General features: G+C 39.7%; 1 protein-coding gene across 2 annotated transcripts; it reads left to right on the forward strand.

Moving 5' to 3' along the window:
• Window positions 1-78,711: 78,711 nt before the first annotated feature.
• On the forward strand, window positions 78,712-875,668 carry CNTNAP5 (contactin associated protein family member 5). 2 transcript variants are annotated; one of them, XM_047084746.1, is made up of 24 exons: window positions 78,712-78,793; window positions 261,176-261,280; window positions 278,849-279,042; window positions 428,232-428,379; window positions 450,128-450,331; window positions 464,420-464,604; window positions 483,873-484,016; window positions 513,423-513,687; window positions 532,474-532,623; window positions 535,435-535,606; window positions 568,943-569,049; window positions 611,389-611,508; window positions 637,006-637,206; window positions 725,992-726,148; window positions 742,016-742,143; window positions 742,323-742,493; window positions 752,277-752,495; window positions 772,207-772,446; window positions 781,466-781,690; window positions 828,266-828,396; window positions 835,666-835,753; window positions 870,517-870,735; window positions 872,831-872,902; window positions 875,472-875,668. In XM_047084746.1, exons 1-24 carry the CDS (start codon window positions 78,712-78,714, stop codon window positions 875,666-875,668), a joined length of 3,924 nt encoding a protein of 1,307 aa, XP_046940702.1. The 2 variants fall into 2 exon arrangements, with proteins under 2 accessions (XP_046940702.1, XP_046940703.1); XM_047084747.1 differs by having other exon boundaries at window positions 483,873-484,013.
• The last annotated feature ends 277,765 nt before the right edge of the window (window positions 875,669-1,153,433 follow it).

The following is a 1,153,433-nucleotide window of genomic DNA, read 5'->3' on the forward strand; positions in this document are numbered from 1 at the left end:
AGGGGCAGAGAGAGAGGGAGACACAGAATCCGAAATAGACTCCAGGCTCTAAGCTGTCAGCACAGAGCCCAAACCCAAACCAGGTCTTGAACTCATGAACCATGAGATCATGACCTGAGCCGAAGTCAGATGCTTCACTGACTGAGACACCCCAAACTTATACATTATTCTAGTGAAAGAAGCCAGACACAAAAGCCACATATATAATTTCATATAAATGAATTGTCTAGAATAGGCGGATCTAAGAGACCACAATCAGACTAGTGGCCACCAGGTCTGGGGGAGGAGAGAATGAGGAGTAACTGCTAGCAGCTATGGGGCTCCACTTTTGGAAAAATAAAAACATTCTCAGCATTAAATACTGGTGCTGATGATGGTGAATATACTAGAAACTTAAAAAGTGCAAGAGCCATACATTTTAAGAGAGTGACTGCCATTAAATGTGGATTATATATCAATAAAAAAGATGCCAAATCTAAATGTGAAGTATGGGATTCCTGATCGGACCGTGGAGCAGGAATATAAACTGCAGACATTGAGACAATGGACCAAGCTTGAAATCGGCACGTTAGCCAATTGCATCAATATAAAATGTCCAGTTTTTGTGGTGATGTGGGGAGTTGCACTGAAGTACTTAGTGGGAAAGGGGTCCAATGATTGCTCTCTAATGATTCAGGAAGAGAGAATAATAAAATCGAATGGGACAAAAATGTCAGCAGTTGCTGAATCTGGGTGAAGGGCATAAAGAAATTGTTGGGTTTTTTCTTGATATTTCTATATAAGTTTAGATTTATTTCAAAATAAAAATGTTTACCATATTGTAAAAAAAAAGTGGGAGAAAAAGGGAAACATAAAAAGGAACACATAATTTATCTAGCAGCATATGGATAATGGTCCCTTCTGAAAAGAAGAGATATTGAATTCAATGATTCTTTGAGGTTGTTGGAAGCTTTCTTGGCCTGCTGTTAACAGGGAACTTATAACATGTCAGATTAGCTATTGAAAAAAAAATGTCCACTATGTTGTTGAAAAAAAAATGACAGGCGGAGGCGCCTGCGTGGCTCAGTCAGTTAAGTGTCTCACTTCAGCTCAGGTCATGATCTCACAGTCCGTGAGTTCGAGCCCCATGTTGGGCTCTGTGCTGACATCTCAGAGCCTGGAGCTTGGTTCAGATTATGTGTCTCTCTCTCTCTCTGCCCCTCCCCTGCTCATGTTCTGTTTCTCTGTGTCTCGAAAATAAATAAAAACATTAAAAAAAAGAAGAAGAAGAAGTAAAATGACATTGGGGGAGGGGCCAAGATGGTGGAGCAGTTTCGAAGGTTTTTTTGCCTCTCTCGTCCCTGAAATGTAGCTGGGTCAACACCAAGCCATCTTGCACACTTAGAAAAGTGATTTGAGGATTAACACAACAATCTGCACAACTTGAACCATAGAACTCAGCAGGTATGTGTGCGGAGAGGTGAACTGGAGGAGAAAGAAGCCATGGAGGGGAGGGACCTGTTTTTGCCTGAGGAGAGAGGATAGAGACAGAGGGGAGAGTACAGAAAAAGCACTCCCCCTGAAAGCAGCTGGAAAGAAGGAGAAAGAGTGGAAACACCCATAAAAGACTGAACAAGAAAGGGAGAAAGGAGAAAGGAGGAAGGAGAAAGGAGAGGGTTTCAACACGATCAAGATTCTAAAAAACAGGGGAGCACAGAGTCTGAAACTCCACAGCTTGATACCTCGCAGTACTCCGGTGAGAAAGGTGAATCCTCAGGAGCAGACAGCAAGGTCTGAGGGATCCTCAGGCCACATGGGGAGAGGTAGTTCCCCTTCTACGAGGACATGAGGTAGAGGCTGTGTGGCCTCCACACAGGCAAAGGTCCCAGAGGACCCTGGAGAGCAGCCACATTCACTGGTGTTGGAACAAGGACATTAAGGGTGAATCCTGGTGCCAGATGTGTGTTGTGATTTACCATAATCCCTTAAATGCTACTGCTATAAGATCCTGAAAACTTATTCTGGGGTGGGCTGGCACCCAGCCTCAGTCTCTGGGCATCTGCAACAAATATTCTTGGGGGTGGGCCAGCACCCAGCTATTGCTTGGTGAGACCCTTCCCCAGAGGGCTGAGCGGGTCAAAGTCTCAGGGCCCTCAGAAGTGAGGGGTTTGGAAACATAGCCCCTTCTGAGAAAAAACTCTACAGGGAAGTGTCTCCTGGCAGGCAGATGGCTTGGTCACAGTGTAGAAGCAGGTGGGGGACTGAAGCCAGAGACAAAGGAGGTGCTTGATTGCCAGTGGGCGAGAGCAGAGAGTTCTGATACTAGAGACAGCGTAGCTGGGTGATGCCATTTTCACCCTTCCCACGCATGGGCATACATGCCTACATGCACCACAATGATCCACCCCAGTAAACTAAGCAGTATCATCTAGTGGAGAATGAAGCCGATACAACAACCCTGGCCCAATGAGGCCAACTGCCCTCGAGAGGACCACCACAAATCAGCTTAGATTATGGACTATAGAGTGACTCATGGTTTAACTTCCAGGGGACACTGGATGCAATTTCAATTGTATTTCATTCTGTTTGCTGGTCCATCTATTAAATTTGTTTTTGTTTTTCTTTTCTTTTCTTATTCTTGAATACAGAAAGAAAAAAAAATTTAATTTCCGGTTTTATAAAAATGATTTTTCTTCATTTTTCTACTATATTTCTTACTTTTTGTAAATTTTTAAAATTCTATTTTACTTTCATCATTTTGTTTTATTCTATTTTACTATACTCAATTTTTTAAATGGTCAAATTTTTTCCTTCTTTTTCTTTTTTTTTTTCTTTTCTTTCCTTTTTTTCTCTATTCTATCAAGCTTCTTTCAACAACCAGACCAAAACACACCCAGGATCTAGCATTCTTTATTTGATCTTTGTGTGTTGTTTTAAATTTTTTTAATTTTTATTTGTTTTTTAAATTTCTTAAATTATTTTTCTTCCTTCAAAATGATGAAATGAAGGGATTCACCCCAAAAGAAAGAACGGGAAGAAATGACAGCCAGTACTTAATCAACATCGATATAAGCAAGATGTCTGAACCAGAATTTAGAACCACGATAATAAGAATACTATCTGGGGTTGAAAAAAGCATAGAATCCCTTCCTGCAGAGATAAAAGAAGTAAAATCTAGTCAGGATGAAAAAAAAATCCTATAACTGAACTGCAATCTTGAATAGATGCTATGGTGGCAAGGATGGATGAGGCAGAGCAGAGAATCAGCAATATAGAAGACAAACTTATGGAGAATAATGAAGCAGAAAAAAAGAGGGAAAGTAAGGCAAAAGAGGACGATATAAGAATTAGAGAACTCAGTGACTCACTAAAAAGGAATAACATCCAAATCATAGGAGTCCCAGAATATGAAGGGAGAGAAAAGCGTAGGTTTTTGTGAGCAAATCATATTGGAAAACTTTCCTAACCTGGAGAAGGATACAGTCATCAAAATCCAGGAAATACAGAGAACTCCCATTAGATTCAACAAAAACCGACCATCAACAAGGCACATCATAGTCAAATTCACGAAATACTTAGGCAAGGAAAGAATCATGAAAGCAGCAAGGGAGGAAAAAGTCCTTAACCTCTAAGGAAAGACAGATCACGTTCACAGCAGACCTATCCAAAGAAACTTGGCAGGCCAGAAAAGGAGCGGGAGGGTATATTCAATGTGCTGAATAAGAAAAATATGCAGCCAAGAATTCTTTATCCAGCAAGACTGCCATTCAAAAAAAGGGGAAAGATTTATGTGATCTGAAGAGAAAGCAGAGTATAAGGCTGTCATTCAAAATAGGAGAGATTAAAAATATTCCCAAACAAAAACTAAAAGAGCTTGTGACCACTAAACCATCCCTGCAAGAAATTTTAAGGGAGACTCCCTGAGGGGAGAAAAGGCTAAAGAAAAGAAAAAAATAAAAACAGAGAGAGAGAGAGAGACCAAAAGCGACAAAGACCAGAAAGAACCAGAAAACACCACCAGATACTCCAACTTTACAGGCAACATAATGGCAATAAATTCATATCTTTCAGTACTCACTCTAAATGTCAATGGCCTAAACACTCCAATGAAAAGACATAGCATAGGGGCGCCTGGGTGGTGCAGTCGGTTAAGCATCCGACTTCAGCCAGGTCATGATCTCGCGGTCCGGGAGTTCGAGCCCCGCGTCAGGCTCTGGGCTGATGGCTCAGAGCCTGGAGCCTGTTTCCGATTCTGTGTCTCCCTCTCTCTCTGCCCCTCCCCCATTCATGCTCTGTCTCTCTCTGTCCCAAAAATAAATAAACGTTGAAAAAAAAATTAAAAAAAAAAGACATAGCATAACAGAATGGATAAGAAAACAAGATCCATCTATATGCTGTTTACAAAGGACCCATTTTAGACTTAAATACATCTTCAGATTGAAAATAATGGGATGGAGAACCATGTATCATGCTAATGGTTACCAAAGGAAAGCTAGAGTAGCCATACTTTTATCAATCAAGATTTTAAAATAAAGATTGTAACAAGAGATGAAGAAAGGCATTATATCATAATTAAGCAGTCTATCCACCAAGAATATCTAACAATTGTAAACATTTATACTCCAAACATGAAAGTACCCAAATATATAAATCAATTCATCACAAACATACAGAAACTCATTGATTAATAATACCATAATAGTAGGGGACTTCAACACCCCGGTTACAACAATGGACAGATCATCTAAACAGAAAATCGACGAATAAACGATGGCTTTGAATGACACACTGAACTGGATGGACTTAACAGATATATTCGGAACATTTCTTCCTAAAGGAGCTAGAAAAAAACAATCCTAAAATGTGTATGGAAACACAAAGGACTCCGAATAGCCAAAGCAATCTTGAAAAAGAAAACCGAACCTGGAAGCAACACATTCCTGGACTTCAAGATGTATTACAAAGCTGTAATCATCAAGACAGTGTAGTATTGGCACAAAAGCAGACACTCAGATCCATGGTCAGAATAGAGAACCAAGAAATGGATCCACAAACGTAGGGCCAACTAACCTTTGACAGAGCAGGAAAGAATATCCAATGGAATAAAGACAGTCTCTTCAGCAAATGGTGCTAGGAAAACTCGACAGCGACATGCAGAAAAATGAACCTGGACCACTTTCTTATACCATACACAAAAATAAACTCAAAATGGATGGAAGACCTAAATGTAAGACAGGAAGCCATCAAAATTCAAGAGGAGAAACCAGGCAAAAACCTCTTTGATCTTGGCTATAGCTTCTTACTCAACATGTCTCCAGAGGCAAGGGAAACAAAAGTAAAAATGAACTATTGGGACCTCATCAAGATAAGAATCTCCTGCACAGCAAAGGAAACAATTAGCCAAACTGAAAGGCAACTGACAGAATGGGAGACGATATTTGCAAATGACGTATCAGATAAAGGGTTAGTATCCAAAATCTATAAAGAACTTATCAAACTCAAAACTCAAAAACCAAATAATCCAGTGAAGAAATGGGCAAAAGACATGAATAGACACTTCTCTAAAGAAGACATCCAAATGGCAAACAGACACATGAAAAAATGCTCAACATCACTCATCACCAGGGAAATACAAATCAAAACCAAAATGAGATACCACCTTGCCCCAGTCAGAATGGCTAAAATGAACAACTCAGGCAACAACAGATGTTGGTGAGGATGCGGAGAGAGAGGATCTCTTCTGCACTTTTGGTGGAAATGCAAACTGGTGCAGCCACTCTGGAGAACACTATTGAGGTTCCTCAAAAAGTTAAAAATAGAACTTCCCTACAACCCAGGAATTGCACCACTAAGTATTTATCCAAGGGATACAGATGCGCTGTTTCAAAGGGGCACATGCACCCCAACGTTTATAGCAGTGCTATCGCCCAAATACTTCGGCAGATGAATGAATAAAGAAGATGTGGTATGTATATACGATGCAGTATTACTCGGCAATCAAAAAGAATGAAATCTTGCCATTTGCAACTATGTGTATGGAACTAGAGGGTATTATACTAAGCAAAATTAGTCAGAGAAAGACAAATATCATATGACTTCATTCATATGAGGAATTTAAGATACAAAATAGATGAACATAAGGGAAAAGAAACAAAAATAATATTTTAAAAAGGAGGGGGACAAAACATAAGAGACTCATAAATATGGAGAACAAACAGTGTTGCTGGAGGGGTTGTAATTGGGGGGATGGGCTAAGTGGGTAAGGGGCATTAAGGAAGACACTTGTTGGGATGAGCACTGGGTGTTATACATAGGGGATGAATCACTGGAATCTACTCTTGTAATCATTCATTATTGCACTATATGCTAACTAACTAACTTGGATGTAAGTTGAAAAATAAATAAACAAAAATTAATAAATAAATAAACAATCTCAACAAGAGTAAAAAAACAGGAAAGAAAAATTTTTTTAAATGACATTTATCTGATGGACTTAAAGTTAATTTTACTATTGGGGCATCTAGGTGGCTCAGTTGCTTAAGCATCCAATTTGGGGTCAAGTCATGATCTCAACAGTTTGTTGGTTCGAGCCCAGGGTCAGGCTCTGTGCTGACAGCTTAGAAGACTCTAAGCTTTGGATTCTGTGTCTCCCACTCTCTCTGCCCCTCCCCTGCATTCACACTCTGTCTCTCTCAATCTCTCAAAACTAAATAAAAAATGTTAAAAAAAATAAAGTTAATTTCACTATCAATATTTGAATTGTTTACATTAGTGAAGTTTATAAAAGATGAATGATAATTTTGTGATTCAAGTGAACTTCAATCAAAATTCAAAAGAAATGAAAAGAATTATGGATTGATAAAATATCATGAATAAATATAGATACGGAGATTATATTTACATTTCCTGACTTTGCTTCCTTTTACTCATTAGTAGTGTTTCTAAATCACCAAACATTAATATTTTATTTTCCAGCCTCAGTTTTTTTGCCTGCCTCTATGAATTATTGCATTATTGTTCACATCACTTTAAATTTGAATTTTTCACTGCTAGATTATCGTTGATATCCTGAATGTGAGTTTGTATTAAAGCCAAGAAAAAAAGTGCAGATGATTAAAATAGTTCATTTCTTTTTTTTTTTTTCTCAACGTTTTTATTTATTTTTGGGACAGAGAGAGACAGAGCACGAACGGGGGAGGGGCAGAGAGAGAGGGAGACACAGAACCAGAAACAGGCTCCAGGCTCCGAGCCATCAGCCCAGAGCCCGACGCGGGGCTCGAACTCACAGACCGCGAGATCGTGACCTGGCTGAAGTCGGACGCTTAACCGACTGCGTCACCCAGGCGCCCCTAAAACAGTTCATTTCTATCTACCCTCAGATGAAAATAAAAGCGAACTATCACTTTCTCCCCATTAGCTATCCCAAGATTCCTCTTCCACCGAGAAATGTCTGATGTCAGGGAAGTGGACTGACCCTGAAAGATAGGAGGGAGTGTTGCCCATTCCTGCCCAGCCCTTTGAGGTCACCAGGTGGAGTATCTATCTGGTAACATGATGGGGAGGCCTCTGTCACCTCATTCCCTCGTAGCTTTTACCTACCCTGCATACCTTGGCCTTCCCTGCTTTCCATTCTCCTCATTTCTTCCCCATCCTCTTGCTTCTGAACTTGTTTCTCCCCAAAAGCTTTAGAAGACCCCTAATAGCTCACCTTATATGCTTATAATACTTCAGGAATTGAGGTAAACATATCATTTCATCCTCACAAACATTATCTCAATTTATTCTCAGAAAAATAGGGTGAAACAAATGGGTTTCCAGATCTGGCAAGGTGGAGTAGTCCCAATCCTCACTGGTCTTGCCCTGTACGACGAAAAAGCTCTGCACATAAAGCAACAAACAAGCATGGGAAGTGTCTGAAAGGTAAGAAGAAGAAAGAAAGCATGTGGCTTTGAGACCAGAGGACTCGAGGGACAGCATGGCAGGGGGCTCTCTGAGTTTCTTCTGCCCCGTAGTGGCATGCAATCCTGACCCACCAACAAGTACAAACCAAAAAAGCTCCACGATAGCCTGCTTTCTCTCAAATGGCCAAAACAGGACAGCCCAGAATTAGGAGATGTTTTCTGGTAAATACTTTCTACTCCAACTAAATACCAGCAGAAAAACCAGGATGCTGCCCTCCCTCTCCACTGTGAATTCATTGGGACCTTGCAAGAAGCTGATGGTTCTTCTTCCACCTCACCTCTCCTCTCCTCCCCCTTCTCCCATCCTCCCAGGCAGGCAGGGTGTTTCTCAGATGACCTCCATTCAATTTAAAGTTCCTGAAAAAAGAAATCTTCAGGCCCAGATTGTTTCTCTGGAGAATTTTACCAAACGTTTAAAGAGAAAATAATATTTATACAATTACTTCTAGAAAACAGAAGAGGAGAAAACATGCCCCAAGTTACTTTTATGAGGCTAGTATTATTTTCATACCAAAACCAGACTGAGACAAAACAAAAAGAAAAAAAAAGCCTAAGATAATATCTCTCAGGAACCTAGATGCAGAAGTTTTCAATAAAATATACCAAATCCAATCCAGCCATGGCCACATAAAATTATATAACATTTCCAAGCACAATTTATTCAGTTATGAACAGTTATGCTAAAGCGATTTAACATTCAAATACCAATCTCCATAATCTACCATATACATGAACAGACTAGAGAAATCATATGTTGATATCAATTGATATAGAAGTAGTATTTTACAAAATCCAAAACCTTTTCATGTGAAAACTTTTACCAAGATGGACATAGATGGGAGCTTCTTCAGCTTAATAAATAGCATCTACAAAACCCTTTATAACCCACATTGTACTTAATAATGGAAGACTGAGCACTTTCCCTCTAAATTTGGCAACATGGCAAAGATCCACTCTCCCCATTCTTACTCAACGAAGTCTGGAAGTTCTAGCCCCTGCAATGAGATAAGAAAGAAAGGGGAAAAAAAATATGCAGACTAGAAATAAGTACATAAAACTGCCCCTATCTGCAGATGGTACAATTGTCTATTAAAAATCCAAAGGAGGGGGCGCCTGGGTGGCGCAGTGGGTTAAGCGACCTACTTCAGCCAGGTCACGATCTCGTGGTCTGTGAGTTCGAGCCCCGCGTCAGGCTGATGGCTCAGAGCCTGGAGCCTGTTTCCGATTCTGTGTCTCCCTCTCTCTCTGCCCCTCCCCCGTTCATGCTCTGTCTCTCTCTGTCCCAAAAATAAATAAACGTTCAAAAAAAAAAAAAAATCCAAAGGAGGGTCACCTGGGTGGCTCAGTCAGTTAAACGTCTGACTTCAGCTCAGATCATGATCTCGTGACTGGTGAGTTCGAGCCCCATGTCAGGGTCTGTGCTAACAGCTCAGAGCCTGGAGCCTGCTCAGCTTCTGTGTCTCTGTCTCTCTCCTGCTCGTGCTCTGTCTCTTTTTCAAAAATTAATAATCATGAAAAAAATTTAAAAATCCAAAGGAAACTAACAAACAAAACCCTGGAACAAAAACCCTGGAAGTGGGGCGCCTGGGTGGTGCAGCCGGTTAAGCGTCCGACTTCAGCCAGGTCACGATCTCGCGGTCCGTGAGTTCGAGCCCCGCGTCAGGCTCTGGGCTGATGGCTCGGAGCCTGGAGCCTGTTTCCGATTCTGTGTCTCCCTCTCTCTCTGCCCCTCCCCCGTTCATGCTCTGTCTCTCTCTGTCCGAAAAATAAATAAACGTTGAAAAAAAAAAATTAAAAAAAAAACCCTGGAAGTAATGAGTCGTTCAGCAAGGCCATAGGATACATGACCAACACACAGAAAGTAGTCACATTTCTATATACTAACAATGAACATGAAAACAAAAATTAATCACACAATACCATTTGTAATTGCTGCATAGCAAATTAAATATATAGTCATAAACTTAATAAAATATGTATAGAATATGTATGCTAAAAATCAGAAACTGCTGACAGGGAAAAAAAAAGTACATCTAAATAAACATGACCAAGATTCAATTATTTCCAAACTGATCATTATATTTAATGGAATTCTTATCAAAACCCCAGCAAGCATTTTGCAAAGATAAGCTCACAATAAAATTTACATGGAAAGGCGTACATCCTAAAATAGCTCAAACAGACTTAAAGAAAAATATAGTGGTAAGAATCACTTTATTAATATAAGGCCTGATATGTAAGTACAGATATATATCAAGTCAGCGGGTTGGTGGAAGAATGGAAAACACATAGATCAACGAAACAAAACAAGATAACCCAGGAGCAGACCCACACAAAAAGGCCAAGATGATTTGTTGTCAAAATGAAACAACAAAACAGAAACAAGAACAAAACAAAACTAACAAAACACAATTCAATGGAGGAGAACCTTTTTGGCAAATGGTACTGGAGCAGTTGGGCATCCATAAGCAAAATTTTTAAAAAGAACCTCAAATGAAACTTCACATTGTGCAAATAATTAACTCAAAATGTATCCTAAATTTAAATGTAAAGTAGAAAACCATAAAACTCTTAGAAAAAAAAAAAAAGAACTAGACAAATACTTAGGATCCAGAATTTTGGCAAAGACTTCTTAGACTTGACACCAGAAACATGACCCATAAAAGTAAGAATTGAGCAACTGTAACTCATCAAACTTAAATATATTTGTTCTATAAAAGATCCTATTAACGGTGGGGGGGGGGGGAAGAAAGGGAAGCTACAGAATGGGCTAAACTATTTGCAAATCACGTATCTGACAAAGGGCTTTTGTCTAACATGTAAAGAATTTTTAATACTGAACAGTATAGAAATAATCCAATCAGAAAATGGGCAAAAGATATGAATAGGTATTTCACCAAAGAATATATATAAATATAAAATAAGCACATGAAAAATATTCAACATCATCAATCGTGGAAATGTAAATGAACATCACAATAAATTTTCACTACACATTTTTCACAAAAGCTGAAATTAAAAATCATTCAATACCAAGAAGATACAGGAAAACTGGATCGTTCATACATTATTGGTGGGATTATACACTGGTACAGTGATTCTGAAAACCAGTTTGTTGGTGTCTTATAAAACTGATTATGCAACCACCATAGGACCCAATTGCATAGATGGGCCTTTATCCCCAAGAAATGAAAACTTAGGTTCACCTAAAAGCCTGTCCACAATTATTCAAAGCAGATCCACTCACAATTGCCCAGAACAGAAGATGATACAGACATTATTTAATGGGTGATTGGTGAACTATCCTTGAGGCTCAACCACATCAGGGAGTACTACTCAGTAACAAACTTTTGATGCACACACCTACTTGGATAAATCTCTAGGTAACTTTCTGTGTAGGGGAAAAAAGCCAATCCCAAAAGGTTATGTATCATATGACTCATTTATAGAACATTCTTGAAATTAAAAATTAGTAGCTGCTAGGGTTCAGGGACCAGAAGACAGAGGTGGGAAGAAGACTGATATAATGTTAAAAAAGCAATGGGAAAAATCCTCATAGCAATGGATCTGTTCTCTATCTTGACTGGAACAATGTCAATATTCCAGTTGTGATATTTTGCTACAGTGTTGCACCATGGTACCATGAGAGGAAACTTGGTGTGTTAGTTTTCTAGGGCTGCTGTAACAAAATACCACAGACTTGATGACTTAAATAAACAACAGAAATTTATTTCCTTTCAGTACTGGAGGCTAAAAGTCTGAGATTAAGATGTCATTAGGTGTGGTTTCACCGAGGAACCTTCTTGCTCCTTGGCTTGCAGATCGCCACCTTCTCCCCGTTGGTTCACATGGTCTTTCCTCTATGTCTTTGCCCTAATGTCCTCTTCTTATGAGGACACTGGTCAGACAGGATTCCGGCCCACCCTATTGATCTCATTTTACCTTCGTTACCTATTTAACAATGCTATCTCCAAAACAGACACATTTTTGAGATACTGAGGGTTAGGGCTGCGACATTTGCATTCTGAGTGACACAACCAATCCTATAACACTGGGTAAAGGATACATGTATGTTTATGAATTATTTCTTGTATTACTCCTTATGACTACATGTAAATTTATAATTATCTCAAAATAAATAGTATTTTTTTAATAATGTGAATCACTATTATGCCTCATTGTATTCAGAAAATAACTGGAGCCCAGAGCATTACAGTTACATTGAAGTTACAGGCACCGCAAGGTAGCAACAGGCTATAATTAATTTATTCCTTTGGTTGAGCCTTTAATAGGTATCTAAAATATACCTATTATGCCAGGTGATATTCTTGCTTTTTAAGATATAGAGATGAGTGGGGCACCTGGGTGGCTCAGGCAGTTGAGAATTTGACCTTGGGTCAGGTCATGATCTCGTGGCTTGTGGGTTCAAGCCCTGGGTCAGGCTTTGTGTTCACAGCAAGTAGCCTGGAGCCTGCTTTGGATTTTCTGTCTCCCACTCTCTACCCCTCCCTCACTTATTCTCTCCACCCCCCCCAAAAAAAAACATTTAAATTTAGTAAAAAAAAAAAAAAGTTACAGAGATGACTAAGATCTGAGTAGCTGTGATGGTTAATTTCATGTGTCAACTGGAGTGGGCTGTGGCATGCCCAGATATTTGGCCATATGTTGTTCTAGATGCTATTGCTCTTAGATATGTGTGAAGGTGTTTTTAGAGGAGATTAACATTTAACTTAGTAGACGGAATAAATCAGATTGCCCTAATGTGGGTGGTCCTCACCCAAGCAGTTGAAGGCCCGAATTTAAAAAAAAAAAAAAAAAATCTGATCCTCTCCCAAGTAAGAATGAATTCTTCTTGCCTGCTTGACGTCAAACTGGTATATCTCCGGTTTTGTTTTGTTTTGTTTGTTTTGTTTTGTTTGTTTTTGCCTTTGGACGCAAACTGAAACATGGACTCTTTCTGGGTCTGGACCAGGTGCCTTCAGACCAGAACTGCACCATCAGATTTCCTGGGCCCCTAGCTTTCCTATCCACCCTGCAGATATTAGGACTCCCCAGCCTCCACAATTGTGAATCAATTCCTTATACTAAATCTTCTTACACACACACACACACACACACACACACACACACACATCTTCTATTGGTTCTGTTTTCCTGCAGGATCCTGACTCGTCACTAATTCAGGAGCTGTAATATTCTCTTCACATGGAAGATGTTCCCACCCTCAGTTCTCCAGGGGCCACCCCTTCATCCCTATCTTGTTTGAACGCATCTAGGCAATGGAGTGCTGTAAGTTTCCCATTGAAGTTGACTCTGATGGGGCACCTGGCTGGCTCAATCATTTAAGCATCCGACTTCGGCTCAGGTCATGATCTCACGGTTCGTGGGTTCGAGCCCAGCATCGGGCTCTGTGCTGACAGCTCAGAGCCTGAAGCCTGCTTCGGATTCTCTGTCTCCCTCTCTCTCTGTTCCCCAACCCCCCCCCAACTCATGCTCTTTCTCTCTCTCTCTCAAACATAAAAAAAATAAACATAAAAAAATTAATTTAAAAAAGTTGGCTGCGAGTGGAACTGTGTGATGCTCTTAGAGGCTCTGAGCACCTGAGGCCCACCGTTCTCTTGGCCTTGACATGATTCCTAGAGTGTCCTACTTCCTGGCTGGAATGAATATTCCTGGAAGCATGTGATTCCAAGATAAATCCTCTCCAGTCAGAGCCTGGTTTGAATGAAGCATCCTGAGAGAACAGATACAGTGAGCATATTTATGCTATACCCTATCACCAATACTCAGAATAGCGTGTGTTTGGAAGTCATTCAATAGATAGAGAGATAAATAATAAAGAAATGATAGATATATGGATGGATGATAGATAGATAGATAGATACATAGGTACATAGATAGACAAAATGATTGATTGATAGGGTGATAGGTTCTATTTATATTTTGAATGAAAGAGTAAATCTCTGCTTTATATAAGCAAATTTATACCTGGGATGAGTTTGTGAGTCACATTAAGTCTTGTCTAGAAGTAGGTGGGTCCAAAAGAGATTGCAGGTGGGACACATGGACTTTCTGCCATAGACTATCCTATGATAGTGTTTTCCAAAGTGATCAATGATTGTACCCACATCCAAAGCCTTCCTTCTTTAGTCAGTGTTTTATGCTGGCTTTGAACACAGGACAGTTGTCAGCCTCAAACAATTTTGGTTCCATGTGGCATAACTGCCTTGACACTTATTAGATGCTATTTTTTTTTTATTAATTAAAGGTTTGCAGGGCACCTGGTGGCTCAGTCGGTTGAGCGTCCGACTTCGGCTCAGGTCATGATCTCACAGTTTGTGAGTTCGAGCCCCGCGTCATGCTCTGGGCTGACAGCTCGGAGCCTGGAGCCCACTTCAGTTTCTGTCTCTCTCTCTCTCTCTCTCTCTGCCCTTCCCTGCTCATTCTCTGTCTGTCTCTCTCTCTCTCAAAAATAAATAAACATTAAAAATTAAATTAAAAGTTTGTTCAAGTTAATTTTTCCAGAGGTGAGTTGTCAATATTCCCAGAAGTCCTACGAGGAACAAGTAGAAGAAGGGACAGGCACCCTGGTGGCACTACACCACGAAACCACATACCCTGGAGGGATATACAGACACGTACCATTTGAACAGCACACTACATCTTGCACAATGGGCTCCCATCTCCATTCCTCCATAACCATGGGGCACACCATACATCATCCCTATAACATTCTTCAACTAGGAGACGTGTTGACTTGCTTGCCGAGAGCTATGATTGCTCTCTTTGCTATTCCAGCACTGAAAGCAGAGTAGCAGGATTCTTTGATTGGACTGAGGTAACCAGTCTCTTTAATATACATTTAAGAAATCAAGCCCACAATCTCATTTAGAAATCTCCTGAGGCAGACAACTAGTCAAGCAGATGATTCTTGCTTTTTCCTTAGCAATCAAAATTGCCGTTGTTGCAAGGATTGCTTGCAACAGGATGAGAAAATATCGGTATTATTTTTGCCACGATGTTGCCGTATTATTAATAATCGCTTCCTGTGCTCTGAAGCTGGACCAGACATGGGTTGTTCTGAGAAGAACATGAAATGAGAGTGGGAAGGGGAGACTCTCATTTGTTTAGAAATTGTGACAGTCCAAGGGGCGCCTGGGTGGCTCAACTGGTTAAGCATCCGACTCTTGGGTTCATCCGGCTCACGTCATGATCTCCTGGCTCATGAGTTCAGGTTCCATGTTGGGCTCTGCACTGACAGCGTGGAGACTGCTTGGGATTTCTTTCTCCCTCTCTCTGGCCTTCCCCTTCTTTCTCTCTCTCTCAAAAAAATAAATAAAATTAAAAAAAAATACTGAGGCTGTCCAGGGTTGAGTCCATGAGTACTGGAGGAACAGACTAGAATTCAGAAAGCAGGAGTTGTTGTAACAGTAACTGGGGCAGCGGCAGCAGCAGCAGCAGGGGGGGGGGGGTATACATTAACAGTAACTGTGAGTCAGAGAGTGAAGATACTGTATCTTCATTTTTTTCTTCTGTCAAAAATCATTAACCCCTATCATCTCCTCCTACTTGTTTCCCGTGTTTAAATTTCACTGCCCTGGCCCCTAAACCCAATTCAAGTTACACACTCCCTCCCTGATATAGAAAAAAAAGTTAAAAAAAGAAGAATTGGCAAATTGTTTCAAACATGCAGTTACAGGAAATAATACAACAGGTGCATACCAGGCTGATGTGACACGTGTTTGCTTTTATTAATCATGCTTCCCATTCTTCTCTTAAAGAAACAGCAGTTGAAAGCCTCTAATTCTTGCAATTGACATCTGCCCATCCTCTCCAGGAATAGCAGGTTTCTGGAGCTGGTGTTACCATATCTCTATATGTTTAATGATTTTATTCCACATACAAGTTTTCACAATCACTACAGTATTGTTTGGTGTGTTTTGAAACACACAGTGGTGTTAATTTTTTCTACGCCACTCATCTGTATCTTCCTTTCTGTAATGTTTCAAATATGTTTTCAAAGATATTTCCATATCCATCCTGAAATGCTAGGATGTAACTCCCTGGAGGTCACTATTCAGAAATCTCTCTCACGACAGGAACTTGGGTCTTCCTAACGTGGCGTAAAAGACAAGGACGGGAATTATATAATTGAAATCTACCTCCTTGGCCTTGGGACAAAGAAAGTGTCGAAAAACATTTTGTAAACGGATACACGGTCTCCCTGTATCCCACTGATATGGTTAAGTCAAAGAGTAAATGAAGCAATGGAAGTGGAATTGCTTTAAAAGGCACAAAGTTCAGTGTAAAAAGGAGATCATGCTTATACTCATAGTGACCAAAATAATAATAATGTTGCTGAAATCATATATCCTTACTGCACTGTGTGAAGATTGCTCCCTGCTTTCTCATCGTCTTCAGCCACGCTCTCTGTGGTGCTACAAAAGTACATCCAGGACAAGAAGCATACCCACAACGATGCTTCATAGCTGCACTGCATATCACCCGTTGACATTATGATTGCAGGGACAATAACCTGGTAACGCTGGCACTATTTTCTTGTACTTTAAATTAAAAACAGTTGCCGGGCACCTGGGTGGCTCAGTTCGTTAAGCCTCTGACTCTTGATTTCTGCTCAGGTCACCATCTCAGGGTCTGTGAGTTTGAGCCCCGCATTGGACTCTGCACAGGCAAGGGCAGAGCCTGCTTGGGATTCTCTCTCTCTCCCTCCCTCTCTACTCCTCCTCTGCTCACTTTCAATTTCTCTTTGTCTCAAAATAATAAGGAAATGTTAAAATAAGTTAAAATAATTAAAAATAAATAAATAAAAACAGTGGTAGACATAATTCTGTTTAAGTAATAACGTGGAATGATAATTATTACCTCTCACTTATGATTGCTTATAAATCGTATGGTATTCTCATATAATTCTCATCAACTATGAAAAAAGAAAAAAAGGAAACAGTCACAAGTTGCACACTCCCTCCTGCTATGGACTCCTGAGAGCCCATATTTGCACTATCTGATTTTATAGCTGGACCATGTTTCGAGTGTTTGCAGTTTTGCGATCAACCGCTCTGCCAAGAACCTGTCTTCTCCTGGCAGACCCACCTCACTTTCCAGTGCTTACTTCTCACGCCGTGTGAGTTTTAATTTCATCTTGTCGTGATTATGGCTTCGGAATATGTGTTTCCCCTTCCCCGCAGCCCTTCTGCAAAGATCGTGCCTTCCTTGAAGTGGGTCCTTGTCTTCTCCTGGGCACCTCCCTCCCAGCTGACCCTAGAATCCGCTCCATGAAAAGTGTGCCAGTTCTACAGGTTTTGTCTCGCAGCTTCAAACCTGCAGTTTATACTCTGCCGTGTGATGCTGGGGCTGAGACTCAAAAGCACATTCCCACTTTGTCGGGTGCTTTCCGTGTGGCTCTGCCCCGTGGGGAGTGCAGAGGACCCGGGCCTTGCCCCACCTCTCCACTTCCTGTTCCTTTGAGGATCATACCAGCCTTGCTTCTTCACTTTGGTGGCTGTGGTTTACACTAGGAAGACTCACTTAATTCACTTTTTAGTATTTCCAGCATTTGCAAGACTAGTGTCACGGTGTCCCCTTAGATGCCCTCCTCAGAAGTCTCATCCCCAAGGGAACCTTCGGAGACACCGACCCCAGCCGACCCCATTCTTGGATATCTGAGTTTCAATACAGCTCCCGCTCCAGGTCTTAAATTTAAATAAGCCCAGCTTCATCTGCTTTGCACAGCCAGCCCCATGGTGGCAACTACCTCATCAAAATCTCAAAAGAGTTCTCTTCTCCAGTTTTAATCTTTATACCTAGTAATTATAAAGAATCAAGAGTCTGCAGTGTTTGAAAAAAGACATTGATTTTATCAAAGTTCTCCACAAGATATCAGCAAACCGAAGTTAGTAGCCTATAAAAAAGAATTATAAATCATGACTAAGTAGGAATGAAATATTGACTTAATGTCTAAAAAATCTATTAATATAATATACCATATCAATAGAATACAAAACAAAGACACGTGATCATTTCAATAGGTTTAGAAAAGTCATTCAACAAAATCCAGTATCTTTTTATGATTAAAACTCTCAAAATCCTAGAGGAAGAAAACATCCCTAACCTGGTTAAGGGTGTGTAGAAAAAAAAAAAAAAAAAAAAACAACGAAAATCATACTTAATGGTGAAAGACTGGCTTTTCCGAATAAGTTTAGAAATAAGACAAGGATGTCTGCACTTATCATTTCTATTCAACACAACCACTGTAGGTTTTAGACAAGCAAATTAGGCAATAAAAAGTACTTGAGAGGCATCTAGATTGAAAAAGAAGTAAAACTATCTCTATCTGCAGATGACAGAATCTTGTGTGAAGAAAATCCAAAAGCATCCACTAAGACATTATTAGAATTAATAGGTGAGTTCCATAAGGTTGCAGGACAAGGATACCAGTTTCTAGTTATGGAATAAACAAGTCAGTATAAATAAATAAGTACAGCATAAAGAATGTAGTTAATGGTATTGCAATAGCCTTGTGTGTGTGTGTGTGTGTGTGTGTGTGTAGTGTCGGATGATAGTACACGTGTGATGAGCACAACATAATATATATATAGTTGTTGAAACACTATATTATACACCTGAAACTAATGTAACATTATGTGTCCATATAATCAAATAAACATTAAAAAATTAATAAATATTTCAAGCCAAACATACAAAATATGCAGATCTAAATAAGTATTCCTCCGAAGATACACAAATGGTTAGGAAGTACACGGAAAGCTTGGCTTTATTTGTCACAGGTAGTAAGAAACAACTTCACACCCGCCACGATCAAACAGTGACGCGATGACAAGTATTGACAAGGATGTGGGGAAATAAAAACCCCCATTCACTGCTGTGGAAACACAAAATGTTGCAGCAACTTTTGCAAGTAGTTGGAAGTTCTTCAAACAACTAAATGCAGTTACCATGTGACCCAGCATGTTCACTCCTGGAGAACTCTACACCAAAGGGAGGGTCATATGTCTACACAAAACCTTTTACATGAAAGATTATACAGCAGCATAATGAATAATATCCAAAAGTTGGAAACAATTCAAATGTCTGCTGACGAATGAATGGATTTAAGAAATGTAGCCTGTCCACATGAAGGACTATTATTGGTCATGAAAAGAATGAAGTACTGGGGCACGTGGGTGGCTCAGTTGGTGAAGCATTGAACTTTGTCTTGGGTCATGATCTCACAGTTTGTGGGTTCGAGCCCCACATTGGGCTCTGTGCTACAGCTCAGAGCCTGGAGCCTGCTTAGGATTCTGTGTCTCCCTCTCTCTCTGTACCCCCTCCCCCGTCTCTCTCAAAGATAAATAAAAAACGTTAAAAAAATTATAAAAAGAATGAAATACTGATACATGAGCCTCAAAACACTATGCTAAATGAAAGAAGCAAGCCACAAAAGACCACATACTGTATGATTCCAGTTGCATGATATTCATATGAAATATGAAGTCTGTAGATAAAGAAAGCACGTGAGTGGTTTGTGGGACTACAAGGGCGTGAGATAAGGAAATCATAGCTAAAGTGCACGGGGTTTCTTTTGAGGTGTTGAAAATGTTCTGAAATCTGACCGTGGTGAGAGTTGAACATCTCTGTGGATATACGAAAATCATTGATTTGTACACTTTACGTGGATGCAATGCATGGCATGTGGATCACATCTTGGTAAAGTGCTTAAAATATTGGCTGTGATGGGAATTGAGCAGAGGCCTAAGCAAACACAGTTACCTTACACCATTGCACATTTGGTTAGCTTATGTGGTTAGTTGGAGCTTTGGAATTCAGATGGCCTTTGCAGTTCAGAAGACTCAGAAGGGGAACGTGTTGAGGGTCCTGGGAGGTGTCATTTGGATCCACGTAAGGGGTATTTGGTCTTGATGATTGCTAAGTAAGGGTAGAGGTTGGAGATTGAAGAACCTACCTTTTCAACCTGCCACACTTGACCCTGTTGATTGCATGGGCTCACTGGCTTGTATTGTGTGAAATGAGGGTCCCATGGTCCATTGACGTGGCCTTCAGAGACCCGCCTGACCAGGAGCTCTTTGCAGAAGCCTGACCAGAAGGCCCTACAAACTGCCAGAGGGCAGGCTGGCTGCTGTCCCTCATCTTTCCCTTCTATTCAGAAAACCACCACTCCTATCTCTGTGGTTACCTCCCTGTCAAGTTTTAATAGACTGGAGTATTTGTGAGGTCTTGTGCATTGAGTCTTACTTCCCCCTGGGAGTTAGATAAACAAAAATGTCCACTCTGCTTCTCTTCCCTATTTGTGTCTCCACTCCGCTGGACATTTCCATTAACTCTGACTTACAAGACATCAACTGCTTTGCTTCGGGCTTAAATTTTCCTGCAATTTCATAATATCTGGGCAGTGGCTCCATTCTGGAAACCTAACCAGTGCATAAAATGTACTCGGAGATGATTTAATCAAAGCAGTCTATGAGTGGGAGCCAGTGGGCCCGAAGGATGGGGACTTTGTCTTAATGATTACCTCTTCAGTCCTCAGGAGAATTACCGGCTCACGGCAGGCTTTGGATGCATGTATGATGAGCAGAGCTGACATATTATCAAAGGCTTGGAAAGAAGAGTAGGTCAGGTGTTTGGGGGCAAGTGAGTAAGTGTTGACAAGATGCTCACAGGTCACCTCCCAGCTGCATCATTACATGAATAAGTAAATCTGACTGTGGTATGCCTGGATATAATTACAAAACAATTCCCGGGCTAAACTTTGGTTGTGTTTACTTTTTTCTGAAACATTACAGTTACCTGCGACTGCAGGGATCCATACACGAGACATTTTACTTTGTGTTATTTCTGAATGTTAATTTCTTTTCCTATCGCAGAGTCTTAGATTGCCTAGCTATGGGCATTCTAAAAATCAATCCATCAATGAATAAAAATGCTGACATTTTTTTTTACCAAAATTGCTTTTATAATTAAAGGGTGTATGTTTTGTCTCAAATGCTTCCAAACAAAGGAAATAGCTTGGGGGGTAAACTGGGACAGGGGTTGCTTTTTCTCCACCAAATAAATTAGTATAAATGAGAAATTGATAAAGTAATCCATTAAAAGTCAACTCTAAAATTCCTAATGTTCCTTGTGACTATGAATCCAAAAGTTCACAGTCCATTTTCTCAGCTCATATAAGAAGGGCGATTGAAATTACCTCGTGTAAGCTGTGACCTGCCAGGTTTTATGACCCTGTGGCTGGACAGATAGGCTATGTAAATGGTTAGCAGTGCCTACTCCAGAATTAGACACATTTTGAGTGGAGTCCTGGATCCACTATTTACTAGCTGAATGAACTTGAGACGTTATCTTCCTTTTCTGGGTCTCAGGAACTTCATGTGTAAGATGAAAGGAAGAACAGAACCCTTAGTAGAAAGTGATCCTGTGAATTAAACAGAGAACAAATATAAAGCATTTAGCACAATCCCTGGCACATGCAAAGCATTCACAAAATGTCAGCTGTGTTTACTATCATTCCTTGGACGATGTCAAAAAGGGTAGTCAATGGAGTACATAATATGACCTGACTAATACAGGCTGTGAGAGCTGAAGGCATGAGTGAGCCTTTTGCCTGATCACCCTTATTTTGGTTTCAAAAATAATTTTGGTTATGAGACGTATTCATTTCACATGAAGCAAATTGCTCAAAAAACACACAAGTGCAGAGAAAATATATAGATAAAATTCTAGAGTCCCACAACTTGAAGAATGTAACTGCTAACACTTGGGCATATAACTTTTTTCAGCCTGTGTGTGTGTGTGTGTGTGTGTGTGTGTGTGTGTATGTGTGTGTTATAGTTTCATTTTGCTCTTTTTTTAAATTTACGACTTAACGGTTTTAGAGAACTTGTAGCTTTAGAACAGAATTGAGAGGAAGGTACAGGGATTTCCCATATACGCTTTGCCCCCACAAACGCCTCCCCTGTTATCAACATCACTTACCGGAGTAGCACGTTTGTTACAACTGCTGAACCTATCTTGAGACATTATAAGCTCCAAGCTCCATAGTTTACTTTAGGGTTCACTTTTGGTGTCGTATATTGTATGGGTTTGGACAAATGTATAATGTTATACATCCGTCATTACGGTGTCACGTAAAGTATTTGAACTGGTCTAGATATCCTCCATGCTCTGTATATTCATTCTCCTGTGTGGTCCCAACCCCTGGCAGACACTGGTCCTTTGTTTCTGTACTTTTATATTTTACAGAATATCATACAGTTGGAACCATACAGTATGTGGCCTTCTCATATTAGCTTCTTTCACTTCAAGTATGCATTTAATGTTTCTCCATGTCTTTGCATGGCTTGATAGCTCTTTTCTTCTTAGGGCTGAGTGATATTGCATTGTTTGAGTGAACCACAGTTTACCTATCTATGAAAGGATAGCTTGGTTGCTTCCGAGTTTGGGCAATTATTAATAAGGTTGCTATAAACACCCGTTTGTAGGTTTTTGTGCAGACATAAGTTTTCAACTCCATTAGGTAAACACCAAGGAGTGTGATTGCTAGATTGTGTGGTAAGTGTATTGAAACTTTCTACGAATGAAGATTCATTGCTTTTACCTCTTGGAAGTCCAGTCTTCTCACATTAAAATGTGGGTAGTATATGATTACAAGTTAAGGATTCATGGGGTATTTAAACGGAATAGTACACTTCAAAAATATAGTAAAATTGCTGACTCATAGGACTCTTCTAATAAATGACAGTAGTAATTATTATCCTGATTTAATGAATTATGCCCTGTCTCATCCATCAGCTGTCTCCTCCTCCCCTCCTAGGACATTTGTATTATATAATTAGTAACATCATGAGTACCTTTGCATGTGAGGCCTTTTTACAATTTGCACTTTTTCTTTAAAGCTGCAAGGTTTTTTTCAAAACTCTAATTCATAGTTTGCATGTGTTAAGCCATCATGTTATTGTCACAGTAGCAAAGACCAAACACATGTGTGGTTTTATTCTCATTGTCACGTAGCAAGTATGACATCACATACAGATGTGACAAAGTATAGCCAAAAATCCAGTCCTCTTGGCTTCCAGGTATCAGCTTATTCTATTAAACTCATTCTACATAACCATGGCACAAGGGAAGATGATTTTTCATACCTTCCTGTATGACTCACAGCAGCCAAAGTGATTTAGTCTGGGGAAAATGTATTCACACATGCACCCAAACATCTCAAACCCTTGTTAATGAATGAATAATGTAAACAGTTGCCACTTTCATTCAGACTCTAAATATCTTAAGCATTGAGATGCTAGGGAAAATGCATTACTACCAACAGTGAACCACCATTTCTGGTCTTGGTCACAGGATATGACATGTTTCCTTTGTTGTGTTACGGGGTCCACTAATAGCAGAAAATAAAAGTTTAAATTAAGTCAATGAAAAAATTGAAATTAAGACAATGAAGAAAAGTTAGAAAAGTTTTCAAAAGGCTGGAGACTCCCCCAGGACCAGAGACATGGAGTCAAGAAAAGGGGTCCACTGGGAGAAAAAAAAATCAGGTCCTGAAAAAAAGACTCAACCTTGAGATAAACTGGTCAGAGTGAGATATTTAATTAACAGTTCTCAGTGATGGGATTTTCTACAAGGCCACATGTTGACTAGTTGGTTATTGTCTTCTGGGAAAAAAAAGCCAACTTGGAATACCAAATTACATTCAAGAACTACGGAAGGAAGATTCCTGAGCGGGAGACCCCATCATATCCACTAATGTCCATTCTTCTCATGCTTAGGTTTTTTGCCACCAAGGGATACTTTTCTGTTTACCACTATTCAATTGAATTAAGTAATAAGCTTAGTTTAAAATGCAATTCTTATCAGAATGACCATAAAAATCATGTTACTCTCATAGCTGTAGCATTTCATCTGGACATGGGGCGGGATAAGGATGGCATTGACCGTAGTATCACAAAAAAACTGGTTATGTGTTTCATGCTGAATGAACATCACTTTTGTCAACCAACAAAATAAAAACACAATGATCATCCTCCCAAGATGGCTGCAAAAAATAAAATGTAACATATAAACATACCTTACGTACTGTACATATTTAAAAATATATTAACGTGCCAAGTAAATTCCTTTGGGGAAATTAAAAAAAGTGTTTTGCAAAACCTTAATAAAAAAATTGTTTTTCTACCTTGAAGCCAAATTGATTTCATTTAAAACTATGTTTGTCATGGTGATAATTATTATTATAAAATATCTGAATACATATTAGATGCACCCTAGGTACTAGGCATTGCTTTAAGTATTTCACATATATTAACACAGGTGGTGTTCACATCAACCCAACAACTCCAAGAGGTAGATAATAACTTGATCTTCATTTCTCAGTTGAGAAGGTCTTAGCACACATAGGTCAAATAACTTGCCCAATATCATATAGTTCTTGCTGGCAAATCAGAATTATAACTCAGGTGGTCAGACATTACAGTGTATCCTCTTACCCATATCACCATCTGTGTCAATCAGGATGGATTAAGTTACGTTTTAATAACAGCTCATCTCCAAATGTCAATGGATTGTTTCAAGGCATATAAAAATATATCTGGTCCACAACAGACTCATTCAAGGCCTCCACCATCTTGAAATGGTAGCCACAAAAATGAGAAGAAAGTGTGATAAATATTTAATGTCACCCAGAAGTGATGGATGTCACATCACCTCACATTTCATTGGCCAAATCAAGCCATATGGCATACTCAACTTCAGAGCAGTGGATTATACAAATGAACCATGGTAATAACTACAATACTGGTGAAGAACCCTACTGACTCCAAAACTAGGCATCAAACACACACGCATACACAAGCATACTTGTGTGCACATGTATGTATACACACAAACCTATTGCAAAGCAGCGTGTATATTATCTCAATGTCTAGAAGCAAACTGAAAATTTCAGTAGGTTCTTTCTCTTCTTTCTTTCTTTCTCTTCTTTCTTTCCTTCTTTCTTTCTTTCTTTCTTTCTTTCTTTCTTTCTTTCTTTCTTTTCTTTCTTCCTCTCTTTCCTCCTTCTTTTCTTTCTCTCTTTTAGAATTTGATCTTTATTGAGGATCATTTTGTGCTAGTTACTTTGAAACTATGTGGTAAACTACTAATACAGGATGCCTTTTTTTATTGTTTTAAATACAAATTTGGACATGTAACAGGTCAAATCCCTACAGTATGAAGTGGAATTACTCTGACATCAAACTCTGATATTCTAATTAGTCTGTGACCTTTTAGCTACATCTCACTAAGGGGCACTATAAATTACTTTGTCAACAGTTGGTCTACAGATATTCAAGGATATTAAAATAATCGATACATTTGTCTAATCTTCATTCACATGAGAATGTCAGTCTCATTTTTTTCTTGGTCATTTACATTTACATATATTTATACATAAGTCTCATTATGTATCATCTGAATGTAAACCAGGTATTAATTGCCTGGTAGCTTCAAGTTTCCATTCTGTCTTTTAACAGTTTTAAGGAGTGTCCCGCTGTAGACATACCAGCAAAAATTCAGCATACCATCAAATATTTCTGGAGATTTGGGATAGGAGTGAATAGTTACAATCCACCAGGGACCTTTTTACTCTAATTCTCTATCTTACATTTTTTTTCATCTTTCTTTTGTTTTACTTCCTAACGATAATGCTTTTAAATGCAAACATAGTTACTGACCCTTTTGTATAATCACTTGCAAATAACATGCATTAGCCTCCTTGGGCCACCATAACAAAATACCACAGACTGGGCAGCTTAAACAAAATGCATTTATTTTCTCATAGTTCTGAAGCCTGTAAGTCTAAGATCAAGGCCTTGTCAGGTTTGGTGTCTCCTGAGCCCTCCTTCCCTTGCTTGCCTTCTTATTGTATCCTCATATGGCATTTTCTCTGCGCAAGAACATTGCTGAGATCTCTTCCTCTTCTCATAAGGAAACCCCTCCCATTGATGAGGGCCCCACCGTAATGACCTCATTCAACCTCACTTACTACTTACAGGTGCTATCTCCAAATGCAGTCACACTGGGGGATAGGCCTTCAATACATATATTTTAGAGGGGACACAGTTCAGTTCATAACATATCACTACATAAGACTCATAACATCTCGCTACATAAGACATGTACAGAATAGTATAAGTATTCTATATTGGACAGAAAACATGATGAAAATAAAGAGTCACTACATTATGGCACAATCCAAAAACTATCTTGTTTTAATGTCACTGGATTATATTTAGTTTCTTTCTTTCTTTTTTTCTTTTTTTTTTTTGGCACTGTGTACACAGCTCATGAAATAAACAATATCGAAAACTAAAGCTTAGACATCAGTGTTCTAGAAAAATCTTCTGGCCATTCTTTCCCTTCAGAATTCCTTACTAGTTGCCTCCGTATGCACAGCCCTGCTATTCATCAGGGTCTCCTCCTCCCTGTCTCTCCTCAATCCAGCTGCCAGTCTTTCACTACCTCTGACCCTTCCCAAGCCCTGTATTCATCTCTGATGTGGAAACACTGAGCCCCTTCTGGCTTTCAGTGTCTCTACCAGATCTTATGCTAATGAATTTTCACCTTCCAGTCACTACAAGGCCTCTTAGAGCATTTCCCTAAACAAAGAACCAAATACTGAAGAAAGGACTTAGCTCCTGCCTTAGCAGAAAGAAGGGGATACAGTCAACTCTGATTTTCGATGGATCTTGAACAGTTAAAATGGTGGAGACAGTACCACTGAGGCTCAGGGCATTGTTTTAAAAATAACTTCAGAAACTCAGAGACACAAAGGAATATGTCGTATTGTGTAGAAATAAAAAGTTTCATTCCTAAGGCATATGGTTGACGCTGATAGTTTCTCTCCTATTTGCATATGTTGTGAGTATTGAATGACTTTTACAAACACTAATGGGTTGTGACCTGCAGATTGGAAAAGACTAACTCAAGAAAGTGAAATTAATTAACAAAAATCCAAGAACTACTCAGTGTTGGAGACAGAATTCCAACACTAGCTTGCCCAGATTGAAAGCCTGTGCAAGCGCTATTAAAAACATGAAAAGTTTAGGTCTTCTCCAGGGGATGAACAATGTATTCATGAATCTGCAGGAGTTCTCCACGGAAGCATTTCACAGAGAAGCAAAGAAAGAGTTTCCACCTTTTACCCAGAATTTCTCATGCCTGCCAGGGAGGGTGACTGACTTTTCCTTGAAATGGGAATGCAGGCTCGGTTAGGCAGTTCGCTTTGAAGATGTTTTCACAACTGCTGTTTTAAAGCATTTTTATAAAACTCAGTGCTGTCATTAGAACTGTGATCCTTGCGCAGAGGTGAGAACGTAGCTCATTAGGGCTCTGCGAGTTTTAATAAAAAGAGAAAGAAGTGCATGGTGTACTTAATGCAGTGAGTTTAATACCAGGATAAGTACCTATGGTGGATTTTTTTTTCCTCTCTCCATTAGGACTGCACCAATCTTGGATTAAGTACACACGCACACACACACTCACAACTACCTCACAGCCCCTAAGATATAAAATAGTTTATTCCCAATGCCCAAGAGCCAAGTGGAAAATATGTGACAAATATTCAACATTTGTTAAAGGGAATAAGGCAGAAGTAGACTAGAAGCCAAGACTTTAGGAGGAAAATATTTCTATTTAGAAATAGCTCCTCTGCTTTGCCCATACTTCTCAACTAAGAACTACTTCTAGGGCCTGGCCCCCACAGTGACAGAACAGGCATTCACTTTGGGAGATAGCGAGGACAGGGACTCCAGCTTCACCCACACATCTCCCACTGCCCCATCACTGAAGTATAAAGAGCCACCCCCTGGGGTAGACATCGACCCTGCAATGGTATGCAACTTAAATCCCAATGGGTGGTCTCCCTGGGACAGCAGACTCAGGCAACATGAACTCCATTTGGAAAGAAGGGGACAAAAGAAAGGACAGGGGTGAGGACATGATGGAAAACACGTATATATCATAATATTTTAAATGTGAACAATAGGCTTTTCTATTTTTCTTTTGTCCTTTCACAATAAAACAAGAGAGACTCAACAAGTCATGTCATAGGACTCCTCAAATGATGTTTGAAGTTACTCAATCACATCATCCCAAACCAACTGGCAAACTAGATGTGGTGAAGAACCCCCACTGTTTAAGAAAAATTTCAATCCTCGCAGATGGATCCTTGTGTACAATATAAGACAACCTGGAAAGCTTGTTAATTTCAATTTCTGTAAAATGTCTAAACACTTTTTTCTTTCTCTATTTATCTCATCTTGGGCTGTAATAAAAAGTTACAGCACTCGTGTAACGTATGTTTGAACACCTTCAGCATCACTGCAAAGATCATTCTGTCTTGAGACAAGGAGATTGCATTTCTGCACCTTGACAGAGTGAAGACAGTGTGTCAGGCATTCAGCTGGGTGAAGGAGATACAAAGGTGAGTAAGTCCGATTTGTGTGTGAAGGGGCTCTCAGCCCAGCCCAGAAATGTGAGGGCTTGGGGAAGGCTTCCAGAAGCTGTCTCAAGAAAAGAATAGGAACCAATCAGATATGATTGGGGGAAAAAAGACTGTTCTGAGCAGAACAAACAGCATAACTAAACATATGAAAATTTAAATCAGTACTTGCAAAGCTACAAGCAAATTTGGTGTATAGGAACTTAAAGCTATCTCTCTATTTCTCTCTCTCTCTCTCTCCATCTGATATAGACCATATTGGTCTCTATAGCTTCCACTCACTGATCCTAGCTTTACTTGTGAGGACCCATATCAATTAGGGACTTTATCATCACTATTGGCCAAAATAAAAGAGAGAAGGAGAAACAGAGGGAGAGAAAGAGAAGAAGAGAGAGGAGGAAAGAGAAGGGGGGGGCGGTAAGGCAGAGGGAGGGAGAGAGAGAGGAAGGAAAAAAGGAAGCAAGAAATCTCAAATTAAATAGGTCTAAAAAAGGAAAGTGAATGCTGTTAAATCTCACGGAAAAGGCAATATTTTCCATTCCTCAAATCTCCAGTCAATTTCTTATTGGTTTAATTAGCTTCATTTCCTTAATCTAACCATGCTACCAGAGCAATGTGGGATGTGCACACTATTGGAGCTTCATACGTTCTCCTCCTAGAACTGTCTCCAGTGAATCCCACCTAAATCACGTGGTTGCTAATTAGGAAAGAGCGAATTCCCTGAACAAAAATCAGGGTACATTCTGGAAAGAAGGAGAATGGATATGGGTCAGGGAGAAGTGAGGGACACAATAGGCCTCCCAGCATGTTCGAACTCCTTCTTACACATGGCAGGAATGCAAATCTTTCATGTACTTTTGAGCACTCCTTAGGGTTAAACTAACACAATGTCTTAATTTAAAAAAAATTTTTAATGATTATTCATTTATTTTTGAGAGATTGAGAGAGAGAGAGAGAGAGAGAGAACAAGGATGGGAAGGGCAGAGAGAAAGGGAGACACAGAATCCGAAGCAGGCTCCAGGCTCCGAGCTGTCAGCACAGAGCCTGATGCGGGGCTTGAACTCACGAACCATGAGACTATGACTTGAGCCAAAGCTGGACACTTAACTGCCTGAACTCCCAAGGCGCCCCTAATCCAATGTCTTTAAGTGTGCCCTACACTTCAGGTTCTCTCAACATCTTGGTGACCAGATTTAGGGAGATAAATGTACCAAAATATTTATTTTTTAGAAAAGGAGTAGTGGGAACTTTTCAGTGACTTCCCAGTGGCTCCTAGAACCACGTTCACAAGGTCTAAGGTGAACCCCTCCCCATGATAAGTCTTGCCTCCCCAAAACCCCTCCCCCATGATAAGTCTTGCCTCCAGATTCAGACTCTCCTCTGTCACAGCACAGACTATTGCCACCATTCTTCCTTGGCTGTCCAAGTCCAACTCCTCCCCTGCCATGGACCTTTGCCCACGTGCCTTTCTCTGCTTAAAACACACCCTACTCTGCCATTTGCCTAATCACCACGTGGCTTCACCTGCATCTCCCTGATCTTTGAGGTCTCAGATTCAATGTCCTCTCCTTAGAGAGAGAACTACCTCTCTCCTTCCAGTATAGGGTAAGTCTTTCTAGTATATGTTTCCACTGAACTCTCTCTCTCTTGCTTTCCTCTTCCATAAAATAATTGATAAGAATTGTAATTGGGGCACCTGTGTCAGTCAGTCAAGCAACCCTTGGTTTTGGCTCAGGTCATGATCTCACGGTTTTATGAGTTCAAGCCCTGCACTGGGCTCCGTGCTGGCTGTGCGAAGCCTGCTTAGGATTCTCCATCTCCTTCTGTCTCTGCGGCTCCCCCACACTTGCTGTCTCTGTCTTCTTCAAAATAAATAAATAAATAAACTTTAAAAAAAAATAATTGTAATTACATAATAATTGTGATATCTCTCTTCCTCCCTAGAATGAAAGCCCTTTGAAAATAGGAAACTTGTCTGTTTTGTCTTTCTAGATGTGGGGTAGTGTTTCTCCGTATCCACCGTGTAACAAATACTTGCAAATGAGTATGAGAATTTGCCAACTAATATTATTAAGGAGTATACTTTCCTGAGTACTTACTACATGATCGTTTAGAGACAAATACTATGAACAACAGAAGGCATAAAGAAGTTAAATGACTTATCTAGGGTGGCACATTAGCCGAGCTGGAATATGAATAGTAACTCTCAGTTAGTAATTCCAGTAAAAACCCAACACCATCAGAAAGCCAGAATTCCGGTTCTCTTTCCCCCAATCTGAACTTAAACCTCTCTGACTCTCACACTGCTCCAATGTACTTAACTCCTCCAGAGGCTTTGCTGGGAGAGGAAGGATGGGGTGTGGATCAGAACACTAGAAGCCCAAGTCCCAGAAAGTCTTGGCAATGAATTCACCTGTGGAAACAGTACTTCATGGTTACTTGACAGCTGGGAGCCTTGAATCTGGGGACAAAGTCCATGAGAAAGGCAGCTCCATAATCCTGTTTGGGGAGGAGAAAGACAGAGGAAGCAAGCTTCTGCAGTCTCTGGTGTTGATGGTGTAGACCACTAAAGGTATGGTGAGGTTCCAGTCCCTCAACAAGGCCCACCATCATCTTTGCCAGGTTCTACACTGAGGATTTCATATCATCCCTTGGATTAGGAGAGAACAGAGATTCTCTAAGATGGCCACTGGATCTCACTGGGAGAGAGAGCACTCATGCAGCCCTGCTAGCCCCCTAATGCCACAGATCAGACACCACTTTTGATTTTTTACATTTTATTTTATTATTATTTGTATGTTTATTTATTATTTTTTGAGAAAGATAGTGAGCAGGGGAGGGGAAGAGAGAAACAGGGACAGAGGATCTCAAGTGGTCTCTGTGCTGACAGAAGAGAGCCCAATGTGGGGCTTGAACTCACCAACCATGAAACGAAGTCAAGCGCTTGACTGACTGAACCACTCAGGCGCCCCTTGTTATTATTTTTTTCATCACGATAAGTTACTCTTTAATCCCCATTGCCTATTTCCCTCACCCCCCACCCACCTCCCCTCTGGTAACCACGAGTTTGTTCTCTAGAGTTAAGAGGGGAACTTCTTTATTTTATTGTTTTCTTTCTTTAAGTCCGTGGATTCTGCCGGAGACAACAGAGCATAAATATGTGCGGAGGAAATTTTGAAACGTCCTCTTGCCTGCAGGAAATATAACTTCTTAGAAAAGGAAATGGTTTTGTTTGGGAAAATACCTTGATAAGCTTTGGGGAGGAAAGGGGAAGCCGGAGGGTGTGAATGTTGGCAGGAAGCAAGTAAGCATGGGAAAAGTTCAAGGGGTCTGCTTCAGCACATTGGCAGACTGGATGCTCAGTGAGTGAGGGAAAGAGGCTGTGGAGACGCTGAGAGGGAAGCTTGTGTGCAAAGGTAGGAAAAGTAGGCATTTGGAAGCCAGGTTCCCTACAGAAAGAAGCAAGTAGGAAAAGGCAAGTGGAAGGTTGACCAAAGGAGATTTTATTTTTTTACCTTTTTAAAGATATTTTTAAATGTTTATTTATTTTGGGAGAGAGAGACAGAGAGAGAGAAAGAGAGAGAGAGAGAGAGAGAGAAAATCCCAGGCAGGCTCCACACTGTCAGTGCACAGCCCCAGTGGGGCTTGAACTCATGACTGTGAGATCATGACCTTAGCCAAACTCAAGACTCAGACCCTTAACCCCCTGAGCCACCCAAGAAGCCCCCCACGGGACATTTTAAACCAGAGGCAGCTTGACATTGAATTTGGAGAGTTTTGCACAGCTGTGGAGATATCTGTCCCCTCCTCCACGCTGCCTCACCTCGAGCCCAATAAAGTCTACAGCACACACGGGTGCCACACTTTATTTTTGTTGCATTTGTCTTTTATGTCCTGTCATTTTATCTTTTATAAAATATGGAGAGGGGGAGTACCTGCCTGGAGTGAGGCAGTGCAGGAAGAAGCAGCATGTACAAGAGAGTGAGACATAAAGAGATTACATTAGGAGGAAGTGGGGGAATTTGAGGCCCAGGAGTCTGTGATATGATGCCAGCTGGACTTCTAAGAAATTACGGAGAATTTAGACTTTGTCTGGCTTGGGATTGGTCTGTCTGATTCTACTTAGATGTCAAAGTACCAGGATACCCATAAGGACCTCTGTGTTACAAGTAAATTAAAATTAATGATGGTTTTATGCACTTTGCCGTTGATTTGCCCTACTTGTCTGCCCACACCAGAGATCAGTAGCCCACCAAAATCAGGTTCAGGGCTCAGAAGAGACACACTGTCTTTCACACTCTGATGTTCATGGGAAATGCTCATAACAATGAAAGCCTGCTAAGAATACAAGTGCCAGCTGAAGGATTCTCTGTCAATACGCTGATAATTGGTAACCATTTTTAGTCTAACACACATACAGGGCAGCACGGTTAGAGGAGGAGAGGCATAAACTTTGAACCTAAGTGTGTCTGCCCCAAGCTGCATTCATTGTTTACCAACTGTGTCTCCAGGTGATTAAAAATAAATTAAAAGAAAAAAATGAAAACCTTAAAAGTATCACTTGAATCACTCGCTTTGAAAAGAGAGATGTGTCTTAGTCACATCCACCAGCCCAAGAGGATCCGTATCCAGTAGGCCCTTCAGACATCCCAAGGGGTTGTTTTCTTGCCAACACAGAGTTAAACACAATGAGAAAGAAAAGCAACTTGCAAATCTTTCTTTTTTCTTTTTCTTTTGAGGAAAAAGGACGTTGGGAAATATATCCACTTCAACTTTTTTCTACTCCCCTCTACCTTCCATCCTTGTGACCAACTTGACAAAAGTTTATCATTGGCTGTTTGCATTGCTGGAAATAAGTGTTGTACCATGGAGCTTCAAGTTCTGTATTTTGGTAGTGAGAGGGAAGGAGGTAGGAAGGAAGGGAGGGAGGGGGGAGGAAAGGAGGACAGGGAAGGAGGTAGGAAGGAGGGAGGGAAGAAAGAAGGGAAGAAGGAAGGAGCAGAAAGATAATACTATGGGAGCACCTGGGTGGCTCAGCCAGTTAAGCATCTGACTTCAGCTCAGGTCATGATCCCATAGCTCATGAGCTCGAGCCCCACATCCAACTTTGTGGGCTCTGCAGTGACAGTTCAGAGACTGCCTGGGATTTTCTCTCCCTCTCTCTCTCTCTCTCTCTCTCTGCCCCTCCACTACCTGTGCTTTCTTTCTCTGTCTCAAAATAAATAAACTTAAAAAGAAATATAATACCACAGACAAAAATCCCTTTTAATGGTAGACACTCAAATTAGCAAGGGTGTGTTACAATGCCATTGTTTACTTACTATAAACACACAGATTTCTGAAAACATTCAGATTATTGAGAATTTTCTTACTCGACAAAGTTTGAAGCCTATCTAACTTCTGCTGTAAAAGCTTCTGACTGCTATGTTAAAGGGCAACTGATTCCAACCAAGACGCTTTCGTGATAGTGCTGGTTGTGGCTCAGAACAAGAGGCATAGACGTGTGGGCATGCTACAAAGTGACTGGCATCTGGATCTACCGTAAAGACAGAATCAACAGGATATCTGAGCACTGAATGTGGAGTTGAAGGAAAAGGAGGGGTGTGGACTCAGCAGAGAGGAGAAGCGAGGACTAAACTCCCTGTGCTCTTCTGAGGCATATGTAAGTCTTGATCCTTTGTTAACTGAGAACCCAAGGTTTAAAATTGAACACAAAGAAATCACAGAATATCACAGATGGAGCGGAACATCGAGATTGTGTGTGTCTGTGCTTCTTTATTCTGCAGATATAAAAAAGAGATCCCAGGGGCGCCTGGGTGGCGCAGTCGGTTAAGCGTCCGACTTCAGCCAGGTCACGATCTCGCGGTCCGTGAGTTCGAGCCCCGCGTCGGGCTCTGGGCTGATGGCTCAGAGCCTGGAGCCTGTTTCCCATTCTGTGTCTCCCTCTCTCTCTGCCCCTCCCCCGTTCATGCTCTGTCTCTCTCTGTCCCAAAAATAAATAAAATAAACGTTGAAAAAAAAAAATTAAAAAAAAAAAAAAAAAAAAGAGATCCCAGAGAGGGAACCCAATTTCCCAGAATTCCTCACGCTCGTTTCATTCCATTTTCACAAATGCAACCTTGTACGAAGTAGTGCATACACACAGTGACACACACAAATCATAAGGTACAGCTGGGCAATCACACAACATGCTCACACTCAACCAATCGGCACTGAGATCGAGAACATCAACAGTACCTGAAAAGTCCCCTCGGCCCGCCTCTCCCAGGTTTCTATCTTCCCTCCAAAGTAATAGGCAATTTTGCCTGCTTTGGAACTTAAAAATGTTAAATAAAAGCATACGGTATATCTTTTATTCAAAAGTACTTTCTTGAGATTCATGCATATTGTAAAGTGTGACTGTAGTTCATTTACTTTCACTGTAACAGTTTGCTCCATAAGTAGAAAATGTATTAATCCAGTTTACTTTTAACAGACATTTGAGCTGATCTCCCTCTCTCTCTCTCTCTCTCTCTCTCAGCTACTATGGTTAGTGTTGCTATAAATATTTTTGCATATGTTGGGGAACTATTTTATTCCTTACCTAGAGTTATGTGACATTATCAATTATAACTTCATCTCCCTTCCCATAACACAATGGCTTCACAAATACATTATTATTTGATGATCTGGCTTTAGCATATGATTCCCTAGGAAAGTTGGCATCAGCTACATTTTATGAAAACAAAATTTATGTCCTTCTCAAAGATGTGATTTCTGCCAACTCTCTTGTTCTTTTTTTTTTTTTTTTTAAATTTTTTTTTTTCAACGTTTATTTATTTTTGGGACAGAGAGAGACAGAGCATGAACGGGGGAGGGGCAGAGAGAGAAGGAGACACAGAATCGGAAACAGGCTCCAGGCTCTGAGCCATCAGCCCAGAGCCTGACGCGGGGCTCGAACTCACAGACCGCGAGATCGTGACCTGGCTGAAGTCGGACGCTTAACCGACTGCGCCACCCAGGCGCCCCCAACTCTCTTGTTCTTAAAGATTCTCTAAAAGGTGGCAGAATGCCGTCCTTACCTGAGGATAATCGACAGCTAAAGAGTGTTTTGACACATATAAGTCCTGTAATGAGTCATTTAGTTACTCAGGCATGGCTCTAAATTAAAACAAAACAAAAAACAAAACAAACAAAACAAAACAAAACAAAACAAACCATGGAAGAGTGTATGCTATTATTCCAAAGGGAGATGTTAGAAATAACAGGAATACAGAAATACAGAACAGAAATGATAGGAATAACAGTCATGTAATAACAATAATGAGGATGTGAGTTATAATTATCGAAGTCCGTAGCACGGTACAGTGGTTAATAGAATGGGAGCTCCTTGGTTAGACTCTTAACCTTCACTTTCTAGCTGTATGAACTTGTTCTACCTCAGTTTTATCATCTGTTGGATACAGAGAATAATAGCACCTATTTCAAAAGCAATTGATTAAATGAGATAACATGTGTGAAGGACCAAGAACTGTGTTCTAAATATGGAAAGCGTTAGACACATATTAAGAGCCACTGTTATCATTCTTCCCTAGCATGTACCTACATTATCTCTAAGTCCTTTCACAACCTCTAAAGATAGCTATAACTATCCCTAAACTTACATAATGTGCCTTTTTTTGGATGTCATATTTAATTTTGTGGTCTTTGTGGTTAATAAGGTTTCTTTTTTTTTAAAGTATCTTGTATCCTATGTCATTAATTTGCTTTTTGGAGAGCCTCCCTTTACTGGGCACTTTCCATTTGTGTTGTCTCCATGCATCAAGTGCAAATCTAGCTAGAATTTTCTTATAGCCTGCTTTACAGATTCAGTTATGAAGGCCAATATAGGTTAAATAACTTACCCAAGGCTTTACAGCTTATTAAGTAACCAAATTGGTGTCTTCTTTTCTGCCAGCGGTCTTTTGCTATTTCTTGCTGCCCCCTGTGGCTTAATGGAAAAATTAAGTCTTCCATGAATTTGACTATTGTGAGCTGGTCTTAATACTCTGAGTTAGTTGGATATTGATGTTCTAGATCCTCACTTTTGGACTGCAGCAACAAAAAGGGCTTGCCCAAATTATCAAGCCAAATTTTGATTTCCGATTTTGGTGATTTAAAATGTCATAACTAACAGAAAACAACAACAACAACAACAAAGGAATGCATATAATGCCATGGATATTCCCTTCTTTTCTGTGCAGGATTTTTAAGCTAGACTGAAGCTCATATCAGTTATAATTTAAAAATAGTTAATAGTAAACTAAGAGATTCTAATTCTGGTAAAGCTGAGTAAGTGAGACGTCAATGTGTCTCTCACTAAATGCAACCAGAATTCTGAACTGAACGTATCAAGAAACAATCTGAGGAATCCAAAAAATAAATAATAGCTGAAAGGTTATGGTAAAAAAAAAAAGATTTTTTGAGCAACTATTGAACTAATAGTAAGTTTCCCTTTTTATTTCCTTTCGCTTTTTCCTAGCCTGGAATCAAAGACCACATGCTACTTAGAGTCTGTATGTGGCCAGAAAGAACCTGAGAAGAATCTCTCTGTGCAAGACGTGGGACAGGGAGCATTTATAGGGCAGATAAAATAAGAGAAATCCCACTAACTTTTCATTGTTGTTCTCTCCCAAGCTGGTCCCTGGGCAATCGCACAGTGGCACGCAAGCAGAAGTAACCAGAAAGACACCTACAATTCCAAGACAAAAGTTATTGGTGGTCTGTCTAGAGACAGCCATAGCCACAGAAAGTTCATGACAGAATAAGAAGATTATGTCCAGGTTTTGCTTTCAGAAGGTCAGAACACAGATCCCCTGGTGCAAGGAAGTTTCAAGGAAATCAGAGACAACTCAAGAAGATGACCCCTTATAGTTGTGTATGAAGTCCTGAACTCCTCCTAAATCTGGGCATGACTCAATCTATCCAACACACCAAATAGTTTGGGAACTGAACTAAAGCACTGACCACTACTCAGGTCCTGGACTGGCCATTGAGTGGTCACATGGAAAAGACCTAAATAAAATTACTTTTATTTAAATTACTTTTATTTTCAGGTTCTGAAAACTGACCTGACATTGGCAATAGAGCCCTCAGGTATGTAAGTTGCTGAACATAACGTGGTCGATTGTCTACTAAAGCATAAAGATCAGGGCGCCTGGGTGGCTCAGTCAGTTAAGTGTGTGACTCATGGTTTTGGCTCAGGTCGTGATCTCAGTTTCATGAGTTCGAGCCCCTTGTGAGGCTCCATGCTGCCAGTGCAGAGCCTGCTTGGGATTCTCTCTCTCTCTCTCTCTCTCTCTCTCTCTCTCTTTCTCTCTCTCTCTCTCTCTCTCCCTCTTTCTCTCCTTCTGTTTCTGCCCCTCTCCTGCTCACGCCATCTCTCTTTCTCTCAAAATAAATGGATAAACTTAAAAAAAAAACATAAAGATCAACATTATCGTTAGGACTCTGAGACTCATAACATAGTACCCAAAACACACAGATGTGATGTGATCCTTAACTTCTCAACATATGACATCACAGGAAATCTGGATTCTTGCAAAAGGAAAAAAAATAAATAAATAACTAATGTTGACTCTGAGGTTACATAGATGTTGGAATTGTCAGGAAAAGACTTTGAAGCAGCCATTGTTAACATGATCTAAGAAGTAAGGTTGAGTGCTTTTGAAACAACTGAAAAGATCTAGGATCTCAGAATAAAAGGCAGAAAATAGAAAAAGAAACAAAATAGAAAATTTACAAATGAAAAACATAATAACACATATATATATATATAAAGTATTGGATAGACTCAGTAGCGGATGGGGATACCAGAAGAAATAATTTACTAATTTAAGGATACATCAACAGAAATTTACAAATATGAATAAAAGCGGTGGGGGGGGGGGAGGAGAATGAAAAAATTAACAGAGCCTCAGGGACCCATGAGATAAAACCAAAGATCTAGGGTTTATGCCATCAGAGTCCCAGAAACAGGGGATAAAAAGCAGGAAAGCAGGCTTGTAGAAAAAAAATTAAAACAATAATGTCTGAAATAAGATGACAAATATATAAATTAATTTTGTTTACTGTTTTTTTATTTATTTTTGAGACAGAGAGAGACACAGAATGAGCAGGGGAGGAGCAGAGAGAGAGGGAGACACAGAATCTGAAGCAGGCTCCAGGCTCTGAGCTGTCAGCACAGAGCCTGATGCAGGGCTCGAACTCACAACCTGTGAGATCAGGACCTGAGCCTAAGTCGATGCTTAACCAACTGAGCCACCCAGGTGCCCCACATACATAAATTAAAAGGTGCAAAAATGTCAGTGAATCTCAAGCAGGACAAATTCAAAAATATACATCATGAGACAGCTGAATACTTTTTAAATTTTTTTTTTCAACGTTTATTTATTTTTGGGACAGAGAGAGACAGAGCATGAACGGGGGAGGGGCAGAGAGAGAGGGAGACACAGAATCGGAAACAGGCTCCAGGCTCCGAGCCATCAGCCCAGAGCCTGACGCGGGGCTCGAACTCACGCACCGCAAGATCGTGACCTGGGTGAAGTCGGACGCTTAACCGACTGCGCCACCCAGGCGCCCCTGAATACTTTTTAAAGAAGTTTTAAAAAGATTTAAAAAGCTAAAGAAAAATAAAGCATTAATTATGGGGAAAAATAATTCAAATGGTTGTGGATATCTCAAAAAAAGCGAATAAGGTCTAAAAATAGTAAAAAAGCATTTAAAAAACTTTTATTAATGTTTATTTACGTTTAGAGAGACAGAGCATGAGAGGGGGAGGGGCAGAGAGAGAGGGGGACACAGAATCCAAAGCAGGTCCCAGGCTCCGAGCTGTCAGTACAGAGCCCGACACAGGGCTCAAACTCACAAACCACGAGATGGTGACCTGAGCCAAAGTCGGACGCTCAACTGACTGAGCCACTCAGGCACCAGGTAAAACAACATTTTTAAAGTAGTGAAAGGAAAGAGCTGTGAATCCAGATTCTAGATCTCTCAGAAAAATATCATTAAGGAATAAAGGGGTAATGAAGAAATTCTCCGATAAAAGAAGGGTGATAACGTTGGTCAGCAGCTGATCAGCCTTATAAGAAATGCTAAAGGAAATTGCTCAAGAAAAGGGAAATTGTACTAGATGGGAGCTTGGGCCTTCCAGACTGAAGGAAGAGCTACAGACATGTAAATGGTTGGTTGCATGCACAAAGAACTAGGGTTATCCTCTTACGTTCTGTAAAATTTATATGGCACTTGAAAGCAAAAATTACAATATTGTTGGCTATGTAGACATAATAGGAAAGGCAACTACAGCATACAAAGCAGAGGGCACAAAAACCTCTGTGCTGGTAAAGTTTTAACATTCCATCTACCCGTCACTTGAAGGAATAAACTATGAATTCAAAGTAGACTGTGAAACATGAAGTGTGTGTATTATAATCTTGAGAGCAACTGCTAAAAAGTAAGCAGAGAGAAAGTCAAACACCTAATAGGTTAAGAAGACATAGCAAATACTATTAAAATTATACAAAATTAGGGCACCTGGGTGGCTCCGTTGGTTAATCGTCCAACTCTTGATTTCAGCTCAGGTCATGATCTCACGGTTCATGGGATGGAGCTCTGTGTTGGGCTCTGTGCTGATAGCACGGAGCCTGCTTGGGATCCTCTCCCTCTCTTTATCCACCCCCCCCCTACTTCACCCCCACTCATGTACACTCTCTCTCTCTCTCTCTCTCTCTCTCTCTCTCAAAATAAACAAACTTAAAAAGATACAAAATACGATGTAAATGGAAACCACAGAAAAACAGACAGAGGAAACAAAGAAAAAGCAAATAATGACAGCATCCACTTAAATCTAAATATGTCAAATGTTGTGTTAAATATAAATGGTCTAAACGCCAAGTAATATGTCCTAGTGGATAAATAAAATGAGGAAATTATACCCTGTTTCCAAGAAATTCACTACCAATGTGAGAGTAAAATGATACACAATGTAAACACTAATAAAAAGGAAATAGAAATGATGGGAGATAATTTCCCTGGGTGTCTTGCAATCCAGGCACTGACTGACCTCTGTTACAAACTGTATTTTTCAGGATTTTTTCAATAGTCAATGGTCTTGGAAGTAAGCACTGTACCTTACTCTGAACCAAAAGGCAGGTTTATTGTAGCCAATTTTAAACTCTTTTAAAAAAATGTTTATTTATTTTTGAGAGGGAGAGAGAGTGTGTGTAAGGAGGAGAGAGGGGCAGAGAGAAAGGGGACAGAGGATCCCAAGCAGACTTTGCCCTGACAGCAAAGAGCCCTATTTGGGTCTTGAACTCACAAACCACAAGATCATGACCTGAGCCAAAATAGAATGGTTAACAAACTGAGGCACCAAGGTGAACTCCTGTTTTTTGTTTTTTTTTTTTTCAACTTTTTTTTTAATGTCTTCCAATTTTGAAATGAGAGTGTCTCCACTCAGACTTCCTCACCTTTACCCAACCTGCTGCTTATGCATGAGTCCCCTGGTTCCCCTCACGTTTCCCTGTGGGAATGGGGCCTTGGGAACCTGAATCTAATCCTCTGGATCCTGCTATTTCTGCGAGGCATAAATTGCCCTCGGGCTCTGACTCAATACCGTGTCCTCCATCAACAGTCACGGAACCGCGACAGGCTGTTAGCTTGCGAGTAAAATAAAGTCTCAGACTCTCTCAGCTCTTGACGTGGAGTGCCTACATTAGTATGAAACAAAGCATACTTCAGAACGAGAAAAATTGGGGATAAAGAGACATATATTACATAATGACAAAGCGCCTGTTCAGTAAGATCCGAAATGCCTAGATACGGAATAACAGAGCCTCAAAATACATGAAAAAGAACCCGTAAAACTAAAAAGGGAAAGTGGACAGGTGTGCAAGTATAGTTGCAAACACCAATATTCGTCTCTCATTAACTGTATATATTTATATATTATAGATATATAGACAGATAGATAGATACATAGATAAATAGGTTCATAGATAGATACAAACATATAAACTACTAGAAAAGATACATAAGAACCAGAGAACACCATCAACCATTTGGAATCTGACATTCATAGAACACTCCATATAACAGCGAAACACAAATTATTATCAAGTGTACATGGAACCTTACCAAAGATAAACCATATCCTGGGTTATAAAATATCTTTAGTACATTTAAAAGACTCAAAGTTGTACTTCCAAGTATACCGCCTGATTATAATAAAATTAAGCTGGAAACTAATAGCAGGAGGAGAAATGGAAAATCTCCAAATATTTGGAAGAAAAACAACACATGTCTCCATAATCCACCAGTCAGGAAGAGGAGTTGGGGCAGGGGGTGGGGGGTGGGGGATGTGACTGGAATTATAGAGCCTAAACAGATGATCAATTTTGTGGTACAGAAATGTAAACATTTATAACAAAAAAGGTTAGGTTAAGAACCATAGCCAGTGTAGACAAAAAGGCAAAAAATATATTCATCACTGACAAATTTACTTTTTAGCTGGTAGCTCTATCACTTTGTATGGACTTCCGAATCTCTATAGAGCACAGTATACAGACATCACCCCACTGGAAGTGGCCAAAGGAGCGATCTTCCAGTGCTATAATGCAGCTTTAACTGATTACAAGCAGACCCAAAGGCCTAAAGTAAATTGAAAATGACAATGTTAATCATCAAAATATCGGTGCACTGAATACACCTGTGAAAGCACCCATTACTCTCACTGCAGAGACCTTATTTATGTATAAAGTAATAAGAATGGAAGCACTGGAGAAAACAGAATACACTGCTTACTAGCTTCCGATCCCAAACTATTCTATAAAATCCGTGAGCCTTAGCTTCTTCATTTTAAAAATGGGGCTAATGGTAGTAACTATTTCACTGAGCTGTAGGAAAGAGAAAATTAAATCTGTATCAAACGGTTAGAACAGGGCCTGAAACAGTAAGAAGTCAATATGTGTTGGCTATTATGGTAAGCTGAATACTGCCTATCAAATATGTGCATCGCCCAATGTTAATCAAGGATATGCGACTTTTCATGGTAGAAGGGACTCTGCAGATGTGATTAGGGTAAGGATCTTGAGATTATCCTGAATTGCCAGGGTGGGCCCAGTGTAAGGGCAAGGGTCCTTTCTCGTAAATGAAAGAGGGAGGTCTGAGGGCCCGAGTCAGAGAGTTCAGAAGATGCTATGGTCTTCAATATGAAGTAAAGTGCAAGCACAAAGGAATGAATGAGGTGACCCCTGGAAGCTGGAAAAAGCAAGGGAATGGATTTTCCCCTGGAGACTCCAGAAGGAGCACCGCCCACTGACTCCTTGATTTTAGCCCAGCGAGACCCGTTTCAGACTTCTGAACATCAGTACTACAAAATAATAAATTTGAGTTGTGTTTAGCCACTGTCCATGGTGGTTTGTTGCAGCATCAATAGGGAAATCATATATTTATTTAAAGCAAAATAAGTTATTTCTCATTTCATTTCAATTTATACAACTGCTATTTTACCACTTTCCAAATACTCTTTCAAATCCTCTGTTATTTTTCTTGCAGAAAATAGACACTTTGAGATCATCCATAAAGGTGTTCTGCATGGTGATAGAAACTCAGACTTGGAGTTGACCAAACTTGGATTCAAATCCTGACTCCCAACACGTACCAGCCCTGTGACTTGAACATATTACCTGATTTTGGGTTCCTGTTTCCTTATAACCAACACAGGGATTAAACTCTTGTCAGTCCACAGGGCTGTTATGAAAAATAATTAAGATACTGTCACAGATCATTTAGTGCACACCCTTAATTAGTAGTCATTAATGAGAATTATTAATACTAATGCTTATCCAACACCCTCACTTTCTAGATGAGAAAACTGACCCCCAGAGAAGGCAGATGTCTTGCCCGAGGCACACAGCCATTTCCTGGTATGTGTCTTACAGCCCATAAGACAAGTGCAAGCTTCTCATAAAGTTGACTGTTTCTGAATATCTGTAATTTGTCTTATTTTTCCTTTAGGAAACTTTGAGGAGGCAAGCAGAGGTTGACACTAGTAGGTTGTGGATCCCCAATGTCCCCTTGTAGAAATCACTGTTCCGAGTTCTCATGGCAAATTCACATTTCTCTTTTCCAATCTCCTTTACCATATGACAAACGTTCTCTTCAAATTTCAATTCAAAAACAGCTCCAAGTAAAGCTGCCTCCTTTCCCCTTGTGAAAATAAAGGTCTCCTATTTTCTTTCCCTTCAAGTGTCTTCTTCTGAAGTAATGAGTCACGTGTCAAATGACAACATGATACTCTCCCAGGTATGAAATCATGCTTCCTTAGACCTTTTGTGCTGAAGAGGTGGTAGGAAGAACTGGGAGTGGGCCCAGTTGGACCAGGATTCGCTGCTGTTTGCCACCTGGTGGACACTTGCTATCACTGCAAAATAATTTCAAATCCTTGCTTTTAAAAGCATCTCTGATCAATAACCTTAACTCCTTGGTTATGTTTTCTGCCAGCGAGTAGAGATCTACTGATAGGAGGACAGTTATAAGTACATGTGATTATCTTTACTTTGGGAGAAAAAAAATCTATATTCAGTAAGTAATTAGTTGCCTGGCAGTTACAATTTCTTAGATGTTCTCAAAGAGACTCTAAATACTACCCAGTGGATCACTATCACTGAAATCTGCATTTCTTGTAACTTTAAATAAAAAATTTTTACCCATTGAGGGGCACCTGGGAGGCTCAGTTGGTTAGGCGGCTGACTTCGGCTCAGGTTATAATCTCACAGTTTGTGAGTTCGAGCCCCGCGTTGGGCTCTGTGCTGACAGCTCAGAGCCTGCAGCCCGCTTTGGATTCTGTGTCTCCCTCTCTCTCTCCCTCTCCCTTGCTCGCACTCTGTCTCTCTCTGTCTCAAAGGTAATAAACTTTAAAAAAAAATTTTAAATGTTACCTATTGATTTTTTTAAAATTATTTTATATCCTCCGGTAGAACCAGAGTGTTCAGAGTATAGATAGACATATAGATATAGATATAGATATAGATAGATATAGACACCAATCTCCTTAAAAAGCACAAACTAGCCCTGTCACCCTTGTCCAAGATCCTCTTTATACATCCATCCTCATTTTTCATCATTATTTTCAAACTTCATTACATGCATCCTCCATAGGTTCCAATAGCTAGAGTATACAATTCGTAATTGCCTACTATGGACTGAATGTTTGTAATTCCCCCAAAATTCATATCTCGAAACTTAATCCCTCATGTGATGGTATTTGGAAATGGGGTCTTTTCCATTTAATCACTATGGAGGCAATTAGGTAACAAGAGTAAAGTAATCACGAGGGGATTATTGCCCTCCTAAGAAGAGATAACCAAACAAGAGTGTTTGCTTCCTCTCTCAGCTGTCAGCCACATGAGACTACAGCAATGTGTCCATCTGCAAAGCAGGAGGAGGGCGCACACCAGGAGCCAAAACAGCCAGCACCTTGATCTTGGACTTCCCAGCCTTCAGAAATGTGAGAAATAAATGTCTGTTCCTTAACCCACCCAAGGGACAGTATCATGTGATAACAGCCCCAGCCAAGTAGGACGGTTTCTGTATTGAGCCATACTTTCCCATGCTTCTCTTCCTTTGCATGTCCTAGTTCCTCTTCATGGGTGACCTTTCCCCTGCTTGTTTTAATGCCACATCTTATTTAGTCCAATATATCTTTCAACATGTAATCACTAGGCAAAACTTAACGAGCTATTTTGCACATGCTTCCTCAGACGAAGTTTTCAAAATCCAATGTACAGTTTTACACTTACAGAACACTTTAATACAATTAAAAATGTAGTGTCGTAGTCACATCAGACACCTTTTAAATGCCCAATAGCCACATGGGGCCACATCAGACAGAACAGCTCTATATAATCTGGGACAGACGCACCTTGACATGGGCATCATTTAAACAAAGATGATAGCGTCGCCATATAGAAATTTGTCAAATTGGTTTCTGTGTCAAAAGAATGATCTTATTCGATTTAAGCATTTATTGGGTACCACAATCAATGGAGAGGGCCGACCAGAGTTGAGACAGTATCTTCTTCCTCTGTAAATCCCTTACTTTTATACCTAGCAAATTCCATGACTTTTTCCACTTAGTGGAAAAGATTTGAATCTTGCTTGTTTTGGAGGAAGCAGAAAGCAGCCGCTGGTCTCCCAGTCTGGTCGAGAGGGCACCCTCAGTGTGTCCACACATCTTTCATAGCAGTATGTTATCAGTGGATTCATTGCTCTGTGCTCTAATCGCCTGTTGGCTTGGCAGTTTTTCCCATGTGGTGGTGTTTTCCTTGAGGTGTAGACTAACTGCTCCTTCTCTGCATGCTCAGTGCCATAGCCACTCCTGGCACAGAGCTGTGTGCTAGTAACTGTTCAATGAAAGGATATCAATCCCTTTAATAGGCCTCAGTTAGGTAACAGTTACTAAAAAGTGTCCAAAAGGATGGGATTTGAACTCAAGTCAATGGGGAGAAAATACTGCTGCCTTAACCCCATCTGAAACTTTATTTTACTTATCATGTTTGTTGAAAATACACTTTTGAGACTTTATATATCATGAAGGTGTTTGTGCCACATCCCATTGAAATTCTAACCTCTTTGGAAAGGGGGGGGCTGCTTTTCAAGACATTAGTTATTGTTAAATGTGCTTATTGACAGTGACAGGCAGCTGGAGGTAAGTTCTTTGGGAGCAGAACAACATGGGGAGGAGGGACTCGAAAATACCATACAGAGAACAGAATATGAAAAAGCAAAAGTAGCAAAATAGTAGAAACAAGTATAACATCACAGCTTTGCTTATCAGTATATCTTCCTCCTGCTCGAGGACCTAAAATGGATTATTTTGTTAAAATACAGACATGGATTCCATTAAATCCGAATTGAAATCCGATTTCTTCCATTTCTGAGGTCTCTGAATGTGGGAAAGTTATTCATGCTCTCTGAGCTTCATCTTTCATAATGGAAAAAAGGGGGACACATTGTGTGCTTTGCAGGGTTGCTTTGGACTATGATACACACATGATGCATGCCTTACATGATGTTGGAGTCACAGCAGAAACTCAATAAATGGTACAGTATAAATCCCTTCTGCCCTGTGCTCAAGGCTGTTCATGATGTGCTCAGCAATCTATCTGATATTTTTTCCAACTTCTTGCCAACAATAGATGCTAACATCCATTCCTCGTGTGTTCTTCATGCATTTGACCACCCGAACTTTCCACATGCTATTCCTATATCAAATGTGTTGAGCAGATTACTCCCAAGCTTTCCAATAAACACACAATTGTGGGTGATTTTAGAGAAAGCATGTGGGTTGGGGTGTTCATTGCATTTTGAGGTGGAAAAGAAGGGGAACATTTCCTTGTTAATTGGGTTTTGGAACCCACACACTTTGCCAACTAAAATGTCTGGCTAATTATATGCACAGAAAGTTCAGAATATTCCACATTTATTGGGGGCCTTCTATGTATGAGGCTTAGAGCTGTTTTGCCCACCATCTCTGTCATTTCAGGGAGGAAAGTTAACAGTTAAAAATAGTTGTTTTTCTACAATCCCTTTCAATTTCACCTGATTTAAGTTCTGAATGCACTTAAACGGTATGTGCAGCCTCAGCACAGGGATATATCTACTGTCCAAAAGAAGTAGACTACATTCCAAGACTCTGACATCAACGCGCAGGAAGAAAATGTCCCCGAGGTTGAATTACAACTGCCGGATGTAAGGCTGAAGCATAGAGGTCCTGCAAGGGCCCTGCTTTTTTTATTAAGAAATCTGCTGATGGAGTTTGGTTTGGCCTGAGCTCGAGCTCGGCGCTCATAATATCCTGTTCCACCTCAAAATCAAATACAAGTCAATCAAAAATTATTTTAGGCCTGCACTCTGTGCAGTTGTTAGGAAGGCATGATGCAGGTGCAGTTGAATCTGACAATGTGTCCGCCAAGCTGCCCCCTTTCCCCCAGCTCGGCTGAAAGGGCAACTCCATGCACAACATCAACTTATCCGCATTTGGGGTATTCGTGTACTTGGGGTTGTCCACCACAATTATCAGCCTCCCAGGAGAGCCATGTGGTAACGTGGACACACTCTGTTCCATCACCTGTTATGTTTATTAAATCAATAGCCCACTAGCAAAACACGTTTCCTAACTTCCATAAGATTTTGGTTATTATTGCTATTAGAATAATACATTTTTTAGGATTTACTAAAAAACTTTCTAGCTTCTGAGTCAAACTTCTGACAAGTTTAACACACTTTATAAATATATTAAACAGCTGAGGAAATCATCACCTGGAGTTGCATCTCTGTCTCTCCCCCAATATACTGAGTTCATACAAAAGTACAAGAAAAATTCATTCCCCAAATTCCAATACATAAAGACACGTACTCACATGCACATGCGTGCACACCTATCCCCCCCACACATATTCAAATAGAAAGTATTTGAAAATCCTACATGTGGGATATTATGACAATATTGGATTCAGCTCTGAAAACTGTCCTGAGTCCCCTGTAGGAGTTTACGTGCTTTTCTAGTGCTTCCCTAGCATTCTTGCCTTTTTCTATCAAAAGCAAGACATTATATTTAATTATCATTTATTTTAGTGTAAATTTGCATGGGCTCCTGTGTTTTGAGAGCGTGGTTACGTTTTATTCACCTGAAGTCTCCCTAGGAAAATCACACAAGATTTGGCACACAGGTTGTGCCCAAGAAATAGAAGAAAAAAATCCAAGTGAAAAAATAAACTCAAGGTTGAATAAATGTAAGAGATGTTAACTGCGCACAAAATTTTGAGGATAAGGTAATCACCATGGGATAAAGTTAGAAAGGTCATATTAAGGAGGTGAGAATAGATTGGCTATTAAAGATTTGTGAGGAATTTATATTCATCCATTTTAAGTTTAAACGGCATTTTGAGTTCCATTTTTTAATTCTTCATTTATCCATATATTAAGTTTCTTTTCCATACCAAATCTCATAGTGAGTCCTAGGGTTACAGTAATGAATAAGGGAGACCCTTGAGGACAGGGATATGTCATCAAGGATGTACAAGCTAAAATTGTATCCGCTGGACAATGCCATATTAATTTAAATAGATTCCTATTTAAAAAAGCAAAGAAGAAAAAGTATTATCTCCAGTTGCTAGGGGAAAGCACTAAGACTCAGGGAGTTTAAGGGATACATCCTATACCCGAAGGAGGTGGATTTGGTATTGAAACCCAAGACCTTCCCACCCTGAGGTTGTTTATTGTTTCTACTGCTCCAGAGTCGTCCATAAACAGGAAGTTGCGGGTAGGTACAGAAAATGAACTAGAAGGCGGCGAGAAACACGCCCTTGCTATAATAAGGTGCACAGTAGTAGCACCACTTTTGTTTCGGGAGTGCTACATTAGGGATAGACTTATTGACCGCTCTGTGCAGCTCCCCCCTGAGCAGCCAATTTAGGCGCCAATGCAGTTAAAAATAGGCTCTCTAGACATTTTCCTTTGCTCTAGCTCCAGGAGCTGACCACATTACCTCTCCTCACCCCCAATTAGTTCTCAATACAAAAGCACTTTGGCCCCCAGCCATTTCTAGAACCAGGGAAGCAGACTTCAGACCCAGCTTGAGCATAATTCCAAAAACAAGACCATAAGGGGAATGATGTGGAGTGAAGAACGTGGGCCGGATGGAGAGAGGTCATCTGACAGCATCATCCACAGTTCATTTGCCATTAATAACAAGACAGCCTGCATTCCTGGGCCTGCTTCAACCTGCTAATAGGTACTCTCTGGGGACGGTCTCTTCCCTCCTCCTCCGGCTGAGTGGAGCCACTGCCAAAGTATCTATGGACTTAAACTATCGTGTGTAACAACAACGGGACCCTACAGCGTCGGAACATCTGGACACTCCTCTGTTCCAATGGAAGGGCTTCCTGGCCCTTCTTGTCTTCTGTATTCCTCACAAATGAGGGCATTTAATATGTCATCCTAATTCTCTTCTGTTTTCCATTTAAACACTCTCTTTATTAGAAGCACAAGCAATTGATTTAATTAAAAGGTTAATGCCAGAGCAATCTAATCTTCACTCCCCACCCTTCTCATCTGATTTATCTGGGGTTGTAGCATACATGAGAAATCACACAGAAGGAAAAGGGAAAAAGCATCAGGCTAGTTTTATAACTAGATAAATCAAAGGACAGCTGTGGAGGACTTAGTGTAGTGAACACTGCACTTTGAATGGAGATTTTTAGATATGTCACTCAGCGAGACTCTCATCACAAGGCATTTTGAGCAAGTTCGTTCCTTTTCTAGGGTTCAAGTTTCTGATTCATTAAATGAGCGGGGTTTTCCAAACTTGCCTAATTATGAGGATTATATAAGGTACTTGTCAAAAATAGATTTCCAGGACCCACGTGGGATGAACTAAATCTGAATCTTCAAAGAGGAAGAGGTCACCTAAGGTGTGACCTAATGGCCAGAAGAGTTCAGAACACTCTAGGCAAATGGGCCCTGCAGTCTTGTCTATCTCTGATACCTTGGCCACATCTGACTGTGATTCTAAGGTATCATTAGATTTGGGTTATAGATAGAAACAAAATCAAGGGTTCGGGTTTTTTTCCAAAGTTCCTTTGAAGGTGTTAAAGTACAACAGCCAGAAGGCGTACCCAGGGCATGATCAGCCCCATAAAAAATCAGAAGACAAACAAGTTTATTCGTATATCCTGCCCAAACTGCCCTTTAGATGTCCCCACTCTGTCTCAGTTGCTCTCCCCTCTTGCTGTTATTTGGCTCAAAGGTGGCTTCTGCTTTATATAGACTACCCATTGTGTCTGCTCCAGGGACTAGCACCCCGTTCTCCCAGCCATCTCTCCTTTTCTGTCTCCTACACAACTATTCTCAACTGTGTCTCACCAGACAGTATCTGCGAACCAATTAATATTTATGTGTTAATAACTAGTTTGGGCATAATGTATTTCCTCAGGCAGAGTATTTGCATTTTAACTAGATATATCACCTAAATTTGAAAGAATTATTCTCTGTTGGAATTTTGAGCAACGTGCACAATCTAGCGTAGAGATATTTGGGGCCAATGGGTTGCTTCTGACACACTAAATCACATCATATCATCATGGAAGAAAGTGCATTAATGGGGCTTTATTTTTTAATACTTTGATGTGTATGGAAGATTTAGCTACTAGGCTAAAAATCTCTCTGCCTCATCCACATGAAAAGGAATTTTGAAAATTTAATCAAAAATCCATTTAGCCCTTTCTGCTATTACCAACCTGGCTACTCTTTTCCCCCCATTAGAAGCATCCCTACACCTTAGCTTTTTACGACAATGAAGTCTGATTTTTCCGCAATGCAAATCTAAAGAATAAATTAGAACCTTGTGAAATATGTGCATCTTTGAAATGTTTAGAAAGGAAATATGATTGTAAGTGTCAAAACCACAGGTAGCCACATTTGAAAATGATGTGATGCACTTTTTTTTCTATAAAGCTGAATGGACACTCCTGATTTTTTAAACAATGTTTGCAACATCAAGACCAAATGCCTGAGGATTTTCCTGTGTGCAGAATAGAAAACAATTGGAAGATAACATTACTGGCAGAGACAAAACTTAAAGGAAAATATTGTCACCAGTATTCATCTTACAAAGTTCGCGTCAAACCTGACCAGGAAGGCCAAGCACAAGTATTTTAGTTTCTGTGAAGAAATGGACAATGGTTCAGTTGCCATTGTTCTAAACAGACTTCCTGGACTGGAATGATGGCCTGCCACCTTTAAGCTCTGAGTCCCTGGGCAAGCAGATTCATTCCCCTTGCCTTAGTTTCTTTATTTATAAAGCATTAAAATATTACCTATTCAGCAGGATTTCTGTGGAGAATAAATGAAATCATGCAAACAACAAGCTTAGAATACTGCTCTGGCACTCAGTTATCATGGAATGTTAGTGACAAGTGTTATCATCATTACCCAATAGGCTTTTTCCCCAGAGGGTTATTAACTGGGGCCAATCTTTGCAAATCCAAGCTCTTAATTCCTGTTTATCACTTCGGTCCCCATCATGACCAATGTCCTTATAACATGTTGAAAAATTAAGGAAGTCTCAAGAATCCTTTTCACCCTTATGACTTCAACTTGGCAGAATCTTGTCCTGAGCGATCTGCTCTAGAATTCTTTCTCCAGTCTCCACCCAGGCTAGAAGGATCCTTCCTGATCTTCCCTCACCAGTGCCCTGCAATGTGAGAAGAGATGCCCCAGTGGAAGAGCAAGAAAACTGTCTCCTTGTCAACTATAGCTTCCACCAATGAAGAGTGTGGTCCAACATATTCATTGGTGGTACATTTGTGACTTCCCTTCTCCATGTATCCATTTAACTTATCCCCCATTGATTTTTTTAATGTTTAATTACTTATTTTGAGACACACACACACAGAGAGAGAGTGAGCGAGCAATAAAGGGGTAGAGAGTGATGGAGAGAGAGAATCCCAAGCAGGCTCCACACTCAGTGTGGGTCCCAATGATGGGCTCAATCCCACGACCCTGGGGTCATGACCCAAGCCAATACCAAGAGTCAGACCCTTAACCAACTGAGTCACCCAGGCACCCCTATTTCCTATTGATTTTAATGTGAGTGAACTATGTATCACTTGAGAAGTCAATAACTACTTAGTAAGAGCCAACTTTGTGACAAGTACCATCCCGGGACTAAAGATTTATTGATGAAAAGGACAAATAGGATTCTTGATAGTCAAGAGACCAACAATATGTTTAAAAAAAAACCCTGATTATTAAACAATCAAAAATATGATAAGTGCCATGAGGAAAAAGTAGAGGTACTCTAAAATAGGAAGTTGGGGGGGGTGCCTGGGTGGCTCAGTCGGTTAAGCGGCTGACTTCAGCTCAGGTCATGATCTCACGATCCGGGAGTCCAAGCCCCGCGTCGAGCTCTGTGCTGACAGCTCAGAGCCTGGAGCCTGTTTCAGATTCTGTGTCTCCCTCTCTCTGACCCTCCCCTGTTCATGCTCTGTCTCTCTCTGTCTCAAAAATAAATAAACGTTAAAAAAAATTAAAAAAAATTAAAAAAATATAAAATAGGAAGTTGGGAAAAGGACGTATAAATTGGACATGTGAGAGATAAGTTTCAGTTGACAGGTTGAAATAAAGAGAAAAGGTATTCTATTCAGAAGAGAATGTTGTATAGGGAGGCCATGTGAAGGAGAACATAACAAGCAAAAGTGTGGTGCATGAAGGGAATGGAAGACAGAGCAAACAGAGAGAAGCAGAACCAGCTCATTTGTGGCCTGGGAGACTATGTTAAAGATTTGAATACTTCAGGAAAGCAATGGAAAATCACTGAAAAGTTTTTACGAGAGTAATTAAAAGTTCAGAATTGTTTTTAAGAGATCAGTCTGGCTGCAATATAGAGGTGTCTGGCTAGGGAACAAATAGATGTGAGTCTACTGAGGATGCTTCTTTAAGTAGACATGTAAACTATTATGGTGAGTCTCACTGAAGGGCTAGAAGAGGAGAGGAAAGCAAGACAATACTTTTTGGACATTTATAGGGATTAGAATTGATGAGATGTGTATGAGAAAGGAGATGTGTAGGGTATTCTGGAAAATTCAGGAAAAGTTGTTTTTTGTGTAGGCAACCCTGATGTAAGATAATTGGGACACGCTGAGTTTGAGGGTCTTAAGGATATCTCAGTAGAGATGTCAGGAAGATGGCTTAATATGAGGATCTGGAGTTCAGATGAGTGGTGTTGACTTTGGATATAATTTTCAGCAATGAAACCATGGGAGTATAAGAATTCACCTAGGGAAATTGTATCCAGTGAAAAAATGAAATAATCTAAAATTGAACCTTGAGGTACTGCAAACTTGAAAGACTCAAGGGAAGAAAATAAACTATAAAGGAGCTATGAGCAAAGCGGGAGACACTGAATAATCTGTAGATGTCAAGAGGAAAGAATACCTCACAACAAGGGAATGGTAGAGTGTGAAATGCTTGTGAGAGGTCAAGTGTGCTGGGGAGTAGCAACGTTCAATGGTTCTACCATCAGGGAGCATTGGTGATCATACCTCGAGCCATTCTGATGGCTTGACATAGTTGGCATGTGACTGGGATGTAACGATACCTAGATGGTAAATCTGGAGAATTCATCATGTTCTTCAGTGAAAGGGAGGAGAAAGAATGGGAAAGTTTGATGGAGAATGGAGGTCACGGTAATGTTATATGAGGTTGTACCTTGAAAGGCTGAAGGAAGATATCTAGTATAAAGGGAAAAGAAAGAGATTGATCCATGTCTCAGAATTCCTGAGAAAGCAAAATGAACTGAGAAGTGGAGGTATTGGTTTTAAGTTGGGGAAAAACATACCGTCAAATCCTTCAGCTTACCAGGAGAGGAGAATGTACAAATACAAGAAAGTCCTAGCAGAAGTTTTTCTTTCATTCCTTCCAGGCTTCCTACTGCGAGTTCCACTGTTGCAATTTGAACATATGTAGAGCATATGACTTGTCTGTTTGCTTCCTTAGTCTCTGAAACGAAGTAATCTGTGTCTAGAACTGGTGTAGAGACAGGTGCGTATCCCCCTGAGATCTCAGAGTTTGACTTTGGTGCCCTACCTAGATGTATTCTCAGTAGTTTCACTTAATGAAAGGTTAGAGTGTTCTCTTTTGGAAAACAGCAAACAAGAGAAAGAGTTTCTGAGAATAGCACTCTCTATTTCGTAATCCCTGTACTACATATTCTCTCTCAGAGCCAGGATAGGCTAGGGTTATGCTACCAAAACAACTATATCCATAGTTTATTTCTTGCTTTTGTTCCGTGTTTATTTCAGGCTGTAAGGGTGAAAGAAGTCGCAAGCTAACTAATGATCCACTGTCTTATCACTACACCATCTGAAAGCACAGCCTCCCAGTCTATGGGACAGGAGACAGAAAGCTGAAAATGTGTATGTCATTTTCTGAGTGTGTCAGTCCAGCCTGGAAACCTGTTATTTCCTCCCACAGTTATGGTGGTTTGAACAAGGCCCTTGGCCCTACCTAACTAGAAGGGGGCTTGGAATTTTGGGTGAACATCACCAACTTTGCCACAATCCTCCCCTCTTCTAGTCACTAAACATTTCTTTATATCTTTTTCCACACATATAACACACTTGACTCCTTACCAAATTAAACAACCCAAAGTCTCATCCATCCAGGACATTAAACTCAAAGTCTGGGATCTCAGTTTGATGTTCTATAGTTTCATAACTTGTTTTAGACTGGAGACCTATAAAGCAAAAATACAAATCATCTAAACCTCTATACTTAAATTATACTATGGACCAGAGACAAAGTAACCACCATAAGCACCTTTATCTCCTTCAGGAAAGGAAAGAAAGAGAGACAGGCATAGATCTAAAGAAACCTGAATTTTCATTGGATGAATATTGTGAATGTCTCCTGCTTTGGATCAGGGAACATTTTTTTGGCTGTACCTGATTCTGTGCCCAAAAACTCAAAGCCCTGAGTTTGACACTCTGGAGTGTTCTTGCTTTTCTCTTCTCATTCTTGGACACATCTGAAGTCAGTATTTAGAAATCTCTTGTCTTTCTTGAGAGCTATACAGCTCTCGGAGAAAGTTGAAAGATCTAAGAATTGCTCTGAGTCTCAAAGACTTTAAAACTTAGCTCAAGTTCCCAGTTTCCTAGCAATACAATTCTCTCAAAAAAATTAGTATGTTTCTTGTGTATTTAATATAGATTAAAGTCAATGTCTATATTTATTTATGAGCCCCCACTCCCCTTTCCATTTGAGGGGGGATCTCTTAATACTAAAATAGTTTATTTTAAAAGGTGTTGCTTTAATAATCCTTGCATTTGTCAGTTAATTCCATTTTTAGGAAAGATTTTACTATGGGGCATGTCTTCATCTTTGCCCTGTGGGATCTTTTTCATTTGGGAAGTTTTATCAGCAGGTGTGAATGCCATACCTACGTGATATTTGTCGAGAAGCTGAGTTTAAATTAATCCATGTCTTTCAAAGATTCCTCAATTTTATTTCTTAGTCTTTAGGGTCTCAAGGATATCTGCTCCTCCGATATTATAAGTATGAATTTCTGGAATCACTCTATTCTGTTTTATTTCTGCTTGACATCAGAACCATTCCTCCCGAGATGATGTTTTTCTTGTAATACCTTTCCAAATGCTCCCTGTAAACATTAGTTCCCCTCTGATATTTATTAGCTCGTATATGGATCATTAAAAATACCTCTTGACTTCTTTCCAGGCAACTAATCTCTCTTATTGTGATGCAGCTTCCATTTTCCTACCCGATTATGATCATGAAACCACAACTCTGATCCCATTTATTTTTTTAAGTATCTTCATATATAACAAGAAGAGTGTTTATGTAAGGGGTACACATTCTGTGCCAGACACGGTTTCATGTGTTGTCTCATGTAATCCTTGCAGCAATATGATAAATCATCACCCCATCCAACTTGTAAGTGTTTCAGACATAGAGAGGTTAAGCAACTTTTTCCATGTTAGATAATATTAACTGGCAGACCTAGCCTTGTGGTTATGGATTGTGTGGATTCCAAATCTCATCTCATTCCCTCCCACTCTTATCCCTGAAAGAGTTAAAATGATAGTGCAATCCATAAACTGCAAGCAATTAAGCCAGCTGGAGTCCAGTGAATGGTTCCGATTTTACACACTATAGATAAGGTCGGTCTGAATTAAAATGTCTGAGTCCCAGGGCACCTTGGTGTTCTTAAGAAATCACTGCAATTTAACACATCTTCTAGACATATTTAGAATGTCAAATTTTAGGCTTTTTTTTTTTTTTTGCTAGCTTTTTTTTTTCCACTTTCTCCTTAATAGAAATCTGGCAAGGATAAGTGTGGGTGAAATGAGGGAAACCTCTTTCAAGTGAAAAACTGCCAAGGACACCACACCTCAAACTACAACCTGGTGACCACATTATCAAAAAAGCCTTAATTTAAAGAACTAGTAGGAATCACACATAGGTATTTATTTTTTAATTTTTTTTAATGTAGCAATTTTGTCTTACTTTTTTTTCTCATTTCTTAATTCACACTGTGATACTTTTAGACTTTTTTTTTTTTTAAACAGGCAGTGCTGTTGTTTGGAACATTCAATTCACACTCTCTCTTTTCCAGTTCTTTCACACTTCCAGAAAAACATTGCTTAAAACTGCCATTATATGTCTTAGATCTTAATGTGCTCTACCTTGTCTTTTGAATTTTAATCTCTCAGTGACTATCTTTATGAAAAATAAATGGCCCCAAATAAAAATTACAAAATAATCAACCAATCTGGGCTCACTCACAGTGTCTGAAATACAGTACACACATGTGATGTTTATAAATGAAACCAAATAATACGAGCCATGATTTTCTCAGTGATCACATCATTGAGCCATTCAGCCTTTGTTTTGCAACTAACGAGAACTGGTCATTTCAGATTTAAAAGTTTTGTTCTGGATTAAAATAATAAAATTTATAGAAAACATGGAATATTCAATAAACCAGAAAAATCCCATCACCTGAAGAAAAACACTTCCAGTTTTTATGTTCATATATTTTATAGTACTGTTTATATATAACTGCACATATGATGCATATTGAGTTTCTTCTTAACAGTACAAAATGGCATTTCTAAGATCTTCACAAGTATCATTGATGAGTATCATATTCTAATTCATCATGCATTAATTTACTTAATCAATCTGCTATGGTTCTGCATTTATCTGTCCTTTATATTCTTGTGGGATATAAATGACTCTGCCATGGGTATCTTTCTAGTGTTACTTCTTTACAATTTGTCCCCAAAATTGGGATTACGGGGTCAAAGTTTACTGATGTTTTCAAGCCTTCGAGTACACATTGTGAGGGTGTTTTCCAAAACATTTGTACAATTTTAGGGTTTCAACAGTGAAAAACTGTTAGTCACTTCACTCTAGCAAACACTGAGATTGATTAGAAAATCTTTCATTGATAACTAGTTTATAGTGAGCATATCTGGTGTATTTAGCACTTTGTTAAGTGCTGGTATTTTTAAAATGCTTACACGTACAATATCTCATTCAGGAAGACTTGCAAAAAAAAAGATGGATAAGCTATTATTAGACTCTTGTGTAAGTGGAGCATTTGAGGCCAATTACAGTCAAATAAAATGCCTACGGTCACTCAATGGAGGAGCTGAGAGTCTAGGTCACATTCTGCAACCCGCAGGCTGGTCCTTTTCTTTCTATCCCATCTGGCCTTGTCTGAATGAGTCCCTCTGTGCACTCATGCAGACAGAGTGACACTTTCCTACAGCATGAGGACAGGTGCACGGCTTCCATTTAGCTACCATTTTTTTTTTTCTGTCAAACACATCCATTATGATGGGTCCCACTAAATCCTTTTAGATTATGTCTAGGGCCATATTGGTATAAAAGGCTGCTAAGAGCTGAGATCACTCTTTAAATTATTGGGCCATTTACAGAAAGAGAAAACTGAGGAAGACACATGTGCCAGATTCATTATCACCCAGTACACTGGTTCATGTTCATCACTGTCAGTAAACCTATTGTGTACGTGAAAGGAGTATAGCACAAATCCATGTGTGTGCCCTAGCGCCTGGCAGAAAGCCAATCCTACTCGTTTTCTCAGTTTCCCTCTCATATTCTTTCTTCTTTGGCCACACATTGTTATTCTGAGATCAGAAATATGCAATGAAATCTCACTTCTACCTCTCACTTTTCACAGCAGGCTACCTCATTTGCAGATTGATTTTATATCATTAGCCAGTGATAATTAGAATGCTAACATTTTAATTAATGTAGTCATCATCAGTTGTTTTCTTTTGCTCTATGATATCCATTGCTACATTTTGAACTTATTTTTTAGACCACTGATGGATATAACAACACTAAAGAAAATGTTCTAAAAGGAAAAATCTCACAATGTTTACTCTAGCACATCTATTTCAATGCTTGCTTATTCTATGTATTATTTGTCCATATGCATAATATGCATATATTTATTAAATTTTGAAGTTATGTTGTATGAATTTCCCTTCATATGTCATGCAATTTGGGGTCTATGTTTTATCCATAATTAAGGTTTGTAATGGTTGTGTGAAATTTCATTGTATGCATATACAAAGTTTGTTTGCTATACATCATATGGAATAGGGGGGTATTTATAATATTTTTTCACTCTTAAAAAGAAAGCTGTAATAAATATCCTTGTGCGTTTGTAGGATTCTAAATTGAGGAACACTTCCTCATATTAATTCTATATTGAGAAGAATCTCCCTAAGATCACTCCCAAAAAGTGACCTCAGAGGGCTACAAAGTGTATACATTTGGCAATTCTTGATGCATATATCACAATTACCTTCCCAGAGGACAGTGCTATTTCTATTGATTCTTTTTCTGACAAATTTTATTTAAATTCCAGTCAGTTAACACACAGTGTAATATTAGTTTCAGGTGTAGAATTTAGTGATTCAGCCTTCCCATACAACACCCAGTGTTCATCGCAACAGGTGCACTCCTTAATCTCCATCACCTATTTCACCCATTTCCCACCCACCATGACTCTGGTAACCACTAGTTTGTTCTCTATAGTTGAGTCTGCTTCTTGGTTTTCCTGTCTTTTATGCCCTATATTCATATGTTTTGTCAATTTTTTCATATGAGTGAAATCATATGGATTTGTGTTTCTCTATTTCACTTAGCATAATACTCTCTAGCTACATCCACATTATTGCAAATGGTAAGATGGCATTATTTTTTATGGCTGAGTAATATTCCAGTGTGTTAGAGTGTGTGTGTGTGTGTGTGTGTGTGTAGTCAATGGACAGAAATGAACCCACAACTGTAAGGTCAAATAATCTTTACAAAGCAGGAAAGAATATCCAATAGAAGAAAGGTAATGTCTTCAACAAGCAGTGTTGGGAAAACTGGACAGCAACATGCAAAAGAATGAAACCTGACCACTTTCTTATACCATACACAAAAACAAATTCAAAATAGATTAAGGCCTAGAACTGAGACAGGAAACCATTACAATCCCATAGGAGAACAGTTCTTTCTTGATATGTCTCCTGAGGCAAAGAAAACAAAAATAAATAAATAAACTATTGAGATTTCATCAAAATATTTCTACTGATTCTTATAAAGCTTTCTGAAGCTGTAGACCATGGTTAACCCATTTTACAGTAGATTTAATTAGATTTAATTTTTTTTTTAATTTTTACTTGTTTTTGAGAGAGAGACAAAGACAGAGTGTGAGCAGGGGTGGGGAAGAGGCACAGAGAAAGGGAGACACAGAACTTGAAGCAGGTTCCAGGCTCAGGGCTGTCAGTACACAGCCTGATTCAGGGCTCGAACTCACAAACTGTGAGAGCATGACCTGAGCCAAAGTCAGATGCTTAACTGATGGAGCCACCCAGGTGCCCCATAGTAGAGTTTTAAAGTTGTCAGCTATCTAACATAATAAGGAAAGCCTACTGAGATATGTACTAGAGGAACACAAGTCCCTGTGTTAGGGTATGGCTTGTAGCAGATGATTCCTCTCCTCAACAAGTTCTTAAGGCAGGAAAAGTTGATATTTGGTCTCTCTTTTCCAGTTCTAAATTTCTTTTTTTTTCAACGTTTTATTTATTTTTGAGACAGAGAGAGACAGAGCTTGAACGGGGGAGGGGCAGAGAGAGAGGGAGACACAGAATCGGAAACAGGCTCCAGGCTCCGAGCCATCAGCCCAGAGCCTGACGTGGGGCTCGAACTCCCGGACCGCGAGATCGTGACCTGGCTGAAGTCGGACGCTTAACCGACTGCGCCACCCAGGCGCCCCTCTCTTTTCCAGTTCTAAATGGCAGGGTGGGGAAGAATCAGACTAGACCGAAGCTTTAAGTCAGGTCAGAGCTTTCGAGAGGTCCCTGGTTGTCTCCTTCCCCACTTTCATTAGACTGATCCCCCAGGATATCGTGACTCATAAGAGAAAGCCATCTCAAACTATATGTTTTCCTAAACTCTCACACTCTGAGCACAATGAGACTGGAGAAAGCCTGATAAGTATATGAAGACTTCAAGGAACAATATACCCTCTTTCCATGAAGATGCTAGAATCTGGAGTAAACACCGAATCTTGCCAATTTGTTGACAACTATATACACAGTCCTTTATTTCCTAAGTGGGTTTTGAAGAAGAGATTTCTGTGGCTGTGTTTCCATTCACATATTTGTTTAAACATTCTTATATCCAGTCTATTTGGAATTCTGTAACATGTTAATTATCATGGAGTTTCGGGACAATAAGTGTTTGATTAGTCTTAGATAAAAGATCAAGTCCTAAGTCTTTTCAGGTCAAAAGAATGTTTTGTGAAAACTAGTAAGGGAAATCTCACTCAAATGGACTCAGGAAGCTAGAAGAGAAAGCTGGAAGAGATAGCAGTGCCACTCAATATCAATTATGAAAAGATTTTCATTTACAGATACCAACAGAAGAATCATCAACAGGAAATCAATCAATTGCTCCAACAGGATAAGATGTACATTGAATCTTCTACAAGAAATCCACTGATTCACTTGGTAAGAAACCATCATCTCTCTTAACTCTTGCTTTCCTCTGTGAACTTTCATTCAAAACAACCCTTCCCAACCTCCTCCTTTTTCTCCATAAAATAGCATTTCTTCCAGTGTCTGCTGGACATGCCTATGTTTTTACCTTGGCTTGCTTTTTGCAAATTGCAATTCTCTTTCATTCCCAGCAGGAGGAAAATTTTGCTGGTTAAATAACTCACTTGAGGTTAAAACGTGTTATGCAGTTAGAAAGAGTGAAAAGATCTGTAGTTGTTCTTTGGAGTTTAAAATTTCTTCAAAGAAGTGACTTGATTCTTTGCAAAATCATTTTCATATTTGGTCAGTGTCTCTAGTTCTGTTGCCTTGGGAATTTAAGAAGTTAGGGAAAACATAGTTGGAATTACTTTATTGTTTGAGTAGCTTGCTGAACTAGCCAAACATTGGTGACCCTGCTCCCTTCCAGGGTAAAACTACTTTAAGCACATTTGAAAGGGAGGAAACCAAAAATATGGTTACAGATAATTAAAAGTTAACACATTCAAAAAAAATTTTTTTTTCTATTTCTCTAGAAACTGCTGTTGGAATTTTGATAAGGATTGAATGGATTCCATATATTGCTTTCAGTAGTATGGACAATTTAACATTAAATCTTTCAATATATAAAAATAGGGTATCATACATTTGTTTGTGTTTTCTTTATTTTTATCAATGTTTTGTCAATTTCAGTATGTTAGTATTTTGCCTGCTTACTTAGGTTTATTTCTAAGTATTTTATTCTTTTTGGTGTTATTATAAATGAGGTTATTTTCCTAATTTTCTTTCCAGAAAACCCATTGTTAGTGTATAAAAAGGCAAATGATTTTTTTTTGTATTTTGGTTTGTAGCCTGCATCACTACTGAGTTCACTTACTAGTTCTAACCATGTTTTAAATTTTATTTATTTATGGAGTTTTCAGGGGTTTCGGTATATTAGACCATGTTATCTGCAAACAGGAACAATGTTATTTCTTTTGTTCTGACTTAAATGCTTTTTATTTGTTTTTCTTGCCTACTTGCTCTGGCTAGGACTCCCTGTATTACACTAAAAAGAAGTGATGAGAGTATGCATCCTTACCTGGTTCCAGATCTTAGAAGAAAAACTTTCAGTTTTTTCACTACTGAGTGTGATGTTAGCTGTGGGCTTTCAAATATGGTCTTTATTATGTTTAAGTAGTTTTCTTTTATTTTAGTTTTTGATGTTTTACATGGAAGAATGTTGAATTTCATCAATTTTTTGGCATCTATTTGGATAATCATGCTAGTTTTATCCTTTATTCTGTCAATGCAGTATATTGCGTGAATTGGTTTTTATATGTTGAAACATCTTTGCATCTCAGGGATAAATTCTACTTGGTCATGCTATGTGATCTTTTTATTGTGCTGTTGAATTCAGTTTCATAGTATTTGTTGAGGACTTTTTCATCTACGTTTATTAAGATATTGGCCTGTAGCTTTCTTTTCTTGTGAGGTCTTTGACTTTGGTGTCAGGTTAATACTAGCATCATAAGACAAGTTTGAAAGTGTTTTGTCTTCTTCAGTTTTCTGGAAGAATTTGAGAAAGATTGCTGTTAATGCTATTTAAATGTTTGATAGAATTTATCAGTAAAGCTATCTAGTCCTGGGCTTTTCTTTGTGTAAATTTTTTTAATACTGATTTAATCTCCTTACTAGTTATAGTACAATCTGTTTAAACTTTCTATTGCTTCAGAATTCCATCTGCTGGTTGAAGTTCCAATAATTTATTTATTTACTTTAAATGATCTAGTTTATTGGTATATTAGTGGTTATATTAGTCTCCTCTGATCCTTTTTATTTCTGTGGCATCAAATTTAATGTCTCCTCTTTCATTTCTGATTGCATTATTTCAGTTTTCTTTTTTATTTTTATCAGTCTAGCTAAAGGTTTACTAATTTTGTTTATCGTTTCCAAAAACCAGCTCAGTTTTATTGGTTTTTCTATTCTCTATTTTGTCTACTTCTTCCCTTTGCTCTCTATTTTTACTCTGAATTTTTTTAACTTCCTTTCTTCTACACTTTTAAAATTCACAGGGATCTTGAATAGCCAAATCAACTTGAGAAAGAACAAAACTGAAGGCATCACAATTTCTGATTTCATAATATATTACAAAACTAAAGTAATTAAAATATTATGATATAGTATGATACTGGCACAATGACAGACATACAGATCAACAGAGCAGAATAAAGAACGCAGAAGTAAGTCCACACATATATGGTAAACCGATTTTTGACAAGGATGCCAAGACTATACAATGGGGAAAAGATAAGTCTCTTCAACAAATGATGCTAAGAAAACTGGATATGCACAAGCAAAAGAAAGAAAGAAAGAAAGAAAGAAAGAAAGAAAGAAAGAAAGAAAGAAATTAGATCCTTATTTCACACCACACACAAATTCAAATCAAAATAAAGATCTAAATGTTAGACTCTCAGAAGAAACTGTAAAATTCTTATAAGAAAACATAGCGGAAAACCTTCATGACATTATCCTTAACAATAATTTCATGGATAGGACACCAAAATCACAGCCAACAAAAGCAAAAATAGATAAGTAGGACTAAATCAAGCAAAAGCTTCTGCATAGCAAAGGAAACACTCAACAGAGTTAAACGGCTTCCTGTAGAATGGAAGAAAAGATTTTTAACTGTATATCTAATAAAGAGTCAATTTCCAAAATTTATAAAAGAAATTCCTACATCTCAACAGCAAAAAAATGGGCTAAAGACATGAATAGACCTTTCTCCAAAGACATACAAATAGCCAATAGATATATGCTAAGATTCTCTGTCACTATTAATCACATTCAAATCAAAATCATAATGAGATATCATATCACACCTGTTAAGATGGCTATTATCAAAATCCCTCCAAAGACAATAATTTTGATGATGATAAAAGGATATTGGAATTCTTGTACCCTTTTAATGAAACTGTAAAATGGTATATGCTTCATGTAAAATTGTATGGAGATTCCTTAAGAACTTAAAATGGAGCTATCATATGATTTAGCAGTCCCACTTCTGAGTATTTGTCCAAAAGAACTGAAATCATGATCCTGAAGAAATATTAGTACTCATGTTAAAGTGCTATTCACAATAGCCAAGATGTGGCAATAAGCAAATGCCTATTGACAGATAAATGGATAAATACACACACACACACACACACACACACACACACACACTGGAATATTGTTTAGCATTTAAACAGAAAAGAAAATTCACAGTATGTAACAATATGGATGAACCTTGAGAACATTATGCTAAATAAAATAAGCCAGCCACAGAAGAACCAACTGCATGATTCCACTTCCATGAGGCATCTAAAATGGTCAAACTCAGGAGTGCCTGGGTGGCTCAGTCAGCTAAGCATCCAACTTCGGCTTAGGTCATGATCTCATGGTTCATGAGTTTGAGCCCCATGTCAGGCTCTGTGCTGACAGCTCAGAGCCTGGAACCTGCTTCAGATTCTGTGTCTCCCTCTCTCTCTGCTCCTCCCCTTCTTGCGCTCTATCTCCCTCAAAAATAAATAAACATTAAAATTAATTAATTAATTAATTAATTAAATGGTCAAACTCAGAATCAGACAGTAGAATGGTGTTTACTAGGATCTGGGAGGAGGGGAAAATGGGGAGCTTCTAATCAATGGGTATTAGGTTTCAGTTACACAAAATGAGTAACTTCTAGAGATCTTCTGTAGAACATTGTGTCTATGATTAAAAGCACTGTTTTGTGCACTTAAAATTTTATTAAGTTGGTAGATCTCATTTTGAGTGTTCTTACCACAATAAAATAGAATAAAATTTAACAAATTTTACAATATTATCAGGTCATGTATTCCTATATTCTAATAGAAGTATCTATAGTCTTTTCTAAGCCTAAAAGTAAAAATGGTCTACTTCGGATTACCAGTTTGCCTTCTGCATTCAAATCTCCCTTCTGAGTAATCTGAAATATAGACAACATTGACACATTTAACACTACATATACTATTTACTCTTCTCATTGCTTCTGTATTCATCCCAGGCACATAACATTTATTCTGGTTCAAATTTTCTCCAGCACATGGCAAACAGGCTCATGACTTTGGATCCTACTTTGGTTTTGCCTGAAATTCTGCTTTTGCTTTGCTTTTGCCTGAGATTCCTCCATTGCTCCCACAACAGACAAAGTTTTGCTCGTCAGCTCTGGATTCAAAAAAATCTATTTTGCTGAGTTTTCGGAAGGCAGAGTCCCTTTCTTCCTGTTCTGGCTTTTGCTGGTAAATTCATCATTTAGTATATATTTAGTGGTTGTGATGTCTGCCTTACTGTCCACACGTGGGAGTGTTCTGAGGGCCGAGAACATGGCGTAATTGTCTAATAGCTAGTTCAGCTCTCTCATGTTGACCTAGCCCCCAGGAGGTGATCAATATGTTTGTTGAATGTATAAACTCTAAATTGTTGGACTCCTCCTATCCACAGACCAAACCTCACAGTCAAAAGTTTAGAACTACATTAGTTATAGAACTACATCCTCAGGGCTGTAATGATACATCAAGAACATCAAACATGTCTATGGAAATTTCCCAAAAAGAAAATATGTGTCAGTGTCATGTTTTTATCACGGTCTCCAATGGTCTGGTGCTGTGCAGAATTAACTCACATAGGCAGAAATGGGTATAATTGCAAGCCATGATTGAAAGTCTTGAAAATAGACAGCAAACAGCCTGCCTTCCTAAATCCATCCACACGGGGAAACTTGGTCTTTTGTGAAATAAACCAAAGTTACGAAAAGTCTTTAATTTCCTTCTTGGTTACAACACATTATTAAGTGATGCTATCATCTTCCCCTGTTTCCCTCTAACACATTTGGTTGGGGCTGGCTTTATTTTCTGTTTAATAGCAGAAAAAAAAATGTCATTAAGGAGATATGCAAATGGTTCAAAGATGGTGAGCTGAAGTAATTAAAACCCTCCATATGAAAAGCTTGATCAAGATTAAATTGTATATATACTTTATTCACACATACCTTTTCCCCCAAATCAAATTTAATTTATCCAATCCTATAAACCTAAAGTTGCACACCAGCAATTCATAGACTCATGCTGCATCAAGTTCTCATTTTAATCCAATGAAAAATTGCCAGGAAACCGAGATGCGGATTTTGAAACCCATTAATCAGGTTTTTTGACAAATAAGAAGCAAAACAAAAGATGGAAATATCATTTTATATAGAATTCCAAGAATATAGTAAGAAACCAACTAAGGTTTCCTAAGAAACCAACTGAGGTTTCTCCATTCTCAATGCAGCTATGTACTAAATGCTTTCTGGGGTTGTAAAGGCAGGATGACTCTTTCCTAAACCAGGAAATAACATCATAGCAAGAAAAGATAGTTTCGTATTGGGAACTGGAGGTACAGAGTCAGTAAATTCTGAGCGATGGAATATCCTTGAGAAGCATTTGTCTAGTAAATTTAGCACCAAACTTTTGAACTTCAGCATCTATAAATCTAATCTTACCCAATCTCTAATCATTTTAGACCAAAATCACTGAGCTACAACTTTCTGCTTTTACTTTAAAATCGTCTTTAAATAAATTGCTTTCCATCTGTCTTTTTCCCATTATAAATTTTTAAGACAGACTTTATTATGCCAACTCATTTTGGCTGTATTGAAAACAAATTCTTTTTGAGGGTGAGGTATCATCATTCAGATTCTGAAACTTCCTATTAACGCTTCGGAACATAAGCCAGAGTCCACCAGACACAAATTGTCAGACAAATGTCAAACACAGAAAGTTTGCATTGGCCATATTCTAAGGTCTTTTTCCCCCAGGGGAATATGATCGTCTTTGATAAGTAGGATCTTGATATCCCTACGAAGCTTTGCTATGTGAGTGAAACCGAGTGGTCCCAAACAGGACTTGCTGGAAGTTAAATTGTCATATTTAATGGCACCAAACTATGAATAACAACCATTTCATGAGCGCTTCAAGTACTAAGCATTGCATTTCATTTGGGATTTTCACAACCACCTTGTCCTTTGGCACTATCCCATTTTTAAAAAAAAAAATTTCAATGTTTATTTTTGAGAAAGCGAGAGAGTGCACACACACGCACAAGCTGGGGAGGGACAGAGAAAGAGGGAGACAGAGGATCCAAAGCAGGTTCTGCAGTGATAGCAGATGTGGGGCTCGAACTCAAGATCACGAGATCGTGACCTGTGCTGAAGTCAGTTGCTTAACTGACTGAGCCACCCAGGCACCCTAACATTCTCCCATTTTACAGTTAAAAAGATTTTAAATAATTTGTCCTTTCTATCATATGCCTAACATGAGATGAAATCTTAATATATGTCCAACATCCTGAACACCAAATCTCAAACCCATACACTGTTATTTCTTTGAAAAGGTGGTAGACACATCTAAAGTGACAACAAATGTTCAAAGGAGGAGTACACATTATCTCCTTGCAAGGATAAATGCATCTATGAAAAGTGGCTTGACTGACATTTGAAACCAAAGAACTATAAAATATGAAACCACGAGTCACTTCCTTCCTTTAAAAAATTAATTAAAATTCCCTCCAATACCTTTTACTATCTCCTTTACCAGATAGCAAACCCTCAACAATTTTCCTATAGTCTGACCCTTAGCTAAATCACTTGTTTTTTTGGAGACCACTAGTAGTTCTGGTTGTCTTCACCCTGGGCGTTCTTCACTCAAACTCCTCAAACACACCCTTCTCCTCCCATCTCTCTTGGCTCAACACATAAGCTATGTTCTCTAGGAAACTCCGGGGCCACAAGAAGAGGTCAAGTCCTCTTCTAGGTGTGAGTCCCCACTGTGTTGGATTTGTTTCCCTTGGCATGTAATTCAATTGTAATTAGTTGTCAGACAGGGACAAAATATAGAACGTCCTCAACTCATTATGGGGGTATGTCCTAACCAACCGATGATAAGTTGAAAATATCGTAAGTAAAAAATGCATTTAATACATCTAACCTACATCATAGCTTAGCCCAGCTGAACTTATGCATGCTCAGAACTTACGCTTACATATATCAGCCTACAGTTGGGCCAAATCATCTAACGCAGAGACTGCTTTATAATAAAGTGTTGACTATCTCATATAATTTATTGGATACTGTAGTAAAGTAGGAAGTGGGATGGTGGTGTGGGTACAGAATGCATTGGTTATTTACCTTCATGATCTGTGGCTGACTAGGAGCTGTTGTTCACTGCCATTGCCCAACATCATGAGAAAGGATGTTACCACCTTATCCTCCCGGGGAAAAGATCCAAAATAAAAATGTGAAATATCATTTCTACTGAATATGTATCACTTTGGGATCATAATAAAGTAGAAGAAAATTGTAAATAGAACCATCTGAAGGCAGGAACTGTCTGTATATGAAATCATGAGTATCACGAGCTTTCACTGCTATTCTCTGCCTGACACTTTCTGGAACTTCCTTGTGTTGACCCAGGTGTTGGATGAGTCAATGAAATAGAGGAACTATAGAAGATGACAGCCACAGAAAGAAAGCGAAGAGAGAGAGAGAGTATGAATTATTAAGTAAATGGGGCAAAATGTTAAAAAAAATGCTAAAAGCAAAATGTATATAGGAGTTTTTTGCAATAATGCAAGGTTGTAAGTAAGCCACAATAAATACCAAAATGTAAGCATACATAAAAACATGCGGTCAATAAGCAACGGGAATTTATGGGAAGAAAATCAAAATTTCTCAATAATCTCCAAAGATCAAAAGAATAGGAACCAATGATATTTTATGTTATTATATTTTATATAATAAATAAAATTATATTTTATTTAGGGAAAGTGAAACATTGTGAAGATCCAAACTCAACTCATTTAACAGAAATATGTTTAACTCAATCTAATTAGCACCAATAAATCTACATATCCACCCCTCAAGGGATTCTTTTGTTAGTCAGCTTATCCCATGGTATCTGATATATCAAAGGGTCTTGATAAAAAAGAAAAAATCTGAATGGATGAATGAACAATATCATGTCCTCCAATGTATAGTACATCTATACCTTGAATTCTATTCTAGTGTTGCACTTTATAGACTATATCAGGGGTCAGTAAAGAGTCATCTAGTAAATAATTTAGGCTTTGCAGATCTTATAATTTCTGTGGAAACTTCTCAACTCTGCTACTGTAATGCAAAGACAGCCATAGATAACATGTAAACAAATTACTGTGGCTATATTTTAAAAGAGAGAAAGAAAGAAAGGAGACAGAAAGAAAGAAGAAAGAAAGAAAGAAAGAAAGAAAGAAAGAAAGAAAGAAGAGAAAGAAAGAAAGAGAAAAAGAGAAAGAGAAAGGAAGGAGAGAGGGAGCAGGAAGGGAGGAAAGAAGAAAGAATTTATTGTAGACCCTAACATTTATTTATAGACCAAAAATTTTTGTAGACACTGGAATTTGCATTTCTTTGCAGCCACTAAAAAATGTAAAACAAAAAAAAAATTCATAGTATGTGTACTGTTCAAACACAAACAGTAGACCTGATTTGACCTATGAGCTAGGGTTTCCCAAACACTTGCCTATATCATTTTTTTGCTTGTACGCCAATCCTTTCTTAAGTTGTATATAGCTTTAGAGCAGAGCAGGTACTATCTTTGTACCTCCACTATCTAGCTATACATTGTAGAGATTTTTTTTTAAATAGGATACCAAATAGAGATCTTATGTGCATTGAATCAAAACACATTCCACTTAAATGAATTAATGTAACTAACTTATTACAAACATCCGTATATTAATAATTTTGAATGGAGAATGTCTTAAGTCATACATACATATTAACTTAACCTTTAAAATAGTTTCTTTTATGATAAAACAGAGGAAAATTTGTATTTAACACATAGCAAGTTTCCCTGAAATTTGAAGGCATTTATCTTCATAACTGTGCCATAATTTCCTCAAAATCACAGTTATCCCTAATTAACTGAGTATGTGCAGTTCCTCATACAGGGCTAGACTAGAGAAGACACTTAGTAGATAGTGACTGATGTGACTTATAAAGAAAATAAAGATTAAAATGGAGCTATACAGAAAAAACACAGTCAAAATGTCTGTATCACTATACATATACGAAACCCTGAAAATATTTTTTTCTAAATTGCACAGCTTCAAATGATTACAAAACTCTAAGTTTTTCATTGAAAAAGAGATCTGGCATATTTATTTTTAATAAAAATAAAAATAATTAAGATCATGGATTTTATTCAATGTGTTTGATCATAAACTTCTATTATTATTCTTGGTCATGCATGATTTCTTAAAAGACATAATATCAGAGGTGTAAGGAAAAACTTAAAGTAAGTCATCAACAGATTTGGTTTTGTTCCTTTACCCTTTCTGGCATCCTCTCTCCAGGTTCCTCCAAATGAACAATAATTCAGCAACCTACGAAGTCCCCCACACTGCTGCTTCAGATCTGCTTGGGAATTTTTTCTTCCCACTAGTCAACACACCCCCTGCTGGCTCTAGGCTAACATTCACTCCACCTTATTAAAAACGCCAGTAAAAGGCAAATTATAGGCGTTTGCACCGTATTTTCGGTGCTGATTCAAATGGAAAAGGGACAAAAGGACAGAACTGCTAGGTATTAGGTTACATAATGAAATAATCCTTTGAAATCAGCTCTTTCTCCTTCCAAATAATTTATTTCCTGAAAAATACACCTTTGGAAAATGGTAAAAGGTTGTAGGGGAGCTTTCACCGTAGTGGTTACCGCGGATCTTATGTTCAGATGTCAGCCTGACTTACTTAAGCACCAGATATGCACATGGAACGGAAGAGATCATTGCTGCTCTTCATTAATTTTCTTCAACCAAGTTAGTAATAGCAAGTTGGCTTTAGAGACAGCTATTCCCTCAGAGACAGAAACACGGCAGCAGTAACCCTAAAGAATTTTTTTTAGTAGTAGAAACCAATTTGCCAGTCATCTCTGAGATCAAATGAGCAAGTTAAGTACACACACACATGCACACACACGCACACACACATACACACATATACACACACAGGATTCAGTAGATTTATTTCATTGCCGAGCATTTGTGGCACTAGCAATGGCATGATAAACCTAAACTCTGGAATTGGAATCTCCGCGTTTCTGCTTAATAGCTTTGTGCTTTGGGCAATGTTACTCAAATTTCACAAGTCTTGGTATCCTTATCTGCCAAATGTAGCTAATGATACTTCCCTTGGAATTTTGCCATGAATTCTAAAAGAGAAAACAAAGTCACAATGCCTACTCAGGGTGATATTTAATAAATGTTCTATACTTCTCCAGAGAACCTAACTAGGAGTGGTTTAAATAATACAGACGTTTATTGTTCCACAGAAGTAACTCAATATTGTAATTAATACCCATGACATGTCTCTGCTTTTTGCCATGTCATTGTCCTGGCCATTCCCTCATATTCCCAAGATGTCTACTGGAGTTACAAAACTCATGCCCTCATAAGATACTGACCATGCTGTGGGGAAAGCTGCAGGGACAACAGGATTTGTATTAACACTCCTCTCCCTTTCCGAGAAGACAATCTCTCCATCCCCCGGAGTCTTATTGGTCAGAACAGGGCCACAAGGCAAGAACCAGACACTCACTCTCAATGGGAAATATAATTGTAAAGGCTTTCTCAGGTCATGATTCCTTCACCAGACTGGATTGTTGTTTTTTGTTTTGTTTTGTTTTGTTTTTGTTTTTTTGTTTCTTTTGCAATCAAGGCAGAAGTTGGAAACATACATTTGCATACACTACTTCCCCATCTAGAAATTGTGAGGGGTGTAAGAACCTTGAAGACAGGACCAGATCGGCTCTTTTCTACGGCAACTATTTAACCAAAAGGAAATGATACATGTCTCGGCACATCATCCTTGCTCAATAAATTAATGTCAGTTGACTGAATTATTGTGTTGCCTTTGAATAATGAATTATGTATATTTCCCGTAGAATGGATGGTCTTTTCAGATATTTGCATGTATTTTTACTCTATGGATGAACTGGCAAATAAAATGCATGAGAAATCCAGTGGTTAGGGGCTGAATAAATTGTCTTTTTAAAAAAAATACATTTATTCATTTTTGAGAGACAGAGAGAGACAGAGCATGAGCAGAGGAGGGATGGGGAGAGAGAGACACAGAATCTGAAACAGGCTCCAGGTTCTGAACTGTCAGCACAGAGCCTGACGTGGGGCTCGAACCCACAAACTGCGAGATCATGACCTGAGACAAAGTTGGACATTTAAGCACTTGACCCACCCAGGCACCCCTAAATTGTCTTCTTTGAACTAGGGCATAATATTTATTTATTTTTTTTTTTAATTTTTTTTTCAACGTTTATTTATTTTTTGGGGGACAGAGAGAGACAGAGCATGAACGGGGGAGGGGCAGAGAGAGAGGGAGACACAGAATCGGAAACAGGCTCCAGGCTCTGGGCCATCAGCCCAGAGCCCGACGCGGGGCTGGAACTCACGGACCTCGAGATCGTGACCTGGCTGAAGTCGGACGCTTAACCGACTGCGCCACCCAGGCGCCCCAGGGGCATAATATTTAGAACTTTCCTATATAACAACAACAACAAACTTTTACATGTATGATTCTTTCTATTCACCATGCCCAAATACCAAAGCCAGAAATGATCACACTTCACAATTTACGGATGTAGAAGCTGAATCTCAAGAGTATTTACTCGAGGTCTCATATCTGGTAAGCTGCAAAGTCAAGGCTAATGCTTGGGGTTTCTGATCCTAAGCTCAGAATACTTTTCATTAAACTTGAAACAGGTTTGTCCTGAAACATGATATATATCACAAATGACTTCTGAGTGATTGTTGGCACCACTTCCCTCAGAAAGAGCCAGAAATAAGTAAAGAGGAGACATCCTCTTTGTGACATACGTTCTGGATGTGGCATGGCTGGAATTATACAAATATACTTATATAAATACATTCAAAATACTTTTGAATTCCTCTCAAAAACTAAATGCAAGTTTTTGAGAAATGTATGGCTAGGAAAAATGAACTATAAAGATAGTAACCTAAACTGCATTCCTATTGATTTTTTCATATAACTGATATCTTGATTTACAAGGTAAATAAGCATAAATGCCTTCAAAGGAGACTCTGAATTCTGGTGCAATGGATGAAGAGGGGTGAGGGGAGGCGATGGGTATACCTTTTAAAAAGTTGACAAGGCTTTTTTATATCTAATATTATTCATTCATCATTTTTTTTTACATTTTATTGACAGAGAGAGGCAGAGCATGAATGGGGAAGGGGGCAGAGGGAGAGAGAACCCCAAGAAGGCTCCACACTTAGCGCATAGCCTGATGTGGGGCTTAATCCCATGCCCTAGGGGTCATGACCTGAGTGAGTCAAAATCAAGTCAGATGCTCAACCGACTGACCCACGCAGGCGCCCCTCAAATATTTTTCAAAAGCCTCCATGTATGCTGAAGACTCTAAGTTGAATGTTAACTGATAAATTACTTCTGAGAAACTACTCAGAGTGAGGAAACCCTATGAAGAGAAACAATATAAAGGAATCGAAAAAGACTTCAAGAGAGATGCGTTAGCTGAATTTGGAGTGCAATGGTGAGCAAAAAGTAGCCAATTGGGAAGAAGCAGTCCACAGAAGGAAGAAACAGTAGTATCAACAGAACGACATGTACCAGCTGAACAAAAACATGTGTTTCAGGTGAAGGTATATAAAGGGTTTTTCTATTCATAGGAGATCGATGTAAGAAGATGGTTAGTTTTGATGTCAAGGATGAACACGGTGGTTACGAGATTGAGTTTGAGATGGAACAAGGAGACAGAAGTACCGGGGAGAGGCTCAAGTGAATTGTTGTCAACCTTTGGCTGAGGTCCATTTGCCTTAATGGAAAAGCCAGTTCTTCTGTAACAGTAGAATTCTGCCTTCATTACCCTAACATGTGACTTCCTGTGAGGGCAAATGCACCCGACCTAACCTGAATTCAATAACAAGCCTCATGGCAAAGAGTGACTCAAATCCATTTACCCCCAAAGAGACAACCACTTCCTTATACCAATTGCAAGTTTTCCTTCCCAGAGGAAGCAATCTTTGTCAACTTAAAAACACCTATAGCACTTATTATCTGGGCGATTTGGCACTTAAACATATGCTAATTTGTATTGTCATCTTAACTTTTTAAACATCTTACTCTCCCAAGTCATTTTTAGCTCCTCAAGAGCAGGAACTTTTTTTTTCTTGCCATTTCCTACACCCTACAGGTGTAGCATGTTACTGGCCACATGCTCTAAGGAGAAAATTTCAAAAACAAAAACAAAAAAAGAAAAAAATTTAAAACATTTTTTAAAAGAAGGATGAAAAGAAGAATATTAAATTAACTTTCTGCCACATCAATCTTTTTAAAAACTCTATTTTTAAAGATATGAGTGGCAGCAGAAATCATCCTGCCATCTTTACAACAAACCATGAATATGTGAAACTGAAATAATCCAAAAGTACTGAGACACACAACAGACTATGGTGACCAATGCAGACTCCTCTCTCGTACATGCCAGGTACCCATATGTCACAGTGAATTTTACCTATTAGCTCTATAAAGACAAAGGAAAAAAAGATGGATGGGTTTTCGTTTTAAGGTGTCCTGTCAGTTGGGGCCATTCATTCTGTGTGATCCTTCAGATGTCAGTATCTGTCTCCTCTTAGGATATCATCTGTAACATGGAGACAGTCAAACATAGCTGCTACATGCCTCACAGGAGAATTACAGAATCAAGGAGGCAAACCACCTGTTGAATATTCCAAGGCTAAGATGCCAGGGGATGAATGCTTCTTTCCCTTCCACTCTATTAAAAGGAAGGAAGTGGGAGGGCCCAAGGGAAAATCGAAGGGACATGAACACCGAATCCTGTCCACTTCATTTCTTTTTTAAGATTTCAGATATGCGTTTGTCTTGAGAAGATGTTCCGATTTATCCTTCTAAGATGCAGGCATCTGAGGGTTTCAGTGATCCATTTTTCCTCATTTCCTAGGAGCAATCAATCTGCTCTATCTATGCATCATTTTTAAGCTTCTACAAAGCAAGGTGTTCTGCAAGTATGAGTTCTATATCAAGCAACATGGGGGTTAAGGGACGATATTCAGCTTCCACTCCAGCATTTGAAAGGTGGATTTGTCAGACTAAAAGGTTGACGAAAGAATTTCAAAAGGTAAATATCAATCTGGCTGAGAACGGTTTTAACAGTGATTAATATTCTACAGCTAATAAAAACGTGTTGGCAAAATGCCCCCAGAAGATGGTATTGTTTACACTATTGTCTAAGAGGAACAGCTGTTTACCCCTGAAATGTTAACAAATCTTAGACAAATGTCTGCTGTTTCAGGCTCAAAGTTGCTCTGAGAACAGGTGTATTTGAGAGAGAGAGAGGAAAGCTACAACTGTAAATAGCGCTTTAAATTAGGTGCAATTTATATACTATACACTAGGATTGCATGTGAACATCTAAATGCAGAGTTCCAATATTTACTAATATCTAGAAGATTATTCGCAGTTTGGGGGCTTCCCGTAACAAATTGCCCTAGCTGCCTTTTAATATATATTTCAAGCACATTTTATTGACCCAGATAGATTCAGTTTTAAGTCACTGTAATAGGAAATGAAGCCCACATCTTTCATAATTAAAAGAAAATATTTATTTATGTAAATATTTTTTGGAGAGGTGTAGAAGATGGGATGATGTCGGGGAGCGTTAAACTCTGTGAACAAAAATCTGTACTCTCTGGGTATCATTTTCCCATTTGTAAAAAGAGAGGTCTTATGGAGCAAGGGGAAATCTCACCCACTGCTAGTGGGGGAAGACATGTGAATTGCTAACATCATTTTACAAAGCAATTGGAGATACCTGCTAAAGCTGAAGATAAGCATTTCATAAGATATGGAAATTCTACTCCTAAATACATATTTGAGAAAAAGTAAGAGACAGGTATGAGTGCATAGTTCACATTAGGAAAAAACAAACAAGCAAACCTGGAAATAGTCTGTAGGTTCATAAGCAGAACAATTAATGACTACGTTGTGGCTTATTTATAAAATGAAATATTATACAGCAGTTAAAATGAAAGAATTAGCACTACATATATCCAAGCAAAGAAATTGGAAAAATATAATGCCGAGTAAACTGCAAGGTGCAAAATGAAACAGTATGATACCATTTATATATTGATTAAAGGCAACCAAAGTGATACCATATATTGTTTAGGGATGTAAATATGTGTGGTAAATGTATAAAAACACAATGTATGAGAATGAGAATAAAAGTGTTTACCTTTAGATATGGTAGGAGATAACTGGGATTAGACAAGAATGCAATATAGAATATAAATGCAATTTAAGAATATAACTTAAATTATATTTGTACTATTTTATTGCTTCTAAAAACCGTCTGTTAAAGAACATACAAGGCTGGATAATGGTGACTATTATTTTCTACACTCTCCAGTATGATTAAATTACCTACATAGGTGTTTTTGAACCTGAAATGCTCAAAGGCCACAGATTGGGTGGCAGCACTTGGGACACTCAGTAGGAGAGGCAAGACCGATCAGCTTGACTTTGGGCACCAGCCCCCTCCTTACTCAGACCCCTGCCACCAGGGTAGCTTCTTGGATCACCTCAGCTTTGAAGTGTTGTGACTCACCATCTCCTGGAAATGGCCGTCCTTCCACAGGTAAAGCCTGTGCCGGAGAAGTCTTCCGGTTGCCCAAGAATCTAGTAGCTGGCACAGTTATTTTCAATTAGAAGCTCAGAGACAAGAGCATCATTGTAAGTTACACGTGAAAGGACCCCCAGAATTCTCTCCTCTCTATGAAAATAATGGTGTCACAAATCGAATTGTTATTCAACTCCCTTTAAGTATTCCGAAGATGTGAGCCGAGCTCTAACCAAAAACCACAAAGTTAACCTTAGGATTCATGCAGAAGCAGCCTAGATGCTGCTGCAGGAGGGAGGATGGGGAGGGAAGGGGAGACATCAACTTCCTCTGAAGTGACTCTACCCCTAACTTGATTGTAAGCTTCACATAGGAGAAATCGTTATGGTCCCTCATTTTGTTAAGGTTTGGCAGCTCTCTGACAGCTTCCAATAAAAACAAAATAAATTGATTTATGGTAAAGCAGGAGAGTCCCCAGATGCAAACCAGAAGCCAAAGACAGAACCAGGGTTTCTTATAAGCATCCAGGAAGAATAAGAACTACTCTTTACCTCCTTTGAAATTTAAATCCCTCAGCGGGGGTGGGGTGGGGTGGGGGGGATGGGGCGGGGGTGGGAGGCTCAGATCTCCAGTCTTCGGAGTCAACCGGGGCCCCCACCCTGACTCTCCCCATTACCACACCTAATTTGTGTCTCCCTCTCTCGGAGACCTAAAGCCCGGAACATCTTACAGTGGTCGCCCCAAGCTCCCTGCCAACAGCATGGAGGGTGTGTGTGTGTGTGTGTTTGTGTGTATGTGGCCGCCCTGAAAGTGCGAGCTGTGGCATCCCGGCGCGGGGGTCGCAGAGCAGGGGGCGCGGACCTGACATTAAGTCGCTACATCAAAAACCCCAACACCGCCCACACCCGTCGGCCTTCCTTAGTAGGAAGCAACCCCGGGGGAAATCCTTCAAAAATTCAAGTCTTCCCTCTCCCCTTAAAAAAGAAAAAGAAAGAAAGAAAGAGAGAGAGAGAGAGAGAGAGAGAGAGAGAGAGAGAGAGAAGAAAGAAAGAAAAGGAAAAGAAAAAAGAAAAAGAAAAAAGGCATGTCATTAGCTCCTTGCCAAGCTTTCCACGGGAAATTCGCTCTGGCCGCTGCGTTCTGTCTTGCAACTCCCTGCAGAATCCCTAGGGCAGCGGCGTTCTAGGAAAACCTGGGGGAAAGGTCAGCGCCTCTGCTCCCCCCGGGCGGGGGCGGGGCGGCAGGGTGCGGAGTGGAGGGGAGGGGAGGGGAGGGCGGTGAGCGCGCGCGGGAAAGGGGCCCGCGGCCCCCGGGGCAGCCGGAGCGCACGGCCGCCGCGCGGGGCCTGAAGGACCCGCCCAGGCCGCTCTCATAGGAGGGCGCGGGGCGGGCCTGGCCGGGGGCGGTGCCGTGCGCCCTGCTCGCCTATAAGGAGCGGCCGGCCCGGGTGCGGATCCCAGCGCCCGCGGCCGAGGTGCAGCGGCCGTGCGCCCGGCTCGCCGCCTGCTGTTGCAGCGGGGCTCGGCTTTGCGCCTTTAAGGAGGGGGAGCGGAGGGCGAGGAGGGCGAGGCGGGCGCGCACAGCGAGCGGCAGGTGCGGGCCCCGCAGCTCCAGCCGCAGCTTCAAGGCAGACCCCGCTGTGCTTTCGGTGGAGCTTCTGGACACGGGATGGAGTGAAGCAGCGAGTGGCTCTCCTTGGGGGGGCGGGAGGGGGCCAGGCGGCGCGCAGGAGAGAGGACGACAGGAGTGAGAGAGAGAGAGAGAAAGAGAGAGAGAGAGAGAGAAGGCGCAGCGGCAGCCGCGGCCGGCGCCTGCGAATTTGGGATCCGACTGGGAGGGACCGCTTCCTCGGGGGAAATGGATTCTGTACCACGGCTGACCAGCGTTCTCACTTTGCTGCTCTCCGGCTTGTGGCATGTAGGATTCACGGCGACAAATTGTGAGTACCAGGAGCTGGGAGCGGGTAGGTGAGGTGTGGAACGCGAGCGTGGGAGAAAGACACTCAAGTGTCCACGCGTGTTCAGTTGTGCCTGCCCCGAGCAGAGGGGAAGGGGGGCGGGGGTTGCTGATTGGTGTGGTTCCATCCCTCAAACCATCCCAAAAGTTAGCTCCGATGAGCCAGCCCCGCCGGGTTGCCTGCCCTTATCCCCGAATCGCAAAGTTCCGGGGAGAAGGGAGGGATCGCCTTCCTTTAGCCTCAAGCCAGCTCCGCGTTCTACGCCTGCCTGGTGTCTAAGCAGAGCTTTTCCTGAGAAGGGCCCCGGGTTCAGATCGTAGGCACCGAGGGCTGTGAGCTCCCCGAGATACAGATGCTCCCGGCCACCGCGCTGGCTGATAGCGGTGACAGTCTCCGAATGCGGCTGCCTGGGATTTGCAGTGTGCCCACTGCCTCACGAGACGCGGCTTTCAGCTCTCCCCCAGGCAGAAAGCTTCAGCTGGGGTATCTCGCAACCGAGAGGCACCGGTTTACTGGGATTGGGAGTTTTGGCCTAAGAGTCGTGGCCCAGTGTAGTCAAACCACAAGATCAATGGCTGCCCCTGTTCCAGAAGGAAGAGCTTTTGATGCACACTCCACCCCCAAAATCTTTGTGCCAAAGAACACATAATGAGTATGCACTAAGTGTACCCTCTGTCGTCCAAGCTCTAACCTCAGCAAGTGCAGGGCATTTAATTTAATAGGCAGGAAGGCTGGACACCTGGGGATCCGCCACCTGCACTGTGTATTTAAAGAACCCAGTTCGTCAAAGTTGAATAAATCGCTGGAGCCATCAGAGGTTCAAGCTCAATTGCTCAGCTGCCTCTCTAGGCAGAGAGAGGGAAGTTTTTCCAGCTTGGGAACTCCTAAATGAGAAAGAACGCAATTAAGCCATCTGTGTTGTTTCCAAAGATGGTTTATCAAGGTTCCTTGAGTTTCTGTGCTTGCTCCCCTCTCTGCTAACCCGTCCAGGAACCTCAGAATTGCTTAAGCACGTTGGGACATGACATCGCTGTTAGAGAAAGATGGGAAGACTACTTAGTACTTGTCAATCCCCCTATATCACTCCTCACCCTCTTAGGTCCAAGAGGACCTTGGGTAAGAGGTACTCAACCCAGTGTTGCATCTCAAGGGAGGACATTTAGACAAATGTTGTTTACTGGAAATGATCCAAAGCAGAGCCAGAGTCTCTATCTGTGATTGGAAGTTTTGGAGACTCAGAATCCATAGTTATAAGGTATATGCCTTATAAAGACACTATGAAAGTTTGTATTCTAAAGGAGGGCTAAAGAGGTCAGTCTCTCTAAAGGGAGGAAGGAGCCAGAGGGACTTAGTTTAGAAATCATTTCAGAGAATAGAAAGAAAATGGTTAGAATCTGATGTTTCTCTTTTCCCCCTCCTCCCTCTTTCCCCCCCTCCTCCCCCTCTTCCTCCTCTTCGTTCTCCTTTTTCTTCTTTTAAGTGAAATTGTTCCCATGGTGCTTTAGAAAAACATCTAAGTGGTTTAGTTAGAGGAAGTTAGACATGATGCTGAGTTAGCCTGTCTACCTCCTAAAACACTAGAGGTCAGTATTGTCCTAATGATGCAAAGGTGTAGCTGTGAAATGGCTCTTTTTCCTTTAGCACATTTACTTCTCTGGAAATTGTGAATATTTTGAAGATCCACAAAGGTGGGGTGAGGAATAAGGGCGAAAGATGTAGAACATACTCTGTAGGAATGTGGTTTGGGCTTCCTTATATAGCACCTTTTCTTAAGAGCAAAGGAAAAAAAATAAGTTGCAGAATGCCATTTTCTGTAAATTAATTGAATTATGGTTAATATGTTGTAATAATGCTCATGAAACCTACATGGCGTGGATTTAAAGCTCGTGCTTACTGATGCAGCAATAAAGCTAATTCTTAACATTGAAAATGGAACTTTGTGATAATGAGCTTTAGTATTTCATCAGGTGACAGTTTGATTTCCCTATTTCCAATCAACATTTCAATTGAGGGTACACTGCTTGCTAAATATTTGGGGGTCGGTGTTCTCAAAGAATGATACATGTTTTTTATCATGCCGAACAAAATGCGTTAATTCAATAGAATGGCAGCAGAAAATTGCCTCTCAAATCAGTGCATCTTGGTGGTCTTCAGAACCTGTGTTGCAGAACCTCTAAGGAAAAAAAAATTAACATTCCACAATTCTCCCAGACTTCAATTGTGCACACACTTTATCCATTAAATACAGGGCTTTGATTTACTATTTATCTACAATCCATTAGCAATTATATGCATATACTGAGGAAGATAAATCTCCTTTCTAATAGTCAGTTTGTGTAAGTATATAGGTTATTTGGAGAGTTTTTTTCAAGATTTTTTTATATTTTGAAGAAATATTTTCCCTCATTCATGACAGTAGCCCCCAAAATGGGGTATTTACCCAAGATGCTAAATGGTACCTAAGAATGCCTGTGAACTTTGTTCAAATAAAAACAACTTTTAATTGTTTACATTATTCTAATAATAATGTGTTGATATTACTAGTGTGTGTAGAATGAGTGTGTGTGTGTGTGTGTGTGTGTGTGTGTATGTTTAGTTTTCTCATAATCTGACCAAAACTTGGGTGTTCATCTGTAAGAGAGAAATGAATGCTTACCCAATTATAGATTTTATAAGTTTCTAATTACACAAAATTAAAATAAAGTCAGGTTAGAAGGCCAGCTACAGAATAGATATTAGGAATCTGTGCGGAGAACATAATTACCAACCAGTAATAAAAACTCTGGAAATTCCCCCATTCCAGATTTTCAGGATATTAAGTAGCTACAACATCTCCTTTGGGTTTACCCTGAGGGAGTTAGTTAATTTCGAATGTAGCTATGATAGACCAGCGTTAAATGAAAAACCATTTTACATATAATATCAACTCCTTTGACACAAGAAGAAACAATGTGACTTGCTGGTGTTCGAGTGAAAGTAGGAGTTTGAAATGCTGACGGGTTCTAGCCCTGGTTATGCCACAGCTAACAGGTCAGACGCCTGTCCGGTTATGCAACTTTCCCTGTACTCAGAGGCTTGGGTATAAAACAGCTATTGAGATGTGTTTCTTCTCCCAAACAGAACAGTAGCTCAATATTTTACTGAGAAGATTCTTCAAATATTAGGTATGTTGAAAGACTATTATAATAGAACTTGCACTCAGAAGATAAAAGCAATGCATGGGATACTCACAGGGTCACTTTTCGTTCTATTTTTAACAATCGTCAGATGTTATGTGATTATGACAGCCTTAATTTTGACCCAGTAAGTCACTTTGAATGATCCTCAAGCATCTTACCTGCTGGTGCTACATACCAGGTTCAAGGAGATAACAGCCTTGAGAAAGAAATAAACAACTCTTTATTCTCTGATGATGCCATTCATCACAGACGGAACTTCATCTAAAGTATCCTAGGACGTCACTCCTATTCATAAACATCTTCAAGTAAAGAGATGCGATATACTTTGAGTGATCTGAAGCTTCTGCGCAAACCCAGTCGATAGGTAAAATTATAAATAAACAAAGATCAGGCTGACTTTTTCCAGCAGGAGAGTGTTTGAGGTGTACTTTTGCGGCATTTACAGTCAGCAGAAGTAAAGGAAGCACTACAAGGGTGATTTGGAAGAGTCCTAAAGATTTTCCCAAGGTTGAACAGGCTAAGCTGATCTTTGACGACTCATGTGAACTCTCTTTCCCTTCAACCCTTAGAGCCCCCATCTCCAAACCAGATTCATATTTTCACCATTGGAAAATATACCTGAAAAACTACAAGAGGAATGTTCACACCAGGGTATTATGAGAAAATTGGTTTCCATTCGAATAACCTCACCCCAGCCCCTATTCTCATTCAAATGAATAACTCTCCTCTAAATTGACGTTTTCTTTCTTTTTCATTCCAGCTCTTCCCAATTGCCTTTTCTTTCTTAAGTAGGACCCCGTTTTCCTTTTCTACATCATTTTACTTTTCAGTGCCCCTTTGTTACAAAACAAAGCAATGTGATATCGTTTGAAATGTTCCCAAAAGCTTTCACTGGTGATCCAAAGCCCTGTAGCTTCTTTGCCAGAACTCTGCTGAAATATGGCTAGAATATAGGATGCTAATTATCCCTGCCAGTTAGGAAGATGGGGAGAGGGTCCATTTACCACAAAGATCATAATAGAGTCCTCGTTCACTCAATGAGACTTTGTCCTGAAGATTCTGTGTACTCACTTTGAGCCAGTAATAGCATTTTTAATACATTAGGGAAGCTGTCTTCATTCATCAGATCTCTGACACCTTCCGGCAGGTGTCCTTGTAGAGGTTATTGACTTATCCTAATGATCTTGGTGTATTAACTGAAGGAGTTGTATCGAATGATTATTAAGGTCCTATCTAGTCCTAATGTATTTTTGTCTTTAACTCCTGATGTTGCCTACTGGTCATTCCATTTGGATGCTTCTGTGATGGCCATGCTGAAAATTGTTAAGCAATTATATTTAGAATAACAACATAATAGGTTTTAATTCCTACTAACTACGGTGCACTTCGTATCTCTCACTTCATATGCTGTGTCCACATAATTTGGCAAGGTAGCATAGCTAGGTAGACTTTATTAAATCCAGTTTATAGATGAATGAATCTAAGGTTAATAGAAGTTAATAATTTTCCCAGGATCATAAAACTAAGCAATGAAAAAAAAAATCAGAATTTGGACCTGTGTCTATCTCCAAAGATCAGACTCTGCAAGCTATGAAATTAATTCCCGTGCATTCAGTTGGGGGCTGTATGTGAGTTGGCAAGTTGCCTTGGGATCCCTATGGTTAGGATAGTCTCCATAGCTCTATCCATAGTAAAGGGCAGGGAGGGAGCAGTTTCCACCACAGCCAACTCCTGAGTTATACACTACAAAAAAAAGAAAAGAAAGAAAGAAAGAAAATTGGAATCTAGATTTGATGCTAGATCCCAAACATCACAATGGTCAAATATAAGAGGCCTTATATCTGGATGAGCACCAGATGCTTTAGTTTTCTTTTAAGTTTCAATAAAAAACTGGATGGAGGAACAGCATAGCCTTGATGAAGACTTGTAAGCACGCGCGCACACACACACACACACACACACACACACACACACACACGCTTTCCCTCTACTGGGTCAAGTGCCCCTATGTATGACTTCTCATATTTCCATAACACTTCTGTTAATCCTTGTCTCTCCACATAGGTGCACGGTTCCCCAATTATCGTATTTCATTTGAATGTCTATATTCAGTACCTAAAACATTGGCTGAAGGAATGGATGAGAGAATCAGTGAATGGTTTCCAACTAAGAATTTGAACAAAAATTCTTCTATGGTCCTGTTGCTAGAGTCTTTTAAAATGTATTTGGCTTGTTTTTTTTTTTTTTTTTAACTGGCAAGTATTACTTATTATTGTTTTGGAAATGGTAAGAAGACCTGACCTCCGTACCGAGTTTGAGCTAATTTTATTAACTTGCTTTTGCAATTTTAATGAACATTTCCTATATAAGCTGGAAACATACAAATATATAGCCATAAAAATCTTTCTTCATAGCCCAGGGTTCATTATAAAAAGGAAAAGTTTGAATGCTACTTAACAGGATTTTAGTAGTAAGTTACTGGAAGGATTTTATCTTATTGCATACTGACCACATGACCCCCAAAACATTGTCCTGAGCCTCCAATGTCACCCCTCTAAGCTGTGCTTGGAAGAAGCTTAAAGTGTTAATAGTTCATATATATCACTCATTTGAAAAGCTTATTGAAGAAATGTGTCCCAACTGAAGGCTCTCTTTCCTAAACTCAGGTTTTTCTAGAAACCAGAGAAAGTAAGATGAATGAGAAAATATAGTCTATGATCTCAAGGAACTTTGCACACGGGCAGCCAGAAAAATAAATCTTTAATCACGTCAAAGTGATAAGTGCTAGAACAAAGATAAGCACAACGTGTAATGTGAGAGACGAAATGAACATCTCAAACTGACTGGGGCATCAAGGCAGGCTCTTGGAGGAAAGAGACTTAGAAGTTAAGACTTCAACAGAGTCAGATTTCACTCACTGGAGAAATGGGGTGGGGGGTTGGGGAGGTTATCACAAGCTGTTTGTATGAAGGCTTAAGAGTAAGGTTTATTTTTGGTGACTAATCGTGGGAGCAGGCTCTAGGCAAACGGACAGAAAAATTGAGAAATCGGTAAGCAGGGAGGGGAGCTCATCTTTGCCGTTGAAGCTGTGAAGCTTCATTGAAGGATTTTGTATATGTAATTCGATAATACAGAATTAGGTATTTTTTTTTTTTATCACTGTATGAAGCGTAGACTGGACTGGGCCAACACTAGTGGCAAGAAAACTAGGTAAGAGATGATCACGGTAACTCAGGTGATGATAAATATGAGCCCAAAGAAGGAATTTTCAGAATCTGCAGAGGTCACAAAGAACCAGAAAGCAAGCAATGGCCAAGCCCATTGAAAACATAGGGATATATGAACTAGTAAACTCGCAGAAGGCACAGATTTGTGGTTAAAATGTATTCTATAACTGCTTCCATTGTTTTTGACAAATGAGAGCTATAGATGCTAGAAAAGGTGCTCTGTTCTCTGAAATGAAGTTCTTCTCTGGGAATACCAAACGACCATATTCTCAGAGCAGTATATTTCATATTTGCATGACACTCTATAGCACATGCTGTCTGTATCCATCATTCTGATGCATCTTGTAGTCTGTAAATTACGCTGGATTTTGCCAGCAGAGTGAGAACTAGTCATTAAGGAATGTGTAATTAAACCTCAGTGTTTCTGTTCTTGATCCCCTTCTGGTAGGGGAGGGGGTAAACCAGAGATCATGGCTATGATCAGTGGCCGCTCTTTGGAAAGAGAAACAAAGGGAACTTGGGTGTGCCACCTTGATTTGCTATCATTGGTAATTGATTTGCTGGCATAAATTCCATGTCTCTACATTTCTAATTGCTTTTGTGCATATTCTTGGGGGTTGATTAATGCCATCTGTTCACTGGATCAGCTGAATTGATTGAGTTTTAAAGGATGACAACAGTAATGTTGAAGAGAGGGAAAAAAACGAAAGGGAAATGCCAGAACACACTCATGATGTATATTATTTTTAACTATCCACCTTTGGAAGCAGAAATATCCCTTTGAAGATGGTCCAAGGCAAATAGCAGTCTAAAGGAATTTGCCTAACAGACAGATGCTGGTAGGTGTTTGTCTAGGCCACTGTTTGCTGAATATACATGTTCACTTCTCTCCCCCTCCACCCCCTTGCCCCTTCCCTCTCTCCCTCCCTCTCACTTTCCCTTCCTCTGTTTCCCACTCCTCTCTGTCATGTGGCCATGCATTTTTGATATTACGATTGGCTCTTCCCTGAGCTCATGATTGTGTTAAGATGTGAGAAGGGGGGAGAAAAAAAAGTCTGTTATATTCTAGCATTTCCTTGTTATAAACTACGTGGGCACAGTCACCAAATGTGAAGCCTCCCATTAAGGCCTATTCTAAGGTCAGGCCTGACAGGGATCTGCCTCCCACAGGGCATTTGGGAAAGCCCACTTGATTCCAACACCCCCTACCCATCTGTCCCCAGACAGTTCTTCCGCCAACTCCATCAGTGCCCTGAATCTGTAAATACAGGAGAAAGCCTTTGAATGCACGGAAATAATCCTTAAGACACAAAGCCCCGCTGGAGAGAAAATATAGGGATGTATATCTATGCTGATCTATACTTCATGGGGAAGAACAGACTTTTTCCTGAAGAAAAGTTAATAGAAGAGATGGTGCTGGATAGCTGAAGAAGAGAATGTTCTGAGTGGGGGAGGGGCAAGGAATGGGAATGTTCAAGGTGTCTAAGAGAAGTGTTACCAACTTCCTGGTTTTGCCCAGGACCTGTCATATTCCAAGCAGGTAGGCAGTGAGGGAGATCGGGAGGGGTGTATATCATAGAGTTCTGGGTTGATTTAATTCTCACTCAGCGAACATTTCCTATGGATACTAACATGGACCTTGTAGAGTTAGTATGAGGATAACGTGAATTACTCTATACAAAATGCACATGATGTGGGAATTACTAGTTAAGCCTGTTATTATAATTACGAATGAACCTCAACATGGATTCTCTCAGGATCAGTTATAATACAAATCAGGGCGAAGATGTTTCCATTCTCAGGCAAAGGCAGAAGGGCTTACTCTCCCTTCATCTGGGTGAGCAGACAGCTGAGGGATTGGTAAGGCAAATAAAAACTTGTTCTCATGTTAACTCCAATGTCAAGGGGACTGTGGGGAGAATCGGTCTCCACCTGACAGAAACATGACTGTTGGGATTCCTCACATGTTTCCCGAGCTCCTTCAGGGTATGACCACAGCTTCAGGGCCATGGCCAGTGAACCTGCTCGCTGAAAAGCTCACAAAGAGAGCCTCATGGGAGAGTGGAACAGGGAGATCCATCTAGAAAAAAATGAGCACATCCCTTCCAGAAAAGTGAGCAGACCTTTACAGATAATATCAGCATTATGGGGGGAAGTGACCTTGATCAGACCTTGAGAAAAACTGGTAAACCAGGGCAGGAGTCATGTGAAGTATCCCCAGTGTCCAAAGCCCTCTGTTTATAGGAGGGTCGGGCAGGAGGTCAGGAGAAGCTTCCTCCCGTGCGCTGCTGAATCCTGTATGGGGTAGATAATAGTAGATATGCTCTTGTTAACATTAAGTTATAAAGTCAGGTGCTGGTACAATGATTGGTGAATCATAAATGCTTCTTCCATTTTCAAGTGAATTATTCATTCATTCATTCATTCATTCACTCATTTAAAAAATATTTATGAAACATCTGCTGTGCATTCATTTCTGTGTGCATTCCTAAAGCCTTTGGTTCACTGACTGTCTGTGGATGGGGGGTTAGGATTGCTGCCCATGTAGTGCCAGAAACAACAACAAAACAAAACATAACAGCAAAACATAACAGTGTTTCTTCAAAACAAGACTGTGGCACCTTGGCCTCCACTCTGTTCTTGACCAGTTTATTAAACAGCCTTTCCTGTTCCTAGATCACGTCTCTCTGCTTTCTTGTCTTCGGTGTCCTTCCCCTTGGCCCCAATTCACCTGCTTCTTAATGCTCCTTCCTTTTTGTCTCCCCTTGTCCCATCCCTCCCTTCCTTACGTTCTTCTACTCTTCTCTTCTTCCTTTCTCTGCTCCATCTCTATTGCTACCTTTTTTCATCCTGCCTTGTCTCAATCAACATTTAATAAATGGCTCGGTTTTGTGTTTTGTGGCCAATGCTAACACTTTTCAAACTTTTCCACTGAAGTGCCACTCACCAGAAAAGAAAGAAAGAAAGAAAGAAAGAAAGAAAGAAAGAAAGAAAGAGCCTGAAAACCCAGGGGATCCTTGATTCTGCCCCAAGTAGCCACTGAAGCATGTAATTTCTTGAATTTTTGTCTTAAGCTCTCAGACACATTTGCATTCTGTTCTGCATTATAGCCATGTTTATACTATGATGAAAAAAATATTTTCCCAAGATCGCCAATTAAAAATGGATGAGCAAAGTTGATTCACTTAACCCATGGCAGAGGGCCACATATGCCCAGAGGCACAGGCCTGAGCTTTCTGGCTCTTTCTTTCTCCCTACGTGTGCCTTCCAGGGCTCCTGTGTGGCGAACAACTTCTCTGTGTCTCCTGTCATTTGGAGCAAAAGCAACTTCATTTGCCATCAACTGCGACTGGTCTGTGAAATACACATTATGCTTAATCAATAATGGGAGGTGAGAAGGGCTTATCCATTCACAGGAGGAAAAGAAAGCCACAAGCCTGCTAAGTGAACGGAAATGGAGCTGTTTGGAGGGGCTGTGGGCAAGAAGTCTGTTGAGTCTCTTCCAGGTCCGCCTACACCCCTGCTGCAGTAACCTGGAGATGTGCAAGCACATGCGTGAGGTTTTACCCTTGAGTGAATGAGCTCTGCCAGGTTACAGGATTGGGGTCAGCAGGGCAGATTCTTTCTGATTGGAGACAGGCTGAGCTCACCAGGATATGAAAAGAGAGATTAATGCCTCTCATTCTACAACAATCAGGAACCTTTTGACACAATCAAAAGAAATGAAACCAGCAGATTGGAATGTTGGAACACTGGAGATTAGAGATAAAGTTAAGTCACATGTTCCGGAACACGTGTTCAGAAACCTCATCCGGTGCCCGGGGTGGTACCTGATGAGGTCTCCTTCTGTTTCTCCCCACAGTCCTATGGGACAGTCATTGTCTGCTCCATTGTAGGGTGAGGACGTGCTGGCTCGGATGGTCAGATTATTTACCCAAGATCCAATAGCTAGGAGGTGGTCACACTGGGATTATAGTGCACATTTCCCCAACTGCAAAGTCTGTACTTGTTTTCACTCTACTTGCTGTTTTCTCGAACCCAATGCCAAGGCTGAGCCATTCTTGAACTGGAGTTGATGTTCAGCCTTGCAGAGCCAGCCTTCTGTCTGACCCAGGGTGAGAAAACCCTTGTCAGGCTAGACCTACAGACTCCTCCCGGTGTCCAGGTTTACCTTTTCCTAACCTTACAGGCAATCCTTTCCCTACATCTAAAAGTCCTCGTGGCAAACACCTCCTGTGCCTCTAACCGTTTGTAAAAGTTGATTGCATTACTCATTAAAGCTTATGCCATCAACTGTCCACAGCCAGGCTCCGTGCTGTCACTACCAGCCCCATGGATTCCATGATCAGTGCCCACTGTTAGTGTCTGTTCAGTTTCAGCCTCCTTTGAGAACTTCCTCAGTCAGTGCAGTATTTCTTTTTCATCTACATCATACTGCACTGCTCCTGGGATTTGTTAGTTGGATGTTCTGGGGGTTTTATTATTGTTGGTTTGTTTCTGTTGTTCAACTTCGTGCTATTAAGAAAAACTGTATTTGTGATACTCAGGTCACAGGTTCAAATAAGGCAAAAATTGGATGGCCTTCAGATCTGTTCTGCTTCTTTGGGCTCTAGTGTTCATCCCACACACAGCTCAGAAGGTCCTTTCATCCAGTGGGTGTAGCTGGGAGGCTGTGTTTAATAAGTACATACGCAGTACCATCATTCTTTGCACAGACTGGGTGCAGTGATGAGCCCCTGCCCTGTTGTCCTTGTAGTGTCTCCTTGATGGAGGAGGTCCATGTGTGGACCTCCTTTTATCACAGCCTGCTGGAAAGCCAGGCCAGGTAATTTTCTGCTTTATTTTCCAACTGTCTGGTGCTTCTCCCTTCCATCTGGGCTGTTGCTTGGCTCTGTTGTGAGGTCTGTCTTTGTGTGTCTCCTTTGTCCTCTTTTTCAGCTATTTTCTTGTCTCAGTGGACCTTCTTGCTTGGGTTTAGAGAGGCTAAGTGACTCGTTTGATGGCCAGCACTCTCACGGTCTTGCCTCTTCTCCTCTATCTGTGACTGCTTCAGGAAAGGACACTGAGGCTTACATAGACACTGTGTTCTAGCTCTCAGAAAGAATCAGTGTTTCAAAGAATAAGACCTTAAATATTTAAAAAAAAATTTTTTTTCATTTATTTATTTTTGAGAGATAGAGTGAGACAAATTGATAGTAGAGGTGGGGAAGACAGAGAGGGAGACACAGAATCTGAAGCAGGCTCCAGGCTCCGAGCTGTCAGCGCAGAGCCTGAAGCGGGGCTCGAACCCACAAACCGTGAGATCATTACCTGAGCCGAAGTCGGACACTTAACCGACTGAGCCACCCAGGTGCCCCAGGCCTTAAATATTAAAATGTATTTCAAGAGCAGAAACTTTTGGCTTCCAAAATGAAATCTTACATCGAATTTCTGTATGTGAAAGAAATTGCAACGATTGCTGTTTGGGGGAAATAGGGAGAGGACCTATAGAATTCCACGGCTCAGTCTACTCTTCTCTTGCTGTTTCTTTGTAGAAGTACCCTGTGAAAACTTAGCCTTAATTGCAGGAATCTCTGAGCTTACAATTTTATGAAAAAGTGATTAGGCATAGGAGAGTGTTGAGGAAGGAGGAGAATGGCAGCCTCCATGGTGGCCAACATTTGCCGGTGTGCCAGCAGCAAGGCCACCCTAGGTGCCTAGCATCTGCGTCTGCTTGGAACAGTTGATGATTGCTATTAAGGTTATTAATTTTTTTAGTTTGTTTTTTAAAATGTTAATTTTATTTATTTTTGAGAGAGAGAGAGAGAGAGAGAGGGAGAGAAGGAAAGGGGCAGAGAGAGGGAGACACAGAATCCGATTCAGGCTCCAGGCTCTGAGCTGTCAGCACAGAGCCCAACGGGGGGCTCAAACCCACGAACCGTTGAGATCATGACCTGAGCCGAAGTCAGATGCTTGACTGACTGAGCCATCCAGGTGCCCCAAAGTTATTGACTATTTTAAATATTATCTCTGCCCAGGTGCCTATTGTTAATACTCTTTGAAAATCTATTTTTGTCCCGATGCAATTTTATATAAGTCTTAGGACAAGAAAAGCTTATTGGCATTTACAGAATGTAAAAGATAGTAGCTTATCCAGGATGTGTCCTTTTGTTTTGATCTCCTTAGTTAATATAGTTCTTATTATTTTAGAGAAATATTATCTTGTAAAGGCCCTTGAATTATCTACCTCCATCCCAGGTATTCCCTTTGGACCATCTCAAAAGAAGGGATTTCATGTTAGCATATGGTGACTAGCAAAATAACTACTTGATAGATTGAATTAAAGCATAGACAGCTTCCGTGAAACCCAAGTGCAGACAGCACCTGGATGAGGGACAGTATAGAAGCGAACCCCTGAATGTGGCAGTCAGTTCACCCATAACTGGGCGGACTGTGAATTGTAACCACAGGCTTGTGTTTGCTTATAATGCCGTGGATTAGGAAGTCACACTGACTCTAGACTTATGCTGTACTTGCTTAGGAAAATAAACCCCCTAGCAAACTCCAAATGTTCTTGCTCTGCATCCTTAATAGAAGTTAATATAATAAATAATTTAAGATAATATATATGCATCCATATATATATGTATATGTATAATATATTTGAGTTATTATTCATTTTCTTTTGTGGTTAATGTACCAGGTAGAGTTTTACATGTGTATACACTCTATGCAACTGCTTATTCTGGAAAATGTCAAAATTTATTATCCCCCAAGGTCAATATTGACTTGGGTGTCGCCTTTGTGAATATTTACCTCTGCAGATAATGAATTGAAAGGGGCATTTGGATGGAAATTAATATCTATTTATTTTCTGAAATCGAATATGTTTTGCCAGAAAGGTGGATAGATGCTGGGCAGAGGGGTGCAGACACCTCCCACTGTGGCTGCTCTGGTTCAAGGCGGTATTCAGTAAGCATCCTTTGCATCCTGATTTGATGTGGTTATTTTTTTTTATGGTTCTTTCACATGGTTCTTTTACCTAATAGACAGAATGCAGATCTTCAAATATATTCAGCTTGACATTTCAGTAACATAATCGGGAGATAATGATACGTGAGCATATGGATAAGTATACATGGGATTAATGAGCACCTTGGCCTTGGAATTTATGTAGGCCAAGATGCTGTTACCTGAGAAACTCAAAGCTCCTTCAACAATGATCTAATTAAATGAATAATACAGGAAGAGACATAAAATTGCAAAATGGCTCCTTTGGTTTTAAGGTATCGAGTCTTTGTCTTCAAATGCCCTATGGCATGTCGTGTGTTTTGGAGATGTGATATGTATGTCTGTGTAAGCCTGTGTGTGCGTGTGTGTGTGTGTGTGTGTGTGTGTGCATGCACCTGTGCAAGTAAAGTGCTTGCTTCCGTATTAACAAAAGTTAGCACCACATGTTTTGGCACCTTCTAATATACCAAACCAGGTTGAAATTCTCTCTAAAATTTGAGTATGCGGGATGCCTGGGTGGCTCAATCACTTAAGCATCTGATTTCAGTTCAGGTCATGATCTCACAGTTGGGGAGTTTGAGCCCTGCCTCAGGTGAGATCAAACCCCACTTTTGGTGAGCACAAGCCCTGCTTTGGGTGAGCCCTGCTTCTCTCTGTCTCTCTCCCTGTCTCTCTGTCTCTGCCCCTTGTGGAATTCTCTCTCTCTTTCTCTGCCCCTTGTCTTTGCCCCTCACTCACTTGTGCCCCCCCAATAAATAAACAAACAAACAAATAAATAAATAAATTGTGAGTCTGCAATAAAAATATTTCCTGCTGTTCTTGTCATCACTGTTTTAGCCATATGCATACACACACATACACACATTGAGTAATCTTCTGGGTTACAAAGAACTGATAAGACATTTAAATGAAAGTGTAATTGCGGCAGGTGCTGTGTGCTGTCATATAGGCATGGCATGTACATATGTTTCTCTGTACAAATATTCACATACATTGTGTTCCTGATTTTCTCCTTTATAAACAAGACGGATTAGTTTACCTGTCATGTCAGCACATCTTCTCCAGCCGTTAATGGCCTGATAAAAGATTTGGACTTAGGAAAGAATATCATAATTAAGCACACAGACTGTAGCTTAGTAGTCAAGGGAATAGACCACTGTGCAAATTCATTAGTGAAGTTAATCCAAAAAACATCAGAGCATGTGAAACAAAATCAATTTAAGGGGAGAATGTATAACTCTATTGATGTTCTCACCCTTGTTGATACATTGTTTGGGGTAAAGATTTCTATGTTTTCTGTATAAATATCAATTTTATTGGATAATTCAATGTGACTTATTGGGTTCCTATAGCTAAGTGTTTTGTGGCTTCTTTGGGAAAATGATGTCATTCTGCATATGGGGAAATAAAAACACCTCACTCGATGTCCAATGAAACTCCCATTTTACACACCTTCCAATTCTCATTCTAGATTAGAAACCAAAGCCAAGATGGCACCTCTGCTTTTGTTGTGCTAGAAAGACTTGATTCCTAGAAGAAGCCAAAGGCACTGGGAAGTTTCTTTGTCATTGTTTACATGTGCTTATGCATACATGTCTGTACAAGACACATATGTGCTCAGTGTCAATTAATTTAGTTTGTGCTTCTCTTAAAAAAAAAAAAAAAACCCTGATAGTACTAGATCAGGAGTTCTCAACTGGAAGTGAGTTTGCCTCAGGAAACATTTGTCAATGTCTGGAGATATTTTCAGTTGTCACCTCTGGAGGCTTGCTACTGTATCTTGTGGAGAGAGGAGCCAGGGATGTTAACTAAGCATGCAGCCATGCACAGAAATGCACCCCCCCAACAGAGAATCGGACAAGTATCTAGTCCAAATTATCACAGTAGCCAAAGTCTGAGAAACTCTAGTGAGATCTGTCAGTTATTTATGGACTATCATGTGTTAATTGAAAAAAACAACACACACGCACACACACACACACTAAACCTTTTTCTAACATCTAGTCCTATCGCAAGATCCTTAGAATAGAAGAAGAAATATCCTGGTCCTGATTTTGCCACTTACTGGCTGTATGACTGTGCTCATCATTCCATGTTTTTCCCAAGCAAGGTTGATGGTATCTGCCCTATCAGGTGTGAATAACAAATGAGAGAGGGAGTGTCTTTGGAGAAGCTGCACACATATATTTTTGATATACTGATATATATATATATATATACACACACATATATATATACACATATATATATGCATATAATATTTTTTATCAAAAATATTTTATTTTTTGGAGGAATAATGGTCTGGCTATACTGTCCTGGTAGACTAGACAAACAAAGGATAGCAGGGCGATGTAGGCACAATGTGAAGAGGGACCAAGGCGACACATCCTGGACTGGGAATTGAAAGGGAAATTTCACACTATTTTTCAGTTTTTCTAGTTACCTTGTAGTTCAACTTTCAGTCTTGAACATTATCTGGTCATGCCACTAGTCAGAGTGCCACGGTGCCCCCGTGCAGTAGTGAAAATCTGTTTCATAGCAAAGCATTTTCTAATTATTTATCTTTTTTTTTCTTCTTTTGATAGCCCCATGCACACACACACACACACACACACACACACACACACGTAAACATATATATATGTAAACATATGTAAACATGTATATACACACATATATATGTACACATATATGTTTACATATATGTATATATTTGGGAAGTTCTGGGAAGAAAGAAAATGTGCCAAAGTGGTCTATGACTGGTGCTTCCTGACATTCAGGAAAGGCCAGGAACCAGTCTATTCATATGACATTTTTCTACCTCATCTAACAAGTCATAGATTAGTTAGATAAGGATCCTGGCTTTGATTGCTTATCTACTCCAAGCCAATCTTCAATTTTTAAAAGCGGTTAAAGCAGAAATACAGTGTTTAATTTGTCTTCTCAATGGAAATGGGATGATTGGCCTTGGCCTCTACTGGATTTCTGCTTTTTGAAAAAGACAGGTTATAAAAGTCAGAAAGTGCAGAATTGGCAAAGAGACCTTTGAAGTTCCGTGATGAAGCCGTAACGTGTATAGCCCATGTAGATCTCCACATTCCCTAAAAGCATTCCAGAGAGTTGGCAGCTCCATCCTATTTTTTTTTAAGTTTATTTATTTATTTTGAGAGAGCGAGAGATAATGAGTGGGGGAGGGACAGAGGGAGAGAGAGAATCCCAGGCAGTCCCTGTGCTGTCAGCACAGAGCCTGATGCAGGGCTGGATCCCATGAACCGTGAGATCATGACCTGAGCTGAAATTGAGAGCTGGACACTCAATGGACTATGACCCCTGGGCATCCCTATCCTACATCTTATAAGCATAGAACTGTGACTTCACAAGATAGCTCACTTTCCTCCACAAAAAATAAAGTTCATAGGGCATCCTTTCTCCCTTTGTGCCCAAGCCTGCACCCATGCACCACCAGACCACTGACCTTAGCTCTGCTCACCGGGGCACCTCACGCCATGTGTCCTCCCTCATCATCATGATTTTTCTGCGAGTCCATCAGGGTAGCACCCCCACTTGTCTTGGTCTTCTTTTATTTTTCCTACAACATGGTTCCCCCTCCTTGCACTTCCCACCATCACGTTCCACTATTTTGTACACATTCTACTTTGTCAACGCTGTATTTAAAATATAGTGTCCACAGGCCACCGGGGCAGTTTAGTCGGTTAAGTGGTTGACTCTTGATTTCAGCTCAGGTCATGATCTCCCAGTTTGTGAGTTCGAGCCCTACGTCAGGCTCTGTGCTGACAGTGCAGAGGCTGCTTGGGATTCTCTCTCTCCTTCTCTCTCTCTCTGCCCCTCCCTTGCTCATGCTCACTCTCTCAAAATAAATAAATAAACATTAAAAAATTAATAAAATATAATGTCCAGAATAGAACACAGTCATTCCTCCAGACTTGTCTTACTGACCTGTGGGAGCCACAGTGTGGTGACCATAAGGAAAGCCTGGGTTGCAGGGGAGTTTCAGAAAGGTTTTCCAACAACATAAAGCTTTAAGTTGAAAATGAATCAAGCTAGAAAGCACCATATAGCTGTGTCGTGTAAAGGCCATTGGTGTCTTTTCTGCATTAACTTAATTAGCCCTCTGTTGATATAAATGGTTCTCTTCACTCTGTTCAAGGATGTCTTGCAAAAGTTTTTCTTGTTGGTTTCTCCTAAACCAAGTAAACTAGAAATTTTCATCTTACCTCTATCTTCAGAGATTTCCCCGATCCAGTCTTGGGCCTCTCTTCTGTAGTCTTCATTACTATTACTTTCCTCTGAACCCTTAAAGCTGGTACTATATATATATATATATATATATATATATATATACATATATATATATATACACTATATATATATTGTGTATATATACACTATATATATACACACAATATATATATATTGTATATACAATATGTACATTGTGTGTGTGTATATATATATATATATATATATAAAACATCTTTAAGCTCTTAATTATATACTGCCTTTTATCGGCCTCAGTTTTGTTTCTTTTCATCCAGAATATGTCTGGTTGCAATTTATCATAAGGAATCATAGTCTCTGTTTATAGTATTAGTAGCTATCATTATTGACTGCCTACTGTATACCAGGCTTGTCATTAACATGCATCACCACTAATTGGCCCCACAACCCTATATGGTTAATTTTTACCAAGCACTATATTCTTTCCACTGAGAAGAGAATTTTAGACCCTTGCTAGGAGCTGAGATTCTAACAGCTTTTTAATGTATAATTCCAGTTGACTGGAGGAAATCACATTTGTTTCCCAAAAAATTTTGGAGTACAGTTCCAAACTAGGAACTGATTTTAGCTCTTGGTGTAGACACACAGTCAACTTCTGAATGTAAACCATGGTCACTTTGATAGTGGCAGACAGAGTCCCACCAGCCTGGGGTTCTACCCTCCCAAAGCCATCTTTATGGAGATACCTGTATTGGTCCCTACTCAGGAGCACCCCCACTGTGTGATTTTACTCTTGTTTAAATTTTTCATAAAGCCCTATGGTTGTTCCTGTCTCCTGTACTGTCGTGATGATGGATGCTGTGAAATGATCACAACATGTTTGGGGACACGTATCATTCAGGGTGACCTCATCTCTGAACCCAAGCTTTTCAACTGTAGCTTTAGCATTATTGCCATCACAGAAGAAAGCAATGATAATAAGGAAAGACACACACTGCACACACACACACACACACTAATTGGTTCCTGGAGAACCAGTTTCATTCAAAGGTTAAGAAATGCACGTCATTTTGTTATTTAAGAAAATAGAAATGTTCTGGAGCAAGATATAAAATATCACGGAATTTTCAAATGAAACCTAAGATTTCAAACATGTCTCTGGCTTCAAAATGTGTATCCAGTCATGGTTTAAAGGCTCATTCTTCTCTGACTTATGGACTCCTCAGGAAAAAACTTGGTAAAGAATTTCTGAGTCCATTTCTGTGGGCATACGTTAAGCCTTTCGGCTTGTCCTCCAGTTGAAAATTTCTTTCTCAGGGCACCTGAGTGGCTCAGTCGGTTAAGCATCCAACTTAGGCCCTGGTCATGAGCTCAAGGTTTGTGGGTTCAAGCCCCCCATCAGGATAGGCACTCAGTGCAGAGCCTGCTTAGGATCTTCTGTCTTCCCCTCTCTCTGCCCCTCCCCTGCTCCTGTGCTCACTGTCTCCTCTCTCTCAAAAATAAATCAACATCAAAAAAAAATTATTTCTCTAAATCTTTTTTCCCCTTTAAGGCAGTTACTAGATTGTGTTACAACAGAATGATGTTATAGTTGTGTGTGTCTCATTTCTCATCACCCACTGATCAAAGGACACTGTGTGGCTAATGATAACATTAACTTAACTCACCTTTTAAATTCTAACACCAGTTTTTAAACATACCTCCGCTACTGGCTTTATGTGTAGGGGAAGAAAGTGGAATGAAAGGACATGACAGAAAGCCCATATCTCGCCCCAGCTTCCCACCCATCCTGACCTTCTCACAGAAAGTCCAGCCGGGACTGTGCATTAGCACTCTCCAGGATTTATATTTTGTGTTGAAGAGGTGCCCGTGACTCCCCTGAAATTGTGGATGGACTGCTGTGTCTGTGTATGCATCTGTGTGTTCTTGGATAAAGGGCTTATATTTCACCTGATTTCCAAAACATGTCCGTGACCCAGAAAAGACGAAGAGAGAAAGATTTTGAGAGCCTCATTACCCTGCGTGTCCTCAGGGAGGGGAGGAGGGGAAGGTCTTACTCCAGATGCCAGGGATTGTGAATTTTATCTGTGTGTGCATGAGTGAAGCATTCTTTCCCAGCTTTTGACAGGGTGGTTGTGAGCTCCTTGCCCCCCCCCACCTACCCCGTGTGTGAGGAGCCCCTCAATGAGGACAGCCATATAAAATCTAGAAGACAAAGACAAGAAAGAGAACCTCTGAGATTTGACAGTTTTGCCAGTGGCCAAATATGCACGTGGCAAACAAGTGGGAATTTATACAGATGAACATTTTTTATTACAAAGAAAGGAGATTTAAAAAACTTATTCAGAGCCTGTCCCTTTGTCTTTTCCAACCCCTCCCCTGCCATGCCTTCATAAAAGAGAAAAAGAAAGACAAGAACAGCTTAATGTCTAGAATTTGCAAGTCTCTGAATATCCGCCTGAAAACAGCTACCCCCCACTGAGAAATCACTGAACCTTAATCATTTTCCATGGCTTCAGAGGAAAGATGGCTGAGGTATCCATTTTTTCCTTCAAATGTCAGGTGCCCACAGCAATTAACTAATCACACTCCTACCAGGTCAAGTTACAGGGTGAGGTACATTTCATATTAGAAAAGGAGACAATTGGGTTGTTAAGGCTAAGGGAACTTTCTGGAGGGAGGGAAATGAAGAGAGGTATTTCACAATAGGCAAAAGCTCCCAGGGAGTGCCTTGACATCCCCTAAGTAATCTGTGCCTTGAGCCTCAGAAGCCAGGAAATGACAGTGAGTTTGGGCTGTAGCCCTTGGGCACACATTTTTATTAGGTTCATACTGGAATGCCCTCTAAAATCTCCAACATAAGAGATTTCTTTGATACTGAAATCTCCAAAATCCCTAAGACTAAGCGTGGGAGGGCCGCTCCTTCAAATCATCCTTCCTCAGTTATCTACCAGGGCCTAAGAATTGAGTGGTATTATGTGACAGCAATATTAAGAACACAGAGGACGAGGAAGGACTAACCTTTATGCGACACTTGGAGACCAGAAACAGTCTGCCATTTACATCTGTTAGCACACCATCTACATAATAACCCTGCATGCCAAGTGTATGTCGAATGCGAGTTTATAGATAAGGAAACAGAGGCACAGAGAGGTAAACTCACTTGTCTGAGGTCACGTAGCTGGGAAGAGGAAATGTCAGCTCAGGCTGTCCGGCTCCAGGGCCCCAAATCTTTGCGTCAGAGATGGGCTTTATGATCCTCATTTCACGAAGGAGAAAATGAAGGTAGGTCAGGTGAATAAGCTTGCCCAAGGTTTATCACTGGTTCACACAGAGCTTGGCTTTGACCTAGGTCTGTCTGATTATACATGCCTTTTCTGGTGCAACATTCCTTCATATAAACTGCTTCTTGCATATCATTATATTGGAGTTCGGCCCTAGGGGGCATGTTGGTCCCTACCTCTGGTACCTGAATGCAGTGAAGTAGAAAGTCTATGGCTCAGCTGGATTCTGTATAAGCCTGTCATATCACTCTGGAACCCCTGGGTCCCGTGTACATTCAAGTGCAGTCAATGCCTCTACTCTATGAGGTGTAAGATAGAAGCCTCTTATGCAGAATTGTGAAGTCTTCCACAAGCCGGCTGCTCTCCCTTTGCAGCCAATCTTGCCATGCACCGGGGGTGCATTTAGCAAGCACCTATTGTGAGCACTCAGTGAGTAGTAGTGGGAAAGAGCCTGCTCTGGTCTCATGACACTGTAAGGAAGACAAGATCATATGTCCTCTACGTGTCTAGGTGTAGAGGGGCTAATCCCCCCCCCCTGATAAAAGACAGATTCACTTCAAAAAAAAAAACAAACAAAAAAAAACAACCCTGGAAGTTGAATATCACCTGTATCTCAGGTACACGTGGGAGAGACCCAGGAGAACTGAGTAACTCCCTGAAATGGCCCAAGCCTTTGCCTTAAATACTTTGTTTAGCTAAAGACAAAAAAAAAAAAGTATTGGGGATGGGAGAGGCCAACTAGGGGGGATTGCCAGGAAAAGCACAGTAAACAGGAGTAAGAGGGCTGTGCAGATTTAAGTCTTTGCCATCTTCATTGAGAAGAGTTTCTAGGGGTTTATTCCTTCTCCTCTTCCTGGAACCTCCTCTTCCTGGAACAGAGGGAGACACCCTTACAAATGGAGATTTTCCTTCTAAATGTAATTGTCTCTTGCCAGAGGGTAACCTCTACCAGGTTTCCAGAGTTTCTCCTGTGTCTGCTGTTTCTTAAAGACACAGCTCAAGATCATCCATATGCCAAATAGACATATTTGGGGGTAGCGTGTTCTGCTCCCCTTAAACACATGGAGGTGAGGATCAGAGAGGCCCATGGAGCTGTTTCTGGTGCTCTCATTATTTTCATACTGTTCCCTGGCCTTGCCTATAGTACATGCGCACATACGGATCTCGATCACAGCCATCCCCAGGCCTGTGCAGAAACCTTCATTTCTCTTTGTTTCTCTGAGTCATTTATACATTCTTCTGTCTATGTTACTCGTTTTCCTGGCATACGTATCCCAGAAGCTAGAGCCAATGATTACCCATCTTTGTAGTAGTGATCATCTATTCCCATTGAACTTGGACATTGGGTAAGTAAAGACCTGCTTTAAAGTCAGACAAAACTGGGGTCAAATCCTAGCTCTACCTTGGAATGCCACCTTGGGAAGACCCTGTTAACCACCCTTTTCCCTATCAATAAAATGAGAATTCCTCTCCATCCCCCTCATATTTATTGGGCACGTTCCTTCCAGATACAATGCTCATATGTCATTTAGTGATTACTCTTTCCTTTTTCTCTGCATCTACTATGCTCAGTAATGAGTTTTATTGGTTCTTCCTAAGGTACCGAGAATTAAAGTCATGATACTCTTGTTTGCTTCTAATCTCTACTTAGAGGTTTGTTAGCTAGGTCGGGGCACAGGGGTCCCTGGGACATCTGGGGGGGGTGGGTAGACGTAAGCTTCCTTAAATTATTTGTAAAGTTATTTGCACCTACTTTTGAATTCATCACACTTTCTAGTGGGACAAGTTAAAAAATGGCAAGGTTTATTTGTGGTTTTTGATTTTAATGTTTAGTATTTTTGAAAGAGAGAGAGAGAGAGAGCAAACAAGGGAGAAGCAGAGAGAGAAGGGTACTGAGGATCATGACCTGAGCCCAAGTTGGATGCTTAACAGACTGAGCCACCCAGATGCCCCCAAGAATGGCACGGATAATAAGCCTTTCTCTGGTACCACCATGAGCCTCTAGGTTTGTCTTATCATTTCCTTTGAATGTCCTGCAGTGTCATAGAAGGAACATAGTAGAACATTTATTGTCACCAAGAAGCCCTCCTCTTCTTGCTTTTTGGAGTAAACAATGCCAAAGGTTCGAGAAGATAGGGTGCTTTATTTGCATCTCATGAGACAAGCAGAGGTGGTGTTAGTTCACGTATAAATCTTAAACCTAATGTTCAAAGAATGGCTCGTGTTTATTCTCAACCTGAACAGTCAAGAGTTTGGTGTGTAATATTTACCTTTCCATGTACAGAGCTGTGTGTTTCAAACCAGAATAAAATTGTCTGCTGTCTTTTCTGCTAGATAAAGCATAATAATATTTTAAAAAAATAACCAGCTTAGGGGTGCATCAAATCTGAGTTTAAATGTGGGCTCTGTTACATTCCCTAGTCTGGGATCTCCCTGAGCTGCTTCTGCAAGGTGGTAATGATATCTACCCTTTCTGATTAAGGAGCGAGTTAACGGGTCTCCCTTTTACGTTATACTTGAGGTAGGGTGTTGAACATTCAGTAGGTGCTCACCTAGTGAGAGATATTCTTGGCTTAAAGTCTGCAGGCTTAACCATAAGGCTGCACTACCTTGCTTTGCTAGATATTGTTAAAAACGACTGTGATTATTAAGAACACATCATTAGTGGGGCGCCTGGGTGGCGCAGTCGGTTAAGCGTCCGACTTCAGCCAGGTCACGATCTCGCGGTCCGTGAGTTCGAGCCCCGCGTCGGGCTCTGGGCTGATGGCTCAGAGCCTGGAGCCTGTTTCCGATTCTGTGTCTCCCTCTCTCTCTGCCCCTCCCCCGTTCATGCTCTGTCTCTCTCTGTCCCAAAAATAAATAAACGTTGAAAAAAAAAAAAAAAAAAAGAACACATCATTAGATTTTGTTAGCATGATCGTAGAAAGGAAGCTTGTTGGAGGCCACAGTAATAAACCTGTTTCTGGGTTTTCTGGGTCCGTCCTGACAAACTCCCTAGTGCACTTGGCCTTCTTCTATCTGCCCCTGCCTTTGTGCGTCTCTCTTCTGATGTGGGGCTTTTGACACACGGGTGAGAATGTTGAGCAGTTCGGGGCTGGGGCCCCGGTTCCTCTCAGATTTTCAGGCAGAGCTCTGGACTTTGATGAAGACTACTTTTGAATGAATTTCAATTTCTCTGAAACATCAATCTCTCAAAGTGTCTGCAGCCTTGGTTACACTTGGCACGCTCTTCTCGGGACCTGGCAAGTACTGAAATAAAATTTATAGGAGGAACCCACTCAGAGACACAATCTCTCTTCAAAGTGTGTTATTTCTGAATGAGATAGGCACCAGGAGAAAATCAACAGTGCTTAATCTTAGGCATGTGGGAAGTTCTCCTGGATGCAGCATGTTAAATGTCCCTGGTCAAAGCCTGAAAGAGAAGTGTGCACAAATGTTCAGTTAATCTAACATTACAGATCGCTGAGGTGGGATAGGGACTGATATAACGACATGTGACCAAGTGTTTCCAGGTGCCATTATAGTCTATGTGTACATCTCCAAGAGTTCGAGGCCTTAACAATTATAAAACCTAGTTTTCTTTCCATCTTCCCTCTTCTCAAAACGAACATGTGCACAAACACAGTCCTTGTAGATAAAAACGAAACGTCCCATTATCCCATTAGGCCCAAAGACGTGGTAGGAAGTTTAATTGTTACTGGGTAAAGATCGGATGCAAACCCCCTCCCTAGTAGAAGCTTTGGCCTTCTTCTGAAAGATCCTTCACTTTATTCCTCCAGAGTACTTGATACTGGATTTCGTTTACGTCTAAAGCAGTGTGTTAACAGCAAGGGCAACTCTAGGGTGATAACCAATTACCCAGAATATACTGAAAATCTTGTTGCTTCTAGTGCTGTGCTATACAGATCATGGACATTCTTTTTGGGTTCCTAGACTCCATTCCAACAGGTGGGTGAGGGTCCCTACACACAACACCAAGCAATTCTGAGACACCAGCAGGACATCCAAAAATTCAACACAGATCTGACACTTCCTCCTGGAGATAGCATCAGATCCCACAGCTTAAGGGTTCAGTCCTACAAGACTGCCCTCCATGGCCCTCATAGGCCAGTTGTAAGCTTCAGACTGTTACCTGTATTTCTGACTGATAGCTACAGATTGGCAGTCCCAATGGCCTCCTCCTCAAGTTTGATTAATTTACCAGAGTGGCTCACTGAACTCAGGGAAACACATACTTAGGTTTACCAGTTTATTAAAGGATTTGAATCAACAGTCACATGAAGAGATACATGGGGTGAGGTATGGGGAAAGGGCATGGAGCTCCCATACTTTGTGCAGGCATACTACTCTCCACAATATCCATGTGTTCACCCAACTGGAAGCTATCCAAGCCCAATCCTCCTGAGTTTTTATGGAGGTGTCCTTGTAGAGTCATGGTTGAGTGTCACTGGCCATTGGCTGATTCAACTTCCAGCCCCTCTCCCTTCCTTCGAGGTTGGAGAATTAGGACCAAAAGTTCCATCCCTCTAACCACATGGTTGATCCTCCTGGCAACCAGCCCCTGCCCCTGGGTGGGGTCCAGAAGTCACCTTCCCTACTAATAAAGCATACATTTCACCTTCATGGCTCTGAAATGTTTTCAAGGACCATGGATAAAAACCAAATTTATCTAAATGATCAAATATATATTTTGTATAAATCACTATATCACGGCATATTGTATGGGTCCTGATCTTAATGACCTTTCTGTTTCTTAAAGAAGCTAAGCCTAATTTTATCAATAAATTATATGCTTTCAAACAGGGAAGCAGGGGGTATTTAAAAGAGTATTGATTGGGGGATCATATAGATTTGAGGTTGATTTCCAACCCACATAATCTACATAAATGCTGCCAGCTCCAGTTTTTTTTTTTTCTTTTTCAAAATGTATGTAATAATGTCCATCTCACAGAGCCTTGGGAAAGGTCAAGTGAGACATCCAATTTACCTGCCTGACACATAGTAGTCACTCAGAAACTCTTGGACAGTTTTACTTTATTTTCTTTTCTTATGGCATTCATTTTGCAACAGAAGGTGGAACAAGGTTTCCTAGACTATCTGTGATGAAGGACCAGTTCCTTCCCCATCCCTCCCTCTGGCCCCATCCATCACAGATGAATCCTTTTGTAAAAACACAACAAAATGGATTATAGAAAAGTAGAATGAAGAAAATACCAAATATATAAAAGAGACAAGCCAAAGTTTTATAGTTAGATTCCACATGGATAAAACTATGCAGCCAGTTTGCTAAATAGGTGTCTAAATACTCACGGTGAAGTTCTGCACTAATCCCATCCTGCACTGGTGGCAGAGGGTCCCCGGGCCTGCCGTGGTCTACATGTTGGCCCGCAGATCACACTTGGAGTAGCACAAACTGCAAGACAGAGGTGTTGTCCTTAATGTGATTAAAAGTGGAAATCACTGAGTTATTCTGTTTGAAGCATTTACATCCTGCCAATATCTACAGAAACCAATTTTCATTTGCAAGTAATAAAAAACAAAACAAAACAAAAACTTGACCCAACGAAGTAACCATGCGTACGCAGATATCAAGGACAGAAGCAGGGAAATACTCAGTGGGCAGTCACCAGGCACAAGAAATGAAGGAATTAGGGGTGCCTGGGTGGCTCAGTCAGTTAAGTGTCTGACTCTTGGTTTCAGCTCAGGTTATGATCTCACAGTTCATGAGTTCGAGCCCCAGGTCAGGCTCTGCACTGTGGAAACCAAAGTTTCCATTCAGTGATTATGAATAATCCCTTTCCTTCCTGGTAGAGATCACCAGACCAGTGGTGTGAGCTTCCAACTCCTACCTCTTTCACTGCCTCTTCCACTTGAATTCAAATGATCTGAATGCATGTCGGTTCATGTCACTCCCCTTCCTGCAGCTTCAACACCCAGACGCCTGGTCCTGGCTGACCTCTCCGAACTCAGCTTTCCTCCCTAGCTCTGCACTAACCTTGCATTCAGTGTTCTAATTGTTCTGAACTCTTGGCAGTTCCCTGCCCCCACCTCACTCCTGCATTCCTTTGTGCCTTCTTTTTGTGCATGCTTTTTCCACTTGTAGCCTAGCATGGACCCCTCCTTGTCTGACTGACTTCTAGTTATCCTTTAAGAATAACTTCGGATGTCCTCCAGAATGTCTTCCCTTGACTGCCCCTCCCTCATTCTGAGCTAGATGTCCCTGCTCTGTGGGTCCCCACTTTTCTCTGCATACCTTGACCGCTGAACCGACCACATTATTCTGCAACCATCTGTTTGTCCTCATTTCTTATTCATAGGCAAATGCCCAATAAATGTTTGAGAAGTGACCATAACTGAGGTACCTGTCATGATAGACCTGCATACTGATCAGTCAAAAACCAAAATTTATAGCACAGATTTGGCTGAGGCAAAACAGAACCAAAGATCATCAGATTCACCCATCAGTTAAATATATAATCAAGGCAATCTCTGTATGCATCCCTTCTGTTTCTTTGCCCTGGTCCCCCTTTGATATAACTACATTTTTAAGTCCAGTTAATTGAGCACCATCAGCCACCAGGACAAAGGTCTCCACTTTGCAGTAGCAAAGAGCATGAGAGATGTTAGGCTTGGTTTAGAATACTGGACAGAGCACCCGGTTTTGACTGGAATTTTGGCCTTGCTACTTTCAAACTCAGCAGACTGTTGGCCTTTCTGATTCTGTATTTCCTCAATAGAAATACCACAGTGATAAGCTATGTCATAGGATTATTTTGAGAATTAAGTGGCATGATTTACATAAACACCTGGTACAGTATCAGGCATAAGAAGTGGTAGCCATTATGATTATAGGCAATGATTTATTTATATTCTGTTTAAAAGCTTGCTTTATGTTACTGTGCTATGTAATTTCTTACAGTCTAATATATTCCCAGAAACAAGTTTAGGAGGAATAAACTCTAGAAGGCCCATCCTAACATGCCTTTATTCTTCTTAAACCTTTCCCTAGAAATTATAACAAACATCTAATCTTAGGAAGTATTTCCTAGCCTTTCCCTAATGAAGATGTTGGAGAATCTGAGGTTTTCCAAACTGTGGCACTCACGCTGAGGAACAGGGATGAAACGAGATGAAGGCAAGAAATGATGCCAAATGGCTTGCGGGAAGAAAATGGCTTCATCTTGGCATCAGAGAGTGGTATCGATGAGACAGGGGTCACGGGTACAAATACAGCTACAGATGTTTCACCTAGCTTAGAGGACCACTAAAGAGGCAAGAGGGCTAGTAAAATTCCTCCATTTGTACATAAAAAAGAAACACGTACCCTTTGCCATCCATCTTCCATGAAACTGTGCTGCTGGCTTTTTGTCTGGATGCTTGGGTTAGTTTTCTTCTTAAGCTACATATCTGGGGGGGAGAAGGGATATGGGCATTTGGAAAGTGGGAAAGGCTTTTGGTTTTTCCGGTAATGCCATGGGGTAGAAATATTAAGCAAGGTTAAAAAATATTAAAGAAATCATAGTTGATGTGGTAGAAACATTATAGTTGATGCAGTAGGGTCCTTGGTCTCCTCAGACCCTGTTCTGCAGACACGAAGACAAGGGAAACTAGATCATGCCTCAAACAGAACAAGGGTCGCAGTGACTTTTCCAGTTACAACAGCTGGCAGTGGCACCATCCCACCTCCAATAGCCTGGCTGGAAGATGCTGGAAGCAAGACTCCTAAAAAAAGAAGGGGCAAAGAATACAAAAACATTAATTCAAAAGGATATATGCACCCCAATGTTTACTTCAGCAGTATTTACAATAGTCAAATTATGGAAACAAACCAAATGTCTATTCATAGGTAAATGGATATGAAGATGTGGGATGTGGTATGTATCATTCCTACATATATGTATATGTGTGTATATATATATATATATATATACACACACACATTTATATATATATATATGTATGTATGTGTGTGTGTATATATGTATATGTATATGTGTATGTATGTGTGTGTGTGTGTGTGTGTGTGTGTATATATATATAATGGAATATTACTCAGCCATAAAAAAGAATGAGATCTTGTCATCTACAACAGCATGGATGGATCTAGAGAGTATAATGCTGAGTTAAATAAGTCAGAGAAAGACAAATACCACATGATTTCACTTATATGTGGAATTTAAGAGACAAAACAAAGGAAGACAAAAAGAGTCAAACCAAAAACCAGACTCTTAAGTATAGAGAACAAAGTGGTGGTTTCCAGAGGGGAGGTGGGTAGCGGGATGGGTGAAATTGGTGGAGTACACTTGTGACGAGCACTTGAATAATGTATGAAATTGTCAAATCACTGTATTGTAAACCTGAAACTAATATAACACTGTATGTTACCTATGCTGGAATTAAAATTATAAAAGAAGAAGAAGAAGAGGAGGATAGAAAGCCCAAGGAGGGAAGGATGCACAAAACGAAGTTAAATGCCTTGGAATTTTATTGCTGCTCGAATCCCAGAATTATTGCAGTAGATCCCAGGCCCAGGCATCTTGGTGGTCCCTGACTATTCCTTATAGCTCTGAGGGCTATGGAGACTACATAACATACTTCACCAAATCCCTTTCTTTCTTTTGGTTCATTGATCAAGTTGCTTTCCCTCATCTAGGTGAAAGGAGCACTTGACATTTCTATTTTTCTTCCTACAACTGTCCCAGAACTTATTTTTTTTTTTATTTTCAGAAATCATTTCTGCCATTAGGACAAAGAGTAGTTCTTCTTGTATGCAAAAGGGCTCTCATTAGGAAGTGACTATTGATTGATGCTTTCCCACTAATTATGTACCTAAGAGAGTTTATAGACTGGAACCAAATATTGGGTGGGAGCATGGACTTGGAAGGCTGTCCTTCATACCTTTGTGATGTTGGCCCAAATGGACATAATCACTACCTATGTGAAGAATGGATATAGTGTATGTAAAGTCTCTTTCCAACTCAGACAAGGAGCCAGACAATTTTTTTTTCTCCTTTCCATGACATCGTGAGATACAGCTGAATACGAACACCTTTAAGCCTAAAGCAGGACACTTAGTGAAGCCAATGGTGATCTTCTGCTTTGGAAACACTTGACAAAGGATGAAGTCCAGCATCTTTAGCTAGACTGGAGATCTTTTCAGAAACTAAGAATCATCTGACTCTTTCTTAACATCCCCAACAGTGTCCCTCTCCTCCTCCTCATTTCCTTCAACACTTCCGTGTTAATTCGTAGCCTTTAGATAATGCTTTTCCACATTTTGTGGTCGCTCCTTCCTCTTGTATTGTTTTTTCTCCCTCCCCTCCACCAGTCCACATTCTGTTCAACTTTCACAGTTTACCTCAGGCCTCATCTTTTCATGAATCCTCCCTAGAGTGTCCTCATACAGCTATTCATAACCAGTGGTGTGTGATCCTTCTGGTGGAACACAGAGGTTGTCTAAAGTAGACATCAGGTTTCGCCAGAAGCTTCTGAGAGTTACCTGAGCATGGAAAGTGAGAGCATTCCAGATTCTTTGACCCCATTCTGAGCTGGACCATTTAAACTGCTTGGCCATGTTTCTACATGTCCTTGCTAACCCCCTACTCTATGTCCTCTAAAAGATTATTTGCATATTCATTTCATATTATTCCAGCTCCTATTTTATCATCAGGTCTCATTATTTTCAGCAAATGTCTCCTAAGTCAGTGAGAAAGTGGACATACAATTTGTGTCTCCCTGGGGAGACCTTCTTGAACTCTTCCTCCCTTCCCATCTAACAACACACGTATTTGTATCATTGATTCCTTCTCTTTCACCACTCAAATGTCTACAATCATGGCTCTGAATTCCACTCCCCCGTGACTGTAAAAATAAAACACTTCTGTGTCTCTCCTCCAACTTCATCTCCTTCCTGTCTCCTGGTTCCTTCCCTTCTGAATGGAAACATCTTTTTTTTCTTTCTTTATTTCTCAATTTTACATCCTTCGTCTCATGTTACTTTTCTTTTGTTTTCAGACATGAAGTTTTAAAAACAATCACTGACATGCAGTGCCTCTTGTCTATCCCCTGCTATCCACCCTTCCACTTACTGGGCATGAGTTTTCTGAAATTTCTTTCACTCAAGCTTCTAGGAAGGCAGCATGTGATCAAGAATGGGCTGCAGGCTTCCGGACAGAGCAGGGATTGAGGCTGAAGTCAATCTCCTCCTCTCACGGGCCATACGAACATGGGCAATTTATCAAGTCTCTTTTGTGGCTCAGCATCGTCCATAAAACTGAAGTGAGCCTCCTGCTATGTAGTCTTGGTGAGAAAAAAGATGATAACATCATCAAGTAGAACATAAAGGCTCTTGGACACTTTGAGTCTCTATGAATCTGACAACCCATGAGAATTTTCACACTACAGAAAGTCTGTCTCTTGGAATGCACTTTACTTTTGTCTTCAGTGATACTTCTTTCCTAATTTTCCTTTCTTTTTCTGGTTATTCCTTCCATATCCCCCACCCCACTCCCCCAGTTTTCTGTCTTCTATCAAGCACCACCTTCTCCAAAAGTCTGTGGATACCTTTGTTTTCCTTGATTGTTTTGTGTTCTTAACTCATCCAGACCCTCACTGTAGCTAGCACTAACAGCGTGACAGTTACTAGATGCTCATGTCCAATGCTGATCTCCTGAACTCGGTTACATGAACTGACATCACAATCTGGAAGGAGCACAGGCAAAGAACGCCCACTCTGAGCTCATCTCTTTCCCTAATCAAGCTCACACACTGTCCTGTCTTCCATCACTGCATAATAGCTCCAGTTTTCAGGAGTCATCCTTGAATCATTGCTTTTCCTTGTCCCCTACATAAATTAACGAGTGCATGTAGCACTTCTCACCTGGATTAAGGCAATAACCTACCAAGGAGTCACTCTGCCGCCTGTTTGCCTCATGTGTTTTGAGTGTCCAAACCAGTCTGCAATTTACTTTACCAGAATGGAACTTTAAGTGGATAAACATGGCCAGTTCTCCCAATTAAAAATTTTTCAGTAGTTCCTGCTCCACAGAGGATTGTGATGTTCGACGTACCAGAAGTAATACAGTCTGGAGAGATTGTTTATAATGCTAATTTCTAGACTTCAACTCAGCCTCTCTGAATCAGTATTTCCTGATATTTATGGTGATATTGATGCAGAGTAAAATTTGGAAACAACTCCAGAATAAAGACCAAATTCCACAGAATGTTATGCAAGACTTTGGATAATCTAGTTTCTGACCACCTCTCCACCCTCACTGTCAACCTCCTGGCCGTATCACTTGCATGTTCATCACACGGTCTGATCCTACATACCACTCTGACTTTGCATGAGGTCACAGTCCTGCCACTCCAGGCTCACCTTCCATACTTGTTCATCCTTCTAAGATGAGCTCACATCAATCATCTCCACCCTAGCAGGGCTTCCCAGAAACTCTCTGCTCACCACCTATTCAATCCGAGATAGAGGTCCATCTTCCATGCTCCCATAATCCAAGGCATCATTAGGTCACAATCCCTTTCCTTCTTGTGCTACCCCAAAGTCAAGGATATTTTTGGACATATCTCACTGTCATTATTTATTTGCCTGTTTTTCTCACCAGCCAGAAACTTCCTAGCCCTTAAAAAAGCTCCAGGACCTGTATTAGGTCCTAAAATATTATTTGTTAATTGGAAAATTCTGTCTCTTTAAATCACTGTGTCTACTGGCTGTCTCTAGCAGTCCTATGGGCTAAATCTTGTCTATCAGTGACATTCTGAAATTCAAGTAGTAACCTTGTGTGGAAGGTTTTCATCCTCCTGTCCAGTCCTGCTACTTCTAAGCAAGTGCTTTTGCAAGCTGCTTCCTGCTGATCCAATCTGCCAGGGATATTTAATTGGCCTTGTGCCTAGTCCCCTAGCATTCTGAAAAGTAATTTATTGTCCCACCTGGTGATGGAATTATTTCTTATTTCACAGGCATTTGTTTTTAAGTTATAGAAGTAAAATTATTATCAACAAGCAATATTATTGCCAACAGTGTTATTGAAACTTTGGTTACTAATGTGTTGTTTATGTGATAAGTCATGGAAATAAAATGTATTTTCAATAGTACTGATGCATTTTTTATTTATTATATTTATTCTATACTCTTACCTTAAGCAGTAAAAGTTGCCCTTAGCGGTGTTATTAACATTTTCAAAAACTAATGGACTCATTAGATTTGTTTGTTTGTGTTTTAAAGTCATAACTATAAAATGAATTCACTGTTTATTAAAATGATGTATATACATCACATTCCTGTGAGCAATAAATAAAATAATGGAAAGCGTCTAATCATATGGATGTTCTCAGAAAATTATGCTTTTGATTTTTCTCCCCAAAGGGAAGCTGTGCTGCACTTAAATGAGCAGAGCCTTTCAAATTAGACTAAGTTGGGGTCCTGGTCCTGTTAGCTATTAGCATGAGATTCAGATTTTCCTTCTATAACATGGAGATATTGATATGAAATTTGTAAGAATGTGGTAGGTAGTGGCAAAAATAACCTGGACTGCTTTACTGTGATACCTGGCGTATATCAGGCACTCAATAAATCCATTTCCTTTCTTTTTCTGTTTTCCATCATGGTAGGAGGCAGATTTGTTTTACACAGATCCATTAAGAAGGAGTTGAGAAGCCCCTATGTGCCTGTCTCTGGCATTTCTTTGTCAGCCTTGATTATCTTCTGTCTGACGTCATTGTCAAATTATTCAATCTACATGTGACTCTGGTCTCTCGACAAGATGAAAGTTCGTCAAGGACAAGAGCCTGTGAACGCCAACACAGGGTGTGCTCAGTAATAAAAATATCCGATGAATGCAAACAAAAAAAAAAAGCAGGAATAGCATTACATAAGGGAAGCAACATTATGCTTGAAAAATAATCCTCCTTCTCACAAACATGGTTTCCTTAAAATAATGAGGTTATAAATGAAGGTGCTTCAGATCTTTTCTGATTCTAATAGTAAGTGACTTGTAAGAGACTCTTTCCGTAGGTGACTGAGGGCCATAACCTCTAAAGCCTCAACACATATGTGTAGCTTAAGAAGAACTTTGTTTTACTGTGAGTAGGGTGGCCCCTTTACCTTTCCTGAACTTAAGCGCAGGGCAGAATTACAGGCTGAGAGATGCTGGTACCAGAAATCCCTCCACTATGAAGACATCTGTCATGATTAATCAGGCTCAGGAATTCTCAATAAGGAAAGCACGCATGAGTTTGTTTTGCTGTAAAGGCCTCCCTGGATCACATGCATTTGGGAGGCAGCTGGAGGTGGCAGCTTACCAGGGGAAGACAGATTGGGAAACCTATGAGATTATTCAGTTGCTCGTGGGAAACCCTTCCTGTAATCCACAGGCAAGCCTATTCTTACATCTGAGAAGCGGGGTTACCAAAAAGTCCTGTCAGGGGGCGCCTGGGTGGCTCAGTCGGTTAAGCGCCCGACTCTCGATCTCGGCTCAGATCATGATCTCAGGGTTCATGAGTTCGAGCCCTGCATCAGGCCAAGGGTGTTCAGGGGGCAGAGAGAAAAGCACAAATTTCAGCATTGGGCAGATTTTAGTTTGAATCCTGGCTCTGCCACCTCCTGGCGATTGGAGCTTCTGCAAGTTACGCGAATGTGGTTTTCACATCTGGATAATAGAAACAAGAAACCATACTTCACAGTTATTGTAAGGATGAAGCGTGATCAACTTCTTGCCCATGTGGTTGATAAAAAGCAAAGTCCTCATCCTCCCCATTCCCCCCTATTTCTAGGTAATTCGGTGATACGATTTCATAAATATTTAAAGGTGTTTTATTTTTTTCAAAATTATTTCCCTCTGTAATCTCACAGAGTAGCAGACATTTTCACCATGGTCATTTTGTTCCTGTGGTTAAAACAGAAGTTCCTTGTTAACATGCAACACTCCCCTCAGGGGAGAGATAACATATTATAACATAATGGGCATTAAATTCAGATAAACACTTTGGAGGCACCTACTATGTCTCATACACTATGTTTCTATAAATGGGCATCTGGACATCCAGTGGGCTCTTCAAAGCCTTGATCTCAGAGAAAGGAAAGTCTGGTGATAAGGGAAGTAAGGGCAGATTAGTAACATAGAGGATTCTCTAGGTGCCGACCTGAGTCAAGGCCCCCAAATCCAAAGAGACCTTGTTATCCAAGGGGTAATGAGATTTATCTTCCCTCACTGGAAGTCTTGCTGGTATGGAGGTCAGATGCTACCCTATATACCTCCAGATTGTGAGTTCATCAAGAACACGAAAAACACGAAAAACGTCCTTTTCATCTTTGTAGTGCCAGTGTCTAGAAGAGAGCCTGATACAATTCTCAATAAATATTTATCAAATTAGGTCAAAGTGAGACATCTGTATGGAAGACTCCAGCGGAGATCCAAGGACCTTTATTTACTTCAGAAAATGAAAATCCTAGCTGAGTGTAGTATTCCTCAGAGACTACAGCAATAGACTTTCATCTGAAATCCCATGGATGGTGTTTATCCACTCCTTTCATAGTCTGGCTTTCTCTGATATTATTATCACTGATGTTTCTCAATGCCAGGGGCTTAAGACCCACATTGTTCCTCTTGGAACTCAAGAGCTTTTAAATCTGAATCTCTCCTCCCTGGCCAACTTTGTTTGCCAGACTTTCTACTAGTCATTCTGGTGGCTTCATCTCCTGCTGGCTCTCATGTCCCCAGAGTTCAAGTCTGTCATGTCTTTCCTTTTCCCAAAATGGCCTTCTTCCCCTACCCCTGGCCCAGCCTCACCAGATCACCCCCACTCAGCTGCAACTGTTCTTGGAAGGCTCAGTACTTCCAAGGGAAAGCCTCCTTCTCACAGGGCACCCAACACAGCTGTCTTCTCTGTTCTCCTCCTGCACTTAACCGGCCCCATGCCATTTCACATTTTCTTAACTGATTGCTTCCCCAGTTGCTGTGTGTGCAGCAGCTGTACCTCTCCAAATAGATTAGAGAGAAGTAATGTGACTGTGGAACTGTGGAACTGTGGTGAGGAATAAGTGAGGCTACAAATGAGACAAAGATTAGCTCAATAAATGGGTTCTGAGCTTCCTCTTTCCCTTCACTCTTCACATAGAGTCTTAAAATAATCTAGATTTTGGAGATCGTTTATATCAACGTATGTCAAGCAATACGTTCCACAGCAGTGCTTTGCACGGTGTTTCACATCATAGAACACAAAATAAACATGTCAGTGTGGACCCTGAGGTAAAATCAAAAACAGCTCTTGGTTATAACCAACTGGCCAGAGACTTGGTCCATCCAGACCCTGCCTTTCTGCTCAGGAATTGAGAGAATCAATGCATTGGTCCCTCTGTGACCCATTGGTGGCGTACTGACCACCTGAGCACTTAGTGGCTGAGAGCAGTACCTCCCTGAGAAAGTACACCACTATTGAGAATGCTGGCTTTTACCTTAGGGTGAATGAGAGTTTTCTTCTCAGATCAATGAATCCTTGTTTTGACTTTCTAAAACAATTATAGAAATTAAGTTTAAACCCTTCCTCATCTGAAAAATATTTTTCACATGAAAAACAAATGAGTTCCTCCCAAGGTGCTCATTCCTTTATCCTACAGTTTGAAAGCCCACAGTGACCCCAGAATCCCACAGTTACTCCCACACCCCAGAATTACTCCAGAGCTCTACAGTTCCTCCACAATCCCACGGACACTCTACAGTCTCAACGGCTACTCCAGCCATACCCCATGAAATTCAATTTTCAGACCTCTCACATCCCTGGCCCATTCTCCTCTCAGTGTTTACCATGCCTACTGCTTTTCCATCTTATCAGATAGCAAATTTATTGATATAAGCAATTATTATAGCGTCCAGGAGTGTATTTGCCACTACAGTGACTTCTCTATGGTTTCCTAGAACTGTGTATACAGTGTAGGGGAATGACCAGCCTTCTATGTGAGTCCCTATCCAAGCATCACCTCATTGATAGGTGGGACCCCATTTTAATCAACTTTTTTCTCACTGGAGTACCTATTACTGTCTCTAGTACCTAGTAGATGCTCAACAAATGCTTTCCAAACACAACTGAAAGGCTTCTAATAGCATGTGACACAGCAAAAGACAGGGTGGTGGCCACAGATTTAGAGCTAGAAATGCAGAAAGCTCTACATTGTCTGTGTTTGAAATCCTAATGCTGAATCTGGACTAAGTGGAGTAGAATGCAATAAAAAAAAAAAAATAGAGGCCTCTTTCTTCTGTGGAGGTTTTTGTTTTTGTTTTTAAGAAACATACAGAAGATTCTTCTGGCACTTTTCCATGGGGGAGCCAGCATTCATATTTATATCCCCACATTGGCAGGAAGGTCTCTGGGAGGATGTATCACATTTACTCATTTGTGAATTCATCTAATTAATGACTAAAATGTGCTCTAATCTTAGTGATAAGAGATGCAAGTTGTTATGGGGGTTTTGTTTGTTTTGTTAAGCTTTTGTTTCTTTTTCTCAGTTCTACTGATTTTCTTCTATGGTTCTGTTCTGGAAAACAGATCAAGAGAAACTTGGGGCCAGTAGTATCTTTTTTTTAATTCCCCATAAAGCCTAGAAAAATGATACAGCCAAATCATGAGCTCAGAAGTACTAATTTATGAACCAGTAGAAATCACACCTCATAAAGGGCCATTTAACACTGCACTTGGAGCTAGAAGATTAAGTTATATTTTCCAGATCTGTCACATCCAGTTATGTCATGTTAGACTAGTTAGTGTGCACCTCCAAGCATAACTTTCCTCTTTCTTAAATGGGAACATTGATTTAGATGTTTCTAAGATTCCTTACAACATTGGTATTCTGATTCCAAATTCTCTAATTCTGATTTAAGTGATTCCAGAGGTATTTACTGAAACATTTATGCTTAGCAAAACCAGCCACAGAATAAGAAGTTTTGGTCCTTGTTCTTACTGAGGTATCATCTGGAAAGAGAAGTATAAAGTGCAAAAACATTAAATGAAAATGTTGAAAGCACTTAGACTCAGTATGACTTATAGCACTCAATATGTAATTCTCACATTCAGCAAATATTCTTTGAGTCCTTTTATATGCAAGGTGCTACAATAAGTGCTTGGAATACAAAGAAAAAAAAAGGCAAAGCCTTTGCCTAGAATAAAGTAATGCAAAGTTATACAAGTAATTGTTAATTTCAATATAAGCCACTTAAAATACAGCATTCATTATAAGTTTAAGATATAACAGGATTATAAAGGAGTAGGCTTTCAAGGTTGCTGCTATTGTATCCTGTAGGGTGTGATGGCTTCTTTTCAATAAAATGAACTAAATATTGAAAAAAAAATGCTTGTTTTCCATTGGCTTCAACTTAGTCTTATGCTCACTTCCAGCTATAATACAGACTTCAGTTGCATAAACCATGTGCCCAGAGGAAACTTAATAGGAATCTATTAGAGGATTAGTGGCTCACTTATGTATATGACTGATACAAAATGGTCTTAGCCTGGTTTGGGGGGTCCTGTGATTAACATCTGGCAGCTATGCAGTCTCCCAACAAATAAGAGTCTAGTGTCAGTTGGCTCTCCAGGGGAATTCTACCAAACATTTAAAGAAGAGTTAACACCTATTATTTTGAAGCTGTTCCAAAATATAGAAATGGAAGGAAAACATCCAAACTCATCCTATGAGACCAGCATTACTTTGATTCCAAAACCAGACAAAGACTCCACCAAAAAAGGAGGGCTACAGACAAATTTCCCTGATGAACATGGATGCAAAAATTCTCAACAAGATACTGGCAAACCAGGTCCAAGATACATTAAAAGAATTATTCACCATGATCAAGTGGGATTTATTCCTGGGCTGCAGGGCTGGTTCAATATCCACAAATCAATCAATGTGGATATATCACATTAATAAAAAGAAAGGATAAGAACTGCATAATTCTCTCAGTAGATGCAGAGAGAGCATTGGACAAAATACAGCATCCTTTCTTGATAAAAACGCTCAACAACATAGGGATGGAAGGATCATATCTCATGATCATAAAGGCCATGTAGGAAAGACCCACTGCTAATATCATCCTCAATAGGGAAAAACTGATGGCTTTCCCCCTTAAGGTCAGGAACACGACAGGAATGTCCACCCTCACCACTATTATTCAACATAGTGTTAGAAGTCCTAGCCTCAGCAGTCAGACAATACAAAGAAATAAAAGGCACCAAATGGGCAAGGAGGAAGTCAAACTTTCACTCTTTGCAGATGACATGATACTCTATATGGAAAATCCAAAATACTCCACCAAAAACTACTAAAACTGATCCATGAATTCAGCAAAGTTCATGCACCTGGATTGGAAGAACAAATATTGTTAAAATGTCTATACTATCAAAGCAATCTACATGTTCAATGCAATCCCTATCAAAATAACACCAGCATTCCTCACAGAGCTAGAACAAACAATCCTGAAATTTGTATGGAACTATAAAAGGCCCCAAATAGCCAAAGCAATCCTGAAAAAGAAAACCAAAGCAGGGGGCCTCACAATCCCGGACTTCAAGCTGTATCACAAAGCTGTCATCATCAAGACAGTATGGTGCTGGCACAAGAACAGACACATAGATCAATGGAACAGAATAGAGAACCCAGAAATGGACCCATAAACATATGGCCAACTTATCTTTGACAAAGTGGGAAAGAATGTTCAATGGAAAAAAAGACAGTCTTTTTAGCAAATAGTATTGGGAAAACTGGATAGTGACATGCAGAAGAATGAACCTGGGCCACTTACTTACACCACACACAAAAATAAACTCCAAATGGATGAAAGACCTAAATTTAATACAGGAAGCCATCAAAATCCTAGAGAAGAGAACAAAGGTCAAAGGTCAAAACTCTTTGACCTTGGCCGCAGCAACTTCTTACTTTACATGTTTCCAGAGGCAAGGGAAACAAAAGCAAAAATGAACTATTTGGACCTCATTAAGATGAAAAGCTTCTGCACAGTGAAGAAAACAATCAGCAAAACTAAAAGTTGATCGATGGAATGGGAGAAGATATTTGCAAATGACATATCAGATACAGGATTAACATCCAAAATGTATAAAGAACTTCTCTAACTCAACACACAAAACAACAAATAATCCAGTGAAGAAATGGGCAGAAGACATGAACAGACACTTTTCCAAAGAAGACATCTAGATGGCTCACAGATATGAAAAAAATCTCAACCTCACTCATCACCAGGGAAATACAAATCAAAACCACAATGAGATGCTACCTCACACCTGTCAGAATGGCTAAAATTAACTCAGACGACAACAGATGTTGGTGAGGATGCAGAGAAAGAGGAACGCTTTGCACTGCTGGTGGGAATGCAAAGTGGTGCAGCCACTCTGGAAGACAGTATGGAGTTTCCTCAAAAAAATTTGAGGTCCCCCTCCGCAAATTTTGAGATTTCTCAAAAAAAATCCTGTGACCCAGCAATTGCACTGCTAAGTGTTTATTCAAAGGATACAGGAGTGCTGATGTGAAGGGGCACATGCACTCTGATGTTTATAGAAGCACTATCAACAATAGCCAAAGTAGGGAAAGAGCTCAAATGTCTTATCGACTGATGAATGGATAAAGAAGATGTGGTAAATATATACAATGTAATATTACTCAGCAATCAAAAAGAATGGAGTCTCGCCGTTTTCAACAATGTGGCTCAAACTAGACTGTGTTATCCTAAGTGAAATAAATCAGAGGAAGACAAATATCACGTGATTTCATTCATATGTGGAATTTAAGATACAAAACATGAATCTAAGGTAAGGGAACCAAAAATAATATAAAAATAGGGAGACAAACCATCAAAGACTCTTAAATACAGAGAACAAACTGAGGGTTCCTGGCAGGGTGCTGGGTGGGAGAAAGGGCTAAAGGGGTGAGGAGCATTAAGGAGGACACTTGTTGGGATGAGCACTTGGTGTTATATGGAAGTGATGAATCACTAAATTCTATTCCTGAAATTATTGTTACACTATATGTTAACTAACTTGGATTTAAATTAAAAAAAATAATTTAATTTAAAAAATAAACAAAATCTGACAGCTATGGAACATTCACTGACTGAATATAATAGGGATAGAAGTGGGAGATGTGCAGAGGGGTGAGTCTGAGGATAGTATACCAGTGAGGGAGCTATAAAAATCATCAGGTCAAGAGATGAGAGCCTTTGTTAATATGAAAGCCATGAGGATAGGGAATAAGACCAAGTTGAGATTTTTATCCAAGAAAGAGTAAGACATAAATGGACCCAGAGAAATGTAGGTTGAGAAGAAGAAGGTATGGGGAATCCTTCACTTCCAAGCTTGATAGACCTCAAATCTCAAGAGAGAGTGATGGCTGTCCAAGTAGTATGATACCTCTGGGCATAGGACATTCCACCCTGGTTGAATAGTTTAAGGCAAACATAGCATTTCCATACAAGTGCTAGAGATTGTGTTCAGGGATGGGTGGGACCATTGCTCATTTGGGCCTATGAGATGCAAAGCACAATCTGCCGTATTTTCTGGAAAAGAGAACCTAGGCTCTTTCTCTTGGTGGAATGACAATGTTGTTGACCCCACTTCAAGGAAAGTATCTTATAAACACCTACAAAACCAGACTTAGGATGAAGTTGATGCTTCTAGAGGAAGGGAAGTATGGAAAGATGCCACCTATCTGATGATATAATGGAGAGGTTAAATCCATTAACCTTAATTGTTCTCCCTTTGAATTTCTGGATATCTAAGATAAAATCCATCTGCATTAAGTGCATCAGAATTGAGGTTTTTACTATTTAAAAAGAATAAGATTGATGCTTTGAAAGGGCCCTAAATTGGTAATAAAGGCCAAGAATTAAGATCATTATCTGATAAAGGTCTATAGTTGGAGGGTGAATATAATTCATTTTTTTAGGTATAGTAGGAAGGATCCAGGCAAGGATCCATAGGCATTCCTTTCCCTAATTCAACATGTCCACTCAATCACAAATCCTGTCAATTTTATGACCCTCTTATGTCTTACATACTTTGCCCAGGAGGTCAGCCCAGTCCTTTTCACACCAGGATCACTACTTGGCTGCAGGCTTCTTACTGGTCTCCTACATGCATCCATTTGTTTTTTTTAATTTTTTTTAACGTTTATTTATTTTTGAGACAGAGAGAGACGGAGCATGAACGGGGGAGGGGCAGAGAGAGAGGGAGACACAGAATCGGAAGCAGGCTCCAGGCTCTGAGCCATCAGCCCAGAGCCTGACGCGAGGCTCGAACTCACGGACCGCGAGATCATGACCTGAGCTGAAGTCGGACGCTTAACCGACTGAGCCACCCAGGTGCCCCCATGCATCCATTTGTAACTCCTCTGCTTTATTCTCTACCATAAAACTCTGGTATTATCATTTCCTGGCTTAAAGAACATTTTCAGGAGAACTTGGGTGGCTCAGCCGGTTGAGTGTGCAACTCTTGTTCTTAGCTCAGGTCATTATCTCCCAGTCATGGGATCGAGTCCCACATTGGGATTCTCTCTCTCTTTCCCTCTGTCCCTCCTCAGCTCATTCTCTACCCTACCTCTCTCTCTCTTTCAAAGAAAAAAAAAAAAAGAAAAAAAGAATATTTTGAGTGATACATCATTGCTCGTTGATAAAGTCAGAGCTCCTTAAAATAGCTCATGAAGATGTCAATAATCAGGTCTACCCATCCCACATAATTATTCATCATGACTCTGTCTCTATGACCAGATCGGGGATTCAGCCATTCTGAGTCTCTTTGAAATCCTACCAGTGCATGTGTGTCCTCACATGCCAATTGTCCTCAGACATGATTTTCACAGGAAAAGTCAGGAATGCCATGATGTCACATCAGTCTGACTCCTAACATTCTTTGGGCTTTGGCTACAATATCAGATCTTGTGAAAGTTCTCATCTAACCCCAGTTTAGACTGCTTCCTTCTGCTAGACATTCTCGTGATTCTGTATCCACTTTATCTCATTCTAGTGTAACTGGTTTTTATTTCTCTTCATTCTTGCAGGTTCTAGTCTGTCTTGTTCACCCATGTAATACCTAGTGCCCATCTAGAGTGACTACTCCACCCTTATTGAATCATGTGAATCAGGTGAATCATGTGACTCAGGCAGACAATCCTTTAGTAAGGCGGTCAGGTTAGGGAAGGCACAGACACTTATGACAAGTAAAAGTGTGTTTTGGCAAAAGAAGAACAACTAATTACTCAATATTCTGTCCTAAGAATTGAGCAAATGACAAGCATTAAAAAAAAAAAAAATACAGGACACCCTAGTGGTTCCCTGATGCCTACCCTGAATCATGCCATTACTCCTGGCCAGTTTCACTCCAATTGTCCAGCCTGATCCCTATGTGCTGCAGAGGTAATTATTCAACCTAATTATGTGGGTACTAAGGACAGGAGATCTGCCCACAGTCAGAGGTGAGCCCAGAGTGTCAATGTGGAAATGAATGAGTCACAGAGAGCTGGGGTCAGAAGCCAGCTTGACTAATTTCAAGCTCTGTTACTTTAGTCAAGTTTCTAAATCCCCCTAAGTGTCTGTTTCCACATCTTGAAAGTGGAAAAAAAAATTAATTCTTTAAGTAGTTGTACAAATGCCAACTTTGTATGCATAACAGAAACTATAATGCACTGAAAAATGAAACTTGTCATTATAATAACACAAAGGATCCAAATTTAGAACATTAGAAGAATGGCAATAGCAACCAACAGAAATAAGAATTCAAGTGCTGAGCAAAAGCCGCTTCGTCTCATGGTTGGTGTTCTCAGTTTAACATGGTTGAGCTACAATCCACAAACTAGATGACTCATAATCAAAGGTAAAAAAAAATCCAATTTAGTTCACAGTGTTGATGCTAATGTTAGTCTCCGTCTGGAGGTTTATCAGCTTAAAGTCCATCTGCTTTATAACACTAAAAAAGGACGATGTGTTCACAGTCTGATTTCAGTTTCAAATTGAGAAATACTTTCTGGAGCTCTGAACAGTGGATATGCTCTCGAGGTAGAATATCAAAGTAGCCGTTGCAACAGTTAGAGGAATGTCTCCCTTTTGCTGCCTCAGTGTTTCCATTTGGAAAACCTCCACTCAGCTACCATGGGAACTGTGGCGGCTGCATCTGTGACTGGGGGTGGGGGACCCCGCTGGTGGGTGGATGCAGCACGAGTGACAGTGTTTCTTTTCTTCCTATTTCTTGAAGGGGGTCATGGACAATAGCCACTCTAACAATGCTTGTTTTTAATCCCAATGGTTTCACTTCAGCTTTGAGAGGGAGATAAACCCAGTTGACGTTTGGAAAATTGTGACATTTTCTGAAATTTAAGGTAGACCTTTACTGTGATATTTCATCACAGTATTTCATTGAGATTAGGATTTTACTGTGATATTTCATCACAGTATTTCATTGAGATTAGGATATGTGTTTTTAGTCTAGTGATCAGTTTTTTTCTCTTTGAAAACTTATTAAATTAGTGATGTCCACTTTAATCAATGGCATCTGAGCATTGAATGAAATTGGCATATACTCTTCTGGGTGGCCAAAACCCCTGTCATTAGGAGAAAATAAGGTCCTTTCATTGTGCTCTGTGTCCTTGGAGGAGGAGGAGGCCTGTCACCTGGTCAGTGTCCCTAGATCCCACCTCTCTCTCACTTTTTCATCCTGAAAGGGTTTATAACTGGTACTGAACCAGTTTTTAATTAAGAAAAATGCTTTTATTGTTTTCTCATTAATAAAAAAAATCAGGACAGTGAGCCTGGGTGGCTCGCTTGGTTAAATGCCAGACTTTTGATCTCGGCTCAGGTCATGATCTCATGGTTCATGATTTCGAGCCCTGCGTCGGGCTCTACACTGATGGCATAGAGCCTGCTTGGGATTCTGTCTCTCTTTCTCTCTGCTCTTCACCTGCTTGTGCTTGCTCTCTCTCAAAATAAATAAATAAACTTAAAAAAAAAAAAACAACAGTACATTGGCAAACACAAACACAGAAGAAAATAAACACCAGAATCCCACCACCCAGAGAAAACTGTGCTCATGCCTTGGACCATATGCTTACTGAACATTTTTTATGCCCTGTTAAAATTATTTAATGGTACCTTTTTTTCTAATTTGAGAAAGAAAGAGAGCAAGGGAGAAGGGCAGAGTGAGAGGGAGAGAGAGAATCTCAAGCAGGCTGTACACTTTGCATAGAGACCAACACGGGGCCCGATCCCATGACCCAGGGATCATGAGCTGAGCCGAAATCAGGAGTCAGATGCTCAACAGACTCAGACACCCCAGACCAAGGTTGTTAATGTGCCCATATATGTGAGCATATTTCTAGTTCAACACATTTGCTTACAGTCTCATTTTAAATGGCCAAATAGTATTCCACTATGCAAATATGCTACCATTTGTACCCAACTTCCAGAATTTGAGCCATTACACTATGTTGTCACCGTTCTAGTCACTGGTTCCTGTAGATTATGCACACCTATAAGACAAGAGACTTTTCTTATTCGAATTTTTATTCTGGATGCCTTGCACTTGGAAGTACTCGATAAATGTTTTTGTATTTGAATTAACTCTACAAACAAAAAGGTACTTGGGATAGTACACAAAATCCAGGAAGATAACAATTTAGATTCTTATGGCTGCTGTAACAAATAAGCTTGAACTTGATTTTTTTTAAGCCTATTTATTTATTTTGAGAGCTAGAGCAGAGCATGAATGGGGGGGCGGGCAGAGAGAGAGAGAATTCCAAGCAGGCTCCGCACTGTCAGTGCAAGGAGACCAATGCCAGGCTGAAACCCACGAATGGTGAGCTCATGACCTGAGCCAAAACCAAGAGTCTGGTATTGAAACTACTGAGCCACCCAGGCTCCCCAGAATGAACTTGATTTCTTAAAGCTACAGAAATTTATTGTGTCCCAGTTCTGCAATCCAGAAGTCTGAAATTAGTATCACTTGGCTAAAAATGAGGTGTCAGCAGGGCAAGCTGCCCCCAGAGGCTCTAGGCGAGAATCTGTTTGTTATTTGTTTGTTTGGGTTTTTTTTTTCCTGCATTTTCCAGCTTCTGGAGACTGCCAGCTTTCCTTGGCTGTGGCTACACGTCTCCAGTCTCTGCCTCCGAAATCACACTGTCTCTGCCTCTTCTTTGTGTAAAATGTCCCTCTGCCTCCCTCTTATTAAGGATCAGTATGGTTGTGGGCGCCTGGGTGGCTCAGTCGGTTGAGTGTCCGACTTTGGCTCAGGTCATGATCTCACAGTTTGTGAGTTTGAGCCCCACGTCAGGCTCTGTGCTGATGCCTGCTTCAGATTCTGTGTCTCATTCTCTCTCTGCCCCTGCCCTGCTTGTGCTCTCTCTCTGTCTCTTGAAAAAAAAAAAATGTAAAAAAAAAAATTTAAAAAGGATCAGTATGGTTGCATTAGGTCCCATCCAGATAATCCAGGATAATGTCTCCATCTCAATACTGTTTACTTCATCACATCTGCAAGGACTCTTGTTTTTTTGGCTGTACAAGGAAAATTGACAGTTTCCAGAAATTAGGGCATGGATATCTTTTTTTCTTTTGGGGAGGATGTTTTGGTTTTTTGTTTGTTTGTTTATTTTTAGCTCACCACTAATAGTACATGTTTGGCCACAGCTTTTAATCATAGACTTTGCTTTTTTAGAAAAAAAATATTTGTTACATGCTGGTTATTGCCAGTAGTATTCTAAATGGTAATTCATTATGGTCAAAGCATGGTTTGCTCTCCACGTTACATAGTTTATCTCATTTACTCTTCACAGCAATGCAACTTGGCAAGTTGAAACTGTGCCAAGCAGACTCAGTGGCCAAGGGAGAGAAAGTACAGTTGTTCTGTAGCTTTTAAAAATTACCTCCAAAAAATACATAAGAAATAAAAATTACTTTCAAACCGTTGGAAACATTCTTATAGTTGGCTTTAAATGTATAGGGATATGAGAAAAATAGTCAAACTATTAATTCCTTGGTACCCTTTAATTTGAAATATTAGAACCATAGGAAAGCAGTGTGTTTCTTATTTCTTTGCAAAAAAAAAAACAACAACAAACAAAAAACAAAAAGCAAAACAACTTACCAAGAACAGCTGCAGGTGTTCTCGCCTTCTTACTGCACCACTCACAGCACAGAAGCATCCTTTGTACACCTTGGTGGATTGTCTCAGTTTAGATAAGGGCTTTTAACATTGTATTGTGTGTCCTTTCAATGTTGCAAAATATCTCTGAGGGCATCTCATTCATTCATTCATTCATTCATTCACTTATTTATTTATGGAAGTACAGTACAGGATGTTACATCAGGTGTAGGATAGAGTGATTCAACAAGTTTATGCCTTGTTCTGTGCTCTCCCCAAGTGCAGCTACCGTCTGTCAACATTCAAAGCTAGTAGGATATCATTGATTGTATCCCCTACTCTGTGCCTTTGGTGCCTGTGACTTACTCATGCCATAACCAGAAGCCTGTACCTCCCGCTCCCCCTGACCCATTTTTCCCATCCCCCGCCCCCCTCTCCTCTGGGAACCATCAATTTGTTCTCTGTATTTATGGCTCTGTTTCTGCTTTTTGTTTGTTTGCTTTTTATTTTTTTTTATTTTTAAAAAAATTTTAATGTTTTTATTTATTTTGGACACAGAGAGAGAGCATGAGCAGAGGAGGGTCAGAGAGAGGGGGAGACACAGAATCTGAAGCAGGCTCCAGTCTCTGAGCTGTCAGCACAGAGCCCGATGCACGGCTTGAACTCATGGAGTGTGAGATCATGACCTGAACCAAAGTTGGACGCTGAATCGACTGAGCCACCCAGGCGCCCCTGTTTGCTTGCTTTTTAGATTCCACACATATGTGAAATCCTATGGTGTTTTCTCTGACTTATTTCACTTAGCATAAGCCGCTGAGGTTCTCCTTAATGTGGCTTTTTCCATCATCATCTCTTCTTCTGAAACATCTTCATCTCCTTTATCGCAACCACTTTTCTCATTTATGTTGGTAAGTGTGCCTTCCCTAGAGTCCTCTGGCTTCATATCCCGTCTCTCAAAAGATGGAATGTCAGCCTTCCCAAGGTCAGCTCTTGGCTCTATGGTTCCATTCACATTCAAGTTGCGTTTCATTTCCAGTGTCACAGCTTTTCATTTCTTTAAATTTTTTTTTTTTTACATTTATTTTATTTATTTTTGAGAGATGGAGCACACGCGGGGGAGGCGCAGAGAGAGAGGGAGACACAGAATCGGAAGCAGGCTCCGAGCTGTCAGCACAGAGCCCGACCCGGGGCTCAAACTCACTAACCGGGAGATCATGACCTGAGCCGAAGTCGGGCGCTCAACCGACTGAGCCACCCAGGCACCCCACAACTTTTCATTTTTTTACTGCGCTTGCGTTTTTGTTGCCCAGTTCCCTCTTTCAATCATCCACGTTTGTCAGATACCTCTTTCCTTGTTTCACTGGGAACAAGGAAGCAACACAATCATATGCCTGGCTGTCTGTGTGTGAGCGAAATAACATGCCCAGTGACTTGAGAGGCACAATGCGATTGGCCACTGACCCTGCTGCCCATCTGTTCTGCGCACGTTAATGTTAGGACTCAGCTTTTGACTTTCTGTGATTACATACTATACTATAGTATTTCTGCACACATACTATACCATGGGAACTGAAATCTGAACCATATTGTTGGAAGATTTTGTTATTGACCCAAATGGTGGTAAGTCAAATGTGTGCAGGTCAGAAACATGCAAAGTAAGGACTGCCTCTACTCTGAAGCGGGGATATTATTTTACCCATTGCATGAAAGAACAAATTGAGCCAGAGTAGATTAAATCCAAGGTATGAAGTGGTGAAGCCAGAGTTAAAATCCAGGCAGCCTCACTCCATTCCACAAGTTTACCTTCCCACTTTTGGGCTTCAGCCTGAATCCCCTATCCATAGCCCTCTCAATAATCAAATAAATTCTGATTGCTAATCTTGTCATCTGTACTTTTTAGGGACAACAGTTCATTCTGCGTCTGCTCTAGTTTAGCAAGAACCCTTCCTTCTGAGACTATCAGAGCCTACAGCTCCTCCATTGTCCTGAGCAACTATGGAGTGTATATGACAGTGTCCACATTTGGTGGTTCCTCTTGTATCCTCAACCCCCTCACTATGTCCATTTGTTTGAGAACTTTAAGCTTGTCCTTTTTTTCTCCTCCTTCAGTTAACTGTACTGGACCCAATATCAACTCCCTTTCTGCCCTTGTTTCTTTTCCACAAACACCTTCCTGATGCCTTTGATGTTTTCCCCTCACTAATTCCCACCAGCAGAAGAGAAATATATGCAACCTTCTTTTCTTTCTGGGTAGTTCCTTTGCATTTTTCCATTTTCAGGAGAGTGTGCCAACCCTCATTCTATAAACAAGGGATGGAATAAGCCTGAGCGATTGGGTCTGGAAGGAACCAAAATGGTGCACAATTGCTGAAAAGACCAGGAGATAAAGCCATCTCTTCTGTTCAGAGAGCTGACATCTACTCTTTTCATGATGCCAACTTGACCACTGGCTGTTGTCTCTACTTACATTACCATTTTCCAGAAAGAATAACAAACTGAAGAGATGAGGGCTTAAAAAGGGGATTTTTTCTTGTTCCAAAGTGGTGATGCTGGAGTTGGAACCAACACGATATAGAAGAAACAGCTCCAGGTCTGAGATGCACAGGCCAGCTCCCTCATCCACCCATCTCTGTGGCTTAGGGAAAGGCTGAGCATTTCAGAACTTCCTCTAAAAAATAAAGAAAAGCTCAAACACTCATTATTAGTGTAAGTGAAAATTAAAAGACAGTTTATGTAAAGTGTCTGGCATATATGAGGTCAAGCAAAAGTCAAGTCTTACTATGAAGACTTGGAGGTTTGGGCCACAGTGGCATGTATAAATCATGCACAGTTTTTTCATTCATTCGTTTATTCATTTAGAAATTTTTTGTCATATCCCCCAATATCTGTGCTCCAATCATTTTTGTGAGCAAGATAATAGACCAATTTATTTTTTTCTTTTAAAATATTTTATTTTTTAAAATAGAATTTATTGTCAAATTGGTTTCCACATAACATCCAGTGCTCATCATAACAAGTGCCCTCCTCCCTGCCCCTAACCCACTTTCCCCTCTCCCCCACACCTCATCTACCCTTAGTTTGTTCTCAGTCCTTAAGAGTCTCTTATGGTTTGCCTCCCTCCCTCTCCCTCTCTGTAACTTTTTTTTTTTTACCCTTCCCCTCCCGCATGGTCTTATGTTTCTCAAGATCCACATATGAGTGAAAACATGGTATCTGTCTTTCTCTGCCTGGCTTATTTCACTTAGCATAATACCCTCCAGTTCCATCCACGTTGCTGCAAATGGCCAGATTTTATTCTTTCTCATTGCCAAGTAGTATTCCATTGTATATATAAACCACAACTTCTTTATCCATTTGTCAGTTGATGGACATTGAGGCTCTTTTCATAACTGGACTATTGTTTAAAGTGCTGCTATAAACATTGGGGTACAAGTTCCCCTATGCATCAGCACTCTTGTATCCCTTGGGTAGATTCCTAGCAGTGCTATTGCTGGGTCATAGGGTAGATCTATTTTTAATTTTTTGAGGAACCTCCACACTGTTTTCCAGAGCGGCTGCACCAGTTTGCATTCCTCCCAACAGTTCAAGAGGGTTCCCGTTTCTCCACATCCTCGACAGCATTTATAGTCTCCTGATTTATTCATTTTAGCCACTCTGACCGGCGTGAAGTGGTATCTCAGTGTGGTTTTGATTTGTATTTCCCTGATGAGGAGTGATGTTGAGCATCATTTCATATGTCTGTTGGCCATCTGGATGTCTTCTTTGGAAAAGTGTCTATTCATGTCTTCTGCTCATTTCTTCACTGGATTATTTGTTTTTCGGGTGTGGAGTTCGGTGCGTTCTTTATAGATTTTAGATACTAGCCCTTTATCTGATATGTAATTTGCAAATATCTTCCCATTCCATCAGTTGCCTTTTAGTTTTGTTGATGGTTTCTTTTGCAGTGTAGATGCTTTTTTATCTTGATGAGGTCCCAATACTTCATTTTTGTTTTTAATCTCCTTGCCTTTGGAGATGTGTCAAGTAAGACATTGCTGCAGCTAATAGACCAATTCATTAAGTATATCCTGGGTAGCATGCTTTCAAGTGAGTCTGAATACAGCCCTTTCAGTTTGACAGGTGTAGTCAGAAAACTTTAATCAGAATTATAAACTTTATTTGGAAGGAGGTCCTTGGCATTAGGTTGTCCTCCGAAACCAAACTGTTTGACATACCACAGATAATCTCCCAAAATTACACTCCAGCTCTAGTTTCCTGACATTTGTGTTGTCATAAATTAGTGGGAGACCTTGCTTGAGAATGCCTTGTGTACCTATAACCCGATAACAGTGTCTCATGAACACACATAGGCAAGGGTATGTAGACATAGGTTCTGGTCCCTAAAAATACTCACTGCAGGAACCCCCACCTTTCGTCACCCGGAGTCAGACCCAAAACCTTGCTTTGTCCTTATTCTTTCAGCTTTGTATCTGTGTTTAGTGTTGTCCCAAATGTCATCCTGCCTTGGGTTTGGACTGGTCCTTCTCATTCTGATTAAACAGATGGATAAAAAGAGATTTTAAAGCTCTGCTATCAGCTTTAGAGAAAGTAGGCAGAGTCAAGCCAGATTCTCTCTGGCTTGTACTATAACTTGGCTTGAATCAACCTTTTGGAGTGCGAGGTTGGCACTACTCTGAAAGGATTCAAACTGGAGCTGTAACTTCAGGGTATTTTGCCGTAAGCACAAGAATACAATGAAGGTATTTGGACATGGTTCTCCATTTCCTTACAAAGCCTATTGTAAGATTGCGTGGTGGGGGTGGGGAGGGTTAAAGGAGCAATGACAATGGTGTCAATTGTAGTATTTGTCGAGTTAGCTCAAGTAACATATGTTAACCCCAAAAATAAAATATTAGAAAACATAGAGAAAAAAATAAAAATGCTAAGCCAAACCTAGACTCTACCCATGAAAGGGTAACTACTTTTTAAATTATAATATATAGCTATCGAATTTTATTTTGTTTATGATCACATATACGTTTACTCTTGTAGATGTTATGTTTATAAACAAGATCATGGTCTCCTTATCAAACTTTAGCCTGTTATTTTTGTTGAACAATATGGTATGGATATCTTTCTACATCTGTAAACATATTTCATATTTTATGGGTTCCTAACAGTTTATTGCATATAGCCACATGGTTTCATTTGTATATATCTTATACCCTTCAGATAAACTCCTGAGGAAAAAAAATTCTGGATTAAATTCTATAATATTATTCTAAGCTGCAGAGGGTTATGGAGTGTCCTGGACTCAAATTTTAATTTACTTACTAGCATTAGGACATTCGTTCTTAGTTTCAAATTACTTTTGGGCTCAAACACTTTGATTTTACTTTCTGTACTGTGACAGTCTTCAACTAAGAACAATTTATATTTGATCGATGATTTGATATGTACTTGGTACTCCACTAGAGATAGAATATACTTCTGTTATGGAGTCCTCAAAACCACTGTTAAATCTCTTTGTTCCTCTTAATTCATGTTACACTGATGGTAGAGACTGAGACAAGACTTTGGGTGCAGGTAGTTTATTTGGGAGATGATCCCAGGAAGTATGAGTAAAAAGGTGGAGAGAGTAATACAGAAGAGAAGGTGAAGTCACCGTAAAGGGCAATGGCCTGGTAGCTTCTGTAGGCAGTGGGGACTCAATTCTGTGGGATCTCTGGGAAGGGTAGAGAATAGTTTTCTACTTTTCTGTTCTGAAAACCTAAAGTTAGGGATTACACTGGTTGAAGATTGCTTCCTTGGGCATTAATTCCTCCTAACATGTAGGAGATCCAAAACCTCTGGAAAAGACACAAGGCTGGGCTTGGAGATGAGACTCCCTCAGTGTAAGTCAGCTTAGATGAGTCTGTCCACTGTGGTTGTGGTTGATAAGTAGGATAAGGGTATATGATTTCCAGCAGCAAAACATCTGCTACATTATTTCAGAAGAACACCAAGATCTAAAGAGATTATTTGCCTGATTACTAGCCCTTAGATAGTAATTGGCAGATCCAGGCTTCAGTTTTCTTGGATCCAACACACATGTTCTTCCCATCATACCATATTGCTTCCATAAATGATAAGCACTTTATGTTCGTATGGAAGCTCCAAACACTCTGCTCTCTTTAGTAGCAACTTGGGCATACCGCAGTGGCTTGCCCTGTGCAACATTCATCACCCTCTCAGTCTCCTATAACCTCGGCACTTGGACATAGGCTCTTGATCCTTTTTTTTTTTTTCTTTTGCAACTCCTAATTTCCTACTTAGCAAGGATAGTGCACTGTGCATTTTATTTCAAGAAGTGGATTGCAATATATTGATGAGTTGTGAAATTAGTTTCATGGGCCTTGACTAGAATTTTAAAAATGAAATAGATGAGAAAAATATTGCATGGCTTCTATCACTTCAAAAGTGTTTCCATTGTGTGTGTGTGTGTGTGTGTGTGTGTGTGTGTGTGTGTTAGGTTTCCATGGAGAACTTATTTCATATAACATGTAACTTATCCTGGATAAGAAACTTTGGAAGTCATTACTTAGATGCTCAATGATGTTGAGACGCCTGCGGTCAATTCCCAGCATCACTACGCATTAGCTGGACATGTCTTAGTCTTTCTATTTGTAAATATTACCAACCTTAAGGGCTGTTGAGGAGAATAAATGGATTATTATATGTAAAATATCGAGAACAGTGTCTGGCACATTAAGACCAATAGGTAAATGTTGTTATTATTGCAGATGTTCAATCAATCCATAAAGTATATGTGCAATCTTTGTTCAGTATGGAACAAGGGAAATGAAAATCACCAATATTTTGAAGTGTTTGGACAGACTTATTATTGAGATAGAATTAAAATAAAAATTTCCTGCAATTTTCAATGTATTCTCTCTCCATTGTTCCTCACTGGCAAATGTTATAGCTGTATATACACAGGGTTTATTAATTTAAACCATGAATACCTTAAGAAAGTTATTGTAAACATTTTACATTAGTAAGCTAAACTCCTTTCAAATATATGTATTTTTCTGGTATCCTGGAGGATAAATAATCTGCCTAATATGTCCTATGCCATAAAGAGTCTTACAGTATAAACAAATAACTCTTAAATTGCCATAAGCTGAAACAGAATTATAGTTTCTAGCTCAGAAAGAACACTATAACCTGGGCTTCCTAACTGTAACCTTGAATGAGTGTAGATGTGCTCTGTTTTTGTAATCTACAGTAATCATTCCTGAATACAGTGCACATTCAATTCATCTGGGAGATTACTTAAAGTCATTTCCTAGGGCACCTGGGTGGCTCAGTCATTTAAGCATCTGACTCTTGATTTTAGCTAAGATCATGATCTTTGTGAGATTAAGCTCCGTGTCAGGCTCTGTGCTGATAGCTCAGAGCCTGCTTGGGATTCTCTGTCTCCCCCTCTCTCTGCCCCTCTTCTGCTCTCTCTCTCTCTGTCTCTCTCTCTCCCCCTCTCTCCCCAAAATAATAAATTAAAATAAATTAAAATAAATAAAATAAAAGCAGTTTCCCAATTGCACTGGACCAATTGTGTAGGAAACTAAGAGAGTCCCCAAATCCGTTGTGTAAAAACTGTTCCTAGAAAGTAACATTGGATCAAAAGATACACAATTTTGAGAATTGAATTTGCTGATTGCTCTTTCTAAGGTTGAAATAATGTCATTACAATTATTTTTACTACATCTGCCATGATTATACATTAAGCTGATTTCCATGGGTCCTCCAAAACCATCCTCAGAAAATCATGGATCCTAAGATCCTGAAATGTCAGGAAAGGTTCTAAGGGATCACTTTTTCCAGATTGTCAACTGTGGTAAGAACCCTTCTTCTTCCTTTTTTTTTTTTTTTATGTTTATGTATTTTTCAGACAGAGGGAAACAGAACCCGAGTCGGGGAGGGGCAGAGAGAGAGGGAGACACACAATCCAAAACAGGCTCCAGGCTCTGAGCTGTCAGCACAGAGCCCGACGCGGGGCTCAAATCCATGAAACGTGAGATCATGACCTGAGCCGAAGTCAGACACTCAACCGACTGAGCCACCCAAGCACCCCAGAACCCTTCTTCCAACATCTTCAATGCATTTTGTTAGATCTGACTGAAGACTTAAACTGATACATAGGCATTGGTCTCTAGTGAATACCCACAGGAGCCTTCATAAACAGTCTTCAAAATTGTCAGTCACTGGTACACTTATTTAATTATAGTTTTCTTTTTTAAAAAATGTACTCTCATGGGGCGCCTGGGTGGCGCAGTCGGTTAAGCGTCCGACTTCAGCCAGGTCACGATCTCGAGGTCCGTGAGTTCCAGCCCCGCGTCAGGCTCTGGGCTGATGGCTCAGAGCCTGGAGCCTGTTTCTGATTCTGTGTCTCCCTCTCTCTCTGCCCCTCCCCCGTTCATGCTCTGTCTCTCTCTGTCCCAAAAATAAATAAACGTTGAAAAAAAATGTACTCTTAAAACTAGACATGTTTTTAATAGAGAATGTATATATCCTATTATAAGTGAAATTTTGTATTACTAGATGTACTATTTTCATTTTTCTGATACATATACAAAGGAGAGCATAATAATTAACATGAAGTATGTTAGGTCAAATAATCTGTGTGAACCACCCTTTGGGAAACACATTTTATACGTAAGAAGAAATAAGCTCTTATTTTTATTGCCGAACAGCCCTTCAAATGCATGTACCTGTTCACATTTCTCCTCTCCAGGCTGAATTTCCATAACTTAACTACTCCTCATATGAAATGATTTCCTGACTGCTCTCCATTCTATCAACCTTTTTTAGATGCTCTATGGTTTGTCAAAATAGCTTTTAAAATGTGGAAGCTTCTGTAAGGTGTTAATTTATGACTTGTCTCCGGAAAATATAAGCATTCCACTATAGCTTCCTTTTCCTGTGCCGCAAACCAGAGGGACTCTCTTCCTCAAAGTGTAAAGGAATCAGTGGAATTTCTTACAGTTGCAGTGAGTTTCTTTTTGTGCTTCTCTGATAGGGGATTGCATTAGTAAATGTACTTCTTTCCAAGGAGGACAAGCATAAGGTAAATGTCCCACCCATCAAACATTTTAACTCACTTTTTTACATTCTGAGATGGCTATAGATTCACATGCAGTTGTAAGAAATAAAACAGAGAGATCCTATGTACCTTTTATCAGTTTATCACAATGGTAACATCTTGCAAAATGATACAACCTCACAATCAGGATAATGACATTAATACAATCAAAATATAGAAAATTTTTATCACCACAAGGATTCCTCATATCACCCTGTTCTAGTAAATTTCCTCCCAGCTTGAATTTCCCCTTACCTCCTGGCAACCGCTAAAACCTGCATTCCAGTAATTTATGTCATATCAGCCGTGGCATGTAAATGAAATCATACAGTATGCACATGTTGGGATTAGCTTTTATCAATAATTCTTCCTTTTTCATTGCTGGGTAGTTTTACATGGTATGGACACACCATAGTTTATTTATTTATTTTTTTACTATTCACCTGTGAAAGGAGAATTAGGTTATTTCTGGTTTGGGGCTATTTCAAATACAGATGATATAAAATTCATGTGTACATTTTTGTGTGAACATAATTTTTTAAAATTTATTTGAGATGAATATCCTGTACAGTTGATGGGCCATATGATAGTGACATATTTACTTTTCGAAAATACTGCCAAACTCTATTCCAGATGTCTTTATCATTTATGTTCCCACCAGCAACATATGAATGGTCCAATTTCTCCACATCCTTGAAAGCATTTGAGGTTGTCACTACTTTGTATTCTAGACATTCTGATAGCTTGATAGTGAGATCTCATTGCGGTTTTAAGCGACCTTCCCCTGCTGCCTAATGATGTTGAACATCTTTCATGTGCTTATTTGCCATTTGAACGTCTTGTTTGGTGAAATTTCTCTTTATGTCTTGCTCAATTGTAATTGGTTTACTCACAATTGACTTTTGAAAATTAGTGGTGTGTTCTAGATGCTATTCCTTTGTTGGATATGTGGTTTGAAAATATTTTCTCTTATTCAGTAATTTGCTTAAAAACCACAAATGGGTCATTTTTGTGGAGCAGAAGTTTTAAATTTGGATGAAGTCAAATTTATCTTTATGAATTATGCTTTTGACGTAAAGTCCAAGAACTCTTAGTCTTAAATTTTGATGATTTTCCACATTTTTCTAGAAGTTTTATAGTTTTCTGCTTACATTTAAATTTATTTATAAATAATTAAAGTGAATTTATTTATGATCTGCTTTGGGTTAATTTTTATATACCATCTGAGCATCTAATCAAGCTTAGTTTGTTTCATTTTGGTTTTTTTTTTTCTATGTCCAATTTCTCTAGCACTATTTGTTTCAAAAACAATCTTTTCTCCATTGAATTACTTTTGAGCCTTTGTCAAAAATCGTTTGGGCATATATGTATGGGTATATTTCTGAGTTCTTTTTTTTTTATTCCATTGATCTATAGGTTTATGCTTCCCTAATGTCATACAGTTTTCATTGCTATAACAAGTCTTGAAATTGACTAGACTGATTCCTCCCACTTTGTTCTTTCCTTTGTGTGTGTGTGTGTGTGTGTGTTCAAAATTGTTTTGGCTATTCTGATTTCTTTGCTGTTCTATATAAATTTTAGAATAATCTTGTCCATATGTTCCACCCCCCCAAAAAAAACTTAAAACTTGCTAGCAATTTAATAGGAATTTTGATATATATGTGTGTGTGTGTGTGTGTGTGTGTGTGTGTGTGTATAGCATAGCATATAAATAAATAAATTTGGGGAGATTTGACATCTGTGCTATGTTGAGTCTTTCAATCCATGAACACTGTATATCTGTCTCTCCATTCAATATAGACCTTTGATTCTTTCTTTCATTGTTGTTTTGTAGTTGTCAGCATAGAACTCTTGTCCGTGTTTTGGTAGATTCAGATGTAACTAATAATTTTTGAGTGATTGTTAATGGTATTGTATTTCTATTTTCATTTAAATTCGTGTGTTTATTGCTAGTATATAGAAATACCGCTGATATTTTTATGTTTATTCTGTAATCTCATTGAAATCAGTTATTAATGCTAAGAGTATTTTTTGTAGCTTCTTACCTTTTTGCACTGGCTATGATTTCCAGCATTATGTTGACCAAAATTAGTGAAAATAGACATTTTTGCTTTGTTTCCCATCTTCGGGTGAAATTATTCAGTTTTTCACCATTAGGTACCTTACCTGTAGATTTTTGTAGATGCTGTTTACAAAGCTGAGAAAGGTCCTTCTCTATTTTTATTTTCTGAGAGTTTTTATCATGACTGATAAATTTTATTAAATGCTTTTACTTCTTTGATTGATACTATTATGTGATTTTTCTTCTTTAGCCTATTAATATGTTAGTTTATCTTGTTTGATTTTCAAATATGTAACCAGCCTCACATCCCTGAGGGTCAAATGGAAAAACCCCAATGAATAATAGAGTACAGTTGTTTTGATATATCACTGAATCCTACTTGCAAATTTTTTCCTAAAGGTTTTTGCATTTGTAATCATGAGGAAAATATATCTAAATACACATATAACAACTGTTATGTAGGGACTTCATATAAATGTTCATGTATGTCCATATAAAGTTAATATAAAATGAATAGTGAAGAGTTCCTTTCTTCTATATTTTCCAGAAGAGATTGTATAAATTGATGTTGATTCATTTTTAATCCCTTGAAAACTTCTCATTGAAACTCTCTAGGTTTGAAGATTTCTTCTTCAGGGGAGTTTTAAAAATTATGAATTCACATTTCTTAATAGGTATAGGATTATCCAAATAAATTATCTCATTTTGTAGAGTTGTGGTAGTTTGTTTGTTTTTAGAAAGTGACCATTCTATAAAATTTCAAATTTATGTCATGGACGATTTAAAGAAGGTATTCCCTTATCTTTTTGATACCGGTAAGGATACCCAGGTTTGTTCCTGATACTGGTTCTTCTCTCCTTTTGTCAGTTTTGTTAGAGTGTTCTCAGCTTCATTGATCTTTTCAAAGACTTAGCTCTTTGCTTCATTGTTTTTCTCTATTTTTTTTTCAATTTCTTTGATTCCTGCTCTTTACTGTTGTTGGTAGTATTTATTTCCCTTTCTTTTTGTGCTTCCTTTACTCTATAAGTGCTTGAGTTTGGACCTTATATTATTGATTTGAACTCTTTTCTGAAGCATGTAGTTAGTCCTCTATATTTTCCTCTAAATCATATGCCATGAATTTCAAAACGTTGTATTTTTACTTTCACTCAGTTCAATATGTTTTTGATTGTCTTCAAAATGTCCTTTTTGACCTTATGGAATATTCTTTAGGACTATATTGTATAGCTTCCAAGTATTGGGTGATTCTCATATTTCTTTCTGTTATTGACAACTAGTTCTATTCCATTGTGGTCAGAAAACAAGCACTATTTGATTTTAGTTCTTTTAAATTTGTTGAGGTCTGCTTTATAACGCAGTATGTAGTCTATCTTGATGAGGCTTGAAAAGAATGTTTATTTGGCTGTTGTTGATTGATGGTGTTGTGGACTTCTATAACCTTGCTGATATTCTGTCTCATTGTTCTATGAGTTATTTAGACAATGGTGTTAAAGTCACCCACTATGACTGTGGGTTTGTCTATATCTCCTTTAGTTTTGATAGTATTTGCTTCACATATTTTTCAGTTCTGTTGTTTGTGGCATACGTTTTTATGATGCTATATTTTCTTGGTGCATTGACCATTTTATCATCATTTTATATCTTTCTCATGTTGCAGCACTTTTCTTTACTCCAAAGTGTACTTTATCTGATATTAATATAGGCCTTCCTGTTTTCCTTTCCTGATTAATATTTTCATGATATATCTTTATATTTCTCTTTATAAATATCTTATATTTACATATATATGTATATGTGTATATATATACATATAGAAAATGTATGTATATTTATATTTTCAACCTGACTATATTGCTATAGTTGTAGTAAGGTTTTGTAAACAGTTTGATGTTTGCTATAATATAGTTTGATGATGGTCTATAATCCACCCTAAGAATCTGTCTTTTAATTGGTGTATTTAAACCATTTATGTTTTATTTTAATATTAATATATTAGGGATTAACTTTTAATATTTTGTTTTCTGTGTGTTATCTCTGTTTTTCTCTTCTCTGTTTACTTTTCCATGTCTTCCTCTGGATTACTTGAACACTTTTTTAGAATTCAGTTGTGATTTATCTATAGTGCATTTGAATATATTTCTTTATATAGCTTTATTAGTGGTTGCTCTGGATATTATATTATACATAAGTAATTTATCAGAGTCTACTGGTGTTGTCATTTTATTTTACCAGAGTAAGTGAAACACAGAAATCTCACTTCCTTTTAAGTCCCTTTAGTTTCCTCAATTGGTAATATAATTATTTTAAATATTTCCTGCATATTTAGAACCACATCAGATAGTCTTATGATTTTTGCTTCAACTGTCAAAATTCAAACTAAGGTTCCCTACTCAACTTCCACTGACACCTGACTGGAGGGCCCCTCTTTACTGCTAGGTAGGAATAAGAACTCTGGCTCCCCAGGTGGATTCCACTGAAACTGTGGGTGGAAAACTGCTTCCTGCCACAGAGATAAATAATTTAGGTAACTGAGGAGGAGGAGAGCCCACTGAATTGATCCATAGTTTTGCTTACTGTGTTATTTTATTTCTCCCTAATGTTCCAGTGTTCCTTCTCTTATTTTCTTTCTGTTTAGAGATCATAGCCTAGCCATTCTTTTAGGGTAGGTCTACTGGTGACAAAATATCTTCATTTTCCTTTACTCTTGGTTCTTTATTTCCTCCTCCTTCTTGAAGCATATTTTTGCTGGGTTAAGAATTATGATTAGCAGTTCTTTTCTTAAGCATGTGAAAAATGTTGGGCCACTTATTTTCTGGCCTCTGTGGTTTCTGATGAATAAAATGCTATCACCTAAATTGTTTTTTCTTTATGGGTAAGGTGTCATTCTTCTCTGGCTCTTTCAATAATTTTTCTTTGTCTTTGGTTCTTGGAAGTTTAATTATGATATGTCTTGGTAGGGATTTCTTTGAGTCCATTCTATCTGAGGGTTACTCAGCTTTTTGAATCTGTAGATTTATGTCTTTTGTCATATTTGGGAATTTTTCATCTATTATTTCTTTGAGTTCTTTATCAGCCCTTCCTACTTTCTTCTCTTCTGATACTGTGATGACACAAGTGTTAAATGTTTATTATAGACTCTAGGTCACTGAAGCTCTTTTTTTTTTTTTTCTTTTTTGTCTGATTGGGTATATTTTACTGTTCTGTCTTCCAATTTTCTAATTCTTTCCTCTGTTTCTTTTCTTTTGCTGTTGAGGCTATCCAGTGAAATTTTTTATTTCAGTATTGAGTTGTTCAGATTTAATATTTTCATTTGGTTATTTTTCTCTCTTCCATTTATTTGTTGATAATTTTTTTTTTTTTTTGCTGAAGCCTTCTAAGTTTTCATTTGTTTTACATGTGTTCATTATTGATCACTGAAGTATTTTCATCATGGCTGCTTTTAAATATTTGCCAGATAATTCTGATATATAACATCTTGGTGTGGCATCTATTTTTTAAAAATTCATTTTAAGATCTTAGTTCTTGGTAAAATGAGTGATTTTCAATTTAAACTTAGATGTTTTTATATTATATTATATTATATCACTCTGGATCATTTTTAAATCTTCCATTTTAAGTGGCTTTTTGTGACACTTTCATCAATCAAAGAGAGGAGCACTGTCTCATGTGAATGGAGAAACCAAGGTTCCCTACTCAACTTCCACTGGCAGCAGACTGGAGGGCCCCTCCTTACTGCTAGGTGGGAGTCAAAATTCTGGCTCCCCGAGTGGTCTCCACTGAAACTGTGGGTGGAAAACTGCTTCCTGCCATGGGGATAAAAGTCTTAGTTCCCTACTTGGTCTTCTTTGATACCACCCGGTGCCTCATCACAGTCTGAAGAAGATTTAAGTATAGTTTTTTCATTTAGCCTTTGCATAGGGAGAAATGGGGCCATGGTTTTTTCCTGTGGTGTTTGGCCAGAGCAAAGCAGTTATTGTCTATAAATTTTCTGACTTGCTCAGCTGCTCTTTCCCTAGTCCTTTGCCTAAGAGAAACAACTTCTTTTGGGATGTTATTTTGTCTACCCCTATAGGCATTTCCAGGTGGCCAGCTTCTTCACCTCCATGTCTGAGATATGTGAGACAAAGAGAAATCTCAGGGCACTCACCACTGTGTCCTTCCTTTGGTCTTAGGTTTTGAGCTGGTCTTTTTTTTTTTTTCCTCTACAACTCTGAATCTTTGTAGGATTGTTTTAATTATAATGTCCAGAATTTTCCCTTGTACTTAGTGAGAGGAGTAGGGAAAAGTATGTCTCCTCCATCTTCTTAGAAGCTGAAGACCCTCAGTCTTTGTTAAGTACAAAAGGTGAAAACAAAAATTTGTTGGATACTATACCCCAAGTATTTGACTTTGTCTCATTTCATCTTTCCCCTACCCTTTTTGTGTTTTCCAAGTATTCAGGTTCCACAAAACTTAAGAACTCAGGTTCCACTGGCCTCCTTCAGTGCTCTAATGTCTTCAGAGTAGCAAAAGCTTTGTAAAGCAGTTTAGTAAAAATTGTTCCCAAGTGTTATAATAACTTTGTAAAGTCAGAGGAGGAATTTTTTATTATTTTTTTGTAAATTTGTGGAGCTAGTATGTTTTTAAGTTCATTTATTTATTTTGAGATGGAGAGAGAGAGAGAGAATGTGCAAGCAGGGGAGGGAAGAGAGAGAGGGAGAGAGAGAATCCCAAGCAGGCTCTGCACTGTCAGCCCATGAACCCACGAACTATGAGATCATGACGTGAGCAGAAAGCAAGAGCCGGGCTTAACTGACGGAGCCACCCAGGCACCCCAGCAGATGAGGAATTATTAATCAAAATGATATAATTTGAGAATAAAAACCCCAAAAGGTAATTTCATTTACCCAAAGGGGTAAATGTTTAGGTTCAAAATATAAGTTTCCTAATCTAGATCTGCTTGCTCCAGGGTGCACCTTCTGCTATAATAAAAAGACAATGAATTAATCCATTAATTCAATTATTGAATTGAGTACAGCTTAGTTGAGCTCAGCTCTAAGGAGATGATAGAGTGTTTACAAAGGCATTGGCTTCCTGGAATGTTCTGGCCCTGCCTTATTGCAGCCTTTGAGTCCATTCATGGTCATCCTTCCAATCTTAGCCTCTAGGCTATGAACCATTCTGAGAGTGACGTTTGCACACATACCATTATGACAGTCACCTCATACTGCTGTGACTCTATTTCTCACTAAGAGTGGGGTCGTTGAGAGAAAACCCAAACGTTTCATCTTTATAGTCCTAGCACCTATACTGTTCATTACGCGTTAGGGCCTGATGACACAATATTGAGTGAAAGTATGGATAAGGCAAACAAGGTATGAGCAGCCCAAACAATCATCTTGTATTTGTGAAAAAGTATTTCTTGATTATTTTATATCGTTAAAAATATCCTGCCTACACTAAAAAATAATTGGAGATGATTATAAAATTACACAAATAATCAGTCCCATCATGCTCTAATTGGTATCTAATATTTCTCTAAAAGTTACTTTTGATGAGAATATTTGTTTCCTTCCAATAACAATTTGAATAAGAAAACTTGCAAAGCACTGCCTGAGGGTAAATTTTCTCATAGGATTATATTGATTACATTGGGTTGAAGGTAAAGCCACTGATATCCCCCATCATCTAGTAGATTCTACTTAATCAATATCAAATATTTTATTTATTAGTTCCTGTATGTCCAACAAAATCCCAAAGGCTAGAGTAATGAAAGAAGAAATGTAACATGTGGTCCTTTCTTCCATGGTATTCATGCTGTAGTTGAAATACATAGTTTCTATTGATGAAAAAATGAAGGGGGTGGGGCAAGACTGGAAATAGCACTGGGTTTTGTAGAGTGTGTAATATAAACACAGTGGTAGCCTAAAAAGGAAGAATGCTTTAATTGCCTAGTATCTATTAGCCATGATTCATGGCACTTTAAATGTTAACCCTCAGAAAAAACCTTTGGAATGGATATGATCAGTCTCCTTTTATCCATATGAGAAATCGGAGACTTTGGGAAGCTGAATAACTCGCTTAATGCTATGTATTAACTGAAAACGTAGGATTCAAATGAGGTTTGAAATAAAATGTGTTCTCTCCAGAACACATCAAGCCATTGAGCTGAATAACCAGTGAGAGTGTAATGAATAATACGTGTTTTAGAAATTAAGAGGAGAAGAATGAGCAGGATAGGGAAGAGAAGGAGTCTGTGTGGAGGGAGTGTGGACATTAAGATGTGTAGGGTTTGGATGCATGGAGAAGAGAAGACAAGATGGAGGGCTGGCCAGGGGCACAGAGTTCCTCCTAACAGGGAAGACCAGACCTGGACAGAGATGCATGGGAAGTGAATGAGGCCTCCCCCGGGGTGGTCAGGTGATGAACAGAGGTCTGCAAGTTGGACGTGATGGGAGGAGAACTAGAAGGACATCGGGGACTTTTGATCAACAGACTAGTGTAATGATGGTATCATTCAGAGGCTAACCTTGCAGCTGGGGCAGAATGGATCAGAAAAAAGGCATAGTCCCAGGGAGGAAGAACAACTAGGGGCAGGGACAGTTTATCCAGGCCTAGATTCAGAGGGAAGGGAGGAATCGGTGCCAAGAAGGGTTGCCCCCCAGGTCTGGGTGAGGGACTGAATGTGAGGGGAGGATCGAAATGACTTGTGTAGCTCACACCTGCCTGGATGTCAGAGCAGGTGAAGCATGCGGTAGGGAAGAAGCCTGTTGTGATGTCACCACGTAGTAGTTTGTGATCTGGGGGTGTTATTACCATTCTGAACCTCTTTATGGGTTCTTTATCATTAAAATGAGAATGTAAGACCCACTCCACAGGGTTCCTACCAAAATTAAGTGAAATAAAATATGTAAAGCACCTGGCCCAGAACAGGCTGCCGACAACTGCAAGCTTATATCTTTGGATGGATGGTAGGGCCTGCCTTTCACAGGGAGAAGAAACACAGAAGAGTTGGCAGAAGATGAGTGTGACTTGGGAGCCCTGATACTTGTCTGTGGAGGGAGCCACCATATGTTTGTGGAGGGAGACACTTGATGTGGACCCTAAGGTAGGTCAGGGATCCTAAACATGAAGTCAGGTGACAGCCTCCGTGCCCTAAGATTCTCAGGTGAGAGCAGCATGGAGCTGTCTGTGCCGGTGATACTGCACATGGCTTCTGCTGAAAACCCAGTGTAGATCCAGTACATTCTACCCCAAATCCCCGGGGAATGTGGAGACTTATGTTTTGCGTGCCCATGGCTTCTGTGCCTTTTCTGCATCAATCTGGGCTGGGCTGGTGCCCTTTTGAAATTAAATGGATAATAGTCTCTATATTGCTTATGATGCCCTCTTATATTTTTTATCATATTATGCTTTCTGAACACCTCCTCCTTTTTTTTGTTTTTTGTTTTGTTTTTCTTCCCCACAATCTCTGGGCTTTATAATCATCCTATTGCAATGCTAGGCTATATTATACAGGGGAATAAACTAAGGTACAGCAAGGTGAAGGGATTTATTTGGGTTATAGAATTGTGGAGGAAACTGAGGACTTGAAGAAACTATAGGCATCAGATAGCCCAGGGGTTGGCAAACTCCATAAAGGGCCAGATAGTAAATACTCTAGGCTTCGTGGGCTATGTATCCTCACTGTTACCCATTCTCCTCCCCTTCCTCCTCCAGCTTCTCCTTCCTTTTCTTTTTTGTGGGGGAGGCAGAGGGGCAGAGAGAGAGGGAGAGAGAGAGACTACCAAGCAGGTTCTGCACTGTCAGCACAGAGCCCAACATGGGGCTTGAACCCATGAACCATGAGATCATGACCTGAGCCGAAATCAAGAGCTAGATGCCCAACTGACTGAGCCACCCAGGTGCCCCTCCTTCCTTTTCTTTAATAATTATTTTAAAAACTTAAAAAAAAATTAAAAGAATTCTTTGAAATCTTAAAAAAAATCATTCTAGCTTATAGGCTGTACAAATAGTGCATGAGCCAAATTTGGCCCCAAAGCTATAGTTTGCCAACTCTGAGCTAGTTGAAACATTTAATTTTATAGGTGAGGTGACAAAGAGACATACAGGTTTAGTGAGGTGTCCAGGGGTCACCTGGCTAGAGACTGACAGAGCTGGGCTAGACCCAAGGTCTCCTCATCAATATTTCCTTCTTACCATGGTTCAGTATCTTGGATACTTGCCAATTGTGGAAATAGTTACTTACGTATTTAAGGTCCAAGTAGGGCCACTTAAAGGGCCATTGGAGATTGGGACAACAGGCTTGTTTCTCCCCTCCTGTGCCTGTCCTCATTAATCATTTCTGTATATAATTATTCATTGCCTTAGTCCACAGAGTATTTGAAGTTGTATACAAAAGCACAAATAACCGACAATAATTAAAAAAAAATTGAAGCAATCACATGAGGCACAAAATAAAATAAGGAATAATAATGCCAAGAAAATGATTAGCAGTAGGTTGTAAATTTTGCCTTGAACGGCTAAGTACTTATTGCAGAGTGAGATTCATGTTAGTCACAAAAGCCTGTGTCCAAAAGATTAAAAAGTATCAGTTGTTGGTTGCAACACACATTTTCCTAGTTTTGAGATTTGAGAAGCAATTCCCCCAGGAGCTGCACATGAAGAGTACACTATGGGACAGAGTGACCCAGGCTGCCCAACTAAGCTGGATAGAACTGTAGGAACCTGGGGGGTTGCTCAGATTCTGGGGAACCCCATTTCTTTTGTCTCCAAGATTTGAGAGTAGGGATTCTCAGACTTTGACTAGCATTTTAAGAAGCCTGATTTCTAACCTCTTACCAGACATCAGTGTCAGACCTAACTTCTAGGTCTGACAGCTGCAGGGAATAGACCTCCCTGCCCTCTGACCTCTAGCCTCACTGTAGCTCTAAGGTTTGAGATAACGAGAAGAAGGAAAGTGGGGCAGGTGGTGGCCACAAGAGCATCCTCCCACCCCTCTGGCAGTGTGACCTAAGCCTGTCTCACTCTCCTTGTGGGCTGAAGACTCTAGGAGCCAGACCCCATCAGAAAGACCAGCTCCAAAGTGGAAGAAGAAGGATAATACAATCTGGGCCCCACCGAAGCCTTCCACATCAAAGCAATTCTTACATGGCAGAGGCTTCACTGCCACACATAGATTTCATGCAAATTACCAAACGCTCCGTACATAGTAGGTACATAATGTTACTGGATTTCTTGTCCACTCTGCCCTGATGTCCACCTCTTTCCAATGTGGCTGAGGATTTTCAATGCTTCAAGACAACATTTATGTAAGTTTTCACCTAGTCCAGTTGACGGTCCATCATCTTGCCGTCTGATGAGACGAAGGCCAGTCTTAGGTTGGTAGGACAACATGCACATCTGGAAGCATCTGAGCTCTTCCTCCTGAGTCTTTTCCATGAACACACACAGTCTCCTCCTCTTTCCCTGGCCTGCTTCCTCCTCAGGGGACATTGGCTTATTCCTTTCTTTGTTCTGCTTTCTCAAGCTAGGTGCATGCAAAATCCCTCATCCTAACCCAAGGTACTCACCATTTCAGAGCCTCTCTGTCCTCTGAGCTCTCATTTTCTAAGCACTGCTTTACCCCATCTGCTCCTTCTTGGAACCATAGTCCTTAATTTACCTTCCCCATCTGGGTGTCTTGCAGTTTCCCTAAGAGCTACACCTCAAGTTACACCGTGCAAACAGGCTGGGAATGATAATAGGGGATAGTCACTCCTTCGGTGCATATTTGGTGAGCACATTTAGGGGTCTGGGAATACAGTGGCAAACAAGATAGGAGCTAGTGATCAGCTTATAATTGTAGAGAGCACTATTCATTGAAGTATTTTCATGCTTGTACATTTAATTATCCCCCCTATTAAAGAAGGGGAGTAATGGGGATTTGACTTTAATTTACCGTCTCCACAACATACACTCACTTCTTTGGGTAGTCAGTATCCCTCTTTTCCCATTAAACACTGGTCCTCCAACAGTCTTTTGTGATATTCCGGGATATTCACAGTGTAACTTAATTTCCACACGTAGAATGGAGGGCATCATCTCTTGCCAACATAATCCTTGTCAGCAAGTGGGAAAAGGATTAGGGAAGGGAGGCCTTCCAGCACAGCAAAAATCCAGCTTATGTCAATGGCTGGATTTTACAAGATCTTCTTCATTTTGTTCATGTTTTTTATTTCATAATTATTACCACATAAGAGGCTGGTTTTTTTTGTTTTTTTTTTTTTTTTTTTTTTTTAATTGAGCGGACCATGGCCTGTGGAATTAGGCAAGCCTGTGGTGAAATCCGATTCTGGTGTATTCTTGCTATGTGGTTTCAGCAAGTACCTTGACCTTTCTCCTCCTCTATGGCCTTATCTGTGACATGAGAAATACGAATAGCTACCCTAATGCTTGTGGTAAGGAAAAGTAAATAGTCAAGCCTAGCATGGGATCACTGTTCAAGAAATGGTACCTATTATGATTACTCACTGTAGAATTCTGACTTGCATTTTGAGGGAGTGATGATTATTTAAGTGTCTGCAGCTCAGTACTGATTTGGTATCAGATGAATGCTTGATGATTCTCTGTAAATGCCTGAATATGAATGATTAGTCAGTAGATGTTCAGGTTAGTGGAGGAGAGGAAGGAATCTTTTCCTTCTAGGGGGAATGCACACCCATAGTCACGTTAAAAATGAAAGAACATTTGACATTGTAAAAGTCAAAGCCCCACAAAGCCACTGTTGGTATTTCATCTTGCGAAATGTCTAGTTTGGGCTTCATATTCTCACACTGTCTAATCTTTGTACTCTGGTATAAGATAAGGAAATAGCTCATGGGATATGGACCACAATAATAATTGCATTACATTTATATGCCAGCTCGATGGGGGTGAAAATAAAGATGTTTGTTTCAGCTCAGCATTATCGTACATGATTTGTATTACTGACATCACAGCTCCAACGTTTAAAACCAAGCTTGGAAATTTGCAGATGCCACTAAATTATGGGGAACAACAAATAATGAGGTGCAGTGCATTCTGATGGAGGAGAATTTTGCTCATTTGGGCACCTCAGGCTAGCAGAGAGCTAATGGATGGCAAATACAGTTTGGTGTAGATAAATGTTGAATAATGAGTTTTGAAACACAGACTAAAGAGAGGGAATGCCTCATGAATTAGAAGTGCTTCCATACAATGAATCAGAGAAGGCTGGTGAGTTATTAGAGGGGATGGTCTAAACTGAAAACTCTTAAGTGTTCACCCTTTGCAGAGAATAGCAGAAGTGGTCACCAGAAGGCCGCTTTGGGCAATCGGCATTTCACAGGGTGGAGGGAGCAGGGGCTTTGAGTCAGGCCTACGTGAATTTAATGTCTGCTCCGTCATTTTAAAAACTCACACGATTTGGGACAATTCTATTCATCTAGACAAACCCTATTTCCCTCTCTGAAAATAGGAATAGTGATATCTACCAAGGCTGTTGGTATGGTGTCAGTTTCACAGTGTGCAACGTGCCTCAGCTGAGGGGGCACATTGGTTATAGGATAGATTTGTACCTTTATTACAGCAGTGTTCTTGCAGATGGATCCAAAGCTTTATTTTCTTAATCAATATATTATAAAGCATTCCAAATAAATGGAGGCATGGGATGTTGACAAGGGCTGCTCTTTTTCTCCCCACCGTAGGAGGGAACTGATGGGAGCCCCAAAGATGACACAGTTCCAGGAACAAGGAGGTACACAGTGAGGGGCCAGTTTGGGAGTGAAATGTGGGCACAAGCTCTAGTGGGCACCCCTTTAGGATTGACATTGCCCACCAATAAGATGGTGGCCTCACCAGGGATTCACGTGGAACTATGGGATTTGACGGGGTAAATGAACCCATCAAGGGCCACGAGGCTAATCAGCCAGGTAGATACTGCCCTCCTCCTCCACAATCCTGTTGTTAAAATGCGTCAGTGCAATTGTCACATTAGCTGTCTGGTCTTTCCCTGATGTGTGAGCTGCTTGTAAGGATGAGGGCAGATCTCAGTGTCCCCGTTTCCACAGGAGAGTGCCTGAACATATTGGATACAGGGTTCCTTGTTTCCGAATGAGTCATGAATGAATCTCTCTTCTGCTGCCTTCCATCGAGGAGAAAATCATATTTTTAGGGTTTTTTTTAACTTGTCATTTGTTTTCACTTTCATGTGCATCTGTTTTTCCCTCTTTATTTTCAGTTTTCTCAGCATTTATTTACTGAATGCCCACTGAACGATAGTCATTGTGGTAAACATTTTTCAGTCTTTTTTATTTTTTTTTTATTAACCTTAAAACAAACTTATAAACACACCAGTCCCATTCTCCAGATGGAAAAATTGAGGCTTAGATAGGAAAATAGTAACTGCCCAAGGTTGCACAATGGGCAGAGATTCAAAGCTGAATCCACCCGTCCCCAAACTGCTCTCAAACCCTACACGTTAGGATCCTTCACAGTGCTTCTCTGAGCATTTTCCCACCCTGATCTCAAAAGTTACACTGGTATTTTCCTGTTAACATCAACCTACGTGTGATTGAAGTATTTGTACCTCATTTTCTTCTATTCCATTATATCACTCCCGTACATTCCCCCTATCCTGTGAGTCATTCGACTTTCACTAATTGTGTTTAGTTACCATTTGTGTTGAGATGAATATCCTACCTAGTTGGTCTTAATTTTGACCCATTTCATATCGACCCTTCAAAACACATTTGCCAAAAGAATGAAAAATAATTCCCTTTGGGCAAGAGTTATGCATGAGAAAACAGAGTTTGATTTCATCACTCTCCTGCAAAAACTTCCACTGGGTTCTTTTTACTGATTTCATCAATTCTGTTGCATGTTAATTGGGAACCATTCCTTTGGGGGTCTAGACACCATTTCCAAGCCTATTTCTTTCATGCTCCCTAACATAAATTCCTCCATGACCCTCACCTGTCTGTCTCCATGATTAGCCTATTCTTTTCAACCATAGGAAGCATGTACTATTCATTCCAATATGCTGTTTGGTGAACTGTATTCACTAGTCTGCATGAAATGTTTTCTTCTCTGTAACTCAAATAAGCCAGATCTTTTTATTTATCCACATTGTTTCTCTGGCTGGACTGTCATTACACTTCTCTGCTATCCAAACATGACCCATTACTACTAATAGCCAGAGCATATGAAGCATGTTCATCTATGTTATCTCACGCAATTCTCACAGTATCCCTCTGAGAAAAATATGATTAAGCCTTTTTATTTTTCAGATGAGACTTGTAGAAGCTAGGTGACTGGCCCAGGGATTGCCAAATGAATGAAGGCTCTTGTTGGCTTTCTGACACATTTATTCTGATTCTGAAGTCCACCTTTTATGATTCTTTCATGCTGCCTCACCTTGGCCCCATCTGCACCATGATACCTTTGCCTCTAACCATCTGCTCCTCTAGACTTCCGCGCCCCTTGATGATTAAGACAGGTGTCGTCTTCAGTCCACCAATATCGTGATTGCATGAACAACCAAAGAAGCAGACAAAGTAAAACAGCATGTGTGTTTTGCAAACACACATTAAAAACAAGTCCCCTCCTCTCCTATTTTCTCTCACTCTCACCTTTTAATCACGCCCCCCTTTTAAGACATTCTGGCAACGCCAGAGCCTGTCTTGTCTTACTGTGTGAGTGGCATCTAACACACACCACCTGGCAGGGGACGATCTGGTCCTTCCTCTCCCTTTTCTCTGTGTTTTACCTGAAGAAGAGGGGAGACAACATATCTCCAAATGTGGCAACTGGGGGAGGATCTGCACTTGAAGGCTTTAATAGAAGTTGAATTTACTGACTACTTACCATATGCTAGAGATGGTTCTAATGATATTCTGTGTATTGAGTCACTTAACCCCCACAGCAACTCCAAGAGGTGATGTACTATGTGTGCCCCATCTTCCAGATGAAGAAACTAAAGCACAAGTATTAAAAAAAAATTGTCCAGCGGCAAAGCTAGTGTGAGACTTGGAATACATAGCAAGACTGTTCTACCCCATAGTCTGGGCTCTATGACTCTGTGTTTAAGATAGGCTAGAATTGGGGCAAATAAAGCAAAGCAAAGCAAAACAAAACAAAACAACAACAACAACAACAGCAACAACAACAACAAAAACAAGCAAGATGTCAGCTTGAAGAATGGCGTAGAGCCCTAGACAAATGGACTTTATTCCTTTGGGAAAAGTCAGGGAGGGGTAGAAAGTGTCGGCAGCCCTATGGCAGCAAAGTCCCATGTGCAAGGAAATCAAGCTTGTGTAAGCAACATTGGTCTGAGGACATTCTGAGCCAACTGTCCCATTAGCAGCACTAATAATAATACCATCCACCATTCATTGACTAATTCCTATGACTCTCAATGTTTCCCTACTATCTGTGAATAAAGCCCCAGAGCCGTCTTGAGGCCCTCAAGAAGCTTCACAATTCAAGGCCTGCCCACTTTTTCAGACACCTCTCCCATCTTGTCCACCTTCATGCTGTAAGCTCTAATAGAAACACAGGGTTCCCCTGTACCCTAAAGTTTGAGGGCATGACTTATAGTCTTCTTTTGCCTGGAAAGACCTTCATGCTCTCTGTGCCTGAACAACTGAGCCTCAATTCAGCTATAATCCATTCCAGGATATCTCCTCTGGGCACGTAAGTTAAAGGTGAGATTTCTTTCTTCTGGCCTCTAGAGTACCAAATCCTCACATATGTATGGATCTTTACCTATTCTAAGGACCTCCTCAGTTTGTTTTATCTGTCATTAACCAAGTAGCAAGGCCCTTGAGAGCAAATCTGCCATATTCACTTTGGTGTCCTGGCATCTAGCACAGCACCTAGCACATGCAACATGTCACAGAAAGGGACGGAATTGTGTAGCAGACCCTAGTATAGTATCTTGAATCTACCTCTAATCACAACATGGCCTCATGAATTGGACATTACCAGGCTGACTTTACACATGAAGAAACTTAAGCTCAGAGAAATACAATAACGTATTCAAAATTGCATCCAATAGGCAATGCATATAATAAGGAAGTGAGAGACACAGAAAGGACCCAAGCATAGCGCTGTTCAGAGTCTGGCATTGGTTCCCAGGTCAGCACATGGCACCACACTGACCGTCTCCACACAAGTGAGGTGACGGTTGAAGTTTGGGAAACTGGGCAAAAGAACCAAAAATCATGACAGTGAATGGAGCTGACACACAGAATGAGAGGGCAGCTTTAGAAAGGAAATACCTTGGGCCTTCCCTTGTCCTCACCCACAGCTTAACTAGAAGGGGGCAGGCCCATAGAACTTGGCCACGCCTAAATTACAGTCATAAGGAGGTGAGAGAGCCCTGGGGTGGGTCACATTAATGATGTTCCTCATGAAAATGAAAATAATCACAGCTAGCATTTCTGATCACTTACTATGACATTGATGGTTTTAAATGCTTTACATGTTTGACAGTTCTCTTTCACAATGCAGGCACCGTCTTTATTTATTAAATGAGAAAACCAAGGGAAATTAAGTAATTTGCTGAAATTCATGCATGTGAAGTGAAAGAACCAGATTCCCAAACTCAGACTGTCTGACTTCAGATCTTAAACTCATGACTGGAATCCTACACTCTGTGATGAGGGTTGACCTCTAAGGAGGTGCTGACTCCAAGGTATGTCAGAATCCCAGACAAGGGCAGACAAAGGGTGATACAACCAGACAAAGCTGGATGTATTTGAGGTGGATTAGGAACAATTTGCACTGGGACTTTCTAGCATCTATTGCAACTTCCTTTTAACATGCACTTTACCCTGGGTGGGAGTAGGTGCTACAGAACAAATCCAGATAAGGCATTACTCTGATTGTAGAACAGGTGCCAAAGTTTAATTTGAAAGCTTATTTAATTCATCAATTCACTCACCCCTGTCCTTATAAACCCATGGACTGGAATGTGGGACTGTGCCAATACACCCCTAATATTTGAACCAAGACAGAAGTAGCACGTCAATGTTATTATCAACGTGGAGTACTTACATGACCACCTCACGCTGATCACTTCTTTGAGGCCTTTTAGCAAATGGAATTAGGTTGATTTTATTAGACATGTGCTTTGGCATGGATCAGTAGTCTGTCTCAAACCAAGCATACCTCCCTTATGACTTCTCTCTCTCACGAGCTAATGGGGTCCCTGGCAGCATATCCCTGTCAGACCACCACCAGCTCCAGAAGTGCTTACTTGTGTCTTCTTGGACCCACAGCACATGTTAAAGCCAACCATGACCTCCATGTAAACTGAACCCTTTCTAAAAACCGAGGCTTCCAGATCTTTGCCACCACCACCCAAGCCAGAATTAAATATCAAGGGAACAAAGTGCGCTGTACTTTTTAGAAGTCATCTTTGAGTTCACTTTTGCAAATATTAAAAACAATGCCACAGGCACAGAAACAAATCCAAATCTGCTGGGCGACTTTGCAATGAAATAAAAAGTAAGTAAACCTCTGCCTGAAACAAATGAAGAAAGTCCTGGCAAAAATTACTGAAGAATAAAATAGAGAGATTTTAATCATCCTCAGGGGATAATTATATCCTCGACTCTGGCTGAGTTGGCAGGTGACAAGAGCACAAGGCAGTCAGCGAAGCGACCAGGGTCTTCATCCTGAGTCTGTCCATTCACTGGATTCGGGGTTGCACCTCAGACAAGCCACTCGGACACTTTGGGGTCCAGTTACTCTACTGCTGCACAGAAATGGCTAACACCAACAGAAGTCACAGAAGTGGACCTGAAAGCCTGAGAAAGCAACTGTTCTGTCTCTGCCTCTCTATTCTCATGGTGTTCATTCAAATAGGGAACTCCTTGAACTCCTCCTTGACCTCCCCACTCCTTGGTGCCAAGATGGTGTCTTCTTCTGATGGGAGTTGATCTCTCCATTGGTGCTCTGGAAATGGGCTCTCATTCCCTTGGGGGAAATCTAGCCTGGGAAACTCACTGAACTTGTCTGAAATGCAGACTGACTATCTATGAATTAGGGTTTAGGGGCACCTGGGTAGCTCAGTCAGTTGAGCGTTCGACTCTTGATTTCAGCTTAGATCATGATTCCAGGGTCGTGGGATCAAGCCTGGCATCTGTGGAGCCTGCTTAAGATTCTCTCTCTCTCCCTCTGCCTCCCTCCACCCCCAGTCAAATAAAAAATAAAATTAAATTAAAATATTACCTACTTCACAACTCTGTTGTAATGATAAATGAGATAAATCAGGTAAGGCACTTGAAACAGTGACTGGCACGTTCAAAACTAACGATAAATGTTAGCTCATCTTAAATATGCATATATAATATAAATATACTATAATATATATACATATAATTTAACTATTATATGTTATTATTACTAAAGCATAATCTATGAGGTTTTTTTCCAGATTTCACCTGTAAGTGAGATCATACAGTATTTGTCTTTCTCTGTCCGACTTACTTCACTTCGCGTAGCTTGTTGTGGTAATCATTTTACGTGTGACGTCAAGTCATTGTGCTGTACACCTCAAAGTTTTACAGTGATATATATCAGTTACATCTCAATAAAACTGAAGAAAAACTTGAGTGAATCATAATAATAAATATTAAGTATATATATCTTCACTTCTTTGGACACTTATCCTCCTCTAGCTTCTAGCGACCTCATTTCTCGGCTTTCTGGGATAGCTGAACTTGTTGACCAGAGGCTCAGCATTGGCCATCTTCACGAATTTTTGTCTATTTTTTCAAAGAAAAACAAAAATATAATGAACCCCATGTAATTCTTCCTCATCTTTATCAATTATCCACTCATGTTTCATTTACCTCACCAATTTCCCATCTTCTACATCATTTTGAAGCAAATTACTGGCATACGTTATATAATCTGTCCCCAAATGCCTGTAGGTGCCTTCGAGAGGTTTATTGATTTTAGTTTTTGAGTTTCCATTGACTCCTCTACAAGGATACCTTTGTCCACTCCAGACATAGACGTGATGAACAGATTGGTGGACCTTTCTCAATTCTCTGGGGAATATTGCTTGACCACCTTTCTCAGGCATGTGACTTAGCCATTCTGTCTCAATTGCTCCCAATTTATTAAAAGTTTGGTTTCTGTTTTTAAGCAAGGTAGCTATGACTTCCACATTGTCCAATCTGATGGTAATTTTTCAGTACTAACTGTACTTGATTTTCTGAGGCCCTTGGATATTTTATGGTGAGATAAAGCTAAACTAATATTAGCATCTGAGATAAGTTAACCTGGCCTTGTTAACATTTACTTTTTAAATCTTTAAAATGGGGGAAAGTTATATTATAAAGCATCATGTAACATAATTCATGGCATATAGTAAGTACTTATATGAGAAGTACTAACTATATGAGAAGTAGGATTATTAATACATTATTATGTTTTATGTGTTGTGTAAGTAACATTATCAATACTACTTAATTGCCTATTTGCTTCCATGTTCCCTCACCCTCTTTGTTTACTTCCTACCCATCATAACTTCAAGTCATTCACAGCCACAGGTTTGTCAAGGTTGTTGTATTGGCATTTGAACCTGGACCTTATTTCCTGGTGTTCTATGAAGCTCATGGTCATTGCTTTAGTTCCCATGTCCAAGTATATGGCCTGTTTGGCCTACTTCCCCTTCATCTGCTGCCCGTGGGTACTTTTCCACATGAGTAATCTCACAAGCTCCCAAACTAGACATTTTCAAATAAAATTTGTCACCTTTCACCGCAAAACATTTCTCTATGAATCCTCTCTGTAGTAACATTACCGAGACATGCATGCAACATTATTTTTTGTTAGCAGAAGAGCCAGCTACAATTGGGGAATGGGGATAAGAGAAAAACATATAGCAATACCTTGGTTTGCGAGCATAATTCATTCCAGAAACATGCTTGTAATCCAAAGTGAATTTCAAGATCCATTGGCTCGGTTGTGATCACGTGGCATTCAGTGTTATGTACCACTCGTATTGTAAGACACCGTTCGTTTATCAAGTTAAAATGTACTAGAAATGTTTTCTCATCTTGTGGAACACTCGCACAACCAGGTAGCTGCAATCCAAGTCTTACTGTACTTGGATTTTCTTGCTCATGATCCTGTGCTCGTGAGCTCAGGTATTTCTACACTGTTTTTAATCCTTTGCCCTACCACACCAACCCTGCTTATTCTCCATTGTCACAGTCTATTGGTTTGGTTCCTCCCATAGACCCACAGCTCCTTCTCAGGGACTAAGTCCTTGGTCTTTGTAATCTCAGTGTCTAGCTCAGTGCCTGGCACACAGTTGTAAATTAATGCACATGTTTGATTATTTTTTTATATATTATTGTCTGAAGTTGAGACCCCAGGTGGGGAGACAATGGAGAAGTCTTGTATCTATTGCTTTTATAGCTACAAAAAGCACTCATGAATGCCTGGATTAATTGCACTTTCGAGGTTTAAGTCAAAAGAGATAGTTCTGGATGTATTTCATTTGGTTAAAAAAGTAACTACAAGTTTACTATCACCATCATCAACCTTCAGTGAAGGAAAAAAGAAAAAACTATATGTACCTACTCATTTGCTCCTTGATTCTCATAAAATTTATTAAATTGTATAGATTCAAACTCATCAAAGTACACATTAAATATGGTTTTTATGTATCAATTATACCTCCATAAAGCTGTTAAGAAATAAACAAAAGAATGAGAGATAAAAACTCCACTTTATATAGGAAAACCCATCAACTGCAGTGACAAATGTTCACGAAATTTCCTCTTCCTCCCAAAGAGATTTATGAACTCGAAGGAGAAATGAGATATGCATATAAATGACTATATGTGAATAGCGCCCTGCGTGGAACAAGAAGAGTGGCAGGAATTTTCAGGGAGCGGGCAGAGTATTGGACGTAGAAATCAGGGGCGGCTGGGCGAGTGTCTGTGAACTGGCTTTCAGCATCAGCAGGGATAGCAACGTGTAGAAATAGGCATGGTGGGAGTAAATGTGAGACTCCATGTGCAAGCAAATAAAATGAGAAAGCAGTGGATTCAAGGACACGATGTGTGTTTGCCAACAAGTGGGTATTTCGGTAACATTGAAGTAGAGGATCCATGTGGAGTGAGGTGGATGATGACTCTAGATGCTGAGGTTGCCCAGACTGTGGATGGTTTTGAGTACCACGTGGGGGACATGAAACTTGGAGGACTATGGGATATACACATCATGTTTGGGGAGAAGAGTGATAGATGTGGAATAAGAATACTGCATATGTATTTGCATGTGTATAAATGGTTAAATTAATCGTGGTGTTTTAGCTTTAGGAACCTGTATGTATCAAAATTCTCTACTGTATGGTAAACAGTTATCTAAGATCCGTTTAATGTTCCCCACCTCACCCCCAACACAGGCAGGGTACACTTCCGTTGTGTGTGGGTCGGGGGGTGGGACGGTCTGATCCTTGGTATAAATAAGAAAGATTTTAGAAGTTATATTCAGTTTCCCATGCCTGATACAAATTCCAGTCCATTATTTTCTCATACCAAAAAAAAAAAAATTTGCTCATCATACTGATGGCTTTACTTTGTTGGGAGTAGGGATGCTATTGTCCTTATTTTTATTTATTTTTGAAAAAATAATACAGTGTACATTTTTAGGAATGTATATAAAGATGGACAGGTGAAAGTCTCCTGACATACCTATCCTCCAGAAAACCAGGCCCCCTCCTTGAAAGCAACCCATTTCCAGTCTTTTGTGTATGGTTCAGAGATATTCTAAAAGTATCCAAACATATATAGATGTCTCCTCCCTATCTATCTACCTATTTATTTATCTATCCATCTATCTACATCTATCTACTTATTTTTAAGTAGGCTTCACGCCCAGTGCAGAGCCCAACGAGAGGTTCGAACTCACCACCCTGAGATCATGACCTGAGCTGAGATCTCAAATAGGATGTTTTACCAATTGAGCCACCCAGGAGCTTCTTTCCTCCCTTTGTAACACACACATGTTGGTATAAAGATGAATTGTTTTGCATCTTCCTTTTATTACTTAGCATACCTCTGTGATCCCTTCAGATCAGCACACATAGAACTTCTTCATTCTTTTCTAAGATGCAAAGTGTTACCTCGTGTAGGTATATTCTCATTTCTTTAACCAACCTGTCTTTCACCAATAGCCATTTAGATTGCATCTACTCATTGCCATTAAAGACAATGTTGCAGTAAATAACTCTGCACATTCCAGAGTTTGCAAATGTTTGAATACATGTATGAGAAATTTCTAGAAGTGGGGCTGTTGAGTCAAAACATATGAACACTTGTTATTTTTAGAGATAGCGCTGCATTGTCCTCTAGAGACTGTGTACTGATATATACACTCCCATCAGCAATTAAAAGAGTGGCTTTTTCCAAAAACTCTCATCAAAATAGTTTTATTAATCTTTGTGATGTATTCAAGTTTAATTAATGAAAAATGATATCTTGGTCTAATTAATTGGCATCTTCTGCCAGCTTTGCCTTATCTGGATCCTTTAAATTTCAGTATGTCTTTTGTTCATGATTGTCACTTTCTGGATATTCAGCATTTTTTAGTATTTATCATTCACTCTTAAACACAGGAGTTGTTTTAGCACATCGTCATTGCCTTGCTGTTGTTTTGGTTGCCAATTTCCCAGTGGTAGAGTTAATTGATTTTCTAGCTTTTATATTGATTCTAGTTTTGCCCTGCTGTGATCACAGAATATTGTCTGAATTATTTCTGTTTGAAAACATATTGAGAGTTTCTGAGGGGTCATTTATTGAGAATGTTCTATGGATCATCTGGAAAAAAATGTTTACTCACAGTTATCAGGTTACAGAGGTTAAAATAGATTACTATATCTGCTTTTTTGAAATTATATCACTTAAGGTATCTAGACACTTCTTTTTTCCACTTGATCTTTCATGGAATGAAAGAGGGGAATCATATTCCACTCTTAATTTGTTTCTATGTATTTTTCCACATGTCCCCATTTTTTTTTTTTCTGACCCATCCTCTTGTTAGAGGAAATAGGCTTACACAAAATGTGAGAGAGGCTGGGAAAGCAAAGGGCAGGAGGTGAGTAGAAAGGTCACAAGGTGCCCCCACAAGCCAGTCCTCCTGAAACACCAGTGCAGGGAACAGTGGGGAGGTTCAGACACCTCTGAGCAGCCATCACATTCAGCCGCTAAGGTGGGGCTGAAATGGGAGCTCATGGAGAACGGAAGTGGGCACCCTCAGGTAGTAAGCGCCTCTGTGTGTCCATAGCTAGCCTCTGGGGACACTTGGGACCACTGGTGGGCAACAGGGCTAGCAGTGGGGAAGAGCTGGACCTGGAGTGGGGGACAGTGAAGACAACTTGTACCATCTGTCTGTCTTTAAATCTAACCATGAAGACCTTCAGAGGACACATTCCAATCCACCTCCCAGATCCACATCAAGTGACACTCAAAGCCATCTAGGAAAGGGAAATCTGGATAAATAATTTCTTAGCATAACAAGGTTGGCTCAGTACAATCCAGCTCACTTTGCTCAAAATCTTATTTCTAAACTCTGAATTATTTGTGTGTCTCTCATACAGTATAAAATTGGGGTTTGCTTTTGTCCAATCTTGGAAGGTTTTTTTTTTTTTATAGGTGAGTTTAGCTATATAGATTTTGTTGCATGGCAGAAATGTTTTTTGTTAGTTCATCAAAAGTTTTCTGTATAATTTTATACCTTGTGGCTTTATAAAAAGATTTCTGCAAGTAGTCTATATGTTCTTGGCTTTGCTTTAGTGACTGTGTGTGTGTGTGTGTGCGCACGCTCACACGTGTGCAGAGGGGATGTTTATTTTGAATAATTCTGAAGGCTAATGTTTTTGCTCTAGTGGTTGACATTAGAGGAAAAATTTTCCTATATCCTTCATTGTCTCTTTCATTAAAGAAAGACCTGTGGGGGGCGCCTGGGTGGCTCAGTCAGTTAAGCGTCTGACTTCGGCTCAGGTTGTGATCTCGTGGTCTGTGAGTTCGAACCCCACATCAGGCTCTGTGCTGACAGCTCAGAGCCTGGAGCCTGTTTCAGATTCTGTGTGTCCCTCTCTCTGACCCTCCCCCGTTCGTGCTCTGTCTCTGTCTCAAAATTAAATAAACGTTAAAAAAATTTTAAAAAGAAAGACCTGTGGTTATGATCTGATTAAATTTATCTTTCCTCTAACTTGCACTTACCTGATCTTAGTTTTTTATGTGTTCTTTATCAGTGTTTATATTTACAACATTAAATATACTTATTCCCCCATTACTTGAAGTTTTAGTATTTAACAACAGTCTGACCTCCTAACCTTTCTCTTTTATACCATCTCTGTACTGTTGGTGTTTGTAACATAGTTTGCATTTCTGATACTATTGCTTCTCAAGCTTTGTTGTTAGGTCTCAGAAAAGAAGGGGAAATGCCTGCGTCACTCTGTCATATGCACATTTGAAGCATGTGGACAATTTTTAGTATGTTCAAAATAAATGCTTCCCAAATTTGATCCTTTAGATATTGAAAACAGTCTATCTGCCACACAGTCTGCTGCTTTTAGTCCCACACAAGTTTGTGGAAACCCCGCAGTGGTGAACCGCCTTTTCAGCACAGATATGATAGCAATTTCCTTATACATTTCAGAAACCAAAAAGTAATCAGAAAATGTGTTTTCCACGTTGAGGTCATAAAGCTCATGCACGTGCTTTAGAGACTCCCTCCGTCTCTCACTGCAGCCGGGGTCCTCTTTATGCACTCACAAGTCTAACAAACCAGGTTATTACCGAACCCCCATCACATTAAAAGCACATAATCAGAATTTTCGAGAACTGTGTTGAGTAAACCTTGCATCCTGACAGACAGCAAGGAGATCGCAGGAAACAAAGCAATATAAGGCCATCAGGACCGGCTTCATGAGTACGTGCCAGTGTGTTCACACAGAGCCCTGTGCCCACGAGACTCTCTACTTGGGCACCCTTGAAATTAATAACAATTTTACCTTTGAACTTGTGCTTTGTAAGGGATGTCCAGTGGGAAAAAGAAGCACCTGCAGGGCGCTTTAAACCTTGGCTCACAGATGGATTTTGAGCTGCCAACTTCCCCACCTGCTGACGTCCCAGGCTCCCCCTCCTGGCACCCACATAGGGATGGCTGTCACCCTCCTCTCATGGCAGGGACCTTGGCACACACATGGAGCGAGTCAGGAATAAACACACATTTCATGGTGTCTTGAGGCAGGACATGACAGAACTGGCCCTGTGCCAGGTGGGTAACATGAGGGCACGTTAGGCAGGTGACTTGGTGGAGGTGAACCTCTGACTCCCAATGCAGATACCAGCCATGTCCTGGAGCCCACGTTGTAATCCCACAGGGGTTGCCTACCTCCCATAAATTGGCGTGTAGGCCCTTGGGAAGAGACACTGGCTTTCCCACCGAGGCGGGGCCATGGCCATCTGTTGGGCAGCTGGCAGGAGGCGTAAACTGACAGCCGGTGAGCCCACAGCACCTGTGAGAGTCTGCACTCACTCAGCAAGTATACCTTTGCCCAGAAGAGTGTGACATTAAATAAAAAACATCACGACACATCAAAGACACTAGGAAGAAAAGAAAATATATGTGTTTGTATTTCAGCACTTTTAATGGCATTTTTTGGTCTGCGTTTTCTTCTGCGTTGTTATTGTTGTTTGTTTTGTTGTCAGAAAGGACCCAGAGTTTTATTTTGCAGTAGGCTTCTCAAAGCATCTAGTCAACCTGCCAGTAATTTAGGTGCAAGACAAACAGCTTTACTAATGGTTCTAACTTTTAGGGCTTAATTCCATGCACTTAAAATAAGTCCTCAAAAGTACGAGTGCAGGTTATACTTACAGAGAGGTAGGAATCAGCTTCCTATTGTTGGCCGGCTTTGGTAAACCCAGTCATTTGCAGGCTACCTCTCCAGTCTTTGATTGATTTGCTGTCAGCTCAGTGGAAGCATCTTGGATTCCTATCAGTGTTCTCTTCCCTTTAAGATACTTGTACCTATGCATGGATTTCCCCCTTGGAGCTAAGCACGTGGCTTCCTAGTTAGGAGTGGGACCATATAGTCAAGGATAAGCAGAATGCTGAATAGAGATTCCACTTGTCAAACTCTCTGGGGACTCTTACCATTGATAAATCCACACGCAGGTATCTGGCACGATGCTTGGCCCTGGGAGCAGAGAGGTTCAGACAGCAAAGAACTTTGTTGTGCTTTGCAACTTTGAATTGAACCTGTAGCCAAGCACATATGCACATTAATAAAAAACAAACAAACATAACACATTCATGATGCTGCCAAATGAGCAACGCCATCAAAGAGCGATGGGAAACAGAAGACTTTGTGTTGAATACCTGACATAGGTATGGCACGGTGCTAGCATTTTACATATGTGACCTCACTTGTTCCTTCTCCCCTTCCTGAGAGACAGCTACATGTGTTCTCATGTCACAGGCAATGCGACTGAGTCTCACGTAGCTTAGGTTGTTCCCCAGGGTCACGCAAGTGGTTGGCATGCGAAGGCAGATCTAGGTGACCTCAAAGCACTCTACTTAAAGGACGTCCTTCCCACGGACAACTGGCTTTATTTACTCGGTACATTTACCATTCAAAGAACCCTTCATCTATTACCTCATTTGATCTTCACAAAGCCCTTGATAGAGAGCTCACCACCAGAAAGGGGAGCCGAGGACAGAGAGGGGGTGAAGAACCCAAGTTCATTATCCATTCACACATGTGGCTCCTCTGATCTCCCATGATCTCTACTTGTCTGGTAAATGAATGGACTGAAAAATGACTGTATAATCAAAGTGCAATTTGTCCAGGGTGGTACTGTATGAATAATTTATGTAGCATAAATACTGCTGGATAGAGCACTTAACTAAACCCTTGATCAGATGCCTGTTATTATCTGGCTGGCAGACAATCAAAAAATGAAATGAAATTTGGGCAAATTCCATACACACTTGGGAAAGGCCACAGAGAGCAAAGGAAGAACAGGGAAAAAAAAAGGGGGAAGTGAATGTGGATTTCTGGGGCTGCTGGAAGCCCCTTATGAAAACAGGCGAAAGCGTAGCGGCATATCTTAGAGTGAAATTATGTGTAGTGACGGTGATTACAGAGAAACCAGAGGCTCCTTTCTGGCTATAATATGGGGGTTCGGTGTTTCCTCCATTTTCTGCCCTGTGGTGACTGACTCTGACATTGTCCATGGGCTCCACAGCACCTGTATGCTGATAAATAGGAAACTGTTACAGTGTATATTTGACAATTCATGGGACATAAAATTATTGATCTCTCTGAGACCCTCAAATGACTGTGCCCTCACCTTACGCTCCATGAGTGATGTGGATAACTGGCAACAGCCCTCATGAAGGGATTGCGAGATGCCTGAAACAAAACTCAGAAATACTGAGCATTCAAAACTCCGAAGCCCTGGACAGATGATGCATTGGCGGTGTCATAAAAATTTCTGTAACACCACATTGTCTTCTTTCTGGCCTTTGTCCCCATTAATCATAGAGTGGGTCTCCCTTCCAAGTAACAGCTTTCACTTCTGACTTTACAATTTCTCCAGACCCAGAGCTCTGAGTCACCAGCCTGTGTCTGTCCAGGGATTTTTTTCAGCACCGTGTGGCTCAGCACACCCACCGCTAAGGTGATGGTCAGGCCCTTCCCACCTTCGTCCCATCCCCAGAGACATCCTGGTGGGCATCGACACCTGCAGTGATTCATCCCTCACTGAACATCAGAGTCCCACCTACAGGAGTTGGCTGGAATCTTGTGCCACCATGAATATGACAGTAGTATCTGATGTATCTTCCCAGGGAAACTTAAACTTCTTGAGGTCTAACAGAGCACATGTCTTTTCCATTCAGTTTTTTTGTACATAAACCTGGCTTTCCTGGTTGTCAGGCTAAAAGAATGAACCAATGCCTGTCACTGGCTGGCTTCTTTAATATTCCCAAGGATTGCCTTCCAGTTCACTCACTTAGGTTTGTCACTCTTTGATATTATTTCCCCTAGTTCTCAAAGTCATTGATTTCCCATTCTAGCTCCTAATACTGCCTTAGATTTTCCTTGAGTTGATTCTCTACCTCGACATGATGTTTAGTTCGTATCCAGGGCTATGTCTCAAACATGAAACATTGATCTTCCTCTGATTAGAAGCCATAAAGTTCCATCTACGAGGTGTTCTGACCACCTGCCTTGCACGAAGGACCCATGTAAGCTGAGCCAGCTTCTCCTACTCCTCTTCAAGAGGGCAATTCAGTTAGATATCATCCTTCTTCACAAAATAAAAAAATTATGTGTTACAGAGTGATTACCTGTGTAGGTACCAAGCATATCAATGGAAAAAAGAAGTACCTTCAGCACCCAAAAAGACCTTAACTGGACCTCCATACCACCTCTACCCTCCCCCTAAAAGGCAACCACTGCCCATACTGTTGTAGTATCCATTTTCATAATTTTTTAAATAGTTTTACCTCTTCAGAAGACATCTCTAAACACCAAACATTTTTTTTTTAATTTTTTTTCCAACGTTTATTTATTTTTTTTGGGACAGAGAGAGACAGAGCATGAACGGGGGAGGGGCAGAGAGAGAGGGAGACACAGAATCGGAAACAGGCTCCAGGCTCTGAGCCATCAGCCCAGAGCCTGACGTGGGGCTCGAACTCACGGACCGCGAGATCGTGACCTGGCTGAAGTCGGACGCTTAACCGACTGCGCCACCCAGGCGCCCCAACACCAAACATTTTTAACACTATAAATAGAATTATTTAGTGTTCGACTTCTTTTGTTCAATATTATTTTCCTTTGAGATTCTTTCAAGTTGTTGTTTGTAACTGTAGTTCATTAATTTCCAATAGTAATTAGGGAAAGATACACTAAGCAAGATTCCATATACAACTGACAGAATGTCTACAAGTTTTAAAAAGCCCGATAATATCAGGTGCTATGTTGCTGATACGAATGTAAATACATACAGACACTCTGGAAACCAGTTTGCTGTTATGTACTAAAATTTGAGAGGTGTATACCCATGTCCCATGACTTAACAGTTCTACTCCTAGATATATATCCCCCCAGAAAGGCATGCACAATTTATATCAGGAAACATACACAAGAATGATCATAGTGGCATTATTCACAGTATCAAAAACTAGAAACACTCCAAATGAATCAAGAGTAAAAGATAAATTATTACATTCATACAATGAATTATAACATGTGAGAAATCTTTGAGTTTTAAAGCTTTGTTTTGTACTTTTCTGTACAGATGTTATATTTCTCACAGGCAAAAAGGCTAAACACACACACACACACACACACACACACACAGAAAAAAAAAAACTTCTTTATTTAACAAATTTAAATAGAAGGAACACTCTACACCTTCTTGCTGGGTAAATGAACTATTAGGTCTGTTCAAATATTCTGCCCATTTTTCTGTTGGACTATATATATATATATATGTATATATAGTGGGAATTCTATTTATATTCTAGATAGAAGCCCCTGGTCTGTCATGTGTTGCAAACATCTCCTCCCATCCTATTGTTTATTTGTTCACTCTTTTAATTAAGTTCAAACAGAAGTTCTTAATTTTAATGATCTTGTTTGGCAGTGTTTATCTTTATTTTGTCTCGTATCTTAAGAAATCATTAAGACATTCTATCATCTACAAGTTTTAATGTTTTACCTTTCACATTTATATCTGTCATCTGCTGGATTATATTTTTGTGGATGTTGTGATGTCACATTTTCTTTTATTTTTGCCAGTTGTCTCAGCACCATTGAGAAGACAGTTTGATGTCTCCATGGCTCTACCATGTGACCTTTGCAATAAATCAAGCATCTACATGTGCAGGTCTATTTCCAGGTTTCTGAGTCTATTCCACCATTCTATTTGTCTAACCTTGAGCCAAGATCACATTGTCCTAATTACCGTAGTTATAATAATTCATGACAGATGAGAGAACTCCCTCCTTATTCAAGAGTATCATTAGCTCTTCTTGTCTTTTGTTTTAAATTTCCATATAAATTTCAGAATCAACTTGTCAAGTTCCAAAACACAATGAGTTGCAATATTGGTCAGAATTACATTGAATCAATAGACCAGTTTGGGAGTAACTGACGTGTTCACATGAAGTCATGAGTTGATGGATTTGGTTTGTCTTTCATTCAAGTCTTATTGTTTGTATCTCCCAATAATAGAGTGTTCTACATATAAGATGTACTTCCTATTGATTTATTATTAGGTATTTTCTATTTTTGAGGTTGCTATAAATTGTATCTAATTTTCAAATATAATCTCCTATTTGTTGCCAGTATATGTATGTACATTTCTTTTAGTAAGTTGACTTTGAATCGTCCAGCCTTGCTAACTTCATCAATCCTAGTCATTCATCTATGGATTCTTTCATATTTTCTATGTATATAATTATAGCATACATGATTAATGGTGGCTATATATTTTCCTTTCTGATGTTAATATTTAAATCGTCCCTTTGCTTTCCTGCATTGGATAGGTCCTTTAGTACAGTGTTCTGCAGAAGTAAAGATGGTACATAATCTGTTCATTCCTCATCTCCAAATAATAGCTTTCAAAATTTCATCAGTAAATATGATGCCTGTTTAGATATGTTTGTAGATTCCTTTTATCAAAGATTTTCCTTTCATATATGCGATATTGTCTCTCTATGTATAACATATAATTATCAAATGCTTTTTCTTCATCTAAGATGATATTTTCAGTTTGAAAATATAATTAGCTATACTGATTTTCTTTTTTTTAATTGTATCTTTTTAAAATTTACATCCAAATTAGTTAGCATACACTGATGAATTTTCAAATATTAAACCAACCTTGCATTCTAAACTAAGTCCAAACTGATGAGAAGTATCTATATATAAATATACATTTATATATATAAAATGTAATGGCAGGATATTATGATAATAGTATATGATTATCATGGTATTATCATGTCATGACATATAAAATCAAAATTTCTATATATCCTTTTTAGACATTGCTAATTCAGTTTTTAATATATCTTAATGTTCTGTTGAAGCATGAAAAATATGCAAAAAATACAAAAATGCAATGAATCAGCACAGAATGGATCACAGAATCAACACTGCCATGTAATTAAGTTTGCTAATTTGTTTTGGATTTTACGAGGTTCATGAACACGTAGCAAGCTCTTAAACCATGGACACGAGTTACGATTTTCAAAAATCACTTCACTTAGGAATCTCAGACTTAAAGCCAGAGGGTTGGGATTAAAGATCTTGACATAAATATCACTGACACTCTCCTCAACTAAGAAGTAGCCAGGCTCTCACCTTCTGGATGGAAGTGAAAAGAGAGATACATTTTGAAAACAAAACAGAGTGAGATCGGGGCAGAACCACAGGGACTCCTTAAGGTAGGAAAGATCAAGGACTCTTAAGTCAGACAGGCGTGGGCTTCCCATATGTCGCACTGCTATTATTTACGAACTGTGTCACCTTGGACATTTTATTTGCCTTCTCTAAAATTCAGAGCCCTCACTGATACAGCCAAGAAATGATGACATTCTTTATGAGAGTCTCAAGGACTAAACTGCTCTAGTTTGTAAAACACAGTGTGTAGCACACAGTGGATGCTTGGTAATACTTAATTTCCCTCTCTCTGCATCTGCTTTCAGTTAACACAAATCCAAAACAATGAAGACAAATGTTAAATTATTTAAAGGCTGGTTTCCTTAGGTGTAAACAAAGAACTGACAAGAACGAAAATGGGGGAGAAGTTGTTTCCTGAAGGAAGGTTTAGACCAGACTGTATCTCAGATTGTGGTTCCTCCCTCTGCTTTTAGAACAGTGATAAAGTGGGCAGCAGGCCTTCAGACTAGAAAATGGTGAACAGGAGGCACTGCCTGGGAGGGTGTGAGTCCTCCCACCTAAGTCCCCACAGCATGAACACGTGAGCTGTGACTGTCCTCCGGGTATGCAGGAGGACAGGAGGTGACTTCTCTTCTGCCCAGGTATTGGCACAAAGGAATCTGAGAGAAGGGAAGGATCTGTGGCAGGGGCTGGGTGTCCTCAGTTTAGTTAAATGCATCCAGGCACTCAGTCCCCCGAGGTGAGCCTTGCTGTTTCTCTCCATTTTGGTGGCTCAGCACAGGCTTCCTGGCTGTGCACGGAGCACCCCACATACTTGGAGTTCCCCCAAGATGGTTGTGCTCTTCTTGAAGATGAACTCTTCCTTTCTCACATTAATTTCAATGTGTAGCCCAGAACTCCTAGATATTTGGGGCTGTTTCTATTACGAATTTTGCACTTGCTATTCATACCTTTCAAGTATCTGAGTTTCTGTTAACACTGCCTTAAGGAATGGCTACTCTTCCCACACCATCCTACTCGGTCGTTCACTTCAGGGTTGTCTACAGTTAGTCCCCCGTGGAACTCGGCTCCAAATTCAAGACAGCTTACTGCAACTCAACTGAAATCTCAGGTGAAAAAAGGCAGGCCAGGATGTGTAAGAAAATGAAACATGGCTGCGATTTTAAACACAAGTCTTTGGCCTGTTTTGCCAGAGTTTCCGTTTTGTTGCCCTTAAAACTCTAAGGGAGTTCATGGGGCGCCTGGGTGGCGCAGTCGGTTAAGCGTCCGACTTCAGACTTCAGCCAGGTCATGATCTCGCGGTCCGTGAGTTCGAGCCCCGCGTCAGGCTCTGGGCTGATGGCTCAGAGCCTGGAGCCTGTTTCCGATTCTGTGTCTCCCTCTCTCTCTGCCCCTCCCCCGTTCATGCTCTGTCTCTCTGTGTCCCAAAAATAAATAAACGTTGAAAAAAAAAATTAAAAAAAAAAAACTCTAAGGGAGTTCTTGAATTACTTTCTCCCCTTCCCGCTTCCCCAAAGAGAGCTACAGACCAATAGTGTCAACATGATTCTCAAAGTGTTACCTCAGTTTACCTTTTCCTTACTCCCTTTTGATTTCCAGGTTTGATTTTCAGAGGATGCAAACCAGGTCAACCATTTCAGTTGTCCTGGGCCAGAATTCTGAGACCTTCTCTGGCCGCTTTAAAGTTTCCCCTCCCCTCAAAACTTCCTCATTCCGCTTGCCCAGTTGATATATATATTTTTTTTATTACTAGTTAGCATACTATATATTTTATTTACGGAACTTGCCTCTTCTTGTCTCCCTTGCCAGAAGATAAACCCCACAGAGGCAGACATTTGACTCTATGTGTCCCCAAAGCCTAGAACAGTGCACAGCATTTATAGCATGTACTCAATAAAATTTGGTCAAGATGATTATCCCAATTTATAACAAATGCATTAAGTCTAAATTGTCGAGGATAGTTTGGGGTGAAGAGTCAGGTTGGAGGATGGGCGAAAGGAAAATTCAAACCATCTGTAATGAAGCGTACTAATTCAATGAGTACTTAACACAATACATTTTCTTTTTTTTTTTTAGTGTTTATTTTATTTATTTTGGAAGAGAAAGAGCGAGAGAGAGAGAGAGAGAGAGAGAGAGAGAGAGAGAGCAGTGTTGCAGGATTTCTTACCTCAAAACCCAGGGTTCCTTGTCTCACCACTTCGAAGAATGAAGAGGTGGACACAGAATGAGCAGTAGCCAAAAGTTTATTAGAGTAGAAGATCAGAAAGGAAGAATGCTAGGACAGCTCTCTTTACAGAGAGGAGACATTCGAAAGTGAACGCCCACGATAGGAGGCAGGGGTCCTTATTTTACAAGGTTCTGGTCAGCCCTCCCTCCCTTCCCCCTTGTTCCTTCTCAGGTTCTACCCTTTTTGGCTTGATAGCTCTAGGTACTGGTTGCCCATTCCTGATTGGTTGGTTTCCATTGTATGAGGGGTGGTCTCTGGCCATATCATTCGTTGTGGGTCATGTGGTTTATGGGCTACTACTTATTTTTAGTTAGGTCTTTCATCCAATTCCAGAGGGAAATCTGATGGGGAGTAGGTGGGGTCTGTTACATTCTTAAGAGGAACCTTATGCCTGCGGGGTTTGCTGTGGTCAGATGCTCCCTGCATTGTTCCAAAATATGTGTTTTTCCCCACCCAGGGACCTCAGGTCCTAACCTTTCTCTCTCTGCCTATTTTATCCCATTTTTTCCCCATTATACAAGCAGGCTCAACATGGGGCTTAAACTCACAAACTGAGATCATGACCTGAACCGACATCAAGAGTCGAACGCTTAACTGACTGGGCCACGCAGGCACCCCAACACCATGCATTTGCTAATCAAATGATACTCTCATCCTAAGCAGGACTTGTTCTGGAGACGTGAAGTTCCTTCTGTAATAGCAATTCCTTCAGGAACCCTTGCTGATCTACTCTCCTGTTCTGCATTCAAGCACAAATCTGACTAAATCACTGAGATCAGTAGTGCTCAAATGCAGATTCTGAGGCCCTGCTCCAGGGTGACCACATCAGAAAGACTCGGGGTTGGGATTCTGAGCAACAGGGGTTTTAGGGTCTCCAAAGGCTTCTGTTAGATGCTCAAGTTTGAGAACCATTGGTCTATGTCTTAAAAGAGAGAACACACTGTTTTATCTTAAAATCATTCTTTTTCTATTCTGAGATAAGATTTAAAAAAGGAAGACCTTGACAATGCAACATATTCATATGAATATGTATATGTGTACACACATCAAGTACACACACACTCACATAATCATGTAAAAGCCAAATGTACATCCTCCGATGTTTTGATAATTGAAGAGCCTTCCACGCCACAATACCTGCCTCAGGTTGTCATTTGTGTAAGCTACATGTCTTGGCATTCCACTTAGGAGAGTTGACGAGTTATTCTCAGACCTGTTCCTTCTAGGGGACACCTCTGTCACTAGGCTGATTGAAGGGATAGTAAAGAGGATGCAAAAATAATAAAGCTTATTTCCCAGTAAGGAAGTGACACGACAGTAAGCCAGTTTGCTTCCTAAATCATGGTGACCCAGTCTGCTTGGGGGAATTCCCTGCTTTCCAGAGAACAGGGGAAGAGTGTTTTGGAGGGGGATAAGGGTAGTGGAAGGACAACGAAAAATGGCTCTGTGAAAGAGCTCATACTTCTTCATCCAAGCTGCCTATTGCATGACTTGTGGAAACTTGGTATTGACACTTTGGGGAGATAAGTGAGGTGAGGAGAATTGACATCTGCTAAATGCCCACTATGGACCGACTGATTACACGTGCATCTTAATCTTCATAATGCCATACTGTCTAAAACTGCTTCTCCATTTTAGAGAAAGAAACCAACATGTAGAGAAGCCATATAATTTGTCCAGGGATCATAGATCCAGTAAATGGGGTCATTCATTAACAGTTACCATACACGTATTGTTGGACACTCTAAGGCAGTGATTCTCAAACTTGGAACCATGTCAGGGGCTTAAAAAATAATGATTGCTAGGGTCCACGCCAAGTTCCTGATTTAATTGTTCTGTGGGCCAATCTGGGCATGGGGATATTGAAATGCTCCCAGATCACTGGACTACACAGCAGCCAGTTTGAGAACCTCTGTTCTGCGGATAGAGTACCAGCTTTAGTGGATGTCAGAGTCTGATAAAAGTGACAGCTACGACAGTTATGATACAGGGCTACAAATGGTGTGTAATAATGATGGTGGTCTGAGGGTGCCTTGGGAGCACAGAATAGATGCTCCTCCATTAGGCCACTCATCACTGCCCAGAATCTAAGCAGACTTACAAAGCACAGAGAGACGAAGAAAGAGAAGGGACATCTGAGGCTGAAACAGAGTTAACGGTTGATGAAACAGAGTTAACATCAACTGGAGAGGGACGAGGGTGAGCTAGAGAGAAATGGAACATGAGGAAGTGACAGGAGGGGGGAAGGGGAAAAGCCAGGTCTGGGCAAGTACCTTTGAAGGACTTGAGGCGTAAGTGGTATCTTAAGAGATGGATAGAATATGAAGAGACTTTGAGGAAATGAGGTTAGACTTTGAGAAAACTAGAGTTATAGAGAGTTTAGGACTGTCTGATCTGACCAGCTCATTTTACACGTGAGGAAACTGGTGTGCAGAAAGGTTACTCAACCTGTCCCAAACCAACAACCAAATCGTGTCAGGAGCAGAACCACAATACAGATCTGGAGACTTCCAGGCAAGTTTCAATCACTGAAGTGCCATCAGGAGAAGTTACATTGAAGAAAGTAGAATGGTCATTGTGTGTCGGAGTCAGAATACTGGTTTAACATGGGAGAAAAGTAGCCACCAGATGAATAAAGACAAACATGTCGTTTATCGTGTTGTATGACCTCAGAAAAGTCTCTGGGCATGCATTCGCCCATCCCCTCATCTTGTTTCCAGAGATGTTCTTTTTTTAAGATAGTTGAATGTGGAAGGTCTATGTGTTCAATCTACTCGCTGTGTCTTTGGTGTGGTATAAGTGAGTAGATTTTGGAGTAGCCAAGTGATGTGAATTGATCGTAGTGCCATAGTGGTCTTGGGTTATTCTGGCCATCTTATGTGTTCCTAGTCGCGGCTACCTCGATCTTTCTGTCAGTGTTTCGTCACCTTGAAAGGGATGGAAGTTTTTGATATTAGTGCTCGCCCCAGGCCCCCCAGTCCCCTCCAGGCCCCCAGCCCCCCAGTCCCCCCAGTCCACACACACACACACACACACACACACACACACAGACAGGCATGTGCATACACCGATGGCCTTTGTTTTGAATTAAAAGAGTTTTTGTAAGCCTCCTGTGAGTGTCTTAACTCAGTCTGTATTAGGCACAGACTGACCATTATAAAGCACATTTCATCAATGCAAGACATTGATGAAGAAATGCAACACTTCCTCTCCAGCTGGTTTTCTAGCACATTTTTACATTTTCCTTCCCTGCTTCTCATACTCATTTTCATCCCAGAAATATTTCAGAGGCTTTCTCCCTTCTCTGTATTTTGGTTTCACTGAAGTCTGCACAGTCAACACAATTGCTGCTTATGTCTGGCTTCCAGGACTTTTATCATTTTGAGGAGAGTTGCAAAACCCAAAGCACGTGCCTTTGTGGTCAAATGCTGAATTAGGCTTTGAAAGGGTCTAGGCTTGGTAAAATTCTGGCATATTTTGAGTCATGAGAAGTACCACTGGAGATGAGCTAAGGAACTCATTGTCCCCACCCCCAACCTGCCCTGAACGATCCAGTGCACCTGCATTAGGACCTGAAGCTTTCCCAACCACTGCAACCCACGTGTTGATCTTTCCCTTATATGAACATCAGCTGAGTTTTATAGTGTGTACCAAACAATTTAGCACTTAGCGCTAATTAAATGAGGTTAAATAAAATCACTTCTGTAGAAGTGCCTGCTGTGAACTGTAGTAGACAGATGCATGGTCGTATTACCACCATTAATTAGATTAATTGCCTTTTGTAGGTTCATTTTTTTCTCCTCCACTCTTTTGTCAGCTTTCTACTGGAGGTTCTATGCCAGCTAATGCATGATGGAAAGAGATAAATAGCTGTGGATTTATTAAAGATGGAATTTCTTGGTGGGTCTGATCCATGGCTGCTTATAGAAGGAAGTGTCATTTCTTCCTGCCGCCATTTTCTCCTTGAAAATCCTCACCCATCCCTGCGAAGGGAACAATGCCAGCACTCTATCCAGCTATATTTAGACAGCCAGAAATGAAATAACGGTAACATGATTGATAACCTTAAGTCCAGGGAAATGATATTACTAATTAAATCGTGAAACATTAGGCAGGCTGTCAAGCACAGATATATTTAAAGCTGTAACAGCTCTTGCTTATTTTTAAAGTGTTTGCATATTGAGTGATTCGGGTGAAATTGTTTCTATTTATCAGACCAAGTATAAAGTGCTCATTTCCATGGTATCTGCAAGCATAACATGCAATCCAAGATAAATCTGGGTCCAAGAGAGCAATGCAGACAATCGGTCAGATTCTATGAATCAGAGCTACACTCAATTTTGGAATTAGAAAAATCTAAGACTTTACAACTTCTAGAATCAAAGTGTGGGTGAAGTAAGGTAGAAGGAAAAGATACAAGTAACCAAGCTACAATTTACCTAATGCATATGTTTTGCCAGGTTTATCCACACATTACTAACCTTACCAGTCCCATTTCACAGATGAGAAAACCCAAACACAGAGACATGAAAAGAAAGAAAAAGCAAACAATCTTCCCTGTATGGTGTAGCTAAGAAGGGGCAGATCACTCCTTGAACTCAGGGCTTTCTGAAGCCAACTTCGGGGTTCCTTCTGCGTGGTGACTTCTATTTCCTCTGAGGGATCTTCCTTCCATGCTTACTACCTTTATATCTAGTAAAACCCTTAAGCTAACATAAAACCCTGAAGACTAAGAAAAAATTCTCTCACATTAAAGAGTAGATGAAGGTATATTTCTTCTTCAGAGGTGGTCACATTTATAAATTAAATCCTTGTAAGGGATAAATCTCTAAAGCTACGGAGGAGTTAAGAATACTTGGTGGGCTCTGGGGTCAAGCAGATCTTTTGTCCCCCTGGCAGGTCAGACAGAGGATGGTGTGACCACTAACATACTACTCCTCAACTCGAGGAGTCCTCACCCCTTCTCTAGAATGGGGTAATGATACCCACTTTGATTGTGTTTAAGAAAATTGAATGGAGGGCACCTGGGTGGCTCAGTCAGTTGAGTGCCTGACTCTTGATGTCAGCTCAGGTCATGATCTTAAGGTCGTGGGATCGAGCCTCACACGGTGCATGGACCCTGCTTGGGATTGCTTCTCTCTCTCTCGATCTCTCTCTCTCTCTCTCTCTCTCTCTCTCTCTGTCTGTCTCAAAAATAAATAAATGAATAAATAAAATTTTAAAAAAGACTGAATGGAGATAATTGTAAGAGATCTACAAAATGCGAAAGGGAAGGGGAAAATGGAGAAAGGGTAGGACTTCCCAACATTTCCTAAATTGCATTCAGGTGAATGTTTGCTTATGCTCTATTGAAAGATGGCCTTCGATACTGCATAGTGTACAGATTTTGGCAAACATAATAAGCACATCCTGCTTCAGCACAAGGTATTAGATTGAGCATAATAAAATTGTGGTTTAAGATGAAAGGCCTGAAAATCATGTTAAATAGGATAAGGAAGCCTTAATTGAAGCTCCTGCATGATTGCTTTAAAATCTCTTTATCTTGGTTTGTTATTTTCCCTTCTGATCTGAGAGGGAAGGATGACCCCGGCTGACCTATCTTGCATTCACTGTAACAAGCTTTCAGTCACTGTTGCAAATGAGTAAACAGATACTGTTCCTAATTCCCAGTGCTGCAGAATCACAGTAAATTACATGCACCCAGGTAAAGAGAGGTCTTTTGGCATTAAATCCCAGCCTGGGACCTCATCGTCATTCCATATGGATTGGCAACTCGCCAAATTCAAGGCTATAAGCTATTGTTGTAATTAGACTTTGAAAACCTTCTTCTGATTTTCCCTTTTCTGTGACAAGGATTTGCTACTTAAAATTATAAATTGCAAATATATTGCCAGGGTCTGGATTTGATCATCTTTCATTTCCTCCCTAAGCTCCAAGAAATTGCTTTTGTTTTCAGGGTTGAATTTGGGTGGCTTTGAAGTGCTAATTCTGATATGAATTGAATAGGGGAGGGAACAAGAAGGCAGGGCGGACCCTTTTGTCCTTGTGCAGCAAGGGCTGTTTCCATGCTCAAGGCCACATCTTTGGCCCCAGCTTTGGCCCCAGCTGACTCAACCTCAACATCTACTGCATTGCTATTCAGTCTTCCACTCAGCCACCTGTCCCCTCCTTTCACCCAAGCTGATTGTTTCACGTGAAATGGTTGCCTTTTGGCCTATCCATGCAGTAACCATATACTTTTGAGTGTGAACAGTATACTTTTGACTTAATAATTATGCCTGAAAAAGATGCATAAATCAAGATCCATGTGGGCCAGCCAGGACATCTGGTCACCCCACCTATGCTAACCTCCCTTCCAGTGTTCTCTGACCCCTTCCAGCATTAATTGTGAGCCTCATTTCTTCTTGATGCTTAATCCTTTCATTTTATGTATGATTTTGTTTTTAAAATACTTTGACTATATATTTTATCTCACCAGCTAGGTTTCTAACTTCGGCATAGAGACACTGATCCTTTAGTGCCTAATAACGTATTATGGGATGGTCAGAGTAGACATTCAAACACTGAATGAATAAATCCACATTAATTAAAACTATTTGGATGGTTTCCTTTTTTTTTTTTTTTTTGTAAATGGGAAAAAAGAAAGGTGATGCTGATGTAATAGTACCAATCCCCAGAAGTATAAAAATGCCAAAAATAATGTTCCCATAAACAGTAGCAGCAGCTCCTTTTGAAGTTTGCTGTCTTTAGAAAAAATCTAAAAACTAGGGTACTGGTTGACCTGTTTTCCATTAATATGAGTGCTTGTGTTTTCATAAAGGGAGCACTGGCCTCAGGACATTACTTGACTTGGGTTATAGTCCTGGCTCTAAGGAATAGCTGTGTGGCCTTAAATGTGTTATTTCCAGCTGGTGAGGCCCCACTTCTCTAATCTCTTTATTGGGTTATTAGGCAGATCTTTTTTCTTTTTTCTTTCCTCCAATTCACAGCCATGCTCTGATGATGTATTTGACAATACGACCATTAGGATCACATCCTATATAGGAAGTGCTTTATTGTTCATCCTATATGGGATGTCAAAGAGTATTTCCCATACAGGACCGTTAAGTCCCCTCCACGATATTATGCCATAAGTATTACTAACGCCACTGACAGGTGAAGAAATGGAGACAAAGGGTTAAATAAGTTGGCCAAGTCTGTAAGTCAGTGTGTACTGAGGTCTGTACCTTCAGTCTCAGGCTCCTCGGACTCTGTAATCGGGAACTGAATTGTGTCATTGCCTCAGAAAACCCAACAATTTCCTGTTGGGTAAGTGATTGGGTGGTAATAGATTGGGAATTGATCGCAGGATTCATTTAGCTGCAGTGGCTCCATGCAGATTCAGTCCACATGTGTGTTGGTAGGTGATGCAGTTGGAAGACATTGCTTTTATTTCTCTGTTGAGGAGAGTGGGTGGTTTCTATGCAGCAACTAAATGAAAGACTTTTAGAGGGGAAACAAAAGCCCCAGTGGTATGTTATGAACACTCCTTTGCTTACATACTTTCCCTTTCCACTACACAAGATTCAGAAGGAGACTCCTTCCTTGTGAACCCCCCATTTTAGATAAGCAAGAGCAAGGGTATTTTCATTTAGCTTTCTGTTCTGACACTGCGCCTCGAGAATAAGCATGCAGGGTGCCTGGGTGGCTCGGTCTGTTAAGCATCCCACTTCAGCTCAGGTCATGATTTCAGTCTGTGAGTTCGAGCTCCATGTCGGGCTCTGTGCTGACAGCTCAGAGCCTAGAGCCTGCTTCGGATTCTGTGTCTCCCTTTCTCTCTGCGCCTTCCCTGCTCATGGTCTGTCTCTCTCTGTCTCAAAAATAAATAAAAACATTAAAAAAAGAAAGAATAAGCATGTCAGTGGGAATGCAAGCTGGTACGGCCACTCTAGAAAACAGTATGGAGGTTCCTCAAAAACCTAAAAATAGAACTACCCTGCGAACGAGCAATTGCACTACTAGGCATTTATCCAAAGGATACGGATATGCTGTTTCGAAGGGACACATGCACCCCCATGTTTATAGCAGCACTATCAACAGTAGCCAAAGTATGGGAAGAGCCTAAATATCCATCGACGGATGAATGGATAAGGAAGATGTGGTATATACACACACACACACACACACACACACACACACACACACACACACACAATGGAGTATTACTTGGCAATCAAAAAGAATGAAATCTTGCCATTTGCAACTACGTGGATGGAACTGGAGTGTATCATGCGAAGTAAAATTAGTCAGAGAAAGACAAAAATCATATGACTTCACTCATATGAGGACTTTAAGAGACAAAACAGATGAACATAAGGGACGGGAAACAAAAATAATATAAAAACAGGGAGGGGAAAAAACAGGAGAGATTCATAAATATGGAGAACAAACTGAGGGTTACTGGAGGGGGTGTGGGAGGGGGGATGGGCTAAATGGGTAAGGGGCACTAAGGAATCTACTCCCGAAATCATTGTTGCACTATATGCTAACTAATTTGGATGTACATTTTAAAAAATAAAAAAAATAAAACAAACAAAAAAAAAAGAATAAGCATGTCAGGGTTTTGCAGAAAGAATGGATGAAAACCAAGGGCCCGGTCCTCTCCAGGTAAGATGTCAAAGATGCATGGGCAGAAGTATCTCTGTGGTGTATTGAGTGTGATCACATTCTTCAGGGGACAAAAAAGGATTCCGTGGGGGTATCCTACCCTCCCTTGGCAGGATAAAGGAGAATATTTAAATGTACTATCCATGCTACACCATTAGGTTAAAAAGGAGCCCGTTCTCAGAACATACCTGAGCAGGAAAGGTGTCCACGCACCAGAAGGGCATTGAAACCTCCCCCGCAGCTATAGTCAGAGGTGATTCTGCCACCAGCTGGGGTCTCAGGGAACACAAAAGCAGGGAGGCAAAGCGAGAAAGACCCAGAACAGCAGCTGCCCTGCCTGGAGTCAGACAAGAAGGACTGGGAAAGTATCTGTGATCAACAGTCAGGACCCGAAGAAAGAGGCAGGCATCCAAACCGTAAAGAGGCCATACCCTGCACCTCAAGTGCGCCCTTGTTTAGGCTGCATCACAGTTGTCTTGTTCCTGAGCGGAGGGGCCTGGGTATTTGGGCACAAGCTATTGCTTCTCCTTTACAGATGGCTGACTGTAAGAGCCCACGACCTCTCAGGCAGTGCTCACTGTAATGAAGGGGCTCGCTCACTCTCCACAAATCCTTCTGTGGGCTTCAGGAAGTGCAGCGCTTATGGTTTGTGTTATTACAGTTAGATATTTGAATACAGTGAAGCATGCCCCGCGATTAGAGTGCAGGTTTTCTTGCATAGGTAAATATTCCCGATGGAATGTGGTCTCACTGTGACCTGCATTTATCTGGCCGCATTGCATAATATAGTTGCAAATGGGTCATGTGACTTTCCCATTCAGATAATTCTGTGAGATAAATAGAATCAACCTTATTGACCCCGTTTTATGGATCAGCGGCTTGGTTAATTATGATTGCTCCTGTTGATACCCAAATATTCAAGCCATGTGAACTTCAAGTCGTTGTGATAAAATAACGGTAGTGCTAAAATAACACCATTAACTAATATGGAATGAGCACTCAGTATGTGTCAGGCACTCGGCGAACAATCATCTCAATCTCTCACCTGTAAATTGGAGATATAATTATGGTCCCGTCCATTTCACAGCGTTGTTGAAGATTTAGAAGCAGTAATGCACGGCCAAGTGCGTTGGCATGTTAAATACCGCTCGGATTAAGTGTCCGTTTATCAGCCTGTCAGCTGTACGAACAGGCTCTTCTCCGTCGCTCACTGAATCACCCTCATCTGGAACTGCTGTCAACTACGCTTTTCTCAGGCACCTCTTCTTACAGTTCTCTCTTTAACTCCTTAATAATGATACCAGTGCAGCAATAATAATGAGAGAGATAATAATAGTGCATTTCTTTCCATTGTGGAAGCCTGTCTGGTTGACAAAGCATCTTATACATGTGATCTACAAAACATCCGTGTGAAGAGGACAGATCAGATAGCATCAGTCGCACTTTCCAGAAGAGGCAGCTGAGAGCGAGAAAGACTGGCTTTTCTAATTCACATCAGTAGCAAGGGGGAACTCACACCCGGAGTTTTGTCACCTTGCTTCACAGTTGCCTCTCCTTGAAGTGAGTGCTCCTCTCCCGAGTCCTTTTTGTCCGAAACAAAAGTTCTGGAAGAGTCCCTCCGCCTTCTTCAGACCTTCTTACATGAACAGCTACTGCCACGCTGCTCGCTGCCGCAGGTGATGTGAGCTCCCGTACCGTCTGGAGGAGGCTCTCCTACAATGAGCATTTCTTGTGTTATTTCTGTCTGGAGTACCTGGTCACACAGATGGGGATCCAGAGGTCACGCTGCTCTCTCTACAGGCAATGCTCTTACTGTCTTCCTCGATGGAAGATTCAGCTCAAGTGTGTCCACTCCTTTGCCATCACCCCTCATTAAGCACTGCTCTCTGGGCGTCCCTTTGGTACACAGCACCGACTTTCAGTGAAGCCCGGGCAATGCCTTCCTTCCCCCACGTAGTCACGAGTCGGTCCCACTGGGTACACAGTGGGGTCCTGGAGAGGCGGAAGCACACCTTGGGCCTCTCTCTGTGTCCATACGGTAACAAGAGAGATGCCAAACCCACCATCGAGTTGTGAATGAAAGGCTAGAAAAATAAACAAGCCAATACATAAAACCCATTGCCTCTGCTAAAGGACAAAGTGTCTGTTGCTGTGGTCAAGCCTCTGTGCTCTGCCGGAACCTGAAGTGCCCAAAACAGCCCCCTCTTTTGTCATGACTCTTCAGTTGCCATTCTTCCCCACAACATTACCAGCATAACGTGCTCATTCTTCCTATGTGTCGCCTGGACGCATTTTTAAGTGTACGTGGAGGCTAATTCTCTTTTACTCATTTGTAGAGACCAAAGGTGAGGTGTGAGAGTTTCACCTCCATGAATCGATGAATTTCTTTGGGGTTCACTCCATGGGGGGCCAAGAGTTCCCTAGCCTCCCCCTCATTCTCTTCCTGTAGTGAAAAGGAAAAAAAATAGGGCAATGGGACTGTCTCCATTAAAGGAAAAGAGAGGTGAGGCAATTAAAAATCACTCCCCAGACTAATTAGCACAATAGAAAAAAAAATGGGTAAGTTTTCCTTGATATTTATATTAATGAACTGGGGTTCCAGACAGTAACTCTGGGGTCTATTAATAAAAATTAGTTTGGAAACAACATTGCAGTGGGTTCTTTTATATGGCAGTCTCTTCTTTAGAAAGCTCGCTGTTAGTAAAATACCCCCAGCAAGGGGTCTGGCACAATGCTATTTCTATCTCGTAAAATCCATATTGTCTACTTCTAATCAATGAAACACACTAACTAATAAAACTCAATTGTGCATGGTCCTGGGGCCCGGAAATCATGTGGATAATTTAAACGAAAGACACAGAATTACAGATAATTGGCTGTGGCCAATATTTCTAATGAGCTGCCCCACCTAGTGTTTTAGATATACCTCTATTTCTCAGCAGTCTTTCAGAACTTGGCAACCAGAATTCCTCAACAGTCCCCCTGACCTGATCCCACCCTAAAACTTCATCCTTGTGGAAGACATGTTCTATCTACAGCAGAAAGATCATTGAGCTTCACGATCAGATACATGAGGCTTCACATTGTGATTCCATCTCGTCCCGGTGTGGGAGCTGGGATTTTATGCCAGCATCTCACCTTCTTCCTTTGTATAATTGGTATAAAAATATCTACTATAAGATTATTAGGAGAAAGGATTAAATTGAAAGGGGCAGGTACACCAGCCAGACTTGCTTAGCTCCATTTCCATTCCCATTGCTTCCCCTTTGAAGCAGAGAGGTCCTTCCTGGAAAGGCAGGAGGGGCCAGAAGTAAAAGCCTAAAAAATTCACAACATGCATAGATGTTCTATGCAGAAGCTAATGAGTGGCCAGGATTTTCACGTCTTCTGAAGCCTTATAATTACAATTTTCTCAGAATTTCTAGCTGCGGGAGAGCAGGGCATTTCCCAAGCCAGCGCTAGTTGAGGGCCAGGTGCGTATTCAGAAAACGAGATGAGTGCTGGTGGCTGATGGTTCAGCTTCCCATCAAAGCGCAGGCACATCCCTCTCTCTCTGCCCCTTGCCCGTTCATGCTCTGTCTCTCTCTGTCCCAAAAATAAATAAACGTTGAAAAGCGCAGGCACAGGGAAGAGGACGTGCCTGGGCCATCTTCTACCTCCCCAGGCCTCCTTTCCCTGTGTGAAGACACGTATGCTTGATGTTCTCCTTTCCTCTGGGTTTCTATCACACATGTCTACACTGGATCGGTAAGGAGGGGCTTGAAGAGCGATAAGAAGAAAATGAATGGAAACTCCAAGGGTCCTAAACTTAACACATACCTTGCAGATATCATGGGTTTCGTTCTGGAGCACCGAAATTAAGTGAATATTGAAATCAAGCAAGTCAGATGAATTTCTTTTTGGTTTCCCAGTGCAAAAGTTTTATTTATACTATAGTCTGTTAAGTGTCTAATAAGTTTATTAATTTATTAATTATTTGTATAAATACAATGTACACACCTTAATTAAGAAATGCTTTCTTGCTGAAAATGCTAACCATCGTCTGAGCTCTCGGTGAGTTGTAATCATGGATCACAGATCACAATAACAAGGATGATGATAATGAAAAAGTTAGATATGTTTCAAGAATTACCAAAATGTGGCATAGAGACACGAAGTGAGCAAATACTGTTGGAGAAATGGCCCTCCTAGATTTGTTTGATGAAAGATTGCCACAATCCTTCCATTTGTAAAAAAAACAAACAAAAAACCCCACAAAAAACCCCAAAAAACCCCACCAAAAACCACGCTACCTGTGAAGCACAGTTAAGTGCAGCACAATAAAACGAGGTGTGCCTGTATATCTGTCAAAGCAATGTCTGTTTCCCTGTGAAGCTGCCAATAAAAGTCCCTCTTCTGGAGACTTCAGGTGTGTGTCGCCATCTACCTATTTCCACTCCTGTTCCTTTCTCGACGCCTACAGTTCACCGCCATCTAGATCTGTATCTTTACCCACATCCATATGCACGCTACCATCTTTCTCACTACCAGAAATGAGGTGTGGAGACCCAGGTTTTCTTTGTTCATGTTGTTTTCTTTTGTTTCTAAATTGTTTATGCAAATGGTGATTCTTGTGTGTCTTCTGATTCGTGCTGCTTTTTGCCCTATAAACTTCATTTATTTTTATTTCATTCTCGAAAGCTAGGACAAGCACAGCCTCTTTCATAAAGATGTATTGATGGCCTTGATCTTTATTCATCGTGCAATTCTCTGAACTCCTGCATAATGTATTATTATGGCAGCCATGAACCCTAAATCTCTAAGAACTGACTCACATTAGATGAGAAGCGTTGAAATTGTGGCATTCAGATAATCTAGGGCATGTGGCCTTCATACTTGGAGACTCGGTAGCCCATTTTCAATTAAATATAGTCCGCCATTTTTTAAGGGTATAGTCGTATCATGTAAGCATCTGAGACTCTCAAGGACGGGGCCATGGCTGTTCCATCATGGATAGCTCCATAGCTCTCTCTAGCTGAATCAGAGAAGTCTTATAAATGTACCCAAGACTTCATGTTTTGAACTTTCCCACTGCTGCAGCCATAGGGTGACTGGAATGGGAAGAGGAACTGATAGTGGGGGTGGTGGGGAGTGAAACAACGTGTGCTAACCATAGGGCAAAGACATGTGCCTGCACAGGTATGTGTGTATGTTTGTGCTAGAAACCTACAGAATCAGGTTCATGCTGGAACTGGCTGGCTGGGAGCAGTGGACCTCTTCTATACATATCACTTAGATTGACTGTCAAGTCCTCTAGGACATGTCCCTTCACGAGGAAAGCTCTGGCCATCGCAAACAACATGCCTTTCTTCCAACATGCTCTATGCTCTTTGTCATTGTATATACCATAGTGTGTCCTTTGGGGATCTCCTATCCCAACTCCTTTAGGGACTTAGGCATAGCATTCTATATGGGGGGGTGACTCCTAATCTAGGCTGGATAAGATGTCCTTCCTCTAGGTTACCCCGTGTCACTTTTTTCATAAGCATGACTCATATTGTATTCTGTGTACACATTGGTCTTCTTCACCAGGCCATGAATCCCTCAAGGGTTGGATGGCTCTTTTCATCATCACATTCCACTGCTTAGAACAGATTCCCCCTCAACATTGACATCCCATCAGTGAATGGGATGAGGGATGAATGTGTGTGAATGAATGAATAAATACATGAATAAATAAAACCACCTATTACACTTTTATGATATTAGTTTTTCTCTGTTATTTTTTTTTTCAAATTTGCTCCTCCTGTTCATTTTAAGCAGATTTTATTTGTATGTAAATGAAAAAGAAAGGAAAGAAGGAAAAAGCTCAATTCTGGCTGGACCCACACATGGATTAATATAGAGAAAACCCACTGAAATCTATTGACCATGAATGGTAATCTAACATAAACTCTAAGCCCATTCACTAATTAGTAGCTTTAATAGCTTAGAACCAAATTACATGAGTGAACTCCAATTCTAGAGAAATTTTTCCTCAACACCCACGCATTGAACACACACACAAAATATTGCTCTTTTGGGTGCTTCAAGACAATAATAGGTGAAAATAAAACTAGTCTCTAACTTTAAGAGGCTTACCTTCTAGTAAGGAAAATTTGACTGGTATGCATATCAGTGTTTTGCCAGGTATAGAAACATTGTTGAAAGCTGTAGAGATCAAGATTAATTTGAACTTGCCATTGAAGAGATGGCAAAACAGGGAGAAATTGGTCACCATTCTGGGTTGAAGGAAATCACAGGATCCTGTCAATTAGAGGGTTCTGAGCCTGGAGCCCATAAACCAGAAAGTAAGCCAAGGGAATGCCCCGCCAAGGCCTTCTCTGTCCCACTTGATCCGTATTTGGAGACAATTCTGTTTTGCTGGATTTTGTGGAAAACTTCAGCAGTGAGCACAGATTTCCTCAATGAGAAAGAAAGAATTGAAAAAATGTTAGCTCAAAGAGAAATGTTAGAGATTATCCATTGCAGCTGAGGAAGCTTTGGGCCGAAAGCTGGAGGAGTGAAGACGAGAAGCCCCATCCCCCCTGTCGATGTCCGCATCTCATGGGAGCTTGTGATCAGTGTTGGATATAACCTAGGTACTGCCTAGAGACCAAATGTCTCTGTGCTCCCGTTCCTGTCACATCTTCATGTGTCCTTTCCTATATAACATCAAGCAAATGAGAGCACAGGGGTGAGCATATGCCAAGGTCTACTGGTTCTTAAAAACATCCGTGTCATGATTCCATATGGAGTGATTATCAAAGCTTTGTTTTCATTCAGGGTTCTTGAAACCACTCACCAGTACTCCTCTAGAGGATCTTGAGTTCTCAATGAGGTAGTATTGAAAGAACTTTTGGCCTGAAACCTATTTCATACCAAAGCCTAACTGACATGGCTTTCAAAGATAAGTAAGCATGCCATTTCATGAAGACCGTCAACTTTCTTTTTTTCACGTAAGGGTTTCTTCATGATTCGCCATGTTATCCCTCAACTGCCATCCATTGAAACTTCGGCTACTCTGGCATTGTTGGAGTGTCTGGGGCTGTAGATGGAGCCGGGTTCTACTCTCACAACCAAATTGAAGAAGTAGTCCCTGAGGTCGAAATAAAACCTATTTAATTTGATTATTGACAGAAGAATAAGTGGTGCTATTACTTCAGTCTAACCTCCTTAACAGGGCATATTCGAACCCACATGATTTGATTCTCTCCAGCTGCTTCCTTCCCCACAGCCTCTCTCTCTCTCAATCTCTGTCTCTCTCTCTCTCACACACAAAACAATCTGTGCGTCAGCCCTCTAGAATTACTCGTAAGTCTACAAGAAGCTATGCTCTGCCCACCACCACCAGCCTTTGCACAGCAAATGGTTCCTCTCCAGAACACTTTTTGCCTAACCCCAACTAGCCCTTCGGGACTGCACTAAGGTGCCATATGCCGAGATGTGCTCCTTGCTCTTTCACATCTATAGCTCTTCAGACTCCCCTTCTTTCTGGAAACAAATCTGTTATGGTAATTATTCATTTACTTATATTATTTTTTTTTCTTATAAGACCATAAGCCACACCTAGGTAAAGGCCATGCTTTTTATCTTTACTCCAGAAACCCTTGCATATTTCTAACACGCCAAATGGTGTAGAACAAAGAATTTAACATCAACATTTTCTATTTCTACACACCGCAACGCACATGCGTACTCCCCTCACACGCATGCACACATGCATGCACTGAGTCCAGAGGGCTGAAAAACGCCACCGAATGCCATCTATTCATCTTCATGCCATTGAACAAGGAATTGTTGCCCATTGAAACACACTGAAGGTAAGAGAAGTTCAAAGGATCTCCCGAAGTAGGTTCAGCCTCTGAAAAAGCAGTGGGGTGGTTTGTGCTGTGATACTGCCTTTCTTGGCATAGCCTTTTCCCAACTACCCTTCACCTCTTCAGAGGAAGAGAGATGAGGTCCCCGTGTTAACACTCAGAGATAGTGCCCTTGTCACATGAGGAAGGCTTCAATTTGCTCATGTTCTGTGTTCTCTTTAGAGTGGCAAAGGAGACTCTGGTCTATAATTATCTGCTTCCTTCAGTTTCTTGTTAGTACGTGTGGTTGCTGAATAGAGATAAGTCTATTTTTGAGAATTCTGTGCCCAATCATTGTTATTAATTATAGGGAGGATTTGATGGTTTTAAGTATATTTAATAGGATTTTGAGTTTTGGATGTCATGGGAAGAATGGAAATTTGATACATGTTGATAGTGACTGTAAATAGTACACAGCTGACCATAATTTCCATTTCTGGTGTGTTGAATAAATAACACCTTGCAGTTCTGCAGCAATTTTTACTTTAAAGGGCCCTTCATGAGAAATGTTTTATCTTCAGAATAACCCAGTTGGAGCAGTAGGGCAGAGGTCGTCCTACCCATTAACAAAGAGAAGGGGAAACCCAGGAGGAGACAGAAACAGGTTTTCAAAGCCAGGAATCTGGTGCCAGCTCTCCTGACACCTGGGCAGGTGTACTTTTCACTGGCAGCTGCCACATCGGTTGGATCCTTGTTGCTAAATGTCCAAATCCTGAATGTGCCAAAATCACTCCTACTGCTAAATTTTGTTCCAAAATGCATGCGCGCACACACACACACACACACACACACACACACACACAACCCGCCTCTCCTGATGTTTCCTGAAGGAGGGATAGGACTCAGGAACACCAGAAATTATTCAAGTCAAATTCAATTCCTTTCAAATATAATGAGCTCAACCCCCTAGCCCTTTCAGGTAGGAGTCCTTCTTCTAGAAAACTACTCTAAATAGGTAGAGACATGTGAGCATATTTTGATGTTCATCTCAGAATTATGAAAGCAAATATTTGAAAATGAAGTCCAACATTAGAAGAATACTTAAATAATTTATATTGTATCCACATGCCAGAATTGTATAAAGCTGTTAAAATGCATACTTCTCAAGAATATTTCACAAAGATGGGGAATGCTTTGTGACTTAACATTAAATAAATCAAGAATAAATAAAAATAAAATGATACATCACTAGTAAAGTCTCTTGTATCATAAACTTATGGATTATTTTTCATTTTCTTATTTCTTTGTTTTAGTTATAACATTAAAAACCTTATTTGAGTAATAAGAATGTAACAAATACTTTAAGTTCTATTTGTTCAAACAATAAACTAAATTAACGTATGCTTTCATTCATTGTGTTTTACGGAACCCCTTTTATGATATGATCAGACACTCATCTAAAGGGCTGGGGTGCACTGATCCCTGCCTTGTGGAACTCACATTTGGTGATTGGGATGTGGGCGGTGCACAAGTCAGATAACTGACAATAAACGTACCCAATAAAGGCCATGGCATGTCTTTATTTGACAAATATTTTATAAAGTACTCTCTGTCCCAGGTGCTACTAGTACCGAATAATCAGGTGATATGAAAACAAGAAAAAATACAGAGTTTTCCAGGGGAGGGAAAGTTGAAATTTAAAAAGGTGGTTATCAGTCCGGCTCATCAAGAGAGCGATGAAAGAAATGAGAGCCTGTAGCCAAAGCACAATCCTATATTTGAAGCTTTGGGAACAGGTTTGTTTTCAGAATGTTTTTAAACGTGGAGAAGTAGTTCAATGCATGTACTGTAAATTAGCTAGCATTCCAGTGAGGTCTAAGCAGTACTCTTAATCGAACCAGATAATATTTCTACAGGAAAACGTCTGAATATTCACACAAGGTGGAATCGATAAAATGTATGTTCTCCCACGTTAGTTCAGGTTAGGTTTCTTCCTCAGGTGAGCTATGGGAAAAAAGGTGGTTTAATCTCAGATTGTTTGGGATTCCAGAAATGCAGATAGGGGTTGTAAAATGAAAATACACAGAGTTTGTGTGAAATCATCCTTCATAGTTATTCCCATAAAAATGTACCATTTTGCTCCAGATGCCTTTCTGACAACAGTGCAGCCTTAGGGGTAGACTTGCCAATAGTTCAGATGTTAGTATATGGAGTGAGCTACTCTGCCTATGCTGATGGCTTAGCCCCCAGAGCACCAATGGGCCAGGCTTTGTCCCAGAGAGAATTCCTGCTTGGCAAAGAGGCTTGGGCTAGCTCACCCTCGACCTTTCTCTACCTTAAGAAGATCCCACTCCATCAAGGCATAAATATATTGCATCATCTCTCGACGCCTGTCTTCAACAGTGACCAGTCCAAAGGTAGTACACTGACACAGATGCCTGAAAGATGTGTGGTCAAACCCACCATTTGCATTTATGAACATGATCTTGGCACACGTAAAAGAGTCAGTAAATATGAGTTGAAGGAATGTTCGAGTAACTGAAGATGCCTGGATTCCACCCATGCTGCTCAAGCCTTGCCCCGCCCAGGGTGTCCCAGGTTAACTGCCTTATGTCTTCAAGGGTTATGAGCTACTTTATGACATCATTTGCTGTCTAAATCACTCCAGTAACCATGCTTTCCAAAATTTCCAGGACGGCGCATGATTTAAATATTCTCACTTAGTTTTGGTTTACATATCCCAAAAGCTAATTTAGAAAATATTTTACCGTGGAAATGCCATGAGGCAGGAACTTGTGTTGTTTTTGTTCCCTGTTATATTGCTGACTCCTAAAAAAGTAGGCATTACACACACACACACACACACACACACACACACACACACACACATATATATATATATATACACAGAATAAATGAATCTTATCAACAGTTTTTCTTGAACACATTGAATTCTTATAAAATTGTGGGCAAATATGACATTTTTAACTTTTGTTAGTCATATATATTGTTTTCTTGGAACCCTTTAAGGCTGTAAGTGTTCCATTAAATTCTTTATTTCCAGCCGGATCATCCAACCCCCTTCAGTCTGTCTGCTCATATCTCCTACTCCACTTCACCATTCTTCCAGTAATTACATTATTTTGAGTCCTTCTATATTACATTTAATTTTGATAAATGAGTAAGGAAAGAATGTGGCTGTTTAGACATTAAATTTTGATGCTTGTCATTACAAAGAAGACTTAAATGCAGGAAGGAGAGGAAATAGGAGTTTGTTATCATGCGATCCAAGGTAGTGCCTGTCACAGAGGAAACAAACCCAGAAGAATACTGACTTTATTCCAATGGTAGTGAAAATGGAGGTTGATATCACAAATGAGCCAGTTTTATGGTTGCATTATCCAGATATAGAGCTCTCATTTAGGTGTGTCACCAAGGAGAACAGCGTGATTTTCTGCATTCCTTCTCCATTCCTTCTCCAAATAGAAGGAAAAAAAATAAGCTAACAAAAAATACTAAACGCTTTTTAAGGTCCATTTGTGAGTTCTGAGAGCCGCACGGGATGGGTAGTGAGAATCCAAGGGAGAAATCATGGTGTCCAACCTGCCACACTCCTTCCCCTCCTGTGATCCTGACTGCAAAATGAAATCCTAGAGCTTGAACAGAATCAACAAGCACTGGACAACTTACATCTGGCCAGGCCACCTGTGCATCTTTTGTGGCTGCCAAAACAATCCCCTTGTCATCCTTGAGTGGCACAGAGACAGCCTGTTGGCCCACCCAGACCAGTCCTGCTGGCAATGAGAGAGTTCCAACTTCTGACTTTCGGGCAAGTGTTACTGCTGTTCAGTAACCTCTGTCTTTGCAGTTGAAAATCCGATCTTCTGTCTCTTGTGATTACCTCTGCATTATTCCAAAAGCTCTTGGGAGTGGTGGAGTGGGAAAGAAAGTCCTTCATTCTCTTTACTACTTAAAAAAATACTGTGGACAGTAAAGGGCTCAGCGCCCAATCAAAATATCTATTTTTTTTTTCCTACAAGGAACTGTGAAATTTATTTCCAGTTAAAAAAATACAACTAGAAAGTATATGTTTGCTATTATATCAGAACACAAAGTTTTTGGCATCTGTAATATTTGTCATTATGTTGAATAACTGAGACTTGAAATACGGTGACCCATAGTTCTAAATGTGCCCAATATGTGAGTATCTCAGCTTCAATTTACTAATTTTATGCATTCATTTACTGCCTTAGCCAGTGGAGGTTTTAGTTACCTGCCAGAGTTTCTGCTGGTAATTTATAAATTAGCTATAGATATGAATAATGAGAGCAAATACTCTAGATATCGGATCCTGGATATTGGGTAGTTGTTATTCAGTACCCTCCCCCTCCCTCCTGGAGAGCTCTCTGTCCTTCTTTTGACACATCCAAGTCTGTTCCTTTTTTTGATGCCTATTTAACACCTACTGCTTGGTCACTTGTTAAGCTCTGTGCTGGAGATACACAAGCGAGTAACAGAGAATCAGAGTGTGAGAAGTGTCCTGCAGGCAGCACATGGGGAGTTCCAAGTAGAGGACTTGACCTGGGATGGGAAGTCCTAGTTAAGATCCCAGAGTGGAGCAGAAAATGGACGTTTCCAAGAGGAGGAAGAGCACGTATCAAGAGCCATGGAAGAGAAAGCCTGCCATTGAAAGAACTCAGGGTGATAAATAGATCACTGGGTGCAGCATGGGGGCTAAATAGTCCATGACCCAGGGTGAGCCGGTCAGGAGCACACAATGGAAAGCCTTGTGGCTGATATCAGGGATTGAGGCTGTATCATACAAGCAGTGCCAAGCCATGGAAGGTTTCTAAACAGAGAAGTGACAGAAACACATTCACCCTCCTGTGTCCTCCAGGAACATCTTGCTTTACCTGCTCACGTGGTCACGGTCCCTCTCTGACCACCTTGCCGAGCACCTAAGACTTGCTCAGTGCCGCTAACCTTGCCAGGAGGACTTGGAAGTATAAGGAACCAGGTTTAAAAAATCTGTTCTGCCACTTACTGGTTGTGTGATTTCAGACATTGCATTACTAAGATGTTCTTCCTTAATTGGACCTCCTAATGGGCTACTAATTAAGTCTATGTTTCAACACTTTAAAAATGTTCTCCTCTGTTGTCGTTGTCGTATGAATTTCAATTAAATGTCTTAACTCACTGGCCTTAGGCCCTTAAGCGGATTGCCAAGATGAATTCATTTAAAACTATGTATATCTACATTTCAAGACTGCTGTGCCTGAAAGATAACACGGGACCTAACTTTATGAAGTTGTCTCATGTAGATGATGATGTCCCCTTGTCTCCGAAGCCTACATAATCTCTATCCTTTTGCCTATGTGGGCAAAGCTCACAGACCCACGAACCAAGAACAGCTACTGTTACTTTAGCGTGCACCTGCATTGCTTGTGTTTGCAACACAGGTACCTGTGCCCTCCGTCATAGAACGATGCATTAATTCTCTGGTGGACATCAGATACTTACTGTCATTAAGGACATTACAACTTTGTAAAGGGTAGGTGAGAAGATATGCGGGGCAGGGGAAATAAAGGCATAGGGCATCCGCTAAAAGCACGATAGCAGGTGCTTTCCGGGTGGTGATCCATTGAGTTATACTTGACCAACATGCATTGGCGGCTAATGCATTTTCTAGATGAAGACATGGAACCTGAGGGGTACAGCGACTTGCTGACTGTGCTCTGGCTTATACGAACCAATGCACACATAGGGCAGTTGTGAAGCAGGGCCTGTCTGCCGGTCCATGCTCCTGATGTGAGTGTTTCCCGGGAAGTGACACAACAGTAAAAAGTGGATACTGATTTGGCTATTGTTTACTGAATATATACTACATGTTCGGCACTGTGACTGCCTTACTGCATAGGTGGTAAGTTCTATTGTTGTCCAAATGTTGCGGATGAAAAAACTTGAGACCCTGCCATGTGAAACCAATAGCCCAAGGTCTAAGAATTGCTAAATGGAGGAGCTGGAATCATCGACCTGCCTTTTGCCAACTTCATTGTTCTTAACCAGTCCACTTAAGCACGATAATATAATCATTATATACATTGTATGGAATTAAAATTGATATATCACTCAGAGTTGATACCCGTTAATGAGGATAAGATGAGATTTTGTTGAAGGAGAGGGCAGCAGACACAGAACTAGTGGCTGGAGGGAATCCGGAAAGGCAGAGGGGAAAACGGAGAGCGTTCCAAGCAAGACAACATCACAAGGCATTCAGGGTGTTGGAGAGGAACGTGACAGATTTGAGGGGCATTGAAGAGAACAGACCAGGCAGAATCTAAATTTCGGTTTTGAAAAAAATAGCTGGTAATCCTATCCTATAATAGCATATACCCCTCTGCTTGGTAATCATATTTCATATTTCTCCTCTAGTTTCCTATTAAAAGAAAGTTGGGACTCAGAGACAGGCAAATGAAAATCATCCTCATTTATCAACTTTGGTTGCTATGGAAACTATTGGTGAGGCTCTGTACAAAATCCTGCAATCAAGGTCATCTAGACCATCCCTGGGGTTAATTCCTCTTAGAATATTCCAGGAGCGATTAGCCAACCTAAAACCACCCTTAGGCTGAGACTGGAAGTTGAGGTCAGGATTACTGACAGATTTATAAAGAGTTAACCCTTCCTGTCATAATGACATGATTTAAATAACTCATACCATCCATTGATTTTTCTGAAGAAGAAAGGATAATGACATTGATCAAAAAATAGAAGAAAATAGAAAACTAGAAAGAAATACAGAGACAAAATGCAGGGAGGCCATGTACAATAAATGCTGCTTAATAAATATTTAAAATGATAGTCTCTATCATTTAGAGAGGACACAGAATGCTGGTTTAGAATGTGACCCCTGGCATCAACCCATGCTGGACTCATCCCGATTTGGCTGCTTGAGAACTGAGTGCAATGCAGCAGCTAGGTAAATTCCAGAACCTTCCATCTCATCTGAATATTTGCAATATGGCCCTCCTTAGGTAGGAATTTTGCTCACTTGTTGGCTTTCCTCATTGTGGTGTGGGCTCCCCCAAGCCCGAGTGAGCCTAGTTTGGATTCCCCTGTAACAGACTCTGAGAAAGGTGTTCAGCCACAAGGAGTTTGTTTAGGAAAGGAAGGAACAGCTGTAGGGGGCCTGGAAGGGAGACAGAGAAGAGAAACAGGGTATCTCAAAATGAGTGTGGTCAGCTAATGGAGGTGGGGAGAGGTGGTCGGAACTTAACTCCACTGGAGACACTGAGGGGCAGTGTAGAACGCACACCTTAAATTTGTCCCTCTATAACATGAGTGGGTTCCCATCAGTCCTGGGTTGAGGAATAGTTCCAAGGAGCAATGGTGGTCTGGCACTTCTGTCCTGCCATGTGAAGGACAGAGGAGGTAAAGAGTCCTCCCATGGGAAGAGGAAGTCTTTGGATGATGAAAAGCAGGTGCTGCAGTGAGAAGTCTGGTGTGTTGAAGTGTTACAGGTGAGGGGTATGGGTGGGCACCTCTAACACTCACTACTCTCCCTACTTCAGAGCAATCAGCCCTCCAGGATTTTCTCCCTAAATATCTGTCAACAGAGTGATGGATAAGATGAATGCCTTCTCTAGCCTTGTGATTCTTTGGTTGCACAATGGAATCAGATGGGGAGCTTTTAAATAATCCTAATGGCTAGGCTCCACTGTGGACCCATTAAAACAGAATCTCCGGGATGAGGCCCGAGTATTGGAATATTTAATAGCCAGGACTGAGAACCACTGCTGTTGTTCAAGTAATGTGTGAATTCTTTCTGCAAAACCCTTGGCAGGTATCCCATATAGGCCTCTTTGTGAAATACTTCATAAGGAGGAACTTTGCTACTCTCAGAAGCAAATCATTCCCTTTTTTGATAGAACTAATTGTTCCATTATTTTTTATACTTATGTTGTCCCAAACTGGCCTCTGTACCTTCCTTCCATCAGTCATCCTAGCTCTCCACTTTGGAACAGTGCAAAATAAGTCTATTCCATTTTCTACATGACTGCCCTTTAGATATTCAAAGGCGGTGATAATGCCCCAACTTGACCTTCGTTTTACACTCTGAACACTCTTAGCTCCTTCAACAACTGCTATCCAACCTCCTCTAATCATATTTGAGTTCTCCAAGTAGCACTTTTATCCTTTGGAATTCTCAAAGGAACCCATGGTCTATGTCAGCACATGGGCATAAAAAGAGAATGAAGTGTGTTGAATGAAGTGTGTGTGTGTGTGCGCGTGTGTGTGTGTGTGTGTGTGTGCATGCATGTGTGTATAAAATGTTCTCAGTGATGGGTCCACTTAAAATATATCTACTTTAATTGGCTTATTAGGAAACAATAGGATTTTCACTCCTACTTTCCTATCTACCAGAATTTGCCTTTTCTAACCAGGATTACTTTTCTCCCTTGGTGAATTTGTTTGAACACCTCATTCCTCACATTGCTTTTCAGGATGATGTAGATAGATTTCCAACATACATAACAAGGTGGGGGAGAGGAGAAGGGTTTGCAGCGAGGTTTGTCATCAGTCCTTCGCACAAGTACTGAGTGAGCCACAGGATCCATGACCTCAAAAACAAATAAATAAATAAAATAAAAATAATAAATGTACCTCTGTGAGAAAGAGATTAAACGGCTGTGGTACTCCAGGGTAAACAATTGTTGGCTCAGTGACCGTATCTGCTACAAATTTGGAGCAAGTGTAGTGGGGCCTCCTCTGGACAGATGCAATGGAAAAAAAAAAAAAAAACTTCACTGCTCTGGAGACAGTGTGCATGCCTGGCCGCCCCCTCTAAGACACACAATAAAATGCCAGCGGGCTTTGGAAAGTGCTTCTAAAAGAAAGTTTGGGGAGAAGGTAGATTTGTGCCACTTAATGTAATATGTTCTCAGAAAACACAGACGAATAGAATTGACAGATGGCTGCAATCAGCAGTCTGGATCTGTAAATAGAATTAAGACTTGAAGACTCAAATGGCCAAGACTGAAAAGTGTCAACAGGTAGTTTGGTATACTGGCAAGCCCGAGGACAGATGGCAGGAGGATGGTAAAATCCCATGAGGACAAAAGGAGAGACTTGAATCAGAGAGACAGCACTGTGACCCCGGATCCACCACAGACCATCAGGATGACCTTCTGAGAAAGATCTTTGTTTTCCAAGCTGCAGTTTATGCATCTGTGAAAGGAAGGAAAGTAACTATCATTAGGTGAATGCCCAACCATGGTCCAACAATTACTGTAGGAATGGTAGGATCTTCTGTCTGTGTCAGGCCCAGGGTAGGACCCCGTGAATGTGAGCATTTTGTCTAATTCTGAAGAGTTCATAGACCTAGAAGCCCTGGCTGGGGCAAACCCTAGCCCCAAAATGCACCCAGTAGTGTGACCCAGGGAACTCTTTTATCATCTCTGTGCCTCAGCTCCCTCTTCTGGAAAATGAGATCATAGCACACCTATCTTGCAGGGTTATTGTGAGGACTGAACGGTCTAATATGTATGCAAAGCTTATGGAGCAGAGCCTGGTACATAATAAGCATGCAAAAGACTTAGCTAGTATTTAAGGATCTGTCCCCAACTGTTCCCATTAGTTAAAAAATCTTTGAGGCTTAGTTGTTCCACATGTAAAACAGAGAAGGGGCGTTAGAGTCACTGAAGATCCTGGCTCTTATTTTTGGTGACTATTTATTGCAGGACTTGGCAAGTTGCACTGGGAATACAGGTGCATGTCAGTCCTCATGGCTGGCTGCCTTCTCCCTAAGAGCAGAACCTTGGTCTTAACTTTCAATTCCAACAGGATAGACATTTGGTGGTTCTTCCTATTGATAAGGTGAATCTGAATAGCCCCTTGCAGGTGGGGAGCAAGTGTGTTTCTGGAGGTGTGTTGCATATGGCCAGCAGACCATATGTTGATGACTCAAGCAGCGAGCTGCCTTCAGTGACCCCCCCCCCCAGAACCTTCCATTTCACCCTCCCTGACAAGTCTCCTTTAGGTAAGAACTCATTAGTGGTCAATGTAGACCTGAGGAGAAAGTTTATGTGATGTGGCTTAGAGACACATACAGTTCATGGGTTTTACTGCCTGCTCTCCACAGTCCTGTCCCCTAACAGGAACAGCTGCCTTTAACATTGACAGTGCATTTGTGACATTGCGTGTCTCTTGGGATATAAAACTCACTTAAGGTAAAAAGTGTTGAACATTGTTGGTTGGTTGGTTTTTCCACTCAAATTCAAAAAAAAAAAAAAGATTTGCATGATAACTCACTTCATTAGTTGGAGTATTGGAGCTATTCTTCTTGACCAAAGGTTCACAAACTTTTTCTGAAGTGCCAAATGGTAAATATTGTAGGCACTGCAGGCCATATGGTTTCTGTCACAACGATTCACTCTGCTGTTGTAGCAGGAAGACTATAGGCAATATGTAAACGAATGAATATGCACTGTGTTCCAATAAAATTCTATTTACAAAAGTAAGCGGCAGGCCAGATTTGGCCTGCGGGTCATAGTTTGCCAACCTCCATACTTAGTCAGCGAAATGGTCAGTGTGAACATTTTGTCCCTGTTTTGTCACTAACCAACTGTGAGACCATTGAGAAGTCATTGACCTTCTCTGGGTCCCGGTTTTCCTCATCTGGAAAATGAAGGCACTGGACAAGGGGACCCATATATTTCTTTCTACACCTAATAGATGATGTTCTGTGATTCCAGTGTGACACTTCAAAGGCATAGCTGAAAACCTAGGAGACAAGGATAAAGAGGTTATGGTCGTCTTTTGAAAGCCAGCTGTCGCATCTGACCTCATTGTCAAATATCAGCAAACAACATAGCTGCCTATATGAAAGAATCAAGGATTCTAGGGAATGCACAAGGGATATCTGGAGGGATAAATACATTTTAAGAATGAGGATAGGAGAGGAAAGAAGAGTCAACCACCTATCCAGAGCTTCCCAAACACTAAACAATATTCTTGTCCTTCACGGATACTGATTATCTTGACAAATAGCCTATCACGCAGATACCGCTCTCCTGTCTGAAGAAGCTGAGATTATGCACAGTCAGGAAATTTACACTAAGTAAATGGCAGAGCTTTGAATCACATCTGCTAATTCCCATGTTTTTACCGTGTCGGACTTTACTAAGGCAATGGAGGAAAAGGCAGATATTGCCGCCAAGGGAGTGAAAAACCCTTAGCTAGGGTGAGCAGGGGAAGGCCAACTTTAGGGTCATTGAATTAATGGGCTGGGTCCCTCTCTTCTGCAACAATACATTCTGCAGTGGTAGATGTCACCTGCTTTAGTCCTCTTCTCTCTTTGGTTGCTCTCTTTGTTTTATTTTTCTTTTTTTTTCCTTTTTTTTTTTTTTAAGCTTGTGAGCAATGGACCATGGTACATAAGCAACAAACTATAAAAACTGGGCATGCAGGTGAGGAGAATCGTGGCATAATCAAATAAAACTTGCAACAGAGTTAATCTGACACGCACCTAATGATATACATAATGCAATTTTGAGGCATGGTAATTAGGTATAAATAGTGAGCTGTTGACATAAATGGCTGTAATTAGTATTGCTCCTGCACACGCAGGCCCCGTGTTCAATTTTGTATTTCTCACTTTGTTGGTTCTTTGAGATTTATAAATTATCATCATTGTTGACAGAGTTTAAAACTGGAGAAGGCGAGGCTTTGGGAATTTGTGGCCAAAAGGCCATATTTATTGGTTTTATTTTATGTGTTTGCTTATATTGTTTGTCTATATTATGCACTGCCAATTTCACAAAGGCTTTGTGGATTATCTGCAATCGCCATAGACAATGCAATAGGAAAATATACAAATTCAATGATAAACAAAAAAAAAAAAAAAAAAGAGCAGGATCAGAGGAAATGCCAGTGAGAAAAGGAAGTTTAGACCTTAAAAGAGGCTAAAAGTCGACTTTGTTTCTTCCGGCAATGGAGAGATGATAATAACTTTTGTGAACTGAGTGCCTAGTGCATCAATTTATTTCTAATTATCTTAACAACACTGTGAAGCAGATATTCTAATTCCAGTTTTGCATATAGGTCAGAGAGACAAAACTATATTTACTAAGTTCATTCAGCTAGTAAATTGATAGAGCTGAGATGAGAACATGGTTGGCATGAACTCAGACTCATAGTCCACTCTGCTGGGTTGGAGACCAGTTACCCGGGGGAGACAATGATGCGGGTGATGATGAGACTGAGATTTAGAGGAAATAAACTGCATCCAGAATAGTGAGGGAGCCAGAGAGGCCAGGAATAAGCTGCCTTGCAAGGTCAGTGTACACACACGCACTAATGAACCCCTCAGGAAGAGCCCGCTTGGAGACCACTAGGACTTCGCAAGTACTCATTGTTTATACAATGATTCATTGACCAGGGTGGATGTCAATAATTTCAAAAAAGTATCAAGCATGTGAGTGTCGATTCAATAGCATTATTTTATGCTCATTTTAGTTTGGACCCCTTCCTTACTTTAAAGAGACTTCCAAGGGCGCCTGGGTGGCTCAGTCAGTTAAATGTTCAGCTCTTGGTTTTGGCTCATGTCATGATGTCATGGTTTTTGAGTACAAGCCCCACGTTGAGCTCTGTGCTGACAGGGCAGAGCCTGCTTGGGATTCTCTCTCTCTCCCTCTCTCTGCCCCTCATCTGCTCATGTTCTTTTTCTCTCTCTCAAGATAAATAAATAAAACTTTAAAAATAAGTAAAGAGACAGCCATACCTCAAAAAAATTATTGAGATTTCTGTGCTTATTGCATACGTATGGAAAAACAAAAACTAAAGCAAATGGTAACTGCCCTGCCTTGAAAAGAGCTAATACTGCCATGGCCTATGACCCCCCTCAAATTAAAATACAAAAATCATTAAACGTATCTTGATAATTACATTTTGGAAATCTTTTCAAAATTCATCCATAGAATTGGGGCACCTGGGAGGCTCAGTCAGTTTAGCCTCTGACTCTTGATTTCGGCTCAGGTCATGTTCTCACAGTTTGTGAGATCAAGTCCCTCAATGGGGCTCTTTGCTGGCAGTGTGGAACCTGCTTTAGATTCTCTCTCTCCTTCTCTCTCTGCTCCTCCCCTGCTTGTGCAGGCTCTCTATCTGTCTCTCAGTCAGTAAATAAACCTAAAAAAATAAATAAAAGTTCATCCAAGGCATCTGGGTGGCTCAGTCGGTTAAGTGTCCAACTCTTGACTTCGGCTCAGATCATGGTCTTGTGGTCATGAGATCAAGCCCTGTGTCAGGCTCTGTGCTTAGGTGAGCCTGGAGTCTGTTTAAGATTTTTTTCTCTCTCCCTCTTCCCTCTCCCCACTCATGTTCTCTCTTTCTCTCTCTCTCTTTCTAAAATTAAAAAATAATAATAATAATCATCCATAGATTTAATACATGATTGTGGGTGATTGGAAAATGTCTCAAGGTGAGATTGCATTTAAACACATCCTTACTTATGTCTTCAGGTTTTAAGAGTTAAGAAAACAAAGCAAAAAAAAAGGGAAATGATTATTATAATTTTTTAAGTAGCAGGTGCATACATCATGTGCAGTCACTGTGAGGGTATAGCACTCCTCTCTGGAGTCACAGTGAAATCCTGTACCATTGGCTTGAATAGTCTTGGGCAGATTTTTTTACTCCTCTGGACACATAGTGCACTCTGTAAAAATACCTACAAGTAAAGTTTAAATAACATAGTGCACTTAAAGTTCACAGCACTGAGTCTGGCATATAATAACTGCTCAATATGTGTCAGCTCTTTTTATTCTAAATATCAAATGAAGGGAAGGATATGTCTATGTAGGTAGTAGGACACTGGAGTTGGGATATACATCATTAAAGATAACTTCTTTATTTTTTATTTTGTTTTTTCAACGTTTATTTATTTTTGGGACAGAGAGAGACAGAGCATGAACGGGGGAGGGCCAGAGAGAGAGGGAGACACAGAATCGGAAACAGGCTCCAGGCTCTGAGCCATTAGCCCAGAGCCCGACGCGGGGCTCGAACTCACGGACCGGGAGATCGTGACCTGGCTGAAGTCGGACGCTCAACCGACTGAGCCACCCAGGCGCCCCAAAGAGAACTTCTTGTAGGGTCACCTGGGTGGCTCAGTCCTTTAAGTGTTCAGCTCTTGACTTCGGCTCAGGTCATAATCTCATGGTTTGTGGGTTCGAGCCCTGCATAGGGCTCTGTGCTGACAGCGTGGAACCTGCTTGGGATTCTTTCTCTTCCTCTTTCTCTGCCCTCCCCACTTCCCATGCTCTCTCTCTCTCTCTCAAAACAAATAAAAAAAAAAAACTAAAAACAAAGAGAACTTTTTGTAGATATAATTTTACTTGCTCTTGATCCCCCTTCTTATAAAAGTATGATTTTTGAATGACAAGAAAAATGCTTAAACCCACACATTAAGAGTAGTTAGTCCACAATGTATATTTATTTTGTATGTCATTGGCATTCCTTAATTTAATATTTATAATGAAATTTTGAGGTTAGTCCTCTTTTAATTTGCATTTTACAAACAGTAAATCAAGACACCGATGGGCTAAGTGACTCACCAGATGGTAAATGTGGCAAGTCTGGGCTGTATGCTCACATGGGCCAACGTAGCTAGGTGGACCGCTGATTAGTTTTACTCAAGTTGTCCATAAGGTGGATGAAACCCTCATCACCGACTTGAGAATGTTGATGCCAGTGTTAAAATTGAAGAAACTTGACTCTCAGTGTTTATTCAAAATTGTTCTACCCTCATCCATACTTTGAAATGAAAGGAGGAAAGTAGAAATCAAAATGAAGGTAAGATAATTATCCCCCCTCCCTCCAGATTTTATCTAAAATTTAAAAAACAGAAAAATACTAATTGATCATATTTTGAAAACTCAGCTAGGAATTATTTGGTTGCCATATGACTATATGAATTAGTAATTATAATAGTCATAATCATAATAATCACAAATATGCCACAGAGTGTATTTCAAAGATGCTTCCTATGCATGCTGCCATAGTTTCTGCTTCTCTGCACATCTCCTCACATTGCTAAATATCAGCAACCTGGGAGAAATTCCAAAGATAGGGCACTTTGAAACCAAATTTTCTCCATATTACATGTTAGCTTTCAAAGTAGAAGATAAAAAATGGAGAGTTCAAGTTGCTAGTGAGAGTGGCCCTCCAAAACATTATTTAACTGACAGGTTCTTGAACTATTCCTGTGACCATTATACTTTCATAATTATGGGATTTTAAATCTGGGAATGGACCACAGAACTAATTTGATACCTCCTATCCTTTTATTTTAAAAGTGGGGAAACAGAAGCATAGAAATGAGAGCAAGGGGAGCTAATGGCAGAAGCAGATCAGAATGAACATACCATGACTGCCATGTTTGATATTTCAATCATACCACACCAGGCCCATTCCCCCACCTCAGGCTTCAAGGAAGACAGGTACATGTGGTTTCCAGGCCCAGGAAGCATAGCTAGGGAAGTAGTTACTCTGTTCATATCAAGCCATCATTACAGGAAAACGTCAGAAGGAAACTATCTTAGCTGTTTACCCACAGAAAGTTTTCGTTTATAGCAAATGTCAAGATGGGATCACGGTGCCTTGAGGAGTCAGGCATGGGAGTCTGCATCTTATTTGCATGAAGATACCTCAGGACAGAAATGCTGGCTGTCAGGGCTCATCATTCTACATAAACTTAAACAAGCAAACTCTATTTACCTTCCCTCTTAAAGGTCAATAAAATCAACATTGGCTTTGCTTAAAGCTCCCATTTTGAAATCAATGTGGTTTCCTCTCTTACATCTGTACTACAGAAAAGCCACCATCTCCTATGACAGCCTTCAAGATTATACACTTCTACCCATTCTTTTGCCTTTGTTTCTCATCTCATTTTCCAACTTAAGGAAAGAAGAGAAGAACATTCTTCTTCTTCCATAAAAAAACTCTTTTTTTTAACTCCAAGTTATTTTCTCTGCATGAGTCTGAAACATTCTCTCTAACATTTCCAGCTTAATAATTTTTATTCTCTGATCTAAGGTCTATGACTTGGTTCTTTACTGACTTAGCTGGAATTCACCAGGCATTTCTTTCTTACATCCGTGTTTGGCCATCGCATTTCTTTTCAGTGGATTTCAAACCATGACTGTGTTCCTTGTGTTTGGGCTCTGAAAACATCAACATGCATACCAGCTATTAGAGAATATACTTGGGTCCTTGAAGTCACTTAACCACACATAAAAAGATTTATGTAGTTCATACTTATTCAGACACCATTCTAAGTGCTTAGACACAACTGTGAACATGCCAATAACTTTGCCCTCATGGAACTTGCATTCCAGTGCAGGAGACAGGCATAAGCAAATAAAGAGATAATAGTATAATTTCAGATAGCTCTGTGTGATAAAAAGAGGACAAACTTAGTGCACAGATGCTATTTTAGATACTGATTTTTTTTTTTCAACGTTTTTTATTTATTTTTGGGACAGAGAGAGACAGAGCATGAACGGGGGAGGGGCAGAGAGAGAGGGAGACACAGAATCGGAAACAGGCTCCAGGCTCCGAGCCATCAGCCCAGAGCCTGACGCGGGGCTCGAACTCACGGACTGCGAGATCGTGACCTGGCTGAAGTCGGACGCTTAACCGACTGCGCCACCCAGGCGCCCCTAGATACTGATTTCTAATACAGCCTCCCTGAGGAAGTGATATTTGATAACTAAATTTGGGGAACATTGGGGCACCTGGGTGGCTCTGTCAGTTAAGTATCGAATGATGGTTCAGGTCATGATCTCTCAGTCCATGAGTTCAAGCCCCACGTCAGGTTCCCCACGTGCTGACAGCTCAGAGCCTGGAGCCTGCTTTGGATTCTGTGTCTCCCTCTCTCTCTGAACCTCCCCCCCCACCACCTCAGAAATGAATAAACATTAAAAAAAATTAAAGTGGGGGAACAAGGTTTGGAAGAAGAAAATGCTTCCCCGAAGAGGCATGAAACTAAGACACCCTTGGTTAATTGAAAGAACTGGGTGAATGTCCAGGTGATAAGAAAGGCAGAAAGGACACGTGGAGAGGAAGAAGAGGGCTAGGCAGGGACAGATGATAAAGGGCCACATACATCCCTGAAAGAATTTGGATTTTATTCTTAGTGAGAAGAGCAGCTTTTGGCAGCATCAGAGCAGGGCTTTAAATGACACAGTTCTGATGTTCTCAAACACACATAGGCAACACTGTGGAAGGGAGACCTTACTGGGGGAATGCCGGGCCACAGGTTTGTCCTAAGTTGCTGGCGACTGAGTGGACGGTGGGGGGGGGGGGGAGGGTAGTGAGCTTGTCCAGGAGAGGGCACGAGTAAGGGTGGACTGTACAGTGCGAGGTGTGGTGGAGCCAGACAAGATGGGGCTCGCCCCTGGGATTGCAATGCATGCCAATGCGGACTTAACTATCTACACACACTTGGACAAGAGCTTACTCTCAGCTGTGAAGGGTAGGGACTGTGGCCTATTCTGCAAGGATATTATAAGCCATCATGATAGAAGACAGACAGGGCATGTTGCTTGTTATTAATGTAAAAGGCATGTTCTTCTGAGTCAACGGACCAGGATTTGAATCTCAGTTTAACTAGTCACTTAGGCATTTGCTCAGTGCGTGATGATTTTTTTTTTTTTGCATTAGCTAAGGCTTTCCCCTCCCCTGAAATATGTGTAAAACGATATCCATCTCACACAGTTGTTTTGCGAATTAAAGCCACGTGTGTGGAAGCACCTAAGGCAGCGTGGATTCAATTTAGTAGCTGGCTGATTTGGGACTGGTTGCCTTAATTTCTCTTTCCTACAGTTTCTTCTTCTATTAAATGGAAAGGCCTGATAATGTTTGCAAAGATCAAATGAGAAAATACATCTACAGGGTTTGCCAGAATGTCTGGAATATAGTTCATGTGAAAAAATGCAAGATAATATAATAATTATCATCAGCACCTTTCTCTCACCCCCCACCCCTGCCCCATGTATATGAGACAAATTTTCATGGTAAAGATCTAGTGTAAGGATGGCTTTAGAGGCACAGCCTAATGTATGTCTGTAATCCTCTTTCTGTGCCTCTGCATCACTAAAACCTGAGAAGTGGCATAGCATAGGCTCAAGGACACTAGACAGAACCTGAAACTGTCCCTGTCGCTACCTACCTGCCCATGGAAGAGCCCCTTTCCATCTTAGTACCATTACACCTATTGGTGTCTTTCCTTCATTTATTCAACACACATGCAAGGGTCCATTCCGTTTCAGGGCACTAGACAATGAAAAAGATGCCAATAATAATAATAATAATAATCAAGAATATGTGATCTCTATCTTGGAAATACACACAGTTCAGAGCAGAAGTCCCAAAACTACTGACCCATGGGTGCCTCATGGATGGTCCATGCATAAAAAATGTTTTATTATCATTTCCATAATTTAAAGTCAGGAATGTTTCAATGTCTAAAGCCCTAGACTATTGACTTTTCCTTGTAAAAATATAAATATTTTACAACAATTATATGCAGAAGTATAGTAGCTGGGTCTTTGCACGAGGCATGGGCCCTTCGTTAAGACACAATCCCCAAACCCCCCAGTTACTTTTATATGCAGCTGCCTCACTCATCCATATTGCCTGATGGGTGTACAGGATTGTGAGTGTGAAACCTTGGTTGACTAGGAAAGAATATGGTCTAGACATGGAGACTCTCCAAATATCCAGGTCATAGAATTCATTCTTCCGGTTGAAACATGAATGTTAACAATCCAAACAAAAGTCTCCAAACAGCCAATTATTTGGGCTGTGATTTGCCTGCTTTGCTTCATCATCTATCGCTCCTATGGCTTAACATCTGTGAGTTTGTAAACAGGACGGGGATTGAATTACACAGACTGTTGTTTTGTTTAAAACTGATGTGCCATAATCCTGATTAAAGCATCATGTGGGAGATTTTATAAAAATAATTATATGCGGTTCTCATTAGAGCGAGTAAGAACCTAAATCACATTTAATGATCTAAAGCTTGGAACTAGTTACACTGACTTATCATGAGGTTTAAGGACAAGCAGCCCAAGGATGAAGAAATGGGCACTATTGCCTTGCATACTTGATCGCATCTTGGACAGGCAGACAGCCTAGACCAGTTGATATTGAAGTCTTGTCTGGCTTCATTAGCCATCATTTACCTAGTTATTGCCAGTTTTCCCTTTTCCCTTGCTCTCTTATTGGCTTCCATTTTTACTTATTTTAAATGGTGGTGGCAGCTCTTACTATTGTGCCCAGAACCCAAGCTAATTAACAGAAGCCAGCAAAAGAAAGAAATCTACCATTTCCAGCCCCTGGGGTTTCTTGCCAGTCAGTGTTTGCCACCAGGAGGAATACACGCGACAACTGGGATGTTCAAGAAGAATATTTACATCGACAAAGACTACACCATCGGGAGGAATGAGGGGATGTACAGAATCCAAGAAATTCCTAAGCTTGAGTTCTAGCCCACTCCCTTTGTCCTTTGACAAAACTTTCTCAGTTTCCTCTCCAAACCTTTCCCCAAGGTGGAGTGGGCAGGTCAAGTACTGCCCAGTTCCTATATCCTGTTCCTTTGCTTTTCTCATTTCAGTGTTATTGGCATACGACAGCGGTCTGTAACCAAGGAAGCAGGACAATGGCCCCTGGGAAGTTCAATTCTAAGCCTTTGGCTCCATGTGGTAGAATTCCAGTGGACATTTTTTATTCACCTTGTCTCTTGTATTTATGAAGATAAAAACTCTTCACTCTTCTCATTTTTTGTCCCATGATCTCCCTTAAATTCTCCAAATTAATACATTCTATTTTGTAAATTGTGTCATGTCTCTCTTTCACAATAAAAGATTGCTAATTAATACACAGAAACATCCTCTTAATTTCTCCTCCCACCCAAAGATTTACTTTTTTTTTAAGTTTGTTTGTTTATTTATTTATTTAGAGAACCAGCAGGAGTGGGGGGGTGCAGAGAGAGAGAAGCAGAGAGAATCCCAAACAGGCTCTGAGCTGTCAGTGCAGAGCCCAATGATGTGGGACTCAAACTCAGGAACTGGGAGGTCATGGCCTGAGCTGAAGTCAAGAATCGGATGCTTAACCAACTGGGCCACCCAAGCGCCCCCCAAAGATTTAATTTGAAGTGCAATTCTACAGTTTATGAAAACCATACACCATGTAGAAAATCCTGCTTCTCCTCCTCAAAAATAGTTTGACAGGTGCTTCCCCCTTAACATATTGCCGTATGTGACTGTGGAGTCACAATCAGGGAAATTGAAAAAGTTTCTCTTCCACTCCAGAGCCCATTTTTACTTGGAAGTTTCACTCTACTTATCACTTAGAGTTGTCAAGTTAAAAACAAAACAGTTATTTTAAAGGCTCTCACTTTTCTCAACGCTGTATAAAAATTCCTGAAAATTTTTTTTTCTCAGTTTTTTTTTTAAACAGGGTAAACACAAGGTAGGAAGTTTTATGTGGTGAAATGGGCTTCATGACCAGGCAGTCTTAGTAGGATTCTGAAAGCAATCACAGAATGGTGGAGAACAGATTGTGTCTTTACATCTCCTTTTAGGCTGGCTGCAGAGAGCCTGTCTAGCCTGGAGTTGTCAAGGGCAGCTGAGATGCTTCCACGCAGTGTCAGAGCCACTCTGCAGTGCAGGAGGACCAGCACCGGAGGATTGCCAGAGTCCAGGGAGGTCATATACACAGAGGACTCCTTGCCCCTTCTGTGTGCTGATTGCTGACATCAGAGATTTGTTGAAGGAAGAGAAGGAAAATCCCAAGTGGTGCAAGGCCAAAGCAGGCAGTCAAGACACAGCTATGGCAAAAAGAAGGAAAGGAGGGAGCAAGGAAAGAGGGAGGATATGTGTGGAGGAAAAGAGGAAAGAGGACCAGTGAGGAGGAGAAGATTAGAAGCATATTTTAATTCTCAGCCTTTTCTGGCTGTGTGACCTGGGGCGAGGCAGTTCCTTGATGTAAAAGAGGAAGAGGTGCCCTAAATTTATAAAAAGATCATTGGTTTCCTTCATCTCTCCCTGAGAAGTGTTCTCATTGTAAATTATTAATCATATCAAGGAGCAGAAAGCTGGGTTTTTTTTTTTTGGTTATTAAATTGTTATTGACTATATTCCGTGTGCTGTACTTTTCATTCCCATGACTTATTTATTTTATGCCTGGAGGTTTGTACCTCTTAATCCCTTTCACCCATTTTGCTGACGTCCCCCACCCACCCACTTCCTTCTGGCAGCCATCAAGTCATTCTCTGTATTCATGAGTCTGTTTCTGTTTGTTTGTTTTGTTGACCAGGGCTCCATGTTTACAGTGCACAAGATAGTATCCATGAGACTCTAATCGTTTCCTGACAGTTCATACAGAAACTAGGCAAAGAGTGTACACAGTCCCTGGGCTCTTGGAGAGCACGAGGACTGCTAAAACGTAGCTCTCAGTTTTCAAGATTTTCTCAATATAGGCTCTGTTTGTTTGGTAGTGGTCGTGACAAACATCAGCCTGTGAAAAACATAGCTCAGTTTCTTGGGCAGAAAGTCCTTTTCCTACTAAACTTTCAGGTTAGGGTCGAGACAGCCCGGAGTAAATCTGTCTGGATGTAGTAAAATCAAAGAATAAATTAGGAAACGTCTTGATTTTCTCAGATGTCTGCAAGAATATCCTGTGTGGAACTAGCATTGACCTGAACAGAGAGAAGAGCAGGCAAAGAAGCAGCCACTGGAGTTGTTTAGTATCACCTGTATTGTGGAAACATTATCATGGATCACCAGCTGTGTCAAATTCTCTATATGAAAAGATGGAGTATAAATAAATAAAAATAGCAATTGTTGTTATCATTACCATTTAGTGATGTGTATTTCTCACCCAAAACCCAGTTGAGCATTTGTATATTAGGAAAGACTGTGAATTGGGGATACAACCCAGTGCTTTGGTGTTGAGGCAAACTTTAAAAGATCAGTCCGTTAGACCTTCTCTACCACACAAATAGCGTACGTAACATGGCTGCCCTCCTCAGCAGAGTCCAAGGAAACCTCGTCTTCCCCAAATGTCCACCTTGGAATCAATAGGCCAGCTATTCCTATACCCAGCACTGCCTCCTTCTTTTCTTCTTGGTTTTCTTTGCCGTTTTATTTACATTTGTGTCTTCTTGAGGGCAGAGGCTGGATGTTATTGATTGCGCCCTTCACAGCCCTTACTCCGTGTGTGATATGGGAAGATAGCATGTGCAATGCTGAGGAGGAACTGAGGGCCTCTTTTCTTTCAGTTATCGGTTTTGGTGGTTGGGGGTCCTATGGCGCTGAGCTTTGGACTGGCACAGGGAAGGTAGAGATGCAGGTCACAGCCAAGTGCGAAGCAAGCATCCACTCACACAAAGGACGCATGAACATAACCAAAAAGAAGAGTCCAATGCATCCATTAGGGAAAATTAATTGTGAGGATGATGGAAAAGTGCCATCAAGACAAAGCTTCTCTTTGAAAGAAAACTTTACTGAGGGTGAAATTTCTCTAAAGACCCTTGGGTCATTAACAGAAACTGTGGAGACTTGACATTTGTTGTGAACTTTCAAAGAACACTGAAAAATATAGTTATTAATTTTCAGATAAATATTAACTAGTAATGCCGTGGTGCACTTTCAGCAAAACTCACTGGAAAACTTCGTTTCTAAGATCCAAGAACCCCGGCCCATTAGTGCCTCAACAATTTAAATATGGTGCCCAAATATTTCCATTTCCTTTTTATTTTTAAAGTGCAGACCAAGATGATGGTGTATTTAGAGCCCTTACTCAGACTTAGGCTCAGTATAATTCTGCAACAGATGTGAAGGGGAGGGAGTTGGGTGAAGGCTGTAGCCCCTGGTTCCAGGAGTCAGGGCCACTTGAGCTGAGGTCCAACGCTTGCCATATCACATAGATCTGGTTTGCTCTTTTCTTTATTGCAAAGATGGCTGGTAAAACCCCAGGCAGGAGTGGCACCAATGAAAGAATCTATCTATAGCCAAGGCCAAAATAACGCAACCGGACATTTAAGGGAGCCCAGTTATATCTTCACATTTTGGAGGGAAAAGAGGCAAGGTGGGAAACCAGGGCAGGCACAGGCACACTGCAAGTGACACAAGGCCTGAGGACAGAATAGAGAGAATAAAGAGAGGTAGGTGGCATATGGAGATAGTTGTGAAGAAATCTACTTGAGGACTTTACATATCTTAAATTTTTCATTTTTTTTTTCCAGAAAGGGTCGACTTCTGTTTCAGTCACTGACTTAACCTTTACTTTTCTCTCTGAGAATTACCTTGGGAGAAGCCCAGTAAGGGTTTGACTTGTCCATTTGGCATGATTTAGTACCTGAGTTAGCTTTTCAGAAATCTTGCCAATATTAGCATTGTGTGCAGACGCTTCTCAAATGAGTGGCGCCCTGGGACACCAGTGGAGATGGGACTATTAAATCACACAGCAGTGTCCTCTGTCACTCTGAAAGGCAGACAGTGGGGCAGCGGCTTTCCGATGCTGTCCTCTGGGTAAACTATGGGGTCTTGTTGTAGAGCATTTGGGGTGCACGGTGGTGAGGTGCCATGTGGCGAGCACGTAGCAGACATAGGGCAGGGTCACAGTCTGAGTGGCTCCCACTGGCCACTGTAAGCTGTGCCAGTGTCTCCCACTGCATGTGGATACCTGTGGGCTGAAGTGGACAAAGGGTTGGTAAGAAGACTGCAGGAGTGGGAACAAGGGAGGAAGTGCCCCTTGAGATAGGAGAGTACAGACGGACATAGTGGAAAGGCAGTGCTCACAGACCTCACGGCCTGCCCCTTCCAGCTGAGTGACCTTGAGTCAGTTACCCTGACCTCCCTGAACTTTAGTCCCTCACTCTTAAATAGGAAACTTGGCAGACCCATGTACTGCCCATTCTGACCCATTAGCCATGTTCTGACCCATTAGCCATTTGATGAGCCCCTTCTTTACTTTTTACCTCCTCTACCCCACCATCTAGGTGGACTTTTCCATTTCTAAGCTGCTGAATGCTGTAGTGTCAACCCCATATGGCTGTCACTCCGATGGAAAGAAAGCTATTGCTTTTTCAAAACAGGATAGAATTACAGCAGGGATATAAAATGTTGGCTTCCATCGAGTAATTTCAGATGTCGTGTTGGCTCCACTGCCTTCCACAAATGCTCTCTTTCCCTGCCCACTGGCCTAATGCTCCCTCTTCTCCTTGAACAAGGTTAGATGCATTGCATTTAATTCATGCTATTTATTGAACACACCAATTATGCCATTCCAATTTGCCAGGTGCAAAATATCCTTGCATAGTTTTGATCACAATGGGTGCTGCCATACAAGATCTCCATCACCCCCCAGCACGCAGCTAATTTGAGCTGTCCTTTAGATGTGAAAAAGGTGAAGGACTTATGACAACTTGGCTGGGCACCCACAGTCACCGAAAGGCAGAGAAATGGCGGTGTAGGCTGTCTGGCCTTAAATAGGCCCCACCAGAAATCTTGGGATCATTGCGCTAGCTAGAGCTGTCCTTGGAGGCCACGCGATACATACAGTTTCTGGTTTTATCTCAGACTCTTGACCTTCTCCTATTTCTGGTTTTGGAATTTATTGTTTCCCTGGAGTCGAGGCCTGTCTCCTAGAGCTAAGAACGAGGTGTCCTCACCGTGGTGGGCATTCAGGAGAGTAAAGGTCAAGCCGTTCCTGTACATGTGGTAAATGCTGAAACGGGCCTCTCTGAGGAAAAGGTCCAGAAAGGTTTTCTGTCAGCCAGACTTGGTGGAGGTTCATGTTCTTTATCAGCAAAGAGCAGCACGATGACTTCACCTACCTGCGTGCAAGACAGTCTCTGTTGGCCAATTTATCAGTTCATTTGTTGTTGTGTGCTTAGACCCTGGCCACAGCATTGACCATTGACGGCAAAATGCTTAATAACTGAGTAACTGATGATTAACAATCCTATGTACGTTTCACTATTAGGATTTGATTAAACATAGTTCACTTTTTTTTCTAAGCACTTGAAGTTTCTATATCCCAAGTGCTCATCTTAAAAACAAATTATCTAGAAGAGGGCTGCCTTTCCCTCTCAAAACAGCAGGGAAAATGGTAGGAATTCTTGAGTAAGGGGAAATATATACACAGTGAGATGGACATTATTATTGCTATTATTTTTATTATTAATTTGGAGTACATTGTTAAATAGCTACTAAAATGTTTTTATATTTTTCAGATTATAAAAGTAATATATGCTCAATTTAGAAAGTTTATAAATTACACAAAAAAATAGAAAACACACAACACCTATAATGGAACTGCTGAGCACTAATGCCTTAATATTTTGATTCCATGGCATTTATTTTCTCATTTTAAAAGTTCTCTCTCTCTCTCTCTCTCTCTCTCTCTCTCTCTGTGAGCCTTAGAATATGTGCTTGTATATGTATCACACAAATGGGAACTACATACATATATATATATGTGTGCATACACATGTGTGTTGATTAGAAGCCTACATATTTAAAATTTAGTAGACTGATTTTTTTATACTTTATCTTATCTTATGACCTCCTCCTCTGACATTAAATTGTCTTCCGAATTATGCTTTTAAGAAGTTTTTAACTCATAAAATCGAAAACTCACACACTTGAGTCCTTGAGGCTGAAAATTCTGTGTCCATAGGAGAGTTAGCTGTGTCTTTCCCATTCCGTTCCCAGAATCCCTCTCTTATCCAGGCTCTTCAATGTTCCCCCCATCCTTGGTCTAAAAGAATGACTGAATTTGCCAGCATGTGCTCTGCTGGACTTCAGCTCCCTAAAACACAACAGTCATTCAATGAGAGATAATACCCCTGGCTTCACACCTCATTATTGGGAGACATGAATTACTTTGTGTGGCTGAATCAAGGGAAGGAAATGCCACTTTCTGAGCCTAATGATGAAATAACTCAAAGTAGAAATCTTAGAGCTCTGAAGAAGACTTCCTCTCAGGGGTTCTGTGGCCTCAAAACCGGGCAACACTCCTCTCTAGGAGACAGACGACTGTCTAATTTCTTCAAGGAAGGCTGCTGAGTTCTCTATCAGAGTGTGATAAGAAAATAGAGGCTCTCAAGTCAGGTGGTTCTGGATTCACATCCTCCCTCTTACACTTGAAACATGCCTCTCTATACATGTCAATTCATCCTTTTTATGTGTCATTTTCCTCTAATGAAAAAAAAAGTGACAAAACCTGTATTCATTTTGGTGCTTGTGGGAAATAGATACATAAGGATATAAATAGGGCCTGGCATGTGGGCGTTATGTAATCAATGTTCATTCTGTGTGCATGCACACAAACACATTTCCCTTAGAACCTCATAGCAAGGAGATGTTTGGGGTAAGTACTGTAACGTCTCTGCAATGTTGGATTAAAAATCCTTCCTGCTTTCTACATCAAATTTTTTGTAATGACTTACTGTTCCCATTCTTCAGCATCCATTCTTGTCACATCTGGCTTATTGCATACAATTGAATCACTGCCTTAAATATTGTTTCCCTTTCAATTGAATCCATTATCTGTACAGAAATTAACACCCTCAACCAACCCAAGTCTTTGTTAGGCTATAAATCAATTTTTTTAAATTATTTCTTAGAGTCTAATTTCTTTCTTTTAAACATGACTCTTGCTTTCCACTGGACCTTCCCCGGATTCTTTTTTTCTTTCTTCCTTCCTTCCTTCCTTCCTTCCTTCCTTCCTTCCTTCCTTCCTTCCTTCTTCTTTCTTTCTTTCTTTCTTTCTTTCTTTCTTTCTTTCTTTCTTTCTTTCTTTCTTTCTTAATGTCTACTTTTGAGAGAGAGAGACAGAGTGTGAGCGGGGCAGGGCCACTCAAGAAGTGGGTCCCAGGCTCCATGCTGTCAGCACAGAGCCAAACACAGGGCTCGAACTCACAAACCGTGAGGTCATGACCTGAGCTGAAGTCGGATGCTCAACTGACTGATCCCCCCAGGTGCCCCATCTTCTTGATATTATCATGCAGTTGCTGACACTAGAATCTGGACTAGCACTCTAAGTAGAATCTTACCACAAAATGTAGGGCTTACCTGGTGTTTCCCCCATACTGAAATATCCTATAGTTATTCTTGACATCTTGTTTACTGTTATAGTTTTAGTGTTCCTTGAATAGTACCATATGGCTTGTGTTCCACTAAGACTACCAAGTCCACTCTGGTCTCAGTCCCTCAGAGGCAGTATTTATTCTCCACCTTAGGTTTGGAATGCTTTTGTTGTTGTGATTGTGGTGGTGATGATAGTTGTTTTTGTTTGTCTTAACCCCTGACGTTAAGGCAAACTTTTAAGATACCTACATTTTACTTTTTTAGACGCTTGATAGTTTGCTCATTATCATAGGATTGATATAATTTAGAAATAGATCTCAGAAGCGGTAGTTTGAATAAGAAAAAAAAAACAAGTATATATAGAAAAGCTCTCAGATTTTAGGGCTCGTCCAAGAAAGACTATGTCAAATTTAGTTCCTCACCCATCCCAGCCCCCTCTTACCCTTGCTCACACCTCTGACCAGGCTCACTCTAAACTTTAGTCAGATATTAGGAAGGTCTACACCACAAGATCAATTTTACTTAAGGGAATGAGCGCATTCTTTTATTTCTCTTCCTTTTTAAAGATCACAAAACAAAGATGTTAAAATCTTTCTTAGAGTGATTCCGTTACTGTCAGAGACTGCATTCTATAAACCCAGGAGTGATCAACATCCCAGATGAAGATACTTCCTGTAATTATATGAAATGTCAGTCTGCAAGTCACATGGAGGTGAAGGGGGAGTTTTATTTCAATTCACTCAATGACAGATGTCCTTCCAACTTCTAACTATTAAAATCCAAACCCTGTGGCTCTAGCAGAATTAATAGGATTTCGATGCATTCCTGATAGGTTTGACTTTTAGATTTCAACGGTTGGCCCCATGCCTGTGCTTGGCGCGGTTCATCTGCTCATTTCTGCTCCCCTAGGACAAGGCTATTTCAGAGTACACATTTCGTATTTCCATCACAACCAGTGAGGGCGTCTCTGAAAAATAAACCTGTGGTGCTTTTTTTTTTTTTGTTCTACCAATGTGATTTGGATGATTCCACAGTAAATAAAAGAGATGAAAAGACATGATTTCAGAAACATTAAGACTATAAATAAGGGGGGAAACGTTTGGCTTCTGGTGTCTTTTCCAACAATTAATTTCATGAAAGAGTATTCTCATCGTTTACAAACAATGCATGAAAATGCACAATGGTCTTTGACAGGACTTCACAGAGCCTGCAGAGCTGAGATGATTTCCATCACAGAAAATCAATTTCCTGTAAATGGTGAAGAAGCAAAGATTTTAGGCCAACATCAGATAGGATTCTCGAGAGTCTATTTTCTGCTTGTTTTCTGGAAGCGCTAAATGGAAATTTGAAATAGATATATTGTACCTTCATTTACTTTCTCTTTTTTTCTTTCCATCCTGTGCAATGATACCAAAGTTCATATTTTAGGTATATTTTTAGGCCTAGTTTTCTTCCACAAAGAATGCAGTACAATTACATACATGTTGGGTGTTCCCTGTTTGCAATCTAAACATAGGTGCCAGTGAGAGATGGAGAAGAGATAACGGTACAGGAAAAAGTCCCTGATACCACCTTCCCCCCACTCCCCATCCTCTGGTTGTCAGGAACCCAGGGCATAAATCTATACAAATTGAAAATAAAATGGGAGCTTTAGAAATATTTAGATAAGGTTAGGGGCGCCTGGGTGGCTCAGTCAGTTGGGCGTCCGACTTCAGCTTAGGTCATGATCTCACTGTTGGGGGTTCGAGCCCTGTGTCAAGCTCTGTGCTGTCAGCTCAGAGGCTGGAGCCTGCTTCGGATTCTGTGTCTCCCTCTCTCTCTGCCCCTCCCCCACTGGCACTCTGTCTCTCTCTCTCTCTTGAAGATAAATAAATGTTAAAAAAAAAATGGAAATATTTAGGTAAGGTTAAAATTGCCTATAAATTCCAGACGAGTTTTATTAGCACTCATTGTAACCAATTCCAACAACTGATAGAAATCATTTAAGAAATTAGGATACTGTTTGGTCACATGTTACATGAAAACTAATACTTGGTTAATGTTTCCATTTTCTGGGCTCTGGATCTCAGGAAATGAAAATCGCCCCCCTGTTAATTCAAGAGCTGCTGTGTAAGTAACAGGAAATGCCCTCCTCTGCCAGCTCATTTCCTCTTATTGTTCATTTTCAATGGGCCCCTAAGCTACATTTTTGTGCCACCCTCTCCCCTCACTTGCATTGAGCCTGGTAAAAGCCAGCAGCTTCCACTGAAAACAAGCTGGGTCAGAGACACCCAAGAGGACTATGAACTCCCCTTCTGTAAGAGAGAACGTGAAGGGCAGTTATAGAGAAGCTAGACATTTTCATCTAGCAAAGTCTAGTCATTTAGACAGATACGTTAAAGGAAAACAAAAACACATCTTTTCAAAACATTTCAATATAATTATACATATATATATATTTAATTTTTTTAATGTTTATTTTTGAGAAAGAGAGAGAGTGTGTGAATGGGAGAGGGACAGTGAGACAGGGAGACACAGACTCTGAAGCAGGCTCCAGGCTCTGAGCTGTGAGCACAGAGCCCGACGTGGGGCTCGAACTCATGAACCATGAGATCATGACCTGAGCCGAAGTCGGACGCTCAACCCACTGAGCCACCCAGGCACCCCAATATAATTTTATATTTGATGTCATTGAAATATTAATTTTATATTTCTTTTATTTATATTTTAAGTATAATTCTATATCTTTTTATAAAGCCCTTGATGTTTCTTTGGATATCCATAGCTTGCTTTGGCAGCTCAGTGACAAATTATTGAATGAATAAAGGTAAAGTATATAAGAATGTCTGTCATCCAGAGAGTGATTTTATTATATTTTGGAGTCAAAATTCCTTCCCTTGTACAGAATCAAGCTGTGGCAATATAGGATACAATTCAGCATGCTGAGCATGATGAAGATGTTCTAGGAATACATGTTACCTACAGGCAAATAAACCTACATCCACCTGTTACTTTTCCTTCATTCTTCAGTCATTTGTTTCGAGCCAGCTACCATCTATATGTCTCAATACGTTTTCATTCTATAAGCATTAGACCTCTGATCTCAGGCGCCTGGGTGGCCTCGTTGGTTAAGCGTCAGATTTTGGCTCAGGTCATGATCTCACAGTTCGTGAGTTCGAGCCCCGCATTGGTCTCTGTGCTGACAGCTTAGAGTCTGGAGCCTGTTTCAGATTCTGTGTCTCTCTCTCTCTCTCTCTCTCTCTCTCTCTCTCAAGAACAAACTTTTTAAAATATATTTAAAAAAAATGAACTCTTTTATCTAGCAAACAGATCAGGTGGAGAAAAGGAGCTGGACGGATTATGTGAAGATCATCCTGAAAGAAACAAGATGAGGCAGGGTTGTGGCCCTGGCTGTGTTTGCAACTACGTGTACTTGGGCAAGTTTTTTCATTTTATGTGTTCTATTCCTTTTTTGTGTAAGGAAAGGCATATATCTCCCGCCTGTGTCACATGTTTGTGTAAGAAGCAGCTAAGATTGTCAATGCATTCTGAGATATAGAAAGCGCTATATATTTATAAGATGGTATTATTTATACAGTGGTGTTAATAGTATTATTGGGTAGTAGACCTATATTAACAAACAGATTAGGATTTTCTCTTCCACACTTTCAATCTTGATCTCATCAGTAGCTGTTCTGGCTCTAAGATATTTTGAGATTCGAGGTTGGCTATGGGATAGACAGGCACATCGTGATTCTAAAAAGAAAGTCATTCAAAGAGCTAAGTACAGTTTTGACTTGACTTTAATGATCTATAATTTAGGGAAAGTGGATTCAAGATTATACCTTTCTAAGTGTGATTCCTTCCCAAGAGAATCAGGTTTGGGAACACACTTTTGGTCATTACATTTCCTCTCATTCTCCTATTGTGATAGAAAAGTAGGCACGTGTTTGCTCCTTATCTGCCAACGCAGTATTTATTTATAGGAGCACTGTTTGTCCTACTGGAAATCACTCTCATATTCTCCTCAAAGGAAATACAGAGAGGTAATCATCCCAAACACAGTTATGTATTCTTCGTTAAATGTAATGATTCGTGACATCATAGACAGTATCTCGTTTTGTTCTGAAAGTATTTCTAACAGGGAGATTAATTGTCCCAATTTTACAGATGAAGAAACTGAGACTCAAGAAGATAAAGTAACTTGTTGAGACTCACACAACTGTCAGGAACCTCAAACTGGACCCCAGGTTTCTTTGACTGCCGATCGCATACATCTTTGCTTCTGTTTTCTCTGGAAGCTGAAAGCTTGTACCAGTCAAAGCAAGCATGTTGACATTGACACAACAAAGTTCTGGAAACTACTTCATCACTGACAAATCCAGGAAATAATACTTTAGTCTCATCCCTCTGGTTCTTTAACCATGTGTTTTTACTTATGTATTTGCCAGTTACTTAAAATTGTGTCTACCAAAATTCTCTAATGTGTTTACACTTACCAAGAATCTGCCATTGCCTTCGCATTCTTGCCTTTAAGTCATTCTTTTTCTCTAGGGTATTACCTTTTCTCTCACCTCATCTTCTGCTTGTGTCTTGAGTACCAACAAAGAGCTTTGGCTGTGCTGTCTTCTCTCTTCCAGTCAGAGGCTTTCCGCCATTTTATTCCCTAGCGGCAAAATTATGTCACCTTTGCACTTCCAAATTTTCTATCTTTAAATTGTGCCTTTTTTTTTCACCATGAAAACTCTGCATATTGGATGTAGAAATTCTGTTATTCATTCTCCTAAGTAGCAAAGAAGTATCCAATCAATCCCTCAGCATGGAAAACATCCCACATTTTGCTTATTCATTTCTGTGACTTGAACTAGCCCTTCAATATTTGGGTTAGACATCACTTCTACCTGATACCTCACCAATGTCATCAGTATGATTTAGACTTTTCTTCTTTACAGCCATTTAGTTTCTGTATTCCTAGCACTGGACATAGTGATTGGCATTTTGTAAACATCTATTAATAAAAGAATAAGTGATCATTTGAATGAATGAATGAATGAATGAATGAGATATATGTCTATAAATGAGAGGTTGCTTTAAAATTCTCTATTTCTCCGATCCAATTTATAATGTCACCTCCTAAAAAACACATTGTCTGCTAATTATTTTATCGTAACCTTGAAACCCTTGAAAGATTTTCCTTCTTAACTATTTTCAATAAATGGTAAAAATGTCTATTTTCCTTTGAAATATGTTCAAGTCTTATGAAAAGTTGAAAATGAAATGTACATTCAATGTGTTGTAATCCAGTGGAATCAATTGATATTGAATTTATGTCACTGTGCTTCTGCTGGGTTGAATAGCTTCCTTTCAGAAACCATCATCCATTGCATTAATCAATCTAATCAAATAGTAACTCACACTCAATCCTTTCTCACTTGGCAAAGGTATAAAACCCAGTTAATGTATTTCGTTGCACCCCCCACATTGTCTATTTCTAATGTTTTTATGAAAGGTTGTAATGAGTTTGACTTAATTTATTCATGCATTCATTCAATACCCAGTTTGTGCGCGCGCGCGTGTGTGTGTGTGTGTGTGTGTGTGTGTGTAATGCACAAGGAACCTCTCAAGGGCAGGATAAAACATATGCCCCCTCGGATGTGTGCCATCGATGTGGGGAGGTGGATGATAAGGGGATAATTACAACAATGTGGAGTATTCCAGAGGAAACTACATATTTGCTAACGGTGAGAAGATGTTAGTAGGGTATGGAGAAGGAGGAGGTTGAGAAAGCATTTGAGGGAGAGAAAGCAGCCCATGAAAAACAAATAGGCAAGAATGACAGAGACGTATTTGGGACTGAAAATATATTGGCTGGATGAAAATGTTCCTTTCCCATGTTCCGGGAATTGCATATCTGAGAGAAGGGAAGACAATGAGACTGGAAATATATGCAGCAACTACTTCAAAGAGGCCATACGCCCTCCCCAGCATTTTGGTGGCAGAAGGGGGGAGGCTAAGTTAAATAGTGGGGCAGTGTGATCAGAATAGCACCGGGAAGCAGCACTCTCGTGGAGAGTCGTCAGATAAAATATGGTTAAATTCCTGATAATGAATAATTCTTTAGTAGAAGCATATTCTAAGTATTGTGTGGGAGTATACTAACAAGGTCTTCAATGCTGATCTGAAATTCAACTTTAGTGTTTTTTTATTTTTGAAAAACAGAGCATGAAAGCTGGGGAGGGGCAGAGAGAGAGGAGACAGAAGATCCGAAGCAGGCTCTGCTCTGTCAGTGCAGAGCCTGATGCAGGGCTCGAACGCACGAATAACGAGATCAAGTTCATAACCTGAGCTGAAGTCGGATGCTTAACTGACAGAGCGACCCAGGCACCCCTGAAATTCAACTTTAACTGGGTACCCTGTATTTTCATGTGTTCAATCTGACAACCTTACTCTGGTGGCAGCGTGGAGAATGAGTTAGTGAAGAAAAAACAAGGCAGAAAGGACAATTTGGAGGATAGGTTATTCAAAATTTCAGTTTACCCTTTGAGCCACAGTGGCGGTGGGAATGCATTGTGCTAGATTTCAGAATATGAGCCACCTTATGAGGGTTTCTGAGGCTCAGAGAGGCAACAGTTTGAAGAGAAGGTGGCCTTTATATCTTTAGACTTGATTCAGAAGCCTGTGGATTTTTGGAATGGATAACTTTATTGGGCAGGGTTCATACATGATAAACTGGGGAGAGGGCAGCATGTATGCATGTCTGCCCTGAAGAAGGAAGTGGCATAGATACTGTGATAATTAAACCCAGGGATACAAAGACCCAGTGTCCTTACCTTGGTCTCCAGGAGACACTCTCAAACATGCACCATATTGGTGTTCGAATGATGCTTTGAACTTTTTAATCTCCTATCGTACTCAGTATCTCACATCTACACCCCGTGGTCTCACAGACCGAGTCAGTTATTATTAACCCAAAGCCACAGATGAAGGAAATGCACACATGTAGAAGGACTCTATTTTAGCTCCCTTTGCTGTTCCAATTCCAGTTGAAATGCCACCTTTCCCACAAAAATTTTTATGGTTCACAGTTTACTCTCACTGCCACGTACAATGCCAGCATTATTTTTTAAATATTTTATTGTTTTAGAGTTTATTTATTTATTTTGAGAGAGAGAGAGAGGGCAGGGGAGGGGCAAAGAGAGAGGGCGGGAATCCAAAGCAGACTCCACACTCTCAGCACAGAGCCTGATGCGGGGCTCGGACTCATGAACCATGAGATTATGACCTGAGCCAAAATCTAGAATTTAATGCTTAACCAAATGAGCCACCCAGGCACCCCGAGATTTTATTTTTTAAATTAATCTCTACACCCAATGTAGGGCTCGACCTTACAACTCCAAGATCAAGAGTCACATGGTCTATCGACTAAGCCAGGAAGGTGCTGCCAACATCAACATTATTAAGTCCACCACAAGGCTGTTCTCTGAGACCTTATTTTTGATTTGATCTTAATCAGATTAATTTGATTTCATCTTAAACATTCATATTGCCAGCCACTAGACTGCATGCTGCCAAAATGCAAAGGCAAATTCTTGCATTTATGTGGAAACTTCCATAATATCTCAGTGAGCGTTGGGCATCTAAAAGACTCTTAGTAAATGTTGCATTATCAGACTAGCATTGGCACAGCCAGAAATAAAAGTTTCTGGATTTGCAGGCTGCTTCTTTTCTGGCTCATTCTCATACCTCTTTTGTGTTCCCTCATTTGTAGAACCAGGCAGAGCTACATTTGTGAGCAGAGCAAACACAGAAACTGTGGGTCACAATGCTATTCAGAAGACACTTCAGTGTCACCTGGGTGGCTCAGTCGGTTAAGCATCTGACTTTTGATTTCAACTCAGGTCACATGCTCTCACGGTTCAAGAGATTGAGCCCCGTATGGAGCTCTTCACTGACAGTGTGGAGCCTGCTTGGGATTCTCTCTCTTCCTCTCTCTTTGCCCTTCTCCTGCTCACTCACACGTGCTCTAAACAAACAAACAAACAAACAAATAAAAGATACTTTATTCATCCAATAGACTTAATGCAGGACTGGGTCTGAAATGCACTAAAGGAATAGTGTCTATAAACTGCATGGGGGTGGGGGGGTACAGTTTAGTGGAGTGACAGAAGTCTATACCTGGCACACACCTAGCCTCCTCTACCCTCCAAAGGTGGCTTGCTCCAATTCTGGGCTCCTTTCCACCCACACTAGAGGTGTGACTTCATTCCTCCTCCGACACTGCTCAGGTTCTAGAAGTGCTGAGCTGAGAAACAGAGTGAGTGTGAGCAGGGTCTCCTCGGCACCCTAAAGGGGTCCATCCACTGACTAGTTGATTCACCCCGAACTAAAGGGCGGTCACTTTACATCTATGAATATATTCAAGCATTCATTTTATTTGTTGGCATAAGGGAATATGTGTGTACACCTGTAAATAAAAAATGTACAAAATACATGTACTATATATTTTAAAAAAGAGTCATTTTCATCTGAAAGTGTCAATCAGAATTCCCTCGAAGACTTGTTAAAACAAACTTTCTGGATTGGCAGGGTTTCTGATTCAGATAGTCCAGGTGGGGTCTGAGAATTTGCAGTTTTAACAAGTTCCCAAGTGATACTGGTTATATTAATCCAGGACCACATTTTGAGATCCGTGGGTATGAAATATATAGTCTTATATTTTTTGTGCATGTGTCTTATACATGTTGGTTTACAGATAAATGCGTCTCTTCTGTAATTGTGTATTATGGTTAAAGAGAAATGAGCAGACATATGCTTATCTACGTATTTAAATTCACACACATATAAATATATACAAATAGTATGCATATTCATAAAGTTGTTTATATGTGAATATAAATGTATATAAATGCATATGCAAATTTATAAGCCCAAATATATAATTTTACGTCTTTGTATACGGGCACACACACAAATTCGTATATAGAAATATGGTTATAAGTACGTTTGTAGGTGATGTTTACACTGTGTATGTGCATATGTATGTTATCAATGTGTCTTTCCCTTTTACAACAAAACCCTTAGTCAGTCAAACATAAAACTTGGCATTTTATGTTCAACTCATGAGAAGCCCTGGTTAAGCGTTGCAACCTGAGACTGAGCTACCTTGATGCTCTTCATGTTAAACTTTCTGGGATGATCTTTTCAATGTCTCTGGAGTCTCTTGCACATTTGCCATATTTCACATACGAGAGTGGTGAATTAAACCAGCCGCATGTGCTTTCAGAACCACTATGGTCACCCTGTGAAGTCAAATCATTTCACTTTTTTTTTTTTTTTTTTTGCCTTCCTCTCAAGAGATCGTGCAATCTTTCCAGCATTTAAGTGGCAGACTTAATGAAAAAGAAGTACAAACTCAATGTGCTGTGTGCTCCTGGGTCATGTCTCCTCCTCCTGCTGACGGTGTCTGGTTTTGTCACAGGCAACTCTAGTCTCTAGAGGAGGAGGCAGTGAGAACCACGAGTGGGGAGACTGATGCTTAGGAGGGCAGAGGTAGAAGCAAAAGAAATGAAAGCACCAGGTTTACTGGATTTCATGGGACCCTCAGTATAATAGTAGCTTCTCTCCCCTCTACCACTACCCTCCCTGCTCTAAAGTCCTTCCAGCACTATGGAAGAGAGGAACAGATGATCTGGAAGAAGAAAAGAAAATGTAGAGGGAGGAGATTTCTCTGTGCTTCACGAAAGTGATCATGTTCTGCTTATATCTAATGACACCATATTGAAATAAATATTGTCCTTAATATAGAACGTTGTGAGCTGAGGTTCATAGTCTTTAAGTAGCATGCTCAAGGGCTCTCAACTAGAAACGGAAGAGCCAGAATTTGAACGAAGATCTGTCTGATTTCAAAGCATAGATCCAGGCATTTTGATGAGGGCTTTCCTAAAACAACTTGCAAGAGAGGCCCAGAAAATAACTCAGCATTCCTGGAAATTTATCAAACTACACTTGTCCTGATGGGAATGAGAGGAGCAGTAGGAGACCTAGTGGAATTGTGCATTTTTAAATAGGAAAATAAATCTGGGATATGAGGGATGGGCAGGCAAAGATATGTTGTGAGCTGCCATCAACAGCATTTATCAAATACAGCGTGGTGAGTTGGCCAACCTGGATCTCCTCTGGTGTGAAGCCTGAGGTTCACATGCTTTTATGGCCATAGCTTTTATCAGGGTGTTTGCCCTGTGGTAAATTCACCACGAACAATCATTGAATTAATTGCCCAATTTGAGTGGGCCTTGCTTAAAGGTAGTCTTTCCTGGCCTGTTCTCTAATGCCTGAAATTCTTTTAACAAGGGATAAGATTTTATTTCATGAAATGAGGTAATATAAATGTAAGTAATGCAGACGGAGAAAACGTTGACTCAGCACCTGAAAGTATAAATAATCAATGGAGGATCATCTTCTGAGATTATGGTTTATTAGAGAGGGGGAGAAGGTCACTGAATGTCCCATAAGGGAGTCAGAAGAGGAACAGAAATGACAAATCTAGTGGTATCGGGTAAAATGTTCTGATCTCACTAGTTTCTTGAGATCTGATCCTTTGGGGTGACTTTCAACAAAGAAAAGGTGAGGAGTGACTTTAGGAGCTGCGAGACCCTATGCACAGAAACTTTCCTGGCAGTCTGTCTATCCAGTGACATAACTCTCAGACTCTTCACTCGAGCAAAAAAGGGTATCTATCACTGGCCCCTGTAGAAACAAGAGATCCTGAAGGAGGGAAAACACTGGTAAAGAGGTTTATGAGTCGGCTGAAGCAGTACTTCCAATGAGGCTCAGGAAGTTTGGAAACAAAACCCTCTTAACAAAACCCACAGTGGATTCTCAAAATTAAATAAATTATTTGAAAGATCTGCCCTGCCCCCCACACACAGGAAGAGTAAAAAAGAAAGAGACAGAGAGACATAGGATTATTTCAACACCAGCCAGAATTAAAGAGTGGCATCTGCCATGCTTTCTGCCTTCTGCTGTCATGAAGAGAAAGATTAATCATGGCCTGAGGGATTTTACATCTGGATGCCTTAAAGTTTGGTCTAGATGATTGAATTCAAGACCATGTATAATAAGATTTCAGTATTTTGAAGATTAAGCCTTTCACGAGTTCTTCATATGTTTTCCTCCATCAAGCAAACCGAAATGAACCAAATATTTAGGAAATGCACATTATAATCATGCACACCCTCTTCATGATTAGGAATTGCCATTTTTAATTTTAATTCCTGTTATTCATACAAAAAATATTTGTTGAGCCCCTGTGTCGGGTACCCTTTTGGATGCTGGAGCTACAGCAGTAAACAAGGCACAAATCTCTGACCTTGCAGAACTTACACTCTAGTGGAGGAAAATAAACAAAATAAATCTGCAAAATATGTAATACTCTGAACACTTTATATTGTTGACAACTTTTATAAAGTCCTCTCCTGGGCCTTGTTCTCCAGGAGACATTGTTAACCTTGTGAGGAGTGGAGGCCATGCAAGCTGGAGTGGTCCTCACACATCTGCTCTGCAATTGCCTAGTCCCCAGACCCTAAACAGGTCATTGATATTCCTGAGCCTCAATTACTGCAGCTCCAGTATCATGGTTCTTATATTTACCTTGGAAGCTACTGTGAGTTTTATAGGAGAAAATATATGTGAAAGAATGTGAATATAACTGGTGATGAGGAGAGTCCTGGGTGATCTTTATTAACACACTTGTATCCACATAATTAACTCAGAATAACCAAGGAGAAAATTTCCTTTTAGCTAGAGAGACTGGTGTGTGTGTGTGTGTGTGTGTGTGTGTGTGTGTGTGTGCATGCTCACGTGTGTGTTTTGTCTTCTCTTGTTTTGTTTGTGTTTAGTGGACTGGCCAGAGGTTGATATCTTAAGAATTGGCAAGACGCTTGTCATTAGATTGCTAATAAATTCCAAACCACCTTATGGGGTCACAAGAGTGCTATTCTAAATATATAAGTGATAGTGAGTTCATCTAAAGGACATAGAGGGCGAAGGGACAGGAGGCTGTCCTCAGCACATGACCTATGAATGTCAGTGCTATAGAGTAAAACAGGCACCACCTCCATATTGGGCTTTCCATCTGCTTTTTGTGTCCCCTTTGAACGTGACTTTTTGTTTAATTTTTTTTTACATTTATTTATTTTTGAGAGAGAGTATGTGCACAACCGGGGCGGGCTGAGGCAGGGGGTGGTGGGAGCAGAGAGAGAAGGAGACACAGAATTCAAAGCAGGCTCCAGGCTCTGAGATGTCAGCACAGAGCCCAACGTGGGGCTCAAACTCATAAACCTGGAGATCATGACCTGAGCCAAAGTCAGACACTTAACTGACTGAGCCACCCAGGCACCCCTGAACATGACTTTTAACCTCTTCAAGGTTCTTAGAAAAAATATGGAGCACCTGGTGGCTCAGTCAGTTAAGCGTCTGACCCTTGATTTCAGCTCAGGTCATGATCTCAAGGTTCATGAGATTGAGCCCCGCATCGGGCTCCTTGTTGATGGCACAGAACCTGCTTGGGATTCTCTCAATCCCTCTCTCTCTGCCCCTCCCTGGCTCACTTGCTCCCTTCTTCGCTGTGTCTCTCTCTCTCAAATAAAAATAAACAAGTAAATAATTTAAAAAAAGAAAAAAATAGCAACTTGCCTATTTGTGGGACTTAGACTCAATGTGCCTCTCCAAAGAGAAAAGAAAAAAAAAAGATACAAAGGCTTCATACTTGAATTAAAAATTACAGCCTTCATATGTTTTGCTAGACCACTTTTCTTAAGTGCCCTTAAGGGTGAGCTTTCTCTCTCTTTATTCCATAATGTGTGTGTTATTTAAAGAATTTATTGCTTTGGTGATCTGCACAGGGATATGATATGAGCCACTATTAAACTAACAATTGGTAGCAATGATCTTTATGAGCAAACTTCAAGGGTAATTGGAGAAGAAGTCTAACAATACCTGTTTTATGAGTTAAACACAACAGTGGGTAGTAACCAACAAGGAAATCTCCATTAAGAAGGAGGAGAGGATGAGTGTAGTTTCAAATAACACACAATTGACAGACACCACATTTGGCCCAGTGGGACACTTATGGGATCAAGTACCCTAACCTTAAATCAGATATATAACATTCTTGCAAATAATCACTCCATAGTATATAAATTAGTAAAAAATGTGTGTAGCAAGAGAAAAAAAAATGTCTTGGGGCGCCTGGGTGGCTCAGTCGGTTAAGCGTCTGACTTCAGCCAGGTCATGATCTCGCGGTCCGTGAGTTCAAGCCCCGCGTCAGGCTCTGGGCTGATGGCTCAGAGCCTGGAGCCTGTTTCCGATTCTGTGTCTCCCTCTCTCTCTGCCCCTCCCCCATTCATGCTCTGTCTCTCTCTGTCTCAAAAATAAATAAACATTAAAAAAAATTAAAGGGGCGCCTGGGTGGCGCAGTCGGTTAAGCGTCCGACTTCAGCCAGGTCACGATCTCGCGGTCCGTGAGTTCGAGCCCCGCATCGGGCTCTGGGCTGATGGCTCGGAGCCTGGAGCTTGTTTCTGATTCTGTGTCTCCCTCTCTCTCTGCCCCTCCCCCGTTAATGCTCTGTCTCTCTCTGTCCCAAAAATAAATAAACATTGAAAAAAATTAAAAAAAATGTCTCAATGAAGGTACTTGCACACCGAGAACAGAGACATGACAATGGCAAGTGCTCACACAATATACACTTTGGTTTTCTTCTTTTTTTTTCAATATGCACTTTTTGAAGCTGCCTCTTCTTCATTAAAACAGAAATAAGGGTGTAACAATACATGCCCATCCCATTACTAAGATCATATGATATCTAACAATTAGTATCATTGTGAATAACATTATATATAAATATTGCATGCCTCTGTGTGTTTATATATGTGTGTCTGTGTATTTATTTATTTATGTAAATTACATGTCTGTGAGTGCTTTGTTCTAAGTATATTCTCCAGCTTTCCTCATTTATAATAACTATCGACTATGTGTCATTTCCCATGGCATCAATTTTTTAACCCTTCTCCTGAGTGGATGATACCACTCAAGGTGTTTATTTATTTTTTCCTGCAAAGGTAGATGCCTCTTCAACTATTGGATGACAGTGGTACAAGCTTGACTTCTTGTGACATATCTTATTTGAACTCAAAGAGCTGAATAGATACTTGTACTTTTTGCAGATTATGTTTTATTTTTATTGGTGGCTTTGGAGAAATAGCCATGTCTTTTGAGAACAAGCACCAAAACATAACTGGATTTTCTGACTAAAGGCTTGAAAATGACTCACAGTGATTCCTTTATTCTACCCATTTCCTTAGGCCAACAAATATGCATGACACAAGTTGTGTGTATATATGTGTGTGTGTGTGTGTGTGTGTGCGTGTGCGTGTGCGCGTGCGCGTGCGCGTGTGGCTTTTCTGGAATGTAGGGAAAACTTCAAAGGATAAGGATTTTATGAACTGCTTTTCTTGTGCATTTCAGAGTGTGTTCACCCTTTGGGTTTTTGAACCTCCATGTTCCCACATATGCTTCTTTCATTTAACAAGTTTTACTTGTATTTTTTTTGTCCTGCAAACAAACTTATAAAAATGCTTCCAGTTCTTGAAATTCTTGAAAGTGTTCTAGTTCATGATCAATTTCAGATCCATGGCATTGGCATTAATCAGTGTAGTAAAAATGATTAAAATATTTGTATCCCAGGGGAACCTGGGTGGCTCTGTTTTTTAAGTGTCTGACTCTTGATTTCAGCTCAAGTCATGATTTCATGGTTCATGGGATCAAGGCCCGTACTGGGCTCTGTGCTGACAGCGTGGAGCCTGCTTGGGATTCGTTCTCCTCCTCTCTGCCCCTCCCCACTCACACCTGTTCTCTCTCTCTTCCTCAAAATAAATAAGTAAACATTAAAAAAATGTATGTATCCAATGTCAGCAATCTCCAAATCTTCTCTACCTTACATCACCAACTTTTACCCACATCATACCAGCCCAAGTCAAACACTGCATGGTCTCAGCTTTAGTCTACTTCACATGATTTACACACTTACGAAGGTCAATAAATGCAACTATTCTGTGATTATTCTTCTATTTAGAATAACTAAGCTCACGTTAAGTTGACCTTTTAAGTTTAGTTGCCTTTCCAGTTTTGATGGACCAAATGTTCTGTTTTACCAAGAGAAAAATAGTAAAAACGAGGGCAATGTGGCTGATGTCACACAACGTGGCTTGTGTAGGACAAAGCAAGAAAGCAAATTCAGGTTTCCACTTTCTGGCTTTACTAGCCTTACACAGTTTTTTCTTGTTAATTTTTTTTTAACTTCATTACTAATAATTTGTTCTTTATTCCTCCTTTCTTAAAAAGTGGCATAAGCGTCCGAAAGAAAGTTGTATCCGTGTACTATTTATAAAAGCCATATTTTTTAGCAAATGTTGATGGCGACCGAAATAGAAGTCTCAGGGGAAATCTGGCTTAACAAGTTAGTAATGGGTAAGTGTATTTATTAATATGAAGGATAATTGTATTCAGACTGAAGAGCGGATACTCTCTGTTTGCTATGAAGTGTTTGGTGTTACGCGAATCTAGAGATTAGTCACTATTGAGAAACTAGAGTTTCTGGTCTTATTAAAATCTGGATAATTCGAGTCAGTATTCTTCATATTAACCACAGCTCAGAAAAATGGTTCTTTTGCCAAGGTTGCTTTTTCAAGTTAGAAGTGGTAATGAACATAGATTATGTACTGCTTTAAAGCGTCACTAACCAGATTCATAAAGGCAAAAAAAAAAAAATCCTATTCTTTTCTTTTACTTCATTCTATAACTAACAGCTCTGATTTTTTTTCCTGAAGCAAAATAAACAAGGAAGAAAGATTAATTATTAATTTACAAATTGACAGCTTTAGCTCACATCTTTTATTCAGAATAAAAAACTTTGATGTATCCAGATGTATAATGTAAGGTCATGTTTACTGTTAAATCAGTATATTTTTTTTTAATTTTTTTTCAACGTTTTTATTTATTTTTGGGACAGAGAGAGACAGAGCATGAACGGGCGAGGGGCAGAGAGAGAGGGAGACACAGAATCGGAAACAGGCTCCAGGCTCCGAGCCATCAGCCCAGAGCCCGACGCGGGGCTCGAACTCACGGACCGCAAGATCGTGACCTGGCTGAAGTCAGACGCTCAACCGTCTGCGCCATCCAGGCGCCCCTAAATCAGTATATTTTTATAGTCAAAACCAGACGCAGAACTTGTTCTATTTCTTAATACTCTAATACCGGAGTGTCCTGAAGAATAATTGTAACTCTCTATAAATAAAATTATCCAAGTCACATCCCACTTTTGAACCATTGTTGAGCTTTAAGAGACTTTATTTCTAGGTATGAATGTATGTATCTCTCTTACTTTGCTATATTGGAGCAGGAGTGACTCTTGTTTACAACTGAAATTATTTTTAAATAAGCGAAAGAGATGTGAAATCTCCCAGTTAGAGTTAACCCCTCATATGTATATGTGGAATAAGAAAACAAGAAAAAAAAATATTTGTAAGCATTGCAGTTTCCTTGGCTGTCCTAATATTTAAGGAAATATTATCTGAAGTTACTCCAAATGAGATTATGATATTGCTTGGAGGAGAGGTTTAGGTTGTCTTTGGGTCCACCACAGGATAGAACATACAAGATACTGGGTTTATGCCCTTTGAAGGGAACTACAAGGTGAACTAGGGGCCGAGCAAAAGGATGCAGATTTAACATTCATACATTAAGTCAACAAAGAGGCACTGAGTGTCCACACTACATGAAGTCTGTAGTGGAGAACAAGGCGAAGAAAATATAGATGCTACTTTCAAGGATTTCATCAAGAAGAGGAAAGATATAGACCAATAAATTTCCAAATATGGCAGTTGTAATAGGTTAGATGACACAATCATAAGGAAGAACCTTTAAAACAGACTGGCCTGACACTGAGAGTTTGAGCCCTTTTGGGTGGGGCAGTGGATGGAAGGAGGCCCCCCTTCAACAAGCACACAGAGGGTGGTTTGGGCATGCTCTGCCCCCTCCCCTGGTCTCCAGTTAACCTGCAATGTTGCCCCCTCCCTGCTGCTACCTTCTCTCCTGGGAAAGTGGTCGCAATTAAAGACTCTGAGCAAGCAATGCCCACTTGGGATATTGAGGAGATATTCAGGTGGAGAGCGTGGCTAGGATTTCCAGGAAGAAGAACAACTTTCCAAGGCCAGGGAGCCAGGAAAGAACTGGTCCACTCAGATAACTGAAAGTTATTTGATGTGACTGGGAAAACATGGGGTAAAAATGGAAAGATCAGGCCAAAGAGCTCAAGCAGTGCCATGGTTGATGCCATAATTGATACACCAAGGATTTGACCTTTTTTTTTTTTAAGCTGTGAGGAGCCATTGATGAATTTTAATGTGAGTTACATGAAAAGACACCAAGAATAAACTGCCAATTTTTCACACATTGAGATTACAAAACCTCTTTCTTTGGGATGCTTTAATGGGCTGCCATCTTTGGGTCACTTCGGTTTTGGACATTCTGGGCTTTGGTTGCTAAACTGTGATGGGGAATCTGTGATGTTCTTTCACTGCTATAAAAAATAGTTTAAGCATTGTCTAGAATACTTTCTACTGGCTCAGCATATCTACTCTCCACCCTTGCCCTGCTCTGGACCCCGGGGACTGAGCTCATCGGTTGGTCTTCTTTCCCTCTCACTTCTGCTGGATTCTGTCCCAGGAGACATGAGGAGGAGACACAAGTCTGGGGAGAGCAAGATCAGAATGTTTACTCCACAGTCCATTCCTGCCCCCTTCTACCATGCTGGCTACCTGTCCTTAGAGGAGTCCATCCCCCTTCCCCCTGTGTTCACTTCCCGCTACTCTTTGCAGATGTGCTTCTGGCCTGTCCATGTACACCTTCCACACTGTGCTCACCTCAGCCACTGTGGACCACCCATGACGCTCCATCCTTGTGGGTGGCTTTCTCATCACTCTTCCCACACTTGCAAGGACAGTCCCTTTGTTATATTCTCTTCCATGCATTTCCAAGTGCCATCTTCTTCCTGCCAACACCCAGACTGCATAGTGACGTCTAATAACATTTCAGATGTCTAAAACATCTGAAACAGCCTAAAACAACAGCAATTTATTGGCTCACAGTTCTGGAGGCTAAGAGTTCTAAATCCAGGTTTTGGCAATGCCCTGCTTCCTCTGAAGGCTCTAAGAGAGGATCTTTCCTTCTCTCTGCTAGTTTCTGGGAGCCTCAGGCCTTCCTTGGTTTGTGGAAATGTAATTCCAATCTCTGCCTCTGTCTTCACATGGCTCTGTGTCTCTGTGTCATTACGTGCATTTTTCCTATGTCTGAGTATCTATATGTCCCCTTTTTTAGAAAGACACCAGTCATATTGGATTAAGGCCCATCCTCCCTAATTACCTCATCTTGATGTGATTAAATTAAATTTGCAAAGATCCAGATCTGAATAAGGTTGCATTCACAGGTACTGAGGATTATATATATGTATTATGTATATGTATACATATACATATTATGTATATGCATATATCTGTATTATATATATATGTATATATATATGTATATGTATAGTGTGTGTGTGTATGTGTGTGTGGGGGACATAATTCAACCTATAACATACGCTTTTCTTATTTATTATGTGAATTGCTTATTGTCTATCTTCACAGGCCAAGAGTTCGTATTTTCTATAGTAGGGATCTTGACCTCCTTTGTTTCCTAATCGGAGTGTTTAAGTTCGCTGATCAAGTATCTAAGATTGTGTGGATACATAGGGGGCGCTCAACAGATATGTGTTGAATGAAGGGAAAGTCTGAATAACAGGCTGTTTTACAGGTAAATGTGAATGGAATTTTATGCAGCCTGGAAAAAGAAATATCTCTGAAGCTCTGGTTTGGCAACCTTAGGTTTTGAACAGCAAACACTTTGTTAAGATTTAAAAAAGACACCAAACCATGAGCCTTTCGGTGAGAAAGCAATACCTCACTGGACAGGTGGGGATCCACATTTTGTTCTCATGATTTATTTTCTGTATTTTACAACATGTTCATGAGATTTGAAATATTTATTTTTTAAGCCAATCCCTGTTACATCTTCTGAATATCAGACCTGGGATTTGACTCTACGGCAAAGGGTTGATGTGTACCTTGGGGAGTGGAGGAGACGAGAGGGCAGGTGCAAACCTCTCTGTGCAGGCTTTGGCAATAAAGGGACGTGAGGTGCAGCGGGACCTTGTGTGGCGCTGGCCTCACTGCTGTCCTCCAGCTCCAGGTCATAAGTGGCCTAATGGCGCTTAGCCCGGCACCTCTCTGCCCATAACTCGGTGCCTGTTGTGGCACGTGGATCCAAATCACCCGTCCCAGGACTGCGGGTGCATCCGGATCCCTTCGTGGGTTCCAGGGCCAGCTGTTGGAACGTCTCTTCGTTTCAAATTGCTGCCCAACCCCTCCCGCATTTTCTTCCCTTCTGGGCTCCTCAGGCTTTCCAGGACTTAATACATCAGCTTGCTCTTCACACTGTCCCTGGGTGATTCAGCCAGCTACAGAGGAGCAGGAGCAGGAGCAAACAGCTGTCATATATGTTAATGAATCCCAAATTGCACATAGTACAGATATAAACCAGGTCCCTCATGTACAGGCATGTCATGACTGTCCATATTCCAGTAGGGCCTGGATTCTCTAGTCTTTTTTTATTATTTATTTATTTATTTTTAAAAATTTTATTATTATTATTATTTTTTGAGACAGAGAGCAGGGGAGGGGCAGAGAAGGAGGGAGAAAAAGAATCCCAAGAAGCAGGCTCCCCACTGTTAGCACAGAGCCCAACACGGGGCTTGAACCCACAAACTGTGATAACACAACCGGAGCCAGAATCAGTTTGGATGCTTTACCAACTGAACCATGCGGGCGCCCCTGGATTCTCTAGTCTTGAACATGTGGTCATTTGACCAAGATGCATCCACTGGGCCTTCATACACTTCCTTTAGAGGCTGGCAAGTAATTTCAAATATTTGGGAGTAGCTCACATCAGTTACTAAACCAGTGAAAAAAATCTATCATTTGAAAGTAAAAACATATCCATGAAAACACTTAGAATAATTATTATACATTCATAAAAATTATATAATAATATATAATATGTAATATGCTACATATATAACATTATAGATAACAGTATACATAGTATAATGACATATATAATGCAAGTCTATATGGTTTTATATAACATATAATATTATTGGATTATAATGCTAATTCCATTATTTCATCATTAATCCTCCGAGAAAGGATTTCTTTTTGACATTAGACACACACAAAAATATTAGCAGGTGAATGCCAGGTGATAGAAGTTATTTGAAGTGTCCCAATTCAGTAAGGGATTGTTGTCAAAATACGTAAGGGTTCCTGCACACCAAAAATAACGCCTAAAAGGACAACCACTCCAGTAGAAATAGGCCAAATATAGATCATAGCCACTTTTAGAAGAAATAACTCAAAAAGCATAAAAAAAATCAGATGAAAAGCTCAATCTTTTAAAAACTCAGTAATGTAAATTTAACCCAAACGAGGCATTACTTAACATCTATCGCCCTGGCAAGAAGCAGACAGCAGAGCAAGGTCAAGGGTGGGAGTGGACAAGGTGGCAATGGCAGTGTGGGCTGCTGCAAATGTGCTGGGGAGCCAGCTGCTGTGGATGCCCACCCTACTATGACCCTGCATTCCTGCCCTGGGCGTGTGTCCCAGAGAAAGTTTCACTCAGGTCCATGGAGGCACGCTTATGAAAATCTTTGTTTTAGTGCTTTTTAGGATGTTAGGGAACATGTGGGAGGCTTGCAACCCTTGCTGCAAAAGTGGGTCGGTAGAATACGGTCAGTGAACACCCTAGAGCAGGGGTAAGTAAGCAAACTTGTTCTATAAAGGGCCTGGAGGTAAATATAGTGAAACCTTGGTTGGTGAGCATAATTTGTTCCAGAAACATCCTTGTAATCCAAAGTACTCGTGTATCAAGGCGAATTTCAAGACCATTGGCTCATTTGTGATCATGTGACAAATTTGCATCACATACTACTCATATTGCAAGACACCGCTCGTTTATCAAGTTAAAATTTATCAGAAATGTTTGCTTGTCTTGCGGAACACTCGCAGAACAAGTTACTTGCAATCCAAGGTTTTACTGTATTTTCAGCTTTGGGAGTCAGAGGGTCTCTCTGGCCATTGCTCAACACTGACAGTGCAACATGAAAACAGTCCTGTAGACATGACCCAAACGAATGGATATGGGTGTGCTCTAATGAAATGCCATTTACAAAAATACGCAATGGGTTGGATTTAGCCTGGACTACAGTTTGTCCATTCCTATCTGACTAAATCTGTTTATAAAATTTGTTTTAAATATATACACTTGGTAAAAAAAATAGCAAAAGTAAATATAATAAAAGATCCACATCAATCACATATGAATGACTCCTTGTGGGGAATGGAGAAAGGGATAAGGATGATATATAAAAGAATGAGAGGCGCACGGGTGGCTCAGTTGGTTAAGTGTCAGACTCTTGATTTTGGCTCAGGTCATGATCTCATTGTTCGTGAGATCGAGCCCCACATTGGGCTAAAAGCACAGAGCCTACCTGAGGGTCTCTGTCTCTTCCCCATTTGTGTGCGCACACACACACACTGTCTCTCAAAATAAAATAATCATTTTAATAAAAAGAATAAGAGACAAACCATAAGAGACTCTTGGATACTGAGAACAAACTGAGGGTTGATGGAGGGGGTGAGAAGGAGGGGAAAGTGGGTGATGGGCATTGAGGAGGGCACCTGTTGGGATGAGCCCTGGGTGTTTTATGGAAACCAATTTGACAATAAATTATATCAAAAAGAAGAAGAAAATAACTCAACAACAAGAACAACAACAAAGAATAAGAGGTGAACGAGTGATGAAAATTAATGTAGAAATAAGGAATATCATTAACTCAAGATTTTGTATTTACATGTAATTTCTGTTTTTCTAAACAAGGGAAAACAAGCTACAGTTTCGAACAAGGAACTTTGATTTCCTCACGACTTCAAGAACCGGGGTACTGCGTAAGTGCAGCTGAGTGCCCGTGGTGGGCTAACATGAAATGTGGGCTGGTGTGATGTTGTACCTAACTGCGGCAGGGAATCACGGCACTTCGTGCAAAGTCATTTTTAGTGCCTTTTTTTTTTTTTTTTAATAAATGGCACTAGATAAAAATAGCAGTTTTTTTTCCCCCTTGATCAGGAAATAATGATTTGAAAAATGCCCAAGGGGAGAAGAAAAGTGTCAAGCTGCATGTACAATGGCTTAAATCGTTCAAGATACTACCTCTGATAAAGAAGAAATAGGGCTCTGTCTTACAAGGAAACCCTGTCCATACAGGAGATGGAATGAAGGATTAACGTGCAACAATGGTTGAAAGCAAGGGATGGGAGTCAATTTGGGATTCATATCCTGGATCTTCCACATTCTAGCTGAATTACTTAACCTTTGTCAGTCTCTATTTCCCCATGTTAAGATAAAGATAACTTGAAGAATTATTTTGAGACTGAGAAGCTCATTTTTAAAAATAGGATGAGCACACAGGTATTCCTCTTCTCGTGGAAGATATATTAATGGTTTGTATGAGTAGTAACTCCTCATTTCTTTCTCCATGTTTCCATGCAAAGATTATATGCTCATTAACAGAGAGATGATCATTGCCACAAAAGTGTAGGGTATTTTCTGGAAGAACTACCAATGTATTGTCTTGAACCCCAAAGCATCTAAATAGAAAGCATCCTAGTTCCTGTAAAATACTCTTAAGGCATTTGCAAAAGAGATTAACTAAAAGAAAAGGCAATGCTAATGAACTCACTAACTAATTAGAAAATTAGCAAAATGCAAAGAAGCACACCATGATGGTGGAAGGTCACCCGGGGTCATACATGACTCCTCTGACTCAAAAATTATGTAACAAGATGCAGACTCTGTCCTCTGCTTTAGTCCTTTCCAGACTGCAAGACTTGGAGACAATGTTTGCTTTTCTTAAAGACTCAGCCACAGCCGATTGCCAGCGTCTTTTGGCACTGAGACAGGTAGTGACACACATCATCCACCAAGCCTCCAGTGAAATGATAGGTGGTTCGGATAAATAGGATTTATGCAAAGTCTCATGTTTCCCAATCAGTTCTAAATAATGTATATACTTTTGTTCTCACGTGAAATATTCATTTCGTCTCTAAAATTCTTTCTTATTAAATTGAGAGTTTATTAAAAGCAAGCTTGGAGATTATGTGCAAGGTGTGAATAATAAACAGTGAATACATATTCTTCATGCTCACCATCTCAATTCAGGGAAAATGACATAGTCATTGTGTGACATCGGCCTATGGGCCCCTCTCCAGTCTTTTTCTCTTTTCTTCCACCTTTGCAAATATTCCAGATCCTGAGAAGGGCTGTGTTTTTTGTTCCCTTGTCTTCCTGTAGGAAGATTTTACCACCTATAGTTCTATTTTTTAATTTTTGTGATTTCAAACTTCATATGAATAGATTAAATCACTGCATCTTCTTCCAGGACTTGACTCTTCACTCAATATCATTTTTGTTTGTTTGTTTGTTTCATAGATGTTTTTTGCGGGCAGCTTTAGTTTACTTTCCATGTGGAATGATTTTCCTTTGTGACAATACACAACAGTCTATCTATCCCTTCTGTTGTTAGCTGATATTTGTGTGGATTTCAGTCTTCTGCTGTGCCCTGATAAATATTTTTGCACATATCCTAATGCACTTGGAAAAACATTTGTTTAGAGTATGCACCGAGCAAGGGGATTTTGTCCTCATAAATTGTGCAGATCTTTAACTTGATTAATAATATCAAGTCATTGTCCAAAATGTACCAATTCACAAGCAACTTGTAGGCATTCTAATTGATATTTATCGTCATCAAAACTCATTGTCAAAAATTTTCTTTTGTCTCAAATGGAGGGTGTGAAATAGTATTTCATTTCCATTTTAATTTTCATTTCCATAAATATTAATGAATTCTTTTGTTAAATCTATGAGCTGTTTGAGTCTTTTTGTTTTTTAAAGATGCTTTTCAGATATATTTCATTGGACCATATGCCTTTTTAAAATTTATTTGTATGAATTATTTAGATATTCTGAATTCGAGTATTTTGTCAATTAGATGGCTGCCAAAACTACCTCCCAATCTGGGACTTATATTTTTACTGTTTTTATGGATTTTTCTTAATGAACAGAAGTTACTGATTTTTATATAGGGGAATTAATCCTTTATTTCCTTGATAATGTGAGTGTTCTCTGTTTTTAAAGAAAAGTTTTCTACCTCAAAGTCATAAAAACGTTCTTGTATACGGTTTTCTAAAATAGTTTTTTTAGTTTTGTCTCTTACATTTAAATCTTTAATCTGACTAGAACGTATTTTTTATGTGTGGAGTGAGAAGACATTTGTCCAATTTCATATATTTCCACATGAATAGTTTTCCAGGACCATGAATTGTAAAGTCTCTTCCTTCCCTACTGACACATAGAACCAATTCTGTAATAAATCAAGTCTCCATATATTTCAGGGGCTGTGTCAGCTTGATTGATTGATTGATTCTTGATTTACTTGTTTGTTTTTCCATCGGTAATATTCAATCTCATGTCAATACGCATCGTGCCTTAATTACTACACATTTTTAAATAATTCTTTATATATACGAAAGCATTTTCACTCATTTTATTTTTCTTATTTGGAAATATCTCAAGTCTTTAGCTCTCCTACATATCTGTTAGTATCAGCTTGTCAGAGTCGAGAGGAAGAAAGGAAGGACAAGAGAGACAGGAGGGAAAGAAATTCAGATATGACATTTGAATTGATGTTTCACTAGCTTTATAGATCTCTTTAGGGAATAGCACAATTGCCAGTTTTACAATACCAAGTCTTACTAATTTCTCTCTATTTACCTGGGTCTTTTAAAATGTCTTTCAAAAGGGTTTTATAATTTTCTCACTGTTCTATTAGATTTATTCCAAGCTGCTTGAGACTATCATAAACTTTGTTTTCAAAATCATATTTTCAATTATTTGCAGCTGGTGTGTATAAACACAATTGATTTTTGTACATTGATTTTATGTCTAGCAACTCGAACACTCTTAGTAATTCTAATAATTTTTATGCAGATTTTTGACAGTTTTCTTCTAACAATTTCTGCATAGACTGTTTATGGTTTTCTAAGAATACAGTCATATCACTGGCAGATGATAAGGGCTACTCTCCCTCTTTCTTAATGATCAAGAATTCTTTATCTTTTTCTCACCACGCTATGCTGTCTAGGCTCTGTGTAAAGTAAGAATTGTTCATCATGGGCATATCAGTCTTTTTTATGACCCTGGAGACATGCTTTCAGCAGTCGGCCACTAAGGATCATGTTTGCTCTATGTTCAGCATATATACCCTTCTATTTTAACTTGTTACAAGTTTTTGTCAAGAGTAGAGGTGGAGATATGTTTATTGGATATGGCTTTTGATATTTCCCATCTATGAACTAATCATATTATTTCTCTCCTTTTATACTTTAATTTGGGAAGTCATACTGAACAATTTTCTAGCATGAACAGTCTTGTCCTGTTGACTATTGCTAAGGCCTCTGTAAGATTCGTTCTATTCGATCAACTACCGGGCTCTTCTTAGAATTTGTTTGACGTGGCCATGCTGGTGATCTTTAACACATTCCTGGATCTGTTTAGGATTCTTGCCTCAGTGGTGATGAGAGTTGCCTAGAACGTTCTTTCACTGTCTTTGTTGAGTTTCAGTAGCTTCTGTTAGTGTCCAAGAATTCGTTGTAGGGTTACTTCCTCATTTATGCTCTGGACTGATTTATGGAAGGCTGCCATGGTTGTTTCTGTGAAAATTTGGTAGAATTTCTATTAAACTCCCTGGTGCACACACACACACACACACACACACACACATTTCTTCTTGGGAGACCACTAATTGTGTAACATTTGCCCAAGGTATTTCCCTTTAACTAGGTTTTCAAATTTACTGCCATAATGTTGTTTAGATTATCCTCTTAATAACTGGAAAATCCCTTCTGTGCCTTCATTACACCCTATTTTCAACTCCTAGCTTCATTCGGGGGCTGCAGACACTTCTGCCTGATCTTGAATTTCTTACCTGGGTCCTGAACCTCTTGTCCGTCCCGACTCTGTCCTCTTGTCCACACTCTGGCTGCTCCTGGTCTGCTTGTCTAACACCTAACTGCTGACTGAAACCTGGAGTCCCCACTGCTTGGCCACCGTCTCTTAAGGAGGTCCCTCCGTCCATCCTCTCCAGCAGGGCCCTCTTTGGGCTGAGTCTCCTCTGAGGCCCACAAACTCTCTGGAACCAGTCAATATGCAGTATCAACCCCTTTCTCAGAGTAATAGATTTCATCAGCAGTGTAGGGAGTGACCTGATGTGTTTCATTTTCTTCCTTTCTTGGACTTCTCCTTCATGAGTGCTGAGAGTGGACAGGCATAGCTTGGAAGGAAAACTCAGTCCAGGCTCCTATTCATTTTCCATGTTTCACTCCAATAGTGTGGAACCCTGAGGCTTATAGTGTGACCTCCCTATAGGTCACTCATCCCTGCTCCCCACCTCAGCCTGCACTACTCTGATTTCTCCTAGCGCTGGTGGTGGTATCTTCCTGGAAACGGTGGACCAATGCCCAGCCTCCCCTGCCCATCCTGGCGCGTGAGTCTTGAGTACCCAGGCAACACCTGGGGATGCCTTGTGGCTCCTTTCCTCAATCCAGGGCGTGAGTTTCCTCCCACAGATTTCAGAGCAGAGGCATTAAGTTCCAAGGCTGGAGCTGCTTCAGTCTTATCTCTTCTGTGTTCAGCTCCACTCTCTTGCTCATACTCACCAGGGAAATAGCTCTTGTTTTTTTAATGCTTATTCATTTTTTGAGAGAGAGAGAGAGAAAGAGCGAGCAAGGGGGGGACATCGAGGTGGGGGGGGCAGAGGATCTGAAACAGGCTCTGTGTTGACAACAGAGAGCCCAACGTGGGGTTCAAACCCACGAACAGTGAGATCATGACCTGAGCCGAAGTCAGACGCTTAACCGACTGAGCCACCCAGGAGCCCCAGAAGTGAGCTCTCCTTGAAGGGCATCTTTCTCCCTGTTCTTTTTAATGTTTCTATTTTCCCACAGGATGATCTTGCACTGAATGACTGAAATCATTCGACTTGTTAGGATTCTGCACTTCCAATGGCACCCTCCTCCTGTGTCCAGGATCCACCTAAATGGACTAAGGCTCTGTCCAATCTAGACCTTCCATCCCCACCATGCTGTCTTCTTGGAGCCCTCAATCAGAGTCCTGTCTTCCAGCCATGCCAGATGTCCCAAGCTCCTATAAACCCTCTCCGGTCACTTTTTACTTTCCCTCATGCTTATGTCGCCATTGCTTAGGTGTATACTTACTCAGGACACACTGACCACCTACAGTGTGCCCAAACTTGTGTTAAGCACTAGAGATGCATGGATAAAAAAGAAAGTTGGAGTCTTTGGTGTGGATTAAGCATGTGGCTTTGCGGACAGTCAAGTGCACAGTCACCTTTCATCCTGAGAGTAGCAGTGTGGGTGAGGACAGTGGAGAAGAGCAGCCTTGCAGGGAAAGGGGATTCACAGGAAGGATTTCTACATCAAATGAGGTCAGGGTGAGACCTGAAAGTGAGAGGAGCTGAATTGAAGAAGACAATAGACAGCAGGATAATCAGGTAGCATTACCGTCATGTTTATGGTGAGAAACTCAGTAATGACCAGGAAAAGATGCTTTAACTATGTAATGTGCAAATTAGCATCTACAATATGTGATAGACTCCTAAATATGTGATAGAGAGTGAGCAGCATAATTAAAACAAAAACAAAAACAAAAACAAAAAAACAAAAAACAAAACAAAAACCTGAGCAAAGAGTATAAGCAGTCAGTTCATTCAAGAGGAAATTTAAATGATTAATAGAATATTAAAGTGACAACCCTGGGGTGCCTGGATGGCTCAGTCAGTTAAGATCTGATTCTTTATTTCAGCTCAGGTCACAGTCTCATGGTTTGTGAGTTTAAGTCCCAGGTCGGGCTCTGCTCTGACAGTGCAGAACCTGCTTGGGATTCTCTCTCTCTCCCTCTCTCTCTGCTCCTCTCCTGCTTGTGGTCTCTCTCTCCCTCTCTCCCTCTCTCTCCACCTCCTCTCAAAATAAATAAATAAATATATTAAAAAAAAGGACAACACCTCCCCATAATCTGGCAAATATTGTTAACCTGCTATATTGCCAAAAACAAAACATCTACAACATGAAATATTGAGAGGTATAAGGAATAAATTAAAGCCATCTTATATTCTTATATTACTGGGAGTGGCTGTGTATTGGTACAATCAGTTTGAAAAAGAATGCGACAATTTTTTCTAAAAATGAAAATACATGTATATCATAGCCCAGAAACTTGACTTCTGGATACATTCACACATGCACACAGGGATGTTTATTGAAATGTTATTTGTATCACCAAAAAATAAAAAAATAAAAATGAAATAAAAACAACCTCAATTCAATAGGAAAGTGAATAACTAAAATACAGAATACTCACATGACCAAAAACAACAACAAAACTTTAAAAGAATGGGTTAGATTTAAATGTATGGGTAGGGAGAGAGCTAAAAATCAGTTTTTACTGGAAAAAAGAAGTTGCAGAATGATTTAACACCAACTTCCAGTTTTATAGAGTTATGTTTCATTCTGTTTTATAAAATTCCAAATGATCCTGGAATTTAGAAGTTTCTAAGAAAACTATGTCTTGAAAACTAACATTTCTTTTATTCTTTCCTTCCTTCCTTCCTTCCTTTTTCTTTCTTTCTTTCTTTCTTTCTTTCTTTCTTTCTTTCTTTCTTTCTTTTTCTCCTTCCTTCCTTCCTTATCTACCTTTCCTTCCTTCCTTCCTTCCTTCCTTCCTTCCTTCCTTCCTTCCTTCTATCCTTCCTCTCTTTCTTTCTCTCTTTCTTTCCTTCTTTCATTTGTTAGTTGGGGGAGCTGTGGTTGGGTACAGAGTTGGAGTCTGGTGAGTGATTTGCTGCAGGGAAATCATCAGCAGAGATTTGGGTTAAATATTCATTTACATTTTGGAATGCTTTGGCTCTTTCTCATAGCCATCATTTCAAAATGAATCACAAAAAATCATTTGTGTTACTACTTTTTATCTTCTTTTAAAAGCCAGAATATAAGCATAAAATTGTTTAATGTTATTTGCAGTGCTAAGGAAATCAAGAAACAGCTTTATCTAAAGTTTATGAGACTTGAAGAAGGAAAAAGAGGAGATAAAATTTTGATAAATTTTTGATAACTTTTGACCAAAGTTCAGAGATACTTGCCCAGTTCTATGTGAAATTTATCTTGGTCAATCTTTTAGTTTCCCTCTCTTCTGATGAATACATAGGTCCACATATTTCTTGAAACATCTTTCAGCCCATTCTCCCTCCAGAGAGGGCCTGATTGGATCTTTTTCATTAGTCATGGAAAAAAGAGTCTAGGCATATGCTTTCAAAGGGTCAGAAGCCTTTGGAAATGGGTGATGCGTTTCTCGTCCTTCTACATGACATCAGAATGCAAAACAGTGTCTGGTACTGGTCTAGTCGTCTTTAAAGATAATTATATTGGGATGACAAATCAAAATCTTCAGGGAGAAACTTCCAAAGCCCACTCTTAAGTATGTAAACTACTTATAAATGTAGCCAAGAAAAATACAAACATGATTAAAGTGTGCTGATTTATAATTATGAAGATGATATTAATCAATCAAATAATCAGGAGATATTCGACCATAATCGCCTTTTGAAAAAGAACAAGAATGAACAATTACTAAATCCTTGCAATAAATGAAGTCCATTACATGTTACCACATTTAATTTTCCTCCAAACAATCACAGTAAAAAAGGTTAATTATCTCATTTTATGTCAAAGAAAACAAAGGCTAGAAAGGTTAAATAAATTATTCAAGGGCTGCATCTAAAACCCTATTCCTTTTACATGATACAGTCTTCCCCATGGGGCTCAGTGTAATGCTGGAGTACAGAAGAATTTGTAGGTTTCCTCTTGAGGCTCAGCATCTCATTGGAGAGACAGTAACTATCATGTGTAGCAATGATGGGAGCCACCCATAGCCTGGTTCCAAAACAGGGAACAAGAATTCAATCAGGGTATTCAGGAATGGTGTTTGAAATTGACCCAGGAGATTAGGATTTCACCTACTTGAATCTGTTCTCAAATGTCTACAAGATAGGTTTACAGAAGCAGTATTTCAGAACACATTCCATACTCCATAATATCGTTTCATCTTAGGTATCAAAATTGGCAAAGAACTGTAGACTCTGCCCATTAGTCTCATCATGAATATTGTTTTGCTTTTCCTTTGCCTCCAAAAGTGTTTCCATAATTATGAAAAGAAACTTCTTGAAGTGGGTTGTAAAGATCTATGTTCTAACACAAAAAGGTCTGATTTGAATTCACATATTAGTATAATTATGTGTGCACCTTAAATTTCCAGAGATAGCTAATATGAAAACTATTAATACAATCATTTAAAACTTTCTAAAACCAAGGTAGCAGAATGCATTCTGTCATTTCATTAATGTCCCTAGGATTCTGGACTGAGTCTTCTCCCAATTTCCTATTCTCAATAGGACTGTTACAGTGATCACTCAAAATCGCTATTATGGCTATGCCGGATTGTGGGAGTGTCACCGAGGCCTCACGGAAGTGATTCAGTGGCCATCCTGAGAGCATTCAGAGGAAGGCCATGATTTTTACCTGCCAGTTCCATGTCAGTATCTCTTCAGTAGCGTAAAGCTAAAGAACAAAAACTGTCATGCAGGTCTGTGAGTGCGAACCTGCTGGTCAGGTGGGGCTGGACTTTAGAGGAAAGAAAAGAGCCAGCTTTAAAAGCAGAATTTGCATGCCAGCCTTCTGATCAGGCCAGAACACAGACATAGTCTGAGAGTCCACAAGCCAAGCTGTCTAGGAAGAGCCTCAAAATCCAGGGTAAACTCCTGTGGAAGTCAGAAAGTTCAGGACGGCAAGAGTACTTCCATCTGAGGTGTCACAGAAGACAAAAATTCTAAATTTCAAGAAAGTACAGCTGATTGTCTGCTGGCCCAGGAGCAGAGGCAGTAGAATGGACCTTGCTCTAAGTCAGAAATCACTCATTTTACCTCCTCTGTGTGCCCTGTTGGCTCTGTAGACCCAGGAGACATAATCATGTGTGTGCTCAGGATAACACTAAAGGCCAGGTAATGTAATCTCTGTGGAATTTCAGTAATGGACCTTTACCTACACTTGGTGATTTAGTTAATGTTTGGTTTGGATATCCTCTTATAGATATTGTAATAGCACTTGGCAGAGTGTATATAAAGAACACTTGTATTTTTTCTAAACATTCCAAGGGTGCAAGATTGGTCAAGAGTTTGAGCCTTTCTTCTGAGGTGCCTGGGTGGCTCAGTTGGTTAAGCGTCCGACTTTCAGCTCTGGTCATGATCTCATGGTCTGCAGGTTCAAGCCCCACATCGGGCTGTCTACTGTCAGTGTAGAGCCTCCTTCAGATCCTCTGTTTCGCTCTCTCTCTGCCCCTAATCCACTCTCGCATGCTCTCTCCCTTAAAAATAAATAAACATTTAAAAAAAGAGAGAGACAGAGAGAGAGATTGGTCAAGAGTTTGAGACAAACTGAACAGAATAGACTGAAGATTTCTCGGTCAACTTTGCAGGATGGTAATAAGATAGTTAATGCTAACAGGCACTGGACAGATCTAGGGCCAAGCCAAGCCTTGTGACCTTGGGCAAGTAACTTAAATACTCTGAAATTGTTTTCCTTATAAAACCAAGACAATAATGCCTCATTCATAATTAGTATTAGGAGGAGGCAATGAGGTAATTTATGTAAATCCCCTGTCACGGTTTACCATTGTCTGCATTCAGTACATGGTGTGTTCTCTTGTAATGCCAGCGGTTATAGCAACTGGAACAGTACACAGATGGCCTACATTGCAAGACACTTTGTGATAGGAAGGGAAACTCTGTCTATATAATTTTTCCATGCTGATAATCTTCCCTTCTACTTCTCTACCATTCCTTTCTCTTCCACTATGGGGCTAGACAGCTTTGCCAAGCTCTGTCTGTGTGTTAGATAGATCCCAGAGGCCCAAGTCAGCCAGTGGGGATGGTTACATGAAATAGCAAAGTGAGAAAAAGCTGCAAGACAGAGACCACCAGTGTCGCAGGGCTTTCCTGACCCAAGTGTAGTGTCAGAGATCTGGGAGCTTGATCTTGAATCAGGATCTGTTCCAGGGAGTACCCTAGGAGATCAAAAGCAAACGCCTGGACCATAACAGGCCACAGAAACCACGAGGATGCCGGAATGGGGTGATGTAGAATTCCAGTCAGGCTCCAACTCTTTTGAAGTCACAGCAGGAGCAATGACAACAAAATACTATCCAGTCGCCACATCAGTACATATTAAACATGAACAAATGCCTAGATTTTTTTCAACTTGTCAGTGTTCATATAGATTCAGTCCAAGTCTGTTTGGCAAATCTAGTATTGAGTATCAAATGGCATTCATTCACATTTTCCTGGTGCACTACATTTACTCCCCAATTAAAATTCCATTTAAACAAACCAGAATGCCTTCCTAACACATTGTACTGACTCCAAGGAACTAGACTCTGTGACCCACTTCATCAAAATGCACTTGAAAAATTCTGTCTGGAGCTCTCAGACCAATGCTATGCAGTAAAGGTTTTATTTTCTTCATTCTGCCTTTTCTCTTCCAAGGCTTGACTTATAACCACTTGAGATAGAGCTAAAGCTGACAGAGAAAGTGAAAATCCTCTGCCTTCTTGCCCGCAGGAAATGCTTGGCAGGAGATTTCCAGGCTGTGCTGTCATCAAAGCTAAACTTAACCTTGCTCAGGAAAAGAACCCTTCACTTTCAAACCAACTCCTTGTCAGACCCATTCAACTTGCCGAGTACAATGTTGGGGGAGAAAGGAAGGAAAAATAGCAATGAATGCATTTCAGTTTGAGGTTATTGAGTCTTGAAATGATGACTTCTCATGTTTTGCAATGACATTAAAGTTAAATGTCTTGGTTCATGGGTCCTTACCATTCCCTTCATCTCCATTAATCTTTGCTCACAGTTTTGAAATATACCACTTTCTGTCTTGAGCAATGAAATGAAATTTTCCCAGGGTTATAATTGCTTTCCAGTGTGTCTTTTCTCATGTTATTTGATTGCTAAAGATTTCCTCTAAAATGAGAGATATTTAGTGAACACAATACAATGCATTTTCCTGCTATTTTTAATCTGTTCATGCATAATTTGAAGGGTTGGGTATGGGGAAAATGGAAATTGAACTCATCTGACCGTGACAGATTTGCAAACTCTGAATACAACTCAAAACTTTATTGATGCTTTTGAATTACAGCACCAAGTACCTGGACATGTCCATAGAACATCTACAGCATTTTATGTCTTCATAGCTACAGCCAACATTTGCTTAAGAGTCACAATTGTAATTCAGGATTGAGCAAGGAGAGCATTTTACAAGGAAAAGTAGAACATGCTGAAGCATTTTGCCTGGAACAAGCTTTTTATTTTTAGCCTGTCCCCAAAAAAATCATTATCTAGAGGCCTGAAATGTCTCAAAAAATCATTATATTTGAGTGCCTGGAAGGTCATATCATAGAGTCGAGGATCAGATGATATTTGGTATCAAATGGGTAAGCTCTCTGGACCAGAAAAACAATTGGTAGAATGGATTGTCTGTTAGAATCTACCCCTTCCTTTGTCTTCTGATGAGTACACATTCTCCAGAGAATGTTTAACAAACGGCACACCATACTTTGGTTCAGTAAATTATATCCAGTATTTTTATTGAGTTATATAAAAGATAGCACTTCCAAAATTAGAATCTGATAATCTGAGGGGCTCAGAATAATTGATATCTGTGTGCATGTAGTAAATGAAGATCTCTCTATTTCTGCAGCTTGGGTATATTTTGTATGAGTGATGGTGTACAAAATGATGGCAAAGATGGAAGGGCCAGATTTGATACTTAGCTCTGAACTCTGCCTGGTTCCCTCTCTGCCAGCGAGAAAATTCTTTTTAGAAGAGAATAAACACATAAAGTAGAGCCATCCATCATCAGTTAAAGGGAACCAGCTGGTAAGTTGGGGACCACCAATGCCAGTTTATTGGCCATCCCTGCCTAATTCCCATCTTCAAATATTAAAAACTATGTCAAGAGAGGCCTAGTCATAAATTAAGGGGATGATCACTGGGAACTGGAAATTTTTTCACTTCAAAATGTTAGGATTCAAGTTTAGTGCATTCTCTAAACATTATTTCCTTACTCAAAAATCTATACGGGGACTTACTGGATAATTATAATGTTATAGTTACCATTGATTGAGCACTTTCTATGTTCCAAGCATTATTTTCTCTGTTGGCTGTTCATAATAATCCTAAATTTGTCACAGTCCCCCTGTTGAAAACAGGCATCACCATTGGCATTTTCCAGGGAGGGAAACTGCAGCCCAGAGAAGTTAATGGATTTCCCTAAATTTACCAAGTAAGTCAGTAGAACAACCAAATACACGAGCAGGGTGATGGAACCCACAGCAGTAATGTTTTCACTCTACTTGATACCTGAACACTCATTGGACTTACACAGTTAGGCTTCTGTCTGTATTTCCTGTTCTCTGAAACTTGCTTTCTTTGCCTGTATAATTGGGGTCGGGGAGATGCTTGAGGCTAGAATAAGTAATTTGGGGAGAATAGCTAATACCTGTGTGTCATTGATAACTATGCCCGTCACCTGTTAGGTGGCCACCATTATGGCTGTCCTACTTGCCTGAGACATGTTCTCCCTAAATATCCAATAAAGAAGGTATTTGGAAATCACACACATATAAAAATAGTAATGATGACCTCATCAAAATTCTCTTCAGGTACTCAGTTTTTCTTTCACTCCTTTATGTGACTTGGGTAAAGACTTTACTGTTGCCCAGACATTTCCCATTTTTGAAAGCTGTCTAGTTCCTACTCAGATTTTTAACCTGAATTTAAGACCGTCCTCCATGTATCTAAAATTCTACTTAACAAATAATTATTGAGCAACCGATGTTTGATCATCGCTGTGAAAGACAATGAAGATAGGAAGTAAGACATGGTCTCAGTTCCCAAAGAGCTTGATGTCTCATATGCAACAATATCATCAAAACAAAAACCCATCAGTGAGCTAGGTACTCCTACTGAAGTGGAATATAGGGTAAAATACACTCACAGGAAGAAACATTTCTATCTGATGAGATCCTGGCATGCTTCTGGGAGCATTTACATTCTGTGCAGGGAACAGGATTTGATGGGTGGGGAAGAGGAAGGTGATGTGGAGGGCATACAGGACATACTAAAATATGGAAGGGCACACAGGTGTGACACGGTGTGTCCAGAAAGCTGTCAAGAAATTGGCAATTCTGAGCACAGACTGACAAATAAGGAGTGCCAGAAGATAACATAACCAACAATCTGATTATGAATGGAAACAGAGAGGCAAGGAGCTAGAATTTTATTCTGAAATCACAGGACTACTATCTACCTCAGGTCAGCGTGATGTTGCTTTTTTACTGAATATAGTAGTCACTACTCACTTCTCTCTTTGGACAATTAAGAATGTATCACTTGATAACATTGTATGACTTTCCATGTGAGACATATATTCATATATATATGAAATATATGTTCATATATATATGACACTATTTATTACAGTTATCTAAAGGAAAGGAGAGGAGTGCTAACTCTCCTTTGGAAATCATTTTAACGTGGCCATTCGTCTCTGTTTTGCTTGATTTAAATTTGTTAATTTTAGAAACTGATTTGTGAGCTTATGTCTCTAGAATAACAAAATAGCCAAAAATCTTGATATTATTCTTTATTCTTACCTCCCTTTTAATTCACCAAGCAATGATGATTTTTATATAATATACCTCAATTCCCTTACCTGTGTCCAATGCAATTGCCATCATTTAAGTTCAGGCTCTTATTATCTCTTCTTTACTATTTCCATAGGTCTGGATTGGTTCTGTCTTTCACACTCACTGACTTCCCCTATCCTTACTCCATGCATGCACACACATATTTGTCCCATTCTCTATGCTGCAACTAGAATACACGTTCCAAAATACAAATTGGTGAGCCTCTCTCGTGCACAGCACGGTTCCTTGGCATTTCAAGCTTATGATCTCAAAACACAAATAGGGCAGTCCCTATTTTTTAAATATGTGTGTTTTTTTTTAACAAATCAAATATAAGGACTAGCAAGAAATCCAAATATTTTCTACAGCCTTATTCTTTGTAATGCATATGTGAGCAATACTTTATGTTCTTCTTAAGAATTCCCAGCATAATGGAACAGACAGCATGATGCCTGGCACTTTGTGCTTAAGAAATGTTATTGAATATAAGAAAAAAAAGCGGTGAAACTTAGAAAGTGTGCCGTGTTTGGTCTTGGAGGAAAAGTAATGCATAAACAGAATAGCTCTTGGTACAGAATTATCCTAAGAGCCCTGAAAGGCTGATAAAGAAACAGTGTTAAAACCATCTGGATGGGAAAAGTCTAAAATATATAATAAAGGGTACAAGAAATGTCATTTTTCAAATGCAGTGACTGGAACTGGAGATGAGGAACTTGAAACTAAGGAAGAAAGAATGGCAGCAAATGAAGGGAATTAACGTGTATCCAGTTATGTGCCAACCACTGGGTTAAATATTTTACATGAATTGTCTCTTTTTGTTCTCATAACAAGCCTATGTACACTTATTATCCCTATTATATATAGAGAAAACTGAGATTAAATAACATCCCAAAGGACATATAATTAGTAAGCTGCGGAGTCAGGATCTGAATTCAGACTGGGCTGGAATCCAGTGTCTGGGCTCTTTCCAAATATACTAGTCTCCAACTGGTCCAGAAAGAACACACACACACACACACACACACACACACACACAGCCACATTATGATCTTGAAAGACTACTGCTCTGTGTCTGTGCTGTCATTATTTTCTCATCTACAAAGATCAATAAAGATCAATATTTGTTCACATTATCAGTACATGTTTATCCCATCCACTCATAAATGGTTGGCGTTGACCTCATTGGGTTGTGCTGTCAGCCAGCTGGCCAGTTTCCAACACAAGCCTATCTTTTTTAATCAGGCATTTTTCCTCAATTCCAATGGGCAGACTGATGACACACAGAGATGTTAGTGTTTCCTTTAGAAACTCTGTGCCTATATCCATTAAAGATGAAGAGGGTTTTACAAATGTCTATGGATTCATTGATCTACACTTTAAAATCATGGTTTCTGGAGTAACTAGAATTTCCAGTGTAATTTAGAACTACTTGATGCAGGATCCTGAGCAGCTATTGGAAGTCTGGCTTCATTGTATTCAAAGAAAGAATAGATATCTACTGAAAAAAATACAGCTCTAGAAAAGACATTCTCAGCTCTGATGAATACTGAGTTGGCAGAAGCGCTATCTTTATAATTCGTCAGTTGTCTTCATTCCTTCATCTTAATATTCCACCCATAATTCTTTAAGCAATGCACTTTTAAAAGTAAAAAGACATCATCTGTACTTTTAGTTTTTTAAACCTGTGGTCTTATTTTTCTCATGTTCTCAATCTTCTTCATTCTATATATCCCATTCATTCCGTTTTTAGCCTTACTTAAAAACCTAATAAATTCCAAATCTGATTGACACTGTACTTTGCAATGATGTGTGCATGTGTGTGTTGTGTGTGTTGTAAGTAATGCTGATAGGTGCGTTCTGTGTAGAGTGTTGATAGGTGGGGATGGGAAGAAGGGAACAGGGGTGTATGGAAACAAAGTTGGATTTAGAAATTTTTTTAAATATGAAATTTATTTTCAAACTGGTTTCCATACAACACCCAGTGCTCATCCCAACAGGTGCCCTCCTCAATGCCCATCACCCACTTTCCCCTCCCTCCCACCTATCAACCCTCAGTTTATTCTCAGTTTTTAAGAGTCTCTTATGGTTTGGCTCCCTCCCTCTCTAACTTTTTTTCCTTCCCCTCCCCCATTGTCTTCTGTTAAGTTTCTCAGGATCCACATAAGAGTGAAAACATATGGTATCTGTCTTTCTCTGTATGACTTCTTTCACTTAGCATAACACTCTCCAGTTCCATCCACGTTGCTACAAAAGGCCATATTTCATTCTTTCTCATTGCCACGTAGTATTCCATTGTATATAGAAACCACAATTCCTTTATCCATCTATCAGTTGATGGACCTTTAGGCTCTTTCCATAATTTGGCTATTGTTGAAAGTGCTGCTATAAACATTGGGGTACAGGTGCCCCTATGCATCAGCACTCCTGTATCCCTTGGCACATCTCCAAAGGCAAGGGAATTAAAAGCAAAAATGAACTATTGAGACCTCATGAAGGTAAAAACTTCTGCACTGCAAAGGAAACAATCAACAAAACTAAAAGGCAGCCGATGGAATGGATTTAGAAATCTTTTAAAAAAATAGGTAAAATTTTATTTTTTCAAAGATTGACTTTCCTTTATCATTTCTTCTAAATCCCTCCAAAATCCTAGTCACCACTCAGCTTCTCACATTACAGAAATTTCCAATCCCTTTTACCTTTTTTACCCACCAAAGATTTCATGCCTTCTAGCTAATCCAGCTCCTCTATGAAGGAACATTCATAATCCTATAGGTTTAATAACTTTAGCATACTTGAGTTTAGGCAACCACCAGACTGATTCTTTTGGCTGTCGTGGTTCTTAGTCTCTGACTGAAGCTGATCTTAGCAACAGGCACTTTACTCCTGACTCTGCTGGTTGGACCTCAGCTTCTGATTCTTTTGACCAGCCCGCGACCCCATCAGTGGTACCCTGGCCTTACATTCAGCTGGAGCCTCTTATTTGCTCACAAATCTCTCTTTGTTCGTTCATCTTCATTCTGCCACCTCTGGAAGCCAAATTTAAGGCTGACATACCTAGTAGGACTTGGCGAGAGAAACATGTTGAAAATTGGTTTAGAAATGGCGATTGGATATAGATGGACACGAGCAGGAACCTGGGAAGACGGTTGCAAAAATTGTAACACGGTGTTCGTAAAACCCGAAATAGGATCAAGTAGAGGGCAAGCGAGAGAAAAATAAAAAAATAAAAGTGAGTATAAATCTGAGAAATCTTTCTTTCAACTGGTTTAATCAACAAATATTATTGAACATAGACATAGCCCCAGATACTAAATGGTAGAATAAAATAATATTCTCGGTCAACAAGATGTTTCCTATGGCTTACATTGGCCCTATGTCATAGACCTTACACATGAGGGACTCAGGAAACACTTGTTCAGTTACATTAAGTCATTGATAAATTATATTTAAAGTTAAAATAGAAAAATTAAACAGCCAGTTGTGAACTCAATATTCCTAACCTGAGAATCAAAATAATAATAATAATAATAATAATAATAAGCCATCAGTGGCGGTATGGGAGGGAAAGGAGTAATATAAGAGGAAAGCAACCTAAAAAAGCATATTTGCGGCATATTTTGAGTTTGAGCTAATTATGGGACATCCATATGGGGATGTTCTTGAAAATCCAAGAATGGCTAACCTCACACAAGACAGCCAAATGGAAGACTCCCCACTGCCAGTCTGAACGAAATTCCTGCTGTCATTTTAGGGACTGGAAGCCAATTTTCAGACTGACAATATGCAAAGAGTCACGCTGACCTTGGTTCAAAGCCCAGTATAGACATTGACCAGGGTGTGAAATGGACTAAAACCCGTGTAGCCTCCTCATCCATCCACCGCAAATGATGGTCTCCCTCTGGCTGGGCTGCAGTGACTGCTGACAACCCAGACAGACAGCTGCACCAGAGGTGCTGGGAGAATTATGGTGGCCACCGCTGCCCTGCTGTTATACATACTGGGTTTGATTATGATATCCTAGCAAGCCACTTATAAGTGAAGGACAGTATCTCCAAGTCAAATGTTACCTAAAATTTTAAGTAGAATTGTTTGTAAAGCTGAGAAAATATCCCAGAACCCTCTTGTGAATTCGTAGACAGGACTAGCTTCTCTTAGCCAGCTGCACCCCATCCGTCATCAATCACTATTGTAGGGCAGCAAGCGATGTGCCCAAGTCCACAGTGTTTGAGTGCTTTATAATTGCTTTAACTATCTTCAAAGCCTGGCAGACACTCTGATGTCTAGAATGTGCACAGTGAAAGCTTGTTAAGTGGACAAATGAACGATAACCCCCGCCATTTACAGTTGAGGAATCTGAAATACAGAAAAGGAAAATGAGCGCATGCTCACAGTGACGGTAAATGAGGGCCCAGGATTCCTGAATCCGAAGTCAAAGGTCTTTTGCCTGGAATTGTTCATAAACATAAGGAGCTGCTTTAAAAAACATACGGATTATCTTTCAACCCAAAGTAGATGCTTGGTTTCCTGAGCTCAGGCTCTGTGTCTTTGACTTTCATCTTTATCTTCCTACAGCAAAGAGCACAACCATGCATGTTCAGCACGTAATCAAAAGGCGGATCCTGCATTAAGTTGGAGATGGATGTTTAGAAGAAGGTTTAACCTTCTTTTCATGACTCATTCTAGAGAGCCATGTTTTTTGGTCCGCTCATTATGAAGTCATTTATCTCCTCGGATTTCATGGTGGAAAATGGAGATGGGGTCAGATTCAAGAGTAATATTAGAGTAGTTATTTTTGTTGTTTACTAAGTGAAATTATAGGTAACGAGGGGAAAAATAAATGAAGTTAAAAGAGTGAGTTGTCACTTCTAAGCACCGTTGTAGGCACTATACAAAATGCATGCTTTATGTCTTTTAAACAAAGTAGGCCATTAAGTGTGCAATGCTAAGAGGAATTTTATCTCACCTATAAATACAAGTGAATCTGTTAAGCTCCAAATCCCCACGTACAGACAATTTACTGTGGTAATCAAGATGATCCTCACAATTTAACTTTGGGCCATCTGTTACTCTATTGGTATTTTAATAATAATGAATAAAAATATACGTTGACAACAAAAAGTGTTACTTAAAGTAGAATAGTCTTAAAGAGTCAATGATAATTTCTAAAAAGGTGTGTAAATATCATATTTACTCAGAATTATCTTTTGTGCCTTTACCTTTTAATTAATGTGAGAGAAGACCTTTAGTATATAACTGTACATATATATTGAGGAACAAATTACCCCTACTTCTTCAGATTGACAGTATCAACTAAAATGCTTGACTTGAGGATCCACACAAATATTCATAAGGACACAAGTCACTTTTCTTTTTCTCTTCTTACACTTTTTTAAATTTTTAAAAAAATGTTAAAGTTTATTTATTTAAGAGAGAGTGAGGGGGGCAGAGAGAAAGAGAGAGTGAATCCTAAGCAGGCTCCATGCTGTCAGCACAGAGCCCAGTGCGGGGCTGGAACTCAAGAACTGTGAGATCATGACCTGAGTCAGTCAGGAGTCAGACCTTTAACTGACTGAGCCACCCAGGCACCCCTCTTCTTCTGTTTTTTTAAATCCTTCCTTTAATGTTTTCTTATCTTTTTTCTTTTTCTTTTTCTTTTTCTTTTTCTTTTTCTTTTTCTCTTTCTTTCTTTCTTTCTTTCTTTCTTTCTTTTTTTTTTTTTGGAGAAAGAGAGAGAAAAATGAATTGGAGTTGAGGGAAGGGCAAAGAGAGAGAGAGAGAGAATCTTTTTTTTTTCTTTTTGTTCTGATTCTTTATATTCTATGAAACTTTTTTTTTCAATATATGAAGTTTATTGTCAAATTGGTTTCCATACAACACCCAGTGCTCATCCCAAAAGGTGCCCGAGGGAGAGAGAATCTTAAGCAGGCTCCGTGTTCAGCACAGAGGTCTATGTGGGGCTCGATCTCATGACCCTGAGATCATGACCTGAGCCAAAATCAAGACTCCGATGCTTAACTGACTGAGCCACCCAGGCGCTCCATGTTTTCTTTACTTTTTGATGTTGAAGGAAGAAATAAGAAGGCAAGGAAAATAGGGAAGAAATTAAAAATATTTTGAAAGTTACAGGCTATTCTTTACTATTTTTCTGTTATCTAGGAGGTGGCAACTATGCCTTTCCTTTTGCACAAAGAAAGTTATTCATTAAAACAAAATGTTATGAAAAATAATATAACTAATGGTTATCAGGCTAAGGCAAAGGCAGCAGGAAACCCTGCCCTAGTGGTCGCCATCTGGGAGTGAGGAAACCTGAGTTTTGGTCCAAGCTAGTCAGTCCATCGATTAACTGAATAATCCTGAGCAGACTATAAACCTGAGGTTCTCATTGCTGAAGTGAAGGGCTTGAATTTCACAACTTCAGACGGGTCTTTGGGTTTTGCTACCCTCTTAGTCCATGAATGTATGTCTAAGTCATTTGCAAATAAGAATGAGGTTGTTCAACAGTTACACAATGCAAAGAGCTGTGTTGCTTTCCATCATACCCATAGAAGTGGATTTTTATCTGCCTGGGCATGGGGTAGGGTAAGAAGTGGCATTTCTATTATAAAGGAAAATATTAAAGATGGCAATGAAGTTATTTTTTGAGGAAAAAGGGAGAATTAATAAATCGCACGAGAGTATGGTTTTGCATTTTTAAGTAGCCTTTTAATTTCATCTCCTTTCCACACCAAATCTTTTAAAGACAAGCCCTATCCACAGTATTTTTAAGAGTATATTTTGAAAATACCCTACTACGCCAATGCATCCCTAAAGTGTGGAAAATGGTTTTCTGGTAAAATCATGATGGTCCATCTCAGGTTCTGTGTCCCCTTGAAAGCCTGACTTTGGTCCCTTGGTATGTTTTCCCCAAACTTCAAATGTCTCTCTCCCCACCTGAGTTTCTTCACTGTCTCCACTTTCCTTATGTAAATACAGACAAACATCCAGCTCGCTTTTGTAGGAACCGACTGCTCGATTTAGCGTTGTGGAGACATACTGTCAGAAGGCTGGGATGCGAGTGGTGTCTAAAATGTAATGACAACACAAGTTTGCTTATTTAGAGCCTGCAGAAATGGTGGAGCAAATGGCGCTTTGTTTCTTTCTTTCCCAGCCATGTGTTTGGTGTGATGTTGGCCCAGTCTCTGCAAGGCTGGCAATCCACAGAGGGGGCGGACTGCCCCATGCAATGTGTCCTCACTCTCCAGTGATTCCTCACCCCTTCACTTCCCCTCCATTTCATATTCTTCTTCTCATCTGGCCTTCCGTAAACCTCCAGGGCCAAAGAGCTACCAGTGACACCAATTCTTGAGCAGGTATTGTGACAGAGACAAGATCCCAGAAATAAAATTGTTGAAATGGTTGTTCTCAATGATAGCAAGTATTACAAACCATTCATACAGTGCTTCCTGTTTTCCTTCTGTGCTTTCTCCTTTAAAGGTGACTTTTCCCCATTTTTCTCATTCTGTTTAAAATGAGAAACAGAATGAGAAAAGAGATTTTCTCGTTTCTGAGAAATGAGACAGTCTTCTCTGCCAGAGAAGACTCTCTTGATTTTGCAGACAACGGAGACCCTGCTTAGTGCATTTGAATATATTACTTGGAATCACCAAGGCAAGAGAAGGAACCAATGTAGAGTGAGGAGCTCCTAGCTCTAGCTTTTCTGATGCTTTCCACTGTCCCAGACTGTCCCAAATCATGAATTAAAACATATATAAATTGTTCTCACTTATGCTAGATCCTTCTCTTCTGCTTTAAGAATAAGATGCATGTCTACAAATAATACACACTTTTGGACTTAGAATGGTTAGGTGGACAAATCTTAATTCCCAATGACCAGGGTTAATTTGATTAGAGGCCTGGTCTCAATTTAGGTGACATAGAGAAGACAGAGGGGACTACGTATTGGCTGGAGAAAAGAGGTCTTTATTCCTTTCTGATCTGAAAATTTCCCATTATTATCGCTATTAAGGGTAGAACAAAAGTTCAGCCGTGTTCTTTAAAGGCCACTATTGGGGCGCCTGGGTGGCTCAGTCGGTTAAGCGGCCGACTTCGGCCCAGGTCATGATTTCGCGGTCTGTGAGTTCGAGCCCCGCGTCGGGCTCTGTGCTGACATCTCAGAGCCTGGAGCCTGTTTCGGATTCTGTGTCTCCCTTTCTCTCTGACCCTCCCCCGTTCATGCTCTGTCTCTCTCTGTCTCAAAAATCAATAAACGTTAAAAAAAATAAAAAAATAAATAAATAAATAAGGGCCACTATTGCAATGAGCAGGGTCCATGACAAGAAGTTTCCTGAAGGTTCTCCTCTGAACCTATCCTTTGACACAGATTGTTTTTGATGGGTTTACTAATTCCCAAAGTGGAAACACTGACCCCACACAGTGAGATACAAGGAAGGTACAGTTCAGAAGAGGAAATGGCCGGTGGAAATGGCAGCTGTTTTCACAAGGCCAGTGAACTTTGGAAGCAAACCTCTCCCTGAGGCAAGCACCTTGTGAAAGGGGAGACTGCAAAGGCCTGGGGCAGACACAGCAGATCACTTACCTGGGTGTTTGTATAGTCGGGTCCCCATTTTAGTGGGTTGAGTGTAACCTTGGGTAAAATTCTCTTAAACTTCCTCGTAAGTTTTCCTTTTTTCTTTTTCTTTCTTTCTTTCTTTCTTTCTTTCTTTCTTTCTTTCTTCTTTCTTTCTTCTTTCTTTCTTTCTTTCTTTCTTTCTTTCTTTCTTTCTTTCTCTTTCTTTCCTTCATTGCTCAATAGTCTCTGAGATACTTGAGGTCTAACTCAATTTTACTGCACTCAATCCCTAGTGCCTATCCAAGGTCAAACATAAAGTATATCTTTATAAATATTTATTGGACTGAATTAAATTGCAATGATTAGGTCACTTCTGTTTCTACTTAGGGGAAACATAGGGTTAGGGGCACAATGCTCAAACATGTCATCGGTATATATTAAAAAAAATTCCTAAGAGGGGCACTTGGGTGGCTTAGTTGGTTGAGCATCCGACTTCAGCTCAGGTCACGATTTCACGGTTTGTGAGTTTGGCCTTGTGTTGGGCTCTGTGCTGATAGCTCAGAGCCTAGAGCCTGCTTCAGATTCTGTGTCTCCCTCTCTCTCTCTGCTCCTCCCCCTCTCATATTCTGTCTGTCTCTTTCTCTCTCAAAAAATAAACATTAAAATTGTTTTTTAATCCTAAGAACCTAATAAAAATGGTAACACGACTTCATACATGTTATATGTTTAAAGACTACGTAAATGCTATAATAAACATGGTACTTTATCTTTAGAAAATCTTCAATTTGCTTGTGGAAGTGGGTGTCAGAAGGGTTGTGAGCTATTAGAGAGTAGTGGGAGGAGTGTTATCTGAAATTGGAAGATGGTCGTAACTACAGATGCAGACAGGTGTGGCTCATAGCATAGCTGTGAAGTCCGATATTGTATGGTCTTTGACGTGGGTGTGTGTACAGGCGTGGTGTATTTCTGTGGGCTTCAGTTCCACTGATTCCAGTTTTCTGTATTCACCTAGTGTTTCCTGATGATGAAATAGGCATAAGCAAATGTGAGATTTGCATTATATTCAAATTGTCTCCTACTACATAAATAGTGTAAACGATCTGCGTTTCCATACAAATGTATTGGAAGTGTATATGCATCTCCCCTCACCTGCATTTTATGCCTGGAATAAACTAGCCGTGAGCTCTGCTTTCTATTAGCAGAATGACCATAACTGCAGAGGTGTCCTTGCTGTGATTTTTATGTCGTTCCTCTTTGGTGAGGATTTGGCTGTCTTTTGTGTTTGTCAAATACCTCAAAATATTTTTCAAACATTTGTGTTGGGGTAAAAAAAAAAACCCTCAAAATACACTTAGCCAGTGGATTTTTTAACACATTTAACAAACAAAAATTTAATCCTTATGTTTCTCATTAATGTTCCTGTGGTGAGATGAAATAGTCCTCTCTATGAATTTTCTGGATAAAGAAGCAGCCCCATATCCAATGTACATTTAAAAATTAAAAAAAAAAAATCAGACCAACTTTTCTTGAAAGCCCTTAGTACATCAAGTTTACCTTTAATCTGAATGATGTAAAATCATGGTTGAATGAGGTATGTCTACATTTCATGATGTCATTTTGCAATGTCCTGCAAAATCAACTGTGCACAAAATGAAAAATTGGAAAATCATTTTGTCCTGTTGTGTGAACTAGTCCCTCCCTTGCTTCCTTCCTTCTTTCCTTCCTTCCTTCTTTCTTCCCTCCCTGCTTCCCTCCCTCCCTTCCTTCACCATCCATTTCTTTCAACAAACCTTTACTGAAGGCCTATTATGTATCAGATTATTTGCAAAGTCCCACAAAGAGTGTACCATTTGGTGTAAGGTGCAAACAAATAAATGAATTATTACGGAACATTTACATGACCAGTTTGCTATGTGAAGAGCAGAATTGTCTGCATGAGATCGCATGGTTCATTTGGAGGAACATGTCTGTGTTGTCAAGACCACATCTCTGCCCATGACCCCACCCTGTTCTACATTTGAACAGCATCAAAGAAGCCTTAGAAAGCATACCTGTCTGTGCTGTTTCGAAGGGACACATGCACCCTCATGTTTATAGCAGCACTATCAACAATAGCCAAAGTATGGAAAGAGCCCTCGGTGGATGAATGGATAAAGAAGATGTGGTATACACTCACACACACACACACACACACACACATGATAGAGTATTACTCAGCAATCAAAAAGAATGAAATCTTGCCATTTGCAACTACGTGGATGGAACTGGAGGGTATTATGCTGAGTGAAATTAGTCAGAAAAAGACAAATATCATATATCTTTATTCATATGAGGACTTTAAGAGACAAAACATAAAGGGAAGGGAAACAAAAATAATATAAAAACAGGGAGGGGGACAAACTCATAAATACGGAGAACAAACTGAGGGTTATTGGAGGTGTTGTGGGAAGGGGGATGGGCTAAATGGGGAAAGGGCACTAAGGAATCTACTCCTGAAATCATTGTTGCACTTATATGCTAACTAATTTGGATGTAAATTTTTAAAAATGAAAAATAAAATTAAAAAAAATGAAAAAAAAAGCAAGCATACCTGTCACATTTGGGAAGGCTGGAGAAGCTGTTATTGAAGTGAATAGCAGATTCAAGATTGTACACGATTGGGGACTATTCTCGCTTACTTTACGCAATGAATTATTACAATTAGCCATTCATTTTCCAAAGATTTTCACACAACTGGGAGTGACACATTTTAAATCATTCTGTCTAGATACAACTATGGCAGGATCCCTTAGGGATTGAAGATGGGAAAATAGGTAAACAATTGTATCCCCTCTTCAACAGTCTTCCTCCTTCTAGAATAAGCTCAATAGCCATAACCTGAGGCTTTTCTCAAGTGAATGATTAAAGGAATGGGTGATTGTTAGACTCCTGAGTGAGACAAATCAGTGAGATTTCTGGCCACACCAGTTTCTAGTGTTGTGACCTTGGACAAACTGTTTAACATCTCTGAATATCAGTGTCTCCAACTGTAAAGGAATTTATACCAGTCTTTCAGGATTGTGAGGAATGAATGAAATAGCCCATGGAAACAATTGGTACTGGCTTTGTTCAGAGCATTGGTTAATTAATAATGGGGTTAATGCCATGATTCTTCCCTTTATGGGCTTTCTCTTGCTAATACAATTTGCTTTCTTTCTTTCCTATCATTATAGACAATTGTGATGACCCATTAGCATCCCTGCTCTCTCCAATGGCTTTTTCCAGTTCTTCAGACCTCGCTGGTACTCACAGCCCAGCTCAACTCAACCGAAGAGTTGGTGAGTAAGATGACTAAAACTCAAAAGGCAAATGCTAAATAAGCATGCTGTGGGGAAATGGAATAAAAGGACATTCCTATTCACTGGGATCATGTCCAAGAGCAGTGTTGAGAAGAAGAAAGGGAAAGGGGGTTACAATGGAATTAAGCCATGTTTCCTAGTGCATAATGGGTATTCAAAGTATGCTTGTTCTTGCCTCCCCAACTCACACTATTTTTCTCTGATTATCATGAGAGGCCTTTGTAAAAATAAGTTTTTAAAAAAATGCTTTATTTTCATATTTCATGTCTCTAACATGAATAGTTACCAACATACATTATTATTGTAGCATGTACACAATAAATGTGTGAAATCTACTAAGATTTTTCCTTCAAGAACTTAAATTTTAACAACAAAAAATGTTGCTAATTTTAAAAATATATAGTACTATGAAGTAAAAGTAAGAAAATACAATACAGAAAAGTAAGTAAGTAATAAAGTAAGTAAGAAAATGCAAGGCAAACCTACCAACTAGTACTTGTGGTTAAATGTTGGGTGTGTATCTTTACAATGTGTGATGGAAGTAAGAGCAGACACCCTTAACTGATCTCTTATGTGACGTGTCTTTAACAAATTATAATGTTGGATATCTAGATAGATCTGTTTTTAGTCAGAGTTGGATGTTGACTTTTATAATATGTATTTGAATTTGTTAATTTTTAAAAATTATTTAACATCTGGTTATCTTTGTATATTTACATATCTAGTGAATATTACAAACGTCTTCAAGTTGAGAAAAATAATTTATATGCAACTTCAAGAGGTACAGTGATCTGTTAGAGTTCATATTAATTATTCTTGACTGTATCTTCTCATCGATAATATGAGGCCCATCATATTAGTAAGTTTCCAGTGTTGGCCCATCTATACATTCTGGAACAGATTTTAATTGCTCATTGTGTTATGGATATCATTTTTAGGTGTATTTATTTATATATGAGAGAGGGTGACAGAGAGAGAGTGTGTGGGAGGGGCAGAGAGAGAGGGAGAGAGAGAATCCCAAGCAGGCTCCTCACTGTGAGCACGGAGCCTGATATAGGGCTCAAACTCACAAACCATGAGATCATGATCTGAGGCAAAACCAATAGTCAGGTGTTTAAACAACTGAGCCACCCAGGAGCCCCAAGGGTATCATTTTTATAAGTGCAGGATGATTTAACTGGTTGACATTTTAATTTATAGTTTTTAATCTTCATTAATGGTGAGAGTGCTGTGTAATTTTTGTTTGTGTATTTGATGTTTGTTTCGTACTACCTTTCACAAGTATTCTGTTATAATGGGATCCGTAATTTAAGTTAGCAATTTCTATGGCTTTGTTAAGAAAAGATTTTAAGAATGCTATTCTAAAGAGAAATAGAATGACCAATCAAAAACCCAACAGAAAAATATTAATAATTGTGTATTAACACTGCCTTTTTGCTGAACACTCTGTGCCAAGAATTTTGTAAAGCATTTCACCTATCAAGGAATTTCGTCTTCGGAAAGCTACCGTAAGATGCGTGTTATTACATTTTAACTTCAGATGGGGTTCCTGGGTCTCAGAAAAGTTGTATAACTTGCTTAAAATCACAGAATTTGGAAGGAGAAATGCTTTGATCAAATCTAAGACATCTGAACCCAAAGTTTTACTCCTCACCACCACGTGAGCAAACCGATTCACTAGGACAGGTTAAAGAGGGCTGTGTTAGAAAGAGACTTGGAAACTAATTGGCCAGGGTTCAAGTGCTGCCCACAGCATTTACTTGCAAGCCCTGTGAGTGTCTGAAAATTGCCTATCTGCTCTTGACTTCAGTTCTTTATCTGTAAAGTGGGCCAGTAATGCCTGCTTTGACACATGATGCTCAGACTGTGGCAAGCCTTGCATATTAAAAAAGATCCTTCTCGATGCAGGGTAGAGAGTCTGACCCGAGCAGGGAGGTCCACTTGGCAATTTCAGGAAGAAACCAGAGTTGGAAGATTTTAATTTGTACGCCAACAGGGCATCTGGAGCCAGAGTTCTCCCCAGTTTAACCCAGCTGTGAAGTGGCAGAAAGTCATTACTGCCTAGTAGCACCTCTGCAGTTTCCTGGGAACCTGTGAGTCTGGTCACAGGCCAGCTCATCCCCTGGTGGACGATATTGACAGAGCAGATGTCTCTGCTCCGATTTATTGTAATTATTCTGCTCACTGGGAAATCTGGGTGCAGGAGTCCAAGGATAGCACCGGCGTGTTCAGAGAGGACATTGACCTCTCTTTCTTCTTCCAGCTAGAGTCTAAATCAGGAAGGTCATGCAGGGGCGACAGTCTCAGAATGTTGAAATGCACTGGCCTTGTCCTCCAACAAACTTCCAGGCCTGGCAGCCTCCGGTTCACTCACTGGGTCCAACCACTGCCCTCAGGGGGAAGTCAACACAGCCTCAAGGAGAGAGTGGATCACTGGTTCCCATCCAAGAGCTGTGCATTTGAATCACCTAGATAGCTTTAGAAGTAGCAGTGCATGAGCTCGTAGTCCAGATACTCTGAATTAATTGTCTGGAGTGGGATCCAAGGGTGGATATTGATAAAATAAGTAAATACAAGCTTTCCAGGTGATTCTAAATTGCAAGACTTGCAACTACTAGGTTGAGTGAATTCATAAATCAAAAATCACTCTATTAATATTTATTGAGCACCTAATATGTGCTAGGCACTCTGTTAGAACCCTGGCACATAGTTGGTAAAAATAGTCACAAACCCTATTCATAAAGAGTTTACATGGTTAATTTAAATTAGCATATCATTAATAGCTAACATTTGTTAGTGATAATATTGATATTATTACTTTTATATATGTAATATAAATAATATGTATGTGTAAATATACATATATATAGTTGGATAGATAGAAAGTCAAATATATATGTATGGTTATGTATATATACACAAAGTCACATATAGAGAAAAGGTGATAAATACAGGGTTGGATATATATAAATATATATATCCATATATTAGGGTATATATACATATATAGTATATGTGTATATAGTATATATATGCACGCATACATAATACTTATACAGAATATATAAATATAGTGTAATTATAATAAAACATATTATATTCATATTAAGCACAGATTTTTTCATATGAGTTTTCTAAATATAAAATTTTTAAAGTTGAGAAAACTGTAATTTTTTATTTTGATTGGAAATATTAGTATAAAGCAGTGATTTATTTTTCACCTGTTACAAATAGACTTATATGCTGTCTGTCCACCGAAACAGCCTAGAAGTAATTATATATCTCTGTCTAATGAACACCTCTTTCTATATTTCTTCCTTTAAAACTTCCCTTTTATTTTAAAATAGGAAAGATATTCAGTATACCCCAAATAGTTATACAGATATACAGATATACATGGAGATTTCAAAGAACATCTTGGTTTTCATTTGAATTCTCCATGTAGTGTTTTAAACAGCAAGTTCCCTGGCAGATGGAAATCATTGCTACTCAGCACTGTCATGATCAGGTTTGGCTCCTTCCTAAGTGGTAGGGTTGGGTGTCTACCATCATACAACTAAATCTCATATCAGCAATCTACTTACTACTTACCAAGAGCCATCACTGTTCTAGGCCTTTAAGGTGCATCGCTACTACCCTCTACCCAGGTGTTATTATCTTGGTTTCATAGATTAAAAAAAATGCCATGGCACACAGTGGGGAAGAAAAAGAATATTAAAATAAATATGTTTAGGTAGACACAAAACTAGCTACTATCTTACAATACAATAAAATTGGGGGGTTGTATCTTCTCTACTGGAAAAATACTTATAAGTTAACATGTAACTTCTCAGTATCTAAGATCTAATAATCAATCAATGAATAACAAAACCAAATAACAGGCACATTCTAGAGAATTAAAGAATCATTGAGTGGTCCTGTTGAAAACTGCCCAGGATGATATTGAAAAGACATAGCATACTCTTTTTTGATTTCCAAGTTCTGGGTGATGTTTTTTCTTAACATACTCCATTTCTTCATCCCTGCCTTCATTTGTTCATTCACCTATCACAGTATTTCATGAATTCCTTCTACTCTACCCCATTCAGCCTTCTATCCATTTATCAGGAAACGTCCTGGTATGTCACCCAAGATAAAATACAAGGTGTAAAATTCTTGACCTCCATGAGACTATGTCTCCCTCGTATTGAGTGCGCTCAACCGTGTTCTTGTAGCTGTTCACTCTTGAGCTATTTCACAGAGGTGAACTTGGCTGCAAGTCCTGGGCACGATTTAAAACTGCTGCCTCCACTGGGATCACACACCTCTGGCGTACATTGAACATAGGTAATGAAGGACCACTTTACCTCTCATCTGGGCACAGAACTCAAGCGCACACAGTTTTCTGACCTATACACAGGAAGAAAGGATGCCCCACTGGTAACTTTGTCACGTTGGAAGCAGGGATCAACTCAAAAGTTGAAAAGAAGACTATAGAAAAGGCGTGCCGATGAGTGTCCTCACGCCCTAAGTAAAGCAAGTGTCATGAGTTCTGACTAGTGACTAGTGACAAACTAATATTTCTGAGAAAAAAACGCAGTCTTGGAAACAGCCTTTGCCCTTAGGTACCGCTGTGGGAGCCACATTCTGGGCAACCTGCAAAACTAACAGGGAGATTGGTTGGCTAATGCCCACCATAATAGCATTCATATTGTTATCTTATCTAGGGATGGGATTTGCCAAATCGAATTTGTGTTCTCTCCCTCCACAACATCCCTCAGCCCTTTTGTCATCCACCCACAAGGAAATAAAAATTAAAAAAGAAGAGAGACAGAACAAATTACTTTTAAAAAGAACACGACAAAATATATCAAACTGGGGGTCAGATCGCCATTAACTTAGGTTACCAAGTCAATCTATATAATTGTGGCTTAGGAGGGATCTGACTTTGTCAAATGGGATTTGTTTTGTGGCAAGAAAGCTTTTGATCTGGGCTTTAAAGTCAGCTGGGCTTTGAGAAGCACTAACTGTCAGCAGGAAGCCCAGAGCTGGTGGCGCTGTGTGAAGCCGCTGAACTGTGGGTTAGATGTGCTCCAAAGTGAGGGGAAGGTTTTAAGTTACTTTCTATGATTAAAAGGCAAATAACAACAGACATCTCTGGCCCCGGGAGAGGAAAGGTTTGTATTTTTCTTTCCCCGTCCCATTCCTTTCCCCATCCGCAGTTCTGCAAACCATTACGTTTGCCATTTGTTCCTTGAAATTTTAATCTCTCTTCCTCACTTGATATATTTTTGAGATGCTTGCCTGTGTAAGTTGAGATTGTGTGTTTCTAGCATGACAATTTTGTTGCCATGGAGAATCTGATTTTTTTTTATGTCAGGGCCTTTCCCAGCTTCCTGGGCTCACGGACCAATAAAGAGGCTCACAACCCTTGCCCCCATTTCGCCCAGAATCCTTGCACACTTTTTATTTTCCCCTTGGGCAACACTGGTTGCAAACAGCTGAGGACCCACAAAGGCCTCTGTGAGTTGGTTTTCAATCTGTTCTCACTGGTCCTTCCATGCAGAGAAGTGGATTCGGGACAATTCAGGGATCAGGGTTCTCACAATGAGCATCTTGGCTGTCTGGGGACTTGTTCCAGATAGCTAGGTGACAATCTGAAGATCCCGTTTCACAGGCAGCACTGCAGTGCCTGCCTGCAAATGACAGCACCAGTCTCCCATATGGATTGATGGAGCCAGACGTGATATGCGTATCATCTCATCTGTTTGAAAAGACAATGGGACGTACAGAGGTCTCAGTGTTTCCTCCTCTCCACTTGAAGGGTCCTTTCCTTATTTTCAGTACTTTTCCTTTCTTATGTCCTGTCCTAGCTGCCCCCCTCCCCGCCCCCCCGCCCCCAGCATGGCCAGCATCAAGTCCTGTGCTTCCTTTGTGAGTTTATGCTCTCCTCACTTCTCCAAGTGTGGGCTCTATGTGACAGTGCGGGCAGCACCTGGGAGCCTGTTAGAAATGCAGGATCTCAGTCTCTGTCCCCAAAACTTCTGATTAGAACCTGTGCTTTAGCAACAGTTGCATTCAGGCAGTCCAATTGTTGGGGATGCCCTATTCTAGAATATCCCTAGACTTCTGTTCCTTCAATTCTTAACCTCTGTGCCTTTTTCAATTCAGCATCTCAGAGGTGGCTGGAGAGTGGATGGGAGGAAATAAATCAAAGTTATCTAAGTTTTTATGAATATGAAACCACGCTCAAAACTAAGAAGTAGAAACTTAACCTCTATTTCTTGTCATTGTATCAGTATTCCAAGATAGTTGGTATCATTCACATTTGTTAAGGATGAGGAAGTGGACTCAGAGAGGTCAAGTCACTGACCTAAGGATACACAGCTAATTGTTGGTAGGACCTGGACTTGAATCTAATTCTGTCTACCCAAGTTTAACTAGTATCTTTATTCATATTGATCTGAGATACTAATCTGAGTAAAGGTGGTGCTGGTGTAATAGTCACCCCTTTAGGTCACTTTGGCATTTCAGGTGGTGTTGCCAGTGTTTTAACCACAAAAACTGGACTTTCAGGCGTCAAGAGAGAAAGAGAGATATGGACACCTGTGCCTCGTCGATGCCCCTGAAATCATACTGTGGCCTAGTAGGCCAGTGGGCAAAACTAACCTTGACCTACATATTTAAACAATGCCCTAGGCCTCTTCTCTGACTAGGATAGCAATAGATCATTGAGAGGTACAGAATAGAAATCTGCTGCTGTTTAATAGGAGCCTTGGGACCCTATCGCAAATGCAGACAAATCCAATGTGATGACCCTCTCTTTATTCAGCCAGGGTAACTGAAAAACACAATGATGTTAAGAGGGGAAGGGGGGATCATATGAAGACTTTTTCTCACCAATAATATAATACTTCTGAGATTATAAACATCAGCATTCGGCACAACAAAAGTGATAGATAAACCCATGCAATTGACACTTTACTCCTTCCTCTGATGGCTGGTCACTTCCTCTGAAATGCCAAGCTGAGATTATTTCTAAGCAGCACTCTGTAAAATGCTAGCTCAAGTAATCACTTATTTGATGCCACTCATACTTCACAAAGAGATAAGATCTTCAGTTTGTCAGTTCACTGCATTTAATTCGAAGCATTTTCACTTAAAAATACAGTAATGCAGTTACGGGCATGGCAATTAATAACAGATATTTGTCTAGTGGTTGACAGTTTACTACTGCATTTGCAATGAAGGTCACACCCAGGAGGAAATAATGTAATTGAATAGCATATTGTATGCTGGATACTTTTGCTTTGTCTAACCTGGAGTAGTTAGGTAGGAGCTACTCAATTCGTTTGTTTAAAATCCATCTTGCAATCTTTCACTTAAGACATTGTGGAAATGCCATTAAAAAATGAGCCAAGGATTATTGAATCTACCATATGGAGTGAAAATGATAACATATATCCAACTCCAAGAAAGAAGAAAATAGGAGTTAATATAAAAAAGTAGTTCATCCTTCTCCAGGACTCCCAGTGGGTGCCTCTTATCCTGTGGTGGCCCCTCCCCTGGGGACCCCTTCTGAATGTCTCACACCACCCTTCTCTTACTCAGACTTGTCTATGCAATCACTTATGTGTGTCCAGACTAAATTAAAAAAAAATTTTTTAATGTTTATTTATTATTGAGAAACAGAGAGAGACAGAGCATGAGCATGGGAGGGGCAGAGAGAAGGGGAGACACAGAATCTGAAGCAGGTTCCAGGCTCTGAGCTGTCAGCGCAGAGCCGGACCCGGGGCTAGAACTCAAAAATCAGGAGATTGTGAGATCTGAGGCCAAAGTCAGATGCTTAACCAACTGAGCCACCCAGGCGCCCCTGGACTTAATTTTTTAAATCAATGTACACATTTGCTAAAACCCCAGATTTTATAAGAGAATCCATGTCATTTGTTTTGCTAAGGACTTGCTTCTCATTAATCCCTTCCACAAAAATATCCAGAGCAATTGTTACTGTCTCTGGGATATCTTTGTTAGGGTAATTTTGTGTGTGAGTACAACAGAAAACTCACTAGTTTAAAAAAAAAAAAACTCAGTAGCATGAAAAATTATTAAATGGTGGAAACTCGGCACATGGAGATTGAGAGGTGTCCATACTGTTACTTCTTTTTTTCAATTTTATTTATTTATTTTGAGAGAGAGAGAGAGAGAGAGAGAGAGAGAGAACAAGTGGGGGGGCAGAGAGAGAGGGAGAGAGAGAATCCTAAGTGGGCTCTGTACTTCCCCCTGAGCCTGAGGTAGGGCTCAATCTCTGGGAGATCATGACCTGAGCTGAAGTCAAGAGTTGGACCCTTAACTGACTGAGCCACCCAGGCACCCCCATACTTCTTTTTCTTGAACAGCATGATAGTTACAAGGGTGTTCAATCTGTAATAGTTTATTAAGCTAAATATTTGGTTTGTGAGGCTTTCCTGTATCTGTGTTTTATTCTATATTTTTTTCAAAAAAAAAAAAAACACCAGGAATAAAAATAAAATTTATTACCCTACATCAAAGGAAGCCCTCAGTGAAGACAGGCTTCAGAGCTAGTGGATTAGTTCATCAATGCCATCCTCGGCGTCTACATCCTTCTCCAGCTAATATGCCTGCCCCACAGCTCAGCCAGACTTAATAGCATTCTGAGAAACAGAAATCACGGGCACCTATGGCTTGCTTTTAAGCCATCCAATTTGATTCCTCAGAACAGTGTCAGGATGAATGTCACCTCAGAACTTGTTTTAAAAAAAATGTAGCCTGTCTAGACTTATCCTAATCCCTGATCTTCTGGACCAGAAAGTCTGGCAGAGGGACCTAAGAACCCCTGTTTTTCCAAGCTCCCCAATTGTTATTGATGTGCTGAAGTTTGAGAACTATGGCGTAGAGCTAGGAGACTCTTCCTGGCCCCACAACTGCCCTACTACTCTGCTTTCACATCACCAGCAGTTTTTCTCTGTCCAATTAGCCATAATGTGGTCATGTGTCCACTCCTGGACCCAATCACAGTCAAAGGTGGTAGAATTACCTTGACTGGCTTTAGACTAGTAATCTGATCCAGAGTAAGAGAATAATTGACTCTATTTCTTCCCTCTCCTCTCTCTCTCCCTCTCTCTCTCTCTCTCTCTCTTTCTCTGTCTCTCTCTCTCTCTCTCAAGCTGTATCTCCTACCATTTTGGTGGGTTATACTGAACATCTTCCAGTCAAAAGAGTAACTTCCTAATCAAGGGAGGAACTGATGCCAGAGTTATTTTTTTGAGGCCCAAATGAAGCTTTTGAAATAACAATGAAACACACTTGTATTTAACCATTTTGTGGCCATAGTGGTTAAACCTACGAAGAGACAAATATTATCTTGATCCTTGATTCTTGGTAAAGTGGACACTTAACTATATTATTTTTGTAGAAGGAGAGAAATTACTTGCCCAAATTCATGGAGTCAAAAGTGATGCTTTCATCTCAAACACTGGCTTTCAAGACTAGGCACTGTCTTTCAAACAAAACTGTCCTAGGAAGCCAAAGTAAATGTAGAATGTGAGCTGTGCTAAAAAGTATGCTGCTCACGAGAGAAAAGTTTTAAGTGGCAATGCCAGCAAGATGAGATCTGCAGGTTTAAATGAGTTTTGATTCCTCTTCTCCATTTTCCCTTAAAAACTCTTGGGAGAGTCATTTTTTCTCTATCTGCCTAAAAACAGGGAGCGTGTCTTATCTTGCTGCTCAATCTTTTATACTGCTTTACTCATGGATGGAACTCAATAATTATATATCCATTAAATGAGGAATAAATAATCCACTCACAGCTCCCCAGGCCAGAGCAGCCGATGAGTGGAGTTAAACTGTATTGATTTGACAAATTAAATAGAACTCAGCCTCTACCATTTTATAAGAGAAATTCTAGAACAATGCTATCCAATAGAAATTTCTGCAAGGATGGACTATCCCTTAGCTGTGCCGTCTAACATGGTAGCCCCTAGCCACACATAGCTTTTGAAATGTGGCTATTTAAGAATTGAAACTTTAATTTAAGTTAAGCTAATTTACATGTAAACAGCTACATCTGGCTATTGGGTATCACATTGAACTGTATGACTGTAGGGTCTTTTCAAGTTTTATATACAAGAACTTCTCACATGGATGTTTTTCATGTGTATATGAATCAACCGTTGGCCTGCAAGGGGCATCAACGTGAGATATCCTCCTTGGGACCGAACTCCAAATTTTCCAAGCCCCAAATGCCTTCCTGCTGCTTTCCCTCACTTCTTGTGTAACTTCTGAACTGTGAAACGTGCAGCCAAATATACTTTTCCGATCCATGAGGACCTTAATGGCTCCACTGTCTCACAAAGGAAGTATTCACTGTAGGACATCACAGCTGAACTGTGGGAGTAATGAGCTTTAGAACCCTTCAGAGTAATAATACAGCTCTCTCCTAGAAACACAGGCACACAGGTATGTGACCAAGCACACTCACTGTAGCAAAGGCTGTTGACACCCACATCTCCTGGACTTTACCACTTTCAGAACAAGGACAACATCTTAGATGAGATGAGATGGGACTTCTTGTTCAAATGATTTCTGGGGGAGTGATTTCTGGAGACAGGCTGTGAGGGAAGACAGAGGGGAAAGCTAGTAGGAAATGTGGTCTCAACTGAGGTCTAGCTTCCTTCCAATGCCAAGAGGAAGTTCTGGGCCACCATAAATATCAGCCACGTCTTGAGACAATGGGATCGGCTTTTGGAACTTTGTATCTGTCCATCACTGGCTGAGATGAGAACCAGGAAGTGGTAGCTTCCCAGGCAAGAACACTTCTGTTTGGACAAGAGCAAATCTCTGGAGAAGGGGGCAGACAGTTCTAGTTGTCAGCCTGCACCCATAGCTGGGCGATGAATCCATCTACTAAGGAAGACCAGAGAGGAACCCTGAAGACATCCCCAGCATCACCACTTCCAACCCCAACATCTACACATTCTTTACTCTGCCCGAAGGGCTATCTTTCTGTGCTTTAAACACCACCCTGCCCACCCGCAGTTTCAATCAACACCTGACTGAGTTCGTGTATAAAAAACCTGTATATGGTAATGATCTGACAACAGAACCCTAAAGTGCATCCTGCACTGGTGAGATTAAGCTCCTCCACAGGAATGGCTGACTTGCAGATGTGCCACGGGTCAGCTCTCCTCCCTTCCCTGTCTCATCTGCATCCCTCTCACCCAGCTTCCTGGGGTCAGTTCCCAAATGAGCTACTTACACTCAAATCCATTCTTCATAATTGACTTCTGGTAAACCCAAACCAAGTCACACACGCAGAGTCACTGCTCCCAGCATGACTCTCGAGGCAGCCTCTATCATGAATGGGTCCGAATGGAACCCAGATTCTCCCTTGCCTTTCATGAGTGTCGTCTTATGATCACTTTTGGTCTTCTCTGCATATTGGCCTCAACAGGCCCACTCCACATTTTCCTACAAGTGTATCTGTTTTGAAACCTACAGGGTATTTGGTCAGGTTCCCACTTGCTTTTTCCCAAGAGGCTCCTTAGTCCCTAAATAAATGTCCCTAAATAGAAGTGTAGGAGGACCAACCTGCGACACCCAGGTCCTGCTCCACGTGCCCAGTAGCAGAAGGATGATGCCCAGTCTTCCCTCCAACACCCCCCCGACCCCAAGCCTCAGAAGTTACTTCCCAGGGATGCCTGGGTGACTCAGTCGGTTAAGCGACTGACTCTTGGTTTCTGCTCAGGTCATGATCTCACCGTTCATGGGCTCGAGCTCCACATTCTATCCCATGGTCTGATCTCTCTCTCTCCTTCTCTCTCTGCCCCTTCCTGGCTCACCCTCCATCTCTCAAAATAAATAAATAAACATTAACAAGAAGAAGAAGTCCCTGCCTAGCCACAAGTCCCATTCCAAACGAATGATAATGACGCTGTGCTTGCAGATGCAGGAGGCCCCCCCCGAGGGCTGTGGAGAAGTTTGCCAATGTTGTCATCACTCTTACCCATACTGAGTAATGTTAAATATTTATGAGACCATCTCTCTGCCTTATTCATTAGCATCACTGGGCAGTTTTGTCCCTGAAAACTCTTGAACCTTTGCTTACACAGGCACCGAATATTTAATAATGATGCAGCTAGTAATTCAAGCTAGCTTCCTACTCATTTGTGATGATGTGCTTGTGGTTTTTTAGGGCCTTGAGTAAATCTGGAGGAAAGCACCCGCATAAGAAACCTACTCCCTCTAGGGTTTATTTTGGGGATTTTGTTTTAAATGGCCATGTGCTTCAAATAGTTTAGGTGTGAAATGCCGTGTATGTGATTATTCTACCTCTTGTTGGTCTTGTACTAAAGGGACTCACTCTCCTTTTGAAAGATAGTTGTAAACTTTTGCTGAGCAGAGACCCATTTATAATCCATTTTGTGCCCATTTCTAATGTGTGACCTCAATCAACTCTCATTTCCTTTGCTGAGTTAAAAGTGCCAATAAGGGTAGAAACTGAGGAATTTCTGCCTTCTACCAGTTATTCTGTCTCATGCTCCAAGCTTCTCCTAGTGTGTAAAGTGGGGACTAAGTATCATGGTGTAAAAGGGCTGGGAAGGGAGCTGGCTGGGTGTCAGAAGACATGCCTCTTTGGTCTTACTTTAAACCTGTTTAGAATTCTCCATGAAGAAGAAGCATCGGTGAGACATCAGAACGTTGGGTCTCTCCCCACGATAAGCTGGTTGACTCTTTGAGTCTGTTTTATTCTCTCATAAATGGAAATTTAAAAATATATTGCTGATTGCTATGAGAATCAGGTGAGATGTTGAAAACGTGCAAAGAATTATGTTTCTAGTGATAATTGCTGTTTTGGAGAAGGAAAAGGAACAGGAGGGGGGTTCTCTGACCATCCTGTGGAGAGGCGGTGTCACTGAATAGTTAAGAGATTGGGCTCTGGGTCCTGGTTTTGTGAGTTGGAATCCCCTGTTCTGCCACTTACTAGTTGTGTAGTCATGTGATCTTGGAAAAGCTGTCCAACCTTTCTGGCCTCAGTGTGGCCACCTGTAAAATGGACATAATCATAATAATTAATATCTATGTTGCAGAGATAACTGTGAGGATGAATGAGTCCGTGTGTGCCAAGTGCACAGGGTGGTGCTGAGCACTGAGCAAAGGCCATCTGTTATCTAACAGTGGATATGAATGAACACTCCAAGGGCTTGCATAATGGGGGTGATGGGAAGGAACAATAGGCTTAACTGGGAGTGATAATAACTATTGATGCAAGAACAGAGATGGATATTTCCCAATTCACAAAGTTTCAGATTTCCTTGGCAATTTTAAGTCTCCATTTAACTACACCTCTGTGTCTGGTGTGAGGAATTGGGAGAGAAGGGTGCCCATCTTAAATCCAGAGGCAATTTCATGTGGTTATTTGTTATTGTTATTTTTGATCATCAAAAATAGCATATTAGATTTAAGCTATGTCGGTCTACTAAGTAGGTAAATAAAGCAAATCTCATCTGTAAAATATTAGAATGGAAACCATAGAAGCTGTCTCATCGAGTTTTTCACAAACCACTCAGCATGTCAGAAACACCTTTCTAAAAAACAAAACAACAACAACAACAACAAAAACAGATTCTCGGGTTAGGCGTCTGAATACATTATCAACGAGAAGGCCCAAGGATGTATATTATCATCTTTACAAGGCCTCAAGGTGTTTCTGATGATGTAACACCTCTGAGAATTTCTCATCCAGTCTAACCTCAGGAGCAGAACTGTGCCTTGAACCAGGTCTCCGGGCTTTTGGTCCATAATCTCCTTTTCCCATCCTGTCCCCAAAAGTCACATAATGCACAGGTAGAGTATGGGGGCTTGGGCTGTGCTAGGATTAAATTAAGATACAGCATCAAAATCATGCAGGATCTCGTATTTGAAAACAATTGGAAAATTCTAGGTGACATAAAAATGTAAAGTTACTTTTCCTTTAAAATCAAAATCTTCCTTGAAATGTGCATTAAAATCTCCTAAATTTCAACTGCAAGGATTGTGGGGATTGCGGTTAATAATCATCAATACCTTAGCCACAATTGCAGGCAGCTCTGCTTTAGTCAACACCTTTGACTTGCCAAACACAGGTATCTGTGTGTATGCTACACCCCCAATTTAGAGAATAATTCAGACACAGAAAGCTAGTGTGGGCTGGTGTGTCTTCAGAGTAACTGCAAATAGTATCTTCAGGGTTCTCTCATACATTTTGAAAACACATTTATTGTTTGGTGCAAGGAACAAAATGTTTGTCATAGCAACCATGGCAACCCCGGGTACTTGGCCTATTAGCTGTAATGCAGGAAACATCTTCAGCAGCAGGAAAAGAGTCCTTGGCAATTATCACCCAGATAGCATCCCTCTGTTTTAAGAGGGTCGGCTGAAGCTTCTGGGTTTGGAACATTTTTTAACTGTTTGTGCTAATGAAGGTGAACAGCAACAATTCCCTTTTGGTTAATTTAAGAGTGGCTTTGGCTCAGACAAAGTTGAAATGTTTTAGCGTTAACTGTCCCTCTTTTGTTTTGGTTTGGGTTTTGGTCAGTCTTCTGTGATTGGATGCTCTGCAAGTTGACAAGGAGAATTCCTTGTCATTTAAGGCTCTGCACCATCAGCACAGAGTCTGACGCGGGGCTCGAACTCATGAACCGTGAGATCATGACCTGAGCCGAAATCAAGAGTCAGATGCTTAACTGACTGAACCCCCCAGACACCCTTCTCTCTTCCGTCCTTAACATACATTCTTATCACGAGTATGATGATAATAATTAAAATAAATGAAGAAAAAAATCCTAAAGCATGACTAGGAAGTCTGGATAAAAGAGAAAATAGTTAAGGTTTGAGTATTTTGATTTTCAAACATAGTGATGGTCACCCAGCAAGTCACAAGTTCCATATTATACCAACAGCTGTCAAATTGTTGCATATATTCTTTATGCAATAAACCCCATAAATATGAATTATGTGAGTCTCAGTTTCTGTAAGAAAGATATGCTGATAAGAGAAAATATGTTACAGGCAAAAAGCATAAAAGGATGGAATCACTCATATTTTCATCACTCAGAAGAAATCACCATACAAATTCCTCTCCTATCACGTTTTAATACTGTTGAGATCATATAGTTTATACAGCTTTGCTTTTTTCACTTAAGAAGAAAGAGGCATCATGAAACGGACAGGAGGAGAAATTGAATGGAAATAACGAGCAGGTTCAGAATCACTTTAGACTTCTTTTGGAAATGTGAAAGATCTTCTTAAGCCTCCCTGTCAGTTGTGAGAAGTTGAAAGAAGGTCTGTACTGGGAACTGTGGACGTGTTCGTGAAGACAGAGCTGGTTGATAAAAATGTAGCTCTGGGTCTGGCATCTCAGAATCTCTGCTCAAATGCCTCCTGCTTATTTATTGATTTTCTGGGCTTTTAGAAACTTTTTTTTTCTTCTGCTACATATTAGCCTCAAAGAGCTATGATTAAACTCTGAGTGCCAGGTGTTCTAAACTTGCTGGATCTCAGTCTCCCTGACTATATTATGAGAATTGTGCTTTTATCTCACAGGGTATTATGTATGTATTTAAAGTAGGCTGAACTGCGATATCAAATAAATTCCAATGTGCTACCAATGTCTCAAACAGCATAGATGTTTAGTTCTTGTTCATATTACAATATAGGGCAGGCGTTTAAGTAGGCAGCTGCTTTCCTCCATGTGATGATACAGGAATCCAGGCTCTTTCCAAGCTGTCATTCTGCCATCAGCTAGGGCCTTGGTGCCAACTGGATCCGTCAGTAGAAAGGGAAAGCAAGTGGGGAAGAGATTTGTTGGCTTGCAAGTGGCACATCTTCGTAGTCACGTTTTTATTGGAGAGAACTATAGCCATGTATGTGGCTACAACTCTAATAGTGTAGAGAGCTGAAAAATGAAATTGAGCCTCACAACCACCACAGAAGAAGAGATAATGGATAGTAGGGAAGTGAGCCACATGTGCCACTGTATTCATGTCTTGCAAAATATATAATAAAATACATTCCACAGTAGATGCTGGGAATGTTCCTTCTCTTCCTGTTTCTGCATTTCAACGCTTAAGAGCAGTAGCTATTTGTTAGGAGAAAATCAACCCACAACCTGTAGGATGTGCCTGTGACCAAAGTAGGGCCCACCTCATGTCGTGTATCTCCTGTGTCTGCATGTCCGCGCCCATCGATGAGAGGCCGTCTGCACTGGGCAGCCAGGGCTCGGGAAAGTTCTCGGTTACCAAGGAGAAGTCCCATTGACTCCTTCCGAGATAGTGAGAAAGTAGACTGGGACATTACTAAAATGATTTTCAGTGACACAGGCTGAGCTCAAAAAGGAATTTATTGATTAAACCTTCTAAATTATAATTTTAACTAACTCCCCAACTCGATGCCCTGAGCAAGGTGCCTAACAGAGGTGTTGTTTTCATCTTGTTCCCACCCAAGGTGTATGCACTCTGCCATAGTTTCCACTCAGGATTCAGAAGGTCTGTGAACTCTCAGGTCAGTAAAAATGATTATTAACTTCTTTGTTCCTATGTGAAATGAAAATAGAAAACTGAGGCCACGGTCTTCCCACTAAGCAAGAGCTAATATTGATCTTCTGCAGAGTTCCAGGGTGTCAAATAATGAAATATTGGGCCCAAAGTCTTTTGTCACATGTAAGCATGTTCCTGTGTGTCAAGTACTCTGAATCCCAAGAAGATCCAGAAACACAGCCCACTCTGATGTCCTTCTGAGATTTTGCATATGATGTTCCCTTGGCCTGGCCGATCTCTCCAATGTTTCCTCTAGTTAACCTTGTTTGCCTGCAAAACGGTTATATTTGCTTCAGGTTTAAGCTCCACCATCCCTGTCTATAGGCCTTTCCAATCACCTAGCTAGGCGTCGTGTCCTCTGTGCTCCTGTTGTACCTTCTGTTTGCCTTTCATAAGGCTTCTTGTCATATCACATTGCATATTTTTGTCTGTGTGTCTTTGGTACCAAGAACGCCTCAGGTGCTCGGTGAACATCGGACAAACAGATGAGGCAGGAGTCAAAGACATAGTCCATGAACTTTCATCTTTGTCTCCACAGCAAAAGAAGGAAAGAAAGAAAAAAGAGGCTGGCCCATGGTAGGTGTAGAGAAAACACAGAGAGGGATGAAAGAATGAAGAAAAGAAGGAAGGAGATGACAATCAGGCGGAGGATAGGAAACATGTTACAAGGTTAAGGCAATAAGCAAATAAAAATAAATAAACAAAGCCAATTCTACTAGGAATCCAGAAAATGGAAAGTGTAATGACTGAGGAAAGACCAGAAGACTTATGGAAGGAACAGCATGGATTTGAGATGAATCTTGAAGCATGAGAGGGAGTAGAATGGAATAGAATGGAAATTGAGCCCAGTAAGGATGAGCAGGGCACGTTTGGGGGTAAAGACATGTCAGTGGAACACCATTTCATTTCTCTTTGAGAGCTGTAAGGTGTGGCCCTGTGAGATGTTACTACAACCCACTCTCTGATCTTCTTCCAGGAACTGGTGGTTGGTCCCCAGCAGATTCCAATGCTCAACAGTGGCTCCAGATGGACCTGGGAAACAGAGTGGAGATTACAGCAGTGGCCACGCAGGGCAGATATGGAAGCTCTGACTGGGTGACAAGTTACAGTCTGATGTTCAGTGACACAGGACGCAACTGGAAACAGTACAAGCAAGAAGACAGCATCTGGGTAGGACATCTTTTCTCTTCTGGTGAATAAAACTGAGATGTGGTAATGGTAACCAGTGAGCATTTCTATCATTTTCCTATACCCAGATTGTTGGTAGCTTAGGAACTATTGAGTACCCATTCAGAAATAATTAGACCGTATATGGGTCCTATCTCCAGCATAGCTCTCGTTCGAAGGGAAATTAGGATGTCTGTTGCAAAAGTTTAGTGTTTTCCTCCTCTTCTGGTAACTTGAGTAATTCACTGACTAGGCCTCAGTTCCTTCGTCCATAAAACCTGAAGGATGCTACAAGAGTCTGATTGTTAATGACAATGTATTGATTTATTGAGTAGTATTTACTCACTTGTTTATTATGTACCAGGCTCTTTGCACACTTTGTAGTGCCCCAACTAGCTCAGTTATGTAATTTGACCAATATTGCACAATTCGTAAATCTTGGCATTAGAATCTGTAATCAGGTCTCACATTGAAACCACTGTGCTCAACAGCCTCTATCAAGATTTGAAAGGAATGAAAATGTTTAAAAATACAAGGCAACTACAAACTGTAAACTCATTCTGTCTTTATAAACAATCAGCAGCTAGGAAGCGAAGGAGAGTTTTCTCCAAGTTGTGAAAAAGAACTTTCCTTCCCTACCGCAAGGCCCAACCTCTTGACCTTCTCCTGTTAGTGAAAGGCTGTCCCCAGACTGTTAGAAAGGGAGAGCACATAGCAAGAGGTATCTGGAGGAAGCTTCAGAAACTCATGCACTGGATAACAAAAAATGTATTCATTTGCGTTGCTTACAATTTAGGGAAAAACATCTCCAAATATTTATTTTTCTCCCAATGTGCATAAAATGTGATTTGAAAACTGATAGAATTATCTGTCTTTCTCATAATCTCCCTACATGTTTTTCCCGTGAAATTAATTCCAAGTTTGTTTTCAAACTGGTATTGGTCTACATTTGTCTGTGTTGGCCATGCTTTGTTGGAAAAAAAATTTTTTCCTATTTTATGTTTATTGCTTTTTGCTAACCTCCTACTAATCAATATTGCTAATTGAAAATAATAGTGAAATGAGGATTAAGATTAGTCATGAACAGATTGCATCTTGAGAATAGTATTATCATCTTTATTCTGGGTTGCCTATAATATTAGGTTGAATTATTTTCAGAAAGCATGTGTTTTCTTCATTTTAAAAATAGGCTTTTGGGGACTATTCTATTTTTTCACTCAATTTTGAAGCCCCTATACAATTTTACAGGTTTTTTTTTTTTTGCTTCCTTTTGTTTTGCTTTTAGTTCAAAAGGAGAAATAATCACACCTTCCATTTTGAGGAAGTTTTAAGGTTTTATGTTGACTTTAGAGGGACTAAGAGATGTGGGATTACTTATTTTCTTTGGCATGTTCAATCAGAACTGGTCGTTTCTCAGAATGAATTGGAGTGTTGAGTTATTTTTTGTCTAAATATTTTTATTAAAGTGTAATCGACATGCAGTATTATATTCATTTCACGTATACAACCTACAGTTCAACATTTGTGTACCTTGCAAAATGGTCACCATAATAAGTCTAGTTACTGTCTGCCACCATACAGCATTATTGTCCATATAATATTATAGTCTATATTCTCCAAGCCACACATTACATCCCCGTGACATCTTTATTTGATATCCAGATTATTTTACTTCTTGATCTTCTTCACCCATTTTGTCCATACCCCAAGCCCCTCCCTTTTGGCAACACCAATCTTTTCTCGGTACCTCTGAGTCTAGGTTTCGTTTGTTCTGTTTGTTTGCTTTGAGTTTTAGATTCTACATGTAAGTGAAATCATGTGGTATTTGTCTTTCTATGACTGATTCATACTACTTAGCATAACTCCCTCATGGTCTGTCCATGTTGTTGCAAATGGCAAGATTTCCTTCTTTTTTTATGGCTGAGTATTATTCGTGTGTGTGTGTGTGTGTGTGTGTGTGTGTGTGTGTGACAGCTTTATCCATTCATGCACTGATGGACACTTAAGTTGTTAGCATACGTTGGCTATTGTTTTTAAAATTTTTTTTTTCAACGTTTATTTATTTTTGGGACAGAGAGAGACAGAGCATGAACGGGGGAGGGGCAGAGAGAGAGGGAGTCACAGAGTCGGAAACAGGCTCCAGGCTCTGAGCCATCAGCCCGGAGCCCGACGCGGGGCTCGAACTCCCGGACCGCGAGATCGTGACCTGGCTGAAGTCGGACGCTTAACCGACTGCGCCACCCAGGCGCCCCGCATACGTTGGCTATTGTAAATAATGCTGCAGTGAACATACGGATGCGTGTCTTTTTTGAATTAGCATTTTCATCTTTTTCAGATAGATAGCCAGTTGTGGAATTACTGGATCATATGGTCCTTCGTTTTTTAAATTTTTTGAGGAACCTCCATGATATTTACTATAGTGGCTGCATCAGTTTGCATTCTCAACAACAGTGCATGAGAACTGCTTGTTCTCCACGTCCTCGCCAATACTTGTTATTTCTTGTCATTTTGACAATAACCATTCTGACAAGTGTAAAGTGATAGCTTATTGTGGTTTTGATTTTCATTTCCTTGATGATTAATGATGTTAAACATCTTTTCATGTACCTGTTGGCTGTCTGTATGTCTTCTTTGGAAAGATGTCCATTCAGATTTTATGCCCATGTTTCAATCAAATTATTTTTATTGTTGCTGCCACTGTTGTTGAGTTGTATGAGTTATTTATATATTTTGAATATTAGCCTGTTATCAGATATATGATTTCCAAATATCTTCTCCCGTTCGGTAGGTTGCCTCATGGTTTTGTTAATTGTTTTCTTTGCTATACAGAAGCTTTTCAGTTTAATGTCCTATGTATTTATTTTTGTTTTGTTGCTTTTGCCTTAGAGTCAGATCCAAAAAAATATACACACAACTGATTTCAAAGAGCTTATGTTCTATATTTTCTTCCAGGATTTTTATGGATTCAGGTATCTCATTCAAGTCTTTAATCAATTTTGAGTTAATTTTTGTGTATGCTGTAAGACAGTGGTCCAGTTTCCTTCCTTTGCCTGTAGCTGTCCAGTTTTCCCAGCACCATTTATTGAAGACATCATCATTTCTCCATTGTATGTTTTTGCTCCTTTGTCATAAATTAAGAGTCTCTATTTTGTTCCAATGATCTATGTGTCTGTTTTTATGCCAATACCATATTGTATTTTGATTACTATAAGTTGGTAGCCATGGTTTGAAATCAGGAAACATGATACCTACAGCTTTGGTCTTCTTTGTCAAGATTGTTTTGGATATTTGGAGTCCTTTGTGGTTCCATATAAATTTTAGAATTCTTTCTTCTACTTATATGAAAAATGTCATTGGAGTTTTGATAGGGATGGTGTTGAATCTGTAGATTGCTTTGGGAAGGATGGACATTTTAACAATAGTTATTTTTCTAATCCATAGCATGAAGTATCTTTCTATTTATTTCTGTCCTCAAAATCTTTCACTGGGGTCTTATAGTTTTAAATGTACAAATCTTTAATCTCCTATGTTAAATTTTTTACTAGGTATTTTATTCTTTTGGATGCAATTGTAAATTGGAGCTTTTTTTTTTTTTTCTCTTTCTGGTACTTTTACAGTGTGTAGAAACATGACAGATTTTTTCATATTGATTTTGTATTCTGTTACTTAACTGAATTCATTTTTAGTTCTAACAGGTATTTTTTTTCGTGGAGTCTTTAGGGTTTCTTATATATAGAATCAGGTAATTTGCAAATAGTGACCATTTTGCTTCCGCCTGTCCAACTTACACCTTTTATTTATTTTTCTTGTTTAATTGCTATGGCTCCAATTTGCAATACTATGTTGAATAAAAGTGGGGGGAGTGGACATCCTTGTCTTATTCCTCAGCTTAGAGGAAAAGGTTTCAGCTTTATACTGTTGAACATGGTATTACCTGTGGGTTTGTCACATATGACCTTGATTATGTCCAGGTACATTCCCACTATACCAGTTTTTTCAGAGTTTTTATCATAAGTTGATGTTGAATTTTATCAAATGCATTTTCTACATCTATTGAGATGATCATATGATTTCTATCTTTCACTTTTGTTAATGTGGTATATTATATTGATTGACTTGTAGTTGTTGAATCTTGTATCCCTGTAATAAATCCAGCTTGATAATGGTGTGTGATCCTTTTAATGTATTGTTAAATTTGGCTTGGTAACATTTTGTTGAAGATTTTTACATCTATGCTCATTGGGGATATTGGCCTATAATTTTCTTTTTTTTTTTTTAATTTTTTAAGGTTTATATATTTTTGAGAGAGAGAGAGAGAAGAGAGAGACAGAATACGAGCAGGGAAGGGGCAGAGAGAGAGGGAGACACAGAATCCAAAGTAGTCTCCAGGCTCCAAGCTGTCAGCACAGAGCCCAATGCAGGGCTCAAACCCACGAACTGTGAGATCGTCACCTGAGCCGAAGTCGGGCATTCAACTGACTGAGCCACCCAGGCGCCCCAGCCTACAATTTTCTTTTTTGTGTTGTCCTTGTCCAGTTTGGGTATAAGAGTAATGCTAGTTTCTTAAAATAAGTTTAGAAGCATTCCTTCCTATTTATATTTTTGGAAATTTAAGAGTAGGTATTAAATCTTTGAATGTTTGGTACAATTAACCAATGAAGCCATCTAGTTTGTTGGGAAATTTTTGATTACTGATTCAATCTCCATAATAGTAATTGGTCTATTCAGATTTTCTATTTCTCCATAATTCAGTCTTGGAAGATTCTAAGTTTCTAGGAATTAATCCATTTCTACTAGGTTGTCCAGTTTGTTGGCATGTAATTGTTCATAGTAGTCTTTTGCAATCCCTTTTATTTCTGTGGCATGAGTGGTAACTTCTCTTTCATTTCCGATTTTATTTGACCCCTCCCCCCTTTTTGGTGCTGAGTGTAGCTAAAGTTTTGTCAATTTCAGTTATCTTTTAATTTCATTGATCTTTTCTATTGGTATGTTTGTTTATTTGTTTGTTTTTCATTTTTATTTCACTTATTTCCACTCTGATCTTTATTATGTCCCTCTTTCTACTAATTTTGGGCTTTGTTTCTTCTTCTTTTTTTCTAGTTTCCTTTAGGTACAAAGTTAGGTACAAAGTTTATACCTTTAGGTACAAAGTTAGGTACAAAGTTCATTTGAGATTTCTTTGTTTCTTGAGGTAGGTCTGTCTTACTATGAATTTCCCTCTTAGAATTGCTGTTGCCTCATCCCATATGTTTTGGTATGTCATATTCCTGTTTTCATTTGCCTCCAAGTAGTTTTTTTCTCTTTTGATTTCCTCTATGATCCAGTAGTTGTTCACTAGCATGTTGTTTAACCTCCATGTATTTATAGTTTTTTCTAGTTTTTTTTTTCTAATAATTGATTCTTAGTTTCATACCCTTGTAGTCAGAAAACATGTTTGATATGATTTCAATTTTCTTGAATTTACTGAGATTTGTTTTGAGGCCTAAAATGTGACATACCCTGCAGAGTGTTCCATGAGCATTTAAGAAGAATGTGTATCCTGCTGCTTTTTGACTGGAATGTTCTATCTCTACCTGTTAAGTTAATTTGGTTTAATGTGCCAGTTAAGGCTAATGTTTCCTTATGGATTTCCTGTCCGGATACTCTATCCATTGATTTAAGTGAAGTGTTAAAAGTCCCCTACTGTTATTGTACTGTTGTCAATTTCTCCTTTTTAAGCCTATTAATATTTGCTTTGTATATTTTGGTGCTCCTATGCATGCTGCATAGATATTTATATCACATTTCTTCATTTGATCCTTTTATGTACAGCCCCTCTTATTTCTTTTATCACAGTCTTTGTTTTAAAGTCTATTTTGCCTGATTAAGTGTAGCTATACCAGCTTTCTTTTGCTTTCCACTTGCATGGAATGTTTTTTTGGTTTTTTTTCATCCCTTAGCTTTCGGTCAGTATTGCTTTGCCTCTGAAGTAAGTCTCTCATAGACGGTGTATAGAGGCATGAGGCTCACAGAAACGAATCCAAGCTCACATAATCAGGCACTGATAGTGCCGAAATATTAAATATTAAGATTTATTTCTAAATATAGGTTATTGCAAAACTGTACTTTCTATTTCTCCTTTACTATACTTGATTATTTTTTAAGCTTAACAAAATCGATTTACTCTTCTCACTTTCAATGTGAGTTTTAATGGACCCACTGTGTACAAATAATGTTAAGTCCTATTGCTTAATTCACATGTTGCTAAAGTATTGGTAAGAAGGCAGCAATAATATCAAACTGTGTTTGCGTAGGGTAGAGATGTTGCTCAAACTCTCCAGAACTATATCAGCCTTCAAGAATGTCCATCAGAGACTCAGTATTTTACCAAATACTTTACAGACATAGGCAAAATCTGACTTGTGGATAATATTCATTAGTATTTCCACCAAATTATGCTGCTGGATGTATAGATTACTTTAAGGATTTTTATTTGTTCATTTTACTTTTTATTTTAAATTTAAACTTAGAAGTAAGATTATAGATCCACCAAAATTAAGCCTGGTACACAAGGTGAGTGCAATGGGAAAACAAGAGATTTTTACAAAACTCTCCAAATTGTTTTATTCAACTTTTCATAAAAAGTCAACACCTAAAAACATCAATATCAAGTACTGAATTAATTAAGTATGGTGTATAATGGAAGTAAAGAATCTCTTGAAGGAGACTTTCACATGGTCTTTTGAAGATCTTCGATTTTCAGATGATATGCTTTTAAAATTGAGTTAGCAAACAATGCAACTTAGTACATGCCATGGATAGCATATCAATTTACCAGTACTTGAGACTTATTTTATTTTGCAAAGTTCGTTTCGGAATGGGGAGCCTGAAAATTTATCTGTCTACACAATGTACACTATCAAATATTCATGCCCTAAGAATTCAATTTGAAGACTTTCTGACCTGGTACTGAATGGAATGTTCATGAATGAGGCCACCAAGCAGCCGCTTAGAGATGAATCATGATTTATGAACAAGCCAGAGTTTCCCACTACATTAAATAATCAGGTGTGAAGGTCTCAGGGACAAACATAGCAACGATTTTAGAATCTTAGCAGATTTAAAATCTCTTCCTGGTTGGCTCATAGACATGCCAAAGAAATGCAAATATTAAGTTTCCTAACTCTGAGCAGCAACATTAGCCTAAGATTGGTAAAATAGATAAATATATTTGGAACAAAGGGACCTCTAATTAAATCCACACAGACCAGAATCCTGTTACCACCAGTCATTTTGAAAGATAGGTCTGTAGAAACACTCACTTTTTAAAATAGATACAGAAATTGCTGCTTCAGCTCTGGGTCCCTCTTGTATGTGTTCAAACCCTTAATAAATCTATCTGTGTTTCCCATGTACAGCATGCAAGTGTTCTAAATATGCATCCCCCTCTACATGCATTGACATTTTCCTTTATTTTCTGATGTTTATCACTCTGAAATTTCAAAGACAGCTACTGTGCTTGTGTTTTAATACATGGTGTCCTCTTTTTAAATCACTATCCACATGGCTCATGATTGTGAACAAGTCAATTAGGATTGTCTCCTGTTCTTACCTAAGACAGTTTTTCAATGTATTATAAAATTTTAGGCAAAATTTTACTTGTCTTGTCCTTGAGCTTTCTTTGCCCCTCCCCTCCCCCACATTTCTGGGTAGATCAGCAATGCCAAGTATATTAGGAATGGACACAAAAACTTTATAGGAAGATTCCAAAGTATGATCTGTTTTATTTCCTTTCTAATGGAGGTGTCATACCCATTCTGGCTACAGCAGCATATCGGGGTAACAGTTCCAGTCAATGGACTCACAAGTATTTAATAATTATTAGTACATTAGTACAGAGCATCAAGCGACTGCTAAGATCTTCAACTTTAAGTTGGGCTCCGCCAGTGCATGTTGAAAGGGCATTTCACTCATCTCAAAGTTAATTTCCATTGTCATAGCCCCCAGATTCCATCACCCTTTATCACATCATCCTTTATCATATGTAAAAAATGATATATATCACAAATCTGTTATCCTTTTATATCCAAGAACTTCAGTACCAGAAACCCACAGTCTATAAAAGACAAAGAAAAATCTACCTGAAGTCCCCAAAGTTATCTTACACCTGACCTGCAGGCCCCCCACTCAACCACTTTTAGTTTATAAATAAAATATCTTTTATTGAGACATATTGAATACATTATTTGCTTTTCCTGACCACTTTTACACATATATGAAAGTGTGCATACAAATTCTTTCTGTAATTCAATTATAAATCCCTCCTACTTAGAGATTTTAATGTCACGTATACACTTCAATAAGTTTTTCACTTACCCTACTGTGCTTTATTTATGAAGATGACAGAAAGTAAGAACTAGAAGCAATCTATAAGAATCCTGGAATTTCCAAATTTCTCTTTCTTCTAATTATTTGCCATTTTTTCCCTAAGTTTACTCCTCCCATTATCAATGTTAAAGCTATATTCATCTCTGTAGGTAAAGTTATTCTACTTGTCTTTTCCAAAGATAATCTAATGAGGCCCCCTCAGGTACTAGTTTTAGACAAGTATCTGTTATTGCTGGATTCGTCAACATTGACCACGAGGATATTAATGGTCTGTTTTACCTACATATTCTCTTACTTGTCTCTAATCTCCATTTAATTAGGCATTCACAATCAGCCTCTGCTTAATGTAGATCATGTATTTTAAGATGGTATCATTCTAATCATTCCTCTTGCCATAACATAGGAAGGTTTGCTCATGGGGGATGTAAGGGCCACAGTGATATGGACCACTGGGGGAAGACAAGAAGCTTAAAGAATTGAAGTCATTACTAAAGCAAGGGATTTTGCAGGGCTGGCACCTAAAAATGAAATAATCACAGGTTAGAATACATCCAAAGGGTTGTAGTGAATTGGGTTGATTCCTCTGGGGTCTATATTCCAGGAAGCCCAATGCAATGAAGGAGCTATTCTATCTGGCACTCAATATGAATAGTCCCTCGGCTAAGATTACCAAATATATTATCTAATACCTTCTAAATAATGTTAATGAATTTCTATTTTACAGGGGAAAAATGAAGTTTAGAAGGGCCAAGGAACCTAGTCCATATCACAGAAGTAACAAAGTGATGAACCAAGATACAAACCCAATTCTATGTGTCCATAAAGCCTAAGCACCTGAATCGCTTGATAACACCTTACTCAGTAGTTGATGACATAAGAATTAAGAGCCAGTATTCTCAGACAAAGGGCTGATGTAAACTGGGCTAGGATCAGGACACATTCTGGTCCAATGGGGAAGTAGCCCACTAGGCTAAACCAAAGTGGAAAATTCAAGTCCCATCTGGGCTAAAGCAGCATGGCGAGCCTTGTGGGAAAGCTTGGTGGCTATGGTGATGTCCAGGATGTAGCCCTAGCACATTACATCTTTGTCAACTAGTTTCAGATTCTTCCTACTGGTGGCTCTGAAGTCAGTGGTGTGCTCATAATTGTTTCAGAAAGAGGTTAGAACTAGCTCACTGGCCTAAGCCTTCTGTTGATGTTTCTATAAAACAGATCATCAGAACAAGAGCTGGGAGAGACTGATGTATACAAAGCCAAAATCTGTCTCCCTCGAGTGTTTACACATTGAACCTCAGTTGTTTGCTCATGCAATGTGGGCATGAAAATGTCTACCTCCTACTCTACAGAATGGTTTCTCAAATCTTTTATTTTTAAAAAATGTTTTAAGTTTATTGTGAGAAAGACAGAGACAGCACAAGTGGGGGAGGGACAGAAAGAGAGAGGGAGAGAGAGAATCTCAAGCAGGGTCCACACTGCCAGAGCAGAGCCCAACATGGGGCTCGAACTCATAAAACCATGAGATCATAACCTGAGCCAAACCCAAGAATCAGATGCTTAATTGACTGAACCACCCAGGCACCCCTCAAATATTTTAACAACAACTAGACTCTTTGATTCCTTTCTGTCATGGATGCAATTTTCATTCCAGTAGGCCTGCTCAGTGATGGCCAATAATCACGTGACAGATTCCATCTGCCTCATTAGCTCATCATTACCCACTGAAACTACTGTAAATTATTGATATTCAGGTTACAGTTTTCTTTTCTGAATATCATGTTGCCTCTTCCCAATATGTCAGGCATTTAGTTCTATATTGAAGAATCCTTTGGCCTGTATGATAAAGTGGTCTATGATTTCTTGTAGCTTTATGGCATCTGTCTTCATATAAAGCACTTGCATATGTTAGCCAACACTTTTCTCACACAGAGGTCAATAGAAACAATGGATTATACATTTAGGTCATCAGTTCCCTGATTTTATCCTTGAGTGACTTCCAAACTCTCTGGAAGATGGCTGTCTGATCTTCATGATTCATGCACATTTATTTTGCCAATTTGGTCTAGAATATGTTGAGTATTGATCAACTGTTTGATATAGTATTTTAAGCCTACCAATTTCAGAAAACAATTTGTGAGTGAGAATCTCATTACCATCCACATATATCTTTTAAATTCTCATTATACACCAGACAGTATGCTAGGTGTTGGGCATAAAAAGGGGTGTTCAGGTCTGATTAATCCCTTCCCTGAATGTGCAGAGCCATCAAGGGGAAGTAAATGACACTGCAACAGAGCATGTGTGTTTAAGTGGCACCGATGGCCGTCCAGGAGCAAGAAACTTCAAAAAGGTGTGCTGGTCAGTAGGGAGCGCAAGGGACATAGTTGAGTCAAAAGGGCAGGGGCTGTGTTCAAGTTACTCTGGCTTCCCAGCAACTACAGAATGCTGTGTGCCTAATACTAAGTCAACAACTGTAAGAAGGGAGGAAGAGGAAGTTGTATGAAGGGAGGAACACTCACGGGGGATAAGTGCTAGAAGCACAGTCTTAAAAGAAGTGGTATAAGATGCATCTGAGGTACGCAGAATTAATCAATTTAGATAGAATATTTCTCTGGTCAGTTCTACGAGATTAACCTGGCAAGCAGAGCTAGCTAGATATTATGGGCTCCTAGTACACACATACTTTCTTGAGCTACAGACCAAGAACATAAGTCATCATGTGTTTATAACTTTGTTTTGATTTTTTTGGTTGTTGTTAAATAATAAACACATATCATAAAATGCTATCAAATATATTTTTCAAGGTTTTGTTAATAGTTCTATCCTTGGTTCTTTCTCATACATATATACGTACAAGCTTTTAATGTATTTATTTTACAGTTGGCCATTAATAAAACTTCAGTATTACGCTAAGCAAAGGAAGTCAGTCAGAGCAAGACAAATATTGTAGGGTTTCACTCATGGGTGGAATTTAAGAAACACAACACTAAGGAGGGCACTAAGGAGGGCACTTGTTGGGATGAGCACTGGTTGTTATATGTAAGTGATGAATCACTGGGTTCTACTCCAGGAACCAACAGTACACTGTATGTTAACTAACTTGAACTTAAATAAATAAATTTTTTTAAAATTCAGTTAAGAAGTTAGCATGTTTAGAATTCTGCCTCTGATTGAATAAAGACCATCAGTGCAAAAGCCAGATATCACCACATAGCAGGCCAACAGAAGCAAAGAATGAAGGGAAATGCAGAGGCTTTTGATTACAGTAGAGTCTAGTTGCACCATCGCTTGCTTGTATGACTTTGGAAATGCCACTTCATCTTTTTGTAGTGATTCTCCCCATCCATGGCAGGCATATATCTAGAAACTTCCAGGCCCTTTGCATCTATTCCTCTACACTTCCCTGCTTGGACTCTTTGTGTTAATGGGCTTCCCTGTGGGTTGCAATGAGAAAGACATGGCAATCAAGTCTGAGTTTCAGTAGGGATCCGGCTCAGAATTGACAAGGTCCTCAAAGCTTGATATTCCCTGTGAATCATCCCCATGGTTTTATCCTGAGCACTTTCCACTGACCTTGGATTCTCTTATCACTAGATGAGGCTCTGCAGAAAAGGGAAGAAACAAGCGGCCAATCAGCATTGTGAAAGCAACAGCTGGGCTTTACCTCAGAATCAGCAGGCTTCCCTCCAGCCCTCTGGCTCCACATGTAGCCCTTGGAAGTTCCTCGTTGATGCCCATCTGTTTTCCTTTCTTAGTGTTAGAATTGGCTGAGATGTTTCAGAGAACTTCCCAACATGGGGTCTCGCCTCTTTAAGGAGTAAATACTTTCACACATTTACACATGTGGCATTTAAACACGTCACATGGACACGGAGTCAACACACAGTCTTCAGGATTAATATTCATGTGGACACTTGCTAGGGGAGAGCAGATGTTTGCGATCTCCTACAAACTGGTTGCATTTGTAGTGGGATAGGATCCAGCAGCTGATAATCAAAGGAAGGAGGAGGCTCTGGTTAAAATTAATTCTTCTAAATCCACTGCTTTTAAATTAATCTTATTGTTTAAGTCCTCAGTTCACAGGAAACTTGACTTTAATTGTATTTCTGATACATATAAACCAGTTAGGTTTTGGAGACATCCACCCTAGATTTGGAGAAATTGGAGTTAATATCCCAACTTTAACGTATAGCAAAGCATTAGATTTTTTATGTGAACATATTTCATTATTTTAGTGAAGTATAATGACCAAGAGGAAGAAATCCTATTAGGCACCTTTTGTTTATATAGTCCTTTTTAAAAAATGTTCATTTATGTATTTTTTGAGGGACGGTGAGAGAGAGAGAGAGAGAGAGAGAGAATGAGAATCCCAAGCGGGTTCCATGCTATCCTTGCAGAGCCTAATGAGGGATTTGATCTCACAAACCATGAGATCATGACCTAAGCTGGAATCAGGAGTCAGATGCTTAACCAACTGAGCCACCCAAGCACCGGCCATGTAGTCTTTAACTATCATGATTTTTTTTTCTTTCCTCCCCTTAGATTATACCCATCTTTGAAGTCTGACAGCTAGAAATTCCATGACTTTGATAAATGTTTTAGTACGTGCGAGGCTCAGTGTCCTCCTCTGCAAATTGGGTATATAAATGTGCTTACTTAATGTGGTCTGTTAAGGAGAGATTCTCAAAAAAAAAAATGTGCCTCAAAATGTGCCACATTGTTTATGACACAGATTGCTGGGCCCCACTTGCAGAGTTTCTAATTCAGTAAATCTGGGACGGAGCTGAAATTGCATTTGTAACAAAAATCCCAAGTAATGCAGGTGCTGTTGGGTAGGGGCCTCGCTTTGAGAAACACTCACTTTGAGAAACTGTCAATGGGTTAATATGTGTAAACTTTACACAGTACGAAATAAATAAAGGATAGATACAGTTGCTATCACTATTGAAGGTAGGTGTATGTGATGCACCTGGGTACCTGCTGCAGATACCCAGAGGAAACTAGCTTTCAGTTTTCATTCTTTTGAGCTTTGTACGCAAATGGAAAGCAATCTTAGTAAGTCAGCTTTTTTTTTTTTTCCAATAAACTAAATACTCAGTGGAGAAGGTAAGATCTCCTTGTGGTTGCAGGCAAAGATAGGTACCCACCCAGGCTCATTAAAAACAATTAGCTGAGAGTCCTGGTAGCAGACAGAAGAGGAGAGGAGGAACCTGGGGGAGTTACTGACGCCTAAAGAAGAGGGCTCTGGTCCAAAGTCTGAAGCCCCGAGTGCCTACTTGGCTGTAGTCAGATGGAAGGATTCCAGGCCTGGCAGGGACCTCCAGCAGGCTAAGAGACTCTCAAGCGTTCTTTAAAAAGTCCAAAAGAAAGCAAGCTTCATTAAGTTTATGATTACAATGATAGCAGGTGATAGTAAAGAGAAAAAAAGCATAATACAGTCAGCACAAGTTTCAATTCCTGTTAAGTATAATTTCTGGTTGAGTTTGCCTTCCTTTAATAGGAAAAAAGGAGAGAACACAAGTGAAATATGAGTGTGAGTGGGACTTGTGAGTGTGAGCGAACTTGTGTTTCGTGTCCCTGATTGATTGCAACTGTTCGTGGGGGGGGGGACCCCCCTTCCCACTGCTGAGTCACCAAAGGCATCGCTGTGGCTGTAGTAGCCATCTGGATTAGAGAAGGAGCTGAATGGTATCACTAAATTTGTCTAGATTCTAGATTTACAAGTAATTCTCCAATTTAGGGGCTTAAGAATTATTTGGAAATTAATTCACAAGTCTGTATAAAAAAAGAGCAATGTTTTTCTTTCTTTTTTTTTTTTTTTGTCTTGTTTTGTTTTTAAGTATTAGAAGTACAGAGAGAGCGTCCTTAAAAATCAGGCTTGAATTATTGTGGCCCGAATATCCTAGGTGCTCTGTTGTGTGGGAAAGGAGATGTACTTGGAAAAAAAAAAAAAAAATCTGTACCAAAGAATCATGGGCCTCTAACATCCTGTCTTATCTGATTGTAATTTAGGATATCAAGCATCTGTTAGGCACATTCTGCATGCAGTAAATTAAGGGGACTTAAAGAGTAGGAGATAGAAATCCCTAATCAAAGGTGAGATAAATGCACAGAAAGGTACACAATAGAAGGGTGTGCACAGATTGGCATGGACATGAGAGCATGAAGTTTCTGACTTGTCAGTAGGATAAGTGCTGTGAATTTTGATCTTGCAATGGCTCTTCCACAGTGTTGAACTATCTGTCCCTGTTTATGACACACTGCAATTATCTGCAGCCCAAGTCCCACTAATGGACTGTGAAACAAAGTGGAAGCAACCCATAAGGGCCCAGCAGATAGGCACGAACAGGTCAGTGCTCTGTTCTAAACAAGACAGCTGCCAGTGTGTGGGAGCTTCTGTGAACGGGAAGGAGTCTGAGCCAGGCGAGAACAGGGGGAGTGCTGTGTAGGCAGAGAGGTCCCAGGTATACCTGCTGCATTTACCCTGAGGGGCGGGTCCGCGGGTCCTTTCTGAAGTTTCTGTGTCCACACGCCCCCCCCCCCCCCCCCGCTCCGGGCCCCGCACTTTTCCCCACCCATCACCAATTTCTGTGAGGCGTCATGCTGTGTTTCAGACACTGCGTTTACATGTGTGTTACAGGCATGTGACAATTTAGGAGTGTATGTGCGCACACAGAGGCGGCGCCAAGCCATCGCTTGGGAGGGGCGTCCTGAGTCACCCGCAGAAACAGGTAATTTGAGGGAAGATCCCGTGCTTGCTGGCCACGCTCTGCTTGGACCCCCTCCCTCCATCCCCACCCCATGAAGCCGGCTGCCCCCCCCCCCCCACCGCTCATGTCCACCAATGAATAGCTGCTATTGCTGGGGGAGGTGGTGTGTGTACCTCGCTGCAGGAAGTCACAGGTGATGCCCAGGGCCTGTCTCTGAGACATCTCTGGGAGAGAAGGCGGCTCTGGACGCCCTTGAGCCCGGTTTCTGTTTCCTCGAACCTGTTCTACTGGGTCCTTGACACACCCTTCCCTCATTCCACGCTATGTGCTGGACTTCTCTTTTCGACATGGATTTGTCACTTGGTGAATAATTTCTGAAATGAATGACACCTCGATAAATGGCCTTGTGAGTGTTGTGCAGGGGCAAGCTAAGTCATCGTGTAAGAAAATGCAAAATCTTTCTTCTTATGACGTCGTAAACACGTTTCCGAAATAACTACAGGGGCGCCTGGGTGGCTCAGTCGGTTGAACATCTGACTTCTGCTCAGGTCATGATCTCAGTTTGTGAGTTTGGGCCCCACGTGCTGAGAGTTCAGAGCCTGGAGCCTGCTTCAGATTCTGTGTCTCCCTCTCTCTGTCCCCTCCCCCCGCTTGCGCTCTCTCTCTCTCAAAACTAAATAAACATTAAAAAAATATTTAAAAAGATGAAAATAGCTACACAGTTACAAAAACTTTCTCTCAAAACTAAATAAACATTTAAAAGATATTTAAAAAAAATGAAAATACACAGTTACAAAAACTTTCCAGGTCTTTAAGTGTGCAAAATCAGTAAGAATGCTTTGTAAGCCTCCCACCCCCACCCCCTGAAACTTGAAAACTTACAGATGATGTTATTTACATGTAGAGATATGAATGAAACTGCTGTTTTATGAGTGTGTTGCTATTATTTTAGCTAGAGTTGATAAATTGCATTGATATATATGTGTATGTTTATATGCATACATATTAATATTTAAAGATATATTGCACATATATATTTGTAGATTTAAATCATATGAATATATTTCTAGATTAAATATATGTGTGTACATTTATCTTTAAATAAACTTAGATAAATATATGTGTTGTATATACATCTGTATATGTATGTTACATATTATATATATAAATATATATATATATTTAAATATTAGCATGTATCACCTTGATTTCTCCATAATTATAAATTCTGGAGACTTTATGATTCTTCCAGATCTTTTACCTTTATGCCAGTTATTAGAAGATTTAGATGATTTTGCTTTATTTACTTTGTATTAAAACCTTTATGTTGGAATTAGATGTCGCAACAATAGCAACATATAAATTATGCCAAGTTACTGTAAAGTTTCATTGCTAATTGCCCAAGTCTTATTAAACTGCAAAAAAATGAAGGCATAGTACTTTAGTGACACGATGACCAAGCTGGACTCTACATTTTGTCATACAAGTTGCTATTAAATGAGAGGCACTATTAGATGGGATTGCAGATACAGATGCGGATATAATGATACAATATTTTTGGCCTGAAACCATCTTTTAAGCATATTAGAAACAATGGCGCTAGCAACACATACGGAGTGTGTACTGTGAGCCACACTCGTGCTGACAACTTTTTATAAACACTGCAAAGGAAAGATTATCCCTACTTAAAGATGAGACCATAGGGCTCATGAAGTTAATCATCAACCCAGCCTAATGTGTGTAGCAAAGCTGAGACTTGAAAAGGGGATATCTGTGCTCAAGGCTCATGTCCTTCCCTTCACATGACTCATTCACAACCAACAAAAGTACTACCTGCTTGTAACACAGACATGCCAGCTGCCTTAATTTAGAAAAGTAGCCAGCACTAATAATTCTTTGAAATAATCATAATTTCTGTATTTTTTCTACTCGGAATGACCCCCCGTTGAACGTGTTGCTCTATTGTTCAATGACTTATGTGATTTTTTTTATTGAAACCTGAAACCAAAAACATAAATTACTGTGTTTTGGAAATAATTGGGCACCACTTATCAGAGTTCCTACAGACTGGATATTAATAAAGAGAGTGCACTCTGAATTAATTGTCTTCCACTTGGAACTACATTTGCTTATCCAACACTAGTTACAATGCTGTCAGTAATCGAGACTGTACTCCATGGATTCAGCTAAGATGGTGATGGCAGCCAGCAGGTGGATTTTTATTTTATTTTATTTATTTTTAAAGTTGTAGTATAGTTGACACCCAATGTCACATTAGTCTCGTGTGTACGACATAGAGATTCGACATCTCTGTATGTGATGCTGTGCTCGCCACACATGTAGCCGCCCTCTGTCAGGGAAGGTGGATTTTTGATTCAAATTGGATCTGGATTATACTGTTTCATTTGAGTCTCTTTTGAGAGTACTTAAAAAAATTCTCTTCCACGAACAGATTTGGAACACGAACTTTGGATTTAGGCAGATCTGAGTAGGAATGCCTGCTACTTACTAACGTTGTCAACCCTGGGCAGCATTTTATGTCTCTGAGCCTTGAAGTTCGCATCTTTATAAGTTTATAAAACCTGCCTCTGAGTGGTGCAAGAACTCATTGAGTTATCAATCCGTGCAGATCCCCAGTGTCTCTGACATCTAAGAAGCAGTCAAATTAGCCATCTTTGAGTCCTTATTTGAAACGACTTTGGTTGTTTACCAAGACTGTGTCAGCCTTCCGAAAGGCACGTATTTTTCTTCAAATGTACGGTGATAAACGCAGACAAAATAGCCCTGTTTGTGTTCCCAGTATGTTTTCTAGGCCACTGGCATTTTCCAATCCCTAAGGCCACCTACAACATGCTAGGGGCCAAGAGAGGCACCTTGGAGGCTCTGAACAGTTGAGCGTTTCCCCTGTCGGCGGCTGTGCCTCTCAGCCTGGTCCCAGGGTGGATGAAGCGTCTGCCATTCTTGTGCATAGACACAGGTTACTAAGTCAGGACAGAAAGTGTAAGTGGGTCTAGAAACACGATAACCCACCTGGAGGGCCAGGGATTTAACACTGAGCAGATTTTTAGTCACTGACATTTTGTTTCATTCGGTTCCCAGGAAAATCATTTTGGCATCATTTCAAATTAAAAACTGGGGCCTTGGCTGAGGATGGCGTCTTATGATAGGCATCTTGCTGAAGGCCCAGAATCTCCAGGGCCATTCATCAACACCCAGTCCCGCAGTGCTACGTAATAGCAGAGCATTGTTTGTTCATTTCAGAATGGGCTGGCTAGCCAGTCAAAACGAGTCAGTCAGAATGCTTGACTTCCAGAAGCACAAGCTTGCTTTGCAATTTGTTCTACTACTGACATAGAGTCCTTAACCTTCTCCCACTAAATAAAAATATTGTCTAACATAGGGCACGTGGGTGGCTCAGTTGGTTAAGCAGCTGACTTCGGCTCAGGTCATGAGCTCGTGGTCTGTGAGTTGAAGCCCTGTGTCTGGCTCTGTGCTGACAGCTCAGAGCCTGGAGCCTGCTTGGGATTCTGTGCCTCCCTCTCTCTGCCCCTCCTCTTGCTCGTCTCTCTCTCTCTCTCTCTCAAAAGTAAATAAACATTTAAAAATTTTGAAAAATATTGTCTAACAAAGATTTCCATGTGAGCAAACATGTTACCCAAAGTCTCAAGTAGCAGCAAGTTCTGGACAAAGATGTAGACAAAGATAAGATATAAAGAAAGGAGGGAGGGAGACATTGTGGGAAGTAACAGATTCTGGACAGGGTATAGGAATAGGGGCTCAAGAAAGATCTGGATGGTGTTGAAGGCACCAAATTCAGAACCATCTCTCTCTGGTGAGACTTAAAGAAACTTTCAAAAGCGGGTACCAAGTAGAACAAACACAGGGTTTGGAATTAAGGAATCTATGCCTCCATGCTGTCCCTGTCCCTAATTGTCATAGGCATCTTCAGGGTCACTTAACTTCTCTGGTCCCCCAAGGGTGTATCTTATTCTAATGCATGTACCTTGTCTGGGCACTCAATAGGTGTTCAGTAAATGCTGGCTGTAATTACTATATCACTTTCAACAAGTATTAGCTGAGTAGGTATTGTGATGAGTCACAGGACTGGATTTTGGGAAAAAAATACATATAATAACTGCCCAGAAAATAAAGAAATGCCATCTGTTTGGCTGAAATGCAGGACTTGAGTTGGGCACATAGGAGAAAAGCCCGGGCAGTATATTGATACACCTCCTGGATTTTGTTCAGGTAAATTTCTTGTTTACACTTGCTCACACCCACATGTTTTAATTGTGTCACCTTTCGCTCTCAAAACTGTTTTGGTTTAGATGCTAAATTATATGGGCAATGTGCTTCTAGGGCCCATTAATTCAGTGCAAGCAAATTATAATTAACACAGAAAAAAGAAGACTAAGGGAATGTGGTATCTTTTGATCAGGTGTGACCAGAGAATGGGTAGTGATATTAACTGATGTTGATGATCCTTACGTCATGCTAATTTAGGAGATGGCCAGCAACATTTTCTTTAAGAGTTTAAAGTTAAAGCCTGATGAAAGAAATACCATAGATAACATTTTCGTTGTAAGCCTCCAGTGGTCTTAAAGTTCAAGGTCTTTAAGAATCTATATGACATCAGTGTGAGCAATAATGCAGCACGTATAGAAACCTAATTTCTTTTTTTTTTTGAAACAAGAAAACATTATTTTATTTTATCTCAATTTTGATGTTTAGAAACCCTAATTTCTAAGGGGTTCCTGCAGGATGCCTGTGAGGGTAATCAAGGATGGGGCTTACCTAACTGAATTAATTTTTACTAAGGACAAAATCAGCTTATTTGGGAGAAAGATGTCTAGCAGAATGCATATCAGCCTGTAAGAGACCGATACATTTGATTTTGAAGCTTCAGAGGAATCAAGGAGTGCCTGGGTGGCTCAGTCAGTTAAGAGTCCAGGTCTTGATTTCAGACTCAGGCCATGATCTCATTGTTTGTAGGTTCGAGCCCTGCACTGGGCTTTGTGCTGACAGCATAGAGTCTGCTTGGGATTCTCTGTCTCCTTCTCTCTCTGCTCCTCCCTGCTCACACTCTCTCATTCGCTCTCTCAAAAATAATAAAATGCAATCAACATTAAAACAAGTAGAAAAAAAATAGTAATAAAATAAAGTTTCAGAGGAATTAGGTCACTCTTCCATTCAGTGAAAGTGTATGTAGGGACTACAAGATTCAAGTATCTTCTTGTGGTCACTTTTTAACTTGCACACAGACTTGTAATGGGCTGAATGGCGCCACCCCAAATCTGCGTCCACCTGGAACCTCAGAATGTGGTCTTCTTTGTAAATAAGGTCTTTGTGGATGTAAATATTTATGGATCTTGAGGTGAGATCAGCCTGGAATTCAAGAGAGAACTGTAAATCCAATGACTGCTGTCCTTATAAAAAGAGGAGAGGACACCAGAAACACAGGGAAGGTCATATGAAGTTGAGGGTAGAGACTGGAGTCTTGCAGCTGCGAACCATGGAACACCAAGGATTGGCAGGACCTCCCCAGTAACTAGGAAGAGGCAAGAAAGGGATCTCCACTAGAGCTTTCAGGGAGAGCCCAGCCATGCTAACACTTTGATTTGGGGCTTCTGGCTTCCAGAACTATGAGACCATGATTTGATTTTGTTTTATGCCTCTCAGTTTGTGGGAATTTGTGTGGCAGCCCTGGAAAACTATTACGCTTCATGTATGAGATTGTGAAATGTGCTGTGACTCCACACATGTAACCCTGACCTTCTCTGCCCGAGCATGGACCCTATGCAGAGCGGCCCTGACTCACCTGACTCACCGACAGCACCTTGCTGTTGCACAATGCTGCCACTGGTCCCAAACAGCCATACTGGCTGTGCTCTATAATCCTTTCTGTCTTGAAGCATTTACTCATAGGAACACCATCATCTGTAATTCTTCCTCAGTCTCCCCTCCCCATGTCCCTTCAACACATACACCTTCACTTCTGGAAATTGTCTCTCATCTTCTGAGATCCAGTGTGAATATAATCTCAGACCCATGATGACACTTCTCCTGATTCAGTCACTTCGGAGAGAAGTGATCCCTTACACATCTGCATTCCCTTCCCACTTTCTTGGCCCACGTCTTAGGATGTGTAGTAAGTCTTCTGTACATTGTGTTGTAATCCCTTCTGGTGTGGCTTCATGTGGGATAGTCTTGTCCAAGGAATGAAACGGTGTGAGTTTGAAAGACAGAGTCCTGTCTGATTTGTATCTCCGTCTCTGGACTTTGCCTTGCACAAGTAAATGTTCAACAGCAACATGTTGACTATTTTGCCCTGGCTGCCTCATTCCAGAGTGATAAAACTGAGATGTTCTCTAAAATTACTTTTCCATCACTATAAATTTGACTTGAAAGCCATGCAATTGATGCATTTGCAAGGGATTATCTTTTGCCCATAGCTCATTAAGCCTGCGCTCAGAGAAACAGCCATCCTCAAGACCCCAAGTGAAAAAGTGGCCCGTGCAAATAGCCTGGCATAAGGACACATACCCACAACATCACTGCTCATGCAGTGACTCTGCTTGGTGGCTACAGATCTGGGGTGTGGGCGATGGATGAGTTAACTTGGAAAAGGCACCCAGAATTTGTCAGGGGGAATAAGAAGACACAGCACCTCATTAGTTTGTTCCCAGCAAACAGTTTTCAGGAATTAGCCACATAGTGATACTCCTAAAAAATGCTCTTTGTAAATGAACAGAACTGATATGACAGGCATTTCAAAACAGTAATCGTTGGATTAATGACACTGCTGAAGAACGAGGGCTCATTATACCTAATTTGGGAGATTGCGAATATGTTGCATAGATGAGTTACAAGGTGGCATTTGGGCAAATCGGCTGGACAAATGTGATATGACATGACAGTGCCCCTTTGGATGTTTTAGAGGTACATCCAAAGGGGCACAATTTTATTTGAAGAATATAGAATAATATTGCATATTTAAGTGTATGAGTTCAAACTGAGTTCGTAAGAAATTGGCCCTATGATGGATATACAATATTCCAGGAATATGTGATCACACTTAAAGGGACTCCACCAGATAAAAAGTCACATGTGGCAAAGAGGATTTCATGGCGGTTGCCTTCTGAGACTCACATATCTTCCTATAATAATGCAGTTATTCATCAGTGGCCATTTGACATTAAACAATATAAAGTGAGTTTTTTTTTTTTGGTTTTTATTTAAATTCCAGTTAGTTAACATACAGGGCAATATCAGTTTCAGATGTAGAATTTAGTGATTCCTCACTTCCGTACATCACTTGTGCCCATCACAACAAGTGCGCTCCTTCATCCCTGTCACCTGTTTCACCCATACCCGCTCCCACATCCCCTCTGGTAACCATCAGTTTTTTCTCCATAGTTAGAGTCTATTTCTTGGTCTGTCTCTCTCTGTTTCTTTTTTTCCCTTTCTCATCTGTTTTGTTTCCTAAGTTCCCCATCTGAGTGAAATCATATGGTATTTGTCTGATGGAATTAGTTTGCTTAGCCTCATACTCTCTAGCCCCATCCATGTCATTGCAAACGGCGAGACTCCATTCTTTGTTTGTTGTTGAGTAATATTCCATTATATGTATATATACCACATCTTCTTTATCCATCCATCAGGCAACAGATACTTGGGCTGTTTTCATAGTTTGGCTATTGTAGGTAATGCTGCCATAAACATCAGGATGCTTGTAACCTTGTGGACTAGTATTTTTTGTATCTTTGGCTAAAAACCTAGTAGTGCAATCACCGAATCATAGGGTAGTTCTATTTGTAACCTTTTGGAAACCCCCCATACTGTTTTCCAGAGTGGCTACAATGTAAAGTGATTTTAAATACATGTATCAATAACCAGTAATACTTCCAACAAGCATAGCTTCATATGCTCCATAATACAAAACAGGTTGGATGAGACAGGTAGATTCTTAAGAGTTTAAAAGGAAATGTTCATTCATCCATGAATAGAGAAAGAGCTACATGCTGAAATTAAAACACCACGCAATGAAAAACAGAATCTCTTGCCTGCAGATCTGACTCCAGGTAAATGTAATAGATATCATACATGCTTGTACACACACACACACACACACACACACACAGAAAAATGAATACAATTTTCACATCTTAAATAATGTTGACCAGTTAACAAGGTTTACTGAAGAATTATTCCCTTCCATTGTCATTTTACAATAGCTTAAAAGACAGTCTTATTTTTTATTCACATTTTCTGTGGGAATGCATCCCTTATTTTCTTTATCATTTAGTTTAGTATAATTTATATAAAAAGATATTTTAAAATAAAACTAGAATGGTCAAGGGACTCAATGTATCAGAAATTCCATTATGGCAACTTAAATTTTTTTAATGCTTATTTATTTATTTATTTTTGAGAGAGAGAGAGAGAGAGAGAGAGAGAGAGACAGAGAGACAGAGCATGTGTGGGGGAGGGGCAGAGAGAGAGAGACAGACAGAAACACAGAATCTGAAGCAGGCTCTGGGCTCTGAGCTGTCAGCACAGAGCCAGACGTGGGCCCCGAACTCGTGAACTGAGAGATCATGACCTGAGCTGAAATCAGACACGCAACATACTGAGCCGCTCAGGTGCCCCCCATTAGGTCAACTTAAACACAGAAATAGCTGTTCTGATGATGATACACATTGATGCAAAGATTCACAGTGGCCATATTTATTGGATAATTCAGTTAATCTAGTAACTGGAGAGGTAGTGAGCTTCCTGTGTTGGGGCTTATTTAAATACAGAGATCTCCAAAATACAGATATCCACCCAGCAGAATCAATCACATCCATATTTCCCTGCTACTGCCTCTTAACAAGGACAGACATATCACACATCATTCTTTTTTTTAAATTTTTTTTAACATTTTTTTCATTTTTGAGAGACAGAGAGAGACAGAGCATGAGCGGGGAAGGGGCAGAGAGAGAGGGAGACACAGAATCCGAAGCAGGCTCTAGGCTCTGAGCTGTCAGCACAGAGTCTGATGTGAGGCTCAAACTCAGGAACTGGGAGATCGTGACCTGAGCCGAAGTCGGAGGCTCAATCGACTGAGCCACCCAGGCGCCCCTCACACACTATTCTAATAACTGTTTTGTTTGTCTCTCTCCCCAGAAGAGAGTGAGCTTTGAGAGGCTGAGACATAGGTAAGAATAGCAGTAAAGGGTGATGGCAATGATAATAGTAGCAAGTAAGAACACCAGCAGCCATAGGTTCCTCATTTCCCCACCTCCCCTGCCCCTCCTGCCCCGGGCACACATCTGCCCCTTGCTTTCTGAGCTTGCAGCGTCCAGATCTGTGGCAATGTGGCTTTCTGCCCAGGACACGCTCCACCTGCCTACTGCCTGCTGCAGTGTTTGCCTTGTAACCAGGCCACTCTGTACTTGGGAGCTGCAGGCAGGATGCTATTTCTGCAGTGACATTTCCTTCTTTCTTGGCTGTCAAAAGCAGAGGCTGTTCAGGTACCAATCCTCATACTCTCGAATAAGAGAAAAATTGCTGTATACGTAGTTGGAAGGGTGTGGGTTGGAGGTTGGACCCAAGCAGGGTTTTCGTAACTGCAAGGGTCAAGGAAGTATGGGAAGATTGGATAAGTACAGCTCTCAGTTTCATTGTGATTGCTGTGGCTGTTTACTAGTTATTTACAAACCACCCATGTTAAGCAGAAGTAAGATAGGTGAAAATGTATATAATAGGAAAGAATTAGACGAAGCAATGAGGGAATCGTGGGGAAGAAGAGATAATGGCAGAAAAACAAAACAAACCGAATGTAAGGTTAATACAACAAATTAGAGTGAATACATAGCAGGATTCCCTATGATGGATATCATCTTTGCTAACACTGCCTTTGCGTATGAAATACAAACATCATTCTCCAAGTTGAAGAAATTAGGATAGAAATGTTAGCAATGTGTCCGCTGGTCCCCTTTTACTTCTATCCAACCAGGTAGATACCATGCAGGCCAGTGAAAAGAGAGGCATTTTGTTGTTGTTATTGTTGTTGTTTGTTTTATTTCAATTTGGTTTATAGAGCACAGCATGGGGTTTTACCCGAAAGCCTTCTGGGAAAAAGCAGCAAGTAGGAAGGTATCACCTGTCAGTGAGTGGCCTAGAGTGCCTGGGCCAGGAGCAAACAAGAGCTGGAGGACCATAACAGGACATGTGAGATAATGTCCTCCGTTGAGAAATTCCACCTGGATATATGCCCTCGTTCGTAAAATATACAGAACCTGAACCATATGTATTTATCTCATCCACCACTAGTTGATACATGCTCCACGGTCCCTGTGGCAAAATTCAAGGACCATCTCTTCCCCCGGCCAAAAATGTGATTGGTTTCATGATCAATGTGTCTCAGCGATCCTGACCAGTTTTTCAAAGGTCATACATGATTTGGAGGCTGCTTGCTTTCCACTGACACTCTTTTGGGTATGACAAGTGCTCCCAGAGTCCTACTGAAGGAGACCTGAAGGTGACGTCAGAAAGAGCATGGGGTATATGTCCACAAAGCCTTCGCTTTGAATCTCAGCACCCCGCCATCACCAGTGTCCTGTGCCCCTAGACCAGTTCTACCCAGACACTTCTACCCTGCCCAGTGTCCTCTTCTATGAAATGCAAATCACAGTGTTACATTACTGGGGGATTAGAGGTGATGTAGAAGAGGTATCTCTCACACAATAGGCGGCCAACAGATGGTTGATATTATTGGCTACTTTTGCTTTGTGCTAACCCATTTTGCCATATACAGGAAGAGAATCTTTTCAATCTCTAGATGCCAGAGTAGTGAAAACCAGCCTGACCTTGGGAACTCTCTGGATACTCAAACTAAACTATGGGTGTTGGTAAGAGACTTCTGAGTTGATTAACAAAATAAGTTCATTTACATCATGTAAATATTTGAATCTATTCTTGTATATGACTGCCTAACTTGGATTCTTCCTATAATACGATACATAAATGATCCTCCGGTTGACAGTCTTTGAGTAAACTAAGTGATGCCCAACTCTGCACACACACACACACACACATACACAAACCCTGATCACCAGGCCCAGTGATCAGTATCTGAATTAGATTCCAAGACACCAGAACTATAAATATTGATCCTTTCCGAGGCAACATGAATGTGAGCAGCCAGAGAATCAGTCCCAACAAGGTTCCATGGGGAAACTCTGGAATCAGATGTCTGAGAGATACAGGACCAACACCAAGGCTTAAAGCCCAGAACCAAGGCTGAATTTAAGTTGTCCAGTGGAGATCTCAGGTTCATGGAGAATGGAGTGAAACTAGATCTGGTCCAAGGTAGGAGGGTCCTAGATGATCACCTCCAACTACCCCTGGTGGTTTTATGAACTTACTCGACGTCCAGAGGCAGATCAGAGAATTACCAAACCAAAGGCTGCCCGACTCATTCCTGTTATTTTATTTGCAGGCATCACTGCACAGGAATCTCTCTATAGTACTGTTGTGTGAGTGTGTGCATAGCTAAATGTGCCTATGTGTTTCAGCGCATGTCTATATATTTGAGGATACGAGAATTCCTTTCAATGAGAGACACTACTCTGTGGTGAAAGCCACGTGGAGTGTCAGTAACACCGACCCTTGAGAGATCCCAGAGTCAGAGTTGCGACCCTAAGTGGTGCCGCGAGAGGATCTAGGAGGCCTCTGGCTCAAGGTGCTTGTGCTGGGAACATGTAAATTCATTGTATTGTTAATGCAAGTTTTCAGGCAGAGGCCATGATAAGTGCTTCCAGCCTCTCTCAGTTTGTGGAGTGATCGCCATCTTGCCCCCACCTCGTCACATTAAAGGCTGTGAAGAAAGCTCCCACTGTGTGCACTTTGCCATCTGGAATCCCTTAAGTGAGAACCGTGTCATTCCAGTGCTGCCCATCAATGCCTGTCTGCTTCATCTCTTAGTGTCAGTTTCACTTTCTGCGTCCAATAAGGTCCAAATGGATGGATGGCTATCTCCCCACACTCCAGTTTGGCTAATAATGGTTCGCTGGCTACGCTAATGTGGTCATTACCCCCCTCACGTTCATGGGGTGCAAATGGCCACTTTAACATCCATCGCTGCTGTCCTAATCCACCACCACCCTTCATACCAGCTGCTCTTAGAACCCAAGAAATCCTGTCTAAAAAGATGGCATCGTGCCCGTGCTTCCCACAAGCACTCAGAGATGAAAGAGAGGGTACTGAGGACAACATGCCTGAGAGAGATGATAGCAAGTTCGGGAAGAGAGGAGGCCCTCTGGCAAGGTTTTGAGATGCAGCAAATGAAACTAATTCATGAGTAAAGGATCCTGACACGAAATTGGAGCTGGCGGGTGCGTGTGTACAGTCTGGCTTATCTAGGTGACAGAGGGCCGCTTTGGGAGCCGGGGATCTGTCTTCTGCTCCAGGAGCTCTGGCTGGGCTACACAAAATTAATGGGCCTTCACATTTCCATTTGCGGCATGAGAATGGTAAAAAAAGAACGGATTCTGTCAGTCAGGATTTGGGTCAGTGCAAAGTCAAACAACCAAGCAGATGACCCAACAGCCACAGAGAAACAAACCACATAGTCTCAAATGTGGCCCTTGCTGACACCCTTCTTTCTGTGCCCATTACACTGCCCATGCTGATGGGTTCAACCTCTGGAGTCCCACCGTCAGGGGACAACCCTTATTAGTTATGTGACTTTGAACTGGTGCTTAATCTCTCCAAACCTTCGTTTCTTCATCCATAAAAAGAAACAAAGTAACTGACCTCATGAGACTGATGCGATTATTAAGTCTTATCTCCTGAGCCTGCTATGTGGTATCTGCTCAACCAATGGCTACAGATAGTACTTTTATTTTCAGAATCGGATGGACATTTGAGAAGTTTGAAATATTTTAAACTATGATATCCCAGCATCACCATGCCTGCTAACCAGTTAGAATTCCCTAGTCTACATGACTAGAAATGACCATTTAAACATAAAAACAAACAAACAAACAAACAAAAAACTGAATTGACCTGTTATTAAACTAGATGAAATCAACCACTTGGCATTTAAGGATACAATATCAATTTCTTTGCAGACTTCGGAAACTGATTTTGTTCCATTTGGCTCTGGGAGAGAGTTAAATTTCACCTTACCAAAAAAAAAAAAAAAAAAAAAAAGTTGGGCAACCCTAAGAATGATTTATGAATAGGTCTCTGATGCATAAAATCTCATTTTCTTCAGTGCATTTGTCAAAAGGTTTTCGGATGTGTGCCTTGTGTAGGACTTGGTTATTGTAATCCCCTCAGCCGCCCATGCAGGAGGCGTATTTTTACTGAAACTTTCTCTTGACAGGTCTTGGGATGATCATACTTGACTGATGTGTCGGTGTTCTTCCTTTAACTCCTGCACTATGAACTTTATAACAAGTTTTACTTCCCTACATATTAATGCTCGGGTCTTCATGTGCAGATGAACCCAAGCCATAAAACTCGGTTCCATCGGCCAATTAGGATTCATCTGACAGGCCACACTTTGTCTTTTGTGTGCTAACCCAGCAACGGTGAAAAGACAGCATCTTGTTTGCGTTTCCAAAGATACACCCCCACAGAATAGAAATTACATACGCTTTTTGCTGGCTTAAGCATAATATGGATTTATTATATGGGGAAGATGGATGAGAGATTTTTTTTTTTTAATGTGCGGTGCAGGCTTTAAAATTATTTACTGTCCTCATTATCATTAGGAAGCAGGCGTTATCTGATCTATCTCTCCAGCTTTTTATGGTGAAACTCTATTTTAAGATTCATAATTTTTAAGCATCACCTGTTCCTGCACAGAATATGTGCACACCGCGCTGGATGGAGTGGCGTCTGACGGATGTCCAATTGCTTTCACAAAAGCATATTTGGAAAGTTGAGAACGTGTTTTCTAACAGAATGCAAAAATTGGGTCCTCAGCAAAGCGGATGCCGCTCAGAAGAACGTTCGCAAAGGAATGGCTGCTGAATTTATGTAGTGTGAACACTGAAAGTAAAAATTCAAATCCTCACCTTTGGGGTCATGGTGATTAATTTCCATTCCAAATGTAACTCTTCTTATAGGCAAGAAATCCAGTAAATATTCCCCTGTGACCATCAGCCCCCTGAGCTGGTGGCAGAATTAATAAAGCTGTCGGGATTTCTTTGGAATATTGCACGTCTCCCTGTATGTCACTTAATTGTGAAGTATAAATATGCATATGGCGCTTCCAGGAAGACTAAATATATTAGTCTTTAGGGCTTCAGCGCCTGTTTCTGTACTCATTTATCAATTTTGATTAAATTAGGGGAGAGCATTTTGAAACAAAAAAATACATGAAAATTATGTAGTTTTCCTGGAGAATGGCTTGCATTGTTTTTCCAACCCTAGTGTCTGGGGAGAAATATATATTTTTCGAACACGCAGCTTTGGATAATATAAAATGTTCTGTATATGAGATTATGTTCACAGCTTGGGAGAATTGGGGGAAAATGCTCCTGGCAAGCAAACTGTGTTTAAGAAGAAAAAGTAGAATACCTAGGAGCAGAGGGAAAACGTAATGCAACTTAGTTTCTGGCACTTTAAAATAGGCAGCTTCTAATACTGCCTGGCAATCCAAGGGAGGCTTCTCAGGAAGATTCTGGGTCTGCGGTGGTGGGGAGGATGGTGTCTAGATGGAGGGGAAAACTTCTGTTTATGTCAAGATCGAGCCCAATTCTTCAAAGCAAATGAATCGTATTTAAAAGGAGATTGGCTTGTCTTTTACTGGGTGAGCTTGGAGCCCCACGTGCTGCCCCACACTAGTTGAATTACTCTTTCTTTTGATTGATAGATATGGGCACAGACAGGAGTAAGTCAGCATTTGGTGACTATCAATACTGTTTTCACTTTGAAACAGTCAAGAAAGAAGACAACCTTTTAAAAAGAATAACAAGACATGTATAAGTGGATATAACTGAGTTTTTAAAATTTTTTTAATGTTTATTAATTTATAAGAGAGAGAGAGAGTGCAAGCAGAGGAGGGGTAGAGAGAGAGACAGAGACAGAGACAGAGACAGAATCTGAAGCAGGCTCCAGCACAGAGCCCAGTGCGGGGCTCAAACTCACAAGCCATGAGATCACGACCTGAGCTGAAGTCAGACATTTAACTGACTGATTCACCTAGGTGCCTCTAATTGAATTTTTTAAAGGTTTATTTATTTTTGAGAGAGAGAGAGAGAGAGAGAGAGCGAGCGAGCAGGGGAGGAGCAGAGAGAGAGGGAGACAGAATCTGAAGCAGGCTCCAGACTCTGAGCTGTCAGCACAGAGCCCGAAGACGTGGAGCTCAAATTCATGAACTGTGAGATCATGACCTGAGCTCAAGTCGGATGCTTAACCAACTGAGCCACACAGGCGCCCCAGATATAATAGAATTTTATTAAAATCCAGGTATTGAAGTATTTTTTTGTTTTGATTTGTTTGCTTTGTGTTTTGTTTTTACTTCCAAGACTGAGTTTTAGTTTGGAATAGAAGATTAATAAATATTATTAACTGATCAGTTAATATATGTTCTGTGTTGTTATAAGTACTATAAAACTAACTTCAAGCACATTGTAGGTATTATTGTCCCATTTTATAGATGAAAGAATTGTGGTCCACAGCGATTAATCAATTGCCTTCAAGCCCTGCAGTGAGGCAATATTTTCCCTGACAATAATGTGGCCTGGGGCAAAATGATAAATGCTATCATGCTGTACCATATGTGTACATGTATGGAGGCTATAAATCATATCAACAAACTGTGAATTAACTTGTGCTCTCTCCTCCTCTGTTAACAAACATACTTTCAAAACAACATGGAAGTCTAGGTTCAAATCAGAACACGAGGTACACGGCACACTCTTCCCTTCCGACTGGGCACAGCTTCTATTTCCAGACTCTGATCGTGCTTCCCCCAATGCTCAGCTGACCCTTGCTCGTACCCACACTGGTCTTGTGGCCTGGCCCATCTTATTTGAGGAGGATGAGCCTGGGAGAGGCCTGTACAGACCCAGGAAGTGGGTTGGGGGCCACTTGATCAGGGAATTCTCAGATCCCATTACCTGAGAGAATGATGGTCTAGACTAGGATGGACACAGTGTGGGGGTGCGGGGGGTGGTGCAGTCCAGGCTCCTAGTGAGCTCACTGCCTGCACAGAGTCTGCATCTTCAGGGAGGAACCCCTGAAAAGGAACACCACAGCAGGTTCCCTAGAGACCATGGGACCTGGGACAGGGGGCCTGCCTACCTGGTCTAAAGGAGATTTTACAGCCTGGAAGTAGGGCTTGAAATGAATTGATTCAAACTAGGATCTTGTGACTTGGAAGCTGGTATCTTATCCATTCTACCTTGCTGACTTCCTAGTGCTTTAAATGAAGAAATACAAGATAAACATGTGAATCTGGCTATCTGACCATTTTGAGGACTCCTTTTCACATGAACAAAATAAAAAGATTTCAAGAGTCAGGCCTCAGTGCAAAGCCTTCATGTCCCCGTGTGCCCTTGAGAAGTGGCCAGGGTCCCTAAATCAGGGCCTTCATTAAACCCAGCTAGGTTTTTTTTTTTTTTTTTTTTTTTTTTTAGCGTCTTCTCGAATTGGGCCTTAGGTGCACCTCAGGACCACTTATCTGTTAGTAGTGCCTCAGATAAGATATTCAGGGCTCTGCAGATTTCCCAGCTGTGTTTCCAGTGAGCGATAGGAGCATCGGGATCCTTTGTGTCTGCAATCACTGGGAAAGAGAAGCCATGATAAGCACCAGGGAGAGGGATTTTTCTCGCCTGTAGTCTGAACACAGAAAGTGATAAGAGAGGAAGGCCTCTGCAGACTGACCCCAAAAGTGAATGCAAGCCAAACAAAAGGAAGCCCTGAATATAAGAAGATAAGACAGTTGCACAATTGGCAACTGGCTGTAGAATATCCATCCATTCAAGTCACAACCATATCCTACAGCATACATTGGGGAAAAAAAAAAAATATATATATATATATAATATATATATTTTATATATATATAAAATAAGAAAAAGTCTCAAGGTCTCCACTATTAACATAGGTCAGAATATCCAATCAGATTTAAAGAAAATAAGGCAAAAGCCTAAGTCCATTGGAAAATTGAAGGCATTGTTTGGTCAGATAGATAGCCTACTTACTCAAACCATGTCCATAGGTATTAATGAGGAGAAGGCAGTGCTGGACTACAGGAAGTACAATGGTCCTTACATTAAAAAATTTTTAAATATTGAATATGAATGTGAGTGAGGTGTCTCTGAATAACTTGTAAAAATGAGATGTTGAATCCTGCAGGAGGGAGCCTGATGGTGATACCCCATAACGACCATAAGCTGGGTGACAGGAACACCCCACTTTGTAAGACTGTGGTTTCCGTGAAAGGACAAAATCAGTGCTTTTAGTTCAGGGATTGGCCAGGTCTGGTGTGTGGGACGTCCCAGTCTTACCCCATATGTACTCAGTGACAGCCAGAGCACCTCTGTCCAGCAAGCGGAATATTTGAGTTCTGTGAGTCTTGAAAGAGGGGAATGAGAATGTCTGTTAACATGCATGGCTTGGCAACTTTTAAGTTTGTAAATCAAATGAGTTTGTGTCTTTTTAGACTGAGGCAAAATGTCACCGCATCAGAATTACCTATTAATGCACTGTGTCAAATACTCCTGTTCCATACAGTATTGAAGTGGCCAGATCAAAATACCAGAATCAAAATGTCAGACCTCCTTTTCCTCTAAGCATTTCTTTCACTGTTAAAATAGGCATTCTTACCACACTATATACCCGGTTTTTGGTTCCCCAGTTATGATCATCAATCCCAGAAAACAGAGCTTCTTGACTGCTGGATTATGGGAAAGAGGAGGCTATTTTTACATACAGCCACTGATTCTCAGCCCTTGGAGCTAGCGGACAGGGTCTGGGGAGAAGTCCAGTCCCAGTGAGTAAGCAACCTCATCCTACATGGTACAAACAAAATCATTGTGTGTTGTGATCTGAGAAGGATTGGGAGACAGGAACAGACAGTTCTAGGAAAAGGAGAGGTGAAATTGGGTTGAATAAATTAGAGAAAATATACAGAAGAGAGAGATTTTACATATGTAGACTTGCAAAGGGCACTGAATTTAAAATTAAAGAGGGAATGGGGTGAGTGGATTGCACCAGAGAAGAATAATAAGAGACACAATTGGAAAGATGCAATTAGAAAGTGGGAAGGGGGTGCCAGGGGGGCTCCGTCAGTTAAGCATCCCGCTCTTGGATTCCACTCACATCATGATCTCACTGTTTCCTAACTTTGAACCCCCACATCGGGCTCTGTGCTGACAGCGTGGAGCCTGCTTTGGGATTCTCTGTCTTCCTCACTCTCTGCCCCTTCCCCACTCACTCACTCTCTCTCAAAAATAAATAAATAAGCATTAAAAAAGAACACAGTGGGAAGGAACGAGTGGGGCTGACATTATGAAGGGGTGCTCTCAGGCTACCAGAAGAGCTGAGCCCAGTCCTGTGGTCTAAAGTGTCCGAAAGAGGGGTCTGGCAAGATGGCTAGAGGGAGAGGAGGTCTCAGGGCAAAGATGTGATGAAAATGGGGTTCAGGAAAATACACCCTTTAACTGTAGGCATACAGGAAAGATGGAAGAGAAGGAAATGGAGTCTGAAAAATCTGATAAGGGGGCCCTAAATCTATGCCTTTTCAGGTTTCATCTAAAATTTGGCATCACAAAGATACTAAAGCTGTATCTTCTATTCAATTGATTTTGTGTATTTAAAAAAAAATAGTTTTCCGCTTGAGAATTTCATCTTCGTTTTGTTTTTAGGTTTTAATTGCATGTGCCTGTGGCATAAACTAACTCGTCTTGTCCCTCCACATTTGAGACTTTGCTATAGATAGCTATCATCAAAAATTAAGCAGAGATCGAGCTTATTTCTAAGATATTTTTAGTTTTCCCAATCCCTGATCTGGACTTCCGGTTCTCGTTGATTTTCTCTAGTTCAGATAAGATGGATTGCTTTGGCTTATGAAGTGAGTACTTTCTCTAGCAATAAACTTTACTTTTAAATGTTATGAAAGTGGATTGAAATGGACTTTAATAGGAACTAGCTGTAGCATATATACACCAGACATTTTTATACAGAATGTGCTTATGGAAAGGGAATCTGAAGCCTGAAAACTTTCCAGAAACCATCTGCTCTATCCCCCACCACTTCAGGGGAGGATAGGGAAAAAAAAGAGAGAGATAGAGAGACAGCATGTTAAATCATAAAATTTTAGGGTAAAATAATGTATTTCTAGTTTTATCATTGCACAGAAGGGGAAGAAGAGGTGGGTGAATAAAATAAATTTTAATACAGCTTCCTTGCCATACATTAGCTGTAAGTTGATAATCAAATGGCTTAAGTTCTCTGAGTCTATCTCATCTGTGAAATTAGATAATGGTATCTACCTTACAAGACTGTTGGAATGATTAAAATAGCATGGCATATGTAAAACATCAGTTCTGAGGTAGGTGTTCAATAAATTATGACCAATACACTATAATTTTATTGCTATTATTTTTATAAGAATAAATTTGAAATATGACAGCAAAGATTCATACGTTTGAGAAGTAGAGAATTCAACACATGAATCTGTCTGTCCAAAGCATGAAACACTATCTCTAAGCTTCGGATGAGCAAATGCATGACCTTATAGGTCATGATCCTCATGATCCTTAGCTCTTGACCTTGTTCTCCAAAGGAAATGTTAAAACATACAAGGAGTGGTGATAGTCTAGATTCCGATACTTATTAGTTGTGTGTCCTTAAGAGAGTCTTTAATATTTTTCTAGCTAAGAGATCTGTAAATATTAAATATAATAATGTACAACATACCCAGTGTAATGGCTCTCACATATTGCAGTCTGTAAACATTAGTTCTGTATCTTTGCACCTCACCTGTAATGTTAAAATGCTACCAGACTTTCCTACTCTCCAGGGTTATTTGGTGCTCAGATCTAGCAATATATTATGGGTAAGTATATATACGTGAACTTAAAATTAAAAACAATTATCAGAGATTCGTGTCCTGATGTGGAACAATGGATTGGCAATGGATGCCCTGAGAAGTTGAAGAGAAAGATAGACTTCCAGATTTCCCCGTACTGAATAGACACTCTGCTTCCTCATTTAATCTATCAGTGTCTAGACTTCAGATATAAACACTTTTCTTAGCCCAATCATTGAAAGTGCTGCCCAGAACAACCCATATGTCTTTCCCACACACAGAATAGGTATACAATGTGCTTCCGTGTTGGATGCTATGTTGGCCTATGAGCCCTAAAGGACCAAATGAAATGCTCCCCACTACCGACTCCTGCCTGCCAGGCTGTGAACCCTGGTTCACCTTCCTTTGACCTGAGTTCAATGCAGTGATCTCACCAATGGACCCGAGAGGGAGACAAGTGGGGGTGCCACTGATAAAGTCTCCTTCATAATCTAAATGTGGGCCCTTTCTAATTCACTGCTTATGAAGATTAGCTCTGAAACAGACATTATTTATACCAATATTTTGGATGTTGACACAGAAGCCCCAAAAGTGTAAGTAACCTGACTGAAGTATACGTGGCAGAAGATATGGTGTCTGTGGACAGATCAGTGTGATTCCAGAGTATATAGACCTGTGCTGCCCCAAAGATAAGAACACAAGCTACCTATGCAATTTTAAATTCTCTAGTAGCTGCATTGAAAAAGCAAAATGAAGCAGTTGACGTTATTTTTAATTATATACTTTACTCAACCCAATATGCCCCAAATATTATTTCAATATATAATAATGTAAAATTATTAATCAGATCTTTTACTTCCATGCTAATGCAAAAAACGACTTAATAGTCCTTAAAACTCATTGTGTCTGTTACACCACCATGAGCACATCTTATTTTTGTTAAACTTCTTTTTTTAGATATGTCTGACATACAAAAAGTCGTACATATTTAATTATACAACTTGATGAGTTTGGAGATAAGTATACATTCATAAAACTATCACCATGACCTATGCCATAGCATATCCATCACCTCCAAAAGTTTCTTCCCACCCTCTATTTATTATTATTTTGGGTGGGGATAGAACACTCAACATAAACTCTGCTCTCAAAAAATTTTGAGTATCCAATACAGTATTATTAAGTAAGGCTCCATTGCTGTAGAGTAGACCTCTAGGAGTTATTTATCTTACATAACTGAAAATTTGGAACCTTTGACTAAGGCTCTCCTCAGCCCCTGGCAACCATCATTTTACTCTCTGCTTCTATGAGTTTGACTATTTAAAATGCCTCATGTAAGTAGTATCATATAGTATTTGTCATTCCGTGTCTGGCTGATTTCACAGCATAATGTCCTCCAGGTTCCTCCATGTTGTCACGAATAACATGATTTCTTTCTTTTTTAAGGCTCAGTAATATTGCCTTGTATGTGTATGTCACACTTCCTTTATCTGTTCATCTGTCAATGACATTTAGGTTGCTTCCTTGTCTTGTGAATAATGCTGAAATGAATATGAGAGTACAAGTATCTCTTTGAGATCCTGATTTCAATTCCTCTTTCCAGAAATTGGAATGCTGGATCACACTGTAGTTCTATTTTTCATTGTTTGACTAACGTCTACTATTGTTTTCCACAGTAGGTGCACCAGTTTATATTCCCACCAACAGTGTACACAGGTTCTGATTCCTCCACATCTTTGCCAACCCTTACTATATTGTGTGTTCATGTTTTCTATATCACACAACTTCCTCCTTTTTTCAAAGTTTGCCCTTAAGCACAAGATATACACCAGATTTATCCAAGTTTGGTGCAACATTGAGTCAATTCAGTGAATCAAAATTAGCCAGACTGTTTGCCTGAATGGGTTAATTGGCCAATCCAATAACAGATCAACACAGAATCCAACACCACAAATTTGGTTTTTCATTGGCTGAACAGAAAGTACAGTATCTCAGGGATAGAAGATGCTCATTGGCTGCCCTTTGGGACTCTTCACCTTTTTTCTAAGCCTCTATGCCCTCTTTTCCAACTCCAGGTTGGCTTAGGGGCCAATATTTATAAGTAAGGTAAAATGAGTCCTTTTTCTTTTGCCTCCCCTTATTTTATATTAGATGCCGATGATTGAAAACGAAGACTCCTTTACACAAGGTTATGCATTATTTTATTTTTCCCTATTACATCAACTGAGACACCCACAGTCTGTGTGGGGACAGGGTATGAGTATGTGGTCTTGTCCTGTGTACTCCCTCAGGGGATCATCCAGATTCCCACTAAAGCTGATGAATTATTCTGGGCTATCTGTGCATCTGAACTTGGGAAAGGCAAGATGTGAACAACAAAAACAGGAACGCTTACAAGAGGCCATTCAAAGGGCTTATCACGCATATTTTGTATTTTTGATAATAGCTATCCTAACTGGCATGAGGTGATAGCTTATTGTGGTTTTCATTTGTATTTCTGCTATGATTAGCAATGTCGAACGTCTTTTCATATACTTGCTGGCCATTTCTATGTCTTCTCTAGAAAAATGTCTATTCAGTGTATTTACCCACGTTTTAATCAGTTTGTTTTTTTGCAATTGAGCTGTGAAAGTTCCCTATATATTTTGAATATTAATCTTTTATTGGATATATGGTTTGCAAACATTATCTCCCTTTCTGTAGGTGGCCTTCTCGTTTTGCTGATTGTTTCCTTTGCTGTTTAGAAATTTTAAATTTGGTGTAGTCACACTTGTCCATTTTTTTTTTCTTTTGTTACCTGTGCTGTTAGTGTCTTATCCAAGAAATTGTCACCAAGACTAATTTCAAGAAGCTTTTCCCTTACATATTCTTCTAGGAATTTTATGGCTTCAGATCTTATGTTTAAATCTTTAATCCATTTTGAGTCAAAGTGATTGACAGATTCAATACAATCTCTATCAAAACCTCAATGTCATTTTTTACGGAATTTCTAAAAAGTTCTAAAATTCACATGGAACCATAAAAGACCCTGATTACCCGAAGCAATTCTGAACAAGAACAAAACTAGAGGCAACATACTTCCTGATTTCAAAATATATTACAAATCTTTAGCAATCAAAACAGTATGGTAATGGCATAAAAACAGACATATTAACAAATGGAGCAGAATAGAGAGCCCAGAAATAAACCCATGCATATACAGCCAACTGATTTTCAACAAGAGTGCCAAGAATACACAATGGGGAAAAGATAGTCTTTTCAATAGATGGTGTTGGGAAAACTGAATGTCTACATGCAAAAGAATAAAATTGGACTCTTATGCCATAGCCCAAGAGTTCATTTTAATTTAAACTAATATTATATCAATTGTTCAGTGGCCACATATGAAAAGGCCAGGTAGGTAATTTCGCTATTTTGTGCTACCTCTCTATCAGTCTTCCTTCTTTTGACACATTCTGCATAGAGCATCTACATTACAGTTTAATTTTCTGATACTTGTGGAGGCTTTAAAGGAACCAAAAGTGGAAGGAAAAATCTTCCTTCCTTGTATTTTCCTGTGGTATTGAGTTTCTAAATATCATTTTCAGAATATGCATCTTAACTACCATTGTCTTACATGCTCCGTCCTATCAGACAAAACGATATACCTGGTTATGAACTACAGACCCCAGCATGCTCACCTTGACCTAAGTTCCTACTTTCAGATAAAGCACGTAGGGATCACCAAACTGGGCCCAGATCCCACCTCATTATCTTCATGGCTCCACCATCTCCTGGCTGTTGATGACTCATATTGATATATTTGTTTATTTGAATTTCTGACCCATTGTTTGATCTTAATCCCTGGTCACTTTGTGGCTGCCTTTATTCTTGACCCACTGTTTCCCTTATTTTCTGAGACAAGCACCTCTCCACCACAGTTTCTCTAACATGGCATCAGACAACTTTCTTGACCCGTGGGACTATTCTTTAGTCTCGCCCATCAGCTGTAGTATTCTTGGCAATTGTTGCTTGCTCACCGGGCTTCATACCTCCACAGTCTGCATGAACTGTCATTTGAAGCCTTCCCCAGTGGCCTTTCAGGGACTCCTGCTTTGCACCTGGTTGTCAGGCTTTCTCCTCACTTGAATCCTCATGTGACTCTCAGTTGCTTTGCCAAGCTTTGCTGCCAGTGGATCTATCCAACGTCTGCCAAGTGGATGGGTTTTTTTGGTTGTTGTTTCTTTCCTCTTCGTTTCAAACACTATGAGTTTTCTCAGAAATAAGCTTAGCATCCTTATTCAGCAGACTTCACACTGAAACATTCTGTACTCCTGGGAAATATTTTAAGAGCCACAGAAGCCAAACGTATATGAGAACAACTTCTTAAGCAAGAGATTCCCAATGAATCTAGCGGGTGATAGAACACAGTTCTGAAGTACAGGAAGCTAGGAAGGAAAAAGGAAGGAAAACTAATATTACATGCCTGAGGGCAGCTTAAACGTGCTTCTGATATGAAATGGATTTAAAACGAAAGACCTCAACGGGCAAGTTTTTTCTTTTCTTTTTTCTGATTTTAACTTAAAGAAAGGTTTGTTGACTGATCCAATTAAACACCTAATCAAGAAAAAAAAAATGGATCAACCTATCTCCCAGTTGTGATGTATGAAAATATACCCCTCAATTTATTCAAATTATACCTACATCTAGTAAATTGCAAAATACAGATCCACCAAACTTTGTACATGTTTGGATAACACGTCCAATCCAAGGAGAGGACAGTTGGGCCCCAGCTTCCAATATTCCAAGTTCAGTTGTGATGAAAACTACATTCCCATTGAGGGAATCTAGAAATTTTAACGAAGTCTATAGTAGGGAATACTTAAACATGTGGCGCACTCTTTTCCCCCAAATTCACTCATGAGAAGGGTTTCGATACTATTCTTCTCTGGGTTGGTAAGGAAAAATCTTAATTGGGGAATTATGTTGGGTGCTATACGTGTAAAGAACAATGCAGATGAGCGAACATGCACCCAGGGGAAAACCAATAGGGCAGTGAGCACATTATAATCAAGTCACATGGAAAAGTTTGAAAAATGCTACAGATGTCCGGTCTAAAGACTACTGTTTTGGCAGGATTGAGAGGAGATGGCATGTAGCCCAGATGCTTGTGCCCAAGCACAAGAAGCCATAAATGAAGGAGGCTTAGGATACATCAGCCAGCCTGACCACCTCCTACAGGTGATGGTACAGGCACAAGATGGGGGAGTTCATGTTAATGACTTTGAAGGGCAGCTCCAACCTTGAGATTCTATCATCAAATATTCCTCTCCCACAACCACATGTGAGATACAAATGTTGTTTCATGAAGCACAACCATGAGCAGACTGCTTTTGACCATGCCAGTAAAGGGGATTCCTGCTAGTGAGGAGTTTGTGCTTTGACCTGGGGCTTGTTTTTCTATAAACAATCAGCAATGCAACATGGCTATGCAAGGCGGGGTTGGCCCCAGCACGTTTTCCTGGCCTCATCTCATTAGATGAAAGGTGGAAAACCAGGCCCTCTCTGGCCTTGGGCAAAGAAGCTTTTATTGATTGCACTTGTCATGAGGAATCTGCAGCCAAAGAGGAGAAACTGGAGGAGTCCTATAAACTGTTAACTCCTGGTCTTGCCTTGGCCATATATGCAAAATGGACACAATATACGGGAGCTATGCAGAAACCGAAATGGCCCATATCCCTATTTCTATCTCTAGGAAACCCCAATATTTATTTCCTTTGTAAGTGATTGGGTACAACCAGTCTTCATTAACTTTCAGCTGCAAAAGCTTTAGTACACCCCACTGTGTTAAAGTAAATATTAAGACAATCATCCATTATTATTATTATTATCACCATCATCAATAATGACCTTAGCACATCAGTTAGGAATAGGTTTATCTACTAGCAAGAATAGCTTTAATTGGATGGGGGAACACTGTGTATGTATGTGTTATTATTTGCTTGTTTTTGCAATCAGAGATCCCATGGCAAGCAAATCAGGGTTGGCAGAGCAAATGCCAAGTAACTAGTAAGTGCTTGAATCTGGATTCATGTCAGGTCAGGGCCCATGCATTTGCAGTCATCATTGTGTTGATATACAGAAGAGGTCAGCCTCGGGACATGTATCATCCCATGCCTGACTTTGTTACCCTCCTGCCAAGTGTCCCTATGTTTCCAGCAGATGGAACAGCAATGTTCTTATTGTGTTACACTGGCAGTGCTAATTCATCCTCTAGTGAATATTTGCAGCATCTTCACTAGATGTGATTAAAGCTAAGAAAGCTGAAGGCAATTTTAGGGCTGAGATGGCATATTTCATAAATACAGATGAAGGCAACGCTTAAGTTAGATGGGATAATAAGATCATTGGATTTGTACGAAATATCCAAGATCATCAAGTTTAATAGACCCAACGCTATATTTAACGAACGGCATTGAAAATAACAAGTTTATAATAAGGTATAAGCAGATTCTACTCATTTAATTAATTCTCACCAAAGGAATCGCAAATTATTTCCAAAAGAAAAATACTGAAAAAATGTAATTCAACAAAAAAGTAAGGCATTTATTTCACAGAGAAGTGATCCAAACAGACTTTTAAAAACATTTACCTTTGCATAATTATTCTTTATAGTAAACTTTATATGAAATTGACCAAATCTTAACACCCCAGATGGCCAATCATGTGTTTGTTTACCCGTCCACAATCAAAACAAAGCCCTAGATAAGCAATGACTTCAACATTTTCTACAAATGAGAAAGAATTTTGAACAAATAGGCCTCAAGTGGCTGATGTAGTATCTTTTCTGAGAGATGAAACCTACAAATTAAGATGATTTAGAATCCTGTCATTCCAAGCTATGACTTCTCATTGCAGAATAGTGACCTTTGATGAACGGCTCAAATTAGAGAGATATGTACCCATATTGAACTACGGTTGGTTTGTATCCCTTGACTTTACTGATGTTTTGAGTGAGTCTTTCTTCTCTCCTTCATGCAATCATTTTATTCTCTTCCTCTTTTAATTATGTTCCACGTCCGATATGAGGAAGTATATACCTCCTTAGAGAATGCTTCCACTGTAATTCACCGTGGGTCTTATTTATGCCTCAGGTTATGACATATGTAAAAGTTTATTTCTATTCCTTTCTTCAGTTTTATGTTTAATACTTACTAAACACTTGCTAGGTGTCAATAGTTTGGCGTCATTCTTCCTAGAGAATGAAAGAGATAGGTTTTGGAAGTGCCATTGTTTGCTGTCCTAAAGCCCAGATGGAACTAATCCTCGGTTGATCATATACAAGTGTTTGCAGGAATTGCCCTAGTTTATGCCTATTATCTGATCTTAACTATGTATGTTGGCTTTTTTTTTTTTTTTTCATCTTCAAGTGTTTCAGTTTGGAGGGTAAACTATATGTTGATTCTGGGTAAAACTATAGGAAATGTGGTTACGTAGGTAACCACATTAGCATGTATTCCTGTGTGTATAAGTAAAGAAACCTCAGATCGCCTGATTTGACACGCTAGTGCCACTGTTCACATATGGAAAAAAAAGAATAAAGTTGGAAGTATCACACTCTCTGATTTCAAACTTTTTTTACAAAGCTACAGTAATCAGAACAGTCTTGTATTGGCATAAAACAGACACGTAGATCAATATAACAGTATAGAGAACCCAGAAATACGTCTATGAATATATGATCAATTAATGGAAGACAAAGGAGTCAAGAATATATAATAGGAATAGGACAATGTCTTCAGTAACTGGTTCTGGGGAAACTGGACAGTCACATGCAAAACAGTGAAACTGGACCACTATCTTATACCATACACAAAAATTAACTCAAAATTAAGGTGCCTGGATGGCTCAGTTGGTTAAGCATCTGAGTCTTGGTTTTGGGTCAGGTCATGATTTCATGGTTCATGAGTTCTAGCCCCACATCAGGATCTGTGCTGCCAGTGCTGAGCCTGCTTGGGATTCTCTTTCTCTATCTATCTCTCCCTACCCCTCCCTGCCTCTCTCTGTCTCTCTCTCTCAAAATAACAAAAATAAACTTAAAAAAAATTAACTTGAAATGGATTAAAAACTAGAACATAAGACCTGAATCCATAAAACTCCTAGAAAAAAGCATAAGTGATAACCTCCTTGACATAGTTCTTGGCGATGACTTTATGAATCTGACACCAAAAGCAAAAAAGGGGGAATGCATTAAATTAAAAAGCTTTTAAACTAGGACAGCAAAGGAAACCATCAACAAAATAATTAAAAAAAAGCAACCTACTGAGTGGGAGATATACCGGATAAGATCCAAAGGATCTAAAAAAACTCACACATCTCAACAGCAAAAATCCAAACAATCCATTTCAAAAATGGGCAAAGGATCCAAATAGACATTTTTCCAAAGAAAACATACAGATGGTCAGCAGTAAGTGAAAAGATATTCAACATCACTAGTCATCAGGGAAACGCAAAACAATAACGACAATGAGATGTCACTTCAAACATGTCAGGATGGCTAGTAGCAAAAAGACAAGAAACATCAAATGTTGTTGAGGATGTGGAGAAAGAGAACGCTCATGCACTGTTGGTAAGAATGTAAATTAGTGCAGCCACTGTGGAAAACAGTACAGAGGTTCCTCCAAAACTAAAAATAGAACTGTCATAGGATCCACTTTCAGTATTTATCCAAAGAAAATGAAAATACCAATTCAAAAAAGGTATATGCACCTCCATGTTCATTACACCATTGTTTACGATAGTCAAGATATGGAAAAAGCCCAAGCATCCATTAATGAATGAAGGAATAAAGAAAATATGGAAGGGGCACCTGGGTGGCTCAGTCGATTAAGCGACTGACTTCGGGTCAGGTCATGATCTCACAGTTTGTGAGTTCAAGCCCTGCGTTGGGCTCTGTGCTGACAGCTCAGAGCCTGGAGCCTGCTTCGGATTCTGTGTCCCCCCTCTCTCTGCACCTCCCATGCTCATGCTGTGTCTCTGTCTCTCAATAATAAATAAACGTTAAAAAATTTTTAAAAAGCAGAAAATATGACATGAATGCACAATGGAATGTCAATCAGCCATTAAAAAAGAATGGAATTTGGCCATTTGCCACAACGTGGATGGAATTTGAGGGCATTATGCTAAGTGAAAGATGTCAGAGAAAGGCAAATACTATATGACCTCTTATCTGTGGAATCTAAAAAATAAAAGCTCATAGATACATGAAACAGACTGGTGGTTGTAGGAGGTAGGAGTTGGGAAGTCATGATTTGACAAGCTAGTGCCATAGTTCACATATGAAATCAAGCTTCAACACCTACCAGAAAACAAAGTAACCACCTAAAATGCTCTGCGTAGTGTTAGCTTATAGAAGAGAAGTAATAATAGCTAACATTTATTGACTATATATTATGTACCAGGCTGTGCTAAGGGCCCTCAACCACCGTCTAACCTTCAGGAACAATCCTACAGGGTGGGATTGTTTATTTCCAATTTCTTTGTGAGGACATTAAGGTTCTGATCAGTGAAGACAGGTGCCAATCATAACCTCACTGGAACCGAACTAGGGGATTTAAACAGTTCTGCTTACAAATTACACAAAGCCTGTTCCCACTTGGCTGTGATGTGAACAACGAGTTAGGACAGAGGGAGAGAGTCACAGCCACTGTATTTGATGAGTCTGTGTGGTTTTCCACTCTCTGCCGGCATCTGTTGGATTCAAGGACTCATCCTGTCATTCACTCTTACTACATGCACTCCAACCTCCTCACCTCTAACCCCCCAACCCCTGTATATGCACATTACTTATTTGTCACCAAAAAGGAATATGCATTTAAATTTTATCCCATGGCTTTCAGCCTTCTAACATTACCTTTCACTCAATATCCAAATGTATAGTTTAAACATCTATCTAGCATTTGCTTGTAGAAAATGTCACATTCCTCACCTTTATCAGAGACCTCCTATTGTGTGGGTTTCAAGACCTGATTGTTATCTTTAACTTCCAACTCTCTTTTTAAGGAAGAAATTTCTTTTTTCCCCCTGCTTCATTGAGATGTAATTGACATACATCAGTGTGTGTGTTTAAGGTATACAAATCGTTGACCTGATACACTTACATATTGCAAAACGATTACCATCATATTAGCTACCGACTCCATCATATCACATAATTACCATTTGTTTTTGAGTGGGGGTGAGAACATTTAAGATCTGCTCTTTTAATAACTTCCAAGTTTTTTAAATGGCCCAGCCACTTTCACTGTGATCACTGCTTGCTACGCGTGTGACACAACACCATATAAACCAGACTGTTTATTGCATAGCACGGATTTTTTTTAATGTTTTTTTGTTTTTTATTTTATATTTGAGAGAGAGAGAGAGAGAGAGCGAGCAGGGGAGGACCAGAGAGAGAGGAAAACACAGAATCTGAAACAGGCTCTAGGCTCCGAGCTGTCAGCACCGAGCCCGACGTGGGGCTCGAACTCAGGAGCAGTGAGATCATGACCTGAGCTGAAGTCGGACGCCCGACCAACTGAGCCACCCAAGCACCCCTGCATAGCACGGATTTTTACTGCACTTTGATCACAATGTAGGATGATGAAAGCATCGAAAAGACATGACACATCGAGGCCTGGATGTCACTCCCCCCATAATCATCAGCTGCTCTCCCACTTTAGGTCTTTAACAGGCCTCTCCCTTCAGAAGCCCCAGTGTCCCTGGAAAACGTCACATCTTCAAATCAAGCCCCTCCCGTTATTTGATCTTTTTTACATGGCCCTGGGTCCTAGGAAAAAACAACAACAACAACAACAACAACAACAACAACACATATTTGGATTTTAACCTGCAGTTATTAAACAGTTCTAAAGACAATAAACAAACTAAAATCTGTCTACAACAGAATAAACACTTCACTCCCCCCCCCCAGAAAAGAAAGGTGACTTTTCCTGTTATTGAACCCTGAAGGTTAACTTCCTTTGTCTAGACCCTCTCATAACTGAGCCATTTTCCTAAACAGATAAACAAGTTTTCTTTTTCTATTGCTCTAGAACAAGGAAATGCTGAAACCAGCTTTTACATTAGCAATTTTCTTCTAATGATATAAATAAAATATATTAATCACTAAAAATGTGTTTATTGACCACCTGCAATTCTCCAGCAATGTGGGGAAGATTACGGGCATAACAGCATAACATATGGATCTTCAAGGAGCTTTCAAGTCCGTTGAAGAGAACAAATCCTCAAAGAATAGATAGAAAGGAGAAAGAGGCTAGCTGTTTCTCCCACACTTCCTTCTCCTACCTAGTTAGGCAAAACTGGCTTGAAGATTAAAAGGAAAGCATCTATGGGAGGAGATATGCCCTTTAAACTTTAAGTAAGTTAATTGAAACTAATTCAATGTTTATTTATTGCCCCACCCCCTCATCCCTCAAGTAAGTGTTGACACCCAGAAATTGTGCAAAAAGTATTTTAAATTGCTAATTGGAGAAATACGTTATGGGGCACAAAGTAGAAAAGATAGACTGGTGAAAAATAATTTACCATGGAAAGAGTAAGGTGACTATCAAAAAGAGATACCGTTTTGTTTTGATTGCACACGGTAGTATTTAAAAGACTATCATCTCTATAAAGCTGGTGCCATCCTGTAGGTCAGCCCCAAGGAAGAGCCAGCTAATTGAGAGAACTTGGCAAATGTAGATTCTCCTGGGACCAATTAGATAAGAATAGGAGAAATGAGCTTTTTCTTTCACAAACTGGTTGCAGGATTGTTGCTGACCAAGTATGGAAGCCGGATGGGACCGTTTAAGCAAGAAAGTAAAAAGTGTCTTTTACAGTCTCTCCTTCCCCAGGCTCAGGTCAAAGACCTAGGACCTTCAGTAACTAACGCAGACACTTCCCTCATGGTGGCATGTAATTCCTCCCAGGTGTCCCCATGGCATCTGTCTGCAGGCAGGTTACACCTTTAGTCTCACATAAAAATGATACTCTTACCCTTCCGTCTTTTCTGAGGCTGAATCGTTACTTGACCATGTTTGAAATGCAAAGATTCAGAGCAGTGTGCTTTGAAGACAGAGATGTTTCAAAAGTTAAGCAAATCATATAAAGTAGAGATCCTAGGTAGAGGCCTCAGTATAGGCACTCAGTAAGCCCCAAACAAATTATTGGTGGTAAAACAGAGGGCTTTGGAATCAGGCACACTTGTGTGTGGATGCCAGCTTTTCAATAAACTGGCTGAGTGATTTCGGTCTAATGTCTAGCTTCTAGAAGCCTCAGTGTACTTACTTCTAAAATGGAAATAATAGTAGGTTCTGAGGTTTGCAATTGATGGGTATAGAGAACCAGGTGTTTAATAAGCTATGGTCATGTGGCTGAAATAAAAATGATAGAGCAACCAGGAGTTATTCTCCCTTCATTCATCATCGGAATTGTCTGTGATGGTTGGTGTATGTCATGCATGCCAAAGAGCATTCGCAGCCAGCCGTCTCTGACTGGTTCACGTCTCTCCAGCATATATATTCACGGCATCGAGCATCTCTCCTCGATGTTTCCCAGTTGGAGTTTTCTATTTATTCCTGCACATGGTTAAATTGTGTCTCCTTCCGGATTGTGTGTAAGCTCCTTAAAGGGTAAGTGCCGTTATGGTTTCATTACTTTAAAAAGGAGTGAGCATCCCCGCGGCACACCAAGATGCCTAGCTCACGTTTGACACATGCAGATTTTGATCAAATGAAATTTTATTTTATTTTTTATTTATTTTTTTATTTTTTTACATTTGTTTGTTTTTGATAGAGAGAGACAGAGCACAAGTGGGGGGAGGGGCAGTGAGAGAAGGAGACACAGAATCCGAAGCAGGCTTCAGGCTCCGAGCTGTCAGCACAGAGCCCGATGCGGGGCTTGAACTCACAAACCATGAGATCATGACCTGAGGTGAAGTCGGATGCTTAACCAACTGAGCCACCCAGATGTCCCGATCAAATGAAATTTTAAAACCTTGCCTTCCAGTTTCACAGGTGAGCAGACTAAGGCTCCAAAAGAATAATTTTCCTGAAGTAACTTAGGTTTTAAACGGAGAGCCTGTGATCCAGACCTAAAAGTGATTCTGAAGAATCCATATGTTTTCTAGGAAGGTAGACAATATTGCATTACGGTCTATTTTTTTTTTTTTTTTTTTTTTTTTTTACAGATGAGTAAACAGAACCTTAGAGGTTGTTAAATAATTTTCCCAGGCAGATGCCTACAGATTTGGGGGCTCAAACCCAGGCTGCCAATTAGATTCCTACAGTTCCTTCCCTGTAATCTGCTTCCTGTTCATGATGAAAACTATTCTTCAGATATTGCTAGAGCCTTCCTTAACTGCCCTCTCTGCTCGCTGTGCGGGATTTGCTTGGTCCAGGCAGGAGTGATTTTTTTTTTTTTTTTTAACTCCCAGTGACCTGGAGGAGTCAGTCCTTGCAGAGTCTTGGATTGGCAATGGTTGGGGAAGCAGGCTTCAGCTGCCTGCTGCTTGGTTTTTCTAGTTTTTGCTGGAGGGCATTTTCTCTGAATATCTTTGACAGGCGGCCAGATCTTTCTATTAGGTGAAAGTGAGCCTCAGAATCCACCACAGTGGAGTGTGGGAGGGTTATGCTGTCAGGAAGTTAAGTAGGAGAGGTTGCAAGAATTCACCAACTCAGGAGCAGGTGGTTGAGCCCTCTGCCCACAGGATTTGCTGAGGCCCGTACGTGAGTGTCACAGCTAGAATGATCCTGACAGGTATGCCTTTGGAGTCCAGTGTGGGCTCTGAGTGTCTTGAGCTCTTGTAAACCAGGCAGGGATGCGGGCTCAGTCAAGTACTTCAAACTCAACTTTTTCAGCCTGCCAAGTGAAATAAATTCAGGAAACAACAGGAAGGCTACTCTGTTCTGGCAATGTTAATTTTTGCTATGAACCTTTGGGTAGTCCACAAGTTCTCTGGGCATTTGCTGTGGGCTAACTCAGTACCTGTACTTAACCTCTGTTCCCAGTCTAGGATGGACCAGTGTTGCTGGAGTGGTAGAATTATCAAAATATTTCCTTTCCAGTTAGCAAAATACCAAAGCTATCCAAAAAGTCCCCATAACCTTGTTTCTACCCTGTCCCCTCTGCAGGAACCCCTAAGTGTTCCCTGATCCAGCCATGACTCATCTAGAAACTGGTTCCTATAGTGTGATAACTGGAGCCCTGGTGGGCAAAGATTTATTAAAAGTTTTTTAATATTGCCAAATTTATTGTCAAATTGGTTTCCATACAACACCCAGTGCTCACCCCAACAGGTGCCCTCCTCAATGCCCATCACCCACTTTCTCCTCCCTCCCACCCCCACCAACCCACAATTTATTCTGTTTTTAAGAGTCTCTTATGGTTTGCCTCCCTCCCTCTATAACTTTTTTCCCTCCTTCCCCTCCCTCATGGTCTCCTGTTAAGTTTCTCAGGATCCACATAACAGTGAAAACATATGGTATCTATCTTTCTCTGTATGACTTCTTTCACTAAGCATAACACTCTCCAGTTCCATCCACGTTGCTACAAAAGGCCATATTTCATTCTTTCTCATTGCCACGTAATATTCCATTGTGTATATAAACCACAATTTCTTTATCCACCCTTCGGTTGATGGACATTTAGGCTCTTTCCATAATTTGGCTATTGTTGAAAGTGCTGCTATAAACATTGGGGTACAAGTGCCCCTGTGCATCAACACTCCTGTATCCCTTGGGTAAATTCCTAGAAGTGCTCTTGCTCGGCCATAGGGTAGATCTATTTTTAATTTTTTGAAGAACGTCCACACTATTTTCCAGAGTGACTGCACCAGTTTGCTAAATGTTTTAAATACTACTGTGCTTTGAAATGGCTGTGACTTACCTAGTCTCTCTGCTAGACTTGCATTCTTGAGGGCAAGAATTGTACTTTGCTCCCTTGTTTTGCCCTAACACCCCACACAGGAGTTGGGAACATCCTGTATTTTCAAAAAAAAAAAAAAGAAAAGAAAAATGAAGACACTGTCAGAGAAGCTTTTGGTACAGTTTGCTATTTTAAAACAGGCTAGTGGTTCAAGTGTGAATATATACTCAATGGTGTGGCTGTGTTTTTTTCTTCCTCCAGGACCATGACTAGTTTCGGGCTGTAAGATCACAGGTGGTGTTCTCTTTGTTGCTCGCTACTCTCTGAATGCTCCTGTAATACTGGAGTCATGTAGTTCTACAAGAAGAGTTCCCCGGATAACTAGTTTTATGAACCGTGGCCACTTTGGCATCTCTCTGTCTCTCCTGGCACTCCTGGGAATATCCGGGACAGAGGATATGCTTTCTTTTCATAGAGTTATGTTAAATGAAAGGAACTCTACACTATGTAATATATACATTACCCAGTAGGAAACGAGGTTATACAGAGTCATTTAAAATTGCTGGCCGACTTTTATGTGACTTTCATCTCATCCATAGTGTTGGACTTTTGTTCTTTCTCGTCCTCATCAATGGAATCCTAGGCGCGTAACGCTTGTTAAAATCATGGCCAACGTTCCCAGTTCCCAGCACAGCACTAATTGCAGTGTGTTTGGTCATTTGGATGCCTTTCATCTGGAATAATAAAATATGTTGTTAATATTTTTATTTAGTGGACAAATAATGTTTTTAATTTAGTGAATACTTTTGTTGACGGATTTCCCACCATTCAGCAGGCCAATATATTGCCTTTTATTTTAACCGTAATACTCCAAACTAGGTATCCTTATCCTGGTTTTACCTAGGAGAAAACAAAAAAACAGAGTGATTAAATAACTTCCCCATCGGCCCTCCAGTTACTAATTGGTGGTTCTGGGATTCATCTCGAGTCTGCCTGGCTCCAGCCTGCAAACGCCTTTCCTCCTGGGAGTGCGTGTCTTTCATTTCCCACGGAGTCGTGCCTTCCCGAGGACAGCCTGATTCTCCGGACCAACTCAAACTCCACAGAGCCATCCTCACAGTCACAATCTGGAACAACGGGTGTCAGATCCTGGGAACCTTAGAATTAAAGAGGGAGCTGCAAAAATTAGACGCCCAGATGCCACTTCCAGATAGTCTGTCCGGAGGGGTCTGGAGTGGGCCTGAGCATCTGGATCTTTTTAAGTTTCTCGGCAACTGGAGGTGGGTGAGGGGATGGGCTAAATGGATGATGGGCATTAAGGAGGGCACTCTTCAGGATGGGCACTGGGTGTCATATGTAAGAGATGAATCACTGGGCTCTACTTCTGAAACCAAGACTAACTTGAATTTAAATTAAAAAAAATAATACAGGAAAAAAAGAGTAAACAAACAAACAAACAAAAATGTGTGGCAGAGTCTGAACCACTGTTCTAGGGCAGTGCCCCCCACCAAGGTTAGTGTGCATATGCACGCCTGGAGATTTGTTAAGGATGAACATGAATCTGGAGAACTGGCGTTGAGCCTGAGTTTCTACATTTCCAGAATGCCCTGTGACACCACTGCTGCTGGCCCAGCAGGTTGATAGCAAGGCCCCAGAATTTCATGGTTTCTCTGTCCAGCAGGCCTCATCTTTCTCTCCTCTTGGGAGAAATTCTCCTGCCAGGGCTTTGCAGTGAGTTCTCAGCTGCTGTCTTTCCACAGGCTTGGTAAGTTATGTGAAAGCTCTGGTTTTGACTGAAACAACCTGTTAGCCGATTGGATAGCGAGTGGTGAGTAATGAAGTCCGGGTCACAAGTTCAGTGCCCCAGTTCAATGCCCACAGGGATCAGTTAGCTTTTCTCCACTCCTAGCCACAGTCTCCAGGCCTGCGATCGTGCACATGTGTGTGATTAGCCCTGAGGGATAGATGCTTCATCCACCATGCACGAAACACTCCCCGGAAAAGCAGCCAGTGTATGAGTCCTCCTCACAAGGAAGTCAACAGCATCATCTGGAAGTAAGCATTCAACAATATTAGCTAAAACTGGGTGTTCACACATTCTAGACACTGTGCTAGACACTTTAGAATCTTCACAACATCTACTAGGCATGTAGTCTCTTGATCCCTACTTCAGAGATGAAGAGATTAGACTCATGGTTGTAATCTGATTGCACACACACACACACACACACACACACAGCAATCTGTAAGCAACCTGGAACTGCAAGGGCTCAGGCTGGTGTGCTACATGCCATAGAGTAGAAATTAGGGTAATACATTATTTCTAAATTTTAAGGCTAGAAACTTTAAAATTCATTCTTGATACTTTATATTGTCCCCTCAATTTATAATGAGCCACTGCCTCACTGTTTTGTTTTTAGAGGAGTATGAATCAGACTCTCCCTGTATTTAAAAAAAAAAAAAAAACTTATTAACTCTGTCATATTGGGAGTATATTACCTACATTCAAGATGGACAGCAAGAGTATTCACAGATTTAACTACCATAATAAAGGGCCTGGTTTTTCCGATATACCTGTCTTAGGCCTTTTTGATTTGTCCTAAACTTACAAGAAATACATCTAAGTCAGGAGCCTGGGGATTTCTCCATTCAAATTTAGGTTGGATTCCTATGTGTCTGATGAGTGGGGTCTGCTTTATTTTTGTCTGTTAAAGAATCACTAATGTGGACATGGGTGTTTTATTTTCAAGCATCAAATTCAAGAGGAAGCTGTATCTGTGTTGCTTCAGTGTGCAGAAATATACATCTTAGAAATTAATACTGAATATTGAATGCTAATAAGTGGGAAAAGAATTATGATTCCAGCAAGGTCTAAAGACTGTATGATTTAACACTAAAGCCAAATCGCTAAAAGCGGCTGATCCTACAGCTTTTTGGTTGTAATCACTTTTCCTGTGAAGCATGTCAGTTATACTGTTACTCTGAATGAAGCCAATCCATTAAGTCAACACATTTTTATTGACAACTGTGGAAACTGTCTTAAGCCTTAGGAATTGAAGCAGTCAGGCCTATGGCCTGCCCACATAGAGATTTTGTCCTTCCTGATCAATGAAAAATTTTATTTTTTTATTCTCAATTTTTTAATGTTTATTTATTTTTGACAGAGAGAGAGAGAGAGAGAGAGAGAGAGAGAGCGCGCACATGAGTGGGGGAGGGGCAGAGAGAGAAGGAGACACAGAATCTGAAACAGGCTCCAGGCTCTGAGCTGTTAGCACAGAGCCCGACATGGGGCTCGAACTCACTGACAGTGAGATCATGACCTGAGCCGAAGTCGTATGCTCAAACGACTGAGCCACCCAGGCGCCCCGAAAATTTTATTTTTTTATTGAAGATTTGTTTGCTATCCCTAGGGAGTCTTTTATCTTGCTTTAATGGAAGACTTATAAATTCTGATAAATACTTTGCTGTTGAGCTACTATTCCTCAGGGTGTTTCAGGTGATGATAAAAAATAAAACTCATAGGTCCCTACTATTTTAACTGAAATATCTCCCTCTCTCAAACTGAAATCCCTTTGGTGATTTTCCAACCCCTCCACCTGCTTTATTTCCTTATTGGTATTTTATCACTCTCTGAGATTATTTATTAGTGCCTTTAGACACCCTACCTATCTTTTCTGCACTGGATGTAAGCTCTGTGGCCACAGAAGTTTTTGTCTATAGTTTGGTGGTATGTCATTATAACCAGGAACATGACTCAGAAAATAGGAGACACTCAACAAATATTCCTTGGAAGGATGGGTGGATGAATGAAATGAATGAATGAATGAATATTGGGCATGGATTCAGTTCAAGAAATTCCTACACTGAATGAGAGGTTACTAAAGATGGCTTTTTAGGCTTCTACATCTAACCATAAGATTTGAGGATTTTATAATTCAGCTTCCCAATTACCATTATTAATAATCACTTATTGATCCTGTAGCATGCGATGGGGGTGGCTTTGTGGTTAATAATCCAAGGACACTGCAGTCATATCAAAATGGCATTCAGTATTGACATTCGTCTATAATTTTATGCTATGTTTCAGTATTTGAAGACTTTCATGTAAAACAACTTTTATCATCTTTTGTACCAACTGAAGACCATTTCACTTATTACAGACACCTTCCATTTTTGCCAGGGACCCAAAATTATTATGCATTGGATTGCTTTAATAAAGATTGTTTTCAGTCAAGTTGGCAACTAGGCTATTGCTAACAACAAGCTAGAGAAAGGAATGTATGACAAGTTTTCAGCTGTCTTCAGAGTAAGTGACAATAGGAATAAAATTGGTTCCCCACGTTTTAAGTGCATGGCCACTTAAAGGAGTAGGTTTAAAGAGTATGAGCAAGTATGAGTTTGTGTATACAAACTTGGCATTAGTCCCCATAATATGAAAACAATATATAATGCTTGAAGCATAAGCACATTGGTTTGGTTTTAGAAGAACTAAAAGAAAACAACACCCTTGCATTATTTAGCAATTACCATTATGAATGCCTACTATGTAGCTAGACAGTGGGCCAAGTGGGCCAGGCACTAAATATATTTATTATTTCTTTTAAAATTAACTATAGCTCTGAGAGGTAGATACATCATCACCATATCACAGATGAAACCGAGGGCCAGAGAGATTTAAAAAATAAATAAATTGTGAGAAATTGAATCCAGATTTTGAACAAGGTATGCTCACTGTACCATGGTCTTTGCATGCTGCAACACTGCCTCCTGTTGGTCTAGTCTGGAATTACATACACTAATTTATAACAAGCACACATATATGTAAAGATTATTATGCACAAAAGATTACGCATTATATATATTATGGTGGTAGGATTGTGAGTGATTGTTTACTAATTTCTATTTGTTGTTATAAATGTCTACAAAGAATATAAGTTAGTTTTTAAATTTGTGTTTAAAATATCCATTGGACTTTTTGGAGGGCATCTATAGATCTTTGGAGACTGATTTCAAAGGGGGCTAACCATGTTTACCCCAACTGTGTCTTGGGCTGCTGCAAGAAGCAGGGTATTAGCCTAGCGGACCACTGGTTAGCCTCGGCATCACATATTTGAAGATAAACTACTCATCAAGTTAAATCCAATGTGACTTCCACTTTTTAGCACTTCCTTTGTGACTTCCACTTTTCAATTCCTAATAGCATGCTATATTCAAATAGCATTGCACAGTTTAATGTGTTTTTCCCAGTGCGTTGAGTTTGGAAATCACTATATAAGTTATTACTACAATTATTTTCCACCTTCATCTGCCAAAGAGAGAGAAATCAATTCAGTCCACATCTTGACTGCAAGGCTGTTATAAAAGATCCATTGTCTGCACCTATTCTATACATGGATTTTTGAAATTGAAACCAGCAATGCACCATAAATTTCAGAAAAAGTGATCTTCAACTGCCAGGCAGATCCCAGGACTATTTGAAACATGATTTGGGGACTTGCATTTCAATTTCCATTACTCACAGGTCTTCACCTTTGCTGAGGCAGGTTCTAGGCTTAATGTTCTCACTCAATAGTTCTGTCATGTTCAGTAGGTCACTTGGTGTCTATCCCAGTTTCTAGTTGGATGAAATGGGAACTATTACACCTGCAGTTCATTCATCACATCTGCATTTTGGGATTGCCACTCACCATGGTGGTGTTAGAATAACCTGTGGGTTTCTCAAGGTACTGAAGAGCAGTTATCTAAGTCAGAATGGCCCCAATTTCTGGCTCCACAATTTACTCGCTTCAGGGATTGGTAAGCCCCTGCACCTCCCTAACCCTCAGTTTCCCTATCCTTAAAGTGAGAATGATTATGGGGTGCCTGGGTGGCTCAGTCGGTTGAGCGTCCGACTACGGGTCAGGTCATGATCTCGCAGTTTGTGAGTTCGAGCCCCGCGTCAGGCTCTGTGCTGACAGCTCAGAGCCTGGAGACTGCTTCAGATTCTGTGTCTCCTCTCTCTGCCCCTCCCATGCTCATGCTCTGTCTCTCTCTGTCTCTCAATAATAAATAAACGTTTAAAAAATATTTTTTTAAAGTGAGAATGATTATACACATGCCTCAGGGTCATTGTGAATAACAAATGAAATACTATGAGTAAAGAACTTGGCCCAATGACGGTCGCAGAATGATTTCTCCATGGACGACATAAGCAACTATCCAAAGACATACATGCAGGGGCATCTGGGTGGGTCAGTTAGTTAAGTCTCTGACTTCAGACAAGGTCATGATCTCATAGTTTGTGGGTTCAAGCCCCGCATTGGGCTCTGTGTTGACAGTGTGGAGCCTGGAGCCTGCTTCAGATTCTGTGTCTCCCTCTCTCTCTGCCCCTCCCCTTCTCATGCTCTGTCTCTTTCAAAAATAAATAAACATTAATTTTTTTTTGAAAAAGACATACATGCAAATAATTTTTAATGTAAGTTCTTGTGTTTAGGTTTTGCTCTTGTTTGGTTTTGTTGATTGATATGGTAAAAATGCCTACCTCTATGTGTATTATGTATTTACTATTGAAAATCGACAAGGAGAAAATCAAGCTGGGATCCATAATCCTATCACTGCTCCCAGCTGTCATTTTAAACTACTGTTAACATTTTGGTGGTTCTTTGTTTCATTTATATTAATTCTATAAGTATTTTCATAGATAGAGTCATATAAAAATATATAAGTTTTATCTTAATCTTGTTATTATAAATACTGGCAATTTTGGGGGGCACCTGGGTGGCTCAGTCGGTTAAGCGTCCGACTTCGGCTCAGGTTATGATCTCGCAGTCCATGAGTTCGAGCCCCGCCTCAGGCTCTGTGCTGACTGTTCAGAGCCTGGAGCCTGTTTCAGAGTCTGTGTCTCCCTCTCTCTCTGACCCTCCCCCGTTCATGCTCTGTCTCTCTCTGTCTCAAAAATAAATAAACGTTAAAAAAAAGAATTTAAAAAAAATAAATACTGGCAATTTTTAATCTATTTTCATTATATAAGTAATTATATATGTATATATATATTATTTATTTAGAATCTATAAATAGACAATTTAGAAAATTATAATTATTTATAATTCCATAGGCTAGGAATAGCCACTACTAACATTTTAAGAGCTTCTCTTCTGGTCTTTTTTAATATGCATATATTTATGTTAATATAAAATGCCAGCAATTAGAAGGCCTTCCATTACTTTTTAAGAAAGAAAAAAAAATGGTACCAAATCAACATTGACAGCGCTTTCTTATCACTAAAAACCTTTATTTTGCATGTCTTTAAATGGCCCTCTTAAATTATATAGGCAGAGGTTTTTATCATGGTATCATTCTTGTACATAAATAAAGAGAAAATAGAGGGGCACCTGGGTGGTTCAGTTGGTTAATCATCCAACTTTGGCTCAGGTCATGATCTCATGGTCCATGAGTTCGAGCCCCGTGTCGGGCTTTGTGCTGACAGCTCAGAGCCTGGAGCCTGCTTCGGATTCTGTGTTGCTCTCTCTCTCTGTCCCTCCCCCTCTCACATTCTCTCTCTTTCTCTCAAATCTAAATAAACAATAAAAAATAATAAAAATAACAATAATAATAAAAAGAAAATAGATACAAAATACAATTGATAAGACAGTCATAAAACTCCTGCACATTCAGAGTTTGTCTGTCTGGGTCATTACTGACACAGCCATGTCTGTGTCCAATACAACATCATCTTCTGTGCATTTTGTTCTTCCCTGTAAAGCAGCAGGCTCTCAACACCACTTTAAATAGCAATTAAACCCAATATTTTTAGTACCAACAATGCACATAACTCATGTAGTGACTAACTATGCCACTGCTCTGTTCAAATCTACACAATTGTTATGTGGCCAGCATAATTCCATGATGGCCAACCATGAGCCATTGATGGGGAGACAAGCCCCAATTTCAGGCAGGCTGCAGGTGAAAATGCACATCTGCCTTAGCACTAGGGATATTTTACCTAATATTTCTGTTACGGCTCTTTATTTAGTTTTATCTTTTTTTCTTTTTTTAAATTTCCATTCAATATTAAATTGGGAACATTTCCCAGTTTCTTTAAAACTCTTTTGACCATCATTTCTTTCAAATTATTCAACAAATGTAGAACCAAGGACCTTAGCTTTTGAGGCTTTTAGAAAATTACCACTATTGAAAACAAAACTAGCAAACAGGAATATATTAAAAATTCTCTCTACAAAAGCGAGGGAGGAATTGGACAAATTAAATGATGAACGCTGAAATGTGTACAAAATTTAATTTTAAATCTCTATAATTGCACGTTGGAATATCTTGACTTCTGGGAAGAATATTTTGATGAAGCGCCTATTTTTAATTAGATAAATTCATATTCTGTATCAGAAGGGAATGAAATTGAAAAAGCCTATGATTTCCCATAAATCTAAATCTTATGAAACATTCAAGAGAATCATAGTGGCAATTTATTTGACAAGTTTTGTTGTGTAAAATATCTATCAAAGAAAGATACAGTGAAAGGAGGCAAACACACTACATATATAAATTATTTGGGGGCAAATATATAAACATTTTTATACAAAGAAACATTGGGATTCAGAATATCCTCCATTTAGCAAGCTTGCTCTGCATATGTCAACCATTTATGATACATAAAATATAGTTATGAAGAGAACTATAGGCAATTTTAATTTTTTTTTTAATTTTTTTTCAACGTTTTTTATTTATTTTGGGACAGAGAGAGACAGAGCATGAACGGGGGAGGGGCAGAGAGAAAGGGAGACACAGAATCGGAAACAGGCTCCAGGCTCTGAGCCATCAGCCCAGAGCCTGACACGGGGCTTGAACTCACGGACCGCGAGATCGTGACCTGGCTGAAGTTGGACGCTTAACCGACTGCGCCACCCAGGCGCCCCTTTTTTTTTTTTAATTTTTTTTTTAATTTTTTAATATTATAATATGGCCATATTGAAAAAAGTAAATTTTTCCAAAATATGATAATGAGGTGGTATATGCATGTAATATATATATGTATGTAAGTGTATGTAAATATACTAGATAATTGTTATTTTTATTTGTTAGAAATAATTTAATTAGGAAAACCATTTATTTTCTTAATTTTATAAAGATTACCCATTATTATAGATTACATTTACCTATTATATTTTATATACCATGTTATATATTAAATTTTATTTTACACTGGTTTATTATTTAGTAAGGAAATATTTAATCATTTATTTTAGGGGTGCCTGGGTGGTTCAGGAGGTTGAGCATCCTACTCTTGATTTCGGCTCAGGTCATGATTTCAGAGTCGTGAGATCGAGCTCTGCCTTGGGCTCCACACTGAGCATTTATGATTCTCTCTCTCTCTCTCTCTCTCTCTGTCTCTCCATCTGACCCTCTACCCCATTCACACTCTTCTGCTTGCTCTAAAATAAAATATATATATATATATATATGTATTTTAAATAAATAATATATACTAAATAATAGACTTAATAAATATTAAATGATAATATTTTCAAATATTTTAAAATCTTCTTTACTTACACCAGAAATGAATCCCTCTTCTGATGTGTAATAAGGTCTTTAACCCTTCCCATTGTAAACCATGTAAGTGTTTCTATCCCTCCTATTGTACTGATTATTATACATATTAAATGGATATCTCTCCATCTGCAATCCTGATCATTTTGTTAGGATAGTTTCCACGTAATGGAATTTCTGATAATATGAACATTTTATATCTTATAATATTAACATCTTAAAATTAAATTGCATTAAAGTCTTTTGAAAGATTTAATATGTTCCCTGACTATTAAGAAATAATAGTGTAAAAACCTAATGCATAATTAAAAAAAAGAAATTATTTAAAATAGGCTTTAAATAACTACAAGAATATCAATAACACTTTGCAGAGAGATCATGTCAGGCAAATAATGTGAACAGTACTTGTGAAAACTATTTAAAATAATTATATTTGTTTTCAATCAATTATATTTTTAAATCCAAGGGACTCCTGTGTTGGACATTTACCATGCCCCAGGCATTATGCATAATGCTCTAGATACCCAGGTAAATAAGACACAGACTTTGTCGTTGAGGGATTCTTCTGATGGTGGCCAAAGTGCAAGCAATGTATATAATTACCTGGAACCCTTGCAGTTGTTCCCATAACTGTTCCTGTAACAGAGCACCTGAACGCCGTGAGCACAGGGGGTGGCCGCCCCTTCTGCTGAAGTGTGGGGGTGGCGACAGAGAGAGCATACACCAGGCAGAGTTCACAAGCAACAGAACAGAGGAGCTGAGTCTGGAAGGCTGAAGAGTTTGACAGCAAACGTGTAGAACAATGTGGACAGAGTCTTCCCGTAGGAAAAGTGTAGCGGGGCGGAGAAACTGATCTTTAGCATGCGTGAAGCTGAAAGAGAAGGGGGAGTGGAACACGGGAAGGGTGTCCGGGATAAAACTGGGCTAAGTCTTACCCATCTTTCTATGGGTGCTCCATAGAATTAAAATTCAAAGTTTATTTACTGATACCTTACTTCCTGTGTGCTGCATAGGATTCTAATCTGCAGAAACAGTGCTAGGAGAGGCACCTGGGTGGCTCAGCTAGTTAAGCTTCCGACTGGACATCAGCTCAAGTCATGATCTCACAGTTTGTGTGTTCGAGCCCCACATTGGACTCCATGCTGAAGGTGTGGAGCCTGCTTGGGATTCTCTCTCTCTCTCTCTCTCTCTCTCTCTCTCTCCCTCTCTCTCAAAATAAAAATTAAAAAAAATGTAATAATAATAAAGTTAAAAAAAAGAAACAGCGCTGGGCACAGCAGATAAGCACATAGGCAATAAATGACTACAATAATATGATAATTTAAAATAATGACAAGTTAACAAAAAAGGTAGAGTTTTAAAGATGTTTGGCTGCAGTTAGATGTGGAAATATTCTGGATGAAGAGGTCACAGAAGGCCTCTCTGAAAAGATGATATGTGTACTATAGCATAATGCTAATGAAGGGTTTAGCCTTCTTTAGTAGTACTGGAGGAAAACTAGTCCAGACAGTAGGAATAGCAAAATAACAAGTGCAAATGTCCTGGGGCAAGGGCAGACCTGGCATGTTTGAAGAACTGGGAGAAAGTGAGTGATTGAAGTTCAGGAGCAAAATAAGAATGAGAGAGGTAGAAGAGAATGTAGAGATAAAGAATAGAATGACTCTGGAACTTGGAGATCTTGGTGATGGGTTTGAATGTTATGCTAAGTGTTATGGGCAGCTACTGGAGTTTTCTAGAGTGAAAGAATGTGATTCTAAGAGCTTATTTATTTCCTTGTAATATAAAAGTTCACTCATACTTTTATTACTCTAATGTAGAGGGGAATATATGCCACATGTATGTGTCTCAAAGTAATGAATCTCTTGTTTATGTTTAATATTTGAAGACGTAGCTTTGTATAAAACTAGAGTAGAGCTTCAACATGGTTCTCGATTTTTGTTTTGAGTACCTATGAAGATCATTCTGGATGTTTTTTTTAATTGAGAAAAATATTATTCTCTCTCAAGTATTGAACTCTTGAGCTCATCCTGGGCAGAGGTGGGATGAATCACCTAAACGGACTAGTGTGGTGTAGAGAACACGGGCCCGCCATGCGAGGCCTCGGTTTCAGCCTGTAAACTTGAAGGTACAAGGGAGCCTTTCCGACAGTTTTTCTTTAAGTGTATTATTACTTCAGAAATGAGTTAATTTCCCCTCTGATTGTCCTTATGCCAGTGGTTACTACCATTTTGACTTTGATTGATTTTGCCTCAGCCTCTTTCAAGGAGGTAATCATCTGCACAAAATGAGCAATTAAAAGAATCCTGTAGGCGATTGAAAAGTAACGAAAATTTGTGGATACTCCTCTCCTAAGTAGCATATTATGTTTGTATATTCGAAAAAGAAAGTCTTAAAAAATAATTATACACCTTATATCACACCTTCTCTTCTATTAATGCTTTGGTCTATTTGCTTCCTGTCTTTTCATTATGAATGTTTTATATAACTTTATTCATATCATATAGGCTGCTATTCACATGAGTATAATGCCAGTGCACACTTTTTATGCTGTTTGTCAAAATAATTAATGCTGGGTTCCCACAACAGAAAAATACTCTTGAAATCTCAGTGGCTTGATGCTACAAAGACTTACTTCTTAAGTCACCTCACAAGTGATTGGGTGACGATCCGCCATCTTGTACCATTCCATTTAAAACAAACACCCTGTAAAGTTGCATGGTGGGGGGAAATGAGAGGGTACATGCACAGTAGTTCTTAATTGCCCAGAAATGAAAAAAAAAATTCTAACAGTCCACTGAGCTGATGTGGTTTCATGTCTAAGTACAATAGATGACATGTGGTGTTTGATGAGCACTATCTCTGTCAGCACCTACCTTTCAGACACTAAATATTTGCCCCCCTCTCATTCGCATACATTCCGACCTTGTATCTCACCACACACTGGACTTCTCATATGTTTCCTGAAGGAAGACATTTCATAGTCTCATTCGTTCACAGCATCTACTTCCAAGTCCTGATGTCTGGTAGTGTCTCCATAAAGTCTGTGTGTGTATGTGTGTGTGTGTGTGTGTGTGTGTGTGTGTGGCTTCTCTTGGTACAAAGATCTTCGATTTAAGAAAGAAGGAAAAAAAGAATATCATCTTTTACCATCACCAACACCATTCATAGTTTATACACACCTGTACATGCAGTGTGCGAAGATGGACCAGAAACAAAACAATCACAATAGACACTGCCACCCAGAGAGGAGAAAACTGGGGGAAATGACACAGAACACACGACGACACTGCCTCATGACCTTTCTGCACAATCCTGTTCAGTAAATGCTAAAAAGTCTTCCTACCCTGGAAGACAGAGGTTTGAGTTGCTCTCTCAAATGGCTCCTTTATGGATCATCTTCTGGACTCTTCAACTCCTCTCTAGAAGGTTCTTCCTTTCCCTGGCATCAGCAAAAATAAGCATCAAGGGATGTGCCCACTTTGGAGGCTATAAAGCTTTCTCATCTCACTTCCTGTTCTCAGAAAGTTGGAGCCACCAGGAAAATTTTAAGGGTCAAATACTAAAAGCCTTTTTTTGCTCCAAATCCATGATACGTTTATATGTTTACATTTATATTTGCCTCAAATACTAGAAAATTTTTGATCCATCTACTTCCCCTTAGTTCTGTGTGCTAATTATCATGCCTAAATTTCCTTCTGAAGTTTATATAATCTCTCAGAAACCCTATTCAAAGCCTTTCTCTCTCAACTCAATGGCAAATACCGACCTGGAAAAATACATGGGAAATGGTACATCCTTAATCTGACATTTGCCTTGATTTGTTTTATCTAACTAAGAGGTTTTGCTGGACCTTTGTTGCTCAAAATCCTTGGAAAACAAACAAACAAAAAAAAGAAACATTATTTTCTTTGTGTAACTAGGAGCACTCCTGTTTTTCCAATCAGGAGGGCCTCAAATTTCTGTAATTCCCCAAGTCCTTTTGTTTCTGCATGTGAACTAGCAAATTCTTTCCTGAGCCCTTCTCTTTCTTCTAAACCTGAACAAACGCAGCCAATACACACTTATATCCCCATCGCCAGGCTCTCCCCTTAATCCGTAAGTCCACTGTGTATGGTTGACCCTCCAAGTCAATGGTCTCACCCGATGTGTCACCACTGCCGATCATAGATCTCCACTGTTCCCACTTCCACTATCAGACTCTGCACTGTCCATCAGAAAAACACTAATCTTGGCCACCAACATTTAATCATTTACTTAGTCTTCTTTCTTTTTCTTCCCCCTATTTGTTTCTTATGCACACTCTTCACTTCAAGGTACTGATTTCTGTATGAGTCTAAGTGATTAATACTCACTCCTCACAAAAGGCAAACTTCTGACATCTCAATGTGAAATGCAGTGCTCTTTTCCTCACACTTCAGTTGGGTGTGAATGAAGCGGGCTTCCTTCACTGTATAGCTTTGCCATCTGTAATGATGGCCAACCCCTTGCTCCACATGTTACACATCGCTTTTGCTTGTGTCTATTTGCTCGAACTAGTTTGACGGCCCCAACATAAATTTGAGGATGGCTAGGGAATTTAGGGAAACGCACGTAACACTTGGTTAAGTGTCCACTGCATTGTTGTGAACCCGTCTATCTTTTTAAATTGCTTTCTCATGCGTGATTAAGTATGAATTTCAGGTCTCTCTTAGAAGTGAGGTGGGAAAGTCATGACTCAGTCCAGCTTACTGGATAAGAACTACTGTGTGGCTATAGACCTGCCTTTGCACTAGCTTTGTCCTCTTACGTTTAGCACTCACAGGAATCTGCTTTCCTAATCCTCCAAAGACTATATTGGGCCCAAACATGCCTACAATCGTGAAGGCATGTAATCACAAGAAAGGTAAGTCATTCCAATGAACAATGGTGAGTGGTAGGGGAACCCATACCAGATTTCCCTTACTGTGGGGGCTAGGAAGGGTCTCCTGGAGCAAGAGGCATTTAAGTAGATGTGCTGGGATGGGTAAGTGAGCCATCCGAGGGTAGGGGAGATGGAGAATGCTCCAGAGAAAGAGCAAGCAAAGAGGAAGAAGGAGCTTGAATCTTTGCTGTCATGAAAGAAGGTCAGCAGGGCTGCAAGCTGAATGCAGAGGAGACAGCGGTAGGAAGGGAAAATGGGCAGACAGCCCAAATGAAAGGTCTGGTAGGCTCTGTTAAGGACTTGAGAGTTTATCGAGGACAGAAGAGTTAAGCCAACCACTGTCAGGAGCCGTTCACCCCCTCTGCCTTCCTCCATCGCACTGCTGGCTGTGTTAACTTAGAAGCATGTTTGGCCTGAGGGCTGACAGCAGCTTTTCGGGACACAGGTTTTCCAGCTGGTTCTACAAAGGTAATCTGAGTGCCAAAGGACTTGACTCTCCTGCAGTTTTAACCTTGAAAAACTGGGCAGAAATGTACTTATCCATCAGGTTGAGTTACAGGAACTATATAACTCAGGCAGTCTATTCAAAACATGTTTCTGCTTTGGAGAGAAATGTACCTTCAAATATCTTTTACAGGGTATAAAAGTAAAAAAGTAAAAAAAAAAATGCATATTTAAAAAAAAAATAATGTTTATTTATTTTTGAGAGAGAGATAGAGAGAGAACAAGAGCAGGGGAAGGACAGAGACAGAGGGAGACACAGAATCCGAAGCAGGCTGCAAGTACCTGACTGTCAGCACAGAGCTCCATGCAGGGCTCAAACTCAAAGAACCGCGAGATCCTGACATGAGCCGAAGTCAGACATTTAACAAACTGAGCCACCCAGGCGACCCCCCCAACCCTTTCTTTTTTTCTTTTTTTTTTCTTTTTCTTTTTCTTTTGTTTTTAATGTGCTCCTCCAAAGAAGTTGCAGGATCTAAGGGCACATTGGTTTCTTTTCCAACTTGTGATTTAGCAATTATGTGATTAGGTATTGCATGTTTTACAAGGGCATCAGTGTTATTGCTGCTACTAAAGCTTTTGCTTTGATGATGGACTATATAACACTGGCAACTGATAGTCTCTGAATCTTTATTTTCTTTGCAGAGGCAGTGTGTAATCTCCCAAAACTGGACAGCTGTACTTGCGAAATAAAGTATTGTATCGATCACTCTCTTAAACTCTCATGCCTTTTGCAGTTGGTGAACACGTACTGCACTCTTCATTTTGCTCATATTCATCACACCCGATTCTTGTCTCTTCTGTCTTTCGACCCCCCAATATATGAAGGGAAATCATTAATGAAGAATTTAAGCATGATTTGGCATTATTGGCTTTCCTACTATAGTTCAATTTTGTTCATATTCTTTTGAAAAAATGATTTTTTTCATTTATTACATGTATTGTCCTATTGGACTAGAGTGCTCAGCTTGGCTTACGATCTTGGGTTCCACCTGACACTCGCCCACACACTATTCAGTGAAAACAAGAATGACACTCCCTCGTATCCCACTCGTTGTGAGTATTCAAAGGTCCCGTTCCCAAGAGCTTCTATTTGGACATTATTTTCCATTCCGTCCTTCCCCTTGGTGTGTTAAAAGGCCGACAGTGATAAGCCTGATTTTTGGTCTTGCTATTTTGTCTCTGATCTCTCTGGGGACTAATCTGCGTGTCCACCTTAAGTATGCCATTTCAGATTATTTGGGGGAAGACACCCACCAGAGGTGACTCCTCTGGAAAGGCAAAAACTTAGTGAAGTAGGACTATTTGCTCTTAAGGATGATGATGGTGGTGGTGGTGGTGGTTATGATGACAAAAAACATACTTTCTCTAGCTCTTTGCTCTGTTTTGCATTTGTGTGACCATTTCTCCATCTTTGGATTTGGCCTCTTCCCTCCATCAAAGAAGTTCTAAGCCTGAGTAAGCTAAGTATGGTGTAAGGAATACTTAGTTTAGAAGGCAATTAACTCAATATCAAATTCTTTTTTCCCCTTCATGTACTATCTCTTGTCTCCAGATCTCTGGCCAGGATCATGCCTTCCAGTGCTTGGAGCTTTTGCCTAAGAATTGAATTCTTTGTTGCTCATTTTCTGCATTCTCACTACGTACACTTGATCTTTGCCTACAGAAAGGTACAGGTATCAATGCACATCTTGTTTCTTCCTCAACAAATCTATCTTCTTATATTTGACTGCAGTTCACCATGAATTATGTTTTCCACCAGTTTTCCCAGTATTGTGGCAACACCCTCCCTCCCTCTCGTGAACATTTGGGCGGTCTGTTTTGTCACGTGGTTTAAGGCCTGCTTTATCATTTACCTGCATGTGGGGAAGAGGCAGGCGAAACCCAACATCACTTCCCTGAATTGACTCCAACGGGGCAGTGCCTGTTTGGACACACAGCTAGATGGTCTGGATGATATACATGTAAATGTATGTATTCGATCATGGCACAGATTTTCGAAATGGTGATTTTCAAAACTAGAAGGCTCCACCCTATAAACTCTCGTGCACATGTTTATAGCAGACAGATGAAGCAGCTGCTCGCCCATGACACCGTCACAGAAGTGTCTGACCCTTCCTGTGATGCCAAAAGTAGCTGCTTTTAACACCAATCAAGACAGGTGTTCAGCTTACAAATAAACGATTGCTAAAAATACTACCTCTGCCTGTGTCTATAAAACAGTGACACCTTAAAGTGAATTACAGCTTTCAGCTGGTCATGGCACTAACTGTATGAATTATCTGAATGAAAGGAAAACTATTGCAAGGCCGTCCTCTTTGGGCTTTATCGTCTTGATAGGATGAGGCGTGACCTAACTCACTCCGCCAGACCATCATCATCACCATATCATCATCGTCCTCTTCCTCTTAATTTTCCTCATAAGTTCTGTTGGTGCTGAGAACTATGCTACGGGCTGGGAATAAATGGTGAACAAGACAGACAGAAAGCCTAGTTTTATAAATTACATGTTCCAGCAACAGGGATAATTAAGGAAATAATAAAGCAAATAATTAGAAACATGAACAATTTTAATTGCTATGCTAAGAAGAAGTGTTTCATGGAGAGAGAATTCAGAACTTGAATACTTGACTGCAGCTCAAGTACCAAGAAAGGCTTCTCTGAAACAGTGCCATTTAACCGAAGATCCAACATATAAGAAGAAATAATGCTGGGGAGGAAAGCGGAATAGTCGATCCAGAGAGGGAACAGTCTGTGTGAAAACCTTGAACCAAGAGGATCTCATTAAAACTGCAGAAGTTAGGGGCATTTGGATGGTTCAGTCAGTTAAGCGTCTGACTCTTGGTTTGGGCTCAGGTCATGAACTCACGGTTCGTGAGCTCGAGCCCCACATCTGGCTCTGTACCAGCAGTGCTTGGAATTCTCTCTCTCTCTCTCTCTCTCTCTCTCTCTCTGTCTCTCTCCTGCTCTCTCTTCCTCTCTCCCTCTCTCAGAATAAATAATAACATAAATAAACTTAAAAAAATAAAATTACAGAAGTGAGAGGAGCTGGAGAGGAAGGGGCCAGATCCTTCAGGTTTCTGATGTCAATGAGAAGTTCTGAGAGAATTGGACAGCTATTACTAGACCTCTTTCCCATTTATAAATAACATTTTGGGGGCCCCTGGGTGGCTCAGTCAGTTAAGCGTCTGACTTTGGCTCTTGTCATGATCTCATGGTTCATGGGTTCAAGACTCGCATCAGGCTCTGTACTGACAGCTTAGAGCCTGGAGACTGCTTTGGATTCTGTGTCTCCCTCTCTCTCTCTCTGCCCCTCTCCCATTCACACTCTCTCTGTCTCTCCCAAAAATAAATAAACATTCAAAAATAAATTAATAAATCAATAAAAATAACATTCTGGGGGCACCTGGGCGGCTCAGTCACTTAAGCATCCGATTTTGGCTCAGGTCATGATCTCACAGGTCATGGAATGAGCCCTGGGTCAGACTCTGTGCTGACAGTTCAGAGCCTAGAGCCTGCCTTGGATTCTGTGTCTTCCTCTCTCTCTCTGCCCTTCCCCTCCTCAAGCTCTGTCTCTCTCCGTCTTCCATAAATGAATAAACGTTAAAAAAATAAAAAAAAAATAGCATTCTGGCTGCAGTGTGGAGAGTAAGGTGGAAGGAGGGAAGAGCAGTTATGAGCAAATAAGGGGGACATTTTTTAATCAGTCAAAAAGTGTTGGTAGCATCTTTTAGACCATACCTCTGATCGTGTCTAGCTTTCTGAGTTCCAAAAATATTCACGAGTCCTAGGTGTTTTCACGAAGATGACTTCAGTCACTCAGCCACTCATTCAGCCTTACTTTACTGTGCATTGACCCTGTATGAGGCACTTGGGTTCAGGGAAGAAATGCAAAACACCGGCCACCAAGGAGCACCATGGGAGAGGCAGGCATGTGAATGACCGTACGCCAGGTGCCATCACAGGAGCAGGCAGGAAAACAAGGGTCACATAGGAAAAGGCACCTAACCAGCTATTGATCCAGAGAGGATATGTCGTAGACGCAGAGAACTGAAGCAAGAATCAAAATTAGCCAGATACGTCTGGTGGGTATTGACTGTTGTCTGTAAGTTGTGAGTTTGGGACTTTGAAGAGTTGAACACAACAATCATCTTTGGGGACTTCAAGAAAAGAAGCACATCATGTTTTCGTCTGTATCCTTTATTGCTCTCACTAGTAATTACCTATATATGCCCTTGCTGAGGTTCCTGGATCTTGTTTTAATCTGGCCTCATTTTTCCCCGCCCAAACACACTTTCCACTCATTTTCACCTCTGCCTCTTTCTCACATTTGGCTCTGTCTCCTTAATACCTCTTATTAGTCAGAGAACAGGAGACTGCATTTGCTAGAACCTCAACCAGAATGGTGACTAGGAGAAGAATCATGACTGGTTTATGTAGATGATAATTGAAGACAAGACCAGTTCCAGGCAACCCTGGATCCAGAAATCAAATAGTCCAGAGACTGGAGTCTGGAGTCTGGAGACTTGGTCTCTCTTCCTCCCCAGGGGCTCTCATTTGTTCCCACTCTCTTACTCAAGGTCACTTTATCTAGCTCCGGTGTCTGCTGCACTCATGGGCAAAGCTTTCCGCAAGGAAACGAGTTAGCCATGCTCTTTCCCAAGGTGGCGGCCTAGCAATGTGTCCAACATGGGAGAGAGTCACCTTTTCTTTTCAAGTGGTTCTACCAAAGTCCAGAAGTGAGCCTGTATGGAAATTGGAGAATTAATGACTCTAGCCAAGAGTACCACCTATGTTGGCCAGCCAGATCTCAGCCATCCATACTGCATGCATGCGTCCCTGAAAAAGGAGGAGTGACATTTGCTGCACCCAGATTGAGTGGGTTAACAGTGGATGTGGTGCAGATTCTCCATGAGGGTGCTGATGTGTCAACATCAAAGTGGGGGGAAATGTGGATGACATCCACTACACTTCTCACAGAACACACCTGCTTACCCTGGAGTCCCAGTTTTACTAACTTGGTTTCGCATCAGTCTTTTCCTCCAATGGAAGCAGGGATGAAGAAACTTTCCTCATTGAGATCACCTACATTTGTTAACATCTACAATTCTTGATGGGCATTGTCTACTACTCTGATTTTTGGCCCTAGTCTTTTATCTTTGACCTGAAATCTGTAGGATTAAGGGCTTTTGTCTTCAATCCCAGCTACTACATTTTTCTTTTGGTTGTATTCTGAATAATACTATGGGATACTCTAGTCATCCCTGAAAAGAGCAATCATTGCCCTTTGGGACCATTCTGGAAAGAATAACTTTATATACCAGGAAACAGAGACTTGAAAGGTAGTTGAAATGTAGGAGGGCATGTAACTTGTGTCTTGGGCCAAAATGGCAAAAGTTGACGATAGCTAGGTGTCTGCTACAGGACAGCGGATGTTCCACTCGTATTTCCTAGGACTCCAGTGAGGAAGGGGAGACACTGGTAGGGGAAGCAAATTATGCCTTAGTAACCAGATCTCACGGTTTCTTGATACATATTGCTTTATTTCCCCATTGGTCCTCTATAGCTTTCACAGAGTCTTCTCTAAAACCTTTCTGGATGCTGGTTAGAAATGCAGAGTTTTAAACCTCAACTCAGGCCTACCAAATCAGAATCTGTAATATAGAACAGGGCTTACAGGTGATTTTACCCTTGGTTCCTGTTCTGCTTCCAAACCCTTTCTGCAGGCTCTGCCCTGCTTTCTAACATGATTCTTTATTACCTGCTCAGCTAATGACTGACTTTGTCATTTTCCATTTTCTTTGGCAAAAGTAGACAATGCCAATGCTGCTAACTAAAATCAAAACAGATGTGCTAAGAATCTCATTGACTATTTTATGTAACTACTTGAATTACCAGAAGGCTCAAACCAAATTCATGGAAAATTAAAGCATAGGAATCTTAAGCCAGAAACTGTTTAAACAGGCTTAAAAGGTTACTGCAGGAAAAGAACAGGATCAGTTTGTTTAAGTGATAAAATAAGAACTTAAGCTGAGTCAGGGAGAGAAAACCTGCCTCTTGATCTATAGATTTATCTCCTTAATGAAGTATTAGCTGTTTTACTATTCGGGGAATTAAAAATGACCTAACATATAAATATAAAAGCACCAAATTGGCAAACATCCCACATATTGTACTGAAAAAATCATTTTGTAGATTTGGAGGATTTGAAAACAGAGACTGTGAAGTAGGAAAAAACAACAACATATGTCTGTGAATGAGGCTGAGTTGGCTTCCAGTCCCCATGAGCCATACGCCTGCCTCAGCAAGTAACTTCGGTTCTCCGGCTTGGGCTCCTGATTTACAAAATTATCTATTTTATATAATAATAATAAATTATTAATAATGAATAATAATAAATCTATAAAGAGCTGTTGTACAGATTAAATGAGACTGTTTGGTCATAGAGCCCACCATAAGCTACAGATATTCAGTAAAGGGGAGTTGGGACTATTAGGAGAAAAAAGTGGTAGAGAAGTAATGGCAGGAGAAAGTCACTGCTTGGTGCTAGGGAACATTTGTCAGTCAACTTAAATTTTTTTTTAAAAGAAGGTCATCTCTATTTTCATACTTGAGACTTACAGATGACTTTTGGAGTAGGGAAGATAGATACTCTTCCAACTTAATAGATGCAGATGGAAAACAAGAAGCAATGAGATCAGACAACTCCTTAAGGCACCCTGCCCTTGTATGGGAGTCATGGCTGCATGACATCCGGGGCTTTTAACCAGAGTGGTGCTTCCCAGGCTTTAGCTACTCTGCATCAGGCATCCTTTGGGGCTATGTCCCCTGGCCTCTGCTCCTTGCCAACTGAGTTTCACACTAAGACAGTTGAGAGATGGAATGGAAATGGAGATCTACATAGAATCCAGAGTGTTGGTTCCATAAGCAGATGTTCTTTTCTATTCAACAGATTTATCCCAAGTATGTGCAACAGTGTCTCCCACATAGTGGGCATCAGCAATATTTGTAGGGATAATCACTAAGCATGTATTTTTATATTAAAAGGTGGGTAGCCTACAGAGTCAGCCTGTGTGTGTGTGTGTGTGTGTGTGTGTGTGCGCGCGCGTGTGCACACGTGCATGGATGCACACAAGCATGAGTGCTCTCCCACGCATGCTCACACAAGGGCATTTGTGATTGTGTGTCTGTGTGTTTTGGTGGGTGGGGAAGGACGGAGGAAGAAGTTGCCAAGTGATAAAGAAAACATGCAAATATGTGGCACTTCCTACTTAGAGGGTTCATAAACTCTTTCCCTTCTATTAATAATAACCTTTATCTTTACATCCCTTCAGAAGGAAAGGTCAAGATTGGCTAGAATCATAACTTACCATTATAATTTAATTCCCTTTCTTCCTCCGCTGCCCCCTTTACTGTACTCAACCCCTCCCTTAATGAGCCCTTGGAGAGAGTGAGAAAAGAAAACAGGCCTCATCAATTTCCCTAATGACCCTTTCAAAATGCCTTTTTGTTAAACTTTTTATTTTTAGATCTTTTCAAACAATGTTCATATTAGAGGGTTGTCAAAGGCCTCATGGGATTTATGGAAACTTTCATTAAGAAAAATAGGCAATGATTTCAAGGACAGTGTCAAATGTCATAAAAAGAGCTATTTTTAAAGTTATGGATAAGTAGACAAAGTTTCATTAAGTAGTTAACCGGATTCGCCTTGGGAGCTTGAGGGTGGCCATAGAACTCTATACTGCGACAGGCTTAGGTTTGAAGCCTGATACTTACTGGCCCCGGGGCCCTTGTGCAGGTGCCTAAATACTCTGAGGACAAAGTCATCTCCTTGAAAGTTCCTTCACTGTTTTTTTTTTTTTTTTTTTTTTAATTTTTGGATTAAAATGAGGCACCTTTTGTAGATAAAACTCGGTACATGTCCTGGTAGTTAGAAAGACATCCAACAACCTTTGAGTTCCTTCACTCTGATGATGTTTGAGAAACTCATGTCTTATTTGAGTTCTCCTCGAAATCTCTTCAGATGACCTTTTATTATTTTTTACCTCTTAGACTATATCTAATAAACTACCGTGCTTTGCTTTGTTTTGCTACCTGTAGGAATCAGCTCAGGCCACCATAACAAAATACCTTAGACTGGATGATTTAAATTTATTTCTCACTGTCCTGGAGCCTTGGAAATCCAAGATCAAGTTGTCATTCAGTTCTTGGTGAGGAATCTCCTCCTGGCTTGTAGACAGCTGCCTTCTTGACGCATACTCAGATGGTCTTTCTTTGGGGCATGTTGCTGAAGACAGAGTAAGATCTCTATTCCTTCCACTTTTTATAAGGTCATCAATCCTATCAGATTGAGATACCATCCTTATAACATCACCCAATTTCAATGACATCCTAAAAGCCTGATAGGACTTAAGGGATTAAGGCTTCAACATATGAATTTGGGGGGAACACAACTCATAAACCACAGCACCACCCAACTCCCAAACTGCAGTCCTCAGCTTCTCCAGTTTTCTAATGTCCCCACAGGAAGAAGTTGCACAAGTCACCTAATGGTAATGTGTACTCAATAAAATGGTAATGTGTATTCAATGCACAATGGTAATGTGTATTCAATAAAACTTTGTTAAGAACCTACTATCTGGTGGGCTCTACCCTAGGATCTGGGTTATCCTCATTAATAAGACATGCTCTCCATCTTATGAAATCTAATTGGAAAAAGGGATGCCTAAAAAATAGACACAACAGAAAATTACTGCTGTGATCATAGAAATAGGTTTATGGTAATGTGGTGTACAAAGAAGGGAACTCATTTATGGCTGAAAATGAAGATTCCATGGAGTCTTGTATTATTAGTAGACAAGGATGTGGAGAGAAAATGGAAGGCAAGAAGCAGCCTAGTATGAGGAAGACAATGAACAATCTGCAGACAATTTGGAGGGTCTAGTAGTGGGATTGGCAGTGGGTGACTCAGTGAACCATAAAACCCTCATTTCAGACAGGAACCGGTTTATAGAAAACTTTGTATGTCTTGCTGAAGAAGAACTCCTTTGTCCTTGAAGGCATTAAATACATTTTAACAATAAACTATGGTGCTTAAAATAAGAATTGGGTTGGAGATATGTGGAATTGGGACAAAAGTGGGCTTTGCAACTGAGTAAGAATATAGCATTATAATTGCTAGTGATCAGTCCTTTCATCAGGGGACTATTGAATGAGCCTGGGTTGGAAATGACAGTGAATCCGTTTGTACCACTGCATCAAGAAGCCATTTGTCACTGTTCCTCAATTAACCTTGTGCCATCATTGATACCTGAGTTACTTGGGTTTGTGCATTCAGTTCATACCAAAAATAGTCTAGTAGGAGATAATTATCTTCAATTATTATATGATTAATCACTAGTCAGGTGGCTGGGAAATGCTTTCAAGTTGTTTTATGGATCAGATCATTAAATATATTTGTAAGAGAAGAGGTAAAATGTCTAGGTTCTCCCTTACCACAATAAAAGTTTATTCAAGATGTAGTCCCTGAGTTTAATACCATTAGAATTCATTAGACATCATCAACCCCAGCCCTGATGCTGGGTTGGTACATGAGGCCAGAAGCCCACCCAAGAAAGGTATGAATAGTAACCAACAGACCTAATCAAGCTCTAAGGACTCTATTTATGTTTACACAATTGCCTAGAAACTCAAAATTCGACTTTTGCTCCTTATATCTTTCTTTCTCTATCTTCATATATTTATTTTTGTCTCTTCACTAGAAAGTACAAAATAAGTTTTGGCTCCTTTCTCACACTCTTTCAACCATTGACACTTGTTAAGAATTTGAGTTTATGGTATTGTCTGGATCATTGCACTCACGTCCATGCTACTAACTGGGGATACTGAATACACCCCAGGTGAGCCAGCCCCAGTAGAATAATTTGGAATCCAACAAAGCCGTGGGACAGGCAGGGAGAGAGGGATGGTGGTGGTTTAGGGTGCAGGGGATACCAGAAATTCTGTTCTCCCAGATGATTTCTGTTCTTCATTCAATTGCTAATGGTTTGCCTGGGACATCAAAATTTGTACTTCCAGATAAACTTAGTATTTCCTTCATTTTGTCATCTTTGGTGATGGAGCTAAATCACAGACTTCAATTGCTTTTCTTAATAACCCAAAACATACTATATTATATTCCTTGTCCTTCAAAGTAGACTTTGATTTGTTGCCCCAATGGATCCTTTCAGAAATACTGTGGATGGGTGATTTGCAGGAAAGCCAAGATGCTGTATATTTTCCAAGTACCAGATTCACAAAGAATAATGTGATAATGATGCCTTGTTTTCTCAAGCTTTCAGATGCGCAGTCCTGGAGCTGGCAGCATGCAATCTCTGACTACTTCATCTGAATTACTTAAATGGGGAATTTCTGTCTGCATTCTCTTACTGATTTTTGTGTTTCACAACCTGCAGTTTCCAAATCTTCAGGGGTAAAGAAGGCATAGCTCAACTTAGAAAGTGTCTTGCCAAAGCCCATAAGAACAGCCATTTCTCCATGATTTGCAGTGACTTGTTTGAATCTCCGTAGTAGGCCCTGAGAGACCCATATTTTGTCTTTGGGAGCAAGTGCAACATGGAGTTGATTCGTGATTTTAGCTGAGGAGCCACACTGAGGCACCAACTGACTGAATTATTTTCATGTGGATAATGTACTTGTGGGCCTCCAGCTTCTCCTAACCTGAACTCAGGATTCCCACTTTCATATTTTAAATTAACAACACCCGTGGGTTTATTTTTCCATTTATAAAAGTAATACGTACTCATCTTTAAAATATATAGAGTAGAAATTAAAATCTCTCGTAATCTGTTATTTGGGTGTTTTAATGACCACCCATGTATATATTTATCCATCCATCCATCCATTTATCCATCCATCTGTATATTCATTCATATCCAGATTCATTTAAGAATGTATTTAAGACAGCTTACTTTATATTATGAATATGTCCCCATCAGAGTATTGAAACGTACATCAAAAATAATGTCTCATATCTGTGACAATTTTGACTTTAAAAATATATAGAAAAAATATATATGTAAGAAAAGTTAGAGGGAAATGTATCTGAATGTGTATATAGTATATGTGTATGTGTGTCAGTGATGTGCCTAATGCATACAAATGGCAACTAAGCATTTCTGTTTGGTTGGTTGGTTTTGAACTCTGCTTTGCCTGTGCTATTCTTCCTCCAATTAGAGGAAAACTGGATTATGCAGAGTATATAATTTTAAAGGTGGAAAGTGAGCTCAGAGACCATCTGGCCCTGTGGTTTTCAAATCTCAAGGATTCCAAGCAGGTGCCTCAGGGCTTACCTTGGGCAACAGGGCTTCACCTCTATTGCACGGGGGTTTCCACTTCTGTTTTAAAAAATAGTGCTATCCCACAAAATAATGTATTTATTTATTTTTAATTTTTTTTAACGTTTATTTTTTCTGAGACAGAGAGAGACAGAGCATGAACGGGGGAGGGTCAGAGAGAGAGGGAGACACAGAATCTGAAACAGGCTCCAGGCTCTGAGCGGTCAGCACAGAGCCCGACGCGGGGCTCGAACTCATGGACTGCGAGATCATAACCTGAGCCGAAGTCGGACGCTTAACCGACTGAGCCACCCAAGCGCCCCACAAAATAATATATTTAAGTGTGTGTGTGTGTGTGTGTGTGTGTGTGTGTGTGTGTAAAGCTTTCTACTGCTTAAAAAAAAATCTTTGAAAACTGTTGATTTGGTCTAACTTCTTACTCTGGGGGGGGGGGTTATCTCTCCTGCAAGGGGCCTGTCAGCTGGCCATTTAGATGCTATCTCATCCCCCTCCCTCAGTGACTTCAGCTAAGCTTACAAATATAAAGGCTTTCTTCTGAAGGGGGGGCGTGATCGCTTTAAGAACAATCCGGCACCTCTTGCCAGTGATTGGTAGTTTGGGAATCCAGGTATATGTTTCCTCAGGGGTCAAATGTAGGAAACAACCAACCGTAGGAGAAGAATTTTATGAAGAGCTTTTGAGAAAAAAAGTTTCCTCATCTTTGACCAAACAAACAAATAAAACAGAAGCGGGGGGCCCTCTTCCTACCTTGCTGAAGTGAGGCCTGGAACAACTGTTGTGAAAACAGCCTGTGGAAGGAAGGGTTAGATACAGATGAAGGCAGAGCTCAGAAAACCACAGAGATGTGGAGACAGACCCCCCCAGCTGAATCACCCTGCCTCCCAACCTTCCCTCCCCCACTCTCAGTGCCCAACTGTTATGTTTTGTTGCCATATTGAACCAGGCCAGTGGGAGTTGGGTGTACATCTGCTGATATACAATGTGGTCCTCACTATGCCTGTAGACCAAAGGTTCCCAGGCAAGCTTAGAAACCTGCTGGGTGTTGCACCAGAGAGTGGGGCTGAATCCAGAGAACTCGCATATGATTCCAGGCAGAATCACCTTTTCTTCATGTGAGAGTTGCCTAATCAGTCTGTATCTCAATGATCCCATGAGAGAATTGATGGTAAATACCTACACAATACCTAAGTGACAGGGTTGCTAAAGGACTCACATTAAAGTGTGTAAAGTCTTGTGCAAAATGTGAGGTGGCATTCTCATGGCTGTGGTAACTGGACTGCTGCACCCTACAAATCATTTTTTATAAGGGCTGCCTGGACTGGGTTGTTTATTTTTTGGACGTTGAGTTTCATAAGTTCTTTATAGATTTTGGATACTAACCCTTTATCAGATATGTCATTTGCGAATGTCTTCTCCCATTCCACAGGGGAGGGGCAGAGAGAGGGGGAGAGAGAATCCCAGGCAGGCTCCACACTGTCAGTACAGAGCCCAATGTGGGGCTAGAACTCAGAAACTGTAAGATCATGACCCAAGCCAAAATCAAGAGTCAGGTGCTTAACCAACTGAGCCATCCAGGTGCCCCAGAAGAAGCTTTTTATCTTGATGAAGTCTCAGCAGTTCATGTTTGTGAGTGATGAACCACTGAATTCTAAACCTGAAGCCAAAATTGGCCTGTGTGTTAACTAAAATTAAAGATAATAAAATAAAAAACAAAACAAAGCCTGCCTGGATAGGTTCCTCTGTCTCCAACCTCGCAGTTAATAGAGTGATCTACATTACCTTTTTAAGAGGATTTTTAGAACACAGAACTGTGTCAAACAAATCTCAGCAATTAATCTTTAGAGCAGAAGAATAAACAGATATGTTTGTCTCCTTTTTCTGCTTGATCTAAAGAGAAGTTGGACCCTTATTAACATCTAAGAGAAAAATATAATTGTGAGAGAGAACAAGCACAGATACAAGCACAGGTGCCAATTTGGTGGTCATTGAAGTCACTGATTTAAAATACACACATGTGGGGCACCTGGGTGGCTCAGTCAGGTGAGCATCCAACTTTGGCTCAGGTCATGATCTCACGGTCTGTGAGTTCGAGCCCCGCGTCGGGCTCTGTGCTGACAGCTCAGAGCCTGCAGCCTGCTTCTGATTCTATGTCTCCTTCTCTCTGCCCCTCCTCTGTTCGTGTTCTCTCTCTCTCTCTCTCCCTCTCTCTCTCTCTCTCTCTCTCTCTCAAAAACAAATAACCACTTAAAAATTTTAGAAAAATAAAATACACACATGCATGTATATATTTAAATTCATACACACATGTTATATATACATCTTTATATTTGGAGGACATGCATGTGTGCCTGTGTGTGTTATATGCCTGTGTGTGTGTTACCTACTATGTACCAGAATCTGTGTGCGGGACATGAAACTGGGAGTATGGTAGAGACAGAGAAGCAGATAACAGATTTTATTTTTTTTTAATTGCAATATGTGTGGTAAATTCTAGAATGGAATGTGTGCAAGACTTCGTAGGAGACGTGACAATGAAAACTTGTCCACCAAGTGCTTCCCAGGAGGCACAGCCCTGCAGCAAGACAGGCAGAAAGAAAAGATAGTTCACCGGAGAAAGTTAAGCAGCAGACAGTGGTTGTAGTCGGTGAACGCGGTGGATGCAAGCGTACCATGTTCAGTACTGCTGGACCCCAGAGGTGCAGGGTGGAGGGTGGGCTGTTGACAAGGGCTAACTCACCAAGGCCTCTTTTGCTTTGAAGGAGTGCCACTATTTTTCTGTCAAAGTTACCATCTCAACCTTAAACAATGCTAAGCTAGAGATCACTGTTAAAATATGCCTTACGTTCAGAAAGCGTATATATTCATACCACCCATTTTTGTAAAGCCCTGAGCTAAAGGTCTGACTTACATAATCAGCAATTCCTCAAAGTGTGGATGAATCTGTCTTACATTCTGGGTACAATGCATAGACTTGCGATCGGGAAATAATGAGATAATTATATTACTTTATGCTCCACAGTCAGCCTTTATCATTTTTAAAGGATGTCTAAAATTCTATTAAGCTTAATTGTTGCAACTATTAATAACCCAAGGGAAGAGTTTGGAAAACAGCACTTACAGTTTTACTTTAGTGATTCGGCTCATGTCTGAGAATAAGGATCTTTATAAAATCCCAGGACAGGCTATTTTTGTAGTGTTTCAGCTTATTCCAGTGTGAATAGCTGGCCACAGAACCACTCTGTTCCCTAAGGCAGAAAACTAGGCATCTCTCCTTCACCTTCTTCCCTCAACCCTCACTTCCAACCGGATTGTCATTTCTATATCATAAGTATGTCACCCTCTCTTTCTCTCAAACCTGTTGCCATTACAAGAATTTCAGAATCCACTTACCGTCATGGTCCATCATGACTCAGCTCCCCATGAAGCTCTCCTGCTTCTCCTCTACCTGAGCAGAAATGATCACTCATATCTGAAACTCCCACGACAGTTTGGGGGCTGTTTTCCACTATATCCGACTTCCCTCCTGGACTGGATATGACCTGCCTTTGGAAAGCAAAGATGCATGGCTGTTCACTTTTTTATCCTTATACTTGGCTCTTGTCACACTCCTGACACAGAAAATGATCAGCCAGCACTTGTTGAGTGAGTGACAGAACATCTATAAATATTTTCTCGACTTGTGGTTTTATTCTTTAATTTCTGTGAATGGTTTTTCCCATTAATTACCATGCTCATTAATACATAAGGCCAACCAAAGCAGATGGCAATTCTTTGCTCTTGGGACTTTTAGGACGTTGATGTGGCAAATGGCAAAAATGTGTACAAACACCTAATTTTCAACATGACACCAACAAAATGAAGAGGTCTCATTGGTTCCCTGAGAAATGTATCAAAGACTCTTTCCTGTGGGGACTCTGCCTCCTGGTGACATGAAGGAAATGTAGAATCTAAATTGGGCAGGTCAAGATAGGTGAATGATCTCATATTTCCATTTAGACTTGTATATGTTTGTCTTTTGTCTTTATTTTGGTGATATTGTGTTTGGTGTGTATGGGTGTCTGTGTCTGTGTGTGCACGTGCGTGCATGTTTTGGCACAGACTCCTTAACAACAACAAACAACAACAACAACAACAAAAACAAACAAACAAAAAAAAAACAAACATAGCCAGGGCACCTGGGTGGTTCAGTGGGTTAAGCGTCCGACTTCAGCTCAGGTCATGATCTCACGGTTCATGGGTTCGAGCCCCGCGTCCGGCTCTGGGCAACAAGCTCAGAGCCTGGAGCCTGCTTCAGAGTCTGTGTCTCCCTCTCTCTCTGCCCCTCCCCTGCTCACTCTATCCCTCCCTCCTTCTCTCAAAAATGAATAAACTTTAAAAAAATAGTCATTTGTCTTTTCTCACTTTATCATCTCCCTCCCGTGCTTTCCTTCCATTTCCATTCCCTAGATCAACATTTCTCAGCCTCAACACTACTGACTTTTTCAGCCACATCATTCCTTGGTGGGGAGGGCTGCCCTGGGCATTATAGGATGTTTAGTGGCCCTCTGGCCTCTAACCACTAGATGCTCCCCTATACATTTCCCCCTCCAATCTGTGTCCACCAAAATTGTCTTCAGATGTTATCAAATGTCCCTGGGGTGCTGGGAGCTTGCCCTCAAGTGGAAACTTGATAGCCGATACTGAGGGTCCAATGGATATCCATCCTTTTATAACTAATTGAATCACCTTATGACCATATAATAAAGGACATGCATAGGAATTTTGGTTATTCCTTCTTTTATAAACCAAGATCCTATTATATCCCCTTCTCAGCTTCCTCTAAGCCCATAGGTAAGGCACCAAACTGCTCTTTTTTTAATGTCCATACAATCCTTCCATGGTATGGATATGTTACCATCTTTTTAGCCATCATCTCTCTGTGAACATCCCCTGGGTTCCTATTTAGGTGCAAACACACAATACTGCATTAAGTGCCTTTGCATTTACAGCCAGACCTGCTGCTGCTTCTATTTCTATGGCTTACCTTCCCTGGAGTGAGCTTTCTGCACCATTAAGTGTGTGTATGTTTAATGGAAATGGATGTTGATAGATTGATTTCCTACAAGGCTGAAACAATACGCATTCTCTCCAGCAATGTTGAGTGGACCCACCCTTCCTCCTGCCTGCCCACCAATCAGCACTAGCTGTCAAGGCTCTACTTTTTTCCTTTCTAATAGATCTAAAGAGCTGTCCCACTGTCACCATAATGTGCATTTTCCTGACTGGCTGCTATGTTGAAGAGCCGCTTTAATTGAGTATCTAACTGGAGTAGCATGACACCAGACACCTGCGGGGCCCCACGTCACTACTCCACTGCCCACCTCTAATTTCTAGAGCAGCTGCCCCGGACACTTCAGGGCAGACACCGACTCACCTCATCGCACATGCTTGAAGACAATGTTCTCAGTTATAAGTCTTCAGTCTTTTCATCAAATAAGGTTTCCCTGTACCCCAAATCATCATCATCGTCATCATCAAATACACGGGGATTTGGACACTTTGTGAAGCACCATTTGAGGAAGAAAAAAAAGCTTCACTCATAATTGAATTTTTTGAGTTTTTCTCATAGTTTATATTTGTGGGCATTTGTGTGTTGAGTGTGTGTGTGCCCTCCAAACACAAAACTGGACATGTGCTCACTGGTGGGCCATGCATTTCTAATGTCGCGTTAAGTATTCTCAGTTTTTAGGAATGTGCCACAATGGGCCACAAGATCACACATGAAATGGGTGACCGCAGGTTTTAGTTTAGGGGAAAACGGAATGCTCTGTGGGGGAGAATGGAGTCGCTATATTCTGGGACCCAGATGAGCAGTCAGTCTGGTGCTCTGTGGAGTCTTTAAAAACACCTACTATAATACGGTTCCAAAGAGGATGAACTGGAGAAAAAGCAGTGCAGCAAGACGGATGTAGGGACAATTCTGTGTGGGGGCTAAAAATTAAAGAAAGAATTAGAACTTGTTTTTCACTTTTATCATCCAACACAAGGGAAAAATATTAATTTCTCTTTGACTTTTTGAAAATATTTTTCCATTATAAAAGAACGTGTGCTCATTAGAGGAAATTTGAAAAATCATTTTTAATAGACACTGTGTTTTTCAAATTAGAGTGTGCTTGGAAGTTAGGGGAAATGCCTCCCGGACTCCGGTATTGTGTTGACTCTCAGCCCAGATGTTCAGTATGAGTTTGTTGTTGTCGTATTTAAGGTTTTTTTTTTTTTTTTAATTTGAGAGAGAGGGAGAGAGAAAGAGAGAGTGGGGTGAGGGCAAAGAGAGGAGAGAATCCCAAGCAGACTCTGTGCTACCACCGATGTGGGGCTCGATCCCGTGAACAATGAGATCATGACCGTGGTCAAAATCAAGAGTCGGACGCTCAACTGACTGAGCCATCCATGTGCCACCCAGTATGAGTTTTTATGTCTTCTTGACTTTCGGAATATAAACAAACAGGAACTTGGGGCACATTCTACTGGAGCCTCTTGAATTTCACACTTCAAATTTAAAAGCTAAATTTCTTATATTGTTTTCATAAGCTATTTTCCTGTTGACTTATTTTTCAAAACAAATCTCCAAAGACAACAAATTATTCTTATTTGACACATGATACATCTAGAATGTGCTAAGACCAGTGACATATGACACATACTAGTGATTTCCACCATTTCTAGCTCTGCCAGAAGTTAGTCACGTCTTTGACTAGCTAGTATTAGTCTGTTATAAGCTTGAGAGCTTACCATCTGTGTTAGTTAGGTTAATCTGAGAAATATCACTGTAGCCAATGACCAAGACAGGAAGGTGATAGAAAGGGGTTAATAGGCAAAGAGCAAAGGAATACAAGGGTAATAAAATGATTTGGACAACCCAGATTAGGACAAAGTGAATAATAATAATAATAATAATAATCATGAAAATCAGGACAATAAGTATGTGTGCAAAATGGCTATTTAATAGAGCTGGTTTGACCTTGTCTGGGGACTCTCAGCTGAAAAATGGACCGATAGGCATTTTATTAGCTGCTTTGTTTTGCAATAATAACCTCCTTGTGCAGTTGGAACTTTCTGTGTAAAAATGTTCCTGAAGTAGGTGCTCAGATGACAAAAGCATTACTTCCTCCAGGATAACAAAACCTTGCTGGTAGAACTGCAGTCCAGTTACATCCTTTTGCTGCCTCTTTAAAATTTTAGGCACTTGGGATGCCTGGGTAGCCCAGTAGGTTAAGCAGCTGACTCTTGACTTCAGCTCAGGTCATGATCCCAGGGTTCCCAAGTTTGAGCCCCACGTCTGGCTCTGTGCTTACAACACTGAGCCTGTTTGGGATTCTCTCTCTGCCTCTCTCTCTTTCAAAATAAGTGCATACATTAAATAAATAAATAAATAAATAAATAAGTAAAATTCCAGGCACTCAAAATTATGCTTTCAATAAACATTAACTGAACATCTGACATATGGCCAGGACTAGATAGTTCTTCCATACATAAAGTTACCACATATGCCCAGATGGGTCATAGACACCTTCCCAGGGGAGGCACTTGATCTGGGCACTGACGTTCCCATGGAAGTCAGGAACTTACAAAACAGATACCTTAGGCTCTTAATTCTTAGCACCTCTAGTTGTCTGAGTTGGTCTTAAGGCTATAAACAAGTCCTAAAACAGAACTTCACAGAATCAAGTCAGTACCTAATTTTATATGCAGATGTGAATAAGGTCTTAGAGTCCTATGAGTCATAAAATTCAATAATACATCTCTTGGGGCATCTGGATGGCTCAGTCGGTTGAGCTTCCCAGCTTTGATTCAGGTCATGATCTCATGGCGTGTGAGTTCGAGCCCTGCATCGGGCTCTGTGCTGATAGCTCAGAGCCTGGACCCTGCTTCGGATCCTGTGTCTCCCTCTCTCTCTGCCCCTCTCCCACTCACATTCTGTCTCTGTCTCTCTCTCAAAATAAATAAAAAACATTCAAAAAATTATAAGAAAAAAACAATACATCTCTTGCATCAACTAAACTATCCAAGGGAATCAAGCACAGCAAAACAGCCAGGGACAGGGATTCCATCTATAGGAGAAGATGGGCACATATGGGCCCAGACCCTGGGGGACAGAGGCACCAAGACCATGGTAGAGATGGGGGCATCATGTGTGTATAGATGTAACAGCGCTGCCACAGAATCCTCAGATCACAAGCAGAGGCAAGCTAAGTCAGGTCTGTCAACCCTGTCTCCTGGAGGGGGGGGGGGGGGGGCTCTGAGAATTAACTAAACAGTGCTTGTCAAAATGGCGGTAATAGCTTAGGTAGGGAGGCATTACATCATTCTTATATTACTTCATTAGACCTTCGATAACTCCTTCAATTACTCAAATTGAAAGTCAAAATAAAGGGGAAACATTATGGCCTTTGTGTATGTGTGTCTATGTGTATGTGAAAGAGGGAGATGGAGAACAGAGAGCTTTGAGGTGAGTTATAGGGGTAGAAAGAGAAGGAGAAGGTATTTGTGTTGGGATCTGGAGGTCCAATTTCGGAAAAGTACTAGATAGAATCTGGACCAAGAAAAAAAAAGACAGAGCCAGAAATGGATGCGCTAATTGACATTCATTAATCTGTTTGCCTTTTAATTTTTTTTTTAATTGATCATCTAATATGTGTCAAGCACTGTGACAGACAGTGAGGATAGAAGATGAACAAAACAAGCTATGGTCCAATTCTGGAGTTCCCAAAGCCAGAGTGTATGTAAGCTGCGTTGGCAATGGTTATGGAAGGTCTAGAAATTGAATTTCTAGGTCCATAGGTGTGTATGTTGGATCCAAATGGGTCTATGGAAAGTTAAAACAAAGTCAGAGAAAATTGGGCTGGAATGAAGATGGCAATAGAGAATGAGCAGATATGTGGCAAATGGAAGGCAGGACCCGGAGAGAATTCTTCAAGCGCTCATGTGTCCAGATAGTTCATTGGGTCCCCAAAGTTTGAGGGTAGGGGCAAAAGTTATAAGTCAATGTATATAACACATATAAAATGGGTTTACCCCTGGGGGTTTGAGAGTGAATGAGTTACTTCCTTTAAGGGGTGTGTAGTCCAATGAGTGAGGCAGTCCTGTCAACTGACAACCTTAAACCAACATGTTGTGTGTAACAGAAGCAAAAGCCTGTAAGAATGATTGCTGACCAGATACAGGGGGCAGGAAAGACGGCTTCCTGAAGACCTCAAGGGGGAAGAAAGGAGAAATTAGTTCTTCACAATGGACAGGGGGCCATTTGAAAAAATAAGTTCCCATCAGCTTCAAGGTTTTTGTGGTTCTATGACCTTAAAGGCAATTGACTATATCTTCTAGAAATCCTTTTGAGTGGGAATAACATAAACACACAGTACAAGAAATACTGTTTTATTACAGTTCTACTCAGGATAGTTTGAAAATGAATGGAAATAGAAACAGAACCATTCATTCAGTTTCAGAGTTTCCAGGAATGGGTCATGAGAAATTGAACCAGTATCATGACTAGTGATACGGAAGAAAAGAAGCAATTCGCTATCCCATGATGGAATCCTGCAAAACTTTATCTCATCAGTGATGTGTCTACGACACAGGGTGTCTCCATGCATTATTATTTTTTTTTTTCTTTTTGACCTGTAGTGCAACTGATTGGAAAGTATTAATCTTGGAGTCAAAAACTTTTGCTGCCTCCAAATCTGGCACTCATTAACATAATTGAAGACATTGATCAAGTCCCTTCTCCTGTCGAGCTTCTATTTCTCCATCTGTAAGATGAGAAAGGGAAATGAGAATATTTCCAAGCTTCCTTCCCAATTGAATATTTTATATTCTAACTATTCACATGTTGCAAATAAGGACGGAGATGCCTAAGTAGGGATCTGACTGCCTTAACTCAAATTTACTTAGAGTACTAGAAGAAACTGTAACTGGAAATCTTCCCTGGAAAGTGAGCTGCCCTGACTGGGCCCCCTTCCCCCTCATGTCTCTCTAAAGTGGGTGGGGCAGGTTCAGGGCTTCATACAGAGAGAATAAGCATGAGCCACACCAGCCAGAGGCTTAAGATTTAAGCACAGTCACTCTGGCTCCAACAATGAGAATTGCAAGGAATTTAAGGAGGATAAATGCAGATAACAAACAAGTAATAAATAGGATTAAATGTTTGCAGAATGTATCAGAGTGGAGTGCAGTCATGGGAGAGAGCCAAGAGAACATTAAGTTTAGACACAGGAGGGTAGGCAAGTAGGCGGGTAGGCGGAATGATGTTTCTTTGTAGAAGGCTCATCATGAAGAATTCATCCCTCCTGAGAGTGTGCATGGGGCTTAAAATTCCTGATAAGCTATGTGCATGGCCTGCACAAAATACGCTTCCTTCTTGAAGCAGTACTATAATTAGGAAGTTTTCAGTATGATTTTTAGAGCAATGAACTTGCTTTTCAGCCAAGAACTAGTGGTGAGTTTTTGCAAGCGTGTGTGCGTCCGTATGATGGCTGTGGGAAGAAACCCCTAAAGTAAAGCATCAAGTTTTTCCATACATGGCCAAGCTATGAGTACTAAGCATTTACTTGACAGAGAAGAGGCTGTGAACTGATCAGAATTATACTGTGTTAGAAAGGAAGTTTATTAAAACAATGAAACACAGAGGCTCTGGAAGCAGATTCCTTGGTTAAAAATCCCTGCTCTGAAATTTACTCTGAACTGTGACCTAAGCACAAGGTACTTAGCTTTTCTCTGCTTCCACCTTCCTCATGCATAACATGATTATTATAAAAATGTTTCACTCACAAGATGGTCCTGAGAATTAAGTGAGTATTCCATATTAAAACAAAACAAAACAGAACAAAACAAAACAAAACACGACCTTAGAGCAAGGCCTGTTTGTGTTCAAAACTGCTGAAAGTTTTCATGGAAAGAAAGTTTTCAAAACATATAAGATGCAGAGTTACAGGGAAAAGAAGGTGGGATTTTTTTTTTTCAGTTGGCTTAATTTCAGGTGCTACAATGTGTATGTTATATTTGAAGGACAAATAATGCTCTTATTTTTCTTATATCATGTATGAGACAAAGAAGTTCTGGGATTTGTTCCCTTTTGGAGTGGAAATTCCATGCGAGAACCTATAGTTTCTAAATGGCAGGTTTTGTATTGTTCTCTGTTTTTTAAAGCAGTAGTTTTGTGCTCATTCCCCCTCCCCCAGTGAGGCTGTGAGCTACTGGCTCATCTTGGATACTGCTTATAACATCTTACTTCTTTCTCTGAATTCCAGGAACTCATTCAAATCTTGGTCTTACCCCAGAGCTCTCTCCCCCAAATCTTCCTCTTTGTTCTTTAAATTAGTGACTTCTCCCTCCTCACCCTCCAGGAGTTTCCTTCCTTTTACTGTTCCTTTTAAATGCATATAAGCATTGTCCTCTTGCAAGATTTCACCTCAAAGAAATGCAAATGGCTGCAACTCTTCTCCTCACTGCAGAGGGTGAAGAGAAGACTCTAGTAAGCAGTATCACCAGACAATAAGATTTTTGCTGAATGGTTCTAATAGGACTGGCAGAGGCAAGTATTTCTATAACAGAAATATAAAAGGGAAGCTAGGGAGATGTAAAGGGAGAAATTTTTAATCTAGGTAATGTGAGAAGAAAAGCTTTCATGGAAAAAGTGCTGTTGAAACTGAACCCTGAGGACGGGCATGACTTGGTCTCATGGATGTGGTAGCAGGGAGACCCTCCCAGTGGGTAGAACATCATGAGCCAGAGAAGGGGTGGATGGCCCTAGGGGTTCTGTTGCCAGGAGAGCCAGTATCCTTTCTGTCTGAGACTTGTGATGCATGTGGGGGATCAAAGTCAGATAAAGCTGCAGAGAAGAGCATGATCGACTTGCTGGATGCTTTACATGGATTCCATACCCTCTGATCATGACACAGTGTTAAGTGGTAAATTGCACCTCCGTTTTACCTGAGGGGGATGACTGGAAGTTTGAAAATCATGCCAGAGATTGCTCAGTGAGAACATGGTAGACCTCTTTGGCTCCCTCCATCCTATGCTGAATGGCCAGAAATGTTTCAATAACAAGTTACAATAGATCTCTGACATTTTATAAGCAGGAGTGTAATGTGATTGAAGCTGTAAATGAAGATGAATCCTGTAGCAGTCTGTTGACCAGGTTGGAGAAGAGAAAGAGAAGAGGCGGGAGGCCAGTTGTGAAGAGTAATGCAGGCTTACAAGGAAAAGGCAACTTGGGCTGGAAATACCTGAATACCTGAATACCTGTGGGAAAGGAAAGTGGAGGTAACTGTGTGTAACACTGCAGAGTTACAAAGGTCTTTGGATCTAAGGCAGTGTGGTTTTTTGACTTTAAGCCATTGAAGGTTTTGTTGTAACTAGTAGAGTTTGAATGCACTTATCTCCTATAATATTTTAACTATGTCAGAATATATAGTTTAGTCACCTCCATTGTGGGGTCCTCAGGCAGGCTTCTAGGAAACCATTTCCTCTCTCTCAGAGTTTGCTCTATTACCATGACCCAAATAAAAACTCAGTGGAAACCGGGACAACATTGCAGCAAGCTCATTATCAGTTGCGTGGAGGTGCAGACCTACTGTCATTAGCATGGGGAAGGACAGATGCTAAAATCTGACTTCCCCAAAGAGGAATTACACAGCAAATTGAATAGCGGCTTAGAATTGAACAGAAGTGGAAAGAAGGGCTTATGAAAATGTCAGCATTCGTAAGTAAAATAATGTAGTGAATGTATTCACAATACAGATCTAACTCTGTCCATGCGTCCTTACATTGACATGATAACCATTATATTTCAAAGTGCTTTTCATATCCACCGTCCCATTTACTCATCACGGTAATTGGAATAGAGCAGAGGACAAAGTGAGGACCAAAACATCGAACGACTTTGCCATGAGGCAGCAAACTTTCTTCCTGCTTCACTATGGCCTCTTTTCCTTACTGAGTTCAGTGAAATGATCCTTTACCCTTCGAGTTCTAGCTTTTCCCCCTCCCACCCACATACATTTACCTAAAATTCCCATCAACCCGAAGTAGTTACTAAAATTGAGAAGTAACAATAAAGAAAATACCAACTGGCCTGACCTTGCCATACTCTGAAGACTACGGAACAGAAGACACGCTCCAGACACATGAATCTCTTGGTTTTAAATCAACACCTTGCCACACCAGTGGGTTGAGATCAATTCTAAATCGTACTGCAAATATTTTTCTATCATAATACTGTGTTGAAGTTTGTGAATGATTTACTTTTTAAAATAAACTAAGGTGCATTCAAGGTTATCTCAATAGTATCTCTAGAATAAATATTACTCACTTGCTTACTTGAATTCCAATGTATTTTCTTCGGTGGGGGAAAAAAAAAGCATGGCATTGTAGTGAACAAAATAGAGAAATACTTAAAACTCCAACACTGGGGAAGTAACTGTCACTTATGCCACAGTATGAATCTTGAAGTTCAAAAATCATCAGCAGGGGAGTGCGTGGGTGGCTCAGTCTGTTGAAAATCCGACTCTTGATTTCAGCTCAGGTCTGATCTTACAGTCATGGTATTGAGCTCCCGAGTTGGGCTCTGCTCTGAGTAAAGAACCTGGCTAAGATTCTCTCCCTCTCTCTCTCTCACTCGCTCTCTCATTCTCTCTTTCCCCTACCCCCTTCCCCTGCTCTCAGTCTCTTTCTATCTCTGTCAAAAAAAAACAAAAAAAAAACAAAAAAAAAACATCAGCAAGATTGTGAGCTGTGATTATTATGGTTTACTTTGGTTTCTTCTTCCTTTTAACCATAGATACATTTTTTTAGTCTGGAAGGAAGTAAATTGGAGGCTGAGAGGCAAATAATGTGTCAGTATTACACATGAGTACAAACACTACAAACATATCAATTAGCAACAACACAGCCCCTATGACTTCTACAGGAAATGCAAAGGGTTACATAGATGGACATTTTAAAAGTGCTAATTAATAACACTTTAAAATGCATAAATTCTACCGATTAGAATTTTAAAAATAAACTAAAAACAATTATTCTTTAAGACTTGCTCTCCTAATTAATATTAGATAAAGTGGAAAGCTAGGGAAGAATATCAAGACTTATTTTTAAGAAACTGAACTTATATTTTTTTTTTTAAATTTTTTTTTTCAACATTTATTTATTTTTGGGACAGAGAGAGACAGAGCATGAACGGGGGAGGGGCAGAGAGAGAGGGAGACACAGAATCGGAAACAGGCTCCAGGCTCTGAGCCATCAGCCCAGAGCCCGACGCGGGGCTCGAACTCACGGACCGCGAGATCGTGACCTGGCTGAAGTCGGACGCTTAACCGACTGCGCCACCCAGGCGCCCCTGAACTTATATTTTTTTATTAAATGACAAATCTTGAAGATATTTTATTAGTGATTTCAGTACATAGATGCTCATAAATAACTGAGTGTAGCATCACTAAAATCCAGTACAATAAGATAGTAAATCTGTGTTGTTTTAAGCCACTGAATTTGGGGTACTTTGTTACATCAGCAATAGGAAACTAATACGGTTGTCAAAGCTTGAATGCTTTCTTAATTTTTCTCAGCACAGCCTTTTGCTCTTTGGGGGGACAGCTGGTGGAGGATAAGGTGCAGCTTCTTTAAATGTTCCTTTTCTTGTGAAGGAGGAAGGTAAGGAGAACCTTCTTGGTGGCTGATGATTAAGGGCTGGTCACTGAGTCACAAGAGCCTCCCAGAGCAGGAGGTCAGGTCCAAGAGCACTTCTAGAAAAACAGACCAATGAAGGGAGGGCAGGGGAGGCTTAAGGAGTTGCACAGAAGAAAGCTGTGAAAGAGGGGCTGATTCCTTTGATCTCTATTCCCTGAATTAAGTATGTGTGCACTTTTGAGGTGAGCAGGTGAACAGGGATGGCCAGAGTCTGGCTTACCATTTGTATAACTTCGCAGTGGGGGTGCCTGCTACCCTCCTCTCTCACACTTCCCTTGTGTCACATGCCACTTAACCCAGGTTCTTCATCAGCTGCCAGTTTAAAATTAACATTGTAAATAATGTCCTTTGCTGCCATCTTCGGTATTTAGAAAGGAGAATACGTGAGCGTGTCTGTACGTTTACATCTACACCCCAACGGACACAAACAACTCACATACGTGTAATTTGCCCTCCCCCACCTTTAAAGTTTTTACCCATGACAGTTTACATGCTACTTCTCCTTAGCCCTTTACAGGATGGAAAATAGAGTGAAAAAGAAGTGCTGAACTGTGGCTTCAGAATTCATGGCCTATTCATCTTCCAAATATGTTCATCATCTAGCAGATTCTGATTGTTATACCCCTAAGGATTTGAAACTGTATTTAAATAGAAGTGTGTGTGTGTGTGTGTGTGTGTGTGTGTGTGTGTGAATACATGACACTTTAAAAAAATGTTTTTTTTAATGTTTATTCATATCTGAGAGAGAGAGAGAGAGAGCACAAGCAGGGGGTGGGGATGGGGGAGGGCTAGCAGAGAGGGAAACACAGAATCCGAATCCGAAGCAGGATCCAGGATCTGAGCTGTCAGCACAGAGCCCAACACAGGGCTCAAACTCACAAACCGTGAGATCGTGACCTGAGCTGAAGTCAGAAGCTCAACCGACTGGGCCACCCAGGCGCCCCCATGATACTTATTTTTTAATGGGAAATACATTTGTTATTAAGGCATTACTCACATAGAATAAAATTCGCCCCCTTAGAGCATATTATTCAGTGCATCTTAGCCTATTCACAGCCATCACCACTAATTTCAGAAATTTTCATCACGCAAAACACAACCCCGTTCCAATTTGCAGTCACTCTCTGTCCTTCTCCCTTTCTCATATAACTCATATTTCATTTTTTAGGAACTGCCAAACTGTTACTCCAATGACTTCACCACTTTGCATTCCCACCAATAGTGTAATTTCCCTACATCCTTGCACACACTTGCTATTGTCTGTTTTGTTTTTAGGTTTTTTGTTTGTTTGTTTGTTTTAGATTTTAGTCATCCCACTGGTGTAACTTAGAACATCATTGTGGTTTTGATTTGGATTTCTCTAATGACTATGCTGAGCCTCTTTTCATGTGCTTAATAGCCATTTGTATGTCTCCTTTGGAGAAAAGTCTATTCAAATTCTTTATGCATTTTTAAATTGAGTCCTTTGTCTTTTTACTGTTGAGTTTTAAGATTTTGTTATGAATTCTTGTACTGGACTCCTTTTAGATGCATGACTGCAAGTATTTTCTCCCATTCTATGGATTGTCTTTTCACTTTCTCATTGGCGATTTTTAACCCACACTTTAAAAAAAAATCATTAAAGTCTAATTTCTCTACTTTTTTTTTTCCTTTTTTTGTCACTTTTGTTTTTGGTGGCATGGCAAGAAATCATTGTCTACTCCATGGTCATGAAGATTTATGCCATGTCTTTTTCTGAGAGTTTTAGAATTTCAGCTCCTGCATTTAGGTCTTAGATCCATTTGATATACATTTTTAGAGATGGTATAAAGGAGGGACCTAAGTATTTTCCTCGTTTTAAAAAATTTTTATGTTTATTTATTGTTTTTGAGAGACAGAGAGAGCCAGAGCACAAGCAGGGGAGGGACAGAGAGAGAGGGAGACACAAAACTCCCAAGCAGGCTCCATGCGATCAGCACAGAGCCTGATGTGGGGCTTGAACCCAAGAACCATGAGATCATGACCTGAGCCAAAGTTGGATGCTTAACCTACTGAGCCACCCAGGCACCCCAATATTTTCTTCTGCATGTGGAATCCAGCTATCCCAGTGCCTTTTGGTGCAATGACTATTCTTTCTCCTTTGAATTGTCTCAGCATCTTTGTCAAAATTAGTGGAAAGGTTTATTACAGAACTGTTTTTTTTTTTTAAGTGTATTTACTTATTTTGAGAGAGACAGAGACAGAGACAGAGAGAGAGAGAATGCACATGTGTTAGTGGGGGAGGAGCAGAGAGAAGGAGAGAGAGAATCCCAAGCAGCCTTCGGGCTGTCAGCAGAAAGCCCTATTCGGGGCTCACTCTCACAAACCTGTGAGATCATAATCTGAGCTGAAATCCAGAGTTGGACGCTTAACTGACTGGGCCACCCAGGCACTCCTATCACAGGACTCTTAATTCTATTCCATTAGTCTGTATTTCTAACTGTATTCCAGGACCAGTAAACTGTCACGTTTACTACAACTTTGTCGTAATTTTGCAACTGAGAAGTATGAGTTTTCCAATTTTGTTTTCCTTTTTCATGATTGTTTTGACTATTCTGGGTTCTGGGCCTCTTGTATTTTATATGAATTTTAATATCAGCTTACCTACTTCTTCAAAAAAAGAAGTTCAAACTTGAGTAGAGGGATTGTATTGAATCTGTTGATCAACTCAGGAAGTATTACAACCTAACAATATTAATTATTTCAATCCATGAAAACAGTATTTCTTCCCACTTGTGTGGATTTTTTCTTTCAACAATGTTTTGTACTTTTCCGTACCAAATCTCATACTTCTGTTGGCATTTTTTTCTAATTATTTTTAGTTTTTTACTATATTGTAAATCATTTTCTCAATTTCCCTTGCAGATTTTTCATTGCTAATGTATGAAAATAAAATTGGAGTTTTGTATATTGATCTTGGATACTACGCTTGCTGAACTCATGCTCTTCAGGGCTTTCTACATATAAGTTCTTGTGAGCTGCAAATAGAGATGGTTTTACTTTGTTCTCTCCAACCTGGAAACGTTTGATTTCATTTTCTTACCTAATTGCGCTAATTAGGACCTAGAGTAAACACTGAATCAGAGTAAGGAGAGCGACGTCTTTATTTTGTTCCTAAACATAGGAGAAAAGCTCTCAGTCTATCGCTATTAGATATAATGTTCGTTATATTTTTAGTAGATGTTCTTTTTCAATTTGAGGACATATGAGAAATTTGTAAAGGGACTTTCTCATAATAAATCTTCCTTTTTAGTTATTAAAAAGCCATGGTTATTATATTAAATTTAGAAAATGCTAACACGTATTTTGAATCAGTCGTAAACATACCACCTAAACAAAACTGTCACTAACATTCACTCTGGCACACAACCAAGAGGAAAATACTAGACTTCAAGCTTTTGTTCCCTATTCTCCACTTTTGTAGATAATGTTATAACGAATGTAGTTGTGTAAGTTCCTTTTTTCCCATTATTCTGGATTACTTTCTGAAAGATTTCTAGAACTTGTGCTTTAAGATCAAAGGACATAAGTATTGCATGTGCTTCAATCTCTTATTCATCTCTCTTATCTATTTTCTATCATTTGCCTGTCATCTAGCCACCTCGCCATCTGTCATCTATGTATTAAGTATCTATCCGCATATATAATTTTCTTTATAGATCTATGTATGTAAATGCATATAAAATTTAAAATTTTTCTTCAGGAATTCTTGTTTCAATCCATACTCCTCTAAGATGTGCGTGTTTTCATTCTTTGGTAACCTGTAAACATTTGGTACTGCCTTTTCTTTTTTATTTTAACATTTGCTAATTTAACAAATAGAGATTGTATAGGATTGTTGCTTTGAGCTGGCATCTCATGTTTAAAATGTTACTTTGAATTATACATTTCGAATGTGTGAGCCATTTGGTTTTCTTCCTTTGTGAATTGTTCATGACCTTTACACATCTATTAGGTTGTTAATGCTTTCTCTTAAATTGTTTGATCCTTGTATACGGTAAAAGCACCAATCTTTTGGCTATCACACCTATTAAGAAGTCTGACTCTTTTTGAGTTACTAGAAATTATACTTTCAGGGGCTCCTGGCTGGCTCACTCAGTGGAGTGTGGTACTTGTGATCTTGGGGTTGTAAGTTTGAGCCCACATTGGGTGTAGAGATGACTTAAAAATAAAATCTTAAAAAAATGTGTACTTCCAACCAAGTAGCATTTCCTTCAAAATAGTCACTATGGGAAATTACACTTATTTCAATGTTGTTTCCATTTATTACAGCACCGTGAGATATTTTTATTCTGGAATGACCTTAAGATCTCTAATGCAAACCACAGAATTAACCCAGCCTTCTTTATTATTGTGAGTTCAATTCAGTGTCGCCAAATTGCTCATTCACATATTCCCCAGACTTGATTTTGAAATGACTTCTGGCTCTTTCTAAACTAACATCCACCTTGAAAGGATGAATCTTTGTTGCTATGGGTAGCATCAAAAGGATGAGCTCTTAGTTCTAACATAAATTGGTTAGAAAGAAGAAGAGTTATAAACTCATAAGCAAGCCTAGCAGTATCAGGAAAATTTAATCTCCACCCACTGTGACTACTTGGAATGCTAAAATATTCGTTATGTTTTCTTATACATTTAAATACCTATGTAAATACACGCAATTTATAGAAATACAAATGGTTTGTTCCTCTTTTAATCCCTCATCTCTTCTTGTCAGTTTTTACACCTCTACACTCATAAAATGCTTGTTGTTGTTGTTTTACATTTCTTCAACACGTTTACACAAAGCGATCAACCTTTTTCACAGCTCTTAAAAAATAAATTTCAACATCTAGTGTTTGTGAGGAGACATGACTTTAGTAACTTTAACAAAGAATAAGAAGGCGTGAAATTCTTTTTGCTACCTTATCTTTAATTTCTGAATCCCATTAATGAAAATTCATTGAGTATATATTACATATAAGATTCTATACATTCCTACCATATACACCTGTAACATTCCTGGGCCCCCAAAATAAACATAAAGAAGTCTTTGTGCATTCTAACAAAGTAGCTAGGACTGGTTACCTTGTAGCCCTGTCTTTCAAGGACTTCTCTTTCAGTGCTTTACCTGATATTTTAAAAATACAGACAAGCCAGGCTTTTCTGTGTCTCCCCAAAGAGGCTACTGCCCTGAATGAACATCATTAGAAATGTTTCCCTTTAAACTTTCCATTTTTCCAAATACTTCGACTTACACTGGCTTATACTTCTCTGTATCGTCCCTAGACTTCACCTTATCTGTACACCACAGATAATGCCTTTGATAGATACATTTCTCTAGAGAAGAGAACAAGTTTTCAACATCAAACCAAGAACTCATCCCTTTTGGGGGTTGGGGGACGTGTTTGCAGAAATGTCATAGAAAAGATGTTTCTTAACACCAAAGGTATTCTTTACATTTTTTCCCTAACACTTTGCAGATCCTTGAGAGTGTCCTGGTTTCAGAGATGATCCATTTCAAGGCAACCTTTTTCTTTCACCCCAGTGCAAGGGGAAAGTAAGACAGAGGTTGTTTTAGGCCAGTTCTTTCTGTTCTGTGGCTATATACTCTATCTTTACTTTAATGGTGGACACACCATTAGTCGTATTCACTTTCTGTGACAGGCAGGCCTGTCAACCTGGTAGCGCTCTCCTTGGTGTGATAGAAGCATCACGATCTCATCTCTAAACTCAGCTGTGGGCAGAGAGCCAATGGAACGTGCAAAGAGTGGGTTCAAATCAGTATGTTGGAAAGTCTCATCTGAATGAGTTTTCAAAGCAAAAAGTGCATGATGAAGTTGGGGGTTGGAGGGAGATAATAGGGAAAAAAAAGATTGAGGAAGCAGAAAGAATACGAAGAGGTACAAAAGAGCTGTCTTGGAGAATAAGGAAGATGCGTTTTCTCACATCTGTTGCATAATCTGGCCAGGTGTAGTTAAGGGATCTGGGAAAATTGTATAACAATTGGTAGTCCCAAAAAGTATTTTGCTTTGGAATTAAGAGAGACTGACATACATTCATCAAATGTCTATTATATTACTTAAAATTAATTTCAGTAACTCCATTACAGAAGCAAAGCAATAAATACGCAGCTCTAAAAGCTGATATTTACATGGAGGTGTAAATAGGTAAACAATTTAACATGGTAACTACAAAGGTAGAGCTAGTGTAGAAACACCGAGAAAGAATACTGAGCGTAATCTTGGGAGTAGGGGAAGCATTCCGAGAATACATAATACTGACCCATAATAGTAGGGTGAAGCTGCAATTCTGGAGGAAATTTCTGGACAGTGCCAGTGTATTTTTGCCTTGTGTTGTGCAAATAGGAAAGTTGCACAACAATTACCTGCTGTGGTGGCCTTTCCTCATTTCACCCAATCCATCGGAAATAAATATTGCTATCAAGATCCATTTTCCTCTGACACATGATGTTTTCTTATGGTCACTACTCTGAGAAGAAAATTATCAAGGGAGAAAGAAGGATATTAATATTAAGCAGGTATTATGTGTGCAGCACTGCCTTACCCATAGGGAGTCTTTATCACAGGACTATTCTCTCTACATGATTAGTACACCCTTCCACACATGATGAAGTGAGCCTCGCTTAGGTTAAACAGTTTACCAATGGTACATATAGAAGGCGAGGGCTGGAGCTCTTGGTGACTCCAGTGCCTTGGAAACAGAGAGATGCCTTGTCTGGAGGGAGAGCCACTGGTTGGGACATCTGCCACTAACCAGTTGCGCATTCTAAGGAAGGCACTTGGTTTCTCTGAGCTTTTGTAGCTGCTTTGTAAGGCACGGATATAAACCCAAAGGTGCAGTAAATATAGAGGGATAGTGAAAGTTTTGTGGAGTTTTCTGGCATCTCTAGTGAAAACTATGATTTGATAAGCACACTTATGAACAAAAATTTAGGCTCCAGGGCCTAAATATAGGTTACATTTCTCTGCTTATAAGACAAGAGAGAAATTTTTGGTGTTGCTTCCAAGTGTGAGTAGAGCCAGCAGGATAATTGAGAGCTGGAAATACATGAATTGACCCATCCTTCAAACAGCACAAATCTTTGGTGAAGTTATTAAACTCATAAAATACTTAGGTAAAGGTGTTTTTTTCTTTTCTTTCTTTCTTTCTTTCTTTCTTTCTTTCTTCTTATGATTTTTTTTTTTTTTTTGATAGGAAGGAAGACCAATAAAGTGGTCAAGTTTTAGGCCCAAATCAAGGTGGGGACGAACTGAAGCAAGATATGCAGGCATGGAACGTAGGGAAAGAGAAAAAGTATGGGGAAGAAATGAACCAGAAACTTAGATGGCCACAGAACTGGGGTTGGGCCACATTGAGCTGGGTCTTTAGCCGACATCTTTCAAAATACTATGAAAATCACAACAGGTGCAGACAGAAAGCATATTTTCTTTAACAAAAATTTTTTTCTTAATGTTTTTATTTATTTTTGAGACAGAGAGAGACAGAGCATGAGCAGAGGAGGGGCAGAGAGAGAGGGAAACACAGATTCTGAAACAAGCTCCAGGCTCTGAGCTGTCAGCACAGAGCCCCATGAGGGGCTCGAACTCAAAGACTGTGAGATCACGACCTGAGCCGAAGTCGGACACTCAACTGACTGAGCCACCCAGGCGCCTCAGGCTTATTTTCAATGTAAGGTGACCCTACTATGATAAATACAATGGGTTTGATGTGCTCTGCCTCATTCTTGGGACTTTAGGGTATTGATACGAATTTAAGATCAGCCTTTTATGCTGTCCCAACTTTTCACAAAAAGAAAAACCAAGAAATGGGCGCCTGGGTGGCTCAGTAGGTTAAGTGTCCAACTCTTGGTTTTGGCTCAGGTTGTGGTCTCACGATTCATGAGATAGAGCCCCAAGTCAGGCTCTGCACTGACAGTGTGGAGCCTGCTGGCGTGTCCTCAGGTTAGAAATGCAAAAGGCGTTTCAAACAGGAATCTAGGCAACTGCTCTATTGCAGGCCTGCTTCGAGACAATTGCAGTCTATGCCATCCTCTTCCACTATATCTCCATAGCAGACTGCCCTCAGATTCCTATATGAATTTCCCTATTGCCACAGAATCCAGAATAGAAGTAGTGACATCTGTGCAAGTTTAGAAGGAGAGAAAGAATCCAGAGGTGGACACTGATTATCAGGGAGTGGTAGTCTTTGAAACTTAAAAGTATTGACAGGGTTGGAGACAAGAATACTCGAGGGGCACCTGGGTGACTCCAGCTGGTTGAGCATCAGACTTCAGCTCAGGTCACGATTTCATGATTCGGGAGTTCGAGCGCCGCATCAGGCTTGTCGCTGTCAGTGCAAAGCCCTTTCAGATCCTCTGTCGCTGCAGAGCCTGCTTTGGATCCTCTGTACCTCCCTTTCCACCACCACCCCATCCCCTGCTCCTCCCCCAGTCATGCTCTCTCTCAAAAATAAATAAACATTAAAAATAAAAAAAAGAATACTCAGAACAAGGGATTTCAATTTCCTTTGTGCTTCTTTTTATCTCCATGCATCTGAGAGCCATATGTAAAGAGTGAGGACAGGTTGGATCACATTTCAGTTAAAAAGCGGTGCATTTGATAAAAGTCCATTGCAGACTGCAAGTTTGTTTAAAAGATGCAAATGATCATATGACACCCATGGGGCAGATGGAAATAATTACTTGGACAAGAACGATTCATAAAACTTCATAAAAACTCAACAGGATTCAAGAAGATATGTTTGCAACGAAACAAGGACATAAGTATGAATGAGAGGCATCAAGGTGAGATGAAATAAACACGTGTCAAATAAGAAAGGATTGAAAGGAAATTAAAAATGGCCACATAGGATTTATTGTCTTCTTCCCTGGAAGTGGTAAAGAACATAAATAACTCTGCAGATATTTAAAACATAGGTGAAGAGAAAAACAAACAAACAAAAGAAAGAAACTTGAAAAACTAGTCCAGAGCATGAGAGAATGCTTTTGGTTCTTTAGTAGTGTATAATAAGGACAACTCCTCAAAAGACAACGATAAAAATACCTTGTGAGAGGAAAGCTATTAGACCTACCATAACGAGGGAGAACCCACTTGGTCGGAGTCTCAGTAGTTCTTGGAAGAGGAAAGGCACAGAAGGATATTTTTGGAGGTCAAGAACCCGGGCTGAGTTACTTCAAGACTGGTCTCATAAGTTGGGCAATTGGTTAGTAGCAGGCAGTTTATACCAAATCCGTTTGGGTTGAAGGACACAGAGAACCAAGAACTCTGAAATGAGTCTTGATGAATGGACTGTTAGTCTTGACGAAATAACTATTTTAGTTGGTTGACAGTTTCATGTCAGGAGACAAGAGTTTTCCAGGGTAAATGGTAAGTCACTTTGGCTTTGTCTCTGTCCTGTTTAATACAGGGGCAAAAAATTAAGTTGGTTTTAGTCTTCAATGAGTAATCTAGATTGTCTTTCTATTTTTTCCCCTTTGTTCTTCTATCTTGAAAAAAGGGGCCAGATGTTGCCACATGTGGAGTTTTTGTGATTAATTTTGTGTGAATGTAGTCCTGCCCTTAGGTAACTACAATGGGATTGATCATCAATTTAGGAAGGTACATGTCCATTGTGTCAGAGATAACTCTTGTCCTATGCATGAGTTCTTTCTTCTGTAGGAAGAGTTCTCCCTAAATCAGGTCCATGTTCTGTACACTCCATATATATCATCTTTCTCCTCATCATTTTTTGTTCTTTTCTGTATAATTTGTTTTCTAAAAGAAGTGAGTGATAATTTCAAAACTTAAAAATAGACATTTAAATATATGTGTACAAAAAAGGATCAGAGGATAAATGTTCTAAAATCTTTACAAAGTCTGTTTTATTTTGGAAAATGGGCCAACTAGGTGAATTTTTTTAAAGTCTACTATTCTTACTTTCCACATCCCTTTAAGGAATAGGTATAATTTTGGCCATAGGTGGAAACCTCATTTTAATTTTATAAAGAAGCATAATAAAAGAGATACGCAAGCTTTCAAGCTCTCTTTTCCTACTCTTAACTTTTTCCAGTGTCCAATTAGTGTGTGAGAGAATGTGCTGGTGGAAATGAGTGGAACAGGTCTATGTGATAGCGGACAGCCCCACAGCAGGAACACGATTTCCGTCCCATTGAACCAACTTTTCCACAGCGGTTCTTTGTGCAGCATGAGCCATCTTCGGAAGAAAACCTATGAAAGTTGAGACACTTTCCATGCAGGTGAACCTAGAGGTTCCATCTGCATTGCCCTCTTGGGAAGTGAGGTTCTGGCTTTCGCTTTCAGGAGTGAGCTCAGTGTCACAGCAAGGCAGGATAACGTCTGTACAAATTTATGGCTTTTACAGCCAGGGTCCATTTCTATTTGTCCAACTTATGAGAGCTAAACATAGAGGTGAAGCTAGGCTATTTCTGTTTTTTCATTTTTTTTTAATTTTAGAGATAGAGAGAGAGAGGGAGGGAGGGAGCAAGTGCGAGCAGGCGAGAGGAGCAGAGGGAGAGAGAGAATCTCAAGCAAGTTCTACGCTCAGCGTGGAGTCTGACATGGGGCTCAATTCCGCGACTCTGGGATCACAACCTGAGCCAAAATCAAGAGTCAGTCACTCAACTGACTGAGCCACCCAGGCACACCAAAACTTAGATATTTCCAATTTGAATTTACTAGATATGATAAAGAAGCATGGATATCAAAGAGGCAGGAGGGCATTTCCATGGTTGGAAAGACCCACTCTGTGAGCTTCATTTTGCATTTGATGCACCCAATGTCAGCAAGGACAGATGTATTGCTAGGATAACATATCTGCCAATGAACTGGAAGTAACTTTAGCTTTCCCTCATGAATTTTAATTCATTTAATTTAACTTAATTTAATTTAATTCTGTGGGTGTTAAGGGTAGGTGATAAACAATGCTTATAGATGAAACATAAACACAATTTCCTCTCTCTAAGCCTTGGTAATATGGATAAATATATTATGACCAAATGACAGAATCAAGATTCTGTCACATGATCTGGAGACTATCTTTAGTAAAACCATTATAAAATATGATAAAATCATAACAAATTCTCTGAAGGTGTAAAAATGAAAGATAATATCTTGTTTCCATTAAAATATGTACTCACTCAATGATTTTAGCACTTTCTCTTTAGAAACATGCAGACAGATGTTGGTACATAGAAACCCAACACCTTAAATTTCACGAAGAAGAAACAGCTAAGTACTAAACAGTACCCTACGCCTACTAAGTACTGTTAGTTTCCAGAATCTTATCTCTGTTTAGTATCTCATGATAAATTCAACAAGTAGTTACAGCGTATTTTTATATCACTTGCTACTCTTCCAAAATCTAGACTTCTGTTCTGATTTCTTTAACCACTGTTTACCTCAGTTAGTCTTTGAGCTTCTCTACCATGGATGATAGCAGCGCATAAAGTCAAAAAGAAAGCTGTTGTCCATCGGGCTGTGAGGGAATAAACATGATAGCATGCTGGCCTGATACCTCTGCCTTCACCTGGCTGTCAATTTTAATTGTTTCAGCCCTCCAGGCCCAGCCTTAGATTTGACCTTATTAAAAGTGCATCTGTATCTCCTCCATTCAGCTCCCTCAGTGCACATTACACCTTACCATTTAGCAATGGATTTTATGGCGGACAAGTCACTGCCCTGTCAACAAGTAATGGACTACATTTGATTTACCTGTACATATCCAATCACTGTTCAATAAGTTTTTACGAACACACCTACTGTGTGTCAGTCAGGCTTTTTGTTGGAGTTCAAGATAGAGCAGAAAACAATCCAAGAATGTGGCTTATGGTAGGGTGAAAAAGACAGATGCTAAACAAATAATACACAAATAAGTTTTGCTGATTTCAGTTGTCTGCAGGGATTATGATTGTTTGTAATGTCTCACATTGATTCCCCTGTTGCTAGCTATCAATCAGGACATGTGCAGATGTAATTCCACTGTAAATCATATTTTGTCACTTCTTTCTTTATTGGCTCCCTGGACACCTCCCCCTTTGGGTTTTCCTCTTGTATCAGTAGTAGATCCTTATCATATTTGCTTATAAAATTTTTCTTTGCTGTCTGACTGGATCTCAACTATTCTTACATTCTCAAATGTGTATCTCCCAACAGATTCCCTCCCCTGACCTCTAGACCCATAAATCCACCTGCCTTCTCAATATCTCCCTTGTACCAACTCAGCACACCTAAAACAAAATGACTTCCTCTCCAAACTTGTTCCATCCCCAGTCTTTGAAATCTTAGTAGATGGCAACTCAATCTTTCCAACAGCCCCCCAAACCTTAGCTACGTCCCTACAACTCCTCTCTCTCTTTCTCACAGACACATCATAGCAATCCATCTTGTCTACCTTCAAAACCATCCCACTAACCTTCACCTCCCCATCACTACCCCATGCTCCCAGCCTCTGTCACCCTCCTTATCTCCCTGCAGTCTATTTTCCACCCAAAGGTTGGAGGCACCCCTTTATAGTTTGAGTCGGATTATGTCTCTCTTCTGCTCAATCTCAGGCAGCAGCTTCTGATTAAACTCAGAATAGTAAAAGACAAAGTCCTTGGACTGGCCTATAACGATGGATGTCATAATACACACAACTTCTTGAGCCCCCTCTGATCTTGTTCTTTTCCTCTAGCCACCTTCCTCCTGCTGGAACACACCAGGGCCTTTGCTCTGGCTGCTTCTTATTTCTGGATCACATCTCTGATAACATATGGCTCCCTCTCTACTCCTTTAAATCTTTGCTCAGATCTCACTCTTTCAACAAATGCTTCCATGATGGACATCCTTCATGCTGCTGAGTGCCTCCTTCACCTGTGCACTCTAGCTTTCCTTACTCTGCACATCTTTTTCTTTTGTCCATAGTACCTGTACCTTTCTATCATACTATTTCATATGCTCATGTTTCTGTCTGCCCCTCTGCTAGAACGTAAGCTCCACGAGGGCATAAATCTTTTTCTGATTTGTATGTTGCTATACCCCAAGTGTGGTGAAGAATATCTGGCACCGAGAACATTCAGTGAACAACAACAACAATAAAATGGACGAAAGAATCAATACATTTGGTGATTTTTATTTTTTTCTTACAGAGGAGGAAACTGGTGCTATAATTCTGGTTAATTTTCCTCACAATACTCTGAATTCAGACAGTGACTGCATTGGTAGAATGCAATAAATAAATAAATAAATAAATAGTACAAGAGGAGAGAAAGGAAATTAATGGGAGATAATATAGTAGAACTTTGGTTCGAAGAGTTGAGAGACACAGCAGTTATCTTCCTAAGGTCACCCTCATCACCCTCCTTTCCTCTCACATGGTCATGGCACATGGTAGACATGCAATAATTGTTTGCTGAACTGAACTGAAATTCTAGAAGAGATATCAATTAACCACGAACAATGACCACAAAGTTGATATAGCACTAGTTAATGGTTCTTGAATGGATTTTACCAAGAAATATCAGAAATCCTAAGAGATATTCCATACAATAGGAAGAATGTTAATGGGGAATCTGTGGGGAAACTATTCTGGGGAATCTTCACATGCTTTGCACTTCTCAGAAATGCGTGGTTCACATCAATAGGTTAGGTTTTAAGGACACATTTCTTTGCTACGATAAGGAAACTAATTTAGTGAAGTTTAGCTGATTACTTTCCAAATATCTTACACAACACTGGTGCCTTAGAAGGCATGGTGTTGGAAACATTGAAAACGATGATCTCGAATGGTCCCTTCCAATAGTAACACTATAGGGAAGTCGAACAAAAGCCAGGCTTTAAATCTGGAGACCTGAATTTAAGCTTCAGTTTTACTACTTCTTAGAAAAGCTTTCCTGGGAAAATCCTTCTACCTTGTGAGGCTCACTTTATCAATCTGAAACATGAGGTTGATAAAGGACATCTTCACCAAATGGTTGTGGGGATTTTACAGGCCAACTGACAGTCCTTGCCTTCTTCTTCCTTCTCCTCTTCCTTTCTTTCCTCCTCATCTCCATTAAACAGTTATTTCCTTTAGTCAAATGTATTAAATTAAAAAATTAAATCAAACACAATCTAATTCAATTCCAATCTACACTGAAATTGCTAGGGCAAGACTGACAGTAGTGGCCATCTGGCAGCATTCATAGGAAAAATAATGCTGGTGAGTATCTTGTATCACGATGTCTGCAGCCTCAGAAGAAGGAAACCAACCCTGGGCTGAAGCCCTGGTTACAGAAGAACTTTCTTTGAAGACAAGTAACAGCCTGAGCTTTGTACAATCTTACCTCTCAAGGTGTTTATTTTATTTTATTTTATTTTATTTTATTTTATTTTATTTTATTTTATTTTATTTTATTTTAAAATGTTCATTTGTTTTGAGAGAGAGGGCAGGAGATGGGGAGAGAGAGGGAGAGAATCACAAGCAGGCTCCACCCTGTCAGTGCAGAGTCTGAAACAAAACTAGATCCCACAAACTGTGAGATCATGACCAGAGCAGAAATCAAGAGGTGGTCACTCAACCGGCTGAGCCACCAGATGCCCCTCAAAGTGTTATTTTAAAGACACATCACAGCAGCATAAATCACCAGCCATTTCTTCCCCCAAGAAAATAAGGACACACTCCAATTACAAGTATAGTTGAAATGCATGTGTTCTCACCAATAAAATATTTTAGTTAGGATTATTGACTTAAAGCTATTCATTTCTGGACACTCTGGGATACTCTCCAATCCTCTGCCTTTGGAAGCTCTCTAAGGCAGATAACCTTGCTCCATTTTCAAAATGTAGAAATTGAGGTTTAAGGAGGACTAACGAATTAGTCTCAGGTCACCCAGGGTTATCAGTGGCTGAGCCAGGATTCAATCCTTCATCAATCTGCCTCCAAAGTTCATAGTCTCTGGATTTTTAATTATAGTCAACGACAAACTTGATATGAAACTTTAAAAAAATTTTGTTAGCCTCCCCCCATGGCCAACAGGAAGCCCAGAGTAAACTGAGGAGCAGGTAGGAGAAAACAAAATATGATGTTGAAATCTCTATGGCTGCAGAGAACAGAATATCCTTGGTGATATCACTAGACTAAAAGTCAGTCGTTGTATATTCACAGTGTAGCCTTGCATCACCAAAAGGCTGCAGACATCTCCTTTCACCGTAGCAATAATAAGGGGATGGGATGTCTCTCATGTTTGATTCTCACCCTGTTAGTTTAATTAATTCTGAAATTATCAAAATGCTGGCAGAGGGATCAATGTCATATGCAGCATAATAATTGTTATACCTGGTGCATGTACGTGGTAGAGAACCATCACAGAGAATGTCTGGGATTACAGAAAACAAGGCAGAGTGACCTATTTAAAGGCTGTGACTAAGTGCTCATTATATTTCCTCTTTACCCGATAAACATATCCAGTATTGAGGCATAGGAGTCTTTCCTTGTGACTTGGCTTTTATTAATGTTTTTAATCTCAGCATCTAGTCAGTATGTGGCACATGATAGGTTCTCAATAAATACGTGATGCTGAATGGGTCTATTAATACAATCAGCATATGTGTGCACATACCAAGGAATTAGGGCTCCAAATTAGACAGGTGTATGGGCATTGGTCATGTTCCCCGGGAAACAGACTTTGGAAGAGAGTGGTGTGTAGGAAGATTATTGGAAGGTGCATTGGAAGTCAGTAGCAGTTGAAGGGAAGGAAAAGCAGCATGGTTGGGTAGAGAGAGGCTGGGATATGATGTAAGAACTTTAACCCACCTTATGGAAGCTCTAAAGCTGGGAGAGCCCGTCGGCATTCTCCAAATCGAGAAAAGGGGGCTGAGCCTTATTCCAGTCTCCCATAGATGCTGACGAGTCTTAGGTTGTAGGCCCTAGGGAGGAGACATGAACTTGGACAAGGAGGTTCTATTCCACCAGCACAATTCCCAGGGATGGACTCAGCCAAAGGCTGTCTGGTGGCAGCATTTCCATCAGCTAAGAGAATGAGAGCCTCAGTCCTGACTGGGGATTGGGCCCACATGGCCCAGCACCCAACCCAGGTGCACATGGTAGCTAAGTCAACTTCATGAATGAGTTCAGGTACTCTCATTCAATGCCCAGTCAGAAGAAATAGAAATTACAGTTGACCCTTGAGCAAGGCAAGGATTAGGGACACTGACTCCCAGGCAGTCAAAAATCCACCTTTAACTCATGACTCCCCAAAGCTTTACTAATAGCATACTATTGACTAGATGTTTACAGATAACATAAAGTCTATTAGCTCTAGATAATTAACATAAATCAATTTATGTTATAGGTATCTTATTCTGTATTCTCACTGTAAGTGAAGTTAGAAAAAAAGAAAATGTTATTAAGAAAATCATAACGAAGCGGGGATACACTTACAACATGGTAGGTGCATTATTGTAAAAGAACTCAAGTGCAGGTGGGCGGGGCCAGGGGTGGGGGAGAGGTAGGGCTGCAAGGCGGGGCGTGGCCGCTGGATGGCGCTGGTCCTTAGCCCCGCCGCTTCCGCTCACCAGCACCCGTGGCCTGCAGGCGGCGGCAGCAGCAGCCTTCTGGAGCGCGGTAAGGCTGCCCCGTCCGTCTTGAGCTGCGCCACCAGACCCGGCCCATGGCAGCTGAGGCCACACGTGAGTGCCGCGGCCTTTCGGAGGCTGTGGGGGTCCAGTTGCAGCGCTGCTGGGGAGAGGGGGCCACTCCCGGGAGGAACCGAGGCCTGAGGCCACTCGAGTGCAGCCCAGCAGTGGGCGTGCAGAGGACGGGGAGGGGGCAGGGGTGCTGGGGCACAGGGCTCCCTGTACTGCGCCATCCATGCCATTTGGGAATGTTCTGCGTCAGCCCAGCCCCCTGCCCGTCTGCCCCAGCTTCCAGACCAGACCACCCCGGTGGCACTCCCAGCGACCTGAGGGCCTGCCTGGGCCTGGGCCTGGGCCTGGGGCTGCTGAAGGCTGGGGCGCTAGTCCCGCGCGCGCTGGGTGGGTTGAGGGTGCCATCCCTGCACCAGTCGCCTCCATTGGATCCCTTGGAGACCAGGGTGGGCAGTTGCAAATACATGCCTTGTGACTTTTGCTGTCAACTCTAATGAACAACAGCAACAACAACAACAAAGGCAAATAGCCCATGCTTAAGTAGACCCACGAAATCCAAACTTGGGTTGTTCAGTGGTCAGCTATAGTTAGAATGACTCTTTTTGGATAATTATGAGTTTCAGTTGAGGACTGTTGCTTCCTCAGACAGAGACACGTTCTTTCGGAGAGGTGAAGGCAGACAGGGTAGAGAGAAACCTTGGTGCTAGGGGCCAGAGGCCTGGTTTCTGAGTCCAGCCAGCCACCAGCAGCTTGAGCCCATGCTCGCCACCAGCCCCATGGCCTCCGTTTCACATCTGAAAGCTGTGTGTTGGCATAAATTGATTTGTGAGACCCTTGGGTTTTAAACGACGCTCCATCTGAACCACAGAAAGGATTTGGCTCCCTGATGTGATGGAAAATTATAAGATTCACAAAACCTTCTAAAATGCTAACTCTTATTATGGCCGTTTAATGACCTTCATTCAAAGAGCAATTACTTAGGGAAAGAAATCAATTCTTGGAAGGGGACTTGCAGATAATTTCTAAATTCACTTGCTTTTCAGCACTGTGAATCTTGAGCAGATATTTTGTCCCCGTCAAACATGTAGCACATGCGTGGTGTGGAGCACTGGTGTGGAGAATGTGGACTGTCTATGTTCTACAGTGCATGGTTTTCAAATGTGTACTTATAATTCAGTTGTACGGAACAGTAGTGGATTTTTTATATAAAAATTGTTGTAAGTGCTGGCAAAATTCCCTGTCTAGCCCATGTATTAGCCTTCTAAGCTTATGTTGAGACAAATAGTTGCAGTAATAAATACCAAGTTTGATTGGTGAAACACTGAGAATGAATATAAGAGAAACACAAAAAGATATAGCTTTAAAATTTGGCTTCTGAAACCTGATCATACTGAGATATGCAAAATAAAACTATGCTGGAGAGCATTTCACCTGTTGGTTGGCAAAAAGATCAAAACGCTTCATAACACAATGTGTTGGTGGGGGTGTAAGGAAAGCCACATTCTCACAGATGCTGGTCAGAGTGAAAATCGGTACAGCCTCTAAAGAAATCAATTTAGCAATATCCATCAAAGTTACAAATGTGCATAATCTGACCCAGCAATTTCATTTCTAGAAATTTATCTTAGAAATGTACTTGACACGGGCAAACTAATGGAATAAATTAGTTGAGATCCTTTCCTATAATACCAAAAAAATTGGGAACAAATCAAATGCCCATCAGCAGTAGAAGAGTGAGATATAATTGAGTGCACAAAGACATAAAAAGAATAAAGAAGTACCTTATATACTGATATGGAAGGAAATCCAAAATATATTATTCATTGAAAAAGCATGATGTAAAACAGATTATATAGGATAATACCACCTGTGTAATAACAGCAAAAAATACATGTCTTTTTGGTATAGGCATCGGATACCTCTGGAAAGATACAGAAGAAATTAGACATTGTCACTTCAGGGCAAAGAAGCTGAATGGCTAACAGTGCACGCAGGGTTGGGAGAGAAATCTTTACCGAAAATTTTATTATTCAGTTTTTAGCTACATTAAAAAAAAAAAAAAAAAAAAAAAAGGTTAGCCATGAGCTGAAAGAAAGCTGGTAGCTTGAAGAAAAGCTGATTTAATTAGAAAGGTATAAAGAGGGAGAAGAAAAAGGGTTGTGGAAACTTGGTGGTCCCTGTCTGGGTGGACCGGGTGGTTCCATCGGGTCTCAGGGTTTTCCCAGAGTCCTGAGGAGGGTGAGGAGAGAGCGTGATTCTTGGGGAAAGGGAACAAGCAACTTCCTGTCATCCAGTAGTTTTGGAAGTTTCCGCAACTCAGAATCTCAGTGTCTTTAAATGATTTTATGTGTTTGCATAGAAAAAGATCTTGGACACTACTGAGCCTAGAAGAAAGATAACTTGAGTCAAAACCAAGAGATTCCCCTTCTAATTGCAGCAGTCAATTATATGGTTTTAGTTGTGTCATTTAATTTCATGATTCTTAACTCTTTCTAAGATTAGATGTAACTGGAGAGCTTTTAAAAAATATACCCATGTTGAAGGCTTCACCTCAAACCAATTAAAACAGAATCTCTAAAGGGACATAGGAATTGATATTTTTAGAAGAGTCCCAGGTGATTTCAAATTGGAGCCAGGGTTAAAAACCATTTTTTTTCTTCAGTTGTATAACTTGTCAAAGTGTTATTTCTAAGCATCAAATGCAATAATAAATGGACAGTTACACATTTGTACCGCATAAAGTGTTTTAAGAAGAAAGTGAAGCTTTTAAAGAGCTTGCTGCAGTTTTCAGCACATACAAAGTGTTCAGCAAATTGTCTATATACATATATTCCATATATGTTTTTTAAAAATCTCCATGGAACAAATGTAAGGAGGTCCTGATTACACCTGTAGCAATTATACTATATGCATATCAATTACCAGTAAAGATAGTTTCCTTGGGCTTAGTAGAAAGAGCACCAAATTAAAATCAGAGCCATCTGAGGGGCTCCTGGGTGGCTAGGTTAGTTTAACGTCTGACTTTGGCTCAGGTCATGATCTCTCAGTTCATGAGTTCGAGCCTTGCATCGGACTCTGTGCTGACAGCTCAGAGCCTGGAGCTGCTGCAGATTCTGTGTTTTCCTCTCTCTTTGCCCCTCCCCTGCTCGCACTCTGTCTCTCTCTCCCTCAAAATAAATAAACATGTAAAAAAATTCAAAAAAAAATTAAAGTCAGAGCCATCAGGGTTCAATTGCACTCGTTATTCATTCTTGTCATTTTTTATGACTGAGTTATATTCCATCATCTATAGACCCCATCTTCTTCATTCATCTATTGATGGGCACTTGGTTTACTTCAATATCCTGGCAATTGTAACTAGTAGCAGTGAACATATCTTTTTGAAATAGCGTTTTCCTTTTCTTTGGGTAAAAGAAATTCCACAGTAGTGGAATTACAGGCTCATATGCACAATTCTTTCGTTTTTGCTTTTTTCATTTTTTCCAGTTTTATTGAGAAATAATTGGCATACATCCCTGTATAGCTTAAGGTGTATAATATGGTTTGATTTGCATATATTATGAAATGGTTACTACAATAGGTTCAGCTAACATCCATCTTCTCATATAGATACAACAAAAAGAAAAGAAAAAGAATAATGTTCTTATGATGAAAACTCAGGATTTTAACAGCTTTTCTATTTATATATCATACAGCGTGTTAACCACAGTCATCAGGTTGTACATCACATCCCTAGTACTTATTTACCTTGTAACTGGAAATTTGTACCTTTTGACCACCTTCCTCCAATTTCCCCTCTCCCTGCCCTGCTTCTCAGGTAACCACAAATCTGTTTTTTTCATCTATGAATTTGGTATTTTGCTTTCTGTTTTCTTAGATTCTACATATAAGTGAGACCATACAGTGTTTGTGTTTCTCTGTCTGACTGATTTCACTTAGCATAATGCTTTCAAGATCCATCCATGTTTGTGTGTGTGTGTGTTTGTGTATATCTCTCTATCTCTATCTCTATCTCTGTCTCTATCTCTATCCCTGTATTTATATAACTCCTTTTGTTTTATTTATTTATTATTTATTTTCAGAGAGAGAAAGAGAGAGTGAGAGAATGAGAGCAGTGGAGGGGCAGAAAGAGAAGGAGAGAGAGAATCCTGAGCAGGCTCCACACTTGACACAGAGTCCATCACAGAGCTTGATCTCACAATGGCGAGATCACGACCGGAGCCAATATCAAGAGTCGGACACATAACCAGCTGAGTCACCCAGGCATCCCTATACCACAACTTCTTTATCCATTCACCTATTGATGGGCGCTAGGTTGTTTCCATGTCTTGACTCTTATGATAAGGTTGCTATGAACATGGGTGTGCAGATATCTTTTGGAGTTAGTGTTTTCATTACCTTTGGATATAATCCCCAAAGTGGAATTGATGGATCACATGGTACTTCTGGTTTAATTTTTTGGGGATCCTCCCTACAATTTTTCTAGTGGCTGCACCAAGTTACAGTCCCAACAGTGCAAGAGTTTCCTTTTCTCTACATTCACACTAGCATTTATTATCTCTCGTCTTTTTGATCTTTGTTCTATCAGGTGTAAGATAATATCTCATTGTGGTTTTAATTTGCATTTCTCTAAGGATTAGTGACCTTGAGCATCTGTTCTTATACCTGTTGGCCTTGGATATGTCTTCTTTGGAGTAATTTCTGTTCAGTGGGCAAATCTTGAGATGGTGAAGTCCTTGAGAGAAGTCTGAACTCTTGGATATTTGGGTCATTTTAATTTCCTATTTCCCACTCCAAATCAAGGGACGGGGAACTAGGGAAATAAAGTTGGATATGAAGTACAAACTGCTGGTTATGGATTTGATATTTGACATCACAATTTGATTTTTTAGAATCGTGCTTTAGATGCCCTCAGCTGGAGATTGAGCGTACCTCATGGGTATAGGAAGAATGTGTTTGCTCTGACATTTGAAATCTTATCAAAAATGTCTTAGTCTATCAATGTATGGAATGAGGGATAAAATATCTAATTAAAATAACTATTGTATAAAATAGAGAAGCTTTTCTCAAAGTGTTCTTTTGGGGAACATTACCATAAGATCAAAGAAACTATATGCAACATGAGAGTTCCATGATAGAGTTAGTTTGGAAAATTTTGGGTTAAATATGCCAAAGGGGCTTTTGCTTTTAATCACGGAGCTTCTTATGAACTTCAGCAAGCTAATATGAACTAGGAATCCCCTCTGACAGATACAGCACATTGGTTGCATAAAGTTGTAGAACTCATACGACTGAAATACTCTGAGAAACATTGCAGTCATTGGTAAGAATAAAGTTAAAGTAGCAGTAAATGTGGGGGAAGGTGTGGAAGGATATAGGGAATCATAGATATCATCTTCACTTCCTGTATATAAATACTTAACCCATGGGTAATGAAGAAATGCATGGGACGTGTCTACACCATCGCCAGTTTCAGGGCTGGATCTAAGCACAAGGATTCTGTGGTGTTAGGGAAGGCCATGATGTCCTACGTTTTCAAATAAGACTGCAAAGGAAGATTTATACTTTATTACTGAAGGGATATAGATTTTTCCTACTTACGAGACCTGGGAGGGGCACATGGTGGTTCAGTCAGTTAAGTGTCCCACTTTAGCTCAGGTCATGATCTCACTGCACGTGTGTTCGAGCCCCGCATCGGGTTCTGTGCTGATAGCTCAGAACCTGGAGCCTGCTTCGGATTCTATGTGTTCCTCTCTCTGCTCCTCCCTTGCTCTCTCTCTCTCTCTCTCTCTCAAAAATAAACATTATTTATTTATTTATTTATTTATTTATTTATTTATTTATTTATTTTAAAGATCCCTGGGAAACAAGTTGCCTGGTGCCTGTTAGTAGCCAGTTTCTGACAATGAAGTTAATCAACCTTGGGATGAAGCTGCATCTATGGACAGTAGCAAGGATAGTTGTAGAGAACTTAAGTTTCTGAAGATATCATAGTATTACTCTGTCAACCCTTAAGCTTCCCCTGCTTCTGGACTTACTAATTCTAACACACTGATATGTATTAAATTCTTTTTTATTTAAACCAGCTTGACTATTTATGTTAACTGTAACATCCCCAAAGAATTAATAACATGGCACTCATCAACACAGAATGGAAGAGCAACTGTGTCCAAAAGAGTTAGAATTTATTGAAAAAAGATAGAATCGAATATGCATGTGAGAAGAATATGCTACTGTCTAGAATTCTTTAAACCTGATGGTTTGAGCACGTTCAAGGAACTTTGCAGAGATGCAAAAAACAAAGGCAGCAGAAAATTTATCCTTGAAGGGAGATGGTGTCATTCAAACTTGAGACAAAGACATGACAGTCCAAAGATAGATAACAGAATAGTCACGTATGGAATGTACCACCGTGCTGGAGTAACATCATTGTTCTTGATATTAGCTGGGAATCTCAGCATAGAGAGAAACATTTGATAAATTTTTGATTTGCTTTATAGGCAACCTTAAACTCCTGGAATGTATTAGAAAGGATAAAGAACTATTGCTTCTTATCCACAAAGGGATGTTTCTTTATAAATTAGAACAATGGAAAACTCATGAAAGCATTGACTCTCCTCTATATGAAGTATTCTAACACATTAATTTAATGGTGGCCACCATCATGATTTCCAGAAAGGAGAATTATAAAGGGAATATATTAAGAAAAGTGGGACACAGTCTGACATGAAATTGTCATTAAAAAAAATCCGCATTGACCTTGACAAATGAATTGACAAGAAAGAACTAAAGTATTTGAAGTGGTGGCAAGGAGTTCACTATTAAACTGAGATTTTAACAAGGTGTCTATAAGTCATGTGAAGAAAGACATGTCATTAAGGACAAATACACAAACCTTGCACAGGATTGTAATAATACTACTTAGAAGCCTAAAGCCCATTGTAATTGAGGCTTTCAAAAAAGTGCAAAGAAAAACAAAATAAAACAAATATTTTCATTTATGTTGAATACATTTGGTTAAATTAGGAGCTATGTGATTTTATTTCTAAGGATATCTCTTAAATAGGTGATTATAAATTTGCACAAAGATTTATGTACCAAGGTGTTTATCATAGTGTTACTTATGGTACAGTATTGAAAGAAAACTGACAATCTAATAATAGAGACTAGGTTAAATTAATTCTAATGAATATGTAAAATGATATACTATGTATTACTAAAATCTTGATTTTGAATAATTTTAGATGTGAAATTCCTCCCATGATACCATGTTAGATGAAAAAATAGCAGAATATAGTTATATTCAGTGTAAAATCACTTGTATGTATTTTGCATATACGTGTGTATATGTACACAGTAGGTAAAATATGTATCTCTGGTGGTGACATTATGGAATTTTTTATTTTATGGTGACCTTGTATTACAGGAGCTTGGCATTATTTTTAAATAAAGACAAATTCTTAAACTTTAAATTTAAAGTGAGATTAAAATTAGATATAGTAAGAAATAATTGTATCCGGAAAAATAAGTTTATGTAAGCTTATATATGTATATATATATATATATATATATATATATATATATATATGGAGGATTATGTTCTAATAACAATCAAATGGAAACTCAAAGTTATGTAATGTTTTATCATATATAGTTTTCTTCAGGTTAAAAAGATATGAACCAACATGGTCAGTAGTATAGGAAAGTAAAATAAAAGTAAGAGAGCCCATGAATAAATGCTAGTGAATGAAATATTTGTCTTTGGCAAAATCATAGAATGACTTAGTTAATAAGTGATGTGTGAGTGCCTAGTAAATGAAATAGTAATTACTGCAAGCTGGTAAGAGTTTATCAGGAATTACACCTGCTCCACTAGGAATGAGCACACCTGATGGCAAGATCTTGGTCTCTAAATACCATTCTCCAATAATCAGAGCCAGGGATTCTTGGAGAAGTGATTGATACCAGAGCCGGGGCAGGGAGAATACAGGGTGAGCCTGGAGCATCTTGTGATGCAAAAAAGAGTAAGGGGGTGTTGAAGAAAAGGTGGGACTGTGTCATGGGGACACACAGGTCAACCTAAAAGAGCTCCCGAAGCTGGAGCAATTTGAGAACATGATAAATCATCATATTAGATTATAACCCATAGACCAAACTGAGTCTGTCCTGATATAAGTAAATCATTGAATACATAAATAAAACGTGAGAGAAGGGACTGCTTTTCCTTATAGAAGAATTCTAACTGGCCAAGTAGATTGAGTGAGCAAAATAAAAAGTCACTGTGAGAGTACCACAGTAATAAGCAGACTAGAATCATCTATGGGTGCTAAAGTTAGTGAGTAAAAGTTTGAAGAGAGACAAGATATCTGCAAAGCCTCAAACTATCTCTCTAAAAATATTAATTACAAAGGGAAAAATTATAACTTTATAATAAAGACACCTGTAGACTCCTCCTAAACTGAGTGATCAAGGTTAGCATCACCCATAATACAGCATAGCAATATTATCATCCCCCAGTATGATGTACTGGCAAGGGCACAGTGTCACTTCTGTGGGTTCTTGCCCCAAATACATAACCTCAATATCATCATTAAAAAAAATCAGCCCCAAATTGAAGGACATTCTACATGATAACTGACAGGTAAGAATTCTTTAAGTCTGAGGGTCATGGATAATGAGGGAAGAGTATGAAACTGATAGATTGCAGGGGACAAAGGGGACATGGCAGTGAAATGCATGTGGGATCCTGGATTGGATTCTGGAACAGAAAAGGGACAGCAGTGGAGACCCTGGTGAAATGCAAGGGAAGACGACAGTAGAGGTAATAGAATGACCCAGTAGACTTTTCTGGTTTTGATGGTTGTGCTGTGGTTATGCAAGTTGTTAACAGCAGGGGGATCTGGCTGAGCAGTTTTTAGCTACACTCTGTATTATTTTTGCAATTTTCTTTTAAGTCTAAAATTATTTCAAAATAAGAAGTTTAGAAAAAAATAGAACAATCCAGCTTCACATGTTCTCATATATTTATATAGATAAAATTTTAAAATCTACTAAATGTTAACACTGATGAATTCAGAGATGTTGACCACATAATATGCAAAATGCTTTGGGAGAGTGTCGCCCGAGGAATGGCCTCAGTGAGGAATCACAAGGTCATTGAAGACCTTAGCCTGCTGCTCTGTATTGTAATCAGGATGCAACAGGTACCAAGCTTCCAAGTTTTTCATATAATACAAAACTGGGAAGGAGGAAAAATATAATAGAACTTGGGTCCCCAAATTTGTGAACTGGAGGAGAAAATACTGCCCTTCGTTTCAAAATAATCATCCACACTGGAATGGAAGTGGAAAGATGCTGATTGTCACGAATTCAGGTGAAGTAGGATGAGCTGTAGCTGCTATTCACGTAACAAAATTGAGTTCCCTTTATTGCAAATCCATAATGAAGAATAAATAGTTTTCCTTTTCATATTATTCTCAAAGACAGAAGTAGGAACAACAATAAAAGTTAGTGGGAAGTACATGTTGGCTCATAACCAGGAAAACCCAGCAGTGGTTACTTATGAGGTGGAGTGTCGCAGATCCATGGTTAATGCCAGGAAGAGTGGGGTGGTCACTTTGGGGCTGATTGGCCAAGATTCTCTGTGCTAGGATGAGTTTTTCATGATTTCTAAGAGTGTCTAAACTAAAATGTTGTGACATTAGAGTATGTACTTTGTGTATGTATGTGTAATCCAAAGTGGAATGCGCAAGCAATATTATTATAAAGTTTGGCATTTTGGGGTAGCAGTTTGTGGTTGCATAAATGGCTTTTTGTGAGCATGCCATTCCATGTTAATCTCCAATTTCTTCTATTTTTAAAGAAGATATTTACTTTGGTGTGAGCTTCTACAAAGGGTCCAGATGGCCCAACCTTTTTTTCCTCTTAAGCTTAAGAAAGTAATGAGAAATGAATTAGAGTTCTTTGATGAGTCAAGCTTCATGCCTCCAGACGAGTGCTAGGGAAGGCACTATCGATTTATTTTCTTCAACTCATTTCCTGTATTTAAATGGAAATATTGATACCTGTAAACAGGTTTCTCCTGAGGTTTTGGGGGATGTGAAGCTGTGTTTTGTATTTGAATCAAAGTAAGATTTAGATTTTATAGCATTAAAGTAAGAAATGTGAGGGATTAAAATAAAAGTTTCTGGGGAGAAAGAAGCTGGAAAAAATCTTTGCTAATAGCCTTAAAGCAGTCCCAGAGGCAGTCAGTACTTTCAGTGATAATGTGGTAGGCAATACTCAAGCTTACCAAGCAGGTAACTAAGTGGAGGTGGTTAGTTACGTTAGGAACACTTTCTTCCATTTCAGAAATAATTATTTGATTTTGTAGAAGGATTTATTCTTCAAAAAGGGTCTCTTCTTATGTTTTTAAAGGTTAGCGTATGGGTCACTTTTCGGTTGAGAGAGAGAAGTGAAGAAGGTAGTGGGTGTAGAAATGAAAGAATTACGAAGAAAAATCATAGTCGGGGCCACCAATAATTTCTGGAAACAAAAATAGGGGTCAGGCATCCTAAGGATGATAATTCAAGTCACTGGAAAAAAAGGAAATTGATTTTGGAAAATTTTGTCATTTTTTAATGACACTTTAAATTTAATGACAAATTAAACTTTCTTTTCAGTTCCAAGAAATACAGGAATTTCTGAGCTAAATGTGTCAATGCTATTGAAGGAAAAGCTTTCCTATGTACCTTATGTGCACATCTTAAGTGGCGTCTTGATTCAAGTGGGTCTCTTGGCTGAGCCAGGAGATAGCCAGCCTTTGGATTCACGCTCTTTGCCACTGGTGATTCTAGGAGCCAATGCTAATTCCTGGTAATGTTGTTTCAGGGTTTCTACTTCTTTGTATCACTTTTAGCACCATCACATGCCATATGATCACAAGATTTTGTAAATGGGGACTGATGCTTATTTAGAATCTTTATCAGATGGTCTAAGAGGACTGAACTGGTCTATATATACACATGGGTATGTACACATCAAAAACCTAATCCTTTAAGTTAGGACTTCATGAAGACAACATAAAGACTGAAAAAGAATGAACTTTATGCAATAAACCATATATAATTTAACAATTATGTATATATGTGTGTGTGTGTATATATATATATATATACACACACACATAGACACACACACACACACATACACGTATATATACACATATACGTGTATGTGTGTGTGTGTGTGTGTGTGTGTGTGTGTGTGTGTATGTAGGAGGTGGCTATTTTTAGTACCTTTGCATGTGTTTTTACAGATATTTCTCTAAATATACAAGCCTAAACATATACATATGTATGTCAAGGAACACATATTTTTTAATTTTTTTCTGTCATCACGTGTACATTTGCCTGATTTTGTTTTTCAGTAGATGCTTAACATTTCATTATATGGTCTTACCACTGTTTCCTTCATTTTTGGACAGTTTGATTTCAACTAGGTTTTCATGTTTCAAATATAGTGTAGACACAGTCTTTGTAAAAATTTTTTGGCATACTTGGATGAGAAATAGTTAGAAAGTCATTTCCTGGGAGTGGAACTGTTAAGGCAGAGGGTATAAGCATTTATATACCTATTATTATTAGTATTGTTGACCTCAGTTATTATTGACATTTGTGAACCCTTGTTATTCTCATTTTACATCTTGATAAAAAGAAACAGTGTTCCATCTCAGAAGTCTAAGGACAAGCTCACTTTGCAGATGGATTATCTTGCATTGGAGGCTTGCTTCCTCTAAAACCCTATGAAAAAAAAATCACTACGTTAATTTTTTATTATTTTCATGAGGTCTATAAGCATGCTGGTTCTGACTTCCCTGAGAATTCTACACTCAAAACAGTGTTCTTCCTCCATCCCTGAGATTCTGCTCTTGTAGATGGTAAACACAGCCTCCTGTGTAGTCTATCCTGAATATGGACCCATGGTTCGGCAAAAGGTGGATGGTATAATGTATCCTATGGAATAGCACAGTGATACTCAGGGACAGCAGATGGTCAAGTGGGTTAAAATTTAAACTCGTTGTTTCTCATACTTTGGTTGTGGAAACTGCTTAACGTAACACTTAACACGTAAATCAGAATTGGAATTAGGACCTGGATTAACATATTTGTCTTATGTTTGTTTTATTTTCTTTCCTTAAGCTCGTTTTCTGAATGATGTGGTTTGACATGTTGGGGTTCGGAGCCAATAGCGAAGAAAGAATTCTTGAGACGTCTTTAGTGCATAAAGGTGGTTTTATTAAAGCACAAGGACACGACCTGTGGGCAGAAAGAGCTGTACTGGGCTTGTGACCGGTGACTGATTAGATACCTTCAGGTTGGGAGGGAGTTATGGATAGTTTATGTCTCTAAGGAATTTTGGAAGCAATGTTTCCAGGACCTTGAGGGGGCTAGCTATTGTTAGGAAAAGGTCATTTATTACTGTCTCATAAAAATTCAGTCATGAGGGGCGCCTGGGTGGCTCAGTCAGTTGAGCGTCTGATTGTGGCTCAGGTCATGATCTCCAGGTTCATGGATTCAAGCCCTGCATCGGGATCTGTGCTGATAGCTCAGGGCCTGGAGACTGCTTCGCATTCTGTGTCTCCCTCTCTCTCTGTCTCTCTCTCTCTCTCTCTCTCTCTCACACACACATAAATAAACATTAAAAAAAAAATTCAGTCCTGAGATCCTTCACATGTGTATCAGGGGGGCCAAAAGCTTGGAATATGATTGCTAACATACATCTTGGGGGGGTAGAGGTAAAGGAACTTTCCAAAGGAATTTTTATATGTTAAAGTTGACTTACAGGATCCTGGAGGTCAGGATAATGTTAAGCTAAGATTGCCTATTGCCTTTAGCAAAGTGTCATCATGGAGATAGCTGAGTTCCTAGAGGAAGGTCACTCTGACTGTTTCAAGGACTTGTCAATAGGCTGTAATTTGTAAGGAAATTTAATTTTTCTCCTTCTGCCTCTGTTTCCCACATCAATGAATACAGTCCATTTGTTTTGTATATCCAAAAATCTTATCCTATATATTGACTTATTATTGGAATTAATGCAGATTTTATATAAATTTTAAAAAGACTTGAAGATGTTTTTCCAGATATTAATAGCTATAGTTTGTTAAGACTAAGCATATGGCAAGAACTGCATTATAAACATCATCTCATTTAATCTTAAAAGTCATCTTGAAAGATAAAACTGAGGATCTAAGAAATAAGGAAAATTGTCAGAGCTGGTACATGGCTGAGCTTTAAGGTTCAAAGTCAGGTTTTTCTTCTTGCAGCTCTCATACTTTTTCACTATACTGACTAATTTATATTGAGTTTGCCCTTGGGAAAATTGGAGAGTACAATATCTCCATACTGTGGTAGAGAGGAAGACAGATAAATGCTGCAATTCCCTGAAATCATAGGAGCATAGACGTCAGTTAATTTCCATCTTCATCAAATAAGCATATTCCTTCTAGGACTTGCCATACACATCATGTATTTTATCACTTAGTTACATATTTTGTGCTGCTCACGCTTCCCCTTTTCACTGGTTTATACCAACTCCTTCCAAATTTCTAATAAAAACTACCAATTTTTTTTTTTGTCTCCCCTTTGAAGCAGTTTTTGAGCAAACAGCCAGTCATAACACAGACATTCTTTGGGAATCTTCCTAAATGCAAGGCACTATTGTAGACTCCGGGGATAGAACAACAATCAAAACAGAGTCCGTGTCTTCACAGAATTCATATTGTTCTGGAAAGAAGAAAGAAAACATACCAAAAATAAATAAGTGATTTTAGATCATGGTATGTGTTGTGCAGAAAAGGAAAATACTGATCCTCGGGAAGAAAATGATTTGGAAACCAGAGAGAGGGGTATTTCACTGGGGAAGAGAGAGTTGGAGTCTCTAGTATTTGAGCTGGTACTTAATTGTTCAAAACAGGCAGCCACAGGGGAGAAGGGTGGATCTAGGGGAAGTGAGTTCTACCCAGAAGGAACGTGAAGTGCAGAGAATCTGATGTGGAAGCTAGCTGGGTGTGTTTGGGGATGGACACAGGTCTGACGTAGCTGTGTGGTTGGAAACAAGTAGATATGGTGGCGAGAGTGGTGGAGAGCAAGGTGGACAAAAAACATGTAGGGGTCTTGCAGAACTTGGTAAAATGTCTGGAGTTTGAACTTCATTCAAACTCCCATCAGGCTGCCAACACAACGTTCCACATGGGTGTGTAGTGTGACTTGTTTTACCTATGAGAACAGCTACACCAACTTGGGGAAGATGGACAGCAGACAGAATAAGAGTGGAAGAAGTGAGACCACTTTCTTAGAAAGTCATTGCAGCAGCTCAAGAAAGCTGTGATATGGCTTGGACAAGTGTGGAACAGTGAGGAAATGAAAAAGTGATCATATTTGCTAGAGTCATTGGAAAAGGTGATGCATTATCTCGCATATGTGAGGGAAGGATGGGAATAGGAGTGACCCCAGGACTGAGCCTCTTAAGGGCATCTTCTGATGGTGGCGCCATTACCGACCTGAGAAAGCATCCAGTGAGAGATGATTTGTTGGCAGATGGAGAGAGGATGGAAGGTTTTGTTCCAGCTCGAAAGGTTTGAGATGTCTATTAGCCAGCCTGAGAGATGTGGGGCAGGACCTTCAAGGAGCTGTGCTAGAGGATTAGACCTACAGACATAGAGTCACTGAGCATATCAGTGGTAGTTACAGCTATGGGCTTGAATGAAATCATCTAGGAAAAGACCTTCCTCTGGTGATGAAGAGAACGGGACACAGGACAGCAGAGCCCCGAGGTGTCCAACAGTGGGAAGCAGGAATAGCAAGAACAGGGAGCAAACTGAGACAGAGAGATAGGGAGAGTTTAGGGAAGCAAGGAGGAGGTGATGTCGAGGAAGCAATGCAGGGAAGCAGAGAAGCAGGGTGGTGGTAAAAAGGGGAAGTGGAATCTAGGTCAGCTTTCTTGTTTGCCTTATTTTTGGTGCTTGTTTTGTAAGATGAGGGTCATTGAGGCATATTTACATGCATAAATGCATGATGCAGTAGGAAGAGAAAGCTAGGGCTCCTGCGTGGCTCAGTTGGTTAAGCATCCGACTTCGACTCAGGTCGTGATCTCATGGTGCATGAGTCTGAGCCCTACATCTGGAACCTGCTTCAGATTCTATGTCCCTCTCTCTCTCTCTCTCTCTCTCTCTCTCTCTCTCCCCTCCCCTGCTTGTGCTCTGTCTCTCTCTCAAAATAAATAAACATTAAAAAAAAGAAGAAGAAAGAGAAAGCTGATGATAAGGAGTAGCTTCAGAAAGAAAGAGTGGGCAGAAGGGTTAAGAGTAAGTAGTTAGCTGGTCCCATGTGCCCAGGTGGACACTTGGTTCACCTGTCTGGTCTGGACAGCAGATAACTATGCGAGCAGATTCAGACTGGGTATGGTTTTGGGGATAGGGAGATGAGCTAGTTCTAGTCTGTTTCTGTTGTGTTCTAAAAATATGAAGGAATCATCAGCCAAGTGTGGGAGTGAGGAGGGAATATTGGAGGTTTGAGAAGAGAGAAGATTGCATGAAATTATCTTCTTGGAGAGTGGGAGAGTGAGTTTACCTAGCAGTGGTTTTAAAACTCTGAACAACATATTTGAGTTTCAATTTAGTCCCCTCCCCAGCTTCACAATCTTGCAAAACCTGCTTAAATCTTTTCACCTAGTCTCTTCCATCAGTACAATTAAAATAATCTTTGGGAATCTTTACATAAAAGCTCTGGGATGCCAGACATCTTCATATACACCCTTCGATTTAATCTGCAAAATGAAGAAATGACAGTTACTAGGAGATTATATATATATATATATATATATATATATATATATATATATTGCAATGGCATTATAAACTATTAAAACCTGTAACGATTAAAATACTTTGCTGCCATTGTTCTTACCCACAAATCTTAGGTCAAACTATTTGGTGCTTGATTGATTCTAAGGATTCTTTCTGGTTAATTCCAATGTCAGAAGTGTGGAAATTGAACCTGTGTTTCTTTTAAAGCAAAACAAGGTATTAACACAGGAAAGACTTTTTTTTTCCCCTTTTAAAGTGTCCTTAACATTCCTCAAATTCTAGCATTTTCTTGAAATGAAATTACTTATGTATTTGGAAATGCCGAGTTTTCAAATACCCTCCTTCAACCCAGGTGCAGAATCGCTCCCTTTGTTTCAGTACCTTCTGCAAACACACCTTCCATTAGGTTCTGGGCTTCCCGCCCCAGTTTCACATTCTTATGCCAGGGATCTCAGTGGCCCTGTGTGTTTCCCTGTCACCTTTCTTTCAAGGAGTTTAAAGCACTTGGCAAACATTATCTCTGGAGTAATGATAACAATTCTTTAGGTTTGCATAGCCCACAGCCTTCCCCGGAGCCTACTGTCTGCATTCATATTACCTGATTTACTCTTCCATTACCATCTTGAAGCCAGTGTTAGTTTTAGACGTGTAGACAGAGAAACGAAGGTCTTGAAAGTTTACAAGCGTAGCGATAGCATTGGCTTGTAATGTCCTTCTTCCTAACTCACCAGTTTCTAGCAGCCTTCGGAGGTCTCTCTGCACCAGGAAACCTTCCCTAATCACTGAAGCAATGATCGCCCCTGCTCCTGAACTGATTCCATCACCGTGATAACAGCCCCAAGCACAGGCTGCAGTGGGAGGCAATGTGGTCTGGGAGAATGAAAAGCAAACAAACAAACAAAAAAACCCCACAAATCAGAGCTTTAAGCAAACCCCATCTTTTGCTAGCTGTTACATAAAATCTCAGAGCCTCCCTTTCCCTTATTTGTGGAAATTGCAGGGCTATTATGAAGGTCAAGACTAATTTATGCAAAGTGCTTCCCTAGTATGTTCGTGACCATATTTGGGCTCAATGAATTATAACTCCTGAGTTATAATCAACATACATTTTATCATTTGCTAGTTGTTTCACATAAATATGCTTTTATCTTCCTGATAATAAGAGGGCCCTGCAGGATATGACAGAGATCACATCGTAAGAACTGAGTTCTTCAGTTTGACTTTGCTCACGTGCCTTCATGTTTCCATATTTTCTAACCAGTGTAGTCAAGTTACACATTCCCCTCTAGATAATATCCTAACTTGGATGTGGGTCCTACTACTTGTCATTCAGCTTTAAATTACAATTTCTTTTATTATTCCCCCTTTAATTCATCATTTACTATCAACAGATTATTGAGTTTCTACATACGTAATTTTTAACATTTCTTCTTTTGTTATGTGTTTTTTATATTTCTTTGTGGTCTTCGAACATAGGTCTATTTGTGTTGAATTCTTTGGAATCTATTCAGATCTCTTTTGTGACATCATGTAGGGTAGCTTTTTGTTGTTGTTGTTGTTGTTGTTGTTTTGTATGGGAGATATTTATAAATATTCCAAGTATGCCAAGGAGGAATGCATATTCTCTGCTATACTGACCTTACATGGCCACATTGTATTCAATTTTGCCTGCATATAAAACTCAGCACTTCCTGTCACTGCTTTTTCTCCTGTGGAAATATATATGTATGTGTTGTTGTAGTGGAGAATTTGGAAGTTTACATGAGTTGACTTGGAGAGGATTGTTTTATTGTCTAATGGAACATGGAGGATAGAGAAAGGGGGTAAACTCTGGGAAATAAAGAAGGGAGGAGATATTTATTAACTATTATGTATAAGGTCCTTTATAGATGGTGTATCTTTATCCTCTTTTGGGATAAAGGCATATTATCTTCATTTTAAAGAGGAGGAAACCAACACTTAGAAAAGGTAGGAAATTTCAGTCTGAGTTCCTTTGAATCCAAAACCTGTATGGTTCCTCTATTAAATAGAAGAAACAGACATATCCAATAAGCTTTGGGTTTGTTTTGTTCTTCCTCTGCTATTTAATTTCCTCAGTCTTACAACCTACAAGGAGAACGGAGCAGGTACACTTTCAGGGCCAAAGGTGCCTCCATCCATCCTTTCCTGTCCACTTGATGTTGCCTGCCTTTCTCTTCCGTGACCGCACCCCTGACAGGCGAAATAGCAGAAGACAGGGATACCATATGGACTCAAATATGGGACGTGTGTCTCACTGGCTTGACTATTTCCACAGAAGCAGCTGGTACTTAGCAAATGATTAGAAGTCACTTTGCAAATGGCAGTAACCAACCATGGAGCAAGCGTTCCTCGCCACACCCCATTTTTTTGATACAAAAGACATTTTATCTGAACACAAATTGAAGATATAAGTTAGTTTTGTAGATGCACAGGGATGTTTGGCTTGAAAAAATCAGCATAAAAAGGGCTGTTGGTAGGTGAAGATGGTTTTTATGTTTGTTCTCATCACAAGGCTTTAACGAGAGAGGGATACACATCGTCATGGACACTGTAAATAACGAACATGTTTCCATCATGTGTTGTACCAGCCACCATGCTAAGCACTTTGCATGCCTTGTCTCACTTTACCCTGTATCAATCCTGAGAGATAAGTGTGTTTATTATCCCTGGCTCCTGTGGTCAAACTAGGCCCCTGTTCCTCTCATGACAATTATGCTATACAAGTATTCAAGTAAATTAATGTGCAATTAATGACTGCCTCCCCCATGAGTCTATATCCTCTGCAGGGACAGGGTCCGTGTCTGTCTTTGGATAACTCTATTTTCGATGCTCTGTACAATGCTGGCCACATGATTAGGCACTCAAAAATAATCTTTTTGGGGGGTAAATGAATCTGCTTTTACAGACGCTTAAGTAGCAAGTAAGTGGCTGAATCAGGATCCGGTTCCAGGCCCGCCTGAGCATCGTAAGTGCTACATTAAACAAATCTGTGCTTCCTTCTTGACCAAGAATGATCATATGTATCCCTTCAAGACAAGTAAAATTTCCCTGAGAAGTGGGAAAAGTTGTCGGAGCCCTGTAGCCTGGGATAGGAGCGCATTACCCTCCCAAGTCCCCATGCCCTTCTTCAGCAGGCTGGGTGACGGTGTGTTTCTTCTCTTTTTCCTGCTCCCTTCCTTTTGGCTGCAGATTCCTACAGAACCCATCATTCACCTTGTATCTCTGTAGCATCCAGGATGTGGACAGCATGTGTGTGTGTCGAGTGAATGAATGAGTGAGTGAATAAGTGAACTTCCTGAGGTGAGTTTGAGCCCTAGACTCTTCACATTGTACGTGACCTTGGCAGTCCTCCAACCCAGTCGGCCCCCTGCAGGAGTCCCCCCTCCTGTGCCATCCCTGGAGAGCCTTGTCAGCCTGCGGGGTGGTGGTGCCTCCTCAGGCAGTCTCTCCCATTCTGGAACAGTGTGACCCCCAAGAATTTCTTCCAACTTGTTCTACATCTCTAATGGAAACCCATACACGGAAAGGTGCATCTTTCTTCAATAACAGTCTGATGGTAACTGTCCCTTCCCCTTTCACCATCTTCCTTACCACACTCTGTGTGCTTGTCTCAGTAGATCTCACCTCAGTGGCTTCGTGTTCCTCCTGTACTCATTCCCAAATATCCTCCCACTCCTCCAAATGTCCTCTTGTGATCACGCTTGGTGGATGCATGCCCTGGGGCCCGCAGCCCCCACCCCAAACACTCATGCTTCAGGTTTGGCCTCATAAGTAGAGCCGAACTGGAACGTCATCCCTCCACTGGGGACAGGCACCAGCTCTTTGGCTACTATGATCCCTTGCTCATTTTCTCACAATCCATTACTTTCAAGGAAGAATTCTGGGTTTTTTTGTTTTAATCTCTGGGTTTGTACTCTGAGATCAAAACAAGTAGAACCGGGGTTAATTTTGAGTTCAGTCCATAGCCCTCAGATCTTAGCCAAGGTTTCCTGAGAAAACCAAGCCTGAGGCTAAAGCTGTTTTAACAAATTCAATTCCTGGGAAGCCGGAGTGAGGGGAAGGGGGTGAGGGAATGCCATTACATCATGATAGAGGAGTGGCACTACAAGCTGGCCACGTCTCTCAAGGCTTCCTAGTAGCCTCACAGAGCCACTGCACATCGTCGCCGTGCGCCCGAGGACCCAAGTGCATGTCCTTACCGCGTGCCCAGGCACCCAGTGCGCCTCCTAGCAGCGTGCCCGAGGACGATGGGGAGAAATTTATCCATCAGCTTGGTGTCATAGACCAGTTCCTCTCTGCACATTAACTCCTCACACATTCAGTTGACCATGTGTGAACACAGACTGGGCCTCTGGGGCCAGAGTGCAGAGACGTGTAGCTTGGGCTCCAGCCAAGGTGCCATCAGGCTGGGGCTGGGAGAGCAGCTGTTGCCCAAGTGATCCTGCCCTACAGCAGCCACTGCAGCCACCGGAGCTCAGGGGCCTTGCAGATCACTGGGGGCACCTTCCGCGCTGCAGGTCTGGGGCTCCACAGGGACCTCTGATTCAACTCAGCACGCCGCAGGGGTTCTGTCCTTCCCCCTTCCCATGTTTAGTAAAAGCCTTGGCTGTTTTAAAATAAATATTTATTTTTTGAGAGAAAGAGCTTGCATGCACACACATAAGTGGGGGAGGGGCAGAGAAAGGGGGACAGAGGATCTGAAGCCTGATTCGGGGCTCGAATTCCTGAACCATGAGATCATGACCTGAGCCCACATCAGACGCTCAACCACTTAACCTGCTGAGCCACCCAGGTGCCCCCAAGCCTTGGCTTTTAAGAAGCTTAGGGAGCCGGCCTCACTCAGCCCAAGCATCCCATTTCGGCGGAGGGCATTTTTTTGAACCTTCATTCTAGGTTTAGGTACCAGAATTATGTGCTCTCAAGGTGTGTGTGTGTGTGTGTGTGTGTGTGTGTGTGTATACACTCCTTTTCTTCCCCTTCATCATCACGCATTCATTTGTGTGAGCACTAGAGTGTGTATATCCTGGACCTGATTTCAGACCCTCGCACAGGGATTATTTGGCCTTCACCATTATCCCCACAGCCTCACCGAATGCCAGGCACACAGAAGGGCTCAGGGTTCATTCATTCACAAGCCAGTGGCTGAACTATGCCCATGAGACCTGAGAGATGAAAGGAGCCTATTTCCCCACACACGTCTTTTTTTCCAGAAATTTGATTCAGTAGAGCCAAACTCAGTGTAGGCAAATTAAAGAAGAGAGAGCTGAAAACAAAACATGACAAACAGACAAAACATCGTTTCTGGGGGGTAATGTTTGGGTGCAGAAAGGAAGTGCAAATGAAAAGTTTGAAAATCTAATAAAATGCATGGCTTAAAAAATATATATGTCCCTACAATTTGGGAGGAAAGATGGTCTGCTGGAAATATTCTTTCACTGTTCTCCTTCCCAATTCCACTCAAAATAAAATTCTACAAGTTTCTTTTTTTATGTTGATTTTTTTTTTTTTTACTAGTAATAAGAACATAACACTTAGTGTCTTTTTTACACGAAGTTTTTGACACTTTTCACAGTCCCTGGTATGGTTAATTACCCCATAGGTTATGTCTCTTGCCTTCTAAAATATGCTTTTGCTTCTATGTTTTTCACACCAGGACTAGATTTTGACAGACAAAAGGCACACATCTACTTAACAAATGAATTAATTATTCACATAATATGGATTATGGCATTAGTTGCTTTGAGACCAAAAAAAAAAAAAAAAAAACCAGAACAAAACAAAACACAAAAACCAAAACCAAGGCATTTCCACCTTTTGCAGAGAATACAGATGCAAAGAATTGTCAGACCCTTATTTCTTGTTTAAAAAAAAAATCTAAACTGGGGCGCCTAGGTGGCTCAGTGGGTTCAGAATTCAGCTTCGGCTCAGGTCATGATCTCAGTTCATGAGTTTGAGTCCCCACGTCAGGCTCTGTGCTTGCAGCTCAGAGCCTGGAGCCTGCTTCAGATTCTGTGTCTCCCTCTTTCTCTGCCCCACCCCCACTCATGCTCTGTCTCTCTCTCTCTCTCTCTTAAAAATAAATAAAACATTAAAAAAAATTTTTAAAAATCTAAACAATAACAGTAAAGACAATAAAGCATCTGTTGGTCACCGTTTTGAATGTGAGCCCCGAAGTCTCATCCAGCTAAAGAATCTGAGGTATAGGTGCCCCTAAAACATGACTAAACATAACAAAAGGGAAGTAAGTTTGTTTTGGTCTTCCAGGTGACAAACCATGTGTTAGTTCCTGTCCTTGGCTTCAGATAATCCGACTGCTGACCAAGTCAACTGCTAGGTGCTTTGCTTATTTATTGTGTGTGTCTTCACATGTGTGATTTTAGTTCCTTTTCTGCACCCTCTGGTTCACCTCTCACCTGTCTGACTTTCACAGTTTGGCAGCCGGCCCCGATGAGTGACTTCTGACTTCCTAAATTTATTTTCTTTTTTTTTTTAAGTTTATATATTTATTTTGAGAGAGCGTGTGCATGAGCAGGGGAAGAGCAGAGAGAGAGGGAGAGAGAGAATCCCAAGTAGGCTCTATTCTGTCAGCACAGAGCCTGATGAGGGGCTCGATCTCAGGACTGCAAGATTACAACCTGAGCCAGTGTCAAGAATCGGGTGCGACTGAGCCACACGGGCACCCCCGACTTCCTCAGCTTTGTCACATCTGTTCCCACTATGTAGGGAAGTTTCCTTTCTAGCAGAAGATTCTCTCCTGAAAAGCCCACCAGTCCTTGCTTTCCTCCTTGGCTGCCCTCACTGATTCCCATCAGTTTACGAGAGAGGAGACCATGGAGGACAAAGACCACCAGAGGTGATCATACTGAAGGGAAACATAGCAGAATATAGTTGGAGGCACCTAACTGAGTAAACTGTAACACCTGGGAAAAACCTCTTTGTCTAGCAGCTGAGGCAAAAATAATGACATGTTGGGACGCCTGGATGTCTCAGTCGGTTGAGCATCTGACTCTTGGTTTTGGCTCAGGTCATGATCTCACAGTTTCATGAGTTTGAGCCCCTCCATCGGGCTCTGTGCCTGTGTCATGGAACCTGCTTGGGATTCTCTGTGTCCCTCTCTCTCTGCCCCTCCCCCACTTGCGCTGTCTCTGTCTCTCAAAATAAACAAATAAACTTAAAAAAATGGTAACGTGTTGGGATGCATCCTTTTCACCTATATTAGTAGAAAATACACATTCAGCTGTGCAGTATGTTATTTTTTTTTTCTGCGATTAACTCAAGAAGGAATTTTTTAATCACACCTGTGTAAAAAGCCATTAAATGTCATCATGGGCAGTGCATTAAATAGTACTTTTACACAACACGCATAAAAGATGTGACAAAAATGCAGTTCAGCAATATTTTTGCACAAGATCAGAAAAACATAGCCACTCTCCATAAAGACAGAGAACTAGAACTGAGACCATGTCGTAAGGGTATTTCTGTAAGGAAGATATAACGAGAATTTGTGCTGGACATAAGTTCTGAGAGCTGTGGGCTTACATGTTATCCTGCATTGTCTGGTGGAAATGTTAAATTCTGAATCCAAACCAGCATGGGTTTAGACCTTGATTCTATGAATTATCAGAGGTATGTCTTGGAGAAGTCATTTGAATTCTCTGGGTCCGAGTCTTTAAGAGATGGGTAGAAATAAATCTATCTCACAGAGACATTTTAGGGAATTAGCCAAAATAACAGATTTCTAGTGTGTGTGTGGAAAAAACATTAACATGAGAGATGCATAATATTTGTTAAGAATAATGTATGAGGAGTGAGATGTTTTGGAGACTTCAGATGATTTAAATGTTAAACTATTAATATGCTTAGGTATGTTAACAAGAATAGAAACTATAGAACTTTCAAACTGAAAGTAGATACAACTTGATCATAAAAATGGATGGATTTGATAAAGTCATCTTGCTGAATTCAACTTATTGACCTGCTCACATCACTTCGTACCTGCCGTCACTCAGACAATAAAAAGAGAAGAAAGGGGCCCCCCTTCACTCATGGCCCTCGGGAAATTGCCACTTGCACTGGGCAAATGGTTCTGTGGCAGGTTGCCTCAGTGCTTTCCTTTGTAATCTCCGAGTCTTTTGTTTTAGCTCTGGTGTAGCAATCCCAAACAGGACCAGTGACAGTATCATTAATCCAGAGCACTTGCTGTTGTCACAAAGAAAAAAAAAAAAAAAAAAAAAGGCAAGGTGAGACCAGGCATCAGGAATGACAGCTGAAAAAGGCAAGGAGCAAGTAATCAAACGTTGCTCAGAGTGAGAAAGGTGACAGAGGACATGAATCTGGATGGAAGGCACAGAGCAAAGTGACTTCTCCCATGTCTGCTTTGTGCCCAGCAAACTTAAATGGAGGCATAAAGATATTTATCATGGGAACCTTTTAAAGGACCAATTAGCATTTACTATATACCAAGACTGCTTACTGTGAAGAAATGTTAGCAGGAATGAAGAACTATAAAAGCTGACAAGGAAAAGGTCAAATAATCTAAACAGGATAAAATGGTATATACTCAACAATTACCCCTGATGATGGAAAGAAATGGCTTTGATTGCCTTTAAAAGGAAAACAGTTAAAAGGATGCTAATCCTTTAAGCCAGTTGTCTTTACAAGTCTCTAGGAACCAGTTAGTTCCTCCAAATAGCTCAGTAAGTCAGTTCACAAAACCAAAATCTCTTTAATGGAGACAGAGCTCTCATGCATTTTGACAGCCACATTGGAAATTAAGACTGAGATTATATCTAACAAAGTAAAGCCGTACTGAAATTTATTCATTCGATCCTGCTGTCTCTTTCAGAATCCCTACTTCCTGCTCTGAATAATTTGCTCAGATATGTTTCCTAAGTGTAATATTTGAATAACTCTTTTTGGTTCATATTTTGTTGTTTCTTACCAAAAGAAAATATGGAAGGGAGGGAAGAAGGGAAGAAGGAAGGAAGGAGGGAAGGAAGGAAGGAAAGAAAAAAAGGAAAAAAAAACACCCCAAGATGCTTTGGTCAGTTTGTTTTGGCAATTTGGGTATCAGGTTAACTGAGAAATTATGAAAAAGACACTTTTCAGAACTCCTCCTGAAATATATTCTGGGACACACAGACAACTGAGACTAATCTACATTGACCTCATAGCACTCCTAAAAGTGGTTTGGTTTTTTAGTTAGCTCTCTAACCGATTTCCAAATACTAGCTTATTTTGTTTTTTTGCTATTTTTCCTCCTGATCATTTCGTCTAAACACAGGAATGAGAGAACGTAGTTTAGTGGGCAGAGGTTTTTTTTTTTTTTTCTTTTGTCAGATCTGAGTCCATGCCTGTTTACTGTTGCACATCGTCAAGTGTGGAGACGTTGTAGTGTGGCAGTCCGAGCTCCCAGTCTGCAGAGGACACCCTGCCGCTTAGTCCCCACGTGGTATTAGCCAGACGTCCATTTTTCATGATTGCTCTGACCTCCAAATATTTCTGAGATGCTGGAAAATACTTACGTGTTCTTCAGAGCCATCGTGGTTGTTACTCTACATTTCAGTCAGGACTCAAGGCCTTTTTGCTGTATCAGGATTTATTTCCCCGGGTCTCCCAAGTGAAGACGCATTTCGCCCTAAGAATTCTCTAAATGCCAGGAAAACTCAGCTGTAGGGTTTGGACATAAGAAGAAGGCTTGGAGGGGCGCCTGGGTGGCTCAGTCAGTTGAGCGTCCTACTTCGGCTCAGGTCATGATTTCACGGTCCGTGAGTTTGAGTCCCTCGTCGGGCTGTGTGCTGACAGCTCAGAGCCTGGAGCGTGCTTTGGATTCTGTGTCTCCCTCTCTCTCTGCCCCTAACCCACTCGCATTCTGTCTCTGTCTCTCTCAAAAATAAATAAACATTAAAAAAAATTTTTAATAAAAACCTTGGAGATAAGTAAAAGAAACCTAAAACACAGTAGAACTTCAAACTGATCACCTATTCAAGATCCTTGACCAACTTTCCCAGCACATCTTGGCAGACTGTCCTTCTGGGCACCTCTCTCCTTCACTCCTGGGGTATCCTTCTGTTGTAGGGACTCAGGTGGCTGCCCTGCCCCTCCAGGGTGCCTTTGACTAGACTAACCTGTGCTCCAAAACCAGGGGCACCACTCTGCCCGCTCACTCTAAGGGGCAGGACACAGTTTCTCCTGCTCTGAGTGCAAGGTCGGTGTGCATAAAAGCTACACATGTCCTTGTCCCAGGTTTCACTTCATCCAAACCAGCTTGTGGCTTTACTTTGGCAAGACCGAGGGGACCACTGAGGTATTGTGCTTGATTTCTACAACACAATCTTGCAATCCCTTTCTATGCATGACTGAAGAAATGGGGTTCGCTTTAAACTAGCAGTCCATCGTGGATTCCAACCACCAAAGTTTTAGAATGCTCAAAGTAAGTTAGAGAACCCTCTGTAGGAGATATCTCTCATATTTTAGACATTTCTAGTACTTACTTGTTACAACCATGTGTACTTTCTCTAGCCATTAATAAAGGAGGATAAAGGGAGGGAAACAGGAGAGATGGAAATGATATATCACAGAACCAGCACCAGGAACACAGTCCCTGGCAGAACGTGGTTTGGACCCCAGGGGTACCTTGAGCTCGTCCTGACCCTATCCTGACAAATGACATATTACAGACGAGAAGGAGAATACGGGTAGCGTACACGTAATGAGCATTGGTCGCATGCAGGACTGCTGTGTATTTTACATGTACCATTGTCTTTTATCCTTCCAACAGCCCTGTGACGCACACACTGTCACCATCCCCATTTTACAGGGGAGGAGGCAAAGGCACAGAGAGGTAAAGTAACTAATGTACGGGGGCTCCCTCGTGATGGAGACAAGACTGCACTCCATTGGGTTGAATGTCCCCCTTCCTTTGGACTGCACCCCTGCCCCCCGAGAATCATGCATTCTGCCTGCACTCCACGAGAATGTAGTCAAACTCAGATTTAGGCTTAAAATCCCATGAAAATGTCAACACCCCTTGTCATAGCGGTGATTTACTTACAGTTTTTTAATGTGAATATTAAAATACTTTGGACATTACCCATCGTACATGCTAGAGTGAAAGAGTCAGCCCCAAATTAAGTTCACTCAAGGAATGTAGACTCTAACAGAAGAAACAAACATGCCCGTTGATAAAGCAAAGGGCTGAACAAAGATGGAAAGAGGGAGGGGCTGGGTGTGTGCTGCGTAAAGTCAAGCTTTAAGCACGTACACATGATACCTGGCAAGCGTGGAGGTTATCAGAGGGAATTCTATTTGAAATCCTGCACTGAAAAATGTTCATTCTTTCATAGTAAAAGTCAGGTATGCACACGCATCACTATGATACAAAATAGAAAGTGTTAAGTGCCCTGACAGTTAGTAATAGCATACTGTTATAGTTCCCAGGAGAGGGAGACTGTGTGGCTCCTGAAAAGTGACTGTGTGGGTGGGGGACAGTGGAGGCTTGGACTGATGGGCAACCCAGCACTTGCATCCCAGCTCCACCATCCGGGACTCCGCAGACCTCTAAGTCTCAGTCTCCAAAATGCCTGGAAATAACGTGGGATGGGGTAAGGCCTGATGCGAGAATGCGTGCCTGGATCATAATCCACATCCAATAAGTGTGAGCTCCCCTCCCCCTTTTGCATGGGGAGTTAGGGTTTGTTTAGTAAAGGAATTAACTTTTGACATGGGCTCAACAGTAAATATGATCTAACTAAACATGTAGAACCAACAATAATAAGAGTTAATAATTATACAGGTAGAACTTTATGCCAGAACTTCATATGTCACGCAAGAACTATTCTAAGCAATATCCAAGCCATATATATGAATGTATATATTACTTATGATAATTCTGGCATGAAATAGGAGACACGTGTGTGCGTGTTAACAAATTTACACACAGACATTCCTGCGTGTGCACGCACACACAGACAACACACGCACACACACTCAACCCAACAATCCCAAGGGAATGTTCTCTTATCCTCATTTTAAACTTGGGCAAATATTAGTACAGAAAAGTTGAGTACTCATCCAAGTTCTCAAACTCAGTAAGGATTTAAACTTAGGCACATGATCCGGAGTCTGTCGTCCTAACTCTACACTGAAATGCTATGCAAATGCATAGCACAAAGGTACCGAAACAAACTTCCATGTAATATCTGTGGCCAGTGACAGTGAATAGCCTAGTTTACAGAGCATGCAGGAATTGTGAGATAGAAGTATCAGGAAACAGAGTAAGATCAGCTCACCATGCAGAGGCACTCAAAACGCCTGTTTGACTTGGTTCAGACACCATCACCAATGAAATCAGACCGAGTGTAGAATTGTCAAGCTAGGTAGTCTGAAAATCGCTATTTAAATTTGAGGATGAAGCAGAGTATGAACAGCGCCTGAGTGTTGCTTGACACAGTGAGGTACAAAGGCATTATCCAAGTTTAATTCTCTGCATTCAATCTGGAGTATGCAGACTTCCCTGGTATTTATACATGGCAGCAGCTGGAAGGATGGTTCATCTTAGCAGTAGAAGCCACTGGTGCACATTATTGGAGAGCGGACCATCCATTTATAGTTCTAGAGAATCTTTTTTTGGAAAAAGAAAGCTTTGATATATATATATAATTCCTTCTGTATGTCTTATTACTCCCATTTAATAGATAAAGAAACCAAGGTTCTGAAAGTCAGAATAAGTGGCCTTTGGCTATATATGAAATAATGGTAGGAAGTGATTTTCGAGGGTGCCTCCACCCAAAGTCCAGCAGCTTCAAACTGTGTCATGCAGCCAAGGAACCAATAACTCTTCCTACAGAGGGCTCAGGGATAATACATGAAATGTGGAATGAAAATGGTATGTATTACCCCCCCTCCACCCCCTACCCCCCATGTATCAGGTGCTAGAGACAGGAAATGATCAGGGTGTAGGTCCTCAAGGTGATTGCAGTCTATAGGAGACCACTCTAATGCACATGTTCCAGCCCTGCTGCTGATGTGTGGCCAAGATGGAGACTGTAGGAATAAATAAGGGGGGGGGGTGTCACCAATTTAAACAAAGAGTTTGGGAAGAGCACAACAGAGAAGATCCTGAAAGAAGGAGTTTGCAGGTGTTTTTGAGCGAACCTCAAGCAGTGCGATATGGTAGAAGGGCCCTGTAGGGAAAGAAGAAGCAGGAGATGGTTTGGAAAACAGAGGGCTTTTGTAGGGCATACTAGAAATTTCTCCTCGATTTTGAAGCTAATATACCCTCTTGTAAGATTGATGAAATGGAGTAAGACCAGAGAGAAAAAGATTATCTGGTGGCTGTTACAGTCATCCAGGGAAGAGATGATGAAGGTAGTGCAGAGAAAGAAAGAAATGAACCTTCCGCCAGATGTTTCCTGAGTTCTCCTTTACTCACGGCCACAGCTCAGAGGTTGCAGCAAATATCCAGGTATTTTATTTCAAGTTACCAGCCATACTGTCAGCAGAAGTGAAATATTTTTGCATGCAAGTTTTTCTTCCTTTCTTCCTCCTTCATTGTACTTCAAGGGTCCCTTTTAAAACTGTCATCCACAGCGAGATGTCACCTCACACCTGTTAGAATGTCCATCATTGAAAGGACAAAAGGTAACTAGTGGTGGTGAGGGTGGGGAGAAAAGGGAATCCTGGTGCGCTGTTGGTGGGATTGTAAATTGGTGCAGCCATGATGGAAAACAGTTTGGAGGATCATCAAATGATTAGAAATAGAATCATCATATGGTCCATCAGTCCCACTCTTGGAATATATCCAAAGGAAATGAAAACGCTGATATAAACAAAGATATCTGCACCCTCATGACAATGAGCTAACGCCCAGCATTATGTACAATTAGCCAAAACATGGAAACAACCTGAGGGTCCATTGGGAAATGAATGGAGAAAGAAGGTGTGGGGGAAGGGGACTGAAGGAAAGTGGTCAGAAGCTACAAATGTCCAGTTATCAGGTAAATGACTACTAGGGATGTCATCTACAACATAATGATGCCCGTAGCTAACATAGCTACGTGATGTTATAGGAAAGTTGTTGAGAGGGAACCCTAAGAGTTTACATCATAAGGAGAATTCATTTCCTTTTCTTTTTATTGCATTTATATGCAATATGATGAATATTAACGAAACCTATTGTGGGAATCATTTCACAATCTATGTAAATCAAAACATCATTCTGTACACCTTAAACTTACACATTGATGCATGTCAATTATTTCCCAATAAAACTGAAAAAAAAAAAGGAAATTCTGATGTTTCCTAGAGTCATTGCTTGAGCTACTAAAAATTTGACAGAAAATAGCTAAAAGTCAGCTAAGAGCAGAAATGGAACAAAGGAGGAAAGGATAAGAGAAGTAGATCATGATAAACTTGGCCTATTATATGGTTTTGCCAAAGGCTGACAATGAGCTAACACCTTCTCTTCAGAGTGCTGGTTTGAGATCCAAATCTCAGGAAAACGAATGAAGGAAAAAAAAAAAAAAGACATGTGTTGACTGCTTCCATGCTCCTATTTCCAGAGAAATCTGCTGTCTCCTCAAAGGTTTCTATTCAGCAAGGTTTAATTATCTTTAGGAGAAAATCAGCTACATGACAGGTGAATTGGGGCTTATCAGCTGGTATAGACATTGCTATTTGGAAGTGAGCCCATAAAGCACTGTGGAGGAAATAATGGTAAGAACATCCTAGAACCCTTTAGTCCTCACTTGGCCCTCGTAGGACCTAGCCTGTTCTCTGGCCAGTTAAATGTAAAGGACAGTGGGAACCACATCCACAGTCTTTTTTTTTTTTTAACGTTTTTTATTTATTTTTGGGACAGAGAGAGACAGAGCATGAACGAGGGAGGGGCAGAGAGATAGGGAGACACAGAATCGGAACAGGCTCCAGGCTCTGAGCCATCAGCCCAGAGCCTGACGCGGGGCTCAAACTCACGGACCGCAAGATCGTGACCTGGCTGAAGTCGGACGCCTATCCAACTGCGCCACCCAGGCGCCCCTCCACAGTCTTCATATAGTTTGTCAGGTGAACAATTGAACCATCACAGGCACAGAATAGAATGAAGGAAGAAATGTGGACAATGTATGTTGCCCACTCTCTCCTTGTGATACTTCTCCCTCGGGTAGTTTTTGATAGGCTGGATAGCTTAGGCTTTCTTAACTATACAGATTGAAACTTCCCTCTCTATTTGCTTCTCTGAAATGCTCTAGTCAAGGAATTAAGAGCATGAAAGTCAGCCGTAATGGTAGAAGGAACTCCTATACGTAATATTGCTTCAATTCTCCCTTCAACTAATTGTCCTTCCTTGAGAAAATGTCTTAAAACTTCTATCTTTGGTTTGTCCACCAAAAGGTATGAACATGAAATTCTCTCAGGGTGATGCTTTGTGCATATTTCTATAGTGCAACATTCTTTTAAGATGTTACATGGAAAAAAAGAGCAGGGTTCCATAATGGAACAATTTAGGGGAAAAAATGTGTATCGTTCCTTTATTCAGCAAATCTTTCTGGGCCTCACCTGTCATTCCAGAAGTCCCTGCTCTCTTGGAGCTCACAGTGCAAGGAGAGAGACAAAGAAGTAAAGCAAGATGAGTTTAGGAAGGAAAATAAAGCAAGATAGGAGGGTGCGTTGTACTGGGAAGGGAAAAGGAGTTGGTAAGAGCCCCTACAAAAGACTGCAGTGCACATAAATGGGCAGAAAAGCTCAACAGTCTTTCCATCTTGGTATTCATTATTCCCTTTGCCCCATGACTTTACCCTGGATGTATCGGGTAGTCTCTTTCTAGCTCTGGACCAGGTCCTTACTGTAGGGTCTCTTCTGTCTGGATCCTGTAATAGAAGACCAGGCCCTCCTGGCAACCCCCATGCTCAGTTCTCCATTTCATGAACCAGGAAGTTCAGAAAGCTTTGTCTTTCTTTTCCAGAAATCAGAAGAGGGCAAAGGAATTGTTTCTTTTTGCTTTAGTGGAGTCTGAAAAGTCTGATTTTGCTAAGTGGGTGTTTCAATCTTCTCCAGTTGTGCACCATATGGTCAAGCTGCCATACATGATGGTGTTATAGCTCTTAGCACAAGAGATGGAAACGTAAATATATGACAGTGTTGTCAACAATCACTTTATTACCCATTATACTTAACGCAGCAGAAGTCACACAACAATTGGAACCTCTGAACAAACACAGCAATGACAATGGAGGAATTTGGTGTCTCATATAAATACATATTTTTAAACAAATATTTATCTGTACATGCATAGTGTCCTCAAGAATAATTAGGGTTCTGGATCATCCACTCTGGTCGACAAAATACCACATTTCTATTATTTAGCTGTGGGTTAATATATCTTATTTCCACATTATTAGTTGATCTTACTTTATTTTCTAGTAAAATGTGACCTAGATCAATAATTGTCATAACGATGCTGATAGCCTAATTGTATGCATAAGGTTCCTATTGGTCTAGGGACAGTTTTGAGCAACTTAACTTGGAAACTTCCTTTAAATCAATGATGATTTGTTAAAGCTGTAAATGGGCAGAGGCCAGTGGCCATTTGAGAGCCCTTCCTTCAACTTCTACTTTAACATAACTTTAGCAATTTCCTCTCCTAGCGCTTGTAACTGTTGACATTCAATGAATTAATTCTTTTTGTACTTGAGATATTGATGGGATTGTTTTAATTCAAGTAGATTACAGAGGAACACACTGGTTCATCAGACTAGGGGGAAGATGAGGAAATGGATATAGAATTAATCACTTTTGAAGGAGAAAGTGGAGGTAGATATCCAGATGCCACGGTCATGGTCTGCTGTATCTATGAGAAGCCAGTTTTTCTGCCTAGGGATGGGTACTGGTTTCTGAGGGCACTGGTGCCTCCAGTGGGAGAGGCATTTAATTGAAGGCCTTTAATCTTTGTAAGTTATTCACTAACTTATGCTGGCAAGTCTCACTATTTCCCTCACTATCTCTGGCTTACTCTGGAATAAGCCAGAATGCATGTGATGGGTTAAGTTTGTTTGGAGACTTTATACCTGATGGGATTACCCATATTAAATAACTTTAATATGGTTAATTTAATGCTAAAGTGATCAAGGAGCGCCTGGGTGGCTCAGTCAGTTAAAAGTCTGACTTCAGCTCAGGTCATGATCTCACAGTTCATAGGTTCAAGTCCTGCATCACGCTCTGTGCTGACAGCTCAGAGCCTGGAGCCTGCTTCAGATTCTGTGCCTCTCTCTCTCTCTGCCTCTCCCCAGCTTGCACTCTGTCTGTCTCTCTCAAAAATAAATAAATTAATAAAAAAATAATAAAGTGGCCAGTATTATGACTTCACATAGGATTCCATTTTCTCAACTGGCCACACAATAACCACAGTAACCATCCTTTCAAGCAGATGACTGACAGTTAAGGTCAGGACAGGGAGACTAGGAGCAAAATGACAATTGGCCATTGACTGCATGAGAGCACATGTCTGACAAAGGTTGTGTCAGGGCTGGGGTGGGAATGAGGAAGCACTCATACCTCAAGCTGGAGGGCACTTCTACTTCCAGAAACAGAGGAGAAAGCAAATATCTCTTCAGTGATACAGTCACGAACTGGAAAAAAATAAGAACATATCATTCCTAAGAGAAGGGAACAGAACATGAGTGCGTGATGGTTACTAGCAGGGCTTGACCTGAGAACCCTACTCCACTTGTGATCAAGGTCAAGTGGGAGTGACAGTTTTCCTCTACTATTGCCCTCAGTCCTTGAACTGTTCTCCTACTCTGGAGACTGTACTGGCAAAGGAGGACAGTGCCATGGATTGGTTTTCCTCTTTGCCAACTATCAGGATCAAGCGACAGAGGTGGAGTTGTTCTTATGCAGTTATCAAATTCAGGGTGGCTTTCTAGCCCAATTAAATAATTGCTCTTATGAAATTGCAAGTAGATATACCACATCTGCTCTTGTAAGGATATAATGGTGTAATGGACACTTTTCCTACAAACAGGAGTAGAATAAAAAAAGAATTCAGTAGTCTAATTCTCCTTTTTATACCCCTAAAATTTGTCACTTAAGGAATATGATCAATGATACTGTAATAGTGAGGTATGGTGACAAGTGGTAGCTACACTTGGGGTGAACGTGCCATAACTTATGAACTTGTCAGATCACTATGTTGTACACCTGAAACTAATGTGATGCTGGGTATCAATTATACTCAAATAAAAAACAATATATAAAAACAGCAAATAAATGGTAAGAAACAGAATTCCTGTCTCCCACCAATAGTGTCTAGTTCCTAACACTTACCTCTCATTTTCTTTTGTATATGTACCTGTCTGAAATCCATTTCAGCACATACACCTGCAGAGCACTTTGGAACTTCAAAGCCTGAATGGGTGTATCAATTTTAGTTTTAACTCCGCAGTTTGCATGTTAATTACCCTCTGCCTTATTAAATGTATCTTATTAAATAAGAAAAAAAAATGTATTTCTAATTAGCTCTGGGCTGCTAGTCCTTCCTTAGCTTTAGTTTGTACTGTTTTTCTGGGAGAACCCTTTGAATGTCATTCAGAAAATGTAAGTATGATTGACAAATGCCTTGCATGGGGCTTGAGGGTATTAGTAAGTCACTGCTTCAGAATATGCTCTCACACAAAGATATTTTTACACAGGAACTAGCTATTGGAATTTCTGTCTTTCTGTCTCTCTGTGAGAGTATTGTGTGGTTTGTGAGAATCTATTATGTGCAATGTCATTTGCATGTAGTATTTAATGTAAGTTTCGCCACTGCCTTGGAGATTTTATTTGCACGGTTCTCCTGGTGAGAAAACCAAGAGTCAGAAAAGTTGTGTTCCTTTGCTTATTCATTCACTCAGTGATTCAGCAACTTACTAATACCAGTGTGAGCGAAGTTAAGATGCTGTTTGAAATTCACTGATTTTGAAATAACTACAGTGCACAGATTTGGTTTGGGTTGCCGAATGCCATTTCAACATACCTTGAAGAAATACCACATTCCGTGCACTAGACATTCTGGTTTAAAATAAGATACAGCCCATATCCCCAAAGGAACTACAGTCCTTGCGCTTTGCAAGGGACGACAGAGCGAATCAGCAAGGTGGTTAGGATTAGCACTCACAGCTCATATCCTTTCTCTCCCACTCTACTGCTTCTTTTAAAACAGACCCTTAGGCAGCATGGAGTTTGGCAGAGCACCAGACTTGAAATAGGTCTCCCTGAGAATTCCTGATATTCCCTGTCAAGGTTACGGAGGCAGAATTTGGTTGCTGCACCTGTTATTTATTGCCCACACTGCAGTTAGGCAAATTAATGACATCTTCCCCGCGGCACCTGGATGCTTGCAGTCTCGCTGCCAGTCAGAGCCATCAGTGGGTTTGGCACAATGTGATGTATTTGTTACAGCCAAGTGAGTTGCTTGGGTAGCAGCGAGCCCAGACCCGTTCACTCTCCATGGGTAAGTGCCAGTGACCATCCCGTCTTAGCCTCATAGTTTGTGCCTACTCCATTAGCTGCCTAGTAAAGAATAAAAAGAGTATCAGCACTTTCATCATGAGCAAAGGGTCTTCCTTTCATAAGCCAAAACGTTGTGTAGTGACAAGGAATGAATGTGTAAGGGGAAGGAGCTGAATGCTGACTCTGAAACTCTTGTTTTCTTGTGTGTTCTCCTACATGCACCTCCTGTGAGCCCCCTTCTAGGTAGTTGTTTCTCTTATGAGCGCACATGAACTCACCTTCTGTGGTTGTTACACTTCTTGAACTATGGGGGGATGATATGGGAGAAGAAAGATGAGCTTATGCACTATGTTCTTATGTAGGGACCAAATCAATGAACAGCCTCAAGAACCATATGCATGAGGGGTTCCTGGGTGGCTCTGACTCTTGAGTCAGTAGGTTCAGCATCTGACTCTTGATTTTGGCTCAGGTCATGATCTCATGGTTCATGAGATGGAGCCCGACCTTGGGGTCTGTGCTGACAGTGCTTGAGATTCTCTCTCCCTCTTTCTCTGTCCCTCCTCCCCTCTCTCTTTTTCTCTCTAAAAATAAATAAATAAACATTTTTTGAAAAGAACAATATGCATGATATTTTATAATAAAATAATGCCACTTATCCCACGACAACAGTAAAAGGCCTGTGCCCAGATTCAGTATACTGTTGGTTGATGTGGGGTGAGAACCAAACAAACTTGTGAGAAACAGTATGGATACTGTTGCCCCAAATTAACCTGATTCCCAAAGTCTGCCAGTGAGGTGGGGAATCCCTTGTCGACTGGCAGCACAATTGTAAGATGTGGCACAACTTTGGAAAGTTGAAATGTACGTGTGCGGGGGAGCGGGGGGGAGCCTCCTTTAGTGAGGAAGCTGGCTAAACTTTCTTGAGGTAAACAGAGTGAACTAAAATTATACGGAGGGCCTAGCAAGTGCCTGGCATGGAGCAGACCCTCAAACCTGGTAGCTCTCATTGTGCGCAGCCATGATTTGGTTTCAGAAACCCGATGTATATGGGCAATAATGAGAATGCAATCAGAGGGCCACCGGACTTTAATCAGAGTCTCTATAATCCAGTCTCAATTTGATAATTTCTTGATTTATAATTTATGATTCAATTTAGGCTCTCCAAAATCAAGTTGTCTCATCTTTAAAATGAAGATCATGCAGATTTTCTACCTTGTGTGGACGTTATGTTCAGATGAATTGATGGATATTCTTTGTGGTCATTTTCTGTCTCCCATCATCGAGAAAATTGCTGATGTGATTTCCACCCTCAGAGCTTAGTTCTGCCCCTTCTAGAACTTCATATACATAGAATCGTGTAGTATGCACTCCTGATGGCTAGCTACTTTTGCCCAACACACGTATTGGAGCAGGTGTTGTTGGTTATTTTTTATTGCTGAGTATAACATTCTGAGTTCAGATTTACTAGTTTTTTATCTTCTTGGGATGGAAATATAGATTTTTAACTTTACTTCTTCCTTCTCATGTAAAAAAAAAGGCATTTGTAACCATCCATTTTCTTCTAAGGGCTGCTTTGGCTATGTTCCAGAAATGTTGGTACAGTGTTCTTATCATCATTCAATTAGAACTATTTTCTAAATTCCATTTTGATTTCTTCTTTGACCTATGAGTCATTTAGAAGTGTGTTGAATAACTTCCAAACATTTGAGGGTTTCCTAAATAAGTTATTATTATGACAACTTAATTGTGGTCAGAAAACAAGCCATATGATTTTTTTTACCATATATGATAGGGTCCCTCTTAGTGAATGTCCTATGTGTGCACTTGAAAACAATGTATTTAACCTGTCATTGTTCCATGTTCTGTGAACATTAATTAGGCCAGTTTTACTGTTTGAATATTCTACATCCTTACTGGCTTCTTCCTCACACACACTTATTCCATCAGCCCGACAATTTCTAACTTTTCACTGGAGTTTTAATCATTTTTCTTTTAATGTAATCACCAGTTTGGTAAAGTTTAAGTTTACCTTTTTTTTTTTTCTTGTCTGTGATTTATTCCTTTGTTTCTCATTTCCTATCTTATTTTGTGTTAAACTGGGATCAGGTTTGTTGTTCTTATATTATTATTATTATTATTATTCCATCCTTTCTCTTTTATTGGCTTTGTGGCTATACCTTTTTGGTTTATTTTTGTGCATCTTTAACTTATAATTTATATAAAATTGCTAATATATCAGTTTATATACAGTGTGCAGCCTTGAACTAGTGTAATTCTATTTATCCTGTATCCCGTTCTATGCAGCTTTGTTGACATATGTTTTCTTCTATATATGTTATAAATCTCACAATGTATTTTTAGTTTTCCTCTAAAGTGTGAATTGACTTTACAATTTTTAGGAAAAGAAAGAAATCTAGTCTTTTATTCTTACTCACACATTTAACCCTTTGAGTATCCTTAATTCCTTCCTGCACATTGAAAATTCTGTCTTTGGGGCACCTGGTTGGTTCAGTTGGTTAAGCGTCTAACTCTTGATTTCACATCTGGTCATGATATCACAATTCATGAGTTTGAGCCCTGCATTGGGCTCCACACTGACCGTGCAGCATGGAGCCTGCTTGAGATTCTCTCTTTCCTTCTCTCTGCCTCTCCCCTACTCAAGCACTTGCATGTGCATGTTCTCTCTCTTTCTCTCAAAAATAAACAAATTAATTTTAAAAAGAGAAAATTCTATCTTGTATCAATTTCTTTAGATAGAATTACTTAAGTAGCAATTCTTAGCAGTGGAGGTCTATTGGTAATAAATTATCTCAGCTTTTGTTTAAATGAAACTATGTTTATTTTTTCTTCAGAGCTGGAAGCTATTTTTGCTGGGTATAGAATGTTAAGTTGAGGGGCACCTGGGTGGCTTAAGTGTTCAACTTTTGATTTTGGCTCAGGTCTTGGTCTTACAGTTCGTGAGTTTGAGCCCGGCATTGGGTTCTGCACTAACGGTGTGGAGCCTACTTTGGATTCTCTCTCTCCCTCTGTCTCTGCTCTCTTTACTTTCTCAAAATAAATAAACTTAAAACAAAAGAATGCTAGGTTAATGGTATCCTACTTTCAGCATTAGTTGGTCTCTAACATTTCTCATGAAAAGTCAGCTGTCACCCTTAATGCTGTCCAGGTATCTTTAGCAGTTGAGCTGACTTGGGGTGAGTGATAGCTTTAATGAATCTAATAGGGCCTTGGAATTCAAGCACTGGAAGAGGAAGAAGACATTTGTTTGCTTTTCTTTCTAGCCTGCAACTTCCTGCATTGCTATATGATGATTACTTTTGATCTTGTCAGAAGTTGAACTAGTGAACTTGGTGAGAATTTGGCTGAAGCTTCCTTTAGACTCAGTCTGCCTCCAGCTTTAAGTATTCCCAAGTTAATGTAAGCCTCTTAGCTCCAAGAGGGTCCTGGGACCATGCACTGCATACTTTGAGATCTCAAACTTTGAGACCTTGGGTCTCCTCTGGCATGAGCCTATGAGGCTATGAAACTACAAATTATATAGCTCTGGGACCGTGAGATGTTCAGATCATGACAGAGAGACTCAGAAAGATTAAGTCGCTTGCCTAATGTTACACAATCTTTCCAAGATGTGCCCTTTTTTGATGAGAATCCAAGATTCCGTCATCAGAGCACTTAGTACATGAGTTAAGGGATCCTATAAAGGATTTCAGGTTCACAAAATAAATCTTATATCTAGAATTATACAACCAGGATTTAAACGTTAGCTTAAGATATATTTGGTCTATATATTACATAGAACTCTGGAGGGGGCACCCCATTGTCCTCAGTGTAAGAAAGATTTTATTGAAAGTTTGGGTTAGATAGAGATACTATAGACCCAGGGCCTTTATGTGCCTGGGAGGTGGGTTGTAGCATCCATGAGTAAGAGGGAGTCCAGATTACTGAATGGAAACTCCCCAGTTAGGTTGTAGAAAACCATGAAATACCTTAATTCTATCCAGGACAATCAGAAACCACCAGTACCTCTCCCCAAGATATACAACATGTATGAACATATATATCAAAGAAGTATGGACAAAAACATATTAAAAATGGAAACCAAAAACTCTAAACTCTATAGGGAAAATTCCTTTCTTTTTTTTAATCTTTATTTTTGAGACAGAGGGATACAGAGTGTGAGTGGGGGAAGGGCAGAGAGAGAGGGAGACACAGAATCTCTAGGGAGATTCTCTAGGGAGAAGCAGGCTCCAGGCTCTGAGTTGTCAGCACAGAGCCCTACACGGGGCTCTAACCCACGAACTGTGAGATCATGACCTGAGCTGAAGTCGGATGCTTAACTGACTGAGCCACCCGGGTGCCCTGGGAAAGATCCTTTCTAAGTGAACAAGGGACTGAAGAAGGTTTATACCTGTACCAGTTGTAAAGTTGGGAGCAGGACGTGTGGAAGAGCCAGCCTGCCAAGTAAAGTCATTCTTATTTGCACGAAGAAAAAATGGTACAACCTTGCCTAAATCTGTGGCCTGGATGTTGGATTTGAATCTTGAGGAATTCCTCTCCACTAAGTCATTCCATTACATGAGAATTTTGTTGCAGGTGTAGCTGCAAATTAGGAAGTGAATGTATTCATTCTTCAGTAAGCCACTTTGTGCTGCGTAATAGTGACGCTATCAGTTGCTTCATGTCAGAGTTAGTAGCCCCTGGGTGTATTATGTGCTGCAGAATGTCTGAGTGTTCACAGCTGTGGTGAGGATACAGACAAGGTTCAGACTGGATCTTTGAAAATGGATTCACTTCCATTGTTTACATAAGATACTTTACTTGGTGTTCATTTTGGCCACTTGACAAACTAGCGGATCTCCCTTTTATTGACATTGATGGGACATTAGCAAGTATGCTCTATCTACAAATACTTGAATCAGAAAAGAAGGCAAATGACGATTTTTAATGAAGCAAGAAAATCCATGTGCTAGATGACATACTGTCTTAAGGATTAGGGAACCTTGGGGTGATGAGAAAGTTGTCTGGATGGCTAGTGGTGAGGGTTGCACAATGGTGTGAAAGTATTTAATGCCACTAAAATATACACTTTAAAATTTTAAAGTTTCAGTGGTACGTTTATGTTACGTATATTCTACCCCAATGGGGAAAAGAGATGGGGTGTGAGACTTTGGATTCCATCTCCAGAAAAATTTTTACTCCAGAAATCCCTCATCCAAATGAAGACTAGAGGACATAATTCTGGTGTGCACAATAGTTCCCAAACTATGTGCTCCTTTGCTTCAACTTCCTGAGAAAATGAGTTACCTAAGAGTCCTAAGAGTCCGAACCCCCCTTCTCCCTCCAGTAAGGATTGACATGGCGATAGCTGAAGAGTGTGGGGCTGTAGAAAAACCACAATCTTTGGAATAGGACGACCATGGAATTGAATCTCAGACCAATTCCTAACCAATTGGATGATGTAAAGATTTCTTTTTTCTTCACCCTTTTTCTCTTTACACTTCAGGTATTTTTTTTTTAATCTGTGAAATGGTAATAATCATAATAGAAAGTGCTTAGCATAGTGACTGGCCTCAACTGATGGTAACAGTTACTTCAATGAAAGCCTTTTCCTTCTTTTTTTTTTTTTTTCAACGTTTATTTATTTTTTTTTTTTTGGGACAGAGAGAGACAGAGCATGAACGGGGGAGGGGCAGAGAGAGAGGGAGTCACAGAATCGGAAACAGGCTCCAGGCTCTGAGCCATCAGCCCAGAGCCTGACGCGGGGCTTGAACTCACGGACCACGAGATCGTGACCTGGCTGAAGTCGGACGCTTAACCAACTGCGCCACCCAGGCGCCCCGAAAGCCTTTTCCTTTTAAGACGAGATGGCCACTTATCTCCTCTACCACAGGGAGGGACTATGAGCATTAGAAATATTGGAACGTCATGGTATTATTTACTTTGTGAAGCTTTCAGGTGTCATGTCTAACCTTGGGGGAGAGAGTTCCTCAAAGAATAATGGATAGCATTTCTGAAAAAAAAGGCACATAATGAAGAATTTTCACAGGAGTCGGTTTCTATTTGACATATCTATGAAATTGAGGATTTTCTTGGAAAGACTCAGTGGAGTAACATATGTGAATTTGCAGTGAGGTGTTTTGAGCTCGGCATGGGAAGGAGACGCAATGGTGTCACAAATCTCACGGGGCCTCCTTTTCTCTCCGCAGACCTTTGCAGGAAACATGAATGCTGACAGCGTGATGCACCATAAGTTACTGCACTCAGTGAGAGCCCGCTTCATTCGCTTCGTGCCCCTGGAATGGAATCCAAGTGGAAAGATTGGCATGAGGGTGGAGGTCTACGGATGCTCCTATAGTAAGTGTAGACACGCACCCTCAACGCTGATGTGTTGTGAGTGCCACCCCCCCCCAAGGGTTACCAGCTTATCTACATTGTGATGGCAATCTCAGGTTGTTTCAAAACTCTTTCAAGCCTTTAATAACTTCTGCACATTTGAAAATGTAAAATTCAACCCAGAGCTAGAAAAACTCTTCTTCTGTCTAGGGATGAAGCAGCTTGGTAGTGGTAATGTGATAAGAGCTTAACAACAGCCCAGAGTTCAAAGTGAAGAGCTCTTGAAATGTGAGCATCATTTGTCCTTGAAGTAGAAGAGGAATTTGGGCTCCATTCTTTCCCAGAAGTGAGGTATTACAGGTATGATAAATTCGCCCCTCCTTCAGCACCATGAAGAAAAAAGGTTCCCCCTCTTCACTTGTTCTAGAAGGGGAGGAAAAAGAGCATTCCAACCTGATGTAACCCAGGGAGTGCTTCTCTCCTGGAGTTATGCTAGCCAAATATTCATCTGTGAGTTGTTCTTGAATGTAAAAGTGGCTGGCAAATAAGGAATATGGTAACCACGGGTAGAACCGGCAATCGCTCTGGAATACAGTCAGAATTACGCAGGAAATGTAATCATTCCTATAATTCTCCTCTTCAAGTTTTATATTTAAAACTAAAAGTAGGCCATCATAAATTAGTTTTCTACCTTAGCAGTGACATCTCTTGCTTATATACTAAAACCCAGTGACCCCTAATATATGAACGCATATGATTGCTACCACTAACATGGTTCAACAGATCCTGGTTTTGGTTATAAGAATGCCTATTGGGTTATGTGCTTGTACCGTTTTTTTGTAATATGGCCAACTGAATGCCTGTATCAGAATCATCTGGAGCGGTCCTTAAAAATGCATTTGCCTAGCCAAGTCCTGTACATACTGGATTATGATTCTGGGCATAGGGACCCGGAAAGCTGAGTATTAACAAGCTCCCTAGGGAAGCGATGGACATAAGAGCATCTAGTAAAAATAAATTTCTTCACAGAGGGGATTTACTTGTGAAATGGCTGTCTTTATCTTGAACAAGCATTTCCAGAAAGAGTATGTTATACAACAGATACATCAACAGCACACCATTAGGCTAGGGAGACACTGCATTCCACTTCAGCCCTTGCATAACACAGCACAGAATGTCCATAAGGGCACATGCTTCCAATCCCAGGTTCTCTGGCATGCCCGGATTCCCTTGTTGCCTCTTCTCTTGATAACAGGTGTCGCTACTTGGAGGTTTAATTTTAAAACTTTTTTTAAGTATTTTTTTGTTACATTTATTTATTTATTTATTTATTTATTTATTTATTGAGAGAGAGAGAGAGAGAGAGAGAATGAGGGGTGGAGGCAGAGAGAGAGGAAGAGAGAGAGAATCCCAACCAGGCTCCGAACCATCAGTGCAGAGCCTGATGTGGGGCTTGAACTCACAAACCATGAGATCATGGCCCGAGCTGAAACCAAGAGTTGGACGCTTAACCAACTGAGCCACCCAGATGCCCCTTTTCTTTAAAAAAAAGAAAAGATTTTTTAAAGTAATTTTTTTGTTAAGTTTATTTATTTATATATTTTGAGAGAGAGAGAGAGAGTCGGAGGTTTATTTTTAAGTAAAAGGTGACACTTTCATGCTGAAGTAAAGAGGTTACCTACGTTATGACTTCAGCCATCTATTTTGGGGTAACAATCCCATTACTGTTTAACACGTCCTCATTGTTTTCTGTCAGCCAGTCAGCTTTCCTTTGCTGTTCATGTACATCGTTCTGCATGCATACACAGAAAGACTCCTCGCATCAAGTTGAAGAGCAGACTGGAGGGTTGAACGAGACCTTGGAGCGACACCTTCAGCTTTTTCCAGTGCCAGACCCCTTTGAGACTCTGATGGCAGCAAGGGACATCCCCTTAAGAAGAGCACCCACAGTGACATTTTTTCATAAGCAGATTTTTCTATAATATTAGGAGGCCCACAGATCTGCTAAAGCCCAATTCTTGACCAGGCTCACAGTCCCTGATTTGGAGGAAGCCCAGTCCTACAGGGTCTGCCCTCCAGGTAGGCTCCATGTCTACTCAGTGCATTCCCTCAAGGGATAACTTATCTTTGGGTACCTATTGTGAGTGATGGGATGTTAGCCACCTTGGGGAGCTCCTGAACACTCGGTCCTTTCCAATCATTGGTCCTGGTGCTTTTTTGCTTTCCCTTGGGGAAAAAAAAGAATTCACCTCTCACTTCTTTTTTTTTTTTTTTTTAACATTTATTTATTTTGAGGGAGAGAAAGAGATGTGGGGGTGGGGGAGAGAGTCCAATCAGTCTCTGCTCTGTCAGTGCAGAGCCCGAAGTGGGGCTCGATCTCACACACAGCGAGGTCATGGCCTGTGCTGAAATCAGGAGTCGCCTCCTTAACGACTGCCCCACCCAGACGATCCCTCATCTCTCATTTCTATCTGAAAACAAGTCTCTGTGTGTCCTCTGGATCAGAGGATGGTCTTCCCTTTCAACACCATCTCATCCTCCCTTTGACTGGGTCATTCCTGTACATAGAAGACTTTGCTCTATAAGCTATCAAAAGGAATACAACAAAAGCTGATTAGCCCTACTTAGCAGCTACTCCTTCTCTCCCTTGCTTTTCACAGAACAGCTTCTCTCCAAGGTCTGTGTGTGGTTAGCACCTCCACCCCCTCACACCCCAGCACACTGCACCTGATTCTCTGCGGTCTGGACACACGTGGTGTTCCGTTCCAGGTGTCTGCTTGGCTAGCCAGGGTCCCAGGATCCAACCAAACACTAATCTAGGAGTCGCTGGGAGGTGGTGACCATCTGCAGTCACTGGGCTTTGGGGAAAGGAGAGTATTCTTGATGTCTGGGTGGGCCAGATTCAGTCGGTTGAAAGATTTTAAGATCAGAACTGAGGTTTCCCTGAGGAAGAAGACATTCTACCTGTACAGTGTAGCTTCAGGTCCTGCCCGAGTTTCGTCCTCCCCTTCCTGACAGCCCGCCCTGCAGATGAATTTCGGACTTGCCTGGGCGACCCCCACACTCATGTAAGCAGTTCCGTGTAGTCTATCTGTATCTGTATCTGTATCTATTTGTATCTGTATCTGTATCTATTTGTATCTGTATCTATCTATCTATCTATCTATCTATCTATCTGCATACCTATCTATCTCTCTCTCTATCATCTAATGCAAAACACCCCACAGAAACTACTTCAGCAAAGACCACCAGTGAAGAACTCCACATCACCAAATCCAGTGGTCACTTCCCTTTTCTCACCTCACTCAACCTCTCAGTAGTATTTGGTTCAGTTACCTATTTCTACCTTTTAGAAACCTGATTTTCCCTTCTGGCTCACCAGCTACCTGTGCTCAATCTCAGGGCTCTGTCTCAGAACTTCTTTCCATCTACACCCCAAGCCCATCTGAATTTACAGAGTCCCATGAATTTAAACACTGTGGATACGCTGATCGTTTTCACATCTGTATCTCCTGGCCTGACCTCTAGAATTATATAGGCAATATGCTAGGTATGTCCTCGTGAAAGTCTAAATTGAATAGAGCAGAAATACAACTCCTGATTACCATTCCCTCAAACACCTGTTCACATCTCCCCAAACTCAGTAAATGGCACCACTGTTTGTTCACCTGCTAGAGCAAAAGCCCAGAAAGCAGTCTTGAGTCCTCCTTTCCCATAACTGGCACTCCCGTGCAACTTATTTAAGTTCACAGTAGCTGCATCAGCTCTCTCCTCCAAAACGTGCCCTGAATCCACATGTTTTTGCCTTCTGGAGCTGCAGCCTCTTGTCTCTTCTCCCCCAGTGTATTTAAATCACCTTCCAGCTGGAGTTCCTGCTCTATGCCCCGGTCTCCCCAAACCTATTTGGGAGGCAGTAGCCAAAGTGATTCTTATAAATATTATAGAGAATTGCGTACTTCACTTAAAATAAAATTGAGACTCCTTTCCAGCAAGTAGAATTTCTTATTGGAGGTTCCTTGCCAACCTCTTCAAATTCCTTTTAGTTCTTCCAGCCCTTAGAGGCCATCTTGCTATTCCTGGAACATGCCAGGCTTTTTCTACCACAGGGCCTTTGCACTTTCTGTTCCCTAGGCACAGAACAGCTTTTCCAAGAATTTACAGAGTTACTTCCTTTAGCCAGTGCAATTCCAATTCTGATGCCACCTCTTCAGAGAAGTCCACTTTTCTTAAAATGTTATTTATTTATTTTGAGAGAGAGAGAAGGAGAGAACACATGTGCATGAGTGGGGGAGGGGCAGAGAGAGAGAGAGAGAGAGAGAGAGAGAGAGAGAGAATCCAAAGTAGGCTCCACTCTGTCGGTATAAAGCCCTATGCGGGGCTCAGTCTCAGGAACCATGAGATCATAGCCTGAGCAGAAATCAAGAGTCAGACGCTTAACTGACTGAGCCACCCAAGTGCCCCCAGAGAAGTCCACTTTAATTGCCCTTCTAAAGTCTCCTGCCCTACTTCCTGTGTATCAGCTGTTATCCCCTGGCTATATGCTGTGCCTTTATTTTCTTCGTGGTTCCTCTCACAAAACAGAATCTTGTTTGTTTGTTTTGGTTTACTTGTTTGTTGTTTGCCTCTCCAAATCCCTGCACCAGAATGTAAGTGCCGTGAGAGTAGGCACCTTGTCTATTAAGTCTCAGGACCTAATAGGCAGAAATAGGTATTTAGGAATGAATGGATACATATATCAGTCCAGTCTCAGCATGGGAAACCATGTAATTCACCTGAAATTACTTGCTGTTCATAACACCCATTGTAGTTTCTAGGGAACTGTTTTTCTCCCCACACCATGGGCTCATAAACCTTTTTGTCAAAAATCCATTTGAGTATGTTGCTAAAGATTGGTGGAAAACTTACAGTTCTATAATTTCTTAAGACTTAAAGTTTTAACTGTTTTGGAAATATCTGCATATTCATTCATTCATTCATTCACTCATTCACTCATTTATTCCTTCAGTTGACAACTTTATTGAGCAATTAAGATACATCACATACACCACGCATCATGCAAAGCCCTGAGGGATATAAGAAATAAACAAGACCTTTCTGTGAACTTTAATGAGTCCTGTAGTTTTTTTTCTTTGAAGCGCTTTTGTATGATTGCATTTCATTAATTAATTCTTCAATTGTTTCTTTGACATATGTCTCCCGACTGGACTCTCTGCTTTGAAAAGGCAGTCACTGCACCTGTCAAGTACCCCCACGCCCATCGCAATGCTGGGTTCTTGGTATTCTTTCAGTATTTGTCAAATGATTGACATTGCTGATAGTCAGAGAGGGTGTAACAAGCATGTAAATAAAAATCTGCCACAAAATACGGCGTGTGCCTCATAGGAATCCGCAAAGGGGACCCGGGGGGGGGGGGGAAGAGGACAAAGTAAGCCAGTGCTACTGTTGGTATCAGAAAGATTGCAGACGTACCAGCCACCTGAGCTAGGTCTCAGAAGTTGAGTAGTGACTTGCCCGGCAGAGGGGATCTCCAGGCAGCAGGAGGGGTGAGCACAGAGGGGAAACTGGGGTAGAGCTGCGGGATTTTGCTGCTTAGTGCACAAGAGGCAAGGGCAGGAAGGTAGGAAACAGAGCCACTTGTCTCTCTCTGCTCCCGCATTTCCCTACAATAACTTAAAAAACTTCATCTAGCCTGCAGGAGGAAAGATATTTATAGTAAGAGATAGCCCTTCCTCTTCTCTAACCTCTCCTGGGCTTCACTTCCTTCCTAATAAAGTCTAGCCTTTCCAGTTTGAAAAGCTCTCTCCTTGTTGGAGGAGTCAAAGCGGGCTGCCTTTCAGTGTCTTCCAGTCATCCCCCAACATGGCAGAGTCCGCCCCAGCTGGAGGCTCTTGTTTTGTTCCCTTTTGCTTTCTTTGAGCCTCTTTCTTCTTTCTCCAAACCCAGCTTGAAAATCCCGTGCCCTGTACACTTCTTCTGCAGACCCCAGTCACGTGATCCTCTGATTTGTCCCTCCTCTTATCTCAGCCAGCATTTCAGCAGCTGTAGTGGCCGTCTCCCTGCTTCCAGGACCTTCTGGAAAGGAGAACTGGCTCACCCTTCAAGGGCTCCTCACAGCCTTTGGCGGAGCTCAGAGTTCTCCACCCCTCTCATTTGCCATATCCCCATATTCAGCTTCCGCTGTGTGTACATGCACGGCTCCCGGCACAGACCTGGGCTTCTCTCCAGATTGCATGTTTTCATTCTTGCAGCTGCCTTTTTCCGAAAAATCCTCTTTCTCCTTCATTAGGTTTTCTCTCTTGATTGCCCTTCACCACACAGATCAGATATCATCTGCTTTTGAAATCTTTTTGCCTCCTAGACCTTGCCATGTGGCCCCCTTTTAGGTTTTATGTTTCAATTCTAGGTTTCATCTTGTTAAATTAAAGTTACCTGGGGCTTCCCCACCAGTCTGTCACCAATCTGTTCTATAGGGTGGAATCATGTCCTACCTCTCAGCTACCTGGGACCTAGATTGGTGTCTGACAGCTGCTGTGTGTTCCGTGAATATTTAACGTGCAATTAATTTTTAGATGTAGATGCTGGCATCGTTGTTCATTTTTGAACGTGTTTATTACATTTTTAAAAATTGCAGTACTCCTTCTAATGAAGGCCTTTCCCTTACCTTTTTATTTTTATTTTTTAACGTTTATTCATTTTTTGATAGAGACAGAGCATGAGTGGGGGAGGGGCAGAGAGAGAGAGGGAGACACAGAATCCGAAGCAGGCTCCAGGCTCTGAGCTGTCATCACAGAACCTGGCGTGGGGCTTGAACTCAGGGACTGTGAGATCATGACCTGAGCTGAAGTCGGACACCTAACCCACTGAGCTACACAGGCGTCCCTCTCTTGCCTTTTGTAAGTAATGAAATTATGAGCTTACGAGAATCTTCCTTCCACATGGGTGTCTTTCATACCTTACGCGTTTTCTCGTTGAATAATTGAGATTATCTGTGGTTGCAGTTCCCAGATCGATTTGTGTTTGGAGCCTCCTTAAGGCTATTCTGGTATATTCTGTCTTAAAATCTCTAGAAGTAAAAGCATATCTCCATTTTCCCTAAGTATTTATGTTTTTAACATCTTTTCTTCTTGATTGTCTTCATTCTCTTTTATTAATTCCCCAGTGACCGTCTCATTTTACTGACGTTCCCACTGCTTTCGTGTTACCAGTGCTGTCTTTTTTGCCATGGTCATGATGAAGTTCAGAGCAATAGATTCCCTTTGTGTGCTCAGATAGGAACGGGTGAACAAATGGCCTGTTATTAAACACGTGAACCTTCCAGCAAACCCTGCTGACGTCTTTGAGTCTCTTGTTTCCTCATCCTCAAATCACAGTGGTAATTACTTTAAAGACTACTGTGTCACCTTTGAGTTACTGTGTATAAACATAAAGCAGAGTATGTAGCAAACAGTTTGTGTTTAGTAACTGACAGCTAGTACTAAAGTAGGTGTGTATCCATAGAGGAACACCCTGTATTGCCAGGATATGTTGCTTTTGGGGGAAACATTAACCAACCACATCCTCTGTCAGAGAAGGGGCCTCTCCCAGATTCAGTTGCATTCTGCTGGTGCTTCTGCTGCTGTCATGGGCTCTGGGATCTCCGCTCTCTGCCTCCTTCCGGTTCTCTCTCTCTTTCTCTCTGCCCAAGAGTAGGATCCAATGTGGTCTTCCATGGCATTCTGCCAAGACTACAATCCAAGTTCTTCTTTTCGGATTGCTTCTGCTGAATAATTTCATGAAGTGAATAATTCCCTGGTGAACCAAGAAGATAATTTTACCGTGCCGACAGCTAATCTGAACGAGTTATAACCACTTCTTGCTGTGTGTCAAGTTCGTGATGGCTATGACACATCTTCCATGTATGCATCCACACTTGCTGGATTCTCATTATGTTCTCATAAGAGTTCTTGAATACCTCCTCCATTACCGTGTTTCCTCTTGTGTCACCACTGTTGTCAACTGGGGGTGCTGGGGTTTTTAAGTTTTGTGGGGATGTTTTCTTTCTCTGACCAGTTTTCAGGTTGATCAGTTTTTGGCCAAACACGTTCATGCGGTGACCCAAGTAAATAAAGGACGTGGGTCCTCCTACATCACTGAGTTAGTAGCGTAAAGATGCACACTTGAAATAAAGATGTCAGTATAGAATTGGGAAAAATAATTCATCTCCTGTAGAGACTACAAAAGAAGAAATAGGGAAATGGGGAGCACCATTCTTCGTTGTGATTAATGGCGACTCTTTCTGGGAGAGGGAGCCAGTATCTTTGCTATTGGTGGCAACCATTCCATCATTCAGTTATGATTTCCATTAGAAATGCCACTGTCATCATCAACATACCCCTTCCCCACTGTCATTTAATATGCACATTACAGTACAACACACTCCAAGCCTCGACAGTCTTTCTTTCTTTCTTTCTTTCTTTCTTTCTTTCTTTCTTTCTTTCTTTCTCTTTCTTTCTTTCTTTCTTTCTTTCTTTCTTTCTTTCTTTCTAATATAATTTATTGTCAAACAAGCTACATACAGTGTCTACACTGTGCTCTTGGCTTCAGGAATAGATTCCCGTGATTCATCGCTTACCTACAACACCCAGTGCTCATCCCAACAAATGCCCTCCTCAATGCCCATCACCCATTTTCCCCACCTCCTGACCCCCCCCGACCCATCAACCCACAATTTGTTCTCTGTACTTCAGAGTCTCTTATGGTTTGCCTCCCTCTCTGTTTGTAACTATTTTGTTCCTTTCCTTCCCCCATGTCTTTCAAGTAGGAAGTACTCCTCCTATGTACTGTACAAGGACAGATTGAAATTTATTCTTTTTTAATGTTTATTTATTTATTTTGAGAGAGAGGGAGAGCATGAGCAAGGGAGGGACAGACAGAGGGAGAAAGAGAGAGAATCCCAAGTAGGCTCTGCACCGTCAGTGTAGAACCCAACATGGGACTCCAGCCTAGGACTGTCAGATCACAGCCTGAGCCAAAATCTAGAGTGGGACACATGACTCCCAAGGTTCCCTTCCGACTGACTGAAATATATAAAGATGAAGTGTCTTTTAGATAAGTGATTTTCATCCTGAGCCAAATATCTCTTCTGAGCTCTAAAACTACATATGCATTTGCCTGATTGATATCTCAATTTCATTATGTCATAAATAGCTCAAATTTCACATGTCCCAAAGGGAACTCTTAAAATCAACCCTCCAACCACATTCAGTTTCTTCTGCTTGTGGACCTCCTCATCTCAGTAGACAATACCAGGTGCCCAAATCAGCCGTGGGAAACTTTCTTTCAATCCGCCCTCTCCCTTTTTTCCCATAGCAAATCCATCAACAAGTTCTATCGGTATGACTTCCCAATCCATCCGCAATATGCCCATTTCTTTTCATCCTCACAGTCACCAGCCTCATTTAGTTACTTCTTGTATCACCTGGATTTTTAATTCAGCAACCCACTTTCACTCTTTTTCTTTTTGTCTTTTTCTTCTTTTCCATTATCTTCACTACAGTCAGCAGGATTGTCATAGAATACAGAGTTGAGCCCCTTCCTCCTGCACACTTTTCACTGGCTTCTGCTTGCACGTAACACAACCAAAGCCCTGTGCACCCTGTGCATGAAGAACAGGCACCAGGGGACCTGGCCTTCACCTGCCTCACTGGCTTCACCGCTCTGTGGTGTCCCTCCCTACCTGGGCTCAAGCTCTAGTGACTTCTGTGGTCTCTCATGCCATGCTGCCTCCTTCCTATCTCAGGGCCCTTGAATGGGCTGATCACTCTGTCTGGAGGGCTCCCCCTCCCCACCGCTTCTGCCTTCTTTAGCTCAACTCTTTTTTTTTTAATTTTTATTTATTTTTGAGACAGAGAGAGAGAGAGAGAGAGAGAGAGCATGAGTGGGGGAGGGGCAGAGAGAGAAGGAGACACTGAATCTGAAGCAGGCTCCAGGCTCTGAGCTGTCAGCACAGAGCCCCACACAGGGCTTGAACCCATGAACCATGAGATCATAACCTGAGCTCAAGTCAGATGCTTAACCGACTGAGCCACCCAAGTGCCCCTTTAGCTCAACTCTTCAATTATCTCAGCTTTATTATAACTTTCTCAGAGAGGTGCCAATTGATTCCCAATTCAAATAAAGTTACCCTTCCATTTTTTTTTTTTTTATCTTAACACATACCATTCTTTTATTTCAAAGCATCGATCTCTGCCTCAGTCTGTTTGGGTTGTTATAACAGAAAACCATAGACTGGGTAGCTTATAAACAGCAGACATTTATTTCTCACAGTTTTGAAGGTTGGAAAGTCCAAGATCAAGGCACAGCAAATTTGGTGTCTGGGGAGGGCTCACTTCCTGTTTCATAGATTTCCATCTTCTCACGGTGTTCTTACCTGGCAGAAGGGACAAGGGAACTCGGTGAGTCTCTTTCATAGGAACATTAATCCCATTGATCTTGTCTCCTTTCCCAAAGCCCACCTCCAAATACCATCACACTGGGGAGTAGGTTTCAACATACGAATTTTTGGGAGATACAACATTCAGCATATAGAATGAATACATGTGTACACACACACACACACACACACACACACACAGTAAGAGAGAAATAGAGATAGATCAATATAGATATCTAGTAGCTATTTAAATGTGTATTTCATTGTGAGCTACCTATCTCACTATTTCAGGCTCTATAACATCAAGGAGCATATCTACTTTCATACCTAGTTCATAGCGCAAAAAGAGGCTCATTTCAATTAATAGCTATTAAATTTGTTGAATGAACAACTTCCTCAAAGTGGCACAGCCAGTGGCCTTCTGAGACAGGCTTTGAACCCAGTTCTGTACTGTTCCTATATCCGTGGGCTTTTTACTATGTGTCTGAAAGCATTTAGTTGTATGACATGGGAAAATCTTACTGGAAAGCATTCTGTTCAGCTTTCTGATACCCGTATTATTGGTTTATTCCCAAAGCCCAATGTGAGCAACCTTCAGTTCCTGAGCACAGGAAGGTGTCCAGGAACAGAGTGTGGCTACTGCCCCGTCCAGTAGCTCCTTACCTCTTTGTCCCTTACCTGCATTCTCAAACCTAACTCTCCATAAAAATCACCTGGGGGATATTCTGTTTCTAAATACTAAGTCATAATCTCTGGGTAGAGAGCCCAGCATAAGCATTTTTTTTTTTTTTTTTTTTTTTGCTGTTCCTAGGTGGTGGTCATATGGAGCCAGAGTTTAAAACTGTTTTCTCAAGCTCCTCTCCTAGCTATGAGAGTCATTTCATTCTTAGTTTACACTGTCTACGTTTTCATGTCTGTGATTGCAAATCTTAAGGATTTTAAATGGAATGTAAACACTGTTATAGGTTGTATATAGTCACATTAACACACAGGCATACTCACCACCAGAGATGCAAAGCCAGCTTTCTCACCTACTGGTTGTATAATCCTGGACAATCCCGGGTCTTCTGTGGACGCAGCTTCCTTTTTAGTGAAAACACAGGTAATAATAGTGCTTGTTTCACATAAGCAAATTGGTTGAAACAGCATTTGGCATAAGATAAGCCTTGAAAAAGGGTTAGCTCTGATCATCATTATCTTCGGCTGTTATTTAAGCTGGTCACCACACTTCTCCCCATTTTTCTTTTCCCAGCTTATTCAGGACCACATTCCACCTGCACCTCAAAGGAAGAAGGTGAACTTTTTTACATCCCAGTTCCTGAAAGGTTCCAACACCTTCATCAGGCCCATCTGGAGACTTTAGGTTAAGGGGACTTCTGTCTGGGGGCTTCTATTTGAATTCCTTTCACTACGGGAAGCTAATTTTAAAAAGTATTATAAATTCTGATAAGGCATCATGATCTGCCACACTTCCCAATCTCATTAAAACTTACAACCATGTTAGTATACCTTAAGTTGCCTCCTTTCCACACAGAAAAAGACTTTGCCCCTACTTGGTTAATTATTGCCAAGTGGTGACGTCCAAAATTGATCAGCCTCAGAGCTGAAGTCACATTCTCTTTCCCCAAATAAATCTCTTTGTCATCCCAGCTTCAGCTGCCCTCTTTGTTGTTCCCATCATCTGGGGCCATTTGTCATACATGGTAGAGGCTGAAAAACTGTAAATTTCATCTATGGCATGTTAAGGTCCATATCACAGGGGACTTTAAGAGGCTAGGTTTATAGCTATTTAAACCCTAGAGGAGCAGAGGACATGATGACAGCAGTCAGGCCTCAGGGCTTGGAGACCCCAGTGTGAGCTTTGAATCCTGCTTTGGAAATCATAGATAGAATTTTATAGCCAGAAATACCTCCACAATCACTCATTGCAATTTCTTCAGTCTATTGATGAGGAAATCAGGGCCCAGAAGGGTCTTAAAATTGAGTTAGTCAACTTCTTCCCTTCCCTTTTTTTTCTCTTTTTTTTTCTCATAGTTCACAGAAGAATAACAAAAAAAGAAACTCTTCTATGAAGAGACAAATATACATGTACGTGTGCAGTGAGAACATATTAACTAAAAAACACTGTGGTATTCTCTCATAGGTCAGCATTTCTGATGAATCTGAAATAACAGTTATTATTGATTGAGGTTCTTAAAACTACTTCGGTAGGCAACACACATGACTCACTAGTCCCCTCTCTGCTAGGCTTTGGAGATATAGAAATATATAGGACAATAGGAACTCAGGAGTTTTAGTAGCTTTAAAAAAAAAAAAAAAGCAGACATAGAGCGCCTGCGTGGCTCAGTCGGTTAAGCATCTGACTTCAGCACAGGTCGTGATCTCTGGTTCGTGGCGTTCGAGCCCCACGTCAGGCTCTGTGCTGACAGCTCAGAGCCTGGAGCCTGCTTCGGATTCTCTCTCTCTGTCTCTTTCTCTCCTCCTCCTCTCCTGCTCATGCTCTCTCTCTCTCTCTCTCTCTCTCTCAAAAATAAAACATTAGTATTAAAAAACCAAAATAAATAAAAAAGGCTGACAGATTCTTATAAACGTGGGGTTAAGGAAGCGAGGTGTTTTGGAAGGCCAGAAAAGGAGGGGAAATCCACAGCTAACCATTTTTCCTGATGAATTGATGTTTGTCTGCCTGCTCTGTACTTTGACTGACTGTATGGCTCTGATTCCTGTGACCCTTATGCTAATGGGTATGATTTTAAAGGAGCCTTAGGAGGCAAAATGGACTGATAGTTAGATCAGCCACTTTCCGCAGCCATGGGCTTCCTCACAAAGGCCAAGGCCTTGCCCCCTATAATTTGTGTTACATTTACTCTCTGTTGAAATGGTCACTGGAGTGACTTCTTCACTGATGGTACTCAGCTAGAATCATTAACAAGGGGTATTCAGTTTCTCCCCCCAAATGAAACCATGGTCAATCTTTTTTAAGACAAAAATACTGGGGCCCCTGGGCGGCTCAGTCAGTTTGGCGTCCGACTCTTGGCTGCGGCTCAGGCCACAATCTCACGGTTTCATGAGCGTGAGCCCTCTCAAAAATAAATAAACTGTAAAAAAATAAAAGAAAAAGAAAAAATACCCATTAGTTTTACGGTGGGAAATTACAGCTGTTTTCTCCAATGTTGACCCTCCTACTTAAATGACGCTCATTGTTCGAACTCCCTTTCACGGGGAATGTTTGTGCGTTGCGGCTGAAGGTTACTGGCGATCTGGAAGGCAAGCAGACAGTTCATAACTGTGTTATGCTATTTGCACACCAAAGGCTGCCTGCTCAGGACTGGGCTTTGCCTTGATGCCTCCTTCTGGGGACTTGTGAATAAGATTTGTGAAACAGTACCCCTTTAACAAAACCTTCTGTTAACCTGTCACGCCTTAGTGGCTGTCACCTGCCACTTCCCGTGGCCTTCCCTGTACCTTTTTCCTTGGGGTGACCCAGTCCTGGGCCTACTGTTGTGACAACAGTTTAGTTGTCCAACGCTCCCCTTCCATCCCACATATGTCTACTTGGGCTGAAAGTTAAACAGACTGTAATTATGCTTCCCTTTATCACCTCCTACTCCACCAGAGTGATTCATTTGCTGGGTGTTTGTGTCACTGTGTCTGTGTCCCCGGATGGAACGACCCATGTCTCAATCATCTGCATCTCATAGCTCAGCATAGTGACCAAAAAGAGTACAAAATAGGCCCAAGATCTGCCAGTGGACTTAAGAATAAACAGCCAAAGCATCTCTACTGTTTATAGAATTCCTTAAAGTGAGTACATTATTTGGGTATAATTCTTCGTAGCTCGTGAACAGTCCAGTTGAGCTACAAACTTCAAGTGTGTTCAGAGATGTCTATTTGTCTAAGATATCCAAAAATCCCTGGGCGTTTTAAGAAGGCAAGTCTGACTGTCAGAGCTAAAAATTCTATCTGCTAAAGTTAGGGTTGAAATTCAGAGTTTTTTGTTTGTTTGTTTTAGGGTTTTTTTTGTACTCTGGCTGTTTTTTATGTTGTCTTCTTGAGATCCATTCTGTGCTTTCCCTGCTGTCTATCGTACATAGAAATGTCAGAAGTTCCGTGAGGAAAGCGCTTCTTAGGGATTGTCAGTGCTAACTTTGGAAACTGACATTGCTTTCATAGTTCATCTGAGGTTATCATTAGCTTCTGATAAGGCCTGGCAAAGTTGGGATTGGTAGAGGATCTGTGTAAGTGCGAGCCGACTGTGGAAACCTTTGCGCTTTGCGGATTGCTAGCCAAAGCCCCCGAGTCCTCGGTGCAAGCATATGGTCTGAATAATAATCATTTTTCTTATATAATGTATCATAAGATAAGCTTCAACCTGTGATTGTATTGAAAATCATGTTTTCTGTGAACAGCCAAAGAGTCTGAGTGGGACTAATTGTCTCAGGGTGAATCGATGGTGTCTCCTGTCAGCTTTGAGCTTGGGCTTCTGTGTCTATGAGAAAACAGACTCTGTGTCCTGGGCCCACACCAGCATCCTTCTCAGCTCACTTGGGGATTTGAGCTTGGAATCTTTAATTCAGTGGAGCCCTTTTTTTAGCTGGTTTGTTGACAAGCTACCAACATCCATCAAATATGCCAGAGTATGCCTCCAGAACTCTGTCTTTCTCAGAAAACAAGCTCTGACAGCTGGGTCAGCAATTATGGGCCCAGTGGGAAATCGGCCAGTGCTGGCATTTCTCAGTACCGCTGGGATGGAGGGGAGTATGTGCTGGTTTTATCTTGACCTAAAAGGACAGCTTTGTGGGCTGTAGGACCTACCTGCCCATATCCTGCACCTTTTTGGGTCCCCACATGGGATCTCCTTCATATTCTGGAGAAATCTGCCAATGTATAACCACCTTAATGGGCCACAAATTGAATGGAATTAAATTCACAGTAACGAGATCCTAAAAATTGATTTTGAGAGAGAGGAAGATTGTCCACTCTGGGGACTAAATATCTAACAGCTGTCTTCTCTGCAAGAAGAAATTGGGGAACGCCGCTGGGGAGGGGCAGGACGGGTAGCCAGGACTGGAATGTGGGCTGACCAAACAATACAGTGGAGTTTATCACTGTCTTCCTGTGCTGAACATGGGTGATCACATGTGTTGAGGGAGGTCAACACATTTTGAATATAAGAATGTCTTACTGAAGTGAGACCACAGAAATATACTAAGAAAGGGGGTTTGAGCTTAGTGGAGATAGTGAGGGTGGGAAAGGCATTCCACGTCTACCCTAAAAAAAGCCTCTCAGAAGTTTGTGTGGTTTCCCTGGTCCTCTTAGGAACAGCACTGCTCTGAGTGAAAAAAGAAGTACAACAGAGTGGGGACACCAGGGAAATTCATATCAACTTTTAAGGAAAAGAAAACTTCCTATTTAACATTATCTTCCTTTTCAAGTTTATTTATTTATTTTGAGAGAGAGAGAAAGAGAGAGCAGAGGAGGGGCGGAGAGAGAGAGAGGGGAGGGAGAATCCCACACACCATGAGATCAATCCCAATGTGGGGCTAGATCCCACACACCATGAGATCATTACCTGAGCCAAAATCAAGAGTTGGACGCTTACCCACCCTGAGCCAGCCTGGAGTCCCATCCTTATCTCCCTTTTAAATTGGCATCTCCTTTCTTGTATTCACATTCCCACACACATACATACTCTCTAGAGCATGATTCATTCTCCTTGTACAAAGTCATGTACATTCTCCTTGGACATGAGATGTAAGTTTTGTTGTATCCTCACACCCACCCATTTTTTCAGAGGAAACATTGATGGTTTCCGGGTCACACAACTTATTACCATGTGTATGCCTTTGGGCAAGGTACATAATCTTTCTGTGCTTTGGCTTCCCCATGTTACACATAGGGAAAAATATGGACGTTGCAGCGCTGTTAAGAACGTTAAATCAGGCAATATGTCCTAATTTGCTCCTTTTTTTTCCCCTAGAGAATGGATTACTTCATCCACAGTAAGAAATTTCTATGGGTGGCTTAGAGAGGCTGTGATAAAGGACACAAAAGATATATTTAGTTTTGTCAGTTATTTTCTTGGTGCTCTTAAAACTATATTCTGAGGTGATTACATACCTTTCCACCTGCCAGTAGGGGCCTATCTCTACCCATTAAGCACCTTGCAACACACTTCATTTTCCTTCCCTTCCCTTCCCTTCCCTTCCCTTCTCTTCTCTTCTCTTCTCTTCTCTTCTCTTCTCTTCTCTTCTCTTTCCCTTCCCTTCCCTTCCCTTCCCTTCCCTTCCCTTCCCTTCCCCTCCCTTCCCACCTCCCTTCTCCTCTCCTCTCCTCTCCTCTCCTCTCCTCTCCTCTCCTCTCCCCTCCTTTCCTTTTTTTTCTTTTTCTTGGTATTTTTAAAAAGATTCTTCTTTCAGTTGCTTGTAAAACATGAATGAAGGTGTTCATGTCTGTAACCAGACCCCATGCCACAAATTAAATCCTGAAAGTACTGAATGAGAGAATCAGGACAAAGTGATTACAATAATAAATAAAGAGAAAAGCAGTGTATTACAGAATTGTTTTTCTTCACAACCACAATTTAAAAATATTTTCATTTTTCTGTAAACTTTTCTTTTTCTCTTTAACTTCCTGTTTCTTCTTCTGAGAAATGGTTGACACATTTTACGTGTGACTCCATATTTCAAAAGGTTCAGTGTGTTTGCCTGAAGTCTCTTGGATTGTCAAAGTGTCTTTCTCATTAGTCATTGGTGGCCTTGGGTGGAAAGCCTCCACTCTGCACCAGGCCAAGTCTGTCTTTCTAGAGGGGGCCTTTCACCTCTGCGCTGGCGAGCATGTGTCTGCAGGGAAAGCACTTGTCACATCCCAGGTGGCTGAGCATGTACTTCCAGGGAAATTAACCCTCTGAGTGTGAATGGGTAGCCAGACTCTTAAATGGTGGGGACAGGTAACATGACAGGAAGTTAAGGGACAATCGGCAGTGATACCTTTGGGCATGGTTTCCTTACTGGGCCCCCAAGTCATTTCACAGGTGTTTCTGGACAGCATAATGTCCTGGGCCCAATGCTGGGCTCTGAGTCAATGAGGTGGTTAATACACATCTGGCCCCTGCCCTCATGGGATGCTCTGTCATGCTGGAAACAACCAAGTGTCAAATACCACTTGGGAGGCGCATTGTGAAGGAAGTATCAGGGCATTTAGGGAAAACTCGCTAATCCCTAACCCGTTATGGAATGGCCAAGCACCTGCCTGACAGCTGGAAATGAGTGTCAGTGAGACAGGGGTGGACCTCGTGTAAGTGCTCAGCACATGCAGAGTGGGTAAAGTCAGGTGGGGCAGGTTGGAATCCCGGCTCTGCCCCTTGCTAACTTCATACTTCTGCACCTCTTTGAACCACAGTTTCTTCACTTGTAAAACTGGAACCCAAATAGTAGGTTCCTCATAGGCTGATTGAAATCAAGATCACATAAATCTATATCTGTATCTGTATAGATATAGATATAGATATAGATATAGATACAGATATAGATATATAGATATAGATACAGATATAGATACAGATATAGATACAGATATAGATATACATGACATCACAGGGCTCATGGCGTGTGCTCTCTACATATCCAGACTACCCCCCACATTGCACATGCATGTACGTTGAAAGTACATTGTGCATACAGTGGAGTCAGGGTTGGGGAAGGAAGTTAAAGATGAGGTGGGAAAGCAGGAAGGCCAGATCACAGGAAGTCTCAGAGACAGAATTTAATTCTCAGTGTAAAGGGAGGTCACTGAAGGGCTTTAGTGAAGGTGATGGGTAATGTTACTTATGTTTTATGAAGATGAGAGAATGGGTCAGAGGGAAGTAGCAAACGTACAATCAGGGACAGCAGTTACAAGGCTATTTTAAGACTATGAAGGTGATTATGTAGGCTTGAATGCATACCTGCTCAGTGTGATATGACAGATACTGAATCAACTGTGTTCTTTGGATCGTCTTCATACCATGCGCAAATCTTTACCACTGTAAGTAATGCCTTTGGATTAATGATGGATGAGATGAGGGGCGTGAGATACTGACTCTTCGTTTCCAGGTACGGTTTATGGAATTCTCATGACGACTTTGTAGGGTGGGCTTTGCTTAGCCCTATTGTACAGATAAGAAGACTGAAGCTCAAAGACATCACTTGAGTTGCCTCAAATCTTCCATCTTATAAATGGCAAGACCATAATTGAAACCCAGGACTGTTAGACTTCCAACAATATTTGTTGTTTTTGTTCCTGTCGATTGCCTCTATCTCCTTTAGGTTTCGTGGCAATAGGGAGATGTGTTTTCTTGGAGGTAACCTAGGTCATCAACACTTATATCACCAAGTTAGTTACTAGATTAGCCAGACATTAGAGGGAACATAATGCAGGTCATAAATGCTGTGATGGATCAGGAGGGAGGGGAGTAGGGCCGTGGAGTGGAGAGAATTCCTGTGTACTTCATGCTGAGACACAAGGCACAAGGTGTGTCTGTGAAGTAATAACACACTCCCTGTTTACTCATGAAAGCATTTGTCCCACACCCACAGACAATAGAGTGTTTCAGCTTTCTGTTCCCATAACGCTGGGTATACTCTCTATTAGAGCTCGTAATAGCCCATACTAGTATGGCTGTCCATAAATAGTAGGTGTTGTATCAATTCACTCAACAGCAGGCTCCTAAGGACCCAGTTTCTTACCCAGAGTCTGGTGCAGTGACAGAGGGGGACAATTGATTCATAATGTATGCACCCAGCACTCATGAAGAATTGCAAATAGAGTGTGAGAAGCTGGGGCAAACTTGGCATCCCCTGGGCAGTAATCCATTGACTCAAAAAATGGAAAAATGGAATAGCACCATTTTGGGTGAGAAAGTGGAGTGTGACCCACCAGATTGGACTGGTTAGGAACTCAGGTCCCTCCAGTCATTCCAATCTTATTAATACCCCTACTACCTATCATTGATGTAACACAATGTGTCAGACATGATGGCATCACTTTGTACGTATTGTCACTTTATATGTATTAGCACATTTAACTCTTACTGCAGTCTTCTCTGAAGAATGTTAAGTACCCCATTTTACAGAGGAGGAAATCAAGTCTCAGAGAGATAGAGTTGCCCAAGGTGACTCAGCTAGCAAGCTATGACTATCATTATTTAAAATCCATGACCTTATCTACGCATGGACTCATTACAACATAACTGATGACATATTGTTGTCTGTGGCTCCATTTGCTTTGGATAGGAGTCCAGTTCAGGGGACAGGTGTAGGGGTAGCGATGGGTGGTATGGGAAGGGTCTAAGGAAGGTGGGAATTGATGAAAACCTCTGTAGCTGGAGTATTTCTTTCTAGGGTCTAAGGAGTCCTCAGCAACCTTTTGGTTTGAATCACTTTGTTCCTTAGGAATAAATTGCTAAATTGCATCTTAAAACTAATTACAGTGAAAGTATGATTTCATTTCATAATTTTGGCTTTACAAAGAATGTTTCTAGATCCTTGGCCAAAATAATATACTTAATTTATCATTGTGTATGCTCAAGCCGAGCATTTTAATTGCTTGATGAATAATGAAAAATTGAGTTTTTATGAGTGCTTGGTTTCAAATAAGACCAATCCCACCCCTTCCATACACCATTCACCACTGTCCCACCCACATAAGATGGTAAATAATGAATCTGTTTCAAGTTATATTAAATAGTCTTGAATTTTTTCTATTGTAAAAGTAATAAGTGTTCATTGTAAAAATTCTTGTAATTAAAAAAAAAATAGGAAAACTAATGTGAAAATAACATAGAACACCTCCCAAGTAGAGTATCTATTAACTTATTTTTAAGGACTTACTTTTTTAAAGAGTGGTTTTAGATTCACAGCAAAATTAGGTATGCAGATTTCCCACATACCGCCTGCTTCCACATATACAGATCCTCCCCTGTTGTCAGCATTCCCTGCCAGAATGGTAAATTTACTACAATTGGTGAACCTACCGTCCCCATAATTTTGCCTTTTCTAGAACATCATACCATTGGAATCATACAGTAGCCTTTTCAGATTGGCATATTTCACTTGGTAATACACATTTAAATTTCTTTCATGTCTTTTCATGGCTTGCTAGCTCATTTCTTTTTAGTGCTGAATAATATTCCACTGTCTCGATATACCAGTTTATTTATACATCCACCTACTGAAGGACATCTTGGTGGCTTCCAAGATTTGGCAATTATGAATAAAGCTGCTATAAACATCCATGTGCAGATTTTTGCATGAACATAAGTTTTCAACTCCTTTGTGTAAATACCAAGCAGTGAGGCTGCTGGGTAGTGTGATGAGAGTATGTTTAGTTTTATAAGAAGCCACCGAATTGTCTTCCAAAGCAGCTGTACCATTTTGCATTCCTACCACAAATGAATGAGAGTTCCTGTCACTTCACATCCTCACCAGCATTTCTTGTTATCAGGGTTCAGTATCTCATTCTTGTTTTAATTTGCCTTTTCTTAATGACACATGATGTGGAGCATCTTTTCATATACTTACTTGTCATTTCTATAATTTCTTTGGGGAGGTGAGAATCCCTATTACCATTTTGACATACAATTTTCAGATATGTTTATACATATCTACAAAGTGAGTTGATTTAAATCACGATCTTTCTCTTCTTTGCTTTAACAATAGTAATTGAACACTTTTTATATATAAAAACTAAAATGAGAGCTATCACTGACACAGGATAAGTCAGGGATGGTAAGGGTGCCATATATTTGCCTTCCCTATACAAACAGCAAGTTTTCCTTTACCGCACATTCTTTTCCACTGAACTCAGAGGAGACCTCACAATATTTTTCAACACAGGTTCTAAGAAGACAGTACTATTCAGTTAACTGTGGAATGATAGACTGTATTTTTCCGTCTCTAACCTTGAACCTGAGATGAGGAGGTCAAGTGGCTCCAGATATCAGAAGCAAATTGATAATGAAGATCAATCATGAAAGATTATTACTACCAGGCACCTGACACTGTAGAGCCTGATGTAGGTACTTATGGTATTCTCACCCTGTCCCCTCAAGCAAAATATGACATATCACTAATGAGGGGTTTTACTTCCAGGCTACTAATCAGTTCACTTTGATTCAGTGTGTGATGCTTGCTTATAAATGAATAATCCCCCCTGAGTCTAATTAAGTTGAGTCTAGTCTATATGCTTCCTGTTGAGATGGGACCTTCCCAATGTCAAGAACATTCCTATAACTTGGACAACAACTACGATGGGAAGCAGGAAGAGCAATTATGAGGATATTAACTGATCTCTCTCTCTCTCTCTTTCTCTCTCTCTGCCCAGAGTCAGATGTCGCTGACTTTGATGGCCGAAGCTCCCTTCTGTACAGGTTCAATCAGAAGCTGATGAGCACTCTCAAAGATGTGATCTCTCTGAAATTCAAGAGCATGCAAGGAGATGGGGTCCTGTTCCATGGAGAAGGTCAACGTGGAGACCACATCACTCTGGAGCTCCAGAAGGGGAGGCTCGCCCTACACCTCAACTTGGGTAGGGTCAGGCTTTGCTCCTTTCTATGTAGAGATAGCAGGAACTCCATTTTGTAGTGGGTCACAGTTCCTTATTGCCCAGGTGTATCAGGTGAAAATTGCTGGAGCTCAGTGTAAGTGGTGTTTTCCCCTTTTACATGTCAGAGAAGAAAAAATTACCATTTTGTGAAATAGTTAAGCTGTACATAGCATTCTTTGAAACAAGATAGTATTGGCAAGTAGGGAGCTCTACAAGTTCATTGCTATCATGTATTTATGTATCTATCTATCTATCATCTATCTATCTTTTTTAGTAATAGAATTTAATTTGAGCACATTTAACACACATGAACATATATTTTTTTAAACTGAGTTGAATCCTCAGCAGCTTTTTTTTAAGTTTATTTATTTTTGAGACAGAGAGAGACAGCATGAATGGGGGAGGGGCAGAGAGAGAGGGAGACACAGAATCGGAAGCAGGCTCCAGGCTCTGAGCCATCAGCCCAGACCCCGACGCAGGGCTTGAACTCATGGACCGCGAGATCGTGACCTGAGCTGAAGTCAGACACTTAACCGACTGAGCCACCCAGGCGCCCCCATGAGCATATATTTTAATGAGGCTTGCTCATAATCTATTCTGATTGGTATATTTATGACCAATCATAAATTGGTACATTTATGAAAGTTGAATCCCAAGAGAAAAATAGAGAAGACACATTTTAATTTATTTGGTTTCTTTCTTCTTTCTTTCTTTCTTTCTCTCTCTCTCTCTCTTTCGTTTGTTCTTTCTTTATCTTTCTGTTTTTCTGTCCTTTTTCTGGTTGAAGGGAGACAGAGGGTTATATGTATAGTGGGAAAGTCTAAGTTTCTAGGCAAACACAGTTTCCTTCAAGTGCCCTGGTTGTGCCAGGATGAACCCTAGACTTGCCAAATACCAGTTAATTTGGTACAGAATGTCCTCCTGCCTTCTGTGCATTGAGGACACTGGCCTCCTCCTGTGGGCTGGCACCCAGCATGGCCTCACCACAGGCAGGCCATCATTGTAATCAACTTCCTATTCCAGGGAACAAAAGAGAAAGGAACAGCCTCCTTTGTGTGCTCAAAGGTACTTCTGAAGGAAGAGTGAAACAAGTGCTGACGGCAGGGGGCAGAATTCCCAGAGGTGCAAAAGCAAACCTAAAAGCTCTTCCGTAGAGAAAGAAACCAAAAGAAAAAAAAAAAAACACACACACAAAAAAACAAAACAAACAAAAAGAACATGAGCCATGCTGAAGGAACAGCAAGTGCCATTCCTTATGAGAATGATTCCCTGCCTCTCATTCATATTTGTTAGCATTTGGGAAAGGGGCGGTTATGGTACTTGTGGAAGATAATTATCACTAAGTATTCGCTATCAGAGTAAAGAAGGACAGTCATAGCAGAATTGAGTTTGTAAGTTCAAGTTGCATGGAAAACTGGAAAAAAATCTCAAGTATACTTTCACAATTAGGAGGAGAGACATAAGAATAAAGATTAGTGTGGACTCATCCCAAAAGCCAAACTATGTAAGCCTCTATTTTGAGTCATTTCTGAGTATCTTCTTACCCACCATGGTGAATATTGGCAGGGGTAACAGGGAAAACATCTGGAATCCCAAGTTTAATTCATAAAATTGACATCTAGTGCATTAGATTAAATATCCACCAAAAGCATCCTTAGAAGCAGAATTTTACCCAGAAGAAAGCAGCAAGAGGATTTGCTAGTAACCTGATTAATTGTATTAACATACATGCAAAAGCAACTCAACAATAAATTATCTGAAGGGCGGGCATACACATATTCAGCAAAAGATGTATCAGTTTATTAACTGGCCTTCGATTTTGAGGAAGGGACTGTGGATGAATGGAGTGGAGCCCCTCAACTGGCCATGCCTCAGAGAGCACTGTGCGTTGTGAGTGAAGTTACAATTATTTGTCAACGCCAGAGCAGGCGCCTTCTGATGACACTCAGTCTGCCAGTTGCTGCCATTCCCAATTATGTATGCTGTCCCTCTACAATGCTCTGCTCCAGCATGCATAATCCAGTGTTGCAAACCAGTTTCACTCACAGTATTGGATGATGGAAAGGAGTAGGTGTGGTCACTCAACAGAACTGTTTTCATTGCAGACACGTGCCAGCTATTTGTTATGGGGAAAGTCACATAACCCACAAGCCTCTGTTTACCTATGTAGAATCCGGGGCTAAGGAATAACTGTCTTGTAGAGCATGGACACGAAAACGAAAAATATTATAAATTAATATTCCATGTCAGTAAGTGAACCTAATGAAGGATCCCAAAGATAAGCTCTTAATATTGCTCATTTCTTCATCAAACAATATCCAAATGCCCTGTACTCTTCTCCATGCCAACCTTCCTGAAAAGAAATGGTGTATGAAATAAATAGGACCTATTCCTTGCAATGAAAAACAAGGCAAGTCTCTTTTCCCCAGATTCCATGTGCCCTGTTTTTCTAATCAGGATGGTGACAAAGTAAAACCTCATTGAGTGAATGATTCAGTAGTGAGAATACGTTCTTCATCTAGTCTGCATAGTTTAAAAAATTTTTTTTTTCAACGTTTATTTGTTTTTGGGACAGAGAGAGACAGAGCATGAACGGGGGAGGGGCAGAGAGAGAGGGAGACACAGAATCGGAAACAGGCTCCAGGCTCTGAGCCATCAGCCCAGAGCCCGACGCGGGGCTCGAACTCACGGACCGCGAGATCGTGACCTGGCTGAAGTCGGACGCTTAACCGACTGCGCCACTCAGGCGCCCCATAGTCTGCATAGTTTGAGAATTTCTTCATCTTAGAAAATGAAATGCTGTGGATTTGAGTGTTCCCTGTACTTCCCTGTTTGAAGCAGCCACCTAACTTTCCTATAAATCAGTGCCAATTTGCATGTTTCTTCTCTAGAGAGACACTGCCACGTATCAGTTCCTTAGCCCTTCCTACCTCACAAATAGGCAGCAGATCTCTGGAAGCACTAAGTTAAGGGCACGGGGGATGATAACTGCTTTGATTTGCTCATAACAGACAATCTGTCATGTAGATTGCAAAAGGGCAGGACAACATTTGTTCATTTCTATAGCTCCAGAACTTAGGAAAACACCTGCCTAAAAATGAATACATTGGAAAAAGGGGGGTTCCATCTAAAATAGCAGGGGCTGGCACAATGCATGTTGTTACCGTTGGGCTTGCTCACCCCAAGCCTGTGTACCTGGTTCCCTCATGTGCCACTCTCTCTCCTATGATGGCGCCCTGCTATTTATAAAATCCCCACAATGTGTTAGGATCCTAGCCAATCTTCAAAGTAGCCCTGTTAGGTGAACAAACCCAAATTAGCCCAATTACCCATAAGGAATATTAAGATCAAAAAGAATAAATCACTTCAGTTCACACAGTTAGCTATAAGGTATTGCCACTGTTAAAATGTATTATATCCAATCCATTTTTCACTGTTATGTTCAGATTATAAAATATGTCAGTTTTAGAAAATCTGAAGAAAAAATAAAATCATTATATTTAAGAAAAAACAATCACTTGAAATCCTACAATTCAGTCATCTCTGCTATTAATGCTTTAGTATATTTTTCAAGTGTTTTTTTCTTAAATATTTATATAAACATATACAAAATTCATGTTCTTTCTATGTTGCCACACAGCCTCCGGAATAGAAAGAATTCATGTTATGCATGATCATGTGTACCTCTTAATATTTTAAATTTTGTAAAAGAAATGAATCAAGAATAGAAAGAAAGAAGGAAGAGATGGATGTGAGGGGGGAGGGAGGAGGGGGAGAAAGAGAGGCAGAGAGAGAAGGAAGGAGGGAGAAAGAGAAAGAGGCAGAGAGAAGAATGAGGGGAGAAAAGGGAGGGAGAGGGAGAGAGAAAGAGAGGAAGAAATAAAGAGGCAGAGAGGAAAGGAGAGAAGGAAGACAGGGAGGGAGAGAGAGGGAGAGAGAGAAAGAGACAGGAAGAGGAAGAGGCAGAGAGGGAGGGAGGGGAAGCAGGAGTGTGAGAGAAGGAATGAGGGAGGAAGAATCCAAGAATCCAAGATAGTGGGCTAAAGTATAGTGCTAGGCCAATGAAAGAGGTAGTTGTTTTTTTGTTTTTTTTTCTTGTTTTTTTTTTTTCGTTTGTTTGTTTGTTTTTTGTTTTTTTCCCTGCCCAGCTCTCATGGGCACTCCAGCAGCCTTTCCTTTAGTGACAATTCTCCAGTGTGTGTCCTTATCTAATCTGAGACTTTACAGTTCAGCAATTCAGGAGAAGAGTGGAGGGGTTCAGCACCATGGACAGCTGCCAAGGCGCCTGCTTGGGAGTCTATGGGCTGTGGTTCTTTTCAAGTGATGCTCTTTCCTGGCTGATTCACATTGCCTAGTTACCTCTACTGTGACTGACTTGGACAGGTCAGTTCTATGGTGAAATTGACCTAGGTCAACTCATTTAATTAATTTCTTAGGGTAAAGCAATATTTTTTTTTTCCCTAAAAGTATTAATGGGAAAGAGATTTCTTCTCATAAGGAGATCATAGAGACTCCTCTTCTCACTCTGTACACATCTCATTCACACTACCTGTGGCAGTCTGCCCCCTGCAGAATTCCAACGGCACAAACCCACACATACAGGTGGGAGAATCAAAGAGCTGAGACATTACATGACTGGGAAACTGTTGTAAGAACTAAGCAAGACATCAATAGTACATGTTGGTCATTCATCCTTACAAGAGTTCAGTGCCTTTGAACTGAGGCAGAATGTGCAATGTGCAGTAAATACACCAGTACTAAAGTGAGAATCCTGGAATAGCATAGACACACGTAAAGCAGTGTCCTTGGGGGAGCAAGCATAGGGTTCAGAGGCCCGAGCACTTGATTGAATATTCAATTTATTGTCATATCTGGAGATGTAGGTGATAGATCTGCATATTCTCCAAAAAGTAAAATGGACGTTTACTATACTTTTTTGAAATCTAGACATTTGAATAAGTCAACCCACATGTATTTATAAAATGTTTATCATGTTTCTGAGTTGGTACTGAATAGCATGGAAGATATTTTAAATGTTGCCATTTTTGAGAGCCTGCACTTATGCTGTGTAGCAGATACATTAAATACATATTTCATTTAAAATCACATGATAGTCCTAAAAAACTATCCAAACCCATTTCCAGATGAAGAAACTGATGGTCAGTGATGTATAGTCAGTTGCCCAAGAACACACAGTGGCATTATGTTAGACCTTGGATTAGAACCCTCTCCAGTCCTACCCCAATGCCCTGACATTAATAATTAAGACGTTATAAATCTTTATGAAATAATTATATATTAAATATCATGAAGTCCAAGTTCATATGTTAAATTGTGACAATGGAAGGATCAGGGTGGGAGAGAGGAGCCCAAAAAGCATTATGGATGAACCCCGACTTACCTGGGCATTTTATTATGAAAAATAGAGGAAGACAGGTGTTTCAAAGTATCATGGGGATAAGGTGCATCCCATTTTCCATAAATTTTGTCACTAATGTAGTAACAATTTGTTGAACAAGTATATTAAATCAGATGCTAAGCTAGCCACTGGGGGTTAAAAGTTCTGTTTACCTGTCCCTGTATTCAGGGAGTTCTTAACCTGGTAAACTAATTATTTCTATTTACATTCTACCTTTTTAATTTTAATTTAAAAATATAATTATGTATTATCAAAACCATATACCATAACTGTATTAAGATAGTGTTTTTATGAGGACTTTAAGTTACAAAACAGGTGAACATAAGGGAGGGGAAGCAAAAATAATATAAGAACAAGGAAGGGGACAAAAAACCTAAGAGACTCTTAAGTGTGGAGAACAGAGGGTTACTGGAGGGGTTGTGGGAGGGGGGATGGGCTAAATGGGTAAGGGGCATTAAGGAATCTACTCCTGAAATCATTGTTGCACCACATGCTAACTAACTTAGATGTCAATTTAAAAAATAAATTAAATAAAAATTAAAAAAAAAAGATAGTGTTTTTTTAACATAGCAGCAGTCACAGAAGATGGATACAAATTAGGGGTCAGACTTGAACAACCATCCCTAAATCTGGCAAGTGTTTTATTGAATGAATTTTAGAAATTCCCCAACAATTAAAGAAGTGTGTTTCATTGCTTTAGTGATACATAAATATTTTCTCTGATTTGAGAGTCAAATCCACCGGTATCATATGGCTTACTGTTAGCTTCTTGGTTTTTTTTTTTTTAATTTTTTAAATTTTTTTCTTTTTTTCCAGAAAGTCTCACTTGAGCACTTAGGAAAATATTCATTAGCCCTGCATCTTGCCAAACAAGGGTCTTTGTATACTGGATAGCCCATGGAGTTGAAATTTGCCTTCTTCTGCTAAATCTTAGGCTTCCCTCTTAGTGTTGCCCCATTTTTCTTTTCCACAACTTTTTGCTTTTCATCCATCAGACTCTTTCCTGCTAAGCTAAGCTGCATAACTCACACATGTGTATGGTGGGATGCAGAAGGTAAGAAATGAGGGTGAATGTATCTTTTTTTTTCTTTTTTTCCAATAAGGGTAGCAGTGAGAATATTAGTGTTGGAATAAGATAGAGCTGGGTTGTAACCCTAACTCTGTGTTTTTGGGTGAGTCATGTGTCTTCTTTGACAGAGCTTTTTGCAGGGTTTTGGTCAGGAACGATTGAAACAACATGTATAAAGTGCTCACATTATGTGAGAAGTTTATAATATAAGTGAATACCGATGTTGATAATCTGAAAAATTAAAGGTGGAAAGGTTAGTTCTGAAGGTCAGATGGAGGCAGGCATTAGAGACTTCCATACGAGTGGCCGCCTATTTCCTGAACAGTAAATGAAGCCCTTTCCAGGAGTGACTTTTTGCAGAAATACAATCTGAAACAGAGTTCCCTTTCCCTTTTGCTCAGGTGATCTGAAGTTCACCAATTGTGAAAGGTGATGTGGCATCTATGTTTGAACTCCTAACATAAGACCAAGCAAGAAGATCCAAACAAAGACGACTTTGGGTGAAAACCTAGTAATAATGTGTGCCCTTAGACAGAAAATGTTAAGTCTAAGGGTGGAGAAATTGACATGCATATCCACAGTATGTTGGCAGGGGACAAAGATGAGAAATTAAATCATAAATATTTTGGAAACATTACAAGCTTCCTGTAAAAATTGTTACCTGCTTTAGGGCCTTGAGAATATTTACATTGTTTCATTTTAAGTGTATCTCAAACCACATGAAAACAAGTGGTTTTTTGTTTTTGTTTTTGTTTTTGAGTAAAAGGTTGTTTTATTCCCTAACATGTTCCTGGTCTAAAAGGTAACTTCTGCATATTTTTGTCTTTGACCTCTACAGTTGCCCATGGGCATTTTTATCTTGCCTTAAGAAATTGGAAACTACTGAAAGCTAGTGGTTGAACCTCACTTGCCACTGAGGAAAAACTTGAAATATGTATTTCAGGATAAAGAGTTTGATAATCTCTTGAGAATTAAGTGTTTCTTAATTTCTAATAATGGACGTGTCTTGGTAAGATAGAACATTTCCTAGGACTAACATTCATCTTTCTTTATGGTAACATCTAGTGTAGGAACAATTCAAAACATCCTTCTTGATGAATTTCAGAAATTCCCTGTTTCCCCAATTGTTTAAACAAACTAATTTTCACTCAGTTTGTTTTAATACAAGATTTCTGAATGTTAGCGTAGGATGATTGATGGAGGTGTGGGTGAAATTCATTCACATCCTCCACTTTTTTGCTAATAAAGAAGTAACTTGTACTGCAGGGAATAGTCAGTAATTTACACATCACTTCTATATAGTTTTCAATGAACCAGGAATGCATGATAAGGAATTTGTTTTTAATGAATTTTATTATTTTTCTCATTACCAAAGATAGTTATGCCCACTCTAAAAACAGCGGGAAAAAAAAAGAAATCAAAGCCTCTTAATATTTTAGTAAATGCATTTTTTTGTTCATTTTCACGTAGTGCTTATCTGTTTCCTTTCCATACTTGTTACTTAGTCTTTATATATACTTTTCTATCCTACCTTCTTATAATTTATTTTAAGGTTTTTTAATATTTATTTATTTTGGGGCACCTGGGTGGGTCAGTCGGTTGGGCGTCCGACTTCAGCTCAGGTCATGATCTCCTGGTCTGTGATTTCAAGCCCCGCCTGGGGCTCTATGCTGACAGTTCAGAGCCTGGAGCCTGCTTCCTATTCTGTGTTTCCCTCTCTCTGGCCCTCCCCTGCTCACACTCTGTCTCACTCTTTCTCTCAAAAAGAAATAAACATTAATTTTTGTTAATGTTTATTTCTTTTTGAGAGAGAGAGAAAATCCCAAACAAGTTCTACACTGTCAGCACAGAGCCCAACATGGGGCTTGATCTCATGACCATGCAATCATGTCATGAGCTGAGATCAAGAGTCAGAGGCTTAACTGACAGCCACCAGGCTTCGCCCCTGCCTTTTTATAATTTAAATCAGGAAGGTGCACACTATTTAATACCCCTTTTATTAAATGTTATTTTTTAATGTTATCAAAAAATGGCAGTTACTACTGAGTATACTTTCGAAATGATATAAATACTTTGTATGTATCATTTAGATTCATATGTAATATTCCATCTGGTGATTCTGCCTAAGTTTACTCAAAGTTTTTTTTTTTTGTCTCTTTCCAAACGATTAGACATTATCTCTAATATTTAAATTATTAGATATTTTTAAAACATTCATATTTTAATTTTAGTTAGTTTTTTTTTTTTAGAAGAGACTTCCAGAAAGTAGGTTACTAAGTAAAAAGTTACGAACATTTTTTAGTTCCTAAGTATGTATTGATTTTTTTTTTTTCCAAAAGAATTGGTGGGATTTTCTTTTGCATTATTTTTGGGCAATAAATAAATTTGACCAGGTAAGTAAACAATGTAAAGAAGGAACAATGTTAATTCACCTTTGAGGGCAGGTCAACAAATTGCTATAAATATTCATGAAAATTTCATAACCTATTTTGCATGAGAAGATAAGTGTGTTAATTAAGGTTCATGTTTTCATTAGGTGCAGTAAGACAGAAGTAGCTGCCTTTTATTTAAGAAGATATACAGTGTTGTTCCTCTGAAGTTTTAAAATTATGAGCAGGATTATTGGCTGAAATAGCAAACTTGGTGCAGTAAGATTAGGGTGTGGGAGAGGAAGGCTGACTTTAATGTTGATGAGGGTATGTACTGATGGGATTACAGAAGCTACTTCCTCTTCCCAGGTGTTCTGAGGCATGACAATGGTGGTGATGGTGGTTCCAGTGGATAGAAGTAGGTAGACTATGGTGGTAGCAGCCAACTTGCAAATTTACTCCTTGAAGTTTCAGAATTTAAAGATCCCAATATACATGCCCAGAGAACCTTGATCCAATCAGGGTAACATATCAACTCATCCAATTTAGTATTACATTTGGAAGTTGTACACCTGGCTTACTTAAAAAAAAAAAAAATCACCTAAGGATTTTAAAACAACGGATCAGGGACATTTAGTTAGCTATTTAAAAAGACAAAATAGGAATGGGGGGTGCTGGGTGGCTCAGTCAGTTAAGCTTCTGACTTTTGGTTTCAGCTCAGGTCATGATCTCATGTTTGTGAGTTCGAGCCATGCATCTGGCTCTGCACTGACACAGGGGAGCCTACTTGGCTCTCTTGCTCTCTCTCTCTCTCTCTGTCTGCCCTTCCCCTGCTTGCTGTCTATCTCTTAAAATAAATTAAAATACGCTTTAAAAAGATAAAATAAAGGAGGAACTCTACCTTATGTCATATGCATCGGAATAAAATTCAAATGAAATGAAGTGGAAAAAATGGGAGAATTCTTTAATGATCTCAAAATGGAAGGGCATTAAAGTATAACAAAAATACATAAAACAAGCCATAAATGAAAAAGAAAATGGTGGCTTTTTCAACCAAGAATGTCTGAATGACAAAAAAAATTTAAAAATAGAAAAAAAATTTAAAGTGAAAGCAAAAAACAAAGAACAGCAACAAGGTATTGGCACCATTCACATTACAGACAATGGACTAAATACAAATTGATAAGGAATTTGACACAAGAAATAGGCAAGAAATGTGAGGAAATAGTTCATTAAAAGGAATTAAAAATGAAAATATTTTCAAAATCATTCACTTTAAGGGAAATGTATATTAAAACTGCTCAGAAATATACTGTTTTTGGCTATTAGACAGGCAGAATTCCAAAAGCTTGAACATATTTTCTTGACAAGCCTGTGCAGAAGAATCCCTCTCATAACTTGCTGGTAGGAGTTTGAATTGTCACAACTTTCCTAGAGGACAATTCGACAGTACCTGTCAAAATTGCATATGTGAAAACTTTTGACCACCAGATCCTTACCTAAGAATGCATGTTACAGAAATCCAAAGTGCTGTCTACATACAAGGTATTTGAGAAGTTTTAAGTATCAATAATAGAGAGACTGCTTCAACATTTATTCATAGGAAACTGGTTAAAATGCATATCACATATATCATTCAATGGAATGCTGTGCGGCTGCAGAAAAGAATGAGGCAGCTTTTTATATACTGATGTAAGAAAACTCCGAGGATAAATTAAGGGAAAATGAAAAGGTACACAAAAGTTGTGCACTGTATTTCATCATTAAGGTAAAACATTAATGACGAGAAATAAAGAATATCTTTGCATATGTATATGTGTGCATATGTGTGTATATAGTCTTGCATATATTGCTATATATGCATGTATTTAATGTGTGTATGTATTGCATTTATATAAAGTATATATGTACATATAGGTTATATATGCATACAGAGTGCATATATATAAAGTATATATATGTGTATATATAAATAAATTGTGTGTGTGTGTATACACACACACTGGCTTGCATATGCCTCAGGTTTTTCCTGGAAGGAGAAAGAAGACATTAATAACAGCAATTCCTTATAGGACATACATGGAAGATTAGCATATGGAGGCAAGGATGGAGGAAGATCCATTACTGAATCCAGAAAGTTAAAATATATATATAGTCACTTTGACCCATTTGTAATTAAATTTACCTTTGGAAGCTGGAATAATAGTACAGAAAAAAATATTTAAATACTTTGCTTTAATCATTATCCTTGGCTTTATTAAAGAACTCAGTATATCTCCAAAACCCACCAAAAGCAGCACATAGAATAAATAAGTAGGAAGAAAGGATATGGTTCCTTTTCCTTTTTTTTTTTCATTCTGTGACTTGCAGTGGCTTTACATTTTCAAATGTTTAATGTTTGTGACTTACTGTTTAGAAATAATTGTTACATCATGCATTTTTAATTTTTAAGGAAAAAATTGAGGCACATACCAAAGTGAAATCTCTACTATTAATTTCACGTGGCTTATTACCTGGAACTAACTGTTTATAAGGCACACTAAGTTTCCTTCATAGTTCATTAGCCTTTAGAAAAATTTTATTTTAAAAATAAAGGGTGTGTGTGTGTGTGTGTTATGGGGAGAGAGAGAAAAAGAGCAAGATAGAGAGGGAGATGTTCTCGCTCTTTCTTATCTCATGACTGGTACCACTTTTCATGCATCTGCTCAAGAAAAAAAAAAAAAAAACTAAACTAAAAGTCATCCCTAGGGGACTCTTCCTTTATTACTTCCCCCTCCAATATCCAAGGGAAAATATCCAAGTGAAGTTGCCACATGTTAGTTCCTTATTACACTTGGAAATGCATCCTTTATGCCTTCTCTTTTCCTAAGCCCCTGGGTCCCCCATCGGATTACTGCCAGTCTTACTTGCCTTCTGATCAAATTCTCATACAGCTGCCAAAATAATCTTTTTTTATATAAGAGTAAGCAAACAACAACAACAAAAATTCCAAGACGCTCCTCTCTCACCCTCAATGTGATTTGAGTTCCTAATAAATTAATAAATTGTTTTCTTAGATGTTAATCTGAGTTAGTAATCTCTGATTTACTAATTCACCACATGCCCATTCCTTAAAGGTAAATGAAATGCATGGTTATGTCGCACACACTAGCACACTATTCCCAGATGATATAAGCCAGGCTGGTGTGGTCATGGCACACTGCTGCGTGGACTCCCCTACCACGTTCCCCTCTATCTCCTAGCCTTGGCACGTGCTTCTCCTGGCTGTGTGGGGGTGTTCCTTCTTCCAGCCAAATCTTAAACTTGTCACGGCTCCATTGGAGCTTCACAGCTGCCTAGCCTGCATTTGCTTGGCTCCTGGCACTAAATGCTATATACCGGCAGCATACTTTTTATCAATTTACTTATTGAGAGACTCCACATTAAGACTTTCAAGGAGGGAAATAAGCCTTTTAACTCTGTATCTCCTTTATCTCCTTTACATATCACATGCCACTATATATCACTATAGCCAGCACAGGTAGATATCAGTGCCTTTTTTCTTTTTAATGTTTATATATTTATTTTTGAGAAAGAGAGAAAGTGAGCACATGGCATGTAAGGGAAGGGCAGAGAGAGAGAGAGGGAGAAAGAGAATTCTAAGCAGGCTCTGTGCCATTAGCACAAAACCCAATCCTGGGCTTGATCCCATGAACCATGAGATTATGATCTGAGCCGAAATCAAGAGTCAGATGCTTAATCCACTGAGCCACCCAAGTGCCCTGGTATCAGTGCCTTTTTATGGAAGGAAAGGAAGAAAGGGAGGGAGTAAGGAAGGGGAGAAGGAAGGAAGGAAGGAGAGAAAAAAAGAAGGAATGGAGAAGGTGAGGGGAGGAGGGAGAAAGAAAAAAATATCTTTTAATCGTTAGCATAATTTCACAAATGGCAAGAACTCACAACGTGGGATAATGAACAAATCAATGAAATAATGTCAGCTATGAATGCACCACCTATCATTTTTCAATTACAATAAATTTGATGCCCACCACCACCCCCATTTGAAGCAACCAAGTGTTATTGAAGGAAGCAGTGCCTTGGGGCCATAATGAAGGTGGGAGTGAGCAGCCTACGGGGGAAATGGCAGCTCCTGCCCCCTTAATGCCACACTGTTGAGCATGCTGTTACAGCACTCTGGTAAAACATGACTTAGAAGAGAGGAGGAAGACATTCAGCTTTCAGTTTCTAAGGGGACCAAATAATAAAACACTCAAAAACTTGAAAGTTTATATATAAGTCATAATTAATTGCATTAACTGCTCATTTAGCTAAATCTGAGCTGTTCTAAGGAAAAAATGCTGTAATCTTTTGGACAAAAGGTACTGGCAGGAACTTCCATAAAAATTGGAGGAGGGACGTGGTGGGGGGCGAACAAGCCCAACTTGATGGAAAAATATACTTCTTCACCGGAATCTCTCATGGTCCCTCTCTCCTGAGGGCTGTCCAAGCTCCATTTCGGCTGATCAATGCCTATGACCCATACTGTCGTCAGAGTAAAAAGGCTCAGGTGGACCTGGATTTGAACGCTGGCTACATCTCTGGGTCATGGGTGCTTAACCTCACTGATCCTCAAGTTTCTTATTTGTGAAATTCAGATAATAATTTTCCCTAAGAGGATTAAAGATGAAGGGTATAAGCTTCCTACTTATGTGCTGTTTGTATAATATAGTAGGCACTTGAAAATGGCAGCGGATGTGATGATTTCCTCATCGTTGCCTTTGACCACAGACAACCTAACTCAGTGTGCCCATTGCCTTCCCTTTACTTCTCCAGAATTCACTTTTCCTCCAAGGCATAACTCAAGATTCATTTTCTTCATTCAAGAGTCGTTCAAACACAACGTATGTGTATTATCTCTAACTGTGATACCCTCTGTTTTCGATATGATTGATGACCATTAGGATATGGTTTATTTTATTATTTAATTGTTCACATTCTGCAAACGTGTCCTTTCATGTCTACAAGGGGATGTGTTTATCATCTGACCTAGATTTTGTTCTTTGAATCTGTGGGCGTACCTTGTTATTCCCTTACAAGCACAGCACGGTCCTGGGCCTGTGGAGGGAGAATCATGGTTGACCGTTAGGATATAGAGCTGGCATTGCTTGCAGAATGTTCCCGTACTCAAGACTGCCCTTGTGCACAGATGCCATCCCGTCTTCCTGTCTCCTTCACAGATGACAGCAAACCTCGGCTCAGCAGCAGCCCACCCTCGGCCACCCTGGGCAGTCTGCTGGATGACCAGCACTGGCACTCGGTCCTTATCGAGCGGGTTGGCAAGCAGGTGAACTTCACAGTGGACAAGCACACGCAGCATTTCCGCACCAAGGGTGAGGCCGATGCCCTAGACATCGACTATGAGGTGAGTTGACTCTCCCCGCAGGTCCCCAGGCCCCTTGCTCAGTATCAGTTAAAATTGGCCAACAGAAGAGCAATGGAGAGAATTGCTCAGGCAGCCTTCAGTGGAAGAGTCCAAGGAAGGCATCTGACCCGTGAGTGTGGGGTACATGCCTTGGCAGTAATGGGGCATTAGCAAATTGCGTGCATTTTAAAATCAGGAAATCTCCTTGTTCACTTTTATAGATGTGTTCTGCTTGTAGCCTTCCTGGATCACTGTGTAGTCTCGTAGTTACACTCAGCTGGACTGTTTTCAAAAATCAATTTTGAGAATAGCTGGGGAGATACAGAAATTATACTAATACAATATTATTTGTCAGTAATACCTGGGTTTAAAAAAAGAAAGATAAACAAAATCCAAAGGAATCTGAAATCCACATGATATGCACTTGTTTTTAACCTTCATTCCTATGCAAACTTTTGACAATACATGTGGACAGTTGGTTCTTTCTTTCTTTCTTATACAAGAGGCACCATGAAATGCACCAGACTTACAACACAAAGAAGATTGCACAAAATTCTGCAAACTGACAGCCAACAGTTATCCATCTTGGCTAGTAGTTCAGTTCAATAAGTATTGTGCCCCAGCTGTATACTGGACTTTGTTTTAAGCCATCAACATACAGAGATGGCTGAGACAGAGTTCCTGAGTTGGAGAAGCATACAGTCCAGTAGCAGACCCAGACCCAGAGATGAGCTGCTGTGGCATAAGGGAGTAAAACCTACTGGGGGGAGAAGTGAGGGGTATTGCAGGGATACTGGGAAGAGGGTATTTGGCTCAACCTAGGGAGACCTGGAAGGCGTCTGGAAAGAGACACTTTTGAGTCTTGAAAGAAGAAGAGCACTAGCCTGATGACGAAGGTTAGAAAGGCAGGCCAGGCCAGGCATGAGATATCACAGTCCAGTATTTATCGGGTTTGAAACAATAGACAGGCAATGGTATGTTGGACCAGCTGATATTGATGCATGAGGGCGAACTGGTAGATTTTTCAGGAATTTTGTGAACTGGATGGCAAACATGGACTTTAAAAATTAAGTTAAATAAACTAATAATTCACTGAAGTATTTTTAAAAGTAATGCATTCATTAATTCCTCATTATTTTACTATGTTATATCAATTTATCCATCTGTCCACCTACCTACCTACCTATGCATCTATCTATATGTACTCTTGAGGTTTTTTATATCTGTTGTATTTGTGTGGTAAAAATACTGTAAATTGGGTTTGCTACAGTACATCTCTTCCCAATTTCATATTCAGTGACATCCCTTTGGTAGTTTGAAATCCACCATGGTGAGTATATTTGTGCCAGGGATTTGGGCAAATGCTATAAATTAGGGCTTGGTTTATTGTTATGTAAATTGTCCAGACCAGGGATTTGTGAACTACAGCCTGTAGGTCAAGTCTGGCTTGAAGCCTGTTTTCCTGGAGCCTGTGAGTTAAGAATAAAATTTACATTTGTAAAGCGTTGTTAAAATTCATTTTAAAAATTAAATAAAAGTGTATGTGACAGAGACTGCATGTGATCACCGATAAATGAATTCAGTGAAAAATCAACAAAAGCATTCTATAAGAATCAATTGGTTACATGGCATTTACAATAAAGGTTATCATATGTTATTTGCAAATTGTGTTTACATGTTTCTATCAGTAAAATAATCTCATGCTTGTGTAGGCACGCACACACACACATACACACACACACACATAACATACATGTGTGTGAGCCACACCCTGAACAGCCAGATTTTAAACCTTTATGAACATGCCACGTGAGGCAGGGTATGTTAGAGATCAAACATAAGAATTGGGGAAGACGCAGATGATGATAAGCCATGTGACCTGTGTTAGCGAACTTAAACTATGGGGGCTAAGGGGCCTCTGAAGGACATTTTGCAGGATTGTGGCTGGTTTTATGTTTTAGACTAGTAATTCTGAATGTCTGTTTCAGGAGTCAGCCCAATTAACATCCCTTGGGGATTTGTTAAAAATAAAATCACTCAGGTCTCACCCAGACCTGCTGATTAGAAACTCCAGAGGAAGGGCTCAAAAATCTGTTTTTAGAAATTGTCCAGGTGACTGTGATGTACGCTACCATTCAAAAACCACTGTTTTAATTTTTTTTAAGTTTATTTATTTATTCTGAGAGAGGGAGAAATGGGGGTGGGGGGGTGGGGGAGAGAATCCCAAGGAGGCTCTATCACGTGAACTGCAAGCGCATGACCTGAGCTAAAACCAAGAGTTGGGCTCTTAACCAACTGAGCCACCCAAGTGCCCCAGAAAATCACTGTTTCAGAGCAGTTACACTCTAGCTTAGACTTGAAGGCAGGGGATTGTTGAACAGATGGTGGGGATACTCTGTTAAGAGACAATTTCTGTCACCACTGGGGTACATGCTAGAACAGCAGAGGTGGATATGAATCTGACTTATTTTTTTTCAATCACCATCATGAGCTGTAAGAAGGACTTCATCTTTTGATCCTAACTTTAGCTTAGCATACTGTTGATGAGATATGCCATGCATTAAATTCAAAAGAGAATTTGTCCCTTCTTGACTCAGAAAGATACCAGATCTTTTTTTTTTTTTGAGTGGCTGATAACTGGAAATCTATGAATATCAATTATCTTTCTTTGCCAAATTTAAGTAATTGCAAAAAGAGAAAAGAAAGAATACACACAATATTGGAAAATATATCATTCATGAACTTGAGGACAACAGAAAACATAAAATCATCTCTATGTCTTATCATTTCCCCAAATACTTTAATTCTCCTGGCCTGGGAGATGGTTCTAAAATTCTCCCAGTTGCCTGATTTAACATTTATTTTCAAGCCTATGTCCACCTGTCTCTCCTGTGTAGAGAATCTTTATCGGATCACAGCTGAATAGCACTAAAGTGAATGTCAGCATTTGAGGGAAATGAAATCCAGTGATGTCATTCAATTTATGGAAGTGGAACAGATTTCTTCAGGAAATACCTAGATTTCATGTTGCCTGATAAAAAGTATTTCCTAGGAAAGAAATATCTTGGAGTGTTCCTTTGAAGTAAACTCTGCTTCAGAGAATTCAGGCCCCTGCTGGAGTGCCCAGCTGGCTTGCTCCAGTGACCATATAGGAAAACAGATTGACTGTAATGGCAACCTTAGACATTGGCTATATGAGAACACGGGAGTTATGTGTTGGGAGAAGTCTCTGGAATGACTGGAGCTCTCCAGCTTTTGCAGATTCACCTTAAAGACTATTCGGGAGAAAAAGAGCACTAGAATAGGAGTCTTGTGGGTTTTTTTTTTTAATTTTTTAATGTTTATTTTTGAGAGAGAGAGAGAGAGAGAGAGAGAGCATTAGCAGAGGAGGTGCAGAGAGAGAGAAGACATAGAATCTGAAGCAGACTCCAGGCTCTGAGCTGTCAACACAGAGACTGATGTGGGGCTCAAACTCACAGACTGTGTGATCATGACCTGAGCTGAAGTTGGACACTTAACTGACTGAGCCATCCAGACTCCCCAGGAGCCTTGTGTTCCAGTCACCACTTTGCCACTAATTGTGCAAACCCAGAAAATGAAAACTCTTAAGTTACCCAGAAATAATATTAGCACCCTATTGGCAGGCAAAGAGATAAATAAAATATCTAAGTCTAACGTTTATTTTGTAACAGTATTATCTATTAATCAGGATCTAGGCTATTGATATTATTTCTGCCATGGGACCCTATGTGCACATATGAGCCCTGGATACCACCAGCCAGCAGGATAACTAAAATCAGCTCCTTGGGCTCCAGTGACCCATTGTCAGAGCACATCCTGCTGCTCTACAGTTATCCCCATTCAAATTTTATACCAAGGTTGAGTATATTATGAAAATCTATGTTCTTCTTAAAATTTTAGCATTAGGAGTTAATAATTGACAAGACAATATGCTAACTATGGTGGCCTTCCTTCCTTCACCTTAGACTACCTTGAGGATATCAACTAATGACATGATGTCTTTCCATGTGGCCCCGTGAAGATTTTTGTTTCACTAAGATGTATGAAGTTGTTTGTTTCTGCTCCTGGCTAGTGCTGAGATCTTCTGTCAAAAGAGAGAGAGAGAGAGAGAGAGAGAGAGAAGCAGAAAGTATATAGATTCTTGTTTCACTTTGGGAAACTTATGCCAGTTTACATCACTCAGCTTATATGATTTTCTCCAAATGCATGTGAGAAAGACTCTAACCATTCACTTCACTTCTGGCCTGGAACAGAAGAATTTTAGGAAAGAGATATTTTTAGGATCTTAGTAAGGGCCCGTTTCTCTGAGATTCTTATAATCCAATAATTCTTTTCCTATCAAGAGTGCTCAGTGACCTTGTTTACATAGCTGTTTTACAAGCACCAGAACTATTAAAAACATAGTTTGGAATGTATGATTTGCATTGTATCATGGCATAAATACCAAAAAGGCATTTTACAAAATAAAAAATACATGTATTTAATAAGAATATTTAGTTAAAAAAACTAGATTGAACTAAGCCCTCTAAGCAGTTAAAAGCACATATGTGTGTGTGTATATATATATATATACGTATATACATATATATATACATATATATATATATATATCTTCAAGTGTAATTTTTATCAAAGTTTCAAAGAAAATAAGAGATAGCATTTTTAATCAAGAGTTGTGGGAGGTTCTTTTAAGTCTGACATAAATTTCAGACGCCTGGAAATAGAATATATTAAAAATGTTGTCCGTATAAATGTTTTAAAAACTTCCCTATGACCTTCCATAAAAATACATATATAATGACATCACTCCCTCAATAACTTAGAAAGGTAGTTCAAAATTTAATTAATGGGTAAAAATCTCCCACAAATGATTTTTAATAAATAACTTAAAGAGAAATCAAGAACACGAATATGTAAAAAATTGCTCTCAAATATATGAAAAGATAGTCAACAATACCCATTAATAAAAAGGAATGCAAATTCATGCTACAAGTGATATTTTTCACTTATACTGCAGACACCAAAAACCTTATAATGTTGGCATGGGTATGGAGTAACCAGAGCTATTTCATACATTGTTAGTGGGATGGTAATTAATATTATATCAAAGAAAGAGCAATGTCTTCAAAATTAGAACTGTATGGTCTTCAACCCAACAGTTCTGTTTCTAGCAATGTATCCTACAGTCATAAGCAAATGTGTGCAATGGGACATATGTTAGGAGTTTTTATAGATTGGAAATTCCCCAGAAGTCCATCAAAACAGGGTTAATTAAGAATCGTGCTAAGCCCTGTAGGGAAACATCTCTGCCAGTGTGCCCTGGTGACCTCACACTATCTACGTGGTCCACACAACCAGAGCTTTGCACAACAGCTGATTTGAGGCTTGGCGGGATGCCTTATGCTCTTTCTGAAACACCAGAGGTTGGAGGCCTGCAATTAGCAGCTTCAAGGCCATATCCCACTCACTGCACCTGCTCCGTGGGAAGCTGTCATGACAGTTTCTTGTTGCCTCCTAGGTTCTGATAAGGCATGAGGCTTTCTGCCATGCACTCGCAGAATAGAGGTGCATCATCTAGAATTGGTGAGCTAAAGTCTAGAATAAGATCTGTAGCAATGAAGAACCGTGTAGCTTATATTGTGGTCATCTGGCCCCTTTTTTATCACCTTTTTTTGGTGTGTGGGACAGGGACCATGGGGAACAGCAATGTTTGGACACTCTTGCCTTTGTTGACTCTGTAAGTTACAAACCATCTGAATCTACAAGTGGCTCCTTTGACTTTACATGTGGGTCAGTCAGGTCTTGGTCTTGGGCTTGCCTTGTTTTGTGTGTGTGTGTTTGACAAAGCCGTACAGAAGCATTATGCAGCCATTAAAAAGAATGAGGCAACCCTATATATTCTGGTGGGAACCATCAACAATATGATTAGTTTTTTTTATGTAATTTTATTTATTTTTTAATGTTTATTTATTTTTGAGAGAGAGACAGAGTGTGAGCAGGGGAGGGGCAGAGGGAGAGGGAGACACAGAATCTGAAGCAGGCTACAGGCTCTGAGCTGTCAGTATAGAGCCCGATGTGGGGCTTGAACTCAGGAGTCACGAGTCATGACCTGAGCCGAAGTCAGATGCCCCAAAATAATTTGTTAAAAGAAGAGAAAAATCATTGTGGACTGCAGTGTAAACAGTATCTGTGTTTAAAATTAGAAAGAAAATATGGACTTGACAGCAGACTTCATATAGACAGAAACCTCTGGGAGAGACTAAGGAGACGGACAAGATGGAAATTAAGAGAATGGGGTCAATGAAGATGGAAACCTTACTTTTCCCTGACTACTTTAAAAAAACGCTTTGAATTTTGTACTACATGCGGAAGTATTTTAAGGAGAAACTGAAATGATAGAAAGAACATATGACTTAAAAGGTTTCTTTTGCTACTAAACTTACAACCTCTGATTTATGTTTATTAATAGTTTTTTTAAAGCAATTACCACTTCAGAATATGTTATTAAATTTACTTATTTTAAAGGTTTATTTAAAATTTTTTTAATGCTTATTTATTTTTGAGACAGAGAGAGACAGAGCATGAACGGGGGAGGGTCAGAGAGAGGGAGACAGAGAATCTGAAGCAGGCTCCAGGCTCCAAGGTGTCAGCACAGAGCCCAACGCGGGGCTCAGACTCACGGACTGTGACATCATGACCTGAGCCAAAGTCGGATGCTTAACCAACTGAGCCACCCAGGCGCCCCTTAAAGGTTTATTTTTAAAGTTTGTTTATTTATTTTGAGGGAGAGAGAGGGAGCACCTGCATGAGGGGTGGGAACAGAGAGAGAGGGAGAGAGAGAATCCCAAGAAAACTCCACACTGCTAGTGCAGAGCTTGATGTGATGCAGGGCTTGATCTCACACATGGTGAGATCATGACCTGAGCCAAAACCAAGAGTTAGACGCTAAACCAACTGAGCCACCCAGGAGCCCCTAAATTTACTTATTTTAAATTGTCTTTCAACATCCCTGTCCTAGTTGTAGAATTCAAGCTTATCATAAAAGTTGACTTTTTTTTTACTTTCATTTATTTATTTATTTTTATTTTTTTTTTAACATTTATTTATTATTGAAATACAGAGAGAGTCAGAGCGTTAGCGGGGGGGGGGGGGGGGAGAGGGAGACGCAGAATCTGAAGCAGGCTCCAGGCTCTGAGCTGTCAGCTCAGAGCCCAACACAGGGCTCGAACTCACAAACCGCAAGATCATGACCTGAGCCGAAGTCGGACGCTTAACCGACTGAGCCACCGAAGCGCCCCTCATTTATTTTTATAGAAATGTGTCTGGTACATAATATACACTCAATAAATATGGGCTGACTAAATGAAAGAAGTTTCCTTCTGTAATTATAAAAGGTAATATTTCCTGCCCAACTTTTGTTCCGGTGAGAAGTTCCTTCTAGGTCTGCCATGTTTGAAGGCCACCACCCTTGCTTTAGCTTGACATTGCCTGAAGGACACTTCTCTTAGAACTCAGGCATGATTTGGGGCGCCTGGGTGGCTCAGTCGGTTAAGCAGCCGACTTCGGCTCAGGTCATGATTTCGCAGTCCGTGTGTTCGAGGCCCATGTCCGGCTCTGGGCTGACAGCTCAGAGCCTGGAGCCTGCTTCGGATTCTGTGTCTCCTTCTCTCTGACCCTCCCCCGTTCATGCTCTGTCTCTCTCTGTCTCAAAAATAAATAAAGGTTAAAAAAAATTAAAAAAAAAAAAAGAACTCAGGCATGATTCAAGACTGGCCAGAAATAATGCAACTACTTATTTAGTGATCAGAATAACCACAGATCACCAAGGAAACGGTTTTCCAGATCACATGGCGGTGTAATCGATCTTTTCTTTCTTTGGAAACTCAGTTGCAAGGCTAAAGTAGAGGGCCTATGTGGAAAAAAATAAATGAAAGAAAATAAGGAAAAAGATAATAAGTAAATGCAAAGCGGAAATAAAGAGGAGGAAAGTGGGAGGAATAAAAAAAAAGAAAAGAAATACTATTTTGTGTGGTATTTTGTGATTTTGTTTTACCCCTAAAGCAGCCTTGTGAGGGAAATTATTATGGCTTATATCACAAACGTAAAACCAAGACAAGAGAGATGGATAACCCACCCACCCCATCCCTATCCCCCAATAACCACTGTGTAACAGAAATAAGACTTGAGCTCAGATCTGTGTAACTGTTCAACTGGAGACCCTTCTAATGACCAGACATTCTCCCAAGGATGGATGATCCCTCAATATATGAGCGCAGCCTCTCGTCCTTATCCTGGCCTCTGCATGTGTACAAGACTTGAAACCACAGTAATTGCTTCCATTTTTCTTTCTACTTGAAAATTTGAGATTGTTGTGATTCGTGGACTTGATAATTTTATGTTTCCCCACATTTTATAATAGCAAACTGGAATATAAAAACTTCTCTTCCATGTATATTAAAAGTGAACTAATTGTGTTGAACATGGTGGAGGGAGTATTTCAATACTAGCATTAAAAAAAAAACTCACAAAAATCTTTGTTTTCATTGACATGAGCTAAAAGAACAAATGAAAAATTCCTTCCTATTTTATTTTAACTGCTATTGGGGTGGGGGATGTAACAGGTTTCAGTTATCTGATAAGACGTCTTGAGCCTGGCTGAATTATTATAACCATCGATAAAATATTATAGAATTAGCCATGCCACAGTTGAATATGTGTATAGCCCAAAAGAAGAGTACAAATGGAGGTCCACATACCATGAGTTTACATATTTAAAGGGTTACAAATAAGCTAACAAGCTGTTGAGTAAAATATGTTCTAGTCTCCTGCTTTGATGAATGTAACTTACCTGGTACATCCCATATGTTCAAGCCCTGTCTACAGTGGAAACAGTTGCCCCTTGGCCACTGCTCAGACCTATGCATCCATGGTCCATCCTCAGGATGGCAGATGAGGAGAGAACCATTCAGGCCCACAAGGCACTTTCAGAACTGTTTTGGCAGGAAGCTCTGGGTTGCTGTGTAAGGAGATTGTGTTTTATAAGGGTGGTAGCAGTTTTCCATAGTTGTTTCCCCTTGGCTCCCCCATGAGGCAAGAATGGTCAAGTGGGGCCCACCTGGGTTCTGGCTCCACAGCAGGAGCCCGTTTTGCCTGGGTGTATGGGGGATACTGCAGTTAGGATTTTTAATGAGCTCCTTGTTTGAATGCAGAAACATACATGATTTAACCCACTGTCCAAAACCTAAGGTAAAAATATTGTTAAGTTCACTCAGACAGAACAAGTTATAAATATGTGTTGAACCAATTGGGCTGTGTCAGCACCTGACGTCTATGAGTCTGTAAAAAGATGCTTATTTAGAGACAGGAACCATAGGCTAGCAATTGACAAAAGTCGGGCCAAGAGCAACACTAAAGATACTACTGGAAAAAAAATAAATAAATAAAGGTGGCTGGAATCTAGCCGCGGGTGCAAAACATGCTTATAGATTGAGGACATAGGGTTGCTCCAGCAGAGGAAACAGGGAGAGCTGATTTATGCTGTTGAGGAAACTGATGGTTTCTGCTGCAATAGTTGTACATCACCTTTTCTTTTCTCCCCCTCAGGGAGACTGCAGACATCCTACCAACACTGTATATAACACAGTTGCCCAGGATTAAGGAGGTCCAGAGGGTATGAGACTTTCAGTTTTAAAAATGGGAAAGTTTCCGGAAAACCAGGGCAAGATGTTGACCTGAACCTGGGGCCTGATTTACTAGGAGGGCCACTCTATGGAACCAGCAGTAGCAAAAGCGATAGGGGAGGTAGTGCGTGCAGTGGATAAGAGATGGGGTTCTGGGTCGAAGCGCTTGACATTCCAACAACTCCACCTCTTGGCTGTAAGGCCTCAGTCAAGATGCTTTAGCATCTTGCTCTGTGTGCCATCATTTTCTTCATCATTAGTCTGGAGCAGAGAACAATACCCAACTCAAAAGTCAGAAGTAAAATAATGTAAGTAAACTCTAAGCCTAGTGCCCAATGTGCAAAATGAATCAATGCATGCCACTGTTGGTATTATTAGAACAAAAACTTATCCAAGAGAGAGTTCTGAGGCCAAATCCAACTGACACATACAGAGCAAAGTTGGGCTTGGGTTCAAAGGCAAAGCCAGAGCAAGGTAAATGTGGACCTGGAGTGTTAGGCAGGAGGCACGGGCACAAACAAGGCACTTTGTATGACGAGGGGGATTGGTGAAATCAAGGCTCCCTTGTACTCAATGCAAGTCTGTGTCTGGGTCAGAGATTACTCGCTTTCTGTCCCCAGCAACACAGACATAGGGTATTTCTTGTGCAGAAATGAGGGGACACTGGGAATTTATAAAAGACTAGATTATGGAAACAATAAAGAAGAGGTAATTCTTGATGAACATGTAACCTTTTATATCCTCTCATTTGTGACCCCAAAGTAGTGACAAAAATAAGACATCATATATACAGTATGCCTTTTAAAGAGATCAAACATTCCAGAAAAGTTACAAACTGAGTCATCAATCAAGTCAAATAGTAGAGAAAAAGCCCTAAGATGGTGACCTTGGGAAAGATTTTGGGCTGCTATTATCTCATGTGGCCAGTTTGGTATTTTTCTTAACTATTTAAATTCAGGCTACTGTTTAAAAATCAAAAGATTTCATGGGAAAATTGGGGTTTCTGGTCTCATTTCAAATGGCAGAAACTCATAACCTTTGAGAACATTCCAAAAGTCAGTGATGGGCTCTTCCTGCATAAGGGCCACGGACTCTACCCATGGTTCACCAAGCACCAAGCCAGTAGCCATCAACTTGACCCATGGTTCACCAAGCACCAAACCAGTGCAAGTTGTAATGGTTGAAAAAGAAGACAGCTGTTTGAATCTATTTTCATCCACTCTCTGTTAAAAAGTGGACTATCAGAGCAAAAGTGAGACAAACATTCACAAACTGGAAACTTCAAAAGTACCAGAAATCTCAGTCTGACAGAAAAAGGAATCTTCCAAGCAGGATGACTCTCAAATTTAAACTGGGCCAGGGAAAAAGCCAATAAAGAGGAGTTAACTCAATGCCATAGAAGTAACATCAAAGATTTAAAAAGAGAAGCAAACCCCAGACAAACAAGAGGACTGAGATCAAAGGAAGAGAGAGTGGCAGATTCTGGACCTCATACATTTAACATCAAAGCAGGTTTTCTTCTGGGACTCATCCAGTTGAAGCCCACCTGTGACACCAGCAAGCCCATCAGGTTACCAGATGGACTATGTTGCCCAAGACACTGAGACTGTGAGTGGAACTTTACAATCGAACCCCCGGTTTTGTTGCCCAATAAGATCAATGAAAGGCACACTATGCAATTTGGCAGGAACAAACAAACAAGAAAAGTAAACAAAGAAAGGGGCTAGATTGACCAAAGCAAAAGAACAATCATAAGGCAAAATCAATTTTTAAAGTAAATCGCTAGTGCTCTTTTTTTGAAGCAATTCAACAAATATTTGTTGGATTTATTAGGTTTGAATCCTACCTCTTTTATTAAATATTCAAAAATGAGTGAGATATTGTCTGTGTCCTTGAGAAATGTTTTTAGAGAGATGATTCCAAAACATTCAGCTAATATTTATTCAGCATCCATTATATATCAGGCATCATTTCAAGTGCTTGGAATATTGGAAGATGTCAGAGAAAAAACAAAGACACTACCCTCATAATGCTTACATTTTAGCAGGAGAATCAAACCATAAGCAGTAAATATAACAAGTAAATTACATAGTGAGTAAGATGACACATGCAAAAATATATCTAGGTAATAGGTTGGAAGTTCAAAGACAGACAGAAACAGGTTACAGTTTTGAATATGTTGTTCAGGGTGGGCATCACTGAGATGGTGTTAATTGAACAAATATTTTTTTTAAAAATGTGATTTTGTCAAAGGCTATTTGGAAAGAACTGGTTCAGGGTATCTTGTCCCCTTACACTGTAACAATTATATAGCGTTATGAGCCCATGAACTAATAGAAGCTGGTTTCCAGCTCTGCGATCCATATACTGAAGACCTTTGGGCAACATCATACAGATGATGCTCTCTGAAATATAATCTCTGTTCAGTATCATCAATATCTGCCCCAAGGTGGAATATGCCAGAGTCTGAATGGACAGGAAGGATCATATCATAAGAATCCTGCACAATGAAATTAGTGAATGAAGAGGTTCATAGCATACAGCAAGGTTTGGCTTGAAAGCAAAGATTAATTTAAGGAGACTCATTAAAGTTTAAAGGAAATATATGGGCAATTGTAAACATAATAATGATATGTGGGGCAATAAAAATAATAGTTTGTACAACACATATATTTAAGGAACTGAAAAAAATTAGAATAGAAATTCCGGAAATCAAAAAAAGAAATAAATCAAAAACAATACTTTTTACAATGATGACTGAATTTAAAAATGTAGAACATGACCCTGAGAAGATATCCTCCCTACCTGTAGAACAAGTGATAACAGATTTTTAATTACTATTCTTATAATACTATATAATTACTAGTCTTCCTAATTTGAAAACAAATGAAAATAGTCAGTGACCATAAAATTCTAGCAAGACATATCTCTCTTTTTCTTTTTCCACTCAATATAAATGGAAAACTAGAACTGACCAATAAGCCTTTTTAAAGGAGAACACAATGTATTTACTTCCAGTGTTCTGAAAATCTAAAAACCAGAAGGAGCTTCTATAGGATGTTGGTGGAAAGTTAGTCTGTTTATTAATTCAAAACAAAAGTCAGTCTCTTGAATTGCTATTGAATAAAATATCAATATAGATTATCACAACCTTTAGACTGAAAAATATTAAAGGAATTACTGTCCATATAGATTTCATTCAGAAATTGTTGAATCTAATGCCACAAAATGACAGTTTGGAAGAACTTCTTAACTGAGAAGTTTCTTCAGTATGAATGACACTGATAACAGTAAGCATTTATGCCAGGATCTGTTCTTAACCCTTCAGGTATAGGAAAGCTTTTAATTCTCACAACACCCAGTCACACTAAGGTGTTTATGTGACAGAAGTATCATCATTACCCTCATTTTGTATATGAGGATCACGAATGAAATAGAAGTTATGTCTTTTTCCCAAGGTCCCACAGAAAGTACGAAACAGATATGGGCTTGAATCCAGCCAGAGAAGTTCCTGAAGCAGTGCCTTTAAACACTTGGCTGTGAAAAGGGAGATGAACACTGATTTAATTTATAAATTTATGCAATTTCCTGACAAATTGCTACATAACATAATACCTTAAAAAGGAATTTCAAACTGGAAAAAGTAGGAAGACTGATTAATAATAATCATTATTATAGTTTAAGTAAACAAAATTAGAGCAAGTTGGGGCTGAAGAAAAAACACAAAACAAAACAATCTGTACTTCATAGAAAGTAATCCAGGGGCACCTGCATTGCTCAGTTGGCTAAGTTTCTGATTCTTGGTTGCAGCTCCAGTCATGATCTCAAGGTTTTGGGGGTTCTTCCATCAACTGATGAATGGATAAAGAAATTGTGGTTTATATACACAATGGAATACTACTTGGCAATGAGAAAGAATGAAATATGGCCCTTTGTAGCAACGTGGATGGAACTGGAGAGTGTTATGCTAAGTGAAATAAGCCATACAGAGAAAGACAGATACCATATGTTTTCACTCTTATGTGGATTCTGAGAAACTTAACAGAAACCCATGGGGGAGGGGAAGGGAAAAAAAAAAGAGGTTAGAGTGGGAGAGAGTCAAACCATAAGAGACCTTTAAAAACTGAGAATAAACTGAGGGTTGATTGGGGGTGGGAGGGCGGGGAGGGTGGGTGATGGATATTGAGGAAGGCACCTGTTGGGATGAGCACTGGGTGTTGTGTGGAAACCAACTGGACAATAAATTTCACATTTAAAAAAAAACGGTTTTGTGGGTTCAAGCCCCCCATTGGGCTCTGCTCTGGTGATGTGGAGCTTGCTTGGGATTCTCTCTCTCCTTCTCTCTGTCCCTCCCCCACTTGCACTGTCTGTCTCTCTCGAAACAAATAAACTTAGAAAAGTTAAAAATTAATAAAAAGAAACTGATTCAAAGCCATTGTTTGAGAAGCTAGGTGATCTTAGTGACTGTCTTCCAAGTCAGCTTCATAAAACAGTAACCACTGCAGAGTCTATATAGTAAAAACGTGTAAGAGACAATAAAAAAAATAAGAAAATAGAATAAAGCAATGTAGATAATATTTATAATTACAGCAATAAATTTAAAAATTATCTACAATTCCACCGGGGGTAAGTAGTCTCATACTGCTTTAATAAACAAACACCATACGTATGTGGTTTACAAGAAACACACTTATTGTAGAAATAAACAAAAGTGTTTTTTGGTTTTTGTTTTTTTAATAAAAATTTGGAATCGGGGACAAAGATACACCACATAAATTTATAGAAAAAGCAGGGTTGGAAAAAATAATACCACTGAAAGTAAAAATTAACATCAGAAGATAAAGGCCATCATAAAATAATAATCATTGTGGTCCTTATTTAAAAACACCTATACTGGGGTGCCTGAGTGGCTCATTCTGTTGAGTGTCCAAGTGTTGATTTCACCTCAGGTCATGACCCTGTGGTTTGTGGGTTCAAACCTCATTTCAAGCTCTGCACTGACAGGGTGAAGGCTGTTTGGGATTCTCTCTTTCTCTCTCTCTCCCCTTCCCCTGTTTATTGTCTCTCTCTCTCTCTCTCTCTAATAAATAAATAAGCAAACATTAAAAAATACCCACTTATGCTAGGCAGATGTATGTATCAAGTAAAATATCAAATACAAAATTAAAAAAAAAAACTATCGGGGCGCCTGGGTGGCGCAGTCCGTTAAGCGTCCGACTTCAGCCAGGTCACGATCTCGCGGTCCGTGAGTTCGAGCCCCGCGTCGGGCTCTGGGCTGATGGCTCAGAGCCTGGAGCATGTTTCCGATTCTGTGTCTCCCTCTCTCTCTGCCCCTCCCCCGTTCATGCTCTGTCTCTCTCTGTCCCAAAAATAAATAAACATTGAAAAAAAAATTAAAAAAAAAAAAACTATCTGTTCCTACTATTTAGATATTTGTTAACACTACCCTTACATGAGCTGCCCGTGTGGCAGTTCCAGGATAGATGCCCAAGAGCCAGACTAAAGGAAGTGATCATTAGTTTTCCAGTTCTGCTGCCAGATGAATGAACTAATGGGCGGCATTAAAGGAGAAAAGTCAGTGTTGTGAACTTGGGTGACAGTCAATCAGATGCCAGCTGAAGTAAGCAGAATAGTTTGAGAATGATCAATATTCATTTTTTGCAAATAATAGTCAAATAATTTGGCCATCTCAGGTCATGAAGAAGAGTGAACTTAGTGTGAATGGCTTGATGGACAGAAACATTGTCCAGAATAATATTTTAATTTTTATTCTCACAGTTTTGGTAAACCAGATAAAAATATGAATGTAAATGATCTGAGGAACAGAATTATTAATGCAGAATTAATAAACACATACCAAGTACAGCCTACAAGGGTTTATGAAGTATTTATATAAAATCAATATTATATGTGTAGGAAAGAATCAATATATGAAGCACATTTTTCCATTCTAACTTACAACAAACAATAATTCAATAGTATAATTATAATCCCAAATTTTCAGCTACCTGAAAAATTTGAAAATATAAGAGGTCAAAAAATGTACCCTGCCACTCAAATGTGCAGAAACATCGTTTTGTTTCTTCTCCCCAACTGAATTTGACATGCTTATCAGCCCCTGCTTCCCTTGACAGCAGAAAAATCCAACCCGGATGATAAATGATAACTTGTTAATGCCTACTTAAGACTTAGTGCACTGTGTAAGTATTGGGTTATATTGATGTTTCCTATTTCCTCTTCTTCTTCCCTTTTCCCTGGGCAGATCACTGGCTGGGGTGGGGGAGGGGGGCTGTGTATTTTCCAGCATTAGAGGCAGTATGGGATAAAGGGTTGGCTTCTACAGTTGCTGTCCATGGTACTGGCAATGGGCTCATGCTTTGAGGTCTGGTCACTTGGCCTCTCCCAGACATCCAGGTCCAACCACCATCCTCAGTCCATCCATATCCCCTAGCCTGTGAGACCCTCAGCAGCCTACCTCACACTATACTAGAATAACCAGGTCGTGGTGAAGAACCCTCACACCTTTCTGTATTATTTCCCTCAGCCATTGATAGTCTGTCTCCCTTCTGGCAAAGTTTGCTCTGGGTTCCTGCTGAACTAGAGGCATCTCTAATAGACTTTAGCCATCACTGTTTTGGGAATGAGGGGGGGAGATACCTCTGTGCTTTCCAAAATCCATCTTGTGATCAATATGACTGTCCCCCAGGCCTCAGCAGGTTTCAATCTTGAAGAGAATCAAAGAACAGGGCCTACACTGATTTCTAACTATACTCTTGTCTCTTGTCTCTACCAAATTTATCCAAAAATCCCCCACCCAGGCTATAAACAGCTTTTGCTGTCCTTAGTGTGATTGAAAATTACAATTTTATAGTAGATTGTACACTCTATATTACTTGACTTCTAAAACAAATTTCTCTACCCCAAATCTTTCAAACACTAATTTTTTTCTATTTAAAAAAGTGGTTTTTTTCCTCTTTCTCTCTTTTTCAAGTATTTCCTGTAATTCTTATTTTCCTAAATCACAAGTGAGTGAAGTAAAGCGTTAAAAACATTTTTACAAATTGAGGAAGGTGGCCAACATTTAAAAAAGTATCATTATATGTTTTAAATTATAAAAATGAATAAGAACTTATGTCCACACAAAAACCTGCACATGAATGTTTATAGCAGCTTTATTCATAGTTGCCAAAACTTAGAAGAAACCAAGATGTCCTTTAGTAGGTGAATGGATAAATAAACTATGGTAGATCCAGATGGAATATATTCAGCAGTAAAGAGAAATGAGCTATCAAGCCATGAAAAGGCATGGAAGAACTTTAAATCCATATTACGAATTGAAATAACCCAATCTGTGAAGGCTACATACTGTATGACTCCAATAGTATGCCATTCTGGGAAGGGAAAAACTTCAGAGGCAGTAAAAAGATCAATGGTTGCCAAGGGCTGTAGTTGGGGGGCACGGGAGAGGGATGAATTGGCAGAGGACAGAGGTTTTTTTAGTGCAGTGAAACTATTCTATATGATACTGTAATGGTGGATACATGGCATTATACATTTGTCCAAACCCAAAGAATGTACAACACCAAGGGTGAACTTGAGTGATCATAATGTGAGGTTCACCAGTTAAGACAAATGTACCATTCTGGTGAAGGATGTTGACAATGAAAGAGGCTATGTATGGGTGAGGACAGAGGGTAGATGGAAACCTCTGTACCTTCCTCTCAGTTCCATTGTGGACCTAAACTGCTCAGCACCCAAAAAAAATGTATTTACAAAAAATAATTAAAAATGACAAATATTCCATTTAGTTCTTACGTTATAAATTTGACTTATGGAAACAATGTAGAAAACAGAAATGGATCTTTTTTAATGTAACTGATTCAAATTGAAAATATTTGAATACTGCAACAAATCAAGAAGGAAGATTTTATACAAGTTATCAAAGAAAGAATTGCACAAAATATTTGTGAACTGAACAATTTCATTGGTGTTTTAAGTTTTCCACAGTATTCCCCAAGATTTATGAGCCATTCTTAAATAGAGTCAAAGATAACATTCCCATAGTTTTTCTCAGAGACAAATCTAGGCTTGATCTAAATACTTGACAAAAGATGAAAATTAGAGCACAAACTGATTTATTATTTAAAGTATGAGCATGTGTATTTCAGGGCCAATGAAGCACATGTGTGGTTCAAAGAGCCTATTAATTTATGATCTATTAATATAATTGAACCTATCAGGAGTTTCAATATAATACCCTGTATTCTTATTTTATGGGGATTTCTTAAAAACCAATGGATAAAACAGCATTCATTTCTCAGTTTGAATAAACAAATGAGCTAATAAATGATTTATGTGTAAAATAGGAGTAGAAAGATATCTCTTTAATGTGATGTGCTGTCAGAATCAGTATAGTATATACTCAGGAAATACATAAAAATTACTATTTTGTTTTTGCAAAGTTCTATATCATGAATTTAAGAAGTTTTTACAAAGACAGTGAAACAAGAGAAACATGTATAAAAATTGGCTCGAGGGGTACCTGGTTGGGTCAATCTGTTAAGCTCCCAACTCTTGATCTCAGCTCAGGTCATGATCTCATGGTTTGTGAGTTTGAGCCCCTTGTCGGGCTCTGTGCTGACAGCTCAGAGCCTGGAGCCCGCTTCGGATTCTCTGTCTCCCTCTCTCTCTGCCTCTCCCTCGCTCATGCTGTGTCTCTTCCTCTCTCAAAAATAAATAAACATTAAAAAATGTATTCAAAAAAAGCAACTTGTATTTTACTGGAAGAAAGTGGTAAAAACTAATAATAATGCAAAAACTAATATCTCATGTTCTTCCCAGAGACAGCCATAATTAACAGTTCAGTGCATTTCCTCCAAGTTTATACTGTAAGAACAATTTTTGTTGTTGACATCATACATTATACCCAATTATAACTTGCATTTTTCAATCAATATTATGTTCATTTGCCATTTTATCACGTGTTCAGTAAACACCAATATTGACAACTAAGTAACCTTCTATCATACTAATTCTTTATCATTTCCTTTAAAGAAACCGTATGGCATATTTACATTATTTCCTATCTTTCATTTTTATAGAAAATAATTTGGATATAATCATGTACATAGGCTCTTTTGCTACGATGCAGACTTTTAAACTAGGTCTCCCTCTGGGTGAATTGAGGTATATTATGTTTGTCCCTTGGCTTTCATTTGGCCATACTATCTCAGATGTTTGGACCAGAGATAAATATAACGTTGTTGATTTTCTTTTATTTTTTTCACCTTCTATAAATTATTGTTTTATTTGGTATTAAAAAGGTTCAGAAAGGAAGTGAAATAGTTTTGTAAAATAAGCCCTTAAAAAGCAAGCAATTATAGTTATTTTTATGTGGGCTAATCAGTATCCTTTTAAATGTGCAATCAAGTGGCATCTATAATTATTTGAGCCACTTGGCTCACACATACAATTGAAACTACTAAAATTCACTCTCTTTTCTTTCCTACTCCTTCAGGGCTTATAACTAAGAGTTGATTTTTTTTTTCTCTCTCTCTCTTCATAAAGCTTAGTTTTGGAGGAATTCCAGTACCAGGAAAACCTGGAACCTTTTTAAAGAAAAACTTCCACGGATGTATTGAAAACCTTTACTACAATGGAGTAAACATAATTGACCTGGCTAAAAGACGAAAGCATCAGATCTACACGGTGGTAAGTTAACATCTTTCTCAGTGTGGTGATTTCTAACATGTTGGAGTAAGTCTTTCTTCCATCCTGAACCTCTTTATAATGTGTTTATATTACACACTTTGAGGTCCTATCAGCCTCCCAAGTGGAACTGGGGAGCAACAGAAAATGCAGGAATCGAGTCAGTGTGAATAACGTTATGAGGAGTAACAAAGCATGAGAGGCACCTGAAGAATTCTATTTTCCTGCCCAGCTGTGGGTAGTGTTTGCAGCTTCCTCTGTGTTAACATAAATGTCTTTATTATCTCTGTGAAATGCAACAGTAGAACCACAGATTCTGTTAAATTCTATAGCTTGAGAGTTATGTATTTCTCTACTTATCATTTGTATTAAAATTTTGAATGAGGGCTTAAACCTTTGTCTTTGAGATTTCCTCTGATGAATTTATCATGCTAGCAAGTTATATAATTTTCTAATTAATTAACTAATATTTATCTTCCCCAATAGACTACGAGTTTCGTGTCAGACCTGTCTCTTTCTTGTTCACCACTGCATTCCCAATACTAGCAGACTGCCTTGTATATAGTAGGTGCTCAATAATGGTGTTGATATTTACAACTATATTTGTGGATTGGTTTAGTTCTCTCTGTTTTTATTTCATATATTTTGTATCCCTGTTGTTTAGTACATGCACAGTTAGGATTGCTATGTCTCCCTGGCGGATTGGCCATTTTGTCATTACATAATGTTCTTCTCTGTCTGTGATTGTTTTATTTGCTCTGAAGTCTACTTTATCTGATATTAATATAAACACTCTTCAGTGTTTTTGATTAACATTTATATGAAATGTCATTTTTTTCATTTGCATACATTTAACCAGCCTATATCACATATTTGAAGTGATTTTCTTGTAGACAGTAAATAGTACAGCTATTTTTAAATCCACTTCATCAATCTCTTTTAATCGGTGTATTTAAACCATTTACATGTAATGGTAATTATTGGTGTGTTGGTGCTCAAATGCCTGTTTATTTTTTGTTTTCTGTTTGTTACCTCCATTTTTTATTTCTCTTTTTCTCTCCACCTTCCTGTGTTTTTCTTGAATGACTTTTAGAATTTTGTTTTGATTTATGTAGTGTTTGAATGCATCTCTGTGTATACTTTTTGCTGGTAGTTTCTTTAGGTATTATAAATATGCATCTTATGACAGTTTACTGGTATTTCACCAATTTAAGTGGAGTTTGTAAATCTTACCTACCTTTATATTCTTTTACCTTTTCCTGTTTATTATATAATTCTCTTAATTATTATTTCCTATCTATATAATTGGAATCATAATAAGTGTTGTTTTGCTTCAACTGCCAAACCTAATTTAGAAATCTCAAAAGAAGAAGAAAAATCTGTTTTACTATTTTTGCTTACTGTTGTTCTTTATTCCTTCCTGAATTTTCCAGATTTCTTCTTTTATCATCTCATTTCTGTTTAAAAAAATCATTTTTTGCCATTTTTCGAGGTGTATGCTCATGACAAATTCTTAGTTTTCCCTCAATCTATAATGTGTTGGTAGCTATTCCATCCTTGAAAGATATGTTCTTTGAGTATAAGACTTTGGGTTGAATGCTGTTTTCTTTCAGGCCTTGAGAATGGAGCCACTTCCTTCTGGCTTCAATGGTTTCTGGTGAAAAATCCACCATTATTAAAAAATTTTGCCCCATGGATAAGCTGTCATTTCTCTTTCAGTGCTTTCAAGATCTTTCCTTTGTCTTTAGTTTTTGCGAGTTTGACCATTATGTATTGTGTGATTTCCTTAGGTTTACCCTGTTTGGATTTCATTCTGTCCCTGAATCGGTGGCCTCTTGTCTGTCACTAAATTTGGGAAATGTTCTGCCATTTATTTGAGTATTTTCTAGTCCTCTATTTCTCTTCTCCTTTCTGAATGTTACAAATATGAATGCTGGATCTTTTACTATAATTCCACAGGTCCCTAATCCTCTGTTCATATTTTTTTTTCTTAGCTCTTTTGTCTTGTGTTCAGACTGGGTAATTTCCATTGTCATATCTTCAAGTTCACTAATTCTTTCCTCATTCTATTACTTCATTCTGTTTCCTTCATTCTGTTACTGCACATATTTGTTAATTATTTTTATGTCTGTTACTATATTTTTCAGTTCTAAATTTTTCATTTTTCTTTATTTTCTGTTTCCTTGCTACTACTTTCTGTGTTTTACTGGATATTTATATTTTCTTACTTGTGTCAAATATCTAATTGTTCCTTGGAGGAGTTTTATTATAATGTCTGCTTAAAAATACCTGTCATGTAATTCTAACATTATTTTTTCTCATCTCAGTGCTGGCATCTGTTGATTATCTTTTTCATTCAATTTGATGTCTTCCTGTTTCTTGGTGTGACAAGAGATTTTTTTTTTATTTTAACCTGGACATTTTAGAGATTATACTATGATGAATTGTATTTAAACCTGCTCTATTAGCTGTCTTCCTCTGACAATATTGCAGTAGTAGAGAGGGAGATATTACCTCCACTCTGCTAGGGGAGGGTAGAGTCCAGATTTTCCACTCAGCACCCATTGACTCTTAAGGGTAAGGTGGAGAGGGATGAAAGTTCCAGCTCTCCAGTAACACTTAAGTGATAGCTCTCCCTGGCTGGGGTATATATGAAAGCCTCATTACTATTCTTCATGGCACATCCCTTAACATTACAATGTGTATGTGTGTGTGTGTGTGTGTGTGCGCCCTTCTTATTACTAGACTGTGATAAATGTCATGACTCTGCACTAAGACGTCTTCTACACCATCCCTACAGCAGATGGGTACGGTTCCTCTAACTGCTGAGTGGGGGTAGACAGTCCAAGTTCTACCCCACATGTGGTCTCAGTTGATACTACAGGTAGAGGCTTGCTACTCTCTGACAAGGCTTAAAGTCCCAGCTTCCTAATCAGTCTTCTTTGACACAGCCTTGGCCAGGAATTTTGACATCTTGTTGCAGCATGAATGAATGGAAATAGGGCCACAGTTTTTCTGTGGTGTTTGGCTGGCATAGAGCAGTTATTGTCTGAAGATATTCTGTCTTACTATGCCGTTCCTTTCCTGGTTCTTTGATTATAGAGAGCAAACTTCTAATTGGGATTCACTTTTGATCTGCACCAGTTTGTCTCTCCAGGTTGCTGACTGCTTCAGCAACAAGTCTTAGATGTAAATAGGCAAAAAACAAAAATCTGGGGGAACTTTCACTGTTGTTCTGTGGGTCTCAAGATCCTTATGCATGCTTTCTTCTCTCAACCATTCAGAGTCTTCTTAGGTTTGTTTCATACATAATGTCTGGCAGTTTTTATTTGTACTTAGTAGGAGAAATAGAGAAAATTATACTACTCCATTTTTCCAGAAGTGGAAGTCCTTTAAACTGATACTCCTAAAACCCATGACAAGAGTAGGCCACTGTATCATAGACAGGCCAAACCTGATTCTCTTTGTGATCTGGCTAGTGGACTATTTGGAAAACCCATAGGTCTTAAATGACCTTGATGTTTATTTTCCCCTTGATAAGTATACCTTATAATGAATATTGTATTTCATTTGGGTTTTTGGATTTTGTACAGGTAGTACATTTGTTTGTTTGTTTGTTTTTGTTTTATTTATTTTTGAGAGAACATGAGTGGGGGGTGGGGCTGAGACAGGGGATCTGAAGCAGGCTCTGCACTGACAGCAGTGAGCCTGATGCAGGGCTCAAACTCACAAACTGTGAGATCATGACCTGAGCCAAAGTCAGGTGCTCAACCTACTGAGCCACCCAGGTGCCCCAGTAACACATTTCCTAAAGTGGCCATTGGATTTGAGGGTATGAGATAGATTTGCTTGAAGGGAATCATAGTGGGTTAGATGTCGCCAATATTTTATTATTTTTTAATGTTTACTTATTTTTGAGAGAGAGAGACAGACAGAGTGCCAGCAGGGGAGGGGCAGAGAGAGTGGGAGACACAGAATCCAAGGCAGGCAATGGGCTCTGAGCTGTCAGCACAGAGCCTGATGTGGGGCTCGAAGCCATGAGCCATGAGATCATGACCTGAGCCGAAGTAGGATGCTTAACCAACTGAGCAACCTATGTGCCCCAAGGTTGCCAGTATTTTAAAAGGCTTGGGCCAAATTTCGGACTCCTGTTGTTTTGAAGAATAAGGCTGGTGCTAAGAAGGGGTTAATCCTCCTACTCTCATTCTAAGAGTTCCATTGACATTGCCTATCCATCCTTGGCTCATGCTCAGGAATCTTGACAATTATCCTACCCACATGTACTTCAGTATATCCATCTCCCAATTGACCTAAGTACTAGATTGCTGGTGATATTTTTCTTGAGTCTAGTTCGGGACTTGAGCCATGTGAACACATTCATTCATGCCCACCCCATCCCCACTAATTAAGTATTTCATAATATACCACTTCCTTTAAGTTCAATCTGCCTATTGGTAGTAAGATCACATGCTACTGGCAATTTAGTTTAGAGTAATGTCATCAACGTCAACACGTCTAAAAGGCAGGACACTACCTTCTGCTGTTCTAAGAGTTGGCAGATCATGGTGAAACACAGGCATTTATAATAGCATGTTCAGTCCCATTGTTCATAAACAGGTTCAAAAGTATGTGACACTGGGTGTTATAGGTTAGTGATGAGTCACTAAATTCTAGTCCTGAAACCAGTGTTACGTTATATGTTAACAAACTAGAATTGAAATAAAAATTGGAAAAAAAATGTATGCGAGCCTGAGACTTACATATAAATAACTAAAATCCTTATGGCAGTATCCAGAAAGGAAATATGCATACATATTACATGCTAGAAACATCTTTAATGATGATATATATTTAAAATTTACTGGTTACACAAAGCAAGAAAAGGAGAAATAAAGAACACAGAGGAAAAAAATGAATTGCTGAATATTGGAAGCTTTCATCATCTCCTTTTCTGGGCAAATGATTTACCAAAAACCTTAATAAATGTTGTGTCTATTTTAAACTACTTTAGCACTTACCAAGTTGCCTGAAACTTTGGTAGCATCCTTCATTCCTGAGAGTTTAATTGGCGGTATTGTTAATACAAAACACGAGGAAGCCATTTAGCACTAATGTACTTGGGGAAAAAAAAATCCCAAGAAAACTGTTTTACTTTGCAGGTAGACAGCCTTTAGTTTTAACCTTCAAAATTTAAAGGGGAAATAAAACGTTATTTTTATCCAAAATTGCTTCCATCACCTTGCTTAAGTGAGAATTCACTTCATATCACTACACACACACACACACACACGCACACACACCTTTATACACTTAGTCTTTTTTCCTTTAGGAATGCTGTGAGGGATGGAATGGTTTGCACTGTTAATTACAAGCACAAACTCCTTTATTCCCCTACTCATGCTTAAAGTTTTCCCCCAAAGACACAGTATCAGCTACAGAATCAGCTTGGCTCCAGGTTACTAAGTCACTGCTGTGCTAAGTAAGGGCTTTTGAAAGGGGTGGCACTTCTGTCCTTTGCCGGTGTTCACAGACTCTCTCACAGCTAGTAAGTCTTGGAAAGTTCAGAGTTTAGCAGGAGAGTCATGGAATCAATGCATTAGGTAGCAAGGGTATGATATTACCCATAAATTATAAAATGTGATTCAAGGCTCAAGGAAGCATCTGTGTTGGCCTCATGCAGCACAGACCTCTTTAGCAAGTGGCATTCGGTGAGTATTACCATTGCAATTTGTCATTCCTTTCTGTGGGACCTGCCCACTCCCTGGAGATTTAACAGCTGTTCCATGGGGATAATTCAATTTAGTCTTTATGGCTCGATTTGACTACAAGACGATTCTCCACATCCCGAAATGCAGTAAAACTAACAGCTTAAAGTAGACATAAAAAATACCTCACTTTTCTTCCTCAAATCTTTCATACTATGCTAATACAGCACCATATAATAAACAATCAGAAAGTAAATGGTCCATTGAAGTGTGTGTACAGTACCTGTAATGTGGATGATTATATACATAATATAAGAAATATATTGCCCTGCTAGTTTCCTGAAAATGATTAATTTCATACCCTCCACTTCATAAGAAATGATGCTTTTTTTGAGCTCTGCTTTCCGAGTGTTAATCCCCTCTTCTAGAGGCAAGGAGAGTAACGTGATTGTTTGGATGTTGGCTGAGGTCTAACCCACTTCACTATAGGTCTTAAAATGATTTTTTTTTTTCATTTAAAGGAAGAGCATAGCAGAAATGGTCTTATTACTTTACTTGGTCTTTGGTAGAAGAGGGGGGAAAAAACCATTGGCTTAGAGCAGGACTGTAGACATAGAATTGACTTTGGGGCTAATTGACCATGTCAATTCACTTCTGTGCCTTTGTCTACAAATAATTAAAATTAAGGAATTGAATGGATGATAGCAATAGTGAGCACATATAATGATCTCCCAACCTCATGGCTGCAATTGCTGAAGAGTCACAAAACGTCTTCCACTCAGCTATCTGCTACGGAAGCCGCACAGTCTTCTGAACCCAGCACCTGCAGTAACATAATGGTTGATAGACTAGTTACATTCCTAAACACGTAGTTTTGTATTCTGTGATCCCACCAAATAACAAAAGTAGATTGGTGACAGCTTAGGTTCTATGTCCTGAATCTGACATTTCGTTTATTTCCAAACCGTATGAACCGTGAAGTGGGTTTTGAGTAAATATATTCCAATCTTATTCATGTCATTCATTTGAGAAAATTGAATGGCCATCTCTAGTCCACATTTGATCAAGTGATGGACTTCTTTGAAATGAGGCATGTAAAAAAGATGTTACCCCGTGGACTGGAGTATAACAGGCATACGGATATATAATAATAGCAGGCTTTTATGAAATTTATTGTCTGTTTGTATCTACTGCCACGAAACTCACTGGAGTATGGTTGTTTATTTCTTGCAGCTCTGAATCCAAGAAAATACACTCAGAGATAAGTATAAGTGTGCACATGAGATCACACACACACATGCACTCACCTCTGTATATGCACGCACAGGCGTATACATGCGCCTTGACAGTAACCTTTGTCCTACCTTCCTGTGACCCAGAAGTTTATGAAAATTGCTCAGAGAAAAGTCCCTAGTGTCTGGTGAAGCCTATAATCTCTTCAGTTTGTCCCCGGGATCATGTTTCATCTCTGTGAGCATGCTCTGTGATAAATGATACTTTCCCTTGATGGAAGGAATCACTTGAAAAAGCAACTAACATATCATGTCTTCTCTCTGCACTTTCCTGCTATCTTCCACTGTCATTTGACCAGTCTGACATTCACATTACTTGCTTCTGTGTCGTATGCACCTCATACCCTGGAAAAAATATTGCTAGATTATTAGCTTCCAGAGAAGTTGCTTCCTCTCTTTTCATGGGCACATTAAAATTAGTTTCAAGGTCATATGAGGAATACTATGACTTAAAAGTTAAGAAAAAGAAACTAACAGTGGAATGGTTTTTCTCCCTGAAATTGTTCTACCTTAAATCAATGTTATGACCTGTTTTTTTCTAAGATGACTGATTTTCATGAGCTCATCTGGTAAAATCATTACGTGAAGTTATTAACATTTCTTTAGAATGTTAAAAATATACATTTCTATATATTTTTAGGGATATTTGGAATATACAGAATAAAACACACAATAAGCCAGAGAAGAAAACACTATTCTCATCTATATGTATTTTGTTTTTGTATTTTAAATGTATATTTTACAAAGCATAGGTGTTATTTTATTGACAATTTTATATCTTGCTTCTTATGGTTAATGTTTTTCTTAAAATATATTCTATATCTTTAAAATTTTTATTAAAAATTTCTCTGTATAAGCATCATTTAAATGTTAACTCACCAGAGTGTCTTTGGAGAAAACAAACATAATGAAAAAATAATTTTCTGAACATTAAAAAAATTTTTTTTGATCTTTATTTTTGAGAGAGAGAGAGAGACAGAGTGTGAGTGGGGGAGGGGCACAGAGCGAGGGAGACACAGAATCCAAAGCAGGCTCCAGGCTCTGAGCTGTCAGCACTGAGCCAGATGCGGGGCTCAAACCCACAAACCATGAGATCATGACCTGAGCTGAAGTCGGATGCCCAACGGACTGAGCCACCCAGGCACCCCATGAACACTTAGAATAGATAACCAGGAGTGAAGATTATTGGGTGAACGATTATGGATTTTTGACTCAATTGTTTAAAGTCTGTTCCAGTTTAGCCTCCACCTGGCCCCCCCCACCCTGTTTTATCCTTGTGGGTTCCACCTCATACCTTCCATTCATTTGAATATTCACTTGTATTTTAACGCTTATTCATTTTTGAGAGACAGAGAGAAACAGAGCATGAGCGGGTAAGGGACAGAGAGAGGGAGACACAGAATCTGAAGCGGGCTCCAGGCTCTTGAGCTGTCAGCACAGAGCCTGACATGGGGCTCGAACTCATGAACTGTGAGATCACGACATGAGCTGAAGTCAGATGCTCAAGGGACTGAGCTACCCAGGTACCCCTCATTTGAATATTCAAATGAATTTAAAAGACTGTGGTTAATTTGCAACAACATGGATAGACATAGAGGGTGTAATCCTAAGTGAAATAAGTCTGTCAGAGAAAAACAATTATATGATTTCACTCATATGTAGAATTCAAGAAACAAAAGGAACAAAGAGAAAAAGAGAAAAACAACCAACCAAACAAACAAAAACAAACTTAAATACAGAGAACAAACTGGTGATTGCCAGAGGGAAGATGGGTGGGGGGATGGATGAAATAGGTTAAGGGGATTAAGAGTACACCTAAATTGATGAGCACGGAGAAATGTATAGAATTATAGAATCATTATATCTTACACCAGTAACTAATGGAACACTGTTATTCTTCAATAGAAAAATAAAATTAAAAAGAAGTTGGGTCTAAATGAAACTTGAAATCAACTCAGGCTCTTTTCTTCTATGCAAAACTTCTAGCTAATGAGCTGAGCATGTGTTTTAATGCTCTTTTTTTTTTTTTTTTCCAACAACACCAGCAATGTTAGTACCTTCACTTGAAGACATATTGTCTCAGAGAGCTGTCTTATAGATAATCATGGTGCCACAAATCACAATGCTAATGCCAGAGGAGAGGAAAGGGGGGTGACATATGGACCTGTGGTTGTGTTCACTCCTTCGTCCCTGGGACCTCTGTGAGAGACAGACAGGGACAGACATTGTTATCCACAGTTTATACTGAAAGATGCTTTTTGCCCAGGACCAGGGAAAGTCAATGATATATAGGCAGCGGCTATGTCATTCACAGTCTTCTTCCTCTTCTTCTGGAAAGCACTACACCATCAGCTTTTATTCATTTTTATTATACATCTATTTTTTCCTGGGGCCTTGAATGACTTTCACGTCAAAGTGAAAAAAAAAAAAAAATACAAGGCTGGGCAGATTCGTGAATAGCACCACCGCTTACTTGGGAATTGAAGACCAATGAGGTGTTTCAGAAATGGCCCCTGTGTGGTTTGCTAATTGACAAATAAATCTCTCTGGGGTATCTCTTGCCATGTACGGGCATTGAGGCAGAACCCTTGCCTTTGGCCAGAGGAGGAAAGAGCTGCAGAAGCAATGTCTGGGAACAGCCTAACTCCCTTACGCCGACATGGCTGTGGTCTTGGCAGGGGCTCCTCACTGGTTCCGTGGCTCTCAGCGTGTCCAGTGCCAGCGTCCCGCTTCCAGGCTCTTCCTTCCGCATTTGAGGAGGTGGCTATGAGTCTTGCACAGGGATTTTTTGCCTCCCTCAACCCTCTGTGACCAGTGGCTCTTGTATTCCGTGATGGAAGCTTCTGTGCCTGGGTTTTGAATCTTTCATAATCAGCTGCTCCAATATATAGAAGTTTATTTCCTCCAGTTTCTCCCCAATGCTGGCTCTTTTCTAGTCAGGCCTAGATGCTTCAGTGTTTCTGGAATTGACTATGTGCATACCCTGCTCTAGACCTGTTCATCCCATGTTGCTCCCATACCAGCTGAGCTCATTTTTACTTTCAGCTCTTCCCTGACCTAGCCCCAAACCAGCCATCCTTTTCCAAACTCACAAGTAGGGTTGACATTCTGAATCAGGATGAGCCTCAAAATATTCAGCTGCTTCTGAGAGATGGAACAGAGTACTGGAGCCCCCAGGCTGTGCCAACCACAGACCCTTGAATTGCTGCTTTGTGGGGAGGCCCAGAGATAACTGGTAATCAGACAAGTGTAGATTTCAGGGAACCACTTAGGAGATTTAGGGCAGTGGACATATCGCAAATAGGAAGTTTCAGAAGTTTAAAAATGGAACCACCATTAGGGTAGACCAGTGTGAACCTACTGCATTCCTGCCCTGCCTGCGTCAACCCCAGTGGATTGTCTGTGGCTCCCTGGACCATAAGGCTAGGGAGAATCATGGATTCAAGTCCAGCCTGTATAGAAGAAGTTGCTATGGTCCATAAGCAGAATCCACCATGGGTTTGGGAAGGGTGTACTGACGAATACGCTGTGACTGCTGGCCTCATCTGGCCACTCCAGATCCCACCTTCTCCTCAGAGTACCTTTCACCACTCAGCTCCATTATGCTTTCTTTGTTGTGATCCTCACACTTATACAGCATGACACAAGTCAGCATTTGATTCATCATCATCAGTCATCATTATCAAAATATAGTTTATTGAGTATCTACTGTGCTCATAGGAAATGACCCTTGCCTTAAGGTGGGAAACCTTAAGCCTCTCTCTGCCCCAGTATGCACATACTGGGCATTGAGTCCCGTTTCAGAACTCAGAATTAGAAGCCGATGCAACTTTGCCTGTCTCTTTGTATATACTTTCTGCTCTCCTGGCCACCATTTTGATGGCCGCCCTTCCTCATCTCCTCTCAGTTGCCTTAATGGTTTGGCATATATTTTTGTTTCGTTTGCCACCTTGAATACTCTAATGATTATCAGTGGTTCTCTCAATGATTCCATTCGGTTTCATAGCTTCTTACTTTCTTGCTTTGACTACAGCTCTGCTTTCCCACCTGTAAGGCCAGGTGTGCTTCTGGCCATCATACCCCCAACCGCTGAAAATTATTGGCAGGACTCAAAAATACTTTACAGGAGTTAAGGAGGAGAAGTCACAGGGCTAGTGGGTTTAGGAAAGACTTCAGGAACGTACAAGAACTTGAGGTAGGTTTTGAGGAAAAACATCTCAGATAATTCTGAGGTGATAGGAAGGCATTTCAAGGCAGAGCCACGGAAACTCACAGTGGAATATAGTATTTCTTGGAAACAAAGTTTTATTCTAGTCTAGTTCTTTGCAAGAGTTTCTCCTTTCACTTAAGACCTTAAGTATGTTGTAAGTTTCACAAACTAAACATACCTTTCTGTGTCACTTATAGTGTTGAAATGTATATAAGGAAGGTACTGTGTGTTGAAGAAGTGTATAATCTTTGAAGGCAGTGAGGTTAAATCCCAGCATCATCACATAATTACAGAATCTGGACCAAGTTACTTTGCTTCATCATGATTCGGTGGCATCATCTACTTCATAGATGCATGGTGACTTCTGGGATATTATAAGCATTGACTCACTAATAGCTAATAATAGTGTTATAATTATTTTTATTGCTCCACTTTGCTCATCATTTCTCATTGTATGCTCCCCATGAAGACTGTAGTCCTATGACTATGCCTGTCCTGTTCGGTAAATGGCCTTCTACACGAACAACTCTAAAGATTTTAGGTCAGTGATTACTAATATTTTAGGAGGCACGTACCCTTTGAAGAATATAATGAAAATTATGGGCACACATTATTTTGCATAACATTTCTGGAGCACATACATACCCCTGAAGTCTATCTATGGAAGATAAATTAAGAGCTCCAGATTGTATTTTAGATTAGGAAAATAGTAGATAAAATCAAAGCTTTTCCATGTGTTTGTAAGTTCCTAATAATCTTATGTAAATTTTCCTCATTGAATCACCACCACCTCGGTAAGAAGGGACCTGACACTGGATCTGTTTCATGTGTGACAGCTGAGATGGCTTCTGAGAAGCTCTTTGCTTCGTGTCACAAGATTTAGAAGATATCTCCATCTGCCAAGATCTAGGTTGTTTGAAAAGGATACACACACACACACACACACACGTATATATGTATATTATTACTATTATTACTATTAAAAAAATGTTAGCCAGTAGAAGGTGGTTAACTTGCTAAAATGGGCAAAAGAGGACTTAAGGATCCAGAAAGGACAAGTTGAAAAAGATCAGGTAGTTTCTCTTGGCCCTAGGGAGAATAGACTGTGAAGGAACTAGGGACTAGGAGAGCTCCCCCTGCCTGCCTCCCAGGCTGAGATTCACACCTATTGGAAAGGGAGGTTACCAGGGGACCAGGCAGTCTGCGGATAACAGTGAAACTTGCCAGACAGCGCAGGCCGAAGTTGCCTGTGGGAGCTGCCCCCTACGGGGAAAGTGTGAGCTGAGGGCACAGCTGGAACTCAACTGTGAGAAATCATGGGGCTCTCCAGTGACTTTCCAGTCATGGAAGACAGGAACCCAGAAAAGTCTCCCAAATGCAGTCTCCTTGCAGTGGCCCTCTAGTGCCCTCTACTGACAGAGCCTAACGTTCAGGTGAGAAATGTTTACAGGGTCCAATTCCAGTGTCAAAAGCAGGCCAAAGAAGGGTGGCTTTGGAGCTGAAACTCAGAAATGGGTAACTGGCACTCTCTCTAGTCTCTTTTATTTCTTTTAAAATGTACGCTAAAAACCAGAGGCGCTGGACATCTGGAAGAGGGGGTAGGGAAGGCAAAGGGAGGCATGTGTATATTCATGGTTCCATGTCGCCTGGGCATAGCCTTGGGCAAGCATAGCATGTCTCACAGGGGTTTAAGTGCAAACTCTTAAATACACGTGCAGGCTTGTGTGAGTAGGGACGTGTTAATTTATTTAACTGTGTCATTGCTTGCTGCCTCAGTAGAAAATAGTGAAACTACTCTTACTCTCTTTTATGGGTCCATGTAATCTGTTACATTGAAAGGAATTTCTCATACTCAGAAGGTTTGGGACGTGCTGTGGGTAGACGAGAATGTGAATCACTTGAACAATTTACCCCTCTGGTGAGGATTTGACATGCTGCAATTCTCACAAAACTTCTCACATTTCACCGAAAGGTTTTCTCGTGCAACTCACCACCCTCTCTCTTTGAAGCAGTTTTATTTCTTTGCCATTTGTTTCCACATTTTTCTCTAATGTCCTAGTTCAGCTCCCCATTCTATTCCTACATCAGCCAAGTGGTTATCCATTCTCCCCCATGGTGGTCAATTATTACTTCAGTTTCCTCCCTGACAACAAGGTCCCCAAAGTACCTTGCTTCTGCCAAGGAAACAGCCCTTTGAAGGACATTCATATTTGTCCTCATTGCACCCACAGAGTCCAGTAGCTAAATAACATGTTATCTTTTAAAAATAATAAGGATAATTTAAAAGTGAAAAATAGATCGACTAGGCCTTTAAGAAAGGTGCCCGGAGATGAAGAACAAGGCCAAATGGACACGTTCAGCCTCCGCAAGCCACAGTTGGTGTGTCTGATAGAAATGTCTTGTGTGACCAGATGTGGGGCTGAGGGAATGCCCTAAAACCCACGGTTTACCTCAGTGATGGATGACCCATGGTGAAAACTTAGAAGCACAGTATGATTTGGGGGAGCACTGCAGGAACACAGTGCTGAGATGCAGTGTTCAACGCTAGCTTCGCAAGGTTAATGGAAGATCAGGCAGCCCCAGAAGAAGCTCTTAGTTTTAGAGGCTCTGGTGGATGTTTGTCATTCTGTTATACACCGGCAAATACAACATTTCACACAGAAACAGTAGCGAGCACCTGTCTCATATTCTTCCAGGAAACTAGAAAGCATGTGAATTTTACCAGACTTTTAACAGTGTGATGACTGGGGAAAACTGTTAAGACAATCCAGACTTTTTTTTTTCCATGTTTTTACTTATAAAATTAAGTGTTTATAACCAGGGTACGGCCATTTATAGCCCAGAGGTCCAATTTTAGTGCTTCATGACCCAGATAACCCTACAGCCTTATACTCCTTACAGGATGCAGTGGGGCCCACGTTTTATAAAAATGTGGGGCAATTAGGGCTGATACTGCCCTGGGAAAGCACAAGAGTCATAGTCCTCCCAGCGATGTAATTAAGTGACCAGCATAGGAACCAATAAGTATCTTAGAAAATGAATTTTTTAAAGTTTATTTATTTATTTTGAGAAAGAGAGAGCAAGCGTGGGAGAGGGACAGAGAGAGAGAGGGAGAGAGAGACAATAACAAGCAGGTTCTGTTCTGTCCAAACAAAGTCCAGTGCGGGGCTCAAACTCCCAAACTATGAGATCATGACCTGAGCCAAAATCAAGAGTCGGGCACTCAACCGACTGAGCCACACAGGCGCGCCTAAACAATGATATTTCATTTTCATTTTTCACAAGAGAATTTGGGGGTATAGGCCAGTGGTAGAGCATTTGGCTGCACAAGAAAATTCATGTTTACAGATTACAGGAAATTTGTAAAATATAGAAAAGTAGAAAGAAAGAAAAAGATCACCAGCATTCCCGTCAAACAAAGGCAACCATAAATACTATGCCAGTGTAGATTTTCAAGTCTTTTTTTTTTTGTTTGTTTATTTATTGTGAGAGAGACACAGGCAAAATGAGGGGGGTGGGCAGAGAGAGGAAGAGAGACAGAATCCCAGGCAGGCTCTGCACTGACAGTACGGAGTCCACCATGAGGCCGGAACTCATGAAACTGTGAGATCACGACGTGAGCCAAAACCCAGAGTTGGACGCTTAATCGACTGAGCCACCCAGGCTGCCCTCCAGTCTTCTTTTTTTAAAAAGGAATATTCTTTCATATAACTTATTTTGTTTTTCTTGTCATCAACATAGTCTGTAATGAAAATAATAACTTACTGAGCATTTAGTATGTGCCAGATACTCTGTCAACTGCTTTTTGCACTTATCTATTTTAATCCTTGAAGTCACTCTATGAAGTAGACAACTATTTGTGAGAAACATGAGTGTTAATGATCTTAAAGTCACTTCTCAAGTTACATAGCTAAGAAGTCTCTCTCCCTGGCTTTTCTGATGCCAAATCCATGTTCATTTGCTGTGATATGTGTTATGTACATTTTCTACCCTGCTCTAATCACTGGGTTTCTAAATTTTAGCTAAAGTAACATCACATCATGAAAATGGTGATCAACAGAAGTTGAATAACTGAATTATTATTTTTTTTTTTTGTAAGAGGAGAAAGGACTCATTTGAATTCCCAGTGAGGAAGCTAGCATACTAAGGTAGTACATGCTTAATAAGTATTTGTTTAAATTTGTGCTGGGATGATTATACCAATCCAGACCTTCAGGGTCTGGTTAGCAGTGAGAATGTCTCCTTATTTAACACTGGAGGGTGGAAGCACCTTCTGAGGGGAGGCTGTTCCTCTGTATACCTAGTGATCTTCACATATAAGTAAGATATCATTGGCACCACCTACCTTTTAGCCACCTGAGATAGAGAATTAGAAGATGACCTTCCAGGGGTGGCTCCATTGGTTGAGTGTCTGACTTCATCTCAGGTCATGATCTTGCAGTCTGTGGGTTTGAGTCCTGCCTCGGGCTTGCTGTTATCAGCGCGGAGCCTGCTTCTGCTTCGGATCTCTTGTTCCCCTCGCCTCTCTCTCTGTCTCTCTGCGCTCTCTCTCTCTCTCTCTCTCTCTCTTTCAAAAAGGGATGATCTTCGGGCTGTCTACCTCCAGTAATAATCTCTGTCCCTGATGCAGCGGCAGCAGCATGACCTAATTAGATTCACTGTATGAGTCAGGAGATGAGGCTTCTCCATCCAACTGGGTTACTAGGTAGCTGGGTAAACTCTACAGTTGATTTCTTCTTTCTGGTGCTGTGACTGAGAAACATTCTTTAGATCATCTCTAAAATACCTCTCAAGGCAAAGATTTCATTAAGGAGAGTTATTTAGCAGCCCTCTCTCACTGTATGAGTTTACAAGGATTTCCATAACAAAACACCACAGGTTGGCTTGGCTTAACAGAAACTGATAGTCTTAAGGTTCTGGAGAGGAGAAGGCTGAGATCAAGGTGTCAGCGGGTTCGGGTTCTCCTGAGGCCTCTCTTCCTGGCTCACACATGGGCACCTTGTCCTCTCGTGGCCTTTCCTCTGTGTCTCCATGCAAATGGTTTTTCTGTGTGTCCAATTTCCCTCTTCTTTTATAGACACCAGTTAGATTGGTTTAGGGTCCACACTGATTGCCTCATTTTAACTTAATCACCTCTTCAAAGGTCTCATCTCCAAATACAGTCCCATTCTGAGATACTGGGGATTAGAGTCTCAACATATGAATTCTGGAGGAATTCAGCTCGTTACAATTGCTTCAAATGGTATTATCCTAAGACCACTGGCAATGCTTGTATCAGTTATCTATAAGCTCTTCTGCCCTCTCCACAAAACAGTAACGGAGGGATGAGAAGCCTCAGGAAGCAGTTAGGGACCCAGATCATTCCACCCTTCATGCAAGCCATACTTGCTCTGTGGCTTTTATCCTGAGGGTCCCAGTAAGCTCCTGGAATTTGAGGTATCGTGCCTACGTGCAAAGCTGCCAAACAGGAGAAAAAGCAGAGGCCAAAGGAATATCCCTGCTGGCTGAGTCAGCTCTTTTTGAGGCTTCCAGGAAGTCCCAGTTAATGCTTCTGCCCTGTCATGCCTCAAAGGCAGACTAAGTCACCTGGCCACACAGATTTGCAGAGGGAGTGGGGACATGTAGCCACCCACTGGAGCCTATTGTTGCCTCAAGTTCATTGGAGTTCCACTACAGGAAAGGCAAGGAGAATGGATTTTGAGTAGGGAACTAGGGATCTCTGCCCAAATCTCTTTGAACAATAAAAGTCAGTATAGGAGAGTTCTCATATGAAAAGTGGTGCAGAATCTACTTTGGCGTCAAGGTCTATCATCACCATTATAACGGCACTCTAGATTTATGCTGTCCAATATGGTAGCCACTAGCCATGTGCGACTGTGGAGCATTCAAAATGTGGTTAGAGCAAATTGAGATGAGCTGGAAAGGTTAAAAAATATATAATCTCAATTTTAATATTGACTTCATGTTTAAATAATATGAATGTATTGAGTTAAATAACCTAATATGCAAATTAAAAATTAAGTTAATCTCTTTCATTTTACTTCGTTCTTTTTAATATAGGTAGCAGAAAATTTTAAATTACGTGTGTGGCTTGCATTATATTTCTGTTAGTGCTGATATCCACCTCCCAAAATAGGAGTAATCTAGTGTCAGCTTCTAATTTTTAAAGTTACTTTTCTGGAAAACTTTTAAAATGTCTATTCAGAGACAGCAGCGATAATCAGAATTAGATACGTTTCTTCTTATTTCTAAATCCTTATAGAGGAAAATGAGCAGCTGATTTTTATGACGTATTCATTATCGACGTATGAATTTGCCTCATTTTCCAGGCCAGGTAGTGGCACTTCCCTTTCGCACGCCCTTGCTGCTTTTCAGTCTCTACCCAGGATGCCCGAAGCCCATACTGTGTTTTCATTTGTTTCTCACCTCCATGAATTTAGTCTAGAAAAGCACCATGTGCATGCATGTGGAGTAGAAAGTTGCTTTGGTTGTGGGCCAAGTTTGTACAAGAAAGTTCACTCAAAAGGAAAAAGTGATGACATGTACATGCACACACACACACACACACACACACACACGACGCCTTCTTTTGACTGTCCTGCTGTAATGACTTGTTACATGTGCCTACTTCAGTAGACATGTAACCTAAAGATTATAGTAGAAGGGACAAACAATTCTGAAATTATTCAGGTGTGGGAATCATTTGAAAAATAGTAGTCATTGGGTTTTACCAGCTGCTTCTATCCCTGCTTAGATTCCATTCTTTCAATAATCCACACTGATGCCTTTGATAGCAGTTACTAATCCACAATATTATTGTCGTGAAAACTTTCCAATAGTACTTGCACAACTATTTAACTAAAACTTCTATTAGAAAAGTATTAATTTTGGGGCACCTGGGTGGCTCAGTTGGTTGAGTGTCCGACTTCGGCTCAGGTCATGATCTCATGGTTCGTGGGTTCGAGCCCCACGTTGGGCTCTGTGCCGACAGCTCAGAGCCTGGAGCCTGCTTCGGATTCTGTGTCTCCCTCTCTTTCTGCCCCTCCCCCACTCATGCACGCGTGCACGCGCGCGCGCTCTCTCTCTCTCTCTGTCAAAAATAAACATTAAAACAATTAAAAAAAAGAAAAAGTATTAATTTTTCATTTCAAATAAATTTGAAATGGGGAAAAATTAATTATGTAAATAAAAATCACCACACTTCCACAACCCAGTTGGAGTCACTATTTAGCAAAGGGGCCTCTGTTCTATACCTACGTTTTTATCCAGCTATATTTTATCTGATTCATACGTGCAATTTGTATCCTGTTCATTTCTTTTGATGTTGTAGTAAAAGCAATTGTCGTGCTTACCATAAAAAATTGTTATTAGTGGTGGCAAAATAATATGTCATATGAAGATACCATACTTGATGTAACTGTTCTTTTAATTTTAGAGCCAGGTTTATTATTATAAATAATGGTTGCGTAGTGTGTAAATCTTGGTTTGATTTCAGAGTGTTTCCTCAAAATAGATTTCTAGAAGTGGAAGTAAAGTGTCAAAAAGGATTATTAATATTCTTAAGCTTCTTGATCCATATTTCCAAATAGCTTTGTACAATATTTGGAAATAGAAATTCAAGTGTGTTCAAGGGAGAGTTACAACTTTATCTTCTACCTTAAAAGTAAGAGGTTATCAGTTTAGTCATGGGTCTGTCATTCCCTTCTACTCCGCAGTTCGCAAGGACCTCTCCTAGGGTTTGTTTCTAGAGGAAAAGCACCACTATTTGTAAAAACTGAAACTCAAGTCGGGGTATTCACCTTTGACACACAGAGAAGAAGCATGGAATATGGGGCCAGAAACAGAGACACACACAGGCAGAAAACTAACACTGACTCCACAGCCAAGGAGCTGAAATTGGGAGCGAGTAGTCTTGGGGTGGGGTGGGGGGCAAAAGAGAGGCAGAGTCAAGAGTGGATGTCTGAGGCCAAAAGCAGCATGTGGCTCTCACTTGGTCCCTGTTCACTGATATGGACATGTAGCCAGATCGTGGAAAGCCAGAGAAGAGGGCCATGTGGGGAACCACTTGCCAGCACACCCACAAATGGGACATTCCCTTCAATAGTAAAGATGCTTCTCCCTGGGTATCCCCCAGATGAAACCCAAGGAACATGATCTCCATCCTTGAAGGCCTTCTTTGGCAGAAACAAAATGTTGCCTGCATAGCCTAATGCCAAGCATCTCCTTTCCCTTAAATTCCAAGAATGCATCACGACTTTCTTCCCAAGGATTGTCTTCCTCTTCTTTCTCACCATTCACACCAATCCTGTTCCCACTCCCACTTCTTCCCACCTGTCATCCAACTCAAAGGGTACTTTGTGAATCCATTTCACATGCTGTCCCAGCAACCTCAACTTCTGTCTCCTGGCACCTAATCGTAGTTGCGATGACACATTCGGTGTCCCCCACCCGGTGCAGTGTGAGCTCCAAGTGAGCAAGTTCTGAGCCTGCCTGTCTCCTGGGCTGTGTCCTTGCTACTAAGACTGAGCCTGGCCCATGCGAATGATTTAATACATCTCTCATAAATAAACAAACAAACAAACAACGGAGCTTATCTTTGTCTAAATATAAACGAACAAACAAACAACCCTAAATTTGGCCTCTTGCTCCTCCTAAGTTTGTGAATCAGAAAGATAGCTTTAGCTAACAGAACATTCTTTCCTCTACATTTGCTGATAGCACACCAGTCAGTCCTGGGCGTTCTCAGACAAATCAAATTAGAAATGGTTGTACTCATTTGGAAAATCAAGAACTGGCTTTGAAATCTTTCCCCACAAATTAGATTGAATCAAGATCATTTTCCCCCAGCTTATAAATGCTTGATTGGCTTTGTTTGATGCCTCGTGATTGACACTCAGCCTTGCACTGCTAGCTGTATTTTTTTGCTCACCAGGGTGTTGTGATGTCTGGATGATGATTAAAAACAAAACAAACACCGACAATGAAAGTGCTTTGTAAATAACAGCTCAGCACAGTAGTATAACCCTCAGAAGTGCACATTTAGGATCCTCTAAAACCAGTTGAGGTAAGCAGAACCTCAGGATAGGTTTGCTCTATTCCCTTGAGGTCTGAACTTGGGTTTTCTGGTGGCACCTGGGTGGCTCAGTCGGTGAAGCATCCAAGTCTTGATTTCGGCTCAGGTCATGATCTCCCAGTGTGTGGGTTCAAGTCCCACAATGAACTCTGTGCTGATAGCACAGACCCTGCTTGGGATTCTCTCCCTCCCTCTCTCTCTCTCTCTCTGCGCCCCTCCCCCCTCATTCTCTCTCTCTCTCTCTCTCTCTCTCTCTCAAAATAAATAAATAAACTTTAAAAATATTGTTTTTCTGGTACAGCAAGACAGCCATTCCTGACATATCGTCTCTACTCAGGACCAAAGGAGGGGACATACCAGGGCTTGGCTGTGACATTTGAAGAGTCCCAGTGGGAGTAGACTGGTCACCAATCTCCATCTCCCCTAGTTACTCACAAAGTCCCTTTATCTAACTGCTGCTTTGTTCCCCAGACTAGATGCAGACTCATCCTAACTTTGGTCAAGTTCTGTTCCCACTGTACCTCCATCAATGACTGCAGGTTTCTTGTCAACAGATAAAGACTGGTCTACTCTTTGAATGCTTTCTGCTTTTCCCCTCTCTTTTTCTGCAGGGGTGGACAGAGGTGGACAGAGATATTCTCAGATGAGTGACAGCTATGTGTCCCCAGGGCCAGAAGCCTTGGGTCCCATATCTGGTAGATGGTTTTCTGGTTCGCACCACCCTTCCAGCTAAAGCCAATCCCCACCGCCACCCCACCCCCACTTCAGAGGCTTGGTCAAAGTGTGCACTTGCCCCTAGGGGGGTGAGTGAACAATGTGTGCCCTGGGGCAGTTCCCTGCCACCTCCATGGGGGACCATTCCAATCATCTGTCAAGGTTGAAGACCACAGCATCCCAACTGCCTCCGTTCCATTGCACATCCTGGTGGCCAGTAGATCCCAGACTAGGGCCTGGCAAGTGTCTTTCCTCTGTCCTCCTCTCCCCCATTGACTCCAGGCCAGGTGAGGGCCTTATTGTCAGGTAGTGAGCAGCATTTAGTGGGTGGAATGAAGTCCTAGAAAAGACTCAGGGAGTAGTGGCAAACAGCCTGATTGGGAATCAGTTAGAGGCCATTGGCCTTGCAGGCTCCTCTCATGCCTTGTATCTATGACTTCTTTGAGATCGTAATTTAAAGCAGCAGGAGATAACTTTCTGGTGCCTTCCACAAAATAGCCAAATGGCTTGAATCACTATCACAGGCAGGAATAGAGCTCTTTGGGTAGTGAAATGTGTCAGGAAATAAGGCACTTGCCAAATCAAGACAACTAGAAAATGATGGTGCCAGTCATCACTGGCCAAAGTTTGACTGGAAGAAAATGCCCACAACTGAAAAATGCCTATGTGCACTCCATCACTGGTGGCCCCTTTAGCCATAACCTGTGGTCTGTGCAGCCAACACAAGTAAGTAAGGAACTATCTTGAAACAAAGTGGATCCCTTAGCAGAGAGATAAGGTAAAGGCAACACCTAGGTAGAAACTCGGGCACAGTTAGCTTGGGCTACTAAGATCTGAACCATGTCATGTACGTCCATGACCTCATCTAAAATAAGCATAGGATTATGTTCAATAATACAGCTGCGAAATAGGCACAGATTAAGTCATTTGTTCATGTCTTTCTTCTCAGTTTTGTTAGCTTCTTATTCTACCTTGGTGAACCATGGCATTTTCGCCTTGTGCTGTCTGAGTCCTGGCTAAAATACCCAGTGGCCAATGGGAAAAAGATGATGACTGCATATTCAGCAATGTGTGGCAAACCAGAGACCATTAGCTCATCATTCAGTGCGTTTCAGTCTGTTCCATCTATTATATACTCACATTGAGACCTTGATGGTGTTTCCTCCACCGTGTCCATGACAGAATAGCATCTTCTGAAGTTTGTCCCTCTGTATGGACAAGAAGTGTTGTGTGTGACAGTTCATCGGATTCATTCCGTGGTCACATGACAAAGACTTAAACGTACAGACACTCCTCACTCACAGGTCATCAGGAGACCACAGTAATTATGAGATTACTGTAAGATCTCCTTTTCGACAGGCCCCTCCACCAGGGAAGAAGGGTTTTAGTTGGATGGGTTTTATTTGGAATTCAGTCAGCTTTTCACTAACTTCTGGTCTTGTGGCAGAATGATGGGGATTCGTTTGGAAAGGGGGTAGCTGTTCAGCACCTGTGTTCTTGCTCGTTGTTTTCTTCTGATTTTCACTGTATATCCCTTGGATCAGCACCAAGCTAAGCAGGTTACATATAATTTCACCTATTTTATTATCTTCAAGAAATTTTTAAACACCATAAATCCTGGTGCAGTGAAATGTTAACCCAGCATTTTCTTTGTAAAGTATTTATGGATGCTTTTTGTGTTGAGGGAACTAAAGAGAGGAATAGTCAGTCAGTTGGTTGTTATATCATGTGAAGTATGGTTTTAAAAATTGGACCTCTTCTTTAATTTTTTAAAAATTTTTTTAATGTTTATTTATTTCTGAGAGAGAGACAGAACACGAGTGGAGGAGAGGCAGAGAGAGAGGGAGACACAGAACCCAAAGCAGGCTCCAGGCTCTGAGCTGTCAGCACAGAGCCTGACACAGGGTGTGAACTCATGAACTGCGAGATCATGGCGTAAGCCAAAATTGGACACTTAACTGACTGAGCCACCCAGATGCCCCCAAATTGAGCCTCATTTTTAAAAACATAAATAAATAAAACAAAATATTGGGCCTCTTTTTAAAAATATGAAACACCATAATTTTCTGTTTACTATTTTTGTAATATACATCATCCTCTCTGGAGGCTTGTGCTTTCTTCCCTGCAGTTAGAAAGAATTAGTAGAAGGACGAGGTGTCCTTCCTTATGCCCTGAATCACTCTAAAGAAAGGTATTTTAAAATGCAAACACTTGGCTACACTTCTCATGCCAACAATAGGAATCATCCAAATGACTCCTGTTCCCCCCTCTAAAGAGGACAAATGATAAGGATGTGGGTGCACTCCATCTCAGAGATCCTAGGAATGGGAAGCAGTGGGGACCTTAGAACCATCCAGGCCAAAGGCTTCAGGTTACAAAACAGAAAACTAAGACTATATAAGTGACTTACCTCAGATCACTCAAGAAAGTGGCAGACCTGGGAAAGCAGAGAAGCACCATTAGGAACAATCTTGGGCACCTTGCTCATGTCCTCATTTGATCCTAAGTCAACCCTCTACTATTATTCTGGTACAGTAGCCAAAAATAAGGATCAGACAGAATATGTGTTTTTTCCAGTAAATACTTATGACAAGAAGCCATTTCTCCCTAAATTGAACAGTTTTACTTCCTTCTCAGAATTTAATGGAAGATGTTCTGTACCTAATTACAAATGTATTAATGCATCAAGCCTAGCCAGGTATTCAAGAGTAGCTAATTACAACAAGGCAGTATAAGAGATGTAACAGATGTATGGTAACACACGTGTAAATATGTAGATAAATGGTATGGTACACAGACCAATGAAAGCTTGTGGAGATGGCAGCCACCTTGTGGATGGAGGGATCTGGAAGGGGCTCAGATATGTGGCCCAAGAAGGAGGGAGTGGGAAGTTGGGTGCCGATGCCTGAGGAAGCCATTCCTGGTGGAGGGAGAAAGGCATGGAATGTGTTTAGGGGGCAGTTGCCATAGTAACTATACAAATTGATTGGATGGGTCAACTTGAGGACTTCTGTTTGCTGTCAGTGTGTCTTCACACTCTACTGGGGGTGGATGCCAGCCATGGCAGGTGGCAGTCAGTCAGCAGTTAAGGGCCATCTCTGCTCTTACTTACTTGAAGTCTGTTGTTCAAGCGGAGGAGAGTAGGAGCTATGCTTGGTCTCCCTGCCCCTTCACCCGGCACAGCACCTCCTATCAATTTGACTACAAAATACCTGTTTGCTTTTCTCCCTCTCCCCCTTTGCCATTCTCCATGGAGCTCTCCACAAGCACTTCACTGCTGTAGTCTACTAACTGTGATTGAGAGCTTCCTGAAATATGGCTCTTGACCTCTCATCTTTGCACACAATACACTCCACTCACTAAGGACAGCCCCCTGAGGGATGCATCTGAGGCACAATATGACTATGCATCTATCCTAGACTCTACAGCTGTTTCCCCTTCACCCCCTTCCCATTGTCTTGTTTCCATAGGATCAAGTTCTAGTAGCTCAACGTGGTCTAAAGGCTTACACGATTGTGTCTCTTTGTGTCCTTTCCACTTTATCTTGCCTGCTGACGTGCTGGCTGTTGAACTGCAGTCAGCTGACCTTCTTGTAGGTCCCTGACTATGCCACACACCTTCCTGCCTCCGGCCTTCGCAAATGCTTTCCCTCTGTACTCAGATAACAACACTTTCCTTACTCTCCACTTTGCTTCTCCTCTGCTTCCGTAAAATCTCAATTCCAATGTCGCCTCCCTGAGGAAGCCTGTCGTAACCTTCCAGATTAGGATGGGCTTCCTTTGTGTGAGATCATGCACTGCTTCTTTGTAGCAGTTAGTGATGTGGAGATTCTTCTCTGCCCTCTGGATGGAGGGCCTCCTTGGGGAGGATGAATCAATGAAAAGAGTTTGCTTTCTTCACCGACACAGACTTGGTTCTTGGGTTTCAAGTCATGACCATCTGTAGGAGGCCGTAAAGCTGCTCATGACAGGGGACAGTGCCAGCTCTTGTTGTTTATGGTACAAAACACTGTTTTTACACAGATATGGGAAGTCTCTCTAGTATGGCCTATGAACAGATCTTTAGGGTTTCAAAGTTCAGTGTTCCATCTGCAGAGATCACTCTTGTGTGAGAAAGGTGGGGTGGGAACGTCTGTGTTTTAAGGATTTTAAAGAAAAGGCCGTGGTGGATCCTTGAGAAGAAACATAGGTATTGTTGGGGGGTCTCTAATGGACAGCTACCTGCTCTATCTTGGTTCCAGCATATTTGGGTATCTCACCTTTTGGAGGATGGGCTCATATGAACGTGAAAGCACAGGGCACTAAGAACTGCCATCCTGGGGACAAAGTGAGGTCCTCACTCAGGGGCTCCAGCTCCCCGTTGCAGTTGTTGCCTTGGGGAGGCCTTACCACAGTCTTGACTGGCAGCCTCTGGAGGGTCACCATCCAATCAGGGCATGGTGGAGTTGCCAGGAGAAATACATTAAGTACCAAGGATTTAGCCTCTTCAACATAGAGTGACTTGTTTTTTGAACAATGAAGGACACTGCAGGTCTTGTAACTTAGGGAGGGGCAAAGGGACCCGTGGCAGTGTTACTGACTTCCTTTTAATCTCATCTACAGAGCCAGGGTTGGCCGATTTATCGTGAAGATTTGGCCACAGTGCACTCCTGTGTCATGGCATGCTCCATACTTGTCAGTCAAAATGTACATTTAAGGACTAATGCAAAGGATTAAGATCACATTTATAACTTATGTGTAAGCACATTGGTTTACAGTGCTTGAGAAATCGTGAAGGGTTCTTGAATTCTCCAATGAATTCAGTGTGCAGTGGAGTAGAGAGTCTGAGAAATGGAGTTTCTTTCTTGGCAGGGCGGTGGGGAGGGAGATGGAATGAAAGTTGAATTGATAGATCGAAGGGGTAGAATACAATCTGTAGACTTTTAGCCACTTTCTGTTTTGACACTGTTCTAAAGTGAATTGCCTTCCTTCATGCTGTTTCTAAATCATGGCGGGGACTCCCTCAAATGCTGCCTTGAGAAGGATTCCAAAGTCACAAATGGCATTATTGAGAAAGATGAAATAATCCATTCTGACTTCAAAAGTAGCACTTGTGCATTTAGCTGATTTTTTCTTCTTTCTCCCTACTGGGGAGATGGGGGTGGGGTTTGGTATAGATGTTTCTCAACACTGTGGCATTTCTGCCAACAGCAAGCATGACTGAGACAGGATTATACGCAGAAATGGCACATGGCAGCTGTGGCATGGGGAGCTGAGCTGGAAACACTCACTTGCAGGCATTTCCAGTCTACTCCCATCTCTTTCCTACTTGTTTGTTTTTGGACTTGCCGTCAGAGAACTGAGCAGGGCTGTGCTCTAAGAGCAGGGAGCTTTTGGATAGCTCACACAGCTGCCCCAGGGCAAGGGCAACCGAGGACAGTGTGAAGGATTGTGGAGGAGTGTGACCTGTAGTGAACCAGGGACACCTCAAAGCATTTCAACGTTGTCCCGCTCCCCGAGCATGTCAACAGTATTGATCACTGCACATGGCCTTACCTTAACTGGGGAGAATCCCTGAGGCATTTATCTGAATTTCTTGCTACCAGAGACTAGCCGGAACACTTGAGTGTCCTTCAAGGCTTGCTGAGTCCCCTTGCCTATTTCAGAAGCATCTGAGCTGAGGTCCATTGGACACTGAGTAGATGAAGCGAGTTTGAGGGAGGGGGGTTCCCAGACCTGTCAGATATGAATGAACTGATCAGATCAGAGGAGAATCACAGTTTCTTTAGGCCCCCATCCCCATGCCTGTGGATCCATAGAACACTCAGCGGATGGCTTGGCTTGAGCTCAACATCGGATTGTAAACCAGTGGAGAAACAGGGACATTGGTATGACCTCCTACTCTTCTACCTTCCACCCCATCACTGCCCCCCAACTGTTCCCCTTTCTGCATAGCCTCCAACTTTAGGTACAGCCTTGCTCTGGCAAATTTGTTACCACAGGAGGGATACTGACTTCAGGAAGAGAAAAAGAGGAGGAAAAGGACTGCTATCTCTGAACTTTGCTAGAGGAGTGTTTGTGATTTTGCTCCTTCCAAAATGACAGCTTTGCCTCGGTCAGTCGGCCATCAGTGGGGATGTTTTCATTCTTGAAAAGAAGGCCACGAGAAATTTTTAAAATGTGCAAATTCAAACAATGGATATCATGAGCAAATGGGTAGAAGTTTTAGAACGGTTGTACCTGGTACAGAGAAAGAACATATCAAAGATGGTGGCTGAAAGGAGATCCTTCCATGTCAGACAAGCAGACAAACAGAGTCCTGTTGTCCCTGCTAAGGAGGCAGGTGGCTTTTGTTAAACTTCTTACCTTCCTTCATGAAGCTGGTTTGTGAATTCTTTTTTTTTTAACGTTTATTTATTTTTGAGACAGAGAGCATGAACGGGGGAGGAGGGTCAGAGAGAGGGAGACACAGAATCTGAAACAGGCTCCAGGCTCTGAGCTGTCAGCACAGAGCCCGACACGGGGCTCGAACTCACAGACCGTGAGATCATGACCTGAGCCGAAGTCAGCCGCTTAACCGACTGAGCCACACAGGCGCCCGGTTTGTGAATTCTTTAAATGGAGGCAGTGTTACCATGCAGAACACATGAGATAACATGGTTGAGTGTTTAGTCTATTGCCAGGTGTGGTGGGCAGTGTGAGCCATAGGCAATTTCTTGATGGATATCAAGGCCTTACCCTTTGACCCATTAACTAACTTCTGGAGATCTAGCTCAAAGAGGAGGAAACATCTAAACAACGACAACAAATGATTAGTGCAAGAATATGCTCATAGCGGCATGGTTGATGAGCGGACCCTCAGAAACATTCTATTGGTAGCAGTGTTTGGAGGCTGCTGCTTGCCTTCAGAAATGTAAGACTATCATTAGCAGGCCTGGCTGGGATCTAGGGATGTTTTCCTGGACTATGGGGATTTGAGAGTTGAATGATTCGCCTGCTGTGGTACTGGGGGCTGCCCCAGGTATCTAACCTCCCTATCTGGCCACCTTAGTGGAAAGGTGAACTCAGGCGGCCAATTAAGGCAGGGCATTCCCCCCACTTTTGGAAATCGCTGTCTTTTTTAGTGTGTAAGTGCCTGTAAGAGTGTCTTTAGAAGGCTGAACCTAGCATCATGCAAAGACAGACCATTCGCAGCCTTGAAAGGAAAGATTTGCAGGAACTGTGATGTGTCCATGACTATTTAGATGAGAATATTGTGTTATGCTACCTGAATAAGCCTGCTGCTTTGTTGTGGAGATTAGTTTGGAGTTTAAAAGAGACAAATGGTAGGGATAGAAACTAAGATGTGGTTGGCTGCTGGGTTTGCAATACAAATTCCAAATGGCTTTCATAACATAACACCTATTCACAATTTATAAGGTATCCCGGGCTCTCTCTTTATTGACCTACCAGAAGTGACTCTGGAACATTTTTTTATTTTCCTGTAACTGCCTGATGTAAACGCATCCTCTAATCATCCTCCAATAAACATGGACCAGTTTTCCCTACTTAGGCAAAGGATAATCTTCTTCTGCGTCTTCCTGGTTCTAGTCTATGCACACTTAGTATTCCCCACCTCTAGTCTTCCCACCGCCCCCCCCCCCCGCCCCGCAACCCATGCTGCTGAAAATCTTCATAGCTTGAAATCAGGTGGCTGTCACTTTAATTTTTCTAAACTTGAATGATAACTTAGCAAACATAAACTCTACCTGTTTATCTTTCTGGTCTGACCTCTTCCATGGCCCCTGGCCCTCCCTGCCCCATATTATGTTCAGAAATGACAAGTTCCCTGTAATCCCCAGGTATGCCATTTTGCTATTATATCCAAACCTTCCCACACAATGTGCCACTTATTTGCTGAAAAGCCTGGCGGGGCACACTCACTTCTCTCCTTCCCCCGCTTCTTTCCAGGAAAGCATCACCTCCCTTGTGAAACCTTTGCTTGTATAGTTATTTCTTCTACCAGGCCCCCTTTGGGACCTTTTGTGTCCTTCTTTTAGCACATCCACGTTGTAACAAACTTGTTTCATGTGTATCTCTCTAAACTTTGTCCCCTGCTTGGCCCATGGTTGACTTGCAGTACATATTTATTCAGTGGATGAGTGTAATTGCTTTCCTGTCTGATTCCTTAGAAAATGTTGATGCTTACCCCTTTACCCCCCACCCCAACTGGAGTCTTTGATGACCTTCTTGAAGATAACACTCCAGAAAACAGGAGTGGGAATAGTCTCGCAGGTACATCTGAACAAAGCCGACGTATTTCTTTCCCTTTAAGATCTTGCAGCTGAATGCAGAATGATCCTGAAATTAAGGTCAGCACCAGGTGGTTGTTTATATCAGCTGTCAGATTGCAGAATAAAAAATGGCTTTTATATGTTTGATTTTTATTGTTTTCCAGGGCAATGTCACTTTTTCCTGCTCCGAACCACAAATTGTTCCCATCACATTTGTCAACTCCAGCAGCAGTTATTTGCTGCTGCCCGGCACCCCCCAAATTGATGGGCTCTCAGTGAGTTTCCAGTTTCGAACATGGAACAAGGATGGTCTGCTTCTGTCCACAGAGCTGTCTGAGGGCTCGGGGACCCTGCTGCTGAGCCTGGAGGGTGGAACCGTGAGACTCGTGATTCAGAAAATGACAGAACGCACAGCTGAGATCCTCACAGGTACGGTGTGCTGACAGCCACTAGCTCGGTTTCTGGTTTGGCCAAGTTGACAGATGTTTGAGATTCTGACTAAAACATATAGAATCCAGCTCGGGGATGTGGGATGACCCAGTATTCACAGATTTACTCTAAGTATGAAGAGGCAACATTTTTAAAAAATATTTTTAAGTTTTTGAAGGTTTATTTATTTTTGAGAGAGAGAGAGACAGAGAGACAGAGAGGCAGACAAAGGCAGAGAGAGAGGGAGTCACAGGATCCGAAGCAGGCTCCAGGCTCCGAGCTGTCAGCACAGAGTCTGATGCTAAGCTCAAACTCATGAACTGTGAGATCAAGACCTGAGCTGAAGTTCGATGCTTAACAGACTGAGCCACCCAGGTGCCCTGAAGAGGCAACATTTTTAACTTTTTTTTTCCTAAACAAAACAAAACACCACTGAATTCAGATGTATCTATTGAACCTTTGAAAAGTCTCTGAATTCCCTTGTTCCTCGTCAGACTGGTTCCAGTCATGGGAATAAGAATTTCTATCTAAATAGGACATAATATAGACCATTTACGGAGCACTTTGCTGGGTCTGGACAGACCTGGCATCTATTATATAGAATCTTCATCATGCCTGTTCAAGGAAGGTATTTTATAGGTACTTTATAGAGGAGGAAATGAAAAGTCACAGAAGCTAAGGAACTTTCAAAATCACATGTTAATAAGTGACGGAGTTACAATTTCATCCTGAATCTGTCTGACTTCGACGGCTGCAGTTTCATTGTATACCACACACATGACCACGGACCTTTTACAGCCACCAAATTTTATTTCAAGTAAAAATTAGCAAGTTTTAAGAAAAAAGTTTTTAACATAATATTTTTAAGTTGTTATGTGAACTGATACATACATCATCTAGGTACAGCAAAAAAAAATTAAGTTTATTTTATTTATTTATTTAGGGGGAGGTGCAGAGAGAGAGAGAGAGAGAGAGAGAGAGTTCCAAGTAGGCTCCATGCTGTCAGTGCAGAGCCCTATGTGGGGCTTGATCTTTTGAACTATAAGATCATGAACTATAAGATCATGACCTGAGCCAATACCAAAAGTCAGACATTTAACTGACTGAGCCACACAGGAGCCCCATAGGTATGGCCATATTGTTTTAAATGGTCCTCGAATTGCTGAAGTTTGGAAAGTACATATTTGGTAATATAATATAGATTCTAATATGTAGCAGTATGGAATAGATTTATGGATAAGTCATGTTTTTCCAAACTCTGACTCTTTCATTTGCTGTTTCTGCAGCATGGAATGGTAGAACTTTCTCCATGTTTCCCTGTTTGTCATCTTACTGTCTCCTGTCTTTCCAGAAGCAGTACTTATAGCTTACTACGGTTAGACCACATTCCACACATTATATTAGGGGCCAAGGCCAGTTCCTAGGTCAACACATCATTTGAAAAGCCTCCCTGCTTTACAGTCTGCATCAAACACCCCTCTTCTGTGCATTTTGAGCCAATATCCATCCTGAATTATACTCTATTGCATTTTTCTTTAAATGTCTTTCTTTTCCCACTGGACTGTGAGTTTTGTTCTCCAAATAAATTAGAAAAAATTGACTTAAATGGTAAAGGACATGCCTTAATACCTAAGATCAGGTCAGACTGCGGGAGAACCTCATATGCCAATAAGTGAACAAAAAAATCCACTGAACCCCTGGAACAATGGGAGAGCCTGGGTCTGGAACTTAGATTCAAAAGGTACTTCCTTTCCTTACTGTTCTATGTCCCTGAATACACTTGGCTTTGTCTCACTTGTCAGTGAGAGTGTATTAGTTATCTATGGTTGTGTAACAAACTGGACCCAAAGGTAGTGGTTGAAAATGTTAACTGTGTGCTAATTTATAAGAGTTGGGAATCCAGGGGCACCTTGGCTGGACAATTCTGGCTGCAACCAAGTTGTTGGCAGGGGCTACCTTCATTTTCAACTTCAACTCTGAGTAAGTCTGCTTCCAAGCTAACGCATACAGCTGTTGGCAGGCCTCAGAAGATCCATTTCCAAGCTTATCCCCTGGCCTCTCCAGAAGGCTGCCTCATGAAATGATAACACTCTGATCCCAAATGAGTGATTCAAGAAAAAGAAAGAACTCGCGAGACAAAAGCTATTGTCTTTTTATAACCTAACCCTGGGAGTGGTGTTCCTTCACTGTTACATGCTCTGTTCAGTAGAAACAAGTAAATAAGTCTGGGCCTTGCCCGAACCAAGGGGATTATACAAAGCTGTGGATATTAAGAGTTGGGGATCACTGAGGACCATGTCAGGGCTTGCGTATTACGTGAGATGGAAAAAAATTTTTCTTACGTCAGGAGACTGCTGTGATGGTGATTAACAGAGATAATGCATCTGAAATCCTAAGCCCAGTGTTGAGAAGCTCTTTAGCAAATTTCTCTCCCCTACTGACTCAAGACCTATCGCTAGAAGGGACCTCACCGCATAGTCGTAAAAGCGGAGCCAATTTGTGCAATCACAGGAAATACTTTCATAAAATTTATAAAATTTCCAGTAATGGAGGTGAGTTGATCACTTAGAAACAGTATTTTTCATGTTCAGAGTTACAGAAGTTCAACTGCAACCCTCCTTACTTGAAGAAGAAAAATGTGAGCTGGTGCTAGGCTGTTTCTCTCTCTAATCGGTGAGATGTTCGAGTACAGAGACTTGTAGGCCTGAGGTCAATAACGCAGTTTTAATATAGTTTAGGCCCTGGCGGCACTGTGCTCTACAGCAGCCAGGTGCTGCCTGTGTTATTAAGCACATGTCAATCCATTAAAACACGTTTATGACCGAGAGAGGCTGCTGAAAGCTGTCACGTTACCCAGCTTCAGAAAGGGGGGAAAATCATCCGTTATTTCAGACCTGTCTCTCAAAAAATGAAATGAGGGGCACCTGGGTGGCTCAGTCGGTTAAGCGTCCGACTTCAGCTCAGATCACGATCTCACGGTCCGTGAGTTCGAGCCCCGCGTCGGGCTCTGGGCTGATGGCTCAGAGCCTGGAGCCTGCTTCCGATTCTATGTCTCCCTCTCTCTCTGCCCCTCCCCCGTTCATGCTCTGTCTCTCTCTGTCTCAAAAATAAATAAACGTTAAAACAATTAAAAAAAAAATGAAACGAGTAAAAGGAAGTTTGAAAAATGTGCTGACTGGGTTCCTGAAGTCTGGCTCGGAAAACTCTTGCTTTATTCTTTCCCCACGAAGAGTTTCTGAATTTTGGAAAACTGGAACTTCTTTCATTTTGAATTTGAAATGGCGTTAGGCTTGGTGTCTGCTGGACTTTTTCTACCTCATCGGGGGTGGGGGGGCGTCAGGCAAAACAAAAACAACCAACAAACAAAAAGTCCAACAAAGCTAGTTTTCCCGTTCCTTCCATTTCTCAGGAAACTTATTTTCAAAGTCCTTGAGATCATAGTGGCTTTCCAAGGGATGACAGCCCCAAATGAGAAATCAGAAAGTGATGATCATTGTCCCAGTAAGGTTGGAGGCTCTCTGGGGCCACCTTGACATGGTACCTCCTGGGAAACAGAAGCAAAGCCACTTTTGGTTAGTGGGACAGGGAATCCAGATACTTAACAATTAATTTGAGACTAGGTCAGGTGTTTCTACCATCTAAAAGAGAAGGTAACCCCCGTGAAAATGGACATGCAGAGATGTCTGGAACATTCACTTCTGTTTCCAGAGCTTCATACAGGATGTGTGTGGCCTTTTGTTGAGGACATCCTTTCATTGTGAGTGATGTGGTTGTAGAATCAACAATCATTGTAGATGCCTTACAAGTTAGGCATCGCTCCTGGGCCTTGTCATATGCCGCAGGACAAAACACACCCCTGAAAACTTATGAAGTGGTTATTATTTTACCAAAATGGGTAGGAAGAAACTGGGAACCAAAAAAAAATAAGTGCAAGTGACGAAGATGGTGTTTAACATCAGGTCTTTCCTTAGGATTCCCAAGTTCATGGTCTTTTTACGGGAACTTGCTGCCATCCATATTCATTTTATATTATCAAATGTTTAAGTAATTCAAATGTAAAACTCTACTTTAGATGAAAGATCTATAGACAAATGTTCAATAGGCTGTTATGGTAAATAGCTATTTCGTATTTAAAGTTAAGCATTTTATTTGGTCACCCTATTGTTGGCAGATCCCTGGTTTAGAAGAGATTGACACAAGATGAGTCCATCCTCTTTAAGACTTCTTACGTTTTATGGGGCACCTGGGTGGCTCAGTTGGTTAAGTGGGTGACTTCGGCTCAGGTCATGATCTCACAGTTCATGGGTTCAAGCCCCACATTGGAGTCTGTGCTGGCAGCTCAGAGCCTGGAGCCTGCTTTGGATTCTGTGTCTCCCTCTCTCTCTGCCCTCCCCCACTTGCACTCTATGTCTCTCTCTCTCTCAAAAATAAACTTTAAAAAAAGAAGACTTGTATTTTAGCTATGTTTGCCTATGTAATATTGTAATAGTGTAAAACAAATAATCCACATCTACATATCAACATACACATACTTCCCAGTATTCATTATGTATACATGACATAAATGCTTAGTGCTGATTCCTTAGTAAGATTATCTAAGGACTAAGGGTAGTAAGCAGCAAGAGGTACTAATTAGAGTCTGTCTTCTCCCCAAGGCTTTACCCTCTATTGTATAGCTTTTCCCATTCTGGTCACCTCTGTGCTCCAAACCCCACATGGAAGTCTTGGGGCTGCATTGATCCCTACCTTCAAGGGGTCCTGCTGCACAGTGAGACTTGTCATTTCTCCTTTCAGGAATCACAAGAGATATACAGACAAATATTAAATAAATGAACAAACACCTGGAGTTTCTACTTTGTTCATTTCAAACTCCCAGTTCTTTACCATGTGTCACAGTGACCACTCCATCTCTCAAGTCCACACCTGTTCATTGAGCAGTAGATACTATGTTCTATTTTTTTCTTCTTTGACAAAAAGAAGGAGAGAGAACAAGGGGAGAGAGAGAGAGAGAGAGAGGGAGAGAGAATGAATCACAAGCAGACTCCATGCTCAGCATGGAGCCCGGTGTAAGACTTGATCTCATAATCATGAGATCATGACCTGAGTCTAAATCGAGAGTTGTTCGCTTAACCATCTGAGCCACCCACGCGCCCCTATGTTCTATTTTTTAATGTAGGAAATAGATGCTGTTTTAAAGACTCTTAAACAGATGCTAAGAATTGAGATTGGTATTGTCCAAACTCGTCTGAATTACTAAGAAAACAGGGAGTTATATAAAGGTAAAGAATGCCACCTGGTCTGTTTCTTTGGAGAATTAGGAAGGAGGATTTTGATTTTCACATGAAACATTAAATAATCTAAAGAAAAAGCTGGTACCACTGTCATTATTTTAATGTGATCTGAAATTTCAATGTTATTTGTATTTTTTGGATGGGAGAATGTTGGGGAATGAGAAGAGGAAGAAAGAGGCCTGGGGGCTTTAGTCATTAAAGTTTGAAATCTGTTTTGTTTTTTGTTTTTTTTTCCACTGTGGTGCTTCTCAAAATGTCAACTGCTCTCTGAAAAGTGAGTCTGGGCAAAGAGCTTGAACACAGGCTTTAGAATTCAGGGCTCTAGCTTACCTGGGCTCTACAGTGATGCAGAATATGAGTAACTCTTATTCTGTTAGACCTCATTGTTCTGTTTTGTTAAAGGAGAGACTTGGTCTAGAATTAGTAAAGCCTTTTCTAATCCTTTATATGAATTTCTGAAGAACAACAGATGTCAACCCTTTTCCTTATTATGAAATCATCAACCTGAGAGTCTTCTTTTGAAAATAGGGTAAATGGCCTTGATTGGAGATATGAAAGGCCAAGTCCCCAGTCAGAGGTAATGATTCTCAACTCCCAAAATTGTGATACATTTTGTGAGGTAAGAAAGGTGAACTTGACCTTTGTCATACAGTGATTTTTGTGAATTAGATGCTTGGGTTTCCCAGAAAGTTCATGCGTGTGACCCTCAGTGATGTGTATAGTGTTAGGAGCCAAAGATCCCAATATGAGAAGTTGTTTTTTTTGGAAACTACCTTAAATATAACTATAATAGTGTGTGTGTGTGTGTGTGTGTGTGTGTGTGTGTGTGTGTGTTGGTTAGGGGGCAATAAGAATGTACAGGCTCTTCAAACTGTGTTAACAGAGGAACACTTGTAGGTTCTAAAGCTATCACATGTGGAGAAAAAACAAGACAGAGACATGGCAAGGGTCTCTGAATAAGGCTTTCTCATAGTTGAATTTTTAAAAATGTATTTATTTATTCTGAGGAGGAGCAGAGAGAGAAGGAAAGAAAGAATCCCAAGTAGGCTCTGCACTGTCAATGTACAGCCTGACATGGGGCTCAAACTCACAAACTGTGAGGTCATGACCCGAGCCGAAATCAAGAGTCGTGCATTTAACTGCCTGAGCCACCCAGGTGCCCTATAGTTGAGGGTTTTTATGGTTATGTCACTGAGCAAGTACAATAGGGACCAGTAAGGCCAAACCGTGTGAAGAGCACTTTTGCTTTTCCATTAGAGGAATAAACTATCCAGAGCTTTCCTTGGTGTCACTAGAGGTATTGAGCTCTCGGTGGAGTTTTTGGGATTACACAATGAGTCTCGGCCATGCTGAATGGAACCTGGGAAATGGAAGTGGAAGTCTCCAGACCTCAACCTAACAGCTGGGCATCATGGAATGATTATAGCCTGGGAAGATGGAAAGTAAAAACCAGTACCCAGGCACAGAACAGAATTCTTGCACAAGAGGAGATACAACTAGCAAAGATCCACAAATCAACCAGATATCAAGGGGAATTTTTCAGTTGAGGCAAAGAGCATATTTTGAAGAGGCCCTCTCACCTCATCCTATTTAATCCCTAGGTAAAAGCAATTGTTTTCAACCATTTTGTAACTTTCATATTTCCATATAATGGCTTTGAATAGGAAGATTTCTAGAAAGAGCATTCCAAAAATATCAATTAAGCAATCCATTTTAATCAGCTATCGATTTTCCATACTTAGTAGACTTTTGGGACTGAAGATAAGGTGAAATTCTAGTGGCATAACCTAGATCAACAGCTAGATGGGCATTTCTTTGATCGTTATTTAACATCGACTGTGTTTAAATTAAATAAGTCCTACAATTATGGTCAACACCACCCCACTTACCTTTTAGAATACATTTCAAATGGTTTCTCAAGAAACCTTGCCAAAGCTGGCCAGATGCCCCGTCACATAGTCTTCTAGCTCTCTCTGATGTAGTATTTACCCGTGTGTGTGTGTGTGTGTGTGTGTGTGTGTGCGCATTATGACTACTATAACAAAACACCATAGACTAGGTGACTTAGGAACTTATTTTTGCACAGTTAATAAGACCTTATATCTTTTTTCTTATAAGGACATCTATCATATTGGATATGGGCCTGGTCATATAACCTCATTTTTCCTCAGTTACTTCATTAAAGGTTCTCATCTCCAAATACAGACACATTCTCAGGTACTGGAAGTAAGGACCTCAGCCTGTGAATTTGGGAAAAACACCATTCAGCGCATAACAAGGTATATCAATCATGTGTCTATTAATTGGTTTTTGGTTGCTTCTCTGTCCACTAGAACATAAAGCTCCATGGGAACCAGAATACTGCCACACCCATCACTATTTGCCCAAGGCGTAGTATAGCACCTTGCTTATCACAGGTTTTCAATAACTATTTGCCCAGTATATAAGCAACTGTCTAAATGAATAAACCAGTAAGGTTGACCTCCAAAACAATTTGGAGGGATATCATTTTAACAGTGAAAGGAGAGGTAATCGTACTTTTTTTTTTTTTTTAAACAAATGTTCATATTACCACAGTTATATGCTGCCTACTGTGTCAAACCTGGGAATGAGCTACCCTCAGGGGAAGTGCTAATTAGACAAAGGCCAGTAGAGCTACCAGAGGTGGAGAGATGGCTGGGAGAGCTGCATCATGCAGGATAGAAGTGCTCGCCCTGATTACTACTTGTGGCCAGATGGTTTTAGGCTACGACCCTGCAATTATCGGAGCTGCTCCCCAAATATCACCCTTTTTCATATAAGCTGTTTATATCTTGCCACCATCTGCACATCAAGTAAACATGATAACTTTGTGAACTTTGTCCTCTGCTTCAATTAAGTTGTCATTAATGCCTCTGTATTTGAGCTAAGATAATGTTGATGAGAGAATCCCATTAACAAGGGCAAAGACATAAATAGCCACAGGGCTGTGACTGTCACAACAAGCTGTCTGCCGGGCACAGAGTTCAAGTTTCGGAAGACAGAAAAGTGATGAGGTGTTCCAAGTTATGGGAAACTGAGAAATGCAATTGCCTGAGCTTCGAGATATCCTGCAAAGGTTGGGAATGTTTCCCAAAACAGTGATCTCTTGGACGTCTGCAGCTTTTTCCAGTCTGATTAATGACAGTGGGATCATTTTATTTCTTAACTGACTCTTCCTTCCTCACCATTCACTCAAAAGAGTAACTGAGGGAGCTAGGTTTTTATTATTACATCAGATATTACACTCTAATAGTCAATCCTGATCTCACTTCCTTTGCTCTTTCCTAGTTTCTGCTTTGATAATTCCCTCATATAATTTGCATTACCTCCATTTAATTCAGGAAGGTTTTGAAGTTTCTACTCTCTGCTGGCACTGTATGTATGCTCAGACCTGAGGATTGGGGCATTGGCCACTGGGGGCCAAGGGGTACAGTTGGAAGAGATGGTCTTGGGGCATTTGTGATGCAAGAGGATGTATGCTCAGGATAGTGGGGGATCATGGAGGACAGGAAGCCAGATGAGTGAGAAGGGAAAGGTTTTCTAGGGGCAGGGGCAAGGACAGCTTGTTTTGAAGAATGGATAGAATTTGGCCAAACGAAGAGGGAAGGAAAGGATGTTCCAATCCAAGGAAAGAAGTAGGAGATCTAGGAGGCTAAGACTCCATGGCTGGCTCAGGATGACTGGGTCACCGAGGACGAAGGAGGACAGACAGAAGAGAAAGCAGCGTTCTGACAGAGACATCGGAGTTGGAGCTGTATCGTGAAAGCAATAGAGAAATTATCTGTCTCTGGAGTTGAGCTTGATTTTTACCATGTAGATTTTGGAGTTGAGCATTCAAGTCAATATCACAGAAACAAGGGCTTTACCATCAACCACAAGTACGTCACATTTCCTGCCTGACTCTAGTGGATGGCAGAACCAGATGTTTTCCTTACATACCCTGACAAAGGAGGATCTTCAGGATCCAGGTCACTTTGATGTATAGGCTGGGCTTTAACAACTAGGAAAGGTTTGACCTGTGATTTATGGCCCAGGCACCAGGGAGAGCCCTGCTACTGACACTTGGCAGTGGAGATTCAGCTGGTGAGATGCTCAATCAATCAGTGAGCATTTGGAGAGGGCAGAATGCTGTCCTGTTGATGCTGAGGGGGATACCAAAACAAGACTCAGACTCTGACCCCCAGGAACTCATCTCAGTGGGAGATGAGACTTACAGCTATGCATTAAGCATAATGCATGGTTCAACACAATAAATAATATGAACTAACTGCATAGATCAGATAGCAGATGTTATAGGGATTGAGATGGAGAAATCACTGTGTTGGTCTAGTCAAGGTAAACCTGCTTTGCTCATTTCTTGGTTTATTAACCTATTCACTCAATCATTAGGCACTTGTTATGTGCTCTGCACTGTGCTTGGTGCCTATGATAGAAAGTTAAAAAAAAAGAAGGATGCTTCCTTGTTCTTACAGTTGAGGAGAAGAAGCTCTCTAAGACAAATACTGGGGATTGGAAGGTAGGGAAATGGGCTTGGTTATTGAAAGCTGGGAGTGGAGGCACCGATTAGGTAAGTGGATTCACTTAGAGCATAATGAATGCACTAGCTTAGTTACAGTAGGGAGTTTGCATAGGAGTATTGGGAAATGGGATTGAGACGATAGATGGAAATTCGATTGTCAAGCTAAGCAGTTTGAGATTCATTCTCCAAGCTCCATGACCCACTGGAAGGACAAGCTGTGGGGTACTCCTTAGACAGTTCAATGTAGTGGGCTGTCCAGCACCAGAAAGAAGTCGGAGGCTGGGGAAAGAGGGAGGTTGTCACAAAATTCCCCAGCTGTGGTGATAAATAATAGAATAATGGCTGGGGAAGGAATTGGAAGAAAAATATGAATTCAATCTACCATATAGGGAAGGGTTAATAAAATTTGATAATTGATGGATAAAATGTATCCAAGGAAAACAGAACTCAGGACCTAAATCATAGCATAGTGGTACTAATAATTGTAATATGCTCTTTTACGATGTGATTTACATTTTAAGACTGCTTTATTCAATTATTTATGTATTCCCTACTTTGTTCTCACAAAAAATTGAAACTACCTTTGAACTATTAAGTTAACAGTGGACATGACAGGATGTGGGAAAATCAGCTGAATTGGGTTTTCTGGAGAAGATAAAGCCTAGAAACTTCCAAGTCAAGCTGGGTAATTCTGTCTCTGTTTTACAGATGAGGAAGCAGGTGTCGAGGGATGAAGAAATCTGTCTAAATTCCTAGAAATTATAAGTGGCACGGCTTTGAGCAAGGGGTAACGGGTGAATAGAGGCATCAAGGAAATATGTGACAAGTTATATCCAGGGTTGGAAATAGAGTCATCAGGGATGTGCCTCTGGCCTGGGCTGAATCTCTGCATGCTGGCCTGTTGCTGTATCAGCTGATGCTTAGAGGTCCTGCGACAGCCATGATGTTCCAAAGATTCTGTGTTCAAACCATCAGGAGAGACAGTGAAATAAGGTGAAATCTAAATGCAAATATCTATTAGGCATTTGAGGACAAGAGAAATACAGAAAGATAGGGTGGGGTTGAGAGAGAGCAGCAGGGCTCTGTAGACTGAAAAATTAGTTAATGTGTCATTCTCAACCAAGGGAGATTCCCCACCCTTCCACCCCAGCCTCCCATTCCCCCAAACCTACCCAAGGGACTTTTGTCAATATCTGGAGATATTTGTGGTGCTGGGAGTAGGGGGGCTGTTACTGGCATTTGGTGAGTCAGGGGTGCTGCTAAACGTCCTACATAAGGGGCGTATTACAGAACGCCCTACCCCCAACAAAGAATTATCCAGTCCAAATTATCCAGGGACAGTGTTGAAGAACTCTGCTTCTAGAAAAACCTTACTCTTCTTAAAAAAAAAAGTTTAGGGGCGCCTGGGTGGCGCAGTCGGTTAAGCGTCCGACTTCAGCCAGGTCACGATCTCGCGGTCCGGGAGTTCGAGCCCCACGTCGGGCTCTGGGCTGATGGCTCAGAGCCTGGAGCCTGTTTCTGATTCTGTGTCTCCCTCTCTCTCTGCCCCTCCCCCATTCATGCTCTGTCTCTCTCTGTCCCAAAATTAAATAAACGTTGAAAAAAAAAAAAAAAGTTTAGGCCTTTCAGAATATTACTTAACTGCTCTGAGTCTCAATTCCATCAGATGTGAACTATCAGTCGCTGTGAAGTTCTCATTACAAAAAGTATACAAAATGGCTTATTAAATGCTCGGTAAGATTACTTATCTGGAAAAATAGCATCGAAGTAATGGCGATTAGCTAGAATTCCACGTCCGATCTAAGTAGACGTTCTAAGAAACAGAAGTTGAATTGTATTTTAATTCTTAGAAGCTAGAAGATCCACCAAAAGCCAGGACCAACGTTTGAACTCAGTATTGTCAAAACGGAAGTTTCCTTGTGAGAAGATGAGCTGGTCGGCCATTTTGGAGATGTTCTGGCTATAGAGTCACATATGACCCAGTGGTCAGACTCCAAGGTGCTCACTGCGAGAACTGAAAGCTTAGGTCTACACAGAAATTGGCACACATGTTCACAGAAACTCTATTTATAATACCCCTAAATGAAAACAACCCAGATGTCCATCAACTAGTGAATGGAAAAATAAAATGTGAGATAGCCATACCATAGAGTATATAATTCAGCAATATAAAAATATCCTGACACAAGCTACAGCAAAGGATGAACCTTGAAAACGTGTTAGATGACAGAAGCCAGTCATAAAAGGGAACCCGATACACGAATTCATGTATAGGAAATGCCAAGGACGGGGAAATCCATTCAGACAGGAAGCAGAGTAGTAGTTGACTAGGGCTGGAGGTGAGGGGGGTGAGGAGATAGGGGAGGAGGTACCTATATGTTGTAACATTTCTGTCGGGCGTTACAAGTGTTTTAAAATTAATTGTGATGGTTGCCTGACTGAATATACTAAAAAAAAAAATGACTTCTGCATTTTATTTTTTTCATTTTTTTAAATGTTTATTTATTTTTGAGAGGGCAGGGGGTTGGAGGGCAGAGAGAGAGGGAGAGAGGGAATCCCAAGCAGACTCCTAACTGGTCAGCGTAGAGCCCAATGCAGGGCTCAATCTCACAAACCCTGACATCATGACCTGAGCTGAAATCAGGAGTCACACATTGGACCGACTGAGCCACGTGGGCACCTCTTGAATTGTGCATTTTAAATAAATGAATTGTATGGCACGTGAATTTTATCTCAATCAAGCTGTTCCAAAAATACTAATAAAGAAAAGCAAAGTTGCATTCAATGACAGAAGATAGAACTTTGCAGAAGCAATTGGCCATCAGTTCCTGCAGCAGGGGCAGGGTTGGCCTAGGAAGGGTGGAGAGAGAGAGCAGGAGCTCAGGCTGGTTCTCTGGAACCCACTCCCCTCCCTTCAATTCTGACTCCACCTCTAGTAGCCATATGACCCTGGACAGCCTGTCTGGCTTTTCGTTTTAGCATCTGTAGTGGGAGGACCATGAAACTGGGCCTCCTGGACCATTGTGAGAATTAGGAATTACACATTTAAAATGCCTGGCACATCACAGGTATTCGGCACTGTTAATGTGCATTACTAGCTATTTTTACAATTGGCCCGTATTTCAAAAGTTCATTTGCAAGCAATGATGGAAACTGCCTTTTTTTTTCCTTCATGGAGGAAAAACTCCATGTTAAGTCTTAAGCAAGCACAGAGAAGTCTATCCAACCCTCTCTGTAAAGGAGCTCGCTTATTTATTTATTTATTTATTTATTTATTTATTTATTTATTATTTTTTTATTTATTGTAAAGGAGCTTTTAGACAAGTGGCTTCAGCTGAATTCTGGGACCTGGGAGCAGTTGCTTTGTTAACAAGGAGGGCCAGAAGTGGAAAAAGATGAAAATGTTTCCTATTCTTCTCAACTCAGTTTGTTAGTCTTAAAAAACAATCATAAAAGTTGGACATTTTGTTTTGAGAAACTTTGAAAATTCTAGTACTCTCTGTAAGAAAAAAAAACAACAACACACTAATCATTCCATGTCATTCCAGTATTTTCTCTTTGTAGCAATTTTTGACAAAATGCATACCATAACCACATACGCCATTTAGCCTGAGTTTTCCACTTATCTGGATATCACTTGCATTCTTGGACATTATAATTTTTGATGACTACATTATATTCCGTGTTACTAAATATGCCGTATTTGATTTAACTAACCCACTATTGTTGGAAATACTGGTAGTTGTGAATTTTTGCTCTTAGAAATAATGGCCTCATAAACTCTCCTCCCCTTAAATCTTGGCTGTAATGCTTGTACTATTTCAGGATTAATTCTTCAGAAAAAAAATATGGGAAATGAGGTATGATATTTTTAGAGCTTTTTTTTTTTTTTTGATGCCCTTTGGTATTTTGCCTTCCAGAAAGAAGGTACAAACTTAGTTGCCATCAGCAACATGAAATTGCCTGTTTCCCTCTTTCTACACTAACTGTGTTGGTTTTGTATCCGTTGCCTGTCTGGCAGATGGCAAATATTTGACATCACTTTGCAGGTCAGAAAATATATGTGTGTCATCGTCCACCAATCTTTCCAGAACCCCAATCCCGCATTTTAAGCCTGGGCTCCTAAATCCTATGCATCCTTCGGGGGCCACCCTAAAGTGGCCCTGATTACCCTGTTCTACCTCCAGGAGCATTTCCCCATCGAGGTGTTCCTGGCCTCAAAGGTGGTACTTTCTCATTCTCCCCATTGAAAACTTTTCTTCTTTCAGACCTTTCACCTCAGGGAGGTTTTGGGAGGAAAGCACTCTGACAGCATCGGTTTTCCCCAATTTGTGAACAATTAATAGCACTTAAACCTGTACCTTTAAAAAAAGAATTCTTAGAAACGAAACCTTGGAGAACTTCTAGGGGTGTTATTTGGTTATAAAAATATATATTACATATATAGCCATTAACAGAATGAAGTGGGAAGGAGGGCCCAGCAGAAAGCAGATTTTTAGAAGGGAATATGTCACTTCGTTTGCCTTGGAATCTGTTCCCAACTCAGCTCCTCTAAAACCAGCCTTGTTTTTCCGGGCTTCTTTTCATCTTCCTCTTCTGAAACCTCAGATGGTGTAGTTTCCTAACCCAGGCTGCACAACCTTCCAAGGCCTGGGGCCACCCTGAAGCCTGCCTTAATTAACCCGGTGTGGGGCCCAGGGACCTGTCTTTTCAGAAGCTCCCTAGGTGCTGCCTTTTGTGTGGTCAACCTCAGGAACCACTGTCCTCATAATTTTCCTCTGAAGAGTGAAGATTTCACACAGGGACTCGGGACCATGGAGGAAAAGATCAAAAAGATCAAACCAAAAGGAAAAGCAGACCAAAAAGGGAGGGAAAAAAAGAGAAGAAGAAAGAAAGAAAGGAAAAAAAAAAAAAAGACAAGCAACCATGCAAACCCTCATTAAGTGACAGTGTTGAAGAGAGCGATATGGACAGTGATGTGGGAAGGGGAGGGGACCAGGCAGCAGAACACAAAGGCCAGTGTTCTGGCCTTGCCACTCCCACGGGTCAGACCTCTTGTCTCAGGCCAGTGTCATCTGTGAAATGACTAGAGGATGTATCTGATTAGGCAGGACACTCTGCACGCCTCTGTTCTCTTCTTACTGGAGCCCTGATGCTGAGCAGGTCCCTGGGGGGGGGGGCGGTATTTACATCCTCTAAGTTGGGTTAGTTACTGACGCCTCTTCCAGCTCAAACAGTCTATAGTTTGTCTGCAGATGCAGTCTCCTGTGTTATGCAAATGTATTTAAATCAGTATGCAAATGAGAATAAAAAGAAGTAAAGACCCACAGCTGGCCGTGCCCCCCAAATGCCCCTGCCGGAAGTCAAATGTTCATCGCCGGGAAACGCGTGACACAGCCTCTACCTCATTAGCAGAGTCCCCGTGGTTAGGACCCAAACTCTGGCTTTTGGGAGGAAGTACGGCCGCCAGGTTGAGCAGCCCCTGGGTTCACCCCAAGCAGATGTTCAGGGCCGCAGCCAAGGCTGCCAAGAAGCTGGCTGGAAATGCAGGGGGGTCCCTTGCATCTGGCCTGTTGTGAGCAGATGGGACCCAGCTGCCTGGTGCAGTGCAGCTGGGCTCCCAGCCTGGTGCTGTGCTGCTCCCTGGGCACCTTCTCCAACCCTATGAGGGCTCAGGGGCACACGCGCTTCAGTAGCTATTCTGAGAAGCCCTGCAGACCTCTGCTCTGATTTTCAGTGCTTGCTTTCCAGCTGGTTTCTTAGGACCTGCTCCAGTAGGCTCTACCAAGTCTGATTTCTTTTACCTCCAGAAACAGCTCTTACTCTGTCCCTTGCTCTCCATTGTCACTGCTGCTACTTTGGCTGAGACCCTTATCATCTGGTCTTCTGGGGCCAGTGCAAGCAGTAGGCCCCACCCATTGTGCTTCCTGCTTTGACTCCCAGCGGTCCTCTGCCACCCCGTCTTTGCACAGTGGACCTCCAGCTAGGTCATTCCCATGCTGAAGACCCTTCATGGCCTCCCATTGTTCTAAAGCAGTGGTTTCCATTCCTGACAGCACGTTAGAGTCACCCAGGGAGCTTTTAAAAAAATGCAGACACAGGGCGCCTGGGTGGCTCAGTCTGTTGAGCATCCAACTCTTGATTTCAGCTCCAATCATGATCTCACGGTTCATGAGATCAAGCCCCACAGTAGGTTGTGTGCTGACAGCGCAGAGCCTGCTTGGGATTCTCTCTCTCTCACTCTTTCTGTCTCCCTCCTTCCCTCTCTCTCTCTCTCTGCCCCTCTCCCCCCACTCTCTCTCCGTGTCTCAAAATAAATAAATAAACATTTCTTTTTTTAAATGCAGATACCTTGGGTCCTATCCCCAAAGGTTTTGATGGAATTGGCTTGAATAAAGCACTTTACACAATCATTTATCCAAGGAAATTGTGGAAACCCATTCCTTAGTTTTCCATGCCAGGTCCCTGGGTGAATGGATCCCTTCTCACTGGCTTTCTTCTTGTTCTCCCCCGCTTCTCATTGCAGACCCTGGCTTTTTTGTACAGGCTCTTTGACTCCTGGACTCTTGCTCTCTGAGTAGAGAACTCTTTGCACTTTTCAGAACTTCCCTAAACTGTCACCATCTCTGCTGTGAAGTCTTTCGGGGATCCTCCTATGCCATTAGTTAGGTTTTCTTTCTTCTCTGCTTCCATAGTACCACTCCACCCAAAACTGCATGCAGTGTTCTTTTCTTGCCTTTTTTGTCTGTCCCACTACCCTGAACTCGAAGGACAGAATTCTTTTTTTTTTTTTTAATATTTATTTATTTTTGAGAAAGAGAGACAATGTGGGCAAGCTGGGGAGGAGCAGGAGAGAGGGAGACAGAAGACCTGAAGCAGGCTCCTCACTGACCATAGAGAGCCTGATGTGGGGCTTGAACTCACAAACCATGAGATCATCACCTGAGCTCAAGTTGGACGCTTAACCCACGGAGCCACCCAGGCGCCCCGCAGAGGACAGTATTGTAACCCTCACTGCGTGCCTCTTCCATTTAATGGTAGCCTATAGACATCATGTGATATGTCTCTCCATCACATGGTGATGGTACTCTCCATACTTCACAAGCCAGGGACCATTTTATAGTTGCTCTTCTGTCCATTTGTTTTAGCTAACATCATTGTCTGCTTATGACGCGACATGGACCGTTCTACATGCACTACTGTATTGACTACTGTATAATTATCACAACAGCCTAGAAGTCATTTCCCCCACGTTGCAGGGGAGAAAACTGAGGCAATAAGAGGAGGAAAACAACTCCGCACATAGCAAGACACAAGAAATGTCTACTGAGTGGAGACGTGTGACTGTGTGCTTTTGTCACAGACACATCTTTGTGACCAGACTGATGAATAAGACTGTGTTTCCTCGAGCAAGTACTTGGCACCGACAGAGTCTTAATAGCTGATAGATTTTTTTAGAAAGAAACTATTCCCATCTTCATGACTAATTCCCAGTACAGTTTTCTTAGTAAGGTAGGCTGGCAGGGTAGTTATGCACCAAAGACATCTGAGGCAAAAGAACAAGATAGGAATTACCTTTAAAAAAAAATTATTATTATTTAGAGAGAGAGAGAGAAAAAAATGAGGGCACAAGTGGGGGAGGGGCAGAGGTAGAGAGAGAGAATCTTAAGCAGGCTCCACACTCAGCAGGGAGGCTAACACAGGGCTCGATCCCGTGACCCTGCGATCATGAACTGAGCTGAAATTGAGAGCTGGATCCTCAACCTACTGAGCCATCCAGGCACCCTTAAGAGAATTACCTTTTAATAAACACTCAGGATGCCTCCAACTGTCCTAGGACATTTCCTGCCTGATCTCAATGGATCCTCTTAACAAGGACACAGAGTAGGAATTATGATCTTTGCAGACAATAAAGCCAGACTTCAGGGAAGGTAGGATAGCCAGTGTCACCTAATTAGTTAAAGAAAAATGTTGAGATTGAGCTAGTGTATTACGTGTCTCCAAAGGTAGACGGCCTTTGCCTGGCACATCACTAGAATCTGGCTTTCCTCATCTACTTTTGCCTTTAAAAATAGTTTATTTTTAATTAAAAATTTTTTAACTTTATTTATTTATTTTGAGGGAGAGAGGGTGTGCAAGCAGAGGAGGGGCAGAGAGGTAGAGAGAGGATTCCAAGCAGGCTCTGTGCTGCCAGCACAGAGCCCGACAAGGGCTCGAACACAGGGCTGATATCATGACCTGAGCTGAAACCAAAAGTCAGACACTGAACCTACTGTGCCACCCACATGCCCCTTACTAAAAAAGAAACATAAGGCATTTGCAAGAAAATGTGAGAAAAACAAATCACCTATAATCCTACCACACAGAGATAAAATCACCATGGGCATTTTTTTGTAAGTTTATATATTTTGAGAGAGAGAGAGAGAATGAGCAGGGGAAGGGCAGAAAGAGAGAGGGAGAGAGAAGATCCCAAGCAGGCTCTGTGTTACCAGCACAGATCCTGACACAGGGCTCGAACTCACAAACCGTGAGATCCCGACCTGGGCGGAAATCAAGAGTCAGATGCTGAACCAACTGAGCCACCCAGGCATGGGCATTTTTAAGTTTTTCCTTTCAACCTTTTACTTTGCATTTATAGCAAGAGGTCAGTTCATTTGGCAACACCTGTAGTTGTAATATACAGACCAATTTGTGTTTTGCCCTTTTGTTTTGAACTCAAATGTATCAGACATTGTTCAGCCACTTTGAAAAAAAAAGAGAAGTGAAGTGGTAAAGAGAGGAGGGAAGGTGAGGCTTATGGGTCTGCTGGGGGTTTGGTTTAAGCAAAAGGAGACACGGGGAGGCTGCTGAGAGCACGCGTGGAGCACGGAGCCCGGCAGGTGAGGAGGATGAGCCCCGCTGGCTCCAGATCTCCCCAGTCAATCATCCCTACTGCCTTCCCTGTTTCTTTTGCAGGCAGCAGCTTGAATGATGGCTTGTGGCATTCAGTCAGCATCACCGCCAGAAGGGACCGCATCACTCTTACTCTGGATAATGATGCAGCATCCCCGGCCCAGGACACCACTCGTGTACAGATTTATTCTGGAAATAGCTACTACTTTGGAGGTAAGTTCCCCAGATTTTGAAAAATAAAGGACGGAGGGAGAATGCAATGGACAATTATTTTGCTCTCATCATTCTTTTTTTTTTTTTTTTTTTTTGGCAATTAGACCATTCACACACGCGCGCGCGCGCACGCACACACAGGTACCCAATCCCAAGCACAAAATAATGAGAAGCAAACTTTCTGACAGCTGTGCAGATATAAACTATCTAGGTCAGTGCAGAGGGGAAAAAAAAAGAAAAAAAGAAAAACTTTAGCTATAAGAGCTGGTGTTATGTAACATGTCCAAAGGAGATTTTTGTAGCCATGCCAAGCTCCGTGATCACGTTGGGAAGGAGGAAGTCAGCTGAAAACTTGGAGGATGTGTACCAACAGTCAGCAGTACCTGCGAAAGGAAAAATCCAGATGGGAAGGCAGGGAAGGCACAGCCAGGATCCTCAGCCATATAGGCTACTCTGCCGCTTTGCTGTCTGAATCCCTGTCTGTTCATTCCTTCCTGACATCCCTGGAGGCCATGCCCGTGGAGTAGGGCTCTAAAAATGGGGAAGGTCTAGAAGTCCCGTGAACTTGTAGCTCCAGTGGAGCAGGCGATGCAGGTCCAGCTGTCCCCATTTCCAGGTGAATCCTAGGAACATTCCCAATGACAAAGACACGGGGCACACTGGAAAGGATGAAAACAACATGATGAGGAATTCACTGCCTTTTTATAGATGCATGTGCAGTTTTATTTAGTTTTTTTCCCCAAGTTATTTCTTTCATTAACAATCTTAGTATCTAATTTTTTAGTCATGTGTTTGTATCATAGAAACAGTCTCTAGAGAGTAATGTCAAAGAGCTGTCTGACCTTGAGGAAGACCCTGATGGTCCCTGAACTTCCTTATCTAGGACATGGAGAAACAAAGCCAGACTGCTGGAGAACTTCAGCAGGGTCAGGGTTACATGCTTGCAAATAGACACACGGGCTGCACCTTTTGTAAACACGGGTGTGGGCTGGGCCTGATCTCCTGTTGCTAATTCTTCGTCCATTAGGAAACTGAAGGGAAGTGTTTGTGTAAAATTACAAAGTGCGGTCTCTCAAATAGACTTTGCAAATCACTTCTCTCATGGCACTGACACACGGTTAAGTTTTGAAATCCAGAAGGGGCTTTGCATAAGTACATTGTACATAACAAGGTATCCTGGAAGGGAAGCAGCATAGAGCAATACTGTTGTGGTTTGATTTTTTAAGACCCCACCAAAACCCTCTGTCCTTCACTCTAAATCCCCACATCTGCAAGGACAACAGATTCCAACAAGAAAGGAGCTCTTCCCTTGCCTCTAAATGTCGTGTGTGTCTTACGCCATTTAATTCGTGCAGGAACTTTGTGAAGTAGGCGATTGTAGCCCCATTTCACAGACAGTAAGACTGGTGTTTGCTGAAATGAAATAACTTTGTATAAACGTTAGAATCAGGACCCACCCCCAGGTCTGTGTTCTCTGCAACCTGCTGCGTTGGGACAGCAAAGGGATGCTAGCAAACATAGCATAAAGGCAGCAGAAGAAGGGTCTTGGGGACCCTAAGATACATTTCACAGACTGCATAATTCTTGCATCACATGCAGTGTCTCATCAACAAAGAGAGAAAAGCATTCTTGTATTTGTTTCTGAGGAAAGTGATGTTCGATGATTAGAGCATACAGAATGCCTCGAAGACGAAATGTCTGGCTTTCCCCCAGTTAAGGGGGCGCTGGGTTTACAAGGCCGAGACTTATCTGCGATTTGAACGGCATTTAAGCGAGCGCCCCACACGTAGACCATAAACTTAAGGGAGGTGAAAAATGAGCCTGAGCAATAATAGTCAACTTACATAAATTCTCTCTACAGTTTCAATTAGAACTTGTAGGAATCTCTCTTCGTTTTATGGTGTGCCTGTGAGCTGTTAAGCAGCTGCTGGGCATCAGCCCAGCAGTGACTGTCTATTAGAAATGGCTGAAATAATTCCCAATTATTTATGGGTTATTGCCATGTTTTCAAGCTTGCATTCCCATATGCTCTGAACCTATTAAAACCCATCGGGATGGAGCACAAGCGCTCATATACCTACATTGCCATGTACCTGTCTTAATGAGAAGTGCCCTGATCGCAAGCTATGCTAAATCAGCGTAATGCAGTGTTTTTTTTTTAAGGAACACCCTTTAAAGAGGTACGGTGTTAACCTTTCAGTGTGCTATTACAGCCCTATAACTAGGTGCGTTTAAGCTCGTAGTTCCTTTGGCATCTGCGTTTGCTTTGCGCCTCGCTTCAGAATTCCAGTTCTGTTCCTGCGTGTGTACCTTTCTCAGGAACTAAGCCTGTTAATGCCAACAATTAGCCAGACGATTACTCTGCCACCATCCTTACCCAAACCATAATTTCCTTTGAAAGTGTAATTGAGAATTGAATTGTGCATTTAGAGCGTGTTTCGAGACAGAACCCAAACTCCCAAGTAGTTATAATATGTTGCCTCTTGCGATGAGTGAAATACACCATGCAACTGGATGGTTGGATAGTTTACCGACAGGCGAAAAGAAAGAGGGACCAGGTGAATGTTACAGTATCGGTGTTCCCTTTATGCATGGTGTTTTCTGTTCCGTACAACGATTGAGTGTGCCCTGTTTTATACCAATTCTGTCCCTTCTTTGAGAATGCTAGGATTTCCAACGAACATGTGTGCACTGCTGTGAATGAAAAAGCCCCCAAAACAATTAGACCTCCAGGTCCTCCATCAATAGGTCGCCAAAGCAATGACTGATCATTTCAGTATTCTTCCTCATTTTTTTTTCTCTGTCCCACAGGGTGCCCTGACAATCTCACCGATTCCCAATGTTTAAATCCCATTAAGGCTTTCCAAGGCTGCATGAGGCTCATCTTTATTGATAACCAGTCCAAGGACCTCATTTCAGTTCAGCAAGGTTCCCTGGGGAATTTTAGTGATTTACACATTGATCTGTGTAGCATCAAAGACAGGTAATTATTGTCTCTTCTCCTCTGTTCTCCCACCCCCTTCCCATTCTCACTGTTCTAAATATGAGTTTCTTTAAGCAAAATTCTAATCCACTGACATTAGCCACATTAGACATAATTGAGTTGCCTAATGGAAAATATTTCTGAAAGGATTTCAGGCCCAGAGAAAAATGGTTTAAATTAGTTGAGTCTCTCTTCATGTTGACTTGCAGTAAATGGGATATGCAAATTAAATCAAAATACAAATTTGTGACAGGATTAAAATTGTATGCATAAACAACATTTGATTACTTTGAAGTTAAGAGTGAAGCAAAAAGGAGGGAGGGATTACTTCGGTCTTAAGCCATTTTATTCTTTAGAGCAGGGAGCATCCTTTCTAACAGGGGGAGATGAACATCAGGCCCTCAGGGTCTAGAACAGAGGTTCGTGTGGTCCAGTGGTGAGGTGACTCCTGGGGCCACTGACCTGTGGTGTCACCTCCAAACCATGGCTTCTTTGGCGCAGAAAAGAGCAGGTCCCCCATGGAGAGAATCAGCATTTAATACTGTGCAACCCACAGATGCGGCACAAGTTCAGTTTCTTTCTTTATTTCTTCCGGGCTCCAACTCCTCTTACATTTAAAATTTCTAGCTTCAAAGACACACTTTGGAAAATTAAAGAGGACCAGTTCTGAGTTTTCAGCCAGGCTTAGCGTGCTCTCCACGTTTTATCTCTAGCACTTACCTCCTTCATTCTTGTGGTTACAGTCATCCTCGTCGATATATCGTTCAACAAATGGGTGAATAATAGGTGTGCAGTGCTTACCCATGTGTTGGTGTTACAGGGTCTCTGCTCACGTCCCATCATGGAATAAATGAGCCATTATGATAAAATGCAATAAATGCCCAAGTAGTGCACCCTTATTTGTGGGACGTCTGGCAGCCGCAGCTCAGCCTGGCCGTGGGGAGAATGAGGTCAAGAAGGTTTTCAGGAAGGGGTGCTTAGCTAAGTCTTTTTTTTTTTTAATGTTTATTTTTAAGAGAAAGAGCACCAGCAGGGGAGGGACAGAGGAGGCGGGGCGGCGGACAGAGGCTCCGAATCAGGCTCTGCACTGATAGCAGTGAGCCTGATGTGAGTCTCAAACTCACGAACCATGAGATCATGACCTGAGCCCAAGTCTGATGCTCAACAGACTGAGCCACCCACGTGCCCTGGTGCTGAGCTAAATTTTAAAGGACGGGCAGACTTGGCTGAGGCATGATGAGGGGTGCCGGTGTACGATGGGTCCTCTGGATGTAGCATGGGGAGTGGCAGAGAAATAGGAGAGATCATGGCTTGCAAGCATTTCAACAGTTCCAAGTGCCTGTTTTCCATTGTTAAATATTGGGATGCATTTTATAATCCATGACGCATCATCATTCAATCGGCAACATGTCTTTCTTAGCGGCATATAAACTAAGGGTATATGTTAACAATGAATAGTGCCTTAGGGTCAATAAAACATAGCTCAGTGGATATGGAAGGTCACTGTGATGGAGTACATGGTGTGCACACGGCTAGAGATTGGGGCTGTTAGGAATTATGAAGAAATTTGTGTGCCCATGGAATGTGGCCCCGTGTGCTAAGTGACAGTCAGGAAGGGAGGTATCAGATTTGCTTACAAGAAAGAGTACCCAGGAAAAAGGGAGAAGGATGGATGGACGGAGAACCAGCCTGGAGCTAGGAAGGGAACCACCGCCATCCATGGGGCACTGATGAGAAGTAACAGGTGTTTCTCCTGAGCAGCACAGCAATCAGCTCTGTAGGTTGTAGTCTCCTCGGATGCTCCAAATGACCAATATAATTTGATGGAGTTTTATGTGCATGTTTCTCTGTTAATACCACTACACATGGGATCCTCAACAAATCACACAGACTTCCTGGCTCTTCTGCTTCATTTTTTTTTTCTATTTGACCAGCTGGATAAGTGGGTAATAAAATGTGTGCTTCATTAGAATGTGCTAGTTTAGTGATCTCAGAATAAAGGGTACTACACGGAATGGTTGCCACCCCTATAGTCTTTATTAACGATGAGGGGGAAGCATCCGACTTCATCAGCCAGCACAGCCTTTTGCAAAGTGTAGTTCAACAGAGGGAACATTCATCAATAGGGATCTCTTATGATACCTTAATTTCTAATCAAGGACGCTCTCATTATTTTCGATTACATGAAAGTCATTGCCATCTATACTGCATCATTACTTTTGTGTAATTGTAGTCTGTATAATTGTATTACATACAATTGTGTTTTGGTTAATTGTATAATAAGGGATTGTGTTTAGTTTAGTGAGTAAATGGCACGTTTTTCTTGATTTACCAGACATTGCCTCTAACAGAAGGGGATACTGTGGTAGAAGGCTTTGGTTGATTAATTATTTCTTGAACTTATATTTAAAATTTGTTGGAGAGGGGCAGAGGTTCAAAAGCAGGTGGTTCTGAGTTTTGTGTTGCATTTTTAACATGTTGATCAACTAAACTTGATTTAAGAACAAGTGCAGAGTTTTTGTCTAGAAAGAACTTGCCATTTGGGGATGGGGTGGGGTGTGCTAGAAGAGGTGAAGGTGGAGAAGTTTGGCTGTGTTTTTGTTTTGTTGTTTTTGTTTTTTTCTGGCTGTGTTTTTTATTATTGTTTTTTTTTTTAAGTTTATTTTGAGAGAGAGGATGTGGCAGGGGCATAAAGAGAGAGAGAGAGAGAGAGAGAGAGAGAGAGAGAGAATCCCAAGCAGGCTCCACACTCTCAGCGCAGAGCCCACTGTGGGGTTCGAACCCACAAACTGTGAGATCATGACCTGAGCTAAAATCAAGAGTCCGATGCTTAACAGACTGAGCCATTCAGGTGCCCCTGGCTGTGTTTTTTTCTTAACTATGCTCCTGTCTGGAAAGTCCAAGGAGGGCAGCCTTTGATCTGGCCTGAGAGTCTCTTCTCTCCCTGGCCAAATTCTCTGCCCTTTCCTCGTAGGCTTTAAAGACTCAGTCCTCCCCCTGGCCTTTCAGTGGTTGTCTGCTCCACCCCTCCCTGTACCCCCTCTTCTCCCTCAAAGCTAGCTGACCTGGCTGGCCAGAAGAATCTAGCCCTCTCAGTGTCCCATAAGGCTCTCAGTGCTAGTCACTCTAGGAAAACCACGGTGGCATTCACAAACATTCCAGGATTCGAAGTGCTTCCTCTCGTGAGGGTCCCTGAAGCATGAGCAAATTCACAAACTGTTCTGAGACCATGCCTTAGGTAACAGCTAGGAGGGTCCATTCTCATGGATTAAGGAGCCTAAACTAACAGTTTGCATTTCAGCCATCTCCATGATGGGCAAATTACCAAGTTTTCTGGCCTCTCTGGAAAGAAGGAGGCTGAGCGATTGGCCTGACACCCAGTTCTGGCAGCAGAGACTGCTGACTTCAGGAGGTGCCATCAGTAAAATTGCCGAGTGGCTGGCAGTCCAGGGATGGACTGGGAGAAGGAGGTAGAGCACCGTTGTAGGAACCACATGTGGGGCCAGAATGGAGCATTCCCAGCAAATCCCGTGCACTTTCCATAGTCTTTCTAAACCTCTCGACTAGAATGTGCATCCACTATACCTCACTTTGCGGGCTGAATCTTCAACCTCATGTTTTCCGCACCCCAGACCAATGTTCTTCGAGATCCACACTTACCTCTTGCAGTCTTCTTGGACTTAAAGGAGGCAGGACATGATATTTTAAACCACACAAAGCAAAGTCACCCCCGATAAATGCTTTGCTCCATGAACAACTTTATCATACCCTCCGGTACTCAACCTCTTAGATAGGCATTGAGTGAATGGGTGAGGCATTCTATGGGTGAGGTATATACCCAAGTATATACTTGGGTGGCAAAAGATGTGGTAAGAACTGTGGAAGCCTGGCAGTGCAAGGGCATCAATATCCCCATTTCTCAGAGAGAGTCAACTAAGACCTAGAGACATATGTCAGTTTTTCCATGACTACAGGATTGAAGTTGTGGGTCAGAGTTGAACCCTGCCAGTGTTCTCTCCCTGACTTGCACCCAGCAGACACTAGCCTGGAAATGGCAGTTGTGGGGTGTCTGTGGCTCCTAAACAAGTGGCCCTATCTTCTGCCCCACCGTAGAAAAGTTTTTTGGGGGTATTCAACATATTAAATTCTTTGTAAACGTTAGTTGCCTAATTAGATGCCATTTAGAAGAGGGCATTCAAAGTCGTGTGCAGGACTGAGTGAAGTAAGTCCCGGTGATCCAGGTCAAGAAGTACTTCTTCCCAGGACTTTTGTTGGAAGATCCTACCAAGCCCACTCGAGGAGCTGTGTCCAGTCCTGCTGAGTCCAAAGTCCAGGGCAGAAGAAACACATCACCAAATATTGTCTTAGAATATGAAGAGGAGACGGGATCCAAGGTGTGAAGCCAAACTTAGAGGAGCAAACAGGGACACACTGTCTGAGGTGGGGTGAGTGGGTGTCACACGGAGGGCAATTCATTAATCTCTGTGCAGGTGGCAGCAGCCTCGAGAGGTGATAGAGTGTGTTTAATTCCCAGTCACTACTTGTCAGCTTGAGATACGACACATATCATTTAACCTTATTGTGTCTGTTTCCACTTTTGCAAAACCGAGATCGTAAAATCTACCTTTGCATTGAGAGTTAAATGAGACAGTGTGAGAAACCAGGCGCTGAGTTGCATGGCTAGTAAACAGCAGTAGATCGTATGTAAATGTTCGCCATGTTAACTCCCATAGCCAACATTTGCTAGCTCTCCAGATTCCATGGAAAGAGGAGAAGGCTCTGGTCTCCCTCCGAAGTTCTTCCAGCCCACTGTGGCCAAGTGATTCCCATTAGTTTGCAGGGTGGATCCCCTTAGATGTACCTCATATGTGCCCTCAAGTTCCTCTGCTTAATGACTTGGATTGAGTTGTTGTTCAGAGGAGCTCTCCCTGAGGGCCACAAACAACCACCCATTAGGAAAGTGCCCATCAGTTTGGGTGCCAAGACCGCAGTCTTTCAATTCTACCAAAACTTGATTCTCAGGGCCTGGTTGGGTAAGGAAAGCTTGTGATTGGTATGCCCTGGGGCACAGAATTTAAGGCAGTTCTTATTTCTTGGCTCATGCAACTGTAGACCCTGAATTTACATGAACCTGGGAGCAAGTGCCTCGTTAGCTTGTGCAGGCGAATTTCAGCAGGATCACATCAGAATCATGAGGAGGGGTTGTTAAAACCCAAACCACTGGGCCCCACCCCTAGAGTTTCAGACGTTATTGTTGTGGGCCAGGGAATGTGCATTTCTATCAAATTCCAGGGTGCTGCTGGGCTGGTCTTAGAAGCTGACTTTGAGAATCACTGTCCTAAAAGCTTCCAATCCTAGAAGTCATGGGACTGTGTAGATTCTGCACAGAAGTGGTGTAGGTGTGGGGAAGAGGGATGACTTCTGCCCCAACTGTGCCCCCAAGCAGCTGTCCTCCTGATCAGAATCTCACAGGGTCTCTGAAAAGTTCCAGCAACTCTATCTCAATGTCCAGCTCCAAAGTATTGAAATCAGTCCACAGGAGGCCTTTGGGAGTGAGCACAAATGAATCCCGTCTCCCTCCAGCTTTCCTGGTTTTTGTCTCCGAGCTCCTGCTTCCCACTGCAAACAAAGCTTTTGGGAATACAAATGAAACCAGTCAGGTCCTCAGGGGTGCCTTCGCGAAGGGATATTTTGGTGTGGAGGGAGTATGCGTCTTAGAATAGCTGCAGTTGCCATGAAACATAACTTGTCTTTGTGTTATTTGAGAGACAGTTGACTTGCTGGCCCTGCTGTAAGTCAGAGCTTGGTCTTTCATTCTAGATAAGCCTCACACCCTGTGGGTGGTGGTGCTGCCATTAGAATGATGGTGACCCTGCCTACCAAAAAATATGAGACCGAAGCTTTCTACAGATGGAAAGAGACTGATTTCATCTGGTTTCCTGGGGTCTGGCAAAGGGTCTATGTGGTCACGTGTCGCCTTGCCCCGCATCCCTTCCTCATAGAGTGATGGCACTGGGGAAGGTCCTTGGAGATCATCCACCTTTGGTTTTGCATAGGAGAAGATAGAGGTCTAGCGGAGTATGGCAAAGCCAGGTATGGAAGCAGGGCTCTTCCCGTGGGGTCTTTGTTTTTGCCTCCAATGGGGACTTTTTTGCTCCAGCCCTTTTAAAAATGAAACAATTGGCTTGTTCCAATGAGTGAGTCACATGTGAAATGCTGCTTTAAATGTCTTGCAGCCAAATAAGTTATGAAATGTAGCTTCTCACTCCATAACCACTTCCTCCCCCCCCCCCCCCCAACACACATTCGTTTAAGAAAAGCATCTGCTAAACTCTCTGGTCAAGATTCTTACCTTCTTGGTTCAGAGTTTGGAGTGTTGTAAACACTGAGAGTGGAGAAGCATTATTTTGGATGACCTCCCATAAACAGACTTATGCTAAAAACCCACTCTGTGTGTGGGAGTCTGTTAAAAACAGTAGGCTGTATAAAAAGCTTACATTGCATGGTAATGCATATGTTTTAGTTCTTCTCTAAAATTGAAAGCCTTTCCATTGGGTGCCAGAAAAGCCATTGCAAGGGCAATGCCCACACAATCTGAGTTTCTAACTCTCAAGTGAGAAATGCTACAATATGGTGTTCTCCTTTAACTCATGGGATGGAGCCATCATCAAAACAAGAGCACTTCTGCTGTTTTTATTTATCATGCTAGTCTATTTTATGGAGGAAAAGAAAAGGTTAGAGTTTATGTAACAGTTACTGAGCAAACATTCTCTAAATACGATTTCATTTAAGCCTCTCCGCAGCTCTGCCAGCCAGAGTGGTTCTCAAAGTGTGGCTCCCAGACCGCCAGCACCTAGAGGCATGTTAGAAATGCATATTCTCAGGCCCTGTACCTTTTGGATCAGAAACCTGGGGAAGGGGAGCAAGCTGAGTTTTACAAAGCCCCTGCCACCAGGGTGATTCAGATGCACAGTCAGATTTGTGAACCGTTGGGTTCCCCTCTTACTGTTATCTTAGGGATAAAATCACCCATGCTTAGTAAGCTGCCAGAGGTCGCATTCTTAGTATTTGGTGGACCTGCGATTCAAATCCAGGTTTTGCTGACTTTTCGATCCACAGAAAGGTGGAGGGCCTATTGCCTAAAGGAGAGAAAAAGGAGACATGCATTCAGGTATGCGGAGCAAGTCAGGGGAATGTCACTGAGGAAATAAGATGTTGAGAACTTGATGTGTGGGCTGTGTTTAGGGAGGTCAGGCAGGGCTGTTTCAGGTGGGGTGGAGGGATTAAGCCTGGGACTCAGAACAGGTGAGGTGCTGGGCATTTGTCTCCCTGTGTGGGAGAAGCTGTATCGGCATCAGTGGGTAAAATAGAACTTAAAGTCAAAGCCATAGGGAACTTGCAGCAAACAAAACAGTTTAAAATCTGAATAACAGGCCATATTAATAGCTAATCCTAAAAAATGGTTACTGTGTGCCAGACCATTGTGTGTGTGTATGTGTGTGTGTGTGTGAACCCTATGAAGTGAGTAATACTGTTAACTCCATAGTACAGAACAGGATTGAGACACAGCGACGCTAATACCTTGTCTGGGTCACATGGCGAGTTATGTAGCAGAGCCTGGCTACAGACCAAAGGGTCTGGTTGAAGAGGTTCGACCTGTCCTTGCCTTGCACTTGACTACTTATAACTTTGTAGTTAGCAGGTATCCAACATTCTTCAGCGGGATTGCAAAGTAGAAAATGATGTGTTTTCATCTTGTGTCCTGATCTTGAAGCGGGTTGTATCGATGCAGGCAGAAAAGGGATATGGGCCACAGTGATGGACCACCAAGGATGCCTGAGGGGCTGTCATCCTTGCAGCTCATTGTCACAGCCTTGTGACAAGCACACTGAGGTTCAGAGAGAGCCGAAGTCTCCACCTCTATTTCTTCAGGCTGGTTAGGGAATACAGAAGCCTCACAAGTGACTTGAAATGGCTGGCTGTCTTCACGAGGCAGATTTTGAATGGGTTTGTTAAGTGCCTTTTATCTAGAAAAGAGCAATTTACTCATCTGCTAATTGAATGAGAGTTACTCCCCATCACTGAGCTTATACCTCTTTGAAAGTCAGAGGGAAGAGGGGCATTGGGGGAATATACCACCTGGCTTGGACCTGAATAAGTGAGCTTGAACGAGTGAATCTGTGTTCTGTGCCCAACCTCATCTCTCATTCCTTGTTTTTACAAGAAAAGTGGATCATTATCTTGATGAAATGGTCCTTCTCTACCTGTGCGTGCGGAAGGGCATCGGGGCACCAGTGATTCACAGAAGGCACAGAGCGCCAACGAAGCCAAAGGTGGCTCTTGATTCTGTCCCATCAGAAGGTGGTGAGACTGTTCCCTCACCAACCAGTGATCTGAAATACGGCTGCAGAAAACCAAGCCGGAACAACGAGCTGGGTGAATTATCACCAGGGCTTCTAGAAGCTGAAGGATTCATTCCAAGAGCTATAGTCATGAGGTTGAGGTGAGGGGTGCAGCTTTAGATCGCAGTAAGAAAATGTCTTTTCCAATCAGGAAGCGCTTGGAGCCTGTCTCCTGAGACATACTGGCTAAGGAATTCAGATGTTTTAGATGACATAGAAACCAAGAAAAACTTTCAATCTGGATTAAAAACAGGGGGGAAAAGGCGATTTTAGATCCTCAAGTCACTTCTGACAGCCACTGCTTATATTTAACTGTGTGGAAAACATTTCTAAATTAATAAGAAGAAAGAGACTTTTCTTTGTTGCTCCCTTCACACAAGCATTACGTAAATAAGCCTCACCCAGCACCCTGATAAAGGCCTTCTGTCTGTTTTTCTCATTCTCCAAAGAGTGCTCCTTTCTCCATGGCCAGTGTCCCAATCGTTTGTTTTCTTTTTCCCTCACTTATACTAATGTCCACTCATTGGGCTGCTGAGGCGAAGCCCCTGGCACCTTGGGCGCTGTTTTCCCTCTAGTCCAAAAGCATTCACGGGTGGCTCCTTGTAAGCACTGTTTCTGGGCACGATCGGAAAGAGCAAAAACCTTACTATGTTTTCACTTGGAGAAAAAACAGGTCTGACTTGCGACAAAATGTCCTCACCTGTTTCTGCAGCGAAACCTAAATTTAAAATCAGTTCCGTGCTATTTTTATCTTGCACCAAGATATCTCACAGGAAGCTCCCGAAACTGGATTCGGCCTCTTGGGTTTTGCTGCGGCCTGGACTTCTGAGCGTAGGGTTCAGCCTTCCCGCTGCCCATCTCACATGCGCGGCCAGCATGACCACGTACCATTGCTGTAACCGTCACAAAGGGGACACTGGCTTCCCCGCTCAGCAGATGAGGAGACCGACTTTCACATGAATTTAAAAATGTACGTCACAACAGAATCAAACTCGGGATTTCAGGCAGCGGTGAAACCCCTGCTGTTTACATTTTAGCCTGACTTTGGACACAGCCAGTCACTTAACCTCTTCATGTCTCACTTCTGTCCATAGGCAAATGGGGACACTGGCTGCATCTGACCACTCTAGGGGGCTAAAGGAGAACAATGTGATATCATTACAGCCTCCCTCTCGAACTTAGGGCAAGGATTGACTGAGGGCAAGACGATGAAAGTTCTTAAAGTGAAAAGCAAGAGAGACAGAAATGGATGGGGCTGTGTGTTATCTCAGTAGGCCCGGTGTTAGAAAACCCATACACAGGTAGAAGAAGATGACACCCTTCTGAATAATTTACCTACATACATAACCCGTTTTATTTTTTGGACAAGTGATGAATGTTTTCACACAGTTCAAGTTACAGATTTGAAATCTTCCCTCCAGGTTTAGCTTCATCTTGACTAGATCACTTCGACGTGATTTACTAGGTTCTTTCTCTCCTAACATTGGGATATGCTGTGGGTGGAGTGGGAGATCATCTCCACACCTGGAAAATACAGAGGGAAGAAGCATTACAAACCTCACACTGACAGTTATGCAAAAGAATACGAACATATCAAACTTCATAGTCTTTTCTTTTATTTAAAAAAATTTAATGTTTAATTATTTTTGAGAGAAAGAGACAGAGCATGAGGGGGAGAGGGACAGAGAGAGACAGAGGAAGACACAGAATTGGAAGCAGGCTCTAGGCTCTGAGATGTCAGTACAGAGCCTGTCAGTACAGAGCCTGATGTGGGGCTCGAACTCACAAACCATGAGATCATGACCTGAGCTGAAGTCGGACTGTCAACCGACTGAGCCACCCAGGCTACCCCATAGTCTTGAGTCATGTGATACCTCTTGTGTCCAGGACACCATTAATTTTATTATGACAAAAATGTCATCATCAGCTTGCGACCTGCTTTTATCCATGCCAAAAAAAAATTTTTTTTCCCCTGTAACCATTAGGTAAGGGGCTATCCCTGCTTTAGAATTTAAAATAATCCCAGACAGGGGCACCTGGGTGGCTCAGTCGGTTGAGGATCAGACTTGGACTCAGGTCATTTATCTCATGGTTTGTGAGTTCAGGCCCCGCATCAGACTCTGTGCTATCATCACGGAGCCCGCTTTGGATCTTCTGTCTCCCTCTCTCTCTGTCCCTCCTCCACTTGCGTGCTCTCTTTCTCTTAAGATAAATAACATTAAAATAACAATAATACTAATCCCAGACAGTGGTAAATGACTCAAGGTTTATATGTTTGACCAGATAATTCTGTTGAGAATTACAGATTCACACTCTGAAATGAGAATCGTATGCATCAGCCTGGACATTTGTGTGCGCACAGATGTCAGGAGATATTCACACACACAGGATACAAAAATATGACGCTATCTGGTGAGTCCTGATGTACTTCTTGGTCCTGCTTGCTGAGAGACCGCCCATACTCTGCTAATCTTCCTCTGTGACCCACACATTCATTCAGCAAATCTTTTCAGAGGGCCTACTATGTGCCAGGCGCTTTTTTGTTGTTGTTGTTTTGCCCTGGAGATCCAAGGCTGAACAGGACAGAGAGTTGCTGCTTGTCCTTCCTGGTATGCTTGGATTAGGAGTCTCTTTGTTACTATTGTGGGTCGTTCATGCACTCCTTATTCATTCATTCATCTCCTGTATTTGGAACATCTCTGCTGGGTCACCTCCTGGTTAGGAGCTAAGGATGGACGTATGTGCTGAGCATAGTAGGTCTTCATGCCCCTGATTTCAGAACGCTCCATGGAGAGACACAGATTTCAACCCAATAATTATGGAAATGATCACATATGCTCCTCAATAAGGTGTGATTAGCATGAAGCAGATCCACAGAGTGCTAGGAGAGACTGAGAGGCAGCTGGCTTTTAAGGGGGTGGGGGTGGTTGTCAGAAAGGAGACATGTGGGTGCCATTGTCTTCAGACTCTGCAAACACAACTGTTCACTGCCAGTCTGGTTTGTAGTTTCCAGTGCCTCCTACAGACCTCTGGCTGGCAATTCTGATCTCAGTGTCCTGCCTATATGTCCTCTGCTGAAATCACTGTGTGCTGGGGGGAGGGATAGGGGGATAGGGGTGGGAAATTCAGCTTTCTTTAGTGGGAAGAAACTTTCTGTGTTTTTAGCTGAAAACAAATTTCTCAAAATTTCCCCCAAGAAGAATGTGCTGGGAATTCTTCTGTCTTTCAGTAATAATAGCATACCTTTAATTCCCCCGACCGCAAAATATGCTGTCCTGGCTGCAAGGCTAAGGGGTTTACCTTTAACCTTCTACTAGCTCATTCCTAATATCATATTAGCTGCACTTACAGTTAGCAAAATAGAAAAACAAAAACAAAAACAAAAAAACAGGTCCATGTCTTCCCATCCAAAATAAACCCCAGTGTAAAGGTGGTAATGATATTTCAGCTGGCAGCTTGGTAAAGCGCAAGAATCTGAACGTGACAGGAGGCATATGCATTTTAAAGGTCATTCTAATTACCATGCTTACTCATGCTAAGCTGCTACTCTGGGGTTTATTGGAGAAGAACCACACGCTGGGGGGAACTGAGACCATGTGGTCGGCAGGGACTTGAGCAAATAGTAAAGAAGGTAATACAAATTACTGTTGTTTCCAGTGATATTAAATAATTCTTCAACGTCTGAGACATCTGAGAAGAAGAGGGAGGGCGGGCATTGATGGAGACCAGGGCGAATCCTCACCGTTCTGAAAGCTGTGATGCTGTGATGCCTTTTCTCGGGATCCGCATTTGACATGGTCGTACAGGGACCCATGAAAGAGGCCCTGAGGACGAGCTCCTGCCTGCATTAAATTTTCCATTTGCGAACACTTCATTCTCCCCATCATAGTGAATTCATAACACAACTTTTCTTGATGGAATTATCCTAAATGTAGAGCCACTTTTTAGATAGGGAAATAAAATAGCGGAGAACTATTCTCTTAGTGGCAGTTTGCCCCATACCTCTCTCCTAGTTCCCGAAATACAGATTTTATTACAACTCTAGCCGTGGTGAAATTCAGATTCTGTACATGTGTTTCCCCTGCCCTCTTGTAGTTGATGGAGTGAGGCATTAAAGACAAGGATCCCCACCCCCCCGCTTGCCTCTTTGGTCTCCCTTGACCGCTTCTCCCGTTTCCTTCCTCTTCAACATTATCTCCTCTATTAATTCATCATTCTCTTTAGAAGCACTTACTGAGCATCTGCTATGTTCCCGAATACGTATAATCTCTGCCTGCAGGAAAGCTCAAGAGCAAGAAAGCCAGACAAAAAGCAGACAGGGTACACAGGGAAACTTGTGGCACGGAGGGGCATGGAGTCACATCTGAGCTGCATTGTGACAGGCAAGCAGAGCAAGCTGAGGTGAAAATAGCAGTCGAGGGGCAATTGAACCCCTCCCTGCCCCATAGCAGCCGGTCTTATTCTAGCCCCCAGGCACCTGCTGCTATTTACTTGTGTGGAGTTTCCTTCCACCATTCCTTTTACCCCAGTTCTGCCCATCTCTCACAGACTAGTTCAGATCCCACCTACCGTGTCAAGTCTCCCTTCCTATGCCTGATGTTCACCAAGACCTTATGTGACCGTCCCTGGCATTTCTTTTCTCTATTACATTTAGCTCCCGATCATGACTGTCACCTGTTTTGGATCTGTATTTCGCCCTCTCAGAGAAAGTTCTTGATATGCGCACTGATGCTTTCTGTTGAGGGCACACGCTTCGCCATCATTTGTTGAATAAATTGAACCTTAACAGCATCTGCTGTTGGTGGCTGGGGATGAAATGCATGTGTAACTGACAACACTCAACACTCCTCTGGGAGTCGGATGTAATGTCACCTCAAGAGATGGAATGAACTTCATCATCTTTAATATCTTTTCCCGTCCCACACCCTGGAGACCGTTGTCCAAGATTTGGGAACTGAAACCCTTCACCTCTTTCTCCTGTTGAAAACTTCCCACTGTGGTTCACACCAAGCGGCACTCTATTTGAATAGCTCGAGTGCCTAATAAAAGCAGCTGGTGCCAGCTGTCATCGTTCACGTGGTGTTAAGTGCTCCTTCTGTAAGCACTAGCGAGCAAGAGTATTTTTGTTTAGCAAGGCCATCATAAAATTAGACAAGCAAACCATAGCAATGTATTTGAGCAACATAGCCTATAAATATTACAGTGGAAGGAAGCATGCGAGCGCATTATCCTTATTACAATCTTATGCTTTTAGAAGATAAGGGGGTTAGCTCTGAAAAAGAAAAGTGTGTCTGAAGAGAAGCCAGCTCTAGAGAAACATACAGAATGTCTGCGGTGATTGTCAAAGCATGTCACCAGTCTCCTGGTAATAGGATCTGGGGAGTGCACCCCCTGGATTCAGCGAGCTCTAAACAGCCTCCTGGAGGCTCAGTTGGGAAAGCTTGTGAAATTGGCATGGTTCACCTGTTAGGAATGGGATTAAAAAAAAAATGATACTGACGGGTGCCAGCGTGTCTGTAACTATGTCAGCTGTTTATCTGAAAGTGAAGTCATTGAAGAAGGATAAAGGTTTCCCGTGAGCCCAGAGAGCAGCATCGGAATCATATACAATCCATACTCTGTCACCGTCTTTATTTTTCTCTCTCTTTTTCGGAAATGCCTGGCAGAGACTTAAAAAACATTGTTATTATTCACTGGGCTGTGTCAAATTCTCTAGTGCTTTCTAACAGAGAGAGCCACTTCCAACTTTTTCCAAATGCCATCTAAAGCCTTTTTGTAAAAAAAAAAAAAGTATATGGAAGTTGTATTTTTTTTTCTTCTCCTATGAAATTTTCCCCTTGTTTCTATAGTATAACTGGCGTCATCTAAATTTAGTAGAATTCAGCCATGGGCCAGGTGCCATGCTAGGTTTTATCCTCTACTAATTATCTTACTCACATCTATGGAGACCTGTACTAAAATGTTTAAAATAAACCATTCTCATTTTACGAAGTAGAGAACTAAGGTTTATAGGTGTTCAGTGACTTTTCCAAGATTACATAGTTAGCAAGTATTTTCATTAGAGGTTAATGGGCTCGCAAGCAACTTAGAAATAACAGAAATAATGTTGCCTTTACAAAATTAAGCTAAACATCTCATAGGATTGTCTTGAAGATACACTTAGTATCTATGCCAGGCTGAATTATACCTCAATTAATGGCATCAAACATATACCCCTTGAGTTCTTGTACTCCTGATGTCAGAGTGAAGGAGCATCATGGATCTGACTATATCTCCTTAGGAATGGATGAAGCCTATGGGATGTAATAGAAATGTTTGTGTCAGTGAGTGAATTGAATACTAATTGGACTAGACCTTTACTGCCCACTAGAAGAACACTGTGCAGTGATGGAAACAATCTCTTTTATGTTGTCTACACCTAATCACTAGCGGCTTTTGTGCAGTTGAAGTGTGGGTGTTATGACTGAGGGAGTGAATTTTTAATTCAATTTCATTTTAATAAAGTTAGATTTAGATAAGCATGTGTGGGTAGGGTCCACCATATTGGATAATGCAGGACTAGACTCTCTGTGCCAGTCCCCATGGAGCCGTATATTTTTTTCCTAGTTCAGCAACCTGCAGCTGCACCTAGGGTGACCCTAAAGATGAGGTATGGGTCTCAGAATCAAGACCCAATGAGTGTATATAATGCCAGCCTTAGCAGTCCATGCTGTGTATGACCATGGTCTATACCTTTCCATACCTCTCCTCAGAGCATTTGTATCAGAAGACAAAAGCTTATCACTCTTTGCCTTAATTTCTCCCAAGATCCTGGGCAGACAAGTGGTTTAACTATTTTTAGCTCAAATGTCAAAAAATTTGTGTTGCTTAAGAGATAACTTTACTATATCAAGTATTCTTTTGCTGATCTGTTGACCAGTTCAAAGTTACCTGCAAAATAAGGACATATTTTGAGCAAATATATACTTATCATCTAATTATATATCATCACTAAGGATTTAGTTTCTAATATCTTTTACAGAAGAGAATCTTCGTTTTTTTTTATTCATCTCAAGTATCATAGAACATGCTAGAATTAGTTATTGATAGCTCTCTAAAAACTTCCTGCCTGGGGCGCCTAGGTGGCTCAGTTGGCTCAGGTCATGATCTCTAAGTTCATGAGTTCGAGCCCTGCGTCAGGCTCTGTGCTGACAGCTCGGAGCCTGGAGCCTGCTTCAGATTCTGTCTCCCGTTCTCTCCGCCCCTCCCCCACTCACACTCTGTCTCTCTCAAAAAATAAATAAATAAACATTACAATTAAAACAAAACAAAACAAAAAACCTTCCTGCCTGAATCCAAGCAATTTGGAGTAAGAAGTATCCTGGGGGCCAACAAAACTTGTGTGGGTTCACTCACTAATGTGGATTTGGATCATTCAATCTGTCAGACAGTAGGGGCATTAAACCCAGAAATCCTTGAACCATCCTTGTTCCGATTTTAAGTTTAAATGGCTGGCCTCCTGATATTTTGTAATCGATCCATGGAGCTTACCTACAGGAGAAGGATGTGTTGGTCAATCTGGTGGGAATACCAGGCCCTTTGTAAATTAAACTTTTCAGTGTACATCCTTAAACTGGAATTCTAGTATGCACCAGGCTTTTGTTAGATTTGCTTGCATCAGTCATAATATTGATGATTAGTGGTCCTGATCATCTGTGAAAATTGGATTTCAGTGCTTGGAACCTGAGAGCCCTACCTTTGGATGGAATGCTTTCCAAGGTAAAGGCTACCTAATGGGGGTCTCTGTGGGCAAATGGTTGGCTTCACCTGAGTCTTTATATTAATTAACACAAATGACCTCAAATAAAGATCCATACCAGACTGCAGGTGTTAACCTAGCACAATTTCCAATACTACCAATGGATTAAAGGTAATCTTAAGATTTAACCCCAACCCTGTTGGAGAATAGCTTCAACTTTTAGAATGCATAAAAATCACTTAGGATGCTTTTTTAAAATGCAGATTTCTGGACTCTATAACCCCAGACATTCTGATTAAGTCCAAATGAGCTAGAGACATGGAATCTGCATTTTTATCAGACACCCCAGGATGTCTGTTTATCACTCTTTTAGAAATATTGTGTCAGCAGATTAAACAATGAAATTTCCTTATTGAGCTCATCATAGTACAGTTTCATCCAAATTTTCTCTACACAGTGGGGAACAACACTCTAGTTCTGCCTGATGTTAATGGTATTCTTTGAAAAATGATTTCTTTGTTCAAATAAGTTTGAGAAATGCTGGAGTAAGTAAAATTAAATGGGTTTCTTTACTGCAGGATTTCCCAGTGTGTCATGTGGCGGTGGCAGTTTGTGTGTGTGTGTGTGTGTGTGTGTGTGTGTGTGTGTGCACCATACACTTCTAAGCTATGCAAGAGGGGAATTAGAAGAAGTTCACAGCATCACAGATATATTTACCATGAAACCCTTCTTTACAGACTACTCATCCACACAAGAAACTTTTGGAAATGCTACCCTGAAGTATATAGTACGTCAGAGTAATCACCAGGAGGTGTTCAGTAGTGTAGACAAAGTGACTTCAAAAGCTGGTGTTAAAGAGAATGAGAGGATCATAAGCAGACCTTGGCCCTCCTTTTTTTGCCTTTTTCTCAGTAAAACAAACATTTTTCCTTTAAAATGAATCCTCTACCCCCTTTTTTCCCTCTTTTTTTATTTTTTTGTTTTTTAACGTTTATCTATTTTTGGGACAGAGAGAGACAGAGCATAAATGGGGGAGGGGCAGAGAGAGAGGGAGACACAGAATCGGAAGCAGGCTCCAGGCTCTGAGCCATCAGCCCAGAGCCCAACGCGGGGCTCGAACTCACAGACTGCGAGATCGTGACCTGAGCTGAAGTCGGACGCTTAACCGACTGGGCTACCCAGGCGCCCCCCCCCCTTTTTCTCCTTCTAATTCTGATGCCTAGAACTTCTTCCTTTGATTTGTACAGACCGAGATTTACAGCCTGCCTTTTACACTTCTGTAATCTTAAATAAGCTGCTTAATATGTGATCCTCACTTTCCTAGAGATAGCGATAACTGTCTCACAGGGGTGTTTTATTGATTAGCTGAAATAATGATGTGATAGCGTGGCACGAAGTCTAGCACACCAAGTGTAGCATTTATTGAAATGGTAGGGAGGTTAACATTCTTTCACGTCTATAAATATTTTGGGAAAATTCAGACAGAAAATGGAAGAGCACAGTGTATGATTTATTTCCTGAAACTCTAGAGCTGGCAAATCGGATGCAATGTTTGTACCCACCATGATGCTAGTGACGGTGGCTTTGGACAATATTCCAAGGGATTCCAAGGTAGAATTTAGACTCAAAGGTGAAAGACTACAGTGGATGAGTGGTGGTACCTACCAAAGATGTAGGAGAGAGTGAAAGCAACTTTTTTCTTAGCCATGCAGGGAAATATTAAACAGAAATGCCAGGTGGCCCCAGTCATGTAAGATCTGTCAGCATGTCATTCAATTCCAACAGAATAAAAATACAGTTGATGAACAGTGACGGGCTGAACTTTGCTGTGTGCATTATTAATTTTGAAAAGAGACAGAGTAATCTGGGAATGAGGGTTCAGTTTTGGGATGTCATGTGTGGAGCCTCAAATGACAGAGAGGATTCTTTCTTTTTATTATTTTTTTTTAAAGTTGATTGATTTGAGAGAGACAGAGACAGCATGAAAGGGGAGGGGCAGAGAGAGAGAGAGGGAGAGAGAGAATCCCAAGCACACTCTGCACCACTGGCACAGAACCCAATGTGGGACTTGAACTCATGAAACTGCGAGACCATGACCTAAGCTGAAACCAAGAGTCAGACGCTTAACATTGGTGCCATCCAGGCACCCCTGACAGGATTCTCATACAAAAGTGAAAGTGAATGCAGGCTGTGTGAGGGTTAGTGTGTTAAAATGGGGACTGTGGACAGTCCTTTAGAAGCCATCTATAATTTTATGTGTCTGGGGCCTCTTGTCCTGCTGTTGTCTGGGGTCACTCCTCCTCCTGCCCTTCGCACCCCATATTTCTGTGGGAAATGTATTCTTCCGTGGCTTCTAGCCCTCGGCCAGAGTGGACTGACCCATCAAGCTGGGCCAAATTGGCCCGCTCTGGGAGGTCCCAAACTTGATATTAGAGAGGAAAGCTCTTTTCTCATAGGGGACACCTTGGGTTGCAAAACTTGGCAATTCCCAGCAATCCTCCCTGTCACAGGGAGGAAGATGGGACAGAGGCAGAGTGAGGGAAATCAACCCACAGAGCACAGCCAAGGCCAGGGTGCCATGAACCCCCTAGTTGTATCCAGGTGTGCAGGCTCAGCTTCTCTGAGGTCCAGCTGCATCCCGGCTCTCCCCGGCCGGCTTGGGGTTCAGCTCTTAACTGTGCTCTGTGGGCCTGTGTCTACTTCTTGACCTAAGATGGCTTAAATTTTGAATATTTTCAACTAAGCTTCTCCTTAATGGAAGGCTTTTCAGCTTCCATTTTCCACACGTGTAAATTAGATAATGAAGAGTCTAAACAAGTTGAAAGGGGGGAAAAATGTGTGTATAATTATCGTAGGAAGGATTCGGTATTTTCTTTCTTTCTTGTGTTCTCCATAATCTCCTCGTGCAAGGGTCATAGCATTTGAGGTCAGATCGGATTCAGAGCCTGTGCCTGGAACAGACACAAAGTCCGGGGCCAACCAGACTCTTCCTGGCTGTGGTTGGAATGACTAGCCACCACCTGCGGTCACTGGCAGTTTACCACAAGGCAGGGCATTGCCCCTGCGGGGTTCAGGCCTCAAGCCCCAGACACAGATCTTAACTAAACCAGAACAGTGACTGCTCAGTTCCCTCCGGGAGGCCAGGTTTCCTGCAGTGGACAGGACACTGGTAGAAATTAAATGAGCAAAGATTTAGTGTGACCTTTCTTAGCAGCTCCTGAGGTTAGCGACAGAGGATAGAAATGTCAGATCTGCATCAACAAGCCCAGTGAGCAAACTGGGCTTAGCCATGTGCAGACCAGATAAATCTCCCTCTCCATGAGCCGGGAAGTACATATCTGTTACAGAAAGAAAGAAAAGAAAACACACAGTCTGGGTCTGGGTCACAGACCACCTGCAAGTGTACATGAAAAGAGTAATGGGTTTATTTACATGGAGTCATGTTCTACCAGACCTTACTTGATTTTCAAAATGATTTGGAGATGATTTTTAGCTCGATTTTACTAAAGAGGAAATTAAAGCTGAGAAAAGCCTGCAAAACTTCAAATGGCACACACGCTAGAAAATGGCAGACTAGGATTTGAACTTGGAGCTCCCCAGTGTGACGTCCGGGTTGTCTAAATGCACCCTGTCTGTGAAGGAGCCCACACTGTTCCTCAGCTAGAACACAAGGGGACAGTCCCAGACCAGCCCTTCCTCATAGCAGAGTTCCCATGCTCAAAAATGAGACCTTCTGGTAGACCTCCTCATTCCCCAGCTCAGGTTTAATTTTATAGCATGACCTGTAAAGTGAAAATCAAAAGAACCTTCCCAGAAGACATGCCCAAATGGATCAGCAACCTGGATATTTCAGGCCCTGCTGGTGTCGTGATGTTCACACTCTCTCTCTTTGTGGGTTCCAGAGGCCATGGTGGTGACCACAGCAGCCAGGCCAGCCTGCAAAATAAAACCTTGGAAGGAGAGTCAATGAACCCAATCATGACCTGTGTCCTTCTTGTCCTGTATATAAGAGGTTTTTCTCTCTGTCTTTTTGTTTTTTGGCAATGAAAATTTTGTATTCTGCCAAATAAAACCATAGGGCTATCTATAAAAGATTAAAAGCAATATTTGAAGATCAAATTAAATATTTCTTAAAAAAATTTTTTAATGTGTATTTATTTTTGAGAGAGAGACAGAGGCAGAGTGTGAGTGGGGGAGGGGCAGAGAGAGACAGACACAGAATCTGAAGCAGGCTCCAGGCTCCGAGTTGTCAGCACAGAGCCTGACGCAGGGCTCGGACCCACGAACCGTGAGATCATGACCTGAGCCGAAGTTGGACGCATAACCGACTGAGCCACCCAGGCGCCTCTCAAATTAAATATTTCTAAACTTGGTCTATGAAACCAATGAAGCACTTTGAGGACTCGCATGTGCAGTCATGTGTGAGCCTTGGCGTTCATTTTATGTGACTCTTTTAAAAGTATAGAAAACCCTGGGGCGCCTGGGTGGCGCAGTCGGTTAAGCGTCCGACTTCAGCCAGGTCACGATCTCGCGGTCCGTGAGTTCGAGCCCCGCGTTGGGCTCTGGGCTGATGGCTCAGAGCCTGGAGCCTGTTTCCGATTCTGTGTCTCCCTCTCTCTCTGCCCCTCCCCCGTTCATGCTCTGTCTCTCTCTGTCCCCCCAAAAAAAAAAAAAAGTATAGAAAACCCTTATTTACATACATAAGCAGCTGCCAAGTGATACAGGTTTTGAATACCTTTCCCTGAAATAGCTGATATTTTGCAGTAAGATTTATCCAGAAGTGTTCAAAAGTAGGTATATTTTTTAAATTTCATATTGGAGAACTGTGTTCATTCCTTATAAATACAAGAGCCAGATAAATGGGTAGTCGGTGCTATTACTGTCTGTAATAGGACATTATTCTGATGTCACGTTCATCCATTCACTTGTTTTTGCTCTGTTATTATGCAGTGGAAAGAGCATGTGGCTAGCAGATGTTCCCGAGCATGGCTGGGTTTAAATAGATTTAAGTGGGTTTAAGTGTAGCAATGCCCACTCTACCTTCTGGGGCCTGAGCAGACCCAACGGGACCCAGATGGTGCACTGCAGCATCCTTCCTCATCGATGATGATAGTACATCCTTATTCCCACGAATACAGTGCAGAAAAGGCAGAAGAAGATTGACATGAAGTTCTCCAGAGCTACTCCAGGGCACAAAACTAGCATATAGCTAGTGTGGTGTATTAAAATCGGATACATAACACATTGGAAAACTATAATGTGTTTTTAATGCTTATTTATTTATTCTGAGAGAGGGAGGGAGAGAGAATCCCAAGCAGGCTTCACGCTGTCAGCACAGATCCCGACATGGGGCTCGATCTCAAGAATCATGAGATCATGACCTGAGCCAAAACCAAGAGCAGGATGCTTAACCGACTGAGTCACCCAGGTGCCCCAGAGAACTATAATGTTTCGGTTTAAAATTACACAAAATTATGGGGCACCTGGGTGGCTCAGTTGGTTGAGTGTCTGACTTCAGCTCAGGTCATGATCTCGTAGTCCATGGGTTCGAGCCCTGCTGTGCAGACAGCTCAGAGCCTGGAGCCTGCTTCAGATTCTGTGTCTCCCTCTCTCTCTGCCCCTCCCCTACTTGTGCTCTGTCTTCTCTCTCTCTCTCTCTTTCTCTCTCAAAAATAAATAAATATTAAAAAATTAAAAAAAGAAATAATTGCAAAAAGAGCCCAAGAACTAAAAAAGGGGAAAAAATAATCCTCACAACTTGCAATCCCCTGATCCATCTCTACAGGATGGTTATGGACTAGAACTCGAGCCTTGAACTAGAAATCAATCTTTGGTATTCAAGGTGAGGACTAGCAGTTCTCTGGCATCTTTAGGGAGCTTATTATAAATACAGAACCTCACTCTCTACCCCAGACCTACTGTATCACATTTCAACCAAAATTTGAGAAGCACTGAACCAGACAATAGAATTGTTCTCATTCATAGTGGGATATGAATGATGTTCTAATGTTTAAGAATGAGACCACTGTAATAATCTGGAAAGCCCTCTGCATTTCCTGACTCACTTTAACATAACAATTGATACACCATCTATATGATGGTACACAAAAGCATCCCAGTGCAAGGCACGCAGAACCATTTACCTAACTGATATGTAGTAGATGAACCCAGACCAGATTTCTCTCCCGTAAAGTCCAGAGCCCGTCTGTAAATTGTGTGGTGCTTTTCCATTCTGTTGAATCACTTCTAGGCCATAGAGACAAACGGATTGATTACAGAAATTCAATTCTGCCTTATTTAGTCAGAATGACCCATGTCAGACTGATAGGGAATTCTCTTCCCTTGTGATTTAAAAAAAAAAAACAAAACCATTTTTTTGTTATTGGAGAAAGCGTGTGTGTGTGTGGGGGGGGGGGTATGTATCTTTGTTTGTAAAGTGACCAGGTAGCAATGATTTGCTATTAGTTTCATGGCCTCAGCTTGCTCCTCATATTAGCAGTTTTGGAATAGATAACACTGATAACATTCTTCTTGAATCATAACATCCTCTGCTTTAAAGAAGTGGCCTTTGCAGAGCACTGAGCATCTCTTGGTCATGAACCTTAGGTCTGCAGAAGAGTGGAGAGAGGACCTTCCCATTTGGCCATCAAAAGCCAGGGCAGGGAAGAGCTGTGCTGCTGTGGATGCCTGGCTCTGGGTGAAAGGTGGACAGTACTCCCGGGAGGTGCACCACCATTGCTTCCTCCATTATCCTGGGATCTTCTCAGCAACAGTTGACAATTGGCTGCCTGCTGTGAACTAGACCCTGGGAAATTTAGGAAGCTGACTTCTGACACTTTTCTTTTTATTCACTTAATTCCTTAATGTCTGCATCTGCTGTAATTACAACAAATTTCAATTATAATGAAGATCCAACTGTGGGGGTAAAATGGGATTATGGTAATTGTTAGAATGGAGAGGCATAGAAATAGGTTTCAAAAGCTTTCAGAGAAGCTATCTGACCAAAATAAGATCAATGCAGTTGGCTGCTAATTAAAGCAAACAGACAAAGGAACGCAACCTAGCTGATTTTTAATGTATGAGCTTCATTAAAAGGCTTGCATTAGTCAGCTTGCATTTTGAGGACTATTGAAATGTTTTGTTCTTTTGTCTCCAAGGAAAGCATATAGAAATTGAAACTGACCTTCAGCTGTATAAAGAAGGGATGAGAATTCTTAAAAAGGGAAGTAACTCAATGGAGCATAAATACATTCAGACTCATTTGTAGGTAACCATTTATCTGAACATTTGGGAATTTCAAAGGTCTGCCAATGGATGTCCTACTCGTTTCAATCTGTTATGGGGAATGCGGAAAGGGGAAATTTCATACTGAGGACAAAATTTTTCTGTGGGTGTTTATAGACATACACTGAGTATTTTTTCAGGCTCATCTAAACAGATGAGTTCCTCTAGCTGTGTTCAGGTTGGGGATTTTTTGGGGGGATGTGCATGTATCTAACAGTGCGTGTGTTTAAATAAATAACTGTCATAGAAGGATAGCTACTCAGGGACACACACCATTGCGTGCTTATTTTCTCAGACAAAAGATACTCTTTTTTTTAATTTTTACACGAGACTTTTAAAATTTACATGGATCAATAGAGGGCCATAATGAATGTGATCATTAGGACTCTATTACCAGGTGGGCTGTGTTCCAGAGGAACAGAGGCCTCACCCACTGAATTTTATTTTCAGAGTTTAATGAGGAAGGTGGAGGTTGGTCAGTTGGACCTGGGTTTGAGTGTCTGCTCTGCTTTAGTAAGGGACCTGGGGGCTCACTGAGCCTCTGTAGCTTTAAGCAGAAAACAAGACTCATTCACCTGAACCTCTTCTGTTGTCCAGCTGGTCCCCAACCTGGGCTGACACTGTGTCTTGGGACAGCCTGACTCACTCTTCTTACAGACCATTTCTTAAAAGAAAAGTTTCTCTTTGCTTTTGTCTAATAGCAAAATAAAATATGAATGTAAGCTCGTGTATATATTTCTCTCCAGTTTCGTTGTAAAAGCAATGACCAAGCCGGAAATCAATAAAGAGTGGGATGGTACTTTCATTCCCACATTTAACCACTATTAACAGATTACCATTTTGGACCATTTCCTTCTAGACCTTATTTTCTCTTTATAATGATGAGGGCCATAACAGCAGAAGCTAAACATGTTATTCTGCAGTGCGGTTTCTGTACTTAATATTATATTACACATGTAGAACTTTCCAGCATCCTTACATATAGATGTATGTATTCATTTTAATTGCCTCATAACATTCTGTAGTATGGATGTACCACCATTTCTTTAACTGTTCCCAAAATGGTGGACTATGTTTCCATTTTTTTAAGTTGTTAATAACGGTTATAATTTTGGGGCACCTGGGTGGCTTAGTCAGTTAAATGTCTGACTTTGGCTCAGGTCATGATCTCATGGTTTGTGGGTTTGAACCCCACATCAGGCTCTGTGTTGACAGCTCAGAGCCTGGAGCCCACTTCTCTCTGCCCCTTCCCTACTTACATTCTGTCTCAAAAATAAATAGATGTTAAAAAATAAAAAAAAATAATGATAATTATCTTGTATATCCTTGTGCATTTAAGAAAGTATTTCTAGGGCATTATTCCAAGAAATGGAATTGCTAAGTCAAAGCAGATACATAATTTAAATTTTGGAAATGCCACCACATCAGTGAGTGGCAACAGCCTTCACATGTTGCATCAACGCCAAAGAGCGTAACAGGCAAAGGCCAAACAGGAACAATGTGTAAAATAAGAAGAAATACTCAGAAATCATAAAAAAAATACAAAGAACCACTGTCCAATATTAAAAACAAATAATGAAAATAAAAGGATGTAACAGTTTTTCCCTGACACTTACAAATTAAGAAAAGTAACATAAAATCCAAGGTTAGCTGGTTTTCAAGAGATACATTCACCTAAATACTATTTAAGGGAGTTTAGAACATTTGGGAGGAGAATTTGATTAACAGAATGAACCTAAAATCTACTATTTTCACCAAAAAGTACTCACTAAAGTGACAGAGCCACACTGAAGCAGGGGAACTAGAGATAGAATTCAGCGTCCAACAAGTGGAAGTTGCTTTCAAGGTGAGAATCAAGGGCACCGTGTAGAGCCTGTGGATGAGCACGGTGTCCCCCATAAAGTGGGTTAGGAAGGTAAAATTGAATTCCTGTTGGATTAATCAGCCAACAACAGGTATGATGAAAGTGTGGCATGCAAAAAGGAGGATTTTTTCATGCAAGTTAGACTGTTTGTAAGGTCATTTTTCTTTCAAAGAGTGATGCTAAATTTCTTAAAATTATGAATTCAAAATCTTGCTTTTTTACAGTTTTCTTTTCAACTTTGTAAATTCAGCTTCTAAAACCGTATTCTTCTTGTAAGTCTAGCAAGTATTAGCACTCAGGTCTAAAGCCCTTTGAATAATGCTTAAGCCCATTTATGGACTTAGTGACTTAAATACCTTCAAATGTATTAAACTACATTTATAATATGATTTATTTGCTTTCCAAGTTGTTCAGGTTACTGCATTAATGCCACAAATATTTCTACAAGTTAAGCATCCTGAAAACGAACATTTAACTTTGGTGAACTTTATTCATCTTAGATGTTCTACTAAGGAAGATTTTTAAGGTCTAAGTTGGTCATCTTACACTTTTTAAATTGGTGTTTATAAGACCAAATTAGGCCACATAGGCCAAATTTCTTTAAAATTACAAATGCAAATTCAGAGTTTTATTTCAGCCTTGCTACAAGATAAAAGACCCATCTCCAGCCAATTCAAAGATCCATTCTTGGCAGAGGCTTTTTTTAGGGGCCTTTTAAATATGTCCCTTGTTAGACTGAATTAAAAAAATTAATTAATGATTATTAAACTCCTGGACTTGATGCAAGACTGTTTAAGTCAGGTTCCCTGTAAGGTTGACCATGGACTGACATTGGTCTTAATCCTATTAAAATCCATGATAAATATGCTTAAGCATATTTATCAAAGTCAATTATACTAATTTCTTCCCAGCAAGATGTAGATTATATTATACAAAAGTTTCTGGCCGAGATCGGGTTTGGGACCATTTTTCTCTCTCAGTACCTTATTCCTTCTTAACCCTCAAATATTAATACTAAGATTTTGTTCATCTTAAACTTTTGATACTAAATTCAGAAATTTCTGGCATTAAAATTTTTGTGCCCAAAGAAGACACTGACTCTGCTAAATGATGGAGATAGAAACATGAGCTTTGTTGATGTTAGTGAAACACCTTGAACCCTGGTTATGTGTGGGTTCTCAGTCAAGGGCTCCATGACATCCTGGTGGACCGGCCATGAAGTCTATAGCCCTGAATTCAAAGGCCAACTTTGGGTCCTGAGTATATTTTCTATTTTTCTTAATAATTTTAAGAATTCAACAATTTGGTAGTGAAAAGAGATTGAAAACAAGATCAAAACCTCTTTTCCTCTTGCTTTATCCCTGAATTTATAGAATTTATAGAATGAATTATATAGCATTGTACTAATTATATAATATGTCCTTTATTCTCTACCTCGGGTTTATTTCTTCCCATTTAACACAGTTTTCACTGTCATTAAGACCTCTTTAGCTACCGAAAATATCTTGAAAAAGTCTAACCTCGCAGCTCTAAGTTTGCTAATGAGTTTCTGGAATCAGTGGGCAACTACATGAAGCCTCCCTCCCTCCCGCTCTTGGCAGAAGTGATGTCCTAATGCATGCTGAGAGTTTGCTTGTAAGGAGCTGGATCATCTTCTATTGGAGAGAAGGTGCACAGTGTTTGAGAACACAGGCTTCAGTGACAGGTAGCGTGGCTCACGTTTCTGGCTCTGTCACTTCATAGTTAGACAAGTTATTTACTCTCATCTTGTCCTACTTTCCTCATTTATGAAACAGGGAAAATAACAGCATTAAAGCAACATCTCAGATATGACTGTGTGCACATCTCCAAGTTTCATTTTAAGCTTGGTAAGAGGAAGTGGGTAAGAGGAAAGCCTTCAAGAAAGCAAATCTAGATTGCCTCTTGGTGGCCGTATTTTGTAGGAGATTAGCCATGAAAATGATGTTTGGTTAAACATCATTAGGATAGTCACAAAGCTGGTTAAAGGTCATTGCATTTTGGAATATCTGGTTAAAGGTGACAGTAATCAATGTGACCTAGATGGGTAAATTGCATTTCCTAAACAGCCTTTTTATCTCATTAATATCTATCAGAAATTGCACACAGCTTATCAGCAATGCTAGATGTTTCCTCTCAGGAGCTCTTAAGTGGCATCATTCAAAAGTGTTCTGCTTCAGATCAATTTGGAGCCAGTTATCCCTGTAAGTACCTGGGAGATAAAATTGTTGCGACCCAACAATACAGCCCAGTAGTCACAAGTAATCAAAAGGGATTACATCATTTCTGTGCATCCATAAAGACCACTAAAGAGGATCCATTCATGGTGTGCATCAACTTCACCACCTCTTCGCTGTGTTTTTCTCCCTTCTTTAAATTGCCCTTCATCTATGACTGTGCAGAAAGCTCTCTTTACTTGTATCACTATTTCTTTACCATTTAAAAAAAAAAGTGAGGCTCTTGTGTCACCCCTCATCCCCATTCACCTCTTATTGTGCTTCTCAGTGTCAGGCAGGTAATAACAAACAAAAGAAGGCCAGATACACTGCAGCTAACGAAAGAGGCTTCGCTAAAAGCGGGCAGCTTCAGCTGACTGTTGCACTCCAGAAGTGTCCATCCACCCATCCGACCATCCATTCATCCATTCATTCATACATGCATTCATCCAATCAATCAAAAATCATTTATTGAGCACCTACTGTTTACTACATTGATACTCAGTGAGCAAGAGAGAACAACTCTATGGAGCTTACTTTCTTGTGTGGAGAGATAGGCAACAAATCGTAAACTGAGCGCATAAGCAGAGTATACAATGGTTTAGAAGATACAGTAAAATGGTAGACAAAATAGGTAGGGTTGAGAGAAGGGATTGGGTATGTAGACAGAAGGGGGGTTTGCAATTTTAAATAGCATAAATGTGGGAGGCCTCTTCCATAAGGTATCATTTGAGCAGAGACAGGGAGACAGTGAAGTGTGGGTTGTGTAGGCATCCAGGGAAGAACATTCTAGACAGAGGGAATCTCAGTGAAAGACCCTGACAAAGGAGCATCCCTGGTATGCTTTAGGGACAATGAGGAGGTCAACTGGAAAGATGGAAAGCTGGCTTCTGTGGCTTGGTCAGATGTAGAAAAGGGAGAAGATTAGGGGTGAATTCAGAGAATTAATGGGTGTACAGATCAGCAGGGACTGGTAGGTCATTTGAAGGATGTTTCTTTTACCCTGAATACAGCAGGAAGCCATTGGAGAGTTCCAGTACGACCTGCCTTAAGGGTTAAGAGGATCTCACTTGCACTTGTGTTGGGAATTGACAAAAGTGGAAGCTGGGAGGTCAGTTCATTGAAGACTACAGTTGTTGAGGCGAGAAATGCTGGTGGCCCAGACTGCAGTGGTGGCAATAGAGGTGATGGGAAGTGGTCAGATGCAGGACAGATTCTGGAGGCAGAACCAGAGAGCTTGCTCCTACCTTGGACCTGGGCTGAGGGAAGGGATTCAAGACAGTCAGTGTCAAGTATGGGGTTGCTGTCACCTGATGGTGAAGGATATGGGTGGAAGGTGGGCTGGGGGAGAAGCAGGACATAAGAAATTTAGACGTGCAAAGTTTGACACATCTGTTAGACACCCAAGTGGAGCTGTGAAGCAGACAGCTGCATTTATGAGCACAGAGTATAAACTTAGAAGTCACTGGCATATACTTATGAGACTTACAATGTCTATTGCTCAGTAATCTGGTTTTTGTGTACGAAAAGCCAAAAATGGGTATTAAGTATACGAAACTTTTTAAATTATAAATGAATGGACAGACTACATTTTCCAGAACTATCTTGAACCCCACTGGTTCCCTAATGCTTTTCTCAAGCCTCATCTGCTCCAGCTGGAAACTTTTTCATGGTCTCAGTGAAAGCTAAGTTGGGGAAATAACCACTCCGAACATTCTTGACGAAAACTCCAGGCAGTCTTTTTGTTCTTCCTAATGCCAATGGAGAGAACTTGTGGTTAGCAGAAACTGTGCTGGCTAGGATGTTTGAAGCTGGGTTCTGGTTTACGTTCTCAGAAATGTCCATCTTTGGCCGTCTGACTGGCACAATCTCCCAACATCTTGACAAATTCTTTCCCTTCTTCGAAGCAGCTTCTTTGGCCTTTAAAGAGAAATGTTTTGTTCTCTCGTATATCCTTATGAACAACCTGCCACACCAGAAAACAACAGCAGTGAAGCAAGAACCATGCACTCCCACAGGCTGGGTGGTGGCCACTGGAGAGGTTCATGGACCGGTCTGGAGGACTTTTCTTCCCACTTCACCTCTGCCCTCGCTTGTCCACAGCCCCAACCAGCAATGATCTTTCTCTTTCAGAACAAGTTTTGATTTGGGGGAAAATTACAAATTCTCACTTAAATCTCATTATAATTTTTGTCCATATTCCATTTTTTTCCCTCTCCTTCCATTTCTCACTCTCATCTGCCTTTCCTTCAACTCTTTCTGCCCTCACCCTTCAGCCCATGAATTCTCTGTTTTGATAAAGAAGCAAATAGCTTCCAGTGGGTCTTTCCCACTCTCTAAGTCCTTGCTGACACACATCCCTGCATTTGCTTGTTTGGGCTCCTGGACAGGATAAAGGCAAGTGTCATGCTCATGCTGACGGCTTTGTTAAACCAGTGTGCACCAAGAGAAAGCACATCCATCCAAATCCAGTTGCCTATGAAGTATCATTAGAATTTGAGGAGATAGGAATTCAGAGTGATTATCTCCTAACAATTTGAATTGAGGGATTTACATCTAAGATAGTGATGGACTCTCACCCTTAGTGGGCCCTTTTCACTTTGGTAGCACCTCCATTTTTCTCTTTCTGCGTCATGCCTTCAGTGCTCAGTTTATGGCAAGTAGGGAGAAAAAGAAACAAAGCACAAGTTAAAATGAACTGATTAAAGAATGTGGAAATTATACTCATAAAACTGCCCTTGTTAAATAAGCAAATTGGGGTTATGCATCTTTTATTTTGAGTGTCAGCTTTACAGATGCGTTTTTCTAATCATAGTATGCGTTGAATCAAAATGAACCAAGCTACAAGCATCTATTCATTTTTTTTCTCATTCTAGGAATATTAGATTTTTTTTCTTACCAAAGTACTCTTTTCCCTTTCAGAAATATATCATTTTTTAAAGTGACCATAAGCAATGAATTTCTATCCTACCCTTTCACTGGCAAATTGAGTTTATTAACACTGCAACATGAAGTCTGTGTGAAGCTTATTAAAGATGTGTTCAAAGTGCCCACATATTTCTTACCATTTTCCCCCAGGCCTCTCCTACTACATGCCAGACTGAATTTGGCAATCTTGAGTTTTAAAATATTTTAACGTATAGAATAGAGGGAAAACAAGGGTTTTCATTTGTTTTTGTATTCATAGAGTGCTGTTTTACAAAAGGTTAAGATTCTGTTAGTTGAAAGTCATGGAATCCCAGCTGAAGCCAGCCTGAATGGAATAGGGTTTTTTCTAGAATGATCTTGGGTTATCTCACAGCACCTGATACAGATTAAAATGGGCAGCCCTCAGAAGTTCAGGGGTGCAGCCAAATCTTGGAATAACCAAAACCAGCCACACAAGTACTGTCAGAACTCTCGGTCTTTCTGCTGCATTCTGCACCCCAGTATTCTATCTCTGTCTCTCTCTCTCCCTGCCCACAAGCTTTCTTCCTGTGGATGAAAACATGGCCCCTGAGAACTTCTGAGTATTCTATAGTGTCAGACGTTAAAAGAGGCCAATGTGGACCTTCTTGGTACTGAAACCAAGAGAACTATAGGATTAAGTACCTCACCACCTGGCTTTGTTCTGCTTTCCATCTTTAAAGCAATTAACTATATGCTGGGGGAAGAAGGGGAGCACGTGTGTGTGTATGCGTGTGCGTGTTTGGCATTGGGACAAGGGGAGTGGAATGGAGTTGGATAGGGGTAAAGAGAGGTTGTGTAACAACTTGACAATTCCAGTGGGGAAAATGATGGAGAAGATGCCCTGCAGGAGCAGTGTGATCCAGAAGCAGGGAGGTGCTGGGATGTAAGAGAAGACAGGGGTAGGGTAGGTGGGCTTTCACAGGCTAGCCCCACAGACTCTCCATCAGGGTACACCCTGGGGCAGACATCTTTGCTTGGAATATGTGGATGTGGACACTGATGCCTCAAGTTTCTGTAACTCCCCACAACTCAAGGCTAGTGGGGGGGCGGGGACTTTGGTCCATATCAGTGACAAGCCTGTTTCTTTCCCTTCGACCAAGACTAAGAGCTGGGAATGGGAATCAAGAGGAAGGATGCAATCTGGAGTAGGAAAGGGACCACTTGTTTTTGCTTATGTGTTGATCGCTTGGTTTCTGTGAACACGTTCCATAGAAAAATTACTGGTTCCTCTTTCCCCTCCCCCCTTCTGTTCTTTAAGCCACAGTTAGATACTATGGAGTTACCAATATGCTTTCCCCAGACATAAGCCCTGTCAGCACAATTGTACGTTTGCTGTGCTGAGCGGAAAATTTCTAATAATACGTCTGAACATATGCAGGAATATTAGTTTCTGGGCTTTGAAACAATCATTGCTGGAGGGTTTTCTACCTATATAGGACACTTAGGATAAATCATCTTACTTTTGCTTGCCTCACATTCTCAGAGGCTACATAATGAACCCTTTTATTGTATTAGACCACTTCTGTAACTTCCTTACTCATACCCTCTCCCCCTTTAAATTCATGGTATTGTTTATATTTCAAGATTATTTTCAAGAGTTCCCGTATTTATCACTGCTTTTACTCTTTTTTTAGTATATGTGCTGCCGAAGCGAGCACTGCTTTTACTCTTAATTATACTCATTGTTAATATTGAGCATTCACCAGGTTATTTCTGTCACAACCATTCCTGTGCTGTAGAGATTTTAAGTTGTGTGTGTAAGAAGTGAAGAGAATTAATTGCCCCAAGACATCATGCAGCAAATGCCTGAGCTGGGATTCGAACTCAGATATAAGTGACCCTAAAGCCCATGATCTCTGTCCAGAAGATATGAACCTTTGCCTTCACTCCCATTAATTCAAGTGGTGCTTGAAGTCTGTCCTTCCTATCATTTTTGTGATATAACATGTTCATTTTACTTTGTTGTGGCCATGCTTAATATCTTGAATTTTCACTTACTCCAGTCTCAGTTTGTTATAATCCTTTTTGCTAAGCATTTGCAGTAGCTTTATGATAGCCCATTAATTTTATGTACTAAAAATTCCCTAAGAAGTTTTCTAATGTTGGACGTCTACATTGATTCATCATGGCTGCCTTGTGAATGATGTTAATTAGCATGCATAGTCTTTATATTTTGAAATATATTCTTAAGATAGAGCCATTTAAGTATGATCGCTGGGTCAAATTATATGAATGCTTCAGAGAATTTTTAATGTGTGTGGTGAAAATGTTTTTCAGAATAGTCGTACTGTTTTCATCGTAAGTAGTAAAGGCCTCGTTTTAAGGGTGGGTTGGCATTTTTTGAAATGATAAAGCTTCCTTGCATGTTAAATGAGCAGGTAACATCTTTTCAAATTTCATGTGTAGTTTAAAATAGATTCCTGGCCATCACCCAGAAGAGAATCATGAGGACAGTGACCTCAATTATCTGCCCCTTTTCCCTTCCCTTTAAAAATGCAAAACCTTTCCAAAATGCAAAATTGCAATCTTTGTACATTTTGTTCGATGGTAAATGAAAAATCTTACAGATCCTGACCACTTCAAATTAACTTTAAGTCAATGGCAATTTGCCCCAATGTTGAAATGCTTCATGTAATTGCCTAAATCAGCTGTGAGCATTTCATCTCACAGTAGTGCTGGACAGACCTGCGTCTTGCAGTTAAGCCAAAGACTTGTTTTGCTGTTATTCAAGTCTGACTTAGTATAGAAAACCAGAAGATCAAATTCTTCTATCAGTCCATGTAGTTGGGTATCAGACATTTTTGTGTTTTCCCTTCATGTCAACTGAGTTGGTTTATTTTGTTTGCTTTTGCTTTGTTTCCTTAGGTGTTTGCCAAACTACTGTGAACATGGAGGAGGCTGTTCCCAGTCCTGGACTAGCTTCTCCTGTAACTGCAGTAACACGGGTTACAGTGGCGCCACCTGCCATAACTGTGAGTGGTCCTGACTTACCCACAGAATGGGCACACCTCCAGGAGTGCCAGTGCTGACTTCAGGATGCGCTCAACGTGGGGCAGGCTCTTTGGGTTCATTCATTCAACACGTGTTTCTTGGTGGCCATGTGGGATACATATAGGACTATAAGCCATATCCTCAGAGAGTTTGTGGCCTGCCAGGAACACAGATAGGAAAGGGAATAAGTGTTGGAGACAGAGGAGAGACCATGTGCCCTAGGCTCACCAAGGGGAGCTATTAGGTCAAGGGTGTTGTCTGGATGGGCTCGGTTAGGCTACTGTAATAAACAACTTCACCTGTCAGTGGCTTAAGTAACCAGTGGTTGTGTCATACCTGTGTTACATGCTTATGTCACATTGGCAGGGGCCCCTCTTCCACTTTGTCCTCATTCTGGGATACTGGTGGTGCTCTGACACCCAGGAGGTTGCTGTGGCAGAGAGAAGAATGAGAAAGCATACACTGGCCGTTGAAAGTTTCCCCCTGGGAGTGGTAAACATCACGTCCACTCACATTCTATTGGCCAAGGAAAGTCACAAGGGCGCACCTCAATTCAAAAGTTGCAGTCTTGCTGTGGGATCAGAGAGAACCAGCATCTAGATGATAACTTCCGATGATGGCATGTCAGTGTTAAGGAGGCTTCAGATAGAAGGCCTGAGTTGATCTTTGGTAGGAGTGTGGCAGAGAAATAAAAGAAAAAGGAGACTGAATGTGTGAGTGGCTTGACGTGGCTGGAGAGTGCTGATAGTAAGAAGTAAGAGAGGAAGCAGGGTGAGTGAGGGAGGCTGGAGCACACAAGGAATACGGGGTGATGAGTAAAAAAATAAATGACTAGCCGAGGCCCCGATTACTGTAATTTTATAGTCTCGTTGGGGTCACCAAACAAAAACACACGACAAAATAGAGGTTTGCCATTTACAGAATTGTGTGTCAAACTGTGTGAAGTGAGCTGTAAGGATAATTTAGAAAGACACAATCTGAAGGTGCTGGCTATAGTTGTGGGAGATTTCATCGAAAATGTGAGCTGTGAAATTGACTTCGACGGTAGAGAGGTAGGAGGTGGAACTGTTAGAAAAATGTAAGAACCGAGCCAGGGGGCTGCTGAGGACTACGGTGAGGCCCAGCAGGGGTGGACCTCACCAGGGTTTCCTAAGTTCCTGCTGTTGCCAGGATGGCACCTAGAGATTCAGAAAGCAAATGGGAGATGCCGGCAGTGCTGAGATCAGACTCTGATGCAGGGGGCACTGTCGTCACTGTCAGCCCTGAAGACCTCTCAGCCATTCGACAGCCTTTCTGTGCCTTGCAAGGTAGCATTTACCAGTGATGCCCACAGAGATGTCTAGTCGCATCAGAGACGACACAGCCCAAAGGTCATCACGGATGATGTTACTATTTTTTGGATGCCTGTGGAAATGAAAAATACCACCTGGCTAAAACCCCACCTGGCTTTATAATGAAGTATATTATCGGGGCACCTGGGTATCTCAGTTGGTTGAGTGTCCGACTTCGACTCAAGTCATGATCCCAGGTTCATGGGATCAAACCCCACGTTAAGAGAGTAGAACGTGCTTGGCATTCTCTCTATCTCTGTCTCTGTCTCTCTCCCTCTCCCCTTCTCTGTCTCTCTCCCCTGCTTGCGCACATGCTCCCTCTCTAAAGTAGAACTAAAAAGTATTTTTTTTATTTTAAAAATATAATGAAATATATTATTTAAAATTTTCTATTTAGAAATTTGGAACACAGTGAAGGGAACACTGGACTAAGAGAGATTAAATTTGGATTTTACCTAGCTCTTGTACTTGAATAAGCGTATCATTGTGTCACTCCAAAGCTGTTTCTTCACAGACTCTATACTAATGAAATCTTGTGGGCCCTTTTAAGGCTAAAATTACATGTTTTGTTTAAGATTCCTAGTAAATACCAACCTATGAGTGTTGAGCCTAATTCCAGAGATATCATCCTTAAGTAGCCAAGAACAATGTTTACTTGCATAGACACATTGCAAGGCATGTATAGTACTGTCTGGATTCTAGATTGTCACATCAGTGTTCTTGTGAGATGCTCAGTGACCACCAGAAGAGCCATCAACGTAATAGTGAGAACCTTGAAGAAAATTTAAGTCAAAGATGCCCAAATTTTGGCAAAATCACATGACAACATTTCTATGAGTTTTTATAGCTTATTCCATTCACTTTCTCCTAATTTAACACTATGTTAAGGAGTTCATCTCTATGGATACTCTTCTCCTTTAATTTTCTCCATCCATCAGGCTAAAAATAGAATATTTCCAGCTTTTAAAAAAGTGTGAAGTTGAAAATCAATGGAGGTGAGGTGCTGATTTTTAATGGAACGTTATCCCAGCTGATGAGCAGGAGACTCAACACACAAAGCCTTAAAAATACCATTCTGTTTTTATAACACCTTCTGTCCCCCTTGCTGTGAAATTTCTCAGTGCTCTATGATAGGTTGCCACACTGTTAGGCTCTTTCTTCCCTTCTGGGCACCCAGCCAGGAGAAATCAGGTCCTTGGATGGTTGTGAGGGCTGGCAAACACACCTGGTATGCCTGTGCAGTTCAAGAATTTGTCATCCTCTAACTGATTTCTTCCCCTTCCCCAGTTGGGTGAGGACCATTGTTTTGAGTCAGATTTGTAAATTGAGTGACCCAACGCATGCTTTCCTGCCTGCAAAAAGCCTGTCCTTCCAAGCCCCCTGCACTGCCCCCCGCATGGGGCATCAGAGATGAAAGTTGCCAAAATGCAGAAGACAATACATAGGTCCCTAGGCCCCTTGGCCCTCCACCACGTAAGAAAACTACCAAAGGGGTTATAGGGCTTCTGATCCCTCAAAGCTCACAGGTAGCAGGCTCGGTGGTATTTGAGGACACCCTCAGATTGAAACAACCCAAGCAAGTTCACAGCCCCACTCCTGTGGAAATGGCAATGTCTTTGGTGTGTTGGGGCCTGTGTTCTTGAAACAGTCATCCACACAACATTATATACAGTCTTCAGATTTGTAAGACAGTTCATATTACTAAAAACTGATAATTTCTTGAGTATTCTTAATCCTTTGTTTCTTCAAGCTCTTCAAGGTGTTTTAATTTTTCATTATGGTGCTTCTTAGTGAATGTAAACCAACAGGGCTGAGGACAGGTAGGGTTAACTTCTTTCTTCCAGCTTTTGTGGATAAGAGAGGAGTCTGGGTAAAGGGGAGGGTATTATGGACTCTAAGAAATAGCACAATGGGAACCCCAACGTGTTTAGGCAGAGCGGGTTGCTGGTAAAAGTAGATCTATCATCATTCCATTTCAATTTTCCTTCCACCTTACCTGATGACACATAAAGAAGTTGGGCATACAAGTTACATTTCTTTTCAAATACACTTTGTTCAAAACCACCTGTTGAAGAAGGAGGTGGTGAGCATGTGGGGAATTCCTGTCTCCAGGTAGGAAAGATATGTGAGTCTCTCACTTATCCCATGAGCTGTCGTTGAGCCCTATTGTGTCATGTCTGTAAGTTGTTTTGGTTAGGAGCCGCCTTCTCTGCATTGTATTCTGTCCTCCAGAGGAATAACTGAAGGTATACCAATGTTTGCAATCCACACAACCCCTGGCAACCCAACCAATGAGCAGAGCCTTCAGATCACCAGAGATAGTCACCCTTGTTCTTGGTTTGATGCAACGTGCAGGTTTAGAAGGTTATGTAGTTAAAGCCAAACTTCTAAACAGGTACAGTATACCTTGGTCATGCTATCCTATGAGTGCAAGTTAATATTAAAAGGAAGAGGTTTTGATTATGGGAGTTCAATGCATAATTAGTCTACCATGTAATGATAAAGTCATATGGTATTACTATCTCCATTTTATAGAGCATCACATGGCAACCCAGAAAAGTTACGTACCTTCCTCAAGATCACACAGCTAGTGGAGCTGGGACTTGAATGAATGGAATCTGGCTTCAGATGCCAGACACATTTTAAGCTCTGTGTTTCATTTCCTTTCTTAAACACATAAGACATTTGCAAACCTATGTGAACTTAATGGTGAGGCATCCATGACTTCCTTCATATTGCTTGAGACACACTGGGATATTGTGATACGTGATTGAAAATGTAGAAGACTGCGAGATGAAAATGTTTTTGCATTCTAGAATAATCGTGCAGTCATCATGGAAGAAAGTAGGATGAATTAGCACTTGAAAGACAGCAAAAATTAAAATGTATGTAAGAAATAGGAAAGCTTATGGAAACAGGCAAGAGCCAAGACGTGATGGTAGGAATATCTATGCTATACTTTGGAACACTGCATATATTTCCCTGGCTCCAGAAAGGAAAGATAAATAGCTCCATTCATTCCCAAAGCCCAAATGATATTCCTATAAAGCAGTTTTCCCTAGGGGAAATCTGAGCTCATTTCCATTATAACCAAATCTTTTTATGTGCTATTGCAATATCTATAAATACCACTTTAATGATTACATAATAAATAGTCCATTTAATGACTTTTATTCAAACATTGTCATCTATTTTTTTGGGGGGGGTGGAGAGGACCTGTGTTGTTTCCAAATACTTATTATTATAACCAACTGTAGTGAGCATCTGTGTGCTTAAGTAATTTTTAAATCCCTCATAGTCTATTGTTTCCTTAGGATGTCTTAGTAGTGGTATTACTGAGTCAAAGACCATGAATAGTCTCAAGGATCTTGATTCATATTTTCAGCTTGTTTTCCTAAAGTCTGGCTACAGTTTATACTCTGATTATTATTTTCTGATACCTTGTTTTGCCTTCTCTGCCAGAATTGTTTGCTGCAACTTAAAAAAAAAACCTCTTCCACTTGCATTTTTACTAAAACATTTGAATATTGAAATGGAAATTATTATTGACCTTCATGGTGAGTTCCAGATAAAGAAAACGGTTGATGTATTTATTTACTTTTATTTTTTTAGATGACTTATACAATAAGAATAAGACTGTCTCTCTCTGGGGCGCCTGGGTGGCGCAGTCGGTTAAGCGTCCGACTTCAGCCAGGTCACGATCTTGCGGTCCGTGAGTTCGAGCCCCGTGTCGGGCTCTGGGCTGATGGCTCAGAGCCTGGAGCCTGTTTCCGATTCTGTGTCTCCCTCTCTCTCTGCCCCTCCCCCGTTCATGCTCTGTCTCTCTCTGTCCCAAAAATAAATAAATGTTGAAAAAAAATTTTTTTTTTAAGTAAAAAAAAAAAAAAGACTGTCTCTCTCTGTAGAATTCTACTTTGTCATGCAACAAGTACCTTTTGAAAGCCCATCTGGTGTCAGTAACTATGCATGTGATTCCTTTCACGTTGAGTGGACTCAATAAGTGACACAAGTACTTACTTATCATCTTCTCTATGTCTCCTATTGAGTGGGAGTGTCCTTGATCTTCTCACTATGTCTGATGACATTCACATGGTCCCTTTCCCGGGTCTCTTTACCATTTCCCAGCCTTGGCTAATCTCTTTTTGCAGTCCTTCCTGACACCTTCACAGTGCCTTTTAGCTCACTTTGCAGCTGGGCAAGAGGATGTCAGCTTTCTTCCTCTCCCAAGCCTGATATAGTGCTTCTCCCATTGGGCAGTCAATAGCCGGGTATTGATTGGGAGCATGTCAAGTTGTCTGGCTATCAGACTCTACACTAGTCATCACAGAGGGATAACGCTTCTGCTGTTTTAAGAGTAGGTAAATGGTCTATAACCACATGGCATTTCGTGGTTGGAGCGACAGGTTAGAGAGGGTGGGGGATTCTGGTAATAAGAGGCTTATTTAAAGGCATCGCTTATAGCTCTTAGCTCAGAGCAGCTCATATCCTAATATTATTCTGTGGGTTTCTTATCAAGATCTAAAGCAAATTCATCTTCATGCGTAACCCCAGTGCCTTCTGCAGATGTCCCCAGCTACAACTAGACACCTAAAGGAGAAGAAGAAATAAATGAATAATAGTAATAAATTGTGGAATCCACGCCCTGCTTCGTTTTATGACAATAACCACAGTCTTTTGTGTCATCATTATTTTTATTTATGTTAACTCCCCTAGTGAGACTGAAAACTCCTTTGGAGAAGATACCACGTCTTGTTTATATTTGTACTAAACACAGCCAAGGAACTGGTGGCATAAAGGGCACATCGTGTAATTGGCAAGATGGGAACTTAAGTGGGAATGGGTCATTCAATGTGCCATTAGATGGGGACTCCATAAGGACAAGGTGGTATCTGAGTCTTTTCTGTCTCCAGCCACTGATTTCTACCTGACACACAGTAGAAATCTGCCGTTTGCTGTGTACATGAATACATGAGGTACTAGTACGATGTAGTGGTAAGTTACTGGGGCACAGGCATGGTCACTTTCTATGCGGAGGTGAGAAAGTTTTCTCAGTAATTGACCTTTGAGCCCTGAAGCCTTAATAGGGCTCAGAGCATGAGAAGGAAGAAGAGCAAGGGAAGGAACAATGAGCAACATGTAAAAAGGCAGAGACATGAGGGTCACGCAGCAAAGAGAGGTCTATCCAATGCCCAGAGTAAAGGAAGGGGGCTACTTTCAGAAGGAGCTTGCTTCTCTGTTGAGCATTGAGGAGCCAGCCGTGGTTTGTTGGTTTCTCTTTAATTCTGAGAAATGACTTGCTAATATTTATTTTGTTGTTGTTTGTATTTTGCTTATTGGAGTTTCTTTTTTTAAAGGGAATTATAACTCTGATGGTTTTGCAGAGCATGCACTGAAGTTGTAAGACGAAGATATGGGCACAAGGAAGAGATACTGGATGCTCTTTACAATTGTATGGACAGCAAATAATGAGAGTTGGAGCGAGCTAGGAAGAAGGGACCTGACTTGAAAGGCATATCTAAAATTCGATCAAACAGACTTGAAGACAAATCGAATACAGCAGAGAGAAGGATGACTGTTAGCTTTTTAGCTTGGAAGACTTCATGAATGAAGAATATAGTGACTAAGTTCTCAGGTCTGTCTGGGCCTGACAGCCTCCTGTCAAATCCAGGCCCTACAACTTACAAGCTCTATCACCTAGGGCAATTTATATGAGCTCTGTGTGCTTTGACTTCCTTATTGGTGGTATGGGACTAATAATAGTGGCCCCCTAATGGAAATATCATGAGGCTTAAGTAAAATAATCCCCCCTAAAGTATTTAACCTAGCATCTGGCAAATGCAAAGTGCCTGTTTCATGTTAGTTGCTATTTCAACAGGTAGAAGAGGAGATTTAGTGGATGCTGTTATCAGTTCAGTTTGGGGAGCAGTGTCAGTCTGGAGAGGTGCTCACCGTGCTGAAGTAGCTGGAAATCCCCGAGTGAGGCCCAGGAGGAAAATCAGAATCATGAGGGGTCTAGTTGCTGAAGCCTTTTGAGTAGCTGAAGTTGCCCAAGTGTGGTAGGCCAAGGATGAAACCTACAAAGTAAATCATTTTAAAGGACTCAAGAAGGGCTACAGTGAGTCACAAGTGTGAAGGAATGGTGAGGAAAGAAGAAGGAAGACTAAGAGGAAGTGGTAACTTAAAACACAGAATTGATTATAAATGGACACGTCTGAGTGATATCCCCCGTCATAGGGTGTCGTGATAGTTGAATGACCGGATGAGTGTTTAAAAAAAGAAGTTGCAGTTGGGGCACCTGGGGTGGCTCATCAGTTGAGCGTCTGACTCTTGATTTCACTTCAGGTCATGATCCCAGGGTTGTGGGATCGAGCCCTGTGTTGGGCTCTGCACTGAGCATGGAGCCTGCTTGAGATTCTCTCTTTCTTCCCCTGCCCTGCTCATACTATTGCTCTAAAAACAAAACAAAACCAAATAATAACAATAATAAATGCAATAAAAATGTTGTAGAAAACTACAATAAGGGAAGGAAAGAAACCATTTTTCCATAGGGAATCTATGACTATAGAAGTATTGGAAAGTATTGGAATTTGCTGTTCCCAGAACATTTGTGAATTCATGACCGTCACAGGTGTTGTCAGGATCCAGGGTTCAGAACCGCTACCTGCCACTAAGAAGATTTGACTCTCCTTCAGCAGCAAAGGCCATTATCTTTGTATTCATCAGTAAAGAAGTAAGAGAAGGCACTGCTTTCTGCAGGGGCATTGCGTCTCTGTGAAAAGAGAGATTGGCGCAGGTTGAGCTGGAGGGAAAGTTCTCAAAGAATGGATGGGGAATGTACCCTAGGGCCAGACTTGGATAGGCAGGAAAGTCTTAAGAGAGTGTTTTTCCAAAGTGAGAACCAAAGGAAGGATTCTATATAAGGAGGAGCACCTAGAATGTTTGAGTTTCTCCCAAGTTACTAGCCTAGGGGTGAGGGAATGGACATTTGTTTGGTTTCAGCTTCTTTTCAGTGCCATGGATTTATTGGGGGGCTAATCTATGTCATCTCACTCTCTGAGGCCCCTTTGGTTCTTAGCTCTGACCTTGTTAGATGGTGGCAATTCTTCAAACCACTGGGTGTTCACATATGCATATTTCTTGACCAGAAAGTCTTCTTAACACTTTTTTTGCCCAAGTAACCGTGTCAAGTCTTTCCAGAAGCCTACCAGGACCTTTCCTAGATGTCGTTCCACTTTGCTCCTTTGGTACCCATTCACATAGAATTTATTGCACTATACGAACATGCAAAGTTTGGTTCTTGTTTACCTTTCCACACTGCTACTATTCTGTGCATCCCTCTTTGTATCATATCTGGCACATATGGGTGCACAGCAGAGGATCAATGGACATAAACATCTTTTTTATGGCCAAATGCTTAAAGCCACAGAGCTAGAGGAAGTGGGATTTGAACCCAGTTCTAGATGGCTGAAAGCACTTCCTCTTCACATTACAACATCTCTAAGTGGAAGAAAGAGCACTCTTAAATATTTTATAGAACATGGCAGGATTTAATAACAAAACTGATACAAAGACTTCTTATTAGAAAGGAGGAGGAATCAAGGTTGCATAGTCACCTCGGATCAATTTTCTTCCTTTTGAACACATCTCAACGATTTAAGACTTTCCCACAGTCATTTCCTACATGTTAATTTGTTCTGTTTGTTCTTTCCTTCCTCTTTTCCCCATCTCTCCCTTCTTCTCCCCTTCCCGTCATTAATTGAGGCTAAGTAAAGCCAACTTCAAATACTTAGGTTGGATTGACAATGTGCAAGAAATGTAATCACCGGTTTTGGCTTTGTTCCAAATCCTTAGAAACAGCAAAAGATCCCCAAATATGAAAGAATATAATTAACTGGAGATAATTTAATTGTTGATGTTGCCTTCCTTTGGAGAACCATTGGTATTTACTTTGAACACTGAGTGGGAACAATGAGCATTTATTTTTAATGTATTTCAATCAACAGAAGACTAATCACCATAGAAATATAAAGCTCTGGTATGTCCCATGAGCTGGAAGTAATCTGGACTGGATACATACATATTAAACTCAATATATGAAGACACATTTTCCATCTGTGCTTCAGCTTTGGATCCAGACATATCTAGGTTATATTTACAACTCCCTGGTCTTGGGCAAATTACTTAGCTTTTTGCAGACTCGGTTGCTTGATCTCTGAAATAATAACAGCTCATTCAAACAGCTATTGCATACACTACAGCTAAGAAACCAGAAACATCTAGCTCAGTATTTGTGATTTGGCACTTCCATGTTAAATGGCATCTATTATATATTTAAAGTTATGATTATGAAAATTTTGGTGTATTTTTCATATCATTTATAATACTCAGTAATTTATATGCCTGTGCTAAGTCGTTTGGCTGGGAGAACACGTCTCATGTTGTATACTGCAAAACAAAGTTTAGGTTCTGGTGCAGGTGTTGCCACTAGCAGAACTGAGAGGCACAGTGTCACTGAGAAAAGCCCAAGTGGGGGCTCAAGGGGCCAGAAGTTAGAGCTGTCTCTGCCACAGATGGCCTGAGGCAAGTCACATACTCATATAACCCATATTCCTCGGGGGTACAATGTGGATTATATACGGATTCAATGTGGTCACTAAGAAAGATTATTTTGATTTCCTCTGATAGCAGGACTCAGGATGCACGTGCTGACTTTCTGTAGTGTGTTGTTATCATACTCTACACTTACTGTTTTTCATCTTAGCCATTTTCCAGTGTTCTAGCTCAGGATATTATTTGCATGGATCACGTAGCTTATCTCTTGTTGTGGTTTATAAAGCACAAAGTGCTCTTTTACACTGTTACCTCAAAAAATCCTTTAGGGGCACCTGGGTGGCTCAGTGGGTTATGTGTCCGACTTTGGCTCGGGTTGTGATCTCGTGGTTTGTGAGTTTGAGCCCTGCTTTGGGCTCTGCACTGACAGCACAGGGCTCTCTGCCCATCCCCTGTGTGTTCTCTCTCTCTCTCTCTCTCTCAAAAGGAATAAAAATAAACTTTAAAAAGAGTGAAAAAAAAGTCTTTCAAAGTAAAACAAGTTAAAATATGAGGGTATAAGGGTCACAAATGCTTAAAGCTCTTACATGTTGCCCTTGAAGCATTTGGTTGAGTTGCACTACTGTGAATTTCATTAGAAATGGATCAACTCAAAGAGTAATCAGCGTAGTAGGTGATGAGTGAATGAGAGAGATGGCATGATCATTCATTATAGGTTATCAGTTTTACTTTAAATGATAGGGTAAGATTGTACTATATAACATGTCATGAAAAAGGAATTTCTAGTGTGCTCAGCTTGAAACTTGCCAAAATATTTTTACTATGTAATTTAGAGATAAAATTTAGAAAATATTTCTTTATCCATTAAAATTCCATAACACGATCACACTGTGACCAATGACAAGTTATTTCACCAATTTGAGCCTCACTTGCACCATATCCCAAGGGAAAATAATAGAATCTGTTTTTTATTGCTCCTAGGATAAATTCATGAATCAATGAGCATGAAATCCCTTTGACAAGTATGATTCTAGCCCTTCCTTATATGTTCCTTCTTCTTATATATTTACATCAATTTGTTTCCACGGCAACCTTGGTGAGGGACAAGGCAAGTATTTAGAGGAAGGACCCCAATGTTCAGAGAAGTTTAGAAGGCAGAGCCCAAGGACATTCCATTATAAGACTAGAGCAGGACTAAAACCTGGATATTCTTGTTGTCTCTGAATTTATCCGTGTGTGTATCCCACAGAACTTTCCATGGCTGTATCATGTTCTAGCTAAGGTAAGTTGATAGTGGTGAAATTCTAGGGTTATTTCAAAATTCAGTTGGTGTTACCTGTATGGTGAAAGGAACTCTGAGTATATCACTTCTCTGCTTCACATTCTTCAGTGGCTCTCCATTGTCTTAATGATTAAATCCCTGCTTCCCATTTGAGTAAGTATGGCTCTTCATCACCTGGAGCCCTTGTAAATCACACTTTTCAGTCATGTTCCCATATGTTATAGTAAGTCTGATCTGCATTCACTGCTAAGCACATCAAATTCTTTTTTCTGCATTCTTTTGACCCTAGATGTTTGTTTGTTTGTTTGTTTTTAAGTAATCTCTACAGCCAACATGGGGCTTGAACCCACAACCCTGAGATCAAGAGTTGGACGCTCTACCCACTGAGCCAGCCAGGTACCCCTGATCCTAAATGTTTCTCCTGACTTTTTCTTCCAGATAATTCTCTATTCTACCTCGATGCTCTGCTTGAGGATCACCTATTTGATCTTTCGTTAGCATTAACTTAAGCTCCTTGAGGACAGGCACTTGGGCTTTTCATGCCTGTGCCCTCAATACCTAGCATCGGCTCTGGAATATGGCATATGCAAAATAAATGTTGAGAGAATGGAGTTTTTACTGTCAGCTTGTTGGCATTTCCTTGACGTGTGTTTGTATATCTTCTCCACTGAGAGGAGAAAGACAACACAATGTATGATACCCCACAAGGTCAGTTAGGCTTTCTCTTTGGTCACCATGAAGAGAAATTTCCTGTTTTTCACTTGAGTGGAGCCCTGAGGCTCTTTCTTTGAATTAGGAGCACATTTCTTACGGACCCCCACGTACAGTCCAGTCCCCCATTAGCTCCCAAACTGGCTTGTAAATCATCTTCCAGGCAGCATAGGTGTAGTCTGCATTTGAAGATATTAGCGCAAAGAGGATTTTTGGGTGCGTCAGTATATGTAGAAAACATGAAAAGGAAATGAAGCTGTCCATTGTCAGAGCAGGATGTGTAACTGAGTTTATTAGTCTGTCAACGGACGAGTTGGCAGAGTCGTGTTTTGGCAGTGCAGATTTCCCACTGGCAGCTAATGTGATGATGAAGACCTTGGCAATCATCCCCTTGCTCCTGTCTCCCTGATCCCACTGTCATGATGGCTGAAAGAGGAACCAAGTGAATCGTCTGCTGACATTTGATTTCATGGCCGTGTGTTGTCCAAATGGGCTTTCAGTGGAATAAACGTTACATAATCTGCAGTCTGCCTGGAGCTCACAGGCCATCAGTGTAAGGACCTATGCTCTACTGATTCTACCTAGGGGAAGTCTTCAGTCTGATGACATTAGCAGGGGATTGTCAAAAGAGGTAGACAATTAAATTGTGTTTTGTTTTATGGACATGAAGCATGAGAAGAGAACTTTAGTTTTATGGAGATAAAGTACGAGAAGAGAAATTCATTCACTTCCAGGCTCTGGCAATTAAAAATTGGGTAACCTAGGAAAAATTACTCAAATTCTCTGAAACTTCCTTTTCTTACCTCTAAATAAATATAGGAGTAATCATGTCTGTGTCTTAGGATTTTTTTTTTTTTGGATGATAAATAAGGGATCACTTTGGAGCGTCAGGTATGGTGCCTTATGTAGGAGGCTCTCTTGATTTACTTACTTTCCTTCATAAATCCTCCACACTTTTACCTTTTCTGGTCTTCAGTAGAGAGCTTTTAGATTAGTAACAGATGCTGATTTCTATGTTTGGAAAGGACCTTTCAGTACAAATATGTTATTTACATCCTTCCTCAAGTGATGCTGTAGAAACAGGGTGATCAATACCTCCTGCTATTATTGTGCCTCTCTGGTGGGTAGAAGATCTGCTTCTCTTAGAAGCTAACACCTTCTTTTAGCTTTCTCTGGTTAGTCTTTCTTGTGCCTTCTATGAGCCTACCATGGACAACCTGCCGTTTTCTCTTCTTGCTTGGTGTTGAGAAGTTCCCCCAAAAAGGAGGACTTGACATGATTTTCTTCCACCTCTATCATACCTCTGTTGCCTTGAATTAAGTATGATATCACAGGTCTCCATAGATCTTATAATCACTGGATTCAGAAAGTACTTAGGTAATAATAACCAAGGAAGGAAATTGCTTTTGCCTACATTAAGCAATTCATAGTCTACTTATTATCATCATATTATAATGACCATAGTTGATCCCCAAATCTGTGAACATAGATGATTTCCACAGTTTATATTGGTTGCTGTTATGTTAGGATTTAATTAAGTTGTTTATTTTCATTTAGCGCCGGTTTGTGAAAATCTCTTCTCCTTTCAGATCACCCTTCCACACAGCATAGACTTCTGTCAGGCATGTGTAAGTAAGTGCTCATTCCAGGTCCAACAATATCATTGTGGGTGATACCAGAGTAATTAAAGATCTTATGCCTGTTCTCAAGGACTTTGAAATTAGCAAGAATGGTGGGGGTCCTATATTATATACTCAGAAAATAGTTCAAGATGGTACATGGTCAAGGAATAAGTTGAATTGAATATGGGTAAAGATAAACGTATAGACACCCGAGCAGGAGGGACCAGATGAAACATGAAGTGTGGGGGGGAATATTCAGTAATTCTAGAATTGAACTATACCTGGTGTGTAAGTGTGATCTGCAAGGCCAGGGAAAGAGGGGGAGGGTCAGGAATCCAGGGTGGAATTAACTGGGCTGGAGTTGGGGTAAATAAGGAGACTGACTTGTATAGATTGAGGTTCTTACTAATGGAGAAGAATATTGATGATAACAAAATTGTCATCAGTCAGCAGGGTTTCAGCAGAGAAACAGAATCAGGAGGAAGTATTTATTAAGGTATATATCCACCCATCCCCCCGCCCCCTGCCAAATGGCCTGTGCTGTTGTGGGAGCTGGCCAGGCAACCCTGGAATCCCAGGGTGGCAGCTGGAGGTACCATTCACAGGGATGATTTCCTCTTCTTCAGGGAATCCCAGTTCTGCTCTCAGGCCATTCAACTGATTGAAGCGAGTCCATCCAGATATGTTAGGATGATCTTAGTCAAAGTCAATGGATTATGGACTTTGATCACATCTTCAAAATATAGATAAGTGTTTGATTGAATAAATGGGGACTATACCCCAGCCAAGTTGACACCTAAAACTGACCAGTGCTATCTGTCAAACCATCACTGTGGTACCGATATTCATCTTGCCATATTTGGTTATACTTCCACCTAATATGTCATGCTTCTGCCTGATATAGTACAACTGTCTTGTTACAGCTGATGCCATATTGAATTGTTTAGCGTCTTTGTTTCAAGTTTATTTATTTAATCAGAGAGAGAGAGAGAGAGAGAGAGAGAGAAGAGAAAGCACACATACAAGCCAGAGAGGGACAGAGAGAATCCCAAGCATGCTTCACAGTGTCAGCCTAGAGCCTCATGCTGGGATTGATCCCACAAATCATGAGATCGTGACCTGAACCAAAATCAAGAGTTAGATGCTTAACCAACTGAGCCACCCAGGCACCCTTAGAATGATTTAGCACCTTAATGATAACACGGGCCACAATGTTATCCCCATCAGCCCTGGTGTGTCTAAGATGCTGACCATGTTATATTTTATGCAATCAAAGCACAACCCCATATTTGTTTCCTACCCTTGCTTTACATTTTATTTAATGAAGATAATTTCTTCTGCCTTTTGTTACAATCTTGGACAAGAGTTAGATTTTCTTCTCACTTGCAGGTGATAAACATCCTTATAATGCCTTTATATCACAAAGCATAAACCCAATGCAAGATTTAAAAAGTCCCAGTTTAGGGGCACTTGGGTGGCTTAGTCATTTGCACCTCCAACTCTTGATCTTGGCTCAGGTCAAGATCTAATGGTTCATGGGATCAAGCCACAAGATGGGCTCTGTACGGACAGCACAGAGTCTGCTTGGGAATCTCTCTAAATACATAAATATATATATATATACATATATATATATATAAACATTTTTTAAAAGGCCCAGTTTATGCTAAGCATCAATACCTCATCTTCTATCAGAGATAGGATTTTTTTTCAAATTTTATTTTATTTATTTTGAGAGAGAGAGAGAGAGAGAGAGAGAGAGAGAATCCCAAGCAGGCTTTGCACTGTCAGCATGAAGCCTGACACAGGGCTTGATCTCATGAACCACGAGATCACGACCTGAGCCAACATCAAGAGTCAGATGTTTAAATAACTGAGCCACCCATGTACCCCCAGAGATTGAATTTTAAAAAGCCTATAGCAGTTAAGGACTTGTGAGAGGGGAAGAGATGTGTGGGTAGAATTAACTGTTTCACTCAGCATAATTCCCTGAAGATTCATTTAAGGTGTTGCCTTTTTCTTTGCTCAGTAGGAGTCCATGGAAGGACCACAGTTTGTGTTTTTGGGCAGAACAGCTGATTTTTCTGCTTCCCATCGGGCTTCTCTCTTCCATGGCAGGATCTGTCCTGTAAGTGTTTCCGGGCTTGCCTGGTGGCTTTTGGTAAGGAAGCCGAGTGTCAGCCCTAACAATGAAGGAGACCCCTTCTCTTGGCCATTTATTGGTAGTGGGATCCCAATTCCAGGTTCTGCCAGGTAGTGCCAACCTCACCTGTTGTTAGAGGTAGTCTCTTTCCATTCAGTGTGCTGGGAGTCGGGGGAGGATGATCCTATCTCACTGCTTCCGTGCTACATTAAGGTAAAAAAAATGCTGGATGTGGGTCACCTTCTTGGGCCAGAGGGAGGGTATAGAATCACTGTTGTGTTGTCTCTTCAGTTTTGAAGTCCCAAAGCATGTCTCCCTCCTCTTTCCATATTTCAGCGTCTTCCTTGGCTACTTCTTGCATTGTCTTCCAGGATGGTAGTTCTAATTAGCAAGGAAGATCAGAGAGAGGCAAGTCTAAGTTACCTTGTCTGAACTGGAAGTCCCTCCATAGATTTTAAGAATGTGATTTTAAATATATAAAAATGATGCTTGAATTTTTTATTTAAATTTCAAATGGGGGGGCGCCTGGGTGGCTCGGTCGGTTAAGCGTCCGACTTCGGCTCAGGTCATGATCTCGCGGTCCGTGAGTTCGAGCCCCACATCGGGCTCTGTGCTGACAGCTCAGAGCCTGGAGCCTGTTTCAGATTCTGTGTCTCACTCTCTCTCTGACCCTCCCCTGTTCATGACCTGTGTCTCCCTGTCTCAACAATAAATAAACGTTAAAAAAATTTTTTTTAAATAAAAAGAAAAATAAAATAAAATAAAAAAATAAATTTCAAATAGGTACTATGTTTTCAGGGATACAGATCAATTCATATAAAAAAGATATTCAGTGAAACCCTGATTTTCCTGCTTATCTTCTGTCTGCCCAGACCTGCCCTGAGGCTATCATAGGTAACTTGTGTCTTCTACCTTTGATTTTCTTTATAGAAATACAAGCAAATACAAATGCACGTTATACACTCTGGTTTTCAAATAGTGATCTCAGAGCTCATCTTTCCATATCAGCACATAAAGAATTCTGTCATTGTTTTTTCAGTTGTTTGGGATTCACTTGTAGAGCTGTGCCATAATTCATTTCATAAAGCCTGGATTGATAGGCTTTTTTAGATTTTCTAATCCTACACGAATAAAAGCACAATGCCTAAACTTGAACGTCTGCCATTTTACACACTTGCAAGTCTATCTGCAGGTTAGACTCCCAAAAGAGAGATTGCAGGGTCAAAGGATATGTGTGGTTTTGCTGGATGTCACCAAACTGAGTGCCCCAGGCACTGAGCCATTGAGGCGTTGAGCAGCGCGTGACAGTGCCAGTTGCTGCGGGTGCAGAACTCGCTAACAGAACTCTCTAACAAAGAGCATTGCCAAAAGTTTGGATTTTTGCCAGCCTGATAATTATTTCTTGGGAAAATGGAAATCACATTTTTAGAGGCCTGGTGGTGTTTAGCAAATGATAGGAGAGACTTATGAATGTTTGGTCCTCCTCCTCCTCAGAGCCTTCAATATGCTTACTCATTGCCCCGATGCAGCGCTGAATCACACAAACTGCGAGATCATGACCCAAGCCGAAGCCAAGAGTTGGACGCCCCTTAACCAGCTGAGCCACCGCAGAGGCCCTGTGCAGCTGTATCTATTGATGTGTGTAAATGGGTGTGTATTTACACATATCATATCATGTCATATATGTGACCTATATCATATCATATATTTGTTACAGATGGATATTTAGTTTCTGCCTTTATGAAGTGTTTAGGGGACACAATCTGTGCATATGGAGTGATTAAGAAGGTTAACTCTTTGGTAAAGTCTTTGCTGAATAAGTGGAATAGAAAAGATTCTAGAAATCGGAACAGTATGGGATACCTAACGTTGGGTCACCTTTATATGAGAAGTGGGGAGGGGTAAGTCCTTACAGGATGCAGATGTTGGCACAACTGGGCGGAACTTAAGAAAAGAAGGAATTTGTGGCTTCTCATAGGCTCTCACTAAAGGATCATGGCGTGTTGATGGAGATGATAAAGGCGGGCACAGATAGCTGCCTTGGGAGCCAATAAGGAGATAGGTTGACTAGACAGACTGTGTAGGGAGGCAGTGGGCATCCAGGCTGGGCGTCTTCAGCAGTCTGGGGTGGGGATACCCTCTTTTACCCTTTCCAGTTCTTCAACATGCTTGTCTGAACAATACGGATCTCTTTGTTTCTCGATTAGTAGAGATCATCTCAGGTTTCATAATTGTAAGTTAAAATCATATTAAGGTGAGAATAAAAGTGAAAAAGGGAACAAAATTGAAGGTTGAAATAATGTCTTCATGATAAGCTTCTCCTAGCTTCCTCATTCTTCCTACTTAAAAAAAAAAAAAAAAAAACCTCCAATCTTCTAATTAGAAGATAAAGAATAAAAGTGAGTGCACAGACTCCCTTATGTGATTCCTCCAAGAAATCAAAGCTCTTTCATCTCCAATTTTCTAGCGTGACAACATAAAACAATCTCATTAAGGACTTTGTGGAATATTGGTAAAGGTTAGACAGAGTTCAGGCAGCAGTGACTGAGAAAAAGTGTTTGAGAGTTTGTACAAAGACTGGGCAACTTCAGTTAAGTTTTCCAGAAGGTGGGACTGCACAGAAGGGGAAGGGTCTCAGGCAATGATCTGTCAAGAGATGTTCCTTCACACCAGAAGACTTGGCAGGCACAGGAGACAAACAGAGGCCCCAGAAGGCAAGCTTACTACCAAAAAGAAAAAAAAAAAAAAAAAAGAGGAAAAGGAAGATTGTAATCTATGCTCATAATGGCTATCCAAGCAAGACAAAGATTGTTTCTCTTGTAGCAGAGGCCATCTTCCCCAAAAGTGATTGTCATGTTGCAGTATAAATAGTACTGCAGGGAATCTATCCCGGAGTCCAAGAAAGAGGCACATTCTTAGGCTGGGGCTCTTTTACAGACCCGGAGGCAGGGTTGTAAGTTACATATTAAAACATACGGTGAAAGCTCTCTGCCTTCAGTCGGCCTTAAAATGCATCTTGAAAGATTGACATACAAGCGATCTGGAAAGACTGGATTGCGGTTTCAGCCCCGTGCGCTTTCCAGTGCCAACTGAAAGACGTGCCATCCTGAATGAGCTGGTTTTCTTTGGGTCAGAAGTCCTGGGCAGATGTCTTGTCTGTTCTTAGGTGGGTTTGTGGTGAGGGAGCAGAGAGCACGTGCGCGCAGTGAGCGGCCTCATTAGGACAACACGGAAGTAGGGGCCATGGCTGCTTCCCTGGCTTTGCCCATTCTGGGAACCAGTATCTGACTCTAAGAGGTAGGCAGGTTTCCCCCGTGAAGTCCCATCGGGGGCTTCTTCTCGAGGTGTCTGACAAGGACAAAAGGATAACTGAAGATTTAATCCGTTCTAGAATGGGGATTACATTCAGTTTAATATGAATATTTATAAAAACTGGAAGTAGATTCAATGGATGAAGAGATCAGGCTCCAGGACCCCCTTGCTGGGAGGCTGTATACACCACCTAACCAACAAGGTGACTATTTCTGCTGGCCTCTTCCTCTTTTAGGCCCCAAGGCTATTGTACTGTATTCCCTCTGTTCCTCACCGTCTGACCAGGGATGGCATCTTCTTTCCCTGGAAACCTTTGCACAGAGTTCCCACTTGGGTCTACGCAAGTGCTCAAAAAGGATTCTTTTACAGCACGACGATATCGCTTGCCTTGGTGGGAATCCATGGTTACTACCCCTGCGTGTTCACCATTCTGAACGCCTTTGTTCTCTCTCCTCTCCAAGCAAATCCATGCCTCCTCCTTAAAACCATCTCAGACCATGTTTGGGAAACCTGAAGAGCTCTCCCACAGTATTTCCAATATTCTACTTTATAGTTTCTGTCCACTTTCATTTCTGGTTTCCTCCTCTCACTTTGCCCCTCCTCGATTTACCAGACACCTACAACACATCAGACAGTTTAAATGCACGTTCCCATGATCCCATTTACTCTTCAAAACAAGCCTGTGGGGTAAGCAGGATTATTATATTTTACAGAAGAGGAAATTGCAGTGCAGCGATAATTGGGTAGCTTTGCTCTCTCTGCCTCGCTCTAGTGATCTATATGGTTTTCAATTTCCTAAGACCCTGCTGCACACATTGCTCTAGTGAAGAGTGAAGTCAAAGGCAGGGTGAAGGTCCTTGCACACCAAGTGAAGCCTATGTCAAGAGTCCACAGCTCCTGCTTACTGGAGAGAAGAGCTCAGGCGCATTGCCTTGAGAGGCAGGTTGACAGCTTTGCTTACTGACCTTGGAAATAACCCACTACCAGTGGTGTTCTCAGTCTCCATGCTCAGAGCTGGGGCAGATCAGCTTCAAAATCCCTCAAACTTATAGAATTATGAAGATCACTTTTATTTTTTTGAGCTTATTTGTTTATTTATTTTAAGTTTATTTATTTATTTATTTATTTGTACAGGGGAGGGGGGAAAGGGGCAGAGAGAGAGGGAAAGAGAGACAATCCCAAGCAGGCTCCACACTGTCAGTGTGGTGCTCCATTCACGAACTGAGAGATCATGTCCTGAGAGGAAACCAACAGTCACTCAACCGACTGAGCCACCCAGGAACCCCTGAAGATCCCCTTTAAGAATTGTTTTTCAGGTCGCCTGGGTGGCTCAGTTGGTTGAGGGTCTGACTTCGGCTCAGGTCATGATTTCGTGGTTCGTGAGATCGAGCCCCATGTCGGGTTCTGTGCTGACAGCTCGGATCCTGGAGCCTGCTTTGGATTCTGTGTCTCCCTCTATCTCTGCCCCACCCCTGCTCACACTCTGTCTCTTTGTCTCTCAAAAATAAACATTTAAAAAAATTTTTTTAAAAGAATCGATTTTCTGTATTATTTTTAGAATGAGAAAATAAATCATTTACAAATGGTAAAGATAAAAGAATGGCAACTGTCAGAAACACTTAGAAATTAAAAAAAATAGTATTTTTATCAATTTCCTAATACAATTTTATAGTCCTTTGCTTTACTTATACATCTTTGGGCTGTTTTTCCTTTGTCTGTTTACAAGATGCTTTTGTTTACTTATTTTTTTCACAGAAAATAAAGTGGCAAATCAGTTTCTCCTCTAATATGGTTGATCAAAATAATTTTTTTTTTAATTTTTTTTTCAACGTTTATTTATTTTTGGGACAGAGAGAGACAGAGCATGAACGGGGGAGGGGGCAGAGAGAGAGGGAGACACAGAATCGGAAACAGGCTCCAGGCTCTGAGCCATCAGCCCAGAGCCCGACGCGGGGCTCGAACTCACAGACCGCGAGATCGTGACCTGGCTGAAGTCGGACGCTTAACCGACTGCGCCACCCAGGCGCCCCGATCAAAATAATTTTTAAAAACTTATGCCGATCATTTAGAAAATTAGCTTTTCAGTTTTATGTTTTGTTATTGGTAATGCCACATACACTTTCAAAATACCCATTGCCTACTTACTTTAAAGTAAAACAGCATGGCAATAGAATGGGAAATTACAAATATCCCATTTTCTTATCTGCTTATCTGATAAATGAAACTTAGCATAATGGATGCTGAATGTTATTATTTTTTACGCATGCCTACTACTGAATATATCTATTTTTAGGACTATCTTCAGAAGTTTATAGGCAAACATGTAAACTTTGTTTTTTTTCCTCCAACTTTTTTTTTTGCTATGATAAAATACACACAATTTAAAATGTACCACCTTAGTCACGTTCAGTGGAATTAAATACATTCAGAATGTTGTGTAACTAACCCCACCGTCCATCTCTAGAGCTCTTTCCATCTTGCAACAGTGAAACTATACAAATTAAACAATAACTCCCATTCCTGCCCCCTGTGCCACATAAACTTTTATGAACGTGGTTGAAGTTGGGAGAATTCCTGTCAAGTTTCATAAATTCAATACAAGATTTAGAAGGATTTCCTACACGCTGGCTTCTGGCAGTGTGCATTTCAAACCCGGCTTCTCCATGAGGATGCAGACATTGCTGGTGCTAAATGCTGCAGGGGACATTTCTATGGAGACATGGCCTCTGGTCCCGCAGGGTTGGGTGTGATGTTGTGGGAATCTGCAGAAGCGCCAACAGAAGTGTTCACAGAAGCTCCTCCCAGGTCACAGCAGCTAGTAATGACCATACGTGTAGATGGCGGCAAACCATGTGGTTATAACCCATCAATCTGCAGTCAGATATGTATCCACACATGCCTTCCCTTACTCTGCATCTGAAAAGGTTCTGTGGGTTCTCCAGTGCCACCTGGCCTGAGAAGTGTGACAATAAACAGGACGAGGAGAAGAGGCAATGGTATTAACCGGTTGCAGTTAATTATTTTACTTTGATGATGATCAAAATACCCCACTTTTACAAAGTTTTGGAGCTTTATAGGTGTCAACTTGGTTTGACTTGAACTGTATTCCCCAGAGTTTTCTTTCCTGTGTTATTTTTGAGAGAGAGAGAGAGAGAGAGAACAAGTGAGGGAGGAGCAGGGAGAGAGAGGGAGAGGCAGAATCCGAAGCAGGCCCTAGGCTCTGAGCTATCAGCACAAAGCCCGATGTGGGGCTCGAACTCATGAACTGGGAGATCCTGACCTGACTGAAGTTGGACGCTCAACCGACTGAGCCACCCAGGCACCCCTATTTCCTGTGTAGGAAAAGAATAAATGAAAGATACAGTAAAACCTTGGTTTCCAAGCATAATTCATTCTGGAAATGTGCTTCCATTCCAAAGCACTCGTATATCAAAGTGAACTTCTAGAACCATACCATTCACTCAGGTGTGATCACGTGATGTTGGGCATCACTTGCAATTCCTGTTGTAAGACATCGCTCGTTTACCAAGTTAAAATATATTAAAAATATTTGCTCCTCTTGCAGAACATTGCAGAACAAGTTACCATCCAAGGTTTTACTGTGCTTTTAGCAGGTTTGAATGGTGGAAGGGAGACAGCCACTTGGTGTAGTTCACACTGTCTGTTGCTGATAGGGTGCCTCGCCATGTTTGTTTGGGGCATTGGCTGCACCGGCTCTTGCTGTACCTTCCTGTGCATCCCGCGGTAGGGTAGCCTCTCTGACTCCTGGGCCAGGCGGGTGAGTTTACCTCTGTGACAAGGAGCCCCAGGTTTTGCAAGATACTCACACGGCTCTCGCGAAAGACAACCAGAAAACTTGTGGGGTTTCCATCCATGCTGGACTCCAGTGCACACTCAGGGGGTCCAGCTTGCCTTTGCTTCCCCACTTCACATCCCTTCTCAATGCTGCCTTCAGGCTCCCACATCCAACAGAAACACCACAACCTCACAGAGACTTCTTTGCCAGCTCCCACAAATCCCGTAACAGATGCCCCCTGGTAGATCCATATAATTAATTTCCCTATGGTCTGCTTCTCTGATTTAACCCTGACTGACACACAATGTTTACGAAAATACATAGGCATGTCAACACGTTGCTGGGACACCAGTTAGGGCTGCCAGCTCAGAGCTTGACGTGGGGGCTCGAACTCACGAAACTGAGATCATGACCTGAGCCGAAATCAAGAGTTGGTTGCTTAACCGACCGATACACCCAGGTGCCCCGCTTCAACATTTTTAGCTTTATAAAATATATAAAAGTATAAGTAAAATATAAAAATCTGTAACCCAGGTTTCTGTCTCTTCTTCCTCTTTTGTGGTCAGGCTGTTGTTTCATGATGATTAGTATTCCGTGAACACTGTGATGATGAGAAGGATTTGGAAGCATAATCTGGTAGGGAGAATTACAACGGGTTTTCACGGAGATGCCCTGAGTGACAAAGTTAAACATCCTCAGTGACAGTAGCTCAGGGCATTTTTGTTCATGTCTTTGCGTCAAATATGCGGCCCGCACATACTAAAAGACAGGCATTTCTCACAGCTTCAAAAAATAGGCATCTGCCAATTTGTACAGGAAAGCACATTCTTTACGGTGTGCAAATGCAAAGCATTAATTTTTTTTTACATCGTGGCCTTTACACAGAGAATTCTGGACTTGTTAACAATGATGGTAAAATATAGACAGATACATATATGCGGAATCATTTCCAAGGATGCCTTCAAGCAACTTTTACTAGGATTGCCCTTATTTGAGGCCAGTTTTGGAAAGTTACAACCACAGTATAACTATCTCATGAGTTTTTGTTTGTAGCATTTAGAGGAGAGAACAAAGAGTTTCAAGTCAAGGAACCCATGTCGGTTGACCGGTCCCTCACCAATTGGGATGGCTTGGGGCAAAGCTGTCACACTTTTTGAGATCATTTGCATTATCCAGAATTAGGAATGCTCGTTACCAAGCTTGGCATTCAGGAATCTCCCAGACACTGAGCTAAAGTTTTAAGGAACAAGGTAAAGGTAAGCTAATATCCAAGGTGGTAAGCCATCCCCAGATCTCCGTGGCTTAGCAAAATACAAGTTTCTTTTTGTCTCACATCACACTGTAGTGTGGCTGATCTCTTCAGCCACGTGGGGACTCAGTCCACTTCTGTCTTACAGTTCTACTTCTTTCTAAGTCCTTGGGAACCTCCATTCAGCTGGTGGAGGAGGAAGAAGCTAAGAATGACACATGGAAACTTTCTGAGGGAAGTGGGGCACATGTCTCTATGCCATTTATGCTGGAGAGACAGTAATCTCAGTAGCCTGCATATGCTGTGATGTGTTACCTCTGACTTCTTTTATTTTTAATTAATTAATTTATTATTTTGACAGAGAGAGAGAGAATAATTGGGGGACGGGCAGAGAGAGAGAGAGAGAGAGAGAGAGAGAGAGAATTCTAAGCAGGCTCCACACTGTCAGCACAGAGCCTGACATGGGACTCGAACTCACAAACCATGAGATCGTGACCTGAGCCAAAGTCTGATCCTTAACCAACTGTGCCGCCCTGGGGCCTCTCCTACCATGGACTTTTAAAACAGCAAGTATGTATTTGCTTGGAAATGTGTTATAATCTTCCAAAGTAGATTTATTAGCATGCTTTTAGATTTAAGATAATGGCAACCTAGTGTGGTAATGAGGCTAGGTTTATAAGGCTCATAAGTGGAATGGCTAGGGCTTTAATGTAGAACTCCTTGGCTAAAACAACACAACAAAACCGTCTTTCTTTTTCAATGTACCCCTGATCTCTACTCACAAGGAAATTACCATTTGGTTGCAAAGTCAAGGCTTACTCCCTTGGAGTAAGCATGCACCACCCCAAGCATGATAGGAGTCTAGTTTCCAGAGCATCACCCCAACCGGGAGCAGGCAGATTAAGGGAATGTGTGCCTCCAATCAGGCCTCAGGGAGGTGGATGTGGCAGGCTGATTTCACATTTTCATGCCTGACTGGGTTAAACAGGTTGGGGAGCCTCGCTGAGAGGCCCCCCTCACCGGATGGCAGTTTCAGCACCAAAGCCAAGGGCACTGAGTAAGTTATGCTATCTTATCTTTCTAGATGATTTTCCAGCTGTCTGAATCAACCAGCCATTTGTACTCCTTATCTAATCTGCCCACAACGTCCCAGCCAGCTGCATTAGTGAAGTTTTGTTCTGTGCAAGGTGATAGGGATGCCATGAATCAGGGGTTCTTGAACACTGTGAGCCCAAGGAGAGGCCAGTGGAGCCGAGTCTAGAGGGCTTGTGAGTTTTTGTTTGGACTGGATTTTTGTTTTATTGTGTTTTCTGTATAAATGGAGAGTAAAATATCCTCACATCTTCATATTAAATACATCTTAGGAGCTTCATTCTTTACTTTTTTAGCTTAGAAAGAGGTAAACTGATACGATCAGGTTAGAAGCCCCAAGCAAATGCAAAGACAAATATAGTCCATGGATGCTTTTCCAAATTTAAGCATTGCAACAAAAGCTTTCTTTGTTATGAGTAAAGCTAGTAAGTCACGATTAGGTGGATAGGTCCCTCCGGGGACCTTGGGGAACTCCCAGAGCTAGAAGGGCAGCTGCGTTTACAAAGCTAACTCTGAGTGCTACTAGAAAGTTTGTAAATGCATGCTGGAGACTCTGAAGTTGAAATAAGTCTCTGAACATCACATTTGATTTTTCATATTAAGTGTATCTGAGTGAGAAGCAAGAACTTCTTTCTGTGAAGGGGAGAATATGTTGAGCACAGCCATGCCTGGGGGGTAGATGTCAGCTGCTGGGCTGATGGGTGGGTGAGCTCAGACAAAATCAGGGTGATCTTCTGAGCCTTTGTTTACATCTGTGTAAAACTGAAGCTTAGTATTACTGTATAAGGTTAGCTATCCTGCATGTAACGTGTGTCTACGGCTGTGCCTGACACACACCGGGCATCCTATAGTATCGAATAGTAACTATTTCTTAGTATCAAATGGTAACTGTTAGCATTATGTGACCCAGTAGTGTGTCCTTTTGTCATTTCCTTGTGCTGGATACATTTGTACCTAACATTGTTATGTTTTCCTATTAGGTGCTAGCCTAGATTTACACTGAATCTTTGTGTAATTTAAAATGGATTTTTGGATTACAGTGACAGATACATTTAGGCTTAAATCTTACCATTGTATTAAATCAACTTGTAAGCTATTTTTTTTTCCTCCAGAAGAAAATAATGCTTCTTCCTATTTCTCTTTGATTGCTGATTAATTCTTTCCAAATGAAATGCCCAGATATGTGGAGTCCTAGATAAGCTGTAGAGTAGTTCTTTTCGAATTCAAACATGCATAAAAATGCCCCTGTGACATACTTAGGCCTCTTTTTACAAAGACCTACAATGGCCTCTTACTTGCTTAGACTTTCATTCTTAGGAGGACTATTGCTGTGGCCTTCTCACCTGTGCCCGCACCTCACCCACCACCCACCCAGTCTAACTTATTTTGCTCCGGCTTCCAGAGAGGTCTCTCAGAAGGGCATATCTGCCAAAACCATGTGTGGTCCTCATGAGCCCCCACAGGGAATAGCCTTGCCTTTTCATCTGTATGTTTCTAAATTCACAGTCATTTGTTGAACACCTACTGGGAACCGGGCTCGCCCCTGAAAATACAGAGACATTCAAGATCCAATTCCCTCAAAATTTATCATATAAATGGAGAGTAGAACTCAATCTACTCTCTCACCTGGCTTATAATCTGATAGCAGTGGCAATATCTTATTCATTTTTGTATCCCCAGAACTTAACTCTATACCTAACATAGGGCTAGGGTGCCATATATATTTGATAAATTTCCTGATAAATATCCTAAATTTACTATGTACACATACTCAGTCCTTCTTTCTTTAATTGTTTTAGAAGATTTATAAATCATAACAATTGGAGAACTCCCATTGTGTGGATCCCTACTGTGGGCAGGGCACCATGGCAGCCCATTTCCATGTATTAGTTTATCTAATCTCATAAAAGTCTTGCAAGAAAAATAAGACATGAGAGATGAAGCAATTTGCCAAAGTCTGTTAAATTTTCAGTGGTGTTTGAATCCAGAGCTATTGGCCCCCGAAGGTTTTCTAGAAAGATATCAAATGACACAGTGAACAAATTATTAACCAAGAATAGGGTCATGTATCGAGTGAGCTGGTAATCAGTCTTGATTTACACAGATACACAATGAACATTACTCCCCAAAGAGGTGCAAAATCATGAAGGAAAACAAAAGGGGAGAGAAGTGAAAAAAGTCATGCTCTCTGCCACTATTTTATAAGTATGTCTTTCAAAGTTTTGGTTTTTTGTTTTGTTTTGTTTTTGTTTTTGTTTTTGTTGTGTTTTTTGTTTTTTGGGGTTTTTTTTAGAACAAGTCTTACCAATTTTTAACTTTGCAAAAGAATTACGGTGAGATCTTGTTCAAATACTGTTTCTTTTTTTTTTAATTTTTCTTTATTGTTTATTTATTTTTGAGAGAGACAGAGACAGAATGCGAGTGGGTTGGGGCAGAGAGAGAGGGAGACACAGAATCCGAAGAAGGCTCCAGGCTCCGAGCTGTCAGCACAGAGCCCAACGCGGGGCTCGAACTCTCGAGCTGTGAGATCATGACCTGAGCCAAAGTCGGACGCTCAACCAACTGAACCACCCAGGCGTCCCTGTTTCTACGACACTCTGCTCAGATATTCTGATGCAGGATGGAGTCCATGAATGTGCATGGCTAGTAACCTCAGGGTGATGCCCTTCGCAACTGGTTTAAGGACCACACATAGAACCACTGCGTGCCCCCTGCGGTTCCTGCTGGTACCTGCCCCCAGAGTCCCACTGCTTTGCCTCCATGCTCCTGATTCGCTAGACTTAATTCAGATGTGGACTGCTAGGAAGGCTTATAGGAAGTGTGTTTACATGTTTATACTTTACATATAACACATTATTAAGGATAATTACTCTAAGATTTGTAGATTAATTTGCTGGATCACAGAGGGTCAGGATGACAACATAACAGGCATATTAGACACAAGATTCTCTGTTTAGCAACCGTTGCTTCATTTTATCTTTATTTTAATGAAATGGATTGTGGCTTCTAAGGAGACAATGGAGTTACTGGCAGAGTGTTCGGTGGAAATAAAGCTGGGCTCAGACGTGCTCCTTTGCCTTCAGAGCTCACCAGGGGTCATCTGATGGGCATGCTACTGTATTTAGACACAGTGGGCCAAATGTAATAGAGTTCAGGGCTCTGATGCAGTGTGTTCTGGAAGGACCTACATCTTCTGGGATCTGTCCCTGTGACCTAACACCCTGCCTTCGACTTTTTTTTTAGGTTTATCGAAGCATATTTTTGTGTCACAAATTTCACCTGAAGTGTACAGTTCAGTGGTGTTTAGTGTATTCACACAGTTGCACACCCATCATCACTACCTAATTGTAGAACATTTCAACGCCCCCAAAGAAACCCCAGACATGTTAGCAGTCAGTTCCCATTTCCAAGCTCTCAAACACCTACCCTTGGCTGCTGGCAAAGTATATATACACTGGTATCTATACAAGGTATATACACACTTGCTGCTGGCAAGTGTGTATATATACACACTTACTGTATATATAGCCTCATGTGGACACTTTACATTTATGAAATCATGCAGTGTGTGATCTTTCGTGACTGGCAGATTTCACTTTGGTGAAATTGGTTTGAAGGTTTAACGGTTCACGTTTCATCCATGTTGTAATATGAGTCAATGCTTAATTCTCTCCCGTTGCCTGATAGTATTCCACTGTATGGATATACCTCATTTGTTTACCCGCTCATCACTTGATGGGCATCTCGATTGTATCCGCTGTTTGGCTATTATGAATCGTGCTGCCATGAACATTCAGGCACAGGATTCTATGTGGACGTGTGTTTTTGTTTCTGTAAAGTATATACCTAGGAGTAGAATTGTTTGGTCATATCTCCCTTTTGGAAGTTTTTAATTTTGAAATAATTCACAGTAAATTGAAAAAAAATACATATCAGGTGGTGCTGTGTGCCCCTTACCCAGTTTCTTCCAATGGCAGCGTCTTGCATAAGTGCGGAACAATATCAAAATCAGGAAAACAATATCTGTAATGCACACCGAATTTATTGATTGTTCCATTTGACATACACTTCCGTGTGTGTGTGTGTGTGTGTGTGTGTGTAGTTCTGTGCAATTCTGTCATGTGTATGGATTTGTGTAATCACCACTATAACTATGATGAGGACACTTTCATCACAGAGACCCCTCATGATGTCCCTTTATAGCCATACCCCTCTCTCATTCTCCCCATTTGTAACCGTGAGCAACCACTAATGCATTTACATCTCTACTAGCCTCCTTTCCAGTGAAATACCACAGAATCTATGCCTGTTTTCAACCTGTACCATGTGTCTACAGACTGTGACATCAAAAGATCTATTTTCCAATTTAATTTCTTGACACATGTTTTTGAGCTAATGTCAGCAATCCAACCGGCTTTTGCATACTTTTTTTTTTTTCTTTTCTTGTATGGTAACCAGGCAAGGCCAACTCCCACAAAACTACTGCACAAGGGGTTTGCTAAATGTAACTAAATAAATGGTTGTTAAGTATTTACTTAATTACTAGAGTTAATTCGGTCTTCTTTGTGTCTGTAGGCCGTGTGTAGATCTGTAACTAAATATTCAATCATGTGGTAAATGCTAGATTGCCAGGGGCATAGAAAGAAAGGAAAGAAATAGGACTGAACCATTTTTAAGGCGTCAAAAAACATGTACTTGTCTTGTAAGCAAGTTTCTTGTCTATTTCTGTAGTTTTACAATAGGAATATAAATGGTGGGGCAGAAAAACTACAGCTTTGACCTTGGTACTTGAAAAGGTGGGATCTAAATAAAACTATTTTGCTGTCTGAATACTATCATTATCTTTAATGAGAGTGGGCATCACAAGGACATTTCAAATTGTACTTTAGGCCATAAATTAGCTGCCAGAACCAGAATCAGACTATTTTCCTTATGAAAATACTCATCCATCTGCCCTGTCCAGCTACATTACACATCTGTTTATATTAATATAAAAATCTATTCTAAACAATCTTAACATGTCCATTCTTGTCCTTTTCATTGAAGAGCACATGATCTTTGTGTATCCCATAACGTTAGACCTTCAAGTGTAGCACGTTTAGTAGTTGCTGTTTTGAGTGGAAACAAATCTTTCCCCATTGATAAAGCTTCTTGTGCTTTCCCTTCATGGCCCTGTCTTGTCCCGACAGGAAACGGGGCGCTTCTCACATAGATGGCCTCAAATGGCAATTGAGAGCCTGTACAAGACACATTGAGTCTTTGTAAATGAGTGGAGATGATCACATAATACTTCTCTTTGGCCCTGATATTGGATTAAGCCTCCATTTGGCTATTATGTTCTTTTAAAATATGCTTTTGGGTTCTAATTGCTGATAATTTCTGTAAAATTTTGTTATTGATATTCATAAGTGATTCTATAGGTTTCTTTTTTGGTGTGATGTCTATTATTTTGGGGGATCACCTTTATACTATATTACAAGTTTGGGGATTTTTTTTTTTTCTGTGCTTTAGAGATATGTAAGTAGAGTTAAGTTTATCTACTCCTTAAGATTCTCTTGAGAAACTATATGACCCTGCTGTTTTTTTCCCCCCAGGGGAGCTCTTTAAAAATTTTTATTTTAGGGGTGCCTGGGTGGCTCAGTCAGTTAAGTGTCCGACTTCGGCTCAGGTCATGATCTTGCGGTAATTTTTCAAATTCAAATCCAAAAAATACCTGAAATATCTAAATATTAAAAGCAAACATTAATTTTTAGAGACATTTTCAAATATACACAAAAAATAGAATAGTACAGTTGTTAACTCTGTATCCTTTGCTCAGGTTCAGCATTCATCAATATGCTGTGATTTTTGTTGCTACTATTCCCCTTTGGTTTTTTTTTTGGGGGGGGTGGAAAATTTGTTTTCTTTTTTAATTTTAATTCCATTATAATAGGCATACAGTTTTACATTAATTATTAGTTTCAGGTGTATAATATAGTGATGAAACAATTCTGTACATTATTCAGTGCTCATCATGATAAGTGTCCTCTTAATCCCCTTCCTCTATTTCACCAATCCCTCCGCCCACCTCCCCGCTGATAACCACCAGTTTGTTCTCTGTAATTAAGAGTCTGTTTGTTGAGTTGTCTTTTTTTTATTTGCTTGTTTTGTTTCTTAAATTCCATATGAGTGAAATCATATATCATATTTGTCTTTCTCCGACTGACTTAATTCACTTAGCATTATATTCTCTAGTTCCATCCAGGTTGTTACAAGTGGCAAAATTTCATTCTTTTTTATGGTTGAATAATATTGCACTGTGTATATATACCACATCTTCTTTATCCATTCATCTATTGATGGACACTTGGGCTGCTTCTATAATTTGGATATTGTGAATAATGCTGCAATAAACAAAGGGGTACGTGTATCTTTTCAAATTAGTGTCTGTATATTCTTTGGGTAAATACCCAGTAGTGGAATTAATAGGTCACATAGTAGTTCTGTTTTTCATTTTCTGAGGAACTTCTGTACGGTTTTCCACAGTGGCTGCATCAGTTCGCATTCCCACCAACAGTGCACGATGGTCCCTTTTTTCTCTGCATCCCCTCCAGTATTTGTTGTTTTGTATCTTTTTGATTTTAGCCATTCTGACAGGTTTGAGGTGATAGCTCATTGTGGTACTGATTTGCATTTCCCTGATGTGAATGATGTTCATCATGTTTTCATGTGTGTGTTGGCCATCTGTATGTTTTATTCCGAGAAATGTCTCTTCATGTCTTCTGCCCATTTTTTTAAGTTGGATTATTTAGTTTAATCAGATATGTCATTTACAAATATCTTCTCCCATTCAGTATGCTGGCTTTTAGTTTTGTGGATTATTTCCTTTGCTGTGTAGAGGCTCTTTGTTTTGATTCGGTTCTTTTAGTTTATTTTTTGCTTTTGTTTCCTTTGCCTCAGGAAACATACAGAAAAATGTTGCTACAGTCCATCTCAGAGAAATTACTGCCTGTGCTCTCTTCTAGGATTTGTATGGTTTCATTCTCATGTTTAGATCCTTAATTCAATTTGAGTTCATTTTTGTGTACAGTGTAAGAAAGTGGTCCAGTTTCATTATTTTTCATGTAGCTATCCAGTTTTTCCAACACCATTTCTTAGAATTTTCCCATTGCGTATTCCTGTCTTGTCAAAGATTAATTAACCATATAATCGCGGTCTATTTCTGCACTCTCTGTTCTGTTGATCTACGTGCCTATTTTTTTGCCAGTTGCATACTGTTTTGATTGCTACACCTTTGTAATATATCTTGAAATCTGGGATTGTGACACCTCCTGTTTTGTTCTTCTTTTTCGGGATTGATTTGGTTATTTCAGGGTCCTTTATGGTTTCATACAAATTTTAGGATTGTTTGTTCTAGTTCTGTGAAAAATGCTGTTGGCATTTTTGTAGGGATTGAATTCAATATGTAGATTGCTTTGGGTGGTGTGGATATTTTAACAATATTTGTTCTTCCAGACTGTGAGCATGGAATATCTTTGCATTTGTTTGTGTCATCTTCAGTTTCTTTCATCAGTGTTTTATAGTTTTCATAGTGCAGGTCTTTCAAATTTTCTTTTAAGTTTATTCCTAGGTGTTTTATTATTTTTGGTGCAATTGTAAATGGAATTGCTTTCTTAATTTCTCTTTCTGCTGCTTCATTATTAGTATATAGGAATACAACATGATTTCTGTGTATTGATTTCGTATCCTGTGACCTTACTAAATTCATTTATCAGTTCTGGTAGTTTTTTGGTAGAATCGTTAAAGTTTTCTATATATAGTATCATGTAATCTGCAAATAGTGAAAGATTTAGTTCTTCGTTACCAAGTTAGATGTCTTTTATTTATTTTTCTTGCCTGATTCCTGTGGCTGTGTTGAATAAAGTGGTGAGCATGGACATTTTTATCTTTTTCCTGATCTTAGAGAAAAGTTCTCAGTTTTTCCCCATGGAGTATGACATTAACTGTGCGGTTTTCATACATAGTCTTTGGCATGTTGAGGTACTTTATGTCTAAACCTACTTTTTTCAGGCTCTTTTTTCATTATGATTGATATTACACTTTGTCAAGTGCTTTTTCTACATCTGTTGAAATGGTCATTTTTTTTTAATCTTTTCTCTTATTGCTAAATGATGTTATCATGTTGATTGATTTACAAATATAGAACCACCCTTACATCCCAGGAATAAATCTCACTTGATTATGGTCAATGACTTTTGTAATGTGTTATTGGATTCAGTTTGCTAATATTTTGCTGAGGATTTTTGCATCAATGGCCTGTAGTTTTTTTTTGTTTGTTTGGGGTATGTGTGTGTGCGTGTGTGTGTGTGTCTTTACTGTTTTGGTATCAGGGTAATTCTGGCTTCCTAGAATGCACTTGGAATCCTTTCTTCCTCTTCTATTTTTGGAATAGTTTGAAAAGAATAGGTATTAACTCTTCTTTAAATGTTAGGTAGAATTTGCCTGTGAAGCCACCATCGGTTCCTAGACTTTTGTTGGGAGTTTTTCGATAACTGATTCAGTTTCATTTCTGGCAACCAGTCTGTTCAAATTTTCTGTGGGATTCAGTTTTGGGGAGTTATATATTACTAGTAATTTATCCATTTCTACTAGGTTGTTCAGTTTTTTGTCATCTAATTTTTCATATTATCTAATAATCCTTTATATTCCCGTGGTGTTGGTTATTATTTCTCCTCTTTCATTTCTGATTTTGTTTATTTGATTCCTCCCTCTCTCTCTGTCTATGTCTTTATCTGTCTTTTTATAGATCTAAAGACTTATTGATTTTGTTGATCTTTTCAAAGAACTAGCTCCTGGTATCATTGATCTGTTATTTTTTTTTATTATTTTCTATTTTGTTTCTTTCTCCTTTAGTTTTTTTATTTCCTTCCTTCTATGTGTTTGGGTTTTTTTTCCCCCCTTGGCTCATTTAGGTGTAAGGTTAGGTTGTTTATTTGAGATTCTTCTTGCTTCTTGAGGTAGGCCTGCATTGCTATAAACTTCCCTCTTAGAACCACTTGTGCTGCATCCCGAAGATTTTGGACCATTGTGTTTTCATTTTCATTAGTCTCCATGTAGTTTTTGTATTTCCTCATTGATTTCCTAGTTGATCCATTCATTGTTTTAATAACATGTTGTTTAACTTCCATGCATTTGTGTGTTTTTTTTCCAGATTTTTTTCTTGTGCTTAGTTTCTAGTTTCATAACATTGTGGATAGAAAAGATTCATGGTACGACTTCAGTATTTTTGAATTTGTTGAAACTTGTTTTGTGGCCTAATGTGTTACCTGTTCTGGAGAATGTTCCATGTGTACTTGAGAAGAGTGTGTATTCTGCTGTTTTAGAATGGGATGTTCTGAATATATCCGTTAGATCCATCTAGTCCAATGTGTCCTTGAAAGCAGTGTTTCCTTGTTGATTTTCTGTTTGGATGATCTATCTATTGATATAAGTGGGGTGTTAAAGTCCCTACTATTTTTGTATTACTATCTATTTCTTTCATTAATAGTTCTTTGTGTATTTGGATGCCTTCATGTTGGGTGCATAAATACTTACAATTGTTATATCTTCTTGTTTGATTGTTCCCTTTATGATTATACAGTGTCCTTCTTTGTCTCTTGTTACAGTCTTTGTTTTAAAGTCTATTTTGTCCAATATAAGTATTGCTACACCACCTTTCTTTTCACTTTCATTTGGATGATAAATGCTTTTCATCCCTTCACTTCAAATTTGCATGTGCCTTTAGATCTGAAATGGGTCTCTTACAGGCAGCATCTAGCTTTTTCATATTTTTTTAATGTTTAATGAGAGAGATAATATATATATATATATATATATATATATATATATATAGAGAGAGAGAGAGAGAGAGAGAGAGAGAGAGAGAGAGAGTGCAAGCCAGAAGGGGGCAGAGAGGGAGACACAGAATCCAAAGCAGGCTCCGGGCTCGGAACTGTCAGCACAGAGTCTGATGTGGGGCTTGAACTCACGAACCATGTGATCATGACCTGAACTGAAGTCACACTCTTAACTAACTGAGCCAACCAGGTGCCCATAGCTTGTTTATGATGGGACATTTTAAAAACAAATTTTGTACTGATGATTTCATTACAAACACCCCAGTATGTATCAGTAACAAAGAAGATCTTTTTTAATCTTTTGAAACAAAGCCATACTACCATTATCATACCCAACATAATTAAAAATACTTTCTTCATACCATCTGATGCCAAATTTGATTTTACTTTTTCTGATTGTCCTTTTCTTAAGTCCACACGCAGTGTTTGATTGGTATGTCTCCTACATCATATCTCCTTTTCACTATTTATTTTTTAAAGAAACTGAATCATATGTTCCCACATTCTGGATTTATCTAATTACATCCTTAGAGTGTGGGTGAGAATGTTTCTTTACTTCTTTCTGTAAATTAGCATTCAAATCTAAGGGCTTGATTAGATTAGCTTCGGATTTTTGGCAATCTTATCTAGTGCTGTGTATTTCATATTATATCACATTAGAGACACCTTGATAATCACTTTTGGGGATGTTGAGATTGATCCAGGTTTGGGTATTGTTGATTTAATCTATCCACTAAAAAGTTCTCTATCAACTTATATTTTTTGTGGAATATTAAGTTACCATCAAATATATTATATGCAAGAAAGGTAGGATATGATCTTTTCTCTTTCCAAAGAATAGGACTTTATTCTCTAGCATCCTCGAGAGGTGACCAATGGACTTAAATAGATAGATCAATGATAGATAGGTAGGTAGGTAGATAGATGATAGATAGATTAAAAAACTAGTAGATTGTATATATTTAAATCTATAAATTCAGTTATGAGTCTTTTTGATGCTCACATGCTTCCATCAAATTGGGTCTTGGGGCATTTTTGACATATTTTAATTTTTGCTAGCTTTTATGTTTTCAGGTAAAGGAGGCATTCCAGTCTCATCCTGTTCCAAACATAAACTCAGTAAAACCCTTCTTCCTTTTAGTAAGAAAGTATTCAGTGGTCCAAATGTGGAAATACATAATCAAAACAATTAAATAATGAGTTTATACTGATACCACCAACTCAAATTCAGAATTCAGAATTACATATTTTTTACATTTTATATTTTTAATTTTTATGGCAAAGTTTTAGTTTCTGTTGTTATTAACAACATAATGTGCCATTAATTTTTCTTGACAGATACAATAGTTTAATAAATCAATACCAATGTTATTTAATAAGAAGGCTTTTTAATATATTTTAAGATTTTTTTTTATTTTCCTTTGATTGGTATATCCTGTTTCCTACTCATCAAATTACCATTTTCAATATGCTTAAATTTGTGAATTGATACTAAAGCTAAAGCTAAAAATAGTTTTATTGGTCACTTTTGGAGGCTACTAGAGGACAAATTCAGCCTTTTGATACTGATGAATTAAAGAGGAAGCATGAAATATCACTCTTGCTTTTTTCCTACAGTCTATCTTTTGGTTAAGGACACCTAATAATTGATGAGGAATGTTTCATTTTTATAAAATATTCCCACTGAGAAATCAAGAAAGAATGGTAAAGTAAGATCAGCAACATACGAACTGATATGTTTTGGGGCAAAGTCCTTATGTTTTATGAGTTATTTGTAGTATTTATAAGTGGGAATGCTCGTTTCCAGGCTTTGCCCTCAGGTATCTCCCTGTAACTGAATCAAAGTTTACAGAGAAAGTATATTAGGAATGGTAGGCTAACTACAGTGTTAAACAGCACCCACATCACAATGCCTTAGTAAAATAAAAGGGCTTTTTAATACTCCCATTACAGATCCATGTGATTCTTTTTCAGGAAGTCAAACACGGATACTATCCACTTCTATAACTCCTTTTCCTTTTAGTTCCTTGGGATGCTTTATTTGGATTTTGTTTCACTAAGTGATCTGCTTTGGTCAAAGTTGCATCAGCAAACATGCAGTCAAAGGCCTGACAGTTACTTGCCATCTTGTTGATCTTGGAGCCTTTACCAGGGGAATTTGTCTGTGAGAGTATGAGAGATCAAAGCACCCCCAGAAAGCCCTGCTGACCCAGAAGCTAAGTGCAGATGCCTGGAGAACCCTCACAAGACATCCTGAGCCTGGCCAGGAACTTTTCCAGATGAGCCCTGATCTGTAGAATCATGGAATGATTATCATTTTAAGTCAGTTTTGGAGTGGTTTGTTATGTGGCAATGGATAACTGATATACTGAGAATATTGATGAAGCAAGATTAACCAAATGTAATAATGGGTGATATCAGGTTCATTTTATTACTCTGTATTCTTACATTTTTTTTAAGATTTATTTATTTTTAAGAGATAGACAAAGTGTGAGCGGGGAAGGGGAAGAGAGAGAGAGGTAGGCACAGAATCTGAAGTAGGCTCCAAGCTCCGAGCTGCCAGCACAGAGCCTGATGTGGGGCTGGAACCCACAGACTGTGAAATCATGACTTGAGCTGAAGTCGGCTGCTTAAGCAACTGAGCCACCCAGGTGCCCCTCTTTTGTCTATTTTTAAATTGGGGTATTTGTCTTTTTATTGTTGAACTTTAAGAGTGTTTTACGTATTCTGAATATGTCTCCTATTAGATACATGATTTACAAATATTTTCTCTCATTTTATGGGTTATCTTTTCACTTTCTTGATGATGTCCTTTGAAGCATGAAAGTTTTACATTTTGATGTTCAGTTTATCTATTTTTTCTTTTGTTGCCTGTGCTTTTGATGTCCTATCTAAGAATGCATTGCCACATCCAAGGTAATAAAGATGTACACCTATGTTTTCTTCTTAGAGTTTATAGTTTTAGTTTTTACAATTTGGTCTTGATCCATTTTGAGTTAATTTTTGTATGTGATATGAAGTAGGGGTCCCACTTCATTCTTTTGCACCTGGATACCTGCTTAAACCAGCATCAATTCTATTTTTTTTTAATTTTAAAAAAATGTTTTATTACTTATTTTTGAAAGTGAGAGAGACAGAACACAAGCAGGGGAGGGGAAGACACAGAATCTGAAACAGGTTCCAGGTTCTGAGCTATCAACACAGAGCTTGAACCCACCAGCTATGAGATCATGACCTGAGCCAAAGTTGGGTGCCCAACCAACTGGGCCACCCAGGCACCCCAATTACTCTGTATTATTTACATTAATTTCAAACTTTCTGTAATGACAAGTTACAAAGAAACTACTTAATGTCAGTATTACTTGAAACAATTTTTAGTGAATTTGTTTAAATTTCATTTACACTGTTTTCCAGAGCGGCTGCACCAGAATGCAAACTGGTGCAGCCGCTCTGGAAAATAGTGTGGAGGTTCCTCAAAAAATTAAAAATATACCTACCCTATGACCCAGCAATAGCACTGCTAGGAATTTACCCAAGGGATACAGGAGTGCTGATGCATAGGGGCACATGTACCCCAATGTTTACAGCAGCACTTTCAGCAATAGCCCAATTATGGAAAGAGCCTAAATGTCTATCACCTGATGAATGGATAAAGAAATTGTGGTTTATATACACAGTGGAATACTACGTGGCAATGAGAAAGAATGAAATGCCTTTTGTAGCAATGTGGATGGAACTGGAGAGTGTTATGCTAAGTGAAATAAGTCAGGCAGAGAAAGACAGATACCACATGTTTTCACTCATGTGGATCCTGAGAAACTTAACAGACAACCAGGGGGGAGTGGAAGGGGGGAAAAAGTTACAGAGAGGGAAGTAGGCAAACCATAAGAGACTCTTAAATACTGAGAAAAAACTGAGGGTTGATGGGGGGTCGGGGAGAGGGGAATGTGGGTGATGGGCATTGAGGAGGGTACCTGTTGGGATGAGCACTGGGTGCTATATGGAAACCAATGTGACAATAAATTATATAAAAAATAAATTTCCTTTAAATGTTTAGTAATTGCTCTTTTTCCTTTTTTGTTTAATTTTCAAAAATTATTTAAAATATTTGTATTGTTTCAAAATTAAAACTAAAGGTGTCCAGAAAGTTCTAGCTTTCAGCTCTGTCCCCATTCTTTCTCTCTCTCCCCTTAGGTACCCATTTATATTAGTTGTTACGTGATTATACTGGGAGTCATTTTAGAGATTTGTTAGTGAATTAGGAGTTAAATTGGTGACAGATACATAGACAAGTAGGCAAATGAGAGAATAAGGCAATTATTAATCTCAACAAGTTACATTTGTTTCAGCAAAGGAGAATTAATCACATTATAAGATTTGCTATATATGAATGGATGTATGTTGTCATGTCATTGCAAATAGTATCCATCGATCTAACTAAAATTACAATACAACTGTATTGGAAATTTGGGGGATGGAAAGTTGTTTGAATATGGGTGTGATGACAAAGCTAATTCTGGGGCACCTGGGTGGCTCAGTCGGTTGAACATCCGACTTCAGCTTAGGTCACGATATCATGGTTTGTGGGTTCGAGCTCTGCGTCCAGCTCTGTGCTGACAGCTCAGAGCCTGGAGCCTGCTTCGGATTCTATGTGTGTCTCTCCCTCTCTGCCCCTCCCCCACTTGTTCTCTGTCTCTCTCTGTCTTCCAAAAATAAATTAAAAATTTTTTTTTTTAATTCTTAAAAAAAAGAAAAAGCCTAATTCTTATCTTTTATATTGGTAAGTGAATAAATAGCCTGTAAAAATGAAAAACAAATCAAGCAGCATCAATTTAAATGTGCTATTCAGAGATAAAATAGTCAATATCAAAATAATGGACTAAGAATTAAAAATCATCATCTCTGGTGGTGCCTGGGTGGCTCAGTCTGTTAAACGTCTGACTTCGGCTCTGATCGTGATCTCACGGTTTGTGGGTTTGATCCCCCCATCAGGCTCTATGCTGACAGCTCAGAGCCTGGAGCCTGCTTGGGATTCTGTCTCCCTCTCTCTTGGCCCCTCCCCTGCTCACACTCTGTCTCTGTCTGTCTCTCAGAAATAAATAAACGTGTAAAAAAATGTTTTTTAGAAAGTCATCATCTCCGCACAGAAGGGAGGCAAGACATGTTGGTTTTGCCTAACAAGCCTTGTGGTTATGTTATGAGTATCTCTTCGAATCCTTACTAGTTGTATGAGGCAGGCTCTTTCTTATACCTGTGGCTCCATGAGAAAATTAATGCTTTGGGAGTTTGTTAGCCATCTACTGCTGTGTAATGAATTATAACAAAATTTGGCATCTGGAAACAGCAAACATTATTACCTCATAGTTTCCCTGGGCCCTTGGGCTTCTCTGGGTGGTTCTCGCTCAGTCTCTCACAGGGCTGCAGTTAAGATGTCAGCCAGTGCTGCAGTCATCTTGGTGTTTGTGGAGATCTGTTTCAGGGCTTACTCACATGGCATGCCCAAAGCCTCCAAGCTCACTCCGGGGGTCCTCTTTCCAGGGCCGCCACGGGACACAGCAGTTGACTTCCCTGACAGAGAGCGATCCCAGAACACCCAAGATGGAGGCCACTGCCTTTTTAAAGTCCAGTCTTGGTAATGACAGATGCTACCTCTGTCATATTCTGTTAGAGGCACATCTGTAAGTCCAGCCCACACTTAAGGGGAGGGCATGAAATCAGGAACAAGACATGAAAGCTAAGGGTGTGGATAAGATGAGTTATCGTCAAGGTTGCCTACCACAGGAGAAGTGGCTTCTCCCAGTAAGTGGTAAGCGTAAGTACGTAAGTCTAAGTGGTAGCCCTGTGATGCAAAACCACCCAATTCGATTCCAGGGCTCGTGTTCTTAACCGCTATGTAACCTTTGTATGTTGCCTGCATGGAATTTACCCTGAACGGGAAAACAGTACCTCCTTTGACACCACTGCCATCTTGGACGTGTGGGAGTGGCCAGGAGGGATAACTCACGTAAGAGCTGACTTTCATACGTGTGTCGCACACTCCGGTGTGTTAGGTTGGGGCAAACACGAATAAGCTGTACGTTACGCTCAGTGTGTACGATGCAAACTAGACTCCCCCACTTACCTCTGCTTCGGAAAGGGTGCATGACTGCAAGAGAGAATTATATGGGTACAAGGATAACCTTGAATTCACTCTAATTTATAAAAAGTCACACCCTCTCAAGCTTTAGAACTTTATTGGTAATGAATTACCTGAGAACCCCCTCACACTTGATCATGACAAAATGCAGCTTCGTATTTCTGGGATGGGGCATTAGTCACAGGGGCACGCTGGCTAAGGTGAGGAGTTGGTGCTATATCTTTAAAGCTGTTGAGAGCCACTGAAGTGTGTTAAGCGTGGAAGGATGACATAATTGGATATGTACCTGCTGCTCTGAGCTATGCCATTGTGTCTAAAACATCAGACGACATTCCACATTCTCATGCATGAGACGGCAGATGCTTCCTTTACACACCACCGAATCCATTCATGTTGATGTAATGAGATTTATAAATTTCTCCTATCTGCATATTGGTCCGAGTACCCCATCTCCAGGCCCCCGTGCCTGCCTCTCTCTGTGTGCATAAATACCTTTGTGGCTACGGCCACAGCTTCTCTCTGTGTGCTTTTGATGGCACAGACTGATTGCCTCATTCAGGGTCTGTGGTCACATGGCAACCGTGCTGTTGACACATCTTAGGAACTTAGTGAGTGCTTGTTAAGTCAAAATGGACTAAACCTGACTGGACACCTGCTCTGTGTTTTAGGTACTGTGCCGAGCTCTCGTTGTGTAGAAATAAGATAGTGTTATTTTGTTAATAAAAAAAGACACGACTGTATGTATTCATTCAGTTTTTCATCCACTAATCAAACATTTTTGAAGTCCTGCTGTGCATGTGGCCTTGTGCCAGGTGCTAGAACACAGCCTGAGACAGCACTGCTCTTCCAGCTTCTGTGACCACTGGGGAAGACAGAACAGTGTATGGTGATCCTAGCTCAGTCCACTGTGTGGGCACAGAGGAGGGGCACAGACGTCAGCAGAGAAAAGGGCCACAGAGGAGTGAAGGGGAGACTTTCTGGAGAAAGTAACCTCTGAGCCGTTTGGAAGAATAAGTGAATAAATGTTCGGGTGAATGGAGGCTCAACTCCATCAGTATTGGGACACTGGTTTGTTAGGACTTGATGGGAGGGGGGAATCGAGGCTATAGAAGCGGGAGGAACCAACACTGAAAGTAGATATAGGTAGGAGGTACCGATCCCTCCAGAGTGATATGTAGAGCCAAGCAAAGCTTTATCTCTGCTGTCTTTGTGTCTTTCCAGCCCTCTACGAGCAATCCTGCGAGGTATACAGGCACCAAGGGAACACGGCTGGTTTCTTCTACATCGATTCCGATGGCAGCGGGCCGCTGGGACCCCTCCAAGTGTACTGCAACATCACAGGTAAGGGGCAGAATCCCCACTCAGGCTTAACCGAGCTACCTGATGGTACACAGCACAGGGAAGTCCACTGGAAGGGGACCTGCGTAAATAAAAATTTAAAGAGCCAACCTCAGGTGTGGGGGGCATGGTGTTTAAGTAAATAATAGCAGTTAGCAGCTGGATTATCTTTCATAGGAGAGGAAGACTTAATGGTCTTAATCACATTCCGCCAAACCTAGAATTAACCAGGAAGCATTTTCTGTAGACCCTGCCAAGGACATTTTCTCTTTTAAAACTCAAGAGCAGAAAGAAAAGGAAAAAAACAACTAAACAAACCAAAAGCAAACCTGAAAATCAATAGAGAACCCTGACTCAGGAAGTGGGGAAGTGTGATTCATGTCTGGCCCCGGGGATGGTGTGAATCCCGTATGCTCTTTGAGGCTCAGTTGTTCATCAGTGAAATGGGCAAAGTAGTTCCTTCCTCCCAGAGTTGAAGGTTAGACACAATCATGAGTATTGGAGGAATCAGCAAGGCTAATTACCCAGTAGGTGCCCAACAAGAAAAGTGAATTACTTGCATTTTCCCAGCCACTCCTTCCTAAAGTGCAGAAAGACATAGTAAGAATCAATTATTGCATGGATTTAGAAACAATCTATGATCACTAACTTATTCTGCAAAATAATTCCACAAAGCCCAAACCTGATGTAATAGTTTCTTAAAAATTCAGCAGTGCAAGTACCCTCACCATCGTGAGGGTCACTCATTGGCGCATACGCGTTGTGTGTGTTTGTTCCGAGCACTGGTCTTTGGAAATGACAACAGAATCATGTAATAAAGCAGAAAAGCAGGGGCTATTAAAGCTCATTGAGTCGTCAGGCCTCAGGCGTCCCTGCAACAAGGCAAGCACATTCCCTGAGCTCCTTCTGTAGCCGCAGACTGGCCTTGGCACGGAGGATATGCGGAGAAATTAGATACAGCCACTCTCATTTATGAGGCAGGAATATCAGGAGAAATGCCGGACATATCACAGGTAGAAATGCAAGCAAACCATTGCAAAAATGGTGATTATGGGCACTTTGCAATTTGTTCATCTGGATGCAAACGACCAAAGTTTTTCTGCAGAAGATGCTATTTACACGGATTTAGAAGCATTTCCTTGCATTTCCTTTACACTTAGTGCGTCTCTCCAACCTGCACGTATGTTAACTGCTTCCCAACTAGCCCATAATATAATTAGAAACCGTGGGACTGTTTTCTTTTCATCGTTATGGTAACCTATAGTGCTAACCTGGAGCTAGTTTTCTCCCTGGATCTTGGTTATTTTCCAAATGTAATTAACAAATGGATCTCCAGCAGTTCCCGCTAAGAATACAGACTTTCTAGCTGAGGACATTCGAAATTAGTAAACGCCCTTTTACTGAGCCCCGTAAGTGATTCCGATGCAAGTTGTCCCTGGTCTACACTTTACCAAAAAATGGAGGAAGTGATTTAGCTGAAGAGTGAGGACGAGGAGAGTGGTTCCTGCTGCTGAGAGATCAGGTGTGGTCACTCAGCTCCGACCAACTTCGGGAGCTGAACTGAGAGCTTACCAATACCATCTCTTTCCCTCCTCACCATAAAAATCCGAGGTAGATATTTTTATCTCTGTCTTACATAGAAGGAAAGAGAAGATGAGAACTTCGTGACTTTCTCGAGGTCATAAATACTGGAGCTAATAGTCAAGACTCAGGAAGCAAACAAAACCTTCTGGTGCAGTAATAATTTATATCACTAAAACATTAATTGGATACTTGTATTGCTTATGTTTTGCTTTACACAGTGATGCAATTTTTGTTATAAAGTAAATCAATATTAATTATAGAAAATTTAAGGAGAAAAGCAACGTATCAAGAAAATGTTGAAGTGACCCCTCAGCCACAACCCAGAGACTGCTGTTGGTACTCTATTGTTAGGATTTCCTTGGGATTTTTTTTTTCTGTGAATGTGTATGTGTATTTCTTCTGTGAATGTATCTGTTTTTTAAATATATATTTTAAAATCAAGCATCAACTTTCCTTTTTGTCATTACATATTTTGAATTTATTTTTTAATTTTGTTTTTTAACATTTATTCATTTTTGAGAGTGAGAGAGACAGAGCATGATCAGGGGAGGGGCAGAGGGAGGGAGACATGGAATCCGAAGCAGGCTTCAGGCTCTGAGCTGTCAGCACAGGACCCAACGAGGGGCTTGAACCCACAAAGTGTGAGATCATGACCTGAGCTGAAGTCGGACGCTTAACTGACTGAGCCACCCAGGCGCCCCTGAATTTTTTTTTTTTTACATTTATTTATTTTTGAGAGAGAGAGAGAGACAGAGCACGAATGGGGGAGGGGCAGAGGGCAAGGGAGACAAAGATTCCTATGCAGGCTCTAGGCCCTTAGCTATCAGCACAGAGTCTGACGCGGGGCTTGAACCCACAAACCATGAGATCATGCATGACCTGAGCCGAAGTCAGACGCTTAACCGACTGAGCCACCCAGGCGCCCCATGCCATTAAAATATTTTGAAAATAAAATATATACATTAAGTGTAGCTTTAAATTTTTAAACTCTTCAAACTAATGCGAGTTCAGGGACACAAAGGGTGTCATTGATTCATAGGTCTCATTTACATGGAGCTCCCTGCCTCTCATTGGAAACATTTCTCTCAGGGCTTCTGTATGATGTTTTGTCCAAGAATGGCTAAAGATGAATTTTCACTTGTATTTAAAGGTTGCTATTTTGCTGATGTGATACTGAAGGAATCAGGACCTCAGAGTTGTGTTCGGGAATGGATAGGCTTGATTATCCCTGATCAGGCAATTCTTTTACATACGGTTTTTGGTTATGTGCAGTTGCAAAACATAGAGGTTTTGCTTTTGTTTTTGTTTTTGTTTCCTAAAAGAACTATAGAAATAAAAGCAAACCTCGGCACAAGCTGAATTCTGTAATTCTCATATTTGACATTTCTAAAAACATAAATATAATGATCACATACATTTTTTTTATTTATACATGTTAAATGTTCTTAACTATGAGTGATTTGTAACACCTGTAAAAATGTGACAAAGGGGTCCAGGGAAGAGAGGGTCCAGGAGAAGGGAGAGAGGAAATGGACAGCGAGAACCAAGAGAACTGAACAGGGGTGGGGTAGCGTGGAGGGGAGACTCATTCTGCTTAGGATCCGGTTTCTGAAAACAAAAAGTTGCTGTTCTCTGCACTTTTCAGCAGCATTACTGGGGTAACCCAGAGAGTGTAAATGACACCGGAAGGCAGGGAACCTTGTGCTAGTCAGCTGAGTGTCCCTGGCCTACTTGTCCATAAATAAGGTCTGGGATCCTAAAATAAGGATCTGGGGCCAGGTGGTCTTACAGGCCTTCCTCATTTAGAATTCCATGAGAGATCATTTGAGGTTCAACCGAAAAGGGGACATTTCTCCTAAGAAGTCTATGGATACTTGCAAACAAATGTCATGAAAGTGAAGAGGGACAGATTTTAGTCTTGGAAAACAGGAAATTCGACTCCAAAATACATCTCTCTTTACAATGTACCCTGGGCAGGGGAGGGCATGAGCTCCCTTTCCTAATGACAAGGTGGTGCCTCACCCCTCCCGGGAGATTAAGTCTGTGCATCTCACCTAGGACAGGGTGATCTTGGGGAGATGACCTCCCAGATGCTCACAGAGTAACTGCCCTGTTCACTGGATGGCAGCATGATCTCTGCACAGGGACAGTATGCCAATGTATGGGAGTAACCTAAGGGGGCGATTAGATTTATGTATAAAGTGGACTGTATCTGAACCTCTACATGTTTTGATCCTGTGCCTGCCGTACCTCATACTGTGTTCCAAGCCAGTTCACCATGGAGCTAGTGGGTAGGAGAGAAGGAAGGGCCACTGTTTGGATGGAGTGTTGAGTGAAATCATGGATGAGGAAGATAAAGAGGAAGCTTCTGCAGGAATGCACATGTGGGCTACTTCTAACATCTCTATATATGATTTACCATTCAGTTCAGCTTAATGTACACTTGCACATTTCAGGCACTGTGCAGATTGCCAAGGATACAAAATAGTGTCTGTATCAGCTTCTCTTGGCTGCTATAACAAATTGAGTGGCTTAAAAATACCAAGAAGTGTATGCGTCACAGTTCTGGAGGCTAGAAGTCCAAAATCAAGGTGCTATAGGGCCACACTACTTCTGAAACCTGTAGGGGAGAATCCTCCCTTGGTTCTTCTGGCTTCTGCTAGCTCACCCAACCTTTGAGCATTCCTAGGCCGTAGCAGCCGCCTTCAGTGACTGCCTCCCAGCGATTGTCACCCTGCTTCTGTGTGACATAGTCACAGGTAACTTTCTCCTCTCATGTATCCTCTTATAAATAGGACACCAGTCATATTGGATTAGGACCCCTCCTAATGGAGTATGACCTCATCTTAAGTTGATTACATTTGCAAAGAACCTATTTCCAACTGAGGTCATGCTCGCAGGTGCCGAGGGTTAGAATTTCAGGAGGACGGAATTCTACCCCTAATGGTATCATTTCAGTCTCCTTCACAGGTTAGTCATGGAGCAGACACAGTGGAAATTATAATATAAGGATAATGACAGGAAGTGTATCGTGTTCTTCCAGCCTCTTGTGGAGTGGAAGGGTTTTTGAGCAGGCAGGCAATGCATGTTTCTGATACCTGGAAGGGGAGCACTAATGGGCTGGAAGCAGAGACGAAAGAGGGCATTTCCAGGAAGAGCAAATGAATGTCAGGAACAAAGTTCAAGGGTCTCGAGCCTGCATATTTGTGGGGGCCACAAAACTCACCAAGATGAGTCACAAGTTTAGAACACTGAAAAACTAATCAAATTGCATGAATAGGAAAGGATCAGTTTTACTTGAGCAGGGATAAGCAAAAGCTGTTGCAGGTACGTAATCTGAACGAAAGTTTCCCAGTGAGGAAATCTACTGCGTCAATTCTGGGGAAATGAAGGAATGTTTTATTATAGACAGTTACTGAGCATGTCAGACTAGTTAAATGTCTCTGAGTGAAAGATGAACTACTTTCTGAACACCAGCCACAGGATGCCATCCTCAGAGCATTCGTAGGTGTTAGCACTGTTCCTTTCTATTGAGGACAGTGGATCTCTCAGAGGGCTTGCTCAGATTAGGGACTGTTTACAAAGGTGTGAGCCTACAAAAGGAAATTATGGGAAGGGGACCACAGAACAGAGCTAGTAACAGAGGGGCTGTTCCCACCCTCAGGCCCAGGGAGGTGAAGGGAGGGAGAGTTGCCGGAGTAGGAAGGAGAGCAGCATATGGAAAGGTTGAAAGAACTATGGCCTCTTGTGTGGGAGTAGCCAGCAAAGAGCTTGGGGAATGACCTCGATCTCCCCTTGGTCCTACCAGTCTGTTTCCCATGTTTCCACGGACAACCCAGCTAGAATTCAGAAGGCAAGAGCGCTTGCTGATGTAATGTTTTTCAGCAGCCTTCCTGGGCACAGAGAAGGCAGCAGAAGGAGAGAGGGTGTATTGGCAGGGCAAATGGAAAATACCCATGGTAGCCTGTTTAAGGAACTGTGTAAAGAAGGTTGGGGAAACAAATGATTAGAATTCGTCAAGGATCAAGGATGGCAGTGAGGCAGAGGGCTGTCAGTGAAACCCACAAAGCATGCAAATATATGAAACATGGATTTGTTCAATAGATTCCAACCTGAAGCAGATAGGACCTCCCTTTGTGGGCCGAATGGGAGTGAGGTTAAGATGAATGAAAGAAGCACACACTGAACAAGAGACAGAGAGAAGTAATCAACTAAAAGTTGCTAAGTCACTCAGTTGGTGAATTACTGAAGGACACATAGAACACCAGGAGAAACCATGGCATACTAAAATGTAATGTTTGGTTAAAAAGGAGACCTGGGCCCCATACCACTACCTACCTGGTGTTAAAATTTTCCTGGCCTGAATGTGGGTAATTTTAGCCAATGATGTGAAGTTTGTGATCATGCTTGGCTGTGTCAGTCTAATTGGGCAAGTATGTAGGAGGGCATTTAACACAACAAGTAATCTAGGCAGACTCAGAACTAGTTTACTGGATGAAAATGCATGTAAGGTGGGCTTGCAGGGCGGGTTAGAAGCCATCAGGAAGTGAGAGAGTTCTGGGCACTGGGATTAGTACAAAGGAGAAGATAGGAATGGAGAAAGAGAAGGGCACAGAAAGCAGTTGAAATCAGTGAACATCTGAGGAATCTGTGCAAGAACTTAAGGTTGGAAGATAGGAGAAGGAGGCTTCTCAGATGTTTCCTTCATCCCTCAGTGCAATGGTTAGTTTTATGTTTCAGCTTGGTTAGATCGTAGTGCCCAGGTATTTGGTCAGTAATTATCATTAACATTTCTGTTAGGGTGTTTTTTTTTTTAGATGAGTTTAAGATTTTAATCAGTGATCTGTGAATAAGACAGATTACCCACCAAAATGCGGATGGACCTCATCTGATTAGTTCAAGGCCTAAGTAGAACAGAGACTGACTTCCAACAAACAAAAAGAAACTCTGCCAGCAGATGGCCGTCAGACTCCAACTGCAACTTTTTGCTGGGTCTCCAACCTTCTGGTTTACCCTGCAGACATTGAACTTACAAAGAAAGCCTCCATGATCTTGTGAGCCAATTCCTTAAAATTGATTAATTGGTTGATAGATGATAGACTTAGATATAGATATAAGTAGATATTAATACTCATATTCTATTGGCTCTGTTTCTCTGGACAACTGGACTTGAAGTACCTGTATTTTGGGTGCTCCCACTCTGTGCTCTCCTCTCATTTCTTTGTATTTCCATCCTGATGCCAACCATACTGCATCATAAACATCAGTGTTTACTTGTGTGTTCCTATGGATCTGTGAGCTCCTTGATGGAAAATTAGGGACAGAGTATGATGAATCCTGGTTCTACTTTGTGCATGCTCCAGTGAGCTCATTGTAAATGGAACTCTGAGAAATTGCAGCCAAATTAAAGATTAATTTTGACCTTTTCTCTTTTTGCTTTCCCACTTCCCCTAATTTATCTTAGATTAAGGTCCTGTCCTATTAAATCAATAGCAGTCTGGAACTGTGGATACTGACTCAATGTCTGATTTAAGTGGGCTTGACTCATTTCTACTATGTGGAACATCTTCTACAAATCCAAGAGTACCTGTGCCCAACTGTTCCCCATTGCCTCCAAGACCTCCCATTGATAGCCTTCCCCAAATCCCTTCTTATCTTCAAATACGGGAATGACCAGTGGGAGTAGCACATGTGTTGGAGTCACATTGGAATTTAAATTCTAGTGCCAGCATATTCCAGCTGTGTGACCTTGGACAAGTCGGTTAGCATTTCTGGACCTTGGTTTCCTTATCAGTAAAATGGAGATGATAAAAAATGGCTGCCTTCAAAGGTTCATTTGAGGATTATAATATATATGAGAACTTCCTAGTTTCAAAAAGTAGATGGTCATGAAATAGGGTAAGCAAATACCCTGGTGTAATTATTAATCATGCCCTCATTCTCCCTCACTGCTGTCCTAGTATAGATGGTATCTGTATACTCCTACTAGCTGTAAAAGATAGGTGTGCACCCTTGCCAGCGATAAAGTCTGTGCTGCTTTCTGCAGGAGTCATGAGATTTCTGAGGCTCGAGAAACCTGGAGGTAGCATTTCTGAGGGGAAGCTTCTAGTATTTATAAAGCAGAACTAGAAAGGTGAGGCATTCCAACAAGATTTTCTTTAGAACTTGACATTTACACTCATTCTATGTAGCTTCCATTGTGCCATGTTTAATGTTAACAGGATACCTTGTCAATATGTTAAAAGATGTTTCCCAGGCACACACAGTTTTTCCTTTGTACAGTACAATTGTATACGGATATGCAAAATTGTTTGTTTAAAACCAGTAACAAAAACGCATTGATTTTCTCTCTTGATGAATACAATACCAATTTCATGTATCTAGACCTGCATGGCAATCATCAGCCATTGCAAGGAATTTACAAGGAATGTTTAGTCAAATCTCTAAAGCAAAACTTGTTTTTCATTCTCAAACAGCTCATAATCCATTTGCAAACCACCTTACAAGTCGCCATGTCTTATCACTCTCATTATTATGATGCTCTGTTTCTCCCTTCTTTGGCAGCAGGATCTGTTTTCATTAAAACTCATCAAAGCATGCATAATGGAGTAGGTAGAGAAGCTGCAATTGAGGTCTCTCTAATATTCCCGCACATAATTGTGCAGTGTGATTGCAGGTAATAGATTATCATCCAGACTGTTGACAAAAAGAAAGAAATGCATCCATTCAGTTAGGTCTAACAGTTCGCGGCCTCGCTTTGAAGTTAGAGCAATGCCAGCGAGTTTACGGTTTGTGTATGGACTGTACAAAGGTCTGTAAGTATATAGGAAATTAGGAAATAAGAGTTACCTATGACATTGTATAGAACCAACTTATGGCACATTTATCTCTCCCTGATTTGCTTAGTACATTGGTAATTTTCGGCAGCTGGATTTTACACGAAAGAGAGGTAAAATTTAGTTGTTGATGACTTGCCCATCTATAATAAAGTTCTGTCCTCATGCCTCCTATTGGTATTCCCCTTCAGGCTTCTACCCCAAACACTCCACTTCTTACACACACATACACACACAGGCACACACACACACAACAAAAAAAGGAAGTATTAACTTCCCTGCCAAAGTCGTCTGCAGGAACAATTGAGGCTCAGGTTCTCAAGCTTGTCTCTCATCATAAGTTAGATAGCCGTCATTACAGAAATATAGTTGCCAAAAAAATTGTCATTCGATTACAGACTTCATACAGTTGTGCTGGCTACTGGGCTAGTTCCAGATGCAATACTGGAAAGTAACTGGAATTGGTTTTGCTTTGCAAATATGTTAATGAGGCTAGCAAGTTACAGAAACAAGATCCCAAGTATAGCCAGCAGACTTAAACCTGTTCCTGGTAGGTATGCTGTGTGTCTTACCAGAGGGTCCCAAGGCCTGGGACGTACACTCTCCTCTAGGACTTTGAATCACTATGCATTGCTTGTCTGCTCTGGGCCAGGCACTGAGGATATAGAAATGATTAAGATATGGTCCCCCAGCGGTGCCTGGCTGGCTCAGTAGGTTAAATGGCCAGCTCTTGATTTCAGCCCAGGTCATGGTCTCACGGTTTGTGAAATCAAGCCCCGTGTCAGACTCTGCTCTGACACAGTGGAGCCTGCTTGGGATTCTGTCTCTCCTCTCTCTGCCCTTCCCCTGCGCGCTCTCTCTCTCTCACTCAAAATATATAAATAAGCTTTTAAGAAGAATGATGTGGTTTCTCAAGTCCACAAAGTTTATAATCTCATGTGCTTGTTGTACACACACACACACACACACACACATGCACACACGCACACACACACGGGTGCCTGGGTGGCTCAGTCAGTAAAGTATCTGACTCTTGTTTTCAGCTCAGCTCATCATGTTACGTAGCCTGCTTGTGATTCTCTGTCTCCCTCTTTCTCTTTGCTTCTCTCTCTCTCTCTCAAAATAAATAAATAAAACCACCCTTGTCCTCAGCCTTCCCCAGTCTGATTCATAATTCACACAACAGCTAGAGGGATCTTGTGAAAGCACAGGTCTGACCGTCGCTTCCCATCCCTGTCCCCTTCTACCTGTGCAAATCCCAAGCTCCTTATTCATGACTGCCAATCTTGAAAGGCATGGCTATGACGGTATGTGCATTCATATGCATTAATTGAAAGTCTTACAACAATTCCTGGTGCTTCTTACATCCTTCAGATTATTATAATTAATATCTGTTATACTTATTGTCTTGGGACCATGCGCAAGGCCCTCATTCTTTGTATCTCTCTTCCCCTCTCTGTATATGAAGGGTGATGATAATAGCTTTCTGTGATTGGTATGTACTCCGTTAAATGAGTTAACATTTAGAGAATGTCGGAGAGTGACTGACACCGAGCAGGTGGTGGAGGAAACATAGGACTTTCTCCTCTTCTTTCCCCTTTCCTTGGAAATGTGTCCACTCAGGCTCACTCATGAGTGACATATATGCCGTGGCTCACTAGCGGTTTAATCAGTTGGAATAATAGTTGCATTGTTGCTTATATTTCAGAGGGACAGTTTACTTTTTATAAATTAAGTGTTTTCCGAAGGACTGTTTTCAGCTGATGAAACATGGCAGTTCCACGGCTTAGAGGAAGGAAACTTTTTGTAAGTGTCTCTGTCCCTGTTTGATATCTTATGCTGTCCACCAAGGTGTGGTAACTTCAGAGGGCTCCTAGGGCTTCCAGAAGACTGGTCTCTTAGGCGAAACCAGGGAGCAGATCTGCTTGTGTCCAAGGCGAGAGCTTTAAAGTGGTCTCTCTGGGCCAGTGGCAGACGGCATAATCTCCTGCTAAATTGGGCCATTAAATAAAACTACTAAGTCATAAAGCTGTAGCATTACCCTGAAATTAAAGCATTGTCACCTTTGAATTGCCAAGAATTTTAACAAGCACTTAGAGAAATTCCTTTCACACACCCATTTAGCATGGCCAGTTGACTCTGATCACGTGGATGAGAACAGAAGGCTCAGGACAAAAGATGGGGAGGGTGATTGCAATGTGACTTTCATTCATTTATTTGCTTATTCGTTCATTCACACACCCTCCCTTACAAACTCACACACTGCTTTTTATTTTATTTTATTTTATTTTATTTATTTTATTTTATTTTATTTTTTAGAGTGACAGAGAGAAAGAGAGCACAAGCAGGGGAGAGGGGCAGAAGGAGAGAGAGAAAATCCCAAGCAGGCTCTACACCATCAGTGCAGGGCTCCATCTCACAAACCCCATGAGATCACGACATGAGCTGAAATCAAGAGTTGGATGTTCAATCAACTGAGTCATCTGGGCACCCCGGAAATAGCATTTTTAACAAATACCTGAAGATACCAGACTTTGGGAAATATCTTTACAAGGTGATTAGCATAGTGCTTTACTCTTAACATGTCCCCTTCCGTATTCATCCCCCACTTCTAGGAGGGGCCTGGTCAGTGCCTGAAAGAGTAGTTCTTCTTAAGATCTGAACACCGAGCCTATCCTGACACCTTCCTGGTGGACCTTTCACAACACATTTTTATTGCAGATACCTGGTGATTCTTTCCTTTTAGTGCTGTGAAGATCAGGGCACAGTCCGGTCAACCAGTGTTTACTGAGGCTGCCTGGTACTTAGTGCTGTACAATCCACTGTGAATCACTACCCTCAACGTCCAAGGATCTCATATTTAACTTCTAGCTCTTAAAGCACTTTTATCTAGGCCATTCTATTTAAGTCATGTGCTTATCTTGTAGATACTTGACAGCCATGGTATTCCAGGCACATTAACTTCTATGAGACTCAGTTTCCTCATCTGTATAATAGGGATGATCAGTTACCCTTACCTCAGTGTGCTGATGTGTACATTGCATAAAAGTAAATGAGCATTGTGCATATAAACTCAGTACAATCTGTGACAGTATCTAAGAGCTTCTAAAATAGAAGTCATTATCAACAAGTACTGCCATCATAGCAGCATCTAGATGCCAAAGGAATTCAGAGAGAGGAGCAATCAAGAAAGGCTTCCCGGGAGACGTAGGGCTTGGGTTTGACTTTGAAAGATAGGTGTCCCTGGGCTGGACAGAGAGGGGAAAAGGAGGAAAATCAATCCTGTTGAGAGCAGCAGGGTCCCGGATGTGGGGATGTAATGAGCAGGTACCCAAGAGCCCTTGGCCTTTTTTGAGGGCTCCTGGCTCACCTGTGAATGCTGATGCAGTGCCACCATTGGGCAGGACACTTTCCTTGTCTGGAAGAGTGAAATAACAAGTGTCAGTCAAAGGTGCCTCCCCAAACGCTTGCTTTCTTTTGTTCACTTTTGCTCTGAGCCCAGGATTCCAGGGAGAGATCATGAATCAAAGTCAGTCTAGACATTCCAAACTGTAAAACAGCCAGGATGTGCTAGCAGCTTGTGATTCTACGCTCTGTGAAGTAGGGGAAGCAGAGGGTCCATTTGTCTGGGAGCCTTGTTCCTCCTTCTCAAGTCATGGGAGCACCAGTCAGCCTTGTGCTGTCAGTATGCAAGCATTTGGATATGTTACATGTATTTGCAGAAAGAAGCTGGCAAAAGACATTGGCTGGTTAGTGGCCTGGGGGACAGTTCCACATGGGTTTAACAGTGCCAGGTCTGAATGTTCTGTCCAGACCTCAGGTCTTGGGTCTTGTACCTGGTTCTGTTCTTCTGGAATACCATTCCCTCACCTCCTTCTTTAGACCAGGCTCTCCTCTCTTTCTCTTACGAAGCTTCTTGGCCTATAACAATTCTCATGACTCCACCTTCAATGCATGTAATAGACTAACATACACCAAATCTAGCGTGGTCGTAAAGAGCTTGGGCTTGGTTTGAATCCAACCACTGATACTTCTTAGTTTTGTCGATTTTGGTGATGTTAAGTTACTCAGCTTCTCTGTTCCTGAGTTTCCTCTCTGTAATGAATAATATAACCTATTTTTTAAGGTGGTTATGAAGTTTATATGAGATCATGATAACCCGTAAGAAAAAAAAAATGCCTGGCATTATATACCTAATACATGATAATTGTTACTTATTTTTACTACTCTATCATCAGCAACCTTGACTCTGGTTTCTGGGGATGCAGTAATGAAAATAATAACTAATTGCTTTTACAAGCGCACAACACCTGATATACTGAAAGCACTCATGAAAATTAATTCAACATTATTAATAAATATGCACTTGAGAATGGATGCGCTACCATGTATGAACGGTTGAGTTTGATACTAATTTTTGCCACTTGATAATTATTTGGATAATTAGTCCTCAGCCATGTGTGTGTTGGTATAAGGGCACATGCACAAGAATTTGTCAGAGCACAGTGGAATAGCTTGGAACACTTACTACAGGCGTAGTGCTGCACAAAGCATTATCTTTTCCTCCCAAATGTGTTTATTCTAAAATGTTCAAACTTACAGAAAAGTTGAAAGAACACTAAAATGAACACCCATACACCTTTCACCCAACTTTTCCAAGTGTTAAAATTCTGCCATACTTGCTCATTTGTGTGACCTTCACTTTCTCTCTCTCTCTCTCTCTCTCTCTCTCTCTCTCTCTCCCCTCCCTCCCCCACATCCCTTCCTCCTGGTGTAAAATGCTTCTTGGGGCACCTGGGTGGCTCAGTTGGTTAAGCATCTGACTCTTGATTTCAGCTCAGGTTATGATCTCAAGGTTCATGGGATCGCGCTCCACATCAGGCTCTGTGCTGACAATGTGGAGCCTCCTTGGGATTCTTTCTCCCCATTTCTCTCTCTCCCTACCCTGCTCATGTTCTTTCTCTCAAAATAAATAAACTTAAAAAAATGCTTCTTCTTTTTTTTGTGAACTATTTGAAAGTAAGTTGTCAACATACTGATCTTTGAAACCTAAAGACTTCAGTTTATATCTTTAAGAACAAAGGTATTATCCTACATAACCATAATACTAATATCGTACATAAGAACATAAACATTATTCCAATCAAAACTGTTCAATGTAGAGTCAGTCTTGTCTGTACAGTGTTATCTGGTTTTGTATTTCTCTTCAGGATTCAAGCAGTGTCCACATGTTTAAATTTGATGGTCATATCCTTTTAGTCCCTTTTAACTAGAAACTCCCTTCCCCCAACCCATCTCTTCTGTATGGCTTTCATTACATTAACTTTTTGTGAAGTGTACTAGCCAGTTGTTAAGAAAAATATTCCATATTTTTTTTAGATTTTTTTTCTGATAATTTCTTTATCGTTGGAATGCTTTGGCAAGAAAACCTCATGGGTGATGTCTGTCCTCTTCAGTGCATCTCATTAATAGGTACATGATGTTATTGGGGCAATTCAGCCCCAACACCGGCTAACACACTCCTGCCAGATCTCTGCACTGTGAAGGTGATTTATAGTCAATGAGTTGTCTGTGGGGTTATATGCAGACACTGTGTGAATATCTCCTTCTTCAACGTATCCTCCCAATCCGGGAATGACCCTGACCCATATGTTATCACACTGGAATTTGTAAAATGTTGTTTTACTAATCCTATAATTCCTTCTGCATTTTCAGCTGTCATTCTGTACTCTTCTCTACAGAAGAGCTTTTTTTTTTTTTCAGAATAGCTTTTTATTCCTTACCCTGTCTCCACCTCTCTTATGTCACTCTAGACTCATCTAGACTCATAAATTATTTCATTTTAAAATGTTGTTACCATTATCATGATGTTCTTTGTGTTCCAGTTTCCCCAAATGTAGCTAGTCCTACTCCAGCTAATTCTGCTCCTATGGCTTTGTTACCTGCCTCCATTAATCTTGGAGTACTTCCTTGTTTCTAGCACCAGATATCCCCTTGAACTTGCCCTACCTAGACCCAGACTCACTTTTTTCTCAAAACAAAAACAAAAACAAAAACAAAAACAAAAAAACAAAAAAAAAAACATTGCTCCTTTTTGTAGCAAATGGCATTTAAAAATTCGGATCTAGGTGTTAGGTTTTCTTATTACTTCTAGTCTATTTCAGTGGACCGAACTAGAAAATGTGCGTTGGTGTGTGTATGTGTGTGCGTGTGCACACTTGTGTTTAAATTATGATTTCTTACAGTTATAGCCAATGCAAATACAGCACCATTAGATTTTCCCTCATCGTTCTCTCTTCTATATGGATCTCTCTTCTCTCACAGTGAGAACCTGTCTCAACAATACCAATATATTTACTCATTTGTTCTACCTGACAATATACACAAAATAGATTCAGAGTCACATCAGCCATTCGCTACCAATAACAAAATAAAGTGTAGCATTTCCTGAATTTTAACTTTGGTTCTCAGAGTATATTTTACCAAGGGGGTATAGCTAGACGGAATACCTCATTGAAAAGTTACTTGAATTAATATTTCCTTATTTGTGATTATTTTGTCTGTTTAATATACAGGGAGGCTTTTTGTTTCTGCTTAATGTTCAATTTTAGGTTTTCCCTCTTTTTATCCTTTTGATTTAATCCCATATTTTGATTATGCAAAATATTTGCATGTTACAAAAGCTAAATATACATATTTATATATACTTGTATTTATATATTTACATAATATATGAATATATTTTTATATTTATATTATATATAAGATGGTTGACCAAAGATGTCTTACTCTCTCTTCTATTGTATTCACCCTCTTCTTACCCATCTTATCCAGGTCACCATTTATATCGGTTTATCCTTCCTGTGTGTATTTCTATTTCTTCTTTATTCTTGCACAAAATGTAGCATAGTCTTTGCACCTCGGTGCCTTGATCTTGTCACTTTACAGTGCTTCCTGGAATGTATCATAAATCAGTTTAGAAAGGTGTTGTGTGGTATTTATTATAACTGCATAGTATTTCACTGTGCAAATTAACTATGCTTTATTCATTCAGACACCTCGTGATAGATATGTGAATTTTTTTTTCAATATGCTGCTCTCACAACAGATATTCTGGGCTGCAGAGCAGAATTTCAAGTATATGTCTAAACATACTTTCACATCCTGTATCACTTCCCTGCTAATTTCAAGAGCTGTCACTGAAGTCAGTAAAACCCTGGTTGTGTGGGATGTTTCATTCCATGGTAAGTGAATGCCCACTGTGGGTCAGGTATTTGGCATACAACGACTTACATGACAGTCTTTTTGCCTCGTGGAACTTACCGTGTAGCGGGTCGGGGGGGGGGGGAGGTTGAGTAAACAGGTCGTTAACAATGATTGCTGAGTAAGAAGAGAGCAGGTTGCTGGTGGAGTCAGAACAGGCTTCCCCCTGGAGAAGACACTGGCACTCTGGCAATATCATTTATACTGTGATGAGCTCTGGAGCAGAGATGTCAGCTGAAAGAAAGACAAATCATTCCATGTGCCTCTTTGAGTTACTTTTTGTCAATCACCTCTAGAGCCAGAATCTAAAATCTGTGAGAGCAGAGTAAGTAGACAGTCTGAGATTTACAGAAGCCTTGTCTTCCTTTGTGACCTTGTGAAAGGAGATGTGAATGCTGCCCTTGGATATCCCTCCTCAGGACTAGGACCATGGGGAAGACTTTGCAGTCAATAGTCTCCCTTTTGGGCTCCTAACTTCAATCTTGGCTACCGTGGCGATTCTTTTGTTTGTTTGTTTGTTTGTTTGTTTGTTTGTTTGTGAGAGGGTGCATATGGGGGAGAGGGGCAGAGGGAGAGAGAGAATGTTAAGCAGGCTCCGTGCTCAGAGTGGAGCCCGACATGAAGCCCGATCCCATGGCCCTGGGTTCATGACCGGAGCTGAAATCAAAAGTGGGACGCTCAACAGACTGAGCCACCCAGAAACCCCAACATTAGACCTTCTTTAAAAAGGGATGGAAGGGGCGCCTGGGTGGCTCAGTCGGTTAAGCGTCTGACTTCAGCCCGGGTCACGATCTCGCGGTCCGTGAGTTCGAGCCCCGCATCGGGCTCTGGGTTGATGGCTCGGAGCCTGGAGCCTGCTTCCGATTCTGTGTCTCCCTCTCTCTCTGCCCCTCCCCCGTTCATGCTCTGTCTCTCTCTGTCTCAAAAATAAATAAACATTAAAAAAAAATTAAAAAAAAAAAGGGATGGAAACTACTACTCATGGTGTACTTGTGTCCCAGATACTGGGCTGTATTTTCTGTGTTTATCTCATTGAATCCACATCAAGTGTGAGGTAGAGATCACTTCTTGCTTGTGTTTTGAGAAATCAGAGGTCCGGAACGGTGGAAATGTCCAGCATCATTCATCTAGTAAGTGACAGATGTAGGAACTGGATTTAGATCTATGTGAGTGCCAATTTTTTCTCAGCATGCACCAGACAGTACCTGCTACCGATGTAGTCCTAGAGATTTCATAAGTAATACTAACAGCAACCAAAGGCGGCCCACCAGCCCCACCAGGTGATTTCCATGTGGATGGTCCTTTCTCCTGTCCCCTGCCCAGAGGGCAGGTGCAGTGAGTGTGTCCACACCCACCCCTCCAGCTCCATGCTGCTGGACTTTCAGCTTCCTTGGGACCTTTGCTCCCAGAACCAGCTGTGAATGCCTTGGGCTTAAGCGTCCAGAGTGTCATTCAGCCCCCATGCCCCTCATCTTACCTTCCCAGTCCCTAAGATAATGCTCTGCACACTCCAGACATTTACTACATTTTCCTTGAAGAAGCCCATGAGCAACAAAAAAACATGATAGGATGTGCGCATGATCTGTTTCAACTCCCCCCCCCACTCCAAGACCGTAAAACAGATTACCCAGGTCTCTGTGATCATACCACCTATTTTAAAGCAAGACAAGAGAAAAATAACCCCCCAAAAAGGTACATAAAAAGTAAAGGCTCCAGCAAAGTAGGAGAATAAATCACAGTCAAGTATGTTGTCTGGAAGTCGTAAAGCGTGGCCCGCGCAGGCAGGTGGAAGCGCAGTAATGGCCAGAGCAGGGCGTCACTACCCCCCGCCCTCCCCCGTACCCCCCCCCCTGCACCCTGGTGTCTGTGTTCCAGCTAATGCAGGGGAGCAGGGGGCGGGTGGTGGGCAGAGCTGGGCTGTAAACCTGTAATGCGCTCCCCTCAGCAGCAGAAGGCCAGACGCTGAAAGCAGCCGCATCTGCAGTGGTTTTAGCGCCGCACGGGTGGATTCTCGCCCAGGCAGCTGGCTGATCCACCTGAGAGGGAGGACAGCCCTGTGGGAATCCGAGGCCGTTTAAAGGAGTTGGACATTGTTTTACACCAAGTGTCCCTCTTCCCTTTACAGGTTGGGGGTGGAGGGTGCTGACCCCCTCAGCACAGGTTCCCACGCCTGTCTCTGATGCTGAAATGACCCTTTCTGATGCTCCCCGAATGGCTTCATCAGAAGGTGGACTTTGATTTACCGTCTGGTACCCAGGGCCAGGCTGTGTGTCCAGCTCCGCCCTGTACGTTTTGTTCCATCCACGCATCACCACTGCTCAGAGGGTCATAGCCAGTTTACAGAGGACAAGACTGAGGCTTGGGGAGGTTAAATGTCTCTGCCGTGTTCAGGAATGTAGTCCATGGCAGAGCTGGCCAGGCCTACCCATCCCAGACCCCTCGCTTTTCTCCCCCACATCTGCCTCCATTAACCAGGGAAGCCCCCGCCAAGCAGACATTTACTCAGCGGCCGTTGCCCGTGCTTTAAATGGAGAGATAAGGTACAAACATATGAAAAATTAAATAACTATCAATGCAGAACGACAAGAGATGTCAGTAGGCTGTGCATGCATAGATGGCAAATGAGTGGTACAGGCAGTGGCTTGAGGATTATTTGAACTGCCTTTACCCCTGGCATAGAAAATTCACTTTGTCAACATAGATAACTGTACCAGAAGTGACCCCAGGGACCTTAATATAGACTTGCTTTATTACAATAGGAGCATAAGTGAATTGGCACACTTTTCAAAGGACTATAAACAGCTCCCCACAGTGATTTAAGTTCAATTAAGCTGGGTATTGACAATCTGTAGACTTCCCTTCCTCTCATACGTTGTGATAGAAAAATTGCACATTTTTTTGGTCCTGCAAAGAGACAGATATGTGTGTAGAATGAGGTCTCATTAATCAGAGTTATTTCGTGTCTCTCTCCTTTTTTACTTTCCTTTTGTTTGTTCTTTCTTCTCTGTGACGATCTCCATGGTAACAGAACAGCTTACATCATCTATAATTACTGCTATTATTAATAATAATAATGATCATCACAATAATAATAGCAATCAGATAAAATGAGAGAAAAGATATGAAAGAAATTAAATTCTGGCTTTGTAGGTAAACAGTTTACAGCTTCTGAAATAGAGCAAGAGAAACCAGGAGGTCATGGAGAGACCCAGGATGTGCGTTCACAGAAGAATTTCTGGGGTGATGACCGGGAAGGATTTCACAAGAGAGATGATAATACACAATGTTTCAGAACATCACAGCATTACTACTATGCAATCTCTTTTTCTTTTCTCTTGTCGATAATGTTGGTGGTCATATTGAATGTCTGTGTATGTTGATCTCATAACTTGAAACTTCTTTTGCATTTGGACCGTTGGACCACTACACATGCATAGAAGAGCTGCTTTGGAAATGCTGGAGGAAAAAACCTGGCAGAAAGCAAATGGTGATTAACTAATCTTGTCCCTTGACAACAGTTTCCTGAAATCCTACGCAGTGCCCCATGACAGCCCAGGTTCTGGAGGTCTGAGAGTGAAAGGCTTCTGTTGCTCTGTCCATTCTCAAGGAAAACAGTGCATTCTCTGCTGGCAGGCTTCTCTAACAGCCACTCCCAAACCTGCCCCCCGCCCCGCCCCGGTCTCTGGGTAATCCCACTTACTTATAATCTGAAGAGTAAGTACCATAGCCTGAGACATTTGTCTTTCTTCTATGCACAACCCCCACCCCACCCCTAAACGATGGTAAGTTTTTAAAGAGTTAGGCAGTGCATTATCCTTCCGGGCAGGTACTCCTGTGGCTGGCCCAGCACTACCTAGGCACATATTTGAAAATAAGAATGAATGATACACTTTATATTTTGGGAGATCTCATAGCTTTATGGGAAGACAGACTTCAAAACTAAATTCACAGTGCGGTTTGAGAAATGGCTTTGCCAGCCTAAATCACTATACTCTGTTATGTCTGTGAAATGATGCTATAGAATTTTATTCCACAAGCTTTCTTGATACCTCATGGCCTGTAACTCCTTTAGGAATAAAGGCAGGCATAATAGCTGGTGTGGGTCTGGCTCATGAGATCATTCACACTCACGCCAGTACATTGGACACCCTTAAACAACATCTCCCCATTTCCTCAAAGCTCTAGTAATTAAAATAGTAGGATACAGCCATAAAAATAGACACATAGACCAACAGAACAGAATGGAGAGCCCAGAATTACACCCCCCACAAATGTTTTCAATTAATATTTGACAAAGGAGCCAAGAACACTCAAAGGGGAAAGAATAGTCTCTTCAACCAATGGTGCTGGGGAAACTGGACAGCCACATGCAAAAGCAAACAAACAAACAAAAACACTTGGGCCCCTATTTATACCACTCACAAAAATTAACTCGGAATAAATTAACGACTTAAACATAACACTTGATACCATAAAAATCCCAGAAACACAGGGAAGTTGCTCCTTGACACTGGTCTTGTCAACAGTTTTTTCAGATATGTCATCAAAAGTAGAAACAAGAAAAGCAAAAATCGACAAGTGGGGCTATATCAAACTAAAAAGTTTCTGCACAGCAAAGGAAGTGTGCAACTAAATAAAAAGGGGATCTATGAAATGGGGGAAAATATTTGCAAACTAAGTATCACATAAAAAAAAAGCAAATATATAATTGCTGTTACAATCCTTAATGAATGGGCTAGATTCCTGCCAGCTCAAAAATCTCTAAATGCAGTTTTCCCTGAAGCGGAGAATTTATCTTGGATAACTTAATACATGTATTCCTTTGAGCAAGTTAGAAAGATGGGGCTATGCTGCTTATCGTGGGACTGAATGGTAGTCAACAGGAAGAAATAATAGAGACTGGATTGGGTAGCCGAAAGTGGTATCAAGGGCAGTGTTTTCCAGGACCAACAAATTCCATTGACGACAGACCAGGAAATGCAAGGGACACCAAATAAATACAGAGACACAGGAGACGATTCCAAAGGGAAAAGATGATTGAACAAGATGGTAATAAGTTATTAGCAGCAGCTATATGACAAGAAAATGCAGTCCATCCCACCTGCTAACCTTATTTTCCAGGTGAGCTCCCACCCTCAATTCTTTAAAGAATGAAGTCTGGGTACTGGACCTCATGTTACAGAAGAGTTCTAATGTAGACGTTCTTTACTCTTCTGTGTGCCATTCAGCCTGCTTTGTGTTCAAGTAAAACGTGATGCCAAATCACTGGGATATGATCATGGATAAAATGACTGATATTGGTATCCCATTTTCCAGTGTGGACATTTCTGAGGTTAACAACTTGCCCAAGGCCTCAGTGCTGACATTTAGCGGAACGTAGTTTCTAATCAGACAGGCAGGTGTCGAAAGCCAGGCTGCTATCTTGTGGCACCTTGAAGCCCTAGATGCATCTCTAGAGACAAGAATACATGGCCTGTGGTATAGGGTCTGGTCTGGAGGCAGACCAGTAGAGGATGATGCCTGGAGCCTGGAGGCGTTCATGATGTTCTCCCAGTCACAGCATTTAGAGTATATATTTCTCTGTCCCTGAGTGTAACTGGTCCTTCTTGCATTGTAGGGAAACCTCCATTGGTTTCCTTGTGTGGGAGTTCAAGTTCACAGAACTGTGAGAAAGGAGCATTTCCTAGTTGAGGTCTCTTGAAACTGGCGTGGTTTCCCCAAGGATCTGCAAAGAGAGGGCTAGTCTCAGTTTGCCCCCTACCCTCTCCTTCAGTGTCTCATGTGTCCTACTTTATGTTCTGGGAAAGAACCCAGAACTACTGGTGAACTACAGAACACAGTAAGAACTACTGTGACAGCCACCAGAGGCCGTCTCCTCCTTGATGCTATTGTTAATAATAGCAGCATCTGCTGTCTGTGGGATCCTTGTGGACAGAGCTGATATATCCTTTATATAACAGGCGCGTACAGATTTCTGTGGGATGCTTGATAATTCAGGCACTAATGGACCTTCTCACACAAATCCCCTCACTTTACAACCACGCGGTACAGTTGGCGTTCATTTCTGCTCTCCAGATGCTACTGATGAGGAAACTGGACTTTAGAGAAGTAATAATTTGACCAGTTCTGCTTAACTAGTAAGTGTCGACCTGGTACACAAATCCAGATCTTCTAACTCCAGAGCCCAGTCTGTGTCCACTAATATCCACCAGCCCACGACCAATTTGACCATCTTGAACATTTAGCTTCATGGGTTCAATTTCAGTTAAAGCACCTGTGGGTCTGTGAGTAGATTCCCACCTCCGCCCACCTAGAAGACAGTTCCAAATGAATCTTTCTTGTTTGAAAATCTTTAGAGCTACAGTTCACATCGACACCCCTTAGCTAAAACTGCCTATCCCCATCCTAGACCAGACATCAGGGGCATCAGGCACCAAAGCTAACTTTCATGAGTGGCATTGACCCTCGCCTTTAATATTTTGTCAAAGTGCAGGACTTAATCTACACCTGCTACCAGTGAAACTGAGGGGGGAAAATAACAGAAAGCAAGAAGAAATAGTATCCAATTACCTCCTTCTTTTCAATCTTTCTTCTTCTAACTCCCAGGGGGAACAAATAATCAGAGGACAAAGGGCATCTTTGAAAGGAAAGCCAGCTAAGAAGCTCTAGGTTTCACATAATCCTCTCTCCTCTTATAACTCATCCTGCATTTGTAGGGCTTGTGATGTCTGGGTAAATCACAGGGGGCCCTTTGGACCTCTTAATTGTTCTTTTGTATCTCCTGTATATTTGCATATATCAAAAAGTGCCAGTAGTTGAGTTATTAGAACTGCCATTCACCCTCAGGTTCCAGAAGTCAGAGTTGGCAACATTAGTGGCTTTAAGATGAAATGTTGTCTCTCCTACACATCTTCCTTTTCCATCTTGCTAAAGATAGAATGTGACTCTGGCAAAATGAGTCAGTGAGTAAATGAATAAGCAAATCAATGAATGAATGCATGAATAATCAGATGAATGGATGTGTGGGTATAAGAATCTGTGTGTATTTGGAGGGAAATCTAAATTCGTAGGATTTAATGATGCTGTGTGGACCACTTCTGGCATCAGATGACACAGTGAGACTGGGGACAAGTTTATTGTCTCTCTCTAAGCCTTCATATATCTATATCTCTATGAGTATGTTTGTGTCTGTATCCATAGCTGTACCTGTGTCTATGTCTCTCTGTCTATCTATCTGTATTTACCGTGGTGGAATGTTATATGTACCAGGGATAAGGTATGTAAAATGTCCTTACACGAAAAAGTAACACAATATCTATTATTATACATTAAACCAGGTGGTTCTTTTCTTCTTCTGAGCACCATGGACATTTAAAAACTCTCAGTCTTTATTTCTCTGTCCACGATATTGTATTAATGAACAATCACTTTTCTCTGGTAATTATCAGTGTTTGTTTATATTGGCATGAACAATTTTTTGAGTTTCATGTTAATTGTTTGTGTAACATTATTTTTACAAATTAGAATCAACATCCTATCTTTACTTTCGGTCAGAATCTAATAACCTTCATTCTAGTATGTTTTTTGAGAATTTATAGAACATGTAATCCTGCCTGTGTGAAACATTGGAGATATGTGGTTATCAGTGGGCTGGTTTTAGGGAATAGTCTGAAGATGATTTAAATTTTTTTTTTCAACGTTTATTTATTTTTGGAACAGAGAGAGACAGAGCATGAACGGGGGAGGGGCAGAGAGAGAGGGAGACACAGAATCGGAAACAGGCTCCAGGCTCCGAGCCATCAGCCCAGAGCCCGACGCGGGGCTCAAACTCACGGACCGCGAGATCGTGACCTGGCTGAAGTCGGACGCTTAACCGACTGCGCCACCCAGGCGCCCCTGAAGATGATTTAGAACGTTTGAACAGAGTTTAATTTTTTGGCTGCAAGCACTATTTCCTTTTTTGAAGTTGGAAAATACTTTAGAGACAATGGAAACCAAATTTCTTTCTGTCCCTCCTTCTAATATATTGAAACAGAAGAGCAGAGCAGTAAAGTTACTTATCCCAAGTCACCCACAGAATTATGGTAGAAAAAGTATTAAAATTGGGGGTCTTGGTGGCCTGTGTTTTTCCTTTCCAGTTAAATATGCCAACAGCCACAATCCTGCTTCTTAGTAGTACTAATTAATAATAGTTACTTTCAGTATCAGCGCTTATCATTATTGTCTATAGGTATGCCCTGGGTCATTTCTTTACTTCCTAGACCTTGATTTCCTCCTTTGTAAAACTAGGAGGTCAAAGTAGGAGGAAACCACATGATGTCTATGGTAAGTTCTTTTTCAGCTCTGAGAATCTATGAAGAGTAATGATGTTATTATGTGGGCAAGATTCTCGGATGACAAAAGCTTTTTAAGTCTTCCTATTTCCTCATTTGCTTTATTTGTGAATGTGTTCGGAATGAAATTCTATGTCCCATTGCAGTCAACGTTTTAGTGTAGGTTATTAGTACAGAATGTCTGATGGATCTCAGACCATGCCTTGCGACTTCATATGCTGGGTTGCTATTCCGTATTAAATTCCTGCTGGTATCTATCTTTCTTTCTTTCTTTCTTTCTTTCTTTCTTTCTTTCTTTCTTTCTTTCTTCTTTCTTTTTTCTACTGATAATAAAACTGAGCCCTAGAAAAGTGAAGTGACTTGTCCAAGTCTGTCATTGGTGGGGGTAGGTTTCAAATACATATCTCTCAAGCTCTAAAACTCAAATGTTTCTGCTCTCTCCTCACCATCCATTCTTACCTATAGGAGGTAACACACATTCTCCAAACCTGCTCTAAAGGTCCTCATCTCTGCATGTGAATTTTTATGCAAACCTCTTAAAATATTTTTTTGGTAACTAGAGGTAGCATAGAGAATTAAAACAAAAAGGAACTTCATCTAAGTACCTTGTATGAACAGCATGGATCACATAACCTCACCCTTGTTAATCAGGTGTATTTTACAGATACCTTCTATACGTAGGTCTTTCTATGTGCAGCAAACATTCAGTGGGATACTTGTGTTTCTGTGAGACAATTATCTATGCTAGTGTGTGTCTTGTGGGGAAGTGTGTGTCAGTACCTGGAAGCTACTGGGCTTTTTTTTTGCGGTCAGACACCCTACGTTCCTATTCTTGCTTGGTCATTTGCTCGAGGGTAAGCTGTTCAATTCTTCTCACTTTTCCTTCATTTCTAACATGGCATTTCTAACTTCCTTCTGATTTAGGTAATGTCACTTTAAAATGAGATAACGGGCATTAAGTGCTTAGCATAAGGGGTTCCACAAGTTTAGCTCCCGTGATTATTAACCCGCATATTTTTTAAATGTTTATTTTTGAGAGAGAGAGAGAGAGAGAGAGAGAGCAAGCAGGAGAGGGGCAGAGAGAGAGGGAGACACAGAATCCGAAGCAGGCGCCAGGCTCTGAGCTGTCAGCACAGAGCCAGATGCGGGGCTCAAACTCACAATCCTCGAGATTATGACTTGAGCCAAAGTCAGATGCTTAACTGACTGAGCCACTCTGGCGCCCCTATTAACCCCCATATTAAATTAAGGCAGAGCTTTATGAGAAACAGAAATCCTCTGGTCATTTTTTTTGTTTATTTTTTGCACGAGTAGAGTGCTGTAGTGGTGATTGATTGCCCCACGTGGAGCCAAGTATCACATTGCTTGAGTGATCTCTTCCCCACCTCCTCCCCACACCTCTGGCTTTATTGAGGTATATAAGCACGATCCCCTTTTGACCTTCCTTCTGATGTCTCCTTCCTTGGGTTGTGTTTTCTGGACAGAGGACAAGATTTGGACATCAGTGCAGCACAACAACACAGAGCTGACCCGGGTGCAGGGCGCCGACCCAGAGAAGCCCTACACCATGGCCTTGGATTATGGCGGCAGCATGGAACAGCTGGAAGCCATGATTGACGGCTCGGAGCACTGTGAGCAGGAGGTAGCCTACCACTGCAGAAGGTCCCGCCTGCTCAACACGCCAGGTAAGGCTCATCCCTGCTCCTCTGCGTGGGCCACAAGGGCTGACAATAGATAGGCTTCCCAAACACAGAATGCCGAGGACAGGGGTGTCTGCCCACGAGGGGGCTGCAGTGATGGTTGTTCACCCTGCCGCGGGAAGAAACAAGGTCAGGAGAGGACCAGGGATGGATTTCTCATCCTGGCTCTGACTCCCAGGTGTGGCCGAGAGTGAGCTTTGCAGCCTTTCATAGTTCCATCCTGATATGCAAAAAGACAAAGAAGACCACACCCGTCCTCCAACAGCTGAGAGAATGAGAAGGTTCTTGAGAGCAGCAGTACTCAAAGAGAGCATTTAAACTAGACATAGAAGGTGTGGACTTGGGAAGAGATTTCCTTGGGAAAGGGAATAGCATATGAGAAAGCACGAAGGATCTCAGCACATTCACCAAAAAGCAATGAGTTCTTTCTAGGGCAAGATATGCAGAGGGACGTGGTGTTGGGCAAGGAGGCCAGCAGGATAGGCAGGGACAGTCCTGTGTGTTCCCAGCTCTAGTGTTACCTGGAAAGTACAGGCCTCCATGGAAATGACTCTTTTTAAAAGTAAGGTTGCTGTTAGAAAAACAACAACAACAACAACAAGCAAACAGACTTCTAGGACTCTTACCAGAACCCAAAAGGGCTTTTTGCAAAATGTCAGGAGGGCTTTGTCAAAGTTCATGGGTACTCTGGGAGTCCATCATTTTCTGTGACTATCAGTTTATCATTTGTTCCATGGTCTTAAAAAAAAAAAAAAAAAGAAAAGAAAAAGAAAAAGAAAAAAGCCAAGAACCACAGGGACATAGAATATCCAAGAATGGGTGTCACAATCTGTCATCTCAAGAAACTTACAACCCCATTATGCTTAGAAGTTGGGAAGTTTGAAAGGCTGAAGAAGATTAGACAGTGGGAATGTCAACAAAGGAGAAGTGATAGAAGCCTAACTAAATATAACATGCCGCCTCACTGATCTAGAATCTTTAGGAAAGACGTTGTTCCACATAAGTGAATTTTCCAGATAAGTGTCACTTATCCCTTTAAGCACCAAAAATGTTTTCAAAGAATTTTTAACTATTTGAAATGAAAATCTTTCTCAAATGGATTACATGCTTCCCCGCTTTCTTAAACAGAGGGTTCTGAACATAAAATGTAACCTTTCTTGATGACTAGAGATCATCATTGTGAAAATCAATTACCGTACTCTCCTTGGCTTCAGCCATGCTCACAGGGCCTATTGGATCTGAGGCACCGGGTGCTGGCCCTCCCCGGTGTCCTCAGATGTGCTGCTTGAGAGGCTCCGTGTTGATACGTGTTCCCATGTCTCTCTATTCTGGCTGTCAAGCCTGCACCTGTCACTCTCGGCACTATTCAGAGTACCTGTGTCTGGAAAACCAACCTACCCTCTTTTCCTTGAGTGGTTTCTAGTTTTCTGAGGATTGTGTTTGGTGGAATTTTCAGAAAAATGGGGTAATGGTCATTCTGACCACGGATTCCCTTTAGTGTATGTATCGTGTGATATCAATTTAGTGACACCATTGCCTTTGTATATGCTTTTTTTTTTTCCCCTAAGTCAACTGTCATCAGATCCCTGAGTATATTCAAGTGCAAGGGCATGGATTTGGGGGCACATATTGAGAGGGACTCTGCCTCTTACTACTTCGAGAAACTTGTGCACGTTGCTACCTTTCCACTAGCAATTTCAGCACCTGAGCGATTTCGTCCTGGTACTGTGCCTGGTACTTATCAGGTGTTCAACAAATGTGGGTGTCGTATTTCTTTCCTTGCTCACAGCTTCAGTCCCAGTGGAGATGGTCCAGATTTGCCCTGCCATGAGAAATAGGCTCAAAGGATGATATTATTTCTACTTCAGTGGTATAAATTGAAGAATTATAATAATGATAACTCATGCATGCAGATAATCTCACCACCCAGAGAGACCAATGTGGCACTTAGGTATGCGTTCTTCCGGACATTTTTCCACATGCATGTTCACAGAAACACAGTGAGAAGATACTGTCTGTGTCTTGGGGTTGAGAACGCTCATGAATCGTCTTTTGCCCCATGGGTTATGAATCACATGAGGTACGTGAACGAGGACAATGGACATGTGCGCCCAGTGTCTCCTTTTTTTTCTGGCGAGCTGGCTTGCATAAACCAGGCACTGCTTGTGGGTGGGGTAGGACTGCAGACAGAGAGCCCCTTAGAGATGTGGCCCGAACCTCACAGCCTTCAGTGCAGGGATGGATCCTGACTCAGTGGTGCTTACCTCCCAGAAACGGGCAGACAACCATGTACCATTGTGGGAACATGAATGAATCCCCAGCCAAGGCCTAGTGGACTGCTTTTGTCAGGCTGTTATAATAAAATACCGCAGATTGGCTCTCTTATTAAAAAAAAAAAAAAAAGAGAGAGAGAGGGAGAGAGAGAGGGAGGGAGGGAGGGAGATGAGGTTCTGGGACCCGGCTTCACCTGTGGTCAAACCAGGGATGCCATTTCTGATACACTGTGCAGACCTCACAGATCCAGAAGTTAGAAGCAAGTCAAGTAGTCTGGGTAAGTCAAGTAGTTAGTAAGTCAAGTTAGAAGTAAGTCAAGTTAGAAGTAAGTCAAGTAGTCTGAGGCCCTGTGATCATCAGAGTGGCTTGAATTAGGGTGAATCCCTGGGTATCTTCAAAGGGGTTGCAGCATTCTTCCTGAGGTTCAGCTGCATCCAGGGCTCATGCATACCTTCCCAGGGTGGCCCCGAGGACCCCCACAAGGACATTCCCAGAGCCTTTTTCTGTCTGCTCTCAGCTCTGGATTTGGCTCCAGGTGTCTAGGAGCAGCAGGGGGAGAAGGAAAAGGAAGACAGGCAGGAGAAGTTCAGGCTTGGTTCACCTCTGTGTATTTTTCATTCAGTCAGTGACTGAACCATGACACTGTCATTTTCTGGCAGTTTCCTCTGATATCCTTCCACAGGGTTGCTGATAAGCACCAGCCAATGGAATGTGTCATTTGTCTCTTTAACTGAAGATTTATGCTACAAACTCTCTGAAGGGCCAGAATTCCAAGCCTCAGAGGTCCATGGGAAAGGTGTCTTTGCTATTCCCATGCATCTTTGTAGTCATTTTCCCTGGGCTTCTACTTACTACCCTGGACTTCATGCAGGGCCTGCGGTCCTGTGCTACAGAGTAGTTTCCAGGACAGGAATCAGCAGCCTGACAGTGCTCAGGGCACCTTGTCACCAGGATAGGAGGTGGCCAGGAACATTGTCCCCAGGAACAAGGGCTACCCTGGTTGAGCCCAGGCCTTTCTCACTGCCAGCATCTTCCTAGGAATTTTGCCCAAGGCTGGGGTCCTGAGGGCAACATGTGATGTACATATGAAATAAAATAGAACCCAGCTTAGGAAACACACAGAAGACACAGAAAGAAATATTGAGTCCACGATCTGGAGGATGCTTTAATACTTGGCCAGTTAGCTCTATAACCCATAAGGAAGACAAGATTGAAAGGGACAGAGGAAGGTGATCACCTGGGGGAACCCAGTGCCCAGGTCGCTGGTGGGGATGAGGACCGAAAGCCCTGTCTATCCCAAAAGTCTCTTCCATAGTCTCCATGGCACCACGACTTTCCTCATTAGATTCTCTCATTGGAGTTTATCTGGCGTTTGCATCTTTTTATACTTAACCCCTCCATGGAGTGAAAGTCTTTCTGGGAATATTCTCCCCAATAAAACTGTGAGCTCTCTAAGGCAGAGGTAAAAAGTCATAATTGAAACATACGAACACTGAAATAGTTTGAAAATACATAGGAAAATTGAGACTCCATTACATTGAAATTAATAGCCATAGGATATATTGAGCTAGAGTTTACTTTGGTTCTGGAAAGAAAGCATTTGACAAGCAAATCAGCCAAGCAAACAAGTTTGCCATGAGGATTAAGTTCCTCAGTAGAACTAGTTACTTAGTCCCCTAGAGTGCTTCAGAGTCCCCATTTCCCTACCTGTAATGGGCTAACATCATTCCTGTCGCTCCATCCATCCATCCATCCAGGCAGGTACATGAGTGGTTTCCACTTGGGGTCGATTGCTTTACCCAGCTATGTCCCAATGGATTTGAAAGTGATTAAATCCTATTTCTTTTAAACTCTTCCAAAACTTTCAATTTTGTTCTTTTACCTTAATTAATGATATTTTAGTGAGTATGCAGCTAACTGGCTATATATATGTATACATATATACAAGTGTGTGTATATATATATATACATATATATATAATGTTGATATATAGTTTAGATTATATATAAATATATAGTGTAGCATGTATGAATATATCATATATACACACCACACACTGTAGCATATATGCTATATAATGTATATTATGTAATTGTATACATACATATTATATACTTTGTGTATGTCCAAATATATCTACAAATGCACTTGTGTGTACAAACCCTCTTGTGCATTTGTAATATTTGGTTTCAGATGTGTACAAAACAAATGATCAGACTTATAAATCTAGTTAAGGGATTGTGATAGAGAAAAGTCAAATCATGGATAGAAACAGGTAGCTTTTCAGGGTACTCTGGAGTTAACTAAACTTAAAACTCTTTGTCCCCAGTATTTGTACCAAACATGGTACAAATATTAACAGATGATTATATTTTCTTTCAAACAATAAGCATTTATTGGTTCTCTCCATTTGGTATCACATACTTTTCTGTCTGGTGGGAGTGAAACACTGAAAAAACAGAGTTCCTGCCCCCATGATTGTAGCAAGTTATGAGAGAGACAGACCAAACACACACGAACACTCCCACCCCCACCCCCACACATGCTCGGTTCATGAACAGCATGAAGGAGAAAAGCTGAGAAGCACAAGGATCCTGAGAGTGACCAGGCCTGGGGAGTTCTGTTTCATAACAGGGTAGGAAAGCTCCCTGGACTAGGAGGGGCACACCAACAGAATCTTGGGTAAAGAGAAGGTGTGGGCCATGTGATGTCTGGGACAGAAGGTTCCAGGCAGAGGAACAGCAAGAGGGCCAGTGAGGCTAGTGGAGAGAGAAGAAGGAATGGGGTGATAGGAGAATGAGGCTGAGGTATCCAGAAACCAGATCATGACAGGTCTAGGGCTACGGGTTTTATCCTGAGTGCGCAGGGAAGTCACCGGAACATTGAAGCAAAGGATTGCTCACTCTTCCTCTTCCTATTTCAAATCCAAAGGCTAATGTCAGTTTATTTAAGTCAGGCTAAACCAGGTATCTGTAATTTGCTAAGTCCATAGACAGTTTAGGTCACTCCTTATGCCTGATGAGCTAGAAATAGCTACTAGCTCTCCGAGGACAGAAGCCTTGTCTTATATAGCCCCGATCCCCACAGTCTAGCTGAGCACTGTCAGCAAAAGTCTTAGAGGCCACCTCTGATTGCTTCTGATTCATGGCAGTACTTTTGTCCTTGTTTCCCCAATTACACTGAGTTGAGATTGCATTGGCCCCTTCACCCATTATTTTACTACTTCCCACCTACCCCCATCACATTCACAAATTCTAGAGGAGGTCTCTATGGGAGCTGGAATCCTTGTCCTTTGCAGCACACCCTTCCCTCCCTTTTATTCCTCCCTCCCTTCATCCCTTCCTTCCTTTCTTCCTCCTTTCTTTCTTCCCTTCCTTCCCTCCCTCCAACATACACACACATGTGTGCACATACATGCATAATTGATCCCCAAATCCATAGTCCTTTTGTTAAGCCATGTCGTCACCATTCTACTTAAAACAATTTTGTCACAGGAACAGCATAATCAAGATCACAAAACTGTGGCATGACACCTGCAAAACAAAAATACCAGGGCAGTATTTGAAATCTCTTTAACAAAAGATTATTTCTACTTTAGGTACAGCAAGAATCGTAAACAAGATCATGACTCCTGTAAGGCATACTCTTTGGTATTACCACTGCTGCTGTTGATTTTGGTTCTTGGCTACTGGGAGCCTTCTTTCTGGATGGCATGTCTAATGCATTATCTCACTTAATCCTCTCAACGGTCTTATGAAGTCTGTATTATCATTCTCATTTTTTCACAGAAGTGAGGCTCTAATAACAGGTGGTCTGCCCGGGGTGTTATAGATACTAAATACTGGAGACGAGTTCCAAATAAATGTCTTTGACTTTAACCTCCATGTACATTCCAGACTAACATGCAGCAAAAGAAGAAAGGTCTCACAGAGGGACTGAAAATAATATTTAGGTACTCACAGAAAAGGTTCATCTTCTGTTCTGATTATCAACTGTTATTTAACAAACTTAAACTTAAAACTTAGCACTTTAAAACGATGGCAACGTCCATCTTGTCCACTCATCTGCAGTTTGGGCAGGTGCCAGCAGGATTTGCCCATCTCTGCTCCACCCTGGGTCACCAGGGGCTGGGGCTGGCGCTGGGTGTGTGCTGAGAGCTCACTCACTCAGTTGGCGCTGGCTGTTGGCTGAGTCCTCAGTTGGGCATGTGGTCTTTCCATGTGGCTTCTTGGCTTTCTCATAACACAGTGACGGTGTCTCAGGGCAAATATCCCAAGAGAGGGAGAGGGGAAGGCTGAACCTAGATTGCATTTTCTTACCTAGTGTTGAAAGTCATGCCTTATTATTTCTGCCATTTTCTAATTATAAGATAGTCACTCACACTGGCCCACATTCAAGGGGATGTCAATTTCATTCCATCTTTTCATGGGGTGAGTGAGTGGACACTCATTATGTTCTTTAAAATTTCGTATAGATAGTCAGTCAGCCTAAGGAACAGAGCAAATGGAAGGCAGAATCAGGAGTCAAATCCATATCTCTACAACTCTGTGTAGATGTTTGCACTCTACTGTCCTGCTGGCCAATAAGTCAGTTCTAGTTCAAGCAGGAAATGTGTCTGACTCTCCATTTTTCCCTCTTAGGGACTTTTGTTACCCTTAAAATAGCATGGCTAAAATGTGTTTATAGGAGTTTGCCATAGGTCTTTAAAAAATATAAAGAGACTATCACATGAATCAAGTCAATGCATTTTACTGTTCATGAAAGCCACCTTTCCTAATGTCCTAATAATTCACTCTTGGTGTTTTGCTAGGGACATAAAGTCAAAATTAGAGGTGGGTGGATTTTACAAAGAAGACCTACACCTTAGAGGAGCTAGAGATGTGGGTGTGTATCTAAGGGAAATAAAAAATACCCCACATCAATTCAAGAGATATGTGTCTGGTTGCAAATAAATTGCTTTCCAGACCATTGATTACTTCAGTAGTCAATGTGGATTGCTCAATAATCAACATTTAGACCTTGTATGAGATAAAGTTTTTATTTTTCTCACCACTCTATGAAATGCTGTGTTCACTTAGTTTATCTTGAGTACTTACAGGAAACAGGGTTCTTTTTTTTTTTTTTTTTTTTTTTTAATTTTAAGATGTAGTATAGTGGCGGGGTGCCTGGGTAGCTCAGTCAGTTAAGTGCCCGACTTCGGTTCAGGTCATGGTCTGGCAGTTCGTGAGTTCAAGCCCGGTGTCTGGTTCTGTGCTGACAGCTCAGAGCCTGAAGCCTCCTTCAGACTGTGTTTTTTTCTCTCTTTCTCTCCCTCCCCCACTTGCACTCTGTCTCTCTCTGTCTCTCAAAAATAAATAAACATTAAAAATTTTATATAAACAAAGATACAGTACAGTGGCAACAACATGAAAAGAGCATGAATTTTGGAATCATAGAAAATGGTTTTAAATTTTACTTTTTCTACTTCTTAGCTCTGAGCATGTGAGCATATTACATGGACTCTCTGAGCCTCAGTTTCTTTATCTGTAAATGTAATAAGACAGATGTTGTGTCTTTCATATAGTAGACATTCAAGATACTACTGTTATGTTAGCTAGTATTTTATCACATTTTCCAAAGAGCAAGGGGAATATTAGTTCTTCTGGCTACCAGGTGAGGGTCTCAGAATCCTATTTTATGACTGGTGAAAAAGTTGCATTTTGGGATCTGTCTCTTGTTGATTTATGGGCATACTGACTTCTAAACTAAAGTTTAGGTATTTGTAAATGTGATATTTTCTTACCTAATAGCACTGTTGAAAGTGTTACAGTTAAGTCTATGCCCACCCCACTCCTACTGCCGACCACTCAAATCCATTCATCTATTTTTTTTTTTTTTTCATTTCAATGAAGGACACCATCCAGTTTCTCAAGGCCAAAGCCTAGGACTCATTCCCTCCTTACTGTCTCTGTTCCCCGTCCAGTATACATCAGCAAATATTCAAACTCATCAGTCACAGCTGACTTTGACCCCAGCCTTTTCCCTTCATTTCCACTGTTAACCGCCTATGTTCAAACTTCACCCTCTCCAGACTGGACAAGTGCATGCATCACATCCCTTCTCCTCTCCTATTCCACCCCTACCCTACCTCCCTACATTTTCTATCTTACACAGCAGACAATGTGATAATCTTCCCAAAATGAGATTATATGAAACTGGCTTTAAATCCTTCTCAGACTCCTTACCATGGCCTATAGAGCTCTGCAGGCTGAGCCCACTCCCCAGTTCATGTTCCCCCACGCCCTCCCTAAACCTTTTATTCTATTCCTTGACAAACTAGCCCTCTACATCTTAAACGGATGCACTCTCTGTTTTCTCTACTCAAAAATTTTGTTCTTCTTCCCATGATTAGATGTCAACTTAAATTTTACATACAACTGGGGTGCCTGGGTGGCTCAGTCGGTTAAGTGTCTGACTCTTGATTTTGGCTCATCATGAGCTCATGGTTCGTGATCGAGCTCTGAGTTGGGCTCTATGTTAACAGCACAGAGCTTTCTTGGGAATCTCTCTCTCTCTCTCTCTCTCTCTCTCTCTCTCTCTCTCTCTTTCTCTCTTTCTTCCCCTCCCCCACTCATGCTCACTCTCTCTCTCAAAATAATAAAACATTTAAAAAATTTTACATACAACTAAAGTATATACTCTATCATTTTTTATCACTTCATCCTATTTTAATATTCTGCACAGAGGTTATTACTACCTGATATTTTCTTCCTATTTGTTTGTTTACTATCTGCCTCTGTCAGTAGAATGTGAGCTCCATGAGGGAGGGATCCTTCTTTGTTTAATTCACCACTTTATGCCCCAAGTGCCTAGAACAATACCTGGCACCCAGGAAACATGGAAGGAGTAGTTGTTGAATGAATAGAATATTCCACCTCAGTGAATAGTTAGTATCACTGGTGTCCATATTATGTCAGAGGACCCATGATAAAAGAAGTACATTTGGCTAAACCTGCTGCAGAGACCCTTGTAAGCAGAGAGGAGTTTGTGAGTGGGAAGGGCAAGGCTGGGAGGTGGGAGCCACCATTCTGCTTCTGGCTCCAACACAGACTCTCTGTGACCTTGAACAACTTACTTACACATTTTAATGGACCTCAATTTCTCTTCTTTAACCTTAGTGGGTTATATTTGATGTTCCCTAAGTGCCCTTCCCACTGTGACACTTCATGACTCTACTAACCAACACAAAGTGAGTTAAAATGCATGTGACAGTTTATTACTTTCTTGTCACTGTAAGGAACTGGAGGAGTCAGTAAAACAAAAACAAAAACAAAAAAAAAAGAGGACTTTCCTAAGACTCTGAAGACAATGAAATATGATAATTTATTTATATAGTAGGTGACATTTTTCATACCCTCATGCACCTGATCTTCTCCTCAGAACATTTTTACATATGGTGATACCGATTGTGCAGGGAAGGTGCGAAACTTCCCCAAGGTCCTAACAAGTCAAGAGTGGCAGGGTTAAGAATTTCTAGCCTTAGAGTAAGTATGCATGTCTTATAGTAGTTACTTTATATATAGTAAATATATAGTATTTACTGCAGTGGTTGGGAGGTGGTGTGGAAAGGGAGTGATACCAACTGCACCGATGAGGCCCGTCAGTCTGCACACACTTCGTGTCTAATGGCAGCTCAGCTTGTTATGGGGAGTCATGGCCGACCCGGCATTTTCCTCCCGCCTGGGTCCTCACTGCAACGGTGCCAGAACGAAGGCAGCAGGGTGCCCATGAAGAACGCAGGCATCACTTGTCTTGGGCTACTGCATATCAGTCATGTGACGTTAGAATAGGTACTCAACAGCCGTCAGCCTCAGGTTCCCCATCTCGAAGAATGCAGATGACATAAATAACGCTAATTGTACTCACATCATTTCTAAGGATAAACATATTGGAAACTTTATAATTGAAGTTCCTCAATTTACCTAAGTTCATTTGAAATGACACAGGTGTCTTTCTCTACCTAACTCCCCCCGTCCTCTCACTTTTGCTGAGAGACAAGAATGAGCGCATTATGGTGGTTTTATTCCTCCATGCTTTCCTATGCACGTGTGCGCCTGCACCCCTGTGTGTGCCTGTGTGCACGTGCGTGCGTAAGTGCACGTGCAGGATCTGGTGAGAAATACCAAGCAATGTGCTGGGTGCTGTGCAGATGTCAAACCATAATCTCGGTATTTCATGGTGGACATGTTTTAGGCTCTGAAGCAATAGGTAGGTAGGTAGATAAAAAATAACTCAGCTCCCCTGTTCTGCCACTTCTTTGCCAAGTGGCCATTGTCAGGGTATATAACCAAAGTTTTTGAGTCACATTGTCCCATCTTCACAATGGGTAACATATTAACCCAATTTGCAGCCTTTTTCAGGGATTGCAAACATATACACAAAGGGATTGACCACACTGACTGCTACCATTTAAGGAGCCTGTGCCCTTGTCGATAGAATTAGAGACAATATTTAGAAGTTAGAAGGATGTAAAGTGCTCCAGAAATGAACAATTAATTCAATTTAGGTGAATCTTGGAGATCTTCTGTGGTAAGGCTTTACTTTTGAGACACAGCATGGATAAGAGTCACTGTGAGGGGGAGAGGCATAGAGGGAGACCATTCTTAGGGAGTGGAGGAGAATCCTATTTAGGAGTGAAGTAGTTGATAGTGTTGCTATTTATTTCAGTGAGGAGGCAGAAAGGATGGGAAGGAGGATGGGTAGGAAGGAGGGAGGGCCTTCTATGTTGCAGATACCTTCCAACATGCTTCTGTAGATGAACTTCACTACTTCTGCTGAGTGAAGACTGGAAAGTGATACAATCGGAAGACTAGCCATGAAGCCGTAGAAACAGCTGACTGGGTCAGGAGGACACTACAGACAAGGAGACTAGTGAGGTCCATCTCTGCAGTCAAGGGAAGAGGTAAGAAGCATGGGGTCATAGAAATAGGAAAGGAAACAAGAGAGCGATCAAATTGCTCTTGATGAACAAAATAGACTCAAGGAATGCTGTTCAATGGGAATGTGAAAGTTTTCTGACAACTGCATTATAAACATAAAAAGAAACAGGCAAAATGAATTTTAATACTATGTTTTATTTGTGACAATATATCCAAAATAGTATCTGTTCAATGTCTAATTAGGCGAAATGAATTTTAATACTATGCTTTATTTGTGACGATATATCCAAAATAGTATCTATTCAATGTCTAATTAGCAAAAGAAAATTATTACGATTTATTTTATTTTTCCCAAATCTTGAAAATCTGATGTGTATTTTGCATTTACAACACATTACAACACATCTCAAGAGCTGAATCGTTACATGTGGCTAGTGGCTACCATATTGGATAGTGCAGGTCACAAACATTTTCATTCGGGATAAGGCTTCCAACGCAAAACCAATTAACAGAAAAATTGGAGTTAAGTGGCTAGAGTGTGTTTATTCTAGTAGGGAATAAAGTAGATTTTGTACTCAGTATGCTGATTTTGAGATATAGGATAGGCGGTTAGGCTAGCGGGCTGTGCTGAGGCCTGAGGTCCAGGGTCAGAAGTGGCAGGGTCACAGGTGAACAGAGTGGGAGACATCAAGTCCATTAAATAGCACATTAGGGGAAGGGTGCTAAGGGGAAGTGGGGTGGGGGTGATAAAAGAAAGCTGTAAGCAGTGAGAATGGGGCCCTTGGGTGATGTGATAAAGGAAGCAGTGTGGGAAGCAAACAGTGCCCGAGCCCTAGAGATCCCATAAGTGCACAGCGTAAAAGTTCTAAGCAACAGTCGTAGAAATATTGCAGAGGGGATCGCTGCAGCCCTAAAGATGGGCTACTGTTGGGAATAATGGACTCTCATACTCTTAAAAGTTGGTGTAGGGGCGCCTGGGTGGCGCAGTCGGTTAAGCGTCCGACTTCAGCCAGGTCACGATCTTGCGGTCCGTGAGTTCGAGCCCCGCGTCGGGCTCTGGGCTGATGGCTCAGAGCCTGGAGCCTGTTTCCGATTCTGTGTCTCCCTCTCTCTCTGCCCCTCGCCCGTTCATGCTTTGTCTCTCTCTGTCCCAAAAATAAATAAACGTTGAAAAAAATTAAAAAAAAAAAAAAGTTGGTGTAAAGGCAAAGAGGGGGTCTAGAGTCCCTGTATCCAGATGTGGAAGTTCAGCCAACAAGAGAATCAAGGAGTACCAGGATCACTAGTTATTATAACAGTAACACCCCCAGCAGTGATGGCAGCACCTGACAGATGTGTAGCATGTGGGTGTGTGCGTACATGTGTATACAGATACATATGTCCATGCATGCATATTCGTGTGTGCGTGTATGCATATTTAAATACACATGCTATTTTATATTTTTTCATCGCCTCTTAATAAGGTGTTATTATTCCAGGTACATAAATGAAGAAATGGAGACTTCAAAGTAAAGTAACTTGCTGTAGGTCATACAGGGACCATCCAAATTCAAGTAGCTCTGACTTCAAAGGTCATACTCCTAAAAGTCAGAGACAGATATCAAGAGAAGATGAAGGAAAAGCAGGATCAAGATTCTGAGTCCAGATAACTTATTCTGTGGGCTGATTCTACCAAATGAAGAGAGATGTGTTTACTGAAGAGAACATATCAATATAGGGTACATGTAGCTAGTTACAACATGTCATGTGTATATACATATGTAAAACAAATCCATGTATACATATGTGTACATACACAAATACCTGTATATGATATGTATATATGCATTTTATTCAGTTTTTCTTTTCAGGCTCCTAATGATCCCCATATAGGGGACACTTAAAATAGAGAAAAAAGAAAAGAAACAATATTAGCATGAAGCCTAGCTTTTGAATCTAATAGCTTTAATGTGCCAGGATTTTTAATATGTATTTTTCAGTTCCTAGTATAGATGGATTGTACACCCATCTCATTTAATCTTTATAATGTCATGAGCCATGTTTTTACTGATAAACTGAGGGTCAATGAAGTTAAGTGAAGGAAGAACCACATGACCCTATCCATATCTGAACAAACACAAGTGACTCTAATAAAACCTGTGGTGATTAACTTCAGTTTGGCGGACAAATGAAAACAATCCTTGTTTTAGTCTGCCAGGTCACTAGCTCCTCAGAAGCCAGTTATACAATATTCTCTTGAACTGAATCAGGACAAGGCTGGATTTTGCCCAGTAAACTGGTATTATATATACAGCCAAGTCACTACAAAATCTCTCTGGGCAATCATTTCATAAGATGTCCCCAAGAATAGAAAACTAATTCTCTCTGTGAACACATCGCTGACAGGGAAAAGAAGTCAGATAAGAAGAAAATCAGAAATGAAGTTGCTGACACCCTAACAGACCATCTGTATATTCAGCAGACTTTTTGGATTGAGTTTAGAGAGGATAAGACATCACAATAGTAGGTTGCAGAAACCCACTTGGGAAGTTTAAGACAGAGACAAAGGAAAGAAGGAAGGGAGGGAATGAGAGAGGGGAGAGAAATAGAGGGACAAGGGGTGGGGGTGAGTGTCATGGAGAGAGGGAGGGAGGGAGGGAGAAGAAAAATAACCCCTTTGAGGAAATTGTCTCTGATTTAGAATCCTGTATTCTGTTTCACTGTGTATCTTGAATAAAGTTGAACACATTCTCAACTTGGAGATATGATCCTAGGGCAGATAGCCCTGTGTGATCTTCCCAAGGGCCTCAAGTTATGAAGTTGAAAAGAGGAGTCCATGACAACAGACATAGACATGACAACTCTTCTAACCAGGTCCCCCTACAATGAGCTTCTTAAAGGGAGAAATGGTTATGGTGGCAATAGGAACCTTAGGATGACAATCTGTTGGTAGCTGAGAGGCACAGAAGACCTACATTTCCTCAGCGGCAGAAATGAAATAAAAATTATTTCCCAAGTGAGACTTTTCTACCTCTGAGTGTTTAAGAATACCTACTTGGTCTTACTCATTTCTGAACACCTCTTCTAGAGCCTTGCCTGTACCTGGCACAAAGCAGGTGCTCAAAATTCTTCCTTGTATGTGAAAATCATATGAGAATATGGTTTTAACAAAGTACTTGGAAAACAATAATGGCATTCCTGTATCAGACAGGATTGGCTAAATTATGCTGCAGTGGTCATAACAAAATAAAAACCAGAACTTCTCTATGGCTTAAGATAACAAGGTTTCATTTGTCATGTAGACCAGATACTCATCAGGGAGTGGTTGGGGGGCCCTGCCTTCAGTCTTCTCACTCCATGACCCAGAGTCATGGAGTAGCTCCTCCTTGGGGGTTGCTGGTCACCTCGGAAGAGGAAAAGAGGGCTCTGGAGCGCCTCAACCCTGCTCTAGCCTGGAGTGACATATGTCACTTCAGCTTATAATTCATTGCCCAAAATGAAAGACATAGGGGAGGAAAAGTAATTTTTCCTCAAAACTTTTGAGTTTCTTGGCTAAGACCCCTGTGAGAAAAGACAGATGAACAAGAGAAAAACAAACAGAAGTTTATTAACATGTATATCTCATGTATACACAAGAGATGCCCAGGGAGAAATGAACAATTCAAAGAAGTGGCTTAGAACTCCAGCTTATATGACAGTGCAGCAAAGAACAGTACATCTGTGGAGACATGATAAGACAAAGGAAAACAGTTTTAGGTTTCCAAGAGCAGAGGTAAAGGCCAGTGAGTAAAATTGTTATGTAGATTCTTCTGGTGCCATCTCTAGGCTGATAGGGTCTAAAGTTGTTTGCAATTGGTTAACTTTTGTCCTCCTAAACAGAGAGAGGAGGAATAACTTCATAAATATGTGTCCTGCTTTCAGGCAAATTTAGGGAGGACGAGGAGGTTTGTTTGTCTCTACTTCTCAGTTACCTTCAGATCAAAATAATCCTTAGGGCAAGTGGCATATTTTGAAGTGTCATATTGTGCTAGCCTTCAAATACCTATAACCCCAAGGGGACAAGAAACTATAATGCCACCATATGCCTGCAAGATGAAGAAGAGAAATAATTGGTGCATAGCCTCAATGCCCATCACAGAGTTCGGGGGAGTGGGGGTGGGGTGGGGAGGGAAGAACAGGGAAGAAAAGAACTGAAAACAAAGTCATACCCTAATTAGAGTTGAAATAAAAGGGTATGCTTGCAATATTGCTTTCTTCTTCTCGTCTACTACAAGATGTATTATTTTTTTTATAATGTAGGACATACCAGAAAGAAAAGTATATCAGATTTATAAAATACTAAAAGCTATTTTTAAACCTACAAGTCTATTTTTAGGTCCTCACTTATGAATATATATAGCATGAATTTTAGTTTTAGCTAAGATAGAGTATTTGATTAATATCAAAATCAGCTTTACTATTTAATTAATATTACAATTTCAGTGTTAGTTCACGCTAATGTCAACATAACTTGTAGGGCTAATATTTGGAAAGTATTATTATATTCCTTTCTTTTTGAAAATCAAAGCAAACTTTCAAAATCAATTCTGTAATTAGTCACAAAGCCCTAACACACGTGTGGATAAAAATGTGTCTATATGCATGTGTTGATGTATAGATGAAAACATTATATATTTTTGACTCACACAAATGTTTTGACTCACAAAAACATCACACACAAATGTTACTTCTGTGAATCCATTTGCCCCTGAAATAACATTCTTATGTGTATGTATTGGCACAAATGTATAAAGCAGAACATCACAGTGTCCTGTTGATATATTTTCCCTCATGCTCTGAATGCTAGCATACTCAGTCTGGCATCTGGAGAGCCGACAAAGCAGATGGTACTGGACGCTCTTGGCCAACAGGGCTGGTGCCCCATCCTGCAAACGCCCCAAGGCGACAAGCACACCGCTGTGCCATCTTGCACTGAGTGCATCCCGGTAGCTTGGGTTACTTTCCCGCAGGGCTGCTTCTGCTGTTCCATATTTTATATTTGGGGGAGTTGTTTTGTTATTTCAACACTTTCAAATGTGTTCAGGTGATGGTGCATGGACTACAGCAAAGAACCAAAGGGAGGTTATTACTCTGGATGTTATAAGATCAACATTTTGTGACAGCTAGAAGTGCTTTCTGAAAAAGATGAGGGGAACACTAAAATGACCAGGCAGTTGGGGATTGGTAGAAATCCTCTAATACCATGAAGGACTTTAGACATTGTAGCAGCTGGAGAAGATTAGCCAATAAATGAATGAAGAGAGCTAGAAGAAAAGATGTCCTGGGGTGGTTCCTGCTGCAATTTGAATGGGTCTCTGTAGGGTCTACCAAGACCATTGTAGTGCTGATTGATTAGTACCAGAAAAGCAGTCCTACACCCTGCTACATGAAGGACTGAAGGATGAAGGGTCTGTGCCTACTCTGAGTATTCTTTATACTCAGAGGTGCTCTGGGTGCTCTGGGTGCCACAGAAGTATGTGTCCTCCTTTTGATAACTTAAGTCGTTGGCTTCTTAGTGATACCAAGCTTCTTGCAGTTGCAGGATGAGGGTATCTTTGTACCTAAGCCTGTTCAATCCCATCTGGTACTTTTTTGGTCAAAGTAAGTATAACTCCTCCTCCAGTTACTCACCAGTGCCCTTGGGTCTTTGGGAGATATGTTCTTTCCTGCCTCAGGGCAAGTGGAATTTCATTTCTCATCCTCCATCGTGCCTGAATACACAGTTTACCTAAAGGTTAAGAATTATGAGTCTAATTAAGAGGCTGGACCAATTCCACTACATTAACATGAATAGTGCATGGAAAGCACTCCCCATGGCTTCATTTTTTAAGCTGTAACCGTTTCCATGTCGCTTCGCTCTTTCCTGTTTTTTCTTCCTGCTCCACTTAATGAAAATCTAATGGTGGCAATGGTGCCTACCTTGACCAAAGAGAAAAGGTGGTAATTGTTCCCGCCTGTCTCTTTCTCATTCCCTCACTGCTAAGGGCAGTGTCCTAGAGACAGGTTTACTTTACTAATCAAAGGCACTCCATGGGAGAAGAAACCCAAAGGATGCGGAGTTGTCAAGAAAGCTCCACCACAGACAAATATGATGGGACTCATTCATCAAATGAAATCATCAAATGATAAAATGTGAACTTTTCTTGAATCCTGGAAGTGAAAGGTCATTATAATAGAGAGTCAGTTTTATAAAGGTTAAAAGTAAGTGATGGATGGTGATGTATCCTGGAATCCCCCTGGCCTTGTAACACTGCCTGCATCAGACACTCCTGCCCTGGTTCAATGGATACACAACTGTTAGGGCCTCTGAGCCAACAGTGAGAGTGTGCTTCAGTCACACATCTGTCCAGACAATCCTCTGGTGTCAGGAGCTTCCACAGGGAGTGAGTCTAGAAGTCCCACTCTGCTGTGGGTTTCCCTTAAGACTTACCTCAGGACTCCCCCGAGGGAGGAGCTGGGGTCTGAGATCTTTTGCCACTAATTGAAAGGTTCAGGAACAACTCTTTAGCATGGCGTGTGTTCCAGAGGTGTTGAGGGGAAGATAACAAATTGAACATATGTTAAATCATCGCTAGAAGGAAAGTAATTGCCCAGGAAACTGGATGATGTGGAGTGAGCCTTCAAAAATATGTTATTTACCAAGACTTGGCAGGCTGTAGATTATCTTCCCTCAAGGGGTCCCTTCTTGTCCTTATTTCCTCATGTATTATCTATCTATCTATCTATCTATCTATCTATCTATCTTAACTAATCTATCATTATTTAAATATTCTTTATTTTATCTTACTTCCCTCCGTGGGTCCTTTCTGATACTCAAGCTCAATGCTTGAGCTCAGGGATTCACAGAACACGAAACACAAGAAGGTTTTGTGTGGTATATGAGTGCACTTTTCAAAAGCATTATTTGTATTTTTAATTTGATGTGTGCTAGAAAAAATATATGCAATTAACATACCAACCACATGATTTCAAGGAGAGTAGTATAAGTTGAAAAGAAGTTAGTAAATTTAAGGTCAATTAGATTTTTTGAAAAGATATGAAATAAGGGGTGTCTGGGTGGCTCAGTTGGTTGAGTATCTGACTTTGGCTCAGGTCATGATCTCACAGTTCATGAGTTTGAGCCCCATGGAGAGCTTTGCACCGACAGCATGGAGCCTGCTTTAGATTCTCTGCCCCCCTCTCTCTGTGCCCCCCCCTCTTTCTCTCTCTCTCTCTCAAAAATAAACATTAAAAAAATAAAAAAAGATATGAAATAATAGTGCAGGTAACAAACTCAAAGCTGATTCTGCTGTGACAGAAGGTGGGAAGTGTTAGGACACCTTTCCTTCCCCAGACAGTTCGATTCTGTTATATCACCTTGTCTTACTCACGCCTGGTCTTACTTCCAGATGCACCTGCCCTATGCAGTGCTGCTGGTGACATTTCTTCTTTCCCACGTCTGCTCCCCTGTGAAGCCCACTCCGGTCATGTGGGCCAAGTTAGCATCTGCTATTCTTGACCTTTTTACCTGTTTCATCTAGTCACTGTATTAAGTATCCACTTTTGTTGTAAGGGGTTGCATACCTACAGCTGGTATACAAACGGTAGTCACTTTTGTATGCTCAGTACATAGACCTGCATTTAGAAGATCCTGCATAATTTGTTTTGAAGATGCAATTGGTTTCTCTAGAACTTCTCTTAGGAAAGTCACCAATGAGCCTCACAGTTGCCCAATTCTATGGGGATCCTGGAAGTTCTTCCCTTGATGTGGCAGCATTTGGCACCTTCCATTTCTTTGGAATACATGCTTCATTGACCTTGGAGATGCAACAGCCCCGTGTTTACACGTTCCTACCTGACTGTGCTTTCACTATTCTTTGCTGCTTCTTTCTTTTCTATTCTAAAATGAGGGGTCATCCTTGGGCCCAGTCCCTGGCTCTCTTCTTCATTCTCCTTGGGGTTACAATCCATTCACACAATAGAGTCTCTCAAATTTAGATCTCCAACCAAGATTCCTTTTCTGAATGTATGGTGCACATACCCACATGCCGAATGGTTATGCAGTGTCCAGAAATAATTTTCTGATCTTCCTCCACATCTGCTCTCCAGCATTCTTGCGCAGCTCTGTCAGGTGCTCCACCAAGAAATCCTGGGATTATACCATGATTCCTCTTTTTCCCATACCTCAGTCCTGCCTATTATGATTTAAATGTATTGGGAATGTGGGGTACCTGGATGGCTCAGTCTGTTAAGAATCTGACTCTTGGTTTCCGCTCAGGTCATGATCTCACGGTTTGTGAGTTCAAGCCCGGCATTGGGCTCCATGCTGACAGTGCAGAGCCTGCTTGGGATTCTCTCTCTCCCTCTTTCTCTCTGCCCCTCCCCTGATCGCTTTCTCTGTCTCTCTCAAAAAATAAATATGCTTAAAAAATGTACTGGGAATGTAGCCACTATCACCACCACCCTGGTCACTTCTCTGGTCCAAGATGCATCATCATCATCTCTCATTGGGTTTCTTAAGATTGCTTCCTAAATGGATTTACTTGCTTCTTCTTATCACACACTTCAATTTGTTCTCAACATAGAAGTCAGTGTGCATTTCTTCCTGACACAGCAACCAGTGTCTTCCTGTCTTACTACAGGTAAGACCAGTGACCGCTCAGGTCTTCCATATTTTGGACCTACTTGATTCCTTTACATTGTAAGCAACTTGTTGCTTTCTCGTTTCAATTGTGGCCATCGTAGCAGAGGTATAGTGATATCTCATTATGGTTTTAGATTTGCATTTCCTTAATAATTAATAATGTCAATCATCTTTTCATACACCCATTAGTCATCTGTATATCTGCTTTGAAAAAATGTTCACTCAAATCCTTTGCCCATTTTTTAATGTTTTTGTTTTATTTTGTTTTTGTTTTTGTTTTGTCTTTTTGGCGTTGAGTTATTAAGAGTTACTTACATGTTCTGGATACTAAACTCTTATGAGATGTATGATTGCAAATATTTTCTCCTATTCGCTAGTCCATTTTCTTCATAGTGTCCTTTAATATAAAGTTTCTAATGAAATCCAATTTATCTGTTCTTTTTTCTCTTATTATTTGTACTTTTGGTGTCCAGTCACTTGTTCCTCTGCCTGCAAAGTCCTTTTCTAACTTACTACATGCCTTACTACTTTACCTCTTTCAGAACTTGGCATAAATACAACTTCTTAGCTGGGCCTTCAACTATTGACCCTATTTAAAATTGTCACCCTTCGTGGCCCCAGCACTGCCTACCCCATTTTCCTGCTTTATTTTTTTCTTCATCAGCCATTTCCACACAATATGATTTACTTATTTATGCACGAATGCTTCTGGACTTATGCTAGATAAGGCAGGGATTAGTGGCTGATACTGTTGTGCCACAACCCTCATGCCTGTAGCAGAGTCCGCTACAGAGGAGGGACTCACTATACTGACTGGTGAGGGAGTACAGCTTGTCACCAGAGAGCTGCTTCTTCCTGTGCGTAAGCAATTTTATGTCTCTTCACTCACCTACCTTTGACTTCAACTGTTACTTCATCATTGGTGTAATTATCAGCATAATCATCACTATCCAGCCATATTTAGAAGGGTTCCACCTCCTCATGGTGCTAAACTAAGTATAGCTATGGAAGCATGCATCTGGGATTTTCCATGACAATCTCGATATAAAAATAAGTTTATTAGACAATGTAACCCAGTTTTCCCTCAAAAAAAAAAAAGTAGGCATAAGAAACAGCAATTCTGCACCACCACTGATGAGCTGAGTTTATGACCTTACATCAATGTCACAGCTTTTCTGAGCCACAGTTTCCCCATCTGTAAAAGGAGGCTATTGTGAGGAATAAGGAAAACCATTGTTCACAGTGGGAATCGTGTGCTCAATTTCATTCGCTGGGAAACTGGGCATAGAATACTTAAAATGGTAGCCATTATAAGAAGTATTAAGCTTATTAGTAATAATAACTGTGATGTCTCATTTGAAGAATTGGAGTACTCAGTCTCAAGGCACTACATTATCTTAAAAAATTAACTTATACTCAGAATGTGCTTTCGTAATGAATTTTAGTTAGTGATTGCAGTAGTGGTGATGGCACTGATGATGTTCATTAAAATGATAAATAGTGAATTAAGAGTTCACAATTCCTGATAGGGTAGTAGAAATGCAGTGTCATAAACAATGTCAAGGTATTTGTGAGTTACACTTTTTTTTTTCCTGCCTCTTTGCCTGAGTTCCTAAACATTTCAGCTAACTTAAGTTTTTTTGAAGGCCTCAACATGTCAATGTTCCTAGTAGGCTTTATTTGTTGGGACCCGCTTGTGTACAAAATAAAACATCTACCAGTGTAATAAAAGCAGAATCCATTTGTTGAATACCTACTCTGTGCTAGAGATCCAGGCTAACTTCATCATCACATGTACTATTTTTCTGATTTTATAGAGAAGCATCTGGGGCACAGAAAAAGTGAGAAATTCCTGCAGTCAATACAACTATAAAGGGAAAGTGGAAACTTCAACTCATTTTTTTCTGACTTCAAAGCCCTAAAATATTTTTGCAGTGATAAGGTGCTATTTTTTTACAGCTTTATTAAAATATATTTAACCTGTCATAAAATGTGCTCATTTAAAGTCTGTAATTTGTGGTCTAAGTATATTCACAGAGTTGTACACATCACCATAGTCTAACTTTAGAACATATTTTAACATCTCCAAAATAACACCCCCTGGAAATTTATGGTCATTCCCCAATGCCTCTTTGCCCACAATGCCCCAACCCCAGGCAAATACTAATCCACTTTCTATACTCACGTATCAACCTCATCTAGATGTTTCATGTAAATGTAATCATGCACTATGTGGCTTTTTTGTAACTGGATAATTTTACTTAGCATAATGTCTCTAAAATTAGTCTATGTTATAGAATGTGTCAGTATTTAATTATTTTTTATTTCAATTAATATTCCATATGCTGGTTACTAATGTTTTGTTAATATATAGATATACCGCATTTTATTTATTCATTCATCAGTTTATGAGCATCTTAACCTGTTCCCACATTTTGGGCTATTATGAATAATGCCATTATATAAGTGAAGGCCAAAATAGGTTTTCCTTCCTCTTGGATTATACACATGGGAGTAGAACAAGTGGGTCATGTAGAAATTGTATGGTTAGCCCCTTGAGGAACCACCCAACCATTTTCCAAACCACTGAACCATTTTATGTATCCATCAGCTGTGTAGGGGAGTTCTGATTTCAACACATCTTTGCCAACATTTGTTATAGTCTGTCTTGCTTATTTTAGTTATTTGAGTGGGTGTGAAGTAATATGTCATTGCAGCTTTGATTGTCATGTTTCCTAATAACTAATGTTGTTGACCACCTTGTCATATGCTTAGTGGAAACCTTTAGATCTTCTTTAGAGAAATTTCTATTTAAATTATTTACCTACCTTTACATTGGATAATTTGTCTTTTCATTGTTGGCTTGTGAGAGTTATTCATATATTCTGGATCATAGTCTGTTATGAGATAATAGGATTTGAAACTAGTTCTCCCATCTGTGGGATGCCTTTTTACTCCTTAAAGGTGTCCTTTGATGTTTGTTTATTTATTTATTTTCCTCATTTTGATGAAGACCAATTTATCTACATGTTTCTTTTTTCACTCATGTTTTTGATGTCATGTGTAGGAAACAATTACTTAGTCCAAGGTCACAAAGATTTATTTCTATGTTTTCTTCTAGGATTTTTATGGTTTCAGTTTTTAAATTTAGAGATATGACCCATTTTTAGTTAACTTTTATTTATGGTGTGAGGTAGGGAGTTGACTTCATTGTTCTAGTTGTACCATGTCAATCGAACTGGCTCCATTTCAGGTTTTCCCATTAATATTTCCCACTGCATGGTCTTTGTGCCCTTGTCAAAAATTATTTGATCATAAATATGAAGGTATAACTCTGCACTCTCAATTATATACCATTCATCTATTTTCCTGTCCTTACTCTAGTATTACACTGTTTCAATTACTATAGTGCTGTATTAGGTTGTAAAATTGAGAAATATTAGCCCTCTTAGCCTACTGAATTCTTTTCAAAATCAGTGTGGCAATTTTAGGTCCCCTGAATCTTTAAGTGAATTTTCAAATTCATGTGTTGTGTCAGTTTCTGCAATGAAAAAGCTATGATTTTGATAAGGATGATGTTGATCTGTTGATTAATTTGAGAATTACTGTTACCTTAAAAATGTCTTCGGATCCATAAACATGGAGTGTCTGTTTATTTAGATTTTCTTTAAATTACTTAAACAGTATTTTCTCATGTACAAATTGTGCAATTCTTTTGTTAATTTAATCCTAGTTTTCTTATTTTCTTTTTTTATATACCTATTTATTTTTATTATATAGTGTTTCCTTAATTTATTTTTACATTCTTCATTGCCAGTGTATAAAACTACCTGTGATTCCATGTATTGATCTTGTATCTTGCCACAATCTTAATTTATTCATTGCATAACTTTGTATTGGCTTCCTTAGGATTTTCTATACATAAGATTGTGTCATCTGAAAACAGTGTTACTTTTTTCTTTCTAATTTACTTGACTATCTTTTTCTCCTTGCCTAATTGCCCTACCTGGAACCTCCAGTACAATATTGACAAGAAGTAGCCAAAGCGGAAAGACATCCTTGACTTGTTCCTGATCATAGAAGGAGAGTATTCAATCTTTTCCATTAGGTATAATGTAGCTATAGGTATTTCATAGGTACGCTTTATCAGGTTCAGAAAGTTTCCTTCTAGACCTGGTGTCTGGCTTTTTTTTTTCATCTTTTTAAAATTATTATTGTAAAAGCATTGAATTTTGCAAAATGCTTTGTGTGAGTTTCCTGAGATGACTATATAGTTCTTTTTTGTGTTATTATTATTGTCTGTAAGAGTATCAATTTTCATGAACTTACCATGTTTTATAATCTTTTTATATGCTGTTGAATTTGCTTTGCTTGTATTTTGCTGGATATTTTTGCATCAATATTCATCAATGATATTGGTCTATAGATTTCTTTTGATGTCCTTGTTTGGTTTCAATATCAGAGTAATGCTGGTCTCATAGAATGGATTGGGAATTGTCCTCTTTTCTGTATTTTTTTGAGAAGTTTGGGAAGGGAAGGAGTTAATTTTTCTTTAAACATATCCAGGTAAAACTCATGGATAGAGTCATCAGGACCTAGACTTATGTGTGTATGTGGTTGGGGAGGGAGGGAAGGATTGTGGTTTTTTGTTTTGTTTTGTTAAGTAATTCAGTCTCTTTATTACAAGTATTCAAATTTTATATTTCTTCATGAATCAGGTTCAATAACTTTTTTTGTTTCTAAGATGTTTTCCATCTCATCTAGGTTATCTAGTATGTTTTTACATAATTGTTCAAAGTATTCTATTATTGTCCTATGTATTGCTGTAAAGTCAGTAATGATGTATCTTCTTATATTCCCAGTCATAGTTATTATAGTCTTCTGTCTTTTTTGTGCTCAGTATAGCTAAAGTACTGTCAAATCTTTTAACCTTTTTTAATCAATCTATTGGCTTCCTTGATTTTTCTCTATCACTTTGCTAATGTCTATTTCACTTATTTATTCTCTAATATTTAATGTTTCTTTCTTTCTACTTGATTTTGGCTTAGTTCTTTTTCTAGTATCTTAAGGTAAAAAGTAAGTTTGTTCATTTGAAATTCTTCTTTCTTCCTTTCTTTTTCTCTTTTTTTTTCTTTTTAATATATACGCATTTCCTATGATGGGAGCTTCCTGGTCCAACAAGTACCCCCAATATGAGGGTAAAAAAGTATACATTATAGCAAAATTTACCCTCTTCTACACAAAGGAGAGACTAGGAAGGGAATGTATCTGATTTTGTCATGATATGCTCTTCTGATTGCTCTCTGCTTGATATTTGGCTTCTCTGGGTGCCTTTGATGCTCATGCTTATTTTATTCCAGTTCTGTCCACTCAGTTCCTTACCTGTTGCTTCCATAGCCCTTTGCCAGAAAAGGAGCTTCCTCAAGGACAGGAACAATGTCTGGTGATTGTCACTTTGCATCCCCATGGCTTAGATCAGGCTTGGTACATGACAGGCGCTCAGTAAACTTTCAGGAAGTAAAATGAGCTGCGTAGACCTTTCATTTCAGAATCCCAAACATATGTCATGAATGAACAGTTGAAATCTCTGCTACAAACTCATTTCCAGCAGGAAAGCAAAGAAGGGAGAAATGCCTCCAACCCCTCCCCCACTCTCCTTATTAGAAGGATGAGTGGCCTGAGGCAAAGCCACCAAAAAAGAGGCAGGCACAGGTAAGTCACAGCAGGATGCATCTCTTTCTGGTCTCAGGGGCATTTCTGTGGTAAGCCAGACAAAAGACCCTGTTAAATGACCAGTCTCCTCAAGGAGCTGAGCTGAGCTAACAACTGGACCTACCTGCTGATGCACACCTTGGAAATGCAGTGTCAAAGACCCAGGAGTCTTATCCTTTCCTAATAGGACAAGCTTGCCATGCTGCCTCAGTTTTCTGTGGCTAATGAAAACAATCCTTATCAAGGTTATCACCTCATCCCTTTTAATTCTAAGACACTTCAAGGTTTACAAAACTCTCACCTACAGTGATCCTTATGGTGTTGCCATTATGAGGGGCAGAGATCAGATACTTGTCAATCTCCACTTATAGCTAAGAAAACTGAAACTAAGGATCTTGCCCCAAATCATTAGTCAAAGTAAGTGAAAGAGCTGAGCCTAGAACATAGGTTTCTGGTCAGTGGTCCCATTTCTTTTACTGTTTCTCTTGAACTCAAAGCAGGATGTATTTCCTTGCTAATTCCTTTGGATACATGGCTATTCACATTCTCAAGTGGTTACCATCAACTCTGTAAATAGCTCTCCCTCTCTCCATCATGTCTTTAGTCAATGCACACACTAGTTGCCATAGTCTTTACCTTTGAAGTTTTGAAGGCGTGGAAGTTATATCTGATCCTCAGAAGGGCATCTAGATAAAGAAATCTCATTTCTATCCAGGTGCCCTCAAGTTTCTTTGTCAAATTTCTCATTTAGGTGAGGGTCGGCCCAACTCTGTCCTTCAAGATTCAGCTTAGATGTCATATCCTCTAGAAACTTGTTTTAGACTCCCAGACTAGGATAGATTCTTCTTTCCTCAGCCTTCACAGCATCCCATACTTTTCTCTGGGGAAACATTAATAATATTATTCTCTGCTGTCACTTCTTGTAATATTGGATTGACTGCTTCCCTTTAGTGATCTGAGTTTGCTGCAAGGGTAGGATGTCTAGAAAAGCTAAGAATGACTTATTATTCCCAGCCATATTCCTGTGCCTCACACAAAGCCTGACACATGATAGGGTGCCATAAGCATTTTCCAAATGACTGACATTGACCTTCTTCTCCCCAGCCATGTAGCTCTCCGTTCAATAGTCAACCCAGTGTGAAAACAGAGACTTCCAGGGGAAATGCATTTCAGACAAAACATTTTGGACAAAATGTTGACCATGGTCTGGTGATGATGATGCTTTTAATGGAACTGCAGATCTCTCCATTGTCTGCAAGATTGCAAGTTATTGGCTACCAAGCCCCAAGCTGAGACAGGAGAGAAAATGGAATATCATATATATACCCAATGTCTTCCTGACGTTCAGTAGTTTCACTTGGATAGGCAATTTTCAGTTGGTTCTGTTGCTTAGGTTAATTACTAGAATTCTGAAATGGTTGATTTTAGTTGTTCTGCCTGCAGTTTTGTTGTTTTAGAGAGAGAGTGAATTCAGCAAGGTCCTCACTCCGCCATTTTGGAAGACATGATGATTTTATAATTTTCATCTTGCGAGAGAGTATAGGCTGGGTTTGGAATGGATTGTACCTTGTTACCAACTACAGAAAAGGATGTTGGCTAACTAGTGATGCAAAAATAGGAGAGAAGTCCTTTAGATACTTAACAAAACAAATTGTTTCAATCATTCTGTAAATACTTATAGGCAAACAACTATAGCAAGCATGAACTTCTTCATCTATTTAAAATAATTTTATGGATTTTTGTTGTTGCACTTGATGGTAGTGGTAGTGATGGCATGCGTGTGGGTGTATTGTGGATGTTTGGGGTGTTCGTTTTCACTTGAGAATGCTTTATTGAGGGTGAGATCAACATTTTCAGAACTGAAAGGCAATAATCTGGGTGTTTCCTCCAATTAATATAAATTATTCAGGAGTCTCTGTAAGCACAGTGTGACTGAATGTGAATATCTGCTTTTGGGGGATCAGTGTGCCTTACTCTTTCCCAAACACTGTAGCTGGATACTGTAGATTGTTTGGTTGATCCATTATGGGCTCTTCAAACGGGGGAGTCCATGAAGCACCTTCCAATAATTTCACTGATTTTTTGTTTTTGTTGTTCCACTGATCACCAGAAGGGAATATTTGTGGCTTTGCTCAGCTTAAGTTCTGTAATACTAGTTTATATATGTACTACATTAGTTTTTCCATCATTTTCCTGATAACAAAGAAAAAATAGTGCTCTAGTCAATCCTCCAGTATGTTAGGCAACTTAACATTTATTGACTGACTAATCACCTTACTTTATTGAGTGAGTAATCATTTTATCTACATGGTGCCACCGGGGAGGTAGTAAATTGTGAAATGCCACCTTGGACAACTCTTTTTCTTTCTCTGCACAAGGCTTGGGGATCCTTCTAGCCAGATTGTACTGAAGAACGTCATGTTTCCAAAGGATAAGCTTTATCTTCCGTGAAACAGACCATTTGCAAAATTAATAGGTAAATTAGCAAAGTGTAACAGCCCATTAGACCCACTGTCATAGTTTAGAATCTGGGCTGGGGAAAGGAAGCAAAAGCTGAATGTGTAAACAGAAGTTCCCTGAAATGACAGGAACTGTCTGTCTGTGCGGAGAGTTGTGGCCACTCAAATGGAGCCCACAAACTGCTATTAACATGTGGTCCCCTCAGGGCCTCAGTACATGTGCACCAGGGGCAAGCTGTTGGGCTTTAAGACCATAGCTAGCAATCTTAAATTGTGTGTGCTGAAAGCATTATATTGCCATAAAAGTGCCAGCGCCTACTTTACTAACCATTTCTTTTCTTTTTTTTTTCAAAAAGTATCTATTAAATACTTGCAGTATTGAAATTTTAATAGCCCTTAGTATATACCAGGGCTTACATATGGCCACTGTTGTCTACTTGGAGAGCTTACTCTCTTATGCAGACTCGAAACTACTGCCCTCCAGACTAAAAGATGATACCAGCTAAAATCATGAATTTTGCAATCAAATAGACTGCTGTGTGACCTTGGTAACTTTTTTGGCCTCTTTTTGAGGCCTACTTTCATTAGATGTAAAGTGAGGATAATATCACTTTGTGGGGTGGTTTTAATTGCAGTAATTAAATAAAAAGGTCTGTGCCAATAATAACCGTAGGCAACTCTTATTGAATCCTTAACATGTGCCAGATAGTATGTTAAGAGCTTTACATGCACTATATCATGTAAGTCTCACAACAAAATTTATAAGGTGGGAACTAATACATGCACATCTTACATTTGTAGAGACTAAGGCTGGAGACATCAAATGACTTGGCCAAGTTCACTCAGCAAGTGAGTGATGGAGGTGGATTTCAACTGTACAATGTCTGGCCCCAGGGCCTTGATCAGCCTTGACTGTTAATCATCAGACATGATTGTGTTTGTAAATAGTAGCTCTCAACCAATGCCAAGTTCCTTCTTTTGCTCTTATTACCACTTCGACCTCTCATATCTGCCATAGGGATTAAAACTCTATTTGAGTACTTTTCTAGCTAACCTCTGAGATACACGATCTTCAAATTGGTTAATAAAGCCTCTTGATCTTCAAAATGTAAATTACTTGAGTGCTTAGGTGCACCTGGAGGAAAATCCCCCCTGGACTCTTCTTTTAATTCCAACTGCCAAAGTGCCGGGGGTTCATTTCCTTTTTGCCTCTCATAGAAATTAAAGAAGACACATTATTTCCATTTTCCTGTCTCAGATCTCGTCTTCCTCACTATTTTGGAGGCTGTGCAGAATAAATACCGTAAAATGGCTCATTTCTGCTTACACTTTATTTCTTAGTACCCACATAGATCATCTCAATCACCTATAGAAATATTTGTGTCAAAGGCTAAGGCAGCTGATAAAATTTTTTGCTTGTAGGTTATGAGTCTGAGTATCCCAGCATCTCTGCATTGAAAGAAAAATAGTTACATTTGGTGTTTGTGATGATTTGAGGTAGTGAAAATATTTTTACTGCCAACAAAAGCAGTTTTATGGTGTTCAATCCTGAATCACTAAAATCTGGATTTTCAGTGGAGCAAATTGCACTGCTTACAACGGAGGTTTTTTAAAATGAGTGCTATTTATTATCTAGGCAGTGTTCATTGGCAAGTTTGTCTATATGGTTAATGCCTCTAAAGGGTCGAGAGACACCCAACACCTAAAGTATGTGTGTGTGTGTGTGTGTGTGTGTGTGTGTGTGTGTGTGTGTGATTGGCTATTCCTGTGAGAAGGAAGGAATAACATAAATGAAAATGCTGAAATGATAAGCAATATAAGGTTCAGATTGTAATTTCTTTAAGAGTTGTCATTTTTGCTATTGTTTCCTTGTATTTTTTTATTTCTTATTCTGTAGTTAACTTTTCTTAGATTTAAGTCATCTCTGCAATTACAGCATGAAGCGCCTACAATTGTTTTTGAAAGCAACATGATATAGTGGGGCATTTGATCTGAGATTTAGACCTTAGTCCATCTAATTCCAAAGTTTATTGTCATACTACCCTAAAAAGACATCAGTGGATAGTTTCCTGCTTTGGAACAGAGACAGTGGTGTCTGGGATGGTTGGGGGGGTGGTGCAGATTCAATCCAATATTTCATTTATAAATGGGTAATTTGTGTACAGCATTCACCTAAGTACTGGAAGTCTGGGAAAGGTACACAGATAGTAGGTGTTTAGGATTTGATTCCTTTAAGAAACTCAACATATATTTTGGGAGAGTGGGGTGGAGAAGGAGGCATGACCTCAAGAAAGATTTGAAGGGTGACATGACACTTATGTGAACTCATATGAAGGATCCAAGCAAAATAGTCCTGTGCAAGTTCATAGAACTATGAACTGAAGTGGTAGAATCCTTCATGGAAGACTGTGATTTATGGATGTATTAAAAGTTCTCCAGATAGGGCTCATCTGCAGAGGGTGAGAAACTGGGACAACATGGCAGTAGAGGGAGTGAGAGGAGAGAGAGAAAGAGAGAGAAAGAGAGAGAGAGAGAGAGAGAGAGAGAGAGAGAGGCCCAGCTTACTTGTATTCCAGACAAGCTCAGCCTTTCCAGCATGCTAATATGCCAGTCATGGAAGGAAAGTCAACAGTCCCTTCCGACATGGTACTCATGGCGACGAAGTCATCTCGGACCCTCCAACTTTAGGTGACATCTCATCACAAATATGAGAAACTCTATGTGAGACTGGAAAAAGAATTGTCCACCTGAAACCTAGTTAGGATGACTGATGATGCAGCAATGGATAAGTGAAACAGTGGAGCTCTGAAGCTTGGATAACTTGAATAAATAGATGGGAACTATAAGCAGCAGAAGTTATGAGAAATGGTTTGGTATTTATTGATTTCTTACTATGTCAACGTAGTGATTGTGAATGAGGAACTGAAATTTCAATTTTAATTGATTTCACTTTAAATTTAAATACCTACATGCAGCTACAATATTGGATAATAGAGCTCTAAAGCTTTGGAAGTGGATACACTCGATGGGTAGATAATGTTAATCCCCAGCTTCTGCCATCAGTAGTTGGGTGGGTGGGAGAGGAATTAGCCAACTTGGTGGCTATGTTCCTTCTAGGTTTGGCATCTGACCAGCTAGATGACTAGGGCCAGGGCGATATGGGAAAGAAGTGGTATAGTTACTACCAAAGGCTTGACACCAGTATATCTCAAATTGTGATACAAAATATTGGGGTGCTCATTAACAATGGTCCACCCCAACTGTTCTGTGTGAAGGTCTTGAGCACTGTATTGTAAAAAGGCTCCTGGCTGACAGAACTACAAGTCCAGTTCCTGACCACAGCTCTTCTTTTAATGATCAATTTTCCTAGATGTCTGTGTGTGGTATAACAGTTGGGCCTCCTTAAACAGTTATTATGCATTTCCTTAGATATGTTTAACTCTCTTCAGACCTTTTAATTTTTCGTTTTTCTCTTTCTTTCTTTTTTTTTTTTTGTCTGAAATGCTTTGCTCTGGAAGTTTCAAGGTTCATGGTTTTCCTTTTCAACCAGAATTACATTTTTCTTAAGTTCCTCCCTTGAGTGCTTAGAGAATATTGATGTGAAGGGTGGTTGGTAATCATAGGAAGCAATTTCTATATTCGGAAAGGATGGAACTTCCTGTGCATGGAAACTACAGAGAAACCTGTAAGTGGCAGACAGGAAGATCCGACTGAATTACAAAACGTCTGTCATGAAAAATAGCTATTTTTCTTTAGAGCGTGTATTCTCTTCTGTAAATGTACTTGTGGTTTTGGTGAATACAGAGACACATTTGTAAGTGTTAGTAACCATGTACATATAATTAGAGTATTGAAATATTAAAGGAAATACTATGGCACCTCAGTAAGGCAATTTTGCCCTGTTTGTTTATACTGAGTTAGACATTGACTTATTAAAATATTTATTTAAAAATTGAGGCATTTGTTCACATAAATTTTACTAGCACTAATTCTGAGCTATTGGTGCCCAAATACATAAAACTGTATGTTCAAGAAAAGTGTGCTAGGTTTCCAGTATCTCATGGCCTCCAGACCTTAGTTTTTTTCTTGTTTATATTGGAGGAAACATTGCTATCTAAAAGATACTCCTTGCTGAGTTCTATGACTCTCTACCCCAAATCCTGTCCTATAAGCAATAATCTCTATAGTGTTTGTAACAACAACAAAACCTCAAATTGGCCTTTGTTTTGTTGAAATGAAATCAAGATTAAGCCTTTGATGATATTTTTGGAACTGGTGGAAGATATTTGGTGAGGGGTGGGGAGTCTGGAGCAGGTTAAGCAGTCATGTGGCATGGTGTGGTTTCTTGCTTGGAATTCTCAGCAGAGTGGATGTGAGGGGAGAGACAAGGAGAAAAACAGATTAGGAACCTGGTGTTGCTGACTTAGGGATACTGAGACCCAACCCGGGGCACTGTCAGTAGCTGGGACAGAGAATGGGGCAAATTTCAGGAAAGGTCTGTCAGCCTTGTTGACTAAGCAAGAAAATGGAGAGTGCAGGAACGTGAAGCAGACAGAATGGTCTGGGGTTCGAGAATAACTGGTAGAATTTTGGCTTCACGATAGAGGTAAATGATAGTACAGTTCGTTCAGAGAAGGGGGTAGACTCCTTGGGGTAACTGGAAACACTCTGAGATCATTTGGAGACACGGAGTTAGCCAGCAAGCATTATGTCTTGGGGTGTGTGAAGGAATTAAAAAGCAAAGGTGTGAAATATAACATCAGATGGACATGTTAAGCAATAATGTATTGCTAAAATGATGAAAAGTCATCAGACTTCAATAATGGGCCACATCTGAAAGTTAATTATTACAGGGTGAGTGTATGGGCGCCTCATGCAGACAAGGTCAATTATCTTATACCTACCTAAAATGTATTATGAATAATTTACAGGTAAAAGTTGGCGGTAAAACATGTTAAAAAATAAAAGGTGGGGAAAACATTGAATCAGTGGTAATGCATTCTGATAATAGCAGGTAGATAATTATACGTAGGTAATGTTCATACTTAGGGGATAAAGAATTATTCATTAGAATGAAGATATTCAACCCTTGCCACTATCCTGCTCCTGAGAATTGTGATGTTGTTACTCTTAGTACCACCACTGTTTTCATTTTGCATTTTACCACACCCAGCACAGTGACCACTTATCAAGCATTTACTCTTTGCCCGGCTTAATGTGAACTCCCAAGGATATAATGGTAAGTAACATAAGAGCTGTGCTCCTTTGGGAATTCAGTCTGATGGAGGAGATACATTGGTAACCAAAGAATTTTAAACAAAGTAATCATTGTTGAGATGGAGGTAGTGAGGCCTGGTCCTGGAAACAGATTCCTGAGTGAGATTAGATCCAAGCAAGTCTTGAAGGACTAGTGGGAATTAGCCAAGCTAAGGTGAACACAGAGGATGCTGTGTCTGGAGAGCGAGGCTGAGTCAACAGCATGAGCTCTGCAATATGAAACAGCATGGTGCCCAGACATGTGTGCATGCATTTGCATGTGTGTATGTGTGGGTGTGCATGCATGTGTGTTTATGTGTGCCATGTGCATGTGTGCATGTGCGTGTGCTTGTGTGTGTGTGTAGTGTTTGTGTGACTGGGGGAGGATGGTGGGACCAGAGGTAACTCGTTCTTTCTAGAGTTTGTATAGGTCCAAAGGTTTTCGGTCTTGATGTCTAATCTCCATGATGTTTTTATTCTCATTTCAATTGGGTTTGCTCTGAATGCAGGACCAGAAGTTCCTATAGGAAGTAAAATTAACAGTGCTGTTTCTTTTATCTTCCATTGGGCCTGTTGTGCCTCACACCTGTGGGGAGTGAAGAATGCACATGCAGAACATGCTAGAAGGGGAATGTCTCCTGTCTCTCCCTTTTATTAGTCTTCCCATTTGGAAAAATTATCTACATGAATGAATACACGTTACTTATATAATAAGAAAAATTAACGTGTGCGATAAGAAGTAACATGCTTTTAAAACATGTTTAAAAACCTGGGGCGCCTGGGTGTGGCTCAGTGTGTTAAGCATCCAACTCTTGATTCAGCTCAGGTCATGATCCCAAGGTTCTTGGGTTTGAGCCCCATGCCATGCTCTGTGCTGACAGCACAGAGCCTGCCTGGGATTCTCTTTCTTTCCCTCTGCCCCTTCCCCACTCATGTGTGCTCTCTCTCTCTCTCTCTCTTTTACTCTCAAAATAATAAACTCTTAAAAAAGTGTTTAAAAACCTTACCTTCAGCACTCATATGAATTCTTGCTTGGAGTTTTAAAAAAACACACTACCTGCTTCGAATATATCAAGTGTCCATACAGGGTTCCTTATTGAAGTTAAAAATGCTTTAATTCTTGAAGGTCAAATTAATTCTTTGGGTTTGTTCAGAATGAGGCTTTATTCCAGCACTCTTACCGCAAGGCAACATGCTTTGTGTTTGTTATTTCTTCACATACTCTTATTCACGCAGTGGTCTTGCTCTGCACCGAAGTCTCCCAAAGCAGATTTCCCCCTCACTGAGCAGCATAAATAAACAAAAGTGTTGAAATGTGGTTTTTTCCCGAGTGGTCATCAGTTCTTGCCTCCAGTACTTTAATTGCCTTCAAACAGATATCTGTGTCTTGTTTCTTGTTTCACCAATTTCTGTTGTACACTGTTGCTTAAAACTCTTACCATCCTGAGATCTTGCCTCAGATCACTTTTGCCTGCAGGGTGAACATGGGGTGTCTCTGTGTGTCACTCAAAGGCCTCTGTGACTATGCCAGGCTGGACCCTCCAGCCTCTTCCCTCCTGTTGGTGAGCAGACCCCCTGGGCAGCCATGCCCTTCCTTCCTCCTCCCATTTCCACACTGTCCTTTCTTACTAGGACACCCAACACCTGGTCCATTGTGTCAACTTCTCCTTATTCGTTCAGATTTTGTCCTAATATTATCTCTTCCTCAAAGCCTTCCTTAGCATCTCCAGGCAGAACCCCCCCCCCCTCACTGTGCTCCCATGGTTCTTTGAGCATTCACTTTTCCAGTCTAGGATGTAGTCTGTTGCTGAAATTGTTTTCTTTCGGCACCATCTTTCTCATATCATGTGAACTTGAAAAGGGAGATATGACTGTCTATATTTGTGTCTCTAGCATTCTAGCACAGTGACTGGCACTTACTGAAAACTGAGTCAGTATTTGAGGAATGGATTATTTCTTTCCATACAGTCAGGGGTCCTACTTTCTTCAGGTACACCGTGAACTTCTGTGACCTATACCTCTGCGCACACCATTATCATAGGATACATTATGTGATAAATGTGCTAAGTCCTGTGGTAGGTTTTTTGTAAAGGTGGCTGCTGACAATCCCTTTCATTCCTGTACATGCTCTTCCCACAAAGAGACAGAATCTATTTCCCTTCCCCATGGGTCTAGGCTGCCTCGTCATTATGACTTGCTTTGACTATGTGATTAGTTCTGTGCCAGTTCCCTGTCTAGGCATCAGGAGGCCTAACAGTTTTTACTTTTGTGCCTCTGGAAATCTGTCTAACTTCCATGTATAGAGGTTGGGGCTGGAGTATTGAATGAAAGAGGTGATATGAGAAAAGAAAGGGACAGAAAGTCCCCAGCTGTTCCAACCACTCCAGTTGAGGCGCCAGACATGTTAGTGAAGTTTTCTGGCATGTTCCAGCCCAAGCTAAGCTCCCTAATTAACGTGGCCACAACCAATGTCACATGTAGAAAATAACAGCCCAGAAAATTGTGATAAATAACAAATTTTTGTTTTCCACAAAGAGTCAACAAACTGTAGCCCATTTGGCCTACTGCTTGTTTTCTTCTGATAAAGATTTATTGGAGCACAGACATGCATATTGGTTTTTATGTTGACTGTTGGCTGCTTTTGCTACCAGGACAGAGTTGAGAGGTTGTGACAGTGACCAACCTTATGCTTTTCGAAGTTTAAAATATGTATTATCTGGCCCTTTTACAGGAAAATATGGGGATCCTTCATATATATCTTCATATATATGTGTGTGTGTGTGTGTATGTGTGTGTGTGTGTGTGTATGTACACACACACACACACACACACATATATATATAATTTTAGTATATTTTATATATTTATATATATTTATATAATTATATATTTATATATGTTAATAATATATATTATATATATTATATATTTATTATATATATAATAATATTAATATTTATTAATATAAATATATAATATTTATATATATATAATTTTAGTTTGCCTTTCAAAGTTTAAAATATGTATTATCTGGCCCTTTACAGGAAAATATGGGGATCCTTCATATATATATATATATATATATATATATATATATATATATATATATAATTTTGGTATCTACAAACAACAAGTATTTATCAGATTCTCAGTTTCTGAGAGTTACGAATCAAGAGTGGCTCAGCTGGCTGATTCTAGTTCAGAGTTTCTCATGAGGTTGCAAACAAATATCAGCCAGGGTGGCATCATCTGAAGGCTTAACTGAGGCTAGAGGGGATCCCTCTTTTAAGGCACTAAAAGCAGAAATATAATCAATAATAAATATACAGAATAAATGCATTTTTGTTCTTCTTATAATGAAAATGTCGTTTTTACTGTGTTTGGATATGATCTCATTTAGTATTCCAAATAAAAATCCCAGGAATTTCCCTGCTTCCACAGTTTAACAGTGATAACCATTTGGCATAGTTTACTAAGAAGTAACAGATCACCAGAATGAGTGCTGTCAGATATCAACTGATCTCTGGAGGGGGAAGGGGTAAAAACATGTCACAGGTGATAACAAGTTAGAGGGAAGGCTGTGATGTGTAATTATTGATGAGAGCCTAGTACATGAGACTTGGTACAAAGAGAAATCAATACCTTTTTTGTTCCCGATTCTTTTCTTTTTCCCTTCCTTAGCAACATTGGAAAAGAAAATATTAACACAGAGTAAGAGAAATTAAGTAAATATATCCCCTAATTATGTGAAAGTGATGGGATTTAAGTTGCTTAAAGTATTGTTTTCTGGTATCACCAAATGGAATCCAAGAATTAACTGTTGAGAAGCCAGCACAGGAGCTGTAATGGTCTCTGGGGAATGTCCTGGCTGATGAATAGGGCCTTTCTTGGTTTAGCTTCTTTTACCAGCTCTCAGCTTTCCCTTGTGATTCCCCAGTGGTGTAATCCATCTGTTCTTTTGAAGTCAGATAGAGATTTTTTTTTTTTCCATGACACATGAATCTTTTCTGGTGAATTCTGAAATTCTTCAGAGACAGATCTAGAGTATGGAAAGAAGGCAGTATGCTGTAGTGGCAAGAGCCTGAGTTTTGGACATTCGTGGTTCCAGGTTCAAATCCTGGCTTCATCAATTACTTGCTGTGAGTACCTGGACAGCAAGTTTTAACCTTTCTGGGCATGACTTCTCTATAAAGCATGGACAAAAGCAGAAACACAGTTGGCACAGAATACATGCATTTTTTTTCTTTTTATAGTGGAAACATATGATTTTTTTCTGTTCAGAGATGATCTCATTCAGTGTTCAAAATAAAAATCCCAGGAATATTGCTGCTTCCCCAGAACACTTTAACAGTGATAACCATTTGTTGAGAACATAATGCCAAAATATCGTGCCAAGTTCTGAAATTACAAAGATGAATAAGTGATAAAATCCTCTTTAATACAAGGAATCAGAGGTTTTAACTGTCCCATCTACTGGGAGACATGGTTAGACTACATTTTATTCAGTATTTACTGAAATAAGACTGTAAACAACTGACACCAATCAAGTGTTGACTGAATGCCTAATTTTAAGCACTTTACATACATTAGTTTATTTCTGAGTTTCCTATGGAGTCCATGATTGTGACATAAGTATGCCACAGTGGGCTATACTTCTGCTTCTGTGAATCATGTCCCTACTGTCGTATCAGTGCCTTAGGGCAGTCTGTTTTCAACAGAATGAAACCACTTTTTTCTTCTAGATATTTTTAAAGATTTGAGTCCAACTTATTTTAAATGATGTTAGATGGCAAACAAAACAAAACAAACACAAGAAAACAAGCCAAGAAATGTAACTACTGTATTTCATTTCAACTGTCTCTAACCTGCTGTGGCTGATAAAGGACTCTGAATTTTGACCATTACTGGATCTAGCTGTAGTTACTTGCCTGACCCAGGAGCAAACGGAATTTTTTATAATTACCTTGTACAAACTGATTTGCTCATTCTGTTATGTCTGAACACTGGTTTCATTGCTGAAATGGTACACTCTATAACGTACCCCTTTGAGCCTTCAAGAAACCCTGATTTTCCCCTCCTCAGTAAACTACTCAGTGAATTTGTTTCCAAAAGAGTAATCCCTGGCCTGACAAATAGAGTTAGCACTGTAATTTTTTAAAAACTTTTGTTTTCTTTTTACAGTCCGGTAGTTTTTGTTTGATTCTTTGATGAGACATTAGATGAATAAGTAACTTTTCGGTAGACATTCATTAGCTTGTTAGTACAGGCTGGGATTTGAACCCAAGCTGTCTGGCTCTTGAATGCACATTCCTGGTACCTCAGTACGGTTGTCTACATGTGGTCAAACATTAAACACCAAGTTCTTTTTCGTAGGAAAATGCCAAGCACTTGAGCACAGGTTTGTAATGATCTGTTAATGATATGATTTGGCAGACATTAATATATGAAAAGATATGACTCATTCACCATAATGCATATGGAACAACAACACATAGGCACATTTTTGTGTATGTGTGTGTCCATGGTAAGTATTTAACAACAAACTCTCCAAAACAGTACCCATATATATACATATATACATATACATATGCCTATATACATATATATGTATATGTATGTATACATATGTATTTATACATATATGTATTTATATATAACTTTGTCATAAATTTACTTATGTAAAGGCTGCCTAGTGTAAAATTTATAAATAATAAAAATAAGTATTATTCTAATTATAAATTCCATGTAGATCTTTGATTCTCACAGAATGTCTATGTTGATTTTTGACAGATACTGGTATTTATAGCCACCCTATGGGTACAGTTGATGAAAAGAGTGAAGCTCCAACATGAATATTGTTAATACTTTCATATGTATTAATGAGTAAGACAAAAGTGAAATAATGGAGGCAGATGTTGAAACTTCCCTTGTTAATGATGTGGGCAACTACTCTGGTGAATCAGATAATAGTTTCCAAATACTAGGAGAATATTTCCTCAAATTTTTGTGTCATGTAAATGTCATGGATGCAAGGTAACACACTTTTAAGTTTAATCTATATCATTGTGCCTTTTCCCACACTTTCTGCAGTCCAGACAATCAATTAAACAATAAATCAAGCCCTGATTTATAGCGATTGTCAGTTTCTGTGGTGTGAACACTCACCATGGCTGATTTCATGCTACCAACATGGAGTCAACGGAAGTGGAGCTGGGAAGACATGCCCAGCAGTGCATCATTCTAGGTTTCAGTCACAGTAGACAAAAATAGCCCCAAGAACATAGATAGTTGTAAAGTACAACAAAACAATTGAAAAATAAATAGCTTCGATTATTCCCTTTGTTTTAAATTTAATCATTAATTATAAGGTTACATACTTTATTTTCTAATCATGAGCAAGTTTCCCAAGCAGCTCATAAAATTTCTGAATATTTGCCAGTGCACTCTACTGAGTCAGCGTAGGCTGACTGCAGAACACCTCTGTGTACCTGAAGGATTTGGATACAGGAAAAATACCATCTCGATTGTGACTTAGACTTTAACATATGCACCTAAACTATCAGGAATTTTCAAATTATCCCAAAGAGGCCAAATATCTCCTAAGCCAAGTAGGGTATAAAGAATATCTAAAGAAAGAATGTGTTCGTCAAACATGAGCTGGTAGCCTAGGAAGCAGAAATTCACATTTGGTCCAGACAGTGTAAGCCTGGCTCAAAATGCTAATGCTGAAGTCCCCACCGTAGGGCTGTCCTTAGAGACAGGATGGATGGGAGCTCACATTGTCAACTGTTTTCTGGGAAGTGAAGAATGTCACTGAAGGGGAGTCGAGAATGCTCTGTACTCTTGGAGGTTCTTTGTATGTGCTTTTGCTTTTGTTAAAACAAATCTCCTAGGTAAAAATATTGCTCCCATTCTTCATGTAATGAAGCTGAGGTTGAAGAAAAGTAATTTGTCCAAAATCACTTATCTGTTAAGAGGTAGAGCCAGAATGTGAATCTGGAGAATGACTCCAAAGCTTTCATTCTTTTATCCTGAAGATTCAGCTAGAGGAAAACAACAAAAATGATTTACCTCTGGTAGTAAATGCATTTCTTGGTACCACTAGGGCCTGCCTCCCAGGAAAATGTAGTCTTTAAATGACCAACATGATTCCTATTAAAAGTGAGGAGGGGCACCTGGGTGGCACAGTCGGTTAAGCTTGTGACTCTTGAGCTTAGCTCAGGTCATGATCTCACGGTTCCTGAGTTCGAGCCCCACATGAGTCTCTGTGCTGATGATGTGGACCCTGCTTGGGATTCTGTTTCTCCTTCTCTCTGCCCCTCCCCCACTTGTGCGTACTTTCTTTCTCTCTCTCTCCCTCTTTCTCAATAAATAAATAAATAAACAAATAAATAAATAAAATGAGGAAATGTTACCAGTAGAAAGTTTGTTGTATGTGGGAGTATTTGCTTTTGAGGTTCTGGTTGAGGAAGAAAGCTTTTCAAAGCTTTCTTGTGCATTTGTTCAAAAACAGTGGTTCCTTTGAAAATAAATCAGAGAAGCAGGAAATTGTTATGGTTTAATGCCCCTGATCTTGTCTCTTCTTCTTGCAACTGGAGTTGCAATTCAAATTTAAAAATGCTTGGAATCTTTTCTGTCCTAGAGCAATACCTTTGACTTCCCATCCCACCTCAAGTGCACTTTTTTCACTTTTTCCTTCTGCCTCTCAGTAAAAAGTGGTCTTTAAATGACCAGCAAAAAGCTCATTCCTTTCTTGCAGGCATCCCTGCTAACCGCTTTCAAGGTACTCTGTCCTGGTCTAAATCGTTGAGTTGTATGTTCCTGAAGGGGAGCAAGGACGCTGAGTTCATTTACAAATTAAAATATTTCCTTCATCCATAAATTAATGAACTCATGAAGACAACCATAGCTCAGGCCGACTTGCTGACTTTTGTAGTATCCTAAATGAATAAGTGACATTCTTCAATTCTTTTTTTTTAAAGTTTTTATTTATGTTCCAGTTAGTTAATCTACAGTGTAATGTTAGTTTCAGGTATACAATATAGTGATTCAACAGTTCCATGCAACATCTGGTTCTCATTACAACAAGTGCACTCCTTAATCCCCATAATCTATTTGATCCACCCCCCTACCCGCCTCCCCTCTGGTCACCATCAGTTTGTTCTCTCTATAGCCAAGTGTCTGTTTCGTGGTTTTCCTCTCTCTTTTTTCCCCCTATGATCATTTGTTTTGTTTCTTAAATTCTACATGAGTGAAATTATATGGTATTTTTCTTCCTCTGGTTTATTTTGCTTAGCATAAGATTCTTGCACTCCATCCACATTGTTGGAAATGGCCAGATTTCATTATTTTTTGACGGCTGAGTAATATTCCATTGTGTATATATGCTACATCTTCTTTATCCATTCATCAGTTGATGGACCCTTGGGACTGTTTTCATAACTTGGCTATTATTGATAATGCTGCTATAAACATTCTTCAGTTCTTAAACCTACCCCTCTCTCTGACAGCATCACATCATTAAACACACACACACACACACACATTCATAGTTACAATTGCATTTTTTTTTAATTTCCACATTACAATTTACTTCAACAAAATGTTACTTGATACAGCTAGTTCATCATTTATGAACAGAGTCTTTTCTATTGGAAATTCATGGCATTTTAGAACTTTGTGAAAAAATAAATTTTGCTCCTTTTAACCATCTCATATCATGAGGAAATATCTCAGAATGGCTAATGAATTTAAGCCACAGTTCTGCATCTACTCAATGGTGGGTCTGTTTATACATCTCAGATACCCCATTTTTTAAAGACTATTTTTTAGAACAGCTTTAGGCTCACAGGAAAATTGGGAAGAAGGTACAAAAATTTCCCATATACCTCTTGCCTTAACACATGCATAGTCTCCCTTATTATGAACATCCCCCACCACTGCAGAACATTTTTTACAATTGATGAGCCTACACTGACGCATGATAATTACTCAAAGTCCAAACTATAAATTAGGGTTCACTCTTGGTGTTGTTAATTCTATGGATTTGGACAAATGTATAAAAATGACATGTATCGTTCATTATAGTGTCATTCAGAATATTTTCACTGCTCTATTCATCCCTCCCCAGCCCCCAACCCCTGGCAACCACTGGTCTTTTTAAAATCACCTTAGTTTTGTATTTTCCAGAATGCCATATAATTGGAATCATATAGCATGTAGTCTTTTCATATTGGCTTCTTTCACTTAGTGATATGTATTTGAGGTTCCTCCATTTTTTTTTTCTTTTCACGGCTTGATAGCACATCTCTTTTTAATGCTGAATAATATTCCATTGTCTGGATGCAACACCGCTGATTTGTCCATTCACCTATTGAAGGACATCTTGATTGCTTCCAAGTTTTGGCAATGTATACCTGATTTTTTTAATAGTCTTACTTTTTAGAATCATTATAGATTCTTAGAAAAATTGAGAAGAGTAAAACAGAGCTTCCATATACCCTGTACCTAATTTTTACTATGTATGAATATATAACATTAGTATGATAATTTGTTTTAATTGATAAACCCATATTGATTTTTAGTATTAACATAAGTCCATAGTTTATTTAGATTCCCTTAGTTTTTCCCTAACGTCTTTCTATTTCAGGATCCCATCCTGCATACCACATTACATTTACTTGTCGTATCTCCTTAGACAACACTTGTCTGTGACAATTTCTCAAACTTTCCTTAGATTTGATGACCTTGACAGTTTTCAGGAGTACTGGTCAGGCATTTTGTAGGATGATGCCCTGGTTTTGAAACCAATGTTAGGTCTCCATTTATTCCATACTGACTTTTTTTTTTTTTTAATGGCAACATCAACAAGGCTTACCTTAACTGTGCAATGCTAATAAATGATTTGATGAAACAGCCGTCCCTTATGTAGAAGAAGGAGGAGAAGGAAAAGGAGGAGGAGAAAGAGGAGAAGGAGGAGGAGGAGGAAGAGGAGAAAGGGAAGGGGAAGGGAAAGAAGAAGAAGGAGGAGGAGGAGGAGAAGAAGAAGAAGAAGAAGAAGAAGAAGAAGAAGAAGAAGAAGAAGAATAGGAGGTTGAGGGGAAGAGGAAAGAGGAGAAGAAGAGTAGGAAGAGGGAGTAGAAGAGGAAGAAAGTAAGGAGAAGAAGAAGAAGGAAGAGGAGGAGAGGAAAAAAAAATGTCATCTCCTTCCAGAAGCCTGATGTGAGGTGTGCACTTCCTCCAACAGAGATTCCTTCACCTGGAGTGTTGTCTGGAGGATGCATAACCTTCCAAGCTGAGGTAGCACATTAGCCCTCTGTCATCTGTTAACAAACTAGCATGATTGCTTTGTTGTTTTTTTAGCTCTCCCTACTACATACCTGATACTGTTCTATGTACTTGTGTTAATCATTACAACAAGCCAATGCAGCACCAATGCAGAAGGTCCAATTAACATCTTCCTTCTGTATAAGGAAACCAAAACATACTGCATGCACTGGGACCCCCAAGGGGAGCCAGAGGGTGGACTCTTGGAAAAGAAGAAAGCCTTTCAGTGTGCTTGAAGCCTGGAGAGAAATGAGTGGTAAATAGTGGGGCTAGCAGTATAAGCAGGGACTGCATACGAAGGACACTTTCTGGACATGCCAAGGCTGTCGAATTTCCCCCAGGAAATAGGTAATAATGAAAGGTTTCTAAAAAGGAGCATGGCATGCTCAGGTTTATTTTGTCAGGTAATGACTTTTCCTGCAGTGTGTGGAATGAGTTTGAGATGGACCAGACGAGAGTAGGGAGGCTGTTACGTAACACAGGAGAGAGAGATGGTGGTCTGCATGAAGGCAGGAATCCTTTTTCTTTTTCTTTTCAAGGAAATGAATACTTTTATTAATAAGGTCATTTTTTTTCTTTTTATTACACATGGTAGGGGTTTGACCTTAAATACTTGTCAGGTCTGCTACTCAAATGAACTTGTAGCAGGACAGCTTACGAACTTCAAAAATATTTAGTCCCTGCGCAGTTTAGGGCCCAATGTAGACAGCCTTCTTTTCCTTCCCCAGCCCCTCAAGAGCCTTTGCAAGTATCTCTTCCGTTTTATGCCCAGAATCCCCTGAAATGCATCAGGGCATTACATCAACTTGTACAGAATACCAAGATCGTATTTCTGTGCTAGGTTCCACGTCAAATAAAGCTGAGTTGGGTTGTCCAGACAAACTGACCAGACAGGTCACATCAGATAGTGTGCCACATAAAAATTTAATTTTGAACAAGCTACATCTCTTTTCCTTTGGTCTCACACAGAAATTAAAGTCTCAAAATACAGACATTACCATCCTCCACCCCTTCTTCTGATTTCTGTTCTTGGAAATTTTGCTTCAGGAAGGCCTCACTCACCCTCGTTTTGCATATACTCTTTGGAGTTGCAACTGGAAAACTCATGGATTTAATATTCCTAAAAATGTTGTAGATGCACATAGGTTGATATACGGGGGTATTTGATCGATAGCAAATATTAATATTTTTTTTCATACACTTTGCCAAACAAAAATAGAACCTTTTTGTATTTTCTTCATTTCAAATTGAATCTGAATCTGAGCATATGTAACAAGAAGTGCAGTCTTCATGATTTTGGGGTAATCCTCCCTAGGCATAAGGGACTAAGAAAGCCCACAGAGTATTCCATAATGGAGGAAGGACGTCTACACTTCTGTTTATCATGGTCAACACTAATATTCCCATTGTGCAGGTGAGAGTTTCCATTGCTAACTCCTTGGCAATATGGGCCAAAATTTTTGTCTTTGCTAGAAGTGCTGAGGCCTAGAGTCTAGCCATCCTTGATAAACCAAGAGCTTTCTCTCTGAGCACTTCCTGGCCCTGGCCCATCATTTAGCCTGCCTGAGGGGCCCACTCTGCCTTTTTTCCCATGGACAAACATCTCTCTCTCACTGTTTCTGCCTCTGTCCCTCCCAAGTATCTACAGCATGTGTCCTATGGAACACTCTGTGATGGTGGAAATTATTCCACTCTGCACTGTCCAACACTGGCTGCATATGGCTATTGATCACTTGAAATGTGGCTAGTGCCAATGAGGAACTGAATATTTAATTTTAATTAATTTAAGTTGAAGTTTAAATAGTCTCCCATGGCTGTTAGCTACAATATTGACAACTTAAGAAAGAGAAAAGGCAGTATGGCAGTTGTTTTAAGGAGCTTGTGCTTTCTGCCTTGAGATGCAAATCACCCCCAAGACAGAGAACACGGACGCATAGTCACCTTCTTTGAACAGAGAAAGATACACAGCTTGCTGTCTGCATAAAGCATCTCTTCCATTCTTATGTGGTTTGGCTGCAGTGCCTATCTACAGGTTGGGAGTTCAGATTAACGACTGAAGCACCATTGGAAGACTCTCTTCAGGCCCTGTGCTGCACCCTCAGCCCACCCACTGAAAGCCTTGCTGGAATGACATAGAGCGTAAGGACATTCAAAGGAGGTGGGCCAGGTCAGCTTTAGCATCACTTCAGTCCACAGAATCAAATGAGCAGATTGTGCAATGAAATGAAATTTCTCAGATTCCCATGGCCTGTGCCAGATGTGCCCACCTCCCAGTCTCCCTCGCTCACACACCAACCCCTCTCTGTAGCATCTCTCACTGTGCCTCAAAACACTTGCTTACAAAGCAAATACACCATCCTTTTCAGGCCTATAAGAATAGCTGGTTGAGATGGCCAAGGTAGGGTAGCCATCATTGTGATCATGCCAATAAAGTCATTTCCAAGGGGCGCCTGGTTGGCTCATTCAGTTAAGCGTCCAACTTTTGCTCAGGTCACGATCCTGTGGTTCATGAGTTCGAGGCTCTCATTGGGTTCTAGGCTGACAGCTCAGAGCCTAGAGCCTACCTCAGAGTCTTCGTCTCTCTCTGCACCTCCTCCACTCAGGTTCTGTCTCTGTCTCTCTCTCAAAAATAAACATTTAAGTCACTTCCAGGCTCTTTAGACATCCTTCTCAATTCCTATGTTTAATTTTTCATTCTCCTTTTCTTTCTTTTTATTATTGGGATATAGCTTCATACCATCAAACTCACTATTTTAAATTGTGCAAAGCTTAGAATTTTCTAGAGGTGGCATAACTACCACCACTTTTTTAAATTTTTTAATGTTTATTTTTGAGAGAGAAAGAGAGAGAGACAGAGTGCGAGCAGGGGAGTGGCAGAGAGACAGGGAGACACAGAATCCAAGCAGCTCCAGTCTCTGAGCTGTCAGCCCAGAGCCCGACACGGGGCTTGAACCCACAGATCATGAGATCATGACCTGAGCTGAAGTCAGACATTCAACTGACTGAGACACCTAGGCACCCCTATCACCATTCTTTAATACCAGGGCGACTTAATAATGACACCCCCTACTCATTAGGTTCTCTCCATTCCTCTTTCTTTCCAGTCCCTCTCAACCATTAATCCCCCATCTGTATGTATTCATCCTACTGGATATTTCATATAAATAATAACGTGGGATATACTGCCTTTTGTTTATGGCTTCTTTAACTTTTTGTAATGTTTTCATGGTTCATCCACATTGTAGATATATCGATACTTCATTCCTGTTTATTGCCAAATAATATTCTACTGTATGGATATGCCACATTCATGTATCCATTCATCAGTTAATGAGCATTTGGATTATTTCCACTTTGGTACTATTACGAATAATGCTGCGATGAATAGATTTTATGTGAACGTAAGTTTTCATTTCTCTTGGGTGTATACCTAGAAGTGAAATGGCTGGATATATGGTAATCCTTTTTAAGGAATTACCAGACTATTATCCATAGGTGCTGCACCATTTTATGTTTAATCAGCAATCTTTGAATCCACATTTCAATTGGATTTGAATCCAATTTCTCCACATTCCTGCCAACAGTTGGTAGTATTTATCTTATTTTATTATATCATCCCACTCAGTGAACTGATATCTCATTGTGGTTTTGATTTGCATTTTCTTAATGACCCGTGATATTCAGCATCTTTTCATGGGAAAGCATGTGATACATTTGTTTAATTGGGTTATTTTTTTTTTGTATTTTTCTTTGTTGAGTTAGTGATAAGAGTTCTTTTTATATTCTGCTCACAGACCATTGTCAGATATATGATCTGAAAGTATTTCCTCCTGCTTTATGAGTTGTCTTCACTTTCATATGATTAATTCAAGGAGAGTTTCTATCCTATCTTTTCCAACATCTTATTGTGAACTTTGCAAATATACATACATATAAAAATTTAAAAATTGTATAGGGCACATTCATATGTATTAATTTGATTCTGCAATTAATATTTTTAATGCTTATTCATTTTTTAAATATGAAATTTATTGTCAAATTGGTTTCCATACAACACCCAGTGCTCATCCTAACAGGTGCCCTCCTTAATGCCCATCACCCACTTTCCCCTCCCTCCCACCCCCCATCAACCCTCAGGTTATTCTCAATCTTTAAGAGTCTCTTATGGTTTGCCTCCCTCCCTCTCTAACCTTTTTTCCCTTCCCCTCCCCCAGGTCTTCTGTTAAGTTTCTTAGGATCCACATAAGAGTAAAAATATATGGTTTCTGTCTTTCTCTGTGTGACTTATTTCACTTAGCATAACACTCTCCAGTTCCATCCACATTGCTACAAAAGGCCATATTTCATTCTTTCTCATTGCCAAGTAGTATTCCATTGTGTATGTAAACCACAATTTCTTTTTTTTTAATTTTTTTTAACGTTTATTTATTTTTGAGACAGAGACAGAGCATGAACGGGGGAGGGTCAGAGAGAGGGAGACACAGAATCTGAAACAGGCTCCAGGCTCTGAGCTGTCAGCACAGAGCCCGACGCAGGGCTCAAACTCAAGGACCACGAGGTCATGACCTGAGCTGAAGTCGGCCGCTCAACCGACTGAGCCACCCAGGCACCCCTGTAAACCACAGTTTCTTTATCCATTCATTCATCAGTTGATGGACATTTAGGTTCTTTCCATAATTTGGCTATTATTGAAAGTGCTGCTATAAACATTGGGGTACAAGTGCCCCTATGCATCAGCAGTCTGTATCCCTTGGGTAAATTCCTAGCAGTGCTCTTGCTGGGTCATCGGGTAGATCCATTTTTAATTTTCTGAGGAAACTCCACAATGTTTTCCAGAGCGACTGCACCAATTTGCATTCCCACCAACAGTGCAAGAGAGTTCCCGTTTCTCCACATCCTCTCCAGCATTTATAGTCTCCTGATTTGTTCATTTTAGCCACTCTGACTGGCGTGAGGTGGTATCTCAGTGTGGATTTGATTTGTAGTTCCCTGATGAATGGATAAAGGACCTGAATGTGAGACAGGAAACCATCAAAACCCTAGAGGAGAAAGCAGGAAAAACCTCTCTGACCTCAACCATGGCGATTTCTTACATGACACATCTTCCAAGACAAGGGAATTAAAAGCAAAAATGAACTATTGGGACCTCATGAAGATAAAAAGCTTCTGCACTGCAAAGGACACAGTCAACAAAACTAAAAGGCAACTAATGGAATGGGAAAAGATATTTGCAAATGACATATCAGACAAAGGGCTAGTATCCAAAATCTATAAAGAATTCACCGAACTCCACACCCAAAAAACAAATAATCCAGGGAAGAAATGGGCAGAAAACATGAATAGACACTTCTCTAAAGAAGACATCCAGATGGCCAACAGGCACATGAAAATTTGCTCAACGTCACTCCTCAGGGAAATACAGTTAATAATTTGCTCCTTTTGCTTAATCACATGTCAGTACTCTGCTGATGTTACCTTCATTTCCCTTCAGCCTCTCTGGACATTCCTGGTGCAACCCTGCTCTTCCTTCGTAAACTTTAATACTTCTTTTTCTCAACATCTACCCAGGCATTAGACCATTCAAGACCAGGGGCAAAAGAGCCATGACATCAACAATAAAATCTAATTGTTCTGCTCCAAAATAAGGACATTTACTTTAAAAATCTGAATTTACTTTAAAGATCCTGTCAGTTGTCATAAGAATTCCATTTAGCAGGAGCACTCCCATCCTTCAGATCATTTGGAATTTAGAATTTAGAATTATGAGGCCTTCCCGCATCATAAGACCTAATGATGAGAGCCTATTAGCCCTTCCTTCCCCTTTGCCAGTGAAGGACTTCCCAGCGAGAGAGGACTGATAATGCCACCCGCAACTCTGTGTGTACTCTAAACACTAAGGTGATCGCTTAGGGATGTGGGTTTTTTTTTTAAGTCTTTGTGAGTGGGAAGCTATCTCCTCCAGTGCCTTATTTTATGTCCCCGAATTTAATAGTGCCAATTCCATGGCTGTTGAGTTTACCTGCTTTATTTGCTCTAAAGAGAAACTTCAGCAGAATTTCAGAAGGGGCTGGAGAATTGCATGTCAAGCAGTGCCTGTCCTATATCAATTTTGCACTGCACCAGGGAAAGAGAACTGCGATGAAATTTCCCATTATGTAAAATCAGCTACTAAGAAGATGCGAGCAAAGTTAAGATGATTGGCAAAGGAATGGGATGCAACATTAAGGAGAGTTGGGGGCACGGTTAAAAGATTGATTTGCCCCTTCCCCCAGTCTCTCTTTCGGATCCTGCCATTTATTTCAGAGGCTATCAAAAAGCACTATTTTGAAACCCATCTGAGTTTTTGAGCATTACCATCTGACGTGCTTATTTCGACATATGAACATGAACAGATGTTTACATTATAATGTTAAATGTGCCAGCTGTTCTATGTCAGAATAAGCATCTATGCATTTTACTTAAAAGTGAAACAAAGTTTCTAAACCTCTTTCCTCTCAAACATCGAAATAAATGACACTTTCCTTCCTTTCTTCGTTTCGCTTCTCTTTTGAACAACAACAACAAAAAATGTTTCTTGGAACATGTGCCATTTCTGGAGGTATCACAGATGTGTGCCCGATGGTATCAGCCGGTCAATGCCACGCTTTCAACATTCACGGGGTAAAAACCAAGTTTAAAAAATTTGTCCCAGATATTTAGGCTTGAGTTTTTAAGGCTTCATCCACAGCTATGAAAGTCTGGTTACATCGCTGTAGGCAAATGTCCATGCACTTTGATAGCTGTCACCATTTAAACAGTCTTGCCCATCAGGTTTGCTTTTTTTTTTTTTTTTTCCCCTGCTTGTGATACACAAGCCAGAAGAACAGGGATTATCCCTGTTGCATTGTGTTGTAGTTCTGTATTCTATATAAAATGAAAGATTTCAGTTTGCTTTCTAAGAAATGCGCTGGAGATAACATGATTCATAGACACAGAATAGATGGCCTGAATCTAATTCAGTGGTTACAAGTGAAAGTTTTCGGGTTTTTTGTTTGTTGGTTGGTTTTTTGTTGTTGTTTTTTTTTCCCTGATTTTCTCAAAGCATTAAACAAAACCTAACAAGGGAATGTTAGGGTTATCAAGTGTGAAACTCATTATATTATTCCAGGAATATCCCAGAGGCTGTATCTGTTTTAAGCCTGTCCGTTGGAAAGATAAATAGAATGTTATACAATCCTTAAATGTTTTTACACAGAATATTTTTGGTTTTTTTATGTGACCAGGAAGTAAGTTTAAAGTATGCTTAATTGGTAGCACAGAGTACTTCTTATATGTTTAATGTTTCCTCAAACATTTTAAATGTTTGTCTGAGTGTAAACAGCAGAGGAAAAATACCAGAATGTTTCCAGTTGTCTTCTGAAGTGGCTACAAATACCTACATAATCTAGCTGTCTCCCTCCCCATCCCCCTCTCAACACCTACTATCCCCTCCTTGCTTGCTCTTGCTCCCCAGTTAAACCAGCATGCTTGTTATTCCACCTTCTCTGGGCTTGACATCTTTGTGCCAGTTGATCCCACTGCCTAGAACCTTCTCCTCCCTTCATGCAACTGCTTAGTGGTTCATTCACGTCCTTCAAGGTTGAATCAAATGCTGCTTTTGCTGTGGAATGAATATTTATGTGCCTCCAAAATTCTTACTGAACCCTAACTCTCTGATGTGATGGCATTTGGAGGTGGGGCCTTCTGGAGGTGATTAGGTCATAAGGATGCAGCAGCTCTCATGGATAGAGATTAGTGCCCTTACAAGAAGAAACAGGAGAGAGACTACCTCTCTTCTGGCCATGTGAGGACACAGCTACATACCCATCTGCTGGCTTCCCGATCTTGGATTCCAGCCTTCAGGATGGTGAGAAATGTGTGTGTGTTTCAGCCACCCACTACATAGTACTTTTGTTATAGCAGCATGAACATCAACATACTTTCTTCTAAAATGGATACCCTTGCATTTAGAACTTCCTCTGCTGCTTCTCTCCATATCCAACTCCCCTACGTGTCTTCTACTTTTGATTTTTTTGTACTTTCCACTGAATTGTATGCTATGTAATTATATCATATAATATTATACATTTTATACATTACACACACGTGTGTATGTATATGTATATATGCACGTATATATATGTGTATATATATATGTATATATACATATACATACGCACACATATATATACATCATAGAATGACATGTGTCGGGAGGGAGGGGAGCTCCCCTTTCCAGAAGCTAAATTTCATTAGAAAAGGTTATGTTTGCTCTATTTAAATCTAGCGATATATCACATGTAGTTAGGACAGTGCCTGCCATATAGGAGGCACTCTCTAAATTTTTGAGAGAATAAATGAATGGGGGTGGCATTATATATAATGTAATAAGAATAGAATAATATAATTTGATAAAATGATGATTCTTTAAAAATGAAGAAGATGTACTACATAACAAAATGAATAGCATAAAAAACTAAGTTAAGTTTCAAGATGTTCAAAAGCCTAGAAACAGACAGACTTTGTAATGAGTAAAGTAACTATTAACAAAACATGCTCTTACCGCCCTGTCATCTTTCATAATATCTTTACTTTGAAATGGACTTTCAGTTTTGGCTCTTCCCCTCCAGATGGCTGGCTTTCCCAGGTGAAGGGAAAATCTAACAGGTCATTCTGGCCAGCTGTTGTCCCTCCCACCTGCATAACAACAGGTACTGGGCCCAGAAGACAATAGTGAATCTTTGTAGGTTTGGCCTTGGAAGTTGAGAATAGTGAAACGTGGTAGTTCCAGTGCTGGGTTACTTCTGTACATCATATGAGATTTCATCACTGGTAATAAACAGACTTGACAAACATCAAGTATTCCCTTTCCAGATGTTAGAAGTAATTGTTTTTTGGTGACTTGGGGCCAATGTCGATCAATTTAGAAAGAAAGGAAAAGATTAAAGTTTCATGTGGGTTCAACTCTTTTGTTCCTCTTAGCCACAACTGAAAGTCAATGCTAATTACTAATTTCTTGATAATTTTATTTGGGGAGAATGTACATTTATGTGAAAATCTGATAATAGGTGTCTTTCTTCCCAAAGTATTATTTATCCACTGCTCATCTGTCATGCTTATTATGGCCTTTAAAGTATCCTAGAGTTGAAGAAGAAACTTATAGCCATTTAGCTACACTGGGGAGGGAGGTGGGTAGTCTCTACCCAGTGGGGGTCCCAAGAGGTGACCTGGTGATGGGCACACGACTACAGAGGTGTAAGGGAAGGGGATTTGATCCCTCCAAAAACCTCCATCAAAATATGAAAAAAATTTTGGGACACTTGGGTGGCTCAGTGAGTGAAGCATCCAACTCTTGATTTTAGCTCAGGCCATGATCTCACTGTTCTGTGCTGATAGCACCAAGCCTGTTTCTCTCTCTCTCTCTTTCTCTCTCTCTCTCTCTCTCTCTCTCTCAAAATAAATAAACATTTTTTTTAAAACAATCTGAAGTAAAGTTTCATTTTTGATATGGACAAATGCCCATTTTTTTCAAATAAGTGGGAATAAACATACTTCTAAAAAGAATTGCTCAGTTATTGAGCTGCACCGCACACTGCATATTATCTAAATAAACTCAGGGTGCAATAAATATAAATAAAGTATGAAGAAGAAAATCACCTACCCCATCATTCCTATCTCTCAGCCACTTAGGATACAGATAATCCAAATGAAATAAAATACTAAAATACTATCTAAATACTAAAATAAAAATCTAAAATACTTTTAGATCATGGCCAGGAATTGCTAGCACATTCAGGGATGGGAGAAGGGAGTAGATATGGAAGCAGTGGATTTTATCCTCTATTCTACAGCGGCTCTGCCCGTGACATCAAAGATGCCTAACATCTCATTTTCTATTTTTATAAAAATGAGCATCTCTTCCTTTATATTTCCAAAAAGATATATATTTAGGTAAAATATTGACCTAAAAACAATTTAATTGTAAAAGAGAAATGTCTCTCATCAGCCTCAAGTATTCTAAGTTTCGTTTCCATGCAAGAAAGATGATAAAAGATTATTATCCCAATTTGGATATCTTAAAGTATAAGTGAGGGTAAATGACTTTTCATTTACTAATCAATGTTGGTAGGATGAAATTCAAAATAAAAATTATATCCATAATGATGTAAATAGAAACTACCCATTTTTGTAAAGGAAATTCATATGTCAAGGAACTAGTTGGACCCATATGGTATTTTGGTAGTGGTTGTTATTGTTTGGTAAATGATCTGGGTATTTACAGTTGAGCTTATAACGTTCTTTGGGTTTATAATTAATAAATTGAAAATCAAATGGACTTTCTTCTTCACATCTGTTAATGTGTGATCAACTCAGTCAAAATGAAGAAGTCGCATTTTCTTTTTTTTTCTTTTATTTTTAACCCAGTATACTTAATATATAGTGTTATATTAGTTTCAGGTGTATAATATAATAATTCAGCCATTCTGTACATTTCTTAGTGCTCATGATGACAAGTGCACTTCTTAATCCCTATCGCCTATTTCACCCACCTCCCCACTCACCTCCCCTCTGGTAACCGTCAGTTCTCTGTATTCTGGTCTTGTTGTTTGTCTCTTTCTTTAACTTGTTCATTTGTTTTGTTTCTTAAATTCCACATATGAGTGAAATCATATGGTATTTGCCTTCCTCTGACTTAACTTCACTTAGCATTACACCCTCTGGATCCAAAGTGCTATTACAAATTGCAAGAGGCCCTTATCTTTTTTATGGCTGAGTAATATTCCAGTGTGTGTGTGTGTGTGTGTGTGTGTGTGTGTGTGTGTGTGTATACCACATCTTTATCCATTCATCTATTTGTGGACACTTAGGTTGCTTTCATATTTTGGGTATTGTAAATAATGCTGCAATAAACATAGGGGTGCATATATCTTTTTGAATTAGTGTTTTTGTATACTTTGGGTAAATACCCAGTAGTGGGAATTACTAGATCCTATGGTAGTGCTATTTTTAATTCAAAATGAACAACTTTAATGATGGCACTGGTAACTGTGGCAACAGCAGGAATGGGGACACAGTTGCAAAGTGAAACTACCTAGACACTAGCAAAAGCAGGAGTCATCATTGCTCCTGGAGCTGAAAAGGAAATCGAGCCAGAGTAGTGTAAGAGGGCTACCAGATAAAGGCTGGATTCCGTTAAGAAGCTCAACCACTGGTAGTTCTCACAATACAGGGAAGAAACCAGAAACAAATACTCTGACCTCCCTCTCCTCTCAACTTCCTGCTGCTGCTTTCACTGCCAGCAGCCATGGACACCTGGGTAGCACAGTCTGAAGAAGCAGCTCCCAAGGCCACAAAGAAGGACAAACAAAGACAGAGAATGTACCCTAGGTGTTGGAGGTCCATGGGGAATAACTAGACTGAGAAGGATGTAAGTCGTATTGCGGTTTATTGTCATGTCAGACACTGGCATGTATGTGTCTTTCCTGGAACCAGCAGTTGGAAAGTAGCTTTCTGGGATTCCATAGACTAAGGATGTTTCAAAGTGTTCTTGCGACTACCTGATTCCTAAGAATGAGTGTGGCTCTGTGTTTATGGCGGCAGCGGATTCCCACACCGTCGCTTAGTGATCGTTAAAATTGGCGTTAATTGCTGAGTTCTCCAGGCCAGAATTGCTCAGCAGTTGACAATTGTGGTGAATCAGCAATTACTTATGTACAGTTTCTCTTTAATGTGGTCTTACCTGACTGCAGAGAAGCTGCAGAAATGAGTTCTTTCTGTTCCGCACCCTGGGCAGAGAGCCCAGCTTATGACATCCTTCTCTGAACATTAAATTGTAATGATAAGTTCCTCACCACGCACTGTGTTCAGTTTGACGGAGTGTGGAGCACAGTTTCTCTTGGGCAGAACTGTGAAGTGGGCATCTCTAGTATCACTTTTATTTGATATCTCTTCTGCCCCCAGGCCTTTGTAAAAGTGCTGCTTCCTTGGAAAAGTCCTATCGCAGTGATTCACACTGAGATCTGAGTAGAGTTAACAGCTTAAAGAAGTATTACCAGCTTCATGGGTGTGTGTGTGTTCATTTTAATAGAGATCACCAATGTAAGTGTCTGTGGAGGTCAAGCAGCTAACATAAATGAAAACGTTACTTCTACAAAGACTCATTTTGTATAAACAAAAATACTAAGGAAAAGCTGTCTCTTTCTAAAAAATGTGAAATTATAATTGTCATCAAGTTAAAAACATGGCGTGCATAAAAATATAGAGTGAATGCATGTGGAAGGTTTTTATAAATCATTAATAAGGAAACTGGCAGGGTGGTAAAGTCAGGTCAAAGATCACTTGAGAACACAGATTTACATAGTTAGTCAAGAAAACATGCTAAAACAAGTTAGCTTGTTAGACACAAAAGTGGTCAAAGTTTATAGGTCAACAAAACTATAAATTTTGGAGGTAGAAATCATTTTTATCTCTACTGGACAAAAATCCACAAGTTAACATGTACTGTGGTCTTAATCAATAGTAAAGAACAAGTCAAACAAAGATAAATCCCTTAAAGAAATAATTAATCCCCTAGATAATTAAATAATCTTTTAGAGAATTAAATTAAGTATTGGATGGGCCTGTTAAACAATGCTTCAACATGACCTTGAAAGGGTATTAGCCATCCTTCCACCTTATTTCCAAGTTTCAAATAACTTTTCTTAACAAAGGAGCTTGCTGTCTTCTATTTTTCTTAAAATCACAAAACCACCCTGGTATTCTTTGGTTTCCCAATTTTGATAGATGTAAAAGAAATAGTTACTTTCCTTTTAATTATTCTATAAAATTATAAAAGTAACAGAAAGTAGGTCCAGCTCTCACTGTTTTACCATCCATGGTGAATGAATAGATGGTTGCTGAAGGGCTCCCTCAGTTCCTGAAGAGGATGTGATGTGTTGGAGCTGATGGGAACAGGAATCAGAAGTCCAAGTCTATCCTTATGGAGAAACTGGTTTGTGGGAATGCGAGCCTAGTGATGCCAGGTCTTCTGATTTTTCCAAGTGGGCCCAGAAATCTGAACTTTTCTGGGTTATATCTCTTGATTTTTGAGTGTTGGCAAATTAATTTGAAAAGTTAAAAACATGGCAGAGGTCAACAATTGCAACAATTGCAACAATTGCTACCTCTGCTCAGGGAGCTTCCATGTTAGAGCTTTGGTAGGGAGATTTTAGTTTATTTGATACCTTCGTACGTGAGATAGAAAACCAGTGGGTTTAACCAATTTAAATTTACATCTTTCAGCCTAGAATACTTAAGTCTTCTCAGTTTAACAAGAAGACTTAACATCCATTATCTGTTCATCCACCCATCCATCCATCCCATTCATCCATCCATCCATCCATCCCATCCTATCCCAACCCATCCCATCCTATCCCATCCATCCATCTATCTGTCCATCCCATTCCATCCCATCATATCCATCCATCCATCCATCCCATCCATCCATCCACTCACCATTCATCTATTCGTCCTTCCAGCCAGCCATTCATCCATCAAACATCTACTATATATAGATAGGCCAATTGCTGTGCTGAAACATGAAGATGAATATTATTCCATTTCTCTTTGAACCTTTGCAGCCAGATTTCCCACTTGTCCACTTTTGACCCCCAGCTGCCTCCTTCATCTATTTCAGAAGGCCTCCTCTTTTTAGCACTTCTCTGGAACTATGCTTTTCAGGTAAATTTGGGACCAGGCCCCTGTTAAAGAGAGCAAACATTTCTTAGTCGCTATTTAACCTGAGTTTTCTGTGGCATCTGAGCCTATTCTAATTTGTTTGAAAATCTTCCTTTTGGTATCCAGGAAAATGTTCTATACTGATTTTCTTCTTGATGCTACTGCAATTGGTCTCCTAGAGGATAAATCTTTCTTCCTTTCCCAAGTCCTCTGAGTTATCATCCCTTCACATTGCAATTCCCCTTTCTCCTATAAGACTCATTTGAGTGGCACTAACAGAACTGTTCCCTATCACCTTGCCCTCAACATCCAAATGATCACTGGCTCTTTGATAAATCATACCCTTAATATTCTCAAAACCACCTTCTTCCCCCCATCTCTATCTGCTTTCATTCAGGTTCATCTCATTTTGTATTAATTATAACCTTCAAGATGCCTGTGGGCACAAGTAACAGAAAACACAGTGCCAAATGGTTTACACAAAAAGATTTCTTAACTCATTTACAAAGAAAATTTTATATTTTGACAGTTCCAGGATTGTGTGATCCAGCATCTCATCACAGACACGTTTCTTATAATTTTTTCAATGTTTACCTCCAGCCTCATCTTCGTGATCCCCCGATGCATGTAGAAGTTCCAGCCTTTCACCAGAAAGAATAGCATCCATTAAGCAGAACAAGGCCCTCCTCGCGACCCATTTTAAGCCCCTGGCCTGATATCCTTTTACATTTTATTGGCCAGAATTGTATAATACTTCTCTGTCTAAAACAATTACAGGAAAGAAATTGAATTGCATCGATCAGTTTAAGCCAGTTGCAGTTTACTTTTCATCTGGGACCCACCTTCTTGGAGGCTTGTGTAGGATGGATACCTGAACCAAATAACAGCAAGAACAATACCAATAGCTAAACTTGAACATGCCAGATGTTCTTCTAAGTGTTTGCTTGTATTACTTCATTCAATCCTCACACAACCATATTTGGTAGGTAGTATCTTCTCCATTTTTCAGAAGCGAAAACTAAATCTTAGAAAGTTTAAGGGTTGGAGCACATTTGCATAGCTATCAGGATTTATACCCAAGCTGAATGATCCAGAGTTTTGCTCTTTATCCCCATATATCCCACCTAATGTAGGTTTTATCAGCAGTGAGCAGAGGATCTACAGGAGGAAAAGTTGGTGCATCGGCTGCCAACAGTATTTGCTGTATTTCTGCCTCAATGACATGCTAGTTATGTATCTTATTTCCAGTATTATTTATCTCCTTGACTCCATCTCAAACCAGCTTCCGTCCTGTTATCAGCGTGTCTTCTGAAACACAGATTTGGTCATGTTGCTCTGCTGATGTACTAATTTCTCAGTGTCTCACTATTGCCTTTAGGAACAATCCCAACTTCTTTATGAGGGTACATACAGCCCACCACTGTCTGACTCCCTATCTCTTCCCTTTAGTTTTGAAAAAAAACTTTTCTCCTTGAAATTTGTGCTTTAACGTTTACTAATTACAGCTCATGCCATGTTCACACCATGTTCTATTACATCCCCTTGACTTTTCATATATTCTCTCTCTCCTCCGTCCTTCCTGCCTGCCTGACTGCCTGCCTGCTGGGAATATCCTTGGGCGACTCTTTTCCAAGATTAATATGTCACCTCCTTAGGCTTCTTTTCCCCTGACATCATTTCCATTCTCAGTTTGATGAGCCTCATTTTTTGTTCCCATAACACTCCATGTATTATGACATATTTTATTTGTCCTCCCATTTGTATCTTCCAGGGAAGGGTAAGTTCCTGGAGAGCAGTTATCATGCCTTACACATCTTTATATCCACAGTGCATCCTGGTGTAAATATTATTAATATATTTTCTGTATTTTTCCAAATTTTTATTTAAATTCTATTTAGTTAACATGCACGGTGATATTAGTTTCAGGTGCAGAATTTAGTGATTCATCACTTCCATACAATGCTCAATGCTCATCACAGCAAGTTCCCTTCTTAATCCCCATTATCTGTTTCACCCATCCCCCCATCCAGTTTCCCCTCTGGTAATCATTGGTTTGTTTTCTATAGTTAAGAGTCTGTTTCTTGGTTTTCCTCTCTTCTTTTCCCCTGTGTTCATTTGTTTTGTTTCTTAAATTCCACATATGAGTGGAATCTATTTATCTTTCTCTGACTGACTTATTTCACTTAGCATAATACTTTCTAGCCCCATCCATGTTGTTGCAAATGGCAAGATTTCATTCATTTTTATGACTGAGTAATATTCCATTATATGTATGTATGTATGTATGTATGTAAGTATGTATGTATGTATATGCCACACACACACACACACACACACACACGCACCACATCTTTATCCATTCATCAGTCAATGCACATTTGGACTCTTTCCATAATTTGGTTATTATTGATAGTGCTGCTATAAACATCAGGGTACACATATCCCTTCAAACCTATATTTTTTAATCTTTTGGATAAATATCTGTTAGTGCAATTGCTGGATCATAGGGTAGTTCAGTTTTAACTTTTTGAGAAGAAGAAGAAGAAGAAGAAGAAGAAGAAGAAGAGAGAAAAGGGGGGGGCAGAAAATTGATTTGAGGAAATAATAGCTGAAAATTTCTCAACTTTGAGGAAGGAAACAGATATCCAGATCTAGGAGGCACAGAGAAATCCCACTGAACAAGTGCACAGAGCTACCCTGAAGGGGCTCAGAATGTCTTGAGTTAAGGTAGAAATTTGAATTAGGTATTTATATAGTAAGAGAAATATTGCAATAGACCATCTTCTTAAAAACAGAACCCCATAGCATCTGAGTACAGTTACTTAATGTAACTCATCTTTAATAACACATGTTAATTTCCTTGATGAGTTGTTATACACCCTTGGTAAAATGCAAGGGCTCCCCATGGAATGGGAGAAGAGAGAGATTTGTTTATTATTTTACACGGTGACCCTCAATTGACTCCAGATCATGGGCTAGGTGCCTGAGATATGAAAATTAAAGAAGTAAACCAAAATGAGACAAAAAGAAAGAAAACATAACAAAACAAAAAATCATAAGTATCGACATTGTTCTTGCAATTCACTGGGGGTAAAGCAAAACAAGCAAATAAGTAGTAAAAGTAGGGTGTGTTCCCTTCTGTCAGTAACATCAACCTTGGGTGGTACAGAGGCCCAAGGAAGCGTCTCTAACCACCTGGGGAATGAGGGAAGGCTGTGACACTTACCAGAGAAGTCCCGCTCAATGATCAAATGTGTCTGTGAGTTAACTGTCAAGAAGGGCATTCTGGGTGGAGGATAAGCGTGTGTATCAGCATGCCTCCCAGTGCATCACCATTTGTGTCTCCCGTGTCCCCATTGATGGCCTTAGCCCTCTGCTAAGAAACAACTCAGCCTTAGTTTTTAACTACTGTCACCTCAAGAGGTTCATGTGCCCTTTGGCAACTGGCAGCTGCTGCATTAAATTTACAACCCATACAGATTTCACACTGAGTGGTTTTCTGATTGCAGCTCTTAATGTTTCATTGAGGATATTTCAAAAAGTGTTGTGAGATACTTGAGCCTTGATACCTGCAGTGACCAGTTCCAGGAGGTCCAAAACATACTGGAGTGATCATGCTAATCACTGACAATATAGAATTTATACTCATGAACTACACCAAGCAAAGAGTTGGCTACTCCAATTATGTGGAGGTTAGGGGGAGCACCGTTGGGAAGAAAATGCTAGGGCCCAATGAGTAGGTTGATGAAGTTCGCCCATTTCTTTTTAGCACCTGAGATTGAGTCATCACTGGGCTTATGGCATTATTTATTCTCCATTAGGGGCAGGGCAGGCATACACTTTTCATGGTCTCTAAATTTCCTGCAATTTTGGCATGAAAATGATGGCGATGTCATGACATTTTTTTTTGGATACTTGAGGACATTGTATTTATACCTAAAAACAACTATTCAAATTTATTTTAGTTTAAACAATTGATATTCAGTATCTTACAGTTTAAATAGACTTTAAAAACAATTTTAATGCTTTTAAGTTTAGATTAAAATCTTATTCCATTTGTAAACCTAAAAGATTTTAACAATCATACCTAAAAGAACTTTGAATGAAAATTGGTTCCATTTACAAATCTTGTTAAACACCTAGAAATGTTTCAGTATGCAATTATGAATCTATTCAACCTAATTTCCTTGTTAACTAGAGTGAAGTCTGGTAACAATACAAGTTTTGATGTGAAACCATTCTTAATTGGCACCTTTTCTCAGCCTGGCCCCCAGTTGTCAAATGCTGGGAAGGAATAGGAATGGTTGTCACAAATAAAGCGATCGATTTTATTGACTCCTCCTCCCCCCACTCCTGCCCTCAAGGGGGCAACGCAAAGGAAAAGGATATTTTTTTTTTTTTCTGTGCTTGGACATCACCTCTGGTTCTTTTCTTTACTTCATAGCAACCTGACCACATATGATGACTGACTAGATTTTGAGTAGAAAATAAATCTTCTGGGAAAATATAATTTAAAGAACGCTCAGATGACTATAGTGAAAACCACAACTTCAGTTTTCAGGATTGTAAGCTTTAGGTGAGATCAAGTTTCAGATGTGTTATTTCAAAGACATAGATACTACCTTCAGGTTGGTATCTAAAATTTACTATCATTTTTTTCTTTGAAGTAAGTCCAAAGTAGTCATTCATTTAGGTAATTATAGACACAATTGCTTGTGAATTTAAATTATATAGATATAGATATATCATAATGTGTAATAGGTATATTATATAGTATACTATATATTATACTGTATACTATATTAAGATATAGAGATGTAACTATCATGTATGATATGTACATTATATGTGTTATATATACTATATATATAACATGTCTAATATATTATAGACTATAGGATATATGGTTAAGTACATGGTTATATCTCTATGGGGCCATTTATATATTAAATATAAAATTATATTTTACTAGAACCACATATACATAGATGTTTGACTCTCAAAACACATCTAAGAATCCAATCTGAAAAACAGACAATCTGGAAACACTTCACTCTGTAAAGATTCGCAAAGGCATGTTCTTGACTTATAGAAAATACCTCACTGACACTTTTAACTCCAGCACATTTTGTTAGGAACTCTTAAGACACATTAGAAAATACAAGCTCACAGAAGACATGTAGAAAGACAGGAATATTAGAACAAGAAGACAAGAGAGTAGAAAATTGTAATAAGAGACAAAACATGTTCTTATTATTGGCCACAGAAATTCAGAGTTATGTTCAATATTTGGTCAGATACACATGGCAGCTGAAGTTAGTGGGTATTTCACTGAGCAGGATGCCAACTGAGTTCCAGGCCTTCTGCCTCAACTTTTTAAGCAACTACTGTGTGTCAGGCATTGGGATAGCATGAAGGATACAAAAAAATGAGTAAGACATTCCACATGGCTCTTCTGATATTTGGAACCTGTTACTTAGAAAACACATTTGACTGTTGAAATAAAGAATCAAAATAGCAACTTCTTGAACACAAGACACATTTATGTCTCTCACATAATGATACTTGGTTATATTCAGGCTTCTTCTTTCTCATTGCTTGGCCATTCCCAAGAGTCTGAACTTCTCTGCATCATCTTGGGTATCTCACCACCATCTCCCATGAAGGCTGTAGTACAGAAGCAAGAGCATAGTTCTTTTCTTGAAAGGACATAAGTCATTTCTACTCATATGCCACTAATCAGAGCTTAGTCACATGGTTTTACCTCACTGCAAAGAAACACTGTATATTCATCCTTTATCTGGGTGACATACTTCCCTGAAAATGCCATTGTTATAGGAAAAGGAAGAATGAATATGGGGGAACAACTACCAATCTCCATTACTTTGTCTAATAGAGGAAGATGGGCATGTGAATAAATAGACAGACGTATATCATGACTTCCAAGTTCCCTTCTCAATGTGTAAATCTTACAAGCTTAATTATACTCAACGTGACCTCCCATTGTAATATACCAGAACCAATCAAAACTACAAGTTTATGACTCATCCAGAATCAGTCCTTCTGAGATGTATGTTTACATAAATCCAGTGAGCAGTTACATTTTCTTTTCTTTTTTTAATTTTTTTTTCAACATTTATTTATTTTTGGGACAGAGAGAGACAGAGCATGAACGGGGGAGGGGCAGAGAGAGAGGGAGACACAGAATCGGAAACAGGCTCCAGGCTCTGAGGCATCAGCCCAGAGCCTGACGCGGGGCTCGAACTCACGGACCGCGAGATCGTGACCTGGCTGAAGTCGGACGCTTAACCGACTGCGCCACCCAGGCGCCCCAGCAGTTACATTTTCAAACTCAGTTGTACTTTGACTTAGCTCTTCTTTTGTTTCTTATCTTTATGGTTGCATTGAAAAAGAAAAGTCATCTGTAGTCTTCCATTTATTCTCTATGTCTTTCTCTTGCCAATGGACATTTATTTTTTTTTAATTCTTCTCATATTCCTGTCCTGCCCCATATACAGCCACCAGCAAAAGGGAAATGATTAAAAAAAAAGGTGAAAAAACTTAAAATAGCTCTAAATATTTAAAAACAGTTGGGTGGCTCAGTTGGTTAAGCATCCGACTTCTGCTCAGGTCATGATCTCACGGCTCCTGAGTTACAGCCCCACATCAGGCTCAGTGCTGACAGCTCAGAGCCTGGAGCCTGCTTCGGATTCTGTGCCCCGCCCCCCGTCTCTGCCCCTCCTTCATTCATACTCTGTCTCTCTTTCTCAAAAATAAATAAACATTAAAAAAATTACAGTAATAGGGGCGCCTGGGTTGCTCAGTTGGTTAATCATCCGACTTGGGCTCAGTCATGATCTTGCAGTTCGTGAGTTCAAGCCCCACATCAGGCTCTGTGCTGGTGCCTCGGAGCCTGGAGCCTGCTTCGCATTCTGTGTCTCCCTCTCCCTGCCCCTCCCTCACTTGCACTTTCTCTCTCTCTCTCTGTGTCTCAAAAATAAATAAACGTTATTTTTTTTTAATTACAATAATAAAAAAACCCTGGTATATACAGTTCTTGCTCATGGTAATGATGCTGAATGATTGTAACTATATTCTACTTAAAAAAACTTGGACAGGTGAAACATTGATATAAAATATTACTATAATTATTTGTCTTAAAATTGCATGATAAAAAATCTACATCTATAACTTAGGAAATTTCTTCACTGTCTGAAACTGCTGGATATATCAGGTGTAGCAGTAATGGTATTGGTAGAAACAAAAGCCCTCACTTACACGATACCTGTAAACTCTAAACATCTTTAATAGGCCATTGTCTTACCAATGCACATTTGTTTTGTTTTTAAATTACATAGACTGTAAACAACTTAAGAGAAATGAAAAATGTTTTATTTGTCTGTATTCTGTCCATATGTAAACAGCGATCGAACACGTGCTGTGTGGATAGACCCGTGCTAGATATCAGGGATGCCTTGGCGGATAGAAAATACAAACATACACACATTACTTAGAATAGGCAACTACTAGATGAAGAGTAAATAGGTATTGATTAGCTGATAGATTTTTCTGGCATAGTACCTAGTTAGGATGAGAGGAAATAAAATTAGGCTGTTGGTCTCTTTGCAATTTCCAACAACCTGTGGATAAATATTCATCTCTTGGGAAATCATTCTGCTCTAAAATAGGGCTGGTCTGGCAAAACTTCTGTGGTTTCAGTTTAAGTGTTCCTTTGCCTAATTTCTTCCTGTTCCTCATAATCACACCCTGCTTAAATACCCTGGGTACTTATCCCCTCAACATGATTCTAAATATCTAGATGATCATCCCCCACACTTTGTTTTCATTTGGCCAAGCTCCCACTATATAATTATTTTAATCAAGAGCACCTCTCCTTTAACCATGATAGCAAGTGATGCCATTTCCAGAGCATGGTGGAAATTAAAATGGTTAGAATCCAATTTGATTTGCTGTGTGATGGTGATTCAGAGGGGGTGGAGGAGAGGAGTGTAGGCTGTTTGCCACAATGAAGTTCAGAGGCTGCATGCTGCCAGATTGGCATAATTTCTACCTATGAAAGGTTTTTTTTTTTTTATTTCAGAATGGAATTCTGGAATTTCTGTTATTGAAACATGTAAGGGGTACTTGAGTAGTGTTGAATATTGTACATTGGTGTGTAGAATAATAGCTCCTGCCTAGAGACACTCAATATTTGGTTTAAATAGATGATAACACAGGGGGCACCTGGGTGGTCCAATCGGTTGAGCATCCAACTTCCTCTCAGGTCATGATCTCACTGTCTGTGAGTTCGACTCCCATGTCGGGCTCTGTGCTGACAGCTCATAGTCTGGAGCCTGCTTCAGATTCAGTGTCTACCTCTCTCTCTGCCTCTCTCTCTCTCTCTCTCTCTCTCTCTCTCTCTCTCTCTGTGTGTCTCTCTCTCAAAATAATAAATATTAAAAAAATTTAAATAGATGGTAACACAGACGGTTGTAAAATAAGCCATTGACTTGACACAGTGTCCCCCAAAGCCCAGTGTGCATGAGATCATCTGGGGGGCTGCTAAAATGCTAAATTCTAAGGGAACCTGGGTGGCTCAGTCGGTTGAGCTTGAGGATCTGACTTCAGCTCAGGTCATGATCTTGTAGTTGATGAGTTCGAGACCTGCACCAGGCTCTGTGCTGACAGTTCATAGTCTGGAGCCTGCTTCAGATTCTGTGTCTACCTCTCTCTCTGCCTCTCTCTCTCTCTCTCTCTCTCTCTCCCCCTCTGTGTCTCTCTCTCAAAATAATAAATATTAAAAAAATGTAAATAGATGACAACACAGACAGCTGTAAAATAAGCCATTGACTTGACACAGTGTCCCCCAAAGCCCAGTGTGCATGAGATCATCCGGGGGGCTGCTAAAATGCTAAATTCTAGGGGCACCTGGGTGGCTCAGTCGGTTGAGCTTGAGGATCTGACTTCAGCTCAGGTCATGATCTTGTAGTTGATGAGTTCGAGACCTGCATCAGGCTCTGTGCTGACAGTTCAGAGCCTGGAGCCTGCTTCATATTCTGTGTCTCCCTCTCTGTTTGCCCCTCCCCTGCTCACGCTGTGTCTCTCTCTGTCTCAAAAATAAATAAACATTAAAAAAATTTTTAAATATTAATTTCTAGGCCCTCTCTCCAGAAATTCTGATCAGTCAATGGATCAGAGGCTCTGGAATCTGCAATGTAAATGACTGAAAGACACTGTTCATGACTCAGTTACAGCTCAGACACAGATTGCAACTTTTACAGAATATTGGGAAATCTGACATCAACAATATAAGCCACACAGGTTGAAGTGAACTGTAAAATGTAGTCAAAGGAAGGTGGAGTTTTCATAGGACATGCTCACCTTCAAGAGGTACTGGATTTGTTCCTCTTTAACTTCATGTTTGTTAGACTGCTGGATTCAAATGCAAATATGTTCATACAGGGTTTTACAAAAGTAAATAAGGATGGACTGTTCCACAGTAAACGTTAGACATTCTCTATGGCTGTAGATACACAGAATTCCAAATTGCTTGCCTGCTCCTGGAGGACAGTCTTGAAGAGTGGACATAGGTTTATCCACATAGATGTGACAGCCCTGAAAATGTGGTGACATTGTCGTCTGTCCACGGAAGTTGTTTCAAACCTCTGCACTGAATAAATTAGAAGATGAACAGATGCAAAGAAGGCAGTAGTTTCATTGATCTCACCTAAATGCCCACATTTCCACTCCTGCCTCATTTATGACTAAATGAGATCAGAACATGAACACTTCAAATTAGAAAAAATATAAAAAGACAGAGTAGTTCTAAATGATTATTATTTAGTAAACATCCCCTCTGTGCCTAAGAAAACTATCCTTTTCAGATATGGTAATAAGGGAAGATGATTTTTTTCTAGTTTCACTTTATAAGCCCACCCTTCCATGTAGGAAAAAAAGTGTAAAAATAAGCCCAATGAACTCTATTTTTTAGTAGACTCTAATATCAGTGAACTTCTGTGATCTTTGTTTTTCCTGTTTGTCTTTTTTTTTTTTTTTTTTTTTTTTTGCTTTTTCCAATTGTTCCATAATGTGTCAGGATATAAATGGTGGGGGGAAAAAAAGGAGAGAGCACAAACTGTCCATTCATTGAAAAACAAACAAACAAAAACCCAACTATTGTCTTTATAAATGTCACTTCTGCTGTTGCCCAGACAGTGTTGGTAATTACATGTGTTGAAGGTCATCCCATTGGATGTGATGGGTTTTCATATTCTGTTTCCTTTGGGACCAAATATGTACATTTTGCTACACCCAGCATATATTACAGAAGTCACATGAGGTCAGTGATTTTAGCGAAAGGCATGGACTCATTAAACAGCAAACCAGTGACTTTACTGAACCAAGTGACCGAGTGCCCCTCAAGGGAAGAGATAAAGCCCTCCTGTGGATAAGAGAGTGGGTAGATCCTGACATGGCCCAGTTCTTCTCCTATACCTTGGGTAAATTGTTTAACCTCTGTGAGTCTCGTGTCTCTAGCTATCAAATGGGCCTAATATAACTCCCTTTATAGGATATTAAAAGGATTAAATAGAATGGCATATCTAAATCTACAGTTACTAGCAAATAACACCTTTATTTTCTCACTGTCTCCTGTGAAGTGCGTGCAAATTAGGGGGATACAAAGATTTTTAATACTGTGCTTCACACAAAGAAGTGTTTTACAAATGAGTGAAACCCAAGTTCCCATCTTTGAGAGAGTGCAATCTATAAGGAAATATGAGGGACAGACATAAAGAATGGCCTTACCAAGTAGTAAGCTTATCATGGGATTGGAAATGGAGGGGATATCATTTGTTCTGATAGCTGGTTATTAAAAAGGGATTTTTAAATGACATTTAATTTTAATTTCCTTTCTGAATCACAATTGCACAATCGAAGTTTGGAAAACTTCTTGCATAAAGTGATTTTAAATGGCTGCATAATAGTTCCTTATGTGATTGTGTGGCAATTTCTTTAATCATTACTCTATTGAAGGGAGTTAGATTATATCCCAATTTTTTTTTATTCTGAATAATACCGTGATGAACATTCTTATTGAGAATTTTTAAAGGTCTTTAGAAGTAGATTTGTAAAACTTTAAGAATATTAAAAAATATTGTAAACTTTAAAAAATGTTCCTCTAGAAAGTTTGTCTAATATTTAGGAGAATGAATGGCTAAGATTTTCATGTGAAAAATAAGGTTAGTGTTTGGAACCCAAGGTCTCAGTGGTCAGAATTTCAGTGAAGGACGGTTTATAGATTTCTTTCCCTGAAACAGACGATTTATTTGAGGAGTCATGGAGAATGAAAAAAAATGGTGGATTGTTAAGTCGGCGAGATTCTCTCAGGGATGAATTCAGGATTTTGAGTAGCCCATCCAGTGGGCATGAGATGAAAATGAGCCTCTTAGCTCAACTACAGTTCTAGATTATTTGTGAATCCAGTGTTGCCTCTGTCCCCTGATCCCAAGGTGTCTGGGTTCTCATGTTGACTCCACATGTGGAGACTAGTCCCCAAGGCTGGGCTTCCGTTCCTTCATCTGTGAGAAGAGAGTGTTGGCTGCCTGGATGTCTCATGTTGACTAATTTATTGGTTGTTTTCAGAGTTTGTATCTGAAGCATTTTAACTGCTAAATATTGTCACCAAAGCTGTTGAAAAACCCAGTGGTTTCCTCCTTTGAATATTTTCTGAAAACATGTGTTCCCATTTCCCCTCTTGAAGCTGAATTCAGTCACATCTGGTTGTTGCTCCCAATTCCTGTTCCACTCTGATGAATTTAGAGTATACAACTGATGAAACCAGAAATAACTTAGCAGCTGATGGTATTTCAGGAAACATTTTTTTTCCCCAATCCCAATTTTTGAAAGGACTCAGAAAATGAAAAGTATTTATTTATTTATTTATTTATTTATTTATTTATTTTTTAATTATCAGGTCACTCTACTACTTTTACAACTAGTTTTAGTAGAAACCAGATCACGGGACATGAACAGAGAAAATGTAGAGCCAGGAGGGTCATTGTCCCTGAACAAGCTTTGCTGGGAGACTTGCAAGTACAAAACACAACTATATTCAAAAATTGCAATGTCAACTTTAGATCACCTTGCCATATAGCAAAATACATTCATTGCATTTTTCCCCCAAATGACAAAATATATCATTTTTGTGTCTCTACCCCTTTAGGTATGAAAATAGAATGCTAATTTTTTTGAAGGCTAATGATACTAGTTTACTAGATCACATTGAGAATACAATTTTTGGACCCTTATTTTTTTTTCTTCCTTGATAGATTTTAAGGTGACAGATAACGATTTCTTTCCTATCAGACTAAATAATACTGTTTCACAGACTGTGGAACATTTGTCTGTATCATTTCCATCTTTTTGTAACACTCACATACCTCCTGAGGAGTTTAGCTAGCAAATCCTGTTAAACACATAGAAGAGGAGAATATATTCCAATACTCACCTTTGCCTCTGCCCAGCTCCCTCTCCACGCTGGGTGGTAGACAGATCTCAGTACTCAGAAATGCCAGGCAGATCTCCAATTTATTTATCTGTAAGAATCTAATGAAGCGTGCTGAAAACAGACAAACCAAACAAAAGCAAAAGCAAAAATCACAGAAGACCTCAAAGTTAGTAGCTTATAAAATCAAATGGGCAAACTAAATTTGTCTTGCCCTTTCATGAATGCCACCACTTCCTTTAATACGTAAGGTCCATTTGAGTTACCGTCCATGTGTCAGGGATTTTAGAATTCAAATCTCTCAAAAATCAAGAGGAATCCTAAATGGTACTGGTTTCATTTGCTAGACCTGTTATGACAAAATCCCACAATTTGGGTGGTTTAAAAACAGAAATATATTCTCTTATAGTTCTTAAGACTAAAAGCCCAAGATTAAAGTATGGGCAGGGTTGGCTTCTTATTTGGAGGCCTCCCTTTTTGGCCTGCAGATGGCCACCTTCTTGCTGTGTCCTCACATGGTCTTTCCACTGTGCACATGCATCCACTTATGTCTTTTCAGAAGAGACTTTATAAGGTCATCAGTCATATTAGAGTCTCACACTAACAGCCTCATTTTAACTTAATCATATCCTTAAAAACCTTGAGGTACTTGGAGTTGACCCTTCAAGTATGAACAGGTATGTGTGTGGGTGGGGGACAGTTCAGCCCATAACGAGTATAAAGAGTTAAAAATAATTACAGATGCCATCAATCAGTTACCAAGCTTTTCTTAGAGCCTCAGAGATCACCTCAGACCACCCGGATGGTAATCTATGGGATGTAGGTGAAGGGTCCAACTCCCCACTCCCCTTCCTTCTCCAGCTTGACTATATAGGGTGGATGATGGCTTCATTGTCTCTTCTATTCTCTAAAGCTGTTGGACCTAATTCAAAGCAGCATCACATACGACAGACTTGTCAGAGACTCTATTCTCAGAGTGTCTTCTATCAAACACTCACCCAGAGCCCAGCTCAGAAAAGTAGTACTGGGAGAGGAGTGGGTCATGGGAAGGCCATGTAGTCGATCTGTTCCTTAATTTCACTCTTTAGGTGAAGCCAGTAATTTGAAGGTTAATTCTTAACTATAGTACATTGTCTTGTCCACAATAGTCCCTTAGTTTTTTCCCTTTCCCCAAATGACCTCCAAGAAATTCCTCCAAGTGAAATTCAATATATGCCCTTTGTGGTAGGCATGCTATTGAGGGCATTTTTTCCAGTATATTTCTTTGTGTCCTCCTAAGAAGATCTTATATGAAAACTCACTTTCTAACTTCAATGTCCAAAAAAAAAAATTCCTTTACCTCCATTGAGAATTGGTAATTTTCTTTTTATGAGTAAGAAATATGTAACTGATGGTGTGTTTCTTGTCTCTTTTACTGACAAATAGAATGTTACCAAATAATTTATTTCTATAATTTCACTATTTGTTCTTATGAGGACAACCCTAATATGTATTTCATCACGAATGTATTGGTCATATTCTTTTTTTTTTTTCAACGTTTATTTATTTTTGGGACAGAGAGAGACAGAGCATGAACGGGGGAGGGGCAGAGAGAGAGGGAGACACAGAATTGGAAACAGGCTCCAGGCTCTGAGCTGTCAGCCCAGAGCCCGACGCGGGGCTCGAACTCACGGACCGCGAGATCGTGACCTGGCTGAAGTCGGACGCTTAACCGACTGCGCCACCCAGGCGCCCCGGTCATATTCTTTTTGAAAGCCATCTGAAATCAAAGAATTGAATAGAGGCAGATAATATTGCTCTTTGTCTCAAAGAACTTAAAATATCCTTAGACTACAGAAGAAATTTACATACACACTTTTAAAAAATAAAAGTTCTAAATGAGTGGTAGCCATCTACAGCTGGAATTGATCAAAGAAAGCTTCATGGAAGAGGTAACGTTTGTAGCAAAATTAGGCATGGGGTATTAAAAACTTTAAGATGATTCTAAGTCCGTTTAGAATCTTCTGAATGATCTCTTTGGAAATCTGCTAAGTCCACAAAAAGAGACTTGACTGTTTTTTGTAATATAATTATAAACAAAACTAGATGATAATTCATAATCTAACTTAATCTAACATAATCTAAGCTATTTTCTATTATCTTCTGTCAAATTCCAAATGAAAGGCATTCTTAGACCACTAGATAGGCCTTCTCACCTCTTTGGTATACAAGAGGTGTTTCAGGTTCCTGGACATAGTCAGCAAGGCTCTCATGAAATCACAGTCCAGAAACTACCAGACGTGGCCTGTGAGGACATCACCTGCCCAGTCGCCTAGTGTCACTTCTGCCCCTGCTTTCTTGATCGAAGCTCCCAAATCCACTCGGATTTAAAGGCAGGGGAGTGTCAGAGAATTTTCAGACCATCTTTGGAAACCACCACATATACACCCATTTCTTATCTTAAAACCCTTGTCTTCAATTATTTTAATAAAACATGTACACCCATTTCGTATCTCAAAACCCTTGTCTTCAAATATTTTTATAAAATACTTATATTGAACATCTAATTTAAGCTAGACAGTGGTTATTGTTCATAAGAAAACTATTTGAATCCTGTTGGATGTTCTGTGATTGTTTTCTGTTGTGGACGTTAGTTTCTATCCTTGTTATATCTTCAACAAAAAATACTCTGCAACTTTCCTGATTAGGTAAAAAAAAAAAAAAAGAGCATTAATTGCAGATGGAATGAGTCACAAGAAGTTTGACTATGTATATAAATGTAGGAGAAACCAAGTTCCTTTTTACATTTTTAGTATCTCTCAAGTTGGAATAAATCTTACAATCAGTGGCATATTTTAGTTAAACTGGTAGTATTTTTTTCTTTCTTAGCGGTACATAAAATAATGCCACAACTTATTATCTATGGCAACTAACACTTGATGAAATATGATAGCTGTTATTCACAATTCCAGAATGACCAAAGACGTTTAGCTCCTAATAATACCCTCCATTTGGGGAGAGTTTTTTATGTAACCAGAACAAGTCCTAGACCTTAGATCTTGCTTGAATTGTACTGTCCTAGAGACCTGTTAACCCTCAGAGGTATTTTTCCCCTTTATTAATGTGCTCATTTTTCTAATTTGATTCTAGACTTCTAAGAGCAGCCGACAATGCATTAGCTGTCTCTTTGAACTGAAAGGTCCCTTAATTGACTTGTTTCTATTGACTGAGACCCAAGAAGGCAGTCTCTGTTAATGGTGTATCCTGATGGAGACAAGGACTGGGTTTGCCAGCACTGGGGCTGAGTGCTAGATCTATAGTGTATCATGTTATATCCCCATCACTTAGCTTTTCCTTACGATACCAACAAAATGACTTCTTGGAGAATGAAGCCCTGCATCATGTGATATGAAAAAATTCATAGCTGCCTGTGAGCAATGTTGGTACAAATTTCTTGATAATGATCCGGCCTCAAATCTTAGGTCAACTATTCATTTTGGGGGAAATTTTATTCAAGTTATGATTAATGTTGTTTATACTACTATACCTTTCAAATAGGATAGTGTTTTGTGTGGCGCACTAGACAGCGTATGTGTGCACACAGATGTATATCTACAAGTATATTTGTAATCGTTTAAAGAACTATTGAGTGTGTAATATATACTGGGCATATGATAATGACTAATCATCCCTGCCCTGAGGCAGATTAATGCCGACCTCTGTGGCCTCATCTCTTGCTCTGTACCTTCTGTGATGTAGAAACATAGCAACTAGTACATTGTAACTCCTGAGTGAACTCTTGCCAATGTTCTCACTTTCTTATTTAGGAAATTACTTTGAATCAACATATATAGTTAATCAGTTTTTTCAACTGGTCATTTGATCTAATTTTTTCAAAGATAAAGTACTCTTTTAAACAACCTATTCCTGCTCAGAAACCAAAATTACCACTTTCATGTATTTTCTGATTGTAGAATATCTTTCAGAATAATTAAATGACCTTTGTGGTCTATCATGGAAGAGAAAATCCTTGAAGGCAGGAAACTCATAGCCTTGTTTTATTTTTTGTTACATACCCTGCAAATAACCATAAACGGGAGAGTGGTTAATAAATATTATTCAGATTTGGGGATGTGAACTAGGAGATACAGGCATGAAATCCTATTTTTATTACTATCATTATGCTGATGATCCTCTGGCCACTTCTCTCTGGTCTGCGTAATTGCAGAGCTCTTCATATTTTATTCATTAGAAGAGCTGCTCTGTGTCCATTCTTCTTACGTTGCTGCCTTGCACTGTTTCCAGCACTTGCCTGGTGGGCGTGATCTGTGGGCTCCATCAACTTTCTGCCTGTGCCTTGTTCGGGCCTCTAATGAATATGAGACTTGCAGCCATCAGTTATGTTTCGAGTACAGAAATGAATGAAGAGGGGATTTTTGTTTGTTCATTAGCACTATGAAAAAGCAAACTCACTTTGTCTCCTTCATGCTCTCTTTCATGAATTTGCTCACCTGTTATAATCTGAAAGGAAACTTGATTCATGTAGGTATTTACACAATGGGTCCCAGGTAGCTCTTTTTTTTTTTTTTTACCATAATCAGGTAATGTCTCGTAAACATCAGTGACAGAATATTACCAATAGACTTGTGATCAATTCTTCTTGTATTTGAGATTGTGTTTATGTATTTAAGATAGAAGACATTGAAAATTATTGTTGGTAGTTGGTCAAAAAGAAGGGATGGAAGAGAGAAGGAACTAAAGAAGGAAAAACAATTCTGGAGGGAGGTATATAATGGAGAGGCGAGAAGGAGGGAGAGAAGACGAAATGAGAGAAAGGAAAGGGGAGAAATGGAGGGTGAAAGGGAGAGAATGAAGGGGAAAGAGAATGAAAAAGAAAAGGAGAATCAGGAGGAAAGAAAAAATTAAACAGAGCACCTGGGCAAGAAAGGGCATGGGTGTGTGTATGGGTGTTTATTTCTAAAGTTCTGTAATTTACAGTTGAATCTGTAGTAGTTGATCAAAGGAACAGGAAATACTGAGTGCCTTACATAAACATCCTTACCCTCTGTTACAAGGTTTTCAACACGCAAACACACACACACACATACACACACACACACACACACACACACACACACACAACCCACAAAAGATGCCACCAGCAAAAGGAATTTACAGTATGGCTGGAAAAACTCGTGCTGTAAACCACAGTGGGTTAGTTAGTGTCTTGATAAATGATAACAGTCACTTAGAGGTCATCTATTAACATGAATGGTCACAACCACATTTTGATTAGCAATGCGACATTTACTCCTTTCCCACATCAGCACACAATTACTGATGTATCGAATGCCTTATTTAGTCAAAGACTAGTAGATATTTGGGGAATACGTACGTGTGAATATCTGTGTGTATATTTTATATACATTCCTATAAGATCATGAGTAATAAATGTGTTTCAGGCTTTGTGAGGAAGTATTGGAAAATACTGATGGGACAGTCATGCCCACCAAACAACTTAGGAAAGAATGCACAGTTGGGAATCTAGGCTTTTTACGTAGTTGTGTGTAAGTAATAGAAGAAATATCTATGAAGAAGGACAAGGAAAAATACTCTGTATCTCCAAGAGCTAGGCCCATCGAAGGGTTGTGGGTGAGAAAATTATGGGTAAAAACAGCTAAGTGGATGGATGAATGGATGGGCTAATGAGTAGACAGATGGAGTAACAGAATGGATAGATGAACACCTTCATCATTTTCCATCAAAACAAATGAAAAGTGAGCCTGGGAGAGTCATTTGACCTGGAGCGGGAAGGTAGTAACTTTGTTTTGTGTTGTTCTGCTTTTTGAGCCAGAGTAGCCAAAAATTAAGAGAACTTGAACTGGCCCTTTCTAATCTTTCCAAGCTTGGAACAGAGTTTGTTAAAGAAAAGGAACTGAAGTGGAATGGGCATGGGAGCTAGAGGAAGCTGGATCACTATGGGACATAATTCTCTGGTGAGCCTTCTAGGAATTCATGAGAAGATGAGCAGAGCAAATATATACTAACTGGATTTATATTAATCCAAAACAAAAGAGAAAAAAATTAGTTCATGTTTATTTCAGTGGCCTTATTCTCAGTTGCAAGTTAAACGTAATTCTTAATAGGTATTTTATTCATCCCCTCCTATCATTATATCTCTCTTTAGATGGAACTGTAAAACATAATGCATGTGGAATTAAACCTAAAGCTAAGTGACTCATTAGTACCTAGCAGTCTGCAGTGTCATCAAACAAGAATTCTTGACAAATAACAGGAGGGTGGTATCTGAACCTTTTCGAATGAGTTTCAACCCATCTGACCGTGATTCCAAAATTTTAGTGTGTAAAATTTCAGTGCTGTCGCTTGGTGAGTGTGATAGAAATGGAGAGTCTTGGACTCTGCTCTCAGAGTGTTTGGGAAAAGACTGTGAGCCCTGGTTCTTAGGAGCGCACCAAGTCATTCGGATTAAAGTCAGACAGAAACTACACTTTGAGAAACAACCGATCAAAGATTTCTAGAAATTCTAGTCAGTGCCTATTTACATTATTAGCCTGTCACTCCTTAGGTGGCTGTTGAGCAGTTATAAAAACTCAGGCAAATTGGCTTTCTCAGAAACAATGGTAATGATTAGAACATTTATTTTTGCAGGTATTGTTTGTTTGATTGATTGTTAGATAAATCAAAGGTATACCAGTATAGTTGGGAAGACAATACAGTTTGGAATATCCCCAAGAGAGTTGGGGATACAAACTCAATAAAGCCCTCCAGTTTAGCCAGTAAAATACTTACTTGATGTGTACTCTTATAATTTTGACTCAAGACCAATTGCTATGAAGATCTATAATACCCTTTCATTTCTAGTATTATAGGACTAGGTTTTGTTTAATAAAGTAAAAGTAGAATTAGAATTTGGAGCCTTTAGACTTAAATTCAAGTCTTCCTTACCTTGCAATCTTGGGAAATACCTTAATTTTTTATTACCTTCAATTTATTTGTGAAATGAGAATAAAAAATCTTCACAGAGTTGTTGGGATGTGGGCATTGAATGACATATTATGTGAACCTTGTTTGGAAGGCTAATGGTATGGAAATCCAATTTTATTTCACTAGTTGGAAAACAGAAATGGCAGATGTCTTCAAAAGAAGAATGACTTAAGAATTTTCCCCAAGAACTCTGCTTTCCACTAAACATTACCCTGCTTTTTTTTCCTCTTGACTCTCCACATGTTACTTAAAATTCTACTTCAAATGTATTTCATTCTGAGTTGCATTAAAGATAATTTTCGGGGCGGCTGGGTGGCTCAGTCGGTCGAGTGTCCGACTTCGGCTCAGGTCATGATCTCAACGATTCTTGAGTTCGAGCCCCGCGTCGGGCTCTGTGCTGACAGCTCGGAGCCTGAAGCCTGCTTCTGCTTCTCTGTCTTCCTCTCTCTCTGCCCCTAACCCACTTGCATTCTGTCTTTGTGTCTCTCAAAAATAAGTAAACATTAAAAAAAAAAAGATAATTTTCAACTCCCGCCCCCATCTACTATGTTGTGAGGTCCCTATTGGCAGGGCTCCTGTTTTGTGTTTTTGTGCTCCAACCAGACAAGTGGCTTGTCCACCGTAAGTATTTTATGCCATTTTGTGAAATGCACAAACTGGTGTGTTGACACCTTTGTGTGTGGTGACTTCATTCTATGCCACATTTATAGTCAGCACTATCAAGGCTTGATAGGCTCTATTGCTAAAATTACAAAAATACTTAATGTCTTCAATGATGGCATAAAATGCCAAAGATGAATATACCTATATAAAGACTAAAGGCGTCACAACCATATGTATTTCTATAACAATATATTTTTGCAAAATCTATTTTTAATGGAATCTGTGGGAAATCCTTCTGTGCTAATGTTTCTTTTTCTTGGCATTTACTCATTTATTTATTCAGCAAATACGCATTTGGTTCTTGGCCCAAATCAGGCATATTCTACATTCTGAGGATACAGTCATGAACAAGAATAAAAAGCCCTTGCTTTAATTCAAGTGAGGGTTGACATATGGAGAACATGTTAAACAAACAAACAAACAAACAAAACAAACAGAAGTATGGTTTCAGGAAGTGGTAAGTACTTCTAAAAACATAATGGAGTGATTTTGGAGCACTTTAGTGTCAGTGAGGAAGAGGCAAGATTTCATTTCAGGATCTAGTGATACAACACAAACAGCCACTGTGAAAACCCATGAGAAGACAGATCTGGGCAGGGGAGAGCAAACCAAAAACAGCATGTGTAAGGGCCATGATAAGGTCGGTGAAGTTGGAATGGGCTGGAGCCTCTAACACAATGAGACTGAGAAGTCTGAGGGAACCAGATGTGTGTGCTCTTGGGGGCCATGGTAAGGAGTTCGGATTTTGTTCTCAGAATAGTGTAATACAGAAGGATTTTAACCAGACAGATAAGTTATCTAATATGGACTTTAAAAGCCCTTGTTTTTTGTTTTAAGAATAACTTTCAGGAGATAGAACAGTAGCGGAGTTAAGGATTTTACTTTTGAGTCTGTTGCAATCAGCTACAACAGCTCTCTGTGGCTTTGGCCAGAAGCTGTCATTTGCTAACTGAGTGACCTGGGGGAGGTAATTTATCCTTGGTCTAAAGCCTTTGTTTCCTCATTTGTAAAATGGGATAGAAGAATTTACCTCATAGGGTTATTGTGGAGATTGAATAAGATAGGATATAAAAAGTGTGTAAAACTGCCTGAAATATTTTAAATGCTCAATAAATGCTGGATGTTTTAAATTAAGATTACTTGGAGCGCCTGGGTGGCTCAGTTGGTTAAGCGTCCAACTTTGTCTCAGGTCATGATCTCACAGTTTGTGGGTTCAAGCCCTGTGTCGAGCTCTGTGCTGACAGCTCAGAGCCTGGAGCCTGCTTCAGAATCTGTGTCTCCCTCTCTGTCTCTCTCTCCCCGTCCCCGACTCATGCTCTGTCTGTATCTCTATCAAAAATAAACACTAAAAAATAAAAAGTAAATGAAATTAGGATTACTAGTATTAAATAGGTACATTTGCTTTCGTCCCCAGGTTTTTGCAATTCTCTATTTTCTATGACTGTCTGTGGACATTAGGTGATTTACTTTTCTAACTCTGTTTCTCATGCGTTAATGTTTTTACTATATTCATCAGTATCGCTTAAGCTATGCTATGGTGATAAATATACCACACCCTAAGTCTCTGGGGCTTCACACAGTGATGGTTTGTTTCTTCTCACATTACAGTTTGATGTGGGCAGGGAAATCCTCCTCCATCCTTCTCACCCAGAAGCTACTACTGGAAACTACTACTTTCAATTTTGTCCTATCAGAGAAATTGTGTATTAAACCAAAGATCTTATATTCGTGCTACAGTGGTTATTTTCTTATTGGTTCCCACACACGTATCCTAACTGGTCATTTTCTCCTGCAAGGCGCATATCTCCACACGTTTTTTTGTACATTGAAAAGTATAAAGTTCCATGACTATTTGTGAAGGTGAATGTTCAAAACCTGAGCCATGGAATGGTGGGCCTTAGGGACCCAGAGCTGTGAGCCCAGCTTTGCCCCCAGTTACCATATGACTTGGAACAAGTCATTAAACCTTGTGAGGACTCCTCATTGTAGCCCTAAAGATAAAATACACTACTTATTGCAAAGTATTATTATATTCTTTCACAAATCTTAAACAATATAAATATAACTTAAGTTAATCATTTTGTCTATCTGTTTGCCAAACCGGGAAGAATCCGTGTGCTCAATTTTAGAGAGATTTGTCTAGTCCTGCTTTAAATAACCCCATCAAAATGACTTTTATCATTTGTTTTGAGAGGACTGTATCATCAATCTTTCCTGCCCACCCCCTCCCCCAGCCTTTTGTGCTCACTTCAATTTAAATAGGCAGGGAGAAGAGAGCATTGAACAACATTATAAAAATGTTAATTCCTAATGTCACCGAGTAGCTCTTAATCACACTATTAGACATATGTTCTGATTTAATGATCCTGACCAGCAAGCAGTAAGACCAAGTTTGACTTTGATGAATGTCTACCATTATTTTCTGATATGGATGAGGTTGTTTTTCTTTCTAACTAAATGTTTCCTCAGAAATGATATTTTACTTAGGAAGAGCATATAAAATGCTTTCCTTGGTGGCCAGAATCATCTTTCCTAAATTGGTGTTGGTGTTTCGATGATTTGTATTGTGATCATAGAATGAAACATTTTGATGCAATCACTTGTAATTAATTATTTGCCCTTTCAGGGTAGGTGATGTCTTTTCTCCCTCTCTTATTTGTTGAACCCACAATGTTCAACCACAGTCAATGAAATAAGATATCTTTGGTATGTGCAGAAATCTTCTTATTTCAAACTGTTGCTTTCTAAGGATGCTGTAGCGAATTTTGAGTCCCCTTTTCTTTGTGTCTCATAACTACACAGACTCTTCTCCAGTGGCACCACCCCTTTCAACACCAAGCCTCTACTCAAATGGCACGATTTTCACGAAATGAAACCATTTCCATGAAACCTTTCTCAGGACTCCTGGACAAGGTTTATAGTTTCTTATTCTGGACCTGCCTAGGAATTTATTAACTGCCCTATTTTGGTCCTAATCTCATTCTAACTTTCATTTCTCGCAGCTGTGTACATGTCCTTCTTCCCCTAAATGTTATGAGCTCCTTTGAGGCAGTGACAGTCTATTAAAATTTATATCACTGGGATACATACCATGCCCTTCAAATCTTTGTACAGCATAGAATTAAGAAATAATTAAATGGAATTATATATGTGTGTGTGTGTGTGTGTGTGTGTGTAAGTTTAAAATCTTGTATTGCCCTATGAGTGAAAACTGGCACAGACGACAGTCTAGTGACTGGACATTGGAATAAATTCTCCAAAGTTCTTTGCACAATTTCTAACTAGATGCCTGGGTGGGAGACATTGAACCTAGAAGAGGTGAACTGGGACTATCACATTGGGGAAAACTTACCTAAATTGTAGGAAGATCCAAGCACCATATTTGAAGAGGGCAAAAGTAAGCATGAGAGTCAGGGTTCCATCGACAGTAATTGACATTGAGTTGGGACAGACTGGGCTTGAGTAAGGAATATGGGAGGGGAAGAAGGGCAACTGCAGAAGGGGATGAGGAGTGACTTCCTGAGCAACCGCTCAAGTGCCTCCTACAGCTACTTACATATATGGGCCAGAAGATAGATAATTAGTTGGGCCAAAATAGAATTGATGTTTCTCTTTATTTTCCTTAACCACCTATATTTCCCTTTATGTGTTTCCAACCAAATTGCAAATCCTTTGAAAATAGAGCCTTCGATCATTCTATTTACTTCCTTATAATCCCTACAGAATTTTTTGACATGGTTGATATCTAATTTGTATTATCAGTTATTGTCACAATAGTGTTACCTAGCCAGTTGCCAAAACTCAGTGGCGTACAGAATTCAGTACTTATTCTCAGCTCCCGCATCTGTGCATCAGGTGGGATAAATGTACTCCGTATGCCACATTCTGAGGCCCACACTGGAGAGGTGGTGGCAGTCTGCAGCATGTTCTCGTGGTCTTGTCAGAGAAGATCCCCAAGGGAAAGTGGAAACATTTGCATGACTCTTTTAAGGTCTAGACTCTGAACGGACACACTGCCATTTCTGTTCGTATTCAGTGGGCCAAAGTGACTAAAAAGACCCAAGTCTAACATCATCCCTGGATAGGGATGTTGACAACTCCCATGAACCCACTATACCATATATGTACTGATCGGTGTGGACATTGTTGAAACCGTAAAAGAAGAGACAGCTAAGTCTTTCTGTTGGCACCTGAGGTTACCAGAATTTAAGGCCATGAGCATCCTACCTGCAAACTGAGAAATAAAATAAAGAAACACAATAAAAACAATGACAACGGCTCAACACGGTAGCACTGTCTGTATATATTTACAGAACTTTCCACCTCCTTTCTGGTTAGTTTGGAATTATGTTTAGACTGTTCGTAGTAGTGGGAAGAGCCAAATTCTCTTGGCTGTAGCTCCAGTTACCACTGAGAAGCTCATTATTTTCCCAGATGTCAAGACTTTGGTTTTAAACAATTGCAGGCTTGAAGATGGCTCTCCGGTTTGAATTCCGTTCAGCAGCTCGTAGTGATTAAGTCATAGAAGTGTGCAACGAACCTGCATCATGATTTCTTTTAAATTTCCTACATTAAGAAAATCATAAGTTGAACTAAGCAGGTACAGGTTGGGTTTCTGCTTAGGAATCCTATCAAACTCCTTTTGATTTTTATTTCTCCTTGAACTCTGTCTCTGTGTATATCATATAAAGTTCACGTTGGAAGAAAACTTAGGGGCAGGATGATGTGCTTATGCACTTATTACCAAACCTTAATACTTTTCTGATGCTGTTCATAAAGTAGGTAATACGGGCTCAAATTTCTGAGTTTAAAAGTGAGGATAACAATATTGCTCCTTGTCTACCTCCTCATATCTCTCTGTCTCTCACTTGCTCTCTGTCTCTGTCTTTATCACACACACACACACACACACACACACACACACACACACACACATTCACTGCCTCCCCAAACTCAAATTCTTGTTATAAGTTATTCTACGATATGAGGTTTGTGTCCATATTTCTTTGACCCAATTGTGAGAAGTATTTTCCAAGTTTATTTTGAATTGTCTTCTTGAGGATAATTAGAATAATAAGAACTTAGTGTTTTACAATGTAAATGCGAGTCAAAATACACCTAGAAATTTCTACATGAGCCCAAGGATGGAGAAAGGCTGCCGGGTCTTGGACTTCACCCCTGGCCTGATTAAGAAAGAGTCTTGCTGTACTGAAATAACAGAAGGGGAGCTTGACAGTTAAGGGTTATTATGGGCAAACCTAAGACTACATACCCCGAGTGGTCTGCTGTGCCAATGGGGTTACGTGGTGGTTTTATACAATTACCTATTTTAACTTGTTTGTCAAATACCCTAGCCGCATTGAAACGGAGAACATTTGAGTTCCCAGGAAATGGACATAAAAACAAAACAAAACAAACAAACTATGAGTAAAAACCCAGAAAGATATAGAGCATTTGAAAGGAGGGTATTATGCTAAGTATGCTTAGTGAAACAAACCAGGCAGAAAAATACAGATTCCATATGTTTTCACTCATATGTGGATCTTGAGAAACTTAACAGAAGACCATGAGGGAAGGAAAGGGGGGGAAAAATTACAGAGAGGGAGGGAGGCAAACCATAAGAGACTCTTAAGGACTGATAACAAAATAAGGGTAGATGGGGGGTGGGGGATAGGGGAAAGTGGCTGATGGGCAGGGAGGAGGGCACCTGTTGGGATGAGCACTGGGTGTTGTATGGAAACCAATTTGGCAATAAATTATATATATTTTTTTTAAATGAAAGGAAGTCTAGCTTCAGGGCATAAACTGTGCTTTCAGTTTGTGTGCCGTCTCTAGCAAAACCAAATGCACTCGTGATGATGTTCTTGAAATTCCTGGCAGGGAAGTCCTTAAAAGGCTCCAGCAAGCAATGCTAGTATTAAATTCTTATGGTATTATTAGTGCGTATAAATGTGTAATAGATATATTTATTTATTGTGTTGTCTTTATTTTAGGTTATGTAAGAGATTATCCAACCACCTGTAATTTTCTTAGTTATCTCTCACTTAAATCCTCTCACATGGGTTTTTCTGTAAGGTCCTAAGTTTTTTAACCATACATTATTTCCCCACATGTCAGAGCACAGTGGCATAACATAGGGATTATAATAACTTGTAGACTCTTGGACAAGAATGCTTGGGTTCAAGTCCTCATTCTGAACTTTTTGGGTGTATGGCCTCCAGACAGTCATTCAAACCTTCTTTGCCTCGGTCCCTTTGCCTGTACAGTGAAGGATAATAACACGTAACTCCTAGGATAACAGTCAGGATTAAATGGGTTAATACATGTACAGCATGTTAAAAAACTGCCTGTAACCGAGTATATGCTCAGTAATGTTTCTTATTGTCATTTTTATAAGCCCCATGATAAATGACTCATCTTGGGTTTGGTGCTGGTCTGTTTGATATTAACAAAGGGCAAGGGATCACCTTCTGTGCTCACTTACTGCCATACACTGAGGTCATTCACTCTATACCATAAACTTTCTCAGGAGGGTTTTTGATCATATATGTATATATATATATATATATATATATATATATATATATAGTTGTATACATGAGGTTACATAACAATACGAAGTTACATAACAATAATAATCCCAAATGCACAGAAGTAATGCAAATAAATTAAATTTTTTAGTGATTTTTGTTCTGTATGCTGCATACTGAGGACCTCACCACCTCTCCCACCCTCAGTGCTTACTGCTGAGTTTCTAAGAGAGGGAGACACAGAATCTGAAGTAGGTTCCAGGCTCTGAGACGTCAGCACAGAGTCCAATGTGGGGCTTATGAGATCATGACCTGAGCCAAAGTTGTATACTTAACCGACTGAGCCACCCAGGTGCCCCCAGTTTAGAGTTCTGATCCATTAAGTAATACTAAGTGTGTATTTAGCTCCAGAAGAGCCATTTGTCTTATTTATACCTGTCCAATATCTTTGGAGTGACATTTCTGTGTTAGGGAAAATTCACACCGTGAGTCCTGCCTCTGTAAGGAGTCAGAATTTGCATCCTCAGTCTCCCTTCCAGCTGGGTTGCAGAGGTGTCCTTGTGCTTTCCAGATCAGGCCCCTGTGTGCAGCTCTGACTGGGAAGGAGGCTCTACACGGAGCTTCTGTTCTGCTGGTTGGGGTTGAGGGCCACAGAAACATCTCTCTTTGGAGGGATGGGGCCTGTTAACCTGAGATGCTTAGGGAGGAGTGGTCCTGGCACTGGCAGTGTAACAAACTCAGATGCATAGGTCTCCAACTTTTAACTTTCGGGGACAGTGAGCCAGGCAGAGCTCCCTGAGCAGGCCAGTGAGCAAGGTGGCGAGCCCATTAGCCAAAAGCCCATTACTTCCTTGGTCACGGTTCTGTGGCAGTCTGGTATCTTCTTAATAAATACTCCTTGATGGGGTGCCTGGGTGGCTCCGTCACTGGAGCATCTGACTCTTGGTTTTGGCTCAGGTCATGATCTCAGAGTTCGTGAGTTCAAGCCCCGCATCTGGGTCCACGCAGCTGGTGTGGAGCCTGCTTGGGATCATCCTGCTTGGGATCCTCTCTCTCCCTCCCTCTCTCTCAATCTCTCTCTCTCTCTCTCTCTCTCTCTCTCTCAATCTCTCTCTCTCTCTCTCTCTCTCAATCTCTCTCTCTCTCTAAGATAAATAAATAAACTTAAAAAAAGTTGGACTTGGTACTATCAGAGTGAATTCTTAGTTTGTAGGCAAGAACCTGATTAATAAATGTTCTATTTTGCCTCTTTCCTGATATTTTTTTTCTTGTTAAATGTTCCAATTAGAGTTTCCGCAAAATTTGGAAAATCGTAGTTTGAAAACCTGGCGATAGATTTTAGGAAATCCCCTTATTTTACATTGATCCCACACTCCCTGATCCTTTACATTGAATGTTTGCATTGTTTGCTGGGTTCTTCTCTAGATGACCAGCCACATGTCACTTGCTCCTTCCTTGAAGTTTTGCTCAGAGAGTATTTTTTTTTATCAAGTTCTATCCTGACCATTCTCAAACTTCAGCCCACACTTTTTTTGCAGCCCACTTTTTCTAGCCTATTGTATTGTTTCCATACCTCTTGTTCCTTTCTAAATATTAAATGTATTATTATTATTATTATTATTATTTGTTTACTGTAATTACAATGTAAGATTGGGGGAGAGGGGCTTGTTTTCTTTGGTTGGTCGGTTTGGTTCCTCTTAAAGTGATTTATCCCAAGTGCCTAGAATAGTTCCTGGGATATTATAGATCTTCAGTAAATATTTGTTGGATGAATGTTGAGATATATCTACATATTTATAATTGTGCTTTGTTCTTTCACTTTTTAAAACACCTGGGCAGGTGAAAATAAACCGGACTTCCCCAGTGGTCAAAATGTGCAGCTAGGGTGTAGACTACCCTTCCTGACCACATCATTAGTGTCATGAATCAAGGCAAGTCCCACCCTTTTTGATCCTGTTTCCTTATTGCTTACGCTCCATTTAGTACTCCTCAGGAAAACAAACACAAAAGTGGAACATCCAGGAGGAAAACTGAGCAATGATGGTTCTGCTTTCAGATTTCTGCATATGAGTGTGTGAGTGTGTGTGTGTGTGTGTGTGTGTGTGTGTGTGTTTCTCCTCTCTGTCGCTTCCTTTCTTCTTGCTCATTTACAGTCATTCAGTTAAAACAATTTAAAACCTTAATACTAATTTCCAGACATGAAGAGGGGACCTTAAGCCTCAGTTCTACAAGACACTGATGGATTTACAACACAGCAAAGCCTTGAGCTGCTGTGGAACTTCTAGGGGCTTAAGATAACAAGTAAGCATTGGTGAAACTCCTAGGAAGCAACATAGACACCAGAAGCTATGCACAGATTGGTTGTCCAGAACTCATACCGTTAGTAATGATGCTATTAATATGATTACAACTTGGGGCGCCTGGGTGGCTCAGTCGGTTAAGTGTCCGACGTAGGCTCAGGTCATGATCTCGTGGTCTGTGAGTTTGAGACCCGCATCGGGCTCTGTGCTGACAGCTCAGAGCCTGGAGCCTGCTTCGGATTCTGTGTCTCCATCTCTCTCTGCCCCTCCTCCGCTCATGTTCATGCTCGCTCGCTCTCTCTCTCTCTCTCTCTCTCTCTGTCAAAAATAGATAAACATTAAATATAAATATAAATATATATATATAAATATAAATATATATATATATATAAATATAAATATAAATATATATATATATATATATATATATAATTACAACTTTTGTTTAGCTCACAAACAAAAATGATCCATGATGACATTGAACATTACTATGGGATCTGGATTCTAGATTATGGAGGAGAGGACTGAGCAGTGTCAGAAGGAGCTAGAGATGAAGAGATTTCTTCCCATTTCTTGGACCCAAAGCCACCATTGGTAAACATATCACATACACAATATTTTACCCTCGTGTTGCCTGAACTCACCCACTGGAAAAATCTCTCTAGGCCACTTGTACGTGGCTTATCTAAGCTAGGATTTAGAAGCAAAGCAATTCATTTGAACTAGTGTTTAATGATTTACAGCTGTTTGAAAGTAGGGAAAAATGGATTTATACCATTGAGAATTAGTCTTTAAAAAGAAGGTACTCGCTAACAAACATCTCTAACTTGAATTCTAGCTTAAAAGATAATAAGGGGGCTTGGGACATTTTAGGCAGAGTCAGGAGTGGTATTTTGGCATGAGTTTGGTCCTTCAGGCTGACCTCCCTCTAACTCGGTAATGCTAAGACTCTTCTGCTTTTCACAGCATCTTTCTTATGTTTTTCCAATGACCTACTGATTCTTGGAAGTTCCAGATTGTCACTTCTCTCCCTGCTTGCCTCAGTGACTTTCATAAGGGTATTAGCACTGAGAGCGATTCTTGGAAAGTTGTTGCTATCTGTGCATACACGAATGGTTTGTAAATTATGTGTTTGTAAATCAGAAGTTGCATGTGCAGTTAAATCTTGACTTGGCAAAATTCCCACCTAGTAACATTATCAGACAAGTATTATTCTACTTTAAAATGGCACGGCATTAAAAAATGGCCCCTCATAAGCATTTCTTTCATTTTTTAAATAATCACATATTAAGTGCTTGTTGTATGATAAACAGAAACAAAACAGCAATTTCCAAAGGAACCTGGACGTAACTCCATGAAGACAAAAATGCATAATCCATGTCTGCCTACAACCCATGACTTGGATTCTTATGATAATTATCATTTTTGAGTAATAATTTTAATCTAGTGACATATTCCCAGTTATAAAGGAAAACTCCAAGAGATTTTACTGAACTTAAAAAAAAATAAATTGCCAAAAACAAGACTCCAAAATAGTTTTCTGTTTATTATATAAACCAGAAATCAGAGTTTATATACCAGATGTATAGGTTAAATATGACATTCAGAAGGAATTATTTGGCCCACCCACACAATTGATCTTCAGAAGGTTTTATTTTTTTTTTCCTTCTAGTCTTTGAACTTGAAATATATGACCTCTGTTTAAACAAGTTGGAAGCTATGGTAATCCAGGGTACCACCATTCTTTCTTCACCTTAGTGTCCCTCTGCCCTCAGAGTCTATGAGAAACTGAGACCAATCTTGGCCCTCATGCTGTTATTTTACCTTTGGTAATTTTATAAGGAAATTAATTATTGTATCTGTAACTTAAAAATTTTTGGTCTGAAATCTAGCCCAATTTAATTAATTGTGATACCTGCCTGATTTGAGTTTGTGACCCTGTCTCTGACCATTGTGATTAACTTATATCCCACTACATAAATACTTTTCATGACAGTGTTGTTTTTATCTATATCTTTATATGTATATAGATATGGGTATGGATATAGATATATAGATACAGATGTGTGTATATGGATACATAGATTTGTATGTATGTAGATAGATAGATAGATAGATAGATATACAGGGAGAGAAAGAAAGAAAGAAAGAAAGAAAGAAAGAAAGAAAGAAGAAGGAAGGAAGGAAGGAAGGAAGGAAGGAAGAAAAGAAAAGAAAGAAAGAAAAAGAAAAAGGAAAGGAAAAAAGAAAAGAAAAGAAACAGAGGGAGAGAAAAGGAAAGAAGAGAAGAGAGGAAGTGAGAGACAGAATATATATAGTATGTGTATGTATATATGTATAGATACATATTACGTATATATAAGTATATACGTATATCTATCTATCTATCTATCTATATATATGTACATTCTTCAAGACACTTTCGTCTCAGCTTCTGACACCCTCTGCAAACTATCTTGTCTTTCAGATGGAACACCATTTACCTGGTGGATTGGGCGGTCTAATGAAAGGCACCCTTACTGGGGAGGTGCCCCTCCTGGGGTCCAGCAGTGTGAATGTGGCCTGGATGAGAGTTGCCTGGACATTCGACACTTCTGCAATTGCGATGCTGACAAGGATGAATGGTAATGGGGATCATGATCTTTCTGCAGTTGTGGAGGAAACACATTAATTGATGCATAGAATTTCCCCCAAGAGAAAAAGACATGGTTGAGAAATTCAATATAAACTAGGTCCCCCTAATGATTGTGATTGTTTGTAACTTGGAAAATTGCCAGCTCTAGTACTTTTAGGGCTATCACTGAGGTTTGTAACATAAAACACATCACCTCATCACCACCTTCTATTCTGAACGTTTGTTTTTTTCACAACAGAATGAAATGTAACATTAAGCTTTGTCATGTAGTCAGTGTTTCTATAATGTGTGGAATATAGCTTCTGGGAGAGAGTGGGGGAGGCAGAGATGTGTAATCATACAAACTGTGTCTTCATTCTCCCATTTTCCCACTGATGTTTCAGTCACCGGCCCACCCTCTCCTGACCAATACAATGATAACAAAGGAAATTTATATTTATTGAACATCTACTTAATCTTCACAAAAAAAAAACATACTAATTCCTTATGATTGTCTCACTTTTGCATCTTAAGGTTGAGGAATGTGGTTTACACAGAAGTTGAGTAGGGTCACTGACCCACATGTATTAAGTGACGGATCCAGAATTTGAACTCAGTTATGGCTGGGGCCAGCGTCTCTCTTCCTCTCCCCTACCTTATTGCTTTTGTAAGGTTAAGACCCCTTGTCCTTCAAGTGAACTACCTGTTTTTCACTGTATTATGAAAATACAGAACATTTCCAAGACCATTTTGTTGTCACTAAATTTCAGGCATTCTTTAGTTTTGGCTTTGTAATTTTGCTTGCTTCATGAAATTCTGCTCAATTAAGAATTCCTAAGTCCAACTGCTTTCAACCCACTTAAAAATTTTTAAGTACTTTTTCTCTGGTGTTTAAATTGATAACAGCAGAGACTGTTTTGAATAAAACTGCAGGTAGAGTCAAAATCTAAATTCAATGAGGAAAGGACCAAACACCTCCACCAGGTTCTTCTAGATGGGCCACCCTTTCAGAATGTTGTAGGGCTGCCTGGGCCCTGAGGCAAGTTACCTCAAAATCTTCACATGGGTAAAATCAAACAAAGTTGACTGGAGGTAGGATGGACTTCTCCATTCTTTGGGCCCCCACTTTACCCTGCGGTGCCTTCTATCATAATGTCATGAAGACCTGCAATCAATTATAACTCATATTTTGGATGGGGACTATGTCTTTTAATATTATCCCTCAGGATCTATCCCTTGTGCAGTGGAAACTCAGTGGTAGTTAACTGAATAAATGAATTTAGAAGACCTCTGAGGATGAGGGATGACCACAAAATGGCTCCTCCAAAGCTTGAGAGATTTTTGTGGAAAAGTTAAATGGTTTTGTTGCCAGGAAAACATAGTCAAAATGATCTGCAATCAGCAGCTTAGAATCACTCACTTTTGCATGATTTATTAATTCCCCTTCTCTATGCTTGACATCAGAAATTATAGATGTATACACCTAAATGGAAACACCTTTCTTTCATCATGTATAATCAGAGAAGTTGATATGGGGCAGTAGAATATAAAGAGAAGGTGAAGTGTTTCTCCTAATTACCTTCAATTCACTCCCTAGTGGCTGAACTCTTTGATCTTTGCTCACTGTTTCATTTCCTGTGGTGTGGCCCTTTGCATACAGGACACTGCCTCAGTGCCTTTCCTTCCTAGGGAACAACTGACCAGGGCTGGGCTTAATTTATTAAGCAATGAGGGGCAGTGGGAGAGAATGACATCATATTACTTAAAAATAGGCCACCATGTTGATATGTTTCCACACTCTCTTCTCTAGGATTTTCCACTGACTCTCTCTTTTATTCAGATTACACCCTCTTCCTCGTTTGACCTGCTCACTAGTTCACTAAGCTTTGAACCCTTTATAAAGTGTTGACTCAACTTCATCATCTAGGCTGTACCCAGAGGAACACTTCAAAATGTCCTTTCTGTCAACTCTGGTGTCATCATACCTCTATCAACATAGAAGTTATTGCATTTTTCATATCCTTTTCCAGTTCCTTTAAAGCCAGGGAAAAAGCCCCATTATCTGCCACTTTCTGTGGCAAACAACCTTTATTAGAGGCAGCAGCGTTTTATTTTAGATATAAATTTTGTTCAACAACCCACAAAGCAAAGATCAAGAGAACTGACCAGACCTTTCTTTTGTAAAGATGCCTACTTCACCAAGGCTAGAATAACACATTGAGTGTCTCAGGGCAAAATCCAGGTGAGATCAGGGAGTTCCTTCTGTCATTCTTATGAAGGAGCAGAGGCTGAGATTCTGATTTAACTCTTCTGGATTTCATTCCTTTGTCTTCGGACAGTCACACACTCTAATATATTGAGTCTGGAAAATACCCTGTTATAGAAGCAACTGCATGTACTATTCCATTTGACATTTACTCATGTATCACCTGTTTATTGAGTGCCTAGTCTATGCCAGTCAAGCAGTCTGCTTTGCAGAGAAAGCCAAAGGCATTATAGTCTCTGCCCTTGAGGAACTCACGGAACAGTGAGGGGGAAAAATACTTAGTTAGCAATATACGGACCTTTGTGATGAATTTGGTAATAGAGATAAGTATAGATGCGCCCAGACCTGTGGTGGATATGGGCTGGGACAAGTGGCAATTAGGTTTTGAAGGACCGAAAGAAGTTAGCTAAAGTTAGTATAGTATGGGTAGGTAGAACCTTCATATGCTCAGACAGGGAAATGTGAAATAATATAAAAATCACTACTTCTCCTACACACAAATATTTTGGTGTGATTGTTGCCCCGTTTTCATGTGGGGGATTTATAAGAGAGGAAGACAGGAAAGAAGACTAAATCCAGATCAAGAAGCTTCTTGTATTTGAAATAGTAATGAGATCCCTTTGTCTATACCAAGATTGTGGACACAGAATATCCTTTCCAATATGAACCCTGCCAGAGCCTTGTGGAAATGCATTCATCACTTATCTATTCAAGTCTATTATTTAATGCAGAAGAGAAAAGGATAAAAGCACACAGGATTGTGAAATAGTCATGTTTTTGTTTTTCTATCTTTTTTTTAACATTCTTCCAACCACATTCTTAGCTTCCATGTGGTCAAGCTGGCTTTCCACACATCTCAAATTTTTGTTTCAGAAGAGAGTGCCCCTATTAGTATCGCTGGTGTTTCAAAATGCTCCTAAGAAACCTCAAATATATTTATATTGTACAGTTCCCTCAAGTTTCTGCTTTTGGTAAAATTGATCAGAAAACTGATTTGGGCTGGTGGAACATCTAGCTGATAGCATTTTGATGTATTACAACTTCTGGGTAATATTGTCGCTTAAAAATGTTACCTATCATGCACTGAAGTGTTCTTGGCATTTTATGTGCTCTATTTCATAGTGTCATCCCCACAACGCTTGAGGTGGGTTTTATCATCTTTTTTTGCCCAGAAAAGGAAACTGAGGCTCTGATATGGTAACCTCAGTTCAGATCACGTGCCTAAGGGGGCAGGGTGGGATTCCTGCTGAATCCAAGGATACGCTTGGTTACTACATAAAAGGAGCCACCAATTTGAGATTTTCAGTTGTGACAGCAGGTGAGGATGCCAGAGACCTCTCCCAGGGCTTCTCCAATCACATCGTGGCAGCCTGTGGGTTTCCTTTTGCTAAAACAGGCTGCTCTGGGAGGCTCAGCCATCTTCCAGGCCTCTGGTAGTTGATAATAGTTTATTCTGTTTTAATCAACCTCTGGAACTGAATACATTGCTGCCAGACCAAGTAAAGGGGGAAAATGAGCATGTGGTGGGTGGGAGGGGAGGTGAGTCAGCCCAGAAGATGGAGGTGGATGGAGGGGAAAGAAGAACTTGACAAACACCAAAAGCACAACTCTTTCTTAGAGTAAAGGGAAGCGTCAGTTAGGCATCACGGTCAGGTGTTCTATCTCCAGGGGTTTCTGTCTCAGCCAAAGAACTAAACAGAAGGAAAAATAAAAAAAAAAGGAAGAGAAATGAGAAGACTTTGAATGAGTAACAGTTTTACAGTCAATGATTGTAAAGGAACTTGTCTTCAACTTAGTGGTTTGACGTATAGAAATCTTGCCAATCGGGTGTTTTCTGATCCCATTACTTCAGACTGATGGACTGTGGGGAATAACGAAGGACACTGGGGGCAGTTCCAGGCTGGAGACAGCACAGGGACAGTGGGGCTGTGTGGGTGGGAAGCTGTCAGCCAAGTAGAGGGATCCAATGGGAGGAAGGATCCAATTGGAGGAGGCAGGGAGATCCTCCTAAGGGTCCCTGTTGGTGGGGGCCCATGGCCCTAATGAGGACTTTGCTCAACCAAACAACCAGGTAGAATTGAAATGAAGCTCTGTTGCTTAACAGTAGAACATTTTTAAAAATTTATTCATAAGAAAGTATAGACATTTTTATATGATTTTCAGTAACTCTGTTCTTTGCCTTTTGTCCTTGATGTACCCTTACATAAAGCGATATGGTACAAGATAGGAAGAGAAAATGGTATAAGGTTTAAATTCTGGTCATCTGGTCATCCAAAAAAAGGGAATCTATTATTCTGTTTCTTAAAAAAATATATATACAGGATATTTTTAGATTTTTTTTTTCAGTATATGGAATCCTAAAGCTTCAAACCATTCTTTTGCCATTGATTCCACTTCTCTACCACAGAGAAATTATTTAATAAATGGTGTCAAATCCATGAATGAACAATTGAATGTCTTCCGTTGGGCATATTTTTACTTTCTGTAGGTCAGGCCATGGTCATTGTAGGATTAACTGATCTTTATTTCATTGTTAGCTGTTATCCAGCTTTTATAACCTCACAAGAAACATTCACCCAAAGTTTAGCCTAAACTTTCCGCCACACATTCATTTCCCTTCTGGCTCTCAAAGAGTAGTTGGAAGTGGCCACTGTGCTCCAAAAGTTATCTTTTTATACATTTGCCTTCAGCTTTTCTCTTTGGTAACTTCACATCTAATCCAGTCCCAGGACTTTGACCTTCACAAAGACCCTTCCTGCTTTTCCCACAAGATTTACTGAGACAGTTGCCTTCAGGAGGAGGATGCTGGATACACCCAAGGGGTTTAGGATTCTGCTGTTCCCCCACATAGGCTGTTCTGTGGTCTCGCAGACCTCCTTTCTTCAACCTTCCACCCCTGAGATTCCCAGACTTGGGACAGGAATGGTGCCTCATTCTTGGTAGTGTCTTAAGATGGCGCAGGAGTCCTGAATCCTGAGAGAAAGGAAAGGATCACCTCAGAAAACACTAAGATTCTATGTTCTTTGCTGGTTAAATTTTATTATTCATGAAACTGTTTATGAGCTGTTCTACTGCCTATTGAGTTTTGAAAGTGCGTTTGTTCCTAGCAGTCAGAAATTATGAAAGCTTTATCTGTATTTTTACTTGCACTCCATGAATTCCCACATTCATCTAGTACTATAATCAGGGCCTGCACCTCATGTTAGAGAGAAGTATGCATGGCACATGGTAGGTCCTTCATGCATTGACTGCTGAAACAAGGAATGAAATAATGAATCCATGGGGTTTCCTTTCTCCCCATCCTCTCTCCCTGGCCAAATATGCCCTTCACTTACTAGCTATTGTCTGCTGTTTAATTCATTACATTTCCACTTAAAATGTATATCCTGGGGCAACTTGCTTTGGCTTGTTTAAACTATCCCATGACTAGATTTCAGATCGTTTTTAGACAGAATGTGTCGTGGTGCATCTATTCTCTCAATAGAAAGCATCACATACTCAAGAAAAGAAGGAACAGCACAAAAATGGGGGGAAAGAATCTATATCCAGAGGGTGATAATTCAAAAGTATACCACATCATTATTTTATAGAATTCTAAATGGAGTGAAATAGTTGATATCGTACCAAAGACAGCATTAGGGATTGTTTTCTGTTTGTTTATTTGTTTGTTTTAGTTTAGTGCTGCCACCATCTATCATTTCTTGGGAAAATATTCAATATAAGGAATTTAAGACCTGTTGGTTCTAGAAAACAAAGCTCAGTTATAAAATACTTGTTAGTATTTTAGACTCAGACTTTTATTACATCAGTTCTCTGTCAGGCTGTACAAATACAGTCTCTAAATTGTCTGTGGAATCGCATTACTTGGGTAATTGCAAAATTGTGAGTATCAGAAATAGAACTCGAAGTCAATATGAAGGTTAAGAGTTTGCATTTATATAGTATATTTTATATAACATTTTGATTCGGATTGTTATTGTATAACAATATATTATAATTATACCGAAAAATGCAGTGGGACTTTGGCTTCTATTTTCATTTGCATACTTATCACTAAGTGTACAGCATTACTCACCTAACAGTAGCTCTTACTCAGATCCAAATTGCATGAGCTGCTTACCTCTTTTATCTGCTCTACAAATTTGCTCACAATTGTCAGTTCTGACTCACCCAATTTAGGTTTCTATATTTAACAAAGCATAAGAGGAATATTTCTCTTGATTTTTTTTTAAATTTTAGGAGCTCATTTTCATAAAATAAATCCATTCTATTATATACTTACTATAAAAACTCAAATGTTTCAGAAATATTTAAGCAAAAAAGTAGAATCTCCTTCCTCACCACCACTTGGAATCCATACTTGTGCTCTGTATATATAATCTGACACCTAAAGATAATAGTTGGGCACATAAGGTACTTCTACATATAAATATCTTCCTATGTGTATGTCATATTCACTAAATGTGAGATCATACTGGGGTGCTTGGGTGGCTCAGTCAGTTAGGCGTCTGACTTCAGCTCAGGTCATGATCTCGCAGTACACGAGTTCGAGTCCTGCATGGGGCTCTCTGATGACCGTGCAGAGCCTGGAGCCTGCGTCAGATTCTGTCTCCCTCTCTCTCTGTCCCTCCCCCCACTCAAAAATAAATCAACATAAAACATTTAAAAAATGTGAGATCATATTAAACATATTATTCTGCAGCTCACTTTTCTCACATAAAATATGTCTTGGAGAGCTTTTACTTGGCATCATTAAATAAGCATGAAAACAAGTATATCCTGTCCATTTTAATAGCTGCAAAGTATCCATAGTATGTCTGTATCATAAGTTATTTTACCGTTCCTTTATGATAAACTTTTTCCTTGTCAGTGACTTTTCACTCTTAGGGAGAAAAAACGCTGCAGTGAACATTTTTGAGTCTTGATTTGCAAGACTCTTTGAAAATTATTATTTCTACTGCATAGACCCTTAACTTAAAACTGTCAAATTATCCACTTTTCTATTTTGGTAGGTGTGGCCAAATTGCCAAAGGGACTTAGGATGTTACCCAGACCACAAAGGGGATCAGTTCAGATCTGGACGCCCTGACTCTGGGGGACATGCTCCTCTACCTGAGGAGGAATATGCAGAACTCAGTAGAGGTAAACATGGCCACAGAGAGAGACACCAGGTACAACTTCTTTTTGCTCAGAACTTGCTGGACACCTTAACCAAGTGTGGACAGCTGTGATGGGCCCCAGGTGATAATGAGTTCCTCTCCACTTCCTTGTCTCTGCCTTGGTCATTTCTGCCATGACTGGTATTGCTTCTGAGGTCCATGGGGACTCTGTAGGCTAACTACAGATAAATCCTAGTGTTTTCTGCATTTTTCTCAAACTGTAGAGTCTTCATCATTAAGAACAGGAGGAGCAGGAGAAAAAGAGTAGGAGAGGGAAGGAGGAAGAGAGAAAATAGCTCTATCTCCTTTGCAAATCTGCCTTATAGATTTGCAGTAAAAATAGCATGAACTAATACCCATAATACACCTGGAGCACACAACTGGGGTGCCTGGGTGGTTCAGCGGGTTAAACAGCCAGCTATTGATTTTGGTTCAGGTTGTGATCTTGTGATTCGTAAGATTGAGCCCCACACCGAGCTCTGTGCTGACAATGTGGTGCCTGCTTTGGGGTTCTCTGTCTTCCTCTCTCTTTGTCCCTACCCTTTTCACACGCTCTCTCTCTCTCACTCTCTCTCTCTGTCTCAAAATAAATAAATATACCTTAAAAAAAAGAACACACAATTGTAGCTACCTTTGCTGGCAGCACCCTCATTTTCTGGATATAAAATGTAATTTATGTCTAAGTAACACTTTATTATGTAATGAGATGATCAAATCCTGGATTTGTCATTTAAGTAACTATACAGCCTAAATCATTTAGCCTCTCTGAGCTTCAGTTTCCTATTTTATTTAAAGGAAAGAAAGAAAGAAAGAAAGAAAGAAAGAAAGAAAGAAAGAAAGAAAGAAAAGGGGGAGGGAGGGGAGGGGAGAAGGGAAAGGAAGGGAAGGGAAGGGAAAGGAAGGGAAGGGAAGGGAAGGGAAGGGAAGGGAAGGGAAGGGAAGGGAAGGGAAGGGAAGGGAAGAGAGAGAAAGAAGAGAAGAGAAGAGAAGAGAAGAGAAGAGAAGAGAAGAGAAGAGAAAAAAGAAGAAGCATATCTCTGGTATCTCTGTTGAGTCCTGGCTGAGTTAGCAGTAACTTCTGCATCTAGCTGATGTGCCATGTATTTATTTCTCAAAAATTTGTTAGTCATCATTTTTATTATTTTCTCTAGTTTTCAGTGTCTTAAATGGGAGGAGGCAATATTGATTTATTGAAGTTAATTTCTAAGAAAAAATACCTACATCTATGTCATAAAATAAATAGAATTAAGTAGCACACTGGAACACTCATAGGTGAAATGAGGAAAGAACAATGAAGGCCCCTCTCCCCAAAGACAGGGCTGCCCTCTGAAAGTTCACTAGTTAAAATCGTCCTGTAATGGATGGGTCTTCCCGCAACAGAAATAAACCAAGAGATTGCTTGTAAATGTGTAACCGAAGAGTTTGTGGGCTCCCAGAACTCCTGTCAAGGTGACCCCCGTGTAATCTCAGGGAATGCAGGGCTGGAAAATGATTGCAAATTAGTAAACTGAAACCTAGTCAATTGAATTGTATCTGGTGTGGAGAAAGCCTGTGTGAACGGAATGGGGATGGTCAGCCGGAGACCCACGAGGGCAGCTCAAGGACTCAGGGTCAGTGCTCTTATTCCAGCATGGTTCAGAGAAGATGTAGGCTAACTGTGGGAAGGAGCAGTGTCCCCAGGCGAAGGAAGGCTACCAGGAGACCAGAGGAGCAAGGTGATGACAGCAAAAGTGTGCTGTTCAAATCCTGGCCTCTCCACTTGAAAATGATGCACCCTAGGAAGTTCGGTCACCTCTGTGAAGCTCCACTTCCTCTCCTGCACAAGGCAGGTGATGATTACAGCATTGTCATAAGGATGTTCTGTGGACTAAATGACAGCATGTGTGAAAATCTACTTTTATGCTCACATGGCCAGGGAAAGGCAAGAGGCAGCTCCCACGTTCACATTCAGTGATAGGAGGCACTCAGCTGAGCCCCAGAGCCAGCAGTAGGTTCTAAGAATAGCAGCCTTAAACTGGAGTAATGCCTCTGACCCCTGGGTCATTTTCTTCAGAACTCACCCTCCACGGGGACGCCTGGGTGGCTCAGTCGGTTAAGCGTCCGACTTTGGCTCAGGTCATGATCCCGATGGCTTGTGAGTTCAAGCCCCACATCAGGCTCTGTGTTGGCAGTATGGAGCCTGCTTGAGATTCTCTCACTCCCTCTCTTTCTTCCCCTCCCCTGCTCGTCCTCTCTCTCTCTCTCTCTCTCTCTCTCTCTCTCTCTCTCAAAAATAAATAAACATTAAAAAAATTTTTAGAAATAACATTCTGTAAAAGGTAAGTGTGGTTTTAATAAGAATTTTATTGTACACTCAACCCTGTTAAATATTTTGGAAGTTGGACCATACCTCTAAGAGACAGAGACCTCTTATCATAACCAACTAACTTTTAAATAAGAGTATGAATCATGGTTCACATTGCTGAGTATGTTTCTGGGAGTCTTATGGTGGAGAATGAGAGCAGGAAGATAGTAGTGAGCTTGACACCAGAAAGCCAGTGTAGGTAACCATCACCAAGGCCTGGGCCAAGACCCTGGAGCTCCCTCTAAATAAAACTGAGGCCTGGAGGGTGAAGATAAGGCAGTTGGATGGACAGACATAAAGCAGGTGAGCTTGGTGGAAGTGGTTGATGAAGAATGAGGGAGGAGTGAGACAAAGAGAGAGAGAAGACCTGTGTGTGTATGGCCTCAGTCACTGGGAGAATGGAGCCGTGTCCTTCACAGGACTGAGTAACACAGACAAGTAGAGGAACAGATCCCTGGAGCAGCGACAAGTGGAGGGGGCTGGGGCATATTCGTTAGAGATGACAGTTGACATCCAAGGAATGTGTTCGGTAGGCAGCTGAAAGACTATGTGTTCATTGTGTCTGTGACGGGAAGGAAGGCAATGCTGTGAAATGCTGCCACAGAGTGGAATGAGTTAGGGGCTGACATATTCATGGAAGTTAGCAATTCAGTGAGCGGGGCTGCCATGGCATGAAAGGAGAGAAGGCTGGTTGGGGGAGAAGAGGGCCAGGAGATAAAGAGGGAGAATGCAGACAGTTCTGTGAAGAACTTTCCTGGCACTAGTGAATGCTACTTCTGTTCATATCCAGAGCAGATCAGTCAAACCAGGCCTCCAAAAATCTCCATCTGTGGTAGTGTTTTCTTTTTTTTTTTTTTAATTTTTTTTTCAACTTTTTTTATTTATTTTTGGGACAGAGAGAGACAGAGCATGAACGGGGGAGGGGCAGAGAGAGAGAGAGACACAGAGTCAGAAACAGGCTCCAGGCTCTGAGCCATCAGCCCAGAGCCCGACGCGGGGCTCGAACTCACGGACTGCGAGATCGTGACCTGGCTGAAGTCGGACGCTTAACCGACTGCGCCACCCAGGCGCCCCTGTGGTAGTGTTTTCTTAATTAATTTTATACTCATAGAATCTTGAGGGTCATGAAAATTTCTTAATAATAAGGTAATATTGGGTGGACTTTGGCTGTATTCATATACCCAGTCCTGGTTTTGTTTTCTCCCATCTATTTGAGAAGAGCACTCTGGTTTCAAGTTTCTAGAATGTTTTAGAAGAACTATAGTTTCTGACATGTTTAAATATTTGCAAAATTGTCTTGTTTTGCCCCTCATGTTTCTTATGCTGGGAATGGAAAACAAGCCTCCAGACATGTTCTGGTCAGCATAGGGAACAGGGGAATAGATATGGCCTCCTGGTGTGGACTTGCATATGTGGCCACAGTCGATGCTTGCATTCACTTTTTTGACAACCAAGTGAGAGCCAACCTTCAGTCTAATCCCCTATGTCATTTTTATTAGGAAGTCTTAAGAATGAAGACCAAAGGGAAATAATTGCCTTAACCAAAGTTAGGGTGGAATTACTGGCAAGCATCAATACAGTTCTTCAGACTTGCAAACTTGCTCATGGGCATTTAGTTGGCCATTCTTCCCACCCAGCCATGGAAGATGAAGGGCATTATGTCACCAGCTCAAGGGAAGGGTGTGCTGAGGGTCTTGAGACTGATGCACTCAGATTCACGCACAAGGGCTTCAAAGTTAGCTGGGGCCTTAAGTTTTTGCATAATTTTCTAGATTTTTCTACCTTATGCATAATGATATTTATTTATTTATTTATTTATTTATTTATTTATTTATTATTTTTCTTTGGAGTGACTGAAAGCAATAACAATGTAAAAAGGAAACAAAAATCTCTCTTGATAGGTTGCGTTACCCAAATGACTCTACTAAAAGCAGCTTACCGAGCAGAAGTGAACTAAAATTGGCTGATGAAAAAATAAATGACAGCATGTGACTTTTCACCATATTTTACCCCAGTGATTCACTAAAGAAATCAGTGGCCCCTTTTTGCCTCTGCAATTCTGAATTTGGTAAAATCCCAAGATGCAGATAATAAAAGGAAGGGGAGACCACATTTCCTCTTACATGTCCTTTCATTGACCCTTGTGTGTTTCCTGAGGACCACATGTCTGTCCTTTGTACCCTTGCAGCCTCCAGAAGCTGGAGTCACTGACTGCCTTCTGCTCATTCATGCCAACCGTGAAGCTCCCTTTGTTATTTTTCTTTAAAAAATTCTTTTTATTTCACTTTTTTAAAATTTCAAAACTTACAGGGAATTCTAATAATTATTGAATCCCCACCTTGTGTTAGTGTGTGGTTTTATATATGTTATCTCCTTCCATTTATATAGTATCAAATTGGTATTATTAAAAAAAAACAAATTGATATTATTATCCCCATTTTAGAGGTAAGGAAACTGAGGCCCAGAGTGACCTCACTGACATTTTATAACTAGTGTCTTGAGACACATGGATTCAACCCATAACAGTCTGGTCAAAATGGCAGTGCTTTTCCACTACAACACAATGGCTTCTGCACTTATAAAGTACTTAAGTGCCCTGTACCCTTAGGAATAGGTTCGCATATTGTTCCAAAGGAAGACAAAGTCTATAAAATGTGTGCCCTTAAGAAGGTAAGTTCAAACAAAAGAGAAAGGAAAACAAGTCAATGTGTGGAAAGAAATGTATAGCTCTAGACTCCCTACTTATCACTAGGTACCACCCTAATTTGTATCACTGGGTATCATCGTATGGTTAAAATCCACCACCAAAGCCCCCAGGTATCCTACCCATTGATGCTTTGAAATCATACCTATCACTCACAAATTGAATTAAATCCACTTTTCTTCTCCCTGTGACATTAGGAGCATGAATAAATACGCAAAATATTGTTGACACCTAGATTGCTCATAGTCTGCACACAACCCTCACCTGCATTTTATTGGCCAGTGCAGTGTTGGCTCCCACCATATCCTTCCTTCCTTCCTCCCTCCCAGTCACTTTCTTTCTTTTTCTTTCTTTCTTTCTTTCTTTCTTTCTTTCTTTCTTTCTTTCTTTCTTTCTCTCCTTCTTTCTTTCTTATAGAATTTTAAATCCTTTGTCAAGGTTTAAAAATTGAGAAGTTTTACATTAATATTCCAGTCTGACCCACTTGTTTTACATTCATGAATATCATTATTACTTGTTATTAATGGATTCACTGTCTCCTTTAGCCAGAACATCTGTTTTCGACCAGTTTTCCTCTCTCTCTCTTGAACGTATGTGTCAGGTTCCATGTATTATCTAACACAAAACTGGCTTCACTCATTTTTATTACTTATTTGGCCCTTGTAGGGAATTACTCATTTGGCCCCTGTGTCTATCATAATTCAACAACTTTGGAAAGCAACTTCTTTTTTTTTTTTTTTTTTAGTTGTCAGATTAAAAAAAAAAACTCATTTTTGGTATTGTGTTTTGCATCATCAAACTTTTTTCTCTGTTATTTGGAAGAGATTTTTATCCTTAGAGTGCTATTTCTTTATTACAGCACTTTAACCCAGGACATCAAATTGAGGCAGACAAGGTGTCAAGTGTGTGAGGGAGGCAGTAGTTAGCATTGATTGACAGGCTTCAGAATCAAACATTTTCACCCTGAAAATGAAAGTGGAGAGAAAATCCTAAAGCAAAATGGTTTCTCCAGGGTTGCATATGTGTTTGTCTGTATTCTACTTTGACTATGTGGAATTTGCTTTGAATTCTCTGCTTGAAAAGATATTGGAGTATGAAGACTCAAATTTTATTCTGTGTCTTTGTAACATTCATAGAAATCCTTTGAAACATAAACTAAAGTCTTATGCCCGGCCCTTTGAATGGCCTCTAAATATGGTACTCAAATAGTAGAAAATGGATTAGTGCATTTCTTTACCTTTTTGGCTACTTGACCTGAAGGGTATGTGTGCAGGTGAATATTTCATTTATTTATAACCAAGATGGATTGGTAGGTTTTTCTCCAAATCTCGTGAGTTGGATGCCAAAACTTAACATTTAATTTTCTGTAGTGTTTTGTATAGTAGGCGATATTCAATACAGAATCATAGCTGGAGGTGTGAAAAAATGGATTGACTTGTCTGAGGCTGCAGAAGGTTCAGGGACAAAGATAAGAACTAAAATGAGTATTACCACCACCATTTCTGAACAGTTACCATAGCTCAGGCACCATGCTAAGTGACTATATGATCTCATTTAATTTGTTCAATAACTCTGTGGTATAGACTTTATCTCCATGTTAAAATTGAGGACTCCATGGAATCTCAGAAATAAAATGATTTGCCCAAGTTAAAACAGCTAGGAACTGGGGACTTGGGCTTCCAGAACCAATCTGTGTGCTTCTAAAACTATGTCTTTGAAGCATTACATCACATTACTGCTGCCAGGCTTCCCAGTTAAGAATTTGGGATACTGTTTTCTTGGTCTCTAAACTCAGAGATGTACATGCTATACAATGCTAATGAAATATAACATTGGTTTTGAGTGTGTTTTGAGTGTTTTGTTGACTTCTTTGTGACTACAGAGAGACAACCAGTATGAATCTGCTTCTTTGTGTTGTTGTTACTTTGCCTTGAATGTTGGTGCACGGTTCTGGGTCTCCCAGTTCCCAGGCACAGGCAAGATGATCCATCCAGTGCTTAACTGAGGTTGTATAGGTGGAAAGTCCAGCCCACTCTGTGGGGTTCTCAGACTGCCCCCATAGGATTGAGTTTGGCTTGCCATTTTAAGTTGGTAGCATGCCTGATGGATGAAGCATGGACATGAAAAATGCCCCATCATCTTTTCTAGCAGGGAACCTGATGCTCAGATCAGTAAAATGGAACAAGACCATAACGCAGAGTTTGCCTTGCACGCTTAAAAAGGCTATTGAAGAATGTTGGTTACTATCTCAAGACTCGCTGTGGTATAAAACATTTTGTATTTTTTTTGCCCCGTCTTTCAGAAATTTCAGTCTTTTGTTAGTCATGAGCTTCAAATTATCATGTCAGGATGAAATACACAATATACAGGCATCTTCAAAGTCTTAAAATATATGTGTATACATATATGTTAAATTTACACCAGGCTATTTATGGCACGCTTGTTAAATTTAGATGCAGGATAGATACCGAGCATGTGACTGAGCCTCTGCCCCTTGTGTCCTGTGAACTTAGGCAAGTTATCTGATGTCTCTGAGCCTCAGTTTCCTCATCTGTGAAGGAAAATAATGGTACCCACTGCATAAAGGTGCTGTCTGGGAAAAAAATATCCGCTGGTATGTTGCTGGCTCAAAATATTCATTCAATGCCAGTTTCTTACCTACACTTTTATTCTCTCAGTTATTAAATGGTTTGTCCTTACCATGAGTCAAAAAACACAGCTTTAAAAAAGGGAAAAACAATAGCTTCATCCATTTATTTTTAACTTTTTTTTTTTTTTTTTGCCACAGGGTGACTAGTTAGTTCTCCAGCTGCATAATTAACAAAGACAAAGCCCAAGCCCTTAACTACCAACATCTTTAAAACATAGAGCACAATGAAAAGCAATAAACCAGTAACTCTAGAGACTTGTTTTTACCTAGAGTTAAAAAGGTGATAAGAAACATCCCAAGCTGATCAGAATCTGGAGGCAGGAGGCTGAAACAAGTCCTTGGAGTGATTTCAAGTGGGATTTGTGGCCCCTATTTCAAGTCAGTTACTGAGCTACCCAATCTCTTTGTGGCAAGAGAGCCAATGTTTGATGTTACATCAGCACTGCATCGTGCAGGTGGGGTGCTGTTAGCTACAGCAAGCCACAGCAAGCTCTGTAAATTACCTGTGTTTCTGGAAAGACTTAGGGAAAATGTAAATGCCACTGGTTTTTGGAAGCTGGCCAAGGATTTTGTAATTAGCATTCCAGTCTTTTGCATATGCTTATGAGATGAAGAGCCTTCTGTCTCCCCCATCCCTGCCCCCACCCTGCTGCTACAACCACCCAAATCACCTCAGAAAAGAAGACTCTTGGAGAAAGAGTCCCTACATAATCCACATTTTCTCCTCTTTTTTTCTTAAATTTATGTTTTGCAGGACAAATGATACTGGCTTTCTTTCCTTCAAAGACCACTTGCCTGTCACTCAGATAGTTATCACTGATACCAACAGATCAAACTCAGAAGCTGCTTGGAGAATTGGTCCCTTGCGTTGCTATGGTGACCGTGAGTACTAAATGGAAAGAAGCTTTCTCTCTTCATTACATAAGCACAAGATGTTTTTATTCCCTTATCCCTTTTCCCTGCAGTGTCCCTCAGTCTTGAAAATTATTCACATGCCCATTGCTTTTCTCTATCCCATTCCAAAACAATGAATCACGCTTAAGGATTTTTTTCATTTGCAGGGCACTTCTGGAATGCGGTATCATTTTACACAGAAGCCTCTTACCTCCACTTTCCCACCTTCCATGCGGAGTTCAGTGCTGATATTTCCTTCTTTTTCAAAACCACGGCTTTATCGGGAGTTTTCCTAGAAAACCTTGGCATTAAAGATTTCATCCGACTTGAAATAAGCTGTAAGTGCCCTCATTTATGAATTTAATGTAATGCCAACAGAAGTTCGTGTGTTATCTTCACCACTAACAACTAGTACATGTGGATACTATCAGATTAATAACTCTGGACATTTGTAAAAATAGCCATGATAATTTCTGGTTCCTTCTAATGCTTTTTGTTTCATTATTACCTATCGGTATTTAGCTGTTCTCTCTTCAAAATAGGGCATTCTTTGGGGCGCCTGGGTGGCTCAGTCGGTTTAGCGTCCTACTTCCACTCAGGTCATGGTCTCGGGATTCACCAGGTTCAAGCCCCACCCCTGGCTTTGTGCTGACAGCTCAGAGTCTGGAGCCTGCTTTGGATTCTGTGTCTCCCTCTCTCTCTACCCCTTGCCCACTCACACTCTGCCTCTCTCTCTCTCTCTCAAAAATAAATAAACATTAAAAAATTTTCAAAATAGGGTCGTCCTCAAATTTCCATAGGTACCTATTACAGTGTCCTTTATCTGTCCAGGAGTACTTCTCACCTTTGACTTTAACCTTCCACACCCCAAAACTTTTTCAATACAATTTCCATGGGAAGCTGAATGTGTTCTTATTGTGCATTCTATTCACATTTGGGGTCTACTTTTTTTTTACTGTACTTTTGCTCTGAAAGTGATTTCCTGATTTATTTCCCACCATTAGGAGTGTGTGACTATCCAATCAGAATCCCCATTGTTTCTCTACCACTTGTACCTCCTAAATTTTACCCCAGGACGTGGCTCATTTTCTAACATCCCATCTCCTATATACAAGTTGTATTCATTAATGATCATAAAGCTAAATGAAAACTCATAGAAATGCAAATGGCAAAATGTGCTAATATTGAACTCCTGTATGTTATCATGCCAATCAAAATTTCCAATACAAAAAAGAAAAGACAATGTAGTACATGAAAATTTTCTAATTTTAAAGCAAAAAGGGGGAAAACATCCCTGTGTATTGCTTTGTTCCGGTAATAGTCATATTCAAATGTCTGTTCATTTGACTTTATTTCTGCAAATTTGTGGATGACTTCATCAAAACTGATTATCTTCACATGTGCATGTTCAAAACAGTATAATCAGATTTGTCCATCTATCTTCTCTTATACTGATCAAAGAATACTTTTACTAATTTTAAATGAAAAAAATTTTTATTTCTCATCAAGCAACAGACATGTAAATTTTAGGAAAGGTTTTAAACATAAAGATAAGCTTCATAGAGGGGCACCTCTGTCGCTTAGTTGGCTGGGCGTCTGACTCTTGGTTTCGGCTTAGGTCATGATCTCATGGTTCGTGGTTTCCAGCCCCGCGTCGGGCTCAGCGCTGTAGGTGCGGAACCTACTTGGGATTCTCTCTCTCTCTCTCTCCCTCTCCCTCTGCCCTTCCCCCACTCTCTCTCTCCCCCTCTCTCTGAAAATAAATAAACTTTAAAAAAATTAAGTTTGGTAGATATTCAAAAAAATATTTTATTGACCATAAATTCCAGGAGTTGCAATTCTTTCTACGTGTTTTCTTCAGAATCAATTCTAACAGCTTTTAGATATCTCTGCAATCATTAAAAAAATCCACTAAAAATTTTGCCTGGAAAATCCATCACAGATCACTATTCTATTTGGTAAAATCTCATAGAGTTCCTAAAGGTTTGTTGTTGCTCAAGCTCTCCTGGGTGCAGTTTGCGTCCACAAGGCCTGTGATAATGTGTATTTGTGTCTTCTAACAGTAGTTTTGAGTTAAACAATGATCGCACGATAATTGTAAAAATGAGAAATGAGAAGCTGAATTCTTACTTTTAAGACTAAGCACATATGTTTAAGTCTGCATGTTCAGGAGCCAAAGGTATATCTGGAGTTCTCTGCATTAACTTCCCTCTTGAATATAATATTTATTAAGTGGTAAGTAATAAATGTGCTATTTGAAGCTTACATATACATTATTAAAAATTCATACTAACATCAGCATTTGTTAGAACTTAGACCAAAAAAAGGTTTTTTTTGGAGGAGGAATTTTTTTTTTCCCTGAGATTGTTTAGAATTGCTGTTTTTGGTTGCTTTTGCTGGTTTTCCAATTTTCTATACTCAGTGACTGCCCCCCCCAACTTACTTCTTCTAAAAGAATGGGCTGTTCCCATCATCTTGCTCTTGTTATGCTCATGACTGTAACTTGCACTTGTCATTAGATGCCTCATTTTTCTGTTGTGTCTGAATTTTTTTTAATGTTTATTTATTTTTGAGAGAGAGGGAGAGAGAGAGAGAGAGAGCACAAGCGGGGGAGGGGCAGAGAGAGAGGGAGACACAGAATCTGATGCAGGCTCCAGGGTCTGAGCTGTCAGCACAAAGCCCCACATGGGGCTCAAACTCACAAACCGCAAGATCATAACCTGAGCTGAAGCTGGACACTTAACCGACTGAGCCACCCAGTCGCCCCTCATTTATCTGTGTCTAAATGGATGCTTTCTGTATTTGATTAAGGCAACTGACCCATATTCAAATAATGATCTGACTGCATGAAATACCCTTGAAAGTAATGTCTTAGCAACAGAAGCTTGGAAATTTCAGAGCTTTAGGAAAAGAGCACAAGTGCTAGCTGGAAGAGATGACTGAGGTGTTTGCACCAGTCCTTTCAAATCACCAAGCAGCTAAGTGTTTCTTTTGCAGTTATAGCACAATACGTACAAGGAAAGAGATCTTCTTAATTGGTAGTTTTAACCTCCTTTTACTCCAACAATTTAGACTATTAATGGGAGGAAGCTCTTGTGGCTTTAATGTGAAAGAAGATCTCTCATATCTAACTTGGCCAGGCTCTGAAAATGTGGAGTTGAGTGCCAACCATTGCATAATATGGATATAATAACCTCAATGTAAATTTAATAAAAATCAGACCCCGAGGCCTTTTGATTCATTAAAGCAGCAGCAAATGTCATGGCATATTATCACAAGGTAATGAGCAATGATTTAGTGTTAATTACATTTCAGTGTCCAATTTGTTTGTACTTTCTGGTACTGTATTTTGTCCTTTTGGTTGTATAGAAATGTTGAAATGCAGGTGGTATTAAATTTGGTGAAAATTTTAAAATCTATTGCCATGATTGTTTGCTGTACACTTTTTCACCAGGTTGAAGAGCATATATGTTTTGGAAACAAGAATTTATATAAAAATTTTAAAGTACAAGACTTCATGATTTTCAGAATATTTTATTTTATTTTATTGTTATTATTTAAAAGGAAAAAAAATTGGGGGCGCCTGGGTGGCTCTGTTGGTTAAGCGTCTAACTTCAGCTCAGGTCATGATTTCACAGTCCATGAGTTCAAGCCCCGCATTGGGCTCTGTGCTGACAGCTCAGAGCCTGGAGCCTGCTTCAGATTCTGTGTGTGTGTCTCTCTCTCTGCCCCTCCCCCATTCATGCTCTGTCTCTCTCACTCTTAAAAATGAATAAATGTTAAAAAAAATTTTAAAGGAAAAAAATTGAAAGGAATCTTGCATTTCTTATTAATAGCTGCGATCATCCTATACCTTTTCTGCAGATAGAATGTTCACCCTAAGGGGTTCATGACAAGATACTTCTACAGATCAGCTACTTATAAAGGAAATGGTCTTTAAACACATGAAGTGGCTCAGAATAGATTTCTCTTCCATCCCCAAGGAGTGTTCCTCTATAACTATCTGAACAGAAGCTTCCAAAGTTGATAAATCCATGTTGTTCGACAGGGAACAAGAAATGTCTGTGAAATTTTCAATCCATTTCTTTCTGGGGCACTTCCAGCTAACACCTGTGAATTTTGTAGTGTTGACATTAGTCCGTAGTCTAAAAGAAGCAAGACATTTTACAATGTCCTCAAGTCTTATTAGTGCATCTATTTCAAATGAGACTAAGAAAAAAAAATCAGCTGTTTTGGCCGTTATCTCACAATGGCTGTGCCCGTGGAAATCAATATTTTGGAGTAGGTGAGGAAGAGCAGAAAGAAATGGCTGTTGAGAGTCGAGGGGGCCATATTGCTTGGAACCCCATGTGGATTCAAACTGCCATTACTCTGTTTAATTGTGAGCATGTCTGTCACCCCTTTAGTGGTTACTTGTGCAAAATGGGGTTTATGACACCCATATGCAAATCAGACATATTTGGCTACAATTAAAAGAAAACTCAGGGGCGCCTGGGTGGTTCAGTTGGTTAAGCATCGGACTCTTGATCTCAGCTCAGGTCATGATCTCAATGGTTTGTGAGTTCAAGTCCCATGCCAGGCTCTGTGTTGAAGGTGCAGAGCCTGCTTGGGATTCTGTTTCTCCCTCTCTCTGCACCTCCCCCATTCATGTTCTCTCTCTCAAAATAAATAAATAAACTTAAAAAAAAAGAAAAAGAAAAAAGAAAACTTGATCTGAACTGGCAGATACAAGAATGGGAATTCACTGGTACTGAAACATGCGACTAAGTCCAGAATTGGTGGGGCACTTTATTTCTGGTTGGATTCATCAGTTTAATAATGTTACCTGCGGTTTAATTTATTTCTCTTCTTGCACTGACTTGTGAATATCTTCCTCAGTCTAAAGCTACTGCACCCTCATGGGAGGGCTACATTTCAACTGGTGGGAAATCACTTCTTTGCCAGCTATCCACACAATCCTGCTGATAGGCAACTTACTTGACCCCCTATGACCAATGCCTCTGGCCATGAAAGGAAAGATTGCCGAGTGGTTTTTCTAGGGCCCACCTTTACACCTGGAAGGGGGACTAGCTTTCCCTAAAGACTATAAAGGAGGAAAAATAATTTCCTTCTTAACTTTTCAGTTCTTGGTTGAGACCCCTGTAATAAAAGAGTGACAAGAGAAAACAAACGAAAGTTTATTGACAAGCGCACATCGTGTGTTCATGGGAGTCGTATAGAGAAAAATGAGTAACTCAAAGCGGTAGCTTAGAACTGCAGCTTACTGGGGTGCCTGAGGGGCTCAGTCATTTAAGATTGCAACTCTTGATTTCAGTTCAAGTCATGATCTCGCAGTTTCATGAGTTCAAGCCCTGCATTCGGCTCTGCACTAGCAGTGCAGAGTTGCTTGGGATTCTCTCTCCCTCTTTCTCTGTCCCTGCCCCCACTTGCACCATCTCTGTCTCTCTCATATAAATAAATAAAATCAAAAAATTATAGAAAAAAAGAACTACAGCTTATTATATAGCATGTTCAACAGGGAATAATAAATTTATGGAGAGATAATCGGACAAAAGAAGGCAGTTTTAGGTTTCGAACAGCAGAGATTAAGACTAGTTAGTAAAGTTTGTTATGCAGAGATGTTTGGTAGGCTGACAGAGTCTACAGTTGTCTCCAAGCAATTAACTTTTGTCCTGGTAGAGAGGAAAGGAAGGACATCTTTGTCAATTTATGACCTGCCTTACATACACAGGAGGAGAGCAAGGAGTTTTTCCTTGTCTCTGCTTCTTCTCAGTTGCCTTCACTCAAAATCAACCTGATTTTAAAGTAGCATATTTTGGGGTGGCGTATTCTGCTGGCCTTCAAGCCCATGGAAAAAGTGAGTGAGATATACATATTTCATATATGTTATCTGTATGGAAATATATATATATATATATGTGTGTGTGTGTATATATATATATATGGAGATATATATGTGATATATGTGGATAAAATATGTATACATGACATACATCCATATAGATATGTAATATATATATGTGTGTGTGTATATATATATATATATATATATATATATATACATATATATATGTATATCGGGGGGAAGAGAGAAAGAGACTTGAGTTGTGATGTTTAGTGGTATCATATCAAGAATATTACCAAAGAGATTACCAAATGGGATGAGAATTTGAAGATGGAATCCTCAGATCTTCAGAGAATGGTAAAATTAATATTAATAGTAATGAGATTTATACATTTATATGATATGATATAATATAATATAATATAATATAATATAATATAATATAATCAGACTAAATTATTGAGTGTCTTCTCTGAATAGACACTGTACTAAAAATTTTACATTTATTACTTATTTTGCTCTCAAACACTCCTGTTGATGATCAAGATACTGCGCTATGATTTTCATTGTTCAACTCTTACTCCAATATACAGATGAGGAAGGTGACCCTGGTTAGTAACCCGAGTCACACTGCTGCTAAGAGTCAGAATCCAGAGTCAATGTACCTCTCTGTTCCTTATTCTGCTTTGCAACACTTCCTCAATGCCCAAGAATGTTAAGACTCAAGAGAAAATAGAATTTTCTTTGTGATTTGAGACAGAAGACATTCAGGAATTCCTTGAAATTTTATGCAAAGGGTATGTGTTTTTTTCCTAGAGTTTCTATCAGATCATGTCTCCCAAAATGTTTAATGATATTTCATCTAGTTCATGTTTTTCATTTTATCAATGTATGCGTGGAAGGTCAGAGAGGTGACTTCTTCTTTGTCCATAAATGGTCCCTTGTATCTCTCTCATGCCCCACATGGGGTGGGGGCTGAGTACACCAACATGGGGTTCAAGGAAGGAAGAACTTTATACAGGAGACTCTCCTTAAAAGTTTTCTTCTCATCTTCTAGAAATACTAGGTAGATACTCTCTTGCACTTACGCACTTTCCTCCACTTAACATGTCCCTTCTTTGATTCTCTCTCTCTTCCTCTCTGTCTCTCTCTGCCCCTCCCCCACTCATGCATGAACTCTTTCTCTCTCTCAAAATAAATAAATAAAAATTAAAATAAAAAGAAAGTACTTTGTGAGCTCATTGGATTTCATTCATCTGTACATTCTCAAGGCCTAGCACAAGGCCTGACTCATTGAATGCTGAGTGCTACTTTGGCTTTGTCTTCAACCAAAAGGTGAGCAAATGATGAGGGAAGATATTGGTGAGACAAGAAGGAGAAGGGAAGTCCAGGGGGTAAATTCATGCGGGAGATAAGGCTGACACAGGGCTTCTGGTTTTCCCGTCTAGGACCATCGGGTGATGTCCATCCTTCCAGCAAGTAACAGCGGGCTTACGTTTGCTTCTGGTGCCCTCCTCATCAGAGTCACTAGTCAGTGTTGGAAGTATCATTCATGAACTTAGATTATTCTTGTTCAGATGTATTCAGGCACTTATATATTCTAGGTTTTGACCCCTCCTCCCCCCACTGAATAGGTTTGGAAGACAAATATATATTTTTTTTTCCATAGGAAGAGTAGGTTAAAAAATGAACTCCAGGGACACATCATCTGGATTTAATTCTTGACTCTGCCCCATCTGGGTTAGGACAACTTGTCAGCTCAATTCCCTCAGGGATAATATGTTACCTGTCTCATAAGACTAGAGTGAGGCTTAAAATATTAAGGAGTTCATTCATGGAAAATGCTTAGCAGAGTGTCTGGCTCATGGTAAGCACTCAATAAACAATTAGCTGTGATTATCGCATTACTGATTCCCCCCCACCCCGACCCCAGTTCTAGGGGGAATGGGTGAACAAAGTAGGTCCTAAATACTGACCTAAATAAAATTAAATAATAATAATTTTTAAAAATTCCAAGGAAGTTAATACCTGGGTATAAACCAAAAAAAAAAAAAAAAAAAGAAAGAAAAAAAGAAACTTACAAAACTGCATTGAATATATATGGTGTAACATTTTAATGAATGAACCTTTAGTTGGATGAGAGCTCCCTATATACAAGCCCTGGTGGTAGGTGTCCAATAAACCAGGTGTTCATCTACAGTTTGTGGACTAGTTGGGGAGACAGACCATAAACAGATCGTTATACAACAGAAGGACAAATGTTGGAGCAGGGATAAGCCCAGACAGGAAGCCTAACAAGGAAGGGGGGGGGGTCACGGGGTGACAGCAGACACAGCAGTAGAACAAGAGCTCTGCAAAGATGTGCTGTCCACGTAGAACTTAATATCCACAAGACCAGCTTTGCAGGAAGTCTTTTAGAAAAATCTTTAACATTTTTCCTCTACAATTCTCACCAATCTTTACCTGTTTTCTGTAAAGAGAAATAAATTGAGGACCCAGTTATCTCTCAGTTAGTGTTTATTTGATCTCAAGATATACAGGGCTGTGAGGTAGCATCTGTGGCCTGAATAAGAAACAGGAAATGGCTCAAAGGGCCAACTTCACTCTTATTTAATCTTTTAATTGCTGAACCCAATTTGTTCTCTTCAATTCTGTCTGGGTTTATGAGCCGAGGCATTTAGCTGAGTTGTTGAGCCACGCCACTGCTATAATAGCCATAGCTATCACTTTGAGTATGTCTCGTGTGCCAGGCGAGGTCCTGTGAACTTCGTCAAGGTTAATTCATAAACAACCTGACAATGAGGTACTGTTTTTATTCCCATTTTTCAAATGGGAAAATTGAAGTGTGACAAGATCGAAAACGTGCCTTAAGTCATGGTGGTTCCAGAGTCCATGCTGTCAAATCCCATTTTAAGGCCTCTACCTTACTGCCTCCCCTTTAGGTCAAGGTCCACACTGACCAGAATGCAAAACAGTTCAATCCTCAGTTACTTGCAAATTCTACCTACTGGGGGCTTCTTATAATGAGGCTCATTCTCTGGGTTTAAAGGCTGAGGAGGAAGTAGTCTGGGATGGTTATTGGACCTTTGGGAATACCTGATTACTCAGATCTGGAAGTTGATGACTTTGTCAAATATATACCCATGTCCTGCTTTAGGTATAATGTAGAAGAGGCCAACCAAGGTGCTGAGAAGGAAGGAAAGGTCCTGCCTAGGCAGGCTTCAGTGACTTAAAGGGGACTGTCTTCTTATTGACATCAATTTATAATTTGCCTCTCCACATCCTTCAAATTTAGAAAATTCTTATGTAGTAATGGAAAATATGAAAAGACCTACTCACTAGAGAAAAATGGAGAAGAATTCTACTTTTGGAGTCAGCTTCTTTGTACTGTGTTGTACTTCTCTAAACTTCAGTTTTCTCATTCGTAAAATGGGAATAAAAATGATGCCTTTCTCACAGGGATTTCTTTGAAAGATTCAAATGACAGAATCTTTGGGTAGTGCTTAGCATGGCACTCAGCAGAGTTCATTGTACCTGTTGTACTCCTGCTACTTCTCTTTTTTTCTCTCTTGCTCAATGGCTATGTGGCCAAACCACCACCATCATCCCCACCATCATCATCATTATCATAGGTGTCATTACCCCTGACTGACTGACCCCTGGCATGTGTGAGATGCAGAACTTTATCAAAGGGCAGAAAGGGTCATGGGAGGTGGATGGGGGCCTGTGTTTGATCCCAGGCACCACTACTTGCAATGACACGTCCTTGAAAAAAGCACTCAAACTTTCTGAGTCTCCTTAAAAAAAAAGTCATAAGATTAGCCTGAATGATTATAATCACATGTATGAATGAAATAACATAGAGAACACTAGACCTCCAAGGGTGTCAACCTTCTCCCAGTGGGAATGTAGCTGGCTCACGAATCCAGTATCTACAGATATCCATGAAGGGCATAGTTGAAGCCAAAATAGACCCAGAAAACCCAAAGCCTTGGTGCCAATGAATGTTTATCAGATTGGCATTTCTGTCCCTAGCCCCTATCCTATTGGCTGAATTCTCACAGTGAGTACCAACTGGGGCCAAAGAAAGAGCTTGGGACTTAGTATTTGGAAGTTTTTACTATTAACACTAAGTTCGATGTCCTAGAGATTTCAGCTGGAGGCCTCTTCACCTCATACTGACGCATAGTCATTTATACCATTCATTCAGGTTGTGTGCCGTCCATTCACTGACGACTCCCCTCAACTTTCTACCTATTTCTCTTGTTGGTTTCAGCTCCGTCTGAGATCACTTTTGCCATTGACGTTGGGAATGGCCCTGTAGAGCTCATAGTTCACTCTCCTTCTCTTCTGAATGACAACCAATGGCATTACGTCCGGGCTGAAAGGAACCTCAAGGAGACTTCACTCCAGGTGGACAGCCTCCCAAGGATGACCAGGGAGACATCGGAGGAGGGCCACTTCCGATTGCAGCTAAACAGCCAGCTCTTTGTAGGTAAGAGACATTTTGAGGCCCCTCTGTGCTAAAACCCTCTGCATGACCAGGCCCAAGGAAAATTACGATTTCGCTTCAGACCTAAGGAATGATTAGAATATATCCTAAAGCACTCATAACTGTAAATGTGATTTTATAAATCCTTCTTTTCTAGCTTCATGAGCCACAGAAATAAGAGATTATGCCACCCCTTAGCAAATTTTGAGGTGGTTTCAGACTCTTTGTATCTTTCTTCCTTGTGCATATTATCTTCAGGTGTCTGAGGAATCCTATTGTTTTTCATTCTTATGGTCAAAATCTACTCAGAGAAAAATAATATATCAGCTATTTACACTTCAGTAGATGTTGTCTCTAAGTCCGTGAGCCACCCTTCCCCCTTCCTAGTGATACGTGACTCCTGATTACTGTTGATAACTATGCAGTGAAACATGTTACAGCATCTCAGAGGGATGTGTCGTCAGGCTTATGGTGGGGGAAGGGACTATTGTTTACCACCGGCTTCTTTGATACTCCCTGAAACAACATCATGAAGGTGGTTGCCTTACACTTGCACAGGAAAGCAGGCCTGGTTCCCGAGCTGACATCTCACCACTGGTCAGTCCCTCCTGAGACTCACAATCAGCCTCTAGATAGGTTATTCATCCGAACTGATCGCCTGTCCTGACATCAAGGACAGGAAAGCCTCAAATGTCACTTATTGAGTCCACTCATTCATTCATTCCTTCATTCATTCCATAAATAGTCACTGAGCACTGAAAACAGGTCAGTACCTTGTTAGATGATGGGAATTGAAAAATAAATTGTGGGATGACATTACTTTGCAAAGAGCTATGTGTGTGTGCTTCAGTGTATGTGTAAGAAAAAGAGACCGAGAGACAAAGACAGGAAGAGAATTTAGCCACATGAATCCAGGTAGGAAACGTCAGCCTCTTTGCTATAATTTAGAAATGACTTTTTGAAAGTAGGTGGAACAGGGCTTGTAAAGGTTTAAAGTACAAAATGTAGCTGTAAATATTAGGTTTATTGTAAAATATCAAAGCTAAGAAGCCGCTCTTGTATAAAACTTGAAGTTCAGATGCTTAGAACACTGATATAAATAAGTCCCAAAATGTGCTAGTCGACCCAGATTTAATTTTCTTTCCTTATTCATTTTTTAGCCAACGCTCACACTACATAGCTTTACTACTAGTAATGAAATGTCATCAGCAATCAATGGGTATTTCTTACCTCTTTCCTTACATTGGGTTTTTGCAACTTTTAACTCTGACAAAAGCAGTCACTAAAAGCACACCAGCTAAAAGAAAAAAAAGTAACAAAATATGTCGTATTTTCTCTTCTCAAGAGGAATCATATTTCTTTCTTCATCTGTCATGTTTTACTGCTCTAGCAGAAGCTATGATATAAGTGATTAAAAGCATTTTTATGATTATAAGGCATTTACGTAATTAATAACCTACATGAGTGATATGCTTTACTCTTAAAATATTTTTGAAAATTTATATTGCTGCTTTAATTCTATTTAAACATCACATTTCATTTCTCTGAAGAAGTTTGCTAGTCATCAAGATTTAATGTCTTTTTTGGTGAAATCAATTCAAGTAGTTTGTAATTTTCATAAATTATATTCCATGCCAAAGTTTAATTTATCTTCAGGCAGTATTTATGAATCTTTCTGGAGGAAAGGTGTATATAAAGATGGAACAATATTTTTTATCCTTTCATGCAAATTTCATGTCATTATGAAATTATCATATGACCTGCATATGTGATAAACTTTGTGCAAGTCAAAAAGGGAAAAGACGCAGCTGTGTTTCCTGGCAGGTGTTTATCTCAAGACGTTTCAGTTGAATTGATCACAAGGGCAGGGAGTTGTAGGAGCTTGTCAATGGCTCTGGAGGACATTCCTTGCTTGAGCTGAAGCCAAGGTCAGCTGTGGTGAGAGCGCCTGTTTCTGTTATGTTTCTCTCCAATAAGTTCCATCTCAGATGTTACTCTGCTTTATTGAATTTGTCTTAATGTACTTGAAGAAGAAAAAAAAAATGCACACTGTTGGAGGTCACTTTAGTCTGTTGGTTTGCATTCTGTTGTTTAGTATACAGCAGTGTGCCCATTTAGAAATGTGTCCGATAGCCAAAAATGCTGAAGTCCCAGTGTTTCTATTTTGTGTAATTCAGTGGTTCAAAAACAAAAACAAAACCCCCCTGCTTAGCTCTAGCCATCAAAATGAAGAGTTGCATTCCCTGTCATTCAGAAACCTAGAGACACTAGATATTTATATTTGCTAGGCAGAAAAAAGAGATCATTGGTGGGTACTTCTTCATAGGGATAGGTTGAAGGTAGCCGTACTTAAGTATTCATTTGGACATGTCTGTCTGCATACCTTTGGCCATGAAAGGATCTTTCAATCAAAACAGAGCATTGGTCAGCATTGCAATCCCTGGTATTGAGCTGTGCTCCCGAGTGCTTACTGAGTACCAGAAACAGCGTGAATTTTATAGAATAGGATGTACCTCCTTGCACTGCCCCTGTCATTGGAATGGGACAAATTAAAGTGCTCATACATGAGTCAATGCATGCTCGATTACTGGAATCAGTAATTTTGTCTTCAGACTTTTATCACCATGATGGTTAAGGACACTGGCAGCCATGTCATCCGACCGGTCACGTTTTTTGTGACAGAGCAGGAGAAACTTCATAGCACATGGATTCTGAAATGTATGCTGTGAGCATGTCATTGTCACATCGTGGAAACTCCCGGAGGTTTCACCCCTCTGCTTGCTGTTTTCTACGAATGTGCCAGTCAGTGTGCAGATGACACAAGAGGACTCCAAGAACTAGTACTTGCTGTGGAAAGTCAAATGGAGACATATGGGTGTGTACCCCAGGTCAATTGCCAGTAAGCCACAGGACCTGGGTAGAAAAACACTAGCCTCGTTACGCCTGTTTGTCTTTATCTCCAGAATGGAAACAAAGCATCTGGTAACTGATCCCTCAGGATTCGAAGATATGTGATTTCCATTATTTATATTAAGAATGTAATCATCCTTATCCTCATTCTCCCCAAATCGGATATTGTGTCTTTCCAGATTTGCTGCAATTATAGAATAGACATTTCTTAAAGATATGGGCCTGTGTGGCTCATTTTCATGTGATTTTACTGCCTTCTTTTTTTTTTTTTTTTTTTTTTTGTCTTTCATGGACTTTTGTATTGGAGTTGTTTGTTGTTGTTGTTGTTTTTAATATGAAATTTATTGTCAAATTGGTTTCCATACAACACCCAGTGCTCATCTCAACTGGTGCCCTCCTCAATGCCCATCACCCACTTTCCCCTCCCTCCCACCCCCCATCAACCCTCAGTTTATTCTCAGTTTTTAAGAGTCTCTTATGGTTTGCCTCCCTCCCTCTCTAACCTTTTTTCCCTTCCCCTCCCCCAGGTCTTCTGTTAAGTTCTCAGGATCCACATAAGAGTGAAAATATATGGTATCTGTCTTTCTCTGTATGACTTATTTCACTTAGCATAACACACTCCAGTTCCATCCACGTTGCTACAAAGGGCCATATTTCATTCTTTCTCATTGCCACGTAGTATTCCATTGTGCATATAAACCACAATTTCTTTATCCATTCATCAGTTGATGGACATTTATGTTCTTTCCATAATTTGGCTATTGTTCAAAGTGCTGCTATAAACATTGGGGTATAAGTGCCCCTATGCATCAGCACTCCTGTATCCCTTGGGTAAATTCCTAGTAGTGCTATTGCTGGGTCATAGGGTAGACCTATTTTTAAGTTTTGAGGAACCTCCACAGTGTTTTCCAGAGCAGCTGCACCAGTTTTCATTCCCACCAACAGTGCAAGAGAGTTCCCGTTTCTCCACATCCTCGCCAGCATCTATAGTCTCCTGATTTGTTCATTTTAGCCACTCTGACTGGCGTGAGGTGGTATCTGAGTGTGGTTTTGATTTGTATTTCCCTGATGAGGAGTGACGTTGAGCATCATTTCATGTGCCTGTTGGCCATATGGATGTCTTCTTTAGAGAAGTGTCTATTCATGTTTTCTGCCCATTTCTTCACTGGATTATTTGTTTTTTGGGTGTGGAGTTTGGTGAGTTCTTTATAGATTTTGGATACTAGCCCTTTGTCCGATATGCCATTTGCAAATATCTTTTCCCATTCCGTTGGTTGCCTTTTAGTTTTGTTGATTGTTTCCTTTCATGGACTTTTGTTTTGGAGTTGTTTGTTGTTGTTGTTGTTTTGCGCTCAGTTGTGTATGTATATCAAAGGAAACTGCAGTTCCCAATTTCTAGCTCCTTGGGGAAAATACTAGAGTGTGAAAGAAAACAAAATGATTCTTGATACATCATAAAGTCTAAAAAGATCCCTAAAACTTCTGTTCCTACCTCGATGCTGGTGGGGAACTGTTTAGTCCCATTTTCAGGTGAAGCATGACTGACTTGGAGGGGTCAATGGTGAAGCTAGTCAGGAAAGAACAGTAACACTCAGCTCTGGCACCATGTAAGTGGGTTCTCTGTGGCAAAATGCAACCACACACACACACACACACACACACACACACACACACACGAGCTGCCAGAGTCTCTATATGAGAAGTCACTTAACGTTTATCCTCGTGAGTGCCTCAAGGGGATGGCTTTCCTGATGCAGGCCAGTAGAGTTTTCTATTTGAGAGGATATAATGTGTTGCAAAGCACAGGAGGAGGTAGATATCCCTTTCACATTAAATAGTCACTGAAAAATCACTTTTTAGCCTACTTATTATATAAGCCACTGTGCCTGGAGGATGTTACTTACCATTACGTCTGTCATTAAAAGAAATCATTGTCTTCTCAACGTCCTATACATTTCTGATTATAACATCTAATTTACCAAACAAGTTTAGTTTTTCAAAGGTAAGGAGTCCATCAGGTATACCTAAATTATTTTTCTTAGGAAAACAATACGTGATTTCTGACATTCCCCATTAATACAAGCAATACCAGAAATGGTTATTGGTGAGTTTAAGACGTGGGTAAGAGACCGCAGAAGGCTGGCAGGGTGAGTCCAAGAATTGCTTTGCTTCGTTGCTACATATGAAGTACCTAGAGGAACAGCCAGTACGCACAAAACAGTGATGAACTACCAGGTTCCTCATGCATTTTCCTTCCCCAATACCCCTGCTCCACAAAATCACACTCTTATAGCTTGAAAGTGTTTTGAAAGAACATTGGCTCTGTTTTTATATTCAGAGGAGTGGATGGTTAAATGACCCCTTCTGCAGAATTTTGTCTCTTCTTTAAGGTGTTCACAGTTGAATCCATTTAACCTATACCAATAGCCCATTTTAGTGTTTTTTACCCTCCCCCAAGGGTCCAGACACTTACTTGAAATGTTTACCTACAACCTCTTCTGTTTTAACTGAAACTGATTTCATCATATGCTAGTACAGACCATTGGGTTGACAATGGCCAGTTGAAGTAAAGTGTTTTCTTATTTGGTTTGGTTGATTGATTGATTGATTGTCTTTGGTAAAATGTTATCACAAGTCTTATTGTCTTTTTTATTTTATTTTTTTTTAATTTTTTTACATTGATTTATTTTTGAGAAACAGAGTGAGACAAAGTGTGAGCAGGGGAGGGGCAGAGAGAGAAGGAGACACAGAATCTGAAGCAGGTTCCAGGCTCTGAGCAAGCGGTTAGCACAGAGCCTGATGTGGGGCTCAAACTCACACACTGTGAGATCATGACCTGAGCTGAAGCCGGACGCTCGACCGATTGAGCCACCCAAGTGCCCCCTTATTGTCTTTTTTTTTTTTTTAATTTTTTTTTTCAACATTTATTTATTTTTGGGACAGAGAAAGACAGAGCATGAACGGGGGAGGGCCAGAGAGAGAGGGAGACACAGAATCGGAAACAGGCTCCAGGCTCTGAGCCATCAGCCCAGAGCCCGACGCGGGGCTCGAACTCCCGGACCGCGAGATCGTGACCTGGCTGAAGTCGGACGCTTAACCGACTGTGCCACCCAGGCGCCCCTCTTATTGTCTTTTTTAAAGGAGGGTACAGTGGGGCAAGCGGCATCATTTTCTCATGCAACCCAGGGAGAGAAGCCCGGAGGTTAAGACTACACAAAAACCCAATGCTAGAAGCATTCCTCTAGCAGTGCCATCATCAAAGTTTATGACTAAAGAAAAAATTAGGGCAGTGTCATTTCTGTAGCGCTGGGGTGATAATCATAAAAAGAAAGTAAATACAGATCTTTCTGGAAAATAAAGTCAGTACTCCTGGACATTCAAGGGCCCAGTCTGAGGGACAGAGGGAGGTGAGAAGTTGTTTGTTCCTTTCCCTAAGCCAAGATGCCATTGAGAGAAAGTCCAGGTTGGAACAAAGCAGACTCAACAAGGCATGTGGATACTGGGACCCCACCTACCACCTAGTGATCCTGTTTTGGTTTCTCCAAGGCTTTGGTGACAAAGCTGAGGATTCAGGGAAGGAGGTGAGAAACCCTGAACAGAGTGATAGAGGGGAAGAAATGTAACCACAATCCTCAGCAAAGTGTTACACTCAGTTCTCATGTTGTTACCAAGTTCCTTCTGATCCGGGGAGGAAGGGATTTGGCTTCAAAACCACTTGTGTAGGGGAAGGTGGTCTTGCAGAAGAGATGAGAAGGGCCACATTTGGATTCAGTTTTCTCCTCCATCAGCCATGTGTCAGGCTACATGGTGAGGGTCATTTCAGGACCTGTTTATGGTGCAGAGAGAGGCTTAGGAACTCGTGGTAGACCTAGGAATGTGCTGCTAAAGTCCCCTTTCAAGGATTACTTGTTGCCTGTCACAGGAATGCTGTTGGCACACATTTTTCTAGTGTCTGCCCCTTTAGGCACTGCAGAGAAACACCGGGGCAAAGCCACATCCTTGGCAAGGAGGCCCATATGCAACGACCATTTGAGTCCAGGGTATAAAAGTTTGGCCATTTTGACCAAGGGGGCACATCTCTGATGGGCTTTTCTAGCTCTAGTGTTCTCTGTGGCTGCTCTAGTCTAATGTCAGGCCTGCACTGCCACTCTCGCCCTCTCTGCCCATCCCTGCTTCCCTCCCCTCCCATCCACAGGTGTGGTTCCCAAGGGCATCTTTAACATACCACTCTCCCCTTTACATCCATCCATAGCCTGCTTGCTGGAAAGCCCAACCTGAGCCAGAATCATAGAGATTTCTTGCACAAGACACACAACCACACACACACACACACACACACACACACACTTTTTTTTTAATCATAGTAATCTTCTTAAGCAAAATGTATTCCTCATGTCTCCCCAAAATCAACCATAATATAATGCCTTCTCCCCCGTTCTTCTCTGAAACACTCTTTAAAGCTGATGGAATCCTTGGAGTCAAGTTTGCATTATTTTCATTCATACCTTTTTTTAAATTTTTTTAAATGTTTATTTATTTCTGAAAGAGAGAGACAAAGCGTAAGCAGGGGAGGGGCAGAGAGAGCAGGAGACACAGAACTGAAAGCAGGCTCCAGGCTGTCAGCACAGAGCCCCACGCGGGGCTCGAACTCCCAAACTGTGAGATCATGACCTGAGCCGAAGTCAGATACTTAACCAACTGAGCCACCCAGGCACCCCAGCTACTAGCTTTATTTTTAGTCAGTTACCTTTACAGAGCCTCAGTTATTCCATCTGCCACCGGGCTTTATAATCAATACTCCACAAATCAATTACAAAGATTTAATTTTTCTCCTACTTGGAATTCTCTATCAACGTTTATTAATTGGGAGTTGCAAGCAAAATCATTTTAAATGGGAAATTATTTGTGGCCCCACCCCAGTGGGATAATGAGGCACTGCTTGGCCTGGAAATTTATGAGGTTTGACATTTAAAGGACACATTCAATTAGTGTAAAAGCTCCCAGGGGAGGGATCTTGCCCCACACTGGGTTTTATCCTTCCTTTGCGCAAATCAGCAAAAGTGTCCCCACATGGTAGTGTATCTGATATGTGAATGCCCCAAAAGCTGGGGTAGGGCCTTTGTAAAAGGGAAAGTTACAACGGCCGTTGTCTTAGCAACCAGCTTTCAAAGGTAAAGGAATTTTCAAAACCCGGCTTTCAAATTGTTACATGGTATACACAAGCTTGCTCTGAGGGGTTTTCACTGGATTCACATGGCGGTTGCTATTGTTTTCCCTGTGCTCTGGTGGGCAAAGATGGGCTCATTTATCAGATCAGAGAATGTGCCCAGACAAGTCCCTCCATTTGTGATTCAATGATACTGGAAGTTTCATGAAATAAACTGAAAGCCGACCACATCCGACACCCATTTGTGGAGACATCTGAGCCGGCATGACCTTCAGAGACCGTCCTTCTCTGAGCCCCTGTTGCCAGTGAGGCAGCAGCAAAAAGCCAACCCAGTTTTGTTTTATTTTGTTTTGTTTTCAATCGAAGTAATTTTCAGTTTTTGTTTTAATTGAAGTAATATTTTAAGGCAAGTTTATTTTTTGTTCTGTCACGTATCGGCCTTATCCTCTCTTCCTTCCTTGTCCAAAACACCTGAAGGACCAATACATTCTTCTTCTTTTTCTTTTTTTTAATGTTTATTTATTTTTGATAGAGAGAGAGAGAGACAGAATATGAGCTGGGGAGAGGTAGAGTGAGAAGCAGATACAGTCTCCAAAGCGGGCTGCAGGCTCTGAGCTGTCAGCACAGAGCCCTACACGGGGCTTGAACCCATGAGCTATGAGATCATGACCTGAGCCAAAGTCGGACCCTTAACCAACTGAGCCACCCAGGCACCTGAGGACCAAGACATTCTTTATAGCAGGTAATGCACCATTTTTGCTGGGTTGGGGAGAAAATGCTCACTGCAAGATGTCTGATGCCCCATTCCATCTGCCACTGTGTCCTTACTCTTTTCTCTCACTATTTCTTTTTCTTTTGGTCACAATTCATTAATTTTTTTTTTTTTTTCTGAATGTACATTCTGCTCTCAGCCCTGGGCTGGACAACAGGAGCATGAAAATAAATAAGATTCATTTGCTATTTAAGAAGTACAGGCTTTAGGGGCGCCTGGGTCCCTCAGTTGGATGGGCGTCCGACTTTGGCTCAGGTCATGATCTTGCTGTTCGTGAGTTTGAGCCCCATGTTGGGCTGTGCGCTGACAGCTCAGAGCCTGGATCCTGCTTCAGATTCCGTGTATTCCCCCCTCTCTCTCTTTCTGGCCCCTCTCCCACTCATACTCTGTCTCTCTCTCTCTCTCTCTCTCTCTCAAGAATAAATAAGCATATAAATAAATGAATAAATAAATAAATAAATAAATAAAATTTTTAATAAAAGTACAGGCTTTGAATGGGGAGCAGGGGTTCCCATTAGGGAACCATTATGCCAGGTTCCCGTAGGGTGCAGTGTAGGGTTGATATCCAAGGGCGGGGGGGTGGGGGGGTGGTGGTGAGCAGAGCTAAGGGGGTGTGGCTCTCAAGTCTGATCTGGAGGCAGCTTCCAGACTCTATCCCTCATACATGTGTGTGCTGACTCCCTGCCTCTCTCCTCCTTACACTGGGGAATGAGGTTAGTAGGAGACTTCGTACAGTCTCTAAAGGAATCGGTGCTTAGAAGGCAGCCTGGGATGCGTGTGCACAACTCGGTGTGCAGGGAGCACCTCTCTCAGCTTGGCCAGTCACTTGCTTGTTCAGGTTTCCAGGAGTACGACTGGAGCCCAAATGTCCAAAACCTCAAAGCAGGCCGTGCTTTCCTGCCCTGTTGTTTATTTGGGTACCCGTGAGTGGCCTCTTCCTAGGGGAGCCTCAGGACAGCACATTCCCCGCTGCCATCTGCATTGCACCAGAGCCCTTCTTTGAGCCCTGAAGCATCTTAAAGTATCTTAAAGCAATGGGGTCCAGTGCCATTCTGCTTCCCATTCCACTTGCCATCCCCCAAAACCTTTGTCCTCAGAGACCCTCCCTTCCCTGCCTTTCATCTTCATATCCCTCCCTGGGGAAATTAAGTTATCAAACAGGTGGGAGTTGACACTACTGGCAGGGTGAAGTTGTTGCCCTGAAGGCCAGATTTGGCTGTCTACTCACTGGGTGCTCACCTACACAATCCTGAGTAAGAAAAAGCTCTTGCCCTAGAGGAGCCCCTTTCTAGAAGTTACAGTGCAGGCCAATGGATGGATTATATTTATGTGAGTTTCCATTTCTTTTTACAATACCGCCAATATTCTGGGGTCCCTGACGTCCATAGCTTTTCCTTTCCTCCAGAGCAAGCTGCATAATGGTTTTGGTCTGGTTCCATCACTTTTTGCCTCTGGGTCTATTCACCCTCTTTTTCTTTGCTACCTTCTTTTCGGCAAAGCTACCTTGTTTCCTTCCTTTTATTCCTGAAGGCCATTTAGCCTCTCTGGATACCTGCATTCCCAGAGGGAAATGTGGATGATATACATCCAGCTTGCCTCATGTTTACAAAGACTAAAAGCTCCCTATATTTATATTATTATTAGTAGTAGTATTATTAGTATTCTACTTATTATACATTGGGGGATGAAAACTTGTCCATCACAGTTTTTAAGTTCTCATAATAAGAACAACATTTTAACTGATGCTTGTAATATGTGTTAAAATATAATCTTCAAGGGGCGCCAGAGTGACTCCATCAGTTAAGCATCTGACCTTTGATTTCAGCTCAGGTCATGATCTCAGGAATCTTGGGTTTCTCTCTTTCTCTCTCTACCCCTCTCCCATTCATGTTCTCTCTCTCTCTTTCTCTTGCTCTGTATCAAAATAAATAATCATTAAATATATACAAATAGTCTTCAAATATATAAAATCATGAGTCATGGGCAAATAGAAAATAAACTTGTGTCAGAGACTTTATTTAATTCATTTGTTAGCGAGGAAGCCAGTAAGATGTGATGGCCGGTTCAGAGAGCATCTGAAAATCTAGGATATGTATAGTCAATTTAACAACAACAAAAAAAGTTAGGATAAGGTTTTGGTGTTAAATATACAAGTGTTGCTCAAATCAGGCCATCTTTGGAGTTATCTGTTCTACTGGAAAGAAATTATTTGCATCTCTACTAGATAAACATCATCCATGTTTTTTGCTTAATTTCCAAGTTACAGCTAATTTTTTTTTCTGGCAAAAGAATACACACGTTTGATGGTACGTCCCTAGTCACACTGCAGCCATCACTTCCCCAAAGAAAGCTTGGGATAAGAAAAAGACCCAGAGTGATTACTGCACAAATGCATCAAAATGTCATGACAGCGTTAATAGATTGGACTTGAGAACTGGTTGGCCCTGACCTGCCATTGCTACTCTCCTATTTAGTGAATTTCAGGCTTTTTTTTTTTTAATATTTTAGGATCTCCTGGTATCACTCATAAAATTGCTCTGGGTCAGGTGAAAGATTGGGGAAAATTCTGAAAGCTCATAATTATAGAGCTTTTTCTTTATCTGCTGATTTCTTTAAATGGGTGTGTGCTTTAGCTCCTGGGACCGTATTTGTTCTCAGTAAGGCCATGCTAGAGAAAACTAGCCAGTGACTGCCAGGGGCCCTAGCATACAGAAAATCCAGACATTGGTGCTAATAGGACAAGGATGTCGCCGGGCAGCCAGCTGGGAAGAATGTAGATGCTCCAGCTGATTCTAGAAAAGACCGGGAGCTCATACGGTATTTTTCATTCCATTGCCCTTGCAGGAAGGCTCCTCTTTCACGGGAACCTTTGTATCTTTTCTTTAAAGCTATTTTTGATAGTGATTTTTCATCTTCAAAAACTGGCAGCGGGGAGTACGGTGAGGCATGGCTTGGCACTCATCTTGGCAAGATGGGACATGTTCCTGTTGGTCAAAATGGCTCCCGTGGCTACTCTAGACCCGTCGTTAGGATTATGGGAATTTTGCTGCTTCATCATCTTGATATTCCTTCAGGGGTTCCTCCAGATGATATGTAAAACCCTAATCAGCCACCTTGAACTGCAGTGGGATTTGTTCCCTATGGCTCCACATTAGCAACAGAAACAGAAGCACCATTCAAGTGCTTGCTTGTCTTTCCCCCTCCTCCTGGATGTAAATAACCAAAAGAGGATTTCCACAGAATGCATATTTAGCGCTCTGCCTAGGCAAAATGTTGGGCCCTGCCACCATTCTGTTAAAAAGAAAGCAAATATTTGGTTTTTAGCCGGTAGTCTTGAAGAAAAAACAGCAAAAAAGCAAGCCTCTTTACTTTACAGAAAACCCAAGTAGCAAGATAAATACCTCTGACACACCCTGACTCACACTCCAGACAAAAACATGCTGATGCTGAGACAGGTTTTCCTTAATGCCCAAATACCACGTGGATTAATAAATGGCTTTCAGAGATATACACAATTCTGTAGCAAGGAGTTATATTTGAAACTTGATAGAAGATTACTTCCAAAATGACTTTTAGAAAAAGGAGAGCAACAGCATTATACATAATGTACATAATAAATGAAAAGATTTATTTCAAAGTGTACAATCAATATGCAAATACATATTCACTGAGAATTAGTCAATAATACCTCCAAATACTCTTATTAGAGGCAACCGATATTAGCCCAGTATGAGACTTTCTAGACAGTGTTCAAGGTTCTTACATACATTTAAGTACCCTGAGGAAGCACTGTACAATATTATTATTTGTGGCTATATTTACATAAACTATATATTTATAGGTATTATACCACAGCTTTCTCACTGTTTTTTGTTTGTTTGTTTTCGTTTGCTTTTTGACTTCAAATATGCCTCGGAGACCATAGCATGTCAATATAAATAGCATATTAAACTGCTGTCTAGTGTTTTTACCTAATATTTTCAGTTTTTGCTTGTTTTGTTGCCATGTTTATTTTATATCCTTGATGCATCTGGAATTTGTTTAAGGTTTTGAGGTAGGATTGTAATTTTATTTATTTTCCAAAATAATTTCCCATCTCCATTTATTTCATGGTTCCTCTTTTTCCTAGTTACTTAGAACTCTAATGTATGTTATAATGTAAAAGCCATCTTTCTATATAAAGAGTCTGTTTCTGGAATTCTTAGAAGTTTCTAGTTTCTTGGGGTGCCTGGCTGGTTCAGTCATGAAAGCATTCAACTCTTGATTTCAGGGTCAAGAGTTCCAGCCCCACGTTGGCTATAGAGCTTACTAAAACCGAACACAAAAACAAAACCAAAAACAAAACCCAGAAATTTCTGGTTTCTGTTTTATTTACATAGATTTTTTTTCCCCTAAGTACTGCACCACTTACAGGGCACACACTTACAGGGCATATTTTGATACTGAATAGGAGAGGTTTCCCCTTACACGTGCATGCGTACACACACACACACACACACACACCTACTTCACTCCTGTTTTTAATCCTGTATCTCTTCTTGTGGGCTTTTAGATTTAGCTTTTCATGTTCTATGAAAATAATTTTGGGGGCTATTGATTAGATTGTATTGTGTTAAAGGAACTAGCTATACATTACTGACTCATACTGAAGCATGTTTTGTTTCTTCAGGTATCCTTAGGAGTGAAGGTAAAATTGTATCATTTCCTTTATATATACACGTCTTGTTAATTTCAAGGTGTTTTGCTGCTTTTGTTGTTAAATAGGATTTTTTCCTAGCTATTCCGTCTTCCAGTTGGTTATCATTGCTATATAGAACCATGATTGATTTCGCAGGTTGATGTTTATATCCATCCACATTCTTATACTTTTAATTGTAATAATTTGTCATTATTGTTTTGAGGGGATTTTCTAGGTAGATAATTATACTATTTGTGCACATAATACACTATTTGTAATGACTATGTATGAAGCTAAATTAATTATTTTGGGGTGTAATCATCACCACTAGCTCCATGTTGGGATATTTGTTTAAAAAGGTAGAATAAGGCCAATGATAATAATGTTTTCATGGCTCTTGATACACATTGCTGAATTATTCTTGATAAGTTTTTCACAACATTCATTTCCACCAAACAAATAGGAAATACCTTCAATCTGTTGTTATGTGATTCTAAGTTAACAATCTCTTTCCCAATTTTTTGAGGAGGATTCGTATTTTATTTGAGGTCCCAGTTTGTAGTGAGGATTAAATCAGAATATGTCTGTGAAGCACAGTGCATAGAAGGTGCTGTATAAGAAGTAAGCTTTTAGTTCAACTTGACTATTGCATCGTTATTTGACCTTTTAAACACCGAGTTAGTGCCACCTGTATTGTTACATAGAGTGTCTTGATTGACTTTTGAGCAAGAAATCACTATATCTGGCCAAACTCAACCAGACACATGCCTTGTTTTTAAGAAAATCATATTTTGGAATGAAAGTTTCTCCTAGGATTTCCTTCTGGTACCAAGACTGTCAGTTGGACGGGCAGGATAAAAGCAGAAGACAAATGATGGTTAGTGTATTTGCTTTTATCCATTAGGTATATGCTAAATCCTCTGTCACTTTAGAATTTGGAATCTAGGTGGTACATGTACCTGTACTTAATTTAGCTATTGTGATTCATATAAAAAACAGCTACTCCATGTTCAACGTCAAAAAAGTAAGAAAGAAAGGAAGAAAGGTAGAAAAACAGAAAGAGTTATTATCTTTGTGAATCCAGAGCCCAACCTGGCACATTCAGTGTTTTACCTGAAGAAGAGACCTCAACGAAGGAGTTTTGCTTGAGCATGAGGAGGAAAGAGAACAGGCACCCATGAGAGAAACAGAGGCTTTTGCACTTGGTGCCAAAGACCAGAACAAAATTGAGATGTTCCTCTGGAAGCGATGAGCATGTATGGAGCTGACACATGGAGGTTTTCTAAGACAGGCTTAGAATGATGATAGTGACCTTTGTATGTAGTTCAAGGAAATATCATCACAATGAACATGCTTGATACCAAGGGCCAGCTGAAGAGTCTCAGGCAGAACTGCTTCTCGCTAGGCCAACAAGCTAACCAATAGTGATAGTTATCCAGAAGGGTGAGGTGGAGGTCAAGAGAATAAATGCCTATGTGTATATTACTTGATGGGGGGGGAAAACATGGTAGAGATAAAGGTAAGAAGGTAGAAGGATCCCTTGGTTATAGGAATGACTCAAGTTGTCTAATCATTTCATTCATTTTAGGATTTTAGAGCTTTCAAGATATGCAGGCTTTGAAGGTCAAGAGACCCCAGTCCGACACCTGGCTCTGCCACAGAAAATCTGTTTGAGGGGCCCCTGGGTGGCTCAGTCAGTTGAGTGTCCAACTTCAGCTCAGGTCATGATCTCACAGCTCATGAGTTCAAGCCCCGGGTTGGGCTCTGTGCCGACAGCTCAGAACCTGGAGCCTGCTTTGGATTCTGTGTCTTCCTCTCTCTCTCTGCCCCTCCAGTGCTTGTGCTCTGTCTCTCTGTCTCAAAATAAATGAATGTTAAAAAAAATTTTTTTAATAAAAAAAAAAAAGAAAATCTGTTTGATTCTTGACTCTGGCCCAAACAATCTCTCTGACACTAAGTTTCCTCAGCTATACAATGTGAATAATTTGAAGAATGCCTTCTTTTCCTTGGGGTATTCAATGAGTTAATTTTATCTTATTGTTTTAATTTTTTTAATTTATGTTTATTTATTTTTGAGATAGGGAGAAACAGACCATGAGTGGGGGAGGGGCAGAGAGAGAGGAAGACACAAAATCTGAAGCAGACTCCAAGCTCTGAGATGTCAGCACAGAGCCCAACGCAGGGCTCTATCTCATGAACTGTGAGATTATGACCTGAGCTGAAGTTGGATGCTTAACCAACTGAGCTACCCAGGCACCTCTCAATGAGTTATTTTTAAAGTTTCTAGCAGACAAGTATGTTTGAAATGTAATTTTTATTTTAAATTAGAAACATTGTTCTGATTCTTGGTCAGCTTGCAGATTAACTACAAACCTCGAAATCATGACTTTCAAGTGCTTTAAGTATGACGCTACAGTTTTGTTGTTGTTGTTTTTTCTTGTTGTTCCAACCTTTTAATGAACTGTAGACAAGATTCAGGTGAGTAAAGAGAAAAGTATATTAGAGCTTAGAGCAGCAGCTTAAAAATCAAATACCTGCAAGGGCAGGGAAGGCCATATGAATGAATGAAGTGGTCCCGGAGGAGAATGTGGCCAAGTGGGGATGGGAGTCCCTGTCTTAAAGGAACTGACCACAGGGTGGCTACAGCTGACATTTGCCATGCAGGAAAGCAGGTTCATTGTTAACATCTCTTCTGATTTTTCAAAGATTTATTCGAATTTAAAAAATTTTTCTCATTTTTTAAAAAGTGACAACTAAATAAAATAACTAAATACTGGGTTACAGAAACTATGTGAGGAAGGGATGTGCGTATATGAATGCAGGTGTGTGTGTATAAAGACAAGGGTGGAGTAATGGGATTGTGGAATGCATGGAGACGATAACATACCACATTATGGCAAGTACATGAAGAGATCCAAAGTCAAGACCGTAGGGCATTGGGGAGCCTCTAGTAGTTCAGAAGGCCCAGTGCACTGAAGTCAGAGAAGGGAATATGGGCCGGGGGGAGGGGGAGAGCTAGAGAGGTAAATGAAGGCTAGATCTTTCATACTGTACCATCTGTGCCAAGGAATTTGAACTTGATCCTGAGGACAATCAGTAGTCTCTGAAGAGAATTAAATAGAAATAGCCGAGTCCAAAGTAATGAATGGATGGGAAGAATCGGGACTGAGGGTACAAAGATCAGTTGGAAGGTTGTCAAAGGGAGTCAAGTTGGAGTGAGGAGCATTGTACTAGGACTATGGCTCTAGGTGTATAAAGAAGCAGATGGCACTTTACGTTAACTACACTAAAATTAAAAAAAAAAAAAAGTAGATGGAGCCAGAGATAGCTGGGAGAGCAAATCCGCAGGGCTAGGTTGGGAGGGGGCAGGGGGAGGACTGTGTGGAAGGAGGGGGTGGAAAGATTGTGGCTACATTTCTGTATCCTATTCAAGTTTCACAGAAGGTTCACATCTACACCAATACTCTACAGGTAGTAGGCAACATCAGAAAATGGAGAGATCTAGCAACCTGACTCGGTGTGAGTGTGTGGGTGAGGGGCATCTTTCTGGAATTATTCTATTCTCAGTCTACCTATTACCTCTCCAGGAAGAAAAAAGAGAAGCCCGACCTCTAGTTTGTTTACTGTTCGTAAAGAATGAAAAGCAGCCAGGTGAACCCTGAAAGTTAGTTCGTTGTGTAACTTAGTTCATAGTTCATTGTGTCATTTGTTTTGTAAGCATCTGGGAATGAAATGCTCCTCTTGTTTTAGGTCATTCTCTCTATGTTCCATATGTCTCAACCCTCAAGGAGCACATTTCTGCCAGAGAAACCACCCCAGCCACTCTTGTCTCCATTTATAAACTTGTTGACTAAGTCACACACGAGAAAATGTGCAATAGGTCTTGCATTTCCACCTCTGCTAGAAGCAAAATGCCCCTAACAAGATGTATGAAGAGTTATTCAAATCTACTGCAGAGAGTAACTACAAAATAAGGGGTGGGAGGGGGGGAGGCAAAATGGTTGACTACATCAATCCTCCCCTCTTTATTCTGTACAATCTCTGGGAAAGAAATAATGAGCCTTCCTTTATGATCTGCTTGTATTTATAATTGATTTATCTTGCGGTTGAAAGGAGATTTACTCCCTCAAATTGAGACAGGCAGGAGAATGCAATTTGGGTTTGACCTCCTGGCCCTCTTTGGGTATCGCTTATCAGAACTGAAAATACAGTAGAGTTTCACCATTATTTCAGAATAAAAGACTCGATTAATCCTTTAGCAACGTTATTTCTGTCTGTGGATGCAGCCAGTGACTGCCGTACACATATTGATGTGTCTGTAGGCCTGGTGTGATTCAGGGAAGGCACAAAACCCCCTTAACCCCACGGTACCTTCCCATCATCCCCATTTCCAATTATTTCCTTGTCCAGCCTGCCAGGCTGACGGATGCCAGGAAATTTTAGGTTACCTGACTTATTTCTTCAAGTTACCGCTTTGTTTCTTGCTTTAGCATCTATATTCCTCTTCTGAGATGACACATTTGGAATTCTCATCTGTATCCACCCTGGTGGGAATATATTTTTATGTGGGCATTTGCTAGACCAAGATTTAATAGGATTGTAGGACTAGAAATGAATGGGGCTCAGAAAGGAGAGTTGATGGATACAGAAAATAAATGATAAGTTGGTCCTGCTCCTATTATTTTTTTTTCTCTCTGTTAGTACACTTTGTAGACCTTGAAGACCTAAGTGTATCCTCCCTTTATTCATGTGTGTGGACTTGAGACCACAGTGTTGAATTTGGACTAGAACTTTTGTTTTTAAAGGCAGTCTGGGCCCGTGTCTTCTCTGGGATCTCCCATGATTCCAAGCACCAAATAAATAAATATATCTTGATTGGGGGGCATGGGGGTGCCTGCGTGGCTCAGTCAGTTGAGCGTTTGACCTCCACTCAGGTCATGATCTCCCAGTTCATGAGTTCAAGCCCTGCATCAGGCTCTGTGCTGACCACTCAGAGCCCAGAGCCTACTTCAGTTTCTGTGTCTCCCACCCCCCTCTGCCTCTGTCTCTGCCCATCCCCCTCCCCCTGCTCATGCTCTGTCTTTCTCTCTCTCAAAAACAAATAAACATTAAAAAATTAAAAATAAATATCTCCTGATGAGATTTAGTTTAATTTCTTGGCTTATTGTCTCTCTGTTCACATTTTTCTGATATCTGAGGTTTGGGATAGTAGAGTCCTGGGTTCCCAATGGTAACAAAATCCTCTGTCACTTGGAATCTACTCCATTCTTAAATAATTTGCAAAGAGCATTGTGAATCTCTCTGATAACTTCAGGATGTACCCACAGCAGAAAAGTTGGGTTATAATCCGGTTCTGTATTCCAGAAGGAGAAATTTCTCTTCCAAATAATAATTTGGAGGTAAGTGCTAGGATAGTGCTGTCTCTCTTTATATATACACATACATATAAATGACCTACTGGTTCCAGTCATTGTAAGGGCTCAGGAGAAGGCATAGAAAAGCGTAATGATTGAGCACATACTGCATTCCACGATCTTAACTAAGCTTTACGAAAATACACTAAACAGACTTATTATTATTTTACAGATCAAGTAGCTAAGATGAGGTCATCCAGTGGTCAATGTGGCTAATCAGCTAGTGACCTGGAGTATGACTCCATGTCTGTGTCCCAAAGCCCGCCCTCCTTCCAGGGCTCGCATCGCACTACAGGAGCCATGCAAGACTTGTTCCCATGTTCTAACTTCATGTGCCTAACAGCTTGCTTCTCACTTTGTCCGAAGGGACAATCTCCCTTGTGCATTCTACTTCAGACAAAAGTCTGCTGGAGACTACATCAGAACACATTTTATTTCATTTGCAAGGAACATGGTGATCGAAAGTTTCTGTCTGAAACATGTAAGGTACAGGATTCCATGTGAAGCATATTATTTTTTCTTTCTTTCTTTCTTCTCTCTCTTTTTTTTTTTTCTTGAGTTGGGGTGAGCTTCTTCCTGGCCTGGAGAGACATGCAATGCATTTTGCACATGCTGTTTGAATTCCTAATTCTCACCTGAAGCTATAATTGAAAAGTTCAACACAGCAGGACAACAGAACGACACATAACTGTTATGAGTATCTCGCTATTAAACCTAAAACATTGAATGGTATGATACCTTACTTTTTTTTTCTTTTATTTTTCACTGCTTAGGGGGAACATCATCAAGACAGAAAGGCTTCCTAGGATGCATACGCTCATTACACTTGAATGGGCAGAAGTTGGACCTGGAGGAGAGGGCCAAGGTCACGTCTGGAGTCCGGCCGGGATGCCCGGGCCATTGTAGCACTTATGGTAGCATCTGCCACAACGGGGGCAAGTGCGTGGAGAAGTACAGTGGGTACTCGTGCGATTGCACCAATTCACCATATGAAGGGCCCTTTTGCAAAAAAGGTACAATAGGCACCTCTGTTTTTCCCGTGTTGTATTCTAGTGCCTCCAAGCCATGGTCAATTCATGCCCTCAGTCAGTTCCCAAGCGATCATTTATCTTCTTCAGTTTCACTCTGTTTAAAGACTCTGTGTAACTCCTCAACACAATTACATATACCCATCTCATTGTGTGTTGACATTGGCAGTACAGTTGAACTGGATAGATAGTAACAGCGTAACATGTCTCCTTGGCCCAGGGGCCAGCTGAGGCCTGGGAGAAGTGGACTCTCATTTCTGTTGTATCAGCCAGATTGCCAGGGGTGCACTGATCTTCCCAGTTCCAGTTCCTTAGCCCACACGTGTAATCACAGAATTATAGAATCTACCCCTGGAAGTGTCTCAAGGAGGCTTAAAGTCATTTTAAAGCATTTTTTACAGAGAGCTTATAGGTAAGTGAGTAGACATCTAGCATACATCTAGTAAAATCAATAGCATACATATAGTAAAATCTCCCTATTCTGCAGATGATGTGAGTACGGTCTGAAGCTTTAAAAGCCTTGCCTGGAAACTCACATTTAGTTCATCAAGGGTCTGGGAATGAAACACAGAGATCAAAATCCCTGCCCCGGTGTCTTTCTATATCCCCTCCTAATCTTATTAATTCATTGCATTGGCAAAACTAACCGTGATGGATGAACGAGGAGTGATGATCATGGTGTAAATTCTCTAGAAAAATTCAAGATAACTCTACAAACTATAAAATGGGATTATTCAGTATAAACACTTAGTATTTTTTCAAACACAAAGGCAAAAGATTAGGTCTCCTACCAATATTCACAAGATTGTAAAGTTTATTTTATTGATAGAAAGAAAAAAGTTTGTTGAACAAATAATGTACACAATATTTCAAGAGCAGCATTTAAGCTATTAAAATGTTTCAATTACTTTGAAACACCATTTACATATAAACAATGATGGCAATTATACACAATTCTTGTCAATTCATTAAAACTCATTTCACAAACACCTCTACCAAACAGTGCTTTATTTAGTCCAATTTCCTGTTGGAACTTAAAAACAATGGAGAAGAGAGGAGCACTCAGTGTTCCCTTTGAAGGACTCTGTAATTTAAGCTCTTCATCGTTCACACTGGCCCTCTCCCCAGTCAAATTGAATTACTTGCTTATTATTGTTGAGAACCATTGTATTTGTTGGGGGAAAAAATAATGGTACAAACTTTAGGGCCAGCAGTGTGCTGGGCCCTTCCTTCATGAGCTTGACATAAAGTGGTCCCATCCCAGTAGGTATTTAATGTGCTAAGAGACACAAAGACACCACTGGATTTTCACCCTGAGTGAGGTCTCTGATTAACTTCCCCTAAAAAAAAAACCTTAAATGCCACCCTTAGTCTAGTCCCAGAAGAAGCAAATACAGAATAAACACCACCAGGCCTAGTTACAAAGGTATACTAGCATTGTTTTACAGGATCTATATCCAAGTTGTATGTTTTGAAAGAAAAAAAAAACCATATGGTATCTGTCTTTCTCTGTATGGCTTATTTCACTTAGCATCACACTCTCCAGTTCCATCCACGTTGCTACAAAAGGCCATATTTCATTTTTTCTCATTGCCACGTAGTATTCCATTGTGTATATAAACCACAATTTCTTTATCCATTCATCAGTTGATGGACATTTAGGCTCTTTCCATAATTTGGCTATTGTTGAGAGAGCTGCTGTAAACATTGGGGTACAAGTGCCCCTATGCATCAGTACTCCTGTATCCCTTGGGTAAATTCCTAGCAGTGCTATTGCTGGGTCATAGGGTAGGTCTATTTTTAATTTTCTGAGGAACCTCCACACTGCTTTCCAGAGCGGCTGCACCAATTTGCATTCCCACCAACAGTGCAAGAGGGTTCCCGTTTCTCCACATCCTCTCCAGCATCTATAGTCTCCTGATTTGTTCATTTTGGCCACTCTGACTGGCATGAGGTGATATCTGAGTGTGGTTTTGATTTGTATTTCCCTGATAAGGAGCGACGCTGAACATCTTTTCATGTGCCTGTTGGCCATCCGGATGTCTTCTTTAGAGAAGTGTCTATTCATGTTTTCTGCCCATTTCTTCACTGGGTTATTTGTTTTTCGGGTGTGGAGTTTGGTGAGCTCTTTATAGATTTTGGATACTAGCCCTTTGTCCGATATGTCATTTGCAAATATCTTTTCCCATTCCTTTGGTTGCCTTTTAGTTTTGTTGGTTGTTTCCTTTGCTGTGCAGATACCATATGGTTTCACTCTTATGTGGATCCTGAGAAACTTAACAGAAATCCATGGGGGAGGGGAAGGAAAAAAAAAAAAAGAGGTTAGAGTGGGAGAGAGCCAAAGCATAGGAGACTGTTAAAAACTGAGAACAAACTGAGGGTTGATGGGGGGTGGGAGGGAGGGGGGGTGGGTGATGGGTATTGAGGAGGGCACCTTTTGGGATGAGCACTGGGTGTTGTATGGAAACCAATTTGACAATAAATTTCATATATTAAAAAAAATAAAAGAAAAGAAAAAAAAAGAAAAAGAAAGAAAAAAAAAAAGAACAGTGTTGTTCTATATTTCTCCAGAGACATTGGTCAGACATCTCATAGATCATATTGTTCTAAATTTAGCCTAATTTTTCATTGGCTTTTTCTTTCCCCTGAAACAACTCTGATTAAGTATCTTCTGTCCCTACCCCCATATCTTTTTGCTGCATATATTGAAATAGCCTGTGTTCTCTCCCCATTTTTTACTTTGATCTATAAGCAAAATAGACAAATATGTGCTTAGCCTTTTCAGCTTGCTTCATATTTCACAGCCCCAGACTTTCACCCCTTTCTCATAAATCTAAGGAAATGATTCCCTTTATATTCAGTACCTGCATAGTGTGTAGAAGAAACCTTTTAACCTAGTCTTCTAGCCACACCAATTGCCTAGGGAAGTGTACCATGGGAGCCATTAGCTATGTGATGATCCTGAACAAGGGTGCTTTTCTATGTTATTAACTAGTAGGGCATGTGTAACTTAGGGGGTGCAGATACTGGAAATATGTGGGGTGGAGTTACCAATGCCTGGGCCAGAACCATAATCCATTGCTCCACTTCCTGTTTCTGATGATAGTACAAAGTAACAATAATCTTGAGATTAGTTAGTAGTTATTGACTGCAACATACATTCCTTATGACCAGCCTAGTGGGGAGGATATTAACATCCACATTTAATATATTGGGAACATTGAAGTTCATGGCGTTTTAATGACTTGCTAATAAATGTCAGAGCTGAAGATCCATCCAGCACTTTTTGGTTTCTTTTTTCTCTTTAAAAACCCTAATTTCATTCTGTATAGGAATATAGTATTAGGATTCAAATATTATTTTCTGCTTTGTGTGTGTGTATCTTTTTTTTAATGTTTATTTATTTTTGAGAGAGAGAGAGAGAGAGAGACAGAGTGTTAGCTGGGGAAGGGGCAGAGAGAGGGAGACATAGAATCTGAAGCAGGCTCCAGGCTCTGAGCTGTCTGCACAGAGCCCAACGTGGGGCTCTAACTCACAAACCACAAGATCATGACCTGAGCTGAAGTCAACACTTAGCCGACTGAGCCACCCAGGCGCCCCTCTCTCTCTTTTTTTAATTGAGATGTAATTTTAATACCCTAAAATCCACTGTTTTAAATTGTATAATGAAGTGATTTTTAGCATATTCACAAAGTTGCATAGCCATCACCATTATTTAATTTCAGAATATTTTTATCACCCTAAAAATAAATATTATAGCCATTAGTAGCTACCTCTCATTCACCTTTCCCCACTGTCCCTAAAAAACAACTGATTTACTTATCTATCTGGACATTTTAGATAAATGGAACCACTAGCCTTTTTGTGTCTAGATTCTTTCACTTAGCATGTTTCTAAGATTCATCCATGCTGTCGCATTTTTTAGTATTTTGTTCCTTTTTTGTTTCCAAAGAGTATTTTATGCCATTATATGGATCCAACACACACACACACACACACACACACACATATATATCTGTTCATCACTCGGTGGCCATTGGGATGTTTCCATTTATTTGGCTAATATAAATAATGCTATTAACATTCATATATATGTTTTTGTGTGGACTTATATTTTCTGTTCTCTTGGGCATATACCTAGAAGTAGAATTACTGTGTCATATGGTAAATGTATGTTTAATTTTTTGAGGAAACTGGCAAACTATTTTCAAAGTGGCTGCTCCATTTTACATTCTCACCAGCAAAGTACAAGGATTCCAATCTCTCCACATCCTCACCAACACTTGTAATTATCTGCCTTTTTAATAACAGACATGTTACTGTGAATGTGTGAAATGGTATCCCATAGTGGTTTTGACTTTCATTTCACTGATGACAAATAACACTGGACATCTTTCATGTTCTTATTGACTGTATACCTTTTTTGGTGATACATTAATTTAAATTTTTGCTTGTTTTTTGATTGAGCTATTTTTCTTTTTCTTTTTTAGTTGCAGGAATTGTTTGCATATTCTGATTACAATTCTCACATTAGATATATGCTTTGTAAATATTTTCCCCCATTTTCATTTTCTCCATTATACCTTGTGAAGCACAAAAGTTTTTCATTTTCATACCATACAGTTTTTCTTATTGTTTTATTTTAGTTAATTGTGTTTGGTATTATGTCTAACAAATCATTGCCTAACTGAATCTCATGAAGATTTATGTCTGTGGTTTCCTCTAAGAGTTTTTATAGCTTGATCCAGTTTGAATTAATTTTTGTAGCTGGTGTAAGGCAGGGGTTCAATTTAATTCTTTTGCCCATGGATATCCAACTATTCTAACACCATTTATTGATGTGTGCTTGTCTTTAGCCCCCCTCAACCCCCACTATTGTATGAAGAATCTAGGTATAACTGTCATACTGTTGTCATTTTTTTTCCAATTAAAAAGTTAGACAATATATTTGGAAATTTACCTGGAAATATATTTGGAAATCTAGAAAAATAAAAAATCTAATTCCTCAAAGACAAGCATTAAAAAGAAAATCTGATTTTCTTCTAGCTCTTTTCTTTGCATTTAACCTAGCTGCTGTAATTCTGCATTTCATATCTACATTTTATGCCTAAATTTTCTTTATTTCATTTTATACACATTTCTATATAATTCATCATAATGAATTTAATGACTGCAGTATATTTCATCTGGTGGGGTTGCCTCTGCTCGTGTCACCCATTCTATCCCCAGGGCAATTTAGTTTAGCAACAGTGGTGCCATTCTGCAATCTGGCACTTGATCTGCCTAAATTCAGCTTCTAGCTCCTCTACAGTCTACAGTGTGTGGCATTGGTTGTGTAACTCGCCTCCCAATTTCTTGGTTTTCTCATCCAAAAAATTAGAAAATTCAAAAATCCTTTACAAAGGATTGTGGTGAACATTTTAACGAGCACTTCACAAAGCATTTGGGATAATGCCTGGCAAATAAAGTCCTACAGAGCGCTTGCTCTTATTATTGTCTTGGAATTTTAGATTGCTCCAATTTTTGCACAAAAATAATGCTGTGATAAACACATGTATTGATTTTTTTCTCCATAATGGAATTTCAGTGAAAAAATATTATGCATATTTAGGTACTCTTTACCAATTGCCAAAAACCTGTTGAAAAATTATTTATTATTTACCTTCCTGCCAACATATCTTTCTTTTTTTTACTTTTTATTACAAAAAAACCCAATTCTGTATGATAATAGGGAGAAGTTTCAGAACCCTCATGCATCCATTATTTAGCTTCAAAAATGACCAACTCATGGCCATTTTTATTTCATCTATACACTCACATCCTCTCCTCCTCCTCCTTTATTATTTCAAAGCAAACTTCAAATATCACATCATTTTGTCTATAAATATTACAATATGTATTGCTAAAAGATAAGAGCTTATTAAAAACACAGATCCACAGGATCATTGCAATAAGAAAAATTAAACATGTCTAATATTACGAAATATACACTCACCATTCAAATTGCCAATTTTATCATTTATTTTTAGTTGGATGTTTTGCCAAATTAATGACAGCTTGATTAATTTCTAGGTAATCACTGGCTTACTCATTACCTTTATACTCATCCTAAGTTGTGTCCCTATTATTGAGAGCAACTATTGTCCATTGAGTTCCTACCATGTGTCCTGCTTTTACACAATGTCTTTCAGTTGTTCTACCCACCACAAGATTAAATCCACCCCTCTTTGTAGGTGACATTTTGAACTGAGGTTGAGGGGGATCCCATGAGATTGTCGGAGAAGGGGCACAGCCAGGTTCCAAGCTCCCAGTCCGTCAGACTCCACAGCTGGCTCAGAGATATATTCTCTGCAGTGCCACCATGTTTCCCGGCTGTTTCTTATAATTCACTCAACACTTTACTCCTGGTCAGTGTGGAGCTCCTCTTTCACGTCTGATTAGGCTACTCTGACCATAGAGACATGCAGCCCTGGGAATCACCATCTCTGTCACACACACATCAGACTCTAGGCTACCTCTCATTGTAGTTTGTTTTGTTTTGTTTGATGCATGAGCTTTCTTCTCAGAATGTAATCAGCATAGTTTTAGATGATCACATCTAGTTAAAATGTTTCTTCCAATTAGACCAGTGGTTTTGTGTGTTCAGATAAATCACTCAGGGAACTTAAAATCTTAGACTATAAAATACAAGAAACTTAGAGAATAATAGAATCCAGTGTTTTGCTGAAGGAAGTTTTATGTTGAAAGTGACAGTATCTAAATATTAAACATTAAAATAATTAAACATTAAGAATAATTAGATCTGGGGTTAGGGGAGAAGGGAAGACAGAAATTTGGTAGGACACTTCTAGTTTAAAAATGCTTTACATTGTAATTTCCTGTCCTAAGTATAAGGAAAAAAATGAAATCTGTATATGCCCACATCTAATATGCTATTCATAACAGAATGCTCTGAATTGTAGTTATATTTGAACACACACACAACATCAAATAAAAGCCATTATTCTGTTAACGAGGAGATAGTAGCTCAAAATGCAGGCCAAGCATCCCCAAGGAAATTCACTCAAGGAAAGTGCTTGAATCAAGCTGATGATTAACCGGAATCCTCTCTGTCACAAGTCTCTGCTGCATATCTTTGTAATCAGGAGTACGGATGTTGTAACCTGAATGATAAATGCAGAACACTTTCTCTGAACCTTTAGTCAAAATGAACTGGTATTCCCAATCTGCCACCAATATGCATAAATATGCAACTTTAATTTTTTGGCACTGTTACAGACTGTTATAGAATTTTCACAAAGGTAGAACAAATTTGCAATGAAATTAGGAAGGGAAAGCCAGGTTTGATTATGTTCTAGGTGCCACCAACTCAATCAAGAAATTTCATGGAGAATTAGGTGAATTCCACATATCATTCAGGAAAAAAAAGAAATCAATCACGCCAATATGGGTTCATGTTTATTGTGCTATCTTTATGGTAAAGGTTTGCTGCAAGATCTGAGCTATGTTGTTCTAAAAGGAACCTTTCCTCTGTGCCTTGATAGTATATTACTCTATAGCAGTAACATTGAAAGAGAACTTACGAGCAGCCTTGATTGAAAGAAAAGAATATCTCAGGGCACCTGGGTGTCTCAGTCAGTGTGGCATCTGACCCTTGGTTTCGGCTCAGGTCATTATCTCACTGGGGTTCGTGAGTTTGAGCCCCGCATGGGGCTCTATGCTGACAAGGCCGAGACTGCTTGGGATTCTCTCTCTCCCTGTCTCTCTGCCCTTCCCCTGCTTGTGCTTTGTCTCTCTCTCTCAAAAATGAACAAATACACATGAAAATTTAAAAAAAGAAAGAAAATATTTCGGCATTGGGTTGGGTATGCAGTCAATAAACAGTTTGTGAAGGAAATTGGGATGGGTTCAGGTTGAAGTCTCTTCTAATATGGAAAGTCTGTAAGTTCACACTGTAGTGGCTAACTGTTAGAAGCGCTCTACACACAGTATCTCATTTATCCACTGAGAAATATAGTTGACGTAAGTGTTACGCTTCCCATCCACCAGATGCCAAAACAGTCTCCACAGGATTCACTAGCTTGCCTGGGACCACACAGCTAGTATGAAATTGATCCAGCCCAGACCCAGGGCTGAAGCCAAATCCTGTGCCAGTTCCACCAAACTAAAGTGGTAACAGTTGGAGTAAGCATATTATAGAGGGAATGTGGGTGACTTGCACATTCCTGCTAATTGAATGTCATAAATTTGTAGATGCTGCCTTTCTCCATGGTGGCGGCGGAACTCCATCCAACGTGCAATGCTATAGGAATTGTTTCCCATAGGAAGCCCTGTTTGCTCAAGTCTTGGCTCTTTTTGGACTCGAATGCCAATTCCTAGACATCCCAAAAAATGGAGTCCAAGGGTTGAATACCCATGCCTTTTCTACTAGTTCCATGGATTCTCTCTCTTCTGTTTCCGTGGATCCTCACGTTTTATCCAACACCGTAGAGGGTTACTGCAGAGCCTCCTCCAGTGTCCTATTCTCAGTAACTTAGAACCCACTCACAATCCTCCTAACACACCAGAAAAGCACTAGCTGGAACAGTTAGAACCTCAGTTTTGAAACGAGGAAGGTCGCAATAAAATTTATCACTACGGTGCTGGCGGCAGGGACGGTTTATCTTTGCTTCTCGAGAAATCCGCCTGGCACATGGTAGTTATACTGCAAATGTATGTTAAGCTGGAACTAAACTCCAGGTTGCAAATCTCAGCTTTCTTTTTTAAAGCTACGCAACCTTGTTCAAGGTGCTTAACCTCTGCAGCCTCGTGTTTCTCATTTGTAAATAAGAGTAATGACTTCTGTCACTTCGAACTTATTGTGGGAAGCGTATTGTATAATTCAGGTAAAAAAAAAAAAAACCTCACATAGTGCTTGTTGCTTAGCAAACAATAAACAGTTATTGCTAGCCTGAATAATCGACTAAATGTGGCAATGTGTGCATTCCCCTCTTCTATGTTTCAGAGGTTTCTGCTGTTTTTGAGGCTGGCACTTCAGTTACTTATATGTTTCAAGAACCCTACCCGGTGACCAAAAATATAAGCCTCTCATCCTCGGCGATTTACACAGATGCGGCTCCATCCAAGGAAAATATTGCATTTAGCTTTGTGACAGCTCAGGCGCCCAGCCTCTTGCTCTACATCAATTCATCTTCTCAGGATTCCCTGGCCGTCCTGCTCTGCAGGAATGGTGAGTACTGACAGCATGAAGCCTGACGAAGTGTCATGTTGGGCTGAGGGACAGTGCATGCCCTCCAGAACGCTGCAGAATTTCAACTTAAATTTGGTCCCACCTGGGCAGCTTAATGCCAGAGCTCCAGCCAAAGCCTTGATTGTACTTTACCTTTATGACTTGCAATTGGTATTCAGGGCCAGTGTCAATTCATTGCTGAAGTCTCAAATGCGTTGACTTTGATTTGCCTCAACTGTGTCGCAGTAATTCTTTATTATTTATTCTGTGCTGGAGTCCATTAAGTGCAAAGGAGAAGATCATAAGCATATCTGAATTTCGGAAGGACACTCCACATATATCGTGTCATCTTTGCTGCAGTCTCCTTTACTGGGGGCCGTTAAAACAACTGGCGTAAATGCAGGCCGTATGCCTAGAAGTCGATTGCCTAGGTCTTGGAGAGAAGTTGTAGATGTGAGTCAAAACAATGTGGAATACGGGGCTTGGTGCTGAGGATCAGACTTTGAAGAGAATGTACACAAAATGGAATCTGCAAAGATTAGAAGGGTATAGGGGCTGGAACGCACTTGATGCAAGGGATGTTGAAGGACACCAAGTCTGACAGTGCTTAGGAGAAGTCAGGTTTTCTCACTACGTAATTCCAGCCAGCACTGAGCAGGACTTGTGGTCCTGGTCAAGATCATGTGAGATCAGAATCCTAGGGGATGGAACAAGTATTAGAACTGGTCATGAGGGCAAAGATGTGGCCATCCCAGTAGTCTGATCTCAAAGAACACATTCCCATGATTAAGAAAATGTTCTTTCTCCTCTTGTAATTTGCCAATGTAATGAGAGGAGGCTGGGCTTTAGAACCATCCCTGAGATGGACTGTGCTGAGGCCATAGAAGGCCATTGGAATATGCAGCCATATTCTGACCACCCTCAACCTTAGACCGATTTCTCTTGCTCTATATATATATATTTTTTTGGAAGTGGGAGAGTGGTAGGAGGTCTTCTTCTTTGCTTCATCTTGCTTTCTGACGATTTATGACACTGAAAGTAAAGAATGATATGTGAGCCTCACACAAAGATCAAACCTGGTGGCGAGCGAGTTGAATCAGGCCTGAAGTACATTAAGAATGACAGCGTCCCACTGACAATTTTATTCTAAGAGCAAATGCAAGGGAAGAAAAAAAGAGAGAGAGAGAGAGAGCCTGGGTGGTGACTGACCACTCCAAGGCTATCTGATCTTGAAGAGCCTGTAAGAGAGAAAAGAACCATTATGGGTTATTAGACCTCTTATTAGTCAGCAGACCTTTGTATGATTAGAACCATTATATTAACATGTCAGTTCTTAAACTTTGCCCCCATAATGTCTCTGTGAGGTGAATAAGGCTGGCTGAGGATGCTGAGGCATAGATTAACTGATTAACTTAGGCCAGGCAGATAACTCAGGACACGGCTGAGACCAGAGGCCAGATCTCCTGATAATCAGCCCCGCCATCTTTCCTCTAAGCTAGACGATCCTGCTGTGATGTGGCTAGACTACAGTAAGTTAGTTACAGAGCAGTGAGATGCAAGTTTTCTGCAAAGCATCTCTTATGTGTGGTTCCATGTCCCATTTGTACCTGCCAGGTTGTATCTGTGGATATAGACAGCGCGTAACAGGAATAAGTATATCTGATTACATAAATACTATCCCACATACTCTCCTTCTCTCTCTCCACACACACACACACATTCTGGACACCATTCTAATTAATGTACACAGCTCTTAATTCTTATGATAATCCAATGTGATTGGCGGTATTAATCTCATAGTTCCAGCAACTAAGGCATACAGAGATTAAATAACTTGCTTAAAATCTCACAGCAAGTAAGTAAAAGAGCTATAATTCAGTCTTCCCTCCTGGAGTCTGGTAGCATACTTTATGTCCTTAACCGTAAGCTCTAAATGAAGAGTGTTAATTTATTTTTTGAAACAATGTGCTTTAAATAAATTGAATTTATTTCATTAGGAGGGCATGCTTGAATTCTGTCTGATCACTTATTTTCTTAAACTCTAAAGCCTCACTTCCGTGAAAGCTCTACTGGACCCTATGGGCATTTATGTTCTTTAAGCCCTGGCTAATTGCAAGGAGATACTTGTGCCTTGTTTGTTTGTTTGTTTGTTTGTTTTAAGCTTAGGTCTCAGGGAGAGACTAAAAGTTCAGGCTTCAAGAGAGATGAGTGGCCAGGCAGGGACTAGTCATGGAATGCCCCCACTCTCCTCACTGCTTCAGAACCACCTCCCCCATTGCTGTAGGAACTCTTGTCACACTGGACAGTCCATGATTTAGGACCCTGGGCACTTCCTGCCATCTCCTTGTCCTACAGAGACACAGCTGAGATATATCCCCATTCATTAATTCTTCCACCCATTCTCCACTGCACAGTATCAGGAACTGTGGAGAGCAAGAAAAATAAACAGGATGCAGTGCTGTCTAAACACCATAAGGAAAAAGAGAGACTCGAAACTGCCTTACAGTTTTTGATGGACAGTCCAGGTACATGAGGGAATGAAGTTGTCCAGATTTCTCAGGCAACCTAACTACAAGTTAGATATTGTCTAACTTTGAGAATGAATCTCCTAGGAATTCAAGGGTTATATAATAGGGCAAATGCCTTGAGCAAGAGTGAATCCCTTGCCATCAGAGGTCTTCAGACAGTAATTAAATGACAATTTGTTGGAGAAACCATAAGAATTCTGGCAGTGGATGAGGGAGAAAAAGAACTTCTGAGTTCCTTTCCAAGTCTGAGATTTTGTTATTCTCTGTTCCCTTCCTGTGTAGTCTTACATTTATATTTCTTTCTGCTGGGGCCATGTTTGCAGCCTTTGAAATACTTCTATGAGGAATTAAAACTTGGTATTGGTACAACTTGTTCCCAGTATGCTCACGGTATCAGGCCGCTGACCTAACTTCCAGGGAGTCAAATGGGGACCCTGCTTAGTGAGGAGCTAGGGATACTTTTACTAAGACTTTGACAGACTTCAGTGAGAAATATAACTTCCGAAAATACTAATGGTAAGAATACCTACAGCTTATAAAAAAAAAAAAAAAGAATTAAGTGAACAAAGACAGGAAAGGGTTAACTAGGGAAAGTCTTTCTGTGGAAAGGTTTTATAAGACTGACTCACACCTCTCTGGGATGAAGTTAAGCGTTTTCTGTTAGTACAGGTTTCTTCACCTTTCTTTGATTTAAGACACCTCTGGGAATCTGGTGGAAATCATGATGAGAAGATCATTGTTAAAAGGAGTCCTTTTTGTTCTTCCCAGGAGGAAGAAAATGCCCACGGCCATGTCATACAAAATGGCCCCCGTTTCAGTACTGTGAGTTAAGAAGCCAGGGAGTGGAGACAGGTGGATAAACTGTGTAAATACTGAACAAAATCCTTGGCTTGCAAATCTATTTAATATGGGTGTTCGGGCCGGAGAGAGAAGAGCAGTGGGACTCCAAGTCATGCTTCTGAGTCTCCCCCTGGCGGGGGTTTGGTTGGCACGTTTGGAATCCTTCCTATGCCCTTCATCATTTTTCTTGAAGTTTCGCCAACCAGAGACTTATTCAGGTTAAGCCGCTGCTGTCTTTTCAAATGAAAACACGTCCTTTTTCCTAAAGGAAGAAAAGAATTTTCATTTCTTGGATGGAAGATTAGAGAAAGAAAAGGAGGCATTTGGGTTTAGGGAGACCTTAGGAGAGTGAGGGTGTTTGTGGTCTGATGGGCTGGAGCTTTGGGCAGAAGGCCACTTCTCAGAGAAATGGCAGCTGGGAGAGAAGGGGCGGATGAAGGAGGAAAGGGTCCAGAGAAGGTAATGGGAGTGTACATTTCAATTCCACAGCATTTCACTGAAGGATGGCTGTACCTCCTGCACAGTTCTATGGAGTTCTTCAAACTTGTCATTTGATAAATATTCACAGAGCATCTATCAGGGAGCAGGCACTATTTTATGTACAGGAGAGACAGATTCAGACAGGATCCTGTTCTGCCTTCAGGACCTAGTCTGGGGACAGAGGCACAACAAACAAGGAAAACAATGTGCCACAGATGTGGGGTAGAGTCTGTTCCAGATAGAATGAGGGAAGGACGGTAACAAAAGGCTTCTTGGAGATAGTGAGCCTTGAGTTGGGCCATGAAAGAGAAGTGTTTTCTAGGCAGACATTAGATCATTGTTTAATAAAATGAGAGGTTTCTTTGACTGTTTCTCATTGTCTCCATTTTATTTCCATTGCATGTGAAACATATATATATATATATATATATATATATATATATATATGTTTTTCCCCCCAATCATTTCCCCTTTCTACTCTTTCATTGCATGTCCTTCTTGGCCCCTTGATAGTAAAAATAAAAAAATCAAATTGAGAATATGTGCTAAGTCTAAGGCCATCAATCTATGGTGAAATCATTTGAGTACAACATCCAAACAGGGCCCCAGGTCACCTTCCCCTGGTGGCTGTTCTGCTGCCCTCCGGCACCAAACGGTTTGTCTGACTTTGCCTCAGCATTTCCTTTTTATCAACTTTTTTTTTTAACATATACATTCATAAGGATTCACTGTCTGCATTTGTGATTGCACACACCTTGGAGGGAATAATGATGAACCCGGACACTTTACATTTTGAACAGACTGACTCAAGGGAGACAGGGATTAGGAGGAATCCAGAGAGGGAGCGTCTTCAAAGTACAGACTTCAACAGCTGCTGGCCAGGGCTGGCTTGACCCTAGACTACTCTCAGCTTCTCACTGCTTTCTTGTGGAAGACTTTCAAAGTTTAGTTCTGCCTCCTACCACTCCCTTTGTGACACCAGCATATACCTGAGTACCTCAGAGTAGCAGGAGCCCCAATAAACAGCCTGAGAAAAGCATACCTCCAAAAGCATGACCATGACCACTTCAGTCTCTGGCTTATGTTAAGCAACACTTTGCTGCTTTTGAACTTCAAATTCCCAAAAGTCTTTTGATATCTGCAGGACTGTTTTGGTTGGTGCATTTCCATCGTTTCTGGGCTTTCCAATAATCTCTTGCTGGGAGGACATACCAGCCAGGTCCTGCTGGGCAGCTCTCCTCCATTTCAGACTAATGTGGTTATGCCACACCATGACCTTGAGGGGGCAGTCAAGAATCCCTCCTCCTCGTGTCCTCTTAGAGGAAAGTCAAAGATATGGGCAGGCACACAAATGGCATCTCTAGTATCAGACAGTTAATCCACTGACCAAGGTGGGGGTCTGAGAGAAGAAATAGAGGTATGATGAATAAAACTGGATCTAGGTCATCTTTCTTATTTTTCTTCTCTCCCTTGTTGTGGATTTCTCTCTCTCCCTCTTTTTTAAATGTTTATTAATTATTTTGAGAGTGAGATAGTATGCAAGCAGGGGAGACGGACAGACAAGGAAAGAATCTCAATCAGGTTCCATGCTCAGCATGGAGCCCGATGAGGGCTTGATCCCGTGACCTGAACCAAAATCAAGAGTCGGGGGCTTAGCTGACTGAGCCACCCAGGCAGCCCAATGTTGTAGATTTCTTATTTTGTGGTATGCTCATAAGTCCATGAAGATTATGTCCTTCAGAGCGCCTAGGTGGCTCAGTGGGTTAAGCCTCTGACTTCAGCTCAGGTCACAATCTCATGACTCATGCGTTTGAGCCCTACATCGGGCTCTGTGCTGACAGCTCAGAGCCTGGAGCCTGCTTTGGATTCTGTGTCTCCCTCTCTCTCTTCCCCTCTCCCACTCATGCTCTGTCTCTCTCTTTCAAAAATAAACATTAAAAAAATTAGAAAAAAAAAAGATTGTGTCCTTCTAAAATCCATATGTTGAAGCCCCAATTCCTTGTATTTTGAGTGAGAAGGAAGTTAAGGTTAATTTAGGTTAGAAGGGGAGAGCCCCAATCTGCTATGGTTAGTGTCCTTAAAAGACGAGGCAGCAGAGTTTTCTGTCTGTCTCTGTCTCTCTCTGCCATGTGAGGACACAGTGAGAAGGTGGCCATCTGCAAACCAGAAGGAAAGTCTTCACCAGCGACTAAACTGGCTGTCACCTTGATCTTGCTGCCATCCAGAACTGTGAGAAAATACATTCCTGCTGGTTGGTCTACCTGGTCTACAGTATTTTGTTATAGCAGTTCGATCAGGCTAAGACAAAGCTCAAATGAGAAAATGTAAGAAGATGTGCTTCATAGACTGTAAAGTACAAAACACATTGTATTTTCTTATGGATAATCATAATATGAATTATTTGCGTGCTTGGGTGGGCAGAACATGAATGTTGAAGGTGGGATTGGGGATAACAGAGATTAAAATTTCATCCGAAAAGGACATGAAAATCGCCCATTGCTTAGAGGCAGAGCATCTAATGGTGGAGCAGGGTGACATTACCCTGAGGAAGGAGAAAGATGAGGCAGAGGGTCTCCAGCCTGCACCTTAGCTGCTGTCATTAGGTACAGGCATTTGCTTTTGATATACACAAGTATGAAAACCAAAAAGAAAAAAAAAGAAAAAGAAAACTTTAAGAATGGCTTTCTCAGATACCCTCTGAACTAGACCTTTGGGGAACTTGTCTGATGTTTCTGAAATAAAGATAAACAGACAGGCAGACAGACATAAAATAACTGAAAAGCAGGACATATTCACAGGACTCACTGTATGACCAGGCCCAGCAAGATACAACTGAGGGACATAGTCAAACTCTTGGAAACGCCCACCTCACACCCTGGCTGTGGAGCTGGCTGGACGGCAAGTGCCAGCATCGAGGAAGCCAAAACAAGAAGAACAGAGCTACTGAGTCAATGCTCTAAGCCCCTGCATGAAGAGCAATAATCAAAGACTAGTATGGAATTAAGGGTAACCAAAAATACAAAATGCAATTAACTCTGCAAACATTTATTTAATACCTCCTCCATTTATCTGCCAGGGCTGCCACAACAAAATACCACAGACTGCGTGGTTTAATCTACAGAAATTTATTTTCTCACAGTTCTGAAGACTGGAAGTCTGAGATCAATGCACCAGCCAGGTTGGTGTCTGGCGAGAGCTGCCTCATCGAGTTGTAGGTGGCTCCTTTCTTACTGTGAGTTCACATGGCCTTTCCTAAGTATTATGTGCCTGAGAGAGAAAGGGAGTGTGCTCTGAAAAGGACACTCATCCTATTGGATCAAAGTCCCACCGTTAGAAGCTCATTTAACTGCAATGACATTCCTACAGGCTCTCTTTCCAAATACAGTCCCACTGGGGATTAGCGCTTCAACTATGGAATTGAGGGGGACACATACATTCAGTTCACAACAGCTCCCATGTGCTAGATGCTGTCCAAGGTGCTCATAATAGAAGAACAAATATGGTGTCTTTGAATCGGGGAGATTCTCGACATTGGGTTCCAGGTACAATTCATCTTTGTAAGGTCAGCATCCAGCAGAGTATTCAGCAAAGAGTTGGCCTTGGTATTTTTGGATTGAATTATGTCTTGGAAGTGTCGGGACGTCCCCCAGAGTCCATGAGATGACAGTGGGGCTATTGGGGGACAGAGGACACTTCTTCTCAGTCCATCATGATCCAAGTAAATATGGGCATGAATATAAATTATTAGCATGCTTAATTCTGTTCTTCCTGAGATTCCATTCTGTCACCTGTGACATACTTTTGAGAGGCAGGGTTGTTTGGGCATTGGGGCTCTGGGGAGCTGGCATTCTTTTATTTTATTTTCTGCGGCCCTTTGAGATCTCTGTACTTTCCCAGTTTAAAAACCTTTTTAGAAATTTCCCAAGAATTGAGCAACTGTTTATTTTTTTCCAGCAAGGCCGGTTGCTTACAACTGTACTGTGAGAATCCAGAGAATTATTATCTGGTCTTGTGCTTCATTGTTTGTAAAAAGAGAAAAGGCGTGCGCTTGGTGCCTTAGTTTCTTCATCTGTAAATTTGGGATAATTGCATTGGTCAAGGGTTGCACAGCAGTGTTGTTGAGGATTAATAAAATCCTGTAGTAAAAGGTTTGAAGGAACTCAGATTAAAGATCTGGGGATAAATACAAAGAAGGGTTATTATAAAACAGAGCAAAGCACTGGCTGGTGATTGAGCCACCTTGATTTTTTTAAAGCCAGGGCTGGAGAGACCGGGGAACTGGATGGTTAGCTTTTGGACTAGAACTCTAATTAGGGGCTTAAGGATTAAGAAAGTAGTTGAAGTCTGTGTGAAGAAAGCTTTTCTCAGAGAAAAGACATGTTTTTATTCTTCTTAGAGCACTTGATCTGTAAATACTTACATCTTGAGATGTGAAACAGTCAGCAGAAAGCCCAAGCTCTGGGTTTATTCAGTTCTCTGTGCAGTTAATTACCTTTTGTGAAGCAAGTAGGCCTTGGATTATCATTATTTCTCTTCATTCAGAGTTATTGGAGATGTGTTTCCACTTTAATAAGTAACTTATCCTCTCAAAGTTTAGAAATGAGGGTCCTGGAAATCCAATCCCCTATTATAAAGCTGCACTGGAGACATGGTGAGCAGGGTTTCAGCCTTATGAGGAGTCCAGTCAATTTCTACCACCACCCATTGGAGACCTTCCATGATCTCCCGGCCCAAAAGCAACTGATAGCAGCTAATTCTTGCCAAGTGCTTAATGTGTGCCAAGATGTAGTTTTAGTGATTTTAGTCTTACAATTAGTTCATTTAATCCGTTTCACAACGGCTGTGGAGTTAGTACTAACATTTCCCATTTTACAGATGAAGAAACTTAGGCACGGAAACATTAAGTAACTTGTCCGAGAAGACACAGCATTGAACCAGTGAGGCTGAAAATCAAACCCCGCTGGTCTCTTTTTAGCCTGTGAACTGTTCCGCTCTGTTCTGTGACCTCTCATTGTTCTGGGCACGACTCAAAATGGAACCTGCTGTTTTCTCTCTGGTGTTTGCTTTCACTTTTGTGGAGGGAGCGTGCTGTGTCAGGAATGCCATATTCACTCCCTGTGGTGCTTCCAAAACTCTGTTTAAATGATGGGCCAGACAGAAAGGATGGCACAGTAGAGACGGAGGACAGCCCCGTGGGATATTTGGAAATACACTGCTGGTGGAAGGGGTGCCAGATAGTTCCTTCTGTTTGGCAAATTGTACTTTGATGCACCTGACTTCCACAGGACTCTCTAGTGGAAACAAACAAACAAACAAACAAATAAACCAGCATTCTTTATTGATGCCAAATTCTGTGATGCGAGTTGCCCAGTACAGCTAGAGCTCCTGCAGTAAGACCAGCCAGCTAAATTTGACAGTCATAGTCATGTGACATAAAGAGCACATGGATAAGTGTGTGTTTCTCGGAATAAGTGATCTTAATGTAATTAATAGGGCTCAACAGAATTTTTCTGGTTCAGGAAAATCCCGTATAATAAATGCGTGCTTTTATGTAAACATGAGGATAGATGCACAAGTTTATTGTTGTTCTCTTCTTAGACTCCTCTACAATTACATAAGCAAATTTAAAAATTAAAGATAGGAACTTAAAAAGACAAAGAGAACAGAATAGAGCTTAGGATGGGTAAGAGATATGAATACATTTTTAAAAGATGAACAGCAATGGAGGAGGAAAGCTGGCTTGGTCCAGGTCACTACGAAGGCATGGTAATGGGAAGGGGTCATGGGACAGGCTGAGGCCTGGCCGTTCTGCACACCATGGATTCTGGCATGAGGCGTGAAGTCAGGAGAAAACGAGAAATTTTTGCAGCGAACTGTTGACCTTAAATCCAGTTTCCTTATCTGGGAAGATAAGTTCCTTGGGAAGACCAGACATTTGGTAGCATATAGAAATTGAACAAGAGTTTCTAAAGCTGAGGGTGAGATCAAGAGACAGGGTTAAAGAGAGAAATGACATGGCATTTTGTACACTTAGGGCCTCATTTGTCCCTTTTTCCAAGAGCTCTTACAGTGAAGCCTTTCTCTCTTCATGCAGGATATGAGAGGGTTTCCCTACCGAGGAACTGAACGGACCCATGAAAAATATATGTGATGGGGCACCTGAGTGGCTCTGTTGATTAAACATCTGAATCTTGATTTGGGCTCAGGTCATGATATAATGATTCATGGCTTTGAACCCCACATTGGGCTTTGTGCTGACAGCATGCGGAGCTTGCTTGGGATTTTCTCTCTGTCTCTCTCTGTCCCTCTCCCTACTCACACATGTTCTCTCTCTCTCTCTCTCTCTCTCTCTCTCTCATAATAAATAAATAAAACTAATAAAATAAAAATATGTGGATAACTAGAATTTTAGGGATGTCCTCATTGAAAGGAATGATTTACTGATATGGTCACTTATCAGAGAATCCCACCTGTTGACACACTCAGCCCGTGCACATGGAATCTTCAATCCAGTATGCAGTTCTGAGTCACAATTGTGAACAGATGACCATGACTTACCACAACCATCAGACATTTCCATAAAACCTCCATGATGAAAGAGAAGGATCAGGTAAATAAACACAGATAAGTGGAGAAAACAGGGATAATGCAAGAGGGGGAAGAAGCATTCAAAATCTAGTATTTCAGAAAGGAGAATATATAAATCCATGAAACAAGAACATGATGCTTTAAAATGAAACTGTAAAACAATAAGAAAGAACTCTCGGAAATGTAGCAAATTGTGAACATTCTAGAAATTGGAAGATAACATTTGGGAAATCTCCCAGAGAGTTGGACAAAAATACAGAAATGTGGACAATATGAAGACAAAAGAGGAAATTAGAGAACAAAACATAATGTTCACTACGTAAAAGGAATTACAGAAAGGGAGAATAGAGGAGGAGAGAACATTAGCAAAGATGTAGTGAAAAATACTTTATAGAATGAAAGAAATTGGCTGTAAAAGTTTGCTTCCCTCTCCAGCCCAGAAGACACACACCAAAGCAAAGGCAACCCTAACTTTGCTAAAGACAGGATCAGACTCGAGCTAGCAAAGAATCTCTTAACAAAACCACTGGAAGTTTGAAGATGTTGGAAAAGCATCTTCACAAGCCTAAGGGAAAATGGTGTTCAAACTGGAATGCTATACTTAGTCAAATTATTAGTCATGTGTGAGGGAGCAATGCAAACAATTTCATACATAAAAGAGAGGAGGTATTCCAAGTCATTGTTTAATACTCCCTAAACACCTTAAGGTACGGGGCACCTGGGTAGCTCAGTCGGTTAAGTGTCCGACTTCGGCTCGGGCCATCATCTCATGGTCTGTGAGTTCGAGCCCCTCATCGGGCTCTGTGCTGACAGCTCAGAGCCTGGAGCCTGCTTCAGATTCTGTGTCATCCTCTCTCTCTCTGCCCCTCCCCTGCTCACACTCTGTCTGTCTCTCCTTCAAAAATAAATATACATTAAAAAAATGCTACTTGATATGCATGTATTAGTTATCTAAGGCTGTATAAATAAAACAGCCCCAAATTTAACACTTTATAACAGCAAAAATGTACCCCTTTATACAGTTCTGTGAGAGGTCAAGGAATCTGGAATTGGCTTAGTTGGATGTTCCTGGCTCATGGTCTCTCATGAGGTCACACCCCTTGGCCTGCAGTAGTCCAAATGGACTGGATAATCTGCTTCCTAGCTCCGTCTTGTCACTGTTGACAGGGGCTTTCAGTTATTTGTTCTTGACTTTTCCATAGGGCTTCACAGACAGCATGTCAGTCAAGAGAAAGTGATAAGGGATGGCAAGAAGTTGAGAAAAAGAGATAAAGACAGAGAGAAAGGGAGAGAGAAATACATAAAAGAGAGAGTACCTAAGACAGAGAATGGACTCTTTTCAGAACCTGAATTCAGCAGGGACCCCTGCTGATGATGTGAGAGGAGGTCACATGAAGGTGTGACGACTAGGAGGCAGGAACCCATGGGACCATGATAGAGGCTTCCTGCTACAATGTACTTCACCCAAAGAAAGACATATTTAAAAAAGAATGGTATGGGCTCCAGGAAACGTCACCCACCACAGAACAAGCAAGGTAATTTCAGGATAACAAATATGCAGAAGTCCTAGTGACCAGCCAGTCTAGACCCATGGTTCTCAACTGGACATATTTGCAAACCCCCAGGGGACATTTGGTGATATCTGGAGACATTCTTAGTTGTCAAGATGAGAAGTGCTACTGGTATGTAGTGGATAGAAGTGAAGGATGCTGCTAAATATTTTAAAGACCGAGGACAGCCTCCCTTCCCCCTGTCACCCCCCGCCCCCATCACTGCACACAAAGAATTATCTGGACCAGAATATCTGTACCTTTGAGGTTGCGAAAACCTGGTCTTGAATAAGGTATACTGACAGAGGGCTTTTGGAGAGTGGCTCTTAGAGAAAATACGCAAGTGAAAGATACCAGCAAAGGGTGATACTGACATCAGACACAAAGATGTGGACTTTGAAAACCAACCTAAGCAAAATTGTAAATTATCCAAAATTGGAGCCATATGTGACTGGGTCCAAGATAGGTAATTCCTCATCTGTCATTGTGGGAAGGCAACATATAATATTTAAATTAATAAATCAAAAAATAGCAATATATTTAAGAAAATAAAGTTGAAATAAAATAACAAGAAAACCAATAGAACTAAAAGTCACTACACAGGAGGAGGAGGGCCCAGAGTAGGAAAGCGTGGGCCAGGAGTTGCTGTCTCTTGTTAAGTCTTTCTATACTATTTGACTTTTAAAAAGTATTATTTTCATAAACAGTAATTAAATGCATGAATAAATCCATTGCTTGAATGTTTTGTTAATAGAAAACCAGTTCTCCCCCCTCTAGTAAATACATATAAGCACATATAAATATGTAAAGGATATTGGTTGAAGGCTCCTTAGATGATTATCTACACAGTTGAGTCCATGCCCCATTTCCATGTTTTCAATTAGTGAATTAAGTCCTATAATGAGTGGATGGAAGAATAAATGAGTGACATAATTTAATTGGAAATATTCAGTATAACAAATGGTTTTACTTTTCTTAACAGTTAAGCACACTTTATTGAAATGGCCCATGCCAAGACCACTAAGAGGCGGCCTCATCACCAGATCTCTTTCAGGCCTTACCTTCTGTGGGTTTGCTACAACATGTTATGGTGTTGGCTACCTCTTCTCAGCCTTCTGTGTGGATACTGCATCCTCAACCTGCCCTTTACATGTTGGCTTTCCTGTGGCAGTTCCAGCTTTTTCTTGGATGAAGGATACACTTGCACTGAGATGTCATCCATTTTCATGACGTTAGGGATTATGTAGATCTTCGCAGCTTTACGAAAATTGTCCCAGCTGCTTGAGGGGGGCATCTTTAATTGGCTATCCCGTAGACACCTGAAGCTCCACATTAACCCCACCTCCCAACACACATGCAATACACACAGACACATACCACACACATACAGACACATACGCACACACACACAGACGTGTACACACATACGCACACGCACACACATAGAGACACGCACATGCCTGCATGTACATACACATGCACACAGGTAGATCTTCCCTTGCGTGAGTCTTCCCTTTCTCAAAGAAGTGCTCTGTATTCACCCAACCAGAGACATGCTTCACCCATGACTTCCTCTTTCCTACCCCGCTTACCCCCCTGCATCAATCACCAAGCTTTACTCAACCTTCTTGCATCGCATTGTATTTACTTCCCCGGTCTCTTATATCTGTCAACTTTGTATGCTCACACTATGGTCATCTAAGCTCTGGCCACCCTAATCTCAGAATCAAATTACTGCAACAGTATCCAAATACTTCTCCCAGCCTCCAGGCCTGTGTCCATTTAATTCCTTCTCTATTCTGACCAGGCTGATCTTTTTTAAAATTCAAATATATTTATGTCACTCATTTCTGATCTCTCCGACTGCCCTTGGGCTAAGTTCCAAGCTCTGTTCAACCCTAGGTCTTGCTTTCCTGTGAAGTTCTAATTCTTCTTATTCTCACACCCCATTGTCCCCTTTCCCCATATTGAATTATGTCCCCATGGTTGAATGCATCACGCTGTTTCACCTCTGGGTCTTTATACATCTTGTACCTTTACTTGAATCATTCTTTCCTTCCCCATCTTCTCCTCTTTGTTGGCAAATTCTCATTTCTTCGAGGCTAAGTGTAATGTCACTTCTGGGAAGCATTCTGGTTCCCTCCCAAAGACTATGCTAAGTACCCTTCTAATGGGTTTCTGCAGCAGTCTGTTACAGAAACTGTCACAGTCTCTGTTAACTTGTTGGATCCACAGCTATCACAGTTATTCAAGGACTCAGCACAGGCCTAGCACCATTCGGGGGCCGCTACATACTTTGCCACTATAGATAAGATTTTCCGTGTGAAATCTTGAGAGCTTTTAATGAAAACAGGGCACATTTTTTTCAAGCAAAAGAGCCTTTTTAGAGGCATATTCTAATGGTTCATCTTCAAAAGAGTTCACTGTCATATCTTTATGATGCACTAAAGTGCAGCTAAGAATCAAGGAGAATAAATTAAATTGGATAACGACTTTACTTAAAAGCATGAAGCTAAAATGAGCGAAAAACCTTAAGAAATAGCAGATAATAAAAATGGATTTCTCTTAGCCTCTTATCTCTAATTTTGATACGTATTTTTCTTCTCAAGGTATACGAAGGGGCCGAGGAAAGGTATCGTAAAAGAGAGACAATTTGAAACAGATAAAATACTGCATTTAAAAACCGTAGATGAAAAACCAGGACCAAGTCATCAGCTCCATAATGGTACTGCTGCTGTCGGATTTTGATTGTTTGTGTCACCATCCTTAGGTGGGGCCCCTAAAAGACAAACGAGATTAAAGATGAAATGCCTGATGGTTCAAAGAAATGAAAGCGCGACAATAAAAATCAAAGACACAGCACACGTAAATCCCCTTTGAAGGTCCCGATTTCCAGCTCTCTGTAGCAATAACTAAGTAAGCCTGGGTGTCCTGTACCATAGGCCACCGACATTTGTCAAGCTTTCCAATAAATTGGCAATGAAAGACTAAATCCGTGCAAGGTGGGAGATGAATTAGCACACAGCCAAAGTACTGGAGAAATAAGCACTGGGTTCGTAGCTGAAATATTTTTTGATAAAGTAATAATCCCCCGTAATCTCTCTCTAGCTTTAAATAACAGCCGGTCTTTGTGCCGGCAGTTTAATTTTGTTGGCTGCCCTTGTCTTACAAATATATTTAGTGGAGTCTGGAATATCATTCTGTGCTGAAAGCTGGAGCCTTTGTCATGCTGAAGCTGGGCAAAGGCAATAAATCAAGGACGAAAGTGAAAAGGAATAGAAACGGGGTATCGGAAACTTATTCCCCCAGAACGGGCGAGCTTTCTTCTCGTGCGAGCAGGTGAATTGCATCAGTTATGTCTTCCTGTTAAGTGCCTGTGTTGTAATGATATTGACTTATATCTGCATTGCACCCTGGTTGGCATTGCTCCAAAGTACTTAAGATGCATCTGTGGGAAATACACGCTGAAAATAGCATCTTGAAAATATACAACCCCCATTTTCTTTTCTTCTTTTCCTCCTCTAAGATCATTCTTCCCAGGAAATGCCCCGAGATGGCCAACCTTAGCTGCTTCCACTCATTTTCTCATTTGTGTCTGACCAATTAATAAATGGCTTTTTAAAGGTAAGGGACGGACCACTGTAGATTGAAAATGATTGAACCACGACTAATGTGCTTCATGATTTGCATTTGCCACATTTGGTTATTGTTGAAAATGGATTACGGAGAAAGAATGTTGAGTTGTTTATAGGATTTTTCTTTTACCTGAAGCAACACAAAGGAATAAAAGTCGCTGTGTGAGAAAGCCAGAGATCTGGGTTCTTATATTAGTTTTCAGTTCTATTTCCAAGTTAGTGGCTCAGAAGAGCGCACATTTCTTATCCCACTATTTCCTTGGGCCAGGAGTGCAGCACAGTGTATCTGGTCTTCTGCTCAGAGTCTCGTAGGTGGGCTGTGGTCTTACCAGGTTCTCCACCAGGGAAAGAACTGCTTCAAGCTTCCTCAGGCTGTTGGCAGAGCTCAGTTCCTTGAGGTTTTAGGATGAAGATCCCAGTTTCTTCCTGGCTGTTCACCGCACCTTGCTCTCAGCTCCTAAAGGCACTGACAGGTCCTGGCCACATGGAAGTCTCTATAGCCCTTCGTAGCTTACTTCTGCAAGCCAGTAAGGGAACACCAGCAGTTACATAAATGGATGTATCGCAACATAGAATCCCAGAAAAGATATCTCATCACCTTTGCCAGCTATTTGCTAAAAGCAAATCACGGGTCCTCACCTACACTCAAGGGTTGGACATGTGGCCCATCTTGGGGTCTGCCTACCACATTTCTAGTCTTTTGGGGGGGCATTAAAAACTAGGTACTTTTATATATTCACTCAAAGCAATAAGAAAGAATGACAAATGTGCATCAAACACAACTGGTGAATCTCACAAATTTAGTGTTGAAAGAAACCAAATATAAAAAAAGTGTATATGATTTCAATGTTTATGAATTTTAAAAATGTGAAGAAGTAATCTCTGCTAGGAGAAATCATAATAATGGTTAACTTTGGGGTGGGAATAGTGATCATCAGGGGAACTGAGGGCACTCTGCAGTGATGGAATAGTCAGTCTCCTGAACTGACGGCATTGTTGATGAATGGCTCAGTTTCATTTAGGCCCTGTGAGTGGCATCTGACCTTAGAGTCCTTCTTAGATGACAGGCTGCAGTAGAAGGCCCACCCTGTCTGCAAGTCAGGCCCTACTTCTCTCTCTCTGCCTTCTACACTTCTAAGTGTTCCTTCATCATCCTATTATACATATTATACATTTGTTTGTTGCCTGTCATCAAAACCAGAACGTAAGCTCTGGCGATCACAAAGTTTGTCTTTTGTATCTCCAGCATCCAGAATGAAGCTCAGCCCATTGTACACAGTCACTAAATTATTAGTTCATTGAATGAATGAAAGCTTAGTTAAGCTTTTACATTAGCCACATTAGCTCCCCAACATCACCACTGGGGTTTCCTATTTTCTATTGGTAAAATTCCTAATTAATAAAATGGCAGTACGGGCCTGTTAGAACCCAGTGACCTGAGATTTGTTGGAGATTTTAATCATCTGTCACCAGAGTTTCATCACACTTGTCTTTTTAAAAAAAAATCAGTACACAGTTGATGATGCTGTTAATGGAACACTCACTTAAATCAGCATTCGACCAAGGATAGAGTTAAAGTTGACTTTAAAGTAATAGTTGGTCAGTACGATCTGATGAATCGAGATTTGTTTGAATGATTTAATCCTCCAGCTTCAAGGCTAAATTTAAAAACCAGACTAGACACTACCGAATTAAGGGAAATAAATAAAAGCAGAAATGAAGCAAGCACAGGAAGCCATAAGAGCAAAAGAGTAAATAATAATTAATAATAATTATTATTATAATAAAATAAAAAATAAATTAAATTAATTTAAAAAAGAAAAAGTAAAAAAAAAAAAACAATTCAGAATCAGAATGAGGGACAAAAGAAGAATAGCAAGGAAAAATCCACACCACCAGTCTACATGTTCCACAAGCTTTTCTATCCGTGGTAATTCACCCCCATAAAGCTGCATACTTATCGAGTGTCCTTTTCTTCAACGTTTTTTATTTATTTTTGGGACAGAGAGAGACAGAGCATGAACGGGGGAGGGGCAGAGAGAGAGGGAGACACAGAATCGGAAACAGGCTCCAGACTCTGAGCCATCAGCCCAGAGCCCGACGCGGGGCTCGAACTCACGGACCGCGAGATCGTGACCTGGCTGAAGTCGGATGCTTAACCGACTGCGCCACCCAGGCGCCCCTCGAGTGTCCTTTTCTTGATGTTTCTTTTCCTGGTCCCCATGCTTTTCCTATATAGGCTCTATCTTACTTATTACACCCTTCCTGTAGGGATGTTAGCTTGGGAGGTGTAATTGCATATCAACTTAGGGCCTTAGAACAACATGACTGTTGATTTGTAAACTGATAGAATTACCCAGAAGGGAGAAGGTTCTCCCCAGTGTAGAAATGGGCTGGGTCTAGACAAAGTCCTAGAACCTCCGTTAGTGCACATCACACATCATTCACATGCCTCTGTCCTGTTACACACCTAGAGTCAAGCTGTTGCTACTATAACTTCTATTAAGACCTTAGTCCATTTGTTTGTTTACCCAGAAGGTAAACGTGATTTCAAGTGTTTGAGGCATTTTTAAAAATTGAGAATTAGAGATCTCACCGTCCTAATAATTGGGTAATTGTATCCATTTAGAATCAATATTCCAGTGCTTTGGGCTGATCTTGTCATTCTTTGGGAGAATAATGATTTTCTTCTCTGGAATGATATCTAAATCAAGACCTGATTAGGAACCAGGAGGGGAATGTCTGCCCTCTCTCTCTGTTTCATCCCCAGCCCTACTCTTCACATCAGCTAGGGAAGTAAGGAGAAAACCAAAGTGAAAATGCAGGGAAGGTAGGAGAGATAGGAGGGGGAAGAGGGAGAGTGAACAAGACACAAAGGAGAGAGAGAGAAAACCAAAGGTAGGCAATCTCATTAAAGAGGCACAGTTAGGAAAATCCCATCAGGGCTGCCCCTAAATTGCCTGGCTTCTTGTTTTCAGTCTTTGAAATCCTGCCCAGAAATATGGTGCCCCCTCAAATTTATTCAGTAGGTTTTTATGTGCATTATGTCTTCTCATCTGTCCACAATACCCACGTTAATCTTACTGTCACAACTGACGCAGCCCAAATCTTAGTGACTCACAAAGACAAATGTCCACATGATTTCTCTCTGGCTGTGGCCCAGCTTCTGTGATTTTCCTCCATGTGCCATCTCATTGGGAGGCCCAGGTTGAATCCATAGTTCTATTTGGGACTCTCTCTTCTATGGTAGAGGGGCAAAGCAAGCATCCTTGTGGAAACATGCACTGCTTCCTAAAGCTTCTGCTCATAGGCACTTTGGCCAAAGCAAGTCAGATAGTCGAGCCCAGTACGAACCAGGGCAACACCAGTCTCATGGCCACAAGCAAGGGTGTGTAAGTTCTTTACAGGAAATACAAATCTGTATTTGGGGACACTCATACAACCTACCTTAATACCTGAATAAGTCAGAAAGGCTGTGGGTCCACTCCATTTATAGGTAAGCAAATAGAGGCACAGAAAGCTGAAGTGGTATGTGTAGATGCATGAGACTGAGCAACAGAGCTTGGTGTAGATCTCAGGTTATCTGATCTCCAGCCCAGTGATTTGGACACCTATCTACATCTCTTTCGCCCACCAGCATTTTCTTTCATCCTAAGGTAATACCTGTCCAACTTCAGTGGGTATCAGAGCCACCCGCGGGCCTCCTTAAAGCACACACTGATGGGCCCCACTCTGAGAATCTCTGGTTTGTTATGTCTACAATGGGGCCTACAGAATTCTATTTTTAGCAGATTCCCAGGTGATGCTGAGGGTATTGGTTTAGGGACCATACTTTGAAAACCACTGCCTTAAGGTACCATCTCCAGAACATGGTGCAATGTACAACTCCCACATTAGATTTGTGTGTGTGTGTGTGTGTGTGTGTGTGCTTTATTTTCAAAAAGTAAGAAATGGATTGGTTTTATATTTAACAGTGCCTCCCTAAAACTTAGGAGAGTCTGAGGGTCTTTATAGTAGTATTTCTCAAGGTGTGGTCCCTGGCCCAGTAGCACCAGCATTGCCTGGGAACTTCTTGGAAATGCAGCTTATTGGGGCACCTGCGTGGCTCAATCAGTTAAGCGTCCAACTTAAGCTCAGGTCATGATATTGCGGTTCATGGGTTCGAGCCTCACATTGGGCTCTGTGCTGACAGCTCAGAGCCTAGAGCCTCCTTCTGATTCTGTGTCTTCCTCTCCCTCTGCCCCTCCCCTGTTCACACACACTCTCTCTCAAAAAATAAATAAACATGAAAACAATTACATTAAAAATTAAATTAAAAAAAAAAAACAGAAAAGGCAGATTATTGGCTCTGCCTTAGACGTAGTGGCTCCTAACTTCTGAGTACAGGGCTGAGGCTCCTGCATTTCAACAAGTGATCCAGGTGATTTTGACATACACTCACCTTTGAGAACCATGGTTTGGCCCTACTTCTGGGGCTACACTGTAGCACCCTGAGGAAGGTCTTCCGGCTCCTGCTCTTCAAAGTGTGGATCACATGAGGCGCCTGGGTGGTTAAGCATCTGACTTTGACTCAGGTCAAGATCTCACAGTTCACAGTTCGAGCCCCCCGTTGGGCTCTGTGATGATAGCTCGGAGACTGGAGCCTGCTTCAGATTCTGTGTGTGTCTCTCTCTCTGCCCCTCCCCTGCTTGCACCCTGTCTCTCAAAAATAAACATTCAAAAAGAAACAAACAACAACCACCACAAAAAGTAGGGATCACAGACCAGCATTCTCCTTATCACCAGGAACCTTGTGAGAGAAATGCAGGCTTTCAGGCCCCATTCTAGACCTACTGATTTCTCCTCATGTTCTGGGGTTTCCTCTGCCTGCAGAGGACCTGGCTTCTGTCTTATCATCCAGCCATTTCATCTGTTATAACTGATTATTTACTTGACTTTTGATTATGATTTTATTCCTGGATGGTCCTTGGTTTCATACTCTGTAGCACTGGGATTTCATAAGGCCTCCCATCCTCCTGACTAATATGGGTTCTCAGAACTTTATTTGCCTGCAGCCTCCAGTCCTCTTCTCTGCTAGGTTGGTGTGGGAGGTTTAGGCAGAGCCATCTTGGAGTGAGAGCCTCTGATTCTCCTGATTTCTATTTTTCCATTAAAATCCTTCACCTCCCTTTTCTTCATCTTTTGAGACTAGCATTATGAGCAATTTTACCCAATCTATATTAAACAAACAATTATAGCCATACTCTTGTGTATTCATGGAACACAAATCATCTAAAGAACGAACATGGTGGCCTTCTCATGATTTGTTCATGGAAAAACATTATATGATCAGTAGTTCCTTTGAACTGGATGCATTATTGCCATTTTTGAAAAGTATTTCTGTATCCAAAAGTTATTTAGTCTTTGCTTCAAGTTAAAAAACAAACAAACAAAAAGTCACAGGCTGCAGACAATGAAATCAGAGGCACAGATCAACATCTCCAGTGATTTCTAGGCAAACTCTGAGTCATCTCACTTTGAATGTGTGGTGTTTATATAGCAAATGCAGATGTTGTGTTCACTTACTTCTAGAGCATTTGCTAAAAGGCTTGGCTTATAGGGAAACTTTCCTGAGATATTCTGTTAAACTGTGCGTATTTTGCCTGCTGAGAGAAATTTTAAATTAAAACAAAAACAAAAATGAAAAAAAACAACAACTAGACCTTTGGCAGAAATTGAAGTAGGTGCATCTTAAGCAGAAACTTAAGGAGGATGATGTTGAATAACAAGTCAGTATAAACTCAGCCCCAACTACACCTATGTGTGCCCAGCATTGTACTGAACTGTAGGGACAGAGAGGTGCATAAAACCTTCTTTCTATCCTCAGGGGGCTTATGATCTTGCAGAATAAAAGTAACTCAAAAAAGAAAATGCAATATTTTATCATAAATCCTGTAATTGGTGCAACCAATGATTTGTCATCAATGTAAGGAAACTTCTGACAGTAAAAAGGGGAGTTAATTATATAATTTTACCCTCATAACTGGGGTAGTCTGGGGTTGTTCCCAGTACACCAGTACACCAATTATATGGTCACCCTATCTACAATTGATAAGCACAGGTCTAGTGTAGGCTTGGAACCAACCTCTTCTTGGGGGATGATTCTGGAAGAGTTACCCGGACACCAGATCAAGTGCTAAAAGATACTGGTATGCTTCATTGTCGTATTGATCTTTAGAGACCACTCATCTATTGATGAGCTGTTGTGTTTGGTGTGGGGGTCACCTTCTAAAACTGACCAGCATCAAATTCTTAGTGTCCCCCTACTCACCAGCAGTCCCTAGCACTATCATTGTCCTTGCCACCTTCGCACATCCCACCTTGGCAAAGACCGTCACCACCCTAACTCTGTGCCCTACAGATTAAATGCAGAAGGAGTTGCAGAATAAGGTTTCCAAGAATCTGGGTTTAACCTTGGCTTTACAGCAAACTAGCCATGCTACTTTTTGCAAATCCGTGAACTCTAGTCTAGAGAAGGAAAACAAGAGTTCCTGCTCACATTGTTCTTTGGTGCCCCCATCAGACTAAAAAGTGGTATAGTATATCAAAACAGGTGGACATAGGGATCAGTCTCAGCACTGACACTCCCTAGCTGGGTGACCTTGGACAAGTCTCTGAACACATCTGAATCACAGCATCTCCATTTGTAGTAACACAACCCTAGAAGGCAGTCTATATGCCAATGGCAATGATGGGTACAGTATGTGAAGTCCCAGACAGAGTGGCTAGTGCAGAGTAAGTATTCAGTTACCAATGATGAGTTGTCATCATTACTATTACTGATGTAGTTGTTGACTGAACCATGGGGGTGGCAAAGAGTGAAGCTTCTAATGTTCTTTCAGACAAGGGACCATACCCTTTCCCAGAACCATCTGGGAGTCATCATTCTTTTTTTTTTTTTCATCTTTGTTTGATATTTTCAATTCACTTGCTAAAATTCCAGAAACAGTTTGCTGCTCATTCCCCTGCTGCATTCCCAAGCAGGAAGTAGCATGCTTGCTGGCAGGTGTTGGCTGTTTGACTGAAAGGAATAAACAAAAAGCTGTGATGACACAGTTTGCTCGAATGTTTTCTCCATTGTGTGCAGGGGAAGGGGGTTCGTTAGCGAGAAGCTCACTCTGAAGGGCGCCCAAGGCGGAACAGTCAGAAGAGGCATCAGTCAGTATTGGCATCTGGTAAACGTTGGCATGAGAAAACCTGTGTCGTGTCAATTATTTAAAAGATCATCTTGTCCAGAGATGGTGATTCTCATGGCAACTCCCATTGATTAGTAGTGGTGCCCTGGGAACCATTGGGAAGTTACTTGGCCCTGGCTTGAAGGAGGGCATGATTAGTGGTGTCTGCCTGGGATGGAAGGTAAAAGAGCACATGCGCTCTCTTGTGGCTGCACCTGCCCTAGTACCTGAATTGTTTGTCTGCAGGACTGTCATGTGAGCAAATGGTCTCATACTTCAGTCGCTAATTTCTCTAGCTTTAATAACTCTTGTATTCCCGGATTTAGCATGTTTTTGTAATAGCTCAGTGATCAAACAAAGACTTGTTTAATTCATGTTGTTCTTCCCTACCCACTCCGTTTTTTCCTTCCTTGAAAACAATAGACTTCTATTCATGCAAATATTACAGCTACTTATATATTCATAACCATTGTAAAATGGGAGAATGGCCAATAAAGAAGATAATAACAAAAGCTGGAAATTATTAGATAAATGAAGATAATAATTATTTAAACCATGTATAATATATTTAGAGTTCTTGATAAAAATACTGTTTTCAGTTATGGTCTACCTACCATCTATTTTTTCTCATACAGAGCACAGGGTATATGTCATCTCTTCTCCTGTGTCACAGTTGGGATAACAAATTTATATTCTTAAAGTAATTAGAAAATAGTGATTCATTTGCCTTTGATAGGAGTTATTTACCATATTTTTTCATCTCCAACAGATACCTGTTGGTATTCAGAGATGGGTATCAACATTGGGAATGTTTCCAAATTTTTTGTCACTCTAAAATCCCACTTAAGCCAACTCTTGCTCAAGAAGTGCTCTTACAGGTAACAGCAAAGCTATGAGGAGCCACTACAGAAATTTGATAGTGACTATAGAACAGTTCCTGGTATGTGTGTAGAACACACAGAATAAGGAGATTATAGGACTCAGAGCAGAACGTCAGGGGGAGAAATGAATGCATCAGGAAGCTTCTTTCTTCTTCAAATATGAACCCTTCCCAACCAGAACAGCTTTTGAGATGGAAATACCTGGGGGGGGAGGGTTATACGTTAGGGCCTGAGGGTTGCTACCCATCAGAGGTCTCCTTTTATTCTGGAATCTGGGGAAGAAGAAAGGCAATATGCTTTCTGCAGAAGACTTGCTGTCATATCTGCACTTCTTGGAATGGGGTCATCAGACCACCCTCTCCAGCACATGTCACATCCAGGAACATCTGGAATCAAATGTTATGTGTTGTGTGCAAGATTCTTCTGTGGAAAGGATGCATAGCTTTCATTAGAACCTCAGAAGCATCTTGGGAAGCCTGGGTAGCTCAGTCAGGTAAGCGTCCGACTCTTGATTTTGGCTCAGGTCATGATCTTATGTTTTTTGAGTTTGAGTCCTATATTGGGCTTTGCACTGACAGCGTGGATCCTGCTTGGGATTCTCTCTCTCCCCCTCTCTTTCTGCAGCCTCCTCTCAAAATAAATAAATAAACTTAAAAAAATGTGTCTTTAACTGTAGAAAAACAAGAACACGCAGGAAAGAGTCCTTATAAATCACATTGGCCTATTTAATAAAAAATAGTGAATTTAGGGATTTAAATCTCTCTTCTGGTTATTCTTGTATTTTAATATACTTTGGTGTTTATATCACCAAAATACTTGCATATTAATTTAGTTAACATAGTATTTGCAAATGGTATTTTTTAAAAATCTGTATTATCTGTATTTTGAGACCGCACCCAGAGATTTATGACTGTACTAAATATTAAAAGCTGAAAGAGGTACCTTAGTTTAAGAAACCTTATGATCATATTCTCACCCTGTTTAAAACCTTTTTAAGGTAATTAATCTTGTTTAATTTCATTCCCTGAGTTACTAGTGAAGTTAAATATTTTAAGTTAGTTGCATGGCTTTGCAGAATCTGTTCATGCCCCACTGATGTTCAGATCTGTTGATGGAGTGACTTAGAATTGGGAGCAGGATGCCCCCCACGTCCCCCCCCCCAAAAAAAGAAAAAGATATGTACAGAGAGAAGTAAAGAGAGAAGGAGGGGAGATGGTGAGCAGAATTTCGGGGCCCAATTTCCAGCCCCTCCGCAGACCCAGACTGCTTTTTAACTCTGGAACACAACCCAGAATTCCCTCTCCTCCCCATCCTCGGGACCAGAGATGTTGTTTTAACCCAGAGGATCTCAAAGTGTGGAGTCTCTGGATCATGAGCATCAGCGTCACATGGGAATTGACTGGAAATGTGAACTCTGATGTCCCACCCAGACCTACAGAATTGGAAATGTGGCGGTAGGGCCCATACTTTGTGCTTTACACAAGGTAGGTGATTCTCATGTAGGTTCTCATTTGAGAAACATTACCTTAACCAGATAATAGCTCCAGAACTTCCTTGTGAGAGGACTCACCTGGGCAATGGATCAACATACACCTTCTCAGGTCTTTTCTTAGAGATTTGATTCAGTGGGTCTGTGATGAAGCCCCAGAAATAATGATTGTTAATGAGTATGTACACGGATTCTCATCATTAGGAAGCTTTGGCTCCACCCAGCTGGCCTCCTTCCCATGTCCCACGGCACATTGCCTGCTGCCCATGGGCCACGGAGATTTCCGGCAGCCTGTCTCCTCAACTCTCAGTGTCCAGGCAGGCCTGAGGCAGATGACATCTTTGGAACGGCCATCTCTGAACACCCAAGTTTGTACGCTGTAGCATGTCTATGGATGTTATGAGAAGGTCATGACGCCTTCCAGACATCACCCCAGGCCCCCAGAATAACCCACAGTAACCAAGCCCTTCTTCTCCCATCACTGAGGACCTGTGAGAGACTCAAGCCACCCAGACAGCATCTCTTCGGCCCGGCCCCCGGGCTTCTCATGGATGAAGCAGTATCTGAAGACAAAGGGAGGAAGTCAGGGAGACCATAGCCCACTTATATCCTTATTTGATTTTTACATAAAACATCACGCTTTCAGCGTTTGTTTTGTGTAATGCATTTTGTTGCTTTATTGCAATTCATAGCTAAATGTGATGTATCCTTTTGTAAGGAGCTCCATGTCAGGATAATAAACACTAATGCTCACTGCCTGCTGTAATAGAGGGGTTCTAAGGCAGCTGCTGCATTCTCTTGTCTGGGTCTGTAGCTGTCCTCCTTGCTGTCAGCTGTCTCAGATCAAGGCTGTCTGTGTCCGGGGAGCCCTTTAGCTTACTGTCTGTGGTTGGTTCTGGTCTTAGTGAACTGCACACCGTATGTCAGGGGTGGACAAGAAGTCCAAGGAAGACAGTCTCCAAGTCAGCTCCACCTTCTATTGCCCTACATCTGAGGTGCATTCACAGCGGGCCACAGCTGGGCACGCCAACTTGGATGGAACAAGGAACGGTGTACTTGACACATCATGTCGGGAGTCCTGATGCCACATAGCAGTGACCGTAGAAGAACTATTTCAGGGGCACCTGGGAGACTCAGTCAGTTAAGTGTCAGACTCTTGAATTTGGCTCAGGTCATGATCTCGCCGTCTGTGAGTTCGAATCCTGCGTCCAGCTCTGCACACACAGAGCCTGCTTGGGATTCTCTCTCTCCCTCTCTCAGAAATAAATAAACTTAAAAAAAATGTTAATGTTTATTTTTTTTGAGACAGAGACAGAGCATGAGCCATGTGAAAATAAAGGCTCATGCATCTAAAAGCCAGGGAACAGCAAATATTGCCAGCAAACCACCAGAAGCCAAGAGAGAGGCATGGAACAGATTCTCGCTCACAGCCCTCAGAAGGAATGAACCCTGCCAGCACCTTGAACTCAGACTCGTGGCCTTCTGAACAGTGAGAAAATACATTTTCACTGTACCCCCTTGTGGTACTTGGTTATGAAGGCTCTAGCAAACTAAACCCATCACTGTAGTCTTTCTATGGAATTTCCCAAAGCAATTCCCCACTACTCCGGAAATGCCATCCTGTTAAAAAAATTTTTTTTAACGTTTATTTATTTTTGAGACAGAGAGAGACAGAGCATGAACGGGGGAGGGGCAGAGAGAGAGGGAGACACAGAATCTGAAGCAGGCTCCAGGCTCTGAGCCATCAGCACAGAGCCCAGTGCAGGGCTCGAACCCGGGAACCATGAGATCATAACCTGAGCTGAAGTCGGATTCTCAACTGACTGAGCCACCCAGGTGCCCCTAAATAAATAAACTTAAAAAAAAAGAGAACTATTTCATTTCTCAGAGACCTTTTCCATGCCATCAATTTGATAGTGATGTCTACTTATTTTTTTTTTAATACTGTGTTGCGAAAAAGGAAGAATTTGTAGAACACCTAAAAACATACCTGCCGTATTTTCAACAAAGGCAGGCTCCCTTCTTCTCTTACCTATTCCTCGGCTGTTTGCATAGTTGATTTTCCTGAGAAATGGCTTCTCTACAAGTATAATAGAAGTATTTGCTTACCAGATGTTTACCAGGGACCCACTATGTGCCTTGCACTACATTTCAGACGCGGCACCAAGTGCAGTCCTATGTAGCACATAGTATTTAGTGTCATCCCAAATCCCAGATGATGGAGCTGGGACAGAGCAGTATAAATGAATTGTTTATAAAGTAAGCAAGATCCAAGATTTACACCACATACTCTGCTCTGAAATCTCTATTCTTGCTTATTTTTTTATTAAAAAAAAATTTTGGAGAGGCGCCTGGGTGGCTCAGTCAGTTGAGCATCTGACTTTGGCTTAGGTCATGATCTCACAGTTGACAAGTACGAGCCCGCACTGGGCTCTGTGCTGACAGCTCAGAGCCTGGAGCCTGCTTCGGATTCTGTGTCTCCCTCTCTCTCTGCCCCTCCCTTGCTCACAGTCTGTCTCTTTCTGTCTCAAAAATAGGTAAACATTAAAAAAATTTAATGTTTATTTATTTTGGGGAGACATAGTGAGGGATGCACAGAGAGAGAGGAAGACACAGAATCCAAAGCAGGCTCCAGGCTGTGAGCCATCAGCACAGAGCCCAACGTGGGACTCGTACCCATGAAGCCCAGGATCATGACCTGGGCTGAAGTCGGACACTTAACCGACTGAGCCACCCAGGCGCCCCTGAAATCTTTATTCTTTGACTATTGATGACCCAGACTTTAGCTTTGAGAGGCTCTCCACCTAGAGCCTGAAGTCTGGTGTTTTTACTCAAAGCCACACACACACACACACACACACACACACACACACACCACATTCACAAATGATGTTTCCCTTAAAAACGAATTTTAAGACAATTGACTGTGTTGTTTCATCTTGCCAGCTGTACTTTCTCTGAAGAGTGAATTTACTGAGCACAAATCCCCAGGGAGAAACGGCTAATTAAGGCACAGGCTTCCTACCCAGCTGTTTCACACAGAGAGAGGTAGTTCATGTTTAAATATCCAGGCTGTAAAGGGGAGGTGAGGCAGCAGAAGGCCTCTGCAAGCTGCCAAGAGATATTTCTTGTTGAATGGCACTGGAAGCAGGGACTGACAGGGTGCAATCTGTAAGTAACAGGACAGCGGGCTCCCCTAAATCACGTCAAGGAAGCTCTGGGCGAAACCATAACCATGGATTCTCATGCGCTATGGCATTGAAGGTGCCACTTGGATATCTCCTCAATACCTTCCTTTATTGTACTTGCTTTCAAGATATCTTTAAAACGACTTCCGATTAATACCCTCCTCCGAAGGGTTATTGCGAGGATTAAGTAACGTGCACACAACAGAGAACGTAATGAAGGTGACTTTTATCTATCTATTCCTATTTAGTACAAATATAATCAGACGAGGCATACGGTTTTAGAAATATTCTCTTCTAATATTATGTTGCAGGGTCTTTCCATACAGTTATATACTAGCAGATAAATCGTGTTAGATTATAACTTGTTCACATTTTTCCTGTGGTTGAATATTTAGGTTGATTTTTCATGCTTTACTGTTTTAGTTTTTTCAATGTTAGGATGAATTACTTACCACTGAATCTTGGGGCCTCAACTGTTTCCCTGGGTAATTCCTACATGTGAAATTGCTCAATCTACATGTATGCATATATTTTAAGGTCTTAGATATACAGGGCCAAATTGTCAAGGGTGCTGCAGAACTTGGTAAAGGTCCCATGTGGCAACTCTGACTGAGCTCCCAGAATGCAGAGGGGCTTGCCTAGGACCGAGCGTCCTCCAAGGTGTCAACATCCGGATCCACATGTAGAACTAATGGTCTAAGTCCTACCCTGTATGGCATTTAGCACTCCTCTGTCCCCGGGCATGGAGCCAGGGGTCTGGCTTCTGGAAAAATTAGTATTTGCTGAATGTCTGTTATGCGCGGTGCAAAGCCAGAGCCTACATTAGTTTCTGTTTGCTTGTTTGTTTGTTTGTTTGTTTTCAAAATCTAACACGACATCTGCAAATAGATGTTACTATTCTTATTTTGCTTTGGGGAACAGAGAGGTTAGGTGACTTGTTAAAGCTCACACAGTAAAGCATGGCTGCCTAATTCCTTCTGTGTGACTGACCTAGCACAGATGTACCAGGGAGCTACATCTCTTTCCAGATCACACCTGCCAGCATTGATAAGGAGGACACTAACATCGTGGCAGGCATATTGATGCTTCCACTCTCTCAGTCACAAGAGGAACACCTCCCTCCTTCCACTGATCTAACTGACAGCATGAGAGAGAGGAAGGGGAGTTGGAATACAGGTGGGTAGCCCATGGTAGGAACCTTCAACTTTGTTCTCTGGTGAGCCCGAGAAAGATTTAAGGATAGGGAGGGTAGAAAGGGTAGAAAGGAGAATGAAGAAACAGAAAAAAAAAAATAGAGTGGTTTCCAAAGGATGATTCTTCAGAGAGAATTCTTAGCACATTTAGTCATAATGACAATCACTGCTCCTGCCTTCCAGTCCTCAAGTCAGGCTAGTGGGGTCATTTCCTGTGAGAGGGTATGCTGTAGCTTCCTGAGGTAGGGGCTGACTGAAATACGCTGTGTCCTTGGTAGCCTCTATCCACACTTTCGAGTGCTGTGCAGATGAATTCTCCCTGCATCCAGAGGGAGTATGCCTTGGGCTGTTTTGAAATTGTTTAACTCTCTTCCATGAGTGTCAGTGTATAAATACACTCTTACTCAAAGAGGCCATAATCCCTACTGAAGAGTTATTAATTATACACGTACCTAGTGTTTGTATTCCAGCTTTCCCCAGGGAGCTCAAAGCACTTTGCAAATATGAATTGCAAACAATAAATAATGCCTTTGACTTCTAAGAAACCTGTCTCTGAGGGCTTAAGTTGATGCCTCCCTGAGCATTCTTACAGAAGTGAAGCCCTCCCTTCCCTAGGGCAAGAACGATCACTTCCGCTCTTCTCCAGTAAGAGAATGGTGGCTGAACAGACCCAGTTTTACCAAAGTGCCACCAAAGTGGCACGAGGATATGTGAGGGAATGACTTTGCAATGATGTTTTGCAAGACAGATAGGTGACACTAAGCGGCTTTTGGAAGCCAATGTGGCTTTATGCTAATATGAGACCAAATCTTGATCCTGTGTACCTGTTGACATGTTTTCTGAGAGGCAGGACAGAGTAATAGTCACAATTAGCCGGCGTTCCAGAGTTCAGACCCCAGTGCCTCTCTTCATATTACCAGTGAGGCCCCGGGTCAGTTAAATGGACTCCCAGTAACTCATTTCCTGTGTGTACAAACTGGGTATATTGATAGCATGTACTTCATGAAATTCTGGGAATTGAAGCCATATTAAGTACTTTTAGAGTTATCTGCAGCATGCCGTTCATAAATGTTCGCTCGTGTCCTAATTATTATTTTGATTATTATGCAATCCCTGAAGCTATTTTGCAAGAATTCCATATGCTAATCAACGGTGAGCATAAGGAGAGGGGGTGTGGACAAAATATGGGCTACAATTTGACAATCCCATGTTGAGTATTGGCTCTGAAGCACCTGAATGGCTAAATCTCACTGTTGGCTAAAAGAACTCGTTTCTTGTCCTACTGAAAGGAGTTATCCAAACGAAATGTGTGCACATAGGATGGACCTATTTATTTCATAGTTTGCTCTATTTTGAGTCCCTCGCCTAACGAAAGCAACAGAAGAATTATTTGGGCCATGTTTTGGTTTAACACAGAATCCAACTGCAGTGGAATTAGTATGTAGCAAGTGTGATATTTTAGGCACAGTTTTGTTTGCAAAACAGTAAATAAATGAGAACCACTGGTTGCTTTCTATATAAACCTGCTTCTCCTAGGAAATCATCTGTTCTGAAATTTCCCATTCACTAGGCAGAAATTTGAACTTGAGATGAGGGTCAGGTCTTTCAGAATTCTTCAAGGCTGCTGCCTACCCAGCAAATTGTACACATCCAATTGATATCAATTGGTAATGAGACCAGCTCTCCAGGTGGCTTGTTTCAGTGCTCGCCACCACTCTTGCTTCTTTCCAATTCCCTATTGCGTAAATGGAGCTCTTAAATATGGTGCTGCATTAAATCAGCTCTTTGCAGAATCATTTTGCAACCACAAAAATGATGGAGTATTAAGCCCAAGCCAACTAAGAAGATGATGATGATGATAATGATGATGATGGTGATGGTGATGATGGTGATAATGATGCGGCATTATTTATCTTGATCCCATATGGAATTCTTGCAAAATAGCTTCAGGGATTGCATAATAATCAAAATAATAATTAGGACACGAGCGAACATTTATGAACGGCATGCTGCAGATACTCTAAAAGTACTTAATATGGCTTCAATTCCCAGAATTTCATGAAGTACATGCTATCAATATACCCAGTTTGTACACACAGGAAGTGAGGTACTGGGAGTCCATTTAACTGACCCAGGGCCTCACTGGTAATATGAAGAGAGGCACTGGGGTCTGAACTCTGGAACGCCGGCTAATTGTGACTATTATTCTGTCCTGCCTCTCAGAAGACATGTCAATAGGCACACAGAATGAAGATTTGAACTGAGCCCCCACAGCATGGAATTCTACAATGATTCTGTCATTGGAAAGGGTATGGAACTTCTTTGAAAGAGTGTCTTTTATTCTCATACATTCTAACAAGTCTTTGAGCTGGGAAGCAATATCCCTAACTTACTATAAAGCAATATCTTATTACACATGGTTGACTGTGAATGTAATTGGGTTGCAGCCAACACAACCCCCCGTCAGTGGCTCTCAGATCGCTGTTTCCAGCCACCACTTTTCTCCAAAATTCAGTCCCCACATCTCTTGCTGTTTGTTTGCCATCTTTAATTTTATTTTTTTTAATGTTTATTTATTTTTGAGAGAGAGACACACACACACACACACACAGAATGTGAATGGGGGAGGGTCAGAAAGGGAGGGAGACACAGAATCCGAAGCGGGCTCCAGGCTCGGAGCTGTCAGCACAGAACCTGACATGGGGCTCGAACCCACAAACGGTGAGATCAGACCTGAGCCAAAGTGGCACGCTTAACCGACTGAGCCACCCAGGAGCCCCTGCCATCTTTAACTTTATATTATAACCTTAATATCCCACATAAATTATAGTAGTTAAACCTATTTTGTTCCATTTTAAAACTTGTCTTTCTTTTCTTTCCATATTGCCTGTATTATCTAAAGCTATAAATTAATTCCTTCCTTCATGCATTCATGTTAACTACCATATGCCAGATGCATTTGATACATGCTGAAGACACAGAAGTAAATGAGATAGACAGGAACCTCTGTCCTCCTGGATCTTGCATTTTGTTGGAAGATGTGAATACACTGCGAGAAATAGAATTACAATCCGTGAAGTTGCCTGTGAGAAAATACAGGGTAGTATGAGAGCTCCTACCAAAACTGGGGGAGGGCTGCAAAGAGGGATTCCCTGAAGGAGAGAGGGTTCTCCTCAAGTAGCAAGGGTGGGTGGGGCCAGCTGGTTGGGTGGGGTGGATTCCAGTAGAAGAGATGGCTCCAACAGATTCTTGGGAGGGAGGACGGTGTGTGGAAGAGCTGACCGACGTCCAGTTGGCCACAGAGAACGGGGTGAGTGATGTGAGAGGGGTCAGCTGGCACAGAGCACCCCAGACCTGGAACCCTACAATCATGGCTCTTCTCTTTGCCTGAATACACCCAACCTTTCACCAAATCCTGCTGATCTTGGTGTTGCCCTCTCATAATTATCATTTCTCTTATTCAGTCTTGCCTTGATGGTACCTAAAGGCCTTTAGATGGTTTGCAGGGCTCCCATCCCTCACTGCCCTAAGTCACTGAGGCCTGGAGTTCTCTGGAATCCTTCTCAAATATATCCTACCATATTCTTTCCGTTAGAAACTTCACTGACTCCCCAATCCCCTGCAGTGTAAACCCGGATTCATGAGGCAGGGTACACAGCCCCTTATTAGCATGTGGCATAGCCTGGATTTACATGGGGAACTGAATTTCCTGCTTTAACATTCCCTTCTCTGAACTAGAATGTATTGTGAACCATGAAGAAGTGCTTGGGGAACTCTAGAGATATTTGCTAAATATTTGGAGACACAAATGTAGTTACTTTATTTTTCCTCCGAGCAATGCACACTTGTCTCTTTTTCAATATTTCCATAAGTGAACAAATATGGTTGATGTACTGAAAAAAGTAACATTAGTCTTCTTTGTAAGCATAGGTCTTCTGAAACATATTCATCCTTTCACTTGGCAAGTATTTAGGCAGCCCTTACTATATGTAAGAACAGTGGAGGAAAAACAAGAAAGGTTGCAAGGATGTAAACCTCTTTTGGCCAGAGTGTAGGACTATAGGAAGGGTTGGGTAGACATGGCTACCAGATTGAGATAAGGTTAGAGAATACAAGTCTTTGGACTTGACTATGTTGATAGGTAGGGAGTATTCTTCACAGTGAAGTCACACTGTCAGGCATGGTGAAGGAAGGTAAATTTGGTGTTGATACAGTAGAAAGGACTAGAGAAAAGGTGGTCAGTGGGAAGGCCATGCATGGCTCAGGCATTGTAGAATGTCGGGAGGATATCCTTGAATAAGGTGGCCACCTTTCTACCTGTTAATATGCTCCTGTCGAAGCTGGGACATTTCCTCTAGGTCATGACATTTGTTTTGTTTATAAATTTAGGTTTACTTTCCATCCTCCTGAGGAGGTGTGAGCTCCATGAAAGCAGAATCCTTTGGCTGAGCAGTCCCAGTACCCAGCAAAAAATAAATAAATAAATAAATAAATAAATAAATAAAAAATAAAAAAAGGCACACAGTAGACATTGATTAGACAGAAATGTCGAGGATTCACTATTAAGTACATGGCCTCTGTGGTTTTTTTTTTTTCCCCAAAGGACTATTATTAATGTTTCCTCTTTTTTTTTTCTTTTCTCCCATAAGTATACTACATAATGTTTATCATCCCAGGAGAGTGCAGTCTCTTGTCTTTTCTCCCCAGTTCATATGCAATGCGTACATCTTTTTTGAGAGGTTAAAGCAAATAGTTAGGAAAGACACATGTTATGTGTAAGCGTGCATGTATGCAAGTGCATGAGTGAGAGGGTATGAGTGCGTTAGTATGTTGTGGGTATGCGGGTATGGGGAATGATGTTCTTCATTATTATTTCATTTCTATTGGACCTCATTTTCAGAAAGGAGGGGTTGAGAAGGAAAGCAGAAAGTATTCTGGGCTGCTACTGTAGTTTCTTCTCTCTTTGTGTCTCAGCTCAGGAGGCGGAGACCCTCCTCCAGCTTCTTATCTACCTCAAATCCATGGCGGCGTGCAAAGGGCATAGTATAGGCCTTGGGTTCAAAGCCCCATATTGCCACTGAGACTTCATTTTTAACTTCCCTGAGCTTCATTCCCCATTTGTAACAAAAACAGTAACTTCAAAATTATTGTCGTATCACAGCCTCTGACCCAAGGGAGTGGCTGGTTCCTCTTAGGGGTGGGACAGGAATCTTGGAACGGGTCTTGGGAAGGAGCCAGAGGAGTCTCTTTGAGCCCACATCCTGGGACATCCCCAAGTGCTCCTCTGTTCGCTCATCAAGTGCAACGTCACACATAAATATACAAGAACTTTCACAAGGGGAGGTGCGGGATGGGCACTCCGTAAACTCCACTTTTATCCTCTTTGCGCACATCCCTCGGATGCAGGTCACTGTCACCACGGCTAAGGCCCATGTTGGAATAAGAAAGAGTCGGGATCCAGGAGGGACCCCATCCTGGATAGGGCCCTCACTTCTGAGCAGATGGGACTCCCCCGTTGGAGGAAACCACCCCGCCCCCCGTCAGGAAAGACCGCCATCCGAGTGTCTCTGCGCCATTAAACAGGATCCTGTGGTTATGTCTTGATGACTTTGCATTGTAAAAAGTGCCTGAAGTTATTCATGAGCTAGTTACGCTGTTTGTTAATGATTTTAGAAAATGGTCTAGGAAATCATCTCTAATTGACCATCATTTATATTTTCATTTATGGAAGTGCCTGAAGCCAGCACTGACTGCTTCAGTTTCTGCATTTGGCAGGCTGCATGGGGCTGGTGGGTGCATCAGGAAAACACAAAGGCCCAGGCGTGTGGGTGCCATGTGGACCATGCTACGCCTTTCACATATTTCAACTTTGGAAAAAATCATCATTCTATGCTCAACATTTATTTTTAATGTTCCCTCTTCACCCTTTCTAAGTGGCGCACACAGTATTAGATGGTGAGGATACTTTTTGACCTGATTATTAAAAACAGGTTGGCTCAGCACCTTGTCATATGGATGTATTTGTGCTGCTGGGTCAAATCACCACTGGCCCCCCAGTCCCTGGACTGACATCCTTAGAAAATATATCAGAGCTGTCATCCAGAGCAGTGCTTTCGACTTTATAAATACCGTTTAGAAAAAACAGAATTATGAGTTGAAGAAATAGTGAATGGTTTCCTGTAGGCACACAAGGTTCACATCCCCAATTTCTTTAATCTGCTCATTTTCCATGTGCATTGCTGCCTTCCATCCGATCACAGACATGTGCATCTTCCTCTTTTTCTTTTCCCAAGGTTTGCGTGTTCTTTATGATTCCAATTCAGGTGTTATCGCCACTGACAAGCCGTCCCTGATTTTCCAGTTTTTTACCTGGACGTATGCATTTCCAGAATTTGTCTTCACTCTTTCATATTCATCTTCTACAGTCCTGCGTCACTCGCTAGGCTGTGCATGTCTTGGGAGAAAGGCTGTATCTCTCTTGTCTAAGCCAGTGTTCATAACACCGTTCCTGGAACAACACAGTGTGACCGTTCTGTCCACTGTATGCTGATGGAGGGCCAGCTCTAACAGAGCTCTGCCCTGGGCACCGTGGGACATGCAAACACAGGAGCATAACTTCCTCATTGGAGGCAAATAGTGGCTCTCAGTGGCATTTTAGCCAACCAGATAAGTCACAAATCGTGACCTCATATTTCTGTGAATCTGCATTGTCACTACCTGTTGTCATCAATTTTTTTTAAATGTTCAAAACTACATGTACAACTAACGGTTCCAAATATTGTAAAGTTTTTAGTGCCATGATCAAAAGCATCTATATCCAAAAGCATTGGCTCATAAAAAGTGAACATAAAATTTACAAAAGCCGCCTCATCCTGAATTCTTTAAAGACTAATTACTATGTTGAGTTCTAATGACTATTGCCTTCAAACCCCATAAATCATATACAAATAAGAGGAGAGAGTTTTTAAATGTAAGTGAACTCTAATTGGGTCTCAGCAGAAAGGAAAATAGATCTTTAGTAGCTCAATGCAATCTCTAAGCACATAAAACATAGCCAGTGTTTCCCATGGAGTTTTGTGGACTGTGCCTTTTACACATGCTGTAGAGTGAATTCACAGAACAAGCCTGAGCCAGAGGAACCTGTTTGGTTACAGTCATCTGTATCAACTGAAAAATAGAAAAGTAAAAATTTAAAAAAAAGTAAGTAAATTCCTCATTTCATCATTCGGTGTGTCTTTCTTTTGTCAAAAAAAAAAAAAAAAAAGGCTGACATCCCGTGATGCAGGCCATAGGGAAACAAAGTGTCTGGACAGAGTGCCACGGAAGAGGGGTAACTGGTCTGCATTGATTCCCAGTAATGGGACTCTGTTGCCATGCAAATGACTTTTGAGTTAAAAGTGAGACAGGTTGTGGAATATTTTGTGCAAACGTAAACAGAAGCACTGAAATAGAAGATAATTGTTACTTCTTAAGGTGCTGAGAATAGGACTGAATGAAGTAAACCAGAACCCATCACTGAACAAGCTGGAGGATTTGGTACCTGTTTATTACTTCCTCTGAGGGTTTTCAAGGTTGTTTTTGAATAAGAAATGAATTGAGCCCTAGAAAACCATCATAGCTGAGTGGATCTGGGAATGCTCAGAGCATTGCAGTTACTGACTCATGAGAAATTCTCAAATAGCAGAGAATATATATATATTTTTTAGAATAGCTGATTCTTTTCGGTGCTAATCTCTCCTCACCTTGCCCAAGATAGAACTAGGAAGAAGAGCCTTAAGGTTTAACTTTGCCATGAAAATTCACTTTATCTTTCACGGGGTTTGCAATTCTTTCAGTATAAATGTCTCCTTTTTTCCAAGTAGCTTAAAAATATAGGATTTTTTTTTAATTTAAAGACATTAAATTTAGCATTCAGTTGTGCATGCAGTGATTTGAGGACAAACTCTGGACAACTGAGTTTGGCTTCAGATTGGCCACAGATTGGTGTTTAGGTTTTCTCTAAGAAGTCTGGCTAAGTAGGATTAACATACAAATAGGCCTTCATCCCAAGGTCGTTATTTTTATATGCTGGGCTCCAAGGCAGAAGTGCAAAGCATGGCTGGTACCGAGGAAAAATTCAGATCACAGGTCAGAGGAAAGATCTGGGTGTAATGACTAATATCTAAATGTACCAACCGTGTTAGACAAGCTACACTTTTCCTTTTATGTAAAATTTGTATAGACGAATAGTGAACGTGTCATAATTTTTGAGGTACAAAGATGAAATATGAGAAAAATCAGTTTAGACAACCCTAGAGCAAAATAGGCAACTGATGATAGTTTAATAGTACTGATTATACCCATAACAATAACTAACATTTGTAGCTATAAGGGTGATAATTATTGAAACGATCATGATCAACTCTGAAATAATTGTTTGCATTATATGTGTGTAAGATGGGTGAGATAAAAGGAATATTTTTCACTCACCACCAAACCATTCACTCATTCAGTCTATAAAAAAAATTCAATAAATATTCATCGAGCCCCCACTATATGCTAGACATTTTTTTTTCTCAGCACTGGGAATACCCCAGGAAAAGATACAGGTAAAGCTCTGTTATCATGAAGTTTATAATTAAATGGACGGTGAAAATCACTAGGCAAATTAAAAAATGCATGACTTAAGAAATGAGCAGGATAGTGACAAGTGCTCTGAAAACTTAGTTATGTGGAAAACCAGGCCTTTCCACAATGTCTGACCAAAATCTATATAGGAGATATTTTTACATAGTGACTCAGAATGGGTTTGTATGACTGGAACAATATGTCTCCTATGTATAGTGAATCATGTTCAGATTTTCTGTTCTAGACCCTTCCATTTTATTAAATCTATGCCTTTATGGAACTTGCATTCCAGTGCAGGGAAATAGGCAATAAGTAATAGATGTAACAATAAGCAAAATGCTGCAAGGTAATAAGCTCTGTGTGGAGAAGAGCAGGTTAATATCAGGAAGTCAGGAATATGTGTAATTCAGGTGAGGGTCTCACATTTTTTACATGGCAATCAGAGAAAAACTCTTTAAACAGGTGGTATTTAAGCAAAACCTTAGAGGACTTGGGGGGGGGCAGGAGGCAGGGGAGCCATGTGTATATCCGGAGAAGAACATTCCACACAGAGAGAATAAGGAAAGCAAAGTCCAAGACAGACATATGCTTGCTTGAGAACTTGGAAGGGAAGCATTGTGACTGGACCCCAGTGAGGAGTGATAATGGAGTAGGTGATGAGGAAAGGAGGTAATGAAAGCCTTAGGACCCTATAACCACAACAAAGATATTGCCTTCTACACTGGGTAAGATGGGGGGGGCATTTAAGGGCTTCAAGCAGGGGAGTGATTGCTCTTTTTAATACTGATTTATAGCAACTGATCTGATTTACACTGATATATGCTTTATTTATCACAGGATTGTTCTAAATGCTCTAGTAAGAGTAGTCTATATGGGGCAAAAGCTAGAAGAGGAGTAGTTATGACTCTATTGAAATAAAATGGATAAGGGAGAGAGCCAAACCATAATAGACTCTTAAAAACTGAGAATAAACTGAGGGTTGATGGGGGATGGGAGGAAGGGGAAGGTGGGTGATAGGCATTGAGGTAGGCACCTGTTGGGATGAGCACTGGGTGTTGTATGGAAACCAATTTGACAATAAATTTCATATTTCAAAAAAAGAAACAATCTGGGTGAGAAATGTTGGCTGTTTGGATGAGAGTAGTAATAATGGAATAGGTGGCAAGTAAAGAAACTGATTCAGGATATATTTTGAAGGGGGTGTGTAAAACTATGTCACACCCTACTGGAAATGAGACAAGGAGAGATATCAGGAGTGGTTCCCAGATTTTTTGGCCGAGCACATAAGAGTATAGGCTTGCCGATACTTGAGGTGGAAACATATTTAGTAAAGAGGATCATGAATTCAGGCTTGGGCATATTAAAGTTTTAGGTTATTAGGCATCCAAGTACAGATATTGAGAAGGTAGTACAGGCATCCAAGTACAGAATTGTAGAGAGGAGATTGCAGGTAAGGGTAGAAGACCAATTTGGAGATAGAAATTTAGAATTCTTCTACATTTAGACAGTATACTGGGCTCATAATGTCCCCCAGATTCACCCCAGAATATGATCTTATATAGAATTAGGGTTGTAGCACATATAATTAGTTAAGATCAAGTCTTGCTGGGTTAGAGTGCATTCTATATTCAATGGCCAGTGCACTTATAAAAAGGACGGATATGGATACTCAGAGATGCATGATGACACATAGAGAAAAGAAGGACATGTGACATGACAGTAGAGGCAGAGATTAAAATTATGCAGCTACAAACCAAGGGATGCCAAAAGTTGTCAGGCCCCAAGAGAAACTAGGAAGAGACAGCAAAGAGTTACTTACCCCTAGAGCCTTTAGAGGAAGTACAGAAATGCTGATGCTTTGATTTTAAATTTTAGCCTCCAGAACTATGTGTAACAACAATTCTAGGAAACCAAAAAGATAATATTGGAACCATAACACTGGATGAGATTGTCAAAGCAGTGAGCATTGGTAGAGAAAAGTTCATAGACTGAGCCCTGGGACTTCAACATTAAGAGGGCGAGGAGAAATAGAGGAATCAGCGAGAGGGAAGATGGCCAGTAAAGAAGGAAGGAAACTAGGATAGGGAATGTTTTGGAATCTAAGTGAAGAGTTTTACAGAGAAGAAAGTGACTGTAGACAATGTCAATGGGAGTTAAAATGGGGATTTTGAGTGGAAAATTGGATTTAACATGAAAATCATTGATGACCTTAGAAATAGAAGTTTTGGTGAAGATACAGGGTTGAAATCTGACTAGAGGGAGTTTAAGAGTAAATGAGAGAGAGGAGCTGGAGATAGGAAATATAGATAAAGCCTCAGGAGATTTTTTGTAGACCAGAAGAGAACAGAGAAATATGGCAATGGCTAAAATTAGGAAAGTTGAAGATATTTCTTTTATTTCCTTCCTTCCTTCCTTCCTTCCTTCCTTCCTTCCTTCCTTCCATTTCCTCCCTTCCTCAGCCTACCTTCCTCCCTCCCTCTTTCTTTCTTTCTTTCTTTCTTTCTTTCTTTCTTTCAGGAAAAATTCTAATACGAATGAAGTAGTACAGAGAATTAAAGAAAAACTGTAAAGGAAGGAGGGGTTGCCTGAGTGATGTGTTCAAGTACATGAGAAGGATGAGAAGGAATGCATAAAATGATACTAGGTGAGATCATAGATAGTTCGTCTAAGTTAAAGAGAAGAAGGTAAAACATATGGGTTCAGAAATTGACGGGTTAGTGTATATGGTGGCAGGAGGTTGTGGTACTTATTTTCTGGTTACTTTAGTTTTCTTGGCAGAGCAGGGATATCCCCTTAGATTAGGGAAGAAGGCAGAGGTGGAGGCCAGAGGACAGAAGAGAAGACATTAAAGAGCTGTCTGAGCTGCAGATGCACAACTTAGCAAATGCACCGAGACAGAGAGGACACAAGAAAGACCCACTTGAAGTTGGTGGGGTTGAATCTGAAGTGGCCTACCAGCAGTCTGCATTGTTTGTATTGTCTTCTGCCAGCTAAACCAGGCAGGAGTTGAGAAAAAGTCGGTTGCATTTTAGTAGTTACAGTTCTGCCAAGCAAATATGTCCATTCAGTAAAGCGTGACCAAGGTAAGTAAGACCATATAGGAAAGGATGATTTACAGTGATGGGCCATGTAGTTTCAGCTGGGTAAGGAGAGCAGAGAGGACATGAAGAGGTTGAGGAACAATAAGTAGTTGGTGAAATTAGTCTTTCTAGGGATTATGGGAATCCAGGCATTAGAAAAAGGGAGCCAGAAAGGGAGAAGGTTGTATTCAGAAAGTAGGATGCCCGGGTGACAGCTGGTGATAGATTGAAGGAGGGTGTGTTAGCTGAGCTGGAAACAGGTGTGGAGATGCACAGTTTACTTTGTAGAGACCAGATGGCTGCTGATAACTAGGGTGTGCATCATGTATGCAGGGGTGCTGGTGAAGGAACCCAACAAAACAAAGATGACTCCTAAAGCTTTGAAGTGAGCCCCCAGTGGGTGGGTGGTGCCACTGAGTGGGGCAGTGAAAACGGAAGAGAAGCTAATTGGTGAGAATGGTCTGGTTAGTAGAGACTAAAGGGTGCAGAGGAAGCCACATAATTCGGGATTGATAGGGATTGATAGGGAATGGAAAAGATTCAACATGTAAAAGAGCTCCCGCTTTCAAAGTGAAATGATAAAGCAAGAAACTGACAATGCTCTGTGGACAGAAATATAAGAATGGACTCCACTGCAGGGGTCCAGTGCCTTCATGGGTTTCTCTTTTGATGTTGAAGATACCACTTTTTGTACATCAGCCCAGTCACATACGTGTATAAAGCCCTTTATGGGACCCCTTTTTAGAAGAACAAGTCCAGGTTCTTTGCCTGGACTGTCTCTTTACTGCTCTGTTCCAAGTTCCCACTCAAGGTACAGGATATTAGTTTTTCCATCTTTCAGAATGAGAAAGCTTGGTTGGGTGCAGATCTGCTAAGATTTTCATCAACGATGCTGGTCTACAGCTTTACTGTTCCAAGCATGGTAAAATTTAGCCACAGTGCTCTGCTTAATTTCTACAACTGCCTGAGCATATCACCTTATTTTTTTTTCCCTAGCTAATTTCTACCTTCCATCAACAAGCCTCTTTCTCTGAAAAGCTTTCTTACTACCTCAACTCTTTTAACCGTTCATCGTTTTGAATTCACAAAATACGCATTCTGTATTGTCTGCCATATCATTCACTTTTCCCTTTGTGTCACCATCCACTTTCTGTCCATCCACTCATCCATCTACCCGATCACATGCCTTTGGAGTCAGGGTGGTATAGTGGAAGGAACATATACTTTAAAGTTCTATACTCCTAAATTTGAATCTTCCTCTCCTTCTCCTTATTATTATTATTATTATTATTAATTTATGTAGCTGTTTACCTCCCTGAAAATCTATTTCCTAATCTGAGGATTTGATTTAAAAATATCAATATAGTACTACCGGGTTAAATGTCTAAAACATAGAGGTGCTTAAGAGCAAGCCAGCATGATCTTGTTTTTGCTTTAAACTGGATCAAAAACTTCTTAATGATAGAACTGTAGCATTGTAACTGTTGTTTATTTAAATTCTGACACACAGTAGGCATTGAAAAATTATTAGTTTATAATTTTGTTGGAGTGGTAATAAAATTCTCCAGAGTGGATACTTTGTTCAACAAATGCTTTCTGGAGACTTAAGACAGCAAACCCTGCTTTATACTTTGTAGACACAGGGATGAACAAGCAACTATCTCTCCTACAGGACCTTAATAAATTCAAGGAGGAAGGCAAAATAATCATGATAAATTGAGTTTGTTTGTTTGTTCGTTTGTTTTATTAAAAGTGAGCACAGTGGCAATATAGTAAAATATTTTATCAGTCTTAGGAGTGAGTAGAGACCTGGGTCACCTGAGATGGGTTTTGATGAATTAGGAGGAGCTTACCAGGCAGATAAGGAGTTAGGGGTATGATTCCAACTACAGGAAAAGAAAAACACACAGAGGTAAGAAGGAGCATTATTTGGGGAGATGCTGAGTGTTCAGGTATGATTCAGATGTGGGTAATATATAGGTGATAAAGTTGGAAGGTAAAAATAAAAGGCTTTGTATGTCAGGCCAAGAAGCTGAAATACATCATATAGAATTAAGGAGGCTTGGATTTTTTTTTAATTATTCATCACTTCCATATAACACCCAGTGCTCATCATAACAAGTGCCCTCCTTAATACTCATCATCTATTTAGCCCACCCCCCACCCACCTCCCTCTGACAACCCTTAGTTTATTTGGCTTGGAATTCTTTTTTTTTTAGTTCTAGAGTCACATAGCAAAATATGCACTATTCCCACTCATGGCTGTGTGGAAGACAGAGAAGGAAGAATGGGAAAGTGGGAACCAGTAAAATAAAAGAAAAAGAAATAATGTTTTTGAATAACTGAGATGCAAGCATCATAACCCAAAGGCTTGGCTCAAGGCATTCAACTAGAAATTTTTTTTGGATTTTACAGGTTTGAGTTTCCACTTCATATTTTTTCTATTTTATGAGAAGGAAATTGTCAAGCAGGATATGAATAATAAAATGTCTTGCTAAATGGTATATGGTATCCTTTGTTGAGTATTAGAGCAGCTTTGAAAATAGGCCCAACAGAGAGACACAGGGAGAAGGTCATGTGAAGATAAAGGACATCAGAGTGACGCATCTACAAGCCAAGGATTGCCAGGATTCACAGAAACTAAGAAGAGGCATGGGAGTATTCTAGCCTCGAGCCTTTGAAGAAATATTTTTAACTTCTAGCCTCCAGAACTATTGTCGAGAGAGAATAAAATGTATGTCGTTCAATAAAAAAGAAAGAGGGGGCACCTGGGTAGCTCAGCTGTTTGAGCATCCAACTCTTGATTTCAGCCCAGGTCGTGGTCCCAGGACGGTGGCATTGAACCCTGCATTGGACTCCACACTGAGCATGGAGCCTGCTTAAGATTTTCTCTCTCCCTCTGCCTCTCTCTCTCTCTGTCTCAAATAAAAAATAAAAAGGAAAGAAAGAAAAAAAGAAAGAAAATAGGTCCAACATCTCCCAAGGAGAGCATGGCTTCTCTCTCCTCAGCCAATTACATCCACATAGATATGTACAGAGCATCTGGCATTGGTCAACTTAATGTCTATACAAATCCAACAGTAAGCTTATCAAACCTATGGGTCTATGGGTATTTGAAGTGTGGGATCCCAATGGTCAGGACTGCAGAGAAAGAGTGTTCTATGGGCTGTGTCTTATGGGATGCAGAGGACTGATACAAAGCTGTCCAGAATAGATGTGACCAAATCCTGGTACGCCGAGTTGTTACTTTGTAGAGGCTTTCCACTACACTCCTGGAAAACCAAAGAGTTCTGCTGGCCAACATGAGGTTGTGGGTTGAAGGTGGATGGAGTGGGAGAGGGCAGTGGCAGCAGCAGCCTAGAGACAGCTTCCCATTCCTACTTCAGCTCAAGAAGCTCCGTATTTTTTTGTTTTCTATAATAGCGTTCACTATCATTTGAATGCAGTGTTCTAATTTGAAACCAATTTGAAAACGACTGGACTAGGCATATAAAGCAAATCCAGATGTGTGGGAAAGAAATAGAACCCTAAATACTAACAAGAGACAGAAGGTTCAAGACAGATGGTGGGAATTCAAACCTGAATGAATTCCCTAAAACATCAGAGACTCCGATGCAGAAGGATAAACTAGTGCAGACATTACTACATTCTAGAGGAGGCCTTCAGGAATTATCTAATTCCTTAGGCATGCAACTCTTCTATTCTCCAGATGTTCTCCCAACTCCAAGTCAAGAAATACCAGGGCAAAACAATTTCTAAGAAAAATGCTTTGGTCTCTGGACCTACTGAGAATAAGTACAACCTAAATTTGTACTATTTCAGGGAAGTTATTCCTTTAGATGTAAAAAGTTTCGAGATCCCACTGAATTTTTTGACCTTCCTCCCTCCCTCCCTTCGTTCCTTCGTTCGTTCATTCATTCGTTCGTTCCTTCCTTCCTTTCTTCCTTCTTTCCTTCTTTCAAAATTTACTGATTATTTACCATATGCCAGGCACTGGGAAAGTAAGATATGTGCAGATCATCAAGGGGTTTATAGATTTGTAAGAGAGACAGGTGAGAGATAGATAATACAACTCAGTACCTGTTAGAATAGAGATGAACACAGGGCCTATAGGAGCAGAAGAAGGCATTGATTCCATCAAAACTCCTAAGAGGATGAGATGAATATTTGCATGGCTCTGGAAGAACTTGTTGAGGTATTTTAGATATAAACTGGAATGTTGGGGAAGCTTCAGAATACTTTGATAGAGTCACTATGAGATTATTGACATCTAAGGTAGATGGTTGTAAGGCAGGTGTTGGAAAAGATGTATAAAATAGAAGCTATGTTTAAAATGGACAAATGCATCCAGAATATGTATGCAGAATCTGTACATGCGTATGTATTACCCAGACAGTGGGATGGTAAGAGTCCAAATGCCCTCAAGGAATGTGGTATTCACCTTCATACCTGACACAGAATTATCTGTCACATGCTGATTTAGTTTATGGGGTTGAATTCAAGATGAAAACACCAGGAGTCTGGAAGGACATGCCACCCAACAGCCCGCAGGTGCACAAGGTGGGCACTTCCCTACCAGAACCTGGCTGTGGCCCTGTGTCTACACTGCACTACCACTCCTGCTCAACTCCTCTCAGCACCAAATATGCTACTGTTAGAGAACTATTATTCATGTTTAAGGGATAAAAAAGTAAACAGTAATAGTTGAACAGTAATATTTGGAAATATCCGATGGTCAGAGCTAAAAGGAGAGAGCAAACCAGGAAATCCAGCATTAGCTTGTAGACTTTGTGATATTGGTGGACTCTGTTGGGTAATGCTTTCATAGGCCAAACTTTTTCTTCTATTCTGGCTTAGATTATTTTACAGTCTGATTTCATATGATGTATTCTGAAATTTCATGAAGGCAATTATGAAGAAAAGGAATTATAGGAAGTAGTAGGAGTTGAAGAGAGAATAGAAAATGAATCCCTGCTATTAAAGTTTTCACAGCCCAATTACAGAATAGACTTGTGACTGTTTTATTTTCCAACCTGGCATTGTGGTTTCTATACACACACGCACACACACACACACACACACACACAAATGCACACAAATTTTGCACCTATACTCTGGATTTTCCATGTGGACCCAGATGTTATAGTAATAGCATATGTAATGCCTTTTAAAAATTTGAATAATGAAAAGATTGAGACATAGGTCCCTAGAAAACAGTAATGATCAACTAAAAGACAATCTGATCATATTTTTTCATTTTATGGGTCCTATTTTTAATTATAATTTCTAATTTTTTTTCAAGGAAGCTTACAGGTTCGCTATCAGCTAAGCAAGGAAGAGACCCATGTTTTCAATATGGATGCAGAGAATTTTGCCAACCGAAGGTTGCACCACTTGAAGATTAACCGGGAGGGAAGAGAGCTTACCATTCAGGTACCTTACTTCTCTTCTCATTCAGCCAAATATGTTTTGGCTGTTCAATAAAATATTCTGTGCTTCTACCCTGAGCTAAGTGTGAAGCCAAGTCCTGGGGATAGATATCAACCACACTTGGCTCAGCCTTGGACAAACTAGACAAAAGTGAACTACAGTGAGCTCCCCCCCTCCTACCAGCATCCACATCACCTGAGTTCTTGCTACAAATGCAAATTCTTGGGCATTACATCAGATCTACTTAATCAGAAATGTTTTTGCAGGGGAGGTAGCAGGTGATTCTGAAGCCTAATCAGGTTTGATAACCCTGAACTTGAGTATAAGAGGAAGATGCACAGCTGAAGAGGAATCACAAGAGACTGACAAGGGCTGGGATAGAAGTGTGTACAGGTGCTTTGGGAGCATGGAAGAGAACACTGATCTCTTCTGGATATAAGTACCTGTTTCTTAGAGAAAGTTACTCCTAACTCTAGTTAGTTTAGAAGGCGAAGAGGAGTTGCCTAAGTGGAGAAGAGAGAAGGAGGTGGTCATGTGGTGGGTCCAAGTGAGCATCGGCAGAGACGTCCAGAAGAGCACAGCATGTGGCAGGCACTCTGGAATTCCTGGGGTCTCATTATAAAGGGCAGCAAGAAGGGGAGGGCACATTACAACAGAGAACATGCAGAGTCCAGATCATCCTGTTCAGAATCGTGTCCTGAGGTGAGCCTTTCCATCTGCCCAGCAATCCCCCTTTATTGTTTTAGTCCATCACTCTCTTGATCTCCTAGATGACAATTTTAAAACTTCCTTCTTTCTCCTTATACCCCAACAGTTACAACCCCGTCTTCCCTTGTGCAAGATGACTTTCTTTTCTTCTTTCTTGTGAGAAAGGTAGCATCCAGAAGAGAATACTCCCGTACACTCTCTCCACCCTATTTACCCACCTCCTGCATAGGTGTCCAGGCACTCTATCTCCCTCATGTGGGTGGATATGAGCAAGCAATGATTCTAGCTCATGCCAGACCCACCACCTGTGGGCCAGGTGTCAGACCCCACTCAAGAACATCACTCCAGCCTTCCTATCTTCCCCGCCCTTGTCAACATTTCCCCGTTCTGTTGGATGGCTCCCCAAAACATAAACATGCAAAGATTGCTTGCATTAAGAACATAATTACAATAATAAATAAAATAATAATTTGCATACAACATGATAAGAAAAAACGCTCTCGAGGTCGAGGGAGGAAACCTCTGTCTTCTCTGACTTCATATACTGCTCCGTTTCCTCTTTCAGTCTATTGCCCATGTCCTTGGAAATGTCTGCCTCCTTGGTCTTCTGAGTTTCCCTTCCTTTTACTTAAACCTACATCACAGAAGGATTTTTCCCTGTGCTGGAGTCAAATTATACTTCTCAAGACACCAATGGTCGTACAGAATCCAGCGATCTTTTCCTGACTTGGCTTCTCGTTGGCATTTGACACGGCAATTGCCTCTGATCTTGACACACATTCTTACTTGGCTTGTAGGACACAGCTTTCACCTGCTGTTTCTACTGCATCTGCTGGTTGCTCCTTCTTTTCTCTTTGTTTGCCCTCCCATCATCATTCAAACTGGAACATCACAGGACTCATTTTCATACTCCTCTTCTTTTCTGTCTACACTCATTTCATGTCTAATTTCATTCAAATGCGCTGGGATGCTGATGAATTAATTCCAAAGGTGTATCTAGCTCTAAACCTTTCCCTGAATTCCAGATCTAGCACTGCCTGCTTGGCTATCTATTTGAGTGTCTATTGTGCATCTTGAACATTACATATTTCACACTAAGTTTCTGGGAATCCTACCCCAAACACTCACCACCCCCATAATCTTCCCCATCTCAGTCCGTGGCAGCTCCATGCTTGCAGTTTCCCAGTCTAAACATTATGGTGTCATCTCAGATATCTCTTCTCTCACATGCAACATCATGTTGATCAACAGCGTCTACCCTGCCCCAGCCACTCTCATCTCTTCCTTGGATTATTAGAGTTTACAGTTGCATCTTAATTGACAGATAGGCCCTTGCTTCACTTTTTGTTCCCCTGCAAGCTTTTCTCAACACAGTGGCCAGAGAGTTTGTATTAAAACTTTAGTCTTAGGCGCCTGGGTGGCTCAGTCAGTTGAACATCTGACTTCGGCTCAGGTCATGATCTTGCAATTCGTGAGTTCAAGCCCCGCGTCAGACTCTGTGCTGACAGCTCAGAGCTTGGATGGAGCCTGCTTCGGATTCTGTGTCTCCCTCTTTCTCTGCCTCTCCCCTGCTCATGCTCTGTCTCTCTCTCTGTCAAAAATAAATAAACATTAAAAAAATTTTTTTAAACTATTCTTAATGACGCCATTTTTGATCACCTCATTTAATATGGACAACCTAGCCCCTTGACTTCTATCCTGCAGTGCTTGAACACTATCTAACATTCAGTATAATTTATTTATCTAATTTTTTGTCCTCTCTCTTTCCCCTAGAGGACAGGGATTTTTCTCTGTTTTCATTACCATAGAACTCCCACTTTGTCAAGCAGGTGCTCAATAAATATTTATAAATGAAATGAATGAATTCCATAGGGTTTAATGTACTATGTGGGGGAGATCAAATTGACCCTGTGAAGAAGGTTTCCCATAGGATTTTAGTCATGGAATGTAGCATGGTTAGATTTTCATTTTCAGGGGGTTCACTGTGGTCACTGCATGGAAATATACATTTGGTTATGAGATAGAGACCAGCCAGAAAGAGATTATGAGGGCCTCAATTAGTGCAGTGGGCAGAACCACAGAGATAAAGATGTGAAAAATAACATCAGTAGCATTTTGTGCCCTTTTGGGTGTGGGCTATGGGAGAAGTCAAGGTTGACTATTAGTTTGCTTGATTGAGTAGAAGTTCAGGAATAATTGTCAAATATATGGTATGAAAACGATCCTTGAGTGATTATAATTTAATGAGTTTACCTTTAGAATTTATTCTTGAAATAGGGGGATACATCTTTGGAGAAAGTTCGGGCTGGGGCAAGATTGGAGGATCAAATGGATGGGAATAAAGATTTCTTGTGTGAATATCTTGACTGGGGTCCTGATGGAACATATGGGCACATTCTGGTGGGCATGTGTATATATGATTCCTTTTTCCTTTCTTTTTTATATTTCCTGTATTTCTTTCCACAAATGAAAGATGCAGACAGGTCAGTGGGAGGACAATAGAAGGTATTTCCTTCTCTTCTCCATCAAAAGGATCTCTACCAATCAGTTTAACAATCAACAATAAGCATGTATTGGTTGATAACATATGGTTCCCAAGACACTGAGGAAGCAGAAAAAACTAGAGCTAGACTTTTTTTGAACTTGGACTCAGTTTATTGATGCAGGAACACAACACATCTGCCTCTCAGTCTCCCCCACCCCTCTTGCCCTAGCTAGATCTCTTCTTCCTCCCTGCGTGGAACTCTTCAGTGAAAACAGAAAAAGGTAGGCTCCTACTCGTCACCAGTCCTGCCCTTAGGCCATGTGGAGCAGGGTGTAGGCCTTACTCAGAACCTGTTTGAGAGAGAGGGCCAGTGGGCATCACCATACTCCACCAAGCAGAGGCATCCTGTACCTAACAACAGATTCTTCCATGCCCTCCCAGGCCCTGAGTGGCTATTCCTCCTCTTCTCTTTCTTTGTGATGCCAAGAAGGAGGTCATGGGGGCTGGGCCTGAAATTAGGAGCAAGTGTTCCTGGTGATGATTTGAGAATTATAATTTGGCTAGTGTTTTTTTAAGGTATAGGTGCCCACCAGCATGTCCTGGCAGTGGAGGTGAACTTCAGTGTTCTTATTTAAAATGCATCCATGACATTAAACGGATTAAGCCAGCTTACCAAAATGCCAGCTCAACAAGCTGTAAAGAAGGAGGTGCCAGGCGCTTTTGAAACCCAGTAGTTAGTTCCTTCCTTAGAGAGATGAAAATCTCAAGGTCAAGGCGTCGCTACGGGGAGACAAACTTGAGTGTGAATTCCTGTTCCACCACGTGCATTATGTGATCTTAGACTATAACTCACCTTTCTGAGCTTCAGTCTACTGCTGTACTAAAAAAGAAAAATAAAAACAGGCGGGGGTGGGGTTCAAATGCAACCGAGCTCAGTTTTCATAAAGATTAGATGAAAGAACATAGCTGAAAGACCAAGCATGAAGCCTGGCATGTAGGACGTACTCAGAAAAGGTTGGCTCCATTTTCATCTTTTTCCATCTCACTTAAAACTTGACAAGACCACTGGGTATCCTCAATTCTGAGATCAACAAGGCTCTGTAGTCCAGATGACAAACTTAAGACATCCCGCTGTTTTAAAGGACTACAATGCTTCACCCCTTAGGACCTCACCAATTATAATGAAACACAAACACAAGGCTAAACCGTAAAATGCACAAAAGGAAGCCTGATGAAATAATGCATTTCCCACTGAATCCCTCAATGATTCCAATAGCCCATATAACTGCTGAAGCCCTAAAATAAGTATCTGTGGGGCACCCCTCTTTTTTACGTGTGTGCTTCTTTCCTGTGAGTTGGCTGTTTTTCCAATCGGTGACCCAGCAGCTGAACCAGTACTACTGCTCAGGTGCCCACATCCCATGTCAGGGCTGGAGCCCGTCCCCAGCTCTCCATAGTCCACCAGGAGCCCCAGGTATCCTGTGAGCCATCTTCCTTCCTCTCTGAACCTTTACAAATACTCATCTTTTCCGAAAAACCCCTTTGATTGTCATTCACCGCCTCTCCTTCATTAGTCATCTGGTTTAAGTGCTAACCACCAGGTAAGTTCCCCAAAACAGAATAGCAGGATAGGGAGGACTCACGTACTTGACCAGTGAGCTCTCCCATGTGTGACATCTGGGCATGGGCCTGTCAAGGTTTAGGGACAACTTGCATGGGAAGCTGACCGTGGGGAGCCCGGGGAGGAGGTGAGGGGCAGAAGCAAGAGCAATCTCAGCTCCACCTTCAGTGCTATGAATCTTTCTACCCTTCTCCACTCAGCTGGAAATTCCACCCACTTTAACCTCTTCTCCAACCTGGACAAGAGCACATGAGGGGAGGCCCCCTGCACCTGCTGGAGGGGGCAGTTTTAGCCAGTGGAAGAGGCAGGGGAGAGCTCTGAAGTGGGGCAGGAAGAAAACATTCCTAGAGGCAAGGACTGAATCTGAACCCATGGGTATTAATCAGACTACGGATGGGGACCGTGGGGACTAAAACCCTATGTTTACCTAAAGGTGAAGGAGCTTCCAGGCAGCGAGAGACATCCTGGTGCTGTGACCGACTCTGTCCTCATAGCTTCAAGATAGAAAAGGGATCAATACAGGAAGTTTATTCATTCACTCGGCAAACCTGTGTTAGGAGATACTTTGCCAGTTTCTCTAGTAGGTCCTACAGAAAACATATATCAGTAAGATGTATGAATTCTCAAAGAGGCAACAGTTTAGGGAGACCCGGAGGGAGAGAGAAGCAGATCATTATAATGCAGCACTTAATTTTTTTTTAATGTTTATTCATTTTTGAGAGACAGAGATAGACAGAGTGCAAGCAGGGGTGGGGCAGAGAGACAGGGAGACACAGCATCCGAAGCAGGCTCCAGGCTCTGCGCTGTCAGCACAGAGCCCATTGTGGGGCTCGAACTCACCAGCCGTGAAATCTGACCTGAGCCGAAGTCGGACGCTTAACCAACTGAGCCACCCAGGCGCCCCAATATAATGCAGCACTTTAAATGCAAAGTTAGAGGCAGAAAAAAAAAGACACCATGAGGACAGAAAAGAGTGTCAACCAATCTAGCCAAGGCATCAAGGAAAGCTTCCTGGAGGAGGTAGCCTCTGGGAGCACTTAGAACAGTGTTTGGCATATACTAGATACTCAAACATTTGTTGAATGAGTTTTGTAGAAAGCCAGAAATTAAACAGACAGTGATTGTCTACAATCCCTATCTAGAGAGGGATGGACAAGGAAAGCAAACCCCATAGAGAGTGACAGGTGGGCCACATGACAGTGGGACACTGCTTTGTGACACTTTCTGGCCCTGCCCAAGTTATGGATCTCTAGGACATCATCTCCTCAGTCTGTATAACAGGAGTAATAATGCCTATCTCACGGTATTCTAGGGAGGCATGTATTTTGAAAGCTGCTTCAATATGATGTCTCATACATACCAAGAGTTCAATAAATAGCAAATATGATTCCAGTCTAATTTCACAAATGAAATAGTAATAAAGCATGTAACCATGAGCCACAGTCACAGCCGGTGACTTCTCTCACAGTGGAAACCACCAGAGGACCTAGAGGTTCCTGGAAGAGGGTTCATTTGCGGAGGGACAGTCGTGGCCATGGGATCTGGGAGAATCGAGTACCACCCCTGGGTCAGCTGCTCCCCAAGGGAAGAGCGGGGCTGGGCACACAGCTTGCAGGGGTCTTAGTCTCCTTTTCCTTCCACATGAAACTGTAAGATAAAAAGGATCCTTTGTAGGCACAGCATCATGTGAATGTGCAGCGTAGATCCTGGGAAAACTAGACCAGAAAGGCTGAGAATGTAAGAATGGATGGGTAACATTGCCTCAGAATGAGGGGCAGGGAAGGAGATGGAACTGGATTAGAAAAGGAGAGTCCCCTAAAGGATTATGGTGCCAAAAAAGTCCTGGAAATCCCAGTGGTGGCTTTTGTTCACCCCTATGAACCCCTATGGGTTATGAGGTCTTCCTGTTGGTGGTGACCGTTCAGTGAGTCTCTCCTCCCCATGGTCTAACTTTCTGTCACCCTGAAAGATTTGCTGGGCAAAATCCCGCAGTCCACACCTGAGTGAGACCAAGTCAGAATTATTGTTGCAAAGGGAGCAGTGGTGGCCCTAAAGACCAAATGAGGAGAAAAGGGGAATTGGGGAATGAGTGTGGGCTTTCTGTGTAATGGCAGGCGTGCACAGCACGTTCCCAAGAAGGCTTCATTTGTTTCCTTGTTTGCAACAAAGAACTTGGTGAGAAAATTTCAGTGGGAAGATAAATACCTGTCAAAAGCTGTACAGAATTTCCCAGGGAGAAGACTTGTGTGAAGGCCTTTATTTAACCAAGAGGGAAGAAAAAGGTATTTTACGTGCATTGTGGGAGAATTAGCGAGACATTTCTCATCTCTCCAGAGACAAAAATCCCAAAGAGGGGTCTGCTCAGTGTGTGTTTCCAAACTTTTTGCAGATGGGAGGGTGTTCTGCCCTTTCTGTGCAGACCTCTGCTGATGCACGTTTGTCTTCTGTTTTCCTGCAGGTAGATCAGCACCTGCGACTCAGTTACAACTTTTCCCCAGAAGTCGAATTCAGGGCCATACGGTCACTCACCTTGGGCAAAGTCACAGGTTTGTTTTCTCATCCTTTCTTTTCCGGTGGGCTTCGTTGAAATAAATGAAGAAACAAATAATTTCCATCAGGCAGGTTAGTGATTCAAATCTGGAGCCGCTGGCTCACCATAGGTAAGATCTAGAACCGAGATTTCTGGTAGGGGAGTTGCTCAGGCATATGTGGCAGGGTTGGGAGCTGGCATTTATACCTACTTTATTGGAATACTGGGTAAGGCAAAGCAACATAGAAATTAAGTAAGATAATGTTTACTTATGTTCTAATTAATTACTTCTCAATGTTTGTTTTTTACTTATATTTTCTTAATGTTTACTTACCAAAATTAAGGATTTGACCTACCCAATTAGTGGATTGCTCAGATGCTCAGTCCCTTTATTAATTCACCACCAACTGAAAGAGGATTGAAACCTCCTCTCATAATGGTGGATTTTCTTTTGTTTTCTACCGGAAATTCTGCGAAATTTCATCTTCTATGCCTTGAGTGTCTTTATGAGGTGCATGTAAGATTGGAATTTTTATAACTTGATGAACATTTTTTTTCATACTGAAGTGGTCTTTTTAACATTAAGTATCTCTGTGCTTAAATCTACTTTGTCTATTATTAATATAGCGGATTCACTTTTCTTTTAGTTAGTATTTGCATGGCCTGTCCCTTCTCGTGTATTTCCTTTCAATTTTTCTTTCTTTTTTTTTTCCTTTTTCCTTTTTTTATTAAACTCAAGTATGGTGAACATATAGTATTATGTCCCTTACAGGTGTACATTCAGCAATTCTGTACCTTTCTCCGTGCTCATCACGATAAGCATACTCTTAATTTTCCTTTTACTTTAAGCCTCTGTATGATCTTGTGCAGAACACAAGGCTGAATTTTGTACTTTATCCAATCTGGCCAGCTTTGTGTTATAAATTGGCAAATGTAAGCTTGTCTACATTTTCATATGGTTGGATTTGTTTCTGCTTCCTTATTTTCTGTTCATTCAACTTTTAAGGCATTTCAAACAGGAATGCATTTAACGCCAGAAATGAGTTACTTGCATAATGGCGGCACCCCTTCCATTGATGGTAGATTCTTGTTGCAGTCTTTTGGAATGACTCATCAGCCGTCCCAAGTGGATTTATGGGAAGCTGCTAACTCTGAGGCCATCACTGATGAGATGCTAGAGTCCAGAGGCCACTGAGGCCCCAGTCCTGGAGTAGTCCTCCCCAGGAGGCAGGAAAAGATCTCTGAAAAGTGATGGTAGAAGACACAGCATGTAACCATGAGTTTGCTTGCCAATAGAAACAGCTGAAAAAGCCTTTCTCACTGCAGCCTTCCAAATCCATAAAATTATTTAATTTCCAGAGCATAATATGTGTCCAGAAACCCAAATGCAGTTGGGTCTGAGAAATGTCAACTTTAGTCTGCAAAATGGCAGTCAAAGGAGGCAGTCAACACTGACCGACTTCTAGATTGAATTTTGTTGGTTGTTTGTTTTCTCATTTCCATCCTACCTCCTGTAATAATAATTATTTTATGTAGATACTTTTTTGATTTACCGAGGCAGTCACTATTTGACTTGTTCCTCACTCCTCCAACTTTCTACGTATTAACAGGTTTGATTTCCTTCTTTCTGAAGTACATCCTTATGAATTTATGTTGTAGAAGTGTCCCCTCATCTGGTAAAGGACTTTAGTTCACCTTTTTTTCTGGGAAGATAATTTTGCTAGACATACAAGTCAATAATGAAGGGCATTTCCCCTCTGTTATTGAAAGAATTCTAAATAATTCTTTTATTAGGTATGTGATGGAGCCAGCTCACACAAGCTCCTAAGAGCCTGTTAGATACATCTTGTGCCCAATTTTGCATTCAGTGATGTTACAGTTCAGGCTGAAATTGGCTAAACTCAGACTGTTCATGGAAATCAGAAATGCTACAGGGCTTCTCTGCTGCTGGGGAGCAAGTTTTAAACCCTTACCAGCACATCCCTGCAGTCTTCTGTCTTTTACTGTTACTGTTGAAAAGGTGGCTGTCAGTCTGTCCCACCTTTGAAAGTGCTCTGACCACCCTGAGCCCCAACACCCACAAGCTACTTTTAAGATGATCTCTTTTATTTTGGTGTTTTGTAGTTTGATTACCTTGCATCTGGGTGTAGATTTATTATTGTTAAGTATCTCATTCGATGTGTTTGTTTCCTGTTTGTATCTGTTAGGTTCTCATGTTATCTGTGTATCTGGTTCATATGTCCTATTTACCCATATATCTATGGGTTAGTTCTTGGAAATTCTCAGCATGTGAAATTGGGCTTCATTTATTCTCTCTCTTCAATTATTTTAGACCTGCACTAGATAAGTCTTTGATTTTCTATCTTCATGTTTCTTACTATACTTTTGTAATAAGTATTATTTTTTGTCTATCTTGAATTCTGGGCAGTGTATTCAATTTTATCTTTAAATTCACTAATTCTTTCTTCATCTCTCCCTAATATCTCATTAAACCCATTCAATGAAACATTTTTCATAAATTATGTCTTTATTTCAAAAAATAATGTTTTGTTCTTTTTCAAACATATCTGTTTATTTAGTTTGTTGTTCTCACTCTTTTTTTTGTTCCTATATTTTTATGTCTTTAATTATTATGTTAATAACTATTGAACACAGCTCTGTTCAATAGCCAATACACACACACACACACACACACACACACACACACACACATATATATATATATATTTTTTTTGCCTCTGGCAATCCCAATATCTGAAGTATGTAGGGGTCTAAATCTGTAATTGTTTTCCTATTTTTTTCATATGATTCCTATTCTCTCATGTGTGTGTGCACGTGCATGCATATTTTGTTGAAATTAATGTGTTGGAACCTTGATCAAAAATTGGGAAGCTTTGGGGCGCCTGGGTGGCGCAGTCGGTTAAGCATCCGACTTCAGCCAGGTCACGATCTCGCGGTCCGGGAGTTCGAGCCCCGCGTCAGGCTCTGGGCTGATGGCTCAGAGCCTGGAGCCTGTTTCCGATTCTGTGTCTCCCTCTCTCTCTGCCCCTCCCCCGTTCATGCTCTGTCTCTCTCTGTCCCAAAAATAAATAAACGTTGAAAAAAAATTTTTAAAAAAAATTGGGAAGCTTTCGTCCAGGCAAGATTTGTACTTTCTTCTGCCAGGTGCCAGAAGGTGCTACCAATTTAGGATTATTTCAAGTTCTCACTTTTTTTTTCCAAAAAGAGAGTGACTATAAATTTGAGCTTCAGGCCTGAATGGGAGCAAGCCTGTGACTGAAGTATCAGCAGAAATGCTGCTTCTGTTAATATCATAGTAGGTCATGCTACTGTTACTTTTGTTGCTTATTTTTCAGTTGAGAGCCACAGTAGAAATGGGAAGGTTTTATGTGTATTCCCTTTGCTGTGAGGTGATATTCTTTTCTAGTCTACTTGTCACTAAAGCTTCATGTGAGAGTCTCAGGTTCAATGTCTTCACGTGGCAAAGGCTCAAAGCTTAGATTTCTGTTCTTCTCCGGGATGGTGCAGGTATTTTCCCATGATACAACCCAAATGTTGGTTTATAGCTCACCAACTTGGTTGTGTCCTCCCATCCCCCCAAAACTTAGGATTCTTCTTTGTTCCCCAAGCTCAGTGACATAGTAAAGGTATGTTTGTTGGTATTAATGAAGCAGAATTACTTTTTAGAATATCTAGTATGCTACATGTTCTAAGCTCCATAAATGTATCTAGAGTCATATAATCCTCACTGCAAACAAATAAGAAGAACCTTGGGAGGAAAGAGAATTAGAGCTGAATGATGACAAAACTCAAGTTGTTTTTCATAGCACCTGATTTGTGCAGTGGAAACTCTAGAAACATCCACGTGTTTAAACAGCATCCCCTCATTAATCTTGTCACCATGTAGGATGTTCCTGTGGTCTTCCTGTCTTTTGAATTAAACCTGTAATACATAAGACTAAAAAGGTGAAACTTCAAATAAAAGTACTAAATCATTGAGGGATACTTTCTCATTTTGTTTTGGATACTTTGTGAGGAAAGATTGGAAAGAACTTGGTTACGGTTGAAAAATAATACTCAGTAAAGTTTCTTCATTGTGCTAAGTGTTGGACACTCCTGCCTTCTGGTCTCTCTCCCCATCCAAATTGCTATGACAGACAGGACTCCCATTTAACTTCAATGCTTCTGGCCTATGAGAAGTCTCTAGCTGGTGGTGAGGGAGAGGATGTGAACATAAACTTCATCATTAAGGACACTAATTGTGGCTACTCTTTGGAATTAAGGCTAATGCATCAGAAAGAGCATGGTGCAGGGATAGAGGGTTTGGGTAGAGATGGTGTGGAAATGGGTAAGTGACATTGATGACAAATGAAACCCTACTCCACAGTTTTAGAAGAGCCTGGCACTCGGTTGGACATTTTCAACTCTAAAGCAAAGATGTGCAAGCATTTTTCAGAGTAGATACCCAGAGCAAACAAGGTAATACATCTATTGCCTCAGTTTTCTTTAGTGCCACTAATAGCATTCCATTGTGATACAAGAACAAGTTTGTTTGTTGTTGTTGTTGTTGTTGTTGTTGTTGTTGTTGTTTTCATTTTCTTTCTGTAAGAGGAAGGACCAATTGACCATTCTAGAGGATAATGATTTAGTACATAATCTGTACCGACCGTGGTGCTCCATGGTATGTGCTATATTTATACCATGATGAGTAAAACACTTTCCTGAGAATTCCTGTGATGCAAGAACTAGTCCATGAAAATAACAGATATAATTGTTGACGTTAAAACCTGCATCGCAGGCGCTCACCTCTGGGAAGTCATGGAATGTTGCTAGGTTTATGCCTCGGTTTACTGACACCGTTGGACTTTTAAGGGAGACCTTTTTTTAGCTTGGGTACTATTGCATCAATGGGTTTAAGAGAAATTAACATTAAAAAAGGAAAAACAAGTGTGTATTTAAACACCTCATCCTTTTGGACAGTATCATCTCATTCTGGAAAATAGCTTCATTCTTTAGAAAATATAGAAATGCTTTCTTGAGGTTCAAATAGTGTGACTTATCTCTGTACTTCTAAGTCTCTCTGCAACTTGGCCTGGGCATGAGAGTGTGGACATTCAGACATATTTAGGAATTCAAAAACCTTTACCCTTCTCGGGGCATCTGGGTGATTCACTTGATTAAGCATCCGACTTCAGCTCAGCTTATGATCTTGTGGTTCCTGGGTTCAAGCCCCACATCAGGCTCTGTGCTGACAGCTCGGAGCCTGGACCCTGCTTCAGATTCTGTCTCCCTCTCTCTGCCTCTCCCCTGCTTGTGCTCTGTCTCTGTCTCTCAAATATAAACAAACATTATTTTTTTTAAAAAATATCTTTACACTTCTAAGAGAAACTGTCTGTTTTGGTTTTGGTTTTGTTTTAATTATTTTTTTTTCTGGTCCAGGTTTCCCCAAATTTGCTGTACCAGGATATGTCATTAAATTGGATTGTAACATTTAAAAAAAACTATTTTGGGTACAAGTAATAATTAAGGAACTGTAATTATTATTTACCTCTTTAAAAAGTCTATTTTATTTTATTTTATTTTATTTTATCTCATCTTATTTTATTTTATTTTAGAGAGAGAGTGAGCAGGGACTAGGGGAAGAGGGAGAGGAAGAATCCTAAGCAGGCTCTATGCTCAGTGCAGAGCCAGGCACAGGGCTCAATCCTACAACCCTGGGATAATGACCTGAGCTGAAATCAAGAGTGAGATGCTCAACTGCCTGAACCACCCGGGTGCCCCCTGAGAAAAGCCTTCTTCACTGCACTCCAGATTTAGGAAGTAGCTCCTTTTTAAGATATGGAAAAATGTGAAAGTTTAAGTGGAAAGAAATCAAAGCACTGCCTTTAAACTGTAGCCACCAGATTCTGCATAGATAATAACAGACTTGCACTCAGGACACGCTTATAGGATTGTTTGTTTATGCAGACAGCGTTTGCTAATACCCTGCCTATTTGCCGATTTCGAAGCGCAAAGCTCACACCTGGCAGAGACATTATTCTTGTGCTCTAATGCCTGTTTGCCCACCTAGCTTCAAAGTTCACTTGGTCCTAAGAAGCCATATAGAAATTGAAAGAATTCCTTCTTAACCTGCATAAAACTGAGCTAATCTGGAAATTGCAGGGCTAGCTGTGAGCACCTACAGATGCTTTTAGTCTATTAAAATGAAGTGGGTTTTGATTGTGTATATAGAGCAGGGTTCTTGACGTCATCCAAATCCCTCACTTTTGAACTTTAAGCCTACTGTGTGTCTTCTGCAACATCAGACCATTGTTGAATGAATGCCCTGCTTGGTGTTACGGTAAATTTCTCTCAAGCATATTGTAGAAGTGCATTATGGCTGCCATTTTTAGAAAGCAAAGCAGAATTTATGCATATAAATGAAAGGTGGGTGCTTCAAAGAACTCATTTTGGAAGACTGCATACACCTTCATTTTGTTTTGATTTTGTACAGTTGGGGCTCCTTATGACTCATCTGGTACAGTTGATATTAAAGTGAGAATCCAAATTAACAAAGTTAGAAGCTCAACTTTTTAGGGACAAAGTGACATGTGTTTGGTCCTGTAATTGCTGTCATGTGACCGTGGGGGAGTTTTCCAATCTGTCTCCTGTGCCTCATCTGTAAAATGAGGCTGATGATACTTGATTCATTGAATTCACAGAGCTGTGTACGGATTATGCGAGACCCTGTATACAAAGCATTTGGCATTTAGCACACACTCAATAAATGTTGGTTTAAGCAGTTTAAGATTGTGGCAACATAAAGGACTGATGTTTTGTTCTGTTTTAAGACTCTGGAAAGGCAACTATAAAGGTAACTTCCGAAAAGGCACACAGACATGTTCTGAGTGAGCAGTTCTGAACCATGGTGTTGGCTGAAGATATGAGTGTCACTCACTATCGGTTAGAGCCGTTCAAGGGCAAGTTGAGTTCATACCAGCCTAAGCGGCGGTGACAGTGGAGAATATAATAGTTGGTAAAAATGGAGGGTTCTGAGTGTAGGCTTTGCTTCAGGCACAGCTGGATTCAGAAGCTCAGATGTGACCGTGATTCAGTCTTTGTCACTCTATCTGTTTCTGGCTCCACTTTTGACTCTGGTTACATTTCTCTGGGGCTTCATTCTCAGGCATAATTTCAAGAGGAACAAAGGTAGACTCAGCAACCCTGGGCTCAAATACTACCATTTCAGCCCCTCTGGTAGAAAGAAAGCCTTTGATTTCTACAATTTCCAAAGAAAGTCCTGGATTGAATCTCAAAGGATCAATTTGTGTCAGGTGACCATCCCAGATGACTACAATGTCCAAGTCACTAGAATACACCGAGTGGCCGTTCCTGAATACAAAGCAGTCCACTATGGCCCTAGAGGGGGTGAAGGGGTCAACACAGTATTAACCACATTTGCTGAGAATAGGGAAATGGTGTCTTCTCAAAAGGAGGCCGAGGTACTCTTCCCAGAACGCGCGATGGAATGTGAGGAGGAAAAATCAACAATAATTGAATAATGCCTCTGCCTTTTTCATAGGTGCTTTCTGCTTTGTGGAAGCAGGAGAGAGGAGATTCAGTTACACAGGAAAGGCTAGAAGTTGCACACGATTTGGGTAACTGTATGGTGCCTGTGGGCATTGACAGTCCTAATGCGTCACAACAGAAAAGGTATTAATTGAGAGAGATGCTCTTTTAAGACATGCATGTTACCAGGAGGTGGGGGGGCTCAGTAGGTTCTGCGTCCCACTTTGGCGCAGGTCATGATCTCGCAGTTTGTGACTTCAAGCCCCGTGTTGAGCTCTGTGCTTCAGCACAGAGCCTGCTTTGGATCCTCTGTCCCCATCTCTCTTTGTGCCTCCCTACTGGTTCTCTCTCCTCTCTCAAATACATACATACATACATACATACATACAAACATTTAAAAAGGAAATGCATGCATGTTACCTTCCTTGGAACAAGTTTATAGCTTCCCAAGAGACTCCTTTGAGGAAGTATTCACTTTGAAGCAAGTATTCATTCCATTCACTCATTCATTCATTCATTCTGAAAGCATAGGTTTCTTAAATGTTTACTTAGTGTCTGTTCATTCCTAGTTCCTCAGTGAATAGAAAGATTGCAAACCACAATCCTTTTCTGACTTCTGAGAATGTGTATCATTGTCTCAGACTGCATCCAGAAATTTCTTTAAGTGATAGTGTTTCTCTGAGTCATAAGATATTTCAGATTCATTAACTTATCTGATCTCACGAAGTGACTGATGTGCTTTCAAGCATCCCGAAACATCAGATGGCAGTAATCATACCAATTTCTTAAATATGCACACCGTATCTTTTGTATTTTCAAGATAGCCAATATTGAACTGCAACTTGGCTATATAGAATTGGCTACTGTTTCTTTTAAAAACAATGGATGGCCTTTATTCCCCATAGAGAATTTCCACAGATGATTTCATTTCACCTCATGCAAAAGGAATGTGCGTTATCTTCTGATTTGAAATGCAATTTTATTTTGTGCTTGAAATGAATCCATGATAAGAACCCAGACCTACCCCGTGCTCTGTGCTGCTCTGCAAAAAGTCAAGTCTTTCTTGTAAGAGCAAAAATTCACTTTGAACCACATGCCCCTTTGTTACTCGTTCAATGCGATCGCTTGCTCTGTCTAAACTAGTAGGTAATAAATGAATGAAAGGAAGGTATTTGAGATACATTGTTTCCAAAAGTAGACCTTCCTCAGCTCCGAGGAGCTGTTTCTAATCTATTTGAAAGAGGGGTGGCCCTTTCAAGGAAGTACCTTTGCCTAGCTTTGTTAGCAAAGCATGTTTCCTGGAGTCTACCAGAAGCCTCCTGACATGATTGTTGTTAATAAAAGTTCAAACAATTTTTATCATACAAAACTGAGCATTGTTATGGACCATGCAGTTTACTAGGCCATATAGATACTCCAATCAAATTAACAGACTCTCCCTGTTATAAAGTTCCCTCTTACTTTAAAACTCTTCCTCTTGCGGGGCGACTGGGTGGTTCAGTCGGTTAAGCATCCGACTTTGGCTTAGGTCACGATCTCATGGTTCATGGGTTCGAGTCCTGCATCAGGCTCTGTGCTGACAGCTTAGAGCCTGGAGCCTGCTTCGGATTCTGTGTCTCCCTCTCTCTGTGTTCCTCCCCTACCCGCTCTCTGTCTCTCTCTCAAAAATAAATAAACATTAAAAAACTTAAAAGAAATTCTTCCTCTTGCAAAGGAAAGTCCTCAGAGTGATCTTGGTTTTATTAAAGTTTTCAAGGGTTCAGAGTGTCTCTTTTAGACTATGGTAAATACTACATTTTCCTCACTAATCAATAATATACTAATTAATAATATACTAATTAATAATTATTTTTATAATTAATAATATACTTCTCTGTGCTCGATCTCAATTCTTATGTTAACTCATTTTTTTTTCCTCACAGCAACTCAAGAAGGTTGAGTTTGCTGTTTTACAGATGAGACTAAGTTGCAGAGGTTAAGCAACTTGCCCCATATCACAAACTTAACAAGTGGCAGACCTGGTATTTAAAGTCAGACCCTGTGAGTCCAGATTCCACGCTCCCAATCGGTCCTTCCATATTTTGGGTTTTAAGGAATGACATGAGATATTCCAGAGAGTGTACATATCTTCTTCTTCTTTTTTTTTCTTTTTTTTTTTTTTTTTTTCTGTTAAGGACTCTTGAATTCAAGCCTCACATCTTTAGGTGTTGTGGGCTTAAAAGCAGAATGTAGGGGCAGGTTTTAATCATGGCAGCAGAGTAGCATATTTATCATAAGTCAGGCTTTGGGATCAGCCCTGGGTTCCAGGCACGATTCGGTGCTGACTCACTGACCTGTGCAAATTACTTAACTTTCTCAGCTTTACTTTTCTCAATTAGAGATAGGCATGTATTATGATTATACTGCCTGTTCCTATTTGAAAGATTAGGTTATAATGAAGATAAAGTGACTAGCGTGATGCTGACATAAAAAAGGTCAATAAATGTTTGCAATAATAGTAGTAATGATGACGATGATGATGATATAAGAGGCCGTGTTATCCAAACTGACACCTTTTCTCTTGAAAAATGGCTCCAGACTCTAATGTCATCCAGAGACATAAAAGAGACGTAAAAGAGATCTTCCAGGGAAGAGGGAAGTGTAAAAAGGCTTGCATTTCAGTCTTCCTGCAGGCGGGCGGAGGGGCAGGGGGGAATCAATGAATATGGTATTCTATAACCTTGACTCTCGTTGATGCTTGGTAAATAGCCAGTTCTTAGTTTCTGATGAATTCATCTTAAAAGAATTAAGAGTTAAACCCAGCCAAACCTACCCGATAGTGTTCACATTTACATTCTCAGCAGTTGAGCTGAATTAGTGGATCAACTATGCTTAAAAGTTTGGGATCCAGTCTGATCGTTCAAAAGGTTGTCGCCATCTCCATCCCTCTCCCGTTCGCAGTATGGGGGGAGTCATGAAGTTCCCAAGACGGGACTTGATGGTTTAACTTCCTTGCTACTCTATCAGGAGGCACATATTAAGTGTTCCTTGAAGGACAAACAATGGATGATATGTATTAGTTGTATGGGCTCAGTGCCTTACTGCTCAATATGCCGTAGCTTGATCTTGGAGGGGGATCTCCAGCCTCTCTGTACCCTCTGTTTCTTCCTTACAGTGGTGCCTTGCTGTGAGGTGGAAAATTAACAGGTTTGGAATCAGACAGCATGGGGCTTAAGTCCTGTAACAGTCACTTATTAGCTGTGTCGCTACTAACTGCACCTCTCTGAGCCCGGTTTCCTCATCTGTAAAGTTGAGGAAATGCTTGCTGTACTGACTTGTGATGAAGATAAGAGGGAATGTGTGTAAAGGGTCTGGCATATGGTGGTATTTGAAAACAGCAGCTATTGTTAATAAGATCATACAACCATCCTGCCTATTGATTTTCTTCATCTAGTATCACTTTTCCTTGCCAATGGCACTGCTATCGACTTGTTTACCCTTGGCCTGGGGGATCTGGGACAATGTTATAAGTGTCAGTGTTGACAGGGTAATGGAGTAATGAACTCTGCAGCAGGCGCTCAGCTACCTCTCCCATGCTGCTGGGGACAGAAGCACGCACCTGGTTAGAAGCTGAAAGAGAAAAGGGCAACAGACATGCATTAGAATTCTAGATGTTGCCTCATGGAGAGGAGAGAAAGTCGGGCCACAGGGAGGGTTGTGTGGCCCTGGTTACTCACGTAGTCTCCATGGGTTTTATTTTTGGAAGATGCCATTAAGGATAATAAATGGAGTATTAAAACAGGTTAAAATAGCATGAAGTTCATTTACACTTAGGAGTGATTATGGGCTATCCACCTCTAGGAGAGATTTGCTCTGAATCCCTGCATTTTTTTCCATTTCACTTCCACAAGGATTATTCCCAACTGATCAGTGTCAGGACTTGACACCCGTAGCTAATACACCAGTGTTCTCTACCTTAGGTTTGAGGAAGAGTCGCATTGCCTGCTTCCCAGGGGTAAGGATAAATAAGTCAATTTTCCACCTTAAAAATGTCTTACGTTGATCCCTTAAAACGAATCACTACCCGTTGGAATCTACCCAAGACTTGGATGTGTGCGTTAGCTTTCCTATCTATTTCCTTGCCTTTTCCAAAATACTTCTATAGAATATAAGCTTTGCACAGGGCATTCCACTCTTAAAATATTAATGTTATATAAATGTTTAGAATTCTAAAGATTATTCCCTAGCATTATTCCTGGGTAATTAATTCAATGCACAGCTTTTGAGCACTTAATCTGTACAAGGCAAGATTTTAAGTGAAACTAAGAATATTTTAAAGAGGGGTAGCCTAGGGATCATTGCTCCTAAAATGATCAAACACAAATCTATGTAGGTAAGATAGTTTTTTTTTTTTAATGATTACAATATGAGTAATTTTGATAAGTGTCTCGAGGATTCTTCAGGGAGAGACCATTTCCAGCTGGCCTGATTCAGAGCAGTGTCATAGAAGACATCACCCTGACTCTACCCTTGAAGCACAGAGGTGGTCTCAACAGATGGGATGCATTCTGGGAAGGAGCGGTGTAAAACCAAATAAGGCAGCAGGAAGAAGGCAAAGATGGAGTGCTAGCAACAGGAAGTAGATGTCCGCCCTCCAAGCAGGAAGGACAAGAGTCTGGACCAGGGGATAGCAATAAGACGGGGGAGCAGGTGCAGGTGACCTTCATGAAGTAGGAATTGGGGCATTTGGGTAATTCACTGGGTAGATGGGTAGAAGTATAAGGTGGACTGGAAAGGAGCATGAGAGTGGGGGGGGGGAGCACAGTTGTGGCATTGGCCAGTCATTGCAGAGGGAAATCAGTCCATTCTGGTGAGGCCTGAGCTCAGACTTACTAACTTGAGGCACCCCTCACAATGGATTATAAAGCTGATACATTACATGCTCCTTTTAAGCCAGCACTCCAGGCCTGCTCAGCTGCTTCTGCATTTGTGAAATCCCGATCCTCAAGGACAGGGCAAAGAGCCACAGACTGGATTATGGTGGAAAAGTCCAGCCTGGACCCTTCTCAGTGTGGCGATATCCACATCGGTCCACTTCTGCACGAGACATCTCTCCCCATCCTGAGTTAGCTCGCCATTCGCAGGCTTGTATTTCTTATCTGTGTATGTACAGTTTCCCTGGGGAAGCCTGTGGTCTTTGAAAGCAGGGACTTTTGCTATCCATATTCTTATCACACCCATGTCACAGCACATGCCTTTGTGCCGTGTTGGCTCTCCATATGTATTTTATAATACAGTTCTTTTGATCAGTGTATGGCAGATAGAGTGCCTGCTTTCAATGCAGGAGGAAAACGCCTGTGTTCGTCTTCCTGATTTTATAATCTGTGCTAGGGTGAACAACCACTCTCGTCTGCGGGAGACTGGGGGATTGCTAGGGACGAGGGATTATCAGTGCTAAAACTGAAACGATCCTGGACAACCCTGGACAGTCAGTCACCCTGAGCCATGCTTAGTTGAGGGGTTTTGAATAGTTTGGTGGAACCAGATTCCAGGGTTTGGATGCCACATGAGCAACCAGGTCTCCCGTTTTTTGCAGTCCCAGCCAAGCCCAAAGGTCACCATCCCAGCAGGTGTATTATAGGCTGACCCAAGTAAGGCTGGAGAAGAAGTGACAATGAACCAATCAGCCTCCTGACTAGCACTTTACCAGCCCCTGCTGTGGTGCTGATCACGGCAGCTCTGTGTGCAGAGAGGCCTGGAGAAGGTGTGAGGTCGCTTCTGCCCTTGAAAATCCAGTGGCCTGAGTGGGGACATAAAAGTGCACACAAGCAGTAATTGCACAACGATTAATCTCTAACTCATGGAAATTGGATTCTAAGGGCATTAGGAGCCCAGAGAAAGGAGGAATCCAAAGTAAACCATCTGTAGCCAGGATACTGTTCCCCTCCTGTCCTGGGTGGAGGGTCAGGACCTTGTTTATGAGCATATCATTTCTAGCTATGCCGAGCAGTGGGGTCTTTCCATTAGAGGCACCTTGCAAACACATCGGTGTCAAATGCACATAGCATGAGCTGCTCTTAGTCTCCGGATGGGAAAGCTTGTGTACATCTGACATTCCAATAGGGGCTCACCTTATCTTGGGGCCTGTGGACGTTACTTTGCCATGTAGTAGAAGGTGTGGGGGCCTTGGTTATTGCTAGAGCGGTTCCCCTGAGGTCTGAGTGGTATTTTTTTTTTAATACTTGTTTATTTTTTTGAGAGAGAGACATAGCGTGGGCGGAGGAGTTGCAGAGAGAGAGAGGGAGACACAGAATCCAAAGCAGGCTCCAGGCTCTGAGCTGTTAGCACAGAACCTGATGTGGGGCTCATACCCATGAACCATGAGATCATGACCTGAGCCGAAGTCAGAGGCTCAACCAACTGAGCCTCCCCTGTGCCACTGAATGGAAATTTTTACACATGGGAAGCTTAGCTCTTGCAGACTAATATGGGGTTTCAACATGGAGTTTTTTCTTATTACTCTGAGTATATTAGTCTGTGTGTGTATGTGTGTATGTGTGTGTCCCTGTGTTGTGCTTATCTGTGCGTAGTTACTTTGTCCCAAGTTGTTTTCTCTCTGTTATGTCACTTGATCTCCTTCATTGCTAGTAGAGGATTTCCTCAGAGTTCTAATGATCCCGGCCTTTCTGCCCATATTTAAGAATGGATGGTGAGCATGTGTTGATTGGGAACCACACTGAAGGATATAGCCTAGCCTTTAATTAGAGAAACTCAACTGTGTCTTCTGGTCACTCTTCCTGGGATAGCTGTATTTCCCAGGCAAGACTTTTCCAGTCTGCTGCTGGGAAGGAGGGAGGTTCTGAAAGTCATGATGGCAAAGAATGCTGGTGGGGCTCATTATCTCTGGGGAAAATCCTTGTATTTCCTTCATTTTTCTATTGAGCACCCATGACCTCAGTTGTGGGCATTGCCCTCACCTACCTGTCATAATCCCACAGGATTGTAGCCCTTCCTTTTCTCCAAGAACTATGGGCAGTTAAAGTTCTAAAGTACACTGTTTCGAACTATTTTCTCTTTCTTTAGGATTTCTGTCTTTCTGAGGGGATTGCCACAGAGTTGGCTGAGAGAGAACAGAAGGTTTTTGGATACCAAATATTCCAAATTTAGAACCCACTCCTATCAGTCAGGGTTCAGCCAGTAAGCCTAACTGTAAGAGGTACTATATTGAGACTTCTCGCATAGAGTGGGTTTACAGGAGCATGGAAGCTGGGCACGAGCTCGGAAGTCTGCAGGGCGGGCCCCTGGGAGGTGCAGGCTGAAATGCTCAGGCATTGGTTGTGCACAGTGGAATTTCTTCTTCAGCAAAGCTTAAATCGCCACTTTGCTCTTAAATCCTTGCAGCTGATTGAATCAGACCCACGAAGATTATCTAAGGTAACCAGTCAACTGATTATGGATTTCATTCACAGCTAAGAAATACCTTCACAGTAACACCTGGATTAGTGTTTGAAACAGTAGATTGTAGCCTGGCCAAGTAAACATATCAATAGACCATGGTAGCACCCTCTCTTTGTTTGTATTTTTTAACCAAAATAAAATTCTTCCTGGGGGCCTGGATGGCTCAGTGGGTTAAGTGGCCAGCTTTGACTCAGGTCATGATCTCAAGGTTCATGAGTTCGAGCTCTGCATCGGGCTCTGGGCTGACAGCTCGGAGCCTGGAGCCTGCTTTGGATGCTGTGTCTCCCTCTCTGTCTGCCCCTCCCCTGCTTGCATTGTCTGTCTCTCAAAAATGAATAAACGTAAATTTTTTTTAAATAAATAAAATTCTATAACATATAATTAGCCATTTTAAAGGGTACAATTCAGTAATATTTAGTATATTCACAATGTTGTGCAACCATTACTGACATACAGTTCTCAAAAATCACCGTAAAGGGGACCCTAAACCAATTAGCAGTCACTCCTCATTGCCCCCTCCCCCCCTGCTCTAGGCAAGCCCTAATCTGCTTTCTGTATCTATTGATTTACCTATTCAGGATATTTCACATAGTAGAATCATACAGTTTACAACCTTTGGTGTCTTGCTTGCTTTGCTTGTTTTCACCTAGCATAGTTTTTGAGGCTCAGCAACATTGTAATATGAATTCCTTTTCGTGATTTAATAGTATTCCATTGTATGGATATACTGCTTTTCTTTGTATGTTTATCTGCTGATGGATATTCGGCCGTTTTCACCTTTTGGCTGCTGCAAATAGTGCTGCTGGGAACATGCATGTACATGTATCTACGGAATACCTGTTTTCAGTTTTCTTTGATAGATATTTAGGAGTGGAATTGCTGTCTTTGGAAAGCCATCATACCCAAGGGTTAGGCAAACAGGGGAAATTGAGGCAATCCTGAATTGTAACCAGGCCTTTAAAGAGGATTCCTGCAATGTGAACATAGACAGAAACCATGAAAGTAGGGGCGCCTGGGTGGCCCAGTCAGTTGAGCGTCTGACTTGGGCTCAGGTCATGATCTCACAGTTTGTGGGTTCGAGCCCTGCATTGGGCTCTGTGCTGACAGCTCAGAGCCTGGAGCCTGCTTCAGATTCCGTGTCTCCCTTTCTCTCTCTCTGCCCCTCCCCTGCTCATGCTCTGTCTCTCTCTCTGTCAAAAATAAATAAACATTAAAAAAAAAAAAAGAAACCAACAAAGGAAAAAGTGAAAATTTTTATATGGGGCAAAGGAAGATTAAAAAAAAAAAAAAGATTTGCCTCTGATTTTAAAGCCTTAAATAACCCTGAAAAGAGAAATTGATATCCAAATTCTGTATTAGACATAGGATTAGCCTAATAAACGTATTTTTTAATTAAAAAAAATAAAGATGACTGCTGTTTGCTTTTCTGAGGACCATACCTGTGTGTATTCTGGAGCAGGCAAACATAGTACCATATCTTATCCTCCTAAGCCTCAAATATCAAATAATTAAAGTAAGCGCATATGTCTTTCCCTGGGCTATGACGCCGAAACCTCTAGAATTCTACGAGTCACATCTAGGTGATTAGCAATTGCAGCTTGCATTTTAACATGCCAGCAACATTGAAAAGCACTGAATTCAGATTTTCACCTCTTGTCCTTGGACAGCTCAGTGGTCATGAGCACTCTGTTCAGGGCTTCCACAGACACTGACAGATAGTATTTCTAGGTCTGTACCTCTCATTCGGGAGTGAGCTGTTTATTAATCATCAGGCAGGGACTTGTCCGAGGAGCCGCGTACAGTGAAGTTTGAACAAATTGTACAACACGAGAACATGAATTCTGACATCGGACAGGCCGAGCCTGAAGCTTGGCTCCAGCTTGGCTCAAATACTGGTTGCTTGAGACCCTTGCCATTTCCTTATTTTATCTAGACCTCGGGTTACCTATCTGGAAAGTAGGAATAACCATTACTATCAGAATTGTTTTGATGACTAAATAATTGTATGCGCAGGAGTATGTGTGCGCAATATATCTGCATCCACAGCGCTTAGCACACAGTGACTAGCTAATATTCCGATGCTAGAGGGAGGCACCGTTGCAGAAGGGGAATCTGAAATGGAAACACTAGGAAGAAGTCCTGTAAAATTCATGCTGGCAAGAAAACTCTGCAGATGGGAAACCCCATGCCTTGTAGCTCTCTTTTTTACATATCTTTACTCTCTGGCGGAGGTGTCCCCTCGCAAAGATGTAGTTCTGCGGCACCACGAACAAAGTCGCTGATAATGCGATGAGATGTGGGCAGGTCCAGATTCTGAAAAGTCAGGACTATTTGTTTGTTTGATTTTCTATAATGTGATACAACGCCAGAGATGGTTTTAATCAGGAAGGAGATGAAATTCTTAAATACACCATTTTGTCTTCTCTATCTAGAGAGCTCTTTTCTAAGCCATGGTATTATATTTATCATAGTGTGAGGTATTTTTGCAGTCATAGACTGAAGTGCCCCTTGTATGATATGGCTGGTGTTTATTGATCAAATTAAAATGCAAATACTCTTATCTGTTACTGCTAATGCCAATAATTGCTGGGATAAAAATGGCAGCAGGTGCTTTCTATTATCATTATTTCACACAAGGTTTTTTTTCCATTGACTCGGCATATGCGTTTTGCTTTTATCAAAGTATTTGAGTGGTTTAAACTAAGACAGTAGTATCTCCACTGTTATCTTCACTGTTTCCAGGATGACTGGAATAACTACTTTAAAGAGAGTTGTGTGTTGTTATTTTTAATTGAATGAGTTCCAGGCAACTATCATCTATGATATCAGCTATTTACCCAACTTTATTCTGTGGTATCTGTGAATTTCACAAGGACAGGACTTTGGGAGCATTACTCCTAATACTCGCAGAGTGTAAGAATAATATTCCTAAAGTATAATCCTTTTTCGGATGAGTTATTTTTATCCTAATTTGAGAGATGGGGAAATTAAGGTTCAGTAAGTTGCCTGGTCCATTTTAATGCCAGCTCATTTACAGTTTCTATCACCTGAAATCATTTTGCTGAGCATTTTCTCTGGCTACTAACTCATGTTTTGCCCCTATACTAAGCAGACCAGGCAGGCCGGGGGTTTAATGCCTGCTGGGGAAAAGTCTCAGTCAATGATAACATGAGCTAGTGTATAAATATTCCAGCTCTTTGCCACCAGTTGGGATAAATCTGATGTGGGGGTGTGTGTTCCCCTTTTTCTATTAGAGTTTTCCCAGGAGGATCAAGTTCCAGTTGGCCTGTGGTCGGGATGATAATGCACACATTCCCAGTTTCCTTCCTGCTTTTATCTTCTCCCCCAGCCTGCCACTGTTTTTCTTCACTTCCCAAATAAAGTACTGATACTCCAATGCTTTCCTTGGAGTCTCCTTTGGGGAAAATTCAAACTAGAAAGCTCAACCTCCCATTCACTAATTGGCTAAAGTGTTATGCAAGCCAGATTTGCCTGGCTCCAGGGATCATATTTATTCCACGATGCCATACAGTTTTTAACACACAGCAAATAAAATATAAACCCCATTTTACAGAGCTTGAGGTCTTAGTAAAAAAAAAATTAGCACATGAATAGCGAAGGAGTAATGAAATAGTGGAATCAAAGTAAAATATCAGCTTAAAGAGGCTAATTAGACAACTTAGTTCTGAGGTGGTGGGCACATGATAGAGATCTGCATTGGATGGGGAATGTCCTTCTGCAGACAGGTGTATGGGATCTTAGAGGATAATATAGAAGGTAAACATGTTGGGCATTTGCTGTGTGCCAGACCATAAGCTACGAGCTTTATCTTCATGATTATATTTAATTCTGATACCAAGGAGGAGGTAGAATCTTAAGCATCTATTTCTGGGTATGAAACTATCCCATAATTCAGTAGTTTAATCCAATAACTATTTTATTTTTTTACATTTTATAATGTTTATTTTTGAGATAGGGAGATAGAGCGTGAGCAGGGGAGGGGCAGAGAGAGAGAGAGAGAGAGAGAGACAGAATCTGAAGCAGGCTCCATGCTCTGGGCTGTCATCACAGAGCCTGATGCAAGGCTTAAACTCATAGACCAGGAGATCATGACCTGAGTCAAAGTCAGATGCTTAACCGACTGAACCACCCAGGCACCCCAATCTAACAACTACTTTAAAATATCTCATGATTCTGTGGGTCAGGAGTTTGGGCAGAGCTTGCCTGGTGGATTTCTTAGCTTCTTACAGAGTTAACTAGAGTCTGTGGTGATATCTGGCTAACAGCTGGGCCAGTCTGCAGGATCTGAGATGTATTTATTCCCAAGTATGGTAGTTTGTAAGGGACATCTAGAAGACTGAGCTCAACCGAGCCCTTCTCTTCCTCCACTTAGTCTCAAGGTCTGTCCACGTGATCTCCCTAACAGGGCAGTAGGGCTTCTTATATGGTAGATAGAGGCTCCAATCCCCCAAGGCAGAAGGTGCCAGTCTTCTTGAAGGTTAGTCCTGGGACTGGAAGAGGGTCATTTGCAATGTGTTCCATGGATCAAAGCAGTCACAGGTCAACTCATGTTCAGAGGGAGGGGAGAGAGCCTATGTCTCAGTGAAAGAGTGTCAACGATTGTGGCCCCTTGTAGTCTATCAGGCAAAAACACTCTACTCTTCATTCCTATTTTATAAATGAATAAAGAGCCCCAAAGATATCATGTAAGTATCCTTAAGGGCACAATGTTAATAAGTGGGACAGTTGAATGTTGAACCCAGGTAGTTATGAAAACCTGTTTAACTGGATGAAAGTATAAAGAAGAAAGTTCGTCTGAAGGGAGTCGAGTCAGAGACTGTAAAAAGCCTACATAATATTCAATATTTATTCTTCTCTTTTTAATAGAAAATAATAGTGTTTTCTGTTTTTGTTTTAGTTTGAGGGAACAGTGTTCCCAATTATTCAGTACCTTCCCAGCCTTCTTGACTTAAAAATGTCCATGGAGATCATCCTAGATGATGGGCGTTACTTGAGTTTTCCAAAAGGCCTAACAGAGCAAGTTTTTACACTTTTGCCCTTCAGTCTCCCTACTTTGTTCTGCCTGGAAGAGACTGTTAGCTGGAGACCCTCTACTTATGTTATGAGGAAGAAGACAAAGGTTTTAATCTATGGAGCGGGAAGTACAAATGTGTAAAAAAACAAAAAATTAAAATTCTGGTAATATCTGGAGCCAAAATACTAACCCTAGACTGGTTGACATCAGATTTCTTACTAACTGGGAATAAAATAAGCTATTTTTTGAGCTACTTTTTCTTTTTCTTCCTTCCTTCCTTCCTTCCTTCCTTCCTTCCTTCCTTCCTTCTTTCCTTTTCTTTCTTTCTTTCTTTCTTTCTTTCTTTCTTTCTTTCTTTCTTTCTTTCTTTCCTGATACATGCAGTTAAATACAAATAGCTGACACTGATAATTTGTGATTTGTATTCTGTGAGTCAGAAGGAGAAAGAGGAAAGGAAATGCCACTATTTTAGCCAAACCCAAAAGCTGTGGTAGAAGAACAATGATATAAATTACCAAGAACTGATGACTGAGGGCTGGGATGATCCCTAGTGGGTTCCTTGCCTTACAGAGAAGTCTGTGAATGAAATCTTTGTTCACACCTGGGTCATGACACCAGTTTGATCTCCATTATTTTGGAGGTTACCGCATGGTGAATTCTGTAGGTTGTGGAGTAGGGAACACATTCTGTAAACTGGCATGGACAGGAGACTGCCTGTAGGATGAGGCTTCTGGACTGGGGCCGTTGCCCTACTGGTGGATGCTGCACTGTAATTGTGGTCTAACTGCTCTAAGAGTTAAGCAGACTCAACCTATAACCCATACTTTGTATACACTTTGCCCGCAATTAGTATTTACTGAATTAAATTTGTGGTATGGTTTGTAGCATGCTACAAAACACACTAGTTCTGGGATACCTCATGTAATGAAATCTCAGAAATATGCTTCTTCTTTTCATGAAGTCTTTCATGAAGATTCATGTTATTTATTTATTTATTTATTTATTTACTATTTTTATGTTTATTTGTTTTTGAGAGAGAGACAGAGCACGAGCAGGGGAGGGGCCAAGAGAGAGGGAGACACAGAATCCGAAGCAGGCTCCAGGCTCTGGGCTGTCAGCACAGAGCCTGATGGGGGGCTCGAACTCACAAACTGCAAGATCATGACCTAAGCTAAAGTTGGACGCTTACTGACTGAGCCACCCAGGCACCACAAGATTCATTAGAAGATACAAATATGCTTTTGGGGCACCTGGGTGGCTCAGTCGGTTAAAAGGTTGACTCTTGCTTTGGGCTCAGGTCATGCTCTCATGGTTCACGGGAAGGAGCCCCACAACGCCTGGTACATGCCTGAAGCCCTAGGAGTGTTAGCGATTACAAGAGGAAGGCAACATCATGTTCCACATGGCATGTTCACTTTGGGCATATTGTTTAACTATTTTTTAATCTCTGTTTCCCAAGCCTTAAAATGGGTGTAATAACACAAATGATATATGGTTGTCATAAGGCACTTAAAATAGCATTTGGTACTTATTAAGTAATCTTTTCATGATGAATATGATATGGGCAGCCCTCGCTTCACACAATATAGCAGAACAGTAAAAGTGACCACACATGCTGTACCCGGGACAAAAGTTCTTAATGATTCATGAGAAATTAAAAAAAAAATTTTAATGTGCATCTATTTTTGAGAGAGATAGACAGACAGGCAGAGTGCGAGCTGGGGGAGAGGGAGACACAGAATAAAAAGCAGGCTCCAGGCCCTAAGCTGTCAGCACAGAGCCGGACACAGGGCTCGAACGCACAAGCCTCAAGATCATGACCTGAGTTCAAGTCAGACGCCTAATCGACTGAGCCACCCAGGCGCCCTGAGAAAATTTTTGATAGTCCTATAAACTTTAATTTTTTTTCACAGCATTAAAAGCACTCATAGGGAAATAAAAAGAATAGTAAAACTAATATTTATTTAGTATACTGTAACTTAAAATATTAGAAGCATTGAGAATTAGTGTGTTTCCTTGTGAAAAATAGCAGGAGTTGTTTTCACCATGCTTGCCTCCTTGTGCGGCAAAATAGGGAGGGAGTATCTTTTCTATGTCATGGTGACCTGTCCCTAAGTTTGGATCAGCTTCTAACATTTCATCCTTTATGCTTTCAATGTCATGAAAGAGTTCCTCTCATGTGAAAGTTTCCGCTGGTCCCGCTGCCTCTGGGACATTGTCGTTCTTTTTGCCATGAACCACTTCCTTATTTGTATCAATTTATATCACCTTCGCTAATCTTGTGTGGCTGTGTACCTAGACTCTGTCAAACAGTGTGTGTCTGCGTTTCCATGGTCAGCTGGCTCTTTTTATAAATCTATTTGCATTCGAATTTGACTTTCAGTGTGATTTCTTGTGTCTTTGCTGCACTTTCATCTTTGTTGAGCAGTTCCCTCTTTTGGTCATCTATTTTTTTGTCAAATGATACATGGGCTTATTGAGAGATGATGAAGCAACATGGCCCTGTGCTTTGCTGTCTGTGTGGGGACTGAGTAGCAGGTGGCCCCATGACAAATCACCTGTAGACTTTGAAAGAAATGATGGGACTGATCATGAATTATGATGAGGCTCTGTTAGTTACATGTCTGTTTGTGGACTGAAGAGCTGGCAGGAGAGTTTGTACTTTATGCAGTTATTCCCAATTAATACACTGGGGCCACTGAAACTTGAACTGTGTTGCTTGGGGACTGGTATTATTTAAATTGTGGTAACTGAAATTCATGCCTATCAGAAGCCTTACAAAGTGGAGACTTTGCAATTACCGGCTTTATTGAATAGAAATATTTAAATGAGAAAATTACCACTGTTATATAGCCACTAAAATATTAATAGGTAGTCCTGTTTTATAAGTAGAAATGTAGAAGCACTTTAACATTCACAAAGAAATGTTCCTATGTGTGTTGCTTTCCTGTCGCTGCTGTAAGAAATTATCACGAACTTGGTGGCTTACAGCAAAGTAAGTTTGTCATATAGTTCGAAAGGTTAAGAGTGTTAAATAAACCTTATGAGGCTGAAATTGAGCAGAGCTGTGTTTCTCTTGGGGGCTGAAGGGGAGAATCTGTTTCCTTTCCTTTTTCTTCTAGTGGCCACTCGCATTCTGTGACTTATAGCACTTGCCTCAAATTGTTGGAACTTCCTGCTTCTCTTATCACATCCCCTGCTGCTGCCCTTGACCTTCTTGTATCACTCCTATATGGACCTTTGTGATTACATTGGGTTTACCTGGATAACCAAAGATAATCTTTGCATCTCAAGACCTTATCTTAACCATATCAGGAAGCCCCTTTTCCACATAAAATGACCTATTCATGGTTCCAGAGATTAGAAGATGGATATCTTTGGGAAACTATTATTTTCTGTACCACCATTTGTCTCAAAAAGTGAACTTCAAAGCATACAGCATGATCAGCTCAATTTTTCCTGTCAGGAAAGTGAGGCCTAAAGAAATGGAGTGTGTTCTTCATGGTTAACATGTCACAAATGTTGTTTTAATGAATCCTATTTATTGCATATAAAATTCATCAATCACATATCGGGGGATAATCTAGAGATACAATGATGAATATGTCCTCCCTCTCTCCCCCAGGTCATGAGAGCAGCATAGATGGTGTTGTTAGTTTCCCAAAAATTTCAGGTGCCAGGCCCTTGGGCTGTGCTGATCCAGTCACTCCTATGGACACACGGCCACAGGACACAGAGTTCAAGCCTGTTCTGGACCCTGTCTCTAAGGTGCTCTCTTCCCAACCCCAAACCCAGGCCTTGCCCTAGTAGACCTGAAAATGTCCCCTCCTTCTGGAGGTTTTCTGTAGCCCCACTATACCTCAATATATCTATAGTCTACTAACTGTCTAAAATTATAAAATAAACCATTTAGTACACTAAGCAAGCTATGCTGCAGGGCTTAGCTATTAAGCTCTGGTATGTGTGTTCCAAAGACTAGTACGATGCCTGAGAGGAAAAATGTAATTGAAGAGCTAGATATTCATGCTGCAGATACTTTGAATCCCTATAAATTTATTTTCCTCATTGCAGAGAAACTATAATTCCATACTACTCTGTCTTTTCCAACTCTTAAAGCTAATGTGTGCCATTTGTCTATATGATGCTTTACCACTTAATCTGATAGATGCTCAATAATTAGTATCCCCTACTGTTATTATGCGACAGCATTTCAAAGGTCGTCCTGAGTGACTTATAATAGCGTCTAGTGTTATGAGGTGTCTGTTACAGGTTAGCACCAGAATAGAAGATAACTGGCACCAAAAAAAAAAAAAAAGAAAAGAAAAAAAGAAAGAAAAAAAAAAGCAGCAACAAATATCATCATCACCAATGGGGCAACTTTGCCTATGGCTGATCTCTATTCAATCCCTAAAGAATAGCTCTGTTTTTCCTTATTTAGAGCAGCCAAATTTAGGTCATTCAACCTAGACATCAAGATCTTTATAAAAGGTGAATATATAGCACATCAAAAATAACTGCTTTTTAAATTGAATGTGTGTGTGGGGGGGTAGGATTTTTAAAAGGTAAAACTTTTGTTTACTGAAATGACTTTGTTCTTTAATGTTATTTAAATGGCTTCTAATAGGGGCACCTGGCTGGCTCAGTGTATAGAGCATGCAACTCTTGATCTTGGAGTTGTGAGTTCAAGCCCTACTTTGGGCATAGAGATTACTTAATAAATGGTTGCATATGAATATATGTATATGTATATATGTGTGTGTATGTGCAAATATATATGTATTATATTATATATTATGGTTTCATATAAGTGTGTGTGTGTGTGTGTGTGTGTATGTTGTGTGTATAGATATAGACAGATATAACTTGGCTTCCAGAGATTGGTTTGTATGTATGCAACTAACAGTATTGGTTGCCTACCCACCACTCACTCTGACTTCTTTCCCACTTCCTAAAAAAAATTCCAGTTTTATTCAAGCTTTCATGTTCCCTCATGACGTCATGTGCTCCTGGAAATTTTCCTCCTTTTGCAACCCCAGAGGATGCCTCCTAACTGATCTGAAGCAGTGGTTTTCAAAGTTCGGTCCAGGGGTCGCTGAGAGTGGGGTTTGGGGGATCCTGGGACCATTTCAGGGAATCCACAACATTGAAACAATCCTCATTTTCGTACTAGATATTACTGTCTTTGTTATGTTCCTTTACACATGTAGAAAGGTGTTTTTCAGGGGCTACAAGATGTGTGATGACACCTCCACTCAGACAGCAAGGAGAATGTGTGCTGTGAGTTCTTGTTTTAAAGTTTCCTCAGCTTTCATTTTGAATACAGTGGATATGGATGGATATAAGACGGATAGAGATATCCAAAAATCTCCTCAGAATTTTTAAGAGTGGAAATGGGTCTTGAGACCAAAACCAAGTCTTAAGAACTTATGGTCCAAGCAAATGACTATGGTCCATTTTCATTGCCAGAAATTTGAGTAGGCATAAACACATGACACAATCTGGCCAATTAGAGGAATTCTGCAGGGTAGCTGAGTAGCTGATGTGTTTCTGAGAAAGGATGCTTCATTCTTAAAAAGAAAAACAGCAAGAAGCAGCCTTTTCTTCCTTCCTTTCTCCCTTCCTTCCTTCCCTCCCTCCCTCTTCCTTTCTCTTTTTCTTTCTCTTCTTTCTTTCTTTCTTTCTTTCTTTCTTTCTTTCTTTCTTTCTTCTTGATGTTGTTGGATCTGGATATGTCTGATGACCTTGGAGCTCAGCCACCTTGCTCCAGCTAGAAGTTGAGACAGCAATAGAGGGGGGGGCTTACCTTGCCTCTAAACACCTTGTTATTTGACATAATTACTCCCTGCGCCATTTAAATCTATAAACAACAAAAAAAGAAATAGCCATCAAAGCACTGAAGTAGCTCAGGATGGCTTTTACTTTTCTGGATGCTTGTAACTCCACAATTAGCATTTCCATATCAGAGTAGAATATATTTCTATAGGTTATTTTGGGACCCTGTTAAAAGACTTTCTGTTATGACAGGCAGGACCCCAGTTTTGCTCATTTCCTTTAACAGAATAAACAATATAGATATAAATTAATACACATAAGTTTGGTTCTGACCCCACATCAAATAATCAGTACCCGAGGAGGAAATATTCTTGTTTCTTTGAATCCCAAAGAATGGATTTATACATCAGCTTATCCCAGTCTTAAAGTCAGAAAAGTGAGTTTTCTAAGAAAAACCAGCACAATCGGCATTGGGGGTATGATGTCTAGAATTTTTAAATTTGGTTATGTTGCTGAGGTTTTACGGAAGTCACCATTCTATATCCATAGAGGTGCCTTTGCATAATGCACATAACTAAACAAATCAATTTAGAAATGAAGAATATAGTTCAGCTACTAATTCAGTTCAAATAATAAATTTTTATTTTATTATTTTTTTAATGTTGATTTACTTTGAGAGAGAGACAGAGCATGAGCAGGGGAGGGCAGAGAGAGAGGGAGACACAGAATCTGAAGCAGGCTCTGGGCTCCGAGCTGTCTGCACAGAGCTGACACGGGGCTGACACGGGCTGACATGGGGCTTGAACTCACAAACCGCAAGATCATGACCTAAGCCAAAGTCAGATGCTCAACCTACTGAACCACCCAGGTACCCCAAATAATAAATTTTTAAATGGTAGAACTTTGGGGGTGCCTGGGTGGCTGACTTTGGCTCAGGTCATGATCTGACTTTTCGTGGGTTCAAGCCCTGCGTTGGGCTCTGTGCTGACAGCTTTGAGCCTGGAGCCTGCTTCAGATTCTGTGTCTTCCTCTCTCTCTGTTCCTCCCCTGCTCATTCTCTGTCTCTGTCAAAAATAAATAAACGTCAATTTTTTTTAAATGATACAACTTTTGTTTATTGAACTGGCCTTGTTATATTTTAGTCTTTTTGTATCATTAGCATATGTTTTTATGTATGTATGTATGTAATTTTATTTAAAGAGTCATGGGAGATCTTTATGGGACAAACCCTTTGCAATGCAGACTCGTTCAATCACCCAAAATATTCATTTAGCGATTTCTATGTCAAATACTATATCAGAAAATAGGTAGCTAATAGTAAACAAGTAAGTACTGTTTCTTCATAAAACTGGGTCTGGAGTGGTGCATAAAAGGTAAACCAATAATCACACATGCATAAACACACCCATACAATTGCAAAGTTTGAGAAATGAGTTAGAAGGGAAGTCATCTGGTTTCAGTGCTGGGGAATTAGAGAGGGAGAAGAGGGCATGTGTTCCTTGGTAAGGTGACTAAGGAAGTGTCCACTGATGAAGGGACTTTCAGGCTGAGACAAGAAAAGGAGGCTGTCATGCAGTATTTGGGACATGCTTCCTCGGCCACGTGAAAAGCAAATTCACAGGCCCTGCCTCTTAAAGCCTGCGGGGTCATTATGAACAGGACAGACCCTGTGACGTACAGCAGCCAATCTTACACGGCCATTCTGACTCCATACAAATAGTAGTACATTTATAAAGCTCCAGGTAACAATGTGCTGAAATAATAGGGGCAATTCCATGTGCACTCCTGGCAGAGATGTACGGAATGTAAATGAACTTGGCCTGCCTCATCAAAGAGAGTTCCACATAACGTGTCCTGAGTGTGAATGTAAAAGGCAAGAACTATATGCTGATCAATGGCCAGAGTGATGCAGTTTGAAATGTCTGTAAATATCGATGATGAGGCTGCATTACTGCTCATAGTAAGAAACATACATTTTTTTTTTCATTCATTAATGCCTTTTAGTGTTTACTAAACACACACTCTATGTGTTGGGCACCGTGTCTGGGTCTGGTTAATGAGGGTGGAAATCTGTAAAAGACAAGTCTCCTGAAAGTAAGAAGCTTCCAATATTGTTGGGGGACAGACTTATAAACATGATCACGAAATAAATAAATGTCATAGAAGGTAAGCAAAATACCTGTCCCTGGCTCCTGTCTATCTTTCTAACTATCTTTTGCTTTATTTTAAGGCAGAGTTGACTTGAGTTTTCTGTGTTTTAAATGTGATGGACTTTCTCATTGTAGGCCTTATATAGGCTTTGTGTCTGTAACACTCTGCCCACCCACTCATGTGTGGTTACTGTCTATTCATCACTTAAGCCTTGATTTAAATACATTTATTCTAAGCTATCTTTCCTAAATCAGTGTTTCTCAAAGAGTAGTACGTGAACCCTCCGTATCACAAGTGTCTAAGAATGTACTTTAAAAATGAAAATTCTTGGGTATCTCCACACCAGACCGACCTACGGAATGATTAGAGATCTAGAAAAAAGGCATTTTCGTGCATTTCACTGGAAATTCTTTTGCACCTTCGGTTTGCTCAACACTGTCCTAGATTGTGTCCAGGATCTTTTCTGTGCCCCCATAGCCACAATGATCTTCCCCTACCATTAAGTCTTACGGCCTGAAACCATAGGTTGTCTGATAACTTAATCCTCCAAAATGACTGAAAACTCAGAGATAAGGAAATGTCTGCTTACTAGCAGTTGTGAAATCCACGGTCTCACACAGAGCATGGTTGCCAGAGGTGGCCCATAAATAGATGGATGTTTTACAGTGATGAAGCAGATGTTACCCGGTAGTTAAGGGACAGAAAGGCCTTCTAGGCAGAGTGTATGCCTGTTCAGGCAAGACAAAGTGGTTCAGGTTGTGTGCAGCACAGATGGGGCTGGGTGGGTGGGTGTAAGTTAGCTCATGAATGGCTGTAAGGCACGCTACAGAGTGGGGTTTCTCTTCATGTTATCAACAGTCAATACCTACAGGTGTTATGTATGATGAAGTAGGGGGCAAAAAAAGGAGGATAAGGTCCAAGAGACCTAGGTCTGAGGCCATGGACTGGTTAATTTTCTTAGGACTTGTCCTTGATCTTATATCTTAGTTTGCATAACTGGTAATTGAATAGAACTATCTCCCCCTTTCTCAGTTCACAAGGATGAATATTTACACAGAATATACAAAGGAACATACCATGGAAAACATAAAAGCATTAAGTAAATGTCAAGTTGTTTTTTTTTTGTTTTTGTTTTTGTTTTTAAATACAGTTTAACATTCCACTTTAAGGATTAAAAGCTTTATCTGAGGGATACAGTTCTCGGCCTTGGAATAGTCACGGTAGTTAAATTTTCAGGCTACTTCTCTCTTGCCTGAAAGCCACAAAGGACTCTGGAGGCAAAAACTTTTCACTTGTATACTGTTCATACCTTCCATTAACATCAGCTTCCTTTATTTATATTTTATATTGGTACAACATTTTACTCTTCTAAGCCCAGGTTAGATGGGTTTGCATGGCTTGTATTTTGACACTTTAGGATTCAAAAGTCATAATGGCTTTTGACATATAGCAAATGTCATGTTACATCCTAGAGCCATGTCTATTTTTAGCAAATGGCTGATCTTTTCTTCTTCTTCTTCTTCTTCTTCCCCTTCCCCTTCTTCTTCTTCTTCTTCTTCTTCTTCTTCTTCTTCTTCTTTCTTTTTTAATATCCAGAATAAACTTCCTACATAAAATTAGCCTGGATTGGCTCAACCATGATCTTAGTGTCAAATAATTTTGACCATGTGAAGTGTTGTGCTTTCTGTGGCTAGAAGAAGCCACTTGCTTTAATAGAGGGGAGTAACTTTGATTTGAAGAGATGAGTGTTTCTAAATTACTGTAGAAAGTCCAGTTTAAAAACGCTTGAAGAAGTTAGTCTATAATAATTTAACCAATCAAGTCATTCAGAGTTTTGGTACAACATGCATTCAGTTTGTCTGTGTGAAGTGGAAATTTAATGCAAAGACTTTACAGCAAACACATCAACATTTACATCTTCGTTCTCTCATAAAAAATGCAGTTTATTTGAGCATGCTGAGGGCCATTGAATCTAGGCAAAGGAGTCTGGAATGGATGAGTAGTAGGAAGAATAAAGATAATAATTAATAATAGCATTAATAACAGTAACAATAAATGCATTTAAGGGCACTGAACTAAGAATCAGACTTTTTATATTTATTTCCAGCACAATCCACGGGCCGAGTACTCCTTGTCACTGTTTTACAGTGGACAGAATTAAAGCTCAGAGATAAGAAACACAAGTCGTATGTGCAAGTGCACAATCCACCAACAGGCACATCTCATTTCCAATCTGTGCTTTATTTCAACACACCATGCTGCTTCTACCTCAGTATTTGAGGGCAGTGGGGATAGACTGTAATGAGAATCAGAAACCATATTTCAATGATGTTCGAAGCGTGCTGAGAGGGAGAAACTAAGTCAATTTCAAACAAGACGTTCTGTAGGTTTTTTCTTTGTAAAATACCTGCGGTTCCTTCAGGTGGTGGTATGTAGTATAAGGAGACACCATGTCATTCTCCTTGAGTGGATGGCACTCTTAAGTGGGAGCAGAAAATTGTGAAAAGAGTGAGAAAGAGAACAGCAGCATTCTTCACTGGTGGGACCTTTGTATTCTTGTTCTGTCATTTCGGAGGAGCCACATTCATGGTTGAGTTCGTCTTCTGTTTTTCATTCTGTAGCCCACACATGCTCTAGTTCCTTATGATTCTAATGCAACTGTAACTTAAAAATAATAAAATGAATTATGAAACGCATTATGTATTTAATATAACACGGAGTTCAGCAAATTCTAACGAGCAAATTCAATCAAAATGACTTGTGTTTTCCTTAGTTTTTGCAACTTATTTCTTCTTAATAATGTAAAAAATATCTTTTTCTACCCAGGATATGTTTGGGGAGTTTTGGGGGAGGCAGCATAGCTTAGATAAAGAATTTGGCATTTCAAATGGAAATCCAAAGCACAATACACCTCATACCATTCAGAATGTCAAAAATTAAAAAAGGCAAGTAGCAAGAATTGGCGAGGATGTGACGAAAGGGGACCCTCATGAACTGTTGGTGGGAATGTAATTTGGTGCAACCAATGTGGAAAACAGTTAAGGAGGTTCCTCAAAAAATTAAAAAAATAAAACTACTGTATGATCCAGTAATTGCCCTGCTGAGTATTTACCCAAAGAACACAAAAATGCTAATTCAAAAGATATATGCACCCCAGTGTTTATTGCAACATTATTTATAATAACCAAGATATGGAAGCAACCCAGATGTTCATGGACAGATGAATGGGTAAAGAAGATGTGGTGTATACAATAGACTATTACTCAACCATAAAAAGAATGAGATCTTGCCGTTTCCAACAAGGTGGATGGACTTAGAGGGTATTCTGCTAAGCGAAATAAGTCAGAGAAAGACAACATGTGACTTTACTTACATATGGAATCTAAAAAACACAAAACTAATGAAAAGACAAAAAAAATCAGACTCATAAATACAGAAAACAAATTGGTAGTTGCCAGAGAGGAGGGGGTGGGGGGATGGATGAAATAGGTGAAGGGAATCAAGAGGTACAAAATCTCATTTGTCAAATAGTCATGGTGAATAACAGTACAGCATAGGGAATGCAGTCAATTATATGGAAATAGCATATGGTGACAGATGGTTCCTGCACTTATGGTGAGTATTTTGTAATGTGTGTAATTGTCATCACTATGTCATATACCTGAAATTATTATACTATTGTACGTCAACTAATTTTAAGCTACAAATAAAAGGAAATGACAACACAGGAAGTTCGTACTGTTGTCTCCATTTTCTGGTTGGAGAAACTAAATCTCAGAAAGGTTAACTTACCCAAAGATCTGCAGAAAGTGGTGTTGCTGGAACTCAAACCAGCAGGGGGAGGTTAACTGAATGGGAAGAGTTAAAAAAATATATAGTTTGGCATTTCAAGTTATAACCTCAACTTTGGTGGGGCCTCAACTTTGCCACACAATCGTTTTTATATCTTTTAACTTTTTGGTGTGTCAGTTTCTTCACCTGTAAATTTTGGAAGAGAGTAACAAATATCTGGAAGAAACTTTGAGGGGAAAAGAAATAATACTTTACAAAGAATTATTGCATAGTTACATAATAGGTACTTAATACATGGTGAATATCGAGTCCTTGTGGCTTTTGAGTTTTTTTTGTTTTTGTTTTTGTTTTTCTTTGGGTTGTTTGTTTGTTTGTTTTAGCAAATTATTATTCCTTACTGCATATTACTTAACAAGGTTATAAGAAGGAAAAATAATCCTAACTTATTTTTCTGTCTCCATATATGTAAAGATATGAGAAATCGTTATATCAGGCCTCACACTGGGAGTATTTTCTCCTATAAGTGATTCTTGTCCCTTTCATTTCTTTTCATAAGCATCCCCAGGTTTCCATCTTTATTATCCATCTAGAATAAATGCACTTTCCTCGACATAAGACTTTGTCCGAAACATCTCTTCCTAAGGAGAGAATGTCATTTTCTGGCATTATCCCCAATCTCTCCACGTGCTGATTCTTGTACCTGGAGCATGTATTCCTAGCAGTCACTATAGTGATGTCCTCTAAAGACCTTGGGCCTGATATAAGCTTCTTTCTAACTGGGTTCTGGAAATGAGATCTGGCACTTTTGACTTAGACCCTTAAGACATAGTGACATTGACATGTCACTTTCAGCTGCTTTGAAATCCTTCCTACAAGGCAGAAACTTCATGCCAGTTTATGCTTTTCTGCTCTTGTCTTCTGCCTCTTTCGCTAAATGCTCTGATCTCTAATTGAACCCCTTGATAACTTCCACTCAGTAGTGAATGTGCATTTGGAATTATAGCTGCGTAGATCGCATTCTAGTGACATTTGGGCAGGAGCAACTGGTCTTCATTAGAGAAAGCTTTTTGGCCTGGGAGACTATTAAATAACAATGTTTAAAAAGTCTCTTCTGAGACAAAGTCTTTTAAAGCCCGTATTATTAAGAAATAAACATACATATGATCCTTTAATGAGTGACAAATACATACAGCTACTATAGGATGTTTTTTTGGAATATATAGGATATTTATTGGAATCTTTGGAAATCAGCAGTTTCCTCCCCTGCCCCAATGTTCTGTTACATTCACAGAAGTGTCACTTCACATCGCTATTGAATTTTCATTATCATTGCCTGGACAATTCTCATGAAATCTCCGACATACAGGGGTAGGAAGAATGGCCCACGGAGATACCCAAGCCCTAATCCTCAGAACCTGTCAATGTGTTAGGTTAAGTGGCAAAGAGGAAGTAAGGTTGCAAATGCAATTAATGTTGCTAATCACCTAGCTTAAAATAGGGAGATTATTCTGGAGCATTTGGGTGAGCCCACTGCAATCACAGGGGTCCTTAAAGTGAAAGAAGAAGGCAACAGAAGCGAATTAGAAGCAGATGTAGCTGTGGAGGAAAGACGTGCACCATACCTGGCTTTGAAGATGGGGGGAAGGACAATAATCTAAGGACTGGGTGTCTCAGAGGGGATAGGAAAAGATGACAGATTACCCCCCTAGAACCTCTGTAAGAACTGCAGCCTTGCAGGCACCTTGATTTTAGCCTGGCAAGATCCATGTCAGACTTGTACAGAATTATAAGACAACCAATTGGTGTTATGTTAGGTTGTTTAATTTCAACTGTCTAGGTTTGTGGTAATTTGTTTTAGTGGCAACATAAAATTAATATGCATGGTTTCTTTCCTTTTTTTGGTAAGAAGGGAGGGACGATAGACTGGTGAGGTATACATGGGTGTCGAAGGTGGAGAATATAAGGGGAAAACTGGAAAAGGTATTGTTAAGGGATATTAATTTCTCTTTTTCTTCCATATTCTCATCACATCTCTTTCTGCATGCTGCCCCAAAAATTCTCACCTGGAGATACATGGAGGCACTCTTTGACCATACATGGATTTGAAATAGATTTAATCTCCAATGGGTAGAGAGGGAAGCACCTGCCCTCTTCCAGAAAATAAACCAAGTATCATAATAAAATAATGATTTGAATCATCTAGGTAGGGTTAAACTATTGCACCTTAAATAGAAGAAACAGCTCATGTGTATTGTAGTTGTATGTAATTGTATCATAGCAATTTGTTTAAATGATCTTAGCTAGAAGAGAGAAAGTGGCTGAGTAATCTTACTACAAATCTTGAAGAGAATAAGGCATTTGATCTTGCTGTGAATCAATGATTGCTTCTTCACCTTTCACAAAGAGTCAAAGATACTTTGGAAGACTGCTGTCAGAAAATCCGTGCTTCCCAATCAGTACCATGAACAGAACTAAGCAGGTGAAAATCTCGAATCTGGTCAGTTTATACAGACCGCTTAAAACACTGAACATGAGAAACTTCTGGAAGTGCCACTTTGACTTCTATTCCCTCTACCACTTTTCATTTTTTTTTCCCTTGTGACACTTTTGAGTGTGATGTTGTAATGAGCATTGTAGTGTGCTTGAACTAATCCCTGGCATCCATAGATTAATGGTGATGAGGATAATGAAATAAATTTTATAAAACACTCTAAAGTGTAGAACAGATTTATTAAGTCTTTGTCACAGTGCATAAAATACACGAATGAGACTTTGGAAGTTTGAAATATTATCTCAAAGCAAAGATGGCCCTAACAGTTTCCTATGAGAGGTGGTTGATATATCGATGATAATCATGGGGATAAGGTTTGGGAAGAGGAGACAAAGAAAGACCTGGAATGGTTTCCCTTAATACAAAGAATTACAAGGCAATTTCTGGAATTTTAGACATTATTTAAAGAAGTTATGAGGCATAGTTTGAAAAAGAGAACACACACACACACACACACACACACACACACACCAGCTTGTCTCCCATCTTGCAGAGCATCTTGGATCGGATTCTGAAGTCGCCAAAGCAAACATCATGGGTTTTGTCGGATGCCTGTCTTCAGTCCAATACAACCAGGTAGCACCCCTGAAGGCAGCCCTGCGTCACGCCACCATCGCACCTGTGACTGTCCAAGGGACCCTGACAGAATCCAGCTGTGGCTCTGTGGTGGATGCGGATGTGAATGCAGTGACCACAGTGGACTCTTCATCAGGTACAGTGCAACTGCCCTCCTTTGATAGTGCTACTTTTTTTTTAAAGGAATGAAAAATATTTTTAATGTTTATTTTTGACAGAGAGAGAGAGAGAGAGAGAGAGAGAGAGAGAGAAACGGAGAGACAGAGCACAAGTGGGGGAGGGTCAGAGGGACAGAAAACAAAGCAGGCTCCAGACTCTGAACTGTCAGCACAGAGCCCAATGCAGGGCTTGAACCCATGAACCGTGAGATCATGACCTGAGCCAAAGTCGGGCACTCAACAGACTGAGCCACCCAGGCGCCCCCTGATAGTACTACTTTTGATATCTTCAAGAATTTTCTAGGTTAAAGGGTAGTATTACTCAAGTCCTGATTTTATATGATCACAGGTAGTTAAGAATTATGACTGATTTCTCATGGTTGAACTTTATATATATTGAATATAATCCCACTTTTAATATGATGAGTAGTTAGAACTACATGCATATTTGTGCATATATGTGTATATATATATATATATATATACACACACACACACACACACACTATGTATATATACACATATGTATATATACACACTATGTGTGTGTGTATGTGTGTGTGTGTGTGTGCGTGTATATATACACTACAGTTTAAATGACTACCACCTACCACTCTGAGGATTGAAGAGTTTAGGGTCAGAGAGGCAGATTTGTTGTTGAACTAATATAATTCATGTGATGTAATCAGCCTTCCTTAACAATAGGAAAGTCCCACAGCAGTATCATCCATATATCTTCTCTCACTTTACCACTCCCTAAAACACCTCTTCTGTCTTTCCTTAGTCACCATCATCATGGGGAACTTAAAGCATCCCTGGGATTTGTTTTAATTTAATCAAGTGTGGTAATGAGTTGCCAAATTAGTTATTAATTATGAACAAAGAAAGCGAGTTGAGTTTTGCTGTTGCCCACTCGTCACCAAGCTTGGTGTCTTCCTGGCAGCAGTGAGGCATAATGGAAAGAACCACAATGTGATAGGTGGCTAGCCTTGATTTGAATTCTGAATCTGCCATGGATGAACTATAGAACTCCAGACAAGTTACTAAATGACTATGATCTAATCTCCTTATCTGTGAAATGGGAAAAAATAATACTCATGTTGTAGGCATTTCCTAAGGATGCAGTGATAATGATGACAGCTGTTATAGGTCTGAAAATGTCACATGCACCATATGCATACATATCGGTACCATTATCCCCTTTTAATACATTTGCTGATTTGTTATTTAAAAAATGTTTTCTGGGGATGCCTGGGTAGCTCAGTCGGTTAAGTGTCCAATTCTTATTTTCAGCTCAGGTCATGATCTCACAGTTTGTGAAATCGAACCCCACATCAGGCTGTGCTGACAGCATGCAACCTGATTGGGATTCTCTATCTCCCTCTCTCTGCCCCTCCCCCACTCATTCATTTTCTCTCTCTCAAAATAAATAACATTTTTAAAAATTGCTTGCTTTCCAGCTCAATGTCACCAGGCCAACAAGTGGCAGAGTAAGATTCAAACCCAGATCTACGTGCCTTCAAACTTGATTGATGTTCGTTTTTCTTTTACTATATATGTAAACATGCATATAGTGAAATCCCCCTCCCTGACAGTGAGGGTTCCGTGGAGGTGTTAATCCTCCAGCACCCTTGTCTTTTCTGTCAATGGGCCCAGAATCCTTACGCAGCTAAAGAAATCTCTGAAGCAGACAGAATATGCATGCTTGAAGTAAGAGACCATTGTCATGAATAGCGATGGTCCAGCAAAGCAGAGAGGGACATCAAGGTTAATCTGGGAGGTAAACTGTAGGCAAACGCAGATATGGGTGGGTTCCACCATCTTCTGTTTTAGCCCCTACAGCTGACGTAGAAGCCAATAGTCACGGAGCTATGGGGTGGAAGTTGTGTACCTCGGATGCTTTTTTGTGTGTATGTTTGTTTGGCTTCCAAAAAAAAAAAAAAAACTGCAAGCTCGCAACTGTTTGAGAGCACTTGGTCTAACCCACAGATGTGTCTTCTCAAGTCCATATTGTTGACCGCCTTCCAGGACTCTGAGTGAGGAATGAAGTGCCATGTGTTTTACTCCTTGCAGATCCCTTTGGGAAGACAGATGAGCGGGAACCGCTCACCAATGCAGTTCGAAGTGACTCGGCCGTCATTGGAGGTAAATCATTCCTTGTTGCTGAAAGCAGAGAGGACATAAATGATTCTGTGCTTGGGAGAGATTTATTTGATTCCTTCCTTAATTATGGCCATCTAGCATCCAGAGCCCCGCATGATCTGTGAGACTGGGAGGGAGCCTTTTCAAGAATAGTCATGGGTGCTGTTTGATCAAAGGCGCCCTCTTCCCCCAGCATCTACAGTCCCATGGATGCATCCTGCTCCCGATCCATCAGGCAGCCGACTACTGAGTCAACAGCTGGGACATTTACTTAGCGACAGGCAGTGTGCACCCTGTTCATCTCATGCAGTTGTCAGTTTTCCTAAAGCACAAACACAGCACACCAATAAAACATATGGGAAGAAGCCATGTTGGGGCAGACAGATGGGTGAAAGCCCCAGACCTGTCAGCTTTCTCCAGCAAGTGATTTGGGTTGGATCTAATGAGCAGGGTGAAGCCCACAGGACTGGAGTTTCAAATCCAGCAGCACATATGGTTACAGATATAGATCTTGTCTACTCTGCTGTGAGCTTCCCTCTCCCTCCCTCCTCCCCAGCCTTTCCATTTTCTCCCTGCCTGTTGGTCTCACCCCTTTTTATCCTGCCTCAGCCTGGCTGCATCCTCCAGTGGCTTGTTTCTTTCCGCCTTGGCCTTGCAACACAGAACGATCCCCAAACCTTGTTTAATGTTAGACACTTGTGAGAGACTAAATTCGTTGTCATCCAGGAGCCATAGCCCTAGCCGGTGCCCCCATCGCTGCCTTCTGGCAGGCCAGATGAACTGATCCACACCAGATGGAGTTCTGTTAAAAGTCGGCACTATCCATTCATTTAACTTCTATTTAATGAGCCTCAGCTATGGGTCAAGCCCTGTGCTAAGTATAGGGATACGTGGATGCTTCCCTCAAAGAACTCACAGCCTGGTGCGAGAGGGGACTGGTAAGCAGAAAACAAGGGACTAGCGAGTAGTGTTTTGAGGGAGGATGTACAAATGGCTGTGGAAGCACAGAGGTGCCCCATTACAATACGACTGTGAGGAACGGACACTGTGACCTTTCCTCCTTAAGGAAGTTCTTAAAATGTCTGACCTGAATTTCTGCTTCAGGGAAGAGAGTCCAATTTGATTTTTGTTTGGCATCAAGAAAGAATGTATTGTCTGTTTCTCTTCCAACAATTTCTCATTTGACATGTGGAGAAGAGACTTTTGTGACTGCTGACATTTCCCACCCAGTTATATGCTTCCGTGAGTCTCTAAGAGCAGGAAAGGCATCTTAGCCCCTTGGGAAAATCCCTCTAACAGTCTGTGTAAAAAAAGTAGAAATTAGTTCTGTATTTCATCTCATAAAGCTGCAGCCCGTTCTTGGGAGTCCCTCACTGCCACCCAGTTTATTCATAGGTTTGTTAACTTACGTGGCTTTACTCTGCCTGATTCTAAAATAGTCAGGGAAAATGCTGTATAAGGGTTTAGGAATATATTTTTTTAAAGTAAGCAATCTTAATGATGGCCCCAGCTCTGATACAAATCGGTAGAAGATGTGCACTCAATATTTTTAACTCTCAAATATCCATGCTTATGTAAATCACGGCGTAGGATGTCCAAAACTAATGTTCTAAAATAAACACATTTTGTCACTCTCCATTCTACTCAGAAAGAGAAACAAAACAGCAGAATACACACTTTCTTGGGAATAAGCTTATATGTGAATGTCATACACACTTCTCAAATATTTGAATGTTGGAAAACCTACATTCATGTATAGATGCATTCTCCCGTTTAAAAGTCACCAGATTCTACATTTTCACCCTCTTTTTGCTGACTTTGCTCTTTGCATCCCGAGAGGCTTCCTGGCAAAGGGTAGGGACGAGACCTTCAAGTCAGCGAGGGCAACTTGCCGAGTAGATGCAGTAAAATCACATGCAATGAGAGCAGGCGGGAACCTGATGTAACTGGAAGAGGTCTGCCATTTCAGCTCACTCGGCGTCTCTGGAAAACAGAACATACCATCTCTGCACCGGCCCATGCCTAGCAGAGCACGGAGCAGTGGAGGAGTGCCCTGTATGTTTGGGAAGCGTCCCATTACATAGCAAATCATTTTTAGCAAAGCAAACATACACCCTAAAGGAATTTACATCAGGAGAGGGTGTATTGAGGTGTGTGATGCTTCAGGATGGTTCTCTAGGGTGCTGAAGTAGTTCTAAAATATTTAGTTGCAAGGGGACAAAGAAATTACAAGCGATTACAAATGGCACATGTGCTAATTAAAAGAGTTCTGTTGCATCTTTAGGCCTAAATCAGGTCTTGAAGAAATAACTAAGAAATCCTTGGCCAGGATGAGTCCATATTTATATGATGGCATTCTCTGATTTAGAATGGCTTTCTTTCTGGCTTCTTAGAAACTGAAGACTGAAGGCATTTCAGCTGGTCTTCATTTCTGGGCAAGAATCTGTTGTTCCTTGTTGGGTTAGTTTTGTTTCGTTCTACTGAGTGCCTTGCCTGCCTCGACTGAATCATCTCTTCCGAGTAGATGATCCATGATGATTTCCTTCTCTCTTTCTTTCCTCTTTCTCAACAGGAGTGATAGCAGTGGTGATATTCATCATCTTCTCTATCATCGGCATCATGACCCGCTTCCTTTACCAGCATAAGCAGTCACACCGCACTAACCAGATGAAGGAGAAGGAATACCCAGAAAATTTGGACAGCTCCTTTAGAAATGACATTGACTTGCAAAACACAGTGAGCGAGTGTAAGCGGGAATATTTCATCTGAGAAACTGCAGGGTCACCTAATATTCTTTGGGTTGTTGTTAAATTTTTTCTCCTTTCTCCTATCTTTTCATTTTGGTCATCCTCCTTTTCTCATTTGTCTGCCAATTATGTTTGGCACACCCCTGTATCAACCACAGCATCTATCCTCTTGACCCAGCCCAGAAGACCAGGCAGCTATGGCCACTGCCTTCCTTTCCGACAAAGTTATGGTGGTGATAGTGACCACTCAACAGACTGACTTTACTCTAAACAAAGAAGAGACACATGGGTGTACATGTGCATATTTAGTTCTATATTTCCAGTTTCTAAGTAAGATGCACTCTTTAGTTTCACAGCCGTCCAGTCTTGCATTAAACCTCAGGCTTATGTTGAACCTGAGCTCTGTGACTTAGGCATATGACAGTCACCCTTGACATCCTCCCCCATCTCAAGTTCATTCCTACCAAGGAACTCAGGGTAGAGAAAGAAGACGCTAAAAACCTGGTTTGCTTCAGTGGCACTTTCAAAGGATTAAGAGAGGTTTGTTTTGTGTTGCTTTTCCTTACCACAGGACGCCCATTGCCCTAAACCATCACCCTTTTTCACTTTGACTCTTCTCCCCTGAGTATTTCAAATATAAAATTCCTTATAGTAGTGAGCCATTCCTTTGCTCCTTTCATGCCACTCTCTCCTGGGGCCGACACTTTAGAACAGCACACAATAGCATAAACCTAGGGGAAGCATGGAAAATAGTATCTTGAAACTAGGAGGTAAAAAGGAAAGCTGCTAGGAAGTAGATGTTCTATAACTTCAAAAATGCCTCTTCCAATTTTGTAAGAAATGTTAGCTAGGTTATTCCTGGGATTATTATACTAAGGTATATATATATATATATATATATATATATAAAATATATATATAAGTTGCTGCAACATAAAGAAATTCAAATAAAGGTCTAAAATAGTACCTGGTTCCATGAAGAGCTTTAAAAATAAAAATGAAAACAAAAAATTTAAAAAAAACCAAAACTGCACGAAAGAAGAGAAATATCAAGCAGGATTCTTCCCTTCTATCTACTCGCCAACGATCTAGTGACTAAAGTGAATGAATGCAGGTGTCATGTTTTCTAACAGACACAATGACCCACCTCTGTCCATAGAGACATTCTCTGGGAGGTTCAGGGCGTACTGACTGGGGCATTATGGTTTCCCTGGTGAACCCTCACTGCTTAGTTTGAGAGGCCCTCTTAGGTTCTACAGTGAATCACATTTTAAAGTCATCTATATTCCATGTATATAAAGGCCCCCACACACATCTTTTTGCAGGCATAGACTCTCACGTGAGGTGATGTGAAGTTTCAGGGTATCTGTCCCTCCCGAAAACAAAGCATCGAAGAAACATAGTTATTCCTTCAAGAAGGCATCCCTAGCTCATCCACGAGGTGGTGGTAAGAATCCTAATGATTTTACTATGGCGATGGGTCTCACTCTGCCTCTGGGCCATCTTGGAGAAAAAGAGAAGGGGAAAACAATATAAAGTCTCCGGTATGCTGAAAATGCCAATATAATGATCCACAAATGTGGAAAGTCCTTGCCGATTCTCTTTACGAGACAGATTCAGTTTGGGAAACAATTACCACGTTGCAGTTTGCCAGCCTCGACAGTGAGCAGACATTCCATTTTCTTCTTAGTGTGTCTATCTCCCCTGGCGTGGCCAGGCTCACGATGAAGAACTCATTAGCTCCGTCTCATCTCAAATCCGTTTCAGGCTTTCCTTTCAGGGTCTGAGCACGTGGGCAAGGATCAGCTTGTAATCATATTTATCAACTTGAAGATGTTGTTCTAAATATACATTCTCTTCTTAAAACTTTCTGCAGATTCTTAATCACATCATGATATCATTTTGCTAGTAAATGTATTTAAAGGATTCCAACGCTGGCATCTTTGTTTTTTTTTGTTTTTTTTTTTTTGTTTTTTGTTGTTGTTTTTTTTCTTCTAGCATTTTTAATAAGATGAATGATTCATCAGTAAGAGGAAAGATCTTTAAATATTATTTTCTCCTGCCCCTTCCACCCCTGTTTCCAATGTTCACTTTTGAATTGTTGATTTCCATAAAAAAGGCTGTGTATAAATCAGCCTCTTGCTGATTTGGACTACGGGGACATAGTCCTTTCTCCCTGAAATAAAAGTCACCACGAAGCACAGTAGGTTTAGCCTGAAGCGTCTCCAATAATGAAATGGAAAGGCAAAGGAAGCTGTGAGGAATAAAACTGGAACCCCTCATTATTCAAGTCTCTGAGAAGGGAGGACTATATTTTGCTGGCATAGCGCTGACAGAAGAAACGGAGAACTAGCAAAGGCCAACTCCGAGTATTTGCTTTCCTCATCCACTTATAAATGCTTGTAGGTAGTTCTATAGGGTGAAGATTCCATAAAGCTCTCTTCTTGCCCCTCCCACACTGCAGAATCCACCAGCATGCCTCCCCACGCATGTAGACTGTCTATACGCACGCGCTCCGTATCACAGGCTGAGAAACCAATGCCAAGACCGTGCAATCAGCACATCACTCTTGTAAGTAAAGTCTCAGGGCTAAACCAGAATTATTTTTACAGGGTTGGATTGTTTCGTAACCCCAGAGAACACTGACTTTCACTAGATGTATATGGAAACAAGCAAGCAGCTCCCTCCAAAGCAAAACACAATTTTCACTTAGAAATAAGTGCTAACTCTGCCTGTCTTTCCTCAGTGGTACCAAACCCAGGTAGTTTTGTGCAACTGTTGAATCGCGTGAGTGTTCTGACCTTTGAGCGATTATAATCTAAAACAAATCGTCATTGAAAGCACTCTGCCCCCTCCTTAATCCCTGTTTTCTGCTTCGGTAACCAGGTTTCCTAACTGCATGCTCTGAGAGCTGGACCACCATAATCCCCCACTGTAACCCTCGGTCCTTGATAGCTGTGGATTACAAAAATATTTTATGGAATGTGGTCGCTTTACAGCAAAACCGAAAGCACCTGTGCAATTTCACATTCTAAGGGGGATACTTTATTGATATAATTTCTACCAAGCAAACCTATTTACCTAAGCAACAGTACATATACTTACCCTAAAAAATACTTCACACCCACTGCAACATTCGCTGGGTGTATAGGTTAGACTGCCGTGGTCTCTATGAGAATTCACCTAGAGAATTAGACATTTGTTGCTTCTCTGGATAAGGGTTTATGGATAACTTAGCCTCTTCTGTTCAGTCTCAGCTGCATATGGGAGATTTATTTTAAGGATCCCAGGACTGATTTTTTCAAACAGTTTCTGTTCCCTCTTGTAATCACAGACATGGCACTAAACCTGACTTCTACCTTTTGTTAGCTCCATGACCATTGCAGGGTAACAGGAGCAGGATCAGAACAAAAGAAATAGATTGTTCCCTTTCTTTATTCATCATGAAGTACATACTGAATGCCCAGTACCCCAAGGGTTGAACTAGACATTGGCTGCACAAATATAAATTATACCTTGTTCTTGCTCTTAGAGGAGCTCCAAGTCTATCGGGGCAAGAACAAGGTATAATTGTTGTAAAAGGGCTAGGCAGAGAGTGTTATAGAATATAGAGCAGAGGTCCTGCATGATTATTTTTGCAAAGTCTTGACTAGGGACTGAAGCAGATAATTTTCTGGAAAATGTTCGTAATTTTTCTTGTATATTCCACTTTCAATATGCCGCCGTGTTTCTCTTCCTCGAACCAAATATCTGTCTATGCAGATATATTTCTGTAGAGGGAAATGGATTAACTCTTTAGGAATGGCAAGAAAAGATGGTCCTTGTCTCTAAAGTACTTTGGGGAAGGCCTGATTCTTTCCATTCTTGCTTATTTTCTGGTTGAGGGATTCTGAAGCCCCTTCTCATCAGTCAGACCTAAGCGATGGCTTGGGGGCCCTCTGTGGGGGAGGGACAACAACCTCCACTTCCGCTCCCCTCCTCCTCTCATATCAATTCCTTCAAGGCCATGTGGTTGTAACCATTTGCTCTTCCAAATGCCCTTTAACGTGTCTGCTGTCCTCTTGCCCCTCCTAAAACCCTTCTTTGTCCCCACGAACCATTTGACTCTACTTAGAAAGGTCTCTGAGAACGAGATGAAGTAGCTTCGAGTAAATAACTGACTAAAAATTGTTGTCCATCTAAGTGAGGTCTCACCTCTGTGCCCCGGGTGAGTTTTTTTCCAATCCTGAAAGTCACACCTGTCTCTTCTCTGCAGGAAGCTCATTCACTTAGAGGAGCCGCACCGGGAGGCTACGAACAGAGTGTCTCCTCCAAGATATTCAGGGAAATAGGAATCAGGCTGTTGAAATCTTTCTTACAAAAAGCCTTGACAGTTTGTCCACCAACTTGCCCTGGCTTCCTTTGAATTCCCCCACAGCTGCAATCCATCAAGTCCACATTGCAACCCCGGCCTGCCAAGAGGAATTTGAGACAGTGTGTAGCTCTCCTCCTCATTTTTCCTTAGCCTAAAGGCTTTGACATACTTAGGCTCCCGTTGTCCTACAGGTCACAAGCGGACCAAAGGAATAAAGAGGTTTCCTTGTTCCTGCAGATGCAAAAATGGTTCATGGGAAAAGGCGAAAGCAAACCCCAAACTTTCAGAAAACATGGAGGCTGACTGAGTGCTACTTCATGTCTGTCATGCAGTTGGAAAATGTTTTCTTTGAAAGACACGCAGCGTAATTGAATTACTTCCACACACTGTTCTTGGTTCTTTTCTCCGCCCTTCCTCCCACACTCCCACCCCCACTGTTGTTGAGCCCATCCAGTTTGCAGATTTGGGTCCCTGGTGTGCATCGCTGCTTCCACAAATCCCAAACAGTTAAACCTCTTAAAGGGGGAAAAAGCAGCGTAAGCAGACACATACACAAAGATTTTGTAAATAGGGCTGTTAGGCTTTCTCCAGGACATCCTACATACACGGCTCTTCAGTAGGGATAGACACATCTCCTCTTGAGTCGGCGGTTGTTTGAAACCTTCGTATAAGGTTTTGATACTGAACTCTTGCTATTTTTGAGTGATTTTTCTCTTATTTTGCACTATGGAGCTCTGAGAAAGAACAGAAAAGCACATTTTAGTTTTTTTTAGTGAAATATTGTACTTTGTCAGCTAGTTGTCTGTCTTTTGTAATGTTTATAGACTACAAAGTGGCTGAGTAGACGTGAGCAAGGATGAAGGCAAAGCTTGGTGTGGGTGTTTCGACCACACCTGCTGTGAACACGTTGAGGAGGAAGGGGGGATCTGTGGCAACAGTCGGTGGCCATCTCAGGTGTGGAGGGTCATTGCTCCCACCATGGAGCAGGGGCAACAACTCTTCCTCTTTCTTGGCTCCTAAATCAGGAGTCCCTTCAGTGCATTTGGATCACTGTCTTACACATTAGGGAAAGAGGCAATATCATGGGCTTCGCATGATGAATCCATTACCAACCTTGGCATGACATTTTTTTTACCCTTCTCAGCCCTACTCCAACCACGTCTCCCTCCTGCCCCCAATATTTTTATTTCAACAAGATTTTCATTGTGTGCTATCACCACAGTGACCCAACCTGCCAAGGTTGAACACCCAGATACAATTTTAAGGACAAGAAGGTGTCAGAACAACTCTTCGAATCCACTATCCCAAATCAAAAGCCCCATGGGTGGGATACTTGAGGTCCTGGAATCAGTCTAGTGGTCCTTCTTTCCCCTTCATTGGTCCTGCCATCCATGTGGCATGCCACATTATAAGACGATGTGATACTGTCCATCCCCAACAACAGATACTGCCAGGGACCCACCATCTAACACTATTTAGGAACACTGGTTTTCTCAATCCTGACCACTGACGCAGAATACCAGAACAAAATTAGGAGAGCAGTCCTAAGCCATGACCAAAGGTGAATCTAATTGTTTTAATAATTAAATGTTGGTCTTATTTTCATTCACATCATGTTCTTCCATGCCTCAGATGCCAGCGGTAGCCTCAAAGGACATGAAAAAGGTGCTGGGCATTCAAGAGGAACATTGTATTACCCTGTAGATTCTTTGGAAGGCCCATAAGTAGAAACTTTCAGTGAAACTCTAAGGGATAATACTTAACAGGCTTCTGCCTAGTCATACTTTTCCATTATAGTCAACCCCATCCCCAAGGCTTTACATGAAATATTAACATAGTCTCTTCTATCCGAATGGCAGTGTCAACCTGTGTAACCTTGCCCTGCCTTAAATACTCATGCAAAAAATACCAAACCTTGCTTTAAAGCAGCATAGTTATAGTGTGAGAGGGTCTTATTTAGTGAGGTCCAACACGAAGACTTTTCTCCTTCTGAAGCTGGTAGTTAACGGGCCTCCTGATATCATGTGCTGTCGTCTTAAGCTGTCCCTTCCTTCAGTCAACTGGAAGAGGCAAAAGGGGTGCAGGGTTGTCACTGGGAATAGAAGGGCAGGCTGAGGGGGAACCAGGAGTCTGCCTCCAGGATTTGATAGGGAAAGAGTCAGCAAACTTTTTCTGTAAAGGGCTGGATGGTTTAATTTAGGCTCTGCAAGCCAGACAGTCTGAAAGTTGCAAATACTCCCTTCTCCTGCTGTGGCAGGAAGTGGGCCATACACGGACAAAGAGGCATGGCTGTGTTCCAATAAAACTTTATTCACAGAACAGGCCACATGTCAGATTTGGCCCATGGACTGCAGCTTGCTGATCTCTATGATAGCCCATTGCCATGTCCATTTCAGATGGGAAATCTCTCTCTGGCACGCAGTGGTCCTCCTTTTTGAGGAATGAGAAAGAGTGGGGGGATTATTTTTAACAAGTAAATAATAAAATGCAAAATAACTTCTCCCCCCCCTCTCCAAAACTATATGTAGACTTTCTATTATGGCAAAAGCACAAAACAGGTCACCTCTCTTTGTAGATCTGCCAGAGTCTTGCTTTTTCCTTTGGATCTTCTCATTTTTGTTCCCAAAACAGAATCTCAAGTGATGTTGCCTCGTTCCAAGTCAGTTTTGTAGACCACGTAACATGTCTTAATAATACACTGTATGGGGAAAAATAAAACGTTAGCCTTAGATTTCTTTGTTTTCTATGGTTACTGTTGTACAGAAGAAAGACTTAAACTGTAAATAATGTATATTTAATAAAGAGAGAATTTTGTATGATTTTGTGTGGAAGCCAAATGTGTCTTGCTGTGTTTTCTTGGGTTAATGAAGAGTCTAACAATTAATCCCTTAGCTCTCATTCTCATCCCTTAGACCATTAACTCCAAGACAACATGACCTGTGGTGTTGCTGGAGAAACATGAAACTCCCACTCCCTGGGTTTATTGATTTCAGCAGGCCTGAAAGTGCTGTCATGGGCTGTCTCGTCACTAGGCTGAATTATACTCGCCTGCTTTCCTGGCTCAAATGCCTATGAGAGCAAGCTCAGTGACTTGGTCAAAAGGCACGTTCGGGGCTCTGGAACCATCCTGATTTCATCCACCTGTATGAAACCCTAGGCCTCTCCTAAACCTTCATCCCTGCCAGCTTAACAGCAGCCACGTTGCTTATCTTGCCTTCCCCTTCTTCCCAGAGAAAACCCCAACCCCAACTGGACTTTTATGTGTTTAGGATATTAAACAATCCATAGTGATGATTAGAACTCACTTCATATGCTGATTAAGACTTCTATGTATGGGGTAGTCAGTCAACAAACAGTCAAAAAACTGGCAAAGGTTTTAAACAGGAGAGTGACACTATCAGATTTACCTTTTAGAAAATCTCATCTAACTTCTCAATGAAGAATTGGCCATGGAGAAACAAGAGGGGAGGGGGAGAGAACAGTTAGGACCCATTGTCCGGAGGGAGGTTGTTTGAACTAGAGCTGTTGTAGAAGAGAATATAATAGTAGAGCTGGGTCCAGAGAGAACCAAAAGGGTTTGCTTATGGACTTGAAGGAGATTATGAGCAGAACAAAGAATCAAGAAAGATTAGAACTTGGGGCTTAGGCCATTGAATGGACAGGAGAAAATAAATAGCTTTGTCTTGGAGAACGGTGGCTGAGAAGTAGGAAGAGTGGATCCTGAGCTCAATTTGGGATTTTGTTAAGTTTAGGATTCCCACTGGGCAATAAGTGTAGGTGTCAAGCAGGTATCTGGGTATACGTCTGCAGTTCAGGAGTGTGGTCTGCTCTAGAGAGATACTTGGGAGATATTTGAATCTGTATATGCATTTACAGATCTACATATCTGTGTGTATGTGTGTGTGAGCGTCTGATTGAAATCATCCAGACAATGAATGCAACTAGGGAATAGAGCCTGGAACGATGGTCTGTTAGAGGAGGAGGCAGACATCGAGGAAGGAGGAAGACGGGGTAAGTTGGAGCCCAGAAAACAAAGTGTGTAATGAAGAGGAAGTGAACAGCTCTTAAATGCTACTGAGAAACCAAGTCAGATGAGAATAGATAATGACCATGGGCTCTAGCAAGATCAAAGCCCTGACGACCCTTAGAACCACTTAATGAAGAAGTGGCAAGTCCATGTGATTTCGAGTCAGCTGAAGGGATGGAGAAGCTAGGGGGAAGCATGGGATAAGACTCAAAGCAATAATTTTATGGTACAAACATGGACCTTGGAGCCAGGCAAGCCACTGGGGCTCAAATCCCACAAAATCCCATTCTCTACTTTTGTGACTTGAAATAGATTAACCACCATAATCCTTGGGTTTTGAAGATGTAAATTGGAAAATTAAACACAAAGACCTTTAGAGACACTGAGTATCAAATGAAATAACACATGCAAACCACTTAGCCAAGTACATGAGCAGTGGGGCCCTTCGTAAATGCTTCCTGCCATTATTTATCTCTTTATCCTTTCCAAATGTATTGAAAACAAGTGACACATATCACACAGAATTTACTAAAGCTAGCCATAGAAAAGTTAGTCATGCTTTGCTCTGCAAGGAGGCTCAGTAATGGCTTGTAAGCAGATTGGACTACGAAGAAGTCTTGAGTTCTAGCTGTGCCTCTGCCATAAATGAGATTTTGAAATGCCCTGTCCCTGCAAAAGTGGGGACTGATTCTAAATAATGAAACAAATCCATTATCTTAAACGTTTACAATAATTCTGGATAGCAGAGAAATTGACCTATGGGCTTTTGGCCAGACACTCATGGCTTCAAATCCCAACTCTTCTAATTAGTAGCTGAAGGACAGTAAATACATAAATCCTTTCTCATCTCTGAGGTTCAATGCCTCATCATTCAATGGATTTTAAAACAATATTCATGTACTAAAAATATGTTCATTTCCCTACGTCTTTTTCCTGAGCTGCTTTCTAGTCACATAATATAATCAGAGAGTACCATTCAGAGTTAATGAAGGACTATGTTAATCTTATCCACTTTGCCATATTTGTATTGGTTTAAGCCTATAAAATAAAAGAGAAGGGGCGCCTAGGTGGTTCAGTCGGTTGTCAGACTCTGGATTTTGGTTCATGATCTCACAGTTCATGGGTTCGAGCCCCATATCACACTCTGCATTGACAGTGAGGAGGCTGCTTGGGATTCTCTCCCTCTCTGTCTGCCCCTCCCCTATTCGTACGTTCTCCCTCTCTCTCTCACAATAAGCAAATAAAATTGAAAGAAAGGAAGAAAAGAGAAAACAAATGACTTTGAGTTCAAACAGACATATACTGTGTTGTGGGGAGGACTAACCTCATGGTATTTTTTCCTAATACAATTTTTAAACTGTATGTGAATTGATTTCATTGTTCATGACGGTTCAAAATGAACAAATTTCCTTGGGCCTACATTTGATGGGGTCGATGAGCTCACAGCGTCTGCACATCTGAGACCGGCCAACAGGATCTGACACCAGCGAGCCGGCTGCTGAAAGCCCCGTCTGGAATGTGGGATCCATCCTTGGGGAGGAGACACCAGCGCCAGCCGATGACAGTGTTGAGCAGCGGAAGAAAAGCAAATCCACTTTAGCCGCGCCCTCTGAGGCACTCCAACTGTTCAAATAGGCCTTAGAGAATTAAAGGCTGTCTTACAGCATAACTTTCACCGAACGGAGGAGAAATGCCAGCAAGGGAGAGCGCAGGAGGGTGCTCCCTGGAAAGGGCAGGAGGTCGTCCTCACGACCCCCCCCCCCCACTCTGTGGTTTGGAGAGTGTGACAACTTGTCCGCATCTCACAGGGCCCTTTGTTGTGTGCACAGCTCTCATTTAAAAAATACTGGCTTTATGAAGAGAAATGGCATGAGTCAAATATTCTCCTAAATAGAAATGTAATAATAAAATAATTAACAATTGTTGCACACCTGGTGTATATCAAGTACTTATACGTGCTACCCCTTTTTGTCCCAATGAAACCATCAGAGGAGGACTGTCTTTCTCATTTTGTAGAAAACTATACCTAGCATGAGTAAATTAATTTGCTGAAAGAACTGCACAGTGTTTGAGGTCACAGATGCTTGGAGTCAGTTCCCACTCTGTTATCTGTGTCGCTTCAGGCAATGGTCTTACCCTACCTGTGACTCAGCTTCTCATCTGGAAAATAGGAATGGTAACACCTGTTTCCCAGATTAATATAGCTAGTTAGTGGAAGAGTGAAGATTTAACCAATATCAGCCTTAAACCACATCTAGCTGTACCCAGCTACAGCTAGAACAAATTCAAATAATGTTAATTTTGCCATTGTACAGCTGCTCTGTCCCTGGCCTCTATGGCTCAATGAAACTAGAGGAAACTCTCCAACTAAACAAGATAAACCAAAAGGCCATAAAGAGAAAATCAAAGGGTTCTCTGGCTATACATGTTTACGCTTCAAAACACCAAAACTGCGCTACCAGTAGAATATGTAGGAATCATTTTGTGTCTGCAGGAAAACCTCTGTGATGTACCTGTCTCAGGGCCAATCCCCTGTGCATAGGGAGTGTAGCTGATCTTTACTCTCCAGAGGTCTAAAGAGGCAGAGCCTCTTCTTTTTTTTTTTTACTATTATTTTTTTAACGTTTATTTATTTTTGAGACAGAGAGAGACAGAGCATGAATGGGGGAGGGTCAGAGAGAGGGAGACACAGAATCTGAAACAGGCTCCAGTCTCTGAGCTGTCAGCACAGAGCCCGACGCAGGGCTCGAACTCACAGACCGCGAGATCACGACCTGAGCCAAAGTCGGCCGCTTAACCGACTGAGCCACCCAGGCGCCCCGAGGCAGGGCCTCTTCTAGAAGAGAATAGCATTATTCAAATGCTCACTTAAAGCTGAGCCCACAGAAAACATTTTTCAGCACATAAACTTGCAACCAAGTAAAATCAAGTGCCCCTTTCCAATAAACAGGCAGAGATCTTCCGCCATCCATGACACCACCTTGGAATTTTGGTGGGACATTCATGTTGTAAAATATTCCGATTCCTGTGGCTCTTCCCTTTCGGTGTCTCTGAGGGAGCCGGTGAGCGTCTTAAGGAAACCTGATGATGTGACATTAATTGAGAGCCTGCAGTGTGCTAGATGCTGACCTTCCTGTTTTTTGCCTGTAGTTATTGAAATTATAAGAAAACGCAAAGTTAAAAATCAAAGTGCCAGAAGAAAACATCAATATCAAGCGGCCAGAAATCAAATAAAAGGGGATCAATGTCATGTGACGTGTATATAGGCTCTTTAGCATTTTATCTTATACAAAAAGACATCTTAATTTATCACCCTTTACATTTTGTAAGATAATTTTATAGTATTAATATTATAGTGTGTAATATCAACTGTTGTATATTCTGAGACTAACCATTAATTTCCTAATTCATTCATTCAACAAATATTGATCAGCAATTTTGATATGGATTTTGAGATGTTGGGAATAATCACATAATAAGATATAGCAACTGCTCACAAAGGGCTGTACAGGGTTTACTTAGGGAGGCTAGTACATAAATGACAATCCTGTACAACAGGTGCCATAGAGAAGGGCCCAGGCCCCAATTAACACACATGAACAGGGAGCAGGCATTTGACTAAAGAAGGTGTTGTTTCAGTTGTGTCTCAAAGGTTTAGAGGATGATCACAAGTTGAAAATGGCAAGTAAGAGAAAGGAAACAGGCACCGAGGCAAGAGTGTGTGTGCCAATTCAGGAAACCATACATAGCTAAATATGACTTAGAACAAGGGCTAGAAAGTTCTTATTCAAAAATGACAGGCAACTCAGTAAATATGTGGAATGGCCTTTTATTTTTTTTATTTTTTTAACTTTTTTTATTTATTTTTGAGACAGGGAGAGACAGAGCATGAACAGGGGAGGGTCAGAGAGAGGGAGACAGAGAATTGGAAACAGGCTCCAGGCTCTGAGCCGTCAGCACAGAGCCCGACGCGGGGCTCGAACTCACGGACCGCGAGATCACGACCTGAGCCGAAGTCGGCCGCTTAACCGACTGAGCCACCCAGGCGCCCCTGGAATGGCCTTTTAGATCAAAATCTCCTCATTGGGATGAGCAAAGCAGAAATGAAACATAGGGGATGTGCAGAAGTAAAATAGAATTATATTTTGGTTACCTCATGTTTGAAGCAAGCATTAGATGGGATTTGATGCCAGAAGATTTCCATTGGGTCCCAACCCTCTCTTTTCTGACTGTGGACACCACTATTTTGAGCCTTGGGCATCTAATTTATCATTTGAGTTGTTATGAGTAATTAACAAAAGAACTATGAAAGTATCTTTTAAAACTACAAAACAATACAAATATTAGTTATTACTATTGCACCTCCAAACCCAGAGTGGGAGAAAATATCCATCAATTACAGCAGGGCCAGGGAGGAAATATTTTAGGCTTTAAGGGCCAGTATCTGCCGTCAACACTCAGCTCGGCTGTTTGGTACTAAAACAGCCATGGACACTGTGTAAATGAGTAAGTATGGCTGGGTTTCCATAGGACTTTATATATGGAAACTGCAACTTCATAACTTATGTTTAAATTTAAGTTTCATGTAACTTTCACATAACATGAAATGTTATTCCTCTTTTTATTGTACTCAACCATTTATAAATACAAGAAATCATGCTTAACAGGCAGTTGGCCAGATTTGACCCAGAGGTCATACCCTGTAAACCCCTTAATTAGACAAACAATCACTGCATTTGAAGTCTCTCCTCTCTTAGTGTGGAAAATGGAGATATAAAATATATGCTTATTTTCTTTTGGAGACCAGTATCATGAAAATGTACACACATTTTATAAAACAAGGCTGAGGATGTGGAGAGCTTAGAGAGATTCAAGAGATTCAACTCCAGGTGTGGGATTTAAGGGATCAATACTGCTCTTGAGTTGGTTGAATGGGAAAGGGTTGTAAAACAGAGGTTCCTTGGGCCACAGCTTGGACAGGAATGAACCTGATGACCTCAGTTTCCTGCTTACCAGTTGACATAGAAACAAGAAACAGAAGAAGCTATGAATAAGAAAACACCTATTATCCATAAAACATATAAAAATGTCAGTTATGGTAACGATGAAGTCTTTCCTTTGTTGTCATCTTGTTTGTTCAGTTTGAGAGACTCAAAGGAAGTTAGCAACTTTTGCAGAAGTCACGGGATATGACCAAATTACACATTTTACTTGTGATCAAGTTGAATAGGCCGAGCCACTTTAAAGAGAAATAAACATTATTGTGGAGAAAGGGAGTCTTGTTTTCTCTGCATGGATGATGTTAATGTATAATAAGATCAATAGGACAATGTTAAGCTTCCAAACCTATGTATTGTTTGTGGGTAATTCTTGCCTCCCTTGGTGAGGAACGGCAGGGCTTTGGGTGGCTGGACACTCCAGCTGGTGACCTTATGCAAAACTCCTAAAATGATGGCCTGTTTAGGATGGCGTTGTAGAGATGGTGGATCAAATTCTATAATCCCATATCTCCATTTTTGTGTTGGGATAGACAATACAGACTAAATAGCTAAGTGGAAAGCATAAAGAAAAGCTATTTAAAGATTAAATTTAGGAAGGCTATAGCTAGCAAGACAATACCAAACAAAGGGAATGGAAGGGGGAAAAAAAAAGATGAAAATTTACATAATTGTTCAGAAAGTTTTGTGTTCTTCTAGAAAAGAAGAGCTCTTAACAGAAAGCCATAAAAATCCTGAGGGTTTCTATGACTTTTTCACTTCTCACTTTTAGCAAAACTGGACGTGAATTTTTGAGTTGAATAACTGTCAGTTCTGTTGCAAGGTCAAATCGAAGTGTTGAAAGATAAAGAAGAACCAGGAACACTGTCATATTTAAATCAGAAGAATTGAATGCCATGCCCTTCAGGCTTTCAATGGGCTTGGCCATGGTCCCTGGCATTGACCCTAACTACCTGTTCTAAAGAAGGAAACATTCAGAAAAGAAAGAAAGAAAGAAAGAAAGAAAGAAAGAAAGAAAGAAAGAAGAAAGGAAGATCCTAGCGAACCATCAAATAACCCATCTGAGATATTATGGTATTAGAAAACAAGAGTCTGGAAAAAAACCAAATCTTTTTAGATGAATTTAATTTATTTCAGCAAAAAAGTTACAAGAATGTGGGAATAAGATGGAAACAATAACATACAACTATCTTCTTTTCAAGAAGGCTTTGATCAATTCTATCTCAAAAGACATTCTTCCAACAAGTGATGACAGTGCAGACCTGATTATAATATTTTGGTACAAAAATCACTGACTTTAAGAGTAATTATTTATAACTCAATTTCAACCAGGGCCATAAATATTATTTCACAATAATTAGTCCTAGAATATGTTACATTTTACAACTTGAGATAACTCCTTTCAAGAATTGAGAGGAAGCTTACCAAATATATAGATAAATCTCTCTAAGCAGAATTATTAATAAAAAACAAATAAATATATTTCAAGATGATATTACACACTAGCCAAAGTCTACGGCTGAAAAAAACAAAAGGTGACGCAATTTGACGAAGCTGAGGGAATATAGCCAACACACTTATATCCAGAAAGGGGAAGGATTTGTATGGGGGAAAATAAACTGAGGTCAAAGAAGACCATACTTTTAATGTAAATAAAAGTCAAAACGAAGGACTCTTTCTCCATTGTGTATTATTCATGTATGACATAAGTGTTGGTCCCTCGGCTCTTCTCCTATTGTAACATAGGTATGCCTCTCTGATTAGGATTTTGCCTACTGATGATCTGTTTCCATCCTTACCTGTCAGTTTCTGAGCCTTTTGAAGCCAGTGACCAACCCCCACTACCCTCCCCTACACACACGAGGGAAAGTGTAGAAAGCACAAAAGGTTTTGAGCCACTCCACTCATATTATTGAATGGATCGATGGTTAAATGTCAGACTAAAATACCATGACAACTTTATGGAGAAATGTCGGACAGAGAAGTTTATGATGAGTACTCAGAAAATAATAGAAGGTATTTAAAAATGTATCCCACAAAATATTTGGGGTTTGAAGAAAACAAAAATACAGTAGAGCATAAATCTCCAAAAACCTTGAAGAAAAGAGAGTAATTTATCCTAGAAAACTTAGCTATCATCTCTACTTTCTTGTTATCAAACATGTATTGAGTTTCCTTACGTGCCAGAGTCCAGCTCCAGCAGGTCCAGAGGTTCCTAAAGGATGAACGGTGTCAGTGAAAAAGTGAAAATAAAATAAAACAAAAATAAAATGGACACAGACAACAGCAGTGTGTTGGACTGGCCGCTTTATTGTGGCAAACGTGGCTTTATATATTAGTTAGCAATTTCTTTATAGCACACGTCATCTATGTTTTCTGGCATTACCTAATTCTAAAAATGTTCTTATGTGTAATCACCCTTTAAGGAATAACATGGTTATTTTCTCATAACGCTCCCTCCTGCCCTTTGCTTGTTGATTAATTTCTTACATTATTTTCATTATGTTTCTATGTTTATCTATAATCTATAGAACATTTGCTTTGTTGCTTTCATGAAAGGTCATCTATTTCTCACCATCTCAAGTGGAACAGTTACAGGGACATGACCTCTTAGTTGTTTCCCTGAACCACTCATGGTTCAATACAAAAGTATTCGCCTCAGTCCGAGGTGCCAGGAAGGGGCCAAGAGGGCCTTAGGAACCCATGCCTTATGCATTCTCAGAGAAACAAGGCACCTAGGAACTAATGAACCATTCTGTACTTTAACCGACTAGGTTCAATCATCATCTGGAATGCTTCCTGGGAGCCAAGTGGGCCTAGGGGTTGGAGTAAAGTGTGCCCATAGATACACTCTTTTGCCGGAGTGGGGCTTTCAAATCCATGTGTCCCTCCTTGGCTGGGAAATATATGAGGCTATCCTTCCTTTTGGTAGAGGAGTCTTTATAGAGGGTGGCAAGGGCTAAATGTAGGGCCACACAATTTCTTTGCAGAACTTTATTTTCTTTCCCCAATGGTTCTTTTCCCAGGGGGCCTGTCGAGGGCAATTCCCCAACAGACAATTCCCCAGGTACTTTTATTAACGCCAAATTACATAAAAGCGGGAATACAAGGAGCTTCACTGTCAGTGAGCCACCCTGCAGTCCTGATCCGTCCACCGCCAGGACCCTGCCGTCAAGCTGGCTGGATAGCGTGGCTTCCAGCACTTACATTAAGTTTCATAAATGTACTTTAAATGTAACCTCATGGTAGGGGCACCTGGGTGGCTCAGTCAAACGTCCAGCTATTGATTTCAGTTTAGGTCATGATCTCACAATTTGTGACATCGAGCCCCGCATTGGGCTCTGCACTGACAGTGAAGAGGCTGCTTGGGAGTATCGCTCTCCCTCTCTCTCTGTCCCTCCTTCTCACACGCTCTCTCTCTCTCAAAGTAAATAAATAAACGTTAAAAAAAAAATGTAACTTCATGGTAAGGAAAGCATTTAAAAAAGTTTCAGTTGATTATTAATAATTGATGAAGAGACAAGACTTGCATCCAATTTTTTAAATACATTCTAATAGTAACATGGCAGGCTGTCACAGAAACATTAGTTATTGGGCTAACTGCTCATTGGTAATTTTTTTTTTTTTTTTGCTGATGGTAAAAATAAGCACTAATATTAAAAACTCACATAATAACCATGCCTGCCAGGTCTTCAATAGTCTTGAGGATACAGGATGACTGAGGGTGGTCCTGGGTCTGAGGGCATTAAAATGAGGTTGATTTATGGTTATGGGTAGTTAACGCAACACCATCTGAACTGTGGTTTTCAAAAGACTTCCAATAGCTGTGCACATTATATTCTATAGATGATTAAAATACTATAAAAACAATTGAAAGAATTACATGAGTAAATAATAGTTGAGGGGAAAAGTATATTCTCCAAATCTAGTACTTCAGTGCATATGCACAGACTGTAGAATCTTTGATGAGAAGAAATACGATGAACTTTGTTTATCCTGTATACACCAATGTTTTGGGGCATGGAATATTTTATTCTCAAACTCCCTCAGTAGTTCTTATTTATGAAAGTGGACAGTACACTGGCCCAGGAGCCAAAATCTCGGCTGGATCCTACAGTCAAATCTATTCCTGACATATTATTTGGCCTTGAACACGACACTTCTACTCTCAGCGACACAGTCCAACGTAAGGTAAGAGAGCTGGTCCACATGTACCTCAGAGCCTTTGCAGCTCTCAAGCCTGATGATACTAACAAAGGTCTTGACATAGAGGACACTGTTTCCTCCATATTGATTTCTCACCATTAGTCTAAGTCAACCCTAAGAACACAGAGGGATAATATTAATGGAAAATGAGAGTGAGGACTGACAAAATTAGTTACCTTAAAAAAAATAGCACGGGGGCACCTGGGTGGCTCAGTTGGTTAAGTGTCAGACTTCGGCTCAGGTCATGATCTTATGGTCTGTGAGTTCAAGTCTCTCAGAGCCTGAAGCCTGCTTCAGTTTCTGTGTCTCCCTCTCTGTGCGTCTTCCCTGCTCATGTTGTCTCTCTCTGGCTCTCAAAAACAAATAAATGTTAAAAAAGCTGTTTAAAATAAATATAAAAAATAGCGTAGATGAAAAATCTGAAGCGTTTTAAACTCGTGTCCTGAATGTGATAAAGAATTTGAACCCAGTTCAGTCTGAAGGGATGACCAGGGAAACTCAAGAAAGGCATATGGTAAGAATGCAAGGCTCAGGATTGTAACGTTTTGGCAGAAGACACCAAGAAATGCTTTGTGCAAGACAAGATGTCCTCCACAAGGCGAAATAACCTCCTCCAGTCCTAGTCTACCAGTACCACTATTGGTAATCTCCTAATCGCCATCTATTATCTGTGGATTAGTTAACCCTTCTTCAATTACATCTGAAAGAGGAGTCTACCAGTACCACTATTGGTAATCTCCTAATCGCCATCTATTATCTGTGGATTAGTTAACCCTTCTTCAATTACATCTGAAAGAGGACTTCAACCACCTCCATTGTGACTTCAAACTTTCTAATAGATTAAGTTCTTCTTTCCAGGTTATCTCTGAATTCAGGCCAAAGACCCTGTAGGCACAGCATCCCCTCCTAAGAACTGGGAAGTAACGACAGCCCAGAGCCCCCAGGACCCTGCCCCATGATCCAAGACAGTGATCAATTTAACCTTCACTGCCTACCTGGAGGTGCCCACCGACATTTTACTTATATAAAGCTGGAAGTATTTGGGGCACTTTGCAGGCAGTCTTTGAGAGACTATAGTCTGCTGTCTTCCCAGTGTTGGCCTCTCTGAAATAAATCCCTTTCTTGTATCACCACCACTCATTTCTCTGACTTTGGATTTTGTCAGCTCCACGTGGCTGAATCTGGTCTGTTTGGGACCCCTACAGCCACATGCTCCTGCACCCCTGTGCCCATCTTTATGGGCCCTGTCCGGCTCTGTCCCCTGTGGCCCTGTCCCCGTGCTTTAATAAAATCACCTTTTTGCACCAAAGGTGTCTTCGAGAATTCTTTCTTGGTCGTTGGCTTCGCACCCCACGAACCCCACCATCACCCCAAAATTTTATCAAGCTTGCAGGTGTGAGCACAGAAATCTGAGAGAGGGTAATGTGTGGAGAAGTTGAGGCTTGGCATCACCAAGCCTTCCCAAGCTCTGTCTTCCTTGTTTGTTACACCTCCAGGCAGGGAATGATCTTAGTTACAAAATGCCTGTATGAACCACAGAATGACTCCTTTGTCTCTTTCATTCCTCACAAATGTAAGCACAAGACATCTAATTATGCAAGACACGTAATTGTCTTAAATGTTGTAGCCCATCTTCACATCCTTTTGTCCTAGAGAACTTCCCCACTGAGCCCATTCAAGTGAATAACATGCCCTTCCACCCTGGGAACCTCCCTCTGGCAGGGGAAAAGACAGGACACTGAGGAGATAATGGACCAGGGAAATGGACCCAAAAGAAGGAATTAAGAGAGGTAGCAGCATTCAGATGAAAATAGAGAAAGGCTTAGTCAATGTGGTGCTGTTTTCCAGTTTCAAAAATCTGAATACTCGGAAATTTGTCAACTTGATGAGACTTCATTTTAAGGGACACTCTTCTGAATGAGTAGCTCTGTGAAAGCCGGAATGAGCTGTTGGATAAGATCACTGTCCCTGTAACTTGGTTTGAAACAGATCAGAGACATTAACTGGGAAGATGAAGGTGCGTTTCTTCACAGAGAAGATGCTTTCTTGAGGCTGGAGTGATGACAGGGCTGTGACGTAATTGTTAGAGTTTACTTCACAGATTTCAGTAATCACAAATGCTAAAGAGATGTCAGGAAGCAGAAGATAGTATTAAACCTCATCAAAGAACAGATAATGGGAGCGCCTGGTTGGCTCAGTCAGTTGAGCCTCTGACTCTTGATTTCGGCTCAGGTCATGATCCCAGGGTTGCGGGGTTGAGCCCTGCTTTAGGCTCTGTGCTAAACATGGCGGCTGCTTGGAATTCTCTCCCTCTCTCCCTTTGCCCCTCCCCACCACTCGCACTTGCTCTCTCTCTCTCTAAAAAAAAAAAAAAAAAGGCATTAAAAAACAACAAAACAAAACAAACAAACAAAAAATAGACAATGAACACTGCTCCTGAGGCAAGAAGCCCTCTGACTGGGCAGAATTCTCCTCAGGAGCCGTGCAGGTCCCGGCCAGGCTTGTACCATTCTGGGCTTCAGTTTCTTCCCCCTTGAAATGAAGGGAATAGACAGGATGTGTTCTGGGGTTCTCTCCCCCCAATTTATGAATCTGTCCTCAGAACTCCATTGAGAGTTGAGAAATATTTTCAGAAGAGCTGGGGAAGAATCACATGATGCAAATAGAATCAGCTCCCATGAAAAATAAAAAATAAAAAAAACCCAAACACATTAAAATAAAATTTCGTGCCTCTCGTGAGCAAATTCTGAAGTGAAAATAATGATCAGTTAATATTTTCTTCTAGCTAGCAGCCAGAACAGTGACAACGTCTATGGAGCGTAAGGTTCTAAGTGAGGAATGTCACGCATTATCACTAATCCTCAGGGATTACTTGACATTACTTGACATCCCTGCAAGGTAAGGCCTGCCATTCCCAGTTTGCTGATGAGAAGAGCGAGTCTTCAAAAAGATTACATAACTGCTCCAATTTCTGCTCTTCTAGTCATTGTCGGAAGAGGAAGAAATCCAGTATGAGGTGATTTGATTCCAAATGTTCTCCAGAGTCATCAACACCACTATATTCACCTCTTGGTCCCATCTTAAAAGGAGAGTCCCATTAGTAGAAAAAGACAAAATCCGGAGATGGGACAAAGTGACTGGTTAACATGAACTTGATGGTTAGTTCTGAAGTTAGTACACTCAGGAGTGATCCCAACATAACCAGTGAGTTAACTGGGGTTTGAATGGAAACAAAGTTTAAAACAAATTCAAGTCAAACTAAATCAAAAACAATATTTGATATTTGTTGAAGGCTTAAAATGTCAAATATTGTGCTAAAACCTTTATGTTTATTGTCCCTTTGATCATCAGCTCTGTAGAATAGGCATTATTTTTTTCTTTCCTATTTTGTAGATAAGGAAGAGAGTCTTAAAGAATTTAAGAACCGAGGTCTTAGAGCAAGGACACCAGGACAGGTCTTGAATCCAAATCCCATGATTTCAACCACTGCATTTTATTCCATTCAACAACCAGGATGAAAATATATGCAAGGAGAAAGCCTGGGCTGAGCCTGGTAATATCAGGTTTAGCTCTTAATACTGAGTAAGCACACGCAGACTCAAATACCCTCAGTGTATGAGATGTGAGACTGGTAATTCATAAAGAGAGTAAATGCTTTGCTCTGGGTCAAGCATCCAGACAATATGCCCATCTCAGAATCCAGGTTAAAAACACTTGGACCTGTAAACTGGGCTGTTTTCCAAATGCAGAAGTCACTGACCTAGAAGCCAGGCAATAGCCACCTTCCAACAGTGATGGAGAAGACCTGTAGTCACAAGAGCAAACTAGCTGGTGCATTATTGAATTTTTGAACACTGGGGGCTTAACCACCACCCACTTTTCTTTTTCTTCCTTCCTTTTTAAAAAATATTTATTCATTTTTGAGACAGAGAATGCAAGTGGGAAAGTGGGGGGGGGGGACGGGCAGAGGATCCAAAGTGGGCTCCAGTGCTGACAGCAGAGAGCCTGATGCAGGACTTGAACCCAAGAACTGTGAGATTGTGACCCGAGCCAAAGTCGGGCACTCAACCGACTGAGCCACCCAGGTGCCCGCCCCCTCTTTTAAACATGGAGCAAAATGGTTACTATTACCCAAGTTGTAAAAATGAGACATAACTATGCTGGGTGCTTGCTGCTCTGCCTACCCCATCCCCAGTCAAGCTCCAAATAAAGTCACAATTCAGGTATCATAGGATCAAATAATCTTGGGGTTCATATAACCTAATATATGTATTTTCAAAGGAAAAAACAGAACTCTCATGCGACTTGCTCATTCATCCCAAAATTGTTATTTACAATTTATGTGGGTTTGAGGAAGACTACTCAATTTGTCTAGATCCTCAGGCATTTCATCTATAACAGAGGGATAATAATAATCAAGCCTACAGCATGGGGTTGAGTCAAGAATTAAATGAACAAGGGGCGACTGGGTGGCTCAGTTGGTTGAGCGTCTGACTTGGGCTCATGTCATGATCTCGTGGTCCGTCAGTTCGAGCCCTACATTGGGCTCTGTGCTGACAGCTCAGAGCCTGGAGCCTATTTCAGATTCTGTGTCTCCCCCCTTCTCTACCCTTTCCCTGATCATGCTCTGTGTCTCTCTGTCTCTCAATAATAAATAAACGTTAGGGGCGCCTGGGTGGCGCAGCCGGTTAAGCGTCCGACTTCAGCCAGGTCACGATCTCGCGGTCTGGGAGTTCGAGCCCCGCGTCGGGCTCTGGGCTGATGGCTCAGAGCCTGGAGCCTGTTTCCGATTCTGTGTCTCCCTCTCTCTCTCTGCCCCTCCCCCGTTCGTGCTCTGTCTCTCTCTGTCCCAAAAATAAATAAATGTTGAAAAAAAAATTTTTTTTTAAATAAATAAATAAACGTTAAAAAAATAATACAAAATGAATGAACGAATAGATATCATCAAGGATAGTACCTGGGACAGAGGTCAGTAAATGCTGGTAGATTTCAGTTCACATCAAATATCTCCTTCCAAAGTCTGTTGAAGTTGGCATCTCTTTGTGGAGCACCCATGACTAAAGTCCATATGGGATTGCCTTCTCTAGCTACATATCACTCCAGAAAACTTACCACTTAATTATAAATTAGTAAGTAGTGTATTTATATATGGGCCTTCGGCTCTTAATTCCCGAATCATTGAAGAATGTGTACTGAAATGCCTCTAGTAACCCCCATGTCCCCACAGGGCCAACTTCAATGTTTAGGTCCTAGTAAATACCCACAGCTAACTCTTAACTGAATAATTAACTTTTAAAATCAACTAATCAACTTAAAAGCCACAGCTATTTTTAGAAGTAAAGTTGTTTGATAAGTCTTATAATTAAAATAATCATTCTCTGCTCTACCCACCTCCTTACCTGATTTTAATACCCTCAAAGAGAAAACTTGAATCTATTTCAGTTATTTCTTCTGGTACCACGCCCCATTTTTCTAAACCACATGCTTATGCTGCTAATTTTGACTCTTTAAGATATCGCTGTGCTTTCCCTGCTACAGAAAAGAAGGATTTAGCTCTTCTTCATACACTCTCTACCATCCACCCAGAAAAATTAATGCACAATTGTTGGTTACATCAATATTCAGTGTTCGTATAGTTGTGACTACATAAATATTAGCCAGCCTAAGGCAATTACTGTGTAATAATTGCATTTATTCTCTTATAAATCTTTATTTCCTCATGTTTTCACTTGCTCGATTGGCTATATGCCTATCAAAAGTTTATCATTCAACTGCCTGGAGAGTGAATTTCCTTTCAATATGCTAAAGCCCATCAGGTATGCAGTTTCATTTCATCCTTCCCTTCCGAAGCCTTTGATCTGCCTGCTCTAGTCAAGACTTTTGCTCTCAGGCCTGTTGCTGAGCTATTCTCCTGGGGTTTCCCTTCACCCTCATGTAGGAAATACAAGGTACTGCACTTTATTTTGCATTATATTCCCTTTGCCTGAATACCATGACCTCCCTGCTTTTTTGGTTCTCTCTCTCAATTGGGGAAAGTGGATACTGAGAAAAAAAAATGTGACAAAGATGAAAACAAATTACTCCTTGCTTATATATAAAGTCTTAACTTCATGCTTGATAACTAGCTAGGTGAGAGACAGGTTTTTTAGCTTGAGAATATTTTCCCTGAAAAATTTGAAGACGTTACTCCAAGGCAATTTTAGCTTTGATGTAGGGACTCAAGCCTTATACCATATAAATTCCTCATTCATTATAGGATGACTGCTTATTTACACTTTCTAAAACCTTTCAAGATTTTCCCTTTGTTGCTGTTCTGAAATCCATCCATGATATTTCTGGGTGTGAGTGCTTTTCCATTCATTGTGCTTTGCCCACAGCAAGTCCCTCTAGGCTGAAGCTTGAAAAGCTCAAGTATTCTTTGATAAATTCCTCCTTTCTGACTTCTCTGTCTTTGTGAAACAAAATGATTTGGGGCATCTGGGTCTGATTCTCAATTTTTCCATCATCTCACTCTTCTTTCTGAGTTATTTTCCTCAGTTATCAGCCCTGTTTTTTGAGCTTTGAATTTCTACCATCATAACTTTGCTTTCCAAGAGTCCTCTTATATTATCTTAATGTTTCCTAATATTATAGCATCCTGTTCCTTTATTTCTTCATTTTCTATCTCCATTCATCAAAACGACTACATTACAGATATGAGTTTGAGTAAGTCTACATTGAAAGTTTGAATGAATGCAACAGTTTTGTTCAGTTTGATGTTGTAATGTTTTGAGAAAGACTCATGAGTGGAACTTGCTTTCAGATAGACTGCTCTGTTTACACTAGATTTGCTGAAACATATATGTGTGAGGAAATGTTCTTCTCCAAAGGTATTAGTGAGAAAATGGTAGGACCGTGGGGAGAGTGGGCTAACCAGACCCTGCTGTCCCTGGGCCTGTCTCACTGCCCTATCCTCCCCGAGAGCTGTTAACCAACCACAATTCACCGGATCTCATTAGCTGACACGTTGCTGTCACATACTCTTGAAATAAATGCGGTTCTCAAGAGTACTTACCAGTTGTCTTTACCAGAATTATTTTCTGGACTGAATTTTGTCACCACTTCCACAAATTCATATGTTAAAGCACTATCCTTCAGCGTGACTGTTTCTGGAGTTAGTACCTTCAAAGAGATAATTAAGGTTTAAATGAGGTCATAAGGGTAGGTCCCTAATCCAATAGGACTGTGGTCCTTATTAGAAAATGAAGAGACACCAGAGAGCTCTCTCACTCTTCCTGTGAGCACTCAGGAGAGGTGATGTGCCCCTGCCATCTGCAAACCAGGAAGAGAGCACTCACCAGACACCAGCCCTGACTTCACCTCCATCTTGGATTTCTAGCCTCTAGAACAATAAGAAAATAAATGTCTGTCATTTAAGCTACCCAGTCCGTGGTATTTTTTCAGCAACCCTAACACACTAACAAAGTCATTTGGTAATCAAATCAAACTTTCACAAACTACTTTATGACTGTTCTATACTGGGTCTGTGGAATGGGGGTGAATCCAACCACTAATTTCTAGGAATTATCAGCTTGGAACGAAAGTGAGAACACCCATTCTCTATTCCTGGTGCAAAAACTTGTCTCTCTGACTTTCTCATGGTCTTAACTGAAATTCTAGAGTTACTTTAGATCCCAAGTCATCTCCTTTCAGTAATTTAAAATGTTCAGAATCCGTTATTAATCAAAACTTTACTAAATGTACCTTAAAATTCCTCTCCTTTACAAGCTGCTTAATTTGAGGGGGTGATGGGGATTTTTTGTTTGTTTGTTTGTTTGTTTCCAAATATCCCAGCATTTAAAGATCCACAAGCTGGAGTTTCCCACTCCACTAGAGGAAGACAGAAGAGGTAAGCAGCCAAAATCAATCCTAAATGGACTCACTACACACATTCACTTGAACAGAATAAGTTTGGAATGGGTTAGAATTGTTCATGCTTCCTCCTGGTGTTGTGTCTCCAATGCTTGAGGTACCACACAGATTCCTATAGAAAATAAACAATGATCACATAGTGATAAAAACATGAAGACAGGGGCGCCTGGGTGGCGCAGTCGGTTAAGCGTCCGACTTCAGCCAGGTCACGATCTCGCGGTCCGTGAGTTCGAGCCCCGCGTCGGGCTCTGGGCTGATGGCTCGGAGCCTGGAGCCTGTTTCCGATTCTGTGTCTCCCTCTCTCTCTGCCCCTCCCCCGTTCATGCTCTGTCTCTCTCTGTCCCAAAAATAAATAAAAAACGTTGAAAAAAAAAATTTAAAAAAAAAAAAAACATGAAGATATAGAACTTCAGCTATTTCAATGTGACCAACTGGAATCCTTTTTGGATTAAACTTTTCTTCAACTTTATTGAGATAAAATCGACAAATAAAACTCGTATACATATTTAAGGTGCACAGCATGATAATTTAATATACATAAATTATGAAACGATTACCACAATCAAACTAATTAACATATCCATCAAAAAGTGGGAACTGTGTTTCCTAAGAATACAATTTAATTCATCCATGAAATGTTATACCTATACAAACATTAGCTTTAAAATAGAAATTCAGGGAAGATGGCGGCGTAGGAGGACGCTGGGCTCACCGCGCGTCCTGCTGATCACTTAGATTCCACCTACACCTGCCTAAATAACCCAGAAAACCGCCAGAGGATTAGCAGAACAGAGTCACTGGACCCAAGTGCAGACGAGAGGCCCACGGAAGAGGGTAGGAAGGGCGGCGAGGCGGTGCGCGCTCCACGGACTGGCGGGAGGGAGCCGGGGCGGAGGGGCGGCTCGCCGGCCAAGCAGAACCCCCGAGCCCGGCTTGCAAAAGCGGAGGGGCCTGACGGACTGTGTTCCGACAGCAAGCGCGACTTAGCGTCTGGGAGGTCATAAGTTAACAGCTCTGCTCGGAAAGCGGGAAGGCTGGAGGACAAAGGGAGGGTGAGCTGCGGAGCCCCCGGACGACAGAGCTCAGTTTGGCGGGGAACAAAGGCGCTCGCCAGCGCCATCTCCCCCGCCCATCCCCCAGCCAAAATCCCAAAGGGAACCGGCTCCGGCCAGGGAAATTGCTCGCTCCGCGCGAACACCCAACTCTGTGCTTCTGCGGAGCCAAACCTCCGGCAGCGATCTGACTCCCTCCGGCTGCACAGGGCCCCTCCTGAAGTGGATCACCTAAGGAGAAGCGAGCTAAGCCTGCCCCCCCTGCCGCCGTGCACCTTGCCTTCCCACCCCAGCTAATACGCCAGATCCCCAGCATCACAAGCCTGGCAGTGTGCAAGTAGCCCAGACGGGCCACGCCACCCCACAGTGAATCCCGCCCCTAGGAGAGGGGAAGAGAAGGCACACACCAGTCTGACTGTGGCCCCAGCGGTGGGCTGGGGGCAGACATCAGGTCGGACTGCGGCCCCGCCCACCAACTCCAGTTATACACCACAGCACAGGGGAAGTGCCCTGCAGGCCCTCACCACACCAGGGACTATCCAAAATGACCAAGCGGAAGAATTCCCCTCAGAAGAATCTCCAGGAAATAACAACAGCTAATGAGCTGATCAAAAAGGATTTAAATAATATAACAGAAAGTGAATTTAGAATAATAGTCATAAAATTAATCGCTGGGCTGGAAAACAGCATACAGGACAGCAGAGAATCTCTTGCTACAGACATCAGGGGACTAAGGAACAGTCACGAGGAGCTGAAAAACGCTTTAAAGGAAATGGAAAACAAAATGCAAACCACCACGGCTCGGATGGAAGAGGCAGAGGAGAGAATAGGTGAACTAGAAGATAAAGTTATGGAAAAAGAGGAAGCTGAGAAAAAGAGAGATAAAAAAATCCAGGAGTATGAGGGGAAAATTAGAGAACTAAGTGATACACTAAAAAGAAATAATATACGCATAATTGGTATCCCAGAGGAGGAAGAGAGAGGGAAAGGTGCTGAAGGGGTACTTGAAGAAATAATAGCTGAGAACTTCCCTGAACTGGGGAAGGAAAAAGGCATTGAAATCCAAGAGGCACAGAGAACTCCCTTCAGACGTAACTTGAATCGATCTTCTGCACGACATATCATAGTGAAACTGGCAAAATACAAGGATAAAGAGAAAATTCTGAAAGCAGCAAGGGGTAAACATGCCCTCACATATAAAGGGAGACCTATAAGACTCGTGACTGATCTCTCTTTTGAAACTTGGCAGGCCAGAAAGAATTGGCACGAGATTTTCAGGGTGCTGACAGCAAAAATATGCAGCCGAGAATCCTTTATCCAGCAAGTCTGTCATTTAGAATAGAAGGAGAGATAAAGGTCTTCCCAAACAAACAAAAACTGAAGGAATTTGTCACCACTAAACCAGCCCTACAAGAGATCCTAAGGGGGACCCTGTGAGACAAAGTACCAGAGACATCACTACAAGCATAAAACATACAGACTTCACAATGACTCTAAACCCGTATCTTTCTATAATAACACTGAATGTAAATGGATTAAATGCGCCAACCAAAAGACACAGGGTATCAGAATGGATAAAAAAACAAGACCCATCTATTTGCTGTCTACAAGAGACTCATTTTAGACCTGAGGACACCTTTAGATTCAGAGTGAGGGGATGGAGAACTATTTATCATGCTACTGGAAGCCACAAGAAAGCTGGAGTAGCCATACTTCTATCAGACAAACTAGACTTTAAATTAAAGGCTGTAACAAGAGATGAAGAAGGACATTATATAATAGTTACAGGGTCTATCCATCAGGAAGAGCTAACAATTATAAATGTCTATGCGCCGAATACCGGAGCCCCCAAATATATAAAACAATTACTCATAAACAGAAGCAACCTTATTGATAAGAATGTGGTAATTGCTGGGGACTTTAACACCCCACTTACAGAAATGGATAGATCATCTAGACACACGGTCAATAAAGAAACAAGGGCCCTGAATGAGACACTGGATCAGATGGACTTGACAGATCTATTTAGAATTCTGCATCCCAAAGCAACAGAATATACTTTCTTCTCGAGTGCACATGGAACATTCTCCAAGATAGATCATATACTGGGTCACAAAACAGCCCTTCATAAGTTTACAAGAATTGAAATTATACCATGCATACTTTCAGACCACAATGCTATGAAGCTTGAAATCAACCACAGGAAAAAGTCTGGAAAACCTCCAAAAGCATGGAGGTTAAAGAACACCCTACTAACGAATGAGTGGGTCAACCAGGCAATTAGAGAAGAAATCAAAAAATATATGGAAACAAACGAAAATGAAAATACAACAATCCAAACGCTTTGGGACGCAGCGAAGGCAGTCCTGAGAGGAAAATACATTGCAATCCAGGCCTATCTCAAGAAACAAGAAAACTCCCAAATACAAAATCTAACAGCACACCTAAAGGAAATAGAAGCAGAACAGCAAAGGCAGCCTAAACCCAGCAGAAGAAGAGAAATAATAAAGATCAGAGCAGAAATAAACAATATAGAATCTAAAAAAACTGTAGAGCAGATCAACGAAACCAAGAGTTGGTTTTTTGAAAAAATAAACAAAATTGACAAACCTCTAGCCAGGCTTCTCAAAAAGAAAAGGGAGATGACCCAAATAGATAAAATCATGAATGAAAATGGAATTATGACAACCAATCCCTCAGAGATACAAACAATTATCAGGGAATACTATGAAAAATTATATGCCAACAAATTGGACAACCTGGAAGAAATGGACAAATTCCTGAACACCCACACTCTTCCAAAACTCAATCAGGAGGAAAGAGAAAGCTTGAACAGACCCATAACCAGCGAAGAAATTGAATCGGTTATCAAAAATCTCCCAACAAATAAGAGTCCAGGACCAGATGGCTTCCCAGGGGAGTTCTACCAGACGTTTAAAGCAGAGATAATACCTATCCTTCTCAAGCTATTCCAAGAAATAGAAAGGGAAGGAAAACTTCCAGACTCATTCTATGAAGCCAGTATTACTTTGATTCCTAAACCAGACAGAGACCCAGTAAAAAAAGAGAACTACAGGCCAATATCCCTGATGAAGATGGATGCCAAAATTCTCAATAAGATACTAGCAAATCGAATTCAACAGCATGTAAAAAGAATTATTCACCATGATCAAGTGGGATTCATTCCTGGGATGCAGGGCTGGTTCAACATTCGCAAAGCAATCAACATGATACATCACATTAACAAAAAAAAAAGAGAAGAACCATATGATCCTGTCAATCGATGCAGAAAAGGCCTTTGACAAAATCCAGCACCCTTTCTTAATAAAAACCCTTGAGAAAGTCGGGATAGAAGGAACATACTTAAAGATCATAAAAGCCATTTATGAAAAGCCCACAGCTAACATCATCCTCAACGGGGAAAAACTGAGAGCTTTTTCCCTGAGATCAGGAACACGACAGGGATGCCCACTCTCACCGTTGTTGTTTAACATAGTGCTGGAAGTTCTAGCATCAGCAATCAGACAACAAAAGGAAATCAAAGGCATCAAAATTGGCAAAGATGAAGTCAAGCTTTCGCTTTTTGCAGATGACATGATATTATACATGGAAAATCCGATAGACTCCACCAAAAGTCTGCTAGAACTGATACATGAATTCAGCAAAGTTGCAGGATACAAAATCAATGTACAGAAATCAGTTGCATTCTTATACACTAACAATGAAGCAACAGAAAGACAATTAAAGAAACTGATCCCATTCACAATTGCACCAAGAAGCATAAAATACCTAGGAATAAATCTAACCAAAGATGTAAAGGATCTGTATGCTGAAAACTATAGAAAGCTTATGAAGGTAATTGAAGAAGATTTAAAGAAATGGAAAGACATTCCCTGCTCATGGATTGGAAAAATAAATATTGTCAAAATGTCAATACTACCCAAAGCTATCTACACATTCAATGCAATCCCAATCAAAATTGCACCAGCATTCTTCTCGAAACTAGAACAAGCAATCCTAAAATTCATATGGAACCACAAAAGGCCCCGAATAGCCAAAGGAATTTTGAAGAAGAAGACCAAAGCAGGAGGCATCACAATCCCAGACTTCAGCCTCTACTACAAAGCTGTCATCATCAAGACAGCATGGTATTGGCACAAAAACAGACACACAGACCAATGGAATAGAATAGAAACCCCAGAACTAGACCCACAAACATATGGCCAACTCATCTTTGACAAAGCAGGAAAGAACATCCAATGGAAAAAAGACAGCCTCTTTAACAAATGGTGTTGGGAGAACTGGACAGCAACATGCAGAAGGTTGAAACTAGACCACTTTCTCACACCATTTACAAAAATAAACTCAAAATGGATAAAGGACCTAAATGTGAGACAGGAAACCATCAGAACCTTAGAGGAGAAAGCAGGAAAAGACCTCTCTGACCTCAGCCGTAGCAATCTCTTACTCGACACATCCCCAAAGGCAAGGGAATTAAAAGCAAAAGTGAATTACTGGGACCTTATGAAGATAAAAAGCTTCTGCACAGCAAAGGAAACAACCAACAAAACTAAAAGGCAACCAACGGAATGGGAAAAGATATTTGCAAATGACATATCGGACAAAGGGCTAGTATCTAAAATCTATAAAGAGCTCACCAAACTCCACACCCGAAAAACAAATAACCCAGTGAAGAAATGGGCAGAAAACATGAATAGACACTTCTCTAAAGAAGACATCCAGATGGCCAACAGGCACATGAAAAGATGTTCAGCGTCGTTCCTTATCAGGGAAATACAAATCAAAACCACACTCAGGTATCACCTCACGCCAGTCAGAGTGGCCAAAATGAACAAATCAGGAGACTATAGATGCTGGAGAGGATGTGGAGAAACGGGAACCCTCTTGCACTGTTGGTGGGAATGCAAATTGGTGCAGCCGCTCTGGAAAGCAGTGTGGAGGTTCCTCAGAAAATTAAAAATAGACCTACCCTATGACCCAGCAATAGCACTGCTAGGAATCTACCCAAGGGATACAGGAGTACTGATGCATAGGGGCACTTGTACCCCAATGTTCATAGCAGCACTCTCAACAATAGCCAAATTATGGAAAGAGCCTAAATGTCCATCAACTGATGAATGGATAAAGAAATTGTGGTTTATATACACAATGGAATACTACGTGGCAATGAGAAAAAATGAAATATGGCCTTTTGTAGCAACGTGGATGGAACTGAGAGTGTGATGCTAAGTGAAATAAGCCATACAGAGAAAGACAGATACCATATGGTTTCACTCTTATGTGGATCCTGAGAAACTTAACAGGAACCCATGGGGGAGGGGAAGGAAAAAAAAAAAAAAAAAAAAAGGACGTTAGAGTGGGAGAGAGCCAAAGCATAAGAGACTGTTAAAAACTGAGAACAAACTGAGGGTTGATGGGGGGTGGGAGGGAGGGGCGGGTGGGTGATGGGTATTGAGGAGGGCACCTTTTGGGATGAGCACTGGGTGTTGTATGGAAACCAATTTGTCAATAAACTTCATATAAAAAAATAAAAATAGGGGCGCCTGGGTGGCGCAGTCGGTTAAGCGTCCGACTTCAGCCAGGTCACGATCTCGCGGTCCGTGAGTTCGAGTCCCGCGTCAGGCTCTGGGCTGACGGCTCGGAGCCTGGAGCCTGTTTCCGATTCTGTGTCTCCCTCTCTCTCTGCCCCTCCCCCGTTCATGCTCTGTCTCTCTCTGTCCCAAAAATAAATAAAAAACGTTGAAAAAAAAATTAAAAAAAAAAAATAAAAATAAAAAAAAAATAAATAGAAATTCATCCCTGTAATTGATCTGCCTTTTTTTTTTTGGTACTGCAATATTCACTTTATTTTATCTTTTTTTTTGGTTTTTATTGATATGATTACACAAAGTTTATTGAAAAGACATTTTTGTTGTCCATATTTCCATTTTGTCTTGATATTATTAACTTTAGTGAAATATTAATACTGAAAATAATTGTGCCTAATAAAGGACGGGATTAATTTAAAAAAAAAAAAGGACTTGTCATGGTTATAAACTAAGCTGGTTATGCCACTGGGGGTAAATATAGAATTGTCCCTGACCTAGCAGGGGACCCAGAGATGTCTACGCCAGAGGAGCTCATGAAGGCATTCTGTCCTCTGCTTCAAGCACCAGCCTTGCCCTCCTCTAGCCATGACATTTCCACAGCAGCGAATCTACACAGACATACCATTGCTCATGCAATTTCTTCTAACTAGAGTTTCTGTTCCCAATGTGCATCCCTCATGAATCCTTACAAGGCATTAAAGATTAGAGGTAGTTCTATCTTCTTCATGAAATCATTTTTTGTTATTACTCTAAGAGTACTGTTCAGTCCCTTACCTGAGCCCCACTGCATAACAAATAATTCTCTACTGACTCCTATATAATTTGCACATTTTTTGGTGAAATACTTCAAATATATCCTGAGATCACATTCATGATATTCTTTTTGTGAAATATTTCAATATAGATAAAAATACAGAAAAGTATCAAATTCTTAAGTGCCAACCAACCAGATTTAATAAATGGTCACACTTTGTCATTTGGGCTAGATCTTTTAGTTATTATCATTTAATAATAATATTATTATTAAATACATAACATATAAATCATTGAAGGACATTTTTCTTCTAATGCCCATTTCCATCCATTCATTAATTAAGGTAAATAATATTCTAAAGTTGATGTATACTTTTCTGGATGATCTTCTATACACTTGCTATACATGTGTGTGACCATAACATACATTATTTATATTGGTAATTTATTTTTTATTTTGAATTTTTTAATTAAAATAAATGGTATCATAGTGCTGATATCTTTCTACTACTTCTTTATTTCCACTCACCATTAAGCCTTTAAGCTTCATCCATTTGGATCAGATTTATTACTGAAAGCTGTTGTGTAAAATATTGTTATATATGCCACAACTTACCTATTTGTGTAGTGATGGAAATCTCTAAAACCAATCTCTTCTCACATCTTCAAAGCATGAGAGTGCCTGCTTCTCTACATTTGTGCCAACTTTAAGAAACTGTGTTTTTGTAAACACCTGTGACTTGATGAGTGTGAAATGAAATCTTGGTATCTTAATTTGATTTGACTCTCTAATTCTTGGTAAAGTCAATTTATTGCATTGAACATCTGCTATGTGTCTATCACTGTTCTTACCTCCTGGGATGCCTCAGTGAACAAATTAAAGAAGGATCTTGCCCGGTGAAGCTGATATCTGGTGGGGGAAGGGGAGACAAAAGATAAGCAATATCAACAATACATAAGTAAATTAGTAAGCACACAAGACCTCAGAAGTACATTGTGCCACTTTTACAGTCACAAAATGTGAAATATACTAATCAAAACTTAGGGAAAGAAAGACTTAATCAGATACACCACTTGTTATCATCCACCTGGAATGATTGAGAGAGGTTTCTCTGCCTAGTCAATTGCTTCCACACCACGTGAAACCACCTACTTATATGTGAAAAATATTGTCTCATGACTTCAGTTGGTCTTGATACTTTGGGATTCTAGTCTTAGGTTACCTGTGAAGAATATTGTTTTTATTTGTGGATGCACAATTGTTCCAGCTACCTATTGCTATGTATCAAACCACTCCAAAAGAGTAGCTTAAACATTAGCAGCAATCTCTTTGGCTCACTTATTTGGGAGCTGACTGGACTCAGCCAAGCAACTCTGACTTGAGGTTTCCCCATTCCATTGCAGCCACATGGTGGCTGAGGCTGGAGCCATCTTGGAGGCTCCTTCTCTTGCATGCCTGGCTCCCGGGCTGGAGACTCAATCATCTGGAGGTTGGAAGAGCTGGGGCTCCCTGGGCTTCTCCATTTCTAGGAGCGCTCTCCACTTTGTTTTTCCAGATGTCTGTCTTAAAGTAGCAGTACATCTTACATGTTGGCTCAGGGCTTCTGAAGAGACTGTCCCAAGAGAAACTAGAATAAGCTGTGTATCCCTTTTTAAACTAGCTATGGAAGTCACTCTGTGCCATTTTTTTTGCCATTTGCTATTCACTGAGACAGTCTCACAGATACACCCAGGCTCAAGGAGACAAAATGTAGACTCTGTTGATAGCAAGAGCATCAAATAATTTGCATTTTTTTAAAACCATTGCACTACAAAATCATGATCACCTATCAAAACAAACATATTTTTACTTAAGCTACTCATTTTACAAAATACCTAAAAAAAAAAAAAAGCTTAGAACTATCAACTACATGCACAATGAAGGCAAATAATTTAGCTGAAATTCTGTTTCTAAGAATGTTCTTAGCAAAGAGAATGTGTCCACCCTAAAATAATCACTATGAAGAGCAATATGGTGAATCATTTTACTGTCAGAGTTTTATCTCAACAGGATAAAAAAGGGAAAGAAATAGCCCAGTAAGCTACAGACTGCCTGGATAGACTTCTATGAACAAGGGCCCTTGAAAAATATACTGGGGGCAAAACAACTTCAGAAAAGATGAGATCTATCAGAAAAAAAGGGACAAATATTTTACTAAAAAGATACTTCTCTACCAGAATATAGTATCGCATGCTTGAAAATTTCCACTGCACAAATCTCCCAAAGCAAATGATAGCAACTGGGGATATTAGCTCAAAATTTATTGAATGTCTTTGTGTAGCCCCTAGCTGAAATATAGAGATTAAAATGTTATCAGTTTTGCCTCAAAGGATTCATAGTCTAGTAGGAAGTTCTTTATGCAAATGGTTACAATACAGTGTGATCAATGTTATAATGAACAAAAGTGTTAAGACAAATGTTACTTAGACTTGTATCATCTAGATCTGATTTGCAAAAGGAGGAAAACTTTCGATGGGAAAAGTTGCTTAAAATGCTTGTCCATTATGTAATCCTTACTCCCTACTCTGCAATATTTGCATCATGGAGAATTACTTTTTGACACATATAGTTGTATTTTTCTTCCCAAGCCCTCTTCAGAACAATAGTGTTTGAACTAACTTCAGTGAAACAGCATGCTTGGAAACCCTTGGTAGTAATAAAACACCAAAACTCCAGGTATCAAGTTCAAGGTATTGATTTAACCACAGGGAGTGTGATTGTTGCTGAACAATTTCACAAGCCCAGAATTGGGCCAGCTTCACTGGAGGTCACCAGCAGGTGCTCTGCAGTCTCCAAAAGAGGCTCACATCGTTGACATTTAAATGGAATTTTCTTGGAAAATGTATTTCTGTCTCTCAAAGACAAGGGAAAGAGTAATGTGCCTGTTTTTGGTGAGATTATCTCTGAGTTGAAGTGATATTTTCAAAGCAAGGTCAGTCTAAGGAAATTCATACTCGACTGTGGCATGACCAGGAGCCATTTAAATCTAAGCAATGAGGACTCTATAGCCCCCACACCTGCCCTTTTGTGTTGGCTTCTTAAGGACTCAAAGTTTGGAAGTTCAACTAGAACAACAATCACACCTTAGGTGCCTGAAGATGTACACTCTTTGAATCTTTTATTTCTTTCTTATTCTCATTTTATTTGTTACAACATGTTGTTACAAGAAGTCCCAAACATGCAGAAAAATGGAGGGAATTTAACAGTGAACGCCCTCTACATTCTGCCATTCTCATTTTACTGTGCTCACTTTATCACATTGTTCTATCCACCTCTTTCTCCATCTATTAATTCATCCTTTTCGATATGTTTCAAAGTAAATAAATTTGCATGCCGAATCCCAACCCATGTACATCCTCGGTTAAAGGACAGTTTTGCTCACGGTGATCTCCCCTTGGAGGCAACAGTAACAATGATCAACTGCAGATATTTTATTTCATTTCTCTAGGGTTTGGCAAATGCGTACACTTGAGTAATCAAACCTCTACCAATACACTAAACTTACCACCGAACATTCCCTCATGATCCCTCCAGTCATTCGTTACCACCACCACTTCAGGCAATCACAATCATGATTTTTTTTTTTTAACCATAGATAGATTTGTGTATTTTAGGAATTCATATAAATGGAATCCTACATTGTGGCATCTTGTGTGTAGAGTTTCCTTTACTTGGCAAAATATTTTTGAGATTCATTCATGCTGTACAGAGTTCTTTTCTTTTTATTGCATTATATATGTGTATATATATATATATATATTTTTTTTTTTTTTTTGTCTAAATATACCACCACTTATCTATTCCTGACACAGGCTGTTTCCATATTTTGCCTCCTCAGCCATACAGTTTTATGAATGTATTATTTAAGCACTTTTGTGCATATGTATTTTCATTTCTCTTGGATAAATACATGGTGTTAGAATTGCTTGGAAGGTATATTGTTAGTGCCATTTTTTATTCATATCAACACTGTAATAGAATTACTATTCCATATACCTGTTAACCTTTGTTTTTATTCATCATTAATTTTGCTGTCCTAGTGGCAGATAGTTGTATCTTGCCATAATTTCATAGTTTTATATCTGTGGTATAATAATTTTGAACAGTTTTCCCATGCTTATTGGCTTTTTTATACTTTTTTTATGAGATGCCTGTTAAAATGTTTTGCTCATTTTTTATAGGATTGGTTGTCTTTTTATTATTGAAATGTAATATAGGCTTTTAAAAAATATATATTTTCACTGTGTTTTATCCATTTATTTTCTTAGTGAAAGTCTCTAGTTTGACAAAAGTCTAACTTTTTTCATGATTCTGCTTTTTTTTATTAATAGTTGCTTACATTGTGGTTAGCTTTGAAACTGCCTTAATCCCTTTGAAGCATAGCCAAACGTAAGATAAACTGGTGGAAGTAGATATCTGCTATGAGAGCGATAAGTCACTTATTCACTTTTTTTTTTCAAAAGTGAAATGCAGATACCAGTTACTTTGCAGGGTTACAGTGATAAACAAAACAAGATGTCTGCCCTCATCGAGTACTGGGATGGGGCAAGTATAGAGAGGAAGGCAGTTAGTGAGTGATGAGGGAGGCTATTTTAGATAAAAATGGTTAGGAAATACTTCTCTGATGAATTAATAAAGACTATCATAATAACCAAAGTGCTAGAGCACATTGTGGTGTCTTTTCTATGAGCCAGACAGGCAGTCTGGCTTCACACGCTTTACTGTATCATTCTTTACACTACTCTACAGAACACTCATCAACTCACCATCCTTAGAAGTGAGCAATGCTGTTATCCTCTTTATTAAAAGAAAATGAAGAAAGAAGAAGAAGAAGAAGTAGAAGAAGGAGGAGGAGGAGGAAGAGGAGGAGGGGAAGGGAGCATGAAGTTTAAATCAACTGTATCTTAGTCTACCTGAGTCTAGGGTCCTATATATATATATATATATATACACAAATCTACACACACACATATATGTATATATATACATATAATTAGAAATTACTTTCTTCTAATAATTAGAAATTATTAGAAATGCATATATATATACATCGACATATTCTATACATGCACATATTACGTCTGTGTGTCCTGGTTAATTTTATGGGTCAGTTTGGCTGGGTCTCAATGCTCAAATATTTATTTGGTCGAACCAAATTTTCTCTTTCTGTGGATCTGGGGATGTCCCTGTGAAGGTGGTTTTTAAATGAGAGTAACATTTAAAATTGGTAGACTTTGAGTAAAGCAGACTATCTTCTGTAATGTGGATAGGCCTGATCCAATTATTTGAAGGCTTTGATAGAACAAAAACTGACCTCCCTGAGCAACAAAGAATTCTGCCAGCAGGCAGCCTTCGGACTTGAATTGTAACATTGGCTTTTCCTTGGGTCTCTAGCCTGCAGGCCTACCCTGCAGATTTTGGACTTGCCGTGTTCCCTAATTACATGAACCAATTCCGTAAAATAAATCCTTTTCTCTCTCTCTACAGATGCACACGTAGATATAAATGAAGACATACACACACATATGGACTCTGACTAGCCATGATTAACACAATATGTATACGTACGTGTCTTTGTGTGCTGAGCTCTCTCTGTATGTGAGAAAACCCGATCATTGGCATATACATGTGCATGTCTGAAAATGGACAGATAGAATTTGCGTAAGTGACCTGTTGCTCAAGGTTATTAACTATGACTTAAACTAAGCAGCATTTGAAATAAACACTCAACCAAAAACTATTCTGTGGTTTTTGGATAAATGTAGCTGATTGTCCACACCACGTCTAACACATCCCTCCCTAAGACTCATTAAACAGTAATACAAGACTTTTTGTTGCTGATGTTAATAAACCTACAAAGAGGATGAGAATGGTAGATAAATACAGTGATGGTAGGTATTTTGAGGCCTTGGAAAGTGCTAGCCCCAATGGGCTATTCACTGAGTCCTGAGAAAGCTGAGATGTGAGTTCCGTGGGTGGATGGGTTTGTGGGTGGATGTGAGGAATGTGGACAGAAAAGCAGTATGATTTATATGGCAGTATCTCCAATAGGCTGGTATCCCTTGAAATTGAGGTAACGGGTGAGAGGGTGAGTAAAATGAAAGATGACTGGTCAGAAGTAGTTGGGAATTAGATCCCCAGATCTGATCTCTCACATTGTTTCCCTGGACTGGTGTCCTCTTCTCCCCCAACCCCAATTGCAGGAGAACATTCAAACTTTTTCCTTGAGGAAGGTAAAATAAAATATCTCTATACAAGAGGAAGCTAAGATATTTGAGGGCAAGGGCGCTACTTTGGAACCACAGCCATTAAAGAAATGCACACCTATTGTATGAAGACAGTCTGAATTTCAAGTGCACTCTGCTTCCAGAATGCTGGCAGACAAGCCTTTATCCCCTTGACTGGAGAATACAAGTGATTTCTTGAGGACTCTGAGCAGCCCAACTGAATGGATCAGTCCAATTCCCATCAGGGAAGTCCATAGCACCTATACTCTGTGTTTACAAAAAAAGTCTTACTCCTCTGCACTTCATATAAATAGGCAGTCTGAGATCATTAGGCATCTGAAGAAAGCCTCCAGCATGAAAGAGAGAGATAAGATACAAAAAAAGCAAATTTTGAACAACCTTTTCAAGAAGAGCAAGGCTTCAAATAAGTATCAATAAATGTCCTTAGAGAAATAAGGAAAGTCTTTGCAACTATGAAGCAAGAAAAGGAAATTAGGAGGAAAAGGAATATTCATGGGACAAAAGAACACTTAGAAATTATTCATGAAAAAACTCGATGCAAGTTTGAAACATATAATTGGATGCCTAGTGGATACAGACATCTTTCCGAAGGTAAGGCAGAATAAAAATGAAATGCGTTACAGAAAATAAAGACCAAAAATAACAGAGAAAACATCCAAGAGTTATAATATGTGCCTGAGATGTATTTCACAATAGTTGAGAAAAGAATCATCAACAAAATTATTGAAATCTTTGAATATGCGGGACACGAGTGTCCAGAATAAAAGAGCTCAATAAAGAGTGTTATTAGCTCAATAGATGAAAATAGATCCATGACAAGGTATATCATTAGAAAACATCTGAGCATTGAGAACAAAGAACAAAGAGAAAAAAAATCCCCAGAGATCTTTTTTTTTTTTTTTTTAATCAAGAGTCAGTCAGAACGGCTTGAGACTTCTCTACACCAAAAACAGGGAACAACAAGACTTTCCATTCTTAAGGAAAAAATTATTTGTGATTTACAATTCTCTTCTAAGCTAAATTACTAACCAAATGACAACATATAATACTTTTTATTAATAAGATACGATATCTCCACAAGAGCATAATAATTATTCCTTCCAAAACGAGTTGTGGTGGAAACTAATAGAAATCAGTTTACTATGTGGCTGTGAATAGCACTTGAATTGTAAAAACGACTGAGCCTGGGTGGCTCAGTCGGTTAAGCGACTGACTTCGGCTCAGGTCACGATCTCACAGCTCCTGGGCTCGAGCCCCATGTTGGGCTGTGTGCTGACAGCTCAGAGCCTGGAGCCTGCTTCAGGCTCTGTGTCTCCCTCACTCTCTCTGCCTCTCCCCGGCTCCTGCTCTGTCTCTTTCTCTCTCAAAATTAAATAAACATTAAAAAAAAAATGTAGATACCAAGTACTCAATTGACCCCAATTACAATACTGTTTTGTTGGCGAGGTGACAGGAAAGAAGAGATGTGAAGGGAAGAGGTGTTGTGGGATGGAGGAGAGGAAGGCGAGTCAACAACAGATTGCTGTGGAAAATCAATAGGTAATACTTAAAAGTGAAAACCTAAAGTAAAAATAATAGCATGTTGTTTGGAGATATTGAGGCAAATAGGAGAAGAGTCTGACAAAGAAGTTGAGTGAGTTGGCATAGGCGGGAGGAGGAGACAAAAGGAGAGTATAATGCCATTTTTTTGGCAACAAATTATAAAGAACACCTTGAGTCTTTACTGCATTAAAATATTGAGTAAACATTTAAAATAAATAAACAAAAATGAACCTGGTGCCAGTCTGCTTTCCCAAGCAATCTCTCAAAATTTTTAACTCTTTATTCTACAAATGGTCTCAAGAGTTCAGTGGCTATAGTGTCAAGGTTTTCTGATAGTTGTTTATTATATATCTGCCAGAGGCACACTCGGATTTTAACACTTTGGTTGTTTTTTTTTTTTCTAAGTTTACTGATTTCTATATTTGTAGTCATCTCTGCAGTGAACATGAGGCTTGAACTCACGACCCCATGATCAAGAGTCACATGTTCCTCCAACTGATTCGACCAGGCTCTGCCACTTGGGTTATTATTGATCTTCCTTACATATGAACTTCTTCCTGCAATTGCTTTTTTCCCCTCCATCTGTTTCCTTTTTACGTGGGGGGATCTCATAAAAACACCACTTATTGTACAGATGGGCATTACCATTCCTTTTCCCATTTGGCAGCTATAGCCTTTGTGACGGGTCTTCAGAAGACAGGGATTGCTACTGAATGCTGGACATGAGCAGAAATGTAAATGATCAACCTCCAAGAAATTCCATACAAGAACCTGGCAAAACACCCACTTTACTTCAGTCCATTTGAAAACATTCGGGCACCGTTTAATGATCTCACCTGAGGTACTGAAGGATAGATTTGACCTCAACACCTTGTTCCCAGAATGGGGTGCATTATAACCCTTTTTGGAAGGCCCTCTTTTACCTTCCAGTTACATTTGGTATCTTCTCCTGGTCCTGTGGGGAAGCACAACAGCATCCATATATTGATTAGAACACAGTAATAATCTCCCAGTTTCTCGTGTTCCCCACTTTTTCCAATATTAAATCCAGCTTCCACATTGCCATCAGAAAGACTTCTGAAACACTAATATGATGATGTTCCTCCCTAGTGTTTAAATTCCTCCTTCAGTGTCTACCCGTTGTACTCAGAGCAAACTCCAACGTCTTTTAACAAGTATATCCTGATTTCTGATTTATTTGTATATCTCAGCCTCACATCGTCTACCCCTCCCACACTTTCTCTCCTCTAACCACGCTGAATCCCTTGCTATTATTATCTAGGCCTACTGAGTTTCTCATTCCTTTGTGTCATTGTATACAGAGTATACCTGTCAGAATTCCAATGTATCTATGGCCAAATGTTAACAGAGTGTTTTTTCATGCACATCAAACAGGAAATATTATGGGCAGGAATTACATTTTATAATGCAAACATATATTAAGAGACAAAAGCATGGGTTTAGGGGTTTGGAAACATGTCTGATCTGGGATATGGCTTTTATTAGATGCCCAGGTTAATTTGTCCCATTCTTCTTTTCAGGCCACATGGTCCTTTGGGGTCCTGGAATACTAATAAGGCAAAAATCAAGATAACTTCAAAGAAGGAAACTGGCTGAAGGAAATGATTTCTTCCTAACCCCGGGGAAAGATATTGGAGATTCCAAAAGTCCCCATTATTCTAATGAAGAGTCCTAATTTTGCGGAAAAGTAAAGGAAGGGATACCTTCCCTCTTTTGACTGCAATGAGAATGAGACCAGCAGAAAGAATAGAAAGAAAAGCTAGATTAGCAAGCAGCACTGGAGGAAGTGAACATGACTTTCTCACTTAGGGGCACTGACTCCAAATGGACCAGAGAATAAGAAAACCACATGAGTATCTCCCCAAGGAAATAAATACCCTCCTTACCAATAGAGTAAATGTAGGGCAGAGTATGATTGTTTCACAAAGTTCTAAACACAGCTACAGCTGAATTTTTGACTTCTCTTTCTTCCATTACAGCACAGTTTATCAAACACAATGTGTCCTCAACCATTTTTGAGAGGGGGATGCAGACACGTGCAAGAAAAATAAAAAAGGAATTTAGAAGAAAATGCCTAGAATCTCTCAAAGTAAATAGTGTCAGAACAAAGTTTCTCATAGTAAATTTGACTAAGAAGAGAGGAAGTGAATCACAGCACATGTTGAATAGACAAATGCAGAAGACATTATAATAAAAAAAGAAAGAGGGAAATTATAGCATGCAAAAGCCAAAAGACTCCATTATTACAAAAACAAAATCCAAGAGATAGAATAAGATATTCGTTTGTGTTTCATACCCCAAATAATTTATTACTATTACATTCACAACACTTAGAAGATCAATAAAGAAGTTGAGGACTTCAACAACACTATTAAGAAACAAAACAAGGTGCACCGGGATGGCTCAGTTGGTTAAGCACCCAACTTTGGCTCAGGTCATGATCTCGCAGTTTGTGAATTTGAGCCCAGTGTTGGGTTCTGTGCTGACAGCTCAGAGCCTGGAGCCTGATCAGATCTTGTGTCTCCCTCTCTCTCCACCCCTCCCCCACTTACAATCTGTCTCTCTCAAAATAAACACTAGAAAAAATTTAAATAATATAAAAAAGAAACAAAACAAAACTAGATCTAACACGTACATAGAACAGTTTACCCAATAACAGGAGAAAGCACATTTGTCTTAAGTGCACATGAAACATTTCCCAGAACATATGTTAAGCCACAAAACCATTCTCAATTAATTTTTAAAATATTGAAATTAGAGCATCTTTTCTTACCACAATGAGATAAAGTCTAGAAACCGAAAACAGAAGAAAACCTGGAAAATTCACAAATATGTAAAATTAAATAAATGCTCTTAAACAACCAGTGGTCAAAGAAAAATCACAAGGAAAATAGAAAATATTTAGAAATAAATGAAAATAAAACTATGAGATACAGTTAAGGTAGGCTCAAGGTGACATTTATAGCTGCAATGCCTAGATTAAGAAGAGAACTACAAATCAAGAAAGACCACAATGAGGTATCATCTCACACCTGTCAGAAAGGCTAGCTAAAATGAATAACACAAGAAACAACAAGTTGGCAAGGATGTGGAGAAAGGAGAACCGTCTTGCACTGTTTGTGGGAATACAATTTGTGCAGCCACTCTGGAGAACAGTATGGAGGTTCCTCAAAAAAGTGAAAATAGAACTACACTAAGATCTAGCATTGTTAGGTATTTACCCAAAGGATACAAAAATACAGATTTGGAAGATTACATGCACCCCAATGTTTATAGGAGCATTATCAACAATAGCCAATATGTATATATAAATTATACACACACACACACACACACACACACTATATTGGAATATTCTTAGCCATCAAAAAGAATGACATCTTGACATTTGCAATGATGTGGATGGAGCTAGAACATATTGTGCTAAGCGAAATAAGTCAGTCAGAGAAAGACAAATACCACATGATTTCACTAATATGTGGAATTTAAGAAACAAAAGAGATGAGGGGCATCTGGTTGGCTTAGTAAGCATCTGACTCTTGATTTCATCTGAGGTCATGATCCCATGATTTGTGAGATCAAGGCCCACTTCAGATTCCTTGGAACCTGCTTGGGATTCTCTCTCTCTCCCTCTTTCTGTACCTCTCTCCTGCTCTTTCTCTCTCTCTCTCTCTGTCTCAAAACAAACAAGCAAACAAACAAACCAAAAAAGAAACAAAACTGATGAACATTTGGGAAAGGGGAGAAGAGAAAAGAGGGAAACAAACCCCAAGAGACTCTTAATGATAGAGAACAAACTATAGGTTGATGGAGGGAGGTGGGTGGGGGATGGGCTAGATGGATGATGGGTATTAAGGAGGGCACTTGTGATGAACACCAGATGTTGTATGTAAGTGACGAATCACTGAATTCTACTCCTGAAATCAATATTGCACTGTATAACTAAATAAAATTTAAATAAAGGAAAGAAAGAAAGAGAAAAAAAGAAAGAAGAAAGAAAGAAAGAAAGAAAGAAAGAAAGAAAGAAGAGAAATCTAAAATAATTACCTAACATTGCACATTGAAAAACTGGAAATAGATGAGAGAACAAAGCCCTCAGGCAGCTGAAAATAAATAAATTAGAATAGATTAGATTAGAGCAGAGATAAAATAGAGAGTAGAAAATCAATAAAAACAATGAAACCAAAAGTTAATTTTTGAAAAAGATCAGAAAATTCATTTCCTTTTAGTTAGACTTAAAAATAAAAGTAGAAAGAAGACAATAACTAAAATAGTAAATAAAAGTGAGGGCAGTTGAAAAATATAAAAAGATTGTGAAAGAATACTGTGAACAATTGTACACCAACAAATTAGATAGCCTACATAACCTTGAAAAATGCAAATTGCCTACACAGACTAAAAATGAAATTGAAAATCTCAACAGACCTATAATAAGTAAAGAGATTGAATCAGTAATTAAAACTCCCTTAGCAAAGAAAAGCCCAGGACCAAATGGCTTTACTATAGAATTCTATCAAACATAAAAAAGAAAAAAAAATTAACGCTGATCTTTGTTAAAGTCTTCCAAAAAATAGAGGAAGAAACAATTCATAATACATTCTATGAGGCCAGTATTACCCTGTTACCAAAGCCGGATAAACACATTATAAGACAATTACAAAGGAATATATCTTATGACTATAGATATAAAAATTCTCAGCACAATACTAACAAAGTAAATTCAACAGCATATTAAAGGGATTATGTATAATCTGTCATAGTTCACACAAGAAGAAATAAATGATCTGGATAGATCTATATCTACTAAAGAAATTGAGTCAATAATTAATAACCTTCCAAAACAGAAAACACCAGGCCCAGATGGGTTCACTGGTGAATTCTATTAAACACTTGAAATTGTGCTTATTCTTTACAATCTCAGAAGATAGAAGCAGAGGAAATATTTCTAATTTATTATGGGAGGCCAGCAGTATCCTAATACCAAAACCAGACAAAGACATTACACAAAAGAAAACTATAGACCAATGACTCTTATGAACATAGATACCAAAATCCTCGACAAAATATTAGCAAATCAAATTCAGTCATACATGAAAACAATTATGTATTATAATGAAGTGGGATTTATTTCATACAGGGCTGATTCAACATTTGAAAATCATTGTAATCTATCACATCAACAAGCTAAAGAAGAAACATCACATGATCACATCGACAGATGTGGAAAAATAATTTGACAAAATTCAACACCTATTCATGATAAAAGCTCAGAGGAAACTAGAAATAAAAGGGGCATTTTCCAACTTGATTAACATCATCAACAGAACACCTACATATAATGCAAGTAATAATGAGAAACTAGAAGCTTCCCCACTATGTTCAGGAACAAAGCAAAGATATGCCTTCTCACTATTCATTTTTAACATTATATTGGAAGTCCTAGCTAATGCAACAAGATGAAGAAAAAATAGAAATGATAGTTATACAGATTATAAAGAAAAAACAAAAGTGTATATATATGGAGATGATATGATTGTCTATGTAGAAATTAGAATCAGCACCAGCAATAAAATCTCCTGAAACTAGTAAGTGATTATAACAAAGATGCAGAGAACAGGTTTATATACAAAAGTCAATCTTTTCTACATGCAAAAAATGAAAAATTAGAATTAATTTAAAAATTTTTTAAATTATTTTTTAAATGTTTAAACATTTACATCAGTGTTTCCACATAATTAAATACTTATACCTACATCTAATAAAATGAGTAAAAGATCTATATGAGGAAAACTGCAAACCTCAATGAAATAAATTTAAGAAAATTAAATAAATGGATAGATATTCCACATTAATGAATAGAAAGTCTCAATATTGTCGAAATGCCAATACTTCCCAAAATGTTGTATGGATTCAAGGCAATCCCAGTCAATATCCTAGCAAGTTGTTTTGTGGCTATTGACAAACTGATTCTAAAATTTATATGGAGATGGAAAAAACCAGAATGGCCAACATGATATTGAAGAAGAACAAGGTTGGAGGAGTGACATCGCCTGATTTCAAGACTTACTGTAAAGCTACAGTAACTGAGACAGTGTGGTATTAGAGAAAGAGCAAAGACAGCAACGAAATAATAGATTAATGGCACCAAATAGAAAGCTCAGAAATACACTTACACAAGACAAAGAGCAAAGACAATATAATGGAGAAAAGATAGTCTTTTCAGCAAATGGTGCTAGGAAAACTGGGTGTTCACAGGCCAAAAACTGGGATTTAGACACATACCTTACTGCCTTAACAAAAACTAAGTCAAGAGGTGCCTGGGAGGCTCAGTCAGCTGAGCTTCAGACTCTTGATTTCAGCTCAGGTCATGATCTCAAGGTTTGTGACTCTGAGCCCCACCAGGGGTCCAGCGTTGACATGGTAGAGACTACTTGGGATTCTGTCTCCCTCTCTCTCTCTCCCGCTCCTTCTCTCTCTCGAAATAAATAAAAATAAATTTAAAAACTTAAATCAAAATGGGTCATAGATCTAAATGTAAAACACAAAGCTTAAAATTCCTAGCAGGTAATTGCAGAAAATCTAGATGGCCCTTGGTTTGATGATGACTTTTGGGATGCAGCATCAAAGGCATGCTTTATGGACCTCATTAAAATTAAAACTTTCTGCCTTGCAAAAAGCACTTTCAAGGGAATTAAAAACAAAAAATTCCATAGACTAGGAGAAAATGTTTTCAAAAGACATACCTGAAAAAGAACCTAGATCCAAAATATACAAAAGATTTTAAAACTCAACAATAAAAAAAGTAACAACCAGATTTTAAAAATAGGTTAAAGATCTGAATAAACACCTCACAAAAAAAGATAGACAGATGGCAAATAAAAGTATGGAAAGACGCTTAACATATGTTATTAAGGGATTTAAAAATAAAGTAACTAAGATGTACCACTACATACCTACTAGAATGGCAAAAATTGTGAGCACTGATAATACTTAATGCTGGTGAGGATGTGGAGAAACGGAAACTTTCATTAATTTCCGGTAGAAATACAAAATGGTATAGCCATTCTGAAAGACATTTTGACAGTTTCTTACAAAACTAAACATACTCTTAGCATATTATATAGTAATCACATTCCTTAATATTTACCCAAATGAGCTGAAAACTTATGTCTCCACAAAAACTTGCACCTGGATATTTACAGTAGCTTTATTCATAACTGGCTAACTACACTTAGAAGCAACCAAGATGAACTTCACCAGGTGATGGATAAATAAACTGGTACATTCACACAGTGAGCACACCAGTTACCACAGCAAGTAGAATCATAACATATCTGTCCTTTTTAAGTAGTTTATTTCACTTCACATACTGTCTTCAAGGTTCATCCATGTTGTAGTGTGTGCCAGATTTCTTCTTTTTTGAACCCTTGTGCATGTGGTGAGAATGTCAATTGATGCAGCCACTATGGAAAACAGGGTGGAGGTACCTCAAGAAATTAAAATAAGAACTTCCATATCATCCAGCAATTCCACTTCTGATGATTTATCTGAATAAAATGAAAACACCAATTTGAAAAGGTACATGTGCCCCCATGATTATTGCAGCATTATTTGTGACAGCCAAAATATGGACAGAACCTAATGCCCACCCATAGATGAATAAATAATGAAAATGTGAGATATATATAATGGAAGATTACTCAATCACAAAAGGAAATTAAATCTTAGCATTTATGACAACAAAAATAAAACTTGAAGGCATTATGTTATGTGAAATAAGTCAGATAACAAACGATAAATGCTATATGATTTCACTTATATATGGAATCTAAAATAGCAACAACCAACACTGTGATAAATAGTGAGCTCATGGGTATAGAGAACAGACTGATGGTTGCCTGAGGCAGAGGATGGGGGTGAATAAAATGGGTGAAAGGAGTAAAAAGGTACAAATTCCCAGTTACAAAATAAATAAGTCATGGGGCTGTAACATATAGCATAGTGACTGCAGTTAATAATACTGTTTTGCATATTGGAAAGTAGTGGGAGAGTGGATCTTAAAAGCTCTCATCATGAGAAACAAAATTTGTAGTTATTTAAGATGATGGATTTTAACCAGACTTATTGTGGTGATCATTTTGTAATATATATGAATATCTTCATGTTGTACACCTGAAACTAATATAATATTATGTCAATCATACCTCATTAAAACAAATATATTATTTTTCCTTTATAAGGCTTAATAATTTCCATTTTATGTATATGCCATGTTTTGTTTATTCATTCATCCCTTGAATATTCTCTACCTTTTGACTATTGTCAATAATGCTGTTATAAACATGGGTGTGCAAATAAATGTTTGGGTGACTGCTTTCAATTCTTGAGAAATATATCCAGAAGTGGAATTTCTTGATTATATGGAAATTCTGTTTTCAGTTTTTCTTGGAATAACCTCGTCTGTTTTCTTTTTTTTTTAATTTTTTTAACGTTTATTTATTTTTGAGACAGAGAGAGACAGAGCATGAACAGGGGAGGGGCAGAGAGAGAGGGAGACACAGAATCTGAAGCAGGCTCCAGGCTCTGAGCAGTCAGCACAGAGCCCGATGCAGGGCTGGAACTCACGGACCGTGAGATCATGACCTGAGCCGAGGTCGGACGTTTAACCGACTGAGCCACCCCGGCGCCCCTCAAGACTGTTTCTATAGTAGCTACGCCATTTTATATTCCCACAACAGTGCACAAGTTTGCCGATTTCTCTACATCCTCACCAATGTTTTTGTTTTGTTTTGTTTTGTTTATGGCTAAATGATATTTGACAAGGTCACTAAATATATTCCATGGGGGAAAGAGAAGTCTTTTCAACAAATGGTCCTGGGACAATTGGATTTCCACATGGAAAGAAATGAAGTTAACCCCTACCTCACACCATATACAAAAATTATCTCAAAATAGATTAACAATCTAAATATAAGAGCTAAAATCATAAAGTTCCTAGAAGAAAACATAAGGGTAAATACTTACGATTTGGGTGTTGGTAATGGATTCTTAGATATGACACTGTAAACATGAGCAATAACAAAAAAAGATAAATGGGACTTCATCCAATTTAAAATCTTTTGTGCACCAAAAGACATCAAAGAAGTTAAAAGACTCTACAGAATGAGAGAAAATATTTGCAAATTATATATGTCCTAAAGGCTTAATACCCATAATATAGAAAGAAATTACCACAATTCCTCAATAATGCATACAACCTGACTAAAAGTGGACCTCAGGCTTATATAGACATTTCTCCATAGAAGATGTACTCAGAATGGCAAAATAAGCACAAAATAAGACATTCGGTATTAGTCTTTAGGGAACTGCAAATTACAACCATGATGAGCTCTCACTACACACCTCTCAAAGTGGTGGAAATGAAAAGTAGGGAGAAGAATAAAGTACTGTGCGATGAGACACTGGTCTCTTACACACTGGGGGGGGAATGTGAAATGGTGCAGGCTCTGTGGAAAACACATAGGAAGTCTCTTAACAACAAGCCAAAACAACCCCCCTAAAACAACCTGGGCTTTGATCACAGATAAATAGGTTTATGGTCACATGAAAACCTGTACACAAATGTTCTAACAGCTTTATTTGTGAAGTCTGAACACTGGAAAAATCCAGATGCCCTTCAATGATTGGACAGTGAAACATATTGTGGTACCTCCATACCGTGGAATACTACTCAGCAATAAGAAATGGATGATTGATATAAGTAGCAACTTAGGTGGATTTTCGGAGAATTATGCTGATTGGGAAAAAAATAATCCAAAAGATCGCATGTTATATGAGTTCATCTATGTAGCATTCTCTCAATATCAAAATTGTAGATCTGGACAACAGGTTAGCAGTTGTCAAGGGTTACGTAAGTGGTGATGGGCGAAGGAAGCGAGCATAGATTTAAAAGGGCAGCATAAGGTATCTTTACGGTGATGAACAGTTCAGTGTGGTAACTGTATCCATATCAATGTCCTGGGCATGAAATTATACCATCGTTTTGATGTTACTGTATGGTGAAACTGGTAAATGATGTAGAGGATCTTTCTGTATCACATCTTACAACTGTGTGTAGGTCTGCAGTTTCCTTAAAAATATAATCAAAAGGAAAAGAGTACCAAATCTATGAATACTTCATAATAGAACACAGGTCATAAAGAGAAAATGTATTTAAATGAGGACCTCAGAACTATAGAAATTATAATAAATGGAGTGATAGAGAGCATTAATTCCACTTCACTTTATGGGTCATTATGTTTCAGATGTTTATTTGGTAGGCAACTAAAAAACTGAACAACTAAATTAAATAGGATGTTTTACATAGATTGTGGATTGTTATCACTGAAAAGGCACATATAAGCTATTTGTAATTTTTTGTAAATATTGGTAAATGACACTTGTTCCTCACATAATTCTTTATTATACTATGAACTTGAAACATTATTCTTTCAATTTTATTTTATTTTAAACATTTAAAATAAAATTTGAATTTTAAACATTTAAAAATTTTAAATTTTAAACAAAAAATTAACATTTTAAACATTATTCTTTCAGTCTGTCCATTAAACTTATCAGATTTATTTTATTCCTTTTTTCTGTCTCTTTTCCCTTGGTTTTGGAAGACTTTCTGGTATTTGCCTTATTTTTATGGTTTTCCTTACAACATAACATGTATCACAGAAAGTTAAGAGTTAGTGTCACCCTCCTTACCAACAACAGAGAAAACACAGTGTTTTATTTGTACACTGTGTTCTCAAACTTCAGTTCTGCCTGCTTTAAAATCCAAAATTAGTCATTATTTTTGTTTTTCAGTAGAGACCTAATTAGTTTTCCACTTATGTCTATTTATCTATTTGCTCATGAATACATCTTCTAGTCCTTTCTCTTTGTTCCAATATCCCTTTTCTGCTGAACTTGTTTCCATGAAGATATGTGAACTGTAAACTCCCTTTGACTGCAAATAGCTTGAATTCATCATTCTGGAATGACACTTTGCAGTGCAGGGAATTCTAGATTGACAGTTACTTTCCATCAGTACAATGAGAATAACATTATCATTTTTCTGTTGTTTTTTTAACTGTTATCCCAACATGTAATATTGTATTATTTCACTAAGAATCTGTGAGTATGAATTTCATTTTATTTATCTTGCTCAGTACTTGGCACGCTTGTACAATCCAAGGCTTCGAGTCTTTCATGGAATCTCAAGAATTCTCAACCATTATTTCTTATACTGTATTCTCTTCATTTTCTCAAGGCACTTCTCTATCTCTTTGTGGGCATTTGATGAATTATTTTATTTTATCATCCTTATATCCTTGCCGGTCATTTATATATTACTATATCATCTCCATCCCTCAGCACTCCATTTCAAAGTGTTTTCTCATATTGATCAGCTTTGTCTACTCTTGAAACTTACCTATTAAGTTTTTAATGGAAATGATTACATTTTCCTTTCTTAGCAATCCCGGTTGGTGCACGTTAAAAGTTGCTCTATTTTATTTTTATAGTCTCTTTTTCTTTCATTTTGCTATTGACTTGCATTCCTATTTTTAGCCCTTAATAATTTCAAAGATATTTATAGTGTCTTTCAAATTGTCTTATTATCTTAGGTTCTTGGGACTGTTAATCCTTCTGACTCTTTTGTTTGGTTTTCTCTCACACACAAAAAAGGAAGTGGGTTTCAGGCTTTCTTTACTGGCCCAATAAACCTGAGGATTACTTTTTCTGAAATATTACTTTACCCTGGGTTTATGTAGGTGTCTTTAGTGAGCTAGGGGCAGTGTTCACAGATCAGTTTTTGTGTTAAATTCCTAGTTTGGAGATACATTCTGCGTGTGGCATGCAAATTCTGCTTCTCTTTTCACAGGTGCATAGATTTGTGTCTTCCTATCTCACAAGAGGTATTAATTTTTACTTGACACTTTCCTCCGGCCGGTAGATGGTGTGATTTGGTTCCTCTCTCAGGAAAAGGCAGTTACTCCAAAGTTTCTTTTGTTTAGGGTCCCTAGTCCCAAAATTCTTTTCATATAGACCATGTGTCTTGCCCCAAAATGATGTGACATCCTGTCCCCTGATTATGAAAACCCATGTCCTCACTGAATAGCATGCCTGGCTCTAGCACATGCCTCATCAGCATAGTGTATTGGAAACTGGAGTCACCTCAAAACAACATCAGGACTACAATAAAAGATTGGTTAGCTTTGACTTGCATCCAAGGATATTAATTAACAAAATGCGAGAGACTGCTGAATAGTGTGTTCTCACCTGTCAGCATAGCTTTTTGCCACATCATTAACACAAGTGTTAACAGGGAATAGCCATTGCAAAATATTTAATGGCAATTTTTGGCTGATGGACGCTGCTTTATGACTAGTTATCTTGGAAATTCACAGGGGAGTGTGGGTGATGGGTATTGAGGAGGACACCTTTTGGGATGAGCACTGGGTGTTGTATGGAAACCAATTTGACAATAAATTTCATATTTAAAAAAAAGGAAATTCACATTTGCTGCTTGACATTTTTAAAAAATTATGTGCACCTAGATTTCCAACAATAGACTTTTTTTCATTCCCTTGCAATTTGTTGTTGTTGTTCTGTTTGCATGTTCACCCAAAGCTCAATTAGGACTCATTTGCAGTTGTGTATTTTGTATTTTTTTGTATTTTTTTAAAGTTTATTTTTATTTACTTTGAGAGAAAGATAGAGAGCAAGTGGAGGAGAGGTAGACAAAGAGGGAGACAGAATCCCAAGCAGGCTCCACGCCAGCAGCACAGAGTCCGATGCAGGTGTCAAACTCACAAACATGAGATCATGACCTGAGTCCAAGTCAAGAGTTGGATGCTTAACTGACCGAGCCCCTCAGGATCCCCGGCAGTTGTGTATTTTTTAAAAGTAAAAGAAAACTAGTCAATTTGGAGATCTTGTTCTTCCCATGTTTTCAAAGTGATACAGGTCCTTAAAATTTTTTTAAAACCTACCAGCAGTTCATAAAGCTTGAAGGTAAATAGGGTAATGTTAATGTCAAGGTCATGACATCAAATCTTTGAGCTTTATTTCAACAACTCTTGAACGGGTAATCATATACTCAGGATACTGTGCAGATTATATTAGATGAGGCATTAACTCTTTTTAGTATACTAATTAACATTATAAATACATGTTGCAGCAAAGAATTACAATACAATAGTTAGCTGGTAATCATCAATAATCATAGCCGGGGTGAAAAATCGGAGATTTTTTTCTACCAACATTAGAACAAGAGGATGTTTTCTTTTATTTCACTGGATAAAAAGTGACCACATTATAGTTTTGATGAATAACATTAATCTGCATAGAACATTTCCCTCTAAACCTGTGAGTCATTGTATAATGCTTTATGCTCAATTCTTCAAAAGAGACATGGACCCTAAAATCTCCTGGTATGGCATGTGAGGAGACTGCAGCCAGAGAAGACATGAGGTCCCCCAAATCTGCTGACCAGCAGAAAAGGTGGGGTGAATGGAAGAGTCACATCACGAGGCGTTGCAGGAGGACTCTCTAGGAAAGTGTTATACGTTCAATAGCGTCATCAAAGGAAAAACCAACATCCAACAGGTAGCTAGTTCTGTGTGATGAATCAGATTTCCAGGTAATAGGTAAGACTTCCAAGATCAGAAATAGAAGAAACAACGTCATTCCGAGGTACCATGTCTCTTGGGGAATGGTATCAAGACAAATTAACAGTGAGGTAGATGGTACTGTGATTCCTTTAATCCTTCCAGCAACTCCACCAGGTCGGTAGCAGTGCTTCTTTCTAGGCAGAGAAACAGAGGCTTATGGTTTAAATAGCTTTCCCAGGATCACAAAGTGAAGCATGAACGCAAATCTACACCACACTTCCAGTACACTGTGGTCAAAATTATCTGTCTTGGTCTACGGGCACTAACCAAGTAGGAGATGGTTTTGTCGGAGTTTGATTGATTGATTGATTGATTGATTGATTTTTTAAGTAGGGATAGCACAGGAATTAGAAAATCCAATACAGAGAAGCATGGAAATATTTCATATACTATGATAGAAATAAAACTTGCTAAAGCAGGAGTCAGTAATTGAGACTGATTACTTGTTCTATTCACTCTGGGGAGCAGAAAACTTACTCTGGTAGCCAAAGGTGACCTACTAAGCCCAAGCACCAATCTCTAGCAATGTTAGAAAACTCAGTACCTTGAAAAGACAGTAGATTTTAACACGAGTGTCTGACTTCACATCTTAGAATAAATTATTCACAGATGTCAACAATAAACCTAGTTTATTATTAGGCATCAATAACCATAGGAACATCAATAAATATAGTTTATTAGTAAACATGAATAATGATAGGCACATAGTTCTGACACAAACTTTTAGTGCCTCCTCCTTAAGAAACAGCAGCAAATAATCCCATTTAAGTGTTCTGTGTTACAGTCTTTTTAAAGCCTCTTTTCTAATTTGTCGTATATTTATTTGGTTTCACTTTGGTCTCAGAATGGATGGTGACAAATCTTCACTCTTGTATTAAGCCTCTTATGATTACTTGACTTATCATTCTCGGGTTTTGTGGTAACTTCCACAGAAACTTGTTTCTGCCAATGAGAGTCCGGCAGAACGCGTAACTTAGCCCAACATGAGCATCTCTTTTGTGTGATGAAGGCTTTTCTGGCCGGTTGTAGTAAAAGTGGGAGGGATTTTTATACTCTTCATGCGCAAGCCCTTCCTACTCAGGTGAGTTCTAGAAGCAAACCCTGGTATGGGAGGGCACGTGGAGACCACAGCAATTCCTCCCTCCTTGCCCCTCTCTCTCTCTCTCTCTCTCTCTCAAGAGAGAGAGAGAGAGAGATTCTTATCATCACACGTCCCTGCAGCCTCACACTTTTGACAGAAACTCTGTAAGCAACATTCCCACTTCAAGATCAGAATCCATTGCGGTGAAATGACAATTCCAAGTAAAGCTCGTCAGTCACCAAAATTTTGTTATGGCTTGAAATCAAATACATTAAATAATTAAGTGGGGCTCAAAGGTTTCACTCTTAGTTCTGAAGTCAAAAGAGGAAAGAGCCTCAGGTCTGAAACAGGGTACAGTCTCTGCTTGATACACACAGGGGTGGGATCACGACCCTGGGGTGGTAGAATCGTACGTGACATCATGATGCTAAGATTTTTACAGAATGTAGTGTTGAAATCACTATATTTCAACTCTGCCTCTCTTTCTTGTAAGGTCACTGAATCAGACTTATAATTGCTCTGGAATTGGGAAGAGATAAGCCTTGAAAAAGTAACAATTTATCCCCCATCCATAGAATAATCTAAGATAGCTCTTTTGTGCCATCCTAAGTGTAAAATATTGCAGTTTACATTTTATTTATGGGAATATAAGTGTGCTGGCAATTTTCTTTGCATAAAACAGATGTGTTTTGAGGAAAATATGTATTTTTCATGTACCCATTTATAGATATATGGTTTCTCTTGGGAGCTGAAAATATTTCCTTTTTTTTTCTCTCAAATCCCCTTAGTGTTAATTATCTGCTTACAGTTCTTATTTGTTTTTATAACAAAAGTGATACAGGTTCCTAAATCAGTTAAAATACTTAACTTCCCAACTTGTTAAGTGTCTCGTGTTACTAAAAAGCAAAGTTTTAAGATTCAACTTTTTATCCTCTGATCAAACACTGTCTTGGAGTAGAATTTCAGTTCTCTCATATTTCAAGATCGAAACTCTAAGTCTATTTTTAAGGCCATATACATGCAATCATTTATACATGTGTAATATGATGAACTGTATGCATGTATGAAAATAGATGGAAATGTCTTCTTTTCTTCTGACAATGTTCCATCCGTGGTCTTATTTTCAAATATGTGGATCTTATGTGGACCTATGTAAGCAATTTTAAATTCCTCAAGGACATGATGAGTTGTAAGTATATAAATTTTATATGATATTCCAATTTGGCTTGGATTTTCATGTTGAGGAACTTGAAGAAATTTGGTCATCAGTCCAGTCAGAACTGGTTATGGCAGTGAAAGCGGAAGTGGAATGTGTCAACTCAGTGCATTGAATTTTTCCCCCCTTGGGAATTTTATGTTCTTATTTTATCAGATACGGAGGTTCTGGGCTTTCTGTTTGGAGACTGCAGGAAGTAACTTCCCTCCTGACTCAGCACTCAGCAGCGGCCCTCACTTCTTACTTCTGGCGACTTGTTCCAAGAAAAGTCATGCTTGAGATCAGTGTCTACCTGAAGAGGGAGTACCTGGGGGTCCCTGGGGTAGGACAGAGTGCTGTCCTTCAGTTACTCAAACCCTGGACTAAACTTGTGACTGGGTTTGAACTCAGATTTTCCATGTATCATGTCAGGTTGCTCAAGTTCCTTGTTGGCTTTCTTTCCCCCTCACTTTCCTTCCCTTTTCCCCTTCTTTCTCTACTTCCTTTCTTCTCCCCTCCTTCCCGAAATACATGCATGGAGATAACACACGGACAACAAATGAGACCTGCTATCCATTCCCAGACTCTCCCTTTCTCCCCTCCAAACACCTGAAGTAAACTATTCAGCCAGTCACTTTGTATATGCAAAGATACGGAGCAGAGTCTTTAATTAGAGGACACCAGCATTATTTCCTCTCCTTGTTATAGAATGTAGTAGCTGTTAACCCTTCTGAGAGAAAAGGACTGCTACTTTCCTCGGGATCCCAGTGGAAAGGAAAGTTAGATCATGTAAGAGCAAATGAGTATAAAGATTTAAGACCCTGTAGGGAAAATGGAATTGCAGTGGTTTTGTTTTTCTGTCTTTTATCTTAAGAAATCTTCATTGTATTCTACAGAAAGCTTTAGAAATGTCAGTTCTCCCTAGACTTGAATTACCAAAAAGCTGGCATTCTATGGAGACAGATCCGAAATAATGCACTTCAGGAAATCACTACCCAACCCTAGCTTCCCCACAGAACACTCTGCCCTCCTATCCACACTCATCTGTAGGCAGAAGATAAAAAGCTTCATTTCTTTTTAGTGGTTGGTCTGTGGCAAATTGTATCTTAGTGTTTTAAGGGGCGATCCACAGGCAATGAATGCAGCATTTAAGTAGTCCTGGGGAGCAGGATGAGTCTTGCATTCTGTGCACTGCATAAGGCAAGCTTTACATGGCCTGCAGAATTCCAGAGACGGGGGTTACAAATGCTGCCATTACCTTCTGATTCCAGCTGTATGGGGCTGCCTCTACTAAATGAGTTTGGACATGAATAAAGCCAGTCTATTCTCAGCTTGCCAGCCAAGCCTGCTGCTCAGCTTTTGGGTGAAATGAGGTGCTTATCTGCTCTCTTCTCTCCCTGCAGGAACTCCTTTCACACGAATCCCGTGTGTGCATTTCCTTGTACCATTTCTGATTCTTTCTCTCAGCTCCACTCTATCTACATCCAAGGAGCCTTCACAGACTGAAAGACCTAGGATGGGATGGGAAGGAGAAAGTTCTAGAATCATAAATGGACTCCACACTGGATTTTGGGTCAGGCTGTCTCCACTGATAACAACAAACTTGACTGAATGGTGAGCCATCTCTTGTTCAGTGATTCATTGATGCAAGAACCCAAATTTCAGTTTAAGTATATTTCTGCCTGGGCAGATGAAGTGCTCACTTCTGGAAAAATTCCATAGTCAGAGCAATTTGTCTGCTCTCCTTTTCCTCTGCCAGCCCCCCTCCCCCCCCACACACACACTCTGGAGCTTTTAGAAACCCCAGTGCCCAGCAATTATATCAGAATCTCTAAGGATGAAATCTTGGCATAAATATTTTTAAAGCTAAGTGATTCTATCCAGCAGACATTTTGAGACATTTTGTGTTGAGGAATTTCAGGCATGTGTGGTTACATGTGGATGTATTGTGAAGGACATAAGAAATTTGCTGAAGGAGTTGAACTCAATATTTCAACAAGTTTTTACTTCATTTAGAATAAAGCCAATATCCCCGCTTTGGCAGGAGCTAGCACATTGTTAAATTCTTTACAATTTAGAATCTTGCTCTTGTCCTTGTTGACTGGAAACTGGGCTTCTTGTGTATCTACAGAAAACAGGACAGAAATGTCAAGTTATCAATATAGCATCAGTGTGTCAATGGCTCTTTTAATTGATGAGGATGTATGTGGCTCCTGTGCAGGGATTGGTGAATGTGAAATTATACAAGAGAGGGGGAGATAGTTTTCTAAGAACTTTCTTCTAAGAGAAGGTGGGACTCAATAATCTAGTGCTAAAACAAAGTCCTTTATCAGGTCTAAATTGCTGATGACAGCTGGTTTATCTCTTGCTCTTGGGATGTCAGAATAAATATTGTCAGTTTTAACTATGGTAGACATATCAATTATCACCTTCTTGCTCACATGACTTATTAGGGACTCTTCCCTACAACCTTCCTTTTTATTTTTTATTTCTTCCTTTTTTCTCACAGTCGTCCTAAAGGCATGCTCACGGACCATCAGCATAGCATAGTGGGCTTCAATGGTCAGCTGACTGGAGAAGAACTAATCAGACCACAATTTAAGAATCTGGAACTGACAGGGTGACTTAAGTATAACTGAGAAGACAGCTGATGACCAAACAGATATTTTGTGTGTGTTTGTTTTTATTTTTATGTTTTGCTAGAGTCAGTGGCCCTAGAAGGCAAGAGGCAGACCCCACTGAAGTCACTACAAGAGTATGTAAGCAGAGAAAGCTGGTCTACAGAGAAGAGTGCTGGAGTAAAGTCACTGTGCAGAGGGAAGCATATACACAATGCAATGCACTCCCATGAATGATGGAGGCAGAGTGGTGTAGGTCCCTGACTTTTTGTTACAGTAAAACCTTGGATTGTGAGTAACTTGTTCTGTGCGTGTTCCGCAAGATGAGAGAACATTTGTAATACCTTTTAACATGAAAAACGAGTGATGTCTTGCAATAGGAGTAGTATGTGACCCTGAATGTCACATGATCACAACTGAGCCAATGGTTCTTCCCCCTCCGCCCCCTTCTCTCTCTCTTGCTGCAGGATTGTGGGTGATCACCTCCTTTGCTTGGATGCTAAGTCCCAGGCATCCAATCACCCTCCTCTCTCTTGTCTCCCTCACACCAGCCACAAAAGTTTTCAAAGGCAAGTTCAGGTAAATTTGTGTATTTTTGTATATATTTTGTATTTTCTTCATTATTTTGTATTATATTTCAGTATTGTAATCATTTTATATGAATATTTTTGGGTCGTGTAACAAATCATCTGAGTTTCCATTATTTCTTATGGGGAAATTCGCTTTGATATACAAGTGCTTTGGAATACACTCAAGTTTCTGGAATGAATTATGCTTGCAAACCAAGGTTTTACTGTATATGATATTTTACTTATTTTGTCGATATCCATAAGGTTGTGTACTGTTACTTTTCAGTCATCTTCTTCTATGTTTCAGTGGTATTCTGTAATTAAAAATATTAATAAAAGCATTATCCCTCAATGCCTCATTGTCTATATGTTACTCCCTCTCATCCTACAGATGAGTGTTAGTTTTCTGTGGCTACTCGAACAAAGTACCAGAAACATCGTGGCTTACTGGCACAGTAATTTGTTCTTTCACAATTCTGGAGCCTAAAAGTCCAAAATCATAGGGAGCTGTGCTCCCTCTGTAGGCTCTCAGAAAGAATCCTTCCTTGCCTCTGTTTGCTTCTCTGGTGGTTGCTGCAATCCTTGCCTTTACTTAACTTGTAAACACATTAATCCAATCTCTGTCTCCATCTTCACAGAGTGTACTCCCCTAAGTTTTTGTATGTGTCTGCTTTTTCTTCATCTAAATCATTGTATTAGAGCCAACCCTAATCTAGTATGACCTCATTTTAACTTAAATACATCTGCAAAGACTCCCAATAAAGTTACATTCTGATGTTCCCGGTGGATGTGGATTTTGGGGAGAACATTATCCAGTCCAGTTTAATGATATAGTTTATGAAATTTCTCTTCCTTGAATCTGGACATTTTGTTTTGGAGGGCCTCACACAGGGTTCCTCATACATTGTAGAAGTAAGTGACTCTCAGACATGTTCATTCACATCACTGTACTAAGATAGAGAGGAAGGCATTAGAGGATAATGAAAAAATCGTGGTTAGTTTCTGCTTGAGGCCAAGAATATAAAGTAGAACTACTAGATCCTGGATATTAAAGATCATGAAAATAAGATAAGCTTGGGAGGATCTTCTCAGAGGTTATGAAACGGTGAATCTATAGTCTAAAAGCATCTAGGAAGCTGCAATAAATATTCTCTGACAGAATAGAATTTAATCAGATGGTGGTGTACTGGGCAGAAATGCCCTCCACCTCGCAGATTTTTCTTTCAGTATTTAATATTCTCCACTTGGATGTGCCACTGTTCATAGACTGTCCTGATGACAGAGAGCAGGGGAAAAACATCTACCCTCCATACTGAGACAAGGTATTCTTATGGTCACAAGCGTGATGGCATATCTAATACTAGGTGGTCCCCAGACATTTTGGCTTGAATCCCCTGGCTAGTTCTCCATCTACCTAAATTTGAAAAATCAGACAATTATATGAAAACCTCAGCAGAGCCAACTTTGCTTCTGGGGCCCATTCCTCTGTCTGATACCTGTATCTTTAATCTATATTGGTATTTGCAGCACAATTTGATGATGCTTTGTTCTTTTGCAATAATGATCTTTTTTTAAAAAATAAATCCCCAACTAGACTATTTGTCTTCTCAATGTCTTTCTGCATCTGGTCCAACCCTGAGAACTTAGTAAGCTGTCATTGACTTTCTGACTTACATACAAGGAATAGAAGGCCCTATAAGTCATTAAACATGAGGAACTTGATCAAGGCATTGAATATCTCCAAATTCTTGCTCTGAGGAGTACCAAAGGCAACACTGAATACATGGAAACAACACAGGAAGTAGTTCCAGTTCCTTTTCTACTGGACCATGTGACCTGGAGCAAAACAATTAACAACTTGACCTGAGCTTCTTTTTGAAAAACATTCCACTATAGAACACCACCTCACACCTGTCAGAATAGTTGAAATTAACACTTCGGGAAAAAACAGATGTTGGCGACGATGTGGAGAAAGGGAACCACGTTTGCACTGCTGGTGGGAATGCAAACTGGTGCATCTACTCTGGAAAACACTATGGAGGTTCCTCAAAAAACTAAAAATTGTACTACCCTATGACCCAGCAATTGCACTACTAGGTGCTTATCCAAATGATACTAAAATGCTGATTCAAAGGGACACATGCATCCCCATGTTTATAACAACACTATAACAATAGCCAAATTATGGAAAGAGCCCAAATGTCGTTGATTGATGAATGGATAAAGAAGATGTGGTATATATACACAGTGGATTATTACTCAGCTATGAAAATGAATGAAATTTTGCCATTTGCAACAACATAGCTGGAACTAGAGTGTATTATGCTAAGCAAAATAAGTCAGACAGAGAAAGGCAAACATCATATGATTTCAGCCACTTGTACAATTTAAGAAACACCACACACACAAACATAAGGGAAGAGAAGGAAAAATAAGATAAAAACAGAGAGGGAAACAAACCATAAAAGACTCTTAGACCGAAACTGAGGGTTGTTGAAGGGGAGGTGGATGGGGGATAGGTTAGATGGATGATGGGCATTAAGAAGGTCACTTGTTGGGATGAGCACTGGGTGTTATATGTAAGTGATGAATCACTGGGTTCTACTGAAACCAATACTACACTGTATGTTAACTAACTTGAATTTAAATAAGTAAGTTTTAAGGAAAGACCACAATGAAACATGATAAAATATAGTAACTTATGTATTAAAGAGTCATTATAGCTACCTATATCAAGGTTTACTGTAAAAGGACCTGTGCTATGCAATTTACCCAAAATATCTCATTTAATCTTGACATTAATCCCTGGGTTATGTGCCATTATCAGAAATTTGAAGATGATAAACCTGGGATTCAAATAAGTTGAGTAGCTTGTCCAAAGTGAACAAGGCAGTGAGTAGCATATCAAGGATTCAGATGTCGTTTGTGGATTCAAAAATGTATTCTTTAGCATTCACTGCTGTCTTTATAGAGCTTGTGCTAAATGATCTCAGGAAGTTCTTTCTAGTCATAGCATCTATAATCCTCCAGCGCGATGCTGGTACAGCAAAGAGGGTTGATTTTTGTCACATGCTTGGTAACAGTTTGCAATGGGAACCATCTATTTTTATTACCACTGTTCTCTTCAAGAAATCTGACTTCACAGATGTAGTATGTCTAGCTTCTCTCCCTTGTCCATTGTCTTCCTGCCACTGTCTACTACATTAAAGTTTATTCTCTACCTTTTTCACATGAATTCCCTCTCCCCTTTACCCCATGAGTATAAAAACAGAAGATCTCACTTAGCTGTCTGTATTGTCTAGAACAAGTCAGAGAAGTATGACATTTTATGTAGCATCTTAAGAAGTAAAGAAAATAATACTCATTAAGGGCCAACTCATCAGGTATTCTGTCAGAATGCTTTTATATATAATCTCACCTAATTTGCAACACCAAAGGCACCAGCTGGCTTTGTGATAATGCGTCTTCTGAATGCAGCAACAATCTTAAGCAGAAACCAGAAGGGAAGGGAAGTGGCAAAGATAGTTTTGGTGACTCTGTTCCCATCCACAGGGAGCCCCAGCCCCCAGGACAAGTGCTCTTTTCCCAGATGGGGCACTGAAGTCCAGATAATTTAAGCATTCTATTCAAGATCAAATAGCTATTCTGTAAGTCTGGATTCAAACCGAGTTTTTTTCCAGCCCCAAACTAACCACACTGTCTCTACTCTTCCCAACCCCCTAGTCTAGTTCACTCTTGGAAGGTATTTACTCTGTGTCAGGCCCTGTCCTTGGTGCTAGAAATAGAGCTGAGAAAAAACCCGTCTCTACTCTGTAATCTGATATTTGAGTGGGAAGTAATTGACAATCAACAAGGAAACTAATATATAATGAAAGGCAACTTTGTGTAACATTTGTGTGTGAAAGAGTAACAGGTCTTAGAATGAGCAATTTACATTAGGTTAAAGAAAAGGTGTTTATTTATTTTTTGAATACAATTTATTGTCAAATTGGCTTACATACAACACCCAGTACTCATCTCATCAAGTGCCCTCCTCAATGTCCAATCACCCATTTTCCTTTTCCCCACCCCCCCACCCCCCATCAGTTTGTTCTCTGTATTTAAGAGTCTCTTACCCTCCATCTCTGTTTGTAACTATTTTTTTCCCTCTTCCCTTCCCCCATGGTTGTCTGTTAAGTTTCTCAAGATCCACATATGAGTGAGAAAACATGATATCCACATTTCTCTGACTGACTTATTTCACTCAGAATAATACCTTCCAATTCCATCCACATTGCAGCAAACGGCATGATTTCATTCTTTCTCATTGCCAAGTAGTATTCCATTGTGTATACAAACCACATCTTCTTTATCCATTCACCAGTTGATGGACATTTAGGCTCTTTCCATAATTTGGCTATTGTTGAAAGCACTGCTATAAACATTGGGGTACATATGCCTCTATGTATCAGCACTCCTGTATCCCTTGGGTAAATTCCTAGAAGCACTATTCCTGAGTCATAGGGTAGATCTATTTTTAATTTTTTGAGGAACCTCCACACTGTTTACAAGAGTGGCTGCACCAGTTTGCATTCCCACCAATAGTGCAAAAGGGTTCCCGTTTCTCCACATCCTCACCAACATTTGTTGTTTCCTGAGTTGTTCATTTTAGCCACTCTGACCGGTATGAGGTGTTATCTCAGTGTGGCTTTGATTTGTATTTCCTTGATGATGAGTGACATTGAGCATCTTGAAGAGAATCTATTTAAAAGGAGGTCCTTATGCTAGAAAGCAACAGACAGAATACAGCCTGGAGGACAGTGTTCTGTGGAAAGGAAGAGCAGCACAATGGCCCTGGGACACAGGAGGAAGCTGGCATGGTCAAGGCAAGTTCCCAGAGCATGGCGAGTTTCCTCTCTTGTCCATTTGTCACTGATGAAAGCTCCTATGGCTTGGGCGAGAAGGAAGCCAGTGCCTTGGACCAGCAGAAGGGTGGAAATCCCATCTGAGAGTCACAGTGGCATTCATCACCCCTGAAAGGGGGCTGCCTTCTCTTTGCTGGACAAAGGTCAGTCCTGCATGCCCAAATGAGTTCAGGCCCTCTGTCCCTGAGGGATCTCTGTAACCCACAAAGCAATTTGGTTTTGTTTTTAAATTACAGAAGTGGCCTTTCATTGCATAGATTCTAAACAAAAGTCATGAAACTACACGAGGAATTGCCACAGCGACTTGCAGAAAGTTCCAAGGGGAAAAGAAATAAACATAAGGGCTGGAGGAAAAGAACAAGGCATTTCAGTTGACGTTAAGCTGACTTTTCTTCATTTCCCATAAGGTCACATTCAAAACTCTCTGTGCACTTGGAAGGCTTATAGTGGTTGAGCGTTTATTATGGGAAAATCATCACCTTTTCTGCTACTCCTCCAGTCGAGTCCGTGCAGTTGATGACAAGAAGGAAGACAAATGCAAAACCATCTGAGACCTTGCTCCCCTGGTAATCATAGGTATTGGTAAATCACATTAAAAAGAAAGCATAGAGGATATATATTTAATTTTGATGAAATGATCTGCCCCTTCCTCCTCCCCTAATCTCTACTATCACTGCCTTTGCAGGAGGGTGATGGCTAAAAAAAATATGTGCTGGTGTTTAGGGCAACAGAACCCAGAGTATTTCAGGTAACATTTACCCCCAGGGGAGTCATATTTTTCCAGGTCTAAAAGAGTGGATGGTGCCCTGAGGAAGAGTTTATGTTGCTGCACTGGACAGTAGTGTTTTGTTTTTATTTCTATTTCAACACAATTTCCCTGTTCAGAAGGTCATGAACACAATATATGACTTACACAACAATATTAGAAATTCCCCACCCGCCAGCCACCCAAAGGACTGGGTAACTCAGTAACCAGTAACAGTGACACATTTACTGAGCACTCAGTACATAAAAGGCACTGTGCTTCTAGGGGCATCTGGGTGACTCAGTGGGTTAAGGGTCTGACTCTTGGCTTCGGTTCAGCTCATGATCTCATGGTTTGTGAGTTTGAGTCCTGCATTGGTCTCTACACTGGTAGCACGGAGCCTGCTTGGAATTCTCTCTCTCTGCCTTCCCCCAACACCCCTCTCTCTGTCCCTCAAAATAAATAAATAAACTTTTAAAAAAGCACTGTACTTCTTTATTTTAAAATTTTTAACATCTATTTATTTTTGAGAGAGAGACTCACAGTGAGAGTGGGGGAGGGGCAGAGAGAGAAGGAGACACAGAATCCGAAGCAGGCTCCAGGCTTCAAGCTGTCAGTACAGAGCCAGATGCCAGGCTCAAACTCACAAACTGTGAGATCATGACCTGAGCTGAAGTTGGACGCTTAACTGACTGAGCCACCCAGGTGTCCCAAAAGCACTGTACTTCTTGAAGGAACATTCACTCTTACCCTAATATTATGGATTGCTAAGGTTGGGGTGACATATAGATACAAGAAAGTGAAGGTATTATCTCAACTCATTTGTGCTGAAGAACAGCTCATCCAAGGCAAAGTCAAATCCAGCCAAGGTGGTGAAGGGGAAAGGAGGGAATCACAAATAATTGTTCAATGCACATGGCCCTCATTTTTTTTGTTGTTGTTTTTTTCCGGAAAAAATTCCATGGTTTTGGCATTTTGAGTGTACACGATCAATTAAATGTTTTCCAGTTTCACTTTCTGAATCATCTTCTGTCCCCATATGTCTTCAGACCTCCCCCACTGTCTTATTTCTGGGTTTGGACAGCAAAATAACCAGGACCCTCTTTCTGCCTTTAGGGACTCACCATATCCACTAATGAACAGAACACGTCTGCATGGGATACAGAACATGTGTTCTGTTCCCGCTTGATGATTACCTAGCTGCCCAGAGCATATAGAATCCAGGAGTCAAAGTGAATGTGACCCACACAAGTTCCTAAGCTGGGACAGTCACGTTCTGCTACAAACTAAAAAGCATTGGTAAGAAGGAAGTGAATGAAAAGGTCTGATAGTGTGGAGAACCCAGAAATGTGAGTAGGAGTGCAAGACTGGAAGAAAAAGGGGCACGTTCAGCGTGATTTCAGAACAGACACTGGAGCGGCTGGGAGGGATGAGGCAGATATGCTCATATGACACCTAGTCAGATGTTGCTGCATAGCTGAATCACCATTAGCAATTTCAACAACTCCTGACACTTGAGCTGCACCAAGAGCAATTAAACCAGAACCTCTGGGCTGGGGCCCCAGCATGCTGAACGTTCCCACTGATTACAAGGAACAGCCAGGGCTGAGAACCTACAAAGGAAAGGGTTGGAAATGGTGGACTAACCCCACACAGGATACTGTCCAGCATCAGGCTAGCCTGTTTTCTTCTGTTCTAGCCCCCAGTCTGGAGAAACTGGCCAGATTTTCTCCCCTCCAGAAAGTGTTTCTGCCCACTCTAACTTGGGAATCCCTAATCTCTTCTAAACCTGAATTCTTTGCTTCTCCTAAATACAAGCCCATCAACTCTTCTTAATGGTACACACATAGAGGACAAACAGTGATTCCTGATGGCAAGTTAACAAGTGTGCATATGCCACCAGGCTTTAGGATCTGGGAACCCAGTTCCAGGTGCTGTAAAAAAATGCTTCCTGTGCATGACTTTACTGACTCCTCACAACCATCACATAAAAAAAAAAAAAAAAAAAGATAACCACTGGTTCCTTTTTACAGATGGGAAAACAGAAGATTCAAAAAGTTGAGTAACTTGGCAAAGATTCTTTGGCACGTCTGTGGTAAAGACTGGGCATGAACCCAGGTCTATGTGATTGAAGACCATCACCTTACTACAGGATGACACAGCTGCATGGCAATGTCATAGAGTATGATACTGGCCATAGCTGTTCATTAGTTTCCTTTGGCATAAAGCAGTGTGGGCTTGGGACTCAGAGTCATGCAGTTGAAAATTGTGACCTTGTGACTTACTTCTTTATCTCTTTGAGAGTTAGTGCTCATCTATACAATGAGAATTGATTTTAATTTTTATTTATTATTTTATTTTGAGAGAGAGAGAGAGCATGAGCAGGGGAGCAGCAGCAGCAGAGAGAGAGAGAGAGAGAGAGAGAGAGAGAAGCCCAAGCAGGCTCCTTGCTGTCATCACAGAGCCCGATGCGGGGCTTGAACTCATGAACCGTGAGATAATGACCTAAGCTGAAATCAAGAGTCAGATACTCAACCAACTGAGCCACCCAGATGCCGCTGCAGTGAGAATCTTTTTTTTTTTTTAAGGAAAAGTGCTGATAATGAAGACAAAAGGAGAAAACACATAAAATGTATACTAAAATGCAAAATTAAAATATATATTCCTAATAGGTGGGGGATGAGGGAGTGGATAGTTTGTAATTCTGAGATGCCATACACCCAAGACCCTCCGGACATGGAACTCTCTGATCTGCTTCTGTGATGCTTTGGGGCATTGCCTTCCATGGGGACAGAATGGAAGTATGTACACACCTCAGTCAAGGGACTAGTCCCCACAGCACTTGCTCCGCTCAGTGAGGCCAGCCCAGCCCTATGTCATTTCTCATGTTTACCACTGTGGCTGCTCTGACCTGGCTTCTTCCTGCTTCCTTCTCCTGGGCCACCTTCACCATTTCCTACCTCGTTCATAAAACTGGGTTATTAAGTCTGTAAGAATTGGTTTTAAAGAATAATCTATCCTGAACGAACACTCTGGGGATTCACACCCACGGTCAAGAGCAGAGCTTCAATGTAAAATCTCTGTAACTGTCATTTTGATATTTCCAAGTCTTGTATGCTGTGGAAGGGTGGAAGAGGCCACCATGCTTCATAAATCGAGGACACCTTGTCCCTGGGGTATCTATCTGTCCCTGTGCCTTGAAAGGTATAAGGCAACAAGGCAAACATGGCCTGTCTTCATATACTCAAATTTTAATGGGAAATTAATAGTTATTATTATTTAAAATAAACTCACACACTTATATCCCCCCCACAGACATATACACAAATATACTCACAGAATTTCATTAATATTTAAGATAAAATGAGACTTCAAATATATTTGCCATTTGGAATGGGTTATTTATGATTAGGACGCCATGCTCAACCTGAGTTTATATTCAATCATCTTGGACTTCAAGAGGGCTTAGGTAGGAAAATATGAGAAGCTTTGGGAGAGGTATATAGAGGTGGAGGCCTGGTGGGCACAGAAAGAGAATGTGTCATGTTAGTTCAAATTCCAGTTCTTCGACCAGAGAGCCACATGATTTCTAGAAGTCACTTTGAACTTGAGCTTCCCACATGTGAAAAGGACCATTGTACTGGCAGTTCTGTTTGCTCTGTCTGCCTTCTCTGTCATAGCTTCTCTGCCCTGCTCTGGGTTCTGGTAAGCTGCCCCTATAGACTGCAAGCTGGGAAGGCCATGACAGAGCAGCTCAGAGAAGGAGAAGAGGGACATTGGAGGTATAAGCCCTGGCTAGGTCCAGAAACACTGTTTCCTCTTTGCCCCGTGATGATGGGGATGAGGGCTTCCCCTGCAGCCAGTCCCAGAGGCTGCTTCCTTCACCCTCACTCAGGGGTTCCCTTAACTTCACCACAATGGCACATTGCCATTCATAAAGCTCTAGTAAGTTCCCCAGGTCCAGAGCCATTACTTTCCTGCCCCACCATGACGAATATAATTTCAATCCCTAAAAGGGGTGGATTGCTGAGGCTATGAGCACACATGTGTGCACTTAACAAGCATCAAATAGGTTACTCTTCATTTACTTCTGGATATGGAAAGGTTACCAGGAGATCCTGTGCTAGAAGTCATGTGTGTTAGAATGTCCACACTGCTTCCAGAGGTTTAGCGTCCCAGATAGCTACCCCTGCCCACACGTGCACAGGAAAACCACATGTATGACACCATGTTTTCCCTTACTCAAACTTTGTCACCTCAGGATTTATAGGTCGTCATTATAGAACCAGAGACATATTTCCTTCCTGAACCCTATACTCTCAAAGCCCCAGTTACTGAGTCAGTGGCTGGCAGTGATCACACTGGGTCATGAACAAATGTCAGAAGAGGGAAAGCCATGTGGCAGAGGTTTCTGGGGACCCAGGACAAAAAGGCAAAGCATTGAACACCACAAAGGCATCTGTAGAGAGAACTGACCATCCCCGTGACCTGTGCCTCCCTGAAGCTGTGTTAATGCTAGATGCTAATTAGGCTTCCATGATCTTTTTTCTTGCTAGTTAAAGATGTATATATTTCATGAATTTCATGTTTTAATTAATGATTTTATGTTCTATATATTACCTTGGCTTATAAATTCAAATGGGCTCTTGGAGATTCTTCAAGTGGGAAATGCATTCCATAAATGTAAGATTATTATTAATCTTGATTATTAATATTTAATTTTAAAATGAATAATTAACCTCATTCTAATTCCACCTTTTTATGGCGTTTCTGAAACTCTTACTTTCTTTCATGTCCGACCCAGAGATCCTCACTATTCTGAGGCTGTCATTGGCTTTGAAATGTCAAGATCTCTATCCTCTTTGCATTCAGGTTTTATCTTCATGAGGGCTCCCAGAAAGCAAGTCAAAGACACACATTAGGACTGATATGAGCAAAACTGGAAATTGGTGAATGGATGTCAGAATAGCGAAGGTGGAAAACCTGGCTCATAAATGGGCGAGAGCAAAGTGTGGTCATAGGTCAGACCACCATCCACATCTCAGCACTGTGTGAGTGAGGGACACCACTGCCCTCATCCACTGGATACAGGCCACCACCAAAGGCACCGCCAAGACTTCTGCACTAGACATGGGCCCAGACCCCACTGATGACCTTGACACCATCCTCAGTCACCAGAGAGGCTCTTCTACAGTAGCTGCTCCTCTGTGTCACAAACTCCCAATCTGATACAATGGCACATGCATCTATCTTACTGAACCTTGGTCACCTGTCCATGCTCTGATGCAAGAGAGGCTGGAAGAACTTTGAGAGCACTTACATCTCTGGCATGACTGCACTCCAAATAGGCAAGAGTTTCCTCTGTGGGGTCTCCAAACCAGACAAATATGCTCAGTGCAGGCTCCATCCTCATCTTCTTTACCAAGTGGTGAAATAGTGCAGCCCCACTGCTGACACTGCATGTTTTCAAAATTACTCCCATGATTCCTTGTAAAGGGAAAATTCTTTTTCTCTGTTTTTTTTTAAATTTTTAAAATTTTCTTTAATCTTTACTTATTTTAAAGGAGAGAGAGACAGAGGATGAACAGGGGAGGAGCAAAGAGAGAGGGAGACAGAAAACCTGAAGTGGGCTGCATGCTCTGAGCTGTCAGCACAGAGCCCAACACGGGGCTCAAACTCATGAGCCATTGAGATCATGACCTGAGTCGAAGTTGGATGCATAAATGACTGAGCCACCCAGGTGCCCCTCTTTTTCTTTGTTAAGGTATTTTTTCCCTTTTTCCTCCTCTACTTGGGCAACACTGGGTATTTAGCAATTTTCCAAAATTTCCCTTTCACTGTATGTGGTTAAGAATTTGGGCTTGAAGGGCTGCTTGGGTGGCTCAGTCGGTTGTGTCCAACTCTTGGTTTCAGCTCAGGTCACGATCTCGAGGTTCGTGAGTTCAGGCCCCACGATGGGCTCTGACAGTGCAGAGCCAGGTTGGGATTCTCTTTCCTTCTCTCTCTGTCTTTAGCCCTCCCCTGCTTGCTCTCTCTCTCTCTCAAAATAAGTAAATAAACTTAAAAAAAAAAAAAGAATCTGGGTTTTAAAGCCAGATTGCCTGGCTTCAGATCTATCTATTCACTCACCAGCTGTATTCATCTCAACCATCTTGTTTGTGCTTCACATTTTTCTCCTAAAAATGAAGGTAATGATAGTAACTATCTCATAGGTGTTTCTAAGAATCCAATGTGTTAATACAGGGCTACTCAAAGTATGGTCTGTGGAGAGGACCAGTTACACAGTTTGCAGGGCTCAGTGCAAATGAAAATGAGGGGTCCTTGTTCACCAATTGTTAAGAATTTCAAGATGGTGAGAACAGAGCATTACTGTAAGCCTGTGGCTCTCTGGAGCACGTGTCCTATGCAACAGCACAAGTCACATGTCCATGAAGGGGCTTTGTGCAATATTGTTAAGTTACTGCTCTAGAAAAGATGCAGAAATGAGAAGGAAGCATTTAAACATTTTTATAGTAATTTGATACCACACTTCAGAGTGTGATCGGTGGGAATGTCTTGTTGACTGTGGCAGATACTGGTTTGGATATTGTCTGACTTAAGTACTGAGTTGCATGTGTTATGAGCTGTGCATGAGTCCTGCCCAGTGTGCTGATTATCCAATTGGGGTTGATTAAAAATTATACAATAAAAAGTGGTTCTTTGTGACAGATTGTCTGAGAAGCACTAAGCTAAAAAAGACTATAAGCTTATGATGGTACCTGACACATAACTGTATGTTCAGTAAATGTTAGCGATTATCTGTGATTATTTTTAGCATACATCATTTTCTTTATGGAGGTGTGTGTGTGTGTGTGTGTGTGTGTGTGTGTGTAGGCATGAGATACGCTTTTTCAGAATCTTTTGTTGTAACTTTTATCTAACTAATCCTAATTCTTTATGACTGTCCACTTCCTACTGAAAACCTTCTAGTCCCCTTACCTGCTAACTAGGTAGTTGGCTTTCATCCGTGGCTCTCACTTCCCATTAGCATCTTTAGTGCTAATCCTTTTGCTGTATTTATCTCCTTTTCCTGAGATGTTTTCCTTCACACTTTTTCTGTTTCTAGGAAGTCCTGGAGGTTGAAGAGGGAATATTCTAATTATTTTGAACATATGCAAAGCAGCCCGTGTGACTCTTCTGGTAACAGAATTAACACTGACTTGTTTCCACTGGTCAGAGTCACACATTTCTCCTAGACTCTGCCCCACGTGACTCTTCCTTTGACTAATTTTGATCTGTACCCTTTCATGGTAAGAAATAGTAACTGTGAGGGTAATCACTTTCAGTAAGTTCTATGGGTTCTTTTAGTCAATCATCAAGCATGAAGGTTGTTTTTGTCTTCAGAGCTTCCAGTTACCAAGATTAGAGGGCACAGAGTGCCCCAGAAGACTGCTCTCACTTCTGACAAAGCAATCATGATGCTAAGCCATTGTCTAAATACTACCCACCACAGGGAACTAATAATTGACCTGATTGCTCTCCAAGAGTGTTTACATATGAATGCCCATTTGTACCAAAGAGACACCCATGGAAATGATTTATATACTCTTAACAGAGGAATTTTGTTCATTTGCATTTTCTTTCTGTTTCTGTTTCCTGTTCCATGGATCTAACCATGTAATATCTGAACATGTAATAACATATAAGCATGTAAAATGAAATAACAAATATTTATTTAAAAGATGGTTGTAAAACTGTTTATAACAGAGAATACCTTGAAACAATGTAAATTCCCAACAACAAAGGGATTATAAAATATATTATGGTATAAATTTCTAACAGAATAATACATAGTTATTTTTAATACTCTTTATTGAAAAATTTTAGATACATATGAAAATGCCCATGATAGAGTATTAAGTAGAAAAAGTAGAGTGCCAAATTTTATCAGCAATATGACTCTGAGTTTTACTTCAATGCATTTTCTAAGTGATAAGTAACTAGAATGTTTATTTTTGTAATAAAATAAGTCAACTTTGTTATTGTAAGAGATTTAACATTGTAGAGTTATAGTGAGCTTGGGGAACCAGGGATGGATCATTTCTGTGCCTCTCCAACTTTTCTATGCATTACAACTCCAGGAGTCTCTGGAAATACTTGAAACACTATATTAAGATTTTTTTATTCTCTTATATGTGTAAAATATTTCCTCTTATTCAGTAATATATTTATGCTTCTTTTAATTAAAAAATCGAATTAGTTACCATCAAGAAAATAATTACAACAGAAAAGACCACAACCAAATTTCCCATATTGTATACGCAAGTTTTCTGTTCTCCCAGCTTTCACAAAATCCATGAGTTTCGCCAATGTGAAATTTGTATCCAATTAGATGGTGCATGCATAGCACAATTATTTTTAATTAAAAATTAAAAGTCTTCACCCAATGTTTTATTCAAACAAAAATATTAATCTACAAACATTACTCATGTTTATCCTGTGGCTTTGGGCGCCCTTTGCCATCTTGGGATGTGCCCTGGTGTAGGGACACATACCCCTTTTTGAGGAACCAAGTCACTTTTGAAGTCCACTTTTGAAAGATGGCATATAGAAGAGTGAACATATTTTTATTTCAATTTCTGGCTTTTCATAGTTTTCCCTAACACTAGAGAACAGAACTTGTCAGCTGGTTTGTAAGAACCATAGGAACATTTCAGGTCAGGATAAGGAGATAAAATAACCAAAAAAAGTTCTCTTTAGAAATTAAAGAACTTGAAACAAATACAGAATATAAAACTATAATATAAAAAGATAAAAAAAATAATTAAAAATATATTAAAAGAATAAATTCCTGCGCCTCGGGTGTTTAAGCAGAAGGTAGATTACATCTCTGAGAGAGGCGCTCAGTACCAGATGGAGTGTGGCTAAGACGACTTCTGAGTCTCCTTCTGAACCTGGATTTGGGTAGAGGATGCACCCTTAGCTGTTGAATGCTGACACCACCAGCCATGTATGCACCACGACATTCTTCCTCACATCAACATCTTTATCTCCACTACTTTTTTCTCCTTCAAACAATTCCTCTTCCTCCGAGGATGCAGCTTTTAACGTATGTTCCATTTCCCAATATGCCACCCCACACTCCCCCATCCTCCTTTCACTGACAATTCATTCAGGCAGTAGCTGGTAGGGCCGCTGTTTGTTCCACTCCAGATAGTCACACACAGTGGTCTCTCTGGTAACTTGGTTGAGCAGTACTTGTCTGGTTTCCATCATCCACAGCACCTTGGTGCGCCCTTTCAAATGCCTTTCTTCCCCCCTACTGCCACTCATTAAGATAATTGACTTTGTTAATTTTTATTTTAGCTACAGCATAAATTTCACTCCTTCAAAGAATGTGATGGCCTGACTGGTTTTTAATGATATTAAGGTGATTGTAATGACAAGTGCTCTCACTAGAAGAGGACGTGGGGTGAATGGTGGGGAGTAGCAGTTTCTACTTCAGTGAACAAGATCAAATAGGCTGGCCTTGAGGGAGTGACTTAGAAAAGACACTCCCGGGAAACTTCTGTGAGTAAGAGATTGGGACACAGATTAGAAAGGCAAAGAGAAGGTCTTGGAATATAATTCCTAGGGAAGGAGACAACAGCAAGAACAAAATGTCCAGGAATTCACAAGCAGGTAAGGGAAGCAATAAGGAGCTCTGAAGTCATCAGAACTGGGTTTGTGCCCTCGCTCTACCCCTCATTTGTTGTGTAACATCGAGTTTGAGGACTAAACTCAGGGTCCGGTGGGCACAAATGTCAGTGGCAGGGAGGCAACAGTTGAGAAGATGAGTCTGCAGACATCATATAGTCTTAGATTATGAAGGACTCTGGGAGTTAAATAAAATTTTAATTTCATTAATGACAGAAAATCACATCATCAGAGGTGCCAGAGAATTTGTAAACCAGGGGAAAAAAAGAGAGAGAGAAAAAAAAAGAAAAAAAAAAGAGAGAGAAAGGGGACAAATTAAAAGGTTAGTGCAACAATTTAGGGATCTAAATAAGTTAATGACAGTGGTAGTAGCAAGAATACAGATAGATGTAGGGTCGCCTGGGTGACTTATTCTGTTAAGCGTCTGACTTCAGCTCAGGTCATGATCACACAGTTCGTGAGTTCAAGCCCCCCGATAGGCTTTGTGGTGACAGCTCAGAGCCTGGAGCCTGCTTCATATTCTGTGTATCCCTCTCTCTCTGCCCCTCTCCCACTCACACTCTGTCTCTCTCAAAAATGAATAAATGTTAAAAAAATTTTTTAAAGAATACAGATGTAACAACTTATAAGAAAGATCAATTGGATTATTATTTTCGACAAAGGTTACCCCTTGTTGTCTGGTTTAGCAACTGGAAGTGTCGATCATAACACTGGAAGAAGGTGAGACTTTATGGAAAAAAAATAAGCAATTCTCTTGAGGTCATCTTGACTCAAAGAGCTTATGTATGCCATACCGGTGAAAATGGTCTACAGATGATCTTATTTGGATCTGGAATTCAACTGAAGGTAGCAATTGGAATTCATTCCTTATGCAAAAACGTAGCAGGTGAGATGGCAAGTGGGATCAAGAGGCCACTGATGGTTATCATGGTGACTAATATTTCAGTGGTGCACTTTACAATATAATTTTCAATATACCATTCATTTCGTTCCATCACAATGAGTGAGATATAAATGACTAATATCATTATCTTCATTTTTCCAAGTATAACAGGAAGTTCTGAAGGTTATATGTTTTCACTTGAAAACAGCATAAATTAAGAGATTCAATGCCTTTCTGCTACCCTGACCTTGAGCTGCCCAACCATGAAAGGCAGCAAAAGACTAGAGCTAGCTGTCAGAACATCTGAACATCTGTGAAGCAAGAACACTCTTTGATGCTATAAATTATGGTTTCATTCCTCTTTTCCTATTCACACTTGAGGCCCTATAGCTATTGACTCTCTTGAATTTGAGCTCCTCTTCCATTAAGAAGATAATTTCATTTGGGGTGCCCGGGTAGCTCAGTTGGTTAAGCGTCTGACTTCAGCTCAGGTCATGATCTCACAGTTCGTGAGTTCGACCCTGTGTCAGACTCTGTGCTGACAACTTGGAGCCTGGAGCCTGCTTCAGATTCTGTGTTTCCCTCTCTCTCTGCCCCATCCCCACTCATGTTCTGTCTCTCTCTGTCTTAAAAATAAATAAAATTAAAAAAGAAGGTAATTTAATTTACCCTATCTTATAAATATTGAGTTCCTTACATTTGGCAAAAGTTATTATCTTGACTTTGGCCTTAGGCAGAACTCACATCATCAGATTTCACCTAGCTTCCTAAGCAAAGGATGGAGAACTCTAGTGCGTCCCCCCCCAAAAAAATCAATTCTATTTAAAATGTTCTATTAATACTCTGAAGAGATTCTAAGTATAGCAGTGATTAGCCCCTTCACCCAGGAGAGCCGACAAGTCACCATATTCCTCTCTTGTGGACAAGAGGCACAGATGAATGTTTCCTGACCAAGACTTTTGGCCATTTGATCGAACCAGCCCCAGTCAAATGTGGACCCAACGTCAAAACAGCTGTGATAGAAGGGCAAGAGGACACTGAACAAGCATGATGACCAAGTGCTCTATCTATCTAACCAAAAGATGGGCTAGAAGGAAAATAAGTTAGCATTATAAAATTGCATGCTCACAATTTCCTAAAGACCATTAACATTTTTTTAACCTCAGAAAATTATTCATTTGAGAAATATTTATATAACACCTATGATGTTGTAGGAATTGACTACAGCATCGGCTGTGTGCTAAAACCCTTGGGAACCCATGGTGATACAAATACCAACCAAAGCCAACACTCACCAAAAGTTTATAGGTAAGGAATAAAGAGAGGGCAATGTGGAATGCCAGGGATAGCTCTCATGACCCTTTTTTATTTCCCTTTTTTTTCTAGCCCTGAAAAATTTTATAAATGTTTATTTATTTTTGAGAGAGAGAATGAGAGTGAGCAGGGGAAGGGCAGAGATAGAGGGGGAGAGAGAATCCCAAGCAGGCTCTACACTGACAGGGGCTGGATCCCACAAATTATGAGATCGTTACTCAAGCAGAAATCAAGAGTTGGGAGCTTAACCAACTGAGTCATCCAGGCACCCCTGATCCTGATTTTCTTTCTTTCTTTCTTTCTTTCTTTCTTTCTTTCTTTCTTTAGCTACTTTCTGGAAGGTAGGAAAGAAATTTTGAGGTAATAGGAGTCTAGAGTTTAAGGAAAGACAACACAGTTTGGAAAAATAAAGCAATAAACCTATCTACTGTGCTTTGAGAAATAAATATATAGATGGCCAGGAATATCCAAAACAAAAAAAGCGTCCCTGGAAATGAGGGGGAGGAGAACATACTTGGCTAGTCATGAATATCCTTGGCTCTTTATTTTACCTTTTCCCCTAAATTCCATATCACATTTTCTGGTATTTCCAATTAGAGCTTCATCTGCATTGCTCTTTGGATGAATTGTTTTATAATAAACTTTGCTTTTAAAATAGTGTGACCCTGGGGAACATAGGTGGCTCAGTCAGTTAAGCCTCTGACTTCAGCTCAGGTCATGATCTCATGGTTTGTGAGTGAGTTCAAGCCCCGCATCCGGCTGTGTGCTGACAGCTCAGAGCCTGGAGCCTGTTTCAGATTCTGTGTCTCCGTCTCCTTCTCTCTCTCTCTCTCTCTCTTTCTCTCTCTCTCTCTCTCTCTCCCTCCCTCCCCCACTCACACTCTGTCTCTCTCTCTCTCGCTCTCAAAAATAGATAAACATTAAATAAAAATTTTAAAATAGTGTGACACTATGCTTTTGGTACCGTATGAGTTACTGTTTGTGTTCTGTTAGCCAGTTCTGAAAGCTAACCCTGATTTATATATTGCTTCTATGAGCAGATGTGTTCTGAGTGTCAAATGTAGACCCTGTCTCCATTGAGGGAAGTCTTGGAAAACTTCTCCAACTGGAAATCTGTCCACGTCTGGCAATCATGGGTCAATTCCCAGCCCTCATGGCAGAGATACCAATTTCTTCTCATTTATTTTAGGTTTTGTTAGTGCTCTACAAACTCTCTTTCCATGTGAATATATGCTCCAAGGACAAAATAAACATTAAAATTGATGTTGCCCAGATATAGTCTAAGAGAATAAAGGGAGTTCCTATTCCGTGAGCAACCAAAGTGGGAATATGTTCTATGGGGACAAAGGGAGAGCATTGAAAGCCAATTGACTGGTCCCCAATTCATAAAGAGTCATTAAGTTCTGGGCACTGAGGCTGCAGGTGATATCATTGTTTTTCAATTAACAGTTTATTACACTTTCTCATTTTTAAACTGGTACAGTATTTATTGCCTGGACTCTGAATCTGTCACTTAACACACGCCGAACTGCAGGAATCTGAGCAAAAGTCTCCTTTCAATTGGCTGTAACCTTCTGGAAGGCAGAGCTCAACCTTGGCCTTGATTTCCTCACCCATGGGGTCCAGTTCAGTTTCTGGCACATGTGCTCAGGAAGTGAGTGAAGCATGAATGAAGGAATTTGCCAGAAGCTACTACATTTCTAGGATATTTCATTTAGCTTTCCACCTATTTCAGGAGTAATTTCCAAATTCCACAACTTCTACTAAAATATATACAGGCCTGATATAACTAACCCATTGGTGAAAATTGTTATTACTATGAATCAACTAACAGATGGAGAGCTTTTCTAGCTGGAAAGGCACAGATAACCCAGCTCCATATTAGAAAAGACTCCGCCTTGTTTTTATTTTGTTTTTTTAATGGCCAAGAATTGTACCATAAAGAAATAAGTCTTTGAAAGACGAGTAGGAAAATAGACATCCAAGGAAGAATGGGGAAGAGACATATGAAACTGGAGAGTGATCTGCTTGACTTCTTATTCCGTAAGAGCAAAATGAAACTGGGATAAAGGTAAAGGCATTGACATTGGCTTCAGATACTTGATAAGCAGAGTGATTGCAATGGAAGCATCCTTGTTTTCAAGTGGAGACACTCCTTTATGGGGACAAAAATCAGAGCAGCGAAAAGAAGGAGAGATTTGCCAGCTTCGTCCCAGCTTCTGCAATATCGTGAAATTGTATGTTTTTGTTGATTAAACATGTTAATTTTAATCTGTGACAATAGTACACACAAGATGTTTGCTTCAGAGATGACTATCAATTGGATCTGTAAAACATGCATACTCATATATAGTACACACTAAACAATGCAGAATCAGACATCCATTCTTTACTGGTGGCTTAATACACCTAAGCGTAGATGTTTATAAGGATGTATGATTGACTCACTTGATACCAGTTATTCTCGACCAGTGGAGAAGAAACCCCCCTCCTCAAGGGAGATCAGCATTTCAGAGGCAATATGTCAGTGAGGTGGTGTCAAATAACATAGTCAATATTGTCCTATGACTTCGTATTTAGACAATCAATATTTGTGGTCTCATAATACAAACTGTAGAGATTCTGTCCCTTAAAATCTTGATTGGCAAAACCAGGGATAAGTGTGGTGGAGAAGCACTGAAATAGGCTGATGGTTTCTTGCATGCTGAAACCATGTCTCCTAGTCATTTTTATCTCTTTTCTTCATTCTCCTTTCATGGTCCCTGCACAGTAAACCCTCTGTAGTTGTGATTTATTAAATGTAGGCTCTGCATTGCTTCCTTCCCAGGCTCTAGATGGGACAACAGTAGCTACTCCAAAGCCACTGGCCTCAGGATGTTCACACTCTAGTGAAGAAAACAGTTAAATATACAGACAGTTGAACCCAAGTAGCCAGGCTTCATCACAGGTTGTTGGGGGAGAGGGAGGGGGGGCAGTGGTATAAGAAAACCCAGGCTTCAGTTAAACAGATACATAAAAAGCTGATAAAATACCTTGACAAGTATTCAGTAGAACAATTACTTGAGCAAATAGGTATTGGTAAAGACCACCTGTCCTCAGATATTATCTCACAAGGAGATTATGTTTATCTGGCTTCTTTGTCCCTCTTTTGCTGGAAACAAGCACTTTGTTCTCAACCTACACATTTAGCTTCTATTGAATTTATTACTGGAAATTCAGCAAAATAATTTATGAGTAAGATGTTTTCAAGTGTTTAATTGGAAAGATCTCCCCTTCTGCCTTCATTACACAGACTATAGGGGCATTATTCAGAACCCTTTCAAATAAAAATATTTCTAAATCAAATTACTTTTAAATGCAGTGAGGTTTTTTTTCCCCCCCCTCAGTGACTTTTTTCCACATGAATAAATATCTCAATTGAGAAGTAGAAAACCAGTTAAGTCTCTATTTATTTCTGCTTAGCCCCTAAGTACAGACTTCTCAGCATGAGGCTGAGAACCATAGTGTGAGGGGTTACCCCCATCACAATAAGGAGGGGCAGTATGTTTCACTTCCTGCCCCCAGCAGAGTTGCCAGTGGTCCCAGGAGTCAAGGGAACTGCTTTATGCTGAAAAAAAATGGTGTTTCATCAGAAAGTGATTTCCAGGAATCAGCCATTTTCTTTTGCTTCCTTTGATGACTATCAAACAGGGCAGGGGAATGGCAGCTGTCTGTCCCCAATCTCAGATTGCTTCAGTATCATGAACAAAGGGGCCATGGCCATGTCACTTGGCTTCTCTGAAATGTCATCACCGTCTTCGTGAGATGTTAGCCATACTTTATCTCCTGCCTAAGGTGCAATGAGCTGTGGTCTTGAAGCAAGTTCTGTCAGCTGTCTGTTTAGACTAATAGCTGTAAAATGAAATAGTGATAGTACTTATTTGAAAGGATTGTGGCAATTGGATGTGTTAACATATATCACATGCATTCAATAAGCGGGATTTTTTTTTAATGTTGTATTAGTACACTTATTAAATTTCTTGACCTACTAGTATGGGTCATACACTTTGCATTGGTTATTTTCCATTAATATTTTATTTTCACAATGGCCTTGTGAAGTAATAGCATTCATTTCACAGATGCTAAAACTGAGGCTGAAGCTTAGTGGAATCCAGTTACAGAGTATCACTCAGTGAGTGACTGAGACAGAATTTACCTGGAATTGGCATCTGAGGTTGTGTTCTATTTTGAACCCTGACTGGAATTGCTCCATACAATTCCACTTGCAGTAATAAAAAGTAAATAAAACTGTTAGCTGCTGTTGGGAAAACTTCCTTTACATGGATTAAACATGATATGGACAATGGAAGGAAGCCATATTCACATGAGTCAGCACTTTGACCAGGTCCTAAGACTGACAAAGAGACCAAGTTGGTGCCCCATATCCAAGGGGAGTATTCCTTAGTCAGGAGAATTGTTGGCTTGAGTATTTGCCTAGAATAATTCACATTATTTAAAGATCCCATCCACCTCCTATGTTTAAAAATGATCTTTATTTGTGCTAAAATGCTTGTGTGTACGTGTGAGAAAATGTGCATGGTTTTCATGTGGTGTCATCTGTAAACAGGACCCCAGGCTAAGCCATGATGGTTGCATTTAGTGAGTAATGGATAATAAACCAGGAGGGAAAAGTTGACAGGGAAAAAAAAAATCCGTGAATTCATACGTACAGCCAAGTCTCTCTGTATTTAAGTGTACTCATCATACAAAATTTAAGACTTATCACATAGACAAAGTTATAATAAAAAAGGTAGAAACTACCATGTGCTGGTGTCCTACCATTAATCACCTCCTACATAGTATCTCACAGGTCCTCTACAACAAACATATAAGACAGATAATTCATTTTGCAGATATCAAATTAAAAAAAAATTACACTAAGTAATTAAACAAAGCCATAGAACAAGTAATGGTAACAAAGACTACCATTTTTTTGAGCATTAAGCGCATGTCTGATTCTGTTTTAAGTGGGTTTTAGGTATTGGGGCCCCTGGGTGGCTCAGTAAAGCATCTAAGTTCAGCTCAGGACATGCTCTCGCAGTTCGAGTTTGAACCCTGCGTTGGGCTGTGTGCTGACAGCTCGGAGCCTGGAGCCTGCTTCGGATTCTGTGTCTCCCTCTCTCTCTGCCCATCCTCTCTCTCTCTCTCTCTCTCTCTCTCTCTCTCTCTCTCTCTCTCAAAAATAAATGAACATTAAAATGTTTTTGAAAAGTGGGGTTTAGGTATTATTCATCATCAGGTTGTTAAATATATATTTATGGCATGCCTACTATGTACCAGGAACTTTTCTAAGCCCTAAGGATATACCAGGGTCCAAAACATAAAGCCCTCCTGGAGCTCATGTTCTAATGTGTGGTGGGGGAGACGGTAAACAAATGACTATCATTTATGACATAACATTATAATATATCAATACATGGAGAGTAGTACCTCAGGAGAGTGGAACCCAGGGCTGGTGGGTTGGGAATCAAAATAGGATGAAGGATGGGGCACCTGGGTGGCTCAGTTGGTTGAGCTTCCGACTCTTGACTTCAGCTGGGGTCAAGATCTCATGGTTTGTGAGTTTAAGCCCCACATGGGGCTCTGTGTTGTGGCCTGCTTGGGTTTCTATTTCCCTTTCTCTCTGCCCCTTCCCCATTTGCTCTCTCTCTCAAAACATGAAAAAATATGTAAAAAATAAGAAAAACATGGATGGAGGCGATCCCTAGAAAGTGAGTAGAATGCTCATTCATTTTGGTAGTTCATTCATTTATGCCTAGATGAAGCACTCTCAGGTTGCACTTATGTAAATCTAGTTGATGCCCATCACTACAGCAGACACCAAAATGAGCAGCTGGGGTCAAGAGCAGGAGAGGAGGTGCATGATGTCATCACAGACACTCTGTGGGCTCACGTGGAATCAGGCTGCTATATTGCTTTCACTATTCACCACTACAACATAGTTGTTGTGAACACATTTTAGAAATAGCCTTCCTTGGTTTGAATACTATCTTTAGAGGACTCCCCTTAGGTAAGCTATTTAAACTTGCTATAAGTCTCCTTAAGTTGCAAGTTGAAGAACATGGTAGACCATGTCTCATAAGGTTTTTGTGAGGATTAGTGATTCCCTGATCTCACTCCCTGCCACTCTTTTTCACAAATGTCTCCATGCACGCTGCCTAGTCCCTCAGGCCCATCTGATTCCATCAGCTACATTACATCTCTGTTCTGGTGGTTTGCCCCTCAGGTAGTCTCTACCTTTCACTCTTATTCTACATTTCATTATGGCATGTTTAGCCAACTTTTTTCATGTGTTTATTCAAGGATCATCTTTTTCATTGAGGCCGTTAAGGACCTCACCCAAAGCTAGTGTCTTTCAAGATGATTCTTGTCCTTCTGAAGGTTCTCCTCTACCATCCCTTATTGTCTTCAGGCTGGTTAGCAGCATTAGGTCTCAGCACAGTGCACATTAGGACATACAGTCCAAGATCCAGAAGGATATAACTCTAAAAGGAAAAAAAAATCAGGATCCACATAATGAGATGCCAGTAGGAATCTGGGAAGATGAGTAGAAGTGGATTCTAAGGGGTTGGAGCAGGAGGTAGAGTGAAGAACAGGACCGTAAGTGTGAATAGGCAAGAATTTATTGATATAAGATTAGTGACCTCTGCTGTGCAGCCTGGCAAGTCAGCTAAAAGTAACCTAATGTGCTTGGGAATGGTTCCTTGAAGTTCTTTAAAAAATTTTTTTTTAATGTTTACTTATTTTTAAGAGAGAGAGAGGGAGAGAAAAAGAGAGACAAAGGGTGAGTGGAGGAGGGGCAGAGAGAGAAGGAGACAGAATCCGAGTAGGTTCCAGGCTCCAAGCTGTCAGCACGGAGCCTGATGCAGGGCTCAAACCTATGGACCATGAGATCATGACCTGAGCTGAAGTCGGACTCTTAAATGACTGACCCACCCAGGCACCCCTGAAGTTCTTATATAATAATAGTTAGCAGCTAAATGCCATAGACATGGAAGGACTGCAGAGCAGGGTATTGAAGTAAAGGTCAGAAGGCTTAAGGAAGTGGGAATGTGGAATAAGTTTATTATGCAAAACTAGAGAAACCATCACTTGACTATTTTCTAGATAGGCCAATAGAGTAGACCTTTAACTAAGAGAAGTATATACTGGAGAGGAGACCTGAGCTGGCTCTCCTCTGGAGTCTGGAGCTGACAGCAGGAGATGTTACCACGGAACTGGGCTCCCCAGTAACAATGCAGATGATGAGCAGATAGTACCAATGAGAGCACTCTGTAATGGCAGAGGCAAGGTAATGACATTCAATCATCAAAAACAACATGGAATTACCAAAATATACGGAGAGGGTAAAGTGACACTGAGAATGTCTTGTCCCCTGGGATCTGTCGTGGTGATTAATAGATTTTGGCGGGCAATGAGACAGCAGGTCAACACCCCTTTGAGAGGAAGCTGCTTCCCAGAAGGCACGTGATAGCCCTCAATGGAAGACAGGCCTGGGAGTCATCCATTGAAATGGAGACCAGAATTTTGGAAGGATTTTGCAACGCCCTCACAAGTCTTTATGCCAAATGTTACCCAAATTCCTTCTGACAGAAACCTGTGGTAATATATCTGGCTAAATTGTACCAGAGAAAAAAGAATGTCAAGACTTTTTTGGAAGTTTGCTGTAGGTTTTGATATATGATTGATACCAGGGGACCAAAATGCCATCAGAATGCTCCAACTAGTAAGACTCCTATTGAGGCCACTGATAAATGGTATTCTAGGCCATCAACTCCCAATGGATTCATTGTTTCTTCATACCCTCCCTGCTATCGTTTCCCTATCCTCCAAGTGTATAATTGAGAAAATATATTTAGTAGCTGGCAGAACCTCATTTTGGTTCCATGATAATATGGAATAAGAGCCATGAAGATAGTAAGGGTCAAATTCCTGAAATGGTCCTTTGTGACACCCTCCTCCCTCAGCAATGGTGGTAAATCAGAAGTAATAATGTATACTATAGGAATTGCAGAGATTAAAGCCACCATTAAAGATTTAAGGCTTTAAGGGACGCTGCAGTGGTTCTGTCCATTATAATCACATTCAGTTAGTTTGTATGGCTTCTGCAAACAAAGATCACTCTTGGAAAATGACAGTGGTCTACCATAAACTTAGCCAAATGATAGCCACAATTGCAGCTGCATGTATGATGTGATATTTCTACTCAAACATATTAACACAGCCTTTGGTACATAGTATGTGGCTATTAATCTAGTGAACAGACTCTCCTCAAAACATATCAGTAAGGAGGAGCTGAAGAAGCTTTTCTGTCAGCTTTATTGAAGGATAATTGACGTATAGCACTGTGAGTTTCAGAAGTACAATGCGATGATTTGATACATGTATATATTGCCAAAAGTTTGCCACAATAAAGTTAATTAACACATACTTCACCTCACATGATTACCGTCTCTTTGTTGTTGCTATGGTGAGAACATTAAGGCTCTAGTCTCATAGCAATTTTTGAGTATAAAGTACAGCATTGTTAACTATAGCGACCATGCTATACTTTACATCTTTGGAATTTAAATTCATCTTGTAGCTGAAAGTTTGTATCCTTTGGCAACTCCCCATTTTCCCACCCCTCAGCTTTTGGCAACCTCCATTCTACACTCTATGAGTTCGATGATTTTGTATCCCACATGTAAGTGAGAATGTGCAGTATTTGTCTTTCTCTGTGACTTATTTCATTTAATATAATGCCCTCAAGGTCCATTCATTTGTCACAAATGTCAGGATATCCTTTTTATGGCTGAATAATATTCTATTGTGTATATATAGCACATTTTCTTTACCCATTCATCCATTGATAGATACTTAATAGTTTCCATGTCTTGGTTATTGTGTATAATGGGCCACAAACGTGAGAATGCCGATAACTCTTTGAGGTTATGATTTCATTTTCTTTGGATGTATACCTGGAAGTAAATTGCCAGATTGTATGGTAGATCTATTTTTAATTTTTGAGGAACCTACATACTATTTTCAATAGTGGATATACTAATTGACTTTCCCTCAATGAGTGTACCAGGGTCTCCTTTTCTTTATATCTTCAACAATATTCATTGTATCTTTTCTTTGATGATGCATTCTAACAGTGTAAGGTGATATTTTATTGTGGTTTTGACTTGTGTTTCCCTGATTTGTGTTTACCTAGTGATACTGAGCACTTTAATAAATGTGTTTGTCATTTGTATGTCTTCTGTGAAAAAAAAATGTCTATTTAATTCCTCTGTCCATTTTTAAATAAGATTATGGGTTTTGCTATTGAGTTGCATAAAATCCTTACATATTTTGGATATTAACTCAGCAGCAGATATATGGTGTTCAAGTATTTTCTCCATTCAGTAGGTTGCATTTTCATTTTGTTGATTGTTTCTTCTACGGTACAGAAGTTTTTAGTTTGATTTAGTCCCACATTTTTACTTATGCTTTCATTGCTTGTGTTTTGGTGTTAGGTCAAAAAGAGTCATTACCAAAACAAATGCCAAGGAGAATTTTACCTATGTTTTCTTCTAGGATTTTTATAATCTTATGTGTTATGTTTAAGTCATTAATCCATTTCAATTTAATTCTTGTGTAAGATGGAAAATACTTGGGGTATTTTGTAGTTCCTTATAAATTTTCAGATTGCTTTTCCTATTTCTATAAAAAATGTCGTTGGAATTTTGATAGAGATTGCATTGAATCCATAGATAATTTTGGATAGTAAAGACATTTTAACAATATTAGCTGTCCCAATTCATGAAAACATAGTATCTTTTGTTTGCTTCTGTCTGCATTAATTTCATTCATCAGTGTCTTATGGTTTTCAGTATACGTATCTTTTACTTCCTTGGTTAAATTTATTCTTAGGTATTTTATTGATTTTGATGTCCATTGTAAAGGTGATTGTTTTCTTTATTTCTTTGCAGATAGTTCTTTTCTATAATACAGAAATGCAGCTAATTTAGAATCTTAATTTTGTAGCCAACAACTTTATGGAATTTGCTTATAGCTCTGTTTTGGGGGGAGTCTTTAGTAAGAGTTTTACCATATAAGATCATGCCATCAGCAAAAAAAAAAAAAGATAATTTAACTACTTCCTCTTAGAATTGTATGTCTTTTGTTTCTTTTTCGTGACTACTTGCTCTGGCTAGGAATTCCATTATTGTGTTCAAAAGGAATGGTGAAATTGAGTGCCCTTGTCTTGTTTCCAAACTTAGAGGGAAAACCTTAAAATTTTCACTATTGAGTATGTTAACTGTAGGCTTGTTGTATATGACTTTTTTATGTTCAGGTATATTCATTCTATGATCTATTGTTGTGAGTTATTATCAGGAGAGAATGCTGAATTTTGTAAAATGCTATTTCTACACTTGATTTTTCCTGCCATTCTATTAATGTGACATATCACATTTATTGATATACTTATATTGAAGCATCCTTTAATGCCAAGGATAAAGTCCACTTGATCATGGTGTATGATCTTTTCAAAATGCTGTTGAATTCTCTTTACTAACATTTATTTTGAGAATTTTCGCATCTATGTTCATTGAGGATATTGTATTTTAGTTTTCTTTTTTTGTTGTTGTACCCTTACCTGGTTTTGGAATCAAGATAATGCTGATCATAAAGTAGATTTAGAAGTGTCTCCTCCTCTTCAACTTTTTGAAAGAGTTTGAGAAGAATTGGCATTAATTCTTTAAATGTTTGTAGGATTCACCCATGAAGTCATCTGGTCCTGGGCTTTTCTTTGTTGGGAGTTTTTTGATTACTGAATCAATCTTACCTGTTTTTGGTTTGTTTGGATTCCAATGTCATCGTGATTCAGACTTGGTAGGTTGTACTTCTAAGAATGTAACAATTTTGTTTTATAGATTGTTCAATGTGTTAGTGCATAGTGGTTCATAGCTGCCTCTTATGATCCTTTGTGTGGTATCAGTTGTAATACCTTTTCTTTATAATTTTATCTATTTTGAGTCTCAGTCTCTTTGGAGGGGCATTAAGCAAATACTAACAGAACTGGAGGAAGTAATAGACAATAATACAATAATAGTAGAAAACTTCAATACCCCAGTTGCAAAAATGAATAGATCCTCCAGACAGAAAATCAATAAAGAAATGTCTCACTTGAATTATATTTTAAGCCAATGCACCTAATAGATACAGAACACTCGATCCAACAGCAATAGAATAAAACATTCTCACCCTGCTTATGGAACATTATCTAGGAGAGATCATAGGTTAGATCACAAAAAAAAAAGTCTTAGGAAATTAAAAAAAATGAAATAATACAAAATATCTTTTTTGACCACAATGGTATGAATCTATAAATAATAACAGGAGGAAAACTGAAAAAAAATGACAAATATGTGGAAATTAAACAATACACTTCTGAAAAACCAATGGGTAAAAAATGAAATCAAAAGAGTAATAAAAAAAAATCTCAAAACAAAGATGGAAATACAGGATTCTAAAACTTATGGGATGCAGCATAAGCCATGCTAAGAGAAAACTTTATAGTGATAAATGCCTACATTAAAAAAAAAGAAGATCTCAAATAAACAACTTAACAGTACACTAGAAGTAGGAGTTTCTAGTACCTCGAGGAACTAGAAAAAGAAGAACAAATTAAGTCCAAAGTGAGTAGAAGGAAGGAGATAACAGATCAAAGATCAAAAAGCAGAAATAAATTAATTAATAAATTAAATAAAGACAGGGAAAAGCCAAAGAAAACAAGAAAAAAAAAAAAAAAGGAAGAGTTAGTTCTTTAAAAAGGTAAATACAAGGGACAAAAAGAAGTTATAATTTATGTGGGAAGGACATCAATGTTAACTCTCCCTGGACATGGTTAAATCTACTCTTTCACAATCTAGTCCTAAGGGATTTTGATCATTTTGATGATCTCTAGAACATCTTGCTAATCCAATATGCTGATGATATAATGTTGAAAACGATCTGATGAGTAGGGTAGCAATTACTGTTGTTGTTGTTGTTGTTGTTGTTGTTGTTGTTATCATCATTATCATTTATTATAGTAGTGGTGGTGGTCGCAGTATTCTGACTGCTTATGTACTTGTGTTGAGGAATAAACTGAAGACATACCTTGATGGACTGCTGATAGAGCGTTAATCAGGGTTGGTTGAGACCAAGTTTAAGAATTCAAGAGCAAATTATCATGTGGAGTAGTATAGGGAATGGTTTGAAGAACAGTGTTGTCTGACAATAAAGCAGGTTGCAGGAAGTAAGAGTAGGTACAGTGGGTACTTGAGACTTTGGGCTAACCCAGGTTGGAAGCCTATTGAACTCTCCATCAGCATTTTCCTCCTTCATGGGAAGACGCCTGGGTGCCTGGGTGGCTCAGGCAGTTAAGTGTCCGACTCGTGATTTTGGCTCAGGTCATGATTCCACAGTTCAAATCAAGCCCCACATTGAGCTCTGTGCTGATAGTGGGGAACCGTCTTGGGATCCTCTCTCTCTCTCTCTCTCTCTCTGCTCCTCCCTCACTTATGTGTGCACATGTTCTCTCTCAAAACAAACAGATAAACATCTTAAAAATAATGGCAAGAGGCCAGAGCTCTGCTAGTGAAAAAATGTAGGAGTTAGTGTCTGAAAGAATCAAACATCATCCTTAGCTACCAAGACCTTCTCCATTTTCATGACTTCCTGATGAGTTATGATATTCAGGGATGAGCAGCTCTCAGTATATATGATGCTATTCTCTTTTTCTCCTGCCAAGGTAGACTTCAATAATCAGCCATGACACCCTTTTGAAGTGTTTAGATGTGGCTTCCAGATCATTCTTCCCACCATCATCTGGGCAGCCACAGCAAATGAAGGAAGATTTTTATCTCGGAGAATCATCACAGAATTGTGATTAAGAATATAATAAATACTCTGGCAGTATTATAATGAAGCACCTACAAGAAAAATACAATACCTAGCCTAGCTCTGTTTTTTTTTTTTTTTTTTTTTGTTTTTTTGTTTTTGCTTTTGTTTTTAAATTCACAGATGCTATTAAAAATCAGGTAAAAAGGGATTTAAGAAAATAAAGTTTTAAAGCCCATCTATCAATCACAAGCTCTGGGTTAGTAATTAGATGTTGTTGGAATTTTAGATAAAAAGATAATGAGGAGGATGTTATTAGAAAATCTGTACCAGACATTGCGCTAAATGCCATCATATGTCAATAGTTAAACAACCTTATGAATTGGAAATCACTATTCCTAATTAAAAATAAAAAAGAAGAAGAAGGAAGAGTGAAATAGAGATTAAATAACCTGTTGAAGGTCCACACTCAGATGAAGGTGGTTTGTGAATTCAATCACAATACTTTATCTGTAGAGAAAAAAATTAACTGGAAGATATGTAAGTATATAATGGAATTTATTAATCATTTCTTCAATTATATTTTCAATTAAGTTTTCTTTTACAATGTGAATACAATTTATTCAATAAACAACTTCTAATAATTCTATCTAGCCATGGAAATAGGGACATGAGTACTTTTCCCTCTGGGAAATAAGTCTATCTGAACATATACCTGGACAGACAGGTATAAAAGCAGTAATCACTATAGTTTGAACAAGCTTATAATATCAGATACTTTAGAAACCAAGAGATATTGAGGGGTCATGCTGATATGCAACGAGTTTAGGGAAGGTTGATTTAACGGAATGGTGGAAGAAACAAAATGGGAAAGGAATTGGAAGCTAAGTGCAGAAGAAACATGGCATCTTGGAAACTGGAGGAGGACTTTGGAACTGGACCATGTGGGTTTTAACCCTCCCCTTCACTTACTAGTTATGTCACTATTGACATATTGTTGAATGTCTCTGAGCTTCACGTTTCTAACTATAAAATGGATATCATAATAACTAAGAGAAATAACTAGTCTTCTTAAAAAAACTTTCTATATTCTGGGAATGTTGTTAAAGGCTTCAAATATAGTATTTGACACAATCTTCTCAATTCTCTTACAATCAAGAAAACAGTCTCAAAACATTTTAGCAAGTTGCCCAGATCACAGAAATATTATTCAGTAAAGTAAGATTTGAACCCACAACGATCTAACCTCCGAGTTCATGCTTTTCCCTCTATACCACTCTCTGCTTCTCACTGGAAAGTTTGCTTTGGGGATTCCAAAATATAACACATGAAAAAAGAAAAATGAACACACAAACTAGCTATCAACTTTGCTGAGTGACTGACATAAAACAGGAACCAAACAAATGCTGATCATTAAACCAACATTATCCCCATTTTCCTCCAGACCAAACTCAGGAATTTGCACAGAGTACACAGTGGTGAAAATTAGTACCTATTTAGCATGGTAGCAACATAGGAAAAGGAATCTGTATGTTCTTAGTGGGCAGGAAATGTATATAACCCATTCTGGGTCCCCAACCCTAGAAGAGCACCTTGTCAAGGGACAAAGTAAATAACTGGGGAAAAAATGAATAACCACATCCACGCACACTACTCCAGGTTAATGTGCACCGTGATTGTATAAAGAAATAATATTTGCAGTTTTGTTTCAAAACCTCTTTCCTGATGACAAATGACTTTCAATTGTGGAGTCTCAGGTACATAGATATTTGTCTCCTGGGAACCTGGGCTGTCACTTCATGGTGGTTTTTAGGGTTAGACACTAAACACCTGGGACTAATAAGTACTGAATTTCCTTCTAGCAGGAAACCTGAATAGACTAAAACGATTCATGTTTGACTAAATTATGACTTTATTGTGACCCGACTGAGTGAGAAGCTTAATAACAATGAATACTGGAAGGTAAGCCTAGTAAATTTCATAAGAAACGTGTGACTTTAAAACGCACTTTCTCAGTGATATTTTAAATCTCTGAATTTATGCTGTTTAAATTCTTGAGACATTATCTTTTAAAGACACCTTCAATTTCAGGGTTGGAAGCTGCCAAAGATAGCTAAAACTTTGTTGTCCCATACCATAATTACCTAAAATAATCCAAAATGGCAATCTCATTACTGCTTCATTGAACAGACTTTGGCCCTTCTAGATCACTAGGAATTTGGATCAGAGCTCTCTTTACCCTAAATTTACTAAAATTTAAAAATTTTAGTGTTTAACTCTGGACCCATGATAGCCTAAAACAACAGGGGCTACTTAAGAGGATAGGATAATATGTACGGTATTGGACCTGGAAATAGGAGACCTGAGTCTTTATGAATACTGAGAGAAAATCCTCTGTTTCTCTCTGGGACAAGTTAGGAAGGAGTTTGTGGGGAAGGGATTCTCCTGCATGAAGTCAGGTCTTTCCAAAAATCAGGAGTGTGTCCGGAAGGAAAAACAAAACATTATCATAGTGATCTCATATTCTATATCAATCCAGGCGAAGAAGAGGCAAAGCTTAACACCCAGGTGTTTATGGTGTTATGACAGATGCCATAAGCAAGTTGTGTGACTTTGGGACCCAAGCCCGATTGAAGAGCCAGAGAGATGCTCATAATTCTTAAATCTGCTCATTGTCTCTGTCATTTTGATCAGATTCACCATGTTTTGGGCCAAGTCACATCTTTTTTTTTTAATGTTTATTATTTTGAGAGAGAGAGACAGATCGTGAGGAGGCGAGAAGCAGAGAGAGAGGAGACACAGAGTCTGAAGCAGGCTTCAGGCTCTGAGCTGTCAGCACAGAGCCCGATGCGGGGCTCGAACTCACAGACTGAGAGATCTTGACCTGAGCCAAAGTCAGACGCTCAACTGACTGAGCCACCCAGGCTCCCTGGGCCAAGTCACATCTTAAACATCACCAGCTACTGGCAATTATTTCTATTCTATATATCTTTCCAACTAAACTGTTTTAGTTTTCAATAAAAAAAAAATTGCATTTTTTCCCTCTTTGGATACACTGCAAGAGTTCTGTAAGTTAAAAGATGCAAATCCAGATGTGAGCACTACCCACTTGCTAGGTGTCTGATTTTTGGCAAGCCACACACTTCAGTATCAGTTGATTGCTCCCGCTTTCTCTTCTCTTCTCCCCCTCCTCACCTCCTTTTCTCCTTCACTTCCTCCTCTTCAACCTCTTCCTTTGTCTACTCTTTACTTCTGTGTCCAAAATCAAGTGTGAGGATCATTATACCAGTCTTATCTGACTAGAAAATAAAGATCAGATTAAATATTGTAGATACAATCTGGAATGGGGAACTATCTCAGACTGTTTGGGCTACCATGACAAAATACCAAGGACTGGCCAACTTAAACAACAGAAATTTCTCTCTCACAGCTCTGGAGTCTGAGAAGTCCAAGACCAAGACTGATTTGGTTCCTGGTGGGAACTAACTTTCTGGCTTGCAGATGGTCAACTTCTCACTGTGTCTTCACATCACACACACACACACACACACACACACACACACAGAAAGAGAGAGAGAGAGGGAGGGAGAGGGAGGGAGAGATAGAGAGAGAAAGAGAGGGAGGTCTTGTGTCTCTTTTTCTAAGGATAAGAATTCCATCATGAGGGCTCCACTTTCATGACCTACTCACATCCGAAAGCCTCCACCTCCAAATACCATCACATTAGGAATTCAGCATATGACTTTTTGGGGGGACACAGATATTCAGTCCATAACAGGCAATAGGAACCTCCTCCATAGAGGGGGAAAAAAAAACCTAGCCAAAAAAAAAAGTCAAAATCAAGTCATTGAGGATATTAATCAATTAATTAAAGTCTTGCAACAATATGAGGACTATTTGTTTCAAAAAAAAAAAATCGCTGAACCTTGGTAAGAACAAGAAGCTTTGGGACACTTGGGTGGCTCAGTCAGTTAAGCATCCAATGCTTGATTTTGGCTCAGGTCATGATGTCACAGTTCATGAGATCAAGCCCTCAGCGTGGACTCTGCCTAAGATTCTCTCTCTCCCTTTCCCTCTGCCCCCTGACCTCTCTAAAAGCAAAGAAACAAACAAACAACCAGAAAGCTTTGTGTCTTTTTGTTGGCTTCAGTTCTATTTTCCTCTCCCACCTCTGCAACATCCTTGATAACCAACATCCTGCAGACGCTGGAGGAATAGGCATTTAGGAGACTGGATTTAGTTGTGTTCTGTTGATTTATGAAACACTTCCTATGTGCATTCACCTTTTAAGGCATGGCAAGGAACCAGCAGTTTTTAGTAGTCAAAACCACACGTCTAACACCTTCCCAAGAGACAGGCTGACTAGGGGGCTATTTCTATGTAAAAAACAAAAAACAAAAAACAAAAAAACACCAAAAAACAAAAAAAAAAACACACTTATTAAGGATGACTCTCTGCTCTAAGGAGCTTAAAATTTTTCTCATTTAATTCAGAAGTGGGTATGTGCACGTTTTGAAAATAGGAATCATTGGAAGACTTCTCAAGAAGTGAAGGTCCTAGGTGGTGTCGGTGTCTTGACCATGTAGATGTATGAGCCAAGGTATAGAACAGAGAAATGAAGAGGTAACGTTTAAGGACTATTTTAAATAGTCCAATTGGGTTCATGATCCTATTACAGATTTTTCTTTTTAAATTTTATACTATTTAGGTTTCACCTCAATTTGGTGCTAAAAGCCAATTCCCTTAGCTGTGTCACAATTATCACCTCTTTACGCACTTTTGAGCAATTTCTCAGTCAATATGGGTTTTTGTCACACATCTGGAGATGTAACTTTAATTAGTCTCATATTTATTCTCTTTGCTCTGCTATGAATGGAGACTTCCCCTAAGATAAACCTTCATCACATTCACTGGAACAGAGTCTATTGCCTGCTCATATAACTCATTTCCCTTTGATGACTGCGGCTGGCACAATAATTTAATTCAGTCCTTCCTCAGAGATTCTGATCCATTCAATGGGAAATAGGACAGTTGTTGCAGGACAGTTGTTGCAGGACAGTTGTTGATCCCCTATAACTCATGGGGCCACTCAATCTGCCACTCAATGCCAAGTTTGCTTGACCCTCCCTTTATATAATCCTTTTATGTCGTGATTTTCCACTCACCCTTGACTCTTCATTTTTTTCTGGATCTGCACCCTGAATATCGCTCCAGAGTCATGCCTGCCCAGCCCCATATTTTCTTCTCCTGTTCTTTGCCCACACAGGTAGGGTCAGCTATGAGTGTGTGTCACCTTTCATCCAGTGCTATTTTGTCTTTCACCTCCATGCATGTTTCCATAGGGGTTAGAATCTACTGCTCTAAACCAAGAAAAAGCATAGTCAAAAGCACTTTACCCAATTTGTGTTTTTTTCCTCAATTTACAGGAACAAAGTCAGACACAAAAATTCTCTTGCAAAAGACATACTATTTTTTTCCCCAGTAAGTCTCTCATTCCAACGTACACTTTACTTCCTCACCTTTTATTAATGAAGAACCAATAGGCCCGCATATTTCCCAGCATTGTTGATACAACAAGCTTTCTCCTCTCTTATTTTTTTGCTGATGGTACTTGCCATGGGCATTATTGCCACCACTGCTAATCACAGTTATTGTGCATTTTTGTTGTTGTTCGTAGCAGTACTCTTCTAATTGGGCAGGTCACACTTCACGGAGGCTGAAATTCTTGTTAATAGTATTGCCTCTCTCAAAAAGCACTTGACTATCAAGTATTACATACCATTTGTGAAGATCACAGTTTAAATGGAACTGGCTGAGGGGCACCTGGGTGGCTCAGTTGGTTAACTGTCCAACTCTTGATTTCAGTTCAGGTCATGATCTCATGGTTCATGGGATCGAGCCCCACAACAGGTTCTGCCCTGACAGCACAGAGCCTGCTTGGGATTCTCTCTCTCCCTCTCTCTCACTGCCCTCAAAATAAATGAACTTAAAAAAAATAAATGAAACTGGATGAAAAACTATGGTTCAAAATACAGAGGGAGGCAGGGTGATAAAGTTATGTTCTGTGAGTTCCTTCTGATTTCCCACCTCCACTGCCTTGGTTCAGACTTCTTTGCCAAAGAGACTGGCCAAAGTCATCTACATGGTCTCCCTTTTCTTATCTAATCCACTCTGTGTTACCTCAGGAAATGTACCTTTGTTCCAATCAGACTACTTTTTGCCTTACATGGGCATAGGCGACTTCTGGGTAACCTCTGTAGTGTCAGCCAAAGAGGACTCAGGGGAGGGACTTCACGCTAGGAGGTCAATTGCCTGCTGTAACTGCCTGGAGTATGCCTGTGCATCAGACACCTGCTCTTGCAAGAACGTTGATTAAAGCTTCACATCACTGTGCTCTGAGTCTCTGTGTCCCTCCTTTGGGTCAGCGGTCTCATTTCTCACATCACCCAAGACAATCTCAGCAACAGTCAGCTGGCAGTAGGATAAGAAATGTTGAGGTCTTGTTTCTTCCAGTAAGAAATCCCTCTTGCCAGGTCCTGAGTCGGGAGGCAGCCATGTGTTCTTGGCTGCAGTATCCTGGAGGGGAGTCTCCTCTTTCTGAGCCAAGAGCCTGGAGGGATGTAGCGGTGTTGCTTTAAATACTACATACTCTTACCTCTCTTAACAAACTTTCATATATTTGCTTGAAAATATCTTTCTCCATTTGCTGTTGCCCTTAAGACCATTTCTAGAGTCTTTAAATGTTTTTTTATTTGTTTGATTTTTGTTTTTGTTTTACATTTTTCAAGTTTATTTTATTTATTTTGAGAGAGACAAAGGCAGTATGAATGGAAGAGGAATAGAGAGAGAGGGAGATAGAGAATCTCAAGCAGGCTTCATGCTCTCAATGCAGAGACCGATGTGAGGCTTGAACTCACAAAACCATGAGATCACGACCTGAGCTGAAAACAAGAGTTGGATGCTTAACTGACTGAGCCACCCAGGCACCCTTGTTTTTGTTTTGTTTTGTTTTTTTAAGTAATTTTAAACAAGTTTACTTGGAGTAACCAGAGTTCCCCATGTTCTCATGCCTAAAGCTGATCTCCTGATGAATCTCAACACCTTTAATATTTGTGTAATCCATCCCTATCTTCAACCTCTTCACATGCAAACAGAAACATCACTCAAAGTACCTGTTGATCTCTATTTGAACTACATTTTCATCTGAATCTTTTATTCTTTTAGAAAGCAGAAAATCTACTCTAGTGAGTTCTAGCAAATTCAATTACTTCAGATTTTCTCAGTTATTTTAACTCAAAGACCCCATTCTCTGAGGTGTTCAGTCTTGTCTGCTCTCTGACAAGTCTTGTCTGATCTATAGCCCGTCTCCCCACCCTGACTTCTGATGCTACTCTGTCCACTCCGTTCATCCCTCCAGCAACCCAATGTCCTGATGGTGTCATAGGAGTGTTCAACATTCTCCTTCATAAATAATGAGAATTATACTAAGAAACTAGGAAACACAACCATTCCCTCATCCTTTTCTGGGACAATAGGAGACACGGAGCTACCACTTTGGGTCCTTTCTTCCCCAGCAGCTATCTTGCTTTTTCTGTTTCCAAACCACAATGGAGAGAGAAACCTCCCAAAGGCTGATATATCTCAGGATTGTATCCCAAAACAAGGTAGAGGTGACCACTGGTCTCAGATCTCCAAACTTCCTCCTTGGAGCTCTCCCTAAGGAGAAGACGGGACAGGTACATGATTCTGTTGGAGATCCTAACAATTGCTCTATTTCGTCTTCTCTTTAACTCTTCTTCGGTCCCCTGTCCCAGTGATTTCAAATCCTTTCTGAGGTGTTAACATTACATCGGGATGTTTTTCGTTTTCAGAATCTTTCAAGTGTTAGGCATTTGTTTGTTTGTTTATTTATTTATTTATTTATAATGTAAAAGCTAAGTGTTTGAGGTCTCTATTCCCTGATGTCTTAGTAATGATACTACTTGGTTTTAGCAGCCTGGACTGTGAGAAGAAAAGATAAAAAGGGTGTATATTTCAGGAGTGAGTATGCCCATTGATTAAAAAAAAAAAAAACATTTGGATAGTTATACATGTTTTTATTTCTTCTTCCTGGAATGCATTTCCCAGTCTATTGGCAAACTTATAATCAACCTATAAGATCCCAAACCCCATAAAACATAATGCCTGCCACAGAAAATCAGATCATTTCTTTCAGGTCCCCTCATGTGTGTTTATATTCATTGTTATATTTATTCTTTTGTATTATTCGATATTATTTTTGTCGTTATTTTGACTTGTCTGCTTTCTATTTTGGGCTATGGACACTGTGAGTGCTAGTTTTGACATTCTATTAGTATGTAATACATGTTTTATGAGTGAATCAAGGGGTGAAGACATGAAGGAAAGAATAACACATGGACAGAATAGATTTCAAGAGGGAAATGTTAGAGACAGGTGTGAGCTACTGATCTAGAGCACAGTTGGTATTAAGATTCTCCCATAGTGAGAAACATCGCAGAACCCCTGATTTCTGGCACAAATGGTTCCAGAGAAACTTAGTGCTATTCTTGGTTGGTAACAAAGGTCTATTCAGGTCAGTAGAAAGGAGTAGATTTGAATGTTTTTGGAAGTCAAGAGACAAGATTCTAATTCTTTTCTGGCCAGTATGCTTTAGACACAGACTTCTGGTTCTCACCCATTGAGGGGAAGAATAAGAAGGCTATATTATGTGATAAACATTGTGATTAGCTTAAGATATTCACTTATACAACTTTTACAGATTTGATACTCTAAAGTATACATTGAGACATGACTCACTAGCATATTACCTTGTATCCTACCTAATTCCTAAAGCTAGGGAGGCAGTTTTGTCCTTCCCACCTATTTACTAAGGACTTTTTTTTTTTTTTTAACGTTTATTTATTTTTGAGACAGAGAGAGATAGAGTATGAACGGGGTGGGTCAGAGAGAGAGGGAGACACAGAATCTGAAACAGACTCCAGGCTCTGAGCTGTCAGCACAGAGCCTGATGCAGGGCTCGAACCCACGAACTGCGAGATCGTGACCTGAGCTGAAGTCAGACGCTTAGCTGACTGAGCCAGCCAGGCGCCCCTACTAAGGACTTCAAAAGCAAGTAATTCAAATTGCAGGATCAGTTCTACAGATTCTTTGCAGCAGCTAACCTTTGTGTCTTTCCAGCCAACTTTATTTGTAGACTTAAAGGAAGGCTTTCTTTGTGCACACAAGGAATCTGAGAAAGCAAGAGGGGTTATAGATGATTGTCACAGACTAAGTTAAATACTGGATGATTTTCATTACAGCTGTTTATGCACATCTCTTCTCTAGTGTCCAGTGATATCATTTTGGTAGCTTGAAATTGTTCATGGTGAACACATTTATGAATAGTTACAACACAGAAATCAACAAAGCTACAGATCTGTTGTTTCACTGCCCCCCGCCCCTAGTTTCTTATACAACTATATGGTACAAAGAGAATTTTGGTATCTATGATAAATAAATGGAAGTATTTCTTAATTGCAATCAAATGAAACATCGTATCCTGGGATATTACAAAGTATGTTGACCTAGGATTTCAGACCTGAGTTCTTATTCTGATTCTGCTGTATCTGTCACCTAATATGAACCATTTATTTCCTTTGGACTATCATCAGTTTTATTTATTTATTTTTTCTAAAGTTTATTTATTTTGAGAGAGCGAGCATGAGCAGGGGGTGAGGGGCTGCAGAGAGAGAAAGCAGGGCTCAAGCTCACAAACTATGAGATCATGACCTGAGCTTAAATCAAGAGTTGGACATTTAACGACTGAGCCACCCAGCCACCAGTTTTAAAATTACCTGATTGGACTAAATGGTGTCCTAGAAGCTTCCAGTTTTATTTATCATGACTTTGGGCTTAGAAAAAAAATATATTCTGGAGTCCACTTGCTTGATAACATATATAAAATTATTTAGTAGAAAAAAGACTGGTTAATGTCTCAATAGAACAAATATTGGTCTTTATTGATACAAGCATATTCTCTTTAAGCATACCTAGTTATCCATATGGCAGGAGGAGTCCCCCTTGCCATGGCTTTTTAATCCTTTGAATATTTATTTCAAGTTCAATATTTCACCAGCCTCTTATCTGTTTATCTTGATGCCTTTGAAAGCACTTTGGTATTCACACCCCTCTTCTAGTGTTTGTGCTCCCCGCTCTGCAGATGGCCTGAATCAATTCTGATCTGTGCTGCAATTAAAACAACAAATCATCACTTATTCTCAAATGCTAATTATCTCAGTTTTTATTATCATTCCTAATTTCTTTTTCTTACGTCCCCATGTTTGCATTGGTGTAAAGATGTGGAAGAAAATTCAGTCATTTATTCCTTATTTTTGTTTAACCACTGATGCTAAGCAATTTCTTCGTGGTTCTTTCGGGCAGGAAGACTGGCCCTAGGCAGTTATAGAGTGTATGAAGCTGATCTTCGCTTCTCCCACTCATTCTTTTATTTCTGATAACAATGTTAATGAAAACAACAAAAAGCAATAGCCATCATTTTTTGATTTCTTACTATGTGTAAGGCACGGTCTCATGGCAGTAAGAGAGAGAGAGGGGGGATCTTTCTCACCCTGCCAGGCAGTACACTCTATCCCCACCTTGATCTCCACCATTTAAGTCCCTTGAGCCCACCCCACTCAGGGAATGACCACATTCCTGCCCTTGCTACTGATTTCAGGCCTTTCCTGCTTCATAGCTTTCCAGTCCCTCAAACAACCTCCCCACCTTGCCCCAGTCCTTCTATGCCCTAATCTCAGCTGCCTTTCACTTAAAAAACAAAAACAAAAAACCAAAAAAAGCCACCTGACATACTAATGGAAAAAATGCTGTAAAAGACAGTTTAAATTGTTATAAGAGGAGTTTTTATCCACCAAGTAAGTTCGACTAAAACTAAAAACAAAAATAAGGTAATAAAACAATAGATATTTTCCAACAGGATATCACATAGCCAAAAGGCAGCTAAATTCCCACCTTCTTGCTATAGTTTGGGTTTTCCAGAGGCATCCACTGACAGAGTTTGAAGTATAAGGTGTTCATGGGGATCAATAGTTATGAAAGGAAACATCAAATTGTAATGCAGGCTCACAAAGTTCTAGCCAACTGGTGCAAGCACTGGAGAGAATATTGGCTGATGGAATCTTTCACTTTGGGCAAAAGGGCAGGACCTGGGTATCCCTAACTTGCTCAATCAATACGTGTGGGCCACTCCAGGAAAAGCATGTCCTCAGGTGAGGCTACTCCCGTGGCTGAAGCACACCCAGAACAGTGGACAGCTGTCTCCTGATGGCACCTGTGAAGCTGGTCAGATGCCCGTCCTTAAACAGGAATCAGGCCATGTATCCCCATGTTGATCACACTTCATACACATCTTTTATTGACAATTCCCTTGGTTGGATGATAGAAAAATGAGGGTCGCTGGGTGGCTTAGTTGGTTAAGTGTCAGACTTTGGCTCAAGTCGTGATCTCATGGTTTGTGAGTTCAAGCCCTGCATAAGGCTCCGTGCTAACGGCACAGAGCCCACTTCAGATCCTCCTCTCGCTTTCTCTCTCTGACCCTTCCCCAAGATGACAGAAAGTTTAGTCCATTGTGATCCAATCCATCTTCAGAAGAGTAATAATTTAAAAATTTATAAATCTCCACAAATGTTGCCATTATACAACTCTGAGAGTTTAGAACACTTGTTTTCTCATTCTGGAATTTCTTCTCTCTTTTTTTTAAGTTTATTTATTTTGAGAGAGACATAAAGAGAATGAGCAGAGGAGGGACAGAGAGGTAGAGAGAGAGGGAGAATCCCAAGCAGGCTCTGCACAGGTCAGTGCACAGAACCTGAGGCAGGGCTCAAATTGATGAAACTGTGAGATCATGACCTGAGCCAAAATCAAGAGTTGGATGCTCAACCGATCTTTTTGGAATTTCTAAAATGTACCTTCACCATCTCTTTAAAAACCAGTAGAGAATTGAGGGTCCCAGGATACCTGTTTGAAGTTGCGATGGTGGTTGATACCTTCCACTGTGGAACTCTGAAACAGCTCCCTCTTAATTTGGCTTTTCTGAGACATTTAGTTGTTTGTCTATCAATGTTGCCACTTGTCTGTGAGCCTCCCCCCCGCAAGGTTGAGGTCGTGCCTTAAATGTAAGTATTGCACAGGTATCTATTAGACATAACGGATAACAATTGACCAAACTACAAGCCGAAGTCACTAAAGAATGACATCTCAAATACTTTGCTTATCTGTTCCCAGTAATATTTTTACATTTTCTAATTTTCTGCAGACTTTTGGTATCGACATCGCCTCCTGAGTCCTAGGGCTTCATGGATTTCTACAAAGCACAACAGTTGGTGGCTTCAAGGGGTGCCAGGTGGTGCTGGGACAGCCATCACACCCTGAAGAAAGTCACACCAGGAAATCCAGGGCACCAACTGTGTTCCAAATTGTCCTGATATATGAGCTACCGGCAAGTAGCAAGCCATGTGAAGTGAAGCACATGGTTTTCTCCTCCAGCAAGACTTTTTTACTGTTGCCAGTAAAATAAATTGGGGTGCTGGTGGGGGTGGTGTACAGAGATACATTGGCACAGGAATGAGAAAATCCTGCTGACAGCAGTCTGATGGAAAGCAATCATAGCATCTTGCATGTGGTAGACAATTTTGAACTGTTCAAACTACACTTTCCTTGGGTCCCTGTAGTGTCACAAGCTTATATAAAGGCACGTAGTGTAGCAAGCATTTGACGGAAGAGGGAGTTGGAAGCCTGGAACACTGTAGTGTTTAATCCATGCCATTGTCCTTTATATTAGTTTGCCTACCCCTAGCACAGGCAGATGATCTCCCTTCTACTCATTGTGAAGAAAGTTCTTTGATATGTAAACCTAGCATTGTTCCTGTTTCTTTTCAAGGCCAAACCTATAGGGTGGAACTCATCCCCTTTTCTACTTAATGATTTTGTTCCCACAATTACTCCCTTCTTTTAAATATTATGGTTTTCTCTTTTCTTTAGGACATTATAATCGGCTTCTGAACAGATCTTCCACTTTAAAAGAAAATTTCTTCCTTAACTCATCCCTTATTTGTGAATGTGTGTGTGTGTGTGTGTGTGTGTGTGTGTGTGTGTTTATTATCCTTTATTTTGTAAAACTCCTCAAAGTCACAAAAGATAACCTCTACTTCCTCATCTCCTATCTTCTCTAGAGTCACTCCAATTACACTTTTTCTCTGCCTCTCCCAAAAAGTGTTTCTGCTTTTGTCAGGATCACTAAAGGCTCACAGTTTACCAAGTTCAGTGGTCAGTCCTCAGTTTTTATGTTATTTGACCTTTCAGCAACATTTAACCTGGATGATTATTTCATCCTTCCATAAACACATTTCTCTTATTCTGATTCCTCTTTCTTCCATTTTCCACTCTACTCCATTGAGGACTCTTGGTTTCCTTTGCTGAGCTCACCTTGTCTTTGTGCCTCCTAAATGTTGGCATGCCACAGGGGTAAGCTTTAATTGCAATGTCTTCTCATCTATATTGATGTCTTGGCGCATCACTTCGAGTACTATGGCTGAATGTGCTATTTACATGCTGAGGAGACGCAACTATTTCTGATAACAATAAGAAAGGCATTTCTGTAGTAAAGGACTAACATTGCACAGCAAGCATCTAATTGAAGTCATGACAATATGAAGAGCTGGAGGTAAGTTTGTCCATGATCAGACAATGTCAATGCCATCACCACCACCACCTGACTTCCAGTCACTGAAAAGAACATCAATTGTGTGAGACATTTCTATTTTATAAGGATGTTAAAGTATGAAAGAACAATGAACGCTGGGATCAGTTGGAATAAGGCATATTCCTCTGCCTGTTGTACATCCTTACTTGTATGGCTAAAAGAAAATTCAGATTTAGCATGCCCAAAATAAAATACATTTTTTTATTTTGTTTTGTTTATTTATTTATTTTGAGGGCGAGGACAGAAAGAGAGGGAGAGAGAGAATTCCAAGCAGGCCACAGAACTGGATGCGGGGCTTGAATTCAGGAACTGAACTGAGAAATCATGACCTGAACCTAAATCAAGAGTTGGACGCCAACTGACTGAGCCACCTGGCTGCCCCCAAAATAGAATTCTTAATCTACCAAATCCACACATCTGCTCCTTCCCCCATTTTCTCCAGATCATTTATTACATCCATTTACCCAGTTGCTCAGGCAAACAAAAAAAAAAATAAGTAGAAACAAGCTATTCTTGGTTCTCCCATATCTTCCTCACCACAAATTAATCAATGGATGTGGTCAGTTCTTCCTTTATTAGATATCTGAATGTGCTACTTCCCACTACCTTCCTTGCTTTCCTGTTTTTGACAGCATGATCTCTTATCTAGAGAGCCCCTCCCCATGGTTCTCTCTGTTTCTACTTCTGAATGATAATTTTAAATTTCAAATGAGATCATAACCCTCCACTGGTTTATCCCACAGTTAAAATTAAAGTTTGAGTTCTTACCTTGATTGTCAAATCCTATGTGGTCTAGATCTGCCAATCTCCCCATCTCCCTTCTTGCTCTACCACAGCTAAACCAACTTTCTTGCTCTTTCTCAAATGTGACAGTCTAATTGCTTCTTCAGGGTCTAGGGTCTTTGCACTTACTGCTGCCTCTACAAAAACACCCCTTAGGCAAGTCTCTATTGGTTTTATTCTAATTTTTGCAAAAATATCTTCTTGGTCACATTTTTTTTTATTGATCATATTGATGAGGGCACATAAGGCAAGCTGACAGGTCTCAAACACCCCCTCACCCCCCCACTCCCAGGTGGGATATGTGGGATATTCCTAGGGCACTCCTGGCTGCTGAACAACAAAGGAAAAGGAGGAAAAAATGGTTAACTGATAGAGATCATGATCCTGCAGGACCTAAGTCTCCATCACCCCTCCATAGGGATGTGGGAAACAAAGGCAGAAGGAAATGGCAGATCGAACTAAATTTCCTTATAAACTTTAGCCCATTGACAAATACTTGAGGCAGGCAGAGTAACTCCCTATGTCTTAATGCTAATGCTCTGCTAGAGGGTAAGCAACCCTAGTTTGACACTAGCCAGGCCTCCAATATCCTGGGAGTTTAGCATATGAAAATCTCACTGGAAACTTCCCCTGGACTTTCCTCCCCACAACCCCAAAGTATAAAACCAGTCTCTCCTCATGGTCTCAGGGCAGCTCTTCCCGCCTACAGGTCCTGTCCCCGTGCTTTAATGCAATCACCTTTTTGCACCAAAGACGTCTTCAATAATTCTTTGCTGTTGGCTCCAGACCCCACGAACCCCAAAATCACCGCATAAAACCTCATCACCATTACATAAAATAGTGTCCTCATCACTCAATCAGTTTCTGACTCCTTTCCATGTTTTATTTTCCAGTATAAGGGCTATTTTCATTTGAGGTTCTATTACATACTTCTGCTTTTATTTGTTTATTATGCTCCAAGAATGTAAGCTACACAAGTGATGGATGTAGTCTGTCTTGTTCATACCCATATGTCTAGTTTTATCAATTTATTTTAAAAAATCAGCTTTATTGAAGTAGAATTGATAAGAAATTATATGTATCATTATATATTTCAAAACTGTATTTAATACATTTAATTTAATTCAATAACTTTAATATTTAAATTAAATTAAATAAATTATATATTATATGCATAGTGATTAATTATTAAATGTAATTATTTATTGATTCAATAATTAATTTATTTGATACTTATTAATAATAATTTTAATTAACTTAATATATTGAATTAATATAAATATATTAAATTAATGTGTGTGTATGTATATATATATATATATATATATAAATATGAAATGTAAAACATGATGATTTGACATACATGTATTCTGTGAAATGATTACCACAATCAGGTTAATTAACACATCCATCACCTCACCCAGTTACAAGAGCGCTTAAGGTCTACTCGCTCAGCAAATGTCAAGTACCCAACATAGTATTATTGACTGTAATCATCATGCTGCAACTTATATCTCCAGAGCTCATTCATCTTATAACCAAAGGCTCATTTCTTTTTTTTTTAATTTAAATTTTTTTTAATATGAAATTTATTGTCAAATTGGTTTCCATACAACACCCAGTGCTCATCCCAACGGGTGCCCTCCCCAATGCCCATCACCCACTTTCCACTCCCTCCCACCCCCCCATCAACCCTCAGTTTATTCTCAGTATTTAAGAGTCTTTTATGGTTTGCCTCCCTCCCTCTGTAACTTTATTTTTTCCTTCCCTTCCCCCATGGTCTTCTGTTAAGTTTCTCAGGATCCACATAAGAGTGAAAATATATGGTATCTGTGTTTCTCTGTATGACTTATTTCACTTAGCATAACACTCTCCAGTTCCATCCACGTTGCTACAAAAGGCCAGATTTCATTCTTTCTCATTGCCACATAGTATTCCGTTATGTATATAAACCACAATTTCTTTATCCATTCATCAGTTGATGGACATTTAGGCTCTTTCCATAATTAGGCTATTCTTGAAAGCATTGCTATAAACATTGGCATACAAGTACCCCTATGCATCAGCACTCCCGTATCCCTTGGGTAAATTCCTAGCAGTGCTCTTGCTGGGTCATAGGGTAGATGTATTTTTAATTTTTGGAGGAACCTCCACAGTGTTTTCCAGAGTGGCTGCACCAGTTTGCATTCCCACCAACAGTGCAAGAGGGTTCCCGTTTCTCCACATCCTCACTAGCATCTATAGTCTCCTGATTTGTTCATTTTAGCCACTCTTGGGTGAGGTGATATCTCAGTGTGGTTTTGATTCGCATTGCCCTGATGAGGAGTGACGTTGAGCATCTTTTCATGTGCCTCTTGGCCATCTGGATGTCTTCTTTAGAAAAGTGTCTATTTGTGTCTTCTGCCTATTTCTTTACTGGATTATTTGTTTTTCAGGTATGGAGTTTGGTGAATTATTTATAGATTTTGGATACTAATCCTTTGCCTGATAGGTCATTTGCAAATACCTTTTCCCATTCTGTCAGTTGCCTTTTAGTTTTGTTGATTGTTTCCTTTGCAGTGCAGAAGTTTTTTATCTTCATGAGGTCCCAATAGTTTATTTTTGCTTTTAATTCCCTTGTCTTTGGAGATGTGTCAAGTAAGAAATTGCTGCGGCTGAGCTCAGAGAAGGTTTTTCCTGCTTTCTCCTCTAGGGCTTTGATGGTTTCCTGTCTCATATTCAGGTCCTTGATCCATTTTGAGTTTATTTTTGTGAATAGTGTAAGAAAGTAGTCTAGTTTCATTCTTCTGCATGTTGCTGTCCAGTTCTCCCAGCACCATTTGTTAAAGAGACTGTCTTTTTTCCATTGGATATTCTTTCCTGCTTTGTCAAAGATTAGTTGGCCATACATTTGTGGGCCTAGTTCTGGGGTTTCTATTCTATTCCATCGGTCTATGTGTCTGTTTTTGTGCCAATACCATGCTGTCTTGATGATTACAGCTTTGTAGTAGAGGCTAAAGTCTGGGTTTGTGATGCCTCCCACTTTGGTCTTCTTCAGTATTACTTTGGCTATTTGGGGTCCTTAGTGGTTCCATACAATTAAATTTTTTTTTAAATGTTTATTTATTTTTGAGAGAGATAAAGACAGAGTGCAAGTCGGGGAGGGACAGAGAGAGACAGAGAGAGGGGGAGAGAGAGAGACACACACACAGAATCTGAAGAGGCTACAGGCTCTGAGCTGTCAGCACAGAGCCCAACATGGGGCTTGAACTCACCAACTGCAAGTTGGATGGTTAACCGACTGAGCTACCCAGGCGCCCCCAAAGGCTCATTTCTTTTGCCAGCATTTCCCCCTCCCCACCATACATCAAACCTTGGTTAACATACCATTCTACTATGTTTCTATGTCAACTTTTTTTCTTTTTCTTTCCTTTTCTTTTTTTTTTTTTTTACATTTCACATGTAAGTAAGATAATACAGTATTTCAGTATTTGTCTTTTTGTGACTGTCTAATTTCACTTAGCATAATGGCATCTAGGTTCATAGCTGCAAATGGCAGAATGTCTTTCTTTCTGATGGCTGAATGTTTATTGAATATATATACCACATCTTCTGTATCAATTCATCCATTCTTAAACATTTAGGTTGTTTCCATGTGTTAGCTATTGTGAATAATGCTGCAATGATAATGGAAGCGCAGCTATCTTTTCTAGATGCTGATTTCACTTAATTGGGATGTATACCTAGAAGGGGGGTTACTGGACCATATGGTCATTCTATTTTTATTTTTTCTACTGTTTTCCATAACAACTGTACCGATTTGCATTCCCACCACTAGTGAAAGGGCTCTATTTTCTTCACATCTTCATCAACGTTTGTTGCCTCTTATCTTCTTGATAAAAGCCATTCCAATAGGCATGAGATGATATGAAATTTCCTGATGGTTAGTGATGTTGAGAGACTTTCCATGTACTTGTTTACATGTATTCTTTGAGAAAATCCTTATTCAAGTCCTTTTCATGTTTTTAAATTATATATATATTTATATTATATATCAATATATAATACATTATATATTAATATACATTATATTATAGATGGAATAATATATTATATTAATTACATATATTAATATAATGTGTATTACATATTAATATATATTAATAATATATAATATATAATATAATGTATATATACTATATATTAATATACATATTATATAATAAGTATATTATATGTATTTATAATATAATATAATTATACATATATATAATATGTATATGTGTATCCAATAATATACATATTGTATAGTATATATTATACAATATGTATATTAATATATAATATATTATATAATGTATATTAATATATAATACACATTATATTAATATATGAAATTAATATATAATATATAATATATAATATTAATAATAATAATTCTATAATATATAGAATTCTATTAATATATATATAGATAGATATTTGCTATTGAGTTACATGAGCTTCTTCTATATTTTTGATAGCAATCTCTCATGAGGTACAACGATCACTTTGTTGATTGTTTTCTTGTTGTGCATAAGCTTTTTAGCTTGATATAATTCCACTTGATTTTTGCTTTTGTTGCTTGTACTTTTGGTGTCATATCTAAAAACTGTATTCCAAGACCAATGTCAAGCTTATATTTTTTTCCAGTAGTTTTATGGTTTCAAGTCTTCTCTTTAAGTTTTTAATCCATTTCAAATTAATTTATGTGAGTGGTGAAAAGTAAAAGCCCAATTTCATTCTTTTGCCTGTGTATATCCAGTTTTCCCGTCCACTTATTAGAGAGACTATCCTTTTCTTATTTCATGTTCTTGACACCCTTGTCAAAAATTAGTTGACTGTACATGCATGGGTTTCTATCTGGGTTTACTATTCTGTTCCATTGATCTATGTGTCTGTTTTTATGCCTGCACCATATTTTGTTGATTACTATAGCTTTGTAATATAGTGTGAAGTGTGATAACTTCCAGCTTTGCTGTGCTTCCTCAGGGTTGCTTTGTAGGGTCTTTTTGCTTTCATATGAATTGTAGGATAGATTTTTTTATTTCTGTGAAAAATGTCAATGCAATCTTGATAGGGATTTCATTGAATCTGTATATTGTTTTGGGTAGTATGGATATTTTAACAATATTAATTCTTCCAGTCCATGAATATGAGATATCTTTCCATTTATTTGTGTCTCTTTCAATAAATTTTATCAAATTCTTACAACTCACAGTGTACAGGCCCCTCATCCCATTGGTTGGACTCATTCTTAGGCATTTAATTGTTTTTGAAACTATTATGAACGGGAGTGTTTTCTCAATTTCTCCTTCTGATAATTTGTTGCTGGGGTATAGCAGTGTAAGTCTTTTTTGCATATTGGTTTTGTATACTTTATAGAATTGTTTATAAGTTCTAAGGATATGTATAATTTTCAGAAACAATTTTAAACCTTCCTTTCTGATTTGGATTTTTTCCCCTTAATGTTTCTGGCTAGGAATTTCAGTACTATGTAAATAGACTGGTAGGAGTGAACAGATTGTCTTGTCTTGTTCCTGATCTTAGAAGACAAGTTTTCAGCTCTTTACAATGAGCATGAAGTTAACTGTGGGCTTGTTGCATATGGCTTTTATTATGTGAAAATACACTCCTTCTATGCCTAATTTGTTGAGAGTTTTAATGATAAGATGAAGTTTAATTTTGTCAAATGCTTTTCTTTTCTGAATGCTTTGTTTTTAATGTATGATATCATCAGATGATTTTTTCCCTTCATTTTGTTGGTGGTGATCACACTTATTGATTTGTGGATGTTGAACCATCATTGCATCCAAGTGAAAAAAGAAAGCCAATTGGTTATGCTGTTATGATCTTTTTAACATGATGTTGAATCTGGTTTCCTAGTATTTTGTTGATGACTGTTGCATCTATATGTATCTGAGATACTGGGCTGTAATTTTTTTTTTCTTATGCCTTCCTTGCCTGACTCAGATTTCAGGGTAATGCTGATCTTCCAAAATGAGTTAGGAAGTGTTTTATCTTTTTCGAATTTTTTTTGGAAGAATTTGAGAAATATTTGTATTAATTCTTCAGTAAATATTTGATACAATTCACCAATAAAGCTATCAGTTCCTATTTTGTCAGGAGGTTTTTGTTTATTCATTCAAATTCCTTGCATATTATTAGTTTGTTTAGATTTTAAATTTCTTACTGATTCAGTCTTGGAAGATTGTTAAGTTTCTAGGATTGTATCTATTTCTTCTAGGTTATCCAATTTGTTGGCATAAAACGGTTCATAATAATCTCATGATTCTTTGCATTTCTGAGTATCAGTTGTAACATTCCTCTGTCATTTCTTATTTTATTTATTTAAATCTTTCTATATTTTAGCTAGTCTAGCTAAAAATTTGTCAATTTTTTTACCTTTTAATAAAGCTAGCTCTTGGTTTTGTTGACCTTTCCTATTGTTTTGCTGATTTCTATTATATTTATTTCTGCTCTGATCTTTATTATTTCTTTCATTTTGATAACTTTGGGATTAGTTTGTTCTTTTTATAGTTCTTTGAGAAACTATAGAGTTTGAGGTAAAGTTGTAAAAGTAGGTTTTTTATTTGAGGTTTTTATTTTTTTATTAATGTAGGCATTTATCTCTATAAATCTCCCTCTTAGGACTGCTTCTGTTACATCCCATAAGTTTTGGAATGTTGTGTTTTCATAGTCATTTGTTTTGGGATTTTTTTTCAATTTTTATTTTGATATATTATTTGGCACTTTGGTTGTTTAGTAGTATCTTGTTTATTTTCCCCATTAAAATTTTTTTTTCAGTTTTCCCCTTGTTATTTATTTGTAGTTTCATGCCATTGTGGTTGGAGAAGATATTTAGTATAATTTCAATTTTCTTAAATTTGCTGAGACTTGTTTTGTGATCTAACATGTGATAAATCCTAGACAATGTTCTCATGTGTGCTTGAGAAGAATGTGTATTATCTTGATGTTGGATGGAATGTTCTGTATATGTCTGTTATGTTCATTTGAACTAAAATGTCATTGAAGTCTATTATTTTCTTACTGCTTTTCTGTCTGAATTATCTATCCATTATTGAAAGGGGGTATTGAAATTCCCTGCCATTAGTATATTGTTGTCTGTTTCTTCCTTCATATCTGTTAATATTTGCTTAATATATTTAGGTGTGTGTGTTGGGAGCACACACATTTACAATTGTTACATCATGTTGACGAATTGACTCCCTTTTCATCATGTTATGACCTTCTTTGTCTCTTGTTACAATTTTTGGCTTAAAGTCTATTTTCTCTGCTATAAATATAGCTTTTCCTGCTTCCTTTGATTTCCACTTACAAGGAAGTGGAAAGTGAAGCATGCTTTCTATCCCACATGCTTTCTATCCCTTCACTTTCATTGTATGTGTGTACTTCAAGTGTGTTTCTTGCAGACAGCATATAGTTAGGTCTTTTTTTTTCTTTTTCTTTTTTTTTTTAACAATTTAGCTACTTTATTGCTTTCCATTGGAAAACGTTGTCCATTTACTTTTAAAGCAATTATTGATAGTTTTGGACTTACTGATGCCAACTTACTGTTTTCTGGCTGTTTTGTGGTCCTTTTATTCCTTTCTTATGAATTACTTCCTTATGTCTTCCTTATGAATTGTATTTATGTCTTCCTTATGAATTGATAACATTCCATAGTGGTATGGTTTCATTTCCTTCGTTTTATCTTTTGTGTATCTACTGTAAGTTTTTGCTTTGTGGTTACTATGAGGCTTACACAAATTAATTTATAGTTGTAAAAGTTATTTTATGCTGAAAACAACTTAATTTTAATCACATAGAAAAATTACACTCTTTTATACATCCCCCACATTCTATGTTTCTGATATCACAATTTACATATTTTATATTGTGTATCCATTAATAAATTTTGTAGCTGTAGCTATTTTTAATGCTTTTGTCCTTTAATCTTTATACCACAGTTTAATAATGAACACACCACCATATTTCAGTATTAGAGTATTTTTTTCTTTTTCAATTTTTTAATTTAAATTATAGTTAGTTAACATATAGAGTAATATTGATTTCAGTAGTAGAATTTAGTCACTCGTCACTTACATATAACACTCAGTGCTCCTCCGAATAATTGCCCTCCTTAATACTCATCACCCATTTAGCTCACCCCCCCACCTCCTTCCATCAACTCTATTTTTTCTCTAACATTAAGAGTCTCATGGTTTGATTCCCTCTCTCTTAGCATTATATCTAATTAGTAATTAGAATCAAATAATCTAATTTTATTCTATACTTACCTTTACCATAGTGATTTATATTTTCAAGTGTTTAATGCTTCTGATTAGTGTCCTATCATTTCAGCATGAAGAACTCCTTTTAGTATTTCTTATCAATCAGGTCTAGAGCTGATGGAGTTTCTTTTTCCATTTGTCTGTGAAATTTCTATATCTCTCCACAGTTTCTGAAAGACAGCTATGCCAGGTAAAGTATTCTCGGTTGCCGGTTCTTTTCCTCTGAACATATTATCCCATTCTGTGCTGGTTAATAAGGTTTCTGCAGAGGAATCCAGTGACAGCCTTATGGAAATTCCCTACGTGTGAGGAATTATTTTCATCTTCCTGCTTTTAATATTTTTTGACAGTTTTATTATGTTTTGAGGGAGATTATCTTTTTGTTGAATCTTTTTTGAGAATTACAAGATTCATGAGCTTGGATCTCCAAAACTCTACCCAGAATTGGAGAGTTGTAGCTATTATTTTCACTTATTTTATTGTTTTTAACTTATGTTTTTGTTTTGAAAGAGACAGAGAGAGAGAGAGAAAGCAAGTGGGAAAGTGGCAGAGAGAGAGGGAAAGAGAGAACCCCAGGCAGGCTGTGCTCTGTCAGCGTGGAGCCCAAAACAGAGCTCAGTCCCACAAACTGTGAGATCATGACCTGAGCAGAAATCAAGAGTCGGATGTTTAATCAACTGAGCCTCCCAGACATCCCTGTCCACTTATTTTATTTTATTATTTTATTATTTTTAATTTAAAGTAAGCTCTATGCCCAACATGGGGCTTGAACTTACAACCTGAGATCAAGGATCACATGTTCTACTGACTGAGCCAGCCAAGCACCCCTTAGCCATTTTTTTTTTGAGAGGGAGAAAGAGCACGTATGAGTGGTCAAGGGACAGAGAGAGAGGAAGAGAGAGAGAGACACACAGAGAGAGACAGAGAGAAAGAGAGAGGATCCCAAGTAGGCTCAACACAGTCTTATGTGAGGGGTGGGGTAGGGACTCAATCTCATAAACCATGAGATCAAGACCTGAGCTGAAATCAAGAGTCAGATACTTAACCGACTAAGACACCCAGGCACCCCAAGCATTATCTTTAAATGAGTTTTATGTGTTTTTTTCTTGCTCCCTTCTTCTGGGACTCCATTATATATGTAGCTTTCTTATATGGTATCTTGTAATCCACATGCTTTCTTCACACTTTGACATTCTTTATTTTTTTCCCCTTTGTTCTCCTCTATCTGGATGAGCTATCTTTGACTTCACAGTTTCTTTCTTCTGCTTGATTAAGAGTGATGTCAATGCTCTACTGTACTTTTTATTTTATTAATTGTATTCTTCAGTTCCAGGATTTCTGGTTGGATCTTTGTTATGATTTCTATCTGTTTGTTAAATTTCTTGTTTTGTTCATGTGTTGTTTTCCTGATTTTACTGAATTGTTTTTCTGTGTTTTCTTGTGCCTCACTGAACTTCCTTGAAATGACTATTTTGGGCAAATTGGGCAACTATGATGGGCAAATTGCAGATTTCCATCCCTTTCTCGTTCTCTAGAAAATTATTGTTTTTCTCTGGTGGTGTTACATTCACTTAATTTTTCATGTTTGCTGAAGTCTTGCCTTGCTTTCTTTGCATTTAAGGAAGTAGTGACCCCTTCTACTCTTTGTGGGCCTGTGTCAGGAGAGAAATACCCTCTGTCACCCTTACTGGAAAATCTGAGGTTTTCTAAAACCTTTTCTATGGTGTGCCTACTCCACATATGTTCCCTAATAAGGGAAACAATATATTAAGATTGAATGATTCCCCTCAGTTCTGCAAAGCCAGCCTGGGTGCTGACAGCCTTCTGTATGCTTTCCCTAGAGCAGCGCTAAGTTCTCAGTTCTGTGTGCTTTCTCCCTCAGCAGCCAGCCTTCTGTGCATGCTCATTAGCGGTCTGCAAAGTTTGCAGTCATGCCCCTGGGGACACGGCACATGGAGTCAGTCACAGGGTGGGGGTGTGTGTGAATAAGGCATGTGTAGCATATGGGGTGTCTATGGGCCACTGAGGGGGGGGAGTCTAAGCCAAGGCATCCCAAGAAGCTCATGGTGAGCTTTTCAAGGGAGTCTGCATAGTGGTTAGTGGGATTCCTATTCCTTTCATGCCCTTGGAGAACCATGGCTGTTGTTCTTCCTGCACTTCTACACTGCCCACTCTCCCTTCCCCAAGTCATATAGACACCTCAGCATCATGAACAGGACAAGAATGAAGTGGCAGCACAGCTGGGGAAGTCACATGCTCACGTCACACACCGTGGTACAGTCACAGAGTGAGAAAGATTCTGCTCTGAGCTGAGCTGGTTTAGAGGAGGGATGCCCCTGGTGCAGTGAAACTGTTCTTACAGTTTTGAAAACATACTAGTTGGCATTCTTTCTCTACAGTGGGGTTCTGGAACTTAAATGGTGGGCTCACTGACTTCCACAAAGATACTTTTATCAATGGGCTATTGTCAAAGTTGGTGGTATTTGGGAGAAGACATCGGAAACTCTTCTTCTGACATTTTTCTGGTGTCGCTTTCCCCACATGCCCATGTATCTAACTTCTAAATTAGTGTCTGTTCTAAATTAGTATTTGCTCAATAGGTGCTTATTTAATAGATATATAAATACTTCTCTAGTATAAAAAGAACTTGGGTCTACATTTTGGCAAGTTGCTTTCCACTTTATGATCTTTTAAACTTTGTTTCCCCACGTGGTAAGGGGAGAGAAAAACCTAAATGGCAAAGTTTAGGTAAGAATTACAAAAGATTGTTGATGTTAAGTAAGTATGTATTGTGCAGAATGACTAACAAATGTTAGTTTTTATTTACCTTTATTTAAGTGTGAGTGATGGCCTTCTTGTTATTGCTGTGAAAGGCAAGGTGAACACCATGCAAAATTAGCAGAGCCTCTTCTGTCTCCTTTTTCATAACGTTCAGTTTGGTGACCTAGGCCTCCACCTGGTCACTGGTGTCCTCTAGAGCAGCCCACCTACTTGCTGCCATTTTTTTCTCTGCCAAAGCAGGCTTCAAGCACCAGGTGAGGTCCCTGCCAGGAGCGGCAGAGGTCTGCGTCCCGTTGTGTGTCGTGACTAAGGACGGTGGCCCCTCCACCTGGGGTGCCCTGCCTCTAGTGGCTTCGGGAGCAGGCACACCAAGCATCAGCCCAGCCACAAGGCTCTCAGGAAACGTCAGACGAGGCTTGGGCTCAGAGGCCACCATGTGCTTCTGCCTCCAGTTTGATCGATTGATTTCTAAGGTGAGGAGCATTTATTCTGCCTGTAAGCACACCGTCTGCCTCCAGTTCTTACCTTTAATCTCTTCATTTATAACATGGAAGTTGGAAACTCTTTTTCCCTCTACTGTAATACAAATTGAAAATAGAACCAAATAAAATAATAAGAGTTTTGTATGCTGGTTCGTGAAATATGAGACCTTCCCCCAGCACACACACACACTGGAAAGGTAAAAGAAGACTGGAGACCATTTCCTTCCAGTCTTTTAGCAAGCTGTCCTTTCTTCCAATAATCAAGGAAAAACAGGAATTTACCTTGCTGTTTGTTTGTTTTTAACTAGGTAATCGTAAAGGGCAAAGTTTAAGTAGCATCATGATGCAAATCATTTTCTACTGAAGCCAGAAAAGTAGGCAGAGTGTATCCTGTTCTGTTTCTCCATTGGTTGGCCCTTAAAAATGAAGAAGATAACTAAAGAAATAGCAGGATTAAAGCATGTGGATTCAGATTAAGAAATGTGTGACTTTTATTGAAAGTGTGCCAGATAAGTCTCCAAGCCCTCAAATATTTCTCAAAAAGCATCTCAGGTTGACTAAGCTCTATTATTAAAAATGGATCCGCTTTGGATTTTGATATGTTTCCTGGGTTTAATATTGCAAATTAAATTGAAATATACTCTCCCCTGCCTTATAACCAAGTATTTCATATTTATTTGGCTACACCCAAATAACCCAGGAGTAACCTTTATTATTTGGAATGAGATAAATGAATATTAGAAATTGTGTTTATTTTTACCTTTTTTTGCTTATATTTTATGATTTATAAATAATTTAAAAATATTGTGAAATGGGGTGCCTGGGTAGTTCAGTCAGTTAAGCATCTGACTTCAACTTAGATCATGATCTCACAGTTCATGAGATCGAGCTCCACATCAGGCTCTGTGCTGAGAGTGTGGATCCCACTTCAGATCCTCTGTCTGACTTTCTCTCTCTCTCTGCTCCTATCCTGCTCACACTCCCATTCTCTCAAAAATAAATAAATAAATAAATAAATAAATGCACATTACAAAATAAAATAAATAGAATATTGTAAAATGCATAAATGTGCTATTAATCCAATAACATAATATATATTATATTTTATAATTAATAACTATATAAATACATATATAGATGGAACATGGTCAAATATTTATATCAGTTAACAAATTAAAATCTGAACTCCTTTTATTTGAATAGAATGAGATTCCTAACAGACTCTTTATTCTTTCTTCAATGCCATCACCCATATTTTATTCTACTTTACGCTTAGTACAAAACTGTTTGGGGTTGCTGGAGCACTTGGTATGACCTCGTATCACTCTGCATTTGTGCCCTTAGATCCTTCTCCTGCAATCCCATTTTCTTCTCATCTGCCAAATTCTCATATCAGAACTGTATCAGACCTCAGCTTCTCTGTGAAGTATTCCCTGTCTTTTAAACATCTTTATTGAAATATAATTTAAATACCATAAAATCTACACATACAAAGTGTAGAATTCAATGGTTTTAGTACATTTACAGAGCTGTACCCTCATTACTACTACATAATTCAAGAACATTTTCATCACTCTGAAAAGAAATCCCAAGGGCTCCTGGGTGGCTAAATTAGTTAAGCGACTGAGTTCGGCTCAGGTCATGATCTCATGGCTCCTGGGTTAGAGCCCTGCGTTGAACTCTGTGCTGACCGCTCAGAGCCTGGAACCTGCTTCAGATTTTGTGTCTCTTTCTCTCTGCCTCTCCCCTGCTCATGAGCTGTCTCTCTCTCTCTCAAAAATAAATAAATACATTAAAAAATTATTAAAAAGAAATCCTGTATCTATTAAAAGTCACTCCTCACTCTTTTGTTTTGAAAACACATACAGTGGCAGTAATCAAAGCAATGTATTACGAGGTTAATGAAACTATATATAGTTCAATGAAATACAATTGAAGTTCAGAAATAAATCCTGGCATATATAGTCAACCAATTTTCAACAAGGGTGCCAAGACAGTTAAATGGGGAAAGAAGAGTCTTTTCCACAAATAATGCTGATGTTAACTGAATAGCCACAAAGAAAAGAATGAAGTTGGATCCCAACATCATATCTTACACAGAAATTAATTAAAATGGATTATAGACATAAATATAAGAGCTAAAATTATACAACTCTTAGGAGACAATATGAATGAATAGTCATGATCTTGGATTGGGTAATAATTTCTTAGGACCTCAGAAATGCAAACGGCAAGTAGAAAAAATAGATAATTTGGACTTAGTCAAAATTAAATTTCTGTTTTGCAAATGCTATCATCAAGAAAGTGAAACAACCACCAGAATAGAAGAAAATATTTGAAACTCATGTATGTGACAAGAAACGAGTATCCAGGATACAAAAATAATTCTTTAATGCAAAAATAAAGATACATAACTCAAAGTGTGCAAAAGATTTGAGTAGATATTTTGCAAAGTAGATATAGAAATGGTCAATAAGCACCTGAAAAGATATGCTATATCATTAACCATTAAGAAAATGTAAGTCATAACTGAGATACGACTCTATAGCCACTTAATGTGCCTATAATCAAGAATACAACTAATAACAGGCATTGAAAAGCATGTGGAGAACCTGGGACCCTTATTCACTACTTGTGGGAATGTAAATGTTACAGTCCTTTGGGAAACTGTCTGGCTGCCCCTCAAAAGGTTATGGAATGTAGTTACCATATGACTTAATGATTCCATTTCTAGGCATGTACCCAAGAAAAATTCAAGAAAAGAAGAGAGCAAGTGGAGGAATGCTTCAAAGGCTGATGTTGGGGAGTGCAAATCATATTTTCAACACCAAGACATTTTGAGCAAAGTTAGTCATGAGATGATGCACCAGGAAAGGATTTTCAGTCAAAAGTCAGGCTAACTCTGCTTATGACCACTAAGGAATGTGAAGAGGTGTGATGGCTCTAGCAGATCATAGAAGGATCATGCAGAGGAGTAATATAGTCTAAATGTTATCTTATCTTATCTTCATATACACAAAAATGAGATTTGACTCTGAATTGGGGTGAGAAATTCTCCTTCTACTTTTGGTATACTGCTGCCAGGGGGATGGTGCTCAAGGCCTGACCACGATACCTCTGATGCCACAAATACGAACACAATTTAACAGCTATGCTTCTGCTTTACAAGACTGTTGGCCAGTCACTCTTCCACTGCAAATGTCAGCTGCATCTGACCAGAAGGAGCAAGATAACACCCTTTGTCACCATGATCCTATGATGCAGGGACCAAAGAGGTTTTTAGCCATATTCAGGCTTGGTTGAATCTCAGCGACTTACTGGATATTGATTATCAATACTCTTTCATATCTCCACAAAATGTCTTACTCTGGGAGCAAAGAGTGTGTTCTACCAAAGAATAGCTGATGGCCACTGACATATACAAAGAGCTTCAAATTCATTTGAAACCAAAATTATGGTAAAGACTTGATCTTCAGGCTCTTCTTATGAGCAGGTCTAGGAATAGTCTACTTCATTTAGCTTTAAAAACTTCTCATTGTGCTCCTCCATATCATTGGGCAATTTAAGGATCCTTATAGATACCTAGAGTAAATTCTAAAGTGTGTTTCAAGGTAGCTTTTCAGGATAAGGACAGAAACAAGCACCACTTTGGTGGCCGTTGAGTCTCTAGTACCACACATCATTCCTGAATTAGCTATTTTGTTAGGCTTCTCTTCTACCATGGTTTTTCCCTAGAGCCATACATTTCATACTCTCAAGCCTAGCAGCACCATCAGAGACAACCAAGTGTAAAAGTCAAACAGAAAACTTTAGAGGAAAATAATATGCCTCAAGTGACCCTGTTTTCCACATACTGAGTCTGATTTTTCTCTTAGAATTCAAGGACTTCTGGTCAAAATATGAGCTTTTTTGGAGTGTCACCATTCCTTTAATAAAGTCAAATCAGCCTGGGAAATTCCTTTTTTTTTCCTTTTTACTAATAGACTGGAAAAAAGACCTTCACCCATGAATTTACAATAACTATGCTTACATTTCTTTGTGTTTTTGCATACATATCTTGGCTCCTGATATCTAGTTAGGGACCATTTCTTGATGTGAGACAATAGCGAAGTTTTCCTTTAATCCTTTTCATAACTTTGACTTTCTCAATGGCCTTCCTTCTTTATTTGCCATCATTTTGTTCTCTCTTCTTTATTCGGGCTCAAATCCATTATCAGGAAAATTGGTCAAGAGTCACTTCTAGTGATTAATTTAAGTCATTGTGCTCACTCTCCAAGGGGACTGGAGTTTGTAGTTGCTTCTTTTTTTTTTTTTTAATTTTTTTTTTCAACGTTTATTTATTTTTGGGACAGAGAGAAACAGAGCATGAACGGGGGAGGGGCAGAGAGAGAGGGAGACACAGAATCGGAAACAGGCTCCAGGCTCTGAGCCATCAGCCCAGAGCCTGACGTGGGGTTCGAACTCATGGACCGCGAGATCGTGACCTGGCTGAAGTCGGACGCTTAACCGACTGCGCCACCCAGGCGCCCCTGTAGTTGCTTCTTAAAAACAGGGTTTCAGACTTTGTCAAAACAATGGTGGGAAAGGACACCTGGGTGGCTCAGTCGGTTAAGCGTGCAACTTCAGCTCAGGTCATGATCTCGTGGTTTGTGAGTTTGAGCCCCGCCTCGGGCTCTGTGCTGACAGCTCAGAGCCTGGAGCCTCCTTCAGATTCTGTGCCTCCTCCTTTCTCTGCTCCTCCCCTGCTCATGCTCTGTCTCTCAATAATAAATAAACGTTAAAAAAATTAAAAAAAACACAACACAACACAACACAACAAAACAATGGTGGGAAAGTTAGAGGGCCAGTGCCTCTGAACGTCCATACAGAGGGCCATAATTTTTCTGCTTAATCATAATGGTGGCCTACACCCTTGTCACAAAATATCTCACAAGGATATGTTCAATTGCCAAGCATAATATAGAGCTCTCCTGCATATAGCTGGCAAACTTAAATCAACAAAAGAATTCAGGAAAGAAAGGTAGAAGGATTTGGTTTATTCAGACATAATGCTTGATTTCCAGTAGGCACATATGCCTGAGGACTTTAAATCTGTGGTACATGGAATATGATTTATTCTTAAGCTTGTGTCAAATAGTACTTGAAAATTTCTATTTGTTCTTCTGTTTGGAGCGTATATGTATGTTTTTGGAGTGAGTCTTGGGTGAATTTGCTCTAGTTTCAGAATCCGAATCTCATACCAGTTTTACCCAGGCATGAACACTGGCCAATTACAAAACCAAACAAGTAAAACAGTAACAAGACACTTTTAAAATAACTTGTTTTCTTCTTTATTATTATTTCTGAGGAATACGATATTGAAATCTGGCTAAGGCGAATTCTTAGGTTGAAGGCGTTATGGTCCTCGTTCTTGGGATTGTGCTCAGTGGAGGAAATTCCTTAACAGAAATATCCCCTTCATATTTATCTCCAGGCGTTTGTACTTCACCGTGAGCTTGCCTGGTGATTGTCGAGCTTGGAAACGCCACGCACTGACAGAATGATGCATGCGCTTCCCCGTGTCAGCAAAGTAGCATCTGCAGCAAACACCCAATCTGCCTGCATTTACTGTGCTTCTGACACAGACATCTCTTTCCTTTCACTTGACTCTCTCCTTTGTACAGACTCATGTTGTTTGTTTTAGATAAGCCCTGTATCAATAAGGGCCTACACACTTTGAAAAAAGGAAAACAAAACAAAATAGCAGGGGGCTTATTGAAAATGAAAGCTGGCCTCTTAAAGTAAAGGTAATCCACTTAAGAAGCATAAATATTCAGTATTGATATGGGGATCAATTGAAGCAACGAATAAAGTTATTAGGTCTGATACTGCTTATGGAGAACACAATAATAGCTAACATTTATTAAGCCACTATTGTGAGTTTAACTTTGTACCAGTAGCTTTACGTGGATTCTAAATCATCCCTGTTATCGGGTGGTTATGAAGAGCCTCCTATGCATGTGCTCCTGACCTAGATGACCCTCACCTCCTCTTCTTGTGGAAGAATAGTCTTTAGTTTATTCATATCATGCTGTGCATGCTATCACTTATTCTGTACCTGTCGTATAGAATATATATGACTCTATATAAATATATATATAGTGTTGTATCTAATGGTCTACCCCAAATACAAAGACAAAAATATTCTGCACTCTTTGTTAAATAGTATCTATGTACAGGCATTATGCTAAATGTTTATGCATATTGATGATGATAATATTGACCACTACATGATTTATATATATGGATGATAATAATATTGGCCACTGTATGATAAACACTTTCTGTTTGCTAGAGAAGCCACCAGTTTTATGTGTGTAAAAGTTTTACAGGTAAGGAGACTGAGGTTCAGAGACATTAAATACATTATCCAAGGTCAGCTGGTAAGTTCAGGGGCTTTGAACCGAATCAGGGTTAGTCTGAGCCTACAGCATGGTCTTGTCCTACTCTGCCACAATGTATGTGTGCTTATTAACACAACGAAGTTGCACATTTTATGCTAACATACACATCTGAAATAAAGGCTCTTGACAAAAGACCCACAACTCACAGCTGACCTTTTTAAGACAGTCTTTTAAGAACTAAAATTACACATTATTTGTAGCAAAAAGAATCCTTAAAAACTACATCCAATTTATTCACACCGTGATTAAAGTGACAGATGTGATTTGTGCTTACAAATACATTTTTTAAAAATTTTATTCAAGGAAAGTATGTTTTTCTTACCTATTTCATGTATGGGAAATATGAACCAGAATTCAGCAGCCAAAAAGATAGCAATCAAGTCTATTTGTTGGCTAAAAAAAATCCCACAATGAAACAAATAAGTGGAACTGAGTTTATTTAAAGCAAAGAAAGTAATCAGAGACCACCATTATCTATAGTCAGAAATAAAACAAAGCAAAACAAAAGACCACACACAGTTGTGGCTGCTTCAGGCACTGATGCACTAATCACTACCCTTCTGTTTTATGGACTCAGCTCCAACCAATAACTTCATTATTTATGGTTAACATGCCTGGGATAATTACAGTGGAGGCATTTAGCCCAACCATGCATATTATTACATTCCTAGTATTTCTAGGTCATGAAAAAAAAAAGTGTCTTAATGAAAAGATGGAAGAAATTGAACTACCATGTTGCTTTGGTCATGGCCAACATGGGGTATGGTTAAAAGAGTATTTGTTTTGTTGTTTTCTCTCTGTCTGGACCCTTGTAGGATCCCACTTCCCATACCCAGAGACCACTGACCATTGGCAATGCAAATCTAGCACCCCTGTTTTGAATCCTTCATTTCATATTAACTCCTGTTTCCTGGCACATTTCTTAATCCCCATGACTCTCTTCTGATTGTCTTATTCTAGCCAATGCTTTGCCATGAGTCTTGTGCCCTGACACTTGGTATTATTCTGGTTAAGTTTGAAGTCTTTCTCAAACATGAGTCTTTTTCCCCTTTCTTCTGTTACCTTTGGAATGCCCATCTGATGCCAATAGGTATGGGTCTGGTCCATGCTAGTAGATAAATACTTCAGGTTTTTTTCTGGGGACTTTCCAAAGAGGACCAAATAGTCTATTTTCCCCATTATCACCCATTCTGTAGCTTTCCCATTTACCAGGCATGCAGAAACATCTTTCCTGAGCTGACCTTCTCTGGATGATCAGTGACTCATACCTGCATCTCTGCCTTATCTACCTTCTTACACTTTCCCCTACACTTCCTGGTGATTCAGCTCTCACAGAGAGATTTGAAAAATTACTCACAAGGGAACATGACAAAATGGCAGTGAGGTGGAAGAGATGCTTTCAGGCAAAACCACTTTCATTTCCCCTCAAATTACAATTCATTGGCATTCATCTAGTCCTAGGGTAAGGTCTGAATTAAAAGTAATCAGTTATTATAGATTTATCTGTAAACTTAAAATTTTTCATGAATCATATTTTAGGTATTAGGAGGAAGAGGAAGTTACAGTGCCTATATGTAGAGCTCCATACCACAAATTGTGTTCATCAATTTAGTACATTATTTTATTTAATTCTCTTTTTAATTATTTGAAAATAATTGCTGGAATTATCTCGATTTTATAAAGAAGGGAATTAGTATTGGAAAAAAATTGTAATTGCTTTAAGTTCACATAACAAGTAGGTGAATGAGCAAGGATTCATGGCCTGGTTTACTTGTCTTCGAAGATGACACATCTATCTCATCACACATTTCTCAGGAAAACGATTTTAGGAGAAAGTGTGTAAGTTAACAAAGTGCATTTTTTGTTACACATGTATATTCTCCTAGCCCTCTTTCCTTTTTTACACAGAATTACCATTTATTAGGTTCCCCATTCACCCATCAATAATCTAATAACTATCTGTATCTTCAATTGATTTTAAATCATCGTATGCTCTCCACTAACAGATTGTGGGATAAGAAATTAAATGGGAAAAGATTTTTGCAAATGACATATCAGATTAAGGGTTAGTATCCAAAATCTATAAAGAATTTACCAACTCAACACTTGAAAAACAATAATCCAGTGAAGAAATGGGCAGAAGACATGAATAGACATATTTCCAAAGAAGACACCCAGATCACCAACAGACACATGAAAAGATGCTCAATGTCACTCTTCAACAGGGAAATACAAATCAAAACCACACTAACATATCACCTCCCACCGGCCAGAGTGGCTAAAATGAACAAATCATGAAACTACAGATGCCGGTGAGGATGTGGAGAAACGGGAACCCTCTTGCACTATTGGTGGGAATGCAAACTGGTGCAGCTGCTCTGGAAATCAGTGTGGAGGTTCCTCAAAAAATCAAAAATAGAACTACCCTATGACTCATCAATAGCACTACTAGGAATTTATCCAAGGGATACAGGAGCACTGATTAATAGAGGCACATGTACCCCAATGTTTATAGCAATGCTTTCAACAATAGCCAAATTATGGAAAGAGCCTAAATGTCCATCAACTGATGAATGCATAAAGAAGATGTGGTTCATATACACAATGGAATACTACTTGACAATGAGAAAGAATGAAATCATGCCATTTGCAGCCATGTGGATGGATCTGGATGGTATTATGCTGAGTGAAATAAGACAGTCAGAGAAGTACAGATATCATATGTTTTCACTCATATGTGGATCTTCAGGAACTTAACAGAAGACCATAGGGGAAGGGAAGGGGAAAAAATAGTTACAAACAGAGAGGGAGGGAGGCAAACCATAAGAGACTCTTAAACACAGAGAACAAACTGAGGGTAGATAGGGGAGTGGGGGAGAGGGAAAAATGGGTGATGAGCATTGAGGAGGGCACTTGTTGGGATGAGCACTGGGTGTTGTATGTAAGCCATGAACCACAGGAATCTACCCCAAAACCAAGAGCTCACTTTCCACCCTGTATGTTAGCCAATTTGACAATAAATTATATTAAAAAATAATAATTTCTAGAGTGATCAGAAACTCAATAGGGCGATTGTATACACCTGAAGAATCAAAATGTGCATATTAACCATCAACTGTCTGATTTTCTGTGACAAGAAGATGGGTCTGTCAATAATCCTCCAAAGTATGGTTTTTGTTTGGTTATAGATTCAGAGCATGGCTAATGATGGTCAGGAGACCATATTTATAGCCTGAAAAGTATTTTCCTAAGAATGATAAAGTTTTTGATTTTTGCAATATATGCAATAAAGAAGTACAAATTCAATTTTTAGTCAGCTTTTTCACTGATGTTCACATTCCTGGATTAATTAAATTGTGTTCTGATGAAAAAACAATAAAGTTTTATGTTTTTGGTTTTGCTTAAATATTATTGAGGCACCAGTGATCTCTCAATGAGAAAAAAGAGATTTGAGAGGAGAAGGGACCAAATGTTATCCTATGTAGGTAACCATACCTACCATGAGACAAGAGAGGTTCTAGAAGAGCTATTGTTGTCTTTGGCAGTAGAACAAACTCAGTGTTCATCACCAGATAGTAATGGTACCACTCTGCTTCATGAGAATTGAGGGACAGTTTAGAATAGTGGCAGACTAAATCCTGGAAAATACCTTTTGGAATGACGAAGATAAACTGGATATGAAGAGATAGACGGAGGCCAAGAAAATGGTGGGTATGCAATTGAGGACATATCAAGAGAAGAGCTGAGGAAAAAAAAAAACATGGTATTTAGCCTGTGACTAAGACTTAGGTCAACATGATTGCTGTCTTCAAATATTTACTGGCCTGGGTGAAAGAGAAATTGTTGGGCTCCTTTCTATTTCATAGCCACAGAGTGAAAAACTAAGACCTACAATTGGAAATTATTAGGAGTAGATTTGGGCTTAATGGAAGACAGGACTTTCAAATAATTTAAGTTGCCCTGGAATGGAATGAACTGCCTAGTAAGGCAGTGAATTCTCCGGTATTGGAAGTGTGCAATAAGAAGATACACGACCACTTATTTGGAATTTATGCATCTAGTTAGAGGGTTAATACAGATGACCTAATCTCATTTTCCATTCTGGGAGCCCATGATTCGATATTTGGCTGTGTCTGTTCCAAGAATGTTTTAATGTGATTACTATAGCCTGAGCCAATACAATTTGGTGGATCTATGACCAACTCAGCAGCATCTTGATTTTTTTTTTTTTGTATTTTGTTATTTGTTATATACCTTTTTGAAGTTTATTACAGTTGGAGTCAATAAATTGACTCTCTTGTGTTGATCAGTGGCTCTAGTCCTGGCTTAGCTCCGTCTTCCCACAGAGAGAGAGAGAGAGAGAGAGAGAGCGAGAGCAATCAGCCATAATGTGTATCAAGGTGAGGGCCAATCATTATCCTCAAGAGTCTTATATTCTTGCACACAGTCCTGACTTTTCCCCCTTATTTTCTCATTTGCCATTCAAAATGTATTAAATCATAAAAATTGTTGCATAGACGGAACAGCTGAAAGATAATTAGAATCACATAGAAGGCAATTCTGAAATGGGCCTCTAGTGTTGAAAGGTTCTGAGTTTGTGGGAAGTGACCACACATGCCTACAATAAATCTTAATTTATTTAGTCAAGAATACAGAACTAAATGAGACTCTACAGAGCAAGAGCAGACGGCATAATTCACTAGGCACTTTACTCACCTCTCCTGTCCAAAAGAGGCATGACACTACCACACTTTCCACACTGGTAGAGTCCTGAAAAAAACATCCGAAAATAAGCTGAATTCTTTCTAAATCCCTGTCCTTCTTACTTTGGTTCATAGCATATTTCTGGGAAAATCTATAACAACCCATATGTTGTCAGTTACGTACACATCTACAGTAAATATTAATATATTAATCTGACATTACACCTGTGATTAAAACAAAGGGGAAGTACGTATAGTATTAAGAGACCCCTTGATGCTTGAAAATATTAAAGCTGCATATATGATTTACTCTACACCCGTCAAGTTTTAATTATTTCAACTGGATTCTTTTTAGATTGATTTAGTTTTGTGTTTCCTGAATTTAAGTGTTTGTTTTTATGTGCATTTTCTTATTTTCTAGATTAAATATTGTTTAGTCATCTCTTGGGTGCATTATAGATTTTCAACTTGCTTTGGGCCCCATCACTGTATTGCACTGACATGCAACTATTTCCAATATTCTATTGCCTGCTTATTTAATTTTTCTGCTGCTTATCCTCTGTTCCACATCATTAATAATAATGACAAATAAAATGCAACCAACTCTCATCCCCATTGCACCACGCAGGGAAGCCTCCTGGCTGAATAAGCTTCTATTTATCATTTAACTTTAGATCTAGACTGTTGGCCATTCTTCAATCCATTAGACAGTGCTTCAAATATAAGCCAGACTGAATTCACGATTTCCAATTATCTAATAGAACCCAGACGTTTTGGATCTTTTTTTGTTCATTGTTAATGTTAATTATAAGAAATCAGGAATGAGACAGTTGGCTCTGTACCAATTTGCATTTTCTTCATCACAAATGCATTATGTCCTTGGAGCAAACATATTTGATTTCATGCATTTCTCTTAACAGGTCCAATGGCGGATATTAAATATTACAGACGATGAGGGTAAGGATCAGATATTATTTCTACAATTTGAAAGCAGGTGTCCCAATAGTCTTCTCATGCAAGTTTTTTTATTGCTTCTTGAATTAGAGAAATTCCTGATGCAAATAACAGAGGCTTGCAACATGCATCAGTCACAGCCTTTTAAGACACTTAGTTTCTTGTCCCTTGTCTAACTCTTAGGGAAGGTTCATCTGTAATGTATCAATGTATTTGGTCAAAGAATATTAATTATTTATAAACTATCCAAGCCTTATGGGAGAAAGTTTGTTTTTGTTTTTGTTTTTTGCAAAATATAGTCTTATTGAGATAATTCCCTGCAAGATTTTTCTTTATTGTCTCTTCAGTTTGATACATCAAAATGATAGGCTTCCATGACCGACTTTTCTCTTTTCAACCTCTTTTAAAAAAACTTCCAACAATCCACCAATTTGCTTAGCAAACTATTTTTCCAGCTGGTATTTCTCTGTTCTCAGACAAAATTATAATTGATTTGAGGGATGATCTTATTTGGTTATTGCCTTTGATTATAATACCAAAATTATAATCACAATATTATATAGCTGATGATACAGACTTTTGTAAAGCTTCGAGATGCTCAGAACATGTAAATAAAACAGTAATAAATTCAACATCACTTGTCCATAACTTAAGCTCTCAACTGGGTGTTAAAGGGGGACCTTGTTTGAATTTTATGAAATATCAGAATAAATTTCATGACAGTTAAAAGATAATTGTAAATCACATGTTTTATATTTTATGTAAAACTGGCCAGAACATCAGATCATAACATCTATGAATTTTTCAATGATTCTATGATTATGTGGTCTAGTCATATCAATTTGTGTCTGATTTGCTTACCCTCATAGAATATCAGAAATATGTAACTTTGCACGGGGAAATAAGAAAATAGTCCAATTCCATCTAAGACTATCAATAACTTCCATGCTATCTGGAATCCTGGAGTGCAAAGGCGATAATTCTGGTCAGCTAAGTTTTCCATGTAAACAAAACTTTAAAAAAATAATGATGATCCTTTTAGTTTCCTGCAGAGTCCTATGCTTATATTTCTCTGAAATATTATGTGATATTAAAAAGTGCTCTATAATAATAATACTTATGTACAAAACATAGCAAATCTGAAAGGTCAAAAATGAAAAGGAGTTATGTATATCAGAAGCTACAACAAACCACAACATACAAAGACATATGTTTAAATTAGAAATTTTACCTTATGGCACATTCAAGACTATCTACTTGGAGAAAGCATTTTATATGTTAGTGAAAAATGAGGTCTGATAACTTAATCAAGTTTACTTACTAGATAACATTGATACAAAGGCTGAGATGTAGAGATTATTTAGAAGGAAATAGGGAAACCTGGATGATTTTTGATGACAGACCCAGAAAAAAAAGAGTACAGAACAATAAATCAGCTTGGGAGAGTGATGTATGACAGCCTGAGGGAGTGACCAGTAGTCACGGAGATGTTTTTGTAACATCTTTTAAATTTTAATTGTTTGGGTAGGGTTGATGATCCCACTGAGACTTTGGGATCAAAGTCTTCAAGACTTCATCAAGACTTCATCAAGACTAAATCAAGACTTCATCAAATATATGAAGACGAAATCACCAGACAAAAAGAGAAAAGGGTAAGGTGATCTTAGTACAAAAAATTACCACATTTGTTTGGCTGAAGGAAGGCTGTAGTTCAAAGATGATTTTAAATTTGGGCCTATATGAGTTAAATAATGTTAGGACAAGTAGAGAGACTCAGAGGAAGTGTTACTTTTAGGTTTTGACCAAAAGTTCAGTTTTACATTTGTGGAAATTATTATAATGAGGAGGTACATATGATATGAAAGCAATTACATAAAGGACAATTATAACCAACACTAACTGTTTCTATTACAGATACTGTTGTAATGTCTTTGTTTTCATTAACTCATTAATCTCTCCATTAGTCCTAAGAGATAAATAATACCACTATCTCCATTAATAGATGACAAAACTAAAGTACTTAGAGTTAAAATAATCTCTATGACACAGCCTGTTAATGGCAAACTTGAGATTCAAACTAGAAAGTCAAACTTGTGAGCCTGCTCATTTTTATCCCTGAATTACATATACAAGGCTAGGATTTATTTTTTAATTCATTTTTTTATTATTTTGAGAGAGACAGAGACAGCATGGAAAGGGGGCGGGGCAGAGAGAGAGGGAGACAGAGAATCCCAAGCAGACTCTGTGTTATTAGCACAGAGCTCAACACGAAACTTGGACTCAAGAAACCATGAGATCATGACCTAAGCTGAAACCAAGAGAGTCACACACTTAACTGACTGAGCCACCCAGGCACTCCAAGGCTAGGATTTTAATGGGGAACTAACAAAGACAGATTAAGAGTCAGGGCTGAGGGCAAGTGAGATTCCTATGGTCCAAATTTACGGAGACATGTGCATGATCCTGAGAGAAAGAGTCTCCTTAAAATTTAATCCTTAGGAGACTTGCTCCCAAAGAATTGTGGTCCTGAGACAAAGGCTTGAAGATATTTAGCATGGACATAGACTCTACAAGATGAACAGGGTACAGGTGAGAGGAAAGATCTAGGGAGAAAATCTTGGGGTCAATGCAGAGTGGAGAAAGAGCCAGAGCAGAAGAGAATTGAAACCCTAAAAGGCGTAGGGGTGAAAGTGAGACAATTTTCAGAAGCAAAGATTGGTAAGGAGTATGTTCCTGTTACCAGATCTGTGTTATAAACGCCTCAAAAGTTAGTCATGTAAAGCATTGATTGAGTTTATAGAATTCATGGGTCAGAAATTAATACAAGGCATAGTGGGGTTAGATCCTCTTTGCTCCATGATGTTTGCAACCTCCACTGGGAAGAAGCAAAGCCTGGAGGAACTTAGAAACTAAAAGCTAGAATCACCTGAAGTCTATTTACTTGTATCTTGCAGTGGAATGGGGCTGTCAGCTAGGACATTACTTGGTCTTGTAGTCTGGAACACCATACACAGCCTTGAATTGTGGCCTGTCTTCTTTACAGTATGGTGGCTGGGCTCAAAGGGAAAACAGCCAACACAGAGAGCCAGGAAAAGCTATGTTCCTTTTATGCTCTAGCTTTGGAGGTCATATAGCGTGGTTTTGTCATTTTTTGTTGGTCAGGGTAGACATAGGCCCGCCCAAAGGGAGGGAAATAGACTATCTCTTGATGGGGAGCGAAATGTCCTCAGAGAGCATGGAGGACTAGAAACATTATGGAGATTTTTGGAAGATACATAATCTGTATAATCATCCACAAAGGATGGCATGAAGCATTGAAAAGAATGGCCAACATGGGCGATTTGGCATTTGGTTTGAGTTAACTTACTTCAAGATTATGATGGATAGAAGGCTCAGGCTTAAGAAAATTCATTAAGTGGGGCACCTGGGTGGCTCGGTCAGTTGGGCATCCGACTTCAGCTCAGGTGATGATCTCATGGTTTGTGAGTTCGAGCCCTGCATGGGGCTCCCTGCTGTCAACTCAGAGCCTGCTTTGGATCCTCTGCTCCCCTCTATCTCTGCCCATCCCCCACTATCTCTCTCTCAAAAAATGAATAAACATTAAAAAAACTTAAGAAAACTTAAGTACTGGGGTGCCTGGCTCAGTTGGTTAAGCATCCAACTCTAGATTTCCACTCAGGTCATGATCTCACAGATTGTGAGTTCAAGCCCCACTTCAGGATCTGTGCTGATAGTGCAAAGCCTGCTTGGGATTCTCTCTCTCTCTCTCTCTTTCTCTCTCTCTCTCAATAAATAAATAAACTTTAAAAAAAAGAAAGTTTATTAAGTAATGTACATTGGTCACTCATTTGAGAATTCTGGTGACTAGATTTAGGAAGAAACATAAAAGCAGTTGGAAAGAAGGGCAAGAACACAGGGCTGTTTCTCGATGGTGCTCAGGAAGTCCTCAAATAGCTAAAAACGAACCTTGTGATACAAATATTAGATAAATATTAGAAGAGGTGAGGGGCACCTGGGTGGCTCAGTGGGTTAAGCATCAGGCTTCATGGTTTGTGAGTTCAAGCCCCTCATCTGGCTTTGCGCTGATAGTGCAGGGCCTGCATGGGACTCTCTCGGCCCCTCTCCTGCCCACCTGCACACACGGGCACACAAGCTCTCTTTCTCTCAAAATAAATAAAGATTTTTAAAAAAGAAAGAAAGAAGAGGTGAAGTTTTCTGGAGGAAACAAAGTTTTTTGTACACCTACAATAGACTGATAGGTGTTTCAGGTGTAATCTCATTGGATCTCTACAACAGGATAGATACATATTATTTTCTTTTTTCTTTTTCAAAATTTTTATTTAAATTCCCATTAGTTAAGGGGCACCTGGATGGCTCAGGTGTCTAACCTGTTATCAGGTCATGATCTCAGGGTCCATGAGTTCAAGCCCCATGTCGGACTCTGTGCTGACAGCTCTGAGCCTGGAGCCTGCTTCGGATTCTGTGTCTCCCTCTCTCTCTTTCCCTTCCTCTGCTCACACTCTGTCTCTCTTTCTTTCTCAAAAATGAATAAACTTAATTTTTTTAAATTACAGTTAGTTAACATACAGTACAATATTAGTTTCAGGTGTTGAATTTAGTGATTCATCACTTGCATACGACACCTGGTGTTCCTCCTTAACACCTATCAACTATTTAATCCACCCCTCCCCCCTTCTCCTCTGGTATTTATTTTAAAACTTATTTTATATATAGACATCCCATTGTGATAACTTTACTAATTTATAGACAAAGCAATAGAGTTGGATTTAAGGTGGGCATGCCTTTGAAGTTTGCGTTCTTTTCCAACTGATGTGTGAGGTGCCTGAAGAGAACGACAGTGAGACTGGGTCTCTGTTGACAATGGCTTTCCTAAAATTATTTTGCAGTAAGGTTTTCAGTTCAGCATGTCTGCTTTCTATGCCTCTGGTTCAGACTATATCTCCTTTTATTTTTCTGCTTTGATTAGTTAGTCAAAGAATAAATTGAAAGTAAATAGCAGACCAGTGAGCTCTTCTCATGAATATTTAGAATTGGGTGAGAAGGCTAGTGTGCTTTTATTTATAGGAGTAAACACTTAGAGTAAGAGATGGAAAGAAGAATGTTGAGAGGCGAAATACCTAGTGATTTCCTTCAATTTCCAGACATTGTGCTGGGAGATTGGTTCTGCAGAAATGCTTCTATCCCCTCTTTACTTTTCCAATGTTTGAGGTGTAAACAGGTAAGGTGTATCGTCCACAGAGATTCGTCTAGCTGTAGCTGAACCACAGTTAAATTCAGGACTTTCAAACTCCAAAGCTCTCATCATGCTGCCCTTTGTGTGAAATAAAATAATGACTTCTCATGGTGACAGATGTCCAAATGAAATTTTAAAATACTCTTTTATATTTGTCAACTTGGGGCTGATGTCTTACATCTGAAAATACAGAAATCAGTTTATGAACATTGGGAGACAACTGGCCATGGATGTCACATTTTATTATTATGTTATTATTATTATTTATTATTAATGTTATTAATAATAATATTATTATTACTATTATTTTAATATTATCATATTACCTCTTTCAGGCAGTAGTACTGGTAGCTTTCTGTGCAACTGTGTTTTCAAGAATGTTTGTGTAGGGAACTTTCTAGGAAGATGGAGACTTGGCAGGCTTGTTTACTACCCAGATCATTATCTCCCACCAGGGTAAATGTTGGGCAACTTTGCTTGCATCCTATTATAAAAGATTCGGATGTCCTGGGACACCTGGGTGGCTCAGTTGATTTAGCGTCTGACGTCAGTTCAGGTCATGATCTCATGGTTCCTGTGTTCGGGCCCTGCAACGGGCTCTGTGCTGTGCATGGAGCCTTCTTGGGATTCTCTGTCTTCCTCTCTTTCTGCTTTTCACCTATTTGTGATTTGTCTCCTCTCTCTCTCTCTCTTTCTCTCTTCCTCCCTCTCAAAATAAATAAATACACTTAAAAAATATATTCATATGCCCTAACCTCAGAGTTCCTCAGCCATAATATGAATTTACTGCATGGACAGCATCTGGTTCTACTTCACCCCTGAGGATCTATGGTGGGAGCAACACAGAAAACCAAAACGGATAGGAAGCTCATGCTGTCTCTTTATGCCAGGAGTAAATGTGCTTTGTTTCTGATCTAGGAATCTTGTATCTTCTCTCAGGACACTGAGACTATGGCAGGCAAGTTTGTTAGCTTCCAAGTATAGCAAAATCATGGACCCTTCACAGGTTTTTGACAACAGATCTAATGGATGTTTTCCATTGGGAAAGAAATATTTCACTAATTTTCTTTCTTTTATAGGCATCTAAGTTTTTAAGAAAAATGTGAAGGGTATTTTGAGTAAGCGGATTCCACGGAAGGCAAGAAATGGGTCCGGAAGATAAAAAGGAATAAACATGAGGTAGGAAAAAAATAAAGGCCGCAAGTGACCAGGAAAACATATTTTACAACCAAATTAAATCTCTATACATCCACTGTTCTTGCAAATAATACACAGACTTTGTGTCAGATAATGAAGGGAAGAGTGACTTTAGGGAATAGCTTGACCCAATTGACAAACATAAAATTTTCCAAGGGTTTCAATTTTCCTTTTGTTCTTGCAAGAATGAATTCATTCTAGAAAATAAATATCCACTAACTCTGTAACCTAAACCTAATGACTGAATTCCACAATATGCACGTGTCACCGGAAGAAGATGGGCACGTAAGAATACCCCTCTCACTGATATGTCTGGACAAGAGAGGAAACAGAAGCCTCCTCACATCCGTGTTTAAACATAACCATTTCCAACAGTTAAACAGGTTGGAAAGGGACGTGTTTAATTTGCACAATCTTTTCAGGTTGGAGTAAAAACAGTTCTGTGAGTACCAGGAAAAAAAAATGTGTTGTTATTTCTTTATCTGTTTTCACATTTCTATTAGAGAAAACCAGTTGGAGGCACAATGTCATGAAATGGGTATTTATATGAAGAGACGCTTTGAGTAGAACATATCCTTGATTCATACAGAAGAGAAAACATATGGTCTACTGGCCTGTGTGAACATTCTTAGATGTTTATAGCAGTTAATAACTGAAATTCATGTGTGCTGCATCTCAAGAATATAACTGATCAGGAGATCACCTAGTGAGGAGCCCTCAATAGACATATAGCAACAGCTACAGAATACAGGTCAGGCCATCATCATGTCACCAGGGCCAGAGAAATGATCTGTTCACCATCTCTGTTCAAAGTGCTGCCAATGGGCCAGCAGGCTGGTATCATCTGACTGTGAGAAATGTTATGAATGTAGAAATGCAGGCTCCACTCGGACCCATTGAATCAGAATCTTAACAAGATCTTCAGGGGATTCACACACACAATAAATTGTGAGAACCACTGGGATAAATAGAATGGCTTGGTTCTGTCTCTCTCTCCCCTTTCTACCCTGGCCACTGTAGGGAGAGATCTTTCAAACTTGCAAATTGTATCACAGATCTTCTAACGACACGGAATTATTAGATACAGCCTAGACCCTGTGGTTTTATTCTGTATAAGATCATCTAAGATTTGGCTCCTACCTGTCTCTAACTTTGTGTCCTGTTAAGTTCCCCCAACACATGAGTGGTATCATCTTCCCAGCATGTCCAGCCCAAATAGACACGTGCATGTGCTTGCGCGCACACACCTGTCCCATCATTCCAACCCGCCCTAATTACTTAGAGTGCCATGAATATGATGTGCCATTTTGTGCCCGCTCATCTTCACACAAGATAACCCTGCTGTCTGAAATGACGTCTTCTTTTTGTCTCTCTGTTGGACCTCAGCTCAACTATCTAAATACATATCTTTCTTACATATCTCTCCTGCTCTTAGAAACCCTTTCGACCCTCCCAAGTCCTGATTCCCATTTCCTCCCAGCCACTCAGCCCACTTCTTCTGTGACACAGCTGGCCCAATTATCTCATTTAACCCCATTCTGCCTTCAGATTATTTCTTCAACTAACCTTCTTTCAATGCCTTCTACTACAGTACCACTCATACACCCAAACAAGCAATTCTTCAAGAGGGTGCTGATTATCTTTACCTCTTTAGCATTCCACACCCGTTTCCTGCTTGTGTGCTCTGTTTATTTAGCGGGTATCATCTTGTCTACATCCTGAGCCCAAACCAGATTCATTCCAACCCCATTATCCTGATCGATTTGTTCCCCATAGCTGAAAGCCCACCTTTCTCCTTTCTGGGAAGCTAAATATTACTTGTTCTTAAAGATGCAATAAAAATTCCACCTTTTCCATAAAACAAGTGTGTCTTGAATATATTAGCCTTATAAAAATGGTAACACTTATAAAATGTGGCAGAGTATTGATCGCAAAACAACTCTCATGTAATAATATACTCTCTTAGATTTTTCCATACTTTTGTGCGCATGTACTGTATATGTAATGTACTCACGCATATGTGCGCACGGACACACACACACACATTTTATTTTCCTGCTTTGAGATTGAAAGCCATTTGAGGTTAGGATTTGAGGAAACCATGGTCAGGATTATACTTCTCTGCATGCTCTTAACTGATCTTCCATATTTTCTCTTAAATCCATCAGGTTATTTTTTTCCCTCTTGATCCCTTTGCCTTGGATCTAACTATCAGTGCCTCTTTCCTATACTATTAAAACCAACTTCTAATTTTCCATGTTTCTTCCAACCTCTAAACTCCTCCTCAACCCTGTCCTTGTTACTTCCTGGCCCCAAATATTGTTGTCACTTATTATTTCCAGAATGTAGCACCAATTACTTAACAAGAAACATGAAGCCCGGTGTGATGTGGTTCATGTCCTAGGCCTTGTTTCTTTTCTATGTGTGTAGCCACCATCTCAACTGCAATAACCTTGAGTTCTCAAATTAAGTCAAACAATTTTTCAAGTTTTTTTTCCCTGAGATCATGTGTTCTTTGTTGTTGTTTGTGGTTTTGAAACAACCATCCTCTCTCTATCCTCCTGTGAGTGGTTTCTATTCTTCCTTCAAGATGTAGCTTAATTGCCCCTTGAGAACAGTTTTTGTGCCTTGCAGGCTGTTATGTACACTTCCTCTGTTCTCTGATGTCCTAATGTGTCACTGATTTTTTTTACACTCGCCATACTGTTGCGATCATTAATTTCTATGCTACGGAGTCCTTGCCAGCTGGGAACATGTGTTCTGTTCTTAATACTGTAGAAGGCGGGGCAAAGTGTTTGCTGAATGAGTAGGTGAATGAATGAAATTCCCTTCCTACATTCTTAGACTTTCTTCCCCTCAGGTAAAGCATTCAGCAATCTAAGTTTTGTCTGATGCATTCCACTATGAATGTGAAGGTAAGGGATGTTTATAGTTACCTTCTTTTTATCCATCAGTTCGGCTGATTAAGTTTCCAAGCAGAGTTCACCTGCCTCATGAATGCATGAGTCAGCTTCTCTGAATAATATTTTTTCTCAGTCTCTCTGTCTCTCTCTTCCCTCTCCCACCCCTTCTGTCTCTCTCTCATCTACTTTCTTGTTGTCATTCTGCCATGACAAGATGGCACTGAATTTCTTGTTTGACTCAGAAAATTCTTTTCTCATTTTGTTTCATCTGTCTGCTTTCTGAACACCATATCTGAACTGTTCTCATCTTGTCATTTCTCTGAATCAGTGAATCTCAAAATGTAAAAGATAAAAGTAACATCAGCAATAATTGAGTCCTAATCTCTCATTTCGAGATGAGAGAAGTTAAACACTGAAGGCGGAAGAAGATGGAAACATGCCCTAGAATTGCAGCTGGACCCACCACTGTGGCTGTGTATGGTTTGTTCTGCTGGCCACCATGTGAAACGCTTGTCTGTGTATCCGAAATCCCACCTTTCAAAGTCAGAGTGTGGGGTGCCTGGGTGGCTCAGTCTGTTGTGTATCCCACTCTTGGTTTCGGCTCAGGTTGTGATCTCACAGTTCATGAGTTCGAGCCCCGCATGGGGGCTTATGCAGACAGTGCAGAGCCTGCTTGGGATTCTCTCTCTCTCCCTCTCTCTGCCCCTCCCCCACGCATGCTCTCTCTGTCTCTCTCCAAATAAATAAACTTCAAAAAAAAAAAAAAGTCAGTTTGGAGTTTGCCTCATACTCCAGAACTGAAAATGCCACATACTTTCAATGCCTTCCTGGATGCTAGGAAGGTCAGGGCCCCAGGATCAGATGCATCCACCTTAGACTTTAAGTTGGAAACTAGTGATAGGATTAAAGTAGAGCTCCCTAGTTTCTTTGATGGAGTGACCAATTCCACTGACTGTCCCCAAGCCACAGCTGCAGTCATTTCTAAGGTAAATATTTCTGCCTGGGAGCACTTATTTTTTAGTAATAAATTAATAAATAATTTAAAAATAGTATTTTTTTTCTCTACTAGGTTTTTTTATAGTACTCCTTTTCCTTCAAATAGCTTTTATCTGCCTCCCCTCCCCAATTTGGGTATACACATCTTATTTTTTTTTAATTTTTTCATTTATTTGTTGCTATTGTTACATTTGTTTTTCTCAAGTGTGTGTGGAATCTCTGGATTTCATTCATAGTTACGGATTAAAAGCAATGCTCAGTGGTCAGAAGATGCCATGAACTTCCTCTGCTCTTGAGAAGAAGCTAGCTGGAGGCATCGTGCTTCCTGATATCAAGCTTTATTACAAAGTTACCTTAATCAAAACAATAAGGTCACATAAATACAGACACATATATCAGTGGGATAGAATAGAGAGCCCAGAAATAAACCCATTCATACATATTTAGTTTATTTGTTATAATGGAATCAAGAATATACAACAAGGGAAGGATAGTCTTTCCCTCAAATGGTTATTGGGAAAACTGGATATTTACATGTATTGTAATAAAACTAGACTCCTTTCTTACACCATTCACAAAAATAAATTCAAAATGGATCAGAGACTTGAATGGGAGACCTGAAACTACAAAATCCTTAGAAGAAAACACATGGGGTCAACTACCTGATATTGGTCTTGACAATGATTTTTTGGATATGACAGCAAAAGCAAATGCTACAAAAGTAAAAATAAACAAGTGGGACTGCATTAAACTAGAAATCTTTCACACAACAAAGGAAAATCATCAGCAAGTGAAAAGGCAGTCTATGGAATGGGAGAAAATTTTCAGAAACCATATATCCAATAAGGGGTTAAGAACCCAAAGTATATAATGAGCTCATATAGCTCATTGGCACAAAAATCCACACAATCTATAAGTGGGCAGAGGAACTGAATATAATTTTTCCAAAGAAGATTTAGAAATAGCCAATTCATGCATGAAAAGGTGCTCACATCATTAATCATATGGAAAATGCAAATTAATATGATTTCACACCTATTAGGATGTATACTATCAAAAAGATAAGAGATGGCAAATGTCAGCTAGGATGTGGAGTAAATGGAACCCTGTATATTCTTGATGGGAATGTAAATGGTACAGTCACTATGGAAAACAGTATGAAATACCTTAAGAAATTAAATAGGGAACTGCCATATGATCCAGTAACCTCACTTCTGGGTGTATATTCAAAGGAAATGAAAGCAGGATATTGAAAAGATATTTGCACTCCCAGGTTACCTCACTGTCCATCAACGGCTGAATGGATAGGGAAAATATGGCATAAACTTACAATGGAATATCATTCAACCATGAGAAAAAAGGAAATCTTGTCTTTTGCGACACCATAGTTGGAACTTGAGCTGTTATACTAAATGAAATGAGCCAGAGAAAGACAAATACTGTATGAGCTCATTTGTTTGCAAAAATCTTTAAAAAAAACGTCAAACTCATAGAAACAAAGTAGAAAAATAGATGAGACAGTGACAAAGACTGAGAGGTGGGGAAAATAAGGAGAGGTTGGTAAAGGGGTGCAAATTTTTAGCTATAAGATGAATATATCCTGGGGGCCCAATGTAAAATGTAGTGACTTGAGTTGATAACACTATATTGTATAACTGAAATTTTCTAGGAGAGTAGAACTTAAATGTTCTCACATATATACAAGAGATAATTATGTGAGGTGACGCATGTATTAATTAAGTAGATGTGGGGAATCCTATCACAATGCACACGTATATAAAATCACCATGATTTACACTTTAAATTTCTTGCTATTTTATATGTCAATTATACCTCAATAATGCTGATATTTAAAAGTTAAGATACATAAGACGGCAATATATAATTTCTGGGATTCTTTTCAGCTCCTCCTTTCAAAGGAAATAAAAAAAATGTTTTCTTAAATTGGAAATCTTTTGCAACTCATGATACTTGTATCTGTTAATTCAGAGAGTAATTGTCCCTGCCAAGATGGGTTGTAATAATTTCACCTTGAGTATCAAAATCCAACAGGAAGCTAAATGCCTTGGAATCAAAAGACCCAAAGACATTCAGTGTCACTGCAGCAAACATCAAATGCCACCCCAGGAAAATATTTGATCATGAGTCATAAAGATCTGTTCTGAGCCATAAATTATATTTAGAGGGAGACGGTAAACACAATTTGCTTTCAAGTTCAAGTGTGCTTTCTTCAGCACACTCATTTTCTCAGGTGTTAATATGAAGAGATGTAAATAGCCCAGGAACTACTTTTCGAAACACAAGCTATAAAATTAATGATCTCTGCCAAAGATTTCCACATTTCCCATCATGATAAACAAATTGGACATACAACAGCCTGGCTGGATGTGCCTTTGTTGGTAGAGGAGTGTGTATGGGGAGGGGGAGTATTGGGTAGTAGGTAGTGATATAACCTTTTATTTAAAAAAAAGGGGAAGAGGAGAAGATAAATAAGCAAATAAGGCTTTAAAGTATATTGGTCTAAAAATGACAGGTGCTCATGAGAATACCTGAGGGACACTGGCCAAGACAATCAAACTCACGGCTTCATTGTAAGGTGAGTGTATAAAGGTTTAGTTTGAAAAACATGCCATTGGTGAAATAATAGGAAGCCAAATCTAAGGGAGGTGAGGCTGTGGACCTATCAGCTCGGGACTGATTGCTCAGTGTGATGGGGGACTCTCCCAGGGTAGACTCATTTACAATTTATTTCTCTCCTTTGCAATCTACCAATTGTTCAGAATGACAGTGGCAGGACTGCATAGACTTTACTCAAGGCAACAGTGAGGGACCAAAGTTCTTTACAAGAAGAGACAGTAAAGAAAATATATCAAAAACATATTAAAATATAAATTTATTTTTCCATTTTCTGCAAAAAATAAAAGGCATATGTTAAATTAAAAAATACTTAAATTCCCTAACATTTATTACATTAGGAAAGAATTCACACAAAGATAGTGTATGTATTTTAAAATACATAAAGATACACAGTGATAGATAAGATGTCTATTTTCCCGTGGGATTCAATCAAGTCTGGGTTTATTTTTATACAGGTGTCTACCATTTATTGTAGGAAAGCCATCTATAAAATAGATAAGACCTATTGGAACTATTTGTGGCCTGCATCTGGGTAACTATATGTGCATGTGAATTCTTCCGTGGCAATAAATGTGATGCAAAATAATCTCTAAAAGTGAGTGAAAGAATCAATGAATGAATGAGTGAATGAATGGCGGAAAATTATCCCAGTAAGGGATCCGCATGAATATTAATTTACTTGATGGGAAATCTAAAAGTTTCTCTGTGAAAGCGAAGGGTAAAATAATTCAGTCTCTAGTGCTTGCCACATGCAAGACTTGGTTCCAAGCATCTTATATGAATTCACTTCTCACAACTGTGAATGTAAGAGGTTAAATGATCTTCCCAAAGCCCCTTGGTTGTCAAGCTGTAGAGCCAGGCTTTGAAGCAAAGCAATTTGGTCTCTGGTCCTGGGCTCTGGAAGGATGTGCACAGTGAATGCTCAAGGAATGGTGATTATATACAGAAGAGTGCAGAGAAACTTGGAGCCCATCATGTAAATGATGCCTCCTCCCCACTGTTCACCCTCCATAGCCTTCATGTTTAATATTCTGAATAATTATCATGTGACCACAGGAATGAGCATGGTAAAAAGAGATGTATGGATAAACAGAAATTCTCTTTGACACAGATTTAATCTTGAAAAAGAGATTTAAGGTGGGTTTTGTCCAATAGATGAGCTTCTCCTAGATGGAAGGGAGATTCAGAATATTCCAATAAATTTAATTATGGAAAGAAAACAATAGCTATCAAGCATCTACCTGGTCCCAGGGGGGAGCATTAACCTTGTGAAAGCCTAAATGACTGTTATTGCTATCCTGAATTAACAAAGAAGTCATTTCATTTCTGAGAGGTTAAATAACTTGAAAAAGATTGTGAATATTGAAGAGACAGCCAGATTTGCATTAGAATACACCCAACTTCTAATTCTATCATCGTTCATTAAGAAAAATGCTATTATTACCTATGAGCTGTCTAGTGGATAGAACCAACCTGTGTGGCAGAATCTGCACTTGGTCCGACTGCCTTGGTCAGGTGCACTTGGATGATTCTTGGCAGTCTGCCTAATATTACACAGATAAGGCTCCCTCCATGTAGGTTGGGGGAGCTCTGTGTATTTATGTTTGTGTGGGGAGAGGGGTTGGGGTGAGAGGGGAGAGGATGAGAATAGCTGGCTTCTTGTGTTCCCTCTCTGAGGTTCTTCTTCCTCCCTTCCATATTGGGTACCACAGGGAAGATATACGAACACAGATTTCATCTTACTGCTGTGGTTGTTCTGGACACTTTGTCTCAGTCACATTCTTCAGCCTTCTGTGCACTGAAATTCAGGATACTAGAGCCTGTTGACTGTATAACCAGTGAGGGTTTGACTTCTGGTGGGGCTTGACCATCAGAAGGCACTGAGATGATATTGAGGCCAAGAGATGGGGGAAACCCATAGTGTTTCTTTCCCTTATTTTTGGCTCAGGTGACATTGCTTCTGTAGCCCCATCTCCTTCCAACAAGACCTCTGAGCTTACAGAGTCTTTCTAGTGACCCAGGAGCTTGGGCTCAAAGCCCCCACCTCCTCCCACTACCCCTGGCAGTGTCAGTGGCTTCCAGTTATTGTTATTACGGTGGCCTACATAGCTTCTCAGATCTCTAATTCTCCCTTGGTCTCTGTTTCCCAGTTGGCTCCTGGGAACACATTTAGGACAGATATAATCTGCTGTGCAGACTGGATTCTGAGTAAGGATGCTTTGCTTCGTGGCTGCTGGAGCTCCATGAAGGATATAGCTTCGCTGCCTCTTTGATGGCTACCAACGTACCCCCTAAGTTCCCACACCTGAAAGCCTACCCTCTTCAGACTGACAATTTCTGCTCAGGTTAACTGTCAGCAAACCCTCTTTTCAAATTGGAAGTTTTCCTCAAAATGACCCAGTCAAGCTTCCATCTGTGGAATCCAAAGCCAGCCCTCTTTCAAACACTTATCTTTGCCCAAAATAGATCCAAGAGCTGCTTGCTCCCTGTCAGTCCCCTTCAGACTCTTGTACCATCCTCTCAAAAATAAAAGTCTTCAGGGATCAAGATGACATTGCTACACACTCCAAATTTCAAGGGGCAAAGGTGAAGCTTTGTGAGGTTTGTTGTGAAACTCTCCACAGGTGCATTAAGGTGAAGAGAAACCCTCTCCTGTTCCTCAGGAGGGGTTGTGCGGGGTGAGAAGTTACAAAATACTACAAAATACCAACAATTCTTGGGAAAAACGGACATGGAAGCAAAGCTAACACCTCCTATCTGCCAGTCTTCTGAAAAAAAAATCAAAGACAACTGAAAAATTGGGAAAAACATCAGAGTGAAGTAGAGATAAGTAGCAACATCTTTAATAAATAGCCATATAAATTAATGTCACTTCATCAGTGGTCTAACACATTGCTTTGGCATGTGGGCATGTTTGGAAATTCTTGTTCTTAGACCTTTCGTTATCATCTAAAACAAGGGACTAAGACTCCTATTCTATTATCCATCCTTCATATTTTTAAGTTAATTTCTTTTATTTAAGTTTATTTATCTTGAGAGCAGGTGAGAGAGAGAGAAAGACAGAGAGAGAGAGATGGAGAGGGAGAGAGAGAGAATCCCAATCAGGCTCCACACTCACTGCAGAGCCCGATGAGGGGCTCAATCTCATAACCCTGAGATCATGACCTGAGCTGAAATCAAGAGTCAGAAACTTGACTGACTGAGCCACCCAGGCACCCCAAGTTTATTTCTTAAGTCATACATGAACATATTATAAAATTGGTACACTCGAAAAGATACATAGTAGAAAGTTATCCTTCCCTGTACCAGCCCCAACCTTCCCTCCTACCAAGGTAATGTTCCCTATTGGTTTCTTGCGTCCATCCAGGAATATTCTATGCATTGAATATAAATTTATTTTTGTGGTTTTTTTAATCAATGCAACATGTTATACAAATTATTCTATCCCTTGTTTTATTTTTAGTTTGTATTGTATACCTTAGAGATTCTCCCACATCAGTAGAGGAACCTCATTCCTTTCCACAGCAGCATGACTTTTAGTTACATGTATTTACCATACCATCTTTTTTCCTTAAAATTTTTTTAAGTTTATGTATTTTGAGAGACAGAGAGAGCAGAAGAGGGGCAGAGAGTGGAGAGAGAATCCCAGGCAGGCTCCATGCTGTCGGTGTAGAGTCTGATGCAGGGCTTGAAGTCACAAACCATGAGATCGTGACCTGAGCCAAAAGCCAGAGTCAGGTACTTAACCTACTGAGCCACCCAGGTGTCCCTCACCATAACATCTTTAACCAGTACTCTACTGATGAACATTTAGATTGTTTTCATTTTTGGTAATGTACACGCAGACTCCACATGAGACCTGTCCCTTCGTCAATTTGCATGTATTTGCAGGAACCATACATAGAAATTGAAGTGCATGCCAAAGCTGATGTGCATTTTAAAGGTTGAGAAAGGTTGCTAAATTGTCCCAAGAATTATTGTTTTATACTTCACCCAGAAAAGTAGGAGAATTTCTGTTCATCAAACCATGACGTGTGTCATGAACTTGTTTGAAAGTTACCACTCTAAGTGATCCTGAATCCCATTACAATTTGAATTTGAACATTTCTGATTTTGAGTTAAGTTCTACATCTTTTCAGCCACCAAGAGCCGTTTGTATTTGATTCCCTGAGCTGTTTGTTCACATCCTTTACCATTTTCTGAGGGGATTCATTGAATTGCTCTAATAACTCTTAGGGCTGTTTACTTATTAAAAATGTTATCTGGGGTGTGTGGGGGGGGCTCGGTTGGTTAAAAGTCTGACTCTTGATTTGGGCTTAGGTCAGGATCTCATGGTTTGTGAGTTCAATCCTGGCATTGGGCTCTGTGCTGACAGCACGGAGCCTGCTTGGGATTCTTTCTCTCTCGTTCTCTCTCTGCCCCTTCCCCCCCTCGCACGTCCTCTCTCTCAAAAATAAATAAGTAAATAAATAATCTTTAAAACAACATTAAAAAACTAAAAATGTTATCTGCTGTCCATACTATGTATTGGAAAGGTATTCTTTAACTTTTAATTTGTCTTTTGGCCCTGAGTTTCTTAAATATGTGGAATCCTTTTTAAGCTTCGAATTGATAAAACTTCATTAATTTTGTAAATCTGTCATAGTTTGAAAGGGCTTCATGCTAACTCATAAAAATATTTTTACCTAAAATATTTTATGACTTTATTTTTCACATTTAAATGTTTGTTCCATCCGGAATTAATTTTGCTATATGTTTATTTTCTGGATATCTGCTCAGTGTTTCAAAATCGTTTATTTAATAAAGCATTTTTAAGTCACTAACATTTCATTACCCTTTTCATACACTAAATTTCTATATTTATTAAGTTATATTTCTGGACTTTCCATTTTGTTACTCTGATGTTTTATTTATTTCTACATTAGCATCCTACTTTTAATTGTTGTAGCTGTGTAATTGGTTTTGGTATTAGCTACGGTTAATTTCTGCTCACAAGTCTTTAATTCAGAATGTTTCTGGCTATTAAGGTGCTGAGATTTTTTTAAAAATTTGTATTAATTAAGAATAGTTTAGTTCTTTCAAGTTCCACTTGTAAATTTAACTAGGAATTTATTACATTTATGGATGAATTTAGGGAATATTGGAGAATAGGGTATTATTTTCTTATGTAAAGAAATAGTATGGCTTATTGTCCTTTTTTTTTCTTTCTTTTGGTCCTCAGATTAGAATTTTAAGGGTTCATTCATATAACTCTAATATATTTCTCATTAAATTTATTCCTAAATTTAAAAATTGTTTGTATTATTTAAAATATTTTAAAGTACTTAAAAACAAAATAATGTATTGAAAAATACATTGGACAATGATAAACTCCCACAATGCATATAAGTAATGATTCCATATCACTTAAAGCTTCCTGTCACCTATTTTGTGCCTAGATTTTTGCATTTATGATATTTTTGAAATGCATCTATGTATGGCATATGTAAGAACTTGGTTCATTTTTATTGCTGAATTATATTCCATTGTACGAATACACATTTTCGTTATCTGTTTATGCTCTGACAGCTGCTGTAATGTTTTCTAGTTATTGATTACTATAAATAATGTTGTTATGAAATACATTAACATGCCTTTGTGTGGACATATATATTCCCCTTCCCCTCGAATAAATTCCTAAAATAGAATTGATGGGCCATTTGGAAAATTCATATTTGGGCTTTTGAAAACTCATCAAATGTTTTCCAGTGTGGCTATACCATTTTACATTCCTACCAGCAATGAATGAGGGAACCAATTTCCCCACATTCTTATCAACACTTTGTACTTTCCATCTGTCTGATTATAGTCATTATCATTGACATACAGTGGTCACTTATTGCAGTTTTAATTAACACTTCTCTAATTAATATTGATTTGGGACATAATTCCATGCGCTCATGGGGCATCTATGTATCTACATTGGTGAAATGTCTATTCAAAATTTGTGTTCATTTTTTAACTGGGCTATTTTATTATTATTGAATTGTATGTTTTTATATATTCTGGATACAAGGCAAACATATAATTTGAAAACAAAATTATTCTTCCAGTCCTAGGAGACCATGGTTTGTCTTTTCATTTTCTTCATGGTGTCTTTTGAATCACATATTTTTTTTCATTATGATGTAGTCCAATCGACTGATTTTTTTTTCCATTTATAAATAATGCGCTTAGTGTTTTATCTATGAAATCTTTGTCAAACCCAAGGTCAGAACATTATCTCTCTACAAATTTTATATTTTTGCTGGCCTATTTTACATGTTGGGTTAATTGGTGGCATCAAAATCTTAGGGGATGTTTTTACATGTGTACGTAATTATCCCAACACCATCTGCTACGTATACTGTTCTTTTCCTATTGAATTGTCTTGGCACCTGTGTCCAAAATTAACTGATAAACATAAGAGTTCAATTCCAGAGTCTCAATTCTGTCCCATTGACCTGTCTGAACCTATTATCCAAGATCACATTGTCCTGAATACAATGTGTTTTTAATTACTTAAAATAATTTAGTGTAACTCCAAATTTGCTTTACTTTTTCAAAACTGTTTGGCTCTTTTTAGTGACATTATTGTTTCATATATTTTAGGAGCATTTTGTCAATTTTTACAAAAAAAATATCATTTTGATGTGTAGTGCATTGAATTTGTAGACCGTTTTGCACAGAATTGCTGATTTGGGAATTTTTAGCCTCCTAACCTATAAATGTGAAATATTTTTCATTTACTCAGAAATTATTTTAAATTTCTCTCAGCAACGTTTTGTAGTTTTCAATTTATAAATTTTAACGTTTCTTTTGTTAAATTTATTCCCAAGAATTTTATTCTTCTCGGAGTATATTGTGAATGTAATTGTTTTCTTAAATTTATTTTTAGATTGTTCATTGATAGTGTGTAGAAATACAGTTTATTTTATTTTTTATATATTGCTCCTATATCCTGCCACTAAATAAACTTTTTTTAAAAATTTTTTCTAGCATTTTTTAGTATTCTTTTTTCCTTTCCTGTGTTGATACATTTCCTTTTTTCCTCCTCCCTTGTCTTCCCTTGACTTCCCTTGCCTTCCCTTTCCTTCCCTCCCCTCTCCTCCACTCCACTTCTGTTCCCTTCTATGTTATTTTGGTGCCTAGAACTTCCAGTACAGTGTTAATTAAAAGCAATAAGAGCAGTCTTTTATCAGTACATATGATGTTATAATAACATAACACTTTGGCAGGTAGAAGTTTCTTTACATTCCTAGTTTAAGACTTTTATCATCAATTTGTATGAACTACTGTCAGTTTTTTTCTGCATCAGTTGAGACACTGATGTGTGTGTATGTGTGTGTGTGTGTTTCCTTCATTATATTAACTTTATGTATTACATTAATTGATTTTCAATTGTTAAGCTAACTTCTCATTCCTAGGATAAATCTTAAACTTTCTTGGTCATGGTGTAAACTTTTTTTGTGTGTGTTGCTATATTCAGTTTTCTACTGTTCTGTTAAGGATTGTGTTCATGAGGGATGTTAGTCTGTAGTGTCCATTTGCTGTGATCTCTTTGTCTGGCTTTGATATCTGGGTAACACTGGGCTCACCAGTAAGTTGGGAAATGTTCTCTCATTCTCAGTTCATTGAACATGTTTATGAGAGTGATTGGTGTTTATTCTTTAAATAACTGGCAGAATTTATCATTGAAGAAATCTGGGTCTAGATTTTCTCTTTGGGGAAATGTTTTTAATATAATCATTCATTCAATTTGTTTTCTTTGTTTTTCTTCTTGGTTTTTTTTTTTGTTTGTTTGTTTTGTTTTGTTTTTCTATTTTTCCTATAGTCTTGAGTCAGTTTTGGCAATTTTTTTCCCTATGATTTATCAATTCATCTAAATTGTCTGATTTGTTGGCATATTTTCCCCGTATTCCATATTCTGAACTGTTGGTAATTACATTAACTTTTTCATTCTTCATTTTTATAACTTGTGTCTTTTTTTTTTTTTCTGGTTCAGTCCAAATCAGAAGTTAGCATACTCTTTCTGTAAATAAATAGGTAATAAATGTTTTAGGACTTACAGACCAACCATATAGTCTCAATTGCAACCAGTTAACCATGTTATTTTCATTTTTTTTTAACGTTTATTTATTTTTGAGACAGAGAGAGACAGAGCATGAACGGGGGAGGGGCAGAGAGAGAGGGAGACACAGAATCGGAAACAGGCTCCAGGCTCTGAGCCATCAGCCCAGAGCCTGACGCGGGGCTCGAACTCACGGACCGCGAGATCGTGACCTGGCTGAAGTCGGACGCTTAACCGACTGCGCCACCCAGGCGCCCCAATGTTTATTTATTTTTGAGAGAGAGAGAGAGAGAGAGTGAGCAGGGGAGGGGCAGAGACAGAGAGGGAGACACAGGATCCGAAGCAGGCTCCTGGCTGTGAGCTGTCAGCACAGAGCCTGACTTGGGGCTTGAACCCATGAACTGTGTGTTCATGACCTGAGCTGAAGTCAGACACTTAACCCACTGAGCCACCCAGGCTCCCCTAATTTACCAATTTAACTAATAAATCTTCCAATTGTTTTTAAACCCTAATATTCTCATCTTTTAAGTAGAAATAATAGTATCTACCTTACACAGTTGTTATGAAGATTAGATATGGTATTTTCCTAGAACGATATCTGACATCTACAAACTCCATAAAAAAACATAAAAATAAATTGAACAACTGTGTTGAACATCTTAAGGATAAGACACAGTAGAAACAGAACCAGATAATGTCAAACAGAAAGAAGTATTATAGATTGTAACACTCAACCTTCTTTTTCACAACTGAACTAAAGATTCAATTGTAATATGCTTGTACTTTCTAATCTCAGTACTTTATAAAACTGTTCTCTGCTATTAATAGTTTATACTATGATGTATCTACTGATAGAACTCAAGAAAGAAAAGCAAAAAGTTTCGTGAGGCTAGGAAATTTTTAAATAACTCTGGATTCTTTCAATTAGCCTGTAATCTTATGTTCGCACAAAATTCCAATGTCGATTCCTTCTCAAGATGTTTAGTATCAAGCATATTCACTCTTTTCCAGTTCTCTGTCTCAGGTACCAGAATGGGGAAAGAGACAGAGCAGACATGCAAGGCTATGCCACTACAAGCAGGCCTGTTAAGGCTGTTCTGCAGTGAACAGTCCAAAACAAGTATGGATTCAAAAACCAGAACATGTGGTATGATTGAAAAATGCACTAGAAAGATGAAGAAACTGTTGATCCCTTGGAAGGGCCAACCAGCAGTGCTGAGCAGTCAAGTAGCCAAGGAGAAGTGGAGGTTCAAACAAAGATGGCAGAAACAGAATTGACATTGATAACTAGCAGCTAGATTCAAGACAAGTTCCACTCAACCATGTTATTTTAGAATGAAAGCAGCCATAGATACATAAATAGGAACTGCTGCCAATAAAACACTAGTGAAGAAAAAGTCTTAAACCAGATGGGCCAGAGTTGGCTGACCCCTCAACTAGCTTTAGGTTTATAATGCTGTTGATATTTGCAAAAACACAATTTACAGTTTTGTTGACTTTCTCTACTTTTTTCCATTTATTCCTGCTCTAATTTTTGTTATTTTCTTTCTTTTGCTTGCTCTGATTTCAGTATTCTCGTGTTTCTCTACTTTCTTCTGGTGACAGCTGAGTTTTAAATCCTTTCTTTTTTCCTCTATAAACATTTGAAATATAAATGTTCCTCTAAGTAGCGCTTGGCCTGCAATCTATGAAAGTTGTTATGTCCGATTTCAGTTTCCATTGAGTTCAAAATATTTTCTAGCTTAGGATGGAATTATTTATTCACACACACAATGTTCCATTAGTGTCAAGTGTACAAAATAGGGATCCAACAACTCTATGCATTATGCTGTGCTCACCACAAGTGTCGCTGCCACCTGTCCCCATGCAATGCCGTCACGATTCCATTGACTATACTCCCTAAGCTGTGCCTTTCATCCCCATGACTTATTCCCTCCTATACTGTCCACTCCTCTTCACCCCTTTTTGTCCGTCCCCTCCACCCCATTCCCCTCTTTTATGTAACTGTCAGTGTATTTGGTAGCTAGCTCCTTCTGGAAAATTATCAAGACTTTATGTGTAATTTCTAGTTTCATCAAAGTTTCAACCTTTGTTTTATTTTTCTAATTGTTTTGGAATTTTTTTTTAATGAGCAGGGTGTAGCAGAAATGCTTTTACATGGTCTCTTAAACATGAAATGGTAATTAATGTATAAGATTCAATGCCTTTACTGTGTTCCAGACATTGCTTCAAATGCTACCTCTCTACTAACTCATTTAAGTGAAAGTCCCAGAGCACATAATTTTGTATATCTTCATGTTTCTGCATTTTCATGGTGACAGAGCACTACAAGCTTTTATGATAAGTCCAAAATGATTTTAAAATAGTGATTCCAAAAGTAATGTGATCAACAAATTAATAGTTTGTGAATATAATCATGCCAGATATGTGTGTTCTAAAGCCCAAGGGACCAAAAAAATATTGAAATCAATCTCCGCATCCAGATGTGCAACAAACATGATTTACAGGCTGTTCAAATATCTCATATGCTCATTAACTATTGCTTCCTTCTTTGAATTTTATGCAGATACATCTATGGTAAACAAAATACAAGTGTATATTCTGTCTTTATGTTAGTGCATGTTTTCTCAATTAATAGTAATTGTTAATATATATTGATCATTTGAAATGAGTTAGCAGCATTTAGATGTCTTTTTTTTATGTTTCATTTAAATTCTTAAAACGATCCTACGAAGTAAGTTCTGTTTTGAGAACTTTTAGAGATTAAGATTTCTGTTTTAGAGATTAAGAGATCACAGTATAGCAGAGTTAAGTGACTGGTTGATGGATATATAGCTAGTGAATGGTGGAAAGAGATCCAAATATCAATCTGGAAACACATCAATTTCTGGAAACATATTCTTAACTATTAAATTGAGCTGACTTTCAGTATAATCCAAAAATCACCTATTAACATCTGTGAAGTTTTGCTTGTTTGTTTAAAATATTGAAACAGGCTCTTGATTACCTAAAAATACCAAGAAACTCTATGTGAGATTGAGTTTAAACTTTTTCTGATAGTAAGTTATTCTTGGGAGTTTATTTACTATATGTCATAGTAAAACAGTGTTTACAAAATTAACCTGATGGTTTATAGTGAAGAGAGGCCAGTCAGAAAGACTTAGTAGCATCTCCCCTAAAATGGAGCTGGTCTAGGGTGCCCAGGGGGCTCAGTTGGTTAAGCGCTGACTTCAAATCAGGTCATGATCTCCTGGTTTGTGAGTTCAAGCCCCACGTTGGGCTCTGTGCTGACACCTCAGAGCCTGCAGCCTGCTTTGGATTCTGTGTCTCCCTCTCTCTCTGTTCCTTCCCCATTCGTGCTCTGTCTCTCTCTGTCTCTCAAAAACAAATAAACATTATAATTTTTTTTTATGGAGCTGGTCTAAAGTGAAAGAACTGAGAATAAAACTTTAAGAATTTTTAGCAAAATTTTTAAAAATTGTTCATTTATTTATTTTGAAAGAGAGAGAGAGAGAGAGAGAAGGGGAGGGGCAGAGAGAGAAGGAGAGAGTTCCAAGCAGGGCTCTGACAGTGCAGAGCCCAGTGTGGGGCTCAGTCTCATGAACTAGGAAATCTTGACCTAAGCCAAAATCAAGAGTTGAACATTTAACTGACTGAGCCACCCAGGAGCCCCAACAAGACTTTGAACAGAAGAATCGATGCAATATCTTTTAGATTTTGTTCAGTGGACAGTGGGGGAATGTGAGGGTAAATTATGGTTCTGCTGTGTATCGGTAAAGCAGGACAATCCACGGCAGGATGAGTGGAACTTGTCTTGAATCTAGCTGCTAGTTATCAATGTCAATTCTGTTTCTGCCATCTTTGTTTGAACCTCCACTTCTCCTTGGCTACTTGACTGCTCAGCACTGCTGGTTGGCCCTTCCAAGGGATCAACAGTTTCTTCATCTTTCTAGTGCATTTTTCAATCATACCACATGTTCTGGTTTTTGAATCCATACTTGTTTTGGACTGTTCACTGCAGAACAGCCTTAACAGGCCTGCTTGTAGTGGCATAGCCTTGCATGTCTGCTCTGTCTCTTTCCCCATTCTGGTACCTGAGACAGAGAACTGGAAAAGAGTGAATATGCTTGATACTAAACATCTTGAGAAGGAATCGACATTGGAATTTTGTGCGAACATAAGATTACAGGCTAATTGAAAGAATCCAGAGTTATTTAAAAATTTCCTAGCCTCACGAAACTTTTTGCTTTTCTTTCTTGAGTTCTATCAGTAGATACATCATAGTATAAACTATTAATAGCAGAGAACAGTTTTATAAAGTACTGAGATTAGAAAGTACAAGCATATTACAATTGAATCTTTAGTTCAGTTGTGAAAAAGAAGGTTGAGTGTTACAATCTATAATACTTCTTTCTGTTTGACATTATCTGGTTCTGTTTCTACTGTGTCTTATCCTTAAGATGTTCAACACAGTTGTTCAATTTATTTTTATGTTTTTTTATGGAGTTTGTAGATGTCAGATATCGTTCTAGGAAAATACCATATCTAATCTTCATAACAACTGTGTAAGGTAGATACTATTATTTCTACTTAAAAGATGAGAATATTAGGGTTTAAAAACAATTGGAAGATTTATTAGTTAAATTGGTAAATTAGGGGAGCCTGGGTGGCTCAGTGGGTTAAGTGTCTGACTTCAGCTCAGGTCATGAACACACAGTTCATGGGTTCAAGCCCCAAGTCAGGCTCTGTGCTGACAGCTCACAGCCAGGAGCCTGCTTCGGATCCTGTGTCTCCCTCTCTGTCTCTGCCCCTCCCCTGCTCACTCTCTCTCTCTCTCTCTCAAAAATAAATAAACATTGGGGCGCCTGGGTGGCGCAGTCGGTTAAGCGTCCGACTTCAGCCAGGTCACGATCTCGCGGTCCGTGAGTTCGAGCCCCGCGTCAGGCTCTGGGCTGATGGCTCAGAGCCTGGAGCCTGTTTCCGATTCTGTGTCTCCCTCTCTCTCTGCCCCTCCCCCGTTCATGCTCTGTCTCTCTCTGTCCCAAAAATAAATAAATGTGGGAAAAAAATTTAAAAAAAATAAATAAAAATAAATAAACATTAAAAAATAAAATAAAATAGGTAGATTAAGCATATTCTATCCCCAAATCTCATGATAATTATATTAAAAGGGGGGAGGAAGGAAGAAAGAAATGAAGGAAAGAAGGTAAAAAAATCCAAAATATCCATAATCTAGTACTAGCTGTTACTCATAATAACAGGGATGAAGGTAGGGCTAGGAACAGTATAACTTCTTATAACTAAAGTCATTATTCCCTCTCTCTCAGTCTTCCAAGTTGGACAATTGCTTCATAAGAGAAAGAGGAAATATTCACCCTCTAGAGAAGACAAAAGAGAGAGTTTCTGGCCTTGGGGACATCAGGCATAAGTAAAGGTAGTGATGCTAAAGGGAGAAATTTAAACGGATACTTGCAAATAGGAAATCAAATGAAACATTATAAAAACTCTCAATATAAGCTTCCACACACACACACACACACACACACACACACACACACACACGTGCACACACAGAGTCTCATATAAAAATATCAGCAAATAGAAAGGGATGCCAGATTTTCAACATCAGCTCTGAATGCTAAAAAATCAAGAAGCTACGGAGCATCTGGGTGGTTGGTTGAGCATATGACTCCTGATTTTGGCTTGAGTCATGTTCCCAGGGTTGCAGGATTTAGCCCTATGTTGGGCTCTGCATTGAGTGTGGAGTCTGCTTGAGATCTCTTTCTTTCTCCCTCTGCCACTCTCTTTCACTGCTGTTTCTAAAATAAATAAATAAATAAATTAATTAATTAATTAATGAAGAAAGAAAGAAAGAAAGAAGAAAGAAAGAAAGAGAAAGAAGAAAGAAAGAACGAAGAAAGAGAAAGAAGAAAGAAAGAAAGAAAGAAAGAAAGAAAGAAAGAAAGAGAAAAAAGCTACATTTGAAGCTTAGGACAAATACTGCCCAATTTAAAATTCCTTTTTTATTATTGTTTCATTTTTTTAAGTTTTTTTAACTCATTTATTTTGAGAGAGAGAAAGCAGGGGAGGGGCAAGAGAGAGAGAGAGAGAGAGAGAGTGAATCCTAAGTAGGCTCTGCACTGTCAGCGCAGAGCCAGACACAAGGCTTGAACTCACACACTGTGAGATTATGACCTGATCCAAAATCCAGAGTTGGACTCTTAACCAGCTGGGCCACCCAGAACCTCCCCCCTTTTTAAAAAAGTTTATTTATTTATTTTGAAAGAGAGAGGGAGAGAGAGAGAGAGAGAGAGAGAGAGTGCGAGCAGGGGAGGGGCAGAGAAAGGGAGAGAGAAAAAGAGAATTAATCTAGAATTGTTAACTAACCAGTGTACCAATTTATTTTGAAGGCACAGTAAGCAGGTGAAGGTCCATAAGTGTTCACTTTCCATGTACCTTTTTTCAGAAATATACCAGGAGATATTCTCTATTTGCCAAAATATGGGAGAAAAATGTGGGTTGAGGCAGGAAGAGAATAGAATAGAGGACTATAAGGCAAGAGAGAAAAGTGAAATCACTGCCTTTATGTTGAAGGGATTTTGAACATACCACATATGGGGACTGAGCACTTGAAATATGGTTGGGCCAAAATGAGATGTGCCCTAAGACAGGGGTTAGCAAACTTTTTCTGTAAAGGTCAGATCGTAAGTATTTTAGGCTTTGCAGGCCAAGCAATTCTGCCATAGTAATACGAAACAGCCACTGATGGTAAATAACAAATGGTGGAGACCTTGTTCCAATAAGACTTTATTTACAAACTCAGGCAGAAACAAAATTTGGCCAACAGGTGTGTTGACCCCTCCTCTTAGTATAAACTATGCTATGGGTTTCAAAATGTAGTACACATTTAAATGAAATATATCATGTCTCAAATTTTTATACTGATTATATACTGAAGTGTTCATTTTGGATATTGTAGGTTATGTAGGATATATTAGAAAAATTAAATTTGCCTGTTTTACGTTTATATATGTGGCCACTAGAACTTTGAACTTGTGTGTGTAGCTCCCATTCTGTTTCAGTTGGACAGTGCTGCCTAGGAGGATGGCTCTGTGTTATGCTTAAGGCTTCCAGTCTAGACCGAAGTCTACTGGAGGACTCAGGAGTCATTCATTCAAAAAGATAAAAGCAGCATAGCATCAAATATGATTAAACAAATGGACAGAATTACATAAGAGAGGTGTTTTAAGGTTGAACTGCCTGTAAAGTTTACAAAAATCTAGGCAAATGGAAACTAGAGAGCAACAGTAATCAAACCTCAAATCCAGGAAAGTGAGAAATGATACAGGAAAGGACAAGTAAACATGTCATAACATGTGCAAATATGTGCTTTGAGATATGCCATAGTATCAAAAAACTCAATTACTGATTTTTTTATTTAATTACGATCCAACTGTTTTGGCAATATGGAGGAGGTGGAAGAAGGGTAGGTGTGTGTGTTTGTGTGTGTGTGTGCATGTCGTAGAGGCAGAGCGCCAGGTGACAGAAGACTAAATCCTCATGTTTTATGGAGGGATGCCACTAGAAAACAGTTTTAAATGAAAATTAAGAATGATACATTTCAGCAAGGTGTTTAGAAATAAAAACCAGAAGAGTCAGCTAAAATAATGTTAATATTTTGCTTGGAGAAATGGGAATTGGCACGAGCAAAGTGGTGGTGGGGGGGTCTTTTGGTTTTAATAGCAATTTTAATAGAATTGATCCCTTTAATCTATCTGCATGCATAGCTGGAAAAATAAACCAAATGATATCAAAGATGCCTAAGAATAGAATTTTCAATATGGGGGAAAGGAAGAGAGGGAAGGAGGGAGGGAGGGAAGCAGGTCCTAGAATTTGCCCCATGTCAAGTGGCTGGTGACAGGGCTGCAGTGTAATCTGAATCTGACCTGTCTGACTTCATTACAAGATGCTGCCTGAATACAGAAATGATTAAACCATGATCAATGGCAGACAGATTAAATGCCAGCTTGTTATACAGCCAGGACTTCCATGCCCTCATTTTAGTAATATCTTTGTATCCATTAATTCTAAAAAAAGTACTCAGTAAAGGGTCCCTGCTCTAACCCTGGACCACTCCAAGCTTGACTTGGGCTGAGTCCCCAGAGGCTCCTACTGGATTGCAAAGCCAATGTCTCTTCTTGGCTAAGTACACTTGCCTGACTCCCATCACCTCAGGAAACAATTGTGGGTGCGTGGATCTTTTGGATCTAGCTCGTTCAGTTCTTGCTTGTTTGTTTGTTTGTTTTGTTTTTTTGTAAAATTCTGTTTTTAGGGGCAGCCACAGGGGCTGATTCTGGAGAGGCCTGTGAACCTTTGTTGTCTCTCTTATATTGTCTGTCAGAACCAGTGCCATTCTCAGTAATTTTTACTAGTGCGGAATGGGTTACATGATGGCCCAAGGCACCTGGAGATCCACCCTGATGGCCCCATCATGGAGGCTCATGACAGAGGGCAGAGGCGGGCAAGGATGACAGAACTGTGGGGGATCTGGAAGTACTGCTGTTTGAAACTGCACTGCTCTCTTCTGGCTTCTCACTTGAGGACCCCCAGACTCCCTCCAACCATATCTATCACACAACTCTGCTAGGCTTGGTCACCGATAAAGATGAGGGAACCCCGCAGTGTCCGGTTCCTCTGATGTCCCTTGAGGCTGAGGAGGACGCCTCTCATATGGAAGAAGTCGATGAGGAGTTACACCTGCAGACCTGGTGCCCTCGTGTTTCCTTGGTTTTCCCAGCAGCCGTGAGTGGCTCTGGCCCAGCTGGTTCCCTCTGCTGATGTCTAGTGGCTGTTTTTTTCTCCTGTCTTTCTGCCTAAGGCAGGATATAAGAGCTTCAAGCCCTATCCCTTCCCTCATCTGACATTGGGTTTGGATGTGTATTGTGGGGTTTCTGTTTGTTTTTGGTGTTGTTATTTATTTTCTTCTGAGATTAAAGTATGCAAAAAAAATGAAAGAAAGAAAGAAAGAAAGAAAGAAAGAAAGAAAGAAGAAAGAATTAGTAGTCTATTTGTAGGCAAATTCAATTTCCAGAACATTTTTCTCATTACACCTTCCCCATATTGCTACTCGTAATCATGGAGCTGTGTTCTTTAAGCTTTGGCTATTCTGAAGGCTTTCAGTCTCCTTGACACATCATGAACTGTCAGAGTCTGGACTTACGTGCATGCTGTTTTAACTTCCTGGATGTGCAATCACCTTAACCTGCCTGACGAGCTAGCATATTTCAAAGTACCATTCATGGCTCTCCTTCCCTCTTGAAAGTTTTCTGCATTCCTCCCCACTCCCCCACTGTGTTCATCTTCTACAGTGACTGTCCCTGTCGTGAGCCATAGACAGCAGGAAGTATTTCTCATTCCTGTGTTTGTCCCCAGTCTCTAGTACAAGCCCTGCACAACGACAGCATTCCAAAGTCTTTCTCCAATGTCAATAGTGAAGACAACCAGGTAGGAATGGCACTTGAGTTCGCAATTAGTTAACAGCGTCCATGGTCTGCTTTTAACTTGTAGTAAGTGGGGGCAGAGATGAAATTCATCAATACCTATAGTATGAAATGTTGATGACATACAACATTTTTAAGACAATGGTACACTTGTTGAATAATCAAGTATGCAAGTTTAACTTTAAATAATAATAGAAAGAATTGTGACCCTACATGCAAAAACAACACTGTATTATTCCACATTATTAGGTAACTGCTTTAGGTTTGCACCCTAGACATGAAGTAGGACATTAAATGAATGGTATGCATAGTGTCTGAAATTCACCCCAAGAGCAAATCCCAGTACTTATTTAAATATTATACCTTCCCCAGCTTAAATCAAAACTGGGAATTTGGGACAGGCAGCATGCAATTCAGCAATGTAGAGACAGGCAGGGTTGAGGCTTTGCATTCCTAATGTCAGTTCATATTTTGATGTCTAAACCAAAATAAAAATAAAGTAGATATGACTAGAGCATTTTGTTTTCAAGCCAGTAAATAGGTTATTCCTGTTATTTTGCGTTTCTGAAACAAATTGAAGACACGGCCCACACACCTTTAATGTCTTAGCCTCTATGTTTAACAATCTTGGCTGAGACAATTTGGGGCCTCTTGCAAAAATACAGCAAAAGTCTGATAAGTAACAAATGGCCTAAGCATGAAGTTCACTATAAACCTGCCACCTGTTTCTTCATATGAGAGCACAGGCTATAAATACAACAGTGCTATTGATTCTTGTGGATATGCTTCTGTTCATGATTTTGACATTTAGAGAACATGGTTTATTTCTTTTCCCTTTTGTAAGTATATATTTTTTAATTCCTGAAAAATGACAGGCTTTAGAGGATTTTAGCTTTCTTTTGGGCATAAACAGGTGCAATACCCAATTATGTCAATTTTTGTTTAATTATTTTAACAGAGCAGAGCTCAAAGACTCTCATGTAGAAAGCAGTTCATTTATGAATATCTACACAAACACAGAGACCAGTCAATTTTCCAACCAACATCTAAAATATTTAGAGTTCATGTTTTAAATTTTCAATTGTTCTTTTTGTTTCCCTTTATTCATCCTCCTATGGACATAGATATCTCTTAATTTCATGATTTGTTCAACAAATCTTCATGTCTTCCCAGGATAGCATTCATTGTCTTCATTTTTCTTATTCTAGCAAAATGTTGGTGGTACTCATTCCCTGGCTCTCTATAATCACCCATCATTCCATCACTCACACCCACCTGATTCTTGCCTGAACCACCATGCCGTGAATGACCCATATATTTTATTCACACAAATCTGTTGGTCTCCTGCTAGATCTGATCTTTAACTCGTCAAAACATTAGAGTTGATTTAACCCTTGTTGAAAGTTTTTTTTTTCTTTTGCCCTTGACCTGGAATCTGTTTCTACTCCTGACATTTTCTCCCCACTGCCCCTTGCCTTCTTCCTCTGCTCTACATGGAAGGCTTTACCTATGACATTTTATAATCTTCCTTAATTTTTCCACCTGCATTCTCTTTGCAGAAGATCACATCATTTCATCAAGCTCTCTATACATGTAATTGTACCAAAGTGGTTTTCTGTCTTTCACCTATGGCTTGGTGATTTCCAAATCACCATCAGCTTATTGCCAATTTCTTCTCTCCATCATATCAAGAACAAACATTCAATGTGTCTTTGCATGGAGATGGAGGGGAAGAGATGACAACAAACTCTGGCTCCAAAGTGAAAGGAATGAGAATAAAATAGTATTCACTCTACCACTCAAGTCATTGAAACGATTGACATTTTTTTCTTCCTTTTCCTCAAGCTCAGTCATCATTCTGTTGGCCCTGGCTTACTTAATTCCTTTCTTCTCACTAACATCTTTTTGTGATTTTTCCACTGCCACCACTCATTCTGGTGCTCTGCTTTATTGCAGCTCAGTACCCAAACTGGTCTCTCTCGTTTGCAATATATTTTGCATGTCACCAGAATAACCCTCATAAAACACAATTTTCCTGAATCAAAAGCCTTCCTTAGTCCAGTGGTTCTCAGCCAGGGAGATGTGGTCCCTCACCCCTCTCCCTGGGACCTTTGACAATGTCTGGAAGCATTTTTAGTTATTACAGCTGAGGGCAGAGGTGCTACTGACATCTAGTGGGTGGAAGTCAAGGATGCTGCTAACCATCCCACAATGCACAGGACAACCCCGAAACAAATAATTATCTGATGCAAAATGACACAACTATCAAAGTTGAGAAACCTTCCTTTAATCTAACATACATTCCCTCTGAATTTGTTTTGAAGGTACCCTTGCAATTGTATCATCCATTATTCCCTAATACCAGTACTAAGCTCTCACCATCTGTCCATCACCCTTGAAACATGCCTGAAATATTTTGGTCTCCTGCTAGACAGGCACTTCCTTTTCTCTGCCTTTGGACATTAAAAAAATCTTTTTAGGGGTGCCTGGGTGGCTCAGTCGGTTAAGCGGCCGACTTCGGCTTAGGTCCTGATCTCGCGGTCCCATGAGTTCGAGCCCCGCATTGGGCTCTGTGCTGACAGCTCAGAGCCTGGAGCCTGTTTCGGATCCTGTGTCTCCCTCTCTCTGACCCTCCCCCGTTCATGCTCTGTCTCTCTCTGTCTCAAAAATAAATAAATGTTAAAAAAATTTTTTTTAATCTTTTTAATATTCTTCTTCATGAAACTTTAATGTAGCTACAAAGTGATCCACATTTTCCTATGCTGTGGGGAATATAAGCCCTTGCTGGCGGATCTGATTCTCTGGAGCAAATCATCAGTCTCAAAGCTCTGTCATGCTCTCCCAAAGCACCCTACATATCTACACAGAAATCATCTTGGACACATTAAAATACTAGGCAGATTTATCTAGCTGCTCAGATACAATCAGAGTGGACTATACAGAATTCTTAGGTGGGGGTGGGGGTTGGGGTGGGGAAAGTGATCTTAAGTCTACCTGAACCTTCTTTTAAATTCTGAAGTACACTCTATAAAGCCTAATGGCCCATTCTCAGTTCCCTTGTTTTTCTTTTTTTTTTTTTCCTTTTTTTTTTTTTTAAATTTTTTTTTTCCAACGTTTATTTATTTTTAAGACAGAGAGAGACAGAGCATGAACGGGGGAGGGGCAGAGAGAGAGGGAGACACAGAATCGGAAACAGGCTCCAGGCTCTGAGCCATCAGCCCAGAGCCTGACGCGGGGCTCGAACTCACGGAGTGCGAGATCGTGACCTGGCTGAAGTCGGACGCTTAACCGACTGCGCCACCCAGGCGCCCCGAGTTCCCTTGTTTTTCTAATGAAGGTCTTCAAGGTGGAGGCTACCATGCCCTTTTACCACAAAGATACCTGCTTGGAGGCATTCACTTTACAACTCTGATGTGATACTTACAGAATTTTAGTGTTCCCACCTAACATTTACGGTGTCTACAGTTTAGAATTTTGGATGCCAGACATTAGGATAGGGCATCTGATGAAACACTCAGACCTAAAGACTAGCAACCATGATCCTGAATGAATTGGGAGAGCATTTTATAATCATACTTTTATTCAGTGTTCTAGCAATTACTCTGTTTCTTTCTTTCTTTTTCTCCTCTTCCCCCATCCCCTCCTTCTCCCTCTCTCCCTTCCCCTCCGCTCCCCTCTCCTCCTCCCCCTGTTACTCTTCCTCCCCCTCCTCCTTCCCCACCTCCTCCTCCTCCTTCTCTTTCTTCTTCTTCTTCTTCTTCTTCTTCTTCCTTTTTCTTCCTTCTTTAATTCTCAAAGGAAAAAAATAGGTCGAAAGAATTGCACAGACCAATCAGTTTTAGAAATGCTAAATAGTATATTTCACATTTGATAATTCATAAAACCCATTTGAGCGTAATGGACTTTGTGATATCCTGGGTTAAAAAGCAAATGCTACAAAGCTTAAACTATTTGAAGGTTTCTATATCTAGATAGCAGTGAATTCATATCAAAATTTCTCTTCACAGGATGTAGCCCAATCAAGAGGGAAGAGGAATTTTTGGTGTTGAGAAGGAGAGACCAGGAGACAAAAGAGAGAATGGAGAAGCCCCTGGGGAAATCAGAAATGGGACAGTAACATAGAAGAAATGAAATGCAGAAGCGAAGGCCTAATTATGGTTGGATAAACTTATGGTCAAAAGAAAAAGGCAGGAGGTTAAGACTATTGACAAAAGATGGTGAAGAGATGAACCTATACTGAATGGAATTCTTCCAATAAATTAAGAAAAAGATTAATTGAGACAATGTTGGAGTAGTGGGGCATAACAATGGCTGCACATTAGAAACACAGGAGGAGATTTTTATGACATGTGGATACTCAAAACTCTTACCAAATCAACTGAATCAGAATCCCTGAAGACTGGACTGAGGCAAATGCATTAAAAGGGAACATTTTTACTGATAACTATAATATGTGTCAGGATTGAAAATCATTGTGATGTAAAGTTCATGAAATTTGACATGTTAACGAGGCTTAGAAAAGAGTGGAGGTGATGGAATAAAGTACCTGGAATGATATGAGGTAGTAGGGGAAAGTGGGATGTTTCAATCTGATATTTAATTAGTGGAGCAGTTCAGGTCACTGAAATTGAAAAGTTACGTAAATGAGAGATTGGTGCATGTAATGGTGAACACAATGCTTTCATGAACAGAGAGTGACTTTTCAAAATAGTCCGTGAAAGACAGGCCATATCCCATAGAATGAAGTGAATTAAAAACATTCAATATTTTTCAAGGGCCCTGGGACAAAGGAGAACAAGTAACCATTTTAATATGGTTTCCTAGAAGTGGAAACAGAACAAGAGTTGCAGAGTGGTTTGTAAAAAGAAGGAGGAGGTGTTTATTTACCAAATTGGTTTTGAAGGCATAGTGGAAAAGGCTCTTGCCATCATACTTGGTTAGTTATTCTGTATGGGGTATCTAAATTGGGAAGCATCAATCACACTAAGACCAACTTAAGGATGCTTGGGACACTATTAGTGATCACCTAGCATTCTTTGTCATACCATGTAACTCTAAACAAGTCATTTAACCTCTATGCCTCAGTGATCTCTTCTATAAGATGGAAATAATTTTAATAACCCCCAACTAGAATTGCTAGAGGTTATGGGTTAAAACCTTAATAATGCCTATAGTATAGTAAAGAAAGAGTCCGTATTATGTGTTAATATTGAATATATATTATATCATGGTGTCAGGCATCTAATTTTGAGCATCAAGTATAAAATTTGTCCTACAAATGTTTATACACATGTTATATCACCCACAATGCCCCTATAAGGTAAATTCCATGAATATATTCTATAATAGAAAAAGCAAGTGCTAAGATCATGTGGGGAAAGAATCTGAGGATGAGCTGACTCTAAATCCATGACCTTCTAGTACTCCAGATTGCTTCTGCATCCAATTCCCTTGTAGATAAGGTAAGCTAAAGGGGTGTGTGTGTGTGTGTGTGTGTGCGCACGACCATGTAAGAAACAGTCTATATGCCTCTATAAACATTATAAAATTGCTACCCAGTGTTCTACATTCAACGAATGATTTTCATGCCCCACTACACTTCTGCCAAACAGTTCATATATTATAATTATAATGAGCAAAAGCATTCATCAGTTCAGAATTGACTTCACAGAATGATAGTGGAAATACCTGTAAAACAAAATTCAATTAAGCCTAAGTAATATACCCCAAATTTTTAAATAAATAACTAGTGAAGAAAATTATTTAGTCAACTATGGATAGTGTTCCTGCAAAAGGAAATCTGAAGGGCTTTGGTGTTAATATTCCAAGCATTCTACTATAATTTAAGCAAACAGAGCAATTCTAACAAGCTTTCAACATAGCACATTACTATAAAAATGTAAGAACACTTTGAGCTTTTAGATTACCTTAGGGGAATTAGTAATTTGCTAATACATGCTTTGTAAATGGACACCAAAAGGGCAAATATACTAGTTAGACATCTCTTTTTCTCTCTTACACACACACACACACACACACAGTATTCTAGATTTTTAAAATACCCTACATCTACATATTAAGCGTGCTATTTTCTTTCTGGTATGCCTGAGTTAGAAATCTGTTCTTAAGCCCTTCTCTTCTGAATAGTCCAAACCTGAATCCTATAGCAATGTGAGATGACAAGCTGTGTTCTGTGAATTTGTTGTAGATGCCAAGCTGTTTACCTCATCATGGAAGCTCCCCAGAAAAGGGTGAGAGAAACTGGGATGCATTCTCTTCTAAACCAGTGTACCATGCAAGTATTACTTTCTAAAGAGGGCATGATGTGAAAAATTTGGTCAAGCACTGATATACCTCATGCTGACCCTCAAAGGTGGCTGCTTCTCCAACCATCCTTCCCCCCAGTCTCACTTGCTGGACTGAACACCACATTTTGTAATTTCGTCAGTAGAATCAAAAGTCCTTGTGTCCTTCAATAACAGTGTGACAGTTCATGAAAATAGAACCGTGGTTGACCGGGCTAAGCTTGGGATCATGGAAGCAGGCAGCCCATTATGTCTGCTAAAACTTTCCAGATCACCGCCCACCCAGTCTCCCCTCTGTGAAATCTCCATCTTCAGTTCCTGTTCATTGATGTTACCACCATCAGTCTGTTTGTTTTTAATAAATGCATTTATGCTTTTACTTTTTATTTTTTTATTTTTTTTAAGTTCATTTATTTATTTTGAGAGAGAAACAGAGACAGAGCATGTGAGCAGGGGAGGGGCAGTTAGAGAGCAGGAGAGAGAGAAAGAGAGAGAGAGAGAGAGAGAGAGAGTCCCAAGCAGTTTCTGCACCATCAGCGCTGAGCGCAAGGTGGGGCTGGAACTCAGAAACCATGAAATCATGACCTGAGCTGAAACCAAGAGTCTGATGCTTAACCGACTGAGCCATCTAGACATCCCAATAAATGAATTTATGGCTTAATTGGTCTAAATTTGTTTGGAAAAAGTGAGCATTCTGTTTGCTGGGTACAAAATTAGATATTTGTGTGTTTCATTATAATTAAAAAACTTCACCTGTTTTTATTTTATTGTAGTTTTAATGTTCATGACTAAATGTCACAGAATGATTATAGGTTTTTTTTGAGTGTTTTTAAATTTGTATTTGTTTTTTTTTCTACTTTAAAATTGTTTTTATTTAATTTATTTTTTAAATTTACATCCAAGTTAGTTAGCATATAGTGCAACAATGATTTCAGGAGTAGATTCCTTAATGCCCCTTACCCATTTAGCCCATCCCCCCTCCTATAACCCCTCCAGTAACCCTCTGTTCTCCATATTTAAGACTCTTTTATGTTTTGTCCCCCTCCCTGTTTTTATATTATTTTTGCTTCCCTTCCCTTATGTTCATCTGTTTTGTCTCTTAAAGTCCTCATATGAGTGGAGTCATATGATATTTGTCTTTCTCTGACTGAGTAATTTCGCTTAGCATTATACCCTCTAGTTCCATCCACATGGCAAGATTTCATTCTTTTTTGACTGCCAAGAAATACTCCACTGTATATATATACCACATCTTCTTTATCCATTCATCCATTGATGGACATTTGGGCTCTTTCCATACTTTGGCTATTGTTGATAGTGCTGCTATAAACATTGGGGTCCATGTGCCTCTTTGAAACAGCACACCTGTACCCCTAGTAGTGCAATTGCTGGGTCGTGGGGTAGTTCTATTTTTAATTTTTTGAGGAACCTCCATACTGTTTTCCAGAGTGGCTGCACCAGTTTTCATTCCCACCAGCAGTACAAAAGAGATCCTCTTTCTCTGCATCCTCGACAACATCTGTTGTTGCCTGAGTTGTTAATGTTAGCCATACTGACAAGCGTGAGGTGGTTCCTCATTGTGATTTTGATTTGTATTTCCCTTATGATGAGTGATGTCAAGCATTTTTTCATGTGTTGGTTGGCCATCTAGATGTCTTCTCTGGAGAAGTGTCTATCCGTGTCTTTTGCCCATTTCTTCACTGGATTATTTGGTTTTTGGGTGTGAAGTTTGATAAGTTCTTTATAGATTTTGGATACTAACCCTTTATCTGATATGTCGTCTGCAAATATTTTCTCCCATTCTGTCTGTTGCCCCTTAGTTTTGCTGATTGTTTCCTTTGCTGTGCAGAAGCTTTTTATTTTCACGAGGTCTCAATAGTTCATTTTTGCTTTTGTTTCCCTTGCCTCTGGAGACGTGTTGAGTAAGAAGTTGCTGCAGCCAAGATCAAAGAGGTTTTTGCCTGCTTTCTCCTTGAGGATTTTAATGGCTTCCTGTCTTACATTTAGGTTTTTCATCCATTTTGAGTTTATTTTTGTATATGGTGTAAGCAAGTGGTCCAGGTTCACTTTTCTGCATGTTGCTGTCCAGTTTTCCCATCACCACTTGCTGAAGAGACTGTTTTCATTGGATATTCTTTCCCGCTTCGTCAAAGATTAGTTTCCCCTACATTCGTGGGTCCATTTCTGGGTTCTCTATTCTGTTCCATTGATCTGAGTGTCTGTTTTCGTGCCAGTACCATCCTGTCTTGATGATTACAGCTTTGTAATACAGCTTGATGTCTGGGATTGTGATGCCTCATGCTTTGGTTTTCTTTTTCAATATTGCTTTGGCTATTAGGGGTCTTTTCTGGTTCCATACAAATTTTAGGATTGTTTGTCCTAGCTCTGTGAAGAATGCTGGTGTTATTTTGATAGGGATTGTTGCATTGACTCCGTAGATTGCTTTGGGTATTATTGACATTTTAACAATATTTGTTCTTCCTATCCAGGAGCATGGAATATTTTTCCATTTTTCTGTGTCTTCTTCAATTTCTTTCATAAGCTTTCTATAGTTTTCAGTGTATAGATTTTTCACCTCTTTAGTTAGATTTATTCCTATTTTATGGGTTTTGTTGCACTTGTAAAAGGGATTGATTCCTTGATTTCTCTTTCTGTTGCTTCATTATTGGTGTATAGGAATGCAACCGATTTCTGTGCATTGATTTTATATCCTGCAACTTTGCTGAATTCATGGATCAGTTCTAGCAGTTTTTTGGTGGAATCTTTTGGGTTTTCCATATAGAGTATTATGATTATAGATGTTTTAAACGTGTACTTTCATTTTTTATCAACTTATACTTTAAGTTTGATGGGTAGAGAAAATGTTTTTATATAGGTGTAGAAATGAACATGACTGCTGTGTATTTATGGTTAATTGAATAATTTATAAATAAGAAATCCCTCTGGTCCTATCAATATCTTCAACTTGAATTGCATTTTGTGTCATATTAATATTGGTACATCTATTTTTTGTTTTTATTTTTATTGATATTTCATATTTCCTACATTTCTACTTTTTATTTTGCTGCCTTAAACTTTTGAGTTTTTTATAGAGAATGCAATCGTGATGTTTTCTGATTTCTTGTATGCAACTTTTTTGTTTAAATAATTTTTTAATTTAATGCTAGTATTTCTGGGTATGAGATTCTAATTCACACAGTAAGTTCCACATATACTTTGACGTTACTGTTCAATTGTATTTTTACAATAGATAACAGATCTTTTTATCATTTCAGAAGTTTGTTTTCTTTATCCTCAATTTTTCAGAATTTCACCACAGTGTATCTAGATATTGATCTTTACTATATTAACAGTTTTGTACTATGAAGTGGTAACTTGATAATCTGTGAAGAAAGTATACTTTCCAATTTAAATATTTTTTAGGTTAATATTTTTTATTCTATCCTTATCTTTTGACTTTTCTTTCTCAGATGATACCATTTTCCCTTTTCTGCCATGTTTTAGGACTATCTAAAATTAATCACTGTCCGACTCTCTTTTATTCATCTGCTTTGTGAGTGTGTGTGCATGTGTGCACCCTCATATATTTGTGTATGTGATTATGTTTCAGGTGTCACACTGATCTTTTTGCATTGCTGTCTTGTATGACACAATATTCTATTTAAATTCTGAGGATAGGCATTATCCTTATTTTTAAATTTCCTTATTTGAACTTCTGATTCATTTTCTCACTTACTAGTCCTTTTACTAATTTTCTTTTGGCCTTGGTTCTAATTCCCTCAAATGTTGGCCATTTGGGCTATATTTGCTGTCTTTTGTGTCCTAGAATTCCTATTTAATCACGACTGTAGGGACAAGCTTTGATTATACATGACTGCCTCTAGTGATGGTTAGGAGTAAGGTATAAGAGCTATACTAAAAGTTGGGGGAGTGCCAGAGGCTCCTCAGCTCATTGCATGATCACTACATCCCTCATGAGTCATGGTCTCCAAGGAGATATGTCTCTGGGGAGAATAAGTACGCCCTCTAAGTGTCCCACATCACCACTTTGACTATTGCTCCTGGGGTCTTTTCTCCTCTCACACCCACTGGCTGTGATCTTGCCCTCCACAAGAAGAAAAACATCTCTTCTAACAGTCATATTTTTCTGTTTCGCTTTCAAAGGCTTTTGTCATTCAGAAATACCTCAACATTTTGGTTTGCTAATGACATCCTTCATTGTCTTCCAGAATATTATGTATCATGTTTTCACGTGTTGAAAGGATTTTTTTTTACAGAAAAACAATTATAGACTTAGGCATTCAACTTACATTCTTTGTTCAATTGTAAATGTTTCCTTAAGTCTTATGTGCTTATTAAAGGCATTTTGGTATCTATCTATCTATCTATCTATCATCTATTTATTCTTCTAGCAATTGCTTCAAATATTGGCTCTTTTACTATCTGTGTTAATTCCACAAATCACATACCTTTTGAAGCTTTTACTTCCATACTTGCAAAGTGGGAATAATTCCCCACACTTTAGAGCCTTGGGAGGAATTTTAGGTTAAGAATGCCACGTGAAAATACCTAGTGACCTGACCTAATTTCAACCCTCAACAGATGTCAGTTTCCCACTGTGATTTCTCCCTGTTTTGCATACGTACATGCATAATCTACTACAGATTGGTCTGTAATTCTGGGAGGCAGGCATCACTGCCTTACATTGTCCACTCTGTAACACTCAATGTAGGACATACCCTTAAAAAGGCCTAGTTGAGTAAGTACATTATGTAGAAAGCAAGAGTTCTAGAAAGTGGCTGTATGTGCTGAATTCCCAGCATTCCAGAGATGACAGAACCAGATGAGAAAAGCTGCTTCTCGCTGCTTCTTGACAGGTTCTTCTTTAAACACCTACCTTTCCCCTTTTCCATCTTGCCCCCTTGTTCATTATCTCTTTTCACTAAGTAATTAAAAAAAGATATGATCTGACTTCTAATTCCTATACCCTTTCACTGTTGGGAAGTGATAAAAGTACACAGGAGCATTTAGGTGTTTGGTGGGGGGAAAGGCAAGAGCACACGTGAAGATGGCAAGTCGATTTTTATCACTTGCCCTTTTGAAAGGTTGCCCTGTGAGCGGAGCTCCTGATAGAAGGCTTGCAGGTTTGATCTCAGAAAGCAGCTTTAACGTGGCTATTTCTAGAACTCTACCTAACGGTGAAAATGTTTAGTTTTAAATGTCAGACAACTTGTTCCAAAATGCTTTAGACAATTATGAATTCATTAGTGTATGTAATAGGAAGCCTAGAGGTAACATAGCTTTAAGGCTCACTGAAAATCTACGTTTTTGGACCTCTCTGCTCTGTAATCTGCATTATTGGCTGTATTGTAAAGCATGTTTTTCCTTTGTGCATAACTTACATTAAGCATATTGTTGTATATTACTTTGTTGATATCCTGATGGAAGTAAAGCTTGTGTTCACTTAATCTTTCTTTACTGTAAGAGAAACATTTCCTCCTCTCTTACAGCAACCTTCCTTGTATGTTATCTGCTAGCATGCAGTTACATGCTTAGCCCTGAACTATTCGCTGTTAATAAAATTATTGTGAGACTAATCAGGCTCCCTTCTGAGCAGTTTCCCCAATGGCATTGCTTGCTATTTCATGTGGCTTGACCACAATATCTACTGTACTCATGATAATGTCTCATTATTATCTCCTTACCTATAATTTGAATGCCTTTATTTCTGTTCTTGCTTAAACACACAACATAAATTTAGAATAGTAGTTAATCAAACTTTAGAGTGCTGGGTGAGTTTTTAGATATTTGCTAATCCTGAAATTCTTAAAAATCCATGAGTTGGCAGGTGAATTTTGATTCAAAATTTAAATGTTGTGCAATTGCAGATAACTCTTTTGAATTATGTTTTACTATTTCAAATGTGACATAGATACAGATCCTCTTGTTAGCATCTAAAAACAGTCTTTTTAGGCAATAAATTCATTACAGTCAAACTCCACTCTCCTATGGAATGTAAAATTTGAATATTATTAATACCATGATGTTGTTCAATGTTTGAGTAATTTTGAGAGCAGGAAACTTGAATTCCATAGTCGTCCTGTAAGCACCGAAGTACCCTTGGGGTTATGTGAGGTGGAGAACTGTTAAAATCTTCTGGGATTTGATGCTTATGTAATGGTAAATCCAACATTGGGATTCTGAAAAATACACCAAAGTACACAACACAACAAGAGATTCTTGGATGCTATAACCCTGAGACTTTCTTTATCTTTCATTAGTTCTTTCTGGAAGTAAAACTTCTGGATACTTGATGTGCTAGTTGCCAATAAGAAAGTTGTTTCTTGTGATTTTTTTTTCAAGTATTCAACTCCCTCTCACAAACTGCCTAGAAGGGAAATGATCTGAAAAATCATAGGACACTTCCTAAAGGAATAGATATCACTGAATATATATTCCTCTTTCACATATCACTTCTGTTTTTTAATTTTTTGAGTACAGGGTGTCTGGGTGGTTCAGTCAGTGAAGTGTCCAACTTCTGCTCAGCTCATGATCTCACAGTTCATGAGATCGAGCCCCGTGTTGGGCTCTCTGCTGTCAGCACAGAGCCCACTTTGGATTATCTGTTCCCCCCTCTCTCTCTCTGCCCCTACCCCACTCACACTCTGTCTGCCTTTCTCAAAAATAAACATTAAAAAATAAATACAATTTTTGGGTACATTGCAAAATGTATTATATCCAATACTATCCTGGGCACTGAACATAATGAATAAGAGTTTGTATCTGCTTTAAATAACTTATAAAACTGAGAAGGAGAAAAACATTAACAGATACATGTATTAGAGAAATGGAAGCAACGTCCTGTTACAACAGCGAGAGGGTTGAGTCTAGGGTATATACCTAAGAGTGGAATTGCTGGGTTGTGAGATGTACAGACATTCAACCTCATTGCTCTCTAAAATCCTTGGATCACTTCATGGTCCAAAAACAAAGGGAAAAATCAGTTGTAAATGTTTTAAGATATTTATTAATTGTAGAAAATAAAGGATTTCAAATATGCTTTCTATTCAAGAGATTAAAAAATACTCTCAAAAACCCAACTTAAATATGACGGAAAAATAATTATACAGATAAAGAAAGCAATAGAAGAGAACATTAAGAAAAACACTAACAGTCAAATTCCCTATATCACTCTGGTGTCAGTTATCCTGGGCTCACTTCTACTCTAAAAATTCTCCAAACACATCCCTGACTCAGTGTCTATATGACTAAGATCATGAACCCTGGAGCCAAATTGCTTTGACTGGAAAGTGAGTTTTAATTATTCATCTCTAAAATCGAGGTATTTATAGTACAAAACTTCTGTAATAGAGTGAGGATGAAAATAGTTAATACAGAGTGAGTATCTGCAGTATTTCTTGGCATACTTTGAACACTCAACAAATATCAGCTAAGACTACTAGCACTTTGGTAGCCCAGTTAAGAGTACAGATTCTGGATCCAGATTGCCTGAGCTCTAACGCTATCCTTGTGGCAAGTAAGTCAATGTCTCTGGACCTCAATTTTCTTACCTATAATATCAGGGTACATAACAGTACCTGCCACGTAGGGCTGTTAGGACCAAATCAGATGGTGCATATAAAATATTAAGAACAATGCAACAACCTATAGTAAGCATTCAATGTATTTCAGTTTATAGTGTTAGCATTGATATAGCTTGCTATTTTAGCTCTTTCTTGCTTTCTAAATAGCTGATCTTTCCTACCTTCCAGATCTGACCTCAAATGTAGTTTTCTGATGCTCAGAATAAATGTATTATTGCTAACGCTGTGGCAAGCGGGGTTTGGGGTGAATGTTAAAAAATAATTTAACTGTTGTCAGAAGAAAAAAAATCTGATTTTTAAACATATTTTAGAAATATTTTATTTTGAATAATATATGAGTGAATGTTCCAGAGGATGGTCCAGAGGATTTGTGGTAATTAGTTTGAAACTAGCACGGCTGATAACTGGTTAATACTTGCCTCCTGCATCACCTATGGTGCCTCACAAAGTCACTCTATTTTAACATCGGACTCATTCCCTTCTTATCATTTCATGTCATATAAAATTACCATTTTGATTACTTTACCTTCTTATTGCCTATCTTTTCCCTAGAATATGAGTTTAATGAAGGAAGCATTTAATTTATTTTGTTCATCACTTGACCTACCTCCGGGAACAGAGGCACTTAGATGCTTCTGTTTAGATTATAGAGTAGTTGCTAAGAGGTCACCACAGGACTTCCATAGACCCCATACCCAGTTGCCTATATCACTGATATATTACATGATACATTTGTTAAAATTCATAAACTAAATGGTACACTTTAATTAACTAAAGTCCACACTCTATTCAAATATCCTCAGTTTTTATGTAATGATGTCTTTTTTTCTATTCCAGGATCCCATCCAGGATAAACATAGCAGTTGAGTTTCTTTAGGCACCTCTGGTCTGTGAAAGTTTCTCAGACTTTCCTTGTTTTTGTTGATCTGGATTTTGAGGGGTTCAGCTTAAGTATTTTGTAGGTTTGAGGATTTTCTAGTGGTCTATATTCTAACATTTTCTTTTCTGGGCTGGGTGCATTCTAGTTAAACTCTTGAATACATTCTTCATTTCTGTTACAGTGTTTCTCATTTGTAGAATTTGGTTTGGATTCTTTCTTGGATGTAAATTGCATCTATCTTATTACATTACTCGTTCACTGTTGCATGTTGTCTACTTTCTTCATAAGAGCTCTTAACGTATTAATCATAGTTATTTTATAGTTCCTGCCTGATAATTCCCACATCTGTGCCATATCTGAGTCTTATTTTGCTCTTTGCTTTTTCTCTCCACACTCCCATATTCCTCCATCTGGCATGCCCCACATGTTTGTTTGTTTAATATTGGCCATCTTTTACGAGGATAGTATCAAAGATAAATAGTGTGTTAGATCTTATGTTATTTGGGTAAGAATTGGGCTATATTTAATGTTTTCTTTAGGTTCCAAAGACTTCAAATTTATCATGTCCTTGTATTGACATGATCCAAATCCTGATTTGCATTTTCCTAAGGACTACTTCTTTTTTTTTTTAAATGTTTATTTATTTTGAGAGAGGGAGAGAGAGTGCATGCAAGTAGTAGAGGGCAGAGAGAGAATTTCAAGCAGGCTCCACACTGTCAGCACAGAGCCTGATGTGGAGCTTGAACTCACATACCTGGAGATTATGACCTGAGCCAAAATCGAGAGTCAGATGTTTACCTGACCGAAAATCCAGGCACCCCCTAAGAACTACTTCTTAAATAGCATCTGTGCTTTACAGCAATTTCAAGTGTAATCCCTCCTACTTCATTGGAGCTCTGTTGGAATGGTGGTCAGGTATGGCAAGGGGAAATCTTCTTTGATCTTGTGATTAAATCTCAGTCTTTTACTGGGCCTGTGTCTCTGGGCTATAGCCTTCACAAAGATTTCTCTAATGATATAGGGCTACAGGGGGATACATGCCCTTCTTCCATCTGGGATAAGGTTCTGGTACAGTATTTTCTCTTGGAGAGTAAGCATTTGCTATGGAAAACACTTTAGGTATATTAAAAAACGGTTACTCTTTTCTTCCCTTAGCCTGAGACATGAAGAAATCTTTCCAGGGTCCTTACTGTGAGAACCTGGTAGGTTTCATGGAAGTAAAACCCATGAAGGTGAGAGAAGTCTGTAAGGCTGCCACACCAGGAGCTTCTCATTTTCAAATGAGTCCACACTGAACCTCCAGCAATTTGTCAAAATTACTATTTCACTCTTCCTACTACTTGAGAGCTCTAGCAACTTCTGCTACAGGTAAATAGACCTCATGTATGAGTCTCTGGGTTCACTCGTCTCCAACGGTTGGGAAGGCAGTTTGTCCTGTGACCACAGTTTTCTGATCAGTCAAAAGAAACTCCTTCGCTTTAAGTTTTTCACCACATTTGTGTTGTAATGATGGAGACGGACCTTCCATGTTCTTTATACAGCAGGGTTAAAACCGAAAGTCTCCAGTAATGATGTTTTTTAAAGCTCACGAAAAATGTAACCTTAAACATACCAATATAAACATTCCTTTTGAGAAGTATGACCAAGAATAAATAGAAAGGAGACACAATTTAATGAAATCAGTATGAGAGAGTTTAACATCTACAGATGTGTAAGGTATTAAACTACTACTTACAGCTTCTTAGCAAAATTTGAAAATCTACATAAATGGATGATTTCTAAGAATAAATACATTTGTACAGTACAGAGGTAATTTTAGGAAAGACATTATTACTTTGGGTAAGTAATGGTGGTCAGGTATGGCAATGAGTATACTCCAATGAGTATAAAAGATACTAAGCTGTCACTCTATCCATATAAATGAGACAACTTTTGATGGTTTTACAAGTGATGGCTATCAAATTTCTATTGCTAGATAATTTTCATATAACATAAACTCTTCCAGGTATGATGGAACATTTTCCAGTCATTTTAATTCTTATTTCCAAATCAGACAACTCTACCATAGGTATCTATGAATGTAGACATAATATATATTCACACACAATCTACTCATCTCTCATAGAAGAAGCTCACTTATAAACATTAGTTCCAAAATGTTGTTAAATCCTGTTAAATCTTATCAATCAATATTGGATTGGAAATACTAATGTAATTACATTTAAAAATCAGATGTGTAAACATGAGGAAAGAAGGTGAAACTCATCCCAGTGTATTATCATAAAACTACAAAAAATTTATTGTATGTTGGTCAATATTTGGTCCCAGTGTATTATCCCAGTGTATTATCATAAAACTACAAAAATTTATTGTATGTTGGTCAATACAAAATGTATTGTATGTTGGTCATACATTTATTGTATGTATGTTGACCATACATACAATAATGAGATATTTTTCTATAGATAACAGTTATCATAGAAAACATAATTTTTTCCTGTATTTTAATAGAAATCAGTAGCAAATGTAAGTGGAAAGCAAATCTATTTTAAATCAAAATCAAAGTCTAGAAAATACCCACTTGTGACCAGCAATAATAAAGATCTACATGAAATGGAAACAAACATGTAAACAAATACTATCAATTAGGGATCACAAAGTTGCCAGCCCATCAGTTAAAAAAGTTATTTAAACAGTAGGATGTTTTAAAAAAAAAGCAACAGATTATACGACTAATACAAATACACATAGCACAAGTACTACAATTCCTACAATCTATCACTTCCTATTCCTTTACTCCTGGTCAGTTTCTTTGTTTGACATTATACCCTTCTCATTGAAGGCATTGGTATTTGTCATTCCTGCTATTGATATTTTCTAGAAACCTAACTATTGACATAATTGTGTAGCATATTTTAAAAAAAGGACTTTGTATTTTATAAGCAATTCCCCTTCAAATTAATCTATAGTTTTTATATAATGACAAATTTGTAATTCCTAAATGTAATAACCCCAATCAGTAACCGAATATGGTTTTTCATGCAACTTTAATTTTTTTAATGTTTATTTAGTTTTGAGAGAGAGACAGAGTGTGATTGGAGCAGAGGAAGAGAGACAGGGAGACACAGAATTCAAAGTGGGCTCCAAGCTCTGAGCTGTCAACACAGAGCCTGATGTGGGGCTCAAACCCGCAAGCTGTGGGACCATGACCTAAGTGGAAGTCGGACGCTCAACTGACTGAGCCACCCAGGTGCCCTATGCAACTTTAAAAGTTAATCTTAAATATCATACAGAAGGGAAAAACATGCACGTGTAGTTATGACAATTTTGAAGATGGCTTGTCGTATAATTTGCATGACCAGAAGAAGGCACATTAGAAGTTAATCAAACTGAAAGCAATGTGGTATTAGCATAGCCAATAAATTGACATTGATATAATAAATAAACCATCTCAAATATGTTGGGGACAATATGTCCTTTTCAATAAATTTGGGACCATTGATTATATATAGTTGATAAGACATTCAATTACTCTATTAATAAAAAGAAAGTTATGGGGAGATTTAAATGTAAAAAAAACAAAACAAAACAAAACGAAAAACCCACCCCAACCCCTAGCCCTAACAAACTAAAAAAAGATATTTAAAGAAACTCTAGGAGAATATATTTGTAAGCTTGGGAATGAGATGACATTTTTAACACAACATAAAATGAAGAGCCACAATTGGCTAAAATTACCATATCAAAATTCAAACATTGTATTCAAAAAGACAATAGATAGATTGTGCAAACTTACTGCAAACACATATAAGTGACAAAGAATTAATATCCAGAATATATGGAAGGTTTCTTAAAAAAACAATCCATTGAAAAGATACCAAGAAAGCAGGGTGCCTGGGTGGCTCAGTGTGTTAAACATCAGACTCTTGACCCTTCATTTTGGTTGAAGTCATGATCTCAAGGTTTGTGAGATCAAGCCCCGTGTAGGCTCTATGCTGACTGTGCAGAGACTGCTTAGGATTATTTCTCTCTGCCATACTCATTCTCTCTCTCTCTCTCTAAATAAATAAACTTAAAAAATATCAAGAAGCCTTTATTTATAACAATAAGGCAAAATATTCACATGCATGTAATATAAGAATATAATATACAGTATAATATAATATAATATGATATCAATTGAAATAATACATAAAAACATGCATTTATAACATTACTTCATTCTAATTTGGTTAATATAAAATGTCATCATGTATATTTGAATACACTTTTGTGATTTCAGTTTTCTTCTTCATAGGTTTTAAAGTATTTTTGAAATATTCTAAACTTTAAGTGATAACTTTTATAATAGCCAAAAATATAAGAAAAAAGGAAGAAAGGGAAAAACTCTGGCACATGAAAAAGTTGCATATAAATTCTGATTTTGTTTGTTCCCAGCTTTGCACTTTGGGGAAAGTTAATTAGATGCTGACTTCCCTCATCTCTAACGTAAAGATAGTAGGAGTTTCCTCTCTGTCTTCTTCCTGTTCAGATTAATACAAAATAATGCCGATATGTACTGGTCATTGAAATAGAACATGTGTTTCTCTTTGTCTTAAAGTGGATACCCAAATCTTGACCAGAGCAATGTGCTTAGGTCTGGGTTACATAACTTCCTTCAGCATTAACTTCACCTTAACCTTTATTCTTTTCCAGTGAGAGTGAGTTCCCTGAGCGTCCACTAGCTACTCAAAGGTCAAGGACATTTTAACCTTTCTAAATCCCTTCAACTCTTTTTCACCTAATAGAAGAGGAAACAAATATGGAAAATGTCTGGCAGCTTTTCCACTTCCACAGCTGTCTCTCCCCAGGACAAGCATTCCGGGTGCTGTGTTTGGGTGGCAATGTTCCATCTCCGTATTTGTTTATAAGTTTTCACTAATGTTAGGTCGTTATTATTATTATTTTTTTCTGATGAGAAATGACTCACAACTTTCATACTTATCATATGTAAACATATATATCAAATCATATCATACATAATACATATATGTATTAAATTAGAAAGAAGAAATTAAACTTGCCATTATTTCCCTTATAGAGATGACATTTTTGATCTGTTTGTGTGGATTTCTCACAGAAATGAATTTTATCTTCATATGTTTATAGAAATGCATACATACACTTATACACACACATATAAATATATGTATTTTTTCTTTTTGGTTTGTCTTTTCACTGTGGAATGTTACGTATGTGTTGGTATTTGACGTGTGTATCATGTACTTGGTAGTTTATATAATTTATTTTTTTAATGTTCATTTATTCTTGAAAGAGAGACAGAGCACAAGTGGCAGAGGGAAGAGAGAGAGGGAGACAAAGAATCTGAAGCAGGTTCCAGGCTCTGAGCTGTCAGCACAGGGCTCAACGTGGGGCTGGAACCCACAAACGGTGAAATCATGACCTGAGCCAAGGTCAGATCCTTAACTGACTGGGCCACCTAGGGGCCCCAGTACTTGGTAGTTTTTAATTAACAAAGCTGTGGATCTAGCAATATATGATCAATAAACTTATTGCAACTCTGTGCAAATTAGTCCATGGATTTGGTGAGGAAATGCTTTATATTTAGTGAGAACTTAGTGCATCTGTATAATGAAATCCTTGCCTGCATTAACTCACACAGCTCACACAACATCTCTAGGAAGGATGTATCTTTATTATTTTTGTTATATACATTAGGAATCAGTGGCCTTGAGAGTAAAACACCTTGCCCAAGCTCATGTAGGTAGTAAAGAGTTGAGTTAGAATCTAAAAACAAACATTCTGATATTGGAGCTATGCTCCTAACCATAATGCTATGCGTTCACTCACTAACAGATAATAATTCAAAAAAAAATTTGTGGGGAATCATTAAATTCATCTGTTGTTCCATTTTAATTAATTGTTTATTAAGAAAGTTTTACTATGTCAAGAAAATATTTTTCATGAAGATACATCCATAGGTGCACCTGATGGCTCAGTCGATTGAGTGTCCAACTCTTGATTTCAGCTTACGTCATGATCCCAGGGTTGTTAGATGGAGCCCCACTTCTGGCTCTGTGCTGAGCCTGGAGCCTGGCTAAGATCCTCTTTCTGTCTCTCTCTCTCCTTCTACCACTTTCCCCCCTGCTCGTGTGTACTCTCTTTTCTCTTTAAAATAAAAAACAAAAACAAAAATAAAATATATACCTAGAATCATATCATCATTTTTTTTCCCCTCCATTTTCACTAACTTCATTGGTGACAGCCAATCATTTGGAATTTTTTCCTTAAGTAAACTAGATTGATGATGTTTCTAAAACCCATTTTCCAGAATATTTGTTTATATTTTGCTAAGTGTTGAGAGTGTGAATGTTGATTTGGTAACTTAACTTTATTGATTTTTTAAAATGTTATTTATTTTTAAGAAAGAGCATGTGCATGAGTGGAGGAAAGGCAGAGACAGAGGGACAGAGAGAGAGAGAATCCCAAGCCAACTCAGCACTGTCAGTGCAGAGCCAGATGTGGGGCTGGAACTCACAAACCATGAGATCATGAGCTGAGCTGAAATCAAGAGTCAGATTAAATGACTGAGCCATCCAGATTACTGAATAAGGTACTTAACTTTAATACTACTATTGTCAGATAATTACCCAGGCTAATATATGTGTGTGTGTGTGTGTGTGTGTGTGTGTGTGTGTGTGTGTATGTAAAAGTCTGAATGCTTACATATTCAGTTCTTGAAATATGTCCTATCATTAGTCACATACTTTCTCCAACTTTAGTAAAATTAAATCTAAAACCTGTATTCATGTGGATTTTGTTCCCCTACCTAAATATTCCTCTTTGTCAATATTCCAAAGATACATTTTAATAAATGAAAACTGATAAATTTTGTATTTGTGAAAATTAGTACCTTAATTTTTTTTATTCTTAAATATTTCACTGCATATATTCTAAGAACAAGACCACTTCCTTAAATAACTATAGTAAGTAGTCAAGGTAGAGAAATTTTATGTTGATACCCTAAGTTATCTAATATGACTTAAATTTTTTTTAATATCTATTTTTTAGAGAGAGAGAGACAGAGCATGAGTGGGGGAGAGGCATAGAGCGAGGAAGACATGGAATCCAGAATCTGAAGCAAGCTCCAGACTCTGAGCTGCCAGCACAGAGCTCGACATGGGGCTTGAACCCACAATCCATGAGATCATGACCTGAGCTGAAGTTGGACACTTAACTGACTGAGCCACCCAGGTGCCCCTAATCTGACTTTAAGTCATCTGCTTTAAATATGCTCAAAGAGTAAGGGAAAATATGGACAAAGAACTAAATGGATTGGGGAAAGAATATAGAAATAAAAAAAAAAGTATGTCAATAAAGAAATAGACTTTATAAAAAACTAAACATTCTGGGGCTGAAAAGCCCAATAAATTAAATAAAAAATTTACTAGAGCAGGTAAACAGCAGATTTAAGCAGAAGGAAGATGCAGTGAATGAATTGAAGATAAGACAACTAAAATTATTGAGTTTAACGACCAGAAGAAAAAAGAATGAAATAAAGTGAGTACAGCATGATGGACCCGTGAAACATTGTCAAGTAGACCAATATACATTATGGAGCTCCCCAAATGATAAGAGAGAGAAAATGAAACAGAGCCACTATTGTAAGAAATTATGATCAGAAATTCCCTAATTTGATGAAGTTCAATGAGTTATAATCAGGATAAACCCAAAGAGACTCACAATGAAACACAGTATAACCATGTTAAGGGCAAAGAAAGAGAGAAAAGCTTAAGAACAATAAAAGATAAGTGACTTACCACATACAGGGGATTTTTAATGAGGTTATCAGCTAATTTCTTATCAGAAAGCTTAGAGTCCAGAAGGCAGTGAGATGACAAGAGAGAGGGAGAGAGAGAGAGAGAGAGAGAGACAGAGGGCATGAGTGGGTGATGGGCAACGAGAGAAAGGGAGACACAGAATCCAAAGCAGGCTTCAGGTTCTGAGCTGTCAGCACAGAGCCTGATGCAGGGCTTGGATCCAGGAACTGTGAGATCATGACCTGAGCTGAAGTCTGACACTTAACCAACTGAGCTACCCAGGTGCTGCTAGAAGGCAGTAGGATGACATATTTAAAGTGTTGAAAGAAGAGGAAAGGCAACTTAAAATATTTTAGCCAGCAAAATGCTCCTTTAGGGGAGCCTGGGTGGCGCAGTCGGTTAAGCGTCCGACTTCAGCCAGGTCACGATCTCGCGGTCCGTGAGTTCGAGCCCCGCGTCAGGCTCTGGGCTGATGGCTCAGAGCCTGGAGCCTGTTTCCGATTCTGTGTCTCCCTCTCTCTCTGCCCCTCCCCCGTTCATGCTCTGTCTCTCTCTGTCCCAAAAATAAATAAACGTTGAAAAAAAAATTAAAAAAAAATGCTCCTTTAAAAAATGAGGGAGAAAATAAAATAATAAAATGAAATAAAATAAAATAAAATAAAATAAGGGAGAAATGAAGACATTTCTAGATAAGCAACATCTGAGAGAGTCCATAACCACTCACCTGGCTTAAGAAATACTGAAAATCAGAGTCCTTCAGGGTAAGAAAAAGGGCACTAGCTGATAACTCGAAGCCATATGAAGTTATAAAGATTTCTGATAAAAGTAAACACATGAGCAAATAAAAAGCCAGTACTTTTGTAATTTTACTTTGTAGCTCCCTTTTAAAAAATATTCTATGGAATTTAAAAGACAAATTCAAAAATAAGTATAAATTTATGTTATTAGGCACACAATGCATAAAGTTGTCATTTGTGTTGTGACTAACATAAAGGGGAAGGAACAATATAGGAGTCAAATGTTTGTATATGATTGATTCTAATTTTGTATCAATTCATATTAGATTGCTGTATCTTTAGGATGTTATGTGTAATCCTCCTGGTAATCACACACCCACACACATAAACACATGCAAACTAAATGGGATATACAGAAAAGGAAATGAGAAATGAATCAAAATGTATCACTAGAAAAATCAACTGAACACAAAAGAAAACATTGGTTAAGAAATTTGGGACAAGGGGGGGCACCTTTCAGTCTCAGTCAACAGAGTATGTGACTCTTGATCGTTGGGGATGTAAGTTTGAGCCCCATGTTGGGTGTAGAAATTACTTAAAAGTAAAATCTTAAAAACAACATGAAATGAGGGATTAAAACATTATAAGACATACAGAAAACAAATAGAAAAAATATAGAAGTAATTCCTTCCCTCTTAAACATTTCTTTAATAAAAGATAAAAATAGTCTTTAATAGAGTAGACATGATGTATGTATGAAGCAACAGATAGAATTGAAGACAGAATAGACAGTTCTACAATAATAGATGAAAGATTGAATATCCCACTTTTAATACTGGAAAGAATAATCGGAGAGCAGGTCCGTAAGAAAATAGAACCCTTGAACAACATTATAGACCAACTGGATCTTCCAGACATATATATAAAAGTCCTTCCAACAAGAGTATTACTATAAAAAATTGAAATCCTGTATAGTATCCTTTCTTATCACAATTGAGTGAGACTAGAAATCAATAACAGGAATACTAGGAAATTCACAAATATGTGAAAATTAAACAACATACATCAATGAATAAATCACAAGAGAAATTAGAGAATACCTTGACAGAAAGAAAGATGAAAACACAATATACCAAAACTTATGAGATATAGCCAAAGTAGTGCAAAGACAGAGATGTAAATGCATACATTTAAAAAGAAATATCTGAAATCAATAACCTACTTTACAATTTAAGCAACAAAAGGAAGAAGAGCAAACAAAATCAAAAGCTAGAAAAAAAGGAGAGAATACTAAAGATTTAAAAGCAAATAAATAGAGAATAATAAGAGAGAAAATCAACAGAACACAAAATTGTTTTTTTTTTCAGAAGATTGACAAAATTGACAAATCTCTGGCTTCAAAAGTTAAGGGAAGGAAAGTGGACTCAAATTACTAAAACCAGAGAGTAGGTATATTACTAAAATTTTACAGAAATAAAAAAGATAAGAGAATACCATAAACAACTGTATGCTGGCAAAATGGATATCTTAGATAAAATTAGCAAATTCCTATAAACACACCATCTACCAAAACTGACTCAAGAAGAAATAGAAAGCCTAAATCAGCCTATACTAGTGAGAACATGGAATCCGTATACAATCATAAACCTCTAAATAAAGAGTTCAGAACCCGATGATTTTGCTGGTGAATTCTACCAAACATTTAAAGAAGAATTAACACCACTTCTTCTGAAATTGTCCCAAAATATTGAAGAGGAAGTAGCACTTCCAAATTCATTCTATAAGGTCAGCATTACCCTGACAACTAACCAAAGACATAAAGATTTAATACAGGAAATGAAAACTATAGGCCAATATTCCATATGAAGATAGAAGTCCACATTCTCAACAAAATGCTAGCAAACCAATTGCAGCAGCATATTAGAAGGGTTATACACCATAATCAACTGGGATTTATTTATTTATTCCTGGATAAAAAAAAAAACCAAAAAAAAAACCCAAAAAAAAAAAACAAAACAAAACCTCAGGAGGTGCCTAGGTGACTTAATTGGTTAAGTGTCTGATTCTTGATTTGGGTTCAGGTCATGGTTAGTGATTTCAAGCCCCAAGTCAAGTCAGGCTGTGCACTAACAGTGCACGAGCCTGCTTGGGATTCTCTTGCTCTCCCTCTTTCTCTGCCTCTCCTCTGCTCTCTCTGTCTCTCTCTTTCTGTCTCTCAAAATAAATAAGTAAACTTATAAAAAAGAACACTCAATAAACTAGGAATAAAAGAAAATGTCCTCAGAGCACCTGGGTAGGTGCTCAGTAGGTTAAGCATCCAACTTTTGCTCAGGTCATTGTCTCAGGGTTCCTGAGTTTCAGCCCCACATTGAGCTGGATGCTGTCAGTGCAAAGCTAGCTTCAAATCCTCTATATCCCTCTCTCTCTCCCCTCCCCACTCTCCTTGTCTCCCCAAAAGAAGTAAGCATTAAAAAAAATCCCCAACTTGATAAATGTCATAGATAAAGCAACCAAACAACACAACACACCCACAAGCACACACACACACACACACACACACACACACACACACACACAGAGCTAACTTCATACTTACTGGTGAGAGAATGAGATATTTTTCCTAAAATCAGAAACAAGACCACTTGTCATTTCTGTTCAATAGCATTGAATGTTCTAGCAAGAACAATAGGCCACACAAAATAAATAAAAGTTTGCATTTTTAAAATGTTTATTTATTTATTTATTTATTTATTTTTTTTTTTTCAACGTTTATTTATTTTTGGGACAGAGAGAGACAGAGCATGAACGGGGGAGGGGCAGAGAGAGGGAGACACAGAATCGGAAACAGGCTCCAGGCTCTGAGCCATCAGCCCAGAGCCTGACGCGGGGCTCGAACTCACGGACCGCGAGATCGTGACCTGGCTGAAGTCGGACGCCCAACCGACTGCGCCACCCAGGCGCCCCTGTTTATTTATTTTTGAGAGCAAGAGATAGTGCAAGCGGGGGAGGGGCAGAGAGTGTGGGGACAGAGGATCAAGTGGGCTCTGTACTGACAGCAAGAGACCAATGTGGGTCTTGAACTCACCAACCATGAGATCTTGAACTGAGCCGGTTGGACGCTCAACCAACTGAGCCACTAGGTGCCCACATTTTTTTTAAATTCAATAATATGAACCAGAGTATCTTATAGCAAATTTGTAAAAAGTAATAATAGCAATAATAGTAATAAACATTATAAAATGGGATATTATTTTTAGAAAAAATGTGACAGCTGAGAGAACTTGTACAAAAAGTGTTTTTAAAACAAAACTTAGGAATACTTATATATGTGTATGTCTGTATATATTTATATACATACTGATGTACTAATGAAAGTAAGAAGAGAGCCATATGTACACATTGATTTTTTTAATATTACAGATCTTGGAAGCAATTTGACAATATATATATCAAGGAATTTCAAACATATTACTTTCTTTCATTAATTAAACCATTGAGATGCTTAAGCAATAATCCAAGATATGGCTACTTGTAATTGCTTTAAACCAGGGGTCAGGAATCTTATGTTTGGCCCCCTACAAGCCAATTCTGATCCGCTGCCTTTTTATTTTCAAATAAATGTTTATGGAAAGACAGCCACACCATCAATCAGGTGTTTTCTGTGGCAATTCTTGTGGTACAAGGGTGGAATTGAACTGTTGGATCTGAGATAATATAGACAACAAAACCTAAAAAATTTACTCTCTGGCCCTTCACCAAACAGGTTTGCACCCTATTTTTTTATTGTTTACATTTAAAATTAAGACAATTAATTTGGAACAGTTTTCTGTTCACACCAAAACTTGGATGGATGGATGGTGTTACAGCAATACAGATGCCCTTTTTAAAAAATCTTATTTAAATGCAAGTAGTTAATAATGTAATAATGTGTAATAATAGTGCAGTAATGGTTTCAGGTGTGAATTTAGTGATTCCTCACCTACACATAACACCCAGTGCTCATCCCAACAAGTGCCTTCCTTAATCAGTATTTATTAGGGAAAACTGGGAACAAATTACATATCTGAAAAACTGCTACTTAGGCAAATTATATGTTTCAGATGTATAATGTTAAAAGGAAATTTAGGTCCAACAAGGGTTTTATTAATATAAGCAATTATACTCGGTGCTTCAGTGTTTTCTTTGTTACTGTGTATTGTGCTCCCTCTGTGCCTCAAAGTCATAAAGTTGTTGAGTGTCTGCCCAGGGCCGGTCACTAGAAGGGACAGTGGGATCCCAGAAGGATACGGACAAGGGAATCCAGAGATTAATACACCTTGGCCATGGCTGATAAGAAAGGCTAGACATGGTGAAATAGTTATAGTGAAGGAAATTTTGGTGATTGTCAATGTTCACTGTGTTGACCCGTGACTTTTTTTTTTACTTTCTTTTATTATTATAAGATTTTATTTAAATTCCAGTTAGTTAACATACATATCATGTTAGTTTCAGGTGTAGGATTTGTGATTCAATACTTCCTACCCCTCACTGCTTATTGCAAGTGTCCTCCTTAATCCCCATCACCCATATCAATCATCCTCTTTCCTCCGCACTGGTAACCAGCAGTTCATAGTCCCAAGGGATCTTTGCATTTGGATAAGGCTGTTTTTGATCTTTTCTCTTCGTCCTACCTTGGTGGTATTGGTCAATGTTGACGTCAAGGCTGCAACAAGATTCTGCTGGTCTGCTGGCATCATCAAATGATTATCTGTCCTGTGGTGTAAGCCAGAGAAATAAAACCTCTGACAGAAAGCACTCCAAACCAGGCTTTGAGGGGAATGGTTGTGTTCTGCATTCTAGACTCTGCATGAGTGGAGTGTATTTTTTTTTCTTTGAGCACACTGTGGCTCTATTAACCTTAACCTCGATCCAGTCAGGGGTTGGATGGCAGAACTAGGATAGCCAATGTCAGCAGTGGGGAGGTTTGCATCTTAGTGACTAAATGGATTTTGTCTTTACCTTCTGCACCTGTGTACACATATGAATGTAAGCAGGACGTGGAAAAGATTTTTAAAAAATGCTCAAGAGTCAAGAAAGCCATTGATAGCCATTTCGAGCTCTGGGAGATATATCCTTTGAGTTACCAACTGTAGACATTATATTTGTTTGCTCTGGGGAATATCGTAAAGCCTGATGCCCTAGCAAACTGGTGATATGGGTTTTTATACAGAATTCACCTCTTCAGACCACGAGGAATGTTGAAAATCCCTGCCTCCAGCCCTCTCAACCTTCACCACTAAGTTACTTTCCCCCTACTCTGTGGCTTAACTGCATGTCCCAGACACTTTCTTTGTTTCTGAAATATGCAAGGCTCCTCTCTCTTGGAATCTTTGTACTTCCTGATTCCTCTGCATGTGGCAGCCCTTGCCAGAAAGTTTTCTTCCATATTCCTTTTCATCATTTAAGCTCTCAGTTCTAATGCTCCCTCTTCAGGGAGAGAATGCTAATATCTCTATCAGGGTGACCTGCCTTTACCACTGCCTACGGCCACCATTTCCTGTCCCACCACTTTTTTTTAAGTTTATGTATCTATTCTGAGGGAGAGAGACAGAGACAGGGACAGAAAGAGAGTGAGAGAGAGAATCCCAAGCAGGGTCTGCACTGTCAGCGCAGAGCCTGACGGGGGGCTTGAATTCAAGAACTGTGAGATCATGACCTGAGCTGAAAACCAGAGTTGGACGCTCAACCAACTGAACTACACAGGTGCCCATCACCACCTCTAATTTTAGCCATTACTGATATGTAAAATTACCCTATTTGTCTATACATCGATTTATGTCCTTACTAACTTTTCATTTCTCCCCACTTGACTTTGAGTTCCATTAGGGCAAGGCCCTTGACAATGCCTCCCTGTAACAGTGCCTGGCATTTGAATCAATTTGGTCATGGAGGGAAGACCTATAGACAAAGAAACTATATCTCTTGAACATTTTACCCTTTCTTGGGTTTTTCAGTCTTTTTTTTAAGTTTATTTATTTTGAGAGAGAGAGAGAGAGAAAGCACAAGCTGGAGAGGGGCAGAGAGAGAGAGAGAGAGAGAGAGAGAGAGAATCCCAAGCAGGATCTGTGCTGCTTAGAACAGAGCCCCACACACTTTGTGGGCTTGATTCCATAAAGTGAGATAATGACCTGAGCTGAAATCAAGAGTTGGACCAACTGAGTGACCCTAGTGTCCCATGAGTTTTTCACAGTCTTACCCAGAGGACTTCCCACCCTCTAATTCCCATCCTCCTCTTGCAGGTCAGCAACCTGACCTCATGACTCACTGGCACCTCACATTTGATCAGTGATCTTAGTGATTTATTTGCATTTGTAGAAAAGCCAGGATGTTAACCATCCTGCCCCATCCTTTTGTTGCCCATACCATGTTGGCTTCCTTATGTATTATTTTTTTTCTTTTGGGTTTAAGTCCTCTTAATGCATTGCCTGCGAGAAAGAGACCTTTTTTTCATTGTAGCCCTCACACTGTAAGCAGCATCTCTTCTACAACACACCAATAAGTATGTACCTGCAGTGGTTTTTTTTTTTTTTGTCTTTCTTTCTTTCTTTCTTTCTTTCTTTCTTTCTTTCTTTCTTTCTTTTACTTTTTTAATCAAAGAGGCAACCTGTACCTTCTTTAGGCTAACACAAGCATAGCACCTCTGTGGCATGTAAAGCCATATTCTTAAGTTCCCCATCCTCATTTCTGGTTAATTTCCTGCTCTGCTTCTGCACACAGCATGCTCAGTGTATGGCACACAACCCTCATTGCTGATGTCACTCCTCAGTCCCTTTACACACTCTGGTTTGGTGACACCATTCCCTCTGGTGGAGGCTGACCCAGTTCCAACATAATAAGCTTTCAGGAACTTTTCCTGATTTTTCACTTAGACTTAACCACTCCCTCCATTTTTTTGTATTGTTTTGTTTTTTTTAAAACTACTGAAGGTATTCTTTTGAAAACTAAATATTTTATTGCAACAAATCAGAGGAAACCCATTTAATAAACAAAGATAAGGGAGGTTCCCTCACTTTAGAGACCCCCAAAGCCAGGACACCCTAAGAATTCTTGATTCTTCGCCAATGGATATATCCACTCCTTTTTGTGAACTCCCAGAGCATTTTACATACCTTGTACGGCTTTCTTCATGGAGTCTTACCTGTCTTATGAATTCCCTTCTAGAAGATTTAAAGTTATGTTGAGCATGTAACAGTATTTCTAATTTTGTTTTCCTCTTGTTGCTTAAAGAATATATACATACATATAAAATCACTGAGCACACACTGTATCAGTCACTGAAATATAAACAGGGAAGATGATAAATACACATGTTGAACATGAAAAATATAAAAGAACAATTGAACTTTTATTTATAATTTGTACGTACTGTTTCACAGATTATCATTAAATTTTCCTCATCCAGTCTTTAATCTTTGAATTTTTGCACTTTCCTTATGATGAGGGTTTGGGGTGATGTTGGGGTGGTCTGGAGCTGATAGTGAAGAAAGAATTTTTGAAGATGTCTTTGGTGCAAAAAAGTGATTTTATTAAAGCATGGGGACAGAACTGGTGGGCAGAAAGGGCTTCACTGGGGTTGTGAAGAAAGGCTAGTTTTATACGAAGGAGTTGGGGAGGTTAAGTCAAAAGTGAGGCTTCTGGAAGGACTTTGATGTGCTAAAGAGGACTCGTAAGATACCTGAGGCCTTGCTATTGTCAAGCTAAACTTGTTTTTCCCTCTGGCAAAGTATTAACATTAAGACAGGAGGGAGTTCCTGGAGAAACTTTTACACTACCTGCCTCGAGTATCTGCCAATGGGCTGCAGGTTATAAGGAAATTGAATTTTACCTGCTATTTCCTTCTTGCCTTTCTTCCCCATATAGGGATGAAGCGGTCATGTTGGGGCTCTAGGAAACTGCATAGGTTAAAGGAGATTAGGCTATTGATAAGATTGTCTTTTCCTTGTAATTTACTAAGATATTTGCAAGCTGAAGGAGACCCACATCCTGTACGATGGTGACCTCTATCAGTTACTATTTGTTTTCTTTCCTTTGCTTTGTCCTGGGGCAGCCAGGAGTGCCTGAGGAATGTCACACATCTCCCACCCGGGGTGGGGGGCTGTGCTAGCTTGTACTTTGCCCTCAGCCTGCCTTATGCTCCCTCATCACTTACCTTGTCTAGTTCTTCATCTCTTTACTCTGGGCCAGCACGGGAATATTTTGAATCATAGGGTGCAGCAGAAGTGATGCTCAGATATTTCTGGGCTTAGTCAAAACAAACCTACTGCTTCTACATTGCTCTCTGAGTTCTAAGCACCAAGTGAGAAGGCTGATTGCAACACTGGAGAGATACCACATTGATGAGGAGTCCAGCCTTCTAGCTATAAATGCTGACGCAATAGGTGCTAGAGAAAAGTTGTTTTCCATGCTCTGGACTGGTCCAGCTGCCAGCTAACAACCACTAAATTTGTTCTGCTAGTACCATGTGTAGAAGAATCTCCCACCTGAGCCCTACTCATATCAATAGAATCATGAGATATAAAAATACTAATAAATTATTTTTTAAGTAACTCAGTTTTAGGTAGTTTGTTTTTGGTCAATTGCCCAGACAATTCCCATGTATAGTAAACAAATTAGGTGTTAAAGTGCCTCGCTATTTCCTAAGGCAATCCAGCCAGCTAGTAGCGAAAGAGGCTTATAGCTCCTCCTTCTGTTTCTAATTTATGTGCACTCTCCACACTTTGCCATGTCTATACTAAATATCTATTTCTATTTTCCTCAATTATATAGCCAATAATCGAAATACAGGGGAATTCTAGTGAAAAGTTCTGGGTATAATTGTAAATAGGATTGCCTGACTTGGCAAATGCAAATACAGGCGTACAATTAAATTTGACTTTCAGATAAACAAAAAGTATATTTTTTCAATAGGAGTAGGTCCCATGTAACATTTGGCACTTACTTACAATAAAAGAAAAAAAATTGTTGTTTATCTGATACAGATTTAAATGGATGTCCTGCATTTTATCTAGCAAATCTAAACATTAAAAAAACCACAGTAAGACTTTGGAAAGACTCTAAAACTCAATAATCTAATATGAGGACATTACTTACCATATAGGAGAATTAAGAAAGTAATGTGAGATACTGCTTCGAGGAATTCTTACCTTTATGTCTGCCATAACTTTGATTCTTGGGAAATGTTCGTTCAACTTTAAAAAGTCTCATTCAGGGGCGCCTGGGGAGAGCACTTGGTTAAGCGTTCCGCTCAATCTCAGTTTGATCTCAGCCCAGGTCATGAGTTCGAGCCCCGCATTGGGCTCTGTGTTGATGGTGCAGAGCCTGCCTGCATTTCTGCCTGTTCTTCTCTCTGTCCCTCCCCCACTTATGCACACGCTCTCTCTCTCTCTCTCTTTCTCTCTCTCTCAAAATAAATAAACCTAAAAAAATAAATAAAAAGTCTCATTCTGATTCTGTATCTTAACCTCTCTTCTGTATATTAGAGCCTCAAATATCTCCTTTATCATCTTTTTTCTTCCATAACTATTTCATGCAGAAATATATATATATATATATATATATATATATATATATATTAAAGGCTTGCTAAAATCTTGCACTGTGTTTGGTAAAATTATATTGACTAATATAAGCATATTCATACACATATATATTCAATTTCATGTAATACCGTATAATTTGTACTTTTGTATTAGTTCTTGGCAGTATTTGATATGACAAAACAGAGGTTCATCAAACCTAAGCTACTTGGTAAGACCCCACGGGTAGTAAATACCCTTTGAGGAAGAAATGAAAGAAAAAAGAGGGTCTTTTGAAATCTGTGCAATACAAAATGGAAAATAAACGCCAATCTTCATCACTACCTTCTATTTGGAAAAATCACCTTTTTCCCCCTCAAAAAAACCCTTTGAGTGCAACCCTTTCAAATGTTTGCTACCAAAAGAAGTATTTTTCAATTGTATTCTATTCTCTGAGACATAACAGGTGAAAAGTCACACATTCATAAAAGTCGCCTCAAAGAATTTGTGTCATATAGATAAAACAGGATGAAACATTTAGTGCTATTTTTCAATAAGAAAACCAGCCACTTGAACCAAATATGTTTCCTGACCACACAGACTTTTGGACAATAGAATTATTTTTAGGGCATAATTCAAGCCCTTCTTGGCTCATCCAGAATGACAACTAGAATATCTCACTTAATCATGGGCTTTTGAAGATCCATCTACAAGCATTTAATAAACAGTCAACAAGAGTTATACAGTACAATTCAACAATACATAAAATCAGAGCTTTAGACTTGACAGTAACTGGAAACAGTGTCTAGTTCAGACCCCCATTTTACAGAAAATAAAACTTGAAGCCCATAGAAGTTGAATGAGATAAGGTCACACAACTTAAAAGTGTCAAAGCAAATTAACTTAATGTATATTTAGGGATAATTGCTATATGATTAGTCTAGTGTTAGTAAGCAGTGTTGGTGGTCTGGGTTCCTCAGAAGTTTTGTTAAGAACTTTATAATCTTCTGAAACCACATATACAGCAAACTATTATGGAGAATGAAAATGGGATTGTTTGATTGTAAGCCTAAGGGAATAGTCTTAGATATCGTCTATATACTAGTGTCTACAGAATCGATCACTCCAGAGCCTCTGTATAAGTTCCAGAACTGTAAACTCAGCTCTGAATTTGATGTTTCCATGTCAGTGTACTGCAGGTGTTTCAAACTAAGCATGCACAAAATTCCTATATTTCACTTTTATGCTACAATGCACACTCATGAGTTTTCTTTGCCTTTCTTTCCCAGAGCACTTAGGCACAAAACATAATAAATTGGATTTAAAGAAGATAACATTTCCAGCCTGGGGTCTAAGCTATTTTTTTTCCTTCTATTTGAAGCCTTCGCTTACCTAGTAACTATGTATTTTCAGAGGGATCAGCTCTGCTCTCCTCCTGGCCTATTCATGTATTTTATTCCTGTTTTCAGTGAATCTTAATGTCTCCCAGCCTGATCCTCATAACGACAATTAGAAGCAGGTTCATGGTCCAAGAGAAGAGAGGAAAAACAGCGAAGAAAGGTCTAAGTGATAGGGAAAAATCTGTGATAAGATGGCCAACAGGACTGAAAGGAGAATCCCAGTCCCTGCCAGAACACTCCCCTTCCAGGTTTTTCTTCCCACCCAGCTTGCCCACGCACGAAATTACTCCTAATGCGGAATAAGGAAGTAACAGACTATAAATTTTCCCTCTTCTTAAGCCTGGAACTCAGACCTCTGGAGAGTGATCTCTTCTGAGCCCATTGGCGTAAAATAAACCTCCTGCCTTCCAAGATTTCTGAGTGCCTCTTGGTTCTTCCACTGGGTGATCCAGACCAGGTTCCATAACAAAGGAGGGGCAGGAGAATGCCCACACAGTCAGGTGCTATTTGTCTTCCTTTTGCAGATTTGTTGAATTATATTTACTTAGCTTAACATTTCTCTCATTTAAATGTCTTCTTCCCAGGAACTATAAGGAAAAAAAGAGACTTCTCACTGAGAAAAAAAATACCTTCAAATATGATACTTCCCTGAGGCGCTAACGTGTTTGCAGTTGCTGTAGATAAAGTTCATTACACTCATTTGCCCAGTGAGTATAAAATATAATAACAATAACAACAACAGTAATAACAACAACAATAACAACAACCCTGGATCTTATTTTTCTAATAAAGTAATTGAGTTGTTTTAAAACTCTGGAGAAAAATAGGTTTGGGATTCAGATGCCTTTTCTGGGAAATTTGGTATCTTGGCCTGGTGCAGTACCAAAACAAACTATATAGAATTTATTGAGTTCCTAATGTTTGCTTGTTATTTTACACAGGTTGTACCATTTAATTCACTCATACTGTCTCTTGGGTGAGAAGAAAATATTATCTCCTTGAAGAGAAGATAGAGATCTAGTGAGGGAACAAATCCAGGTTTGTCTCACCTCAAGGCTACTGTTGACAGTGGCCTCACTACCCAGGTAGAAACTATTCTCCTAATGTTATAAACACATAGATAACAACGTGAGGTGTTTTCAATGATTTTTAGTTCAAAATCTAGACTTGGTAACACTGCAAATATAGATGTTAGAAGACAGGTGACCAGTAGAAACAAGCAAGTCATGGTTGAAGACAGAGTGCAAGCAGGACACTTAATCAAAGAGGCAATTTAAAGACATGATCATGCAAACAAAGAAGCCATGGGCTGTACGAAGGAGAATATACCTGGAGAGTTCCTGGTTTTGCAGAAGTCTTAAGGAAAAAGATGTCTACTTTTACTCATTGGAAATTCCCTGGGCCAGGAGCATCTGGTATTAAAGACATTCCTCCTGGGCTCAAAATCTATCAGAGGAAATGTGATTTGTTGTAATCAAAGTTCATGCTATCAGCATAAGAACATAAAAGGATATTTGTTGACAAAAGTACTTCTTCTGGCTAGATTTGAACTAATCTGAGGTATTTAAGCTTAAAATGAGATAATCTGACAAGTAAGAAATAAATTACCTATTACGTACAAACTCCGACCCACCCTCTGAGGTGGATTCTCATCACAATATCTGTCAAAAGATGACATCCATTCTAAGTTAAAATACTTGACAATGGGTATACTCCCTCAAAAAGTAACTGTTTCTATTATGAGATCATTGAATTTCCAGAATACATTTCTATAGTAAGTCATATCTATGTATTCATTACTTTTGCCATACTTTCAAGGTTTTTTTTATGAAGTTGCAGAAATAGCCACAGATTTTAAATTGTTTTAGTACTTCAAAACTGTTTTTATAATTATATACTTGTTTTACAAATGTTTTCTGGCCCTTGGGTTGAGAAATACTAAAGAAAGAGAACCAAAGAAAGTCTAGGAATGTTCATTTTAAAAAAAAAAAAGTTACACATGATTCCGGGACCAACTGGTGAGGAGTTGGTTCTTGTCTTTCTGTTCTGCCCAGCTTCTCTCTGTGGAAAACTGCACTCATTCTTGATTTGATCTTCTCATGACATAGAACCAAGAGGATTATCCTGATGGCTGGGAGGATGATATCAATTATCAGTTGAAAAGTGGTTTGCTGCTACAAGTAAAGGAAGGTCAAATAGCAAGCAAAGCTCAGAGAAAAGTAATTTAATAAATGGAGGACACATAAAATAAAATTTAATAAATGAAAGTTTGATTAACTTTGATTTTTACTAGGTAAAAAATCCCATCCAGTAGAGATGCTGGTTGGGGGCAAGAGTAACATAAAATGAATAGTGGTAAAATAACTGATAAATAGACCTTTATCCTCATGTAAATTTACAGATTTGTGTGTGTATATATAATATATATGTATATATTACATATACAGTAGAACCTTAGTTTGTGAGCATAATTCATTCTGGAAACATACTCGTAACCCAAAATACTTGTATATCGAAGCAAATTTCAAGAACCATTGGCTCCGCTGTGATCATGTGATGTTCAGCATCACATACATCAAGTTGAAATTTATTAGAAATGTTTGCTCATCTTGCAGAACACATGAAGAACAAGTTAGTCACAATCAAAGGTTTTACTGTGCATATATGTATGTATATATACATATATATGCATTTTTAAAATAAATCTTTATCTTGGACTTTATGAAAAGCAATGCGGAACCCATAAACTGGTGTCAAATATTATAAACATAAATCAACAAGTAATTTTTTCACTCCATTTTTACAAAAATTGTCTATAAAAAAACATTAATGGTGTTTAAATATGCAATTCAGCTCGTAGGTATTCAGACCACAAGTCATTTTGGGCCTACCAAAAGTAGACAGCAAATCAACAACCATCACTTGCTTTGGGCTATGACTCTAAAAGTGCATTGGAATTAAATCCGCCTATACACTATAGCTTGGCTAGGCTTTGTCTTTTCTGTTTTGTTCAGAGAATCTCAAGACTAGGGCATGTTTTAAGATGATCCTCGACCTGAGGCTTTGGTTTTTCATATATAATGTCCAACATACAGATACACACACACACACACACACACACACAGACAACACAGAGATGTACACACACATACACACACTCACACACACACACTTATATACATACAATAAGTGTCTTGGACTTTATGAGCAAAAGCCAGAAGGAATACTGGACAACAGAAGTAGATCCACTGGAACTCCAGTTATTAGAACCATTGCTATAAAACCACACTTAACTCCTGTTAAAAAGCAAGACAACAAACACAAAATGGAGTCATTTATGGTAAGCCCTATGTCACAAAACTATAACACACCTAACATAATTACAATTTGGGCTCTCCCGGAAATAAAATCTTAAACCAGTCAATCAGAAATCACCTCATCAGCATTAGGTCTGTAATCTGTCTGATAGATCCATGATGTCCTCCCAAAGGAATGTGATCTTACAGTAATCAGCCTGATTTTGACTTAGTAAAATTTTGTTGCCACTTCTTTCTGCCTATAAGGGTCTTTCATTTTGTATAACTCCTTGGAGCCTTTTCCATTTCTAGATTGGAGGCTGCTCGATTTGCAATCTCTGTTCAAATAAACTCTTAAAATGTTTTAATATGCCTCAGTTTATGTTTTTTACACTTGATTCGTGATTATAAAGTTAAACTTGATAATTTGGGGAAGGAATAGAAAATATACAAATTTGATACTGATTTTTTAAAACATATAAACATATCTTTTAAGTTTTTAATCTCATATTATGTAACAGCAGAAATGGCAAACTGAAGACTATTGTGGACCAGAAGACAGGTCAGGAGATGCTATCTGGAGTGAACCATACAAACAAATTGATGAAGAGTGTAGAAATAAATGTAAGCAGTGTAGAAAATAGAGTGTAACAAATAGTTAATTGGATTTTCAGAGGAGACAAAGGAGAAGAGAGGGGCACAGGGAATATTTTCAGAAAAAATAGCTGAGAAATTTAAGGAACTGATTACAGACATTAATGACATTAATTTACAGATTCAAGAAGGCCAGAAAAATGAGAAGGGTATATTTTTTAAAATTCATGTTTAAACATGTAATTGTGAAAGTATAAAAATAAACAAATATTACAGACACAGAAAAATAACTAAAGCATTTTCAACTTTAACAAATGTAAGATATTAATCAAAGGGAATGTAGACTTAAACTAACTTCTCAACAGCAGTAATGGAAGTCATAAGACAGTAAAATGATGTCACTAATATGGGAGAGGTAAAACATTCCAAAATTAGAACTGTATCATAAATGAAAGAAAAAAATAAAAAATGAAAACAAAATAAAGACTTTATCAAGCAACTGAAACTGAGATAGTTTGCTGCCCGCAGAGCAACACAGGCAAAAAGATAATGAATCCAGAACGGAGGTCAGAGTTATAAGAGAGAATGAAAATAAAATTTGTGTTTATATTTACATGAACTTTGTATTGGCTTTAAAAAAGCATTGAAATGGAATTCAGCTACACTACGGCAATACATCCTAAAGGAGTAATAGAGTACTCTACAGTCCTGAATTTTCAATAAGATATGTCCGTTAACAAACTTTCTTAAGTCAACTCTGTATTTTTAGATTTCTAAGGTATCCATTCAAATATATAAGTAAATATGTTATAAAATGAGTATATTACATTCATGTTAAGAGAGAGACAAAAACAAAACAAGTGCAAAATAATTAAGTCCAAAAATGACAAAAGAGAAGTAAGAGAGACCCAAAGAATAAGCAGGACAAAGAAAACTCCAAACATATCAGTAATTAAATAAAGTACAAATAGAGAAACTTCGCTGGTGATAAAGTAAATCTTGGCAGATGAGGTTAAAATCAAACCATAATAACCTTTGACTATATAATAGGCTATTGTGATAAGTAATACTATAAACATATTGAATAGAAGCATGAGAGTATACCTATATTGATATCAGATGAAGTAGCCTTTCAAAAAGCAATACTACAAATGGTGATTACTTTATAATGGTAGCAGGTTGATAATGTAAAATGAGTGTAGATCGAATTATATGACTTCAGAAGTAGAAAGCAAAAACTCACAGATAAACAATGGTAAATAAATACGTCTACATTAACTCACATTAACTCTCTAGGTAATTAGTAGGGCAAGCAGGGAATACTCTCAATAAAAGTAGGAAAACAAAAAAGTAGAGAATTGACACAAATAGAAAATATGAATATATGAAATTTGCAACTCAAAAATTGGATTAAAATTACCTCAGTTTTTCTGGCAGTAATGCAATAATGCTATAAATAATGTAAATCAATAGCAAAAGTGTAAGCGTTAACTCGAGGTTATGTTCAGACATACCTTACAAATCAGTATATGTGTGTGTGTGTGTGTGTGTGTGTGTGTGTATGTATAACTTATAAATAATCATGTGCCAAACAGAATTATACTGAAAATTGGAAAATACTCAATGATTAATAAACTGAATGACTAATATTGAAAAACTGCATATCAAGAGTATAACTAATGATATATTTAAAGGAAAATATATAGCCTTAAGGGCATATGTTAAAAACATAGAATACAATGAAAATAGTAATAAGAAAAATATTTATCTCAATAAATTACAAAAATTAGCTAAATAAACCAAAATGGCATAAAAAGGAAGATATTATGAAAGTAACATCAAGCACGATATTTAGAGGAAATCCAAAAATATGAAAGTTAATTTTTTAAGAGTTTAACACAACTGATAGATCTAAAGCCTAATTGACCAAAATGAAAGGAGGGATGGGGAGAGAGAAACAGAGAGAGAGAGAGATGGAAAGAGAGAGAAAAACAAGTAAATTAATCACCATCAAGAATTAAAAATGCAATACCGCTCTAGTTTCTGCACAATTAAAATTATCATAAGAGGATATTATAAACAAATCTATAACAAAATATACAGATGCTTATGAAAGGTACAAATTGCTAGAATCATATCACATATCGAAATTGATACAAAAAGATAAAGAAATCCTGAATGGTCATATAATGATTAAAGTTATTGATTTATTCATGAAAACCTTTCCATAAAGATTTTTCAAGACTAGGTGATTTTACTAGTGAAACTATCAAATTGTAAAGTGATAGCTTAATTTTAAATTAATTCTTCTAAAAAAGAAAAAGAAAAGCATCCTTCAAGATCATTTTATGACACTAATAATCCTCAAATATGACAGCCAGCATGAAAAAGTGAAAATTATAAGTCAATCTCATTCTTGAAAACATTTAAAAATTCTTAAAAGATATTAGTCAAGTAAATACATTAATATATAAAAGTTAATCAAAGATATCCTCACCAAGTTGATTTTATATTAGGAATTAAAAATTTGTTTGAACTACAAATGATCGATTTTTCTGTGTGAATATATTAAGGAGATATTTTAATGAACATTAGAATAGATGCAGAAAGCTTTTTGATAAAATTCAACACCTATTCAGGACTTAAAAATTACTCAGAAAATCAGGAACCAAGAGGAGATTTATCTATATGATAAGAGTATAAAAATGAGACATATTATTTGCTATTGCAGGAAACTTGATCCCTCCTGCTGATACCCTGTGGTATCATTATGTATGGGAAAGGACTGTAGATCTTGTCAGTGAGTTTATTTAAAAACGCATCCTCTGGGCTGATGGCTCAGAGCCTGGAGCCTGTTTCCGATTCTGTGTCTCCCTCTCTCTCTGCCCCTCCCCCGTTCATGCTCTGTCTCTCTCTGTCCCAAAAATAAAAAAAAAAAAAATAAATAAATAAATAAATAAATAAACGTTGAAAAAAAAATAAATAAAAAATAAAAACGCATCAAAATTTGTAGTACTTGCCATATGCTAAGTGCTGTGCTTTAGATTTTGCGTGCTGGCTTTAGCATTTAATATGTGTGTGAGTTAGGATAAAATTGTTGAATTTCGTTGAATTCTTGTCATCATTTTAAAAATCTGTTTGCTTGTTGTGCCCGTGTGTAAATGCACATAAAGATTAATTTACCATATAATTAATTGACTCAAACTGCATACTTTTGAGAATGAGAACAAGTACCATTATAAAACACACTGGTATATTTGGCAGTATTAGTGATCCTAATTAGAGAAGATGATTGAAAGTGCCTGGCACTTGAACAAGTATTCAAACCCCTGTTCCATCCACTCATGTGACAGGAAACAGCACAGACAGTGAAGCATAGTCCTTCCCTTACATATTTGCAGGAGGGGAAAGTACAGGATTCATTTCTTGGGCAATTGCTTGGGTATGCAAAAAACACTGGGAAAAAGTTTCAAAGTCTGTGGAAACCAATAATAACTAACTATGAATGCACAGGGGCAGGGAAGGAAAAATAAGATAAAAACAGAGTGGAGGCAAACCATAAGAGGCTCTTAAATACAGAGAACAACCTGAGGGTAGCTGGTGGGGTGTTGGGTGGGGGAATGGGCTAAATGGGTGATGGGCTATTAAGGAGGGCATTTGTTGTGATGAAAACTGGGTGTTGCATGTAAATGATGAATCACTAAATCATACTCCTGAAACCGATACTACACTATATGTTGACTAGTTTGAATTTAAACATAAAAAATGATCAGTCGTAGAAACGGGGTACAGAATGAAGAACGAGTTGTAGGCACGGCAGAAAAAATCGAGAAAGGTGCAGGCTTAAGAGTGGGGAAGGGTAGGAGTCTGTTGTATACCTATGGAGGGATGCTGGAAGCCTTAGGGTCCCAGTGTGCTGGAGACTGGGGAGGGGTGAGGAGTCAGTCAAGGTGCTGTTGAAGGAATAGGACGCAAGATAGCACCTTCAAATAAACATAATATGTTATATAATAATTGGTTCTGATCTTGGTATTGATGTGGTCTTTGAGGGTTAATACTACGCAGTTAGGGGGATAGCATTCGTTAATTCTCTAAGCTGCCGTGCTGGGTGCTTAATGTGCATTACTTTTTTTTTTTTAATATTCACAATGACGCTGTATGTTCTTATTTTACAAGTGAGGAAATCAGGTTGTACATAGATGTTCTGACATTTCCAAGATCACAATTTAGAAGAGCTGGGATTTCAAACTAGGTCTGTCTTTCCAAGGCTTGTATTGATACAGTTACCTAACAAGGTGATAACACCTGGCATGAAAGAAAGGCCTTTGGTAGAGATGAGGGGCCCTTTGGTAGAGTATGTAGCCATGACTACTGCTTTGCTAAGTGATGCTACTTAGAATTTCATATCTGCATCTCTCATTTGTGATAATGGAGTCACTGGCCGCAGCCCTCTTTTACGTAGAGCTGTTATGAAGACCAATTAGATATGTTCACAAAACTCCTTTAGCTCTTTGGAGATTTTTTATATAAAACCCAGTCATTATTATTCAAACAATATTGCAACTCAATGCAGATTAATTTTGAAGACTCGCTCAGACAACGGTTTGTCAGCTAAATGGACAATAACAAAAGCAATATGTTTGCTTATCTTTTATTCTTACCTTAACTCCTATCTTAATTATGTAACACTGCAGGAAAGGCAAAACAACCTCCTTACTGAATATTAAATGTATTTGCTTGCTTGACTTCTAGCACCTGCACGGAGAGCATGACTTCTTGAAAATTAAATAGCTAAATTACTTGAGGTTGGTTAAGATCAACAGCTTCTACCTAAAGGGAAAATTATTGTTAATCACAAAAATGCCTTCTGTCATCCTTCCTATGCTATTGCCCTGTAAAATTCCTGCCCATTTCCAAAATCTTCATCAAAGTCTTTCATGTCTACCCCAGGCACTATTAAGTTTTCTTTCTTCTGAACTCAAGCACCGTGGGTGAGCTCCTTCAGAGACTCCAGTGACAGTAATTTCTGCACAATGATGAAGAATTGGGCTAAAACACAACGGAAAGGACACTTTTTGTTCATTTCCTTTTTTTGTAGGGACAGTCCGCCACCATGCCATCTCTATTCACCTTTATAGAATGAAGGTAAGTAGACCATGGAGACCACAGTCTTTTTCAAATAAATCCTTGCCAGTATAAATTATAAGAAACAATATTACTCATCTCTTTATAGACCTTTGAAAACTACTAGTGTATTTTTTTATTTCAGGAATTATGTATTCCAAATATCACTTTGTGAAGTCACTAATTGCCATATATGCACACATTCCTAGACTAGATATTATTTTGAACCCCACAGTATGTGTGTGTGTGTGTGTGTGTGTGTGTGTGTGTGTGTGTGTATGTTACCATTTGTCTATATACCCTGCTGGATTGTGAGACCCATAAAGAACAACTAATCGTTTTTGTCACTAACCCATAAAAGGTGACCATGAATGAATGAGTAAATAATGTGTCTAAATGCATTATATCTTACAGAATTACCTTCCAGTCTTAAATACCTAAGTATTTTCTCAAAACTCACTGCTTCATGTATAACTCTTATAATCATGACAGGAAAGAATAAAATTAAAAAATAGTACTTAATGATTAAGGGAATACCATTAATCTTGTACTTAGTTTTTTGTTTGTTTTTATTTCTCATAGTGTATTTTATTTAATTATGTATGAAATTAAAGATCCCTGTATTTTAGGGCTTGGGAACTTAAATTTTATAAATAATTGGGGTTTGATTTCTTCTCATATTTTTCTCAGTGTTAGCATCCTTTAATTTAATTTTTGAATAAGCAATACATTCACGGGGTTCAAAATAAAAAATTATACAAGAGTATTATTGAATAAAAAATTTCCCTCTCACATCTGTGTCTCTCAACCTTGGTTCCTTTCCCCACAGATTAAAAAACAAAGCAAACCAAACCAAACAAAAACTTACATTTCTTTATCTATTCATCTGACAATGGACACTTAGGTTGTTTCCATATCTTGGCTATTGTGAATAATACTGCATTAAACATGGTGTGCAGATATCCATTTGATATCCTGTTTTCATTTTCTTTCAATACACAGAAGTGGGGTTGCTGGATCATATGATAGGTGTAGGTTTAATTTTTTGAGGAAAATTCATACTGTTTTCCATGGTAGCCACCACTTTTCTTCACATTCTCGCCAACCCTATTATTTCTTATCTTTTTGGTAATTCTAATAAGTGTGAGATGATCTTTGTAGTTTTGATTTTAATTTTCCTGGTAATTAGTGATATTGTTGAACACCTTTTTGTATGTCTGTTGGCCATTTGTATGATTTCTTTGGAAAATGGGTATTCAGATATTATGCTCATTTAAAAATTTTTTTTAATGTTTTATTTATGAGAGAGAGAAAGACAGAGCATGAGTGGCAGAGAGGCAGAGAAGAGGGAGACACAGAATCAGAAGCAGGCTCCAGGCTCCATGCTGTCAGCACAGAGACCAACGTTAGGCTCTAACCCACGAACCATGAATGAGATCATGACCTGAGCTGAAGTCCAACACTCAATCGAATGAGCCACCCAGGTACCCCGCTGCTCATTTTTATTCAGATTTCTTGCTATTGAATATGAGTTCTTTATATATTTTAGATATTAACTCTAATCAGGTATATGACTTGCAGATATTTTCTCCTATTCCATACTTTGCCTTTCCATTCTTCGATGGATCCTGAATTTGATTTTATTATTCTCAACTATATGTATATATGTATCTTATCATAAATATGTATAGATGTGCATGCATATAATAATATATATGTGGAAGTTATGTGTTATATGACTTGTTTTGCATGTTTATCTAAGTGGTTAATTACTATATGTATTTTTACCTCTTGTTTTTTACAATCAATAGATTTGTAAAATTTCCCATCATAACATTTGTTACCCCAGTGTTTCTAGCTTCATTAATTCATAGTGTTCTATTGTACAAGTAAACCACAGTTAATACAGCCATTCTTCTGCTGATGAGCATACAGTTGTGTTAGTATGCATGTATGTGTGTACATGTATACATACATATGTTTCTGTATATACACACACAGGCAAAGCACTGTTATGGAATTATACAAATCAAGAAATGTGTCTCTTCATAAATACGTGAGAAATTCTCTAGGGTATATATTTAGGAGTAAAATTGCTAGGTAGCAGGATATGTGCATTACCAACTTCAATATGAAAAATGAAACTGCTATTCAAAGTACTTGTAACACGTTAACATCTGTAATCACATTAAGAAGGGGATTATACTAAGAGTCCTATTGATCTACATTCCTCATCTAGACCTGGTGACTGTTCTCCAACCCCCCATTCAAAAACAGAATAGGAATCTGAAAGGGTGGTTTACTGTAGTTTTAACTTGTTTTCTCTATTCTCCTATTTTCATAAATTTGTCATGAGAATCTCATCTCTGTTAATCATCTATTCACAATCTTTCTCTATTAGACAGTTTGTTTCTCTTTATTTGAAGTTCTTTAATTAATTTTGGGTACTTATCCTTCATGTAATATATTTGTTGCAAATGATTTCTTTTTTTTAATTTTTTTTAATGTTTATTTTTGAGACAGAGAGAGACAGATCATGAATGGGGGGGGGTCAGAGAGAGAGGGAGACACAGAATCCAAAGCAGGCTCCAGGCTCTGAGCTGTCAGCACAGAGCCTGACTTGGGGCTGGAACTCAAGAACCATGAGATCATGACCTGAACCAAAGTCGGACGCTTAACTGTCTGAGCCTTCCAGGCGCCCCTTTGATTTTTTTTTAAATATTTGTTTTTGAGAGAGAGAGAGAGTAGGGAGGGGCAGAGAGAGAGGGAGACACAGAATCTGAAACAGGCTCTAGGCTCTGATCTGTCAGCACAGAGCCAGATGCGGGGCTCAAACTCACAGACCGTGAGATCATGACCTGAGCTGAAGTCGGAAGTTCAACTTACTGAGCCACCCAGGTGCCCCACTTGCAAATGATTTCTTACAGTCTATGGTTTATATCACTTTTAGTATTGGGGATGAACAGAAATTTGTACATATTAATTAGGTACATTTAACAATGTTTCTTCCATGGTTAGTGCTTGCGGTTAATTTGATAATTCCTTGTTTACAGTAAGATAATAGACATATTTTTATATATTTCCTACAAAATATTTTAAGTTTTACTTCCCATTTTGAGTTTTAATTAATCTTTAATTTATTTTTCTACATTACGTGAAAGATTCATTTCTATTTTATAAAAAATAACTTGAGCATTCCACCTTTTTTTCCCATTGGTTTACAAAGCCATTTAAATCATTTAACAAATTTTCATGAATACATCTGTCCCTTTCTGGCCTAATGATTGTTTTTCATTGGGAAATTTGTCAATCCTGGTATCAAAGGCATATTATCATAACTTTAACTTGTTTCTCTACAAAATTGTTGTAGCTAATTTTTTGGTACATCTTTATAAGATAAAATTTACCTACTATAAAATTCACCCGTTTAAAATGTAAATTTGATATTTTTAGTATATAAACAGAGTTGTGCCACCATCACTGTAATATAAGTTTAGAACACTTTCATCATCCCATAAAGAAACCCTGTACTCAGTCACATTCCATTCTCTGCCACCCACAAAGCCATAGGCAAACAGTGATCTTTCTGTCCTTTAGACTTTCCTGTAATGGATAATTTCAGTGGACTCATACAATATGTATTTTTTTGTGTCTGGTTTCTTTTACTTAACATAGTTATTTCAAGGTTCATCTGTGTTGTAACACGTATTAATATTTCATGATTTTTACTAACAAATAATCTTCAATTACATGGATATGTTACATATTGTTTAGCTATTCATGGGTCGATGGACATGTGAGTTATTTTCACCTTTTTTTAAGTTTATTTATTTATTTTGAGAGAGGGAGAGCAAGCAGGGGAGGGGTTAAAGGAAGGAGAGAGAGAGAGAATCATTGACATGGTGTTTGAATTCATGAACCATGAAATCATTACCTGAGCCGAAATCCAGAGTCAGATGCTGAAACAACTGAGCCACCCAAGTGGCTAATCTTGATCCTTCCTTTTTTTACATACAATTTTGAAATTATATGTAAAATTCCATAAAATACCATTTAGTATTTTGTAATTAAATCTAATTTTAATGCGAGGATAATTAATATATCTAAAATGTTCGATGTTTTATTAAAAATAAGTATAAATACATATACATATAGAATACATATAGAATACATATGTACACATTATAATTTCCTCTTTAATTAGGGTCATGTTCAGATCTTATTAGATTTATCCTTAGGAACTTTTATTTTAACGTTACTATATATGTAGGACTCTTAAAGGTATATGTTCTATGAGTTGATAAAATGATAATTAATATGTATATATTGATCATATAATCTAGACCTGCTGAACTTTATACTATATATCTGCCTTTATTTTTTTTTAATTTTTTAAAAATTTTTATTTGTTTTTGAGGGAGAGGAGAAAGAGCAGATGCAGGGGAGGGGCAGAGAGAGGGAGACACAGAATCCCAAGCAGGCTCCAGGCTCTGACGTGTCAGCACAGAGCCCCATGCGGTCTCAAACCCACAAACTATGAAATCATGACCTGAGCCGAAGTCGGATGCTTAACCCACTGAGCCACCCAGGCACCCCTGTATATCTGCCTTTAAAACACCTGTGTTTACATATGGGGAATCATATTGCATTCAGTTAATGACAGAATTGTTTCTTTTTTTGAAATTTTTTTCCTGTCATTTATTTGTTAGTCCTCTGGTCTGGTCAGAGATTCCATTTCTATACTGATAGAAGATATAAGAAGTAATGTATTTTTCTAACCTATATTTCTTATTTGAATTTTAAATAACAACTTCTAGGGGTGCCTGGGTGGCTCAGTCAGTTAAGCATCTGGCTCTTGATTTTGGCTCAGCTTATGATTTCACAGTTCGTAGGATTGAGTCTCCTATTGGGCTGTGCTCTGACAGCACAGAGCCTGTTTGAGACTCTCCCCAAATTGTGTTCTTTCTCTCTCTGTCTCTCATAATAAATAAACTTCAAAAAATAAAATAAAATAATAAAAAAACTTCTAATGCTGTACCATTAGGCATGATGTGTTATGCTGATAATCTTTATAGTGCAAAATAAGTTTTTACTATTTCTAGTTTCCTCAGGGTTGTAAAACAAATGTGAGTTGAATTAGACCATATAACAATTTCTACATCTATTCAGTTAAATTTCCCAGTTTAATTAATTATGTGGTAAAGAACAGCAACAGACTGTATGCTACCTAATTATTGCATTCCTAGAAACTTGACTTTGTCATGTGATATTGTCTTATACATTACTGGATTTGGTTTGCTGAACAGTTTAGAATTGTTGCACTTATATTTATGAATGAAAATAGCATGCAAATATACTACTTGGTTGGTTTGTTGTAAAGATTACAGTGACTCCAGAAGATTTTGGGAGAATTCTTTCTTTTTTTAGTTATTGTATGGCACTAAGGATCTAATAATATTGCCATTATCTGATATTTGAAGCTCTCTTTAAAATGCTATGGACCTATTGGGGAAGAGTTCTATTATCTTTAACATTTATAGGTCTTTTCGTGTTATTTACTTCCTATTGAGCATATTTCAGTGGCTACAAGGTTTTAGGACATTGTTCCATTTTGGAGTTTTCAAATGTATCATTCTATTTTGGGGATTAGACATGTCTCATTATTATTTTTAATATTTAGCAAAGTTAAACATATGTTTCCTTTTTATACATAGGATTATTTGTGTGTGTTTGTACGTTGTTCCTTTGTCTCTCACTCTATTATTTTTTAACAGTTATGTCAGAAGTTTGCTACTTTACTAAGCCCTACAAAGAAATGCAGAAACTTTGGGTTTTATCATTTCCATTTTGTAATTATTTGTAAAATTTAAGAGTTATTATACAAGAAAGGATCATATAACAAATCAAAAGCAATGTTTTATCCCAGGAGAAATTCAAAAATTAGCACCACCATCAGTGACTTAAATTACAAGAGTACTGATCTCTATCAAAACTCCAGTCAATTTACTTTTATTGTCTTCAAAAATCTATTCAAATACCAGTAGCATAATGTGTGTCTCTACCAGGAATATATCTGCACATCCTCTGGCCTTTGGAATGTAACTATTGATATGGTAAATGTATTTTATTTCCAATCTGTATCATTGAAGTGTATCAACAGCCGTTTGCATTTAAGTGTGAAAGATGACAGCACACTGTTTGTCTTGCCTCAGGATCAAGTCCATTATCTTTCCCTCACAGTTTTGTCCACAAGTATATAACAAGTGTAAGATTACAAAGGATATCAAAATGACCAATAGAGATGCTGATTCTCAATAGTAGTCATTAGAAATCAAATTAAAACTGGGGTGTCTGGGTGGCTCAGTTGGTTAGGTGTCCAACTTCAGCTCAGGTCATGTTCTCACGGTCCGTGAGTTCGAGCCCCGCGTTGGGCTCTGTGCTCAGAGCCTGGAGCCTGCTTCAAATTCTTTGTTTTCTTCTCTCTCTACCCCTCCCCTGCTCATGCTCTATCTCTCTCTCAAAAATAATAAACATTAAAAAATTTTTAAAAATCAAATTAAAACGATAATATCATTTTTAGTCCATCAAATTGATAAAAGTTTAGAAAGTTTATGGGGCTGTTGATAATATTGTTGTTCTCATCCATTACATGTGGAAATAACAATTGCCTCAATGTGTTGGGGATTATTTCATAATACCTGAAGTAAAATAATAATAATAATAATAACAATAAGATTTGATATAAGAATCCTAAATGTGTAAATCAAGTTTAGGTAAATAAAGGCCATGTGGGAAACATAAGAATATACGTATAGTTTTTATTGCAGAATTGCTTGAGTACCAAACAACAAAAACGTAAAAAATTCTGAATATCCAAGTATCTAATATCTTTTACATAATGAAATTGAGATATATCTATGGCTATTACCTTGTAGAATTCTCCCTGGTGTATCATTAAATAAAACAATTAGGCAGTGCAAATATTTAGTAACAACCCTGTATTAGAAAATAAAAACATGGGCGCCTGGGTGGCTCAGTCAGTTAAGCATCTGACTTCGGCTCAGGTCATAATCTCACAGTTTGTGAATTCAAGTCCCGCATCGGGCTCTGTGCTGACAGCTGGGAGCCTGGAGCCTGCTTCGGATTCTGTCTCCCTCTCTCTCTCTGCCCCTCCCCTACTCACACTCTGTCTCTGTCTCTCTCTGTCTCAAAAATAAATAAACATTAAAAAAATTTAAAAAAAAGAAAAGAAAAACAAACAGTAACAAAAGCCTTCTTTGTGTTTATATGTTTGCATGAGGTTAGAAGATGTCTGTGGATATACTCCAAATTGTTCATTGTTAGTTTGAAGAAGAGTAAGATTGTTCAAAATTTTTATATGACTCTGTGTTTGGAATTTCTATAAAAAGGTTGATTTATTTTATTTAAAGATAATTAAAAAATAATGGGTTTGCAAACTTATGCCGAATGTGTATTCAAATTGGATGCAAACGAAGTCCACATCTCCTACCTCCCAGTTCACTGTATTTTCCTAGATATTCACTTTTCATTCCTATTGTTGTATATAATTAAATACTAAGAAATTTCCACTTCAAAGAGAATGTTTCATGACTATTTCTTTCCATTTATTTTTTTAAATAATTACTCTAAAGTCTGGGGATAGTGTTTATTTGGCAGGCAATAATTGATGCATCCATCAAGGAAACAATTCCTTTATCTGTAAACTTGTAGAACAAAATTTGGAAAAGAGAAGGAGGCAAGAAACATTTCTGAAGATGCAGAAAAAGTCTCCTACAGCCCAGATTCCCAACCTTCTGTATTTGATTCCTAAGAAAATCCTTGAACTGCTTCATAGAACTGAAGTATTTATTATTGCCTCATGGCATTAATAAATTAGATTTATGAAGAATGATGGCTATTAAGGCAGAGCAGCAATGTCAAGTTACAAAGCAAAACTCATCTTGAATGAAGCAGGAAAGACTGAAAAAGAAACTGACAAAACAAGAGCTGAAAGAGTCAACTAAATAAATAACTCCCTGAGGTTCAGATGGTGTATGCATGTAGAAACATGGGCCAAGGTTAAGTGGAAATTTAAGATGAATCTCCACTTTCTGCTTTCAATCCCGGGTCATAGTCCCTCCTGAAGTTAACAAGGAAAAGCATGGGGTAATTTAACGCATAGGGTTATTACTCACACCTTACCTGTGTAAGCCAGAATGACCAAATGGCAAATAAAATGGAATGTACACATACTTGGAGTATTTCCCTGGTGCTCTCCAAAAGGTAATGACCCCTGCTTGTATTCAGGGATATTGCACACAATGAAAGCAACATAAGAAATGAGTTCATGGCTACTGAAGACAGACCTACAAATCCAGGAAAGGGACAATAAAGAAACTTTTAAAAACCAGAATCAAAAACCACAAAAGGTGCCAGGCTTAGAAATATTTAGTGAAGTATGGGGCACCTGGGTGGCTCAGTTGGTTAAGCATCTGACTTCGACTCAGGTCATGATCTCACTGTGAGTTCAAGCCCCGCGTCGGGCTCTGTGCTGGCAGCTTAGAGCCTGGAGCCTGCTTCGGATTCTGTGTCTCCTCTCTCTCTGCCCTTCCCCTGCTCCTGCTCTGTGTCTCCCTCTCTCTCAAAATAAATAAAAAGTAAAAAAATTTTCAAAAAAGAAATATTTAGTCAAGTAACACCAAAAGTGAGTTAAAATGTATTCATAGAAATTTATCAAAATATGAAAATGTATATAAATATAAAGAGATGATTATTTTAGGAATGAAGAGTGAATGAAATGAAGAAAATCAGAAACTAGTGTTATACACCACATTAGCAGATTGAAAAGACAAGACTGCCATCATCTCAATGGGTGCAGAAAAGTATTTTGATAAAATAAACAATCATCCAACATGGAAATGTTTAGGAGATAATGAACAAATATTATCTTCTTAACTTTATCATATATATCTCCCAGAAATTTATAACAACCATCATACTTAGCAATGAGACTTTAATATAATAAGGAAAATGACTAGAATCACTAATATTTTGGCTTCTATTAACCATTGTTCAAAAGGAACTGACTAATGGGATGTAAAGGAAAAATAAAAATAAAGGAACAAACAGAGAGAGAGGGACAGAGCGGTCAGAGACAGTGAGGAAGAGGCAGAGAAAGAGAGGAAAAAGAAAATCAAAGCTATAAACACTATAATACTTTATCAACCGTTGGCAATTCTTGGCAGACAGTATGATTGTCCACACATACACAAAAAAATCAGGAATACATAATGAAAGAGGCAGAAGATTACTGGTAGGAGTCCAGCAGACAGACATGACTATCATTTCTCGGTGGTGGTCCACAGGTCAGTTATCTGTGTGTCACCATGTCCAGGGAAAGAATTTCTAAAATTTAAACTGGTTTTCCATATGGTTATGAACATATGTTATTCAAAGTTGAGGGGCGCCTGTGTGTGGCTTAGCCGGTTAAGCATCCACTTCAGCTCAGGTCATGATCTCTCAGTTTGTGGGTTTGAGCCCCATGTCAGGCTCTGTGCTGACAGCTCAGAGCCTGGAGCCTGCTTCAGATTCTGTGTCTCCCTCTCTCTCTGCCCTCCCCCCCCCCCCCCCCCCCCCCCGCCGCTTGTGCTCTGTCTCTAAAAAATAAATAAACATTCAAAAAATTTAAAATTAAAAAAAAGAAAAGAAAAAAGTATATATAGTATATTGGATTTAATTATTTGCAATCTATATGACAGACAAAAAGGTGTGTGTGAAGGTATAGATACACACACACACACACACACACGTATATATATATATTCATTACAAAAGTAGTTTCTAAAAATTATGAGAAAAAGATTACACATGGAAAAATTGGCAAAGTTTGGGGGCAGGCTTTGCATAAAAGAGAAAATCCAAAAACTAACCCCCAATTAGCCCTGGCAAGGAGTCAGAGAGTTGGTTGTTTTTATACATATTGCATATAGCAGGATGGTAGATTTCTATAGTATTTTTTGGAAAGAAATCTGTCAATATCTATTAAAATTTAAGTGCCCATAAACTTTGACCCGGTAATTTTACTCACATGGATTTCTTTTTAGACAGTTTAGAAGTGAAAGCATTGATAAGTAGTTTTTTTTTTTAATTTTTTTTTCAACGTTTATTTATTTTTGGGACAGAGAGAGACAGAGCATGAACGGGGGAGGGGCAGAGAGAGAGGGAGACACAGAATCAGAAACAGGCTCCAGGCTCTGAGCCATCAGCCCAGAGCCTGACGCGGGGCTGGAACTCACGGACCGCGAGATCGTGACCTGGCTGAAGTCAGACGCTCAACCGACTGCGCCACCCAGGCGCCCCGATAAGTAGTTTTATGTACAAAAATGTACAATAGAGCATTTTTTGTGTTGACAAAACCAAAACAAAACAAAACAGAACAAAACAACAAAACAAACACCTTGGAAACGACCTTGAATACCTATTAATAGAAGAATAAATTTGGTGGATTCATACTATGAAATACGAAATAGCTGTTATTTTATTTATTTATTTAAAAAAAATTTTAACATTTATTCATTTTTTGAGAGACAGAGAGAACAGTGAGTAGGAGAAGGGCAGAGAGACAGAGACACAGAATCCGAAGCAGGGTCCAGGGTCTGAGCTGTCAGCACAGAGCCCGATGCGGGGCTCAAACTCACTGACCGCGAGATCATGACCTGAGCCAAAGTCAGATGCTCAACCAACTGAGCCACCCAGGCATCCCTCTCTTAAATTAACTGTGAGGTCCCATTAGTCTGTAAGCCCCTCTCAAGATAGACTACTTACTGTTGTATTTCTGGTTTCTAACATCTTCGTGCACAGTAAGTACCTAGTAAATAGATGACTGATGAATATTTTTACTTGTTTTATACATTTTGGAGAATTTGGTCTTTGGCGATTCTGAAGATTTAAATACAATGCTGAGGAGGCATGTGAAGGGGAAGAGACAGAAATAGACACCTTTCTTAAGCCATTGTTCATTTATTTTTATTTTATTTATCTACTTATTTATTATTATTATTATTATTTATTTATTTTTAGTGTTTTTTTTTAAATTTTTTTTTCAACGTTTTTTTATTTATTTTTGGGACAGAGAGAGACAGAGCATGAACGGGGGGAGGGGCAGAGAGAGAGGGAGACACAGAATCGGAAACAGGCTCCAGACTCCGAGCCATCAGCCCAGAGCCTGACGCGGGGCTCGAACTCACGGACCGCGAGATCGTGACCTGGCTGAAGTCGGACGCTTAACCGACTGCGCCACCCAGGCGCCCCTATTTTTAGTGTTTAAAGCAGAGATCCCTCACAACCTTCATGGAGTATCAAAATTCTGGATAAATGGGAAAGTTTTTACTCTAAATTTTTTTTTGTTTTTTGTTTTTAATTCTTGTGCAGAGAAATAAAGTGTAGGATATGGAAAAGATTAGAAGTCTTACAGCCCCCCTTACCAGGCAAGTTTCAAAATTACTAAGAGCTTCTATGTCCTTCTTTAGAAAATGGAGGTAATATTACCTCATATTATAGCAGTCATTGGCAATGCCTTGCACATATTCCCTTGGTCTACTTCACATGGCTTGCATTTCCTGTGCATGTTCATGGTGTCCTCAGTGTCTTTGGGTGGCATTCTTTGGCCTGGGGAGTGTGCTTGGCCCATGTACACAGGAAGGCAGTAGTGTAGAAGACTTAATTCTCCAGGAGCAAACCTTACCAATAAGGAAGGCAAGGTGGTGAACATGGTGAATAATTACACGGCCTTCCTTGCTCTTTATTGGACAGACTGCAGGAAAGGGCACAGTTTCTCAGAGGGTTCCCCATGAATCCGGCCCAGATCGACTGCAGTGGCAAATTATTGGCTTTTATTTCCTCCCTGTCTCATTTCCCCATATCCTCATAATGGATTCTGGGATCATTTGTCAAATGAAGCGTTTGTACCCAAATCTTTACACAAAGACTTTTTGGGGGGTAACTCAAACTAAGACGATATATATATATATTTTTTTGTAATTCAATATTATATCATTTCTGTGGGACATAAAATGTTGCTCTATTTGCTAAACATAGAGGCTATATAACCATTCTTGGCACCACATTGTCCTGAAACTCAGAGAATTTAGCAAAAACCAAGAAAGGAAGGCATCCTATGCACCTCAAATATCCATTCCTACTTCTTCTACAGTAATAGATCCCTCAAATGTTGCTGGAAACATAGCTGCTGAATATAGGTACTACATTTCCCAGCTTTACCTCAGTGACATGTGTCATATGATTACTGAGATAGGTGGGCCATTGGTATGTAGCTTCTTGTCTTCTTGAATGGAAAGAGTTGTGCCTTCCCTTTTCCTCTTCCTTTCTCTCCTAGAGGAATATGGAAGCAATGGTGATTTGTTCTTGATCATGTAAGCAATGGAATGGCTGTAGGGATGCTGAAGAGACGTGAGGGTAGGAGCCTGGCTCATCAACACCTTGCAGCTGGCAGAGTCAGCACGCCAGCCTAATCTTTAAATCTCTACTTCGAGTCTCAGTCACAACAGCTTCACCCATAACCTAGCTAATATTCACCAAAACCTGAGACGGCAGACATTTAGGATGTCCAACATTTATGAGAATCCCTCACATCTTGAATAGATGGGGGAAATGCACCTGAGAAAACAACCACAGCAATGCATGTCTTTATGGATTTCTCTCATAAAGTATGACATATTTTGTGGGCATTTGCTTTTTTTTTTCCCTGTAAAACAATGGCTCGCCTTGCGATTTAAAAATTTCAAGCTCAGTTGTGATTATAGGCCCAGTTTTTATTGATTTTCCTCAATGATGATACTGCAAATTGTATAGTTCATCTTTAAGTAAAATAGTTCATCTTTAAGTTCCATTTCTGACACATTGGCAGTAATGTGGGATTCCCAACCTAAAAACATTAAAAAATATTAAGCAAACATAAAAAAATCCCAGGTCCTATGTAAGAGATAATTTTTAAAGGGATTGAGGTGAGGGAAATCTTTCTAGACCCTCAGAACAAGCAGATTAGAACAAATTATGAAAATATGACATTGGAATAGTGTACCTTGATGCAAACTGCAAGATGCAGAGAAAATGTTTACTTCAGCACCAGGAGCTGGTAAGTAAGCACTGGGCCAGACATAAGGCGATTAAGTCTGGAACCCTGGGGCCCAAGGAAAGAGACAACAGTGACCTCAGGTCAGTTTCATTTACTGATTTCCAAGTGCCTGAGAGGGTGTAGCATCATCGATTTTAGCTACCCAGGATTCCTGCAGATTAATATTAAGCAAATATAGCTGGAAAATGAAATAATCAGGTCTAAAGGGAATAAAGCACCATAAATAGGAGTCAGCAGTAAAAACCAAAGTCAGTGTCATAGAATCCAAAAGTCTTCAGATATTAAGATTTTTAGGCACATTTTTAAAACACGTTTATAAAATTAACATGGTAGTAAGTAATGGCTGCTGCAAATAGTAATGCAGATTAAAAAAATTAAAAAAAAAATATACAGCTCCAAATACAATAAATGGGCTAAATAGAAACTTAGACACAGCTTAATAAAAAAAAGAAAATAAAACAAACATGCAAAATCCTAAAGGTTTTAATCTTTGGTAGCTGATAAATTTGTTAACACGGAAAAGATGAAATAATTTACTGACAAATTATTCAAACTCCAGAAAGGTGACTATATATAAAAATAACAGTAATAACCTATATTTCTAGTTACCAACAACTAAGATTTGGGAAAGATGATTTGTAAGATATTATTTACAATAGCAACAAAGGTATGCCACAGAAACAGATAACCATATAACTTTATTGAACAACAAACAGTTTCTTTAATACTGAAACCCTAAAAAACTGGGAAAGCACACTGGGTTCTTGGATAGAACAATCCATATCATAAATATGTTAATTCCCTTCAAATTTACCCATAATTTTTTGTATTATAATCAACACAAGTATTATTTTTGCAAGTGAATTTACAGACTGATTCTACAATTTGTGTCCAAGAATAGGGTATTTGAACTCACCTACCATACATTAAGACATATAATGTTGTAACAATTAAGATACTTAATATAGGCACAGAGATTGATAAAAGGAACAGAAAGAGAAATCAGACTCAGACTCACAAATGATACAAAAATATCAAATGATGGACATGGCTGTATAGATCAGTAAGGAGAATGGTCTAGTTATTCACATGAAAACATTAACTGGATCATAATTTAAAAATTTTTTTAATGTTTTTATTTATTTTTGAGACAGAGAGAGACAGAGCATGAGCAGGGGAGGGGCAGAGAGAGAGGGAGACACAGAATCTGAAGCAGGCTCTAGGCTCTTGAGCTGTCAGCAGAGAGCCTGATATGGGGCTCGAACTCACAGACTGTGAGATCATGACCTGAGCCGAAGTTGGACGCCCAACGGACTGAGCCACCCAGGCACCCCGAATTGGATCATAATTTTATACTACACATAAGATTAATTCTGGTGTGTTAAAACTTAAATTTTAAAGGCCAAAATTGGGCCAGCTGGGTGACTCAGTTGGTCAAGCATTTGACTTTGGCTCAGTGATCTCACAGTTCGTGGGTTTGAGCCCGATATCGGGCTCTGTGCTGACAGCTCAGAGCCTGCAGCCTCCTTCAGATTCTGTATCTCCTTCTTTCTCTGCTCCTCCCCTGCTTATGCTCTGTCTCTGTCCCTCAAAAATAAATAAATGCTAAAAAAATTTAAAGGCCAAACTGGGACATTTTGAAAGTCAATATAGAAAAATATCTATCTTTGCAGAGTAATGTATCTTATGCAAGATATAGAAACTATGGGCACAAATGTAAAGATTGAGATTCAGGATATCGGTTAGATAAATCACCATAACAGAATTTGAAATGCAAATACTGAATTGGCAAAAGACATGTACAATAATGTGTTTTTGTCTCTGACATTTGAATAGCTCAATACAAAATATGCAAATTGTCCAATTAAAAAATAAGCAACGCTTAAGCAAGTATTTCAAAGAGGAGGCTCATAGACATAAGAAAATGTGTTTATCCTGATTAATAATCAGATAACTGGAATTGAGATTATAATTAGACATAATTTAATATCCACCAGATTGCTAACAATTATAAAGTCTGGCAGCACCAAGTATTGAAAAGCATGGCTGTCAAAATGAATTTACATGAACTGCTAGAAGTCATGAGTTGGTACAACCATTTTGGAAAATGTTTGGCCTTTTCTTGCAACATTGCATAATCACATATGTGTTGTCTTAACATTTTCACTCCTAATTATATCTGTTGGAGTGTTTGTGTGCCTGGACGCAGGAACAAGAAGGTCCACAGCAACTTTCAACGTGAGCATGCACATGTGCTATTTGTTTAAAAACAAACAAAAAAAAATGGAAAATGATCCTTGCCAAAAGAGTAGATGAAGTATAGTATGTTCATTCAGGGAGTACTATATAGAAATAAAATAAACTACAGGTATGCATGGTATGTGCTGGAAGACTGCTTTAGCAAGCACACACTGAATATCCCTCTTAATCACTGCCTTGAGAATGTAGAGATCCAGTCCTCTCTCCACATGCCCATCAAGCAGGATATGTAGAAAAACCATGCAGAGCATTCAAGGTCAGAGGCTCCTGGGGTTCCCTACCTGCACCCTCTCTTTTGTAATGAAGAATGTCCAAACAGCTGGCTTTGATCTTGGAACACTGGTCAGTGCAAGGTGGGAGAGATTTCAGATAGCTTCTAGGCTAGTTGTTACTCTATAAAAGCTTCCTGCAGGCAAGTTCCAGCAGTAGATACTTTGTAACCGGCTGCTCCTTGACTCCCTGTACTTGGGTTCCCTCAATAACCCTGGGTCTCAGTCACTTTCCAGGTCATTTCTTTGGTATCTCTGTGTTATCACCCACCTTCAGTTTAGAGTCTGCTGGGGTGTGGCTGCACAATGTACAAGCAACAGCTTGTGATTTGACTCTCGGAAGCATAAGTCGCTATTGCAATGAAGAATACTGAACCGTATGTTCTTTAGGCTGCCATCCATTCAAAAAAGAGGAGGGAGACTAACTTTCTCCTGCAAAAATGGCACATAAGTAAATCACACTTTAAAACTTTAAATGCTATTCTATCTAAATCTTAACATGTGTGGTGGATTCAGGGGTTTATTTTGTCTTTATACTTCTTATCTCAGATATGCACTACATACATCCTTCAGCATATATTATACATAAGCTACATTTACAACCCATTTTAACGAGATTCAGTAGTACCCACCTTTTGTGACACGCAGTGTGACCTGGGACAGAACATAATTTCTCTTTACTACAGCCTCTTTAATTGTAAAATGAAGATAATGATCCCTTCCAACTGGGAGGACAAAATGTGTGTATGCCTTTGCACATACGCTGAAAAAGTTGATAATCATTATTGCATTAAAAATGCCCTGTTACCAGCTACTTTGTACTGTCTTTCCACCAGCCAACATGATGAAGGGTTGGTTAGAAGTGATAGCTAAAAATGGCAAAGAAAGTAAAGTAAAAGTGGAGTTTCCTTCCTTTTAAAAATCTTTTTATTTATTTTTTAAAGATTTACTTATTTGTTTATTTGTGTACTTTCTACACCCAACATGGGGCTCGAACTCACAACCTGGAGATCAAGATTCGCAGGCTCCATCAACTGAGCCAGCCAGGTGCCTCTCCTTTTTTTTTTTTTTTAAGAGATGTGTTTTTTTAATGTTTATTTATTTTTGAGAGAGAGAGAGAGAGAGAGAGAGAGACGAGCATAACCAGGGGAGGGGCTGAAAGAAAGGGAGACACAGAATCTGAAGCAGGCTTCAGGCTTTGAGCTGTAAGCACAGAACACGACTCAGGGACAGTGAGATCATGACCTGAGCTGAAGTCTGACAACCGACTGAGCCACCCAGTGCCCCAAAAGATGTGTTGTTTTGCTGTTTCCAAAATTAATAATATCTGGTTTTGTAATCCCTTGAACTGGCAGAACCTAATTGGTCAGCTCAACAATCTCACTCCCTAGGAAAGCATCTGGCATCTTGTTATTTTATTTTCTTTATGTAATACACATCTGTCAAGTACCTACTGTATTCCCGGCCACATGTCAGGCACCTGGCAGGCAGTCAGATATCTTACTGAATAACTAAATGAGTGAACGGACCTTTGATATACCACGCGGCCAACATCTGTCATTGAAATGTCTTAGCTTAGTTCAACTGAGGATGTTTCGTTAATTTTACATATGAATATAGAAATTTTATAATACAAAGTGGTAGAGAATAGAATCTAAAGTATATTTTACAGTATACAGCTTTTACAGTAAATTTTTCTATTTTACAAACTCTAGTTATTTAAAATACAGCACATGAATTGAAACTGAAAGCAGGAAAAAAAAGCATTCCAATACCTAGAAACAATCTCTGTTACTGTTGAAAGTATTTTCCTTGTCTTCTTATATGCATATTGTGATCTCATAGTTATCAAGATAATATATAAGCATTATTTTATTCTTTAGTGTCAACATGCCCATGCCTTCATAGAAGGCATATTTTCTGTTAAATGAAGGAGAGTACTTCCAGACATAGTAAAATGTACCTGGGCTTTAAAGAATTTGGTATAGAGAGACACAGTGCACTTTTTATACACCTAATAAGTTTTGAGCATTTCTAATAGAATAGATTCCCATCTATTTTCTCTGCCTTTGTTTCATTCCTGTTTTGGATCAAGGGAATGGACTGATTAACTCATAAGGTCCCAACCGCCTGCAGATTTTACAATGTCCAGCGCAGCTGGAGATGGTCACAACACGTTGATAAATAGAAATCCTCAACACCCAATGGGAACGTGATCTTAGACACATTTGGGAAATTCGGGCTGGTGGCAAATTTTTCGAGGATTCCTAATTTTGGTTTCAGGGCTTGGCAATCTTTCATTGAACACTTCATTATGCCTAATATGAATGGATTAACATTAATGAAGACGAAAACTGAGAGGAAATGTCGAACACCATTTTGCTGTTTGCTGGGGCAGGAGTAGGAGCGTACTGGAAGTGTGGAGGCCATAACAATGAGACCTAATTTGAAAATGTGACATTGTATAAACAAAGAGGAAAAATCCAGTGTAACAGCTGCTTGCGAAAAGACAGGCTAAGGTTTTCTTTTGCTAGCACTTTTTTCATTCTCCAAATAAAAATCAATTGCTCTGGGTTCTATTCCCTTCTCCCAAATATTCTCTTAGTTTCTGTTGTTATACTCAAAACACTGGATGTAAAAAAAGAAGAAGAAAAAAGCCACAATTCACATAATACACCGAACTAATTTCATTTGGAGGGTGAACTGAATTGGAAAAAATCTCATTTTCTTAAGAAAACTTTGTGTCTCGTAAAGTCTTTATGTGCTTTGGAGGAACATGCCTTGCCCTAAGGAGATGCCTGTGTCTTGCTATCGAGGCATCGAGAGAGAAAGGAAAAAAAGAATAAAGAAAACAGCTTTTCTACAAAGTGCAAAGGCCTAGACATTTTAATTCCATCATTTCCCCATTATTTCTTGGTTGATCAAGCATTTTTCCCTAAGCAAATTCTCACTTATCTACTTTTGTTGTGCCTCTGCCTATGCAAATTACAACCTGCTTTTAATTATATGGGGGCCCACTCTCAACACCTGATGATATTGGGAGTGAAACTAGAAAGTGCATTAAGCAGCTTCAGTGGGATTTTATATGCACCATAATGACCTTTCAATATGAATTTTTAGCCAGGAAAGAAGGATTTATACTTTTCATATTCTATAGGAAGTTGTTCTTTGTTATAAGATGTCACTTGCAATCTGTAGTGACATTTGACTAGAGGTGTAAAAATGTCATATTTTACCATTGACAGATCCAGTCTGTTCGCTCTTGTCATGGGATAAGGGGCTTTTTCATGCATATATATGACAGCTTGAGATGTTCTTTCAGTTGGATTTTCTTTCCTTCGGTTATTAAATATTCAGGATGTTCATTTTGCACCAGAGCCTGAATAATATAAGATTAGTGGGAAACCTTTGTAGGAGCTTTCATTCTCATTATTAATATTAATCATGATGTATGCTGCACTCACTTTTCTACTTTGCGAACTCAAATGTCAATAGGATAAGCAAACGTCCCCCTCCCCACCCCACTCTGGGAGGTAAGGACACAAAAGCTTCGGCGCAAAAACAAGAAAAAATTTTATCTTAGTTTTTAAAACAATAAGAGAAAGAACAAGAGCCCAACTTCATCATTTCTCCTGCTGAACAGAACTTGGCCAATGGAAGCGAAGCTCAAGAAGTGAAAAAAAGTCCCTCAAGTAACACAGGTTGGAAGTGGAAATGGTAAAACTGAAACCCAAGACTTTTACACCCACCCACCTACCAGGGTTTTGTGGACATGTAATTGACATGTAACTTGACACCTTCTTGACCTGGAGTCCAGCAGGGGCTTCCAGTATCTCACACCGATTTGATAGAGTTGAATAAACACCATTGCTGTGTGGGCTACTTAATGACAATTGAGTTTGGGAATCCCAGCCATCACATTCAATCATTACTCAGGATCCACACCGTGGCTATATCACATAATCGAAAATACTATTTCCCTTAAATAGAACTAAAAAAATGTCTAACAGATGTAGCATATTCTTCATCCTATCAATGTTCTCACATACACTTCTACTACAGCATCTGTTACATGCATGAGTGAATAAATTAATGAAAGCTTTCTCGTTTTATCCCAGATATCTGTAGATTCTCTAGTGCCTATGAATATGAAACAAAAAGTTTTGGAATAAGGGGCGCCTGGGTGGCTCAGTGAGTTAAGTGTCTGACTCTTGATTTTGGCTCAGGTCGTGATCTCGGGGTCAGTGAGATTCAGCTCTGTGTTTTTCGGTGTTGACAGTGCAAGAGTCTACTTGGGATTCTGTCTCCTTCTCTCTCTCTGCCCCTTCCCTGCTCGTGTGCTCTCTCTTTCTCAAAATAAATAAATAAACATTAAGAAAGGATTTTTGGAATAAATAAAAGTTAGGTTACCTGCTGCAATGTAACTAACGGCAAAGATAATAAAACGGAGGATAACGGTAAGTCTCTCGTTTTGTTTAGTTTAGAGTGGTGGAAACGGTAGTGTCTTCAGAACAACACAGAGTCATTGGCATTCACCAGCACTGTGACTTTAACTATACTGTGTAACTAAAAGTGTCTTTCTTAATCAGCCAAATGGAGATTATAAACTCTGTAAGATAGAGTTAATGAAAAGATGAAATGGAATAATATATGTAAGCTTTCTGACACCAAGAATGCTCCGCACATATTAACTATTATGAGTATAGTTTTTACACCTGACCTTTAAACGCTGACACACTTCATGTTCATGCCACAGGTCCCTTACATCTCTCAATATGCACACTGACCTTGGATAATTTCGTCCATCTCATGCCTACAGTGATCATCCTTCTGGTCACGGCGCTCACTTTCGTTTCTGAATGTTACTACTGGGTATTTCATTTCTCTTTGGATGCCTTTCCTTGAATGACCCCAAAGAACTTTAAACCTTTTAGATTAGTATAATCTAGAGGCCAAGAGTCTTTTTACCACCCTTAGTGTAAATATGCGTATGTGCTTCTGTAAAAATATTAATATTCCTGTGAATGGGGTGCCATCCCAGACACAGATGGGGGCACTGTAATAAATGACAGGTTTACCATATGAACAACTGTGACAAGAATTTTGAAAAGGCATCGTGAACTTAATAGCTTTTTATTAGGTTGTTATGGGGATTAGAATTAATTCATGTAATGCATATTTTTTTAAGTTTATTTATTTTGAGAGAGAGAGAGCAGACAAATGAGCAGGGGAGGCGCAGAGAGAGGGAGAGAAAGATAATCCGAAACAGGCTCCATGCTGTCAGCACAGGGCCCGATGTAGGCTTGAACTCACAAGCAGTGAGATCATGACCTGAGCCGAAAACCAAAAGTTGGACACTTAATCAGCTGAGCTATCCAGATGTCTCATGACTGACACATTTTGAGGAGTGAATACATTTTAGCTTTTATTATGATATCCAGAGTTGAACTCATTCCATGTATGCTCAAATTATTTCTCCTGCGTTCCCTTAGCCCGATGTTGATATCTGCCATCTTCTTGGTTTCTTGGAGCATTTGTAGTTCATCATCAGCGTTCATTCCCACTGAACCCCACTCCTGTGCTACCAGCCACAGAGTGAGGCCAAATGTACTTGATAAATATTCTCACTCAATGTTTTCAAATGTTTAATGTCTCCATCATGACTCCTGTCTCTTAAGTTCGGGTCACATTGCAGATGTGTTTCTAAACATCTTTTTAAATTAAAAATTTAATATGCACATGTGTTAAAAAAATCTGATACAAAAGAGAAAAAATGTGTTTCCCATCCCAGATCTCTAGTGCCACTGTCCAGATTCCCACGCAACCAACTCTGTGAATATTGTTTATGGGTTGTCTCACACACACATACACACACACACACCCATCAGTGTTTTTTGTTTTTACACAAAGCAAGACATATTTGTGTTATAATAACGACTTTTGTTCCTACAAGTACATGTACAAGTACTGGGCCCATCATTCTTCCTACGTCTCTGGAGTACATCCTTGTATTGAATCGCACATTTCCTTAGCCCATCTCTACGCTGGGCAATTAGATTGTTTCACTCTTTTGCTTTTGTAAATGAATATGTCACTGAATATCCTTTCATAAAATATTTATCATGGCTGAAAGGATCCTTATAATTTTCTAGAAATAGCACTTTAGTGTCAAAGGGTATATACAGTAAAAATTTTGGTAAGCATTCCTAAACTGTCTAAATGTATTGCAATAATTTATTTTACTGCAGTACATGAAGTGTTTATTTTCCCAACATGTCCAAATTTGGTATTTAAAAATATTTTTCACCAATCAAGAGGGTAGGAAATATGACATTTTTTATGTTTAAAAATTATTTTGCATTTTTTATTATGCTTATGGTTGCGCATCCTGTCCTAGATTTGTGAACTTTTCATGAGCTATTGATTTCTTATTAATCAAATTTTTTTGTATCTTAAATGAATCTGTACTTTTTTTGTCACATGCACTTCAATTTTCCACTAGTTTGTAAGTTGTCTGTCAGCTTAGGGTAATTTTTTTATGTAGAAATTGTACATTTTTATGTTGTCATATTTATCTATCTTTCCTTCTTTTGGCCTCCATATTTTGCATGTTAAAAAGTCCTTCTCTACTCAAATTAATTTTAATATAAAATATCTGTTTTATATTAGTGTTTTATAGTAATTGTTTCAAAATTTAAACCATTGATCCATCTAATTTATTTTATTGTGATAAGAGAGCATATAATCCCATTTTTCACAATATTGTCTGATATGTTGAGTTCTTTAATTTTTTTTTTCAGAAATACCCTGGCTATTATCACACATTTATTTTTCATACAGACTTCTAAATGAGTGTTTCCATATTCTTCTCCCCTTTCCTATGAATCTGATATTTATTCAAAACCCACAGAATTCCCCAAATAATTTTTTAGCAATTGTGATCTTTATAAGATTAAGTCTCTCTAGCCAAGACAGTATACCATTTTTATAGTCAAGATTTATTTGAACTCAATAGTTTTCATATATTATTGTTTTGAAATGGAACTTTTTACTATAATTCATGGTTGTTTTTATTTGTATCTAAGTATGTTATCAGAATAGATTTTGTAAGTAGATGGATGGTGAATTATCTTATAGCTCAATCCTAATAGCCTGCAGTAAAGGGCAGGGATAAATCTAACCAGCAGATTTTCACCATAGCTAAAGTTACTACACATGTAAGAGATAGTGTCACTGTTTTCAGTCAAATTGTTTTCAAGCAGCACTACAAATTGGTAGGACAAGTATTGTGATATGAATCTGCAGATACAGATTTATTTCCATTTGTCACATCTAAATCCATGATAATAACACGTTACATGTGGTACTTGCTTTGCACTCAATCTTTTTATATAATTCTAGTTTTTCCCTTCATGATCTAATCCTTTGCAGTTGTCACAAATCCTTCTCAAACTCCTCCCCAAACTTCCCTCCGATACGGCACTAGCTAGATCACATCTTGCTGTGTTTCAAGTCAATATGTAGTTAATTTTCAGGTTTATTTTCTTATTACACAATGATTATCATAAGGTGAGAGCCCTATTAATCCTGCAATGGGGAGGAAAGCCTGCACAATTTAGCCATAATTTAAATATAAAATTTATTTTTAAGGATAATTCTTTAAGATGGACTCTCTTATTTCTGAAAGTGAAAGAATATAAATATTCTACAATTCCCTATTATTCTATTTTGATGTATTTTCATCCTGTATACTCTTTCTTAATTTATTTTTAAATGTTTATTTATTTTGAGAGAGAGAGGATTAGAGACAGTGACGGAGATAGAGAAGCCCAAGCAGGATCCGTGCCACCAGTGCAAAGCCTGATGCCCAGGGCCTGATCTCACAAATCTTAAGATCGTGACCTGAGCTGAAATCAAGAATCAGACTTTAACAGACTGAGCCACCCAGGTGCCCCTCTGTCCTAATTTATTAACATTTCCCTGTTTATGTATTTTAATTATCATTGCTAGCAAAGACTCCAACACAATATATATTTTCTTTGATCATCCAATCAACACTGTAATTTAATAGACTTCTAATTTATTGGAATATTATTATATTATATTCACTGTTTTTTAATAAGGGCATTTTTTCTTTTATATATTTTTTGCTAAATATGCAAGTTGAAGGTCATTGCGAATTATTACACTCTTGCATTCTGTTAGCATTTATCTAATATATGCTTTCTCATTATTTTTCCTTCAATGATCCTGGCAGCATCATCAAAATATACCTAAATTTCTGTTGATCTTCAGCAATTTTCCTCCTATAACCCTGTACTCCTTTTCTACTTCTTGATGTATATTTTTCATCTATTTAAATAAGGTGTTTTCATTACATATTTGACTATCTGTGCTTGCATCTGTATTATCTTTTCTTCTGGAGCTATTCATTTAAAGATTGTACATATATCTTCCTGCCTTCTTTATTGCCACCATTTAAGCCATTCTTTACACTGAATTAGGGATTATCTTTTCAAAATATAAATATATAAATCATTGACTTGAAACACGGACAGCTTGAATGAACTAAAATTTGTGTATTGGAACCTATGAAAGAAAAAGTAATAAACAGATTCTACCACATTCTTCTCAAGTGCATATAGAACATTCTTCAGGATAAGTCATATGTTAGGCCAAAGAACAAGTTTTAATAAATTTAAGAAGATGGAAATTATATACCAAGGATATTTTCTGATCACAATGGTATAAAACTAAAAATAAATCACAAGAAGAAAATTGGAAAATTCACAAGTATGTGGAGATTAAAAAACTTGCTAATGAACAACCAATGAGTCAAAGAAAAAAATAAAAATAAAAAATATCTTGAGGCAAATGAAATGGAAATACAAAATACCAAAACTTACGGAATGCGGCAAAAGCAGTTCTAAGAGGGAAGTTCATAAATGATAAGTGCCTACTTAAAAAAAAGAAAGATCTCAAATACACAACCCAACTTTACACTTCAAGAGACTAGAAAAAGAAGAACAAAGTCCAAAATTAATAGAAGGAAGAAAATATCAGAGATCAGAATGGAAATGAATGAGACACTAAAAAGAAAACAGAACATACCAATGAAACTAAAAGTTAAGGTTTTTTTAAAGATAAAATAGAAAAACCCTTAGCTAGAATTGTTACACAAAAAAAGAGTACTCAAATAACTAAAATTAGAAGTGAAGAAGAAGATATAACAACCATAGAAACACAAAGGATCCTGAGAATACTATGAACAATTACATGTCAACATCCTGCACAATTTAAAAGGATGAAGAAATTCATATAAACATACAGTTAACCAAGACTGAATTATGAAGAAACAGAAAATGTGAACATGATTACTAGTAAGTAGATTTAATCAACATTCAAAAAACTTCCAACAACCAGTCCAGGACCAGATGGATTCATTGTTGAATTCTTCCAGATATTCAAAGAAGAATTAATATCAAATTCCTTCCCAAACTCTTACAAAAAAATAGAAGAGGCTAGAACATTTCCAAACTTGGGCTCCTAGGTGGCTCAGTCGGTTAAATGTCCAATTCTTGATTTTGGCTCAGATCATGATCTCATGGTTTCATGAGTTTGAGCCCCACATCGGACTCCATGCTGACAGTGTGTGAAGCCTGCTTGGAATTCTCTCTCTCCCTCTCTTTCTCTGCCCCCCACTCATGCTGGCTCTTCCTTTCTCAAAATAAACAAATAAACTATATATATATATATATATATATATATATATAATGGCCGTCATCATCACTATGATACTAAAACCAGACAAAGACACTACAAGAAAAGGAAACTACAGGACAATATCCCTGATAAACACAGATAGAAAAAATCTCAATGAAGTATTGGGAAACCCAATTCAATAACACATTGAAAGTACCATACTCCATGATCAAGTTAAACTTATTCTAGGGATGCAAGGATGGTTCAACATCTGTAAGTCAAAAAAGGTGATGTATTGCATTAACAAAATGAAGGATAGAAATCATATACTCATCTCAATAAATGTAGGAAAACCATTTGACAAAATTCAGCATTTTGATAAAAACTCTCAACAAACTATATAGATAGAATGTACCTCAACATAACAAAAAACATATATAAGGCCATAGCTAACTTTACATTCAATGGTGAAAAGCTGAAACTTTTTCTTCTAAGGTACATAAAAGACAAATATGCTCACTCTTGCCATTCAACATAGTATTACAACTTATAGCAAAAGCATTGAGGCAAGAAAATGAAATAAAATATATTCAAATCAAAAGGAAACAGTAAAATGTCACTATTTGCTGATAACATGATATTATATAGAAACCCTACAAGTTCCACCCAAATTGGTTAGAACTGATAAATGAATTCAGTAAAGTTTCAGGATACAAAATCAATATATAAAAATCTGTTGCATTTCTAAATATTAATAAAAACTATCAAAAAATAAGAAAACAATACCATTTACCACTGCTTCAAAAAGAATAAAATATCTAGAAATAAACTTAACCAGGAAAGTGAAAGACCTATACACTGAAAACTATAAGACATTGATTTTTAAAAAAGAAGACACAAATAAATGGAAAGATATTCTATGTCCATGGATTGGAAGAATTAATATTGTTAAAATGTTCATAGTCCCCAAAACAATCTACATATTCATTGCAAATTAAAATTCACATGGTAATTTTTACAGAAATAAATAATCCTAAATTTTGTATGGAGCCATAAAGATACCAAGTAGCCAAAGTGCTCTTGAGAAAGAGAAACAGAGTAGGAGACATGACAGTTTTTGATTTCAAAGCTGGAATATTCAAAACAGTATGACATTGGGGCCCCTGGGTGGCTCAGACGGTTGAACGTCTGACTTCGGCTGAGGTCATGTTCCCACAGTCTGTGAGTTTGAGCCCTGCATCAGTCTCTGTGCTGACAGCTCAGAGCCTGGAGCCTGCTTGGGATTCTGTGTCTCCCTCTCTTTCTGCCCCTCCCCGCTCATGCTCTGTCTCTCTCTCTCTGTCAAAAATAAATAAACATTAAAAAAATCTAAAAAAACAATACGACATTGACATGAAAACAGACATATAGATCAATGGAACAATAAAGATCCCAGAAATAAGCACAAGAACATATAAATTAATTTACAACACAGGAGCCAAGAATATACAATGGATAAAGTACAGTCTACTCAATAAATGGTGGTGGAAAAAATGAAAAACCAATGAAAAGAATGAAACTGGACCACTATCTTATACCATAGACAAAAATTAATTCAAAATAGATGAAGACTTGAACTGAAGCTATGAAAATATAAAATTCCTAGAAGAAAACATAAGTGATAAGCTCCATGATACTAGTCTTGACAATGACTTTTTTTTTTTGGATTTGACACCAAAAGTCAAAGGAAACAAAAGCAAATATACACAAGTGAGTTGACATCAAACTAAAAAAAAAAACTTCTGCAGAGCCAACTATCAGTAAAAATGGAAAGGCAATCTACAGAATGGAAGAAATTATTTGCAAATCATATATTTGCATATTAATGTCCAAAATATGCAAAGAACTCATATGTTGCAATAGAAAAAAATAAGCAATTGGAATTAAAAAAGTACAGATGATCTGAATAGACATTTTTTTTCAAAGAAGCCATACAAATGGTCAACAGTTGCATGAAAAGGTGCTCAATATCACTAATCATTAGACAAATGTAAATCAGAACCACAATGAGATTTCACTTCACACTTGTTAGAATGACTATTATCAAGATAAGAAATAATAAATATTGACTAAGATATGAAGAAAGGGAACTTTGGTGAACTATTGGTGGGAATGTAAATTGGTGCAGCCACAGTGAAGAATGATATGGAGTTTCCTCCAAAAAATTAAAAATAGAATAATAGCATCAAACAATTCCACTTTTTGGAATTTATCTGAAGGAGAAAATCCTTATCACAAAAAGATATACACAGGCTCACGTTCATTGCAGCATTATGTACAATAACCAAGATATGGAAACAAAGTAAGTGTCCATCAATGGTTGAAAAAATAAAGGAAATATGATATATATATGTATCACACTTATAATATATAATACTAATATAATATCAGTATATATTATTATATATAATATAATATCAATATATCATATTATATATAATTATATTTTCATATAGGATTATTTTATATATGTTACTCAGCCACAAAAAAGGAAATTTGCCATTTACGACAATATGGATGGGCCTTGAAAGCATTATGCTAAATGAGCCAGACAAAGACAAATACCAGGGAATTTCATTGATATGTGGAATATATAAAACAAAATGACACTGAACTCATAGATAAGGAGACTAAATTGGTGGTTTCCAGAAGGGGAGCTGGGGCAAAATGGGTGAAGTTAGTCAAACGGTACAAACTTCTAGTTACATATAAGTTCTAGTGATGTCCTATGTAGCATGGTAACTATGGCTATCATGTACACTGTAACACTGTAGGCTGCAAACTTGCTAAGAGAGTAGTCTTAAAAGTTCTCATCAAAAGAAAAAAATCTTTATGTTCGGTAATGAATGTTAACTAGGCCTATTGTGGTAATCATTCCACAATACACACAAATGTCGAATCATTATGTTATATATCTGAAATTGAGATCGTGCTATATTTCAATTATATCTCATTACAAAAAAGGTGAGTGATCCATGGGGTGGAGAAAAACCTAAAAACCTTTGAATTCTGAACCAAAATGTTCTAGATTTTTCTAGTGATCCTAGAAAGCATTGGGTGTTTTTTCATTAGGGAGCATGGTCATGGGAAAATGTAGGAAGAACAATCTGGTGGTGGTGTGGAGGAGCAAACACCTAGAAGCACAAAGATAAAAAAAAGGTCAGGTGATGCAAAGATGGAGAGAAAGAAATAATATTTTTGAAGAATCAAGTCATTATGAAAGCATGGCTTTGTGGATTTTCATCTGAAAATTAAAAAAAAAAAGTTCCCATGGAACAGTAAAATTCTAACCTAATTTTAACACACATTCTATTGCTTATTTATTCACTGAATTCCTAATAAGAAGGTTCCATGTTCTATGGAAAAAAAAGGCTAAAGAAAACATGGAATTTTACTCCTTTTTGACTAATACATTATTTAGGAAATGGTAACTGAAAGAAACACATTCACTTAATTTATTATGCATTTTTGCAACCCCACACGCTGGGATGAAAAACACATTGAGATAAAGGAAGAAACGTGGTTAAGACTTTCTTTTTCATTTTTACAAGCCCTAAACAGACTCTGAGCGATTTGAATTTTATTTTCCGAAGTATTTATTTCTTCTCTTCTTAAGTGAACTATATTTTTTAGATGCCTTGCTGAACTGAGCAACATGTAAATAAGGACTTAACAGTGATTTTCGAATTGAGAAACCTGGGTCTCCTACTGCTGACTCTATAATCAAGCATAATTCATTTAGAACTTTTCTGAAACAAAACTTCTAAAATAAAGGTTATTAGTACATAAACATAATACAGGTTTATTATATGGATTGATTCAACTCATTCAATTTAGCATAATTTAATTCAATGTAGTTAAATGCAATAAACAAACATTAATGACAGCCTAAGAATTAATAGGAATATTAATTCAAATAAAAAGTAGTACTCATTACCGCCCTGGCCACCAAGACTCACACCTGTGATGTAGTTTAAACAAGGCCACATCTAGTCAACTGGCTTTCAGGATCAGCTTAACATTTTATGATGATGATGGATGTCACAGAATTATCTTTAAGTTTAGGTAGTAACTTCTACTTACAAAAAAAAAAACATTCTGAGAGTACTCACAAGAGAATAAACTATGAATGTACATGCCAGTCAACTCATTTACTCTGAGTAACATAACTAAACAGAGCCAGAATCTTGTGTCAAGTTTACCAGAAATTTTTATTCTATTGAAAGACTACTTAGGAAACGAAATAATGTAAAGATACTAGGTAAAGTAACATTAAAAAAGACTCTTACTGAAATATCTCATGTTTTTAAAGGCATTTTAATGCCTTTAGTTTTGCCAGGAAAATTAGAATACAAAAAATAATTGGTCATCTGGTAATTCCTGCAGTGTGTTGATTACATACAGTCTATCCCAATGATCTGCAATGCATAGTAATTTGGTATTTTTCTGAGCCTGGAATTTTCATCTTTAGTGCTGACAAATAGATATGCTTGACTATGCTTTAAACTTTTTTTTAATGCTTCTTTATTTTTGTGAGAGACAGAGAGAGCGTGAGTGGAAAAGAGGCAGAGACAGAGGGAGACATAGAATCCGAAGCAGATTCCAGGTTCTGAGCTGTCAGTGCCAAGCCAGACGTGGGGCTTGAACTCATGAACTGTGAGATCATGACCTGAGCTGAAGTTGCACACTTAACTGACTGAGCCACCCAGGCTCCCCTCGACTATGCTTTTAATAACAAAGCATAGTCACATAGTGGTTAAGCATATTTGCCCTGATCAACTAGACATTAATTTGAATTATAGATCTAGAATTTGTTAACTGTATGATTTTGGACAGGTTTTTTAACCTCCCTGAGCTTCTGTTTCCTCATTTATAAACAGAAAAATTAGAAAGCTGCATCCTAATTTCTTGTCTGGTTTCAACGACATACAGTTTGTAATTTTTTAGCATGTGTTTGGAACAAAGGGCTCCACATGCTAACTGACTGCTTGTTATCTTGTAAAGCCAGAACAATAATGAACATGATTACAAGGAGACATATGACCTAAGAAAAGATGGACAGCTCTTCACAGTGAAGACTCGGATGTCTCTGTAAAGGGCTTGCACTCATAAAACCTTAGGTCTGTAAGTTGAACATGACTTGTAACTTAACTGAAGGTAACTAATCAAAATAGCCATGGGTTCAGGATATTCTTTGGTACCTACACCTATTTTGTGTGTATTACACATAGAAATCTAACCTTTCTCTCATTATTTAGGAAGGAGTTATAAAATGGGTCAATTAAATTCACTAAGCATCAGATATCCTGCTGTTCACCTTGACCACAACAAAGGCAAGCAAGACAGCACCCTGCCTTAAATGTTGAGCTCTCATCAGAAATGGTAACGACACACTACAATATTGCAATAACAAGAGCAAGTGCAAGATTTTTTTTTGCCAACAAAGGGAACACTGGAAAGATCGTGTGAGAGGAAATAATGCTAACTTATCATTTAATGAGTTTAATTGAGCTAGAAGAATACCCAAGGAAGAAAAACGAGGAGACATTATGGGAGGAATCAAGGAGAGCTGAAAGCCTATGCTGCCTAGATTCATGGTGGACTCTTAGTCTGTTGGGTGGGGCATATTGTAAATGGGTGAGGTCCTGAAGAGCCTCTCATACCAAATTAAGGAGTTCTACATTTATAATAAAGGCAAAAAAGAGAATCTGAAAAATATTAACAGTGTGCAGATATGGGGAAAGTTGCAGTATACAACAAACAAGTAAGACTCTCCTAGCTAATTTTGAAAAAAACATCAGAGGAGTTATACTAACGATTAGAAAAGCATTTGGGACAGGAGAGAATGAGGAGAATGGGAACCATAATGTATAGAATACAGAACAAATTCCGAAAATCATACAATGGGTCATTTTATGAAATGTTTTTCTTATTGTGACCATGGGAGCATTTTTCCTTCTCCAGGTCCCATAATATCGTATTTACATGTAATGGAAAGAGACAGGAAATAAGAATTAGGAGATATGTGATCTTGTCTCATATCCTACTAATACTCTTGGGGAAGTCACTATTGTATTCAAATAGGAATGATAATCATATTCCACCTACTTGTACAAAACACCAATCCCCACCTTTACCTAAAAGAGGAAAAGAGATAAAAGATATGAAAAGAATTCTAATCATTTCAAATGGCAGTGAGTAAATACAAGGAGTTATTACTGTTGCGCGTGCGCGCGCACACACACACACACACACACACACACACACACACACGAATCACCTAAAAGTTGCTGTTGCCTTCTTGGAGCAAAATATCTAGGTGTTTATATGCGCTTTGAAGTGTATTGGTACATAATGATCAAGAAAGCTAAAAAAGAACAGGAAAGTCCAAGTTCTCAAGTACACTATTTCTAATCCTAAAGTAACAGTCTGCACTCATTTTCAAGCATCTTTACATAGGTATATGGATTAATTGACATGACAGTTTCCGAAATTAGACAACCTCCACCATATCCTGACCATTCCCTAGAGGCCACTAAAATGGTGCGTGATCCTCAATGAACCAGATTGCTCCTCTCAGCCCAAGGAAACAGTTGTGTCACCTGCACAATAAATACAATGAAACTTCTTCCCTTATAGACTTGGGAGGACCAAATTAGATAGTTACCTGCAATGTATAACCCAAGATTCAGGGTCTACATGATAAGCAATAAATATAGATGGCATTGCTACCAACATTAGTTTCATGTTTTTGAATTATCAAATATCAAGCATGTTTTTTTATTAAGACATGTTTGAGATGAGCGAATTGAAACGCAGAAAGGCCAAACCATTTATTCAACATTGTATGACAGCGCTAAGACCGGAAACCATTGCTTTGATTCTACATCTAGGGCTGTACCTGTTATACCCAGGCAGTGGGAGAGACGGAAACACCTGCTTCTGGTAGGATGCCTCCTTAATATAGAAAATGTGCTACCAGAAGGAACATGCACATTTTCATGATAAACGCCACAACTTATCCCGTGGACCCACCGATTGGTCAGTATTGTTTATTTTGCTGTGTCAAAACATCTTGGGACTTCTTGTTTCACTTCACCTGGCTCTAAAACCCAAATGGACGTTTCAAAATAAATTTTCTTCAGTCTTACAGAGAGAAGATACCACATTAATCTGAAAAACAAAATGCAAACATAAATGTGGGGTAAAAAGATATCCTGCCCTGACCTACAGAAACAGGTTTTGGATTATGTGTGGCAAAAATTAAACTCTAAGATTAATGAAGGAAAAATGAGGTCAATCCTATTTATAAATATAGTTGAAAATCTTCTTGGATTCCTGGAGTGGAAATAAAATATATGGGGCAATTCTCCTTTTGCTTTCCCCATATCATCTGGGCGTTGTTTGGGGATCGGAGCTGGAAATGATATAGACAGTAAGATAACAAGAAACCCCATTCATCACTCTGATGGCTGTTTCACTTTATCTGTGTGTAAATTTCCAGTGATAGAGTAGCCTGTCTCTCTCTCTTCTCAGCCTTATAACCAATGCTTCAACCTAAGTAAAGTTCTTGTTTTTTTGTAATCAAGTTTCGGGGAACTGCATTGTTATTCATGTATTCTAGAAGAGGTAAGGTTTCCAATTCGGTAATACAATTCTATTGTAGCCAAAAGTAACTGAGCATAACACCACAGTGGAATAGATATTTAAACATTTCGTCGTTAGAATCAAGCAACTATTTATTAGCATACAAACTATGTTGATGTATAAATGCAAGTGAATACATACCTATGAACATACATATGCATATTTAAACAGTATCTAATGTTTGATACTCCAGTGCAGTGTTTTCCAATAGAACTTTCTGCTGTGATAGAAAGCTACTAGCCATATGTGACTATACAACATTGAAATGTGCCCATGTAACTAAGGAAGTGCAGTTTAAAAAAAATGTTTATTTATTTTTGAGAGAGAGAGAGAGGGAGACACAGAATCTGAAGCAGGCTCCGGGCTCCGAGCTATCAGCACCAGAGCCTGATGAGGGCCTGGAACTCACAACCCATGAGACCATAACCTGAGCCAAAGTTGAAGACTTAAGTGACTGAGCCACCCAGGCACCCCAGAAACTGCAGTTTTAAGTTCATCTAATTTAATTAATTTTAATTTAAAGAGCCACATATGGCTATTGACTACCATATTGTTCAGTGCTTTCTAGAAAAATCACTAATTCAAATTGACCTCAAATTAAACTGTCTTTGTGAAAGAACATGTCTTCTGATATTCTTATAAATATCTTGTAATCTTGTACCTTACATTCTTATAAATAATTGATGTTTTAAGGCAAAAGCCAAAATACACATTGCATATTTTACCAGTGGATACACTTATGTTTGGGGAGAATAATATCAAATTGGAGGGTTTTGTTTTGTTTTGTTTTAATTTTTTTTTTACACTGTATTTACTTTTGATAGAGAGACAGAACACAAGTGGCGGAGGGGCAGAGAGAGACAAGGGAGACACGGAATCTGAAGCAGGCTACAAGCTCTGAGCTGTCAGCACAGAGCCCGATGCGGGGCTCGAACTCACAAACCACGAGGTCATGACCTGAGCCGAAGTGGGATGCTTAACCAACTGAGCCACCCAGGCGCCCCTCAAATTGGAGGCTTTATCTGAGGTGCTAACTGTGGTCCTGTTTCATTGCTGATACTCACATTTTCTATGAAGGATTCATCAAAGGGAAAAAAAAGAACTAAAAGAAAGTATTTGCCTCCTTATAGAGAACTCATAAAACTTTTGGAAAATTTAACTCCTTAATGAGGGTCTGAATAGTGAGTTAAAAAGAAAGAAAAGAATATGTTTTCCTGCCATTAAGTGAAATGCAGAAATTGTAATGCAATTAGAGAATGTCTAATCCCTATGTGTATCAGCACTCTGAGGTTTTATTGACTAATATTTACTACTTGGTTTTTCCTTTGACTTCACACATTTGGAAGGCTAACTCAATTGCCAAACTCTCACTGGTGATGTCATTTCAATTACGGAAGTTGCCAACATGTTTAATCAGTGTTATCAGCAATACCCTCAAGGTTTGTCATTTATATGCAATTTGTAATACCTAAATATTCACCTCCAAATACAGGGAAGCATTCTAAACAGGACTCAAATAAAAATTGCCATTTCTCTTTTACTCATTGGCATTATATCATTCATTGAACTATCACGTATCATTTTGAAAAAAAATTTTGAAAAAAATTATACGTACATATAATTTTGAGAGTATGATCCAATGTAATACTTTATTGTTGTGAAAGCTGCTAATTTCACACACAGAAAGTTATTAACACACTTAATATAGTGTAGAAAGTTGATTAGTGACCCACCAGAAGTCACATTCACCCAGAATTTCAGAATGTGACATTATTTGGAAGTGGGTTTTTGCAGGTATAATTAAGATGAAAATAAAATTAAATTATACCTGGTTAGAGTCAGTCTTAAATTCAGTGAGTGTCCATTTTAAATAAACAACAACAACAACAAACAAACAAACAACAACAATACACAGAATACAATGATGTAAGCATAGAGGCAGGCATTGGAGTGATGTGTCTGCCAGCCAGGAATGCAAGGATTGCTGGCAACAAATAGAAAGTAGGAGAGAGGCTGTGTGAAGTTTCTCCTCTAGACTCTCCAGAGAGTGTCAGCTCTGCCAGTGCTTGATTTTGGACCTCTGGTCTCCAGAAGAGTGAGAATACAAATTTTTTAAGCCACTGAATTTGTAATAATTCGCTGTGACAATCGCATGGATTAATTTTATGTATTTTGACTGGGCTAAATGATACCTGGATAACTGGAAAAACGTTACTTCTGGGTGTGTCTTTAAGGATGTCTCTAGAAGAGATTAGCATTTGAACCAGTAGACTGAGTAGGATCTATTTACCAATGTGGGTGGATATTAGCCAATCCTTTGAAGGACTGAATAGAAAAAAAGGCAGAAGGGGAGATTTACTTTCTCTGCTTGAGCTGAGACATCCCTCTTCTCTCCCAAACACTGGTGCTTCTGGTCCTCAGGATTTCAAACTCAGACCTGGATTTCTAACATTGCCCTAGCTTCCGCCCCCATGCTCTGTGATTCCCAGAACTTCAAACACAGACTTAGTTGCACCACTAGCTTTCCTGGTTCTCCAGGTTACAGGTGGCAACCTATTGGTTCTGTTCATTTAGTTTCTCTAGAGAATCCTAACAAATGCAGAGTTTGGTATTGGAAAGTGGGGCGTTACTTTAATAAACACCTATAAATGAGGACAGGGCTTTGGAATTAGGTAGTAGGGGGAGACTGGAGGAATTTTAAGAGCATGATAAAAAAAAGCCTAGGTTGTCTTGAAGAGACCGTTTATAGAAAATTTGATGTCAAAGGTGGTTCTGGAAAGATCTCAGAAAGAAGAGGAGATGATAATAGAGAGAACTTCTATCATCTTAGAGAATACATATATTATCATGAACAGAACATTGATTGAAACATGAACATTAGTAGTGTTTCTGTTGAGTTGGCAGAAGGAAATAAGGAACGTGTTTATTGATTACTGTAAGAAAAATCATCTTTGTTCTAACTAAATGGAAAGTGCAGTTGACTTGTGTTCTACTTTTGTGTGGAAAGTAGAACTGGTCAGTGATGAGCTTGAATATTTAGCTGTAAAGATTTTTCAGAAATGTGTTGAATTAACAGTCTGGCTTCTTGTTGCTTATTGTAAAATGTGGAGAAACAGATAAATTGAAGAAGAAGCTATTAAGCTAAAAAGAAAACAGACATTGATCTTTTGGAAATTTCTTAGCCTATCCAGAGAGAAAGGGTCAAGGTTGAGGCTGGATGACAATTTGCCACAAAAATTAGATAGGTGATGATCAATCCATCTCAGCAGAAACTAGGATCGGAGATAGGGTTATCTAGGAAGAATCTGTGGAGAACCCGCTGTCTAATGGCATAGAACATTTGACATATAAGAAGACCCAAGATTTCCAAGAATATCAGCAAAAACACTGCCAGCTGGGACTGATAGGGACAATGAATAGACATAATGAAAGACTCCCCATATTGTGCAGGCAGTAAATGGAGCTGGCAGCTTACCCAGCTGTAAGCATATGTAACACTTCCAGAAAAAGATGGAGGAGGGGTAGGAGGAAGGAGAGGGAGAAGAAGAAGGGGAGGGGGAAGAGGAGAGGAAGAAAATGTCTTACTAGAAAATCTTCCTTACAGGGAATAGTAAAGGGAGTCCTCCAAGAAAAAAGTGAGGGACAGTGCACAGAACTTAACATGAAGTAAAGAACACTAGGAAAGGTGCATGTGTAGGTAAGTTAATTTAAATATTACAACAGTGTGCATTATTTGACATTGCTTTACACATGATATGATATTTGAGAAAAATATTTAACATTTAAATAACATCCAAGGCAGAAAAATCAATATTTTGATTACAGTACACTTGTATTTCTTGTAGAATTGAACTGTGTGTCACCTAATATGAATGACATTAAGAAAAAAAATGGTAAAAATATGTCAATTGGTACTTATTTAACTCTGTGCAGGCACTGAATCTTTCACGTGAATATTTCCATATGAAAATTTCTCATAGATCACAGAGATATATGGCTATCTACATATTATATATAAGAAAAATAAATCTGTCAACTTAGGCATCTAAATATTTCATGTGAATAAAAAATTTAGGTAGACCAATATCCATGATTAAACACCTTAAATAATATATATATATATATATATACATATATATATACACAAATCAGAAAGAAATAAAATATAATAGAAATTAATGTAGTTTCCACAAAATGTCTTTCTGTGAACTTCAAGTGAAACTTTGTTGTTATTGACGGCAGAAGCTACACAGGGTTGTTGAAGTAGTGTGCCTGGACACAAATGAAAACTTTGGAAATGTGATGACTAAATTTATAATGATAAAGAGATAAAATAGTAATTACTGCCTAAAATTATTTATTCTTAAAACCCAGTCCTTAATCAAAAAAAAAAAACTTATTACTTTGTTTCTACTTTGGAATCTGTCAAATATTAACTGGAAGTCTTTGGTGTTCATATAAAATATGTCTTCACTAAATTCTTTTATATGTGATGTGTGAAATTTCAAGAACAATTGAGTTTAACTCTTTCAACAGTTGATTTAAATTTTTCTTTTAAAAAATATGTTTTTATGATATCTTAAACTGAACATTTGATATAGATCTTTCTTTAAATATTACGCATTGTCCAGCCATACTTAACAAAGAATATACAATATAAAGAAGGCATATTAAATACTATTATTTAATTTTCACTTGATGGTTGTTTTAATTTTATTTGATTTTTATTATAAAGTCCAGTAACTGTACTGTGTCAGAGATACTGAGAAGAATACAGGAGTAAATGAATACGTATCCTAAGAATAATTGGAGAAATGGGGTGCCTGGGTGGCTCAGTCGGTTGAGCAGCTGACTTCGGTTAAGGTCATGATCTTGTGGCCTGTGAGTTCGAGCCCTGCATCAGGCTGTGTGCTGACAGCTCAGCCTGGAGCCTGCTTTGGATTCTATGTCTCCCTCTCTCTCTGCCCCTCCCCTGCTTGCACTCTCTCTCTCTTTCTCTCTCTCAAAAATAAACATTAACAAAATTACAAAAAAAAATAAAATAAAATATTTTGTTAGGTTTTGCTCACTTGATTCTTTACACTAAAGATAAAGTTAAGGACACAGAATTTTTATTACACATAAATAGAAATGTAATATATATATAATAAATATAAAATACAATACAATTATAATATAATATACAAATATATAAATTATACATATAATGTATATGTATAATATGAATACAAATGTGATATCAGTATATAAATAGAATATAAACAGAACACAAATATATAACACAAATTTATAAATCTAAGTAAATATGTACATATCTGTAAATATAGGATCTTGGGCCGTGTTTCCTTTTTTTTCTTAATGTTTATTCATTTTTGAGAGACAGAGAGAGACAAAACTTGAGAGGCAGAGGAGCAGAGAGAGAGAGAGAGAGGAAACATAGAATCTGAAGCAGGCTCCAAGCTCCATGCTGTCAGCACAGACCCCGAAGCGGGGCTCGAACTCACAGACTGTGAGATCATGACCTGAGCTGAAGGTGGATGCTAAACTGAGCCCCCAGGCGCCTATTGGTTTGCATTTAAATTTTTTTTTCTTAATGTTTTTATTTATTTTTGAGACAGAGAGAGACAGAGCATGAGCAGGGAAGGGGCAGAGAGAGAGGGAGACACAGAATAGGAAGCAGGCTCCAGGCCATCAGCACAGAGCCCGATGCGGGGCTCGAACTCACAGACTGTGAAATCATGACCTGAGCCGAAGTCGGACGCTCAACCGACTGAGCCACCCAGGCGCCCCTGGTTTGTATTTTTATATCCACATTTAGGCTGAGTCTAAATTTTTCTCCTAGAACATTGGTGGGAATTTCTTGCTCAATATCTATAAACCTGAAATCTATTTCAGCAAACAAAGCAACACACAAACATGCACAAATAATAATTAATAATGATAATAGTAATTATATATTCTAAAGTGAAATAGATGTTTCTTCATCCGGGAACCAGAAAGCTAAATATACCTTTAAACTATTAATATCTCTTTTAGAAATATTGAAGGCCTAACTTCTCAGAGTTTTGTAAAGTTAAAAAGAAATAAAAACAGGTAGCAACTGTACATTAAGACAGTAAATATCTTTTTTTTTTTAATTTGGAAGGTATCTATGAATAGTCCTTTCAATGACCAATAACATGCCAAGTGTTTTTGCAGCTTACCTGTGTCGGAATTAAAGAAATAAAACAGTATTGCCTAGAGGCATTGCTTCAGGAGGGCCGTTTGATGAAGTTTCTCAGAAACTTTCAGGTTATCTGTATTTTGCTCAATGGGGAAGTTATTTTCAATTTCAGCTGCAAGAAGGCAGAGACTCTTCCTTTCAAAGCATTCCTTTAGAAATCCCTGTGATTTCCGCAGCAGGTGGAGAATCTGACTTGTGGAGAAGAGAGGTATAAGGTTTTCACATTAGATGGAGAGAGTCTTAGAGCCACAGATAGCATTTGATAAAGTGGCAAAGGGAAGGCTAGCCTTTGTAGAAATCGGCTGATACTTTTAGGTTTCACATTGGCACAGAGAGTAAGTAAACAAATTTAGTGGAACACAAGAGGGATCAGTGGTTAAAATCACATATATAAAAACTATATGTGCCTTAAATATTTTACTTTTACCAAAAACATGTAAATGATAATTAATGTGTTAATCCTGGATCATAAGGCCAAGCCTTTTTCTTTAATAGAAGTCCTTGATGGGTGCTGCAAATTTCTTTTATTCATAAAAGGAGTCCACGATGAGGCTTTTGCTATTTCCAGTTATTTTGCTTTTTGTTGTTTACATTTTGAGAGAGAGAGAGAAAGAGAGAGGGAGGCAGCACAGGTGCGGAGGGGCAGAGAGAGAGGGAGACAGAATCCTAAGCAGGCTCTGCACTTTCAGTGAAGAGCCAGATGCTGGACTTGAACTCATGAACCATGAGATCTTGACCTGACCCGAAGTCAAGATTCTGCTACTTAACCAACTGAGCCACCCTGGCACCCCTTGCTATTTCCAGTTTTATGTCATTAAACTAAAAGCATAAACCAGAAGCAAAAGATACACAATTGCCCTTATTTCAAAATAGTTCCTTTTATTAAACATTTATTTATTTTGAGAGAGAGAGAGAGAGAGAGAGAGAGAGAGAGAAAGAGAGAGAGCATAAGCAGGGGAGGGGCAGAGAGAGAGGGAAAGACAGAGCATCCCAAGCAGGCTCTGCACTGTTAGCGTGAAGCCTGACACGGGCCTCGAACCCAGGAACTGAGATCATGATCTGAGCCGAAACCAAGAGTCAGATGCTTAACTGACTGAGCCACCAAGGGGCCCCAAAATAATTCTCCTTACTAATCTTATGTCATCCGTACCTCAAGTGACTGACTTATGTTTTGTATACTCATCTTTACTAATTGTTTTTTAAAAGATATTGTTTATATATTACGGAATAGATATCATTTTTACACTTACGTTACTTGGTTTACAGGATAATTAAATTGTATTATGGAATTAACATATACAATTAGAATAGTTTTGGGAACAAGCCAAACCAACTCTTTTTTTTTTTAATTTTTTTTTCAACGTTTATTTATTTTTGGGACAGAGAGAGACAGAGCACGAACGGGGGAGGGGCAGAGAGAGAGGGAGACACAGAATCGGAAACAGGCTCCAGGCTCTGAGCCATCAGCCCAGAGCCTGACGCGGGGCTCGAACTCCCGGACCGCGAGATCGTGACCTGGCTGAAGTCGGACGCTTAACCGACTGCGCCACCCAGGCGCCCCATAAACCAAACCAACTCTTGATAAACACACGTGAGTACCGAAAGCCTAAACTGAAGAGTACTCAATACAGCATGTCATGAGGACGTATCTGTTTTTTGCAGAAATCAGAGAAGCTATTAGTTCTTTGGGCTAATGGGTAAATTGGATATCATTTAAAAGCACTTACATCCCACCAATAATTAGAAATAAAAAAACATAAAGCCTGAAACTAGAACATATAAAAGCTGAGAATTGCATAGGTGTAGGTCCCTGTCACGGACTAGCATTGCTTGGATGCCCCCAGTTCCAGAGAATGCCAAGCTCCTTGGTTTCTCAGCTGAAAGTGGTCTTCTTCCTTGTTTAGGTTTTTTTTTCAAAAATGGTAGGACACCTTACACGATGAAATCTCAAGATTGCCAATGCTTTTCCCTAAAATATTGCTTGGATGTTGGCTTACAGCAGGAACATACAGGCAGAATAACATAGAACAAATCATCGCCGATGATGGTACTTCAACTCACAATTCTTTGGCTTTTCCGTGTTGCAAAAAGTGGACACCTTCAAGAACAACCTTACTTTGAAGTTTGAAATTGGCTAGTGATAGGAGATACAATACTCTCTTGTGACGCCGGGCTGTAGCAGTCACACACTCAGACCCATTCTGTACCCATACAACCATTCCGTTTTTCACATTCAGTACAATAGTCAATAACAGACGTGAGACGTTCAACACATTATAATAAATAAGCTCGTGTTAGATGACTTTGCCCAAATGTGAGTGTTGTGAGCACTTACGGAGGAGTGCTAAAAACACTGACTCCGCTTTTGGCCCTCCACCTTGTTCACACCTGGGCAGTGACTTTCCTCGGGGCTAATGTTCCAGGGGCCCTTGGAGGTTGATGGATGTCCTGACTCATGTGGGATCTTTCTTAAGCAGTAGAGTCCCCTGACACACAGCACGGAATACACCGTTTTAGAGAACTACCCTGTGACCTCATCACAATGCCACTCACTCTATAAAAGCTGTGGATTAAGATCCGGACTGAAGCAGAGAATAGCTAATTAGTGTCTGGGTCCTCAGTCCACCCACCTCAATCTCCCCTGTCAGTAACTTATCTTGAATAAAACTGTGTAGATGGCATGGAGTGTCTTGCTTCATTTTTTGGTCTCAAAGTGCTTTTGCAGTTTGAAGGATACTTGACCGTCTCTCCTCCACCTTCTTTTTTTTTTTTTTTTTAATTTTTTTTTTCAACGTTTATTTATTTTTGGGACAGAGAGAGACAGAGCATGAATGGGCGAGGGGCAGAGAGAGAGGGAGACACAGAATCGGAAACAGGTCCAGGCTCTGAGCCATCAACCCAGAGCCTGACGCGGGGCTCGAACTCACAGACCGCGAGATCGTGACCTGGCTGAAGTCGGACGCTTAACCGACTGCGCCACCCAGGCGCCCCTCTCCTCCACCTTCTAACAACCTATAAAGTGGGCTAGGCTGTGCTATGATGTTTGGGAGGTTATGTGTATTGAATGCATTTTTGACTTATGATATTTTCAACTTTTGATAGTTTTATGGGGAGGTAACCCCACTGTGAGCGGAGGAAGATCTGTGTAATGTTAAACCATTTAAAAGAAAATGCAATGAAATGCGCCTTCTTCTCAAGAGCATAAAGACACCCATCCTAGCCAAATTAATACATAAATGAAATGAATTTGCAACGAGAACCTACGAGAATATTTTAGTTTTGAAATTGGCAAGTTGATCCTGAAATGTATGTGAAAGAACTGAAGCTGTAAGTAACTAGAGAAAATTTAAAGAACTTAAATGATGCCCTTCCAGACTTCACAATGTATAAACTTCTCTAAATTAAAACAGCATGATATCAGAGTAATATACATGGATGAATAATCCAGTAAAATAGAAAAAACTAGAAGAAGTGCTTTTATAGGGAATCCTTATATGTGAATTAAGTGGCAAAAGTAATCAGGACAAACATAATTCAATAAATTATTGTTAAACAAGAGGCAATGCACAAAGATTAAAAAAATTTTTTAAGTAATTCTATCCACCTTCCACTCCATATCCGAGCCTGTGCGTGTATACACACACACACACACACACACACACACACACACACAATTCCAGCTGAATAAAAAAAAAATAAAGAAAAAAATCTTATTTAAAGAAAATATAGGAGCACATTTTTATGAGCTGGTATAGGGAATATTTCTTTAAAAAGCACAAATAACCTGATGTGTAACTGCATTGAAACTTAAAACTTTGGATCAATAAAAGTCATGATAAAAGAAAAGTTAAATGACAAGCCAAAGCCTAAGAGAGGATAATTGCAATGCATATTATTCTTAAAAGTTCAGTAATCAAAATACATAAAAAAACTCATAAAAATCAGGAGACACAACCAACGTAAGAGAGAAACAATGGCAATGCAGTTCAGAAAGGAGGAAGTCAAAATAGTCAACAGGCATTTTAAAAGACACTCAACCTCGGTAGTAATCGGATAGATACCTAATAAAACCATAATGAGATGCCATTCGATATCCATTATATTGGTGAGGTGTAAGAAGTCTGATGCCAGCGATGAGAATATAGAGTAGCAAGTATAATTGTGGGAATATAGATGTATGCAACCACTTCGTAGAGCAATCAGGCAATATAAAGTCAAATTAAATAAATACATCCCCTTTGAACCAATATTTTTTTTTCTGTAGCCGGAAACCATAGAGACTTTCTTGTGCATATGCCCAGGAAAATATAGAGAGACTATTCCTAGCAACTTAGGCATCCTCGAAAAAGGCTGAGAAAGTTTCTGTGCTTATTAAAACAATAAGAGATAATAGTAAATACTTTTAGTAAATACAGTATGGTATGTTTCCAAATGTGGGCTACTGCAGGGTAATTATGATGAATGAAATAGGGCATTGTGCCTCAACGTGTCTAATCTTTCAAAATATAATTTCAAGTAAATGAAAACAAGTTAATTGCTAATAGAAGATGATGTGATTTATTTTGATTTTCTCCCTTGAAATGCTTTTTATGAATTCATAATGATAGTAATGACATGGGACGTGCTGTGCTACATAATCATGATTAAGACAACCATAATAATTCCTCATATTTAAAGAAACCACATAGATTTTCCTAATTCAGAGGTTCCCCAATTTATTCTGAAGTATAAAACCTTCAAAACAGTATATTGTTTAGAAAATAGAAGCTTAGTAAAGTATTTTTTGTGGTGCATAGGAATAATAGTCACCTATTTGATATATAGTTTCTCTGAAGACATTGAAATATAAGTGGCCTTCAGGAGGCATTTGCGTGGTGTCAGTCAACACTAGACTGTTTTTTATGTTTTTTTTTTGTTTTTAACACCAGATTTAAATTTTAAAGAGGAAAAAAAAAGAGTAAATCTGTTTCCCATCCTTAGAAGCCAGTCTCGTAACCCAAATCATTTAATAATTGCTTGGGTATCCTTTTAATAATTTAAATAATTGCTTGGGTATCATTTTAATAATTGCTTGGGTATCCTTTCTAATCTATGTCTATATACACACATATATATAATAGACACCAGAATGGAAGTTTGACCAGCATATTGGGCGCCTTCGGTGCACAACCTGAGTTCCCTTTGATCTCATTTATCTTTTTTCAGCTATTTCAGTGTTGGCATAACTGACATTTAGGTTCTTTCTTAGGCCATGACTGCATTCTCTTGCTTCATGCCCTTTGACATTTTTTTGTTTTGTTTTGTTTTTTTGTTTGGGGGGGTAGGGACATTGCTTGGGAAATTTAATTGATACACTTGAGTTAATTGAAAGTTTTGAAAATTTTGACCAGCTGGGCACTAAAAGTCCTGAAAAGCATATCACATGATTTGTCATCTGTTGCCATGGGATAGAGTAACAATTAGCATGTAGCGGTGGCAAGGTCCATTATGCTTCCTTGTGCTCATTCTTCTTTCTTCTGTTTCTCCTCCTGTTTCTCAAATCAGCTCCCTGGGACCCTTGTCAATCTAATACTTACACCTTAGCTTGTTTCAGTCTCTCTGTTTGGAGAATGGGGGCTAAAAGAGAAAAAATAATAGGATAAAATATGTGTGAAATACACATAGCCAAAGCAGAATTTTACAAAAGAAATATCTCCTAGAAACAGATCATCAACTTTTGCCTCCTGAACCAGATGAGGATAACCCTACTGTGTGGACAGGACCAATGAAGGATTTCTTTGGGGAAAGCTGCAATCTTGATCTCCCAAGAAGAGAACATCTGGGATTGATTATATCTTCTAACTTTAGGCCCAGAGACTTGGGACTTCAACAAGACTCCTTGGAGAAACTATTATGTGTTTCTGTGCAGTTTTGTGACATGGTATCCTTGGTCTCACTATTTTCTAGAGAAATCTAGAAGATGAGAAGCCCATGGAGTACTCTCAGCATTAGTGATGGATCCAGGAGAGACCGTCAGAATTAGAATCCAGTTGCATTCCAAGGATTTCTTTTGGGCTAAAGATAGAGGAGTCTTTCCAGTTACCCAGGAGTGTGCCATGAGAAACAGATCCAAAGCAGAAACAGAGAATGTACAAATATGGCTACTTAGAAAGGCAGAGGAACAGTGGCAGTTGAAAGCTACATTGTCAACAGAGGCAGAAAGCAAATACAACCCCCTGCAAGAGAAATATGTGTACCAGCACAGAGGACAGAATCCCAGCTGTGAAACTTTTCATGGAAACCCCTGACAGAAAAGCACTTACATTTTTTTTCCATGTCCAAAGAGCATGAATCTGGGTTACTATGCTACCAGTTCAAGGAGGAACTTCAATTTTCCTCCTTTCTCACAGCCCACCTGGAGAAAACTGCCAGCCAGCCTATAGACCTTGTGTGGTGGTGGTAGTCGGGTTTTGCTGACATTTACAAATGCAAAGGTTTTTTTGCCTTGTTTTTTTTTAATGTTTATTTATTTTTGAGAGAGTCAGAGAGAGAGTGCAATTGGGTAAGGGGCAGGGGGCGGGCACAGAGGATCAGAAGTGGGCTCTTCACTGGCAGTCCATAGCCCAACATGGGGCTCAAACTCATGAAACATGAGATCATGACCTGGGCTGAAGTTTAAGCGACTGAGCCACCCAGGTGCCCTTATAAACTCAAAGTTCTTATTAGAGTTGTACACGGGCAGTCTAGACTCTGCAGAGGCTGGAGTCGCACTCCAGTTTACCTGAGAATGAGAAAAAACAAAATGTCGCAGACCCTGAGGAAACGTTATCTGAGGAGATTGTGAAATATTACTTTTCCATGGTAATATGAAAGGCATATTTGCCTTGTGAAAGGCAAAGTGAGAAAATTGGAACCGTAGGTATCAGGACGTACACATGTGTGTGAGTGTGTAAATGACTGTTTCCTCACTGCTTTTATAAATAAAATATACATTTATTTTGATATATATGTGAAATATATATCTTATTAATCAAAGGGGTAACTATTATTTTCCAAATATTAGCACATTTAGGTCTATTTCATTTTTAATTTTAGCATAATTATTACAAAGCAAATAATATTAATTCACAACCATTGTAAAAACTGTTTCAAACAGGATGAATTAAAAGTGAAGCCACTGTTGACGGCTTACAGTCCTGTTTTGGTCCTAGGGGAACAGTATTAGTTTGGGTATATATCCTTTTAGTAAAGAAAAATATAGATTCATTTCATTTTTTTTTTTACCAAAATGTTATGTTTCATTCATTAGTAGAAACTTTCAGTATTTTCAAATAAAAATATGTCTTGGAAAACATTATAAGCTGACAATTACATAATTATAGAACTCCTTCATTGTTTCAATTTGTAATATTTTATTCCATAGCATACATGGCACATGGTTAATTCATACAGTCTGTTTTACAACGAAGTCGTAATCCTTGAGCTGATGTTCAAAAATATTTATTGATTTGATTGGCACTTGAAGCCAAGGATGGTTTTGACATTAAATTACTTTGCAGCTTTCAGTCTCACAAGCTACTCTTTGATTTGCACCCCAAATTCGAACCCACATACAGAAATTTTGAAAGCTCTTTTTTCCTTGTCATCAAAGATTTAATATAAGAAGGCTTTAGTGAGGGCTCATGTTCCTAAGAATTCATTACAACAAGAAAATATATTGAGCGATACCATCACAAGTAATGAAAATCAAAAGATGATCAGATTAGGTGAGCAAGGTATTCTTAGGGGAGTAGCATTTTTTTTTTTTGCATTTAATTAACCTAAACAATTCACTTCCTTGTCCATAATCTATTGTGTGTTCTTATCAGTGGATTATTGACAAAACAGATTGCATTATTTTGCTGTGTTTACATCTAATAAGTACATTATGAGTGCCCTTTCTTCTACTCAACTACCACTGAGGGCATTTGAAGTTCATGAGAGTTCAAGTTCTACTTTGACAGTCTGTGCCTTATGTCACCTCAGAAAACAGGGGGATAAAGTCCGTCCTTACAGATTAAAAAATTGAAAAGTTTAGAACTAGGAGAAACTGTGGTCAAGTCTCAACTTCTCATTTTATCATAATAACGGGGAAACCGAGACCTAGAGAACCAGTTCATGTAGCAAAGTTGAGCCCCATTATAGACACATATGCCTGCATCAGAGTTTTGTGCAGATACTTTTTCACCCTTCTTGCCTATACTGAACAGCTTGCCCTGCAGTCTACTCCAGTGTTAAGTGCTCATTTTCTTAAGACTTAAATACCACAAAGCTGGGAGCTAGAGCCCAACTCCACAGTCTCCCCCATTTCAATTTTAAAACCCTTATTCTCTTCTCTTTCAAAGCTTCTCACTTTTTTGAAATATAAGCCATAAGGCATTACCACTCTCCAATCCTCCTCTTGCCATATACTGACTTTCATTTCACTATTTCACTTTTATTAATACAAGAAGTAGAGGACCATGGTTTTCTTCTCCACTGAAATACTTGCCATTGGAAATGCCCATATATCCTGTGGTCAACTCATTCTAACACAGTGTACATTGTTAAAAAATTATTTGTTTATTTATTTATTTATTTAGAAAGAGAGAGAAAGAATCCTGAGTAGACTTGCTCTGTGAGCACAGAGCCCAGTGGAGGGCTCCAACTCAAGAACTGTGAGATCATGACCTGAGAAGAAGCCAAGAGTCGGACACTTAACCAACTGAGCCACCCAGGCACCCCAAACACAGTGTCCTTCTAACCTTCACCTCTACACCAGTTTAACCACTCACCCTTAGAGCACATGGTGGATCTAGCCACCGTCAAAAATTACTACATCTTGGGAGTTTAAACACTAATTCATCTCTCTCAGGCATTCATGACCAACTCATTTCTCATTAAAGCATTGATATCTAGAAACTGATCATTGCCTGGTTTTTATTGCTATTCTGTACTCATTTATTTTGCTAACCAGCCTCAACCTCAGGATTGATCCAATTCAGGAATGACTCTCTTACCAGAATTATTAACACTCTTGTTATTTGGACTTTTGCCATTTGGCCTATGACATATAATCCTGTGTCACTCCTAAAAATCTCACATCTCTAGTTCTCTTTTAGATCAAGGGAAATTTTTGATTAAAATCTCCTGAGAATTAAGTGCCTCATGACCAACATAAGTGGCATCCAACATGGCCCAGCCATCTGTCTACATGTCCCAATTTAGCTCTTTCCAATGTGAGTGACCGCAAACTGAAAACCTTTGATCACATATAATACCTTTATATTCTTATTTTTCATGTACTTATAGCAGACAGAGATTTCACCTTTTATAGTTTGTGGGTTTGGTTTGGAGCAGTTTATACGTTGTAATAAGCAAATAGTTTTAAGGAAAAAAAATACTGTTGTAGCTGAGAGAGACCACAGAGATCATCCAATCCAACATTTTAAGGATGATGGGAATAACGCCCACAACAGCAAAGTGGTGTGCCTTAAATCTCACTGTTTTCTACAGACACAGGAATATAACTGAATTATCATTGTGCCTGTGTGCCAACATGTAGCATATATTGAGCTACCTTACTACGTTTTCTATGAGTATTTTCTCTAAACTAGTCATGGAAAAGTAACAGCTGAGATTAATATAACTTCAATAACTTAAAACAAAGCTATTCCTCCCTCAAACATTCCCAACGCAGGTGTCTCTTGCCATGACCATTCACCTGGCAGAGGAGAAATAGAAGAATATAGAGAATCCCAAGCCTGAAGCATATACATTTCCACCTCTATATTATGTCCACTTGCAATCTACTAGTAAGAGCGTGTTGTGTAGACCCACCTGAATATATGGGGGCTGGTTGTACGCAGCCCTTGATAAGGCATCTGTTTCTGGCAACAAATCTACACAGGAAGGAGAGCAAGGATCTGTTTTAGTCTGTTCTCTGCCACACTCCAATTTAGCCTTTTCACTCCAGTCCCATGTGGTACTACCATAATTATTTTTATCCAAAAAAAAAAAAAAAAAAGAGGAAATCTAGGCTTTCGAGGTTTGGAGGTTAGGTCACCTGTCAAAGGTGAGGCACTCTGTGGGATAGAGAAAAGTGTCAAACCAGGGGCTTTATGAATTCAAACACCAGGGTTGTTTCTACTGTATGACACCACCTTGCAAAAGTGTGTACCACTGTTGACCCTCTTGAAAGATACAGACGTGGGTTTCTCCATGTGATTGTCTTTTTTGCAGTAATACAAATCTGGATAAGTCCTGTTCATTTAGCATGTTTTCTCTCTCTTTAAAGATAGGTCCCCTGAAAGCTTAGCCTTTCAATTTGAAAACCTAACTTGCATTATTCACACCTCTTAATTGTTTCAACTGATGGAACAGTCGGAAAGATAAACCCACATAATTAAACAGAATTCTCTTTAGCTTTGGAGTACATTTGCAAATTTACTTGTAAAGTTCTTCTGCTGTGCATCCTGTAGGTCATTATTCAGATGAGTTTGCTTTGAGAAAGCCTCAAGCAGTCAGTTCCATTCTACAAACATAGATCGTGCCTGCATGTGCCAGGCATTGTGAAGATGCCAAGAACAGAAAGATAAAATACACAAAACCCACCCAAATTGTCACATACAAGGGAAAGATAGCCATAGCAATAAAAAAATTTAGTGCACTTTTCCTTTGTAAGTGACAGGAGTTAGAACAGGGCACTATATGATCACACAGAGAATCTTTAAGTCTGGTTAAGGGTGATGACATCCGAATTGAGTAAAAAAAATAAGGGTGCCAGGTAAAGAAAAATAGTGTTTACATAAGGAGAAAGACACCATGTGTTTTGTTTTAACCATTAAAATCTTTTTAATCTTCTTATATCATAAAGAAAGAGCATAGTATTTCACAGTATATGCACTTAAAATTTTAAGTCTCTGCTCTCTTACTTTTGCACTTTCCAACTGTATTGACACATACCTTGCTCTGTCTGCTATTTAGGTTCCCTCATTTGTAAAATGCAGTTGATGATCTCATGTAATAAGAATGTTGTGATGACCAAACAGGAAAAAAGCTCACCGAGTGTCAATTTTGGTGAAGATAAAGCAACAGATATTGGATCCACACTCTCCGATGAAACAACCAAAAATGGAATGTCTGACTATATAACTATAACTATATATATAATAACACTGGACATAGACAACAAAGGCCAGTGGTATTGGATAAATGGGAAATACAGGAGGTGACTCCTTGGTTTGACCCAATTTAGTGCTGCCTTAAGAAGGTCTGCAGGCAACTGCAGGGGGAAGACTCACTGGCTAGAGAGCTCCGAGTCTGGGGAACCCATGGCAGCTAGAGTTATCAAGACGGAGGGCCACCAAGAGCAAGTTGCACAGTGGAGGAATTAGAGAGATGTATAGAGTCCTCCTTGAATATTCAGCAGACTACTGATCAGCACGTGCCTTTGAAAAAGAAACTACCTAAAGCAAAATAATAATAATAATAATAATAATAATTAGAAGTAATGGTGAACAGAGCTCACAAAGCCAGGAATAATTACTGTTTCTACCAAGAATGCCCTATGATTTATAGGACAGTGTATAGAATAAACAGAATGGTCTTGCTTCAAGGATGGATATAATTAGCCCTAGACTGAGTAAAGTTCCAATAGTGACTAAAAAAAGGATCTAAAACATCTAAACATCTAAATCCTAAGAGCAAAGCATGAAAGGATCAAACTGTTTCCTAGTAACTTAAGTACCTACTTGGAAAAAAAAATATCTGAAGTATATTAATAGAGACACAAAAACATCTAGCACCTAACAAGGCAAAATTAAAAAAAAAATGGTCATATCCCTCCAAAATTTACCGGCATTCAAAGAAACATGAAATATAAACTACAGAGAAATGTAGAGAAAACTAATCAATGGAATCTGACCCACACTTGACACAGCTGTTAAAATTATCAGACAAGGATGTTAAATGTTATTATAAGTGTTTTCCATACTTTCAAATGTTTATATAGAGTCAGAGTGATATAAAACAGATTAAACTCATTAGAGAAATCTGTAAGGTTTGAGACAAAGCATGAACTAGCTGCTCTTGATAGCAGTTTAGATGTTAGCAGATGAAAGCTTCGTGAACTTCAACACATAACAAGTAAAACAGAGAAAGAAATAATTAAAATAAAAACGAATAAAGCATCAGTCAACAGTGGGGTAAGTTCAAAGAGTCTAGTTTAGGTATGATCAATGTCTTCTCAGGGGGACGGAGGTAAACAAGAAGAAAAAATAAACTGAAAAAAAAAAGATTTACAAATTTAATGAGAAAATATAAACCCACATACCTAAGAAGTTCAATTAAACCCAAACCAAGATAAATGAAAAGAAAATTACTGAAATAAATACTAATTAAATAAAAAATAAATTACTGAAATAAATTATCAAAAGAAAATTTAAAAAGTGAGGGGCCAAGATGGTGGGCAGAGAAGCACGAAAGTTCTCTGCTTCTCTTGTCCCTGAAATACAGCTAGATCAGCAACCAAACCATTTTGCACACCTAGAAAATTGATCTGAAGATTAACACAACAATTTGCATAACTTGAGCCACAGAACTCAGCAGGTATTCTGTGCAGAGAGGTGAACTAGGGGAGACAGAAGCCACAGAGGATAGGGAACTGTTTTTGTGGAGAGAGGACAGAGAAAGGGGGGAGAGTACAGGAAAAACACTCCCCCCAAAGTAGCTGAAAAGAAAGAGAGTGGCAACACCCACAAGTGACGGAACACAAAAAGGAGAAAGGAGAAAGAAGAGGGCTTCATTGCCATTAGGATTTTATAAACAGGAGAGAGCAGTGTCAGAAATTACAGAACTCAATGCCTGGTGGGGCTCTGGTGGGAAGGGTGAATCCCTCCAAGGGATTTGAAGGGTCCAGGGGGTCCGAGGGGTCTGTGGGGACACATGAGGGAGAAGTGGTTCCCCTGCTAGGAGGGTATTTGATAGAGGCTGTGAGGCCTCTCTGCAGGCAAAGGTCCTAGCAGACCCTAGAGAATAGTCACATTTGCTGGCATTGGAACAAAGACGCCAAGGTGTGGTGAAACCTGGTGCTGGTTGTGTGTTGTGATTTACCATAATCCCTGAACCACTGCCACTACTTGATCGCATGAATTTATTTTAGGGCAAGCTAGCACTCAGCCACAATCTCTGAGCCTCTGTGGCAGTGTACTTTCACAAACATTATCAGAGGCAAGCTGGCACACAGCCATTGTTCAGGAAGACCCTCTTCCAGAGGGTTGGAGTGGTCCAAGCCGCAGGGCTCTCAGAAGTGAGGAGTTTGGAAACACAGCCCCATCTGAGATAAAATTTGGGAGGGAAGCACCATCTGACAGGCTGATGGCTTGCATGCAGACAGTGTAGAAGCAGGGAGTGGGAAGCCAGAGACAAAGGAGGGATGCTTGACTCCTGGTTGGTAAGAGGGTAGAGTTCTAGAGACAGGGAAGTTGGGTGACAATATTTTCACCTCTCCTGTGCATGCGCATACACGCACACTCATGGCATACCAATACACCAGAGTAAGCTAACAGCTCCACTTAGTGGCGAATGGAGCCATTACACCAAGCCCCGGCCAACTGCACCAACCAAACCCTAGAGGAACACCAGGAGTCTGTCTGCCTCTTAGTGTATGGGATATAAAGTGCTTCATAATTTGACTTCTAGGGGAAACTGTATATAATTTCATTCAGTTTTCATTCTGTTCACTAGTCCATCGATTTGTTTCTTTTTCTTTTTCTTTTGCTTATTCTTAGGTACAGAAAGAGAAAAATATTTTTATTTTCTGTTATTACATAAAATTGTTTTACAATTTTTACTATATTTTTTATTTCTTTGTAAATTTATTTTTATTCTATTTTAGCTTCATTTCATTTTTTCTATTTTATTGTATACATTTTTAAAATTTTTAAACATTTTCTTACCTTTTTCTTTTCTTTTCTTTCCCTTTTTTCTCTGTTCTATCAAGCTTTTTCCAACAACCACACCAAAATATACCTAGGACCTAACTTCCTTTATTCAATTTTTTTGTGTTGTTTTTAATTTTTAGTTGTTTTATTCTTTTTCTGCCTCCAAAATGACAAAATGAAGAAATTCACCCCCAAAAGAAAGAGCAGGAAGAAATGACAGTCAGAGACTTAATCAACACATATATAAGCAAGATGTTTGAACTAGAATTTAGAATCATGAAAATAAGAATACTAGCTGGGTTTGAAAAAAAGCATAGAATCCCTGTCTGCGGAGATAAAAGAAGTAAAATCTAATCAGAATGAAATTAAAAACATTATAACTGAGATGCAATCTGAAAGGGATGCCACAGTGGAAAGTATGGATGAAGCAGAGCAGTGAACAGTGATCTAGAAGACAAAATTATGGAGAATAATGAAGCAGAAGAAAAGGAGGGAAACTAAGGCAAAAGAGCATGATATAAGAATTAAAGAACTTAGTGACTCACTAAAAAGGAATGGGCCGATCTTCTAAACAGAAAATTAACAAGGAAACAATGACTTTGAATGACGCACTGGACCAGATGGACTTAACAGATACATTCAGAACATTTCATCCTAAAGAAACAGAACACACATTCTTCTCCAGTGCAGGTGGAACATTCTCCACAATAGATCACAAACTAGGACACAAGTCAGCCCTCAACAAGTACACAATGATCTTGATCATACTATTCATATTTTCAGATCACAATAGTATGAAACTCAAAATCAATCACAAGAAAAAATTTGGAAAGACAATGAATACTTGGAGATTAAAGAACATCCTACTAAAGAATGAATGGGTTAATCAAGAAATTAAAGAGGGAATTAAAAATTACATGGAAACCAATGAAAATGATAACACCACAGTCCAAAACCTCTGGGATGCAGCAAAGGCAGTCATAAGTGGGAAGTATATAGCAATCCAGGCCTTCCTAAAGAAGGAAGAAAGGTCTCAGATACACAATCTAACATTACACCTTAAAAAGCTGGAAAAAGAACAGCAAATAAAACCGCAAACCAGCAGAAGCCGGGGAAATAATAAATATTAGAGCATAAATCAATATTATTGAAAACACACAAACAAATAAACAAAATAAAAACAAACAAAAAAACCCCACAGTAGAACAGATCAATGAAACCAGGTGCTGGTTCTTTGAAAGAACTAACATAAAAAAGGAACTGAATAAATAAAATCAAGATTGAAAGAGAAGACATCACAATCAATGCTGCAGAAATACAGTTGGGGTCATAATAAGAAGAGAACATTATGAGAAATTATATGCCAATAAATTGAGCAATCTGGAGGAAATACACAAATCCATAGAAACATATAAACTACCAAAACTTAAACAGGAAGAAATAGAAAATTTGAACAGACCCATAATCTGTAAAGAAATTGAATTAGTAATCAAAAATCTCCAAAAAACAACAGTCCAGAGCTGGATAGCTTTCCAGGGGAATTTGATCAAACATGTAAAGAAGATTTAACACCTATTCTTTTGAGGCTGTTCCAAAAGATAGAAATGGACAGAAAACTTCTAAACTCATTCTATGAGGCCAACATTATCTTGATTCCAAAACCAGACAAAGACACTACCAAAAAGGAGAACTATAGACCAATTTCCTTGATGAACATGGATACAAAAATGTCAAGATACTAGCCAACTGGATCCAAAAATACATTAAAAGTATTATTCATCATGATCAAGTGGAATTTATACCTGGGATACAAGGTTGGTTCAATATCTGCAAATCAATCAATGTCATATATCACATCAATAAAAGAAAGGACAAGAGCCACATGATCCTCTTAATAGATGCAGAAAAAGCATTTGACAAACAGCATCCTTTCTTTATAAAAACGCTCAAGAAAGTAGAAATAGAAGAATAATACCTCAAGATCATAAAAGCCATATATGAAAGACCCATTGCTATTATCATCCTCAATGGGGAAAAACTGAGAGCTTTCCCCCTAAAGTCAGGAACATGACAGGGATGTCCACTCTCACCACTGTTATACAACATAGTGTTGGAAGTCCTAACCTCAGCAATCAGACAACACAAAGAAATAAATGGCATCCAAATCAGCAGGAGGAAGTCAAACGTTTACTCTTTGCAGATGGCATGATACTCTATATGGAAAACCCAAAAGATTCCACCAAAAAACTCTTAGAACTGATCCATGAATTCTGCAGTCTCAGGATATAAAATCAAGGTACAAAATTGGTTGCATTTCTATACATCAATAATGACACAGCACAAAGAGAAATCAAGGAATCTATCTCATTTTCAATTGCACTAAAAACTATAATGTACCTAGGAATAAACCTAACCAAAGAGGTGAAAATCTATACACTGAAAACTATAGAAAGCTTATGAAAGAAATTGAAGAAGACACACACACACACACACACACCCCCACATACACACACACCAAAAAACAAAGAAACAAACAAAAATGGAAAAATATTCCATGTTCATGGACTGGAAAAACAAATATTGCTAAAACGTCTATACTACCCAAAGCAATCTACATATTCAATGCAATCCCTATCAAAAATAACACCAGCCTTCTTCACAGAGCTAGTTTAAACAGTACTAAAATTTGTATGGAACCAGAAAAGATCCCAAATAGCCATAGCAATCTGGAAAAAGGAAAGCAAAGCTGTAGGCAACACAATTCCTGACTTCAAGATGTATTACAAAGCTCTAATCATCAAGACAGTATGGTATTGACGCAAAACAGACACATAGACCAATGGAACAGAATAGGAAACCCAGAAATGAACCCACAAACATAAAGCTAACTAATCTCTGACAAAGCAGGAAAGAATATCCAATGGAAAGAAGCCAGTCTCTTCAGCAAATGTTGTTGGGAAAACTGGAATGCAACATGCAGAAAAATGAACCTGGACCACTTTCTTACACCATACACAAAAATAAACTCCAAATGGATGAAAGACCTAAACATAAGACAGGAAACCATCAAAATCCTAGAAGGGAAAGCAGGCAAAAACCTCTTTGACCATGGCCACAGCAACTTCTTGCTTTTCCCTTGCCTTTCTCTGGAGGCAAGGGAAAAAAAGAACAAAAATAAAATGAACTACCTCATTAAGATAAAAGGCTTCTGCAGAGCAAAGGAAATAATCAGCAAAATTAAAAGGCAACCAATGGAATGGGAGAAGATATTTGCAAAGGACATATCAGATAAAGGATTAGTATCCAAAATCTATAAAAAACTTATCAAACTCAACACCCAAAACCAAAATCCAGTGCAGAAATGGCAAAAGACATGAATAGACACTTTTCCAAAGACATCCACATGACTAACAGACACATGAAAAGATGCTTAGTATCACTCATCATCAGGGAAATACAAATCAAAACCACAATGAGATACGACCTGACACCACTCAGCATGGCTAACATTAACAACTCAGGCAACAACAGATGTTGACGAGGATGCAGAGACAGAGCATCTCTTTTGCACTGCTGGTGGGAATGCAAACTGGTGCAGCCACTCTGGAAAACAATATGGAGGTTCCTCAAAAAATTAAAAATAGAACTACCCTACAACCCAGCAATTGCACTACTAGGTATTTATCCAAAGGATATAGGTGTGTTGTTTTCAAGGGGAATATGCACTCCAATGTTTATAGCAGTACTATCAACAATAGTCAAAGAATGGATAAAGCCCAAATATCCACTGACAGATGAATGGATAATGAAGATATGATAAAGAAAATATGATACACACACACACACACACACACACACACACATACACACACACACACACACACACACACACACACACACTGGAGTATTACTCGGCAATCAAAAAGAATGAAATCTTACCATTTGCAACAATGTGGATGGAATTGCAGGCTATTATGCTAAGTGAAATTAGTCAGAGAAAGACAAATATCATATGACTTCATTCCTATGTAGAATTTAAGATACAAAACAGATAAACATAATGGAAGTGAAACAAAAATAATATAAAAACAGGGAGGGGGACAAAACATAAGAGACTCAAATATCGAGAACAAACTGAGTGTTGCAGAGGGGTTGTGGGGTGGGCTAAATTTTCAAGGGGCATTAAGGAGGTCACTTGATGGGATGAGCACCGGGTGTTATATGCAGCGGGTGCATTACTGGATTGTACTCCTGAAATCATTACTGCACTATATGATAACTAACTTAGATGTAAAAAAACAAATAAACAAACAAAAAATTAAAAAAAAACACATCAACTATCAGTTTAGAATTTTCCATCAATTAAAGATTTTTGGTTTTTTAAAGCAAGTTAAGAGGCACCTGGGTGGCTCATTCAGTTAAACAACTGACTCTTGATATCAGCTCCAGTCCTGATATCCTGAGTTCACAGTTTGTGAGTTCAAGTCCTGCATTAAGGCTCTAATGCTGACAGTGCAGAAACTACTTGGGATTCTTTCTCCCTCCCTCTTCCCTCTGTCCCTCCCTTGCTTGCACTCTCTCAAAATAAATAAACTGCAAAAAGTAATCTTAAAAATAAAGCAAGTTAAAATAGAGATTTTCTTCAGACATAAAAAACCTAAGGAATTTATCAGTAGCAGACCCCTACACTCACTGTAAGAAAAGTTAAATGAAGCACTTCAGGATGACAATATTATTAGCAGGAGGTGATGGAATAGTGTTAACTCTCATTTGAACTAAGACAGGTTAGCTTCCTGTTCTACCACAGATGAATAGAGTTTTTATGTTGGCACTGAGGATAGTTATCCTTAAGAGGGTAGAATCTGTAATTGTCTAGGAAGAGGGCGTTATCAGATATTTGGTGCTTCCAGAGTTAAGAAGCAAAAGAGCTGCTTAACCTCCAGGTGAGTGGCAATGTATAAAACCGAGGAGAATAGTAGTCGGTTATATGTAGCTATATTTCTGCTCTTTTCATTCCTATCTTTGTTTCTGATGTTACAAGAGTACTTCTTGTGTTTTTTAAATTTACTTTTTATTTAATTTTAAAAACTTTGTAATGTTTATTTTTCAGAGAGAGAGAGGGGGAGAGGTTGAGAGAGAGGGAGACACAGAATCTGAAGCAGGCTCCATCGCAGGGCTCAAACTCATGAACTATGAGATCGTGACCTGAGCCCAAGTTGGATGCTTAACCGATGAAGCCACCCAGGCATCCCTTTATCATGCCCTTTAAGATGAATTTCATTTAATTAATATTAAAGGATACATCTAGAAGTGAAAACTTCTTATTTTTTCCTGAGTTGTCTTAATCCCCTCTTCCTTTCTGAAATATAATTTTGCTCCTGGAGAATTTCTGGCTGGCAGTTCTTTTCCTTCAGCACTTAAAAATTTTATTCTGTTCCCTCTGTTTTCTAAGATTTCAAGTGAAAAATGCGTTGAAGTTCAAATTTGTATTCACCTATATATCGTGTGTGTTTTCTCTTTGGCCGCTCTGAAAATTTTTTGTCTTTAGTTTTCAGTGGATTCATTATGATGTGTCATGACTGATTTATTTGAGCATATCCTATTTGGGGTTGACTCAACTTCTCAGCTATGCAGATTTGTGTGTTTTGCCAAATTTGGAAGGTGTTTCATTATTTTGTTGCAAACTCTTATAGTCCCACACTGTTGCTTTCTTACTTCTGGGACTCCACTAAAACAAATTTGAATTTTTGTTATTTTCCTCAAAATTCCTTGCATTTTATTTATTTTGGTTTACAGGGAGAAAGAAAGAAAGAAAGAAGAAAGAAAGAAAGAAAGAAAGAAAGAAAGAAAGAAAGTCTACTTTCAGTTTTTCAGATTTGGTGATTCTTTTCCTTTGTCTTCATATTTACTAATATTATGTTGTTTCCATTCAACTATTGAGCAAATTTCCACATGGTTTTCTGTTTTTGATTTCTATAGTTCTCATCTTATAAATAAATAATTTGTAGTTTCTATTTCTTCCTCTTTTTCAGGAGAAGGCACTATTTATTCTTGAAGCATTTATGATCACTGCTTTAAAATTATTTCCAGGTAATTTCATCATCTGATTCATCTTAGTAAGGTTTATGTATAATTTTCTCATTTTCTCATTCAAGAACTTCATTATGCTTCATTGGTTCATAGTATGCACAGTGATTTTCAATTTTCTTTTTGTATATGAGATCAATATTTTGAGTTTTTGTTTTTGTTTTCATCTTTTAATAGACTTTATGTTTTTAAAATTTTTAATGTTTATTTATTTTTGAGAGACAGAGCAAAAGTGGGGGATGGGCAGAGAGAGAGGGACACACAGAATCCAAAGGAGGCTCCAGGATACGAGCTGTCAGCACAGCCCAATACAGGGCTCAAAGTCATGAACCACAAGATTATGTATGAACTGAGCTGAAGTTGGATGCTTAACTGACTGAGCCATCCAGGTGCTCCAATAGACGTTAGTTTTTAAAGCAGTTTTAGGTTTACAATAACATTTAGCAGAAAATACAGAGGTTTCCCCTATAACCTCTGCCTTCATATTCATAGATGTCTCCATTATCAACCTACCAAGCTAGAGTAATTTGCTACAATTGATGAACTACATGGACAGATCATTATCACTGAAGTCCATAATTTACATCAGGGTTTACTATTGGTGTTCTAAATCCCAGATGATTGCACAAATTTACTTAAAAACTGAGAATAAACTGAGGGTTGATGGGGGGTGGGAGGGAGGAGAAAGTGGGTCATGGGCATTGAGGAGGGCACCTGTTGGGATGAGCACTGGGTGTTGTATGTAAACCAATTTGACAATAAATTTCATATTAAAAAATTTAAGAAATTAAAAAAATATATAAATCAACAAGAAAACTTACAATGAAGTGTATTTACTATAATAATCCCAGTATTATATGGGATAGTTTTACTTCCATAAAAATTCTCAGTAATCTGCCTATTTATCTCTCTTTTTTCATAATAGCTGTACATGGTGTACTGGGTGAAAAGAACTGCCATAAATGAATTTTAGTAATGTGGTGGTACGGTGTAGAAGAAGGGAAAGTTTCTTCTATAGTCTTATATTTAGGTCTCAGCCATTTAGTGAGTGTATGCCTCTGGACTGAGAATTTCACAAGACCATCAGTTTTTGTTCCTTCTCTTACAGGGGGACAGGTTGAGTAGAGTGGGCTGCTGTTGGGCATTTCCCTTCTCCCACGTGGAAGACTAGAACCTGCTAGAATCCGATGCTCCCCTTCCTCCAGGTCAGTTAGACTCTGATACTTTCTCAGCAGGTTCAGATCTGATTAACTCATTGCCCCCAATGATAGGTCTTGTGATGAACAGAACGCTCTGGCATATTTCAAGATAGTTCCATTTCTTTCCCCCACCCCCTATGGTTAACACATGGGAGGGTTCTTTAAAATTATTGTTGGAACCTTACTAAGATTATGGAGGTAAGTCCCACATTGCCCCTCCCCACCCTGGAGTTTTTAACTGTTAGAGTGGCTCACACTGAACTTCCAGCATTATGTCGATTACAGTTCAGATTTTCCTACCCTGGAACTCATTCCTGAGGTGGATTTCTGCTCATGAGTTTCTGCTTCAGTAAGCTGTTAATTTCTGTATTCACTCTGCTATTTCTCTAGTCTTAGGGGCAGTGGTTTACCCTATGTCCTCTCCTTTCTTATGAATCCATGAAGAGTTGTCGATTTTTTAGTCTGTATGTCTTTTTGCCAGTTGCTAGGACATATTAGCAATTTCTATGATCCTTACATGCAGAATGGGCAACTGAAAGTTCTCAGCTTTGTTTCTCTTGTGAATTACCTTTCCACTGTGTCCTTCGATGAAGTAGATATCAAAATAGAAGGATGCATGTATGTCTAACATATGTCAGATTTTCTCTCTCGAAATGCACACCTATATGTATGTCTATATGAAATCTCATTTCTACTATGTCACCATGGCCAGGGTCTTTATAAATATATAAAATCTTTTATATATTTCAATGCTTAAAGTGATGCAATCTTTCCCAAACTATCCTTGATTGGAAAATGAAAAGTTTTGTTTGATAGTTCCCAAGATTAGTTAGTTGCCATAATTGTATGTATAGTACTTGGGGATAATTTCTTGGCTCACTGGCAACCTTGTTTAATCAGAAAGTTTTGAAGATGGAGTCTTGAATTTTATTCTTCTAAAATTTCTTCTGTGTGCTTCTGACAATCACTCAGATATATAGGAGTGAGAACTGAAGATTTCTCTGGTTCTATATATATAATTTTATTTATTGTTGACCAATCTCTGTGGGGAAATGGAGATTAAAAAGCAATGCAGGAAAAAAAAAAGTAAAACTTGAAGGCCATTGTAACTCAATGGAAAACTATCATAGTAAAGAAGAAGTCAGAGTAGATATATTGAGCTCTTTAGCATTGTGCCAAACAAGACAAGGTGGCCAGAACCTCCTTCCACATCTCACAGCTATTCCCTTACATTTGCTGTTCAACAACGTTTTTTTTTTTTTATTGCTGCCCACAGCCAGCTGTTGGAAGAATGAAGGGATCTGTTTCATTTTCTACTTTGTCTACTCTTTTTATTCTGTACACCCTCCCACCCTCCATGATGTGGGTATTTTCTCTTTACAATATTTTTTGGAAATTTACAAAAGCTATTCCAAGAAGGATCTGAAATAGCTTTCAGTATGTGTAACATTATGTTTAAAAATAATAATTGTAAACACACAGCACACAAATATCAGCAAATGTGATAGGCAAAAATCTAAGTGAATGTCTTCCAAACTTCTAAGTAGAGAATATTTTTTTCAAGTAAAATATAAAACATCTCAGCCATCAAAAATTGTTGATAAATTTGAATATCCCCAAAAGTATAATTTCCATTTGCTCTAAGGTACATCAAGTAGAAAGATAAACTACAAATCTCCAGAAGACATTTATACTCCAGAAAAACCAATAAATGATTAAATCAGGAATATATAAGACACTACTATAAGATAAGAGCAAATAACCCAAGACAAAATGAACAAGACAGAAAATAGAATTGTTCAGTACATTTGTAACAAGATATTCTACCTCACTAATAATTTTGGGGGAAATAAGAACATGGTAATTTCTTATTTTGCTTATCATACTGGAATAAAATAAGAAGTGCTGAAGTCCCAAATACTGTGAAGGATCTGAATTATATTAGATCCTTTAATAATTGTTTGTTATTAGCAGCATTTTCATTTGGGAAATTTGACATTATTTTATGAAGTTGAATACCCAATACTCTTCGACAAGATTGTACTAGTCATAATTATATAGCCAAGACTTGCCAATCTTTATGAGGAAGTGTATGCAAGAATGTTTATAACAGCAAAAACTGGACAGAACTGGAATGTCCATGATCAGAAGAACAGATACACTTTTTGTGGTTTATTCACAGAATAGGTTATATTCTAGCGATTCAACTCAATAAAACACAGTGAAAATAAACTGAAAATGAACATCATATGCATAGTGACCTATAACAATAATTTTGAGTGAGAAGGTGAGTACCAAATTACTATGTATAACATAATGCCTTTTTATAAGTGAAGTGTGAAAACAAGCAACACTAAACCATGTATTTTTTTTTTCTCATCATCTGGTGACCAAAGAACAAACGACAATGTATTCTCTCCCACACAAATGCATCCCATATACAGCAGTGGAACTGGACCTATACATCCATAACCACAACCACATTTGAAACAGGAGGAAACAAGAAGCTTACTGGTCCATAAAAATGATGAAATCCTCCCAGGCAAGTGTTGGAAGAGCTCTCTGACCTGGCAATAGAGAAGGTCTTGGATTCAACCCAAGTTCTTTTCTCTGGAATATTTGTTCTCTCTATGTTACTCTTTGTGGCTCTTAGCACCACATTCTGAGACTTTGCCACATCTATTTACAAACATGGCCACCTCTGAAGTGGATGTTGAGGAATGGGACTTCATAGTGGTCTTACAGCTCTTGTGTACCTTTTTCATCTCTGTGTAAGAGTTTCTTGCTATGATTTTTATTTTTATTAGGCTCCAATTTATGGATTTATTGGGAATGAAATGTCTACTTAAAAATGAACTATTAGGGGCGCCTGGGTGGCGCAGTCGGTTAAGCGTCCGACTTCAGCCAGGTCACGATCTCGCGGTCCTTGAGTTCGAGCCCCGCGTCAGGCTCTGGGCTGATGGCTCGGAGCCTGGAGCCTGTTTCTGATTCTGTGTCTCCCTCTCTCTCTGCCCCTCCCCCGTTCATGCTCTGTCTCTCTCTGTCCCAAAAATAAATAAAAAACATTGAAAAAAAAATTAAAAAAAAAATGAACTATTAATTTAGTTCCTTCAGTCAGACCATGTGCCATTAGTTATATTCAAATTTATTTCTCAGGAATACTTTATAATTCTCTATCTATCTATATATCATCTATCTATCATGTATCTAATATATATATATATATATATTATGTATACATGTATCTATCATGTATCTAATATATATATATGTATATAGATATTATATGTATCTAATATATATATATATATATATATATATATATATAATCTGACCTCTACATTCCAATTTAGCCAAGTCTGTGTGGAGTCCATCTGGCTTAAGTGATAACATCAAAATGCTGCAAAATGCTTTCTTTGCCATATGGCTAGGTCTTTCAAGGGGATTTTGTTGTTCAAAGGCTATTTTAAATTATTTTTCCCCATTTTATATCTAGAACCCGTTGGCTTTTCGAAACAGTTTTAGCCCCTCATTTATTGCAGGGCTTTTTCTTTTCTGCTTTTGAACCTGCTGATTTTTGAAAGCCCCTCCCTTATTTCTAACATCTTGCGAAATGCAACCAGTTAAACCCAAGTATACAACTAAAAGTCTGCTCTCCAAACTCTTCTGTGAGAGCCATAGACTCAGTAGGCACTTGCTTCCTTTCTCAGTTATTGATGACAGAAACTACTAAGTTCTCTGCAACTCCATGACATGGGACACCATCCTCCCAGCTTCTGCAATTGAATTTCTTGCCACTCTACCATGGGGTTACATGAGGCTTCTTATTTATTTATTTTTATTTAATTTTTTTAATGTTTGTTTATTTTTGAGACAATGTGAGACACAGAGTGCAAGCGGCTGAGGGGCAGACAGAGGGAGACACAGAATCCGAAGCGGGCTCCAGACTCTGAGCTGTCAGCACAGAGCCTGATGCAGGGCTCGAACTCACAAACCCTGAGATCTTGCCCTGAGCCGAAGTCAGACGCTTAACCAACTGAGCCACTCAGGTGCCCCTTACGAGGCTTTTTAAAAATGATAAAACCCCACTTAAGCTGCCGATTTATATATTAATTATAATAATGGTAGCTTCTATTACGTATAAATCTAGATATCTGCAGCTTAGCAAATCAGAAGTTTATTGTTTACTAAAATAAAGCCCTAAATGTGTTCCTAATAAACATGTGGCTTTGCTGCAAGTTGTTATTCAGGGAACCATCCTTGTAACAACTTGTGACTCCACTCTATTCAACACGTGGCTTCCACAGTTACAGGACAAAGGGGAAAGATAAGTAAGGGTAGCACACGAGGAGGTTTTTTTGATCCGGTTATGGAAGCCGCACAATTAATTCAGCTCATATTCAATAGCATAGAACCCAAGCACATAGCCACACTATTTGAAGGTGAAGCTTGGAAAAAGTTGTATATCCAAATCATAAAGGAAATATGTTTGATGAATACCTAGCGAGTAGTTGACACACATTTTCACTGTAAATTTATTTTTGTTATTCTTCCCCATTAGATAATGAGCCCTTTGGAACATATCCTTGTCTTTTTCATCTTTTTATCCCCACCACTTTCAATCACTCTATTGGGATATGAAAAGTGTTAAATAAATGCTAAATCAATGACCTTTACTCTTTGTAAATATGATTGCAATAATGATAGAAACCATAATTATACCAGTGACTTTAAAATACAAGCTTGTAAGAAACTTCTACAGACTAAAACTTTTGTCATTGATACACTCTGTAGATCTTTCTGACCCACATAGTGGATCAACTAAATGAGGAACACAAATGAATAGTAGGTTTTCACTTTTTATATTTTATTGTAAAATAAGTACAAATATACAAAAGTGCAGAAATTGTTAATGAATGATCTAAGGCAAATGACCTTGTTACTTCCACCTGGATCAAGAATAGAAACTTGACAGTTGCCTCCTTAGCTTTTCCATGTATCCTGTCAAGATCATCGGCTCAAAGTACAAAACTACCACTATCTGATTTTATAGTAATAACTTCCTTGTATTTCTTTAGTTCTAATACTCTACTATATGCCCTTAAACACAATAGTGTAGTCTTACCCATTTTTACCTAATGAGTATGTTTGTGTTTAACTCATGAGTTCTCTTTTCATCTTTTTATTTTCCTCATTGCTTATTTATTGAAGAACCCAGGTCATTTAAACTGTAGTTTCTCACCATCTAGATGTTGCTAATTGTGTATTCATGGTGTGGTTCAGCTGTTTCTCTGTCCTTTGTATTTCCTGCACAGCTGTGTTCAGTTGTGCTGTTTCAGGTTCAGTCCTATTGATGATACTATAGGCGGTATGTCTTCTTATCAGGGAGGACACAATGTCTGATTGTCTCCTTTTCTGTAAGGTTAGCTTCTGGTGATTCTCTAGGTCTGCTACTTCATCAAGGATTACGTACTGGGTGTTTTCTTATTCTATCATCGCTTCCCATTTATTAGTAGACATACTTTTATAAGAAGACACTATTCTCTGTTTAGTTACTCTCTGGTACAGTTCATTGAAAAAAAAAGTCAAAATATATGCTTGCCTAGTTTTCAAGATGGTTAATTGGTTATCTATCAGCCTCTGAAAGTGGTAATTATTTTTTAGATATTACTATGAGTTCATGTTTAAGAATATCTAAAGAGCTTCAATTCATTGAAATTATTATCTTATTTGAAACTCAAATTGTCCCATTAGCTTGGGTACTTTTTACATGACACTAGTAGTCTTTGGTAGCTTTCTTTTCATTTGCTATGACACAAGATATGCCAGACTCATATTGTATATACATTCATTGAGGCTAAACTTCTTCAGGTCCTGCTTTCTTTTATCAGAATTAATATTTCTTGGCACTAGGGATGCTTATTGCTGTTGGGTTGGTCATTTTATGTATGACTTTTTCAATGATTACAGCCATCACCCTCTCTCACACACACACACACACACACACACACACACACACACACATTTTAAAATAAAATATCTTAATATTGAAACCTCCTATGCAAATATAAAGTCAACAGAATATTTACTTCACTTCTATATTACGTGTGTATTATTCATTTTATATTGAGATTTCTCATTCTCAAGAATGTGGAGTAAGATAGAATAATTATTCATTTGTTTTATGCAAGAATACAAAATTGACAGCCTTAGGAAAAAGGTTATTAATATGATCACTACATGCATTTACCAAATATAGGTATTTTTAAACATTCTCTTTCTACTCCAACTCTTTTTTTTAATATGTCTTTACTAAATTTACATTATCTCATACAACAGTGCATATGATATTCTTTTCCTTATAGCCTCAGTCTTAGCTCTATATACATAATTTTATAATTAATGCTATTAATCCTCTATCACCTTCATCAACTCTTTTTGACTTTTGATTTTTATTATTTTTCATCTATTCATCTTAAAGCATTATCTGCTCCATTTGTTTATCCTAGTGTTCTGTTCAGTATTATCTTCATATCAGAAACAACTTTTTGTTTACTTCCATTTTTCCCTGAATTGTATTAATATTTCTGAGAATTTCTAACTTTTAGTTTATTGTTCTTTTATGTCCTATACCAATTTCTTATTACCTTTTAGTTTACTTTGGTATTATAGTTTTGATCTGTTTTATTGACATCTCCTTCTGACATGTTTTCTTGTAGCAGAAATGTTATTCTGCTCTCTTACTGTCCTTTTTCATAAAGTAGATTCATAGAAGAATTTATCTCAATTCTTTGTATTCTTCATCTTTTATGAGAAATTAGTTTTTCTGAACTCTTAGAATAATGCTTGATTCAGGTAGCTTTTAAAAATCCAGAGTTTTGTTGTTGTTGTTATTTTCATGTAGCATTGAAAAATATGGTGGCCTATTTTCTGAGATTTCCTGGTTTTTAATCCTTTACTTTTATCTAAATCTTCTCTTCCTTTCTTCTGTACTTCTTGTGCATTGCTCCTTTTTTTTTTTGTAATTTAACATTTAAAAAATTTAAATTTTAGTTAATATATAGTGTAGTAATGGCTTCAGGAGTAGAATTTAGTGATTCATCTCTTACATATAATACCCAGTGCTCATCACAACAAGTGTGCTTCTTAATTCCCATCACCCATTTAGTCCATCCACCTCCCACCCCCACCCAGCACCCGGCCAGCAATCCTCAGTTAGTTCTCTGTATTTAAGCGTCTCTTATGATTTGCCTCTCTCTCTGTTTTTATCTTATGTTTCCTCCCCTTCCCCTATGTTCATCTGTTTTGTTTCTTAAATTCTACATATGAGTTAAATCATATGATATTTGTCTTTCTCTGACTGACTTATTTTGCCTAGCATAATACATTCTAATTCTGGCCATTTGCAACAACATGGATAGAACTAGAATGCATTGTTCCACTTTCATTCTATTCCAAGTAGTTTTTCTCAATTAGGAGCCTTTTGTAAGAGAGCACTTGACTGATAGTTACAAGAAACAAGACTCTTCTGACCCCTTCCTGCTTCAAATGATATTCTCAGATTGTTTATCTTGCTTTTCAAGGACAACATATTGGCTTGTCTGATGCTTTCCTGTTCTCAGGTCTATCATATGCCTTCTTGATTTCCTCTGCTTTCTCATCAAAGACATTTATGCAATTCATGCAGCCATTGTAGAAATTGGTAGCTTACCCCCACCTGCATATATTGTATTCTTGTGGAAATAACTTTTTCCTTAGTTTGATTGTAAATGTTGGCCATGAATATTGGTTTAGGTATCTCTTACTTTATTTGCTTTCTGTTGGAGATTTGGAAAAATTTAAAACCTATGCCCTGCTGTCAACATCTTTCCAGAATTTGTATTAATATATATTTCATACTGAATGTACTTCTGCATCTTCCAATACTTCTCTCAAGATTATGTTTTCTGGTGTATATGTATGCATATATGTTTGTGTGTGTATGCATGTGTGTGTGTGTGTGTGTGTGTATATATATAATTGCATGCATATACTATTTATAATTGGTATATATATTATATATATAATACTGCTAACATAAATAAAATATTTATTTTCTTTATTATATAACGTTATATACTATATATATATACTTTATTATATAATGTTATATACTATATATACTATATATTATTATATAATGTTATATACTATATATATATTACACATCATATATTTTTGGTTATTCCTTTTAGCTGCAATATATTGTTTTATTGTATTACTATTAGATATACTATAATATAAATATATAATGTAATATAAATAATACAAAGTAATATAATACAAAATATTATATTAATATTAATATTATATATAGAATTGTTTACTCCCTTTGTCTTTTGGAAATTGAAAGTGAATATCCTTTTCTTTTCTTCCTTCTTACTACGTTCAAGCACATCGTTTTGTCAAAATTTTCACATTTTAAAAAAGAAATCTTTCTTGAAGTTCTGGAATAAACAATAAAAATTCAAAACTTAACTCAATGAGCCATGTCATCTTTTGCAATAGATAAGACATTCTATTTCCATACCCCCAACTCTTTTGGGGAAAATACTCTCATGATAAATTTTATTGAGGCATACAATGGCCAAGTTAGTAGGATTATTAGAATATATGTATCCCAACTGCCAGTCTGGACAGGCTGAATTGTACAAGCAAGGAAACGGAGATCCAATTGTGATTCACTAAACATCACATGGTTGGCTTTTTAATTAAGGAGCTAAAGCTGGAAGTTCTTTTAGTGGAGGACACACTGATCTTCCATTATTAAGAAAGGGACTATTTGGCAAATCACAAATTTTGATCATTAATTTCTTTACCTCTGTGTAAGCAAGATCTTATTGTCATTCTACATCTATTGTTTTTTAATAATTATTGTTTGGTGAGTAGTATAACTTCTGAGCTATAGGTTCATACTCCATAAAATGGGGATAATAATAAGTAATCCCGACTTTTAAAGATGAGAGATAAAATATGTAAGGCTCTAGACAGAGCAGAGTCCCAGTTAATGATGATGTTCCTCTCTCTATGCAACACAACCATTATCGTGCAGATTCTGGAACAGAATTGGTTTCTGTTAATCATCTTATTTTTATTAGCAAAAATAATGTTATTTTCTTACTCTGTAGCATGCGTTATGTCTTCATGGAAATCTAGAGGTCCGAAAACTTACTGCTCCCTGCTCTCAACAGCTGGGCAAGGAGACCAATGATGCAATCCTACACGCACAAATGAAGGGACCATAAACTCCTTCCATTGTAGTTAAGTGTCTGCTTCATAATATAGCAATGTCCAAACCATTCTGAATTAAAGAAAATGTTAGGATTAATAGGAAATCAGTGGCTTTATGGCAGCATGATGGAAAAACAAATGAAATCATTTAGACAGAATCATATAGTGTGCCTTAAAGTGCCCTCAGTGATATGCAGTTGATGGCCAATGTCATTTAGCACATTCAGTGATATGGCATTTGGGGAGAACTGATTGTGGTCAATACAGATGCTTGCAATGAAGAAGATAGAGCATCAGTGATAAATAAACGTTTTTTTCACTAGTTTGTTCATGACTGTTAGATAATCTCCACTAGACTGTCATGGAGTAGGAATTACTTTATACTCTTTAATTTGGCAGAATTGATTAGCAGTGAAGTCTGATTTATAGGTTTCATTCTAGTTTTCATTTTGCTCTGAATACTTTCAGTTTATCAATATCTTTTGAGACATGTTTTGCATGCACATGTATGTGTATGTGTATGTACATGTGTATATACAGGCATGTAGCTTTTCACGTTTTTTTTTTATATATATAAGTAGGTATCATGCTGCATATATTATCCTACAGTTTTATTTTTTTTTTAATTTAGAATCATATAATTATTTTCTTTTCATGTTGCTGAACCCCTCCCCATTTGCTATAAATATAAAAAGGCATTTGGTGGTTTACAGAAGTGAAAAGGTCAATGGCTGATGGAGGTTGGTACTTAGGTTGTGTCCCCACTTCCCTTGAGTTCTTTTAGGTTTACTCTTTTGTTATGAGTATCCCTCAGGGAGGCTTTGTTCAGACACTTAAGCTTTTCCTGAGTACCTACAATGGGTTGGTGATGCTCTTAAGTGCTGAGGATATGTTGGTAAATGAAACAGTTAGTCATTATTATCACAGAATTTACAGGACAGTGAGAGAGGCAGAAAATAATCAAATAAATACATTAGAATATTAGGTTGTCAAAAATAAAAATGTAGCCACAGCAATTCTAAGCTTTACAGCTGAATTCTACATTGTCTAGAAGAGTAGAGAAAAGGTTTTCCTAGTTTATTTTAGAAAAATGAAACACTGAGGTGCCTGGGTGGCTCAGTCGGTTGAGCTACTGACCCTCGATTTCAGCTCAGGTCATGATCCCAGGGTCCTGGGATCCAGCCCCGTGTTGGGCTCCGCACTGAGCTTGGAGTTTGCTTAAGATTCTCTTTTTCTCTTCCTCTGCCCCTTCCCCCACTAATGCGCATTCTCTCTTTCTCTTTCTCTTTAAAAGAAAGAAAAAGGAAAATGAAACACTGCCTTTTCAAAATATCCTAGCAAACTGCCCCCTGCCCCACAGATCATTAGTTTGAAATGTTCCAAATCCATGTGTTTTGGTAGGAGAGTGATATGAGCCAAATGACTCACGCCTGCATCTCTTGACCAGTCAGTATGCCAAGAAGGATAACCTTAGTCTGATCTAAAGTTATTAGAGCTCACCCAGAAGTAAATCCCAAGGATCTGAGAAATCGGGGAAGCTCTGTGAATAATATTTGTGAGATCAACACTTTATTGACCTAAATATACTTTTCAGGGCTCCCAAGTTAATGCAAATAGAACAATTTCATTTTTAACTGTTGGATAATATTCCAGTTTGGAATCATGACAGCTTACTTACCTTTCCCTTCTTGATGAATATTTAGATTGCTTCCCAATACTATGTTATTATAAACAATGCTACCGAATATACCTTTTTATATATCTTCTCCTATTAATATGGAAGAGTTCTCTCAGGTATATAAATGATGAGGTGCTGAGTCATACAGCGTGCATGTTTTAAATGGAAGCTTATTGTGCCAAATCAACCTACAAAATTGCTCTATATATTTCAACTCCTGTCACTGATGTGTTGCCTGAACCTACCCCAATATGTGATATTATAATTAAATAATTCCCAACGCTCTCAGTAAAAGAATGTTACAACATTGAGCTTTAATATGCATGTTATGGGTCACTTGTGAGACTTCGTGCCTTTTCATGAGTTGAAAATGAATATGAAAATAAGCTGCTATTTTATTATCATTGTATTATTTTATCTTTACTTTTCACTGTTCGGCATTTTCTTTTTTGTTACACTTAAGTTGGACATTATAATCTTGGTAAATCTATGCCTTTTTTTTTTAATATTTTGGGTTTTATTTTAAAAGTCTTCCCAATCCCAATATTAATAACATGGTATCATATATTTTCCTTAAATAGATTAAGAGTTTATTTTTATATATTTAATCTGTCTAGATTAAATGTGTGTGTGTGTGTGTGTGTGTGTGTGTGTTTGAGAGAGAAAGAATATATGAAGTACCAGATTTTTTCCCAAATAATTATTTATTTAAATATATTTTATTGAATAGTTCATCCTGCTCCCACTGATCTGAAATGTAATGCTCAATGCAAACTAAATTATCCTATATGCAGGGATTGCATTCTGGAGTCTACTTTTAAACATTTTTGTTCATTTTTGTATAAGCCTCACACTGGCCTAATCACCGTGGCTTTGTCATACGCTTTTGCAAACTAGTTGCACTGTGGCTCCATTTTCTTCTTTTCCAAAATATCCCCTCTTATTATGCATTTTCTCTTCTATATGCATTTTTCAAGAAACCTTCTCCAATTTTATGCATTGTTTGATTGGGGTTTTGGATAAGATCCCAGTGTTTAGAGAGACTTGGCAGTGCTGTATTAGTAAGTCTTCTCATCCAGGAATATGTTGTGTTTCTGTATTTACTAAGATTTTCTATGAAGCTTTTCATTAAAAAATGCCCTATTTTTCTTCTATGAAAATAGTAGAATCCTCAAGTTATCCTAATGTATGGGCAGGTATGGAATATTTTGTCTTAGACTGTTGAATATGTATGTTCCTCTTTGATTAGTTAAATATGGATAATCCTTGGGGTATCTGGGTGGCTCAGTCGGTAAAGCATCCTATTCTGATTTCAGCTCAGTCATGATCTCATGCTGGTGAGACTGAGCCCCATGTCAGGCTCCGTGTTGGGTGTGGAGTCTTCTTAAGGTTCTCTCTCCCTTTCCCTCTGCCTCTCCCCTGCTCTCTCTCTCTCTCTAAAACAAAAAATATGTATAATCATTTCCAACCATAGTGGAAAATGTGAGGAAAGGAAGAACTGTGACATGCATGAAACCTTTATGACAAGTTGGACAATATGAAGGTTGATTTAGTGGCGGAAACACAGCGGGCAAAGGGCAAATTGCAGCACCGCAGGTTGCCACAAGAGGGTGCACTTACACAAGTCTCCAAATCTAGGTTGGCCAGTGAAGGAAAGTTTTTTGGGGGAAGGTGATCCCCAGGTTTTGAAGGACATTCCAAATACTGTGGTTGCCACAGGGGAGGTGGGTGGGTGGGAAGGATGAAATAGATAAAAGGAATTAAGAGTATACATCCTGATGAGCACTGGGAAATGAATAGAATGGTTGAATCATCATATTGTACACCTGAAACTAATATAATACTGGAAGTTAATTATACTTGAATCTAAAAAATGAGAGTTTTTAAAGTGAATTAAATGGGATTGAGAGTTTATGTAGCTAGCTCCAAATCACATAGCTGGCAAAAGGCAGATCCCAGGCTACACACCCAGACATATGCAGCTTAAAAACCTATGCACTTGGTGGTACCCTCGTATTTTTATCATATTTTTAGTCATTGCAGTTTGCAGTTTAAGTGACTTAAATAGCCAATAGAGTATATGCTGTTTTATTTCTATTCTATTATTGTTAGGTTAGTAAAAGTGAAATCGTATGTCCTTAAATAATCTGAAGATTTTAAGGGCATTGCTTATTTTTTAATATTGATTGATCCTTAAAAAGAATGAGATATTACTACACCATGGGCTTAGGAATAAAATTAATTTAATCTGTAAGGAAGACATCTACAGAAACAGGTTGAAAATTCTGCTTGCCAGCAGACCAACACATACTTAATTAAGGAGTACTCAGGAAGCAGAAATCAGACATTATAACAATAGTGACAATTAGGATTTTAAGGGGAAGAAACCTCCAAATCCCCAACACTAGCATGTGATAAGACACTGTCAGAAAGCATTAATTAGCAATACTTAGAAAAGGTCTATCCTTTTTTTATGTTTAACACCAAAAGTGTGGATGAAAACTCCAAATGTCAGCCATGAGATTCCACATCCAAATATGAACAGCTGAGGCTGTCCTGGGGGCTTAGTTCAGAGCTTAATCAAAGAAGACTGGTCCATTCAGATGTGAGCTCTGTTACTTGGTGAGAATATTGATTATAGCACATGAAAGAAAATCAAAACGGTACTGTCTATATTTCTTTTTACTGACTCTCCCCAATACTATTGTCTTGAAGCATTTATAGCCAACACATCTCTATTCATCTTGCCTCTCTCCTGGCCAAAAGGATTCTCCTGCTATATGGAAGAAAATAAGTATCCATTTAAACAGAAATTGGTTCATTCACAGCAGAACATTTGGAAAACTGGCTATAGTCAATAAACCTAGAATTGTTTTTCCCAAAAACTGTGCTTCTCTGTGTTAATCAAAGTCTTTCTATAGGTTGAGCTCAGCAACTACTATTGACTAAATATGTGAAGATCTGTTTCATGTGAGATATTAAAAATACATAGAGAAGATGAAAAAATTAATAGGTTCATATTTCCCTCCTGATTACTTCATGCATATTCATAATGATTGCTTATTAAAAACTTATTTTTCCTTTGACTTTTACAAGTATAATGAAATTGTTAAGATATGGTGAATCAAAGCAATTGTTCAGACTCCATAATTATAACTCTCAAAAATTTGTTGAGGCCTTGGTGCTATCTAGGTCTATAAGAATGGGTTGGGAAAAAGTTCTCATTACAGAAGTAAGGACATCATAATATAACATAATAGCATCAAGACAGTGAAACTTTAAGACAGAAGCAGTTTCTTCACTTGGGATGCAGTCTTAATGTGAATCCTGAGAAAAATTCCAAGGACGTTGAAACTCAGTATGAGATTTAAATCCATAAAAATTGATGAAATTTAGAAAAAACAGACTTGAGAGCTATCACAAATTCCCAAATATGGCTGCCAGTCTACATTTCTCATTGTGCCTTTAAATTTGTAGCTCTAATGGAACATCACTCTTTGTGTTCTCACCCAGGGTGTCATCTGAAGCACGACATGCTTTCTGCCTCATCTTGTGATAGTTGATTCTCAGTTTCTGCTTCTGTGCACCTGACTGGCTGCCTCTCACAATTCCCCGAGGTGTATTTTATAAATGCCATACGACCTGGACTTTAAGTTACGTATCTCTAAGTGTTCCCCAATATGGAGAAATTCAAAGAAATAATTTTAAAAGATGTAACAACAGAGAGAGAAAATGTATTTTTATTTAGGTAAATGGTGTCCTTTATAATATACTATAAGTATAGTTTGCACTACTCTATTAATATTTTAAACTACAAATGTTATAATGTAGTGTTTTGTAATATACTTTGTGTAGAGA

Source organism: Lynx rufus, unplaced genomic scaffold, assembly GCF_022079265.1.
Source record: "Lynx rufus isolate CCGP_SWC_20201006 ecotype Redwood Valley unplaced genomic scaffold, mLynRuf1.p SCAF_2, whole genome shotgun sequence".
Lineage (NCBI taxonomy): Eukaryota > Metazoa > Chordata > Mammalia > Carnivora > Felidae > Lynx > Lynx rufus.

Excerpts from the sequence above, each read along its gene's own strand:
- CNTNAP5 (XM_047084746.1), top strand. The coding sequence starts at position 78,712 with ATGGATTCTGTACCACGGCTGACCAGCGTTCTCACTTTGCTGCTCTCC. Across the intron at positions 464,605-483,872 it reads CCCTAGACATCGACTATGAG|CTTAGTTTTGGAGGAATTCC; the intron begins GTGAGTTGACTC and ends CTCTTCATAAAG. Across the intron at positions 484,017-513,422 it reads AGCATCAGATCTACACGGTG|GGCAATGTCACTTTTTCCTG; the intron begins GTAAGTTAACAT and ends ATTGTTTTCCAG.